The sequence below is a fragment of the Bos taurus genome, chromosome 5 (assembly GCF_002263795.3).
Source record: "Bos taurus isolate L1 Dominette 01449 registration number 42190680 breed Hereford chromosome 5, ARS-UCD2.0, whole genome shotgun sequence".
NCBI lineage: Eukaryota > Metazoa > Chordata > Mammalia > Artiodactyla > Bovidae > Bos > Bos taurus.
Window position 1 is genome coordinate 8125520 of NC_037332.1, and position 993725 is coordinate 9119244.

At 38.2% G+C, this 993725-nt stretch overlaps 2 protein-coding genes and 2 long non-coding RNA genes across 12 annotated transcripts; 2 read left to right on the forward strand and 2 right to left on the reverse strand.

Annotated features, from left to right (window-relative positions):
• Nucleotides 1-1362: 1362 nt before the first annotated feature.
• Nucleotides 1363-312682, forward strand: LOC104972332 (uncharacterized). The gene is made up of 4 exons (XR_806498.4): nucleotides 1363-12279; nucleotides 16323-16497; nucleotides 105318-105493; nucleotides 311968-312682. It is a non-coding gene; the product is annotated as an uncharacterized lncRNA (long non-coding RNA).
• LOC101907549 (P3 protein-like) lies at nucleotides 293530-294274 on the reverse strand (the record flags this gene model as incomplete). The annotated part of the gene is made up of 1 exon (XM_005206036.4): nucleotides 293530-294274. A coding segment is annotated over one exon (486 nt), but the record flags the coding sequence as incomplete, so codon positions are not given.
• A 3080-nt stretch (nucleotides 312683-315762) lies between the features above and the next one.
• Nucleotides 315763-924685, forward strand: SYT1 (synaptotagmin 1). Of its 9 annotated transcripts, none has more exons than XM_059886099.1 (12): nucleotides 315763-316146; nucleotides 434701-434805; nucleotides 519951-520009; nucleotides 688314-688528; nucleotides 696759-696941; nucleotides 754719-754903; nucleotides 761301-761423; nucleotides 765666-765833; nucleotides 768949-769116; nucleotides 816126-816243; nucleotides 915911-916044; nucleotides 921613-924685. In XM_059886099.1, the coding sequence occupies exons 5-12, from the start codon at nucleotides 696776-696778 to the stop codon at nucleotides 921817-921819; spliced, it is 1269 nt and encodes a 422-aa protein (XP_059742082.1). In that variant the 5' UTR covers nucleotides 315763-316146; nucleotides 434701-434805; nucleotides 519951-520009; nucleotides 688314-688528; nucleotides 696759-696775; the 3' UTR covers nucleotides 921820-924685.
• LOC104972334 (uncharacterized) lies at nucleotides 861175-905078 on the reverse strand. The gene is made up of 4 exons (XR_806500.4): nucleotides 904636-905078; nucleotides 881773-881867; nucleotides 880363-880483; nucleotides 861175-876310 (listed from the first exon to the last, which is right to left on the reverse strand). It is a non-coding gene; the product is annotated as an uncharacterized lncRNA (long non-coding RNA).
• Nucleotides 924686-993725: the final 69040 nt, after the last annotated feature.

Sequence of the window (993725 nt, forward strand, 5' to 3'; positions counted from 1 at the left end):
TCTTTGGGTATAGCTCCTTATAATCCCTTAAAAGGGATTTAAATTTCTATAACATTGTATATACACATATGACACAGAAGTTCTTCTTGAAGGGAAATACTTTTCTTTATTCATTATTGTTTGGCCTACTCTGTTTTTAGTTCTAGTTTCATTTATGGTATCTAGAAATATTCAGAATATATTTGTTAAATGAATGAATGGAAGGTTAATAGTTTTCTTATGTCTGTTCTGCAATGATTACTTCATGAAAATGTTATTCTCTATTTACTATCTGTAGATATGTGAAACAGACTCATATATCTTACTTGATTTTACTCTCACAACTGATAGAGTTGATTCAGCTTATAGATGGAGGACAGATACTCTGCCTAAATTTATTCAAATAGTCAGTGGCAGAGACAGAATTATAGAACCAGGTAACTTCTTTGTAATGCCCAACATGCATACTTTTAATTCTGTACACCATGAACAATCCCCTTTGAAACATTAGTAAATTATGGATATATAATTTTACATCAAACTTGTGATTTTAGCAATTAATAAAACAATTAGAATCCTATTAACTCAATTAACTCAATTTCCTCCATTAATGTGATGGTAGTAGTTTAAAGTTAAATGCAAATAAGCCAAGAATCTAACATGAAGAGAAGAGGAATTTCAGAAAGGACTTCCTGGCACCTTGTGATGCCAGACTTCAAACATTTAAATTGCTCCTGGAACTTTTTGAAATGTATGCTAAGTAACTTTTTTTTTTTTTCATTTCACATCAATGAAATTTTAAATTGAGTCATAAAATTTTTGAGATGAAATTTGATTGCAGTCAACTCAAGCTTATCTGTGAATGTTTTATTTACTTTTGAAATTGTGTACTTTCCCTTTACTTTCACTCCCAGGCTGAGTAAGAGAAGGGTTTTCTTAGAGATCAGTACAAGGGAAAGAAGGGTTCAAACATGAGAACCTGAGAAAATGCTTTACTAAATCAGTATCTCAAAATCTTTTAAAAGTTAAAATTCTATTATGATTTCATAAAGTTAGAATCATGTAATGTGGGTGAAATATATAAAGGTACATTTACAACATAGAATGTTATGGAGCCATTTAACTCAGATAACCTGGAGTGATTTGCAATTTTCAGAAGTTATTGATGAGTGAAAAATGCACAGAGAGGCGTGACAGTTACTCTGAATATACCCTTCTATATAATGTAAAATATCCCATGCAAGTTTACCTATGAGTATATGTCTCTACCAGCACAGAAAATAGAGATTTTTTTATACTAAGATAATTTCAACACACTACCTACAACTTTGGTTAGGACTGTGGTGAAGGTGAGATATAGAGGGAGGAAACAGAAGCAATAAAGAATATGAGGCACCTATGTAAAAGAAAATAGTATGAACATTGTGTAAATGATCACAATTTATATAAAATTTTATGCGTTTCATTTAGTAGTGTCTGCGCAGAAGTGCGGCCGAGAGGAGCTACCCAACGCCCAAGGTCAGGGGCGGCCACCGAGAGCACCAGGCTGCGATGGCACAGGAGCAGCCAAAAGGAGCTACCCCACACCCGAGGTCAAGGACAGTGGCCCAGAGAAACAACCCCACGACCAAGGAGCAGTGGCTGCATGGGCCCAGGAGGGCTGAGAGGAGCTACTCCACATTCAGGGTCAGGAGGGGCAGTGGTGAGGAGATAACCCTCATCCAAGGTAAGGAGCAGCAGGTGCTCTTTGCTGGAGCAGCCGTGAAGAGATACCCCACGTCCAAGGTAAGAGAAACCCAAGTAAGACGGTAGGTGTTGCAAGAGGGCATCAGAGGGCAGACACACTGAAACCACAATCACAGAAAACTAGCCAATCTGATTACATAGACCACAGCCTTGTCTAACTCAGTGAAACTAAGCCATCGCATGTGGGGCCACCCAAGACAGGTGGTTCATAGTGGAGAGGTCTGACAGAATGTGGTCCACTGGAGAAGGGAATGGAAAACCACTTCAGTATTTTTGCCTTGAGAACCCCATGAATGGTATGAAAAGGCAAAATGATAGGATACTGAAAGAGTAACTTCCCAGGTCGGTAGGTGCCCAAAATGCTACAGGAGATCAGTGGAGAAATAACTTCAGAAAGACTGAAGGGATGGAGCCAAACAAAGAACAATACCCAGTTGTCGATGGGACTGGTAATAGAAGCAAGGTCTGATGCTGTAAAGAGCAATATTGCATAGAAACCTGGAATGTTAGGTCCGTGAATCAAGGCAAATTGGAAGTGGTCAAACAGGAGATGGCAAGAGTGAATGTCGGCACTCTAGGAATCAGTGAACTAAACTTGACTGGAATGGGTGAATTTAACTCATATGACCGATATATCTACTACTGTGGGCAGGAATCCCTTAGAATAAAGGGAGTAGCCGTCATGGTCAATGAAAGAGTATGAAATGCAGTACTTGGATGCAATCTCAAAAACAACAGAATGATCTCCGTTTGTTTCCAAGGCAAACCATTCAATATCACGGTAATCCAAGCCTATGCCCCAACCCGTAATGCTGAAGAAGCTGAAGTTGAATGGTTCTATGAAGACCTACAAGGCCTTCTAGAACTACCACCCAAAAAAAGATGTTCTTTTCATTATAGGGGACTGGAATGCAAAAGTAGGAAGTCAAGAAACACCTGGAGTTACAGGCAAATTTGGCCTGAGAATACGGAATGAAACAGGGAAAAGTCTAATAGAGTTCTGCCAAGAGAATGCACTGGTCATAGCAAACACCCTCTTCTAACAACACAAGAGAAGACTCTGCACATGGACATCACCTGATGGTCAACACTGAAATCAGATTGATTATATTCTTTGCAGCCAAAGATGAAGAAGCTCTATACAGTGAGCAAAAACAAGACCAGGAGGTGACTGTGGCTCAGATCATGAGCACCTTACTGCCAAATTCAGACTTAAATTGAAGAAAGTGGGGAAAACCAATAGACCACTTAGTTATGACCTAAGTCAAATTCCTTATGATTATACAGTGGAAGTGGGAAATTGTTTTAAGGGACTAGATCTGATAGACAGAGTACCTGATGAATGATGGACGGAGGTTCATGACATTGTACAGGAGACAGGGATGAAGACCATCCCCATGGAAAAGAAATGGAAAAAAGCAAAATAGCTGTCTGAGGAGGCTTTACAAACAGCTGTGAAAAGAAGAGAAATGAAAAGCAAAGGAGAAAAGGAAAGATATAAGCATCTGAATGCAGAGTTCCAAAGAATAGCAAGAAGAGATAAGAAAGCCTTCCTCAGCGATCAGTGTAAAGAAATAGAGGGAAACAACAGAATGGGAAAGACTAGAGATCACTTCAAGAAAATTAGAGATGCCAAGGGAACATTTCATGCAAAGATGGGCTCGATAAAGGACAGAAATGGTATGGACCTAACAGAAGCAGAAGATATTAAGAAGAGGTGCAAGAATACCCAGAAGAACTGTACAAAAAAATCTTCATGACAAAGATAATCACGATGGTGTGATCACTGACCTAGAGCCAGACATCCTGGAATGTGAAGTCAAGTGGCCCTTAGAAAGCATCACTATGAACAAAGCTAGGGGAGGTGATGGAATTCCACTTGAGCTCTTTCAAATCCTGAAAGATGATGCTGTGAAAGTGCTGCACTCAATATGCCAGCAAATTTGGAAAAGTCAGCAGTGGCCACAGGACTGGAAAAGGTCAGTTTTCATTCCAATTCCAAAGAAAGGCATGCCAAAGAATGCTCAAACTACTGCACAATTTCATTCATCTCACACACTAGTAAAGTAATGCTCAAAATTCTCCAAGCCAGGCTTCAGCAGTATGTGAACCGTGAACTTCCTGATGTTCAAGCTGGTTTTAGAAAAGGCAGAGGAACCAGATATCAAATTGCCAACATCCGTTGGATCATCGAAAAAGCAAGAAAGTTCCAGAAAAACATCTATTTCTGCTTTACTGACTATGCCAAATCCTTTGACTGTGTGGATCACAATAAACTGTGGAAAATTCTGAAAGAGATGGGAATAACAGACCACCTGACCTGCCCCTTGGGAAATCTGTGTGCAGGTAAGGAAGCCACAGTTAGAACAGGACATGGAACAACAGACTGGTTCCAAATAGGAAAAGGAGTACATCAAGGCTGTATATTGTCACCCTGCTTATTTAACTTCTTTGCAGAGTACATCATGAAATGCTAGACTGGAAGAAACACAAGATGGAATCAAGATTTCCGGGAGAAATATCAGTAACCTCAGATATGCAGATGACACCACCCTTATGGCAGAAAGTGAAAAGGAACTAAAAAGCCTCTTGAGGAAAGTGAAAGAGGAGAGTGAAAAAGTTGGCTCAACATTCAGAAAACTAAGATCATGGCATCTGGTCCCATAATTCATGGCAAATAGATGGGGAAACAGTGGAAACAGTGTCAGACTTTATTTTGGGGGGCTCCAAAATCACTGCAGATAGTGACTGCAGCCATGAAATTAAAAGACACTTACTTCTTGGAAGGAAAGTTATGACCAACCTAGACTGCATATTGACAAGCAGAGACATTACTTTGCCAACAAAAGGTCTAGTCAAGGCTATGGTTTTTCCAGTGGTCATGTATGGATGTGAGAGTTGTACTATAAAGAAAGCTGAGCGCTGAAGAATTAATGCTTGAGCTGTGATGTTGGACAAGACTCTTGAGAGTTCCTTGGACTGCAAGGAGATCCAACCAGTCCATTCTAAAGGAGACCAGTCCTTCACTGGAAGGACTAATGCTGAGGCTGAAACTCCAATCCTTTGGCCACCTCATGAGAAGAGTTAACTCATTGGAAAAGACTGTGATGCTGGGAGGGATTGGGGGCAGGAGGAGAAGGGAATGACAGAGGATGAGATGGCTGGATGGCATCACCGACTCTCTGGATGTGAGTCTGAGTGAACTCCGGGAGTTGGTGATGGACAGGGAGGCCTGGCGTGCTGTGATTCATGGGGTCACAAAGAGTCGGATACGATTGAACGACTAAACTGAACTGACTCTTTACAGCCCCATGTTGCCTGCCAGGCTTCTCTGTCCACGGTTTTCCCCAGGCAAGAATACCAGAATGAGTTGCTGTTTTTTTCTCCAGGAAAAATGGTTGCCATTTTTTTCTCCCCAGGTCTATGTGCACTGACTAGTCAAAAAAAAGAGGAGGTGTGAGAATCTTAATTCATGAGAATATTTAACAATGACAGTCTCATAGTTCAATGGGAGTGGAAATAAGGGGTGTGTATGTCAGATGATATTTACCTTTGCCTTTATATAATTTCATATGTATTGCTTAAATCAAGAAATTTAAATAAATTCTTATATTCATACCTACCTCATTCATAGAGTCCAAAGAGTAGCTGGAAATAATTATTTTTTCTCAGCATTTTTTTTTTCATACATAGGGAATATAAATTTGAGACTGATGACATTTTGGTATAATAAGATTTTTGGAACCAAGAGAAATCTTGCTTATGTCATAAGAAATACCTCTTATTACATGAAAATATTCTATATCACCTACAATTTTTTCAGTTGTTTGACAGTTTCTTTTTCAGTTGAATGTAATTTAGAAAGTAACTAATTGGTAACATATCCTTTACTAAGCTTTGAAACAATCATCAAATGGAAGAACATGAATATGAGTCATAAAATATTAATTTTATATTATTGAATGCTCTCTAATTATCTCTGTGTTTGCTTCTTTACTGGAAGCATGTTTTTCTCCTTACACAGTCATTAATTTTCACAAGTATGAATTTAAACCATCTCAAAATTATTTTCTTATGGTGTGTTACACATCCCATCAGCAGGACTGCCTAATTCAATGATGGTGGTAGAAAAAAGCTGAATTAGTTTTGGATAATACAGTAACAAAACATTTAAATTAAAGAGGAATAAACAAACCTCAAATATCTATAGGGAGAATGAAAAAATATAAAATATATACTATATTTATAAAATATAATATGTATATAATATATACATTTTCTCCAATATTTGCACTTAGTTTCTAACAGTCTGCCCTGCTATTAGATTATAAGCATTTTGGGAGCAAAGACAGTAAAAATAAAATAGGCAAAGTCAGTCTTATGTGATAATGTATTGTTGCTATTTTTCAGTCACTCAGTCATGTCCAACTCTTTGCAACCCCATGGACTACAGCATGCCAGCCTTCCTTGTCCTTCACTATCTCCTGGAATTTTCTCAAACTCATGCCCATTAGTCAGTATGAGATCCAACCATCTCATCCTCTGTCATCCCCTCCTCCTCCTGCCCTCAACTTTTCCCAGCATCAGATCTTTTCCAATGAACTGGCTCTTCTCAACAGGTGTCCAAAGTATTGGAGCGTCAACTTCAGCAGCAGTCCTTCCAATGAATATTCAGGGTTGATTTCCTTTAGGATTAACTGGTTTGATCTCCTTGCTTGGGACTCCCAAGAATCTTTTCCAGCACCACAGTTTGAAAGCATAAATTTTTTAGCTCTCAGTGTTCTTATTGGTCCAACTCTCACATCCATAACATGACTACTGGAAAAACCATAGCTTTGACTATAAGGACCTTTGGTGGCAAAGTGATGTCTCTGCTTTTTAACACACTGTCTAGGTTTGTCATAGCTTTTCTTCCAAGGAGCAAATGTTTACTGCTTCTAGCAACTGTGCCCCATTGAATAGAAATATCAGTCAGTCAGTTCACCTGCTCAGCCATGTCTGACTCTTTTCAACCCCATGGACTGCAGCACGCCAGGCCTCCCTGTCTATCACCAACTCCCCGAGTTTACTCAGATTCATGTCCATTGAGTCGGTGATGCCATCCAACCATCTCACCCTCTGTCATCCCCTTCTCCTCCTGCCTTCAATTTTTCCCAGCATCAGGGTCTATTTATATGAGTTAGTTCTTCACATCAGGTGGCCAAAGTATTGGAATTTCAACTTCAACATCAGTCCTTCCAATGAATATTCAGGACTGATCTCCTTTAGGATGGACTGGTTAGATCTCCTTGTAGTCCACGGGACTCTCAAGAGTCTTCTCCAACACCACAGTTCAAAAACATCAATTCTTCGGTGCTCAGCCTTCTTTATAGTCCAACTCTCACATCCATACAAGACTACTAGAAAAACCATAGCTTTGACTAGGTGGACTTTTGTTGGCAAAGTAATGTCTCTGCTTTTTAATATGTTGTCTAGGTTGGTCATAACTTTCCTTCCAAGGAGTAAGCATCTTTTAATTTCATGGCTGCAGTTACCATCTGCAGTGATTTTGGAGCCCCCCAAAATAAAATCTGTCACTGTTTCCACTGTTTCCCCATCTATTTGCCATGAATTATGGGACCAGATGCCATGATCTTAGTTTTCTGAATTCTGAGCTTTAAGCCAACTTTTTCACTCTCCTCTTTCACTTTCCTCAAGAGGCTTTTTAGTTCCTCTTCACTTTCTGCCATAAGGGGGGTATCATCTGCATATCTGAGGTTATTGATATTTCTCTTGGCAATCTTGATTCCAACTTGTACAATTAATTCATCCAGCCCAGCGTTTCTCATGATATACTCTGCATGTAAGTTAAATAAGGACAGTGACAATATACAGCCTTGATATACTCCTTTCCCGATTTGGAACCAGTCTGTTGTTCCATGTCCAGTTCTAACTGTTGCTTCCTGATCTGCACACAGATTTCCCAAGGGACAGGTCAGGTGGTCTGGTATTCACATCCCTTTAAGAACTTTCCACAGTTTGTTGTAATCCACACAAAGGCTTTGGCATAGTCAATAAATCAGAAATAGATGTTTTTCTGGAACTTTCTTGCTTTTTCGATGATCCATCAGATGTTGGCAATTTGATCTCTGGTTCCTCTGTCTTTTCTAAATCCAGCTTGAACATCTGGAAGTTCATAGTTCATGTACTGGTGAAGCCTGGCTTGGAGAATTTTGAGCATTAATTTACTAGCATGTGACATGAGTGCAATTGTGAGGTAGCTTGAGCAATCTTTGACACTGCTTTTCTTTGGGACTGGGATGAAAACGGACCTTTTCCAGTCCTGTGGTCACTGCTGAGTTTTCCAAATTTGCTGGCATATTGAGTGAAGCACTCCTCACAGCATCATCTTTTAGGATTTGAAATAGTTCAACTGGAATTCCATCACCTCCACTAGCTTTGTTCCTAGTGATGCTTCCTAAGGCCCACTTGACTTCATATTCCAGGATGTCTGGTTCTAGGTGAGTGATCACACCGTCGTGATTAATTGGTTGTGAAGATCTTTTTTGTACAGTTTTTCTGTGTATTCTTGCCACCTCTTCTTAATATCTTCTGCTCTGTTAGGTCCCTATCATTTCTGTCCTTTATCTAGCCCATCTTTGCATGAAATGTTCCCTAAGTATCTCCAATTTTCTTGACGAGTTCTCTAGTCTTTCCCATTCTATTGTCTTCCTCTATTTCTTTGCATTGATCACTGAGGAAGGCTTTCTTATTTTTCCTTGCTATTCTTCAGAACTTTTCATTCAAATGGGCATATCTTTCCTTTTCTCCTTTGCTTTTCACTTCTCTTCTTTTTCACAGCTATTTGTAAGTCCTTCTCAGACAGCCATTTTTTTTTTTTTTTTTGCCTTTCTTTTTGTTGGGAATGGTCTTGATCCCTGTCTCCTCTACAATGTCACAAACCTCTGTCCATAGTTCTTCAGGCACTCTGTCTATCAGATCTAATCCCTTGAATCTATTTCTCACTTCTACTGTATGATTGTAAGGTATTTGATTTAGATCATACCTGAATGGTCTAGTGGTTTTCCCTACTGTCTTCAATTTAAGTCTGAATTTGGCAATAAGGAGTTCATAATCTGAGCCACAGTCAGCTACTGGTCTTGTTTTTTCTGACTGTATAGAGCTTCCCCATCTTTGGCTGCAAATAATATAATCAATCTGATTTTGGTATTGACTCTCTGGTGATGTCCTTGTGTAGAGTCTTCTCTTGTGTTATTGGAAGAGAGTGTTTGCTATGACCAGTGAGTTCTGTTGGGAAAACTCTATTAGCCTTTGCCATGCTTCATTCCACACTCCAAGGCCAAATTTGCCTCTTACTCTAGTTGTTTCTTGACTTTCTACTTTTGCATTCCAGTCCCCTATAATGAAAAGGACATCTTTCTTGGGTGTTTTAGTTCTAGAAGGTCTTGTAGGTCTTCAAAGAACCATTCAACTTCAGCTTTTTCAGCAGTACTGATCAGAGCTTAGACTTGGATTACTGTGACATTGAATGGTTTGCCTTGGAAATGAACAGAGATCATTCTGTCATTTTTGAGATTGCATCCAAGTACTGCATTTCAGACTCTTCTGTTGACTGTGTGGGCTACTCCATTTCTTGTAAGGGATTCTTACCCACATTAGTAGATAAAATGGTCATCTGAGTTAAATCCACCCATTCTAGTCCATTTTAGTTCACTGATTCCTTAAATGTCAACAGTCACTCTTGTCATCTCCTTTCGTCTCGTCAAGGCTATGGTTTTTCCAGTGGTCATGTATGGATGTGAGAGTTGAACTATAAAGAAAGCTGAGCGCTGAAGAATTGATGCTTTTGAACTGCAGTGTTGGAAGACTCTTGAGAGTCCCTTGGACTGCAAGGAGATCCAACCAGTCCCTCCTAAAGGAGATCAGTCCTGAGTGTTCATTGGAAGGACTGATGTTGAAGCTGAAACTCCAATACTTTGGCCACTTGATGTGAAGAGCTGACTCATTTGAAAAAACTCTGATGCTGGGAAAGATTGAAGGCAAGAGCAGAAGGGGATGACAGAGGATGAGATGGTTGGATGGCATAACCAAGTCAATGGAGATGAGTTTGGGTAAACTCCGGGAGATGGTGATGGGCAGAGAGGCCCTGCATGCAGTGGTCCGTGGGGTCATAGAGACTCAGACATGACTGTGCGACTGAGCTGAACTGAATGGACCTAACATTCCAGGTTCCTATGCAATATTGCTCTTTAAGGCATCAGACTTTGCTTCTATCACCAGTCACATCCACAACTGGGTGTTGTGTTTGCTTTGGTTCTGTGTCTTTATTCTTTTTGAGGTTATTTCTCCACTGATCTCCCATAGTATATTGGGTACCTACCGACCTGGGGAGTTCATGCGGGGCTGCCTGGTGCTGGAGTGGCTGTGAAGAGATACCCCATGTCCAAGGGCAAAGGAGAAGCCTGAACAAGACTGTAGGAGGGGCAAATTCACGTTTAGAATCACACCCCATTCCCACCAGAGATGCTCAGTGTGCTCAGACAAACCTTGTGTGCACCAAGACCCAGGGACCCCAGAGACTGAGACAGAACTGTGTTTGGGTGTCTCCTGAGGAGGTACAGGTCAGCAGTGGACTGCCACAGGGGCTGGGGCTCTGGGTGCCATGACTTGGGTATGGCATAAGCCCTCTTGGAGGAGGTCGCCATTAACCCCACCATAGAGCTGCCTGAACTTACACAGGACTGGGCAATAGACTCTTGGAGGGCACAAACAGAACCTTGTGTGCACCAGGGCCTAGGAGAAAGGAGCAGTGATGCCATAAGAGACTGACCCAGACTTGCCCAGGAGTGTTCAGGAGTCTCCAGCAGAGGTGTGGGTCGGCGGTGAGCTGCTGCAGGGTTGGGGCACTGAGTGTAGCAGTACTTGCATGGGACCTATTGAAGGAGGTCACCATTATCTTCATTACCTCCACCATAGTTTGGCCCAGGTAAATAACATGGAGGGAACACAGCTCCACCCTTGAAGAGAAAATTGGGTTAAAGATTTACTGAGCATGGCCCCACCCATCAGAACAAGACCCAGTTTCCCCTCATTCAATCTCTCCCATCAGGGAGCTTCCATAAACCTCTTACCCTTCTCCATCAAAGGGCAAACAGACTGAAAACCACAATCACAGAAAACTAACCAGTCTGATCACGTGGACCACAGCCTTGTCTAACTCAATGAAACTATGAGCCACGCTGTGTAAGGCCACCCAAGACGGACAGGTCACGGTGGAGAGTTCTGACAAAACGTGGTCCACTGGAGAAGGGAATGGCAAACCACTTCAGTATTCTTGCCTTCAGAACCCCAGAAACCATATGAACAGTATGAGTCAAATATAGTAACTAAGAAATGCTGTGAATTTAAACAAAGTATAATCAACTAAAACTTAAAGCAGGCTTAGAGGAAGAAATGTGTGATCTTCCTTAAAAGTCTGTGTTATATTGCTGCTTTCTGAAAATTAAACATTTTTGATAAGGAAACAGTGCTGGTTATGACAGAATTTTTATAGTTATATTGCTCTGAGTGACAATGGCGGTGCCCAACAAACATGTTCATGTATTGTCGACTGTTTTCTTCACTGTTGCATCACTTGAAGCTCTTTATCACACATTATGTACTGACTTCAATATCTTGGATGAGTGCAAGAGGTAAAGTTTGAGTGACAGGCTTCCTGTTATTCCTTATATTTTCTTGGAAAGCCAGAACAGAAAACTTTCCTGGCAGAAGATTAACTATAACACAACATTCTGAAATATAGTGTGATAAAATTACTGTTTTCAGAATGGGATAGGAAGAAAAGATCCACTGTGTTTTCTTCCTTCTCACTGTAACCACAGCAACTTCAATGGTGATTTTGTGTCAGAAGCCTTTCATAAACCACTAAAGCTTTGCAAGGGGGAAGAGAAAAGGGAAAAAATAAGCATGGTAACACCTCCTCCCCTCATCTCAACACCTAGCCTGTCAGTTCTGTACTTAGCGCCTCAGTTTTGTGCTCATGTTTACAGGGTTACTGCCCCTGTGTCCCCACTGTTTCTCCTGATTCCAGACTTAGTCCTTCCCATTTTCTGGGATGCTGTCAGAGTGATTTTCCTAAAACAATTGCGTGTTTGTTTTTCTCTCTTATAAGTCTTTAAATGTGTCCTGCATATATAGTCAATGTAGAACACTGGCCTTCCAAGAGCCTACTTCCCCAGTCTGAAGGTGAGTACAGTGCTGAAGATGGTAGTAACAACTGTGCTAGATGGAACATCTTATTTACCTCCTGTGAAAGCAGTTTGGACGGCTCTTTTGTTTCGTCTTCCCCAGAAGATCACACAGAAATTACTATTCCTTTCTTCTAACAAATAAAACTCAGATAAGTTCTTTAATATGATCTGAAATAACCAGCTATTGAGTGGTGGGTCAGTGCTGTGAGCTTGTCTTACATCGAAGTTCATGTTCTCTCCTCTGTTGCCTCACTTTACAGCTTAGTACATGAACCTACTTGGAATTCAGCAGATGCTTCTTGAGGTATATATACCCTTATGCCTTTGTGCAGTTTGCTTTTACTGTCTAAAATACTTTTCCCCTTATCACTTGAAAAGTCATTATTCATCCATCAAACAACTAACACCTCCTTTTTCTCCGAAGCCCTCCCTACTGTCTTTCCTGCCTAGAAGCATTTAGGTAATCAACTCCCTCTACAGCCTTCAGTAAATCCTGTATGTAACTGTTACAAAACCTGAATTATCACATGAATGATTAAGGTTTGCATATCTGACTCAGTTTTTGGACTGTGATTTCCCTTAAGGCAAGTATCATGAATTATTCTTTATACATTTTCTGCATTCTTTAAAAGTGATCTTGAGAAATTCCAAAACATTATCATCAGGGTATAAGAAATATACTTTGGGAGCAATTTTATTTTGCATGTTTTGTGCATTGCATCACCTACTGTTGAGAGATACTTATCTCTGTTTAGTCATGGAAACCCCTGCTTAATATTATTATATTTTCTAATCTACTTGCTTGACATCTCTGATTTGAATTCTTTGAGGATCCATTTCCCTGCTGTTCTACACTAATCAAGGTGTCTCCCTTGTGTTGTTATATGGACCTACTTTGGCTGTCTGACTGTTGACAGGCCTGAGATGTTACTGGTCTTTGTTTAGGAGCTGAGGCTCACATAAGTCTGGATTTACGAGGGAAACAAAAAAGATGGTACCATTTTAGCTAGCATAGAAATCTGCATAAAAACTAAGAGATGAAGAGCCATTACTGAAGAGAGCACATTGTTCATGTGAATGCTGTGTTTCAGATAGTCAAGGTAGAATTGAAATGTCAAATACCTCTGCTCAGCTATATTCACTTGTCTACTGTTGGCAGAAGGGATAGTGATGACCTCCTTGGCTTTCTTTAATCTGGCTTGTGTATTTCAATTGTATCTTTTTGACCAAAAGGAATCTTCAAGTCCCTAATATCTGAGAAGAGAACCGATTTTCCTGTATCTGTCATTTGAACCAGGAATGAACGGACGGTGTTAAAAGGAAGACCATCCTCTATGATCAGCAAATTTAGACTCTGATTTCTCTATTTGTACCCCAAATTAAAATTCACTTTGCAGATACTGAATAAAAGATGAAATACTTAATTACAAAAATGAGAAGTACATTCTAGCTATTACTATAAAAAAGGAGCAAAGGAAAAAAACTGGAATTTTAGGCTAAACAGTTTTTGAAACTATTTGAGATTTACATAAGTATTTGTAGTTTTGAATGTACCTGAATCCAATAAATAATTTATAATAGCTTGTGAGTACTTACTATGAGTCTGACATCATGACTAGAAAAAATAAGAATCATTTCTTCTCTTAATACTTTTTGGATTCTAGTTGATAAAATTGATATATACAAAGATAATTGTAACATAATGTAGAGACAGTTGAAGTACACTATCTTATTAGAAGACAGATCAATGGTCCCAGAATAATCTTATAAAGATAAAACATGTTATAATCTAGTTTCAAACTCTTAAGTATTTTTCTATTGTCCAGTGAGTAAAAATGGAATTTATTTTGAGGTTTACTGTGATCTAAACCTTGAATACTTTTCTAAATTTATTCTTAAAGAGGCATTTGAACAACTCCCTGCTTCAGCCATATCAAGATACTCTGATTACAGTAATCTTCTATTCCTCTGACATTATGTACAAAATTATTTGATGTAATCAGGATATATATATATATATATATATATATATTTTACATGCCTATGTGTATGTATGTAAATATATATGATGTTTGCACACATATACACAACTCCCCAACTCAATTTTAAATGCTCAGAAAAAGAAAACCTATGACTTAGATTTATTTTAGGTTTACTCTTTTTCCTGACTCAACAGATAACACATATAAAGTTGTGCTGTACAATATTTAGAGTGAAGAATAGAAAGGGAACAAAGAGAAAAGAAGGGGACGTTAATGTAGAACAAAGATAAGAGGGAGAGAGAAAACAGTGTTTGGCTCCAAAGACTGAGACTCTCATTAACTACATGTGCTTCCCACTGCAGCCATCACTTAGTCATGTGACTACTTTAATATAAATTAATTAAATAAAATTCAACTACTCAGCCACACTAGCCACATTCTATGTCCTAGCTCTCTGTCTGACTAGTGCCTAGAGTACTAGAAAATGCAAAACATTTCCATCACTGGAAAAAGTTCTGTTGGATAGCACTGATATACACAGCATATGATCAGTGCTGTTTTTATATGCTGATATCTTCCTAGACTTTCAGAAACCTTCAGATATTTTAAAAGTAAATGACATTTGTGTTTCAAGTAGTGTTCTAAAGGAACTGTGTACAGAAGAGAATCTTGGTGTGTTAAATTAACCCTATTTTGATAAGAATGTCTCAAAACTTGAATCTTAGTAAATGTTCAAACATCCCCAAGGGTTTCTCATCTTACTGGAGAAAATAAAGTTTGAATATATGTTTATACAGTTCATAATCAGGTCATTAGGAGTTATAAGCCTTCTTTGCAGGAAGTTATTGTAGATCGAGTTAAAGCAATATGTGTCCTATGTTATTTAGATGAATATCATTTCAAGAATCACAAGTAGAGAAGTGATGACATAGTTGAGTATCCTTTTCTTGTAAAAGAAAGAAGGTAAATTAAAATAATGTACTTTGAAGGTTTGAAACTGGATTTTAAGAATATAGTCCTATTTACTCTGAGAATTTTGAAATCTGAAGTAGCTGGTAATCCCATTATCCCAAGTCAAGTACAGTTTTTAATGTAGAATGCAGCTTTTGTAATTCATATGTATTATATCTCGCTTTAGAAAAACAAGAAGCATAAATTTGTATATATTTTAAGCATCCAGGTTGACTATCTAGAATATTTTAATTTTGACTTTTATTTGACTTTTATTTTGTTAAAAATTTTTTTAAAATTTTATTTGACTTTTGTTTTAAAATTTTATGAGCTTTTTGTTTTTATTCAAAGAGAATATATTCCAAAGTAATATTTAAGAAAATCATGATGGGTATTCTTTGTGCTTTTGTATAGTTTTTATCCTGATTTTAAAGCATTCACAATAATCTAGCTTTCTGTAGTTATTCTCTAGCTCTGAACTAGGAAAAGTGGTGGGCCTACTTTTTCCCCTTCCTCCTCCCTCTCTTCCTTATTCCGTTCTTTTTGTGAAGATTCAGTCAACATCTACTCTGTGCCCCAAACTGTATTAGTTTAGCATCATTGGCAGTACACCAAAGAGAAATATTTTTTACCTTTTTGGAACTTACAGTATGGAACAGAGGAATTTAAAATTTATGCTGAGGTGCCAACATAATTCTCACATCATATTATATTATAGAGGCAAATTAATATCACAATTAATAAAAGTTGCAGCTGCCAGAGGAGTCCACCAACACTCTCTAAATTGGATTCTTCACAATATCACTTAGTCTGATATATTTTCAGCCAATACAAAATTCAAGTCACTTCACTTAATAAAAAAAAAAGAGAGAGAGAGAGAGACTTAAATTATATCCAAAAAAAGGCCAAAGAGAGGGTGTGGTTCCATTAAGACTTTCACTTCTGCTTCATCCTCTTTGAGTATCTGCTCTTGACCTCAGAATAGTACACCATACAACCAAAGAAGAAAGAAACTTTTTCAGGATCTCTTATAATATATTGTAATTCTCAGCAATATAGATTTGGTCAAATACTCATGAATTATTCTGTCAATCCCAATAAAATGCAGGGCACAAATGCAAAGAGGGGAAGTCCTTAAATGTTAAGAGGGCTACTCTTGGCAAAAAAAAAAAAGGAGAAAATGAAATTTGGGGATGCAATCAATATTCATTCTTTCCAGTGTAACTTGCATTATACTGAACATCCAATAAGAAATGATGCTCTAATTCTGAAAGTGGGGAAGTAAAGGGCAGTCTTTTTATAAAAGGCTTAGTTTTGTGGTCCTTCTTTTATAAGAAAAGGAAAAGTATAAAATATTAAATTACATGCTATTTAGAATATTGTTTATCACTTATTTTTGCTTTCTAATTCCTAGGTGGCTTCACTTGTAGAAAAACTCCCGTTAAATATTAGATGATTTATCAAATTCAAAACCAGCTGGTCCTACTACCTTTAATAATTGTGTATGCTGCAATATGTGGTTCAAAATCTCATTGCTACATCTTGATCCAGATCTGGAATGGGGATTTACAGCCAGTGCTTTATGTATGGTAAGTAAACATTATATATTGGTCGCTAATGACATTACTGTTACTGTCCTTGTTTTGTCATTCTGTAGATTGCTTGGCTTTCACTACTTTGCTTCATAACTATGTAGCACACTTTCTTGAGCTCAGAAAAATCAGGCTATTGGGACTCTGTTGTGTAACTAAAAACATTTCATCAGACACAAATCAAGATGGTGTATATAAAGTCACATGAACAAACAATACACAAATATAAACTAGTCATATTGTCTTCTGATTAATAATACAGAGTTCTAAATCTTGGTTATCAAACATGTGAAAATACGTTTTGCATATATGTCGACCAAAATGTGCAACAGGAGAGCAGCAAGCTAAGTTTTGTTTGGGGCAAAATGAGGATTGCAGCTTGGGAGACAGCGGCTCAGCTAGCTCTGTGAAACTGCTCCAAAGAGGCAGGGGAGAAGGTAGTATATTTGAGATTTTGGTGAAGGGAGAATACATGCAATCCAGTACAATTTTTCCAGAAGGTTTCTGCTAGTCATGAGGAACAGCCATCACCATGAAGAATTTTAGTGCTTTTATAAATATGAGGCAGTATAAGAATTTGGGCTCATAAAATTGGCTCTTGAAAATACCTCTCTGAAAGCCTATCCTGCCAGTCTCCCTCACCCCTGCCCCAGCAGAGTGCCTCTTTTCTGCTCTCCACCCCAAACTCTTTTCAGGGGGTGTTAAAAATCAGCAGCCGCAGCAATACATGATTTAATCCTTGTACAGGTAGAAGGCAAGTGCCAATTTGTAGTTGACATGTCAAAGATTATATATTATAAGAGAAGAGGTGGTCAAAGTAGTTAACAAATAATTGCCTCAAATATCACTTTTGTCTGGGAGTTGTCCATTCCCCTCAGTCTGACTCTAAAAGTATTCTCTTGATACCTCTAGATGATTAAGGTTGAGTGAAATTGAATATAATTTCAGTGCAAAATATTCCACTCAAGGTGCACAGAAACCCCCCTTACCTATACACTAACCAGGGTCACAGGAGATCTGAGCTCAGTGACGGAGAGGGTCGGGGAGATTTATTTCCCTTCAGACCTTCTTCCTAGGTTAGATGACTTTGGGCTTACTAACATTTGAAAATTTTTTTTCCACTCAGCTTTATCTTTTCTAGCACTAAAGTGCTATTTCCCTAAAGATGCAACAGAGAAATGAACTGTGACAAATCCTGTTTATTTCTGGAATGAACACCCTCAAGTCTTAGACAATGGCCTGGGATTAGAGAAATCACTGATATTCTTAAAAGAACACATCTCTCCACTGAACAAAAGAGCAGAAATCATGATAGCTATTGTAAATAACAGTTATGATTTTAATATAAAATTGCCTTATTGAAGTGGTTTGAGTTCTTTGCAGAGATAACACAGAAGTTTAACGGAATAAATCCATAGAAATAGAGGTAGTTCTAAAAAATAGTAAATGAAGAACCTAAGAAAAGGCTAATTTCATGTTCCTTAGATGGTAGTTCAGATCAGATGATTAATGTTTTTAATTGATCTTTGATGAGAACCCTGAGGCATAAATCCAATTAAGATATACATGGATGTGTGTATAAAAATGAAATAAATTTACTTGACATTTTATTAAAATGAGAAGCCCTTCTGGAATTTAAAAATGTGGAGGTACAGAAATGAATCTCTTTAGATAACCCAATTATGAATTGCTTGAAATAATTTTGTATTAATACCATTGCTTGTCACATATATAGAATGCTAGTACATCTGTGAATAGCTCAGTTATAATTAAAAGTATTCTAGTAAAAATTCATTATGAAGATATATCCAAATGAGTATCCTTTTCCTTGGTTTTTTTTTTTTCTTAACAGTTGAATTCTTTTCTTTCTCTCAGGTATGAATATAATACCATTAATTTATTTTTAGGGAAATGGCTTCTTTAATAGAAAGATGAAGGAATTTAAGACTTGAAGGACCTGGCCTAATTCAATCAGCTAATAAATATCACAACCAGGACCAGATATTGAAACCCCTAGTTTTCCATTCTCTTCTCTGGCATATGTTACCATGGATAGAATGAGCCTAGATATAATTTAACCCAAACTTCCACTCAGCGTATGAATGCAGATCACTAAAGTGTGAAAAATAAAAAAAGAGCCTATTCTTTCTCTGATTAAACAGAGATTGGCACACTATCATCTATTTGATTTTTAGATATTTCTAACTTGTTAAGTTCTTTCTTAGTATTAAACTGACAGTTGCCATTGGACAGCTTTCATTCATTGCTTCTGAATTTAGGGTCTAGTACAAAAGAGAACACATACTTCTTTCAGAAAGTAAAAGTCAGTTCTTAGGACACTTCCACCCCCCGCCCCAATTCAGTATCTCATTTTTCAAGTCAAAACAGTTCCATCAGCCATACTTTATACCTTGAATCCAGTGAGTCCTCAAGAATAACCTGTTGAAACTAACTTGAACAAACTGTTACTTATGGAGTTTTCACTTAAACATGAATCTTTAATTGACCACCTGAAATTTTGCACTTGCAACAACAACAATCCAAAAGATAAATAAATAAAAGAAACTTACCCCCCCAAAAAAAACACAAGCAAACAAACATAATTCTAATACAGTCTGACCAAAGTATAGTGAGATTTAAAATGAACATTTCTTGGTTTTGTAGTAAGGTGTGTAATTGCTGTTCTTGCTGGATACTTTTGTGACTTGTTAATGTACATTCATCAGATGGCTTGTGTTCACAGGAATAACGACACAGGTCTTTTGGCATAGAGCAAAGGGGCTCCAGCTATGAAATGACCACAGGATTAAGACTTCCTTAAACAAATTAGTTATATTGCATCCAATACCCCATAATGTTTACTGTATTAAACCCTACAGTTAAAGAGTGCATGTCCCAAGAGGTTTGCCTGTCTTTTTGTAAACCCTATTTATTTTGTCTCACCTGAACTAATATTAGAATCTAGCCAGCTTGCTTGCCTCCAGTTTCTCCCCAATTCATTTTCCATATTGATAATAAGGTTATTTTTAGAAAATACATCTTCTAATATCTTTGCTATTATTTAGTTCAACTTAAAAAATATAAATAAAATTGAGGGATTATGTAGGGCATTGAATGTCAAAGACTGGGAGAACTCATATAGGTAGTGGAAAGTCATTTAAAGTTTTAAAACAGGATGAAAAATGTGACCTTCAGAAGGTATTCTGGAAGTGCCTGACAGAAAGAAATCTACAAAAGGTAAACTGGAAATAAGTCAAATAGACAGTTTTCCCTTTGTTCTCTGCTCTATTACTGACAAACTGGGGCAAATAATATATTTAAAAAGTAATCCTCTGTTCCCTAGCCCATGAAACAATGGTGATACCACTATTTTACAAAAAGCAAATATATACATTTATGTGATGTTTCCAAATAAATCTGTTATCCCTTCAAAGAAAAGATAAGGTAACAAAAATTATCACTGACTCGATGGACATGAGTCTGAGTGAACTCCGGGAGTTGGTGATGGACAGGGAGGCCTGGCGTGCCGCGATTCATGGGGTTGCAAAGAGTCAGACACGACTGAGCGACTGAACTGAACTGAACTGATAGTAAGCTACTCTTAATTCTTAATATCTTTATATAAATATAAACATTTCAACACTATAGCTTCTCAAGTATTTTTTAGAATTAAAAATAATGAAAATGTAAAAATGATGTCCACATTAGTGCATTAATTAAGATATGTGAGGATTAACAGGCATAACCTCTTGCTTTGTTGATGATAATAGGCAGATGGGAAGTTATAGAGTCTGTATGTGAGCATAATAGATAGAAAATAACCAAGATAATGAAATATCAGCTGTACAGCTTTTATAATTGCCATTCAGTTATTAATCCCATCAGTTTAATTTAAAGCAATATACAACACAGTGACAAAACCAATTCCTGGTTACCATGGTAAATTCAAACACATAGAGAAAGTCAACTGTGAGTCATCATTTCAAATATTCAATTATTAACTCAATCAGCTTCGGTTAAAGGACCAACTACTGTATTACACAGGCAATTAATAACTACCACAGTTTTGCACACTTTCTCATTATTATGTGTCAGGAAATACTTGGACAGTATTATCCACATAACATCATCAACCACAGGGTCACCAGAACTGAAAGCTCTTATTCTAGGCTAATGAAATATTTGAATTGATAATGTAAATAAAAGTAAAAGACACAAGTATTAACCTATTAGGTTTTAAATGTATGAGGATTACAGCAATTGACAAAAAATGACTATTCTCTTACCTTTCTTAGTCACAGTGAATACTCTTATGCATAAAGAAACCTATTTCTAAAGTTGAACAGCAACAGTAATTCAAATTTCATGGCTAGTTAAAAAAATCATAAACTTTTATCAACCAATATAAATTTATTGATTTCCTTAACTTCAGGGTGCCAATATCAGCTCTCTCCACACCCCACCCAATATGAATGTGTACATGTATGTGCCTGTATGTTTAATGAGGACTCAGAGAAGGCCATGGCACCTCACTCCAGTACTCTTGCCTGGAAAATCCCATGGACGGAGGAGCCTGGTGGGCCGCAGTCCATGGGGTCGCTAAGAGTCGGACACGACTGAGCAACTTCACTTTCACTTTTCACTTTCATGCATTGGAGGAGGACATGGCAACCCACTCCAGTGTTCTTGCCTTGAGAATCCCAGGGACGGGGGAGCCTGGTGGGCTGCCATCTATGGGGTCGTACAGAGTTGGACACGACTGAAGTGACTTAGCAGCAGCAGCAGCAGCAGGGAGCAGAAGAGATGAGGCAGATATTAAGCATCATTAGAAGATAATCATCCAGAAACCAAGAATTTCTGTCCCTTTGGATCACTATTTTAACCCCACTGAGACACAGAGTAGATTAATACTGGATATCTGTTCCATGACTTGGGTTTCCCAGTTGGTGCTAGTGATAAAGAACCTACTTGCCAGTGCAGGAGATGTAAGAGACATGAGTTCAATCCCTAGGTCAGGAAGATTCCCTGTAGAAGGGCATGGCAACCTTCTCCAGTTCCATGAATGAAAAGAAAATGGTGTTTGGTTAAATAAATGTATTTCTGGAATATGTAATTAATGCTAGTTCCTTTTGGGGTTGGGATCTGACCAGGAGAATTTTAAAAGGGCAATTCCATAGATGTTTTAAGCAAATTAATTTGGTTGCATATTTTGCCAGATAAATATCACTTGAATATGTAGGCTCTCTAAAGTGCATTCTGTAAAAACTCACTTCAAATTTACATTCACATAGTTAGTCTTTAGAGTCCATAGTTTTAAAATAATTTTTCAAATCCCCTATAGAAGGAAAAGGCTTCCCTGGTTGCTCAGAGAGTAAAGAATCCCCTTATGATGTGGGATACCTGGGTTCTATCCCTGGGTTGGGAAGATCCCCTGGAGGAGGGCATGTCAACCCATTCCAGTATTCTTGCCTGGAGAATCCCCATGGACAAAGGAGCCTAGCAGGCTACAGTTCATGGGGTCACAAAGAGTCGGACATGACTGAGTGGCTAAGCACAGCACAGAAAGAAAAAGAAGTGATCTGGCAGCAAACAATAAGCTAATCAATAGTCTAAGTGTTCGTATCTGATCCTTTTCATTTCTTTGGTTCCTTTGTACATAAATCATCAAGAAAAAGCATGTATTCCTAAAATCAGATTCTGTGTTGAGGTCAAGGTTTTGTTGAGGAAAGGCAAATTATATTTCAGAATACTTTTAGAGTAAAAATTTTTAGGTTAATTTATCAATTTTCTTTTATTAATGTATGAACATATGAACACTACTCAAATTTTTCTCATTTTTGGTTGATTCACTATGGGTTTTTCTATCTTTTCTAACAATTTTGGAAGTCCTCCATTCATTTTTAATTTAAGAAGAAAGTATAGACAACCTCACTATAGCTACATGTCATTACTCAGCTAAATGATATATATGCAGGACAAATACGATTTCACGATCTAGGCAGAGTAGCTTAGCAATTAAATGGTACAGAGGTCAATTTAGAGATAGTTGTTGCCTAAGAAAGAACAGTGTGAAAAGTGTTTGGTGAGGGCCTATAAGAGTTGAAGTTGTGAAGTTAACCAGGCATAGATCATTTTAAAAACTTGTCTTATTTAGATATTCTCATGAGGTAATGGGGTGCAGAAAATGGCATGATGACTGGTTTGGTGAATGAAAAGTTGGTAACACTGTAGGTGATAAGTGCAAGAAAAAAGACACTAGAGACAATCTGACAAATTAGAAGCATAATTTGATAGATAAGCCCCAAATGATGAAAACTTTATTTCAGCAGAAGTGGTAGAAAAGCTGGAAAGAAGATAACCACAGGAGATGATAAGCTGATATAGTTGACAGTACTTGGTTATTCTTGGAGGTTGGTGACAAGGAAGCATCTGGAAAGATTATAGAATAACTTGAGATATTGAATGAATAACAGTAGCACTAACTGAGAAAGGGATAACAGAAGAGAGATTAAGTTTTGGAGAAAAAAAATGATATTGACTTTGGGCAATAGATTTAAATTGTCAAATTGTCAGTAAAAATTTTCAGGAGGCAGATAAATGTATAGTGTTGCAATTCAAAAGAAGTCTGGAGAGGGATAACATTTGAAAACGATCAGTGTAAATAATAACTAAGTCTATGGGAGAGATGAGGTTATACTGCAAGAGTGATGAAATGCTGTTCATTTGTTTTTGCTTTTTCATGAAAAAAGTCAGGGAAAAGTTATGTAGAAATGTCATTCATTTATTTATTTTTTATGGGGAAAGTCATGTAGAAAACTTAAGAAAGCTATGTGCCTCACATTTTAGGACTTCTCAAGCAAATGACTTTTAAGATATCTGTATGAACAGTAAATAATTATGGGATACAGAGAAATTGTTAGGAATTTTTCACAAATTGCACACAATTGACTCACCCCCCTCTTCAGATTTCCTCCTCACTACAGTATAATTGTCAGGAGAAACTGAGAATATCTTTCACTGATTCTCTGACTGCAAATTGGAAATGGACTTAAAGATGAAATTGTTTAAAACAATTATTGAACCCATTGTTTAAAAATGAGATTCTCCATTCTCTACCCTGCTGCAATAAATTAAAAAAAAATCAAAGTAGTTTAAACAATGAAGAAATTCGTTAACTTATATGCAGAGTACACTATACAAAATGCCAGGCTGGATTAAATTCAAGCTGGAATCAAGATTGCTGGGAGAAATATCAATAACCTTAAATATGCAGATGACATCACCCTAATGGCAGAAAGCAAAGAGGAGCTAAAGAGCCTCTTGATGAAAGCAGAACAGGAGAGTGAAAAGGTGGCTTAAAACAACATTCAGAAAATGAAGATCATGGCATGCAGTCTCATCACTTCATGGCAAATAGATGGGGAAATAAATGGAAACAGTGACCGACTATTTTCTTAGACTCCAAAAACACTGTGGATGATGACTGCAGCCATGAAATTAAAAGACGCTTGCTCCTTGGAAGAAAAGTTATGACCAACCTAAACAGTGTACTAAATAAAAAGCAGAGGCATTACTTTGCTGACAAAGAACTGTATAGTCAAAGCAGTGGTTTTTCCAGTAGTCATGTACGGATGTGGGAGTTGGACCATAAAGAAAGCCAAGCACTGATCAACTGATGCTTTCAAATTGTGGTTCTGGAGAAGACTCTTGAAAGTCCCTTGGACTGCAAGGAGATCAAAACAGTCCATCCTAAAGAAAATCAACCCTGAATAGTCATTGAACGGACTGATGCTGAAGCTGAAACTCCAATACTTTGGCCACCTGATATGAAGAGCTGACTCATTGGAAAAGACCCTGATTCTGGGAATGACTGAGGGCAGAAGGAAAAGGGGCAACAGAGGATGAGATGGTTGGATGGCATCATCGATCCAATGCACATGAGTTTGAGCAAATTTCATGAGATAGTGAAGGAGAGGGAAGCCTGGCATGCTGCAGTCCATGGGGTCACCAAGAGTCATATACGACTGAGCAACTAAGCAACAACATTACCAAAATACTAGTTGTAGGGGGAGGCTTACTGATCCAGTGATGTGATGATGTCATCAAGAACAATATGTTGCCCTGTCTGTGTGCTTTGACCTTGGCTTCATCCTGAGGTTGGTTTCCTGGACGATTCCTCATGGTGATAGGATGACTGCCAATATAGCACACAAGGTTACATGCCTCTGTGCTCGTATCACAGGTATAAAAAGAGAGGCTTTCTGCACCTCTCTCTTGTGAGCAAGAAAAATCAGCCTCTAGAGCTTCTGATTAACCTCTGAGGAGAGATTATCATTAGCCAGCATCTGACTGCTTGAAGGGAATTATTCTGACACAAATCAGACCCACTGATAGAGTTGAGGGGTGAAGTTAGGTTTACTCGGCCATATGGATATAGTGGGAGAGGGTAGAAATATATACAAATTCAGGATATAAGACAACATAAAGTGCAGTGATTGTTTAGGTGGTCAACATCTGCTGCAAGAAGCTTCTATTTTAAATGATAAATATTCACAATGCTAATAGTTTTAGAGAAAGTACCAAGACAAGTGCTAGGTACATTGTATCAATTATCACATTTAATTGTCATAACTGTATTTAGGTAACACGATTATATGCATTTTGCAATTGAAGAAACGTAAGTTTGTAGAGATTATGTCATTGTAGTGCAACAAATGCAGGTCTCGATTCCAGTTTTGTTTATCTCCCAAGCTATTTGCAATGACATTTCATTCAAGTGCAAGAAAAACTCTTTGTGTCTTCTGCTTCATTTCCCTTTTGTTGATAAAGATATTGTTTCTTTCCAAACAATTGCCCAAGGCCTATTAGATGACCTTAAATCTTCAGGTGTTTGAGAAACATCACTCATATTAGAAATCTCCTTTTTCTTATTGTGACTTTCCATCCTAGAGGTCCAGGCTCGTGAAGTCATATGCTCAGAAAGCAATGTAGATTCCGGGAGTCTCTTGTACACAACAGGATATATGCAGCAGTTGTACTGAGAAGCAGGCACAAAAATAATTCTCTCACAGCTCCTGCTTTATTAGAGGTGCTCACAAAGAGGGAGAAGCCTGAAGCTTCCTGCTGGAAATATATTTGTTTCACAAGTTAGAAACAGGAAGGTGGATCAGAATTTAAACTCAGGCTGCTGCATGACAGCTAGTCTTCTAGTTTAGCAATCCTGCTTAGGGAGCCCAGCCTTTTAAAAGCATTAGATAGAAGTAGAATGTTCTTTTTCTTCACTGGCTATGCATTAGGCAAAGTGAAGGAAGATCTCTTTTATATCTGACTTGGAAAATGAGGGTGGAGAGTTTCTTTTGTAAAACATCTCTTTATTAAAAACTTATACTAGATGAGAGAGATCTGAAAAGTGAGCAAAATACTATCAAAACTTTTCATTTCAAGATGCTTGCTGTGTTCTCATCTAATGAATGGTTAATTTCATTCCTTATATTACTTGGTCAAAAGTTCATATATCAAGCATTTGCATTAAGGAAGTCTTGGTTTTGATCATTTTAATGGAGGCTTTATATATATATATATATATATCATGTAGGAAGTGATTGAAAATTTCCATCACTAAGCACAATTCCTAGTTGGAAAGGAGGTAAAATTCAAGAAAGTCAATGTTAGAGAGGAAGAGGATTATTTTCTTTTTCAATAAGCTATTTAAATACAATTTATTTTCTAATGGAAACTATGTTTATTTACTTTAAAAGCAAATTTAGTACATCCAAGGAGTTACATCCATAGAATGAAATGTGAATCTTTCCATAAAGTGCATGATAGTTGAATAGCAAAATATGATTTGTATTTAAAGAACTAAATACACTGTAAAATTGTAATTGCCAGATAAAAGGTGCCATCAAAAGTGTGGTATTGCCAAGTATTATATTCAGTTGAGCAATCAGAGAAGATTTAGTGGGCAAGCAGACCTTGAGCTCAATTTGAGGATTTGGATTTGCAGATAAGAAAGGAAGCTTCTCTGCAGGGAGTGAGAATATCACCAGGCAAAACAGGACAGCAGGGAGTATGAAGAGCTGCAAGCTGGTAGAGCAGTCTGACTGGAGGAGGATTCTGTAGGACAGTGTCTGGATCCTTGTTTCTTCCTGAGGGAAGAGCTTGACCTTATCTAAAATTTAAAATATTCTCATTTGAACTTTAAGAGGTGGTGAATATGTTCTCAGTCTTTAAGTTTTCTCTCCATCAGGCACATGAACAAAACCAAACCAGACTTTTGTTCTGAAGCATGAAGGGGGTGTTGAGAGAGGCAGTGAAGCTGAGCTGGGCCCAGCTGACTCTGGTCAAGAGAGAGAGAAGGATAAAAAAAAAATTAAAAAAAAAAAAAGAGAGAGAGATAGAAGGGAGAGAGTTTGGCAGGATTGGTGAGGAGTTCTGGTAATAGTGTCTCTGAAAGCCTGCTTATCCTTGTAGTGGATTTGATTTGCTCTGTCTGCTGCTGCTTCTAAGTCGCTTCAGTTGTGTCTGACTCTGTGTGACCCCGTAGACGGCAGCCCACCAGGCTTCCCCGTCCCTGGGATTCTCCAGGCAAGAACACTGGAGTGGGTTGCCATTTCCTTCTCCAGTGTGTGAAAGTGAAAAGTAAAAGTGAAATCGCTCAGTCGTGTCCAACTCTTTGCGACCCCATGGACTGCAGCCTACCAGGCTCCTCCGTCCATGGGATTTTCTAGGCAAGAGTGCTGGAGTGGCTTGCCATTGCCTTCTCTGTTGCTCTGTCTACCTGCTGGTAAGTCACATCAGTTATGTCCAACTCTGCGCGACCCCATAGACGGCAGCCCACCAGGCTCCTCTGTCCCTGGCATTCTCCAGGCAAGAATACTGGAGTGGGTTGCCATTTCCTTCTCCAAGCTCTGTCTACCTAGTACTTTCAAATGTTACATTTGAAAATAAAGGTTATTTGAGAGGAAAAAAAGCTCCATAGCTGCATGGAGAGGACTTCAATATTTAAGAAAGAATTGGAACTACTTAGGGAGAAATCAGTAAGTCTTAATATTTGGGGAAGTGTAACGAACATGATCAGATTTATGAAAAGGTAGGGTCTGTGATTCATTTGCCTTTAATTCCTCAGTATCTAAGTATAATCTTGCAAAAACCAGTTGCTTACTAAGTGCTTTCACTTTTACTTGTTAGATGCTTAATACCAATGAAGTGAGCAGCAATAAATGGGTAACTGGAAAACTGATTCAGAGGGGTTTCAAAAGACTGGTGGTGAATGTAATTGGAACTTGGCTAAGGTAGTGACATTAGCAATAGGGAGAGGCTATGACTAATTAATATTTCAAAGGTGGAACTGGCAGGATTTGAAAGCTGTTCAGCTATTAGAGTCAAGGAAGAGATCAAAGAGAATTCCTGGTCTTGAACCTGGTATGTTTGAGGACTTGATAGAGTAATGAACATACCTGTATAAGGAAAGCAACAGGAATATTGTGAAGAAAGGTGAAAATTTTAGTTTTGAATATGTTTTAAGGTGACAGAGGTATATTTCAGATGTGTACCAATAAACAGTTGGACAAGCAAGCCTGATTTTCACAGGAAATAAGGGATAGAGATGAGTCCTGTGGAGGTGTTTAAATCATGGTGATTGAGAAAGAAGAAACTAAATATAATGGCAGGCCAAGGGTATATTTTGAAGTTTAAGCATGAGGATGCAAATCCACAGAGGATCCATTTTCAACTTTTTTCTTTATCATTCTCTATTCATTTTCTTATACTCAGTAGTTCCTGAATATATATATATGTATGTGTGTGTGTGTGTGTGTGTGTGTGTGTATATATATATATATATATATATATATATATATATAAAGGTATTTTAATTAAATGAATCAAGATTGCCAGTAGAAATATCAATAACCTCAGATATGCAGATGACACCACCCTTATGGCAGAAAGGGAAGAGGAACTCAAAAGCCTCTTGATGAAAATGAAAGAGGAAAGTGAAAAAGTTGGCTTACAGCTCAACATTCAGAAAACTAAGATCATGGCATCTGGTCCCATAATTCATGGCAAATAAATGGGGAAGCAATGGAAACAGTGACAGACTTTATTTTGGGGGTCTCCAAAATCACTGCAGATGGTGACTGCAGCCATGAAATTAAAAAATGCTTGCTCCACGAAAGAAAAGTTATGACCAACCTAGACAGCATATTTATTGGAGAAGGAAATGGCAACCCACTCCAGTGTTCTTGCCTGGAGAATCCCAGGGACGGGGGAGGGGGGTTGGCGGCGCCTGGTGGGCTGCCGTCTATGGGGTCGCACAGAGTCGGACACGACTGAAGCGACTTAGCAGCAGCAGCAGACAGCATATTTAAACGCAGACATTACTTTGACAACAAAGGTCTCTCTAGTCAAAGCTACAGTTTTTTCGGTAGTCAAGTATTGATGTGAGAGTTGGACTATAAAGAAAGCTGAGCACTGAAGAGCTGATGCTTTTGAACTGTGGTGTTGGACAAGACTCTTGAGAGTCCCTTGGATTGCAAGGAGATCCAACATCCTAAAGGGAATCAGCCCTGAATATTCATTGGAAGGACTGATGTTGAAGCTGAAACTCCAATACTTTGGCCACCTGATGTGAAGAACTGACTTATTTAAAAACTCTGATGCTGGGAAAGGTTGAAGGCAGGAAGAGAAGGGGATGACAGGGGATGAGATGGTTGGATGGCATCACCGACTCAATGGACACGAGTTTGAGCAAGCTCTGGGAGTTGGTGATGGACAGGGAGGCCTGGTGTGCTGCAGTCCATGGGGTCACAAAGAGTTGTACACGACTGAGTGACTGAAGTGAACTGAACTGAATCAAATCGGTTTGTCGGAGCAGTGTGTAATTTCCTCAGTTCTGTCCTGCCGCAGCAAAAATTTGAAGCGGTGGTCCAGTGTTACAGCTCAGTTACAGCTCAGTTTTATTTGGCAAGCAAAGGAAAATACATGCTTGAGTTATGAGGGTGGGCCAACCCAAAAGATGTGAAGAGAAGAGGCTCAGTCTTGGCTCCTCTTTTTATATGTTTTTTCTCCTCCCCCTGAGCCTGTCCTATGTAAGTTGGGCTAGGCAGGAGGGCTGTGTGTTTCACCTGAGGTTCTCACTCTGGTCCTCGGACCTTTCTTCTATTTTCAGGGTCTTTTTCCTTTCTTTGTCTTTTAGCCACCACTATTTTGGACTCCTTTTTCCTATACTAATTACAGATGGTGATTGCAGCCATGAAATTAAAATACGCTTACTCCTTGGAAGGAAAGTTACGACCAACCTAGATAGCATATTGAAAAGCAGAGACATTATTTTGCCAACAAAGGTCCGTCTAGTCAAGGCTATGGTTTTTCCAGTGGTCATGTATGGATGTGAGAGTTGGACTGTGAAGAAAGCTGAGCGCTGAAGAATTGATGCTTTTGAACTGTGGTGTTGGAGAAGACTCTTGAGAGTCCCTTGGACTGCAAGGAGATCCAACCAGTCCATTCTAAAGGAGATCAGCCCTGGGTGTTCTTTGGAAGGAACGATGCTAAAGCTGAAACTCCAGTACTTTGGTCACCTGATGCAAAGAGTTGACTCATTGGAAAAGAGCCTGATGCTGGGAGGGATTGGGGGCAGGAGGAGAAGGGGACGACAGAGGATGAGATGGCTGGATGGCATCACCGACTCTATGGATGTGAGTTTGAGTGAGCTCTGGGAGATGGTGATGGACAGGGAGGCCTGGCGTGCTGTAATTCATGGGGTTGCAAACAGTCAGACACAACTGAGCGACTGAACTGAACTGAACTGAACAGGTTAAAAGTCTAATTTATTGTGAAATGATTACTTTCTCTGTTCTTTTGTGTTTCATGTTTTTTATTTTATTGAAGTGTAATTGACTTACCTTGTTGTGTTTAATTTCTGCTGTACAATAAAGCGACTATGTTATCATATATGTTCTTTTCCTTTATTGTTTATCACAGGATATTGAATATAGTTCCCTGTGACCTTGTTGCTTATCCATCCTATAAATAATACTTTGCATCTGCTAATCCCAAACTCCTGATCCTTCCCTTCCCATCTTCTTTCCTTTAGGCAACCACAAATCTGTTTTCTATGTCTAAGAGTCCATTTCTCTTTCATTGATAGGTTCGTTTGTGTCATAGTTTAGATTCCACATTTAAGTGATATCATATGCTACCTGTCTTTCTCTTTTTGACTTATTTCACTTAGTATGATCATCTTAGTTGCATCCATGCTGCTGCAAATGACATATTTCATGCTTTTTTGATGGTTAGTGTTCTATTCTCTATGTTCAACATCTTATTTATTGAACATTTAGGTCATTTTTATGTCTCAGCTATTGTAGATAGTGCTGCTAAGAACATAGCAGTACATGTATCTTTTCGAATCATCATAGTTTTAATCTGGGTATATGTGTGGGAGTGGGATTTCTGGATCCTATGGCAATTCTATTTTTTTTTTCTTTTCAGGAAACTGTAGTTTTCCATAGCGCCTCATCAATTTACATTCCCACTAACAGAGTAAGAGGGTTCCCTTTTCTCCACACTCTCTCTAGCATTTATTACTTACAGACTTTTTAATGATGACCATTATAATTGGGGGCTTCCCTCTTGGCTCAGATGGTAAAGAATCCACCTGCAATGCGGGAGACCTGGGTTCATTCCCTGGGTTGGAAAGATCCCCTGGAGGAGGGCATGGCAACCCACTCCAGTATTCTTGCCTGGAGAATTCCAATGGAGCCTGGGAGGTTGCAGTCCATGGGGTGGCAAAGGGTTGGATATAACTGCGATGGACCACGCAGAAGCATGGCCGAGAGGAGCTATCCCTCGCCCAAGGTCAGGGGTGGTGACCAAGAGTGCCAGGCTTCATTGGCACAGGAGCGGCCGAGAGGAGCTACCCCATGTCTGAGGTCAGGGGCGGCAGCCAAGATGTGCTACCCCATGCCGGAGGTCAGGGCAGCGGCCGAGAGGAGCAACCCCACGTCCAAGGAGTGGCGGCTGCATGGGCGCAGGAGAGCCAAGAGGAACTACTCCATGTTCAAGGTCAGGAGGGGCGGCCGTGAGGAGATACCCCTTGTCCAAGGTAAGGAGCAGCGGCTGCACTTTGCTGGAGCATCTGTGAAGAGATACCCCACGTCCAAGGTAAGACAAATCCAAGTAAGATGGTAGGTGGTGAGAGAGAGTATCAGAGGGCAGACACACTGAAACCATACTCACAGAAAACTAGCCAATCTGATCACATGACCATAGCCTTCTCTAACTCAATGAAACTAAGCCATGCCATGTGAGGCCACCCAAGATGGGAAGGTCATGGTAGAGAGGTCTGACAGACTGTGGTCCACTGGAGAAGGGAATGGCAAACCACTTCATGACTCTTGCCTTGAGAACCCCACGAACAGTATGAAATGGCAAAATTATGGGATACTGAAAGGGGAACTCCACGGGTCGGTAGGTGCCCAATATGCTACTGGAGATCAGTGGAGAAATAACTCCAGGAAGACTGAAGGGATGGAGCCAAAACAAAAACAATACCCAGTTGTGGATGTGACTGGTGATAGAAGCAAGGTCCGATGCTGTAAAGAGCAATATTGCATAGGAACCTGGAATGTCAGGTCCATAAGTCAAGGCAAATTGGAAATGGTCAAACAGGAGAAGGCAAGAGTGAACGTCGACATTCTAGGAACAAGCAAACTAAAATGGACTGGAAAGGGTGAATTTAACTCAGATGACCATTATATCTACTCCTGTGGGCAGGAATCCCTTAGAAGAAATGGAGTAGCCATCATGGTCAACAAAAGATTCCAAAATGAGGTACTTGGATGCAATCTCAAAAACAACAGATGATCTCTGTTCGTTTCCAAGGCAAACCATTCAATATCACGATAATCCAAGCTTATGTATGCCCAACCAGTAATGCTGAAGAAGCTGAAGTTGAACGGTTCTATGAAGACCTACAAGACCTTTTAGAACTAACACCCAGAAAAGATGTCCTCATTATAGGGGACTGGAATACAAAAGTATGAAGTCAAAAAACACCTGGAGTAACAGGCAAATTTGGCCTTGGAATATGGAATGAAGCAGGGCAAAGGCTAATAGAGTTTTGCCAGGAGAATGTACTGGTCATAGCAAACGCCCACTTCCAACAAAAAAGAGAAGACTCTACATATGGACATCACCAGATGGTCAACACCAAAATCAGAGTGATTATATACTTGCAGCCAAGGATGGAGAAGCTCTGTATAGTCAGCAAAAACAAAACCAGTAGCTGACTGTGGCTCAGATCATGAACTCCTTATTGCCAAATTCAGACTTAAATTGAAGAAAGTGGGGAAAATTACTAGACCACTCAGGTATGACCTAAATCAAATGAGTGAGAAATAGATTTAAGGGGCTAGATCTAATAGACAGAGAGCCTTATGAACTATGGACGGAGGTTCGTGACATTATACAGGAGACAGGGATCAAGACCATCCCCATGGAAAAGAAATGCAAAAAAGCAAAATGGCTGTCTGAGGAGGCCTTACAAATAGCTGTGAAAAGAAGAGAAGTGAAAAGCAAAGGAGAAAAGGAAAGATATAAGCATCTGAATGCAGAGTTCCAAAGAAGAGCAAGGAGAGATAAGAAAGCCTTCTTCAGCAATCAATGCAAAGAAATAGAGGAAAACAACAGAATGGGAAAGACTAGAGATCACTTCAAGAGAATTAGAGATACCAAGGGAACATTTCACGCAAAGATGGGCTCGATAAAGGACAGAAATGGTATGGACCTAACAGAAGCAGAAGATATTAAGAAGAGGTGCAAGAATACACAGAACAACTGTACAAAAAAGATCTTCATGACCCAGATAATCACGATGGTGTGATCACTGACCTAGAGCCAGACATCCTGGAATGTGAAGTCAAGTGGGCCTTAACATCATTACGAATAAAGCTTGTGGAGGTGATGGAATTCCAGTTGAGCTATTTCAAATCCTGAAAGATGATGCTGTGAAAGTGCTGCACTCAATATGCCAGCAAATTTGGAAAATTCAGCAGTGGCCACAAGACTGGAAAAGGTCAGTTTTCATTCCAATCCCAAAGAAAGGCAATGCCAGAGAATGCTCAAACTACCGCACAATTGCACTCATCTCGTATGCTAATAATTAAGAAGGTGATGGCACTCCACTCCAGTACTCTTTCCTGGAAAATTCCATGGACAGAGAAGCCTGGTAGGCTGCAGTCCATGCGGTCGCAAAGAGTTGGATACAACTGAGTGACTTCACTTTCACTTTTCACTTTCATGCATTGAAGGAGGAAATGGCAACCCACTCCAGTGTTCTTGCCTGGAGAATCCCAGGGACTGGGGAGCCTTGTGAGCTTCCGTCTGTGGGGTCACACAGAGTCGGACACGACTGAAGTGACTTAGCAGCAGAGCAGCATATGCTAATAAAGTAATGCTCAAAATTCTCCAAGCCAGGCCTCAGCAGTATGTGAACCATGAACTTCCAGATGCTCAAGCTGGTTTTAGAAAAGAGGAACCAGAGATCAAATTGCCAACACCTGCTGAATCATCAAAAAAGCAAAAGAGTTCCAGAAAAACGTCTATTTCTGCTTTATTGACTATGCCAAAGCCTTTAACTGTGTAGATCACAATAAACTGTGGAAAATTCTGAAAGAGATGGGAATACCAGACCACTTGATCTGCCTCTTGAGAAACCTATATGCAGGTCAGGAAGCAACAGTTAGAACGGGACATGTAACAACAGACTGGTTCCAAATAGGAAAGCAGTACGTCAAGGCTGTATATTGTCACCCTGCTAATTTAACTTATATGCAGAGTACATCATGAGAAACCCTGGGCTGGAAGAAGCACAAGCTGGAATCAAGATTGCCAGGAGAAATATCAATAACCTCAGATATGCAGATGACACCACCCTTATGGCAGAAAGTGAAGTGGAACTAAGAAGCCTCTTGATGAAAGTGAAAGAGGAGAGTGAAAAAGTTGGCTTAAATCTCAACATTCAGAAAGCTAAGATCATGGCATCTGGCCCCATCACTTCATGGGAAATGAAACAGTGGAAACAGTGTCAGACTTTATTTTGGGGGCCTCCAAAATCACTGCAGATGGTGACTGCAGCCATGAAATTAGAAGACGCTTACTCCTTGGAAGGAAAGTTATGACCAACCTAGATAGCATATTCAAAAGCAGAGACATTACATTGCCTACAAAGGTCCGTCTAGTCAAGGCTATAGTTTTTCCAGTGGTCATGTATGGATGTGAGAGTTGGACTGTGAAGAAAGGTGAGCACTGAAGAATTGATGCTTTTGAACTGTGGTGTTGGAGAAGACTCTTGAGAGTCCCTTGGACTGCAAGGAGATCCAACCAGTCCATTCTGAAGGAGATCAGTCCTGGGTGTTCATTGGAAGGACTGATGCTGAAGCTGAAACTCCAGTACTTTGGCCACCTCTTGCGAAGAGTTGACTCATTGGAAAAGAGCCTGATGCTGGGAGGGATTGAAGGCAGGAGGAGAAGGGGACAACAGAGGATGAGATGGCTGGATGGCATCACTGACTCAATGCACATGAGTTTGGGTGAACTCCGGGAGTTGGTGATGGACAGGGAGGCCTGGCGTGCTGGGATTCATGGGGTCGCAAAGAGTCGGACATGACTGAGCGACTGATCTGAACTATACTAAGTTACTAAGCATGTACGCGTTATAACTGGTGTGAGGTTGTACCTCATTGTAGTCTTGATTTGCATTTCTCTAATTATTAGTAATGATGACTTTCTTTTCATGTGCCTATTGGCTATCTGTACATGTGCTTTGGGAAAATGTCTAAATATTCTTTTTGATTGGGTTGTTTGGTTTTTTTGATATTGAATTGAAGGAGCTGTTTGTATATATTTGACATTAAGTCCCTGTTGGTCACATCATTTGCAAATATTTTCTCCCAGTTCGTAGTTTTCATTTTTTGTGTGTTTGTTTTGTTTTCTTTATGGTTTCATTTGCTCTGTAAAAGCTTATGAATTTAATTAGGTCTCATTTATGTATTTTTGCTTTTAATTATTTTGCCTTGTGAGGCTGACCTAAGAAAACATTGATACTCTTTATGTCAGAGACTGTTTTGCCTATGTTCTCTTCTAGGAGTAAGAGTTTTATGGTGCCATGTCTCATGCCTAAGTATTTAAGCCATTTTGAGAGGATTTTTTTGATGTTGTATATTTTGTAAGAGTGTGTTCTAACTTCATTGATTTACATGTACCTGTCCAAATTTCCCAACACCACCTGCTGAAGAGACTGTTTTTTCCCACTGTATATTCTTGTCTCTTTTGTCAAAGACTAATTATCCATAGATACATGGGTTTATTTCTGGCTCTCTTTTCTGTTCCATTGATTTTTATGTATGTTTTTGTGCAATACCATGCTGTTTTGGGGATTCCCAGGTGGTACTATTGGTAAAGAAGCTGCCTATTAATGCAGGAACCGAAAGAGATGTGAATTTGATCCCTGGGTCAGGAGGATCCCCTGGAGGTAGAAATGGAAACCCACTTCAGTGTTCTTGCCTGGAGAATCCATGGACAGAGGAGCCTGGTGGGCTATGGTCCATAGGGTTGTGTGCAATTGTATATTTTAATATTTAGTGTTGATGATACATTGCTCATTCTTATACAAATATCTTTGTGTACAAGTGTGAATAATTTTGTGAGATCAATTCCAGTTGGTCATAGAATATACTCCTTTCAAATTGTTATTGACATTTTATCCCTCAAGCAAGCAGTATGTATATAAAAATCTTTGCAAATGTACAAGCAAACGTATGTATGAAGCGGTCGACCACAGTGTTGTGTTAGCCACTCAGTTGTGTTCGACTCTGTGCAAGTCCGTGAACTGTAGCCTGCCAGGATCCTCTGTCTATAGGATTCTCCAGGCAAGAATACTGGAGCTGACCACAAGGTCTTTGCTTATTGCTTTTTTTTTTTTTTTTTAATTAGAGGCTAATTACTTTACAATATTGTATAGGTTTTGTCATACATCAACATGAATCTGCCACAGGTTCCACGTGTTCCCCTTCCTGAACCCCTCCTCCCACGTCTCTCCCTATACCATCCCTCTGGGTCATCCCAGTGCACCAGCCCCAAGCATCCTGTATCCTGCATTTGCTTATTGTTATTTTGAAAATAAGGATTTAAGTATCCAAGCCTAACTTTTAAGTACTGGGGAAAAAAATCCCTCTCTGAAATCTGAAGCAATGAACAAGTATTGCCTGTAGTTAATAAATAGCAGACATTTTTTTCTTTCAGTCCTCATTCCACTAAAATATACATATGCCAATTGCAGTTGAGTTTGGTAGTGCAGTTGTGGTAACTCTAATAAGAACGACAAACCCACCTATATCCAAGGCATGATAAAGTAATAAGAATATGCGAAGTTGGCCACAATTAATACAATTGGTATCCTGAACAGGAAGAATCATATACCTAATATAAGAAGGGCATTCACATTTAATTTAGTTTAATTTTGTTTAATATTAGAGTAACTTTCATATTAATATTCCAAATTCATGTTATTTAATATATATTTTTAATTTATGCACATCATATCATGTAGGTTTATGAGGCAGATTCTACCAGCATGATGCTAATTTTGACTTGGTTCCTAATGCTGATGCTTGGGGTCCAAACTGGATCTGATTGGATAACTCCCACACTATCCTAGTATCTCAATCTGAAAGACCCTTGGCACTTACTGAGAAGGAAGATTCTAGAAGGCTTCTTCTATATCTGCAAAAGAATAATAAAATCTTTTCTGAATGCCTAGTAGTTGTCTTACATATTTTATATTTATTAAACAGTGTAATTAAAATGTGTCTATTATTTTGTAAGTTATAATCAAAATTCTATAGTTCAGAAACTGAAAAGGCTTACATTAGTAAGTCCCTCCAAGTTTACATGCAAGTAAATGGCAGAGTAAGTCTCCAGCTTAAATTGAACAGATCTAATGCCCTTAGTATGATATCATGGTTATTTCTATGAGTACCTGAACTGATTGGCAGAGTGACATTCTGTAGAGAAATCCTAGACTGTATTCAAAAGCTTCTCTGCATTGAATGTTTAGGTATCAGGAAATTAAAAAGCCTTATGTGGTTCAGGCCCTGTAAGTGTGGGGTCACATACAACTGACCAATAACTGCTGAGGGTAACTCCTTACCTCAGTATGGGCACTGGAGAGTTTTGCAGAGCTACCGACTAGGAAAAACAAGCCACAGACAGGAAGTACTTCACATTTAAACTGTGTGTTCCTTTGGAAAGTGAGAAATAACAACCAAGTTGCTAGGAATACAACAGTGATCATGTATATCTGAGAAGGTCACAGTCCTTCTGAAAGGGGAGTTGTAGAATTTTGTAGAAGTTACTATGGATTAGTATATTTCATGGATAATAAAAGTTAAATGGGTTCTACTTAGCTTGATAAAGCAAACAAAACTTAAGTTGGAGAAAACAAACATCTAAGTAACTTTAAACATGTCTAATGGGCTTCCCTGGTAGCTCAGCTGGTAAAGAATCTACAGGCAATGCAGGAGACCCCGGTTTGGTTCCTGAGTCAGGAAGATCCGTTAGAGAAAGGATAGGCTACCCACTCCAGTATTCTTGGGCTTCCCTTGTGGCTGAGCTGGTAAACAATCCGCCTGCAATGCGGGAGACCTGGGTTCAATCCCTGGGTTGGGAAGATTCCCTGGAGAAGGGAACGGCTACGCATACCAGTATTCTGGCCTGGAAAATTCCATGGACTGTACAGTCCATGGGTCACAAAGAGTCGGACACAACTGAGTGACTTTCATTTCAAATATGTCTAACTTCTTATTTATATCATCTCAACAACTGTGCCCCTTCTGTTTATTCCTGCTTTACAAGTCATTTTAAACTTGATTCCCTGACATCTTTAAAGTCAGCATTGTTTCTTGCTGAATGTATTTATATCACCTTTATCCTCCTGTTTATCCACACGCATTTGATATCTTTTATAGCATTGAAATGAGAAGAAGCAAAAAATACCTGAAACGGTAAAAAGTAAACCAAAATTCACTTCATATATCTTAGACTTGCTTTGTAATTCTCTTTTGGGCTAACCTCATCCATTTTTAAATATAATCATATATTCATTTAGTATATGATATCCACAACAAAGGTATATTTAGTCACTATATTATTGCTGTTGTTTAGTCACTAAGTCTTGTCTGACCCTTTTTTAACCCCTTGTAGCCCACCAGGCTCCTCTGTCCATGGGATTTTCCAGGCAAGAATACTGGCGTGCATTGCTATTACCTCCTCCAAGGGATCTTCCAGACCCAAGGATCAAACCCATGTCTCCTGCATTGGCAGACAGATTCTTTACCCCTGCACCACCAGGGAAGCCCCAGTCACCATATGCTAACTGCTAAAGCACACGATTTCTAAATCTCAGTGACTTAGTACAGGAGGGCTTATTTTCCTTTCTGTAATAAATTATTGTGAATTGGTTGGGAGAGGAAAGGCTATATGCTCCATGTCATTTAGGAACCTGGGCTGTTTGTGTTGATGGTCACATCATCCTGTGAGGCTTTTGAGTCCTCCAGTAGGTACATCATATCCAGGTAGCAAACCAGGAAAAGCAGCGTAGACGATGACATTAGAAAATGCATATGCCTACCCCTGAAGATGGCATGATCACTTTTATTTGTAACAATCCACTGACCACAAAACTTCATCATGTAGCCTCACCTAAAAGTTCAAGAACATTTGGAAATATAGTTTTAATGTATCCCCAGCAAGAAGCTAGAATATAGTTCAAAATTTGTCCTCACAATCTCTGCCACACATAACTATTTAACAAATGTTTCTCAAATATCTGTTTCATTATGCTTCAAATATCTGTTTCATTATGCTTCAATTTCAACCACCACTAACAAAGATTTAAAAAAATTGTATTGAGAAAGAAGAAAAAGACTCTATCCCCAAATATACAGCTATTTTTCTATATCCATTGTGAAATAACTGCTAGATTCTCTAAATATGAAAAGCAACTTCCAGTGTATATTTTGTTCATTATATTAAAATATATAAGATAAAATATTAAGTAAAATATTTTTAAATAACTAGGAGAATATATAAATTATGATTTATACGTGTGGTAATATATCATGCAGGATGTTTAGAAAAATAATTAATGAGATGGGGAAATTCACCTAATATATTTTTAACAGCTTTATTGAGGTATACCTGATATATAGTATATCACATATACTAAAGTGTATAGATCGATAAATTTTTATATTTGTGTGTATCCATAAAACTACCACTACAATCAACACACAGACAAATCAGTCACTCAAAAAGTTTTCTCTTGATCATTTGTAATTCTTGCCCGCTAGTGCCCAGCTCAGAGTAACCATTTATCTGCTTTCTGGCACTGTAGTTCCCATTTTATATGGTTTGTATAAATGGAATTCTGGAGAGATGTATTCTTTGCTTGCTTTCACTTAGCTTAGCTATTTTAAGATTAGGGCATGTCTGAGTGTGTATCATATATAGTTCATTCTTTTTTCCTGCCGAGCAACATTCCATTATATGAACATACCCCAGTTTATCTATTATTCATCTATTGATGGACTTCAGAATTGTTTCCAGTTGGATGCTATGAGTATTCATGTACAAATCCTTGTATGGACTTAGGCTTTTTTTTTTTTCCTCTCTCTTGGGTAAATACCTAGGAAAGACTAGGCCATATGGTAGGTGTTATGTGTAACTTTTATTATTTTTTTATTTTTATTTTTTCACTTCACTGCTTTATTTTATTATTATTATTTTTTTACTTCACAATATTGTATTGGTTCTGCCACACATCAACATGAATCCACCCCCAGGTGTATGCGTGTTTCCCATCCTGAAGCCCCCTCCCACCTCCCTCCCCGTACCATCCTTCTGGGTCATACCAGTGTACCAGCACCAAGCATCCTGTATCAAATCTGGACTGGCGATTCATTTCTTATATGATAATATACATGTTTCAATGCCATTCTCCCAAATCATCCCACCCTCACCCTCCCACAGAGTCCAAAAAACTGTTCTATACATCTGTGTCTCTTTTGCTGTCTCACATACAGGGTTATCATTACCATCTTTCTAAATTCCATATGTATGCATTAGTATACTGTATTGGTGTTTTTCTTTCTGGCTTACTTCACTCTGTATAATAGGCTCCAGTTTCATCCACCTCATTAGAACTGATTCAAATGTATTCTTTTTAATGGCTGAGTAATACTCCATTGTGTATATGTACCACAGCTTTCTTATCCATTCCTCTGCTGATGGACATCTAGGTTGCTTCCATGTCCTGGCTATTAGAACCAGTGCTGCGATGAACATTGGGGTACACGTGTCTCTTTCCCTTCTGGTTTCCTTGGTGTGTATGCCCAGCAGTGGGATTGCTGGATCATAAGGCAGTTCTATTTCCAGTTTTTTAAGGAATCTCCACACTGTTCTCCATAGTGGCTGTACTAGTTTGCATTCCCACCAACAGTGTAAGAGGGTTCCCTTTTCTCCACACCCTCTCCAGCATTTATTGCTTGTCGACTTTTGGACAGGAGCCATTCTGACTGGCATGAAATGGTACCTCATTGTGGTTTTGATTTGCATTTTCCTGATAATGAGTGATATTGAACATCTTTTCATGTGTTTGTTATCCATCTGTATGGCTTCTTTGGAGAAATGTCTGTTTAGTTCTTTGGCCCATTTTTTGATTGGGTCGTTTATTTTTCTGGAATTGAGCTGTAGGAGTTGCTTGTATATTTTTGAGATTAGTTGTTTGTCAGTTGCTTCATTTGCTATTATTTTCTCCCGTTCTGAAGGCTGCCTTTTCACCTTGCTAATAGTTTCCTTTGTTGTGCAGAAGCTTTTCATTTTAATTAGGTCCCATTTGTTTATTTTTCCTTTTCTTTCCAATATTCTGGGCGGTGGGTCATAGAGGATCCTGCTGTGATTTATGTCAGAGAGTGTTTTGCCTATGTTCTCCTCTGAGAGTTTTATAGTTTCTGGTCTTACGTCTAGATCTTTAATCCATTTTGAGTTTATTTTTGTGTATGGTGTTAGAAAGTGTTCTAGTTTCATTCTTTTACAAGTGGTTGACCAGTTTTCCCAGCACCACTTGTTAAAGAGATTGTCTTTAATCCATTGTATATTCTTGCCTCCTTTGTAAAGATAAGGTGTCCATAGATGCATGGGTTTATCTCTGGGCTTTCTATTTTGTTCCATTGATCTATATTTCTGTCTTTGTGCCAATACCATACTGTCTTGATGACTATGGCTTTGTAGTAGAGCCTGAGTCAGGGAGGTTAATTCCTCCAGTTCCATTCTTCTTTCTCAAGATTGCTTTGGCTATTCGAGGTTTTTTGTATTTCCATACAAATTGTGAAATTATTTGTTCTAGCTCTGTGAAAAATACCATTGGTAGCTTGATAAGGATTGCATTGAATCTATAGATTGCTTTGGTAGTATACTCATTTTCACTATATTGATTCTTCCAATCCATGAACATGGTATATTTCTCCATCTATTAATGTCCTCTTTGATTTCTTTCACTAGTGTTTTACAGTTTTCTACATATAGGTCTTTAGTTTCTTTAGGTAGATATATTCCTAAGTATTTTATTCTTTTCATTGCAATGGTGAATGGAATTGTTTCCTTAATTTCTCTTTCTATTTTCTCTTTGTTAGTGCATAGGAATGCAAAGGATTTCTATGTGTTGATTTTATATCCTGCAACTTTACTATACTCATCGATTAGCTGTAGTAATTTTTCCGTGGAGTCTTTAGGGTTTTCTACGTAGAGGATCATGTCATCTGCAAACAGTGAGAGTTTTACTTCTTCTTTTCCAGTTTGGATTCCTTTTATTTCTTTTTCTGCTCTGACTGCTGTGAACAAAACTTCCAAAACTGTGTTAAATAGTAGTGGTGAAAGTGGGCACCCTTGTCTTGTTCCTGACTTTAGGGGAAATGCTTTCAATTTTTCACCATTGAGGACAATGTTTGCTGTGGGTTTGTCATATATAGCTTTTATTATGTTGAGGTATGTTCCTTCTATTCCTGCTTTCTGGAGAGTTTTTATCATAAATGGATGTTGAAATTTGTCAAAGGCTTTCTCTGCATCTATTGAGATAATCATATGGCTTTTATTTTTTCAATTTGTTAATGTGGTGTATTACATTGATTGATTTGCGGATATTGAAGAATCCTTGCATCCGTAGGATAAAGCCCACTTGGTCATGATGTATGATCTTTTTAATGTGTTATTGGATTCTGATTGCTAGAATTTTTTTAAGGATTTTTGCATCTATGTTCATCAGTGATATTAGCCTGTAGTTTTCTTTTTTTGTGGCATCTTTGTCAGGTTTTGGTATTAGGGTGATGGTGGCCTCATAGAATGTGTTTGAAACTTTACCTTCCTCTGCAATTTTCTGGAAGAGTTTGAGTAGGATAGGTGTGAGCTCTTCTCTAAATTTTTGGTAGAATTCAGCTGTGAAGCCGTCTGGACCTGGGCTTTTGTTTGCTGGAAGATTTCTGATTACAGTTTCAATTTCTGTGCTTGTGATGGGTCTGTTAAGATTTTCTATTTCTTCCTGGTTCAGTTTAGGAAAGTTATACTTTTCTAAAAATTTGTCCATTTCTTCCAAGTTGTCCATTTTATTGGCATATAATTACTGATAGTAGTCTCTTATGATCCTTTGTATTCTTGGTTGTCTGTTGTGATCTCTCCATTTTCATTTCTAATTTTATTGATTTGATTTTTCTCCCTTTGTTTCTTAATGAGTCTGGCTAATGGTTTTGTCAATTTTATTTATCCTTTCAAAGAACCAGCTTTTGGCTTTGTTGATTTTTGCTATGGTCTCTTTTGTTTCTTTTGCATTTATTTCTGCCCTAATTTTTAAGATTTTTTTCCTTTTACTAACCCTGGAGTTCATTTCTTCCTTTTCTAGTTGCTTTAGGTGTAGAGTTAGGTTATTTATTTGACTTTTTTCTTGTTTCTTCAGGTATGCCTGTATTGCTATGAACTTTCCCCTTAACACTGCTTTTACAGTATCCCACAGTTTTTGGGTTGTTGTGTTTTCATTTTCATTCATTTCTATGCATATTTTGATTTCTTTTTTTATTTCTTCTGTGATTTGTTGGTTATTCAGCAGCGTGGTATTCAGCCTCCATATGTTGGAATTTTTAACAGTTTTTCTCCTGTAATTGAGATCTAATCTTACTGCATTGTGGTCAGAAAAGATGCTTGGAATAATTTCAATTTTTAAAAATTTACCAAGGCTAGATTTATGGCCCAGATGTGACCTATCCTGGAGAAGGTTCCATGTGTGCTTGAGAAAAAGGTGAAATTCATTGTTTTGGGGTGAAATGTCCGATAGATATCAATTAGGTCTAACTGGTCTAGTGTATCATTTAAAGTTTGTATTTCCTTACTAATTTTCTGTTTAGTTGATCTATCCATAGGTGTGAGTAGGGTGTTAAAGTCTCCCACTATTATTGTGTTATTGTTCATTTCCCCTTTCATACTTGTTAGCATTTGTCTTACATATTGTGATGCTCCTCTGTTGGGTGCATATATATATTTATAATTGTTTTATCTTCTTCTTGGATTGATCCTTTGATCATTATGTAGTGACCTTCTTTGTCTCTTTTCACAGCCTTTGTTTTAAAGTCTATTTTATCTGATATGAGTATTGCTACTCCTGCTTTCTTTTGGTCTCTATTTGTGTGGAATATCTTTTTCCAGCCCTTCACTTTCAGTCTGTATGTTTCCCCTGTTTTGAGGTGGGTCTTTTGTAGACAACATATATAGGGGTCTTGTTTTTGTTTCCATTCAGCCAGTCTTTGTCTTTTGGTTGGGGCATTCAACCCATTTATGTTTAAGGTAATTATTGATAAGTATGATCCCATTGCCATTTATTTTATTGTTTTGTGTTCGAGTTTATACACCCTTTTTGTGTCTCCTGTCTAGAGAATCTCCTTTAGTATTTGTTGGAGAGCTGGTTTGGTGGTGCTGAATTCTCTCAGCTTTTGCTTTTCTGTGAAGCTTTTGATTTCTCCTTCATATTTGAGTGAGATCCAATAATCTGGGCTATAGGTTATTTTCTTTCATCATTTTAAATATGTCTTGCCATTCCCTCCTGGCTTGAAGAGTTTCTTTTGAAAGATCAGCTGTTATCCTTATGAGAATCCCCTTGTGTGTTATTTGTTGTTTTTCCCTTGCTGCTTTTAATATTTGTTCTTTGTGTTTGATCTTTGTTAATTTGATTAATATGTGTCTTGGGGTGTTTCGCCTTGGGTTTATCCTGTTTGGGACTCTCTGGGTTTCTTGGACTTGGGTGATTATTTCCTTCCCCATTTTGGGGAAGTTTTCAACTATTATCTCCTCAAGTATTTTCTCATGGTCTTTCTTTTTGTCTTCTTATTCTGGGATTCCTATGATTTGAATGTTGGGGCATTTAATATTGTCCTGGAGGTCTCTGAGATTGTCCTCATTTCTTTTAATTCATTTTTCTTTTTTCCTCTCTGGTTCATTTATTTCTACCATTCTATCTTCTATTTCACTAATCATATTTTCTGCCTCCATTATTCTACTATTTGTTGCCTCTAGAGTGTTTTTGATTTCACTTATTGCATTATTCATTATATATTGACTCTTTTTTATTTCTTCTAGGTCCTTGTTAAACCTTTCTTGCATCTTCTCAGTCCTTGTCTCCAGGCTATTTATCTGTGATTCCATTTTGATTTCAAGATTTTGGATCATTTTCACTATCATTATTCAGAATTCTTTATCAGGTAGATTCCCTATCTCGTCCTCTTTTGTTTTGTTTGGTGGGCATTTATCCTGTTCCTTTGCCTGCTGGGTATTCCTTTGTCTCTTCATCTTGCTGTGTTTGGGGTGGCCTTTCTGTATTCTGGCAGTTTGTGGAGTTCTCTTTATTGTGGAGTTTCCTCGCTGTGGGTGGGGGTATACAGGTGGCTTGTCAATGTTTCCTGGTTAGGGAAGCTTGTGCTGGTGTTCTGGTGGGTGGAGCTGGATTTCTTCTCTCTGGAGTACAATGAAGTGTCCAGTAATGAGTTATGAGATGTCAGTGGGTTCGGAGTAACTTTGGGCAGCCTGCATATTGAAGCTCAGGGCTGTGTTCCTATGTTGCTGGAGAATTTGTGTGTTATGTCTCGCTCTGGAACTTGTTGGCCCTTGGGTGGTGCTTGGTTTCAGTGTAGGTATGGAGGCATTTTATGAGCTCCTGTTGATTAATGTTCCCTGGAGTCAGGAGTTCTCTGGTGTTCTCAGGATTTGGACTTAAGCCTCCTGCTTCTAGTTTTCAGTCTTATTTTTACAGTAGTCTCAAGACTTCTCCATCTATACAGCACCATTGATAAATCACCTCCTTTCAAAGACACTGGGCTGCTTTTCTGGGTGCCTGATGTCCTCTGCTGGCATTCAGAAGTTGTTTTGTGGAATTTACTCAGCGTTTAAATGTTCTTTGGATGAATTTGTGGGGGAGAAAATGGTCTCACCATCCTATTCCTCTGCCTTCTTAGGACTGCCTCCCTATGTGTAACTTTTAAAATGAAATTTGCCAAATGACTTTTCAAAGTGCTTGTAGCATCTGATATTCCCATAAGCAGTTTATGAATTTCCAATTCATTCATATCCTCATTAACTTTGGGTTTAATCAACCTTTTTAGTTTTAGCCACAGTATTAAGTTTGGCTTGGTAAATCTCAGTGTGATTTTGGGGTCCCAAAAGTGTCAGGCACAACTTAGCAACTAAACAACGACAAAAGACTAATAATGTTGAGTATCTTCTGTGTTGACATATGCTATCCACATTTCTTCTTAGGTAGTATCTCTATTCAAATATCATGTCTATTTTTCAGTTGAGATTTGAGAGGTGGCCCTTTCCTCTGATCCCTCAGTAGTAGCTCTATTCTCTCTAATAGAGAAGATGGCTCAGCACCCAGGACCTGAGCTCTCTGGTTCCATGTTGGCAGCAGCAGCCCTGCACACCTCTGAGCTATATTTAGCATTGTCCTTTCGTTTTCCTGAAGGTTAACAGGTGTTCACAGCTGAGTGGCTCTCTTGGCCCATATCCTGCCTGTAAAGTCCTAGAATCCCAAAACCCTTTTTCATGTCATCTCATCTCTGCCCCTCTTTAATCCAAGCCAGCAGTGTTTCTGCTTCAGTGGTTGATTGGTTGCATGAGCTGCATGTCTAATCTCTCCAGCAAACTTAGTGTAGTCAGACCTTGGCCCTGTTTCAGAACTTAAAACAGGAATTTAACAGTTCCTTTAAAATTTTTTCTATTCTTTCTCATATTAACTAAATGCAGCAAGGAGAAACTGGCTGTGTCTTCAACCCTTTGCTAGGAAATCTTAGCTGATTATCCAAGGTCATCATTTAAAGTTTCACTTTCTGCTCAGCAGCAGAAAATAATGCAGCTCAGATTTTTGATACTTTACAAAGAAATAAATATCTTGATGTGTGGACAAAATGATGAAGTAGAAAAACTCTGAGCTTACCTCCTTCCATGACTTCACAATGGAATATTACTCAGCTGTTAAAAATAACCCAAAGTATGTGACAATAGATGTATCTAGAGGGTTTTATGCTAAGTGGAGTAAGTCAGATAGAGAAAGAAATACCACATGGTCTCACTTACATGTAGAATCTAAAAAACAGAACAAACAAAACAAAACAAAAATGAACTCAAAGATACAGAGAACAAATGAAGGTTGTCGAAAAGGAGGGAGATAAGTTTGTATCAGGGGATTAAGAGGTGCAAACCTTTAGTATATGATAATTAAGTCACAGAGATATAATATATAGCATAAGGAATGTGGTCAATTTTATCGTAATAATGTGGAGAAGGAAATGGAAACCCACTCCAGTATTCTTGCCTAGAGAATCCCATGGACAGAGGAGCTACTGGTGGGCTACAGTCTTGGAGTCACAAAGTGTCAGACATAATTGAGTGACTAAACAACAATTGTCATAATGACACATGGTTTACTAGACTTGTGATCATTTCATAATATTTGTAAATTTCACATCATTATGTAGTATATTTGAAACTAACATAATATTGTACATCAACTGTATTTTAATTTTTAAATTAATATTCTATTATACATAAATATATTTATCATAAAATTAATGTTTCAATTAATATATCTTTCTATATATTTAGGCTTTCCTGATAGCTCAGCTACTAAAGAATCTACCTGCAATGCAGGAGACCCTGGTTCAATTCCTGGGTTGGGAAGATGAGCTGAATAATGGATGGGCTACCCACTCCAGTATTTTGGCCTGGAGAATTCCTTGGACAGAGGAGCCCGGCAGGCTGGCAGGCTACAGTCCATGGTGTTGCAGAGTCAGACACAACTGAGTGACTTTCAGTTCATTTCACTTCTATATAAATATACATATTTAATACGCAGACATCCTCATACTGAATATAAATTTCTTTTTTTATTGTTAATACATTTCAGACAGCCTATTTTAATACACATATAAATGCACATAATTCTTTTTTTAATATCACATGTTATTTTTTTAACATACTGTAAATATATTATATTTTGTAATATTTAGTTTCACATTCTTCTCCATCCTTTAATAGTTGTATAATCTTAGGGCCAGTTACTTAATTTTTCTGTACCCCAGTTTCCCTATTCATAAAAAAAAAAAAGTGTCGGTGATAAAATATCTCCCTCATAGGTTGATTATAGGAATTGAGTTATAACCCCTGTGAAGCCATTGGAGCAATATACGGCAGAGAGTAAGCATTAACTAATTATTGCCTGTTATTACTTCCAAGATTCCAGGCCAGTTCTTATGCCTGTGATCAGAACTCCTGGTCAGAACCCTTCTTTTGGCATTGTTAGGAGTGAGGTATTCCTTCTACATAGAGTCTTTCTGCTCTTGTTAAGTCCTCGTTTATTCAGTCCTTTAGCCCATCACTCAGGTAGTCATAAAATTTACCACTGACAGTGTGGAGAAGCAATTCTGGATTATATGGCTGTCGGTTTTCACTGTCCTAGCATTTTCCTCTTCAACTGCTGACTGCCAGGCCCTACTCTACACAGCACCCTCTGAAATTGGCAGTCTGACACATTGCCCAGAAATATCCTGCTGTAAAGTAGCTATGCCACTTCACAGTGGCCCTGATAGTCAACCCTGTAATATGCCATCCTAAAAGGTCTCCATCTTCAAAGTATCAAAAATAAATTTTAGTTAAAGAAATGTTTTTAATTCATGTTCTTTTTTTTTTTTTTTTAAGAGAAAGAGTAAATCATTGACATGAGATCAAAGAGTGTCAGATCAGTAATTCCCAGGAGGTAGTAAACCATTGCTTTGAAGTCAAGGGTAGGATAAAATGTATTCTCATTTTAAATGTATTAATGAAAAATTGATTAATCATTAAATTCATCAATTTGATTCATCATTTTGCAATCAAATAAGTTGTTAGTGAGACAGAACTCTATACTTTTAAGCATAATTTGATAACTTCATCAGTAATCTAGATGTGAGTTTCTTAAATCATCTCCAGTTGAAATTCTCTGGTAAGATCCATTTGGACAGGCATAGAAAATAATTCAATATTTTTTATTTTTTAGTATCCATTTATAAAATGGTGTTTAAGTCTGTGACATAAATTTTGAGGAAACCAAATTCAAGGAATCCCCTCTCCATTGTATTTGGTGTGCATATGCAACTAGCATCTAATTTTAAGAAATAAAATGAGAATTTACTCTATTTTTAAAACTGGATATAGGTCAATTTAAGGTTAAAGATACAGCACACTCTGGCTTTTTGGACAATTTTTTTTAGAGAAGTTTGCTTTTGAGAAGGTGGATGCGTGAATATGTCTCCCTTCGCCCCACAGCAGCAGTTAAAAATCCATTCAGAGGTTTTAAGCAAAGTTCACTTGATTGTAGGTCAGTACCCAGTGGATAAATCACAAAATTGCTTCAAATAATGTACGTGATTTGCTTTCTCCCTGCTGAGGAGAAGCTCTGAGCTGAGAAAGCATGAAGTAAGAATTGTTTCCTCACCCCTAAGGTTAATGCCCCTGTCACAGCTGAAGTCACCATCAAGGAAACACACAGAAGTAGCTTAAAATGCAACCGTTTTCATCAACCTGCCACAGGCAGCAGAAGATAAATGATTGTGGACCCTATCTTTGTCAGCAGCAGGGCATTTGTTAAAGTAAAAAGATAAGAGAAAAGAAAGAGACAAGAAATCCCTTGGCAAAGATCATAAGCAAAATATGCCACCAAAAGTCCAGGGCCTTCAAAAATAATCTCTTATAATCACTGAGGTCTGTGAGGCTGGCAGAGCGTAATGTTTTGGTGAATGTGGTAGGTGTAAATGTTCCCCTTTCGAGTTTTAGGCTATTGACCCCCTGCTGCAGGAATAATCTTTCTCAAGCACCATTTTCATCATGTCATTCCTACTCAAGGACCCTCAGGGCAGAGCACCCTGGTGCCTACCATATTAAATCCAAACTCTTGAGCCTGGTAACCTCAGTGGTTCTCTCCAGCTGATCTTTGCTTCTGTTGCACCAGCAAACAGACACTCTTCAATCCATTCAAGTAGATTGGCTTGCTTTCCTCTGTGTAACTTTTTTTGTTTTTCATGAAACTAGCTTTAAGTATCTGCTCCTCTTTCTTTGGCAGTCTTGGATATTCTCCTTATTTCCAAAAGTACACACTCCCACATAGACTTCTTTTCCATGCCTGCCAAAGTCTTTGCAATTAGCTTTGAAATTGGTTTCCCTCAGGAAGTCTTCCCTGAGTAACCATAGTCCTATTCTGTTAATTTTGATTCTCTGTCCCTCTGCTCAGTTCGTACTATTTTTTCCATGTATGTTATTTTGTTCTATGGATTTCACTTCTATAAGCTTGATGCCCCAAGCTAGAGTCAAAATATAACAATGGTAGCATGTTTTATGTTTGTTTTCCGAATGACTTGATCATCATTCATTCATTTTATTTACTCAATAAATATGCATTATTTAACTGCTCTGTTAGAAATATTGCTGAAGTTTAAGTCCAGGGAATTCCCTGGTGGCCCAGAGGTTAGGACTCTGAGCTTTCACTACCGAGGGCCTGGGCTTGATTCCTGGTTGGGGAGTTGAGATCCTGCAAGGAGTGATAAGGGGGAAAAAAGACATTATGTCGTCACAGAGGTAAGGAATGAAGGAAGAGTATGGTACCTTGGGGCAAGAGAGAGTTTAATGAAGAAGAAATGATTAATAGTCAGGAATGTTGCTGAAAGGTTGAAGATAAAAAGAAAAGATCATTGAGTTGGTGATTATATGTCTAAATTTTATGACCCATGAAGTGTTATAACATTAATTTTTGAGACCACCAGGTCAATTCTAAATAATTGAAGCCATGTGGTAAGGCCCAAACAAACAAACAAAATACCCAGTACTTCTCATTGTCAATATTAAAAAATAAATATGGGTCCAAAAATAGACAAGAAACAGTTCCAGGTTGGAGGAATAATTAAATTCTATTTGATTCAAGACCAAAGTGTTCTGTGAGTGCAGAAGTTCAGATTAAGTTTTCTGAAAGAAGCAGCCTCATCTTTATATATATTACATTCAAGATAAATCAGGGATTTCTGGGAAAGAAGAAACAAGATGGAGAATCTCTTTAATATGAAGTAATAAATGTATTTGTAAAAATTTGGAATATAAATGTGGTTCTTAAAAACCTCTATCTTAGCTTCATGTTAGCACAAACATTTTTCTTTCATGGGAAGGCTTGCTGAATGTAAGTTTATTTCAGAAATTTGATTTCTGTAAATAAATGCCATGCTAGGCTTTGCATATTCTAGAATTATTTAGAATTGACCCAGTGGTCTCAAAAATTAATGTTATAACCCTTCATAGGTCATAAAATTTAGACATATAATCACCAGTGACCTTTTCTTATTATCTTCAACCTTTCAGTATCATTCCTGACTATTAATCATTTCTTCCTCATTAAACTCTCTCTTGCTCCAAGGTACAATACTCTTCCTTCATTCCTTACCTCTGTGACAACATAATGTCTTTTCTCCCCTTATCATTCCTTGTGAATATGAGGGATTTGCATGTTTTAATAATTGCTTGTTGCTTTCTTCTCTATATTCTAACCCATGTATGTTCTGTAGAACAGAGGTGACCTTTTTCTTTCCTGGTTCATCCTCAAGAGAGGAAAAACTTTTTAATGTAACTGATGAGAATTTGAGATATTGCTTGAGTCACATTTACTACAGGGTGAGGCTACCCCAGGCAGCTTTCCCTTTTGTGTTGCCCACTAGCAGCCTTCATGGGATGAGGGGCACTGAGGAAATCCTAGACCTTTAGAACAGATTTCATCGTAGCACATTTTTACTTCTACCTCTTCTGAATATGGAAAGGAATTAATATGATTATAAGCATCCAATCTTCAATCCACCCATCTTGCTTCCCAATGTATCTATGACTCTATCTTCTTCATTAGCTGAACTCCTTCCGATGCTGTAGTTGGAGGCCTATGGCTGTTTTTTCTTCTCTTCTCTTCTCTCTTTTTTATTCTTCTGCATGGCAGACTCTCTGGGCCATCTGAGCACTAGATTCTTAATCCAGGTAATAATGTGTAATACCATATAGAACTGAAGCTTCTGCTATTACTATGTCATTGAGAAATAAATTACTTTATTGAAAAATAAATTATTTTAGGACAAGATATATATGGCATTAAAATCAGAGTTTCAGTATAGAGACCTTTAATCTGTGTGGTTGAATAGACCTATCTTCATTATTAACATGGTTTGATTCTTTACATTTCCCCCTTAATTTATTTTTTCACTTACAGGTCGTTCAAAAGTACTTAAGTCTCATGTGAGCTACAGAGCATAAATATATGAAATTTTTGTGTTAAATGTTAATTCTAGATACTTAAGTTGTTTCCATTTTGGAAGCTATATTGTTCATTTTATATATGTCTTTTACATATGTATACACACATACCTTTTATATATACACATATTTATTTTTACACAGAGAGAGAAATTGATTTTAAGTTATTGGCTCATGTGATTACAGCAGCTGTTGTGTGTGTGTTGTGTGTTAGTTACTCAGTCATGTCTGACTCTTTGCAACCTCATGGTCTGTAAGCTATCAGGTTCCTCTGTCCAAGGAATTCTCCAGGCAGGAATACTGGAGTGGATAGAAGGGGATCTTCCCAACCCAGGGATTGAACTCAGGTCTCCTGCATTGCAGTCAGCTTTTTTTTACCAATCTCCTGAGTGGTCCAGCAGGCTGAAGACCCAGTGTAGAATCAATGTGAAGTTCAAGTACAAAGGCAGTCTGCTGGTAAAACCCCCTGTTTTGGTGGGAGAGGTGTCTTTATTGTATTACAGTCTTTAACTGATTGGCTGAGTCATGCCCACATGATGGAGGGTAGTCTGCTATACTCAAAAATCCATGAATTTAAATGTTCATCTCATCTAAAAAAAATCCTCACATAAACATCCAGAAACGTTGAATAAATATCTGGGCACTGTGACCTAACAAAGTTGATACATAAAATTAGCCATCACAGGAGTCAGAGGTTTTATTCTCTTCCTTATTTTAGGCCTTATTAAAAGTTATAGAAGGAACTGTGTTCAAGGCTTATCTTCTGAATCCATTTGACTTAACATAAACTCATGTATCACAGTCTCCATCACTGTCACATAATCGCAACCATGACATACTCTTGACATTGTCTCTGTATTATCCACAGAAGTATTTTTAATTAACTGGCTAATCAACCAATAAAACAACCTAAGCATTCATCAATGGATGTATGCATATGGAAAAAGTGCATATATAAGATGGAATATTATTCAACCACTAAAAAGAAAGTTATCATTTTTTACAATGTGGATGGAAGGTGAGGCTAAGTAAAATAAATCTCAAGTGAAATAAGTCAGACAAAGGCAATTACAATATGATCTCATTTATATGTGGAATCAAAAAACAAAACCCCGGGACTGAACTTCTAGATATAGAGAACAGATTTGTGGTTGCCAGAGGGACAGATGGGGGGTGGGTAAAGTGAGTTGAAGGTGGTCAGAAGGTACAAATTTTCAATAATAAAAATAAATAAGCCCTGTGGTTATAATTTACTACATTAGGACTATAGTTTATTATACTGCATTTTGTATATTTGAGCATTGCTAAAAGAGTTAATCTTAAAAGTTCTTATCACAAGAAAAAGAATTTTAACTGAGTTGTGATAGTTAACAAAACTTACTACAGTAATCATTTGGCAATATATACATGCATTAAACCACTATGTTGTGTACCTAAAACTAATACAATGTCATATGATAATCATGCTGCTGCTGCTGCTAAGTCACTTCAGTCGTGTCTGACTCTGTGAGACCCCATAGACAGCAGCCCACCAGGCTCCCCCATCCCTAGGATTCTCCAGGCAAGAACAATGGAGTGGGTTGTCATTTCCTTCTCCAATGCATGAAAGTGAAAAGTGAAAGTGAAGCTGCTCAGTCGAATCCAACTCTTAGCAACCCCATGCACTGCTGCCTACCAGGCTCCTCTGTCCATGGGATTTCCCAGGCAAGAGTACTGGAGTGGGATGCCATTGCCTTCTCCAATGATAGTCATATCTCAGTTAAAAACACCAGTGACACATATATATTGAGCACTTGTTAAATTCTATGCTCTAGTCCAGGTACTGCCCATGGCAGCCTGTTCTTTTGAAGCTTACATTCTATTGAGAACCTCAGTCAACATTAAATAAGTATGCATAAGATAAAGTAGTAATAACTACTCTGGAGAAAAACCAGAGTGTCAGAATAGTAGAGAGAACTACTTCAGACAGCATGGTCAGGGAAGTCTCTCTGTGAAGGTGATGCTTCCATTTTGACAGGAACCTAGAAGTATTGGGAGAAACTAGGCTGATATACGGGAGAAATATGGTCTATTCAGAGGCACTAGAAATTGAGACATCCTGAGATTGTTCTGACTTGCTATGTTCAAGGAATAGCAGAGACCAACTTGGATATTACAATGAAAGATAGAGGAGAGGTATGAAATGAAGGCAGAGGTAGCCAGGAGCATGTTGTAGATGGGAACTTCAGGCACACTTTAAGCTGTATCAGTTCAGTTCAGTTGCTCAGTCGTGTCTGACTCTCTGCGACCCCATGGACTGCAGCACACCAGGCCTTCCTGTCCATCACCAACTCCCGGAGTTTACTCAAACTCATCTCCTTTGTGTCGGTGATGCCATCCAACTGTCTCACCCTGGGTTGTCCCCTTCTCCTCCCACTTTCAATCCCTCCCAGCATCAGGGTCTTTTCCAATGAGTCAGCTCTTCACATCAGTTGGCTAAAGTATTGGAGTTTCAGCTTCAACATCAGTCCTTCCAATGAACACTCAGGACTGATCTCCATTAGCATGGACTGGTTGGATCTGCTTGCAGTCCAAGGGACTCTCAAGAGTCTTCTCCAAAACCACAGTTCAAAAGCATCAATTCTTCAGTGCTCACCTTTCTTCACAGTCCAACTCTCACATCCATACATGACCACTGGAAAAACTATAGCTTTGTTGGCTAAGTGATGTCTCTGATTTTTAATATCCTGTCTAGGTTGGTCACAGCTTTTCTTCCAAGGAGCAAGCATCTTTTAATTTCATGGCTGCAGTCACCATCTGCAGTGATCTTGGAGCCCCAGAAATAAAGTCTGACAGTGTTTCCCCTGTTTCCCCATCTATTTGCCATCAAGTTATGGGACCGGATGCCATGATCTTCGTTTTCTGAATGTTGAACTTTAAGCCAACTTTTTAACTCTCCTCTTTCACTTTCATCAAGAGGCTCTTTAGTTCTTTGCTTTCTGCCATAACGGTGGTGTCATCTGCATATCTGAGGTTATTGATATTTCTCTTGGCAATCTTAATTCCAGCTTGTGCTTCTTCCAGCCCAGCGTTTCTCATGATGTACTCTACATATAAGTTAAATAAGCAGGGTGACAATATACAGCCTTGACATACTCCTTTTCCTATTTGGAACTAGTCTGTTGTTCCATGTCCAGTTCTAACTGTTCCTTCCTGACCTGCATACAGATTTCTCAAGAAGGAGGTCAGGTGGTCTGGTATTCCCATTTCTTTAAGAATTTTCCAGAGTTTGTTGTGATCCACACAGTCAAAGTCTTTGGCATAGTCAATAAAGCAGAAATAGATGTTTTTCTGGAACTCTCTTGATTTTTTGATGATCCAACGGATGTTGGCAATTTGATCTCTGGTTCCTCTGCCTTTTCTAAAACCAGGTTGAACATCTGGAAGTTCATGGTTCATATATTGTTGAAGCCTGGCTTGGAGAATTTTGTGCATTACTTTACTAGCATGTGAGGTGAGTTCAATTGTGTGGTAGTTTGAGCATTCTTTGGCATTGCCTTTCCTTGGGATTTGAATGAAAACTGACCTTTTCCAGTCCTGTGGCCACTGCTGAGTTTTCCAAATTTGCTGGCATATTGAGTGCCGCACTTTCACAGCATCATCTTTTAGGATTTGAAATAGCTCAACTGGAATTTAAGCTGTATAATCAAGTACAATGCTATGGTGATTTTAGTAGTGAACAGACAGAAAGGGAATTTTGGATCTTATTGGAAAATGTAATAAAGACAAAGTTTTCAAGTGTAAATATATATCTGAGCTGGCCAGATAAGGCAGTGTGTAAGGCTTGTTGGTGAAAACTGATGACCTGGAGTTAAAGGTCTTGTCAAAGGGAGTTTCTTATACCAAGTTCTAGTAAGTTATCATCATGCGGGTAATTCAGCAGATAGAGTTTAAATTTGAGACTTCTGATATAGTAGTTTGGCATTTTAATTATGTGCATTAAGGGAAAGAAAAGTGAAAGTAAAGTCACTCAGTTGTGTCCAACTCTTTGCAACCCCATGGATTGCAGCCTAATAGGCTCCTCTGTCCGTGGGATTTTCCAGGCGAGAATACTGGAGTGGGTTGCCATTCCCTTCTCCAGGAAAAGGGTCTCCCACATTGTAGGCAGACGCTTTACCATCTGAGCCACCGGAGAAGTCAGGGAAAAGAAACATGCATTTATTTTATCTCCTCTCTGTGCCAGGCATTGTAAAAGTAACTATCATACATGTTGTCTCATTCAATCTTCACAATTATATCAGAGATACTTTTCAAAGAACAGAGCTATGCCAGAAGGCAGTTTCTAATTTGAAAAATCATCAGCTACTGTGGCAATAAGTTGGAGATCTGGACTCACACATGCCTTGTCGCACAGTTAGGTCAGTCAGTAAAATGATCTGTGTAAATGAGATTCATCTAATTTTGTCTGAGCCACCATAAGCTGATGGCTGTTAGGTACCAAAGGCTTATGTGTAAATTTCAAAATTGTTTTCTGAGAATTAGTGAAATACTCTTAACTGTCACATATATCAAGGTTATAAAATAATTGAGAGTGAGAGTTATTTTTGGAAGAATTTCTTTCTCATAAGCTATGCTAGGAACCCCACTCTCAGAAAGAGAATGGATAGGACTATTGATCCATCACCAAAGCCCAAGAAAAAAGAATGGCTTCTGCAGGATTAATTTAGAAAACATTTGTCTCCTAAATCCCCTTTGGAAAATATCAAGAACAAGAAATGACTAAGTAATATTCCATTGTTTGCAGGTACCATGTCTTAAACACATTATTTGTTGATGGGCATTTGGGATGTTTGTGTGTCTTAGCTAGTGCTACCATGAATATCTCTCCAAATTAGAATTTTCATCTTTTCCAGATATATACCCAGGGATGGGATTATTGGATAGTATATTAACTGTATTTTTAGATTTTTAAACACCTCCATACTGTTCTCTATAGTAGCTGTGCCAATTTACATCCTCACCAACATTGTAGGAGGGTTCCTTTTTTCTCCATACCCTTTCTGGTATTTAATATTTATACACTTTTTGAGAATAGCCAATCTGACAGGTGTGAGATGATACCCTATAGTGGTTTTGATTTGCATTTCTCTGATAATTAGCTTTGCTAAGCACCTTTTCATGTGCCTGTTAGCCATCTGTATGTCTTCTTTGGTGAAATAATCTATTTAGGTCTTCTGCACTTTTTTTTGGTTGTTTGCTTTCTGATATTGAGGTGTACAAGCTATCTGTATATTTTGGATATTAACCCCTTGCCAGTCACATCATCTGGAAATATTTTCCTCCTATTCCATAGATTGTCTTTTCATTTTGTTGGCTTCCTTTTCTATCCAAAGCTTTTAAGTTTAATTAGGTCCCATTTGTTTAATTTTGATTTTGTTTTGCATTGGGAGACTGATCTAAGATAGTATTGCTGCAACTTATGTCTGAGAATGTTTGTCTGTATTCTCTTCTAGGAGATTTATGGTGCCATGTCTTAGGTCTTTAAACCATTTTGAGTTTACTGTTGTATATGGTGTGAGGGCGCATCCCAAGTTCATTGATTTACATGAGAATGTCCAGCTTTTCAGACTCAGACTTGCTGAAGAGACTATTTTTTTCTCCATTGTATATTCTTGCCTTCTTTGTTATAGATTAATTGACTGTAGGTGGGTGAGTTTACTTGTGAGTTCTCTATTCTGTCCCATTTTTGTGCCAATACCATGCTTTTTTTGATTACTGTAATCAATACTGTACTATTGACTAAAGGCTGGGAGAATTATGCTTGCAGCATTGTTCTTTTTCCTCATGATTGCTTTAAAAAAGAATGAAATATTACCATTTTCAGAAACATGGATGGACCTAGAGAATACCGTATTAAGTGTGGTAAGTCAGACAGAGAAAGATAAGCATTATATGATATCGGTTGTACCTGGCATCTAAGAAGTACTACAATTGAATGTATGTACAAAACATAAAACAGATTCACATAGAAAACAAATTCAATGGGGAAAGGGAGGTTGGAAGGCGTAAACTAGGAGTATGGCATTAACAGATAGAAGCTGTAATATCTAAAAAAGATCATCAACAAGGATTTGCTATATAACATGGAACAATATTTAATACCTTGTGATAACTTATAATAGAAAATAACCTTAAGTGTATATATATATGAATTACTTTTCTATACATCTGAAATTAACAAAATATTATAAATAAACTATACTTCAATTAAAAACAAAATGGAAAAATGTTACTTTAAAAAAGCCAGAGATGGCTTATTTGATGGTAGAAGCTAAAGTGAACTACTGCTGCATTATTACCAGGTCGTGGAAAATAATATATGACCGACTGTGTTAATAATTGTAAGTGACCACAGCAGCATGGGTTTATATCTGATACTGTACAAAGAGGAAGAAATCTAACTGGCATTGCTAGATAGCTGCTGATTGTAGAAACACTAAAAAAGTGAGCTGATAGTACATCACTTGGAAATCAAGGGAAATGCAGATAATAGCCCCAGAAAAGGGGGATTTCTGAAGAATGTACAAAAATGTTTCATATGAGAGAGTAGTTTCAAATATTGGACAAGCTCATAGAACCTGAAGCCAGCTCATGACATCAGCAGTCAAGTAAGAACTTTACCACTTACGATTCTATCTTTTCTATGTCCAACCCGGGAAAGCACAAACTTCCCTCATGATAATGACGATAATACGTAAAACAAATATTGATACTATTATTGATAATAATTTCAGTAAATGTTAATTGGCATTTTATCATCTCTGGATGAACTTTTCCTGCAAAGGGCTAAATAGTAAGGCTAAATAGTAAGTATACTTTGTAACTTAAGTAATCTGTCCTAACTTTTCAGCTTGGCTATTTTTAGTATGAATGCCTCAAAGATAATATGTACATGAGTGGGACTGGCTCTGTTTCACAAACCTTTATTTATGAAGATAGGCAACAGGTTGGATTTTTTCCCTTTGGCCATAGTTTACCAGTGACTACAAAAGAAGTTCTGGATATATTTTTGATCAATAAGGAAATTTAGTCACATTAATTAGTAGCTATAAAGCTATCCATCAGATACTATGCATATTAAACTACTAGGCCTGTATTATTTAACAAATGAATTCAAACAAATGTCCATAGTACAGAGATCTAATAGTATAGATTAGATAAAGAGAAGTAATATTCACAAATTCTTCTTATGAAATCAGTATGATCTTGATGACAAGGCAGAAAGTAAGAGAGAAAATTATAAGTAAATATAATTTGTAGAGACATACAAAAATTTGAAATAATTATTGTTAAATTCATTTTGACTATGTGTAAAATAGATTAATGTATCACACACAGGTGGGTTTATCACCAAAATGCAAAAATGTTAGAAATTCTATCAGTGTAATTCTGCACATTGATGTTGAAACGAATAACAATATGACCATCTCAACAGACTGATGAAAAACATTTGATACAATTTAGCACTCATTAATATTAAACATTAATGATAAAATAATATTCCATTAAACTTGAAAGAGATTTATAATTTCTTACTCTGATAAAGGAAAACTACCTAAAATTAAAGAATATCACTGACAAAATTTGTTAAGTATTTCCTTTAAAGTTAAGAGTAGGTATGGCAAAACCAATACAATATTAAAAAAAAGAGTAGGGCAATGAGGTCTTTTTTCTCCATTTTAATTCTGTCTGTGATGGAAACTACTGGTGAGCACAAAAATGAAGGTGAAGTAGAGAAGGAGAATAAAAACTGCAAACGAAGAAAAGTTATAATCATCCACAGATCAGTTGTGATCACACAGAGGTTTCAAAACTATCTAAAAAGTATTGAATATAGAAATAAAGCAGTTTGGCTGTTTATAAAATTGACATAGATGAATCAATGGCTTTTCTACATAACTTTTAGAAAGTATAATTTGTAAAGGTCACTTACACTAGGAACAAAAATATGAAATATCTAGATATAAATGCAAGTGATTGTGATCTGTATAAAAAATACTTTATTTAAAGTCATTAAAATAACTTTTAAAATAGTAGAGATATAAAGCACATTAGTGGGTAGAAGAACTCAAACATAACAATTATTTTTTCAGTGCAATACAAGACAAGAATACTGGAGAGAGTTGCCATTTTCTACTCCAGGAGATCTTCCGGACCCAGGGATCAAACACATGTCCCTTGCATCTCCTGATTGGCAGGCAGATTCATTACCATCGCACCACCTGGGGAGTCACACATATGGATAATGGTGCAGATGGTAAAGAATCTTCCTGCCAGCGCAGGAGACGCAAGATTAACGGGTTCCATCTCTGGTTCTGAAACAGCTCTTGGAGAAGGGAATGGCCACTCACTGCAGTATTTTTGCCTGGAGAATTCCATGGACAGATGAACCTGGCAGGCAACAGTCCATGGGGTCTCAAAAAGTTGGACAGAACTGAGCAAGTAACACTTTCACTTATATATTCTCCAGACTTTTCTTCCATGTAGATTATTACAGAATACTGAATGTATTTCCCTGTGCTATACTGTAGGTCCTTGTTGATTATCTATTTCATATGTAGCTTCCCTGGTGGCTCAGACGGTAAAGCATCTGCATGCCATGCAGGAGACCTGGGTTTGATCCCTGGGTCGGGAAGATCCCCTGGAGAAGGGAAAGGCAACCCACTCCAGTATTCTTGCCTGGAAAATCCCATGGATGGAGGAGCCTGATAGGTTACAGTCCATGGGGTCGCAAAGAGTTGGACACGACTACGCGACTTCACTTCACTTACTTTATATGTAGTAGTGTGTATATGTTAATTCCAAACTCCTAGTTAACCCCTATTTTATCCTAAACCATCCCTAATGCTTACCATTCCCATTTGGTAACCATAAGTTTGTTTTGAAGTCTGAGTCTGTTTCTGTTTTGTAAATGAGTTAATTTGTGTCACTTTTTAAAAAATTGACATCTAAGTGATAATGTATGATATTTTTTTGTCTGAATTACTTCACTTAGTATGACAATTTCCATGCCCATCCATGCTGAAGTAAATAACATTATTTTGTTCTTTTTGTGGCTAATATTCCATTATTTATATGCACCACTCTTCATCCTTAGGTTGCTTCCATGTCTTGTGTTTTGTTGTAAAAACTGCTGCTGTGAACATTGGGATACATGTATCTTTTCGAATTATGATTTTCTCTGAGTAAATGCTCAGGAGTGGGATTACTCCATCATAGGGTGGTTCTATTTTTAGTTTTTAAAGGAATCTCTGTGCTGTTCTCCACAGTGGTTGTACCAATTTACATTTCTACCAGTCGTGTAAAGAGGGTTCCCTTTTCTCCACACCCTCTCCAACATTTATTGTTTGTAGATTTTTTTCATGATTCTCATTCTGAACAAGTGTGAGGTGATACCTATTGTAGGTTTGATTTGCGTTTCCCCTAGTGATTTATGATGTTCATTGCCTTTTAATGTGCTTTTTGGCCATCTGTAGACCTTCTTTGGAAAAATGTCTACTTAGATTTTCTGCCCATTTTTTGATTGGGTTGTTTCTTTTTTTTTGACATTGAGGTGCATGAACTATTTGTATATTTTGAAGATTAATCCCTTGTTGGTCACTCTGTTTGAAATATTTTCTCCCATTTTGTAGGTTGTCTTTTCATTGTGTTTATGGCTTCCTATCACATACAAAAGTTTTTAATTTTAATTAGGTCCCATTTGTTTATTTTTATTTTCATTACAACAGCAACTATAGAGGTGGACCCAAAAAGACATTGCTATGATTTATGTCATCAAGTGTCCTGCTTATGTTTTCCTCTAAAAGTTTTATAGCATTTGTTCTTACATTTAGTTCTTTAATATGTTTTGACTTTACTTTGTGTGTGGTGTTAGAGAATATTCTAGTTTCATTGTTTTATATGTAGCTAGTATTTTGTTGAGAATGTTGGCATCTATGTTTATCAGTGATATTGGCCTATAATTGTATTTTTTATGATATCTTTGGTTTTGGTATCAGGCTGATTGTGGCCTCATATTAATAGAATGAGTTTGGAAATATCAATCTTGTAAAAGAATAAAAGGTGATGAGAGTATTCAGTTACTAGATTTATTCTAATATATTTATTATAAGATATCAAGACTCATTATGAGCAAAGCACATCCATGCATCTTTGAAAACTTGATTTATGACAGCAGAAACCCTATAGATTAAGAAGAAAGAACAGACTGTTTAGTAAAAATTGTCTGTTAGTCAACTGGTTAATCATATGGAAAAGAAACCTAGTTAGCATCCCACATTCAAGACACACACAAATTGCAGATTGATTAAAAATAAAAGCATGGACACAAAAATTTGTAGAAAAATACCACAATAGCTTTTGTTAGGAAAGAATATGTAAGATTTAAAAAGCAGTAACCATGAAAGAAAAGATAGTTCAATTCATGAAATGTGACAGATACATGTAGATACAGGAAAAAATGTTGCAATACATGTAACTGACAAAGGATTAGTGCATAGATTATATGAAACACATGTCCAAATTCATAACAAAAAATGTTTTCTGGAAATGAGGGCAAAATATACATTTTGTTGGAAGAGAGAGCCCCAAGCCCACAAATATTATGAAAAGATTATCAATTGCATTAATACAATGGGAATCTGAATTGAAACCACAGTCATATCTAATTTTACATCAAACTGGCCAAAATAAATACTCTAGTGATTCAAAAAGGTGGATGAAGGAAAATCACACTCTGACCCAAATCTGTCTGTTATAGCCTCCTTTGAGAAAAAGTTGATTATACACTAACTAGCAAATAAAAAATGAATTTAGCCTATGAAATTCCATTTCTAATTATATACTTTAGAAAGCTGTTTGCACAAGGAGACAGATATGCATGTATAATATTACATGTAGAAATATTACATGCAGCAATATTACAGTAGCAATGTTATAATAGTCACAAATAAAGGTAGTATAATATAATGTAATACTGTGTAGCAGTACAAATAAATATCTTAGAGCCACATATACTAACATTGTTGTATTTCACAAACTATATTAAATAAAGACTTTTTTAGGGATAGTAAAAGAATAAAATGTGTCTGAGAATTACAGATAAAATATTTTGTTAAATGTTTTCTTTAAAGGAGAGGGTGAAATGATGGAATTACATGCTGTACTTAAACTAGCTGGTATGTTCATGATATTGTTTATAATTTTCTCTTGCCCAAAAACATTTCAGAATGGAATGCATAACAGAAGGAGGAAAAGCTGCTTAAAATGTTTTATCTTTTCCTTTACTATCGTATGGTCTTCCACTCTATGCCACCACTTTGAAATTTTCATCCACGGAAAAATCTTGGTGGAATTCCTTCTGGATTAGTCACTCCATTACATGGATGTTTAGTTTATATTTGGGGATTCCCTGGTGGCTCAGTGGTAAAGAATCTGCCTGCCGTGCAGGAGATTTATGGGTTGAGAAGATCCCCTGGAGGACTACCCACTCCAGTATTCTTGCCTGGAGAATTCCATGGAGGACAGAGGAGCCTGGGGGGCTACAGTCCGTGGGGTTGCAAGGAGTCAGCCATGACTAGTGATGAACCTACTGCCACAGCTACTTAGTTTATATATCTCTATTCTTACCTCCTAATTCTTGTATCTAGATTCACTGTACTTCTTGAGAAAATAGTTTAAAAGAGAAAGTGTCATATTTGCTTTACAATAAAAAGCAAAGAACCCTATAAAAATCTCTCAGTTATATCCATGACTTTCATAAACTGTTATCAAGAATAGGTCTGAGTTCTGGAAGTGGTTTGGCTTTTTAGAGGAATACTCTAATGCCTAAAGGGTCTTACAAGAAAACAGAATACAATCCTTTGCTGATATTAAGTGAATTAGAGTATGTGTGTACAGCCCATCTTGTCCTATTTAATTAAGGGTAGTATATATATTCAGTGATGGAAGCAAGGATTGAAACTTGGTTTGTTCAGGGATTTGATGGGATTTTATTTTTATTTTTTTTATTTTTTTATTTATTTTTTTTGAATAGTTTATTTATTTATTTATTTAATTTTATTTTATTTTTAAACTTTACATAATTGTATTAGTTTTGCCAAATATCAAAATGAATCCGCCACAAGTATACTGTGTAAAAAATTCAAGCAACCACAAATCATGAAATTAAGGATGAAACATACATAGGCTGAAGAGAATAATTTTGCATTTATATTCTTACTAGTAATCTTAAAAGTCACCAAGTGTTGCTACATAGAAGAATTAATTAATTGTTACAAAAAAACTGGAAAGAATAAAACATAAACAAGCATCATTGACCGAGCAGGGACACCAAACTACAAATGTAATGAGGAAGATATTATCCACAATCTATGACTCTTAGAAGACGTTGAGAAAACTTTTCCTCTGAAGTATGACATTCAAAGAAATTATAAGACTTGTGTAAGATAAAATGGCAATATAGGAGCCAACATGACTTTAAAAATACAGTGTGTTATCACTGTACTTGTGTAATCACAAGTACTCGGTACAATTCAACTCTGTTGCATGTGTTCCGGGGTTAGATTGTAAAAAGAAAAGATTGTCAAACAGCTATGATATGTCAGGAAGTGATACAGTTTGTTACTTGGGAAGCAGAAGCAATAAAGAATAAAGCCTGCTCTGGCACCAGGTATCATGATGTGACACAGCTGTGGAGCAACTAGTAGGAGCAAATTAAACCAGTTTGCTTCTAGCAGAACAAACTGAAGGAGATCACCCTGTGGGCAAAGAGGCAAAGATACAAGTAGTGTTAAGTGCCATAAACTGAATGCACCTGCGTCCCAAAAGGCACTCTCAATGGTAGAACTTGGAGAAGGAATGATCCTTACACATGTTAAATTGTGGTACAGAGGTATTTTCATTTCTGAGGTGTGCATATAAATATGTGTATTTAAAAAAATCCGATTCAAAAATGTAAGCAAAAATTTTAATTAATTATAATTGAATTTAAGAAGTAGTTATAAATAAGCATTATTCATTGTGGTAGATTCCTTGCAGAGTAGAAGAGAAATATTTTCCTTGTAATTCCCCAAAATTGATTCACCTGTGATGTTTAAAAATTCAGTGTGAAGGCAAAATATTTGTAGAGTGACCCTAAAACATTGCTAGAGAAAACATTTAAAGAAGTGTTTAATTCAAGAATGAAGGCAAAGCATATAATAGATCAGAGAAGATTTCATGGAGTATAAGTTACTTGAGATGGTCTGTGAATGCTTCGCAGGGTTTGGATGAGTAAATTTGAATGGAAAATGTCTTTTGTGCATTAGTAATAATCCATGTAAAAGCACAGAGAGAGGACTGTGACATCGTAGAGGGGTGGGATGGGGTGGGAGGTGGGAGGGCAGTTTAAGAGGGAGGGGACATATGTAAACCTATGGCTGATTCACGTTGATGTATGGCAGGAACTAACACAATATTGTAAGGCAGTTATAATCCAACTAAAAATTTAAAAAATAATGTCTCTAGAGTTTGCAGGCAACCTTCAAGAAAGCACCTTGACTGAGAAAAGTAGATTGAAATCTTAGGAAATGACACTAGATAGCTGCCAAGGAACACTTCTGAGAGCTTTATAATTTATAGTTTAAGCTTTAATGATTAATGGATGAGTACTTTCAGTTCTATTTAACATGAGGGGGAGACCTTCAATTCTATAAACTGTCTTGATCACAGCAGGGGTTTCGTAAGATATACTTCTCTTCAGTGTGTAGAGACTATTTGAAACGGGAGGTTAGAATCTCAAGAGAAATAGGAGATATACCCACTTACGTGATGGGGACTTAGGCTACTGATGGGGCCAGTGGTAACAGGAAATGATCAAGTCTGTTTATGTGCACAGTTATTCTTAAATTTAATCACTCATTTTCTCATTTGCTTCATATGTATTGAGTGCTTTATATGGGCCAAGTTCTGTTCCAGGTACCAGAGATACAGGAATAGCAGAGTAAGGCAATGTCCCCATTGTCAAAAAATACATACCCAAAGACCATGGAAAAGCAGAATGCAAATAACTTTATATAGTTTTGTAAAATTGTGAAAAAAAATAAAGTGGAACAATAGAAAGTAGTGGAAGAGTGACTGGCTGAGATTGGGCGTGTGGTCAGGGGCAGTCATTTGAGCTGGGTCCTGAATGAAGAGAGGGATGGATGCTGAGCAATTTGAACACCCCAGGTGCAGAGGAAACAGAAGAGACCCTGAGCCAGAAGCATCCCTGGTAAGGAGATTCATTACACACAGTATTGTCCTCGCAACAAGTCCGGCTTTAAAGACTCTTTTAAAAAAGTTGTTAGCATTTCTTCAGTTTGCTTGATTCCAAACTGTCTTTGAAGTTGTTGAGGCTATTTTTCCTTAAACAACTATTGGTGTGTTGTGATAGACATTTCATGTCAAAGTCCCAGTCATTTAGCAAGTTCTATCATTTGTTTAAGATAAAACATATGAATGTGAGTAAAAGTGTCACTGCTTAGTGTGTTCTTTGGCTCATAATAGTATATTTGCATTAAGCAAATGGGAATGCCAGATGTTTATATGATAGTTGCTCTAGTCTAGCTCAGTGACATACCTCTTCAGTTTCACTGGCTTTGCCAACACACCGTTTCTGTCTCTCTCCACCCACTTTGGAACCACCTCCCCTGTCAGCTTCAGTGTCCTCTGACACCTTCTGGGATCATCACAGTTTACAATGTCCTGGAGGAATCACCTTGGAAAGTAGTTTCATTAAGGTGCTTCTCTGGTTAAGAACTAGTTCTACATTGGTTACAAAATAAAGTTAAAACTTTATCTGATATTCAAGGCTTTTTTCCAGTTGCACTCCAATCTAATCTTGAAAATCTTGGGCCTTCTGTAGTAGTCCAGTGGTTAAGACTTCACCGTCCAGGGCAGGAGGTGTTAGGTTCTGCCCCTGGTCAAGGAGCTAAGATGCCACGTGCCTCAGGCCCAAAACCCCAAACAATAAACCAGAAGCAATATTATAACAAATTCAATAAAGACTTTAAAATGGTTCACATCAAAAATCATTTAAAAGAAAGAACAATAAAAATAAGCTTATCTCTCACATTAGCTCAGCTTAACATTTCCTACCAATTACCTGGGCTCAGTGTTCTGCAGCACCTAAAACTATATCCCCCTCTTGCTAACATAAATCTAGTCCATTTGTTCATATTTCAAAGTCAATTTTAAAGCTTAAAGTCTTTCTTTAAAGGCCTTTCATCCCATCACACTGCTCACTATTCTCTTCTTTCCCAATTTCAATAATGTTTGTTGTCTGTACTATTAATGTGAGATATATATATATTTCACATTATATATATACACACATAGGTATATACATGTGTATGTATATATACACGTGTATGTATATATATATGCATGTATATATGCACACACATGCACATATAAGTATTTTTACAATATAATGTGATATATATTATAGTATACATATGTGTTTATATTAAGATTTTCCTGGTTATGATATTATATGCATACATGTCAACTCTAAGCTGAGCTTCTAAAAGAAAGCATGATTTATTTCATTTCGATTAATAATAGAAGAGTTTTCAACTCATAAAAATACTCAGCATATATGTTTAATTGATTAAACTTCTACATACAAATTACAAACAAATGTGAAGTGAAGTGAAAGTTGCTCAGTTGTGTCCACTTCTTTACGACCCCATGGACTATACAGTCCATGGAATTCTCCAGGCCAGAATACTGGAGTGGGTAGCCTTTCCCATCTCCAGGGGATCGTCCCAACCCAGGTATCGAATCCAGGTCTCCTGCATTGCAGGCAGATTCTTTACCAGCTGAGCCACAAGAGAAGCCCCTACATAAGTCATCAATTTTCTCATATAGTTGTTCTTATTACATTATTGGGAGAAGAAAATGGCACCCCACTCCAGTACTCTTGCCTGGAAAATCCCATGAACGGAGGAGCCTGGTGCGCTGCAGTCCATGGGGTCACTAGGAGTCGGACACGACTGAGCGACTTCACTTTCACTTTTCACTTTCATGCATTGGAGAAGGAAATGGCAACCCACTCCAGTGTTCTTGCCTGGAGAATCCCAGGAATGGGGGATCCTGGTGGGCTGCCATCTATGGGGTTGCACAGAGTCAGACACAACTGATGCAACTTAGCAGCATTACATTATTAGTCAAGATTCAACTTCTTCCATAATTTTCTATTCTCCTATTTCACACATACTTTATAAAATGTGTTATATATGTATAATTTTCTCTGTCTCTAACTATACATATGCATTTGCACATATATATACACATACACACATGATGTTACCTACTATGTATGAGGATTCCCTCTCTGTATAACATATATCAGGTATGAATTACATGTAACACAGTGTTGGTTTTACAACATGATGTCATATTTACTAATACTGCTTAGGTTATCATTGACTTTCATTTTTGAGAATTAAATAGACCAAGATTCGCAATTCTGACCCATTACCTGTTTTTGTAAATAAAGTTTTATTGGAACATAGACATGCCCATTTATTTGCATATTGTCTATAGTTGCTTTCCCCCTAAAAGGAAACATTGAATAGTTGCACCATAAAGCTTATGACACACAAAGTCTGAGATATTTGGTATGGCCCTTTATAGAAAAAGTTTGCTGATACCTGGAACAAAACAAGAGGAAACGTACTGCTTTTCATTTGCATAGTTCTCAAGATGCAGGTGTCATAGAGTGATATTCTCCTGTTCAACTTCACTATTTATTCAATTGTAATAAAAGTCTGACACCAGACGCATTTACCCAAAGGGGCATTATTTGCAAATCATCCTCTTGTTGAAGGCATTCAGTCTGAGTTATACTGGTTTTGAAAATGTGGAAAATGTTATAAGGAGATCTCAGAAGGTGTAGAAGTTGAGCTTAATCCAGAATTATTTTCTTCCAAAGTTCTTTTAATTATGGAACGCTTAATTAGCAAGCTAAATCATGGCACGAAGAATGTGTTTGCTTTGCAAAATCAAATCAGTGACACAATTTATGTTCCCTGCAGCTGCTACTTCCCATTTATATAGAAGCAGCTCCATTCCAGCTGTGGATGTGAGCAGCTCTGTCTCCTGCTCATTCAGAGTGGAGATGTTTCATACCCAACTATACGGATGCCAAGAGCCAAAGCTTGTAAGCAAATTTCTTTTAAAAAAGATGTCAGCAAATTGGAACTGAAGAAAATGAAAATGTAATATAGCGCAGGTTTTTGAAAGCCTAAGGAAATATAGTAATATAAATTTTTGTGTATAAACATATCAATTTCAAGATTTATTCTATTAACTTGGGATTTGAATTATTTTGATATTTTCTGCATCTTAATGTGATACATTAAATTACTATGGCATTTAATTATGACACATTTTAAAAATATAAACATTGAAGAATAATATTTTTCTTCTTTATAACATAACCTTAGACAACTAAAGAGAAAATACACCTCATTTTATTTATTTTTAAAAATTTATTTATTTATTTTAATTGGAGGCTAATTACTTTACAGTATTGTAGTGGTTTTTGCCATACATTGACATGAATCAGCCATGAGTGTACATGTGTTTCCCATCCTGAACCCCCCTCCCACGTCCCTCCCCATCCCACCCCTCAGGGTCATCCCAGTGCATCAGCCCTGAGCACCCTGTCTCATGCATCGAACCTGGACTGGCAATCTGTTTCACATATACATTTTTAAATGCTATTCTCTCAAATCATCCCACCCTTGCCTTCTCCCACAGAGTCCAAAAGACTGTTTTAACATGTGTGTCTCTTTTGCTGTCTCACATATAGGGTCATGGTTACCATCTTTCTAAATTCCATATATATGCATTAGTATACTGTATTGGTGTTTTTCTTTCTGACTTCACCCTGGATAATAGGCTCCAGTTTCATCCACCTCGTTAGAACTGATTGAAATGCATTCTTTTTAATGGCCGAGTAATATTCCATTGTGTATATGTACCACAGCCTTCTTATCCATTCATCTGCTGATGGACATCTAGGTTGCTTCCATGTCCTGGCTATTGTAAACATTGCTGCCATGAACATTGGGGTACATGTGTCTCTTTCAATTCTGGCTTCCTGGTGTGTATGCCACCAATGGGATTGCTGGGTCATATGGCAGTTCTATTTCCAGTTTTGTAAGTAATCTCCAAACTGTTCTCTGTACTGGCTGTACTAGTTTGCATTCCCACCAACAATGTAAGAGGGGTCTCTTTTTTCCACATGCTCTCCAGCATTTATTGTTTGTAGACTTTTGGATCGCAGCCATTCTGACTGGCGTGAGATGGTACCATATGTCTTCTTTGGAGAAATGTCTGTTTAGTTCTTTGGCCCATTTTTTTTTATTGGATCGTTTATTTTTCTGGAATTGAGCTGCAGGAACTGCTTGTATATTTTCGAGATTAATTATTTGTCAGTTGCTTCATTTGCTATTATTTTCTCCCATTCTGAAGGCTGTCTTTTCAGCTTGCTTATAGTTTCCTTCATTGTGCAAAAGCTTTTAAGTTTAATTAGGTCCCATTTGTTTATTTTGCTTTTATTTCCATTATTCTGGGAGGTGGGTCATAGAGGATCCTGCTGTGATTTATGTCAGAGAGTGTTTTGCCTATGTTCTCCTCTAAGATTTTTATAGTTTCTGGTCTTATGTTTAGATCTTTAATCCATTTTGAGTTTATTTTTGTGTATGGTGTTAGAAAGTATTCGAGTTTCATTCTTTTACAAGTGGTTGACCAGTTTCCCCAGCACCACTTGTTAAAGAGATTGTCTTTTCTCCATTGTATATTCTTGTATACAAAATCCTTTGTCAAAGATAACATGTCCATAGGTGTGTGAATATATCTCTTGGCTTTCTATTTTGTTCCAATGATCTATATTTCTGTCTTTGTGCCAGTACCATACTGTCTTGATGACTGTAGCTTTGTAGTATAGCCTGAAGTCAGGCAGGTTCATTCTTCCAGTTCCATTCTTCTTTCTTAATATTGCTTTGGCTATTTGACGTTTTTTGTATTTCCATACAAATTGTGAAATTATTTGTTCTAGTTCTCTGAAAAATACTGTTGGTAACTTGATAGGGATTGCATTGAATCTATAGATTTCCATGGGTAGTATAGTCATTTTCACTATATTGATTCTTCCCATCCATGAACATGGTATATTTCTCCATCTATTTGTGTCATCTTTGATTTCTTTCATCAGTGTTTTATGGTTTTCTATATATAGGTCTTTTATTTCTTTAGATAGATATATTCCTAAGTATTTTATTCTTTTCGTTGCAATGGTGAAAGGAACTGTTTCCTTAATTTCTTTTTCTGTTTTCTCTTTGTTAGTGTATAGGAATGCAAGGGATTTCTGTGTGTTAATTTTATATCCTGCAACTTTACTATATTCATTGATTAGCTCTAGTAATTTTCTGGTGGTGTCTTTAGAGTTTTCTATGTAGAGGATCATGTCATCTGCAAACAGTGAGTGTTTTACTTCTTTTCCAATCTGGATTCCTTTTATTTCTTTTTATTCTCTGATTTCTGTGGCTAAAACTTCCAAAACTGTGTTAAATAGTAGTGGTGAGAGTGGGCAACCTTGTCTTGTTCCTGACTTTAGGGGAAATGCTTTCAATTTTTCACCATTGAGGATAATGTTTGCTGTGGGTTTATCATATATGGCTTTTATTATGTTGAGGTATGTTCCTTTTATGCCTGCTTTCTGGAGGTTTTTTTTTTTTTTTAATCATAAATGCATGTTGAATTTTGTCAAAGGTTTTCTCTGCATCTTCCCTGGTGGCTCAGAGAGTAAAGAATCTGCCTACAATGTGTGAGACCCAGGCTCAATACCTGGGTTGGGAAGATCCCCTGGAGAAGGAAATGGAAACCCACTCTGGTACTCTTGCCTGGAAAAATCCATGGACAGAGTAGCCTGGTAGGCTGCAGTCCATGGGGTTGCAAAGAGTCAGACACGACTGAGTGACTTCATACATTGAGATAATCATATGGTTTTTATCTTTCAATTTGTTAATGTGGTGTATTACGTTGATTGATTTGTGGATATTGAAGAATCCTTTCATCCCTGGGATAAAGCACACTTGGTCATGATGTATGATCTTTTTCATATGTTGTTGGATTCTGTTTGCTAGAATTTGGTTAAGGATTTTTGCATCTATGTTTAGTAGTGATATTGGCCTGTAGTTTTCTTTTTTTGGTGGCATCTTTGTCTGATTTTGGTATTAGGGTGATGGTGGCCTCATAGAATGAGTTTGGAAGTTTACCTTCCTCTGCAGTTTTCTGGAAGAATTTGAGTAAGATAGGTTTTAGCTCTTCTCTAAATTTTTGGTAGAATTCAGCTGTGAAGCCATTTGGTCCTGGGCTTTTGTTTGCCGGAAGATTTCTGATTACAGTTTCGATTTCTGTGCTTCTGATTGGTCTGTTAAGATTTTCTATTTCTTCCTGGTTCCATTTTGGAAAGTTATACTTTTCTAAAAATTTGTCCATTTCTTCCAAGTTGTCCATTTTATTGGCATATAGTTGCTGATAGTAGTCCCTTATGATCCTTTGTATTTCTGTGTTGTCTGTTGTGATTTCTCCATTTGCATTTTGAATTTTATTGATTTGATTCTTCTTCCTTATTTTTTTGATGAGTCTGGCTAGTGGTTTGTCTATTTTATTTACTCAAAGAACCAGCTTTTAGCTTTGTTGATTTTTGCTATGGTCTCCTTTGTTTCTTTTTCATTTATTTCTGCCCTAATTTTTATGATTTCTTTCCTTCTACTAACCCTGGGGTTCCTCATTTCTTCCTTTTCTAGTTGCTCTAGGTGTGCTGCTACTGCTGCTGCTGCTAAGTCGCTTCAGTCGTGTCCGACTCTGTGCGACCCCATAGACGGTGGCCCACCAGGCTCCCCCATCCCAGGGATTCTCCAGGCAAGAACACTGGAGTGGGTTGCCATTTCCTTCTCCAGTGCATGAAAGGGAAAAGTGAAAGTGAAGTCACTCAGTCGTGTCTGACTCTTCGCAACCCTATGGTCTGGAGCCTACCAGGCTCCTCCATCCATGGGATTTTCCAGGCAAGAGTACTGGAGTGGGTTGCCATTTCCTTCTCCAGTGCATGAAAGGGAAAAACGAAAGTGAAGTCACTCAGTCGTGTCCAACTCTTCACGACCCCATGGTCTGGAGCCTACCAGGCTCCTCCATCCATGGGATTTTCCAGGCAAGAGTACTGGAGTGGGGTGCCATTGCCTTCTCCAGCTCTAGGTGTAGAGTTAGGTTATTTATCTGAGATTTCTCCTATTTCTTGAGGTAAGCTTGTATTGCTATGAACCTTCCCCTTAACACTCTTTTTACTGAGTTCCATAGGTTTTGTGTTTTTTGTGTTTTGTTTCTATGCATATTTTGATTTCTTTTTGATTTCTTCTGTGATTTGTTGGTTATTCAGAAGCGTGTTGTTTAGCCTCCATATGTTCGTATTTGTAATAGTTTTTTTTCCCCTGTAGTTGACATCTAATCTTACTGCCTTGTGATCAGAAAAGATGCTCGAAATGACTTCTTTCTTTCTTTCTTTCTTTTTATTTACCAAGGCTAGATTTATGGCCCAGGATGTGATCTATCCTGGAGAAGGTTCCATGAGCATTTGAGAAAAAGGTGAAATTCATTGTTTTGGGGTGAAATGTCCTATAGATATCAATAAGGTCTAACTGGTCCATTGTATCATTTAAAGTTTGTCTTTTCTTGCTAATAATCTGTTTAGCTGATCTATCCATAGGTGTGAGTGGGGTATTAAAGACCCCACTATTATTGTGTTACTGTTCATTTACCCTTTCATACTTGTTAGCCTTTGCCTTACATATTGCAGTGCTCCTATGTAGGTGCACATATATTTATAACGTTATATCTTCTTGGATTGATCCTTTGATCATTATGTAATGTCCTTCTTTGTCTCTTTTCACAGCCTTTATTTCAAAGTCTATTTTATCTGATATGAGTATTGCTACTCCTGCTGTCTTTTGGTCTCCATTTGCATGAAATATCTTTTTTTCCAGCCCTTCACTTTCAGTCTATATGTGTGCCTTGTTTGAGGTGGGTCTCTTGTAGACAGCATATATAAGGGTCTTGTTTTTGTATCCATTCAGCCAGTCTTTGTCTTTTGGTTGGGGCATTAAACCAATTTACATTTAAGGTAATTATTGATAAGTATGATCCTGTTGCCATTTACTTTGTTGTTTTGGTTTCGAGTTTATACACTGTTTCTGTGTTTCCTGTCTAGAGAAGATTCTTTAGCACTTGTTGAAGAGCTGGTTTGGTGGTGCTGAATTCTATCAGCTTTTGCTTGTCTGTAAAGCTTTTTGATTTCTCCTTCATATTTAAATGAGATCCTTGCTGAGTACAGTAATCTTGGTTGTAGATTTTTCTCTTTCATCACTTTAAGTATGCCCTGCCATTCCCTTCTGGCCTGAAGAGTTTCTATTGAAAGCTCAGCTGTTATCCTTATGGGAATTCCCTTGTGTGTTATTTGTTGTTTTTCCCTTGCTGCTTTTAATATTTGTTCTTTGTGTTTGATCTTTGTTAATTTGATTAATATGTGTCTTGGGGTGTTTTGCCTTGGGTTTATCCTGTTTGGGACTCTCTGGGTTTCTTGGACTTGAGTGGCTATTTTCTTCCCCATTTTAGGGAAGTTTTCAACTATTATCTCGTCAAGTATTTTCTCATGGCCTTTCTTTTTGTCTTCTATCACACTAGGACCACAGCCTTGTCTAACTCAATGAAACTAAGCCATGCCTGTGGGGAACCCAAGATGGGCGGGTCATGGTGGAGAGATCTGACAGAATGTGGTCCACTGGAAAAGGGAATGGCAAACAACTTCAGTATTCTTGCCTTGAGAACCGCATGAACAGTATGAAAGGCAAAATGATAGGATACTGAAAGAGAAACTCCCCAGGTCAGTAGGTGCCCAATATGCTACTGGAGATCAGTGGAGAAATAACTCCAGAAAGAATGAAGGGATGGGGCCAAAGCAAAAACAATACCCAGCTGTGGATGTGACTGGTGATAGAAGCAAGGTCCGATGCTGTAAAGAGCAATATTGCATAGGAACCTGGAATGTCAGGTCTGTGAATCAAGGCAAATTGGAAGTGGTCAAACAAGAGATGGCAAGACATTCTAGGAATCAGCGAACTAAAATGGACTGGAATGGGTGAATTTAACTCAGATGACCATTATATCTACTACTGTGGGCAGGAATCCCTCAGAAGAAATGGAGTAGCCATCATGGTCAACAAAAGAGTCCAAAATGCAGTACTTGGATGCAATTTCAAAAACGACAGAATGATCTCTATTCGTTTCCAAGGCAAACCATTCAATATCACAGTAATCCAAGTCTATGCCCCAACCAGTAATGCTGAAGAAGCTGAAGTTGAACGGTTCTATGAAGACCTACAAGACCTTTTAGAACTAACACCCCAAAAAAGATGTCCTTTTCATTATAGGGGACTGGAATGCAAAAGTAGGAAGTCAAGAAACACCTGGAGTAACAGGTAAATTTGGCCTTGGAATACGGAATGAAGCAGGGCAAAGACTAATAGAGTTTTGCCAAGAAAATACACTGGTCATAGCAAACACCCTCTCCTAACAACACAAGAGAAGACTCTATACATGGACATCACCAGATGGTCAACACCGAAATCAGATTGATTATATTCACAATACTTAGCAGTTACCAAACCATTTATTTTTGTTATCAGCAGAAAAGGCAAGGAAAAAAATAAAACAAAGAAACCAGTACTGGTGGGTTATAAAAATGAAAATTAAAAGAGTAATAAAGGACTTAAAATTAAAAAAAATTTTTAATTAAAAAAAATGATAATAGTAAAATAGATCTAGGAATTTCTCTGGAGCTGTTGAAGGCAGTGTGGAGTCAGTTCAGTTTCAGATAGTTCCTTGTTCCAGCTTATACTTCTTCTCAAGGTCTATAGGCCCCTTCCAGTGTATTCATTGCTAACTACAGGGTTTTAATCTGTTGCACCTGTCACTTCCAGAGCAGTTCCCTCTTCTTTGTTTATTTTGGCTTCCTCTATTTGCAAGTTTCTTCAGTGTCTAATTTCCACCCTGATGCAAGGCAGTGGAGGTGGTCACTTATTTAGGTTTACTTGTTCAGTTGTGCTGTGGGGAGGGAGGAACACCACAAACAACTATCACTGGCGTGTGTAGGGAGTGCTCGCAGTGCCTGGGCCACACTGGGTTTGCCCCTGCTCACGGCTTTCCCGGTCTACACTGCTCAGTCTCCAGGTTGCTCTTCAGGGGAACTGTCTAAAGCAGGCCTTGGGTTTCGTGCACTTCCCAGGTATAAGCCACTCAGGTTCAGGTTCTCGGGTACTCCACAAAGGCACAGACTTGGTTGAACCTGCGTTTTGTGCCCTTCCCGGGTCTGAGCAGCTCAGGCGACCGGGTGCTTGGCAAGCACAGACTGCCCAGGTGGGCAGTGCCTCTTATCGCCTCCCCAGTCCCAGCTGCTCAGTTTCCTGGGTGTGCAGAGGGACCGCCATCTCAGGTGTGCTGTGTGTCTCCTCTGGGGAGCTGATCTCTAGTTGTGACCCTCCTGGAGGGTGTCAACCATCCAGGATCCCAGGAAGACTTGGTTAGCAACTGGGAGCCTGCTCACAATTTGGTAGAGGACGATGCTGTCTCTGGGGCCCAGATTGCCCCTTTCTGGCTCTGGCTGTTGCCCACCTGCCTCTCTGCCTCTGGGCGGGAGGGGGATGGGCCAATCCGCAGCTGGCCAGCTCTCCTTTGGTATTTGCTCAGTCCTTTGTTCTGTGAGCGGGCCAGCATTGCCTTAGGTTAGAGCTTTTTGTGAAAATGTTCTCTCTCTGGCTATCCCACAGTTTGCGTTGCTATCTCATGTTAGCTCCCTCAGATTGTCCTCAGGGCATTCAGGCTCAGTTCAGTTCAGTTCAGTCGCTCAGTCGTGTCCAACTCTTTGCGACCCCATGAATTGCAGCACGCCAGGCCTCCCTGTCCATCACCATCTCCCGGAGTTCACTCAAACTCATGTCCATCGAGTCGGTGATGCCATCCAGCCATCTCATCCTCTGTTGTCCTTTTCCTCCTGCCCCCAATCCCTCCCAGCAGCAGAGTCTTTTCCAACGAGTCAACTCGTCTCATGAGGTGGCCAAAGTATTGGAGTTTCAGCTTTAGCATCATTCCTTCCAAAGAACACCCAGGGCTGATTTCCTTTAGAATGGACTGGTTGGATCTCCTTGCAGTCCAAGGGACTCTCAAGAGTCTTCTCCAACACCACAGTTCAAAAGCACCAATTCTTTGGCTCTCAGCCTTCTTCACAGTCCAACTCTCACATCCATACATGACCACTGGAAAAACCATAGCCTTGACTAAACGGACGTTTGTTGGCAAAGTAATGTCTCTGCTTTTCAATATGCTATCTAGGCGGATAATCTGTGGGTTTTATTTATTTATGTATGTATTTTTCCTCCCAGTTATGTTGCCCTCTGAGATTCCAAAACTCCCCACAGACCCGCCGGTGTTTGGAAACTTCTCCTCTTTCACGACTCCCTCCCTGGGATGGGTCTCCATCCCTAACTTTTTTGTCTCTCTTTTTATCTTTTATATTTTGTCCTACCTCCTTTCAAAGACAATGGGCTGCATTTCTGGGTGCCTGGTGTCCACTGTCAGCTTTCAGAAGTTGTTTTGTGGAATTTGCTCAGCATTCAAATGATCTTTCAATAAATTTGTGGGGGAGAAAGTGGTCTCCCCCTTCTATTCCTCGGCCATCTTAGGACCACTCCTCTCTTTAAAAAGACAACCAGTATCTTGTTAATAAGTTAGCAAATAACCTCACATGACATTTTTTCAATAAATTTCATTGACTTTACCACATTGAAGCATATATCTGTGCAATATCTAAGGAATGAATTTTGGTTCAATCTTTTCTTTTTTACTTAGTGAAATATTAATTTTTTGCTAAAAATAGTTGGCTTAATAAATCTCTAGCAATTGGTCATGTTTCTATTTTCTAGTTTATCAACCATTTTATTGTATTATTCTGCCATTTATTCTGATATATAGCACAGTGATATTATACAGTCCCAGAATTGTAAGAATATGAATTCTTGCTGAGTAAAAGTAAGACATAAGAACTGCACATAATGAAATATAAGTACAATTACATAGTAGCTTGGAAAATAAATGTAAATTATCCTTGTTCATAGAGCAAAATTCTGAAATCACTTTCATTAACTTTTTCTATGTGTTGAGAAGTTAAATGAGAGCTGAGATTTTAGCCAGAATTATTTTTCATGCATTACCACAAGCACATTTCACATTTTTTATTGTTATACATTTGCTAATTTGCATCTCATATTTCTAAATTTGAGCCTTTACTGTGGTAAGAGTATATATTTAAGGATATCACAGGTTGATTCTGAAAAGGACAAAGAAATAAAAGGGGAACATATAATCACATAATATTATTTGAAAATCTAATCAATTTGGATTTGTACATTAGCATAAAAATTTTTGCATGTGGCAATTACCTTTGAACTGATATATTAATTTAAAATTTAATTACAGAAAGTATTCATGTGGCATGTCTTAGAATGCCATTAACACCAGTTGAGGAAGAGTTCCTGGTCTTCTCTCCATATCTGAGTTATGCAGGAAGTGGTATATATACAAATAGGATAAATATTTGAGAAGAATACCTAGCAGTAGGAAAATTTTAGTGATATTGATTCATATTTCATAAAAGTGTATTCTGACAATTGTATCACAAAAGTTAAAAATACTACATTTCATTGGTTCAATGCTTGTTTAAAAACATTCCATATTATTTCCCCTGAAAATTCAGGCTTTATTTGGATATTAGAAGCTGTGGAAAATCCTAATTCAAGATTCTATGTTTTGTTTTGTTTTGCTTTGCTTTATTTTAATTTACCCTTCATTCTCCAAATTCACTTAATCATGAAGTCTTTTTGTAAATGACAGCTCTTGGCATACTCTGGAACAAATGTTTCAAAAACACATTGGGAAACATGGAAATATGTCTATGAAAAAACAGTTGAAAACACACATGAAAGTTTGCAAAGATCATGGGGTGCTGGCCAGTCTTTCCTGAATTCATTTATAGCTGGTGTCAATTCTTTATTGATTCAGGTGTCCTCTGGTTAAGAGGTAACCATGCAAAAGAAGATGCTCAGAGGGAGCTGGGAACATAACAGTGACTCTCAGGCTTCTTAGATGGTTACTTTACAACTGGCAGGTACATTTCAAGGAATGCCCTATAGTCCTCTATGATACTCTGGGAATTTCTAATTGCTAAGAACCACGTGCTTCCTAAAGAGTATATCTCTTGTTACACCTGAAGCTGGGGCTCTCCATTATACCATTTAACAGTAAAAAGATAAAAGACACTTCTTCCCAAACCTGGGGGTTTTGGCCCATTAGTAATTAAATTTTAAAAAAAATAGAGAGATGATTAACACATGTGTCCAACCCTGTTTTAAAGCTGGAGACTGAAAGAAAATTATAAAAGCCTCAAAAGAGTAACAGATTAATGTAATAGGTGGTCATAGGAACAAGCAACCACAGTACAATCTGATCAATGCTGTACTACTGAAATAATTTAAGTGTCCTAGGAAAACAGGCATGAGGGAGAGAGAGATTCCATGTATGGAAAACAGAGGGAGAAGCTGGCTAAGATTTCACAAAGTTGGAGACATTTCAAATGAAGTAATGTGAATAATAAAATAATTTAATGGAAATTATTTAATAATAAAACAAACAATTCACTCCATGAAACAGAAAAATGGACTCAGGAAGCCAGATCTTTAGGATGTGCCACAGACTACCAGGAAAAAATTCTCTGAGATCATGGTGCCATCTACGTCTGTGACCTTGAGCGCTAGTTGCTACTGATGTATTCACTCAGCAAATGTTTTCAAGAATTTATAATGTGAAGGGCATACTTATTAAGTATAAGGCATATATTTGTAAACACACAAGCCTCAAGCTGAAGCTTCTAAAAGTATAATGCAAAAAAAATGCAAATAGGCAATTAAACTACCTATTTTTTAAATGTATGCAAAATGCTGCCTGACTTGGTAAGTCGGGTCGTTGTGTTTATGAAGAGTTTTCCATGTGGAGATAGACTGGGGAACAAAACATGAAAACATTCAGATCATTGCCCCTGGCAGTTTACAGCCACAGACTTTGAAGAGGCTCAAAGGCTCAACTGTGGAAGATCATATGTCATCCCACACCAAGTTTTGAGCAGTAGGTACGTCTACCTTCCAGGATGGCTAGTCCGCCCTCCTCCACACACACATGCACACATTTCTTTTCCTCCAGAGATCAGAGATGATTTTTGAACTTTTCTTACCTTCTTGTATTTCTTTAAAGAAAAAAGTCCTCAATTTCTTAATAAACATCTACTAATAAATTAAGAAGGCAGATGTACCAGTGACATTCAAAAACTACTGATTCCACTAAAACGAGAGTATCCGATACATCGTGATTGATTTTGATTATAAATTTGCAAAAAGACAGTGGAAACAATGAACGCAGCTTCTACGTTGAATTCAAGTAGGAAAACAGATGAAATGATAATTTATCACCAGATGGAATTGTTAAAAATACAGACTGCAAAGTTGTTAAAAATCTGCCTTGCATTACATATTGACAAGCATTTCTAGGTCTCAATACTCTGTATGTTCCACATTTACACGTTTGCTCCAATGGTACTGTTAATTACTGAAATGTTAAAGTGGTCATATCTGAGGAGTTCAAAGCAGCATTGCCAGCATTGGAAAGTTTATCTTTTCAGAACATCTCCTTCCTTATAAGTTATCCTTTCTTATCTCCTTCCTGTGATTTTTTTTTTCTACATTGATTTACTCTTGATTTACAAAGGTGTGACTACCCTCTCCAGCACCTGTCATCACATTCTTTCAGACAGTATTCTTATAAGTTGCAGGGATTCATTCCGAACACCTGAGACATAGTTCCAGAGCAGCTGTTGCTTGTTAAATCTCATTTTGTTTTCTGATTATTAAATTTCAAAGTTAAAAGTAGGCTGTTGCATTTCTAAACAATATTCTACTAACGCATTCAGGAACGCATACACAGGATTTTAGATTTCTATTCCCATCAGCCTTCTAATGATCTATTTTGTACTCACTGTGGTCTTAGCCAGGGTCACTATAGAGTGGTCCATACTTACTCACCTATACAGTATTGGGTCCTTTCACGGGAAAGGACTATATCATTGTGAAATTCATAATAGCAAAGAAAGCTAGTTAGAAATATGCCTTGGACTTCAGCAATAAAATATTTTAATAAAAAGTATGATAATCCTTCTGCCTCAATAATCTTAAAATAAATACAGTTCAAGAATATCAGATGATCAGATATGAAATTTTGACTCTACAAGTACAAACAGTTCCAATTAGTAAGACCTGAAGTGTTATACAAGTAAACTAAGATGAAATTTACAAATAAATTAAGATTTTCAAATAAACAAATACAGATATACCTCAGGATTATTGCAGGTTCAGTTCCAGACCACCATAATAAAGTGAGTCACAAGAATTTTTTTGTTTCCCGATGCATATAAAAATTGTATTTACCTTATGCTATCATCTATCAAGTGTGCAATAGCTTTATGCTTAAAAGAATTTATGCCTTCTTAGGCTTTATGCCTAAAAGAAAAAATACATTCCCTAATTAAAAATATTTTGATTCCCAAAATTCCAGCCCTCATCTAAGTCTTCAGCAAGTCATAATCCTTTTGCTCCTGGTGGATCCTGCCTCCATGTTGGTGGCTGCTGATTGTTTAGGGTGGTGGTTGCTGAAGTAGGGGTAGCAATTTCTTAAAATAAGACAATAATGTTTGCCACACTGATTGGCTCTTCATGAATGACTCCCTTGTGGCATGCAATGCTGTTTGATAGCATTTCACCCACAGTAGAACATCTTTCCATTGGAGAAGGAAATGGCAACCCACTCCAGTGTTCTTCCCTGGAGAATCCCAGGGACGGGGGGGCCTGGTGGGCTGCCATCTATGGGGTCGCACAGAGTCAGACACGACTGAAGTGACTTAGCAGCAGCAGCAGCAGCAGAACATCTTTCCAAATTGGAGTCAATCCTCTCAAACCCTACTGCTGTTTTATCAATTCAGTTTATGTAATATTCTAAATCCTCTGTTGTCATTTCAGTTATTTTCACAGCATCTTCACCAGGTAGATTTCATCTCAAGAAACCACTTCCTTTGTTCAGCCATAAGGAAGCAGCTCAGTTCTTTATTGTGAGATTACACAACTCAGTAACATCTTCAGGTTCCACTTCTAACTTTAGTTCTCTTGCTACTTCTGCCACATCTTCAGTTATTTCCTCCACTGAAATCTTGAACTTCCTGAAGTCATCCATGAGGGTTGGAATCAACTTCTTCTAAACTCTTGTTAATGTTGCTATTTTGATGACCCATGAATGTGTTTATTGGCATCTAGAATGGTGAATCCTTCCCAAAAAGGCTCAGTGGACTTTTCCCAGATCCATCAGAGGAATCCCAAGCTATGGCAGCCTCACAAAATGTGTTTCTTAAATAATAAGACTTGAAAGCCAAATTTACTCCTTGATCCATGGACTGCAGAATAGATGTTATCTTTGCAGCATGAAAACAATATTAATCTTATTTACATTGCCACCAAAGCTCTTGAGTGACCATGCACATTGTCAATGAGCAGTTATAGTTTGAAAAGTCTTTTTTTTTTTTCTGAGCAGTGGGTCTCAGTAGTGGGCTTAAAATATTCAGTAAACAGTGTTGTCAACAGATATACATCATCTGAGCTTTGTTGTTCCATTTGTAGAAAACAGGCAGAGTAGATTTAGCTTAACTCTGATGGGTCCTAGGATTTGGGGAATGGTAAACAAGCATTGGCTTCAACGTCAAGTCACCAGATGCATTAGTCCCTAACAAGAGAGGCAACCTGTCTTTTGATGCTTTGAAGTTAGGCATTGGTTTTTCCTCTCTCCTTTTGCAAGTCGAGATGGCTTCTTCTTCCAATATAAGGATGTTTTTTTTTTTTTCTACATGGAAATCTGTTGTTCAGAGTAACCACCTTCATTCATGATGTTAGCTATACCTGGATAACTTGCTTCTACATTATCACTTGCTGCTTCCCCTTGCACTTTGATGTTATGGAGATGGCTTCTTTCCTTAAACCTCATGAACCCTCCTCTGCTGGCTTCAAGCGCTTCTTTCACAGCTTCCTCCCCTCTCTCAGCCTTCATAGAATTAAATAAAGCTGAGGCCTTTCTCTGAGCTTGGCTTTGGCCTAAGGGAATGTTGTGGCTGGTTTGATCTCTCCAGATGACTGAAACTTTCCCCATGTCAGCAATAAGGCTGTTTCCATTTCTTATCATTTGTGTGTTCACTGCAACAGTAGTTTCTTTGAAGAACATTACCTTTGCATTCACAGCTTAGCTAACTAGACACAAGAGGCCTAGCTTTCAGCCTATCTCAGCCTTCAACATGGCTTCCTCACTAAGACTAATCATTTCTAACTTTTGATTGAAAGTGAGAGATATGCAAGTCTTCATTCACTTGAACACTAAGAGGCCATTGTAGGACTGTTAACTGACCTAATTTCAGTATTTTTGTGACCCAGGGAGTAGGGAGTTCCAAGGAGAGGGAGAGAGACTGGGTCAATGGAGCAGTCAGAACAGACACACTTAAAGATTGTTTGTCTTTTTATATTGGTGCCATTCACAGTACCCCGAAACAATTGCAATAGTGAGTTCAAAGATCACTGATCACAGATCACCATGATCATAATAAAGAGAAAGTTTGAGATATTGTAAGAATTACTAAAATGTTACACACAGATGTGAGCTGGTGTTAGAAAATTGACAGGCTGATAGGCTTGCTCAATGCAAGTTTTCCATCCACCTTGAATTTGTAAAAATCACAATATCTATAAACATGATAAAATTGAGGTGTGCCTACATAAACAAATCAATATATATATAATAATGGCTAAGACCTGCAAAGGTTAAATCTTTGTAGTTAGAGATGAAATTCTCCTCTGTGAGTTCAAGCATATTATGTAAGCATCTAAGCAACTGTTTTTTTCATCTGTAAATGGGAATAATAAAATTAAAATTTCAAAGGTTTTGGTGATTAAATTATATAATATTTATAAAGTGATTTATTTCAATGCTTGGTTAATATATACTTTATATATTCAATTTGTTGTTGTTGTTCAGTCATTAAGTTGTGTCCAACTCTCTGCGACCCTGTGGACTGCAGCAAACCAGGCTTCCCTGTCCTTCACTATCTCCTGGAGCTTGCTCAAACTCATGTCCATTGAGTCAGTGATGCCATCCAACCATCTCATCCTCTGCTGCCCTTTTCTCCTTTTGCTATCAATCTTTCCCAGCATCAGGGCCTTTTCCAATAGTCAGCTGTTATATATGTATTCAATACTTTTGGTCAAATAGAAGGAGAAGGGTCACCTAAAAAGAGAACAATAAAAATTAACATGAATAAAATCAGGAAAATTGAAGTATCAAAGATGGTGGAACTTAAAAAATATTCTGAAATATAAGACCCACTGCCTGACATCTTACAGGTTATTATTCAAGTCTCACTTTCCTCAAGAGGCTTCTCTCCCCATCCAATTTAAGATTTTGAGCTCCCACCCCCATCCTCACATTCCCTATTCCACTTCCCTTTGTAATTTTTTCCACCAGGCAGCTAAACCAAAACCTGCCCTAGAGCAGGGGCTAATATTTGTTGAATTAATGTATGAAGGAGTAAATGAATTACAGATCAAGTAGAATACATATGGAATAAACTTGTTGCTTAGGGAAAATGATATAATGTTAAATGGTGACAGAGAGCTATTCATCTTTACATTCATCTTCTTGCATAATAAAATTGGAAATATGGGAGTTGCCCTCCACTCACTCCTGTTTCATCTTCTGGATTTAATGAGTCACTCTGTCATGTCCTTTTGTTGTATTTTCTGTCTCCTGCTCTCCATGCTTTATTTTCTTTTTTAATATTAAAAAAATCTCTTAAGTAGGTTTGTTCCTTCCAATGCCAACTCTCTCCAATTTAACATCCACACTATTGGGGATGATATTTTTAAACCACATTATCTGATTGGATTAGTCCCTTGTTTTAAGCCCTTCATTTTCTCTCTCTCTTTTTGTAGAGTAAATTCTAAATTCCTTCAAAGGGATGCAAATTAGGACAAAGTGCAGTATTATTCACATAGTAGACTATGATCAAATGGTTCCAAAATAAATTTATCCTTTTACTTTGACCAATAGTTCTAAAATAATTAAGTAGATTAAGTATTAATTACTTAATAATTAAGTAGAATTAATTAGAATAATTAAGTAGAATAATTAATAATTAATTAGAATAATTAATAATTAATAGAATAATTAATAATTAATTAGAATAATTAAGTAGAATTAATAATTAAGTAGAATAATAATTAATTATTAATTAATTAATAATTAAGTAGAAACATCTACATAAATCACACTTAGTAAGGATAATTGTAATTTTGTGAAATTGAAATCCACACACATACAGTAATTTATGACATGAAACACATTTCTTGCTGTGGATTGAGATTAACAAAATTACTTTGAAAGGCACTGGCATAGTGGTTAGAAGCATGGACTCTGGAACACGGTGACCAGAGCAACGAATTCAGTTCTGCAATTTACTAATTGTGTAACTTTGAGTCAATTACTTAATATCTCTGTGCTCCAATTCCCTCAATTGTAATGAGGCAAAGTATAGTATCTACCTTCGTGATTATTTTGAAGATAAATTAGTTTATGTGTATAAACTGTACAGAGAAGTACCTGACTCAGAGTGTATATTCAATCAGCTATATTTTTGAGGATTTTTCCAGTATATATTCCTTACTTACCCTTCCCTACCTCCCATGCTTTACTGCAGCCTATTGGAATTGCTTGGCATTCTTTGAATGTGCCATCAAGTTTAGTACCTCATAACTCAAGAAGCTGGGACAGGGAGAAGTAACTGCTTTTGCCCAGGTTCACAGAGCCAGTTACTCTGGTGTGCTGAAGGCTAAAGTCCATGCTCTTAAGCACCACACCAGAGTGCCTTTACTTATTGCCTTTGCTGTATCCACCATCACAAACATCTAAACTTCCACCATCCTCGCTTGTCTGAAATTTTCAAGTACTTCATTATATATCTGTCTTTCATATTAGACTGTCTTTCCTGTACTTGAAATGCTCTTCTCTCAAAAGTTGCCCTGGAAAATTCCTATGCCTCATTCTAGATTCTGCTCACAAGAATCCCTCTCTAAATGCAACTCTTGGCAGACACAATTAGTCACTATTTCCTTGTATCCAAAAGTACTTTGTGATTTCCTCTAATAGTATTTCTCAGTTTGTATTATCAGGCACAAATAAAACACATCACATATGAAATGCCAAAAAAACAGGTCATTGATCAAACTTAGGGACTGCTACGAATATGTCTTTTGTTACTTAGCAAAGTCACAAAAAGGTTGTCTGTGTGTGTGTTTATGAAATTATATATTTTAAAGGCTCAGAGAAAAACCTGAATGAAAGATGGCAAATTTTCTTTTATACTCCAGATTTTAAAAATAAACATTGAGCTATTGTTTTGGTTAATACTTATTAAGTATTAAGGAACATCTTTTGAAAATGTTGCACTGTTAGTCTTTATCTTCCTAAATTGGGATTCTTTTGCATGCTTATGTCTTTTTTTGGGGTAATTGTAGTGTATTTCTGTTGTCTTGGCTATCCAGTATCAGAACACCCTTCCTGTTTTGGCATAACACTTATGTATTTGGGAAATGACCTCACTTGCTTCCATGAAAGCAGAAGGAGCTATATTACCTTTTGATATATAATTACCCAATTTTTTCTGGGAAATTAAGGGGAAAATCAGAAAAGTAGAGGGATATCTATTGCTATTTTAAACAGCATCTATGGCCATCAGTGACCAGTAGTACTGGGGCCATTGTTTTCCTGTATCATTCAGCTTATACTCACAATAAACTATGATAGAAATCTCAGTGGCATACAACAGAAGCATTTGCTTCTCACTCATGCGTTGCATGTTAACTGGGGCTCAGCTGATCTTGACTGTGCATGGCTGAACTTGGCTCCAGGCCATGCCTAGCATTTAGGATTTCTCCATATGGCTCATGTTTTCTGCGATAGTAGCATGCCTGGTAAATGCACTTTTTGCAAGCGTTTGCTCTATCATGCCCACTAATATCCAATTGGGTACAGCAAGTCACATGGCCAAGTCCAAAGTCAGGAGGCCGGGAAATACACTTTTTCAAACAAGAGACTATGGCAAGGGTGTGAATGTATAATGTTATTAGAAGGGAATGGAGAATTGAGAGCATAATATAATCTGCCACACAATCCTAAGTGTATGTGTCCGTGGCTAAATCTTCATTGAACCTTAATTCCCTCTATTTCTTTGGGGAGTTTTTCTAGTCTTCCTGCTGATTCAGTGAGCTACTTTGATATCCCTCAGCAAACAGTGACATTTCAAAAATAAGACATCATGTAGGCATGTGGGAGAGTCTTTGGGTTCAAAGGAAGATCCTCCAAAGACATCAGGAGACCATGGACTACCCTGTATCTTAGTAAATCCAAATTCTGATTCATGAGTCTTCTCTTTGATACATAGACTTCCTATCAGATATTTTGTTAGAGATAATATTGATCATTATATAGGGTTGATTATATATATATGTGTGTGTGTGTATACATATATATATATGATTTTTAGCAGTGTAATTTAAAAATAATAAATATCTTTATTAGGATATAACTATTCTTTTTTATTCCAAAGTTCTAGTTTGCAGTATCTTGTAAACTAAAATTTTCACTAAAACACACTTTCATAAATATGGATTGGAAGTGATGGTATGTATGCTTTTTAGTTGCTTCTTTTTCTATTAAAAACCAAATTTGATGGAGGTCTGGTAAGGTGGTCTCCAAATTCTTACACTGGTAAGTACAAAGTAATTGAGTTGAGTTTCAAACAGTCAGCAGTAACTGGGTTTTGTAAATTAATATTAGTTAATATCAATAGGCTTAATATTTGAAATAGTACTTCTTCACTTGAGGGCAGAAACATAGAAAGAAAGCTAGTTAACCACAAAATATGAAACCAAGATATGGGATGAAGAAAATTTCCAATATATATATATGGGAAAAACACATAAGCCTGCTGATCAGTCCATGTGAATTATTCTCAGTACTCTGCCTCATGGTTGGAAATTTGAGCATGCAGCATTATGCACCTGCACATCTGTGACTGCTAGAGGGAATTGAGCAAAAGCACTACTGTCTATCCAGAAAGAAAATAGCATTTTAAAATACCTTGTAATGCACGATAATGAGTTGATATGATTACAAGCTAACAGGCTCCATTACGGCGTACAGTGCCACTCTGGGGTCCATGTGATAGGCCTCTTTTTTTCACTCTAGATTCATTCTGCTACTATTGTGTCCCTCTCTTTTTACTGTCAGTGTGTAGATCTACAGCTCTTTGTGTGTTTAATTTTGTCTTAAAACAACAACAACAACAAAAACACCTGGTGAATTCTGATCTAGGTTGATGTTAGGTATTTGAAAAGTAAGTGTAAAATCAATGCTTTGTAAGCTCTGGGAAGGAATATTGACTAACTGGTGAGGAACTGCATCACTGAGAGTCCTATTCAGTGGCCCAAGCTCATGTCACCATCTGCCACAAAACAGTACTGTTTCTTCAAAAGGCAATTCTTTTTCCCTAAATCAGTAATTCTTTGTGGCAGGTTAGATGATGGAAGCTCTGTTACTGAAGGTTTAAGCTTAGCTGAACATAACAGAAAACTTAGAGTCAATTCAACAAGGTGACTCAGCCATAAAATTAAAAGATGCTTGCACCTTGGAAGAAAAGCTATGACAAACCTAGACAGCATATTAAAAAGTAGAAATGTCATTTTGCAAACAAAGATTCATATAGTCAAAGCCATGGTTTTTCCAGTAGTCATGAATGAATGTGAGAGTTAGACCATAAAGAATTGATGTTTTCAAATTGTGGTGCTGGGGAAGACTTGAGAGTCCCTTGGACTGCAAAGAGCTCAAACCAGTCAATCTTAAAGGAAATAAACCCTGAATTTTCACTGGAAGAACTGATGCTGAAGCTGAAGCTTCAATACTTTGGTCACCTGATGTGAAGAGCTGACTAATTGGAAAAGACCCTGAAGCTGGGAAAGACTGAGGGCAGGAAGAGAAGGGGGTGACAGATGATGAGGTGGTTGGATGCCATCACCGACTGAATGGACATGAGTTTGAGCAAGCTCTGAGAGATAGTGAAGGACAGGGAAGGCTGGCTGCAGCTCATGGGGTTGCAAAGAGTCAGACACGACCTAGTGACTAAACAAGAATAACAACAAATAAGGTGGGATTTCTCCATCTGTCAGGAAAGGTAAGTTAAGGAGTGTGTACATGTGAACTCACCTCAGTAGTGTCTGACTCTTTGCGACCCTATGAACTATAGCCCTCCAGGCTCCTCTGACCGTGGAATTCTCTAGGCAAGAATATTGAAGTGGGTTGCCATTTCCTTCTCCAGTGGATCTTCCTGACCCAGGGATCGAACCCTCAACTCCTGTGCCTCCTGCATTGGCAGGCAGATGCTTTACATTAGCACCACCTGGGAAGCTCATATGGAACTGTGTGTATTACTATATAACTACATACACATATGGAAGGAGTGGGCTTCCCTCTTGGCTCAGATGATAAACAATCTGCCTGCAATGTGGGAGATCTGAGTTCGATCCCTGGATTGGGCAGATCACCTGGAGAAGGGGATGGCTACTCATTCCAGTATACGTGCCTGGAGAACTCCATGGAGATAGGAGCCTCGCAGGCTACAGTTCATGGTGTCCCAAAGAGTCAGATACAACTGAGCAACTAACACATACACACACACACACACACACACACACACACACACACACACACACACACAAATGGAGTAGACCCTCCTAACTTCTACTTACATCACATTGTCTGAAGTTTAGTCCTCTGGCCAATGCTGCCTTCGAGGCACTATCTTAATTGGATATACTGACACTCAACTAAATACTAAGGAATAAGAGATAAACGGATATAGTAGGTAATTAGCACATTACAACAGCAGCCCTGGAAACTAATGGTAAGAGAATACCTTGCATGAAGAAAGACAAATGCAGCCAGTGATTGGAATGTAATCTCATTTAATAAGAATCATAGATTACTCCAGGTGACTGTGGATCAGAGTACTTTGAACTGTCAAAGAATAATTATACTACACAGAGTTAAACAGACAAAGAAGACTTTATTCATGAGAATTACAATAAAGGAGAGAGCTTGAGCTAAACTCCACTGAAACAAAAGATGGGAGATGTTTTAAACATTGTGTGAGCTAATGGAAAAATACTAAAAGGCGTTGGATTAAGGGGAGCTTGGGCAATGTGATTAGCCTATTTGTGTGTGCTAATTGGTTCCTATCAAAGTTAGATTCCTACCATCCCACAGAGACTAAGAGATAGGAGTGCCATCTTTCTTGATGATTACATTTCAAAGAGATGAGTCCCAGATTCTTGAGACATTTCTAGGTTGTAAAAATGGCAAGAGGCTGGGAGAAAATTTTCATCAAAGGGGAGATACTCTGCAGCTCAGGAGCTTATTATGGTCAGGAAGAAACTTGTCTAAGGTTTAATCAAGCCAAGGGAAATGTTAAGGACCTCTTGGTCATTCTCATTGATATTGTTTGGAAATGCTAGACCTTGGCAATGATAAAAAAGCAGAATAAATTGAAGTCATTAAAAAAATTTTTTTTTTAAGTCTCAAGAGTCAGTATAACCCCTTGTTGCCTGTAACATAGATACTCCCACTGTCCCTCCCCAACCCTCCCTCTTTGGAATGTCACTGCAGGTGAGATTAATGTTGTGGACTAGTCCATGAAAATTTTAAGCATGTATGTTTAATATTCTGAAAGACACATATGAAGTAATGGTATGTGAACCATCATTAAAATGAATAAGAAATTACAAAATAAAAGTAGGCAGAAAGGAAGTGAGATTAAGTGTGTATGAAGGAAAAGCAGTTAGACCTAAAGGAAATTATATTCACTGAAAGAAATATCCCATCTGCCTTAATCCTGGAGAATTAGCCTATGGTACCAGCTATTCAGCACAGAGAGACAGAAGACTTAAATGATTTGAAAGATAACTTGAAAAGCTCCACCAAAAATCTAACAGGAATTAGAATTCCTGAATAAAAGAGTAGAAGAAATAGTAAAGAAGCAATATTTAAGTAGCTAAATATTGCAAAATTACCCAAATTAAGACTCAGGTTCTCAGACTTAAAATTCACCTAAGGGTAAAGTCATGCCTTAACATGCAGTTTTGGTACCTGAGAACATCAGAGATACAGAGACAAATCTTGGAAAGGTAACAGAGTAAATTCAAGTTACCGACAAATGAAATATTAGAAAACCAACAGATATAATAAGAAAAAAGCAAGAAGTATTCCCTCAAAAGGCTGAGAGACAATAATTGTGAAACTAAAATATTATAGCTTGATAAATTATAAATTATGAGCACAGGAAAATATATTTTCAGTCTTAACAAGCTTAAGTTCATTCAGAAAAAAATATTAAACAATTTTTTAATAAAAAAAAGTCAAACCAGCAAGTAGAAAAAATGTTGAACATATGACAAATTATTTGTAAATGAATTGTAAAATAGTGATAATTTTGTATTTTAAAAAGTATAGCTAAAATTTTCAATGGTTTGCAAAAATGATTTTGTTTTTTGCATTGTAAAAAGTAGTATAACTTTAAATGCATTAACATTAATAATTTATAATTAAGTAGGAATGTTTTAAAGAACAACAAAAATTAGAAATAGAATCTGTAGCTCTCTGAGCAGCAGGTGAACGCAGAATGGTGGGAGGGAGGTGACAAAATTTTATCAAGCAACCAGAAGGCATAAGAAGTAAACATATAATTAATCATAATATAAGTAAGCATTAAACTCATCACTTAAAATATTGGCACAAATGATTGTGTTAAAAATTCAACTGCATTTTAGTTGTGTTCATAGAAAATCCAGAGGAACTTATATAAACTGTTATAATTATTAAAAAAATTCAGCAAGAACTTTTTTAGATCAAAAAATTTATATCAAAATGTAAAAATTAATAATTTTTCTATACAGGAATAATAAACTAGAAAAAATAATTGAAATAATACTATTCACAGATATTTTTGTGCTTTCTTTTTTTAATTTTTTTTAAGTTATGAAAGTATTTATACATTTACTGGAGACAGTAGATAGAGAGCAAAGTAAATTCCACTATATATTACCATTATTTTTTTAAGTAGATAAATTAAGATTCTTAGTGTGTTTCATTATCAAACTCTTAAAAATTAGTAAAGTGAATATAGAGAAAAGTAAAAGGATATAGTCACCTGGAAAACACTATAAACAAATTCAACATAATGAAGATTTATACGATTTTCACACAACAGTTCAGTTCAGTTCAGTTACTCAGTCCTGTCCGACTCTTTGCGACCCCATGAATTGCAGCACGCCAGGCCTCCCTGTCCATCACCAACTCCCGCAGTTCACTCAGACTCAGGTTCATCGAGTCAGTGATGCCATCCAGCCATCTCATCCTCTGTTGTCCCCTTCTTCTCCTGCCCCCAATCCTTCCCAGCATCAGAGTCTTTTCCAATGAGTCAACTCTTTGCATGAGGTGGCCAAAGTACTGGAGTTTCAGCTTTAGCATCATTCCTTCCAAAGAAATCCCAGGGCTGATCTCCTTCAGAATGGACTGGTTGGATCTCCTTTCAGTCCAAGGGACTCTCAAGAGTCTTCTCCAACACCACAGTTAAAAAGCATCAATTCTTTGGCACTCAGCCTTCTTCACAGTCCAACTCTCACATCCATACATGACCACTGGAAAAACCATAGCCTTGACTAGACGAACCTTTGTTGGCAAAGTAATGTCTGCATTCCCATCTCTTTCAGAATTTTCCACAGTTTATTGTGATCCACACAGTCAAAGGCTTTGGCATAGTCAATAAAGCAGAAATAGATGCTCTTCTGGAACTCTCTTGCTTTTTCCATGATCCAGCAGATGTTGGCAATTTGATCTCTGGTTCCTCTGCCTTTTCTAAAACCAGCTTGAACATCAGGAAGTTCACGGTTCACATATTGCTGAAGCCTGGCTTGGAGAATTTTGAGCATTACTTTACTAGTGTGTGAGATGAATGAAATTGTGCAGTAGTTTGAGCATTCTTTGGCATGCCTTTCTTTGGAATTGGAATGAAAACTGACCTTTTCCAGTCCTGTGGCCACTGCTGACTTTTCCAAATTTTCTGGCATATTGAGTGCAGTACTTTCACAGCATCATCTTTCAGGATTTGACAGAGCTCAACTGGAATTCCATCACCTCCACTAGCTTTGTTTGTAGTGATGCTTTCTAAGGCCCACTTGACTTCACATTCCAGGATGTCTGGCTCTAGGTCAGTGATCACACCATTGTGATTATCTGGGTCATGAAGATCTTTTTTGTATAGTTCTTCTGTGTATTCTTGCCACCTCTTCTTAATCTCTTCTGCTTCTGTTAGGTCCATACCATTTCTGTCCTTTATCGAGCCCATCTTTGCATGAAATGTTCGCTTTGTATCTCTAATTTTCTTGAAGATATCTCTAGTCTTTCCCATTCTGTTGTTTTCCTCTATTTCTTTGCACTGATCGCTGAAGAAGGCTTTCTTATCTCTTCTTGCTATTCTTTGGAACTCTGCATTCAGATGCTTAAATCTTTCCTTTGCTCCTTTGCTTTTCGCTTCTCTTCTTTCACAGCTCTTTGTAAGGCCTCCCCAGACAGCCATTTTGCTTTTTTTGCATTTCTTTTCCATGGGAATGGTCTTGATCCCTGTCTCCTGTACAATGTCACGAACCTCATTCCATAGTTCATCAGGCACTGTATCTATCGGATCTAGGCCCTTAAATCTATTTCTCACTTCCACTGTATAATCATAAAGGATTTGATTTAGGTCATACCTGAATGGTCTAGTGGTTTTCCCTACTTTCACACAACAGTAGGATACAAATTCTATTCAAGTTCCCATAAACTAGGAGACACTGGAACATATTCAGGGACATAAAACAAGGTGTAAAAATTTCATGGTATTGAAATCATATAGAGTCTATTCTCTTATCACTGTGGAATTATGTTAGAAATCAATATCAAAAGATATTTGAAAATAAACCACATATTTTCAAGTGTAATGTGACCTTTACCAAGAGAGTTATTTGACTTAGCCATGGGAAACCTCAATAAATTTCAGTTCAGTTCAGTCGTTCAGTCGTGTCCAACTCTTTGCAACCCCATGGACTGCAGCACTCAGGCCTCCCTGTCCCTCACCAACTCTCAGCTGCTGCTGCTGCTGCTGCTGCTGCTAAGTCGCTTCAGTCATGTCCGACTCTGTGCGACCCCATAGACGGCAGCCCACCAGGCTCCCCTGTCCCTGGGATTCTCCAGGCAAGAACACTGGAGTGGGTTGCCATTGCCTTTTCCAATGCATGAAAGTGAAAAGTGAAAGTGAAGTCATTCAGTCGTGTCGGACTCTTCTCGACCCCATGGACCGCAGCCTACCAGGCTCCTCCATCCATGGGATTTTCCAGGCAAGAGTACTGGAGTGGGGTGCCATCGCCTGCTCCAACCAGCTCCCGGAGTTTACTCAAACTCATGTCCATTGGATGGTGATGCCATCCAACCATCTCATCCTCTGTCATCCCCTTCCCTTCCCGCCTTCAATCTCTCCCAGCATAAAGGTCTTTTCAAATAAGTCACTTCTTTGCATCAGATACAGGGGGGGATTGCAGAAAGGAAAGCTTTTAAATGAAAAATTAATAATAAATATACTTTAAAAACCCCATGTATTTTGAGACTAGATATCCACTTTTAAGTGGATGTATCTAAGAAGCCATAACAAGGAAAATAAGAAAATATTTGTAACAGAATAAAAATGAAAAGAGAATATATCAGAACTTGTTGTATGCAGCTGAAGCTTCTCAATGCAACTAAATACAATGTGGAATCTTGAATAAGGTATAAAAACAAATAATGGACACTAGCATAAAATTTTGTGAAATTTGAAGAAAAAATGTATTTTGGTTAATAATACTGTATCACATGTTAATTTCCTATTTTGTTTTGGGTTTTTATGATATAGTATTTCTTCATATACTCAGAACTGGATTAGAAGTTTCAAGCCTCATTCAGTTCTTTTGTCTTTAAGTCATTAAGATAATAAACTTTTTAGACTTCTAGCACTTTACTACATGCCAAAATATGTGGAACTATATCAAAGTTTTGAGTGAATATAAATTAGAAATCTAGCATTCTCTCATACTAAATCAAACATGTGGAATCAAAATATCATAAATTTTTTAGCTAGGCAAAAATTCATAAGTTTCCTAAAATACGCGTATATATTATATATACTATTTATATACATGTATGCAAAAACTTTTCTACTATGGTTTTTCCTGTGGTCATGTATGGATGTGAGAGTTGGACTGTGAAGAAGGCTGAGCGTCGAAGAATTGATGCTTTTTAACTGTGGTGTTGGAGAAGACTCTTGAAAGTCCCTTGGACTGCAAGGAGATCCAACCAGTCCATTCTGAAGGAGATCAGCCCTGGGATTTCTTTGGAAGGAATGATGCTAAAGCTGAAACTCCAGTACTTTTGCCACTTCATGCAAGGAGTTGACTCATTGGAAAAGACTCTGATGCTTGGAGGGATTGGGGGCAGGAGGAGAAGGGGACAACAGAGGATGAGATGGCTGGATGGCATCACTGACTCGATGGACATGAGTCTGAGTGAACTTCGGGAGTTGGTGATGAACAGGGAGGCCTGGCATGCTGCGATTCATGAGGTCGCAAAGAGTCGGACATGACTGAACAACTGAACTGAACTGATGAGAAAACTTTTCTACTATGCTTGATAAAGGCTTGAGAAAGAACAAGCACACTCACAAAAAAAAAGATGGAAAAATTGGAAGACAAACTAAATGAAATGGGAGCACTAATATGAAATAGCAAAAGTGAAACAAACTAAATAAAAGTAAAACATTATTATATAGTCTAGTTTTTAAACATGGCTGGTTATTAGAAACACATCTGAAGCTTTGGAGAATATCAACACCTAAGCATATGCATTTTTCAAAAATTCCAAAATAATTCTGATATACATCTGAATTTTAAAGTGTGATGACAAGATTTTTCTGTTAAATGATAGTTTTAGTGATACAGTTCAGTTCAATTGCTCTGTCTTGTCTCTTTGCAACCCCATGTACTTTAGCACGCCAGGCGTCCCTGCAAATTCTATTATTTTCTGTTGACCAGTCATGATACAATGGCATTAGGCAGATAATAGTTACATAATCACAATAGTAAAAAATGTTTATCAGTTTTCGCAATCAATAGCCAGACAAAAAATAAAAGATCATTACAGTCGCAAGCCTTAATGGAAACATGATTAACCTAACAGTATAAATAATTACATACAATTTTGGGAGTTAAACAGAGTGATGTGGTAAGTGGAAGTGCATACATGCACACACTTTCATCTTCCCAACAAGTCTATGTCTTTTTGTTAGTGCGTTTAATCCATTTATATTTAAGGTGATTATCAATATGTTACCATTTTCTTAATTGTTTTGGGTTTGTTTCCTTTCTTGTGTTTCCTGCCTAGAGAAGGAAGACCCTTGAGCAAGACTCTCATTCAGATTTGATAGGGAAGTCAAAAGCTTTCCAGATAAGGAAAAGTTAAGAGAATTCATCACCACCAAACCAGCTCTACAAGAAGTGCTAAAGGAACTTCTCTAGGCAGGAAACACAAGAGAAGAAAAAGACCTACACAATATTCACAGAATCTTATGTTGCTGCTGCTGCTAAGTCCCTTCAGTCATGTCCGACTCTGTGCGACCCCATAGACAGCAGCTCACCAGGCTCCCCCATCCCTGGGATTTTCCAGGCAAGAACACTGGAGTGGGTTGCCATTTCCTTCTCCAATGCGTGAAAGTGAAAATGAAGTCACTCAGTCATGTCCGACTCTTAGTGACCCCATGGACTGCAGTCTACCAGGCTCCTCCATCCATGGGATTTTCTAGGCAAGAGTACTGGAGTTGGGTGCCATCACCTTCTCCGGAATCTTAAGTTACATACAAATAAATCTGACAATATATTCAAGAATATGTGGGGAAAGTTTTAAAACACTGAGGAGCATAAAAGAACACCCAAGTAAATGGAAATTATAAAATGTAATGGTTAGAAAATCTCTAACTTGGTTAGCTCAAATCATTCTCAAATAAGCAAAAAGCAATACTTTCCAATCAACATTCCAGCAATTGTTTTCAGCAGGAGCAAGCTGACTCAAGAAAGCATCAGCCAGTCAGTTCAGGCGCTCAGTCGTGTTCGACTCTTTGTGACCACATGAATCATAGCATGCCAGGCCTCCCTGTCCATCACCAACTCCTGCAGTTCACTCAGACTCACGTTCATTGAGTCAGTGATGCCATCCAGCCATCTCATCCTTTGCCGTCCCCTTCTCCTCCTGCCCCCAATCCCTCCCAGCATCAGAGTCCTTTCCAAATGAATCAACTCTTCGCATGAGGTGGCCAAAGTACTGGAGTTTCAGCTTTAGCATCATTCCTTCCAAAGAAATCCCAGGGCTGATCTCCTTCAGAATGGACTGGTTGGATCTCCTTGCAGTCCAAGGGACTCTTAAGAGTCTTCTCCAACACTACAGTTCAAAAGCATCAATTCTTCGGCGCTCAGCCTTCTTCACAGTCCAACTCTCACATCCATACACGACCACAGGAAAAACCATAGCCTTGACTAGCTGGACCTTTGTTGGCGAAGTAATATCTCTGCTTTTGAATATGCTATCTAGGTTGGGCATAACTTTCCTTCCAAGGAGTAAGCGTCTTTTAATTTCATGGCTGCAGTCACCATCTTCAGTGATTTTGGAGCCCCCCAAAATAAAGTCTGACACTGTTTCCACTGTTTCCCCATCTATTTCCCATGAAGTGATGGGACCGGATGCCATGATCTTCATTTTCTGAATGTTGGGCTTTAAGCCAACTTTTTAACTCTCCACATTCACTTTCATCAAGAGGCTTTTTAGTTCCTCTTCGCTTTCTGCCATAAGGGTGGTGTCATCTGCATATCTGAGGTTATTGATATTTCTTCCGGCAATCTTGATTCCAGCTTGTGTTTCTTCCAGTCCAGCGTTTCTCATGATGTACTCTGCATATAAAGTTAAATAAGCAGGGTGACAATATACAGCCTTGATGTACTCCTTTTCCTATTTGGAACCAGTCTGTTGTTCCATGTGCATATACATGTACAAAAGACCAGGGGAAGCTCAGGTAATTTTGAAAGACAACAAAATATGATTTTTCCTGCAAATAGCAAAATTTACTGTTAAAATGCCCTAGTGATAAGAAAACTTGGTTATCTTAAATAGTAAGACAATAAATACAGCAAAGAACCAGAATAGTGAGCCTAGAGATGGATCCTCATTCATTTAGAAAGTTGAAGTATGAATAAGATAACATGACCAATCAGTGTGGAAAGAATGGATCACAAAAAAAATACTGTCAAGATCACTGCTTATCCAAATGTAAAATTCATTAAAACGGATTCTGAACTGTAGCAAATATTTGTGTGCACTCATGTTGTGTTTACACATGCGCATACACTTATACACACAAAACTTGTGTCCTTTTTATTGCTGAGTTTTTCAAGTGTTTTCAAGGCTTTAAATCCAATTGACACAATTTCTACAGAAGGTTTTTTTTCTTTTAGAAAATGCCCCAAATAATACACATCATTTTAAAGTTTCACATTGCCTAATTAAAATGAAAGGTTTTTGTACCACATACCCATAGGAAAAGAAAAAAAAAAAGGCAAAACAACAACCCCCATGAGTGAAGAGTTAAGAGAAGCCATTAATGGAGAGAAGATATGTGAAATATGAAGGATCCAGAATGAATATGGAACACTCTCAAATTATAAACACATCCATCCCAAATAATAACATTGGGAAAATGTTAATAAAATGTTAATCAGAACTGTGAAATGATAAATTTCTCTTCTTAAGTCACCTGGTTTGGGGTACCTTGGTAGGCAGTTGTAGCAAACTAATAGTCATTTTTTATTTCTTAAAAATTATCTATAGAAAGTATTGCCAAGATAAAAAAAAATTGACATAACTAAATGATAATTATGTGTAGGCATGCCATGTTATTCTCTATGCTTTTTTCCCTGAACTTGAAAATGTCATGATTTTAAAAATAGATGTAAATTGCAATCTTCAAATACATAATTAATAAAACGGAAAAGCTATTCAACTAAGAAGCTAGAATGTGAATATTTGAAACTCAGTTTCATGTGGTAAAATGAAAGTCCTAAATAGTAGTATCAATAAACCCTAAATTAGTATACTGAAAATGAGTACAATTAAAAAAATTATCCATTAAGTTTAAAAAGCAAAATTCTGAAAAATCCAATTAATATGAAGCAGAAAATATGGGGAGACACATTATGTAAAGATATACAGATACAATTTTAAAATAAATAATGATGAAATGGCTGTTTTATATTAATACATTTAAATATCTTGAGAATGAGAATAAAATGTATGAATCACCTGATGTAAATCCAGGCAAAAAGTCCCACACTTGTACATTTAGAATTTGAAAACTATATATCATATAATTTATAAAAGTGGAATACACAATTTAAAAATGATCAAAATTGTATATCACACTAGTACAAATTAAAATAATGCAATATATTATCACCTACCACTCTGCTTCAAATGAATCCAAATATATTCAGGCATATAAAGTTTCAGTGCTACAGCTAGATGGGCCACTACACAGAAATGGGAAATGATGGAGAATTTGGAAAATCAAAAGTAGAAGCTTTTATTTCCAGTATTCTGGGAGGTGGGTCATAGAGGATCCTGCTGTGATTTATGTCGGAGAGTGTTTTGCCTATGTTCTCCTCTAAGATTTATATAGTTTCTGGTCTTATGTTTAGATCTTTAATCCATTTTGAGTTTATTTTTGTGTATAGTGTTAGAAAGTGTTCTAGTTTCATTATTTTACAAGAGGTTGACCAGTTTTCCCAGCACCACTTGTTAAAGAGATTGTCTTTTCTCCATTGTATATTCTTGCCTCCTTTGTAAAGATAAGGTGTCCACAGGTGTGTGGGTTTATCCCTGGGCTTTCTATTTTGTTCCATTGATCTATATTTCTGTCCTTGTGCCAGTACCATACTGTCTTGATGACTGTGGCTTTGTAGTAGAGCCTGAAGTCAGGCAGGTTGATTCCTCCAGTTCCATTCTTCTTGTTCAAGATAGCTTTGGCTATTCAAGGTTTTTTGTATTTCCATACAAATTGTGAAATTATTTGTTCTAGCTCTGTGAAAAATACCGTTGGTAGCTTGATAGGGATTGCATTGAATCTATAGATTGCTTTGGGTAATATACCCATTTTCACTATATTGATTCTTCCAATCCCTGAACATGGTATATTTCTCCATCTGTTAGTGTCCTCTTTGATTTCTTTCACCAGTGTTTTATAGTTTTATATATATATAGGTCTTTAGTTTCTTTCAGTTCAGTTCAGCTCAGTCACTCAGTCATGTCTGACTCTTTGTGACCCCATGAATCACAGAATGCCAGGCCTCCCTGTCCATCACCAACTCCTGGAGTTCCTAAGTATTTTATTCTTTTCATTAATGGTGAATGGGATTGTTTCCTTAATTTCTCTTTCTATTTTCTCATTATTAGTACAAGCAATAAATGCTGAAGAGGATGTGGAGAAATGGGAACCCTCTTACACTGTTGGTGGGAATGCAAACTAGTACAGCCACTATGGAGAACAGTGTGGAGATTCCTTAGAAAACTGGAAATAGAACTGCCTTATGATCCAGCAATCCCACTGCTGGGCATACACACTGAGGAAACCAGAAGGGAAAGAGACACGTGTACCCCAATGTTCATCGCAGCACTGTTTATAATAGCCAGGACATGGAAGCAACCTAGATGTCCATCAGCAGATGAATGGATAAGAAAGCAGTGGTACATATACACAATGGAGTATTACTCAGCCATTAAAAAGAATACATTTGAATCAGTTCTAATGAGGTGGATGAAACTGGAGCCTATTATACAGAGTGAAGTAAGCCAGAAAGAAAAACACCAATACAGTATACTAATGCATATATATGGAATTTAGAAAGATGGTAACAATAACCCTGTATGCGAGACAGCAAAAGAGACACAGATGTATAGAACAGTCTTTTGGACTCTATGGGGGGTAGGGGGAATGATTTGGGAGAATGGCATTGAAACATGTATAATATCATATAGGAAACAAATTGCCAGTCCAGGTTCAATGCTTGGGGCTGGTGCACTGGGATGACCCAGAGGGATGGTATGGGGAGGGAGGTGGGAGGGGGGTTTCAGGATTGGGAACACGTGTACACCCCTGGCAGATTCATGTTGATGTATAGCAAAACCAGTACAATATTGTAAAGTAATTAGCCTCTAATTAAAATAAATACATTCTAAATTTAAAAAAATAAAATAATCACAATCTTGAAAAAAAAAAGTAGAAGCATCACTCTGTAAAACTCCACAGTACCTTTTTTTTTTTTTTCTATGTCCCTTCATCAGACACGACTGAGCAACTTCACTTCACTTTCACTAATCTGTCTCTCACAATAGACCAAGAGCATAATGAAAGCAAGCAAGGATTTGGGGGATTTTTCTTTTATATTCCTTAACACTTAGTGCAAAAATATGAAAATACATAATTCTGGCAAGGTTGTAGGTAAAAATTAAATCAATTACTTGGTTGGGAGGAATGGACATTGGGAAAGCTCCAAGGAAAACAATTTTTCAATATTTATCAAAATCCTTCAAAACATTCTTTCTCTTTTCTGTAATAAATTCATTTCTTAACATCCAATCTAAAGAAATAATCAGAAATTCAAGCAAAAGTTTTGTCAAATATGGTCATCTCCTACAATAGTAAAAAACTAGAAACCATCTAAATGTCCAACAACTGGGAAAATACTGGTAAATTATAGTATGTCATATTATGTGATCTTCTAAGTAAGCATGATCAAGAGCTTTTAATGATGTAGAAAAATTGCTTATAACATGAGTTAGTTTTTCCAGTTAAGTAGAAAATAATATCAACTATGTGACTAGTAACCAGAGAAGAGGAACTAACCAAAATGCATATCTTAAAGAGGTAGACCAAAGATTCATTTTAATTCTCTTGTTGGTATTGGCATGCCTTTTTCGTGGTTTTTGGAAGAGCATGCATTATATTATGTGTTATGGTCATGAAAGACACTTTAATTTTTTTAAGATTTTTTTTTGACATGAACCATTTTTAAAATCTTTATTGAGTTTGTTACAACATTGCTTCCATTTTATGTTTTGGCTGCAAGGCCTGTGGAAGCTTAGCTCCCTGACCAGGGATCAGACCCACAACCCTTGCACTGAATGGTGAAATCTTAACCACTGGACTGACAGGGAAGTTCCATGAAATACATTTTTCAAAAGATAATTTTTATTTTATTTTTTCATCAGTGTTAACCTTTGTTTTGTTATGAAATGCTTTGATTCAACAAATATTACTATGTTATCTACACTGCACTAGTCAAAAAGTCATTGGGGAAACCAGTGTGACAGGAAACCATCAGATAACATGTTTGCAGTCTCTCTAACATAAAGGCCCAAAAGGCATGCAAAATCATGTTAAGGGCTGATCATCTCTTGTGTGGACCATTATAACAAATTCTTACTGCATCTGTTGTCTCCTACTGTACACCCTTCAGTTTATTTTTTGCACTGTCATCAGAATGCTTTGCCTAAGCACAAATGTGGTCATGCCTTCTGTTTCCTAAGCTTACTTGTTTGCCCTTTGCTTGCAGCACTGATTCTCAACCATGAATGCTCAGCAGAATCCCTCTGGTGAATTTTTTTTTTTTAAGTCCAGTGCCACGTCTTTTCTCCTCACTGAGCCCCTCTCCCCTGGCCCTGCCAGGCTCCTGATGTAAGTGTTCTTGATTGGGGCGAAGATATCATTTTCTTAAAGCTACCCAGAATAATGACTGTGATTATGTTTCCAGTCCAATTTCTTACCACTTCCACCCTGAGCAGATTCTGGATTTCATGTCCTACCATCTCATAACTGTGTTTACCCGTGATTCTGTTTCACCCTGGAATGCACTTTCATCCCTTGTTCTTCTAGTCATCTTTTAAAATTTTGTTTAAATAATCCCCCACGAAGTAAACCTTCTCTGATACCTTAAGGCAGAGTTGGGTACCCCTATCTAATCTTCTCCAAAGAAGCCCCAACGTAGCCATGCCAAGAAGGATTAGGTTCTGTAGAGGGTGAACCAGTACAGAGATAGGAGGTGACAGAGGCTTTTGACATTTCAAAGCAGGACCATCACTCTAATGGAATCCTCAATATACTGGTAAATGTCGCTATAACTGTCTTCCTCTCACACTAGACTGGGAGTGTCTTGAAGGCAAGGATTTTGTCATGTTGTATTTCTTAGCACCTGGTCCAATGTCAAGAAGTTTGCAGGTATTCAAGCAATTATTTTCTGAGTAAATATAAGAAATAATCATTAATCCAGTGCATGATAAATGCCATATATATGGCACAGAACAAAATATGGTAGGGAATTGAAAGAGGCAAGTTTGCTGGGTGATGTTTTCATCTCATCATGGTATAATGGGAAGCTTTGGGCTCACACAGACTGTTGGGGATGAGTTGCTAGCTGTGTGATCAAGTTATCCAATCTTTCTAAACTTCCACTTCTCCTAGTGTAAGGGTGAAAAAACTTGATTTCACAGGGTTGTCTGGAACCCAAAATGTGCCTGGCAGATACAGGTGGTCCATGAATGTTGGCTGCTGTCTCTCTTCTTCACTGTTTACACCATAATTGTTAATTCTTTCTTGACAAGCTATATGCTTCTTGCAGGCAGAGACAGTATCTTACTCATTGGTGCTATTTCCTAGTATAGAACAATGAATTACACAAACCATGTGATCAATAAATAGTTTTGATTAAAGAAGAAACTACAGGTGGTAGAAGGTTGGGTTGCATTTGAATATATAGGAGGATGTAGCATGATGGTAAGAGGAAGTAATGCTGAGACTGAAAAAAGGTGAAGAATAAATAAAATGTGGAAACTATAACAATCTAGGCCCAGGCCCTAGAAAAAAAGTCAACTCAGTAAACTAGATGATTGAAAAAAGATTTAACAGATCTTGTGTATTTGATGTCATACCTATGAAGTCACTATCTAATTATGAAGTTATGAAGTTTTACACTTCATGAAAAGTTATGAAGATTTACTCCCACGTTTTGAAGTTTTGAAGATTTACACCCAAGTTTTCATCTAAGAGTTTCCAGTTTTCATTCTCACATGTAGACAGTTGATGGGAACTCAGTATTCTGCATGTAAATATTCATTTAATTCACTTATTGTTAGTATAGTATTTCTAACTTTAACTGTGCCTAACTTTTCCTGGTCTGAAGAATGTTTAACTGTTTTCATAGAACGAATCTTCTCTCTTACAGGATGGAAGCAGTAAAAGCATCCAACTGCACCAAGTGGAGAATGGGATAAGGCACAAACACTGCTATGTCAGAGCCTCAGGTGCAGCCAATACTTAATATTATCTGTAGTATAAATTGGCCTGTTTCTCAGCCTTCCCTGAAGTTGCTTTGAGAGCCAGGATGCTGGAGTCCAATGAGTAAGTTGACTCTTTTCTCTTTATGTTATCTTTTTAAAAATTGTGTGTGGTCTGTCTTCTCTTCCTTTTGGTCTTAAGTCTTAAAGTCCATCCTGTAGTTTCAGTAAGAATTCATGAGGGAGCAAAAGTAAATATCTGTTTTTATTGTGCCATTTTTATCTAGAAATCAGAAGAAATACATTTTATTAAATTATCTATTGTCAGAAAAAATCCAGAGATAGCAAAATTTAAACTACCACATCAATAAATAGTATGAAATAAGAGTTTATGGTACATATAAGAATAGTTAGTAAACTGGGAGCCTCCAAACATGAAAACTATGTGAACCTCGGGGGCATGAAGTTACAGGATGGACTATAAAGTGAAAATGTGGTAGTTGTTGGATATTTATAATGATGGGTTATTACAGTGGGGGTTTTCCAGACAGTAAGGGATTGGTTCACAGTGATTATCTCATATCATTTTGTGGGAAGGTGACTTCAATTTCTTTTACGATATTCAGGGGGGTTTATAAGAAATAACCTAAATTAAGTTTTCCTTATGTTCATGAAATAAGCTAGATTTTCATTTTCTTTATGTGACTTACACTGTTCTGTCCATGGCATTCTCAAGTTTGATCTCCATTTTATATTTAATTTTAACTCGGAGTAAAATAGAGCTGTGCTCTGTGAGTTTTCCCTGCTGTTGTTCAATTTAAGTAATAATTTGTGCTGATTCCTCTTACATTCTGTTATGTTTTCTGACAGTCTTGGTTTCCAAAGTTGTGAATCTTTTTTTTAAAAAACTGACTTTATGGATATCTTAGTGATCGGCTGAGAGAGGTTGTCTTAGAATCTTCTTGTCAGAGATCATTCTGAACTGGAAACTATTAATTTTGTCTAGAAAACTGTGTGATGTAATTGGGGGAAAACTAGAGCTGGGGATGCTGGCCTTGGATATTATATTCCTTAAGAGAAAAAGCTTTTTACATTTCAAATAATGGCTTTTCCCATCACCTGAGACCTATATGATTATGTACAGGTCACCACACATCACAGGTGTTCTATGAATGTGCGTAGGCAGCTACTTTTCTGAAAGCTTTTCTTATAGCAAAAGTCCTTAAAAGAGATGTCTGTACATACTTTATCATGCTCACTCCCTGGGTGATACCATTTACCCCATGACTCTAAAATGTTATCACAAAGAAAATGGGTCCAAAACTTATAACTGTCTCTGACCTATTCTTTAACCCTGGCCTCATTTACCTACTGCTTTTGATGTCTAGCAGGCATCTCAGAAAAGAAGCCTTAGTCACATCCTCCCCGTTCCTCTCCAGGTTGTTTCTGTCTCAGTGGATGACTCTGCATTTACTCTGTGTTGCTCAGGCCCAGCTTTTTTAAATTGAGTTATAATTGACATAATGCTAAATTAGTTTCTGGTGTGCAACTATAATGATTAAATGTATATACTGTGAAGCGATTGTGAAGCAGTCACCACAAGTCTAGTAAACATCCATCATCACACATAACAAATGAGCCTCTTTCTCATAAAATCTGGGCCCTTTTCAAACAGCATCATCTGTCCCAGGCCCTAGGGACAGATGAATTGTTTCTCATTCACCACAGCCCCATTAGTCTCATGGGCATGAGCCCTATTGGTTTACAAGCTAGATGTTTTGGGGCTTCACCTCTCAGGGGAAGGTCCTAAAAGTTGAGTTGCTTAATGTGTGGGATGAAGCCGTTTGTCCTCAGGTAGAAGTTTCAGGTTTGAGTTCCTTCCTGACTCTGCCTGGCAATGCTGGGTGGTGGCGATTTTGGTGAGATTAAGGTCTCAGCCTTTTCTAACTACTTCCATGTATTTGAGCTTTTTTCTCTTTGACCAGATATGGATTTGCTCTGTGAATTTCTTAGATTTTCTCCCCCACTCCATAGGATAGTTTTCCATATGTAACTGTACATTTAGTGTAACTATGGGAAGAGGTGAGTTCGAGACCTCTTTACCTCACCATCTTGAGCCAGAACCTAAGGTACTCATTATATAAAGATAGTTTAATAATGGTTTCCTGTCATATGTGTTTGCTGCTTGAGTGTGGGACTCTGCCATGATTATTCCTGATCCACTTCTAAAACCATAGACTGATTTTTGTGTATTCAGATGGGTAAAAGTTAATCTGACACATGTCAGATTATTGTGGTATGGTTTTAAATTTGTATTTCCTTGATTAGTAATATTGAGCATCTTTTCATGTACCTCTCAGCCATCTGTGTGCTTTCTTTGGAAAAAATGTCTGTTCAGATAGTCTCATTTTTTAAATTGGCTTGTGTTTTTTCTGTTGAGCTGTATGCATTCTTTATATATCAGAAACACTTCTTGTAAGTGCTGTGACTATGAGGTTTCTCAGGAAGCCCCATGAGCCGTGCTTGGTCCTGGTACTTTCCATTTCCCATCACGGATGGTTCTCGCAACACATCCAGTTTACTCAGTGTTCTGTGGGCCTCTGCTTTGAATGGGATGTCACCGGAGAGCCTGTCACAGGCACTCTCTTCTTCCCACCCTACAAGGAGCAGGTAATGTGTTACAATAAATTCTACTGTTAGCCAATGGTAAAACAAAAATGATTTTCTCATCCTTAAAAGGGAAGCCATCTGGATGGAGAAGGAAGGGAAGGACTCCCTTCCTCACGGAGCCTGGAACCCACTGCACTGAGGCCCATAAGAGAAGCCCTGATGTGTCACTCGCCTCCCACACATCCCCAAATGGTTTTCTTAAATTTGCAAAGCAGACATCTTTCATTTTCTTTTCCAAGAAATTAAGTTTTAAAGGTCAACGATATTGGAGAGAATTTAAGGGTTCTTGAGTAGCTGCTTCTTGAAAGAAGAAAAGCAGTCTTACATTTTTGTCTTTGGAAATACATTTCTTGTCTTTTCTTATGTCTTCTGTATCTCAGATGCTTGACTTCTGAGCAAACCTAAGGCTAATAGGGGCCAGGTTAGTTCAACATTAGAGTGTGTGGAAATACTTCTACTTTCTTATAGTATGATATTTTTCCGCAAATGCTATAAATTTCTAATAGAGAAGAAAAAAGCAACAGGAGAAAGATTACCTAGTAAAACTTCAATTAGCTTTATAAAATTCTTTTTGGTAAGACTTGCTGGTATAATTGCTGTTTGAGAAATTTAGGAAGAGGGTCAGAATTGAAAACATAAATAAATATTTCAGTAGAGTCCAAGGTAACTAATCTGTATTCCTTAGCTCTGTGAAGCCAGATTAAAGCAAAGCCTGGAGTTGACATAATTAATCCAGAACTTTGAGATACCACTGTCGAATATTGATCACATTTTTCCAGAAAAATTCAGATTGTCTCATCACCAAGAATACTAGAATGGCAAGCTAGCAATAATGCAAAGTCCAGACTACTTTCTCACTTTACTTCAAATCTTAAATAAACCCAACTCTCACTACAATCACTCTCTGCTCAGCCTCACACCCGCCTGAGATCTTTGTGACTTGAACTCTCTCTCAGTCACTGTGAAGCCCACAAGGACACAGATTTAGACACATGACCAATGCTTCCCTAAATTGCCCATCAAGAGTCTCACCCTAGAAAACCCAGAACTTCGAGGATGAGAGAACTGAAGTCCCCACCCTCCCCCCAACCAAAGATAAGGGGAAGCAGAGAATCTGAGTTCATTGAGGCAAGTTGAGAGGAGCAGCCCTTCCTATCATATCCCTGGCTCACAACCCCAAGAAAGGCAATCACTGCTGTGAACCAAACTCTTGAAATTTTATTGGCCACTATGGTAATCGGTTGAACTTTGCAAATAAAGGGGTAAAAAATTCAGTATATGTGAGGGCGATCTCTCTTCCCTATTTTTTTAATGCAATTACTAAAAGAATAATGAGGGGAAAAAAAGGACAGAGGGAGTTGTTTTTCCCTTGAGTAGCTGAGTTATTCTATTGTATATCTTTCTTTCCTCCCTCTTCTCTCCTCCCCACCCTCCCCTACACTCTTTGACTCCCATATTACCTCCAAAATAGAATGGCTGTCCGAGGTTTGCTCTGGACAGGAATGCTCTGTCTTGTTTGCGTTCCCTCCCTGTTTGTCTGTTTTTATTTTGAGAAGGCTAACAAGTTAACCTGTGCCAATCTGTTTCACTAGGGAATTGCTTTGAGATTTTAAGATGGAGTGCCAGCTTGGAATAAAAACATTCTGTGAATACTTCTCCCCATGGTTATTTTTCTCTTGAGAACCTCAGTTACAAGTGTTAGTTGATCTAGAACAAGTCTAAATAGTGTAACAATTTTAATTTTAGCTTTCACATAATTATATTTATATATGACTCTTGTTTGAACTATCTTTAATTTGCTATAGTTTATAAATATTAGCCCAATGTACCAATATCCTTTGACTCTCTCATATGAACATAATACTGAATTAGGTTTGAGAGAATATGAAATAATCCTGTGTCTAATGAAATGATAACCTAGTTTGGAAGATTAAACACACAGATCAGTAAATAAGACACAATAGTAATCATAACCACCATGAGGGTAGAAAACAAAATCTGAAAACATTAGTCATCTGAGGAAGAGAGTTTTTTTTTTTTTTTTCCATGTAGGATTGTTAAGTTTTCATAAAGAGGGTGGACTTAGCACAGAATCTTGATGAACTAATGAAATGCCAGTAGCAAAGTTTATACCAATGGTTAGTCCTGATGATGAGAATGACAGGAACGGCAGGAGAAATTGGAAAATAATACATATGCTCAAACTTGAATCTGTCAATACTACCTCTGGAGTATTCTCAGCTTAACATATAATGGACCGTGCCCTGTCCAGACCCTTCACTGGCTCCTTGATGCTTGTGGGATAAAGGGAACGTGATTTCATGTGACTCCCCAGACCCTTCATGCCTGGGAGTCTGCCTCTGCCCCAGAGTAGTGTTTTGTCATAAATGGCAGCCCACTCCAGTATCGTTGCCTGGAGAATCCCATGGACAGAGGAGCCTGGCAAGCTACAGTCCTTGGGGTTGCAAGAGTCGGACACGACTTAGTGACTAAAGAGAGAGAGACGTGAAGAGTAAGTGGTGCTACTGGATGAGAAGCTCAAGAAAATTTTTAAATGTGAAAACTGATGTAAAGTAAATGTAATACAAGGAATGGGAATTGCACTTGACTTTACCCTGAGTGACTCAGAAAATGGTGGTAGTCATTTATAAAGCAAACTGGAAGAAAGACAGTTGAATCAGGAAAAAGGATCATTTTGCATTTCTATTTGAGGAACTTACAAAATTACCAGGTAAAAACTTCTCTCATGTGGTTGATAGTTGGGGCCCAGAACTCTGCAGAGTAAAAGTAGATTTTAAAATTGAATTTTGATAATGTTAGGCATAATGGTAAAAGAGGAATCCACACAAATTATTAACATTGACAAAATTATGGAGAAAGTAGTGCCAGATATCCTTTGGACATTTTATAATGTGAACAGTTCAGTTCAGTACCTCAGTCGTGTCTGACTCTTTGCGACCCCATGAATTGCAGCACGCCAGACCTCCCTGTCCATCACCAACTGCCCTGGAGTTTAGTCAAACTCATGTCCATCAAGGTGGTGATGCCATCCAGCCATCTCATCCTCTGTTGTCCCCTTCTCCTCCTGCCCCCAATCCCTCCCAGCATCAGGGTCTTTTCCAATGAGTCATCTCTTCGCATGAGGTGGCCAAAGTATTGGAGTTTCAGCTTCAGCATCAGTCTTTCCAGTAAACACCTGGGACTGGTCTCCTTTAGGATGGGCTGGCTGGATCTCCTTGCAGCCCAAGGGACTCTCAAGAGTCTTCTCCAACATCACAGTTCAAAAGCATCAGTTCTTCAGCGCTCAGCTTTCTTCACAGTCCAACTCTCACATCCATACATGACCACTGAAAAAACCATAGCCTTGACTAGATGGACCTTTGTTGGCAACGTAATATCTCTGCTTTTCAATATGCTATCTAGGTTGGGCATAACTTTCCTTCCAAGGAGTAAGCATCTTTGAATTTCATGGCTGCAGTCACCATCTTCAGTGATTTTGGAGCCCCCCAAAATAAAGTCTGACACTGTTTCCACTGTTTTCCCATCTATTTCCCATGAAGTGATGGGACCAGATGCCATGATCTTATTTTTCTGAATGTTGGGCTTTAAGCGAACTTTTTCACTCTCCTCTTTCACTTTCATCAAGAGGCTTTTTAGTTCCTCTTCACTTTCTGCCATAAGGGTGGTGTCATCTGCATATCTGAGGTTATGATATTTCTCCTAGCAATATTGATTCCAGCTTGTGCTTTTTCCAGCCCAGTGTTTCTCATGATGTACTCTGCATATAAGTTAAATAAGCAGAGTAATAATATACAGTCTTGACGTACTCCTTTTCCTATTTGGAACCAGTCTGTTGTTCCATGTCCAACAGCTAGTAGGTTGGTATAAGAGGCAGCCAGAAAGAGGCTCCTTATCAGAGAATATGGCTCTAACAAGCCTCTTCAAACTAGAATTGTATACACATGCACATGCCGCTACACACATTCTTATTATACAGCACACCTATTCCACTTTCCATTTCCCTATCCTGCTTGATTCTTCATAGCACTTTCCACCATCACTTATTTATTCTTAATGTTTATGATAAATATCTCCCCCTCATGAAAATAGGGAATTTATTTCAATTTTGCTGTATTTCTTCTCCATATGGAGGGATTTAAATAGGGCTTGTTGAAATAGATGAATATAAAATAAAGGTACAAACTCACATGGTGCTTAGACATTTTGTTACAATAGTGAGCATTTAATATTTGGAAATGGAGAAAAATAAATGATGCACTTTGGATTCTGGAAGGAGGAATTCTTAGGAATTTTCAGACCCATTGCTAAAAGATGGGTCTAAGAAACCCAATTAAGTTAAGAGGCAATAGTCTAGAAGGGGTTATAGTCTCATAGAAAAAGGAGAGTGAGGGATCTGAGAATGCAGGGAAAGGAGGCAACTAGTGTTTTGCAAGCATCAAAATGGGAAAGGAATCATGATGGAGATTGCAGTTAGCGACAAGGAATTTCAAATTCTAGGTCCTGTCTTAGTTCCTTTTTCCTCTCTCCGGTGATTTATTTTCTATCCACCCCTGTGACTTCAGTTGTCATCCAGATGAAATATATTGAGTGTCTAGCTCTAAAGAATTCAGTGAAATTTAGCTATCACCTTTTCAGTATTATGATTTGTTTTATATGCAAAGGCCTCCCACGCAAGTTTTCTGAAGTCCTTAGATAGCTCCAGATTTATCATTCCAATGCTGACCTCAGGCATCTCAGACTTAACTTGTTCAAAACAGAATTTATCAGTCCTTCTTCAAGGAAAAGCTTTTGTACTTTTCCTTTGCTGCAGTAAAGTGTATTGTAAATCCACTCTTACATGTTAAAACAAAGTCATCAATTACCGTCTCCTTTTGGTCACGGTCCCATCCAGTCACCATGTCCTGCTAATTCCTATTCAGAAATATGCTTAAAAGCTGATGTCCACTCATCCTGCTACCTCTTTATCTTTAGCATAGGTAAAGAGGTAGCAATTACTCCCTTAAGCTATTAGAGGAGCCTTCTGTTCTACTCTTCAGCTGTTTGTGTCTAGACTGTTGACTACACTGTTGCCATTGCTATTTTTTCCAAAACTACAATCATGCCACCAACATTGAGCATATCTCTTGGTTCCTAATTCACCTCAGGATCCAGCTGTCCATTCTTTTACTAGGTACTGCACATTGCACTGAAGCATGAGTTAGCATGCTGGGTAAGACAGTTGAAATCTACCGTTCTCTCCTGGCTCCCATCGCTTCGTGATCATATACGTGGCACTTCACCGCCATGTTCATTTTTCCTTCCATACTGGGTTATTACCATCTAGGAGTATTCCAGGCTTTTTCACAGTTTCCTGTTTCTGTCCATACTGATCCCATAATCTAGGAAATCATACCTCAGTTCAGCTCAGTCGCTCAGCCATGTCTGACTCCTTGTGATCCCATGGACTGCAGCATGCCAGGCTCCCTGTCAATTGCCAATTCCTGGAGTTTACCCAAACTCATGTCCATTGAGTCGGTGATGCCATCCAACCATCTCATCCTCTGTTGTCCCCTTCTCCTCTTGCCCTCAATCTTTCTCAGCATCAAGGTCTTTTCAAATGAGTCAGTTCTTTGCATCAGGTGGCCAAAGTATTGGCGACATTCACTCTTGCCATCTCCTGTTCGACCACTTCCAATTTGTCTTGATTCATGAACCTAACATTCCAGGTTCCTATGCAATATTTGCTCTTTACAGCATCAGACCTTGCTTCCATCACCAGTCAGAACATCCACAACTGGGTGTTGTTTTTGCTTTGGGTCTGTCTCTTCATTCTTTCTGGAATTTTTTCTCCACTGATCTCCAGTAGCATGTTGGGCACCTACTGACCTGGGGAGTTCATCTTTCAGTGTCCCATCTTTTTGCCTTTTCATACTGTTCATGGGGTCCTCAAGGCAAGAATACTGAAATAATACCTACCAACCCTCAAATGATAAACCTCCCAAATGCCTTTCCTTCTCTGAAACATGTGTATGTCCATGGCCAAAATATTTCCTCTTACCTGTCCTAAGACTCTGCTTACATTATTATATTATGAATATTATTACAGTATTTATGTTTATTTTTTTCTTTTCCATTTCTTGTTACTTCCTGTGAAAGTCTAAAGCATAATACAATGCTTGGCACTTTCTATACACAGAATGAGTGTGAAGCATGTTCTGCCAGGCCTTTGAGTATTATGGAGACGGGACGAAGTACAAGCACAGATTTTGGAGGGAAACAAACTTAACTAGAATTCTTAAGTCAAAAATTTCAATACATTGCTCAGGTGCTGCATTACAGATAAACTAGTATTTATAAAAAAATTTTTTTGTTGTTGTAGAACATGAGCAATCATTTAATATCCTTTATAAAAGAAACTTACTATAATGGAAAACTTTAAGCAATACTTGGAATCAAAGAGAATAATGTTATGAACCTCCTATTACCAGTATGTCTAATCTTCTCATCTATACCCTGTCTGTTTTCCTCCTCTCCTTATGAACTATTCTGATGCAAATCCTAAACTTCATCACATTTAATCCATTAATAACATTATTTATACATAACTTATTATGTATCACTGAAAGATAAATGTTCTCTATTTTTATAAGACCTTACAATGTCTCAGATTTCTTAATGTCATCATTCAGTTCAAATTTTCCCAATTATTTCTAAATGAGCAAGTGCTTTTTAAACAGCTAGCTTGTATGAGCTATATTCATATGAACAGATATTAATGTGCCTATGAATAACATGAGAATCATGTTAAAATGCAGATTCTGAGTCAGTAGGTCTAGGTCAAGGCCTGAGAGTCTGTATTTCTAACAAGCTTCCTCCTATCTAGTGCCAGAGCTGTGTAGGCCACACTTAGAGACGTGATTGTAGAGCATCTCACATTTAGGATGTTTCTAATTTCATCTTCATGATGTCATTTGCCATGTTCCTCTGTACTTCGTGATATCATGTAAACTCACAGTTATATCTAGAATTGTAGTTCTCAAACTTGGTTACACAACAGCATCACCAAGGAACTTAACAAAATCTTCATGTCCAAGTCATCTCCAGACAAGATACTCGGAATAAAAGTCTTTGATTCTTTTATTGACCAGGTTTTAGAACAGTGAGTTATCTCCCAATCATCTTCCAAAAGATTTTATTTGAATATACTTTAAATATATTAATGTATCTGTATCTATACGTTTAGATGTACATATAAAGCCTGAATTCTTAGTGGAAGAAGTATATATTCTGTAATATATATTGTATATTGATGTATTGATGAATCATTTATGTGTAAAATAGGTTGCTTCTGGTGGTGGGTTTTCCTTTTTGTTGTTCTGTGTCCTGTCAGGAACAGTAAAAGCATAGGAGTCTTGGTGAAAATGTGCCATCAGTAGCAGAAAGTACATTTTAAGACTTGGCCCTGACATCTCTGCCAAGGTCTGACCTTCCCAAGCCTGGCCTTCTGCCTCTCCAGCTGCAAGCGTGGTCGTCCCCGCTGAATCCCTGGGGCCTGTGCATGGCTGCGCAGGCGTGCCTCTCCACTGTGACCTGCAGGATAAGGAAATTATTTTCCATGTGCCTGAAGCTCTCCTCGCCCCTCTCCCCTGTTAGGCTAAGTTTACACTTCTATCAGGGACAGAAAATTTTTCTTCTAAAATAATGCTGTTTTCAGTTCTGTAAAATTCTTTGAGGCAAGAAAATAGAGGGACTTGATCGCTGGCAGGAAATAGAGAAATTGGCAAATGTGGAGAACAAAATTAACTACTTTTTATTCTGTCATTTATTGTCATTGATGCGTCTTGTTTACTTTTTCGCTTTCTTAATAAAGCTGTAAAAAGTATTTACATTATAAACCCAGTATTAAGCTTAACCTTGTAGAAAAAAACTAGAAATTTTCTGGATGTGGATGGCTAAACATATGTGTAAACCACTGAAGATTTACAGTTAATCTGAAAACTTAGAGACATTTTCTTATGTGCATTTGTCCATAGAGGGGTTAAAAATTTTAATCTACAATCTGTCTACTACTCAGAGGTAGTATTTAAGCAATGTGCTTCAAATGAAAATCATCTCCTCAAACATAACAACTGATTTCAAGTGGGTTTTTTGTAACTGTTTTTCTACAGAATGGAATTTTAAGCATAAAACCTATGGAGTGGGGTGCCATTGCCTTATCCACTATTCAAGATCAGGGTACTTTTGAAATTTCATGTAAACTAGCTCTCATTTTTCAAACTCAGAAGCTTAAAATACAATGAAAGCTAAAAATATTGCCAGAGAATGAAATACACTATATGGTTGTCTGGAGGCTAAATTTTGTTTTCAACTGCTCTTGTTGATTTATATCTATTATACTCTCACCATGATGTCATGAAATACATTGTGAGGAGTGGGTACTTTAATAAAAGTTTAAGTGGTTTTATAATTATGATTAGACTAACACTTCATAAATTACAAAATATATTGAATGTATATATGCTTATACACCAACTCAAAAACTCATTCATTCCTTATAATACCCCTGGGAGACAAGTACTATTATTATGATACTTTTTTTGAGATAGAAACTGAGGCTCAGAAGAATAAAGGCTCATGGCTGGAAGTCAATCTTTTGGAAACTAGAGCTCAGGTTTTCTGATTGCAGATTTTGGTATGCTTTTTTTATGCATAGATTAGATCCAGATGAGGTCTGACTGAGAGGCATAACTAGGTTTAGGACTAGTCATGTACTGATTAAATAATCAAAAGTGATTTGCTAATGATGTATAATATACATAATGTACATTTAAGATAATGACATTTAACAAATTAAAGTATCTTTACTTCTTTAATCTTATTTTAACCTTCCAAGAAATCTGAGTTAACAACTTTAACACCCAACTGACGGATGAATAAACAGAGGTCTAATGAAGTTATGGAACTCATTCAAAATTGTTAATTTGCATTGTGACAAAGCCAGAAAAAGACTCATTCTTTCTGAGGTTTCAAAGGAACTCTGTCCACTGGAACCTCTTCATTTGCAAATACTTATCTAGCCTAAAATTTACCGACAAGTTCTGAGCTAGTGACTTGCAATTATCTTTGGACTACAGAGCTGTTTAAACTTCTATGGGGGAAAAATGCATATAAAAAAAGTAAAATTTTTCTTCTAAAAAGGAAAAAACCCAAAATCTTACATATATTTGTAATTTGTAATAATACAAATTTGCCACACTATTTTATGTGTACTGCTACCCTATTCATTGATTTAACACTATAGCCCAATATTTAGCCATAAAGCAAATGATGAAATAAACATTTGGTGCAAATGAGAACTGACATCATTTGTTTCCAAAGGTAAGGATGTTGATCTGCTTACAAATTACCCTCTGAGAAACATCTTACATCATTAAGACTTGTTATACTTCCAGAATTTTCTCTCAGATGGATTTTGCACAGAGAAATTGAACATACTGTGCAGTTGAGTCCCCAGGGCCTCATGAGCCACACAGCTGTGAAAAGCTCTTCTCTTGAAGTGAATTGGGCTGAAGTAGAAAGGTTTATTTAGGCTCTTCTATGAGATAATTCAGGAGGGAAGTAGTTTCCGGCCCAATTATTACCGGCTGAGTTCAGATATCTGTCTTGATACCTCCATGTAAGGGAAGACTATCTGGATATCTGATGCTTAATGGAAATTGGGGAGGAGGGCTCTGATATTTAAAAAGAAAAATACTCATCTAGGTCTCACACTAAGCTTTTAGGCACTTTTGCTCTGATAGAAGGAAGAAACTCCATTGCTCAGAGTGACACCAAAGATTCAGTGTGAATCAAATGTGTTTTGATGATTCTAAAAGTCTGCTGGAAGCTTTAGACAGTCCATCAGCAAGCTAGCCATGTGACCAACCAGAGGTGACTTCAGAACTGCCAGTTTCCCAAACAGGGAAGGCTTCCAAAGAGCCATATGCCACTAGAAACGTCTGTCACAATTTAGCATCTGAATGTAATGCTTGCTTTCCAGCTTAAGGAAATGGCAAATGCTTTTGCTTCCTACTGGAATTCTCTCTGCATTCAATTAAATTATGTTATTTAGTGGCCAGTGGGTACAATGACTAGTTATATATATAAAAATTATGTCACTAGAAAACAAGATCCTAAACTTCAGCACATAACTTTGTTGAAACAGAGCAGTGTTACGGTATTTACTTGCTCTAAACCTTCCCAGTCCCCTCAAAGTCTTAATTCTTAAATAGTGAAACCCAGGCATAAAAAGATACTAAAATATCATGCATATATGTACAAAATACATATCTCTGTGCTTCCAGGGCTGTTTGCATGTTAACAGAGACCAAGAAACCATAAGTGAAAATAATGACACTCTAGGGAATTACCTTCAGGCACCAGTGAGCAGGAGAGAGAAGTATATTTTAGGGCCCCTGGGCCCTGTTCACCCAGAAATCATACCATCAACAGATGACTTAATCCAGCTTTATGTAAGTTTGGTTCCTAGATTGGGACTACTAGGTCTGAATGCCTACAAAAAATAATAATAATATGATAGAAAAAGACAATCAGGAGGTATAGATTACTTTCTGATAAATGACAAGCCTTATGAATTAAAATGGCCTTCTTGGCTGACAAAGCTGAGCACTCAGTGGTCACAGTAGTCTATCCCAGAGGTATGTGTGCCTGTCACAAAAGGAACATTTTTTTTTTTTTTTTTTGAGTAGAAAGTGAACATATTAACTATTGCTACAGTGGAAAGTGCTATGAGCATGAAATGTAGGGCAAAAGTATAAAAAACAAAAAGTAATAAAATGTAAGGCATTAATATAACTAAAAGAAATAATTAAAGGAAAAATTGAAATAATTTTTTAAAGTTCCTAGCTATTCTAATGCATGTTTCTATTGTTAGGAAAGGGGAGAAAGTTGTTTGTGATCTTCATATTTAAGGATGTTTCCTGACCCACTCTCAGTGAGATATAGATGTTACATTGTAAAATTATCCCCTGCCAAAAACTGAACAAACCTCACATTCTTAACCAAAATACCTTGTAATCTGCTGCCAAATAGTGACAGAGACAGACAGAAACACCTGCAAAGCAATTTCTCCATGCATAAGTCAAGTTTTTGTTTAAGGATCAAGCCTGTTGATTGAATTCTATTTCATAATACACTCAATTGACTACCATTGAGATATATTCACTATGCAAATAAAACTGGGGGAAAAGAGGAATTTTCAGGATAGCTAGAAAAAGTACTTGGGAGCAAGGATTAGGAATAGAATTTCACTGAACAGAGTAAATAAAGAGTTGGAATACTCAGAGGTTTTCCAGTGCTATGTGATATTTTTCTTCCTAACTAGTTCTCTGCAATATTCTTATTTGCATAGGTAAATAGTGGACCATATTTAAATGTAAAATGTTACTAAATTAAGTCATATTTTTAAGCCTTGATAATACAGTATTAATGTTGTGGAGGAGAAACTCCACTCCATTTTCCCAATGTGCTTTTGCTGCTAAGTCACTTCAGTCGGGTCTGACTTGTGCGACCCCATAGATGGCAGCCCACCAGGCTCCCCTGTCCCTGGGATTCTCCAGGCAAGAACACTGGAGTGGGTTGCCATTTCCTTCTCCAATGCACGAAAGTGAAAAGTGAAAGTCAAGTCGCTCAGTCATGTCCGACTCTTAGCGACCCCATGGACTGCAGCCTACCAGGCTCCTCCGTCCATGGGGTTTTCCAGGCAAGAGGACTGGAGTGGGGTGCCATTGCCTTCTCTGCCAATGTGCTTTTAGGAAAGCTGAAATATATGGCACCATTAGGAATTACGGCAATATACTTCATGCAGGTTGAACAAAATGTATTTGAACCTAAGGAAAAAGATATACTGGGAACCTGTATCACATTAGCTAAGATGAAATGCTCCAATTTTTACCTCCATACACATCTAAAATTGGGGGTAAACTTTAGGCCTCCGTTAAATAACCTAATTGGTTAACACAATTACAGACATAGCTCATGTTCTGTTGCTCATGCCAGACTCTTAAGGGAGTAATAAAATTAGTTTAAGACAGAGGGATAAAAGGCGTTCTGAAGGTTAATGAAGCCAAGGGTAGCAAAAAAGGAAGATGTCAGTTCTGGCACACCAGCTGTGTATTTCAAGTACATGAGCAGCTGCCTCCTGTCTGTCAGCCTAGGACTATTAAATTTGTCAAAGCAACAGCACCTAATGGAGCTTTAGTTTTTTTTCTCCAATAGAAGGACCATTTCTTTGAAAAAATTTTGTTTTTTTAAAAGAATTTTTTTAATTTAATTTTATTTATTTTAATTAGAGGCTAATTACTTTACAGTATTGTATTGGTTTTGCCATACATCAGCATGAATCCGCCACGGGTGTACACGTGTTCCCAATCCTGAGAATTCTTAAGTTCATGGAAAACTCATACTTTTAAAGACCTAGTTTCCTTTATACATCCTACACTTAGACCTTCTGTTTATTGCTATCATCAAGTCTGATTATAAAATCCTGAACAAATCTGAGTATAGATGTTTGGGAAAAACCCATTTATAGTGCCAACTATAAGGGACTACTCAAGTATAGAAGATGCAAAAGCCCAGCATGAACAGACTGTGAGATCCCTGAGGGCTGAGAAAGACAGCATAGCCAGGAGAATCACAAAGTCAATGAGTAAACCAGATACAGCCACAGAGGAAGAGCTGGGAATTGGGAACCAGGTACCTGAGCTCCCTTTACCAAACAGAAACAAGTCCCATTGACACTGGCCCATGATCCTGTTCCCTTCAACACTGGTACTAATATGCTAGGATAGATTGGCTGTCTTTGCAATTATTACCCTCTATTACTGACTAGCTGATAAAAATTCCAATATAGATTCTGTATTGTTGGGTATAAATTGCGACTTCCCTGGTGGCTCAGTCAGTAAAAAGTGCCTGAAGTGCAGGAGACCTGAGTTCAATCCCTGGGTTGGGAAGGTCCCCTGGAGAAGGAAATAGCGACCCACTCCAATATTCTTGCCTGGGAAATCCCATGGACAGAGGAACCTGGTGGGTTACAATCCATGGGGTCACACGTGTCGGTCATGACTGAGAAATAAACCCAAACCTATTGTTTAAAGTAAGCAGTATCTTTGTAATAGAGAAATTCTGAGATACTAGAGGCTTAGGCTAATGGCAACAGTGGAATTAGCTATCTGTCCAGCAAAAATGTTGATTCTCTTTTGTTGGAGTAGAGTTTTTTCTGGAAAGCAACAGTCCGGCTGAGAGCTTGATTTTTATAGCTACACAGAATGGAGGAAAGAGGCATCTGACTGACTGCAGACCAATGCTGGTTGAAGTGTCTTCTCCCACTTCTGGACACATCCCCTAGATAGGGGGCCACCTCTCATAAGCACTTTTTCTCTCTTCCCTTCTCAGCAACTTGTTAAGATCCAGGGAAAATGGAAACCATGTATAGAAGATGGCAAACTTTTTTCAGCTGAATTTCTGGGTAGCCACCTGCAACATTCAAGATTTGCTGACTTTGCAAACTGACCGGTGCTTGATCTCTTTCAATCTAATGCTTGCTAAAGTGTCTCTCCTATTTTCATCCTTTCTCCTAAGAGCTATGGCAAGCTTTCCAAATCATTATGTGTGACAGTTTAATATAACATTTTGTCCCTGGCACAGGAAGCAACAGCTTTCCCACTATACAACTACCATGCCAGGGCCACTTTAGTTTGTGGTTTTTGTCTTTTAAATGATAATACATCATTTCTTTTTGGGGGATGCTAGTTCTAAAAGGTCTTGTACATCTTCATAGAATCGTTCAGCTTCTTCAGCATTACTGGTTGGGGCATAGACTTGGATTACTCTGATATTGAATGGTTTGCCTTGGAAATGAACAGAAATCATTCTGTTGTTTTTGAGATTGCATCCAAGTACTGCATATCAGACTCTTTTTTTTTTTTTTTTACTACGAGGGCTGCTCCATTTCTTCTAAGGGCTTCTTGTCCACAATAGTAGATACAATGGTCATCTGAGTTAAATTCACCCATTTCAGTCCATTTTAGTTCACTGAGTTCTAAAATGTCAATGTTCACTCTTGCCATCTCCTGTTTGACCACTTCCAATTTGCCTTGACTCATGGACCTCACATTCCAGGTTCCTATGCAATATTGCTCTTTACAGCATCAGACTTTACTTCCATCACCAGACACATCCACAGCTGGCATTGTTTTCACTTTGGCTTTGTCTCTTCATTCTTTCTGGAGTTATTTCTCCACTCTTTTCCAGTAGCATATTGGGTACCTACTGACCAGGGGAGTTTATCTTTCAGTGTCATATCTTTTTGCCTTTTCATACTGTTCATGTGGTTCTCAAGGCAAGAATACTGAAGTGGTTTGCCATTCCATTCTCCAGTGGGCCACATTTTGTCAGAACTCTCCACCATGACCTGTCCATCTTGGGTGGCCCTACATGGCATGGCTCATTGTTTCACTGAATTAGACAAGGCTGTGGTCCACATGATCAGTTTGATTAGTTTTCTGTGATTGTGGTTTTCATTGGCTTATGGAAGCTCCCTGATGGGAGAGACTGACTGTGGGGGAAACTTTATTTTTTGGGTCTCCAAAATCACTGCAGATGGTGATTGTAGCCATGAAATTAAGACACTTGCTTCTTGGGAGAAAACTATGACAAACCTAGACAGCATATAAAAAGCAGAGACATTACTTTGCCAACAAAGGTCTGTCTAGTCAAAGCTATGGTTTTTCCAGTAGTCATGTATGGATGTGAGAGTTGGACTGTAAACAAAGCTGGGCACTGAAGAATTGATGCTTTTGAACTGTGGTGTTGGAGAAGACTCTTGAGAGTCCCTTGGACTGCAAGGAGATCAACCAGTCCATCCTAATGGAAATCAGTCCTGAATATTCATTGGAAGGACTGATGCTGAAGCTGAAACTAAATACTTCAGCCTTGATGCAAAGAACTGACTCCTTAGAAAAGACCCTGATGCTGGGAAAGATTGAAGGCAGGAGGAGAAGGGGACCACAGAGGATGAAATGGATGGATGGCATCACTGATGAGATCACCATGACTTTGAGCAAGCTCTGGTAGTTGGTGTAGGGCAGGGAAGCCTGATGTCCTGCAGTCCATGGGGGTGCAAAGAGTCAGACACGGCTGAGTGGCTGAACTGAACACCATTTCTGATACCAGTTTCTTTATAGGTATAAATAAACCTTAAACGTGTAACAGATAAATCCTGCAGTCTAGGGTTATCACAGTGTCTCACTCAAATACATGGCAACTGGAATCAGAGAAAGAAAGAGTTCTACTTGACACAGTCATTCAGGGACCCAGGCTGACAAAGGTTTTGCTATATCCTTGTGGGGTTTCCAGACGACCTTGTGAATCAATATTCAAGCCCAGACATGGCAAGTGGTAAGAGAGTGCACATGGACCATTTTTAAGGTCTTGATTGAATTTGTTACAATATTGCTTCTGTTATGTTCTGGGTTTTTTGGCCATGGGGGATGTGGGGTCTTACCTTCCCCACCAGAGTTGGAGCCCTCACCCGCTTCATTTGAAGGCAAAGTCTTAATGACTGGGCCACCAGGGAAGTCACTAGTAACCACTTGCTGAACGTCTACAGCCCAGTCTCTTATAAAGGTCTATTTTAATCCTACATTTATCTTTTAACGTAGCTAATGTTAGCCCTACTTTATCAACAAATGAACAAACCCTATAACTCAAGGTGTTTTGCAATTTGGCCAAGCTTCTGTGTGATATGATCACACTCACATTTTCAACTCAGGTTTTCTTAAGCCAGAATGTGATATTTTGACACAATAACCCATATATACCTCTAGCAATAATTTGGAAGCTCTGATCAATAGCATGGTCAGAACTGAAAATAGAAACAGTAAATATAATTCTTAGAAATGGCAAGAGTGTTTTATTTTTCATGTAATGCATATATGCCTAAAATATTTGATTAAAATGGCATAAAAATTCAATAGTTTTCCTACATATTATTAGAAAAAATGCTTTCTAGTATTTTACTGATTAGAATTTAAATATAAATATTTTGGAAGGCAGTTCTTTTTACCTATTTTTACAGAGTTCTTCTAAGCCAAAAAAATAAGTATAGAAAGGAATTAAGTACATGTGTTCCAGTGTTATTTATACAAATGAAAGATTGGAGGCAACATAAAAATATTTAGTAATACCAAGTGGATAGACATCCTCTTAATGTAATCTCATACAACTCTAAAAATTGATGTTCATATTCATTTAAAATACTGTAATATATAAAATGCTTATGACAGTTTTTAAAAGTATACTAAATTCTTCATACAGTATGAATATAACACTTTATAGCTCATTAATCAAAAACAAAGCATAACATAGAGAAAACCAGAATGCACAACAGACATTAATTGTGGCTGTTTTTATGTGAAGGGAGATTCATTGCTTTTGTCTTTATATCTTTAATTGGGTATATTTTTCCTCTCAAATTTCTTGCATGGATGAATTTTATAGTAGAAAATATCTGACCTTTTATTTCAATGAGTGTGGCAGGGGATTATATTTGTAAAAGTAAGAGTGATTAATGTAATTATCATCTGCAATCAGCACTCTGGGTATAACACCTTCTATGACCTACTCAGCAGATGAATAATCATAAATGCCTGATACAATAAGTAGCTCCTTAAACCCTATGCAGCTTTAAACATTTCACTTTAAACTAGTTCTGTTACTTTCTTCTAATGTTGAAAATTAAGGTTCTGAATGCTTAAAATATTATAGTTGTACATCATCAGTAAAATCATTATTATCATTGTCATTATTGTAAGGTGGATATTTAACATAAGTACTCAAAAGATCTATGTATGTTGTTTCAGACTAGCCTCCTAACAAATCCTATGACTTCTGATATACATTTAAGTTTAAACTACTGTATATTATTTTGCTTAGCAGGCTCATCTAAGTCTTCTTTGGCCAGTTTATTCTAAAAGGAAGGCAAAATTGCATGTTTTTATAGCAAAATACACCTAATTGAAGGGATCAGTTCAGTTCAGTTGCTCAGTCGTGTCCAACTCCTTGGGATCCCAAGGACGGCAGCCCAACAGGCCTCCCTGTCAATCGCCAATTCCTGGAGTTTGCTCAAACTCATGTCCATTGAGTCAGTGATGCCATCCAGCCCTCTCATCCTCTGATGTCCCCTTCTCCTCCCACCTTCAATCTTTCTCAGCATCAGGGTCTTTTCAAGTGAGTCAGCTCTTCACATCAGGTGGCCAAAGTATTGAAGTTTCAGCTTCAGCATCAGCCCTTCCAGAGAACACCCAGGACTCATCTTTAGAATGGACTGGTTGGATCTCCTTGAAGTCCAAGGGACTCTCAAGAATCTCCTCCAACACCACAGTTCAAAAGCATCAATTCTTCAGCACTCAGCTATTTCACAGTCCAACTCTCACATCCATACCTGGCCACTGGAAAAACCATAACTTTGACTAGACGGACCTTTGTTGGCAAAGTAATGTCTCTGCTTTTCAATATGGTATCTAGTTTGGTCATAACTTTCCTTCCAAGGAGTAAGTGTCCTTTAATTTCATGGCCATAGTTAACATCTGCAGTGATTTTGAAGCCCCCAAAAAGGAAGTCTTTCACTGTTTCCATTGTTTCCCCATCTCTTTGCCATGAAGTGATGGGACCAGATGCCATGATCTTACTTTTCTGAATGTTGAGTTTTAAGCCAACTTTTTCCTTCTGCACTCTCACTTTCATCAAGAGGCTCTTTAGTTCTTCTTCGCTTTCTGCCACAAGGGTGGTGTCATCTGTATATCTGAGGTTCTTGATTTTTCTCCTGGCAATCTTGATTTCAGCTTGTGCTTCATCCAGCCAAGCATTTCTCAGGATGTACTCTGCATATAAGTTAAGTAAGCAGGGTGACAATATACAGCCTTGATGTACTCCTTTCCTGATTTGGAACCTGTCTGTTGTTCCATGTCTAGTTCTAAATGTTGCTTCCTGACCTGCATACAGATTTCTCAAGAGGCAGGTCAGGTGGTCTGGTATTCCCATCACTTTAAGGATTTTCCAGAGTTTGTTGTGATCCACACAGTCAAAGGCTTTAGTGCAGTCAATAAAGCAGAAGTAGATATTTTTCTGGAACTCTCTTGCTTTTTTGATGATCCAACAGATGTTGGCAATTTGATCTCTGGTTCCTCTGCCTTTTCTAAACCCAGGTTGAATATCTGGAAGTTCATGGATCACAGTACTGTTTAAACCTGGCTTGGAGAAATTTGAGCATTAGTTTACCAGCCTGTGAGATGAGTACAATTGTGTGGTAGTTTGAGCATTCTTTTGCATTGCCTTTCTTTGGAAGTGGAATTAAAACTGACCTTTTCCAGCCCTTGGCCACTGCTGAATTTTCCAAATTTGCTGGCATATTGAGTGCAACACTTTCATAGCATCATCTTTCAGAATTTGAAATAGCTCAACTGGAATTCCATCACCTCCACCAGCTTTGTTCATAGTGATGCTTCTAGGGCCCCCTTGACTTCACATTCCAGGATGTCTGGATCTAGGTGAATGATCACATCATTGTGATTATCTGGGTCTTGAAGATATTTTTTATATAGTTCTATGTATTTTTGCCACCTCTTCTTTCTGCTTCTGTTAGGGCCATACCATTTCTGTTCTTCATTGTGCCCATCTTTGCATGAAATGTTCCCTTGGTATCTCTAATTTTCTTGAAGAGATCTCTAGTCTTTCCTATTCTAATGTCTTCCTCTATTTCTTTGCATTGATCACTGAGAAAGGCTTTCTTATCTCTCCTTGCTATTCTTTGGAACTCTGCATTCAAATGGGTATATCTTTCCTTTTCTCCTTTGTCTTTCCCTTCTCTTCTGTTCTCAGCTATTTGTGAGGCCTCCTCAGACAGCCATTTTGCCTTTTTGCATTTCTTTTCTTTGGGGATGGTCTTGATCCCTGCCTCCTGTACAATGTCACAAACCTCCGTCCATAGTTCTTCAGGTACTCAGTCAGATCTAATCCCTTGAATCTATTTGTCACTTCCACTGTATAGTCATAAGGGCTTTGGTTTAGGTCATACCTGAATGGTCTAGTGGTTTCCTTACTTTCTTCAATTTATGTCTGAATTTGGCAATAAGGAGTTCATGATCTGTGCTGCAGTCAGCTCCCAGTCTTGTTTTTGCTGACTGTAGAGAGCTTCTCTCTCTCTCACTGCAAGTAATATAATCAATCTGATTTCGGTATTGACCATCTGGTGATGTCCATGTGTAGAGTCTTCTCTTGAAGTCTGCAACATGATTACTCATTTTAAGTATCCTTATCCCGTGAAGCACTATGCATTTATATCTTATTTTGATATTTTATAGCTGTTAACTACCCCCTCCATACTGGAGAAAGCCTTGGTAAGAAGAATTTCAGAGTGCTATAGAATTATGATCATTTTCCCCCAATATTTTCCATTTCTACCATCTCTTTAAATAATTATAGATCAAGTTCCTAATTAACACCTTGTTTTAGTCAAACTTTTTAAATCCTGATATCATCATTAAAAGAATGTCAGATCCTCTTTAGCAAAGGAATTATATTGTTATTTGGTGTATTAAAAATTGAACCATGAGCCTCCCTATTTCCAATGTACAATGGTTCAATTCACTCCTCTTAAAAATTCATATTTATTTGTGTTTTTTTCTCAAACCAAAAACATCTCACGTGCCACCTTCTTTTGGAAGTCTTCCCTGACCTTGCACGCTGGGTGAGCTGCCCCTCCTCAGGGTTCTAGTGACCTCCATGCTTCTGCCAATAGTGGGGAAGTTCCACCACTTTAAATAAATGGTAAATTAACATATGACTAAAATTCAGGCAACTCGACACAGAGTCTACCTAAACCATTATTAACTTAGCTGAAAGTCACACATGAAGGAAAATGAACATCACACTGACTCATGAAAAATCTCAGCATCTACGATCATATCTATCTATATGATCCTCTTAAAAGTATTACTGTGACTAAGACTACATAGTCAATTTTTTGTGACTGTCTTTATTGAAAAAGCGATCAATCTGGAGGCCTCTAAGCTTAAAAATCTGGTACCCAATAGCACACTCCCATTATTTCCTCATCAAGCTTGTCCAACATGACTAATCACCTCTATGTACAAAGCTGTATTGTCCTAACCTCAGGCCATCTGAATTATACTTGTAAAACAGACAAATTTTAGAGCTGTGAAACAGGAGACAACTGCCACATCTGGAATGAGGGTGGTTTAAGCCTGAAAGGCTAACTTGATTGGTCCTTTTGTTCTTTGCTGACTTGAATCGTCTTGAGGTCTCGTCTTTCCCTTTTCGGAAGAGGAGATGGAGAGGAATAGGGGGAAGGGCCCTCAAATTAGGTTAAATGTTGGCTTCAGGTCCTTGAAAGACAGACACTCCACAAGAGCAATGGCCAGTGAGAAGAGGTTGGATAAGTATCATCGAACTAGATCCTTGGGTTCCTTGAAAAAGGTTAACAATGTAATGACTACAGTCAAAGGATATATTCTCTTGGCTTGTTTACCAAAATTATCAATGAACGAACCCTGGAAATATACCATGAGGGCACAAAAAGGGGTGCAGTTCTTTAACATGAAGTGGATTGGAGAAGACAGGAGCCACTGAGTCATCCAGACATTCTGAGGAGCCTTTCAATGCACCCAAACGCTTCTTTCTCTGGCAGCCAGCCAGAGCACTGCCTTTTCCGTCAGAATCTCTAACCCACTTAGCACTCTGTTTCTGGGCCTGGCCTTTTGTTTGTTTGCCTTAAGTCTGGACTTGATTTAGTTAGACAACCAGCCCCAGCCAGATTCTTGTCATTCAGTATCACTTCCTGACTCTTTTTATTTTATTAATGTCATTAATCTGTTCCTGACACCCTGGAGTTTGTCAATTATCATCTTCTGCATACGTAAACAGTGAAAGTCTCAAGATAAATTTAAATAAACCCCTTCAGTTTGGATTTCACAATATTTAAATGTATTAAAAGCTCACATGACAAGCTTGCAGTTTCAAAGAAATGTATGGAGAATTATTTTCTAAGGTAAAGAAGCTTGAAATAAAACTGGGAGGCTTGCGTATTTGACTAGGATTGCACTGAAAGTTAGAGTCAGATCTGGGTCCCAGCTCTCACAAAAGCTTATTGTGTCATTTCAGGCAAATTAAATCCTCTAACCTTTCAATTTGAATTTCTTGTCTTTCCAACTGGAATGTTGAACCGAATCATCTCCCTGTTCTCATCAGCTTTAAAATTTTACTAAGTTAGGTTATACCACCACCAGCATTATGAGCACCCTGCCTCTACATAACTTAAAAACACAAATGACCTGTAACTATGGAAGATTCCAGTTCTACCTGTGAACAAAACCTTGCCCCACACATGCCATCCACACAAAGGTTGTAGGTTCTTGCTCTGAACACAGACAAACATGAAATGAGACACTGGTTAATTTTCCAATCTGCTTTACAAACATTAATTCTGCACTCTTAAAGGTTGAATAATTATTCCTTTTTTTTTTTTTTTGTAACAGAGTTGCTACAAAGATTCAATAAGACAATGCCTATTTTGGTGGTGGTATATCTGGAGACAGAAGAGAATGAGTTTGATTTTCAATATCTAAATGGAATTACAATAGCCTGAAGGTCATTGGTTATTCTGCTCCAAAACCATGTGAGACATTGAATTAGATGTGAAGTTACTATTCATCAAATAATCTGTATATCTTCATCTGCACCACAACCACCATTACCCACCATTCCTAGCAAGGCTATAAATTGATATGTAGCAGATCTCATGCTCATAATTGAATTCACAATAGTACATTGTAGGGCTTCATGCTTGATGGTAGTCACGGGAGTTTGGTAATACCCAAGAAGGAATGGGTTAAGGAGAGAAATTCTGGAGGCCAGTTAAAAGGCTATTATTATAGTAATATAATAGAAATGCTTATGACTTAGAAAATATTATTAGCAGCGAGGCTAGAATGAGGTGGATGCACTTGAGAGACATTTATAAGGTAGAATCATCAATAGTAAGTGATTAAGTGGATGTGAGTGGAAGAGAGAGAGAACAGTCTGCCAGGTTTTTAGCTTGAATTGGGTAGAAAATAGTGTCATTTACAGAGTGAGTAGAGTTTTTGTACATATTAAATCTGAGATGACTGTGAGCTATCCAAATGTCAAACAGATGGCTGGGTATGAGAATCTTGAAATCGGAAGCAATGTGAGAGCTCTAGAAATACAGCTCTCAGATTATAAGTGAAGTCATGGAAGCGCATGTCATTCCATAGATGAAAAGGAATAGAATTAGAAGAGAATCTAGAAGAGGCTCTTGATATTTTCAAGCATTTAATAGTAGAGTTCAATAGGAAGAACTGATAGTGAGAACAAGGGGACAGGGACACTGGAATAAAATCTGGAGAGGTGGTATCATGAAAGCAAGGGCAGAAAGTATTACTAATAAAAAGGAGTCATCAGCTGTATCAAGTGCAGCTGAGTTTTGAAACCAGAACTTTGGAGACATCCATTTGACTGAGTAACATGGAGCCCGTCGGTGAACTCGGTAAGAGCAGTTCCAGGGGACTAGAAAGCTGAACTGAAGCCTACTAAGAAGTAAACAAGAGATGAAGATGCTGAGATATTGAGCATAAGCAACTTTTTGGTCATTGCTAAGTTTGACTGTATAATGGAAAAAAAGTTAGAGCAGTGAGGAGAAAAGACCATGGTGTGATAAATGAGGCAAGGTTTTTGTCTATTTGGTTTTTAATATAGATAAAATATAATCATGTTAAAATGCTAATTGGAAGGAGCTGATAGAAAGGTCAGATTTGAAAAAGAGTAAGTAGTAAATGAAACAACAAGTATTTGAGAGGAAAACAGATGGGATTATAAGCATAGGTAGAGAAGTTATTTTTCCGTTATAACAAGAAAGAAAGAAAAAGATAAAAAAGGCTGGGTTGGTAACTGCAAATAATAATGGTACCCCATCAGCGGCATCAGCTGAGCATGAGAAGGAGAATTCAAAGAGGATGAGAATAGAGAAGTACAGAATAAGAATGTTACAAAAGAAGAAGAAAATTCAAAGGCATTCCATGAAGTAAAAGGAAAAACAGAAAAAGTAGGAGTGGAAACAAGGGAGAGGAATCATTAAAGATGATGGACACGGTCCAGGGGTCAAAGTCACTGCATCTCTCTGCATTTCCCCGTGTGTCCTCATTAACAGTTCATTCATTCCGGTATGAGTTTCTCCAACTTCCCACCACCCCTTCTCTTCTAACTTCTCCAGTTAGCTCCGAAAGATACTTTACTCTTTCTTTTCAGCTTAGATGGTTTCTCCTCTCTTTGTTCCATTTATAAGCTTAAGTTTTACTATAGTTACAGTTTGTAAACTGTAGTGTCAGGCTAGTAAAAAAATATACCTGCTTCAGGGAATGGGGCAATCATAATTTGAAGTGAAATAGGAATAATAATTCATGGCTGGCCACAATTCCAAGAAAATTATAGACTCAATTCCCCCAACCAGCTCATTAACCTCTTTAACTTGATTGTATTGATAATTTAGGCTCCAATGAGTCAAAATTTAAAAACATTTCCAATGCTTGGATCATTTTCTTATGTGTTTGGAAATTAACTCTCTTCTCAGATTTATAGTTCATAAATACTTTCATTCTGTACATATTCACATTCTCAGGTTCATTGTAACAATATTCACAATACTCAAGATCTAACAACCTAAATGTTCATTGCTAGAATGAATAAAGGAAGTGTGGTATATACATATGGTGGAATACTAGCCCAGCCTTGAAAAAGAGTGGAATTTTGCAATATGCAACAACATGGGTGAATGTTGAGGACATTAGGCTAAGAAAAATAAGTCAGTCACACTAACACAAATACTGTATGTCCACTTAAATTAGGTATATAAAATAGTCCAATTAATAGAACAAAAGACAAGAATGGTGATTGCCAGAAACTAGGGGTAGGGAGAAATGAAGAGTTAACAATTAAAGGGAATATAGTTTCAGTTAAGCAAAGTGAATAAGCTCTAGGGATCTGCTATACAATACTGTATCTGTAATCAATAATAACACATCATACACTTAAGACTTTGTTGAGGTTAGATCTCATGTTAAATATTCTTATCATGAATAAATTCTAATAAGAAAATACAACTTTAAATATTTATACTATCTTCATATTAATAGTATCATATGTAATTTGACAATACGGAAAAAAAGAAAAAATAAAAATCATAATGCCATCTCTCTGTGCTTGTGCTCAGTCACATCTGACTCTTTGCAACCTCATGATCTGTGGCCCACCAGGCTCCTGTGTCCATGGGGATTCTCCAAGCAAGAATACTGTTGTGGATTGCCATGCCTTCCTCCAGGGGATCTTCCAACCCAGGAATCAGACCTCATTGTGGGCAGATTCTTCACCATCTGTGCCAGCAGGAAAGCTGAAATCACTCTGAGATAATCCCAAATAACTTGATAATTAACCTAGGAGTTCTTTTGGGCACATACATCCCTGATAATTTAAATATCACAATCATAGCAATATGGTTTTATTTTTTCTTAAAAATAATACGATACTGTAGCTATATTTCAGAGAAGGTAATGGCACCCCACTCTAGTACTCTTGCCTGGAAAATCCCATAGATGGAGGAGCCTGGTAGGTTGTAGTCCATGGGTTTGCTAAGAGTCGGACATGACTGAGCGACTTCCCTTTCACTTTTCACTTTCATGCATTGGAGAAGGAAATGGCAACCCACTTCAGTATTCTTGCCTGGAGAATCCCAGGGAGGGGGGAGCCTGGTGGGCTGCCGTCTATGGGGTCCCACAGAGTCAGACACGACTGAAGCGACTTAGCAGCAGCAGCATAGCTATATTTGGCATAAAATAAATCATTGTAAGTATGTTACAATGCTTTAGGTACTGTTTTAGGTACTTTTGTTGCAAAGGTTATCAAGACACAAACACCAATTATGTCTAAATTGACACGCTATGAGTAAACATAATAAAAAGAGGCATAAATAAAATAATTCAAAACACATGATTAATTCAAAAAAGTATCACTTAGCAGAGAAGTACCCTGCTAAGATTTTCATGAGAATTAACAGTCCCATGAGAGAAGCCTAACGATTTCCTTAATTTTGTAGATAAGAAAATTGAGAGGCAGGCTTCAAATAAAATCACACTGTTAATATGTGATGTGGCCAGCATTTATACCCTGGTGGTATAATAGCAGAGCCCATGTTCTTTTAGTTACCAGGTGATGCTTTTCTTTTCACCAGCAGGACTTTATTTAGCAGAAGCTATGTACAAAGGACTTGAGAAGGGCATGCCAACCCACTCCAGTATTCTTCCCTGGAGAAGCCCCATGGACAGAGGAGCCTGGCAGGCAGCAGCCCATGGGGTCAAAAGAGTCAGACAGACCTGAGCGACTAAGCACAGCATACATAAAGGCGGGACAGTAAAAGTACATGATCTGCTCCAGGAGGAGCCAAATACTTCCTCTAGTTGTAGTAGATAGTCAGAGTTAGTTCAGTTCAGTCATACATCGTGTCCAACACTATGCGAGCCCATGGACTGCAGCTCGCCAGGCCTCCCTGTCCATCACCAATTCCTGGAGTTTGCTCAAATTCATGTCCATTGAGTTAGTGATGCTATACAACTATCTCATCCTGTGTCATCCCCTTCTCCTATCACCTTCAATCTTTCCCAGCATCAGGGTCTTTTCAAATGAGTCAGTTCTTTGCATCAGGTGGCCAAAGTATTGGAGTTTCAGCTTCAGCATCAGTCCTTTCAATGAATATTCAGGAATGGTTTCCTTTAGGATGGACTGGTTGGATCTCCTTGAAGTCCAAGGGACTCTCAAGAGTATCCTCCAAAACTACAGTTCAAAAGCATCAGTTCTTCAAGGATCAGCCTTCTTTATAGTCCAGCTCCCACATCCATACATGACTACTAGAAAAACCATAACTTTGACTAGACGTACCTTTGTTGGCAAAGTAATGTCTCTGCTTTTTAATATGCTGTCTAGGTTGGTCATAACTCTTTTCCCAGGGAGCAAGTGTCTTTAATTTCATGGCCACAGTTACCAACTGCAGTGATTTTGGAGCCCCAAAAAATAGTCTGTCACTGTTTCCATTGTTTCCCCATCTATTTGCCATGAAATGATGGGATCAGATGCCATGATCTTAGTTTTTGAATGTTGAATTTTAAGGCACCCATTTCCCTCTCCTCTTTCACTTTCATCAAGAGGCTCTTCAATTCTTCGCTTTCTGTCGTAGGGGTGGTGTCATCATCTGCATATCTGAGATTGTTGATATTTCTCCCGGCAATCTTGATTCCAGCTTGTGCTTTCATCCAGCCAAGCATTTCTCATGATGTACTCTGCATATAAGTTAAATAAGCAGGGTGACAATATACAGCCTTAACGTACTCCTTTCCCAATTTGGAACCAGTCTGCTATTCCAAGTCCAGTTTTAACTGTTGCTTCACGACCTGCATACAGCTTTCTCAGGAGGCAGATCAGGTTGTCTGATATTCCCATCTCTTGAAGAATTTTTCTGAGTTTGTTGTGATCCACACGGTCAAAGGCTTTAAGGTAGTCAATAAAGCAGAAGTAGATGATTTTCTGGAACTCTCTTGCTTTTTCGATGATCCAGCGAATGTTGGCAATTTGATCTCTGGTTCCTCTGCCATTTCTAAATCCAGCTTGAATATATGGAAGTTCATGGATCACATACTTTTGAAGCCTGGCTTGGAGAATTCTGAGCATTATGTTGCTAGCATGTGAGATGAGTGCAATTGTGTGGTCGTCTGAGCATTCTTTGGCATTGCCTTTCTTTGGAATTGGAATGGAAACTGACAATTTCCAGTCCTGTGGCCAGGGTTGAGTTTTCCAAATTTGCTGGCATATTGAGTGCAGCACTTTCATAGCATCATCTTTTAGGATTTGAAATAGCTCAACTGCAATTCCATCACCTCTACTAGCTTTGTTCGTAGTGATGCTTCCTAAGGCCCACTTGACTTAGCATTCCAGGAAGTATGGCTCTAGGTCAGTGATCATACCATCATGATTATCTGGATCATGAAGAACTTTTTAAATATATTTCTTCTGTGTATTGTTGCCACCTCTTCTTAGTATCTTCTGCTTCTGTTAGGTCCATACCATTTCTGTTCTTCATTGTGCCCGTCTTTGCATGAAATGTTCCCTTGGTATCTTTAATTTTTTTTTTTTAAATTTTATTTTATTTTTAAACTTTACATAATTGTATTAGTTTTGCCAAATATCAAAATGAATCCATCACAGGTATACATGTGCTCCCCATCCTGAACCCTCCTTCCTCCTCCCTCCCCATACCATCCCTCTGGGTCGTCCCAGTGCACTAGCCCCAAGCATCCAGTATCGTGCATCGAACCTGGACTGGCATCTCGTTTCATACATGATATTTTACATGTTTCAATGCCATTCTCCCAAATCTTCCCCCCCCCTCCCTCTCCCACAGAGTCCATAAGACTGTTCCATACATCAGTGTCTCTTTTGCTGTCTCGTACACAGGGTTATTGTTATCATCTTTCTAAATTCCATATATATCTTTAATTTTCTTGAAGAGATCTCTAGTCTTTCCCATTCTATTGTTTTCCTCTATTTCTTTGCACTGATCACTGAGGAAGGCTTTATCTCTCCTTGCTACTCTTTGGAACTCTGCATTCAAATGGGTATATCTTTCCTTTTCTCCTTTGCTTTATGCTTCTCTTCTTTTCACAGCTATTTGTAAGGCCTCCTCAGGCAATCATTTTGCCTTTTTACATTTCTTTTCCTTGGGGATGGTCTTGATCCCTGCCTCCTGTACAATGTCATGAACCTCCATCCATAGCTGTTCAGGCACTCTGTCTATCAGATCTAATCCCTTGAATCTATTTGTCACTTCCACTGTATAGTCATAAGGGCTTTGGTTTAGGTCATACCTGAATGGTCTAGTGGTTTTCCCTACTTTCTTCAATGTAAGTCTGAATTTGGCAATAAGGAGTTCATGATCTGAGCCACAGTCAGCTCCTAGTCTTGTTTTTGCTGACTGTATAGAGCTTCTCCATCTTTGGCTGCAAAGAATATAATCCAGCTGATTTCAGTATTGACCATCTGGTGATGTCCATGTGTAGAGTCTTCTCTTGTGTTGCTGGAAGAGGGTGTTTGCTATGGCCAGTGTGTTCTTTTGACAAAACTCTATTAGCCTTTACCCTGCTTCATTCTGTGCCAAGGCCAAATTTGCCTGTTACTCCAGGTGTTTCTTGACTTCCTACTTTTGCATTCCAGTCCCCCATATGAAATGGACATCTTTTAGGGGTGTTAGTTCTAGAAGGTCTTGTAGGTCTTCATAGTACCATTCAACTTCAGGTTCTTCAGCCTTACTGGTCAGGGCATAGACTTGGATTACCGTGATATTGACTGGTTTGCTTTGGAAACGAACAGAGATCATTCTGTCGTTTTTGAGATTGCATCCAAGTACTGCAATTTGGACTCTTTTGTTGACTATGATGGATACTCCATTTCTTCTAAGGGATTCTTGCCCACAGTAGTAGATATAATGATCATCTGAGTTAAATTCACCCATTCCAGTCCATTTCAGTTTGCTGATTCCTAAGATGTCAATCTTCACTCTTCCCATCTCCTGTTTGACCACTTCCAATCTGCCTTGATTCATGGACTTAACATTCCAGGTTCCTATGCAATATTGCTCTTTACAGCATTGATTTTACTTCCATCACCAGTTACATCCACAATTGGGTTTTGTTTCTGCTTTGGTTCCATCTCTTCATTCTTTCTGGAGTTATTTCTCCACTGATCTCCCATAGCATATTGGGCACCTACTGAACTGGGGCGTTCGTCTTTCAGTGTCCTATCTTTTTGCCTTTTCATACTGTTTTTGGGGTTCTCAAGGCAAGAATACTAAAGTGATTTGCCATTCCCTTCTCCAGTGGACCATGTTTTGTCAGAACTCTCCACCATGACCTGTCCATCTTGGGTGGCCCCACAGGGCATGGCTCATAGTTTCTATGAGTTAGACAAGGTTGTGGTCAATGTGATCACATTGCTTACTTTTCTGTGATTCTGGTTTTCTTTCTGTCTGCCCTCTGATGGACAAGGATAAGAGGCTTATGGAAGCTTCCTGCTGAGAGAGATTGACTGAGGGAGAAACTGAGTCTTGTTCTGATGGGCGGGGCCATGCTCAGTAAATCTTTAATCTAATTTTATGTTGATGGGCGGGCCTGTGTTCCCTCCCATTTATTTGACCAGAGGCCAAACTACAGTGGAGGTAAAGAAGATAATGGTGATCTCCTTCAGAAGGTCCCATGCCAGCACTGCTGCACTCAGTGCCTCCAGCCCTGCAGCAGGCCACCGCCAACCCACAACTCTTCTGGAGACTCCTGGTCACTCATGGGCAAGTCTGGGTCCATCTCTTGTGGGGTCACTGCTCCTTTCTCCTGGGTCCTGGTGCACACAAGTTTCTGTTTGTGCCTTCCAACAGTCTGTTTCCCCAGTCCTGTGTAAGTTCTGGCAGCTCTATGGTGGGGTTAATGGTGACCTCCTCTAAGAGGGCTTGTGCCATACCCAGATCTATTGCACCCAGAGCCCCTGTCCCTGAAGCAGTCCACTGCTGACGTGTACCTCCACAGGAGACACTCAGACACAGTTCTGGGGGTCTCTGTGGGGTTTCTGTGTCCTGTTGTGCACAAGGTATGTTTGAGCCATCTGAGCATCTCTGGCAGCTATGGGGCTTGACTCTAAATGCAATTTCACCCCTCCTACCATCTTCCTGGGGCTTCTCCTTTGCCCTTGGACATAGAGTATCTCCTCAAAGTCGCTCCAGTGTCATGCTTCCACTGCTCCAGGAAGAGCCAAATGCTTTCTCTAGTAATAGTTGATGGTCAGAGTAAGGTGATGGAAGGGGTGAGACTAGGAAAGTTGGTAGCAGATAGATTATAAAAAGCATTAAATGGCATGCTAAGGAATTTGGACTTTATCCTATAAGCAATATGGGAGCCACTGGAGGATTTTAAGCAGAGAAAGACATGTTTCTGTTTGGACTTCCAATTCATAATGGTGGTATTGCTAGTCTTAAAGTTAGAAATCACTTTTTAATTGTTTTCTTTGTATCGTTATATTTTAACTTTGTTAATCTGAGTTACTGACAAGAACATTAACAGTAATAATAGCTTAGCTAGAGCAAGAAAATCAGAACATAGCTCTGTAGGGAAGTTGGGAAAATGTTAGGATAGATACTACACATCTTTGTCCAGATATAAATGGCTTCAGAGCTTTTGCCACCAATGGAAGGGCCATCTTCTTCCTGTTTCTTGTGTTGCCCATGCAGCCTTGGTCTTACTGTAGAAGTTGAAGAAGGTGCAGGCCAATGAGCCATTAGCTTTAAAGATTAAATGGATACAGCCAATTAAGTAAAGGTGTGTGCCTTTACTTTTGGTGAAAATAGCTCTGATGAGGAAATACTTTCTGGTTACTTTGCCATAGTCAGTTTTACTGCTTAATGAAATGCATTCTTTAACTTCATCCTCACTCCTTGAAGAATAACAATGATTTTACTAGAAAACACAATAAAATTTTGAATCACAGATATAATTTAAGATGTCATTTCCCAAACCTGAAAAATTTTCTCGCCCACTTGGAAATCTGTCTTTTGGTTTTTTATGATATTAGATATATAGAAGAAATGTTTTGAAGATTTAACAGTCTTATTTTAAATCAACATTTGCAGTTTCTACCTAGCAAAACATAACAAACAAAAGAAAAAAAAAAACTTCCTAGAGCTATTAATTGTTAAAAGGATTTGGGTGAATTTTTTTATCTTGATTCTTTTTTTCTTTTCCTCTTTCCAAGTAGGAGTGGCAGAGAAAACCAAAATGACAAAAAGATGTTAAAAAAGGCATAAAGGATACAGCTGAATCATTTTCAGAACACTGATAATAGGATTTGTTCATGCTCTATTTTGGCAGATACACATTTGAAGGCACAGATCATGTTTTCTTATTTGGCAAATTGGACCATTTCCTTTCTTAGTTAACTATGAACAACCAGTCAGACTTTATGGGCTTCCTTTGATTTTGCAGCTGAAGTCTATAGATCTATGGACACTGTTATTCTGCTTCCTAGAGACCAAAGGTAATTGGTCATGGTTTGCCAAAAATCCAATCTCAAAAGCAGAATATTAAATCAAGGTGAATATGTATGCCCCCACACTTAGGAAACTTAAGTAGTAAAGCAAATAAAAAGGGACAGAAGTTTTGCTCTTTTGGATAGATTAACAGCTAAAATGGAAACTTGAATTTTGGGGCTGAGTTTTGCCACTCCCTTCTTTTTTTTTTTCCACAATCACAACTTGGCTTTATTTTGGTCCATCCATTCAGAGACACTGTCTGCTAGGATCTTGTCACAGGCGCATAAAGACCAGATAAAGCAAAATAAGAAGAGCAACCTAACTTACGCATTCTCTAAGAAGTGTTCACACTCCTGATACCAACCATAAAAGACACAGGGCCAACACATCTCAACATCTGGATCTAATTCCTCACCATGGTGCTTACACATACATACAGTCTAACCTAGTATCTTGTAGTTAAAGCAGAGGGAAAACCCTTTGTCTTGGCTGATCACCAGGTATTGTAGCTGAGTGTTATAGACACCAGATAGGTCTAACACTACAGACATGGAGCAGTGTAATAGCGTAGAATCTGATCCAAAGTAAAACCAGCAATCCAATAGGGGACAGCTTCCCCTGGGTCTGAAAGCTTCTCTGTGTTGTCCTGATGGTTCTGTCACACAAGAGGGAGATCAGTCGTTCAGTCATGTCCAACTCTTTGCGACCCCATGAATCGCAGCACGCCAGGCCTCCCTGTCCATCACCAACTCCCGGAGTTCACTCAGACTCATGTCCATCGACTCAGTGATGCCATCCAGCCATCTCATCCTCTGTCGTCCCCTTCTCCTCTTGCTCTCAGTCCCTCCCAGCATCAGAGTCTTTTCCAATGAGTCAACTCTTCGCGTGAAGTGGCCAAAATACTGGAGTTTCAGCTTTAGCATCATTTCTTCCAAAGAAATCCCAGGGCTGATCTCCTTTAGAATGGACTGGTTGGATCTCCTTGCAGTCCAAGGGACTCTCAAGAGTCTTCTCCAACACCACAGTTCAAAGCATCAATTCTTTGGTGCTCAGCCTTCTTCACAGTCCAACTCTCACATCCATACATGACCACAGGAAAAACCATAGGCTTGACTAGATGGACCTTTGTTGGAAAAGTAATGTCTCTGCTTTTCAACATGCTATCTAGGTTGGTCATAACTTTCCTTTCAAGGAGTAAGCATCTTTTTATTTCATGACTGCAGTCACCATCTGCAGTGATTTTGGAGCCCGAAAAAATAAAGTCTGACACTGTTTCCACTATTTCCCCATCTATTTCCCATTAAGTGATGGGACCGGATGCCGTGATCTTCGTTTTCTGAATGTTGAGCTTTAAGCCAACTTTTTCACTCTCCACTTTCGTACCTACAAATGTTGACCATCACTTAAACTCGAAAAGCAATTTTTGTATTATTTTGTTTTGATACAGAAGGGGAAACTCAGCTATAAAGAAATATAAAAAAGTTGTTTTTTTTTGTGTGTGTGTGTGTGGCCGTCAGTCTCCAGGAGTTTGCCGTCGCTTGCCTCCCCCGGCTTGTGCTGATATCTGCAGGGTGTTCTCAGAAGTATGAAGTAGGGTGCTTCCGTCCCTTGCCCTCCTCCCTGGTCAGGCTCCGCCAGCCCCCGTCCCCCACTTCCCTGAGCCAAAGAGCCGCCCCTCAAATGCGCCATTCCTTTTTGCTCCCGTGGATGGTATCTGTGAAGTTGGGGTCATTGTTCATGATGGCGGCATCGGCACTCTCGGCAGACTCCACGCCCTTCACCTGGTTGATGTGCTAGGTGCCCTTGTGACGGAACATGTAGTGAATGAGGAAGACCAAGGTGCAGAGAATGGTGAAGATCACCACGCAATGACCCCTCCGATGATGGCCAAGTTTCTGTTGACTCCATTTCTTATGGCCTGGCCTTGTCCTGGGTTATACGGAAAATTAGCACTGGCTGAATCCAGGTGGTCCCAGTGCCAGGGGTTGGTGGCAGACGACATGGGTGACAGGGTGAGCGGGGAGGCCCTGCAGTTGGATTCCACCAGCTCGCCCTGGATGCGCACGTGAGCTGAGGCACTGGTCTGCCTCAAGGCCGCCTTGAGAGGAGCAATTTGGTTGAACTGGACTCTGGAGAGGCAGCCGGTGAATCCCAGGGTGTTGTAATTGTGGATCGCTTGGTCGATCTTCCCTGTTTCAGTTAAGCAAAAGCAAGTGTCTTCTTGACCATGGCCCGGTCTAGAATCTACCAAGCAGAATGAGGGTTGAAGGAGTCTTCGCCACTCCCTTCTTATCTGTTTATGAGCAACTGTTTGAGCAGGAAAAGCCCTAGGCAAACATCTCACCTTCATCTCTTCATTTTTGACCCTCCGTTCTACACATCACTGGTTAGCTCCAATGCCAGCTGCCTCTTTTTTTTTTTTTTAATCTTATTCACACCAAGTTAAAAGTGAGTTGATATTGATGGATGAAGTTTGGAACAAGCAAAACTTATCCCAAAGGAAAAAAACTCTGATGATGAACTTCAGGCAGAGCAACATCTGGATACTGTTCTGAGGCAGATGAGTCCAGGCAGTTCTCCCAGGTCTCCCTGAATGCTCATTACACAGCGTGACTTTGCTCTTTTGAGTACAGTCACATTCTAGACTGCCTAGATCAGAATCCCAGATTTGCTGCCTACATACACTCAGTAGCAGCTGTGGAAGCGTACTTGGGCACAACCCTTCCGGTTTTAGTGTCCTCCTCTCCATGGCTGAAAAAGTAATAAAACCTATCTTGTAGCACTGTTGGAGGATTAAAGGAGTTCATAACATGTAAAGTGATTAAAACTATTTTGGCCACTGCTCAAGTACTCAGTAATTGTGAGCTGTGTCTAAAGGAAAGACAAAGATGATTGGCATCAATTTTGGTATCCCCTCCCAAGGCTCATTATTATTATGAAGAAAGAATACATGATAATGTTTTGACTTGCAATTTGCAGGTTCCAATATTTGCAATTCCCTCTGCCAGACTTCCTGTTTTTACTGAGCTCCTCTTCTTTAAAAAATACATAAATAATGGTGGTAGAGGTAATAGAGATGCTGTGTCTTAATGTAGTAGAAAAAGGCTTGGACTTAGACTTATTTCAAATCCTTACTGTCACTTAAAACCTAGGTAGTTTATTCAATTTCTCTAAGTTAGTTCTTTGTAAAATGGAGGTAGCAGTTTCCCAGTTGATTGGGTCATGGTGGCATGTTGAAGATAACTTATCCATATAACCAAATGGGATATTAAAGAAAACCTTGTGGATTTAGGTTCAACCATGGTAAGAATTCTATATCTCTGTTTCTCCTTTCTACTAGATAACATTTCCTACCAAGTAGTCCGTTAAGTATGATCTGGGCTGAATGGATCTGCTTTCGTAATGTCCCTTGTGAAGGCTAATCAGCCAACGTGCAGCACAGGGTGACTTTCTCTGCAGATTTCTCCTTTGAGTTTTGTAGCAATATTCCTGATCTTCCTCCTACTTTATTTGGTTGCTCTTTCTAGGACGTTTATTATGGGCTTATCTCTTTCTTAATCATTTAAAAGTCCAAGTTATTCAGTATTGTTTCTTTGTCCCACTGCTATTCATTCTGTATCCCCCTCAGATGACCTGAGCAGCTTCAACTGCCATTTACAAGCAGGTAAACAGACCAATTCCAGGTCAGCTTTCTCTGCTATACTTTGAACCAACCAGTGACTTGGTATAAACCTCCATGGGATATCCCACAGTCATTTGAAACTCAATAGTCCAGCACTGAACTGAATGCCTATCCCAGGTAGATAATGTTTTCCTTTTTTTATATTCTGTGATTGGAAAGGATCAATCATTCAAGCCAGAAGCCTATGAAACATCCTAGAAAATTGTTTTGTCTGTAACTTCTGTTATCACCTCTTACATATTTTTCTTCCTTAATAACATTTTTCACAGCACCAGTTCAATCCCCTGATTTAATTTAGTCCCTTGTGACATCTTGACTGAGTATCATAACCTTAAAGTGGTCTATTTTCAATATTGCCGGGAGCCAGGGTGAGGAACTCCGCCCGTGGCAAAGGTCATGAGGAAGGAGGCTCGGAATACACAAAGGCCGGATCGAGCCTCAGGAGTACCCCTGGAAATTCTCAAGCATCTACCCCCAAAACCAGAGTCTGCCTACTTTACTGCTTTGTGCTCTCACCTACACCTCTGACTTTACGGGGGGCTGTCCTGGGCATGACAAGAGTGTTTTAGTTCACAACCGTGAGAGGCATGAGATGTTCTAAACTGTCTAAATACAGATTCCTTTGAGCAGTTAAAAGATTGATTAGAAATTGTATTGGTGAAGGGTTTTTCACTTGTTGAGCCAATGTTTGCTGCTACGTTTCGTATCCCTTACCTGCTGTGTCCCTGGCAGTGTATTGATTAATATAATTGGTGTAAATAGTAGCTTTAATGTTTGTAACCTTGGACCCTTGAGTTAATTCTTTTTCTTGTTATAGCCCACCCCACCTTTGCCCTGTAGGAATGCAACTTTAATGCTTTTGGAGGGTGGCGCCTGACTAATCACCTTTAGAGAAAAAGAAGTTTTCTGAAGAAAGGGTCTTAAAATGTTAACAGGCCTCTGGGCCAGAAGATGATGCAAATCACCTAAACTTTTGCATATGATAAGTTTGCAGGAAGAAAGCCTGGCTTACTGCATGACTCTACCCTTTCCCCCATTATCCTCTATGTATAACTTAAGGTATAAAAACTGCTTTGGAAAATAAAGTGTGGGCCTTGTTCACCGAAGCTTGGTCTCCCCATGTCGTTCTTTCTCTCACCTTCTGGCTGAATTATTCAGCCTCTTTTCTCCACTGAATTTCCTCACTGAGCTATCCTTATTTAACCACTCTTTATATCCTTAATTAACGTTTAATTAAGCAATTGTTTCCTGATCCTTGCCGTCGCCGTCCCCGCTTCGAATTCCCTGGATCCACCGGAGCTGGACCCCGGCACAATATCTCATCCTTAAGTCTTTTCTCACATTGTGACCATAGTGAGGTCTCTTAAGGCAAGACTGAACTTGTCTTTCTCCTGCTTAAAATTTGTAATGGCATCTCCCCACTACCCTCACACAATTGTAATGGCCATGATAACTTTTATGGCAAAACTTAAAATGGTGGTGGTTTAGTTACTAGGTTGTGACCAACTCGGGGGACCCCATGGACTGCAGCCTGCCAGGGTCCTCTGTCCATAGGATTCTCCAGACAAGAATATGGGAGTGGGTTGCCATTTCTTCCTCCAGGGGATCTTCCCAACCCAGGGGTCAAACCTGGGTCTCCTGCACTGTAGGCAGGTTCTTCACCAACTGAGCTACCAGGGTAGGCTAGTACGTGGGTGTTTCACACCTTGCCCTTGCCTCTTTCCAGTCTCAGGACTGATGTGTGTGTGCACCCCACATTTACCAAAAGGGAGGTCATAGGACAGCTTCTGATAGAGATACAGAAACAGCAGTCAGATTTGGTCAGTCCAAAGAATTAACTTAAGATACTCATTCTTTTACACCGAACTACCTCCAGAAACAAACAAAGAGAATCTAAGAAGTTTGGTGACACATTGTTTAAAAAAATTTAGTAGGAATTCACAAACTGATATGAGCTGGCTGGGGTAGAGTTTATCCCGATAAATTAATGCTATATTTTCAGACCTTAAACAGGGTGTAGGAATCATATATGAATGGAATTTTTATGCCTAGTACTTAAAAATGCTTAATATGTGCTGGACATTGTATTCAGCACTAACTAAATTATTGAGAGACCAAAGGAGGAAACACTGAGAGAAGACACTATGAACCTGTATTTGACCCTGTACTCACTTCCTACATTTCCTCCTTAGTGATAGTGTTCAGTGAGATAGAAGATGAAAAAAGGAAAGAATATTAACCAGAACTTTTAAATGTTTTGTGGGCAGAATTTATATAATTAATGCACAGTTCTTAACTATATAGTATGTGTTTTGACAAACAAATACACCAGTATAAACACCCCCCAGTCCACATAAAGAAAACTTTCATCATCCTACTTTTTTTGTATTCTTTTCAGGCAATTCCCCACCTGAACAGCCACTTTGCTGATTTCCAACACCATAGTTAGTTTTCTGTTCTTAAGCTTCGTATAATGTATACATTTTTGTGTTTGACCTCCTCTGCTCATCGTGTTTTAAAGATTAATCAGTGGTATTGAAAGTGTCAACAGTAAGTTAATTTTCATTGTTGAATGGCACTCCATTAGATGAATATATAAATATTCTAAAATTTGTACAGTCACCTGTTGATGGACATTTCCACCCCTATCCTATACCCAACTCCCACATTTTTGGCTATTATAAATCTATTGTGAAAATTCTTAGACAAATCTTTTGTAGACCTATCTTTTCATTTCTCTTCGGTAGAAATTTATGAGTGGCATCGCTTGCTCACATGCCTTGTTATATGCTTGAATTTATAAGAAACTGCCAATCTGTTTGTTAAAGAAATTGTAAGATTTTACACCTCTTTGCAGTGTATGAGAGTTCCAATTGTACATTTCAATAACACTTGGAATTGTTTATAATTTTAGCCATCCTAGTGAGTCTTAATTTTTGGTTTTAATTTGATTCCACTGATTACTAGTGATGATAAGCATCTCTTTATATGCTTATTGTTTTACACAACTTCTTTTGTGAAGTGTCCATTCAAACCTTTTGTCTATTTTTTGAGTTGTTTGCAAATTTATTGAGATGTGCAACAATTATATAAAAGTATACATGATTATGTATAATAGATATGTAAATATGTAAATTTGAATCTGTGGCTTATTTTTAATATTGTCTTTTAAAGAGAAGAAATTTATAATTTTGATGTCCAGTTTATCATTTCATGTTTATTGCCTTTTTAGTTCTAAGAAATCTTTGCTACCCCAAGATAGTGAATGCATTCGCCTATTAATTTTGAAATTTTGTGTATATACAAGATAGGAGCTAGGGGTCATTATTTTTCATGTGGATATAAGTTGTTGCAGATAATTTTTTGAAAATTTTCCTTCTCCCATAGAATTGCTTGGCCACTTTGTGAAAAATCCTTTGACCATATCTGTTTGTCTGTTTCTGGACTCTCTATTATGTTCTACTGACCTATTTATCAATCTTTATACCACACCATACCATTTTGACTGTCATTATTCAAGAGTAAGTTGTAAAATCAAGTAGTGTAGGTGTGTCCTTTCATGAGTGTTTCAGGTATTTGATGTTCTTTGCATTTAATAATTTCATACATACTTTAGAATTCAGTTCAGTTCAGTCACTCAGTCATGTCTGACTCTGCAACCCCATGAATTGCAGCACACCAGGTCTCCCTGTCCATCACCAACTCCCAGAGTTTATTCAAACTCATGTCCAGAGAGTCGGTGATGCCATCCAGCCATCTCACCCTCTGTCGTCCCCTTCTCCTCCTGCCCCCAATCCCTCCCAGCATCAGAGTCTTTTCCAATGAGTCAACTCTTCGCATGAGGTGGCCAAAGTACTGGAGTTTCAGCTTTAGCATCATTCCTTCCAAAGAAATCCCAGGGCTGATCTCCTTCAGAATGGACTGGTTGGATCTCTTTAGAATTAGCTTGTTTTTATTTCTACCTGAGGTAGGCAGGGAGAGATGAGGAAAGAAGGAGGCTACTTACCAGGGTTTTGATTGACATATTAATGAGGTTGAGTCATCCAATTAATTAGTAGTTCCCAATTTATTTTTTCCTTAGTTTCCTTCATTTTTGTTTCATAGTTTTTCAGTGTAGAGATATAAAATATTCTTACTAAATTTATCTACTCTTTCTGATATTAAGAATGATTATTTTGTTTCATTATCCAACTGGTCATAGTCTATAACAATGCAATTAATTTTTGTATATTGTCTTGATGGTGGTGGTTTAGTCACTAAGTCTTGTCCAACTCTTGTGACCCCATGGACTGTAGCCTGCCAGGCTCCTCTGTCTTATGAACTGATAATTTGCTTAGTAGTTATAGCATTTTTAATAGAGTTTTAAAATTTACTATGAAGTTGTCTATGAAAACTACATTTCAATTTTCCTTTTTAATCTTAACCATACACACACACACACACACACACACACACACACACACATATATATATATATTTTTTTTTTTTTTCTTGTCTTATTGCCCCAAATGGGAACTCCATCACAGTGTCTGTAGAACTATTGAGAACAAACAAACTTGCCTGGTTCCCTTAGAAAGTAAAGTACTTAATCGTTAACTATGATGTTGACTGTAGATTTTTTTTTTTTCTCAAGGTGCTCTTTATTAGATTGAAGAATTTTCCTTAGACTCTCACTTTGCTGAGGATTTTAATCATGAATGGTCATGGAATATGATCAAATACTCCTATTGAAATGACTATATAATTTCTTAAATGTGGTAGAGAATTCAACATGTGGGTCTAAGGTTTTACTTGTGGGACAATTTTAAATTATGAATTCAAGTCATGGAATAGGTGTAAGGCTATTGGATTAGTTTTGATAATGTATTTTTCAAGGAATCTGTCAATTGCATGTGAATTGTCAAATTTATTGATATAAGATTGTTCATAGTATTTCTTTATTATTTTCTTAGTGCCTGTAGAATCTATAATAATTTCTTCCTCTATTCCTGATATTGGCAATTTTTTTCTCTTATGTTTGTTCATTGTAAACTGATAGATTTATCAATTTTGTTTTTTTCTTTGTCCTTCTCTTTGTTATCTTTTTGTTTTTCTCTCACACTAAAAATTGGCTTTTAGTGTGATTTTTTTTTTCTATTCTATAATTTTCTGTTTTTTTGTTATTTTCTCCCATCTGCTTACTTTGGGTTTCAGTTTCAGTTCAGTTTAGTCCCTCAGTCACATCCGATTCTTTATGACCCCATGGACTGCAGCATGCCAGGACTCCCTGTCCATCACCAACTCCCGGAGTCTACCCAAACTCATGTCCATTGAGTTGGTGATGCCATCCAACCAGTTTAGTTTGTTGTTTTTTGTTGTTGTCTAGCTTTTTAAAGTGGAAATTGGATTACAGGTTTTAGAATTCTGTTCTCAATCTATACATATTTCTAGGAACTCTGTAGAAGATACATCATACTCTGTTCAACTATGAAGGCTGAATTATTCCCTGGAATTCAGCTTATCAAGGTTTCTTTGCAAATGCTTTTTCCTAATTCCACAGAGAACTATGGTTTTTATTTAATCTCATTTTTTTTTCTTATTTTTATTGTGCAAGAGAAAAATGTCTTTCAAATCCTTTGCCACTTACCTTGTAGTAGAAGTCTCCTTACTGGTATCAGATACTACATCTTCTTAGGTAATATTGAGAAAACCTTTTCATAAATGGCAGCTGTTACTTCCATTTTAGAACATGTGTGCTTTAGTACTCAGAGGAATTTCCATGGACCTCCAGAGGGAGGTGTATTATTGAAGATTAATCATGTCAGGGTTTCTCTGGTGGCTTAGATGGTTAAGAATCTGCCTGCAATGTGGGAGACCTGGGCTTAGTCCTTTGGTTGGGAAGATTCCTTGGAGAATGGAATGGCTACCCACTCCAGTATACTTGCCTGGAGAATTCCATGGGCAGATGAGCCTGGTGGGCTCCAGTCCATGGGGTCACAAAGAGTCAGGCACTACTGAGAGACAAACACTTTTACTTTACTTTCAAGATTCATGTTTCATACATTACACCTTTCTGTTAGTCGCTCAGCCCTGTCCAACTCTTTGTGACCCTATGGACTGTAGCCTGCCAGGCTCCTCTGTTCATGGAATTCTCCAGACAAGAATCCTAGAGTGGGTAGCCAGAGCATTTAAAAAATCTTCTCATGAATGACAGCTATTACTTCCATTTTAGGACATGTGTACTTTAATACTAGAGGAATTTCCATGGACGCCCCCAGAGGAGGTCTGTCATTGAAGATTAATCATCTCAGATCACCCTATTGTGAGAAGCTAAAGCCAGACTCATGTGATGATTTCATTTCAATAGATTTCATTTTCTTCTTCTGACTGCCACTTTACTCTGGTTTCATTAGAACAAGGCATGGTTAAAGGAATCCCATTGTGAAGGGAAACCAGGAAAAAGCTTTGCTACAGGGCAAGAGTTAATTCTCTATTCTGTAGGGACTGCTACTCCTCTACACCTCAGTAAAAGCTAATGGCTCAATAGACCTCATGCACTCAGCCAATCTAGGAAGAAGTTGATGCTTGGGAAGTGGGATTCAATTGAGGATGATGCATAAGTGTTATTACTGCATATAAAAATATACTTAAACAGCTACTTGATATAAAATATGACTGTTTCTTAAAAAACTAACCCACTGGTTTTAGCCTCATCAATATTACACAGACATTTGCAAATGCGATAGTGTTTGGATGAGGAGCTACTGAATATTAATTTGGGTTTTAGAGCAAATGATGGTGACTCAGTGGTAAAGAATCCACCTACAATGCAGGAGACCCAGGTTTGATTGCCCAGGTACGGAAGATCCCCTGGAGGAGGAAATGGCAACCCATTCCAGTATTCTTGCTGGGGAAATCCAATGAACAGAGGATCTTGGCAGTCTACAGTGCATGGGGTCACAAAAGAGTCAAACATGACTGAACATGCACACACCAGCAAATGATACCTGCTAATTAGAAAATGAATACATAAATCTCTGGCCTGAAAAATCAGCCTTATAGTATTCCCAAGGTCTTCTAAAGAATTATAAATGTTTAAGTGCTGCCATTTTAAAAATAATTCAGTGACTGCTGTTTACTGCTTAGAATTCAGGCATCCCAATAAAAGGAAATAAGCTTTCCTAGCAGGTATTTTTGCCAAACATTCATAAGAATAAGAGCAATTTCCTTTTGATATGAGTAGTGTGTTGGCTAAAGGCACTGTCACACTATGCATATCAATTTCTACAAGGGGAAGGAAACATGGGTAGAGAAAGAAAGCAAGTGAGAGAAATAGCAGCCTAAAATTTGGAGCAAATTTTTGAATAGGTAAAGAGCAGAATAGTTTTTGTGAGATTCAGTTATGTCAGTTGTGGATAGTAGGTCCTCAGTGTGACTAATAAGTGATCAGTGCCAAAAAAGATACCAAAAATAACTTCTCTTCAGTTAATTAATTACACGCATTTTCTTTAGATGGTTCATTTTAGTTAGGTAAAACTGAAATCATAGAGATCATAATGGTAAATTGCTTACATGCATGGAGATACAGATGTTTGAAAATTATTTTTATTTATCAAATACTCAATATAAAAATCATAGGCTACTTTTTTATTTGGGGTCATGATCTTCATGTAAAGGCAGAAAGTTAATTTGTGAAAGTGATGTACTCTTCTTGTGATGTTAAATGCAACTGTGTTTATGCATAGACACATCAGGCTTCATTTAAAACACATGTGTTCAAGATGTATTTATCCAGTTGTCCTATTCACAAATGTTTGAGTATTCTCTAGCATTTAAGTACTATTGTATATATTGAAATTTTAAGCCTACTCATGCTGAAACCATTTGAGTTTTGGTCTAAGCAAGTAGAAAGTTTTCTTCTCTGAGTTATTTCTTCTTAATGTAATAGGATTTAGATTAAACCCTAAGAGTTATATGTTAAGCATCCATTATGAAACATCTACTGAAACTTCAATTTGCTCATCAGAGAAATGAGTGTGACCTATATGAACTCTATTCCTTTGATAGTTTTAATATTCTGATTGTGTGATTGTACTTGTTGCTCATCACAAAGGGAAGAAAAAGGAATAATTTTATTATAAGGAAGTCCTTCATGACCCAGATAATCACAATGGTGTGATCACTGACCTAGAGCCAGACATCCTGGAATGTGAAGTCAAGTGGGCCTTAGAAAGCATCACTACGAACAAAGCTAGTGGAGGTGATAGAATTCCAGCTGAGCTATTCCAAATCCTGAAAGATGATGCTGTGAAAGTGCTTCACTCAATATGCCAGCAAATTTGGAAAACTCAGCAGTGGCCACACGACTGGAAAAGGTCAGTTTTCATTCCAATCCCAAAGAAAGGCAATGCCAAAGAATGCTCAAACTACCGCACAATTGCACTCATCTCACATGCTAGTAAAGTAACGCTCAAAATTCTCCAAACCAGGCTTCAGCAATATGTGAACCTTGAACTTCCTGATGTTCAAGCTGGTATTAGAAAAGGCAGAGGAACCAGAGATCAAATTGCCAACATCTGCTGGATCATGGAAAAAGCAAAAGAGTTCCAGAAAAACATCTATTTCTGCTTTATCGACTATGCCAAAGCCTTTGACTGTGTGGATCACAATAAACTGTGGAAAATTCTGAAAGAGATAGGAATACCAGAACACCTGATCTGTCTCTTGAGAAATTTGTATGCAGGTCAGGAAGCAACAGTTAAAACTGGACATGGAACAACAGACTGGTTCCAAATAGGGAAAGGAGTTCGTCAAGGCTGTATATTGTCACCCTGTTTATTTAACTTATATGCAGAGTACATCATGAGAAATGCTGGACTGGAAGAAACACAAACTGGAATCAAGATTGCTGGGAGAAATATCAATAACCTCAGATATGCAAATGACACCACCCTTATGGCAGAAAGTGAAGAGGAACTCAAAAGCCTCTTGATGAAAGTGAATGTGGAGAGTGAAAAAGTTGGCTTAAAGCTCAACATTCAGAAAATGAAGATCATGGCATCTGGTCCCACCACTTCATAGGAAATAGATGAGGAAACAGTGGAAACAGTGTCAGAAAAAAACACTTTATTTTTCTGGGCTCCAAAATCACTACAGATGGTGACTGCAGCCATGAAATTAAAAAACGCTTACTTCTTGGAAGGAGAGTTATGACCTACCTAGATAGCATATTCGAAAGCAGAGACATTACTTTGCCAACAAAGTTCCGGCTAGTCAAGGCTATGGTTTTTCCTGCGGTCATGTATGGATGTGAGAGTTGGACTGTGAAGAAGGCTGAGTGCTGAAGAATTGATGCTTTTGAACTGTGGTGTTGGAGAAGACTCTTGAGAGTCCCTTGGACTGCAAGGAGATCCAACCAGTCCATTCTGAAGGAGATCAGCCCTGGGATGTCTTTGGAAGGAATGATGCTAAAGCTGAAACTCCAGTACTTTGGCCACCTCATGCGAAGAGTTGACTCATTGGAAGAGACTCTGATGCTGGGAGGGATTGGGGGCAGGAGGAGAAGGGGACGACAGAGAATGAGATGGCTGGATGGCATCGCTGACTCGATGGACATGAGTCTGAGTGAACTCCAGGAGTTGGTGATGGACAGGGAGGCCTGGCGTGCTGCAATTCATGGGGTCGTAAAGAGTCGGACACGACTGAGCAACTGATCTGATCTGATCCAAGCCTCAGATTTCATCTGGTTTTAGATCTAGGCAGTTGTGACCTTTGAGAGATTTGAGAGTATCAGGAAGAAATAATGGCTTTTAATTTTTGAAGGTTAAAATGCAATTTTCCCTTCCTTTTAAAGAATGAGTTTTGCCATTATGTACAAATTTGGTCATCAGAAAAGGGGATATAAAGCTAGGAGGCTTTGAAAATGGTAGCCATTTTGCTTAGAGACATATCTTAGTTGTGAATTCTTGAATAAAACTGAGCAACTTCACAGCAGTAAACATGATCCAATATCTACTGGGCAGTAAATATGTAGCCTAAATTTAAATACTCCCATACATGAAGTTTTGTAATCTTCATAATTCTGTGAAGCAGGTATTATTTTTTTTTCTGAAGTACAGTTGATTTGCAGTGTTTTGTTAATTTCTGCTGTACAGCAAAGTGATTTAATTATAAATATATATTGTGCATATTACTTTTCATATTCTTTTCCATTACAACCCGGGTCTCCCGCGTTGTAGACAGACACTTTACCATCTGAGCCATGAGGGAAGTCTCTTTTCCATTAGGTCTATTATAGGATATCAAATGGTAGGACCTTGTTATTTATCCATCCTATACATGATAATTTGTATCTACTAATCCCAAATTCTCAGTCCTTCCCTTCCACATACTCCTCCCCTTTGGCAACAGTAAGTCTGTTGTCTAGGTCTATGAGTCTTTTCTGTCTCATAGATGTGTTCATTTATGTCATATTTTAGATTCCACATATAAATGATACCCTGTAGTACTTGCCTTTCTCTTTCTGACTAACCTCACTTAGAATGATATCTTCTAGGTTCATGCATGTTGCTGTGTGTGTATATATACACCACATCATCTTTATCCATTCATCTGTTGATGGACATATAGGTTGTTTCCATGTTTTGGCTATTGTAAGTAGTGCTGCTATGAACACAGCAGTGCGTGTATCTTTTTGAATTAAAGCTTTGTCTGGGTATATACCCAGGCGTGGGATTGCTAGATTCCATGCCAACTCTAGTTTTAGTTTCTGGAGAAACTTCCATACCATTTTCATAGCAGCTGCACCATTGTCCATACCTACCAACAGTGTAGGAGTGTTCCTTTTTCTCCATATCCTTTCCAGCATTTATTATTTATAGAATTTTTAATGATGACCATTCTGACTGGTGTAAGGTGATGCCTCATTGCAGTTTTGACTTGCATTTCTCTAATAATTAGTGATGATGAGCATCTTTTCATATGCCTGTTGGCCATCTGTATATCTTAATTGAAGAATCGTCTATTCAGGTCTTCTATACAGTTTTTAATTGGATTTTTTGTTGTTGTTATTGAATTATTTGAGCTGTTTATATATTTTGGAGATTAAGCCCTGTTGTATCATTTGCCAATATTTTCTTCCAGTCCACAAATTGTCTTTTTGTTTATGGTTTCATTTGCTGTGCAACCGCTTTCTAAGTTTGATTAGGTCCCATTTGTTTATTGTCGTCTTTATTTATATTGTCTTTGGAGACTGACCTGAGAAAACATTGGTACAACTTATGTCAGAGGGTGTTTTGTGAGGCAGGTATTACTTCTCTATCTATTTTGCAAATTACTTACAAGAGATTAGGTAACTTGCACAAGTTATTTGTAAGTGGCCAAGCTGAAGATTCAACCCAGGCATTCCAGCTCTGCAATCTGCCCTTAAAATCAGTACACTAGAGTATTTCTATGAGATATATGCTACACTGAACACTGTCAATAATATTTCTAGATTACTGATTTTATTTTTACCACCAATTTGGATAGCATGGGTCATCTTGATTTGTGACAGCTGAATTCTCCTGTCTGGAGAGAAGGTCCCCAGACCCAAGCCATCAGGGTCCTTTCTTTCTAGACCCTGATCTATTCATATACTCATTCAACTGTTAATTATTAGTTATGGGCCAGTAATTTAGTGAGCTTGGGCTCCCATAACTAAATACCATAGTGTGTGTGGCTTGAATTACAGATACTTATTTTCTCACAGTTCTGGAAGCTAGAAGTCTGAGATCAGGATAGCAGCATGTTTGTGTCTGGCAAGAGTCCTTTTTCTGATTTTCAGATGACTGCCTTCTTGCTCACATGGCAGAAGGAAGAAGCTCCAGGGTGTCTCTTCCCTTCTTATAAGAATACTGAGCCTCCTCTTGGGTTCCTCTCTCATGACCTAATTGAAACCTAATTACATCCTAAAGGTTCCACTTCCTAAAGCCACAATCAATATGGGTTAGAGATATAACATATGAATTTGGGAGAACATAAACATTCCACTCACAGCAGCCACATTGCTCTGAGCCCTGGGGATGTGACATGAACAAGTCAGACAAGAGCCTCGCCCATGTGGAACTTAGAGTTTCATGGGAAGATAACATGATAAGCAAGATAAATAAATAGACTGTAAGTGCCAAGGGTAGAAAAGGCAATGGCACCCCACTCCAGTACTCTTGCCTGGAAAATCCCACGGGTGGAGGAGCCTGGTGGGCTGCAATCCGTGGGGCTGTGAAGAGTCGGACACGACTGAGTGACTTCATTTTCACTTTCATGCATTGGAGAAGGAAATGGCAACCCACTCCAGTGTTCTTGCCTGGAGAATCCCAGGGACGGGGGAGCCTGGTGGGCTGCCATCTCTGGGGCCGCACAGAGTCGGACACGACTGAAGTGACTTAGCAGCAGTAGCAGCAGCAAGTGCCAAGGGAGATGAGAGACAGGAAAGAAGGTTAGACGGTACAGGGTGGTCATGGAAGTCTGAGGGACTTCCCTGGTAGTCTGTTGGTTAAGACTCTGCACTTGCACTGTGGGGGTCGCAGGGTCAATCTCTGATCGGGAACTAAGATCCCACATGCCACGTGGCCAAAAAGTTAAATAAATAAAAATAAATTGGGCTAAGATATAAAATACATACTGTTAACAAAAAGTCTTCTGAGAAGTTGAATCTTAGTCTAAAGGGACTAAACTGGGGAAGAGGCAAAGCAAATGGCTTGAGGGGGGAGTACTGGGGGCCTCGACAAGGTTGTGTCAACTCGTGTGAACTAGGGAGAAAGTGTAGGAGATGAGGTTAGAGACATAAAGGGAACTTGGGCCATGAAGGTGCTTATATTTCATAATAGGAACCTTGAGACTTAATCATGAAATATAAACTACCGGAGGATTTTGAGTGGGGGAACAATATGATGTGCCTTTCATTTTAGCAGAAGAATTTTGGCTGCTCTGCTGAAAATAAACTGAACAGGGGAATAAGAGCTGAAGCAGAGAGACTTGTTAGAGGGGTATCAACTGTCAAATTATTAAAAGAGATTAGGCAAATGGGTGCTAATCATGTCTCATGAATTGATCAAATGTTGTGTTTGCTGCACAGAGCACATTTGAATGTTATTTTAATGCTAATCTGGGAAGACTTGCAAGAAAGTTGGCAACGTCTACAATGCATTAATCTCTTTCAAAGAAGAAAAACAGCCTCAAATTGGATGTACACTGCATATGTATACCAGAACTAAATAGTGGCAGTAAAGCTATACTTCAAATTGCATAGGTTATATGCTGTATAACATGGAGTTTAGATGAAGTACTCTACACTGCAATAAGTATTACCTATAATCCTAAGGATGATAAGGGGTTTAGATGGTGGATGGGAACATTCTGAATAATGCCACTAAATGTTCTTGCTTGGAGGTTAATAGGGACTTCCCTGGTGGCTCAGCTGGTAAAGAATCTGCCTGCAATGCAGGAGACCCCAGTTCAATTCCTGGGTCGGGAAGATCTGCTGGAGAATGGATAGGGTGCCCACTCCAGTATTCTTCGGCTTCCCTGGTGGCTCAGCTGGTAAAGAATCCATCTGCAATATGGGAGACCAGGGTCTGATCCCTGGGTGGGTGGGGAAGATCCCCTGGAGAAGGGAAAGGCTATCCATTCCAGTATGCTGGCCTGGAGAATTCCATGGACTGTATAGTCCATGTGGTCGCAAAGAGTTAGACACGACTGACTTTCACTTTTGGAGGTTAATAGTGGGATATATTTATGGATTCACTCTCATTCTGTAGAATGAGAAGAAGAGTAAGCAAAACAAAAGATAAGCAGGAATTTCATTTAAAGGAAGAGGAGAGATTGTAATTATAGTTGAGTCAAGGATAAACAATGGAATGACATTGTGAAGACATTTTGGGTCAACAAAGACATTCTGTGTTAAAGATTCAATAGAAAATTCTATGAGCTATAGAAAATCACATTAGATCGAACTTTTTCCAAGATGGTATTCACTCCCAAAAACCTAGAAATGAAGATCTCATCCTGACATACACTTAAATGGCCATGATACCAATGGGAAATGAAATTCAATAAATCTGTAGGAAAAGTTGAAAGAAGTTAGCTGCCTGCTGCCCTGTCTCCTTTAGTATCCACTGCTCCCAAAAGCTGAATAAGCCTATTAATTGGAGGAAGGAAATAATGCAATAACATTGAAGCCTTTAAAATATTGAAGTGATACCATGATAAGAGGTAGGAAAGAAAAAGGAGAATCTCTGTACAACATTTAGGGACAATTATGAACCTCAGTGGGAATATTTCTAATAGCAAAATTAAAAGTAAATGCCATGTGAAGTTAATGTGAAAGTTCTTCACCAAAATGAAAGGAGATATCCATGTTTTATGTAAAGACATACTGCAATTTTAGGTAAATGCATTCACTTAAACACATTTTAGAATTATAGGAAAAGAATTGCTTTACCCTTTCAGGTTAAAGACATCAAAGGGTAAGATGCAAAATACCAAATTATCAATTGGAAAAGGAGCTAGCAGAATGAACATTTAAATTAAAATAGACAATTTCAAAATCATACTAAAAAAGAACAAATCTTTTTAGTGTTCACTCTAGCTTGCCAGGCAGGCATGAGGAATATATGAATACACTGAGGGAAAGGGAAAAGAGATATTGGCAATGCAAAAAATGTGTGATACAAAGTTAAATAGGTGAAGAGGACTTTATTCAGTGCTATTGTAATAGGGGAAAAAGAGGGAAATGCAGTCTAAGCTGAACTTGGCTGATAGAAGGGGTGAGAGAGTGAGTTTGGGGGACCACAGACCATTTTATCATACCATCGTCACAAGATAGTCTCATAATTGGAGTGAGGCAAGTTAAGCTCCTCCTCTCCCACAGAAACTGAGACAGAGGGATGCTGTCTCCCTTGTTTATTACATTTTGAAGAGATGACTCCCAGGTCTTTGAGTTACAAAACCAGCAAGAAACTTCTAAAAAGAGTTAAATCACAAAGGAATAGAGAAAAAATTTATAATGATAAGTTTTCTAAAGGAAATGCCCTCAGTAATTGGAGGAGAGAGGCCTCTATGGCTAGGCCATCTGGATTTTGTAAGGCAGGTGAGACAGAGGTCAGAGGCAGGATAAAACCAGTCTAAAGTTTAGTCAACCTGAGAGAGAGGTTCAAGTTGTCTTGGTCAATATAGATGATGATGTAGTTGATATTTGTGGGGTGGGCACATAATGAAGATTACAATCCCCAGATAAATACAGAAAATACTTTCAAAGAAATGCTGAAAGACTTCCAAAGACACGATAAAGGAATAATTCCTGGAATCACTTAATACCTAGATCAGTACATATTTAGATTGTGTTCTAGGAAAATTTAACACCACGATTTATCTTGGTGAAATAACTAAACTCTGAAGACTTTTTTTTTTTCTTAATCCCACAGTTCTAGGTGGAGAAGGCAATGGCACCCCACTCCAGTACTCTTGCCTGGAAAATCCCATGGACGGAGGAGCCTAGTGGGCTGCAGTCCATGGGGTCACGAAGAGTCCGACACAACCGAGTGACTTCCCTTTCACTTTTCACTTTCATACATTGCAGAAGAAAATGGCAACCCACTCCAGTGTTCTTGCCTGGGGAATCCCAGGGGCAGGGGAGCCTGGTGGGCTGCCATCTATTGGGTTGCACAGAGTCGGACATGACTGAAGCGATTTAGCAGCAGCAGCAGCAGCAGTTCTAGGAGGCAAAAACATAATAAAATTGTAAAGGAGGAGAAATACTTAGCCAGGCCACGTTCAGACCTCAGATCAGCAAGTATTGGCCATTGTCATTAGAATATTTTCAGACTGGTCAGATTGTAGAGAGCAAGGAATTCCAAGTTGAGAAATATTACCTTTATTCCCTTGTGTAGGTTAAAAAATAGCTTTATTGTGGTGTAATTGATATTTAATAACGTGTTCATATTGAAATGTGATAAATTTCAACATAACTGAGTGTGAGTGTGTGTGTGAGTGTCTGTATGAGTGTGTGTGTGTGTGTGCGTGCGCGTGCTTGTATGGGGCTTCCCTGGTGGCTCAGATGGTACAGAATCTGCCTGCAATGTGGGAGACCAGGGCTCCCACCCCAGTATTCTTGCCTGGAAAATTCCATGGACAGAGGAGCCTGGTGGCGGGTTACAGTCATGGGGGTCACAAAGAGTTGGACACGACTGAGGAAATAACACTTTCACTTTTCATCACCCACTCGTGTGTGTGTGTGTGTGTGTGTGTGTGTAAATCATCACCACAGGTAAAATAACAGACACTTCCATGAATTCTTTAAGTTCCCTTAGTGCTCTCCTGTAGTCCAACTTTTCCACCACTCCAGCCCCAAATAACCGCTGTTCTTCCTTCTGTAATTATATGTGAATTTGTATTTTCTAGAATTTTACTTAAAATAATTATAGACATGATGGTAATTAGTCCCACCATACAATGCCATTATGCAATCATATGATTGTATAATGTACGTGGGGGAAAGAAAATGGGGAATTTTTCCCTGAGCATTTTTAAGAATCTCTCCTGTGGCGGATTCATTTTGATATTTGGCAAAACTAATACAATTATGTAAAGTTTAAAATAAAATTAAAAAAAAAAAGAATCTCTCATGTTGTGATATGCCATAAAGTAGTTTTGTGTTTAATTTTCTAAGACTGTTACCACTAGCAGTCTGAGTGCCAATCGTTTTACATTCTCACAAACACTTGTTTTGGGCCAGTTTTCCTAATTTTAGTGTTTCAAGTGGGAGTTCTGTGGTATCACTTTGTGTTTTTAAATTGGTACTTTACTGATGACTAAGAATCTTGAACATTTCTTCTTGTGTTTACTTGGTATTAGTAAATCTTCTTTGAGGTGGCCATTCAAATATTTGATCTATTTTTATCATTGAGTTGTGGAATATTTTTATTTTTATTCAGATTATTTTCCAGCTGTTTGTAGGTATTGTCTCCTTTGTGGCTTGACTTTTCATTGCCTTAACAACTGATTTTGAAGAGAAGTTTGTAATTTTGAAGAAGTTTCATTTATTGATTGTTATATAGTTCCTTTTTTCCTAAGAGATCTTTTTGTTATATAAAGTCACTAATGTTTTCCAGTGTTTCCTAGAAAATCTTTATGTCCTAGTTCTTACAAATAGAGAGATGATTCATTTCAAGTAAAGTATTGTATATGGTATGAGGTAAGGGTCTAGAGTCATTATTTTGTATTGTTTTGTATGTAGAAAAACAATTGCTCCAGCATTCTTTCTTTTTTTTTTAATTTTATTTTATTTTTAAACTTTACAATATTGTATTGGTTTTGCCAAATATCAAAATGAATCCACCACAGGTATACACGTGTTCCCCATCCTGAACCCCCCTCCCTCCTCCCTCCCCATACCATCCCTTTGGGTCGTCCCAGTGCACCAGCCCCAAGCATCCAGTATCGTGCATCGAACTTGGACTGGTGACTCATTTCATACATGATATTATACATGTTTCAATGCCATTCTCCCAAATCTCCCCACCCTCTCCCTCTCCCACAGAGGCCATAAGACTGATCTATACATCAGTGTCTCTTTTGCTGTCTCGTACACAGGGTTATTGTTACCATCTTTCTAAATTCCATATATATGCGTTAGTATACTGTATTGGTGTTTTTCTTTCTGGCTTACTTCACTCTGTATAATAGGCTCCAGTTTCATCCACCTCATTAGAACTGATTCAAATGTATTCTTTTTAATGGCTGAGTAATACTCCATTGTGTATTGAAAAGACTTTTCCCACCCCATTGAAAATTGCCTTTGTCAAAAAGCAATTGGCAGTGTATAGATGACAGCTTTTCTAGACTTTCAATTTTGCACCAGTGCTACACTGTCTAGATTACTCTACTTTAGTATTGGGTTGGCCAAGAAGTTAATTTGGGTTTTTCATAATATTGTGTGTAAAAATTGAATGAACTCTCTGGCCAACCTGATAGTAAGTCTTGAAATCTGCTACTATAGTTCCTCCAACTTTGTTTTACTTTTGCAGAATTATTTGTTCTTTGCATTTATATATAAATTTTAGAATTATCCTGTCAATCCCTACCCAATAAAGTCTGAGGTTTTGATTGGGATTGTGATGAATTGTAAGTCAAATTGTGGAGAATTGACTTGAGGCAATAATGTGTCTTTCAATCTATGATTATGGTATAGCTCTGATTTTTAAAAAATATCCTATTATATTTCTCTCAGCAATGTGTTTTCATTATAAAAAATTTAAAATATGTTTCAAATTTTATGTTCTATTTCTATTAGTTACAGTTTAATTGTGTTAGTTTTGAAATTTAAATCATCACTTATTAGTAGTACATAGCAGTAAAATAGATGTTTTAACAGTAATCTTAAACCTTCCAACTTTGATTTTGTGTGTGGATTCTTCACGCATTTCTTTTTTCCCCCAATTTTGAGATACAGTGGCAATTCAAAATTTTTTTAATTTAAGGTTTACAACTTGATGATTTGATAACATGTATACATTGTGAAATAACCACCACACTGTCTTTATTTTATGTCAGCTTTTCCCAGCTGGATGTTCCAAAATCAATGCGTTCTACATCCTTTCTCATTCCCACTTTGAAGATTCATTTCATGTATTAGCCTCTTAAAATCTTAAGTTCCACACAAACATAGTTTATTAAAACCTTATTTTCCAAATGTATTTGCAAAACTTTTTTGAGGAACAACTTTTAATATTGCCCAAACTGTAGTAACATTTTCTAAAATTGCTGCCTTAGGTCATTTGATCAAAAGATTGGCATCAAAAATTGGGTGTTTGGGGGAAATTAACACAGTGGCTGTGAATAGAATGGATTGAAGGCAGGAGATCTCACCAGCTAGAAGGCCATTGAGATGGCTATTGCAATAAGCCAGACAGGAGGAAATGAGAGCCCAGAGAGGTATAAAGAAGGAACTGATGAAATGCCTTGCTGATTTCCTTTTGCCTGAAATGCCCTGTTCTGTACTTTCCAACATGGAATTTAAAGAACTTTTTTGTTTGAATGACTTTAACAGCAAGGACATGGTGGTAGCATTTACTGCTTAACAAAATTATAATTGCTATTTTCCACCTTGTTTCTGCAGTCCTCTAGCCTTCTTCATTTAAATTGACATGCAACTTATTACCAACATAATAGTCAATTTAAATGCATGTAATAATTTGTTAATATTAAAAATCAGTGTTGGTAAATGTGGTCTTCATTTGGCATTCCTAAAAATTATCTTTTTTTTTTTTTTTTTCAATTCAATTTGCATCTCTGACAATAACGGTCCATATATGTGTGGGACTGTTTCTGACTTTCCATTTTGTTCCATTGATCTTTTTGTCTATCTTTATACCAATGTCACACTGTCTTGTATGTTGTAGTTTTAGAAGTTAGGTAGCATTAGTCTTCCAATTATTTCAAGCTTATTTGCTATTCTAGGTTTTTTGCATTTCTCTATAAGTCCTAGGATTAATTTTTCAATCTACAAAATTACCTCTTCAGTTTTGATTAGGATTATGTGAAATTGATAGATCAGTTTGGTAAGAACTGGCATCTTAAATTACCGAATCTTCCTTCCTCCATAGAATGTATTTCTCTCTATTAGGTCTAATGCTTCTCAGCAACCTTCAAAAGTTTTCAGATTTTTCATATCTTGTGAGATTTATCCTTAAGTATTCATATTTTGAGGCTATCATAAATGGCATCTCTCTTTAAATTTCAGCCATTTTGGAAATCAGTTTGGCAGTTGCTTAAAAATTAAACATTCTCTGACATCTTGTAGGTATTTACCCAAGAGAAATAAAAACATATATCCATAAGACTGCACAGCTTTATTTGTTATAGCCAAAAGCAATGTAAGTATCGATCAAAAGATGAGTGGATAAACTGAGATATATACATATAATAAAAAGGAACGAACTATTGATCCAAGGCTAGAACATGAATGAATTAGAAAATAATTATATTGAGTTAAAGAAGCCAAACAGAAAATGAATAATCTGTATGATTTCACTTATATAAAGTTCTGTAAAATGCACACAAACTATAGTGGCATTAAAAATCAATGGTTGACAGAGAATGGGGTGAGAGGCTGGGATAGGATTACAAAGATGCAAAAGTATGATTTGTGGGGGAGGTACATTATTTCAGTAGGTCTGCCAGAATATTAATTAAAAAAAACTTTTGAATCAGTTCTAATGAGGTAGATGAAACTGGAGCCTATTATACAGAGTTAAGTAAGCCAGAAAGAAAAACACCAATACAGTATACTAACGCATATATATGGAATTTAGAAAGATGGTAATGATAACCCTGTATGCGAGACAGCAAAAGAGACACAGATGTATAGAACAGTCTTTTGGACTCTGCGGGGAGAGGGAGAGGGTGGCATGATTTGGGAGAATGGCATTGAAACATGTATAATATCATATAAGAAACAAATCGCCAGTCCAGGTTCGATGCAGGATACAGGATGCTTGGGGCTGGTGCACTGGGATGACCCAGAGGGATGGTACAGGGAGGGAGGTGGGAGGGGGGTTCAGGAAGGGGAACATGTGTACACCTGTGGTGGATTCATGTTGATGTATGGCAAAACCAATACAATATTGTAAAGTAAAAATAATAATAATAATAATAATAATAATAAATGTAATAAATAAATGGTTAAAAATAAATAAATAAAAATTAAAGAAACATAGACTGGATGGCTCAAACAACAGAAAATTGCTGACTCACAGCTCTGAAGTCAAGGAGGTCAGGAGGAGGTTTGTCCTGAGGCCTCTCACCTTGGCTTACAGCTGGCTGCCTTCTTGCGGTCCTTGCATGACCTTCGCTTTCTGCCTGTGAGCATCTCTGTTCCCTGTCTTCTCATGAGGACACCAGTCTGATTAGGTCCCCACACTTATGACAACGTTTAACCTTAATCAGCTCCTTAAAGGCCCTATTTCCAAATGTAGTTATGTTGGTAATTAGTTCTTCAACATATGAATTTTGGGGCGACACAATTAAGTCCATAACATTCTACTCTTTCCCCTCCCCTATATTTATGACTTATAACTATGAGTCTATTTTACTTAAATTTGTGTGTTCCTTTACTGGGTTAACCTAAACCCTTAAAAACTGTATTTCATGTCTATGGCTAACTGAATTATTTCTATTCTGTTTGCACAACTGATGGCTTTACATTGTTGTTCTTCAATCTCTAAGTCATGGCCAACTCTTTGCAGCCTCGTGGACTGTTAGTTGCATGCCAGGCTCTTCAGTCCTCCACTGTCTCCTGGAGTTTGTTCAAATTCATGTCCATTGAGTCAGTGATGGTATCTAACCATTTCATCCTCTGCCACCGCCTTCTCTTTTTGCCTTCCATCTTTCCCAACATCAGGGTTTTTCCAATGAGTTGTCTCCTCGCATCAGGTGGCCAAAGTATTGGAGCTTCAGCAACACACCTTCCAATGAATATTCAGAGTTGATTTCCTTTAGGATTGACTGGTTTGATGATTTTTACAAGCTCTTTAGTAAAATGTAGCAAGATCAATATAGATAGAAGCTAGCATCAAAGCACAGATCAAAATGAAGTGCTAAGTGGAATTGTTGACTTATCTTTGAGAATTAAGTTGTTAAATCCTGTGCTATTTTAAAATTCACAACTAGCTGTTTTTCCCAAGTTGTTTTACATAGGAGCTCTGCCTGCTGTTTTGTTTATCACTCAGTTTAGCAATATATCTCCCAATTGTTAGTAAGTCTTTAATTTGGTCTGAAGTGGCTGCTTACCTAAATGGCAGGCCTGAATTATATAGTGTAGTAATTACTGAATATACACGAATGTAATCTCAAGGATTCAATTAGTAAATATAATAAATTTAGGAAAAAAATCATAATTTGGAGACCTCTCTTCATCTGACACCAAACAATAAACAGGATTTCTTATATATGCTCTAATTTTCCTCTTCAATAGCTTACTTATAGCTCTGCTGCTGCTGCTGCTGCTGCTAAGTCTCTGCAGTCGTGTCCGACTCTGTGCAACCCGTAGACGGCAGCCCACCAGGCTCCCCCGTCCCTGGGATTCTCCAGGCAAGAACACTGGAGTGGGTTGCTATTTCCTCCTCCAATGCATGATAGTGAAAAGTGGAAAGTGAAAGTGAAAGTGAAGTCGTGTCTGACTCTTAGCAACTCCATGGACTGCATCCCACGAGGCTCCTTCGTCCATGGGATTTTCTAGGCAAGAGTACTGGAGTGGGGTGCCTTATAGCTCTGAGGTATTACTTAAAAATTTGTTAGTGTTTAACAAGGGGAAATAGGGGGTAACAGCATTCATAATAAATAGAAGGTATCTTTCATATAGAAGAATAAGCATGTGAGTAAGATATAAGATATTTTAATAGTAAATGCAGCACAAAAACATTTTCCTTTCTTTGTAACACTACATACTTTTCTTCTTAAATATCATCCTTATTTATAAGACGGCATGGTTCTTGACGTTTAGGATTATCTTTTCAAATTGTAACTGAATCTTTGACAATAGGAGCTAATTATCAAGGGACTAAATAGTAAGTTCATTTTTTTGGAGCAGGAGGTCTCAGTAAAAGTGTGAATTATCGGTCATTTGTGATACTCTGTCTCCTAGAACTTTCATCATAATGTAGTTAAACCTCTTAAAGCACTTAGATCTTAGAAGTTTCCATGGAAAGTTTAACTTATTATACAACTTTTTTGTTTTTCTGTCTTAAGTCATCTATGTACATCATATAGAAAAATTGTTTTGAAAGTTTTCCACAAAACAAAGTCTTACTTGAAGTATTTTATGGAGATAATGATTTCCCTATGAAAAGTACATTATAACAAATGTTCCATTGTCTATCTTTGATCATTCAAATTAATCTTTTATAAGCCACATTTCAAAGTATATTAATATCCCTTCCTCTTAGACCTCCCTCCCACCCCACCCGCATCCCACCCATCTAGGTCATCATAGAGCACTAAGCAGAGCTTTCTGTGCTTTATAGCAAGTTCCCACTAGCTAGCTGTTTTACACATGTTAGTGTATATATGTCAGTCCCAATATCCCAATTAATCGCTCCCTCTCCTTTCCCCTCTGTATCCACAGCATGTCTATTCTCTACATCTGTGTCTCTCTTCCTTCTCTGGAAATAGGATGGGGATTCTGTCTCTAGGTCTGAAGCTATTCAAGTTACAATTTTAATTAAAGAAGCTTTATAGAATGAATTTATTTAACTCTAGGTAATTATATATTTGTGTGTGTGTGTGTGTGTTTTTAGATCTTTAAAAATTGAGGTATAGTTGATTTACAGTATTTTAGGTAGGTATATTGGAGAAGGAAATGGCAAGCCACTCAAGTGTCCTTGCCTGGAGAATCCCAGGGACAGGGGAGAGTGGTGGGCTGCCGTCTCTGGGGTCTCACAAAGTCGGACACGACTGAAGCGCCTTAGCAGCACCAGGTAGGTATATAGCAAAGTGATTGTTGGTATATTTATCTATTTCAAATTTCTTTCCATTATAGATGATTATAAGGTATTGAATACAGTTCTCTGTGCCATACAGTAGGTCCTTGTTGTTTATTTTATCTATAGTAATGTGCATTTATTAGTCTCAAATTCCCAATTTCTTTTTCCCCTGCTTCTGTAACCAGAAGTCTGTTCTCTAGGTCTATGAGTCTGTTTCTGTTTTGTAAAATAAGTTTATATGTATCATATTTAGATTCTATGTGTAAGTGGTATCATGTGGTATTTGTCTTTATCTTATTTCAATTAGTATGATCTGTTGGTCTAGCCACATTACTGCAAATGGCATTATTTCATTCTTTTTTATGGCTCAATAACATTCCATTGTTGGAGAAGGCAATGGCAGCCCACTCCAGTGTTCTTGCCTGGAGAATCCCAGGGACGGGGGAGCCTGGTGGGCTGCCGTCCGTGGGGTCACACAGAGTCGGACACGACTGAAGCGACTTAGCAGCAACATTCCATTGTATGTAATTGTGTTCTTAAATGAAGTATAAGATGGGCTTTCCCCCTTAGTTTTCAAAATGCCAGAGTCAGTTTACCCCTCACAATAAAGTTTGTTGGACTTTCCACAGCACACTATATAGCTATTTTTATTTCTCTAGAAATATAGTAATTTGTCTATATTTGCAAAATCACTGTAGCAGATCTCTTTCCTTCTAAAATTATAAATTTTATAATTTATAAAAAATAAAATATAATTTATATATTATATAAAATATAATCTTACTGAAATCCACAGGGTTGAGGAGTGAGTTGGAGGGTGGGTTTTTCTTCTCTTCTGTGGCTATTTTTAAGAAAGGGAGAGAACTTCATGGAGGCCCAACATAAATTTTCAGCATGTGCACAAAAGTTCAGTTCATGTGCCTCACTGTATTTTATATTTCTTCTAGTTTAGCAATGTCTCTTCATCTTTGGAGCATGGTTTTATTGTTTGTTTCAAAATCTCTGGTACATAGGCAATAATTTCTAATTTAGTACATTACAATAAACTTTTAGCTGAGAAATAGCTCTATATAGAGATGAGGGGAGGGGAATACATAAATCTAGCAATGATAGAAATTACTTTTCCATATAAAATGAAATTGAAAGTATGATCTTAACATTAGCACACTATGTACTTAATCCTCTTCAATGTATATCACCTAAAACAAATTCCTTATGTGTTTTTACCCTGGATCTAAATTTGGTACTTTTTAAATGTTTTTTGAATTCTCTCTCTCAAAATTAGGAGAAAATTAATACATTTTAATGGGGAAATATGGGCTTAGGAATTAGACAAATAGAACTCAAAACTTGGCTTTTCCATCATTAAATGTACAAACTTAAGAAGTTGATCATGTCCTCCAAGGCTCAGTTCATCATCAATAAATTATGACTAATAATACATAGTTTGCAGAAGTATTTGAGATTTATGTCACTATGTGTGAAAAACACTAGGTGAATTGCATGCTCTAACTATTTTAAAAGAATCAACTTTGATAAAAGAATTAAAATTTTTGGCAATCCTTTACATACCCTACATTTTTTCTTGACCCTTGCTAATCAGTCTCTTCATAACCCAAATTATCTTTAATATAAATAAAGGGATAATATTATTTCACTCAAGTTTTTTAATTCCCTTTGAAATGCTAATATTATCCATTCTTTCTTAAAGTTTCCCTCATAATTTGCTCTTTTCTGATTGAATCTTCATTTCTGGATGTGTGTGCATGTGCACATACAGATATTTAGATAAAAGGCGGAGAAAATGAGTTGCTTTTTCTAGGAAATAGCTTAGCAACTGGGTGAAGGGCTGCAGTTATTTCAGTCAGTTCAGTTCAGTCACTCAGTCATTTCCGACTCTTTGTGACCCCATGGACTGCAGCACACCAGGCCTCCCTGTCCATTACCAACTCCCAGAATCTACTCAGACTCATGCCCATTAAGTCAGTGATGCCATCCAACCATCTCATCCTCTGTTGTCCCCTTCTCCTCTCACCTTCAATCTTTCCCAGCATCAGGGTCTTTTCCAGTGAGTCAGCTCTTCACATTAGGTGGCCAAAGTATTAGAGTTTCAGCTTCAGCATCAGTCCTTCCAATGAATATTCAGGACTGATTTCCTTTAGGATGGATTGGGTAGATCTCCTTGCAGTCCAAGGGACTCTCAAGAGTCTTCTCCAACACCGTAGTTTAAAAGCATCAGTTCTTCAGTGCTCAGCTTTCTTTATAGTCCAACTCTCTTATCCATACATGACACCTGGAAAAACCATAGCTTTGACTAGATGGATCTTTGTTGGCAAAGTAATATCTCTGCTTTTTAATATGCTGTCTAGATTGTAGTTATTTTAATTGTATACAGTTCTGTGCACTATGTACCTATATACTAAAATAAAATAGTCATGCTTTACTATTAAAATATTTAAGCTAACACAATGCTAGTTTTATTTGTCTTTTACTCTTTGATGTTGAAAACATTAAATTTTAAATTTCTTAACAATCCCAACTATCTTTAAGTTCATGCAGTGATCTTTTCTCCAAGACCTCACACTCTCTGTCTCTTTAATCAGAGGCAAAATCATATTCCTTTATTATTTTATGTTGTTATGCCTCTTTATGTCTCGATTGGAATATTAATTTTTAAACCTCTCTCCAGGAAAATTGTTCTATGAGTATCATATTTGTTCCTACTCTATAGTAGATACTGATGTTTATCATAGTAGTAATAACTATTGTACAGCAATGATTGTCTTTATTTAGATTGCATGTGGTCATAAACAAATAATTGATCCCACACATGCCTACTTATAGTTCCCACGAGGCCAGAGACACAATGTAAAGTAGCTGCTGTAGTAAAAAAGATTTCAGATGGTGTGCATCTTATACCATACTGCAGTTTTGTGATCTCCAAGGAGTCTTTAAAAACTAGATTTTCTTTACAGCAGGCTTACTTACACAATTCTTTTCTGATTCCAGAGGTTTCCTTCTTTCCCTTTTTCAAATGGTTCAAAGCACCGATACCTGAGTTCACCAAACAATGTCATTACTTAGTCTTTATTATGCAATTTTATAAGCAGTAAGCTTTTTATTCTCATAATTTGACTAAACAATACATGTACAAACAGATGTCAGTTAGCCCAATTTTCAGCAAATATGCACAATTTTCAGTCATGCCAGATGTTTGAGATACGTGAGTATTGAAAGAAAAAGAGCCACAAACCTGACCCTCTCAAATGTGTTAGGATCTCCCCCCAACACATTTGTCCATCCTGTCAAGACTGCAGCAAGATTGAGGGTTCATGAGGAAAACAGTAGGTCCTCAAGGACTCACCTGGTGATTGCTGTCATAATCCTTGTTAAATATTCTAAATATTAAAAGATGTTGGGTGGAAGTTAAGTATATACTACATATTTTTGTTAGAATTTTTCATAATTTGAATGAAGTATACACAGCTTTATGTGAGAAAACCATTGCATCTGAGTCCAAGAAGGTGCACAATGTCCTTACCACTTTGACCTTTTTAGCTCAGTCTAATTTGGAGACGTTTTCTGGCAGTGTGGAGGTCTTGTTGTCCATCCGACGATCCTAGGACACCAAAGCAGGATCTGGAGTCAAGGTTCCCCGGATTCAGGCCTTGATTGTGTTACTCCACTAGCTGTAGGACCCTAGGTCTCTCACTAACTTCTCTATGCTGTAAAACAGTAATACTAATCATCGCTGTCTCACAGGACTGTTGTGTAAATCATATGAGATAATAATGTAAAACACTTATAAAAGTACATGGCACATCTCATGTTCAGTAAGTATTAATTACCACTGCTGTGATGGTGGTCAGCGTTGTTACTACTGAGTCATGCTGCCATCTCTCGGACCAGTTTCTCATGATGCATAAAGTTACACTTAGCAGCTTTAAGAATGTGTAAGTAACTGTTAGACAATCTATTTTGACAGATGGACATCTGAAATAAATGTTATTTTTAGCCTACTAAAATCTTTCTGCCAAACAGTGCTAATTATCAAATCACCTTTAATTTAATAAAATGTACTAATAGTATAGCTTTGTAATAGTTTAATTACAATCTGGTCTCCATACTTATCCCTTTCTCTCCTGCTCCTTGGGGAAAAAAAGAACATATTTGATGAATTGCAATAATTAGAAGAAATACTGTGCACGTAATATTTAATAAGTTGTTTCTCACAACACTTATAAAAGGGTAGCTATCACTAACTCCATTCTATAGATAAGGAAACAGATTATCAGAAGGGCTGATACTTTTCAAGATTACAGAATTAATAAATTAAATAACTGTATTCCAAAATCTATGCTTGCATTGCTAAGCATTTGTAAAACTGTTTAATGAATAGAAAGCCACTATGATCTTTCCCCAATAGCTCAGCAGGTAAAGAATCTGCCTGCAATGCGGGAGACACGGGGGACGTGAGTTTGATTCTTGGGTTGGGAAGAGCTCCTATAAGAGGAAATAGAACCCACTCTAACACTCTTGCCTAAAAAATCCCATGAACAGAAGAGCCTGGCGGTCTACAGCCCAAGGGTTGCAAAGAGTTGGACACAACTGAACACAAGCACAAGACAAGACAAGCTGATATTTGAACAGAAAGATCTGAGGCAACAGTGATTCATTATATCTTCAAATGAAAGGCTGTGGTCAGTAATAGCATTCATTAGCCTTGGCATCAAAATTATTTTTCTATTTTTTTGTGATTCACAAGAAAAATCCTGTTTCATCTCTGTACGTTTTGCCTATGGAAACAGTTTTAAAGCAGAGTTTTTAAATCACAGGGTATTTCTTTTTTATTAAAGTGACCAAAAGTTTTGAGTAGGAACAAAAGGATATTTTAGTTTCAAAATGAAAAAAGTAACCATATCTAGTAGTTGGAGAATACCCACAAATTGAAATCGCTGTTTTAGATTCCTATTACCTAATAGGATATTTATTTGATATTGAATAACTCACTCATGATTGAGTTAAGACTCACCTTATTCTCACCTGCCATGTAGCTGTGTTAACATCTATAATTTATCTACTTGATTTTGCTTCATTTCCCATATTCTTTCTTTCCTTACTCATTTCTAGAATTCTCCTTTACCTTTACATTTTTGAGCACCTAATGGTGCTCTATTTTAGCTAATGCACTATTCTATCTTTGCAGTAATCTTGACAACTCAGGAATTTCTGATGCTGAAAATAATTAATCTCTCTGTGATAAATACAAGATTTCATTAGAAGCTAGAGAATATGTCTAGAGGAAAAAGATTTCAATGAGAATTTTTTTTTCCTGATTCTAAGACTATTTGGATTTTTCTTTTGAATAGCAAAGGCCACGCAATAAGAGATTCATTGTACTATACAAATGATTCTACCACTTAATTTGATTTTTATTTTGCTGCTTAAACAGTGTTTAAATCAAACCTAAATAATTAAATCAAACCTAAATGCAAAGTTTGAGCTGACCCATAATGCATATTCTCTAAAGTAACCATCATCCTTTGATCATGGATGTAAAATTAGATGATTTTTTCCCTAGCTTAATGTGAATATTTGGTACATCATTTATGAATGATCAGTATTCATGGGAAAAGTCCACCTTGTAAAACTGAGCAGCTTCCCAAATTGGTTTATTAATTGTTGCTTTAGAACAACTCTTCTCAGGAAAAAAAAAAAAGTTAATCAGTGTGTAAGTGTATGGTTTTATCAATGAAATCAGTTGGTACAGCTGCTTAAATTTCTAGAATCTTTGCTTTTTGAAGATAAAACATTTCTGAATTGCCAAAGTTCAGCTTTATGCCAAGATAAGAAAGTGCTAAAATTAAATGCCATTTTCATTTTAAACCTTTGAAAGGAAAAGCCAGCTCTTATTGAGTGAATTAAACAAAAGACTTTGACATCAAAAGATCACTTAAGAAAAATGCCCAAACAAAAACCCCGGCAATGTGAATCAGTAAATCCTTGTAGTTTTAATGTTTTGTGGGATTTGTTATACCTTACATAAAATGGATTAAAGAGGGCTTGAGGTGTAGGTATCTTTATTCAAAAGCATATCTGTGAAAACAACCACATCTTTGCAAAACATACATTCTCACAGACTTTCAAGGTTGCACAAATCTGGGCTAGTCAAACAAGCTGTAACTCACAGAGACCTATGATTTGGCTTAACTCTGCAGTGTGTGGGCTTAGTGGCTCAGTCATGTCCGTTTCTCTGCTACCCCATGGACTGCAGTCTGCCAGGCTCCTCTGTCCATGGTGTTTCCCAGGCAAGAATACAGGGATGAGTTGCCATTTCCTTCTCCAGGGGATCTTTCCAACCCAAGGCTTGAACCCAGGTTTTCTGCATTGTAGTCAGTCAGTCAGTTCAGTCGCTCAGTCGTGTCCTACTCTTTGTGACTCCATAGACTGCAGCATGCCAGGCCTCCCTGTCCATCACCAACTTCCAGAGTTTACTCAAACTCTTATCCATTGAGTCAGTGATGCCATCCAACCACCTCATCCTCTGTTGTCCCCTTCTCTTCCTGCCCCCAATATTTCCCAGCATCAGGGCCTTTTCAAATGAGTCAGTTCTTCATATCAGGTGGCCAAAGTATTGGAGTTTCAGCATCAGTCCTTCCAATGAATATTCAGGACTGATTTCCCTTAGGAAGAACTGGTTGGATCTCCTTGCAGTGCAAGGGACTCTCAAGAGAGTTCAAAAGCACAGTTCAAAAGCATCAATTCTCCTGCATGGCAGGCGGATTCCTTATTGTCCGAGTGATTCTGCAAAAAGGAGGAGATACTGCTGGAGCATAGTTGCTCATCAACCAGCTTTCTATGCCCAGATTAAAAACACTGTGTCCATGGCAATTCAATCAGCACAGTGTACTTTGAGATTAAGGAATGAAGAAGCAGGCTGTGTCACTTTAACATTCTTTGCCCTGTGCATTCCCTCTTAGTGAGAATCTCATACCTGAGAATCACTGAATAGAACTAAATTATCAAATAACATCAAAAAAATGTAAAATTACACGAAAATCATTAAAAAATCCTGGATGTTTAATCTCTGAGTGATACTTAATTTGAAACCAGAAGAATAGAATTTAAGAAACAGAAAAAAATACACTATCATCTGTTCCCTAAATTCTAGAAGTTTGCTCTCATATTAAAATAATTAGGCAATAATTTATTTTTACATTGGTAAGATATAAGAATTGTCCATTATATCAATTCTTCATCTGTTGCATCCTTTAAAGATTCTCTTGTTCACCTTGGAGAACATTGACCATCAATTTGTTCATTGTCCTTAGAGATAGCGTTGAATAGCAGAAATTTCAGGGAAATGCAAAATAAGAAAATCTAGATTCCTTTCCTGACTCTCATGCTTACAGGTGGTATAACCATTTACAAGACAGTCAGTTCCCTTGGACCTCACTTTTCTCATTTGAAAAAGAAGCACGCTGGATTGCGTAGTTTCTACCACCTTGCCTGGACCCAAAATTTCATAAATTTCTGATGATATTCCCTCTGATATGGGGCATGTCTGTCAGCTCCCTATTGTCTCTCAGCTCCACACCTACCATCTAGACCTTTGGTCTATGATACTCTGGCCTGGGACTCTGCAAACCACATTTCTCTTGTGGTTTCTAGTTTCTAGTTAGATTTCTGGTTTCTTTCTAGTTAGATTCTCTTGATAGGAGGCACTGAAGGGAGACAGCAAGGCTCTTTGTTTTTTGCTCCTTGAACAACGTCAAACTATTGTACATTGCCTAGCAGTTGCTTCTGATCACCAGCTTCTTTAAAAACTCTAACTTCTTTTACAGCCCTCTAAATTTACTCATTGTCCTATATTATTCACTATAGTTTCCAGTTTTTTGGACCTATACTGATACTTAAATGTTGGCTTAAAGCTCAACATTCAGAAAACAAAGATCATGGCATCTGGTCCCATCACTTCATGGGAAACAGTGGAAACAGTGTCAGACTTTATTTTTCTGGGCTCCAAAATCACTACAGATGGTGACTGCAGCCATGAAATTAAAAGATGCTTACTCCTTGGAAGGAAAGTTATGACCAACCTAGATAGCATATTCAAAAGCAGAGACATTACTTTGCCAACAAAGGTTCGTCTAGTCAAGACTATGGTTTTTCCTGTGGTCATGTATGGATGTGAGAGTTGGACTGTGAAGAAGGCTGAGCGCCAAAAGAATTGATGCTTTTGAACTGTGGTGTTGGAGAAGACTCTTGAGAGTCCCTTGGACTGCAAGGAGATCCAACCAGTCCATTCTGAAGGAGATCAGCCCTGGGATTTCTTTGGAAGGAATGATGCTAAAGCTGAAACCAGTACTTTGTCCACCTCATGCAAAGAGTTGACTCATTGGAAAAGACTCTGATGCTGGGAGGGATTGGGGGCAGGAGGAGAAGGGGACAACAGAGGATGAGATGGCTGGATGACATCACTGACTCGATGGACGTGAGTCTCAGTGAACTCCAGGAGTTGGTGATGGACAGGGAGGCCTGGCGTGCTGCAATTCATGGGGTGGCAAAGAGTCGGACACGACTGAGCAACTGATCTGATCTGATACTAATACTTGTGCTTCCCCGGTGGCTCAGCGGTGCAGAATCCACCTGCCATATAGGAGATGTGGGTTTGATCCCTGGGTCAGGAATCCCCCAGAGGAGGAAATGGCAACCCACTTCAGTATTCTTGCCTGGAGAATTCCATGGACAGAGGAGCCTGGCAGGCTACATACAGTCCATGGAGTCGCAAGAGTTGGAAACAAGTTAGCAACTAAACAACAACACTAATATTTAGGTTAAGGAGCACTGGATAGAACTATATTTTTCAAAAGGATATGACCTATGTTTATCTTCTTTATCTTATCCACTGCTGTACTTATGATCTGAAACACAGCAACCTCTCAATACATACTGAGTCAGCTGTACTTTCATAGATGAGTGACCTTGATTCAAGTCCTAGCCTTATCGGTTAAAAGTTCTGTGATGCTGGGAAATTCTAACATATCTGATCATCAATTATATAATCTAAAAAAAAAAAAAAACAGAAAAATTACAAACTGTTCTTTGTAATTCCTGGTTATTTGCAATAAACCTGACTTAACTTAGTTTTTCCTATATACTTTCGTTTCCCCAACATCCAGCAGATTGTCTGGCTCATGGTTGGTATTCAATAAATTTGTGTTAAATAAATGATGAATGAAGGCTGCAAATAATAAAAATAATCTTTATGATTGATCAGAGCATGGGGAGTGTTCAAAAAATTTTGACTATTTCATCTTATTACTTCTGTAAGTCTCAGAATTCCCCAATGCATAGATAGTATGTAAGGACCATGTTTTCTATAGTTCTGTGTTCTCAATATGTAGCATAGCACCCAGGCCTATGGACAGTCTTGGAGAGTTGAATAAATCATGTTACTAAGTATTCTCAACTACAGTAAATACTGTTTCATCTTACTCCTGGTTGCAGTAATCTCCTTTATTTGTTACTATAGCTGCATACTGTATGGACATGTTAAATTTCACCTTTAAGAACTTAGGGCTCAAAACATCTCCATATTAATTACTAGCTGTTAACTTCTCTTCTCCACAACTTTCTCATATATAAATGAAGACCATAATAGTACTGTTCTCATAGAGTTCTGCAGATTAAATAAAGTACTGCATCAAAAGCTCTGGGGGCAATGCTAAAAATAGTAATCACTCAATAATACTAGCAATTGTTCTAGAATCATTCATTCAAATCTGCCAAAATCTTATTTCTGAGCTCTCTATTATTGATAAAACAATACTTATAAATAATTTTGAACATCCACTAGGCGCTGTTAATTTTTCTAGTGAACGTAAAAATTTGTGTCACAACCTAGTAGAAATCCAAACCAGAAACTTGGCAGCTTTTCCGCCTCTCACTTTGTACATCTACCTGGTCACTAAGGGTTACACAAATGAACCAAAACATGACCTCTGTGCCTTGAGCCCCACGTTGTTAATTTCTTCACTGCAGGCTGAGATGTGTTAGCTCAAAAGCCTGCCAAAACCAAACTCATTTTCATAACTCCAGTTACTTAAAAAAAAAAAAAAAATCCCATCCAAGCAGTCAGCCCCCAAATCTCTTTATTTCTTTTCTTTTTTTTATTATAAATTTATTTATTTTAATTGGAGGCTAATTACTTTACAATATTGTATTGGTTTTGCCATACATCAACATGAATCTGCCACGGGTGTATACGTGTTCCCAATCCTGAACCCCCCTCACACCTCCCTCCCCATCCTATCCCTCTGGGTCATCCCAGTGCACCAGCCCCAAGCATCCTGTATCCTGCATCGAACCTGGACTGGCGATTCATTTCTTATATGATATTATACATGTTTCAATGCCATTCTCCCAAATCATCCCACCCTCTCCTTCTCCCACAGAGTCCAAAAGACTGTTCTATACATCTGTGTCACTTTTGCTGTCTTGCATACAGGGTTATCGTTACCATCTTTCTAAATTCCATATATATGTGTTAGTATACTGTATTGGTGTTTTTCTTTCTGGCTTATTTTACTCTGTATAATAGGCTCCAGTTTCATCCACCTCATTAGAACTGATACAAGTGTATTCTTTTTAATGGCTGAGTAATACTCCATTGTGTATATGTACCACTGCTTTCTTATCCATTCATCTGCTGATGGACATCTAGGTTGCTTCCATGTCCTGGCTATTATAAACAGTGCTGTGATGAACATTGGGGTACACGTGTCTCTTTCAATTCTGGTTTTCTCAGTGTGTATGCCCAGCAGTGGGATTGCTGGGTCATAAGGCAGTTCTATTTCCAGTTTTTTAAGGAATCTCCACACTGTTCTCCATAGTGGCTGTACTAGTTTGCATTCCCACCAACAGTGTAAGAGGGTTCCCTTTTCTCCACACCCTCTCCAGCATTTATTGCTTGTAGACTTTTGGATAGCATCAAAATGGATTAAACATCTAAACATAAGACCAGAAACTATAAAACTCCTAGAGGAGAACATAGGCAAAACACTCTCCAACATAAATCACAGCAGGATCCTCTATGACCCACCTCCCAGAATATTGGAAATAAAAGCAAAAATAAACAAATGGGACCTAATTAAAATTAAAAGCTTCTGCACAACAAAGGAAACTGTAAACAAGGTGAAAAGACAGTGTTCGGAATGGGAGAAAATAATAGCAAATGAAGCAACTGACAAAGAACTAATCTCAAAAATATACAAGCAACTCCTGCAGCTCAATTCAAGAAAAATAAATGACCCAATCAAAAAATGGGCTAAAGAACTAAGCAGACATTTCTCCAAAGAAGACATACAGATGGCTAACAAACACATGAAAAGATGCTCAACATCACTCATTATCAGAGAAATGCAAATCAAAACCACAATGAGGTACATTTCACGCCAGTCAGAATGGCTGGGATCCAAAGGTCTATTTCTCTTCTTTTATAACCTCTCTAGAAAGAAAGTGAACGTGAAGTCGTTCAGTCATGTCCCACTCTTTGCGACCCCATGGACTGTAGCCTACAAGGCTCCTCTGTCCATGGGATTCTCCAGTTAATACTGGAGTGGGTTGCCATTTCCTTCTCCAGGGGATCTTCCCAACCCAGGGCTTGAACCTGGGCCTCCAGCATTGTAGGCAGACACTTTACCATCTGAGAAACCAGGGAAGTCCTAACCTCTCTAGAATCCATGTTTTATTTTTCATCCTGGCCACAATTGCTATGGTTCAAGACTCTTCATCTTTAACCTTAACTTTTATACACAGTGTGTGTCTGTGTTAGTCTCTCAGTTGTGTCCAATTCTTTATGACCCCATGTAGTGCAACCTGCCAGGCTCCTCTGTCCATGGAATTCTCCAGGCAAGAGCACTGGAGTGGGTAGCCTTTCCCTTTTCCATGGGATCTTCCTGACCCAGGGAATGAACCCAGGTTTCCTGCATTGCAGGAATATTCTTTACCATCTGAGCCACCAGGGGAGTTATTTATACATGCTAATATTTATATAAAATAGGCAACAAAGAAGGACCTACTATATAGCACAGGGAACTCTTCTCAATACTCCATATGACCTATATGGGAAAATAATCTAAAACAAGAGTGGATATATGTACACATGTAACCAATTCACTTTGCTGTATAGCAGAGATTAACACAATATCTTAAATCAACTCTAGTGTTAGTTGCTCAGTTGTGTCCAACTCTGTGACCCCATGGACTGTTGCCTGCCAGGTCAGAAAATACATAAATAAATAAAATAAGCTTGTAATTGGCCTCTCGTCCCCTCCAGTTTTATCATCCATAAAACGCTCAGGCTGATCTTCTCAAGCATAAACTCAATTGTATTACATGCTGCTTAATAGCTTTCATTAGCTGATTATAACACTGCAACTTTGTTGAATTGAAGTGGGTAATATGACTGTCTAGTTCTAAACTTTTAAAGTAATATCTGTATAAAAATATGAAATATAAGTAAAAAATAAAATATGAGTTGTAAATAATGTGAAAAAAAGATAGGGCTATCATAAAAATAAGGCAAATTCATAATTGCTAGTCTATGATACATAGAAGACCACCAAAGAAATCGTCAAAGATACTTTTGAAACAATTTATTGAATTTAAAGTCAAAAGTATATTATAGAGATGCTCAAATAAGTCTGTGTTAGTTTCCTGTTCATAAGTGGTATCATCACTTGTATAAAAGTATTCAAAAGGCATAGGATTTGTAAAGGTAGTAGGAAAGAATAAAAATAGCAGTGCTTTCCAAATGTGCAAATTTACATGCTTGTTCTAACAAAACTTGTTTGAGTCAGATTGGATTCATTTGTCATTTAAGAATCCATAAATCAATCCTCAAGAAAATAATACAGAAAAATTTTCATGTGAAATTCTCAACCCTTTTTTACCACATAATTTTCAAATAACTAGAATGCTTTGTCTTGTAAAGGTTGAATTCCAAAGCTCTCCTCCAATATTTGTTGATTTATTTGACATCTAATTGTTGAGTACTTTGCTTGGTTCTAGCACTAAGACAAATAGAAAAGATCCCTGAGTTATAGCAGTTTATATTTACAGGAAAATTTTTTAAAAAAGCACATATAATCAAATAGTCTTCTGACTATGTCTAACAGAGTTTTGTTTATACAAGATACAAGTATGACTTAAGTGGGTCATAATCAACCTCCTTTAGGTGAGTGGAGAGACAGGTTACAAAGAAGAAATCTTTGACCTACATCTCCAAGCAAAGCGAAGATTTTATTTTTTTTTTAATTTTTTGAAACCAAGATTTTTATTTTTTATTTTTTTTACTTTACAATATTGTATTGGTTTTGCCAAAAAGAGATTGAGAGGAAGGTCAGTAGAGCTTAGCCCACTCTGGAGCTCTGATTCCTGGCTGACATTTGTGTACTATAGATACCAGGTTATTTTTAAGCAATACATTCCATGTAATATTTTTCTGGCATGAACTTCCAAATATAGCTAAATCAAACCTTCAAAGTTTAGTGAAGTTTAAAAAAGAAGTGAAGTGTATCTAGTCACTTTACCTGTACTTTTGTCTTTGAAAAGTGATCTTGAATTATCTCAAGTAGATTTTTACCATTTTACTTTATATAGAATGGTATGTAAAATTCTTATGATCCATTTAAAAGAGAAAAATAGCATGCACTGTAGAGATTAAATATGATAAAAATAGCCAGGCCTCGATTTCTTCATCTGTAAAGTGGGAATGCAAAACCACTTACCACATAGGGTAATAGAAAGGATTACTACTCATATAAAGTGTTTAGAAGAGTGCCTGTCATACAGTAAACTCTAGGTGTTAATTATTAGAACATTCTGAACACGCATATGTATTTTTTCCATGACTCTTGAAATAAGACAGACTGACAATATTTTTCATTTTGTTATTTTGAGTATATTTCTTATTACCTTAATATAGACTTATTCACCATAGAATAGTTTAAAAACTGATTTTATTGGTAACATATTGTGCTCAGTCATGTCCAAGTCTTTGTGGTCCCATGGGCTGTAGCTCACAAGGCTCCTCTGTCCATGGAATATTCCAGGCAAGAATACTGGAATGGGTTACCATTTCCTACTCCAGGGAATCTTCCTGACCCAGAGATCCAACCTGCATCTCTTGGGTCTCCTGCACTGGCAGATGGATTCTTTATCACTAGCACTCCCTGGGAAGCCCTTGTAGCATATTAATTATGAATTAATTTAAGGGGATCTGAGATGCTCCATGCACAACCTGTAAGATCCTGAATGGAAGATAGCATTCAGTTCAGTTCAGTCACTCAGTCATGTCCCACTCTTTGTGACCCCATCTAGCATATTAATTATGAATTAATTTAAGGTGATTTGAGGTGCTCTGTCTCAACCTATAAGATACTGAATGAAAGATAGCATTAGGGTATAAGTGGCTTCTATGACTTCCAGCCCAAGAAGTGTATGGAGAATGAGGGAGGAACAGGGTTGGAAAAATACAGAGGCAGTCTATGAAAAACCCTTTGTATCTTATAGCACATACACGGAAGAGACTTCCATGTATGACATGATGTTTTCCCAAACACGACAAATGTTTTCCCAAATTAGATAGTGATTCTTAAAAATCTATGTGATATTGCCAGTGAACGAAGTGAAAGTGAAGTCGCTCAGTCATGTCTGACTCTGCGACCTCACGGACTGTAACCTGCCAGGCTTCACCATCCATGGCGAGGATACTGGAGTGGGTTGCCATTTCCTTCTCCAATATTGCCAGTAATAGGTTATAAATCTGAAACAACTATTTCTAAACTATTAATAAAATTTTCAATCTACTCCGGTAGGAATACTAAAGTCTTTTTCAGTTCTCTCTATCGAAAATTATTTACAAAGTTGCCATCATAGAAAGATAGCACCATCAGATCAGTAAGTTTGCAGCCAAATTTTGCAGGCAAAATGTCTTGTAAAGTAGTATTAGTTAACGAATGCAAATATTGCTTTATTTCTTCATTTTTTGTGATATTATGGTCTGAATCAGGTTTTAATAAGCTGTACTTTAATTTGGTTTCTTCTCATATTCTCAATTAGTAACAGCCTTGCACCAATTTTTACTCTCAGTTTTGTAGTATCATTTTTTAAGCAGTCCCTTAAATTGTGTTAGTGCAGAGCCCCTGTTTCTGAATACCGTTATAATGTCTGATTTCTAGTAGAGAAAACTACTATACAGTCACAGAGGCACAGAACCCAAAGTCACATAGCTAGCAAGTGAGAGAGCAGGACTAAATCTGTACGTGGCACGTGTGATAAGAAGTGCGAGGTCAACAACTACGTGTAAGGAACCAGGGAAAACAGACCAAGTGTGCAGTGTGACTGAGAAAAACGGTGGGAAGAACAAGTTACCTGCATTTGCAGCTAAGCGAGACGTGTCTGTGTGTACCGAGCAGGTTGAGGGAAGGAGAGTAGCCTGGCAAAAGTGTAGAGACGGCGTGAGGGGAAGCTCTGAGAACAGGTTGGGAGGAGGTGGGGAAGCAAAGCCAAAACGGGGAGAGGAGAAGAGGGAATAAGAGAAATGAGGATGATGGGAGAGGAATGGGAGAAAAGAAAGCTTCTGGTTTGACTCAACAATCTGTTAGGGTGCTGCCTCCAAAGAATAGACGCCTACTTGCAAGTTTGTTTTTGAGTAATATTGTGTGAGGAGCATATGTGAAGTATCTAGTGGAAATTTATTATTTGGCTCCCTTAATGTGAGCTTACAGTTGGAAAAAAATAAGAAAAATAAACTTGAGTATAAGAAGGCTGGAAGAAAAGCAGTAAGTCTAAATAAAAATTGTATATGATTATTTAACACTTCATAATATACAGTATAATTGCATCCTTATAGCCTAAAGGAAGTTTTAAGCTAACACTCACAACTTCTGAGGAAATTTGGCCTACATTAGGATGATAAGAAATAAATTTAAATAATGAAAAGTACCCTAATCACTTAATTAACATTGACAGATGGAAGCACCAAAACAAAAATAATGACATGGAATATTTTATACAGGTTATTTAGATGTGTCCAGTTGATTCTCGTTTTCCCCTGAAATCAATTAGTAAAAGGTATCTTAGTCAAAAGCTGAGTCATGAGCCAGAAAACTGTTTATAACATTAGCAATCATTCCTTCATTTATCCATTTATTCATTCAAAATATATCCAGTACCAATTGTGCTTCAAACTGTGCTTTGGACAGATGATGGCTGGACATAAAAAAAAAAGGCTTGTGACAGCAGGCATGAATGGGGGCTCTCAGGGAATTTGCATAGTAACAGAGAGCTAGACCTTAATGAAATCTCTACAGAAATGAATATATGAATACACTGTGCAATAAATACTATTCCAGGAGGCAACCAAATGGGAAGACATTCCTGAGGATGTGTATATGTGAAGCAAAAGAGATGGAGAGACAATACTCTATTAGAAGCAATCAGTCGTATGGAGGTTATTGCGCCTTAGCCTAAGAACAAAAGAAGTCATTTAATGGTGGAGACTGGGTTAGGGAAAGTGTGAGTGAAGAGAAGGTACTTAGAGATGACAAGTAGGACAGAAGACAAACAGTGACAGGTTGGGTTAGGTGGGTGCGTTAGAGACACGGAAATAGAAGTATTCAAGAAATATTTAAGATAAAATATAAAAGATTTAGTGCTAGATTGAACGTACGAGAGGTGGTGAAAAGGAGGGCAGTGTCAAGAATGACTCAGACTTTCAGTTTGTGCTTAGATAGATGTTTCCGTTTGCTAAGATGGAAAATACCAGAAAGGTGGGATGAAAGGATGGTGGACACAGAAAGCCTATATTGCCAAGATCCCCTGCTAACACAGAATTACACTAAGACTTCAGGCTCTACACCAAGCCGCAATTACCTCTAATGATAAATGGCCATATAGACATAAATCACTTAGTAGTGAGCAGTATTTCATCATCTTCCCAGATAATTCTATAATAGGAGCAAGGAAAGTGTAACAGTGCAGACGAGATGGGTTCTTCTGGCTCATATAATTGTTCATTTGGGGGCAGAATGGAAACAGCATATGTAAACATATGCAAGAACAAAAAGTTGGCCTTTTAAAAATCTATGCTAAATGTGTTTTTCTTTACATTAGTCCTAAGTAGGCTTCCTGGAAAATGTAGCTGGTTTACTATAATCAGTTTATTGATTTCATCTCCCAATATAATTTAAATCAGGGTAAGACATCTCTTCTTAACAACAAAACAAAATTCTAGTTTGTCTTTACATAAAGACTTTATATAAACTTCAAAGTTGATTATATCTAAAGATAACCATGCTAAGAAAATATATCTCAAACTACATTTATATATGTGTGTATGTATGTAAATGTATATATATGTGTGTGTGTGTGTATATATATATATATTATGATTACTAGCCTAGAAACCAATTAGAATCAGTCTATATTCAATCCCCTGGAGGAGGGAATGGCAGTCCAGTCCAGAATTCTTGCCTGGAGAATGGACAAGAGCAGCCTGTCCTCCGTGGACAGAGGAGCCTGATGGGCTACCATCCTTGAGGTTGCAAAGAGTTGGACACCACTGAGCGAAGAAGCACAGCATAGCAACCTGCAGTAGATTTCAGCCTCTGCCAGAAGATGATATATTTGTTAATATGTTCTTCTGAATATAATCCTGACTGTTACAGCCCTGTGACTTTCCACATTTATTTCAGTTCTTTAACTGTGGGTTCTAAGAACAGATGTTGAATACACGTCAGATTTTGATTCAACCAGCTTATTCCCCTAGTGTTAAAAATCAATAGCTCATGGAATTTTGAAATTCAGAGCTAATTCCAGATGGGAAAATTAGATCCCAGAGAAATGAAGCCAGCCTTGCACCATCACATAGGAAGCTCCTGGCCAGATCAGAGCCTGGGCTGTGGCTGCCTGGGTCCAGGCCTGTGGTATTTCCTCTGCTGCACTACACACTGCTTCTCCACTGCCATTGACTTCCAAAGCCATTTTATTTATCACTTACTAGATGCTGTATTGGAGAAGGCAATGGCACCCCACTCCAGTACTCTTGCCTGGAAAATCCCATGGACAGAGGAGCCTGGTGGGCTGCAGTCCATGGCGTCACGACTGAGCAACTTCACTTTCACTTTTCACTTTCATGCATTGGAGAAGGAAATGGCAACCCACTCCAGTGTTCTTGCCTGGAGAATCCCAGGGATGGCGGAGCCTGGTGGGCTGCCGTCTGTGGGATTGCACAGAGTCGGACACGACTGAAGTGACTTAGCAGCAGATGCTGTATCAGCTCCTTGATAGTATCTCTCGTGTTTGCTCCCTTCTTATCCATTTGTACAGATGAGCTCCCTGAGACACAAGGAGATTCATGTTTTATCCTAGTAAAGGGTGGAACTATTGTTCAACCCATAAAGCCTGACTTGTGCATAAACGCAGTTAACCAGTAAACCATGCTGCTAAGTGAAAGTTGCTTGGTTGTGTCCGACTCTTTGCAACCTCTTGGACTGTAGCCTGCCAGGCTCCTCTGTCCATGAAATTCTCCAGGCCAGCATACTTGAGTGGGTAGCCTATCCCTTCTCCAGGGTATTTTCCCAATCCTGGGATCAAACCCAGGTCTTGCACGTTGCAGGAGGATTCTTTACTGTCTGAGCCACCAGGGAAGCCCTACCTTTTAAGAAAAGATCTCAAAAAAACTGAAACTGAAAACATTGCTCTTCATCTAATAATTTTCTATTAACTTTATATAAAATATATTTTATGTCATCCATGTGAATAATTTAAACATTTTCAAGGCTATTTTTCCTAGTTAAAATGTAGGAAATTCTCATGGAAAATTAGTCAGTGACATCTCCTAAACTTAACATATTTATCTTCTCATAGATTGAGAGTCTTTATATTCTTCAGAGGAATTCTCATTACTGTGACCATTGAGCCAAGTGTGAAGTCAGCATAAAACTTCCTAATAGCCTTTAGAAGTAGAATAATTTAATTCAATAAAGGTTCTAGTCTGGTTAGTTTATTTTCTTTCACAGTGAGAAAGTAGTAAACAAAAGTCCAAAACAGTCTCATTACAAGCTTACCATAATATACTTATTTGAATCACTTTCAGTCCTGCTTTTTTCTAAAGTCTTCCATTTAAATATCATTTTTTATTGCTGCAGAAGTATGTAGAAAAAATTTTGCCTGAACTGAGTTAAAACCAGTTGATATTTCATGAGACTTGTGTACTGTGATATTCTCTCTAGACATTGAAAATCTGTTAGAATAATGGAAGAATATGACCAAAGAGGATGAAAATGTTGAACTAGGTGCTGGATATTTTCCTATAAATGATCTCATGTTTATCACAACTCTAAGATACATGCATTTCCTTCCTTTTTGCAAACAATGCAACTAAGATACAAAGAGGAAAAATACAACCCACAGCCAGTTAGAAACAAATTCAGGACCAGGTACAGGAATACCTGTTTGAGAGTTGAAGCTTTCTCCAGTTTTATGCCAGATAGTCTACAAGCATATAAGTAACTTCTAAAATCTTCCAGGAAGAGAGAAATAATAAGAGAGGGAAATGGCTTAAAGAATCATGAGCATTGAAGTTATTTTCAAAGCTGAAAGAGAGACACAAATGGAGAGAACAAACGTGTGGAGACCAAGGGTGGAAAGGGTTGGTGGTGGGATGGATTGGGAGATTCGGAAGGCATACATACACTGAAAATGCAAAGTGAGTGTTAGTCTCTCAATTGTGTCTGACTCTTTGTGACCACCATGAACTGCAGCCCGCCAGCCATTGTAGGTGGATTCTTTACCATCTGAGCAACCAGGGAAGCCCATATATACACTACTATGTATAAAATAGATTAACAGTCCACCTGCCAATAGGTTTGATTCCTGGGTCAGGAAGATCCCCTGGAGAAGAAAATGGCAACTCTTTCCAGCAGTATTGCTTTGAAATTCTATGGACAGAGGAGCCTGGCAGGCTACAGTCCATGGGGTCACAAAAGAGTCAGACATGATTTAGCAACTCAACAACAACAATCTTGTATTAAGCAACAGAGTAAATACAATTGCAATGGGTTTTAGACTTCCTTCCCTTTCCTAATGTGGGACTACCTACTATATCATTACAAAAAGATGGTCAAACAGTCTCAGCCCAGGAAAATGTGTTCAATTTTTAAGCAGATAATAGCTATTGGGAGTTCAGTTCAGTTCAGTTGCTCAGTCGTGTCCGACTCTTTGCAATCCCATGAATCGCAGCACGCCAGGCCTCTCTGTCCATCACCAACTCCCGGAGTTCACTCAAACTCACGTCCGTTGAGTCCGTGATGCCATCCAGCCATCTCATCCTCTGTCATCCCCTTCTCCTCCTGTCCCCAATCTTTCCCAGCATCAGAGTCTTTTCCAATGAGTCAACTCTTTGCATGAGGTAGCCAAAGTATTGGAGTTCCAGCTTTAGCATCAGTCCTTCCAAAGAACACCCAGGATTGATCTCCTTTAGGATGGACTGGTTGGATCTCCTTGTAGTCCAAGGGACTCTCAAGAGTCTTCTCCAACACCACAGTTCAAAAGCATCAATTCTTACCCCTTTTCAAATGGCATAGCCTCCTTCCACTAAGACAAAAGTGGCTTAGAAATTTAAAGAGAACTTTGCAGTTTAAAAGAAAAATGTAGAAAGTAAAAACCCTTCTCAAATTGTGGATTGTACATATGGTTCGAAATATTCGGGTCATGAGTCCTCTAAATGCCCATAGTTTAGTATTGACTACTTATTTAGTGTCCCAGGGAGTAGAGTATACACTGTCTCTCCACCATCCTTGGAGGATCCCTCAGGGGACTAAGAGTCAGTTCTTAAAAAAGAAAGTATGTTTTTCGCAAGTAGCTATAGAGAATTGTAGGCGCCCTGAGGGGGAAAAAAAAGATTAGTAGAGCCTTTAAATGAGATAATCTGGAAGTTTACTGTATTACTACAATTTTTAAAAAATGTATCTGTAAGATATTTAACATTTTACTCTGTGAACAGAGATTACATGCTCATAGAGCATTGTTTTTAATGTTGATGCAACAATTATAGAACAAACAAAAAAGTCTCATTCCAAGCTAGAGAGAACAGTTTAGAAAACTTCCCAAAGTTGCTAACTAACCCCATTCTCTGACCATAGTAACATAACACTAGAATATAAATTGTGTGTTAGTCACTCAGTCATGTCCTACTCTTTGTGACTCCATGGACTCCTCTGTCCATAGGATTCTCAAGGCAAGAATGCTGGAGTGGATTGCCATTTCCTTCTCCAAGAATATACATTTAAATTTATTTAAAAAGTAATTACCTAAACTTTAAAATACAATTTTCTCAATTGCAGAAAAAAATAATTTCCAAATTACACAAACCAACTACTCATTTTGTTTTAGAACATTGCATGTGAAAATTTATGAGATGTAATTGAGAATATTTGGGCAGCGATGGACATCAAGTTTAATAGTAAATTATTAGTAATAGCATCTAATTTGAGCTTTCCACAATGATGGAAATGTTCTCTTCACTGTTCCATGTGGTAGCCACTAGAAATGCATATTACTGAATATTTGAAATATGACTAATGTAACTGAAGAACTGAATTTTATGAGGAAAACACACAATGAAAATGCTTATTTTATTCAACATGAAATAATAAACACTCAGCTCCAAAAGTTTTTTTTTTAAGTCATCAACATTTTAAATTAAAAATTACTTAAACTTAGAAGTACATTAGAATTTGTAAGTAAATCCAAATTCAGACAAGATATTTCAGAAAAAGAGAAGACACAGCTGAAGTTATACATCAAGAATGAGAATAACATTAAAATTCAATGAAGCTTTTCAAAGGATAAAAGGAAACTTTCCTCTAATACACTGGGACATTTTCAATAAATGTGGCAGTTGTCTTTCAGTGCTGTGCCTTGCCAAGTTGTTTCAGTCGTGTCTGACTCTCCTCTGTCCATGGGATTCTCCAGGCAAGAGTATTGGAGTGGATTGCCATTCCCTTACTCCAGGGGATCTTCCTGACCCAGGGATTGAACCGGCAAGTCTTAGGTCTCACCTGCATTGGCTGGTGGGTTCTTTACCATTAGTGCCACTTGGGAAGCCCAGCTGAAGGCAATTTTCTAGGAAAGTATAAACTATGAAAGTTGACTTGAAAATGTATTTGTATCAATTAACCATTTAAAATGCTAAAATAGGTACCAGACCAAAATTTTTGAATAGGTTGTTTAGGTATATAGCGTGTCCCATAACATTAAAAAAGATTAAATCTTCCTAGAACTAATTTTGAAAGCTAAAAATGGTTTGATATGCACTCTTAACATACTATACAAAAAATAAACTATTATATTTAATGTAAGGCATAGGGGGTACATTCCTGAAAAAAATCTCAGGATTTCACACAGCACAATGAAATGCTACCAACAAATTGTACTTGTACTTGAAATGCAAGAATGACTAACATTTTAGAAAAAGTATCTTTATTAAATACATGATACACTGAAGTTTAAGAGAATTTATTTTTTAAAAAGCTGTAATCATCTTAATTGATTTGATGAAATTTAACATCTGTTCCCTGTTCTCAAAGGATTTATTAACTAGTGTTGCCTAAATTATATTTCTTCTAACAGTGAAAATTACCAATTTGGACCAACAATAGACATCAATTTTAGTTGTAGAATTTTATGGTGGTGCTTTCCAATGGTTATAACAATAGTAATGATGTTCTCTGCATTGTCAAATAGAGTAGACAATAGAAAGATGTGGCTATTAATTAGTGGAAATGTAGTTGAAGTACTACATTTTACATTTTATTAATTATTAAACAATTTAAATATAAATTTGAATATAACACATAGATAGTGGATACTGTACTAAAAAGCTCAACCCCAGGCACAAACTTCCTAAGTTCATGGATATAGTTAGGGAATGCCAGTTAAGTTAAACATGAACTGTGCTATGTCTTATGGAAATAGGGGTAGTAGGATAGATCTCACTCCTTCAGTCATGAGACTAGCATTCAATTTATCTCAATATAAGCAACAGTATTATTAAGAGTACTCATAGATATCATTTTGCATGTTGATCTTCTGAAAAAATATGTAAAATTTAAAAGTAAAGATATAAACAGAAATTTATTTCTAATTTTATATGAGTAAAATTCCACTAGAATGAAAGTTCCTTGAAGTGTGGGTCTTTCCTTTGTTCACTATTCCAGGTTCTTGCTCATTGCAGTTTAGTCATTCTGCTGCTGCTGTTAAGCCTTCAGTCATGTTGGACTCTCCCCCGTCCCTGGGATTCTCCAGGCAAGAACACTGGAATGGGTTGCCATTTCCTTCTCCAGTGCATGAAAGTGAAAAGTGAAAGTGAAGTCGCTCAGTCGTGTCCGACCCTTAGCGACCACATAGACTGCAGCCTAGCAGGCTCCTCCCTCCATGGGATTTTCCAGGCAAGAGTACTGGAATGGGCTGCCATTGCCTTTTCCACTCAGTCATGTCCAAATCTTTGAGACCCCATGATCTGTAGCCCAGCTTACTGCAAAGTCAGACTTTCTCTGCTGCTCAATATGAAGTTTTTCCTCAAGCATAAAACTCAAAAAAGTTTATTTACATATTTATTTTTATTGATGAATTTACAATGTTGTGTTAGTTTCTGGTGGACAGCACAATGAATCAATTTTATATATTTTTTTTCAGAATTTTTTTCTCTTATATATTATTTCAAAATGTTGAGTATAATTCCCTGTGCTATAGAGTAGACTCTTGTTATCTATATGTGTGTGTATGTAGTCACTAAGTGATATCTGACTCTTTTGTGACTCCATGGACCATAGCCTGCCAGGCTCCTCTGTCCATGGCATTTCCCAGGCAAGAATACTGGAGTGGGTTGCCATTTCATTCTCCGGGAAATCTTCTCTACCCAGGGATTGAACCCATGTCTCCTGCGTTGCAGGCAGATTCTTTACTGCTGCACCATAGGACTTCCCTGAAGATGTGATACATCACCAACTCAATGGAGATGAATTTGAGGAGACTCTGGGAGATGTTGCAGGACAGAGGAACATGGCGGGATACAGTCCATGGGGTCACAAAGAGTTAGCCATGACACTAACTGAACAACAACAGTAGGTCCTTGCTTAAAATGGGGTATAGAACACAGAGGATATTCATTCACTCTTTGAGAAAGAGCAAAAAGGAAAGAAAGAAAAAGATAGGAAAGAAAAAAAGGGAGGTACAGAGGCAGAAGGAAGAAAGAGTCTTTTTTCCTATGTCTTTATACTGTTGGATTATGACATTGGTATTAAATTATATGATTATATTGATAAGATAAATAATGAAAGAAAAGATAAAATGAGATCTCCTTACCCTTAAGCTGTGTATAAGGTTATGTCTGTTAGGCCAACACAAGATCGCTCCAAACATTTAATAATAAGGTGTTCTGGAGGTGCTAAATGATCTTTTAACATTTTTACAAAAGCAAATATATTTCAGGACTCCCATTGCTATTAATTACCAATTTTAAGGTTTTCTAGTTGAAGTGATTTGCAAATCAAAGGGAACTATAATGTATTTAATATTATTGCTGTTTTTAGTCTTACAGTTCAACAGAATTGCCAAACACTGAATTGGGAAAGAAAGAGAATGGAAGGCATAATTAACAAGTCAGTTGGAGAGATTGGTGATCATTGGAGACAAGAAGGTAGACACCATGAGGGTCAAAGTGACTGCAAATCCATGATCTGTAAACTATGGTGTAGGGGGAAAAGGCTGTGCTTCAGAGTTAGATTCACTTGGATTCTGAGTCTTTCTGTGCCAAGTACTGATTTTGTGATGCCTAGATTCAACATCTGTAAATTTTCGTGATGATAATACATACCAGAATGGTATAGCTGTTAAATCAAGTCCTGGTCTAAAGCACTGACATTGTCTGATACATAGACAGCACTTAAGAAATACAGATTCCAACATAGATACCATTTTTCCATGTCTGTTACCTTCCTACTCTTTTAGCAAAATGGTTTATCCCTTGTTCAAATAACATTTTGCATGATTGCACCAAGACAGTTTCCTTTCCAAATAAACTCTAAACCAAAGTTCATTGAAACAGTAGTGTTAATTATCTTAGGAATATCATACGTGCTAACATATTTGGCTTTTCATTAGGATGTAATCATTGTTGTAGAAATGTCTTCCTTTTTATTGAAATTCTCACCAATTACAGTGGGAATCTTTCTTGTCTTTCAAAAGTCACTTGTGGGTAAATTACAAACAAGATCATACCTAGTTTGGTACAGCTTTCCCATGTGACCCACATCCTCTGACTTTTCATTAAATAAATGAACTGTATCAGTTCATAAATGTTCAGTTCAGTCGCTCAGTCATGTCCGACTCTTTGTGACCCCATGAATCACAGCACATCAGGCCTTCCTGTCCATCACCAACTCCCGCAGTTGATCCAAACTCATGTGCATTGAGTCAGTGATGCCATCCAGCCATCTCATCCTCTGTCGTCCCCTTCTCCTCCTGCCCCCAATCCCTCCCAGCATCAGGGTCTTTTCCAATTAGTCAATAATTTGCATGAGGTGGCCAAAGTATTGGAGTTTCAGCTTCAGCATCAGTCCTTCCAATGAACACCCAGGAATGATCTCCTTTAGGATGGACTGGTTGGATCTCCTTGCAGCCCAAGGGACTCTCGAGAGTCTTTTCCAACAAAAGCATCAAAAACATCAATTCTTCAGTGCTCAGCTTTCTTCACAGTCCAACTCTCACATCCATACATGACCACTGGAAAAACCATAGCCTTGACTGGATGGGCCTTTGTTGGCAAAGTAATATCTTTAGCATCAGTCCTTCCAATGAACACCCAGGACTGGTCTCTTTAGGATGGACTGGTTGGATCTCCTTGCAGTCCAAGGGACTCTCAAGAGTCTTCTCCAACACCACAGTTCAAAAGCATCAATTCTTCGGCACTCAGCTTTCTTCACAGTCCAATTCTCACATCCATACATGACCACTGGAAAAACCATAGCCTTGACTAGATGGGCCTTTGTTAGCAAAGTAATATCTCTGCTTTTTAATGTGCTATCTAGTTTGGTCATAACTTTCCTTCCAAGGAGTAAGCATCTTTGAATTTCATGGCTGCAATCACCATCTTCAGTGATTTTGGAGCCCCCCAAAATAAAGTCTGACACTGTTTCCACTGTTACTTCTCAGCATAAGTTCTATCTATCCTGAATTCTTTTGAAGAATTTGTATTTTGACCGTGGCAGACTCTTGCATTATTCCTGCACTTTTCTTGATTGATCATAGGGAAATGTAGGTTGGGCTGCAAAAATGAAAGATCACATAAGACTAAGGAAACATTCCAACCCAATTTCTAGTTACACTTATTTTCTAAAAATGGAATGAAAAATGTAGAATGCCAAGGTTTTATTTTTAAAATAGATTTTAATGGAAATAAGGAGAATGTTGTGTGATAACATCTCATTAAAAAGAGTAAACTTAAATATTAAAAATGATACTGAGTGATCCCGTATAAGCTCTTGTATCTCCTTTTCTGGGGATGACAGGAGACAAAAATAGAATACCACCTTTCTGTGTTTGATTTTGAGATGCTCTGTTTCATTTCAGTCTAGGCTGTTTTGTTTTAAATTGACAGTGTAGCCTAGCTTCATAGTACATTTCTTCCAAAAGCTGTGTACTGAAACAGCATTGCAGTATTGATTCATTTTACATCGTTGATGGTGTGATTGTATAATTAGAAGAACTGTGAAGAAATCTTTCACACTTCTGCCCTGGTTGAAGAAATAAACAGCTCCCTGGGATAAATCTTTAAAACATTAAAGGATTTTAAAAATAAGTGTTGTGTTGGTGATTCATTCAGCCCATAATAATTTTGATTACATTTATCATTTAGTTATGTAGATTGATACTTGAGTAAATAATAACTTCCTCAGAGAAAGGCTTAGAAATGTCTTGACTTACTCTTCTCAAAATATAATGTATGTCTAAATCACCTGAACAGCTAATAAAAGCCACATTACAGGCCCCACACCCTGATGTTCAGTTTTAATAGATAAAATATGGGCCTATGTATCTGCATTCTGAATAAACCCATAGGTTTATTGTATCTCCTCTTTAGGAGTTAGAAATATCCATTTATTCCCTTATTCAAAATTTATTGAGGGTCAACTCTGAGACTATTTTTAGACATTTTCAAGATGAATTAGACATATTTCCTATCCATCAATAATAGGTCAGTGTGATGGGAAAGGAATAAAATTTTTTAAAAAGTGAAATCCATTCTGGCAGGATGTACACAAAGTATTCTGGAACTGTAGGGCATATCAGGTAACCTAGCCTGAAACCCAAGGATGATTCTTATTATATGCCTTTTCTGAGCTGTAAAATTAAAAGTTTCAGAAGGAAGTTAGGCTTCAGAACCTGAGGACATATACTACAGAGACAGCATGAGCAATGAGAAAAGAAGCAAAATGGAATGTTCACGAAGCTACAGACAGGTTACTGTGGCCCTGACTTTTCAGGTGGAAGACAAAAACCATAGGAGATAAAACTGGAGAAAGAGGAAGAAAAGTTTGTAGATAGGCTTAAGCCATATTGTGGAGCTTTAATTTTATGCTAAGGAGATAGCACATGGATTTTAAGGTGGAAAATGATATGGTTAGATTTAGAGGTAAAGGATGTATTTCTCTCCTTGAGAATCATATGGCCTCAGAAATCAACTTTATCTCTATAGGATGCATTGCCTTTATCCTTGAGGAAACCCAGAGTTTAGGAATAGAGAAGTATATTCTTGGCATTAGACCAATGCCAAGGAGGGGTACCAAGGACTCAGGAAAAATATAAATACAGTGAGAGTTATCTTAGTAATTTTTTTATAAGGAAGTTGGGACTGTGAATTCTGAGTTCCAAGGCTGATCTTTAGAAATATCTATTTTAAGGACTGGAACATTTAAAGAGCAGGGTATCTCTCTCACTGGTTGGCATGTGTAGGAGGAGTGTGTTTTGTATCTTCTTTATGATCTGAGCAGGATCACTAAAGTCATCACAAGCATAGGATGATCATAGTTGAAACTAACCTTTTGGTTTCTTCCTGTTAAGGATATGCCTTTTGGTTGGCATTATAAAATGCTTACAACATGAAAGCACCTTCTTTTGATGTTGCTACAGTGATCATAGAAAAATATAACTTTTCTCTTAGTGAACTAAATCAAGCAAATTATAGTGAGGGCTACAAAGAAGAAAATTACATGTTGTCATCAATTTAGGCAGTAGGGTAATCATTTTAATAAAAACTTTCCCTGTTAATTTTGTCAGTCATTCTCTGTGTGTCACCATCAGATGACTACCCATCCCAATGGACTAGATAGGCTCACATTAAAAGTTTTATTCTTGGGCAAAAGTTTTCCAAGAGCTCAAGAGCTAGTATAGCATTTTTTGTTCTCATTCATTTGCTCAAAACATAATGAAAGTGACACATAATAAACTCAAAGCTGTTGAGAGAGAATTTGAAAAAAATCTGACAGTGCACTGGATCTCAGACTTCATAAGCTACAGAGTCCCCTGTGATGGTTGTTTAACATATAAATGCTCGAGTCTCCATCTCTTGCAGTCTCAAAAGGCACCTCAATTTTTAGTGCATTTCTGGTGCACTCCAAAGTTTAAGAATCAGATTCACAAATGACCAAAACCTTCCAGTATCAATTCAGAGAACTGTTTGAAAATGTTATAGCAAGAATGTCTTTCTGCTGCATGCTTTAACATGACAATGTATAAAATGTTAAAATTTCTTTAAACTTATCTAGAAGATCAGAATTTACAAAGATGAAAATATAGTAACTAATATGTTTAAACAACTCAATAAAGGATAAGTTAATTTAAAAAAAGTAACTGTAGTCTCACATGAGAATACGAAATACAAATCAAGTTATGCTTGTTGTGTAAGAAATGAGATTATGTCTGTGCAAACTTTGAAAGTGGTAGATTTATATGGGAAAAAATTAGGCAAGTATGTATTGAACTAATATATTCACCAAAGTGTAAAAAACAGAAAGGTGCTAAAAATTATGTTATGGGGGGGGAAAAAAACAGAAAGCAGTTGCCTCTCAAACTGGATTTTGATTCTCTGGACCCATTGGTTTGTTGCTGTTGTTCTGGTTAAACTTTTATTACCTGAAAGAAAAAACAAAAACAAAACCACATTTCAAAAGCAAGAATATGGTTAAGTTTTTGAAGGCTGGCCTGAAGAAAACTCAGTGTCTGTGTGCAGAGCACACATTTCACATTTTTAAATATAATTCAGTTTTTGTAGAAAGGGTTCTTTCCCAATACATAAACTTTTCTCAGTAATACGGTGAAATTTCTACCTGTCTCCTCAGAAATAGTTCATTAAACTAAATAAGAGAATTCATTTTAAAGAAAGTATGTAGTAACCTGTGATGGCTGGTTGATCCGGTGATCCTGCTATCAACAAGCCATGTTGTCATCAAGTTAGTAATTGGCCATGGACCGATTCCTTTAACCTGATGAGGTTTACCTAATCTGAATCGAATCATCAGGGCATTGAAAACAGAAGGGACAAGAGGGATGAGAAGGTGAATACTCCACAGTTCTTAATTTTTGCTCAGCTCAGAAAGTCAGTCTCCTGTCAGAATCTCAGAGATCTGTGCCTCCTCAGGGCTACTGCAGACTTTGAGCCTCTGCTCTTTCGATGTTGTCGTGCAGCTCTCAAAAAAATGCAGAGGATAACTTTCCAAGTGCTTTGAAACATGTGGAGTCTGAAACTTTGCTAAAACTTGAAAATGTCAGAATGATTTCCCCCAAGCCTGCAAATGCTCTCTTTTTCTCTGCTGCAGAGAAATGCAGCCAGCTCTACATTTACATTGGAATGACCAGGACAAAAATACACTTGACATGCGTTTGAGACTGCTGAGACAAGAGGCATGGTGCACCAAAGCATAATTTAATGTTGGAAGAGTTCAACTCTGAACACTGATACGCATATTCTATATGACCTGAGCTATGATCTCTAATCCCTTTTCCTCATCTGAAAATGGTAATGATATATATCTTGATAGATTCTCATGATGACTAAGTGTTGAAATTCTTACAAAGCATTTGAAAAAATGTCTGAAAATAGTAATCTATGAGTAAGAAAATACATAGCCAGAATCATTCCAGGTAAGTTTACTCATCACCTTGTTTATGGAATAGAGGTGGCAGGTTATATCAAAATTCTCTGTGAGCATCTATAACATTTTGAGGAACATTTTAGAAGGCCATAGAGAATCTCTAGTTTATATGGAGGTATAATTAAGCCCTGAGGAATAGCAAAGGGAGCCAACTCTGTCATATGCAGAGATTTCCAAGAAGTTTGGGAGGACTGTAAATTTACAGTGACAAAAAATGACACAATTAAGTCACTTTCTCTCAACTGTATTGAGAATTGCAGAGAAGATGGGAAGATAGAATCTTAGAAATATTCAAGATTCGAGCACTGACATTGCTTGTTTTTCCAAATAATTATAAAAGATCAAACAAAAGCAACATCATTGATACTGTTACAAGAGTATAGTTGAAGCCCCTCAAAAAAGGTATTAAGAAAATGGATTATTAAAACTTGCAATTTGGAGGCAGAACTTTTGAGAAAAATCAGCAGTAGCTAATATTTGACTGTGCATGTGGGTGACCTCTGTAAACAATAGTTGCAGGCTCTTGAGTTAAGGAGATGAAGAAATTCCAAGTCTAGAGGCTGGAGAGAGCCACACCTGGGTCAGCCCACCACGGCCTTCAATGGCTATAGATTTTACCAGGATGGTAAATAATGGTATTCAGGAAAGATAACAAGATTGTGCAGATGTATATCAATGGATATCACAAATCTCAAGAGAGGGTTATTAACACCAAGTTATAATTTGACAATAATCACTATCATCATTACCACCAATAAAATTTTTATCAGTGATGAGAGAAACTAAGCTGAATGGAGTTAGCAAGCTGTGAGAGAGTTGAGTAAGTAGGAAAATCTGTTGACCATGAAAGGGTCATTCCAGAGGCAAAAGGGAAGAATTAGAAGGGAACAGTGAGAAAAATGGAGTAGGGAGAGAAAGCACAGAAAACATGGGAATAAGTTTACAAGAAAAGACAGGTGTCAAGAATAGAGGAATTTAAGGTGGTATCTGAGGATGGGGTATGAAGGAAGGCTTGATCTCTAAGATCCTGGAATAAGTCTTTTGGTGTTTTTCAGTCTCTCAGTCATGTCTGACTCTTTGCCATCCCATGGACTGCAGCACACCAGGCTTCCTTTCCTTCACCGTTTCCCAGAGCTTGCTAAAACTCATGTCCATTGAATTAGTGGTGCCAACCATCTCATCCTCTGTCATCCCCTTCTCTTCTCTTTCCCAGTGTCAGGGCTTTTCTAATGAGTCAACTCTTGGCATAAGGTGATCCAAGTACTGGAGCTTCAATTTCAGTACCAGTCTTTCCAATGAATATTCAGGGTTGATTTCACTTTAGGATTGACTGGTTGGATCTCCTTGCAGTCCAAGGGATTCTTTAAGAGTTTTCTCCAACACCATAGTTCAAAAGCATCAGTTCTTCAGTGCTCAGCCTTCTCTATGGTTCAACTCTCACATATACTGGAAAAACCATAGCTTTGATTAGACAGACCTTTGTCAACAAAGTAATGTCTCTGCTTTGCTTTTTAATATGCTCTCCAGGTTTGTCATAGCTTTTCTTCCATGGAGCAAGTGTCTTCTAATTTCATGACTGCAGTCCCCACCTGCAATGATTTGGGAGGTGAATAAGAAAGTCTGTCACTGATTCCATTGTTTCCCCATCTCTTTGCCATGAAGTGATAATTCTGGTTTCTTTGTTTTCAGTGTTTATGCAGTCCAGGTGGTACAGATGGCTTGTTTGTTAGTTGGAAGGGTATTGTGTTACTTACTACATGGATTGTGGAGTCAAATCATCTAGTTACAGGTCTTCCTGCCGTGCCTACCAGTTGTGCAACTTTAAGAAGTTACCTAATTTCTCAGAGTCTTGGTTTCATCATCTATAAGGTAACCAGTATAGGTAGGTTCATCACGGAGCTGTAGGATTGAATGTCATTATGTGTATTATATATATATAGATATAGATATAGATATAGATCATGGCATAAAATACGCACTCACTAAATGGGTTGGCTTTTACTATTGCTATTTTTGTATGTATAAGAAGATGATGGCTTTTATTTAAGATTCAAAACAGAACAGTTAGTAAAAACTATACTGTCTTACTCATAATCAGCAGAATTGATTTTAGTTTATAGAACACTCACCTCAAAATAGAAAAACGAGGAGACTGCCCAGAGTGACATGATTCAGGTCTGTTTTAAAGAGCCCATCTCTGTGAAGCCTAGCCACCTTTGCAGAGGAGAGCTTAGTGAGGGTCAGGGAAAGGGGTGCAAAGGACATTTCTTAGTTTTCGAGATTGTTCCCTTTATCTATTTCTGCAAAACAAACCATGTTGAATCTGATGGTATTAAAAACAACATTTAAAAAGAAATAGTGTCTCTCAGAGTTCTGGAGTTGATCTTAGTCAAGTTTCTCTCCCTTAGGATCACTCATGTCACAGAAGTCAGACAGTGTCTAGAATTCGAGTCATCTCAAAGGCTTCTTTTTTAAAATCAACTTTTTGTTAGATAACAATTTTATATTTACGAATTTTTTGCAAAGATAGTAAACAGTTCCTGAATACTCCATACCCAGTTTCCATTCCTATTACATCTTACATTAGTATAGTACTTTTGTCACAAGTAATGAATCGATATTGATATATTAGTATCAGCTAAAGTGCTGAACTATCATGTGCTCAGATCTTCTCAGTTTTATCCTAATGTCCTTTTTTCTGTTTCAGCATTTCATTCTAGATAACACATTACATTGCATACATGCTCATGTCTCCTTAAACTCCTCTTGGCCTCAAGAGTTTCTCAGACTTCCTTTACTTTTGATGACCTTGTAATTTCCAGGAATTGTTGGTCAGGTGTTTGTGTATAATATGCTTAACTTGCTATTTGTTTGATGAGTTTCTCATTGTTAGACTGGGGTAATATGTTCTGAGGGTGACACCACAGAGATGACATGCCGTTCTCATCACAGAATGTCACAGGCGCATATTGCCAGTGTGGCTTCCTATTGTTGATGTTAGCTTTGTTCATTTTCTAGTTTTGCTGTAATGAATCACCACAAACTTTAGAAGCTTAAGAAACAAGAAAATATTACCTTCTGTTTCTATCATTTACAAATCCAACATTGGTCTTACTGGGCTAAAATCAAGATGTCACAGGAACTGTATTTTTTTTTTTTTTTGTAGGCTCTGGGGTAGCATCTGTTTTCTTGCCATTCCAACTTCTAGAGGCTTTCCTTGTTTCTTGACTCCTAGCCCCTTTCCCCCGCCTTCACATTCAGCAATGCTACACTCCTCAGTGCCTTTATGCACAGTCACATCTTCTTCTGACTCCTCTTCTGTCTCCCTCTTCCATTTTTAAGGGCCCTTGTGATTACATTAGGTCCATCTGAATAATACAAGAATATCTCCCTTATCTTAAGGTCAGCTCATTAGAAAACTTAATTCCAACTGCACCCTTAATTTGCCTTTGCCATGTAACATAACATATCCACATGTTCCAGGGCCTACAACATATACATCACAGAGGCCAGTAGTATTCTTCCTACCAGTTTAATCTTGATCATCTGCTTGAGGTATGTTTTCCCCTCCCTTTCATTATATACCCTCTGGAAGAAAGTCAGTGTGTGTAGTTCACACTTAAGGACTGGGAAATTATGATTTTATGCCTCCTTAAGGGCAGAGTATCTACATAAGTTACTTGAAAGTCATCTATTTTTCTCTTTCATTTATTACTCAATCCCTAGTGATTTTTATGGACTCATGCATATTTGTTTTATACTTTGGATTATAGTATAATACTGCTTGGTTTACTTTGTTTCTCAAGCTTTTCCATTTTGGATATAGAGAACTCTTTGAGATGACTCCTGATTCCCTTGACTTATCCTCATAATTGTGGTATTTTTTTTTTCTTTTTTTTAGGGCTTTCTTACTTTCTGGAATTATAAGATGCTCTAGTCTTGTTTATATACTTCCTGTGCCATTGTAAGAACCATCCTTTTCTCTTGTCTCTTTTATTGAGGTCCAAAGTCTAGGTGCTAGGTATTCTTGTTGCTAGTAGGGCATTATTATTTCTAGGGTCTTTCAGCTGACACAGCATGGAGGCACATATTTGTGTACTAACCTATGAATATGCACATGTTTTTATTTTCAGTTATCTATATCTATACTAACTATGAATTGATACTGATGTCTCAAGTCTAATCTAGCTTTCTTTCCCTAATCTATAACTTCCCATTCCAACACTGAGAAAGCTTACTCCTACCATCCCCTAACATTTCCTTGATTGCTTAGCTCCTGCGTACAAATAAAGTGGGTTCAGAATTACTAATACATATGCCCATGGGAAACAATTTTATCAACTAAACTACAGTACTATGTACAGCTCTTTTTTCCCTTAGTGGAATATACTCCGCTCATTTCCAACGTTACTTAGCTCATCAAATTGTTCTTCCATACCATTCAGTGACATGGTTTCATATAGCTGTAATATAGTTAAAATGTTCTGGTCACATTTAGCATTTCATCCCATGACTCCCCTAAACCCCTGAATAACCTCACAAATATTTGCATACTTTGAGGTTCACTGTTTGTGCTGTAAAGTTCTGTGGGTTTTAACAAATGCTTGATGTCCTGTACTTACCATTAAAGAGTCTCACAGAGCAGTTTAATCACTCCCGGATTTCCTGTACTTCATCTATTGCAACCCCTATCTCTTGAACTCCTGACAACCCATGATGTATTTTTGCCTTTCCAGAATGTTGTGTAGTTGGTATCATAGTTTATGTAGCTTTCTCAGACTATTCTTTTTAATTAATTAATTTTTGATGGATATTGCTTTAGAGAATTCTGCTATTTTCTGTCTTCTGTATGGCTCAGACTGGTTTATTTTACTAGCAATATTCATTTAAGATCGATTTATGTTCTGTATGGCTTGATAACTCATTTTTTATTGCTAAATGATATTATATAGATATACTTTACCTGTTCATCTCTTATAGGACATCTTGGTTGCTTCCAGCTTGGAAAATTATGAATAAATTTGCATAAACATCTGCAGGTTTTTGTATAGGCATAGGTTTTCAAATCTGGAGAAGGCAATGGCAACCCACTCCAGTACTCTTGCCTGGAAAATCCCATGGACAGAGGAGCCTGGTAGGCTACAGTCCGTGGAGTTGCTAAGAGTCGGACACTACTGAAGCGACTTAGCGGCAGCAGCAGGTTTTCAAATCAATTGAATAAATATATAGAATCATGGCAGTAGGATTATATGGTAAGACTATATTTACTTTTGTAAGAAACTGCCAACCCATCTTCTAAGTCATTATACCATTTTATATCACCATAGTAGTAAATGAGAGTTCTTGTTGTTCTTCATTTTAAAAATATTGGTATTGTCATTGTTTTCAGATTTTGGCCATTGTAATAGATATAGAGAATTATCTCACTGCTGTTTCAATTTGCAGTTCCCTAAAGGCAGGTGATGTGGAAGCTTTTTAAGATACTAGGTTGCCATTTTTGTATCTTCTTTGATGATATGTCTGTTTATACCTTTTCAGTTCAGTTCAGTCGCTCAGTCGTGTCTGACTCTTTGCGACCCCATGGACTACAGCATGCCAGGCTTCCCTGTCCATCACCAACTCCCAGAGTTTACTCAAACTCATGTCCATTGAGTCGATGATGCCATCCAACCATCTCATCCTCTGATGTCCCCTTCTGCTCAATCTTTCCCATCATCAGCGTATTTTTAAATGAGTCAGTTCTTTGCATTAGGTGGCCAGAGTATTGGAGTTTCACCTTCAGCATCACTCCTTCCAATGAATATTCAGGACTGATTTCCTTTAAGATGGACTGGTTGGATCTCCTTGCAGTCCAAGGAACTCTCAAGAGTCTTCTCAAATACCCCAATTCAAAAACATCAGTTCTTCGGTGCTCAGCTTTCTTTATAGTCCAAATCTCACATCCATACATGACCACTGGAAAAACCATGGCCTTGACTAGACGGATCTTTGTTGGCAAAGTAATGTCTCTGCTTTTGAATATTGTATCTAGGTTGGTATAACTTTCCTTCCAAGGAGTAAGTGTCTTTTAAGTTCATGGCGGCAGTCACCATCTACAGTAATTTTGGAGCCCAGAAAAATAAAGTCAGCCATTGTTTCCACTGTTTCCCCATCTATTTGCCATGAAGTGATGGGACCAGATGCCATGATCTTAGTTTTATAATTACTGAGTGTTAATAGTTCTTGGTGTATTTTGAATACAAATCTTTTATCAAATATGTGTTTTGTAAATATTTTCTCTTAGCAACTAATTTTTTCATTCTCTCAACAAAATTTCATTTTTAGAAAAATTTTTAATGAAGTACGTCTTTATTTCTTTTGAATTTCACGCATCATACGATTGGTATCATATTTGAAAGCTAATTGTTAGTCTAAGTTCATGTAGATACTATTTTATGTTTCCATCAGAAATTTCACATTAAGGTATGTGACCCATTTTGAGTTAATTTTTTGTGAGATATAAGGTCTGTGTTTAGGCAATATTTTGCATATTTACTTGGAGTTGCTTTTGTTGAAAAGATGATTATTTCTCCATTAAATATTATCTGTATTATTATCAAGGACTAGTTAACTATGTGTGCATCTGTTTCATTGATTTGTGTCTTATTTTTCTTCCAATGCTTCTATCCTGATTAATGTAGCTTTATAATTGATCTTGAAATCAAGTAGTATGAGATGGTTAACTTTGTTCTTTGGTATTGTTATCTATCATAGGTCTTTTTTCTTTTCATATAAACTTTAGAATAAGTCTGTCTAAGAAATAGCTTGCTGGGAATTTAACTGGAATGGCATTGAATCTACAGATCAAGATGTGAATAAGTGATATTTCAGCAACCTATATTACATAGTAATTCTAGAAATCCAATAGTGGGAGAAAATATTCTTGCATAATTTCTGATCTAGTAAGGAAAATGTCCAGTTTCTGATCATTAGATATAATGCTATCTGTATGATTTTTGTATAAATTCTTTATGTAAAGAATATAAAAAATGCAGTATACTTTTATTCATAGTTTTTTGAAGATTTTTTTTTATTAAATATCTGCTGCTTGATAATTGTTGACTGGAACCTCAGCCAGCTGCTGTTATCAGAGGACACACATGTAACTTCTCTATGTGGGCCTCTTCATTTCTTGGTAGCTGGTTCTTAAGGATAACCTCTCTAAGTGAGAGAACTGGTGGAAGCTGTCTCAGTTTAAATGGTCCTGCTTCAGTAGGCATGTGATATTAGTCCACTTTATTCCATTTATTAGAAACAAGTCACTAAAGTTGACTGACTATAGTCAAAAAAAAGGGGGGGGGGGTGGGATTAGATTTTATTTGTTGATATAACAGAGTCAAAGAATTTGTAAAAACATTTGAAAATTTTCCATTATCGCCCACACCTCAAAGGTGGAAGTATTTGCATCAATACTTTCTGTAGAATGAAAATACTGACTGCTCTGGAATAGACTAGATGTGGTCTAATTTTATTTGCGTTTGGAGGCCTCTTAGCACAGGTACCTAGGCTAGTCTCTGTCTATACTTTTCAAATCAGATGAGCTCTGGGCAACAGAGAAAATATAGCCATTAAACGTTAAGATGCTGGAGAAGAAAGGTTGAGAAAGGTAATGGAAGAAAAAGCCAAAGATTAAGGAAGGCTCCTTGGGAGTTTTGAATTCTGGTACTTTCGATATATTCTGGACTCTCATCACCTAAAGAGAAAACTAAGCTATAATGCATAGTAATTCCTTTAATTGGAACTAAATTAGTCTTTCAACTGTGTGACTATTACACAATGTTATTTAATTTATAAATCTAATTTTATCAGACTGATAAAGAATATCTAAATAACTAAAATTTCACTTCAATTGCATTTTTGTATACTTGGGAGTTCAATAAAAAGAAAGAGAGATACTGCACCAAAAAAAAAAATAATTCAGGGTGAGGTGAAGAATAAGAAATGACTACTGGGATTGGGGTTTCCTTTTGGAGTGATGAAAACTGGGATTGGGGTTTCCTTTTGGAGTGATGAAAATATTCTGGAACTGTAGTGGTGATGGTTTTGCCAACACTATTGACTAAATGTCACTTATGCTAAACTTTATATCACATGCAGTTAAAATTTAAAAGCTGCTATTGTCAAAAGTTTCATGAACATGGAACAAGAGGTTACTCACATACTTCAGGTGAAAGGCCTAAATGACATAATCATTTTGGGAAACATGTTAGCAGTGACTTTTTTTTTTTTTGCTAATATTTGTAATTGCCAAAACTTGGAAACAACTCAAATACCATTTACCAAGACGGTGGATAAAAATTATTTTCATTCATAAGATAGAGCACTACTTAATAATAAAAAAATCTGAGCACCATGTAAATGCAAAGCATACATACATCTCAAAAACAGTACTTGAGTGAAAGAAACCAGACAAAAATATATGTACTATATGGTATGTTTGATATGAAATTCAAAAATGTATTATCAGTAAAAATATGAGGAGAGAAATTTACTTGAAGGGTAGTACAAATAAACCTGTTGGAATGATGGAAATATTCTATACTTTTATTGGGATATTTCTTATATGGTTCTATGTACATTCATGAAAATGCGTAGGATTAAACTTTGAAGACTTCTATTTTGCACAGACAAAAATTTTGCCACAATGAAAACAAATGTTTGTCCAGAATACGACCCAAGTTTTTAAAAAACATGGTTTATTTTTATAATTTTCTCTAACGGTAGATATATGTAAGAATTTCATTTTCTGTGTTTCAAATTTCATGATGTTTCTGTTTTGAAGAATACTATTTTAAGTAAAAAATAAGTTGCCAATTAAAACATAGCAATTTTAAATCTAGTTGTACCAAACAAGACTAAGTGGCTATGAAATGGGTATAAATGGATTTAAAAAATTAGAAAAAATGCTTTTAAATTATATTATGGTATTGTGATGATGATGCTGTAGACAATTTGAATGTTTTCTCCTTGAAGGGTATCAGATTTTGCTTAGTAAGATCAATTACTATCAGATAATTAATTTTAACTTGTCAGACTGTTGTGTGTGTGTGTGTGTGTGTGTGTGTGAATTGCTTTAGTTTTACTCATTTGAACATAGATTTGACAGGTCTCAGCCAAGGACATGTGGGAACCTATATGTAGACTCTGTGCCCATATCTCTGAGCAGCTTTCTCCTTTTGGTTCTCTGCTCAAAATTTTTTTCAGTAAATTCTGGCTACTTCAGTAACATCTCTGATATCTGCTCTCTCAACTTAGCAAGACTTCTGTGCTCTACTTAAACCCATCTTCTTGTAGCATAATCTAGAAAGAGACTGCTGCTGCTGCTGCTGCTAAGTCACTTCAGTTGTGTCCGACTCTGTGCAACCCCATAGACGGCAGCCCACCAGGCTCCCCCGTCCCTGGGATTCTCCAGGCAAGAACACTGGAGTGGGTTGCCATTTCCTTCTCCAATGAATGAAAGTGAAAGTGAAGTCACTTAGTCGTGGCCGACTCTTCACAGCCCCATGGACCGCAGCCTACCAGTCTCCTCTGTCCATGGGATTTTCTAAGTAAGAGTACTGGAGTGGGGTGCCATTGCCTTATTCTACAGGCATAAAACAAGACCAAATCTGGTGTGTCTCCCTTCTCTTGAGAAGGATATATGTAAGCAGTTTTCTCTACTATTTTGTCCAGTTTTCTAGTTGTTTGCAGAAGCAGCAAGTCTAGTCTTCATTAGGGGCCTCTTATCATTTAGCTTTTACACTATATTGTATAATGATAATAATTGGTATTTATAAAATATTTTTCTCCACTCTTAAAATATTTTGTTCCAAGATAATGCACATATGTCCCAATTTTTAGCTTTGGTGTGTGTGTGTGTGTTTGGTGTGTGTGTGTGTTTGGTGTGTGTGTGTGTGTGTTTTCAGGCTTCCCTGGTAGCTGAACTGGTAAAGAATCTGTCTGCAATGCAGGAGAACCCTGGTTTGATTCCTGGGTCAGGAAGGTCCACTGGAGAAGAGATAGGCTACCCACTCCAGTATTCTTGGTCTTCCTGGTGGCTCAGCTGGTATAGAATCCGCCTGTAATGCCGGAGACCTGGATTCAACTCCTGGATTGGGAAGATCCCCTGGAGAAGGGAACGGCTACCCACTCCAACATTCTGGCCTAGAGAATTCCATGGACCATATAGTCCACGGGGTTGCAAAGAGCTGGATGTGACTGAGTGACTTTCACTTTTTATAGTATTTTTCATGAAGCATACTGTTGTTAATTAAAAATCAGTTTACAGTTTAGAAACTCCTTGAAGGATAGTAATTATATTCTATAGCAATAGAGTAGTAAAGAGAGATATTAAATATTGGAGTGGTAAGTTAAAAGAATTAGGATGATGATAGAGGAGTAGTGTTACAGAGGGTGATATAAAGACAACCTAGTGAAGAGGACATTGTTTTGGAGGCTACATACATGTGTGCATACTCAGTCGCTCAGTCATGTCTGACTCTGCAACCCCATAGGCTGTAGCTCATCAGGCTCCTCTGTCCGTGGGATTTTTTAGGCAAGAATACTGGAGTTGGTCGCTATTTCCTCCTCCAGGGGATCTTCCCAACCCAGGGAAGGAACCTGTCTCCTGTGTCTCCTGCATCGGCAGGCAGATTCTTTACCACTCCACCACTTGGAAAGCCTGCAGAGGCTACTGCAGTTTCTAAATAACATAATGATGTGGAAATAGGGGAAAGTAGAGGGCAAAGGATAGGAAGGCTCTGCGGGTTTTTATTTTTTTTTTTGCCACACTTCATTTCAAAAGCCTCTTTTTTATAAAGATTGTAGAAATGTGAACATCGGGATAGAGTAAAAATAGATTATTTCATCAAGGATAAGGAGAAATGAAGTTTAGATCAAAGAATTAAAATCTAAAATCATGATAAAGGAGCCACAAATATGGCTATGAGATTCCTAGAAAATAAAGAAAGAAAAGTGACCACAGTATCTGTAACACTGAGAAAGAACCTAGATGGAGAACAAACGAGCGAGCAAGTTTTTTCATCCCAACATCAGAGAAAGATTTCTCAAATGGATTCTTACAGAGGTACCACATTTAATCGTGTACTCTGATAGCACCTTTATATTAAAGACAGGCACACAGTTTGCTCAAGAAATGTAATTATATCTTCTGATACTCAGGGGTAGTGTTCTTTCCTTTACAATTTATGATGCTCATGCATTCCAACAGAAATACATTGACAAATACTATGTTTTATTAGATAAAGACTGGGTGGAATGGTGTTTTTCATCTGCAATATTTTGTCCTTATTATTGTAGATACTCTTTGGCTTTCTTTTTTTGCGTATTCAGCCATATTAATTCTTCTATGTGTACACCCTGTTGATATATGACCGGCTGACTGACTAAATGAATGACTGGATGGATGAGTTGGGTGGACAAAAAAATACTAAAATCCTAGTAACTTCCTATGTAGGAAACAAAAATCTCTTCCTTGTAATGACAAAAATTCATGTACCAGTATGCCAGTTGGCCAAGTGGGAGATTTAGGAGCAGTAATCTTCCAGAAAGATACTGGATCAAGGCTTATAATTGACCTTTTTGATATTTATTGTAGTTCAGTCTTCTCACTTCCTAGCTTTCTCTAAAGTCTGAAATGTTGGGACTATGCTAATCTCAACAGGAACTTTATAGCTTCAGCCTTCCCAGATAGAAGAGCATATTTGCATAGCATGAACTTTATATTGACTCTTATGTTTCCTCAGATAAATGTCTCTGATATATTTAAAAATGAATAAAATCCATCTCACAAAAGTGAGGTAGAAAATTAAAGACAAATTTTTATTTTCATTACTTCTAAATTCCAAATGTACCATCTTGGTAGGGCATGAAAGTTTTAAAGCTTCTGACTCACATTTTTTATTGTAATCCCTAAGTGGGTAATCTTACATTGGGAAGGTAACAATGAATATAGATTTTAATTATTTTATTCATCAGTTCAGTTCATTCTCTCAGTCGTGTCCAACCCTTTGTGACTCCATGGACTGCAGCATGCCAGGCTTTCCTGTCCATCACCAACTCCCAGAGTTTACTCAGATTCGTGTCCATTGAGTCAGTGATGCCATCCAATCATCTCATCCTCTGTTATCCCCTTCTCCTCCTGCCTCAATCTTTCAACTTGTTCTTTATGTTACTGTTTATCACACATGAGTATGAGTTAGTTTTGTTCATTTAAAAGGAAAAATGACCACCCAAAGTAGAAATACCATAAAGAGATCAGATAAAGGAGAAAGATTTTAAAATGAAAGATTTTAGTAACTAAAAGATTTTTACCAACATCTTCATGTGCAACTTTATTAAAAAAACGTACTTCAGATGATCTCATGCTCATAATTCTAGAAGCTAGATGAAATGCTTATCAAAGCAAACTACAAAGCCATTTATGCAAAGTGACTAGACAAGACTCCTGGGAGAATGTCAGGAATTACAATCTAACATTAGAGTTGATGTTGTTCATGGCTGGATTAGATAAATGTGATTACTAAGCCATTTTTTTTCTCTGAATCATTGATAGGATGATTTATATGTATGCATTTTGTAAAGCACAAGCAATCTTTAAATGTGTGATAAGTAATCTTACTTTGTCAAAGTTTCTTTTTTTTTTTCACTATACTGCTGGATATTTTATTTGGTGTTGGATTTCACCAAAGAGATAGATATTGGTATCTTTGATACATTTGTGTATCAGTGGTAAGCACTGATTTATAAAATTAACAGATTTAAAACTTATAAAAATTAACAGAGAAACAACCAATATTTTCTATTTCCTGGCATATTTTACTGACTTTTTATCTAAAATGATTGAAAAGGTCATTTATTAAATGGTCTGTGGTCATTGCCTGCTCTGATTGCAATTCTTTAACTTTTTATTTATTCCATTATTATTGATACATTTTGTTCTGTATTCAATTTTGGTCCTTGTATGTTTTCCTAGAAAATCACCAGTTTAATAAAATCTTAGAATATATAATAATAGCATAAAATGGGCTTTTGGAGATACTGGATTCAGGAATTGATAACAGATGTGCCAAGAAACAAGATTCCCAAGTGGCTCAGTGGTAAAGAATCTGCCTGCAATGCAGAAGACCTGGGTTCGATCCCTGGGTTGGGAAGATCCCCTGGAGGAGGACATGGAAACCTACTCCAGGGTTCTTGCTGGGAGAATCCCCATGGGCAGAGGAGCCTGGCGGGCTACAGTCCATAGGGTCTCAAAAGAGTTAGACATGCATGCATGCATTTGCCAAGAAATGTGCCAAGAAAGAAATATTCCTTAATAAAATAAATTCATACAGTGTAACAGGGAAATTAGAAATCAGCAGTATGCCATAACTTATCTGATCTGAAAATTCCTAGTCAAAATATCTCCTTATTTTTGTTCAGTTTGAAATTTCCCAAACATACTTGAACATAAGTACTTTACCATCACACAAAAACATAGCTATAAATATACTATAAATCAAGGCTTTGTGGGACAGTGATTTAGAAGCACTAGTATACTGTAGATATAAAAGCTGATCTCGCATACTCATTTATCTATTTACTGTATTGCTTTTGTAATTGTATGACTATGTAATGAATAGACATTGCAAAATATATACCAATATAAATGTGAATAAAGCTAGGGAAAGTTTTTATTTCTGTACTTCCATTTGTGGTTCCTTTTCTAGAATGCTGAACTGAATGATTATTAACATATTTTTCCTTAATTATTAAGTAATATAATAACTTAAGCATATATGATTAGCTCTTAAGTGTAGATTTTACTACATAATTTGTGCTTTTTTATTAACAATTTGTTTTTCAAATTCTGTGTTTTTGCTTCTCCTTTGAAACAATAATTGAGACTTTCTTTTTTTAATTTGATAGTGAATGAATGTTTTTTATTTAAATTTTTTCATTAATACCTAGTTTGTTACAGTAATTTGATATTACTGTATTTGTAATTTGATAATGAGTTGATATTATTACATTTACGAGCTGATTAAAATATTCATTAAGTGTATGCTGTGCTCAGTTGCTCAGTCATGTCCAACTCTGAGACCCCATGGAGTCCACCAGACTCCTCTGACAATGAATTTCTCCAGGCAAGAGTGCTGGAATGGGTTGTCATTTCCTTCTCCAGGGGATCTTCCCAACCCAGGGATTGAACCTGCATCTCCTGTGTCTCCTACATTGATAGTGGACTCTTTACCACTGAGCCATCTGGGAAGCACCCTTATTAAGCATAGCCTGGTTTATAATAAAGTATGTAAATATTTGCAAAAGTATATATTCTTCCCTTGCAAGGTTAAATATTTAATTTGAATCAATCTATGTTAATAATTTATTCATTACACAATAATATTACTAAATTCATTCAAAAAATACATGAAAATGTCACAATTGTGATTGTTCCAGGTAAATACACAAAAAAAGAGAACTGTGAAAGAATCAAAGGTATTTGCAAAGTAATATTAATCTTAATTATGATCACATTATTGTAAACTCCCATCAATGTACCTCTTTTGCCTAATTGGTCTGCCCATGCTTTGAATGATACTTTAACAGTGCAACTACCATCACTTTTTTTTTTCAATTTTTATTGAGTCTATAATAAGTGTTTGCTTTAAATTGAGTCATTCATTCATTCACCAAATATTTACTGAATGCCCATCATATTCCAGGCATTTTTCTTCGTACTATGGATTTTTGTTGTTGTTGTTTAGTTGCTAAGTCATATTCAGCTCTTTTGCAACTCCCTCGACTGTAGCCCACCAAGCTCCTCTGAACATGGGATTTCCCAGGCAAGAATACTGAAGTGGGTTGCCTTTTCCACTGTGGATATCATAGTTAATTAAAAAGATAAATCCAAAAATTCCTGCTCTTACTGAACTCGTTTTCTTATCTCATGGTACCATCTTTGTTGCTTTGATATTTGACACTAAAAGATAATGAAGGTCTGTATTAATTTTGGCTTTCCCTTTTTATCTGTATACCTACTCAGTGGAAGTTGTCAACTTTTAATATTTGTATATCTGTTTCCTCAAGTTTATACTTGCCTAGTAAATTTTACCTATACTTTGACATTTTTTTTTTACTTCTTTCTCCCAGTTCTTTGTTGATTTTCTCTTTTATACAGAATATACCATTCTTTTATATTCTAGACTTTGTTCTATTTTAACTTTTTATTCCATAAAGTCTGTCTATTGGTACACAGCCTCAAGTAGGCAGCTTTCTAGTCTCTGGGGAGAGAGTGGTGTGAAATATATCCAAGGTTGTTACTTCCCTGGAATTTACCTTCATGTGGGAAGAGGCAGATCATATTCTAAATATTATTAAGCTCCATGGAGACAGTAAAGCAATCAAATGAGATAAAGGGGATATGAGATATTCTAAATAAGCGAGCAGGGAAGGTTTCTCTAAGCAATTGCTTCTTTCTGTATGAATATCCTGACCTGCCTCTTGAGAAATCTATATGCAGGTCAGGAAGCAACAGTTAGAACTGGACATGGAACAACAGACTGGTTCCAAATAGGAAAAGGAGTACGTCAAGGCTGTATATTGTCACCCTGCTTATTTAACTTATATGCAGAGTACATCATGAGAAACACTGGGCTGGAAGAAGCACAAGCTGGAATCAAGATTGCCAGGAGAAATATCAATAACCTCATGCAGATGACATGCAGATGACACCACCCTTATGGCAGAAAGTGAAGAGGAACTAAAAAGCCTCTTGATGAAAGTGAAAGAGGAGAGTGAAAAAGTTGGCTTAAAGCTCAACATTTAGAAAACAAAGATCATGGCATCTGGTCCCATCACTTCATGGGAAATAGATGGGGAAAGGGTGGAAACAGCATCAGACTTTATTTTTCTGGGCTCCAAAATCACTGAAGATGGTGACTGCAGCCATGAAATTAAAAAACACTTACTTCTTGGAAAGAAAGTTATGACCAACTTAGATGGCATATTGAAAAGCAGAGACATTACTTTGCCAACAAAGGTCTGTCTAGTCAAGGCTATGGTTTTTCCAGTTGTCATGTATGGATGTGAGAGTTGGACTATGAAGAAGGCTGAGCACCAAAGAATTGATGCTTTTGAACTGTGTTGTTGGAGAAGACTCTTGAGAGTCCCTTGGACTGCAAGGAGATCCAACCAGTCCATTCTAAAGGAGATCAGCCCTGGGATTTCTTTGGAAGGAATGATGCTAACGCTGAAACTCCAGTACTTTGGCCACTTCATGCGAAGAGTTGACTCATTGGAAAAGACTGATGCTTGGAGGGATTGGAGACAGGAGGAAAAGGGGACGACAGAGGATGAGATGGCTGGATGGCATCACCAACTCGATGGACGTGAGTTTGAGTGAATCGGGGAGATGGTGATGGACAGGGAGGCCTGGCGTGCTGTGATTCATGGGGTTGCAAAGAGTCAGCCACGACTGAGTGACTGAACTGAATGAATATCCAGCCACTCAAGAGATTTAAGAGAATAGTGTTGTAGGAAGAGGAAAGAGCAGGTACTTAAGATTTACTGAAAGAAAGCCGCTGTAGCCAAATTGCTTGGAGTAGGTGGGACTGAGGTTAGAAGATTTATGCCAAATACTCGAGGCCTTTAAGTATGTAGGAGAATGTTCAAGGCTGTTTTGTTCTAAAATGTGACCTCAAATGTGAGAACAATCAGCTCAAGGTAACCTGTCATTTTAGATATAGAACTGTCAGGAAGAACATGCAAGAGAGGTGTCCAAATTGGTTCTGCTACTGTTAATAAATCTCCCACCACAAATTATGTGAGCAAGAGCTAAGAATTCTTTACAGAAGATAGTTACTCTGAGGAGGATAAAGAATTCTATGGAGTCTTCCTTTCTTCTGTAGCCACAGATGGTCATTCCCTCCCACTAAGAATGAAAGTTTCCAAGAGCACGTTTGGAAAGACTGACACGTGTCCTGGATTTAGAAAGGCACTGCAACTGATGCCCCGTGACATGCCTGGAAAAACGTCTAAAGGCCAGAGGTGGGCTGGAGAAGCCTGGAGTGACAGATGTGAGGGAGACGTGCGGAAGCACTGAGGTTCAGAGTTTGGCTGTGAGTTTTCCTGTGGAAACTTCCGAGAAAGGAAGTTAGGTGAGAGTCCTCCCAGACGGGGAACAAACCCAGTGATCGGATCCCTGTAGGGAGGTCCTCCTGAGGGCAGGACAGTGGGAAGGCCAAAACCGGTCCTTGGAAGCAGCACTGCACAGATCAGGATGCTGGGGGGGGGGGGGGGGCGGCGTGCAGCGATAGGATCTCCAAGAGCCTGCAGAAGCACCCCACAGGCAGAAAAAGCAAATACAGCCAGATTTACATATCAGACATGAGCACAGTTCCAGGTTGCTGGACTAGAGTAGCAGCTGTCACACTAAGTTGTGAGTCCTGGGAACTTCCCGCTCCTGCTGGGGGCTGGCTTAGCTAGAGGAGAAGGGAGCCACATTTGGCAAGACATCCCCTTTCCACTTGGTGGGTTCAGAAGAAAAGAAGTGAGGGGAAAAGAAAAGAAGCTTTGAAAGGAAAGAGGAAATCAGCATTTGCTTTATATCAAAGCAGACTCTCTAAATTAGAAAATGAGGCTTTTAGTCAATATTGGAGAGTGACTGAAAAATCTATGAACTCTAGGTGGTATTTGGGAGCCGGAGTATGAAAAAGTCTATTTCAATCTTTCCATCCTACAGTTTTATTTTTTTCAATAAACTGGCAGGACTTTAATAGACTTACCTATATTTTAAAATCTAGATCTATTTATTTTCATAAGTAACAGGACTAGTTTTTCTGCTTATGTTTAACTTCTATTTTTGTTAATGTTATCTGGAAAGTGTATTATATTCATATTTTTAAATTTATTTACTTTCCTACAAAGAACAATGTTTAATGTTTGCATTAATTTTAGCCACAGGAATTAATTTTTAAACTGAATTCGTTGCTTCTATGTCTCAACTGAAATCCTTTAAAATCACAATCTCTTTGTTCTTCCATCCCTCATGTCATTTATCTCTCAGTCAATTGAAGTATCTCTTTGATTAATTTTTTACAGAAAGTATATTGGCCTCCTAATGTCTGAGAAGGACTTGGCTTTATCTTTGAAAAAGAATGACAATTTGGTTGAATAAATATTTTCAAAAGTGCAATCTTTTTACTTTAAAACTTTTCTCTTTTTTAGGTATTCAGTATTGCACAGATACCTGCTGAAAATCTGATTTGGGTTCTAAGTATATTGGTACAGTTTTGTTTTGTTTTGCCTGTATCTTTTTATTACCAGACTTTGTCTAGGATTTGTGTCTCTTTACCTTAGTTAAAATTGCTTTGCAAAGAAGTTGAAGGACCTTTTTCAGGTTAGTGGTGTTTTCATCTTGCATTTATTTGATCACTGCTTATAATCCATCTATTCTGTTTCTCATTCTGAGAGCTGTATTATATGCAAGTTTAAACTTCTTCTATCTTGCATGAGCTGGTCTCAAGAACAAGTGTCCTCTGCTTCAAATCTGCAGTGGTCAGTAATGAAGTTATGCTGCTGCTGCTGCTGCTAGTCACTTCAGTCGTGTCTGACTTTGTGTGACCCTGTAGACGGCAGCCCACAAGGCTCCTCTGTCCCTGGGATTCTCAAGGCAAGAACACTGGAGTGGGTTGCCATTTCCTTCTCCAGTGCATGAAAGTGAAAAGTGAAAGTGTTAGTCGCTCAGTCGTGTCTCTTAGCGACCCCATGGATTGCAGCCTTCCAGGCTGCTCCATCCATGGGATTTTCCAGGCAAGAGTACTGGAGTGGGGTGCCATTGCCTTCTTCCAATGAAGTTATGAATGTCTTCCTTATTGCTTCTCCTGGATCTGTGCTTTCATATAAGAAGCTCATTCTGCCTGCATAATTAATATAGATTCACTAAAGCTGCATAAGACTGGCCTTTTTGCTACTATAAAATCATCCTCCATATTTTTTTTTCTTCTTTTAGGCCATTTCTGTGGAAATCTGGTATGGAGTTACATCCATCTGTATTCTAATAAAAACATCTTATACAGATCAAAAGCACTTATTTTATGCAATGTTTTAGTTGCACTTTTATCGAAATAGCTATATCCGTGTACTGAAGGTAATGCCTAAGAAACATATGAATAGAAGTATACGCTCAAATTTATGAACATGAATTTTTTTCATTTTGATATTCTAAAAACTGCATCATTTGAGTAAATTTGAATTTTCTCCAAGTGAGGTGGAACATGATTTAACTTGGTGTTTATAAATGATATTTCCAGGTCCTTGATCTTTTTATAAAATAGGTTCTAATAGGTCACTTATAAATATGAAAGAGATCTTTGTACAGTAAGAATGCTAATGTCACATTATATTAGTTACAGTAGGCTCGCCACCATAACAAAGAGACTCTTAAAATAATTGTCTTCTCTTTTGTAGAGACTTTTACTTTATTATTTTTTTTAAATTTTATTTTATTTTTAAACTTACATAATTGTATTAGTTTTGCCAAATAGCAAAATGAATCCGCCACAGGTATACATGTGTTCCCCATCCTGAAGCCTCCTCCCTCCTCCCTCCCCATACCATCCCTCTGGGTCATCCCAGTGCACTAGCCCCAAGCATCCAGTATCGTGCATCGAACCTGGACTGGCAACTCGTTTCTTACATGATATTTTACATGTTTCAATGTCATTCTCCCAAATCTTCCCACCCTCTCCCTCTCCCACAGAGTCCATAAGACTGTTCTATACATCAGTGTCTCTTTTGCTGTCTCGTACACCGGGTTATTGTTACCATCTTTCTAAATTCCATATACATGCGTTAGTATACTGTATTGATGTTTTTCCTTCTGGCTTACTTCACTCTGTATAATAGGCTCCAGTTTCATCCACCTCATTAGAACTGATTCAAATGTATTCTTTTTAATGGCTGAGTAATACTCCATTGTGTATATGTACCAAAGCTTTCTTATCCATTCATCTGCTGATGGACATCTAGGTTGCTTCCATGTCCTGGCTATTATAAACAGTGCTGCGATGAACATTGGGGTACACGTGTCTCTTTCCCTTCTGGTTTCCTCAGTGTGTATGCCCAGCAGTGGGATTGCTGGGTCGTATGGCAGTTCTATTTCCAGTTTTTTAAGGAATCTCCACACTGTTCTCCATAGTGGCTGTACTAGTTTGCATTCCCACCAACAGTGTAAGAGGGTTCCCTTTTCTCCACACCCTCTCCAGCATTTATTATTTGTAGACTTTTGGATCGCAGCCATTCTGACTGGTGTGAAATGGTACCTCATAGTGGTTTTGATTTGCATTTCTCTGATAATGAGTGATGTTGAGCATCTTTTCATGTGTTTGTTAGCCATCTGTACGTCTTCTTTGGAGAAATGTCTATTTAGTTCTTTGGCCCATTTTTTGATTGGGTCATTTATTTTTCTGGAGTTGAGCTGTAGGAGTTGCTTGTATATTTTTGAGATTAGTTGTTTGTCAGTTGCTTCATTTGCTATTATTTTCTCCCATTCTGAAGGCTGTCTTTTCACCTTGCTAATAGTTTCCTTTGATGTGCAGAAGCTTTTAAGGTTAATTAGGTCCCATTTGTTTGTTTTTGCTTTTATTTCCAATATTCTGGGAGGTGGGTCATAGAGGATCCTGCTGTGATGTATGTCAGAGAGTGTTTTGCCTATGTTCTCCTCTAGGAGTTTTATAGTTTCTGGTCTCCTCTAGGAGTTTTATAGTTTCTGGTCTTACATTGAGATCTTTAATCCATTTTGAGTTTATTTTTGTATATGGTGTTAGAAAGTGTTCTAGTTTCATTCTTTTACAAGTGGTTGACCAGATTTCCCAGCACCACTTGTTAAAGAGATTGTCTTTAATCCATTGTATATTCTTGCCTCCTTTGTCAAAGATAAGGTGTCCATATGTGCGTGGATTTATCTCTGGGCTTTCTATTTTGTTCCATTGATCTATATTTCTGTCTTTGTGCCAGTACCATACTGTCTTGATAACTGTGGCTTTGTAGTAGAGCCTGAAGTCAAGTAGGTTGATTCCTCCAGTTCCATTCTTTTCTCAAGATCGCTTTGGCTATTCGAGGTTTTTTGTATTTCCATACAAATTGTGAAATTATTTGTTCTAGCTCTGTGAAGAATACTGTTGGTAGCTTGATAGGGATTGCATTGAATCTATAAATTGCTTTGGGTAGTATACTCATTTTCACTATATTGATTCTTCCAATCCATGAACATGGTATATTTCTCCATCTATTAGTGTCCTCTTTGATTTCTTTCACCAGTGTTTTATAGTTTTCTATATATAGGTCTTTAGTTTCTTTAGGTAGATATATTCCTAAGTATTTTATTCTTTCCGTTGCAATGGTGAATGGAATTGTTTCCTTAATTTCTCTTTCTGTTTTTTCATTATTAGTGTATAGGAATGCAAGGGATTTCTGTGTGTTGATTTTATATCCTGCAACTTTACAATAGTCATTGATTATTTCTAGTAATTTTCTGGTGGAGTCTTTAGGGTTTTCTATGTAGAGGATCATGTCATCTGCAAATAGTGAGAGTTTTACTTCTTCTTTTCCAATTTGGATTCCTTTTATTTCTTTTTCTGCTCTGATTGCTGTGGCCAAAACTTCCAAAACTATGTTGAATAGTAATGGTGAAAGTGGGCACCCTTGTCTTGTTCCTGACTTTAGAGGAAATGCTTTCAATTTTTCACCATTGAGGATAATGTTTGCTGTGGGTTTGTCATATATAGCTTTTATTATGTTGAGGTATGTTCCTTCTATTCCTGCTTTCTGGAGAGTTCTTATCATAAATGGGTGTTGAATTTTGTCAAAGGCTTTCTCTGCATCTATTGAGATAATCATATGGTTTTTATTTTTCAATTTGTTAATGTGGTGTATTACATTGATTGATTTGCGGATATTGAAGAATCCTTGCATCCCTGGGATAAAGCCCACTTGATCATGGTGTATGATCTTTTTAATGTGTTGTTGGATTCTGATTGCTAGAATTTTGTTAAGGATTTTTGCATCTATGTTCATCAGTGATATTGGCCTGTAGTTTTCTTTTTTTGTGGGATCTTTGTCAGGTTTTGGTATTAGGGTGATGGTGGCCTCATAGAATGAGTTTGGAAGTTTACCTTCCTCTGCAATTTTCTGGAAGAGTTTGAGCAGGATAGGTGTTAGCTCTTCTCTAAATTTTTGGTAGAATTCAGCTGTGAAGCCGTCTGGACCGGGGCGTTTGTTTGCTGGGAGATTTTTGATTACAGTTTCAATTTCCATGCTTGTGATGGGTCTGTTAAGGTTTTCTATTTCTTCCTGGTCGAGTTTTGGAAAGTTGTACTTTTCTAAGAATTTGTCCATTTCTTCCACGTTGACCATTTTATTGGCATATAATTGTTGATAGTAGTTTCTTATGATCCTTTGTATTTCTGTGTTGTCTGTTGTGATCTCTCCATTTTCGTTTCTAATTTTGTTGATTTGATTTTTCTCCCTTTGTTTCTTGATGAGTCTGGCTAATGGTTTGTCAATTTTATTTATCCTTTCAAAGAACCAGCTTTTGGTTTTGTTGATTTTTGCTATGGTCTCTTTTGTTTCTTTTGCATTTATTTCTGCTCTAATTTTTAAGATTTCTTTCCTTCTACTAACCCTGGGGTTCTTCATTTCTTCCTTTTCTAGTTGCTTTAGGTGTAGAGTTAGGTTATTTATTTGACTTTTTTCTTGTTTCTTGAGGTATGCCTGTATTGCTATGAACTTTCCCCTTAACACTGCTTTTACAGTATCCCACAGGTTTGGGGTTGTTGTGTTTTCATTTTCATTCATTTCTATGCAAATTTTGATTTCTTTTTTGATTTCTTCTGTGATTTGTTGGTTATTCAGCAGCGTGTTGTTCAGCCTCCATATGTTGGAATTTTTAATAGTTTTTCTCCTGTAATTGAGATCTAATCTTACTGCATTGTGGTCAGAAAAGATGCTTGGAATGATTTCTATTTTTTGAATTTACCAAGGCTAGCTTTATGGCCCAGGATGTGATCTATCCTGGAGAAGGTTCCATGTGCGCTTGAGAAAAAGGTGAAATTCATTGTTTTGGGATGAAATGTCCTATAGATATCAATTAGGTCTAACTGGTCTATTGTATCATTTAAAGTTTGTGTTTCCTTGTTAATTTTCTGTTTAGTTGATCTATCCATAAGTGTAAGTGGGGTATTAAAGTCTCCCACTATTATTGTGTTATTGTTAATTTCTCCTTTCATACTTGTTAGCATTTGTCTTACATACTGCGGTGCTCCCGTGTTGGGTGCATATATATTTATAATTGTTATATCTTCTTCTGGGATTGATCCTTTGATCATTATGTAGTGACCTTCTTTGTCTCTTTTCACAGTCTTTGTTTTAAAGTCTATTTTATCTGATATGAGTATTGCTACTCCTGCTTTCTTTTGGTCCCTATTTGCATGGAAAATCTTTTTCCAGCCCTTCACTTTCAGTCTGTATGTGTCCCCTGTTTTGAGGTGGGTCTCTTGTAGACAACATATGTAGGGGTCTTGTTTTTGTATTCCATTCAGCCAGTCTTTGTCTTTTGGTTGGGGCATTGAACCCATTTACGTTTAAGGTAATTACTGATAAGTATGATCCCGTTGCCATTTACTTTATTGTTTTGGGTTCGAGTTTATCGTTTTTGTGTTTCCTGTCTAGAGAATATCCTTTAGTATTTGTTGGAGAGCTGGTTTGGTGGTGCAGAATTCTCTCAGCTTTTGCTTATCTGAAAAGCTTTTGATTTCTCCTTCATACTTGAATGAGATCCTTGCTGGGTACAATAATCTGGGCTGTAGGTTATTTTCTTTCATCATTTTAAGTATGTCTTGCCATTCCCTCCTGGCTTGAAGAGTTTCTATTGAAAGATCAGCTGTTATCCTTATGGGAATTCCCTTGTGTGTTATTTGTTGTTTTTCCCTTGCTGCTTTTAATATTTGTTCTTTGTGTTTGATCTTTGTTAATTTGATTAATATGTGTCTTGGGGTGTTTCTCCTTGGGTTTATCCTGTTTGGGACTCTCTGGGTTTCTTGGACTTGGGTGATTATTTCCTTCCCCATTTTAGGGAAGTTTTCAACTATTATCTCCTCAAGTATTTTCTCATGGTCTTTCTTTTTGTCTTCTTCTTCTGGAACCCCTATGATTCGAATGTTGTAGCGTTTAATATTGTCCTGGAGGTCTCTGAGATTGTCCTCATTTCTTTTAATTCGTTTTTCTTTTATCCTCTCTGATTCATTTATTTATACCATTCTATCTTCTAATTCACTAATCCTATCTTCTGCCTCTGTTATTCTACTATTTGTTGCCTCCAGAGTGTTTTTAATTTCATTTATTGCATTATTCATTATATATTGACTCTTTTTTATTTCTTCTAGGTCCTTGTTAAACCTTTCTTGCATCTTCTCAATTCTTGTCTCCAGGCTATTTATCTGTGATTCCATTTTAATTTCAAGATTTTGGATTAATTTCACTATCATTATTTGGAATTCTTTATCAGGTAGATTCCCTATCTCTTCCTCTTTTGTTTGGTTTGGTGGGCATTTATCCTGTTCCTTTATCTGCTGAGTATTCCTCTGTCTCTTCATCTTGTTAAAATTGCTGAGTTTGGGGTGTCCTTTCTGTATTCTGGCAGTTTGTGGAGTTCTCTTTATTGTTTCCTCACTGTGTGTGGGTTTGTACTGGTGGCTTGTCAAGGTTTCCTGGTTAGGGAAGCTTGTGTCAGTGTTCTGGTGGGTGGAGCTGTATTTCTTCTCTCTGGAGTGCAGTGAAATGTCCAGTAATGAGTTATGAGATGTCTATAGTTTTGGGGTGACTTGGGCAGCCTGTATCTTGAAGCTCAGGGCTGTGTTCCTTTGTTGCTGGAGAATTTGCTTGGTATGTCTTGCCCTGGAACTTATTGGCCCTTGTGTGGTGCTTGGTTTCAGTGTCGGTATGGAGGCATTTGATGAGCTCCTGTCAATTAATGTTCCTTGGAGTCAGGAGTTCCCTGGAGTCAGGGTTTGGACTTAAGTCTCCTGCTTCCGGTTATTGGTCTTATGTTTACAGTAGTTTCAAAACTTCTCCTTCTATACAGCACCATTGATAAAACATCTACATTAAAGATGAAAAGTTTCTCTACTGTGAGGGTCACTCAGAGACGTTCACAGGGTTACATGGAGAAGAGAAGAGGGAGGAGGGAGTTAGAGGTGACCCAAATGAGATGAGGTGTAATCAATAGTGGAGAGAGTGGGCTAGCCAGTAGTCACTTCCTTATGTGCACTCCACAACTGGACCACTCAGAGATGTTCACAGAGCTATACAGAGAAGAGAAGAAGGAGGAAGATGATAGAGGTGGCCAGAAGGATAAAAGGGGGGAATGAAAAGGAGGGAGACAGATCCAGCCAGTAATCAGTTCCCTAAGTGTTCTCCACCATCTGGAACACACAGAAATTCACAGAGTTGGGTAGAGTAGAGAGGGGTTAGGGAGGAGACACAGGCGACCTGGTGGAGAAAAAGGAGAGTCCAAAGGGAGAGAGAGCAGTCAAGCCAGTAATCTCGCTCCCTAGTGAAAAATGGGTCCTGAAGATTGGGTCCTTAAAGGTACAAAATTGGTAACAAATACATAAAAGCAAAAATTAAAAATCTAGAGTAGAGTTTGGAATTTCAAAAATACGATGTTAAAGAAAAGAAGAAGGAAAAGAAAGAAAAAACGAACAAAAAAAACAAACAAGGTCGCGAAAATTATAAAGAAAGTACAGGTACAAAATTGATAACTAATACCAGAAAGCAAAAATTAAAAATCTAGAGTAGAGTTTGGAATTTCAAAAATACGATGTTAAAGAAAAGAAGAAGGAAAAGAAAGAGAGAAAAAACGAACAAAAGAAACAAACAAGGTCGCAAAAATTATAAAGAAAGTACAGGTACAAAATTGATAACTAATACCAAAAAGCAAAAAATTAAAAATCTAGAGTAGAGTTTGGAATTTCAAAAATACAATGTTAAAAAAAAAAAAAAAAGAAAAAGAAAGAGAGAAAACAAACAAAAACCAACAATGTCGCAAAAATTATAAAGAAAATACAGGTACAAAATTGATATCAAATACCAAAAAGCATAAATTAAAAATCTAGAATAGAGTTTGGAATTTCAGATATACAATGTTATATAAAAGAAGAAGAGAAAGAAACAGAGAAGAAGAAAAAAAAATGTCACAGAAATTATAAAAAAACTATAGGTACAAAATTGATAACATATACCAAAAAGCTAAAATTAAAAATCTAGAGTTTGGAATTTCAAAAATACAATGTTAAAGAAAAGAAGAAAAAAAAAAAAAAACAAGGTCAAAAAATTATAAAATATATATATATGAAGTTTGCTGAAGAAGAAAAAAAATAGGGTCTTTTTTTTTTTTTTTGCAAAGTAATAGGTTATAAAAGTGAAAATTAAAGGAACAATAGAGGACTTAATTTTTTTTTAATTAAAAAAATGATCGTAAAAATAATAAAAATATATCTAGGACTTTCTTGGTTTTGTTGTGGGTATTGTGGGTTCAGTTCATTTTTGGCTAGTTCCTTGGTCTGACTTATATTTCTCAAGATCTATATGCCCCTTCCTATGTAGTCCATAGTAACCACAGGGTTTTGATCTATTGCCTGTAGCTTCCAAGGCGTTTCCCTCTGTTATATCTTCTTCTGTTTGCTAGTTTCTTCAGTATCTGGTTTCCGCCCTGACACAAAGGGGACGGTGGAGGAAACTTTTTTTTTTTTTTTTTAGGCTTACTTGTTTGGTCACGCTGTGGGGAGGTAGGGAGGGATGCTGCAAACAAATAACACTGGCGTGAGCTCCTAGTGCCTCAGCCACACTGGGTCTGTCCCCGCTCACGGCGCGTGTAGCCTCCCTGCCCACACTGCTCGGGCTCTAGGTTGTTCCGCTGGGAACAATCCGAGGCCGGCCCTGGGTTGCATGCACCTCCCAGGTCCAAGCCGCTCAGGTTCAGGCACTCGGGTAGTCCTCAGAGGCACAGACTCAGTTGGGCCTGCGTTTTGTGGTCTTCCCAGGTCTGAGCAGCTCAGATGATGAGGTGTTTGGCGAGCGCCAATGCTGCGACTTATTGCCTCCCTGCCACTAGGTTATCTGGGTGTAAAACCGGCGCACCTTCTCAGGCAGATGTTGACCGTCCAGACCCCCAAGAAGTTTTAGTTAGCAAAGAAGCCTGCTTACAGTTTTATAGATAATGTCTCTCTCGGGCTGCGATTGCCCCCTTCCGGCTCTGGCTGCCTGTCACCGGAGGGGGAAGGTCTGCAGCCGGCTATCTCTGTTCAGTCCTTTGTTCCGTGCGCAGGCCTGGCGGTGTCTTAGGTTGGGGCTGGCTTTTCGCGTGGTAGATATCCCACAGTCTGGTTTGCTAACCCAAATTATTTCGCTCAGATAGCGCTCAGGGTATTCAGGTCAGATTCTTACTCTCAGCGATGCAGCCCGCGCCGCGCCTCCCTGCCCAGCCCCCGCTTGCTAATGGCGGATGCAGGCGTCTGAGCTGCTTCTCCGCTGGGGGAGTTACTGTAGGGCTCGCAATCTGCGAGTTTTAATTGTTTATTTATTTTTTCTCCCTGTTATGTTGCCCTCTGTGCTTCCAAAGCTTGGCACAGATTCAGCAGTGAGAAGGTTTCCTGGTGTTTGGAAACTTCTCTCTTTTTAAGACTCCATTCCCGGGACGGAACTCCGTCCTTCCCTCTTTTGTCTCTTTTTTTGTCTTTAATATTTTTTTCTACCTCCTTTCGAAGAGTTGGGTTGCTTTTCTGGGTGCCTGATGTCCTCTGCCAGCATTCAGAAGTTGTTTTGTGGAATTTACTCAACCTTTAAATGCTCTTTTGATGAATTTGTGGGGGAGAAAGTGTTCTCCCCGTCCTACTCCTCCGCCATCTTGGCTCCTCCCTCTGAGACTTTTACTGTACATACTTGAGATTATTTCATATATGGTTTGAACGATGATCAACAAAGGAACAAAGGTTTTCTTGGTCAAGAATTGCCTTTCTGGAGACAGTATAATTCCATTCAATATCACAGTAATCCAAGTTTATGCCCCAAGAGTAATGCTGAAGAAGCTGAAGTTGAACGGTTCTATGAAGATCTTCAAGACCTTTTAGAACTAACACCCAAAAAAGATGTCCTTTTCATTATACGGGACTGGAATGCAGAAGTAGGAAGTCAAGAAACACCTGGGGTAACGGGCAAATTTAGCCTTGGAATACGGAATGAAGCAGGGCAAAGGTTAATAGTTTTGCCAAGAGAACACACAGGTCATAGCAAACACCCTCTTCCAACAACACAAGAGAAGATTCTACACATTGACATCACCAGATGATCAACACCAAAATCAGATTGATTATATTCTTTGCAGCCAAAGATTGAGAAGCTCTATACAGTCAGCAAAAACAAGATCAGGAGCTGACTGTGGCTCAAATCATGAACTCCTTATTGCCAAATTCAGACTTAAATTGAAGAAAGTAAGGAAAACCACTAGACCATTCAGGTATGACCTAAACAAATCCCTTATGATTATACAGTGGAAGTGAGAAATAGATTTAAGGGACTAAATCTGATCCATAGAGTGACTAATGAACTATGGACAGAGATTCATGACATTGTACAGGAGACAGAGATCAAGACCATCACCATGGAAAAGAAATGCAGAAAAGCAAAATGGCTATCAGCGGAGGGCTAACAAATAGCTGTGAAAAGAAGAGAAGCAAAAAGCAAAGGAGAAAAGGAAAGACATAAGCATCTGAATGGAGAGGTCCAAAGAATAGCAAGGAGAGATGAGAAAGACTTCCTCAGCAATCAATACAAAGAAATAGAGGAAAACAACAGAATGGGAAAGACTAGAGATCTCTTCAAGAAAATTAGAGATACCAAGGGAACATTTCATGCAAAGATGGGCTCGATAAAGGACAGAAATGGTATGGACCTAACAGAAGCAGAAGACATTAAGAAGAGGTGGCACGAATACACAGAAGAACTGTACAAAAAAGATCTTCACGTCCCAGATAATCACGATGGTGTGATCACTGACCTAGAGTCAGACATCCTGGAATGTGAAGTCAAGTGGGCCTTAGAAAGCATGACTATGAACAAAGCTAGTGGAGGTGATGGAATTCCAGTTGAGATATTTCAAATCCTGAAAGATGATGTTGTGTAAGTGCTGCACTCAATATGCCAGCAATTTTGGAAAACTCAGCAGTGGCCACAGGACTGGAAAAGGTCAGTTTTCATTCCAATCCCAAAGAAAGACAATGCCAAAGAATGCTCAAGCCATGGCACAGTTGCACTCATCTAACATGCTAGTAAACTAATGCTCAAAATTCTCCAAGCCAGGTTTCAGTAATACATGAACCGTGAACTTCCAGATGTTCAAGCTGGTTTTAGAAAAGGCAGAGGAACCAGAGATGAAATTGCCAACAACTGCTGGATCATGGAAAAAGGAAGAGTGTTCTAGAAAAACATCTATTTCTGCTTTATTGACTATGCCAAAGCCTTTGACTGTGTGGATCACAATAAAGTGTGGAAAATTCTGAAAGAGATGGGAATACCAGACCACCTGACCTGCCTCTTGAGAAACCTGTATGCAGGTCAGGAAGCAACAGTTAGAACTGGACATGGAACAACAGACTGGTTCCAAATAGAAAAAGGATTATGTCAAGGCTGTATATTGTCACCCTGTTTATTTAACTTATATGCAGAATACATCATGAGAAATGCTGGGCTGGAAGAAGCACAATCTGGAATCAAGATTGACAGGAGCATCTCAATAAGCTCAGATATGCAGATGACACCACCCTTATGGCAGAAAGTGAAGAGGAACTCAAAAGCCTCTTGATGAAAGTGAAAGAGGAGAGTGAAAAAGTTGACTTTAAGCTCAAATTTCAGAAAACTAAGATCATGGCATCTGGTCCCATCACTTCATGGGAAATAGATCGGGAAACAGTGGAAACAGTGTCAGACTTTATTTTTGGGGGCTCCAAAACCACTGCAGATGGTGATTGCAGCCATGAAATTAAAAGACGCTTACTCCTTGGAAGGAAAGTTATGACCAACCTAGATAGCATATTCAAAAGCAGAGACATTACTTTGCCAACAAAGGTCCATCTAGTCAAGGCTATGGTTTTTCCAGTGGTCATGTATGGATGTGAGAGTTGGACTGTGAAGAAAGCTGAGCACCGAAGAATTGATGCTTTTGAACTGTGGTGTTGGAGAAGACTCTTGAGAGTCCCTTGGACTGCAAGGAGATCCAACTAGTCCATTCTGAAGGAGATCAGTCCTGGGATTTCTTTGGAGGGAATGATACTGAAGCTGAAACTCCAGTACTTTGACCACCTCATGTGAAGAGTTGTCTCATTGGAAAGGACTCTGATATTGGGAGGGATTGGGGGCAGGAGGAGAAGGGGACACCAGAAGATGAGGTGGCTGGATGGCATCACCAACTCAATGGACTGTGCTTGAGTGAACCCGGGAGTTTGTGATGGACAGGGAGGCCTGGTGTGCTGCGATTCATGGGGTTGCAAAGAGTCTAACACAACTGAGCGACTGAACTGAACTGAATATTTTTTTGTTTGTTTAGTTTATCTTTTTATCTTTAGCACAGTAATTTTAAGTGAGTTCTTAAAAAGACAGAAAATTTCATGTGAGTTGTAAGACTAAGCATGTGGCTCAAAATCACATTTTCCCTTAGGAAAAATAGACAGTCAAAACAAATATCTATCCAACCTACATGAGAAAAGCTTGACAAATTGAATGAATTCCCAAAGTCAAGAACCAAACTGTATTAAAACTTTAAAAAGTTCTTTTATAATACAAGCCTCTTTTTTTAAAGGTTATAAGTTCATGTATTTTTCTCTGTAATGCTCCATGAAGACAAGGTCAACTTCTGTTTTGATCATCAGCTAACCCCATTTTTTGGCAAAATATCTGATGCATATATCATGTTGAAGTATTCATTAAAAATAACAAGAACATCTTAAATTTTTAATGTGTGTATTTTGTGTGTTGTGAATAGTATATTTTAAAAAACACATAGGTGGTATGTTTCCTGAACCCTCGTATATCACTGAGAATTTCACTCTCTTCTGGCATGGAAGACTTGGTTCTTTATAAAATTCTTGAATTTTAAACTTATTTGCTCAATATCTTTAACAGTAAATCCAGGGCCTTTTTGACATCTTTAAATTCAAAACTACTTCATTTTTGTCCATGGTTTATAGGTGTTGAAACAGGCCCATCCTTTTGAAATTTAAAACTTTTGCAGGACATATTTTGTTATGGATCTTACATAATTTTGATGGGAGCATAGTGGTTCCCATTTATCTGTATACTTAATTCCTATTTTAATTAAAACAATTTTCCTAATTTCTGTTAATATTATTCCTGTTATTTATTCTTCATGCATGTTTATAATTTTTTATTCACTCTCCAATGAGGCATCTCAAAAATATGAAGAAATACAAACCTTCTGCTAAAGATTGTTGTAACTAGTAGTCATTTGTGAAGAGATAAAACTGGATTACTATCACACCTTACTGCACAATAAATTCCAAATGGATTAGAGGTGAGAATTTGGAAACTTAAAACTATTGTGTGCTCAAAGAAAGCAGGGGCAAATTGTTTTAGAACCAGAGAAAGGGAAGCACTTTTAATTATGACTTAAACCATTACTAGACTTGAGTACATTAAAACTTGCTTTCTAGAAAACACTAATAAATAAAAATTATAATTACATACTGAGGAACGTTATTTGAGGACTATTTGTTGTTCAGTCAGTAAATCATGTCCATATCTTTGCAACCCCACGGACTGCAGCATGCCAGGCTCCCCTGTCTTTCGCCATCTAAACAGAAAATGTTAATTGTTCTAATGTAAATTATTCAGAGAGGAAGAAATGAAAATAACTCTTAAACATGTGAAGAGACAGAAAATCTTATTCATGATAATGCAAATAATCATTAAAATCTTATTCCTAAGCTCTTTGATAAAAACCTACAAATTTGATAATAAACCCTGTTGTGTGGAAACAGGAAGGTCTAGTCATTGCTGATGGGAATGCAAAATGGCTCAACACTTATGATGAAAAACGTGGCAAGACCTAGAAAAGTTGCTGGCATTTACCAGTTCACTGGCAAGTACTTTTCCAGGCATCTATTCCTAAGATGTACCAGTAAAAGCATAAAATTATTAGGGCAAATAGCTATTCATTGTAGCATTATTTATAGTGTAAAAGTATTGAAAATGGCTCATATCCTTCAGTTGGGGACTTATTGAATAGTTATTTTCTGTCTACACCATCAAATATTAATACATTGTAGCTGCAAAATAGAATGATGAATATCTGAATAAATTGATATGTAGTAATTTCCAGGATATACTGCAGAGTAAAAAAAGGGAAGATGCCAAACAATTTACATGGTATGCTATCTTTTGTGCAAGAAATATACTAGTAATATATTCATATTTTCTTACATTTATTTACAAAAGTAATCACTAGATAATTTTTAAAAACAGATACCTGTAGAACAGTGGAGATTAAATGGTTTGATGAAAAAGTCATTGAATATAATTACTATTCCAATATTTTTGTTACAAATCTTATATTTTTGGACTGAACGGTAGATCACTTTGGGAAATAAGGGAAAGGCGTATCTACTTTCTTTAAGGTGAAAATGTTCACATCTTTTTTAGGTCACTGTACTGATTTATTCTTAATTAAAATTTATTGCTTTTTTGGTTACTGGAAATTCTTCACCGAATCTGCCAGCAGGTTGACTTTGAGTCTCTCTTTTTCAACATGATAATTTTCTTTTCCTATCTTTTCATGACATCTTAAAGGAAAAAAAAAGTTGGAGAAGCTATGCTTTATACTACTTAAAAATTTACACAATAAATTATGAATTTTAATTATTTTGTCTATACTATATGTCTAAGATCTGACAAGATAAGTGCTATCAATCTCCTTTTTAAAATGGTCTTCTTAGCCAAATTATTGTGAGAATGCTTTCAGAGTTGAGTTTAAATATGATACTGACTGTCCATTATTGTAAGAGAGAACCAGTCTATCCTAAAGTTTACTACTGGGTACTTTTTGTGTTATCCAATTATGCATGCCCACTTTAAAAGTGGGAATTCCAACAGAATTCTTAGAAACACATTTCAGTAACCGATTATCCTTATCATCATGGGAGATTTTTATATGTCAGTTAAATCCCTATTTTTTCAATATGAATGAACTGCTTGTTAGACTATCCCTCATTAATTGAGGTAGTTCAATAGTAGTATTTTGTTGTATCTCTCGGGATTTATTTTTCTGCTTATAAAACTTATTGCTTCTTTTTCAATTATCTTTCTTATATGCTTCAAAAATAATGAAGAGTATGTTCATCTGAACATACATCATGAGATATAAATATATTCATGAAATATCTCATGAGATAAATTTCACTTACCAATATTACATCCCTTATATAACCACACTTATCATGCCTGAAAAAGTTTCTAGTGGCCATTCACCTGATGCTTTAAATCACTTAGTTATAATTTTTAACCTTATCACACAGAAAAAAAAGTGCTAATCAAAAGAGATTATTCTAATTTTACTCTAAATCATTAGTAAAAGAAAATTAGGAAATAATATTTCTAATGAAAGTAATTTTACATAGAAAACTAGTTTAGCTCCTAAAGTCTACAAGCAATAAATGCTAGAGAGGGTGTGGAGAAAAGGGAACCCTCTTACACTGTTGGTGGGAATGCAAACTAGTACAGCCACTATGGAGAACAGTGTGGAGATTCCTTAAGAAACTGGAAATAGAACTGCCTTATGACCCAGCAATCCCACTGCTGGGCATACACACTGAGGAAACCAGAATTGAAAGAGACACATGTACCCCAATGTTCATCACAGCACTGTTTATAATAGCCAGGACATGGAAGCAACCTAGATGTCCATCAGCAGATGAATGGATAGAAAAGCTGTGGTACATATACACAATGGAGTATTACTCAGCCATTAAAAAGAATACATTTGAATCAGTTCTAATGAGGTAGATGAAACTGGAGCCTATTATACAGAGTGAAGTAAGCCAGAAAGAAAAACACCAATACAGTATACTAACGCATATATATGGAATTTAGAAAGATGGTAACAATAACCCTGTATACGAGACAGCAAAAGAGACACTGATGTATAGAACAGTCTTTTGGACTCTGTGGGAGAGGGAGAGGGTGGGATGATTTGGGAGAATGGCATTGAAACACGTATAATATCATATATGAAACGAGTCCCCAGTCCAGGTTTGATGCACGATACTGGATGCTTGGGACTGGTGCACTGGGACGACCCAGAGGGATGGTATGGGGAGGGAGGAGGGAGGAGGGTTCAGGATGGGGAACACGTGTATACTTGTGGTGGATTCATTTCGATATTTGGCAAAACCAATACAATATTGTAAAGTTTAAACATAAAATAAAATTAGATTTTGCATAGTTTAAAAAAAAAAAGAAAACTAGTTTAGCTATATAAAATTATCTTTTAAAGTATTCTGCATTGGAGATTATATTTTCTAACAGTAAGTTTTTATGGAGCTTAGATAACTAAATAATGTTAAGTGATTTAGTCAAAGGAATGTATGAGTACTGGAAAGTGTATGTGAATTAGTATGTTGCTATTCAGTCACTAAGTAACGTCACCTCTTTGTGACCCCACGGACTGCAGCATGCCAGGCTTCCCTGTCTCACAGTTGCTCAAACTCAGTGTCCATTGAGTCAGTGATGCCATACAAACATTTCATCCTCTGTCACCCCTTTCTCCTCCTGCCCTGAATCTTTCCCAGCATCAGGGTCTTTTTCCAAAGAGTCAGCTCTTTGCATCAGGTAGCCAAAGTATTGGAGCTTCAGGTTCAGCATCAGTTCTTCCAATGACTATTCATGCTTGATTTCCTTTAGGATGGACTGGTTTGATCTCCTTGCTCTCCTAGGGACTCTCAAGAGTCTTCTCTTGCACCACGATTGGAAAGGATCAATTCTTCAGCACTCAGCCTTCTTTATGGTCCAACTCTCACATCATACATTACTACTGGAAAACCTGTGGCTTTGACTATACGGTCCTTTGTTGGCAAAGTGATGTCTCTGCTTTTTAATATGCTATCTAGGTCTGTCATAGCTTTTCTTCCAAGGAGAAAGCATTTTTTAATTTCATGGTTGCAGTCACCATCAGCAGTGATTTTGGAGCTCAAGAAAATAAAGTCTGTCACTGTTTCCATTGTTTCCTCATTGATTTGCCATCTATTTGATGGGACTGGATGCCATGATCTTAGTTTTTTGAATGTTGAATTTTAAGCCAGCTTTTTCACCCTCTTCTTTCACCTTCACTAAAAGGCTCCTTATTTCCTCTTCACTTTCTGCCATTAGAGTGTTATCATCTGCATATCTTAGGTTGTTGATATTTCTCCCAGCAATCTTAACTCCAGCTTGTGATTCATCCAGCCCAGCATTTCACATGATGTACTCTGCATATAAGTTAAATAAGCAGGGTGACAATATATAGCCTTGATGTACTTCCTTCCCAATTGAATTAGAAAGAAATTTGTTAAATATATAATGTCAGTAGTTAAATGCATAAAAGGCAATACTGATAATGTGAACGTTTTTCTAACATATATCAAGGTATATGTGGTTTGAAATTTTGACCTTATATTACCATAATAAGAGGAAATGTTTTTTATTTTATTTTAAAAGAACATTATTTTGCTTCTAGACAAAAATTTGATAGCCCAAAAGAAATTAGAAATGAAGTTTCACTGATATCATATATACATACTTGAAACATTGCTTTTGGAATCAGTTCTCAAGATTTGAAAAAGATACGTACTTTTGCTTGTTTTAATTTATCACTAGTTTTAATGCCATATAATAGATTCTGAGTAAAAGTGTATTGGATTTTAAAAATGAATTTATTCATTTATTAAAATAAGCAAAATATTTTTGTTATGAAAAGATTCTGAAGCAAGCTACATCAGTGAAAGATTTAGTTTCATATTAATCTTTCATTTATTTTAAACTTAATTCATTCTTTGAAGAACTAGAAATTACTGGTGTCTGGATCACATCATCTGCCTATAATTTTCAGTTCAGTTCAGTGGATATAAAAATGACTTTTTCTCTTGATAATCCTCCATATTGGACTGTAAAGGATTATTTTGCTTCAAGGACTGTTTATCAGTAGAAGTATAAGCAGAATATAAACTTATATTTTCTACCAGTACAGCTCCCCATGGGTCTAAGTCTGTGAAGGATAACTATTCCTTCTTCACAGATTGCCAGTGACCAAAGGCGGGGAGGGGAGAGGAACTTCCAACAATGAAATAGAAAAATTAGATTTTGAATTAATAAGCATTGAGTCTACTGTGATCACCCATCATGATTAAAATCAGAGATCTTTCAAGTGTCTCTAATTTAAATAGGTCTTTTTGTTTTATAAAATCCCATGGGCCATTCAGAATGACTGGATCAGCTCTTTCACCTTATCACTGCACCAGTGCTGTAATTCAGTCATTGTAAAATCAGTTCTTCCCATGTTTCTACAGCCTAAGCAAAACTGAATTTAAACACAGAAAAAGTGGATATTGTTAGTAGAAACCAGAAAGAGATATTTTATGCATTACTTTTACTTTCCCTCTTTCTAATTAACTTGGACTTTTCAATGAAAACAGATTGTAGAGCTGTTCTTTGTGTGATATGGAGGAATGAAATACAACTGATGGTTGACTCTGAGATTTAAAAGCTTCTTTACAAATATTGTGCCATTTCACTTTTGGAACAAGATACTAAGAGAGTAAATGCATTTATAGATAATGAAATCTGATTGTCAGAGAAGATAAATTTAACATGGTTCCTCTGATTCCCAACATTGAGAGCTTTAGTTTCTAAGCCTGCCTTACCTACTTTTGACAATAAAAGGAAAGAAAGGAGTAGATGGATTTTATCTCGGACATACATATTTTATGTGGGCACTGTATATCCATTCATTCAATACAGATTTGTTGAGTTCCTATTATGATATGGTTACAGAAGATAGGCATTTGGAATACAATGATGAACAACACAGATAAACTCCTTGCACCAGAAAATTAAACAAACCTATACACTAGAAAAAGTGCTACATAAATGGACTTCTAATTTTGGCTAAGACAGGGTATCTTGTAACACAAAAATGTTCCACAAGAGAACAAAAAGAGAAGTCTGATTTTTTTTTAATATATTTAAAAATTATAGACACTGAAGAACAACTGAGAATTTTGTTGACATAATCATTGAGAAATAAACAATTATGGAGGTTAAACCAACCAATATGTTATAGCTCTTTCATTTTCTCACGATTTTAAATGTGAGGCAGAAGGACAAACCCAGAGAAAAGGCCTCTACTAATAGGTAGAGAAACAGCACAGGCTGCTTTCTGGGAATATAAAGACAAAAAGAAAACATAAGGGGCAGATATCTCAGTCAGATGGGTGGTACAGAGAACTGATACCAATACTCGTCAGTTTTTATTTGAGATACTTGCCGAATTTCAAAGCTAAATGGGACAAAAGATGAGAAACCAAGCACAAGCTATGAAAAAAAATTTTTTTTTTAAATCGGTAGTCTCTACCTGTTAAGAAAACTAGGATTAGATTCAGAACTCAGCACTGAACATTCCACATATACCTGGAGGGCTACATGTCAAGAAGTTTTCCACCTATATTTTCTTCTAGAAGTTTATGGTTTTAAATGTTACATTCAAATCTTTAGCCCATTTTAAGTTGTGTGTGTGTGTGATGTTAAATAGTGGTTGAGTTTCATTCTCTTGTATGTGGCTGTCCAGTTTCCCCAATATTGTCTCTGAAAAGGTAATTTTCCCTCCATTGATTTTCTTTTTAATATGAATTGACTGTTTATACATAGGTTTATTTCTGGGCCCTTTATTCTGTTCCATTGATCTGTGAGTCTTTTTTATATGCCAATGCCATTTTGATTACTATAGCTTTGTAATATATTTTAAATCAGAGAGCACAAAGTCTCCAGCTTTGTTCTTCTTTCCCGAGATTCCTTAGGCTACTCTTAGCATGTTCAAGGTCTTTAGTGGTTCTGTACACATTTCAGGATGGTTTGTTCTAAATCTGTGAAAAATGACACTGGAATTTTGACAGGGATTGCATTGAATCTGTACACTATTTGGGTAGTACAAACATTTTAACAGTATTAATATTTATAACTCATGAACACAGAATATCATTTATTTGCATTTTCTTCAATTTCTTTTATCAGTGTCATAGCTTCAGTGTACAAATCTTTCACCTCTTGGTTAAATGATTCCTAGGTATTTTATTCTTTTTGAAGCAATTGTAAATGGGGTTGTTTGCTTGATTTTTCTTTCTAGTTTCTTATTCATGTATAGAAACATGACAGATTTCTTTATACTGATGTAAGATCCTGAAATTTTTCTGAGTAAATTAATTAGTCTTATGTTCTTTGATGGACTCCTAGGGTTTTCTATATGTAGTATTATATCCTCTGCAAATAGTGACAGTTTTAATTCTTCCTTTCTGATTTGGATGCCTTTCCTTACCTTTTCTTGCCTATATGCTCTGGCTGGGACATCCAATACTATGTGAATTAAAGTGGAAAGAGTGGGAATCCTTGTATTGCCCCTGGTAATCGGGGAAAAGTTTTCAGTTTTTCACCATCGAGTATGGTTTTACCTGTGGGCTTCTTATACATGGCCTTTGTCACATTGTACTTCCCTCTATATCCACTTTGTTGAGAGTTTTTATCATAAATGGATGTTGAATATTTTCAAATGCTTTTTCTGCATCTATGGAGATGATTGTATTATTTTTTCTTTTTTGTTAATGTGGTATACCACATTGACTGATTTTGATCAATCTTTTACTGAACCATCCTTGCATCCATGGAATAAATCTCACTTGATCATGGTACATAATCCTTTTAGCGTATTGTTGAAAACGAAGATCATGCCATCCAGTCCCACCATTTCATGGCAAATAGATGGGGAAACAGTGGAAACAGTGTCAGACTTTATTTTTCTGGGCTCCAAAATCACTACAGATGGTGACTGCAGCCATGAAATTAAAAGACGCTTACTCCTTGGAAGGAAAGTTATGACCAACCTAGATAGCATATTCAAAAGCAGAGACATTACTTTGCCAACAAAGGTCCGTCTAGTCAAGGCTATGGTTTTTCCTGTGGTCATGTATGGATGTGAGAGTTGGACTGTGAAGAAGGCTGAGCACCGAAGAATTGATGCTTTTGAACTGTGGTGTTGGAGAAGACTCTTAAGAGTCCCTTGGACTGCAAGGAGATCCAACCAGTCCATTCTGAAGGAGATCAGCCCTGGGATTTCTTTGGAAGGAATGATGCTAAAGCTGAAACTCCAGTACTTTGTCCACCTCATGCGAAGAGTTGACTCATTGGAAAAGACTCTGATGCTGGGAGGGATTGGGGGCAGGAGGAGAAGGGGAAGACAGAGGATGAGATGGCTGGATGGCATCACTGACTCTATGGATGTGAGTCTGAGTGAACTCCGGGAGTTGGTGATAGACAGGAAGGCCTGGCGTGCTGCGATTCATGGGGTCGCAAAGGGTCGGACATGACCAAGTGACAGATCTGATCTGATCTGACCTGAAGTCAATTTGCTAATACTTTGAGAATTTTGCACCTGTATTCAACAGTGATATTGCTCTGTAATTTTCTTGTCTTGTGGCATTCTGGTCTGGTTTCAGTATCAGGGTAATTCTGGCTGTATGATATGAGTTTGAAAGCATTCCCTCCTCCTCTGTTTTTGAAAGAGTTTGAGAATGGCTAGTGTTAATTCTTCTTTGAATATGTGGTAGAGTTTACCAGAGAAGAAATCCAATCCTGGGCTTTTGTTTGTTGAAAGGTTTTTGATTACTGATTTAATTTCCTTATTAGTTATTTGTCTGTTCAGACTTTCTGTTTCTTCAGGATTCAGTCTTGGTAGGTTGTATATTTCTTGGAATGTATCTATTTCTTCTGTTTTGTCCATTTTGTTGGTATATAATTGTTCGTAGTAGTTTCTTATAATGTTTTGAATAACTGCAGTATCAGTTATAGCATCTCTTTCATTTCTGATTTATTTAGGCTTCTCTATATCTCTTGATGAATCTAGTATATAGTTTGTCCATTTTGTTTATCTTTCAAAGAACCAGCATTTACTTTCAATGAATTTTTTTTTTCCATGAAGGCGTGGAAAGTTAACTATTGTGTGAGAATTAGATACTTGAAAGAGGGAAATAAAGGACAGTGAAAAATGATGTGGCCAGATAACCAAGGAATTAAATAATTGGTTCAAAAGGCCTTCATATCCAATACATGCTAAAGACTAGCTGCTGCTGCTGCTGCTGCTAAGTCGCTTCAGTTGTGTCCGACTCTGTGTGACCCCATAGACAGCTGCTACCCTCACTTAATAGAAAACATGTACACCTTTGAGAAGCTCATCAAACTCTGGTCAATGAGTTAAATCTTTAGAAGCAGATTCTACTGGTTTTACACAAACAAAACAATGTAGTATTCATTTCGTTCAATTGGTTTAGAGCAAATTCCTATTCATTTGAACTGAACTGTTGAAATGTTATTCTATCTCAGAAAAACTGCTCAACATTTTAAATTATTTCATTTAACCGTCATTAAAAATCTTCCTAGAGGTAGCATCAGATTTGAAATCCAGCTCTGCTTGACTATGGAGCAGACTTTTGTCAGATATAATATTCTGAGGAATAAATATTATCAGTAGATATGCTGCTAGGAGATTAGGGGAATCCCAATAGGACATGAAGGAATGTTCTGGTTACCTAGGGGAAGAGTGGAGGAGACCTTGTTAAATGCCAAACTGTGTGTATAAAAAACTATAGACATATCATTCTCATCCTATGTATAAGGAATATGATCCTCAGTTGATCAGTCACAAAGGTCGAATCAAAATTCAACCACAGTTTTCTGTATCCTAGGGCGGTGTATCACAAAAATTAAATTGCATAGTTAAGTTGGCTATATTGTTGAAAGGCAGGGTTTGATCGAATAGGTCTAAAGTGTGTCTGGGATTTTTTGTTTCTAACAAACTCCCAAGTGATGAAGGTGTTACTGATTATTTCCCACTTTGAGTAGAAAGATCCTAAAGAGAGTTGAACACTGAGATACTGAAAGATGATAAATGAAAGATTAACTGTTTTGAGTATTTGGAATCATTACAAAAGGAATTATTGAGTTCTCGTCCTTTATTTCTACTAAAAGATGGCAAAGCTCAGTACACAGAAAGTATCTTTATTCCACTTCTATGACTAGAAACAATCAGAAGGTGAACATTAAGTGATAATTAAAACAATAAACCATACCATACCATATTCCACTAGGGCAGTAGGGGTGTTGTGGGAAAATCCTTGAGTCTCAGTAGGTTTCTGCATATGGTTTCCATGTCAGTTCAAGTAGGGGTTAGTGATGCTTTTCTGCCATAAAATAAGAGGTAATCTGGGGTACTGAGGAGGAAGAATGGTGTTTGTATTGTTTTTAAATTAAGAGCTTTATAGTGGCTATGATTGAGTTATGCATATGCAACTGAAGAATCCATTTTTATTTTTCTTTACTGTGGTTATTATAGTCAAAACCAAGAAACCATTATTTTATTTTTAATTGTAGTTTTTCAGTTTTGTGCATTTCATTTTTTGGAGGGTGGGGGATCAGGAGGGAAGCTGATAGAGTTAACTATGAGTTTTCACCCCAGGGTAGGTGTCTCATTTTGTAGAACTTTTGAAAACTGAAGAAACATACTTTACATGAGTTCTTAAAACATTATTTTATTTTGACCTACCATGTGAAAATACTGGAAGTTGCTAACAATAATAAGTTCATTTCTATGGAAATGGTCTAGATATTATTTAATCAGTCTTGCTAGATGCTGAACAATTCATGAACTTCTTGTTGAAATTCAATAAGCAGTTCATGAATACTTGAAAAAAGAGATTCTGTTTTTTTTAAAAAATCAGAAACTGGTAAGTTCTCTTGGTAACAAATGCTCTCCCATCAAATTCAAAACTGTTATGAAACATCTCAGTTTTAAAACCCATCCTGAGTGCATTCACAGGAGAGAGAATAGACAAGGTGTGACCACAAGGTAATGAAATTCATTTTCTTAGGTGATTTGTAAAACAGGCTCTCTGAACACAATTCCAGAAGAGAATTCTGGAAAAGATTTCAAGCCAGGGTAGCTTCATTATAATTAGCATAGTCTCCCAGAGTGCGTTCTTAGAAGGTCAGCACTCATTGTGGTGTTTGTTAGTAATTGTCTTTGTTATTTTACTGTCACACCTTTTATGTTCAGGATGACACTTTGTAACTAAAAGAATATCGTTCAAAGACCCTTGGAGAGGAGGATGCAAGGAGCCTGGTACACATATGGAATGTAGGAAAAGAAAATAAAATCAAGTTCCTGGTACTATCAGTGTACATTCTTATTCTGTTGTGGGTGCATTTTTAATTGCTCTCCTTAAAAGCTAGTTCCAGAAGCTTTAGAAATAAATAGCTATCTGTCATTATCCTATTACAAGTGAATAGCCTCTGAATGCTGTCCTGTTTTTCAGAAAAGAAAAAAAAGACATTTAGAAATCATTCTAAAATATAGCTTCTACAGATATTTCCTACAGGTAAACTTACTAGCCTGTTAAACATTTGTAATCACACAGAGCCTCAGATATGGAACTGCAAGCATGTTAGCACAGGGTGAAATCTCAGTGCTCAGAAGGTATTCAGCACTCACAGTGAGCTCATTTCCAGCACTGGCGCTGCACCAGCTCTCCAGAGAGCTGAAGCTGCCAGTCCACCCTCCTGTCTCCCTTGGAGGAGAATAGGTGGTAGCAACAATTCATGTGGGTGGAAACTGAAGAAATAGAAGGATAAGGTAGAGGAGGAAGGAATGGTGGCTCATGCAAGGCAGTGATAGAGTACATGACACAGCTTGAATTCAATGGGTTTCTGTTCCTGGTTTTAGGCTGATGTGCGCAGCTTCCCCTCCACCCCTCTCCTTTTTAAATTAGCAAAGATAATCCTTACTAAGCACCTGGCTGCCTTGCTCCTGTACTGCATCAGTGTCTGTCTCCTTTCATCTGTCATTTTAATGCAAAATCTGAATGCAGTTTCATTGCTTTAAGAGATTTGCTGGGAGCCTACTGATGTTTTTCCAAGAACAAGAACACTTAAAAATACATCTTTGTATCAGAATTTCAAGCACTGGAATAATAAAAGAATGATGACAAGAATAAGCAAATGGTTTGGGGGAAAATCATACTCTACTTTCTGAAGGTAATGGTTAAGAATCCTATTGCTATCATGAAAGAAAAGTGAAGTGGCTCAGTCGTGTCTGACTCTTTGTGACCCCATGGACTGTATGTAGCCTACCAGACTCCGTCCATGGGATTTTCCAGGCAAGAATACTGGAATGGGTTGCCATTTCCTTTTTAAGGTGATCTTCCCGATGCAGGGATTGAACCCGGGTCTCCTGCATTGTAGGCAGATGCTTTACCATCTGAGCCGCCAGGAAAGTCCATGAGTTATGATTGCTATCATGAGTCGTGATTAAATTGGTACATAATTAAAATAAAGACTAGATTAGGGTAACTGCTATGTTTTCCGTTTCTCTATTCCTCCAAAGGGGTGAAAGTGGTGACAATACAGGAAGTAGACTAATTTGTTTGGGATGGGATGAATAGTCCAGTTACACAAATAACATTTGGGTTGGTGTGAGGAGAGAGCAAAATGGCCGAGATGTCGTGTTCAAGGTCTCTCACCCCACGTTTTGTAAATAATGACTACGTAACAGCCGAGCTCATTTATAGCACTGGGCATGCGCGTCACAAGGTACTCACTTGGTCACGGGCTACTTTGGGGTAAGCCTGTATGAGCTCCACCTAAAAAAGCAATGGCGTTGCTGTGTCCCGTTGGGTCACCCAAGAGACTAGAGAATGTAGCATGTCTGCTGCCAGAAGAGAATAACCGCATCTGCAGTTCCCACGGCTCCTTGAGTTTTCTTCCAGCTTCTCCACTCACACCTTGTCTACCATGGGTTCAACAAACAGTGCTCACGATGAGATACAGCAAGACAACTGGTACTGTGAACAGGATCAGCAATATATTTGGTTTGGATAAATATTGAAAACTGTGTTGTATCAATATATCAACCTGCTCTTTTCTTCAACAACACAACTTTTAAATCACCTTAGACTGTTCATGTGAATTCAGTTCCCAAGGTAAACTGTTTAAGACTGTATGGAAAGATGTAGTATTTCTTAGACACAGTCACATATGTTAAGGCATAAATAAGGCCTATGATCCCTACACACAGGAATGTGTACAACAGAAGTAGTTTCTGTCTGTGGTTACCAACTCATAGGATAGTCCACTATTATCAGTCATTATTTTAGTTGGACCTATACATAAAACATTTACTTCTTCTTTATTGACTATGCCAAAGCCTTTGACAGTGTGGATCACAACAAACTATGAAAAATTCTTAAAGAGATGGAAATACCAGACCACCTGACCTGCCTCCTGAGAAATCTGTATGCAGATCAAGAAGTAGCAGTTAGAATCGGACATGGAACAACAGACTGGTTCCAAACTGGGAAAGGAGTACATCAAGTACGTCATTGTCACCCTGCTTATTTAACTTATGTGCAGAGTATATCATGCGAACTGCCAGGCTGGATGAAGCACAAGCTAAATCAAGATTGCCAGGAGAAATATCAGATATGCAGATGACACCACCCTTATGGCAGAAAGCAAAGAACTAAAGAGCCTCTTGATAAAATTGAAAGAGGAGAGTGAAAAACCTGGCTCAAAACTCAACATTCAAAAAACTAAGATCATGGCATCTAGTCCCATCAGTTCATGGCAAATAGATGGGGAAACAACAGAAACAGTGAGAGACTTCGTTTTCTTGGGCTTCAAAATCACTGCAGAAGGTGACTGCAGCCATGGAATTCAAAGACGCTTGCTCCTTGGAAGGAAAGCTATGACCAACCTAGACAGCATATTAAAACATTTGCCAACAAATGTCCATCTAGCCAAAGCTATGGTTTTTCCAGTAGTCATGCATGGATGTGAGAGCTGGACTATGAAGAAAGCTGAGTACTGAAGAATTGATGCTTTTGAACTGTGGTGTTGGAGAAGACTCTTGAGAGTCCTTTGGACTGCAAGGAGATCCAACTGGTCCATCCTAAAGGAAATGAATCCTGAATATTCATTGGAAGGACTGATGCTGAAGCTGAAACTCTGATACTTTGTCAACCTGATGCAAAGAACTTACTCATTGGAAAAGATCCTGATGCTGGGAAAGATTAAAGGCAGGAGGAGAAAAGGGTGACAGAGGATGAGATGATAGGATGGCATCACCAACTCAATGGACGTGAGTTTGAGTAGGCTCCGGGAGTGGGTGATGGACAGGGAAGCCTGGCGTGCTGCAGTCCGTGGGGTCGCAAAGAGTCAGACATGACTGAGCGACTGAACTGATACACAAAACAAGATGGGAAGATATGAACCCTTAAAGACTCCAGTTCTTTGAAGTTGTGAAGGTGATCACACAAATGGTCACTCAGTCAGGTCTGTGTCAAAGGCCTGCACCATGAATCAGAGCCTCCAGTTATTTGATGTGCTCACTTCCCTTTATTATATGTGAAATCTTACATACAAAAAGAGGGGCCACAACTGTCCAGGAATGGACAGTTAAATATAAACATAGAAAAATGGTTATCAATTTGAACATACACCTAATTCTTCCAGGAATTTTGGTCAAATCATAATGTGAAATTTTTGGAATTAAAAAAATTATTACGCATGGTAGAAATGCCCAACTAGGCGGACAATTCAGGATGCTTTGGGGAATTCTCCATTACAAGTGTGGGTATAGACACGGGCTTATTTCATTTTGATAAGATGGTAAGACTAAAGTGTTTTTACAAGTTCCACATTTCAAGTGTGTTCTAAAATCTGTGCTATAGAACAAATGTGAAAATAGACTAATTCTAAAATTATATTCCTGTTGCTCTTACTGCACAGATCTACTTTTGAAAATAATTAGGCTGCTTAATATCTTGAAAACTTACATTGAGAAATCTCAAGAATAAAATATCCACCAGGATTTCCATTTGACGATGTGTGAAGTAATGGATCTCAGTACTATATTTTTGTCACAAGATTGTAGTCTCATATTTGATAAAGATTTTTCAAAATACAGACTAAAGATCATTGATATACATTATTAGTTTAGCTATGTTGAACACTGTCAAATCATCATAGAGTCTGATAAAAATTGATTCAGCTAAAGATCTGGCTCTTATATAAAAGATTATAGTTAAATCTAAACTCTTAAAAACTCTCAATGGATTGCCTCATATTAGACACAGAAAATATATTTTGGTTTTAGAGAATTTAACTATTTTAAGACAGCCTATCTAAATATTTTCATAGCTTTCAGTATATACCTTTTTGTGTGTGTGAGGTAGTATGTACTATTGATTAAGATCATGGGACATGGATTCACTCTGTGGTCCACCACTTACTTGATTTTGGGGCCTGGCTTTTTGAATCTCATAAAATCAAAGTCTTTCTTTTCAGATTTATTAAATGGAGATGACAAAAAATTATCTCATAGAAATTTTTGTGGAGATTGAAATAATTTAGGATAGTTTAGGATAAATAATTTAGGATAGCGAACATCAGATTAGATGCAAACTCACTATAGAAAATCATTGTACTATGTTGGAAAATCTATATATGCCTCTTAAAACTGTCCAGACTTTCAGAGTTGCAAGGTACCAGTAGTAAACCTTGAAAGAACACATTTGGCAGTTATATGACTTGAACTAAGTGATCTCTAGTATCAACAGATGTATTGACCTAAAATCAGGAAATTTAATGAGTTCATACTGGAAAAAGAAATTGAGGCAATCTAAGATGTAAAGAAAAGCAAGAGAGAAATACAGTTTCATTTCCATAAACTTCAAATAAAAAAAATGTTAGAGATATTTAAGATGAAATCTTACCCACCATCAATAAGAATAGGAAGAGATGGAGAAAAAAGGAGAGACTAGCTATTTCATGAGTTGGCTATTCATATTGGAAGTTTTTCATCTTCAGGTCAGTAAATCAAATATGACCTCAGACAGTGCAGAGGACTCTAAATATACTGGTTGCTCCTGTTGTGAAAAAGACAAGAGTATAATTAAGCTCTCATCCATCCAGGTCTATACCAGACTCGGCTCACTCATGGATGAGTCACAGCTCTGATGCGCTGATTGCCCTCGGCAGAGCCAAAGCAGTGATTAAATGCTCAGAGCTTAGGAGCTGGAGGGAACCTCTGCATTAATTCTCCTTCATGCTTAAATTGAGGCTGATTCTGGAGGATATCCAGTGATTGCTAGGGATTTGGGATGGTCTTCTGCAAACCGTCCACAATAACTGATGCCAACAGGCTCTCCATTGAGCAGATGAAGTGCAGGCCGAGGAGCTCTTGGACAAATTTGTTTTTCATATATAATGAATGTTTTCAAATATAAATTATTAATTGTACTTTAAAAGTATAAAATGTATAAAATGAATTTTCAGTTAACCTATGCTCCAAATGGTCTGCAACATATAAACAACTAAACAAAAACATTTCTTCACTCAACATATGACAAAAGCTTATTCCTTTGTATAAAACATTGCTTTTTCCCCTCCCGGATTCTGTATCATAATCAGTTCAGTTCAGTTCAGTTCAGGCGCTCAGTCGTGTCCAACTCTTTGCGACTCCATGAATCACAGCACCCCAGGCCTCCCTGTCCATCACCAACTCCTGGAGTTCACTCAAAGTCACGTCGATGTATCATAATGCTGCTGCCGCTGCTGCTAAGTCGCTTCAGTCGTGTCCGACTCTGTGCAACCCATAGACGGCAGCCCACCAGGCTCCCCTGTCCCTGGGCTTTTCCAGGCAAGAATACTGGAGTGGGTTGCCATTTCCTTCTCCAATGCATGAAAGTGAAAAGTGAAAGTGAAGTCCGTCAGTCGTGTCCAACCCTCAGCGACCCCGTGGACTGCAGCCTACCAGGCTCCTCCGCCCATGGGATTTTCTAGGCAAAAGTACTGGAGTGGGGGTGCCATTGCCTTCTCCGATGTATCATAATACTTAACTCTTATTTTGTCACATGAGAAGACTTTATTGTATGACAAAAATCCTTTCTAAACTGCACAAAATAATATATTTTAAAGCAATTGGCCCAGAAGATTATAGTGGATACTGATTACTGATGGGGCAGGATGATGCCACTTGGGTCACCAGCTTAAGGTTTGAATATCAAGATCATCTAAAAATTATCCTTGCATTTTTGTGTATCTAAGTTATTTATAAATAGTCATGCATTATGAATCCAGCTGTGCATACAGAAAAATTCAATTCCAAATTTGTGCACAAATTTGGAGTTGTTATTGAGTTATAGAGCACCTACCATATTAAATATATGAGGAGGATTGTATTTAACCCATAGCCACTGTTCATTGCTCAAAGTGAATATAGTTGGGGGAGTTTTAAGGACAGAATGTGTATATTTAAAATGACACATAGATTTGATTCTGGAGATGTATATACTTTTATTATTTTATTTTTTAAAATTTTTGGCTGTGCTGGGTCTTCGTTGTTGCACGGGCTTTTCTCCAGTTGCAGCAAGTGGTGGCTCCTCTCTAGTTGCAGCGTGCAGGCTTCTCATTGCTGTGGCTTCTCTTGTTGCAGAGCAGGGGCTCTGCAGTGGCTTGTTGCAGAATAGGGACTCTAGAGCAAGCAAGCTTCAGTAATTGTGGCTAACGGGCTCAGTAGTTGTGGCTCCCAGGCTCTAGAGCATAGACTCCATAGGTGAGGCACACAGGACTTTCTTGTTCCACAGCATGTGGGACCTTCTTGGATCAGGGATCAAACCCATGTCTCCTGCATTGGCAGGTAGATTCTTTACCATTGAGCCACCAGGCTAGCCTCAGGTTCTATATTCTTTTAACCAAAGATATATTGAATGACAGATTGAATGATTGACTTTTTATGCAGTTGTTCTTGTTCAGTCACTAAGTCATGTATGACTCTTTGTGACCTCATGGACTGTCACATGCCAGGCTCCTCCATCTTCCACTGTCTCCAAGAGTTTGCTCAAATTAACATCCATGTGGCATCTGGTCCCATCACTTCATGGGAAATAGATGGGGAGACAGTGTCAGACTTTATTTTTGGGGCTCCAAAATCACTGCAGATGGTGACTGCAGCCATGAAATTAAAAGACGCTTACTCCTTGGAAGAAAAGTTATGACCAACCTAGATGGCATATTGAAAAGCAGAGACATTACTTTGCCAACAAAGGTCCATCTAGTCAAGGCTATGGTTTTTCCAGTGTATGGATGTGAGAGTTGGACTGTGAAGAAAGCTGAGCACCGAAGAATTGATGCTTTTGAACTGTGGTTTTGGAGAAGACTCTTAAGAGTCCCTTGGACTGCAAGGAGATCCAACCAGTCCATTCTGAAGATCAGCCCTGGGATTTCTTTGGAAGGAATGATGCTAGAGCTGAAACTCCAGTACTTTGGCCACCTCATGTGAAGAGTTGACTCGTTGGAAAAGACTCTGATGCTGGGAGGGATTGGGGCAGGAGGAGAAGGGGACGACAGAGGATGAGATGGCTGGATGGCATCACTGCCTCGATGGGCATGAGTCTGAGTGAACTCCGGGAGTTGGTGATGGACAGAGAGGCCTGGCGTGCTGCGATTCATGGAGTCGCAATGAGTCGGACAGGACTGAACTGAACTGAACTGAAATCCATGATGCTATTTAAACATCTTATCCTCTGCTGCCCTCTTCCCCTTTTGCTTTCAATCTTTCCCAGCATCATGGTCTTTTCCAATGAGTCAGCTCTTCGCATTAGCTAACCAAAGTATTGAAGCTTCAGCAACCGTCCTTCCAATGAATATTCAGAGTTGATTGCCTTTAGGATTAACTGGTTTGATCACCTTGCTGTCCAAAGGAATTTCAAGAGTCTGCTTCAGCACCACAATTTGAAAGCATCAATTCTTTGGTGCTCAGCCTTCTTTATGATCCAACTCTCACATCTGTACATGACTACTGGAAAAACCATAGCTTTGACTATGCAGACCTTTGTCGGCAAAGTGATGTCTCTGTTTTTTAATATGATGTCTAGGTTTATCATAGCTTTCCTTTCAAAGAGCAAGCAGCTTTTAATTTTATGGCTGCACCCGCTGTCTGCAGTGATTTTGGAGCCCCCAAAAAGAAGAACTGTCACTGCTTCCAATTTTTCCCTGTCTGTTTGCCAGGAAGTGATGGGACTGAATGCCATGAACTTAGCTTTCTGAATGCTGAGTTTTAAGTCAGCTTTTTCATTTTCCTCCTTCACTGTTATCAAAAGGCTCTTGAATTCCCCTTCATTTTCTGCCATTAGAGTGGTATCATCTGCATGTCTTAGGTTGTTGATATTTCTCCTGACAGTCTTAATTCCAGCTTGTGATTCATCTAGCCCAGCATTTTTACATGATGTACACTGCATGTAAGTTAAATAAGCAGGGTAACAATATAAAGCCTTGATGTACTCCTTTCCAAATTTTGAACCAGTCTGTTGCTCCATGTCTGGTTCTAACTGTTGCTTCTTTTTCCAAATAGGGATAATTTTACTTTTTTCCTTTCTGATTTGGATGCCTTTTATTACTTTTTCTTGTGTACTTGCTCTGGCTAGGGTTTCCCATACTATGACAATAAAAACAGCACATGTGGACATTTTTGTCTTATTCCTGATCTTAGAGGAAAAGTTTTCAGGTTTTAGCCTTGAGTATGATGTTAGCTGTGGACTTCTCATATATAGCCTGTTATTATGTTGAGGTACATTTGCTCCATATCCCCATTTATTGAGAGTATTTATCATAAACGAATGTTGAATTTTGTTAGATGCTTTTTATGCATTTATTGAGATGGTCATGTCATTTTCATTTTTCATTTTGTTAATGTGATGTATCCCATTAATTGATCTGTAGATATTGAACTATCTTTGATCCTTAGAATAAATCCTACTTGATCATAGTGTATGATCCTTTTAATGTATTGTTGAATTTAGTTTGCTAAAATTTTGTTGGGGATTTTTAGTTTGTATTCAAAAAAGATATTATCATTTAATTTTCTGTGGTATCCTCATCTAGTTTTGGTATTAGAATAATGCTGCCCTTGTAATGTGCATTTGGAAGAATTCCCTTCTATTTTTGGAGGAGTTTGAGAAGAATTAATTCTTATTTGGAATTAGAATACTTTTGGTATTTTTGCTTGGTATTAATTCTTATTTGAATGTTTGATAGAATACATGAGTGAAACTGTCTGGTTCTGGAGTTGTTTTGTTGGGAGTCAGTCTTTTTATTTATTTTTTTTATTACTGATTCACTCTCCTTGCTAGTAAGCAGTCTGTTCAGATTTTCTTTCTTCGTGTTTCAGTTGAAAAGGCTGTATGTTTCTGGGAATGTATGCATTCATTTTACAAAGCTCAATTTTGGTATATAAATGTGTATAGTAGTCTCTTATCCTTGATCTGTGATATCTATTGTAATGTCTTCTCTGTGATTTCTGATTTTACTTATTTAGCCCTCTCTCTTTATATTGGTGAATCTAGCTGATAGTTTGTCTATTTTGTTTAATTTTCCAAAAAAAACCCAGCTCTTGGTTTCAATGGTTTTTCTCTGTTGACTTTTTTAGTCTCTATTTTATTTATTTCTGTTCTGGTGTTTGTTTTTTCTTTTCTTTTCATATGGGCTTTCATTTCTTTTTCTAGTTCCTTGAAGAGTAAACTTCAGATGTTTATTTGAGATTTTTCTTGTTTCCTGAGCTGAACATGTATTGCTAGAAATTTTCCTCTTAGAACTACTTTTGCTGCATTCCCATTAATTTTGTTATATTGCATTTTCATTTTCTTTTTTCTCAAAATTATTTTTATTTCTCTTTTGTTTTCCTCTTTGATTCTTGGTCGGATGAATAACTCAGTTGGATGTTATTTAACCTGTATATATTTGATAAATTTTCAGTTTTCTCCTTGTAATTTATTTTTAGTTTCACACTCTTAAGGTCAGAAAAAATCTTTGATATAATTTCAGTCTTCTTAAAATTATTAAGATTTGTTTTGTGGCCTAGTGTGTGATCCTTCCTGAAGAAGGTTCCCTGTGTGCTTGAAAATATAAGTATTCTGCTGTTTGGGGAGGAAACTCTGTGTATGTGTGTGTGTGTGTGTGTATTTATATATTTATTAAGTCTGTCTGGTCTAATGTGACACTTAAGTTGATGTTTCCTTGTTGATTTTATGTGCAGATGATCTGACCATTGGTGTAAGGAGAGTTATATATCCTTTAAAACTATATATTTAAATTCTAAACTTATTCTTATATTTATACTTACCTTGAAAAATGAGGTATATAGAACTGTCTAAGGTTAAGAGTACAAGATATAATAATATTAGTAAGAAAGCTAAAAGAAAATGTACTTCAGTGATTAATGGAAATTATGGGTATATTTAATTCATCTGCTTTATATATATATCTGTGTGTGTATATATATATATATATATATTTTTTAATAGCTTATGATTAGTCTTTGACTTTCTGTGGTCCAATGTATTGACAACCTCAAAAATCTAAAAAATCAGAACCAACATCTGATGAAATTTCCAACAAAATTTATGAAAAAAATTTATTCTCTCCTCCTTCTCTCATAAGTACCAGATTAATTTCTTCTCTCTCATATACAGCTGTATTTCAGTTTGCTTTTAGGAGTGAATTTACATGCTTTACTCAAGGATTGTTTCTACCCCCTTATGTTATTTAACTGAAAAGGCAATCTTAATTAGCAGAAACTTATTTATTAAAAGCTTATTAATGTTTCCTTAAAATTTTTACCTTTCAATGAGAGCTACAAAATGAGAAATAACAGAATTTTTTTCTATTAATGTCTAATTATAGAGCATAATGTGAAAGTAATTTAATTTGCATGTCACATCTGGAACACAATAAAAATTGCATAACCATATGGAAAATTATCATTTGAATTAAAATGTGCAAATAAATCAAAATACTTAAACTATGCATATATGGCTTAAACTTAGTTAAGTTAGTTTGAGACACTAAAAGGATATTTAAAAACTCAATTTTAACTCTATTTAGTGAAATAATGCAACATGAGTACATTAATTCCTTTAATTTGGGACTTAAATGTATCTCTTTATAGACATCATTAATTTCTAGGTCTTGTTTTCATATCATGTCTTTCTTCATTTTTTCTCTTATTTAAAACTTATAACAAAGTTTAAGTTTTCTTTTATTTATTCAGATTTCTAACTCTCTAGTAAAAGTCATAACATCATCAACTGATATTCATGTATATAGCTCACTACATTGTGTGTAGTGGAAGAGAATCACGTTTATTTTAATAAACAAATAATGCTACATACATATATAATATATATATATATCACAAACTACTATGTTAATCTTAAAATTCAGTGGAAGAATATTGGATGATAAGGGAAAATGTTTTTTAAATCATCTAAAATAAACAAAAGCAAGATACAATACTTCCATAATCATAAGTAATTCCAATTTCAAATGTAAATACATATATGAACATATAAAATGCTGGAAATTAATACACCAAAATAATATTGTATATGCTGAGGGTTTGGGGAGCTAGAAAGTGAGATTAGATATAATATTGTTTTTATTCCTCATATCTTTCTCTATTTCACAGAATTTCTATGAAATTCATTTAGTCATGTTTTATAGTTTTCTATATATAGGTCTTTAGTTTCTTTAGGTAGATATATTCCTAAGTATTTTATTCTTTCCGTTGCAATGGTGAATGGAATTGTTTCCTTAATTTCTCTTTCTGTTTTCTCATTATTAGTGTATAGGAATGCAAGGGATTTCTGTGTGTTGATTTTATATCCTGCAACTTTACTATAGTCATTGATTATTTCTAGTAATTTTCTGGTGGACTCTTTAGGGTTTTCTATGTAGAGGATCATGTCATCTGCAAATAGTGAGAGTTTTACTTCTTCTTTTCCAATTTGGATTCCTTTTATTTCTTTTTCTGCTCTGATTGCTGTGGCCAAAACTTCCAAAACTATGTTGAATAGTAATGGTGAAAGTGGGCACCCTTGTCTTGTTCCTGACTTTAGAGGAAATGCTTTCAATTTTTCACCATTGAGGATAATGTTTGCTGTGGGTTTGTCATATATAGCTTTTATTATGTTGAGGTATGTTCCTTCTATTCCTGCTTTCTGGAGAGTTTTATGTTTTAAAATATATTTTGATTAATGGATTTATTTTTGAAATTAGCAGTATTTAAATTCTTAAAAGTCATTGCCTTACTTCATTCATGTGTAATCTGATACTGTGCCCAGTCTGATATATTGTGCCCTCAGACAACTATGTACCTGTTATTACTCTATCAGAAATGTAAAATATAGCAAAATACCTTGTTTACTATTGCAAACTGAGGAAAGTTAATTACTCCATCATCTCTCAGTTATATTCCCGATTGAAAATTGTATATACTGAATACAAAAAACAGTGGTGGGAAAAAAACTCTAGCCAGTCACCTTCAGAGTAATTCAATATGATGACCATGCCAACAAAATTTTAATCTCTGAAGTGCTGGATTCTAGTTTAAGCCAAAAATATAAATTTTAAAACAAGGTTGATAGAGCACAAGATAAAATAATATTTTGATTTTACCTTTTAAACCTTAGTGTGGGCTTCAAATCAGTACACAGAATTTTTTTCAATTTATATGTATTTTTTCCTTTGTGAAAGTAATAAATTTTGAAAGGTTCTATAAAACATAAGTGTCTTTTGATACACTGATAAAACAAAGCTACAAAGAGCATACCCCATGGACAAGACCCAACTGAGCATGAGTTTTAAGTGTAATCTTAGCTGACATTCATCTCAAATTCTCTCCTACTTTGTCATTACACTATTACAGGTCCAAGTCTGAGTGGGCCATAAATCATAGGTTCTCTAATTCTGTCTGAAAACTCAAGGCTGATTTATTTAAATTTATCTGAAATCCCAAGGCCCTTAGAGAATGGATTATAAAATAGAGATGTATGGTTCTCTGAAAGGTAGCCGACATTGCACTATGGTCTATAAAACTTTATACCTGCTCCAGTCTTTTAACTTATTCTCTATTTCAGATTAGAAAGTTATAAAAAAAAAAAAAAAACTCCATTTTATTGAAAATCTTCAACCCCTCCTGATTTACGCATACAAAATTTCACTTAAACTGACTTAAGAAGCCTTCTAAGATAATGCCAACTATTCTCTTAATGAAATATTCTATTCAAGAATTCTACCCGGGAGTTTTAGAGATAGTTTTATCTTTGCTATGTATATTGAGATTCTAGACCATTAGGTAAATTCTCTAGTGTGTTATATGGCTCATTGCCAGATTCCTATTGCCTAGTTTGCCATGCTGGTATTTTCTCATTCACTATTCATGGATTTAGCAGGAAAATGACATGTGTACATAAACTGAATTACTGCCATCCTTTGTTATATTTACATCTTTAAGTATTTAATTCCCAAAACAGAAGATTTTGCTCCTTTAGATAGCATCCAGAAGAAACCAAGGATGAAAAATCTCATAAGAAACTATGAACAAATCTGAGATTGTCTATCTGGTTTATATATTTATACCTGAAATACTCCTATTTGAATCTTTGATCCAAATTTAAAATCTTTTGTTAAACAAATATTTATATACAAAGTAATACCAGTTGTTTTGTAGTTCATTTTGTGCCTCAGTAAAACAAAAATTTATTAACTTCTAAGTCTCCAAAAAGCGTTGTTTTTCCTTACCTCTACATATACTTTTAAAATTTGAGTTAATAATTTACTCTAATAAAAGAAAATATAATTTAAAACTTAATTGCCAAAATTACCTACTAAGGCACATATGTTAGCCAAATAAGCATCTTTTCCATCTAAAATCATCTGAAAGATGAAAATTTCAGAATTTATAAGGCTTACCTCCATTAAGAATTTCTCTTATTAAAAGAAATCCAAATAAATTGTTCTCATAAAAGTTTCAGAATTATGTTAGTTGTAGGAACTCTTCACACATGTTACAGGAATTCAATGTTTTCATTTTGTAAGAGTACTGTTTTAGTGCTTATATAATACCTTGGCTGGTTTCCTCCTGTGAGGTCAGTGTGGGGTGATAAATAGAAAACTCTCATTAATGGAAAACAAAACAAACAAAAAAACACACCAAGCTTCTAGTGTTCTGTTTTGAAGTAGTGTGTCTTATCAAGGTTTGGAGGACAAGGCAAGGTGTAGAATTTTGGGCTTGGGACATTGCAGTGCTGCAAAAACATAAAACTGAAAAAAAGAACAAATGGGATTATGTTGTTGCTTCTCCTTGCCAATGACTTTGGGCAAATGGTGCCTACCTGACATTGGCAATGACCTAGGGTACTCTCAGGGATTTGTTTGGAGTAAAATTGGAAGTCCTATGTATTTAAGAATGTGATAAAAATAGATTAAAATAACCAAATTTATGCAATTCTTCCCCACCCATCCTTTTCTTAACTTAATGGACTGATTAAAGCTAAATAGGATCTCCTCCTAAAGTTGTCTTGTTGGGAGAAAGGATAAGTCTTTTCTGATTCTAAGTAGTAAAAAGTGAGTTGCCTCTGGTTCTCTGATGACTCTGAGTCTTCAACCTCAGGGTTCATTTGCTGTTTTTCCCTCAGCTGTTTGGAGCTGTCATTGCCTTCCCACATCATTGACAAATAGCAAATATTCTGAAGGCAAATGAGCTCACTGGGCAATATAAAATCAAAAATCAACCTCTCCCAACACACCATTTGTTAAATGTCCTTTATTCTGGAGGTAATCTCAAACTAATAGATGAAATCACACAAACTCTTTTATCCTCCATCCATAGAATAATTCATTATTACTGGTCCAGAAAAATATTACAAGGCTTATCAAGAACAGTAAAAGGAACCAATTAGTCATAAATAGCCAGTGTGAAAAGAAAAGATAAAGTAAAAAATGAATTTTTTTCAGTTGAAGAAATACCCCAAAGCACAAAGCAAAGAAAAACTGGTGCATAACATCAGTATGAATTAAACCTAATTAATTGTCACAGATAAGGTTTACCATGATAAATCAGAAATTCAAAGCAAAATGGAAAACAAAATATTCATGAAATTAATTGAAGAAAACAGAAAATCAACTAAAAAATAAATTTTGAGATGAAAGTATCCACAGGAGAGAAAATATGACTGAAGACACACTGATAGATACAGAAAATAAAGGAATAAAAATGAAATCTGAGAGAAAAGATTAAATTATGAAAAAAAAAGATACAGGAGATCCAACATACTTAAAATCAGAAAAAGATCTAGAAACAAAACAATAATAGAACTAAATGTTAAAAATTCTGACATAAAAGAACACCTGCTCTTTTTATTAAAACTGTCTATCTTTGTTCCTACAAAAATTAACTTGAAAGGGTCAAGTCCAAAATATATCAAGGTAAGGTGAAACTAAGTTACTTAGAAAATGAAGAAATTCATATGAATAAAACTTCTTGTGTGAAGTGTCTGTTCAAAACTTTTCCTGTTGTTTAAACTAGGTTGATTCACTTTTTATTGAGTTGTGAGTTATTTATATGTTCTATATTAAAATATTTTATCATATTTTTAAAAATTTGTTTATTTTTAAAAGAAGGATAATTGATTTACAGTATTGTATTGGTTTCTACCAAACATCAGTATGAATCAGCCATAGGTTTACCCATGTCCCCTCCCACTTGAACATCTCTCCCACCTCCCTCCCCATCACACCCATCTACCTTGTTACGGAGCCCCAGTTTGATTTCCCTGAGTCATACGGCGATTTCCCTTTGGCTATCTATTTTACATATGGTAATGCATGTTTCCATGTTATTCTATCCATACCTTTCCTTCCTCCCCCTGAAGCCATGCCCATAAGTTTGTTCACACTGTCTGTGTTTCCATTCCTGTTCTGCAGATAGGTTCATCAATACCATCTCTCTATATTCCATATATGAGACTTATGTGTTAGTATATGATATTTGCTTTTCTCTTTATGACTTACATCACTCTGTATAATAGGCTTTAGGTTCATCTGCCTCATTAGAACTGACTCAAATGCATTCCTTTTTATGGCTGAGTAATATTCCATTGTGTACACATGCCACAGTTTCTTTATCCATTCATCTGTTGAGGACATCTAGGTTGCTTCCATGTACTAGCTATTGTAAATACAGCTGTAATGAACGTTGGGGTACATGTGTCTTTTTCAATTTTGGTTACCTCAGGGTATATGCCTAGTAGTGGGATTGTTGCATAATATGGTGGTTTTATTCCTAGCTTTTAAAGGAATCTCCATGTTGATCTCCACCAGTTCAGTTCAGTCACTCAGTCATGTCCGACCCTTTGCGACCCCATGAATCTCAACACACCAGGCCTCCCTGTCCATCACCAACTCCCGGAGTCCACCCAAACTCATGTCCATTGAGTCCGTGATGCCATCCAATTATCTCCTCCTCTTTCATCCCCTTCTCCTCCTGCCCTCAATCTTTCTCAGCATCAGGGTCTTTTCAAATGAGTCAACTCTTCGCATCAGGTGGCCAAAGTATTGGAGTTTCAGCTTCAATAGCAGACCTTACAATAAACACCCAGGACTGATCTCCTTTAGGATGGACTGGTTGGATCTCCTTGCAGTCCAAGGGACTCTCAAGAGTCTTCTCCAACACCACAGTTCAAAAGCATCAATTCTTCAGTGCTCAGCTTTCTTTATAGTCCAACTCCCACATCCATACATGACTACTGGAAAATCTCCATAGTGGCTGTATGCACTGTATGTACATTCGTACATTCCCACCAACAGCAAGAGCTTTCCATTTTCTCCACACTCTCTCCAGCATTTATTGTTGATAGATTATTTTGATGGTGGCCATTCTGACCAGAGGTGATATCTCATTGTAATTTTGAATTGCATTTCTCTAATAATGAGCACTCTTATGGCAGAAAGTGAAGAGGAACTAAAAAGCCTCTTGATGAAAGTGAAAGAGGAGAGTGGAAAAGTTGGCTTAAACCTCAACATTCAGGAAACTAAGATCATGGCATCTGGTCCTATCACTTCATGGCAAATAGATGGGGAAACAGTGGAAACAGTGTCAGACTTTATTTTGGGGGGCTCCAAAATCACTGCAGATGGTGATTGCAGCCAGGAAATTAAAAGACGTTTACTCCCTGGAAAGAATGTTATGACCAACCATTAAAAAGCAGAGACATTACTTTGCCAACAAAGGTCTGTCTTGTCAAGGCTATGGTTTTTCCAGTGGTCATGTATGGATGTGAGAGTTGGACTGTGAAGAAAGCTGAGTGCCGAAGAATGGATGCTTTTGAACTGTGGTGTTGGAGAAGACTCTTGAGAGTCCCTTGGACTGTAAGAAGATCCAACCAGTCCATCCTAAGGGAAATCAGCCCTGGGTGTTCATTGGAGGGACTGATGTTGAAGCTGAAACTCCAATACTTTGGCCACCTCATGCGAAGAGTTGACTCGTTGGAAAAGTCTCTGATGCTGGGAGGGAGGAGGAGAAGGGGACAACAGAGGATGAGATGGCTGGATGGCATTGCCGACTCGATGTACATGAGTTTGGGTAAACTCCCAGAGTTGGTGATGGACAGGGAGGCCTGGCGTGCTGAGATTCATGGGGTCACAAAGAATCGGACACGATTGATCAACTGAACTGAACTGAATAATGAGCAATGTTGAGATCTTTTCATGAGTTTGTTAACCATCTGTATGTCTTCTTTGGAGAAATGTCTGTTTAGGTATTTTCCCCACTTTTTGCTTGGGTTGTTTGTTTTTCTGGTATTGAGTTATATGAACTGCTTGTATTTTTTTTTTAAATTAATCCTTTATCAGTTGTTTCATTTGCTATTATTTTCTCCAATTCTGAGGGTTATCTTTTCACCTTATTTATAGTTTTCTTTGCTGTGCAAAAGCTTTTAGCTTTAATTAGGTCCCACTTGTTTATTCTTGTTTTCATTCCCATTACTCTAGGAAGTGGGTCATAGAGGATCTTGCTGTGATTTATGTCATCGAGTGTTCTGCCTATGTTTTCCTCTAAGAGTTTTACAGTTTCTGGTCTTACATTTAGATCTTTGATCCATTTTGAGTTTATCTTTGTGTATAGTGTTAGGAGTGTTCTAATTTCATTTTTTTACACATAGCTGTCCAGTTTTCCCAGAAGCATTTATTGAAGAAAATATCTTTGCCCCATTGTATATTCTTGCCTGCTCTGTCAATAGTAAGGTATCCATAGATGCATGAGTTTATCTCTGGACTTCCTATCTTGTTCCATTGGTCTATATTTCTATTGTTCTGCCATTACCATACTGTCTAGATGACTTGATGTCTTGATGACTTGATGTCTTGATGACTATAGCTTTGTAGTATAGTCTGAAGTCAGGAAGGTTGATTTCTCCAGCTCCATTCTTCTCTCTCAAAATTGCTATGGCTGTTCAGTCTTTGTGTTTCATATGAACTATGAATTTTTTTTTTTTGCTCTAGTTCTGTAAATGCCATTGGTAATTTGATAGGCACTGCATTGAATCTATAGATTACATTTGTTAGTATCGTCATTTTCACAATATTGATTCTTCCAACCCAGGAACATCAAATATCCCTCCACCTGTTTATGTTGTCTTCTTTTCTTTTATCAGTGTCATAGTTTTCTGTATACAGCTCTTTTGTCTCCTTAGGTAGATTTATTCTTAGGTATTTTATTCTTTCTGTTTCAGTGGTAAATGAATTGACTCCTTAATTTCTTTCTGAAATTGTTAGTGTGTAGGGATTCTATGTACTGATTTTGTATCCTGCCACTTTGCTAAATTCACTGATTAGCTCTAGTGGTTTTCTGATGATATCTTTAGGGTGTTCTATGTATAGTATCATTCCATCTGCAAATAGCGAGAGTTTTACTTCTTTTCCAATCTAGATTCCTTTTATTTCTTTTTCTTCTCTGACTGCCATAACTAGGACTTCCAAATCCGTGTTGAATAAATATTTTATCAGATTTTTGTTTTCAAATCTTTTCTCCCAGTTTATAGTTTGTATTTTTGCATGTCACACTTGAAATGTGACAAGTGTGACTAGAAAACTGAAGTTTATAATATTTTATTTTTAATATTTATTTGTTTAATTGAAGTACAGTTCATTTACAATGTTGTGTTAGCTTCAGGTGTACATTAAAGTGATTCAGTTATATATGTATATATTCCTTTTCAGATTGTTTTCCCTTATAGGTATTATAAAATATTGAGGAGAATCACCTGTGTTATACAGTAAGTCCTTGTTAGTTATGTATTCTAACTCCCTTGTTAGTTATGTATTCTAATCCCAAACTCCTTATTTATCCCTCCTCTCTTCATCATAACTATGTTTGTTTTCTATGTTTGTTGGTCAATTTCTGAGAAAACGGAATTTTAAAAAATTCTAGTAATTTTGTTTAAATAGAATAGACAAAAGAAGTTGTATGAATGCCCAGTCAGTGCAGTAAAAGATACTCAACACCATTACGTATTTGGGAAATACAAATTTAACTATGTAATGCTATTATAACTACACTACTATGGGTAAAATGAAAGAAATTGGTAACAAGTACCTGTGAGAAAGTAGAACTGGAATGCTCAAATATTACTGGTATGGTTTCCACATTAGTATATATTTTGCCAGTTCATTTATATAAAGGTAAACACACACTTCACACATGTGTGTTTACCAGTAATCCTAGGGTATTCATGAAGGAGAAAGAATATATGTCCACTCAAAAACTTGTACATGATAGATTGATTAACAGTTGGCTGTGCCATGTGGCTTGAAATGTCTTAGTTCCCCAATCAGGGATCAAACTTGTGCCCACTGCTTTGGGAGCATGGGGTCTTAACCATGGGACCAGCAGGACTGCGATATTTAAAATAAATAGCTATCAAGGAAAAAATAAAAGCAGTCACAAAACAGAAAAAGACTTGCATGTGAAAGTTCATTAAGTTTTATTCATAAAGCCTACAAACTAAACAGCCCAAATGTCTGTCAACTGGTGAACGGGTAAAGAAATCGTGCTTAGTAAAACAAAGAAGCTTGAGATAAAAAAAAATCATCTGCTACATAATTTTGCTTATATAAAATTCCACAAAGGCACATTTAATAATCACTAATTGCCAAGCTTGAAGTGGATGTGTGGAGGGGAATTACTGCAAAAAAGCATGATGTAATCTTGGGATGATAGAGATGTTCTATGTAGTCATTATAGTGGTAGTTATATGACTACATATATTTGTCTCAAAATTTAATACAATTCCCTTAAAATTGACTATAATTGAGCCTATACCTCAATTAGACTGATTATAGTTTCCATAGAAATGAATGATTGTAAAAACAGTACTTATAAAAACCTGCAGAATTCAGCAAAACACATGCTTTATGGAAATCTTATAGCCTTAAATATTTATATGAGAATGGTAGGGACATCAGAATAAATGAATTCAACATGTATCAGAAAAAAATTTAATTATTATAGAGTATACCCCAAAGAAAAGAAAAAAGAGTAAAAGAAAAAGAAAATGGTGATATATATATTAAAAAAAAAAGTCATGAAATCCATCAGAAACTAAAACGTTGGCAAAATGACTTAGATTTTCCTTGGTGAGTTTTTTGGTGCTTATTACATTATTAAATTTATTAACATTATTAAAATATACAAAAATAACCAAACAAAAGTGCACTGAGTACTGACAACAATAATGTGTTTAATGAACTAGAATTTATTACTCATCTCATTCTTGCTCTTAAGTACAGTGGAGAAGAACACAGCTTTGGAAAACCTTGATATTTTTATCACAAACTGAAATAACAATAACCGGATATTACTTTTTAGATATGTGTTTATTTCAAGATGATATTGCACGTTTGAATTTTCTGTTTTAATCTTTCCAGATTTTTGAAATATCTTTTAAAGAAAATGATAAAATTAGTAACTGTGTTACATTTTATTGTTTTTATTACTATTTCGTTGAATTTTTGAAATATGAAGCAGAAACAACACGATAGATGTTTGTGTGTGGTTACAAACGACTACTGTGAACTATTCTGCCCAGAAAAATTCCCTGTAGCATGTGTATGTGTGTACACACACACACTCACACATATATATACAAACATATACATGCATGTGTTTTATTTCGTATGGTATATTACTACAGTATTTGTGTTAGTTGCTCAGTCATGTCCAGCTCTTTGCGACACCCTGGACTGTAGCCCGCCAGGCTCCTCTGTCCGTGGAATTCTCCAGGCAAGGATCCTGGAGTGGATACTCATTCCCTTCTCCGGGATGTCTGCACAATTCAGGGGCTGAGCCTGGGTCTTCTGCATTGCAGGCAGATTCTTCACCATCTGAGCCAATATTACACATAAATGTACATGTATATTTTTGTACTTTAATTGCTCATTAAAATAATGATAAATAATTCTTTAAAGCTTTCTGATATAAGTACTTATCTCTACCATGGCAGAAAAATGTAGCATATAAGGAATGAGTACAGTTTATGGAGAAAAATAGACTAAAACATTTTTGAACTAAAACCATTGGAGAATAAATGTTAGCCCATTGTTTTTTTTAGTGCATGTGATTATGAAATGAGAAACATAATCTTATTGCATCCTTTATCCATTGAGAAATGTAATTAAAGCTCCTCTTCATTTCTTGGCAGACACTCACTCACAGTTTCATAAGAGTTGACAAGGGACAAATTTTAAAAATAACTTAATAGATTTATACTGGCACTTCCTATATGGCTTTAAAACTTCTTAGCTCTCAAATCAGTCATGAAATAGTTACTATGTCTAAATAGAGCTATTTCTATACTTAAAATTACACTTATATGTTCATTTTATATCAAAATCAGTTTCCCTTTTTCACCTAGACTCTCCCTGCAAACACAGTTGCATGAATTTTCATTATATAGAATTTTTATTCTATACAATGCTTAATATTCAGATGCTTAAATATTCATATTCCAAGAAGTTTTTAAGAATCCTAAATGATGTGTGATGCAAAAACTGCAGAAATAAATCAATTGATCAACAAAATTCTAGTGACAAAGGTTCAAAAGAAATTTAGGAAATGGCAACCCACTCCAGTATTCTTGCCTGGAAAAGTCCATGGATAGAGGAGCCTGGCAGGCTGCAGTCCATGGGGTTACATGACTGAGCACATGTGCACAAAGGTGGAGGGAGATGGGTTGGTAGCAATAAACTGGTAGAACTAAAAAGAAGAAAAGAAATGTATTTCATACTCATTTAGCAGTTCACAGGGGGGTGAATCCTGGACTCCAGCAAGTTCTTCTTTAAGCACTAATTAGGAGACCCAGAGTTCTTTCATCTCTTCCTTCTATACTGCACACTCTTGTTATCATTTGCAGCCAGCCATTGGAGAAAGAAAGTGTGTAGACCTAGCCACCCATCTGCTTAATCCTAGTCCCTGATATGGCACAGAATATTTCCATTTTATCCCATTGCTAGAATTCAGGGACATGTTCACACCTAACTGTAAGGAAGGGTGAGGCCTGTAGTCAATTTGCATGCCTAGGAAGAAGAGTGAATAGATTTCAGTGAACAGCAGTCTACAGTAGAAATCAGTCTATGATGTAGAAATTAGTTCTGTGCTGTATTTTAACATATGAATGATGTTAAGTGAAAAAAACTGAGTTCCTATGGTGGAAAATATCTACATTATGGTGTCATAAAAATAGGATGAATTAAGATTCATTATACCTGGGCCTTATGTTGCCTCCACCTTTAACATGTGAATAAACAGGCAAATCATTAAACTTTGAAATTGCATTTTGAGTTTTCTGACTGAATTGTCTCTAAGATTAGCTACCTCTCTAAAATGCTGTAATTATACTTTTGACAGTTTCTGAGGTGTTGAGTGAGACATAACTGTACAAACTTTCAGCAAATTAAAAAATGATGACTATTTTCTGAAATGAATATTGAAGTTCATATGGATAACTTTTATTACATACCAGAGATAAGTTATTCTTTTTCTAGGAATCATATTTCAAGTAAGTGAGTAAGGATATTACATACCAATTGATTTTGTCACAGTTTTTCTTAAAATTCCATTCACCATTGTGTGTTGATACCATTATTTCTGGCGCATTGTAAGTACTCAGTAAATTTGTGCTGAGTGAATAAATGCATGAATAACTATAGATAAAGTGAATTAAAATTAAATTCACCTCTTATAGCCTGAATTTGTATCAAAAATATCACTTATGCTATAGATCATCTCCATGATTAATCAAAAAAAAAAATCAATAAAATACAAACCAGGAAAGAAAACGCTCCGGTAAAACTTCAGAGCAGTACTCTCTGACTTTTCTTTAGAGCATGCTATAAATGAATTCAGATTGGTCTGATAATTAAGCTAACTCTAGCAAAAATCTAGAAAATGTAATTCCACACCTGGGACTGGTAAGTGCACAGATATTATGTAGTTCAAATGAAAAAGACTGCATTTTCCATAACATATTACTTCCCAGAATTGATATTTTTGGAGGAATTTCCTAAGGGAACAACCTAGAGAAGAAATGTAATATGTAAATGTGAAAAGATTTAAATTCTGAGGCTGGCAGAAAGCTTCAAGACACTATGTGATAATTGACACATTTTGTCCTTTCATATTCTTGAATATGGCTATCATCCCACTCCCCCAGCAACTTAGAGGAGAGTTTCCCTTCCTCGAATGCTTATGGGAGAGAAAACGTTGCTTATATTGAAGTAGATGTAGGCAAATTTCCCCCACATATTTCTCTAATTCTTACATTTGGTCACTTAAAATATTTTTGATTGTATATATTATATTTACTAGGCTTTTGAGATATAATTGATATGTAACTTTATGTTGGTTTCATTACATACAGCATATTTATTCAATATTTGTGTATATTGTGAAATGACCACACTGTCTACTTAACATCCATCACCATTCATTGTTATAATATTTTTTCATGTGATGAAAGCTCTTATGGTCTACTCTCTTGCAACTTTCAAATATAAAATAGAATATTATTAACTATAACCCTCATGCTATATGTTACATCCTGTAGCATTTATTTTATAACTAGGAGTTTGTATCTTTTGACACCTTCCTTCATTCATTTCACTCACCCAACATCCCCTTCCTCTGACAGCCACCAATTAATTCTTTGTATCTGTAAGCTAAATTTTTGTTTCTTTTTTTAGATTCCAAATATAAGTGTGATTATATGGTATTTATCTTTCTCTGTCTGACGTATCAGTCACCCTTGAAGCCCATCCATGTTAATACAGATGGCAATGTTTCATTCTTTTTTAGGCTGAATAATATTCCATTGTCTATATAAACCACATCTTCTTTGGTCACTTATCCATCAACAGACACAGGTTTTGTCTTGGTTATTCTAAATGATGTTACAGTGGTCATGGGGGTGTCTATATCTTTGAGTTATTTTTAAAAGTGCAATTGCTGAGTTATACGGTATTTCTATTTTTAATTTTTTAGTAATCTCCATCCTGTTTTCTATAGTGATTGTACCAATCTACATTCCCACCAACAGTGCAGAAGGGCTCCTGTCTCTCCATATCCTCACTCACACTCATGATTTCTAGTTTTGAGAACAGTTGTTCTGACAGGTGTGAAGTAATATCTTACTGTGGCTTTGATTTGCATTTCCTTCATGACTAGTGATATTGAACCATTTTTCACGTACCCCTTGGCCAGCTGTATGTCTTTGGAACAATTTCTGTTCAACCTCTGCCCATTTTTAAATCAGATTATTTGAGTTATTTTTGCTATTGAGTTGTATGAGTTATTGTATAGTTTGAATATTAATCCTTTATCAGATACATTGTTTCCAAATATTTTCTCTCATTCAGTAGGTTGCCTTCTTATTTTGGTGATGCTTTCCTTTGCTACACAGAAGCTTTTCGGTTTAAGGTAGTACCACTTGATTATTTTTGCTTATGTTGCTTTGCTTTTGGTGTCAAAAAAAAAAAAACTTCACTAAGATCGATGTCAAAAAGCTTGTTGCCTGTGTTTTCTTCTAAGCATTTTATGGTCTCAGGTCATATATTTAAATCTTAATTCATTTTAAGTTAATTTTGTGTTTTGAATAAGATAGTGCTTCAGTTTCATTCTTTTGCGTGTGGCTGTTCAGTTTTCCCAGCATTATTTACTGAAAACACTGTCCTTCTGCAATTATATATGCTTAGATCCTTCATCAGAAATCAATTGAGCATATATGTGTGAATTTATTTCTGGGTTTTCTATTGTTTCATTGTGTAAAATCTATGTGTCTGTTTCTATCCTGATATTATATGGTTTTGATCACTGTAGCTTTGTAACATCATGTGAAGTCAAGGACTGTGATGCCTTCAGCTTTCTTCTTCTTTCTCAAGACTGATTTGGCTATTCAGGGCCTTTTATGGTTCCAACTTCATGTGTTTACCAAGCATTTTCATGGCGGTAGGTATGAATACATACAGTGACATAAAAACACAAAGATCCTGCCCTCATGCATGTGTAATCACCAATAAAATTTCTACATTACAGTATTGGTTTGAGTAAAAAGAGTAAATAATTTAGCATTCATTGATTACAGAAAAGCAAAACATTAGAAAATAGATTTAAATGAAGTGAGGTAGTGGGAAGTTTGAATCCTGTTTTCTTGCTAATATCCAAAAGTATGTGTAAATGCTAGGAAAAAATTTAATAGATCAAAAAATAGAATCTAAATTGGAGGACAGATATTGTGAATTCCATTAATTCATTTAATCATTTGGTGAGTATTGAGTCCTTCAGTTCAGTTCAGTTCAGTCGCTCAGTCATGCCCAACTCTTTGCGACCCCATGAATCGCAGCACTCCAGGCCTCCCTGTCCATTACCAACTCCCGGAGTAGATTCAGACTCTCGTCCATCAAGTCAGTGATACCATCCAGCCATCTCATCCTCTGTCGTCCCCTTCTCCTCCTGCCCCCAATCCCTCCCAGCATCACAGTCTTTTCCAATGAGTCAACTCCTCACATGAGGTGGCCAAAGTACTGGAGTTTCAGCTTTAACATCATTCCTTCCAAAGAAATCCCAGAGCTGATCTCCTTTAGAATGGACTGGTTGGATCTCCTTGCAGTCCAAGGGACTCTCAAGAGTCTTCTCCAACACCACAGTTCAAAAGCATCAATTCTTTGGTGCTCAGCCTTCTTCACAGTCCAAATCTTGCATCCATACATGACCATTGGAAAAACCATAGCCTTGACTAGACGGACCTTTGTTGGCAAAGTAATGTCTCTGCTTTTCAATATGCTATCTAGGTTCGTCATAACTTTTCTTCCAATGAGTAAGCATCTTTTAATTTCATGGCTGCAGTCACCATCTGCAGTAATTTTGGAGCCCAAAAAAATGAAGTCTGACACTGTTTCCGCTGTTTCCCCATCTATTTGCCATGAAGTGATGGGACCACATGCCAAAGAAAGGATCTTTCTTTTTTTGAATGTTCTTCATTTTCTGAATGTTGAGCTTTAAGCCAACTTTTTCACTCTCCTATTTTACTTTCCTCAAGTGGCTTTTTAGTTCCTCTTCACTTTCTGCCATAAAGATGGTGTCATCTGCATATCTGAGGTTATTGATATTTCTCCTGGCAATCTTGATTCCAGCTTGTGCTTCTTCCAGCCCAGCATTTATCATGATGTACTCTGCATATAAGTTAAATAAGCAGGGTGACAATATACAGCCTTGATGTACTCCTTTTCCTATTTGGAACCAACCTGTTGTTCCATGTCCAGTTCTAACTGTTGCTTCCTGACTGCATATAGGTTTCTTAAGAGGCAGGTCAGGTGATTCTTTCAGAATTTTCCACACTTTATTGTGATCCACACAGCCAAAGGCTTTGGCATAGTCAATAAAGCAGAAATAGATGTTTTTCTGGAACTCTCTTGCTTTTTGTATGATCCAGTGGATGTTGGCAATTTGATCTCTGGTTCCTCTGCCTTTTCTAAAACCAGCTTGAACATCTGGAAGTTCACGGTTCATGTATTGCTAAAGCCTGGCTTGGAGAATTTTGAGCATTACTTTACTAGTGTGTGAGATGAGTGCAATTGTGCAGTAGTTTGAGCTTTCCTTGGCATTGCCTTTCTTTGGGATTGGAATGAAAACTGACCTTTTCCAGTCCTGTGGCCACTGCTGAGTTTTCCAAATTTGCTGGCATATTGAGTGCAGCACTTTCACAGCATCATCTTTTAGGATTTGAAATAGGTCAACTGGAATTCCATCACCTCCATTAGCTTTGTTCACAGTGATGTTTCCTAAGTCCCACTTGACTTCACATTCCATATGTCTGGCTCTAGGTGAGTGATCACACCATTGTGATTATCTGGATCATAAGATCTTTTTTGTACAGTTCTTCTGTGTATTCTTGTCATCTCTTCTTAATATCTTCTGCTTCTGTTAGGTCCATACCATTTCTGTCCTTTATTGAGCCCATCTTTGCATGAAATGTTCCCTTAGTATCTCTAATTTTCTTGAAGAGATCTCTAGTGTTTCCCATTCTATTGTTTTTTTCTACTTCTTTGCACTGATCACTGAGGAAGGCTTTCTTATCTCTCCTTGCTATTCTTTGGATAAAATGATTAGTATTTGTTAAAAGTTACCTGTGACTGCGTCCAGACAAAAAAATTCCTGGGTATATATTTTATTTAGCAAATATACATATAGATCTTCCTATGCATTCACCCCTGCTCTAAATATTTTACAAATATTAATGAGTATTTTACAAATATTTTACAATTATTTACTCGTTGAAATTGTATTCAAAACTCTGCCAAATATGAGCTTCCCTAGTGGCTCAGGGGTAAAGAATCTACCTGTGGTACAGAAGATACAGAAGTTACAGTTTCGATCCCTGGGTCCAGAAGATCCCCTGGAAGAAGAAATGGCGACCCACTCCAGTGTTCTTTCCTGGAGAATCCCACGGACAGAGGAGCCTGGCGGACTACAGACCATAGGGTTGCAAAGAGTCAGACACGACAGAGCATATGGCACTAGCCTTCCCTTATGTCTGTGTCTTCCAAGTCTCTCCATTAGCTATCCATTATTAGCATGGGCACTCCAACAGAAAAATCTTTTCTTCCTTAAAATAGAGTGGTTTGGTGCTTATAACTAAGAACCCTAAAAGAAATATGTGTATGCACACGTGGTTTTTTACCCTAAAAGCCATAAGTATTCATTGAAGGAGTTTAAATTGATGAATTCTATGATCCAATTGTGCTATAGTAAGCTCAAATAACCTTTAAAAACATACAATCAGAAGTGTATTTTACAAATTAGAGGTCTATTGAAACAAAGTCATCAAAAATAAAGACATTGATAGAATTTTCCCATTAATTGAGTCATAAATCTGAGAATTGTAAGAAAATACAATATAGTGATATTGTGTTCTCATTACAATGTTAACCTTAAATAAATCCCAACTCAGGTCTGATATAGTCTTTCCAATCCTGAGAAACAGTTTCTATAATGGTATGGCTAAGGAATGGAGAAGGCAATGGCACCCCATTCCATTACTCTTGCCTGGAAAATCCCATGGACAGAGGAGCCTGGTAGGCTACAGTCCATGGGGTCGCAAAGAGTCGGACATGACTGAGCGACTTCACTTTCACTTTTCAGTTTCATGCATTGGAGAAGGAAATGGCAACCCACTCCAGTGTTCTTGCCTGGAGAATCCCAGGGACGGGGGAGCCTGGTGGGCTGCCATCTACGGGGTCGCACAGAGTCGGACACGACTGAAGCGACTTAGCAGCAGCAGCATGGCTAAGGAAATGTATTCTGAAAGTTCCACAGACCTAATTTTCTATTCGCCATTGATTTTAAAGTGTTTTCACAGATTCTGGTTATGTTTGGAATTCTATTTTAAAGGTAACAAAAGAAGTTCTGAAAAAGTAAGACTGGATTTAACATTTCATAAAACTGCCACTTGCTTTTCAATTTGTCATTTGATAAATAGATAGTAAATTGAAAGGTTTTATACCTATCATTGAAAAGTGGAATTTGTCTCCAGACTAAGATAGAAATATATGATCGTGCAGAAGCCTAAGAAAATTTTGTTTACAGTGGCTCAAACTCAGTGCCTATCTCTTAGAAGTGAGATGGCGCATCAATACGTATTGCAAGTTCTGTCTTTGTTTTCACAATTGCCAGTCTCCTTGTCAGATTTTACAAATCTGAAAATAATCAAAGCAAAATAATAATAGCAATAATTTCATCCATTACATTTGAACATTTCAGCAAGAGTTCCTTGTTATTTGTATTTATTGTGCCCTTGCTAGAGAATATAGGTCTAGGTGTTATCACATAAAACTGGCAATAATTTTTAGTTTTTAGGCTTCCCAAGATAATAAAAGAAAAAAACATAAAATAGTGTACAAGGAGCTAATTTTCTGTTAGGCCATAGAGAAGACAGAAGCTAAGCTTATAAAGTTTTTTTTTCTTCTTTTCTGTAGAGGAATTGAATATATCCATTTTTATGTATGTATATTTATTGAGTTTTGCTATTGTTTTTTTTTCCAATCATCCCAATTGCAATAATTTCTCCTTTCTATGTGCATAGAGATTATTAATAAATCTAGGGCCATTGTGCCTAAGTAAGGTTTACCAGAAGGCCAGTGCATTTTTTTCTATAAAGATACATTTGCATGTTTACACTAAGGAAGGATATATTAACATATGCAAATCCTATGACCTTTTTTTTTTTTTAAGATCTTGCTGCATGACCCAATTGTCTTAATCTACTTACAGTGAGGTTTGTCCCTTGTTTAAGGTCTCATAAGATTGCTAAACAAGGACCTTCATCTAGCAAGTACTGTTGGGAATAAAATTCAGGGATCCTGTGAATAAATTTTGGTCATTAACATAACTTAGTCATGCTATAAATTTTTATCATAACCTCTCTTCAGTGACGGGTATAATGGTCTGAGATCTGCCTGCTGAGGGAAGACTGTAAGCTAAAGGTTCCCTTGGTTTGCCCCTGCACGCTCAGGCCTGACAGCTAAGATGCCTAAGCCCACTCAGACTGTGAAAGTGTCAACTATCAGGAAGAGGCCTGACAACAGTCACGGAATAATTAAGTATGGGTCTGGATATTACTTTGAGCAGAAAGAAATAGTTTGTAGGCCTCAAAACAAAGAATTAAAAATGTCTTTTTAGAATCCAGTAATTAGTACTTGAAACATGAGCAATTACTGTGATTTTAGAACTTTTATACTTTATTTCTCCAGTAGTGAATATGAATGGACTGAGCTTTTATTGTTTACGTTGGGAATTTTATTGCTCTCTTATTAATCTCATCATCTCTCCACATTCTTGCTGTGTTGATTATTTTATGGACAAGAATGAAACAGTGAAAAGAACAAGTCTTAATGCAAAAACTATTATCTTTGAAGTCTGTCAACTCTACATTTTCTTCGATCCCTAATAAGGAGAGAACACAATTCATTCATTGTATTGTTTACTTATCTGAAAGAACAGGAAGATTGAAACATATGGTTCAAAATCACAATTAGATGATTTCTTGCAGTGAGCTCAGTAATCCTTGATAATTCAATACAAAATGACATTTGACTAAACCTGTGACAAGGGAAAAAGGAAACTTTTCTTTGGGCATAAGTGAATAATCTCCTCGGATCTAGAAACTGGGGAAAGCAGGAAGTACAGGCTAAAAATTAAGGTTTTCTCTCTGCATATAAACTCATAAATTTCACAGCATGATCCTTCCTCCAGACTTCCAGCAAGGCTACAATCTACAATAGGCCTTAGATCCCATTCACTTTGCCTTAGCACTTGTTCATTTTTCTTGAAAATTCCCCAGTGACTGCAGATATTTTTCTTAACAGGTGATTTTTCAATGAAATGTCATTTTGGCTTTCTGTGAGTATCCTTAGTGGCATGTACCAAATGACTCATTTCATTTGTGACCAGAGCCAAATTCAAATTTAATTTTCCAGAGGGGACAAGTTAATGTATAACCTATTGTGCCACCTGGCATCCTAAATTAAATTTCCTGAACTGTTTTCACTGAGAACAGAATTGGGTATATTGTTTTGTAAAGGCATTTTCAGCTGTCAGCTGTGACTTCAATCACTTTTATAGTTATATAATTAACCCATTTATTATAATTAATAAGTCATAAATACCTGGAATTCTAAATTTTGAAAATGACAATTGGGTTACTTAGCTTTATGGAACCACAATGGCCTATATTCTGAACATTAGAGAAATATTAAATCCTCTTACCTAAGCTTCCAGCATACATCTGTTCTGTGTGTAGTGCCTCATGAAAACTATCCTAGAGAAAAATGTTCATTTGAGTTCAAACCCAAGCCATTTAATTCCAAAGGGTTTATATTTTTTAAATATAGATTTAAATATATATATATTTAAACATATAATTTATATATTATATTAAATATTTAATTTATTATATTTAATTTAATTTAATTATTTAATTATATATTATACATAATATATGATATATATTTAATATATATCATATATTATATTTAATTTATATATATATAATTATAATTATTTAAATCTATATTTAACTATATATAAATTTATATTAAATATATTAAATATAGATTTAAATATAAATTAAAAAAGAAGAGTTTTCAGACCACTTCCAAATGTCATCTAGACTCAAATCCATAAAAATATTGTACATGTTAAAACAAAAAATTAAAAAAGATGAGACTCAATGAGATTTCTTTACATACAGATTTCTGAGTTATTAAGGCCACTTGCCATTCATAGTAGCCTGGTATGTTATCAAAAGACTATAATTATAACATAATATGTGTCTTGTAGCTCACCAATTTACACTGTAGCAGCAGCTTGCACATTTATGTCCAAATACTCAAGATTGCTTTGTATGTTTGACTAAACCCCCAATGAGCCATTTCAAGTAGTAAACAATACATTTTATACTACTTTATTTTGAAAAAAACTAAATAAGAATTTATGAATTAAATGATGTTTTGTTATTTATTCTCATTTTTATATCAACTATTTCCTTTCTTATTTTTAAGACCCTGAATTAGACAAGGGTTTAAATATATAAGCTTCCCTGGTGGCTCAGGTGGTAAAGAATCTGCCTGCAATGCCGGAGACCTGGGTTCAATCCTTGGGCCAGGAAGAAACCTGGAGAAGGAAATGGCAACCCACTCCAGTATTCTTGCCTGTGAAATCCCGTGTATGGAGGAGCCTGGTGGCGCTACAGTCCATGGAGTTGCAAAGAGTCAGACACAACTGAAAGACTAACACCTTGACTTTAAATTCCAGGCCCACCATCTCTTAGCTGGATAACTTTGGGAAGTAGTGTAACCTCTCTGGGTTATATTTATACAATAGAAATAATAGTAGTAGTATTAATAACAACAACAACAATAATAATACTGACCTCATTTGGTAATTAGAAAGAACTAGGCAATTTTTTGTTTATATAAAGACTTCAAAGGATACCTGCACATAATGAATACTCAAAAGACATCATGGACTATTATTAGTTGTTAAAGTCTTCATATTACATGTTTTGGCATGTTAGCTAATCTGTCAGTCTCTAATAGTCAATTCTCAATCACTACTTTAATTTTTTTTCTGCCTTTTTGCCTTATTTCTTCTGAGTACAGGTGATAAATAATAATTGCAAAATATTTAGAAATAAAATTCATTATGTCTTCACCCAGAAACATGTTCTAGGAATATTTGGGGGTGTTTCTTCTCAGTCTTTTTCCCCCCAGGTATAATTTACACTGTGTTGATTATATTGGATTATAAAATTCTGGTCCTGACTTATTCATGTAATGTTATCCCCCCAAAATGAAACAAAAAAACGTTTACTGCAAAGTAGCCATCCTGTTCATCATTTAAGTTATGTATCTATACTAGATTATTTAACAATCATTCCTTTGTGACTCATTTGGTTTACTTTCATCTCTTCTTATTTTACTTTCATCTTTTTTTTTTTTTTTTTATCATTATAGCTAGTTCTATGATTTGTTCATTCACCAAGAAAGAGTCTTTTCTGGCAAGGAAACACAGTTGGGACTAAAGAAGGCAGAATCCCTTCCTTTGTGAAGCCAATGTTATAGCTGGGAAAGGAACAGTAAACAGATAACTGTCCACACTTTTAAAGGGGTCATATATCTATAAACACACTAAGGCAAGATATGGGTATAAATGGTAATAGGGAAGTTCTTATTTAGACAAGCTGAATTTGGATTCTGAGGAGGAGATATTTGAACAGACACCTGAATGAAATAATGATTCTAAAATTCAATGCATAAAGCTTTTTATTGCAAGTCTTTTTGAATATTTTATGCATGCATGAAAATCAGTAAACTAAAACCTAAATAATTTCATGTCATATCCTAGTCACTCCCCAGCAACAATTAGCATGAAGAATTTATAACCTTATACCTTATTAGCAGTAGCGAAACAAGCATATTTGACTTATGGTTGACATATAGAGGCTCAGAGAATTATATGATTACTCAGGCCAGTTTTCTTATATGGTATGTTAGAGATCATGAATCTGAAACCCAACTTTTGTTCTATATTGGCTAGCAAAATTTTCATAATCTATTGATAAAAGAAAATGAAAGTCCATGGGAATGATTCAAACAGGTTCATCTCTTTGAGTTCAAATTATTGGCAACAGCATACCTATATGTTTTTATACTTATAAAACTATTCAAATTTTCCTATGGAATTCCAGCAGACAGAAACCTGTTATATTCAACAAAATGTAAACTGCAAAGGATTTCTGACAGCCGGGGTGCATAATGGAGATTGCCTTTGCTTAGATGTTTGCATAATCATTTACAGTCTGTATTCCTGGGAAAGTTCCCATATTTAAAACTACAGCATTTTGATAATAATTCAATAAGACAAATGTCAGGAAATACATTCCCATAAAGTGAAATAAATCTTGTTCTTTAACCCAGAAATGACTATAAACATTACCTTCATCGAAATTTCACTCATCTGCATATTTTAACTTGTGTAAGGAGAACAATGAAGGACAATTTAGATGGTGGGGTTTTTAACTGAGGACAAGATTAAACCTTATTTATCAGATTTTCACATAGTACAAGCTGATAATTTTGGTCTGCATGCTTTAATAAAATCATGATATATTGACCCTGAAGCACTTGAGGTCTGTTTAATTTTCTTTCACTGAAAAGAAAAATGAAATAGATTTTGGTAAGTTGTCTCGATAAGAAAAATTCGTACAATATTTACATATGTTTTTGTGTATAGCATGTTTTTATATTTTGAGATGAAACAGCTTTTTCCTTCAGTTTTGTTTTTTAGTAACATAGAATTATAGGTTTCTATCTCACATAGGTGGGAAGTTTCAGAGCTTAAAAAGCCTTAAAGAAAGATTTGGGTACAGGTACAAGCCTCAAATTGGAGACACATTAGATTCAAGAATGGACAATGGTGAAAGAGAAAGAAAAAGAAAGCAATGAAATGAGAACAGACCTAGAAATGATAGAGGAGAATTATGTTAAGAATGGGCAGAAAAGGGTCAGAAGTACCATTAGGAGGAAAACATAGATGGAAAAGTAGAAAAAGAGATATAAATACTAAATAGAAGGACAAGGCAACAGGGAAAGAAGAGAAAACTGTTAGTAAAGCGGACTTTCTCAATCCTGAAAAGAGATGGGGGTGGGGGGGGGCAATATCAGAAATGGCAAAGAGAGGAAGTAAAAGAAGAGCTTGAGGAAGAGTCAAAAGAAAAAGAAATTCCGTGTCAGGATTCTTTTGACTAAGGTTATGCAGTCTCCCCACAACTGTACTACAATTAATTAACAAGAAAATATCTCATAAAGATACAAAAGTATCTCAGAGAACAGAAGACATGGAAATTCAGCCAGGTCTAAGGACTAGCCCCAGGAACTGGAAAGCTGGCAGTGTCAAGGACTCTTTGTTCCACTCTTCTCTTTTTCCAGCTCTTCCTTTTCTGCAGTCTGGCTTCTGATTAGAAGTTTAGTTTTCTTTCAGTATCTGTTTTCACATCTACTCAGTGTAATTAGCATCAGAGACTAGCTAGGATTCTGAATTTTGATCTCAAAACAGCAGAGGAGTTTATATAACCCAGTTGGATCAAGAATCTACCCCTAGTCTGTGCTGTGTGCTATGCTAAGTCACTTCAGTTGTGTCTGACTCTTTGAGACACTACGGACCATAACTCGCCAGGCTCCTCTGTCCATGGGATTCTCCAGGCAAGAATACTGAAGTGGGTTGCCATGTTCTTCTCCAGGGGATTTTACTGATGAAGGGATCGAACCCACATCTCTTATATCTCCTGCATTGGCAGGTGGATTCTTTACCACTAGCACCTCCTGGTTTAACCAGCCTTCACCTGGGAATAATAACTCAGTTGAGTTTTGTCAGTCTTCTACTTATGAAATGTGGAATAATTCTTAAGAAGGAAGCAGTTGAATAGGTTGAAAAGAAAAAATACCAACTTCTTAGAAAAAGATTAATTAAAGGAGTCATGGAAGAAAAGTGCTTTTAGGTGAGTAAGTAAAAGGAGTATTGAAAGAGAGAGGGAGAGAGAATGGTAACAAACAATGCTATGTTAAAGAGAAAGTGAAAGTTGCTCAATCGTGTCCGACTCTTTGTGACACCATGGACTATACAGTCCATGGAATTCTCCAGGTCAGAATACTGGAATCAACCCAATACAAACCAAGATGGTGGAGTAGAAGGATGTGCGCTTATCTTCTCCTGTGAGAATTCCAGAATTGCAACTCACTGCTGAACAACCATCGACAGGAGAATGTTGGATCCCACCAAAAAAAGATATCCCACATCCAAGGGCAAAGGAGAAGCCCCAGCAAGACCGTGCAAGGGGTGAAATACCCCAACCCCATACCCACCAGAGATGCTCAAAGGGCTCCAGCAAAACCTTGTGAGTACCAGGAGACCTCACAAAGACTGAGTCAGACCTGCCTTTGAGTAAGTAGTGTCTCCTGAGGAGGTACAGGTCAGCAGTGGACAGCTGCAGGGTAGGGGCTCTGGGTGCAGCATACCTGGGTATGGCATAAGCCCTCTTGGAGGAGGTCACCATTAATCCCACCATAGAGTGGCCAGAACTTACACAGGACTGGGGGAACAGACTCTTGGAGGGTACAAACAAAACCCTGTGTGCACTAGGACCCAGGAGAAAGGGGCAGTGACCCCACAAGAGGGGGACCCAGACTTGCCTGCCAGTGTCCAGGAGTCTCTGGCAGAGGTGTGGATTGCAGTGGCCTGCAGCAGGGTCCGGGGCACTGAATGCGGCATTGCATGCACTGGACCTTTTGAAGGAAGTCGCCATTAACTTCATTATCTCTACCATAGTTTGGTCTCCAGTAAAACAATGGGGAGGGAACACAGCCCCACCTATCAACAGAAAAACGGATTAAAGATTTACTGAGCATAGCCCTGCCCATCAGAACAAGACCCAGTTTCCCCTAGTCAGTCTCTCTCTTCAGGAGGCTTCCTTAAGCCTCTGATCCTTAACCCTCGGAGGGCAGACAGAATGGAAACCACAGTCACAGAAAACTAATCAAATGGACCACATGGACCACAGTGATCACTTGTTTAACTCATCGACTTTTTTAACTCAATGACTTGTTTAATTATGAGCCATGCCATGTAGGGCCACCCAAGACGGGTGGGTCATGGTGGAGAGTTCTGACAAAACATGGTCCACTGGAGAAGGGAATGGCAAAGCACGTCCGTATTCTTGCCTTGAGAACCCCATGAACAGTATGAAAGGCAAACAGATAGGACACTGAAAATGAACTCCCCAGGTCAGTAGGTGCCCAATATGCTACTGGAGATCATTGAAGAAATAACTCCAGAAAGAAGGAAGATGCAGAGCAACAGCAAACACAATGTCATGTTGTGGATGTGACTGGTGATGGAAGTAAAGTCCAATGCTGTAAAGAACAGTACTGCATAGGAACTTGGAACGTTAGGTCCATGAATCAAGGTAAATTGGAAAGAGTCAAACAAGAGATGTCAAGAGTGAACATTGACATTTTAGGAATCGGTGAACTAAAATGGACTGGAATGGGTGAATTTAACTCAGATGACCATTATATCTACTACTGTGGACAACAATCCCTTAGAAGAAATGAAGTAGCCCTCATAGTCAACAAAAGAGTCCAAATTGCAGTTCTTGGGTACAATCTCAAAAATGACAGAATGATCTCTGTTTCCAAGGCAAACCATTCAATATAACAGTAATCCAAGTCTATGAACCAACCAGTAATGCTGAAGAAGCTGAAGTTAACGGTTCTATGAAGGCCTACAAGACCTTCAAGAACCAACATCCCCCAAATATGTCCTTTTCATTATAGGGGACTGGAATGAAAAAGGAGGAAGTCAAGAGATACCTGGAGTAACAGACAACTTTGGCCTTGGCATACAAAATGAAGCAGGGCAAAGACAGAGTTTTCTCTTCACTGGTCATAGCATACAACCTCTTGCAACAACACAAGAGAAGAAACGACATGGACATCACTAGATGGCCAATACCAAAATTAAACTGATTATATTCTTTGCAGCCAAAGGTGAAAAACTACAGTCAGCAAAGACAAACCGGGAGCTGACTGTGGCTTAGATCATGAACTCTTTATTGCCAAATTCAGACTTAAATTGAAGAAAGTAGGGGAAACCGCTATACCATTCAGGTATGACCTAAATAAAATCCCTTAAGATTATACAGTGGGACTGACATATAGATTCAAGGGATTAGATCTGATAGACAAAGTGCCTGAAGAACTATGGACAGAGGTTCATGACATTGTGCAGGACGCAGTGAACAAGACCGTCCCCAAGAAAAAGAAATGCAAGAAGGCAAAATGGTTGTCTGAGGAGATGTTCCAAATAGCTGAGAAAAGAATCGAAGCAAAGGCAAAGGAGAAAAGGAAAGATATACACATCTGAATGCAGAGTTTCAAAGAATAGCAAAATAAGATAATAGCAAGAAAGACTTCCTCACTGATCAATACAAAGAAATAGAAGAAAACAATAGAATGGGAAAGACTAGAGATCTCTTCAAGAAAATTAGAGATACCAAGGGAACATTTCATGCAAAGATGGGCACAATAAAGGACAGAAATGGTATTTGGACCTAACAGAAGCAGAAGAGATTAAGAAGAGGTGACAAGAATACACAGAAGAACTATACAAAAAAGATCTATATGACCAAGATAACCAGGATGGTGTGATTACTCACCTAGAGCCAGACATATGGAATGTGAAGTCAAGTGGGCCTTAGGAAGCATCACTATGAACAAAGCTGGTGGAGGTAATGGAATTCCAGTTGAGCTATTTCAAATCCTGAAAGATGATGCTGTGAAAGTGCTGCACTCAATATGCCAGCAAATTTGGAAAACTCAGCAGTGGCCACAGGACTGGAAAAGGTCAGTTTTCATTCCAATCCCAAAGAAAGGCAATGCCAAAGAATGTTCAATCTAGTGCACAATTGCATTCATCTTACACCCTAGCAAAGTCATGCTTAAAATTCTCCAAGCAAGTCTTCAACACTACGTGAACCATGAACTTCCAGATGTTTAGGCTGGATTTAGAAAAGGAAGAGGAACCAGAGATCAAATTGCCAACATCTGCTGGATTATAGAAAAATCAAGAGAGTTCCAGAAAAACATCTATTTTTATTTTATTGACTATGCCAAAGCCTTTGATTGTGTGGATCACAACAAACTGTGGAAAAATCTGAAAGAGATGGGAATACCAGACCACCTGACCTGCCTCCTGAAAAAATCTATATGCAGGTCAGGAAGCAACAGTTAGAACTGGACATGGAACAACAGATTGGTCCCAAATAGAAAAAGGAGTACATCAAGGCTGTATATTGTCACCCTGCTTATTTAACTTATATGCAGAGTACATCATGAAAAGCGCTGGGCTGGATGAAGCACAAGCTGGAATCAAGATTTCCTGAAGAAATATCAATAACCTCAGATATGCAGATGACACCACACTTATGGCAGAAAGTGAAGAAGAACTAAAGAGACTCTTGATGAAATTGAAAGAGGAGACTGAAAAGTTGGCTTAAATTCAACTTTCAGAAAGCTAAGATCATGGCATCTGGTCCCATCAATTCATTGCAAATAGATGGGGAAACAATGGAAATAGTGACAGACAGACTTTATTTTGGGGCTCCAAAATCACTGCAGATGGTGACTGCAGCCATGAAATTAAAAGATATTTGCTCCTTGGAAGAAAAGTTATGACCAACCTAGACAGCGTATTAAAAAGCAGAGATGTTACTTTGCCAACAAATATCCATCTAGTCAAAGCTATGGGCTTTCCAGTAGTCATGTATGGATGTGAGAACTGGACTATAAAGAAAGCTGAGTGCCAAAGAACTGTTGCTTTTGAACTGTGGTGTTGGAGAAGACTCTTGAGAATCCCTTGGATAGCAAGGAGATCCAACCAGTCCATCCTAGAGGAAACCAGTCCTGAATATTCATTGGAAGGATTGATGCTGAAGCTGTTAGTGAAGTCGCTCAGTAGTGTCCGACTCTTTGTGACCCCATGGACTGTAGCCTACCAGATTCCTCCGTCCATGGGATTTTCCAGGCAAGAGTATTGCAGTGGGCTGTCATTTCCTTCTCCAGAGGCTCTTTCCAATGCTGGGATTGAACCCAGTCTCCCACATTGTAGGCAGACGCTTTACCATCTGAGTCACCAGGGAAGCTGAAACTCCAATAATTTGGGCACCTGTTGCAAAGAACTGACTCATAGGAAAAGCCCCTGATGTTGTGCAAGATTGAAGGTGGGAGAAGAAGAGGACGACTGAAGATGAGGTGGTTGGATGGCATCACTGACTCGATGGACATGAGTTTGAGTATGCACCAGGAGTTGGTGATGGACATGGAAGCCTGGAGAGGTGCAGTCCATCAGGTTGCCAAGAGTCGGACACAGCTGAGCAACTAAACTGTGCTGAACTGAAGGCCCGCTTGACTTCACACACCAGGATGTCTGGCTCTAGGTTAATGCCCACACCATCATGGTATCCGAGTCTTTAAGATCTTTTTTGTACATTTTTTATATTCTTGCCCCCTCTTCTTAATATCTTCTGCTTCTGTTAGATCTGCACTGTTTCTGTCTTTGTGTATGTGTGTGTGCCCATCTTTCATGAAATGTTCCCTTGGTATCTTAATTTTCTTGAAGAGATCTCTAGTCTTTCCCATTGTATTGTTTTCCTCTATTTCTTTGGAATGGTCACTGAGGAAGGCTTTCTTATCTCTCCTTGCTATTTTCTGGAACTCTGCATTCAGATGGACATATCTTTCCTTTTCTCCTCAGCCTTTCACGTCTCTTCTTTCCTCAGTTTCATGTAAGGCATCCTCAGACAACCATTTTGCCTCATTTCATATCTATCTTGGGGATGATTTTGGTCACCACCTCCTATACAATATTACAAACCTTCATGCATTGCTTTTCATGCACTCTATTATATCTAATCCTTTGAATCTATTTGTCACTTCCACTGTATAATCATAAGGGATCTGATTTAGATCATACCTGAATGGCCTAGTGCTTTTCTCTACAGTTTTTTAAGTCTGAATTTTGCAGTAATGAGCTCGTGATCTGAGCCCCAGCCAGCTCCTTGTCTTCTTTTTGTTGACTCTATAGAGCTTCTCCATCTTCAGCTGCAAAGAATATAATCAGCCTAATCTCTTCGTTGTTGGAAGATGGTGTTTGCTGTGACCAGTGCATTCTCTTGGCAAAAGTCTGTTGGCTTTTTCCCTGCTGCATTTTGTACCCCAGGCCCAACTTGCATGTTACTGATTTAGTCTACAGTGTTGTTTGTTCTTTCTGTATTGGTATTTTGTTCAGTTGTTCTATCCATTATTGAAAGTGTGATATCCTCCTATTCTTACTGTGTTGCTGCCCATTTGCTACTTTAGTTCAGAAATATTTTCTGTATTTTTTGATGTGGACACATATATATTTATAACTGTTATATGTTCCTATTGAGTTGACCTTTTAATTGTCATTTAATATACTTATCTCTTGTAACAGTTTTTACCTGAAATCATTTTTATGTGATATAAGTGTAGCTACTCTTGCTCTCTTTTGGTTTTTATTTGCATGGACTATATTTTTCCATTCTTTTTTCCTCCCAGCCTATGCATGTCCATAAATGTAAAGTGAGTCTCCTGTAATCAGTACACAGTTGGATCTTGCTTCTTTCTGTTTTATTTTTGTTTCCTTAATCCACTCAGCCACTTTATGCCTTTTGACTGAAGAGTTTAATTTATTTACATTTAAAGAAATTAATAATAGGGAAGTAAGTCAATTTAATATTGCTATTTTGTTAATTGTTTTCTGTTTTCTGTCTATATTCTTCTTCTGGGACTTGCATAATATAGTGTATATTGATCATCTTTTTGGAATCCCGTAAAAGCATTCTTCCCTCTCTCTGTTTTCTGCTCCTCTGACTGGCTAATTTCAAATGACCTGTCTTCAAGTTGCTAATTCTTTATTCTGCTTGCTCTAGTTTGTTGTTGAACTCCTCTGTTGAGATTTTCAGTTCAGTCATTGTACTGTTAAACTCCATATGTAATATGTGGTTCTTCTTATAGATGTATGGTTTTGTTGAAATCCTCCACTTACTCATGCATTATTGTACTATCAGATAATTCATATATCTTCACTTCATTAGGGCTGGTTTGGGAAATTCTACCTTGTCCTGTTTTTCAACTTAGCTCCATATTTCTTCATTTCCTTTAACTAATTGTGTTGTTAGCTATACAGAAAACATATATATATATATATATATATATATATATATATATATGGAGATATATATATATATATATATCTCTCCAGCTCTCTGTCTTTAACACTGGCCTTCTGCAAAAGATGATATTGACTAGTCAAGCCAGCTAGAACTTCTGTTGTCCTTTAAAATATTTCTTAGTCCAAACAACCATTTTTGTTCTTCAGTTCAGTCGCTCAGTCCTGTCTGACTCTCTGCGACCCCATGAATCGCAGCACTCCAGGCCTCCCTGTCCATCACCAACTCCCAGGTTCACCCAGACTCACGTCCATCGAGTCAGTAATGCCATCCAGCCATCTCATCCTCTATCGTCCCCTTCTCCTCCTGCCCCCAATCCCTCCCAGCATCAGAGTCTTTTCCAATGAGTCAACTCTTTGCATGAGGTGGCCAAAGTACTGGAGTTTCAGCTTTAGCATCATTCCTTCCAAAGAAATCCCAGGACTGATCTCCTTCAGAATGAACTGGTTGGATCTCCTTGCAGTCCAAGGGACTCTCAAGAGTCTTCTCCAACACCACAGTTCAAAAGCATCAATTCTTCAGCGCTCAGCCTTCTTCACATTCCAATTCTCACATCCATACATGACCACAGGAAAAACCAAAGCCTTGACTAGATGGACCTTTGTTGGCAAAATAATGTCTCTGCTTTTGAATATGCTATCTAGGTTCGTCCTAACTTTCCTTCCAAGGAGTAAACGTCTTCTAATTTCATGGCTGCAGTCACGATCTGCAGTGATTTTGGAGCCCCCAAAAAATAAAGTCTGACACTGTTTCCAGTGTTTCTCCATCTATTTCCCATGAAGTGATGGGACCGGATGCCATGAACATTTCTTAGTCCAAATAACCATTTTTGTTCTTAGGTACCCTTAAACAGAAGAGATGGAAGTCAATCCCTTTGGTAGTAACTGGAGAGATTGCTAGAGCTGAATGTGTGATCCAAATCTTTTCTTTCCTAGAGAGAATCTAGGAGGTGGGGTGGCAGCTCTTGACTCCCACATGTTTTGTGTTAAGCTTGAGTAGCTGTGCTGAGTGTATGAATTTTAGTTTAAATCGCTGCCTTTGTTTTCCATGGTCCCAGAGGTCTAGCATATGTTTATCCTCTCAGTGTTCTGAGATATGTGAGGTAAAAGCCAGTCCCTTGGGAAGCACCCAAAAAAGTTGGGCTACTGTATGTGTTGTCTAATTATTTCTTTCCTTATGAGTAAGCTGGAAGTTGGGGTTTTCCTCTCAATTTTACGGCACTGTTTCAGATAAAGGATTATGGCAAGAGGATTTCTTGTTTTTCTGCCAGTTTTGATGTAACTGGCTTTGTACTTGTGCAGACTGCAGAAGCCCCTCAACTAGTTTCTGGATTTCTCACAAAGGGAATTTATCTGTGTATTGCTGTTGAATTTGTATGCCAGTGGTAGGGAAGTCCAGGGATTCCTATTCTGCCTTCTTGTTGATGTCACTTAAGTCTTACTTGTTTTTATGCTAGTCCTCCATAAAATACCAAACACTTAATAAATGCTACGGATTGATGATAGTCAGTTATATACAATATATTGACTTTATGCTATTTGTTAATTCATTGAATCCTATACTCATTAAAAAAAATAATTGAGTTTCTCCTGATTTGTAATCATTTTTTTCCCAAATATGAAATGGTCACCATAGGAAAGATGAAGATAAAATGGCTAACAACACAATACATAAAGTGCTCTAGGTTAGGTTCCTTGATGAAGCCAAATAGAGTACCTTCCTTCACTGCCTTGATCCTAGATTAATTAGGAAGCAAGATAAAAGGCCAGTAGAAGAAGAATCAAAGTATCTCCTTTACTGCCAATAAAAGTTAAGAGGAAGGATATAATGGAAGAATCAAAATTGTTTTGCTCACTGAACTCACAGAAATAGACTAATTTACCAACTTGGAAGTTTTGCACTGGGCCAGCCACCCCTAAAAAAGAGTCTGCCACCAGAGGAATAAGGAGGAAATGTGATATCTTATGAACACATTCAGAAGGAATGAAACAGGAATCATTTGCCCCTATAGCACTTCAAATTAGTGTATACAAGTTCAAATTACAATATAATGAGTAAGATGCATTAACTAACACTGAGACCACAATAGCAATGAATTATAAGGAAAAAATGAGAACCAAAAATTTTACTAAATTTTGTCTTACAGGTTTAATCTCACTTATTAATAGTGTCATTGATTTCTGCTTGCAATTAATTTCATTACAGTTTTTATTTCTTAATGACAACAGCTAAGGCTCTGATTATTATTCTCCTACATTAATTTAGTGGAAGCTATCCAGTGGCAATCTATTAGATTTTCCCTGTTAAATTAGCATGATGGACTTTTAATGAATGCTTTAATAAACATGATGATAAGGAATATTGTGAAGTCACAGTCATTCTCAATGACATTTTTGACTTTGTGTAGTAATAGTTCTCAGTCATTGATTCTGGTCCTCTAAGAAATAACTCAAAATGAATTATTAATTTATTTCTCTAGTGTTAGTAAGAAAAGTGACAAAGGGAACATGGACTACACCAGATTTAACAACATTGTTTAAAGATAAACTAATTGTCTAGCTAATCTAGCGAGATTAATGTTAGCTAAAGTTTTCATTTTGTGTCATTGTGATTATCCAGCTCTATGATCTTTCCCAATAAAATACAGTTAGAAGATGTGAGATTTGATTTGGGATTAAAAGAATATACATGCCATCTATTCATATTTACAAAATTCATTTCTTAGGGTCATGTGTTCAGATTACTCAAAAAGACACATTTTGAGCTTAGTTTAGCATAAAACAGTGTTTCTTCCCTTATATGGATTCTTAAAAGTTTCAAGTCCAATGAGTGGCTGTTTCTCTTTGCTTTATGAAGAAACACTTAAAGAGAAAGCTGCTAAGTTGCATGCTGAGATTCTCCTAGGATATACTTTAAAGAAATTTTTGCAGGTGGTTGAGAGTTGTCCTTTATGCAGCTGTGGTAAGGGAATGAAAATCGCTTCCTCTGAGAACACTGACTATATCATCCTTAAATTATCTGTGTACTACTTAAGCAGTTTACGTTGCTGTAGGGATAGAAAGGCTTATAGTTGCGTTTCCATCCTGCCACTATCATAACCTCAAACACTGGGTACTCAGTACAAGCAAAGTACATTGTTTCATATTTTTATTTTAAATTTTCTTCGTACTTTTATCACTTATGTACCATTGTCACTAAAGAGAAAATAAAATATACATAAAAGATAAGAAATTTGTTCTGAAACCTAGCATTTAAATATAAAACCTATTAATATTTTAGAGAATAACTGTTCAGATGTATTTATATGAGTGAATGTGTTATTCTTTATTTTATTTTTCCTCATACACTCATTATTTACCAATACATGGAGAATATTTTATATGTATGAATATTATATTTTCTAACTGAATACAAATATTATAGAAAGTTAGAAAAAGATGAAAGAAAAAATATAATAAATTGGAATTACTATAAATCCTTGCTCTCAGATATAGTTACTGGAAATATTTTAAGATGTAGCTATATATTTCACTTTTCCAATTTTTATCCTGAATAATTGGTAATTAAGTAATATATTAAGGATATATTTCCTGTCAATAAACGTAGGGAGAATTCAGTAGCCTAGTGACCAAATCATTGTCCCTAGATTCAAATGTCCTAGTTTTCAAATATAGAGCTGCCATTTAGTTATTACAGAACACAAGACAAATTGCATAACTCTCTTGAAATTCATGTCTGTGTTGGAAAATAATAATAACCATCTTCTTCATATAGCTGTGGTAAAGCAAGTAATACATACTATTTTATGTAACATTGTATACCATAAAATCTTATAATTGTATTTTAAATATTACTGTGTAGTCTGTCATGTGTACATATACCACAGTCTACTTAACCAACTCTATTTTGATAGGTTTTCATAGCACTCCAAATTTTTCACTATTAAAAAGAATGTCTGTGATGAAAATTCTTATACATCTATCTTATACATATATGAAATTATTTTCTTAGAGCACATCGCATGTAATGTAAAGTCAAAGATTACTCATTTGAAAGAATTTTAGTAATTCCAAAATTTTCTACTTAGAAATTTTTTATTATATCTATTTTGAATAAAAGGAAAAAGAAATATATCTATTTTGAACAAAATACAAGAAGTGCCAGGATTCTGATTAACAACAGATGACATTCCTTATACTTGCACAGGAGGCAAAAGTACTTCAAATTTTTAGCATTTTATTGTTTGTAGTAGTCTTTTAAGATCCTTAGTATTTCTGTGGTATCAGTTGTAACAGCTCTCTTTCATTTCTGAATTCTATTTAAGTCTTTTCTCTCTTTTCCTTCTTGGTGAGTCTAGCTAAAGGTTTGTTCATGTTTATTCCTTTAAATAAAACACAACTTTTAGTTTCATTGCCTTTGTAGTCTCTATTTCCACTATGATTTCTATTATTTTCTTCCTTCTACTAACTTTGATCTCAGTCTGTTGTTCTTCTAGTTCCTTGAGGTGCAAAGTTGCATCATTTTTATGAGATCTTTCTTGTTTCTTAATGTATGCATTTTTTTTTTTTTTTTTGCTATGAACTTTCCTCAAAGAACTGCTTTTGTTGTATCCCATAAGTTTTGGTTGTTGTCTTTCCATTTTCATTTGTATCGAGTTTTTTTATTCATTTCCTATTTGATTTCTTCTTTGACTCATTGGTTCTTCAGGAGTATGTTGTTTAATCTCACATTTTTTTTTGAATTTTCCAGTTTTCTTCTTGTAATTGATTTCCAGTTTTATACTCTTCTGGTTGAAAAGACACTTGATCTGATCTCAGATCTCTTATAGAATTAACATTTCATTTAATGCCTAACTTACTTTTGATTCCAGATAATTTTAGAAAATTATTATTTCTCCACTGAATTTTTTTCTATGTTACTTCTTAAAAGAATTATTTTCTGGAAGAGTTTGAGTATGATAGGTGTTAGCGCTTCTCTAAATTTTTGATAGATTTCAACTGTGAAGCTGTCTGGACCTGGATTTTTGTTTGCTGGAAGATTTCTGATTACAGTTTCAACTTCTGTGATTGTGATGGGTCTGTTAAGATTTTCTATTTCTTCCTGGTTCAGTTTTGGAAAGTTGTACTTTTCTAAGAATTTGTCAATTTCTTCCACCATCACACTAATACCAAAACCTGACAAAGATGCCACACAAAAAAAGAAAACTAAAGGCCAATATCATTGATGAACATAGATGCAAAAATTCTTAACAAAATTCTAGCAATCAGAATCCAACAATACATTAAAAAGATCATACATCATGACCAAGAGGGCTTTATCCCAGTGATGCAAGGATTCTTCAATATCTGCAAATCAATCAATGTAATACACCACATTAACAAATTGAAAGATAAAAGCCATATGATTATCTCAATAGATGCAGAGAAAGCCTTTGACAAAATTCAACACCCATTTATGATAAAAACTCTCCAGAAAGCAGGAATAGAAGGAACATACCTCAACATAATAAAAGCTATATATGACAAACCCACAGCAAACATTATCCTCAATGGTGAAAAACTGAAAGCATTTCCCCTAAAGTCAGGAACAAGACAAGGATGTCCACTTTCACCACTACTATTCAACACAGTTTTGGAAGTTTTGGCCACAGCAATCAGAGAAGAAAAAGAAATAAAAGGAATTCAAATTGGAAAAGAAGAAGTAAAACTCTCACTGTTTGCAGATGACATGATCCTCTGCATAGAAAACCCTAAAGACTCCACCAGAAAATTACTAGAACTAATCAATGATTATAGTAAAGTTTCAGGATATAAAATCAACACACAGAAATCCCTTGCATTCCTATACACTAATAATGAGAAAATAGAAGGAGAAATTAAGGAAACAATCCCATTAACCATTGCAATGAAAAGAATAAAATACTTAGGAATATATCTACCTAAAGAAACTAAAGACCTATATATAGAAAACTATAAAACACTGGTGAAAGAAATCAAAGAGGACACTAATAGATGGAGAAATATACCATGTTCATGGATTGGAAGAATCAATATAGTGAAAATGAGTATACTACCCAAAGCAATTTATAGATTCAATGCAATCCCTATCAAGCTACCAATGGTATTTTTCACAGAGCTAGAACAAATAATCTCACAATTTGTATGGAAATACAAAAAACTTCGAATAGCCAAAGCTATCTTGAGAAAGAAAAATGGAACTGGAGGAATCAACCTGCCTGACTTCAGGCTCTACTACAAAGCCACAGTCATCAAGACAGTATGGTACTGGCACAAAGACAGAAATATAGACCAATGGAACAAAATAGAAAGCCCAGAGATAAACCCACACACCTATGGACACCTTATCTTTGACAAAGGAGGCAAGAATATACAATGGATTAAAGACAATCTCTTTAACAAGTGGTGCTGGGAAAACTGATCAACCACTTGTAAAAGAATGAAACTAGAACACTTTCTAACACTATACACAAAAATAAACTCAAAATGGATTAAAGATCTCAACGTAAGACCAGAAACTATAAAACTCTTAGAGGAGAACATAGGCAAAACACTCTCTGACATAAATCACAGCAGGATCCTCTATGACCCACCTCCCAGAATATTGGAAATAAAAGCAAAAACAAAGAAATGGGAACTAATTAAAATTAAAAGCTTCTGCACAACAAAAGAAACTATAAGCAAGATGAAAAGACAGCCTTCAGAATAGGAGAAAATAATAGCAAATGAAGCAACTGACAAACAACTAATCTCAAAAATATACAAGCAACTCCTACAGCTCAATTCCAGAAAAATAAATGACCAAATCAAAAAATGGGCCAAGGAACTAAATAGACATTTCTCCAAAGAAGACATACAGATGGCTAACAAACACATGAAAAGATTCTCAACATCACTCATTATCAGAGAAATGCAAATCAAAACCACAATGAGGTACCGTTTCACACCAGTCAGAATGGTTGCGATTCAAAAGTCTACAAGCAATAAATGCTGGAGAGGGTGTGGAGAAAAGGGAACCCTCTTACACTGTTGGTGGAAACCCAAACTAGTACAACCACTATGGAGAACAGTGTGGAGATTCCTTAAAAAACTGGAAATAGAACTGCCATACGACCCAGCAATCCCACTGCTGGGCATACACACTGAGGAAACCAGAATTGAAAGAGATATGTGTACCCCAATGTTCCTTGCAGCACTCTTTATAATAGCCAGGACATGGAAGCAACCTAGATGTCCATCAGCAGATGAATGGAAAAGAAAGCTATGGTACATATACACAATGGAGTATTACTCAGCCATTAAAAAGAATACATTTGTATCAGTTCTAATGAGGTGGATGAAACTGGAGCCTATTATACAGAGTGAAGTAAGCCAGAAAGAAAAACACCAATACAGTATACTAATGCATATATATGGAATTTAGAAAGATGGTAATGATAACCCTGTATGTGAGACAGCAAAAGAGACACAGATGTATAGAACAGTCTTTTGGACTCTGTGGGGTGGGGGCGGGGGGGGGTATGATTTGGGAGAATGGCATTGAAACATGTATAATATCATATAAGAAACAAATGGCCAGTCCAGGTTTGATCCAGGATACAGGATGCTTGGGGCTGGTGCACTGGGATGACCCAGAGGGGTGGTATGGGGAGGGAGGTAGAAGGGGGGTTCAGGATTGGGAACACATGTACACCTGTGGCGGATTCATGTTGATGTATGGCAAAACCAATACAATATTGTAAAGTAATTAGCCTCCAATTAAAATAAAAGGAAAAGAAAAATATTTGTTTCTTTAAAAAAAAAGATTATTAAACTTAATAATAAAAGTCACAGTAAGGGAGTTCAGAATTATACCCATGAAATTTATTCTCTCATTTTTGTTGATATTGCTTAAAAACTTTCTTGACATTCTTAATTTTAGTTCCTTGGAGGTTTATCCCAGAGGAATATTCTCCTTTATCTACAAGTGGATTCCTTCTCTTACACATGGGGGTGGGCGGAGGGGACTCCTGATTTCATGAGGTATCATTTTGTTTGATTATTTACACAATTTCTAAATAATAAAAAGCTGTCTAACAACGTTGATTAAACTATTTTAGAGAAAATCAAAATGCTCTTAATATATGAGACAAATTAGTTATTCTTCCAGTTGCTGTATTGAATTATTATCTTTTCATGTACAACATTCATTTAATCTTTTATTGAAATGTCTACAGTGTTGTATCACTTGAAAACCTAAAATTATTTATATTTGACTAAAATATTTCTGCTATTGCTACTTTTCCTGAAAATATATATTTTTTAATTTTTACCTTTTTAACTTTGCTTCTTTCCTCATGTTGTGTTGCAACTTAATGTGTATGTCTTTTTTAAAAATTTATAAATAAAAGAACATGTGTTTCAAGGGGTTTTTATTGATATACTTTAGATTTTACCAATATATAAATTACATAAATTTTGTATTATAAGTGAAGTTTTCCAAATTCAAATAAAAGTACCTATTCAAGAATCATGGCTTTATTATTCTAAGTCTTAAATAATTTATAATATCAATATCTTCCACTTTATGTTATACTGACATTTTATTAAGTGAAATAAAGTATTAAATGTGCATAGTCTCATCACTTAATGATGCTCACTAAATTGTAATTTCTCTATTGCTCTTAGATGATTAAATAGTGAATCTGTTTATTTGAGAGGCTAAATATAAAGTGCATAGTTTCATAATCACATGGAATTTTATATTCTATGAAATGAGGTGGAAATAGAAGTTAATCAAATCATTTACATCGTTTTAGAATTCTGAAACATATAGGAAAAGCATTTATGTGAAATGTATAGTGAAGAAATGAGAAAGATTATCAATATTTTTAACAACAGAAGTTTTTATCGTGTACATGAAAAGGGAGAACTTGTTAAAGAATATGCCTGAAGATCTTATCCTAGTAAATGCTTTTATAGTAATTTTGAATTGGAAAACTTTCTACAGTCCATTGGAATGAAAGCAAGAGAAGTGAACTCCTGCACTGGTATGTATTTGAGAGCAATGAAATCTCTTCAGTACAAACATTCATATGCATTTTTTTTCCATATGCATTTTAAAAGACTAGAAAAGACATAATTCTCATGCTTTAAAAATGAACCTATAGTTACACAGAGAAATTGGCATATGTATATTGCTCCATCTTTTCCTGAGTCTCATCAAATACAATATACCACATCTATATAGTCCTGGAAAGCTGGAACCTATACGTCTAGAAGATGTATAATTAAGTTAAAATAACTTTAAAATAGCCCAGAAGTAAATGTTCTAAAGTAACTTGGATTTAAGGAGCTCTTTAACTGCAATCAGAGCTTGCATGGTGCTGGACACCACAATTCTGAAAGAAAATTAGAAAATGTAGAAGCCTCTGTGAGTAAAGAATTATATGGGGAAGCTAAAGAAATAAAGTTGTAATGTAAAACAAAAAACAAAAACAGAATAAAAAGACCTCAGCATTCCTGCTCAGACTTAATTTGTTTAATATTGTGGAGACAGAGGTTATACACTGATATTTTATCAAGGAGGGGCATCTCTACTGAGATTCCTGAAAATGTGTCAGATTTAACTTCGGGGTCAAAAAAGTTAGATTCAGTATAAAAATGAATTAGTACACTTCCTATATAGATGCTAAACAGCAAAGCAACTCCCTTAAAAAACTTCAGGCCAGCACCCCATAAATATTCAATTAGAATGCATGTTCCAAAACTATTTCTTTGATCCCTCTTAGCCCTACTGCACACATAAATCAAGTGATATTCTAAACACGTAAAACAGTGTCATTCTCTTGCTTCCTTCTCTCCCTCTGGGCACATGGAATCATCTGTATTTTCTTCACTGATTTTAAAAATGTGGCAAAACATATATACAACATAACATAAACATATAACATTCACTATCTTAACCATTTTAAAGTGTATGATTCAGTGGCATTCTGTACTTCCACAATGTTATTCAATTATTTCCACTATCTAGTTCCAGAAAGTTATCATCAATCCAAAAGAAAACCCTAAGAAAATTAATACACCACTGTAATTCAACTATACTTCAGTAACAAAAAAAAAGTAATTAAAAATCAAATAAACAAAAGGAAACTCTATACCTATTAAGCCGTAACTCTTTACTCATCGCTCTCCTTAGTCTCTGGGAGTGACTAATGTGCTTTGTGTCTGTACGGATTTAACTCTTCTGGGCATTTCATATAAATGAAATCATAAAATACATTTTCTTTTCGGTCTGATTCCTTTCATTTAGCATAATGTTTTCAAGTTTTATTCGTGTTGTAGCATGTATCAGTACTTCAGTAGTTTTCATGGATGAACACTATTCCATTTTATACACACACACCACGATATCCATTCATCTGTTGATGGAAATTTGAGTTGTATTTTCACTATTGTGAATAGTGCTGCTATGAATGTTTTGTGTAGGCATTTATTTGAATATCTGTGTTCCATTCTTTTGCGTATTTATCTAGGTGTAGAGTTACCGGGTCATGTGGCAACTCTGTTGTACTTATTGAGAAACTGACAAACTGGATTCAGAGCAGCTGCACTATTTGATATTCCCACCAGCAGTGTACAGGCTTCCCAGGTGGCACTTAGTGGTAAAGAACCCATCTGCCAATGCAAGAGAGTTAAGAAACACAGGTTCAATCCCTGGGTGGAGAAAATCCCCTGGAGGAGGAAACAGAAACTCACTCCAGTATTCTTGCCTGGAAAATCCCATGGACAAAGGCGTCTTGTGGACTTCAGTCCATAGGGCCACAGAGAGTCCGACATGACTGAACTGACTGAGCACACGCACACCAGCAGTGTATGAAGGTTAAAATTTCTCCACTCTCTTGCCAACATTTATTTTCACTTTTTTCCTTTTCCATTGGATATGAGTTGTTGTATCATTGTGGTCCTAAGTTACTAAATGACTGATGATATTCAGTACTTCTGATAAGTTTTTTGGCAATTTGTATACCTCCTTTTGGAAAAATATGTATTTAATTTTTTGCCCATTTTTAATTGGGTTGCTTGTCTTTTTGTTGGTAAGTTGTAAATATTATATATATATATTGGATACTAACGACCCTGATAAACTATATGACTTGAAAACGTTTTCAACCAATTTGTGGGTTGTCTGAGATCTCTTGATAGTGTCTTTTAATGAACAAAATAAATTTTGATAAAATCTGATTTATCTGTTATCTTTTATTGCTTATGCTCTTTATGTATATCTAAGCAATCATTGCTCTTTACAGCATCGGACCTTGCTTCTATCACCAGTCACATCCACAGCTGGGTATTCTTTTTGCTTTGACTCCATCCCTTCATTCTTTCTGGAGTTATTTCTCCACTGATCTCCAGTAGCATATTGGGCACCTATTGACCTGGGGAGTTCTTCTTTCAGTATCCTATCATTTTGCCTTTTCATACTGTTCATGGGGTTCTTAAGGCAAGAATACTGAAGTGGTTTGCCATTCCCTTCTCCAGTGGACCACATTCTGTCAGATCTCTCCACCATGACCCGCCCATCTTGGGTTGCCCCACGGGCATGGCTTAGTTTCATTGAGTTAGACAAGGCTGTGGTCCTAGTGTGATTAGATTGACTAGTTTTCTGTGAGTATGATTTCAGTGGGTCTGCCCTCTGATGCCCTCTTGCAACACCAACCATCTTATTTGGGTTTCTCTTACCTTGGGTGTGGGGTATCTCTTTGCGGCTGCTCCAGCCAAGCGCAGCCGCTGCTCCTTACCTTGAACGAGGGTTAACTCCTTACTGCCGCCCTCCCTGACCTTCAACGTGGCATAGCTCCTCTAGGCCCTCCTGCGCCCGCGCAGCCACTGCTCCTTGGACATGGGGTTGGTCCTCCTGGCTGCCGCCCCTGGCCTCCGGCGTGGGTTGCTCCTCCTGGCCGCTGCCCCGACCTTGGATGCGGGGTGACTCCTCTCGTCGCTGCCCCTGACCTCGAACGCGGGGTAGCTCCTCTAGGCTGTTCCTACGCCATCACAGCCTGGCACTCTCAGCCACTGCCCTTCACCTCGGACGTGGGGTAACTCCTCTTGGCCGCCACCCTTCAGGCGTGGGGACCTCCCAGCTTCTGCCCCTGACCTCGGACGTGGGGTAGCTCCTCTCGGCCACACTTAGCACACTGGTCGCAGCCGCCTGCGCTTAGCGCACCAGTCACAGGTGATGGGTGAATTTAACTCAGATGACCATTATATCTACTACTGCAGGCAGGAATCTCTCAGAAGAAATGGAGTAGCCATCATGGTCAACAAAAGAGTCCGAAATGCAGTACTTGGATGCAATCTCAAAAATGACGGAATGATCTCTGTTCGTTTCCAAGGCAAACCATTCAATATCACAGTAATCCAAGTCTTTGCCCCAACCAGTAACACTGAAGAAGCTTAGGTTGAAAGGTCCTATGAAGACCTACAAGACCTTTTAGAACTAACACCCAAAAAAGATGTCCTTTTCGTTATAGGTGACTTTTTTTTTTTTTTTTTCAAGCTTGCTTCTGTTTTATTGAAATACATTTTCTGGGCAGTGCCCGTCTACAGAATTCAGCATGGCCTCTTTGGCACTGAAAGCTGGAGAATAAAAAACGAGTAAAAAAAATAAGCCTGGGTTTTTTTTTTCTGAGTGCATAGTGCATGAGAACTAAAGGCCTTTGGTACACAAGAATGGTGGGGACAGTTGGTGGAGGTTGGGGGCTAGGGGTGCCTGGTGAAAGCTTGACCCAGGGGGCCTCAGGGAACGGCGCACACGCTGCTATAGATAAAGTGGCCAATTACTAAGGCCAGCATCTCCGAGGTGCCGCTAAGTGCCACAAGGAAAGGGGCCTGGGAGGCGTAGTCAGCCTGGAGGCAGCGGAGGGACAGCTGCAGCATGGCCAAGGCCAGCAGGCTGTTATGCACCCCAACCTCGATGCTGACAGTCCGCCACTGTGCCACTGGCAGCTTCAGGCATGTGGCCAGGCCGTAGCCCACCAGGAGGCTGACCAGGGGCACCGTGAAGCCCACCAACACGATGGGTAGCCTGACGCCTGCCAGGATGAAGACCCCCATGCGGTAGGCCAGGAAGAGGCCACCCAGGAGCAGCACAAAGCTGAAGGGCTTGATGACATGTAGCAGCAGCTGCGAGAACTTGGGGAGCTTGGACTTGACTACCACGCCTGCTGCAATGGGGATGGCAATGAACAGCAGGGTCCCCAGGATCTTGGAAATGGGCACATGGAGTTAGGAAGTCAAGAAACACCTGGAGTAACAGGCAAATTTGGCCTTGGAATACGGAATGAAGCAGGGCAAAGACTAACAGAGTTTTGCCAAGAAAATGCACTGGTCATAACAAACACCCTCTTCCAACAACACAAGAGAAGACTCTATACATGGACATCACCAGATGGTCAACACCGAAATCAGATTGATTATATTCTTTGCAGCCAAAGATGGAGAAGCTCTATACAATCAGCAAAAACAAGACCTGGAGCTGACTGTGGCTCAGATCATGAACTCCTTATTGCCAAATTCAGACTTAAATTGAAGAAAGTAGGGAAAACCACTAGACCATTCAGGTAAGACCTAAATCAAATCCCTTATGATTATACAGTGGAAGTGAGAAATTAATTTAAGGGCCTAGATCTGATAGATAGAGTGCCTGATGAACTATGGAATGAGGTTCGTGACATTGTACAGGAGACAGGGATCAAGACCATTCCCATGGAAAAGAAATGCAAAAAAGTAAAATGGCTGTCTGGGGAGGCCTTACAAATAGCTGTGAAAAGAAGAGAAGCAAAAAGCAAAGGAGAAAAGGAAAGATATAAGTATCTGAATGCAGAGTTCCAAAAATAGCAAGAAGAGATAAGAAAGCTTTCTTCAGCGATCAATGCAAAGAAATAGAAGAAAACAACAGAATGGGAAAGACTAGAGATCTCTTCAAGAAAATTAGAGATACCAAGTGAATATTTCATGCAAAGATGGGCTTGATAAAGGACAGAAATGGTATGGACCTAACAGAAGCAGAAGAGATTAAGAAGAGGTGGCAAGAATACACAGAAGAACTGTACAAAAAAGATCTTCACGACCCAGATAATCACAATGGTGTGATCACTGACCTAGAGCCAGACATCCTGGAATGTGAAGTCAAGTGGGCCTTAGAAAGCATCATTACGAACAAAGCTAGTGGAGGTGATGGAATTCCAGTTGAGCTCTTTCAAATCCTGAAAGATGATGCTGTGAAAGGGCTGCAATCAATATGCCAGCATATTTGGAAAACTCAGCAATGGCCACAGGACTGGAAAAGGTCAGTTTTCATTCAAATTCCAAAGAAAGGCAATGCCAAAGAATGCTCAAACTACTGCACAATTGCACTCATCTCACACGCTAGTAAAGTAATGCTCAAAATTCTCCAAGCCAGGCTTCAGCAATATGTGAACCGTGAACTTCCAGATGTTCAAGCTGGTTTTAGAAAAGGCAGAGGAACCAGAGATCAAATTGCCAACATCTGCTGGATCATGGAAAAAGCAAGAGAGTTCCAGAAAAACATCTATTTCTGCTTTATTGACTATGCCAAAGCCTTTGACTGTGTGGATCACAATAAACTGTGGAAAATTCTGAAAGAGATGGGAATACCAGACCACCTGATCTGCCTCTTGAGAAATTTGTATACAGGTCAGGAAGCAACAGTTAGAACTGGACATGGAACAACAGACTGGTTCCAAATAGGAAAAGGAGTACATCAAGGCTGTATATTGTCACCCTGCTTATTTAACTTATATGCAGAGTACATCATGAGAAACGCTGGACTGGAAGAAACACAAACTGGAATCAAGATTGCTGGGAGAAATATCAATAACCTCAGATATGCAGATGACATCACCCTTATGGCAGAAAGTGAAGAAGAACTCAAAAGCCTCTTGATGAAAGTGAAAGTGGAGAGTGAAAAAGTTGGCTTAAATCTCAACTTTCAGAAAACGAAGATCAGGGCATCTGGTCCCATCACTTCATGGGAAATAGATGGGGAAACAGTGGAAACAGTGTCAGACTTTTTTTGGGCTCCAAAATCACTGCAGATGGTGACTGCAGCCATGAAATTAAAAGACGCTTACTCCTTGGAAGGAAAGTTATGACCAACCTAGATAGCATATTCAAAAGCAGAGACGTTACTTTGCCAACAAAGGTCCGTCTAGTCAAGGCTATGGTTTTTCCTGTGGTCATGTATGGATGTGAGAGTGGAATGTGAAGAAGGCTGCATGCCAAAGAATTGATGCTTTTGAAGTGTGGTGTTGGAGAAGACTCTTGAGAGTCCCTTGGATTGCAGGGAGATCCAACCAGTCCATTCTGAAGGAAATCAGCCCTGGGATGTCTTTGGAAGGAATGATGCTAAAGCTGAAACTCCAGTACTTTGGCCACCTCATGCGAAGAGTTGAGTCATTGGAAAAGACTGTGATGCTGGGAGGAATTGGGGGCAGGAGGAGAAGGGGACGACAGAGGATGAGATGGCTGGATGGCATCACTGAATCGATGGATGTGAGTCTGGGTGAACTCCGGGAGTTGGTGATGGACAGGGAGGCCTGGCGTGCTGCGATTCATGGGGTTGCAAAGAGTCAGACACGACTGAGCGACTAATCTGAACTGAAGAAATCATTGCCAAGTCCAAGATCATGAAGATTTACTTGTTTTGTTCTAAGAGTTTTAGCTCTTAATTTTAGGACTATGAAGTGTTTTGAGTTTATTTTTATATATGGCGTGAGGTACAGTAGTCCCAGACCATTCATTGAAAATACTCTCCCTTTCCTTATTAAATGTTCTTGGCACCCTTGTTAAAATTTAGTTGGCCATAGGTATTTGACTTATTTCTGTACTCTCAAGTCTGTGTCATTGGTTTACAAGCTACCCTTATGCCAGTGCCTTTTTTTAAAGTTAATTTGTATCACAGTATAGTGCTTAACAATGTTATGCTAGTTTCTGCTGTAAGCAAAGTGAAACAGCCATATGTATAAATATATCTCCTCTTTTTTGAATTGCCTTCTCATTTAGGTCACCAAAGGACACTGAGTAAAGTTCTCTGTGCTATACAGTGGGTTCTCATTAGTTCTCTATTTTATATATACTCCATAATTGTGTATATGTCAGTCTCAGTCTCCTAATTCATCCCACCCTCTCCCACCTTGGTGTCCATGTTTGTTCTCTGTCTGTTTCTGTTTCCACTTTGCAAATAAATTCATCTGTATCATTTTTCTAGATTGTGCATATAAGCAACATTATTTGATATTTGTTTTTCTTTTTCTGACTTACTTCACTCTATATGACAGTCTCTAGGCCCATCCACATATTTGCAAATGGCACAATTTCACCCCTTCTTATAGTCGAGTAATATCCCATTGAATACCTATATTCAACTGTTACTCAGCTGTTAAAGGAACAAAATTTGACTGAGTGACTGAGCACACACACACGCCACATCTTTTTTATCCCATCCCTCTTTTGATGGACATTTATGTTGCTTTTGTAACCTAAATGGCTATTGTAAATATTGCTGCCGTGACCATTGGGTTACATGTATCTTTTTGAATTATGTTTTTTTCTGGGAAAATGCCCAGGAGTAGTATCGCTGGGTCATATGATAGTTCTATTTTTCAGTTGTTCAAGGAATCCCCATAATGTTCTCCATAGTGGCTGGACCAATTTATATTACCATCAACAGTATAAGTGGATTCTCTTTTCTCCACACCCTCTTTAGCATTCGTTTGCAGATTTTTTGATGATGGCCATTCTGACTGGTGTGAGGCTACAAAACTACAAAGTTCATTGTAGTTTTGGTTTGCGTTTCTTTGATAATTAGTGATGATGAGCATCATTTCATGTGTTTGTTGGCCATCTGTATGTCTTCTTTAGAGAAATGTCTTATATAGGTCTTCTGCCCATTTTTTGATTAGGTTATTGATTTGTTTTTTTGTGTTTTTATATTGAGCACGAGCTGTTTCTATATCTTGGAGATTAACCCCTTGTTAGTTGTTCATTTGCAAATATTTTCTCCCATTCTGAGGGTTGTCTTTTTGTCTTATTTATGGTTTCCTTTGCTGTGCTTTTAAATTAAATTAGGTCCCATTTGTTTTTTGTTTTTTGTTTTTTTTAGTTTGTTTGTTTTTATTTTCATTACTATAGGAGATGGGTCAAATTATATTGTTGTGATTTATGCCATAGAGGGTTCTGCCTATGCTTTCCTCTAAGAGTTTTATAGAATTCTTACATTTAGGAGTAGAACAACCTTACATTTAGGTATTTAATCCATTTTGAGTTTATTTTTATGTATAGGGTTAGGGAGTGTTCTAATTTCATTCTTTTATATGTACCTGTCCAGTTTTCCCAGCATCACTTATTGAAAAGACTGTCTTGTCTCCATTGTATATTCTTGTCTCCTTTATCAAAGATAAGGTGCCCATAGGCATGTGGGTTTATCTCTGCGCTTTCTATCTCTTTGCATTGATCTATATCTTTGCTTTTGTTTCACTACCATATTGTCTTGATTACTATAGCTTTGTAGTATAGTCTGAAGTCAGGGAGCCTGATTCCTCCATCTCCATTTCTCTTTCTCAAGATTGCTTTGGCTATTCAGTATCTTTAGTGTTTCCATACAAACAGTATCTTTAGTGCTTCCATACAAACTGTAAAACTTTTTTGTTCTAATTCTGTGAAAGTTGCCATTGGTAATTTGATAGGGATTGCATTGAATCTGTGGATTGCTTTGGGTAGTATAGTCATTTTTATAATATTGACTTTTTTCTATCAAAGAACATGGTATATCTTTCCACCTGTTTGTGTCATTTATTTTTTAATTTCTTTCATCAGTATCTTATAGTTTTCTAAATCTGTTACTAAGTCCAAGCTCCGTCAGCTCGCTGCATGGCAGGCAACTTAACTGAGAGGCTAGATGTTGAGGCAAGGAATACAACGTTACTCAGAAAGCTGGCTGGCTGAGAAGATGGCAGACTAATGTCTCAAAACAAACATATCACAGGATGCCGGATTCCTTCATAATACAGAGAGAGGGAGGAGTTGAAGGAGTAAAGACCATTATTTTGCAAACATCTTCCAGAATGGCCAACCTCAGGAATGGGCTGTGTTACCCCTTCAAGCAGAGGTCCAGAGTTCCCTGAGGCAGGTCATTATGTATAATTATAATAACAAAAGCAATGAGAAACCAAAGTTAAAGTCAATGAAACAGATCCATCATGGAGTCAGAATTGACTCTTTCCTGTAACAAGTACAGGTGTTTTACCTCCTTGAGTTCAGTTCAGTTCAGTCGCTCAGTCGTGTCCGACTCTTTGCGACCCCATGAATCGCAGCACGCCAGGCCTCCCTGTCCATCACCAACTCCTGGAGTTCACTCAGACTCACGTCCATCGAGTCAGTGATGCCATCCAGCCATCTCATCCTCTATTGTCCCCTTCTCCTCCTGCCCCCAATCCCTCCCAGCATCAGAGTCTTTTCCAGTGAGTCAATAGGTACTTTTACACTACCTAGGAATAAATGAAATTGCAATGATAAATGGGATTGGTTCCTAATTTCTCTTTCTGATCTTTCATTGTTAGTCTATAGGAATGCAAGAGATTTCTGTGCATTAATTTTGTGTCCTGAAATCTCTAGTGGAAGAGGAAATTGTAGCAGGCTGGGATGCACATGCACTCTCCAGGGAAGTTGGCCCTGGACCTGCACTTGCTCATAGGCCCCTGAGTGGAAACAGCAAGGACAGTCTACACTGGCCTCTGGGGTCCAAGATGATAGTCACAGATCATGCTCACCCCTGTAGGCAGTGTCCTGCAGCCTATGAGCATACAGAGAAAGAACCTCCTGTGGCAAGTCCACCGCCCTCCTCCTACAGTCCAGAACAATGGTCCCTTGCCTTCTGATAGGCCCAGGCTTCTTCCCAGACTCCCTCATTTGTGGTACACTACATCTAGCACCCATGGGCTATCTTCACACAGTCAACCCCAGTCCTTTCACTGGGTCTGACCTCTGAAACCAAGCTCAGTACCCAGCCCCCACCACCCCACTGGACAAGCATCTCAGGCACAGACCCTCTGTGCAAGTCTCTCTCCACTTTGCTCTCTGTTGCTGTGCTCTTCTTCGAGCTCTTCTCTTTTCCAAAGCTCCCTCTCTGTCCCCACCAGTGAGGGGACTTCCCAGTGTATGGAAATCTTTCGTCCTTCACAGCTCCCTCCCAGAGGCACAGGGCCCATCCTGATTCCTCTCATTTTTCCCCTTCCTTTTTCTTTTGACCTACTCAGTTACTCAGAGATTGTCTGCCCTTTTGGAAGTCTGAGGTCTTGTGCTGGCATTCAGTGGATGTTTGGTGAGAGTCGTTTCATATGTAGACGTATTTTTGATATATCTGTGGGAAGAAGGGGAGCTCCATATCCTATTACTCCACCATCTTGATCTCCTCCTCCAATGCCATTGTTTTGATTACTGTAGCTTTGTCGTTAGTTTTGCAGTCAGGAAGTATGATTGCCTTGACTTTTCAGAGTCCCTTGCAGTCCCATGGTAACGTTATAATCATGTTTCCCTTTCGGCAATATGGTCATTGGATTTTGATAGAGATTTCATTGATTCCATACATCACTTTGGGGAGTGCTGCCATTTTAACAAAATTAAATCTTACAATTCATGAACATGAGATGTCTTTACATTTATTTAAGCTTTTTCTATTTTTTCAGCAAGTTTCATTGTTTTTGAAGTGCAAGTTTTCTTTGATAATGTATAGATACACAAATATTGTGTGTTGATATTATATCCTCTAACTTTCCTGAATTTGCTTATTCCTTTATCAGTTATAATGTGCATTCTTTAAGATTTTATATACAAAAGATCCTGTTATCTGAGAATATATTTAGTTATTTATTCTATTGCCATGTGGATGACTTTTAGTATTTTTCTGGCCTAAATACTCTAGCTATGACTTCCAGTACAGTGTTCAATAGAAGTGCAAAAGTGAAATCATTTTCTTTTTTCTCATTAAGGGAAAAGCTTTCAGTATTTCACCATTGACAGTTATGCTAGATGTGGGTTATTCATAAGTGCCCTTTATCTTGTTGAGTAAGATCCTTCTATTTCTAGATTGCTTAATGTTGTCATCATGAAACGGGGTTCCTGGGTGGCACTAGTGGTCAAGAATCCACCTGCCAATGCAGGAGATGCAAGGATGTGGGTTTGATCTCTGGGACAGGAGATCCCGTGGAGTAGGAAATAGCACCCTAATCAAGCATTGGTGACTGGAAAATCAGATGGCAGAGGAGCCTAGTGGGCTATAGTCCAAGGGGTTACCAATAGTTGGATGCAAATGAGCACATCATCATAAAATGGACTAGATTCTGTGAAGTGTTTTTGTGCTTCAATTGAGATGACCATTTTTTTTTTTAACTTTCCTTCATAAGGATACTATTATATTGATTTTTCATGTTAGATCCCTCTTACATTCATGGAATAAATCCCAATTTGTTATGGTGTTAAATCCTTTAATAGATATTAGATTCAGTTTACCGGTATGTTATCCAGGACTTTTGCATCTGTGTTCATTAGAGATATTGGTCAGTACTTTTCTTGTGATGTCTTTGGCTTTTTGTCAGTTTAGTTCAGTTGTTTAGTCATGTCCAACTCTTTGTGACCCCGTGGGCTGCAGCATGCCAGGCTTCCCTGTCCATCACCAAGTCCTGGAGCTTGCTCAAACTCATGTCCATCGAGTCGGTAATGCCATCCAACCATCTCATCCTCTACCATCCCCTTCTCTTCCTGCCTTCAATCTTTCCCAGCATCAGGGTCTTTTCCAATGAGTCAATTCTTCCAGTCAGATAGCCGAAGTATTGGAATGTCAGCATCAGTTCTTCGAATGAATATTCAGGACTGATTTCCTTTAGGATGGACTGGTTGGATCTCCTTGCAGTCCAAGGGACTCTCATGAGTCTTCTCCAATACCACAGTTCAAAGGCATCAGTTCTTCAGCACTCAGCTTTCTTTATCGTCCAACTCTCACATCCATACATGACTACTGGAAAAACCATAGTTTTGACTAGACAGACATTTGTTGGCAATGTAATGTCTCTGCTTTTTAATATGCTGTCTAGGTTGGTCATGGCTTTTCTTCCAAGGAGCAAATGTCTTTTAATTTCATGGCTGCAGTCACCATCTGCAGTGATTTTGGAGCCCCAAAAAATAAAGTCTGTCACTGTTTCCACTGTTTCCCCATCTATTTGCCATGAAGTGATGGGACCAGATGCCACGATCTTCATTTTTTGAATGTTGAGTTTTAAGACAGCTTTTTCACTCTCCTTTTTCACCTTCACCAAGAAGCTCTTTAGTTTCTCTTTACTTGCTACCATAAGGGTGGTGTCATCTGCATATGTGAGATTATTGATATTTCTCCCGGCAGTCTTGGTTCCAGTTTGTGCTTAATCCAGCCCAGCATTTTGCATGATGTACTCTGCATAGAAGTTAAATAAGCAGGGTGACAATATACAACCTTGATGTACTCCCTTCTCCAATTTGGAATCAGTCCACTGTTCCATGTCCAATTCCAACTGTTTCTTCTTGACCTGCATACAGATTTCTCAGGAGGCAGATTAGGTGGTCTGGTATTCCCACCTCTTGAAGAATTTTCCACAGTTTGTTGTGATCCACACTGTCAAAGGCTTTGGCATAGTCAATAAAGCAGAAGTAGATGTTTTTCTAGAACTCTCTTGCTTTTTGTATGATCCAACAGATATTGGCAATTTGAACTCTGGTTCCTCTGCCTTTTCTAAATCCAGCTTGAATATCTGGAAGTTCTCCGTTCGCATACTGTTGAAGCCTGGCTTGGAAAACTTTGAGCATTACTTTGCTAGCCTGTGAGATGAGTGCAATTGTGTGGTAGTTTGAACATTATTTGGCATTGCCTTTCTTTGGGACTGGGATGAAAGCTGACCTATTCCAGTTCTGTGACCACAGCTGAATTTTCCAAATTTGCTGGCATATTGAGTGAAGCACTTTCACAGCGTCATCTTTAGGACTTAAAATACCTCAACTGGAATTCATCACCTCCACTAGCTTTGTTTGTAGTGATGCTTCTTAAGGCCCACTTGACTTAGCATTTCAGGATGTCTGGCTCTAGGTGAGTAATCACAGCATCATGGTTATCTGTGTCATTAAGATTTTTTTTTCAATAGTTCTGTGTATTTTTTCCACCTCTTCTTAATGTCTTCTGCTTCTCTTAGGTCCATACCATTTCTGTGTTTTATTGTGCCCATCTTTGCATGAGATGTTCCCTTGGTATCTCTAATTTTCTTGAAGAGATCTCTAGTCTTTCCCATTCTATTGTTTTCCTTTATTTCTTTGCATTGATCACTAAGAAAGGCTTTCTTATCTCTCTTTGCTATTCTTTGGAACTCTGGATTCAGATGGGTATATCTTTCCTTTTATCCTTTGTCTTTAGCTTCTCTTCTTTTCTGAGCTATTTGTAAGGCCTCCTCAGACAACCATTTTGCCTTTTTGCATTCCTTTTTCTTGGGGATAGTCTTGATCAACACCTCATGTACAATGTCATGAACCTCCATCCATAGTTCTTCAGGAACTCTATCAGATCTAATCCCTTGAATCTGTGTGTCACTTTCACTGTATAACCTTAAGGGATTTGATTTAGGTCATACCTGTATGGCCCTACTTTGTTCAATTTAAGTCTGAATTTGGCAATAAGGAGTTCATGATCTGAGCCACAGTCAGCTCCCGGTCTTGTTTTTGCTGACTGTATAGAACTTCTCCATCTTCGGCTGCAGAGAGTATAATCAACCTGATTTCAGTATTGACCATCTGGTAGAGTCATCTCTTGTGTTGTTGGCAGAGGGTGTTTACTTTGTATGACCAGTGCGTTCTTTTGGCAAAACTCTGTTAGCCTCTGCCCAGCTTCATTTTGTACTCCAAGGCCATCTTGCCTGTTACTGTAGGTATTTCCCGACTTCCTATTTTTCTATTCCAGCCCCTTATGATGAAAAGGACATTTTTTCTTGGCTTTTTGTCAGGCTAGCCTCAATGAATATGTGAAGAAGGTGTTTTCTCCTCTTTTGATTTTTGAAACACATTTGACAAAGATTTTAAGGTAATTCTGTAAAATTTTGATTAATCAGGAAAGTCATCTGCTCTTGTACTTTGCTTTATTAACAGGTTTTGTTGGGATATCTAACTCTTTTTTAATTTGAATTTTCTGTACACTAATGATATGCACATGTTTTCATGTACTTATTATCCATTCATACTATGTGAAGCATCTGTCCACAATTTTTGAATTGTTTAGCTGTCTTTATTATTCTGTCATGGGAATTGTTAGTATATTCTGGATACAAACAAGATATTTGTGAGTAATATTTCCCAGTATGTGTCTTGCCTGTTTAGTTTCTTAATTTTCCTTTGAATAGTTTTTTAATATTGATGAACTTGATTTGTATTTTCCTTCATAGTTACTAATTCATTCTAAGAGCATAGGGATTCCTTAAGTGTTCTGAATTTAATTCTTTTGTCAGATATATGCATTACCAATGATTTCTCTGTTTGTGATCTGCCTTTTCACTGTTTGATTGTTGTCTTTGATGAGAAGTTCTTAATTTAATGAAGTCCATTATATCAATCTTCCCATTAATGGTTAGCTATTTCTGTGTTTTATTTAATAATTATTTGCCACTTCAGGCTGATGAAGTTTTTCTCCTATACTTTATTCCAGAAGATTTACTGTTTTACTTTTCACATTTGTGGCTATGATCTATTTCCAATTACTCAATTGAATAAATATATTTAGTTGGTGTGGCATCATTTGTTGAAAATAAATCCTTTCCCCCAGTGAATTATAGATGTTCCTTTCTTATAAATCAGGTGACTGTTTATATGTGAGAATGTTTCTGGACTCTACTTTTAGATCTATTTGTTCTTATACCAATATCATATAGTTTTGAGTATGAGACATTATAGCAAGTTTCATATCTTTATAGCAGTTTCTAATATTTAATATCTAATATAGCAAGTTTCATATCATATAGATATTTCATATCTATAGCAAGTTCCATATCTAATCTTACAAACCTACTCAACTCTATCAAATGTCTGAAAACCTCACACAAACAATAAATATTTTTACCTCCATACAAATTTTTAATCAGCTTGTCAATTTTCATTAACATTGGTATTGAATTTTATCTATAAATTTATTATTCTGTGTCCATGTCCATTTTAGATTAGTCCATTTTCCAGAATCTTCTTCTATGCCTAATGCCTAAATAGAGTTGGTCTAGAGGTACCTGTGTGACATATGGAAGACAGAAGTCAAATTGTAGGTATTGTTCCCTGAAGGTCATAATGTTTAGACATGGTATCAAATAGAACCTGGCATATTATATGGAACAGAAAGAACTTGATAGTTTTTAGCTTGCATAGTTCTTGCATCTATTTCCATGTCCAGTTCTCTTTCTCAATAATGCTCAATGACCCATAACAAGACCCTTGGCTGCAGACCTACAGAAATAAGAAGGCAGGCAGAAATTTCCAGTCATCTCTCCATAAACTTCGTCTGTTAAGTCCTTATGAACCCTAAGCTTGTAATTATAAAGGCTAAATAACTTAAACCTCTAACAACTTTTCAAAGTGCAAACAACAAAAAATATTGTGAGGCATTCAGGGGAAGACATTTTTAATATAGAAAAGATATGAAATAATTTTCTACCTTATTCATTGCCTGGAAAATATCAGAATTGAGACTTGAGGCAGTTCATGAAGAAATACTTGTTTTAGAAAATTATTTAAAGGGGAAAAGCACTGAAATTAAATTGTAAAAATTTATTTTGTTTAAAATTGAAATTTCTTTCCATTTCTGTGCATATTATCAATCTAGATTGCTCAGTCATTTTTACATTAGCAGTATTCAGTATGTGTTTACAAAAAGATAAATGCTACAAAAATATAAAGTATTGTATAAAACTTAAAGTCCCATACATTAAGTTTGAGATTAAATACATCTATCCTAATTGAGATTAAATAAAAATTCTAGTTCATTTTTTTAACATTTTGAAAACTCTGCAGTTAAAGTGAAAGTATAAACATTTCGATTGTTCAGTTGAGTAACCCTAGGAAATGATTAAGCAAGGAAATGGAGACATTTTGAAAAGAATAAAACAACTATAAGCAAAAATCATTAAATAGATTATATGAAGTTCTTAATTCTTTCATCATGAATATTTTACAGTTATTCCAAAGAGGAACTAAAGAACCTCTTGATGAAGGCAAAAGAGGAGAGTGAAAAAGTTGGATTAAAACTCAACATTCAAAAAATGAACATCATGGCATTCGGCCCCATCATTTCATGGCAAATATATGGGGAAACAATGGAAACAGTGACACACTTTATTTTTTTGGGTTCCAAAATCACTGCAGATGGTGACTGCAGCCATGAAATTAAAAGATGCTTGCTCCTTAGAAGAAAAGCTGTGACCAACCTAGACAGCATGTTAAAAAGCAGAGACATTACTTTGTCAACAAATGTCTGTCTAGTCAAAGCTATGGTTTTTCCAGTAGTCATGAATGGATGTGAGAGTTGGATCATAAAGAAGGCTGAGCATTGAAGGATTGATGCTTTTGAACTGTGGTGTTGAGACGACTCTTGAGAGTCCCTTGGACTACAAGTAGATCAAACCAGTCAATCCTAAAGGAAATTAGTCCTGAATATTCATTGGTAGGACTGATGCTGGAGCTGAAGCTCCAATACTTTGGCCAACTGATGTGAAGAACTGACTCATTGGAAAAGACCCTGATGCTGGGAAAGATTGAAGGCAGGAGGAGAAAGGGATGACAGAGGATGAGATGGTTGGATGGCATCACCAGTTCAGTGGACATGAGTTTGAGTAAGCTCCAGGAGATGGTGAAGGACAGGGAAGCCTGATGTGCTGTAGTCCATGGGATCACCAAGAGTCAGACCGACTGAGTGACTGAACAACAACAATGTCAAAACACTCAGCCTCATTTTGATAAATAACCTAAGAAAGCTGCATCTTGCAGACACATTATTTAAAGTCAAATCATAGAAACATCAATTGTACACACTTTAATTTTTTACTACAGCCCCTCTCTTATGAAAAAATATCTAACTTATTACTTTAGAAACAGGATAGAGAAGTTAATTTCCCAAAGTTTAGGTCAATTCAAGCTTTACTGGTTCTTTGCTACCTGTTCTCAAAGCAGTCCACAGTCTTTCTCTAGTCAATTTCTAAGTCTTCTGACCTATTTGACATGTACAGAATCTGCTTCCCATCTGCTCATCTTAACACCCCCAATGTTAAATTCTTACTCTTTAACTTAACGCCACCACAGTTCTTTCATCTCTTGGAAAAAACTTGTTTGATCATTGAATCAAAGTGGCTATTTTCACCTGGTTGCTCCAAGTTTTGTTCCTGCTTACTGCCATACCCTGAACCTAACCATAGATACTCCATTCTAGATTTGCCTGGCATCCATATATCCTCCACTGCTACCAAAGCAGAAAGTAAAGACGGAGAATGGGTAAAACAAGACACTGCGTCAGTAGAACCTGATTATACTCCCTGTTACCCTTAATTTCAAGACTCTTAAACAATGTGACCCTCTTTCATCCTCTGTTGAGTGGGAACAATGGAAATGAAATCAGAGGACTATGACATTAAGAGGATATGAGCAAAAATACTCTATAAAATCCAACATGTTGCCATTATAAAATATGCTAATTTTGAAAAAATATTTTTAATATTCTGAGATATAGCACTGATATCTTTCTCCTTTAGAAACCGTATTTAAAGTGATGGTTAAGAATACTCAACATGGGGTTATTATCACTAAACTTTGTATAATAGATTTTATAGGTTCTGTGAATTCTCTGGAGTAGCAGTCCTCAACCTTTGTGGCACCTGGAACTGGTTTCATGGTAGACAATTTTTCCGTGGACTGGGGTCCAGGAGATGGTCTTAGTTTGGCCTGCGACTCACCTCCTGCTGTGCATCCTAGTTCCTACCAGGCCACAGACCAGTATCAGCCTGCAGCCCTGGGGTTGGGGACCCCTGTTCTAGATGTATACCCAAGAGAAACTTGTGCACGTGCGGAACAAAAGACATGGCTGAAACTGATCATAGAAGTACTGTATGTAATAGCATACAATGCAAATATCTATAGACAAAAGAATGGGTAAAAACAATGCCATATTCATATAACTGAGTACAATATATGAGTTATTGTGAATAAACTTCAGCTACATGGACAAATCTCATTGTACTCAGGCTAGTGTATTGAAGGAATATATATTATTGAGCAACTGTATTTATAAAAAATTCAAAAACAGTAAAAACTAAAAATGACAATTTTAACATATATATGTGTGGTAAAACTATAGAGTATGAAGATAATGGTAAATACAAAAAAATATAGGATAGTGGTTACTTTGGTGGTGCAGGTAGGAAAGAGTATCAGATGAGGAAGAGCAAATGAATGGTGGCAAAGGTAATTTTTAGTTCTTAATTTCTGAAGCTGGATGGTGAATATAATGGTGTCTTTATTAATAAACTTTCAACTATGCATACTATTTTATAATGAACACTTCTAAGAGTTCTAAAGCCAACAGCTAAAACTCAGTAACCTTATTCATTAAGGAGAGTGGCTGGCAAAATATTCCTGTTCTGGTTTCATGCATTTCTCTTGGTGATGATGAGACAGTTTTATCAATGTTATTTAAGTTATTCCTTAATCCATAAATCTTTCCATTTACTCTATTTTTGGAGCCTATTAAAGGATTTCCCTGGTGGCTCATACGGTAAAGTGTCTGCCTACAATGTGGGAGACCAGGGTTCAATCCCTGGGTCGGGAAGATGCTCTGGAGAAGGAAATGGCAACCCACTCCAGTATTCTTGCCTGGAAAATCCCATGGACGGAGGAGTGTGGTAGGCTACAGTCCATGGGGTTGCAAAGAGTTGGACACAACTGAGCAACTTCACTTCACTTCAAAGAAGGATTGGAATCCTTTAAAAAGTTATTTTTAATGCATATTAAATTTCTCTTAACATTGTCATGTCCTGGGGATTGAGATACACTGGGCAATGTTGGACAAATGAACATTTATGTTTCAATTTTCTCAAATATATTTTTAATAGTTATATCCCATTGACTTCCTGATGTGCTGTGCTTAGTCACTCAGTCATGTCTGACTCTTTGTGACCCAATGGACTGTAACCCGCCAGACTCCTCTGTCCATGGGGACTCTCTTAGGGAGGATACTGGAGTGTGTTGCCATGCCTCCTCGAGGGGATCTTCCCAATCCAGGGGTCAAACCCAAGTCTCCTGCATTGCAGGCGTATTCTTTACTGTCTGCACCACCAGGGAAACCCAACTTTCTGATAGCCAAGTCTATTCCTCTATTTTTTTCTTAAGACAGAAAACACAGGGACACACATACTAGATAACTGGTCCAGGAGATGTCATCATCATGGCAGCCATAGAAAGTTCCAACTACCTTGGGGTGGATGCATACTCACAGACCAAGAGATAAATCTCTCAGGCCTTGTCATCTCTGTCAGAAATCTTCAGTATCCAAAAGGGAAGCATGCCCAGCTCCATAGTGAAAATGAAAATGATAGTCACTCAGTGGTGTCCGACTCTTTGCAACCCAATGGGCTATACAGTCCTCTGTTCATGGAATTCTCCAGGCCAGAATACTGGAGTGGGTAGCCTTTCCCTTCTCCAGGGGATCTTCCCAACGCATGAGAGATTTTTATTCTAAGGCTGGAAGTAGAGGACCTTGTGTTTATCTTTCCTTTTTGTTCAATATCCAGTAAATGGGCTTCTCTGGTTGCTCAGACAGTAAAGAATCTGCCTGCTATGTGGGAGACCTGGGTTCAATCCATGTGTCGGGAAGATCCCCTGGAGAAGGGAATGGCTACCCATTCCAGTTTTCTTGCCCGGGGAATCCCATGAACAGAGGAGCCTGGCAGGCTGCAGTCCATGGGGTCACAAAGGGTCAGACATGACTGAGCGACTAGCACTTTTGTTCCATAGCCAATAAATGAACTTTTTCCTTCAAGAGCCTAGTAGTTTCTGATGCTTAATTTAGTATTAGGTGAATTATAGACAACTTAGAGACAAATAGACCAGGTTGCCTATAAATTATTGAAGCAAACTCAGATAACCCATTCTACAAAAACCCTTCTAGGAGTGTCTTAGAATAAATCAGATGTATTTGTGTTTTCCTGCCCTCTCTCAGAACACTAGGCACCATTCCAGAATCAAATTTTGAAGTCCTGAGTGGATGTCCTGTTTCTTTCCTAAACATTATTAAAACATTTTAGCTTGTTGAAAACAAAGAATATTACTCTTCCTCCACAGTCTTACCGTACCTTAACTCTCTCTGTAGATTTTAATAAGTAATTAATCTCTAGACACTTTTTTTTTTACAAAAATTAAAGACAGTAGTTGAACTATGATACTCATATGTTTTCAGTTAAATAGAATCCTCCGCTTGATTTTAAAGGGACTTAATATCAAATTTAATGTTGCTTTCTTTATTAGCAAATTTGTTTTTTGCTACAGTATATTTCTTCTGTGATAGGGTATTTGAAAAACATACTGCTGGTTTTCCTTCTAAAACCTTTGGCTAACATTAGCTCAAACTACTTTTATTTTGCCCTTGAGATAGATTCGCTTAAATATTATTTTTCTTACTAACCTCAACTGCCTGATACAGTATATTACTTTTTGAGTCACTGTCCTCCTTTTCATTTTCAATATTTTCTTAGCCATAACTTTAAGAAAAGGCTTTTGTAAAGCCATATTGAATACTGCTAGCTCTTTATTTTCTTTTCTGTGAAAATTGTAACGTATTGTAGTTCAATTATAGAGCTCTTACTCTCTACCCTAGAGACTAAGATTTGACTTGATTCCCATCTGTATTCATTTTCTTTTTCCCTCTTTCAATTCTAGGTTCTGTTTGTTTAAAACTGTGGGTGCCCAGTTAAAAAAAAAATTCATTGTGGTTAATTTCTTTTTGTCTAATTCCAATACAGCTCTGATAGTTTTTTCCTTACCTATTGCCTATAACATCATTAGCAATACTGTCAGGCCAAAACATCTTGAGAAAAAAGAAACCAAAATGAATGACTCCACTGTCTTTAAGTGTTTTGAAAACATGTGGATGGTTCCACTTGCTTTCTAAAAACCAAAAACATCACTGATCATATTTTTTGCTCAAGAATAGATTTTTCTTAATTTTAAAAAGTGAAAAAAGTGAAAGTGTAGTTGCTCAGTTGTGCTGACTCTTTGTGACCCCGTGGACTATATAACCCACCAGGCTCCTCCATCCATGGGATTCTCTAGGCAAGAATACTGGAGTGGGTTACCATTCCATTCTCCAGGGGATCTTCACAACCCAGGGATCGAACCCAGGTCTCCTGCATTGCAGGCAGATTTTTTACCATCTGAGCCACCAAGAAAGCCAATTTTGAAGAGTAATACAAGTTAAGTGTTAACAACAAAATACATAAGTGCACATTCTCTAAAAATTGTTCATCTCCTAGAAACTTAGAGTCTAAGCTCAACACATGCAAGATAGAAGGCTATTCACACTTCATGTATAAACAAGTTTTTACCACATGTATTAATTTTCTTCTGGAGATAGAAGTCTATCTCACTGTTATGTTAAATGGACTTGATCTCCCAATTTCTAGGAGATAGGAAGTCCCATGTCCTAGAAATCTGAAAAATGAAAACAATAGTAAAAGAAATGATAATAATGATAGTGATTAATGTCATTAAGTCCTTGCTATGTGGTTGAAACTAACACTGTATGTACATTGCATTACTTTATCCTCACAAAAAGTTCTAAAGATATGTATGTGTCCTTTGTGTTACAGATGAGGAAACTGAGGCTTGGAGGGATATTTTTGATGATCACTGAAACAGTGTTGAAGGTGAAATTCTATCCAGATTTTTGTTCCAGAAAACAATGAATCCTGTCATCTGGAAAGAGGGAAGAAAAAGGCTGTATCTTGAAAGGCAGTGGAAGAAAATATATAGAAATAAAATTCAAAGAATAATAAAATATGAATCTAGCTGGAAGAGATTGGGGGCAGGAGAAGAAGGGGACGACAGAGAATGAGATGGCTGGATGGCATCACCAACTCGATGGATGTGAGTTTTAGTGAACTCCAGGAGTTGGTGATGGACAGGGAGGCCTGGCGTGCTGCGATTCATGGGGTTGCAAGGAGTCGGACACGACTGAGAGACCGAACAGAACTGATATAAACAAAATAAATCTATACAGGCAAAATATGGAAAAGTTGGTTATTTTTTCATTTTTCACAACTCTTAGAAATGATACTTTAGGTATCATCAATTAGTGTGGTTATTAAAGATATAAACCTTAATAGTACATGAGAGTGTTGATTAAATGGAACTCTTCAGTATAATTGGTCAATGAGCATATACAAGCTTTTCCAACAACATAGAGAATTTTCTTGGTACCTTTTTCATTTATTCTTTCTATGGTCTACAGAAGACAGCCATGTTCGCACTTAATGAATTTCTAGTTTCTAAAGTCTCTAATTCCCACTCTTGCCATAAGACACACTTTTCTCCTCAGTGCCCCAATCCAATTTAATTTCTATTCTGATCTCGTAGCCTAAAATAGATGGCAAAGGGAACATTAAAGTAGTAAATAGATGAGTCCATTGAAAAAGGAATAAAGAAAATGATGACAAGATCTCAGAGCAAAAATGTGAAGCAGAAAAATGATCAAGGATGTTTTTTAAGCAAAGAATGATGAAGGAAAACATTGAACAAAATAAACGCAGTTTTAAAATAGCAAATATACATATTTATATATTTAAATACTGTATGACCAGGGAATAAGTTCAATGTTAGTACCATAAGACATAGGCATTCTAGATTTTAAAAGTACCTGAGAAACTGGTTAGAGACAAAAGACAATTGACCTGATCTTTCTTTTAATGGAGGTGAGTCTGCTATAAAGTCAAAGATGATATATACCCTGTGCAACTGAATAGCATGGTATGTGAACTCAGGTGGAGGTCTTTAGCTCCTTCCCAGAGTCTGGGAAAACATAAGAATAAAGGAAAGGATAAAAATCTTTGTTCTGTAAAAATTACAGTGTATTAATATCCAGTACGGAAGTGGAGTCTTCCTAATATTCATGATCAGAAACACTATTTATTCTAAAGTGAATCATAGTGTACCTGTAAAATCCATTTTTTATGTTAGCCAGCTAACCAGGAATGTTAGTTCCTTCCTTCTGCAAGGAACTTTGGGATGCAAACATCTGACACCATTCATGTTGTCTAGGATTCTGACCACTGAGAGAGAGTTGATTATTGGATAGGATGTGAAGTAGACAGGAAGAGAAATTGGCTAAGATATTAATGATACAGTCAGAATCTGTAATGGATAACTAATATGGAATCATGTTCTACTTACTAATTTCTTCTAAAATAAATTTACTTGTTTCCACATGCAGCTATTGGACACAACTTTTAAAAAGATGCAACTTTTAATTACTGGAATCTAGAGAGTGTGCCAAGAGTATTTTTTTTAATAGAGATTTTTATTAGGATTTCCTTGGTGGCTCAGAATGTAAAGCATCTGCCTGCAATGCGGGAGACCTGGGTTCGATGCCTGGGTCAGGAAGATCATCTGGAGAAGGAAATGGCAACCCACTGCAGTATTCTTGACTGGAGAATCCCATGGATGGAGGAGCCTGGTAGGCTACAGTCCATGGGGTCGCAAAGAGTCGGAAATGACTGAGCGACTTCACTTCACTTCACTTCAATATGATCCTTTTGTATGAGGACATTTATTGGAAAGCAGTGTTAGACTGGTAATTGATTCTTCTTTTTCTCCTTCTCTTCCACCTTCATCCTCCTCATTCTTTTTCTGCTTCATCAAATACCTGAGTTGATTTTAAACTAACATTTATTATCTTTCTCTAGCTATGAAATTACTCTTAAGATTTGAGGACTTTTTAAAAAATACGAGATAAATATTTACGTTTAGTTACAATTTGGGGGAATACACAAGTATTTGTTATTAAAACGATTAATTTGTGTCGTCTTCTTTTCCCCTAAACTTAGACTAAGGATCCTAAACATTACATAAATTGCAGAGATTTAATTAAAAACTTGAAGAAATGTGTTACTGTTAATTGAATTCTTGATACAGTTACCTTTGCAAACCAGTGTTAATGAAACTCCAGTTCAAAGTGGATGGGTTTGGGGAATTGAGATAGCTATTTATTTCCTTAACTGAGGTGCCATGATAATCTCCTCAGTAAAATAACCCAATTAGGAGAGTTCTCAATTGGAGCCATTGACAAAGTTTACACAAACTGGAAGCATTTCTAAGCAAAACACAGGGGTTCAAAGGCCAGTAAACAAGGTCAGTGAGTGAGAGAGGGAGATAACTTCTCTGCGTTTCAGAAGCCTTGCACCTGTGGAGCAGAGAATGGACCCGGTCCTACCGGGGCCAGGTTCCGCTCCGCCCCTTGCCATGCTTGCAGTCCCTGCCCCCTATCGCTGAATCTCCCAGTTTGGCTTCTCCGTATTACCAAGCTATAAATTGCCCTAGAGCTTAGAGGCAATCAGGTCAGCACTGCTCTCACAGGGGAAAAGCTTCTTACTTCCGAGCAGAATCGTTCAGGGGAAAGAGAGAAAGGAGGGGGAGTACCCACGCTTCAGTCGTCACGGCGCTGGCAAGGGGTGGAGAGATGGGGGAGGGGGCTGGCAGAAACTGCATCCCCAACATTGTCGCACTTGACCTAAGTCTACAAACTTACTGGTCGCCGCAGTGGAAACTCCCAGAGCGCTCTCCTCTGCCTGGCAGCCCCCGCTGCAGGGTGGAGTCGCTTCCCGGCCCCACCTAGGGGAAGGAGCTTCCCGTGCCCGCATCCCGGCATCTCCCAAGCACCGCACCCTTGATTCAAGAAAAGTCTCCAGGCGTCTAGAAAGGCTCCGATTATTCTTCCACCCCCGAACCCACACAATGGTATTAACAGTCTCCAGTGGCCCAGAGGGCCACCTTCCTATGGCTCAGGGTGAGGACTCTCCGGCGGACTCCTTTCTTATCCCCGCCCTGCTTTGCTTTCACAACTCCTCCGGGTCAAATAGCCAAAGACAAACTTCTGTCTCTTCTTCCCGGCTCCCACATTTTAAGACACCCACAGCCTGCAAACCCACACACATCGGAACTCCTAGGGCGCTGTTGCAGTCTGGGCATGCTCAGTATCAGGGCAGGTTTTGATTGAAAGTAAAAAAAAAGAAAGAAAAGAGAGAGGTGGGGGGGTGGGGGGGAAGCTTTTTATTATGCTGCCTCCCTCTCCTATGCTTATGGCTTGCTGAACAGGTTGCGAGGCATTCCTGTGACTACCCAGAGGGTTTATCGGATGCCCTTGATTACGTCTCCTTGGGATCTGACCCCCTCAGAGTTGACCGCCCTCCCCCAACGCTCCTCAACCCCCTCCTCAAGTCCCTGTCCGCTGTGGGGATGGAGAGACACTAACAGAACTGGGATGGGCGCTGTTGGCTGCGCGGATCCACCTATTATTAGTGAGCCCGGATTGGCTCCCTGGCTCAGCGTACCGGCGGTGGAGCCAATCAGGCGGCCGGGGCTGGGAGATGACGGGCGGCCGCCTCCTCACTGGAGGGATTCCTGGAGAAGCTGCAGTGTGGGGATGCTCTAGACCGAGTACTGCCCCCAGTGTCTTTCCACCTCCTCCTCCTGCAGCGGCGGCGGCAGCACTTGGCAGCAGCAACTTGAGACTGCACTGGGGCAAGCCCCCAGGGTGGTGCTCCCCGGAGAGCGGGGCTTGGTGCCCCGGAGGGGTGTGTGTAGGGTGAGGGCGGCCAGCTGGGACCAGCTGGTGGCCCTGGAAAACCTCCCACACACCCACACCCACACCCCCCTTTTGTGTTGCAGGCTGCCCCTCCAAGAGCAGAGGCAGCGAAAGGAGTCGTGTGCACCGGTCAGCCCCGGGAAGCTGTAGGGACCGGCGAGCAGGCACCACCTCCTGTTCCCCGCTCCAGGTAAGGCAGCGGGAGTGGCGGCACGGTCACCTCGGTGGTGCCTATTTGCTTAAATCCGTCCAGAAGGTTTTCTTCTCGGCACACTTGGGTTTTGGTGGGGGGAGACTGAGACCTGGGAAGGGAGCCCCGGGTGGCCTATTGTGAGCAGTGTAATGAGACCACATGTGCATCTCCTGGAGAAGCACTTAGCACAGCGCCTGTGATTCAGAGCCTGGAGTTGATGTTGGGCATCCCCCATCTTCTTCTTTCCTTCTCTCCTCCGCCCCCTACCCTCAATTTCTATCCCTCACCGCCCCCCGCCCCCAACTCCTTTCTCAATCTCTCTTCTCCCTCCTCCCAACCGAAGCACGCACAGGGCTTTTTTCTCCTCCTGGAGAGGATTGCCTTTTCTCTGAGGAAAGAGGAAGGTAGTGATGAAAGGAGAAAGATTTTTTTTTTTCCTGCTCAGGGCAAGGGAGAAGGAACAAGATAGAATACAACCTCTGCGAAAATTAGAATAGGGAAAGCAATTAAACTGAATAAAGGAAGTAGACAAGATGTGCAGAGAGGTGAAGCGTCAAGTTTGACTTGATCTCCTCCTTGCAAGAGGCTGTGTCTCTCACTTGATTCCTTCAAATGGAACAAAAATAAACCACCGTTTCAACCCACTTTCAACTGCTTAATTGCTCTTGCTTTTAAGTGCCCACCATTTGACTCTTCCTGCTTCTATCTGTCCTGTAGGGCTATTTGGTATTGTCCATCAGTGGCAATGTCTGAACTTGGAGAAGCTTTTCCAATAGAGGAAAAAAAAAAACAAAAAAACATTAATTTCCTGAGATTCTTTGGTATGGCCCTTATGTTGAGGAGCAATATACATATATAGATAGATATAGATATATGTACGTATATGTATAAAGTTTCAAAACATTTTTAAGTGACACTAATGCTATCAGGAGGCTTGGGTTTCTACTTTGAGAAAGCTAATCTAGTTAGCTTTGTGTATGTATTGATTTTGACTTTCTTGAAGATTAACCCTTTAAAATAAAGCAAACATTTAACTTTTGTGTTAAAGCTGCATTTGTGTATGAATTGTGATTTCATTCTCTCTTTCTGCTGTTTGCATTGTTTCCCAGATATTGAATTCATGCTTTGCCTTATTTTCTTTCAATAAGTATATTTAATAGATGTAAACGTGATGCTTATACAATTTTAGTACTCCATTTAGAAGGCACATGGAAGCTCAGTTGGCCAAGAATTCTCTTGTACTGGAACAAAGTTTAGAAAGTAATGGTAGGAAGATAGCCTCAAATTTCAAAAATCTTAATGGGAAAAATGTTTTTGTTTTCATCTTTTATTATAATACAGAGAAAGATGTCAAAACAACTCTGTGCCCTGGCTGCCTGCATGATAGGTTAAGTGAACAGGACTTGCTGGACAGAACCTTGATGGTAGCCTCAGAAATTTCTAATTGCATCCTCAGTGGTATAAGCTTTCCTTTCTTGTTATTCATCAGAGACAGATAAGTGATGGCTGTCAGATGGAAGGAGGTAGAAAGAAGTGCTTAGTTGAATGCAATGGGAAAGCATTCCAAGTGGATCCTACATGAGTGCAGAGAAATCAGCAGATGTTGGTGTCCAGATAAATCTTCCCCTTTGATTTACCAGAGGAAATGCCAAGTCTTACTTTTTTTTTTTTAATGTGTCCACTTGGGATAAGAAAAAGGAGCCTTCTTTCTCAACTCTGCTTGACCTTCCACACTAATCTATGTATCCCAGAAAGTATTATTTTCACTACATGTCTTTAGTCATCAAGTTTATGCACTGATCTAGAGAAGAGTTGCATTTATTTACCGTCAATGTAATAGGTGTTATTTTCTAAACTATTTTCCATTTGAGACACTTATCTTTCCTATTTCAGTAGAATTAACCTCAAGTCACAGAAACAAGATCTTCTTTCTAAGGCTTTGACATTTAAATGCCTGTTTTTTGGTTTTTTTTTTCCTTTTGAATGTGGTACCTCTTGAAAGCTAACTCTAATTTTTAGAGGTGCCACCTTTCGGTTGCAAGGACTAAAGGACAATTGTTTAATTGCCTCACATGTGTACATTTGAATTAACAAGTTTAGACATGAAGAGAGAAAGGAAACCGACTGCTTTCCATGTGAGCAAATTAAGATTTTACTTGGTTATTTCTCACCGTGTCTTAGGAAAGTTGCAAGTTTGGGCTTGGTTTGTGACATTTATGTTTGAAACTCTTAACAAATGTTAATTATAGCAGTGACATGTAAAAGACATGCACATGAATATTGAGTTTTTCACATGCTTACAAAAAAAATTACGCCTTTGTAAACCGGAAGTCAGAACTAATTCTAATATGTAGTGAGTGGATCGAAGTAAGACTTTAAATGATATATTGTAGGAAATTATTGCCCTGTCATCCCATAAAATGTTCTAGGATAACAGTTTCATACAACCTTCATCTTTTCTCCTTTTAAAAGAATATCTTAGTAAATCTTATTAATGTTTCAGAGCAAATATGATAATTAGGCTTTAATGTATTTTTATTAGAACTAAAGGTTGCTACTCTACAGGGGAAATCCTAAAATACTAATTTTATAAAATACAACACAATAGAGAATTGTTGCAGAGTAGTTTTGAACTTCATTTCATAATGGAGAATATTAGTTATTCTGTCTGGTCAAATTGTCAGATAGTTCTAGTCCAGAAATATGAAAATGGTTATGGTATTTACAATATTTGCATATTAGACTTGTTGCTAACTGAAAATAAAGCTAGAATATAGTAACTTCTCTTAATTGTATTTGCAAAATGAACTAGATGATTAATAAACAAAATGCAGAATATGTTAGATCTGAAAGCTAATTTGAAGTTGCCTAATGACACCATAGATATAACATCAATTCATCTCCTTTAAGTTCAATATACTAAATCAATTTATACTGAATTCCAAAATTAGGTTTTTACAGCCATCTGATCTTAAAAATCTCACACTTAACGTAGACAATTATGTGAGCCTGAAATTCTTTGAGCTCTTAAGAGTTCCGGTATGTGTAATAGCTAGGAAGAGATACCATTAATTCCAAATTGGAACGTAATATATTTTTTTCCTAATGGTAGTGATTAAATTATTTGGGGAAAGGAAAGCAAAAGTAAACAGTGTAATTACATAACAGAGCAAATTTGATGTAATATTACAGAAAACCAAGACCAAAGTTAGATTCTCTGGCATAGAATAATGTAGGGGTGGGTTTTACAAGTGTTTTGCTAAAAACTAATACTTACTAAAATTAAATACCTAAAACACTGTGACTCTAAAAATTTTTCAATGATTTGCTTGTCATAAATATATCTGTATCAAAAGTTTAACGTCTGAGATGCTTTCTAGTTGAAACTGTTTGCCATTGAAATTGTTCAAAGCTATTTAAATAGGAATAAAGTATATGGCAGTCCAAATAAATAATTTCAACTAGTATTTAAGAATATATGTATGTACACATGTGTGTATATATATATGTATGTGTGTGTATATATATGTATATATTATGTAATATTTTCTGAAAGGATTCAATACTATTGGGCAGTAGCATATAATCTGCTGAAACTAGGAAGTTCTTCTGTAAAAAGTACCATTTAATGAAAGATGACAGTGTCTTAGGGATGCTTTTAATATATATTCGGTTGAAAAGACTAGGAATACCCAGAGGCAAAATTAATGGGGGTATAGATCTTTCTCTTTATACAGCTCTTCTGTGGCTTAGGGAAGAAGTGATTTTCATATGAATCATGGATTTGAAAAAAAAATAAAACCTCTCAGTACAAGATACACTTTTATATGCAGGTAACAAATAACCTGAAATCATATTTTCATATGATTTAGACATAACAGGGCATTAAAGTTTCTTTCTAAGATTTTGTTTCTTTCAACATTTGCATAAAGGTAAATTTGTTCTTAATCTTTTATATAATCAACATGATTATCATTGCTTTTACAGGTAAGGGGGTTTCGATCGGTATCTTTAGTAATTTCTTTAAGAATGAGCATTATTTTTTCATAATGTTTTTACAAACTTGATTCAAACCTCTCCATTAAAGTGTGGCCATTTTTTAAAAGCAGGATTTAATTTTTCCTGTCTGAAGGAAATAGTGTTTTTCTTTTATCTTCTCTGTCATTTTCGGAGTGTTCTTTCTTGAAGAACCATTTTTATATTGACTACAAGATGAACTGTGATAGCTGGGCATGTATGAGCATCATCCTACTCATATGTGTTAATATAAGAAAATAAATGTATATTAAATAATATTGCAAATATAATCATGTTATCTACTGGAAGTAAGAGAGCACACAGTATTTTCTTGTTGTATAAGAATAAAACTTTAACCTTTGCTAGATTATTTACTTTTAAAATGTGCAGTGAGAAATGTTGCTATGTTGTAGGAAGAGTAAGCACTGGGGATGTTATTTCTATAGTTTTAAATATAATTGCAGAAGTCCTATATCAAGCAAACCTCCTTTTAAAATATTTGCTTTCCAAATTTAAAAACGTTATTTAAGAGAGTTCTAAAACAAATTGGAACCTATGTCAGAAAAACAGTAGCACATTTATACTGTGTTAGAAAGAAATTTTGTGACATGTCTTTGGAAAATCCAAAGCAGTTTAAAAAAATTTCTATAATTTCTATAATTTTTTCTACTTAGTTAAACCACAACTTCTAATTATTTAGAACTAATTCTGATCCTTTACAAATACATTCAATTCTGGGAAGGAATGTGGCACATTGGTTTCCATAACTTACCAGTAATGTAATTGAGAGGAGGTCAGAGTTCATCATTTTGGGTTTTGCCGTTGTGTAGATAAAAAGGAATCAATCATTTCTGTATTGGTCTCACTAGTAGTATGTTGAGCATATTAGTTATCCATGTACGGAGTCATTTTGTTGAAGAGGAGCCCTGGAAGACTGCAAAGCTTATAAAGATAATAAATGCCTTCTATATTTTAACTGTTTGTACAAAATGGGAGCTGGAAAATTCCCATGTAGAATGAGAATCGCCTTTCTCAGCTAGTATAAGAATCTGGTGAAATAATTTGGTTTCTGAAGTAGTTTGGTTAAAATGCAATTTCCCAGCGGCCCTGTCACACAACATTTCATTGCACATGCTAGGTAACAGTCCTGCTGCGGCAGCCCCCAGACTGTGCCTAAGACATTTAACCAAGTGACTCAGTCAAGAATGAATTTTGGTCAAAATATCCAATTAATTCAATCCAGGTATGATACTGAAACTTGGTCTTGCCTCATCCCAATAAACCTGCTATTTCTCTATTTGTTCAGTGTAGCTTTGCTTATAATTCTAAAGTGCTTAGAGTTCAAACAGTGCAATATTATTTTTGCCAAAGGGTATTATACAAGTAAGGAGGGTTATATGTTGTTTCCTGCAATAGGTGTTTTCTTTTTCTTTCTAAATCATTCACCTAGCTAATCAAGGATAAAATGCACATAGGTATTTAAGCACTGGTAGAGTCAGAGAATTATTTAAATACAAAGCCTTCTGATACTCCAGTTGCTTAAATGAGACACGATATCTCTTGTTGGCCTCCCACACCCTCCCAGACTACAACCAACTTTTACGCCATAAGCGAATAAAGAAGAAAGCAGACGAACACCTCTGGGGACAGTTCCCTGGGTGTGGCCTCCAGGGGACAGCCTTCTGTTTTTATCTGAGGCTCATTTCGCTTCCGGGCCAGTCTCCTTGCATGCCAACCCAAGCCTCACTCTAGCTGGAAGCAGATAATTGGATTTAGTAATTGCTACTTTCAGATTTATTGGCATATTTTCATCAACGTGAAGGCAAAACCACATGGAAATACTCACACAAAACATGCTCAGCTATAACAAACTTCATGTCAACACTTTCAAAGTGAGATGTATATAAGCTTTACATAATTGACAAAATAGCTTTTCTTTCATGGAATTTCTTTTGATTACTCACAAGTGACCCAAGCAAAAGGTGAGACTGTTAAAACCATGAATCAGTCTAACTTTTTAACTTATTAACACCAGTGGGTAAAGCTGAAATAATTATTTAAAATATTTTCACATACTTGCTGCTGCTGCTGCTAAGTCACTTCAGTCGTTTCCGATTGGCTTTAATACTTCCCGAGTCCACCTGTGTCTTGTTAGAGACTCAAGCATTCATGTACCTCATCCTGGTTATCACAGATACCTGAGAACTGGTTCCTACTCCTGTAGAATCTCTGAATACTACTGTGAAACATCACATAGTCTTGCTTTTAGGCTAGATTATTGGTAGTCTTTTTTTTCAGACATAATTTTATGTGAAAGTAACTGTACTTATAAACAGTATAGCAGCAAGCAGCAGGCTACACTCATGAAAACGTCAATTTGGAACTGTTTGCCCTTTCCTTGAGAAGGAGAAAGAGTCAATTAAGTATATCTTTTTTCCAGATGATGTTCTGCACACACACCCCCACCCTGGTATTCTGTGTATTATAAACAGTGGGTCGGTCCTTGTTCTCTACCCTTGAAATATGGAAGCTGCTATTTTCGAGGGAAAAGTCATTAACAAATTTTTTTTAGACAAATGACTTGATGGCCTTTGAAACAAGGATAAATGATACAACACAGGTTACCAAGGCCTAGCTAAGCTCCTCTAACAACCAGGCTCTGAGTTAGCATGATTATTAAGAGGAAAAGTTGTCACGATTTCTCAGGAGAAAGACAAGGTAGCAAAGCATGGAATCTGTTTCTGGCTTGGAGTGTCTGCCAGATCCTGGTTTACAGGGCTGGCTTTCTGCCTAATCCGTAGCATTTTTATCAGATTTGAGGAATGAATAAAGTGAACTGTTGGGCATTAGAGCATATTTCTAGAGCACTAACATCTCTTTTTAAATAGAATAACATCACTATCTTATTTTAACCAATGTCCAGAATCCAAGGCCACAAGTTTTATTTTTAAATATCTATAAACCAGACCATTATATGCCTAAAAGTGCTTGAATTTTTTGTCTTTGTATAGAATTTCCTGTACATGAAAGCTTAGTTAACAATGTGACATTGCAAATAATGTACCTATTTTTGTATTTTTATTCAATTATAATATTAAATATACAATGCCAAACAATCATCTTGAGATATAGTTGAGTTTAATAATTCTAGAAAAGCCACAAAAAGCCAAACTATTCCTAAATGGTTTAAAACTGCCCGCTTTAAAATTGTGGGGGAAAAAATGTACTTAAAATGCAAGGTTCCTGTTTGCTTTTGGATTTTTTTTTTTCCTGGAGAATCATAGGTACTCTCAGAACCATTCCTAGATAACACAGAATGAATATTAATGATAGGAGAGAGTCGACTCCTTCAGGGAAGAGTGGCATAGATGAGTTCTGTTATGCCTTTGAGAATCTGTTTCATCATTTATATATTGAACACAAAGCAACAGTTTGGTTTCTCTGACCGCTGGATTTTCAGACCCGTATGCGTTGAAGCATGTTACTACTCACTGCTGGAAGATTTGTTCAACTCTCCAGCTAAGGGCACGATACAGTAATTCTCTTATATTCTCTTCCTTCCCTGCCATTTTTTTTCCTGTTTTATCTCCTTCCTGCCTGCCTTCTTTTTCTTCCTTCCTTCTTTCCTACTTTTTTCTTCATATCTTAATGAATCACCTTACTCTAGAAACTACTGGGAACTTGGTACTCTAGACTCCATACTCATCTCTACCTGCTGAATTTATTTTTTTGTCAGTAACCGAGAGATTTCCCTCTTTAGTTTGTATACAGTTCAGATTGGTTTCACAAAAGGTATGTATAGATAAATAAGGGAGAGTAATTTGTTCGTGCATTTGGCACACTTAAATGGAATGTCCCATGATTTGAAAGTTTTTGAGAACTTCCGTGTAAAAATTATCCCAGTGGTAAGACAGTGGTATTTAAAAGTTCAAACAAATAGCATGTATTTTCAGGCATCTTTTCAAATTTTATTCTTCCAATGAAAATATTTACATCACTGTTGTCATGACAGTTGTATCTCACTGAATTTAAAAAAATATTATTGCCTTATATGCTTTTGATAATGAAGAGGTTCTCCATTTTACAGATGCACTAAAGGAGACTCAGAAGTTAGGTTACCTGCCTGTAATTACACACTTAGGAAGCCTTTAATAATTTTCACCTACTGACTCATACAGCTTCAGTGGTTAATAAAGAAAAACTCCAGTAAATTTTTAAATTCTCTCTAGTTTGCTCTTATGAAAAATAAAAACAAAAATCTAATATCTTCACTGTATGTTGAATAGTCTTTATTCTTTCTATTGAAAAGACAATGACAATTTAATATACTGTCATTGCTTTTGTGACTCTAATTTTGGAATAAATTTATTTTAAAAATTGTTCAAGGGATGATTCTCTAATCTATAAGGGAAGTCACTGATCCTGAGTCACTTGATTCAGTTAGCCTTGAGTCATTGCTATGTCACCATGATATTAAATGTTATCTTTATATATGTATTTCCTTATTTGTAAAGTACAGAGTCATAAGGTACCTCCTGGAGGCTACAAAGAGGTGATGGGGAAATGTGTGTTGTAGTTTTACTAGAAGATTTCCGACCTCATCTCACATTATTTTTCTCATTTGCACTTATACAACTTCTCACTGTTTCCTGAACATTGATGGAAGTTGTTGAATCTATTGGTTCTTTATTTCAAGATGGAAATGGCTAAGCAGGGAATATACTCAAGCCCCAGTTATTATGCCTTCCTAGTGTGAAGTCCGTCAATTGACAATTCTTACGTTAAGAATCAAGCACATTTGGAAATGATTACCAATAGCTGTACACTTTGCAATGTGGATTATCATAATTGACTTTCTAGATGATCTGCTCAAAGGAAATATGATTTTAATTGGGAAAGGCTTATAGAAAGAATGCAAGATTAATTGGAATGTAAGATTGGTATTTATAGGAGATTTTTGGACAAACACAAAATTTGTCCAAAATTTATGATTAAAGGTTAATCATATTCTTATACTCTTACTATGTCAGGCACTTTTTAATATACTTTCTATACTTCATTCCATTTAACATTCCTAAGAATTTTATGAGATTGGTACAAATTTATATTTTTTAGATGAGAAAAATGTGGAAAAGAAGTAACTTGTTAAGGTCTCACAACTGTTCTGTAGAAGGAATTGGATTCAAAGCCAAGAGTCTATTTCTAGAGTGAATACTCAACCATAAGAAATCATAATCATCAGACTCCTTAGTGGTAGAAGATGTAGGACAGATGGAAGCAAGGAGATAGAAGTGATCAAAAGAAGTTGAAGAGCCATAAGCAAACTGTACTTCATGGTTTGAGTTCAGATGACCATTATGGCAATGTGCTAAACACATGAAATTTGGAGTCTCATAGATCTGGGTATAAAGACCTCCTCTGACATGGTGAGCCTCAGTAAGATATTTTATTAATAAAAGCTTCACTTCACCAGGAATGGAAATGCAATGATTTTGCAAATTGTCTGCTGTTGTCAGATCTAATCACTCTTCACCCTTATTTATTAGTCAAGAACTCTTTCACTTTTTTAAAAGTTAATTTATTTACATTAATTGGAGGCTAATTACTTAACAATATTGTGGTTTTTGCCTTACATCAACATGAATCAGCCATGGGTATATATATGTGTCTCCCCATCCTGAACCCGTTCCCCATCCCATCCGTCTGGGTTGTCCCAGAGCACCTGCTTTGAGTGCTCTGCTTCATGCATCGACTTGCACTGGTCATCTATTTCACATATGGTAATACACATGCTTCAATGCTATTCTCTCAAATGATCCCACTCTTGCCTTCTCCCACAGAGTCCAAAAGTCTGTTCTTTACATCTGTGTCTCTTTTGCTGTCTTGCATATATGGTCCATATCACTTCTGTCCTTCTAAATTCCATATATATGCATTAATATACTGTGTTGGTATTTCTCTTTCTGACTTATCTCACTCTGTATAATAGGCTCCAGTTTCATCCATCTCCTTAGAATTGACGCAAATGTGGAGAACTCTTTAACTTTCAAAAAAGCCATCTAACTGAAAATGGTTTAGAGAGAAAGGGATTTTAAAGCTCATGTTACCATAATATCCAGGAATATTCTGGATTTCATCAGAGCTGAAAATGGGAAATCAAGCTATATGATCAAGATAGCCCGCAACCCCCATCCCTCCCTATCTCCTTATTTCTATGCTTCTCTGCCATTGCTTTATTTAAAATCAGGATCTTTCTTTAAAGTGGCAAGAATGTTCTCAGTGGCTACAGACATATAAGAAATCCCCATATAAAGAGAACACTTTTCTTCCCCAAAAATGTCTAGGATCATCTCGACTGGAACAACTTGGGTCACTTTCCCCAAGTTCATCACTATGGTGAAGGCTATGAAATAAGATTTTTTTCCTGAGCTGATCCTTGTGTCATCCCTGGATTTGAGAGTTGTACGAAGCATCACTCGACCACATAGAAAGAGAGTTCTGCTGTTAAAAGAAGGGAAATGACTAAATTTAGAGCAGGCAAAACAACAAATACCTAACTCATAAGGTTCGGGCGCTGACCATCAGAGGATGCCTGCTGGCATTAATGCTGGAGCAGACTCCTCCAGGACCCTTGGTTTTTCCAGCACTAAACCTTTAGTTGATGGGTCAGGATGAGATCCAGGGAATTCTAGTGAAAGGTCCATAGTGTTAATAGTTGAGGATGTAGAAAGGAGTGGCACTGGAAAGACTTGATGGTCACTTATGAACAGGTATGTACATAGTCAATAATTAAACAACTGCTATGACCATAACAGTGTAAAAGGAATGCATTTCAGAGGCTGAGGGCTAAGTTAAGTGTCATTTAACTCTAATTGGGTCCTTGCCTTTTGCCTTGCCTTCCTCCTTTTTAATGCAGTGAGGGAAATACTTAACTAATTTGAGGACTCTTAGATTCAGAGCTCAGAGGGCTTATTTAATAGCTAAATCATGTGCAACTCTTTGAGACCCCATGGACTACACCACACCAGACTTGCCTGTTCTTTACCATCTGCTGGAGTTTGCTCAAACTCATGCCCATTGAGTCGGTGATGCCATCCAACAGCCATGTGCAAGGCCACCTGTGTATATGTCAATACCTCAAATTTTTTTGTTTTGCTTGAGGCCTTGTTCTCAGGAGTTTATATAGAGTTTTATTTTAAGATTACCATAGCTACTTTTGTATTGATACAGATGCAATAGAATAAATTTGTACAAAAACACTATTACCTTTTCAAACTGAAAGGAAAGGGAATTATTAGAGAATAATGACCTTTCTTCATAAGCACCAGGACATGCCTGTTATATGCCAGGCACTATTCTGGGTACTGGGAATATACAAGCGAACAGAGTAGACATGTTCCTTGCATTTAGGGAACTAGCATTCTAGGGAAAGATACAAACAGCTAAAAACAACAACAAAACTAAGGTAGTCTTAAAATAATGAGCAATGCTACTACAAAAAAAACAGGCTAATAAAGTAAAACTGGGGACTCTGGCCAACCAAAAATATATAAGTTGAGGCATGAAAGACTATGTAAACATCAGGAAAAGAGCATAGTAGACAGAGGAGTGGGGGTGAGTTTATTCTACTTACAAAAGAGATAAAAGGTAAATACAGCTGAAGTTGTAAAGATACTGGCTTCATGAGTGCAACCCTGTTTTAATATTTTAACTAAAAACCATCTACACACATTATTAAGGATATTTTCAGAACAAGATGATCATACTTCACCTCAATGTTACTTAAATATATGTAGCATCTTATTTCTGTGTAATATGTTTCCAGTCTATGTAGTCATGTGAACATTTTTTGTGTAATTATAGTCATGGAATACATACTATTTCCACCCTGACTTTCAAAATGCTCTCTCAGGTGACTACCAGGCAGATGTTTTTATCTTCCATTTTCTCTTTTGTAAGAGTAACTTCTTTTCCTTTACGACATAGATTCCTTAGACAGTTTCTATATATCTTTTGTTAAATCTTAATAGCCTTTCTCCTTTTGCCCTCATTTCTAAGGGAATTGAACATGCAGCCCACCCTCAATTTTTAGGGTTTCTCTAGATTTAAATGAATACCTTGGCTTTTTAATCACACTGTTCTTTTTTCCTCCATGTAATTTCCTTCTGAGTATATATTCGATTATATCCAACAAAACTGAAATTTTGATTTTGACACAAAAGTAAATAAACACTGAAAGCAGAAAGAAACAAATCCTTTTGTGTCAATTATCATTTAGACAGCAAGGGTCTCAGAGCATTAACCAGAAATTATTTTTCCTCTATCTGGTCTCATTCCTTGGTTTCAAGAACTCAATAACCCGAGTCTACCTGGGTCAGTCTGTAGTAGTAAACTAGGCGCTTACAGAGGCGTATTAACACAGTCAGGGGTAGTCCAGTGGCATACCATATGCTGCAGCAGTCATGAATTAGTAATTACAGCGTCAGTCTTGAATGGCCCTCTTTTCCCTCTTAAAACTCCTATACACATTATATGCTGATAATAACATATTTCTGAAGAAGTATTCTTTGCCAAATTCACACAAGACCACCCATATGAGAGGTGGTTTATAGTGAAGTATTATAATGGACCATTCTTGTCAAGTGATATACTCTGTTTTCCTTACCTGTGGGCACCAGGCTCTTTTGTATCCTAAATATCTTGTTTTTCTACATCTGTACATTTATACTTGCATGTGTAGTATATTTAGATTTTTAATGTATGTGATCACACGAAAAATTACAAGTTTTTCAAGATTTTGCAATGATATATATATATATATATATATATATTTTTATCATCTTTTGACTCTGACAAACAGTAGGAAAAGAGCATTCCATAAAATGTTTATTGAATAAGTGAATTAATCCACCAAATCTATATTTTCTAATGTTTTTGAATGACATCCAAACACAGTTTGCTGCCAAAGACACATACACATTATATGAACAAAAGTTCTATGAACTGTTTCTTACTGGTGTTGTATTATGATACCTCCTTTTCAATTCTTTTCCTTTTGCCCTTAATTCATTAAAAAAAAATACTGGTTGTGACCAGTTAAGTTAATGTAACAGCATACTAAGCACACCAATCTGCAGTTTTAAATAAAAACAGTTCCCTAAAAATGTTTATCAATTTTCAAAGAATTATAGTATATTTCCGATCTCATTAAGCATACATAAGTATAATATAATGGATATACAGGAACTTGCAGTGGCTTATTTGAAACATAAAAGTATCATACTATAAATGAATGGAATTCAAGAGCTTTCCCAGATCAAAATTATAGTGTTCTCAACTGTAGTCACATATAGGTGACTTTGTGTGAACTTACACTGTAGTTTTTTAAGCTCGCAATGAATCTGGCACCACTTGCTCTTACTGGTCACTCTCAACCAAGCAGTTTAATGTTTGTCTGCTATCTTCTGAGGAATTCAGTTAATTGCTCTTAACTAAATGCTATTAATCTTTTTGTTTGTTGCAATGGTGTCAATACATTTTACTTCTCTTTTGGTTATGGATAAACATTTTTATAGAGTAGAAGAGAATACAGAAATGTGACAGATTATTTCTTTCTTTAAAGTGGTGAATAGAGACCAGTCTATGGAGCCGACAGTGAAGACTGAGCTTAAATATTTAGAGTTTCGTGTTCAAAAATAAAAACAAGCAAACAGTATAACCCCCTCAATCTGTCATTAAGTTTGTGATGTGGTGATTTTACAGTATGGTCTCCCTGATACCTCTCTGTGCTACCAGGAGACGATCTGCAGTTAATCATGATGTTTCTCTGCAAGGGAATTAGATATTAAAGTGGCTCAGCACAGAGATGCTTCTTTGGCATTCCTACCGCCCATGTGATTTTTCTCACGATAGTGGATAAGGTTGGAGATTATGTCCTCAATCTTTTAGTCATTCATCAATCTGCCCAAAAATATCTAAGAGCACAAACTCTCAGACACTGCCAACCACTTATAGAAAGAAGCAAGTGCTGCTGCTGCTGCTGCTAAGTCGCTTCAGTCGTGTCCGACTCTGTGCGACCCCATAGATGGCAGCCCACCAGGCTCCCCCATCCCTGGGATTCTCCAGACAAGAACACTGGAGTGGGTTGCCATTTCCTTCTCCAATGCATGAAAGTGAAAAGTGAAAGTGAAGTCGCTCAGTCGTGTCCGACTCTTTGCGACCCCATGGACTGCAGCCTACCAGGCTCCTCCGTTCATGGGATTTTCCAGGCAAGAGTACTGGAGTGGGGTGCCATTGCCTTCTCCGACAGAAGAAGCAAGTAGTCATAATTTATTCAGATCCATGCTGTGAAGTAGTCAGGATTGGTTAGGATATGCTATGGTAACAAACAGTAGAAAAGCCTCAGTGACTTAAACACATAAACCTGACTTCTTGTTTGTACAGCGTAACCGTTGTGGAAAAGTATGTGTGTATTTGGAGGGGGTGGCAGAAGATCCTCTGGTTTGTGTCATTCAGGAACAAATACTGTTGAGAGCTTCAGTGACTTATAACACTGTCTCTCCAAATAATGACATTGATACAACGGTATTAAGAATTCACTGCAGTCAGAAGGAAAGCTCTGGATGGTTTCTCATCAGCAGTTAACTACTTTGACCCTGTAAGAGGCATACAGAATTTCTACTTAGAGACCATTTGCCAGATCCAGTCAACATGGCCTCCAACTACATGGGTTCTCCAAGTGTTTTAAGCTCACAATGAATCTGGCACCAGTGCTGTTACTGGTCACTCTCAACCAAGCAGATTCATGTCAGTCTGTTTCCTTCTGTTAATAGCTTTTAGTTGAATGATGTCAATATATTGTACTTCTTTTTTGGTTATGGATAAACAATTTTATAGAGTGGAAGAAAATACAGAGATGTGATGGGATATCATTAATAACTATGAATACTAGGGGCCTGAAAGGACAGGATGTTGCCAAGTTCTTGAAGCCTCTTTTATTAGCTGCAACAGGAAAGTGAAAACTTTCTGAAAGCATGCGAGAGTGAGTGATCAATTAGTCAGACAGCTATGGCTTCACAGAGGAGGCGATGCATGCACGAGCTGCACTCTAAGGGACTTTTCCATTATCATAAAAGACACTTAGTTCATTATTTAATTAAGGCTTCTCTTTTTTACCTGAATCTCAAACACTGAATATGTATTTAAGCATGCCAGCACTCCTGTAGGTTTGGTGAGTGAACGAAATCATTTCTGTCTTACCAGAAGTGCTGACATAAAATACAACTGTCAATTTAACAAATTTATTTGGGTATCTTCCCTGATCGCTCAGTTAGTAAAGAATCTGCCTGCAATGCAGGAGACCCTGGTTTGATTCCTGGCTCGGGAAGATCTGCTGGAGAAAGGATAGCCCACCCACTTCAGTATTCTTGGGCTTCTCTTGTGGCTCAGCTGGTAAAGAATCTGCCTTCAATGTGGGAGACCTGAGTTCGATCCCTTGGTTCGGAAGATTCCCTGGAGAAGGGAAAGGCTGTCCACTTCAGTATTCTGACCTGGAGAATTCCATGGACTGCATAGTCCATAGGGATGCAAAGAGTAAGACACGACTGAGTGACTTTCACTTTCACTTTTCACTTTCCTTTGGATATCTCAAAGACACCTCAGATTCATCTTGGAAAAACTAAACTTTCAGTTCTTTGATACTAATAAATGATTCCATTTTCCGTCTAGAAACCTGGGAGTCATCTTTGTTTTCTTGTCTCTCTTGACCTCAGGTCTAAAATATTTGATAGCTTTATTATTTTTAGTTTGTAGGTACCTTTTAAATCTGTTTATTTTTCTCTATGTCATCACCACATCATAATCAAACCAACCTTGACTTCTCAATTCTCCTATTCTTACTCAGACTTTCCAGTCCATTTATTATCTGGCTCCTCCTATTCAATAGAATAGTTTCTCGTATTATCTCTCTCATTCTCAAGTGCAGGCCCCTTTGGCCTTCAGTCAAGTTTTAATGCTCCAGACTTCTTCCTGCCTCAGGGCCCTGGCACAGGCTCCTCGCTATGCTTGGGTTACCATGGGACATGTCTACTGTGGGCAGACACTAACGCTGTAAACTCAGCAGTGCCATGTGGCCAGCTTTTTAAAACTAATTTTTATTCTTTAGATCTGAGAGTAAAGGTTCAGTTTTTCCATATTATGAGTTTAAATATATCCCTTTTCAAAATGCGGCAGAGTTGTCAAGAACTGGCAATCATTGTGTGGTAGAAAGGGATTTGAACAGTAATTGAAACATTTTTGTAGTTTGGAAAACCCTAAGTAGAGTATAAGTTTGAAGATGTTGAATAGTTAGCTGCAGTTAAAGAAGAAATGTATTTATAAATTCATCTCATACAGGTGAGGGTACAGAGGAAACAATTCAATTGAAGGGAATCTTTAGTGGGATATAGAACAGTGCTTTAAATATATATTGCTATAATCTTAACCTTAGGATTTTTTCCAGTTTAGAACATATTTTCTCAAAGTCATGCCATCATTTTCCTCCCCTTGTTTGTTTCTTTTCTTTGTAATGGGAACACTCTGCTCTTCACATCCTCTGGGTGTGAAAACACATTTTCAGAAAATACTTGAAAAAAATGCAGTGAAAAATAAATCTTCTAACTAAAGATAAAATAGTGAGGCTGTAACAGAAATACAAATTGATATGATTTTTTTAAATCTCTGAATACTGAGATTACTGAGACTGAAAAATCTGAGACTGTGTTAAAAAATCTCTTAGATTTATGTGTATATTTCTATACTTTTCTTCAAACAATAATTCACTACATTATAAAATTATAACAATGAAGAATTAATGCTTATCATATTGTTTCCAATTATATCATCAGTGTCAACTGATCTAGCTTAACACTTAACTAGTTCAGTTCAGTTCAGTCGCTCAGTCATGTCCGACTCTTTGTGACCCCATGAACCACAGCATGCCAGGCCTCCCTGTCCATCACCAACTCCCAGAGTTCACCCAAACTCATGTCCATAGAGTTGGCGATACCATCCAACCATCTCATGCTCTGTCGTCCCCTTCTCCTCCTGCCCTCAATCTTTCCCAGCATCAGGGTCTTTTCAAATAAGTCAGCTCTTCGCAGCAGGTGGCCAAAGTATTGGAGTTTCAGCTTCAGCATCAGTCCTTCCAATGAACACCCAGGACTGATCTCCTTTAGGATGGACTAGTTGGATCACCTTGCAGTCTAAGGGACTCTCAAGAGTCTTCTCCAACACCACAGTTCAAAAGCATTAATTCTTCAGCACTCAGCTTTCTTTATAGTCCAATTCTCACATCCATACCTGACTACTGCAGTGGAAAAACATAGCCTTGACTAGACAGACCTTTGTTGGCGAGGTAATGTCTCTGCTTTTTAATATGCTGTCTAGATTGGTCATAACTTTCCTTCCAAGGACTAAGTGTCTTTTAATTTCATGGCAGCAATCACCATCTGCAGTGATTTTGGAGCCCCCAGAAATAAAGTCTGACACTGTTTCCCCATCTATTTCCCATGAAGTAATGGGACAAGATGCCATGATCTTCATTTTCTGAATGTTGAGCTTTAAGCCAACTTTTTCTCTCTTCTTTCACTTTCATCAAGAGGCTTTTTAGTTCCTCTTCACTTTCTGCCATAAGGGTGGTGTCATCTGCATATCTGAGGTTATTAATACTTCTCCCGGCAATCTTGACTCCAGCTTGTGCTTCTTCCAGCCCAGCATTTCTCATGATGTACTCTGCATATAAGTTAAATAAGCAGGGAGACAGTATACAGCCTTGACGTACTCCCTTTCCTACTTGGAACCAGTCTGTTGTTCCATGTCCAGTTCTAACTGTTGCTTCCTGACTTGCATACAGATTTCTCAAGAGGCAGGTTAGGTGGTCTGGTATTCCCATCTCTTTCAGAATTTTCCACAGTTTATTGTGATCCACACCCTCAAAGGCTTTGCTGTAGTCAGTAACACTTCACTAAGTAGGAACTTAAAACACTTTGTGGAAATTACTGGATGAATCATCCTGTTGATATCTCTTTTAAAATTTGTTTCTCATTTCTACTTTTCTTCAAACTCAATGTTTGGCCTTGGTAATGAATCTTTATGAACTGAAATTAGTTATAGTTGACTTATTTCATCCAAGGTGAAACATGATTTATTTTCTTTAATCAGTCTGTACTTCTCTAGAATAAATCATCCCCCTAGCTCACTACTGAGTTCCAAATGAACGTGTGCTAATTCAAATGTGATAGAAAATTAAGAGTAAATCACATTATATATTAATTTATTCCAATTCCACTTTAATGGGGCCAGTATTTTGGATTATTTGGGTCAGTGCTAACTATCTTTGAAACAGATAATCATTCTTTTGCTTTACTTTTCTCCTTTTATCTCCTTTCCACCTTTTCTTCCTTCCCTGTTTTTAATGATTTCTCAATTTTATAAAAAATATCTATTGCACTCAAAGCACAGAAAAAGTTCTATTAATAAGAAAAATAATTCTTTCTGTATAGATCTTCAATATATGTTTAATATTCTACATTGGAAACTGGCATTTTTACAGAAAAATATGGTTTATTGCTACTAAAGAGTAATGTTTTTAAAGAAATATTTTAGCTTGATTTTTTTTCTTTAATGAAGTACAGTTGATTTACAAACTTGTGTTAGTTTCTGGTGTACAGCAAAGTGATTCAGTTACACATGTATATACACATTTTTTTTTCATATTCTTTTCCATTATGGTTTATTATATGATATTGAATATACTTATTTGCCTGTGCTAGACAAGGACCTTATTGTTTATCTATTTTATATATAGTGTTAACTTGATTTTTAAATGAAAAAGTATTTCATTAAAATATTTATAATATTAAAATAATCCAAAACTATGTGAGTTGAAAGTGACTTCTTATCTTCCCAAAGTCAACCATTGTTAATAGCGTCTTATATCCCAAAGCATAAATATGTCCACATGTAAACATACATCACATTTAAAATTAATGTTCCATTATATATACAATGCTTTATACATTTTTAAAATACTGTTATTTATCTTGTATGATATTTCATTTTGTACAAACTATGATTATTTCATAGTGAACATAATATATTTTGTATGTTAGAGTTAGAGCTAACACTTTTGGTTAATGTAACATGAACTAAATATGTGGTTGTTGTTGTTCAGTAGCTCAGTTGTGTCCAACTTTTTGCAACCCCGTGAACTGCAGCATGCCAGGCTTCCCTGTCCTTCACTATCTCCAGAAGTTTACTCAAACTCATGTCCCTTGAGTCAATGACACCATGCAAACATGTCATCCTCTATTGTCCCCTTCTGCTCTCAATCTTTCCCATCATCAAGGTCTTTTCCAGTGAGTCAGCTCTTCTCATCAGGTGGCCAAAGTATTGGCGCTTTAGCTCCAGCATCAGTCCTTCCACTGAATATTTATGGTTGATTTCCTTTAGGATTGACTCGTTTGATCTCCTTGCAGTCCAAGGGATTCTCAATAGTCTTCCCCAACACCACAGTTCAAAAGCATCAATTCTTGGGGACTCAGCCTTCTTTATAGTCCAACTGTCACATCTGTACATGACTACTGGAAAAACCATAGCCTTGACTATATGTACCTTTGTTGGCAAAATGATGTCTCTGCTATTTAATATGCTGTCTAGATTTGTCATAACTTTTCTTCCAAAGAGAAAGCATCTTTTAGTTTCATGGCTGCCATTACCAACTGCAGTAATTTTGGAGACCAAGAAAATAAAGTCTGTCACTGTTTCCACTGTTTCCCCATCTATTTGCCATGAAATGATAGAACTGGATGCCATGATTTTAGTTTTTTTGAATGCTGAGTTTTAAGCCAGTTTTTTTACTCTCCTCTTTCAATTTCATCAAGATGCTCTTTAGTTCCTCTTTGCTTTCTGCTATTAGGGTGGTGTCATCTGCATATCTGAGGGTATTGATATTTGTCCCAGCTTGTCCTTCATCCAACCCAGCATTTCTCATGATGTACCCTGCATAGAAGTTAAATAAGCAGGGTAGCAATATACAGCCTGACGTACTCCTTTCCCAATTTTGAACTGGTCCATTGTTCTATCTCCGGGTCTAACTGTTGCTTTTTGACCTGCATACAGGTTTCTCAGGAGGCAGGTAAGGTAGTCTCGTATTCCCATCTCTTTCAGAATTTTCCAGAGTTTGTTGTGATCCACAGTGTTAAAGGCTTTAGTGTAGTCAATGTTTTTCTGGAATTCCCTTGCTTTTTCTATGATCCAGTAGATTTTGCCAGTTTGATCTCTGGTTCCTCTGTCTTTTCTAAAGCCAGCTTAAACATCTGGAAGTTCTCAGTTAATGTACTGTACTATAATCACATTTACCATGTCTTTGTTTAAGGGTGCAATATGTTAATCTCAAGGATTATAAAGTGTTTAAAGTTGTAAAATAATTAAAAATAATCTTGCCTATTTTGCCTGCATTATGAGTATTTTACAATAGAAAGAATTTGGAAAATATTTGAATGAATATGAAATTTTTAGGGGTCTTTGCAAGCTTTCTTTACATGTAGAGAGCTTTCATTATATGCCAGTTGCTATACCAAGTATTTTAGTGCATTGCTCATTTAATACTGTTTCAAACTTTTTATGAGGTGTGTACCATTGTTATGACCATTTAGGAAATGAGAAGTTTTTTGTTTGTTTTTTTTTTTCCCTTCCCTTTGGGCTTTCCTGGTGGCTCAGACAGTAAAGAATCTGCAATATCTGGTGGCTCAGACAGTAAAGAATCAGCCTTTATTTAGACAGTAAAGAATCTGCAATCCAAAGATCCCCTGGAGAATAATCCTCTCCAGCGAAGATCCCCTGAAGAATACCCACTCCAGTATTCTTGCCTGGATAATCTAATGGACAGAGTAGCCTGGCAGGCTACAGTCCATGGGGTCGCAGAGTTGGACAACTAAGGGACTAATACTTTCACTTCCACTTTTTTCTTCTCTCTCTCTCTCTCTTTTTTTTTTTTCTTTTAGCATTTTATACATGTCATCTGTGTCTTGGGGCAAGTAGATAAAAGTTGGTCTAACTTCAAGGCATCTGGGAAAGTGGCAAAGAAAATCTTTTTATTTATTTATTTTTTGCTTGAAAGACTTACTAATGAATGCACTTTCAGACATTTAGGGGAAGAGAAGCATTAAGGTTCATGAATATAGAGTAAATGAAATTGGTTCTAAAAGCCATCTCCCACAAAATACCTGGATTGACACTGCTTTTCAAGTTTAATTTTTTTAGATGAAATGCTTTGCAATATTTTGCATTTAATTTCATTTTAAACAAAAATATATCAATATCAACATTTCAAATGATACCCACTCTACTGAAGGCCTGTTGTGAGAGTTATAAGACTTATGATATAATTCTCTAAAATTAACCATCATCCAAGTAGTGCTTATCATAGTCAAATTCGTACCAACATATTCAGAATTAAAAAGTATTTATAACCCTTATAGCTGTGATGATCTGTTTCAGTCAGTATAATGATGATCTGTTTCAGTAAACCATCAGGGAATATTTTTCTTTACTTGCTTACTATGAGATGAACATTCAGCCAGAAATTCTACAGTTTTTAAAGGCAGCATTTTTAAGGAGAAATCTTCAAAATGATAATTGTATCTATAATTGCTATTATTATTCTTACTAATCTTGTTAGAGTTGTTCACTTTTTGAAATGCTTCAGAGATCACTTTTTCCATTTACCTTTTTTGAACTCTTCTTCACTTTACATTGCTCAGTATACCTCTCCCTGGTAATGGTTAATATCTTTGGTAGCTTCTGAGTCATGCTTTATCAGGAAACCAAGGGTGTGATTTGCATCCCAGCATATCCTCCTCCTTCCTCCTACTCACTGTCACTTCTATTTTTACTTTAGAGCATAAGGTTCTTTAAGGCATTTTGTATTCTGAGGTTTCCCACATCCACAGATTTTACTACCTGCTCTTCTATAATAAATGTGTACTTGGTAACAAATCCTTACTAGGGAAAGACTGTGGTAGCTAGATTAATACCTAAGGTCAACACTTTTCTTTTCTCCTACATCTCCTACTCTTTCCCCTCCTTGGGCTGACTGTTATCAGTTTTCTGCCCCACTTCTCCCCAGGTGCCTGGCCCACTTAATTTTGTTAAACCAATAAAAAAAATGACTTGGTTATCTATAGTTAAATCTGTTAAAAAGCATTTATTGAATTCCTGTTCTATCCAGGGATGTTTGTTAAACACGAATCCAGGATATATTATCCTTGAATCCATATCACCTCAAGGATTTCAGAATATTTTCCTTGAAATTGGAGAAGGGTTGGCAACCCACTCCAGTACTCTTGCCTGGAAAATCCCATGGATGGAGGAGCCTGGTGGGCTACAGTCCATGGGGTCACAAGGAGTCGGACACGACTGAGCGACTTCACTTTTTACTTTTTTTTCCCTTCCTTGAAATGTGGGAAACATGTGTATGTTTGCAGATGCCTTCTTTTTTTGTGGTATAAGCTCATATTTTCCATCAGATTGTCAAAGGGTAAAGATGTCAAAAAGATCAAAATGCACCCACAAGAGAGGAAAAAATGCATAAAACCCATTCCTCTGGAAGAGGAGCTTACAATACAGGTGAAATTAACAGGTAAATGACAGTATAAAAATAAGGGTGAAGTGATATATAGTATAATATGTAAGAAGAGAAAAATCAGTAACACATTGGTTGGGAGAACTGGAACTTCATCTGGGTTTAGAAATGTTATTTATTAAAGTTTTCTGGGACTTCCAATGTGTAGGGAAAAGAATATGAACAAGTCTTTAGAATTTGTAGTATTGATTAGAGTGTCTGGGAAGATAATGAAGAGCCTACTTGAATTATATTTGTTTATAAATAAAAATGTTGAGTACATGATGTATTAATATATTGCCATGGTTTAAAATGTTGAATAGTAAAAATATTCATGGCAGGTATCTTTTGCTAATCTTTCTTAGATTTAAAAACATTTAGATTCTGAGGACCTTAAATATTCCTCACGAATTTTTTTTTTTTTTGTAAAATAAGAATAATCAACATGATTTGTCATGAAGAAAGACACTATGGTCCATTTCAAAATAACGTGAGGTACAGATCTTCAATAGCAAATTATATTATAGCAGCTTACACTGACCTAGGCTGATTATTTTAGTGTTCTTAAATAGGTCCAGTGTGTTTTGTTTCTAGGCTTCTGTCTATCCAATTAGAAGAAAAATAGAAGTTTAGATTTCGTAGCTTTTGAGTGTAGACATCTGTACTTGACTGTCACAGTGCTGTATTAAACTGGACTGCTCATGACCTTCTTCCTTCAAATCACATTATCTCCATCCTCCTTTTCTTTCCCTTCCCTTCTAAATGTTGCATTGTCTCAATTGCTATCAGTCCTTCATCTTCCAACTCACTCATTCTTCCCCAAATTTATCCCTTCTTCCCAGAAAACTTTCTTCATCTTCTCCTTATACCATATTTTACATCTTCATTCTCCACTCACTGACATTTCTGTTACCACGGATCTCCTATCCAGAGTTAGACTCTCTTTCCTTTCCATCAGTGTAAATGTCACCCTACCTTCAAGGCTTAACTGAGAAGCCATCAGCTAGAATATTTCTAAATAAGAACTATAAAACAATAATCATGATCCTAACATGAATACTTCTAGATTTTAAGTATATAGATAGTACACTGTCTTATACTATATTTTACATTTGCATTTATGTGGAATTAATCTTGCTGATTCTTCACATATATAGATGTTACTTAGCTTTCCACCTTAACCAAAATCTTTTTGCTAAGTGGATCAAGGGTCCAATTCCTGTTTTTTTTTGTTTGTTTGTTTGTTTGCTTGCTTGTGTTTTTCATCTATCACGTCATTAGGCACAAAATGGACTTGTGATGTGTAGTTATTTTTAAAACTACACATCAAGGCAAGATTTTAGGAGAGAATGATACATAATCAATACTGATATACATTGTAATTTACACTGTACATACAAAGCATTTTCACATGCTTTTCTTCATTTCCTAACACCATCATGTATCATCATCTTCCTTTTGAAGATAAGGAAACAGACTTGGTCAGGAATAGGAAATTAGGCAATGCCTGACCTAAGTATTAAACTCAATACTTCTGCTCTGTATCCAGCTTTCCATGTTAAAATACCCTAACATCCAATTAAAATAAATAAATTTATATTTTAAAAAATAAAATAGCTGTCTTCTAGAGCTGCGTTTTATAAAATAAAGTTAAAAGACTGAAGAGTTTCTAATACTCAAAGGGCGATGGGTCTGGACCAAATGTATCAAGATAGCTAATAAAAGTTCTAGATGTTACTGAATTGTAAAGTATCCACTGTGAAATGACAGTGAATCAGTATTTACTTATATTGGGAAGGAGGCATTTTTGACAGCCTTTTAAGGTATAAAACTTAAATATGTCTCAGAATATGTGGGATAAAAGGACACTGATGGTAATGTCCCCAGAAACCTGTGACAATTTGAACTGTGCTCAGGAGAAAGGTTACAAGTCACTTCTTAGTGATATTCATTAAGCAGTCTTTCCCTTTAAAAGCATGGTAGTGGGTACCAAAACAAACCAACCTCAAACTTAGGTGCATGTTATCTCATATGTGTCTTCTTAGATCCACAAAGCCAGTGTTGTTAAGCTCAAGTGATGAAAATTATTAAGATAAATCTTTCTAGGTGTGACAAACAATCAAGAGATAAAAGATCCAAGAAAACTATGAATAGGTTAATAGCTGTATCATAATTTTACAAATTAGCAATTTTCCATTCCATATAAAGAGCAATATATGGTTTTTTTAATACCCTGAAATGTTAGGTCCATGAATCAAGGCAATTGGAAGTGGTCAAACAGGAGACGGCAAGCATGAACATTGACATTCTAGGAATCAGCAAACTAAGATGGACTGGAATGGGTGAATTTAACTCAGATGGCCATTATATCTACTGCTGTGGGCAAGATTCCCTTAGAAGAAAAGGAGTAGCTGTCATAGTCAACAAAAGAGTCCAAAATGCAGTACTTGGATGCAATCTCAAAAATGACAGAATGATCTCTGTTCGTTTCCAAGGCTAACCATTCAATATCACGGTAATCCAAGTCTATGCCCCGACGAGTAACACTGAAGAGGCTGAAGTTCAACAGTTCTATGAAGACCTACAAGACCTTTTAGAACTAACACCCAAAAAAGATGTTCTTTTCATTATACGGGCTGCTGCTGCTGCTGCTAAGTTGCTTCAATTGTGTCCGACTTTGTGCAACCCCATAGACGGCAGCCACCAGGCTCCCCCGTCCCTGGGATTCTCAAGGCAAGAACACTGGAGTGGGTTGCCATTGCCTTCTCCAATGCATGAAAGTGAAAGGTGAAAGTGAAGTCGCTCAGTTGTGTCCGACTCTTAGTGACCCGTGGATTGCAGCCTACCAGGCTCCTCTATCCATGGGTTTTTCCAGGCAAGAGTACTGGAGTGGGGTGCCATTGCCTTCTCCACAGTATAGGGGACTGGAATGCAAAAGTAGGAAGTCAAGAAACACCTGGAGTAACAGGAAAATTTGGCCTTGGAGTACAGAATGAAGTAGGACAAAGGCTGATAGAGTTTTGCCAAGAGAATGCACAGGTCACAGCAAACACCCTCTTCCAACCACACAAGAGAAGACTCTACACATCAATATCACCAGATGGTCAACAATGAAATCAGATTGATTATACTCTGTGCAGCCAAAGATGGAGAAGCTCTATACAGTCAGCAAAAACAAGACCAGGAGCTGACTGTGGCTCAGATCATGAACTCCTTATTACCAAATTCATACTTGAATTGAAGAAAGTGGAGAAAACCACTAGACCATTCAGGTATGACCTATATCAAATCCCTTACAATTATACAGTGGAAGTCAGAAATAGATTTAAGAGCCTAGATCTGATAGACAGAGTGCCTGATGAACTATGGAGGGAGGTTTGTGGCATTGTACAGGAGACAGGGATCAAGACCATCCCCATGTAAAAGACATGCAAGAAAAGCAAAAGGGCTGTCTGAGGAGGCCTTACAAATAGCTGTGAATAGAAGAGAAGTGAAAAGCAAAGGAGAAAAGGAAAGATATACCCATTTGAATGCAGAGTTCCAAAGAATAGCAAGGAGAGATAAGAAAGCCTTCCTCAGTGATCAGTGCAAAGAAATAGAGGAAAACAACAAATGGGAAAGACTAGAGATCTCTTCAAGAAAATTAGAGATACCAAGGGAACATCTCATGCAAAGATGGGCTCGATAAACGACAGAAATGGTATGGACCTAACAAAAGCAGAAGATATTAAGAAGAGGTGGCAAGAATACACAGAACTGTACAAAAAAGATCTTCACGACCCAGATAATCACGATGGTGTGATCACTGACCTAGAGCCAGACATCCTGGAATGTGAAGTCAAGTGGGCCTTAGGAAGCATCACTACGAACAAAGCTAGTGGAGGTGATGGGATTCCAGTTGAGCTATTTCAAATCCTAAAAGATGATGCTGTGAAAGTGCTGCACTCAATATGCCAGCAAATTTGGAAAACTCAGCAGTGACCACAGGACTGGAAAAGGTCAGTTTTCATTCCAATCCCAAAGAAAGGCAATGCCAAAGAATGCTTAAAATACTGCACAATTGCACTCATCTCACGTTAGTAAAGTAATGCTCAAAATTCTCCAATCCAGGCTTCAGCAATACATGAACTGTGAACTTCCAGATGTCAAGCTGGTTTTAGAAAAGGCAGAGGAACCAAAGATCAAATTGCCAATATCCGCTGAATCATTGAAAAATCAAGAGAGTTCCAGAAAAACATCTATTTCTGCTTTCTTGACTATGCCAAAGCCTTTGACTGTGTGGATCACAACAAACTGTGGAAAATTCTGAAAGAGATGGGAATACCAGACCACCTGACCTGCCTCCTAAGAAGTCTGTATGCAGATCAGGAAGCAACAGTTAGAATCGGACATGGAACAACAGACTGGTTCCAAATAGGAAAAGGAGTATGTAAAGGCTCTATATTGTCTCCCTGCTTTATTTAACTTATAAGCAGAGCATATCATGAGAAACACTGGGCTCGATGGAGCACAAGCTGGAATCAAGATTGCAGAGAGAAATATCAATAACCTCAGATATACAGATGACACCACCCTTATGGCAGAAAGTGAAGAGGAACTAAAAAGCCTCTTTAAAGTGAAAGAGGACAGTGAAAAAGTTGGCTTAAAGCTCAGCATTCAGAAAACGAAGATCATGGCATCCGGTCCCATCACTTCATGGGAAATAGATGGGGAAACAGTGGAAACAGTGTCTAACTTTATTTTGGGGGGGCTTGGAAATCACTGCAGATGGTGACTGCAGCCATGAAATTAAATGTGCTTACTCCTCAGAAGGAAACTTATGACCAACCTAGATAGCATATTAAAAAGCAGAGACATTACTTTGCCAACAAAGATCCATCTAGTCAAGGCTATGGTTTTTCCAGTGGTCATGTATGTATGTGAGAGTTGGACTATAAAGAAAGCTGAGTGCCAAAGAATTGATGCTTTTGAACTGTGGTATTGGAGAAGACTCTTGAGAGTCCTTTGGACAGCAAGGAGATCGAACCAGTCCATCCTAAAAGAGATCAGTCCTCAGTGTTCATTGGAAGGACTGATGTTGAAGCTGAAACTTCAATACTTTGGCCACCTGATGCGAAGAGTTGACTCATTTGAAAAGACCATGATGCTGGGAAAGTTTGAAGGTGGGAGGAGAAAGAGATGACAGAGATGAGATGGTCGGATGGCATTACCGACTCAATGGACATGAGTTTGGGTAAACTCCGGGATTTGGTTATGGACAGAGAGGTCTGGTGTGCTGCAGTCCATGGGTCACAAAGAGTCGGACATGACTGAGTGACTGAACTGCACTGAAGTAATGACTATTGATGTGTATTCTTTTTTTCTCAGTTCTTATGAATAAAAGGTGTTTGGTATTTGTAGGATACAAATACACATTGGATTTAGCAATGTATTTTCTTTCCCCAAATCATCTCAAGTTGAAATGACAGTTAACAATGAGAGGGTGGTACTTTTGCAAATCTCACAATACGTTAAAGATAGCTACGTATATGTCTTATTATGAGAAAAGTCACTTTAATAGAGAAAAAAGAGACAAACATAAGTCAAATTCTAAAATTGAAAAATAGCCCATATAATGTATTATTATGGTGTTCTCTTTATGATTTGTTTTCTCCAGTACCTAAGTTACCTAACATGGTTAATCTACTGATGACCATTGCCACCAAAAGTGTTACTAAGCTCTATTAGGACTGTGCAGACAAATGGATACCCGTCATGATTGCAGCCAGTATGAACACGCTGAATGTGAGCTTGCAAATGGAAACCACTCCAGATTATTGGGCATTTGCAACATCAAAAGTCAAATTAATTAATAGTTAATGACAGTTTACTTCGTCCAGTCTACTAGAATGATTCTTGCCCTAATTTTTTCCTTTTCATTGGCTAAATTGTCAAAACATATAGATTAACACTGATGGTAAAGTTGTTAGCATCGACCAATAGCATTATTTCTGAATAGAATAGATAAACTTTTAGTTTGCAAAATTTGATTTCAATACTAAGCACAATTTTTAAAGACAGATGATCTAGGTACATACCTTCCTCTTCATTTGTATTGAAGAGGAAGAAAATCTAAGTACCAACATTCATGGAATTCCTGAAAAATAAGCCTGAAAACTGGATACTTATGAAACCCATGCTAACTGGGGCTATTACAGAAAAGTTGAGTCAAAAATATTTAGCCTCCTTCCAGAATGCAATTTAATATACTCTGCTGCTGCTATGTCGCTTCAGTAGTGTCCGACTCTGTGCGACCCCATAGACGGCAGCTCACCAGGCTCCCCCATCCCTGCCTGGGATTCTCCAGGCAAGAACACTGGAGAAGGTTACCATTTCCTTCTCCAGTGCATGAAAGTGAAAAGTGAAAGTGAAATCACTCAGTCGTGTCCGACTCTTAACAACCCCATGGACTGCAGTCCACCAGGCAGGCTCCTCCATCCATGGGGTTTTCCAGGCAAGAGTACTGGAGTGGGGTGCTATTGCCTTCTCCATTAATATACTCTAATTTCTGCTAAAACCTGAGCAGTGGATGATAATGTGTTACAGAAAAGAAATTTCTCTTAAGTGAAATTAAACCTAATTTTAAAGATACATTAAAGACTGGATTCCTCTCCTGTTATATAGATAACCAAGACAAACATTTGGTTTTGGTGCACTAAGTTAATAAATTGGAAATGAATGCATACTGTGTAGATACCCACACATGTCATCACCAAGGTAATGATACAAAACATAATAAGATGTCCTCTATTTTTCTCCTTAAGAGTTTAATATTTAGGGCCTCTGATGCACACAGACTCTCCCAAGATCCTGGGGGAACAGAGCGGCTGCCAGTGGATTTTTTTTAAGTAAAATATGCAAAAATATGATATGCTAACCATAATGAGTGAGATGACTATGTCCTTTGCACCTAACTTTGTATTCCTAGTGCTTTTATGATTTTTTTTTCTCCAAAGTGCCCTCAAAATTGTCCAAGTGTCATAAAACTCAATGCCTGAAACTGCTCCTGTTTGCTTTCCCTCTGCCTAAATCTCTCTCCCCCTTATCTCCACTTGTTAAAAGCCTATCTGTCATTCAAAGCCTATTCCAACTGCCTCTTCTATGTAAGTGCTCTGATTTGTTTATTGAACTTTGAACATATTTATTTTCAGTGTTAGTCTTAATGTATGACTTGAATATGTTTTTTCTTGCTTTTCACTGCTTGTCTAGTCTGGTGACAGTTGGCTCCTGCCTAATAGTTAATCTGATGGAGACTTGCTCTCAAGCCTTACGTCTTCCTAGTTGTGTGACACGAGGCAAGTTCCTCATTCTGTTGCTTTCTCTGGGACCCATTCCCTCACTATCAGATGGATATCAAAATAATAGTATTCTCCTCATAGACTTGTCAGGAGTAAATGAGATGGTTAATATTAGGTGCTTATTAGAAAGCTTGGACAATAGTAAAAACTCATGAGTTAGTTCTTAAGTTATGACTATTTAAGTCAAAATTTTAGGTTTCCATAGCATCCCATAAAATACTACAAAAATAAATTTGTACTGACGTGTGTGTGTACATTTGTTAGTTGTTCAGTCATGTCAGATACTCTGTGACACCATGGACTGTAGTCCCACCAGGCTCCTCTGTCCATGGGATTCTCCAGGCAAGAATATTGGAGTGGGTTTCCATTCCCTTCTCCAGGGGATCTTCCCGACCCAGGGATCAAATGCAGGTCTCCTGCATTAAAGGTAGACTCCTTATCATCAGAGCTTGAATTGACGGACTGACATGAATTATTCATAAAAGATTTTATTATTTCAAGTTACAAGATCATTTTGAAATACAAAATGAGAAAAGGCAAAAGATGTTTGTTCGTGAAACTACTTTCTGACATTTAGGATTAGAGGATTAAGTAATCAACATGGTAAATAATAAAAAATTATTTGGTATAATATTTATTCTGCTAAGAACTTAATGTAAAATAATATTTACCATAGCAATTACTAAAGAATTGGCATTTGTGTACTTCCCACATAATAAAAAGACTCTAAAAAAGACACAGTTGGTGGCGTGAACAATGGCATTTTCATTTAAACTAAAATATATTATCATCACAGAAACATTTTCATTTCTCCTGTGATTGATTTATTTTAAAAATATTTCTGAAGGTATTCTATAAGAAAACCTCTTTAGTTGTTAATCCATGTTTTGTATAAATCCAAAATATTTTAAATGAGGCGTGCATTTGAAGTCCGACAATGAATGATTGTGATATGTGCAAACTATTTCAATAAGGAAAGCTAATTCTGATCTATTCAAGACAAAAAGAAAAAAAGGTGCAAGAGTAACAGTACCTGTGTCAAATGTTTTCTTAACTTTATATTTGAATATATGGGCACTACTGTAGTTTATGGCCTCTCTGACTACAGTTCCAGGGTAGAGAAATCAGTCCTCCTGCTCTACTGAGGCGGAGAAGGCAATGGCACCCCACTTCGGTACTTTTGCCTAGAAAATCCCATGGAAAGAGGGGCCTGGTGGGCTGCAGTCCATGGGGTCGCTAGAGTCGGACACGACTGAGCGACTTCACTTTCACTTTTCATTTTCATGCATTGGAGAAGGAAATGGCAACCCACTCTAGTGTTCTTGCCTGGAGAATCCCAGGGACGGGGGAGCCCGGTAGGCTGCTGTCTATGGGGTTGCACAGAGTTGGACACGACTGAAGAGACTTAGCAGCAGCAGCAGCAGCAGCTATACTGAGGACCTTGTGAAAAATGTAATGGTATAGGAGAAAGAAAATGGCCAAAGAAACCTAAGGACAGAAGGCAAGTTCAGCTGTCTAGTTGCCATGCAATGGGCAATTTCCTTACCATTAAGGTTTTCCCCCAAATGTAAAATGGAAACTGTTATACTGACTTCAAAGGTAGATGTACAGAAAGCACCTGGATCCATCGCTGGAGTATAGCCTGAGACTTTGCAGTATATAAAAGTGAAGCAAGGAATCTGAGAAATTCACTTCTTAAGTATCACAGAAATCCTTTCTAGATCTTTTTTCTTTAGGATTTAGTGTAAAGTTAGAACTGAGTTTATTCTTTTCTAACTTTGACTGCTACACTTATGCCCTGTTTGCCAAAAGAACTGGCCGTTTCAACAGTCCTGCTAACTAGGGACTGTGCAGTGTGTTCTCAGGACTTATAAGATAAATACATTGGAAAAACGTGCTTGAGAGAAAAGAGATGTGAAAACACATGGTAAGCAACTAGGGAAGTGCCTCAGGGTAAAGAGCAGCATTTTAGTTTCATTTTTTGTTGAACAAATAAGAAAACGTGGTCAATGGAACAAGTGTAAATCTCCTGGGAAAACAGATTTTTCTGCGACAACCCCAGATTTTATCTAAAGTGTATGCTTAACATAGGGCATAACACACATTCTGAAACAAAGATGAGGTGAACTTAATTTGAAGTGAATAGCAACCACCCTCCCCTAGGGACAGATGTCCCCAAACGATATACTCATGTAAATGGAGCCTTTACAGTATTTAGGACTCAAGATATTTCTACTAATCATTTATAGTGTAGATACTAAAGCCATTAATTCTGTTTTGATTTAAAGTAGTGTAAAGTATGAAGTATATTAAATACTAAAAACTATTTGCAAAGAAGGTATCAGTTCTCCTTCACTTCTCCTTGATGAATACAAAAAGAAAAAAAAAGAAAGTAATTTTATATATTTTACAAAGGATAATAGGCATTAAAAGACTGCTGTGTTGAAGCATATGAAGCAGTTTGTTTTGATCATTTAAAAGAGTAGACAATTGATGTTCCAGTACTGATTTAATTAGATCCTACCTACTGATTTGCTTTCTATAACTAATAAGGATCCATATATTTACAGAGTACACCCTATACTGAAGTTTTTCATCTACCATCGCACAAAGATCATACTTACCTATCAATAAGTGTGTACTATAAAATAAACATATGGTAGGGGAAAGTTTTCTTCTCAGATATGGAATAGTGTGTTGATCAGGGTCAGTGTTGATCAGTGATGAGGCTCTGGTATTTTTTATTTTTTTATTGAAGTATAGTTGATTTCAGGTGTGCAGCTTACCAATTCAGTGTTCTTATAGATTACATCCATTTATAGGTAATTATAAGATGGGTCTAGTTCCCTGTCTTATATAGTAAATACTTGTTTCGTATCTGTTTCATATAGTTTGTACCTGTTAATCCCATAGCCCTCATTGGCCCCTCCCTTCTTTCGTCTCCCGTTTGGTAACCCCAAGTTTGTGTTCTATACCTGTGAGTGTGTTTCTGTTTTGTATATACGCTCATTTGTATTATATTTTAAACTCCACATAAAAATGATGTTATTTTATCTTATCGAGTTAGCCCACACACACTTCTGCATGGGCAAAGCTGAAATTCAGAGTTAGGAAATGAACTAAATATAATATAAAACTCATTTGGAACTTGTGCTTAGGCAGCCTTCCTCCTCATCTTTAACTCCCAAAGGGGTGGGACATCTCAGACTGAAAAATCCTACTAGCCGAATTCCTGTCTTTAATAACCAAGAATTTACTAAGGCATTCACGAATGCTTGAATGTCAGGGACTGTAGCTTACAAATCTTTACCCTGTCTGTACAGTTGAAAAAGTGTTATACGGAATCAAATTAACCCTGAGTAAATTACTTAGTCTTCCTTCTATTTCTTATCTGTAAAATGTGAATAAGAATACAACTACCTATAGACTTGTTTGGAGTATTTCATAACTTAATAAACACCAATATTCTTGGAGAAATGCCTGGAAAAAGGTAACAATAACTGCTAATTATCGTGATTGTTATCATTTTGTTGTTATTTCCTCATATACAGGTTGATCCTATACCATACCAAGACAACTCAGTCAACTTGAGGGGGAAATGGTGTTCGTCAAATAATGAGTTGGTGCTGGAACTCATTTTCCTTTCTGTTTGTTTTATCACTGTGTTAAAGAATAACAAACAGCATAATCTCTATTCTCAAAATTTCCTCAGCCCTCTGATCTTCCCAGAGTCAGAGAGAGTAGGGTTTGAATGGCTTTCATCTAGTTTGTCTTAGTAATAGACCCGCAGCCCATCAAGAAAGAACTGTCATTCTATGGCCCTAGTTAAACAGAATTCATGATTGTTTTTTCCCCTAGGATTGCATTGCAACCATAGATGAGAATGGCAGCCTGCCAGTGGGCCCTGCCAGCTGGCTTTCCACTGTATTCTGGGTTTTGGAGAATAGGAGAACAGATTTTTTTTTTATTCTGCAGGCCAATTTGAGCACAGTTTACAATAAAGAAGAAAACCTTTAACAACAATTTCACATGCAGTGAAGTTATATCTTTAACGTTGAAAAAGTGCAATTTTTAAATATGTATCTTTTCCAAATGGATACTGGCAAATTTTCAGCTAAAACTGGGTATTTATAATATAGGATGTTTTCCAACAGTTAACTGCAGGTTCACTAAGAAACAAAATGGTAAAAATTGTTGATACTGAAATGTTTCATTCATTCCTTTCATTCATCTCTTCAATAGGCAATGCTTACTATGTGTCCAACACTTAACATGAGATGGATTCACTTCATTTTTGGTGTCTTTGAATTAGCAACTTCTGATATGTTATTGTTTCGTACATGGGGCTAGTTCTAGACAATAATGCTCACCAAATATCTCTATTTTAAAATAAAATTTATTCCATTTCTCTTAGCTCTTAATATTTAAGGCTATCGATGAATTCCTCATAAGTGTCTCTAGTGAAGGACTTTCTGTATCCTCCAGTGTGTTCCTGGAACTAGAACAGTGCCTGGCACAAGTTTAAAAGTGCAATGCAATAAATAATTGAGTGAATAAATATGAAAATCTAAGTAATCTAGGATGCCAATTAGGGGAACTGAAGTAACTATGAAAAGCTACAAACCCTGGGAAAAAAGGTTATAATTTCAAAATCTATGTGAAATTCTCCAGATACAATTTTTCTTTATATTTATGGCATACTAAACATATATTAATATAGATAAAATGTAAGTATAGATGGATACAACATATACCATTTTATAGTTTCAAAAATATACTTATAAAATGTTAGCATTTTTCCCCAAGAAGATTTTTCCTTTTAGGTTTTTTTTCTTATCCAAGATGATTTTTCTCTTTGCAATTTAATGCAACTCTTAAAAATGTTCTATTCTCTCTATTTAATCTGCAAACTTAACATGATTGGGTTTTTTTTGAATCTGGTTTTTAAAACACTATGTGAAACTTTCTCTTTAATATACTTAGTTCAATATGCTTTATATTTTTATCAATTCATTTTAATGTAATTAAAAAGTCCAAAATAATTTTAGACTTAATATTTTTTTATAAGTAAAATAGAATATTCTTGCTATAGGAAGGCTTTTTGAAGGAAGTCATTAATTTTGTTACATAATTGAATTTAGCTCCTAGTTTTTATCTCATGCCTTTCAAAACACAGATTAAGAAAATTATATGAATAGATAGACTCCTTATCTAAATTAAAAATATCATTACCTTGTAATTGTAATATGGTATAACCAAACACAAATGTGAAAAAAACAAGTTAATCGAATAACTGGTCATTGAAAATTGTTAATTGATCCTTTGGTAGTGATTAAGAGAGGCAGTAGATAAGGATAGCTGTATTTTGGTAGTTTTCTGGTAAAATGTTTTGATAGGGAAAATAACTGGAAGGATGTTTATTTACTTAATTATTTCATTCAGCAAATGTTAATTTGGACATTGTGCCCAGCACCCTTCTATTACCAGGGCTCAACTGGTGAATAAAGTAGACGTCATACTGTTCTCTTGACACTTACGTTCAGGAGGACAAGACAAACGCTAATAAGCTCAGTCGTGTCTGATTCTGTGCAATCCCATGAACTGTCACCTGCTAGGCTCCTCTGTCCATGGGATTCTCCAGGCAAGAATACTGGAGTGGGTTGCCATTTCCTCCTCCAGCGGATCTTCCTGACCCAGGGATCAAACCCGGGTCTCCTGCATTGCAGGCAGATTCTTTACCACTGAGCCACCTGGGAAGCCCATTAATAAGTACATGAGTAAATCAATATGGTGAAGTATGTTAGATTTAAGTGCAGAGGAAAATAAAACAGTCTAGAGAGAGACTGTGGAGAGATAACAGCTAATTTTGAGTGAATAGTCAAGAAAGTCTTATTTGAACTGAAATGAGAAGATGCCAGCCATGTGTCAGATGCTCTAGGCTGAGGAGCCAAAGGCTCCCAAGGGAGTGTTTGAGAGATGGAAACGAGGCATGTTTGACTTGATCATGTTATACTGGGGAAAGGAGAGAAGAGAATGCTAGGTATTTCTAAGTAACACCCTGTGAAAACCATGAAAAGAGTTGGGATGTACTCCAAGCACAGTGGAAAATTGTAAACAGCATAGTGTCAGGCTCTTCTGTATAATTTTAGAAAAAAAAATCTTATGTGAAAGAATATTTGTTCTGTACTTTAAAGTTACATACATTTAGATCTCTGTTAGTGATACATTCTTGTTACTTAATTTAAACACTCAACACTGTCAAAATGCACATAATTTTTAACTTAATGTGGTTAGTCAGATCACTAGAAGGCAATTAAAATCATTTGGCAATGCTATTTTCTTTTTAATACATTTGCACAACTGCATTTTAAGTTCTTTTATAATAAGATATTTCAATTGAATAAGATCCAATCCACTTATTTAACTGTATTTTTCTTATACAGAAACTTCACACATTATTTTTAAGGATATATGCATAAGCATGTCTATCTGACTGACATATTAATTCATTACTTCTCTAACTAGGAAGAATAGTCATGAAAAATGTTTTCTGTTCAGTCATTTAGCCATCAATATTTTTTTATGATGATAAAATTATGTGTTTTCTAGCAAAAGAAGCTTCAAATTGAATTTGGACTTCTTAAAAGAATTTTTGCCCAAAGGCAATAATCTTCTTTGATTGATAAAGATTAGAGTTGGCTAGTGAGTTTTTGAGATTTTATTTTAGTGTAGTATTTTTCCTTTTCTTTATTTTCTAGATGTGAATAACTGCCAAGCAAACATTATATTTAAACCCCTGAGAAGTTCAAAAGGGATTGGAGACAGCAAAGGGAGTTCTTTTATATTTCATTATCCTCTGTAATTAACATTTCTGTCTCACCATTAATAAAACTAAGCTTTTCCCTCCTTTTGAATCTCATTTTAGTGGTTGAGGCCTTTATTATTTGTGCAAAAAGACAATCTAGCTGTTAAAACTAGCACAAGTACAAATTGGAGGGTAACTGAAGGAGATAATTTGCTGTTGTGAAAATATGTCCAAATATTTGTTCATGTTATTGTCAACAAAATGGTGATCATCAGTCCAAGCTAATCTTCTCAGGCACCAATTGGTTGTTACTAAGTGTTCAGCCTTCACAGTACTAATGAGATCACATCCCATCATCCATTCTTGAGACAGCATCTTTAAAATAGAAGAAATGTGGGTGTTGCTTCTTTACCTCTTTGTCTGAAAGTGTATTTTGCATTTTAGCTCTATGCTGTAACCAATCCTTAACTTTGATCATGTAAGGATACTTATTCTTAACATTGGCTTCACTGGTAAGGAATTTGCCTGCCAATGAAGGAGACCTAGGTTAGATACCTGCATCAAGTATGTCCCCTGGAGAAGGCAATGGCAACCTACTCCAGTATCCTAGTCTGGAGGGAAATCCCATGGAAAGAGGATCCTAGCTGGCTACAATCCATGGGGTCGCAAAAGAGTCGGACATGACTTAACAACTTAACAATCTTAACATTATGTATATAACTAGTTATTTGCTTTTGCTTGATCCTGATCCCTCAGAAAAATAATATTCTGTCCTCTGACAGTCGTGGAATTTGTAGCCTTTCTGAAAGACTCATCACAAGATGTTGATGACAATTTGAAGCCTCAAAAAAACTTTGGATATGTAAATAGTATAAAACATTTGGCGTTTTGAGTTTTTTTGAAAATAACTGGTGGGATTGTACCATAAAACAGGTACCTTGAAATTCAGACCTTACTATTTAAACCCTAGTAGTATATGTTACTAGGAGCTGAGATGGGGTTAAAAATACTGTTAGCTAAGTTTATTATAGACATAATTGTAGAGAATCAGTTTTAAACTCAAAGAACTGATGATAGTCCTTTATTTTTTTCAAGTGTTTTATAGGTTTTATTCCATTTAAAATTATTACAAAATAATGGCTCTATTTCCTTGTGCTGTGCAGTGTGTCCTTGTTACTTATTTTATACACAGTAGTTTGTATCTCTTGGTTCCATAGCCCTACCTTGCCCCTGTCCCCTTCTCTCTCCCCACTGGAAACTTCTAGTTTGCTCTCTATATCTCTGAGTCTGTTTCTGTTTTGTTACATACATTTGCTTATTTTATTTTTTAGATTGCATGAGCGATAACATAGAGTATTTGTCCTTTTCTGTCTCACATATTTCACTAAGCATAATGTCCTGCACATCCATCTACATTGTTGCAAATGGCAGAATTTCATTCTCTCTCTTTTTTTTTTAATGCCTGAGTAATATTCTATTGTATACCACATTTTCCATATTTATCTGTTGATAGTTAGATTGCTTCCATTTCTCAGCTATTGTAAATAAAGTTGTTATGAATATTGAGGTGCATATATCTTTCTGGATTAGTGTTTCTGTTTTCTTAGGATAGAGTAGAATTGCTGGAAAATAGGATAGTTCTCTTTTCAATTTTTTGACGTTCCTCTATGTAGACATTTTCCAAAGAAGACATACAGATAGCCAGAATTAAAGCCACAGTGATAATAGCCCTTTACATTAGACTTTATATTAATTCAAAGCTGGAAGTAAAATATACAATTATTATATCTCAAATAAATCTTTAAAGGTAAACATGGATATATCTTTGGCATTTTATGTCAAAAAACTAGGAAAGCATCTCTAAATATTTAATATTTTATTTGTAATACTTGTGTTATAGGATATTGTGATTTTTTAATATTTTCTGAATTTGTTGCAGTTTTAATTAGTTAAAGGGATACACAAATATAAGAATTTCAAGAATTTCTGAAAGAAATGATGTTTAGGATATTCTGACCTGCAGGAACATTTTTACATGTAGATCATGGGTATATATATATATATATATATATATATTTACAGTCCTCATAATCTTGTATGACAAATAGCCTATAATTTCATATATTGTTAATTTAATGACAATATATAAGGTAAATAGTTATACATATATTTATATATAAAAATTTCAGGAACTTTTTAGAGTCTCCTAACCACAAAAACAATTTCATGTATTCTTTAAGCTGGGTGGCCATAAAAATACCACTTTATCTTTATTCCTGTTAAAGAATCACAAAATATATCCCTGAATCTATATGATACAAAACTTGATCTATCTGATTAATTGCACCATTTAGTAAAAAAAAACAATAAATTATCAATAAATAATTATGCATCATAAGAGTGTCAGAATCCTAATTAACTAAAATTGGTATAAATGAATTTATTAACTTTATTTTTCATGTTGCAATTTGAAACACAAATAGAAAATGCTAGTATTACATTTTCATTTATCTTTTCTTAGATAAATTTGCCTTTAAGTATTACAAAATATCAAATCAGTCACTATCTGAAGGAGACTGAGCCCTTAAATTAATTGTGTATTAGTTTGCAATGTGATTCATCCATTGGAAAGCTTATGCAAATTAGATGAAGAGAGTGACCATTAGCCCATAAAAAATATAAAAATTAATTGCTCACTAAGTATTTAATGCCCACCTATTCTGGGAAAATCTTTATATTTGACTTGTAGTAAATCAGTGAATCTAAATGTGAACATTGTTCATTTATTTAATAGTATGCATTTTTCTAAAAAACTGTAAGTGTAAGTAGTAGGTGTGTGTGGTGCTATGAATCAGGAACTGCCATACTCAATTTTAATTCTCATTTGACAAGCATACAGAATTCCACAAATACTTGGGGAATGTTGGGAGAAAAGAGAGTTTTAGTTTAAGTGGAACTGTATTTTAACTCGGTTTTTGTTTTAACTTGTAAATAATGAGAATGATGAGTATTGTCCACTCACTGAGCACTTTCCATGAGCAGGTTCTGCTATAAACTCACTGCTGATCATTTTGTAAGATACACACACACACACACACACGAGACAAATAAAGAATGCCAAAGTAAAGTTGAACCCTTTTTCAAAATTAGGGTAACATTCATACATTGCAATTAGCTCAATTTACATATGTCAGTCTAAGAAAGAATCTATTTCCCCCAAATTGGCTAAATTTTTTTTTCTTAATTATTTTACTTTATTCAACTTTTTGGCTGCACATGAGCATGTGGGATCTTACTTCCCAGACCAAGGATTGAACCCATGCCCCCTGCAGTGGAAGCTCAGAGTCTTAACCACTGGATAAATCTTTTATAAATAATTTCTCATTAGACATTTGAAAATTATTTACATTCTTAAATTTGGAATAATTAACAAATATCTTTCTATAAATCTCCTTGGGTTAATGAAATCTTATAAAATACAGTATATATATTTTTATTAAAGGAAGATTACAGGTTCTTCAGATTTTTTACATTATTAAAATGAAAGAATTAATGGATCCATTTCTGTTTTCATGTGTGAAAGAAACACATAAGATGAGATAATGCAAGTAATATAGCAAAATAAGGTTAAAAGTCATAAAAAAGATGATAATTGTCTCATTTATCTACAAACTAAGTATTTTAAGTACCATAACAGAGGAAGCAGTTGCTCTCTACTTCTAATTTAAAAACAGACTAAAGTGTTAATTATAAGTAAAGTAAGTCTACTTTCAATACTTAAAGGTAAAACATAATGGAGATTTTCAAAGAAATTTATCACTCACTTAATAGTGGTTAGGTTCAGCATGACCTTGAATCTATTAGTTAGGCATTAAATTTCTTTTCTCTCCTATGAATTTGGGGACAACTTTAGACCTTTACTGCATATAAAAAATGAACAATAGTTTCCTCAAAGATAGTTACTCTTTAAGAATCCCAAAGTTATTTAGCTGCTTCTGGGAAATGAGAGTAATCATTCAGCATCCCCAGCTTCTGAGCTTCTGATTCTTTTTTAATTTAAAACAAAAATGTCAAATTTTAGCTGATAAAGATACTTTGTATTAGATACTTTGATAGTATCTCTTTATATCTCCTTTACTGACATGTTTTTAAAAAATTATTTTACTTGCCTTTAAGATTTTTGTATAATGTCTTCTATACAGAGTAATAAACTAATCCATCTATGTCCAAAAATTTTGTATTTTCATCAATGATGAAATTTATAAAAGTATCACTTTTACAGGTTTTGAAGTACTTTTAAAAATATTTAAATGACAAGACAAAAACACAAATTATACTAAATTCACATTAAGAGATATTTGGTTAGTTTCTTAATTAGAAACATTGTTCATATATGGTGATAAATTCTGTAGCCATTCATAGGGCCTCAAAAAACTGCTCCATAGATCAGCTTTTAACATCAAATTCTTTGAAAGTTTGCTTACCTGAAATTATAATTTTCAACAAGTAAATTAAATTATTTCTTTTATTAGAATTTGTTGATGAAGAAAACTCAAGAATATTCCATATATTTGCTTAAAAATATGCTTTTTGAGACTCGCAGGATAAAGCTGTATGCCAGTAGTTTTTATTGTTGATAGATGCTTGCTTCCACAACAGCTTTATCTAGCAGGACCTAAATGATATCTAAAGTTAACCTGCATGTTAACTTTTACAAAGCTTACAATATGGATTTGACCCAGAGATTATTTAATTTAGAAAAACAAAACTTGAGTCTATTGTGTGGAGGTGGATGCTTTGCTATAGGAGAAGTAGCTTAAAAATATAAAGTAGAATTAGGAAGGGAAACTTCTCTGAGTAGAAAATTGTTAATGGTGAGGTCCCAAGGTGAAAGAGTTGCACTCACAGAAAAGTATCTCTCCTTTTAAAGTGACCTAAAGTAAATTTTTAAGACCAAAGGCAACTTCTTTAGTGCAAAGAATTTGGTTGGATTTATGGTACATGGAAATATTAATTCAGAAACTCCAAAAATTAGGGATCCATCCTAGAACACAAGAGTTGGAAAAAGATATGATGAATATTTAGAAAATGATTAAAAGTATGGAACATAGAGACATTATTCACTCATCCCCAAATTGAGAAGAGGCTATAAGCAAATAACTTTGGATATTTGAAGAAATTGTGTTTGTATGTAGTAAAATATATTCAATAAATATGTAAAATTATATTTTACAAAGTAGTTTAGTTATGGAACTGTGCCGAGACAAAATGGCTGAAAATATGCAACGGACTTCAGAGTTTCGTATTTAAGATGGTCTACCAAATTATAGTTCCCATGTTGTACATTATATCCCCAGAACTTATTTATCTTATGACTGGAATTTGTACCTTTTGACCCCCATCATCCACATAGTGCTGCTGCTGCTGCTGCATCGCTTTAGTCGTGTCCGACTCTGTGTGACCCCATAGACGGCAGCCCACCAGGCTTCCCCGTCCCTGGGATTCTCCAGGCAAGAACACTGGAGTGGGTTGCCATTTCCTTCTCCAATGCATGAAAGTGAAAAATGAAAGTGAATTCGCTCAGTCGTGTCTGACTCTAGCGACCCCATAGACGGCAGCCTACCAGGCTCCTCCGTCCATGGGATTTTCCAGGCAAGAGTACTGGAGTGGGGTGCCATTGCCTTCTCCGACCCACATAATGACTCCCCCACAAATCCTGCTGTCTCTGGCAACTACCGGTCTGTTCTATGTATCCATTAGCTTGTTTTTGTTGTTCCTGATTTTGTTGTTTTCTGTGTGTGTATTTCAGTGGCTCATCGTGTCCGACTCTTAGGTGACCCCATGAACTGTAGCCCGTCAGGCTCCTATCTCCATGAAATTCTCCAGGCAAGAATCCTGGAGTGGGTTGCCAGTTCCTGCTCTAGTTCTGTTGTTTTAGATTTCCACATATAAGCGAGATCATATAGTATTTGTCTTTCTCTGACCTATTTTACTTAATATAACACCCAGGATCCAAATAGTTTGTCTCCAATCGCAAAATCTTCTTTTGTATAGCTGAATACTATATAGCTATACAAAATCTTCTGTATCACATTTTTAATTTTTTTAATCCAGTCATCCATTGATAGACACTTAGGCTTTTTCCATACCTTGGCTATTGCAAACAACGCTGGAATGAAGATGAGGGTGCATAGATCTTTTGGGTTTAGTGTCTTGGTTTTCTTTGGATAAACACCCACATGTAGCATTGCCAGATAATATGCTAGTTCTATTTTTAATATTTTGAGGAGCCTCCATCCTGTTTTCCAAAGTGGCTACACCAATTTGCATTCCCACCAGCAGTACACGAGTGTTCCCTTTTCTCCACTTCCTTGCTGACACTTGTTATTTCTAGTCTTTTTGATAATAGCCATTCTTAAAGTGTGAAAGGATACCTCATTGTGCTTTTGCTCTACATTTCCCTGATTATTAGTGTTGCTAAGCATGTTGGAGTGTGCCTGTTGGTGATCTGTACGTCTTCCTCGGAAAAATGTCTATTCATATTTTTCCATGTCTTAATCACAGTATTTGTATATTTTGCTGTTGAGTTGGATGAGTTCTTCATATATTTTGAATATTAACCCTTTACACATACATGATTTGCAAATATTTTCTTCTGTTTGGTAGATTGTGTTTTCACTTTGGTGGTGGTTTCCTCTGCTGTGCAGAAGCTTTTTAGTTTAATGTAATTCCACTTGTTTGTTTTCGCTCCTTTGCTTTTGGCATCAAACCCAAAACGTCATTGCTAAAACCAGTTTCAAGAAGCTTGAAAATTGTTTATAAAAATTTCTAGGCTTCATATGTTGTACTTAAGTGTAAAATGCCTCAAGCCCTATACATATATTTTCCAAGCAAACTGCAAATGATATTGTCAGTTATTAATTATTGAAATATTTTTAAAGAACAGTTTGTACATTAAAATCTTCAAAGTAGGAACAATTTGAAAAAGAGTAAACCACTCATTTTTATATCTCTGACCTTTTAATATATATCACCTACTGTAGATTAGCTTTGCTTGGCTATAATTTCAGTTTCAGCAAAATAAAGATAAATGAATGTAGAAATCCTATTCTTTTTAAGGGAAATGACCTTGGAAAAGGAAAAATTGATTATCTGACCTATTTAAATGATTTAAAAATTATAGCATTTCTCAGTGCTATAAAAAGTTGTAAATAACATAAAACCTACTTAAATTTCTAATTTAGAAAAAAAATAGTTCTGATTATATGAAATGTTGCATCCAGGAAATTTTATTTTTCCAGGGAGGTTTCTCATAATTTGTAAACACTGATGAGTTTTTCCTTTGCTGAAGTAAGATAAAAATATTCATAATTTAGGAGTACTCCTCTTTGTAATCTGTTTCAAGGAATCTGAAAAACTCAAAGCAGTGTTTTTAGTATACTCTCAATCAAGCCACTGAGTAAAAGATATGAATTAAATAAAGAAATTTGTATATTTAGAAACTAGAACTCTAGAAAGTGTTTCTTTTCATGGAAATAGGGGATGAATTCAGTTACATTAAATAATATTAAGGTGTTTAAACTGTAGGGGAAAAAAAAGATTAACATTACTCCTATTAAGTGCTGATAACTAATTTTATTCTAGGCATTTGTATATATATCCCAAAGAATAGAAGGAGACCTAATGTAAAAATAATTTCCTTATGATGAGTGGAAATTTATTCAAACAATTCAACCAATAGCTATGGGTACCTGTGAGGTGCCAGAGTGCGTGCTAAAGATATAGCAGTGAATAAAACAGATAAAAATATTTGCCCTCATGGAGTTTATATTCTAATGTGAAAGGCAGACAGATATACTAAAAAATAAAATACTGAGCATGTCCAATGGGAAAACTGCTACTGAGAAAAAAAAGGGGAAGCGACGACCGCAGCAGGAGTGTGAGTTGTCCCTGGCCACCCACTCATACTGAAATTAGCATGCAAGAGGAATGACATAGAAGTGAAATTAGAACAAGCAGAATTAGCTCTGTGTGTCTTCATGCAGGTAGTGATCGGACTGGGAGTGTTCCGGAAGGGTCCATACCAGGAGAAAGCCGTGTTCTGGACTCCGTTCTCACTCTGCCAGAGCACACAGTGTTCCTACCCTAGGCCATTCTGCCATTTCACTACATCTCATCTCTTAAACTGGAGAAGGACCCACTCCAGTGTTCTTGCCTGGAGAATCCCATGGACGGAGAAGCCTGGTAGGCTGCAGTCCATGGGGTCACACAGAGTCGGACACGACTGAAGCGACTTAGCAGCAGACTTAGCAGTATCTCTTAAACTTGGATTTGAGTGCCTATTTAGGCCAGGAGTGAATACAAAGATGATGAAGACTTCATAACTGCACATGAAAAGCTGAATTCTGGCACTTTAATGCTACCTACTGGTATTGATTCTTTGAAGTAAATTATTTAAAGGTTAGATTTTCGTGTTTTGATTTGTTAAATCATATATTTATGGTAAAGTGCTCTCAGAATTAGGAATTAAACCTTTTCATGTTTAGGTTCAGGGGTAGGGGCTTCATAAACTCAAGAATATATTTCCAGAAATTGGATATTATGATTAATTTATGACAGGAAAAATAATGGTATCCAAGTTCATGGAGTAGGCAAGAAGCAGAAAAGACTGTCTTCATTTATTCTTTCTTTCAAGACATGATATATTAAAAAACCACCCCAAAAGGATACAAAACTCTATAGTATATTAAAAAGCAGATATCACTTTGCTGACAAAAGTCCATATAGTCAAAGGTATGGTTTTTCCAGTAGTCATGTTCAGATGTGAAAGTTGGACCATAAAGAAGGCTAAGCACCAAAGAATTGATGCTTTTGAATTGTGGTTTAGAGAAGACTCTTGAGAGTCACTTGGACAGCAAGGGGATCAAACCAGTTAATCCTAAAGGAACTCAGTCCTGAATATTCATTGGAAGGACATGCTGAAGCTGAAGTTCTGATACTTTGGCCACCTGATGCGAAGAGCCTACTCATTGGAAAAGACACTGATGCTGGGAAGGATTGAAGGCAATAGGAGAAGGGGGCAGCAGAGGATGAAATGGTTAGATAACATCACTGACTCAATAAACAAGAATTTGAGCAAACTCTGGGAGATAGTGGAGGACAGAGGAGCCTGGCATGCTGCAGTATTTGAGGTCGCAAAGACTCTGACATGACTTAGGGACTGAACAATGAAAGAGATTCACTTAGTAGCTTGATGATATCATAATTGTCTGTATTATATGGAAAATTAGTTAAATTACGTGAGGATGTGTAAAATCAAAAGATAATACTATGTATGTATATGTATGTATATTTGGAACAACATTTCTCTAATAAAAGGACCAAGGGATCCTAGCAAAGTGATCAAGTCTAGGTGATAATGCTTAGAGATTTACATCTTCAAAGAAGTCCTCCTTTCTAGAAGTTTCATACTTATTAGAGTATTAACTACTAAATTCTCCTTTTAGGTATGGATGGAAGTCTCAAAAGGCATGATATTGAAGCCAAAGTATAAAATACCCTGTGAAGTTAGGTCAGAAACTCCGATCTGCCTCCCAGTTATTACTGTCATGAAGCTACTTTTTATTTGTCAAATGAAATAAAAATGTGAGTTTGTGTATGCCTTACAGCCAGAGAAGCAGTATCAAAATCACAAGTTCTTAACGTAAGCAAAATGATCAAGATGGCTGCTTACATAAAACATTGGTCTATTTCTGTCTGTAATGCTTTGAAAGGAAGGAGATGAAGTAACTAAAAAAAAAAAGACTAGTGTGATCTAAAAACTTCTACTTCTAATAAACCCAATTACTTACACATTTGGGGCATAAAATTAATTTCCAGGCAAGAGTACTGGAGTGGGGTGCCATTGCCTTCTCCGAGTGATATAAATCACTCTCTCTTTATATATACATAAATTCAGTTTGCCCCTGGCAAGTGATAGAAAGCCAGAGTTTTCAGAAACTCAAAGAAGAGAATCTGTAAGTGTTCTTTGGACTTCACAGGCTAGTGGTTCAATCTGGAGTAAATTACTTTACCCTTCTTAACTTCGGTTTTCCTCATATCCACAATATTCAGAATTCTGTAAAAATTCTATTTACTCATTCAACTAATATTCATGGAATTTGTAATTTCAAAAGCCATGGACTCTGTCTTATTCCATTATTCTGGTTGAAATAGTATATTTAAACTTGGAGAATTTGAAGATAATTGCTTTTTTTTGAGTGCCAGTTATGTAATATCTAAATATAATGTTGCCTTTAGGGCACCTGGTACAACTTCAAAGATAACAGAAACTCAGGCCACCATTTCTGCTAGTTTTAATGATTACATATTTTAACAATACAAAGCTAAACAGAATTCAACAGTTCATTCTTAGACCAAAATTTGTGTTAATCATTTTGGACTACCTCTCCTAATGTAAAGCCATGATTTTTTCCCCTAATCTCTAAAACATAGTTATGCCATGTTCCAATCATTATTTTATAGTGTTTCCAGTTTATCCTGTTTTATTCCTTATTTCTATAAATAAAATAGGCTTAAGAAAATGTTGGAACTATAATGAATTAAGAAGGACTCATGGTTAGGTTGAGGGCAGAATCTACAGTTTTGGCTCTTAGAAGAATTGCTACATGTCTGGGTTGGATCTCTTACCTGGCATTTCTAGGCAATCAGTTTTAATACTTCATTAGGATCAATCATTAGGTTTCTCTAGTAGTCATGTATGGATGTGAGAGCTGGACTATAAAGAAAGCTGAGCACTGAAGAATTGATGATTTTGAACTTGGTGTTGGAGACAGCTCTTTAGAGTCCCTTGGACTGCAAGGAGATCCAACCAGCCAATTCTGAAGGAAATCAGTCCTGAATATTCATTGGAAGGACTGATACTGAAGCGGAAGCTCCAGTACTTTGGCCACCTGATGTGAAGAACTTATTCATTGGAAAAAGCCCTGGTACTGGGAAAGATTGAAGGTGGGAGGAAAAGGGGACGACAGAGGATGAGATGATTGGATGGCATCACTGACTCAATGGACATGAGTTTGAGCAAGCTCTGGGAGTTGGTCATGGTCAGGGAAGCCTGGCATGCTGCAGTCCATGGGTCACAAAGAGTTGGACATGACTTAGTGACTGAACTGACCTAAGGATCAATCAGTTTCTGGTACACTGAGCAATATTAAACATTTTTGCAAATAATTGATTTAAAATCTGAACATAGTTAATTAATGTATGATTAAAGCCATTTCAGTCAACCAAAAATATTCACAATCTTCAGGACAGAAAAAACTTGGAAACTACATTTTATGACAAAGATATGTTTATCTTACTGGTATAGCCTTCAGTGCATACATTATATTTCCCTTCTGTTTTAGCCTCCATGCAGATTCCATGTCCCCATTCACAATTTCATTAACTTATAAATATTTCCCAAGTGAGCAGTTACTTTATATAAACATATGAATGGTTTAGGGCTTTCTAGGATTAGAATATGCCATTATTTCTTATCAGCCACTCATTTACAAAAATCTCTCAGAGTGAATTGCTTCTAAATTGTTTGTGCTTCATCTCTTTCCTTGTTTTTCAAGTAGAAAAGATAATCTTGATTTTGCCTTCAAATTTTTCCAGAATATATAAGTTCTTTCTCCTGTTAAGTACCTAATTCTGACTGCACCAAAAATCATGAATACAAGCTTAGGCTTTACACATGGGGGAAAAAAAAATCCAGGTGCATATATATACTTTATCCTTGTATCCCCGGAGAATGTTACAAGAATCATTCTAACCAGATTTATTTGCTGCCGTATTTCCTTATAGTTAAATATCAGTCCTTTTGTAATTTCTGCCAATTAGATATACAGATATAAGTACACATAGAGATTTGATCTTCATTATCCTCACTGAAAAAAATGCAGATAATTATCATCATTAAATTGTATTTATTCTTGAATATTGTCATCATCCCAAGCTGGTACTTCAATAACTAACACGTACCTTAATATAATCCTGTTACTTTTGATTCTTCTATAGTCTGATAGTATGTCATTTTAACTTAGTCTTTACAGCGTTAAATACCACACACATGCCTCATACTAGCATTAATCCCTAGATATTTACACCTGTCCAGTTCAGATCACAAATATTCATTGTTCATTTATTCAGTTGGTGTTTATTGATTTCTTGCCATGTGATAGGCATTTTGGATACAAAGAGAAGCAAAAACAAGCACAGCCTTTGCCTTCATGAAAACTGTAAGTTACGAAAGGAAAAAGAGTAATTACATCATAATCACAGAAAATGTTAAGTTACAACTCTGGAAAATGCTACAAGAGAAAGTAAGATATATAGTGTTCTGAGAGCTTATTATAAGCACATTTTGCCTTTCTGGATAAGCCAGGGTTTCCTGAGTAAGGTACATATGAGCTGATAGCTAGAGGACACAGCGGAAATTAACTTGATGATACATATGGGTGAAAGAATCCTGGCAAATTCTTACAAGAGGGCAAAGGACTGAAAAGGCCATGCTGCTAAAGAACAGGGACCTAATAATATGCTGTAAGAAAAGATTAAAGAAATAGAGACCATGAAGGTTTTTAGAACGTGTCAGGATTTGTCCAAGACTGACAGGAGGCCACTGAGAGGGGTTGAGCAGGGGAGGGAGGTGATCAGATTTTCATTTTTAAATGATCATCCAAGCTGCAGTATTGTGAGGAAACTAAAGGGACACTGAGGTGAATGTGGATAGATTAGTTTGTCATCTAGAGGAGTTTTCTGGCGTGTACAGCTAGATGGATGTGGGTGTTATTCATCGAGATAGAAAATGCACCGAGTGGGTGGGAAGATTGTGAATTTTATTTCAGACGTGAATGTGTGTTTGGAAATAAATCCTAGAAGAGATGTCTTATAGGAAATTGAATATATTGACTTAGAGCTCAGAAGAAATCATTTGTGTTATGTCATTTTTCAAACTGTGGAAGTGAAAGAGAGCATAGAATAAAAAGAAGGAAAGGCTAAATCTGAACTTGGAGGTACGCCACTGTTTAATGTATGCCAATGAAGGGGATGTGGGTTCAATCCCTGCATCTAGAATATCTCCTGAAGAAGGAAATGGCAACCTATTCCAGTATTCTTGCCTGGAAAACGTCATGAACAGAAGAGCCTGGTGGACTATAGTCCATGGGGTTGCAGAAGAGTCGGACACAACTTAGTGACTGAACTACACACACAAATGATCCTGCAGGTGACAAAGAGGGGGCACAGAGGTAGGAGTGTAAGACAAATGTGACAGATGACCAGCGAAATATGTTTTGAAAGTGGGGGAAAACATTGTCTGTGTCAAAAACTGCTGTTATGTCACCCAAAGTCTGAGAAATGTTGATTAGATTTAGTGACAATGGAAATCACTGGGAATTTCAGCAAGGATTGTTTCAATGGACTTAAGAGACCACAAGTCAGGATGATGGGTGAGGAGTAAGTGAAAGTTAAAATGAACATAAGTGTAGACAGCTTTAACCTCTCTAAGGCTTTGTGATGATGAAGTTGGTGGCTTTCTGGGAAAGTAAGGTGACTTAATTCCCAGGAAACCCCTTTGCCATTGCCTTATTTCTTGTTCCCTCTTTATTTTAAACAAATTAGTGATGATGGAGTCCTAAATTATTGAATGTGATGAATATTTGCCCACTATACTGACTGTATTAATAGAATCACAAAGTCTTCTACAAGACTCAAAGTACAGCATAATTGATGACATCTATGTCTGACTTCCTAATTCCATGAATTCCTGGGTGAGTTTCTATGATATTTCTGAGTTTCCTATGTAGAATGTGTGCAAGGGAATTTAGAATTGGGGTACATAAGAAAGGTAATATCAGGGATGAAATATTAGATATGAGTCAGCTATAATATCTCAGAAAATGAGAATGGATTTATTATTGTACTTTACTCCATCCCCCCTTCTTCCCTTATTTCTTTTCTTCTTTACTTATATCTTTCCCTTTTAAGAAATGAATACCTAATGTTTGTTCTATAATACGCAAAGCATTTGCTGATAAGTAGTAAAGGTAAATGAAGAGATAACGATAAAAACACTGAAATTGCTAAACCAGAATAGCTATATCAGAATAAACAAAGATAAGATTGAAGAGAATGGGATTAAGAAAATGCGAGTGATAGATATTTTTGAATGCAAGGCTGTGAGGTAGTGATGAATAGAACATTATTAAGAAAATAAATTTAAAGATTATTCTAGAAGTTTTCAGTTCAGTCTCTAGTCGTGTCCGATTCTTTGTGACCCCATGAATCGCAGCACGCCAGGCCTCCCTGTCCATTACCAACTCCTGGACTTTACTCAAACTCATGTGCATCAAGTCGGTGATGCCATCCAGCCATCTCATCCTCTGTCATCCCCTTCTCCCTCTAGCCCAATCCCTCCCAGCGTCAGAGTCTTCTCCAATGAGTCAACTCTTCGCATGAGGTGGCCAAAGTACTGGAGTTTCAGCTTTAGCATCATTCCTTCCAAAGAACACCCAGGACTGATCTCCTTTAGAATGGACTAGTTGGATCTCCTTGCCGTCCAAGGGACTCTCAAGAGTCTTCTCCAACACCACAGTTCAAAAGCATCAATTCTTTGGCGTTCAGCTTTCTTCACACTCCAACTCTCACATCCATACATGACTACTGGAAAAACCATATAAAGAGACACTGGTTATTGTAATGATCCTAGACCTTGACTTTGGGAAATAGATATAAATAAGATACATTAGGCCATGGAAGTATTCTCAAGTCTCAGTAATCACTGGGAACATGCTACAGAGAAAGGCAATCAGATGTGAAGTCAAAAGGAGCTTTACATGCAAAATACTTTGTGAGGGAGATATTTTTAATAAGTAAAAGCTTAATTTGCAACTTATTAGGAATCAGGTCGGAGAAGGCAATGGCACCCCACTCCACTACTCTTGCTTGGAAAACCCCATGGACGGAGGAGCCTATTAGGCTGCAATCCATGGGGTCGCTAAGAGTCAGACACAACTGAGCGACTTCACTTTCACTTTTCACTTTCATGCATTAGAGAAGGAAATGGCAACCCACTCCAGTGTTCTTGCCTGGAGAATCCCAGGGACGGGGGAGCCTGGTGGGCTGCCGTCTATGGGGTCGCACAGAGTCGGAAACAACTGAAGTGACTTAGCATAGGTATCAGGTATTGACAGGACATCCAAGCACATATATACTAAGGCAGAAAAAAATACAAACGTGTGGAATTACTGTGTAGCCATCTAAACAGTAACTGCCATTTTTTAACACATGCCTTGAATTAATAAAGACAAGTGAGAAAGTCCATTGGTTGAAAATATGTTGCAAATCTATTTAGGTATATTAACTTACATCAGAATAGAAAGTGAAATTTTACTTATAACTGTAAGTGAAATACTTTTGTTTATTCTCAGGATGTGTTCCTGTGTCTGTTCTCAGATGACTTAAATAAAACATCTTAACTTTGTCATATACAAATCAAAGTCCTCTTGATTCCCATAGAAATCTTAAGAGTGATGGCTTATTTTTTAGGGAACCAAATTCTAAATTTCATTTTTTTATCTTTTAAAGATAGGTTTTATTTATCTATTGTTTTCCTTTTTTTATATACAATTTGTAAGCATACTCATTTTAGATCAGTAGATAATTTTAGACTAGGAAATTCCTTAACAATCCAGTGGTTAGGACTCCATGCTTCACTACTGGGGTTCAAGGGTTGATCCCTGGCTGGGGAACTAAAGTGAGGTATGCTGCATGGTGTGGCCAAAAGAAAAAATTTAGCATAAGTCACCATATTCTTTTTTCTCCATTAGCTGAGTAAACACTTGAGAAGAAATTTAAAGTTTGAAGAATGATATTTCTTCAAAAGAGTATCAACTTTCTATTTCACATAATATTGGATATTTTATTAATATATGAGAAACTTTATGTATTTTCTCTCTAGATCTCATAATAATTTTAAGTGTATGCCTGCTTGCAGAATGCTCTATTATGCACATTTTTCAGATTATTTGAAAAATCTCCTCAGCTGATGGTAGTTATGATTTTTGTTAAAAACAGAAGTCTTCCTTCTTTCCTTGTTCCAGACAGGTCTTTAAGTAAATTTTACCAGTATGTGAGTTTTAGGAGTTTTGGTTATTGTCACTGTTTGGTTTTTTGCTTTGATTGAATAATAATCAAGTATTTTGCAATATTTATTTGATCTGGTAAAATATGTGATTTACTTGACTCACAACGATATATATAGAAAGTGACTAAACTTACAATAATTGAAATTAATTATTAATCAGTGATCTAGAGGATGAATAAATTAGCCTTATGCATCACTAGTCACCTAAGTGGGGAGATTGAAAGGGTGCAATGTATTCCTATTAAAAAATATTGTGTCTCTAAGAGTCCTCTAAAAATTTAAATGTCTTTGAGAAAACAGGGTATTTTGGAAAGGACCACTAAACTGGACTTACCTTGGGAATATCAATTCATCTTATTTTGGATTTTTATATGCAAAATACAGATAATCTTTATGTATCATGCATATTGTTCTAACTCTTAAGTAAGACAACTTATGTAACTTTTTCGACACTAAAAGATGGCACTAATCTTCAATTAATTATTCTTTTGCTTCCTTATAAAATTCATCCCTGAGTAAAATTCTGAGAAAATAGATTCAAGTCAGTTTTCAAAAAGATTTTGGGGAAATGATTAGGGGGTCTGAAGAAATGGAGACTTTAGTAAAGTACCCTGAAAAGTATTTCCATGGGTGGGAAGAAAGAGCTGTGTTCATATTGAAGAGTGAGGTGCATAACTGGGGACTGGAAACACAAAGAAAAGGGTTTTCGTTTCCTGGGTTTGTTCCTGGAAATCTATGGTGATAATAACCTGTGACCATCTGCAGCAGATGTTTTCATGTGTCTTAGCCACCAAGCAGTTTAACAAGCCTGCTTTAACAGCCACAAATTATGGAGTAATTTGTTTTCTTTTATTGATGCACATGTTATATATATGTTTCCACTTTAATGTCCTCATTTGCATAAGTTTAAATAGGCATATGAATTATACCTCTGAGGATGATGTACGATAGTGTATGGTTCCCTGCACTTTGTGATGTCTGTTTAAAGACATATAGAACTCAAATGTTGTCTCAGAGACAGTTCTTATTTTTCTGCTTATAAAACCTCTGAATTTAACTCTGAGTCAAGAATGCTCTTTTGTTTTCTATGTCTTTTCATACGTTATTTCATACAAACAAATATCTACCTTTGTGAATCATTTATGCATAATATACTGTAACTATCCTTAATTTACCTGTCATCTAATGCAAAAATACAACATGTACGCACATAATACAGAAGTGAAGGTTGTTGGTATCCCATGGGTAATACAGAATGAATGGGGATTCCAAACAAGTAGTGATAACTTATCACGAGTTGTGAAAGTGGGCATCTTAGAGGAAGTGGCTTTTGAGATGTACCTTGAAAGATGACTGGTAATATCCTGAAAAAGATAGACTGGATATCAATTATGAGCTATTGAAAGTTTTAGAATAATGCTATCATTAAAGAGACACTTTAGGAAGATCGAAGTGGTGTCTCAAACCGGATTGGCTAGAACACAGGAAGTGATTTCTGCAAATAGAAGTACAGCTAGGGGACTATTTTAATAATAGACCCACGGTTCCCAAACATCCCTACTGCAGAAGCATCTACAGAGAGTTTTCAAACAGGAAATTTAATTTCCAGGTCCCTCCTATAACTCTGATTCAGTGGGTCTGAGCTAGGGCCCTCAAAACAATATTGAAAACCCAAGTGATTCGGATGCATAGCCAAGATTGAGAACCACAAGTTGCAATGATAAAACTTCTGGCCTTTTTAAAGAACCTAGAATTCAGTTTAGTTCAATCTCTCAGTCGTGTCCAACTCTTTGAGACCCCATGGACTACAGCATGTCTGGCTTCCCTGTCCATCACCAATTCCTGGAGCTTGCTCAAATTCACGTCCATCGAGTCTGTATTGCCATCCAAACATCTCATCCTCTGTTGTCCCCTTCTCCTCCTGCCTTCAGTCTTTCCTAGCATCAGGGTCTTTTCCAATGAGTCAGTTCTTTGCATCAGATGGCTAAAGTATTGGAGCTTCAGCATCAGTCCTTCCAATGAATATTCAGGACTAATTTCCTTTAGGATTGACTGGTTTGATCTCCTTGCAGTCCAAGGGACTCTCAAGACTCTTCTCCAGCACCACAATTCAAAAGCATCAATTCTTTGGTGCTCAATGTTCTTTATGGTTCAACTTTCACATCCAACATGACTACTGGAAAATCCATAACTTTGACTAAATGGACTTTTGTCAGTAAAATACTGTCTTTGCTTTTTAATATGCTGTCTAGGTTTGTCATAGGTTTACTTCCAAGGGGGAAGTCTTTTAATTTCATGGCTGCAGAAAGAGATGGGAATACCAGACCACCTGACCTGACTTGAGAAACCGGTAGGCGGGTCAGGAAGCAACAGTTAAAACTGGACATGGAACAACAGACTGGTTCCAAATAGGAAAAGGAGTACATCAAGGCTGTATGTTGTCACCTGGCTTATTTAACTCATATTCTCATGAGTACATCATGAGAAACACTGGGTTGGAGGAAGCACAGGCTGGAATCAAGATTGCTGGGAGAAATATCAATAAGCTCAGATATGCAGATGACACCACCCTTATGGCAGAAAGTGAAGAACTAAAGAGCCTCTTGATGAAAGTGAAAGAGGAGAGTGAAAAAGTTGGCTTAAAGCTCAACATTCAGAAAACTAAGATCATGGCATCTGCTCCCATCACTTCATGGGAAATAGATGGGGAAACAGTGTCAGACTTTATTTTGGGGGGCTCCAAAATCACTGCAGATGGTGACTGCAGCCATGAAATTAAAAGACACTTACACCTTGGAAGGAAAGTTATGACCAACCTAGACAGCATATTTAAAAGCAGAGACATTACTTTGCCAACAAAGGTCCGTCTAGCCAAGGCTATGGTTTTCCCAGTGATCATGTATGGATGTGAGAGTTGGACTGTGAAGGAAGCTTAGTGCCAAAGAATTGATGCTTTTGAAGTGTGGTGTTGGAGAAGACCCTTGAGAGTCCCTTGGACAGCAAGGAGATCCAACCAGTCCATCCTAAAGGAAATCAGTCCTGAATATTCATTGGAAGGACTGATACTGAAGCTCCAATACTTTGGCCACCTGATGCGAAGAGCTGACTTGAAAAGACGCTGATGCTGGGAAAGATTGAGGGCAGGAGGAGAAGGGGACGACAGAGCATGAGATGGTTGGATGTTATCGCTGACTCGATGGACATGAGTTTGGGTGGACTCCGGGAGTTGGTGATGGACAGGGAGGCCTGGCGTGCTGTGGTTCATGGGGTCGCAAAGAGTCGGATACGACTGAGTGGCTGAACTAAATTGAACTGAACTGAGTCACCATCTGCAGTGATTTTGGAGCCCTAGAAAATAAAGTCTGTCTCTGTTTCCACTGTTTCCCCATCTATTTGCCATGAAGTAATGGGACAGAATGCCATGACCTTAGTTTTTTAATGTTGAGTTTTAAGCTAGCTTTTTCATTCTGCTCTTTTACTTTCATCAAGAGGCTCTTCAGTTCCTCTTTGCTTTCTGCCATAAAGGTAGCATCATCTGCATATCTAAGGTTATTGATATTTCTCCCTGCAGTCTTGATTCCAGCTTATGCTTCATTCAGTCTGGTATTTCTCTTGATATGCTCTGCATATAAGTTAAATAAGCAAGGTGACAATGTACAGCCTTAACGTACTCCTTTCCCAATTTGGAACCAGTCCGTTGTCCATGTCCTGTTCTAACTGTTGCTTCTTGACCTACTTACAGATCTCAGGAGGCAGGTCAGGTGGTCTGGTATTCCCATCTCTTTCAGAATTTTCCACAGTTTGTTGTAATGCTCAAAGTCAAAGGCTTGGGCGTAGTCTATGAAACAGAAGTAGATATATTTTCTGGAACTATTTTGCTTTTTTTGTGATCAATGGGTGTTGGCAATTTGATCTCTGTTTATGCTGCCTTTTCTAAATCCAGCTTGAACATCTGGAAGTTCTCAGTTCACGTACTGTTGAAGCCTAGCTTAAAGAAATTTGAGCATTACTTTGCTAGCGTGTGAGATGAGTGCAATTGTGTGGTAGTTTAAGCATTCTTTGACATTGCCTTTCTTAGGGACTGGAATGAAAACTGACCTTTTTCTAGTCCTGTGGCCACTGCTGAGTTTTCCACATTTTATGGCATATTAAATGCAGCACTTTAACAGCAGCCTCTTTTAGGATTTGAAATAGCTCAACTGGAATTCCGTCACCTCCACTATATTTGTTCCTAATGTTGAGAACTTCGTGAGACAGTATGAAAAGAAACTAGAATTAGGATAAGCTGATGGTGGAAAAAGAAACAAAACTGGATTGCCATAGAAGGTATTTTAGCTATTATTAATGCCCAACATTCAAAATGATAACTTTTGCTGTTTGCAGTTTGTGAAATGCACTTGTGGAAATTTTTTTCTCTCTTATTTTGTTACTATATTTATAGGGTATTTTCAAATTATTTTCTTGCCATTTTTCTCTCATTTGACATCACAACAAATTCTGTCAAATTACATTTCTAAATCGTTTCTTCCTTCTACTCATGCTGACTGTAATTCTGAAGTTATTTTAAGATTTTAAGTCCTTTTGCAATTGCACTGAAGATTTTAAATTGCTACCATAGATACTTTTATAAAAAATTGTATCAGCTCATCAAGAAAGAGAACCATTATGTTTTAAACAGGTTTTCATGCATTGCTAATCATTTTCCATCTCAAATTCTCTATATTTTTAAAGATTCTCATATATATGACAGAAATGGATTTATTTTGAAGCCTACATTTAGCATTTTGGTATTTAATTATGCCATGTTTTAGGGATGTTTTATTGTAAAATTTAATCAGATATCTCTGGGTCTAAATGAAATAGTCCTTTTTTTTTTTGGAGTATAATTGCTTGACAGTTGTGTGTTAGTTTCTGCTGTACAACAACATGAATCAGCTATATGCGTACATATTTTCCCACCCTTTTAAGCCTTCATCCCACTCTTTTTATGGTCATCACAGAGCCCTGAGCTGAGCTCCCTGTGCTATACAGCAGCATTTTAATTTAAATAGTAAACTGTGCAAAAATATGATAGGAAAAGCTAAAGGAAAAGAACCCCAGTGGAAGACTTGGGTTGCAGTTGTTTATTTTTTTAAAAAAACATAAGGTAGCTCAGCTCTCCAAGTGAACCAGACAAGATCTGAAATCATGTATAGGACCTGTCTGTTGAGTCAGATTCTCTTATTTAGTTTCATTGAAATGTCTGAATAAATTATTTAGCCAACTGTGTGGTTTTCTAGTAAATCATATTGGAATCATGGCCAAATCAAATATCTTATATGAAGTAAGTGATGATACAGGTAATGCAAAAAAGGTCATTCAAAATTCCTTTTTCAATAAAGATTACTTGAGGAGGGCTCACATTCGATTTTTTTTTTTTTTAGCTTTACAATATTGTATTGGTTTTGCCATATATCAACATGAATCCGCCACAGGTATACACGTGTTCCCCATCCTGAACCCTCCCCCCTCCTCCCTCCCCATTTGAAACCAACATTCCTCAGGTGATCTATCTCTTTTTCTAATTCTGAAGTTCAGTCCTGTTAAATTCATTTCCCTTCTATGTTTTTGTTTATGGGCCAGCAGATATAGTTAGTATATTGCTTAGTATTGGACTGTTCCTTTGATCTGTACAGTTTTCCTTTCCTATTCATGTACATAGAGAAGGAGCATAGTGTTCTTTATTTACAAGTGCCTTGGTAAGTTTTATCCACTGAAACTATGAAAACCCTTTTTAATTACAACTAGAACTCTCTTCTCTGTCCAAGCCTCTGCGCTTACTACTTATGAAACCATTGTGTTTAAGTATTGTTTTACCACCTCATTTATTTCTAGTAATATAAACTGGAAAACCTCTTCACAGTCTCAGTATAAATTCTCAAAGCAGTTATAACTGACCCCGTGCTTTATTAGAAACTTGTGTCTTTTATTGAGTTGAAATATTTTCTTATATTTCAACCTATAGCTCAACCCCTTATGGCTAGACAGAACAAATCATATTCCACACAACAGCCTTTCAAATATTTGAAATGGTTTTATTCATACTCCTACACCATCTCTGGCTTCCCTGGTGGCTCAGACGGTAAAAGCATTTGCCTACAATGTGGGAGATCCAGGTTCGATCCCTGGGTCTGGAAGATCCCCTGGAGAAGGAATGGCACCCCACTCTAGTACTCTTGCCTGGAGAATCCCATGGACAGTGGAGACTGGGAGCTGGAGTCTATGGGGTCCCAAACAGACAGGACTGAGCGACTTCACTTTCACTTTTCACACCATCTATGCTCTGGGCAGTTTTTCATGAGTCATGGCTTTGATTTCTTTACCCTCCTATCTTCTGAATATAATTCCAATTGTTGTTTATAGTCAGGACTCTAGCATTAGCCTGAACATCACAGAATAAAGTTGGACCTAGACTTAATAGTATATCTGCGTTAATACCCCTGGCTACCTAGCCACACATGCACTTGCCCATCTCATCAGATTAGCTTCTCAAATGATTGTTTCATCATGGTGATGCATATTAAATATAAAATAAACTAGAAGGTGGGCTTGAGATAGAACTGAAGCGTCACTTGTTGGCTAGACCAAAGAAATAATAGTTATATCTTAAGAACTCATGTTAACATTGAACGCACATCTTTTAGAAATTTTAAAAGCCATATGCTGTTAAGAGATTTGTAAGTCCTCTGTAAGGTTTTTAAGTACTCCCATGTCAAATCCTATGAAAAATAATTTATCTCAGAAATGTACAAAAGTAGCAATTTTTTTTGGCTTAAATAAGACAGTGATGCCATGGGCGCTCCCAGTGGGCTTGATTCCTCCATGGAAGAGACTGAGAAAGCACCGATCGAGAAGAGCCTCTCTCTGGCTATCCTCGCCATTCCAGCCTGGTCGCCTGCCAAACCTCGTCCCTCCCTGTAAAACTGCCAGCACCACTTCATGCAGCAAGTCTGTGCAATTTGCTTTTCTGGGAAGCAATATTAGGGCAGGGCTGAATGATTGAGAGAATCAAAAGCTACAGGCTCTGAGATGAGAGGGCTGTCTTGTGGTCTTACAAGTGGGTTACATTTTGGTCCTTTTTCAAGCTTGGGAGATAAACCTCTTGGTAACATAGAAAAGGCTTGAGTGGCTAAACCGATAGGCTGTCTTGAACAGTGCAAATGACCCTCATCACAGGTGTGTTATTCATGGAGCATTATTCACCAGAGCACCCCCTAGACAAAAGCAAACAAAGAAAACAGTACATAGAGACATCAGTTGGGGCCAAATTTCATATAAAGGATATTCCTTATAGAATTATTTATTAATATAGTGGGAAGGAAAAAGCATACAGTCTGAATAGCCAAAAATTATACAGTTAATTGTAGGACATTCATTTAAGGAAATATTATGCATCCTGTGTAATGATGCTAAAGAAAAACCTTCAATTTCTATAAAAGTTGATGAGATATTAGATCGAAATTCAAATTTCAAGGCAATATTATGGTGGCATTTTGTTAAAAACCATAAGTGAGATATTGGGAGATAGACAATAATTGAGAATGAGATGTGGAAATAGGAGTTAAGGATTATCAAACAAAATTTTAGAATATTACTAGATGGTAGAGAGTTACAGATGATGTGATTATTTTAATTTCAGTATTTGTGTTTATAGGTGCCATGCAAACATACAGAATATAAAGTTATTGCTTTTGTAATAGAAGCATGTATAATTTAAAAATCAAAAACCATTATGATGCATAGAAACATAATATTTTCAGATTACAATCAACAGAAACCCACTCTAGGGAACTTTTTTTTTTAATGATGTGTTGGAAACCGACCAAAAAACTCCCCAAATATACTGAATTCAAGATTGAGAAAGACGTCAGGGGAAGCTGAACACTGAACGAGGCCAGGACAGCTGAATAAAGAACCAGACCAGGCAGAATAAGGGGATGGTGTGCGTGGAACTCCTCCGCTGGTGCCTTTGTCCCTGGGCTTTGATCTTGACACTTGACACCTCTTTTCCTATCCTCAGAATAATCACTAGCTCTCCTTACAGCTTGGCCTCACTGTGTTAAGATACAAGAGTCCAAAGTGGGATGTATCTATTACTGGCCCATAACCCATAGTATATGTCCACACCCAAGCTTTCAGGGCTCTGCATGGTTACTGTCTGCTCCCCTTGGGGTCAGGTGGAATTGTTGTTTAGGTGCTATGTTGTATCCTACTCTTTTGCAATAGTATGGACTCTAGCCCCACCAGGTCCCTCTGTCCATAGAATTTCGCAGGCAAGAAGACTGGAGTGGGTTGTCATTTCCTTCTCCAGGGGATCTTCCTAACCCAGGGATCAAACCTGTGTCTCCTGCTTGGCAGGGGGATTCTTCACCCTGAGCCACCAGGGAACCTCTTCAGGTGGAGACACACCTCTAATTTTGAGATTTCTATCACCTTCTTCCAGTAGAAAGCTTCTTAGATGCTAAGTAATGGCATATGTTCTAGACATCAGATGTTGGAAGAAATAGTAAAAAAAAAAATTTGTGTTAATATTTCTCTGGTGATGCTTAAAAGCTTTGAACAGGTTTCTTAAGGTAGATTTTTATCTGTACAAGAAAGTCTGTGTATGCCACAATTCCTAAGACTCCGGAATATTTCAATAATATGCATTATGTAGCTCAGAATAGAAATGCATTCTTCTGGAGACCAATATGTGAAATCATTTGTATATACATTGCTAGCCTCAGATACTATATGTTAGTGTCAATATACTTTAGAGTACCACCAGGATGTTTTTTGCTCAAGAAAGCTATGAAATTTAGTCCTTTTGAAATACTAAGGAAGAGGAAGCTACTAAACTAACTATAAAAATCTAAATTTAAAAATACATACAAATATTTTTATTTTTTGAATAATAGATAGTAGCCTGTCTTCTTTGGATTAATAGGCTTGAAAGGAAAATCCAAACTAAAGTTATGGTAATCCACGATTAGGTTAATAATGTGGCAAGAACTTCTTGCTAGTGGAACAATATTTATTAAGGGTGTTTGCTGCACTTTTATAAGATGGTTTACAAGGTCACAGAGAAAGTTATAGTTGTAGTAGCTGCCACTGAGTTGTTTTATGAGATAATAGATGACATTTAACGGATGAACATGGAAAGACAGAATAGACCTCATAGATAAATATAGGACTATATTATTTACAAATGTGTGCTACGGGATATTGGAATGGCTTAAACACATTGAGGTTTCTTTATACAAATTCAAGAAGCAATTGAATTTTCAAAAATTCATGTTTTCCATTTCTTCATTTTATGCAGTCAGATGTAATTTTATAAACTTTGCAGCCTAAAGATCTCTAAATATGCATTTTTAATGATAGGTCCCACATAAATGTTTTTTTTAATTGAGGAAGAGAGGAAAGAGCCTATTAAATAGTGTTGTTCTTCTGTATGTATAAATAAAGTCTCAGTTGACAATTCAAAGCCTTCTATGATTTTCTCAGTTGAAATCAATTCTCTTTCTTCTCCTCCACGTTTCCCTGAACTTTGCTTTTACCTGTATTATCTCATTTAAATTTACATCATATGATGATGAGAACAATGATGATAATAATGAACCCTTAATGATTAGAAAATCAAAGTTTAAACAGATTAGCTAATTTATCCAAGGTTGTACCACTTATAAATAAAGTACTAAGATTCAATCTTAAGCAGTCTGTTTCTAGAGTCCATATTTCCAATCCATGCACTATTCATTGAATATATATTTTCTCCTCTTTTTAGAGGGAAAGGCATCCATCTTATTTAGCAATATAACTTTCATAATAATGAAGACTATGATGACCACAAAATAAATAAGATTAAAAGGAAACTAATCAAAATGTTCATTAGAGTCATTATTATAGTGTGATTGTAAACAATTAATTTCATCCTTTTATTACTGTAATATATTTTCCTAATATGCTGTAATAAGTAGAAGTAAGTATAAGAGATAGTTAATAATAGGAATTCTGGTCAGACATACCTGATTTCAGATTATTTCTCCTTCACTTTATGGCCCTAACAGATTATCTATGGCTTCAGTTATCTAATCATAAAATGGTAATATTATAACGGAAACTATGTTTAAAAGGCTATTGCAAAAAAGATATACTTATTGGAGTATCTGGTAGAAAGCAACAAATAGAAGTTAGCTATTATTTTTAATCAAAATTATTTAAGGAGAGAATACTAATAGTATATCATATTTATTTATGATAATTACTAAATACTAAATTTATGGTCTAAAATACTAAAATTTATGGTCATTGAGATTGTTAAAAATGATTCTTTGAATCCTTAAAGTAGATTTTTATCTATACAAGAATTTCTAATTGTGTGCACTAAAAGTCCTAAAAAGTTTCAGTTATGTGTTATATACAGGTCAGGTCATGATTCTAATGTTCGGGTAAATAGAATAAGTAAAAATGCTTACAAGGGTGTATGTACCTGAAAAGATTTCTTCTTGTTGGGTATGCTATCATGATATAGTCATATTTAAAAATGAATGGTGTTTGGAATCAATTTATAGGTATACAAAGTATATTTACATGGTACTTCTGAGATTATCGCAATGTTATTGAATTTTATTTGGAATTTTTCTATGGCTTGAATCACAAAGCACTGCAGAGACAGGGTCAGGAAAAAATAAAAGATGATGAGAATGAGGTGAAAACTAAATGATACCTGGATTTTATAAATAAGCAAAAGAGCAACTTTTTTTGAATGTCTCTGTAGTTCATGAAAACTATATAAGAGAAGCTTAGGTCTAAGAGAAGAGAAGAGATAATATTTTTTAAATCAACATATCTTTTACGATCACTGCATAAATTTCAATATATTTTATCTTGCATCAAAAAGTTACATCTAAATATTTCTTTATAAAAGTTTCCTTAGGGTTACACAAACCGAGAGAGGTACAGAATTATTTGACTTTGCTCTGTGCAATTCTGAATCAAATAAAGTTCTCTCAACTATGAGACACTATGATCAGTTTGCAGGTCTTGAACTGGGCTGTCACTTACACTGAATATATGAGACAGTTCTCCATGTTCATATAATTTTTCCAAGCAGGTACCAGCATGTCCTGTACACACTATGTGTTCAACACGTGTATAACTAATGCAGTTACATGGCATGAAATCATAGGACCTGTCTTCAGTAGGACCCTCTCTAGGACCCTGCCACTTGCTGATTATTTAGCTTTCGGCAAGTAATTTAACTTCATAGAGTGTAAATTTATGTATTTCTAAAATTTTAAAAATAATTTTCTTTGTCTCTATTAAGGAGATATATGTAAATTATCTTTGAGGATTATAAATGCTAACCATTATAAAGCCATTTCTAAGGCAGAATGGAAAAGAAATGCAAAAAAGCAAAATGGCTGTCTTGAGTAGGCCTTACAAATAGCTGTGAAAAGAAGAGAAGTGAAAAGCAAAGGAGAAAAGGAAAGATATACCCATTTGAATGCAGATTTCCAAGTAATAGCAAGGAGAGATTAGAAAGCCTTCCTCAGTGATCAGTGCAAAGAAATAGAGGAAAACAACAGAATGGGAAAGACTAGAGATCTCTTCAAGAAAATTAGAGATACCAAGGGAACATTTCACACAAAGATGGGCTCGATAAAGGACAGAAATGGTAGGGGCCTAACCGAAGCAGAAGATATTAAGAAGAGGTGGCAAGAATACACAGACGAACTGTACAAAAAAGATCTTCACGACCCAGATAATCACGATGGTGTGATCACTGACCTAGAGCCAGACATCCTGGAATGTGAAGTCAAGTGGGCCTTAGAAAGCATCACTATGAACAAAGCTACAAGAGGTGATGAAATTCCAGTTGAGCTATTTCAAATCCTGAAAGATGATGCTGTGAAAGTGTTGTACTCAATATGCCAGCTAATTGGGAAAACTCAGCAGTGGCCACAGGACTAGAAAAGGTCAGTTTTCATTCCAATCCCAAAGAAAGGCAATGCCCCAAAATGCTCAGACTACCGCACAGTTGCACTCATCTCACAAGCTAGTAAAGTAATGCTCAAAATTCTCCAAGCCAGGCTTCAGCAATACATGAACCGTGAAGTTCCAGATGTTCAAGCTGGTTTTAGAAAAGGCAGAGGAACCAGAGATCAAATTGACAACATCTGCTGGATCATCGAAAAATCAAGAGTTCCAGAAAAACATCTATTTCTGCTTTATTGATGATGCCAAAACCTTTGACTGTGTGGATCACAATAAACTGTGGAAAATTCTGAAAGAGATGGGAATACCAGACCACTTGACCTGCCTCTTGAGAAACCTATATGCAGGTCAGGAAGCAACAGTTAGAACTGGACGTGGAACAACAGACTGGTTCCAAATAGGAAAAGGAGTACGTCAAGGCTGCATATTGTCACCCTGCTTATTTAACTTATATGCAGAGTACATCATGAGAAACGCTGGACTGGATGAAGCACAAGCTGGAATCAAGATTGCCGGGAGAAATATCAATAACCTCAGATATGCAGATGACACCACCCTTATGGCAGAAAGTGAAGAGGAACTCAAAAGCCTTGAGCTTTTTTTTTTTTTTAACATCCTTGTAGCTTGTTTTTTTTTTTTTTAAATATTTATTTATTTAGGACTGTGCTGAATTTTCATTGCTGCTTGCAGGCTTTCTCTGGTTGCAGGGTGCGAGTTTCTCATCATGGTAGCCTCTCTTGCTGTGGAGCACAGGATCTAAGGTGCACGGGCTTCAGTAGTTGTGGCATGTGGGCTCGGTAGTTGCGGTTCACAGCATCCAGAATGTGGGCTCATTAGTTTTGGTACATGGGCGCATCTGCCCCAAGGCATGTACGATCTTCCTGGACCAGGGATCGAACTGTTATCTCTTGCACTCCAAGGCAGATTCTTAACCACTGGACCACCAGGGAAGCCCATCATGGAGCTTTTTAAAAATGGTGGTGATTTGGTTGCTAAGGTATGTCCAACTCTTGCGACCCCATGGTCTGTAGCCTGCCAGGCTCCTCTGTCCATGAGATTTCCCAGGGAAGGATACTGGAGAGGGTTTCCATTTCCTTCTTCAGGGGATCTTCCTGACCCAGGAATCAAACCTGTGTCTCCTGCATTGCAGGCAGTCTCCCATATTGCAAGTGGATTCTTTAGCACTGAGCCACCAGAGATCTCCCTTTTTAAAAAAATATTTTTTATTTGATATAATTTCAGAGTTATAGGAAAAAATGCAAGAACAGTACAAAGAGTTACTATCTTCACTTCACTTGGAATCCCCAATGGTTATTACTTTGTCTCTCTCCCTTCCTTTCTCTCTCTCTTCTTTCTTCCCTCCTCCCCTCTATTTTTTTCCTTTTCTCTCTCTGTCTCTTTTTGTATATGATTAAAGCCCTGAACCACTCAAGAGTAAGTTGCAGGCATGATTCCTCTTTCCTTTTTCTAAATACTTGTGTGCATTTCCTAAAAATAAAGACATTATCTTACCTAAATCAGGAAATTAACATTTACTAGTCATAATACTATTATCTAATCTGCAGACCTTATTCAGTTTTCAGTAGTTGTCCCAATAATGTCTTTTATCTCCAAAGCAAATACCATCTTATGCTTTGCATTCAATTTTCGTCTCTCTTTAATCTCCTTTACTCTGAAACAGTTTCTCAATCTTGGTATTGTTCCATGACGTGGATTTTTTTTTTTTTTTTAAAATATCGGGCAGTTAGTTTGCAGACTATTTCTCAGTTTAGGTTTGTCCTTTGTTTCCTCCTAATTAGATGTACCTGTGCACTTTCAGTAGTGATCACAAAGCTATGACACATCCTTTGTAGTGCATCGTATCAGGAGGCACATGACATCCATTTGCTCCTTTACGTTGGCCCATTATGGCCATGTTAAGCTAGATCACTTCATCTCTTAGCCAAGGTTCTGTCTACCAAGAACATGTTTGCTAGTGAAACTTACAAATCCTTATTTATTTTAATGGTCTGGTTGTCCGAGATTTGGGTAGAGAGAGCCCCCCTCAAGCTGGCCCTTATATCCTTTTGACATGACTCCATCATTATTTGAGTACATCCCTAATTTCTGACATAAGAAGGCACTTCAGACTCACATTTTATCTTCCCTGGCTGCCTCCTGAAACTATTAATTTCATCAAATGCCTTGGTTTATATGAGTGAAGGAAAGGTATTTTGAAAGCAAGAGCTTAGAGCCTGGTAAACTTCATGTTGCTACTGGGTGTCATTACTTCTAGGCTTTTAGCAGAGATGGCTGTGTGTACCACCATATAGGTATGTGCATACATATCCATATATATTTCTTCCTCCCCTCCTACCTTTCTTGCTTCCTATTTATATCACAAAAGTTGTAAATTCATGCTGGTCCAGGTTCAAACAAGTTCAAGTTCATTTCCAACCACCATCATAGAGTTAATTATATCTTTCCTCTTTCCCATATTTGTAACTCCCATTTCTGACAGTACAAAATCTAGATCTCATTATCTATAATATATTTTTTGTTCAATTCTAGAACACATAGAAAATAGTTTCAAAATCATTAACCAATAAACTTTAAAAAGATACCTACTGTGTAGAATTTAATAGCTGTTTAGAATTTTCTGTCTTCAAACTGAGGATATACAGTCCAAATATACAAAGTCCAAACAGTTTAAAAGTTACCTGCATTCTCCCCCTCTCCCCCACACCCAGTGTGGCGATGCTATTCATTTGATACAAACACATGACTGTCCATATTTCTGTTTTGGGTTTTTAGATTTGGGTCCCTGCCAGCAATGTTGTCTATTTTATTTTTTAATATGTGAAACATTAACCATTTCCAAAAATTAGAATTTTACTAGACATTCTATTCAAGAGGAGTTATCCCACCCTCTTCTTCCTTCATAGGACTTTTTTGTTGAATAAATAAGATAATGTTTAGATTGGACCTATTAGATTCCAAAACGTCCCATCTAGCTATTCATGTAATAATATTGCTTTACCTTTTCAGTTACACGCTGCTTAAATATTTCATTCATTTTCTTCCCATCAGCAAAACCAAATTGGAATGCAACTGTGCAAATACAATTCTTATCCAGTTTTGATATTTTAAGTCTTACTGGGAATAGACTATTTTGATATCCTTATCACAGTTGCTCACAAAACACAATTGTGTTTAGTTTCCCAGTTAATTAATGGCCTATCTTATTACTTTAAAAAGTAGAATATGCTTACTGTCTGTGGACAAGCATAATGTTATGGGAGGAGTTATGTAGAAAACATAAAGTAACACCTCGTTTCACTGGTGCCTTCCACGTGAAGAAAATAGCTGTAATTCTATATGAAGGTTAGAATTGTCAGACTGGGTTAAAACAAAGACTCTTTAGGTGTGTCTCAAGAAATGAGTGGATTACATGCTTAACTCATTCTGAGAGCTAATGTTTCTAGATGAAGTCACGCACCACAAAGGAAGTTGGGGGAGGAAGCATTACATCATTAGAATCACTTTTATTTTAATGTAATTCTTTGAAGAAAAAGCTTTGTTTCTGAAAGCATCTAATATTGCTGCATTTTTCTCATGGGTTATGTGCATACTTAACTCGTGATACTACTATGTGTACAGAATTAATGATATTCAATAAATAAGCCAGAGAACAGATTTCTTCTCATTGTTAAAGGTTTGCCATAGTATTTCTGGATCAAAAGTAAGGTGTTTCTTTCATTGGGAGAAATATATATATTCTCAATAAAACATCTGTATATTTCTTTTTATGACTATGTATAAAATATTGAACTTCATTAAAAATTTAAAATCAAATTTAATTTTACTATGATAGCATAACTAAGCAATGGAAGAAACAAAAAGCAAAAGTATATTTCTAGAGAATTCATAAATAACAAAAAATAACTATGAATCTTAATCATTTTCGAGAAGCAAATAGAGATAATATGTCAAAAGCAAAAATGTAATAACCATGTAGGTATCAGCAACATGATAATCTCCCTGAGATGTTTACTATTAAATATATTTTATATATTCTTGACAGAGTAGAAACATATTTTCTTATCCATCTGTTAATAGCAGTGTGAACTTAGAGTTGTTCAATATCTTCATTCAAATGGAAAATTTAATATGTGATTCTATAGCACAGATATGCTAAACATTGATTCATTTGTAGGAAAACATTAATATATCTTTAGTGTCACAGGGATTTTTTTTTTAGTTGGAGGATATTTGCTTTACAGTGCTATGTCCGTCTCTGCTGTACAGCACGGGGAATCAGCTGTAAGTATACATATATCCCCTCCCTCTTGAGCCTTCCTCTCACCCCCACCCCCCAGCACAGGAATTTTTTTAAGCAATATACAGATGCTTGCTGCTTGTTTATTACCCAATTTTCATATTTCTGAGTCTCATCTTCTAAATGAGGTCAATACTACAGCAGCCCCTCGGAACCCCTCAGAACCCACGTGTTCTCCATGCCACGGCTAGGGCTTCCAAAGCCTCTCATTTTTGTACATCACCCCGCATCCAGAAAATTTCTCTTTTCTGACCTCTCATATACCCTTATGTGACCACTTCTGTCCTTACTGCTAGTGAGTTGAGTGGAACTTGCTCCTGTCATCACCAGGCTGCTTTTGGTCCCTAACTGTATGCTGAACTCCAGCAATTTCTTGGGATGCTTTAGAAATCCAATTTTTATGTAAGGTTATCTTTATGAGAAACTGGTTTCATTATTCTAAATATGTACAGTTTTATGCTGACTTACAGGTGCTCATTGATAATTCAGAGAGAGACATATTAGATATGCTGCTGCTGCTGCTAAGTCGCTTCAGTCGTGTCCAACTCTGTGCGACCCCATAGACGGCAGCCCACCAGGCTCCCCCATCCCTGGGATTCTCCAGGCAAGAACACTGGAGCGGGTTGCCATTTCCTTCTCCAATGCATGAAAGTGAAAAGTGAAAGTGAAGTCACTCAGTCGTGTCGGACCCTCAGCGACCCCATGGACTGCAGCCCTCCAGGCTCCTCCATCCATGGGATTTTCCAGGCAAGAATACTGGAGTGGGGTGCCATTGCCTTCTCCTCATATTAGGTATACCTATTTGTAAAAAAAGAATGAAATCCTATAAGGAAAGCTGATATTGAAAAACTGGAGGCACAGGTGGAAATTTATCAGAAAACATTTTCAAACAAGACCAAATGCTAGCCTGGGAGTAGGGAGGTGAGAAGTTAAAGAAAAATTAACATAGAAGACAGAAAAGTCAGGAATTGGGGAAAATAGAGCTAATGACTAAGAAACTTTTAGAAATAGCACTAAGCTGTGAAGCCTAAAATGGTCATTAGATTTGGGAAAGGTGCTTGACGTCTCTGTTACTATTATAGGCTAAAAATGGCTAAAGGACAGAATGAAAATATTTTCTAAGACTGTGTGAAAATATTTTCTAAGACTGTGAACTTTGTTATGCTGTAGAGCTGGCACCTACTTTCTGTCATAGAGGTGGGAGAGTTGATCTGATGTGTAGCTCTCTGTAGGAGGGAGAAGAGCTCTTGCGGGGGTGCAGATGGCTACCCTAATCCAACCAGGTAGAGGACTGAGCAGTCAGAAGGTATAAGTGATACAACCAGCTTTTGACCTACTGAATTCAGTTTATCTCTTCATTGGCTGAAGGCTAAAGTGATTAACAAGTAAAGCCACAGCATAAGTTGTCGTGCAAGACAGATTTGAACTAAGATCCCAGTTGGAGCTTGCTTCTGTGCATAGAACCGAGGACTTCAACCCGTGTCTTGAGAATTCCAATCAGTGCCATGGAAGTGAGTGAATGAGCATGTGGCCATTATGGAGGCTTATTTGTTGTTAATCTTGGGAGTTAATATCACAGTTTTGCTTTGAGAATTCTAACAGACTTGTACCAGTTTCACTTGTTCTGTCTCTTGTTGGCACCTTCTTTCTTCAGTAGAGGTGGGCCGATTTATCTCATGCTGCCTTTTACTAGAGAGGAGCTCTGGGGGGCAAAGTGTGCCTGTCATGCAGTGGCTGCCCTAATCTAACTAAAAAGAGAACTGAGCTTTCAGGAGAGATAATGTTGGAGAAAGCAATGGCACCCCACTCCAGTACTCTTGCCTGGAGAATCCCATGGACGGAGGAGCCTGGTAGGCTGCAGACCATGGGGTCGTGAAGAGTCGGACACGACTGAGTGACTTCACTTTCACTTTTCACTTTCATGCATTGGAGAAGGAAATGGCACCCCACTCCAGTGCTCTTGCCTGGAGAATCCCAGGGATCGGGGAGCCTGGTGGGCCGCCGTCTATGGGGTTGCACAGAGTCAGATACGACTGAAGCAACTTAGCAGCAGCAGCAGCAGCAATGTTGGTAAAAGCAGAGTTTATTTTCTGGAGCCACCTCTCCATCCATGTAGGACGAGCTAGCACTGGAGCCACTTTCTGTAGGAATTCACAAAATTTGACATGGCTTGACAAAGATGATTCTATAGACGTTATCATGTCTGAGTCTGTGTGTGGCTGAGTCTCCCAGTGTGTTTGTTGTTCTTGTTCAGTCACTCAGTCATGTCTGATTCTTTGAGGTCCCATGGACTGCAGCACACCAGGCTTCCCTGTCCTTTACTCTCTTGGAGTTTGCTCAAACTCATGTCCATTGAGTCAATGATGCCATCCAACCATTTCATCCCGTTACCTACTTCTATTCCTGCCCACAATCTTTCCCAGCATCAGGGTCTTTTCCAGTGAGTTGGCTCTTTGCGTCAAGTGGCCTAAGTATTTATTGGAGCTTCAGCTTCAGCATCAGTCCATCCAATGAATATTCAGGGTTGGTTTCCTTTAGGACTGACTAGTTTGATCTCGTTGCAGTCCACAGGATTCTCGAGAATCTTCTCCAACACCACAGTTCAAAAACATCAATTCTTCAGCTCTCAGCTTTCTTTATGGTCCAACTCTCTTGTCCGTTCGTGATTACTTGGAAATACTGTTGCTTTGACTATATGGGCCTTTGTTGGCAGTGATGTCTCTGCTTTTTAATATGCTGTCTGGGTTTGTCAGGGCTTTTCTTCTGAGGAGCAAGGATCTTCTAATTTCATGGCTGCAGTCACTGCAGTGATTTTGGAGACCAAGAAAATAAAGTCTGTCACTATTTCCATTTTCCCCCCAGCTATTTGCCATGAAGTGATGGGACCAGATGCCTTGATCTTATTTTTTTGAATGTTGAGTTTTAAGCCAGCCTTTTCACTCTCTTCTTTCACCTTTATCAAGAGGCTCATTAATTCTTCTTCACTTTCTGCCCTAAGGGTGGTTTCATCTGCATACCTGAAGTTATTGATATTTTTCCTGGCAATCTTTATTCCAGCTTGTGAGTCATCTAGCCTGGCATTTCTCATGATGTACTCCGCCTATAAGTTAAATAAGCAGGGTAACAATATACAGCCTTGACGTACCCCTTTCCCAATTTTGAACCAGTCCATGTTCCAAGTCCAGTTCTAACTGTTGCTTCTTGACCTGCATACAAGTTTCTCAGGAGACAGGTAAAGTGTCTGGTATTCCCATCGCTTTCAGAATTTTCCACAGTTTGTTGTGATCCATAGAGTGAAAGGTTTTAGACTAGTCAATGAAGCAGATGTTTCTTGTATTTTTTCTTTTATCCTTAGTGGTGTTTCGATTTATGCCCCTGTTTGTGAAATTGAGAGAGGCCAAACTTGATTCTTCTTCCAAATCTATAATATCTTAAGAATTTAATCTGAATATCCAAATTTTAGAGTTGGGTTAGGTTTCCTCTTATTTATTTGTTTATTAGCATAATGATCCCCCTAATGAGAAAGCAATTGTAGTAATTGAACAATAGCTTGGTAGTGGCAACTAGGAGAATATGCCTGCTGCCTTTATGCTTTCTGTTCCTCAGTTTCCTCCGATGTATTCGTGGGAGGCATGTCACGATGTTGTATAAGATTATACTGAATGTCAATTGTGTTTGTTTTAAAACACTCACAAAGCTATTTTTGTCCCCCAAATTGCCTACTCTTGCAAACATACTAATTTTAAAAGGATCCCTGTGGTAATGTGATTTATAATTAAGCTGTCAGTTTAAAATATTTTGATTTCAATTTAATTTGAAAAGGAAAATCCACTTCAAGTTAAGTTTACTACGTGAAATTTTGTGTAAATACTAACAGCACATGGAAATAACATTTTGTTTAATTTTATAGCTACCATTTATTTTTTTTATCTGACCTCATTTTTTTTTTTCAGTTGCCTTTAGGGAACAATATGAGAACTCTACTTAGTTCTAATTTAAATCCTATCGATTCTTATCAATATAAATCGAAGATTATACAAAATTATATATTCTATTGACTTGGATAAGAGGCAGTTCATTGAATTCTGCTAAAACAGTTTTTATATTAAAGCTGATTCATTTTATTTCCTTACTTCAATTATAGGCTAACAAACTCTTAAACACAAAATTAAGAAAGTCTTGCCCATGTAAAAATAATTTTTTTTAATTCTATGTAAAGCAAATGTCTGTCATATCAAGACTTTCATAATTATAAAGGTTATCAGGCATCACTCTTAGTATCATTGAAAATTGTTTGATTTTTGTGGAACTTCTTTAACCAATCAAGTTCAATAATATTTTTGACTTTTCTTTGCATTAAGGATATGCCTATGAAGATATATGTAGGTCATATATAATGTACTCATCTCTCTTCTCCCATCTTATTTTATGCTCTGGAGTTGAGCTGCATATAGTTTAAGTGAATCTATGTGATGAATTTTGGAGCAATCTTGACCCCAGTGTGTCAACTTCTGTGAGTTTGACTGTTCTCAAAAGAATTTGTTGGTTGAGCTAGAGAGCCTCAAAGAAACTGTGACTTGAAGAAAGAAGAGTAAAGTTTGGGGAGGGAAAGTGAAAAAGGTTGAAAAAAAGTACATATAACTTTATAAATAAAAATTTTGTCATATGCATCAAGAGTAGTTCAAGAAAATTATTCTTATGGCTTCTAAATCCTTGAATCTAGCAATATAGCAGGATTTAGAAAAATTTAAATATCCTGTTTCCTGAAGAACCATTTATTTGCCAATTGTCAAGTTAAGACCATGGGAAAGTGTATTACAATTTTTCTAGTACAGATTCCATTTGGAACAGTAGAAAGGGTCAAACATTCTCCACCTCATGCTTTGGATCCCCTGGGAGACAATCCATTTTAGGGATAGTTTAATACTTTATAAATACTCTCATAAACTTCCATCAAAGAAATTTTTTAACATATCTATAAGGCAAGTTTTTTTAATGCTTGTTTTGCTTCTTCAAGAGGAAAAAAATGAGATGGGAAGGGATGGAATTAAGATTTAAAGAAATGTGTCTGATTTGTGTTTGATTCTTTCCAGAAACAGGAAATTTATTAGAAGAAATTGATGGTAATCAATAAGGGAAATAGTTTGCATTCTTATTGGCCATGGTTTCTCCGGTGAAAGAACCTTGAATACATTTTGATTGAGTAAATAGGTTTGAATAAAATTTATAGAATGTTTGATCTTCAGGACAATCCTGTGGATGAGAAAAAGCAGTAGTATATCTCTTTCTAATGTTGTTGCTAACTTGACCACCTGACCCAAAATCGGTATCAATACACTCCATTTGTGAAAGACCTAGAAGTCATCTGAACAAACAGGAATTGAGATATTAAAACCACTGGTTTTATCTCCTATCTGGAATTAAAAATCTGTCACCCAGTCAAAACATGGGTTAATTGCTTATGTGATAAGGAAAAAAAAAAGCTAGATATTGAAGTGAGAAATCTAAGTAGCTAAATATGTTTATAATTAAATATTAATATGACCTGTTTTTCAAAAAGGTACACTGAGACTTCCCACATGGCGCTAGTGGTAAAGAACCTGCCTGCTAATGCAGGAGACATAAGGGATGTGGGTTCAATCCCTGGGTCAGAAAGACGCCCTGGAGAAGGGAATGGCAACCCACTCCAGTATTCTTGCCTGGAGAATCCCATGGACAGAGGAGCCTGGCAGGCTACAGTCCATGAGGTTGCAAAGAGTCAGACATGATTAAGCATCTGAGCACACACACTGAAATTTACTGCAGAAAGAATGTAAGACTTCCTCTGAAGTTGATATACAACTGGAGAATATAATAAGCCCAAGGAGCAGCTGCAGGAAGCCTACATTCTTGGAGGGAAAGAGTATCTTGAATTTGTGAATTCTAACAAGTCATTTCACGTATTGGTAACCAAGCCATGAAAGACGAAAGGACCATACTCTGGCTTGTATGCCATAGAAATCATGCCTGACTTTTAAATTTAGATTTGGTTCCGTTTCCAGTGAATTAAGGGCAGGGAGAATTAAAAAAAAAAAAAAAAAAAACACTAACTAAAATTGAACATCAGATAAATTTAAAATGTAAGATGTAAAGATGATACATTCTGGACCTAGATAATTTGAATTCTGTATCTGAACAGCAGGACAGAAATGGGGAGATTAGGCCTTCCTATGATGACACCAGAAACATCTCGTCTCCTGGGTGGCAGCGGTCACATTATTCATGAAGCTTGCTCTAAAGTCTTTCGGCTGTTCTCTTGCCCTCAGTCTTTCCAGGCACCAGGGTCTCTTCCAACTTTTGTGTCTACTGTGTGTGGGTGGGTGTGTTAGTTGCTCAGTCATATCTGACTCTTTGCGACCCCATGGACTGTAGCCCACCAGACTCCTCTGTCCATGGAATTCTCCAAGCAAGAATACTGGAGTGGGTAGCCATTCCCTTCTCCAGAGGATCTTCCCCCTCCAGAGATCAAATCCAGGTCTCCAGCATTGCAGGCAGATTCTCTACCATCTGAGCCACCAGGGAAGCCCTTTGTGTTTACTAAGTAATAGTAAATGTTAATTCTTTATTAATGGATGTTGAAAATAATTTTCTCTGAATGGAACCCAGTCTGGGATCTTTTCATAAGCAAGCCTAAGTCAAAGCTATGGCAACAGGAAAGAGAGGCCAGTCTCAGTCTGAGCTCTAATCCAAGGAAAACAAGGGCAGGAGATTTTTAAGAGGTGGGATGGAAGTCTCTCAACCCACCTTTGTTTGTTAATTGGGTTTATCCAGGTGGCACCAGTGGTAAAGAACCCACCTGACAATGCAGGAGATGTGACAGACACCTGTTCGATCCCTGGGTTGGGAAGATCCCCTGGATGAGGGCATGGCAACCCACTCCAGTATTCCTGCCTGGAGAATCCCCATGGGCAGAGAAGCCTGAAGGGCTACAGTCCATAGGGTCTCAAAGAGTCAGACACAACTGAATCAATTTAGTGACTTACCTTCCTACAGACACAGAAAGATACAGGTACTGTCTTCCTACAGTCCATGGGGTGACAAAGAGTCAGACGTGACTTAGCAACTGAACAATTGTCTTCCTGGATGTCTAGATTTGAAAGGGTTGACTTTCAAGTCATTTCTGGGCTGTAAAACTGGCAAGAACATTTTAAAGATATTTACATTTCACAGAAGCAGAGAAAGATTTTACAATGATATATTTTCTAAAGGACTTCCCAGATGGCACCGATAGTTAAAAAAAAAAAAAAAAAAATCTGCCTGCCTATTCAGGAGACACAAAAGATGGAATTTCAATCTCTGGGTCAGGAAAATCCCCTGGAGAAGGAAATGGCAACCCACTCCAGTATTTTTGTCTGGGAAATCCCATGGACAGAAAAGACTGGCAGGCTCCAGTCCATGGGGTCGCAGAGTCGGACTGTGTGCATGCATGGTACAAGTAGTAAAAGAGAGATAAAGGGACAATAACTTTGAGATATAGCTTCAAAGACAGCTTCAAGTCAGGAAGAAAACTGTGTAAAGTTTAGTCAAGCTGAGGGGGACCAACTTGAGTGGTATATTATGTTGTGATTATATTAGAGTTTGGACTTCATCTCCAAGAGTCTTTGATTCTGGACCTATGGGTGTGACTCATTTGGACTTTTGGAAAAGGGAAAGAACAATGAGAATGCTTTGATACCCTTCTTTATTCTGTTACCAACTACTTATTTCTTGAGAGGATGCCTTTGGAGCTTTTAAATATTATAATTTGAGAATAAAAGAGATATTTATCCTAGTAACAAACAATAATGCAATACCTTGAATTATTGGAATTACATAGAGGATTATCACAGAAATATAATTAGTAGTAGTATTTTTAGTACTTGTATTGAACGAACCATCATGATGCATATAAGAGAGATGTGGTTATTTTACAAAGACAAGTAAATTAAGGTAAGTTGTGCTGAACAATTACTTAAATAGAATAACCTTCTTTTATGAGCAGCTTCTTACCTTCAAACTGGAATTAAAAGATAAAGTGTTTTTATGCCATCTTCTAAGGAGTTAGTAATAATTATAAATTCTCATCCTCCTTCAGAACCTTTTAAACAAAAAGCCTTATTTTCTGGAAAATTCTGTAGTCCTCTAAAGCTGAAACATTATTCAGAATAAAATAAAACATTAAAATGTTGATAAAAAAGAACTACTTAGCTAATTCTTGGTTCTCTGAAAGCTAAAGGTCTCTAATACCTATATTTTGAATGCGATTGAGGGTAATTAAATATGATTTTCCAGTTACTGGGGAAAGCGCAGATGTGACTGGGATTGCTGAGATAATTTTATGGAGCTAATGTGATGCTGACCGTGTGAGGGGAGGTGAAGGTGAGGCAGTTAACAGTAGATACAAAGATTTGGAACTGGGAGTCTTTGAACTATAACTGAAAGAATCAGAGCAAGGACTAAAAGTCATTTTTGCACTCCTGTCTTTTCTTCTTTCTTTCTGCCATTCTTACAGCAGCTGAATCGTTGGCATCTCTCCCCTCACTCTTCCTTTCCATCTTTTCCTTCTATTTGTTTCTCCTTTGGCACTTGTTCTTTAGGAAAATAGGACACAAAATCAATATATAACATCAGACAGCCTTCAAGAAGTAAGTCCTAATCATGCTAGTACTCAGTCAGCCATGTCTGAAGACTCAACCTTCTCTCTGGGTTTAATAGGATAAAGCTAGTTGTGGAAAAGGAATTGAGAAATGTGGCTCCACTGATAAGGAAACCTCACCATAAACTATGAATTAGCCACAGTTCACTAGATTTACTTCTGGAGTGTTTTGTTGCTATTATAATGCCTTTTTTACTCTGTGACTTCTGTGGTCATAGCACCTAGGATAATGACCCTCCATCTATTTGCACAGGTGCAAGGAAATTAAAAAAAAAGATCCTAAAATGTACACACAGATACACATACACATAAGCATGCCAGGCTTACTAGAAAAGAATATTTCATCAGTAAAGTAAATGTTATGAAGTCCTGTGACTCATCATTCATGATTTACTCATAACACAAATTAAAAAATAATTTTGAAAGAAGTTGACAGATTGGACCACAGGCATAAATCTAAGCTATCCAGACGGTGTAACTCTGCCACAGTAACATTATGGGAACAGCTGCTATCTTTGTGTAACTCACACCTAGGTTGTTTTTGTAGATCCTAATGATAACAAATTAGCAGATTAGAAATTGCCAAAAATCAAGGATACCTTACTGAAGAATCACTAAAATGAAACAGTGTTTTGGCTAATGCTATTCTTGGTAGATCTCAGAATTTATAGAAAAAAAAAAAAAAGAATGTTTTGTGTGTAAACATCTGTTGCTTCAGGAGAGCGTCCATCAGGCAGTTGCTGAATGATGTAGACATATGTGGGCTTCCCTGGGGTTCAGTAGGTAAAGAATCCACCTGCCAGTGCAGGAGACGCATGTTCAATCCCTGGGTCAGGAATATCTCCTGGAGGAGGAAATGGTAACCCACTCCAGTATTCTTGCCTGGAGAATTCCATGGACAGAGGACCTGACAGGCTACAGTCCATGGGGTCGCAAGCGAGTTGGATACAACTGAGCAAGTAAAGAATGACAACATATGGAATGCCTTAAGATCTGTGGTACTGCTGAATTTCTTACCGTGGCAAGAAACTTCTAACTAGGTTTAAAAAAAAAAAAAAAACTGTTTTATAAAGTCAGCTGTTGAATAGTTTGATGTAAAAGAAAGCATTTCAAAGGATATTTCATTTAAATGTAAATGTGAACTATGCGTTATTAAAGAGAATGTGGCTTTTCATATTCTTGTTTTTCTAGACACCTGGGATCAAAGTCACCTTTTGAACTTACACAGGAAGCTTCTAAAGTTGAATCTTACTGTTAGGAATTTCAGTTCTTTATTTTCACTGTTAAAAGACAAATGCTACCTAAAGCTTTATCTGCAGCATTAATTTTCCCGTAAAGACAGGGGAACTGAATTAGCAGGGGAAAGAGTAGGACTCTGCAACATTTAGGTAGTAGCTTTGGAATCAGAGCTCTCAGCAGTTTCATGCTTTGTGGATAATTAAAATCAATACAAAATAATTACACAGCTGGAAGGATCTCCAGATACTTAATCCAGTCCCTTTCCTCTAGGAGAAACTAACTCCAGCCTAAACCAACCTCCACACAGGCATTCAGGTTACATGAAAGCAATAGGAACCCTGGATTCACTTTCTGCACTTACTAAGAATATTGCAAATGTGACTTGGACCCCACTCCAGGACTCTTGCCTGGAAAATCCCATGGACGGAAGAGCCTGGTGGGCTGCAGTCCATGGGGTAGCAAAGAGTTGGACACGACGGAGCAACTTCACTTTCACTTTTCACTTTCATGCATTGGAGGAGGAAATGGCAACCCACTCCAATGTTCTTGCCTGGAGAATCCCAGGGATAGGGGAGCCTGGTGGGCTGCTGTCTATGGGGTCGCGCAGAGTCGGCGGACATGACTGAAGCGGCTTAGCAGCAGCAGCAACAAGTGTTCAGAAAGAGGTTATTATTTATTATCACAAGCATGATATAAGCATCATACAACAGTCTCCTGCAACCCTGAGATTAACAGTAGAAGGCAGTGATGGTCAAAATGACTGTCCTTTTTAGTATTTCTTATGTTGGATCTTAAAAGTCCAGATCAATGTCTACTTCCTTCCTGAAATCGTGCTGTATGTTTAGTTGCTCAGTCATGTCTGACCCTTTGTGACCGCATGTACTGTAGATGGCCAGGCTCCTCTGTCCATGGGATTTTCCAGACAAGAATACTGGTGTGGTTGGCTGTGCCCTCCTCCAGGGAATCTTCCCAAATCAGGGATCAAACCCAGGTCTCCTGCATTACAGGCAGAGTCTTTACCATCTGAGCCACCAGGGAAGCCCAAAAATAATGGAGTGTGTAACCTATCCCTTCTCCAGGGGAAATGCCCGACCCAGGAAGAGAACAGGGGTCTCCTGCATTGCAGGCAGATTCTTTACCAGCTGAGCTACCATGGAAGCCCCTAAAATTTTACTAATCTCAATATCCATCTGTCATTTAGTTTTGGCTCCTTAGTAAGGGAGGACTGATGTTGAAGCTGAAACACCAATACTTTGGCCACCTGATGCGAAGAACTGACTCATTTGAAAAGACCCCCATGCTGGGAAAGATTGAAGGCAGGAGGAGAAGGGGACGACAGAGGTTGAGATGGTCGGATGGCATCACTGACTCAATGGACATGGGTTTGGGTGAACTCCGGGAGTTGGTGATGGACAGGGAGGCCTGGCGTGCTGTGGTTCGTGGGGTCTCAAAGAGTTGGACACAACTGAGCCACTGAACTGAACTGAACTGAGGATATTAACATATATAAATCTATAATATGGATATAGATAGCTGTATTAAGAAGCTTTTGACATCTCTCCACCTTAATGAGAAGTCCTTGAATGCTAGTTGTCAGGCTTAACACAATTCTCTGTATTAAGTCATTTCTTAGCATATGCTGGTTTTTAATATTTTTTTTGAAATCTAGTTGAAGCTATTTTGCTTTATTATATCTGTCCTCAGTGCAGGTAAGGACAATCATGAGAAATGGTAAGTCTTTTGGCTGATTTCTTTTCTCTATTCCCACATTGTTTCTTTTATTTCATTTTCAAGGCTCCTTTTTTATTTTATAGAGGTCAAATATCATAAGAACAAAGTAAATCATATTTCCAAGTTTCATTAATGTTCCACTTTCTTCAGGTAAAATTTGATGTGACAAAATTAGTCTACAACAGAAAATTTGGGGATGGTTGCTTGGAGCTCAATTTTATTTTTTAAATACACTTTTCCTAAAGAAAAAGGTCATGGTTCATGAAGCCTCTGGTAAATCAGTAGCATTCAAAAACCTTAAAGTAATCTTTCAAGTTAGATTAGAGGATTAGTCCAAGTAATCTGCAGAGTTTTAGGGAAACTTAATATGTTATAGTCACTACTCAAATTCAAAATAAAATTTTCACCGCAATTTCTGTATGCCAAAATCTGGTTATATGTACATGAAAAATAATGAACAATGACAGCTTCTATCACTTCATTAGTTCATTACCACCACATTAATTCTCCTTTGACAGTTTCTTAAAGCAAGTTAAAAAGAGTGCTCAGTCAGACATTTGTGAGAGAAAAAGGAATTTGGAAATAACACAGTAATATAGCTGTTGGATTTGTTTCATAATGTAAGAGACTATTTCATATGATATACATATATTATCCATATGTGTACATACATATATAGTCTTACATGTCTAACTTATGTGTTATGTGATGGTCTATTTTTCCTTTTTATTTTTTTTTTAATTTTATTTTATTTTTAAACTTTACATAATTGTATTAGTTTTGCCAAATATCAAAATGAATCCACCACAGGTAGTTGGCACAATTTCTGGTTATTTGGTGATGTGCTTAGGCAGGCATTACCAAGCAAGGCCTTCCCTCCACCCCCCGACCCCCCGTTGAGGAAATGAGACCAGCAGTGCTTATGTGAAACGCACATGAAGACATCAGTCTTTGGTGATCATCTGGTCACATTAGCATTGTGCTTTGCTAATAACGTGGGTTTGGGCACAGATCTAATGATATTAATGGCAATCACTTCTGTTTGGAGAGAGAGAGTAAATGATGGGGAATTGTGCCCTGTCCGCCCTTAGTCCTCTGTTCTCTCTCCCACAGCCATATCCCACCTGGAACTGGAGGCAGTCTTTCTTGGCTTTTCTATTTTTTCTAATATTTCTTAGCCTTGTGGGAGAAGATTGGAGGAGGAATACAAGAAATTTAGTTCAAAGTAGGTGACTTCCTCTTGAATATCACCACTAGGCTTGTTCAAAGAGAAACTCAGAACCTTTTTCCTTTGTAAGGTAGTCATATCCATACAAAAGCTTTTAGGCTATAACCCAGGTATGTCATGTTACAGCAGATTTCCATTTACATACTAGAGAATTCTGTATATTTATATGTTAAGAGAATTCTAACATAAAAATGTTTTCATGTATTTTTCAGTAAAATGTTTAAAATCTGAAGGAAAAGAAAATTCCCAACAGATTCTACAAGGAGGGGACACATTTATTCCTTCTACAAGAATTTACTGGGTGTCTTGTATGTGCTAGGCATATCCTCACTGGAGACAAAGTAGGAAAAGGAACACAGAGTTTCTGTATCTAATAATACTTAATGGGTAAAAGCTTGTATTTATAAAACGGGTGTGTGTGTGTGTGTGTGTGTGTGTGTGTGTTTGCATTAATTGCTTAGTCATGTCCAACTCTTTGCAACACCATGGACTGTAACCCACCAGGCTCCTCTGTCTATGGAATTCTCCAGGCAAGAATACTGGAGTGGGTAGCCATTCCCTTCTTCAGGGGATCTTCCCGACCCAGGGTTCGAACCAAGGTCTCCTACATTGCAGGCAGTTTCTTTACCATCTGAGGACCTACCCTTAAAACCGTTAGACTCAGTAACTCTATAGTGCCCATGACATCTTACACTAAATATGTAGTAAGTACTTGTTTAATGATACTTTTACTCACCAAATTGGAAAGTCATTAAATTCTGAGTTAGAATATCTCTACTTTAGGGTGAACAAACAAAAGCCCTGGCTTTGATCAACACATAGAAAAAGAAATATTTATTTGTTTTGAGTCTGCCTCATAGTATAAAGAATATAAAAAAAATTATTTACATCTACTGAAAAAAGAAGACTCTGCAAGTTTTATTTCCAAAACGTTTCACCACACTTACTTATTAGCTACGGATGGTTTGTATATTGTGATAGACTACCACGTGAGATCTTTTTTTGTTGTTGTTGCTATTTTTACTATTTCTGAAAGATTTGCAGCCACTTTTCCCCATCAGCTTGGTTCCTTCCTCTTCTGCCCTGGAGTCCTACTTTCCTGGCAAACAGCAGGAATGTTATAGGTTTAGGAATTAACCTTCAAGAAGGTGGTTTAGACGGTGATGTCTGTATGCACTGCTCAATTCTTTATCTTCTCTTCTGGCTGCAATTTGGCAAAGTGACAATATACCAAAAAATGCAGAAGGAAATGATTGCCTTGGAGATTTTTTTACTGGCGAAGTCCTTTTCTTGAAAGAAACATCACTCACATTTAGCCTAGATTATACACTATGACCTGGAATTGGAAACCTCGTGGCTGATGAATTGAGACTTTTCTGTGAAACAAGCCAAACAATTTTAGTTAGAGTCATGAACTGCTCATACAGACTATCAAATTCAACCAGATGAAACAGTGTCTGGCAAAACTTTGAATCTAAAAAGCAAAATAGAGTCACATAAGGGAAAGTAAGAGATTAAAATGTTAAATATGTGCTAAAATTTCTATTGCTGAGGCTAATCATTTCTCACTGCTGACAGGCCACAGAAAGGGTTCATACAGATGGTGGGGCTTTAGAGAATGATACCCATTTTGCTTGGTTTTTTATTTCTATGGTTTATTAAAATTATTGTTGTTCTTTATTGAACTGCTTAGGAGATTTTCACTAATGTAGCAAAGCCTGGACTTGTTGCAAGAAATATTGTCTAAAAAGTGATAGCATTAGAGCTATTTTTCTCTTCCTCCTATATGGATAAGTTAACTAGGTCTTTTTTATATAAACCAATCTTAACAAAGCAGTCTTAATAAGTACTTTATATTTTAATCTTAAAAAGCCCCCATAGTCAAGTAGTGTTTTAAAATATCAGGTAAAATTTTCAAGTTCATTTTTTTTTTGGAACTTTTAAAGAGCCATAGAAAGCGAATATAAAAATGAATAAATTTAACAGTAGTGATAGAGAAGGATTCAAATATAATACATGAAAGGTCTTATAGATTATTTTAACCACTTAATTAAGAAAAGTGAGAACAGCACTTCTCAGATAATTTTTTAAGTAAGTATTACCACAACTAATTATACTGAAGGCTCTCAAAATGAGGGAATTAGTCATGGAATAACATTTCCTACAATTAATGACATATTTAATTTTCTTGTTTAGTCATATTGCTTTCTTTATTCCCAGGCAAAACATAATTGAGAGAATGTATTATTTCATCTAGAAATTAACAGCTGGCTGGTAAGAAAGACTTGTGTCAGGTCACTTACTGCCTTTTTAAATTTTATTATATACTGTGACAGAAAATTAATGATGCCTGCAGTATTTAGCATAGTTCACAACCCATATTTTAATGAAAATATACTGTTATTAATGATAAACATTCCAAAGATATAATATACTTGAATTGTTGGCCATTTTATATCTGTTCTGTATAATTCTATGAAATGAAGTTATATTCATTCTGTTTATTAATTTGGGCTTCATGGAGTAAAATTTGCATTCATTATATTCATGTATGTATAAGATTATATGAATTTAATCAACTCAACGCATGACAAGTAGTGTTTGACTGACAGTTTCTTCAAGATTCTAATCTGGTCAAGAATTTATTTCCCATTCATCTTATCATAGACTTTCATAGACTTATCAGCACTTTAAATTAGACTGAGCACATTAGCATTTTAAGTAGCATACATTCCCTTCATTCTCCTTGTGCCGAAAGCACGATTGTGTCCACAGACAGACAGAGACTTGTATAGTCACTGCAGAGGTCCTTCCATAGCATGCACTGATACTAAAGGCGTGATATCTCCAGTTTGGCATCTCAAATATATGTTCCCTACCTAGTTTAAATTAGAATCCCTTTTTCCTAGAGTGGATAGCAGGGCCCCTTACATTATAGTACGTCAGTTGTAAAATTCCAGATTCTCAAATAAGGTCACCTCATTTTTAGTCCCACTGAATTCAGTCATTTTCTTTATACCAGCAGGTAGTGATTGGCTATGACCTCTCCAAGCCAAGAACTATGATAATAAGAAAGACGTGGTATATCCCTGGGCTAACATGGGAACAGTTATTTTTGGAACCATAGACATAAAAATACTGGAAAGAATGTCTTAATAGTTTTCCTATAGAAGATATGTTTGGAAGTACAGAATACTTGGAGCAATACTGATAAATAGATTGTATGACTAGTCAAGATGTCACCATTAATAATGAATGTGAAGCAGTTTTATATGTATATATATATATATAATTTTTTATTTTAATTGGAGGCTAGTTACTTTACAATATTGTAGTGGTTTTTGTCATACATTTTCATGAATCAGCCATGTGTACATGTGTTTCCCATCCTGAACCCCTCTCCCACCTCCCTCCCCATCCCATCCCTCTGGGTCATCCCAGTGCACCAGCCCCAAGCATCCTGTATCCTGCATCGAACCTGGACTGGCGATCTATTTCACATATGAAAATATCCATGTTTCAATACCATTCTCCCAAATCATCCCACCCTTGCCCTCTCCCACAGAGTCCAAAAGACTGTTCTATACATCTGTGTCTCATTTGCTGTCTCGCATACAGGGTTATCATTACCATCTTTCTAGATTCCATATATATGCATTAATATGCTGTATTGGTGTTTTTCTTTCTGGCTTACTTCACTCTGTATAATAGGCTACAGTTTCATCCACCTCATTAGAACTGATTCAAATGTATTCTTTTTAATGGTTGAGTAATATTCCATTGTGTATATGTACCATAGCTTTCTTATCCATTTGTCTGCTAATGGACATCTATGTTGCTTCCGTGTCCTGGCTATTATAAACAGTGCTGTGATGAACATTGGAGTATAAGCATCTCTTTCAATTCTGGTTTCCTCAGTGTGTATGCCAGAAGTGGAATTGCTGGGTCATATGGCAGTTCTATTTCCATTTTTTTAAGGAATCTCCACACTGTTCTCCATAGTGGCTGTACTAGTTTGCATTCCCACCAACAGTGTAAGAGTGTTCCCTTTTCTCCACACCCTCTCCAGCATTTATTGCTTATAGACTTTTGGATAGTAGCCATTCTGACTGGCATGAGATGGTACCTCATAGTGGTTTTGATTTGCATTTCTCTGATAATGAGTGATGTTGAGCATCTTGTCATGTGTTTGTTAGCCATCTGTATGCGTTCTTTGGAGAATTGTCTGTTTAGTTCTTTGGCCCATTTTTTGATTGGGTCATTTATTTTTCTGGAATTGAGCTGTGGGAGTTGCTTGTATATTTTTGAGATTAATTCTTTGTCAGTTGCTTCGTTTGGTATTATTTTCTCCCATTCTGAAGGCTGTCTTTTCCCTTGTTTATAGTTTCCTTTGTTGTGCAAAAGCTTTTAAGTTTAATTGGGTCCCATTTGTTTATTTTTGCTTTTATTTCCAATACTCTGGGAGGTGGGTCATAGAGGACCCTGCTGTGGTTTATGTCGTAGAGTGTTTTGCCTATGTTTTCCTCTAGGTGTTTTGTAGTTTCTGGTCTTACATTTAGATCTTTAATCCATTTGAGTTTATTCATTGATTAGCTCTAGTAATTTTCTGGTGGAGTCTTTAGGGTTTTCTATGAAGAGGATCATGTTATCTGCAAACAGTGAGAGTTTTACTACTTCTTGTCCAATCTGGATTCCTTTTATTTCTTTTTCTGCTCTGATTTCTGTGGCCAAAACTTCCAAAACTATGTTGAATAGTAGTGGTGAGAGTGGGCACCCTTGTCTTTTCCTGACTTTAGGGGAAATGCTTTCAGTTTTTCACCATTGAGGATAATGTTTGCTGTGGGTTTGTCATATATAGTTTTTATTATGTTGAGCTATGTTCCTTCTATTCCTGCTTCCTGAAGGGTTTTTATCATAAATGGATGTTGAGTTTTGTCAAAGGCTTTCTCTGCATCTATTGAGATAATCGTATGGTTGTTAATCTTTCAATTTGTTAATGTGGTGTATTACATTGATTGATTTGTGGATATTGAAGAATCCTTGCATCCCTGGGATAAAGCCCACTTGATCATGATGCATGGTCTTTTCAATATGTTGTTGGATTCTGTTTGCTAGAATTTTGTTAAGGATTTTTGCATCTATGTTCATCAGTGTTATTGGCCTGTAGTTTTCTTTTTTGTGGCATCTTTGTCAGGTTTTGGTATTAGGGTGATGGTGGCCTCAGAGAATGAGTTTGGAAGTTTACCTTCCTCTGCAATTTTCTGGAAGAGTTTGAGTAGGATCGGTGTTAACTCTTCTCTAAATGTTTGGTAAAATTCAGCTGAGAAGCTGTCTGGTCTTGGGCTTTTGTTTACTGGAAGATTTCTGATTACAGTTTCAATTTCCATGCTTGTGATGGGCCTGTTAAGATTTTCTATTTCTTCCTGGTCCAGTTTTGGAAAGTTGTACTTTTCTAAGAATTTGTCCATTTCTTCCAAGTTGTCCATTTTATTGGCATATAGTTACTGATATAGTCTCTTATGATCCTTTGTATTTCTGTGTTGTCTGTCATGGTTTCTCCATTTTCATTTCCAATTTTGTTGATTTTATTCTTCTCCCTTTGTTTCTTGATGAGTCTGGCTAATGGTTTGTCAATTTTATTTATCCTTTCAAAGAACCAGCTTTTGGCTTTGTTGATTTTTGCTATGGTCTCTTTTATTTCTTTTGCATTTATTTCTGCCCTGATTTTTAAGATTTCTTTCCCTCCACTAACCATGGGGTTCTTCATTTCTTCCTTTTCTAGTTGCTTTAGGTGTAGAGGAAGTACAGAATACTTGCAGGAATACTAATAAATAGATTTATGAATAGTCAAGATTCACCATTAATAATGAATGTGAAGCAAAGTTTATTTTCCTAAAATGATACCAAGTCATATTTGCAGAGCTATGATAATGAGTAAAATGTATCCATTGGTTTCAAGATAGTTCCAAGTGAGTTTAGAAGGTATGAATTGTCACAAAATAATACAGCTGAGTTTTCAAAACCTTAAATAATACCCAGTTTGAGAAACTTCAATCACAACACCATTTCACTTATAATTCACTTTTAAGTGTCTGTATTCCCATGATTGACTGACAGTGACAGGTGTTTCTGAGTGATTGCTATAAGGGAAGTATCTAAGATGGGTTATAGCAAAAATAAGTCTCTCTAAAAGAAGAAAATTAAAAGGAACCAGGTAGGGAAATTCATTTCTGAGTGAAAAAAATACATCAGGCTTTCAAATCCCTCTTTTAGGCTTATGCCTCACATTGAAAAGGAAGAATTTGAGAAAAACAGAGGCTCTAGAGACAATAGATAAGAAGTTTCCCTCCCGTTAGCCTGAACAGGGCACAGAGGTGAGACTGGGCAACCTAAATTACACTGAATTATCTGAACTATAAAAACATTTGGGATATGAATTTGCCTCTACTTGAACAGGAACAGAAAACGTGTAAATGAATATTATAATCAGTGTTTGTGCCTAGCAGCACAATAACATTATTTTTTTCAAAAGTTACAAATGTTTCAGCATTTTTCTGTGAAATCATAACTCTCAGATATTTTAAAAACACAAAGGAGAAAATGTAAAGCCTTTCTGGAATGACAGCTGCTAAAAGTAACTAAAATTTTCAGTTTGGTGTGAATCCTTTCATACTTTTCAAAATACATAAATAAATAAATATACATATATATGTATATTTACATTAATGTGTTTTTTATAATATTCTTCAGGTTAATATTTTACCAGTCATATAAGATGTAAGTAATGTGTGCATTCATAGGAGCCTACTTTATAATTTTGACACTACTATGTTTCGTTAAATGGATGCACCATATTTCATTTAAACTATCCCTTTCTGAAGTATGATAACATATATAAATATAATATAACATAAATTCTAGTGAAATTTAGGTTCTAACAGTTTCTGATCAGTTCAGTCGCTCAGTTTGTGACTCCATGGACTGCAACACACCAGGCCTCCCTGTCCTTCACCATCTCCCAGAGTTTGCTCAAACTCATGTCCATTGAATCAGTGATGCCATCCAACCATCTCATACTCTGCCACCCACTTCTCCTTCCCAGCATCAGGGTCTTTTCAAATAAGTCAGCTCTTAGCATCAGGGAGCCAAAGTATTGGAGTTTCAGCTTCAACATCAGTCCTTCCAATGAACACTAAGGACTGATCTCCTTTAGGATGGACTGGTTGGATCTCCTTGCAGTCCAAGGGACTCTCAAGTGTCTTCTCCAACACCATGGTTCAAAAGCATCAATTCTTCGGTGCTTAGCTTTCTTTATAGTCTGACTCTCACATCCATACATGACTACTGGAAAAACCATAGCCTTGACTAGACGGACCTTTGTTGACAAAGTACTGTCTCTGCTTTTTAATATGCTATCTAGGTTGGTCATAACTTTCCTTCCAAGTGTAAGTGCCTTTTAACTTCATGACTTCATTCACCATCTGCAATGATTTTGGAGCCCAGAGAAATAAAGTCAGCCACTGTTTCCACTGCTTCCCCATCTATTTGCCATGAAGTGATGGGACCGGATACAATGATCTTAGTTTTCTGAATGTTGAGCTTTAAGCCAACTTTTCACTCTCCTCTTTCACTTTCATCAAGAGGCTTTTTAGTTCTTCTTCACTTTCTGCCATAAGTGTGGTGTCATCTGCATACCTGAGGTTATTGATATTTCTCCCATCAATACCAGACCACCTGACCTACCTCTTGAGAAACCTGTATGCAGGTCAGGAAGCAACAGTTAGAACTGGACATGGAACAACAGACTGGTTCCAAATAGGAAAAGGAGTACATCAAGGCTGTATATTGTCTCCCTGCTTATTTAACTTCTATGCAGAGTACATCATGAGGAACACTGGGCTGGAAGAAGCACAAGCTGGAATCAAGATTGCTGGGAGAAATGTCAATAACCTCAGATATGCAGAAGATACCACCCTTATGGCAGAGAGTGAGGAGGAACTAAAGAGCCTTTTGATGAAAGTGAAAGAGGAGAGTGAAAGTTGGCTTAAAGCTCAATATTCAGAAAACTAAGATCATAGCATCCGGTCCCATCACTTCATGGCAAATAGATGGAGAAACAGTAGAAACAGTTTCTGATCAGCCCTTGTAATTAATAGAAGTACTGAACAAAATGGTGCCATTTTTTTTCCCCTGTAACATATGTAACAGAAAATTTAGTTGCTTAGAACAAGATGGGCTTTCCTTGTGGCTCAGCCAGTAAAGAATCTGCCTGCACTGCGGGAGACCTGGGTTTGATCCCTGTTTTGGGAAGGTCCCTGGAGAAGGGGATGGCTACCCACTCCAGTATTCTACCAGGAGAATTTCATGTATTGTATAGTTCATGGGATTGCAAAGAGTCAGACATGACTGAGCAACTTAAACTTTCACTTTCAGGCCAAGATGGAGGAGCCACTGCACTATCACCAAAGAACCAACTCATAAATAGTGTCATGAGAATTGATGGGTTTTTATATCTTTTAATTTTAAATATAAAACAACATCACTCATGGACATCAAGAGATAAAATTTTTCATCCATGTTTTACTAATTTGGAGGTGATTGTTTTTTAATGGAATGTGAGGTCATCCTCTGTGTAAATGGGCAGTGTATTTTTTCCAGAAGAACAGTGAAGTCCAGACTGTCCGCCTATGGATTAACTCTTTGCCCTAGTTCAGTATAGTCCATTGTTATCACAGTAAAGGTTCACATCTAATTTTTTGTTGTTGTTTGTTTGCTTTTTTTTTTTTTTACAAAACAAAGATTTTTCTTTTGGATAAAATATAATCTCCTAATTATCTATATGTCATTATATTATGGGCCCAGGAACTTCATTCATTGGTTTATTAAGCAATTGTTACTGGATTTGTGCTGAATTCTAGTGATTAAAAGATAAATTAGAACGCATCTCTGTCTCCATTCCTCCAGAAGCCACCAGTGTAGGTTGCAGGTAGAGAAGGGACATGAGCAAGGAATTGATACCAAGTATGATATAAGGTAAAATGACAGCCTAGTGATAATTTTGGGTCTTAGTACAGAAAACATGTGAGAAGTAGTGTTAAATAGGGTTTAGGACAACAGTAATGTCAGTTTTAAAAGCGTAACATTTTAAAAGTAAATAGGATACTCCAAAGGAAAGGGGAGATGACTAGTTTAAAATGTATTATTTAATATGTGATGTCAGTCTGTAACTGTTTAAATAAAATGTCTAGTTAACATTAAAATAAAACTCTTTTAGTCTGTGTTGTGATTCAGGGCAATGAACAAGTTAGTCAACCCACTATTCGGCATCATGCTAAATGCCAGATTAAAAACGACCAGGTCTTGTATTCACCTGAGTGGACGTTTTGCCGTTGCGTGGTCACAGCCACCTGCACCATGTGGTTTGGCTACAGGAGCATTTGCTGGAGCTTCTTTGTCATTCAGGATGTCCCCAGCCTCTACACTTCTGTCTGTTCTAATGACCACACTCAGCAAGCCCCAGCTTCCGAAGGAGACTCTGCTAATTAGCTTTGTCGATGCAGCATCTGGTAACTGGTTGGTGGGATAAACAAAAGAGACTCCTGAAGTGAGGGCAGGAAAAATGAATTCTCCAGGCCATGAAAACCAAAATGCAATTACAAGTCAACAAGCCAAAGCCATACAAGCTTGATCATGTACATCAGCCCTGTATTTGGCATTGCCTGGCACTCCACCCTGGGCCCAAACACAGATAATTGCAGTTACACCAGGCTCAGCATTTCAGTTTGGCATCAGTTTCATAATATGATAAAACTTGTCATTTGTAAGCCTGTCTGCTTTTTTTTGAAAAAAGCCCGAGAACAATTTGATCTGTCCCGCTACAACAGACACTGATGCAGGTGGTTTAAAAACAAAGCGTTTAATCAAGGCAGGGTTTTACTTAAACTACTTGATGATTCATCATCCAGCCTCTGCTCATTGTCAGTTGTGCCTCTCTGAGCTATTATTTATAGAATATTTAAAGAGGCTGGACTACATGTGCCTGCGACTTAGGTTCTATTGTACTATAAATTATAGTTCCAATGTGTTTCAAATTCGGCATGGATTGTCAGAATGCCATGACTCATGCTCGATTCAGATGAATACTGTATAGTAGTTATACCAAAAAGCACTGTTGTCATTATTAGTTTACTGGCAATTCTGGAATATTCCTAGACTATAGTTTTTGATTTGTACGTTTGTTTTTATACAGGTTTTAGCCCCACAACATTCTACTCCTGTATTTCCTTATATTCATTTTCATTGCAGGGTAAAAATCAATCAATGACATAATGAAAACTGTGTAGATTCTGGTCCCTTAAAATGGCCATTGTTGTAGGAAATTGCTCAGGGTAATACACTCCTTTCTCCATCAAGAAAAGAGACCAACATTTGTGGTTTTCTCAGAGGAGAGACTATAGATTTATTGAATCACATTCTGCATTCTGAGGTAAGTTTTTTCTCTCATAAGCAAACTATTAAAAACAAAGCAAATCAGAGTCATTCCCAGCTTAAAGAGAATTGAGGTATTATATTGAGAAGTTAGGCAAATTGTATAATCCACCAGAAGCAATGTCTCAAAGAATTTAGGCATCCAGCAAGCACAAATTTTGATGAAATTTGAAAATTCATACCACAGTATGAAGTTAAAAAAAATCCAAATAGGCATTGCCAGAAGAAAAAAAAGTTTTTTAAAAAAAATATTTCATTAAAAATTCAAGAAAATGAGAAAGTAAGGAATGGAGAGCAAGAGAAAGAAGTAGGGAATATGAAGGAGGAAGCAGAAAGAGTGAAGACAATGTATCTGATTTTTCATTAGGTCTAGCCTGGTTTGCTTTGGGTACCTAGCCTGGGATTATTTTTACCTATTCAATTTTCAAAAACAATCCTTAGTGATATTTCAATGCCCAGTAATATTTTAGTTTTATTTGGAGTCAGTGCTATGCAGGAGGATTATTCATATTTATATGGCAAGCAAAGACATTTAATATAAGTCTTGGACTACTTAGGGAATCAGTGTGAGATTTCCTCTAGCTGCTTCATTTGTAGCCTTAGAGAAATAATGCATTAATCTGCAATTAGATCATGTCATCTTTCAGGGTGTTTAGCTAAGGTGAAACGTGTAATTAGACATTTTAAATTGTGTGTCACCTCCACCCACAGGGTTGACACATGTTGTTTTCTCTTTGGTGCAGTTCTGTGTAAGGATTCGCTCAGTGTATCCAGAAGTCACCTTGACCATGAAAACAAGACTCCTGCAAATCACGGCTTCAGAATTAAATCTAACAGTAACTTAGATTATTTGTGCAATGCAAGTTGAATGAACATGCATTTGATAAATGAATTTTTTATTTTGCTTATTTATTAACATTACTTTTATATTTGAGGATAACTAAATATTATCAAAATGACTAGTAGATAATGATTAAAATAATCTCACATGTATTCTCTTCATCTTTTGTTATGGTAAGTATAGACATGGAAAAGATGCTTTAAAAGAGAGAGAGAAAAAAAAGAAAAAAAAAGAGAGAGAGAATATATGTAAATATCTTCTTAATATTGAATTCAGTCAGTTTGATATGTATACAATAATTACCCTAGAGCATTTTTTCAGTAATGGCATGTTTGTTATTATAAATAACTTTAGATATGTATTTTTTTCATTTGGGATTTTATAAAATATTAGCAAGTGAGGGAAAATAAAATATACAACCCATCTCTATGTGTATAATAATGAATGCTTAATGTTAAAAACCTATTTGCTAAAATGCACTTAAATGAATGCAGTATGGCCTGCGTTATATTTATCTAATCTTTTATTGCAATGTAATCATGAATTTAAATCCTAATTTTAGGCATGGTATCCTGAGTACTATGTGAAAAGAAAGTAATGATGGAATTTTTATTTTAGCGTTAAAAACAGTTTTCAAGGGACCTAATTAAAATCTTTATCTGCACCTTGAAGATGGGAAAGCTGTGTGAATGCAGGCACTGAATTCATATGCCTTTTGAGATTTTCTTTTCAATTGTATAATTTCACATTTCTAGTTTTTAAAAACCCTTTCTCCTATAAAAAAGGTAGTATTTCTTGTTATCTTTAAATACTGCTTCAACATAAAATGACAGTTAAATAGTTTCTAAAGTATTTTCAAATACTTTGAGGGAAAAGCACACTTTTCCAAGTGTTGAACAATAATTTAGGAGTGCCAATAATTTTAGGAGTTGCCTAGATGCTCTACAACATATCATATTAAAGTAGTGTCTGAATGATTAGCATGATCAAAATTCACAAGAGGAGAAAAGTGTTGCTTATTTAACTTTCCAAGCCCAGCATCCCAGTTTTGTCAGTATATCTTGAGTGAGGTAGCACTGTTTGGTCCTCAGGGAGAAATAAATGCTTATTGGTTATGTATGTGTTTATTTGTATCATTAGTAGTCTGGTGTCAATGAACTACACCTTTATAATGACCAGGAAGAAAACAATCTTCCTTCAACCATATCTTAAAAAGTTTTATGGGACCATGCATTCTATTTTCCGCCCAGACATTATGTGTGTGTGTGTGTGTGTGTGTGTGTGTGCGTGTGTGTATAGATAAAGAATGCAGTGGAGCAGGGAGGAGAAACACTGAAATACGTCTTTTTGTTCCATGGTTATCTAGCAGATCAATCGCATTTTCTTGTGTCTTTCAAAATTTAAAGATCAAATGTATATTAAGATTAATATTTTTCTTTGGCTAAAAAATCAGTGAATTGATCAGTGTAGAACAGGGTGGCATGACAAAGTATTTCAGAATGGAAACTCATAAATATGAGAAATTTTGATAAAGTGAAGTTGCTTTAACTGTTTGAACTTAGGTTTTATTTTTCCTGAGTGAGAATATGGTGTGGGAGGAAGTACCTGGTTAACTGTGAAGCACTAACATTGTTAGAGTGACTGGTTTTGTTTGTATGTCTGGGTATGATTAATAAATGTGAAATAACTTTATGAGAAATAGCTGGAACAACTTAACACAAGCATTAATGTAAAGTGCACAGAGATTCTGGAGGCATACCGCTTGGGTTGGAATCCTGGGTCCTCCACCTGTTTTCTTCTGTGACAGGCTATTTGTTTAATCTACCTGGACCTCAGTTTCCTTATCTGTAAAATGGAGGTAATAGCATTTACATTATTAAATTGCCTTGAGGATGAAGTAAGTTAATATTCTATTCCCTCCTTTTCTCAGCAAGGAAAATTTACATTTTTTTGTTTTTAAAGGATGTATCCTGAATACTTGAAACAATGGTGGCAATGATTTAAAATTGAAAATACTCATTAGAAATGGGAGGAAAAAAGTGTTTCCTAGCAAAATTAATCATTGGCAAGGACATTTATGTTTAGGCTTCGTGTTTTATTAGAAGTTTATTCCAAGATGACTCTTTTATTGAGATTTGACCTCCTATATAGTTGATAAATTAATCAGTAAAGAATAATTCTAGAACTCTAAAGATACAGATTATCATTGGAATAAAAATTTGCCTGTTATGGTGAGTTCCCTTTGGACTTTCATGGATAAAATACTGTCTTAGCATCACAGTTTACTAAGAACATTGCAGGGATTTTTGTTTGTCATGTCTCTTAATGACAGACACTTTAAAAGATTTTGTTGTTCGGGACATAAAGTCCATTATGGTAAAAGGATAACCACTTCTTGAGTAATTTTTTTTTGCTAAGTTGTAATTACCAGTTTAAGTAAGCTTGATAGCCAGCCTTGATGACCACTGATTACACAACATTTGATATAATTGCTCTAGTATTAATAGTAAATCTATTTTGTACTGTGTAACCTCTTATACTTCTTTAATCAAACTGTCCTTGCTCTGTGGATGTTACTTGCCTGCAGGGCAGCAGATTTCTCTTCATAGCTTCTCCTCATATTAGCAGGCTTCCCTTGTGGCTCAACTGGTAAAGAATCCGCCTGCAATGCAGAAGACCTGGGTTCCATCCCTGGGTTGGGAAGATCATCTGGAGAAGAGATAGACTACCCACTCCAGTATTCTGGCCTGGAGAATGCCATGGACTGTATAGTCCATGGCATCCCAAAGAGCCCAACACGAATGAGCGACTTTTCACTTTGGTACCTAGCACAGTGCCAGGCACAGAACAGGCTCTAAGTGAATGGTGGTTAGATGAACAAATCATAATGAATGAAAAAGTGTTAGTCCATTTAAATGTATTTCTACTTTACTGTGCTTAATCTTCAGGCCTAATAAAATTGCTATTAAGACATGCATTAAAGACAAAGTGGTGGGAATCCTAGGAATCAAGGTACTATCAAAGAGTTGTATAGTAATAGACAACACTCATCACTTAACATGGCTCAGATTTATGGAATTTGGCAACTAGTGTGGAGAGCTGTGTATTAGCAACATTGGCCCACAAGTGGTTAATATGACTGTTGAAGCAGTTACTATATTCAAGCACTGAGGTTAATACTTATAAAAGTCTAGGAGGTTGATTTTATTAATTGTATTTTGCATCTAAATGGACTCAGAAAAGTTAAGTCATTTGTTTATGGTTAACAGCCAGTAGGTGGGTAGAGACCAGAATTTGATCCTGTGTTTTTTGACATGAAAAGTCTATATTCTTTGCTTTTCTTTGGAAGTCAAAATACTCTGAGCTTGCCCAAACACACTACATTTTTCCTTTGACTCAATTAAGTCCTATATACATTGAATAAAATAATAAAACACTGAAAATCTTAATCTTGTAAGGTAGTTTCAAAAAATCCTTCCCAAATAATTATGAAAATCTCACAAAATGTGGTAAAGAAGTAACCATTATACCATACTATTTGGTTAGGAAATCATTTAAAATTTTAAAGTCAATTTAGTCAACCTGCATTTATATTTACATTCTAGCATTCCGACAATTTTCAAACATCAATAGAAACAATTTAGCAATTTCATTTCCCTCAATTTCCCCTTATCCCCTAAATCCTTACATAGTTTCATTTGAGATCATAGCCTCTTCTAATTCTGTTCAAGGTGTAATTTTTAAGGAAAAGAAAAGCCATTTTTGAGAGTACTTCTCATCTTTCCTTGTGAGAAAGTTAAAGTTTTATCTCCCTTCTCCAAGTACCCTTTAATAAATGGATTATGCTTCTATGGCCCAGATAGTTCCAAACTATAACAAGAACATTGCATGTAAGAGCTGTTGCTTAGAAACCCAGAAATCAATAGATACTTCAAATTTCTCTATTTAAATTAGTTTCCAGATATAGCAGAAGTTTGTTGATCACTTTCTGGCTATGTTTTTGTTTGGTTTTGGTTTGTATTTTTTGTTTGTTTCTTCATTCCGGTGTTGGAATTCGTACCTCGCCCCTACCAGGCAAATTCAGGCACTTAACAAACGTCATTCAAAATAACATATATTATTCTTTCTAGTGATTGCGTTTTATTACTAGCAGCTATAATCTAAGTAAAGGAAAGTGCCCTATGCTTTGATATCATTTTGCTAGTGTGAAAACATTTAAAATCCATTTAATATCATTTGAGAAGAACGTTTATAGGACAAAGAGTCTGTTGTATATAATATGAAATTATTTTATATGAAAATATTCTTATAATATGTTAATTTTAAATTTAGTCTCTCACTTTTCAGCAAATTATTCAATTTGTTTCACAAACTGACATAAAACTGTATATATTAACTAGTATAAACTCTATTGTGTGGAGCTTAAATAGTGTTCCAAAACACTGAATCAACTGGAAGAAAGATTTTCTTGTTAAATATATGTTATGGATGTATTTGCAATAAAATTGCATAGAACTACAAATACAACATTTTAAGATGTGTGCTTAGAATTATGAAAATTATAATCCTATTTAAGAGTAATTATAACCAAAAAGCTTCCTCACATAAAAATACTGATTGTAATATGCTTCAAACATCCTTTAATCCTTCTGTACCCATCTGTTAGTACAAACAGGTTGCTTATGCTACCCTAAAATGTAAATGAGAGTGTATTCCATTAGACTTTTCCATATGAACACAAAAGAGAGCTTAATATATGCAGTAACTCTGATGGATGAATTCTTACAAGAGGCCCATAAAAAAGAAACAATCAATAAGGTTCTAGTTCTTATCACAGAACAACAGGTGTCAGAGCTTCTTAAGAAAATGTGCACCCATCACGGAATACTGCTGAGTTCTACCCTATTGGAAACGAATAAAACCACAGTCACGATGCCAGCTCCGTAAGCTATAGAGGAACTCAGTGGAAAAGTGAGATACCGGTTTGAAATGCTTTTGAGAACTTTGGAACTGTAAGTGCATTTGCCTGTTATGCTGCGAGCAGGGAGGCCACATGAAGCGTTCCCATTTCTGAAGAAAGCAGTTCTAATGAGTCTGAACTACAGGATTCAAGAAACAAAGAAAAGCTACTGGTGATTTTGAAAAACCATATAAAGCTCAAGTTGGAAAGAACTGTTTTCCAGAGGTTTTTTTTTAACATTTTTTAAATAAAAATGGCACATAATTTCAGAGTAATTTATATAATTTTTGACCCTTATGTATACTGTATGGCCTAACATCTTAGTAAAGAAACAACAAAAAAGGCAACTTTACTACTCATGCTTTGTTGGGAGTTTTGCATGTCATGGAAGAAAGTAAAAGAAGGTAAAAGAGAACATTTATGTTTATGTTTATGTTTTTACCCTGTTTGACTCCACTCATTGAGAGTTCTCTCTAACCATTAGCATTTCCAGATTTTCTCTTAACAAGCATTTTAAGTAATGGCATAAATTTTAGGAATCCTCACCTTTTCTGCTCTAATTTAAATATATAGAGAAACTGGCAATACAGTGATCTGCTCATTTCTTGAGTGAATAGGTAACTATATGTAACTGGAAAATAGAAACACCTTTCTGACTCAGTTTTTCTCACCTAGTTCTTCATCTCAAAGAAGTTCCTTTAGCAACTAATGGAATCCCTTGATAAAGCAGGTGTGAGGGACAGATGTCTTAATGTACTCCCTGCCTGGGACAGCACAATCTGTTGAAAAAAAAAAAAAAAAAACCAGCAAGTAAAGATGCTGGAGCAAAGCAGTACATTAGTGTCACATTAAGGGAGGTTCATGGAATGTTCTAGGGGACACAAAAATGATTTCTGCGTACATCGGGGTGGGGGTAAGGATGGCTTCTGACAGATGTGAATAGGAGTGAAGATCATTTTTGAAGAATTTCAACAGAAAATGTTAAGGTAGCTAAAAATTTTAAAGGGAATGCCATGGTTTTATCTGTAGAACTAAAAACATCAGCTTATACTTGAACTGCAAAACTTGCTTTTAGTTTATGGTCTGTGCCTATATCCTGGCAAAGGAACAGACAGTGGAGAAGAGAGCTCTATAAAACTAACTGAACTCTGTTTTTAATAGCCCAGAATGGATCTGTAATCCATTAATTATATAGTTTTCCTTAAAGAAACTTATCTTTTCATTCTACCTCTCCGAAGTGTGTATTTCTATACTCAAAGGTCCATTTTGTGCTCTATTTAGTTCTTGTTTTGTTATCTTAAGTTTGCTATTTCAAGCTTTAAGCAGTTGTTACTCTCTTAAATTCTAGTGATTCAACATTTTTATGAGCAGTTCATGTTGACCCAGTTGACTGCCTTCATATCTTTCGTTGAAGTGATTATATCCCCTTTGTCTTCCTAAGTGGTGTTATTATCTTTGCAACCCTGTCTCCTGTAGCAGTCTGCTTGTTCTCTGAATCACAAGCAGTATGTCATATAAGAGAAATGAGAAAGTGGTTGTAGGCATTACTTGACTGATGAGCAGTTCTCACACATTACTAATGGCAACTTGAGAACTACTTAGACAAAAGGACACTTAATACCAGATAAAATGATCGTCCTTCCAGAAGATGGAAGCTGTAGAATTGAACTGGAGTAACTGTTGACTACTGCATCCCTTTTTTTCTGCTTGATGTTTCATCTTTTGGTAAGTGAACATAATCATTTACTACATACCTGATGCTGTACTTTAGCAAATTCATAGTAAAACCTTTTGACTCGTAAGTTAGTCAGATCTAATCAGAGGCCAAATGTGATATTGTAGTGTTTTTTTAATGTCACATAATCTATGATAAGAGCTTCCCTGGGTGGCTCAGTGGTAAAGAATTCACTTCCAAGGCAAGAGACGCAGGTTTGATTCCTGGGTCAAGAAGATCCCCTGGAGAAAGAAATGACAACCACTCCAGTATTCTTGCCTGGGAAATCCCATGGACAGAGGAGCCTGGAGTGTTACAGTTCATGGGGTCACAGGAGAGTCAGGCACAATTTAGCCACTAAACTATGACAAAAGCAATCTACTATAACAGAAGTGTTTTGAGATAAAAAGGTTGTGTTTGGGATTCTTTTATAGGATTTTTCTCCTTTTTTGTTGGCTTTATTATTATTATTATTATTTTTGGCCAGTATTTAAAGCATTTTATTTTTTTAAATATAAATTTATTTATTTTAATTGGAGGCTGATTACTTTAAAATATACTGCTGCTAAGTCACTTCAGTCGTGTCCGACTCTGTGCCACCCCAGAGATAGCAGCCTACCCGGCTCCGCCGTCCCCGGGACTCTCCAGGCAAGAACACTGGGGTGGGTTGCCATTTCCTTCTCCAATGCATGAAAGCGAAAAGTGAAAGTAAAGTCACTCAGTTGTGTCCGACTCCTATCAACCCCATGGACCGCAGCCCACCAGGCTCCTCCATCCATGGGATTTTCCAGGCAAGAGTACTGGAGTGGGGTGCCATCGCCTTCTCCGAATTTATCCTAGGTAGCCTATAAATGATCAATATAAACTGAATCACATTATTAAAAAATTAGCTCAAAATTTATAACTTATTATAAACTTTATAATATTATAAATATATTTATAAATATTATAAATATATATAATATTACATAGTATTATATCAACCAAGCATGTCAGCTTTGTAAGGTGATGGGAAAATGGCATCTGTGAATCTGTTCAGGGCAAGGAAGCAGGGAGTTGGCCTGCTGTGTTCTCAGCCCTCATCTATACAGGATTTTCTGAAAACAAGCTGTCATTCAAGCTTTTTAAGAGAATTGGTTTATAGGAACAGTGAATTTATTGAATAAGTTTTGGGAATAAATAACTGTGTAACTTAACTCTTCTATTATTCTTTTCCTGAAATGTATTCACCACACCACAGCTGAAGTGGCATTTTGAAAATTCAGCTCTGATTAGGTTAGTGCCCCTCCTATCCCACTTAGAGCTCTTTGATGATTTTATAAACTTTAAGAAAAAAAATTCAGTGTCCTTGCTATGACCTATAAAGACCTCCGGGGTCTGGATCCTCCTTATCTTCCCAGTTTTATGGCTCCCCACTCACACTGTGCTTTCTGTGGACATTAGAAACTCTGCATATGCTGAGCCAACTCCCTGGAACCCTTTTCTCTGCAGACCTTGCTCCACTAAGTTTTAACTATAATTTTGATCTCAACACAGTGCCTGGCACATAATTGCTCCACAATATATGTAGCATGAATGAAAAAGTGAATGGTTAATGGGATGTTACAGAGCTTCTTCTCAGAAGCTCTCTAATAAAAGATAATTTGAAAATTTTTTCATTAGTTTTCCCTTTATGTAATTTTATGTTAGAATAAAGTTCAAACTCAATTTAAAGATTCCCTTCTTTGGATTCACATTCATGTATCTGAATTTTTGAAACATTTCTTATTGTGTTAGTAGAGAAAAAAGTCCTTTATCTGCAACTATGTTCTTTTCCGATTTAGAGTTAATACAATAATAAAGGAGAAGGAGTAATATATTCTCTCTCTAAAGTTTTGGAAGATTTTGAGGTAAAGACAAAGTTCACCAAAAAATGGAATGATTGACTTCATGTATTAAATCTGTATTGAATGGTAACAACTGTATTAGTGAATATGCTCTATGTGATATTAAAACTGCTTTACAATTTGTGATCTAAGGAAGATATTGTGAAAGTGTAGCCAGACAGAGATAATAAGGTAAAAAACAAAAATCTTAAGAGGAGAAAAAAAGATACATGGAAACCTCGCAATATTACTCTCTAATTGCCCAAGTCCCCTGTCATAGCAGCTTTGGTTGGTTAAGATGAGGAACTGTGAGTACAATTACTTTGAAAGAAAAAGTGTTTGGACTGCAGAAGCTGATGAATTTTCTTCCATTCCTAGGGTAGAAAAAATAAGTATATAACTTCGGAGCTTTATTCTCTATGTAACAATTTTGTTGAGACCAAATGAGTGTGAAGAATTTAGAATCCTGTACAATTCTAAAATGTTGATATGAGTAATAATACTTTTCTATTAAGTAGTAGAATACCAATAAATTCTGATATGTTATGGAGAAAATTGACCTATTTTATGTGCACTAAATAAAAGAGAAGTGAGACCCAATTAGAGATGAGAAAATATTCCTAATCTTACTTCTCAACTATAAAACATTGTTCATAATTTTAAATCTCTCAAGATTTCATTATTCATTTTTATTTCTCTCTGTTAAGTTTCACATATCTTGAAAAAGAATGTTTGTTGTCTGAATTACTTCTTGAAAAATAGAAATTAAGTATTGTATGACTATTTTAAGCTCCCTGGTTTGTTTTTTATTCCTTACTTTTGCAAGCTAGAGAGGATAATTAGAGTGTAGATTTTTAAAGAGAAAATGCTTGGGTGTAAATGTCAACTTCTTTTTGTCAATCTAAATTACTGGTTAGAGGTCAGTCTACCTTACTGGTTAGATGTGCAAATTACTTAGTTTTTGTGTGCCTGAGTTTTTCATATTCCATCATATGGTTGTGATAATTAAGTATCGGTAAAATTCTTTGGAATATAATCTGGCTCATAATAAGGGTTCTATTAGAGTCATTGTTGTTGCCATTGTTATTACTGATTGAGCAGATAGCATGAGCAGGGAGACGTACCCCTGAGTAAAGGAAACAGAACCTGACCTCTGCTGTACTGGGGAGTGTAGTCTCTAATCTTCTCTCTTGGCTTCCTACTAGATTTCTGTGTCTGGTTGACCTGGTATTTCAAATACAAGATATTTCAATCCAAAATGAGTACATGCTTTCCCCTCAAGCCTACCTCTAGTCCCCATAACACTTAACATCTTTAAAAGGGTTATCCGGTAAACTGAACGTTACTTCAGTTACGTTTTATAGGAAACAACTTCCTGAGCGCCCTCATGGGTGGGACACGGGTCAGCCAGCTGGCAGGAATCCCACAGCGTGAGTCCTGGACCTGACAGCTGAACTGAGGCTGCTCGTCAGGCACCTTTTGTAAGAGTCGTTGCCAAATAGACCATGTTTTCTGGAACCCAGTAGAACATCCAAACATATTCTTTAATAAGTGAATGTAATGAAACCTAGTTAATTAATCAGAGTTAGCATTTTGACTGTATCTTTTTTATGTTCTGTTAGAAGACAGGAAGTGAGAAGGGGGCCCATCCTTTCTGAATAGGAAGTATTTAAAAACCTTAATCATTCATTGGTCATTTCTCCTCATTCTATCTTCATAACTCTAAGGCTGGTACCATTATCATGGCTTAAAAGAGAAGACTCAAGAATTTGAATAATTCTCTTAAGATTCCTGAGCTGGCGTATGTTAAAATCATAGTTTAATCCCAAGCCTGTCTGATTCTAAGGACCTGCAATCTTTCTAATGCACCATTTTGCCTATTTATTTTACCTACCAATCTAGAGTAGTTTCATCTTACACCACATTTTTAGCTTTTCACAGCATATATGTCAAACATTCTGTCATATCACTAGCTTCAGATAAGTCAGAGTAAAAGTACTGACAAGGTAAGTCATATGTTTATTTACAGAACCTTAGACAGAATTCAGAGGTATGGTTCAAAAATTGAAGTATATGAATTAATCCCATATTATATATTTTGGATAGCATATTGAAGAAAGTATTTACTACTCCTATGTTATTTTTATACATATAAAACACTCAAAAAGTTAATATTCATAAAATCCTTGTTTTGCTAATAACTATTGTGAGAACTTTTAGTGAAATAATCATTGACTTCTGATTACATATGACTACTAAGTCAATATATGCTTCTACTCTCTTTAAATTTTCCAGTATATCTTTTAAACAATTCCTTGTTCAAAAATTAAATACCAAGGATGGTAAGATATTAGCTTATATTTGAGCATAAACTATGAGGGACAATGATGTAGTTTTATTTTCTGGTTTTAAAGTAGAGAAGAAGGGCATCTTGGCCAGCCTGTCACAGTGATGACATATTTTCTGAATTATTTTTTCTCACATATCTTATGCTCAATTCATCAAATATTTATTAGGTTCATACTGTGGTCAAAGGATCGCAATGTGCTCAGTCGTGTCTAACTTTGCGGCCCCACAGACTGTAGCCCCACCAGGCTTCTCTGTCCATGGAATTTTCCAGGCAAGAATATTGGAATGGGTTGCCATTTCCAACTCCAGGAGATCTTCCCAATCCAGGGATGGAAGCTGTGTCTCCTGCATCTCCTGCTTTGACAGGTGGGTTCTTTACCACTGGTGCCACCAGGGAAGCCCAAAGAGTCACTGTGGAGGGTATAAGAGAGGTTAGAATATAATTTTTCCCCTTGAGGAATTCATAACCTGATGGTAAAAGCAGACTTGTATGCAATCAACTGAGGTATTTAGAAGAAAAAAGTATGTCTTTTAATAGCAACACAAAGTACTCTAATATTGTAAAAAGAGCAAGGTTAGAGGTCAGGGCACTATGGAGCTTGGAATGAAGTGGCAGGATATTAAAGAGAAGACATCAGTTATGAAGCTAAAGCATATATAGGCAGTAACATGATAAGAGGTGGATTAGTTGGTGGCCTGAAAGAATAGAAGGGAAAGAATATCAGGGACATTTCAGGGAAAGAATCAATAATCTGTGACATTTAATCAGATATGGGACTGGAAGTTAAGTTGAGTCAAAGATGAATTTCAGTTTTCTTATCAGATACTAAGCCAGGGAACACAAAATAAGAAAAAAGATATAAGGGAAATTGCATTGTTTCATTTGAGGTTTGTGGGTTTAATGTACCAGTAGGATATATATAAGTAGCTAGCCATCTAGAGGAAATTTGGGTCTAGAATATAGTGAGGAGGAAGCAGAAAAAGAAGCTACAATAAAACTCAAAACCACAGAAACCAAAAAGTATGGGCATTGACACAGCACCACAGTTTCAAATAGTAGAATGCTGCTTAGACCACTGAAGACTGAGAATTAGGTGTTCGGTTTGACATCCATGAGATGCATGATGGCTTTGATATAATGAATGAGGAAGCCAGATTCCTGAACTGAATAGATACACGGAATTAAATGCAGAAAAGTTCACTATGACTTTTTCACTTGGACTTCCCTGGTGGCTCAGACGATAAAGCGTTTGCCTACAACGCAGGAGACCCTGGTTCAATCCTTGGGTGGGGAAGGTCTTCTGGAGAAGGAAATGGCAAACCACTCCAGTACTCTTTCCTGGAAAACCCCATGAATGAACCTGGTAGGCTACCGTTCATGGGGTCACAAAGAGTCAGACACAACTGAGCGACTTTGCTTCACTATGAAAATGATGAAGAGAAAAGTGAGTAAAGGCTAAAAGGATAGTTGATGTGGAATTAATATTTTGGCTTAGTGTGAAGAAAAATGAACTTGTTTATAAACTGGTCAAAAACAAAAATAACAGAAGGAAAGAACAAAGATTCTTAACCCAAGGTCAAAAGAGTAGGAGTCTATTTAGAGCTTCAGGTTGACTTTGAACTCTTAAAAGCATGAACAATATATTGTGTGAATTTTTATGTGAAGAGTTATGAGATTCTCCTAAGGATCTATAGTTCTTACTTCTACCTCCCCCCAAATAAATTTTGGAATCTCTGAAATATACAGCAGGAACATTTTACGGCCATACCCAAGGAAACAGCGTCAAATTAATTCAAGAGGATTTATATGCTATGCCATTTCATTGCAGATTTCATCTGTGAATCTCTAAGTGTTCCATGTATTTGGAAAAGAATATCTTATATCATTTCTTAATTTACTCTGAATTCAGAAAAGTAAATAGATCGAAAAGAATCTTCACTGTACCTAAGAGATAACTGAGTACTTGCCCAATCTGTGTCAGGCATAGAGCACAACAGACTCAATTAGACAGGACATCTAACCTAGATTAAGGAAGCCATGCCAATGGGATTGAGTAATATTTTAGCAGACAAAATATCTAAGCTGAAACACGAAGAACCAATTCATTCAAGAAATATTTATTGAGTGCTCATATAGGCCAGATACTCTCCACATGCTGGTACTGTGGGCATGAATAAGACAGAAATGTCTGCCTTCATGTGTGGTAGCAAGAGGGAGACAAAATAAACAAGTGGACAAATAAACCAAAGTCTATCATATCAGGTCTTGAACTTATAAAGAACGTACACAGGGGGAGTGGGTACAGTGGCAATGGAAGACTTCCTGACACTTGATCAAGGACTAGAATGAACTGAGGAACTGAGCCATGCAAATATCTAGGGAAGGTCATTAGTGGCAGAAGAGCAACAGCAACGGCCCTAGGTAGGAACATGGTCTGTTGAGCTGGAGAAGACAGAGATGAGGAAGGGAGGTGAGGCCAGCCAAGGCTTATGGGCCGTGGTCAAAAACTGGAATAGGAATACATCACGTGAATATTGGAGGAAGTGTCTTGACCTATTCCAGAACTTTGATTTGACCGTGATGTGAAAACTGCTGAAAGGGAAGAAATGAGGTGGGAGATGGCTATAATAGTATAGTATTATCATTTTCATGAGATAGAACTAGACAAATGATATACTACCACCAGCCTTCAACAATACACTAGAAACCTAAGGTTTGCAGACCAGTGACATCACCAGATAACTGTATTATCCAGGATTTCTACAAAGAGAGACAGATTGTTTCTCTCTTTGTCCAAGACACTATCTTGAGTATAGTGCTTTAGATTGAGATAGATGTATTCTAATGTAGTAGGTTTAGATGATTTTGTACATTGTCTTAATTTGCAATGCTTAAAGTTCTAAGAGTTTCCAAAGTAAACATATTTCACTGATTTGTATGTGCATATTTTAAAAAATAAGAAAATAATTAAAGTGCCTTGAATTTTTTGGTTAAAGCCCTAAAATTTCATCTGTTTATTACAAATAATAGTTCAGTCATTAATTAGACTTGGTTTAAAATTTATAAAATTTTGTAAATTATTTTATTTTATATCTGATTTAAGAAACTGATAAATTCTGGGCTTTTCAGTGGTAAAGAATCCACCTGCCAACCAGGAGATGTGGGCTCAGGTCCTGGGTTGGAAAGATCCCCTGGAGAACGAAATGTCAACCCACTCCAATATTCTTGCCTGGGAGATCTCATGAACAGAGGAGCCTGGTGGGCTACAGTCAATGGGGTCACAGAGATGGACACAAGTGACTAAGCAGCAGCAGCAAAAGTTTATTTAACTGTTCAAAGTTGATACCATTTTTGTCTACTTATATTATTTTTTATTGCCTAAATAATCATAGAAACATTCATCATTTTTAAAAAAGGATAGATAATTTATGAAGTTTAGGTTCAAACCTTCGTGATTCCTATTACATGAACAAGCTATTTCAAGAGAGGCTTTCTTATCCAATTACATTGTACTTTCTTAAGTATAGGTTTTCTCATATATGGATTCTTCTGACAGTTGACAGTGTTATCCAAAAATCTGGGACTGAGTACTGTGCTCAAAATAAACGTATTCTATAAATTACACCATATTTTTTTTTTTACAATTTACTCCATTTGTTTATTTATAGACTCTTATCAAAGTAGAAAGCCTCCTTTGTAAATTATAAAAGTTTTTATTGTGACTCAATTATAACCTGGTTCATTTAGTTCTTGTTTACATGAAAATTTTGAACATGTTTACTGGAAAATAATACAGAACCTTCATTATTGTAGTTAATTTTTCATGATTTTTGTTGCCTTTTAATGAATGTTTGCATCTTTTACAATTTCTTAAATTTTAAATAGATTTTCTAAAATGTTTACTATGTATATATTTGTTCATGTCTTAAGTTTTTTACTTGGAGCTCCAACATTTGCACTGATATAGAATTTAGCTAATACAATAGTAACAGAGTATTAATTGAATTTTTCAAGAACCTAGGCAACATGAACACAGAGAGCTGATCTGCCTTACTTGCCCCTGTAAATTCAGACCTACAGAAGTGTCTAGCACAAAGTAGGTGCTCTATAAATATATTGATATAAAGGAGAGAAGAAAGAAGAGATTGACAACAAGAGAAAAAGAAAAAATGAATTAATAAGACAGTTCTTGCCCTGAAGAGACTTAGAGGCCAGATAAAGAAATACATTATATGCATAAAAAACTGATTAGCAATCAATAGAGTGACATGCATTCCATTATACCATAATTGTATGTTCTTTTAGAATTCAAGAATGGGAACCTATAGGCTGTAGTGTTTTTAAATTTGAAATTGTGTTAACTTCTTGTTAAAAAGGGTAATAATGGCAGTAATGGTAACATTCAGTTCAGTTCAGTCACTCAGTCGTGTCCGACTCTTTGAGACCCCGTGAATCGCAGCACGCCAGGCCTCCCTGTTCATCACTGACTCCCAGAGTTCACCCAAACTCATGTCCATCAATTCGGTGATGCCATCCAGCCATCTCATCCTATGTCATCCCTTTCTCCTCCTGCCCCCAATCCCTCCCAGCATCAGAGTCTTTTCCAATGAGTCAACTCTTTGCATGAGGTGCCCAAAGTACTGGAGTTTCAGCTTTAGCATCACTCCTTCCAAAGAACACCCAGGACTGATCTCCTTTAGGATGGACTGATTGGATCTCCTTGCAGTCCAAGGGACTCTCAAGAGTCTTCTCCAACAACACAGTTCAAAAGCATCAATTCTTCAGTGCTCAGCTTTCTTCACAGTCCATTTCTCACATCCATACGTGACCACTGGAAAACCATAGCCTTGACTAAATGGACCTTTGTTGGCAAAGTAATGTCTCTGCTTTTCAATAAGCTATCTAGGTTGGTCATAACTTTCCTTCCAAGGAATAAGCGTCTTTTAATTTCATGGCTACAGTCACCATCTGCAGTGGTTTTGGAGCCCCAAAAATAAAGTCTGATCTGACATTGTTTCCACTGTTTCCCCATCTATTTGCCATGAAGTGATGGGACCAGATGCCATGATCTTTGTTTTCTGAATGTTGAGCTTTAAGCCAACTTTTTCACTCTCCTCTTTCCGTTTCATCAAGAAGCTTTTTAGTTCCTCTTCACTTTCTGCCATAAGGGTGGTGTCATCTGCATCAACCCAACAAGACTTATTAAGTGCTAACATTTCAAGTGAATTAAATTATCCAGCCCTCACAATAGCAATACTGGAGAATTGTTATTTATTACACATGTTTTTCTTTTAGATAAAGGAATTGAGAATTATAACTAGAAAGTTCTAAAATTAGAACCCAATGTCAACCAAAAAATAAGACTGTGAGAGTTCAATTCAGCCCTTTACTGTAAATATAACTCAAAAAAACCTTTTTTCATACAGGATTTGTTTTTTTATTTCAATTTTATCATTTTTCCTTAAATTGGATTTATAGTAAAATAGTGAAATTGTAAGTCTCTCAGTCGTGTCAGACTCTTTGGGACCCCCATGGACTATACAGTCCATGGAATTCTCCAGGCCAGAATACTGGAGTGGGTAGCCTTTCCCTTCTCCAGGGGATCTTCCCAACCCAGGGATCAAACCCAGGTCTCCCACATTGCAGGCGGATTCCTTACCAGCTGAGCCACAAGGGAAGCACAAGAACACTGGAGTAGGTAGCCTATTGCTTTCTCCAGGGGATCTTCCCAACCCAGGAATTGAACTGGGGTCTCCTGCATTGCAGGTGGATTCTTAAAGTATCAGGGTAGCCCAAAAATGTGCCTGTCAGATGTGAGATACATAAAATAGTTATAAATAATTGTAACAATATAAATATTATTTCAGACTATTTAAAAGTTCAAACGTGTTTAATAGCACACACTTTTATTATGCTTCTTTGAATATTTTATTGAAAGAGTACCCTTTTGAAACAGGCAACTAAAGAACATCTAAGAACATATTGGTGTTGTGCTGAGTCTAACATTTTGTCTCTAGATTTGTAACCTTGCCTATGAATTCTCTCTTTCTTATTCTTTCTCATTCTCTTTCCCTGCTCTACTCATACATGGAAGAAAGTCTGCTAGAACTTGAGCTGTGCAGAATAAAATGTTAATTTCTTGGCTTATTCAACCTAAGAATGATGGTAATATGCTTAAAGTTATTGTGATAAATTGAGGCTGTGACTGAATCAATGCCATAAAATTAATTACATGTCTTTAGTGGGCTGGAAGAAGCACAAGCTGGAATCAAGATTGCTGGGAGAAATATCAATAACCTCAGATATGCAGATGACACCACCTTTATGGCAGAAAGTGAAGAGTAATTAAAAAGCCTCTTGATGAAACGGAAAGAGGAGAGTGAAAAAGTTGTCTTAAAGCTCAACATTCAGAAAACAAAGATCATGGCATCTGGTCCCATCACCTCATGGGAAATAGATGGGGAAACAGTGGAAACAGTGTCAGACTTTATTTCTGGGGGCTCCAAAATCACTGCAGATGGTGATTGCAGCCATGAAATTAAAAGACTCTTGCTCCTTGGCAGGAAAGTTATGACCAGGCTAGACGGCATATTAAAAAGCAGAGACATTACTTTGCCAACAAAGGTCCATCTAGTCAAGGCTATAGTTTTTCCAGTGGTCATGTATGGATGTGAGAGTTGGACTTTGAAGAAAGCTGAGCGCTGAAGAATTGACGCTTTTGAACTATGGTGTTGGAGAAGACTCTTGAGAGTCGCTTGGACTGCAAGAAGATCCAACCAGTCCATCCTAAAGAAGATCAGTCCTGGGTGTTCTTTGGAAGGAGTGATGCTAAAGCTGAAACTCCAGTACTTTGGCCACCTCATGCGAAGAGTTGACTCATTGGAAAAGACTCTGATGCTGGGAGGGATTGGGAGCAGGAGGAGAAGGGGATGACAGAGGATGAGATGGCTGGATGGCATCACTGACTGGATGGACATGAGTTTGGGTGAACTCTGGGAGTTGGTGATGGACAGGGAGGCCTGGCGTGCTGCAATTCATGGGGTCACAAAGAGTCGGACACAACTGAGCAACTGAACTGAACTGAACTGAGTCTCATATAATACATTTATTATATATATATAAAATAAATATATATGCTCTCTATATAAATCTGTTCTCCCAGTATCTTTTACAAAATGGTACTTCAGGTCAGAGTTCACCCAAATTACCACAGTAGTCGAGTGTTGCTGGTGTTGTTAGTTTGTTGTCTAGTAATTAGTATACCACTAACCATGGCCAACAATAGTTCATGGCATAAAAGTATAGATGATGTGGACTATGGTAATTTTAGCAAATCTCTAGACTAGATTCTTTCCCTAACCAAATTTATCTTATGAAGAGGTCCAAATCTCTTTTGAATAATTTAAAATCAAACTTGAAAATACATTTACAAAAGAAAAAAAGAAACATTCATTTGCAAAAGGAAAAAAGAAATATATTTATTTGTCCTCACTAACAAAGGAGTAGAGAAACTGAAGACAATCAATTGAACAAAAACAGGTAGTTAAAATTCACAGTGTAGTCTATGATGAAATTTTCAAAAGAAAAAGATGAAAGCAGATGCATTGTTTTGTGGATTAAATCAAACAAGAGGGCCAGCGCTTTCAAACTCCATTATTCTGATCAACTTACACAGAAATATTATATAAAATTCTTTTTAGCTTTTATCCTATATTGATCAACATGGTAAAGAAATTCTCCCTTGGCTTTTTTTTTTTTTTTTTGCTTCTAAAAAAATCCAAATAAATTTTAATTCTAATAATAAAGAAAAAACTTGTTTTTCTAAGTATTTTATGCTACGTTAACATTCTATACTTAGAAGAAAATTGCTATGTTGGTTTGACTTGGACTATGTTTTATAGCAAGGAAATATGTCGATAATGAAAAAGGCACTTTTATTCACTGGACTGAGAATCAAAAGACACAAGTTACAGCTTCTACTAAGCGACCAATAGGCCATGAGAACTTGGGCAGGTGAATCTCTATTTCTAAACATTTTATCAACATTTTATCACTGACTCCTTTAGAGAATCTGGTGAAAATGCACAAATACATAAATACCTATAATTTTATGTAATATTTTAGGGGTTTGCAGTCCAACAGGTAACGAAATCAAGGGCTAGATAATTCCTTAAGTCCTTTTGAATTCTATGTTTTTAATATAATTCGCAAACATTTTGTCTTGTTATTTCTTTAACAGGGAAAAAATTTGGTGCAGTTAAGAGCCTACCTCTCCCTTCTCCCTTCTCCCCTATGTTTTGCCTTTGCACCTCGCAAACAAGATTTTTCCATGTAATTATCTTGCAGGGCATCTTGGCATAAGGACATTCAAATGTAATCATTCTTTACATTTTTGTGTCTTGGGTAATTCTGCTGTATATTGTCTATGATCTATTTATATACAAAGTAAAAAATCTGAAGTAATGCATCATAAACTAGTCATTTATATTTTCTTTACCTAGATTCACTGAGCCATTTAACTTACACTGACTGCTGTAACATTAATTTTCCATATTAAAGCAGTACTCAAATTAACCTTTTTAAATTACACTATAAAAAATCAGCATACATAAGTAAAAATTAAGGGGCTCATAACCAAACAACCTTAGGCAGTTTTTCTTGAAAAACTTTAGCTTAAGCACATTCCTTTAGATTATATAAGCTATTTAATATATTAAAACAGTTTGTATCTAACCTGGTGAAATTTATAGTACATGTGTTCCACAGAAGACAGTAATTGATAAATTAAACATCTCACTCTGTGGGAGATGTCTATTAAAATTCATAATTTATTAGATTTTTTGTCTATAAGCTTTTATGAATTCATCTGTATCATAAAAATATAACCTTTTAATATTATGTAATTTAAAGTAGATATATTTGTTAAATTCCTCTAAAGTGAAAGTGAAATTCTTCAGCCGTGTCCGACTCTTTGTGACCCCACGGACTATATAGTCCATGGAATTCTCCATGCCAGAATACTGGAATTGAACCCAGGTCTCCCGCACTGCAGGCAGATTCTTTAGCAGCTGAACCACAGGGAAGCCTAAGAACACTGGAGTGGGTGGGATCTTCCCAACCCAGGAATCGAACCGGGGTCTCCTGCAATGCAGGTGGATTCTTTTCCAACTGAGCTCTGAGGGAAGTCCCAATAAGTTCCCGTCAAATAAATAGCCCCAGAGAGTCTTTTATCTTTATTTATCTCTAAATTGATAATAACTAAAAGGATTTAGAATTTTGTGAAAATATCAAGAGAATTTGCTGAAAAATAATTGTGTCTAATCTTAAAATGATTGAACCAAATGTCTAAAAGAAGTGCATTAAGATAAAATGCATTTTGCTTTCAAGTTAACTTACTCATCCTTATCTTTTTTATTCATTTAATTTGCCAAATTGGTTTACTTATATGTTTCCCATAAGCTACAATTATACTCTTCTTTAAATTGAAATATAGTTGACTTACCATGTGGTGTTAGTTTCTTGTGTATAGCAAGGTGATTCAGTGTGTGTGTGTGTGTGTGTGTGTGTGTGTGTGTGTATGTGTGTGTATATATATATACACACACATATATTAATATATTTTTTCATATTCTTTTCCATTATGGTTTATTACAGAATAATGAATATAGTTCCCTGTGCTATACAGTAGGACCTTGTTGTAATCTGTTTTATGTATAGTACTTTGTACCTGCTAATCCAAAACTCTTAATTTATCCCTTCTGCACCCTCTTTGGTAACTGTAAATTCATTTTCTGTGTCTGAGTCTATTTTTAGTTTTTAAATAAGTTCATTCATATCATATTTTATGGTTCATATATAAGAGATACCGCATAATATTTGTCTTTCTCTTTTTGTCTTCACTTAGCATAGTAATCTCTAGGTATCCATGTTGCTGCAAATGGTATAAGTTCCTTATTTTTACAACTGTATAGTAGTCCATTGTATATCCATATACCACGTCTGTATCCATTCATTTGCTGATGGACCTTTAGGTTGCTTCCTTGTTTTCCTGGCCATTATAAGTAGTGCTGCCATGAACACTGGGGTGCCGGCACCTTTTCACATTAGCGCTTTCTCCAGATATATGCCCAGTGTATTGCCACATCATATGGCAACTCTAGCTTTTTAAGGAACCTCCATATTGCTTTTTGTATTGGCTGCACCAGTTGATGTTCCTACCAGCCATGTAGGAGGAGCCCCTTTTCTACAAATCCTCTCCAGCATTTGTTATTTGTAGACTTTTTGATAATGGTCATGCTGACTGGCTTCGGAAGATACCTCATTGTAGTTTTGATTTGCATTTCTCTGATACTTAGCAAAGTTGAGTATCTTTTCATGTGTCTGCTGGCACATCTTTATGTTTTCTTGGGTATTCTGCCCAGCTTTCGATTGGATTGTTTGTTTGTTTTGTTACTGAATTGTACGAGCTGTTTTTATATTTATAAATACTGTTTTTAATGATGAATCACCAGGAGCAATGTTATTAGTCTAATAGACTCCACTTTACCATGCAAAGTTGACCTCACAAGAAAGTAACTTCGGGATAAAAATAATAGTAAATGATTGCTAGCACTGGGAGACAGTTTTGTAAATTATCTATTCATTTGTAGATTCAGCATGTATTTGTTGAGCTACTGCTAAATAGAGGGGTAGCCAAATTATATTCTAGGCAACAGTGAACCAAACTGAAAAAAAAAAAGAAACTATTTCTTACAGATTTTTGAAGAGGTGGTGGTGGTGAGAGGAAGAAACAGACAAGCATGTATGTAATGATAAGTACTAGGAAGAAAAATACATTAATCAGAAGTTAAGAGTGCAAATCTACCTAGACCTATTGAACATCAGCAAGTCAGAAAATTAATTTTTAAATCAATACAATAAATTTCACTCCTTAGAATAGGTAAAAGAAAAAACACTTTAATAGTAATAAATACCCCCAACTCAGTCTGTTATCCAAAGAGTAGCTAAAGGGGTTTGATGCCTCAGTGGCTTCCATGGCTCTTCACATCGTGGGCAGAGGCTGCCCCACGCCTGCCTCCAGGCTTGACACCCTCCGTGCCTCGCCATACTCACTACATTACAACCGCACTGACCTTTTCTATCGTCCTTGTTTCTCAAACACATGAAGCTCCGCTCTGCATCACAACTTGAGCTTGTATTATTCTGCCTGGAATCTACCCCTTGACTCCACCCTACCTGCAAATCCAGCTAATTCCTGAATGCCATTTCTGCAAGGACACCAATTCTGGGTGAATCCCCCCTCCTCTCACTCTCCTAGCATCTTTACCTTTTTGAAATGTATTACATTTAAAGTGTGTATCATACATACTCTGTGTGTATGTTTTTGTCATCTCTCTCTTTCATTAGCCTGCAAGCTCTGTGGGCTGAGGTGTGGCGGGCACCAGAGGAAGCTGTTTGTCTGCTTGCCAATGAGCACTCACTCTCTTGCACCCTGCCTGACATGAATAAGCGTTTAGAAAATTGCTTCTAAGAGAAAGAATTTCCATCAAAAGTGTCTTAGGTTTACAACACATGGTTTTATGTAACACATTGTAAAGTAGGTTCTGATGGGAGTTGGTAATATCCTTTTAAACTATGTGACTGAGCTAAATGATTCTAGTTGAATCTTTTGTTTTTAAATCTGTGTTACACACTGTTCCTGCCCCAGACGCTGCTGGAAGTCTACCGCTTGCTTGTAGGCTCATAGGCCCAAAGACAGATGTTTTTTAATCTTTGCTATTTGGCTTCCAAAATGGGTATATATTACTAACTCATGTATTCTCACCAACATTTAGAAAGTGACTCCAGGGACTGTGCTCTGAGAAATCAGATACTTTCTGGGACTTGTAGCCATGGGAGAGAGATTTTTAATGCTTTCTGGTGAGAAAAGCCATTTGGAATCAGTGTTGGAAAGAAGATGCAATTGTGAAAAGCTACAGTTGGGTAAACTAATAAATCATTGCAGAGAGCAATATAGATCTGGACTCTATTATTCCATCCCCTCACCCCACGTGACGGACACCCTCATCAATGTGCATAAACACACAGAAGTGTTTTCTATATTTTTCCAAATGAGATCTTAGAATTATCCTTGAGGATGGGAAGAGTCATTTATCAATGCCTACCATACCCTAAATCTCCACTGTGGCACTTAACCTATTTGTCATAATAGTTTATATTCTCATCTGTCTCTCCAGTTCTTTCAGAGGCAAGAAAGTATCTTGTCCCATTTTTTTTTTTATCACAAGACCTCCCTGGCCAACAAAAACAAATTGTCCACAGTAGCCTTTCAATTAATATTTGTTAAATATAATGGGAACAGCCTGAGCTGAAGTCAGCCTTCCCTTGTCTGTCTCAGCCAGGCAAAATGGAGCTCAGAAGCCACTCAAGGAATTATGTTCTCTTATGCATCTTCTTTTCCTTGAAACCAACAACTAAGGTTTTCACAAACCCAGGAAACCCCCAAAAGATTTTCCAACATGGATGTAAGACAGAACGATTCTGGCCCATCAGTTGGCAAAGAGGACTCCTTAATAACGGCAGAGGAACTATAAAATGCTATTCAGAATATAAGGAAAGCTGTAGGGGATTGTGCATTCATTTAACTTGTAGTAGGAAATGTGAATCCTCAAATAACAGTGTTTCCATGTTAGCTTTCTCCAGAGAACTGAAACTCTAATCGTAAAGAGAGCAGAATGGTCTGATAAGTATCAGAGCCACTGGAATCAGCAGAACCTCCATTCTTAATCGGAGCTACAAGATGCAGCTGATAACTTAAAGCCTCCCTGTGTGTGTCCACATTTGTGAATGAGCTCTGCTACTTATGAGATTTCATATTCTAAAATCATTATTTAAAAATCTCAAATATAAGATAGGTTGTTCTGTTTCTGAGAATATATAAATGCGATAAAAAGTGTATTAAAAAATAGAATAAAAAGAGAAGGAAAGAATAGGGGGAAAAAGGATTGAAAAGAAAGGAGGGAGGAGAAAAGGACAAAAGAAGCAGGGAAGGAAGGGAACTATGAAAATATTTGATAGACCTCCTCCACAACTCAAATGCTTTTGTATGTGCAGTGTTTCAGTGTCCTTCCTAAGGTAAATAGCCATGCCTTTCCTTTTTATTAGCACGGTTGCAGCTGCTGTTGCTTACAAAGAGATTCACAAATCAAAATAGACTCAGTTAGCTTTTCAATAATTCTAAAAGGTGGGGGAACACTGCCAGAGAAGAATGGCACTCCAGTATCCTAACAAAGAGTCTTGTTAGCAAAACAAAGTGTGAATTGCTTAGAGATAATTCCCCGCAGGAGGTAATTCCTTTGGGTGCCTTCTGTGGCAGCACATGCTATTTCTCCTCTCCGGAGCAATGCTATGGAACAGGCTATGTTGGAAGAAATAGGGGGAAAGTTGCTTTCTTTTCTTTTTTTTTTTTAATTGGAGTACAGTTGCTTTACAAGATTGTGTTAGTTTCTGTGTACACATGTGAATCAGCTATCTGTATACATATATCCCTTCGCTCTTGATCCCCCCTCCCACCCACCAGCCCACCCCTCTAGGTAATCAGAGAGCGCCAAGTAAGCCACCCATGCTATACGGCAGCTGCTCGCTAGCTCTGTGTTTTACGTATGGTAGTGTGTATATATATATGTCAGTGCTACTCTCTCCATTTGTCTCACCCTCTTCTTTTCCCCGTGTCCACAAGGCTCTAGTGTTTTTAAATTTGAAGTCATGTTAACGTGATATTAAAATGAAAAATCATGTCAGTAATAGTACTCTCTACATCTGCATCTCTCTCCCTGCCCTGGAAATAGGAACACTCTTTGACATAAATCGCAGCAAGATTCTTTTTGACCCACCTTCTTGAAACATTTCTTCTTCTAGATTTTTCTTTATGTCTGCATGATGCATACTTCATGGTTCTTAGCCTGGAGCACCTAATGCAACCGGGAATTAAGGAAGCTAGAGCTGGATGAGTATAATGAATGGGTTGCCTCTGCAAAAGTCTATATACACAGTAGCGAAGGTGAGTACAGAGTTGCAGGCCAGCATTTTTATGAATGTTTTAATTCTTTCTCTCAAGGAAAACCAGGAAAACGAGAACTAGCAAGAGCTTGACAAACACCTGCCTTCAGATTGGAAGACCAGTCACCTGTCATTCCTGGACTCTGCACTGCAGCTGTCTAAGGTACATGGAAAAAGAAACTGTGGTATCTTTTGTTGATGATCTTGTGATATGTGGAATAAAAATGCATTTGTATGGAAAATTATAGGACTGCATCTCTTATTTCAAGTGAATATTTTTTGGCAGTAAAGGAAATCGTATCGTTCATATCTTTTGAAATTACTACTGGGTATTAATGTCCTTGACATGCTGGTTTAGTTGATGGGGCCCTGGCCACCTCTATGACATTGTTGCCTTCTCCCATTCTCATTCTGTACTTTATCAGATCCAAAGTTGTCATGGTTCATTATCTGTAGATGATCTTGAGCAGCCTTGCATTCTGAAAGAATATGCCATAGCATCTGCCTCTGTGCTTCTGTGCCCTGCTATTCAGATGAGATTTTAGCAACAGTCTTGGGTAAGGGAAGGGGGTGGAGGCAGAATTTGTCTCAGGCTGATGTTTCTTTGTGCCACACTATGTCTTACTCTTTCTTGTAAGCCAAATTCAACAATGAAGAACATATATCATATTGTGATATTACATATGTTAGTGTTCGTAATTGCAGTTGTAAAGTATCTGCTTGAATGTCCTAACTAATGAATTCCATCAAATTCAATTATCATTCTTAGATTCTTCATTAACCAATCAAATTGCTTCTTTGGTCTGTCATGTCGAACACCCTTTCACTAGTCATAAACAAGATTCTCTGAAGTAAATTGGAGGTGATTAAATTATCTCACTTATTATTACTGGGAATACCATGTTAATGAAGTTTTGGATTTCTAAAGAATCACCTTTCACATGATTCTCATTGTATACAGGGGAAATAATACTATAGTATGAGGCTGTGTCTTGGGCTTTATTCTTCTATTTGCATCTTTTTTTTTTTTTTCTAATTTTATTTTATTTTTAAACTTTACATAATTGTATTAGTTTTGCCAAATATCAAAATGAATCCGCCACAGGTATACATGTGTTCCCCATCCCGAACCCTCCTCCCTCCGCCCTCCCCATACCATCCCTCTGGGCCGTCCAGTGCACCAGCCCCAAGCATCCAGCATCGTGCATCGAACCTGGACTGGCAACTCGTTTCCTACATGATATTTTACATGTTTCAATGCCATTCTCCCAAATCTTCCCACCCTCTCCCTCTCCCACAGAGTCCATAAGACTGTTCTATACATCAGTGTCTCTTTTGCTGTCTCGTATACAGAGTTATTGTTACCATCTTTCTAAATTCCATATATATGCGTTAGTATACTGTATTTATGTTTTTCCTTCTGGCTTACTTCACTCTGTATAATAGGCTCCAGTTTCATCCACCTCATTAGAACTGATTCAAATGTATTCTTTTTAATGGCTGAGTAATACTCCATTGTGTATATGTACCACAGCTTTCTTATCCATTCATCTGCTGATGGACATCTAGGTTGCTTCCATGTCCTGGCTATTATAAACAGTGCTGCGATGAACATTGGGGTACACGTGTCTCTTTCCCTTCTGGTTTCCTCAGTGTGTATGCCTAGCAGTGGGATTGCTGGATCATAAGGCAGTTCTATTTCCAGTTTTTTAAGGAATCTCCACACTGTTCTCCATAATTTTTTCTTCCTTAGAAAGTTGGCTACAGTAGGTCTCCAATACTAAAATCATACACAAATAAAACCGTGATATACTCCTACAAATTCATCACCTTATTAAATAAACCTGTCCAGTTGGCTTGTATTATAAAACAGTTCTTCACCTTTGGGGAATGAACCATTGCAATACTAGAAGTTTCTCTTATCTCTAATGCAGTATGATGTTATAGGATCACTGTAACTGCTGAAACATTTTTTTCTAATTTTTACGATTTCCCTACATAGATTATTAAAACAAATGAAGTGACTCTGAAACTGCATGTTACCAGGACTCAAAAGTAGTTTCCTAGGTAATAATTGTCACTGTGAGTATATAATGGTTATCTCAATCATTATATAATGAAAGACACTGCTGCTGTTCTGACAGTGTGGTTCTCACCATACAGTTCTTAAAATATTTCCATTTTGTTCCCTTCTACTTTGATGCCTTTTAGAAACAGTTTCATCTTCTACTCTGCAAATATTTTGAGAAACATCTCAAAAGGTAGCCTGAAGCAAATCTAAGAAAATATCTATTCCTACGTTCCACATTAATCTTTGGTAATGGGCTCTAGAATCAGCATTTTAAATATGTATATCAGATCATCTCAGAGCACTGCAATACTCTTCAATATGTCGGCAAGGAGACAGACAAGAGAAAATATTGTAAAGCTATAGACATGTAATTGACAAGAATATACTGAAAACAAATAAGGATTTTTATTTTTCCTGCTGCTGCTACTGCTGCTAAGTCGCTTCAGTCATGTCTGACTCTGTGCGACCCCATAGATGGTAGCCCACCAGGCTCCCCCGTCCCTGGGATTCTCCAGGCAAGAACACTGGAGTGGGTTGCCATTTCCTCCTCCAATGCATGAAAGTGAGAAGTGAAAGTGAAGTTGCTCAGTCGTGTCCGACTCTTTGCGACCCCATGGACTGCAGCCCACCAGGCTCCTCCATCCATGGGATTTTCCAGGCAAGAGTACTGGAGTGGGGTGCCATTGCCTCCTAGGACTGTACAAAGGATTTTAGACTGTTTTTCCTTTCATTTGAGTCTTAAATATTTTGAAATTAAATCTTAAAGATGTTAAGGAGATAAACGTTTGTCACCAAATAGTAAATGATCTCTGTGATAGTAAAGTGTATTAAATTCATATTTGTACAATTATTATTTTCACACTTGAATCTATTTTTATGAAATTTTCAAATATCAAGTCATTCTTTCAATATTAGCTATGTCTAACAAGCATCATTTCTTTAAGAATTCCAGTCTGTACTTTTGTTACACTTTCCACTGAGATAACTCCTGTGGGTGTCAAACTTTCAAAAGATAATTTATTGGTACAACTAAGTAAAACCTTTTGGCTCATGAATCCATCATAAATGGATACCCCATTTGTTCATAAGTGAATATTTTTTTCTGTTATCTGGTTTTAGGGAATTTCCTAATGTCAGACACAATTTGCCAACTTAAAATGCCAAATTCTGAAGTATACATTGAAGTTAGAAGAGACAAAGGACTGTCTTCTGAACCATGAAGAAAGGAAATGTTGTGATTAACTCTGGCACTGGATGAGCACAAAAAAGTAACATTAGATTTAACAGGAAAACTGTAGAGACTATCTGACCTATAAAATTAATTCTTGTTTCCTACATTGTAGAATCTACTGGGACAAAGGTTAGAAGGGGCAATGATCAAAATCTTTAGGTTTTCAGGTGTACTGACTTTATAAAGTAAACATGTCCTGAAATAGTTGGAATAATTTGTCTTCCAGATTCATAAGAATCATTTTATCAATAAAATATTCCTGGTTTTCAGCTGGTTTTAAAAATCACATTTACAATACAGGCAGACATTCAATTTAATTGGGTTGTATTTAAAAAGTTTAACTTATAAGTTGAATATTTAGAACTCAAAACATTTTCACATACATATGATGCTATAAATGATGTTGGATGCTCACATTCAGTTTTTTTTAATCCACAAAATTATAGTCAAATTATGTTATTTGTAAAAGAAACAGCTCTGAAGTGGAAAATCGTAGGAAACAATACTATGTGATTCTAAAAAGTAAACCAATTAAACAAAATATTTTTAAATACTTGTTTACTTTGAATATGAACACTAAAGAAAAACATGTTTGATTATAAGTAAATGAGAAACTGAAAGAGAGGGTAGGGGATTTTTGTAAAACACCAAGATAGTATCTATAACATGAGTAGTATTCTTCTGAACAGAGGAAAAGTATAAGAGAAGATAGGAAGAGAAGAGCTTGAGGAGCAAGTGGTATCAAATATAAGTACCCAAGCAGTATTAAACTTACTATTAAGTAGAGAAGATGCTTGTTAATGGTCTGTTTATCACTCAAGGAAACAGGTGTGTATGTGTGTGTGTGTGTGTGTGTGTGTATGTGTGTGTATGCATGTTTAGTCACTCAGTTGTGTTTGATTCTTTGCAACAGACTGTGGCCTGCCTGGCTCCTCTGTCCCTGAAATTTTTCCAGGCAAGAACACTGGAGCAGGCTGCTGTTTCTGACTCCAAATGATCTTCCCAACCCAGGGATTGTACATGTGTCTCTTGTGTCTTCTGCATTGATAGGCAGATTCTTTTACCACTAGCATCAGGTGTATTCCGTTTTTTAAGTGGATCGATCCATATTGTAGGTTCACATCCATTTAGAAAGCAGATCAAGAGAAAGGTTTAAGCAGAGACAGTGAGCATGAATTAATTCAATGGACATTAGCAAGTGATATGAAAAGAGAGAACTGGTGGTCTCATAGCCTAATACCAACAGCTTTTGCTCTCAGTGACTCAAGCTACCACTCAAGGTTTTAGTGGACCCCACTGCCTAAGGTATTCTATCCTCTGTGACTTTCAAAAAATTCAGCATCATGTTCAATTGGACAAAAATTATTACCTATTTGTTGCATCTATCCCTACAGGTTTTTCTTTAATTTGCCAAGTATTTCTTGAATATCTACTTTGTTTTAGGTACTTTGCTAAATTTGCTACTTTTAGACCAGACTTTAGACCAAAAAGAATATTTTGCTCTATTTGAATTTTAGTATTTTCTATTTTACTATTTGTCTTGCTTTTCTAGTCATTAAATTTGGATAGTTTGAGGAAACAGAGAGTATCTGTACCTGGGATGGTGAAATGAAGTCTAGATAATCCAAGGAATGGGGCCCCAATAAGGGCATATGTGTCTTATTCCTCCTCTCTTCTTTGGAGGTCAAGGAAGTCTTAGCAGCTCTGAGTCCCCTTTACTTTTATTTACCCTAAAGAACAAGTGGTAGAGGTGGAAAGGAAAACAGAACTATATCCTCATGACTAAAATTCTTCCTCCAAAGAAATTTTGATAATTGCAAAATAAAGGCCTGTAATCATTAGCGTCTCGTGATTTGATCAAGTCTCAATACTAAGCTAATCTTCAGTGTAAAAAGTACTTTTTTTTTCCCTGAAAAAAGTGTCCATAACATTTCATTGGTTCTAATTTTTAGTAAAATAAATTGTCTAAAAGAAAAGTTTCCAGAATCTCTATTACTATTTAGGTTGAGGCACAACAGAAATTATCATATAGGTTCCTAAAATCCCTCTTCACTCCAGAAATTCCACTGGGGAAAAAAATGGTTCTTTTTCCATTGAAGAAGATTTGAAGAGATTTTTAATGTGAAGCATCCCTCTTTCCCAATCCATTCTCAAGAGTGAAGGATAAAATGGAATATTGGCAACATTCAAACGAAAGTCTTGGAACAGGAATGGTCAATGTCTACCTTGAGTTATTTCTATCTCTGCTTCACAACTTTCAAAAACCACTATGAAACCTCTGGCTTAATAAGACCACAAAATGGTATTGCCACTCAACCTTGTGTGAGTTCCCCAAATGCTTCTGTTCCTCCCTGCCTTTGAAGTGACACTTGAAATTGCTTGACCAGTCCTATATCACCAGTTATCATCACATATAAGCTTGTTGGACATTTCGTAGGTTTTCAACCAATATATTTTTGTTCTCTACTAGCCCTTGGAGCAATAAACCTTGTCCATCATAAAGCCTGGGTCACAAACTTATTGAATCAACAGTGCCTTCTGTGCCAGTCAGTTTTCCAAGCACTATGTCCAGGCTTCTGTTCTCATAGAGGGTTCATGTTAGTGGAGAGGCAGACTATTAACAGGAAACACATACATATTCAGACCCACAAAATAGTTGTCATCCAATAGTTCTAATCTACATTTTCTTCCTTCAGATTTTTTCCAATGATCTTACTCTTTTTAATCTCACTGATTCTTACTGTCGTTCATGTGTTAAAATCCATCGATCCACTTATTTTAACTCTTTTAAGGCTTTACAATTCTTAAATGCCATGTATAAATTTACATATTAGATAAATCTATATTGCCTGAGAAAACTAATCTGTGTTGTTGTTCAGTCGATAATTCGTGTCTGACTCTTTCTGACCCCATGGACTGCAGCACGCCAGGTTTCCCAGTCCCTCACCATCTTCTGGAGCTTGCTCAAACTCATATTCATTGAATTGGTGATGCCATCCAACCATCTCATCCTCTATTGCCCCCTTCTCCTCCTGCCCTCAATCCTGCCCTCATCAGGGTCTTTTCCAAGGAGTCAGTTCTTTGCATCAAGTGGCCAAAATATTGGAGCTACAACAACAGTCCTTCCAATGAATATTCAGGACTGATTTCCTTTAGGATTGACTGACTTGATCTCCTTGCAGTCCAAGGGACTCTCAAGAGTCTTCTCCAGCACCACAGTTCGAAGGCATTAGTTTTTCCGTGCTCAGCCTTCTTTATGGTCCAACTCTCACATCCATATACATGACTGCTGGAAAAACCATAGCTTTGTCTAAACCATAGCTTTGGACCTTTGTCTACAAATGATGTCTCTGCTTTTTAATACACTATCAAAGTTTGTCATAGGTTTCTTCCGAAGAGCAATCATCTCTTAATTTCATGGCTGCAGTCATCATCTGCAGTGATTTTGGAGCCCAAAAAAATAAAGTCTGTCACTGTTTCCATTGTTTCCCCATCTGTTTGCTATGAAATGATAGAACTGGATGCCATGATCTTAGTTTTTTGAATGTTGAGTTTTAAGCCAGCTTTTTCACTCTCCTCTTTCACCTTGATCAAGAGCATCTTTAGTTCCTCTTTGCTTTCGGCCATTAGGGTGGTATCCTCTGCATATCTGAAGTTGTTTATATTTCTCCTGGCAATCTTGATGCCAGCATGGGATTCAACTAGTCAGACATTTCGCATGATGTACTCTGCATACAAGTTAAATGAGCAGGGTCACATTATACAGCCTTGACATACTCCTTTCCCAATTTTGAACCAGTGCATTGTTCATGTCTGGTTCTTAACCATTGCTTCTTGACCTGCATACAGATTTCTCCAGATGTAGGCAAGGTGTTCTGGTATTCCCATCTCTTTCAGAATTGTCCACAGTTTGTTGTGATCCACACAGTCAAAGGCTTTAGTATAGTCAATGAAAAATAAATTAGACTTTTTTTTTTTCAAATTTTCTTGATTTTTCAATGATAACCTGATGTTGGCAATTTGATCTCTAGTTCCTCTGCCTTTGCCTAAATCCAGCTTTTATATCTGGAAGTTCTCAGTTCACAAACTGTTGAAGTCTAGCTTGAAGGATTTTGAGTATTACCTTCTAGCATGTGAGATGAGTGCAGTTGTATGGTAGTTTGAACGTTCTTTGGCATTGCCTTTCTTGGATTGGAATGAAAAGTGACCTTTTCCATTCCTGCAGCCACTGCCTAGTTTTCCAAATTTGCTGGCATATTGATTGCAGGACATTAATAGAATCTTCTTTTAGGATTTGAAATAGCTCAGCTGGAATTCCATCACCTCCCACTAACTTTTTTTTATTTTATTTTTTTGTGGTTGTTGTTGTTGTTGTTTTAAATAGTAAGGCCTTCCTAAGGCTTCCTAAGGCCAACTTGATTTCACACTCCAGGATGTCTGGCTCTAGGTGAGTGACCATACCATTGTGTTTGTCCAGATCATTAAGACATTTTTTTTGTACAGTTGTTCTGTGTATCCTTGCTACCTCTTCTTAATCTCTTCTGCTTCTGTTAGCTAGGGCTAAGTAATGTCAGGGTGACTACATTGTGGTGATTATGGAGTCAAATACTCCACAATCCAAGGTACTAATAGCATCATTTCTGATCCTCAAATTTTTCTTTGTTGCATTTCCCAATGACTACATGTCTGATTCTGAGACAAATCAGAACAAATCTTTTGCTCTGTTGTTCTGTCTGGCGAAGGAACTTCACAATGGATGAAGTCATAGTAGCCATTTTTAAATTTAGTAAGGATTCTGTGTGTCTAATCAATATGAAAGAATAGACTTCTGAGAATTCATTGTGGCAATAGGAAGGAAAATTATCTAACTGAAGATAGGTTAGAGATCTGGAACTGGAATTCTCACCTAAACTCAAGACCAGCAAGGAGCTCCTTCCTCCTTGATGAAGCAGCAAGAAAATTGCACCCAATGATCCAGGGAAGTGACTAGAGCTTGTCTGCATAGGAATCTAGATGAAACAGAGGGGAAAAGTAGCTGTCTTGTGACATATCAAAAGACCATGCTTGGGCATATATCAGTATGGGACTTGAATTGTATATTATTCACAGTGCCTGAATCCTCCAAATGTAATTTGTATAAACTACTGAAAACCTACAATTCTATATGGAAACATGTCTGAACCAAGCACATAGGAATCCCAAAGGAAAAAATAACCTGAAAATGAGTTTACAGTTTAATGAATAGTGATAAAGCCCCACATGAGAATTATCAGCATAAAGAATAAGCAGGCACCGTAAGGAAGAGCATTTGAATCCTAAAGCTTTGAGATGGCTTAACAATATGAAAAAACATAAACTAGTCCCTTAAAAATTATAGATAAATACGAAATAAAAACCAACAATAAGACACCATGAGAACAAATTAGTAGATTTGAAGTATCAAATGCTCAAATATAAGAAAACTATAGTTTTTTCCTTGGTATATAGTTGCTTTCCAATGTTGTATTAATATCTGCTGTACAGCAAAGTGAGTCAGCTATATATATATATATATATATATAACCCCTCCTTATTGGATTTCCTTCCCATTTAGGTCACCACAGAGCACTGAGTAGAGTTCCTTGTGCTATACAGTCAGTTTCCAAATTTAAAAAACTAATGAAAACTTTTAGGATAAAAAGAGAAATGACCTAAGAGTATATTAATGGACTGTGAATTACACCTAAAGAATTTTTCTAGAATAAACACAGAATGTTAAGAGATGGAAAACTTAAAAGACATAGAGGAATAAAATGAGAAAGCACACTAATGTCTATTAGGAATGCCAGATGATTAATTACAAGATAATAGCTGAAAGTTTTCCATATTTGAAGAAAGACGTGCCTGGAACGTTCCATAGACAGAGGAGCCTGGCAGGCTATAGTCCATGGGGTCACATAAAGTTGGACACAACTGAGTGGCTGAGCACACAGCTATGAATACCATACAGAAAATCACTCCAAGCCGCAAACCAGATAAGGAAAAACAAATTCAAATATATTTTAACAAAGCCACAGAACTACAAAGATAATGCAAAGATCTTAAAAATCAGGTAGAACAAAGAGCATATAAAGAAGCAAGGAAAAAAAAAATAGATATCTCGTCAACTAAAATACAAGATGACAACACGAAACATAATTTCGTATGTTGAAGGAAAGGAGCAAACTCGAGTTCCACATTTATATAAACTTTTATCAATAATGAGATCAAAATCAATGCATTGGTCCTTTTTAGGGAAATGGCTTAAAGAAGTTCACCACTCATAAATAATTTTGAGTAACTGTATATATATATATAGATGGATATATATATATATATATAAATATATATATATTTATATATATATATATATATATGGAGAAGAAAATGGCAACCCACTCCAGTATTCTTGCCTGGAGAATCCAATGGACAGAGGAGCCTGGCAGGCTACAGTCCATGGAGTCACAAGAGTGGGACACAACTTAGCAACCAAACCACCACCACCATATATATATAGTGATTTTAGTCAAACCCCAGTTTTCAGCCTTGAAAACTTAGTTATTCTAGGATTCACTAAACTAAAAAGACATTATCATCAATGGCATATTATTACAAACCAAATTCATTGCTGACATATCTCTGTGTCAAAAGGTTGAAATTTTAATAGCATCAGAGAAGTGCCCTTTTGATAGGTAGTTAACTGGCCTAAAATACAGAAGCTTCACTGTCCTCGTCATTTATTTCTTCAGATATCTAATCTGTAACATTGTCATTCTTCTGAACAGAGCTTCAAATGTGTCTTCTAAATCATCGTTATCATTCTTGACCCATCATTAAATGTAGACTATTGCATTTTAGCGGAGAAGGCGATGGCACCCCACTCCAGTACTTTTGCCTAGAAAATCCCATGGATGGAGGAGCCTGGTGGGCTGCAGTCCATGGGGTCACTAGAGTCGGACACGACTGAGCAACTTCCCTTTCACTTTTCACTTTCATGCATTGGAGGAGGAAATGGCAACCCACTCCAGTGTTCTTGCCTGGAGAATCCCAGGGATGGGGGAGCCTGGCGGGCTGCCGTCTATGGGGTCGCACAGAGTCGGACACCACTGAAGTGACTTGGCAGCATGTAATGAATTAAATGGAGTTTCTGGCTCAGAACAGCTGAAGTGTTGAAAACTTGCTACTTTTAAAATCAGCATCATTCTAAGATCTTCAAATAGAAACATAAGAGTAAGGAGGGTACAATCACTGGGAACTCTACTCAAAACTTTGTAATGACTTCTATGGGATCTAGAAAAGGGTGGATACACTTGATTTGCTTTGCTGCATACCTGAACCTAACACAATAGTATAAATCAATTGTATTCCAATAAAAGTTTAAAAAACAAGAATTAACATAGGGAACTATATTCATTATCCTATAATAAACTATAATGGCAAAGAATCTGAAAAAGAATATATATATGTATAATTAATCATGTTGCTGTACAGCAGAAATTAACACAACATTGTAAATCAGCTATACTCTAATAGAATAAATTTTAAAATAAAAGAATTCAAAGAAATTTAGAAAGAGCAACAAAACCCGAATTACTTAAGGTTTGAGACATCACTTTGTGAGAAGAGAGCAAAGAAATTTCAAGATGTTAAAATGAGAAACGGAGAAGCATGAAATATGAATTTAAAATACATGTAGGCCATCATAAAAAATGGTGGACACTGAAGATCGTAAAGGGCAAAATGTGTTCACACTGTCTGAAGAAACCGCAGAAGGAGTGCTGAAATCTGTTCTTGAATTGATTGAAAAGATAGAAAATTGTCTTTTGTGAAAAAAGTTATACAGTTTTTCCTGACGATGAAATAAATTTTTAGAATACTTCTCAATTATCAAATATTTATAGATAAGTTTTGACACTGTACTTGGAAGGCTTGGAGTGATAAATCTGAAGATTAGGAGTACAACGTCTTAATTTTCTAGGTGCTGTTATTTTATAACTTTGTAAAATATAAGTTTTTTAATAACATTATAACTTTTTTATAAATTTGTTACAACACTGAATGAGCAATGGGAGAGTTATATATATATACACATAGACAGATCTTTAAAAGACACTTACTCCTTGGAAGGAAAGTTATGACCAACCTAGATAGCATATTGAAAAGCAGAGACATTACTTTGCCAACAAAGGTCCGTCTAGTCAAGGCTGTGGTTTTTCCTGTGGTCATGTATGGATGTGAGAGTTGGACTGTGAAGAAGGCTGAGTGCCGAAGAATTAATGCTTTTGAACTGTGGTGTTGGAGAAGACTCTTGAGAGTCCCTTGGACTGCAAGGAGATCCAACCAGTCCATTCTGAAGGAGATCAGCCCTGGGATTTCTTTGGAAGGAATGATGCTAAAGCTGAAACTCCAGTACTTTGGCCACCTCATGCGAAGAGTTGACCCATTGGAAAAGACTGTGATGCTGGGAGGGATTGGGGGCAGGAGGAGAAGGGGACGACAGAGGATGAGATGGCTGGATGGCATCACTGACTCGATGGACGTGAGTCTGAGTGAACTCCGGGAGTTGGTGATGGACAGGAAGGCCTGGCGTGCTGCGATTCATGGGGTGGCAAAGAATTGGACACAATTGAGTGACTAAACTGAACTGAACTGAACTGAGACAGATCTTTATATCTATATATATATATATATATAGATAGATATATCTTTCAGGAAAAAAGAAAAGTCTGTTTCCAAAATGGCGTCTCTCAATAAGGCAGCCAAGTCTGGAGAATGGGCAGATTAATCATTTGGATTTAATGGTTGTTTTGATGTTGTATAGAAGGTAAAATGCTCATCCTGTGATGTTATTCTAGGAAGTCCTCCTGCAGGAACAGACTCAGAGTCATCCCACTCAACATCCCTCATAATTCCAATGGGCACATTCCAGGTGGAGAACAGATAATAAATTCTTTGTCGTTTCAGCAATTTTTAATTCTAAAAATATTGGAGGTTCTTAATCTACTGCTTCTTCCTCTGAGTATGGATGTGACGAAATTCTTTTTTTATAATTTAGACCCCTGAATAAGACTTTATAAACTGGTTTATGGTCATTATGCTTCAATTTGATTTTGGATGCAAAATGTTCTACAGAGTCTGCTGAAATCAACGAAGGAAATAATTCCAAAAAGTATTTACTCATAGAAATTCTCTGTGGTTAGGAAAATGTATGTTATTCTATTTTTATTTACCAGCATCCTTGTTCTTTACTTTGTAAAAGCACTTTGAAGGAGGGACAACATTTAAAAGATCACAAAGAGAGGAAAAATTATATAAAACTTTAAAAATTGTATTGACTCTACCTACTTTTCAAATGGACTACCATCTTATATTTATCTAATCTTCTCTGATTCCATTATGTTGTGTGTGGGTAGGGTAATGTTCTCCCACCAGTTCCTTCTGTATATGCAAGAGCTTCCAAACCAAAAATCTAACAGTTTGTATTCTTGTACTGAAAGAAATATTTCTGGGGAATAGGGAAGATAGTTTATATGCATACATCTGACCTTGTAAAATATAATCTTTGTGTTTACCATAGAATTGAATTTATATTGGTGTCAAACATTTATGCCAGTTTGTTTTTGTGTATCTCTAATATGCCATTTTATGGAGAAGGAAATGGCACCCCACTCCAGTGTTCTTGCCTGGAGAATCCTGTGGACGGAGGAGCCTGGTGGGCTGCTGTCCATGGGGTCACACAGAGTCGGACACGACTGAAGCGATTTAATACGCCATTTAGTTTGTAGATCTCTGATACTTTAGAACATATGACAGTTCAAAGAAATCTATGTGTTTTCTCTAAAACTTTTTAAGCTTATAGTTTTTTTTTCCTTTTTAAAAAAATGAAACAATTACATGCTTTCCACAATTTTTGCAAAGATTTAGCTAACACATTTCATAACTAAAAATGGCCTCTGCCTATTATTTATTGCTCAGAAAGTAAAATTTAAGTATATTAATCAACAATTCTATAAAGAATAAAAGTTATTAGGTTTCTAATAGTTACAGTTCTTTTTTATATGTAATGAAATTCAGATTTCATCTAAAAGAAACGAATAATTCTTTCACAGTAAGAAAGGATTTCTGTTCATATCCTGAAACTACATTCTTTAGCTTGTGGAATATAAATCATCCATTTGCTTGGTATGGTTGCTGAAACTTCAGTTCATGAAACTGAATATATGTTTTTTATATGTCTCTTTATAATAGGATTCTGGACTATGATGAGTGGTTTTCCATACACACAGAAAGGATTAGATACATAGCTTTCTTTTTTCCAAAAATGCCATCACCATTGTTAGTCTCTGAATATAGGTGGAAAACTGCCTTAGTGTTTCTGATATTTCTCTTTTTAAAAACTTAAGACACAATGCAGAATGAATAACTACTAAAATTTAATAAAGCATGACCATGAAATAACAAAACTTCTTTTTTTCAAAAAAGCTCATGTACTGAAATTTATATTCAAATGAATGTTGCCCTTCCCTGTTGTCACCTTGGATTTCAGAAATGCTGCTGTTGGTCAAAGCATTTTGTTAAGACATTTTGAGGTCTGTCTTTAGAGACAGTGTGTGCGCCAGGAAGCATTCCTCAAAGAACACTGGAAAGGCATTATGTTATCATGATCAGTGCAAATGTGAAGGCAGACTTTAGGAGGTATTTCTTTCTTTTGTAGTGTTTTTTTTTTTAATTTTGTGACTAAATTTATTTAAATTTTTCAAAAGCACTAAGTCTACAGCCCTAAGATACTCAGAATGACATTCTGTGCTTTCTTTGACCTGAGATTATTTCTTTTAATGTGTCTGTGCCCTCTTCACATTAAATAGGCATTCATAAAGTATATTTTAATTCTAAATAGTACTCTTTTTTTCTCTAGATGAAAAATATACATATCTGCAACATATGAGGAGGGCTCTGAGCCTTGTAGAATCATGAGGTCTCATGTTGGTTAAAGGCCTTCATAGGCTATGCTCAGAACTTTGGACTCTTCAGATATTAAGAAAACAAGAAACACAGATTCTTAGGCTGGATCAAGGAATATGCCTTCATTGTTTTACTCACTTTTTATTTGCTGCTGCTGCTGCTAAGTCGCTTCAGTCGTGTCCAACTCTGTGCGACCCCAGAGATGGCAGCCCACCAGGCTTCCCTGTCCCTGGGATTCTCCAGGCAAGAACACTGGAGTGGGTTGCCATTTCCTTCTCCAATTTAGTTATATCTTAATCCCAGACAAATATATAAGGTTCTTACTAGAATCCATAGGACTGTACATGACCTGCCCTCTGCTACTGCTCTTTAACAGATATAAAACTTTACAGAGCCTATAGTACTCTGCATAGATACTGTTTGATATTCACTTTGCGTTAGTCAGTTAAGTCACTAAGTCGTGTCCGACTGCGACCCCATGGACTGCAGCATACCAGGCCTCCCTGTCCATCACCAATTCCCGGAGTTTACTCAAACTCATGTCCATCGAGTCAGTGATGCCATCCAGCCATCTCATCCTCTGTCATCCCCTTCTCCTCCTGCCTTCAATCTTTCCCAGCATCAGGGTCTTTTCCAATGAGTCAGTTCTTCACAACAGGTGGCCAAAGTATTGGAGTTTCAGCATCAGTCATTCCAATGAACACTCAGGACTGATTTCCTTTAGGATGGACTGGTTGGATCTCCTTGCAGTCCAAGGGACTTGCAAGGGTCTTCTCCAACACTAGGTATAATGGGCCTTCCCTGATGGCGCAGGGGTTAAGAGTCTTCTGCGAATGCAGGAGACACAGGAGACATGGGTTTAATCCATTGATTGGGAAGATGCCCTGGAGTAGGAAATGGTAACCCATTCTAGTATCTTTGCCTAGAAAATTCCACAGACAGAGAAGTCTGGTGGGCTACAGTCCATGAGGTTACAAAAAGTCAGACATGACTGAGTGACTGAGCATGCACATCAGGTATAATGCCAGACACCTTGCACATGTTCAAAAAATACTTATTGGATAAATGAATTAATAAGTGACTGAAAAACAGACATAAAGAATAGACTTATGGACATGGGGAGAGGGGAGGAGAGGGTGAGATGTATGGAGAGAGTAACATGGAAACTTACATTACCATATGTAAAATAGAGAGCCAATGGGAATTTGTTGTACGGCTCAGGAAACTTAAACAGGGGCTCTGGATCAACCTAGAGGAGGGGATGGGGAGGGAGATGGGAGGGAGGTCAAAAGGGAGGGGATATGTGTATGCCTATGGCTGATTCATGTTGAGGTTTGAAGAAAACGGCAAAATTCTATAAAGCAATTATCCTTCAATAAAAAAGAAATTAATTTAAAAGAAAACTTCTGGCAAAAAGTGACTGACTGAATCAGGGCTGGTAACTAGTCTGACTTTTCAGCCACGCAGGATAGTACTTAGAACAATCAATTTTGGTTGAATAAATCCTGAGAGATATTGGTCTCCAGTATTCTTCCTCATGGTGTCTTTCTGTGGGAAGTGGCAGAGTTTGGATTTTGTACCAAGTGTAATGGGAAACCATTATAGAGTGTTCAGTGGGAAAATGCCATGAACTGATTGACTACCTTAGAAATTCATTCTAGTTCCTGTGGAGAAGATATATTTAGGTGTCAAAAGCACAGGCAGAGAGACCAGGAAGGAGTTATTGCAGCAATGCAGGTAAAAAGCTATCAGAGGATTAGTAGCTTTGATTAGGCTCACAGCAGTATAGAGGAGAAAAGTAAAACGACGTGAAACATGTTTTCAAAGTAGAGCCTATATGACTTGTTGATAGAATGGTTATGGAGAAGAAGAAGAAAATTAAATAATTATACTAGACTTTTGCCCTGACAATTTGGCAAAGCCTTTCACTGTGATGGAGATGAATTAAAGCAAGATCAGATAAGAGAGGATAAAGAAAGCTGTAGTTTTATATAGTACATTTGGGATTCTCGTTGGACTTTCAAGGGATGATGAAATGGCCATTAGATACAAGAGGCTGGGCCCCAGGAGAAATGGCTGAGATGGAAAGATAAAAAGAATATTTGTAATAAGTAAGATGCAGCAAATAAAAGAACACCTTACCAGAAGTTGCTTAAAGAGAAATACTCCTGACATTTGTGTTGTCACTGCCATGTCTGCGTGTGAGGTTTAACTTCAGAGAGCACTGGGCTGACTCAGACAGGCAAACCCTGGGTCAGCCTCGGAGCGTCTCTCGGTTTCGCCCCCACTTTTGCAGTGTCAGTGCCGCAGTCCAGGCATCATGTCTTCAGTGCCAACAGAGAAAGCAGGGTAAATGAAAGAATATTTATTGTATTGCCAGAAAGGGGGATCATTTTTTTTTCCAGTTATCTCTCTCTCCTCATTGGAGAGCAAACTTTGTTCCAGAAAATCACCAGCAGATTTCCCCAATGTCTCTTGTTCAGAGCAGTATCAAATGCCCTTTCCCTGGAGAAGGAAAGAGTACTATCTCAATTGACAAGACAAGTGAGTCATTTCTTCTGGCCAAGGTTCCATCATTATTTTCTTAAATAATATGCCAGAATGTCTAAGGAAGGCAACCATCCATGTCTGCTGCAGGAGACATTGGCTTTTAAATCAGGGTAAGATGATGTCACCAAAAATATATCCACTGTACGCTCAAAATATTTTCACCCTTTCTCTGCAATACCCTTTTTTATATGGCCACTGCAAGAATGAAACCGCATACTCAGCTAGCCTAGAGTGCCACCTACAACTTCATTGCTTCCAGAAGTGAAAGAACATCGTGACCCGTGAACAAACAGGCTATCTTGAAGATTATCTGTCATCACAAATGAGAATCATACACACGCACACATACGCACACACACACCGTAATTTCCAGTAACTTCATGTTTTCTTATTAGCTTAGGGAAAAACACAGCCTAGAATATCATTATTTTACATATATTTATTACGGACTTAACTTCAGCAGATCTCGATAATAGCCACGGGCCATAAAGGTCTCATCTCTGGGCTTTTGCTCTTGCCCCGGCCCTTCTGCCTGGAAATTACCTCCTTTAGATCTTTCGGAGGCCAATCAGTTTTCACTGTTCAGATTGATTTTCCTAGAGCCTCTTGCCTCGACCACTTTACTGAGCATCCATATCTATACCAAGTCCCTCTATATGTAATACATATTTAAATATCTGCTTCTGTTGTGCAGAAGTTATCACTAATGCAACATTGTATATATTTTTGCTTGGGCCTGTGTCATGTTTCCTCCCCACCCTCAGTTAGGTCAAGGATGCCTGCTTTCTTCTTGGGCTTCCAGCACCTATCACAGGATGGGCTATGAGGTAGACACTCAGTCAGGATTCATTTGTGCTTCTTTAAACGAGGATACTTTGAAAATAATGGGTCTATCATCTTTAAGAATACACAAATTTTGTGATTCCTGATAAGATTTTAAGTGACATCTGTTGAATTTTTTTTCCTTGATTGGGAAAATAAATTATTTTTACGTGTAGAAATCATTCTTAAGTCACTGTCCTACTAGTGCTCATGGCTTAGTTGACCTCCTCCTTTCTTTATAATCTACATTTTCTACTTCAAAACGTAGGCTGAATGAAAGTACAAGATTGTGTTTTCCTAGACATAGCAATTGATTTAAAAATGGCACTAAATGTCAGAGGAGCCAGTCATGAAACTTTTTCATATGGTTGTAATGATTTGTATACATATTCATTTTCATACTTGTTGACTCTTAACCTATGTGTTCTGCTGCCTCTTAATTTGGAAATGGGATGTCTTAACAATGGCCTACAATTTCATACTATGTTTTTATAATTTTGAAATTAATCATCTCCCTATGAACCAAGATATAAATAAAAAATCCTGGGGAAAAGTATACCTATATTTCTGGGTTTATAGGTCTAAAAGATATAAATCGAAACATAGGGAGGAAGAATAGTTAATATCACAAGGATCATTTGAACGGCCTTTGCCAAGTGACAGCAAGTGAATTCGATATTAGAGTTTTTCAGATAAATAAATGTGATCAATGCATTTGAGTGTTCCACAGCCTGGTTGGAGACTGTAAGTAGTATGTGAGGTGAAATGAACAGGAACGGGGACGTGACGTGTCTAGGATAAATGAGACTCAGAGAGAGAAAGATTGCTGGGGAAAAATAATAGAGTTCAGATGTAAACATATCTGACTCAGGGACTGTGCTGGAAATTAATGAAATCAATAGGCAAAGGAGAGATTAAATCAGCATAAGAGAAGAGATAGACAGACTATTGCAGGATCAGAAATGGGACAATCAGAAATATTGGAAGGAGAGCTTAGAAAATGCACAAGAGAACTGAAGAAACTGAATTCCAAAAAACAAGTTTCAGGATGCATGCACCTTTGGTAGAGGGTCTTTGGATGGTATTTGAATAGGAGCTTGTGTATATGAATGTGTTAGGTGGCCTCTTGCGATTCAGCGGCCATCTGTGTGAGTAGGGCTTATCGGTATTAACTGTTCATCCGCTTACTGAGGCTCTCTCTTACACCAAGCACCCTGGCAGAGATGAATAAAAGGCAGGCCATTGCCCTCAACAAGTTCATAACCTCTGATGTGGAGATAAGTAAATCAGCAATGTGATAAAACATATTTGCCACAACTTTCCTATTATTGCAGGATTTTTCCCCCAAAGTCAAAAACTAATAATCCAAGGAATCCATTGGCATTTAAATCATGACTATCAAGCTTACACTGTCCTTCCATACCGCTACTTGGTTCTATTTGTTCTATTACAGAGAAAAACAATGTGAGTTGATATCTGCATGAGTTTTTCAGTACAAATTCTTATCTCTGTCTGCCATATCACATTGTATTGTAAGAAGTCCGAAATTTAGGTTCCTTCTTAAATTTAATTATCTGGTACTTTCCTACAGCAGTCTGTCTCTTATTGACATGTCAGATTGCATTTTGTTCACAGATCTTTTGTGTATGTCTCCTTGATATTGAAAACAGTGGCTGGTGTAAGAGCTTATCTGCTTTTGATTCTGCACATGTCATAAAGAAGGAAAATACAAAGGAACAGCCACATGTACTCGCTATTCAAGCATCTGTCCAACTTTTGTATCAAACTAATATTGGGAGAAACGTGGGCTGCATGCTGCAAGTCAGACTCCCTGGTATCAAAGAAGAACACCAACGGCAGGGAACAACATCTCTGTGACAAATGTGTGAAGGCATAAATGATGGAAACAGAGCACGTGAATGGGGTCTTGTGAGAATCTATGTTTTACTTTTAAGATAAAATAATTTCACGTATGCGTCCCTTGTATTACTTTTTACTTCAGAACAACAGCATTTTTCTTACCTAACAACTTATGAATAACAATGACATGAAAATGAGGAGAGATGCTACTCTTTAGTGCTCCATTTACTCCATTTGAATAGATCTTAAATCATTATCAAATTTAAAATATTTGCAGAAAAACATAACATTAAAAGAAATGCCGAGAAGTTACGTAGTTCTTGCCTGACTCTAGGCCAGTTTTGTTTGCTCATCCACACCACACTGCATGGCATGTGGAATTTTACCAGTCAGGGGCCAACCCATGCCTCCTCCAGTGATACCATGGGGTTTTAAACACTGGACCACCAGGGTAGTTCCAGGCAGTTTTGAAATTAGTAAAAGCCTTCTTAAAAAGGGGCTCTTACAACATCTTTTAGAAACACTTCCTTCTATCTAACTCAAATGTTTTATATTCCATAGTAACCCTGTGTTTTCTTTTTCTTAAAAAATTAGTAGTAGAGGATCATATCTTCTGGGTCTATTGTTATTATTCAGTCACTAAGTCATGTCTGGCTCTTTGCAACCCCATGGACTGCACAGCACACCAGGCTTCCTTGTCCTTCATCATCTCCTAGAGTTCGCTCAAGCTCATGTCCCTTGAGTCGGTAATGCTATCCAACCATCTGATCCTGTCACCCGCTTCTCTTCCTGCCCTCAATCTTTCCCAGAATCAAGGTCTTTTCTGGGTCTATACCTAATGCCAAAAACACTGTGATTAATTAATATAGATATTTAAAAATCGTGGACCCCTAGATAATTCATTTCATTTCCCTTGGACTTCACAGATGAAAGCAAAATTTAATTTGCAATTAGAGGAAGGGCAGACTTAGTCCTTTTGAATCATTTATCTGAAAGAATATTTTTCATCATTCATCTGAAATCATAAACTGACATTTTTATCCAAGAAAATCCTAGAGAAATCATTTTGATTTGCAAATGGATTAGAAAAACTCAGACATTCAGCATTTTCTATGAACTCTCTCAGATTAACAAGTTTTCACAATCTCATCATTTTGGATACTATTTATAAAACTGATAGCTATACGTAAGCACTGAATCTTTTTATAGATTGTATAAAATCATGCTGAATTGTTTTGTGGATAAGTATGTTTTTGTCAAATTGATTACCGTTTGAGGGAAAGGCTGATGGTTTTGTAGTGAGGGTCATTACATGAAGAGTCATTATTTCCTGGAACCTTGATTTTAGGGCCTCAGAATGCAGACTAGGGACTGAACTCTCCACCAAGGTCATTGTCCTGCTCTTGCCATTGCCCTTTCCCCAGTTCAAAGTCACCCTGGTGGTCAGGAAGATTCACTTATATGGAAAAGAAAAGAACTCCTCCTTACCTTTGCCCCAGAGCAGCAAACAACAAATATCACCAGAAGATCACGGTGGATGGATGGAATATTCGAAAGTTTCAGAAGTGCTTCTGTCTGGACCTGAATTTGATCTCTGCCAGTTCCATGTGACTCTGGGCAAGGTGTTTGACCTTTCTAGCAGAGTGTCCTTTAGACGCAGGAATTGAAAGGGGTCCTCCCAACACCATTCCAAAGACAAGAACTGAAGGTAGGTATGGTTTCCCCAACTATTTTGACTTCTCATTTATCAGTGGCATGAGGTTCCGTTAAGATGTAACTTAAAATAGTGCCTATTAGATGGTGGATGGTGACCTGTTAATGGGTCGTGGAATCAGATTAGTTGTTTGTGAACAATTATTTTAAATGGAATAGAATAGAACAAAATCAAAAATATAAGGTACATCAGATGCAATAAGGATTAGCATTGCCTTTTGACAGTTTTGTTTGTTATGTGTTTGCCTTGTATGACTGAATAGTGACTGACTATATTTCTTACTGATGTCATTGCATTAAGTAGCTGAGCTGTAGATGTCCATGTGTGATATTTAGAAATTCACAATGTCCATTCTGTTGGGTGCTTGGAAGAAGAAAGTGAATAGATTAGCATATCCTTATTTAGTTTATTTAAGAACCATTTTTAGACACCTTTCCTCAAAATAATATAATAATAGAAAGTCGCTCAGTCATATCTGACTCTTTGTGACCCATGGTTTATACAGTCCATGGAATTCTCCAAGCCAGAATACTGGAGTGGGTAGCTGTTCTCTTCTCCAGGGGATCTTCCCAACCTGGTGATCAAACTCAGGTCTCCCGCATTGCAGGCAGATTCTTTACCAGCTGACCCATCAGGGAAGCCCTGGAGTATTTCCTCAAAAGCATGTTTCTTCCTCAAAAGTCTATTTCCTCAAAATACTTAGTGCTAAGACTACTGCAGAGAGAATTCTGTTTCCTCTTCATGCTTTGATATTTGTTCTCTGACATTTTTTTGTGAGCCCCACGATGGCTGCTATAGGCTAATAAATCCCTGTGCACCAACCAACAACACTTCTATTCCAATAGCGTCCTAATGACTTAAAGCCTGTATTAGATTTCTCTGTTCTCTGAAACAGCATAGGAAACTGTCAGACCTAAATTATCCTGGACCTCAAACTGTGAAAGAACAGATAATCATAGGAAAAATATATTTCTTATCAGAACAAACAGGTGTGCTTGAATATTGACTAAGCTGCTTAATCTTCTTCTTGCAAAGAAGGAGAGTCATATTCAAATATCTGTACTTTTATTTTCTGTCAGTTTGATAGTCTTCCCTTCAGAATAATCAGTTTCCACATTCTTGATGAGATCCAGTTCATGCATCAAATCAGTCATCCTTGAATACTTGAAGCCTTTGACATCAGGTCCTGAAATGCTGTTTTACATATTGCTTGCTGATATGGATGCCTGGTCAGAAATTCAGCTTTTCCACTGAGACCCCACTTTTGTTTTTGTAGGAGAGTTATACATTCATAGCATCTGGCTTCTGGAAAGAAACGCTTTCAAACTAAGCAGACTGTGGTCATTTTTGTTACACCAAATTCTTTAAATAGCAAACAAAAGGGGGGAAAAAGCATATATGTTGAATCATATGAAACTGCTCTTCAACTTATTTTGACCTATAAAGATGGTAGTTTCATATAGTTCAGTCTAATAATAATTTTGAAAAAGACCATATCCTCTATTCAATATATGCTAAGTCACTTCAATGGTATCCACATCTTTGTGACCCCATGGAGTGTAGCCTACCAGGTTCCTCTGTCCATGGGATTCTCCTGGCGAAAATACTGAAGTCAGGTGCCCTTTCCTTCTCCAGGCTTATCTTCTCGACCCAGGAATCAAACCCACGTCTCTTAGGTCTTCTGCATTGGCAGGTGGGTTCTTACCAGTAGTACCACCTGGGGAGCCCAGATTCGATATACATTTTCTTTTAAGTAGCCAGACCTTGAGTTCAGCCAGGATGAGATATGGGCTGATGGTGTTCTTCATCTGTGTATTTAATAAATATTTTTCTCAGTTCCAACTATGTTCAGAGCACCAGGCATGTAGTAAAGACAAAGATAAAGCCAAAAGACCTTTAGGAATCATATAATATTTTTTTCTGATTGCTAGTAGGCTGGTGGCAAAACAAAGTTTTCACTCATAAAAGTGACACAAAACTTGATAGCCGATTAAGATGTGTGTTGTTGTTTTTTTTTTAATATGGCCTCAGTTTGGTATTAGAATCATCCAACCCCGTCCTGTATTGTTCCTATATTTACTTTCTCCTAAGTAGATTCTCTCTCCAACCAACCTACCAGGGTCCTTTAGTCTTTCGTAGGTATCCATTCACAATCGATCTTTAATGCTAATGACCTACTGTAAGAATGTAATGGAGAAGGAAATGGTAAGCCACTCCAGTATTCTTACCTGGAAAACTCCATAGACAGAGGAGCCTGGTGGGCTACAGTCCATGGGGTAGCAGAGTCGGACACGACTGAGTACACATGTGGGAATGAGCCACCTAAAGCCTTTCTACTTCTTGAAACCTTAAGGAAGCACTCAGGTGACTCTTGAATGTTTTAACTGTAATAGCCACAATCAATAAGACATTACAGTTGTTCCTGTGATACTGTTACTTCACTTTTGGAGAATGATAAGCAGATATCTGTGTAGTTTGCCCTTTTATAAGACAGTCACTGGACAGCCCGTCTGTTGCTATTTCTAGCTCTTTTCATGTTTACTTTTGGAGTTGTGTTATTGGGTTTCATTTTGTTTTGTTCAGAGGGAGTCTTTTGTTCTGTGGTTGATGTTTTTGAAATGATCGCTCCCAATCATCACTGCCCCGTGTGGCAGGGCTTTTGTTTCCATCAGAGAGTCCTTGGGCTGTTTCTTTCAATCAACCATTCCACCTGCCACAACCGCTCTGAGGTCACCAAATATAGACTGAGTACAGCGAGGCAGTGCAAAGCATGCGGTGACTCTCAACCTTGGCTACAACTTATAATCACCTGCAGAGCCTTAAAAATACTGACAGCTGGGTTCTGCTCCTGAGACCCTGAACAGATTAATCCATACTGAGGCCTGGGCATTAATCTTTAAAAAAAATTTCCCAGAGGAACTCTAATGCACAGTGAAGTCTGAGGCCCACTGACTGACGTGTTAGCAAGAGTTCCTAGGTCAAGCTGGCTGTGAGTCTTCGGTCTTGTAGAAACTGGGCCCACACTCTGGAATGAGCTAAAATCTAATGTGTATATCTACTTTCAGTAACCCATTCTGATGATCAGCTGGATACCATTTATAAAGGCTTTACCATCTGTCCTACTTTCTTCAGAGAAGAGTTCAGATCTTGAACAAGAGTGAGGAATAATATCCATCATACATAATAGCCCTGAAGTCACGCTTTGGGATCCACTGCAAGATTATGTTACTCACCTGATGCTTTCAGCAGCTTTCTCCTGAGAGTAATTAGCATCTGTGTAAAGATGTAATCACCTAAAGCAGCTGTGTAAGCAAGGGCATTCTCAAGAGCTTTTTGTTTCTAGCAGCAAAGACATTGTGTTACAGCAGCATTTTGCCAGCAAAGCTTAGGACATCAGTGTAGACAGTATTAGAATGAAGCATTGGAAGACTGAATAACCGAAAGAGATTAATTTCTGTTAAATATCTACATTCTATCTATGCTAGTTCCCCCAAGTAGGTTAGACTGGGAAAGCCTACTGGAGGATTTTATCTAATCTTCTTTGACTCGGTACATAATTCCTGCAGTGGCTGCCAAGCTTCCCCAGAAGAAAAACAAAAGGAATACCGAGTAAGAAGTAGCCCCAAGGGGTATCCAATCCCCAAATTAATCCCCATTTGAATGAACTGTATGCTGTTATTTGGATTCAGTCTTAATTTACATTGACATTCTTTAGTTGAGAAAGAAAGATTTACTAAGTAACAGTATACACTTTTTAGAATCAAAAATTTGCCTGACGTTTCTGAACTGAACATACTGTTTTCCGTGTGTCAGTTTCCCTAATAATCCAGGTCTCCTTCCATCCATTATTATTGTAGAAAGGTCTACAGATAAAATTATGGGTATAATTTTACCCCTTTCCACCTTCATGTCATTTATTTTCAGAGTACTGGAGGATCTCTGTCAGCTTTTGCTGTCACTTTGATGTTTCCGTGTCTCAGTGCATTTGGTAACTTATGAAAAATGGATACTAATCATAATTTTCAATGAATATAACTTTCTGTTTCATATCAAAGACTAGCTTCTTTCAAGAGAGTTCCTTGATCACCTCTACTGTCATAATTTGGGCTTGAAAGTGAAAGTGAAGTAGCTCAGTTGTGTCCGATTCTTTGCGACCCCGTGGACTGTAGCCTATCAGGCTCCTCTGTCCATGGGATTCTCCAGGCAAGAATACTGGAGTGGGTTGCCATTTCCTTCTCCAGGGGATCTTCCCGACCCAGGGATCGAACCTGGGTATCCCACATTGGAGGCAGACGCTTTAATCTCTGAGCCACCAGGGAAGCCAATTTGGGCTTAGGGAAATGCAACTAAGCATGATCTCTACCTAAGGGAAATGTTGGTTCCAGGATTTCATTGGGGAGCCTTGCAAAAACACATTTCTTTTTGAGTAAAAGCTATAGTATGTTGACACTAAGAGGAAAGCATGAAATATAAACCCTACTAGGTTTCTGAAAGTTTTGTTTTACTGGAACTTTGTTAAAGCCCTAGGGAAGAGCTTTAAACTTCCCTTAGTGTTTAGTTTTGATGCTAAGAGTAAAAGGTATTATTGAAGAACCTCAAAATTCAAAAAGATCATATGCTTTTTGATGCTCTAGATGGTCAAGAGATTTGTTTCTAAATATTACTTCAAATAGCACATGTAAGAATAATCCCAAAGCACAGTAGGAGTTGAGGATGCTACAGAGTCATATATCAAATCCTACAATTCCATCTGTCTTCCTTACCCTACCCACCCAAATCCAGTCTGGCAAAATTTAGAAAATGGATCAAATAAATGAGAAAGATAAAGAACACAGATAAACTCACACAAGTGACTTTGGAAATGCAATGTTTTAAAGAATCTCAGAGAAACAGGGATTGGACTGTTCACAGGGATTGGATTGACCAGACCTAAATATAGGTCTGGTCACAGTATTAAGTAAGAATCTTTGAATGGCAAGCTATAGAAACCATTTGAGCTGACATAACTCTCAGTGATATTATCAGAAAGGCACTGCAATATCTACAGAACTCAAGGAAGCAATAAGCTTTCACACTTTAGGGAGAATGTGATCCAGTGCATTGAGAGAGGTCTCAGTGATGAGAATATATTATCTGGGCTTCTAGAATTCTCCTAGAGATCCAACAGCTTAGCACCCTGTATCTCTCAGTTCAAATTCCAAATTAGCAGGAAAGTAATTTGACTTTTCCATTTAGTGTGAAGGGTCTATCCTGTACTAATTGTCAATAGCCAGGAAAGCTGTTCTCGGAACAAAAAACATGGCCCTTGGGAGTCATTCCTATGGACAATGTGGTTGTTCTCAACCAGCAAGCCCCAGACAACTCAACAGAATTCTATTATGAATATTTTCTTAGAATTCTGAAAAGAAAAGAAGAGATCATCAAAATACAAGGACATCTGTGGATCATGTTATTCCTGAAGCCTCGGGCTTTTCTATTTTGCCTAAATTGTTGTATATTCGTGCTGCTAATAGTAATTGTGCTTGAGAGGAGGTGTTCATGTTTTTCTTTGTGAAGCATAGGAACATAAACAAGCTTGAGAATGTGTAATTGTTCCTTTCCTCTTGAGTTTCTTGAGTGAATATAACAGGAGTGTGTACAGAGGTGATTTTCTTTCTTCCCAGGGCTGACTTCTACCCTAAAGCTGTCACTTTCCAATTTCTTTTCCTCTTTCTCGTTCCCTATTTTGGAAAGAGAAATGGAGAAGAAAAGAGTAGAGTTAGGTTGAGATGATGGGTGGGAAGGAAGATAAAGAGGAGACAGAGGAAAGAATGGGGGAAGAAGAGTGTATGTTTTGCAGAGGACACCATGTTCAGAGTATCCTCTCACTCAGTAACCTAATGACGAGTTAGAGGAAGCAGCTGCTCCGAGGAATAGTTCTAGATCGTTGAGTCTGGTCCCTTCAGTCAACCCTGTCTCCCTTTTCAGTGCTGTGAATACCTAAAATAACTTCATAAACGTTCAGAGCTTGAGTCCACGTTTAACAGGGAAGTGTCAAGTGGATTTAAGTCAAAACAAGTTAGATATTGACTCATATCAAATCTTTGCCCAAGATCAAGGAGAGGAACAGAAGAATTATAACAAACTAAAAGGAAAAGGGGGGGAAAGGACAGGATCTGAGAGCTCTGCACCCTGAAAGCCTCTTGCTGTCTTCATAGGTTCCCTGGTGCTGCCCTTGATTAGAAGTCATTTTGTTTGCCTATGAGAAATAAAAATACTGAAATAAAGACCAAGTATGGATATAATTTATGGATATTGACCTTTAAAATAGGTGAAGCAAAGGTTGGAAGGGTAAGAGCACAGGGGTCAGGATTTCATTAAGAAGCAAATTTCATTTGCTGTCCTTGAAAGGTAACCCCGAGTGTGCGAATTCAGTGCCATCCTTATTCCTTATCTGAGGCCAGCCCTCTTGGCCAGCCCTCTTGGCCTGCCTTCGTCGAGGCCGCTGGACGCTAAGTTCTGTGCGGACAGCACTGTGTCTTCTGTGTAACGAATGAATACCTGGTACGGGGCTGCCCATGGAGGTGCTGAGGAACACGTGCTGAAAGATATGAAATCAGGAAGCAGTGTCTAAGCAACAACATGACCTTGGGAAATGTGTGGAGGCAGTGTGGAATTACCACTGTGTTTAAGAAGAAAACCCCTCAGGTGAGTTAGATGGAGTTGATTCAAATCGTGACTGCCATTTTCTAGCTCTGTGACCTCTGCTGATTTGTTTAACCTCACTAAACTTGGTTTCCTTCTCTCCAAGACTGAGATAATAATCAGGACTTCCTCCTGATACAGTTCTTAAAAATAAATCAGCTAGTGCACAGAAAGCATTTATCCTATCTCCTGCCACACAAGTTGCCCTGCCTAGTTATATGCAAAATCCAACCAAATTTTGTACATCCCTTGAGTTTAGTGTTGGTAGAAAATTTCACTCTATTACATTATTACTTATCAAGGGATGGGTGGAATGAAAAGAGGTGATAAAAAGGTCCTGCTCTGGGGTAATGACATTGTAGTTCTACAGCAGCAAGGCTCCATGAGTAGTGTGACACGACCCAGCTAATATTATATAGTTCTCCTCTCTTCCACTCATCAATAAATATATTTTAATATATTCTTAGTTAAGTGCTGACCACCAAGTGAAATTCATATCTGCTGGGTTTTTTTTTCCCCCCACCATGGCATGATTCAAAAGCATTAACATGCTCTTGGCTGTGATTGTGAGTGTTTTGGACCTGTAACTCCTCCCATGGAAGAGCAGCTAGTGATTTGGATGTTATGATGGTATGATTGCTAAAAGGAGATTATTTTGTGTATCTGTAGTTTCATTTTCTGGAGCTTATTTTTAAAGAACCTAGATCTTTGACATGTTTTTAAATTCTTTGGTCTAAAAATGGGAGACTAATGGTGATGCTCAAAACCAGGATAACCATGGTGTAAACTGCTTCTGACAACCCTTCCAAGGACAAGTTCAGTGATGACTTGTAGTGTCCTTCCTTTTATAATCCTTTCACCCTGGCAGAAATTGTCTCTCCTGGACTAAACTTACATCTATCAGAACATATGTATTTAATAGCAACTAGAATTAAAATAATCCCATATTCAGACTTTGAGCTTGTGTGTTTGAAAGAGGAAAGGGTATGTGGCATGCAGGGTCCAGTGCCATCCTCTGCCACTGTATCAGAGGTTTTTCAGCAATCAGTCACGGTTAGTACTTAATGTATTCAACATGTTGGTGAAAAGGAGGGAAAGGGATCATCACTGAAATGTAGAAGCTGGTGAATATTCCTACTAAGAATTCATTAGCTTCAACAAGATGTGATTTGAGAGAAAAGTTCTAATCACCACACGTTTTAAATAAGCACTTGCACTTAATAGGTGGCAGGATTTTGATTATACAATTGGGTAGTTCATACTGAGAAACGCTGACTATTTTAAATGTATCAGTGAGGTTTTGTGGAAATATGCAAAGTGTTTGAAACATGAAATAAATGCAAACATTACTGATGTGAGATCAGACTATATTAAATTGGATTAGGGTATGTTAAAATATAGAACAGGGTCTATTTCAAAAGTAATGCAACATTAATTCACCATTACTAAGCTGTGATTCAGATGCAAAGCAAAATGGAAAGGAAAGTGCTATTTTTCTCCCTCAGCTAAAAAGAGGAAATATTAAAAATTGTAAACTTTCTTCTTGGAAACAAAATACCTCTCTTGCTTTCAAAGATAAATGGTCTTTTAAAAAATCACTTTTTAGAACTGCCTTAACTACTTCTTCATTTTGAAGATATGAAGCTTTCTATCCTTGAAAGAAAATTACACTTCATCTCTACAATGGAAACAATCAAGATTGATGCTGGATTGTCTAATAATCCTTAAAGACGCTGTTCTAGGGCTGAAAGACTCCAATTGGTATTTTGTTTTCCATAGAAAATGTTTTGTTATAATCTTTTCATGAATTCAAAATACTGTTGTTGGACCAAGTGATTTACCCTTTATTTTGATGTCCATTGGTGAAATGTCTATGTACTGGGACACTCCACGAAGTGCCAACTTAAATTCCCAAATACATCTTTGCTTGAAAAGAAAAACTAAAGTTGTCTTAACCAAATTATCAACAGATATCATTTCAAATAAATTAAGTTATGCAACACTAAAGAATTCCACAAGTGAAGACTTGCAAAGTGTTTGCCCTTAGGATCCTTTTATAGTCAGAATACTACTACTGTCTATATCTGTATTCATTACTATTCTAGTGTAAAGAAATCACAGTAAGTTTAAGGGACAATTCCTATTTAACCTTTAAAATAGCTGAAAGCTGCCAGTATGGTAGCCAGTTCCTCTCTTTTACATGTTATATTTTATAGACTAAAATGGTGATATTTTACAATGCCTTTATAAAGTTCACTTCAGTTAAAAAGAAAAAAAGCCCCCGAAGCTGCTCCTGGAGTGACAGTAAAACATTCTGGAGTTTCATCAGTCATGGATGATTTAAAGGACATCAACTGTAGATCCTAATTAGATTTAAAAAAAAATCAATGCTTAGGGATTTTTTTTTAATTAGCACATATGTTGACTCTAAGCTGTTTTATAAATAAGAAGAAAGTCCAAACATGCTGTTTAAGAAGACAATGTGATCAGAGTTGAGAATACTAAAGATGTTACATGGCCACCTCTACAGTCCATTCTGCTGGCTGGAAGGATGGTGTGCTATTAGTGGCTACAGAGAGGCTGCAAAGAAGCCAGCACACCACCATTATGCGACTAATTGCTTTGTGAAGTGCTTTCAGAAAAGCTGGAACTGAAAGGCACCCTAAACTACCAATTTATGGTCTATTCTTAGTGTCAATGATGCCTGGGAGAACAGCACATTGTAAAGTCTGTTTTTCAGAGGAGAATATTTTTGTCAAAGTGATGTGGATTTTCAAATAGTCAGCCCTCCATATCCAAGGGCCCCGCATCCACAGAATTCAAATGTGGATTAAAAATATCCGGAAAAAAATTTCCAGAAAGTTCCAAAAAAGAACTCCTGAATTTTCTGCACCCCAGCAACTATTGACATAGTATTTGCATTGTATTTACAACTATTTACATAGTATTTACATAGATTTTTTAAGTAATATATAGACAACTCAATGTTTATGGGAGTATGTGCCATTTTATGCAAATACCATGCCAGTTTATATTAGGGACTTTAGCATCCTTGGATTTCAGTATCTGCAGGGGTCCTGGAACCAATTCCTTGGGATACTAAGGGACAACTGTATTCCTTATTAAAAGTTTCAGCATGACCATCTCCTTTTCATCACATGAAATTTATCATGAGTATTCACTTTGACTGTCTTCAGCCACATCAATGTTCTTTTTTTGGCACTTGCTTCAAAATTAAAAAACATAAACAGAGTATGTGGATTTATTTCAGTGGCTGGATTAACTGAGAGGTTTTGCTTTTAGTAATTTCAAGGTTTTCTAACTCCATGTTAAGAGAGTGCTCTGCTTTCATCATCTGCATAGTAAAATAAAACATTTCAGGAAAAATCTGCTGTTGCAGGATGCATAGAAATGTTTACAGATCCTTCCTTAAAGAAAAAAATATAGAAATATGTATGCCTTTTTTTCTCCTTAAACTTTTGAAAAAGTTAAAGCAATGTTACCATAATTTTTATCATAATCTTTCACTAGTTAAAAAGAATGGCAGAAATTCATGGATGAAGTAAATTTGAGGGGCATGGGGACGGGGAGCATGTTAGTGCAGTGTGCTCCCTTCTGGCAAGAAAAATTATGAATTAAAATTCATCCCAGCATGTGCTTACTGGTTACTTATAATAACTTTCATTTATGAACAACCTGTTTACCTTAAGTTGAAATTTCTTTGGCAGAAAGAATAGCAGTGCACTTGTGACTGCAAGGTGAAATATTCCTTGCTTGGCTTTTTCTTACATTGTCATTTTTTCTTATTATGAGGGGAAATTTTGCTTAGAATGCAAGTTGTGTCATCATTTCATAGCTTTACAGTTTTTTTTCCAATGAATGAAGTTTGGCTTTTGAACCTCAAGTTCAGTATCCAGGTAGTGAGCAAGCCACACAGAAAATGTTCTCATGCTGTGTTTACTGAGATGCCCTGGTCTCTTGCCCTGATCTTATTTCATTTATATTCCATATCTATGCAAACTGTGAGTTTAGTTGAGCATCACTAAGCACATTCCATTTGCTTAATGACTGTGTATTGCTTGAATCTCAAGTTCACTGAGTCATTCCATTGGGATTCTTCTATCTTGAAGTAAGGCAAGATAAGAAGAATGGGGTCCAACATTAAACAAAGCTTGAACTCTTATTCTCTTTTTTGGAAAATGATTGCATGAACCCTGTAGTATTAGGCTTAAAAAATACATATCTATTATAATAAGATCAGTATATAGCTTTCTTTTAAAATGAGTAGAAGATACATTTGTGCTGTACTGTTCACCCCCTAAGGACTGTGTTACAAACTCTATACTGAGCACAGAAATCACTTTATCCATCACTGGAGTGGAACACAGCAGTTGTTTAACTGAACGCAACAATACTGGAAAATCATTTAAGAAAGGAATTGAATGAGAGTACAGCCTCCAAAAGAAACAACAGCAGGGATTTAAAAAAACCTGACTACAGTCTCTCGACTTGGAATGGGGCCAAGATAGTCAGGCTAAACACTCCACTCCATACCAATTTTTCCCTGAAATATTATAGATGCCTTTGACCCAGGGATCAGTGTCTAGACAATTTAGTGTTTACAATATGTGACATCTCCTGGATCTAGTCCCTTGATAATTACTGGTTCGGAACTGATCCATAAAAAACCAAAATCCATTTAATGACTTTCCAGTGTTCACTCTTCCAATGCACCTGAATTTCCACCTTCATGTCTCCTTACATACATCACCTGTCTTAGTCAATGATAATAAGATTGTAATAAATGTGTTATTTAAAACCCAAGGTGGCAAAGTTGTAGGCGGTAAAATAAACTTTTCTAATTTCTAGTAAATATTAATGGATACGAACTTAAGACATTACTGCAAAACTAGAAAAAAAATTTGAGAGATTCAGGGAAGCCAAATAAATAATATTTTAATAAAAACAGACCCAATATGTGTCATTGAGGGACTATTGTTTCTTTGTTTCTGACTATAAAAAGCTCTATTTTCATTTACATTGTGCTGTAGATCCTTCCAAAGTCCTGAGTGACAATGATCCTTGTACACGTGAATTTAAAAATACATATATACGTTTAATTTTGAGGAAGCATTAGATATTTTCATAACTTGTGACCTACTCATATTTTATTTTTCAATGGTGGAATCTATCTTCTCAATTCATCAGTGCATTAGACAGTCCCTTTCATAATTCTATAGAAACTCTTCTGCTTTGAAGTCAGATTAGAGCTATTTCTTTTTCTAGCAGATTTGAATCAGCACTCCTTCTAAAAGGATTAATTCTCTTTTCATCTAGTTTTAAAATAACAATTGCCAGCATTTTAAAAAGCATCATTTATGTGGAAAAACTGCCATGGGCAGAAACCATAATAAAACAGTTAACAGTTAACCTTCATCTTTAAGGTAACTATGATGCCACTAAGAATTCAATTTCTATGCTTTTAAATATCTAAGAACCCTGTTTTTTAACCTAGTATTCTAGTCAAGAAAAAACAATCACAGGTAGTTTATATATGCAAAGCAGTGATGAAGAAAACATACTTCTATTCATTTAATTTCGTTTGGTTTATAACTATTTGTGGTGAAAGTTACCAGTTTTCTAAATTTCCCAAGCAATACATTTGGACATTTAAAGGTAATTTACATTCTTTTTGAAAATAAATAAAATATAAAGGTGACGGCAGTTGCAGCTTCTCTCTAATAATTGTAATATGTTAACTAATTTAGCTAATTCGTACTGACTTCTCTTATGTGCCTAATAAACATGATTTGGATATAAAGCATTTATTGCTGAGAAACACTGAACTATATACAAACTTTATCATTATTATTGTTTAGTTAGTATAAGTAATTGTATTTCAACAAATTTTCAATAATATCTTACATTTAAGTTATTTTGTTTTGGTGGATTGGAGCTAAAGAGAGGTATTTGACATTGCTATCGGTTTGGTATATTTCAATAGGATAGTAGCACTTGTTAATACAGGGTGAAAATCAAAATACAATTTGAATATAGTTGTGAGAATTTTTCGAGTTTCTAATGTGTCCCGTTTCCTTTAAGTACTTTGTGTCATTTCACTTCACAACAATATTATGATGAAAAAAACTTATTAGCTCCACATTTAGATAAAGAAAATAGGGCAGAACGGGGTTCAGTAACTGACTCGAGGTCACATATTTATATGTGATAGTTCATATTATATATTGATAGTTCAAAGTAGCTGAATCCAAAACTGTCCCCACTCCATAGTGATGCTGGTTTGATGACTAATATGTTCATATGCTCATTTTAACTTCAGATGAGAATGTAAACACCTGAAGCTTAACTCTGCATGTGTAATACTGCCAGGAAAAGAAGGGTTTCCGAGAACATAACTTTAATACCTTGACAGATGGCATCTTATAAAGAGTCTGGTATCCTTACTGAGGATAAGGAGTTGACTCATTGGAAAAGACTCTGATGCTGGGAGGGATTGCGGGCAAGAGGAGAAGGGGACCACAGAGGATGAGATGGCTGGATGGCATCACTGACTCGATGGACATGAGTCTGAGTGAACTCCAGGAGTTGGTGATGGACAGGGAGGCCTGGCGTGCTGCGATTCATGGGGTCGCAAAGAGTCGGACACGACTGAGCGACTGATCTGATTTGATCTGATCTGATCCTTACTGTGTGGGCACAACAAAACTTTCTGGTAGCCCTCTGCATTGTAACAAGTAACAAGCCTCCATTAAAACTATGCTTGCAAAACCCCTTGTTTCAAGGGTCCCAGCTAACCTTATGTGTTAGAGGCTAACTGTAGACTTTAGAAAGGGAACAGGAATGAAGTCACAAAATGTCTGAAACCATTTAATGTTTAAACCTGACAATACTTGATTCATTTTATGTAAACAAATGTTTACATATTCATAATTAAACAAATGTTTATTAATGGGAAAAAGTACCCTCACAAAGATAAAGAACATGAATTTTTAAAGTCACAGAAACATAGATCACAGTCCTAGCTTTCTTTTTACTTGTTCTGAAGCTGAGCAAGTCTTTGCAATGCAAAAATGTGCAGTTTCTGTATAGGAAAAATAAGGTTTATAATGTCTCTCTCACAGGGCTTTCATATATTAATATATATTAAATGAGATAATACATGTAAATCACAGCATCTGACCTATAGGAAGCCCTACAGAAATTATTTTTATTCATTCACTAACATTATTATTAATATATCTCAGGCAGCTTACATGATCGTTTTGAGTGAGTAGACATGGCCCCAACTTAGACTTAGAGGTTATGGACTGAAACAATAGACAGATAAACAAGTATGGCCGTGTGTGTGTGCTTAGTCATTCAGTTGTGTCCAACTCTTTGCGACCCCATGGACTGTAGCCTGCCATGCTCCTCTGCCATGGGATTCTCCAGGCAAGAATACTGAAATGGGTAGCTGTTCCCTTCTCCAGAAGATCTTCCCAACCCAGGGATTAAACTCAGGTATCCTGCATCGTAGGCAGATTCTTTAATATCTGAGCCACCAGGGAATCCAGCAGTTTCTTTTTTTTTTTTTTTGCCTTCATTTCTTTTTCTTTTATTTTTTATTTTTAGGTCTAGCAATCTGTTTCATATATGTTAATATATATGTTTCAATGATATTCTCTCAAATCGTCCCACCCTCGCCTTCTCCCACAGAGTCCAAAAGACTGTTCTGTACATCTGTGTCTCTTTTGCTGTCTCACATATAGGGTTATTGTTACCATCTTTCTAAATTCCATATATATGTGTTAGTATTCTGTACTGGTGTTTTTCTTTCAGGCTTACTTCACTCTGTATAACAGGCTCCAGTTTCATTCACCTCATTAGAACTGATTCAAATGCATTCTTTCTAACAGCTGAGTAATATTCCATTGTGTATATGTACCACAGCTTTCTTATCCATTTGTCTGCGAATGGACATCTAGGTTGCTTCGATGTCCTGGCTATTGTAAAAAGTGCTGTGATGAATATTGGGGTACACGTGTTTCTTTCAATTCTGGTTTCCTCAGTGTATACGCCCAGCAGTGGGATTGCTGGATCATAAGGCAGTTCTATTTCCAGTTTTTTAAGGAATCTCCACACTGTTCTCCATAGTGGCTGTACTAGTTTGCATTCTCACCAACAGTGTAAGAGGGTTCCCTTTTCTCCACACCCTCTCCAGCATTTATTGTTTGTAGATTTTTGGATAGCAGCCATTCTGACCTGCGTGAGATGGTACCTCATTGTGGTTTTGATTTGCATTCTTTGATAATGAGTGATGTTGAGCATCTTTTCATGTATTTGTTAGCCATCTGTATGTCTTCTTTGGAGAACTGTCTGTTTAGTTCTTTGGCCCATTTTTTGATTGGGTCATTTATTTTTCTGGAATTGAGCTTCAGGATTTGCTTGTATATTTTTGAGATTAATTCTTTGTCAGTTGCTTCGTTTGGTATTATTTTCTCTCATTCTGAAGGCTGTCTTTTCACCTTGCTTATAGTTTCCTTCGTTGTGCAAAAGCTTTTAAGTTTAATTAGGTCCCATTTGTTTATTTTTGCTTTTATTTCCAATACTCTGGGAGGTGGGTCATAGAGGATCCTGCTGTGACTTATGTCAGAGATTGTTTTGCCTATGATTTCCTCTAGGAGTTTTATAGTTTCTGGTCTTATGTTTAGATCTTTAATCCATTTAGAGTTTATTTTTGTGTATGGTGTTAGAAAGTGTTCTTTCTAAAATCACTGCAGATGGTGACTGCAGCCATGAAATAAAAGATGCTTACTCCTTGGAAGGAAAGTTGTGACAAACCTAGACAGCATATTGAAAAGCAGAGACATTACTTTTTCAACAAAGGTCCATCTAGTCAAGGCTATGGTTTTTCCAGTAGTCATGTATGGATGTGAGAGTTGGACTATAAAGAAAGCTGAGTGCCAAAGAATTGATGCTTTTGAACTGTGATGTTGGAGGACTCTTGAGAGTCCCTTGGACTTTAAGGAGATCCAACCAGTCCATCCTAAAGGAGATCAGTCCTGAGTGTTCATTGGAAGGACTGATGCTGAAGCTGAAACTCCAATACTTTGGCCACCTGATGCAAAGAGCTGACTCATTTGAAAAGACCCTGATGCTAGGAAAGATTGAGGGCAGGAGGAGAAAGGGAAGACAGAAGATGAGATGGTTGGATGGCATCACTGACTCAATGGACATGGGTTTGGGTGGACTCTGGGAGTTGGTGATGGACAGGGAGGCTTGGCATGCTGCAGTTCATGGGGTTGCAAAGAGTTGAACATGACTGAGGAACTGAACTGAACTGAACTTAGAAAGTTTTAAGTTCATTCTTTTACACGTGGTTGACCAGTTTTCCCAGCACCGCTTGTTAAAGAGATTGTCTTTTCTCCATTGTATATTCTTGCCTTTTTTGTGAAATAAAGGTGTCCATAGGTGCTTGGATTTATCTCTGGGCTTTCTATTTTGTTCCATTGATCTATATTTCTGTCTTTGTGCCAAGACCATACTTTCTTGATGACTGTAGCTTTATAGTAGAGCCTAAAGTCAGGCAGGTTGATTCCTCCTATTGCATTCTTCTTTCTCAAGATTGCTCTGGTTATTCGAGGATTTTTGTATTTCCATACCAATTGTGAAATTATTTTTTCTAGTTCTGTGAAAAACACCATTGGTAGCTTGATAGGGATTGCATTGAACTATAGATTGCTTTGGGCAGTATACTCATTTTCACTATATTGATTCTTCCAATCCATGAACATGGTATATTTCTCCATTTGTGTCCTCTTTGATTTCTTTCATCAGTGCTTTATAGTTTTCTATATATAGGTCTTTTGTTTCTTTGCTGCTGCTGCTGCTGCTGCTGCTGCTGCTGCTGCTGCTAAGTCACTTCAGTCGTGTCCGACTCTGTGCGACCCCCTAGATGGCAGCCCACCAGGCTCCCCCATCCCTGGGATTCTCCAGGAAAGAACACTGGAGTGGGTTGCCATTTCCTTCTCAAATGCATGAAAGTGAAAATTGAAAGTGAAGTCGCTCAGTCGTGTCTGACTCTTAGCGACCCCATAGACTGCAGCCTATCAGGCTCCTCCGTCCATGGGATTTACCAGGCAAGAGTACTGGAGTGGGCTGCCATTGCCTTCTCCGTTTGTTTTTTTAGGTAGATATATTCCTAAGTATTTTATTCTTTTTGTTGCAATGGTGAATGGAATTGCACTTAATTTCCTTAATTTCTTAATTTCCTTAATTTCTCTGTTTTCTTATTGTTAGTTTATAGGACTGCAAGGGATTTCTGTTTATTAATTTTATATCCTGCAACTTTACTATATTCATTCATTAGCTCCAGTAATTTTTTGATAGGGTCTTTAGGGTTTTCTATGTAGAGGATCATGTCATCTGCAAACAGTGAGAGTTTTACTTCTTCTTTTCCAATATGGATTCCTTTTATTTATTTTTCTGCTCTGATTGCTGTGGCCAAAACTTCCAAAACTATGTTGAATAGTAGTGGTGAGAGTGGGCACCCTTGCCTTTTCCTGACTTTAGGGGAAATGCTTTCAGTTTTTCACCATTGAGGATAATGTTTGCTGTGGGTTTGTCATATATAGCTTTTATTATGTTGAGGTATGTTCCATCTATTCTTGCTTTCTGGAGAGTTTTTATCATAAATGGACGTTAAATTTTGTCAAAGGCTTTCTCTGCATCTATTGAGATAATCATAGGGTTTTTATCTTTCAATTTGTTAATGTGATGTATTACATTGATTGATTTGCATATATTAAAGAATCCTTGCATCCCTGAGATAATGCCCACTTGATCATGATGTATGGTCATTTTAATATGTTGTTGGATTCTGTTTGCTAGAATTTTGTTAAGGATTTTTGCATCTATGTTCATCAGTGATATTGGCCTGTAATTTTCTTTTTTTGTGGCATCTTTGTCTGGTTTTGGTATTAGGGTGATGGTGGCCTCATAGAATGAGTTTGGAAGTTTACCTTCCTTTGCAATTTTCTGGAAGAATTTGAGTAAGATAGGTGTTAGCTCTTCTCTAAATTTTTGGTAGAATTCAGCTGTGAAGCTGTCTGGTCCTGGGCTTTTGTTTGCTGGAAGATTTCTGATTACAATTTTGATTTCCATGTTTGTGATGGGCCTGTTAAGATCTTCTATTTCTTCCTGGTTCAGTTTTGGAAAGGTATACTTTTCTAAGAATTTGTCCATTTCTTCCAAGTTGTCTATTTTATTGGCATATAGTTGCTGATAGTAGTCTTTTATGGTCCTTTGTATTTCTGTGTTGTCTGTCGTGATTTCTCCATTTTCATTTCTAATTTTGTTGATTTGACTCTTCTCCCTTTGTTTCTTGATGAGTCTAGCTAATGGTTTGTCAATCTTATTTATTTTCTCAAAGAACCAGCTTTTACCTTTGTTGATTTTTGCTATGGTCTCTTTTGTTTCTTTTGCATTTATTTCTGCCCTAATTTTTCTTTCCTTCTACTAACCCTGGGGTTCTTCATTTCTTCCTTTTCTAGTTGCTTTAGGCATACAGTTAGGTTATTTATTTGACTTTTTTCTTGTTTCTTGACTTAAGTCTGTATTGCTATGAACCTTCCCCCTAGCACCGCTTTTACAGTGTCCCATAGGTTTGGGGTTGTTGTGTTTTCATTTTCATTCATTTCTATGCATATTTTGATTTCTTCTATGATTTGTTAGTTATTCAGAAGCATGTTGTTTAGCCTCCATATGTTGGAATTTTTAATAGTTTTTTTCCTATAATTGAGATCAAATCTTCTGCACTGTGGTCATAAAAGATGATTGGAATGATTTCAACTTTTTTGAATTTACCAAGGCCAGATTTATGGCCCAAGATGTGATCTATCCTGGAGAAGGTTCCGTGTGCACTTGAGAAAAAGTTGAAATTAATTGTCTTGGGGTGAAATGTCCTATAGATATCAATTAGGTCTAGCTGGTCCATTGTGTCATTTAAATTTTGTGTTTCCTTGTTAATTTTCTGTTTAGTTGATCTATCCATAGGTGTGAGTGGAGTACTAAAATCTCCCACTATTATTGTGTTATTTTAAATTTCCTCTTTCATACCTGTTAGCATTTGCCTTACATATTTTTGTTCTCCTATGTTGGATACATATATATTTATAATTGTTACATCTTCTTCTTGGATTGATCCTTTGATCATTATGTAGTGTCCTTCTTTGTCTCTTTTCATAGCCTTTATTTTAAAGTCTATTTTATCTGATACAAGTATTGCTACTCTTGCCTTTTTTTTGGTCTCCATTGGCATGAAATATCTTTTTCCAGCCCTTCACTTTCAGTCTGTATGTGTCCCTTGTTTTGAGTTCTTATTAGTATTCTGAAAGAGAATTAAACTCAACAAGAGTTCAAAAAGCCTTCACTTAGTTTAAAAAACCATTCCACATTGAGAACTGGTCCCACTGAAGGTATGTATTTCATGAGAGTCCCAATCCAGTCCTACATCTTGACATAGGTCTTACCACCATGGACACACCTGAGCCCTAATAGTTTAATGTCAGACACCTAGTTTAATGCTGTAGTTTTGAGAAGCACTCTGTTTGCCTACCTTTATTTTCTCTAATTGGTTTCCATTGAAGAGTGATGGTATACTTTTCAGAATGTCTAAAGATTAGACAGTTTAATTCCTATGAAATGGAAAGACTGTGTAAAAAAACAACAAAAACAACAACAACAAAAAAAGCTGTGTGTTTCACCTAAGATCCTTTTCCAGGAAGAACAAACTCTTCCTCTGTCCATGGAATTCTCTAGGCAAGAATGCTGGAGTGGATTGCCATTCCCTTCTCCAGGGGATTTTTCTGACTCAGGGATTGAACCTGGTTCTCCTGCATTGCAGGCAGATTCTTTATCATCTGAGCCACCACAGAAGCCCTGAAATTGACTAGAAATACCAATTTCCATTCTAGCTTGGAGAGGAAGTGATGGCATTCATTACTTTAGGATTTTCTATCTCAGATAGGTTTCAGTTTAGTTTAGTAGTTCAGTCGTGTCCAACTCTTTGTGACCCCATGAATCGCAGCACGCCAGGCCTCCCTATCCATCACCAACTCCCGGAGTTCACTCAGACTCATGTCCATTGAGTCAGTGATGCCATCCAGCCATCTCATCGTCTGTCATCCCCTTCTCCTCCTGCCCCCAATCCCTCCCAGCATCAGAGTCTTTTCCAATGAGTCAACTCTTCGCATGAGGTGGCCAAAGTACTGGAGTTTCAGCTTTAGAATCATTCCTTCCAAAGAAATCCCAGGGCTGATCTTCTTCAGAATGGACTGGTTGGATCTCCTTGCAGTCCAAGAGACTCTCAAGAGTCTTCTCCAACACCACAGTTCAAAAGCGTCAATTCTTCGGTGTTCAGCCTTCCTCACAGTCCAACTCTCACATCCATACATGACCACAGGAAAAACCATAGCCTTGACTAGCCAGACATTCTGCTTTATTGACTATGCCAAAGCCTTTGACTGTGTGGATCACAATAAACTGTGGATAATTCTGAAAGAGATGGGAATACCAGACCACCTGATCTGCCTCTTGAGAAATTTGTATGCAGGTCAGGAAGCAACAGTTAGAACTGGACATGGAACAACAGACTGGTTCCAAACAGGAAAAGGAGTTCGTCAAGGCTGTATATTGTCACCCTGTTTATTTAACTTATATGCAGAGTACATCATGAGAAACGCTGGACTGGAAGAAACACAAGCTGGAATCAAGATTGCCGGGAGAAATATCAATAACCTCAGATATGCAGATGACACCACCCTTATGGCAGAAAGTGAAGAGGAACTCAAAAGCCTCTTGATGAAAGTGAAAGTGGAGAGTGAAAAAGTTGGCTTAAAGCTCAACATTCAGAAAACAAAGATCATGGCATCCGGTCCCATCACTTCATAGGAAATAGATGGGGAAACAGTGGAAACAGTGTCAGACTTTATTTTTCTGGGCTCCAAAATCACTGCAGATGGTGACTGCAGCCATGAAATTAAAAGACGCTTACTCCTTGGAAGGAAAGTTATGACCAACCTAGATAGCATATTCAAAAGCAGAGACATTACTTTGTTTACTTGTGCCCATATATGAAGATCAGTTACATAAGACATGGGAATCAAGATATTGGATTCTGGGTTATCAAGGGAACACTTCGTTAGGACTGGCCATTGCAACAATTTCCAACAGCTGACACCTGTTTGGCCGAAGTTGCAAGGCTAACGGGTGGCAGTTATGCAAGGAGCAGCTTCCATAATAAGTTGTAATTGGAGTGTACCATGAGGGGACAAGGGAGGCAGAAGTGGCAGTGACCGTGAATGAGCTCCAGGCAACAGATGCTCTTTCTGGACAACTAGTCATGCTACTGGGAATGATGACATTGCAGGCTTGTATGTTTGGCTTTTCTTGACTTTTGGCAGTCAGTACAGATGAATATTTGGTGCCACCTTCTGAGACTCCCTGAAATGACATCTCTCCCAACTGTTTTTGTTTGTACTTTTGTCCTTTTGCTTTGTTTGGGGTTATCTAAAATTTACTATATAGGATTATTAGAGAGTCACAGAAGATATTCTCAGAAAGTTTCACAGCTTTCTTCGGTAAGTTTGATTCTAGAGCAGAATAAGAGGGAAGTCCTACAACACAGTTCCCACTTTTCCTATAACAAACCATGTCAAACCATATGGTGAAATACAGAATTACTGTGATTAATAACTTTGAAGCACAATTTGGTTGCAAGTAATTAAGATGTTATACAGTGATGACTGACTTTAGTAAATATATAGCTCCAGCTATTTTGTTGCTTTGTACATGTTTAAAGCTGCCAAGATAAAATTTTTTAAAGTCCATACAAATGTATTCTTAAGGTGCTCTACCCATTAATATTTCTTTTTGTGGACATTTCAAGTGTTTTCAGCCTGAAATTATTCCCAGTTACCTTGTTGGCCATTTTTTAGCAAACGGGCTGCTGCTATTGACAGGCATGGGAGCCAGCCAGGAGAAACTGGGCATAGAGGAGATGCAAATTTCCCCTCAAAATTAGGTGAGGGGAAATTATGCGACTAAGTATAGCAGCTATTTAAATCCAGTCGTAATTCAAGGCCTGTCTCAAGTCCCCCCCCCCCCTCAACCTCCTCCAAGATGCTTTTGTAATTACTTCAGGCCACAATGACCTCCCTGTCCTCTGGGCTGGTATAGCTCACAGTTAATTCAGGTAGTTATGAAATTAAAATGAAGATGTATTTTACAAGTGTATGTGTAAGTTTGGCACATGAAACTATTTTCCTGGAGTGAAGATAAGACATATTTTATGTGGTATTTCTATTTTTTTTTTCCAGTCAGTTTTGTTTACCATTTGTTGTGTTCAGTTGCTCAATCGTGTTTGACTCTTTGCAACCCTGTGGACTGCAGCACACCAGACTTCCCTCTCCTTCACTATCTCCCAGAGTTTGCTCAAACTCATGTCCATCGAGTCAGTGATGCCATTCAACCATTCACTCTCTCTTGTCTCCTTCTTCTCCCACTCTTAATCTTTCCCAGCATCAGGGTCTTTTCTAGTGGGTTGGCTTTTCGCATCAGGTGGCCAAAGTATTAGAGCTTCAGCTTCAGCATCAGTCCTTCCAAGGAATATTCAGGGTTAATTTCCTTTAGGATTGTTTCCCTTTATTAGGAGATTTAGAGAAGGAAATGGCAACCCACTCCAGTATTCTTGCCTGGAGAATCCCATGGACAGAGGAGCCTGGTGGGCTACAGTCCACAGAGTCGCAAAGAGTCAGACATGACTGAGTGACTAGTACTTACTTGCTTATACAGTCTATTGGGGAGAATATTGGTTGCAAGTAAATAGGAGTGGAATTAAGAAACTAAAGCATTTATTCAAGGGAAAGGTGAAGGTGTTTTGGTTTATACTTGTGGCTATGAGGATGCGGAGGGGTGGTCAGATTTGGACCATTTTGCGGAGGTGGGATAGGTAGGTTTTGATAATATAGAGATTAAAGGAAAGAGAGGAATAACAAATGACTCACCGGATCCTGACCTGAGCCTCAGGCTGAATGCATAAGGTGTTCCAAACGATGACTGTGTCATCTTCCACTGTTTTCTCCTGTTTTTTTGTTAGTCTTATTTCCCCAGCTAATGTCCTTATGAATAAGTGCCCCACTGTATTCAGTGCCCACAGCATCCACAGCAGGAGTTCAATAAAAACTCTATTGATTTATCTTCTTTACTACTTGAACACGAAAATATTATCCTAGAACAGTTTTCTTCCATGGTAAAAACATTGTAGTGAAACTTTTAGAAACTTTAACATTGCTTTAAATGTATTTATGTTCCCAAGATTACTTAAAGATAACTGCTCCATTTGGATGCCTTTACATTAAATTTAAAATCTGAATTGCTCACTTTAATTACATGTTTAAATTGCACCAAGAATACCTTTCTGGTTATCATGTGACAACTTCTGTTAAGACTGTTGTGAAAGGCAAGATGGTATTTTAAAAGCTTTACAAGTTTTTAGTACTTTGCATGAGAAAATAAATATCTATCCACATTTGTATACTGTGCATTCTTAGAACAATATTTAAATCTTAGTGACTCTATCTTTACCATTTATATGAAGATTCTGTTGATTTTTTTTATCTGTTTTGAATTTTCAGTAGTTTATGCAAGGCCATTCACCCTGTGGATTGCCTAAAATATCAGGCAACTCTATATTTTCCCCTGACATCCAGAATAATCTTTGGTTATCTGTACACTTCATTATTGATGAGTTTTAGCAAAGACAACAAAGCAAATCATAGTTATTAATGCTAATTTACATGTATAAAGTTCTTGCTTGCTTCCTGGAACCATGATAAATAGTTGTATCTTTTATTTCATTTAATCAGTGTAAATACCCAATGAAGTAAGTAAACTAGTGATTCCCATTTTCCTGACAAGCTGAGACTTTAAAGTCAAAGCCTAAGATCAGTTAGCTGTCAATCAACAGAACTGAAATAAATATAAGGTATATAAATATAAATAATTAATTGTAAGGTATATTGCACATTGACATGAGACAGTAAATCCAGTTGATATTTTGATTATTTTTATAATTTGATTAACTGTAAATGTTTATATTTTCCAACCATTTTGCGATTCTGTGCTTTAACCTGTGTCCTCCTTCATTTGCCATGATTATCAGCTCTTTTTGTTGCATCCTTTTATTCTGTTAGTGTTAGTTGCTCAATTGTGTCCAACTCTTTGTGACTCCATGGACCCACCAGGCTCCTCTGTCCACAGAGTTCTCCAGGCAAGAATATTGCAGTGGGTAGCCATTCCCTTCTCCAGGGGATCTTTCCCACTCAGGGATCGAACCCAGCTCTCCTGCAGTGCAGGCAGATTCTTTACCGTCTGAGCCACCAGAGAAGCCCTCCTTTTATTCTACCTTTTTTTCATTATCATCTTTTCTCCCTCACCCAGATTTGGTGTTTTATTCCATAGATATTGAACACTCTGCCCAGAGAAGCATTCTTTGTACTTCATGACACTTGCTGTCATTGCCGTCACCGTGCTCTCTCCTGGATTCACAATCCTGAACTCTAATTATATTTCTAAGATTTCTTAACTTGCTTTTCAGTGTCTCCTAGTGGAACATTTCTGTGTGGATTCTGAGGTCTTACTAGAGGCTTTCTGAGTTTCTTTTCATTGCTAAATGGATGCTATGGCATTCCTATTACAGTAGGTTGATGTTTCTTTATCCTGTTCTTTCAATAATTTTCTAGTACTATGAAGAAAGAGGTTGAAAAATCAATAGAATTAGAATTGAAGAGAGCCTGTGACAAGATGAAAATTGGACAGAAACAAATTAAATGATTTTTTTTCCATTCTAAATTGAAGATTGGATTAGCTGTCTCTTGCCTCTCTTAGAAAATAAAAGATGGGGAATATCTCTCATATGTAATGTCCTTACTTTGGTTGTCTTCCATGGAATACTTAATTCCATTCTGAACAAACTATCCTCTCAAAATCATGCCCTCTTATATGTTCATAACAGGGACCAAGTTGTCCATAATAACATTTCCCATTGCCTTTTTTCCCATGAAGATTATACCTTTTGCTACTTCTTTTGATATGAATGGGGTAGGAAATGGCAACCCACTCCACTATTCTTGCCTGGAGAGTCCCACAGACAGAGGACCTGGGCGGACTATAGTCCACAGGGTTGCAAAGAGTTGGACATGACCGAGCACCTGAGCAGTTGATATGAAAGTGAGGAGGGAAGTCATTCATATTTGAAAACCCCACTTATCAAAGCCTGCTAAATTATTCCTTATTCTTTATGAAATCTGGGTTCTTGATTAACAACCTCTGTGTCTCCTTTAATGCCCCCCAGATACCTAGATCCTGATCATTTTACTCTCACTGATATTTGCTCTATTTCTGCAATATAGAGTTACAGAGTCTTGCTCTGCAATCAGTTGTTAAGCCATCCCTGTGGACACTCAAGATTCTTTTCAGTACCTCACCCTAACTATTTTATCATTTTATCTAAATTTTCATTATCTCAATCATTGAAAACAGTCTTCTTCTAAAGCTAGATCCTCTCAACATACCTTTATTTAATATCTAGTTCTTGACTGCTTCTGTGAGAATGCCTTCATTTCCCAAGTCTATCTGATTGTCTATTCAAGGGAAAGAGGCATTTTGGACTAGGACTGTGGCTGCAGAAATGATGACATGTGGCCAGATTGGCACTATCATACCAAGCATTATTGATAAGTTCTAGCAGAATTTGATGTTTATTTCTTGACATTATCCTGGAAAGTTGCTTTAGCATCTCATGTGAAACCTTAAATGAAATATCTTTTTACTGGTGAAGAGGAGGGTATGCGAGATCACAGTATTCTAGTAATGGAAACATTTACTTAATATTTACTGCATATATCTTTTAATTAATGAGTTATTAAAGGCTGGGTCCTCTGCTCCATATAACCAGTGCTAATGGGCATAAAGTAGAAATGTCTCCCAGAGTTTACTAATAACTTAGAAGAAAAACAATCAATTTATTACAAAGAAGTATGATGAGTGATTTGGGAAATTATAGAAGTCTATGAAACTGTAGTAGGAACATTCCATGTAGTTAAGAAGGCAATGGCATTTCATTTGAGGTCCAAAGAACAATGTGTTAACTCTATCCTAGTGTTAAAGAGATAATGTTGAAAAGCATGTTGGCCCTGGCTTCAAAGCGCTTACTGTACAGAGGCCTATATGCCTTCTGAGAGATCTTACTAAGAAATAGTTCAAATAAACTAGGAAACATTTTTATACCAATAAATGTATAGCTATTTGCACCTAAAGGAAATGAGTTCTGAATATTCATTGGAAAGACTGATGCTGAAGCTGAAACTCCAATACTTTGGCTACTTGATGAGAAGAACTGACTCCTTGAAAAAGACTCTGATGCTGGGAAAGATTGAAGGCAGGAGGAGAAGGGGATGACAAGAGGATGAGATGGTTGGATGGCATCACTGACTCTATGGACATGAGTCTGAGTAAGCTCTGGGAGTTGGTGATGGACAGGGAAGCCTGGCGTGCTGCAGTCTATGGGGTCGCAGAGTTGGACATGACTGAGTGACTGAACTGAACTGAGCTGAAACTACATGCAAATGTGATTAGAACTCTTCAAAAAATTCTAATGATACCATTAGATACCATCTAAATGATACCATTTAGAGTAGTGTTTAGAATTCTTCCCTCTAACCATTCTATATCATGCCTATATTTGGGGGAAAGATTTCATTTGTTTGAAAACATATTCAAAAATCTTCATATTGAATTTAAGAGTCAAAGCTATAGGTTTACTCTTATGTAAGCTTGTACTTTATATACCTGACTCCATTTAAAATGTTTGTAATATTATCCCTTTATTTTAAATAACAATGAGTAATCTTTACTTTTCCTCTTTTTTATTGTGCATATCAGTTGCCACCAGCTATTGTCTTGCTGGCAGTGTCTTTTATTGATTAATATTTTTACTGCCTTTATCTGCACTACCTTGCTGATGGTTTAAACCAGAAGAATCAGAGCCTAAATAGCAAATAAGATCAAAGTATATTGGCTGAGACAATAGTCTCAGCCAATAAAGAGAGTATTTATATTGTTCCAGTTTTAGGCAGCCAGCAAATCTTTGTCTAGTGGACCAAAATAAATATGATAGCACCTGTTTAATAAATTCATTGAAAGTGCATAGGTTTTGAAGACTCTTGGTTCTATCTAGAGCAACTTGTTCAGAGGCTTGTGTGATACAGTCATCTTCTACCACGTTTATCCTTAGTATCAGTAATCTTTCTCACTCACATCTATTGAATTTACAGAGTTAGTGTTTATTTTTGCTAAGTGAGGTAGGCTAGGATTAGCTACACTTTACAACAAAAAGAGGTAAGAAGTTAAATGACTTTGCCAAGGTCGCACAGTGAGTACACAACAGATCTAAGCTGAAAACGACGGGCAATGAGCCATGGTGCCTCCCTTCCTGGGAAGTCATTTATCAGGCACTTATCCCAAATCAAGATTAATTGGGTCAGATGATAGTTCTTCCTCCACCAAAACACATTCAACTAATATAGCTGCGATCTTTTATTTGTGTGTTGCCATTCTAAATGGAGTGTGTAATGAAGAAAAAAAAAAGTAAAAGAAAACAGTTGTTTTGTACTAATTACATTGCAGATATATCCTTTCACCATCACAGCATCTGTGATGCTGTGAGGTACGGCATTTATAGTGAATTTTCTCACATATTATGTCCAGATAAAAGCTAAAAAGAATAAATCCATGGCTCTTCAGTGCTCTAATCTCTTCCTTGTTGTTTTTAGAACTCAGGCTGCATTGAGTATGTTTCCATAAGCATTATGTTTTTCTTTGGAGTCACATTGTTCCTATTTAAACAGCCGTCCTCAGTTCTGCTGTCATAGCGGTCATAATTATACTTTAGCTGAAAACTGTTGCTGAATTTTTATTTATGACTTGGCAAAGGAGAACAACTTCAGCTACACAGAGGTCAGTTTTTCAGAACTGGAATCAATTAAATTATTTACTAAGTGCACCAGTGTCAGAAATATTATCCTGTAGTATATTTATAAATTTAAAGGGGAAAAACTCAATCCCCAAATCCATGTGCATTAAATGGTTAGCAGTGCTTTCTGCAACTTAATTTGAAATGGATTTTTAAACAGTAAAATTTTTTCTAACAATGTCATGGAGGAGACAATGGTTAAGTTCCTGTTTATGCTTAGGATTTAAATATCAACATTTGGTCTTCTATTTAGTTTGTGACATTTAAAAAAAATAACTTCCAGCTAGACATAATTTGGGAAAAAGTATTATTTTTAGAAGGATAGGGTAGTATGATGGATAAAGGCCTCCATAGATCCAAATTCCACTATACACTAGCTAAAATCAATTTGGACATTTGAAGTGACAAAGCATCAGTCTCTTTAATTATCTGCTCCCAGAGTAGGACAAAGGTTTATTGTATTCATATCAATTCTCTTACTTCCATCGCCCACTTTTTTTTTTTTTAAGACCTTGGTGTCTTTTTATCAACACTTAAAAATAAATGAAGTGTAATTTACCCACTTTTGAAGTTACTAGCTGTGAAATTTGTTGACTTATTTGAAATCCCTTATGGGAATGGTGGGGAAGTACGATGACTCTGTTAAAACTTTGCAGTATTTCCAAAGGTGTTGGAAAAGAGAACCTCAAGATAGTTAGCTGAGCTCTGAGATCTGTTTTGCTTTCTCATAGTAGATATTTACACTTAGGAAAATATGACTTCAGATAAGGAGAAGAGAATATTAGAAATCGTTGCTGTTGTTCAGTCACTAACTTGTGTCCAACTCCTTGCAACCCCATGAAATACAGCATGCCAGGCTTCCCTGTTCTATCTCCTGTGTTTGCTCAGATTCATGTCCCTTGAGTCAGTGATACCATCCAACCATCTCATCCTCTGCCACCCCTTCTTCTCTTGCCCTCAGTCTTTCCCAACACCAGGGTCTTTTCCAGTGAGTCAGTTCTTTGTATCAGGTGGCCAAAGTATTGGAGCTTCAGCACCAGTCCTTCCAATGAATATTCAGGACTGATTTCCTTTAGGATTGACTGGTTTGATCTCCTTCCTGTCCCTGGGACTCTCAAGAGTCTTCTCTAGAACCACAGTTCAAAACCATCAATTCTTTGCTGCTCGGCCTTCCTTATGGTCCAACTGTCACATCCATACATGACTACTGGGAAAACCATAGCTTTGACTGTATGTGCCTATAGTAGGCACATTTCATTATTTTGTGTTGTTATTGTTTAGTCACTAAGGCATGTGCATGTGTGCTAAGTCACTTCGGTCGTGTCCAACTCTCTGCAGTCCTATTGACTGTAGCTGGCCAGGCTCCTCTGTCCATGGAATTCTCCAGGCAAGGTGGTTTGCCATGTCCTCTAGCACTAAGGTACATTTCATACTTATTTGAATTAGGCACATATTTTGTGCCAGGCACTGTGCTAAATGTTAAGAAGACAGAAATAACTAATCATAGCTCTTACCTTCACTGAGCTTACAAGTTAATAAAACAATTAGGCATGTAAGGAAATAATTATAATAGAATAAGTATGTATTAGTCACTCAGTTGTGTCTGACTCTTTGCAACCCCATAGACTATAGCCCACCAGCCTCTTCTGTCCATGGAATTCTCCAGGCAAGAATACTGGAGTAGGTAGCCATTCCCTTCTCCAGAAGATCTTCCTGACCTTGGAATTGAACCCAGGTCTTCTGCAATGCAGGCAGATTCTTTACTATCTGAGTCACCAGGTAAGCCCAGGAGAGTCTAATTGGGACAATGCATAACCAAGGAACATCAAGTAGGTAGTTTGGAAAAAAAAAGAAAAAAGTAAAGGTTTTACTAAGGAGGTAATGGCTTAATAGTTTTCAAAAAAATGTTTTTAATAACAGAATTTGTAGATAAGCAGGGATTGTGGACATTGTGTGCAACACTATTTTGAAAAATATGAAAAAGCATGACACGTTGTAGGTAGGGACTTCAACAGAGTCAGAACATGTCGTGAGACCTGGGAGCCAATATGGGGAGAAGAGGTAGAAAATATAAAAAGAGAGATTGCTAAGAGCCCTGCATGCTCTGCTAAAGAATCTCAGTTGTTGAAGATTTTTAAGCACAAAATTGACATGATTAGATTGCACTTTGATAAAATAACTGTCAGCAAGGTTATCAATGGGTAGAAGGAGTAATATGAGGCGTTAGAAGTTAGGACATACAGAGACTGCTATATTTAAAATGGATAACCTTCAAGGACCTACTGTGTAGCTCAGGAAACTCTGCTTGATATAATCTGGCAGCCTGGGTGGACGTAGTTTGGGGAGAATGGATACATGTATGTGTGTGGTGAGTCCCTTTGCTGTTCACTGGAAACTATCACAGCATTTTTAATTGGCTATACTCCAATCCAAAATAAAAAGTTTAATGAAAAAGAAAATTTAATAAAGTTTAATTTAAAAAAAAAGAGTTTAAAAAGTTTAACAAAAAAGAAAGAATCTAGCAAAGAGTCTATAAAGGAAACCATGGAGATGTCCAGGCAGAAAGTGCAGAGGTCAGTAGAAACAGTAAAAAAAAAAAAAAAAAAAGGTACTTGATTCAAAATAAAATTGTTAGTGTTTATTTAGATGGATAGTATAGTATGGGTGGCTGTGAATAAGGAGGGAGTGGGAGGAGGCCTAGATTTGGGGCAAAAGATATGACTTTTCAAAAATTTTTATATTCATTAAATTCTTTATTATATATGATAAACATTTTGAGTGAAAACCAAGGGCCAATATATGTCATATTAAGACCTAGAGAAAGAGTTGCTATTTGGGGGTGGAGAAGTGTCTAGAGCTGGGCAGAAGGGCTTTGCTGGGAGAAAAACTGCTCCTTAGGGATATCATCACCTAACTTCAATAAGCAAGACCCAAGACTGGGCATTTTGATAGTTAAAGCATTTCTTTAGAATAATTTGGAAAAGATACATGTGTTTTGAGATGTATGAGATGGTGGGATGGCATCACTGACTCGATGTACATGAGTCTGAGTAAGTTTCGGGAGTTGGTGATGGACAGGGAAGCCTGGCATGCTGCAGTCCATGGGGTCACAAAGAGCTGGATGCGGTTGAGTGAGTGAACTGAACAGAACATGTTATTTATCAGTTCCATGAATTGCTAGGTCCATGACTTTTCCTTGGTAGCTCAGCTGGTAAAGAATCCCCCTGAAATGCAGGAGACCCCAGTTCAGTGCCTGGGTCAGGAAGATCTGCTGGAGAAGGGTTAGTCTACCCACTCCAGTATTCTTGGGCATCCCTTTGGTTCAGCTGGTGAAGAATGTGCCTGCAATGTGGGAGACCTGGGTTCAGTCCCTGGGTTGGAAGATCCCCTGGAGAAGGGAAAGGCTACCCACTCCAGTATTCTGGCCTGGATAATTCCCTGGATGTCTATGGGGTTGCAAAGAGTTGGACACAACTGAGCAACTTTCATTTCACTTCACAAGACCTTGTCTGAGTTTCTTGGACTGTCTCTGAGACAATTTTATTATCCTTAAAATGAGAGAATACTACCTGCCTCACAGAATTATTTCAAGAATTAAATGAAATAATGTAGATACAATGTTCTCCTTAGCACATAATAAGCACTTTGTACATGGTAGCTATTTATCAAATTCCTATTGAAAGTAGGACATCTGTCAGTTAAATTGAGGAACTTTTTATAACTCACTTCCACAGTCTTGTATATCTTGTTTCTCTCCTTTATTCATTCAGCAAGTAGTTTTTGAGCACTTGTCCTGTATCAAAAACATTTGGGGCTATAGAATTGCTGGTTATGGTCCAACAGTAAATGAAGACAGTGTAATATGACCTCATAGTTTATAAATATATGGGCATAATATTTCATTAATGTGTGTTCTGCTAATGTTTTTTTCAAATAATTTAACATGGGAGTAATTCTGAAAATTATTGTATAAATGTGAAACCTGGTTTGAGTTACCCCAAAAGTAACTAGTTTGAATTACCATCAGCAGTGCCAGAATTATATTGTAAAACTTACAGAGGATATAGCCACGTAAATAAACTTGTGTAGTGATGACTCATAATAAATGCAAACATTGTAGCCCCTAGTCTGTACCTAATACAGTTGCTATCAGTACAGATATAATGATCAATAGTAGCCAACAAGAGAGACTTTTTTTTTTTTGATAAAGCATCTGCCAGTTGGTAGTCCTATGTTACTTTTAACTTTGCTAGGCAAAATGCCATTTGGGGTTTGGATTCTTTTTTAAGAAGTGGGGAGACAACTTTCAGGATTTTTTTTCCTACCAAACTCCATTCATGTCAGAGAAAGAGGAAACTGTTTGCCTGGAGAAACCAGAAGCCAAATTTGCAAATGAAATCAAAATACTAATAAATTCTTGCAATATGTACTTAAACGGTTTCATTTTCATAACCTATTTAACAAATAGGTGTTTCCCTTGATGCAAAAATACATTAATCTTTTTTTCTCTCCACACCTCTACAAATTGCTTTTCTGTAATATACTGCACCATAGGATACTTACCCAGAGAGCTGATGCAAAGCCTCATTTGGAGAAACAGAAGCAGTGTCAATTTATTCAGCAAGAGAATGAATAGAATATTCTAAGTTGATATGGGATCTGACACTTCAAATCTAAAATAAATTATTTGGAAGGTGCACTATCTTTTTTCCCTGACCTTGGGTATTCACAGTATTTGTGACCTTGAATGCAAATGAAGTCTAATACTAAGAATGTTCTTCATCAGCTTGAATAAGCAGTTTTTTAATGTATGTTTCTGTGATCATCAGTTTATTTTCCAAAGTGTAAGTTCTATCTTCCTAAATCAATTTACCCAGCAGCATGTTGCAAATGTGACTCACTTCATCTGTGCCCATACTTAGCATTATGTTGCTACAACAAGACCACCTGACAGGTTTTTGAGCCTAGGAAGTTGTCCGTTTCAATTAACAGGACACCAGGACATTTCCCTGTCAGGATAATGAAAGTATGCACTAATTGGCCTCCTCTCTGAAAAAGAAGAAAATAAGATGTATTGCTAAAATGAAGTCAACTTCCTTGTTTTTCCGGAACATAAAATTTTAGCAGAAAATAAATATAAATAATGGAAAATTACATATAAAATATACAATACATTATATGTTAAATAAGTTATATATATTGCATATGTGTGTGTATATTTTATTCCACATACATGCCAGGCATCCTTTCCTAATTCTTCCACTTCTGTTAAAAAAATAGATGGATTATGAACACATTCATCAATTCAAATTTCTGATATGACCTACTGTTACCTGTCCATAGCAATAGGTCTGTGTTTCCTGTGCTTTGGAAAGGATTCACGTTGAGGAAAATGCATCACTCTGATGTTTAAGTCTGATTTACTTTATGAGCCCTTTGAAGAAACCTGCGGTGTTTAATTCCTCCAAGGCTGGTGCTAAGCAAGGCGACCTAATGGGTGGCAGTGTACACAGTGTGACGAGGATGCCAGATGGTTCCATGAAGAACTGATGCTGTTTTGCAATAATACTTTAATGAGATCAGAAACTCTGACATTGTCTCATCCTCAGTCAACACTGGTGGATACTGCACTTTTAATATAATTGCACATGTAAACCTTAGTCTTTCCAGTCCAATTCAATTTCTCTGTTCTATTCTTGATAGATCTCTTTTTGTTAATACTTTTTGTAAGCCTGCAGCAGAAAGGAAAAAAAAAAGGGGAAAACAAACAGAAGCAAAGCGCCTTTCAACTATAAAAACAACCCTGGAAATATATGCAGGCACTCCTTAGGTATACTATTTTGTATGGTTAAGCTTCACAAACTTTTCATCTCTGCAGCAGGCTGCACATTTAGCTGGGAGACAACTGAGTTATAAAATTGGTTTTGGGCTATTGAGAAAAGAAATGGAGCTAAAGGATAGAAATTCTATCATGAGCCCATAAAATAGGAACTTTTTCTTCTTCTGGTGAATGTCTCTCACTGACACTGGCTTATTTTCCTTTGTATGGAGAATGGTCGTTATCAAGGTGCCTTGTACATTTTCTCCATGTAGTCCACAGTGGCCCTCAGTTAAAGTTGTGCACGCAACAACAAATATATATGCAGTGATGAGATGAGCCTGATATTCTACAAACACCTCTTTTCTTTAAAACATTCAATCATTATTTTACAGAAAAAGAATAATAGCATTATACAATTCGGAAGCTAAAAAGATGCACCTAAACCTTCAAAAAATCATTTTAAAGATGAAAACTACTGTCCAAAGAGGTCGATTTGCTCCAAATTGGAAAGTTACCTTGTGATGGGACAATAGAGAGAATGCTATCACCTGCCCCCTAGAAAAGCATACTTTATTCTTCAGTGTGCTTAACAACTTGAAAATAGGATGAGTGATTTGGAAAATGTATAGTTCCCAAACCTAGACTTTTTAAGGAAATGATTAATCATAATTCATCTTTCAAAGAGTTGAATTTGGTCTAGGTAGCAAACTTATTCCTTAATATTTTTATTGTTTTGCCAAATAAGTGCATTTCTTATATTTTAATGTCCCTTCTTTTTCAAAGCATCTCAAAATCTACCATTTTGTTTTCTCATCATAGCGCTCTAATAAAGTAGGTATTAGTATTTATTTTGTGTCCTCCTCCACCCCCACTGAGGACACTGAAAAGGAAAAAGCTAAAATATAACCCTACCAAGTTCACAAACCAATGTATACAGACAATGACAATATGTCTATGGTGTCAATGAATTTGTAGAAGGATATATCAGAGGGGAAACTTACACCAAATATTGACTGATTCATCTAAACAAGTAAGTGAAGTGAAATGAAGTCACTGCAGTCGTGTCCAACTCTTTGCAACCCTATGGACTGTAGCCTGCCAGGCTCCTCCGTTCATGGGGTTTTCCAGACAAGAATGCTGGAGTGGGCTGCCATTTCCTCCTCCAGGGGAAGCTCTATATATGTTATTTCATTTAACTCCCTATGAAGAAGCATTATCTCAGTTTACCAATGATATACTGAGACAGGGTAAATAATTCAACTGAGGCCTTAGAACTGTGTCGAGACACAAACTAATATTCAAATTCAGGATTCTTACCACAAAAATAATGTCTTTTAGGCTAGGTATTCTCAAAGTACAGTCTGAGGACCCTTGCAGGCCAAAGACCTAGTCTACAAAATCATAGACTATTTTTATACGTTTTGGTCAAAATTATTTTAATCAAAACTATTTTTATACCTTTTCAATCTCATGGCCTAATAATATTTTCCAGAGGTTATGTGATGTATAGCAACACAATAAATTGACAAAGCAGCAGACGTGAGACTTTATAGCTACCTTCTATTAAAAAAGAAATCTAAAAAGATTTGCAAACATGTGAGACAATGGCCACCTCATGAGAAGACTTGACTCATTGGAAAAGACCCTGATGCTAGGAGGGACTGGGGGCAGGAGGAGAAGGGGACGACAGAGGATGAGATGGCTGGATGGCATCACTGACTCGATGGACATGAGTTTGAGTGAACTCCGGGAGCTGGTGATGGACAGGGAGGCCTGGCGTGCTGCAGCTCATGGGGTCGCAAAGAGTCGGACACGACTGAGCAACTGAACTGAACTGAACTGAAGACAATGGCAGTGTTTTCACTAATTTTTTTTGTTTTGGAATATAGTTATTTTTTAAAGCATGTTAAATATAGTAACATGTTATATATTATTTTGCTGTTTTTTAAAATGAATAAAATTTTACATTTCTAACTTTTAATTTTTAATAAGTTATATATATGCAGATGTAACACATACATAAGTGCTCTCATGGAATCCTCAATAAATTTTTAGTACAGGAGTTCTGAGACCAAAAGCATTTGAGGGCCTCCATATTAGATGAAGCCTCCTCACTGAACAAAACAGAACCTGTCTTTCAAAAGACAAGAAAAGCTATGTGTACATCAGTCTTAGGGCTAGAAATGATCTCTAGGTAAAACCTTGCTGCCATGTTGTTCTTTCACTTATCTTGTCCTAGAAGGAAATCAGTAACTATTGTTCTTTTCTTAGAGGTCTTTTATGAATTGTCTTTATAATCAGGTATTTAAAATCGAACTCTTTTACTTACTTTCAGCAAAGCTCTCAAAGGTCAAGAAGGAAATAGGAGATGATAAAATCTGCACATCCCAAAGTGAAGGGTGGTAATCGACATAAACTTTCAAAGATTTTTTAAAATTAGTTTGGCAATACCTTTTTTTGTTGCTGTTCAGTCACTACGTTATGTCTGACTCTGCAACCCCATCAACTGCAGGACGGCAGGCTTCCCTGTCTTTCACCATCTCCCAGAGTTTATTCAAACTCATGTCCTCTCTTACCAGGATAAAATAAAAGGGTCAAAGTAGGAGAAGTCAGGTTGGTGAAAACTGAACAGTTTCTTTAACTATATTTGTTGGTATGTTCTGAATCTTTGTAGGGGGTAGGAAAAACATAGCTTCCCTCTTGCAGGAAACCTGGAGAAAAGGGGCTTTAGAGAGGCCACTTGAAGATTCTCACATGATGGAGTCTCTGTGGCCTCACACTTGATACCTGGCCCGTGGTAGGAAAAGCCAGAATGTAGGCTATTGTGAGTGGCTCAGGTTTCAGATAGAGGAGCATGAAGAGGCTTCATTGAGAGCAGTCTAGACTCAAGGAAGTTGACAGGGCCAAGTATGGTGAGCATTTCCTCAGGGCCAAGTATTGAAGAAACAGCCTGGAGTTGTTGTTTTTAGAAACCTTTAAATGTTTTGTTATTATATATTGTATAATTCATAGTAATACATTTCATTTCAGTTCAGTTGCTCAGTCGTATCTTACTCTTTGCAACCCCATGAATTACAGCAGGCCAGGCCTCCCTGTCCATCACCAGCTCAGAGTTCACCCAAACTCATGTCCATCGAGTCGGTGATGCCATCCAGCCATCTCATCCTCAGTCATCCCATTCTCCTCCTGCCCCCAATCCCTCCCAGCGTCAGGGTCTTTTCCAATGAGTCAACTTTTCACATGAGGTGGCAAAAGTACTGGAGTTTCAGCCTCAGCATCAGTCCTTCCAATGAACACCCAGGACTGTCTCCTTTAGGATGGACTGGTTGGATCTCCTTGCAGTTCAAGGGACTCTCAAGAGTCTTCTCCAACACCACAGTTCAAAAGCATCAATACTTCGGCGCTCAGCTTTCTTCACAGTCCAACTTTCACATCCATACATGACCACTGGAAAAACCATAGCCTTGACTAGATGGACCTTTGTTGGCAAAGTAACGTCTCTGCCTTTTAATATGCTATCTAGGTTGGTCATAACTTTCCTTTCAAGGAGCAAGCATCTTTTAATTTCATGACTGCAATCACTATCTGCAGTGATTTTGGAGCCCCCTAAAATAAAGTCTGACACTCTTTCCACTGTTTCCCCATCTATTTCCCATGAAGTGATGGGACCAAATGCCATGATCTTAGTTTTCTGAATGTTGAGCTTTAAGCCAACTTTTTCACTCTCCTCTTTCACTTTCATCAAGAAGCTTTTTAGTTCCTCTTCACTTTCTGCCATAAGGATGGTGTCATCTGCATATCTGAGCTTATTGATATTTCTCCTGGCAGTCTTGATTCCAGCTTGTGCTTGTTCCAGCCCAGTGTTTCTCATGATGTACTCTGCATATAAGTTAAATAAGCAGGATGACAAAATATAGCCTTGATGTACTCCTTTTCCTATTTGGATACAGTCTGTTGTTCCATGTCCGTTTCTAACTGTTGCTTCCTGACCTGCATATAGGTTTCTCAGGCAGGTCAAGTGGTCTGGTATTCCCATCTCTTTCAGAATTTTCCACAGTTTATTGTGATACATTTAGTATTACATGATTATGTTCACCCCTACAGAAGAGTTGCTGCTGCTGCTAAGTCACTTCAGTCATGTCTGACTCTGTGCGACCCCAGAGACGGCAGCCCACCAGGCTCCCCTGTCCCCGGGATTCTCTAGGCAAGAACACTGGAGTGGGTTGCCATTTCCTTCTCCGATGCATGAAAGTGAAAAGTGAAGTCGCTCAGTCGTATCCGACTCTTAGCGACCCCATGGACTGCAGCCTACCAGGCTCCTCTGTCCATAGGATTTTCTAGGCAAGAGTACTGGAGTGCTGTGCCATTGCCTTCTCCGACAGAAGAGTTACAAGACGGTTACCAAGAATTACCATAAACTCTTTGCATATGCTGGGCCATTTGCTTTATCATCTACTCCAATGGTGGCTCAGATGGTGAAGAATCTGCCTTCAGTGCAGGAGTTCCATCCCTGGGTTGGGAAGGCCCCCTGGAGAAGGAAATGGCAACCTACTCCAGTATTCTTGCCTGGAGAATCCCATGGACAGAGGAGCCTGGAAGGCTACAGTCTATGGGTTCACAAAGAGTCGGACACGACTGAGCAACTAACACTTTTGCTTAATCTACACACACAAACTTTTTTTCTGAACCACTTACCTGTAGGTTAAAGACACCATGCTTCTTTTTGCCTAAATACTTGAATGTGTACTTCCTAAAAATAAGCACATTTTCTTATATAACCACAGTGTTGTTATCAGTATCAGGAAATTCCTCATTGTTATCATAGTATTACCTAATCTATGGCTGGAATTGTTTCAGATTCTTCCCAAGAAGGGCATACTGACCCCACCTAGGAGTAGAAATGCTGATCTCCCAAAGGCTGAGAGAGGAAGTTTGAAGGGGGAACAGATGAAAATGCACAGGTCTCTAACCCAGCTTTGCATCACTGACAAGGGTTCTAGGAAATTGTGGTTGGTGATAGAAAGGACTCATTTACTGAGGGACAACTCAAGGATTTATTTTCTGGAAAATGGGGTTGAAAGAGATACCTGGCCAGCTAACAGTAGGGCAAAAACAACAGTAAAGGCAGACTGGAATGCACCAGTCACAGGCTTTCTTCTTAATGTCAGAATCGATAGAGGAACCCAGGAATGTGCTTATTCAACAGGTAGAGGTGTTCATGCTCAGTGGCCAAGATTAATTGCTGTATTAATATCCAGTTAATACAGAAGCTAATCTGCTACAATGCAAGAGACTCGAGTTTGATCCCTGGGTCAGGAAGATCCCCTGGAGAAGAGAATGGGTACCCACTCCAGTATTCTTGCCTGGAGAATTCCATGGACAGAGGAACTTGGTCGGGCTCTTATGGGGTCACAAAGAGTCAGACATGACTGTGACTAACACACACACATTAAAATCTAAAGCCAGAATTTTACTTGACAGTATGTTATCTGTAACATATCTTTACCATTTTAGAGCTATAGAGACATTTCTTCATTTAATTATCAAATATTAACTAAACGTACACTGTTTTCATACTGTATGTATACCTCATAAAGTCACAGAGTAGGATACATTTCTGCATAGTCTCAACATTCATTCATTCATTTATTCATTCAACACATATTTCCTGAGAAGTATCATGTAGCCGACTTTGTAGGTGTTAAGAAAATAGTGTTTGACTAAAATGGCCAAGATCCCTGCTCACCTGGAAGTTACTTTCTTTTCTGTTGTCCATGTTGTGCTTGATTATTATATCTGCAAGGGGTATGGATGCTGCAAAGATATTTTGTTATACAGATGCTATAGTTTTTATGCTATATTGATTAAAAAATAATTTGGATCAGAGAATGAAGCTCACGGAGAATTTAGCACACGTTTGTTCCTCTGTGATGATGTATTGTCTTCTTGAAGTCTTGCCACATATTTTATTTTTAATAGCTCCAGGATAGTAGCTGCTTAATCCTACATTTACTATGACCTTTTGCCAGTCAGTTGCAAAGCAGAATTTGTTGTTTTCAGTCACCCAGTTGTGTCCAACTCTTTATGACCTCATGGACGGCAGCATGCCAGGCCTCACTCACATGTCCCAGAGTTTGCCCAAGTTCATGTCCATTGTATTGGTGATCCCATCCAGTCATCTCATCCTCTGATGCCCTCTTTTCCTTCTGCCCTCAATCTTTCCCAACATCAGGGACTTTACCAATGAGTCAGCTGTTCACATCAGATGACCAAAATACTGGAGCTTCAGCTTCAGCATCAGTCCTTCCAATGAGTGTTCAGGGTTGGTTTCCTTTAAGATTGACTAGTTTGATCTCCTTGCTCTACAGGGGCACTCAGGAGTCTTCTCCAGCACCACAGTTCAAAGGCATCAATTCTTTGGCTCTCTGCCTTCTTTCTGGTCCAGCTGTCACAACCGTATGTGACCACTGAGAAGACCATACACTTGACTATATGGACCTTTGTCGGCAGAACACACTGTCTAGGTTTGTCAAAGCTTTCCTGCCAAGAAGCAATCATTCTCTGATTACATGGCTGCAGCCACCATCTGCAGTGATTTTAGAGCCTAAGAAGAGGAAATCTGTCATTGCTTCTACCTTTTCCCTTTCTATTTGCCATTAGGTAATGGGGCCAGATATCATGGTCTTAGTTTTTTTTTTTAATATTTCGTTATAATCTGGTTTTCTCACTCTCTTCCTTCACCCTCATCAAGACGTTCTTTAGTTCCTCTTTGCTTTCTGCCTTTAGAGTAGTATCATCTGCACATCTGAGGTTGTTGATGTTTCTCTCACCTGTCTTGATTCCAGCTTGTAACTCATTTCTCATGATGTGTTCAACATATAGGTTAAATAAATAGGGTGAAAACAGACAGCCCTGTTGCACTCCTTTCTCAATCCTAAACCCTGTTGTTCCATACAGGGTTCTAATTCTTGCCTCTTGACTGCACACAGGTTTCTCAAGAGACAGGTAAGATGGTCTGATAATCCCATCTCTTTAACAGCTTTCTACAGTTTTTCATGATCCACACAGTCAAAGGCTTTGGCATAGTCGACGAAACAGAGGTAGATATTTTTCTGGAATTCCCTTACTTTCCCTACGATCCAATGAATGTTGGTATTTGATCTCTGGTTCCTCTGACTTTTCTAAACCCATCTTGGACATCTGGAAGTTCTTGGTTCATATAATGCTTAAGCCTAGTATGCAAGATTTTAAGCATGACCTTACCAGCACCCTTATTTAAAATATGCTCATGAAATGTTTCTTGAGGCACATAGAATTCATACATTCAGGAGCTAAAGCCCATATGTAAATATACTAATTGAATAACTGTTTATGAATACCATGTGTGAAGTGTTTTCTTTCCAAAGTTCTATGTGTGGCTTTACCATTTAGGCACCTCTTATTTGTCTCAAAGTGTTTTGACATGATACACATACTAAACACTCGAGCCTGAATTCAGAGTAATTTTCCCTTGAAATTACTTAGAGGCAAAAAAAAAATCTGAGACATCATTACTCTTACTTCAATGTGAATCACGAGCCTCATCAGCATGATTCCATTTCCTCTAAGTTGACTCCCAAAACTCTTCAACTCAAAGCAAAAATGTAATGATATTTGCTTGTTAAGCTTTATAGAAGCATTGGCAAGCCTGGAAATGAGGCTTAAATCATATTGAACCTTCGATTTTCTAATGGTTGTTTTTAAAATCATTAGAAACTATATAGGTTTAATGGCTTGGCTTGGAAAAGTCATTCTAGACTCAAATCTAGAGAAAAATCTGAAGTGTATTTCACATATTATTTTACATTATAAAATAAATGTAATTTGATTTCTTGATCATATGATACATATACACTTAGATATAGACATGCATATACACATACAACATGTATATCATATGTGTATATCTGTGCATCTGTGTTTTTATGCATACATAAATATACATGTATATACAAGCTTTTTTATTCTGCCATGAATGCAATGTATACACATATATATGCTTATATATATTTGGGGGTGGAAGAGCTATGAAGTAGTAGAAAGTGATAAAGATTGTCTGACTCTAGCTCTTTTTCTTTCTTATTTTAAATGCCAAACTTTGTACCTGTGTAAGTGACCTTTCAAGAAGGTTGGTAATATTGATGCATATATACATTATTGGAAAATGTACTGTGATTTTGCTAAAGTAGCTCATATCTGCATACAAGTGAAGTGCAGCCTACCAGGCTCCTCCATCCATGGGATTTTCCAGGCAAGTGTACTGGAGTGGGGTGCCATTGCCTTCTGCAAGTGTGCAGTTATTTCAAAATGAATCTTCCTAGATGTAAGAAACTGAAAGTTGATATGTGAAAAGGCCCTTGAAATATAAATGTTGTGGCATAATATTATAGTGAAGAATGATATTTTAAATATTTATTTAATTTTATGCATGCTTTATTTTAGTTTCTCGTTTCTTAAGGAAATACTACTATTCGAGCATGTAAAATCGCTTGCTCTTCTAATTTTAACAGATTGGCTACAGCATTTATTCTTCTGTTTGAGCACTTTCAAGAAAGAAGTTATTAACCCATTGAGATAAGAATCATATTTCAAGGACATAAACATATTTCAAGGACACGGAGTTATTATTGTTTCCTGACCAAGGAGACTTTAGTGTCCTGGTTATAGAAACAAGGAAGTGAACACTCAGAAATAGTTTCATTCTGTGAGTGTTTAATGCATTTGTATATTGATCGCTGGGGAAAAAGATTTCCCATTCTCATCCATTTAACATGGTCTTTCCTGACAAGAAAATGCCATTCTGCAATTAGGGAAAAAAAACAACAAGGCGTATTAAATAAATGGACATGAGTTTGAGCAAACTCTGGGAAATGGTGAAGGATTGGGAAACCTGGCGTGCTGCAGTTCATGGGGTCACAGAGTCAGATATGACTTAGCAACTGAACAATCAGTTCCGTTCAGTTCAGTTAAGTCGCTCAGTCGTGTCCGACTCTTTGCGACCCCATGAATTGCAGCACCCCAGGCCTCCCTGTCCATCATCATCTCCTGGAGTTCATTCAAACTCACGTCCATCGAGTCGGTGATGCCATCCAGCCATCTCATCCTCTGTCGTCCCCTTCTCCTCCTGCCCCCAATCCCTCCCAGCATCAGAGTCTTTTCCAGTGACTCAACTCTTTGCATGAGGTGGCCAAAGTACTGGAGTTTCAGCTTTAGCATCATTCCTTCCAAAGAAATCCCAGGGCTGATCTCCGTTAGAATGGACTGGTTGGATCTCCTTGCAGCCCAAGGGACTCTCAGGAGTCTTCTCCAACACCACAGTTCAAAAGCATCAATTCTTCAGCGCTCAGCTTTCTTCACAGTCCAACTCTCACATCCATACATGACCACTGGAAAAACCATAGCCTTGACTAGACGGACCTTTGTTGGCAAAGTAATGTCTCTGCTTTTCAATATGCTGTCTAGGTTGGTCATAACTTTTTTTTCCAAGGAGTAAGCGTCTTTTAATTTCATGGCTGCAGTCACCATCTGCAGTGATTAGTATTACATAAAACACTGTGCTTTTATTTTATTGACACCACTAGTGTATTTCCCTGATTGTTTGTAGCTGTTAGAGTGTATTTAAAACTGCTTGAAAACCCGCACAGAATCGGACAATTATGTGTTACTTTGACATCCTTTAATAAACCTCTTGAAATTCTCCACACAATAACCTCACCTCAGTATTTGGAAAATGCTTTATTCTGTTGTATTTGGGGAACTTAAGTTTCTTGTTTTGCTGCTGCTTGATCACAACCAGCTTTCCCTGCCTAGACATGGTGCTTCCATGTCTGAGGAAAATATATTCTCTCCACCCAGAAAGTTCTTACCTAGGTTCCCACACAGCTATCTCCCTTACTTTTGTCTCTGTTCAAATATCTTCTGGAGTGCCTTTCTGGAACTACTTTAGGTAGTATAGCCTCTCCTGCCTTTCTGCTTAGTTCTTTTAAGTCTTACCCACTTACCTATATGTATCTTCATAGCCATTACTACTATCTGGAGTTACAACAGTCCCTTGTATTTATTGGGATTTATTGGTTCCATGAAGATAAGGATGTGTGCTATATTCCCCGCTCTCAGTGGTGCCTGTCATATTGGAGGGGCTCTAAATATGATGTATTTTGTGTATATTTTTAGTTATTTACACATCTACATATATCAAACCCTTGCTTAATCAATGTAGAAAGCAAGTTGAAAACCAAAAGATCTGGACAAGTGACAACCACACACACTTGAAGCCAATTTATGACTAAATGATCTCATACCCAAAATATTTGGGGAAAAAAAAGAATTCCCTTTTTTCCCAAGGAATAAGCAAACTAAAACATGATATGCTATAGATATTTTAACTTATAGCAGAAGAATTAAATTGTTTAAATTCATGAAAAAGAAGTTTTATTAAGATAAATTCTATTCACAACAATTAATTTAAAGATATAGCATCACACCAATTATTCTGTAATTGCTTTAAATAAAGAGAGACCAATTTAGCTATGAGATTCACATCAACCACTGGCTGAATTAAAACTGGTCAGATTGCCTGTCTGTGGGTGAAAAGACCTCCTTATACATCCCCAGGCTATATTCATTTCAGTTTGCCTGTTTCTTTGTATAGACATAGTATGACTTGATAAAGATCTCTATATTGGATCAGGATAAAGGAGCAAACCAGGTGTATTGAGTATCATCAGATCTTTAAGACGAGATTAATGCTCGCTTGTTCGAGTAATATTATAGAAATACATTGTTATTTCCATCATCTCAAAGATGTCTCCATGAAAAGTGTGTTAGAAGACTTTGGCAAAATAACTTATTGTTGGTTCGCAAGCCACTTCAGATTTCCTTTCTGTGAAGTTATGTGTGTTCTATCAGCCCCATCAGACCCTATCAGATATTTCTTTATTCCAATAGAAAAGTGTACTTTTAAACATAATCTTCTTGTATTATCATTGTCCTTCTGAAACTCTAAGTGTAAATTCTGTAATATAATACATGTTCCTGTCCACTCTAATGCTTTAGAAATTCAAAGTTCAAAAACATATACATAAACTAATATGGATAGAGCATGATGATTAGGTAATTCAGTGACAATTTTATGCATTTCCTTAAGTAAAAATTGCACTTTACTAGTGACCTTGTCTCAAGATCAACAGAGTAGTTGAAATGGGAATAAGAAATAGAAAATGTAAGCAGGGGTTCGGGTCATTCAGCATGGAAAAATAACAGTGATATATTTTCTAAGAGCGTTATTTCAAAGGAGTCTTTTATGTTAACAGTCATCATACAGATATTTTTTTTCTCCTATGTTCAGTGGTTGGAACATTATTCTCTTATTCAGGAAACTGTAAAAGATATATTTGGCTTTGGAAGTCCTACATGGTGGTAGGATATTTTCTCTTCCCTAGGTAATTTCTACTAATGCAGCTATCAATTATGCTTTCAAACGTTTCAATATCTCGCCCCATGTGTTATGGGTAGTGCAGGTTGGTTTTGTTTTATAGCCTTTGTTAATGCATTTGCAGATTGCGTTGAAAGAGTCTGAGAAAATTACTCCATACATCAGCATCAACAGTGCAAATTGTGTTTTTTTTTTTTTTTTTCTTTTTTCATCTACATACTGTGCTGGTATACTACATTGTACAATCAGTTTAAAAAAATGACTGAACTTGGTTCTGGAAAGTTTTATGGCTGGAGCAAATGTACTGTTTGAAAGCTTTTCAAAATTAAGCAACAGAAAGGGAAGTAAACAAAACAGACTATGAAACTAAACATATATGCTGCCTTCTTCCCACCATACAGATTCAGAAATACTTGTGACTTCTGACTTGATGATTAATGTAACATCACTTGTGAAATCAATGAAACTAAAATGTTTTCCATGTACGTAATGCTTTTCTCTACCTAATGAACTTTAAGTGAAGCTTTATTTATATAGATATGCTAAGTGTAAACAGAGGGGGTTATTTGGTAATTGTAAGTTAATTAATTATTCAGTTCAGTTCAGTCACTCAGTCATGTCCAGTTCTTTGTGAACCCATGGACTGCAGCACGCCAGGCTTTCCTGTCCTTCACCAACTCCCGGAGTTCCCTCAAACTCATGTCCATCAAGTCGATGATGCTGTCCAACCTTTTCATCCTCTGTCGTCCCCTTCTCCTCCTGCCTTCAATCTTTCCCAGCATCAGAGTCTTTTCCAATGAGTCAGTTCTTCACATGACTTCACATGACACAGATGGAAAATAAAATCCTAAGAGGCATTACTGAGATGAAATTGTTATTATAGAAAAAGAGCATCAAAAGTTGTCGAAGCTCATGCCCATGTTCACCTTTAGAACATCAGAATCCAGGTCTTACCGGCAAAGGATCTCAAGTTAAACTATGCCAAAAGAAAGAAACAATGAAAAGAAGGGGAAAAGATAATATTAGTTCAGGTCAGTTGCTCAGTCATGTCCGACTCTTTGCAACCCCATGAACTGCAGCACACCAGGCCTCCCTGTCCATCACCAACTCCCAGAGTTTACCCAAACCCATGTCCATTGTGTCGGTGATGCCATCCAACCATTTCATCCTCTGTCGTCCCCTTCTCCTCCTGCCCTCAATCTTTCCCAGCATCAGGGTCTTTTCAAATGAGTCAGTTCTTCGCATCAGGTGGCCGAAGTATTGAGGTTTCAGCTTCAACATCAGTCCTTCCAAAGAACACCCTGGACTGGTCTCCTTTAGGATGGACTAATTGGATCTCCTTGCAGTCCAAGGGACTCTCAAGAGTCTTCTCCAAGACCACAGTTCAAAAGCATCAATTCTTTGGCACTCAGCTTTCTTCACAGTCCAACTCTGACATCCATACATGACCACTGGAGAAACCATAGCCTTGACTAGACGGACCTTTGTTGGCAAAGTAATGTCTCTGCTTTTGAATATGCTCTCTAGGTTGGTCATAACTTTCCTTCCAAGGAGTAAGTGTCTTTTAATTTCATGGCTGCAGTCACCATCTGCAGTGATTTACAATGTTTTTAACCTGCATAGTATGAATTCTAATGTATTAATACATTAAACTGTTTAATTTTTATATCAAACTTGCTTTACTATCTACATTTACTTTTCTTTCTCCCTCTTGAGTACAGAGTGTGCCACGTGGAACAAATTATAGGACATTTTGTTATTCTAATTCAATATCTTTCTCTTCCATGTGTCATGAATTTCAGTGTCAAGAACATTTCCACAGAAGAAATAAAAACATTGTGGCCTTTATAATACACTTTCAAAAATTTTCCTTATAGTGCTTTGTTATATTTTATTCAAATATTTTTACAGCCCAAAAACGAAACAGAGCATTACCTAATCACAACGCTAAAACACTTGCTTCACTACGTTGATCTTCTGAGAAGATCAGTTCATCGCTTGAGAAGCCTGCATTTACTCCTTGCCGCTGTCTCTAATCTCAATCTAAGATTGTCTACAATATGGTCCAAGCTACTTTTCCAGCCTTTTTTTCTCTTAGTTCTCCTGCCGGCCAGCCTACTGTCTAGAAACCAAACATGCCTATTGCTTTTCCTCCCCCATAGCCCTACTCCTCCATAACTGGTCTTCGGAGACCTTTTCCCCATCAAAACACATAATCTTCCATGTACCCGAAGCCATTGGAGCTTTCGCTACTTCTGTGGATTTTAGTTTGTATGCAAAGAGACCTATTATAAATTGCTTTGTGTGGGAGTTCTGAGTAGGTTTAATGCTCTCTCCCCCACTCTTGTCTTCTAGATAGAAATGTCTTGGAATTTCTCATTTTTTAAATTCAGAACAGTGTTTGGCAGGTGCCTTGCCCAAAGCATTCTATCAGCAAAATATATTAAATGAAAATACATCATGAAGGAAACACATCAGATGCTTTTGTGAGGTTTTCACAGAATAAAAGGAATAAGAATAATTGTTGAAACAATTATTATGTTCAAGTGGAGAATCTTATGTTTATTATGTTAAGTCTTATGTTCAGTTCAGCTCAGTTCAGTTCAGTCGCTCAGTCGTGTCTGACTCCCTGCGACCCCATGAATTGCAGCACGCCAGGCCTCCCTGTCCATCACCAACTCCCGGAGTTCACCCAAACTCACGTCCATCGAGTCAGTGATGCCATCCAGCCATCTCATCCTCTGTCGTCCCCTTCTCCTCCTGCCCCCAATCCCTCCCAGCATCAGAGTCTTTTCCAATGAGTCAACTCTTCACATGAGGTGGCCAAAGTACTGGAGTTTCAGCTTTAGCATCATTCCTTCCAAAGTCTTATGTTAAGTGGAGAGTCTTAAGTGAAAATCTTATGTTTAAGTGGAGATCCAAAGTGGTAATGTCAGCTCAGATATATACCTTCATTATCATTAAATAGTGACTTGATTTAGCTAAAACAGGTTCAGATTTCTTCAAGTATGTATTATGTCTCCAATAGTGTTACTTCAGTTCTTACCTCTAATATACACTCACCTACCAAGAACACCATCTAGACTTTTGAGGCTATTGCTCATACATATATATATACACACACATAAATATATACATATTTATTCATTACAGAAAGAATAAAATATTTGTATTTAATAACAGAATAAATGTTTATCTAAATTTTCAGGCTTGATTTACATAAATAACACCTACTAAATAAATCCTTGATAAAATAGAGATGAATTAAAATAATATCAATATTATTTTCAATGAATTTAACCATGAATGCTATAGTTCTTTGATTTCTCTTAAGGGTCTGTTTTAAAAAGTCATTTGGATTTTCCTGATCTAAACAGCTTATAAATTTTATTATATGCTTCCTGCAAAGACTTCTGCTCATCATTTTAATAGCAAGATTAAATTTGACGTTGTGGTAAACTGTGCCTGATGTGTGATTGGCTCTTCCATAGCTGATCAGAAAACACAGAAGAATTTTCCATTTTAGGCTTGAATGTCCCTAATTCATCATACGGTCACCTCTTACTCCTTGTTAAAGTGATGATCCATATTAGTTCCCTATCATGTAGTTTTTATATTAGACACATCACAGAAATAGGCTTGCTCTTTCTTGGTTGTTCAGTTGCTCCATCATGTCGGACTTTCTGGGACCCAATGGACTGCAGCACACCAGACCTCACTGTGCCTCAGTATCACACAGAGATTACCCAAGTTCATGTCCACTGAATCGGTGATGCCATCCAACCATTTCAACCTCTGTCGCCCTCTTCTCCTTCAGCCTTCAATCTTTCCCAGCATCAGGGTCTTCTCCAATGAGCCAGCTCTTGACATCAGGTGGCCCGAGTATCGGAGTTCAGCTTCAACACCAGTCCTTCCAATGAATATTCAGGGTTGATTTCCTTTAGGACCGACTGCTTTGATCTCCTTGCTATCCAAAGGACTCTCAAGAGTCTTCTCCAACACCACAGTTCCAAATGATCAATTCTTCAGCATTCAGCTTTTTTTTATGGTCTAACTCTCACATCCATGCATGACTACTGGAAAAACCTTAGCTTTTACTACATGGACCTTTGTTGCCAAAGTGAGGGTTCTGCTTTTTTAATACCCTGTCTAGGTTTGTCATAGTTTTTCTTCCAAGGAGTAAGTGCCTTTTAAGTTCATGGTTGCAGTCACCATCCACAGTGATTTTGGAGCCCTAGAATATAAAATCTGTCACCATTGTTTCCCCATCATCTGCCATGAAGTGATGGAACTGGATGCCATATTTGTTTTTGAATGTTGAGTTTTAAGCCAGCTTTTTCATGCTCCTCTTTCACCTTCATCAAGAGGCTCTTGAGTTCCTCTTCATTTTCTTACATAAAGGTGGTCTTATCTGCATATCTGGAGAAGGAAATGGCAACCCGCTCCAGTACTCTTGCCTGGAAAATCCCATGGATGGAGGAGCCTGGTGGGAGGCCATCTATGGGGTCGCACAGAATCGGACACAACTGAAGCGACTTAGCAGCAGCAGCAGGAGCAGCGTCTCCATGTCTGAGGTTGTTGATATTTCTCCCGGCAATCGTGATTCCAGCATGTGTTTTATCCAGCCCGGCATTTCACATGATGTATTCTGCATATAAATTAAATAAGCAGGGTGACAATATACATCCTTGACATACTCCTTTCCCAATATGGAACCAGTGCATTTTTTCCATATCCAGTTATAACTGTAGCTTCTTGACCTGCATACAAATTCCACAGGAGGCAGTTAGGTGGTCTGGTATTCCCACCTCTTTAAGAATTTTCCACATTTTATTGTGATCCACATAGTCAAAGGCTCTAGCATGGTCAATGAAGCAGATATTTTTCTGGAATTCTCTTGCTTTTTCTATGATCCAACTGATGTTAGCAAGTTGATCTCTGGTTCCTCTGCCTTTTCTAAATCCAGCTTGAACATCTGGAAGTTCTCCGTTCATGTACTGTTGAAGCCTTTCTTGGAGCATTTTGAGCATCACTTTGCTAGCATGTGGAATGAGTTCAATTGTGAAGTAATTTGAATATTCCTTGGTATTGCCTTTCTTTGGGATTGGACTGAAAATTGACCTTTTCCAGTCCTGGCACTACTGAGTTTCCCAAATTTGCTAGCATATTGAGTGCAGCACTTTAACAGCACCATCTTTTATGATTTGAATAGTCGCTTGGAATTCCATCACCTCCACTAGCTTTGTTCATAATGATGCTTCCTAAGGCCCACTTGACTTCTCATTCCAGGATGTCTGGCTCTAGGTGAGTGATCATACCATTGTGCTTATCTGGGTCATTAAGATCTTTTTGTATAGTTCTATGTATTCTTGCCACCTCCTCTTAATATCTTCTGCTTCTGTTAGGTCCCTACTATTCTGTCCTTTATTGAGCCCACCTTTACATGAAATGTTCCCTTGGTTTCTCTAGTTTTCTTGAAGAGATCTATAGTCTTTCCCATTCTATTGTTTTCCTATATTCCCTTGCACTGATCCCTGAGGCAGGCTTTCTTATTTCTCCTTGCTATTTTCTGGAACTCTGCATTCAGATCAGTATATCTTTCTTTTAACCTTTGCCGTTTGCTTCTCTTCTTTTCTCAGCTTTTTTAAGGCCTACTCAGACAACTATTTTTCACTTTTTGCATTTGCTTTTCTTGGGGATGGTTTCGATCCCTGCCTGCTGTACAGTGTTACAAACCTCCATCCATACTTCCTCAGGCACTCTGTCTATCAGATCTATTTCTCACTTCTACTGTATAATTCCTAGGGATTTGATTTAGGTCATACCTGAATGGCCTAGTGGTTTTCCCTGCTGCCACTGCTAAGTCACTTCAGTCGTGTCTGACTCTGTGCAACCCCATAGATGGCAGCCCACCAGGCTCCTCCGTCCCTGGGATTCTCCAGGCAAGAACACTGGAGTGGGTTGCCATTTCCTTCTCCAATGCATGAAAGTGAAAAGTGAAAGTGAAGTGGCTCAGTCGTATCCGACTCTCAGCAACCCCATGAACTGCAGCCACCAGGCTCCTCCGTCCATATTTTCCAGGCAAGAGTACTGGATTGGGGTGCCATTGCCTTCTCCAGTGATTTTTCCCTACTTTCTTCAATTTAAGTCTGAATTTTGCAAAAAGGAGTTCATAATCTGAGCTACAGTCAACTCCCTGTTTTGTTTTTGCTGGTTGTATACAGCTTTTCCATCTTTGCCTAAAAAGAATATAATCAATCTGATTTCAGAATCAACCATCCGTTGATGTCCATGTGTAGAGTCCTCTCTTGTGTTGTTGGAAGAGGGTGTTTGCTATGACCAGTGCATTCTCTTAGCAAAACTCTGTTAGCCTTTGTCCTGTTTCATTTTGTACTACAAAGCCAAACTTGCCTGTTACTCGAGGTATGTCTTGACTTCCTCCTTTAGCGTTCCAGTCCCCTACAATGAAGTTCAGTTCAGTTCAGTCACTCTGCTGTGCCCGACTCTTTACAACCCCATGAACCACAGCACACCAGGCCTCCCTGGCATCACCAACTCCTGGAGTTTACCCAAACCCATGTCCATTGAGTCGGTGATGCCATCCAACCATCTCATCCTCTGTCATCCCCTTCTCCTCCTGCCCTCAATCTTTCCCAGCATCAGGGTCTTTTCAAATGAGTCAGCTCTTCACATCAGGTGGCCAAACTACCTGATGCACAGGAGTTTCAGCTTCAGCATCAGTCCCTCCAATGAACACCCAGGACTGATCTCCTTTAGGATGGACTGGTTGGATCTCCTTGCAGTCCAAGGGACTCGCAAGAGTCTTCTCCTTGCAGTCCAAGGGACTCGCAAGAGTCTTCTCCAGCACCACAGAAAGCGCTCAGCTTTCTTCACAGTCCAACTTTCACATCCATACATGACCACTGGAAAAACCACAGCCTTGACTAGATGGACCTTTGTTGGCAAAGTAATGTCTCTGCTTTTTAATATGCTGTCTAGGTTGGTCATAACTTTCCTTCCAAGGAGCAAGCGTCTTTTAATTTCATGGCTGCAATCATCATCTGCAGTGATTTTGGAGCCCCAAAAAATAAAGTCTGACACTGTTTCCACTGTTTCCCCATCTATTTCCCATGAAGTGATGGGACCAGATGCCATGATCTTAGTTTTCTGAATGTTGAGTTTTAAGCCAACTTTTTCACTCTCCTCTTTCAACTTTCATCAAGAGGCCTTTTAGTTCTTCACTTTCTGCCATAAGGGTGGTGTCATCTGCATATCTGAGGTTATTGATATTTCTCCTGGCTATCTTGATTCCAGCTTGTGCTTCCTGTAGCCCAGCGTTTCTCATGATGTCTCTACATATAAGTTAAATAAGCAGGGTGACAATATACAGCCTTGACGTACTCCTTTTCCTATTTGGAACCAGTCTGTTGTTCCATGTCCAGCTCTAACTGTTGCTTCCTGACCTGTATACAGGTTTTTCAAGAGGCAGATCAGCTGGTCTGGTATTCCCATCTCTTTCAGAATTGAAAGGACATCTTTTTTTAGTGTTGATTGTAGAAAATCTTGTAGGTCTTCACAGAACTATTCAACTTAAGGTTCTTCAGCCTTAGTGGTTAGGGCATAGACTTGCATTACTGTGATATTGAATGGTTTGCCTTGGAAAAGAGCAGAGATCATTCTTTTGTTTTTGAGACTGCACCCAAGCACCGCATTTCAGAGTCTTTTGTTGTCTGAGGGCTGGTCCATTTCTTTTAAGGGATTCTTGACCACAGTAGTTGATGTAATGGTAATGTGAATTAAATTCACCCATTCTGGTCCATTTTAGTTTGCTAATTCCAAAAATGTCAATGTTCACTCTTGCCATCTCCTGTTTGACCCTTTCCAATTTACCTTGACTCATGGACCTAACATTCCAGGTTCCTATGCAATATTGTTCTTTACCAGCATTGGGCTTTATTTTCACCACCAGTCACATCCACAACTTGGCATTGTTTCTGCTTTGGCTCAGCCTTTCATTCCTTCTAGAGCTATTTCTCTGCTCTTCTCCAGTAGCATATTGGGCACTTACTGACCTGGGGAGTTCATCTTTCAGTGTCCTATCGTTTTGCCTTTTATACTGTTCCTGGAGTTCTCAAGGCAAGAATGCTGAAGTGATTTGCCATTCCCTTTTCCAATGGGCCACGTTTTATCAGAACTCTCCACTATGACCCATCTGTCTAGGGTGAGCCTATGCAGCATGGCTCGTGGTTTCATTGAATTAGGCAAGGTTGGTCCATGTGATCAGTTTGGTTAGTTTTCTATGATTGTGGTTTTCATCCTGTCTGCCCTCTGATTGATGAGGATAAGAGGCTTGTGCAAGCTTCCTGATGGGAGGGACTGGCTGTGGAGAACACTGGGTCTTGTTCTGGTGGGCAAGGCCATGCTCAGTAAGTCTTTAATAAAATTTTCTGCTGATGGGTGGAGCTGTCTTCCCTCCCTGTATTTTGACCTGAGGCCAAACTATGGTAGGTATGATGGCAGTAACGTTAACCTCCTTCAAAAGGACTTATGTCAGCACGCGGGGCCTCTCAGGACTGTTGTAGTCAGTGCCCCTGACCCTTAGGCAGGCCACTGTCGACCCACGCCTCTGCCGGAGACTCCCAAGCACTCATAGGCGAGTTTGGCTCAGTCTCTTCTGGGATCACTGCTCCTTTCTCCTGGGTCTTGATGCACACACGGTTTTGTTTGTGCCCTCCAAGACTGTTTCCCTAGCCCTGTGGAATTTCTGTAATCAAATCCTTCTGACCTTCAAGATCAGATTCTCTGGGGATACTCAGTCCGTTTGCTGGACCCCCAGGTTGGGAAGTCTTTTGTGGGGCATGGGACTTTTACAGCAGGATGAGAACTTCTTTGGTATAATTGTTCTCCAATTCGTGAATCGCCCACCTGGCAGCTCTGTAGTGGAGCTAACAGCGAACTCCTTCAAGAGGACTTATGCCTCCTAAGATGCGGTTGCCAGAGTCTGGGTCTCCATGGCAGGCCACTGCTTAGTACATCATTAACATGATGTGCTCGCTGCTGTGATACAGATGTATGGATCGGGATGCTATGGACAGGGACCTTTTCTTCTGCTTCATTTGTTCCATGCCACTCCTAGAATAGTCCTAGAGAAATACAAGGACATTTGCTGAGTTTTGCCTATTAGAGAAATGGAACTGTGGGTTGACATGGGACCACCTCCAGTATATTGACAATTAGACTATAATTTGTATTCAGCTCAGAGAGCGTTTGTGCTTCCCCCAACCTCTGCCAACCAGGTTTACTATTCTTAATATAATTAGCAGTTAAATGATTTCATTACATTGACATTTGAGTCCATGTTTTGATTGTTCGTAAAATTAGATATCCACATGTGGTAGATGATATTACATAGACTCCATTAGTCTCTTAAAGTGAATTATTGTATGATTATGTTCTGAGTCTCCCCTATATCAAAGAGATGGAAATGATAATAATAAAATCAGTTTCTTTTCAAAAATGACATGACCTTAAAGAGGAAATTACAATGCTAGGGGATTCTATGGCAAAAACCACAGTGACACCACTGAGAACCACAGTAAAAATTCACTTGTATCATATGTAATTCTAAAAAATTTTTCAATTTAAATTGAAGATGGTTGTCTTGAGTTTTCTATCAGAAGGCCTAAAACTCAGGCCCTTATAATCCCTGCCTAGAATCCTGCCTGCAAGGGAATTTGCCTGTTCTAAGGAATTAGTTCTCGGGAATTAATCTTGATTGTATTCCTTTTGTCAGTGAAAATTAGTTGCCATTCCCATTAGACACCTAAAGGATCAAAGAGTAGGAGCTGAGAAAGCAGCCTCATTTGATCTGTTGATACTCTATTCATTATATCATTTCATGGGTGAAATGAAATGAAAGTCTCTTTCAAACTTAAGTAAAATAATGGCAAATTTTTACATAAAATTTTATTGAAGTCTCCCCCAAATTTCTAATACTAGAGGACTCAACTGCTTTCTCTAGTGAAAAATTTATTAGGACTTAACTATATATCCCCCATGTTAACTTATTGGATACTCATTTCTCTCAAATATATTTAGGTTTCTACAACATTTTTGAAATCTATGTATAAATTATTAGTTTAGAACTGCATAGGATTGCATTTATGGTTATTTTAAGAAAAATAGTTTTATCAGAATTAAGTGGTTAGTTCTTATAGTCAGTATCTTATTTAGTTTCTTCTCCCTTTTGGTCTTTTCTGTTTATCAATTTGTCTTCATCCACTGATGGGGGATCTAGAATCTGGTGTTCTGAAACTCTGACTTCATATGCATTTATTATCAGAAGGGAAATCCCATTCTATGCTTTGAAATTCTTACCATTTCTGATACCCACACATCTAATTCTAAGAACTAGTTTTTAAAAGATGTTTTCTCCAAGTAACATTTTTTGGATTTTGTTTTTGTTTTTAATTTCTAAAGCTTTTAGATTAAATAAACATTGTCCAATTAAAGAGTTGAGAGTTAGGCTGTTTAAATTAACATGAACTTTGTGTTGAGTCATCACATAACATCTTTTAGGCATCCCTTTGGCAATTAGTTCTTAACTTTGATATTCACTCAGTTGACTCTAGTTAGAAAATGTATCTCTACACAGCCACGATGATGCATTTTTACTTCCTGCCTAATTTTGTGTGAGCTATGTAGGTATTTGAAGTTAAAAATAGGAGGATGAATGTTTTATGCATCTCACAAATATATCCTTGAAGGTAATCCCGCAGTAGTAAATCCTTATATGTAGATGAAACGATTCTGTTGATTTAGAAATCTTTTGTTTAATGTAGGAATAATGCTATTCAGGTAAAATTTCCAGGAGTAGTAATGAATTTTACAAAGGTTATGTATTCAACATTCCTTGAAAAGACTTCTACTTTTAAGGCTTTTTTATTCTTTGGAGATTAGACATATTCAATTACTTTTTGAAATCAAAGATCCCTCATTAAATCAAATAACCTAGTCTTTGTTTCCTTAGGGTAGGTATTGTGTTACCCCATCTTACAGATGAAGCCATTAAGATGCAGAAAACATTTGAACTGCTTCAGGTGATACACATCAAAAAAGTAGAAGAGGAATGTCTAGAAAATAGATTTTCTACATTCTCAAAGTCCGTTCCAACACTACAGAGACCTTGTTGCAAAGGAAAAATAGAATTCTGAAGCAAAGTTGAATGTAGATACTGACTCTACCGCTTACTAATTCCAAATAAGTGCTGACCTAAGTTTGCTCACATGCTAATAGAGATTTAACACCTACTTCACCATGTCCTTGTGAAGATGAATGTGATAAATATATGCAGTCTGCTGAGTGCAGCGTATTAAATAGCAGTTATAATTACTCTTTAAAATCATCTGCTTCCCAGAAATGAATCTTTGAGGAGGGCATTTTTCATGTGAATATAAAGGGCCAGGATACCTATGAGCAAATGTGTATTGATGTTTGTATCTGTACACTTTTTTTAATGTGCCAGCAAGAAAGAGATAACAAAGATGGTGTCTTGGAACTAGTTTAACGTGGTAAGTTGCTTACTTTCTGTTTTATCTCTATACTTGTTCCCCAATTAAATAGAAAGGACTGAAGATCACTTTGTCTCTAGCCCTGAACTTCCAACTTGGTATTTTTCCATGGTGCTGAACTGAGCCCATCAGCATAGAACTGTAAAAATTTCATGCATACATCCCAACATCATGGTTCTTTGGGCTTGAATTTGCAGTAAGTCAAGGTTCAAATGTCATTTTCTCTCTTTTGATCTTAAAACTATATCCAGAATTGCTGCCCAACCCTTCCCACTCAACCTCAAAAATTTGAGGACGTTGAGTCATCTTGTTTTCATTTCTTGTCACTTCATCATGTGTTATTAGGGCACGTGTAGTTTTTATATCTACTTTGGAGCCCTTTGTAAAGCTATTTGGTGGCCTTCTCCTGTTTATAAAGCCAACAATTACGTCAGCATCTATGTTATGTGAATATTCTCCACTGTCTCTAACTGTTGGAGCACCAGAATCTGTAGACAAATCAAAACCATCTGAAACTAGTCCATTTGTTGTGTCTTCTCTATCCCTTAAGCCTTTCTCATCTTTTATACCCCTGGCCACCCAAAGAGACGCTAATTCAGCCAGCAGCAACCCTTCAGCTTTCTTAAAGGGGCATCACCATCAGCAGTCTTGATTTGAACATTGAACCATAAGGCACGTTCTGCTGTCTTATGACAAAGCTGGGAAAGTGGCCCCTCTCAAGTGGGTCAGCCTTCTTTGGCAAACTAATATCAATTCATAGCTTCAGGGGCCTTTCAGGATATTTGACTAGGCCTTTCAGGTTAAAGAACAGTACATCTTTCATCCTCATATGATAGTTGATTCTCTTTGCAAAAAATGTGTGGAGGAATGGGTGCTGATAAGAAAACAAGGTAGGGTCTCCACAGCTGTCTCAGGATCATCAACCATGCTTGATGGGCACAGAATCATTTTTTGGTAGCTACTAAACCACCCTTATGGCAGAAAGTGAAGAAGAACTAAAGAGCCTCTTGATGAAAGTGAAAGTGGAGAGTGAAAAAATTGGCTTAAAACTCAACATTCAGAAAACTAAGATCATGGCATCTGGTCCCATCACTTCATGGCAAAAAGGGAAACAGTGGCAGACTTTATTTTGGGGGGCTCCAAAATCACTGAAGATGGTGATTTCAGCCATGAAATTAAAAGATGCTTGCTCCTTGGAAGGAAAGTTATGACCAACCTAGAAAGCATATTAAAAAGCAGAGACATTACTTTGCCAACAAAGGTCCGTCTAGTCAAGGCTATGGTTTTTCCAGTGGTCATGGATGGACATGAGAGTTGGACTGTGAAGAAAGCTGAGTGCTGAAGAATTGATGCTTTTGAACTGTGGAGAAGCATCTTGCGAGTCCCTTGGACTGCAAGGAGATCCAACCAGTCCATTCTAAAGGAGATCAGTCCGGCGTGTTCATTGGAAGGACTGATGTTGAAGCTGAAACTCCAATACTTTGGCCAACTGATGCAAAGAGCTGACTCATTTGAAAAGACCCTGATGCTGGGAAAGATTGAAGGCAGGAAAAGAAGGGGACGACAGAGGATGAGATGGTTGGATGGCATTGCCGACTCAATGAACATGAGTTTGGGTAAACTCTGGGAGTTGGTGATGAACAGGGAGGCCTGGCACGCTGTGGTTCATGGGGTCACCAAGAGTTGGACACAACTGAGCAACTGAACTGATGGAACTGAAGCAATCATTATTCCAGTACATATTCTGAGCTCAAAATATACTTTGCCCATCTCCATCAACAGAGGAATGTTTAAGCACCACCTCATTTTAGGGAAACAAACATGTACCTCTAATTATCCACTCAAAATCAGTATTGAAACTGGGGAAAGCAATGGGAAAATAAACAAGTAAGGCTAAATTATGTTACAGAATACAAGTGCTCCACAAGCTTGTAGGAAAGAAACATATAAGAGTAGTTTTCTTCAGTTTGTTTTATTGAAGTATAGTTGATTTACAATGTCATATCCGTTTCTGGTATATAGCAGAGGGATTCAGTTATACATAAATATAATAATGTGCAGTTGTTAATCGCAAACTCCCAATCCCTCCCCACCTTCCCCTTGACAACTACAAGTCTGTTCTCTATGCCTGTGAATCTGTTTCTTTTTCATAGATAGGTTCACTTGTGTCATATTGTAGATTCCCCATATAAGCAATATATATTAGTCTTTCTCTGACTTAACTTCACTTAGTATGATCATATCTAAGTCCATTCATATTGCTGCAAAGAGCACTATTCCATCCTTTTTAATGGCTGAGTAGTATTTGATTGTGTATATGTATACCATATTTTCTTTATCCATTTATCTATTGATGGAGACTTACATTGCTTTCATGTCTTGGCTATTGTAAATGATAGGAAGCCAGTTGATCATCAAAGGCATCATGGAGGTATCTACAGTTGTGCCTGGTGGGTCTTAAATGAAATAGCTCTTCATGGAATTAAGTATAGATCCTAAGAGTTTCTTCAGCTTTCTCAGATGAACAGTAACAATTCTTTGACTTTGTAGAAAAAGACTATTTATGTAAATTCCTGGTATTTCATGGCTTCTTTTGAACACTCTCCCTTTCTATTCACTTGGAGACTCTAGATGTGGAAGCAGAGAGTGTATAGAGTCATTTTAATAAGAACAGATAAAAATTTCTTCATCTGGATGCTTCTATCAATAGTATATGTAAATGTCATTTCTATGCCAAAGCTATAAATCACAGTTTACATTCTGTCTTCTATATTAAAGTTTCTTTTCATGGGATTTATTTCCCATTACTTGAAATCAATACATTCCTCTTTTATTCATCTTTTTCTCCTCCTACCCCCATTTCTCATCATTTAACACTCATACCTAGCTATTCTCTTCTACAGAAATGTTTACAGTTGCCCATTTTAATAGACAGAACTACATACAGAAATATTTAGAAATGGAAGGCACCTTAGAAAATCACCTTTTTCCACACTTTCATTTCATGGCACACAAAGGAGCAAGGTTAACCTGCAAGACTGATGTAATTGAGGTCAAAATAAATTAAGTGATTTGCCTAAAGTCACACACTAGATAAGACAGTTTTACTTTCATCAACATGCAATATTATTCATCCAAAAAACATTTATTTGTGTGATAGGCACAATCCTAGGAGCTGAAGGCCAACAGAGGCTCCCCTAGGCACACTTCTGTTCATGACACTGTTTCTTTAGGTATCTTCTCCCTTAGCTGTGTTCACTGTGGCTTTCTGCTATCCCTTTTTAAAAAGTTTTATTTCTTCACGCATTGATAATGTCTTTATCTTCACCCAGGCCCAATTAACTTCCCCCAGCTTTTCATTTAATTAGTTCTCATCGTCCTTTTCAAGGTGCAAACTGACTCCTGACTTGGTGCCATTTTGCCTCATTATCAGGCCCCCATTCTAAAATAATTATTTTGAGTATAATGAAAATGTTAAATGTGGTTGAACCCAGTATGTGATTTGTTATAACTCTGACTGCCAACCAATGGTTTACAGTATGTTTTTACTTGTATAACAAAATGTCACATCAAAAAAATGAGCAAACCCTTCATCCTTCCCCTGACCCCACCCACTTCAGTCTTTGTTGGTAAATATCTGCTTCTTTTGTATTGGCAGGCTTGTTAGGCTTAAGCATCTTAAGTGATTGTCAATGGTTACACACAAAAAAATAGAAAATGTTCCTTCCTCTACTATGGCCTTTTGGCCTCCTATCTTCCTTTAAAAGAAAGTCTATATTCTGTGTTGTTGCCCGATTGTTCCTACCAGCAACTACAGTGATTGCATCGTTACAGAACATTTGTTTATTTACTCTATTACTTGATGGAATATTTTTCTTTTATCACCTAATACTCCCTGATAGTTATCCAGATAAATGTCATTATCTTTTGTAGTTACAGACAGAATAAAACCATCTTGTGCCTAATGAACAAAATAAGAGTAGCCACAGGGCAGTGTTTCATAGACATATTGAAAAATGGCATTTTGTATTATTTAAGTTTTTTAATAGATATTTTTACATTTTCTTTTGGGGTCATGTTTGCTGTTTCAAACTTTCATAAAACATTGCAAAAATAGGACAGGAAGTTCTCATGTGCCCTTTACCTCAGTTAACCAACTGTTTATATTTTATCCTATATGTCAGTTTCTTTTTCAGTCTCATAAAATATGATATACCTATATATATATATAGTCATCATATTATATACCTATATATACAGTCATCATATTATATGTGTGTATACACAGTTCGTATATTTTTCAAACCATTGGAGAATAAGTTGCAGACAGGGAATGACTTATCCTAAATACTTTAGCATATATTTCAATGTATTTCCTGAGTACAGGACATTCTCTTACATCATACAAAACAAGAATCAAACACAGGTAATATGTCATTGACATAATACAATTACCTAATTTGTAGTCCGTATTCAAATTTCATCCTCTGTCATGATAACGTTCTTAATAGCTAAGTGTTTTGTCCCACTGGCCTAGGATCCAATCTAGAATCGTGTAATCCATTTAGTTGTCATGCTGTGCTTTACTTTTTTGTTTCAAAGCTTATATTCAGTCACTAATGACCTGGACAGAATCTCTTTTTAAAGTAATTTCTGCAGGATGACTACTGCTCCAAGAATAGGAAGTTAAGCCAAAGATGGCTACCAAAATCCATTAGCAATAGGAATATCTGTGCTGAGGAAACAGCACATCAGCTGTAAAGCCCTGTTGTGACTGCAAGTTTTGGCATTATAGGAAGACAGTAAAATAAAGAGAACTCTGAGCTTATCACTACTTTGCAGTTTTGAAATTTAAAACTTGGGAGAGAGCTACTGTTGCCTTTCTAGCCAAAGAATAGTGTTTACAAATAGCCATGTTACACAGATTTGCAGTAAGCACTTAAATCCAAACCTAAATAAATATTTAGCTCTGTGCTGTGTTAGTGAAACCTCAGTTAAAATCAATATTTTCATCAGAATGAAATACTGGAGATATTTTTTAAAGTTTGGGTGTAAATATTGTCATTTTTTAATCTAAAAGTCCTCTTAAAAAAAAAAAAAGCTGTGTATTTTTAAATGTCTAGAATTAAAGTGAATGCAATTAGTTCCTTCCCCTCAAGAAAAAAAAAAAAAGCAAGTAACACAGATTTGTAGTATTTATGATGCCCAAAGCATGAACTAGAGAAATGAACTGCATAAAATACAGAACTAAGTATTTTACTTAGTTCTGTAAATAGAATTATGATGAGGGCTACAGGGTTTTAGCAGTGATTTCTAGTCACTGTTGAGCAATAGTAATCCCTAAGTCTCAGAAATTTTTCTTTTTTTTTTCCCCATGTCAAGCGTCCTTCTAAAACTAGATAAAAAGAACATGAAAGAGCCTTTGGTTTTAAAGTAAATGAACCTACCTAAACAGATTCATTTTATTTTTTTAAAGTATTGTAATAACATGCAAAAGTACCAAGTCTTGATGTCAGAAAACTGAGTTAGACCCACTGATAGCAATTACACTACTGAAAATCCAGATAGATGACGGGAGGTACAAAATCCTCCCATGTTATTTTCACACTTTCCCTCTAAAAACAAGAGATGTTTACACATGCAAGAGACAGAAATTAGCTACCAGAAAAATACTATGAACATCCATATTCAGCACATAGATTAAAAATAAAATAGTTGTTTGTTCCTTACAGTAGAACAGGCTTACCCATTCATCCTTGTGATAGATATGTATACAAGACCAAAATGAAATCGAATCCCTGCAGATGGCTCATAAGTCACAAAAACTGTTTAATCTTTTCACGGCATCCCTTTGGGAAGCCTGCCCCTTGGTAAGTAATAACATGCAATATATATAAGGTCAAATATTTTAGTTTTTTAGTAGAAAGCCTTCTTTTGCTCTAACAGATTTTTCCCCATATTTCTTACAAAGAGATTTATGTCACCGTGTTACCTTAATGTGTATGTCCACAGCATTCTGTTGTAGCTTTTGTTTTACATAAGAAAAGTGTCAGTATTCAGGAACCATGTATGCAAAGCTTATCTAAAATTGACTGTGGCTCAGAGTCATATTTTAAGAGGCAGTCAGGTAAATCTAAATGCAGTTTTACCATTGCTCTTTCTAATGGATTTTGCTAGAAAACAGTCGAGTTTCAAGCAGGACTAAAATGAAAGGAGACCTTGGAGTCTTAACCGTTGAACAGATGCTCTAAATGCAGCTTTGAAAATATAGCTGTCACTTCAGATCTTTTCCACTGAGTTCCTATGTAAGCCAATTGCCAGAGCTTCTGGCATTATAATGTTTTCATAGTTACGTGTAAAATAGACACTGTGAGAACTCATAAAACAGAGCAACGAGCCTATTATCAACCTATTTTTAACTATTTCTTGGTTTTCATTCTAAATATTTGGAAGACCAAAACTAATGAGAACTTATAATAAAATGGTACTTGTGTAGCAGTGATATTGTTCATTTGTGAGTTGCTAACTTGTCAAACCAGATCAGAAATTCTTGAATCTTTATTACATTAAAACAATTCCTGATATTGACTCTTGGGAAGGATTTAATTTTCCTCTCTAAACTGAAAATTTTCCTCTCTAAACTGAAACTTCTCCTCTCTAAACTGAAACTTTTCCTTTCTGTAATGATGTGAGGTTTTTTCCTTACCCCAGTAGTAGTATATACCTATGTGTGTGCAGATGGATATAATGCATATAGACACTAGTATGTGTACGTATATATATACTCACAATAGGAAATTCTGGACCTGATTTGCCTTGGAAAACAGGCAAATAAGTATAATATATTGAAGTGCTCTTAACTTGACTGAAAATATAAAATCTAAGAATAACATGAGATGTAGAAGTTTAATTTATAATAATTATACGATACTCAATATAGCAATGGCACCCCACTCCAGTACTCTTGCCTGGAAAATCCCATGGACAGAGGGCCTGGTGGCCTGTAGTCCATGGGGTCGCTAAGAGTCGGACACAACTGAGTGACTTCACTTTCACTTTCAATATAGCAAGAGGGTAATTGACTACTGAATAAAATAATAGAACATTCTCCAACAATGTCTGTCTAAATTACTAGCATTTCAGTTTTCAAACTGAAAAACTATAATGTAGGCAATAGCATAACTTCCACAAAATCACTGTATAAACTATGCACAGAACCTTGATCTCTAAATCTTCAACTTTAAAATCCCTATCCTATCCATCTTATACTGTATCTACTAAGCATGCATATGGTACTGTATTGTATTTGGATGTATATATTGCAAGATGTTTAAGTAAAAACATTAAATAATAAAATGAAGCAATTATAGTTCATGACAATATGAAATGACTCTGCACTACGTGTATTCACCTAACCACTGTGCATATTGTTTCCTTTTAGGAAAAACACCCAAAAGAAAGAAAACAAAGAACAAAATACCCCAGAATTCCAAAAGAACAGTAAGTGTTTTAATGAGACAATTATTATTCTAGAGCTTCTATAAAATTAGAAAACCTTAATTTTTTTTTTTAATAGAAATGTTCACCTTGGTATTTTCTAAGATAAGAAACTAACATACTAAATAAAGTGCAGCCTTCTAAAACTCAATTTCAATTTACTGGAGCAAACTGAGAATCATTTATCCTATAATCCTCTTAGATAAGAGGCCAGGGCAATCCTTGTGATACATATATGTGGCAGAAATGTTTATGTTGGTTCCATCATATCTTTTGACTAGCTTCATATCATTTTAAATTCTATAGAAGAAGAAAAGTAATAAGTAAAATTTAATCAAAGTACCTCACATTATCTGCATGTGATGCAAAATTTTTTTAACTTCGAACAAAACTTTAAGCAGAAACAAGGTACTTGGCTTGTTTATAGTCATTAAATTAGAATTATTAAAAAATAGCCACTATCCACAGTCTTTAAAATGGAGCTTAATCTCATTAATACCTTTCTTTCCAACCTTTTCACAGCTTAATTATGACCTGTATTTCCTTACATAGCTAATATTTGATAGTAATAATTGCTTTTCTAAAATATGTTCTTATTAAACAAAATTAAGTGCATTCTTGATGTCATTCTTTCTAGTAGAACTAGTGATATTATAATGATTTCCTAGATGTAACAATTGTAAATTTTAAATATGTGAAGAGCAAAAAAATAAATATAGAAAAGCAAAACCCACTTTGATGACCTATGGTATACCACTATTTTCATACCCTGGTAGTTTTGAAATGAGTTTGCAGATGCATTTATCTAAAACAGAATCACTGAAGTAAAATGAAGAAACAAGATGATAGATCTATATCTTGATATATATCAAAATAGAATAAAATCCAATGGAAAGGATGTGTGATGCAAAAAAAATTCATAAGTAGTTTTTCTAGGATATATACAAATTATACTTACATAATAAGATTTTCTAACACCTGAAGAACTTTAATGCATGAATTACATCTTAATTTTAAATGATTAAATACCTTTAATCATGCTAATGATGATATATATGTGATTTATCTTGTTTGTTTTTGAAGTGTGAGAGAGGCAGGGAAAGAATTTTCTTTTGCTTACCTACCTGAATAGTATCCTCGTGCTGCTTCACTTTACACAAAGTACATAATTTAAAAAGGATATTTTATTTCTTTAAAATTCTATAAAATAGTTATGAAGCAAAGTAATCTGAATTAAAATGATATTGCCCACATGTATATTCAGTCAGTCAGTTCAGTCAGTTATGTTGGACTCTTTGCGACCCCATAGACCACAGGACGCCAGGCCTCCCCATCCATCACCAACTCCCGGAGTTTACCCAAACTCATGTCCATTGAGTCGGTGATGCCATCCAACCATCTCATCCTCTGTCGTCCCCCTCTCCTCCCACCTTCAATCTTTTCCAGCTTCAGGGTCTTTTCAAATAAGTCAGTTCTTTGCATCAGGTGACCAAAGTATTGGAGTTTCAGCTTCAACATCAGTCCTTCCAATGAATATTCAGGACTGATCTCCTTTAGAATGGACTGGTTTGATCTCCTTGCAGTCCAAGGGACTCTCAAGAGTCTTGTCCAACATCACAGTTCAAAAGCATCAATTCTTTGGTGCTCAGCTTTCTTTATAGTCAAACTCTCACATCCACACATGACTACTGGAAAAACCAAACCTTTGACTAGATGGACATTTGTTGGCAAAGTAATGTCTCTGCTTTTTAATGTGCTGTCTAGGATGGTCATAACTTTCCTTCCAAGGAGCAAGCATCTTTTAATTTCATGGCTGCAGTCACCATCTGTAGTGATTTTGGAGCCCAAAAAAATGAAGTCTGATACTGTTTCCCCATCGATTTACCATGAAGTGATGGGACCAGACGCCATGATCTTAGTTTTCTGAATGTTGAGCTTTAAGCCAACTTTTTCACTCTCCTCTTTCACTTTCATCAAGAGGCTTTTTAGTTCCTCTTCCCTTTCTGCCATAAGGGTGGTGTCATCTGCATAGTTGAGGTTATTGATATTTCTCCAGGCTATCTTGATTCCAGCTTGTGCTTTATCCAGCCCAGCGTTTTTCATGATGTACTCTGCATATAAGTTAAATGAGTAGGGTGACAATATACAGCCTTGACGTACTCCTTTCCCAATTTGGAACCACTCTGTTGTTCCATGTCCAGTTCTAACTGTTGCTTCCTGACTTGCATACAAATTTCTCAAGAGGCAGGTCAGGTGGTCTGGTATTCCCATCTCTTTCAGAATTTTCCACAGTTTGTTGTGATCCACACAGTCAAAGGCTTTGGCGTAGTCAATACAGCAGAAATAGATGTTTTTCTGGAACTCTCTTGCCTTTTTGATGATCCAGTGAATGTTAGCAATTTGATCTCTGATTCCTCTGCCTTTTCTAAAACCAGCTTGAACATGTGGAAATTCATGGTTCACATACTGTTGAAGCCTTGCTGGGAGAATTTTGAGCATTACTTTACTAGCATGTGTGATGAGTGCAATTTTGTGGTAGTTTGAGCATTCTTTGACATTGCCTTTCTTTGGGATTGGAATGAAAACTGACCTTTTCCAGTCCTGTGGCCACTGATGAGTTTCCCAAATTTGCTGGCATATTGAGTGCAGCACTTTCACAGCATCATCTTTTAGGATTTGAAATAGCTCAAATGGAATTCCATCACCTCCACTAGCTTTGTTCGTAGTGATGTTTCCTAAGGCCCACTTGACTTCCCATTCCAGGATGTCTGGCTCTAGGTGATTGATAACACCATTATGGTTATCTGGGTCATAAAGATCTTTTTTGTACAGTTCTTCTGTGTGTTCTTGCCACCTCTTCTTAATATCTTCTGCTTCTGTTAGGTCCATACCATTTCTGTCCTTTATTGAGCCCATCTTTGCATGAAATGTTCCCTTGGTATCTCTAATTTTCTTGAAGAGATCTCTAGTCTTTCCCATTCTATTGTTTTTTTCTACTTCTTTGCACTGATCACTGAGGAGGTCTTTCTTAACTCTCCTTGCTATTCTTTGGAACTCTGCATTCAAATAGTTATATCTTTCCTTTCCTCCTTTGCCTTTTGCTTCTCTTCTTTTTCACAGCTATTTGTAAGGCCTCCCCAGACAGCCATTTTGCCTTATGTCTTAACCTCCAGAGAATTCATGAGTAAGGGGTGTCAGTGCTTTGAGTAAAGCATGATATAAGGTGAAGAGACTGTATATTACAATGATTATTTTTCTTGTTTTTATCTATAGAATATGTACTTGTATTATAAGCCCATTACTATTAAATGAACTTTTACAACTTGCATTTGAAACAATCATTACAAAATGGTAATTGATAAAATATTGCTAAAGATTTTTAGAGCACATTGTAGTTGTATTTCACAAACTTCTTGTGCTTAAGAAAATAAGGACAGAGGATAATTTTGGATATTGCATATTAATAATTTTCTTCTCAATTGCTGAACACTCAGTGGTACTTTTAATAACTCAATGGATCAGCTCTTTATAGACTCTAAATACACTGGAAAATAATAATACAGAGAGGATACGTTTGAAAAAATCAGATGCTCGGGAAGGTTTCTTAGAAACTCTTTACATTTTTCTAGATTTGTTAAACCTCTTTAAATACTATTGGGATTGATGGAAGAAACTTATCTGGTCTAATGTTATTTTATAGTCCTTGCCTCCTGTAATATCCTCATTTAGAGAGAAGCAGGTAAGACAAGTCATTTATCTATGCTCTTGTATCTAGTGATGGAATCAAGGAGAACTCTGACTTTATTAACCACCCACTATTTTTCTTATCTATCATGTTAATTGAAAGCTCTATAGAAAAACTGAGGGTCTTAAACTGGTTCAAATATCATCTTCTCAAAATTTAAACTTCTTTCAACCAAAGCTCTAATGAAAATTTATATAAATTTATATAAATAATGCCTACTCTCTACCTGCCAAAAATTTTGTCATATATTTAGGATGATGTTTATAGCAGAAAGAATTAGAGAATCTGAGTTTGAATCTAGACTTCATCAACTCCCCCTCTCATAGTGAGGAGTCCCAGGGAAGGTGATGACATTCAAGATGACACAGCTAAATTACTACTGGTAAACAATGATACATACACTCAGTGTACCTTCAGCAACAATTAGGCAATTATCTCTTTAAGTCTCTACTCTTATATCTGGATGATGAAAATATTTTTTCCAATCTACTTCCTGAGACTTTCTGAGAGCTAATTAGATTGCCACAGTGATGCATAATTATAAATTTTGATTATTACATTGTTATATAAAACCTTACACTATGTTTCTATAAAAAGAACAACTTCCTATTGTGTGAAAATTTGCCTTTACTGTTTTGGAAATCCAGTATTTCATTTATAACTGTCATTGCTGATGAAATCAAAGTTATTGATTGATATCTGTTTTAGACAATAATAGTCATCCAGCAAAAAATTCCCTTTTTCTTGAATTTACAATTTACCCTTAACCTTGATCAGCTTTCTCACACATAGTTCTGAGAGACTTATTATTAAAAAAGAAGAGAGTAGGAAAGAAAAAGGAACACTTACTGGGTTTAGCTTGTGTCAGAAGCTCTACTATTTACACAATTAAATTTCATTTGGTATCAAAAGAACTTCTCCTTTGTTGTAATGGTTTTGTAGATGATTAAAGCAAGAATTGAAAGCCTTATAAAGTTAGCCTAACTTAATAAGCAGCAGAGTTACCATTTGAACTCAGCTCTGCATGATTTACCCCTTTTCAAGTTTTCACTCTTAGGTAAACCCTTCACAACTGATGAAGGCAAAGCATGTTTCATTTTCCAGCCAGGAGTGATGGCGTGGCAGGAGGAGGTAAAGTAAAGAATATATCACTTATTAAAGTGATAAAGTAGTATTATATGCAATGTGCATATAATACTACTTTATCACTTTTTACCACGAACATTAGATTGCATCATGCCTATTTATCCCTCATATGATAAAATTAAAGCATGGTAGGAGAATTTAATTATTAAAGATGATCTTTAGATAGACAAAGTAGAACCAAAATTGAAATGAATGATAGCCTTAAGTGTGAAAGATCACCTAAAGAAAAAGAACTGTATTTATTCTACATTTTATTTGTAAATTAATTGACAATTAAGTTGATGCTTACAAGATGTGCTTCTTAGATTTCTATGCTTATAACATTATCTGGACTTATTCCCTTAAAATGTTTTGTCAAATTTTGGAAATTGATTCCTTTATTTATTCATTATTCTTTTTTAGTAGTTGCTAGTGAGTGTCTGTGGTCTACACTGTGCCAGGTGTTAAAATACAGATGTGACCACAGAACAGGCTCTGTAATCAAGTAGCTTTTATTTAGTAATTACAAATATTGCAATGTCTATTTTATAAAGAGAATAATAGTACTTTGACTTACCATAATGGAAGATAGTCATCTGATGCACCGTGGTCAGAATCACTTTGTCTTACTAAATGACTGAGAATTTTGTTGCTTTATTTAGGACATTGGGTAAGACGGGTTTCCCACAATCATTATTATTCATGATAAAGCAAAATTAAACTCTATTTCATGACTTGGGGTATTTTCTAGACCACCTGAGTAGGAGCCTTCTGTAATCATATTATAGCCTTGTACTGGCTTTGGGAACTGACTTTGTGTTCAAAACTCAGCTCCACTTTTGTTAGCAATGGGATTTAGGACAATTTAGTAGAGCCCGAAATTTTAAGTACTACATTGAAGTTAGCTCTTATACTTATTCAGCAGAAGTCGATAGAAACTTTAAGTTTTGATTGGATGCTTTCAGTGATATTAGTCTTTTGTGTTATTTGTTCTGAAAATTTTCTCATCTTTCATGATTCTGAAATAAATTGTATAGTTACAATAGAGAAAGGGAATTGCTTTAAAATCAGCAATGTGGTTTTAAAAATATGTGGAGTCTAAAAGTTAGTAAGATTTTAAAACAAATGGCTCGCTATCTGAGTGATTAATATTAAATCTAATCGGCGCTAACATTGAGATTTATTTACCTATTTGTCTGCACTGGGGCATTATTTTGGGTTGTGTTATTCATTTTGGTAATTAGGAACATTGGCAGTGGAGGGAGGAGCTGCATTCAGATCCTTTTTCTGCCACATACTTGCTGAAAGACCTCAGGAAGACAACTTAACTTCTTTGCTTCAATGTCCTCATGTGTTGCAATGGAAATAATAAATCCTACTTTATGGCTTTCATGTGAGAATTCCAGAATTAAATGTTTATTACAAAAGTTAGTACAACAATACCAGCAAATAGTACTTCTGTATTATATTGCTATTTAAGATATTTCCTTTGAAATAGGTGAGGGGAATTATTTTTTAAAAAACACAAGTCTGCAAGGAATAAAAAGGAAGGGAGGTATGAAGGAAAAGGATGAATGAAGCCTGGTTAGAAATCCTGAATGCAAGATGAAATTTGATTTTGATACAGTAGGAGTCTACCATGAGCCGTCTCCTAGAAGGCCTCATCCTCCCTAAAGCAAATGCTACTGAAATGAGACAAGGTCGATAGCACTGGTCCCTCTCAGAGAGGTCAAAAGTAAGACTTGAAGCACTTTGACAGTTTTCATGGTTCTTAAATTGAATCAGGATGCACCTTGACATGAAGGGTATCAAAAACGCTTTCTACCCTGCCATGAAATGCCTTCCTTTCAACTCACAAATGAGGTCATTTTCATCAGAGAAAATAAATCTAACCAAACTGTGGGCCAAGCAAGTTTCTAGAAATAAATTATACCAAACACATTACATACACCACTGTAAAGTTAAGGGCAGTTTATGCCACTACATGGCAAAAATAAAACACTCTTCTTTTAAAAACTTAAATAAAATTTTATATGTGAAAAATTGAAATCACAAAGCTCTTTCATCAATGAAATCTTAGATAACAAAATTTTTATCTTGCAGATTTTCCCCCATGATAAAGAATCATTTTCGGTTCTCCTCATGTTAGTACCTCAACCATTTTCTGTTAGCAAATTTCATATCTACCATTTTATTTTGCAAATATCATAAAAAATATCTATGATACTGACAAGGAATAGCAATAGCAACACCACTCTCCCATTTTATGTCAAATTCTCTTCTACCTGTAAAGGTAAGTATATCCCAGTATTAATAATAACAATTCATTTATCACCAAAATGTAGTTCATGTTATCTTGTTTGTCTCTTTCCCTTAAAATTTAATCTTTACATACTACAGACAATTTTATTTCATTCCTATTCTGGAATGTGAAAAATATGGTTCAGCATATGTTCCATTGTACATTTGAGCAATTTACATCTCCTGTTCTTGTATAATACAAATTGCTTAACCCTGCTATTGTTTTTATTTTCCACTTTCAAAAGTATCCTGGCAAAGCCTGTATTTATGAATTGGTACAAAATGTTTCAGACCGAGGAAATAAGGTCTCTAAACAAATGCCCAAAATGCATTGGTTTGTATTCTAGTATGCAAGATTTTTAAAACTTCTCTGGATTATGCCTATTCACATAACTCTAGAAAAGATAGGCCTGCTTACCTGTGTAATTATTAATATGTCCATTGTTTTCAATTACAGTAAGATTTGAACAACTGTCAATATATTTTTACAAAAGGAAGAGCCAAATTTGTTGTTGAGGCAGCTGAAAAAAATGGAGACAATACAGGCTGTCCCCCACCTCTTATGTTTTCTTTCTATTTCATGAGGTGGGTATTTACTCAGTAGTTGCGCAAACAAACCTATGAAAACCTACAGTCTCTGCTGAGCCACTGTATTCAAAGCATCAGGAGCGGGGTTGGGATGAATGAAGGGAGACAGCAGCAATTCTCCTGACACTCCATCGACCCTGTCCAAAATTTGAACAAGAAGTAAAGCCACTTTCCACATTGCCTTATCTCTTTCTAACCTTTGCCTTTTTCCTGATGTAATTCTGCTTCCCGTCCTACATTCTCCGGCTGCCTTTTCTGTAACATGGTTTCAGCTTCTGATTTCCTAACCCTGCTTTTCCCTTGGTCAGCATGCCTCATCGCAGCTGGTTTAGGGAAGCTTCTAAGAAGAAAAAAACTGGCTCAGAGTATTCACAGCAACCCTGTATTCTCTCTGCTCCCCACAAGCCCCTCACACACAATTGTTAACCCAAATAAGCAAATGACATAGGAGATTGTACACAGTGCAAAGTTCTGAAATGATGAGCTCAGGTGGTGTAGGTGGAAGTACTTGGGGACAGGAACCACAGGCCCTGTGCAGGGACATAAACGTTCAGTCCATCACAACCATCTGTACCACCTGTTCCATTAGACAACTCAGATCAAGCAAGTAATGCTAAAGTTTCATTTGTACCGTAACTCTATAATGATTACGTTTTCAAGAATAACCCCACTAGTAATGATGAAACAAATGCTATTTTCTTTCTGTGCTGGTATCAACAGTTATGGAAGTGGCAGAGGAGGCCGCACCTGCCGTGCCTGTGTCCTGGGACTGACAGCAATGGTTGTCACCCTTAACACTTACTTTCTCCTGAGCACTTTACAGGGCTTTCCTGGTGACTCAGAAGGTAAAGAATCTGCCTGCAATATGGGAGACCTAGGTTCGATTCCTGCACTGGGAAGATCCTCTGGAGGAGGGCATAGCAACCCACTCCAGTATTCTTGCCTGGAGAAGCCCCATGGACAGAAGAGCCTGGTGGGCTATAGTCCATGAGGTCACAAAGAGTCAGACACAACTGAACAACTAAGCAGAGCACAGAGCACTTACATGTAATTTCCCCTACTTCATAAATGGGCATACTGTGATTCTGAGAGGCAAGCTAACTTTCTTAATATAACATGTCTTTTAATTTTTGAGCCAGATACAGACCCGAGTCTATGTAGTGCTAAAATCCATACTCGTAAACAAATGTCAGACTTACTTGTACCAAAACGATGTTTGAAGAGTTTCTATCTGCACGAGAGCGTGACCTCACCGCACCTAGTAGGCTTACCATCTTTGTATCCCAGACTCAGACTGAGCAGTTGCTCAGAGCTAGTTTAACCAAACTTATTACTTTTTTCCCTCAGGTCTATCATAGCAGTGGCTTTATTGAAAACTCTCTTCCCTCTTATTTTTCCTCAAAGCTGGATTAATCCACATCTCCAAACACTCCATTACAATAAGCTTTTCTTTAAGAGTTGTATCTTTAGCCCTGTACAAATCCATCATTTATCTCGACCTTTTCAAAATTGTGATAAAATATATATAATATAAAAATTGGCTGTTTTAACCATTTTTAAATGTCCAGTTCAGTGGCATTATGTTCATTCACACTGATGTCCAGCCAGCTCCTCCAGAAATTTTTCATCTTTCCAAACTGAAACTCCGTATCCATTAAACAATAACTCCGCATTCCCTTTCTCCACAGCCCCTGGAAACCACCATTCTACCTTCTCTATCAATTTGACTACTGTAGATATCTCATAAAAGTGGAATCATGCAGTATTTGTATCTGACTTACTTCACTTAGTATAATGCCTTCAAAATCCATCCACGTTACAGAATGTGTCAGAGTTTTTATCCTTCTTAAGCCTGAATAATAAGCCGTTGTGTGTATATGCTATATATTGCTTATCTGTTTATCCTGTAACTTACTGAATAACGGTGTTGTCCAATGTGGAATGTTTTTGCTGTTTCCTAACAAGATGCAAATATAGAAATGCAATGAGTTTTTGACTTCTAGGACAGCTATCTTTTTATGTCATAAACTCTAAAATTAATCACAGAAAGCTAGCTGAGTAGGTAATCAGCAAAAGAAATAGGTTTAACATAATTAGGGTGTATGAGTCATGAATATGCCATGTTTTAACTGCTGTGACTAGAGTTAGCCAGTCATCTGATTGATGTTTTTATCCATGAACTTTTCTTTAGGAAATTTGAGAACCTAGGGGTATTTTTAAATTGCCATATCTCTGAAACTAAATAGAATGATAAGAAGAGGACTGTTGATTCAAAATAAAAATGCAAATTTATAGCCTTCAAATTTTTTAACACTACCATTTAACTACTCATCTATGTATTATGAAACACTGCTCAAGAATTACTGGATGAATCTTAATAAGAAATCATCTATTCATCCTTTCATGTTTTCCACAAATGTTTCTTATGTGCTTGTAATTTTACAGATAGAATTTACTGAATGCAAGACACACACACACATACACATGTTTATATCTGTGTATATCTTCTAGTAGACAAGCTATATCACCATTTTTACAGATGAGGAAGCTGAGGATCAGAGAGGTTAAGTGCTTTTCACAGCTGGTAAGTGACAGGAGTTGGAACTCTAGATGCAGGGCTGTAGCTCTCTGCCACTTCACACTACCGCCTCCCACATGCCTTGCATGGTGTTATATGCAGGGCAGGACACCATCTCCACCCTGGAGTCATTCACATTCTAGTGGAATGGGTGGACAGTCTAAAATTCGATAGCATAGTACAAACAGTACAAAGATAAGAAATACTTGGAATCCAGTTGGATATGGCTTAGCATAGCCTGAAAAAATTTACAGAGTAAAAAGGCATCCATCTTGACCTTACATGGCTGACTTCCACGCTGGTTTTCTACTTTGATTGCTAAAGAATTTACTCAAGCACATGGTATGGTTGGTGACGGTCGAGGCTGAATGAGATCATGAAGGTCAAGTTCAAGTGTTTGAAGTTTAGCCAATGGAAAACCGTTGTTTTCATGTTGTTCTTGTTATTATTTCTGCTTAGTGCATAGAAGCCTTAGTGATAGAGTAATAGTAGTTGTTAAGCTTCAGAAAAATAATTTTTGTTAGCTTGTTAATGTTTTCACATTGTAGAAATGAGCCAGGATTTAAGGGTATGACTTTGCCTTTTGTTCAGAACCATCTCTCAGGGGATCCTCAGTAGTATGATCCATAATAACATTACATTGCTATTTTCTGACCTGTCGGGTCAGAAACCCTACTTCCTGAGGTGTATGTTGCTTAAGTTACTGTACTGAGGAAATTTCCCAGTGCTGTCATGCTTTTGGTTAATACAGTTTTGTGTTTTGTTTGGGGAAGACAATGCTGATAGTGACCTATTGATTCAGACGTTTTCTGGCAGTAGCTGCCTACCAGGTTTGCCTTCATTGACTTTTCAATGTTCTGTTACAAATAAGATGCATGTACAATTTGATGTTGAAGGGCAGAGAAGATTCCCCACTGCGCATGAAGTTGGAGCAGTCCTGAACCAGAGTGGTGAGAGCTCATCATCATTCTGAAATCACCACTGGTCCGAGGCTGCTACCCTCACAGTTGTGCTTTCTGTCATTTTTTTCCTTCTCTATGTTTTATCCTTTCAGACATTCCAATGCATCTCTATTTTAAACTTCATTCTTAGAAATCCCCCATGCTGACTGAAACTTGAAATATAAAGTCATAGATATTTTCTTATTTTGGGGGCACCTAGAATCCACAGTAGATGGAAATACGTATACCTGTTTTATTAATAATTTTTAAAGAAAGGTTTTCTTTACGAGTCTTCTAAAATTGCAGATGCTTAGAAATCTGTTATAATCATAATAAAAAGTAATTATCACTTAATGAATGCCTGCTATTTGCCAGCTCTGTGCCTTGCAGTTTTCACATGTTATATGTAATTTTGACAACTCTATAAGGTAGGTATCATTACCCCATATTACAAATGAGGAAACTAAGACTCTGAGAAATTTTCACTTGCCCAAGATAATAATAATTACTTCTATCTCTCTAATCATGCTTGAATTTTAGCATCTAAAATGATAGTAATATTGTTTTACTTGTAGAGCACTTCACAGTTTGCACAGCAGTTTCACATAAGGTACCTCTTTCTACCCTTGCAGAACTGGAATCAATACTTTCTATTTCATCTTATTCTCTATAAGACCATCCTGAGGTTCTAGATTCAGAGGTGGGTTGCATATTTCCCTGTGCTGAAATATGAACCCTTGTTGAGTTAGCATCATTTGTCATAATGACTTCTTTTCTACCACTACTGGTTTATGTTTCTATTTCATCAGGGGTAAAGGCAATTGGAGGATTTGCCTGTTGATGTCCTTAAAGAATTTGGGGGATTATACTTAGCTAGGAAATAACTGCCTAAAGCAGAAGCATAATGTTTTGAGACCAAAATTGTATGCCCAAGAAGTCTGTGTAAAGCTTATAGACATAGCTGCTATTTTTTACTGTCTCCTACCGAAATCCCAGCCCACAGCATCCTGCCGTTTAGAAATATAAAGATATTCTAGTCTGTGCAGACTCTTCCCATATCTCCACATGTACCAAAGCATCCTGTTCATTCCTGTGCATGAACAAACATGGGGAGGAGCGGAGGAAATAGACGAACACAGAGAGAAAGGACACCTTACAGAATCCCACAAGGGTGGGTGACAGGAGAATCGATACCAAGTACAATTCTGTCTCATCACTAGCAGTTCCAGACTCAATGACAGCAGATTCTCTGACATTAAGTAAGGGATGGGAAGTACCAATTGGGTAATGGGAAGAACACACGAAAAGTTTAAAGATTAAATAGGAAAAAAAATATAAAACAAAGCCATATGTTGTTTCCCATCCCCCTTGGGATCACAAACCACCCTACTTATCATTTCAGAAAGTTCCCTATTCATTCAAACACCAGAGCTTTGGCTCAACAGTGTGACCCCACTTTTCCAGATTTAACTTCATCCGAGGCTGAGTTTCCACCTTTCATCCACATTCTCAGAGCATCTACCACAGCATGCACCAGATATGCCAGACAAGAGCAGAGTCAGCCATCAGCAGGGTGACCTCGCCATCGCCTCACCCCTGTCATTCCAGAGAGCAGTCCAGCACTTTGAACACGATGCCCAGCAAACAGCAGAGGATTCTACAGCACCAGACTCTCTGCTAATTCTGAGCTCTGTCCTCAAGGAATGGTAGAATAAAGGAAATTGAGAAGGTAGGGAAGGAGGGAAAGAGAGAAAGAAAGGGAAGAAAGAATGAGAGGGGAAGGGGTAGGAAAGAAAGCCAAGGATATAAATAACAATGTAGTAATTTAATCTAGCACATAGTAATACATACAAAACATTTTTTTTTGAGCAAAGACACTTATTTGAACAAATAAATATTCCGGAGTGCTTCAGAACTCACACAGAGGGAAATGAATTTTATGAGTCAGCTTGTAGATTTGTTTTCCCACTAATTTAGAAGTTTAGTGTTCTCATTACTAAAATATTTCCACTTTTATTAGAAGGCAAGGTCTTTGTTCACTCCTTAACAAATTTTAGAAACAGACTTCTTATATGTATTTATAATGCACCAAATAAGAAGACAAAAGGATTTTATCTCCCAATCTACGAATTACTGCATTAAAATATTCCTAAATAATGCAAAATCCACCCTATACATGTGTGAGGGTGAGTGTGTTTTCGTTTTTGGTATCTGTGAGACTGATTATGCGAATTGACACCAGTGCCCCTAATAGGAACTAACTATTCTGCAGGGAAACACCATTTACTATTCATTCTCCTGCTCAGGCACACTGAAGCTTTGACTTCTCAGCCCTGCCCTCATCGATCCTAAGAAACCTCTGGTTTTTCTATCATCTCTAGAAGGGTTGCATGCTCTCATTCTACTGTTCTTCATACTTTCCAACCGGACACTCACAAGTAAACTGTGAGTATCAGAAGATACATTGCTCTGCTTAATGATTGAGACTGGGTTCTAAATCTTGCAATACCTGCAAACAGACAATGTTTTAAATGAAAAGCTGATGTTTTATTTTTCTTCCTGTCTGCCTGCTACACAAAGATAAATATTCCAAAAGCAATAGTTAGCAGTCATGAAAAGCAAGATTAAACAGAGAAATAAATCTTGAGAAAAAGAAAATCAAGAGAGATTTTTGAAAATTTATAATAAGACCTTGAAATGTGTCATAATCATTTCCCAATTACTAAATCAGACCTAACCAACATGTGCCCCACTATTAAAATCTATAGGGCAGTCAAATGTTACACAAAGAGAAAGGAATATTTACTAGTCTTTATGCATTTATAGGAATAGAAGATACTGTGTGAACTGGTTTGAATTTTTCTTCCATTCATTATTATCTTATGGTTCAACTAGTAATGAGCAGAAAGTCAAAAAAGATGGGAAGAAAGAGGATACACAGGAAGAGGAAAATTGAGTGCTCTAGATGAAGGGTTGCAAAAATTACAAAAAAAAAACAAAGTCCTGAATTCACAAGATAGATATTTAACAAAAATGAGTTGGCTTATCAGTTGGAAGGAAAAGACCACATACATGCACAGTCATATGCACTCATGCATCACCCACACACACAATATCCTGACCACACTCAAGGGTATACACGTGTGCACAGACTCTGCCGCACATGTATCGTCCACAGGCGAAAAAGCCCAGATGACACTCTTGCTCGTATGCGCACACACACAGATGCGGCAAAGCTATGCTCCTACATCTCATAGAGGCTTCCCTTTATATACTGTTGTACAGTATCATTCCAGAAAAATCTTAAATTTATATCTTTATGCTTCAGATTAAGGATGTTGTATCTCTTGGTTCCCAAAACAAATTCAGTGACCATCCAGGGTGAGAGAGCCGAGTCCGTGTCCAGGAGTAACAAGCAATATTGCATTCCCTTGCATTAAATATTGCCAAAGAATGTTCAAACTACTGCATGAGTGCACATATTTCACATGCTAGCAAAGTAATGCTCCAAATTCTCCAAGTTAGGCTTCAACAGTATGTGAACTGAGAACATCCAGAGCAACCAGAGATCAAATTGGAAAAGGGGTACATCGAGGCTGTATATTGTCACCCTGCTTATTTAACTTCTATGCAGAGGACATCATGCGAAATGCTGGACTAAATGAAGCACAACTGGAATCAAGATTGCCAGGAGAAATATCAATAACCTCAGATATTCAGATGAACCACCCTTATGGCAGAAAATGAAGAGGAACTGAAGAGCCTCTTGATGAAGTTGAAAGAGGAGAGTGCAAAAGCTGGATTAAAACAACATTCAAAAATCAAAGATCGTGGCATCCAGTCCAATCACCTCAAGGCAAATAGATAGGGAAACAGTAAGAGATTTTATTTGCTTGGGCTCCAAAATCACTGTAGATGGTGATTACAGCCATGAAATTACAAGATGCTTGCTACTTGGAAGAAAAGCTATAAAAAACCTAGACAGCATATTAAAAAGCAGAGACATTACTTTGCCAACAAAGGTCCATCTAGTTAAAGCTGTGGTTTTTCCAGTAGTCATGTATGGATGTGAGAGCTGGATCATAAAGAAGGCTGAGCACTGAAGAATTGATGCTTTTGAACTGTGGTGTTGGAGTCCCTTGGACTGCAAGGAAATCAAACCAGTCCATCCTAAAGGACATGAACCCTGAATATTCATTGGAAGAACTGATGCTGAAGCTGAAACTCCAATACTTTGGCCACTTGATGCAAAGAACTGACTCATTGGAAAAGACCCTGATGCTGGGAATGATTGAAGGCAGGCAGAGAAGGGGCCAACAGAGGATGAGATGGTTGGACGGCATCACCAACTCAATGGACATGAGTTTGAGCAAGCTCTGGGAGATGGTGAAGGACAGGGAAGCCTGGCATGTTGCAGTCCATGGGATGGCAAAGAGTTGGACACAACTGACCCACTGTACAACAAAATACCTTAATGCTGAATTCATACAATGGAAATAATAACACTGGCCTAATGAGGAATAAAATGAAATAATGTTTTACACACAATGCTTGGAGCACAAACAAAAAAAAAAGCACTGAAGAAGGGCAAGGCATAATTTTACCTCTTTGTTACAAATGATTTTCAGCTGCTCTTGGTTTGGTTGCTTTCCCTCATATAATCTACTAGCTTAGATCTTAAATAAAGCAATTTTATTTTCCAATCTGATGACCTTTTCGTTTTCTAAGAAATACTAAGGACCACATAGTCCACCTTAATCTGTTTCTGAAATCTGAATAAAACCTTAAACCTTTCCAAGACAGATCAGAAATACATACTACATAAATGTTACTTATATATTTCTTCAAGGCAGCTAGTTGACTGTAACTTTAGATCATATATCCATACACCAGAGAAACCTTTCTGCTAGGACAAGTTAGTTAAGTTCTGAGATTCACCCCGGTTTATAAAAACATGTTAAATGAAAGCATTTTTAAAAAGTCTTTGAAATATTAAGAGAATGTTATAGATGTTGGTTAAAGATAGTTGTATGTTATTAAAATAATATACCTCATACCATCCATTCGTTCAGATGTCCTTCCTACAAAAATAGAGTTTTTATGTGTATTGAATTCTTATAGTTGACTTAAATTCAGCTTCCTGTATTAAGCAAAGAAATAGAGTCATGGAACCACGGAATTAGAATTTGGAGATGTGCTCTTCAATGCCATTTAAATATTAAAAGAAGTATTTGGAAACTATACTGATACACAGGCATTTTTAAGAGTCAATTTTAAGTTATTTTTATTTTAACCTTTAAGCTTCTTGACTTGGAATCCCTTAGAGAAAAGTTTCTTATAAATCTAAGATTGTACGAAAACCATGTTTTTCCAAGCAGCTTTAACTGAACTTTGAAGCAAATAACTAGCAAGATATGAACACCAGCAAGGCCACAGATGATGCTATCTAGCAGTTAGTTTGTAAGGAGATCTTGCAATATAGACTTTTGGGGTCTCCAGGGAAAACATCAAATGCCAACTACATTTTCTTCTCAGTGGTGTAAAAAGGCAGAGGGAAGCAGTCAGGAGTTGGGCATTAGATCCTGGACTGTAAAGCTTCACTTAAACTTCCCCAGTTCTTCATGAGAGTTCTTCATACGTCCCCGTCTAGATCAAACCACCCCAAGCTACAAACAGAGACTCTGAGAAGATATTTGTACAAACTGATGTAGCATATGCGATATACCTGCATATTTCAGGATGAAGAGTTGTCATTTGGCATCATTGCCTCTGCATTTTTATCTCCTCACTGCACACCCATGGGGCAAGGCTGAAGGAGGAAGACAGGAGTTCACATCATGCTTAGAGTCCCTGGCACATTTTGGGTTTCTTTCTTATTAACTTGGATTGTAGTTGCAAAAATTCAGGCCAGAAATGACCTTTGATTATTTTATGAAACCCAAACACACTTGTCAAACCCAACCATGCAGAACAGCACAAATTAAGTCAACTTTCACTCTGGTTTTGTGCCAAATGGAATGAAGCCTCGGGTGGGCTGGACAGCTCTATTTTCTGCTTTCAATTTCAGAGAGTCCAATTAGTAAATCAAACTTTTAAAGCTGTCTAAAATAATTAATTAGGTCATAATTACTCAGAAGCATATTTTATAGTGTAGTCTAATCTACTATCTGGTCTAAATACTTGAAAGGGGTATCAATTTCATTATTAAAGAATTAATTATAATTGGGCATAATCCTTTGGTGATGGAGGTTGAAAAAAAAAGTACTCTAGGGATAAATAGCTAACATATGTGAGGTAGATAAATTCTTCCACAGTTCGAGTGCTAGTTGTGCTCTGGAATGATTTTCTTGTCTTAATATTATCCCTTTTTGCAAATCTCATAAACATCGTCCAACAAACAAATGCCTTGTAAGCAAAAGAAGCCCTCTCTCTGAATGTGTTCACTGCATATGGACAAATTATTTTCCTTTTACTCTATTCTAAGTATTTCTAATCATCTGTACGTTGGTACAGTAACGACCAGGAGAATGCACATGTTGTATGAACTTCTATAGTGAGGAGTTTTACCCACATTTTCCCATTAGGCCTAGTAATATGATACTATAAGTGATATGTCAGTTTTACAGACTGAGAAGGAGAGATCCAGGAAGACTGAATGATTTTCAAAGCTAATAAGAACGAGATCCAAGATCGGGGAACTGAATTCAAGCCTTTGTAATTCCAAATCTTTCACCCCGCCTCCCCCTTTTGTCATTATTTGTGTTTGTTACATTGGGAATCCTAGGTCAAGTTTTCCTAGTTCTTGAGACCTTTTTTAAAATTCTGTCCTTTCATTTCAATGATAATTTAAAAATATATATATTTCACCACTTGTGAATATAAAACTGCCACTTGGCACTGATCAAACAAGAAAAACATTTTAATAGAATAATTTCAATTGTTAAGTCTGATTTTTAGTTGTTTGATTTTTCAAACAGGGTATTCAAGCCACCTGAGGGATCCTCAAAGATTCCCCTCCCTTTAAGACAGCAGCACATGACTTGTGCTTATAAAAGTGTGCCCTGCACTAGCACACAATATGTTGTATGGACTCCCGAGTATTTTAAATTAATTCTTCAAATTCCAGATTGCAGTTGTTTATTTTCACAGGCACTAATGATCTTCAAGACCTGTATGTAACCAGATGTAAAAAATACAGCTAGTCACAAACTCTTACGTTTGAATTGTATCATTGTTCATTATGGAAAATTTTATTTGACCAACCATTGGGAGCCAACATAAGCATCGGAAGCAAGAGCAATTACTTGCTCAAATGATTCTTAGCAAAGATAGTTTTTATTCTTTTATGCATTTAATATTCTTAGTACTTAATTTTAGCCAGACCTCTGAGTTCTCTTATATATTATTTGTTCCTGGTTTACATATGTTTTAGTGAGTTCCATAAAGCCTGGTGTCATGTCTTTGTCCCTTTCAGATGCCAGTACAGTATGTTTTTATTTGAAAAATAGCTTTTTTCAACTAACATTTTAATGCCACATTCACAAGAAATCAAGCAGAAATGCTAAATACAATTTGGCTTGTCTGAGAGATTGGGTTTTTTAAAGAGCTTTCCATCAGAAAAGCTATATGAAAGAGATACTGTATGAAAGGTGGAAAATATAGATAATTACCTCACATCCTAATATTTATACAAGATAGTATGACTTCTTACCAATTACAAATAGAAAAAAAAATCATTTTAAAGACAATATTATGTCATCCTCTAAAGACTAATTCTCAAATTTATTAATATTCAACAATAGAAATCCTTTCTGCAAATTAACCTAAAATTTCTCATTTGGAGTGACAGCTCTTCTTGCTGGAATCTTGTTCCTAAATGTTGCTATCTTTAATATAAAGTCTCTTAAGTTATGTGAAGATGAATTTTCCCCAATCTTCTCTTGCATGGCAATGAGCAATGTGAGACTAAGAACACATGTGCCTGTGTTCTTAACTGTGAACACAGACACTAATACACCTGGTAAGAGTTTCACAAATGGTTAAACCACAGCAAGCGCAGAGATCTTAGATTCATAAGCAGACAAAGCAATCAAGAACATCTTTTACATACTGTTTTTTTTTAGGTTTTGCAAAATATACTATGTACATAAGTAAAGCCATGATACTGACTTAATTTCTTGTTTAAAATGTGTTTGAAAAATTAAGAAAAGTTTCCACATTTTTCTTCTTTATTTTTGTTACTTAATTTTTTTAATTCCTATTTTTATTCTTTGCACATTCCTATTTTTCCAAAATTGTGTTTGTATTTGACTGTTAAGACTTTTTTTTCTTTTTTGTTATTTTATTTATGGATATTATAACATTAGCTTCAGTAACAATTAAAAATTAACATGAAACTATAAAAAGGAATCTTAAGTTTCCTGCTATATAGAATGATGGCTACTAAAGACCATTTGTCCATGACATGCCATTGACAGAAGAATATATAAGTGTGTCTGGTAATGAATACGTGATAAATACAACCTGTGGATATACTCAGATGTTAAAATTATTTTCTGGAACTCAGCCCTCTTGGCAAACATAAGTATTGTGTAATTCTTCATATTTCAATTGGGGAAAAAATTGCCTAGGTGAAAGGATAATTTTTACTTTTATACTTTCCAAAAATGCATGTGCTGCTATGACAAGCAAAATGGAAAACTCAGAAAGAACTGAATTAAATATCACCTTGTCCAACAGACTGAATGCATGATAAATAAGAAAAATAAATACCAAGTAGAAGTTCAAACATAACCTTGAACATACAGCTTTGAAGAGTGTTAAGAATTTTCAAAATGCCTTCTATTTTCATCCTCTCAAATTTTTCAAAAGATGCTTAAGGTGTCATAGATAAAAATAATGCTTCCATTTTAACTATAGCCTATCTTTTGAAAGCTGCTTCTCACCAGTTCCCACTATGTTATCTAATGGGCCTGCCAACCTACAGAATGAATAACATCCAGACTGACCCGGACAGAGTCAGTAACCTAAGTACACATCAGTGCAAGAATAACAATCTGTCTAGTCATAGGGTTTTTGTCTTCAAATATTTTATAGACCTCAAAAAATTCTAACCATGCCCAAGAGGTAATTTGCTCTTATTGACAATCTATGATAAAGAAACTCTTGGCTAGCTAATTTTCCCAAGGCCAACAAAAGTCACATTAAGGTTTTCAGCTTTAATTTTTAAAATCCAATTGATTATTTGGATTGCACTTTTTTTTCTAACTTTTTTAAAAAATTCATTTTAGGAATTTGTCATCCTTTGTTACTGCAAACCTATACTTGTACTTGAGATTACACTTCTATTTTAAGTCCTATTTTCCCCACTAACAGCTTAAGTTTTGCTCTTTCTTTCTATCCCAAGCTTGATTTTCTTCCAGAAAATTTAACTGAAGAATTATATTTAAAAAAACTATTTGGTCATATTTCAGTTAATCAAAACTTGACATAGATAACAGTTGCAAGTGATAGAAAATTCTTCAAGCTCCATGAATATAAGATTACTCAGACTTTCATCCCTCTCAGAGCAGTCTGAATACAGAGAGAGTTTTGCCTCTCAAAGGTGAGGCGTTATGGACAAGACAAGTGACTTGAAATTCCAATCCATTTATCCTAACTAGAGAAACAATGAAAAAATAGAGGGAATTCAATCTTTGTTCAGTTTGGGGTTAGTGTTTGAAAGCAGCACACTCTTTAGTACATTATTGGGCTAAAGTGTAGAGAAACCTTTGTAAATCAACATTGCTTATTTAAAAAATAATCTGTTAATTCACAACATTTTATTTATAATCTTTTATGCCAGACACTATTAGGAGCACTGGAGTTATGGTAATAAGTGACGTGAACCTGGCCCTGGAAAAGATGGAAAGGAAAAATAATAATAATAATAATTTGCATTAAGAGAGTACAAGGGAAAAAGTAATTACTTTTGTGGGCAGTAAATATTTTAGATTAGAAAACTGGATTCCATAAGAGAAACGTTTATTAAATGTCTACCGTATTTCTCTCCTAGGTCTGCCTTAAATTATCAGAACTTTGGATGGCTTAAAAAACAGAAATTTATTTTCTCATAGTTCTGGGGGCTAGATATCTACAAGAGTGAACTGATAACAGCGTCCTTCTGTATAGCACAGAGAACTACACTCAGTATCCTGAGATAAACCATAATGGAAAAGAATGTACAGATAGATAAATATAAATATATATGTAACTGAGTCACTTTGCTGTACAGAAGGAATTAACACAATACTATAAATCAACTATACTTCAATTTAAAAACAAAATAGTTGGCTAGGCCCTGCTCCCCCAGAACTTCCCAGGGAAAGAGCCCATCTTGCCTCCTCCAGCTTCTGGTAGCCCTAGGCGTCCCTTGCTTTGCAGAAGCATAATTCCAGCCTCTGCCTGTGTCTCTCCATGGCTGTCTTCGCACTGTGTCTCTGTCTCTTTCTTCTTCTACTAAGGACACCAACCATATCGGACTTAGGGCTCTCCCTACTGCAGTATCCTGGAGAAGAGAATGGCTACCCACTCCAGTAATCTGGCCTGGAGAATTCCATGGACTACATAGTCCATGGGGTCGCAAAGAGTCAGACATGATTGAGAGACTTGCACTTTACTGCAATATGATCTCATCTTAACGACATCTGCAAAGTCCTCACCCCCAGATAAGATCACATTTACTAGTACTAGGACCTCAATATATCTTTTGAAAACACAACCCTAGGTACTCACTAAAACACTAATTATTGTTCTCCTTGCTTTAAAAGATAATAATAGTTTAATTAAAAATTCAGACAATAAAATAATTCCTCAGTTTTTTGCAGTTTACAGGTCTATCAGATCAGATCAGTCACTCAGTCATGTCTGACTCTTTGCGACCCCACGAATCGCAGCACGTCAGGCCTCCCTATCCATCACCAACTCCCGGAGTTCACTCAGACTCACGTCCATCGAGTCAGTGATGCCATCCAGCCATCTCATCCTCTGTCGTCCCCTTGTCCTCCTGCCCCCAATCCCTCCCAGCATCAGAGTCTTCTCCAATGAGTCAACTCTTCGCATGAGGTGGCCAAAGTACTGGAGTTTCAGCTTTAGCATCATTCCTTCCAAAGACATCCCAGGGCTGATCTCCTTCAGAATGGACTGGTTGGATCTCCTTGCAGTCCAAGGGACTCTCAAGAGTCTTCTCCAACACCACACTTCAAAAGCATCAATTCTTCGGTGCTCAGCCTTCTTCACAGTCCAACTCTCACATCCATACAGGTCTATAGATGAGCTTATATATTTATAGTTATCAGTTTTTTATTCCTATCTGTAGCAATTATTATTCTGTCTTTAAAGATGAAGAGGATTCTCTGAACAAGGAAAAAGATAAACTAGGTTTAATTAGCAATTAAAGATGGGGCTGAAAAAGAACAATGGCTCTAATAGAGACTAATTATGGCCGTTATGGGACCAGTATCACTGGTGATTTGTTGAAATAGGTAAACTAAGGAAATGAGATGATGAAATCTTGCCTACAGCTGAGGAAGGGTACAAAATGACCTCCCAGAGTAACTTCAATGACAATCATTGGAATGCAACAAAATCTGAAAACACATAAGCAGAAATGTTTACATAAGACGGACAAATTTTATTTGTAAAAGGTACTTATGTGTATAATGCATGCCCAACCTGAAAATACACTATTTTGTAATATTTGAGTTTCCTACAGTCTCTAGAATTCACAAATGGTACATTAAAATATTTGCAACTTTTTGTGTACTATAGTTGCATATTACAAACTTACTGTGCTGAGCAGATTCCAGACTGTATACTGGACCCTACAGAGAAGCAAGACATCTACCAGGAGCACAGTATTGCTGTATGATTTATTTATATAAATAAGGGACCTACGATATTTCACCAGGATAAGAACGGCAGGATCAAATGAATATTTCAGGAAAATAGAATGGTTAATTTATTATCTGGTAATATGTTTTGAGAGCCTGGCACTGTTCGAGGCACTGGGAATGTGGCAGTAAACAGTGTTCCAAGCTTCTGTCTTCAAGTAGTTTAAATTCTGGGGTGGGGTGGCGGGAGGAGGGCAGAAAGGTGTCATCAGAAAATATACAGCATGCCCTGTTAAATTTGGATTTCAGATAAACAATACATTTAGTATGTGCAGTGCAATATTTGGGACACAAATAATTATATTGATACAGTGAATGAGTTTTCAGTTTAAGTAGTGACAAGTAATAATATTGTAGTACAAGAATGTCTGATACAATATTTAGGACACACTCAAACTAAAAAGTATTTTGTTTTTAGTTTGAATTTCACCTGAAATTCAAATTTAGCTGGGTGCCTTGTATTTTTATTTGCTAAATCTGACAGTCCTAAGGTAGGGGGACAGAAAATAAAACATGCAAAATTAGCATGGCATAGGTGGTAAATACTAGGATGAAAAAGACAGTAATGATAGGAGAATTGGAAATGATGCCAAAATACAGGCTTACCGATGCACTGATCAGGCAGAAAGACCCAACAAGGAGGAGACCTTTGAGCAGATTACTTGAAGGAGGTGAGGGTGTGACCTTCACTGCCTGAAGGAAGAGCTTTCCTGCTAAGGAGACTGTAAGTATAAATCCCTGAGGCTGGAATATTGTAGGGTTTTCAGGGAACTAAGAGTCAGGGTGGTGGAACAGGGGGAGCAATGAGATGGTTGGATGGCATCACTGGCGTAGGCTCCGGAAGTTGGTGATGAACAGGGAGGCCTGGCATGCTGCAGTCCATGGGGTTGCAAAGAGTCGGACATGACTGAGCAACTGAACTGAACTGAGGGGGAGGGGGACACTCAACACAAAGTAATATCTGCTACAAGGAAAAGTAATGAGCAACTTTATTAATCTGGGCCTTATTTACACTTGTGTTGTCAATTTTAATCATTTGCTTATTTAACTAAAATGCTCTGCTTTCATTACAGTCATCAGCTTCCATCTATAAATAATAATGTATTCATAGTCCATAAGTACGGTAGAGTTCCACACATTGTGCATTTTGCAACAGACTCTGAGGCGCAGGGAGTATTTTTGTTTAATGAGACCTCTCATCAGACCCTGTGGATTTACTAGCAATCGGTTAACCTTCAAATACCACCACATATCAGGACTCTAATGCGCACAACTGTTCATCTCACTCTTGTTTTGAAAATCAGTATCCATTTCACATTCTGTCACACCACACACTGCCATCTCTCACCGTGGAGGTGGTCTCCATCATCTCAAATGGTGAATTCAGCACGGCTCCCCATTTTGAACATCAGGGATTTAAATCGCTCTTCATGAAAGGGACACTTGTATAGCATTTATGTTCCAGTTCTGCCTCCATTCTTGTACCTTAATCTCTGACTTAGTAATTTCCCAATATTCCAGCCCCTAGAGACCTGGAACTTGACCTATCTCTTGTCATTAACACTTCTAAAATCCACTTGTTCTCTAATCTCTGGCCTGGGTCTTTAAATCATTTTGCCTACTGATACAGTTTTTTGAGTAAAATGTCAGAGAGTTAATTATCCTTCATCCCTGAAGTTTGCTTACTCAGAGGCCAGGACATCCCAAATCAACTCCTCAGACTCCCTTTCTTGACTTTTCACTTGGACTTGTGTCCTGCTGTTGCCAAGATTCCTGACATAAGTCGTGGTTTGTTTGATAGAGCAGCCTCCTCTGAGCCCCAGCACGGGTGCTCTCAGGGTACACACTCACACTCAATCAGAACGTGATTCCCTGAAAGCCCTCATTGGAAGCGGTCGGGCTAGGACACTGGGGCAAACGCCAAGCTGCTCCCCTGTGCCCAGTAATGAACCGGTTGGGTATTGCTCCTTATTTCTTGCTTTCCAGAGTGAGAATAAGTCCACCATTTCTACTTACTTTACTCTGAACCCTCCAACCAAAAGTGTTATAAATATTGCACATCTCAAGGATCACTAATTAGAGGAACCATGTATATATTGTTATGTGCTGCCAGAACCAGGCATTAGAAGAGTCCTGTATTTGCAGAATTGAAAACTTGAAGACATTTCTAATCATACTCTTACAGAAGAGTTAACACAACTTCCTCCCTCTCGATTCATGCCATCTTTTTCTTCCTGGCCAAAGTTGTCAAGGTTTACTGAATTTCATCATGAATTTCTCTTTTTGGTCTACAGATCCACTCTACACCTTTGTTACATCTCTTTGAGCCTTTACCCCTTACACCACTAGAATGTCTCATATTTGTGCTAGTCCAAACGTGGCTCTGGTAGACATCTGGCTCTTTTTTCCTGAAATGTGTCTGCCTCTGAAGTCTGATGCAAAGCGTAGCCAAAGAACCTTTCCCCATGTAAGTAAACAGAGCCATGTTTAACTTGGTCTCAAGAGGAAACACATAAATATCCTTTTTGCTATGGGAGAGTGCTTCTGATGCTTTGATATTTATGTTCCAAATCTAAAATGTCTACTATTAGTTCTGTGAACCTAATCCCCAAGTCTTAGTTTCCTCATTTAGAAAAGGAGGATACTGGCTATGTGAGCTCCAAGGTCACCTCTGCCTCTGTGGTGTGTGATGCAATTATTCATCACATTTGGCAGTTCCTCTCCTCTTTATAAAACACAAGTCTATGGAATCAGAGAACAAAAATGATCTAAGGCATGAATTTGCTATACCAGGATTTCTATCTTCATAGTCATATATGTCTTTCTCAGAAAGCCATAAGAAGAGGTAACTATGATTATTAGAAATAAATATATCTGATGATTATAAATCACAAATTATATCAGCATTGAAAACAGAGAGATTACTAAACTTTCCTAAGAAGAAGGACTGTGGCCCCTTATATATTTTTACCTATTTTCTTCCTGTCAGTTCTTTACTGCTTTATTTGGAAGTGAGTTACACACAGTTTTAGATATTTCAAGGTTAAACAGATCAGATGAAACATAATTGTGATTCCTAATCCTCTGTTTTTGCTTTCCATACTGGATGCTTCAAGTGTAAAACATTCAGTGTGAGTCTATTGATAAGACTATTAAGCATGAGGAATATTTGTATCATAAAATACACTCCAGAATTACCTATATATTAATAATGTTCAAACTACCACACAATTGCACTCATCTTACACGCTAGCACAGTATTGATCAAAATTCTCCAAGCCAGGCTTCAACAGTACAGGAACTGTGAACTTCCAAATGTTCAAGCTGGATTTAGAAAAAGCAGAGGAACCAGAGATCAAATTGCCAACATCCATTGGATCATCAAAAAAGCAAGAGAGTTTCAGAAAAACATCTACTTCTGCTTTATTGACTACACCAAAGCCTTTGACTGTGTGGATCACAACAAACTGTGGAACATTCTTCAAGAAATTGAAATACCAGACCATCTAACCTGCCTCTTGAGAAATCTGTATGCAGGTCAAGAAGCAACAGTTAAAACTGGACTTGAAACAACAGACTGGTTCCAAATCAGGAAAGGAGTACATCAAGGCTGTATATTGTCACCCTGCTTATTTAACTCCTATGCAGAGTACATCATGAGAAACGCTGGATGAAGCACAAACTGAAATCAAGATTGCCGGGAGAAATATCAATAACCTCAGATATGCCGATGACACCACCCTTATGGCAGAAAGTGAAGAAGAACCAAAGAGCCTCTTGATGAAAGTGAAAGAGGAGAGTGAAAAAGTTGGCTTAAAACTCAACATTCAGAAAACTAAGATCATGGTATCCAGTCCCATCACTTCATGGCAAATAGATGGGGAAATAATGGAAACAGTGGCAGATTTTATTTTTTTAGGCTCCCAAATCACTGCAGATGGTGACTGCAGACGTGAAAATTAAAAGACGCTTGCTCCTTAGAAGAAAAGCTATGACCAACCTAGACAGCATATTAAAAAGCAGAGACATTACTTTACCAACAAAGATCTATTGAAAGCTCTGGTTTTTCCAGTGGTCATGTATGGATGGGAGAGTTGAACTATAAAGAAGGCTGAGAACCAAAGAATTGATGCTCTTGAACTGTGATGTTGGAGAAGACTCTTCAGAGTCCCTTGGACTGCAAGGAGATCCAACCTGTCTATCCTAAAGGAAATCAGTCCTGAATATTCATTGGAAGAACTGATGCTAAAGCTGAAACTCCAATACTTTGGCCATCTGATTCGAAGAATCAAAACATTAGAAAAGACCCTGATGCTGGGAAAGATTGAAGGTGGGAGGAGAAGTTGATGACAGAGAATGAGATGGTTGGATGGCATCACCAACACAATGGACATGAGTTTGAGGAGGCTCCAGGAGATGGTGATAGACAGGAAGGCCTGGCGTGCAGCAGTCCATGAGGTCACAGAGATTCAGACACGACTGAGTGACTGAACTGAACTGAACTGAATAGTGTTTAAAGAACTTATTTGAGAGTGAAGACTCAGCCAGTCACATTGTCTGTGTGTGTACTCAGACGCTCTGTGACATCCGACTCTTTGCAACCCCATGGACTGCAGCCCATCAGGCTCCTCTGTCCAGGGAACTTTCCAGGCAAGATACTATGGTGGGTTACCATTTCTTCCTCCAGCGGATCTTCCCAAGCCGTGGATCGAAGCTGCATCTCAGGCATCTCCTGCATTGGCAGGCGGATTCTTTACCACTGCACCACCTGGGGAGCCCCATTACACTATCTGGGAGATTCTAAATAATGGAGCCCAGGAATGGGCTCCTCAACCTAAAGACACAGCACTGTCATGCAGCTGTTTTGGCCTTGAACTACTGCTGGTTATTCCACAACTGGCCCACGCATACATGGGATGCCCACAGTCATCACACAGAGATTTGTCATTGTACACAGGACAGCCCATGGATAGGTCTGCTTTCCAGCTTCAAGTTTCATCCCCCTGATTTCTTTCCACTGCCTCTTGTTGATGAAATATCACTCTGAATCATTCTGACATAGGAAAGGAAATTACATAATTGTTTGACTCTTTCATAACTTGAGCATTCAATGGGAAAGCAATCAAGACTGTTTATGAACATTACTCTTTTAAAATAAAATAGTATTAAATAAGGTTTTGAGGTAGTTGACCATGTAGTGTTTGCAGAAATAAATAAGAATTATTTAGATAAAGACAGAAACTTCAACAAAAGCATTATGTATTTTCTGCTTTTCAGTCTGTTCTTGCTTTTCTTACAGGTTGTTAGCTGAAGGGGACTTTTAAAAAGCTGTTTGAAAATAACGTCACATCTAAATAAGCATTCCTTGGGCCATTCATTATTGTCACTTCACTCTTTCTGGCCCTTTTAGAAATAATGTGCTCATTTTAAAACTGATATGCTTTCTTCTGGTAATTACTTGCATTTAAATTTCAAATCATTAAAAAGTATTAAATATTATTCACTTTTTTTCTGGTTCATTTTCTGAAGTATTTCTATACAAATTGATATGTTAGTAGGAATAGAACAAATATTTTTGAAACTAAAATTGAGCATTGTATTTCTGGTTTTTGAAACTTACTTCCCATGAAAGAAAATTTTTCTAAGATCTCTATAAGCTATTCATAGGGCCACTAACTAGGGTTACCCTTATTTTCCACCTACGGTCACTCTCCAGTTCTTACTTAACTTTCTGACCACCATTTGATGGGCAGAGACATACTGCAGAGAAGCATGCTCACTGCAGAGTCAGCGGAGCTGGCACTGAATTCTGGCTTCTGCACCTCCTTCCATTCCACTATAAGATCTTACCCCCTCTAGCCCACCAATTATTTTATTGCTGAAGTTAGAATGTTGGTGTCTTTCTTATTTGAGGGTCATTGTGAGGATGAAAATAGAAAATGTATGTAAAGCATTCAGTTCATTGTCTGACACACAGTAGGAGCTTAATTAAAAATTACTAAAAATAACATTAATTATGTACATCTGGAGTAATTGAGATAGATGTTATAATGCAATGCTCAAATCTGTTCTAATTATACCCATGACTTTACTAAAAGCCTTTCATGTTTTCCATGATTTTATCTAATACTAATAAATTGCCTTTTAAAGGTAGAACCCATAGCTACTATTTGAAACACAGAATATTCTGTAAGATTCTATTTTATGCCAGAATTTTTTTTAAGAATTATATATTTACATATAAAAACAATTATAAAATATGATTGTATATTGCATAATTATGTAAAGTGTATATAATATAAATATATAATATTACCTGCTAGCCATATGTGTACATACACACATATAGAAACATATATCAGTCAGTTCAGTCACTCAGTTGTGTTCGACTCCTTGTGACCCCATGGACTGCAGCACGCCAGGCTTCCCTGTCCATCACCAACTCCCAGAGCTTGTTCAAACTCATGTCCATCGAGTCAGTGATGCCATCCAACCATCTCATCTTCTGTTGTCCCCTTGTCCTCCTGCCTTCAATCTTTCCCAGGAAACATATATATATATGTGTATATGTGTGCATATACACACATGCATATACAGGGAAAGAGAGGAGAGTTATTCCCTGGTTTAGATTTTTATGAAGGTCTTCTGTATACTGGCTTGCCCCTGGATGCTACTGGATACTTAAACCACATGTTACAACTTCACAGAGAGTCAACTGTACTCAATGGAAAGCGATAAGTAAACTCAGCTATGTTAAGGGATTGAATTAAAAGTCACACGACTTAAAAGACTACCACAAGATCCACCTAAAAATTACTTTCTGATAGGGGACTGATTTAGGCTACAATTCAGAATCCCCAGAACATTGAACATTTCTGATTTAGGGTATTTTGGAATACTCTACAAAATTTGGAGGAAAAAAAGAAATAATAGAAAATATTTAACATAGAATCATAGTGGGGAAAAAAATAAGATTACTATAGAAAGTATTGTTATAAGCTATAAAGAATGTGAGAAGGATATTCCAATGATTTTAACCTCTCCCTGAAGCAGAGATTAATAGAGTAATAATTTTTATTTTGTTGCATAATCCATATTAAAGACTGATTTAAATGGCTCCTGTGATGTATGAAGCATTAGATATATCAAAGGCCCTAACTAAATCCAGGCTATAAAAACCTTAGAACTTTATAAGATGATTGGCATATGTTTGTGGGATTAATTTTTTAGAATGTAGAGCAGGACATTTTATCTAACAAAATTCCCACTAATTCAGATTATCTCATTGAAATTGAGGTCATGTGTTATTTAACTATCTAGATATTTTATAGGGAGATAAACCAAATAAAATTAATGTATCCGAATATGATAGTAGAAATGACATTTTCAGATATTTACATTTGTTTGTTTTTAATTACAGCACTGTTCTCTAAAGCTACAGAAACTACGGAATATGTTATGTTATAAACATGAATAACCTTATTCTTTTTAAATACCACAATAATTTCAAAGAATTATTTGCTGTTGACATGCCCTAAAATGAAATACACTGGTGATAAAACAGACTTTAGGTCTTAAGGTTATAATGACTGTTATTGACATTGAACACAGGCATAGACATGAAAAATGGGCCATCTGTCCTTTTTGCCAACTCAATGAGAATATCTTAAAAACAAGATCAGTACTTGTGGTTAGCTCATTGATATGGATGAAGAGAACCTTAAATTCACACTGCAATATTTTCTATTCCTCATATGTGAGTCATCATTACAAAAGTAAAACTTTTACTTCAAAAATAAATCTCCTGCTCTTTCAATGATATCAAGCATTTTTAATAATACTCATTTCAAATTTAAGATTATATTCTTGGGTCCTGCAGAAAACCAGACTTGAGGGTTTAGTATGTAGACATTTACCCATTTATATATCATGATAGTTGATCAACAAAAAGAAAAATTCTGCAAATTACTTATTTCTTTTTATATTGTACCAAAATCTTGGGACATTTGAATGTTTGACAACAATAAACATAATATGATTAACCAAAGCATTTTATTTTTATCTAAGTGATTTGGTATCTAGAAGAAATAGATTTAATTATTATTAATTAACCTTCAAGTCCAAGGAGAGTTAAAATTTTTCTGTTGTGAAACATAAATAAAAGCCATTCACTACAATAAAGCCTGTAGCCTAAATCTGTATCTAAAAGAAATCATGACTGATGACAGTATATATAAATACATTTCTTTGATTTTTAAGACAAAACAAAAATCACAAAAAAGGTGGTGGAGTTGAATATATATAAGATTCACAAGCTAAATTTCACAAGTGAAAAGCTGACGAGAAAGATTTACTGATGTTAAAGACATTGGGATCTTAATGCAGCAACTCAAGCCTTCTGCTTGGGTACCACAGCTCCAACGAGGCGACCTCACAGCCGTAAGGATGCTGCTAGACTGGTCAAGTTGGTCATTTCCACTCTCATCATTTTATCAAAATGGTTTAGGATGACAGATGGGCCTGGGAATTTAGAAGTCTTGACAATGGACTAAGATAAGAGAGTATCTACGGTTGTTGATACTTTATCTAAAGTTGTAGCTTTATGATAAGATCAGACTGATGATAAATTGATACAGCCCAATGGGATATTTGGAATCATGATGCCAAGCTATTTAGGTGGTAGAGCTATATATCTGGGCATTGAGAAATCTGAGTATGGTAGGATTGGAACTGACAAAGACTGGGACTAAACAGATGAAAAATAAGAGAGATTGGAAGAGTCCTGTATCATGTCAAGGCAATCATTGTATGCATATACATATTTGTGCAAACCTGTACATATAGCCTAGTGCATCCTCCTCCTTGACTCCCTCATTTTGACTCCCTTTCCAGGGAAGACCATACAGATACAATCATTTTAAAACCTGTGTATAAAATCTACCCCAAAAAGGGAAAAAAGTATACTACTACCTGTATGATGCAATATGGACATTGCTATGCCTCACAAATTCACTTTTTGTCCAAGTTATATATATGGCCTGCTGCTAAGTCACCTCAGTTGTGTCCAACTCTGCACGACCCCAGAGATGGCACCCCACCAGGCTCCCCCATCCCTGGGATTCTCCAGGCAAGAACACTGGAGTGGGTTGCCATTTCCTTCTCCAATGCATGAAAGTGAAAAGTGAAAGTGAAGTCGCTCAGTCATGTCCGACTCTTTGCGACCCCATGGACTGCAGCCCACCAGGCTCCTCCGTCCATGGGATTTTCCAGGCAAGAGTGGGGTGGAGTGGGGTGCCATTGCCTTCTCCGATATATGTGGCACTCTCCCATAACTGGTAATAGGTCCTGATTTCTCTTTTTATTCCACAACGTCTTCTCCCTATCAAATTATAAATTGTCTTCAATAATCTGTTTCTCTGATATAACATATTCTCTGTCAGCTTTCTTTGGGAGCTTCTAAGACCACAAGTGGCTGCTTTGTCATTTCTCTCTCTATAAAGGAATGTTTGCCATTATAAGCGTCTTACTTCCTTACACTGTAGCTGACTTTGTGACCTTAAAACTTTGGTTTCTTTGTGTCTCAGTCATCTCTACAAAATAGAAATAAGGTATACATTGTCATTAAACTTTTTCTCACTGAAACTACTGTGGTCAAGATGAATAGTGTAGGCACCTGGGCCTCAAACATACTGGAATGCTGGGGGAGAGTCAACATAGATCTGGGGAAGGAAGTTTGATATTCTGTAGACATTATCTAAGAGTAGAAGTCACATGGCCTTTTATCCAGGCATGTGTATTTTTTAGTTTATCAGTTTTCACAAAGGTTTATAAACCCATCTTCGGCTCAGTGGTCGGCAAGAAGTAGCCTCAGTTAGCAACAGAGAATAGTAACCTCCCAGATGCTGTAACGAAATTCAGTCTCTTATTTGTTAATTCACTTAACAGAAATTTGTGTTATACTCGCTCTATCCCAGCATAACTTGGTGTAACTATGAAGAGACGTGGTTCATATCCTCAGGGAGCTGAGAACAGAGAAGTCAGACAAGAGGAAAAATGATATACACATGCACCACACAAAAAAATACCATTTCTGCAGTGATAAGTGAATAACCGCTGGGGAATTGTGAGAAAAGTAAAATATGTTACACATATAAACACACACCTTCGAATAAGCTCAATGAAAGAAACAAGTTGGCCAATGGTTGAGAATAACTACTGGATTATTATGGGAAGATGCTAGCTCGGGTATTCCCTATTCCCTTTGCTGCTCCTGTCTCTGACCCAAGCAGTTACAAAGGCTTATGTGCTGATGGGGCCTGGAAAGAAGGAGCACGTGCAAGAGATTTTATTTCATGAACCAAGGAAGAGGCAGGGACCAGCGGGGAAGAGACCTGAAGGAAGGCTCCAGTGAATGTGGTAGATTCCGGGAAAGTCTGGCTTGAGAGGTGGATGAACAGAGGCTGCCTGCAAGAGTGGTCCTTGCTGGGTCTACCAATTTCCCCAGGCCTTAAGCAGCTTCTTGGTGAATGAATGCTTTTGTAAAATCATGAGTCAAAAACCATCCATAAGAGCAATGATGACCCTACTAAGATTAAAAACTTATATGATATAAAAAGAAACTTTAAAAAGTGAAAGGACAAGCCAAAACAAAGAAAATATATTTTTAAAAAATCAAATTAGCCTAGAAGAAAAATGGGCAATAGAGTAGGCATTTCATTGAGGAAAAAATTAGAATGCCAATAAAATTATCAAAAGATGTTAAAGCTCACTAATAACATCTGAGATACCAATTAAGAGATATTGACCCAAATTAATCTTATACCAAGGTAGTAATGAAGTTGTGGAAAGGAAAGACTCATAGACATTATTGGTTGAAGTAAACTTGTTGCCACTACAAAGGAGAGCAGCTTTAAAACAGCTGGTAAGACTGAACGCGCTCACAAGCCCAGGCTCGCTCGTGTTCCTACCAGGTGAATTCCACAGTGAAACAGGCACATTTTCATTTTAACTTATGTACAAAAATGCTCAGGTCTACTCCCTTTGTAAGAGCGAAACATAGCAACAACCCAATTATTCTTCACTGAGTAAATGGATCAGCTTTGTTCACACAGTTCAACAGTGAGCCAAAATGAAAACAAATGAGCTCTATCTACAAATACTGACCTGAATAAATTGCAACAGGCAAGGTGATTTTGAAACACCAAGGTGAATTTTTTAAAAGTATGAAATGATTTGAACTCGTCAAAATGTATTCAATGTAAAAAATGCCTTTTTAAAAAAATTATATAAAAACTTGAAAAATGTCTATGATATATTGTTTACAGAGAGCTCTATATTTTATAAAATATAAAATTTATGTATACATCTACCAATGTCAGGAAGGTGGTTACAGCTGAGAAGGAAGGAAGGAGAAAGAAAGAGGGTAGTCTATAGCTACATGTGCTACATTTGATTCTGAACAAGAGACAGCCTTGATGCAGAGAGGTCAGCATCTGTTTATTCATGGCAGAGGACATCCCGTGTGATACTATTTTTATTTGATGAAACCACAATTAGAGTGGGGGAGTTCACAGGCACACCTCTTAACAAGAACAAAAACCACGGTTTGTCAGGGGATGAGACAGAGCAGAAAGGTCAAATGTCATACAGGTGAAGAGGACAGTGGCTTGGTGGTGTGCTTTGGGACCAAGCATGGAAGAATCCAGATGCCACCATTTACTAGACCTGAAGACGCCAAGTTTTCTGCTATAAAGTGAAGATGATAATGGAATCACTTACATAGTAGTATTGTGAAGCAATTTGTACTAATGCAGCATATATAAAACAGCTGGCACTATGCCCAGAATAAATTGTCCATAAATGTCAAAGGACACATAATCTATTCATCAAGATATTAAAATTTCCAGTCTGAGCACGTAATGACATGAAGATATTGTGATGGAAAATGGAATGATACGGTAATTTAATAACAAGCATTAGTTGAACGTCCACTAGGCTCCAGCACTCTCCATAATTTACTTTTGAAAGTGTTAGCTGCTCAGTCCTATCCGACTCTCTGTACCCCCATAGACTGTAGCCTGGCAGCCTCCTCTGTCTACTCTGTCCATGGGATTCTCCAGGCAAGAATACTGGAGTGGGTTGCCATACCTTAACTCTTCCAATAACCCGGAAACAGCAACTCTCTCATCCCATGCAAGAAGACCCAGGACCTAAGAGGCTCAGGATTTTGCCTGAAGCTCATAAGAGTTGTGAGGTGTGGATTAAAGCCCACATCTGATTCCTAAACTTGTGTATTTACTTGAAATTTTAAGCCAAAGTCAAATATGTCCATCTGAGCCTGGAAAAGGGGACATTGAGAACTCTCCCCAAATCCTTTAACATGTCTCCAGGAACACTTTGGAACAATCCAGAGATAAGTCAGGAAAAAAAATATATACTGGACAAGATGAATTCTAATTTAAGATTAAATTAATTAAGGAGCAATTGAGGGTCCCAAAATATGACCAAGACAGTTTGAATCCCAGATCCTCCAATTATGAGCTGTCTGACATTGAGCAAAGTACCTAACTGATATAAAATTAGTTCCTTATAACCTACCTCAAGAGTGTTGTGAGCATTAAATAAGATAATACATGTGAACTACTTAGCAAAGTGTCTTGAGCCTAAAAAAAAGATCAATAATCTACTGATCAATTTACCACCACCACCACCATCATCATTGATGTTTTCACTGTTATGAAATTAATCAAATGTATTAAAAAAAAAAAAAAAAAAAAACTAGCGGTTACCTGGCACAAGATGTGTATTACACCGCCATCATTTTTCCTACTTTAATGCCATAGATACCTGTTCTGTATGGGGCTCAAGAAATACATAGTACTGTTACATGCAAAAGTAATGTGGGATAAGATAGCAATCTCAAAACACATTGATGAGAAATAGTTTTTTTCTGCAGATTAGATTGAATATTGAGCTAATGGTACTTTTGTTAGAGATTTCCCTCCATCCCCAATAGTTTAGTATCTGCTTCTCTGGATATTTTAGTGGTTGAGACATTCCTGGCTACATGGAAATGTGAAATGTTCATTAAAAGAAGCATCCTAGTCACTGCCTTGTAAAGATGATTCTGACAACCTCGTTCTTTATGAACTATTTGTGTGTTGGCTTGTCCAGACTTTGGACGAGTTGGCCACTGAAGCAGAAAAATCACCACCAGGCTTGTCATATATCATTGATGCAATGTGCCTTTCTATGTGCCTGGCTGAGCAGCTCCCAATGACATTTGACATGGGGTTTTCTCCCAAGGCCATGGCATGCTGTGTGCAGCAAATCTGAGCTGAAAAACTAGTGCATAGCCGGGTATTCTTGGTAGCCCTCCAGGCATTTCACGTTCATTTATAAAATGCCTTCTTTCTACTTCAAATTAATCTTATGTTCTTTCCAATCACCATTGTAATACTCTTTTGACTTTGTATTCTGACAAGCTTGAAATAGCTTGATAGGATTGAACTAAAGTATAAAAAACCAGAGTTACAAAAGTCAGAAATAAATGAAAACCTGAAAAAAATGAAACACAAGTCTGCAAAGTTACCTTCACAGCTGTGCTGCTGCACAAGTCAGGCCCTGCATAGTTTTAGGCCTCTACATTCTTTGTTTTGAATTAAGCTGTGGGTATTTTTATAGAGCCGTTAAGACTTCTCTAAAATTTGGAACACTCCTGGGTGTTCTCTGACTTTCACTGCAAGTGGGACTTCACTGCTGGTTTATGGAAAAGCTACTAAAACAACAGAAGGATGGGTATCACGTGTCTCTATGGAAAAGCACTAGCTTACGTGGTGATTAATCTGAACAGGACATTTATTTCAGTCCATCAATCTAGATTTTTTTTTTCTTCCTGGATATATAGTTTAATGCCCATTCAGGTTCAAATATTATTATATTTCTTTAAATTGTCCGCCATAATATGTGTTACTGGGTTATCCATTCATTTAATAAGCATGTAATTGGCACTGCCTGTGTGCCTGACTTTTGGAATTCAGAAGTAAATGGCACAAAGTGTCTTCAAAGCATTCTTGGTCTGATAAAGGAAGAAGAAAAGCAAACAAGGAATGTGTACGGTACATCAAAGCCCCAAAGTAGCAGCTACAGGGGCAGCAGAAGAGAATGGGAGTTCAAGGAAGGCTTCCTGGAGAAAGTGATCTCTGAGTCAGACAAAAAGGAGTAAAATAATGACAGGCAGTATGGGAAGTCAGACTTTGGTCATTTGTTAAACAGAAGGATCCAAGTATTGGCAAAGTCTAATTGAATTAGGGAAACTGAACAATATGTATGGGGCTTTATGTTTAAATGACACTTTCATATATTCACCCACTCATTCCTTCTTCTTTTTTATAAAAGTCCCTTGAGGTGTACAAACCAATATGTATCTTATAAGTTGGAAAACTGGCTTGCAGAGTTCCCACTCAGTGACTGTTATCTGAATGAGATAACTCAACAAATAGTTATTGAGTACATACTCCCTCTCTGTCCCTCAACTCCCTATCTGTAAAATTAGCATAATAATCATACCTCTCCTAAGATTATTATGAGGCATAAATGAGATCATGTATGCTAGCAACATAAAATAGTCCTTGGTTCTAAATCAGTGTTGTATAAGCTGGTTCTTACTAGCAGTATGAGAATGCCAGATACTTCTCTAAACACTAATTGTGAGCAAAACAAAAGCTAATCTTCTTGGAGTTTACAGCATAGCTAAGAGCAGACAGAAGGAGAGAGTAAAAGAAATGAAGTTGAAAGATTTGCTGGGGGAGGAAAAACATAGATTGCATAGGAATTTTGTAAATGTGAAAAAAAATAGACTTTAAAGCAAAAGAGAGATCTAACGTATGCTTTGAAAGAATTACACACTGAACAGATTGAAGAAGGGCAGGGGTGGAGAGAGTAGATGAATTAGAAGAACAATTAGAAGATTATTCAGACAATAGTGGCTTTGGGTCAATATTGGGGGATCAGGGGCGGTGATAAAAGGTGCAGAGCAAAGTGGTCAAAATCTGGATATATTTTGATGATTACCAGGCAGAATTCACTGATGGATTGGATGCGTGGTGTTCAAGAAAAGGTTCCAGAATTTTGACCTAAGGAGGTAGATCAAAGCTGGCATTTCTTGAGATGGAGGAAGATTTATGAGGAAGAAAATTGGCAGCAAAAATAAAGATTTAATTTTCAAGCAAGTTAATATTAAATATATTGATGACTATATGGTATTATAAAAGACCAAGGAATTGACCTGGGTTAGGATGTGGGGCTTGGATGGATGTGGGGCTTCTCAGGTGGCTCAGTGGTAAGGAATCCGCTTGCCAACACAGGAGACATGGGTTCAATCCCTGCATTGGGAAGATCCCCTGGAGAGGAAAAACCACTCCAGTATTCTTGCCTGGAGAATTCCATAGACAAGAGAATCCTGGCGGGCTACAGTCCATAGGGTTGCAAAGAGTCAGACAGAACTGAGCGTTCATGCTCAGGAAAGAGGGATAGAAATGAAATGAAGAAAGATACTATCATGGCTTGAAGATTCAAAGTGAGAGGTGGGCAAAAATCACACTCATAAAAGAGAAAGACTCTTAGGCTCCAAATGAGAAGCATCAAGTAGAAGGATAATGAGGATTAAAACTGGAAAGGAGGGATCAGTGCCTAGACTGCCAGGATGAACAGTTGAAGCTACAATTTACTAGTTGATTGGCAGCAGTTTTTAACTTCAAATTAATCTTATGTTCTTTCCAATCACTGTTGTAATATTCTTTTGACATTTTATTCTGACAAGCTTGAAATAGCCTGATTAGATTGAACTGAAGTATGAAAAACCAGAGTTATAATAGTCAGAAATGAATGAAAAGCTGAAAACCAAGTCTGCGAAGTTCCTCCACAGCTGTGTTAGTGCACAGCTCAAGCCATGTCTAACTTTAGGTCTCTTCAGTATGTCTCTGTTTTGGATTAAGTGGTGAGTCTTTTTGCAGAGCTGTTACTACTACCACAAAATTTTAATGCTCCTGGTTGTCTTCACATTTATCACATAATATTGAGTTAACTGTTTATGTGGTTCACTCGCCCACTAGATTATAAATTCCCTGGTACCCTGTTCACCTTTGTGTTATCACTGGCCAACACAGAGCCTCACATGTAGTCTGTACTCAGTAATTGTGGGAGTAAATTGAAAAGAAATGGTTTATACTCATATAGGAACTCTAAGATGGTAAGTTCCCTGGGTCTGTTCTGGTATAAATTCAAAACACTCATGCTTTCAGAGTATTTGAAGTTGCTGAGAATGTTCCAGGTATCTGACTAGCTCCAAAAAAGAAAGAGAAGCCCTCACTTCCACAGCCTGCAACAACTCTTAGCATTCTGCTACTTCTTTATTTCACCTCATATCTGAGCCAAGAGCAACATTTCAATATGTCTCTTGCATTTAATTTACTACACTCCAAGTCACATTAGGCTTCCCTGGTGGCTCAAGGGTTAAAGTGTCTGCCTCCAATGTGGTAGACCCAGGTTAGATCCCCGGGTCGGGAAGATCCCCTGGAGAAGGAAATGGTAACCCACTCCAGTATTCTTGCCTGGAGAATCCTATGGACGGAGAAGCCTGGTAGGCTACAGTCCACAGGGTCACAAAGAGTGGGACACGACTAAGCGACTTCACCTTAAGACACGTTGAACTGTAGTCTCCTTGAAGAAAAACACACAGATGTAGTTTTTTTTTTGCCTGTTCCCATTCATCTATCTTTAATTTACTCAAAACTCAGAGAAAAACGCATGTGTATTAAAATATGCGTATGGCATTGATTGGTCCCCATGCGATTATGCCAGCAACAACTGGTAACACCCTATGAGGGTGAGAGTCATCTCTGTAGCTTGGCTTGTGCAGGTCTATACCCTGGTGAGCTGGACAAATAGTCTGAGGGGTGTCTCTTCTTCTCTCTGAGACTTATCATTTCAGTTAGAGTATATTTATTATACCTCCTGCTTGCTTTTAGCAACTGATAGATTTCTTGAAGATGGAACAAGTACTTTTTCACTAGAAAAAAAATTTATTTTTATTGTAGTGAATCTCTTTTTAAAAGTTTTCAGAGACGTCAGAATAAATGTCATCTTAAGTTGGTACAAGCTGTTCAAAATGTTGATAAGAATAAATCTGACTAAAGGTGTAGACATCTATTTTTTTTCCCTCTAGTCCCACTTTCAGTCCAGTGCTCATTATTCCAAACTCTCAGCCTTCATCTTGGTTCTTATTCTTCTTCCAGCTGCTATTCTGATCTCACATAAGACCACATATACTTTCCTATCATTTCTGTCAACCCAAAGCTCCTCATCACCACAAGAGAACCCTAAGCAGTATTCAGTTCAGTTCAATCACTCAGTCGTATCTGAGTCTTTGTGGCCCCATGGACTGCAGCACCCCAGGCTTCCATGTCCTTCTCCAACTCCCAGAGCTTACTCAAACTCATGTCCATCAAGTCGGTGATACCATCCAACCATCTCATCCTTTGTTGTCCCCTTCTCTTCCTGCCTTCAATCTTTCCCAACATCAGGGTCTTTTCCAATGAGTCAGTTCTTTGTATCAGGTGGCCAAAGTATTGGAGTTTCAGCTTCAGCATCCATCCTTCCAATGAATATTCAGGACTGATTTCCTTTAGGATGGATTAGTTTGATCTCCTTGCAGTCCAAGGGACTGTCAAGAGTCTTCTCCAACACCACAGTTCAAAAGCATCAATTCTTTGGTGCTCAGCTTTCTTTATAGGTCATCTCTCACATCCACACATGACTACTGGAAAAACCATAACTTTGACTAGACAGACCTTTTTTGGCAAAGTAATGTCTCTGCTTTTTAATATGCTGTCTAGGTTGGTCATAGATTTTCTTCCAAGGAGCAAGCGTCTTTTAATTTCATGGCTGCAGCCACCATCTGCAGTGATTTTGGAACACCCCAAAATAAAGTCTCTCACTGTTTCCATTGTTTCCCCATCTATTTGCCATGAAGTGATGGGATCAGATGCCATGATCTTAGTTTTCTGAGTGTTGAGCTTTAAACCAACTTTTTCACTCTCCTCTTTCACTTTCATCAAGAGGCTCTTTAGTTCTTCTTCCCTTTCTGCCATAAGGATAGTGTCATCTGCATTCTAGCTTGTGCTTCATTCAGCCCGGCATTTTGCAAGATGTACTCTGCGTGTAAGTTAAATAAGCAGGGTGACAATATACAGCCTTGATGTACTCCTTTCCTGATTTGGAACCAGTCTGTTGTTCCATGTCCAGTTCTAACTGTTGCTTCTTTGACCTGCATACAGATTTCTCAGGAGGCAGGTCAAGTGGTCTGGTATTCCCATCTCTTTAAGAATTTTCCACAGTTTATTGTGATCCACACAAAGACTTTGGGTAGTCATTAAAGCAGAAGTAGATGTTTTTCTGGAACTCTCTTGCTGTTTTTGATGATCCAACAGATGTTGGCAGTTTGATCTCTGGCTCCTCTGCCTTTCCTAAATCTAGCTTGAATATCTGGAAGTTCACAGTTCATGTACTGTTGAAGCCTGGCTTGGAGAATTTTGAGCATTACTTTGCTAGCGTGTGAGATGAGTGCAATTGTGTGGTAGTTTGAGCATTCTTTGGCATTGCCTTTCTTTGGAATTGGAATGAAAACTGACCTTTTTCAGTATTGAGGCTCATGAAAGTCATGTTTGCCAGGCAGATGATATATTGGTTCACAAGGATCTTCCAAACTCCTGAGAGACAGGACACGTAGACAAGTTCTACTAAGGAAGATCCATTCTCTGTAGATATTATCCAGAGGAGAGGGCCTTGACTTTTTCTGGGTCAATCAAGGAATACTGCAAAGGTAATATTCAGTGAATCTTAAAGGATAAGTAAGAGTTGCCAATGAGGGAAGGCATTTTAAGTTTACCAAAAGCAGTATGATAAAGGGAATAGAGGAAGGTGATGCTATGATTTATTTGGAGAAAATAAAGAAGTTAGATGGGACTGGAAAGAAGAGTGGTAAAGGTAAGGGACCAGATGCTGTCTGACTGATGCTAAAAGACTGTGAGAGAAAATAGAAGGTGAATTGCCATGGGTACTAAGTTCAATAAAAGTCTACTGCCATAGACATAGTGAGGTGGGACAGAGTAAGAGGATTAAGAGACTGGGACAGAATCAAGGGATTTACAGGAAATCAGATTCCACATCAGTTAATGACACAGTATGGGAGAAGGCAGAAGTAAAGGGTAATTCCCAGGTCCTAAACCAAATAGAGAGTGAAAGAGATATTGGCTGGAGCTGAATCAGCATGAGGACGCTCATATCACTGATTTTGAAAGTGCTGGGTGTAAAGATCCTGTGAGCTAAGCTGAGTTACACACTCAGGAGTCTTTCCATAGGCAGGAAAGTCGTAGTATGGACACAGTGGCTCAAGATAGAACGTGTAGAGTAAGATAGAACATGAGATGAAACAAAAACATTTAAGACTGTTCCAAGAGCACAATTTTGTCCCATTACCACTGCAGTCAAGTCCATGAGCCCCTGAATGGAGCTGGTTCCTCTAAATTAGTCTAAGGGGTGTCAGCCACAATTCTGAGAGACCTCAAATATATTTTTCCTGGTTTGCAAAATTCAAGTAAGGTATTCTCATCTTTTAATGATGTATGAGACTGCCAGACAGTCCATTAGCAGAGATCACTGATATCATCTAGCCACAAGGTTTAAACCTCTGGAGTCTTAAAAAGCAGTTTTCTGAGGGGCTACAGAAACATAGTTCTCCCTTTACTTATGAATACCCACAGGAGCTGATATCACTATAAGATACTGTGCAATCTTTGAAAGTCCCTCTGGAAAATGAAAACACTCATAAAATAAAGCTAAGATCTTGTCAAGTAAAACCTTACCCAGCCCTTTTCAAGCAGGAAAGCAGTCTTTTTGACTTCTGAAAAACGGCCTATTTGCCTTCTCCAGGGAATAATTGCAAAAATATCACAACTATCCCTGTATATTTAGTAATGATGGAAATTTTACCTTTCAAAGATCCTGCTTAGACATTGAAAAGAGGGCTTTCAAAGTTACATTGCTAATTACTAAGTAGAGGAGAACCTTGTTTTCCTCACCTGTATGTGTGTGTGTGTGTGTACACATGCACACCTGAAATCCAGTAGATCATCCATGATCTTTTAAAATTCGTTTTCCCACCTCAACAGTTTTTTTGGTGATGTTTTTACTTAATCTGTCTGTGCTTAATGTTTCATCTTAACTACCATTTAATAAGTTTCTTGGGTGTGCCAAACCATAGGAGTTTCACATTCTTTATTTCATTTCCTCTTGTGTTACTTATATGAATGAGATTTTAACATGGAGTTGTATACATAAATCTGAATCTGAAAAAGGCTAACCAACTTTCACACATGCAGAGGCATGTGTGTTTGAAACTATCTTTCTAACACAAAAGTCCCCACTGCTTCCAAAACATTGTCATCTCCAAATGAACTGAGTAGAAGGCAGTCCCTACTAATTATCCATTACCTTGAATCTGTTAATTCCATAACAGCATTTAATAACAAGCTATTTGTTAAGATAGTAATAAAACCAGGGATAGGAAACCACAAAATACTGGCAACAAGAAGGAAATAACAATGAAACACCCAGCAATAGGGACTGAAATAATATTGGCCAGATCTAAACTTGTCTAAATCAAACAATGTTATCATGTTCAGTTCAGTTACTCAGTCATGTTCAACTCTTTGCTACCCCATGGACTGCAGCAGGCCAGGCCTCCCTGTTCGACAACTACCAGAGTTTACTCAAACTCACGTCCATTGAGTCAGTGATGCCATTCAAATATCTCATCCTCTGTTGTCCCCTTCTCCTCCTGTCATCAATCTTTCCCAGCATCAGGGTCTTTTCCAATGAGTCAGTTCTTCACATCAGGTGGCCAAAGTATTGGAGTTTCAGCTTCAAAATCAGTCCTTCCAATGAACACTCAGGACTGATCTTTAGGATGGACAGGCTGAAACTCCTTGCAGTCCAAGGGACTCTCAAGAGTCTTCTCCAACACCACAGTTCAAAAGCATCAATTCTTCAGTGCTCAGCTTTCTTTGTAGTCCAACTCTCACATCCTATATGACTACTGGAAAAACCATAGCCTTGATTAGATGGACCTTTGTTGGCAAAGTAATGTCTCTGCTTTTTAATATGCTGTCTAGGTTGGTCATAACTTTTCTTCCAAGGAGTAAGCGTCTTTTTATTTCATGGCTGCAGTCACCAACGGCAGTGATTTTTGGAGCCCGAAAAAACAGTCTGTCACTGTTTCCACTTTTTCCCATCTATTTCCCATGAAGTGATGGGACCGGATGCCATGATCTTCGTTTTCTGAATGTTGAGCTTTAAGCCAACTTTTTCACTCTCCACTTTCACTTTCATCAAGAGGCTCTTTAGTTCTTCTTCCCTTTCTGCCATAGGGGTGCTGTCATCTGCATATCTGAGGTTATTGATATTTCTCCCGGCAATCTTCATCCCAGCTTGTGCTTCATCCAGCCCAGCATTTCTCATGATGTACTCTGCATATAAGTTAAATAAGCAGGGTGGCAATATACAGCCTTGACGTACTCCTTTTCCTATTTGGAACCAGTCTGTTGTTCCATGTCCAGTTCTAATTGTTGCTTCCTGACATGCATACAGATTTCTCAAGAGGCAGGTCAGGTGGTCTGGTATACCAATCTCTTTCAGAATTTTCCACAGTTTATTGTGATCCACACAGTCAAAGGCTTTGGCATACTCAATAAAGCAGAAATAGATGTTTTTCTGGAACTCTCTTGCGTTTTTGATGATCCAGCAGATGCGAGCAATTTGATCTCTGGTTCCTCTGCCTTTTCTAAAACCAGCTTGAACATCTGGAAGTTCACGGTTCACATATTGTTGAAGCCTGGCTTGGAGAATTTGAGCATTACTTTGCTAGTGTATGAGATGAGTGCAGTTATGTGGTTTTTTGAGTATTTGGGGGCATTGCCTTTCTTTGGAATTGGAATGAAAACTGACCTTTTCCAGTCCTGTGGCCACTGCTGAGTTTTCCAAATTTGCTGGCATATTGAGTGCAGCACTTTCACAGCATCATCTTTCAGGATTTGAAATAGCTCAACTGGAATTCCATCACTTCCACTAGCTTTGTTCATAGTGATGCTTTCAAGGCCCACCTGACTTCACATTCCAGGATGTCTGGCTCTAGGTGAATGATCACACCATCTCTGGGTTGTGAAGATCTTTTTTGTACAGTTCTTCTGTGTATTCTTGCCACCTCTTCTTAATATCTTCTGCTTCTGTTAGGTCCATACCATTTCTGTGCTTTATTGAGCCCATCTTTGCATAAAATGTTCCCTTGGCATCTCTCATTTTTTGAAGAGATCTCTAGTCTTTCCCATTCTGTTGTTTTCCTCTATTTCTTTACACTCATCACTAAGGAAGGCTTTCTTATCTCTTCTTGCTATTCTTTGGAACTCTGCATTCAAATGGGTATATCTTTCCTTTTTCCTTTGCTTTTGGCTCGCCTTCTTTTCACAGCTATTTATAAGGCCTCCTCAGACAGCCATTTTGCTTTTTTGCATTTCTTTTTCTTAGGGGTGGTCTTGATCCCTGTCTCCTGTACAATGTCACAAACCTCAATCCATAGTTCATCAGGCACTCTATCTATCAGATCTAGTCCCTTAAATCTATTTCTCACTTCCACTGTATAATCATTAGGGATTTGATTTAGGTCATACCTGAATGATCTAGTGGTTTTTCCTACTTTCTTCAATTTAAGTCTGAATTTTTCCATAAGGAGTTCATGATCTGAGCCACAGTCACCTCCCAGTCTTGTTTTTGCTGGCTGTATAGAGCTTCTCCATCTTTGGCTGCAAAGAATATAATCAGTCTGATTTCGGTGTTGACCATCTGGTGATGTCCATGTGTAGAGTCTTCTCTTGTGTTGTTGGAAGTGGGTGTTTGCTATGACCAGTGCATTCTTTTGACAGAACTCTATTATTAGCCTTTGCCCTGCTTCATTCTGTATCCAAGGCCAAATTTGCCTGTTACTACAGTAGGTGTTTCTTGACTTTGTACTTTTGCATTCTAGTCCCCTATAATGAAAAAGACATCTTTTTGGGTGTTAGTTCTAGAAGGTCTCATAGGTCTTCATAGAACCATTCAATTTCAGCTTCTTCAGCATTACAGGTCAGGACATAGACTTGGATTACCACGATACTGAATAGTTTGCCTTGGAAACAAACAGAGATCATTCTGTTGTTTTGAGATTGCATCCAAGTACTGCATTTCATGCTCTTTTGTTGACTATGATGGCTACTCCATTTCTTCTAGGGGATTCTTGCCCACAGCAGTAGATGTAATGGTCATCTGAGTTAAATTCACCCATTCCAGTCCATTTTAGTTCACTGATTCCTAAAATGTCGATGTTCACTCTTGCCATCTCCTGTTTGACCACTTCCAATTTGCCCTGATTCATGGACCTAACATTCCAGGTTCCTATGCAATGTTGCTCTTTACAGCTTCGGACCTTGCTTCCATCACCAGTCACATCCACAACTGGGTGTTGTTTTTGCTTTGTCTCTGTCTCTTCACTTTTTCTGGTGTTATTTCTCCACTGATCTCCAGTAGCATATTGGGCACCTACCAACCTGGGGAGTTCATCTTTCAGTGTCATAACATGTTATCACATTACCGCATCTCAAAGGGTAGACTAGATCTTTAGGTTGTGAAGATGTCATTTAAACTAAATATTTTTAAATAGTCTTCAAAATGAATTATTTTTGCAGAGGATCCAGTCTGTACTGTGCTGTGGTGTGCTTATGACTTTTTGTGACCCCAGGGACTATAGGCCACCAGGCTCCTCTGTCCATGGAATTCTCCAGGCAAGAATACTGGAGTGGGTTGCCATGCCCTCCTCCAGGGGATCTTCCCAACCCAGGGATCAAACCCAGGTCTCCCACATTGCAGGTGGATTCTTTACCACCTGAGCCACCATGGAAACCCAAGAATACTGGAGTGGGTTGCCATGCCCTCCTCCAGGGGATCTTCCCAACCCAGGAATCAAACCGGGGTCTCCTGCAATGCCGGTGGATTCTTTACCAACTGAGCTACCAGGGGCCCTGAATCCAGTTTACCCCAAGTAAAAACCCTCGAGTTTCTGGCTAGTGGCAGCTCACGCGCTGTTTCCATCCTGAAGCTTTTGCCCAGCACCATCTGAGCCAGGTGGCGCCCAGTGACGGGGCAGCGGGAGAGAGCCACACACCAGCACAGGCACCTGTCGGGACCCAGCAAGGGGCTGCATCTCTCTGTGGACTAGTCAGCAGTTCCTATGCCAGATCAGATTTAAGCAGAGTGTGATCCCCAAATTGTGACCTGTCCTCTGTTATTTCAGAACAGGTGGACAACCCACTAAATAGATTGGGTGAAGAGCAGCTTCAACTGGCCTGATGTATGAGTACTGATTTTTCTGTCCTTCAGAGATTTAGTATGGCCACTTAAGGACAAATGAGGAAATCATTTCAAAAAGCCAGTCGATGGTAATTTTCTACATTGTGAACACGAGAAAGGAAATTAAAAAAAAAAAAATGAATGCTCTACTTGAGTGTTATTCTCGGTAGCGCCATCCAATCTTGGCAAAAACAAACCTATGTAAACTTTACCAAATAAAGGCTATGCAGCCAGGAGGTGAATTTTTCTACTTGGCTCACAATCCATTGTTATTGACCCTGAGAAAAATGTTAATTTCTCTTTGATGTGACTTAGTCCTTTTCACCAACCAAGAAATACATTAATTCAAAACAAACAAACAAACAAAACATGTTTTTCCCCACAAAAGCCCTAGGACAATAATGTTCTTTTTGTCTGACCATTACTTATTCATTGCCACCGGGAGTTCTTAAACAATGCAGTTTGAAATAAACATATGCTTGGTTAATCTTATCCTTTAAGTGAAGAATAAAAATTAATAATTTAAAGCACATAGTTGTTACACATCTGGTTTGATAGAAATGTGCTCTTGAGAAAGAGGGAAGAATTATACAAAAATCAGAAACATTGATGGAATTACAACTTTTTGGATGATTATGGAGTCCTTCATGAATACAAAGTAAAATATCAAAAATTACATAGGTTATTTCTAATAATGTGAAGGAAAGTTTTTATAAATATCTTTGGTAAATATGTCTAAAAGAGTGAGAGTTTTTCTTGTAAATCTGTGTCTTTGTTAACAGCAAACACTCAGACACTTTAAAATATTAGTTCTGTCCTGTGTGATTTTATTTAAATGGCAGTGACACTGGTCTCTGTCATGGCAGTGGCTTGCTTATCGAGTTCTGCTGGAGATGTAGCTAGTGCGACTTTTGCAAGGCACAGCACTAAGACTCTGACCTTATTCCGGATCCTCCAGATCTGAACCTCGGGGGTACATTTCTGTCCAATATCCGAGTGATTCTTACATATGCTGAAGGGTTAAAATCACAGTAATTCATATGATGCCACAGATATTTCCCAAGTATTGTCAGAGTGTTAAGTTCCATAATTTTGCAACTTGAAGATACATTATCTATATGTAATATAGAACAGAATTTTTAAATGCATTTGATGTTAAATAATAGTAAGCAACATTTAAGCGCTCATTTCATGCCAGGTAGTGTTTTAAGCAATAATGCATTAATGTTAATTTATTGAAGACTCACAGCAACTGTATGAAGTATTAGGTTTACCTCCATTTCCAGGATGAGGAAAAGAGGCACAGAGAGGCTGAGTAATTTGCCCAGGGTCACACAGCTAGAAAGGGCCACAGTTAATTTCGACCTCACACAAGTTGTCTCCCAAAGCCTCATCTTAACTATCAGGCATAGTTTGTGTTAAGTGTTTGTCAATGAAAACTGGACAACTTAAAAAGTCAAAATAATAGGAGGAAAAAAATGCTCCCAACATATTGGTTTTTTGTAGAATGAAAAGAGGATGGTAGGGAGAAGGAAAGAAAGGATCTTACACAGAGCTCCCCTGATGGCTCAGCTGGTGAAGAAGCTGCCTGCTGTGCAGGAGACTTGGGTTTGATCCCTGGGTCAGGAAGATCCCCTGGAGAAGGAAATGGCTGCCTGGAGAACTCCAGGGACAGAGGAGCCATAGGGTTGCAAAGAGTCAGACACGACTGAGCAACTAACACTTTCATTTTTTTTTTCATCTTGCAAATACTTGTGAAAGTATGCCTACAAAAATAATGAAAAGGTAGAAACCAAAACACTTATTTGATGATGGGGTTGCAGTGTTTATTGTATTTGCTCCATTTTCTGCTTCTCTGTAACAAGATAATGAGTGAGAATGATTCATTCTTGTAATCAGAAAATAAAAACTGAGTCAGTTTATGGAATGATTACATGTAGTAATGACTGATAAAATTCATAAAAATATCAGTTGATCTAAATGTTTAGTTCACTCTGTTTATACTTAACTCTTTTAAAACCATAAAGTATATATCTATTACTAGCTGCATTTTCTTTCTCATTTGAATGGCTTAATTTTTATACACAAATCCTTTATTTTTATGTTACTTTCAGTTTCTCTGTCAAAAACAAAAATCAAACTATGTCGTAGCATGAAAAATAAATACGCTACTTCTAGACCACTGCCATGGTAAACTTAATCAAATCATATCTTGTTCCCCAATATTCATATGTTCGTAAGGGAATAAATAAGGTTATTTGTCAGTAGGATTATTGTATTATTGCCAACATAATATATTTTAATGTTAACATCCAGAAAAATAAATCATACCTTAAAAGGGAAAAGACAGATATATGTATACCCATTTTCATAGCATTATTTACAATAGCCAAAAGTTAGAAGCAACCTAAATGTGAATGAATGAATGAATAAACCAGATATTGTATATACACACAATGGAATGTTTTTCAGCCTTAAGTGTTAACCTCTCAGCCGTGTCCAACTCTTGGCAACCCCATGGGCTGAAGCCTGCCACACTCCTCTGTCCATGGAATTCTCAAGGCAAAAATACTGGAGTGGGTCGCCATCCCCTTTTCCAGGGGATCTTCCGACTCAGGGATCAAACCCGGGTCTTATGCATTGCTACCGAACTCTTCAGCTTTAAAATGAAGGCAATTCTGACATGTGCTACAACATGGATTAAACTTGAAGACATTATGCCAAGTGAAATAAATCAGTTACAAAAGAAGAAATAACATACAAACGTATGTATGTTTTCCACATACATACGTAAATTCCACAAACGTAAAGTCCCCGGGGTCAATGCAGTCCAGTTCAATCGCTCAGTCGTGTCCGACTCTTTGCAACCCCATAGACTGCAGCAAACCAGGCCTCCCTGTCCTTCACCAACTCCTGGAGCTTACTCAAACTCATGTTCACTGAGTCAGCGATGCCATCCAACCATCTCATCCTCTGTCGTCCCCTTTGCCTCCCACCCTCAATCTTTCCCAGCATCAGGGTTTTTTCCAGTGAGTCAGTTCTTCGCATCAGGTGGCCAAAGTATCGGAGTCTCAGCTTCAGCATCAGTCCTTCTAATGAACACTCAGGACTGATCTCCTTTAGGACAGACTGGTTGGATCTCCTTGCAGTCCAAGGGACTCTCAAGAGTCTTCTCCAACACCACAGTTCAAAAGCATCAATTCTTTGGCACTCAGCCTTCTTTATAGTCCAACTCTCACATGGCTACTGGAAAAACCATAGCTTTGACTAGACAGACATTTGTTGGCAAAGTAATGTCTCTGTTTTTTAATATGCTGTCTAGGTTGGTCATAACTTTTCTTCCAAGGAGTAAGGGTCTTTTAATTTCATGGCTGCAGTCACCATCTGCAGTGCTTTTGGTGCCTGAAAAGTAAATTCTGTCACTGTTTCTCCATCTATTTGACATGAAGTGATGGGACCAAATGCCATGATCTTAGTTTTCTTAATGTTGAGCTTTAAGCCAACTTTTTCACTCTCCTCTTTCACTTGCATCAAGAGACTCTTTAGTTCCTCTTCCCTTTCTGCCATAAGGGTGGTGTCATCTGCATATCTGAGGTTATTGATATTTCTCCCGGCAATCTTGATTCCAGCTTGTGCTTCATCCAGCCCAGCATTTCTCATGATGTATTCTGTATATAACTTAAATGAGCAAGGTGACAATATACAGCCTTAACGTACTCCTTTCCCTATTTGGAACCAGTCTGTTGTTCTTGTCCATTTATAACTGTTGCTTCTTTACCTGCATACAGATTTCAGGAGGCAGGTCAGGTGGTCCGGTATTCCCATCTGTTTAAGAATTTTCCACAGCTTGTTGTGAGACAAAATAGAACAGAATCCCTTTCTAGATGAAGGGAGGGAGAAGGAGTTAGTGTTTCATGGGTCCAGAGGTTCATTGGGGGAAAATGAGGAAGTTCTGAAGACAGATGATGGTAGTGGTTGCACCACAATGTAAGTGTTCTTATTGCTATAGAACTATATACTTTAAAAGGGTTAAAATGGGAAATTTTCTATTTATATATAATTTTCCACAATAAATAAGTAGAAATATGTTACATATTATTTCTTTCATTTGTTATTGCCTTTGAAAATGAGCACCCTCTGAAAGTCTTGAAGTGACATGTTCATAAAGATTGTGTTCGTGAAGATGCTTCATCAGACATCAGCATCGTTTTTAAAAGTTTCCTTGAATGTGTCTCCTCTTTGATCATAATATATCTCTCTCTGCTCCTGCACTCTTTTCATGGCTGTCATTCACATTATGAATAAAATCTAAATTCTATAAAAGATCATTGATAAGTCAGTCTCCATGCTTACAAATGTGCACGCACACGTATCTGTCCTCTCCATCTCCATCTCCCCATCCCACCTCACCCTCTCCTTAGCTGTACAAGCTTCTTGCTGGTTCTGGTACATAGCAACCCTTGAAAGTCAAAGACATGATACTCGCAGCTTTCTCATTTGGAAAGCTCCACCCAGATTTCCGTGTACCTCTTCCATAATGGGCCTAAAGACCCATCAGAAACAGTGTTGCCTGTACTATGTAGCCACTCTCTGTCCATTATGCTTCTGCTTTTCTTTCCTAGTATTTACCAAGAACTTAAGGAGTATCATGGTTTACTTCTGTGTGTGTGTGTGTGTGTGTGTTTTCTTTCCAGACTGGAATGTAAGCTCTAGAAAAGCAAGCATCTTTACTTTTTTGTTGCCACTGAATTTCCAGTGTCTTAACACTTAGAACAGTGCCTGTCACAAAGAAAATACTCTGCAAATGTTCGTTCCATAAGTAACTTGTGTAAAAATATGCAAAATACCACTTGGGCTGTTATTTATATTCCTGATATAGATAAAACAGTATTAAGGCTTGCAATAGTAAAATGAGCCATGTCCGAATCATTTTATGTATTTGAGTCGGCGGTCATTATCCTCTGAGATAACATCCTGACTGCGGATAGTAGAAATTGATGAAATTGATGAAAGGAACCCACCCTTTGTCTCCACTGAGAAATAATTTGAATGTTGACCTTTGTCATGTATTTTCTAAAGTGTCTTATGTTGTTTGTAGCATTTCATTCTAAAAAAAAACTAGAAGGCAATTTTATTATTATTCCAATTGTGTAGATATAAAAACTGAAGATAGTAATTTGCCCAAGGTCAAGTCAGTATTTGAGTTGAATTTCAGTATCAGCAATGACTCTAGAGCTCGTGCTTTTAAATGGCACTAAATATGATTTTCCCTAAACACAGACACCTATTTGTCATGGCACTTATTTTTATTATTATGTAAAAAGGTATATATTCATTCAAAATTGTAAAGATATAAAACTGTGAGAAAGTACAAATTATCCCTAAACCTCCATCTAGACTACTTTTAAAATGGATTATTCTTATTTTTGCTTTCCACAGACACTTTGAAAGAAACTCAAAAGAATGAAAATAATAAATGTGTAAAAGTCCAGGATAAGAAAACTCTTAAAGGATACGTTTTTTCTTTTGCAAGTTTTTTGGTTGTTTTACCCATCCATTTCTTTTCTTATACTGATAATCTGGAATTAGGAGTGGAAGATTGTTTGTTGAAAAATGTCATTTAAAATCTTATCTGGTAGACAGAAGGTATATTTTTTCCTGTAAGTACATATAAAGAATTTTTCATAGTCTTTATCAAGCTATATAGCATAATATTTATTTTATCTGAAAACTAAAAACATATTTTAAGTAGTTATTAATGTTCAATGCATAATAGCTTCTAGAATCTTCAGAGAAATGAGAAGGATGTGACCTATTAGTGTCCAACTCAACTTTCTTGATTTACATGTATCTCAGATCACTGATCAAATTGAGAAAGTGTTTGATCTGTCCTGGCAATTTTTCTGTGTGCTAAAAAAGTTATTAAAATCTTCAGTAAATAATACCAGAGGATAGGGATCTCTTAAAACAATGTCCTTACCCACACTAGTAATGTACAAGTATTCTTGGATCTATAAATTTACCATTACAGATACTTCAAAAGTGCATTTTAAGAACTTGAGACAGCAAATAGAAGAGAATATGAGAATACTGCTAGAGTGAAAAATAAACTGTTTAATAATAGCCTACTCAGGATTTGTTGTTTTGGTGTATTATTATGGGCTATTGTCACTGGAAAATAGTTTTTGCTTAGCAGTATATTGCAATGTTATATGATAGGTTGTCATCAAAACTATTATGTTGACATCACTCAATGAAGTCAAATTTTTTTTGGTAGTTTGGTCTATCCACTATAAAATATTCATCTCTAAATGTACCTCACACTATGAAGAATTCTTTCTTAAAGTTTAATAGAGATTTACTGAGAAACTATGGAGAGCATATAAATAAGGAAATACGGTGCTTAAAAAACTGAGTAAGAGACCATATTTGTCCTCTAGGAACACACCAAGTAGCAGGGTGTAGAATTTTAAAACCCACAGTATACAGTATATGCAATGTATAAGTAGCATGTTCCTTTATTATAGTTATAAAATAGTGCTAAGTTATGACCTCACAAAGAAACAAGTGACCATGACCAGTATGACTGGGCAATAATGGTGAAGATACAGAACTCCCTGCTTTTTTTAAGTGGTGGCTTTATTTTGGATACTGACAGATTAGTCAGCTTTGGATAGATAGAAAGCTCTATTGATTAAAGTTATTGATTTAACACTGTATTATGTACTTTTTCTAAGGCTTGACAGAATGGTTGAGTAAAGCTGACTAGATCCCAACTCTCATTCATTCTAATAAACAAATTCCAATATCAGGAACTTCTTTACAACAATAAAATAGGATAATATGATAGTGACTGAGTTGGCTAAAAGAGGAGAGAAAAGGACCTTTTTTGTAAGGTAGGACTTTCTAGAAACGTATGTCTCAATAAATGTTCAACAATCTGAATACTAAATTTTAATAAAATACTGAATAAATATTGGGCATGAGCTCAGAAAGGATTCAGACTTAGCCACTGAACACACATGTGCTTTAGAAGCAAATGGCTTGCCTTCAAGGTCTAGCTCTTCTGCTTCCTGTTAGTATTGGCCAACTTCCCTGTTTCATCAGGCTTCACTTTCCACATCTTTATGCAAAAATAACAATGATGCCTACACTCCAATGATGTACTCACTACAATTTGCAGTGAGTATTAATAGGTATAATGTATGAAAAGGGCTTAGCCAAATGTTTGGCACTAATAAAAATGTGAGCATTTGGGGAATATAGTTTGGTCCAGCTTGACTGTAACAAATAAAGAAGAGTAAGGGAAGGTAAGTCTACAAATATGACTGAAACCAGAGTCCACAGAATCAACCAGCGCACCACCAGACTGCCCCTTAAGCTGGAAAAAATCATTAAATATTTGTTGAGTGGGGAAGTGTTATGCTTTGGAAAGATTAATAGATCAGTTGTTTACAGAATATTTTGGACACTCAAACTATAGTAGTTTAATTACTTCTACAATAAAGACCCAAAGGACAGAAAGGATTGCAGATGTTATGGAGGTCAAGTTGACAGGACTTTGTGACTAAATGAATGAGGACAGGTGTCAAAGCCTAAGAGAATAAACTGAAGAAATGACAATGAAAGGACCCAGTTTGTGTCAGAAGATGATTCAGCTGTGGGCACACTGGTAAGATATCCAGCCAGCAGGAGAAAATGTAGAACAAAAAAAAAGATAAAGGGAAATGCACCAGTTGGAAATGTAGGTTGGAGTATCATCAACATTCAGATTGTACCTGAAGCCCTGACTATTGGTGGGATATCTCTGCCCAGAGAGAATGGAGAGAAAAGAAAAGGATGCTAAGGGCATGGTCCCAGTGTCCAAATATATTTCACTAAAGAAACTAGAAGAATGGGAATGAGACAGGAAAGGGCGGAAGCCATGTGAACAAGGACAGCTAGTAGCACATTGGGCAGATGCTACACATTAATTGATGTATGTAAATGATAGCTAGATAATGAACTTAAACACTTTTATTCAGATATTTAGTTTACAGGATGCCAAAACAACTCATTCAAAACTTGTTGATGATGCTTCTCACTCTTAAAATGGTGTAAAATTCTTGAGCTGTGTTTTTTTTCTTGTGTACATCTTATTTATTTACAAAACCCTCATGAAGAGGTCTTTTTAAAAATGTTCCATTTGTAAAGCATAGAATCATTTCATAAGGAAGTTGTGAAATAGTCAGACCCTGCATGCTGCTAAGTCGCTTCAGTCATGTCCAACTCTGTGCGACCCCATAGATGGCAGCCCACCAGGCTCCGTCCCTGGGATTCTCCAGGCAAGAACCCTGGAGTGGGTTGCCATTTCCTCCTCCAGTGCATGAAAGTGAAAAGTGAAAGTGAAGTCACTCAGTCGTGTCCGACTCAGCAACCCCATGGACTGCAGCCTACCAGGCTCCCCCGTCCATGGGATTTTCCAGGCAAGAGTACTGGAGTGGGGTGCCATTGCCTTCTCCAAGACCCGGCATAGCTACCTAGGAAATAAGTCCTATCAACAGGATGAAAAAACTTTTCCTTTGACATAATAGCTAAAGGCAATGAAATTATTTCCTCTTCAAATGGCTCAGTTCCCGGGGGGCATTAGGGATGCATAATAGATGAGGTATTATCACAAAACCCTTTTTTAATGCTTCACCCTTCCCCTTGCTTTACTTTTAATCATGATAGAAGGGAAATATAAACAAAATCAGCAAATATAAACAAAAATGACATAGATTGTTTCATACCCTAATTGTTCATGTCCACATTTCACATTGTGTTCTTTAGAACAAAAGTTAAAGGGGAAAAAAGTTTTTCTCTTTCAAATAGGCAGGCTTATTTTGATAAATGAAATTATGAATGGAATTAAAAAATAGAGTGTCCCTTGGAGTGCAAGGAGATCAAACCATTCAATCCTAAAGGAAATCAACCCAGAATATTCATTAGAAGGACTGATGCTGAAGTTGAATGAAGCTCCAATACTTTGGCCACCTGATTCAGAGAGTGGACTCATTGGAAAAGATCCTGATGATAGCAAAGACTGAAGGCAAAAGGAGAAGAGGGTGGCAGAGAATGGGATGGTTAAATAGCATCACCAACTCAGTGGACATGAATTTGAGCAAACTCCAGGAGACAGTGAAAGACAAGGAGGACTGGCATGCTGCAGTCCATAGGGTCGCAAAGAATCGGACACCACTTAGCAACTGAGCAACAACTGACACAAAATACTGAAATACAAGCTATGACCAAGTATATGTTAATAAACCTGAAAATTTCAGTTAAATACATTTGTAGAAAATTAAAAATGATCAAAATTAACCCAAGAAATGTAAGTAGAGCAGTAAAGCAGGATGAAATTTTAATTATTATCAAAGAATTCCAGAGCCAAACAGTTTATCAATTGAATTTTTAAATTCAAGTAATAACATTTTTTTCTATAATATAAAAAGAGTAAAATAGCTATCCTTTGTTATTCTTGATTCAAAATTTGATCAATATGAATAAACATACAACAAAAATTCATGAAACCTCAGCTATTAATAAAGATGGATACAAAATGTACTTAAATGCATTTGTACAAAATGTACAATTAAATGTAGAAAATGTATTTAAAATGTACTAACAAAGTAATTCCAAAAGTACATTATTCATCCATTATGATGAAGATAGGTTTGTTCCCAGAAAGCTTAATTAAATCAGTGAATTTGATAAAATTTTACATTATTGTTAGAATCAGAAACATGGCATGCTTATCCCCTCTTTTATTTTAGAAGAAGACAAAGTTATCATTATCTGCAGAGCACAAGCTTATCTGCATAGAATAGTCCCTGAAAATTCTCTAAGAATATATTAGCTATTGTTAAAGATTTTAGCTACAAGAATTTAGACACAATATTAATACCTGAAAAATGGCAACTTGAATTTGTATCACCCATGAGTAGTTACAAGACAGAAATAATTACCAACTAAGAAAATATATATCCAGAAATAATCCTGAAAAATTTGTGGGAATTATGTCAAAGAAACTATAAAGCTTTATTTAAAAAGAAAAAAATAAAATAGGAAGATGTAGTAGATGGGATACTGGAAGGGAAACTTAAATATTATAAAAATATAAATTCTTCCTTACTAAATTTAGAGATTTGATGCAATCTTATGTAATATGTCATTGGACTACTTTGAGAGTTTAAATACCTGGTTCTAACATTCATCTGGAATAATAAAATAGAATGGCTACAATTAAGTGGCATCACTTTTTGTGTAAGATAAGAATTAATGATTTTCTTAAAAGAGCAAAAAATTAAAATATCCACCAAGCTGATAAGACTACTTGAGGTGGGATTAAAAGAGCTTGATAGAGCAGTGAGGTTTTGGGGTTTTTTTCCTTTTTTTTTAAAGTGGGAATGATTTTTACTTTCTTCTATCATTTTCAGTTTTTAAAAGACACTATTGAACAATAAAATATGAAAATCTGGGAAATATTTAAGATAACACAATGAATGCTTACTATATTTAATATGTAAAGATATATTTCATTTCAATAATAATGCTAAATTTATTCTAGTAAAAACTGTAATATTATTAGTTAACTGGTTAAAAAAAAAATCTCACTGAAAGTTCACTATCATAAGTAACAAAATAAATTTAAAATAAAATATAGATACAGTATTTATCCTTTTGATTTTGTTTAAAATGTTACTATTTAAGAATGATAATATAAATGACAGAGGCCCTCCCAGACTCTTCTTATAGAAATGTAAATGGGTCAGCAAAAACCTTGTCTGTGAGATCACAGTGCATTTTGATTTTCCATCTCAAATTTTGTGGATTTTTAAAAATTCCTATAATATTTACATATTTAAATGTTACAATATTAACATATTATGCACGGTTTATATACTACTTTTTATAATCAGAAAACTAAAAAGCATTTTCAAAAATCAGTAAAAGTTGTTTAATGTAAATTCAGCAATTAGGATCAATTAGGATGTTTTTAAGGTGGTACTTCTTAAATCACTGCTTTTCTTAATTTACTTGTGAGCTTCAAACGTGCCTATGACCTCAATTCCTCTCCCAAGTCAGTTCACCCATAATAGTCTAGTAACTGAGATGAAAATACACAAATTTCTTCTCATAGGGATATTTGGTGAAATAAATAATAATAATATTAGTAATAGTTAAAAATATTTAACATTAACATACTCTGGACACTGTATTAGGCTCTTCAGAGGAATTAACACAATCATCAAATGGAATTAACACAATCATCAAACCCTATATGTTGAGTATTATTATCTTTACCTATTTACAGATAACTTTTGGGACACTCTGTTTTTTAAGTAAATGTGCAGGACAGCAGTGTGACTCCTGAGATGGGAGACCAGGATCTCATGTCCTGCTCTGCTGCTTGCTTGCCATCTTTTTTAAGAGGTCATGTAACTTACTTGCACCAAAATGTTCTCAACTCAGCTATAAAATGAAAATGATAACCCATGGCAGTGTTGTGAAACCCAAATGAGGTGCTATATAAGAAAGCACTCTGAATAGCAAATTCTGTCAATTTAAAGCAAGATTGTAGAAAAATGGAGTTTAGGTTAGGTATTTAGATAAGGGTTTTTTTCTAAAAAATATCTTTCTTAGTATCATTTATTTTCCTTGCTACTTTTAAAAATCTGATACTTTGTAGGAGAAATTGTTGTTCTTTTTTGAGTCCAGTATCTGAAGCATTGTCCACTCAGTGTTGCTAGTTACTGCCAATCCTAACCACAGAATCTTTCTTTGCATGTAAGGCATTAGATGCAGTAAAATAATAATATCTATAGCAAGTTTTCCAGTATATGTTACTACTGCCACAGGACCCTTGATGAGATGTGAGAGAAAAGAAATTAACCATTTCTTATTAAAAACGTAGTGAACACTTTACAGACAAGTATTTTTTATCACCTTAAATAAATTTTTTGGTTGAATTACATTTTACTTATGATACTTCATTGCCTTAATTTCATCTGGGTAATATAATTCTTCCTATTGTTTCCTTTTGACTTCTGCTTCATTTTATAAAAAGTGACAAAAATTTTAACCCCCACCCTTTTTTTTTTTTTTTTTCATTTATGAAAACAAGATTGAAAGAAGACTGCCAGGAATCCAGAGTCCTACACAAGAAATAGGTAGAGATCTAGGTCAGCTTTTCCAATGGGGAAGAAACTGGGCTGATCTCTAATATTAGCTCTTGGTTTTATTCTCTGTGCTAAGATATAGGAAGAACCAAAAATGAATCTGAAAACAAGAACTAGTTTCCCTTAGTTCCATAGCAACCTATGAATAAATCCATTCTTTTCTAAAATACGGATTTTTATAAGATTTAGATCTTAGTTTCTTGTGACTGGTTGGAGACTCTAATCTTTAAATCATCGGTCATCTATGGAAATCCAGAAAACATTTTATTGTGAATTTAGGTATAATATATTTACATTTTAATTCTAAAGCTAATTATTAATATCAGAAATTTGCTACTTTTCTAAATCACTGATTAATAAAATGGGTTTTTAATTTTATAAAATTTAAAATCAGTCTGTTTTAAGTATATAGATATCAACTAATCCAAAAAGAACATTAAACATATATATGATTGAAAAGAAAGCATAAATAGAAGAACACAGAGAAACTTGCTTCTTATTGGCTTTTAAGTAACAAAAGCCAGCAATTGTTGAACTGTTACCGAGTGTCAGATGTCATACTTAGTTATCATAAGCATTTCCTTTAATGCTCACAATAACTTTATAAATAAATACCATTATCATTTTAAAGTCAAATGATTAAGCGAACTGCCCAGGGACATGCAAGAATAAAGTGATGAAGCTGGAGTATGGTCCCACTGGTCTAACTCTACAAAGAGTACTCCTTACTGCTTACCCATACTATGAAAAGTGAAAGTCGCTCAGTTGGCACGACTCTGTGTGACCCCATGGACTGTAGCCCGCCAGGCTCCTGGTCATGGAGTTTTCCAGGCAAAAATACTGGGGTGGGTAGCCATTCCTTTCTTGAGGGGATCTTCCCAACCCAGGGATGGAACACGGGTCTCCCACATTGCAGGCAGATCCTTCACCAGCTGAGCTACAAGGGAAGCCCCAGGGAAGCCACACTATGGGTAACTGTTAATAACTTACCTGTTTTTTAAACATGTTACTGTTCCTATCTATAGTGTAACAGTCAAATATGAAGAATATTGTGAATTTAAATGCTCCTCACTGAAAATTAAAAAATTCTAGTTTCACTTCAAAGAAAATCCTGAGGTGACTCCTTGGTCTACAGTAGTATTCCTAACAAAATTTGAGACAGGAGGCTGTGGAGCAAAGAAGGAAACACCTTTAGAGGAATATATCAGAATCCAGAGGGCTGTTGTATGCTCCGCTCACCCACCTCCAGCTCCAGCATTTCTCACCATTCTCTCTCACGCCTTACCTATGTAAATACAGTCTGAAACACTCTTCCTCTCCCTGGAACACGCTTTCTGCTTCTGTCCTAGTTCATGGCTAACTTTATCCTGCAGGTCTCTACTCACACGTTGCCTTCCCCGGGAAGCCTACCTATACGTACTTCTTGATTAGGTGCCCTTTCCCTTCCAGCACACAGCACCTCTTTCCCATCACACGATGTTCCTCTCTCTCACTCCCTTTCCCTCTAACATGCACGCATGGTATTTTAATTCTCTATTTATGTGTTAGTCTCTTCTAGAACATCAGATCCTTCCAAAGACAATGAGTTTTTCATTCATCCTACTGTAGGATAAATTTTAAAAATAAAACTATTATTTTTATCTCAAGTACCACAGTGCCTGCCACAGACTCAACACTCAAAAAGTATTTGTTTAGTGAACAAATATATTTCAAGTCATCTCACAGGTTTCAATGATTTTCTCATGTGTTCAGACATTTCATTTTCATGTTACACTTCTTTAGTGAGTGTAATTTTTTTTATTTTTAAATAATTAGGAAATCAAAATGCATAAAAGTTAAGAAACTTGTCGAAAGTCACAAGTGCTGCAACAAAACTCATTACTGATATACACCATTATATATAAAATAGGTAAACACTAAGGATTTGCTGTATAGCACAGGAAACTATACTGAATATCTTATAAGAATCTAAATGGAAAAGAATGTGAAAAAGAATATATATATAAGGTGAATCACTCTGCCATATATTTGAAACTAACAAAACATTGTAAATCAATAAAAAATATTCATTAAAAATATTTTTGGAAAAAAAAAAAAAAAAAACAGACTCAAATGCATGTCTTTGGAATCTGTCCATTGGCGTTTTCCTTACAACTAAGATGAGAAATCTTAGTCTCCAAGAGGAGTATAAGAGGTATTAGATTTCACACTCTGAAAAAGTTTTACTACATTGAAGTGATAGCATGACACAGAAAATTTTAACTTTTCATTCCAAGCTTAATGGAGAAAATAAGACTTCTTCAATTAATTTAGAAACTGTTTATTGTAGCACACAGAAGGAGTAAATAATAGATACAATCTTTGCCCTTCTTGAAACTTTAAGCTCAGTTGAAAGGATTAGAGAAAAATGCAAATAAATTTAACTCAAGGCAAGAAAGAGAGGCTACAAGAGAATCAGGAGCTCACTGGACAAATTAAATAGCTAATATGTGCCAGGTCTCGTGCAATGGATTAGACATATGAAGATTTTAAAATGGGATAGTGGGTTCCCAAAAGAAAGCAAAATCCAGTGGGTTGAATTACGACTAGACTCATGGAAGTGATGGAAACTGAGAGGAAACAAGAGTGTTGTTTGACCTTCAAAGAATAAGAATAAAGGTGGTCATTCTGGAGCATAAAGAGACATTAGCCAAAAGCAACATAATAGAAACATGTGGGGCATGTTTTCAAGAGAATCAGTTTATTCAGAGAGTTAAAGGGGGGAAATGGATGACAAAGAATGAAATGTCAGGACCTTATATGCTAGACTAAGGAATTAATTCATAGTTTGATAAGTAACAATAGAATGGGAAAGACTAGAGATCTCTTCAAGAAAGTTAGAGATACCAAGGGAACATTTCATGCAAAGATGGGCATAATAAAAGACAGAAACAGTATGGACCTAACAGAAGCAGAAGATATTAAGAAGAGATATTAAGAATACACAGAAGAACTATACAAAAAAGATTTTCATGACCCAGATAACCACGATGGTGTGATAACTCACTTAGAGCCAGACATCCTGGAGTGCGAAGTCAAATGGGCCTCCATCACTACGAACAAAGCTAGTGGAGGTAATGGAATTCCAGCTGAGCTATCTCATCCTAAAAGATGCTGCTGTAAAAGTGCTGCAGTCAGTATGCCAGCAAATTTGGAAAACTCATCAGTGGTCACAGGACTGGAAAAGATCTGTTTTCATTCCAACCCCAAAGAAAAGCAATGCCAAAGGATGTTCAAACTGCTGCACAATTGCACTCATTTCACACACTAGCCAAGTAATGCTGAAAATTCTTCAAGCAAGGCTTCAACAGAACGTGAACTGTGAACTTCCAGGTGTTCAAGCTGGGTTTAGAAAAGGCAAAGGAACCAGAGATCAAATTGCCATCATCCTTTGGTGAGAGAAAAAGCAAGAGAATTCTAGGAAAAACATCTGCTTCACTGAGTACACTAATGCTTTTGACTGTGTATCAAAACAAGCTGTGGAAAATTCTTAAAAAGACTGAAGTACCAGACCACCTTACCCGGCTCCTAAGAAACCCGTATGCAGGTCAAGAAGCAACAGTTAGAACCAGACATGGAACAATGAACTGGTTCCAAATTGTGAAAGGAGTACATCAAGGCTATATATAGTCACTCTGCCTATTTAACTTATATTCAGAGTACATTATGAGAAAGCCGGGCTACATGAAACACAAGCTGGAATCAAGATTGCCGGGAAAAACATAACCTCAGATATACAGATGACACAACCCCTATGGCACAAAATGAAGAGGAATTAAAACAGCCTCTTGATGAAGGTGAAAGAGAGTGAAAAAGTTGGCTAAAAACTCAACATTCAAAAAACTAAGATCATGGTCCCATCACTTCATGGCAAATAGTTGGGGAAACAGTGAGAGATTTTATTTTGGGGGGCTCCAAAATCACTGCAGATGGTGACTGCAGCCATGAAATTATAAGATGCGTGTTCCCTGGAAGAAAAGCTCTGACAAACCTAGACAGCATATTAAAAAGCAGAGACATTACTGCGCTAACAAAGGTCCATCTAGTCAAAGCTCTGGTTTTTCCAGTAGACATGTGTGGATGTGAGAGTTGGACTATAAAGAAAGCTGAGTACTGAAAAATTGATTCTTTTGAACTGTGGTGTTAGAGAAGACTCTTGAGCATCCCTTGTACTGCAAGGAGATCCAACCAGTCCATCCTAAAGGAAATCAGTCCTGAATATTCATTGGAAGGACTGATGCTGAAGCTGAAACTCCAATACTTTGGCCACCTGATGCAAGGAACTGACTCATTGGAAAAGACCCTGATGCTGGGAAAGATTGAAGGCTGGAAGAGAAGGGGATGACAGAAGATGAGATGATTGAACGGCATCACTGACTCAATGTGCATGAGTTTGAGCAAGCTCCAGGAGATGGTGAAGGACAGGGAAGCTTGGCATGCTGCAGTCCATGGCGTCATAAAGATTCAGACTTGAGTGAGGGACTGAACAACAAATGGGATCTTATGAGAATTTTGAGAAGCAGCATGATATTGCTCAAGGTGGGATTTGTAAGATTTATCTACCTGGTATATGTAGGATGCAGTAAGAAACTTAAGTTTCAAAGCTAGGGATAATAAAGTAGCATCATTTAATTATACCATTATAGCACAGAAAATATTTAGGTGATCTAAAATAAATACATTCTTTTATTTGTATTATGTTCCCTGAAAATAAATGAAACAAATTTAAGAGAATCTCCACTGATGCATTTTCATACTAAACAAAATGCCTATCAGGACGAGAGATTGCAACTCAATATAGCTGAATTAGATTTGTTATTTCTTGGAACAAAACTCCCTTTGGTAGTTGTAGAGAAGTTCCATTGCACTTTTTAAAAGAAGAAGAAGAGCAGGAAGCTCACAGCAATTTTTCATAGTTATTATAGGTGACAGCTAAACTGGCAGGGTGCAGACCAGGAAAAGCATGTAAATTAGACTAATAAAAGGGTTTTTCAGACTGGTTCACGAATACCAACAGAAGTATACAAAGAGATAATAAACTTGTCTAGGGTAGCTGCTGATGAATGAGCAAGCCCAGATATCTTTCAATTCCTAAATGTGTTTCACAGGAAGGTCAAGCACTTTTGATTACTGTCTTCAAAAGGAGTCATTTAGGATATTTGTGTTTCATATATAAGTTAGTCAAAATATTTTATGTACTATGCATAAATTTTAATTGTATTTATATAGTATACATTACTGAATATGACTTTAATAACTGATATCCCAACATGCCTGAGGGGCTCAACCTCCATGACTTAATGATGCTTTATCAAACAGAATAAGGAGATACTTGTTCTACTGCTATATACCGTTAAAGCGTGCACTTATGAACTTTAAATAAATATTTCTTTACTGATAGATATTTTATACTAAAGAGATATGGCTTATGAACAGTATATTATTGGATAGCAAAAAAAAATCTGTATTATAAGTTCCATGAGATGATCTACAAAAGAAAATTTCTATTGTCAGTTACATTTGGGGAACTTGTATGTCTTTTTCCTTGGAGATATATAGAGCATATAAGCACAGTAAAGTCTGAAATCTCCTACCTAAATATAGAACCTATTTAACCTTATTCAACCCAGTGCCTTTCCAAATTTTATATGTGACTATATAATCTATTTTCCTTTCACATATATTCATATTCCATACTGACTTTATGAAATATTTCCAGTGAATAAGAAAGACATCATTATATATCAGGGAAATAGAAAAGGGAAATAGAAAGCTTTAAGGAAGTATCTGCTTACCACTAACCCTACTTCCTAAAACCCTGCTGCTGGAGTTCTGGACTGAGTCAACCATGGAGTACTCAGATTTATCATAGGTGCTCATGAAGTGCTTTGCAGCCCACAAAATGAGACATTATCTCTGATGCTCGTGTGTCCCCATCTCTGTTGCCATCATCCATTCTTTTGATCCATGTTTTCCCTGTTCTGACTCCATGACAGGGAAGATGGTATATTCTGGAGATAAATAGCGTACAGATCCTATGGTGCTCTCCTTAACAAACAAGCCATGTAGTGAAAGAAAGGGACAAGAAAAGAGTCCGATATGTTTCTGTTAAGGAAAATACCTGTACTGTGGGAACACAGATGAGGAGCATCCATACAGCCTGGTGGATTAAGACACTGCTGTGAGTAAATGGAACGCAGTAATTCACTCCAACCATGCATTATGGCTTGCAAGGGAAAATCTTTTCCTTCCTATTAGATTTTCCCTCTTAGGATAGTAGAAACTCTATTCCAACGTTGGACTTGGAGGATAATTCAAAGGTAAGAGGAGGTGGCGTCATGCCTTTTAGAAGCTTGACCCTCTGTCCCTTGATTAGGTGGAAGCAAGGACCTAATGGAATTACCCCCAACCATGATTTAAGTCTGGAGTTACCAAGAGCAACCCAGCTAGCCAACAACCCCTCCTGCAGTGCTTCATCTATGGTTTTATCCAACCCTGAAGTTCTGTCAGGCAGCATTTGACTTTTAGCCATGGAGACAACCATACGTCAAGACTAGAGACACTTCTTTGAGACCGAATGTAGCTATTTGAAGTATATTCACTAAATATGGGCTGTGTTGGGATACTGTGGGCCAGGTCTATATGGATGTCCATTTCTTGTCAAAACACTGATTTGTCTTTGAGGGGAAGGTCTACTCGATTGTGAAGCCAATATGCATGTCACAAATAAGCAAATGAAAAGTGTATCTAAAATGGAAAATGTCAGCATTATTCACACAAACTAAAAAACACCAAATTGGCAACCCTCTAATAAAATGAAGATAAAAATCTCTTAAAAGTGAAAAACTGGAGTATGTTATTATGTGCATTGATTCTACATTTTCAAAAGGAAGCAGTCACAGGAGGCTGTGAATCATTTATCATCCTGCCCAGACCTCTTACTCTTTTCTCTCTAAATTTGAAAATGGTGCAATTATTCTGTTATGCTTCATAAAATAGTAAATTATCTCCAATTATTGCAAATTCATAGTGGCGGTAAAATGCTTGTGTAGAACAACACACTCCCCATGGTCATCTTGGAATTTATTACAATATTATAAAATTGCAACTCCGAAAAGAGTTGCAAAAACATGTCTAGCTCATTTTCCTTACTTCTGAGCAGGACTGAGTTGCAAATGATTCCGGAAAAAATAACTATCTAAAGAGAAGGCCCAACAATTATTCTTGTTAGCCACAGGGTTCAATTATACTTATAGAGAGACAGATATTTTCCCCATATGCCACAGTTCTTAATGTTTCCTTATGTTTATGTTCAGCTAAATTCTCAAAAAATCACTTTCTACTTCCTCAACACAAGTGAATGGTCTCTGAACAACAAAACCACAAAATTAAATAAAGAAATCTGTCACTGACTTTGCCCCAGAAGCTTTTGAAAATGCTTTCATTTGTTTGCCTTAATATTTCTATTTTTGTCTGAAAGACAGCACTAGATAGACAAATTTTTAACCACCTCTTCAAAGACTTTGTCCAAGTTCAATGCAAGATTTTGAAAATGTCTTAAGAGTGAAACAATAAGCTAACTTATGCACAGAAACATTTTGTTATTCCCACAGAAACCATAAGGTCAGCATAGCTTTTGATCCACTGATGTTGGAGGACGTTAGTAATTTTCTTAGACTGTAATTAAAAATTTTTGTTGGGAATCTGGGAGATGCTGGAATTCCCCTAAAGTTTTAACATAGTATACTGGTCTCCTTTTGTTACTCAGCACGCCTTCGAGGCTCCCCTCTGAAGTCTGCCCTTCACAATTTAGGGCCGCTTTGAGAATTTCTAGAGCAGTTCTGAGACCAGGTATCTGTCAGTCAGTGAAATCTATATTTAGTCCCTACAAGGTTTCTCTCTTTGCCTCACTCTGAAAATTACAAGGCAGGCTTGTAATATCACTAGAGGTAGGCTCTAGTGATATGAAAACGGTAGTGTACAATCTCCGAAGTGAGAAAGATCTTCTTGATACCTGGATCTGTCACGGACCAGCTAGATGACCTTGGAAATGTCATTTATACTGTTTGAGTCTCAGACCCGTTGGCATTTACATGGAAATAATAACGTCCACCTCAGAGTCAGATAAGGACTGTGATAATTTATGGAAAACAAGTGAGATAGCTAAACACCCTGGTCTCTGGTCCGTGTCTGCAGTTACTGTTTTCTATCTCTGTTGCTGGGGTTCTTGCTGTTAGCAGTATTACCGTGTCTGTGGGAATGATGGAGCATGAAGGCCAGGAAGCCCAGAGAAATTTAGGGTTGGTATTAGCATTCTCTCGGAGAAGTGGTTGGGATTTTACCCTGGCAGTGATATGCACAAGGCACAATGGAAGAAAACTAGCCGACTAGTGAGGAAACAGTGTCTCCTCTGTGCATCACCGTGGGCTGTGTTGCTCGGTCATGTCTGCCTGTTTGTGTCACTGTGGACTGTAGCCCGCCAGGCTCCTCTGTCCGCGAGATTCTCCAGGCAAAAATACTGGCTCTGCTTAGTCGCTCAGTCCTGTCCAGCTCTTTGCCACCCTATGGACTATAGCCGGCCAGGCTCCTCTCTCCATGGGGATTCTCCAGGCAAGAATACTGGAGTGGGTTGCCATGCCCTCCCCCAGGGGATCTTCCCCACCCAGGGATCGAACCCAAATCTCCTGCATTGCAGGCAGAGTCTTTACCATCTGAGGTAAACTCCCCTTGGCTAGCAGGAAAGCCCTCTATGTATTAAGAGAGCACACAAAATCTCTCATAAAATAAAAAATTCTCTACTAAGTATCCCACTTTAGAGAGAAACACCAGGCTTAGAGTATTAATGTAAGACATCCAACATGATTGAACAAGGATTCAAACCTCAGATTTCTGAATCCAAAGTCAGAACCCAAATCCAAAGTCCAGAATCTGAATCCAAACCCTGCTTTCAGGACATCAGTCCTTCCCATAATATTCTTCCCAAACCAGCCAACGTCTTAGTCATCACCTATTTTTAATTCTTGTTGTATGTTCTACTCACTTTATTATAGCATAAATATCTGCTCTACTATCTGTTTCCACTAAATTTTGAGCTCCAGGAGGTCAAAGAGAATTTCTTGTGCATCTCAGTATTTTAAGACCTATACCTGAATCTGAATTCCACCTCTAAAGGCTTGGTGGGCACATTACTTCTTTCCCACCCCAATGAGTGTGACAACTAGGGCTCTTCTGGGCCTCTTTAGAATCTGGAACACCTTTGTGAATGGAGAAACAGGCATGTAGAGACTGGTGAATAATAAAGAGTAATGAAAAAGCCAGGGTATAAAATTTAAAGTGTTTTAATTCTGCACTAAGGATAAATTCTTGATCTGGGGAGTAGCTTTTTAAAAGTCCTATATTAGAAAGATTAATCTAGCAGCAGTGTATGAAGACAGATGAGCAAGAGATGGAGGTTCCAGTAAACTCATTCGTAGTCTAATTAAATTCCCTCTTCACACTGTTTTGCTGCATTTAAAATACAAAAGGTCTGTTGACATTTTTGATGCCTTGATGCATATGGAGAACCATTATATTCTTAAGTGGGTTTTCCCTTTCCTTTTCTGTGCTGTTGTATAATGCAGTCATTATCCGTGTGGGCCCGCAGTCCTCCATGTTAAATTCACCAACTGCTGTTCTGCACATTCCCTCGGCCAATTTATTTCAATTTCAGAAGGAGCAACCAACTCCACAGTGGCTGACTGCCGACTGCAGTTCCACACCATCACTCTTCAGGAGTAAACTCGTATCAAGCAAAAAACTCCCAACATAGGAGCACGGATGCAATCAGTCCCCTGTCAGCAGCAGCAGCTGTGGGCCTGGGAGACCCCATTTTCTCCCATGGGGTGCAGAGCTGCAAGCAACTGATCTGCCTTTAGCACAGGACTGGATTTTTATCCTTTTTAAAAAAAGCTGTAGAGAAGATAAGGGAAAATATATAGGTGGCACAGAGAAGATCGTCAAACTGGTCTTTATTCCACGTAAAAGTTAGGTCATATTTACAGCACAGTTGGTGATAGCCATATATCATAAATGCTTATATTTATTTTTGGAAAAAATTATAGAACTCTCGGGGTAACAGCTTAAAAGTCCAAATTTTCATGGTTAGGGGACTGGAGCCTAAATGTTTAGGAATGTTACAAAAATGGCTATCATCAACTTAAGATAGCTGTATTTACTAAATGAATTTATATCGAAATGGATACATGCGGTAACCAAGTCTAGAACGCAAAGCCAGGAAAGCTTCCCCTTTGCCCGTTTCACCTCCCTGCTCTTGCCTCTTACTTTCTTTATCTGCTATTCCAAATAATCAGATGATCATAGAAATGCTCCTTGACAAGATCCTTTATTTTTGAACTATATTATCAATCCGCCTATCACCTCGCCCTTGCAAATTGCATGTTGTGTGTGGGTGCTCAGTTGCTTCAGTCATGTCCAACTCTTGGCAACACTAGGGACTGTAGCCTGCCAGGCTCCTCTGGCTCCTCTATACCATCATAAAAGTATGATTTTAGTGAAGAAATGAATGTTTCTAGAAATGTATGCACAAGTCTAATGGAGGTTTTTCAGATTTTGATTGTACATCACAAGGGTAAGCATTTTTCAAATGCAGTATTAAGGGAAACTTTTTTCACTTAAGTTGAACCGACAAGTCATTTCATCCTGGTCTACATATAGTTTCCATGTGCAAGTATTGGTGCAGAAACAAATGGCACTCCTTGTCTCTTCTTCTCTTGTTTAAAATGCTAATCCAGTTTACCATCTCTGCTGTGTAATAAAGCAAACAGCCCTAGTACTGAAATTAGAAAGACAAGGGATCATTTAGTGAACCTCAAAGTGGAGTCAAACACTGTATGTGTGTTATCATCTGTAAGTTTCGCGACACAAAAATCAAGTTCTTTTTTCCAGGGAGTTAAGTAATTTACCACATATGCCTTGCTGGTTCCTTAAATGCTTTAACCCCACAGACTTCTGTCCCGAGTGCCCTGTTGTCCTATGGTACATCACATTCCTGGGTGCTCTCATCCCTTTGCATGCTTTCAGTTGCTACTTTTTACTCTCATTACTCTGAAATCCATTATTTCCCACTGAAACCTCTCTCTCAAACCTCAAACCTCATACCTACAGGCCTAACTGCCTAAGATATCTGCCCTTCCTTGTTCCCTAGATACCGCCCACTCCAGATATCCACTAGTGATTTCCCTCTTCTGTCTCCTATATGCCTAAGTGTTGGTTGACACCACCACCCAGCCAGCGTAGGAGAGGACGGGTGTATGCTATCTTTCTCTGTTACCCCAGTATCATTCTATATATTATACCTCCTCAGTATCATCTAAGTACAACTAAAGAGAGTCTATGTCCATCTCTCTACCCTCCCTAACCTCTCTTCACTACATCTATCATCGTCTCTTCCCTAGACTCTCTCTTATCAAGGTCTCCTACCCTCAGACTCACCCCCTCAACACTGCTGGAGAAATCTATATAAATAATATGAATATGCCACGCCCCTTTTGAAAAACCTGTGGCTGTTTCCTATAGAAAGCAGGCTGAGCTCCTTACCAAGTCCATCTTTGATCTGGTCCACGTTTTTTCCCATAGAGCTTCATCTCTCTCCAGCCTTAAGTCCCACTTTATTCTCCAGAAACACCAACTCCTTATACTTCTTTTCATAAATGATTTTTCTTCAGTCATAATATTCCTTCAGCCTGTTGTTTTTCAGTCGCTAAGTCGTGTCCAACTCTTTTCAACCCTATGGACTGCAGCAGGCCAGGCTTCCCTGTCCTTCACTATCAGAGTTTTCTCACATTCATGTCCATTGAGTGAGTGATGCCATCCAACCATCTCATCCTCTGCCACCCTCTTCTCCTTTTGCCTTCAATCTTTCCCAGCACCAGGGTCGTCCAGCCTAGAAGGTCCTATATCTACACCCTCACTTTTTCTAGCTGTTTCTTCCTCACCCTTTAAGATTCAGTAAGTGTCACTATCAGAAGAATTCCTCTCTGGCCCCCTACAAAAATTAGAACGGTGGGGTTTCTATTTGGAAGTTGCTATCTATACGTCTAGAGACTTGACATGACCTCACAGTTTGAGCTTAGGAAGCAGAACTGTATGCTTGCAAATGACCTTGAAAGGCCTAAAAATTGCTGAAACAAAGAGGAACACTTCAAATCCATTGTGGAAGATTCCTTTACTTCCTGAGTTAACTTGTACTTTTTTTTTCTAAGCTAAATTACTTAAGTAGCTGTATTCTTCCCTTGTGTACAGACAGAAACTAATCAGGCATCCTCCAAAGCACAGATGGGAAAATATCCTCTCCCTTCCTCCTTTCTTAATCCCCAGTATAACCAGATGTAGTGAAGATCCCAGCTGCATACTAAAGGCCTGCTGCGGAGCAGTTGGGTCCAAGAGACTGGGCCAGGCAACCAAGCTCAACATCTGTTTGCAAAGGCCTCCCCAAAGCAATGAATTCAGCTCCCCACATCCCTACCCATTCTTCTACTTATGGGAAATATTAGCACACAAAGAAGCAGCCTATACTTACAGAAGAAAATCATTTATCCAAGTCAGAACATTCTTATGTCTTATGTAGTGATGTGAACCTAGTCAACTCAAGAGAACAGTGCAATTAACTTCCATGTAATTTCTTAAATGCAAATTACATCATTTGCAAGGGAACTGCATAGGATAGCTTCCTGGTGTCCATATTTTCTGAATTCAATTGAATAATCAGAGTTTTAGAGTATATAACTTGTTCAAAATAACACATTATCAGTAATACTGGACTTACATGACATCCACTAAGACATTTCTGTTCCCCACATACATTAGCTGAGTTAAATCAACACATTAAAAAAAGGGGGGACTCCATATGAAAAATTTATCAACAAGTTATGTGATGTTTCATGTGATCAGATATGTGATTCCAAGAAGAGACTTTCCTTAAACATTTCACTCTTCTACTTTGGAAGCCATCCAGGCATCATCTGATCGAGATTCACTCATGACTACACAAGGTCAACCTTGAAACCCAAGTCCCCTGACCTAGGAGAAAGTTCAGCTGGACCTTGTAAAGTCCTTTTCTTCAAAAAGTAATGATTCAGGAGTATGAGCCAGTATTTACAGTAGTGAGTTTGCATGCTTCAAATCAGCAGACGTCACCTACGTGTTGTCTCAAATGATCCTTTATGGGACAGTGGGTCTTGGTCCATATCGATACATTTCTTCCATGTACACTCCAGAGTTGGGGTCAGTTTCTCTTCCCTGCAATGACTCTTAGCCTGTATTTTCCTTTTCTTCTCTGGCAAACCCATTTCCCGGTCATGAGGATCCTATTCACATCCACACCACTCACTGCCCTACCTGATTCCCAACATGTGGCACTTGAGTTTAGAAACCAGGAAATGTGCTGCAAGCTACCTCTTTCCCAGGCATTCCTGGACTTGAAATATGAATGTTTTGGGGCTATTGAAACAGGCAACCTCATATGTTAATTGAAAGCAAAAATTTGCTTTGTCTACAGGGTTTTCTAACATCCTAGAACAACCTGGAATAAAATGTAGAATGCACTTTCAAGTGACATCAAATAAATCTAAAAAGGAAGTTAGGCTGCTATTGAATATTGCTATAGCCTTTTGTTAATTTCAGAAGCAGGGTCTCTGTAATGGTGAATTCAAGTTTACTCTTTTCTTCTCTTCCCACTTCGGGCTCTTTAATCCATGCTCACTCTCTGCATCCACCATCACCCATAAGCTCTTCTCGTGCCCCTCCCTGCCTATTTATGACATCAGTTCAGTTTAGTCACTCAGTAGAGTCCTACTCTTTGTGACCCCATGGACTGCAGCACGCCAGGCCTCCCTGTCCATCACCAACACCCAGAATTTACTCAAACTCAGGTCCATCAAGTCAGTGATGCCATTCAACCATCTCATCCTCTGTCGTCCCCTTCTCCTCCTGCCCCCAATCCCTCACAGCATCAGGGTCTTTTCCAATGAGTCAACTCTTCACATGAGGTGGCCAAAGTATTGGAGTTTCAGCTTCAGCATCAGTCCTTCCAATGAATATTCAGGACTGATTTCCTTTAGGATGGACTGGTTGGATCACCTTGCAGTCCAAGGGACTCTCAAGAGTCTTCTCCAACACCACAGTTCAAAAGCATCAATTCTTTGGCACTCAGCTTTCTTTTTTTTTTTTTATTTTATTTTATTTATTTTTTTTTAATTTTATTTTATTTTTAAATTTTACATAATTGTATTAGTTTTGCCAAATATCAAAATGAATCTGCCACAGGTATACATGTGTTCCCCATCCTGAACCCTCCTCCCTCCTCCCTCCCCATACCATCCCTCTGGGTCGTCCCAGTGCACTAGCCCCAAGCATCCAGTATCGAGTATCAAACCTGGACTGGCAACTCGTTTCTTACATGATATTTTACATGTTTCAATATCATTCTCCCAAATCTTCCCACCCTCTCCCTCTCCCACAGAGTCCATAAGACTGTTCTATACATCAGTGTCTCTTTTGTTGTCTCGTATACAGGGTTATTGTTACCATCTTTCTAAATTCCATATATATGCGTTAGTATACTGTATTGGTGTTTTTCCTTCTGGCTTACTTCACTCTGTATAATAGGCTCCAGTTTCATCCACCTCATTAGAACTGATTCAAATGTATTCTTTTTAATGGCTGAGTAATACTCCATTGTGTATATGTACCACTGATTTCTTATCCATTCATCTGCTGATGGACATCTAGGTTGCTTCCATGTCCTGGCTATTATAAACAGTGCTGTGATGAACATCGGGGTACACGTGTCTCTTTCCCTTCTGGTTTCCTCAGTGTGTATGCCCAGCAGTGGGATTGCTGGATCATAAGGCAGTTCTATTTCCAGTTTTTTAAGGAATCTCCACACTGTTCTCCATAGTGGCTGTACCAGTTTGCATTCCCACCAACAGTGTAAGAGAGTTCCCTTTTCTCCACACCCTCTCCAGCATTTATTATTTGTAGACTTTTGGATCGCAGCCATTCTGACTGGTGTGAAATGGTACCTCATAGTGGTTTTGATTTGCATTTCTCTGATAATGAGTGATGTTGAACATCTTTTCATGTGTTTTTTAGCCATCTGTATGTCTTCTTTGGAGAAATGTCTATTTAGTTCTTTGGCCCATTTTTTGATTGGGTCATTTATTTTTCTGGAGTTGAGCTGTAGGAGTTGCTTGTATATTTTTGAGATTAGTTGTTTGTCAGTTGCTTCATTTGCTATTATTTTCTCCCTTTCTGAAGGCTGTCTTTTCACCTTGCTAATAGTTTCCTTTGATGTGCAGAAGCTTTTAAGGTTCATCAGGTCCCATTTGTTTATTTTTGCTTTTATTTCCAATATTCTGGGAGGTGGGTCATAGAGGATCCTGCTGTGATGTATGTCAGAGAGTGTTTTGCCTATGTTCTCCTCTAGGAGTTTTATAGTTTCTGGTCTTACATTTAGATCTTTAATCCATTTTGAGTTTATTTTTGTGTATGGTGTTAGAAAGTGGTCTAGTTTCATTCTTTTACAAGTGGTTGACCAGATTTCCCAGCACCACTTGTTAAAGAGATTGTCTTTAATACATTGTATATTCTTGCCTCCTTTGTCAAAGATAAGGTGTCCATATGTGCGTGGATTTATCTCTGGGCTTTCTATTTTGTTCCATTGATCTATATTTCTGTCTTTGTGCCAGTACCATACTGTCTTGATAACTGTGGCTTTGTAGTAGAGCCTGAAGTCAGGTAGGTTGATTCCTCCAGTTCCATTCTTCTTTCTCAAGATCGCTTTGGCTATTCGCGGTTTTTTGTTTTTCCATACAAATTGTGAAATTATTTGTTCTAGCTCTGTGAAGAATACTGTTGGTAGCTTGACAGGGATTGCGTTGAATCTATAAATTGCTTTGGGTAGTATACTCATTTTCACTATATTGATTCTTCCAATCTACTATCAACAATTATATGCCAATAAAATGGACAACGTGGAAGAAATGGACAAATTCTTAGAAAAGTACAACTTTCCAAAACTCGACCAGGAAGAAATAGAAAATCTTAACAGACCCATCACAAGCATGGAAATTGAAACTGTAATCAAAAATCTTCCAGCAAACAAAAGCCCCGGTCCAGACGGCTTCACAGCTGAATTCTACCAAAAATTTAGAGAAGAGCTGACACCTACCCTGCTCAAACTCTTCCAAAAAATTGCAGAGGAAGGTAAACTTCCAAACTCATTCTATGAGGCCACCATCACCCTAATACCAAAACCTCACAAAGATGCCACAAAAAAAGAAAACTACAGGCCAATATCACTGATGAACATAGATGCAAAAATCCTTAACAAAATTCTAGCAATCAGAATCCAACAACACATTAAAAAGATCATACACCATGATCAAGTGGGCTTTATCCCAGGGACGCAAGGATTCTTCAATATCCGCAAATCAATCAATGTAATACACCACATTAACAAATTGCAAAATAAAAACCATATGATTATCTCAATAGATGCAGAGGAAGCCTTTGACAAAATTCAACATCCATTTATGATAAAAACTCTCCAGAAAGCAGGAATAGAAGGAACATACCTCAACATAATAAAAGCTATATATGACAAACCCACAGCAAACATTATCCTCAATGGTGAAAAATTGAAAGCATTTCCTTTAAAGTCAGGAACAAGACAAGGGTGCCCACTTTCACCATTACTATTCAACATAGTTTTGGAAGTTTTGGCCACAGCAATCAGAGCAGAAAAAGAAATAAAAGGAATCCAAATTGGAAAAGAAGAAGTAAAACTCTCACTATTTGCAGATGACATGATCCTCTACATAGAAAACCCTAAAGATTCCACCAGAAAATTACTAGAACTAATCAATGACTATAGTAAAGTTGCAGGATATAAAATCAACACACAGAAATCCCTTGCATTCCTATACACTAATAATGAGAAAACAGAAAGAGAAATTAAGGAAACAATTCCATTCACCATTGCAACGGAAAGAATAAAATACTTAGGAATATATCTACCTAAAGAAACTAAAGACCTATATATAGAAAACTATAAAACACTGGTGAAAGAAATCAAAGAGGACACTAATAGATGGCACTCAGCTTTCTTTATAGTCCAACTCTCCCATCCATACATGACTACTGGAAAAACCATAGCTTTGACTAGATGGACTTTTGTTGGCCAAGTAATATCTCTGCTTTTTAATATGCTGTCTAGGTTGGTCATAACTTTCCTTCCAAGGAACAAGCGTCTTTTAATTTCATGGCTGTAGTCACCATTTGCGGTGATTTTGGAGCCCAGAAAAATAAAGTCTGACACTGTTTCCACTGTTTCCCCATCTATTTCCCATGAAATGATGGGACCAGATGCTATGATCTTCATTTTCTGAATGTTGAGCTTTAAGCCAACTCTTTCACTCTCCTCTTTCACTTTCATCAAGAGGCTCTTTAGTTCTTCTTCACTTTCGGCCACAAGGGTGGTGTCATCTGCATATCTGAGGTTAATATTTCTCCTGGCAATCTTGATTCCAGCTGTGCTTCATCCAGTCCAGCATTTCTTATGATGTACTCTGCATAGAAGTTAAATAAGCAAGGTGACAATATACAGCCATGACATACTCCTTTCCCAATTTGGAACCAGCCTGTTGTTCCTTGTCCAGCTCTAACTGTTGATTCTTGACCTGCATACAGGTTTCTCAGGAGGCAGGTCATTTATGGGTTAGCTTTAAGATCAGGTTGATGAGTCTGTCAAACTTGTGTACTTAGCCATCTGAGATGCTACCAGAAAGGAAATATTCTTGTTACCTGCTTTCAAAAAATGTTCTGGAGCTCATGTACTGCTTTTTAACGTCCCAAAGAGAGAACTTATAGAGAGAAGTCAAGCCTTCTAGTTGCTTAATTATTAATACTATGTTAAGGTATTAATACTATGTTAAGGTAAAGTCACTCATTCGTGTCTGACTCTTTGTGACCCCACCATGCACTGCAGCCCACCAGGCTCCTCCATCCATGGAATTTTCCAGGAAGGAGTATTGGAGTGGGTTGCCATTTCCTTCCCCAGGGGATCTTCCCAACCCAGGGATCGAACCCAGGTCTCCCTCATTGCAGGCAGACGCTTTACCATCTGAGCCACCAGGGAAGCCCCAAGGTATTGAATGATACACAGCATAGAAGATGCCATGCAGGGCAACTGGTAGTTATTGAGTTCCTAATACATGATAACCAGACATAAACAAAAATGAAAAGTCCTGCCTGTCTTGGTGAAAGGGAACTTAGAAAACTGCATTTTTAGCCACACATTTTAATGTAACTCTTCCCCCCTGATCATTGCTTTCAGCACTCTTTGAAGCAGATACCTGTCTATCATGTTTCCTGGCCAGATTCTTAAGATCTTTCAAATTACAGAAATATAGCACATGTCTTAAGCATATTCTCGTTCTTCAAGCTCATCATCACTCATATAATTAGATATAAAAGACTAGAAGTGATATGAAATTTCTTTGAAACAAGGTCAACAAAAAGATTCACACTCCAAACAAGTGTGTGAATTTTTAACTAGTTTCCTAAAATTAATTTGGGAGAAGTTTTTCAGTTGGAAAACTTTCCTATAAATTGGGCTATTTTGAACTTCATTATATCTAATTCAGATTGAAATGTGGTAACTAAAGAAAATTTAATTGGTCATATATATTCATTTTATTGCCTAGAATTAAGGCTGGTAAGTTTGAATGAGAGATATGAAAATATTTGAGTGACATGATGATATTTAAGCTGATTCTTTATTTCCACCAAGTTCTTCAGTTCAGTTCAATTCAGTTCAGTCATTCAGTCATGTCTGACTCTTTGTGACCCCATGAACCACAGCACGCCAGGTCTCCCTGTCCATCACCAACTCCCAGAGTTTACTCAAACTCGTCTCCATTGAGTTGGTGATACCATCCAGCCATCTCATCCTATGCCATCCCCTTCTCCTCCTGACCCCAATCCCTCCCAGCATCAGGGTCTTTTCCAATGAGTCAACTCTTCACATGAGATGGCCAAAGTATTGGAGTTTCAGCTTTAGCATCAGTCCTTCCAATGAACACCCAGGACTGATCTCCTTTAGGATGGACTGGTTGGATCACCTTGCAGTTCAAGGCACTCTCAAGAGTCTTCTCCAATACCACAGTTCAAAAGCATCAATTCTTCGGTGTTCAGCTTTCTTCACAGTCCAACTCTTACATCCGTACATGACCACTGGAAAAACCATAGCCTTGACTAGACAGACTTTTGTTGACAAAGTAATGTCTCTGCTTTTGAATATGCTATCTAGGTTGGTCATAACTTTCCTTCCAAGGAGTAAGCATCTTTTAATTTCATGGCTGCAGTCACCATCTGCAGTGATTTTGTAGCCCAAAAAAATAGTCTCACACTGTTTCCCCATCTATTTCCCACGAAGTGATGGGACCAGATGCCATGATCTTCGTTTTCTGAATGTTGAGCTTTAAGGCAACTATTTCACTCTCCTCTTTCACTTTCATCAAGAGGCTTTTGAGTTCCTCTTCACTTTCTGCCATAAGGGTGGTGTCATCTGCATATCTGAGGTTATTGATATTTCTCCCCAGAATCTTGATTCCAGCTTGTGCTTCTTCCAGCCCAGCATTTCACATGATGTACTCTGCATATAAGTTAAATAAGCAGGGTCACAATATACAGCCTTGATGTACTCCTTTTCCTATTTGGAACCAGTCTCTTGTTCCATATCTAGTTCTAACTGTTATTCCTGACCTGCATATAGGTTTCTCAAGAGGCAGGTCAGGTGGTCTCATATTCCCATCTCTTTCAGAATTTTCCACTGTTCATTGTGAGCCACACAGTCAAAGGCTTTGGCATAGTCAATAAAGCAGAAATAGATGTTTTTCTGGAACTCTCTTGCTTTTTCGATGATCTGGCAGATGTTGGCAATTTGATCTGGTTCCTCTGCCTTTTCTAAAATGAGCTTGAACATCTGGAATTTCACAGTTCACGTATTGCTGAAGCTTGGCTTGGAGAATTTTGAGCATTACTTTACTAGCATGTGAGATGAGTGCAATTGTGCAGTCGTTTGAGCATTCTTTGGCATTGCCTTTCTTTGGGATTGGAATGAAAACTGACCTTTTCCAGTCCTGTGGCCACTGCTGAGTTTTCCAAATTTGCTGGCATATTGAGTGCAGCACTTTAAAAGCATCGTCTTTTAGGATTTGAAATAGGTCAACTGGAACTCCATCACCTCCACTAGCTTTGTTCATATGATGTTTCTAAGGCCCACTTGACTTCATATATATTAAATTCTTAATTATTTTGAGAAAGATTGTTTTTATCTCCCCCATACATCCCTAGCCTTCAAGTAATAATTCTAACTATTAATCTAATTTGCTCTATTTTTTAAAAATAAATGATGATATCTCCTAAGGTGATCATGAACATCCATCATTTCTATAAGCAATTTGATTAAAAATGAAGGATTATGATAAGAAGAACCTAGTTTTACAAGATAGTATTTCTTCCTTCCATTTGGAGACAAGTTCTACAGAGTCACCCAATGTGTGTTTAATTCACTTACGAGGGAGAAAGAATGAATATCCTTCAGAGGCTTCAAACCAACCTGCCATTTATTCCCCATGTTTCCAATAGGCTCTAAGACTAAACAAAAGCAGTTGTTCTTGGATTCCTACCTTCAGCTTCCATCTATTTAAAAAGGTGTTTGCAATATCAAAAGATATAAGATTTGAAAGAGATCTTAGGCAGTCATCTAGTCTAATGCCTTTTTTTTAACTGATGAGGACACTGAACCCCAGAGGAATAAAGTGACTTGCTCAAAAATAAATAAATAAAAGTAAATTTAAAAAATAAAATAAAAAGTGTCTGATGCTGACTGCCTCAACATTGCAGTTGCCATCATCCAGTTGAAATCTTTGGGCCAGGCCACTGTTCTGAAGGTATTCATCTCAATGGTGGTGGTGGTGTATGTGTAGGGAGTAGTTGTGAGAGAGAAAATAGGAAAGAATACATGTCCTATTAACAAAGTTATAGAACTGATTTTCTGATTCCTTAACTATCACATCAGAAATCACATAGGGGAGAGTATGAAGAATCTTATAGAAAACAAAATAGGTAATTATGTTAAAAATAATAACATGTAATGGTTAATTCATCTGATCCTCTAGATACTAAGAGCAGCCCCACTCTATAGATGAGGAAACAGAGGCTCGCAGGGATTGAGTGACTTATTCAAGCTTGAAATCACAGCACTATATTATGGTAACACAAACATTTTATTTAGTTACATTTTAGAAACACAGTCCCTGCACGGGTGCTCTGTCATGTCCGACTCTGCAATCCCATGGACTGTAGCCCTCCAGGCTCCTCTTTCCTTGGGATTCTTCAGGCAAGAACACTGGAGTGGGTTGCCATTTCCTTCTCCAAGGGATCTTCCAGACCCAGGGGCTGAACCTGCATCTCCTGTGGCTCCTGCATTGGCAGGCAGATTCTTTACCACTGAACCACCTGGGAAGCCCATTAGAAATACATTTGCTGCACAAATCTGGTTCTTTTGTGCATATAATTTTACTATATTTTCTCCACTGGCTAAAATACAATTGAAGCATTTTACATTTCCTTAAATGACAGCAGGTGTCTATAGGTTTTGTTTTCCATTTTTGCTGTTAGACTCACTGGGCTCAAATTAGCAATTCCCCATAAACCTGAAATAAACAAGAATAGTTTTTAAAAGTTAACAAGTAAAAGTTCTGTATATTCTTGACCAGTAAATTAATAAAGGAGAAAAAATTCCAGAATAGCACTGCTCTTCCCCTTAAGTGAATAGAAGACGAGTTAAGGACTCTTTCAGATGCTAATGGGGAAATATTAATATATTTCCCTACTCTGCTTCTTTTTCATTGATGCTCTTGTCATATTTTTAACTAATATTTATCAAGCACATACTATATGCCAGACACTCTAATGAGAACCTGCTGCTGCTGCTGCTAAGTCGCTTCAGTCGTGTCCAACTCTGTGCAACCCCATAGACGGCAGCCCACCAGGCTCCCCCGTCCCTGGGATTCTCCAGGCAAGAACACTGGAGTGGGTTGCCATTTCCTTCTCCCATGCGTGAAAGTGAAAAATGAAAGTGAAGTTGCTCAGTCGTGTCGGACTCTTCACGACCCCGTGGACTGCAGCCCACCAGGCTCCTGAACCTACACTGATATATTCGATGCTTCCCACAACCCCATGGGGCTTTCATGAACTACATCACTGTGAAACTTTCAAACAAAACCCTCATATACTGAAGACCAAGACTTATATTCTCAAAGCTAACCTCAAATTCACATTTCTGACTCTGCCCTAAGCATAGACAGAAATCTATGGTCTTTCAGATTATGCAGCCTGCCTTAGGGAGGAATTCCCAGCACCAACACGATATAATGGGAATAGCAGACACCCAGTGTTTGAATATACTCTGCAGCTTTCTTATTGTATCATCTTAGAGACAAAATCCAGTCCTCAGAACGTCCATTCCCTCATGCAAAAAAAAAAAAAAAAAGGATACCAAACCCAAGATGATTATGAGGAAGAAAATTAATATCAGCATATTTAAAGTAAAGAGCTTATATCTTTATTAGGTAGTTCATGTGTGTGTGTGTGTATGTTTATATACACATACATAGACTGTGTGTGTGTGTGTGTGTGTGTGTGTGTACACATCTTGAGAGAGAGTGGCACTACTAAAGGTGTAATATGCTAGAATTGTCACAGAAGTAACTCCAATGACAAAGCTACTTTGGAAGGATTATATATGCAGTGTCAAACGACCTCATTTGGGGTGTCTTATCTGGACGACTTCAAAATGGTGTTGGTAAAAAAGTATATTTAGACCCAGAATAAGGTAGGGCCTCATATGTCCTGGGTCACTAAGTGAACTGCTGTGGAGGGTTGCTAGAGTAAGAGATACAGGATTAGTGACTCTATTACCGTATCTTAGACTCAAGATTGAAGTTAGGGTAGGGTCTACCAGTTACATGAGTTCTGTTTGTCAGCTCTGTGATGTTAGTACCAAAGTCACTAAAATCTTAGGACTTCAACTTAAGAATTAGCACTCAAGCTACTTGATTACAGCTTGGTGTCATTCAGATTCATGGGAGACCCCACCCCTGGTGAAGGACCACACTTCACCAGGAGGCTGTTGGCATTCTGCTGGCAGTTCTCTCTTGGCATTGAATCTATTATCTCACCTAACCTACAATGTAGCCCCAAAGCTTTATATCCTATTCAACCAAATAAAGGCTTAGGAATGATCTAGACCTACCTCCCATTCAAAGTAGTCAAATGACATTTGTTACTTAAGCGTAATCCCTTAATCCTTTAGAGCCTCTTCCCCATCGCTGAAGCTGTTCATCAGAGTATTCTTCCCAGAGGCAGAAGCAAATTTTGATACAGTTTTCTCCACTTCTTACAATTCATAGATTTATTTTAGTGCCACTTATGCATTGGTTTTCTGGAAAATGCCAGACTAACCTACCCTTAATCTGACTTTCCCTTAATTTAGCACTGGTTGCAAGAAAGATATGGAAAAAGTCAGGACTATTTCTGTCATGAAATTAATGGAGGGTCAAGAGTTTAGTAATATTTAAAAGCAAGAGCTTTGAAGCCAGCCTGATTTGTATTATATCTGAGTCTGAGAATTATTGCCATGTGCATATGAGTAAGCTACTTAATATTATAAGACCTAGGAACTATAAAGGAATAAAAATAGCACCTAGCTCAGAGGACTGATATGAGGATTCTGGGTAAGTCCTCAGCAAAGTTGTCCTGAAGACTGGGAGAACAGCGGGCAGGAAATGGCTATTATAGAGCGGGTCAGCATGCGCCTTTCCTTTTCTTCCGCCCTCCCCTGGGAAGGATCTAGTCCATGAAGCTCTCTCGTGCTACCAAAATCCTGCCTCAGTGTGGCTCTTTTTGTTTCCTGTTGCTGCTTCTGCTGCTAGGTCGCTTCAATCGTGTCCGATTCTGTGCAACCCCAGAGATGACAGCTCACCAGGCTCCCCTGTCCCTGGGATTCTCCAGGCGAGAACACTGGAGTGGGCTGCCATTTCCTTCTGCTGTCTTTAATCTGCCATATATAAGAATAAAACCTGAGAATAAAAACAATGATTACCTTAAGAGCAATAGAACAGCTCTTTTGTAGGAATAAATGTTGAATCATGTTGGCAGGGGTGACTAATATGAGTTAAAATTGTTGACATTCAGCTATTTAAGAAATTAAATGTCTAGCCAGGCAGAGAGAGAGCAGAAAGATGTAGATGGAACTTAGGTAAATTAATGCATGGATGGAAAGACAGACATAGAATCATATATGGGTGGATGGCTGGACAGACAAAAAGGTAGACATATGCCTAGATGGACAGGTTGACAGAAATAGATTCAGAAAGATGAAATCATGTACATTGGATGGATGGATAGATAGATGGATGTCATGTTATGAATAAGGTATGAGAAACATCGTGGAATGGAATTCAAGATAAAGAGGGAAATTATTAGAACCCTATCTCCCTTTTGAATTGCAACCAAGCAAACTTAACATTTCAAGCCTGTGATCTTCAGACTGCAGCACGTTGTTCTCAAGTTACAAGACAAACCTGTTACATTTTCCTAGAAATTCTGTAGTCTTCAAGTAGTTGGGAAGAACTTTTTGTTTGTTTCAAAAATTATAAATATATAATGCAATAAGGTATAAAGGTATAAATATATAATGCAATAAGGTATAAAGGCATTTTTTTAAGAAAAAAAATCATGAGAGTTTATGTTAGAAAAGAGTGACCTTGGGTTACAGTCCCCTAGACTTTCCTGATGATATCCCTTCTTTCTTCTTTGTCTTTATGGGCAGTTTGGTTGAATATTTTAGAAACACGTTGTTAGTTAAAGAGTCACAACAATTGGTGTGGTCTGAAACACAAACTCTTTACAATTTTTGTTTTGTTTTTACTTCAGCAACGCATATATTAATTTTTGCTAAAACCAAACACACATGCTATTAAGGTCAATGAAAAATTAAGCATCACAGGCTGTGAGATGCAGTGGAGAACAGGGCACAGTCTGCCATGAGTAAGAGCCAAAAAGCACAGACACATGTCGAGGCAAACACCCAGTAGGCCCATGAAACTTGCCCCTTGTGGGTCTGTGAGAGAGCAGTCAGGTCAATGAAAACTGTATGAGAAGGAAGAGTCACTACAGAAGGAACTGAATTGCAGCAACCGTGGGTGCTTTCCTAAACCCATCTAGAAACGTTGATGGACTCTGGGAGGAATTCTATTGCAAAATATACTGCCTCATTCACCATATTTGACTATGAGTTTCTACAAATTTAGTATTTGAAATGGTGCTAAAAATGCAAAATGTTTGGGAATCTCTGGGTTAAATTTTGCAGTTTAGATCAGGAGACTTACTGTTAGCAGAATGCCATAACCAGATGGAGAGAGAGACTTTTTAATAAATGAATCTAAGTATAAATGTGTAAAATTCCATTTAAGTCATAGGGCTTTGTGTGGAATATAGAGTTATATCAAAGATTATTTAATCTGTGTGTAACATTTTCAAAGATGTTTTATTTTGCAAATGGATACAGATCTCGCAAATGGACAGATGGAGAGAATTACCTACAAACAAAACTCAAATAACACTTTTAAGGGAAATTTGAAGATCTTTCTCAGAAACCCTTCTATAAACAAGTAAACTTTTCTTTGTTCATAAAAACTGGGAAATTTGCTAATATTCATCAGAAATTCTTAGGCATATTGTCATGATCAATGGAAAATTTTTTGATCTGGAAGGGGTTGTTTTTCAAAAATTGCATGTTTTTCCACAGTGAACTATAGGCGGCTATACAATTTATATACTAAAATAGGACACTATTGAGAGTTAGACACGGTGCTAAAACAAATTAAAAAGTATCGCTTGATCTATACCGGGCTTGCCAAATGCAACTGGAACACATATTCACTCTAGGAATAACTGCCATTACCTGGAAGTCATTTTCATCCCATGCCTTGTTTTGTCTGTCATCACTAACCTAGTGGAGATGAGTCATTATTGCTCCAAGACAGTTTGTGGGTGTCGTGTTTTGGTACTCTTGAGAGCCTAGGAACCAGCTACCTTGATTCTCAGTCTTTTCCAGAATGTTGTGTAGCAAAGAGCTTTGGCAGGTAGCAATCCAGAGCAAAAGTTAGGCTGGTTTCTTTGCATATCATACCAAAGATTCGGGTTTTCTAAGCCTCCGTCTCAGCTGTGACACCAGTCCCTTATGTGCAGCTCATCCACATAATCCTCCTGAGACCTGGACCGTCAGAGGGGATTGAAAAAGGAAGCTCACGCCGCTTGCTGTGCCGTGCATAGAAATCCTGTGTCTTTGGCCCTGGAGTTTCCTGTCTTCTGCCAGCATCCATGGATTTGTGATGGCTCCCTTGTTAACTTACGTAGGGCAAAATCTTAGTTGTTTCATAGCTCTTAACACACGTGGATAGGGCAAGAGCAGAACAAATCACAGTTGCAATAATCATATTTAATCTAACTGAGTCCTAGACAGGGCACGGGACAGCGGTCCAGAGATAAATTGTAATCTCGCCAGACTATAACCTTTTTTGAGTGAAAGAACAAATTACTCCATTTCTCTCTGGCCCTCAATGTTCTCATCTATAAAATAATCAGAGGAGGGAAGTAGCCTTTTAAGGTCCTGATGATTTTAAATTCTTTGGATTTGTAATTCTTTCAGTATTCCCATAACTCTCTCCCTCATTCCCACCATGTGATTTATATATGTATCTTATAAATATGTATGGTGTGTGGTATACGGTAACGACATATACCAGAGTCACAGAATATTAGCCTTCAGAAGTTCCTCAGAGACAATCTCTTCCAGGTATTTCCATAACTGTGCTCTAATAAACTCCAGGATTCTTCAAAGAAGATTTGGAAACTCCAAGATTCTTGATTGTTTTATTTTTCATGTTAAGTATAAACTAGTTTTTAAATTGAAACAAAACCACATCGATATTGAAATGTGTTATAAGCTAAATGCAACCACAGAGACCAACAAGAAGGGACGCAGCCTCACGGACCTTACACGCTGCAAGTGCCGTACAGTCTAATTTCGAAAATAAACCTACACGGAAAAAATTACTTCTTTTGACTGCTATTTAAATGAGTTAAAAGCAACAAACCACTTTGAAATGCTGATTTTATCCATCAAAGACCTGAAACACTGATGTATTACAGGACTGTTAGATGTCTGATGAAAGGGAATATAATGAATTGAAGAGAGAGAAGTAAAGAAGGGAAGTGGAGGCAGAAAAGCTAACTATATATGGGACTACTATAACTTAGTTGAAATTTATTTTTCCTTTGATTTGAGAATCCTATTGTTTCTTTTGAGGTTAAAAAGTTGAGTACTGCAATAATTTGGAGTGTGGGTTTACTGCAGTAGCTTTTCTTTCTACTAGAAAACCATTATTAAAGGTTTCCTTGAACATAAATGCTTCCTTGAACAAAAAGTTTTCTTTTGTTCTGGCTTGGTGATGCTATGTCCAGAGGTGAAAGGATGGATCTGAACTTCAGAGGAACGAGCCAGAGTGGAGAAGAGATGTGTGTAAAAGGCAATATGGACAGAGAAACAGAATCCAATGGCTGATTCATGTGCAGAAACATCTAAACGCTGTTCTTGCATCTAAGTGACTGGGGAAATGATGCAACTTTGATAGAAGTAGGAAGCTTGAAGAGTAACCAGTTTGGAAAAGAAAGATTACAAGCACAGGTTAAGAAAGTTGGAGTTTGATGAGATAGCAGACCATCTGGTATAAATCCCTAATGAACAGACCAGAGCCCAGGATAAAGGCCTTGGTAGAAACACAGATTTGGTAGTCATCTGTGTCCAGACTGCAGGCTTCAGGTATCAGAAATTACCCGTTATTCTTGAATCTGGACGTGCTGGTCAATACTGGCAATTTCCTGCCACTCTTCCCAAAAAAAAGTCCACATTCTGATTTCAGTGTGATTCAATAAATTGTGTCAAATCTCAAACACCATTTTCCTTGTTGCAGGGTGTCAAACCCAAATCTACCTTCTCTTTAAAAGTTTTTAAGAGCAGTGTTGTGCATATATAAACTGAATAATTACATCTTCCTTTCCCTGAGCAATATGGAAGTGTGAGAAAATAATAAAAAAACATTTTCACCAATCACTACAAGTAATTCCAGTTTACAAAGGCATGTTTGAATGATCATGAAAGCAAAGGAGACCTGACAATTTCTGTCAGTTTGTGGGATGTATAGCATCATCAGAATGACAAGGTAAATGCCAAGGAGCATTTTTCTGAATGTTGGGAGAATTCACTGGGAATTCAGCAGAAGCGAATGGAAAATGTCAGGGTAACGAAGATGATTTTGTACTTTAGCACACACTGATGATTGGAACATAGCAAGATTTGATTGTGGCTTCATGAAGCTATGAAATCCAACTTTCAGAGACACTGCATATACTAGACTATACTAGAATGCTCCTTTATTTTACATTCAAGGTTTTGTTTTCTTTTAATATATACTCTTTTTAGTAATATATTATTTGGTTAGTATAGCAATATATGTCTCACTCATTAAATTTCAAACCTTGAATTTGAACATATTTTTCTACCTTTGTGTCTTTGTAAGCATAAAATTATTCTGTGCTTTTCTCAGATACCAATAAATAAGTAACAAGAGTTCAATGTCTATCAATCATATGTCTAAAACAAGGCTGAACATTATGGAAGTTTAAGACAGAAGAAATTAAGATCTACTGGGGAGGTGAGATTAGATAGGCAGAACTATTCAACTTTCTTTCTGCGATAAGGAAAATTAAGAGTTGGGTGCAAATACCTCCTTGGTTGACATGAGCATTTGGCTTTTGATCAAAAAAGACACTTATGGGGATATTAGTCTGTTCCAGTCCATGGCTTTACTTTTAGGTCAGCAGGACCCGGGTTGGTGTCAGTGAGTGGATGCTTATTCTCTTGGCAGTAGTTGAAGGATGGAGGGCTTCAGACATCTTTTGGAGTGGTTGAGTTTTTGGAAAAAATAAGATCCTAGCAAGAGCAATTAGAATAAGCTGCTAATTAAAAGCTTTTGATATCTCAGTTGGAGGAAGGCAAATCAATGTGGCAAGCTTTCACTCCAAGTCATAATCATTGTTCTGAATCCCAGACGGGTAGCCTGAGACAACACTGCCTGGAAATTTCCTTACAGGAAATTTGCTTGAAGGGACTTGGGTTGAGTTCAGTCTAGACTGGAAAATATGCTTAAAATAAATGGGGAATGTTAAAGTTTAACATTTAGACAGAAAATCACTTAATTTTCCATTATTATAAAAATAAATATATCATTCTCATTAGTAGAGCAGACATCATTTCAGCTGCTATCTATTGTGCTCTTATGAACAGCCAGACATCTGCTAACTGCATTATCTTGGTTAAACTCACATAATATTATAGATTGGTATTTTATCCCATTTTTATAGAGGAAAAAACAAAACCCTGAAGAAGTTAAGTAACTTGTTCAAGATCCATCAGCTCACAAGAAGTGAGGCTGGGATTAAAACCCAAACCTGCCAACCCCAAAGTCATCTTGTTAATCACTGTCTGGTATTACCAAACTTGACCAGCAGTGAATTTCACAAACTAATGTGCTAGGTAAGTTAGTTCCCAACCTCACATAGACCTCTACTCTCCAAGTATTTCTTTTATATTGCACATTACTGATAAGCTATTTTCCAAAGCTTCTAATGATAACATTATAATAATGACAATTATTATTGAAGATGACCAGTGTATTTTGGCCATGTAATTTTCATTTTTAACATGTTATCTAACATGTGGTTTTTCTTAACTAATTCTTCTTAGCCAATAATTTGTTTCTGTTAGAAGAAAAAAATTTGTTCAATGAGGTTATTACATGTAAATGGTAAGTCTCTTCTATTTATTAAAAAAAAAAGTTTCTTGTGTTTTTCATTAATTATAATGGCACTGATCAATTTTAAATATGGGTTCTCTCACATATTAAAATTGATTTTTCTCTCCACTTTTATTAGTGCAGATATTATTCATCTGGAAACAAGAAAACTTATCAATTATTTTCATTATTCCATATATGAAATGTATGGTTAGTCATTTCTGTAGATCATATCAAATATTTGTTCCAAAGTATTATTACTTTGCATCCAAAGACATCAATGACAAGTTAGATCTCTCATTTATTAAATGACTGGTATGTTTCAGGTACTACACTTAGAACTTTTTTTGTACTTGGTACTTTATATCCACTGTATCATTAATATCCATGACTATCCCACAAAGTAGCTATCATTTCCCACAATTAAACAAGAGCAGCGTGATTCAGAGATGTTAAGTAACTCTACTAAGTCATAAATTAGATGTGACAAAAGCTTTTCCCAAAACCAAGACTATCTCCACCCTGACGGTAAACTTTTACCTTGTCACTGTGCTTCTACCGAGATACCTTTGAAAATATTGAAAATTAGATTATCAGTGTAGAAATAAGATCTTGAGCATGTTTAATTTTTGGTTTTCCATGGGGTGGCAGAATCAGACACAACTGAGTAACTATGCATATATGCACTTCATAAACATTTTAAGACATATTCTTTAATCTTAGATGAATAAGGATTAAATGTAGTTGTAACTCTATAGTTTATTTGTTTATACATTCAATATCACATCAACCCTTTGTTAGCATGGCTGACCTTTCCCAGCACTGGTATTTATGTAGAGGATCATGTTTTTGAATTAACTATAGATATTTCTTTACCCCTGCACAAATTTCTTTTCTGCCACATTATTAGGAGATGTTTATTCTACTCTGCAAGCAGTGATGCATAAAAATATGATTGTAGATATTCATGTCCTTTTTCAAGCCCAAACACATACTGATTTAACCATCACATCATTCATTATGACACATAGAGCAGTGTAAATAATTAATATTGATTTCCCTGATCTTACCTATAACTATACAGCTTTCACTAGTACTGACTGACTGATAAATACTTTACCTCTGAAGCTCTCTGATGCTTAAATACTTAATTTCCATTTCATAGCTCACTAAAAATATTGCTGAGATGCATACCAAAAAAAAAAAAAACCTACCAAAAAAGCAGTAATTCAAACTAATAATTTAAGAAACCAACTGAAGCCAAAAATATCTTTACGATTTTAAAAAGATATCACTAGAAACTTACATTTCAGCATCAAATTTATATTTTCAAGCTCAATGAAAGAGACATAAACATCATTGGTCTTTAATGAAAGCTTGAAAAGTATTTTATAGTATTTTCTAAATACAATAATACTAAAAGGTAGTAGTCTGTTAGAATTTATAGTCTACTTCCTAATTTACAAACAAATCACTCTCTCTAACTTTTATTCACTTCTTCCTTGTTCATAGATCTGCAACTTTGGGCAAGTTACTTAAATTCTTCAAATTATCATTTCCTCACCTTAACATGTAAAATAAATGCATGGATTAAATGAAAATATGTGTATGTACATTTTATATATATATATATATATATATATATATTTGTTGAGATAAATACATTAAATGCTATCTATCAGGATATAGATATTGTATGGTTTTATATATATATATAAAATCTCACAGAAACAATGCCTCCATGCATCCATACATGTCATGGACTCTCGATAAGTATAATTTCCTTCCCATTTGGTTTTCCTTTTCATATATATATTGTACACTAGGTACACATCCATTAACTATATTGTATTTTTTTCTCATACTGTAAACTATATGTATAAAGTACAATGTGTAAATATGCATTATACTTTACCCTATTCTGTATCACCTCTGCATCACAATCTATATACATATTTGTTAAATACCTTATATTTTTCAAGGCCTTCACTCAGGAAGGAACAGAATGAGGTAATTGCTTCATATACAAAATTTAAGATGATACAAAAAAATCCATAATCAAGTAAATATTTAAAGCAATTTTTTAAAATCAGAATTTATCAAAAGTCCATGATAGATAAATACAATAACAACATTTTAAGGAAAGGCGAAATCAATATTGGCGGTCCCTCCTTTGCCCTAGGCTCTGTTAGGGCTCAGCCCAGCACTGCCGTCACCAGAAGTACTTAGGCATGTTTCAGCGCTCTCAGCATCTCTGTAGGAAAAATATTCAGCATGTCTGTGTTCTTACTCCCAGGCCTCTTGCATGTGGTAGCTCACAGCCTGTTTTTTCCCCGTGTTTAAGGCTAAAAGCTTTAAGGTTTGAAATTGGAGATACCAATAAAGGCTGAAGTAAGAGCTGAGAACTTGACAAATTAAGAATGGGAGAGGGCAGAGCATCAGAGACCCAGTGATGAGAGAGCTTTTGTTCTAGAATATGCCAGCCTTGAAAAGGCCAAGGACTACTGTCTCTTTGCTCATTCAGCTTCCATCATCCAAGAAGGATTTCTGACCATGACATGTTTCTATAATGATCTGGGGAGGCCCTGAATACATTTCTGGTACATAAGCCTGTGACTGTAACAAAGTACTCCAGAATTATTTTCCTTTCTGTTGGAGTAGGGGAGAAAATTTGGAAAACTCAGCAGTGGCCACAGGATTGGAAAAGGTCAGTTTTCATTCCAATCCTAAAAAAAGGTAATATCAAAGAATGTTCAAACTACTATAAAACTGAGCTCATTTCACATGCTAGCAAAATAATGCTCAAAATCCTTCAAGCTAGGCTTCAACAGTATGTGAACACAGGACTTCCAGATGTTCAAGACGGATTTAGAAAAGGCAGAGGAACCAGAGACTAAATTGCCAACATCCGATGAAACATAGAAAAAGCAAGGGAATTCCAGAAAAACATCTACTTATGCATCTTTGACTACATTAAAGCCTTTGACTGTATGGATCACAACAAGCTGTGGAAAATTCTTAAAGAAATGGGAATACCAGACCACCTTACCTGCCTCCTGAAACCTGTATGCAGGTCAAGAAGCAATAGTTATAACTGGACATGAAACAATAGACTGGTTCCAAATTGGGACAGGAAGATGTCAAGGCTGTATATTGTCACCCTGCTTATTTAACTTATATGCAGAGTACATCATGTGAAATGCCGGGCTGGATGAAGCACAAGCTGGAATCAAGATTGCTGGGAGAAGTATCAACAACCTCAGATACACATTAGATACCACTCTAATGGCAGAAAGCAAAGAGGAACTAAAGGAATAACTTGATGAAGATGAAAGAGGAGAGTGAAAAGGCTGGCTTAAAACTCAACATTTCAAAAACTAAGATCATGGCATCTAGTCCCCTATCACTTCATGGCAAATAGGTGGGGGAAAAGTGGAAACAGTGACAGATTTTATTTTCTCAGGTTCCAAAGTCACTGCAGACAGTGACTGCAGCCATGAAATTAAAAGATGCTTGCTCCTTGGAAGAAAAGCTATAACAAACCTAGACAGTGTATTAAAAAGCAGAGATGTCACTCTGCTGACAAAGGTGTGTATTGTCAACGCTATAATTTTTCCAGTAGTCATGTATGAATGTGAGAGTTGGACCATAAGAAGCCTGAGGGCCAAAGAATTGATGTTTTCAAATTGTGGTGCTGGAGAAGACTCTTGAGAGTCCCTTGGACTGAAAAGAGATCAAACCAGTCAAACCTAAAGGAAATCAATTCTGAATATTCATTGGAAGGACTGCTGTTAATACTTTGGCCACCTGATGCAAAGAGCCTACTCTTTGGAAAATACCCTGATGCTGGAAAAGATTGAAGGCAGGAGGAAAAGGGGATGACAGAGAATGAGATGGTTGGATGACATCACTGACTCAATGCATGAGTCTGAGCAAGCTCTGGGAGATAGTGGAGGACAGGGAAGCCTGGCGTATTGCAGCCCATGGGGTCACAAAAAGTTGGACATGACTTGGCAACTGAACAACAAATAGACAAAAATGCCTGATAATTAACAGTTTTCTAAGTATTCAGTATATGTAGAGTTGATTTTAATAGTGTTTTTAAAAAAAATTTAACATTAATTTTTAGTTGGAGGATAATTATTTTGCAATATTGTGTTGCTTTCTGCTATATATCAACATGAATCTACTTTGGCCACCTCATGTGAAGAGTTGACTCATTGGAAAAGACTCTGATGCTGGGAGGGATTGGGGGCAGGAGGAGAAGGGGACGACAGAGGATGAGATGGCTGGATGGCATCACCGATTCGATGGACATGAGTTTGAGTGAACTCCGGGAGTTGGTGATGGACAGGGAAGCCTGGCATGCTGCGATTCATGGGGTCACAAAGAGTTGGACACGACTGAGTGACTGAACTGAACTGATACATATGTTCCCTTCTTTTTGAACTTCCCTCCCACCTTCTACCCTTCTAGGTTATTACAGAGCACAAGATTTGAGCTCCCTGAGTTATACAGTAAACTTCCACTAGCTATCTAATTTTAATTGTGCTTTTGAAAAATGGAATTGAAAAAAAATAAATAAAAAAAAAAAAAAAGAAAAATGGAATTGGTCCATCCTCTGTCTACAATGTTTTTTGTATTTTATATTGCACCTATTCCTAAATATTTACATCTGCATTTACTAAAGCCAAATTATAACGAAGATAGTGCTTGATGTGACTTGGTTCGGATTACTCTTTCCCTGAAACAAGAAACATTGCCCACTTTGGTTTACTCCAGGGCAAAGAATTATATCACCAGTAGCAACCTGGTATACAGATTAACCAAGCCATGGAGTAGAATGAATAGGTGACAGTGTTTCTATGCCTCGGTTACCAAGTTATGCACAAAACATATCAGCAGTGAGTGTGGCCATGTATGCACCATTTCATGTGACCTAGGAATGTCAGGAAAAGACCACAGGAAGCTACAGAAAGTCCCTGATTTTTTTAACAGGTATGCTGAAATGAACGGAAATGCAACGGCTCCCCACAGCAGGAGCAGATAGGCAGCATATGGCTTTTCTCTTGCCCCTGGCTTCCCTGAGGGGCATGCAGCTGCCAGACTCCCTTCATCTGGGAAGGTCCTGCTAGCACTGAAAATATAGCCAAGTCCTTACTATGCCACAGTCTCTGAATACATGGGCTCTATGACACCAGGAAGACACAGGCTAATAACCCATGTGCTTCCATTAAGGGAGTATTTACACACTTTATAGACTTCAGATTCTTCTGCAAACTTTTCCCAAGAAGCTCACATTTGCTTCTGTAAAAGAAAGAGGAATTGGGTTTCCTTCACAGTATATCTGCCTCTAGAATTCTGGCTTGTCTAGAACACTCCTTGATTTAGTACACTTTAACTAGGCAGTTTCTATATACAATTTGGTCTGAAGATAACAGCAGATTAACATCTCTGAAATGTATTTATCTGACCACAGGCAAAGTTAAGTGCCTATTGAGTTCTCAGAGCAAACGAATGAGTTTAAACCCAAGCCCACCAGATTTGTAAAGACTGTGTCTTGTTACCATGCATCAGGGTCAACTGAAATGTTTTAAAAATGCAGGACAGCTCCCTAGATTTATTCCTGAATCATCATCTACGAGGGTGGGGCTAAAGAACTATTACTTCTCTGAGCTGCCACTTGACTCATGCACCCTAAAGTTTGAGCACCCCGATCTGCATCCTGGTTGTATTGACTCCTTAAGGATTTGAAGATCTTGCTATCTTAGGAGGAGGAGTCTGTAGGTTTACATATTACCAGCACCACTATGACAACTGTCTTTGCCTCTCTCAAAAAAAATAAAAGAACCCACCTGGTTTCTTGGTGTCAGTAGACTCTAGTCCCTGCCCCACCCTGAGCTCAGCCTGCTGACATCAGAATGAACTGGCAGTCAGAGTCAAGGGAGTCAATTCCTAAGTGTTCATCTTGAAAAAAAGTAGACCAGCTCTTTTGCCTTACCGTCTCTATTCAGTTTTGTTAAAATGAAGCCTATTATCTGTGGAAGCAAGCATGTTTTGCCATCTGTCTCCTGCAGATATCAAAGTTCCAAAATGTCTTTCATTCCACAAGTATTTATTTCACCCCTCCTTATGAGGTTTATTCATCCTCACCTCCCTTCCATGACAGTTTTCTATGATCAGATTCAATATATGCCTTGTCTCACTAATCTGTACTTTATGCTTCATTTTTTTCTTAATTTATGCCTAAGGAATTTTATATTTTAATATTTTGTGGCACCATATGGATTTTGTTTTAAAAAATGTACTCCTTTGATAATGTACAAATAACACATACTTGTATCTTTGCTGCTTCTTAAATTTATTATGAAGATGCATGAAATGTTACATGTGACATTAGGCAGACATAGTAGAATGGATAGCTAATTAAAATAGCTATTTTATTTACTTCCATTAATATTATTGTGGCTATATAGGTTAACACATTTGAAAAACATGAGAAATGCTTGCTATTTGAATAATGCAGATTATTTTGCATTTGATAACACAAAAGCAATGTTCTAATATTGTTGATGAAAAATCAGGACCCAGCTCAGCTAGCAGCAGTTTGAAATAGAGAATCAGCATGTAGTTTCTTAGGGAATGTCCTTGAAGGTGCTTGAGGAGCTGTCTTGCGTGACGCCTGAGCAGAATTACTGAGAGCCAGAGGAGAAACAGTGTCCAGGCAGTAATCCTGAGTGGCTGGGTCTAGTTTGGTATCTCAGGAAAGGATCATTGTCGAGGCAGCGCAGGTCAGTGCTGCGCCCGGGGCCCCAGAGCTCTCTCACAACACATCCATCCAGATTTCAAAGCAGCCCCTGTGGTACCAGGTAAGCAGCTCACCTTCATTTCTACTAGTCTGAAGTACCGAAAACATCATGGAGAAACTAAGACTCTTCTTAGCTACTGCTTGATAAATTTACATTATTCATCTTTTTATGAGAGGGCTTACATAGGTACATTTTCCAGAGGGTACTAAAGATGGAAATAAATCTATGGCTGGCTGGGTTAAGTATACTGAAAATGTGGCCAGAATAAAGAAAACCAAATCAACCTACAATGTAGACCAACCATGAAAGACTTAGCAATAACACTTTTTATTGATCTCCCATGCCAGGAAGCAGACACTTACTAAGATAGATGAAATAGAATGTTTCCATTTGGCAAAATGCTTGGAGGTGGAGACAAATTTAATCAATCAAATATGAACATCAGTAAAATAAGGAGAAATAAGACACTGTAAGCAGATCACTATTTCATATGAACTTTCATTTGTCTCTTGAGCAGCAGAATTAAAATGACTGTCACTGCTTTAATCAGTTGAGTACCAGAATTCTTTTCAGAGTTTTATCACCTATTATTGAATGTACCTGTGTTATGAGTCCAAGGTCCAGGGTCTGAATCAGAAAATCATTTATTTGATTTTTGTCAGCCTCAGATTGCTTGCTGCTAAGTCACTTCAGTCGTGTCTGACTCTGTGTGACCCCATAGATGGCAGCCCATCAGGCTCCGCCATCTCTGAGATTCTCCAGGCAAGAACACTGGAGTGGGTTGCCATTTCCTTCTCCAATGCGTGGAAGTGAAGTCGCTCAGTCGTGTCCGACTCTTAGCGACCCCATGGACTGCAGCCTACCAGGCTCCTCCGCCCATGGGATTTTCTGGGCAAGAGTACTGGAGTGGGGTGCCCTTGAGGAATATAATTTTTCCTTACAGAAAACTGCAGTAGGCATGGTAGGATATATTCCTATGCTTCAAGTGCATTTTAAGATAAGAGGTCAAACTCAAGTTGTCCTTGGACAAGTGAGAAGCAGAAATAACAGAACTTCAAGCCCAAGATTGTTTTTGTGTAACCTATGGATCTATGATTTTGAGAAAACCTTGTTCTTAAAAAAAAAAAAAAAAAAAAGAATGATTAGATCTAGAGAGTAACATATAGATTTCTCTGATGATACTTCAAAAATGGATTCTTAAGAGCCGATCTTATTAATATCTTTTCATGTTGCTAGAATTGTTACTATAGGAACAACAATACTAGTAAGCATTACTTACACACACATAACACACAGACTCAAAAGTAATTTATTAAAATACCTTTAGAATTTTATAGTGCTGCCCTTTGCAGCACTTGTGTGGATAGTATAATCTATTAAGCCCCTTTTTTAGGTAAGCATGAGTAAATTTGCCCAGTATCAGCTTTTATTAGTTTAAATTGTCACTCACTTTGTTATATTGAAGTTTTGTCTTTCTTCAGCATATAAGGGGATTAAAACTTTAATATTCTGAACTCAACTGTCATTTTTATTGGGAACATTGAATCACAGCAGCAGTGGGTGCTCAGCCCTGATGGAGTGGTGCCATAATCAAATAAGAAAATCAAATAAAACTTTGCACTGCTACAGATTTCAGTCATGCTTTACCCATAACCTAGTAATCTTATCTTGAGTATTATTTTGAAAACAAAATCAGAACAAGTAGTCATTCTCAAATTCCTTAAAATAGGCTTCAATTTTTCATGAAAAATTACAAATTCTGATCAAATGGAAGAGAGTTGGGCTCAAGCAACTTGGGAAATACTACTCTACTTTTTCCCTTAAAAATATAGTTAATAAAACTCCACTACATAGATACTGATTCAGTTCACTTCAGTTCAGACACTCAGTCGTGTCCAACTCTTTGCGACCCCATGAATCGCAGCACGCCAGGCCTCACTGTTCATCACCAACTCCCAGAGTTCACCCAAACTCATGTGCATTGAGTCGGTGATGCCATCCAACCATCTCATCCTCTGTCATCCCCTTCTCCTCCTGCTCCCAATCCCTCCCAGCATCAGGGTCTTTTCCAGTGAGTCAACTCTTCGCGTGAGGTAGCCAAAGTATTGGAGTTTCAGCTTCAGCATCAGTCCTTCCAATGAACACCCAGGACTGATCTCCTTTAGGATGGACTGGTTGGATCTCCTTGCAGTCCAAGGGATGCTCAAGAGTCTTCTCCAACACCATACTTCAAAAGCATCAATTCTTCAGCACTCAGCTTTCTTCACAGTCCAACTCTCACATCCATACATGACCACTGGAAAAACCATAGCCTTGACTAGACAGGTCTTTGTTGGCAAAGTAATGTCTCTACTTTTTAATATGCTGTCTAGGTTGGTCATAACTTTCCTTCCAAGGAGTAAGCGTCTCTTAATTTCATGGCTGCAATCACCATCTGCAGTGATTTTGGAGCCCCAAAAAATAAAGTCTGACACTGTTTCCACTGTTTCTCCATCTATTTCACATGAAGTGATGGGACAGGATGCCATGATCTTCGTTTCTGAATGTTGAGCTTTAAGCCAATTTTTTCACTCTCCTCTTTCACTTTCATCAAGAGGCTTTTTAGTTCCTCTTCACTTTCTGCCGTAAGGGTCGTGTCATCTGCATATCTGAGGTTACTGATATTTCTCCCAGCAGTCTTGATTCCAGCCCAGTATTTCTCATGATGTACTCTGCATATAAGTCAAATAAGCAGGGTGACAATATACAGCCTTGATGTACTCCTTTTCCTATTTGGAACCAGTCTGTTGTTCCATGTCCAGTTCTAACTGTTGCTTCCTGACCTGCCCACAGGTTTCTCAAGAGGCAGGTCAGGTGGTCTGGTATTCCCATCTCTTGAAGAATTTTCCACAGTTTATTGTGATCCACACATTCAAAGGCTTTGGCATAGTCAATAAAACAGAAATGGATGCTTTTCTGCAACTCTCTTGCTTTTTCGATGATCTGGCAGATGTTGGCAATTTGATCTCTGGTTCCTCTGCCTTTTCTAAAACGAGCTTGAACATCTGGAAGTTCATGGTTCACGTATTGCTGAAGCTTGGCTTGGAGAATTTTGAGCATTACTTTACTAGCATATGAGATGAGTGCAATTGTGTGGTAGTTTGAACATTCTTTGGCATTGCCTTTCTTTGGGATTGGAACGAAAACTGACCTTTACCAGTCCTGTGGCCACTGCTGAGTTTTCCAAATTTGCTGGCATATTGAGTGCAGCACTTTCACAGCATCATCTTTCAGGATGGCAACAGCTCAACTGGAATTCTATCACCTCCACTAGCTTTGTTTGTAGTGATGCTTTCTAAGGCCTATTTGACTTCACATTCCAGGATGTCTGGCTCTAGGTGAATGATCACACCATCGTGATTATCTTTGTTGTGAAGATCTTTTTTGTACAGTTCTTCTGTGTATTCTTGCCACCTCTTCTTAATATCTTCTGCTTTTGTTAGGTCCATACCATTTCTGTCCTGTATCGAGCCCATCTTTGCATGAAATGTTCCCTTGGTATCTCTAATTTTCTTAAAGAGATCTCTAGTCTTTCCCATTCTGTTGTTTTCCTCTATTTCTTTGCATTGATCGCCAAGGAAGGCTTTCTTATCTCTCCTTGCTATTCTTTGGAACTCTGCATTCAGATTATATCTTTCCTTTTCTCCTTTGCTTTTCGCTTCTCTTCTTTTCAGAAGAGAATACTGATTACAGGCCTATAGTTTACTGTTCAAAGAGTATGTTAGCTCACGTTAAAGATTTCTCTAAAATCAAAAGCTTGAAGTCTGAATTCAGGATGTAACTTTTAACATATTGCCAGAAGACAAATTTGGAGAAGCATTTACATGTCATGATTGGGAAATTGTGCACTGCTGTGGGATTTCCTGAAATACTGTAAGTTGGGAATTTGGGAGTGGTGTCGTGGAAGACAAAATGCACCACACTTGAGCATGATATACTTCTGCTAATGTCACACTCATCATCATTTCTTTGACCTATCCTTTCCTCAAAAATTAGCTCCTTTTGCTTACTATAGATCAAATTCCTTCTCAATTTTTATCAATAAATTATGCTATCTATAATTGCAACTAGGCAATAGACAGGGCACCCAAGTTATTTCCCTTGAATTCTGAAAGAATACAGGAAAGCAAAGTCAATAACACCTGTTAACAAGGATAATCCATCCAACAGCGGACATAAAATACTACCTCAGTGATACAGAGAACAGAGATATGGGGCCCAGACACCAGTCTCTTCCCTGACATTCCTTAATGAGACCCTCCCTGTTAGGCAAGAGAGCCTGCCTTAACAATCTTATCAGGCCACATTGAGATGAGGGAAGCAGGCTTCTGACTAGTCCCTGTGAGCACACTTCCCCAGATCCCAGACATCCACAGTTCACGTGATATAATTCCACTTACAAATGACTGAGCACTAGGGGTGATCTTTCCACCAGACGCCTTCACCTGCAGAGTCATGACAACTGCTCACCCAACCCTGGGAACGCTACAATACTCTTCACAGGCTGGCTCATTGTGCTTTGAGAAGCTTGTCTCCCAAGAAATCATCCATGGGATAAGCTTCCAATAAGATTTCATTTTAAACAAGGAGGAATTCTGTTTTGCCTTGCCAGGATAGAAGCACCTTTGTGTCTCCCTGCACCACCAATATGAGAAACACTTCTCTACGCCATTTAGCTGTAGCCTGAAGGCACTAAATTTTCCTGTCCTGTCAGAGTCCTCCATTGTATTCAGGGCTTGGTACTCTTAGTAATCAAGAGTATCAGAACCTGACTTTGCCCTGGACAACCTGCTCTCCCTATAGTCATCATAGAACGAGCAAGAGCCTTGATAGCAGCACATCTCTAAACCCCAACTTCCATATATAGGAAAATAAGAGCATTACCTTACTCCATGGTATTGGACTATTGGTACTAAGTTGCTTCAGTCATGTCTGACTCTTTGCGACCCTATGGACTGTAGCCCACCAGACTCCTCTGCCCATGAGATTATCCAGGCAAGAATACTGGAGTGGGATGCCATTCCCTTCTCCAGGAGATCTTCCTGACCCAGGGATCAAACTTCAGTCTCTTAAGTCTCTTGCCTCAGTAGGCAGCTTCTTTACCACTAGTACCACCTGGGAAGCCCCAGGTGGACATTAGTGAGGCCTAAACTAAATAATGCACATAAAGGTACATGGTACAGTATCCGGAATATAAAAGCTCTTGAAAATAAGAGAGCCTCTACATTATCTGCAGAACGGGTTCAAAAGGAAATTGGACTAATCTCTCTAATTGTAACCAGTTTTACTTGGGCTTATTTTACAATTCATTTCTCTTGTGACTATCATTCATGAGCCTTAGATCTGAAATCTAAAAAATTAATTCAAGTTCCAGGTGTGTGTTTCCCAAAACTTGATAAACAGAAATGCCCATGGAAAAGCAAATATATTGTAAAAAATTAATTCCTGCTACAAGAGGCAATGAGAACATTGCTGGTCATAATTTAAATGATGCAATGTAGAAAAAACATAAAGTCAGAGAAACCAAAAATTAAAAACCTAACAAGTCACCAGTCCTGCTTGCCCACTGTCTACCCTGCACCACTGGTTTTGTCCTGTTCATTTCTAAGGTCCCAGTGATGAAGCTCCTTCCGTTACCCTTGAAAAACTCTCATAATCAATAACTTTTACTATCAAAGACCTTTCCTGATAGACCAAATTTTGTATTTTCATTCATTCCATTCTATTATTTTTAATTACAACCCAGAGTACTTCCAAGCTTTATAATTCTGCCCCTCAGTCTTCCATATACTGATGGCCAACCTAGTCATTTTTTTAAATCTTCATGCTTTCCTAAAGATGTTCTCACTTATTGTTCTTCTTTGATCCAAGCACCAGTGCTTATTTATCTTTCGTAATATAATATTCACATTCCCTATTGCTTCTTAGTGTAAGGTTTTGCAATGTCTACTTTTAATTAGATTGCCTCAAAAGACAATTGACTTTTATTTCATTGTATGGTCAAGTCCTTATTTTACTTATTTGCTTTTTTTTAATTTAAATTTATTTATTTTCATTAGAGGCTAATTAGTTTACAATATTGTATTGGTTTTGCCATACATCAACATGAATCCGCCACGGGTGTACACGTGTTCCCAATCCTGAACCCCCCTCCCACCTCCGTCCCCGTACCATCTCTCTTGGGTCATCCCAGTGCTATACTTCTCAATCTCACCTGTGTTTTTTCATGTCCTCATAGCTGTGTGCAGAAGAAGGACTCCTGAACACAAATATACACACATATTGCGCACTGTGTCAAAGCTCCTTTGGAGTGGAAACCATGTCAGAGAAGCCTATTTGTGCCTAAAATCACATAGCAAGTGTTTTCCACGGTTGTTGCTCAACAAACGTTATACTGCGTTCTATTCTCACATAGCAAGTTGAAATAAAAGCATTCACTTTCTTAAGCCTTGAAGGTAAACTAGTAAATTTAGTACAATTTAGTTTTAGAGAAACTTTGTAAATCAAAACTTATCCGTGCAACAATTAACAGTGGAGATTTAATTAAACTCAGATTCTACATTGCTGTATAAAAGCACACAAAACGATAAAGAATAAAACCAAGTTCCCAAAGAATCACCAGAAGTTCTATTAACAGCATTGAAAGAAATTTTGTATAAGCCATGCCACACGGGATATGATTTTATTGGTGCTTATTTCTTCATTTCAGTTACCCCTTCTTTTGCTTACTGTGTTGCTCACCATCTTGGCAGCATTTGTCACCACCACTCTTGCAAGTGCCCCAGCCTCGCACTGCAGTGTCAATTTCTTTAGCAAACTTCCTGTGTCAACTTCCAGATGAGCACTTTAGATTTTTATTTTTTTTATTTTGTAATAAATTTATTTTTTTATTATTATTTTTTTACTTTACAGTATACTTTAGATTTTTAAACAAGCCTACTTAATGAGCACACCTGTAAGTTACTTTGCATGGATTTCATCCTTTAACGCTCTGATAAAACCGTTCCTTCGTGTAATCCATTACAAAGGTAATTGTGTAATTATTTGTGTAATGTCTGAGTCTTCAACTAAACTGTAGGTTCTATGAAGGGAGTATTAATAGTTATACATCTTGTTTACTACCCAATCTCCATCTCAATTCACTTACTATGTGTCTAGCATAGTATCTGGCATTTAAGAGTTATACAAAAAATACTTATCGAACAAGTGAAGAAAGGAATGAAAAGATGGATATAATTTTATTCTGATAAAATGTCCATTAGTGTAAGCAATTGATAAAGTAATCTCTGTACATCTTCCCTTTTAGTATTTCTTGCATGGTTATGAATGGCCTAGAAATATAAATATGAGCTTACTTTTTAATTCATCTATATCTAAAGAATGTCTGGTGATTTTCTAGTACTACTCTTAAAAAAGATATTGGTGGACAAAATGTATTGGAGTTCCAGCTGAGTCATTTCTCACCATTGGAACTCCACTCTCTTAATGGAGAAGTACCCAGCAGGGAAATAGAAACTGAAGGAGTGAGTTAAACTATACCTCAAGAAGAAAAAATGACTTGGCATTGAGAAAATAATAGCCAGACTCTTTCTAAAATAATAAACAACAGGTCAATTAACTCAAGTATGCATCATTTTGGCTAAGCATCATTGTAACTGTTGATGTCTGGAGACTGAAAAAATGACTAATGTAATTCCTCATACTTAAGTTTCATAGGAGATATCTTTATTAAATAGGAAAATTTTAGTCATAGTCACTATTCAATAAACATATGTAGTGTTTACTATACAACTTACTACATATCTTTTTTTTAAATGATAATATCTGTACTATATTTATCAAGTTCAATACTACAAGCAACTATGCTATTCTTTCTGTATATTTTCCAGAGCCCAAATTGCTTGTGGCTTCTGCATTGTGGATTTTTGGAGCTTCTTTTCTCAGTATTTGTTTCATCAGTGTATTAATTGACTTTACAGAACAATCTCCACTCTTAAAAAAATCAAGACCTTATCTCCCCATTACCTTAAATGTTTTAGATGGTAACAAATTCACTTAGTATTCTGTAATTTGTACTATACATGCCTAATAATACATTACCCAATTTTCTGAATCTATATGGCTTTTGCTCATCCTCATTAAAAGTCTGTTTTTCTAACTTTATTTAGAATGTTAACTTTTTAAAAAAATATGATTTCATATACCTTATTTTGTTGTACACAAATTTTAAAGATTGTAATTACACAGAACTCATCAAAAATATTTAATGCTTATTTTAATGGGTTCATTTAAATCATTTTGTTTATGGCAAGTACTACTTAGCCGCACTGAATGTAAGTGCTTTAAGAACTAGTAATAAGTAACAGGTGTGTGTGCTCACAGCGTGCAAGAGGGCATCATCATTTTTCATGCTTTTCATGTATTAAACTTTTGGTAAAAATCCAATGAGATTGACATCATTATCAACAGATCTCCTTTGCAGGTGAGTAAAGAGAGAGAGAAAATGTTTAAATAACTTTCCAAACATCACAAAGCTAGTGATTCAGACTTAAACAATTGGACTCCAGAGGTCAAGATTTATATAATTATGCTATCTACACTGCTTCTCTTTATGCATATAGCATTTTAGGTCCTATGGGGAAAGGGAAAAGAAAATTATTGCAGAAACAAACAACCACCACAACAAATAAAAACCACTTCAGACCCTAAAGAACTTTTAATCATGAGAGAATTTATAGCCGAATATGTTAACCATCCTCCTAGCCCTCCACAAATTCCCACAGAGAGACTGAGCACACTCTCAGCAAAGACACTTTATACACAGATCCATATATACACTTAAAAGTACAAAGCAAGTTACAGGAGGATGTAAGTTAACCTGTGTATAAGAAACAGTTTGTTAGAATGATCAGAACTAACACAGAGAGATTATAAACTACGTGCCAGACTTTTTCCATATACCATCTCCTGCAGTCTTCATCACTTTATAGAAGATAAAACTGAGGCTTAAATAAGTTTAATAATTTGCTCAGGACCACACAGATGATTATGAAAGAGCTGGAATTTAAATCAGGTTCTGAATCCAAGCCCATGACAGATTGTACCACAGAACCTAGTAGGAGATGTCCCTAATGACAATCAGTGACTCTACTTCAGCAATTCAGGAAATTAATAAACTTCAAAATATGGCCTTATGGAGTCATAAGGTAGAAAAATGGTCAGAACCTATTGAAATTCACCAGAAAATATTTTCTGAATGTTATTAGATCTGACCCAGGGCAGAGAGTTTACAAAATTTAATTGTGACATATGTCCACAAGGTAAAGGAGAAAAACTAAATAGCATAGTATCTACATTTTAAAAAATACATATATCTCCAGAATGTAAAATTAGATTATAAGAGGAATCTTTACAATCATTACCAAAAATTACTGTTGCCTACTATCTGTTCTCCTCTTGCATATCTAAGCTGATTCTATACTTATTCTTAACAATTATGTCTTTATTTCCAAGTACATGAAAAGAAAACACTGGTCTTTAGCAAATATACTTTAACTGTTCCCCTAACTGCAGATTTCCATGAAAATTAAAAGACAAGGAAAGGAGCTGAAATGTGTATACTTTAAGGTCCATACCTGTTTTACTCTAAATTCAAACTGATTTTTCTTCTATCTTTTTAAGTGCTGAAAGTGGGGAAAAGGGTTTATTATTATAATGTTGATTGTGATGATTATAACGTAGGTTTGGACAATTTTAAATAGCCTTTGTAAAGTTAAACTACATTAAAAGACCTTAAATTCAACAGTTTGTCAACTACGGTTCTTAGACTTTGTAGCTCAATGCCATGTACTCGTAGCTACACTATCACAAAAATTCATAAATATCAACTGATAGAAAGGAACTTACATCTAATGAGTTCATGAAAATCTGTGAGATTCTCATGAAATATCAACCCTATGGATTTTAAAGTTTTAGTATTTTTAAGTCAGGATGACTCAAATTTATAATCTTTCAGGGATGTAGAAAGGAATCATTATGGTGCAGTTGCGGTGAATTCCACTAACATATAATTGGTTTGAAATAGGAACTTTTGATGCCACATCTGGAGAATAGAATAATATAAGCCACTACAGGTAGTAATTACTGAAGGTAATTGTAATGCAGCTTGAATGGTAAACATTAATGGGGAAAAAAAAAGACTTCTAAGCAAATAAAAATCTCAAGCATCAAAAAGACAGAGAGTTTGTGATAAATGGTTCATTTAGGCATGCAGTGCTGTGTGGGCAAAATTGGATTGCAATCATAGCCATTTCAAAAATGAAAACATTAGGAGAAAAGAAAATTGAACAGAAATGGCATGAAAATTACAGCCTTTGATCCATTCTGAAGAACCTTTTTTTTTGAAGCATCATCATAAGTGGGCAGCAAATTCCTTCCAATCTCCTGTTAAAACCTTTGTGAAAGCCTGGAGACCCTGAGAGAGGAATAATCAATTCACGGTAGACAATGGAAATAGTTTTTAATGATAATCTTCTTTTCCATGAATGTGCAAAATTAATTCTACTGTTAAATTGCTATTTGATTATGCAATGGTCACTTTTAATTTTAGGAGAAAATGCTTCCCAAATTATCCTTGACCTGTTCAATGAAAGATCAGTTAATAAGCACATGTTTCATGGTAACTAATGAAGAGATTACACAATTTCATATAAATAAAGAGTATTTCAATGTTTCTGAGGTGTTATGTTGTTGAGAATATCATGAGTCCAAGAATCACTCTGTAATCAAGATTGCACACCTTAGAATGTACATGGGCATTGTTCTTTGGAAACAGATCTTTGGCTCTTACAAATGATGCACAGTGGCTTCCAAAGACGTGGGGTGCGAGGTCTGTATTTGCAACAAGTTAAATTAATTCCTACAGCTTTGAAACAGTAATGATCATAGATCTGTTTAATCACCACTAAAATATCTGTAATTTGGTTCTAAGACATTAGTATTGAAATTACCCATTGCTTTCTATATTAAATAATTGTAATTATTCATTTCATAAGGTTTTTTAACCTATTTGTTAACTATAGGTTTTAAAAATTAGCTTCTCAATGATCATTTAAATTAGTCCTTGCAAATAATTTTAGATTATTATATATGGAAGAATGCTACATTCTTATGTTAAAAAGGAGAATTATTGATTAATAAGTATAAGAACATAACTACATTTCAGTAAATAGCAGCTTTAATCTTCTGAGAATACTATTTAAATCAGATTTGCAATGCCTGAAGGAAAAGCTTGGTTTATTTTCTTATTTTGTTTGATTTGACTACATTCTATTTTCATTAACATTTTCTATTTGACCTTTTGAGTTATAGACCCCTTCTAACCTAAAAAGATGTTATTATGAAAGAATGTATCTGTTTGCTTTATATCTTTGAAAGTGAATACTGTTTTATTGCTATTTGAAAGTATTACTTAAAAGATAATGGTGTGAAATTTCAAATGAAATGACAAAAACAGATTTGTTTTTTCTGTTAGTGATTTTTATCTCAACTTTGGGTAGTTTCTTACTAAGACTTGTTAGCTGTGTATAATTTCTATAACCAAAATGACCTGTTTTACGTTATTTTAAGGCTTCCATGATATTTTTTTCTAAATTATATCTATTAAATTTAAGTAGCATAAAATAATTTTTAAATAGACTTTCTCTTGCATCATTGCAATATACAACACCTTTTTTTTAATATGAAAGAGATGAAAAGTCTTGTGTTGGTCCTTGAAGAACCCATAATCTAATGGAAAAGATGGACAAAGGGAAAATTGAAAAATTGTATGATGACTGCTCTATGGGTCCACTTAAACATTATTGCCTCAGAGACCAATAAACTAGGTTTATCCCCTTATAATATACTGCCTTAGTACACTAAATTGCCCCTATTAAAAATTATTCCACATTCTGTTTGCCAATTACTTTTTCAAATCTATTTCCTGATAGACCATAAACTCTATAGAGACCTATATATTTTTCTTGTTCACCTTAGTATCATCAATGCCCAGCACCATTTCTGACATGTAACAGCTGTTATGCATTCATGTTGAATGAATGAATGAGAGTTAATGATGAATGAGCAGTATAAATAGGATGTTCTATTATTTAACCTAGACCAGACAAATTTTAAGTGAGAACTCAACTAAGCTGTAAAGGAAAGTCCAGATAAATATGGACAGGAAAGGCAGAGCACACACGAAGGGACAGAGGTGACAAGGAGCACAGAGCTGTTATCTGGAATGGCTAGAATATGCATAGAAGTGTGAAATTACAGTGATGCAGAATATCTGTTTTTTATTTTCATCTTAACCTTTTTCTGCACATCAAGCAGGTAACCTGCTCCTTGCTCCTTGCCTAGACTGTTTCTTTCCAGGGAAGAAAAACAGCCAGAAGTTGATGGCACTTGTTGCATTTGGTAAGACCATAAATGCACTAAAAAAATATGTTTAGTCCCAAGAAAAGTAGCATAAGGGGAGCATGCTTTGGAAGACAAGGAGAGAGTAAGAAGAGAGACTCCTTGAGACAGATAATGAGAGCTGGTTGTCAGTATCAGGATGACAGTAAGGACTGTGCTACAGACCCAGAGGCTGTCAGCTTCACCAAAGATTCCTGTGCCTCAAGCATGGGATGGACAGCAAAGAGCTATTAGGGTGAGAACCCCACTGAGAGACCATGCTGGCTGAGACACTGGGCATCACAGGGATGACCAGGAGAAGCAGATGAATCATGACCAGACGAACGTCCGTGATTTGGGCATCTGCAACTCCCTGGAACTTTGGGATAACCTTGAGGTGATAGAGTCCATATTTACTAAATGACTTTCCCACTTGCCCAGAAGGACGGAAGCTTAGACAGGATTAAAGTACGTTTAAGAAAATTCAGAAATGCAATATCTCTTGTTATTTGAATTTGTAAATTTAGATTCATATGTGCTACTTAATTAACCAAGAGAGTTAGGTTGAAAGGCATCATTTAACAAACTAATATGTTTCAACCGATTCGGAGGAAAAGTCAGCCACTGATGTTTTCATTTAGGGAAATTACAGGTTTACATTAAATTTTATAAGTATCACCCTAATGGTAATAGAAGTTTGGGTTGGCTAGCAATGAACTAGTGGGAAGTTGCCTAGGTTTGAGCAATGAAGCAGTCGAGAGATGATGAGTTGAACCTAAGAGTTTAAGAATAGAAAGGAACTAGTGACAGGAGTGGAGAAGGCAATGGCACCCCACTCGAGTACTCTTGCCTGGAAAATCCCATGGATGGAGGAGCCTGGTGGGCTGCAGTCCATGGGGTCGCAAGAGTCAGACACGACTGAGCAACTTCACTTTCATTTTTCACTTTCCTACATTGGAGGAGGAAACGGCATCCCACTCCAGTGTTCTTGCCTGGAGAATCCCAGGGATGGGGGAGCCTAGTGGGCTGCTGTCTCTGGGGTCGCACAAAGTCGGACACGACTGAAGCGACTTGGCAGCAGCAGTGACAGGAGAGATACTTAGAATATAGAATCATCATGATCAGGTGTGTATGGAATCTCAGGTAACTCCCAGATTTCTGGTTGGTCTGCAGAGTTGAGGCTAGGACAAAATTCAATGGTATCATTTGTACAAAAAAAAGATAAGTGTTGTGCTGCCAAGAAAAGGAAGAAAATGATCTGAAACTCAGGAGAGAGGAATTTCGGGCTCATCAGTAAAGTTGAAGGTTGCGGCATGTATATGAGACGTAGCTCAAGAGATGCAGTGAGTCACAGGGCTGAGAAAGGAACTCTGCTCATTCAGAAAGAGAAGCTTGGTAGATGGTTGAGAAGCAGTGAGCGGAATGCTAGAAGAACAGGAGAGAATGCTATAGCATATTCTTGGGAATTTTTTACTCCCATGATTGCTTTGTTCTTAAAAAATATAGGAATAACTTCAGGAATCATTTCATGAACAGCTTACTTAACTTCTGGAGGATGTAGCATCACCTGCCTTTTGAATACTCAAGCTGTATTTTCTCAGGCACAGTTTTGCATGAAATTGTTGAACAACAGCTTCCTTATCGAATTTCTGGCATGAAATGGATGTCCCGAATTGAGTTACAGGTTGTTTTCTGGTTTTAATTCTTTCAGTGATTACAAAATGCCTTATCCCATCCACAACCTTTCCTATAAGTACTCTTTTTTCCTATCTTCTAAACATTCTAAATGGGCCGGGGGCCGGGGGGAGGGGCGGAAGAGAGAATAATCCCAACTTCAGGCAATTAAAAATATCACATTTTATAAATATGAAGTTTAAAATAGTATCAGTGAGTGTGTTTTCCAGTTTGCACTTCACTTTGATCCAAAGAAAAAAAGCCCAGGATTTTAGGAAACTAAGCAAATTCCAATGATCAAAGCAGGGGAGTGCATGAAAATTTTCCATGTAGGTAATAGAAGAATTTCAGTGGACCAATATCATGATATTGTTAATTACAAAAGGAAAAATCTATTAATTTTAGTGAATGAAGATACACCCAGCTTCATCCAACCTTAAGACTCTCCTCAGTAATTATATAAAAGAAAAATCAAGACTTGAAAGGATTTATTTGGACAATGAACTGCAAATACCTATGTCCCAGGTCTTGATCAATGGCCCAACACAAAACATGAATTCTAATAATACATCAAACTTAAAAGGAAGCTTCACTAGGAGAGGCTGGGGAGGTATGGCTAGGGTAGGGTCTGGGGATTTGCCAAATTATTTAATTTCCCACGATTTTGTCATCTGGAAAATGGAAGCTTTAAACTAGGTAGTCTTTATGACCCCTACCATCAGAAAGATGCCAATAAGCCCAGATTTTCCTGAGCTCAAGTTTTTGACAATAAATTTATGCCCCTAGATTTCATCAAAATTATGGATGGGAAAACATCCATTGAAAGTGCAGGAAAATTCTATTTTATTATCTAAAAGAAAAATTGAGCTACACTTTTTAATAGACTACCCTAATGCATCTGTGTTACAGAATGGCTATGATTAAAAACTCAATTTATGAACCACAGGGACACATTAATTATGACTGGAACAATAAACATAGGCATAGAAGAGATAATATGTTTTCTGCACAAATTATCCTGCCATAGGAGAAGGCTGGTTCAAACTTTGCAGCATGGTCAATCCTTCCTTTTCTGAAATGGTATGACTTTCAAATGGTTTCCCTTTGTTGGGTGGACTTCACAGATGATGTTTGCTTTCTGGCTTTAAAAAATATCATTCAAAAAAATAAAAATAAAAAATATCATTCAGTTGTCACCACAATGTCTTAGAAAATTTGCAATTTCATAGGTTTTTCTTTAAAGTGAGTTATCACAATGGTGCTATTTCTCTCTCAATGGTCTAACCATGCATTCAACTAGATATTCAAGGTTCAGAAATGAAGCCAAGTTGAATATTTATCAACTGAACATAAATGATGTACCACCTAAAAATCACTGTTGCTAAATGATATAGTCTCTAGTTTACACTAAAGGAAATTGATGTTCAAAAAGTTAAAGAACTTATAAATCCAAGCCAATTTTAAGTGGCAAATCTGAGAACTGAACCTCTGACTTTATAAACTTGAAGTCCAGTATATCTTCACTATATCATATGGTCTTCAACTACTCTCTCCTAGTCATTAGTATGACTAGGACTTATGGGCTTGTATTAATACTAACCTGATTCATTATTAAATTTCCATGGTATAACTCAGAGTTAAAATGCTTAAAAGGATACCAAGGCGCCACTAAAAAGTTATGACTTGAGAAATTACTCCCCAAAAAGCTATTAATTTAGATTATTTCAGTGTTACCTTGAAAGAGTATTTAACACTTCTTGAGGGCTTGCCACATTTCTCTGAGAACTTCACAGGAAGGATTTATCTAATCCTCAGAAGAACTCTATGTCATAGGTACATTGTTCCCTCCCTTTTTAATAAATGAGGAATCTGAAGGACAGAAGAATAAAATACAAGCTAAGAGGTCTGCCTCCATGCACCACATCATTCTCAGGAGGGGATAATGGAAAAAAGGATCATAAAACTTTATCCAGTTAAGGACTTATATAATACACTTTGGTGGAACAAAGGAAAAATTCTGTAGAGTGAAGCACTGAGGAAATATTACTGTTGGAGCATCTGATAGCCAAGTGGTGACCACACAGTGACTATAGGAAGACAATGTGAAATGGCTAGAATAGGGGACTCTGAAGGCAAATTGCTTCATAGCTTCATTTGGGAATTTGTGAAGATAAGTTCGCAAGGGAAAGCATATGGCTTTGAATCAACATGACGACCAAAGCGTGCGGAGAATTGCTGTTTCCGTGTGACTAAAGTTACCCTGTAAGTGTGGAGGTACTCATTACTGAATCCATGTACCAAGAAACTTACAAAAGAGCCAAGAAATTCTCTCTCTTCCCACATAAAATAGCCATATGGCCATGGCATCAACATTCCACTCCTCTGAGCTCAGGATCTGATGAGCCAGAAAAGATAAAGATAAATATTTGATTGAATTTATGAGCCACGTTTAGAAATTGAAAGGATACGAACATCAAGTTCATGGAAAAATAAGATTGCTCTTCTTAAAATATGCAATGTCTTGCTAAAGGACATAGTAAAAAAAAAAAAAAATTTGCTCATTGCCACGACAGGCCAAACAAATGAAAGAGAGATGAAAATAAAGCAAGACTGTAATTTTTCAAAGGAAGAATTATCAAAAAGATAATACAATATTAGAATGGGCTCTGTTTTTTAGCCAAGAGGGGTTGTTTAGCCTCTGTTTCAGAATATCAGAAATGATGTTGTTCATCCTTATTGATTAAAAATTCAGATGTTTAAAGGTAAAGATTCTTTAGAATTCCAGTATTTAATTTTAAAAAATCCATATTTTGCTATAAACATTTTCTGAGCCAAAGTCCAAACATGCTTCAATTTCCTTGTTGACACTGTATTCTTTTAAAATAGAATAAAACTTTCTTTTCATCTAGCCAACAAATTAACTGTATATATTTTGTTTAAAATCTGTGAATTTAGTAGGGTCTTAGATTCACTGGCTGATGCCTCTATAGGATACAAATCATGTTTTAAATGCAATTTATATATCAGGAAAGAATCTATCAGAGTTATGATTCCATTAATGCACTCTTTGGAAAAATTAGAAATATTTAATTCAGATTTTAAAAATAGGCATGAAAATTGAAGAAAGTTTTCTCTGGTAAGTTTCTAGTGGTAATTCTGTTTCAGCAGGAAAAACAAGATGGAATTCTTCTACTGATTTCAGGCCCCTTTCAAGTACTCCCTATTTACAGAGTAGAACTTAATGAGTATTTTTAACATTTGGTGGGAAGTTGGTAACAATTAGGTAACTTGAGTGTATGATCTGCTTGCTAAATCATCTATTGTTATATGGATGGGGACGATTACCCAGTCCTATGTTCAGTATCTAACCAGTATTTCCGGAGGAACCACAAATTAAAATCCATGAGTCTAACCTTTGGTCATTACATACTGACATCAAGTACTGTTTCATACGCGTGTCACATATATGACCTCACACTAAGAACAACCTCAGGCAAGATGGGTACTATTATTACTTTTTTACGAATGGCAAAGCCAAGACTCAGTAGGCTTTTACAAAATGAATTAGCAGAATTGCAGAATTTTGAGGCTAATTCAGGTAGTTCTATATAACTGTAAAGCCCAGGATCCGTGCAGAAGGCCACATCAGTTTAGTTCAGTTCAGTCGCTCAGTTGTGTCCCACTCTTTGCAACCTCATCGACTGCAGCATGCCAGGCCTCCCTGTCTCTCACCAACTCCCAGAGCTTGCTCAAACTCATGTCCATTGAGTCAGTGAGGCCATCCAATCATCTCATCCTCTGTCGTCCCCTTCTCCTCCTGCCCTCAATCTTTCCCAGCATCAGGGTCTTTTCCAATGAGTCAATTCTTTGCATCAGGTGGCCAAAATATTGGAGTTTCAGCTTCAGCATCAGTCCTTCCAATGAATATTCAGGACTGATTTCCTTTAGGATGGACTGGTTGGATATCCTTGCAGTCCAAGGGACTCTCAAGAGTCTTCTCCAACACCACAGTTCAAAAGCATCAGTTCTTCAGAGCTCAGCTTTCTTTATGGCCACGTGGCCTCATATTTATCAGGGAAGGTCCCTAGATACTCATTTGATACGCAGTTTGCTTTTGTAGGGTCATTATTTGTGTGTATTCATTGCTTTGAGGTAGTTTGCCTTCAGAGGCCATGCTCACCCCAAACTGCATGAAAAATACAGGCTGTTTTTTTGTTTGTTTGTTCATTTATTTAATAAAAATAGTAAAATTTTAACACATCTTAAAGTTCTGATAGGATGCAAGCAGTGACATCACTCACAAAAGGATCCTCCTTGGCAAACATTACAGCCAATTGCATGAACAAGCATTTCCAGGTAGCCTTTCCCCTCACCAAGCCAGGCACACAAGGTGTCCAAAGCATCATGTCCAAGACTGGCTCAGACAGGAGAGAGACAGACTGATGGAGAGGAAGCACAGGGCATGGCATCAGAGGAAGGCGCTGAGAAGAGGAAGACGACGAGTTCAAGTAGGACCGCTAGCCTGATCACAGATCATTCCATCTCCTGCCACCTCCGCACCCCACTGTGCTTAGGACCCCGTCCTTTCCACTGTCAGGCAGGCTTGTTCCACAAGACAAAGTGACCTGCTCAAGGGATTCTTTTAGTAGTGATCTTTAAAAGCAGTGTTCTGTAGGCATGACTATCATTCACCCTTGCACTGATTCAGCTGGTTGGAGTCCTGACACCAGGTATTCTCCTTGGCCAATTAAAAACTGCAGCAGACAGACCAGCAGAAAGTGAGAGCCTAAATAGCCACCTCAGGCACAGCTCGGTCCCACCACTGTTTTAAGATTTCCTGTTCAAAGCGGGTGACAAGGTATCCATTACTTAAATGAAACTCTAAGCATATGTAATTCCCTCTGTACATAAAACACAGCAAAAAAAAATAACTTACCCAATTGACTATGTATGATCAACCTGTGTTTCGATGTTTATCTGATGACACTACTCATTCAGTAAGTACTTATATAGAGTGTGGACATTTATCAGGAACTAGATTGGGGGTTGAAGATGCCAAGAAAAGGGGGACATTGTTCCTGTCAGAGCAAGACTTACTCTTGAACTGGGGTTGGGGTGCAAGCAATTATAGAACATAATACTAAAATCTGTACCTTGATTACAGCCCTGAAACTCTCCTAAGTGATTTCAATGTATAACTTATATAATTCTCCAAACCTTTTGGGTGTGTTTGTCACTCAGTCGTACCCAACTCTTTGTGATCCCATGGGCTATAGCCTGCCTGGCTCCTCTCTCTATGGAATTCTCCAGACAAGGATACTGGAGTGGGTAGCCTTTCCCTTTTCCAGGAAATCTTTCCAACCCAGGGACTGAACCTGGGTCTCCTGCATTGCCGGCAGATTCTTTACCATCTGAGCCACCAGTTGCTATTAACTTTCCCATTTTACTGATAGAGAAAATGAGATCCAGACAGGTTAATTTATTTCAAGAGCTGAAGCTAGGACTCAAGCTCAGGCAGCCTGGCTCCAGAGTCCACAATATGAGTCACCCTGCTTTGGAACACTAAAAATAGAGAGTGACTCTCTCCAGGGCATCCAGGAAATACTTCTGAGAGATGATGTTAGAACTGAACTCTAAAAGATAGATTGGATTAGTCAAAGAACAGTCTTTCAAGACAAAACATACACCACATACTGAGGCATGACAGTTTGTTTAGGGAACTGATAAAGTCTATAAAAATGACATTTAAAATGTGTTCAAGAAATGAGGCGGGGAAATTCCATTAGGACGAGATGCAGAAGAGCCTTTTATATTTTGCTGAAGAAGTTTGAATATTCATCCTACAAACAATAGAGAGACAACAGAGATTCCCAAAGCAGGTAAGTAGAAGTAAATGTTAAGCTGAAGTACAGGCTCATGGATTCTGATTAAATAAGAGAAAAAATCCAATGTGGAGATTAGGTAAGCTTGGGGATTATGCAGAGATGTCACAGTCAGCATTTTGATTTTAAGACTTGTTCTGGCTACAAACAACAACAACAAATCAGTCGAAGAGATGAAACAGAGAGAGGCTGCGAAGGTATTCAGAAAACCATTAGCATGTTTCAGCAAGGCACCCTTGATTTTAAAGTGCATGATTTTAAGAAATATAAGAAATAAAAATGCTTCCAATTAAATACTATGTATCATAAAAAGCATTCCAATTTCACCAATGTTAAAATGTAAGAATGAGTGCATCTTAGAATCTATGAAAGATGGTAGTAGGTTTAATTACTTATACCAGTCACTGAGTTCATTAGAACCTAAATTCATCAAACAAATGCTTATTGAATATTGTTGTATAGAAATACAATGGATATGCTGAGAGTAAATGGCAATAGTGATTAAGGGAAAGATAATATGGGATATAAGATCTTTTAGAAATGGACTTTTGGGGTTTTGTTGTCCTACTGAATGCAGAAAAAGAAGGAAAGAAGCTTTAAGGATAGCTGTTAAAGGTCTAAGAAGGCTGACCAAAAGCCTTCTTATGAAAATATTGGGCCATGGCATTACGAGTTTGATATTGGACATGCTGAGGTTGAAATAAAGATAGGTCTTGCATGTGGGAATGTCAGCTGGTATTTAGAATCAGTGCCTGGTTCCTGTTTAAAATAAGAGGACAGGGTTGGACAAATTAATTTAAGAAGCATCCAAGTCATGTGGTCAGTGACACTGTGGAAGCAGATGGAGCCACCTAAAAGTCTTGCCAAGAGGTAATATTGGCTTGAACTAGGGGAAATCATTGTGAATAAATGAATGGAGATGGATTCAAGAAATACTATGAAGATAAAGTTTCTCAGTCTTGATGCTGAAAATGTTTAAGGAGTGGGGAAAAGGTGGTTCTATTGAATGATATGGCAAGTTAAGAAGTACAACAGTTTGGTTGATAATGAGGAAAAATTTCAATTCTAGATACACTGTGTTGAAAGTGCTGTCAGAATATGCAAGTGAAAACGACCTAAAAGTAGTTTATAACCTGTATTTCTGCAGACGGGTCAGATCTAGAGAGAGAAATTTGAGAGTCGTCTATTCAATAGTGAAAGTTGTTGCTGTGGTATAGAAGATTGTTGAGAGAAAAATATAAAGGGATGGTAGAAACAATTTAATCATAGAACCTGAAAGTAAGTTATATTTAGGTGAAAGAAGTAATTCTATCTGATACAAAATAATATTATTTAATAATAAATGACTTATTTAATGATAAAATGACTATAATTTATTGAATGCTTATATGTGTGACCATTTTACCTCTGATATTTATAATACTTCTAAATGGCTGCATAGGAGATACTCAAACCTCCATCTCATAAATGAAGAAAATCTGAGGTTTAGAAACATTCCTAGGGTTACACATCTAGGAAGTGGCTGGTGGCTCAGATGATAAAGAATCCACTGGCCAATGCAGGAGACATAGGTTCAATCTCTGGGTTCAGGAAGAGCTCCTGGAGAAGGAAATGGCCACCCACTCCAGTATTCTGGCCTGGAGAATTCCATGAACAGAGGAACCTGGTGGGCTACAGTCCATGGAATTGCAAAGAGCTGGATATGACTGAGTGACTATTTACTTAAATACTCACATCTCCTTCTCATAAATGAATAAAATCTGAGGTTTAGTAAGTTTCCAAGGGTTACGCCTCTAGGAAGTGGCTTAGTGGGGATTTGAACCTAAGACTCTTGCTCGCAAGCCCTCCTGCTTCCCAATGCACTCCAGCCTGCACAAAGCCCACCTTCCTGTCACTGTCCAATATTGCCCCTCTTCTTTACAGAGCTCATGTAACAAAGCTAAATGCTTAGAGAGGACACAAGTAAGTACAGTGTTTGAGAGACTTGAGCTGATCTATTCCTAATGCTATCTCGAATCATCTGCTTCTGACACTGTTACCCTTCTTTCAACTATGAAGAGACATTCTTCACTTCTACAAAAAGCTTTTCTTAGAAAAATATGACCCTCTTACTCTATTTTCATTTTTCCCACTTTTGATTGAAACATAGAAACGAATATTTCTCTGCCATAAGAAAATAGCAATGTAGTAACAGCAAAAGGTGCTTGAATTCAGCACCGAGGACACAGAGAATGGTAAAGACTATAGCAAAGTGGAGCGTAGAACCCCCATCTAAGAATGTGGCAACCCCTCAAAGTCTTGTATTGCCAAATCCTCAGATTTTTTTTCAGGGAAGGTGCGAACTTAAAATTCTGGGTGAAACTGTCCATTTTTAATAAGATACATTATTTTAAACACCATTAAAGCTAAAGGAAAGCGGCCTATGAGTAGAATTAAATACTAAATGGTGCCTGTTTGTGAGGATAATTATGTAATCAAGTCAGATATATTTTGTAGAGTGGATAATTAAGAATTGTTGATATTTTACTGTCAGTGATGAATCCCTACTATGGCAAGACACTGCAGTGGAGAACCACTTAACTTGGAAGCTTTCACAGAATTTGCAGTGTGCTGTACTTTTTTTCTTCTTTTTTGGCTTTTGAGTGTTCCCCTAACTATTGGTTTACCTAAACTAGGCTGTCCTTTCAGCCCTCATGTTTCCATTCGTTTTACAAAAACATCGCAAGATGTCAGATGCACCACTAAATTAAAGTGTATGTATGAATAGATATTCACAAATTGCTCCCTCACCTCTGCTGTGAGCAGCACAGGAAAGAACCAGATCTGTTAACCTTTGGCGCATGCTCAGCGGGCTCCCCCGGTGGCGCTAGTGGTAAAAAACCGGCCTGCCAGTGCAGGAGACGTAAGACACGTGAGTCTCGTCCCTGGGTGGGGAAGATCTCTTGCGGGAGGGCAGGAGGGCATGGCAACCCACCAGTACTCTTGCCTGGAGAATCCCATGGACAGAGGAGCCTGGTGGGCTGCAGTCCATCAGGTCACAAAGAGTCAGACGCAAGTGAAGCGGTTTTGCTCTTACGCACGCACAGAGAAACACAATGTAAAGAGAATTCTTTAGGAATGACTGTTTTCGGTGGTTGCACGGTGGTTGCAGTCGCCGGTGAGCCCCTTGTTTTATCTTTGGGAATTTAGTGTAAACCATTTTCTAGTATGTGAAACTATTAGTTTCTCATGGGAGGGGGCATGTAGTAATACACATTGTGTTGCAAACTGGATGAATTCGATTTACATTTAATTTCTGAGCAGATCAAAAAACATTCAGTTTTTGTATTTAACAAATGAGAAATGGCACAGAAGGAAATGGTGATCTAGACAGAACTCTGGTAGATTACCTAAGTTTATGTTGATGAGATTTACCTTACCCCTTTAAAGGCTAAGTGAAGTGAAAGTTGCTTAGTCGTGTCCAACTCTTGACCCCATGGACTATACTGTCCATGAAATTCTCCAGGTCAGAATACCGGAGGGGGTAGCTGTTCCCTTCTCCAGGGGTCTTCCCAACCCAGGGATTGAACCCAGGTCTCCCGCATTGCGGGCGGATTCTTTACCACCTGAGCCACCTGAGAGCCCTTTAATGGCTAAGACTTTGATATAAAATAAAAAGCATATATTTTAGAAGAGTGACCTGTTGACTGTCATTAGCCTTTGCTAAAGTGCTGCTGCTGCTGCTAAGTCACTTCAGTCGTGCCCAACTCTGTGTGACCCCATAGACAGAAGCCCACCAGGCTCCTCCGTCCCTGGGATTCTCCAGGCAAGAACACTGGAGTGGGTTGCCATTTCCTTCTCCAATGCATGAAAGTGAAAAGTGAAAGGGAAGTCGCTCAGTCGTGTCCCGACTCTTAGTGACCCCATGGACTGCAGCCTACCAGGCTTCTCCGTTCATGGGATTCTCCAGGCAAGAGTACTGGAGTGGGGTGCCATCGCCTTCTCCGTAGTTGGGCACAAATTTTGATAAGAGGCAGGGACTGAGGAAACTTCAATCTGAATCCTTGTGGAAGTGGCAGAGCAATAACAATGGGCTTTTTGCCATATTCAAAAAGTTTGTTCATGGATATCCAATTTGTGTTGAGAAATGTTATTTTTCTTAGATATCATCTAAGCTCATTCAAGGGGAGTGAGAGGGCATGAAATTTTTGCTGCATTTATCTTTAGAAACAATTTTAAACTTTTTATGACATTTATGGTTAAAAATTGTAATTGAACAGATAGCATCTCTGTTGATTAATAGCTTATGTGGTCTTTAAACAGCCTCATTTATTACATATTTGTATCTTGAGAGAATTTTTCACAAATTAAAGATTTCTGTAGGTTGGGCGCCAACCCAACTCAGAATAGTGTTGGAAAGGTTTTGTTCACTAAACTTATTCCAAATTTTCTAAGGTTCTACATTCTTGAAGGAGGATATAGTTGCTGATTTTATCAGATGGTTGTGCTGTAAAGACTCTTCTATTAAAATGTGCTTCACTGAAAATTTATCCTTTGAACAGACGCCTAAGAAATTTATCTTGATTGCAGTGGAAGATGGCAATTTGGAACAATTATTTATTCTTATAATAACTCAAGAGCTTTTATCATCAAGCACTTGCTATTTGAAGACCTGACTCCCATTCCTAAATAAGTGAATATTAATCTGCTTATTTTTAATCCTTGCAGCACAAAATCTTTTACAAGCCTATTCTATGAACTAATGAGTTTAAACAAAAAGGAAACTGAATTGTCCACCTTCTCCATTGTTTTTCAGATATTTATTATGCAAATGCAATAGGATGAGCACCAAAGCACATTTTCTTTTAAACAATTATAGGAAAGTTTCCTTAGCTGCTTCCGGCTAAAATCTAATTATTTACTAAAAGTTCACCCACTGAATTCATTAGTTTTCTTTACCTTTTCTCATTTTGACTACCTGACTTCTTACACAAAATCATTTTACTGTTTACATTTTACAAGAAGTCATTATCGTATCTTTTCAAATGGAAATGGTAACCCCAAGACAATGATCAAATTTGGATATTGTGCCAGATTCAACTTGGGGGTTCCAGCTTGATTATACAAAACATGGATCTGTACTTACAGAGAAAAAGTTATATTTTTATATTTTCTGAAACTTAAGAGTAGTGAGACCTGTCTTTGCAAAACATCATTTTGATACAAATAATCCTTTAGAAGGCAACTCAGGATTTTGAAACGTATACCAGTTGTCAGAATCTACAAAAAGTTCTACTGGTAATTAGTTTCTTTAATGCAATTCTGGTCAATACTACCTTATTAAGTCACTTTGTAATTGCAATAGAATGCATTAATAATGAACATAAAAGTTTAATGCAATATATAGAGCAGAATTCAAAGCTGACTTTAATAGTGGTCACTTCATATTCTATGACAGAGAAGGCAATGGCAACCCACTCCAGTGTTCTTGCCTGGAGAATCCCAGGGATGGGGGAGCCTGGTGGGCTGCCGTCTATGGGGTCGCAAAGAGTCGGACATGACTGAAGTGACTTAGCAGCAGCAGCAGCAGCATATTCTATGAAGGGAAGACACAGCATTATATTGATGCATAAACCATGGAGGCTATCTGGGATACAGAGATGCTATTCCAAACAAGAGTATTTTAGGGAGAAAAATTAGCCATCTAGGCCTAGCATCTATGACCTAGCATAGCCATCTAGGTCATCTTTTTAGACCAAAATTTCATTAAATTTTATTTTTGTGATGCCCTATTAACGATTCAGTAACAGCACAAATAGTCCTAAATCCTGGGTGATAGCATGTTCTTCTTCTAGTTTTAGAAATCCAACTGAAGCAACACAGGTATAAAAATACCTAACCTCCCTAGATCTTGGGAGATCAATGAGATAATGTGCATGAAAGCACCACAGATGCCATACAAATGCTAGTTGGATTCCAGGGGAAAACTTTTTAGAGACAGCTTTGGCACAGTAGAAGGACACTCTTACTCAGTGTTGGAAACACCTTAGTTTTACTAGCTCTGTTTCCTTCAGCAAATCATTTAAAATTGAGTCTAACTTTTCTGTACATAGACTTCCCTGGTGGTTCAGATGGTAAAGCGTCTGTCTACGATGCGGGAGACCCAGGTTCAATCCCTAGGTTGGGAAGATCCCCTGGAGAAGGAAATGGCAATCCACTCCAGGACTATTGCCTGGAAAATCCCATGGATAGAGGAGCCTGGTAGGCTACAGTCCATGGGGTCGCAAAGAATCGGACACAACTGAGCGACTTCACTTTCACTTTCTATACATAAAACAAGTAATTTCTACCACATTGCTGTTTTGTGAACACCCTCCAACAAAATAAGACCCACCGTAAAAGTGCTTTGTGAACAAAGAAGCGCTGGTATATTGTTACAGTGGTTATTTATTAAATACAGTAAAGGCAAAATAATGGTTATAACAAAGTAAATTGTTTAATGAGAATATCTATTCAGAAAGGTTAGGCAATTGAAGTGAGTTCTTTCTTGGGTACTCATCAAATGACTATCACAGTTTCCCTCTGCAGAGGGCAGAGAAATGGTGGACAAATCCTGGCTTTGAACATCTTACTATTTCAAGGCATACTTTGAGTTTCTACAAGATATAAAGGAAATTTTTTTCTCTGATGATTAAATCTGTCACCTAGCATCAGTTATTCTTGTTGATTGAGAATTAATTGTGTACAAAACATTGTCCTATGCCCTGATTTGTAGGAGTGTATGAGTGTGTGGGGTGGGGAGGGGAGAATGAAGTCGAAATGTATACTACAAAAGTGAAAATTCCTCCCTTCATTCAACAAACTTATTCCTTTTTGAAACATCAAAATTTTATACTATGAAGGCTTGTACCAGAATGTATTATCAGAACATATTGCACCTACTATGTTGAAATGGGTCTTTATTTTCACAAAATATAAATATTAAAGACAAGATTACCAAATACCAAATATTTAGCTATAAATTCCCCAAAGTCCAATATATATTATAATTAAAGCAAAGAATTAAGACATTATGTTAAGGTCTAACACATATGTGTACACTTAACTTCTTACTCATCTAGTGATTTGTTTAAACAGGGAACTTAGAAGAATCAATGAGAGCTCGTGGAAAGCTTTATTCAAGTGACTGTTGAATAGTCAGACTGTCTCACTGAGCTTCAGTTTCCTCATGTGTAAATGAGGAAAGTTCTATCTTACTGGATTGTTGCAGGATTCAGCATTATAATGAACATACCCAGGAGTGAAACTGCTGGATCGTACTATTAGTTTTTTGAAGAAGAATTTTCAACTTTAATAAACCCAACAAGTGATGTTTCAATCTGGCAAAGATGAGATACCCGGTGCTAAATGTAATTATTCTTTCCCTTTCCCACAGAATACTGCTAGTTCTTACTGATGCATCATTAGTATTTACAGAATAAAGACATCTCGTTTTCACATTTTAAATGCTTTCAGTATAGTCACAAGGAAAACAAATACAGTATTGGTTATGGTTAGAAAATAGCATATAGTTTTCTAAATTCTTTTTCACTGAAAGAAATGTTTCAGACTAGTCCTTTGTCCTCAGAATATGTGAGCTCGGGTATATTATCATGTTGTTTGAAGTTAACAAGGATGTGATTTTTGAGGTCACAACTAGCTATTATTTATGAAATGTGTATAAGATAAAGGAATATGAGAGGCTAATTATCAATAGATTTGCCTTAATTAGCAAATACCATTTTCTTCTTTAACTTGGCCTCAACAATAATAAGCAGCAGTCAAGTTTCTAAACAGCTCTCACATATCCCTTTGGGCCATTAGTTCTTTCATCTTTAAAGTTTTCAATATTCTTTTTAAGACTTCTTGAATACTTGAGCAGCAATTTTCCCTGTTTGCAGCAATCACCAGTTGAATGCTTTTGTGAATGGGAAATTAAATGGATTTCCAACAATGTAGATACTTTTAAATGAGAGTCCCAATGAAATTATGGATGAATCAAGGGACAGCAGGAAGTCTGTGATTTTCATTTGCAAATGTCTTTCTAAAAAATGTCAGCCTTAGCTCCTACGATATTAACCCATTAATGCCTGTGACTCAGTATTTCCTAAAATAATTCTTTTTTAACTCATTATATTAGTTTCAGATGTACAACATTGGTATTTGTGATTTGATATTTTTATAGGTGTACTCCATTTAAAGCTATTATAAAACATTGGCTACATTCCCTGTACTGTACAATATATCCTGTAGCTTCTTTATTGCATATATAGTACTTTATATCTCTTATTCCTCTACCCCTATCTTGCCCCTCCCCTTCCCACCTCCCTACTGGTAACCATGAGTTTCTTCTCTATATCTGTGAGTCTGTTTCTGTTTGGTTACATCCATTTCTTTGTTTTATTTTTAATATTCCACATATGAGCAATAATGTTTGTGGCTCCAAAATTTCACACAAGAACTCAATAAGTAAAATAGCCAGTTTTATACAAACACCATCTAATTATAAATGGCACTAAATATGGTTATTGGAGGACTCCTACAAATTACTTATGTCCTGATTTCTGGAAGTTTAAATAAAACTTGTATTAAAAAATGTTTTAAAAACTAAAGAGAATTATAAGAACTTATTTCAGGGGTAAATAGAAATATATACAATCTTATTTACTTGCTTATTTTTATCACATGAATCTATGGACAATAATTTAGAGGTTTCTCAGATGCTGTGAGGGAAACAGAAGGCCTCTCTGGATGAAGATAGCATTAGTGAAGGCTCAAAGGTGGGGGAAATTCATCTGCCAGGGCTGCAAGCAGATCTGACCTCTCGGCGGTGTGAGATGAAGCAGCTGCCTTTGAAAGCTGCTGTGGGCTTTGCCATCTATGTTTCTCAGAAGGAGTGTGGCAGAAGGATATCAATAATTAACAAAGATGATTCCTGCAGTTACTAAATAACCATAGAAGAGGAAGAGTCATTTGACCTTCATATTAGTCACATTGCCATTTATGAAATAGGTCTTTCAAAGTAATCCCCACTCACTGATTCCATATATTCCCTCCAGAATTTAACTATTTGTTCATCAGAAGGTTAATCTGCCAAAACCATTGCATGATTTTCCAGAAGAAGGATAAGGAAGAGTGGGGAGCAATGTGGACTCTGGAGCCTGGACCACGTGGATGTGGATTTTGGCTATTCTCCTTGCCAGCTGTGTGATTTCAATAAACTATGTGGTCTCTCCTAACCTCGGTCTCCTCATCTATAAGATTGGGGTAACATAATGTCTCCCCTCTTATTTTAATGATGGGACTAAATAATAGAGCTGTCCAAAAAGTACTAACTCAATATTTAGTATTATAACATTCAGTAAATGCTAGTTATTATGGTTTGTAGGATAAAGAGATCACTGGTCTTTAAGGTATATTCATTACTACACCATGTAAATCTGTGTATCTTTATTTCTGTAATAGAGAATAGTGCTGTCAAAACTGAAAAATTCAAACTGAATTATCTAAGTTCCTAAGTCTTTTCTAAATAGAGATATAGACATTTTAAAATTACAACAGTGTTTTATTTCAGAATGGTACAATCATTCAGTGTAAAATGGCTCTAAATGCTTTGAAGTAATTGCTAAAGTTTCATATCCTAAATTTTTTAAAACATAAAATGTGCATACTAGATATCTAATGTAAAGTATTTTGGAACTTCACTTTTTTTAATTTAACTTTATTTTTTAACTTTATTGTATTGGTTTTGCCATATATCAAAATGAATCCGCTACAAGTATACATGTGTTCCCCATTCTGAACCCTCCTCCCAACTCCCTCCCCATACCATCCCTCTGGGTCATCCCAGTGCACCAGCCCCAAGCATCCAGTATCATGCATCGAACCTGGACTGGCAACTCATTTCATACATGATATTATACATGTTTCAATGCCATTCTCCCATTAAAAAGAATGCATTTGAGTCAGTTCTAATGAGGTGGATGAAACTGGAACTTCACTTTTAAATGCTTCATTTTTTAAGTGATAAGACAGTTGTTGTGAAGAAATAAAAAAATCATTATGAAAATTTATGAAGACGGTATCTGTGGTTAAGACAGTATGAGGTTAAGGTAACTTTACTGTCTATTTAAAAGCAGGTCTTAGTAATTGGAAGAGATTAGTTAGATCTTTTTTCTGGGTTTTTTCCTGTTGTTGTTTAATTTTACTTGTTTTGTTTTCTCCTAGAATTTTTTTTAAAGAATGGGGTTACATATTGACAACCTAATATGATATTTAGAATGTCCTGCATTAAATTTATTAGTGAAAAAATTATTAATGTCATCTAGGATGTATGACTTTTCTAGTGAATTAGAGTTCTCCATTATTAAGAAACTTGGAATCTGGAGTGTCTATGATGTATCCTATATTTCTTTCAGTTATTTTTTAGAGAATAAGACATTTTTTCTTAAGCCTATGGCAGAAATGTCTCTCCTTGGAAACACTATGATCATTTGACAATGACACAGAATTTCAAATTATAGATGCCTACATGGGCATCACAGTTTAATTCAATGAATATGTGTCAAGATGCTACTACATATGTCACAGATCAATAAGAATTCTTGCCCTCCAAAAACTTTTGCAACTAGAGATGCTCAAGGAATAAAATGATGTGGCATAAAAGGTGCATCAACTCTTAAGATGTAAGGGGATTAATTCATAGCATACCCTCTAGAGTCCAGAACCACATGAGAGGTAGACCGAGGAATCAAGCTACTGAAGTTCAAAATAGTAGCTTTGGGGAGCATATTAACTGTATTAGGGGCTTAAATGTATGCCTCACTGTAGTTCCTTGAACTGAGCTTGCAATTCCTTCCCTCACATTTATCAATAGGGCCAGGCATTCCTCTCTTGGGAAAGATAGACGGAAGGAAGAAGCCCAAAAAATAGGAACATCACTCCCTTAATTTTTCCTTTAAATGCTACTATGGAAAGTCCCCCTTCATTTGGTGGGAATATGAGAAGTGAAAAATAAGTGTTCTTGTCCTAAAGGAGACAACATATATAGGGCTTCAAAGAAAAAGAGTCTCAGATGGTTGAAAGGAACAGAAAGCAATTTAAAGTGGTAGAAAGTATCAGAGATATGTCCTAAAAAGGAGTATAAATTAGATAGGCAAGATCAATGAACTGAGCTTCCAATGAGGAGCCTGGCAGTAAATCCAGAAGAAATAAGTAGAAGAATTTTCAGGCATCAAAGAGGACCCATCAAAGTTGACATTGAGGTGAATTTTTAATGAACTTAAAATGATTGATGCTTTATTAATATTTAGGAGGCAAAAAATTAGCCAGTCACACAGTGTTTAAGATTAGTGAGCAAATGCAGTGTATATTTAAGATGTGTGACAGTCTATGGAAATAGTATATTAACAATAGTATATTGTTAGTATATTCACAATAGTATATTATTAGTATATTAACAATAGATATTGTGTGGCTCTGGCTCAATTGCTGAATGAATGAAATTGCATCTATATCACACACTAGAAGGGGTAATAAATGAAGAAAAAAATAATGAACAGTTTTATAATGAAGAGAAGACAGAAGGCTATCCCGAAAGGAATTTTGGAACATACAATATGGAAAGTGGAGTGCTGCCCAGAGATGAAACCCATACTATAATTACAAAAATCATTAAAATAAAAAAAAAAGCAATTTTGATGGCCAAATGACAGAGATATTGAAATCACTAAGAATGCTTCAAAGAATGTTGGCAAAATGCAGTACAAGCCAGTGGAGGAAAATGGACACCCATCCTACAAGTTGTTGGTGACAATAATGAACAAATGACTAGCATAAGTACAGAAAATGTAAGTGGCTTAAGGAAGTGCTGTAGTCAATTTTCTGGTAGTACTGAGACATACATACTCTGTTTACTCTTTCTCCTGCCCTTATAGGGAAATAAGAGACTAGGAGACATCAGCAGGAACGTGGGTGTCAGTTAATAGAAGATAGTAAGAGTTTAGAAGAAAGTTTTGAGGATTTATTCAGTTCAGTTGCTCAGTTGTGTCCAACTGTTTGTGACCCCATGGACTGCAGCACACCAGGCCTCCCTGTCCATCACCAACTCCCGGAGATTATTCAAACTCATTTCAATCGAGTCGGTGATGACATCCAACCATCTCATCCTCTGTCGTCCCCCTCTTCTCCTGCCCTCAATCTTTCCCATCATCAGGGTCTTTTCCAAGGAGTCAGTTCTTCCCATCAAGTGGCCAAAGTACTAGAGCTGCAGCTTCAGCATCAGTCCTTCCAATGAACACCCAGGACTGATCTCCTTTGGGATGGATTGGTTGGATCTCCTTGCAGTCCAAGGGACTCTCAAGAGTCTTCTCCAACACCACCGTTCAAAAGCATCAATTCTTCGGAGCTCAGCTTTCTTTATAGTCCAACTCTCACGTCCATGCATGACCACTGGAAAAACCATAGCTCTGACTAGACGGACCTTTGTTGGCAAAGTAATGTCTCTGCTCTTCAACATGCTGGCTAGGTTGGTCATAACTTTTCTTCCAAGGAGCAAGCATCTTTTAATTTCATGGCTGCAGTCACCATCCACAGTGATATTAGAGCCAAAAAATAATAATAAAGCCTGTCACTGTTTCCATTGCTTTCCAATCTATTTGCCATGAAGTGATGGGGCTGGATGCCATGATCTTAGTTTTCTGAATGTTAAGTTTTAGCCAACTTTTTCTCTCTCCTCTTTCACTTTCATCAAGAAGTTCTTTAGTTCTTCTTCCTTTTCTGCCATAATGGTGGTGTCATTTGCATATCTGAGGTTACTGATATTTGTCCTGGCAAACTTGATTCCAGCTTATGCTTCATCCAGCTCAGCATTTCTCATGATGTACTCTGCATATAAGTTAAATAAGCAGAGTGACAATATACAACCTTGATATACTCCTTTCCTGACTTGGAACCAGTCTGTTTCATGTCCAGTTTTAACTGTTGCTTCTTGACCTGAATACAGATTTCTCAGGCGGCAGGTCAGGTGGTCTGGTATTCACATCTCTTGAAGAATTTTCCAGTTTGTTGTGATCCACACAGTCAAAGGCTTTGATGTAGTCAATAAAGCAGAAGTTTTTCTGGAACTCTCTTGCTTTTTCGATGATCCAGTGGATGTTGGCAATTTGATCTCTGTTTCCCCTGCCTTTTCTAAATCCAGCTTGAACATCTGGAAGTTCTCAGTTCATGTACTGTTCAAGCCTGGCTTAGAGAATTTTGAGCATTACTTTGCTAGCATGTGAGATAAGTGTGATTGTGTGGTAGTTTGACCGTTCTTTGGCATTGCCTTTCTTTGGGATTGCAATGAAAACTGACCTTTTCCAGTCCTGTGGTCACTGCTGAGTTTTCCAAGTTTGCTGGCATAATGAGAGCAGCACTTTCACAGCATCATCTTTTAGGATTTGAAATAGCTCAACTGGAATTCCCTCACCTCCACTAGCTTTGTTCGTAGTGATGCTTCCCAAGGCCCACTTGACTTTGCATTCCAGGATATCTGGCTCTAGGTGAGTGATCACACCATTGTGGTTATCTGGGTCATGAAGATCATTTTTGTATAGTTCATCTGTATATTCTTGCCACCTCTTCTTAATATCTTCTGCTTCTCTTAGGTCAATACCATTTCTGCCCTTTATTGTGCCCATCTTTGCATGAAATATTCCCTTGGTATCTCTAATTTTCTTGAAGAGATTGCTCATCTTTCCTGTTCTGTTGTTTTCCTTCATTTCTTTGCATTGATCACTGAGGAAGGCTTTCTTATCTCTCCTTGCTATGCTTTGGAACTCTGCATTCAAAAGGGTATATCTTTCCTTTTCTCCTTTGCCTTTCACATCTTTTCTTTTCTCAGCTATTTGTAAGGCCTCCTCAGACAACCATTTTGCCTTTTTGCATTTCTTTTTCTTGAGGATGGTTTGATCACTGCCTCCTGTACAATGTCACGAACCTCTGTCCCTAGTTCTTCAGGCACTCTCTCGGATCTAGTCCTTGAATCTGTCACCAGGATTTATTACCAGGTGCAGTCAAATGCAGGCAGTCTATAACATACTGTGCCTGGCTCAGTAAAAAGGGACTGGGCCAGAGTCTAAGTCACCTGGAGAAGAGGAAAAATCTAGATAGGAAAAGGATATGGAACTACCACTAGCAAGGATTAAGGAAATAATCATTTGAGAGTTGAAGCCCCAGGGAACTGCTGACAGAACAGGAGATGGCATAATGTATTCGTATAACGTCCTCTGGAACTTGGTATTGCCAAGCTACTTTGGGATGTTGAAAATTTACTTTCTTCCAACACCTTATATTTAGGAAGAGGAATTGGCAGCCACTGTATTGGCACTTGCTGCTAGCAACCAATGTGGGAATTTTTAGAGACAGACATGTGGTCTCAGCAACACATTCTAATGTAGTGACAGTGCCCTCCAGTGGCTGGTTTGGTTGCTGTGACAGGTACTGTCCATTGCTCTAAAAGAACTTAATTTATTTTATAGTGAATATTCATCTACACTTCAGCAGGCTTTTATGAAGAGCATTTTATTGTATCTTCAAAAAATCACAGAGGATGGATTTGATTTGTCATTCACTTCTAAACTAATGGAGTTACATCCAGCTTGTTTTCTATATGTGTTATGCACTGGGAAACATGATTTAGCCTGTCTTCTATCGAAATTAATGCAATAAGAAACCATGAAATAATGGGCCTTACACTGTATTCAATTTTAGTCCTAATAGAAACACAATGGAAAATAACACCGGCGACATAGGCCTGGTTGATCATAGGGAAGTAATGGACATTTTCTGCTATGATTTTATTGCTGTTCTGGGTTTTATCCTTCACAGAATACTCAGTACAGTAATAAAGCAGTACCTACTTTGACTTGACTTATACATAGTCTCAGTTTGTCTCTGAGTTTACATGGGCAAATTTATTCAGGAAACTTTCATTTTGCTGTTAACAAGTAGGATAAATCAAGCTGCCATTAGCAGAAGCCCCTCTCAAAATCTTTATAAAAACACAGCTTTCAAATTCATTGCACATCTCTTTAAAAAGTATTTTCAAGTAATTTTTAGAGACATCAGATTTGGGACATGCAAACCTCTGACAATAAAATTTTCCATTGCCACAGAAATTCATTATTTGAATCTCCATGGTAAATTAGCTTTATGAGGTAACTACTTTATATTTTCATGAAACAAAGGCAAGATTAGTGACAGTTTCATCTTTATCATTGCATGAGCAATCACTAAATAGTTCACTGATAGAAATCTATGAAAAGGCCTTTTGGTTTGTCCCTTTATCAGCAGGCATAAACATATCTAAGCCACCCTAGAAAATGTACATTAATATCTGATAGTGTTCTTAAAGACCTGGAAGGGTAGTGTCACCACAGTCAGCTATGTTAAACTGATGCAATATTTTAAATCATTTCAATTTGAGTTATATTTTTTTTTAAGTGATTGGAGCTATTTGTCAATTATTTTCACACTATTTGTCCTTAGACTGCTTAAATTCAATTCAGAAAATAAAGAATGGATTGGGAGAAGAAGGTGGTATTGACATAAATGATGGAACTGTCTGAAGATTTTCAGGACTGTGTTAGCAAAAGATCTAATGCTACTGAGACTGAGAGGCAAAGCTGATGACAACAATCAATATAGAGAAGCTTTATAGATCATTTGAGTTACTGCATTTGATCTTAACTTATGTAATCATATAGGCCATAACACTTACCAATATTAATACTGAAAATTTTTTATTAAATTCTACCACTGTACAGTCTGCTTCACACAATTAACTTTTGCTTGGTTGGTTATTACTATTTTTTAAATTTCACATTTGGAAAAATTTTAAGCTTACCAAAACAGTTGAAAGAATAGTACAGTGAACACGTGTATATCTTTTGCTTATGCCAAATGGTAACTTTTTGCCACATTTGCTTTGTGTGTGTGTGTGTGTGTGTGTGTGTGTGTGTGTGTGTGTGTATACACACTTTTTGATTGAGCAGTGTGAAAATAAGCTATAGGCACTTCAGATGGCACTAGTGGTAAAGAACCCGCCTGCCAATTCAGGGAGATATAAGAGATGTGGGTTCAATCCCTGGGTCAGGAAGATCCCCTGGACAAGGGGATAGCAATCCACACCAGTATTCTTGCCTGAAGAATCCTATGGAAGAGGAGCCTGGTGGGCTACAGTCCAGAGGGTCACAGAGAGTTCGAAATGACTGAAGCGACTTAGCACGCACGACTTCATCCCTAAGTTACGTCCTTGTGTATCTTAAGAGCAAGAACACTCTCCTCCATACTCATAATACCAACATCACACACCTAAAAATTGAACATACGTACAATAATATTATCAAATATATTATCTAAATTTAAATTCCCCCAATTATCCAAAATGCCCTTAAGAGCTCCATTGTAAAGGCACACTTCAATCTTTACAATAAACATCCCCAGATACCTTTTACAAAATGGTTTTAACATCTATGGATTCCTGCTTGAATGACTTATTGTGCTGGCTATTGCGAACAAGGTGATTTTCTAATTTTATCATTACTTCTACATTTTGAGATAGCATTTTACTGTAAAGAAGAAAGTTCTTTTCCTTTTATTTAATAGTATCACCCTGGGTTCATGGACTCCTGTTTTATCATTTATTACTATCATTTTACTTTTCACATTCACATTGTACCAAATTTGGCCAATATGGGCCCCTGAAAACCAGCTGTGTGTCTTTCTGACACATCTCTGTTGATGTGGGGTCATCCTTACAACAGTCTTAAAAAAAAAAAAAAAAGGTGCTTTAAGCCCACCATATACCTTCCCTGCCCATGACTTAGACACAAGAAGTCCTATTCTGACTTCTGCCTCCCATGGGTAATGGTATTTAGAAACCAAGATATACTCATTTTTACTGAAATATCATCTTCTAGGCTCTTTGGTAGACAGAGCTTGATTTAAAAAAATAAATTAATAATGCATTCAAACTTACAACCTCTAAGTCAAGTTCAACAACACAGGATTCTTCTTCACTTTTTTCCATTCCATATACACATCTCCACGTTCCTCTGCGAGAACACAAATTTCTAACATCATCTGTGTATTTCTCATTTGCTCTATCCTACAGTACACAAAAGCTTCAATTACTATACCAATAACAGTACTGAAAATCCTGCTATGTCAGTCTCGAGATTTTTATGTTTTAATTTATTTATTTTAATTGGAGTATAATCACTTTACAATATTGTGATGGTTTTTGCCATACATCAACATGAACCGGCCATGTGTCCCCCACATCCTGAACCCCCTTCCCACCTCCCTTCCCACCCTATCCCTCAAAACTTTTAAACTATTCTTTTATGTCCATAGACTATGTACCACTAAGGTGTATCACTTCACAATGCATCTTGAAACTCATACCAGTTCAAAGAGATATCTTTTATTCATTTTTTATGGCTTTATAGTACTCCATTTGGGGCTTCCTGGGTGGCTTTAGTGGTAAAGAACCCACCTGTCAATGCAGGAGACCTCAGAGACACAGGTTTGATCCCTGGGTCAGGTATATCCCCTGGAGGAGGCCATGGCAACCACTCCAGTGTTCTTGCCTGGAGAATCCCATGGAAGAGTAACCTAGTGGGCTATGGTCCATAGGGTCGCAAAGAGCCAGGCATGACTAAAGCAACATAGCCCACACACTCACACATAGTACTCCATTTTATGGATACAGCAGCATTTACTCAACCAATCTATAATTTGGCATAAGGGTTTTTCCTTCAATATTGGGCCACAGTGACTAACCTTGTTTATACTGTTTTGTATTTTTGAGGGTGTCTCTTCAGGGTAAATTCCTAGAAGGATACCAGGGATACTTTCATCAAATACCGCCAAATTCCCCTCCGTACTGCCACTTTTCATTTCTGTCATTGTACTTCTTAAAATAACCAAATTATTCATTCTCCCTGAAAATATTAATAGTGCTAATTGTTTAAATAATATTAGACAATTAAAAATCTTGTAGAGCAAGTTTAGGAATTCCTTACACATCCACTTCTTGATTCCAAACTCAAATTTAAATTATATGTGTGGCAGATTTATATATTCTTACATATTATACAGTATTTATGTATATTACACAATACATATTATTGTACATTATACAATATTTATTGTAATTATTGTATATTATACAATACTTATAATTATTTTATATTACACAATATTTATTGTAATTATTGTATATTACACAATATTTATTGTAATATTGTATATTAAACAACATTTATTGTAATTATTATATATTATATAAATACACAGAAACAGAGCAGACTGTAGTACTGGACAAAACTGGACAAGTAGTTTATTTTGAAATTGTAGTATTTGGTTGTTTTTCTCTTGGACTAATTAAAAATGTAAAATAAAGCTAAATAATCCATATAATGGAAATTTAGAGTGAAAATCAATCTCGGAGACTAATCTTTGTGAACTAGAAGAAAATGAAGTACTTACAACATAAACATGAGTGAATACACATCACATTTGTTACTTCTTACAGTGTGCTGCTGCTGCTGAGTCGCTTCAGTCGTCTCCGACTCTGTGCGACCCCATAGACAGCAGCCCACCAGGCTCTGCCATCCCTGGGATTCTCCAGGCAAGAACACTGGAGTGGGCTGCCATTTCCTTCTCCAATGCATGAAAGTGAAAAGTGAAAGTGAAGTCGCTCAGTCGTGCCCAACTCTTGGCGACCCCATGGACTGCAGCCTTCCAGGCTCCTCTGTCCATGGGGTTTTCCAAGCAAGGGTACTGGAGTGGGGTGCCATTGCCTTCTCCATCTTACAGTGTAACTGTATCTATATAGTACTTAAGGTACTCTCACTCAAAATATAATCTTCTGCCTTAATTTTTCCTGTAGGGCTCTCAGTCTCTGTATCAACTTTATACCTTCCAAGATTTCTAGTATTTTAAAAAACTTCCTAAGATCTCACAATCTGATTTATTAGGTCCCATTCTCAAGCTACTAAAAGTGTGGGAGATCAACTCATGTGACTGAACCACCGTCAACTCCCCTCGGCAGGTGGCAGGGACACGGAGCGGCTTTCTCTGCCACTCAGCAGTACTTCTTCTCCAGGTTCCAGATGTCTGAAGTTCACCCCTGTATTCCTGTTCTTTTAGCTGACGACCTCAGCTTTTACTTCACTTGAAAACCAAGGGCATTCAATTTGTATTTATACCAACTCTATCCTCCCTTCCCTGTAATATTTTTATTTTCACTCTTCCCGTTCTCTCCCTGAAGATTAACTCTCCTTTTTCCTTCCACACGCCCACACTCTTCCTCTGCGGCTATGCTCCATAAGTCATCTCCTTTTTAGCTTACAATTGACTAATCTCTCTCCTGGCAACTGCTCTCTGTCTACACACATGCATAGGACTCTCACATTCTAAAGGCAGCTTTCTTCACCTTCTTGGAGTTATTGCTTTTTCTTGTCCTTTCAATGGCAAAATTCTGAAAGTCACTGTTTTAAAAATCACACCTTCTGTGTACTCTCATCAAGCCCTTGTGATCTGGCCTCAAAAGAAGCCAAAAGAACAAGGGAACAAAATATGTTCTTTTAAAAGTTTCAAGTGACCTCTAATCTCTAATTCTGAATTCTCTTACTTCTCAGGCTCACTGCGATGTTTGGCCCTCCTGCTTGGTTTCTTCTTTAAACCCCCTCTTAGTTTTATCAGGACCCTTTGTTGTCACAGCTTTCCTCCTCAACATTCCTTCTCCCTCTTGTTCACTAGTTTGTCCCAACTCCTAAAACTAGAGATTTCCTAAAAGTCTTCCATAAGGTTTATTTGAGTAGTTCACGACATAAACAGCAAGTTGGAAGACAACACATGAGGATATGTTTCCTGGTTTGTGAAAACAGCAGAATGCATATTGGAGAGCTCATTTCATTTCATGAAGCCTGAGAGTTATGGGTAATCTGAACCTATGTGGATAGGTTCAGATTAAATTTATGGTAGTAGATAATAGATAGGTAACAGTTATGTATAGGTTCAGATAATGGGCCATGTAGTTCTAAGTATTTCTTGGGCCAATATGTATCACAATATTTGTGGGCCAGTATTTCTTAGGCAATTACAACAACTGTATCCAACAATAGTTTTTAACTGACTGAAAGCAGAGATCTGAACTATAATTTAAAAATATAAAATGTTAACCCTTCTTTTTAACCTTTCTACTGAAAATATTTTCTTTTAATCTAATACCCAAAAGCAAACTGCATCATATTATTCTGTCTAAACTGACCTAAGTTAAGTCATCAATGATCATCCATTACTTGTTAGAAATCAGCTCTATTTCTTGTTCTTAAGCACCTAAAAATTTTTTACACATATTTTCTACAATAAAAAAATGGTTACAGTTTCACCTGGCATAGATCAATTTCTGATGTAACCTGGTCTTTATAGTAATCGTTCAGAATAAGAGCCAAACATGTTATATTCCTTTAGCCAGGAATGTAGGCAAGATTTAATCACACATCTGTTGCCTAAGTTACAGCAAATATTTGTTGTGCACCAATCACATGCAAGCCATTGTTCAAGCATTAGAGATTCAAGCCAGACAAAAATCTTTGCCCTAGAAGCATATACCTTTCATCTGAATGAACTAGACTGGCTTAGATGATATGGTGTTTGTAGCTTGTACCTTATACCTGTCCTACCTGCAGTGAGTGATGCTGTGCAGGGTGTACCAGCTTTTAGTGAACGCACTAAATTGGGCAGCTAGGAAGATATTTATCTTCTATATAGAGGAACTGTTCATCGTGGCCAGTGATTCAAAACCAAGGGTAATCTTGCCCTGGGGAACTTTTGGCAATGTTAGGTAACCATTTTTGTTGACCCAGCTGATGGGGAAGGGTTCCTGCAATGCACAGGACAACCTCCTAAAGAATTATTTCATCTGCAAGGTCAACAATGCCAAGGCTGAGAGACCAGGCTCTGGGCAAGAGGGCCCAGATGACTTGAGTTCTCTCTTAGAAGAGGGACATAAGCCAGGTTACTCCACAGCCTTTCTCCTACCTCTGATCATATAGACTCCCTTCAGGTTTATTTCTCTGTTCTTTTTTGTTCCATGGGAAAACATATAATATTCGATTGAGATCTGTACCTTCTGTTTTCCTGAGCTGTTCTCAGGGTCAACCAATGCTTACTAAAGTTTTCGAGCAAGCACTAAGGTAAGTTCTGTGCCTGCTGGGCATAATTATAGAAAACAACTTCATTTTCAGAATCTCCTAACAAGAAGCACAAGCACAATCTACAAATTACAATTTTTTTTTCCAGTGTGTTTGTGCCCTCAGCAGCTCACAGCAGGGCCAAATCAGTCTGCACCAGCCACCATTATTCTAGCCATCTTCCTAAAATATCAGAAGCAACAAACCTCCCGGGGTGAGGAACCATTCTGCAGTTTTTGCCTACATGGATCACTGTTTTTCCCCTACAGTGGTTATACAACTATAAAATAGCCAAGAAGTTATTATTTAATTCATGAATAGAAGGGCAAGTTAATTGTGTTATTCATTAGCAGTGTTATAATTCATATGGTAGACAATTCACAGGGGTCTTGGTTGTAAGTCCAAAATTCACTGTGTTTTCCCTTTCTTTTAGATGCTTTCTTAACTTTATAGATCATAATATCATCATTTTACCTGTATAACTCTATGGCAAGGTATCAACTAAGTCACATAACAGCTGAACTCCAGATGGAATTTATACTTTTATGACTTCCATAACATTAGATAACTCATTTAACCTTTCAAGGGCTGAATTTTATGATGCCTTAAATAAATAAGTTGAGCTAGTACCTGGCAGGAGAATCCTGGGTTTGAATTTGTTCACACTGCCCAAACTGGTGATGCCATCAGCAAGTCATCCCACCATTTAGACTCTAGAGATTATAGTGAGATTAATTTGAGTATTACAAAGATTTTTGCCATTGCTGTTGTCACCACTAAATGGTTATCTGGACTGTCTTCTATAGACACAACTCGGTATCACCTTACAGCGTATCTAAGAGATGACATCCAGTATTTAGGATGTCTGAATTGGCCAAAATTAGGTAGGTTTTTAAACTTTGTGTTTCAATGTTTTCCTAGTAAAATAATTATACTTTGTAGTCTTAGAAGTATAAGAGTGGAGATGTAATTTTTACCCCAATGATTCCAAATTTCTTAACAGGCACACCTAGTTTAGATCCACTAGGAACTACTTATACATTATAAATAAAATATTTATTTTTAGTAAAGGTTGAATATTTTCTCTGAAAAGTCTCCCATCTCAGTGTCTTCTTTCTTGTCATAAAATTGCATGAGCTCTGTTCTTTCAGCAAGAACATCTTCACTAGCAAAACCAAAGCGTGGAGAACAAGGTCCCATCCACTATGACCTGGCATTTTGATCTGCAGTTACTGATCCTCAAGAGTGCTATAGTACATTTTTTAGAAAACCCCATGATTTCTTGGTCCAGAGCAGGAAAAGGGACACATTTGCATGTGGGTAGCTGGAATAGAATTCAGACATCATTTCTGGATTCTATTATTTTTTTCCCCAATTACCTGTGCTCCCAAGAGGTCACCCATTTGACTGACAAAGAGCTAGGTTCTGAGCTAGGTTTTATTTAAATGAAATTAAACACTACTTCATTTACATTTCACTTATCCACTTGCACTTCAGTTTCTCCAGACAATTTTTCTAGGTCCTCCTATTGACTCTAGTAACATCTCCGCCTCAGGTACTTTTGAGGTTGAATGCACACTGAATGATTCTCCTGTGATATTTCACAGAATCAACATCCCACCTTTCCAGCATCCCTTCTGTGTTAGATTTCTTCACAATACCCAGATAACAAGTAGTCAGGGCAAATCTTATTATCCAGGTTTGCATTATGGAAGAAATGGTCTGATTCTTCAAGAAGCCAACACCTTCCCTGGAGATAAAAGATAAATATATGTAAAAAATAAATAACCCATTCCAAAAATACTTTGATGGTTTAGAACAAATCAATTTGCTGTAAATATGACTTACTACAAATCATCATAGTACCAGCTATCTTCAAGCAGTATGAACTAAAGATGTAGAAAAGAAGTGTATAGAAGAAATGGTTGAAAATACCTGTGATTATGAACCAGTTCCACCTAACCAAGTCATTTATCACTTTATAGTTGTTTTATAGCAAAGTATTTCTATTCTAAGTGCAACCCTACAGCATGTCAGGAATTGAAGTGTTTGTCTAACATTTCAGTCCCCAAAAAGAGTTCACATTGCTGTTAGAGCATTTCCCATATCACCTGTCTTTGTTCAGCAAGCCCTTTCAAGTCCTCTTTTCCATAAAACTACAAGATTTTCTTGAGGCTCAAGGATCCCCACACAATTACATCTTCTCAAACTTGACCCTTGCCTTTCTTTACCTGTAATTTTTTAGTGTTGCCTGGGTTTTACACGTCAACTGTAAAATACTTACAAATGCATAACAGGAAATTCAGTTTCTCACTTTATCAGTTCTGCACATTCAAACTTCCTGGTACTGATTTCACCTTACACGCATCATACCTGTAGTTGCTTTGCATTTTATCTATATTGCACATCAACTATTATTTTGTAAAAAGTATTTTAACAGTACAGTGGAGAGTGTCTAGGAGACTTTGGTTTTAATCCCACAGAGCTTGGCACTTTCTTTCATCAAAAATAGAATAGGAATATTGAAATTGATTGTGTTCATTTTCCCAGAACTTATTATGATATGTGTGTTTTTTTATTGATACATGCCCTAATTTCTTACCTTCTCAGGTCTAGAAAAGAAACTGAACTTTCAGAATTCTTTCTTTGAGAGAGAGGAAGTAATTTTATTCACGAAGTCCATTTCAGTTAGTAAAAATATCTCCGAGAGGCTGATTCCTCAGAAATTAAATGTACAATAAGTGGCCAAGTGGAAAATGGACTCTCCCATCCCCATGGTGTCCCACAGGGTAATACATTAGCGGTAGGATACGCTTCCTCCCACCAGCTTTCTCCTGCAATTATAATTTGTCATTTTCTAAGGACTAGGCAATTAAGGTCTGAGATTCATTTTCATTGCAAATGAATAATTAGTGAATGTCAGTTTCATGTTTTCATAGTGCATGAAAAAGACAAAAGCCGTTCTGTTACAATACTTAACAGACTCTAGCTGTGATGACACACCAATTCTTGGAGATGATGAACACAAATATTATTGTTTTCCTCCTTAAAAGACCATCTAATCTGGTCTCATTTAAGAGTTTACTTAACATTTGTCTTCTCTGCATATAACTTTAGGAGTGTTTTGCTAATTAGATACAAGAAATATAGTCATCTCTTCTAAACATTATTTTATTTGTGCTTGGTTTTAGGTTTGTTTGTTTGTTTCTTTGTTTCTCCACCCCCTTACAGCACAAGGTCTCTCAAACCCCAAGCAGCTGCCATCTGGCTTGTTTTACATAACTCTCTAAGCCTATTTGAGTGGCAATATACCAGTGAAGAATAAAAAAATATATATTGGATAGAGCCCAGGAACTGTGCCCAAAATAGGTTTTTAAAAGTCATTGAGCATAACAGTGGGAATAATAAGGAGGTCATAGCAGCAGCTGCTCCAGGAGCACTGGAATAATTCTCCCATCATCATGCTGCAGGTACAGTCCAGAAAGCAACGCTTGAGGCGCCTCCACTTTTTCCTTTAGTTTTCATGCCTGTCTATCACTCAATCTCAAGAGCTGACAAGCACCTGGGATTCAATTCCTGCAGGATTTCATAAATTCACATTAATTTTGGTAATTTCCCAATTGTAACAGTGAGAATCTTCCCCCCAAGTTGGGAGAACTGCTTTAAAATTTCATTGCATATTCATGTATCAGCCCGTGTTATTTTTAGTCTCTAATGGAGACAGCGGATGAGGCTTCACAAAAGATTAGTAGGAGCCTACGAATAGCTTTCTCACTTTTCTAGTAGGCTGTTTTTTCTCTCTCTTCCTGAGAGGGCAGATAAGAATTCCCTTCAAAGACAATGTATTTGGTAATGAACAAGAGGAAAACTTCAAGCCACCGAGGACCTCCTTGATATGTGCGAATATCTAATTTTGGTTCTCCTCAGACAGCCTGCCACAGTGTCTGTTCACGAATTGTAAGGCACCAGTTCATCTTTACTTTCTTTTTCCACCCCCCGAATCTTTCCATTTGTATTATTTAGAGGATATGTCAGGTTTCATTATTTCCGCGTTTCTTTCTGTGAGATAATCAAGATTGCACTGGGAAAGAGCTGTATCCTAAAAAAAACAAAAATGAGTACATAGACATTAAGTTTACTCCTTTTCAATAGCAAATCATTTTTTCACACCATCTTGGTGTCTTGTAACGTGTATATTTACTGTGCTGTTTTTTTTTTTTTTAATTTTCTATTCCATTTCCCTTATTCATCCAGGAAGCTTTATAAGATTGTATAGCATGTGATATAGTGAAAAGCCCAAAATACTAGAAAATATTTTTAGAATGAAGACATTCACCAATTGACAGATTTTTTTCCCATTTTAGGCCTTATGAAAAATGGATTTCAAACTTATAAAAAATGTATCTGGAACATCTTAGTACAAGATTTTTTATTGAATTTTAGAATTCAGATCTGTGACTTAAAAGCCATTTCCTTTTTCTAAAAGTAGCCATGCTGAATTGATTTTTAAGGAGAAAGAAGGATGTAATTTGGATTTTGAACCCTTTTCTAAGGGCTTATATTTTTTTTCACTTATGCTGACTTCCTTTATTCCCATTGCATCCTCATGGAGCAGGAAACTTATGTATTATCCCAAGTCTTTTACAAGGATGACCCTCAGGCAGAGCTGTAAATAAGGCTTCATTTTCCTTTGTTCCATTCTACCTTCTCAGTTCTACATCTCCATTATGGATGCACTGTGGCTTTCTACCTAACACTCTTTTTTACTATCTTGAAGGAAGGGTCCTATTATCTTATAGTATCGCCCAGAGAGAGCTTGCTCTTTTCTCCCTACAGAGAGTTTAAAAAAGGAAATAATCAACCCAAATGAATGGATCACTAATGGTAGAACTACAGTCATGAATGTGAGATAGTTATCTAGGAGTTGTAACTGGAAATTTTGCAAGTCTTTGAAAATGTATACAGAAGTAGGGAGAGTCCCATTTTGCTATTCTTATGAAAACCAAAAACTGAGTATTCAATCACTCAAATTTTATAATCTCGATTCTCTAAATTTGAAAGTTCTCTCTCAGTTGGACTTATTCCTTCTATGATGGCTATGATGGCTACATCAACTTCCATTAATTTTAAATGCAGTTAATTAAGTTTAAAAAAGAAAAAATGCTAACTGAATATAAAGATGACTAGGTCGGAAACCAAAAATCCAAGTCTAGTCTGATTTGCCACTAACTAGCATTCTGACTTTTGGAAGCAAGTGTGCCTTTCTGAATGTTATTTTCCTCCTCTAAAATTAGGAGTCTCAATAGTATCATTTTTAATGGTTCTGCAACAATCTTCTGTCGCAGGGCTTAACTGTGGACTGTGTCTCTCTGCTAGCCATGTAATCTTATGTAGTCTATTTAAGCTGTGTATATCTTACTTTTCTCATCTCTACAATGGAGATGACTGCCATGCCTACCTTGGAAGGAATTGCATCAAATGGACTAAGTGCTTAGTTAGCGTCTATTCATTTTTAGCTATTACTTAATTTTAAGAGTTACAAGCCATCACAGATACATTAAACAGCATAACTGAAAAATGTTAATATGATTTTAGATATTTGTATTATAGCTGATTTTGTTTATCAAGTGCTTATTATGTGCCAAACATTACATCCTTCATTTGTAAATCTCATTTAATCCTCTAAATAACACAGTGTAGAAGATACAATTATCTTTATTTTACCAATGAGAAAACAAAGGCTTAGATGATCACACAGTCAAACAAATAAAAAATAATGCCAGAAGTGGTGTTTAAGAGTTTATCCCCTAGAGTTCATTCCTTTAATCACTATGCTATCCTGCCTTCCACTCTAGTCTTCAAGCTTCCATGTAGATTTCTAAACCCTAATTAAATGCAGCATGAGATCCTAATAAAAATAAACCTCTCATCTCTTGAATCATTTTTATGATCCCTATTTGATTTATATTAATTCTCTTCCAAAATTGCCAGTGGACTTTTTTGAAGATACAAACCCCACAGAGTCAAAGAGTGTTTTTAAACCATGACTCATTATTCACCTCCTCCTTTCCTTTCAGAATCACATATTAAGGATCAAGTTTCTTAGGAATCTCAGAGACCTATTAACATCCAGTCTGGAATTCACCTAAAAATAGATGAAACTAATGTTGAAAGGCCTGTAAGAGCCTCATAGAAAAAATTACATCAACATGAGAACACACACACCTTCTTTTCAAATATCAGAGGTCAGAGTTTTAATGCCATTGTTTTCTACAGATGGTGAAAATTAAGACATTTGAAATCACCACATTTCAATCCCCAGGTCCTCATAGGCAGCATTTCACCAGACTGGGAAAGACCATCTGTCTCATTCTCCAGATTAATTCCTTTCTTTCAGAGAAATGACTTTCAGCTACTTTTGATATATGCCCTTCATTTGAGAAGCAATTTATATTCATTCAGTCACAGCCATCATTCATTAATATCATGGATTGATGGACTTAAAAAGCCCAGCTTTTCATTAGTTCTGTTTGCAAGGCTAATTTTTATAGCACTGGATCATTTTACTCCCAGTTGCTCCTTTTTTCCAGGACCTTGTGTCCCACAATCACTTTTGATAGAGTAATCTGTTACATATTTCCATCTAAAAGATGTGTTGACTCCCTTCGCAAAGAGAGCAGGTACTTACAAAAGCAAAAAGGTTTGTGTTTCTTGTGCTAATTTGCACAGAAAGTTCTGTAAGCCCTTTCACTTAGCAATGAAACAATTGAAGTATGAGTCTTGGAGCAGAGAAGATCAGGAATTTAGTTGCTTGTGTAACATATTATTGGCTCCTAATTTACACTGAATATATGTAAACCCTTTGCTCTGTTTCTCAAGTATCCTATTAATTGTTTACTCTTGGAACTGTTAATGCTAAATTCAAATTAGTCACAGGATCTCTCCACACATTACTATTTCTTTAGCAAAAGCCAGTGATGATAGATATAGATGGATGGATAGATGGATGGATAGATAGGGATCAATAATACCTATCTAAATATCTATCTAAATCCTCATTAGAGTAGATTTTTCACTTGTTAAATTGCACTTATCAGGAACATGTGTAAAGCAAACCATGTCGCTGTTTCAAAATATAGACATGAAATTTTCTTCTGAAGTATTAGATTCCAGTACATGAGAAGCCTTGGGAACAAAGACGAGGTGATTCCTTTTACTGATGATTCCTACTAATAGAAATATTTCTAATTACAGTGTAACATCCTATATCTTAGTTGCCATGCAATCAACATTTATCTTTTCTTCTACCTCCCAACTATACTTACACATGAGGATATGTGAGTTTCATTATACCAGGGTGATTAGGTAGAGATATCTGGTTGTGATTCTAATGTGAATTTTGACTTCAAAATTGAATGGTAAGTGTTGTCTTTCTGCCTGTCAAACTTGTACTGGGCATTGCCATGTCCCAGGAACTTCCCCCATACATAGAATCTCCTCATTTAATCCTTACATCAACCTGTGAGTTACCTGCTGACCTATTAATAGTATGGAGGATGGGAATTAACAACTTAAGATATACAAGGATGACTGCTAAAAGCCAAATAGACATGTAACAATAGATGTACAGAAGAAAGTCTCCTTTTATCTGAAGATACTTTTAAAACCTCCTTGAAAAGGTAATATTACTGTCAGATCTGAGAGGAAAAGAAAAGGTATTTCTAATGTTAATTTAAATCCTATGACTTCCTCTTCCCTTTAGATGTGCATCACTAACATTGTTCTTGTGGTAAACAAACAGAAATGAAATATACCTTGGCAAAGTTTGACATGAAGATGAGGGAGCAAGGAGAAAGAGGAAGAGAGAGAAGGCAGGAGAATATTGGAAGGACCTCACAAGGACTCTGAGTGAGTTATGGAAGAAGAGTTATGTTTTCTTGAAAGAAAGATTGTGAAAGATGGAAACAGGAAAAACCTTATTCCTCATCAGCTACAAATAAGAAGGGGGAGAAGGAAAGTCATGGTTTAATGTTCCTTTGACACAACCACCAGCCAACCCCGCCAGGGCAGTCTAGTTTATTCATTGCCCAAGTTGACCTGGTGTCAGAGTAGAATCTGTTTTCTGATCTCATGTGTAAAACATTCTAAGCTCAGATGCTTATTTCTCAAGAAATGAGGATGAAGTTAGAAATGCTTCAGTTATTGACGGTCTTAGTGTTTCCTAATGTGAATATCTAGAAAAGAGAATGCAAAGAAAAAGAGACAGACAAGAGGACAGGGCACCTCTTTTGATGATGGCAAAGTGGCCTTTCTCCCATGGCTAAGCTGAGTGATCCTGCTTACGGCTGATGGATTCTGTGAAATCATTCTGGCTTGCTCAGGGGCCAGCTGTGTTGACTGTCTCTCATCATTCCTGGAGGGCCAACGTAACTGCCCCCGCAACATCACCCCCCAGGGTGTAAGAACTGATTAAAGTGAATGTATTTACCATTTATCATGTATTCAAATATTAACACTCACTGACCTCTAAGAGAATCAGTGTTGGTATTTTTTTGTCCTCTTCCCTTTCAAATAAGTTGATACCACTAGCTGTGCCTCACATAAATGGATTCTGTAGAACAAATTCCTTTCAAACTGTGGTCTCCCAAACTAGCAAATCATACCTGACCTTAAAGTCAGTTCTATTCAGGTGACTCTCCATTCCATTCCACTCTACGCTGTGCTGTGATCAGGGTACTACCCCAAGGACCCCAAACAGTTTCTTAGCAGGCTGAAAAGGTTCTTGTAACTTTCCAACAACCTTCAGAAAAAACATATGAAATGAAAGGGAAAGCAGCCCAAGAAAAGCTTTTTAAACATCCTTGTTATGCCAGGAATTGTTCTAGACCTAAAGAAGATGCAATAATGCTGCTACTGGACACTCAAGGAGTTTACAAGCTACTGTAAGAAGAATATCTGTAAACATGTATGTACTAGGCAGTGGAACATATGAGACACATGAGGAAAATTAATGAATTTTGTGTGGGCAGGCTCAGAGAAGGAAACCATCGGCTTAGAACTTGAAGCATTAAGATGATTCAGATAGTAAAGATTTAGATGGGAGCAGAGTTTAGATAGAAAATTCTCTGCAACTGGAGGTAGCTGGGTCCCTTACCATTATGGCAAATTACTAAATAGAGCAGAAATTCAGGGGTGTTTCCCACCAAGAGTTTATTGTAAATTCTCTTTAAAGTATTTAAATTCCTTATTTCTGTATTTTCATTTTTTTTTTTACTGTTATTAAGATCCATCAAGATATCATGACCAAAATGTATCTGTTTGTTCAATACATGAAAAATGGATGATGCTAATTTTAGATATGTTTATTTCTTTACTTCAAATTTCAGAACATTTTGCTCTTTGTGGATTCATTTTGGTTTTGTTTTATTTTTGTTTTATTTTTCTCTATTTCTTAGATATTTTAAAATCCCTATATGGTCTGGTAAATCATACAGCATATTGGAACTATCAAATGCCCAGACTAATTTAAAAACTGAAATTTAAGTAAAAATGTAACTGGCTGTATAATTCATAGACTCTTATTATGGCAATCATCTGATTTCTGTTGAACCCTGAATTTTCAAGTCTCTGCTGACCACTGAAATTTGTTTAAATTTTTTAGAAGAGGAGTGTTTTACACAGAGTGAGCATCTGAAGCAAACTTTATCTGTAGTCTAAATGACCTTTGAAAATAAGCCTACCATAAAATTCAGTATTCTAATTTTTCCTGTATTTGAGTCAATCTAACACAACATTGAAAGACATCACTGTTCTCAGTGAGAGACTGAATTGAAATAATCACACAAGCTAGCAGGCATATTGTATGAAAAATTTTAATTGTTGCTTTTTTTTTTCTGAGTGAGTATGGTTGATGTTGCCTCTGTTTAATTAGAACACTACTGCAGTGGTTCTCATGCAGATACATACCATGCATCAAAATGCCTTAGAGAGTCATCTGTTGAACTAGCCTGCAGAATTCTGCCCTCAGTAGGTCTGGAGGAAGGCTTCCAAATTCACATTTTCAATAAATTACCAATAAGGCTGATACTGCTGGTTCAGGGAGTGTGTGTGTGAGTATGTGTGTGAGTTTGCGTGTGTGTATGTGTGAGTGAGTGTGTGTGTGTGAGTTTGCATGTGTGTATGTGTGAGTGAGTGTGTTTGAGTTTGTGTGTCTGTGTGTGTGTGTGAGTGAGTTTGTGTGTGTGTGTGAGTGTGTGTGTGAATGAGTTTGTGTGTGTGTGTGTGAGTTTGTGCATGTGTGTGTGTGTGTGTGAATGAGTTTGTGCACGTGTGTGTGTGTGTGAGTGAGTGTGTGTGTGTATGTGTGAGAGAGAGAGAGAGAGTGTGTGTGTGTGTGTGTGTGGAGATACTCATGTATGCAGTTGTTTTCAAAAATGTATCTGTTAGCAGCTACCAGCTACAACCTTTTAGTCTGGACGTCTCCCCCATGTAGCTATGCAATCACTTTGGACCCCAGTCAATCCTTGCTTAACAAGCACCCTCACTTCTTGTCAGCTCCAATCCTAATTCTTAACAACTCACGCAATTTCGGGTTTTGCCTACATAAGCCTCCCCCATTGTGTAATCCAACAGAACACAATTCAAGTACTTCTCGAATCTGTGTCTCTGAGGCTACAATCCTCAGTTTGACTCAAGTAAAACTCTTTTCCATTACTTAAAAAAAAATGCCCATGTGCGTGCGTCATTCAGCCAACTACATTCTTTCATCTATTGATCCTTTCTTTGTTGTTCAGTGGTGAAAATAACCGCTTCTGCTCTGTAGAGCTGTTTTGATGCACGGAGCTGGCAAAACCAATTCTCATCTGCTGGGAATGCCTTAAATGCTGAGGTCAAATTGTCAATAGAATCCTGCCTGGGTGAATTTAATGTCAGGAAGATAGATATAAAAGTGGCATTTCAATAAGCTACTTTGCTCAACTTTAATAACACAAATTCTGTTAACCCTGAAGCCCTGATGCAAACACAAGTTACTGAGGAAATCCCTATTGTTAACTAAGCCCATTTTGCATATTTATGGCTACTCCTTTTAATTTGTAAGGGCATGTCAGACTGTGATGAAATCTGTTCTCTACGTGCTAGGTCTTTATTTTCTCTTTTCTCCTTGTTACACTAGATGTGGTTACTTGATGTGACTTTACTAGTAGCTTATCTACATTTGTAGAAACTATGAAACCAGTTGAAAAAGTGTTTGCTGTCACCCTTTCATTCCTCTCTTAACTTTCTCATTTTTTCCTATACCTGTCTATAATGTTTTCAGAGTCCAAAATTTTTAACTTGCTTTTTCACTCCACCAAAATGATATTTATTTCACTAATTAAAAAGTGAGTGCTGTATTTTGTTGGGTTAAGTAGTACATTTGGTCTTCCAACTTAATTCAAAATTATCCTTTGCACAATCATATACCTGAGAAAAAAGAGATAATCCTGAAATAAGAGAATACAATGCAGAGAGACTGGAACTGGGGAACATGAGAATACAGAAACTTGGAAACATCAGGGACTGTTTGACAACTAAAAAGAGTATCACATTGTCATCATCAGGCTTTGGGGCTGATTAAAGGGAAAGAGAAGGATATCTTAAGTAGGATAAGGCATCTTTACATAGAGGAAAGATTCAGGTACAACAGATTAAAATGTGACAAATTCAGTTTCATACATGACCTACCTTGTTTTGTAGTCTAACTTCAGAGGAACTAAGGTAGAAAATATATAAATATATAATTTTAAATATAAAAAATCACTTACTTTTCCCCTTTTATAAGTTCATGTAAAGTTATGTCCAATGACAGATGAATGGATAAAGAAGATGTAGTACATGTATACAATGGAATATTACTCAACCATAAAAAGGAACAAAACTGGGTCGCTTGTCGAGATGTGGATGAACCTAGAGTCTGCCATACAGAGTGAAGTAAGTCAGAAAGAGAAAAATAATATCATATATTAACATATGTATGTGGAATCTAGAAAAATGGCATAGATGATCTTATTTACAAAGCAGAAATAGAGACACAGATTTAGAGGATAAACATATGGATACCGTGCAGGAAGGGGAATGAATTGGGAGATTAGGACTGACAAATGTACAGTATCATGTGTAAAATAAATAGCTAGGGGGAACCTGCTATAAAACACAGGAAGCTCAGCTGGGTCCTCTGTGATGACCTAGAGGGATGTGATGGGGTGAAAGTTAGGAGGGACGTTCAAGACAGAGGGGACATATGTATACATACAGCCGATTCACTTCACTGTACATCGAAACTAACACAACATTGTCAAGCAATAATACTCCAATAAAAGAAAAAGAGTTCAAACATATCTCACTTGAATTGTCCTGTCTATGGATTTCTTGCAGAGAACTGCCTTCTGTGGCATGAATGATCTAAAATTGCCTGCAGTGTTTATTTTTGAAGACAATAAATTCTACTTGTACATTTGAAAGTCCGACTCTTTGTGACCCCATGGATTATACATTCCATGGAATTCTCCAGGCCAGAATACTGGAGTGGTAGCCTTTTCCTTCGCCAAGGGATATTCCTAACCCAGGGATCAAACCCAGGTCTCCTGCATTGCGGACAGATTCCGGAATTGCAGGCAGATTTTTTTCCAGCTGAGCCACAGCGGAAGCCCAAGAATACTGGAGTGTGTAGCCTATTCCTTTCCCAGCAGATCTTCCCCACACTGGCATTGAACCGGGGTCTCCTGCATTACAGGCAGATTCTTTACGAACTGAGCTATACATTTACTTAACACACATTTATTAAGCAACTTCTACGTGACTCATGTTCGGTGAAGAAAATACAGTGGTGAACACACATCCCTTGTTCAACCTGGCAATTAAAGCACACCAAGAAATAACGCACAGCAATAACATGTGCTGGCTGTGGAAACAGACGTTCATGGACCTATGATGCAGCATATCAAGGGATTTGGGTCCTAATCATAATGTCTGGGTGCTCCTGCCAAGCTTAAGGAACCCTAACTGAGAATTAAAGTTTTGTGTGGAAAAACAATCAGCCTAATCCATATATTTTCTCCTTTAGCAGGAAATACAGAGAAGTGTGTCCCTTTAACCTTTGAGGAGGTTATTTTCCCTTTCAACAGAGGAGAGAAATCTTCCCATCAGAACTAATTGTTCAATGATTGATTAATAGTTTCCCTCCTGTTGCTGCTTGCAGCCGGGATGACATGCATTGTACACACAACAGGAGGTAAGAGAGTTAATCAATTAGGAGAAACAATTAGTTCCAGTTTCCACAATTTATTTGATGCTGTAGATAAAATTGCCTGAAAATATTAAGAACATTAAAGATCAGTGATGAAACGTAAAGAAATAAATTTATATTCAAACTTCAGAGGCAGATGCTTAGCTGACACTGCTCTTCTGCAGATAGGCAACGTTAATGCAATAACAATTATAGTTTGGCAGCAATTAATAAATAGACTGTCAAAACTAGTCAAGTTGTATTCATGGTTTTGGAAACCTGCTGATTTTCACTTTGACATGATGTGGCTGAAGCGTTCTTGAAAAGCTCTACGTTATTAATTTAAGGATGCAGTTCCATGACTCCCCTTCTATAGGTTTTAGCTTGGAAATTTCAGGAACAAATCATTCAGTGCAACCTGGTGTGTCTTTTCTTTGGAGTCCATATTTAATTCATATCTGTATTTAGAAAAATGCATTATATAGGAGGATTCTGAGATTTATGAGATTGATGAAATACACCCAAGAAATACACTTCAAGTCAACTTGAAGCCAATGTAATTTGATGGGGTCACATAGAATTCTAGATTATTTCTTTGTTGCAATATCACCATATAAAAGTCGAGGTGGGGTAGAAATCAGGTGGGCCAAGGGTGATGGTCTAGCTCTAAGGGAACTTAAAGTCATATGTCAAGCAGAATAGTCTGGAAGTCTGAGCCTGGCAAGAGAAGGGAGTCCCTCTGGTCCAGGGAATGAGAAAACAGGAATAGAAATAGCTAAGAACATTTCATTGAAAACAGTGAAATAAGCAAAATGTTCAAGAACTTTAACACACATTCTTTTTCTTTTAAAGCAAGATATAAGGAGGAGTTTCAAAGCCATAATTCTACCAGATTTTAAGCTTGGAGATTTGCCTGTCCTTACTTAATAAGGATCAAAGCTACCTCACCCCAGAATGCAAATCCCTGATCTGTTTCACATATCTACTAGTTTATCCAGACTTCAATAAAGGAATACATAAATTACTGATGTTAATGTGTGTGTCTAATAGTATTTAAAACCCAAACACATTCTGAGAGTAATGCTCTAGAGTTACTCCAATTTAATCTCTCAGAGAAAATACATTTTTAAAAAGGTAGCACCGTTACATTGATGAATGAATAAACTCTTGCTTAAAAAAAAAAAAAAAACTCTCTGCTGGATACAAATAGGACAACTAAGAAATAAGGCAGGCAAATAAAACATCACTATCACGCAGAAAACATGGTAATACTCACAGAGAAAACTAATTCTAAATATTAAATCTATTTCTAGATCAAAACAAGGAAGAATCCATCACATCTCACATAAGTTTTCCTAACTTTTAAATAAAAGCTTGTAGAAATGTGTTATAAATTCCACTTTGTAAGTCAATTCTAGAAATTAACTATAAAGAAAATGCAAACTTATGTTCCTTGTCTGTGATATTTTAGTACGTATATCAACTTCTGTGCTGTAATTAATTTTATGAGTCCCTCTAATTAATGAGTAAGTAAATCAAGAGCTAGGAAGAAAAAAAAAATATCGGCTTTAAGAACAGAGGTAGAAAATTGTTAGAGCTGACCCACAGCTACCAAACTGATCTTGTCACCATTGCTCTACTATCTTTTAAATATTCTAATTTGTTTTATTGTTCTTCATAGAGTAAAAATGTTTCACAGTTGATCTCTACAGTAGTTTGTTTCTAAGCTTACTAAAAAACATGGATTTGGCAATAGCCAAATGTTTGAATATAAATTGATTTTATGCAATACACAGAAAACAAGTATTTTATTGGTATAAATGGTTTATTTGTATAATTACACTAAAAATTATTTTGAAACAGCATGATCCCTCTCTGGATGGTATTAGAATTTCATGCTTAAATCAAGTTGAACATTCATTTATGTGAGCTTTTTGTCATTTGCAGTCGTGTAAATGTCTATGGGTGGAAAGTCAAAGGAGTGACTGTGTAGATAACAGCTTCAGAAAAAAAGATGTATGTGTGAAAGATGACAGACTGATCATGTGGGAAGAAATTGCTACAGCTCTTCTCCCTTTCATTCCTATTCATAAAGAAAAATACTTAAATTTAAGGACTTCAGTCCTATTCTTCCCTTCTGGGTTGATAACAGCTGAAGACTCAGGCCTCAATTATAAATTATATATGCAGTCAAGTAAATGTCCAGGCATGATGGAGACAGACTGCAGTAAGAAAGGGGAAGCGTGTGTGAATTTTTTGCACTACAAACCTTGGACACTGACATGCTGAAATCAATTGACATTCTGATACAGATTTCTTGGCTTCCTCACTGGGGCAGTGTTTATAATCTTTAACCAGCCATGCCAAAGGAGAAGCCTCAAGGGCAGTGTAGACTCCTGCGGTTGCCTAAGTTGTTGGTGGTTTTTGTTTTTGTGTGTTTTTTTTTTTTTTGAAGTGTAGTTGATTTACAATATTGTGTTAGCTTCAGGTCTATAGGAAAGTGATTCAGTTCTATCTCTCTGTATATATGTATACAGAGACACACACATATTTATACATTCTTTTTCAGATTCTTTTCTCTTATAGCTTATTACAAAATATTGAGGATAGTCCTGTATGCTATACAATAGGTCCTTGTTGGTTACATATTTTTAATATAATAGTGTTTACACTAAGAGACAACTCTACACATGGACACCATCCAGGTGGTCAATACTGAAATCAGACTGATTATATACTTTGCAGCCAAAGATGGAAAACAAAACCTGGAGCTGACTGTGGCTCAGATCATGAGCTCCTTTTTCAAATTTCAGGCTTAAATTTAAGAAAATACGGTAAACCAACAGGCCATTAAGGTATGACCTAAATTAAATCCCTTATGATTATACAGTGGAGGTGATGAATAGATTCAAGGGAATAGATCTATTAGACAGAGTGCCTGAAGAATGGAGGCTCATAACATTGCACAGAAGGCGGTGACCAAAACCATACAAAGAAAAGGATATGCAAGAAGGCAAAATGAGTGTCTGAGGCCTTACAAATAGCTGAGAAAAGAAAATAAGCAAAAGGCAAAGGAGGAAAGGAAAGACACACCCATCTGAATGCAGAGTTTCAGAGAATAGCAAGGAGAAATAAGAAAGCCTTCTTATGTGAACTATGCCAAGAAATAGGGGGAAACAATATAACAGAAAAGACAATAAATCTCTTCAAGAAAACTGGAGATAGCAAGGGAACATTTCATGCAAAGATGGGCTCAATAAAGGACAGAAATGCCAAGGACCTACCAGAAGCAGAAGATATTAAGAAGAGGTGGCAAGAATACACAGAACTATACAAAAAAGATCTTCATGACCCAGATAACCACGATGGTGTGATCCCTCACCTAGGGTCAGACATCCTGAAGTGTGAAGTCAAGTGAGTCTTAGGAACCATTACTATGAACAAAGCTAGTGGAGGTGATGGAATTGCAGCTGAACTATTTCAAATCCTAAAAGATGATGCTGTTAAAGTACTGCAGTCAATATGCCAACAAATTTGGAAAGCTCAGCAGTGGCCACAGGACTGGAAAAGGTCAGTTTTCATTCCAATCCCAAAGAAAGGCAATGCCAAAGAATGTTCAAACTACCACACAATTGCACTCATTTCACATGCTAGCAAAGTAATTCTCAAAATCCTCCAAGCTAGTTCAACAGTACATGAACTGAGAATTTCCAGATGTACAAGTTGGGTTTAGAAAAAATCAGAGAAACCAGAGATCAAACTGCCAACATTCATTGGATCATGGAGAAAGCAAGGGAATTTCCTAAAAACGTCTACTTCTGCTTCATTGACTATGCTAAAGCCTTTGACTGTGTGAACCACAACAAACTGTGGAAAATTCTTCAAGAGATGGGAATATCAGACCACCTTACCAGTCTCATGAGAAACCTGTGTGCAGATGAAGAAGCAACAGTTAGAACTGGATATGGAACAACGACTGGCTCCAAATTGGGAAGGGATATGTCAAGGCTGTATATTGTCACCCTGCTTGTTTACTATGCAAAGTACATCATGTGAAATACCAGGCTAGATGAATCACAAGCTGGAATTAAGACTTCTGGGAGAAATATCAACAACGTTGGATATGCAGATCATACTACTCTAATGGCAGAAAGTGAAGAGGAATTAAGGAGCCTTTTGATAAGGATGAAAGAGGAGAGTGAAAAAAACTGGCTTAAAACTCAGCACTGAAAAAACTAAGATCATGGCATCTGGTCCCATCACTTCATGGCAAATAGAAGCAGAAAAAGTAGAAGCAGTGGCAAATTTTATTTTCTTGGCTCCAAAATCACTGTGGACAGTGACTGCAACCACAAGATTAAAAGATGCTTTCTCCTTGGAAGAAAAGCAAACTTAGACCAGATTTTTTTTTTTAAAAAAAAGCAGATACTTCACTTTGCTGACAAAGTCTGTATAGTCAAAGCTATGGTTTTTCCAGTTGTCATGTATGGATATGAGAGTTGGACCATAAAGAAGACTGAGTGCCGAACAATGGATGCTTTCGAATTGTGGTGGTGAAGACTCTTGAGAGTCCTTTGTAAAACAAGGAGATCAAATCAGTCAGTCCTAAAGGTAATCAGGGAGAAGGCAATGGCAACCCACTCCAGTACTCTTGCCTGGAAAATCCCATGGACGGAAGAGCCTGGTAGGCTGCAGTCCATGGGGTCGCACAGAGTTGGACACGACTGAAGCGATGCAGCAACAGCAAAGGTAATCAATTCTGAATATTCACTGGAAGGACTGATGGTGAAGCTGAAGCTCCAATACTTTGGCCACCTGATGCAAAGAGCCGACTCATTGGAAAAGATTCTGATGCTGGGAAGGATTGAGGTCAGGAGGAGAAGGTGGTGACAGAGAATGAGATGAATGGATGGCATCACCAACTCAATGGACATGAGTTTGAGCAAACTCCAGGAGATAGTGAAGGACAGAGAGGCTTGATGTGCTACAGTCCATGGGGTCACAGAGTCAGACACGACTTAGTGACTTAACAACAATAGTTGTACATGTTAATCCCAAAGTCCTAATTATCCCCTTCAATGCCACACCTTTCTTACCTCATCTGGAATGCTGTTTTCTCATTCAGAACGCTAATCAGTCTCTGATGATGAATTTCTACAAAGTGCCATCTGAATCAGCTGATTCCTACTTTTCTTCTAACACCCTTTGCAAGATGCTGGCTGGCTTCTTTACTTGTTATCATGAATAAGAGCATGATTTTGTAGATCTCTCTTTCAACACTGAATGCTCCCTATCCTTTTGCTGTCTACCAGCTGCCTTCTGTCTTCACTGTCAGCATTTTTTGATGAAAAATATTCAATGACAAACTGTGCCTAATATTGCATAGGATTTATATTCACTCAGGATTTGAAACAGGCCCCATTCTCACTGTTCAAATACTATGTCATCTCTGCTAATCCCGATTCTCTTCAAAACTGAACTTAAGCTGATCTAACATGCAAAACTTAGAAATGCATTCAGAGCCTACTCATGACACCTACTCAGGAAAAGTCATGAAGAATCACAAGCAAATTCACCTATTGTACCTATTTATATGTTTTACTCCCTCATGCCAGGAAATACAATATCTGCTTCTACAAATATTGTAAGTATATACCCTAAGCACAATCAAATTTCTACCATGCTGTAGTAGATATTGAGACTTTGTGTCAAATATTGCAAATACCATCCTATCCCAAAACTCAAGAGGCTCAGACGCTGGTGAGGAAAATAAATACATAAGTAGATAATCATGATATAATTCTAGAAATGCAACAAGAATACTGTAAAGTCCTCATTTTTTCCCCATTTCCAACATAAAGGACAGGAGTCTTTTTATATATCAAAGAAAACGTGGTCATGTTTTCATCATGCTCCTGGTGGCATATTTACCACAGAGATTGTTTATGCTTCCTTCCAAAAGCTATTCAAATGATAAAAAAGAAAGGGGTGAAGCGCATAAAACTGGGCAATGTGAAAGCACCTTAACAAGTCAGAAGTTGGGACACATTCTGCAGACAGAAAGCATTTTATAATAATTAATTAAGGCACCAAATCTGAGAAGACTATAATTGGAAGTACTTGAAGAAAATGCATTCCAGAGAGAAGAACCCTTTTCCCTAACTGGCCCCAGATATTTTAACAAATTGACCAAAGACTTTTGCCTGGAGAGCAATTGCGATGGAGTAATTTGTTAATGGAAAATTGCCCACTCACAACTAGTCCACTGACTCCAGTTTACACGGGAACATGCTGACTAATGTGGGGAAGGGTCTGGGAAGAGTTAGCACCAAAGGAGAAGCAGAACAGGGCACTCTGTACCTCAAAGGGTATTACAAAGAACAGGAGTTGGCCCTTTATTAGAAAGTAAGCAGGGTCCACTTTCACAGACGTGCCTTCCCCACCTGGATAATGGAGGTCATTGCTGGCCTACCTTGCCACTACCTGCCCAGGTATCTATAGGAGAAGGCTGCTCATCAGTACATTCCAACCAGGTACACTGAGCTCCCAGTCAACCCCTCCATTCACAAGGGAGTTAACTGGTGAAAGACTGGCCTTGTTTAGAAGAAATCCACACCAGTCTCTAACATCAGCCAGCACAAGGTTCAAGCACAGACATCCTGGCATCAGAGCCCACACTCTTACCTAGCACGTATGTATTGGCCCAGTCTACCTAACTTAGTAACAGAACCTGCCCCTCACGTCTATGTCATATTTCTACTTATTGGAGGGGATAGTTTAATAAGTCAGGCAAGTACTGAGTTGGTGAAACAGCTACCTATACAAGTATTGAGAAGGTTAAAAAAAAAAAAATCAAGGAAATGAAATTTGGAACCAGAGCATTACCACATGGACCAACCATTATTCCATGGAGTCATCCTTAGATCCAATCCTGGCTCTTTCTGACTCTCAGAACTTGTTAATTTCTGAAGCAGCAGGTTTCTAGAAGCCTCGTGGTGTGGGGGCTAATGGTCTTACAGCTGTATTAGAGTGGCTAGTGTTAGGAAATGGCAACCCACTCCAGTGTTCTTGCCTGGAGAATCCCAGGGACGGGGGAGCCTGGCGGGCTGCCGTCTATGGGGTCGCACAGAGTCAGACATGACTGAAGCGACTTAGCAGCAGCAGCAGTGTGAGGAAAGGTGGTTCCTATATATGTACTATGTGGAAGTTGAAAGTGAAAGTGAAAGCGAAGTTGCTCAGTCATGTCCAACTCTTTGCGACCCCATGGACTGTAGCCCACCAGGCTTCTCCATCGATGGGATTCTCCAGGCAAGAATACTGGAGCGGGTTACCATTTCCTTCTCCAGGGGATCTTCCCGACCCAGGGATCCAACCCAGGTCTCCCGTATTGGGGGCAGACACTTTAACCTCTGAGCCACCAGGAAAGCCTGGATGCCTACCTCTCAGTTCCTACAAAACCTTGCCACGGCCATGCAGAAATTCAGAAATTTCAGCCAATTTGACACAGAATTCTGAAAAACTGCTTTAGTAGCAGCTGCCCTTTTATTTAACATTTGATAAAATCTGAAATATACATTTAGATCCTACTCCCAAGAAAGGTGAACACCTTCATCAAGAAACAGAAAAAAAAAATTGTTTCATTTCTTTCTGAGTCTAATTGTTACTGTGGGAGCAGAGAGTGGTAAGGTAGAGAGGTAGACAGACAAAGTGAACCATATTTCAGGATCTGGTCTTCAAAGTGATAGAAAATGATTTTGAAAGTTATCTTTTGATATAATTAACACTAACCAATTCACAAGAGACTAATGTATAAGTTAGAATGCCAATATTTGTTTAAGGACTAGGCATCTAGGGATCTCTTACTTGTACATTCTTTCCTAGCTGGAAAATCTACATGCAAATAATACTGTGTTAACTTTCATGTATCAGAGCAGGAGACGCTCCTTGCATCTAGCTCTGTAACAGGACTATGTTTGCTACAGGGACAAGATGATGGTGATGATGATGATGATGATGATGATGATGATGATGTTACCGATGATAGTTATCACTATCATCATCATAAACATTGCATTAAATCAATTATAACTATCATTGAGTGCCTGCTATATATTTATTCACATATTATCTAATTTCATAATGACTGTATGAGTTGTATATTATCATATTATTTCTTAACAAGTTAGGTAACACTGGCTTTTTTAAATTTTTAAATTAATTTATTTATATTAATTTGAGGCTAATTACTTCACAATATTGTGGTGGTTTTTGCCATACATTGACATGAATCAGCCACAGGTGTACATGTGTCCCCCATCCCAAACCTCATCCCACCCCCCTCTCCATCACATCCCTCTGGGTTGTCCCAGTTCTCCAGCTTTGAGTGCCCTGTTTCATGCATCAAACTTGGACTGGCCATTTATTTCACATATGGTAATATACACGTTTCAATGCTATTCTCTCAAATCATCCCACCCTTGCCTTCTCCCACAGAGTCCAAAAGTCCGTTTTATCTGTGTCTCTTTTGCTGTTTCACATATAGGGCTGTCATTACCATCTTTCTAAATTCCATATATAGGTATTAATATACTGTATTGGTGTTTTTCTGACTTACTTCACTCTGTATAATAAGCTCCAGTTTCAACCACCTCATTAGAAATGATTCAAATGCGTTCTTTTTAATAGCTGAGTAATATTCCATCGTGTATGTGTACCACAACTTTCTTATCCATTTGTCTTCCGACAGACATCTAGGTTGCTTCCATGTCCTGGCTATTGTAAAGTGTGCTGCAATGAACATTGGAGTACACATGTCTCTTTCAATTCTGGTTTCCTCAGTGTGTATGCCCAGCAGTGGGACTTCTGGGTCATATGGCAGTTCTATTTCCAGTTTTTAATCTCCACACTGTTCTCCATAGTGGCTGTACTAGTTTGCATTCCCACCAACGTTGTAAGAGGGTTCCCTTTTCCCCAAACCTTCTGCAGCATTTATTGTTTGTAGACTTTTTGATAGCAGCCATTCTGATCGGCATGAGATGGTACGTCATTATGGTTTTGATTTGCCTTTCTCTGATAATGAGTGATGCTGAGCATCTTTTCATGTGTTTGTTAGCCATCTGTATGTCTTCTTTGGAAAATGTCTGTTTAGTTCTTTGGCCCATTTTTTGATTGGGCCATTTATTTTTCTGGTATTGAGCTGAATGAGCTGTTTGTATATTTTTGAGATTAATTCTTTGTTAGTTGCTTCATTTGCTATTATTTTCTCCCATTCTAAAGGCTGTCTTTTCACCTTGCTTATAGTTTACTTCATTGTGCAAAAGCTTTTAAGTTTAATTAGGTCTCATTTGTTTATTTTTGTTTTTATTTCCATTACTCTGGGAGGTGGGTCATAGACGATCTTGCTGTTGATTTATGCCAGAGAGTGTTTTGCCTATGTTTTCCTCTATGAGTTTTCTGGTCTTACAGTTAGGTCTTTAATCCATTTTGAGTTTATTTTTGTGTATGGTGTTATAAAGTGTTCTAGTTTAATTCTTTTACAAGTGGTTGACCAGTTTTCCCAGCACCAACTATTAAAGAGATTGTCTTTTCTTCATTGTATATTCTTGCCTCCTTTGTCAAAGAGGAGGTGTCCATAGGTGTGTGGATCTATCTCTGGGCTTTCTATTTTGTTTCACTGATATAATTCTGCCTTTGTGCCAGTACTATACTCTCTTGATGACTGTAGCTTTGTAGTATAGTCTGAAGTCAGGCAGGTTGATTTCTCCTGTTCCATTCTTCTTTCTCAAGATTGCTTTGGCTATTCGAGGTTTTTTGTATTTCCATACAAATTGTGAAATTATTTGTTCTAGTTCTGTGAAAAATACCATTGGTAGCTTGATAGGGATTGCATTGAATCTATAGATTGCTTTAAGTATACTCATTTTCACTATATTGATTCTTCTGATCCATGAACATGGTATATCTCTTCATCTATTTGCGTTATCTTTGATTTCTTTCATCAGTGTTTTAGTTTTCTGTATATAGGTCTTTTGTTTCTTTAGGTAGATTTATTCCAAGTATTTTATTCTTTTTGTCACAATGGTGAATGGGATTGTTTCCTTAATTTCTCTTTCTGTTTTCTCATTGTTACTGTGTAGGAATGCAAAGGATTTCTTTGTATTAATTTTATGTCCTGCAATTTTACTATATTCATTGATTAGCTCTAGTAATTTTCTGGTGGTGTCTTTAGGGTTTTCTATGTAGAGCATAATGTCATCTAAGAACAGAGAATTTTACTTCTTTTCCAATCTGGATTCCTTTTATTTTTTTCTCTTCTCTGATTTGTGTGGCTAAAAATTCCAAAACAATGTTGAATAGTAGTGGTAAGAGTGGGCACCCTTGTCTTGTTCCTGACTTTAGGGGAAGAGTTTTCAATTTTTCACCATTGAGGATAGTGTTTGCTGTGGATTTATCATATATGGCTTTTATTATGTTGAGGTATGTTCCTTCTATGCCTGCTTTTTGGAGAGTTTTTATCATAAATGGGTGTTAAATTTTGTCAAAGGCTTTCTCTGCCTCTACTGAGATAATTGTACGGTTTTTATCCTTCAGTTTGTTAATGTGATGTATCACATTGACTGACTTGAAAATATTGAAGAAAGCTTGCATCCTTAGGATAAAGCCCACTTGCTCCGAATACATGGTCTTTTTAATACATATGCAGTTCAGTTCAGTCACTCAGTCGTGTCCAACTCTTGGTAACCCCATGAATTGCAGCACGCCAGGCTTCCCTGTCCATCACCAACTCCCAGAGTACACTCAAACTCATGTCCATCAAGTCAGTGATGCCATCCAGCCATCTCATCCTCTGTCATCCCCTTCTCCTCCTGCCCTCAATCCCTCCCAGCATCAGGGTCTTTTCCAATGAGTCAACTCTTCACATGAGGTGGCCAAAGTACTGGAGTTTCAGCTTTAGCATCAGTCCTTCCAGTGAACACCCAGGACTGATCTCCTTTAGGATGGACTGGTTGGATCTCCTTGCAGTCCAAGGGACTCTCAAGAGTCTTCTCCAACACCACAGTTCAAAAGCATCAATTCTTTGGTGCTCAGCCTTCTTCACAGTCCAACTCTCACATCCATACAAGACCACTGGAAAAACTATGGTTTTGACTAGACGGACCTTTGTTGGCAAAGTAATATCTCTGCTTTTTAATATGCTATCTAGGTTGGTCATAACTTTTCTTCCAAGGAGTAAGCATCTTTTAGTTTCATGGCTGCAATCACCATTTGCAGTGATTTTGGAGCCCAGAAAAATAAAGTCTGACACTGTTTCCCCATTTATTTCCCATGAAGTGATGGGACCAGATGCCATGATGTTCGTTTTCTGAATGTTGAGCTTTAAGCCAACTTTTTCACTCTCCTCTTTCACTTTCATCAAGAGGCTTTTTAGTTCCTCTTCACTTTCTGCCATAAGGGTGGTGACATCTGCATATCTGAGCTTATTGATCTTTCTCCTGGCAATCTTGATTTCAGCTTGTGTTTCTTCCAGCCCAGCGTTTCTCAATATGTACTCTGCATATAAGTTAAATAAGCAGGGTGACAATATACAGCCTTGAGGTACTCTTTTTCCTATTTGGAACTAGTCTGTTATTCCATGTCCATTTTAACTGTTGCTTCCTGACCTGCATATAGATTTCTCAAGAGGCAGATCAGGTGGTCTGGTATTCCCATCTCTTTCAGAATTTTCCACAGTTTATTGTGATCCACACAGTCAAAGGCTTTGGCATAATCAATAAAGCAGAAATAGATGTTTTTCTGGAACTTTCTTGCTTTTTCGATGAACCAATGGATGTTGGCAATTTGATCTCTGATTCCTCTGCCTTTTCTAAAAGCAGCTTGAATATCTGGAAGTTCACGGTTCACATATTGCTGAAGCCTGGCTTGGAGAATTTTGAGCATTACTTTACTAGCGTGTGAGATGAGTGCAATTGTGTGGTAATTTGAGCATTCTTTGGCATTGGCTTTCTTTGGGATTGGAATGAAAACTGACCTTTTCTAGTCCTATGGCTACTGCTGAGTTTTGCAAAATTGCTGGCATATTGAGTGCAGCACTTTCAAAGCATCATCTTTCAGGATTGAAATAGCTCAACTGGAATTCCATCACCTCCACTAGCTTTGTTCATAGTGATGTTTTCTAAGGCCCACTTGACTCCACATTCCAGGATATCTGGCTCTAGGTGAGTGATCACACCATCATGATTATCTGGGTTGTGAATCTCTTTTTTGTACAGTTCTCCTGTGTATTCTTGCTACCTCTTCTTAATATCTTCTGCTTCTCTTAGGTCCATACGATTTCTGTCCTGTATCAAGCAAGCCCATCTTTGCATGAAATGTTCCCTTGGTATCTCTAATTTTCTTGAAGAGATCTCTAGTCTTTCCCATTCTGTTGTTTTCCTCTATTTCTTTGCACTGATCTCTGAGGAAGGCTTTCTTATCTCTCCTTGCTATTCTTAGGAACTCTGCATTCAGATGCTTATATCTTTCCTTTTCTCCTTTGCTTTTCGCTTCTCTTCTTTTCACAGCTATTTGTAAGGATATGTCTGATCTTTTTAAGATCTTTTTAGTATGATATAATTAATGTTTTTAATATGAGGATTTTTGTATCTATGTTCATCAGTGATATCGGCCTGTAGTTTTCTTTTTTTGTGGCTTCTTTGTCTGGTTTGTGAAACACTGGCTTAGAATGCTCTTATGTTTATAGCTAAGACAAAAGTCAGAACTGAGATCCCTCTCAAGCTGGCCATCCACGAGCTCATGTGTGCTCACAAGCTCCTCCTTTAACTACACTACTTACCTTGTAGGCTTCCCTGAAGGCTCAGATGGTAAAGAATCTGCCTCTGATGTGGGAGACCTGGGTTCAATTCTTGGGTTAGGTCTCCTTGCCCCTTAATGGATTTTATCATTTTTACATCCTAATTCCTACATTTTTATTTATTTTTCCTTTATGTTATTATTTTCACCTGTGTAGCTTGAAGGTTTCTAATAGAGCTATATTTTGCCTGTTCTTTCTACTTCTAGCCTTGAATATTATGTGATTTGAAGTTGTTGCTATAAAAACCCTCATATTTCACTTCAATTTTATAATTTTACTCCATTAATTTTAGTGGTGCTTTGCTAGTATTCATCCTTTTTCTTTCTTTGTTTGGCACAAAGCTTTCACAGTCTTTTGGTTTGAGTTTGGGTTTTGTTTTGGTTTTGGTTGCTATTTTTTCTCACTGATTTGGTCTTTGATTTCAAAAGTCCCCAGGTGATGTCCAAAAATAAAATCTCTGGTAAACAAGTGAAATGACATTAAGTCATAGCTCCTATTCGATTCTCTATTTCACCTTCTATAATACAGGGTGACTTTTAGTTGATTGAAATCAGCACTCATATTTTATTCATGCTATTAGTATACTTGTACCTTGGTAAAAGTGTTAGTTTATCTGTAATATGACATTCAGTGACGACTCTGTAACAGTGTGCCCTCATTCTAAAATATCTTCTTAGTTGGATATTAATTGAGATTCAGCTATTGCTATTACCTATTTTAAGGAAAAGCAGTTGCATATTAATGGCATGAATGAAAAAAAAAGTTTGGCTAAATATCATTTTCTCCCAACAAGTGCATCATAGTTTATAACCAGGTGTTTAAATAAACCTGAGGTTCTAAACATCAGTGTTCTTGAGCTACACAATGGGGCAAGTTGTAAATCTTCCCTGCATCTGTTGCTTCACAGTAAGGTAGAGATACTTTTTAATTGAGAATATCAGAAAATTGTTGTAATATGGCATTCTGAGAGTAAGTCATCCCACAGCTTTCAAAGAGGAAGATGGGCACATTCAGGACAAGTACTTTAGATCACTTTTCAGTTTTCTTCCATCGTGTCATAATATCAAGTTATTCATATGCTTGGGGAAAAACCTAAAGAGATAAGACTACACACAGAATGACTTTATGTCAAGAAAATTATAGTGCCTATAATTACTAAATCTACAATGAAAAAGCAATTTGACTCTACATATTGCTGTCAGTAAGCCAGAATGCCTGATTATGCAAATGAGAGGATATTTGCAGGTCGTGTTTCTCAACATCAAACTATTACACTGAATTCTTCCTTTGAAGATCTAAGTTACAAACTGTGATATATTCATCTGTCCTGTTAGTGAACTATTCAAATGGAAATGGCATTGAGTCCAATTGCTGGCTAAATGAAGGTTAAAAAAAACTATCAATAACAGTTTTTATCAAAGTCATATTTTTCACAGTGATCCTTAAATGTGAGAGGAGGAGAAGCAAAAGAAAAGGAACCCACTAAGGAACTGGCATGCTGCAGTTCATGGGGCTGCAGAGAGTCGGACATGACTTGGCGACTGAACAACAAAGAAACGCTTGAAGAGTGTGCCATGTAATAGATATGTTAGGGTACCTACCTTTCAAATATGCTTTCCAAGTGTTTGGTTCCCCCTGATTTACTGCTATAATATTCCAAGTGAATCAACAGTTGTACAATGTCCCCAAACTCACACACTTTGATTAGTGATGGACATATTAGAACATAGATCATTCAAGTTGAATAAAATGTACAAAATTAGATTACCTAAACCTTTAAAATCTTCTAAATTAGAACCAATGACAAAGCCAAAATTTTCTGGTACTTCAAATCAATTCAGTTTGTATTTATCTAGCACTTTAGGATGCAGGACTATGATCTTTGCCATAATTCATGGCATGTAGAGAAAGAGTCTCTTCTGATTAGGAGAAAATGTAATAAGTGTCTCCTAGACTAAGAATCAAAAACTAGAGGTCAGATACACACACAGTAAAGAATATGAGGAAGCAGCCTTAGCATGGCATAGTAGAAAATAAGCCTATGGAAGATATTTCATTTTTGTTATTGTGGAGATCACGTTAGAAAGTATTTGTAATTGCTAGCTTTTGACTCTGAGTGTGCATGCATGCAGCTGTGTCCAACTCCTTGTGATCCCATGGACTATAGCGTTCCAGGCTCCTCTGACCATGGAATTTTCCTGGCAAGAATACTGCAGTGAGTTGCCATTTCCTTCTCGAGGGGATCTTGCCGACCCAGGGATTGAAGCTTTGTCTCTTGTGTCTCCTACTTTGGCAGGTAGATTCTTTACCACTGGTAACACCTAGGATTGTAGGCAACACCAAACACAACACAAAATGGATTAAATTATAAAGGAACTATACTATCTCTCATTGCAAGAAGTTCCAAGGTATGGTGGTTGTAGGGTTAAATAGTACAGCAGCTCAGCCTATCCTGAGCACCATGATTCCTCCCTGCTTTCAGCTCCTTTACCCCTAAAGCATCCGTCTTCTCCTTTACTAGATTCTCTCATGATCACAACATGGTTACAAGCAGTTCTAGCTGCCACACACAAATATAACACCAACCAATGAAAGATAAATTACTTCCTGTGCATATATTTTTAGGCGTTAGAAAAACTTTCCCAGACATCACCCAGTAGATTTCCAAGTCCCATTAGACTTCCTCTTACACCACAAAGGCCCAGACTGGATCACTTACCATTGTACTAACCATCCATTGGGAAGAAGTATGGGATGACCATGACTGACACAGAGACAGTAAGATTTACCCAGGAGCGGGGGATTAGGGGTAGTAGTTACCTGGAAAAAATAAAAAATATGGCTTATCCAAAATAAGAAGGAAGGAATAACTGTTAGATAAGCAGCTAACCCATGATCTTGTTTATTATTATTTGGTAAGTTGCGTGTATTGTTCATTCAAGTCTCAGATCCCCAAATGAATTCATTAGCACACTAATGGAGGTTGAATTCAGGAAGAATAAGCCAAATCACTTTTTAAGACTTCGTATCCGATATATTTAGTATATAAACTTAGCCTTCAGGACCAACTACACAGATATTTAAATCCCAGTGTGGTTTTCTACCTGGTGTGTCCTCTCAGTTCAGTCTTTCATAATCACTTCTCAGTTCAGTTCAGTCAATCAGTCATGTCCGACTCTTTGCGACCCCATGAATCGCAGCACGCCAGGCCTCCCTGTCCATCACCAACTCCCGGAGTTCACTCAGACTCACGTCCATCGAGTCAGTGATGCCATCCAGCCATCTCATCCTCTGTCGTCCCCTTCTCCTCCTGCCCCCAATCCCTCCCAGCATCAGAGTCTTTTCCAATGAGTCAACTCTTCGCATGAGGTGAGCATATATCACATTGGATTTAAACCATCTATATGTATCCACATGCATAGGGATGCATACAGATGGTGAACGAACTTCTTAAAATATCTAGAGCACCCAGTATCATGCCAGACACACTCTAGGTGCACAATTATTCATTCAACATGTATTTATTTATTAGTGAGGCAAAATTCCATGGGCCCTGTTGCAATTCAAAGCCTCGTTCCAACACTTACTAGCTATGCAAGCTTTGGTAAAGTTTCTTGTCTATAAAAGACATACTATGGCCTGACTCCTAGGGTTTAGTTAGTGAGCATTAAATGAGCTATGTTTCAAGCTCTTAAAAAATGTCTGCTAATAGTACAGGCTTATTAAGTGTTAGGTATTTTCTTTATTAATATACTGTTTTTAACTGGATACTGCAGCAATTTCCATCGTATTTAACACAATCTGAATTGTGGGTAGATGAATTTTAAAGTTTTCCTTCCCTGTGTAACAAAACTATGACAATTTGCACACTGTTTGATCAAAGAGGGCTTTGAGTCACAAGCTTACATTTTATTTCAAGTGCTGCAGCTCAGAAACAGCAAGAGTTCAGAGCAAGATTTCAGCAAGGCAATGGAGAATGGGAATTCCAAATGATTATTCTGTTACTGCTACAGAAAACATTTTGAGAGTCAGTTGGCTTGATCCAATTAACCTGTGTCTGTTCCAAAACTGCCAAAAGCATCGAGTTTTATCTTATTGTATACAGGAGATGTGGTTCCCAGCTGGCTCTGTGGTAAAGAATCTGCCTGCAGTGTAGGAGACACGGGTTTATCCCTGAGTCAGGAAGATCCCCTGGAAATGGCAACCCACTCCACTATTCTTGCCTGAGAAATCCCATGGACCGAGGAGCCTGGTGGGCTACAGTCCATGGGGTCACAAAAGAGTCAGACACAACTTAGTGACTAAACAACAACACAAGAGGTAATTTCAATTAATATTGTACACAAAAACACTGTTAATGAAAATTATGCCAGATTAATCCGTGCAAAATTGCCTTTCCATCTCTAGGCTTTCATGTCTTTTTTAATCAAAAAATTAAAAAGGGAGACTTTAACTCTCATTTTTAAACACTACAAAATGCACTTGAAGTCTTTATGATGCATCTGAAATAGCTCTCTTACTGTCTTTTCTTGATCATGACCCTGTCATTCTTACCAAAATCTTGGGAGGCCTTTTAAAGCTATAAAAGTTCTCCATTATTGAGTGATGCTTTGAAAATAAATTATAGTTTTTGAAACTTCATTAGTAGAGAAATGGGTGTACATATGTGGATTACTAGGAAAAAAAATGTTAAATTTGTGAATTTATTATTAAATGCTTTAGAAACATCTCTGATATCCCAATTTCCAAGATTTCTTTCCCTATTATAGGTGGGAAATTTTCAATTTGTATAAAAATTCTTGATTTTCTGTATCATTACCACAGTAATTCAGTACTTGGGTTTTGAGTTGGATATGTATTGCTTCCATTTTTTAATTCTCTATATTATAAATCTAAGGGGGGAAATAATGTCACAGTGAATATGGTTTTCATTTGGCTCAGGGATTCGTTTTTCTTTTAGCTAGTTCTGAAATTTGTGTTGACTATAGTTATTAAATATAATTGTGATTTATCTTCTGGGAATGAATAACTCGGTTTGCTTAAAATTTTATACAGTTTATTACTTTGTAATATATTATTTGTAAACAATGCTCATGCTTTCTCTTATTCTTTAGGAAATGTCTATTTCATGTACTCTAAGAAACCATTAATTATAAGATGCAGCAATATTTCATAGACCAATAACAAAAAGTACTGCAAACTATGTCAAGAAATGGTTTCATATAACTTGAATTTTTATTTTGTACTTTTTGAATGATCATTGACTTAGACAGATTTTATTTTGTGTCATTTTCATGTATTCAGATAAGGAAAATAAAAGCAAAAGAGATTGGTTAATAAATTACAAAGATTTCTAAATCTGTTCTCAGCTCAGAGCTGATGATACCCATCTTTTTCTTACACACCATTTTCCTTCATGCCATCAAGAGTGTTTGATAAAGCATTTCTTTAAACATTGTTCCATTAGTGCTTCTAAAATCTTCCTAACTGTTTGACTCTCATTCTGCTAGTTTGAGTGTATGAGCTTTCAATAGAAAGCTTCAGACCACCGCCAGGATTCAGATCTCTTCCTCAAATGGCCCTTAAATGATTTGTTACTGGAACATCAATGGAAGTAAGAAGACAGTTGGGTGTGCACAGGCCTGGCTGACAGTGATAGTGAGATGCCATCGATTATAAGGAAAATAAATCCTCATTTCACAGATGTAAAAACGTGGAGAAAAATGTATTGTGGGAAAAAAAATGTATTCACAGTTGAATGTTTTAATCACTGCACTACCAGTGCATCTCCCAGGCACCTTGATAAACGTGCACAATAGGGGCGCCATGTCTCAGCGTCGTCGGTGCCTTCACTCCTCCACACACATCCAGTTAGGAATGTAGAGCGGACCGAGTGACAGAATTCAGCACCTCTGGCTATAAATCCAGATACTCCAGAAACAACTCAGCCTAGTGAACCCACATAGCAGATTTTACTTCTCATTATGCTTTCTTGATTAATAAGGTACAGGTACTCAGATTACAATCAATATTAGTTTTTGCAAGATACTATGCAGTGAAACTCAGAAAGAACTGAAAACCAAGCCAAAGCAAGCAGGACAGCCAGAGGGCAGGACTGCACAGTGGTCACAGACGTGAGCCCTGGGATCAGTTGCCTTTGGAACCCTGACTCTTACTTATTAACTCTGGGGCGGCGCGCATGCTGCTTCTCTTCTCTGTGCTTCACTTTCTTTAGGGTATCTCATAGCTTCAATTCCTGAAGGAGAGAATCTTATTGGCCTCACTCAGCTTTTCATGCTGAAGAGTGTCATTGGCCTCAGGCCAGCATCTAAGTGAGGTGTTCTTGAATTAGATATTCATTCTTCCTTAAACTTGCTGCATCCATGGGGTGATGGTGTAATCAACATAGATCCTTTTACACCATTAGAGTCTGTGAGCAGGAAGTTCCCGTGGAAAGGGGCTACAGATGGGCAAGCACTGGGATTCACATATTAAGGACATCTCAGTATTCAGTGTTCTTGCCTGGAGAATCCCAGGGACAGAGGAACCTGGTGGGCTGCCGTCTATGAGGTTACACAGGGTCAGACACGACCGAAGTGACTTAGCAGCAGCAGCAGCAGGATTTATGGGACTGAGGAGGAATGTTGACTCTTTTTTCAAAGTAAAGCTAACCAGGTGCATTTGTATACAATTTGCAGACACCTATGAGAGATACTGGCTGAGAACCACACTCTTAAGCAGGATTCTTCCTGCACCTCTTAGGAGACTGCTGTGATGAAACAAATAGGTAAAATCTGGACATACCTGGATATATTTTGAATCAATATTTTGAAGAAAAATGGCCCACGACCCTGTATGTTTTATGGTTTCATGAAGATAGGCTGCATGGTATGCTTCCATTTACTCTGCTGCTGCTGAGTCACTTCAGTCGTGTCCGACTCTGTGCGACCCCATAGACGGCAGCCCACCAGGCTCCCCCATCCCTGGGATTCTCCAGGCAAGAACACTGGAGTGGGTTGCCATTTCCTTCTCCAGTGCATGAAAGTGAAAAGTGAAAGTGAAGTCGCTCAGTTGTGTCAGACTCTTAGCGACCCCATGGACTGCAGCCTACCAGGCTCCTCCACCCATGGGATTCTCCAGGCAAGAGTACTGGAGTGGGATGCCATTGCCTTCTCCTCCATTTGCTCTAAGTTCTGATAAACAACGTTTTCTCTCTTGCCATTTTATTGGCATTGTCGCCAGAAGTCCCCTTTCTCCTGCCATGACAGGGATCATACAATCTCTGGCTGTCCTCTTACTTCCTGCAAGGGAAAGTATATAAAGAGAGAGACAGTACACCTGAAGCCTCGAATTCAAACATTTGCAAACTTGTAGAGGGTTTTGATCATGCTGCAAGAGTTCACTTACTGCCTAAGGATCCTTGGGTTGGGAAAGAATTTAAATGAAGCTTTTGACAGTGGTTCATTTTTTTTTCCCCAAAATCTTTCAGAGTGGGTATCATAAGTTGGATTCCCTGGAAAGCTGCCCTGAGTCAGAGGTAGCTTACTAGGGAATGCTTTCCATGTTAAGAGAGTGGTGGAAGCAGGCTTAGGCAAGGAGCGTTGCTGAAACTGACATGCAGTTACCACAGCTTTTAGCTGATCCCAGAGGGTACTTCAGAGATGAACCAAATTAAGACAGGGGGACAGACCTTTCCACTGGCATCCCAGGCACTGGATGTGGGCTGTCCCCGGGGAAGTGGGTTTAAGCCTTGGCAAAGCAGTTCCCTTTAGCCAAAGGCATTTCTTTAGGAGAGATTTCTCAGCTGTGAGTTGTCGGCAAGAGCCCTCCCTGAAGCTGAAGGCCTCATTCTGAAGTGGGGGGAAGGACACACAGGGCATCTTCTTAGGATTTTCACCTACACTTACAGGAAGTCAAAGAACATTCTGATGGAATAAAATCACTACATGTTGCCCTCCACCTCAAAAATACATACTAATACATTCTGTGGTATCTCCTGGGTTCTGTAATAGTTTCTGCAAGAATTACTTTCAGTTTGGAGCATTTCTACATTCAAAGACTTTTCTTAGTAATAATGTACTTTTCAATATTTTTTGACCTTCTTCTCCTGTTTGCCCTTTTATTTTGCATGCTATTATGATAAAATGCAATACTTAAACACAGATAGAAATAGTTCTTTCAACAAAAAAATCATTATGTTGATGCAGGTTGGTAGACTATCTCACTGTATAAGCTGAGAAATCCATATCAATTTGTAGACCCAGAGATAGACATAATTAAAGTCCTACTAAGTAGAATAAATATAAGGAACAGAGGGAAGTTGTCATGGCAACCAAAAATCCTGATTTTCCTCATTTTATACCACAAATGTATCAGCCTTCATGATACCTTAAAAATATTTCTACATTCTATTTTACCCAGTCACCATTTTGCATATTATATTTGCTAAACATGTAGCTGAATCCTTCTTTCTAGCAGTTTAGCTTTTTCTATTACATCGTAAAGGATTTTTTTGAAAATCTGATGTTAGGAAATAAATCTCTTTTTGCAAGGTACAGTTTCCTCAAGAGCAAAACGGTTTTAAAGCTTTTCTCCCTATGCATAATTTAAAACAATTTAGGCTTACAATATGTTGAAAATGTAAACATACATTAAAAAAAGTGAATATACTACCACAATGTTGATATTTTTAAGTATATCTTTCCAACCTTTTTTTTACAAAAAAATCTTATCCAGAGAAATTGGACATACTTTATATAATGTTTGGGAGAAGGCAATGGCACCCCACTCCAGTACTCTTGCCTGGAAAATCCCATGGATGGAGGAGCCTGGTAGGCTGCAGTCCATGGGGTCGCTAAGAGTCGGCAAGACTGAGCAACTTCACTTTCACATTTTCATCTAATACTGTAATATATTTCCAGATTCGTAAACATTTACCTTTAATTTTAATAACATTATTTTATGGATTATCATAATTTTAATGTCTCTGTTAGGTAATTTCTGGTCTTAAAATACTACAAATAAGTTACTATAAACATCCTTATATTAATTCTTTATTGTGAATTTCTAGAAAAAATAAATGAGTGCTTCTATAGACTATGTTCTCTTACTTTGGCCTCTGTAAAGTATTTTCCTAAACTATGGCCTTTTACCCATTGTCAAGATTTTTGTATACTCACCTTCACATCTATATTTATCCATGTTTACAATGAATATATATTAACTTTCAGTTCTTTGACTATTTGTGAAATTAAGCTCTGTTTTTTTTTCCCCCCAGGGACAATATGTATATATTTTATAATTGCTTGCTTGTGACCTTCAGCTTTCTTCTGGGGGAGAATTTATTTTTCTATTCAATAATATCTCTCTTGGCATACTCCAAGATGTTAAATTCCACTTTAACAAACTCAGTAACTATAACTCTAAAATTAATCAATCTCTTTTCTGTTAGTAAGGTGACTTGTGTTTCTATTCACTGGTAAACTTGAAAATAGAAATGCAAAATTTTTTCCAACTCAAAAGAAAATCATAAAATACCTTTCCGGTAGTGATTTAATTGCTTAATAACACTTAAATGTTATTATTGAAGAAGATTAGTGGAAGGAACCTTGGATCAGGCTAAATCTGTGTAGAACAAGTCACTTAATCTCTTCACAATCCTTTTTTTTCCCCTATAAAATAAGACCAAGTTACTTTTCAGAGTTTCAGGAAGAAATTGAGGATATTATACTTAAAAATCAATGCCAGCATTTTGGCACATAGTAAATTCTTAATAAATGGCATCTTCAGTTTTTATTAGCCTTGTTTAGTATTATTGTATCTTAACAGGTCCCTTACTATAGTAATTTTCCAAACAGTTATGAAACCAATAGTGGTTTGTGAAGCTAATAAGCATAATTAGAATTTACTAAAATAGAACAGAATAGAATGGAACATATCAGAATTTTTCACACATAGCAAGGACAAGTTTCCCAATGCGAAATGTGTTCCAAATATAACATATAGTGGAAGAGTGTGTATACTGGAGCACAATACACAACGTACTACTTACTAAGGGCTATGGTCCAAAGCTCTTTCAAAAAGCAGTTTTACTAGAGTTTAGTCTTATAGTATACATATCTCTGATACTAGCAGCTAGGACACCTAGGCACAAATCTCAACCCCACTAATTACTACTATCCATTAACCAACTGGTCGTAGTCTCCTCACCTGTAAAATGGGTGCTAATTACACTTATCTCATGGGAGTAGTGTGCTGCTGCTGCTGCTAAGTCGCTTCAGTCGTGTCCGACTCTGTGCGACCCCAGAGACGGCAGCCCACCAGGCTCCCCGTCCCTGGGATTCTCCAGGCCAGAACACTGGAGTGGGTTGCCATTTCCTTCTCCAATGCATGAAAGTGAAAAGTGAAAGTGAAGTCGCTCAGTCATTCCCGACTCTTACGATCCCATGGACTGCAGCCTACCAGGCTCCTCTGTCCATGGATTTTCCAGGCAAGAGTACTGGAGTGGGGTGCCATTGCCTTCTCCATGGGAGTAGTGTAGGAACTCTGATTTCCTATATCTAAACCACTTACCAAATCCTCAGTAATTGTTGGCTTTTTTTTTTATCAAGAGTTGAGTAGAACATAAATTTTTTTTCTGAATAAACAAACAAGGCCACATGCACCAAAGTATATGAGAATATGAAGTCATCACAGTAGTCAGGAGTGAATAACTGGCTACTTTTTACATCAGCAAAATGATGCTTCTTCATAAGCATCTTATTTCCATAAATATGGATTTTCAAGAGCAACGTAACTATCTTAGTTTTGTTATTTACAGACAATATCTCTCAGAATATAAAATAATAAAAATAAATTCAGTAATTAGTCTTTGTTAGTATATAAGATCCTTAACTGCCCATTTTATCTTTATAACTTGCAAAAGACTTTTTTAATTTCTCATGGTATACTTTAACTAAAAAGAAATATTGCCTGTATATTTCTTGCATAATCTTTTCTTGATTTTTTTTAATCAGAAAAAGTTGGGATAATATCATTGGTTACTAATTTACAAGTTTATAAATATTACCTTTTGTAACGAAACACCTTCCAGGTATACCTTATGTCTGAAAAGGATCTTTTTTGCAAATTACAGAAACATTCATTTACTTCCTTAGCAGCAATAGCAAAAAATACTGAATAAACTTTCAGGTCATTTTGTACATGTTGACTCTCTTTAACATGCATTATTTTTCCTATTGTCTTTTGGACCATTCAACTTACATATAGAAATGTTTTACATTCCAGAATAAACTGGGGAAATATGAAAATATTTAGTAATCCAAGAGAAAGAACCCAAATATCTGTGTGCACAAAAGCTGTGAACAAGTGTGTACCCAGTTAGAGGGATCAGCTGAACATCAGGCTCATCCCAGGAATGACATTCCACTTTCAGAACATGACAGAAATTGAGCTGAAACAGATACTATACCTTTAATTTAATGATGACACTGTTGTACTTCGTTATTTTATTTAGCACAATCATTTCCTTTAAATCCCACAATAAACCATAATTCCTCAAATATCCTCAACTACCCTATGGAGACAAGTAATGATGCATATCACATCTGGTGATTCTCACACTAGAGGAACAAATCCATTTTTTAATACATACAAATATTTCATGCATATGTGTGCATTTGTGTGTGTATGTAATTGAAGTCTTGCTGAGTCACATGAAATGTGAAAGCTAAGGTATCATCAGTATCAACAGTTTCATCTAGGTAAACATTTAAAGTAATCGAATAAATTTAATAAAATAGTTCAATAATATAATCAAGCCAAATAAACTAAAATAATTAGACAAGTCATATTTTATCATCAGTGCTTTGATAAATATAGTCAATCATGTCACATTTATAGTGGTTTCAAAAATTCACCCAGCAAGACAGGTGAATTACTGGTCACAGTATTATCTATGGTAAATGTCAAAAAAAAAAAAAAAACTGGGAGGAAAGCATACTATCAATAAATGAGACTCAAAAATTAATTTCTATATAACATTCAGGAATCTTGGACTATCAATATTACAATAGTATTCTTTACAAACATTTTTAAATTGACTAACATTTTGAATGTATGCTATCATTTATCAGCAGTTTTAATATAAATATTTCATCTCATCTTGTAAAACACATAAAATGTGTAGAGTACAGAGCATGTATGTTGTCAATATTTTTTTCATGTGCATTTCAGTAAGACATGGGTTAGAGAGTTAAATCTACACAGCAAATAATTGCCTGCATAAGTAACTTAAGAGATTTGACAGTTTCATTCTATTGTTAGGAGAGAATGCTTTCAATAACTATGTATGGCCTTCCCTTCTGGGGAAGAACCTTCTCTGTGGCTCTATAAATATTTCATGAGCCAACATAAAGTAATATGCTAATGACGTGCTATTTACCCAGTGAGCAGGTGTGCCCTCTCCTGTCTTTTCATCTCTAGAATAGCTCTCACCCAGGTCAGGCAAGCCATTCTGAATTGTGCTTTTTTTGCTTCCCTCCCCTCACAGTCTCAGCTGAACCCACGATGGTGAGCGAGAGCCATCACGAGGCGCTGGCAGCCCCGCCGGTCACCACTGTGGCGACGGTCCTGCCACACAACGCCACAGAGCCAGCCAGTCCCGGGGAAGGGAAGGAGGATGCCTTCTCCAAGCTGAAGGAGAAGTTTATGAATGAGTTGCATAAAATTCCATGTGAGTATTACATATTGTTCCTCATGTAAAAATATATGGTTGAGAATCAATTTACCCATTAGAAGCGAAAAGCAGTATTCTTCTTAACATAAGCAGAACTTTGATTTTTTTTTTATTGTTAGAATGGTAGTATTTCAAAAATAAAAAGGTATAGTCTTGAAAATGGAGTATTCTAAAGTATTTAAATATACTTAATAAATGAAAATCCATCTTGTGTTTAATGTAGGTGGGTTCTTTTTGTCTTCTTCAATGTCTCTCTCTCTCCAGAAAATATTAATGTTTATGGGTTGTGCTGTATTTTACATCTTTATTTATGAAATTATTCCATTGTAAAGATTATTCCTAAACAATAGCAAAAACATACGTTCCCATTATTACAAGTTTAGTTTTCTTTCACTCATATGTTAATGTTTCAAAAATGTTTGCACAATTTTTAACATTTTCTTTGCGGTCATCTGGAAAGAAACCATAAACTGAACCTAAGTTTGAGTGTGTGTAGCACTAAGTCCAATCAATGGCATTTAATTTAAATCTTAAATTTCAGGTTGGTCTTTTCTATTCAAATGTAAACATTTACTATACGACAGTTATCTGGGCTTCCCTGGTGGCCCAGACAGTAAAGACTGCACCTACAACGCAGGAGACCTGGGTTTGATCCCAGGGTCAGGAAGACCCCTGGAGAAGGGAATGTCAACCTACTACAGTATTCTTGCCTGGGAAATCCCACGGACAGAGGAGCCTGGCAGGCTACAGCCCATGGGTTGCAAAGAGTTGGACATGACTGAGTGGCTAAGCACACAGATACTTATCTAGTGTCTAATGGGAAACAGATTTTGGCCCTCACAAAATAATCAATAAGGAGGCAAATGTATATGGTCCATCATGGAGTAATAAATAATATATGGAAAACAGGAGAGTAAAGTGGGAAAGGCAAAGGGGTAGATGGTAGAAGGTTATTATTTGCTTGGATGATCTGAGCTGATTTCCTTTGTAAGGAAACCTGGAGGAGAAAGTTCTAAAACCTGTGAAATACAAGGCCCCTTAGGCAAGAATCCACCTGGAACAGAAAGGAACTCAGTGCGCCTTTGGTAGAATAAAGCAAAGTAGGGAATGGCAGAAGGCAAACCTGAGGCTCCAAGATGTGGAGCCTTGTGAATTGTTCTGAGGAAACTGGATTTTACTCTGAGTGAAATAAAATGCCTTTGGAACATTTTGAGCAGAGGTATCCCATGATCTGAAGTAGGCTTTTCTTAAAAAAATCAGGCAGCCTGAATGGGAGGGGAGTTTGAAAGAGAATGGACACGTGTATATGTATAGCTGAGTCCCTTTGCTGTCCACCAGAAACTATTAATATCACAAAACTGTTAATCAGCTATACTCCAATATAAAATAAAAAGCTTAAAAATAAATAAAAATTTAAAATTCACTCTTGCTATTGTGTTGAAAGTATGCTTAGGGGGACAAGGAGAAAGAATAAAACAGGTTGTTGCAATAATCTAGATGAGAGATTTACAAAATTCATAAGAGAAAGATTCTATAAGGACACTGAATTAAACTGCAAGGAATCTTCTCCTCCTTGGAATTAACAACTTGTTGATCTGTTCGCCCACTTTCAATGAATTCAGATACATCTGGAAGATACTCTTAGCACAGTTGTCAGTAATTTCCATTCTCAGCATGAAGATTCATAACCTACGGAAGGTAGAGACAGTCCAGTAGAGCGAGCCCTAAAGGGGAAACACAGGCTCTCTCGGGTTCTCTTCCTTTCTCTGCTGCTGAGCTAATGGATTGATTCAGCTAACTTTTGATATGACTCTGAAGTCACAACTTCAGGGCAAAAACTAAATGCATCTATCACGAGGGCAAACTCTCACTTGGCCATTTTATCAAAACGCTTGCTTTAAAAGAAATGTGTTAGAGGGAAGCAGAGAAAGCAATGACTAACACCAAATCAAATGTGTATTCTGCCTTGTCTTCAGCATCATTTCCTTCTCTGAAGGGGTAAACAATATGAGAGGCAATGGCAGCGTTGACAACAGTGGGATTTCATGTTCCCCATTAAATAGCCATTCTCTCACTTTCTTTAGGCTTTCCCAACCATGCTTTCAAAATTATAATCCATTCACCCCATCCCAACTCCATCAGCATTTCCTGTCCTCTGTCCCTTGCTTTATTTCTCACTGGATTACTTAGCACCATCTGAAATGCTGTGTATTTTATTACTGGTTTTTAAATTGTTCTGGCTCTCTTCAAAATTAGGTAATCTGTATGAAGGGAAAATTCTGGGTCTGTTTTATGCATAGTTTCACCCTGGTGATCCTTAATATATATAGGGCACTCAGTTTCTATTTGTCAAGTGAGTGAATGAATCAATCAATGTTGACTTGGCTTACATGCTGAACCTCCACTCTTAGATTTTGAGTCCTTAAAAGGCTGAAAATTTAAAGCATCTGAAAAAATTTTAAGGTGAAAAACAAGGTCCTCCTGTATGGCACAGGGAACTATATTCAATACCCTGTAATAAACCATAATGGAAAGGAATATGAAAAAGAGTGTATACATATGTGTTACTGAATCACCTTTACTGTACTATAGATATAAACACATTATAAATCAAGTATAGTAAATTTTTAAAATTTGATTTCTAACACCAAAGAAAGCATCATTTCAGTGCTTGACTGTGTCATTCACATTGAAAAAATAGGTTTTCTCCATATTTATAGTGATAACTTTATCTTTTAGCCTTTCCCACTGAGCGCCATCTGTACTTTATATTTTCCTCCCTGTTCATCAACAGGAAAAGAATCAACACGGGAAAATATCTGTGCAACTCTCCCTTTTTCTTTCTCTTGGCTAATCTTATTTCATTCCTTCCTCCCAAGCCACTATCGCATTCCTGTATTTCTTTCTTGGGCACTGGAAATCAGATCAGGTCATCAGTCTTTCTCTGTGGAGATTTACTTTTGACCAGCAACCTAAAATAGTAGAAGGTCAGAGAATCTAGGTAACATCTCTTAGAAATACGATGCTGCTAGCTCTCTCCTTGATTTTTTTAATGGGGAAAAAACAACTGAAATACCTAAAATTTTAAATGGTTTGGCAAATAACTAGAAAAACTAAATCATAAATACAGCCACACAGGTTTATGATAAATGTGCAACTGCGTATTTTACACTTTCATTTTAATCCATCACAATTGTTACTGCCTGTGTAATTGAAATTTCTAATGGGATTTATACACAGGAGCAACACTCCACAGAAATGAATCATATTCCCTAAATCCAATTCCTTTAGGAGCATATGTTACATAAAGGTTATCACTTTTGACTTGGCATAATATGGTGTGATGCTAATGACAGGTAACAAATTAGAATATTAATTGATTTCTGTCTCTGAACTAAATCTTGGTTATCTGGCAGATGTGTTTTTTTGCAAAATTGATAGCAAACAGCTTTAGTCTGTCACTTGAAATTCCCACTTGAGAGAAGAGAGGTGTCACAATGGCAAGGAGTGTGTATGTCATTAGTTGGGTAATCTGCAGAGTCCAGCACGGAGCATATTCAAACAAAACTGCTTGATGATATCATCCATAATACCAAGGGGTTTCAAATTTAAAAAAGGAAAAGGAAATGGTAAATTCTGAGCATTTTTATCTTTCCATTCATTCTGCATACTGTTATCTAAATGAAGCAGACAAGGTTTTGCAGAATGCTTCTTTATTTTGCAACTTTGATTTTAATATGACTAAGGCCATGGTTGGCTTGTAAAGCATGAACTCATGTCATCCAAATAGCTGTGATTAAGGTTTTGATATTCGTGAGCTTCTTGAAGTCAAGTGCACCTTTCCTGAAGTACAGCAGAAAACCAAATAGCCGAAACTTGATTCTGAGTCTAGAATAAGACCAAGTGGGCTGAGGATAGTTATGTAATTCATGTAGAAATACTATTGGGTGGACAGTTTAACACAGGATTTAGAAACACAAGCTCTGGTTACAGACTGCATGGGTTCAGCTCTTAGCTCTGCCATATTCTATGTGACCTGGAGAATGTGACTTCAACTTTCTGTGCTTCAGTTTCTTCTGGTATAAAATGGGGATAAAAATAACATCTCCATATAGAGTTGTTGGCTAGAGGCATCCATGCATATGAAGTGCTTAGCAGAGTGTCTGGCACAAAGTAAGCACCCTATAAGTGTTAGCTGTTATTAGAGTCAAACTGTCGTTTTTAACGAGTCTATTTCTCTTTTAGAAAAGCCCTCCGTTAAGGTCAGACAGACACCCAAATTGAGAAAATTCCAGAAACTCTGCAGCCAAATATTCAAGCATTACATTCTTCAAACCCATTCCAAGGATGCCTGTTCCAGGAAAGACAAATTCCCTCTTGGTGTTTCCTCTTTACATCATCTCTAATTTTCTTTTCTTTTGTTATTTCATTTTCTTACTCCCTTGTTCCTTTTAGCCTATAGGTGTGCTCAAAGTTCACATATGTGCAAGTGAAATTCTATGCATCGTATGTGCTTCGGAAACGTCAGTTTTCTCTGTATGCACGCTACGCTTTTCTTCTTCCTTGACCTCCTCGGTCACCCACCGTTCTCTCTTCCTCCTTCATATCTACATCAAACTGAGTGGAAAACACAACCTAAACCCTGACATCTATTTCTTCAACTCCCACCAACAACTCAGCTCCTTCCACTCTGATTTCCATCCATCAAGTACAGGCAAAATGGTCACCAGGTACTTCTTTTTGCACAGTTATGAGGGTGACTTTCAACCTTCATTTGGTCAGATATATCTGCATCATTATGATGATCAGCAGTCATGATCTGAAAAATCTTGATTTCCTAAGAATATAATCTCATTTCCTCATCTTCCTTCCTTCCCTCCTTATTCTCTTTCATTGACTGGTCCTCCCTTTTCATTGTCTTTCCTACCCTTTAGTGGTAGAGGTCACAGTTTACAGGCTTCCATTTTTAATCCTGTTCCAGTCTTATTCTACATGCTCTCCCTGGGCCATCTCATTCCCTAGCTATTCAGGAAAGAAATCTCACTATTAGCCTTGTCTCCCTGATCTATTGCAACTCCAGTTCCATACCTGCATTCATTTAAGTCCTGTTAAATCTCCTTTAAAAGACTGCTTCAAATCAGTTGGCAATTTGCTTTTCTCTCTTCCTGTATTCCCTTTGACCATTAACCCTGACACATTTTTTAAATTACTCAAGAACCTGTTCAAATGTTACCATTTGGACAAGAAGTTCTCTCATTTCCAAAACAGAATTGAGTCATCCTGCAAGCTTTCAAAGCTCTTCATCTAAACTGCTCAGAGGCAGGTACAGTTTCTTACACACATTCGTATCCCGCATACTCTGAAAGTATCTGCCACCATGCAAGAAACAACAGTATAGGTTATTACAATATTATAGATATTAACATTACACCAAATACTGTGATTCTCATGCCATGCTTGGAGAAACTAAGATCTAGAAAGCAATCGTTTTCAAACCTTTTAGCCAAGGATCCTTTTGTTCAAATGAAATATTGTCCAGAAACCTAGGGACAGCAAGGCAGAGCTGCCTTGGTGAGTTAAAGATATCTTTCTCACTCACCCTCCCAAGATATACCCGCCAACTACAAAGACACCCGATTGTATGGAACACGGTTTGACGACAGTGAGTTGAACAAATAGTGAGTGTATCAATGTTATTCCTCACAGCAATCACCAGTGGAACTCCGCAACCAGTAGTGGTAAAACTGGTTAAATATGTCACAAGCTGAGGAAAAATGCAGTCCAGTACTTTTTTCCCTCATGGGGCTGCAGAATGAACATAATGTTATTGCCATATATTACTGTCAAGAATACAGTGTTAATTCAAGAAGATGTTTTCAAGAAACATAAGAGGAGAACCCTTAGTAGCATGGGAAGAACAATAATTATTGTAACAATTGCCAGTGTTCACTGAGCACTTTGCAGGGAAGCATGGGCTGTGCATTCTGTGAAATCGACCTCCATTCTGCCCTATAAAATCTCTACTAGGAGAGAATAATTATTATCCCTCTTTTGTGGATAAGAAATCTGAAGCCTAGTAAGCCACACATGGTGGAGGTTGTAGATCAGGCTGTGTCAGGAGAAAGCTCTGCACTTTTGTGATTATGCCTTCACAGAATATCACAAAGACTGTAATCACCTCCACTATTATTTATCTCAACTGACTAGAAACTCTTAGGACTCTATGTGCCTATTCAGAGGCACTGGTTGATATCTGATGTTCATCTTTGTTATTCATCTTAATGACTAAATAATTGGAAAACAAGTTTAATACTAACTGAGTTTCCCCTTGGAGAAAGAAATGGCGGCCCACTCCAGTATGCTCACCTAGAGAATCCCATAGACAGGAGCCTGGCGGGCTACGGTCCATGGGGTCGCAAAGAGTTGGACACAACTGAGCGACTAACACTAACCCTTGGCCTTAAAGACAAGTGTTTATTCACTTTATATTTCTGCATTTCTTTTATTGGACTCACTCAGATAGTAATAGATTATTCCCATGACAATCTATCAAAGTACTAAGAGTTAGAGTCTGCTGCATTGTGGAAATTAATTTCTCAGCTATCATCCGCTGACTCAACTTCAGCTCTCATCTGTTGACTCAGTTCTTCTCACACTTGAGAGAAGTACTGGCTAAGATGTTAAGTGAAATTATTCATTGTTAGCCTCTATTGAATTGAAATATCTATGAGAAAAAAGTTACAACGCAGATGAGGGTTATTTTCAGTGCTTTGCAGTATGGAGTGACTCCATCAGTGCATGCTGAAGGGATGTGTGTGGGACAAGGACACTTGGAGACAAGGGTGGTATTTCATCACAGCACGATGTTCATGCTTTCATGCTGATGCACAATCAACATTTTGATTTAGTTATATCATTTCTCAAGTTTAACTCTGACTCAGAATACCTGAAGTGAATATGTGTGTGTATTTATATAGAGAGTGTGTCAATACAGTATGTGTGTGTGTGTGTGTGTGTGTGTGTGTGTGTGTGTGTTAATGGTTACCGTGGAAAAACAGTTCAAGTCAGTTTGGTTCTTAATAGAGTTGACACTGCCCTCTACAGGCTGTTGTGAATATTTGTTGGGCCGTTTTTAGTGTGCTGAAAAATGGGCATGCGGGGCAGCTGCTTGTATTTACAGGCCCTGGGCCAAGAACATAAACATCTTCCGACATGTGAGACAGTATCACACAATTAAAAACTCTCCCAATTCCGCACATATTTCACAGTCTCCCTGGGATATGCATAAGAAAGGAACCCCTGTTTATAATGATTTGAACCTGGAACAACTTGACACAACGCGGAAAGTGTTTTTGTAAGGCTCTGATACAAGCTGACTATTCTAGCTCTTATTCTGATGTTTGCCTCTGAACTTTCTTTTGCTCCTGACTTTTTGCAAAATTTCTGTCTTATTTCTCCAAATACAAATATCCCTTTTAGCAACTGTAAACATTTGATCACTTCATTGGGACACAAGTAAAGTTTTGAAGTTCTGAAGATTTTTACAATGAAATGTGACTTATACAAATTATTATTTCTCCTGTATTATAGTTAGCACATTGTATTGATTTGTAAAGTTTATGTAGATATGTTGTATCATCTATTATTTATACTATGAGTAAAAGGATTATTATAAAATAATTGCTTTAATACTGATTTTAAAGAGCAAGTATGTAATCTGACTACCAACATCCTATATTCAATATAGAAACCTAACAAAATTATATGCTACTGATGCTGTATTTCAGGAAGGTTGTTTAAATGTGTCCTTGAATTTTGTTTCCCTCTTGGAAGCCTATTATGCAGAAAATTCCCCCAAGAAATGCATGCCTTTAAAATGAACTAGTGCTGTGAGATTTTATAAGCTTCCTAAGTATAGGTAATACAGAGTAACACTAAGCACATTAAGCCACCAAGTGAATTAAGATCTCAGCGAAGTTTCTAGACCTGATTTAGCTACATTCCATTAGCATTTCAAAGATATTAAGTAAACACACCTAAGGAAAATAAGGGAAGTGAACAATACTTTGGACATATATTAATAATAGCTCAGGAGTCACCTTGCTGAAATACTGTACAAATAGGCAGATAAATGTTTAAAATTATTTTTAAATACATTTCTCACCACATGGCAGTTGCATGTCAAAATACAGGCTGTGTTTTCACTCAGGGAAGTCTGACTACAAATGCAAATCTATAAAACAGCAAAACGAATGAAGCTGAGAGACTGCTGTTTTCTCCTCACCCTAATGACGAGGTAGATCTTTAATCGCGCTGCTAACCTGTCAGGTTTGTGCTGGTTTCCAATAAATTAGATAAAGAATTTAGAAGCAGAAACCAGAGGGAAGTCATGTGGTGTGCCATCATCTTTTTAGCACTCAGCTTTATTTTTCTTTGTTTTGATTTTCATTCCTGAGAATATTATCATAAAAGGTCTGAACTTGTTATCATCTGAGTCCACATGCCTCCCCAGTCTGCCTTTTAAGTGAACTTAGATAACTTAGAAATAAAGATGAAGACAACAGTGGCCCTTTTAAACATTTCCTCACCAAGCAACACTTTCACTGAAACCACTGTCCCGGAGGAGTCTCAAAATCACTTCAACCCTCTGCCTTTTCAAGCTTTTTACATACAAACAAGGTTTGTTTGTTTGTTTTTTAATCCACAGTAAGCTACAAATAATTGAAATATATTTGACTAATAATTATGCCATTTATGGAAAGGAGTGTGCACCTGTCCAAAGAAACTCAGAAAAGAGCCAGGATCTCAGGGTATGAGAGACTTAATTTATGGAGTTACATGGTTTGATGCCTTGAAAATAAAACTTTATGACAATAATTTTCTTTTATAAGGATTTGGATCAGATTCTTTAAAATCACTAAACTACTGCAATAGATTAAAAACACTGCTATTAAATAAATATTACCCCCTAAATACTTCTGTACACTTCAGTAGCCTGAAGTTTTAAGGCTTTGACCATAATTCTGAGTTAGTCCCTCAGAGACTCTGGCCCAATATTAGTTGTTTTTGTTCAGTCACTGAGTTGTGTCTGACTCTTTATGACCCCCATAGACTACAGCACGCCAGGCCTCCCTGTCCTTCACTATCTTCCAGAGTTTGCTCAAACCCATGTCCATTGAGTCGGTGATGCCATGCAACCATCTCATCCTCTGTCATCCCCTTCTCCTCCTGCCCTCAATTTTCCCAGCATCAGGGTCTTTTCCAATGAGTCAGTTCTTCGCATCAGGTGGCCAAAGTATTGGAATGTAACCTGCTTTAGTGGAATATTGTTTGCTATAATAAAAGGCCAGAGTGTGAGCTCTGGAGTTGGTCTGCCTGGGGCCAAAGTCCCAATTCTGCTGTTACTACTATGCCACCTTGAGCAAATCATTTAATCTCTCTGTAAAATGAGGATAATCAGAGTACTTACTTCTGGGAAGTTGTCTGGATATAGTATGGGACAGATTCAAAATTCATAAACTTCTAATGTTTATTTTATATAACTCCCACTATGTTCTAGGCTGGTATTCCATGCTTAGGAACTAAATAAAGCATATCATTTTAACTTCTTTTGGGGCTCAATAGCATTACAGACTCAGAATTTTTCTACCAGTTGTTATTGTTCAGTCACCCAGTCGTGTCCGACTCTGAGACCCCATAGACTGCAGCACACCAGGCTTCCACGTCCCTCACCATCTCCTAAAGTTTGCCCAAAGTCATGTCCATTGCCTCGGTGATGCCATCCAGCCATCTCATCCTCTGACACTCTCTTCCCCTTCTGCCCTCAATCTTTCCCTCATCAGGGACTTTTCCAATGAGTCAGATGACCAAAATACTGGAGCTTCAGCTTCAGCATAAGTCTTCCAAGGAGTATTCAGGGTTGATTTCTCTTGAGATTCACTGATTTGATCTCCTTTTCTACCAGAAGGACGTCTAAATTAAAGTGTCCTAGCAAGACATGGACAGCATTGTAAGATATGATATTGTTTTTGCCTCATCATTCCAGCCTCATCTCCACTTATTCACTCTCACAGTTTGTTTTGGCAATACAGAGACCCTTGGAGTTACAGAATTTATTATCCACATCGTCGCATAAGTCTAGGTCTTTGCCCAAACTCACTCCTCTACCGGAAATGGCTTGGTGGCCCCTGCTGTTCTAGCTGGACTATTTGTAGTTATGCTTCAGAACTCTATTCTTTTTTCAAGGTCTTCCTGTCCTCACGCTCCCCACCCCATGATGTACTATTCATCAGCAATTCTCCCCCTGTGATAGGTCTGTGCTTTACATATGTTTATAATTTTTGCTTCCTGTTTGCTTATCTGTTTTCTTTCCTAATACCAACCTCTCTCAATACCAACCAATCTACATCAAAACACTGTCTTTTCATCTTCTCAACCCCAGCAAAACTTGGCTCATAGTAGGTAAAATTATTATTCTCTTTTAGCTCAAAAGATTCTAGGTAATTATATTAACAAGAAAAGGACTTCCAGTCATAGATACAGAGGACAGACTGGCAGAGCCCAGAGACAGGAAATCAGTCAAACCATGACTGACTAATGGGGAAGTAAGTTACAGCATGGTGACTGTAGTTAATAATACTGTACTGCATATTTGAAAGTTGCTAAGAGATTAGATATTAAAAGTACTCATCACGAGAAAAAAAATTGTAACTGCATATATGATGAATGTTAATTAGATTTGTTGGGGTGATCATTTCATAACATACACACGTACTGAATCATTATGTTATACACTTGAAACAAATACAATATGTCAATTATATCTCTATTAAAACAGAAAAGGACTTCTGAAGGAGTAATTACAGAAAGGTGTAATAATAACAATAGTAACATTCAAGGTTAAATTCAACGTTACATTGAACTAAAGATCGCCGACCCTCCAGAGCTCTTTTACTTTACTCAGCCTTTATCATCTGCTTTCTTTCTTCCTTGTCTGCATTATATTAAAATGTTAGGAACTAATCAATTCTCTTTGGCCAGTCTGATTCAGCTCTGCGACACAAATAGCCACCGAACTGGTCCTCAGAGTACACGGTTCTCCCTACAAACATTTTTGTTCAAGTGGAGACCTGGGATTTAATACTAGTTTCATCTTTCAGTTTTAAAAATGACGTATTGTATTGCAATGCCCAGGAAACAAGATGAGCTCACATCTTTTAACGATTGCCAGGCTACACAGCCCAGTTTCCAGCGCATTCACTGAGAGCCCAAAGATGCTGGCAAATGTGTTACAGCAGCTTTTCCCGCAGTGGGTACTTCTGTGAGGTTCTCACTGGGGAGGAGCTGTTTACAGGACACTCTGAGTCTCCCTGTTTCACTTATCAACCACACAGAGCACAGCCTTCTGGTCCTGCAGGGGCTATAGTTGTTGATGACGCCACGCTGTGGATACCATTTGAAGTGGTGCTTCAGAATGGCCTTGCCAACCTTCTTTTGCCCACACTGACTGGAACTCTTCCATGTCACCTCAGCTTTCCACAGCGGCTGTCATCCATCCACCTTTCTTTTCCAGACCTGCTAATGTGGCTCTAGCGATGTGATTTACCTGGCTGTCTTCCAGGTCCTCATCAGTAGAGAGTCTGTTTTGCTATTTTGCATTCTGTAGCCTTCAACTCTAGCACCGATGCTGCTGATATGAAAGCTCAGGTACTTCCATAAGAGTTCGAGTTTAATGATCTGTCTAAAAGCTGAGCACCGAGTGATTCACTAGTGCTTCAAGTACTCGAACACAGTTTCCCAAAGTCAGTTCTGCTGTTTTTATCCTCCACTGGAGCTCGATGCAACTTTGCCTCTCTCTGGACTTCCTGACTTGGCCGTTCATTAAGTCAGGGACAGTGGACCTTTCATACAGGCACCCAGCGTCATGTACCTTCCCCTTACTCTTCTCTCTTGCTTCCTGAGACTTTAATCATCTTTCTGAGTGTTCTTATTCCCTCTGCCTCCTTTAGTCACTAACAGGTACTTTCCCATGATCTGCCTTTGGCATTCATCTACCTCTATGATTTCTTCATAATTTTAGGACTTCCAATACTCTTTATTTAAATCACACTCTAAACTCAATTCCAAGTCTTAATGTCTTTACTGAGCTCCTGCATTTTGCTAAATTCACTTTACTAAGGAATGGTTTATTTACAATAAGGTGCACCCATTGCAAATGTACATTTTGACAAGTATATGAAATGTAATCACCCCTCCAAACAATGCCTCTAAGTCCCTTTCTAGCAATTCCTGCCCTGGTTCTAGGTGATAATTGATCTGCTTTCTGTCACCATAAATTCATATTGACTATTCAAAAATTTCATAAAAATGGAACAATTCACCGTGTAGTCTCTTGCATCTGGCTTCTTTCACTGAATCCAATGTTTTTAGTATTCATCCATGTTCTTTTATATATAAGTAAACCATTCATTTTTATTGCTCAGCATTCTATTCTATGGTCGACAGTCTATTGTTGATTAATGAAAATATAGGTTTTTTCAGTTTGGAACTCTTAAGAATAAAGCTGCTGAAAATATTCTTGTGTAAGTCCTTGAGGTGATACATGTTTATGTTTTGCTTATGTTTTCTTTTGGTGGCTCAGACGGTAAAGAATCTGCCTGCAGTACAAGAGACCCGGATTTGATCCTTGGGTTAGGAAAATCCCCTGGAGAAGGGAATGGTTACCCAATCCACTATTCTTGCTTGGAGAATTCTATGGACAGAGGAGCACCCATGGGGTCTCAAAAAGTTGCATATGACTGAGCAACTAACACTTTTACTTTTACTATATTTCCTCTTGGGGAGTACCTATGTGAGGAACTGCTGAGTAGTAATGTAATATTTGTTTTCTTTGTATAAAAAAGATTGTCAAACTTTTCCTAAAAATGACCGTGGTATTTATATCCTACCTGTGATGTATAAAAGTTCTAGTTGCTCTGTGCCCTTGCTAACACTTGGAATTGTTGGACTTTCTAGCCATTTGTAGTACAGGTATTGTGTATGTCATTGTAATTGTAATGTGCATTTCCATGGTAACTCAAAACAGATTGTAGATCTAAACAAAAAATTAAAAAAAGAAAACTCCTAGAAGAAAATGTAGTGGGTAATTCAATGTTCTTGATTTTTCCCAGCTTTATTGAAATATAATTGATAACATAACATTGTATACGATTAAACTATACAGGAGACAGGGATCAAGACCATCCCCAAGAAAAAGAAATGCAAAAAAGCAAAATGGCTGTCTGGGGAGGCCTTACAAACAGCTATGAAATGAAGAAAAGCAAAAAGCAAAGAAGAAAAAGAAAAATATGCCCATTTGAATGCAAACTTCCAAAGAATAGCAAGGAGAGATAAGAAAGCCTTCCTCAGTGATCAATGCAAAGAAATAGAAGAAAACAACAGAATGGGAAAGACTAGAGATCTCTTCCAGAAAGTTAGAGATACCAAGGGAACATTTCATGCAAAGATGGGCACAATAAAGGACAGAAATGGTAGGGACCTAACAGAAGCAGAAGATATTAAGAAGAGGTGGCAAGAATACAAAGAAGAACTATACAAAAAAGATCTTCATGACCCAGATAATCATGATGGTGTGATCACTCACCTAGAGCCAGACATCCTGGAATGTGAAGTCAAGGGGGGCCTTAGAAAGCATCACTACGAACAAAGCTAGTGGAGGTGATGGAATTCCAGCTGAGCTACTTCAAATCCTGAAAGATGATGCTGTGAAAGTGCTGCACTCAATATGCCAGCAAATTTGGAAAACTCAGCAGTTGACACAGGACTGGAAAAGGTTAGTTTTCATACCAATTTCAAAGAAAGGCAATGCCAAAGAACGCTCAAACTACCACACAATTGCACTCATCTCACACGCTAGCAGAGTAGTGCTTAAAATTCTCAAAGCCAGGCTTCAGCAGTATGTGAACTGTGAACTTCCATATGTTCAAGCTGGTTTTAGAAAAGGCAGAGGAATCAGAGATCAAATTGCCAACATCCATTGGATCATCAAAAAGGCAAGAGAGTTCCAGAAAAACATCTATTTCTGCTTTATTGACTATGCCAAAGCCTTTGACTGTGTGAATCACAACAAACTGGAAAATTCTTCAAGAGATGGGAATACCAGACCACCTGACCTGCCTCTTGAGAAATCTGTATGCAGGTCAGAAAGCAACAGTTAGAACTGGACATGGGACAGCAGACTGGTTCCAAATAGGAAAAGGAGGCTGTATATTGTCACCCTACTTATTTAACTTCTATGCAGAGTACATCATGAGAAACGCTGGGCTGGAAGAAGCACAAGCTGGAATCAAGATTGCCAGGAGAAATATCAATAACCTCAGATATGCAGATGACAAACCCCTATGGCAGAAAGGGAAGAAGAACTAAAGAGCCTCTTGATGAAAGTGAAAGAGGAGAGTGAAAAAGTTGGCTTAAAGCTCAACATTCAGAAAATGAAGATCATGGCATCTGGTCCCATCACTTCATGGCAAATAGATGGGGAAAGAGTGGAAACAGTGTCAGATTTTATCTTTCTGGGCTCCAAAATCACTGCAGATGGTGATTGCAGCTATGAAGACACTTGCTCCTTGGAAGAAAAGTTATGACCAACCTAGACAGCATATTAAAAAGCAGAGACATTACTTTGCCAACAAAGGTCCGTCTAGTCAAGGCTGTGGTTTTTTCAGTGGTCATGTATGGATGTGAGAGTTGGACTATAAAGAAAGCTGAGCACCAAAGAATTGATGCTTTTGAACTGTCATGTTGGAGAAGACTCTTGAGAGTCTCTTGGACTTCAAGAGACTTCAAGAGATCCAACCAGTCCATCCTGAAGGAAATCAGTCCTGAATATTCATTGGGAGGACTGATGCTTAAGCTGAAACTCCAATAGTTTGGCCACCTGATGTAAGAACTGACTCACTGGAAAAGACTTTGATGTTGGGAAAGATTGAAGGTAGGAGGAGAAGGGGACAACAGAGGATGAGATGATTGGATGGCATCACCGACTCAATGGACATGGGTTTGGGTAGACTCCGGGAGTTGGTGATGGACAGGGAGGCCTGGCGTGCAGTGGTCCATGGGGTTGCAAAGAGTCAGACATGACTGAGCAAATGAACTGACTGACTGACTGAAACTATACAGCATATTGATTTGATACAAAATTATTACCAATTTAGCATTAGCTAATACTTCAATCCCATCATGCAATCACCATTTCTTATTTTAACTGAGAACATTCAAGATCTACTCTTAGCAAATTTCAAGTATGAAATACAATATTTTAACCATAATCACCAGGTTGTACGGTCAATCCTCAGAACTTATTTAGCTGAAAGTTTGTACCCTTTGGTCATTAACTCTCCACTTACCCTACCCAGCAATAGCAGGCTTTAAACGACACCAAAAGCTCAACTATAAAAAGTTGATAAATTAAACTTCTTTCAAAGCAAATACTACTGCTTTTGAAAGGCACCATTAAGAAAGTAAAAAATCAAGTCATAGACTGAAAGAGTATCTGCAGTATATATATTTGACAAAGATGTTGTTTGTGGAATATATTTATTTAAAAATTTTTTACAAACCAGTACAAAAATTAGCAAGAGATTTGAACAGATACTTAGTGAAAGAAGATACACATGACCAATAGCTCATATCAGGATTAATTAATTGATCATTGACAGTCAACATTTTTAGCTATTAGGAAAATGCAAATCAAAACTACAATGAATTCCATTCTTAAAAAGCTCTTTTTAAGATTTATCTGAATATGCCATTTGCAATTGACAGTATATCCCAACTAAACTCGCCTTTCCCCTGCTCCAACAAAACACACACACACACTACCCAGAAGCTAAAAACCTTAACATTGTCTTTGAGTCTTCCCATTTTTTGTCTCCATCGTCTAGATAATTAACAAGTCCAATGCTGTCTTCTCTCCTCTCCAGTCTCACCACTAATGCTCTATTTGGGTCCTCCATCTGTATTAGAATTACTAGAGCCTCTTAAAAGGCTCCCATAATCATCTTTACCCATTGGCCAATCTGTAGTATATAAATCTTACAGATGATTCCTCCTAGAGCACAGCTCTGAACAGACCAATCCCTTGCTCAGAAACCTTTAATACTTTCCCCCTGGTTTTGAACTCTGTTATTTGTCATCTAAGACCCTCTGTAGTCTAGCCTCAACCTACTTTTCCAGCCTCAGTTCATCTTCTTTGAACTGCACTGTCCACTGTTCCCCAGAGATATGCCTCCATTTCCTGCCTTTGTACCTCAGTCCATAGTAGGACTGAGTCAGTCCTACCTCAGTCAGATGTAGGGGATCGTATATCTGAAATGTCATTAACCCTCATCTCTGCATATCCAAGCTTCTATATTCTAAAAGATTAAGGCTCAATTCAAATGCTAGTAATGCTCCTCCTGAATAACCATATTATTCTTTTAATACACTTATCTTCAACTATGTAGTATTATGCTCATATCTTCCTTACTAGATTTTAAGTTCTCAGAAAATAACCTCAGACTTTGATCCATTTTTTCATACTCTAGACTATATACTATGTGCTGAACGAAGGATGGGCAGTAGATAAATATGTGTGGCATGGATGAATTGCTTGGTGGTAGAATACCAAATAGAGTAGTAGTCATTCTTATAATCTAGTAGGAGAGATAAGGTATGCATAGAGACAATAGCAATGTAAGGCAGTAGAAATGTGTAGAAGAGTCATCAAAGATGAGCCTGGAATTGTAATTTGGAATTAGGTTAGAGAGGGCCATCAATATCAGGCTACAGAGTTTAGACTTTATTAAATTGTTAAAGAGGAGCCAGGAACCATTCAAGATATTTAAATATGGAAGTAACATAATTATAGCTTTGTTTTAGGAACATTAATCTGACATTAATGTGTAGGTAGGAGGGAATAAATACAAGGGGAGAGCCTGGAGAGAGGGACCAGGCAGGAAGGAGTCAAGGGAAGGAACAGTAAAGATAATGAAAGCATAAACTGGTGTGGAACAAAAGATACGGGTGTGATAGATTCAATGAACATGCACTTGACAGGTACAGAACTGGCTCTGAGGGTGTGTAGGGGAAAATGAACATTAATTCCAGAAGACCTGGGTGGTCAATTCATGGTGATGCTCTGTAGGGAACAGGGAATGCAAGGGAAGGCTCAGCATTGGAAATTGAGGTTTGTGGAGTTGACCACATATAAATTTAGGTTGTGAAAGCAGACAATTGTCCTAAGTAAAAATATGTGGGATCAGAGCATGGGGAAGTCAATGATAAATTCTTAAAATGTAAAAGTCTTGGATGAACAGTGAAATTGATGAAGGGATAAATGAGCTGTCAGAGAGTAGTGGGTAAAGCAGAAGTGTAGAGTGTCACAGAAGCTAAGTAAAAAGTTTCTGATAAACAGTAACCAGTTTGATTCAGAAGAAATGTACAGAGTGTGCTGATTGAATTTTAGGAAAATCAAAATGATGAAAGCATGCAATCTACCATTACCATGTTTTCAATATAGTTGGGGAGGGGAGCAGATACCATCGTCATCATTATTACCAATATTTTTGAGAGATTAGTACAGGACCTCACCTATTTATTAAATTATTATTTGACCAATTATTCCTCATAACAATCTTGTTGTATTTATGGTTTTAATTTTATAAAGGGGTAAAGAATCTCAAATATATTAGGCAAAATATATTCCGGTACAGGGCATAATGAAATAAGTATTAAAGAAAGGTACAAGCAAGTGAAATACAAAGGAAGGAGAAGTAACTGACGGAGTAACTGACGGAGTTAGTTAAGAAAGAGGTGCCTTTTGAATTATGCCTTGAGAGATAGAGGGATTTGCATAAGCAAACAACTGGACGGAAAGCCACTCCATATTGAACAACATGAGTTGTGTGGTGCCGACACAGAGCTTATGGTTAACAGTTTAGTGTAATTGAGTTGCAGGACATATTGAAATGATTTTGATGAAATCATATGACTTCATTTTGGAGAATATTTAATGCTTGGCTAAGCAGGTCATACTTTATTCTGCCAACCCTAAGCCTTTAGGTCATTATAAAGAACAGAGTATGGGTCCAACTGAAACTCTCTTTTCTTTCATGACCATCAGGAGAAATAAAAAACCAAGGAAGTCTATGCTGAGAAAAGGCCTGTGGATTTAGAGCTCTTTGTTGACCTTGGAAAGCCTCGTTTCATTAGAGAGCTGGCATTGGACGGCAGCTTGCAGGGTGTGAGGTGAGGAGTTAAGAAGTGAGAACGTGGAGGGAGAAAGTGAAAGCAATGTGAACTGTCCTCTCCCACGACAAGCCAAACAGGATGATAGCTCACGCACTTAACAGGATGAAGCGGAACTGGATAAATGTTAAGGTAGAGAGCAGAGTGAGACGAAAGTACATAGACTGTCAATAGCACAGGCAAAGCGAGCTCTTTCATGGCTAATTCTGAAGACCATCACATATCCATGCCCCTGGTATTCCCACAAATCCCTATTTTGTGTGTGGGGGGGTGGGGGCAACAGCAGTAACTTGGGAACCTGGTCCAGTGCACTGAGAGCTTCAGCATTAGAGAGTTTAGAAACTCCTTCCGATACATTCAAATGACTGATTCGCTTTGACTATAAAGTGTTGCTGAGACCACATGGCACCGTGTTTGTGCCAGCTTTCCTACTTCCTGGGTCAGAGTCTCCCTTTCCCTGTTCTTTCCATAGGCCTCGCACTCTGGCACTTGCCAGTTTTTTCCTTATGTTAGAGCTGTTTCTCTTATGCTTCCACGTTAGTCTAAAAAATTTTAGAGGGGAGGTGGATTGTATTGCTCCTTATATGTATTGCTCCTATAGTGAAAAAGTGAAAGTGTGAATCCAACTCAGTCATGTCCAACTCTCTGCAACTGCATGGACTATAACGTGCCAAGTTCCTCTGTCCACGGAATTCTCCAGGCAAGAATACTGGAGAGGGTAGCCATCCCCTTCTCCAGGGGTCTTCCTGACCCAGGGATTGAACCTGAGTTTTCTGCATTGCTGGCAGATTTTTTACCATCTGATCAATCAGGGAAGCCCATTACTCCTATAAAGTAGATACTAAATAATTACTTACTGAATTAGTTTTGTAATCTATTTTTCACTGTTATAAATATATGGAAAAAATGGTTTGCAGAGAGAGATTAGTTTCCTACTGCTGCATGAAAGCTTATAACAAACTTAAGCTTAAAACAGCACACATTTATTATCCCACAGATTATGTGGGTCAAGAATCCAGGCACAGTTTAACTGAGTCCTCCACTCAGGGTCTCACCAAATTGCAATCTATGTGTCCCCTGAATTCTGGAAGAGGGACTCAGGCCCCTCTTCTGAGCTCCTTCAGATCTTTGGCAGGAATTCAGTTCCTTGCCAGTGGTAGGACCAAGACCCTCAGATCCCAGAGGCACCACTTTCACAAACTGTCTGCATCTTTGAGGCTAGCAGAAGAATATCTCTCATATCAGGAAGGGCCAATTCTCCCTTAAAAGACTTTCAACTGATGAAGTCAAGCACACCCAGGATAATGTACCCCTTTTGATTAACTCAAAATCAGCTATCTTGGGACATTCATTGCATTGGCAAAGTCCCTTCACCCTTGCATATAAAGTAACCTATCACATCACAGTCTTGCTCACAATGAAGAGGCATTCTGTAGGATGTGTGCATGCGGGGTATTAAGAGTGGTAGGGGATGTCTTGGAAGCCACCGCAGAATTCTGCCACACTGATATGGAAGGGGAACGAGAGCATGTGAAAGAGAGAGCAAAATAATTTTACTCAATTAAAAAACAATAGGGATTTCCTTTTCTCTAGTATCTATTTCTACTGTGTACACTTTTTTATAACATTAAGAAGATTTGAACTGGAAATTCAAATTCTCATTCTCATCTTGTTCATTTCTTTTTTGGCTGGGGGGTGGGGAACATTCCATTATCACCACTGACATAGTGTGTTCTCATAGGATTAGCAGCAGCAGAGCTGAAGTGTTGAGATGTTTCAGTACACATAGTTTGGTGTCTAAGAAATGTTAAAGAGAGTGAGAAAGCTGAAGCAGTTTTTGCCCTTCCGAACTCTCAGTCTAGCAAATTTTTCAAAGGTTATCTTTTGGCAATGATAATGAGTTCATATCAACCGCTTCCATAATGTCTATGAGATGAAGGGTAGGGAGATTTAGCAATCAAGGTCATTCAACTGCCAAGGAGCAGCTCAGGATGCAAAACTAATCCTGGCATGTAACTTGAACCAAATCCAAATCCATCTAGGTTCTTAACTCTTCCAAGATGCTCTTGCCTCCCAAAACATATTGTACATAGTAAGACCTTATGTTGTATGTAATAAGTAACTTGTGTGTAAGGGTGCTCATGTACACCCTCCTATCACATACATCCTCTTATTGCATCATCCTAGTGCAGATATTAAAGTGATGCACTCAATATGTCAGCAAATTTGGAAAACCCAGCAGTGGCCACAGGACTAGAAAAAGTCAACCTTCATCCCACTTCCCAAGAAGGGCAGTACTAAAGAATATTCAGACTACCAGACAATCGCACTCACTTCCCATGCTAGTAAGGTTATGCATAAAATCCTTCAAGCTAGGCTTCAGCAGTACTTGAGTCAAGAACTTCCAGGTGTAAAGGCTGGGTTTAGAAAGGGCAGAGGCACCATGGATCAAATTGCTAACATTTGCTGGATCCTAGAGCAAAGGAATTCCAGAAAAATACCTACTTCTGTTTCATTGACTATGCTAAAGCCTTCAACTGTGTGAATCATAACAAACTGTGGAAAACTTTTAAGGAAGTGGGAATACCAGACCATCTTACCTGTCTCCTGAGAAAACTGTATGTGGATCAAGATGCAACAGTTAGAACCTTATATGGAACAACTGACTGGTTTAAAATTGAAAAAGGAATACAACAAGGCTGTATATTGTCACCCTGTTTATTTAACTTATATGCAGAGCATATCATGTGAAATGCCAGGCTGTACGAGTTACAAACTAGAATTAAGATTGCTGGGAGAAATATCAACAACCTCAGATATGCAGATAATACCACTCTAATGGCAGAAAGTAAACAGGAACTAAAGAACCTCTTGTGAGGGTGAAAGAGCTGACTTAAAACTCCACATTCAAAAAATGAATATCATAGCATCTGTTCCCATCACTTCATGGCATATAGAAGGGGAAAAGTGGAAACAGTGACAGGTTTTATACTCTTGGGCTCCAAAATCACCTACAGCCACAAAATTAAAAGATGCTTGCTTCTTGGAAGAAGAGCTATGACAAACCTAGACAGTGTATTAAAAAGCACAGACATCACTTTGCCAACAAAGGTACAATAGTCAAGGCTACGGTCTTTCCAGTAGTCACGTATGGATGCGAGAGTAGGACCATAAAGAAGGCAGAGTGCTGAAGAATTGAGGCTTTCAAACCGTGTTGCTGGAAAAGGCTTTCGAGAACCTGTGGACAGCAAGGAGAACAGACCAGTCAATCCTAAAGGAAATCAACCCTGAATATTCATTGGAAGGACTGATGCTAAAGCTGAAGCTCCAATATTTCGGCTACTTGATAGGAAGAGCCAACTTATTGGAAAAGACCCTGATGCTGGGAAAGATTGAGAGCAGAAGGAGAAGAAGGCAACAGAGGAGAGGATAGTTGGATGGCATCGCCCATTCTATGGACATGAACTTGGGCAAACTCTGAGAGATGGTGAGGGACAAGGAGGCCTGGTGAGCTGCAGTCCATGGAGTCACAAAGAGTTGAACACGACTTGGCAACTGAACAACAGCATACCTCCTCCTCAAATTCATGTGCTAATATCTAATTCCAGTGTGACAGTATGGGGAGGTGGGCCTTTAGGAGGAAATTCAGTCATGAAGGTGGAGCTTTCATGAATGAGATTGTGCTTGCTTAGTTGCTCAGTGATGTCCAACTCTTTCAACTCCATGGACTGCCAGGCTCCTCTGTCCATGGAGATTCTCCAGGCAAGAAAACCAGAGTAGGTTGCCATGCCCTCCTCCAGGAGATCTTCCCAACCAAGGAATCAAACCTAGGTCTCCCACACTGCAGGCAGAGTCTTTACTGATTGAACCTTAAGTGCCCTTATAAAAGAGATCCCAGAGGTCTCCCTTGTTCTTTCTGCCATGTGAGAATACAATGAAAAGATAGCTGTTTGTAAGCCAGGAATTGGGCTCTAACCACACACAGAATCTGCTGGTCCCTTGATCTTGCTTCCAGAACTGTGACCAATTTCTGTGGTTTATAAGTGACCTAGTCTATGATAGCTTTGTTATAGCAACCTGAATGGACTAATACAGGCTATTCGCCACTTTCCCCCTTAACTTGTCCCCCAAATTTGAAGACAATCATTTTCCTACTTCTTCAGTTTTCATGACTTTTTTTTCTTTAAAGTGTGTTAAATAGAATTTGAAAAACTGCTCAAGTATAGCCACATGCTTTCTCACATTTCAGTATCAAGCACAACATCAGGTAGAGGATTTTTTTCCCCTACACTGATGCAATTATTCTGGTAAAATAAGATAAGAAATGTGTTAAATCCTTCTTGTGTCTCTATTTATTAAAAATATTCTAAAACAAAATCAGTGCAGCAAGAGTGCATTGGAGACCCCTATTCAGGAGCAAGGATTGCTGAAATTGGAGATGCAGGGCAGAAAATCTCATCCCTTTTCCCCATTTCCAAACTCAGCAGCCATGAAGATTTGTCAGCACCAAGCAAGAGGTCTCTGAAGCTAAGCCCATCCCAGAGTGGCATGTGTCATTGCTGCTAATGATCGGCTTTACTTGTAGTATTAATTATCAGAAGTCTACTCCCTACAAGTGCTAATATCCTTACCTCAAGAAGGGAAAGCAAAGTTAATGGGGTCAACAAGGAGTAGGAGGAAAGGCAACCTTACATACAGATTTAGTCAGCAGGGGAAAGGAAGTGGGGAGGAGAAAATGGAGGTGAGAAGTAAAACTGCACCTAATAAAGCTTAAGAATCTAGTATAGGTTTATGATGTAGAATCATGGCACTATACACTTTTATCACAAAGGAAAAAGAATTAGTTATCCGTTTTACCCAGTTTCATAGTGGACTCTTATCCCACATTCTCAAATGTATTAGAGCAACTGATCAATTCATTATCAACACCATTCACTGCAGTTTGAAGTGCTGCAGTGGAGGCTGCCTTCAAGTACTGAGAATTACCAGTGTTCTCTGCTCTTTCCCAAGCCTAAAATTAAGGTGCGTTTGTTAATGTCTTCATCACTATCATTGGCTTTACATATCGTTGCACCCTTATTAGCTTTATAATTTGCTTGCGTTTGTTCTGTTTGGTAACCTTGATTCTCAGGAACCTTCCACCTGATTTCCTTTACACAGCCCTTTAACATTTTTTTCCCTCTTCATAGAAATTCTCATTTCCTGTATGCTAATGCAGAAAACACATATATTTGATCATAAAACTAAAGGTATCTATAATTACCTTTCCCCACAAGTTTTCAAACATTTCACTTTAATTCTTGTTGGGATTCTAAATTTACTTTTGAAAAGATTTTGTCCTAAACTAATATTTCTCTCTTTAGTTTCTTTTCTTATATGACAAAATGAAAAGACCACTTTAAAAGTTATTCTAAAACTTAGTCTGTGAAGTAGGTGGCAGTCTTAGCAAGGAAATGAGGTTACTGGAAATTGTTTTTACTGAGATACAGCTGTTGTAACTACATAATCTAGTGTAAGCAATGATTTTTTTTTTTTCACCAAAGGAATGACTCTGAAATTGTTACATCTTTGTGTAGAAGCCATGCTTTAAAAAATATCACCTCCTCATTACTTGGAAACTCAACTATAAATAACCCTTCACCTTGCTATGATTTCTCAAGTAGAATATTGTATTTTTGTGCTGAAATTTATAAGCAGAATGTTAAGAAAAATATAGCTGTAAAAAATTATGGTTAAAAAAAGAAAATAATTCTGAAAATGATAATCTTTTGCAATTTTGTTCATTTTTACCAATATTTACACAAAATTTTCTGAGGAATAACTCAGGAGAAAACCTCAAACTAGTCTTTCACTGAAAATGCTACTTTATAGAAGCTATAAAAGAATAAATTCTGAAGGCCAGAAGGCATATTATCATCAATCTCAGAAGGTAAGGGTCCTGTTGAGAGTAGTGGGTATGATAAACGTTTTATTTTAAGCATGGAAAGTGAAAATGGAATGAAAATCAGAGATGATTAACACTTTAGGCCCAGAGAAGGTTGAGAGAATGGGGGAACAATGATAAAAATTGGAAATTTTGAGTATGTATTTCATAATGGGAAATGGAAATAAGACTATACAATAAGTAGAGCCCAGTTATCAAAGGCCTTTATTGCCAAGTCTCACCAGGGACTACTGAAGTACTCTCAGTAGAGAAGTCACCTGGCCAGAGCACATGGCATTTCCTCTGGGCTTGTAGTGCAGAATGAACTGGGGAAGGGAGAGCCTGAAGAATGTGAATTAAGAGGTGATCCAAGTATTCCAGGCAGGAGGTAAGAAGCGCCTGACTTGAACGGTAGAAATAGAAATTCAAAGAAGGAAATCTGTGTAAAAGGGATTGTCCAGTTTTCCAATCAGGGCCTTATTTTTGTCTCCATTCTTTGGTTCACAATGGTGGTCATTCCATCATCAGTTCAAAATATGTGAATTCTGCACCTCCTTTATGATACCATCATAACGAGGTCATTCCAATTCTTCTGTACTTTCTCCTATTTATCAAAATTTCTTTTTTTAACCTTTATCTCTGAAGCAATTATGAATTCTATCTTTCATCATCGTCACCTCTGTTGACCTCTTCTCAACTATTGTGAGTTTCTATAAGATTGAGATGACGCTTTAGTTTCTATCACCCTTATCCAGCCCAGTGACTAGAACGTAAGGTCCAGTATAAGCCTGAGAGTATTTGCTAGAGGTGTTACAAGGATAAAGTGATAGAATGAGCAATATACACTTGCTGGAAAGTCAAAGAATAACCATAAGGGTTTCAAAGGAGATGTTTTTGTGTAATTTAAAATTTTTAAATCCATCTCTAATTCCAGGTGTCATAAAAGATAAGGCAAAGTGAAGTTAATTGAACTTACTATTTTATCACCTGTGAACCTCCAGAGTATAGTTATAGAGAAAATATTAAGACTTCAGGAAAGGTGTTTCAAAGTCAAAAACTAGCAAGTCTCTTTGCATGGCCATAAACCAAATGCATTCTACTCTCTACCGTTTACCAGCACTTCTGCTTCACTGTTGTTAAAAAGATATCAAAAGCTGCAAATTAGCAACTCATGTGGTGCAACTCAGAGAAAGCAATGGCACCCCACTCCAGCACTCTTGCCTGGAAAATCCCATGGACAGAGGAGCCTGCTGGGCTGCAGTCCATGGGGTCGCTGAGGGCCGGACACAACTGAGCAGCTTCACTTTGACTTTTCACTTTCATGCACTGGAGAAGGAAATGGCAACCCACTCCAGTGTTCTTGCCTGGAGAATCCCAGGGACGGGGAGCCTGGTGGGCTGCCGTCTCTGGGGTTGCACAGAGTCGGACACGACTGAAGCAACTTAGCAGCAGCAGCAGTGGTGCAACTTACTCAGTAGAAATGCTTTTCATATAGTTAGCCTATACAGTATTGTTTTTAAACATTGTTAGCATACACAGACCATAATCATATCGCTGAGATATATAGGGTATAAAGAAAAATAGCACAAACAAAATCAATGAGTCACAACTCTTTGCTATGAGAGAAACAATTTATAAGACATTATTAAGGACACAAGGGATATTATGAATAACATCTCACTAGCAAATGGAAAAAATAAGATCATATATTCCCCTCTCACATGGCAGAGTGTTTTACAGCCACCTGCACACTGGGAGTTGGTCACTCAGTATTGAAGGAGTGCCTGGGGTGTGCTCAGTGGCCTTTTGGAATGCACAGCAGTGGCAGTGGGGGAGGGAGCACCATGGATGCTCAGAGCACACAGACACGGATGCTTATACGGCTCACAGCCATGTAAGGAAACAAGACACCGTCAAAGAGTTGGAGGACACTCTCCAGGGCAGGGGATCAAAAACAGCACAGGGAATTATAGTAGCAACCATGCGTTTGCACTGGAAGAGCACACAGAAGAAAAGTAGCAAGCACCATCTTGTAGGCTGAAAACACTCCTCAAGAAAGTACATTTTGAGGTGGGATTTCAGTAAATTAAAGTCAATAAAGATCTTATTGGTCAAACAATTAGAAAAAGGCAGTCAGACTGGTTGAATCAAATTTTCAAAGTTCACTGAGGCCGAAGCAAGCCCACTTGACCCAGTTAGTGATCAAAGAACACGTTAATCCCATCCAGGATGCCCCCTCATGCAGCAAGTGAATCAGCTACCTGGACAGGACAGTGCGCAACTAATGCCACTCAGATTTCCCCATTGATGGACAACAGGATTTTTAACAGGCAGGGGAGTGAGATGAATAAACAGTACAGCATAGACTGATTTAAAAGTATGTTATGGCCAACAAGGACTCAGGAGAAGGAGAAGTTTAGCTGTGCAGTTGATGGAGAACCTCCACTGCACCTGACATTCTTGGAGGGGAAAGCATATATTCTGGGAAAAGAAAAAGTATTTGAAAAAAGAATGTGAAAGCCAGAGACCTCTCTTGTCGTCTTGCTTAGAAATCATCATAGCAATTCAGATATGAAATATTAAAGGCAAGGAGAAGCATGGTGTTTCTAAAAGTGAAGCAGTCTGGAGTCTCAAAAATGCCATCAAGGGGAATTTGGCAGAAGATAGGATGTAAATGGGTGGCAAAAAAAGACAGAGAAGGCAGAATTAACCCAAGAATAAAACTAGAAGAATGATGAAATGATGATATAGCTAGAAAAATGCAAAAAAAAAAAAAAAAAACAGAAACAAAAAACTGAACAGCAGTTCAGGTGGGATACAGGCAGGCAAGACAGGCTTAATTCTGGAACATTTATAATTTCAGATATTGCTAAACACCACAAACACCTTTGGGTCAGAAGTTGAAGTCAGCTGGAGACCCTCGACAGATAGCAAATCATAGTTGGGAGTTAGGCTTGAAAAGAAGCTAGTTAAGGAGACAGATCAAATATAACACAAAAACTGACTGTATTTAAAAAAATCTGAGAACCTAGCAAGAATGCATGAAATCTAATTCTGTTTTCAGAGGTAGAAGATCCTTGACAGAAAAAACTGACTTCACTTTATGTATATATTTTACATATTGTCCATCTCTCAAGTATGTTTCCTGGGGCTGGGTGACTTTTCACTTTTCCAGGCTTACAGGTTTTGAAGGATGACCATCATGCAACATATCCCTTTTCCTCATGTTTTCCCAAAAGTGATCCATCCAAAGAGTTGGGAGGGTAAATGGTGAGAAGCCAAAGTCTTCTAGAGGAGACAGACCCAGGGGAATATATGCAACTATAGGGACTTGATCCCTAATCAGATAGGTGGAGAAAGATCAAAGGTCAATTATTTATGCAAACGTCCAGCAAACATTGAGCGCAGTGAAGTGGTGAGTACTTCCAGGAAGGAGGAGGCAATAGCAGGAGCTCAATGAGAGGGATGGATCTTTCCCACTCTTTCGGATGGATCAGCAAGAGATTAGGTTCCTTACCCTGGAAAAATTGGAGTTTAAGACTTTTCATCCCAATGCTGCTGCTACTGCTGCTAAGTCACTTCAGTCGTGTCCGACTCTGTGTGACCCCATGGACGGCAGCCCACTGGCTCCCCATCCCTGTTTCATCCCAATAGCAACTTAGAAAAAGAAAACCCCATTATAGGAATTGAACTAGAATGTTAAGTAGAACGTTAAGGTTTTGAAGCCCAGACACTGGAGTGGATCTCCAAATCAGAATAAGACTAATATATAGCTAGAAAGCCGTAAAGCCCCCAGACAATAAACAGGTGGGATTCTGTACCCTCTAATAATAATAATTGTTCCTATTAATTTAGTAATAATATTGCTTTACTCAAATCAGGTAATCCTCATATAATCCTATAATACATGTATTATTATTTCCATTTTAGAAAAACTAACTTGCTCAAAATTATACAGCTAGTATGCAGCCAGGATGATAAAAAAAAAAAAAAAATCCCTAAGTGTGTGACGAAAAGATACCGCTGTCTGGGCAAAAGGAGGATTACAGACAAGAATGAACTTGTCATAACCACAGTCCTCCTAGACGTTCTTCCAGGAAGGAAAAGGCCACCACTGAGTATGTTTGCCTTTCGGGGTGAGTTATCGTCCAGTTTTGATAAAGCACATAGCTGCTGTTCTCACATACCCTTTATCAATTAATAAAATCCCAGTGTATAAACATAGCCCTACTGCTGCCATCAAGGACATCTCTAGAATACTCAAGGTGAAGCTCTCTTACATATATCAACTCCCTTGAGTCATTTAAAAGATTTTAAATTTGAGAGCAATTCTCATGCACAACTGTGATATGTCTCTGGAGATGTTTTTATTCCTGCAGTATAGGTAGTTTCTAATAAAATATTTATAAATAAAATGTACAAGTCAGTGACTTAGGGTACTACAATTTGGGTTATTCCATCATAATAGCCCAGAGCTAGAAGAGTCTTCACACATAAAATGGCTGATTAGCATTATTTTGGTGGAATCCAACTCTAATTTGTATCCACGAGAGTGATTTTTTTGGTTCTGGGAACTAACAAACACCCACCTACCATGGCTTCCACATATCTGAGTGCTAAAGTTCAAATGATGCCATCAGAATTTGGTTTCTCTCTTTTCAACTTATAGCATGAATTTCTTCAGTTTTTACTTCCCTCCTAGGACAGCATTTTCCACGTGGCAGCTGCCCAGCAGCTCAGGCTAACATTCAGTCAGTGGAGCAAACTCTGCCTAAGTGCCTTTTCCATGCTGAACGCTTACTATGTACCAGCATCACTCTGAATGTAGAGATACATCATTGAAGAAGACAGGAGGACCTCTGCCTTTGCGTTGCCTTTTCTAAATCTACTATTTGTCAGAATAGTTCCAGGCCTAACTACTTTAATACCATGTATCCAGCCGTGCCCCAGTCATCATGCCCTGGGGGAGTGGCATCTTCTTGTTCGGACCTACAACTTAGACCCATGCTTAAAGAAGAGGAGACAGGGTAAATAACACTAAGATCACCTTAACAGTGGGAAGGAAGAGTTGGGATACTTTTACCAAACAACAAATTAAGCTTAGGAGGAAAAATTTTCAGTTTAAATTCTAAAATCCAAATTCAGGGAGTTTATATGAAGCAATCTCTCCTGAAAACAAGTAGAAGTTGCTCAAATAAGAGAAAATGATATTTTGAGTCCAGTTGAACTTCCAGAATCACCTGGTCTAAATGCCTCCTCATTTAGTCCATGAACACTAAGAGGAAAATAGTCTTCCAAGAGAATAAATGGGGTATAGACGCACTTCCATGGATATGAGCTATCTGCATTCTTTGTCTAAAGTTTATTTGTATATAGAATTTCAACATCCACCAAGTGAATAGCTCTAGGCTATATGGGTCCTTCCTTCTTACCACAGACGTTGGAAATTATGTTCAATTGTGTTTCACCCCAGGTGAGGAAAGCTCAAGTTATTAGTGATTGAGGCCTCAGGCTTAGTAATTTATAAAATTTGTTTTGCTCCTCTGTACCATGGAAGAAAAACTGCCTCCACTCCCATGCTTTGGGAAAATTGATTCAAAATTTGTTTGTCCAATATACTGACTTCAGGCAACTGGATAATAACTGATAAAACTTCACTAGGAAATACTTGTTTTTTTCCAACAATAGTGTTATGGTAGCTATACTTGTTTATTTTTTTCTTAACATGCTAGATAATTGGCAGCTAATAGGTGTGTGTGTATTTAAAAAGCAAAGTTATTAGATATTTATGACATGGTAGTTAAGAACATTGAATTTTACACCTGAACTGCCTAAGTTAACATTATATCAACATTAATCTACTAAATGATCTTGAGCAAGAAACTTCTCTGAAAGTTTTTCAGAGAATAATAGTACATTCTAAGATTGTTGTACATATTAAAGATATTAACATACATCAAAACTCAGCATAATGGCTGGTTTATACTAATTGCTAACATTCAGAAATTTTAGGCCTCATCCCCCTTTTCACACTCAGGTGGCTTTTTCCTGCACATAACAGGATTCTCACCTTGGCTTGATGCAGGGATCGTCAGTACTGTCGGAGCATTTCTGGCCGTCCCTCCTTAGGGGAAGTGACATGACTGCCCTTCCTCACCCTCGTGCAGGGGGAGCTGTGTCCCTGGTTCCGGGAGGTTGGGCTGTGGGTGAAAGTCATGTGTGTCACTTCTGAGCTACAACATTTGATTCAGATGTGTGAACATTCAGAACTCTTCCTTCTAGAACTAAAACCAGCAATTTTGGAGATGTACTTGCTCCATCGACCCAGATCTTTGAGTGACTACAATAAGCAGAAGCCCCTGCTGATACACAAAGACCTCTAACGTGAATGAGAAATAAGCCCTTGTTGTTTTAAGTCCCTGAGGTTTGAACTGTTTGTTACTGCTACGTAATTAAACTTATGCTGACTGATGCAAGCAACTTAAGCAATAAAGCATTTAAGTGTCTCAGATAAAATAAAGTCTTTGGGGGCTTCCCTGGTGGCTCAGACAGTAAAGAATCTGCCTGCAATGCAGGAGACATGCGTTCAGTCCCTGGGTCGGGAAGATGGGAATGGCTACCCACTCCAGTATTATTGCCTGGAGAATTCTATGGACAGAGGAGCCTGGAGGGCTACAAGCCATGGAGTTGCAAAGAACTGGACATGACTGAGCAACTTTTTTTTTTTTTTTTTTCCCTCTTAGGCAGTTCCAGAGCTAGTTTACAGCTGGGAACTCTGAGTTTCCCTTGGCCTTCTCTGCATAATTGAAAGATGGCTATGGCAGCTCCAGACACCATACATACAACAATCCAGTCGGAAGGGGATAGTGGGGAGAAAGGGTCTTTTCCCCTAATGCTATCTCTTCTGTCAGGGAAAACATTTTTCCCAGGAGTCTCCTGCAGATTTCCCTTACATTTCATACAGTAGGTTGACAAAAATGTTTATTTGGGTTTTTCCATAACATCTTAAGAAAAACTCAAATGAACATTTTGGCTAACCCAGTAGTATTGGGAGTACTGGTTATGTCCAACTCTAGCCCAATTAGTGACCCAAAAAAAAAGGAATTACAAAAACTGACTTAATTCAATTGTAAATCATCTCAAAAGCCTGGGGAAGGGGCCTACTGTTCTTCCTTTTTAATTTTTATTAGAATACAGTTTATTTACAATATTTCATTACTTTCTGCTGTAGAACAAAGTGAATCACTTATACATAAACTCATTTTAAAATTCTTTTCCCATATAAGCCATTACAGAGTATTGAGTAGAGTTCCCTGTGCTATACAGCTCCTTACTGGTTACCTATTTTATATATATTACTATATAGGGCCTACTATTCTTTCGTATACTAATCTCTGCATGATACATAAGCAAAATCAGTGTTGCCTTAGCAGAGTAAGGAAGAAGAAGGGTTGTTTGTCTAAGCAACCAAGAGTATATTTCCCAAGAGCAATGGCCTTCTACAAGACTTCTTGTAAAACTGAAAGAGCACTTTTTAAAATGATGTTCCCCTGTACTTCCTGTCTATGCAATTGTCCCAGGAGAGAACTTCAAGTCTACTGAGAAGACTCTGGGGTATACTGGTAAATCTCCCTACATTTCAGTGGATAATGTGGAATTCTAAATAGGCTTGCTCAGCAACTTTGTTAGGCAGATACCTAACAATCTGGTGGATGCTAAAGTATGTTAATAGCAAGAATGTGCTACAGAAACTAATTATTTAAATGATGATTATCTCAACTTCAAATTTTGAATTACAATATATACCCAGAATACAAAATAAATAGTGACTTTCTTTGCTCTAAAGTGAGAGATGTAGGAAGAGAAGAGCTTACCAGAGAATGATGATCTACTCTCCAACCTCTTATGGCTTTGAAAAAATCCCACAATTTACAGTTTAACAGCATGAATTCCAGTTCAAAGTGAAAAGATGGTGACCTCCATGTCTTTCCATAACACACAAGTATGCAGAATGCCAAGGGAAACAGCAAAATGAATTCCTTCCTGTAGCACACATTTTCCTTCCTATTATTTGCAATTCCAATTTCTGATAGCACAGGTGTATTTAACTGCCTCTGAATGTTGGAATGCAAACCATTTAGTATTGAAAATAGGAGCCCAAAAGAGAATTGCAGGCTTCGTTGGCCTGCAGAACCCCATAGCTGCAATCTGGGGAATTTTTTTAATTCTTTGCCATTGTGCTTGCTTTAGAATGGCATTTAAATTATTAAATCATTACCCTGTCAAGCATAAATACTTTGCCAACACTTGTGATTTCTGAGTTATCTGCGCTAAAATTGCAAGAATTCTACTGAATATTTTGATTAAGTCTGGTGATGAAAATGTGTATTTTTCTCATGCTCCAGTTCCAAGATCTTTAAAAGGGGTTGGTCAATAAACCAAACTCAATTTTTTTTATCCAAGAGATCTACACAACTGCTAATAGTAAGTATCCTTTCAGAAGATTCTTAACAATAGGAACCCTTCCAAAAATTTAATGCCAGTTACTTTGCCTGATACAAAAGAAAACTGCTATTCATTAATTGATGTTTCTTACTTATCATACATTTGAATTTTATCTCTGGGAGGCAACATTAGAAAACTTAAATTTTAGGATACTGTACTCTTCCCCTGTATATATCCGTGATTCACCTTTAAATTAACTTTAGGAAATCTCAGGTCTGAGCGTGCTAGTATAACTTTAGTACTCTTTCCACCAGAAACCACTTTACTAACGAAAATAGCTTCCAGCAACTTGTTAGAAGAGCCTCTGTGTGGCCATAGCCAAGATAAATGACCTTGAAGCCAAAATAAATGACTTTGAAGCCAAGATAAATGACCTTGTTGAATTTTACCTTATCAGGTATTTCATAGCTTGAATCAAAATTCAATTTTGTCTGAAACAGAAGAAAATGTATTAAAGGTTAGAATAAGACAGTAACTCACTTTTAACCTTGTAGACAAAGGTATATTAATTGACATGTGGAAAAACAGTCAACTTCTATCCTTCTAAAACTGCCAATCAGCATGTGTGATAGCTGGGCACTTGACTTTGATGATTAGCAGTCATGCATAAGGGTTAAAGTGCATATTAGTTTCATGGCTAGTACTAACTAAATCTACCATCCTGCCAATGGTTATTGCAACGAGTCACACTTTTGGTGCAGAACAAACAGAAAACAGGAATCTGTTCTCATCCCACTGGAACATTACTGCTAAATGAACCAAGAAAGAAAGAAAAGCATCTCACTATTAACCTCCAGTACTTTTGGAAATGGATGTTCGTATCCACATCCTCTCTGATAGCCTGGGTTATGGCCTTGGAATGAAAATCCCTTGTTTTATACACAGTGGGTCAAAAGAGTAGGAAGAAAACTAACTCGAATGTTCACAATGACATGTGAATTTCCTCTGATGTTTAGCATTTTATTTCCCTAAGAGGGAGACTACTAAAAGGAAAAAAGGATCAATTCTCAAGAGGAAGCAAATTAAACAGTTAATAGAAAAAGAGATTATCTTATTTTGCTATGAAAATAAACAAGACATCTCTTTCCCAGAAGATAACCAGCTTAAAGTACACACATTTCATATACCTACAAATTGGCATGTTTAAGAACACCACAGAATAATGATTCTGATTTATTTGGATTTTGTTAAGGCCATGTTTTAAGGCCAAAAAAGATGTCCTTTTCATTATAGGGGACTGGAATGCAAAAGTAGGAAGTCAAGAAACACCTGGAGTAACAGGCCTTGGAGTACAGAATGAAGCAGGGCAAAGGCTAACAGAGTTTGCCAAGAGAACACACTGGTCATAGCAAATACCCTCTTTCAACAACACAAGAGAAGACTCTACACATGGACATCACCAGATGGTCAACACCAAAATCAGACTGATTATATTCTTTGCAGCCAAAGATGGAGAAGCTCTATACAGTCAGGAAAAACAAGACTGGGAGCTGACTGTGGCTCAGATCATGAACTCGTTATGGAAAAATTCAGACTTAAATTGAAGAAAGTAGGGAAAACTACTAGACCATCCAGGTATGACCTAAATCAAATCCCTTATGATTATACAGTGGAAGTGAGAAATAGATTTAAGGGACTAGATCTGATAGACAGAGTGCCTGATGAACTATGGACGGAGGTTTGTGACATTGTACAGGAGACAGGGATCAAGACCATCCGCAAGAAAAAGAAATGTAAAAAGGAAAAATGGCTGTCTGAGGAGGCCTTACAAATAGCTGTGAAAAGAAGAGAAGCGAAAAGCAAAGAAGAAAAGGAAAGATATATCCATTTGAATGTAAAGTTCCAAAGAATACCAAGGAGAGATAAGAAAGCCTTCCTCAGAGATCAGTGCAAATAAATAAAGGAAAACAATAAAATGGGAAAGACTAGAGATCTTTTCAAGAAGATCAGAGATACCAAGGGAACATTTCATGCAAAGATGGGCACAATAAAGGACAGAAATGGTAGGGCCCTAACAGAAGCAGAAGATATTAAGAAGAGGTGGCAAGAATACACAGAAGAACTATACAAAAAAGATGTTCACGATCAGATAATCCTGATGATGTGATTAATCACCTAGAGCCAGACATCCTGGAATGTGAAGTCAAGTTGGCCTTAGGAAGCATCACTACGAACAAAGCTAGTGGAGGTGACTGAATTCCACTTTAGCTACTTCAAATCCTAAAATATGATGCTGTGAAAGTGCTGCACTCAATATGCCAGCAAATTTGGAAAACTCAGCAGTGGCCACAGGACTGGAAAAGGTCAGTTTTCATTCCAATCCCAAAGAAAGGCAATGCCAAAGAATGCTCAAACTACCACACAAGTGCTCAAACATCTCACACACTGTTAAAGTAATACTCAAAATTCTCCAAGCCAGGCTTCAAAAATACATGAACTGTGAACTTCCAGATGTTCAAGCTGGATTTAGAAAAGGCAGAGAAACCAGAGATCAAATTGCCAACGTCCGCTGGATCATCAAAAAAGCAAGAGAGTTCCAGAAACACATCTATTTCTGCTTTATTGACTATGCCAAAGCCTTTGACTGTGTGGATCACAATAAACTGTGAAAAATTCTCAAAGAGATGGGAATATCAGACCACCTGACCTGCTTCCTGAGAAATCTGTATGTAGGTCAGGAAGCAACAGTTAGAACTGGACATGGAACAACCGACTGGTTCCAAATAGGAAAAGGAGTACGTCAAGGCTGTATACTGTCACCTTGCTTATTTAACTCTATGCAGAGTACATCATGAGAAATGCTGGGCTTGATGAAGCACAAGCTGGAATCAAGACTGCCAGGAGAAATATCAATAACCTCAGATGTGCGCATGACACCACCCTTACGGCAGAAAGGGAAGAACTAAAGAGCCTCTTGATGAAAGTGAAAGAGGAGAGTGAGAAAGTTGGCTTAAAGCTCAACATTCACAAAACAAAGCTCATGGTATCCCATCACTTCATGGCAAATAGATGAGAAAACAGTGGAAACAGTGGCTGACTTATGTTTTTTTTTTTTTTTTTTGGACTCCAAAATCACTGCAAATGGTGACTGCAGCCATGAAATTAGAAGATGCTTGCTCTTTGGAAGGAAAGTTATGACCAACCTAGACAGCATATTAAAAAGTAGAGACATTACTTTGCCAACAAAGGTCCATCTAGTCAAGGCTATGGTTTTTCCAGTGGTCATGTATGGATGTGAGAGTTGGACTATGAAGAAAGCTGAGTGCTGAAGAAATGATGCTTTTGAACTGTGGTGTTGGAGAAGACTCTTGAGAGTCCCTTGGACTGCAAGGAGATCCAACCAGTCTATCCTAAAAGAGATCAGTCCTGAGTGTTCATTGGAAGGACTGATGTTAAAGCTGAGACTCCAATACTTTGGCCACCTGATGCAAAGAACTGACTCATTAGAAAAGACCCTGATACCGGGAAAGATTGAAGGCAGGAGAAGGGGACAACCGAGGATGAGATGGTTGGATGTCATCCTCGACTCAATGGACATGAGTTTGAGTAAACTCTGGGAGTTGGTGATGGACAGGGAGGCCTGGCGTGCTGCGATTCATGGGGTCGCAAAGAGTTGAACACGACTGAACCTGAACTGAACTGAACCGAAGGCCAATTTGACTGTAACACTGAAAGTTCAAATTGCTGTTAAGATTTCACTATAATGTTACTGCAGTTCTCTTAGGAATCAAGAGTTAAGTCTACAAAGTTCCTAAGAACACTTATGTAAAAGCATAAGGAAATGGGCAGGAATTTAAAAAAACAAAACAAAAAACACTTTACTTCATGCAGAGTTTTCCTCTTGAGAAGAGAGGAAGTGCAATCAGAAGTGATCCTGTGTGGCCTCTGCAGTCATCATCTTATAAGTTTTTCAGCTTGGTGTGAGGTAAATGGACCTCACACTTTATTCCTTTTTGCTTGACTTAAATTGTAATAATGTTGGAAAGAATTAAAGTCCATGTAGTATCATGTGAATATTCATAATGAAAAAAGCTGAATATAAAATCGCATGTGCTGTCACAGTACACACAATATTCCCTATATATTGTGTACTGATGAGGAAAGGAAAGATATAAAGAAGTGACTTCATAAAGTAACAGAATTATGAGCCATTTGTATGGAAATTTTGAGAGAGGAACTTCTTTCACATAAAATGACGGAAATGTTCAGTAGAAATCAATTTAAACATTCAGCATATAGCCAATTTGAACCTGGGATTTTTCTTTCTCCTCTCTCCTGTCTGTATTCATTCGATCATTTTACATTCTTCCCATTAAGAAAAATTCTTCTTTTCACATGAACACCAGGAGTGAACATTTAGAGTTGTACAAGAACATGTAATTCAGACTTCTAAATTTAAAACAAGGTGAAAGTACATCCACAGTTTTTATATATTATAGACACAATAACTGGCATTCAATTGAATTTCCTATTTATTATATATTCTGAATTTTATATATTCTAACACTTGTAGGCTTAAAGGTTAAATGAGGCATGTAAAATAAGAGAGCGATTAAGTAAAAGGAGAATTTCTCACTTCTGTCATAACTGTGCCATTTTAAAAAGCTCAGCTTTCTTTTCCAAAAGGACTTGATTATATGGAGATATAGGAGGCAAGGAGCAAAAACAGCTAAGATTTAGACATACTTATTTTTCCTACAGGGATTTGCAGCCAGAAAGCAAAACTTGCTGAGTCTAATTGGGAAAAAGATTTTTTTTGTTTTAATGTCACTGTTCCTTATTTTCCATGGCCTTGGATAAATTCAAATGCAGCGTTGTTTTGGTAAAATTCAGAGTAGAACTTCTCATTTATCTGCTATAGTTCTGTTGGATTTACTTCATTTTGATCAATTTCAGTCAAGTTCTCTTGGATGCTTTGAATTTGGCAAGTATTCTAAATGAGTATCTTGTCACGACTAGTTGAAGTAAATAAGCATTTAGAGAAAAAAGCTATTTCATTGAACCGCAAAGAAAAGGAATTTCAAAGACTTTGTTGGTTTTCTCCTACTCATAATAATGCAGTTTTAATAGTACAGAAATCTTCTGAGAAGAAATTTTTATTGGTGGCTTACTTCACATGCATACACACCAAAATGCCTTCAGAAACTGATGCCCAAGGTGCTCCCTCAGAAAACCACAAACACCATAAAATTCCATTTGGATGCAATGCTACTTAAGAAATTCAGGTTTAATTAGGAGTTTGGAATGAATATATACACACTAGTGTACATAAAATAATCAACAAGGACCTGCTGTATAGAAAAGGGAACTATACTCAGTATTTTGTAATAACTTACAAGGGAAAAGACTTTGAAAAGGAATATATTTATGTATAACTGAATTACTGTGCTGTACACCGGAAATTAACATGACATTGTACAATCAACTAATACTTCAATAAAAAATAAAATTTAGCTTAAAAAATCATATTTATGGAATCAAAATGTAAGCATTTTAAAATCAGTCTTGATACCCATAAAGTGACAGCAACTCTACAAGGTTCATAAAATGAACAGTAAGAGAAAATTCTGCTTTGTTCTGGTAGTTCCATTTTTCTACACTAAAACTGCATCTCGTGCCTAGGATGGTGCTAAGCCATGAGCACCTCACCTTTCCCAGGTTTTAATTCTCTCATGTGGCTGAGATCCTTCTTGTAAATCCTAAATCCCATTTTATTTTCCTCTACTCCATACTTCTCAATGATCAAATATTCAAAAGCTGAAATTAAGGACTCTTCATATGTAAATGCTGGATCATTTTCCTAAGGGAAAAATGTAATATTCTGTTTTTATAGAAATATCTTATTTTTCCCCATAGACCTAGGTCTCAAGCCATCCTGTTAAAGGGAAAGAGAAGTAATTTTATTATATTACAATATCTGACCATATTATGAGGTCAAAGCATAGAGTCTCACTTTGACGATCATCTAGTAATTCCCTCTAGCTGGAGAAACTCTGCTTACTGAAATCATCTTGAACCACTCAGCATGGCCCAGGGGTCACCCCACTGTTAGGGCCTGAGCCTCCGTGGGCAGTCCCTCACATCCCCTCTCCTGCCTGCCCCTGTTTGAGGCGCCAAAAGCCTTGGTGCTCAGTAGTCTTCTAGTAATATGCAGTTTTCCCTGGGAGAGGGAGGGAGTGGGAGTAGCGGTTAATAGATTCAATAGATGGGGTTATAGAGAATGGATAAAACAAGATCCTACTGTATAGAATAGGAAACAATATATTCAATATCCTATGATAAATCATAAATGGAAAATATAAAAAATATATGTGTGTATGTATGTAACTGAATCACTTTGCTGTACAGCAGAAATTAGCAACATTGCAAACCAACTACAGTTCAAGATTTTTTTTTAATATGCAGGTTTCTCAAACAGGAATTAATATACTTTAAGACCACACGCTTAAAACCCAGCGAGACAGTATAAGTGATGTCCAGGCATCATTTCTTGACAGCCTTCGTTGCCTCTAAGATTTCATGATCTGTATCAGATCTACTTTTTTTTTTTCTTTTGATTCAGTTAGGTTTTTTTTTTTTTTTTAATTTTATTTTTAAACTTTACAATATTGTATTAGTTTTGCCAAATATCGAAATGAATCCGCCACAGGTACACCCGCGTTCCCCATCCTGAACCCTCCTCCCTCCTCCCTCCCCTACCCTCCCTCTAGGTCGTCCCAGTGCACCAGCCCCAAGCATCCAGTACCGTGCATCGAACCTGGACTGGCGACTCGTTTCATACATGATATTATACATGTTTCAATGCTATTCTCCCAAATCTCTCCACCCTCTCCCTCTCCCACAGAGTCCATAAGATCTACTGTTTTTAAAATTTTCAGTCTATATCGATACTTAAAGCTAAGAGATTTCTACTTCTCTGACCCCAATATGTTCAATCTCCTCTGTTACATTCTGTTTATTTTTGTTCATTCTCCCTTCATGGAAAACAGAAAACAGGTCCTTAATTCCCTCATAAGTCCCACTGACTAAAAAGATTTAAATGTCTTCTTTATTTGATGCTGAGTTAACTCCGAATTATCTATATTCCTTCCAACTTGTAGCAATTACATTGGGCCAATTTTCTTTTCTTTTAATTTTTGAGAGGCAAAGAGAACCAGATCTTTAGAGGGAGCACAGCAGGTTTCATATAGTTTTATTACTTGGATCTAATCATTTTAAACATGTTACCAAGAAATACTTTCCGCATGAAAAGTATTACAGTTTTTGAACAAAATTTGATACATATTTCTTTTCCTATAAAATGGGAAAGAGAATTAGCATTTACTAAACTTCATCTGTGTGCCAAGTGTCAGATGGTGATATCTCATTGAATCTTCTCAATTCTTACTGTGGTGTTATTAGTCCCACTTCTCACATAGAGAAATAAGAGGCTCAAAGAAGAAAAAGACTAGCAGTGCTTACAACACAGTATTCTCTGACTCTACACCTCGACTACCTGTTAGTATACCATTATGAGTTGAAGTAATATATAGCATTATAATTGATATTCCATGATTCTACTGTTTCAGTTATTCCATTTCACATTTATTAAAATTCACACAAAAACATTTGTCTTAATGAAAAATCAAATTGTATTGACATATAAGCAGCCAAAATAACTGCTCTATGAGGAAAATTAATCCAAATCTATTCGCATTTAGAAAGGTAAAACTCTTGGGTGTTGCTTTAGAATAGCAATCAAATAATCATTATGTTTCAGCCATGTCAGAAACTTATTTTCCATTATGGTATATTAATTGTGATTCTGATTAGTTGTGTTGACAAGACTTTTTCTCCTTATGCTTGGCATTTTTTCCAAGAAACCTATTTTGTTTTATACCATAGTTGGACTTTTGCCTAGAGAACCACAAAATCACTCAAAATGAACACCATCTCATCTTCCTGAAGGAAAACACTTCTGTCTGACGCCAGCCTCATGGCTCTCCCCTAATATTTTCTCAGCCGTAGGTGTTAACATCTGCTGTTGTAAAATCTTTGGTTTTGGTTGGGGTAGACTGGGGTGAGGACCAGAGCCAAGATCACTTTTTACATTAAGCATTATGTAATCATGCCACACGTCCAATTACAAAGATGACTGAAACTTTACAAAACAATCTGCTTCTTTAAGCTCATCTTAATTATTTTCACATTTGTATTTTTGCAATTTACCTAAGATTCTCACCCAAACAACCCTAAGTAAAGCAACTGACACCCTTCTCACAATTGAGGAGCCAGGAGGTGAAAATGCTTTTGATGCCTCCTCCTTTGCACTGTTGAAGCCGAGATGGCTCTTCAGCTCTTCTGGAAATGCACGCAACTCTTAGACCACTTACAAGCTCCCCACCACCCCCAACCCCGTTTCACTATTTAGATGGCTGCTCAGAGACAATCAGAAAAAGTGCCAAAGAACATATCACCTCAAAATAGCTTCCCCAAACTCTGTACTGTATTCTTCCCTCTCTTGACGCCTCCACATTATCCTATATGCACAAGAGGAGGTAGCGTGAATGGAAAAAAGAAAACCAAGGCACAAGGCAGAATCATGTGCTTCAAGAAGGAGCAAGGGTGACGTTAGGGTCCCTGGGTGCAAAGTGGGGCTGACCCGAGTTATCACACACAGGGTCACTTGCTGCCCCTTGTGCAATGTCCATAAAATGCATTCCTGGTTTTGTTCTAGTTGTCTCAACGCATGATAGAACTTCTAAGACCACTGATTAAAGAAATGACTTAGTGCAATCAATTGCCACTTTTAAGTCAGAGAGCTATCCTTCTGAGATTAGTGGGATGCTTTTTCAAAAGGAGATAACACTCTCCATTCTTTTTTTTTTCCCCCTCAAGATACTTATGATGATCTGTTTTGTGTTCAGTGCTATATTTTCTTCCTTTCTGTCCATCAATATTTAATTTAAACATCTTTTTTCAGAGATAATAGTTTGACCTTTAGTCAAAAAGATTTACCCACATCAGTTCACAGATTTCTCCAATTTTTATAATTTCATTTGAAATCATTAAGATGAATTTCAAATATAAAATTTATATTGCTTGAAAGGCATTTGCCTCAATATGTTAAGTAATGGATCTACTATCCTTTTCCAAAGAATCATAGAAGGCCACTGTCTAGTAAGATAATTCTATTTCTTCCAGGCAGTATCTGGACTTAGTGACCCTCCAATGGTACATGTTAACATTGCAATATTTGCACAGCAACCAGGATCTTGACTTTGATGGTTGCTGCTGCTGCTAAGTCACTTCAGTCGTGTCCGACTCTGTGCAACCCCATAGACGGAAGCCCACCAGGCTCCCCCATCCCTGGGATTCTCCAGGCAAGAACACTGGAGTGGGTTGCCATTTCCTTCTCCAATGCATGAAAGTGAAAAGTGAAAGTGAAGTCACTCAGTCGTGTCTGACTCTGTGCAACCCCATAGATGGCAGCCCACCAGGCTCCTCTGTCCATGGGATTTTCCAGGCAAGAGTACTGGAGTGGGGTGTCATTGTCTTCTCCGGACTTTGATGGTTACAACATAAGCAAAATACTGCGGGGGTGGGGAACACAGCCATCCCTTCCATTAAGTTCCATAGCCTTCAATCTTCAAAGAAAGTCCTCTAGCTATTTCACTATTTTACTAAATCATAATGTCAGCTAATTTTCAGTTCTAGTCAAAATCATCAAAAGAAAACTATAGGCTCCTAACTTTATTTTCTTGAAAATAATGAGCAAAGCCAGAAGAAAATAAAGGTTTTCTATAAATGAATATGACATTGGAATGATTTAAATAGTAAATGACCAAAAATTATGATCCTAGGTAAGTTTAAATCCTAACATTGTTGATTGATTTGAAATAAGAATCATCAACAATTGGATTAGTACAAACAGCTCAATGTTCAAAAGACTGAGCTTGAGACTGGGTCATGGTTTTTTCCCAGAATCTTAGGACAGTCATATTATTTTGGGTACTTCAGATTTACCATCTATGAATGAAGATAATATTGCCTAAATGAAATAATAAACCCAACTGTTTTATAAATTATTCAGTGGAAACAAATGGTGTAAGATCAAAGTTTGTTCTTAATAGAAATTGATCATTATAATTTAAATGTGTATGTAAGTAATTACTGAACATAATGCTGAATTCAAGATAGCTTTTCAATCACTTACAATACTTGGCTAATTTTTAAGGAGAAAGAAAAACAGCATTCAAGAGCATGTTGAACTATAGAATGGGGAGCGAGTTCAAGCAAAATCTACCATTCTGCCAGTAGAAAGAGTAAAAAATCCTTCCACTGATTTCTTTACTGCTATATTAAAATATTTACCTCAGGAAGTGTTGGCTGGATTGACAAATTATTGAAAATGCAAAGTAGTACATGTTTATTTCCATTAATACAAATTTAATATTATCCTAATGCTGCTTGCAATATTTGAATAGCATAACCATTTGTTGGCTGCTGCAGTTCTGAGGGACTATTATTTATTCTCCCCCAGAGTATGATTTATGCATTCTGTTATTTACCCATGAATAGCTTGATCACTACCAAAATGCTTTGCCTTTCAGTTTTTTTGACAGCAATCTTGATTTTAGAATGTTACCCTGACATTCTAATATAGTGTTAAGGCAGAAAACATTGAGTATACTGGGAGTTGTATAATGCATACAAAATTACTTGTTTTTCATCTTTTATCTAACCTAAATTTTAGAACTTGTTTTCTCAGCCAAGTTTTAAGCATTTAAGTTGTGAAATTTAATAGGAATTGCTGGCAAATAATACTAACTGACATTTTAAACTTTCCTTCATATTATTTCCCATTCTAAGTACTCTGTATGTCATAAATGTACATATCACAAATCAGAGTTTATACAATTATTTCCTTGCTTCACCCAGCTCCCTTGTTACAGATAGTGAAACAAGTTCAGGAAGTCTAAATAACTTGATGAAATTGATTTGGTAATTTAAATGGCATGATCTATGTTATATCTGATGTTGCCCAGTTATTATAATTATTATCAGTATCTTTTGACACATGATTTTATTGATTTGGTATAAACAATTAAAAATGATTTCAGTCAAAAGAATCCAGACAGTAACATATAAGTATGTTCACAAAACTAAACTCTTCTTAGCAGTTTAGTGAATATTTGCTCATTTCTATATAGAATGACAGAATATATAAGAGCATGAAAATTAAACCCCAATGACTTAAGTATTATCCCACTCTAAAAGAAATCACATTATAGAAACCATAGTTCAAATCCTCAGTGTTCTGATCTATAAAATGGAGATCTACTTATGGTATCTACTTTAGCTACTCTACAATTTGGCTTTTAGGGTCAAATCAGTTGAGGTAATGTGAAAGTGTCACAAAACGCAAGAACTTTATAAATGAGAGGTTGAATGAGGAGATACTGCAGAGACTTGATATAAGAAAAGGAAAACCATATCAGCATCACTAGTACAATTTTAAGAGAAACTTTGAAGGGGATATACAACATAAAAACTATTTAGAAAAAATAATTGACAGGAAAAAATGAGCCAGTTTGCTGCTTTTTCCATAGTCTGCCTAGAATTAAAAAAATAAAGGATGCTTGCACAGATTTTCTAAATAATCTAGAAAAGTTGATACGTCTTTGAAGTCTTAACGGGATTTAATCTGTAATTTTTTTAAAGTGTGTGTTTTACACATATATATGGAATTTAGAAAGATGGTGACGATAACCCTGTATGTGAGACAGCAAAAGAGACACAGATGTATAGAACAGTCTTTTGGACTCTGTGGGAAAGGGTGAGGGCGGGATGATATGGGAGAATGGCATTGTAACATGTATATTATCATATGTGAAACGAATCACTAGTCCAGGTTCAATGCATGATACAGGGTGCTCGGGGCTGGTGCACTGGGACGACCCAGAGGGATGGGATGGGGAGGGCGATGGGAGGGGGGTTCAGGATGGGGAACACGTGTACACCCATGGCGGATTCATGTCAATGTATGGCAAAAACCACCACAATATTGTAAAGTAAAAAAATAATAATAAATAAAACTGAAAAAAATAAATAAATAAGAGTGTGTTTTAGTTTCAACAAGATGTCCCAGGAGCCAGGCCCTCACTATGTGTAAAAAGTATTTGAAGAAGGTTGTCTCCACCTCTGATTATACTTTCATTTATTCAGTAAGCGTTTCTTAAGACTTACCATGTACCCAAACCAACTGGTACTTCATAGAAGGCAACGGAAAGAAAGATAATAGTATCCCTCTTCGTATAGCATCTTCATGTTGAAGAGACAAATAACAAAGATACTAGAAACCGTGGATCAAGATGTGATAATGCAAGTCAGAAGGCATAAATGAATGTGGATGAGAGACAATGTAAATGCCCCTGCGTGGTATTACTCAGGGGGTGGACGTTTGGAGGAAGTCTAATGGTCGTCATTCAGAGGGAGAAGTGACTGAGTTTAGCTGAGTTTAATGAGGAGCATAAAGGGGATTCTACGTTCTTAGTGGAGATTTGCCAGAAACTACAAAAACCAACATCTGTGCAGGACTTTGACAACTGCTCACTGTTGCAGTGCTTCAAAGCATGAGCTCTGCACAGAAGAAAAATCATAATTAAAAGGAAAAAAACAGATATATAAAAAGTCACCATATACACAACTGACCAGCATAGGGGAAACCCTGTCAAAAGCCAGAAACAGGAAATCAAGGGTCATGGGAGCTGTAACTAAAAATGGAAGTTCACATCCAAGAACCAGGAAACAAAAAGATAATGCTACAAATTGAGAATTGGACAGATAAAACTGCCATGGGGAGAAATAGATTGAGACAAACAGAGAAAACAACAGTTGGAGAGGAAAATTAATAAGTGTAGTCTGCAGCAGCAGCAGTCCGTTGGATCATCAAGGAAAAAATGTCCTGTGGAGAGCTAGACAAGCAAGCAGCTTTGTTTTCACTGTTGTCTACCTGTCACTTTGTATAGTAATGGAATTAATGAACCTGACTCTTTGCTTTCATGACTGGAAAGACTCGAAAGTCCTGCCCTTCTTCGCTCATGCATGGCAACCACACAGTTCTCCTGTCAGTACAATCAAATCTCTCCAAGTTACAGGGCATTCTAAAAATGCAGTGTTTGCTCCTAGAATACTAAACAGGAAGTATGGGGGAGGAGGGGATCCTTCCAAACAGCAGATAATAAAGGCAACGGTCCTTTTGTTTGTTTCTTCTGTTATAAAAGAGCATAGGGAAGCAGGGAACATATCTGCCCATTTAGCTGACATTATTTTATCATAATTGTATTTCATCCTAATAATATTAAATTGCTGAGTAAAGAAACAAATAGACTCTCAACTATTGAATTATCCCAAAGTTAACAACAGGTGCCATGTTCAATTCTTGGAATAGTCTTTTTTCTTGGCCATCTTTGCCAACGACAGAAAACAGATTAAATACATGGTTGACCTAATTCAAAGCATCAAAATAAAATCAAATATTAATTGGACTGAAATCCAAGAGATGCTTATTTTGAAGCCCTTACATATCAAGGTCAAGAAGAAAGTTAGCTTCTACTAGGGGAAGAACAATCTGAGACATAATTCTTTATTAGTTTTGAACTTAGAAATCAAAACTCAAGAAAGACATGCTGCAAATGTTACAAGATAAATGGATTTCCCTTTAACCAGGAAATTGTGTTGTCCACAGCATGATTGAAAAATGTTACGAACTTCCAAGGGCTTCAGCACTGATTAGCCCGTGAATTGCTTTCACATCTGCCAACTTACCTGGCAACCCTCCATGTTTACCAACACACTTCTCCCTGGAGCCAGCAGACAGCAAGCTCCTGAGCTGATTCTGGAGCCTTATCTAAATCCCCTGAAAGTTGTGCAGGGCCCTTATCTCTGCCTAAAGACTCAACATCATTTTCCATGTCAAATTTCAGACAGTCCAATATCATGAAGATATGGATGACTTGGCCTTATCATTGATAGCTGACAATTATTGCAGACATTTTATAAAATTAGTTATTTGATTAATATCTGTGCAGATAAAACGGCCTTGAGTCAACTAACTTTGGGTAATGACTGAGCCTTGCTAAAGCAAGAAATATCCATGACCTTAATCAGTTGTCAGCAGGGACTGAATTTGTTCAGCAGCACAGTGCATTTTAAATCAACGAATAGAGGTTCTGGTTAAAAAAAGAAAAAATCAGCAATGTGTAGGTTGTGATTTCCTGTCTATCAAAGCAATGTATTTTACTGAAGTCTTATTTTGTGTTAAGTTTTTTAAGCATATATGAACAAAGAAACTGATTTCCTATTTTATTAAGTTTTAAAGTTTTTAAAAGCAATTTTAAGCTAGTGCTCATTAGACAAGTAGAATAAGATTGCTGTGACCATATAAAATTAGAATCTAACAAAAGGCACCATTTAATTTGGCATTTAACATGCTGATATTGTTCACAATTGCTTCACTTCTATTAATAAAATCTGCCCAACTGGACTGTAAGTTGATTAAGTAAATTCTTTCAAACTTCTTCACTGTTCCTCCAATGTGTTGAGAATTACTGCATTGAATAGACATTCAAGTGGATGAATGAATGATTGAGCCTCTCTCTGTCGTTATTTTTCACACAATGCTGCTGATGCTAAGTTGCTTCAGTCGTGCCCGACTCTGTGCGACCCCATAGACGGTAGCCCACCAGGCTCCCCCCTCCCTGGGATTCTCCAGGCAAGAGTACTGGAGTGGGGTGCCATTGCCTTCTCCGTTTCACACAATACATCCCCCTCAAAAAGCCACCGTTAGTTGACTCCTGGCTTCCCTGGTGGCTCAGATGGTAAAGAATCCACCTGCAAAGTGGGAGACCTATGTTTGATCCCTGGGTTGGGAAGATCCCCCTGAGGAAGACATGGCAACCCACTCCCGTACTCTTGCCTGGAGAATCCCCATGGACAGAGGAGCCTGGCGGGCTACAGTCCATGGGGTCACAAAGAGTCGGTCTCAACTGAGACTTATCACAGCACAGCTGACTCCAGTCAATGACTTGGATCATTTTTACAGCACATTTATACAGACACATTTCCCAGTTTGGTTTTTGTCAGGGGTTCATACTGAAAAGCTAAACAGAACTGTGTTAGAGGAAATGTGAAATGTGTTCTAACAAAGGCAATTCTGAAGGTTATTTGTGTTTACTTCAAGGAAATGTCTTTCCATTTACTATGATTTTTAAAAATCTAAACATAGATTTATATCTGTGTCTTATTGAGAGTTTTGTTTATCAAGATAGTCACTGGGTAAAAAGTTTGATTAAAAGGAGTCTAAAGCTCAAAGGAAAGGAAGGAGAAAAGAACAAAGAGGGAAGGGAGGGAGTCAGGAAGGGAAAGAGGGAAGGAAAAAACTGAAATTCCCCAAATGCTATTTTCACTGTGTAACAGGGAAGGCTTCTGAGCTCACCTCAAGACTCACCTCCCAGATGAAGCCATCCTTGAACTCTAGGACTTTTATCTTACTCTTCTCTAACCTGCCACCTACAGAGCCCATCTAATGCAGTGAATTCCTGTGCTTAACTTGTATTGCCTCCTGTCTCGGACAGTTTTTTCCTGGGAGTTAGTTTTCATAAGCTCTTGGAGAAAGGGGCCCGTCTTCTCTGTGTTTTGTCTCTGCCACCACTTCCAGCATTGTATAAGCACACCGCAGGTTGCCAAGAAGAAATAAGTGAAATGTTGTGCTCAGTCGTGTCCAACACTTTGTGACCCCATGGACTGTAGCCCACCAGGCTCCTCTGTGCATAGATTTCCCAGCCAAGACTACTGGAACAGGTTGCCATTCCCTGAGCCCACATCTACACTGGTCAGTCAGTTCAGTCGCTCAGTCATGTCTGACTCTTTGTGACCCCATGGACTGCAGCACGCCAGGCTTCCCTGTCCATCACCAACTCCCAGAGCTTACTTAAAATCATGTCCATCAAGTCGGTGATGCCATCCAACCATCTCATCTTCTGTTGTCCCCTTCTCTTCCTGCCTTCAATCTTTCCCGGCATCAGGGTCTTTTCCAATGAATCAGTTCTTCCCAACAGGTGGCCAAAGTATTGTATGCATACATTGGTAAGCAGCTGGTAGGCATATATTGATATGCAGATTTGGTAGGCAGATTAGTACGCCTACATTGGTAGGAAGATTCTTTTTTACCACTAGCACCAGAAATAAAAGGTTAGATGACCAAATAAAGAATATATTCTCCCTAACTCACTAATCTTGAGTTTTATTCTGATGCTCTAGAATAGGAGTTTTTAATTCAGAATCCAGTGGTCTTGTTGATCTAGGGAACTGTGATTTCCACAAGAGTACCACACTTCCCCAGTTGTGTGGAAATTTTAAAACATATATATACATACTTTCCCATCAAGAATTCAAAGCTTTAGTCATATGCTAAAAGGAGAATACAACTCAAAGGGGGCTTACAACCACCATTCTAAAGAGTGAAGAAAAATAGGCTTAATACCCAGAAGCCAAAGATGGATGATCTTTGAAGCCATTTCAGGCTATAATGAGAAATTCTTCATTCTGATCTTTGAGTGGTGGGTTTAATCTTAAGTCGTATTCTGAATCACCTCATACACTATTTCAAATTTTGCATTTAACATTCTGTCTCCAGAGGTGGTTAATGAGTATATTAATTCACATATTTTCAGAACTTTTTGCCATTTGCATTCTTTAATTTAGGAAAATCTTTAAAATGCAAGGCTTTTTTGCCAAGTTTTGAAAAATTATCCTTTTATGTTTTTACTAATTACTTATAGTCTAAAAGCAAAGCTTGAAAAATATAGGTTATTTTTCTTGCTGATTAGGAGCAGAGTTATTATTTTTCTATGATATTCTGCGTCTTACATCAATATATTATGATATAGAAAGATGGCTTGTATGGGGTAAACCTAGAAGTTGGCAAATTCTTCAATAAATGTTAAAATTAGGTTTTATATAAATGATTCATAAAATGAATTACACAGACCTTAGGGCAGTGGGGAGGCACTCATATGACAAATAGAGATATATGAAAGGTAAAAAATTCTTTAAAATATTGCTGAATTTTTACAGTGGCCATAGCAATGATATCACCTGTGTATCTTGAGGCTCTTGGCTCAAATACCAAGGACTGATGTAAATATATAAGCTTACATTTCCCAGAGAGGAAAATACTATCCATCTTGTAAAAGAGATAAGTTTTTAAGGTTGTTTCTTAATACAATTAATGGAAATGGAATGGAGAACAAATGCAGAACAGCCCTAGAAAGTGAAATCAAGGCAGAAAGACAAAACCAGTTAAGTTTTGCCCTTGATTAAAACTTGAACCCAATGAGCCAATCCACCAAAAGTTTGCCAGCCTAGGCGATTGCAGTAGCTAACTAGAAATAAAGGAGAGAATCAGAGCCTAGGGCATGGAATTGAGTAGCTGACCTACAGCAAAAAATGTGGGGGTATGGTGGGCCTCAGGAACTGTCCAGTTCCCTCCTGCTTGAGGTCAAGAATATAGAATGTAGTGACCACTTTTTCTAGTTCAAAATGGGGGAAATAATGTATGTAAATATTTATATGCTGTAGAGGATTTGTTTCTTTCTTTTTTTTTTTTTTTTGCTTTTGTTTGTTTTTATAACAGATGGAACAAAAGGCAATAAAATTTGAGATTAAAACCTTGGTCTTACATGGAATTATATTCAATATCATGTAATAACCTGTAATGAAAAAGAATTGAAAAAAGATATATATATATATATACATATAAACATACACACACACACACATATATATGAATCACTTTGCTGTGCACCTGAAACTGACATGATATTGTAAACCAATTATACTTCAATACAGAAAAACTTTAAGAAAAAAAAGGAGCATAGGGATGTGGGTTTCATTTACTGAACACCCTTAAGCAGATAGTACTGAGCACCATTAAGCAGAAAGTACTGAGTCAGGTATTTTAGAGAAGGCAAAAAAATAAATCTCTTTGGCGGTGAGAGCTCAGAATTTAGGAGAGCTTGAGCAGGCCACCTCTCAGCCATAAGGACCTTCCATGTAAATTAGAAAAACCGCTTTTCACCAACTGCTCATACCGTAAGTCTGAGGCACGATGCACGTCTGAGGAGCAGATCTGGGAGCGTAAAGTTGACACACACGGTTGCTATCAGTCATGCTAAAATTTTCTCTTTTATAAATGTACTCTGTGCAATACCCTTTTGCATCTTTGATTTTACCATATATTAAGGAAAAGAATATTTCTTGTTCTATTGAAGAAAAGGATATTTGGAGTGTCTACTCTTTTAAAGTATATGTCAGGTTCCCTTAAGTAATAATTTAAGAAATTTATTTAGGGCCAAAACTCTCTGGGGTGGGAGGAATGAGACTTTTCAATTTGAGTGTTACATTTTTATTATAGAAAGAATATTTACTAGTTGAGTTCATCCATAAACGTACCCCTGGAGTTCTAAATCTGTCCACAGGAGTGTGTTAAGCCATGCAGTTTCCATCTGAAAATGTACTATATTATGTACTGAGGACTGAACTTAGCAACTTTTAACAACTGGGAAGCCAAAAGTAAGCTTCATGATTACAGAAACCATGTTTACCACTGTATTCCAAACCTGAGAAAAAAGTCTGACACACAGTAGATCCTCAGTAAGTAATTGTTTGATTAAATAATTACTTTTTGAAACTGCTAACTTCTCATAAAATAACAACCTCTCTTGATAAGGGAAAATAGTTGTTTGGGGTTTTTTCTCTACCAGAAGACTTGCTAATGAAAATTTATTTCTAATTGGTTCCAAATCGTTTTTATTAAGTTTGAATTAAATATCACTGCTTTGTGTCATGAATAATCTACAAAGAGCTAAGCTTTAAGTCAGCAAGAAGTTAATTTCACGTGTAGGAAGGAGTTTTTTAAATATCTTTTATACATTTTTACAGGTTTGTCTTTTTATCCTTGCATCATTTATGTTTTTTATGCCAGTCTAACAGACCACCCAGTGTATACCACATGGTCCCTATTTCCCACTAGGTGAGAGAGGGGAATTTTAGCAAATATATGCAATATTTGTATTTTAAAATCTGTCAACATTCAGTGAGGCTTGTATTGAGCCTTGGGGAAACAGGTAGTATTTAAATGACTAAAGAGGGAAAGAACAGCCATTTTGAAAAAGAATGAATCTGCTTTAGAAAAACATGGGGGTAAAATTGAGCAAAGCCCAATAAATTGTCCAGTCTGATGAGACTACAGGTGGGTATAGGAGAGCAGAGAGAATGAAAGGTGGACAGATGGGCTGGGCCAAATCACAGAGGACTATAAAAGCTATGCACAAAATAACTGAAAATTATGTATTCGAAAGTTTTGTTCACAAACAAGGTCCTACTATAGCACAGGGAACTATATTCAACACCCTTTGATAAACCATAATGAAACAGAATATGAAGAATAGATATCACATGTATGTACAACTGAGTCACTGCTGTACAGCAGAAACTAATACAACACTGTAAATCAACTATACTTCAATAAAAAATGTAAAAAGAAAGCTTTGTTTGATAACAATGAACAGATAAAATGGAGAGAAGCGATAACTGAAGGGAAGGGAGATCAGATGGGAGGTAATGTCAGGCCTCCCAAGTCAAAATATATGTAAAAAAAATAGAATAAAATGCATCCAAATAGAAATGACAAGACTCTCCAATCAGCTGCATATGGAAGTTAGAATTTCCACATGGTCCCAATATCCAAGAGGCAGGAAATTATAGAAGCACTGACAAAAGCCACATAGGTTTTGAACTGGTTTGAGAAGATAATAAAAGGTTCATAAGGAACATGCTCTAGGCAGTTGGGAGCACAGCTCTGGAATACAGTAGCAAGCACGTAACTAGCCTAAAGTTCAGGCACGGGAAAGGATGCGTCAGCAACAGTTGATGCTGTAGGACAGGATCCATTTTCTTGCTTTTTCCAGCTTCTAGAGATCATCTGCCTTCCTTGGTTCATGGTCCTTTACTCCATCTTCAAAATCAACAGCACAGAATCCTCACATATCTCTGATTCTGAAACTCTTGCCTCCCTTTCCCACTTACAAGGAGCATAAGTCCATCCAGATAACCCAGGATAATCTCACTATCTCAAGATCACATTTGAAAAGTCCCTTTTTTTTTTTCGGTTGAGTAACACATACAGAGGTTCCAGGGAACAGAATGTGGGCATTGTTGAAGAGTCATTATTCTGGGTACCACAAAGTCTAAACATCAGAAACAGAATTGACTTTGACTAAATTCTTGTGCATCAGTTTACCTTCAGATTAAATGATATGTGAGATTAATTCATTAACTAGAAGATGAAAATAACATTTTTAATGGAAAGTTTTTCCATTAGTCTATTATATTCTGCTGAAAGGTCCTTAAGTTAAATGTTAAAATTCATGTTGTAAAATTCCATATAAAGATCCTTCATTTCAGTTCAGTTCAGTCGCTCAGTTGTGTCCGACTCTTTACAACACCATGAATCACAGCACGCCAGGCCTCCCTGTCCATCACCAACTCCAGGAGTTCACTCAGACTCACGTCCATCGAGTCAGTGATGCCATCCAGCCATCTCATCCTCTGTCGTCCCCTTCTCCTCCTGCCCCCAATCTCTCCCAGCATCAGAGTCTTTTCCAATGAGTCAACTCTTCACATGAGGTGGCCAAAGTACTGGAGTTTCAGCTTTAGCATCATTCACTCCAAAGAAATCCCAGGGCTGATCTCCTTCAGAATGGACTGGTTGGATCTCCTTGCAGTCCAAGGGACTCTCAAGAGTCTTCTCCAAAAGATCTAAAGATCCTTAGGTAGCAATAAAAACAAATTGATAGCTTTCTGCCAGTAGCAATATTTTGATGAGCCTATTTTTTATTGAAACTAGATTTTATATTAAAGAAATTACTCTTGGCAGCATCTTATGCTGTTATTTATTTTGTCCATTTTTTTCAAAAGTAAAATGTCCTATGAAGTAGGCTTCACAGCCAGACGAGCATTTTTCCTTTGTACACATTTATAATATGTGCATTTTAAACTAATAATGATGTAAAACATATTTCAATTTCTCCCACTATTACTTTGCTTAGTAATGAACAAAATTTCGGTGAAGATTATATAATATATGTAAAGCTGTAGCACAGCTGCTGGCCCATAATAAGTAGATCTTCAATAAATTTTTGGTGTAATCCAAAATATATTTCAGGAGGTTTGGTCACTAATATTGAAACTTATTTTCATAAATACTACAAGGCAATAATACTGTGGACAGTATTTCTGACTAAACTTATCAAATTCTCAAGATTTAGTTGCTCTATAAAACAGAAAAAGATTAACATGAAAACTCAATTCCAATAACTTCTTTTAATTTAAATTGGTGTTTTATAATTAACTATTCAGCCCAGTTTTCACACAGGTACATAAAATGATAGCATTAAGGCTTTCTCTTTAATTCTATCTAAAGATGCCAATATAGTGTGAGGAAATTTTTGCTCATTTCATATGTTTAATATAGCATCTTCAAAGTTAAAGTTAAGCTATTCAGAAGATCAGCTGAAAGCAACTCTAGAAGACAGCAGCACTATAAGGCACAGAGGTCAAACCCAAAAGGTTTTCAGTGGTTATAATTCACCTTCAAGTTACTGTATATCAAACTTCTTCCTGTAATCCTGTTCCTCTCTAACTCTTATAAATAATGTTCCTTGGCTTTCACAGGCTGTTTTCTTTTTGTGAGGTTGTCAAATGATCTCTGTCTTGCCTTGGGTAATTTAAGAGGGTTTTATGTAGCTCTCTGAGAGACTATCACACAAGTCCGACTAAGAGGATAATTTACGAGGTTCAAAATGAAGGGTCATTATTAATACTGTCTTGCCTGTAATGAATACATAGGCTCGCTTATTCATGCATGGCAAGGTTTTAACTAGATCAAAAGACTTACAGGCTTTTAAATGAAGTACTGTGAATGATATCATTGGTTACATAAGCTTGCTTTATGTTTTTTTTAAAATATGATTGCTTAATGAGATTAGAGAACTCTAAGAAAATATGTCTTACAACAAACTATGGAAAATTCTTAGAGAGATGGGAATACCAGACCACCTGACCTGCCTCTTGAGAAACCTATATGCAGGTCAGAAAGAAACAGTTAGAACTGGACATGGAACAACAGACTGGTTCCAAATAGGAAAAGGAGTACGTCAAGGCTGTATACTGTCACCCTGCTTATTTAACTCATATGCAGCGTTTCATGACAAATGCTGGGCTGGATGAAGCTGGAATAAAGATTGCCGGGAGAAATATCAATAACCTCAGATATGCTGATGACACCACCCTTATGGCAGAAAGGGAAGAACTAAAAAGCCTCCTGATGAAAGCAAAAGAGGAGAGTGAAGAAGGTGGCTTAAAACTCAACATTCAGAAAACTAAGATCATGGCATCCCGTCCCATCATTTCATGGCAAATAGATGGGGAAACAATGGAAACAGTGACAGACTTTATTTTGGGGGGCTCCAAAATCACTGCAGATAGTGACTGCAGCCATGAAATTAAAAGACACATTCTTCTTGGAAGAAAAGTTATGACCAACTTAGCATATTAAAAGCAGAGACATTACTTTGCCAATAAAGGTCCATCTAGTCAAAGCTATGGTTTTTCCAGTAGTCATGTACGGATGTGAGAGTTGGACTATAAAGAAAGCTGAGTGCCAAAGAATTGGTGCTTTTGAATTGTGGTGTTGGAGAAGATTCTTGAGGGTTCCTTGGACTGCAAGGAGTCCAACCAGTCCATCCTAAAGGAAATGAGTTCTGAATATTCATTGGAAAGACTGATGCTGAAGCTGAAATTCTAATAGTTTGGCCGCCTGATGTGAAGAGCTGACTCATTGGAAAAGACCCTGATGCTGGGAAAGATTGAAGGTGGGAGGAAAGGAGGACGACCAAGGATGAGATGGTTGGATGGCATCACTGACTCAATGAACATGAGTTTGAGTAAACTCCAGGAGCTGGTGATGGACAGAGAGCCTGGTGTGCTGCAGTCCAGTTGGACACCACTGAGCAACTGAACTGAAGGGCTCATCTCTAACTTGCACACAAATCTTTCTTTGGCTGAAAAGACAATTTCAGCAGTTATGGTTTTAGACATCCATAGTGTATAACATCTAGTCGTCTTTCATAAGCTAGAATAATATGCAGAGTAAGTCTTTTCCACTATGAAGCTAAGTGCAAAAGGAGCCAAGTGAGTGAATTCTCTCAGTTTTGAAGAGAAGTTAATTTTTAAGTGTTTTTACATTATCAGAGTACTCCTGACTTGTGTTCAACAATCATTAATACTAATGATGTTTATGTAACTAGAAGAAAACAGCAGTTTTCCTTACCATTTCAGTACCCAATGTCTTTTTTTTTTTATTACAACAGACAAATCTAATTACTACTTCTCCTGATTAATCTCAATGGATAAATAATTACTTTCTAGGCAAACTGAAATCCTCCATGTTTCCATGAGAACTGATTTTTTATAAGCACATATGCAGGGGAAAACAAATGAGAAAATAGAGCTACTTTTAATAGTTGGGCAACTTGTAATAGAAAAAAATGTTTGAGTATCTTTATTTGTATATGCTTTATTAAATAGATCCTGTAAATCTGAAGTCTATGCTCTTATCTAAAAAAATCTCTCTTCCTTCCCTCATTTTCTTACCTAAATCCTGTCAGTTGTCACCCCCTTTTTCATATGTGCATGCTTAATGTTCCCACATGTATTCTGAGCTCTGTCACCCACAATACTTAGCCTCATGCCTTGAATTTTTTTAAAAAATAGCTAATATTCATTGAATTTTTGCTACGTGCTGGATGCCATTCTAAGACAATCCATCTATTAACTCAGCCTTGAAAGGAGATGAAATGGGTACCATTATTATCTTCACATTATAGAGAGGCAAACAGAAATCCATAACAGTTAAACAGTCTGGCCAGGCACACAGCCTGTAAGCAGCCAAGCCTGAATCTAAGCCTGGCTTTATAAGCACTGTCCTGCTTCCAGAGTCCCTGTATGAGTAAATCTCCCCATGATCTACTTTCAGAGCACCAAGTCCTTCTTCCTAACCTTCGCTGCTGTTAGGATTTTGCTTTGCTTTTCTGTTTTTTTTATTATTATTAATGTCTACATCTTCCACTGTGCCCAGAACATGTTACTAGAACCTGCAGTATTTAATAGATAAGTAACAACAGCAGCTAATATTTATTAAGTTTTTGCCATGTGCCAAGCACTACCTCTTATTTTAATCTTCAGAAAGACTATCAGTTGTCTGTTTTATACATGAAACCAATCATATATATATATATCTATCCCAACCTTGCAGTTCCTCCCACCTCTCCCCTTTCCCCCTTACATTTGTTCTCGACATCTGTTTCTCTATTTCTGCTTTCCAAAAAAGATCATTTATACCATTTTCTAGATTTCACATATTTGCATTAATATAGAATATTTGCTTTTCTCTTTTACTTCACTCTGTATGACACTCTCCAGCTCCATCCACATGTGTACAAAGGACCCAATTTAATTCCTTTTTATGGTTGAGTACTATTCCATTGTTTATATGTACCAGATCTTAAGAGATGAAGACACTGAGACAGAGAGAGGTTAGGAACTTGCCTAAAGTCACATAACCTAGTAAGCTGGGGAGCCAGGGTTTAAATTCAAAAGCCAAACTCCAGAGATATGCTCCGAAAAAAATGAAGGAATGGATCAATAAAAATCTAGCCTGGAGGAGCAGGGAAAGCTGTAGAGAGGAGATGACATCTGACATGCCTGGAAGAGTGAGGAGGAAAGGATAGATACACTACAGGCAGAGGAAACACGGATAAAGCAACGTACGGCAGTGTGCCTGGAGCTCACTAAATACAAATGGGTGAGTGAGTAGCTTTACAGCAAGTGAATTGAAAGGTCTTGCATATGTAAATGCTTCATTATTAATAGTCTCTGCACATTTTTTTTTCTTTCAGTGCCACCATGGGCCTTAATTGCCATAGCCATAGTTGCGGTCCTTTTAGTCCTGACCTGCTGCTTTTGTATCTGTAAGAAATGCTTATTCAAAAAGAAAAACAAGAAGAAGGGAAAGGAAAAGGGAGGGAAGAATGCCATTAACATGAAGGATGTGAAAGACTTGGGGAAGACCATGAAAGATCAGGTAACGTATTCATTCCATATTTCTTCTTATATTATTTTATTAAAAATTGAAGAATAGACAGTTTATTATTTCATGCCAAATGAAGACATAAACAATATCCAGACACTTTCCAGTGTGGTAGAAATGTTTTGCAATCCTTTCAGTCATTGCTCAACATCCAAAGTACAATGGAAACAAGTGGCAGTTTTCCAGTCTCCTAAGCATATACAGTTCTACCCTACTGGAAAGTAATTTGTTCTTCTCAGTCTATGGAATTCTCTAGGCAATAATACTAAAGTGGGTAGCCATTCCCTTCTCCAGGGGAATCTTCCTGACCCAGGGATTGAACCTCCATCTCCTGCATTGAAGGCAGATTTTTTACCCCCTGAGCCACCAGGGAAGTGGGTTCAATCCCTGGGTTGGGAAGATCCCAACCCACTCCAGTATTCTTGCCTGGGAAAAATCCCATGATCAGAGGAGCCTGGTGGGCTACAGTCCATGGGGTCGCTAGAGTCAGAGATAACTTCAGAACTGAACCACCAAACCACCACCACCAGGCATATAAACCGAGAAAGGGCATCCATGACCGTAGGGCCATCTTGATAGGCCCGGCATACTGAAAAGATACCTAAACATTTTTATTACATCTGTTTAACCCATTATAAGTGGGTCTAGATTTTGAGAAACAGAATAAGGAGTATCTGTTCTCTCTCTTGGGCAGGACATCTTTTTAACATTATCACGGTTCATAATCACCATTAAATACTGAGTCTTATAGCTATTTGTCACACATGATGAAAGCTACCATCCCTATGCGGTCATCCAGCTCAGTGATGAGTGCTTTAGGAACAATGAGTTATACAAGAGAAGGAAGAGAATGATGAATTGGATCTAAAGAACAGGGTAGAATTTTAAGGCAAAACCCTTATTCTTCCACTTAAGGAGAGTTAGAGCCGTAACGCAGGTTATAAAATCCATCTGCCTGAGTTATCTTCCCAAGGCTAAGGACTACTCCTTGATACCAGCAGTCCCCAGCCTTTCTGGCACCAGGGGACAGTTTTGTGGAAGACAATTTTTCCATGGATGGGGATGAGGAGGGTTCAGGCAGTACTGTGAGCGATGTGGAGCAGCAGATGAAACTTTGCTCAGCAGCCACTCACCTCCTGCTCTGCGGTCTGGTCAGTGGCCCAGGGTTGGGGACCTCTGCTTTATACAGTTGTCTATTTTTCCTAGACTAGATGATTTGCTTGAGAATAAAGTCTACTATTAATAGTTATAATAATTAAATGCCCCTTCACTTCTCTTTTGGAATCATATTCATTTTGGAATATTTCTAAAGAACACTTATTTCATATAAAAAGTAAATGTAAAGATTTTTCAAAGATAATACTTTGAGTTACCACTGTTTCCCTTCAAATAAATCAAAATTTCTATTTATTCCCTAATAGGAACATATATAGGTAGTTTTATAAATTCTCCTTGTAGTATTACTATTAATTATACTCTTAAATATGTGTATCCCCTTAAGAATAATTTAGTTAAGGAGGGCCTTTATAGTACACTTTCATAGTTCTCCACACAGTCAGGACACTAATCCCTCTCTCCAGCTTGAGTTTTCAACACTTTTCTCAAAGACACAGTAATGTCTCTTGAAAACAATTTCACAAAGGCTCATTTTTGAACTTTTGCTTGGTTTCAGAGCTATAGAACAAACACAATACTTGCATTCCCATTCAGAGAGCTTCAATCTGAGCTCAGTATCAAAGGTTACGTTTTTCTCAAAGTTTCTAACCACAGCCAGAGGAGCCCAGGCACCGATATTCAACCACAGATGTCTAAGGATTTTTCTTTTTGGCTAATTTGTTACATAGAAGCTGGAGTTTTAAATCATGTCTTGCTTATTTCATCATTTTGTGTAACCAGCAGGACTTGATAGATTTCTTTAGACAACGTATTTGGGAGATGAAATGTAGTAAAAATCTAGATGGACATGGATGGTCTGAGTAATTTGTATGTGGATTTCATCTGTATCTATGAAACAAACTGGAAATATAATACTATCATTTTCATATCTTCAATAAAATTCAAATGTGGTTTTCATGTATGCTAGAATTAACAGTTAAAAGCACTAAATAACGTTAAATGATTACTACATCCTTTCTTCCTAGGACAATAAATTTGTATTTTTCTTTGTGGAATTTGTTCTGTAGGATCTAAGACTGTAATTTATAGCATAGTAGCGGTGTTTATTACCCCTGTTATGACATGGATAAATGACCAAGATCTCAAAAACAGTAAATACAGAGAACTGATGGTTAATTTTTCATTGCTCACCAAGTCTTTTGGATGAGAGGGGAAGAGAAATGAGTCAAATAAGAAAATACTAGGAAGTCATTGATAGTTTATAGCAGTCTACCATCACAATATAGCATTTAGAATTTCAACAATCCAAAAGGTGTTTTTTAATCATTTTAAGTAGATCATTTTGGGTACTAGGATTTTATAGGTTTTATTTTAACTTATGACCAATAAAATGTACAGAAGAAATTATACTCTGAGCGAGCGAAAATAGGCCCCATTGGTAAACAGTTATATAATAATAGCTTATGCTACTTTTTAAGGAGATAAAAGTAACCAATCGATTTCTATCATTTTTTCAAAAGAAAGGATAAAGCATCAGAACAAAATGTACATATTTTAAGATGCTATGTCATGTGGTGATCATCTGATCATCCAAGTTCAAAATAGCATAAACAAGGTTAAATTATTCTTTACTTACATTTTCAAGCAATTTTAGACAAAATACTGACATAAACATGAGGAAAGCAATAGTGATAACCCATGGCTCTTCATATCTAGAAAGTAGACAGGTGTAAGAGGCATTTTAGATACGCTTTCTTAAGATACCTAAGCTCTAGGAGAAATCAGTACGTTTTTACCATTTCATTCCAAATAAGAATGCATACAAATTCAAAGCTCAATAATCATGACTATGTCTCTATGATAAGATTTTATAACCAAGGAAGAATTTTTAAATATTCTGCAATGACAACAAAATGGTGATGATAGATAGTATTTTTATACAGCAAAGGATATATATTTAAAGGTTTTTAATGGTTTAAAACTTAAAAGCACTAAAAATACAGAGGGGCAATATCGACTTGCAAAGTCTGAGGTCTGGAGAGGTCATTTCTCCATGGTTTTTAACTACTGTGTGTGGGTATTTAAATTTTTATTTCTTCCTTCTATGTCCTCCCTATCTGTGTTGTGTCTCATGACTGTTCGGGACTGTCCCTTGCGGTAGGTTTCCTCTCCTATTAGACATCCCTAAGTCAATGCTCAGATACATTTAGTGGCCTGGCAGCTGGGGCTCCACAGCTGAGGGTGTACCATTCTGACACACATCAAAAGGCTGAACTAAATTGATTTTTTTTTTTTAAGATAAAGGGTTCTCATTTTAAACATTACTAACTGATTAAAGAGAACAGTATTAGAAAGCTCAAGTTTTAATCGATGGGCACAGAAAGAAAATTCAGTGTCTTATGCTCCCTTTTTAGTGTCCCTTATCAATTCCAAGTCTGAACAGTTTAACTTAGCATGGACAAAGCACCTTCTGACAGTTTATCCAAGTACAACTAAGCACCTTATGAATGTTGAATCAAGCCAGAAGCATACGCACTAAAGTTTTGCAATTAAAACAAAATCTTTTTCCCAACATAGTTTTTTCTAGTACAGTTTATCAAACTCTGAGAACTTCTGGGCTTACATGCCTTTTCCTCTGCATTTTGTTAGGGGTTGGGGGTAGGGACTATTTGCTCTTTAGATATTACTAATAGCTACTGATTTAATAGGTCTCAATTTAATGTAAAGGTACAGAAAATGTCTTGCTTAAGCTCAGCCTTTGGCACAAGAATAGACTTAATCACATCAGAGATGAACAGTGACACTGAGAAATTATCAAAAATTTAGCCCTATTTCATGCAGAGTAATTGCAGAGATGATCTTGCACCTTTTATTAGGGTAAAAACCACTTAGGGAAAAGGAGATTTAATATCTCAACCCTTTCAAATTACACTGAGCTGAAATATGATACGTAAATTGTCAGTTCCGAAAGAGAATTTGAAAAAGTATTTTAATCCATGAAATTTTTTATGTTTATGGTAGAATAGTGTGAAGATTTTTTCAGGCAAAAAACTGCATTAAGTAGTTTGCCATTCAAAAAATTAAAGTCTTACAGGAAGCAAATTACCTATATCGCCATTTTCTGAACACATATTTTCACAGTGTTAAAGACCTATACACAGCTGAGGTTTTGAAAAGGCAATGTGGGCTCACTGCTTCAAGTCCTCCAATTAAACTCAGTAGTCTTTTCTTGTCACTTTACTATTATTTTTCTATTAGCAACACCTTCAAGCTAAAAGATTAATTTTTAAATAATTATGTTGTTCTCCTGCCTTGGGCTATTGGTAAATCAACATTTTACTATTCAAGGAGACAATGAAGTATAAACTTCCAAATAAAATGTGGTATGGCTAACCAGTTCTGAAAGGTTTCTGCACAGATGTAATAATGGCAATTTTCCAAAGTCCATTGTAGGCTCCTGAAATGTTTCAGGAAGCACAAAATGGGAAGCATCTCTGACTACAGTTCGGCTCTCTGTTTATGCGATCTTTCCACCCGAATGAGTTCTAGTAAGATGATGCCAAGTCTGATTTTTAGGATCAAATTAGAGTTAGATAAGTAGAGCCCAATTGCAAAGTCTTGTCAGTTCGGAGATTGAGGTTGCTGTTTTGAGGCATCACTGCAGGTCTCTGTATAAATGGATAAGTGAACAGAAACCTTTCTCTGAGCAGAGAAAAAAGGCTATATAATCTGGGACAGAAGTGGGGAGATTGGTGGTAGACCTGTGGTCCAGTAACTCTGAAGCCTTTCTGAAGCCTGGTTATACTTCTTGCATTTGAGTTCTACAAGAGTTCTCAGATATAATTTGATCACTGACAAGAGTTTAGATTTTTTTTTCACATTGTCAGAGATATTAAGCAGCCCACCACTCATATGTCTTATCTGCGATTTTGTTAGATTCTTCTGTCACACACACAAGGCAATGAAAACGCCATAACCAAAACCTAGGAGAGAATACTCGCCAATATAACAGCAGAAAGATTGAGTCTCTACAGATATTTAAGTGGCAAACAACAGAGCAGAAAAATTAGCAAAGAGTATGTTATACAGGCAGTCCCCAGAAGAAAAAATACAAATGGTTCATGTAAAGATTTTTAAAGTTTTCAACCTCAATAGTGTTCAGGAAAATGTAACACTGTATCATTTTTCACTTTGAATAATTACTTATGGATTTCTAATTATCTTTTCTAATTCTTTAAAGCAATGAGAATGCACACTCCTAGAACCAGAACTTCTAATATTTATAATCTTTACAGCCTATGACTTTTTGAGTAAAATTTTTACACGTATTGGGAAAATACATTATATATTTTTTAAATAAAGGGAACATATGCATGAATTTTATGAAATTATGAGCTTTCTAGTATTTCCATTTACATCACACTTAAGTTTTAGGTTATAAGGAACATTCAACTGGTCCAAACTGAGTTTTGAGAATTTTATGCCATGATTTTTGCTTGTTACCACAAAATTAGTTTTTATACAAAGTTCAGTTTGACAAAATTGCAAACATAATTCCTTTTACCTTTTGGTATCAAATGGACCCATAAATCAATTTAATTCAGCCTAGCTTTCTGTGGAGTTGTTATAAAAATAAAACAGTAAACTTAAAATGGAACTGGAGTAGATTTTTCTCTAAACATGCATTTGCTGGTGGCATGTTTCTTTTTTCCTCTTTTTCCATAACCACTGTAAGTGTATATGAAAGACATAAGAAATTACGATTTTTCTAAGAATAACTTAGTCAACTATCTTTTTCATAGGAAGCAAGGCAAGAAAAGGCCACACATTTCATATAAATTACTCCACTGCATGTAACAAGGGTGTTTTACATGGTGCTTAGCGTAGATCTCTTTAAACTACATGAATGTGAAAACTGGCCTGGTTAACAGCATGTTTATCACACCTCAGAAAGAAGCGATTTTATCAGAGTCAAATATAATACCAAGTTGACATTTTCTTTGCAACAACTTTACATTTTTTGCTTGCAATATTCTGAGGGGCTTTTTCCATTGCTTCCATGTTGCTTGCTGATTGGGGGGAAAATTCCTTGCACAAATGGAATTTTTAAAAATATGTCAGCAGCAGATGTGAATGTGTGTCAGGCAAATGGAGATTCCTGCATCTCAGTGCTTGCTTCTGACAGCTTGGAAGTGTTAACCACAGGCCCAGTGTCATTTGGGTTCGATGAAAATTCACTTGAATTCACATATGATCCCCCTTCCCTTGCTTATAGGCCCTGAAGGATGATGATGCTGAAACCGGATTGACTGATGGTGAAGAGAAAGAAGAACCCAAAGAAGAAGAGAAACTGGGAAAACTTCAGTACTCACTGGATTATGATTTCCAGAATAACCAGGTCCGAGGGGGAAAATGTCTTGTAATTCCATTACATTTTCTGAAATACCAACCAGAAACTGAAACAAGATACTTCTTAAAACATTTCATTTGCTACAAGGGGAAAATGCAATTATCGAAGCTATTGATGAAATCATTTCTAAGTACAGGTGGTCTCCCACTTGCTAATTTAACTTCTGGTAATTAGAATCCACAGGGTTCAGCCCATTACATCTAGTATAGCACTTTCAGCAGGCAGGCAGAATACAAATTACCTTGAAGCCATCTGACTGATTCTGAGAGTTTCTAGGCATAGATCCCTCAGCCTGAGCTACAACGATCTTGTTCAGAATTCATGGATTTAGCTTCAAATAGGGCAAGTTAGACCATCAATTAAGCCAAAGTTTTGAAAAAAAATTTAACTGCTTGATAAGGAATCAAGGATTTAAAAATCAGCTTTCCATGAGTTTCATTTCCTTCTATGACACCGGGTAGAACTCCTGGCAGGAATCAGTTAACAGCTCCAGAAAAGTAGAAAGACCCGCTACTGAATTCTAGTGCCTTTGCATGCATCCCAAAAAGTAACAACGAAATAAAAGTGAAGTGAAAGTGAAGTCGTTCAGTCATGTCCGACTCTTTGCCACCCCATGGATTGTAGCCTACCAGGTTCCTCCGTCCATGGGATTTTTCAAGCAAGAATACTGGAGTGGGTTACTATTTCCTTCTCCAGGAGATCTTCCTAACCCAGGGGTTGAACCCAGGTCTCCCGCATGGTAGGCCGACGCTTTACCATCTGAGCCACCATACAAGTTGTGTCAAAAACAGACCTTCCGGCTTTAAAAGTCGTGAAGTGCCACCAAGATGAATGATAATATTAGCTGCTGCTGCTGCTAAGTCACTTCAGTCATGTCCGACTCTGTGTGACCCCATAGACGGCAGCCCACCAGGCTCCCCCGTCCCTGGGATTCTCCAGGCAAGAACACTGGAGTGGGTTGCCATTTCCTTCTCCAATGCATGAAAGTGAAAAGTGAAAGTGAAGTCGCTCAGTCGTGTCCGACTCTTAGCGACCCCATGGACTGCAGCCTACCAGGCTCCTCCATCCATGGGATTTTCCAGGCAAGAGTACTGGAGTGGGGTGCCATCACCTTCTCCAGATAATATTAGCTAGTTTTTATTAACTCCCTGTTTTCATGGTACCCCAAAGATAAATGTTTAAAAAGAAAAATCTCTTTACCTAAAAAGACCTTCTAGGATCCATGACTTTGATAATGATATCCCTTTACCTTCTCAAGTGTTCAAGAAATTTTAAAAATTAGATAAGAATTAGCTGAGTTAGAGATCAGGTTCTTAAGAATCTTTAAGACAGTTCTTTTTCAACTAGGGTAGCTTTAAATCTCTCCAGTTTGTTTTAAATCTCTCTGGTTTGATCAGTTCACTGATCTTTCAGGGTGGGAAAGAACTTGATAGATGTAAATACAGTTACTACCTAACTGTAGCATGTGTTAATTATGTCCAATTTGATGAGAAGTAAATGATAAATAAATCAAACACGAAAAGTCAGCTTTGGTAACTAATGTCCAAAGTCAGTAATACTGTGAGCTCTAAGTAATGGCAGAAATTCTGGGCTTTATTTAGTTCACATAACATCTTTACTTTTTGAAGTGTCCAGAGGATTCCTTACAAAGAATGTATTGATATGCATGGTCATATTATAAATAATTGCATTTAATTAGCTTCCTTAAAGTCCTAGTTCGTTATTTTAGCCTACTTTCCAGAAAGCTGCATGTTGGTTACAGATACAGCCTTGTAAGTATGGATTTATACAGAATTATAGGTATACTATTTCTACTTAAGTAAATAGGGCATTTTAGGTTATTTTTATCATTTATACCATGATTTTATTATCAGGGGTTGGTTAAGAGCAAAACTGCCTATTATTTATAAATTCTAGGGAAGGTCAAGGTCAGCAAATGTTATCTGAACACAAAACATCTTTTGCAGAAATATAGGCAGCTTCCCTTGTGAATCAGCTGATAAAGAATCTGCCTGCAATGCGGGAGACCTGGGTTCAATCCTTGGGTTGGGAAGACCCCCTGGAGAAGGGAACAGCTACCCACTCCAGTATTCTGGCCTAGAGAATTCCATGGACTGTATAGTCCATGGGGTCGCAAAGAGTCAGACACAACTGAGCGACTTTCACTCACTCACTCTCACTCAAACTGCTTTTATATATATATCCAACATTTTTCTACGAATTAATTCTACTTTCATATTTTTCAATAGAAATCTAGGCATACCTCATCCTCGTTAGTCATAATTTTGAAACTCCTACATTGGTTTTGAGTATTATAAGTAACATTTTATAAAGTAATATTTTTAAGAATATAGCACTGAAAAAAAAAGAATATAGAATTGAATTTTTTTTTTACTCAAACATGATGCAAATGTATTTATTCTCTTTCTAGCAAACACATTTTAGGAGGTATTTCATTCTGAGCATCTATAATATTCTACCTGATAAAATTTAATATTCTGTATTTATTTTTCTGAATGTTCTCAGCTAATCTGATTTATAAAATGATTCCTGTGAGTCATGGGACATAAAGTCTGAGACTTTTTGTAGATAAGGCTGTAATCAAATATACACACTTGCTTACCAAAACTAAAAGACAATCCTTAAAGTCCCCTAAGAAGCTTTCACGGTGGAGAAAAATGTGATGTTTCTCTCTCAAGCAGAAGCCAGAGGGGAGCTGGAAGAAGTAATTGCACCTCTTATCAACAAAATGCCCCCAAACCTTCCAAGCATAGACGATCAAGTTTAAAAGACTTTAGGCTATATCACTAGTTCTTTCCCTGCCCCAAAGAAAAAGTATTGCAAAAAGAGAGGAGGAGAGAATATAATCTCGCTTATTCACATTGCTAACCAAAAGCAAATTCCAAATACCAACTTGGCAAATCAAGAGACAAACTGTTTGCTTTACTAATCATGTCTTTATAAGCTTATGTCTATTTTAGCCATTCTTTGACCATCTGTCTATGTTTTGTATACTTACAATCCAGCATTATTATTGCTACTGTTGTATGAAGATGTCACAAAGATACTGAAACATTAAAATGGAAATAACAATCTTTAAGGGTATTGGTCCAGATTAAAAATTGAGCCAACGGGCCAGAGTGCACTTATGCACACAATGGATCAATTTTGTAAAAAGTTGCTGTGACTCTTTTTTTAAGAGGTGAATTGCTTTTCCACCCTATTGGTTGACAAAAGTACAGTCTCAAAATTTCAGACCCCATTTGAAGATGTGAAAGCTATACATTCTGCATTTTCTGAATAGTATATGCCTTGAATAACAATAAGAGTCTACTTTTGTTTCCCATACGAATCTCAACCAGTCTGTTGACACAGCATGACTGATGGCAGAGCATCAGAACAGTCCACTCACACCTTCTGTTTCCTTTGCAAAAACATGAACAATGCCAGTCAACACTCACATTCATAATAAGAAATAGGAATGTATCACTGAGAAAAATCAGATGTGAAGAAATGCAGAGATTTCTGCTGTATTTGAATAAAATCAGACAGTCACTTAGCATTAAAACCATAACTGTAATCTCCCCTTCTTTTAGATGAATCTGAAATTATTTTTCTTTGACCCTATGTCCTATATTTAAATACAGAATTTAATATATAATAATTATTTTACTCTAAGTTAAAACAAGAAGTAGCTAGCATACAAGTAAAGGTCAAATATGATAGAAACTCAAAGATCTTATTTTTATCTCAAAAAGCTACCCAATTTCTAAGAAATTTCTATTTAGCTGGTCTGAAGCGTTGGTTCAAAATAAAATTTTCCTGCTTTATAATTACAGGCTTGTGATTGTTTAACAACTTATTTCCACTTACAAATCACACTCTGGTAAGAAAAATAATACACAAGGGCTTTTAGCAACTGGGAAGTTATTTGATTGCAACCCTTTTGCAAATATGAATTCCATATTTAAATGTAATCAGCAACCTTTTAAAAAGCCTCTTTTGTGTTTAAAACCAGGCTTCCTAGAGCCTGCGTCTGTCATAATTGAGTTTCTGAAGTCTGAGTATATCATTTCATTTGCCTTCTGTGTTCAGCTTCTTAAGAGAATAGAAGTTTATCAAAAGAAAAGAAGAAAAGAGCAATCACAATATGCAGCCTTGTGAACAAATCAATCTTTTCCAACATGTTTACCAATGCCAATGTTGGCCGTCTCCTGCCTCTCATTTCAGCTGCTGGTAGGAATCATCCAGGCTGCCGAGTTGCCCGCCTTGGACATGGGGGGCACCTCTGATCCCTATGTGAAGGTTTTTCTGCTGCCCGATAAAAAGAAGAAATTTGAGACAAAAGTCCACCGAAAGACCCTTAATCCTGTCTTCAACGAGCAATTTACTTTCAAGGTATTTTTTGTGTGTGTATTTACTGTTGAACTTTTTCTGTTGTTTTAGAGAACAGACCAGTCTCATCGTGACACATACAGACATGTGCACATGACCACTTTCAGAGATTCACAAGTGATTCTACTCAGAATATTCATAATTCTTATTTTCAATGTAATGAGGACTCTATTAGGCATTTAAATTTGATCCAAATAGGATTCAGCTCAGCTATTTCAGAATAGAGTGTGGACTGGCATAGAACACGGATGTCAATTGTATCCAAAAAGTGAGTTCAGCTTCCCGTGTGTCCATGGAACTGAACGTTTCCCCCTCTCTAAAATAAAGCCAAAAGATTATAGGCTTTTCCCAGGTTTCCAAGTTTTGAAAACCAATCACAACCACAGAATAAAGTAAGCTATCCAACATTATTTCAAATGATACAAATAGGTATTACTCTCATTGCAAAATTCTTTGTGTACAGGGCCAGTTTGAGTATTTGAAAACATTCTAAATCCATAAATAAAAAGAATAGAAGCCTATTTTTTTTTCCATCTCTAGCATTTTTCCTTTCCTCTTGGCTCTTCCCTGATGTTCTTCATCTTGTTGAGACACCTCAATTAACAAACAATAACAAAGAGGAATTCTGGCCCCAGAATAACAGGAAAAGGTAGCTGGCGGGCTTCAGGCATCTCCGTATGTACAAGCTCTGTAGTTCTCCACCTGAAGTCATGCATAAAAACAGTCTCTTGGTTGGTATCTTTAACATATGAAAATTTTTAATGCGTTCCTTAAAACAATACATGTCTGTGAATATGCCAGCAGGCAGACTCAGAATCACTCACCAACCAGCCAGCCTTACCGATAGCACTCACTGCATGTCAACAAACATCCTAAATCAACGGATGAAACTTCAGGTGTGAGTCATTCTCGTGAACCTTGCTTCTAGTTTTCTAAGAGTACTGACTTTCTACTCACTCTAAAATTTGAGTTTGTAAGACAAGAAAAATCCCTCATGTGTTGTCAGCAATCCTATTTAAAATCTACATGTTTCTAAACCAAGACAGTTAATGTAGAGTAGCTTTAGAAACATTCTGAAACTACTCAGTTTAAGAAAAACTAATCGTTGGGATCAATATGCCACAGAACGTACAATGAAAACAAAATAAAACAAAAATATTGCAAAAGGTAATCACAATCATTCTATTTGACTCTGTGTGGATCCTAATTTAGGCCAGTAGTTTCTAGCCACTGTTTAGCCAGCACATTCTTAAATTACTTGAAATATTGTGGGGCTTTGTTTTAAGTTATCTATATGCTATTTCTTTTTTAAAATGTGTCCTGCTAATAATTTCTAGTAATGTCTATAACTTCAGGAGATTTTGAAATTGCCTATAAAATTTAATCAGGTTCCATTTCATTTTAGGAGAGTTGATCACGTCATAAATCAAGCCAAAGTACAATATATTTTCATACATTTAAAAAATACACCACTGTTTCTAGAGAACTAGCCAGTTTCTCCTTTTAGGCCTTGTAGATTATGCATCTTAAATGGAAGCAAAATAGTTTAAAGGGGATTGGCTTTAAAATTGAGTTCAAATCCACTGAAAATGAACTTGACATGCGCCAAATGAAATGCTCTTTTTCTCCACGACAAACGCCCACTTGAAAGAGCTACTTATCATTCAAACAATAAATATTTATTAAGTATCTGCTGTGTGCCAGCACTGTGCTAAATGCTTTACATGTATTCATTTGGCCTCAACCAGCTCCCGTGAAATAGACACTGTTTTCATCATTCTAGGTTTATTTACTTGTCCCAGGCCCTTCAGCTGGAAGAGGGGGAAACCCAGTCTTGGACCTGTCTGACCTCCAGCTCAGGCTTTTGACTAATGTCATTTTGTACAATCACCAACAAATCTAGACAAATTTCAGAAATAAGATACAATTCTCAAGAGTTCATTGAGAACTCTTGAGAGTTCTCTACTCTAAAATTAATTTCTTTCTTTCAAAGTCATCTCTTTGGAAGGGTGTACTTTTTCATTCTAAAGTGGAAAATGGGTTATACCTAGTTTTTAATCATAGTATTTTAACCCAATTCCTAATAGATGACAAATGATAGAAAACAAAAGCTCTTTGGAAAAAAACAAAATTTCTTGTATATATACAGTCAAAAATTCTTCCTTCTCCTTTCCTTCTTAATATACGGAATTAATTGAGAAATGCTTGCTGGAGCATAAGACAACTATTTACACTGATAAAATAATAACAAGTGTCTGAAAATTGATGAAACCTTCAATACAAGTCTAAACAATTTCTTAATTAGGCATTTCTTCCCAGTTACTGAAGTGTAGCTTCCTTGGAATTGCCCTGCTTTCTCTGAATATTAAAAATGTCACTAATAAACATCCCAGCCCAGAGCATCTGTCCCAGATATTTTTGAACAGCTGGAGAATTCATCAGTTTTTGGCCTTTTGCCCCTGTTCATCCTAAAGAGTGTCATTCCTAAGAATGAACTTCAAGATCTAGATTATAATGAATCTGATATTCAAAACATCAATTTTCTAGTCAGCTCCTGTCAATCAGTAAATTATTTTAAGGAATAGGGGAGGCACCTTGTGAATTTCATTCCAATCCTTACGGACTCCTAGCATGTCTTCTCATTAAGCGCTGTTTCATTAAACTATAGCATCCAAATGGCCTCAAAGAGTTAATAGAACTTTTGAAATAACTACCCCTGAGTAAGCTGTCCCCTGACAATCTAACTTAACAATGACAACAAAACATTCTTCAAGAAAAAGTTCCTTATATAGTCAAGTGCAATCAGCTTGGTTTATTCCTGTTTTACTCTTGAAATATTTCTAGCATGACTAATAGCAGGAGCCATTATTAATAACACTAACAGCTTCTAGAACTTTGGGAGAAAGTGATAAATCACTATGGTAAGCCCTCGCTTTCACCCAAGTAATTTAAGCCCCAAGTAGTTAGTCAAATGATTCAATTTAAGGGGGAAAAAGCGCTACTTTTCTCCCTATTCTGTTTATCCAACATAAATATTAAAATTAAACACTATGCAAAAGTAACACATTTTAAGCATTTTTTTGTCACCAGATATTTTATCCTGGTCTTTTGTATTTAGGTGCCATATTCGGAATTGGGTGGCAAAACTCTGGTGATGGCCGTCTATGATTTTGATCGCTTCTCAAAGCATGACATCATTGGGGAATTTAAAGTCCCCATGAACACGGTGGATTTCGGTCACGTAACTGAGGAGTGGCGTGATCTGCAAAGTGCAGAGAAGGAAGAGGTAAGAAAAACATTAGCATTTCTAATATGACAAGCTGGACTCGCCAGTTGCTACTCTCAAACTAACCTACTGAGAGATGGTGGGCTGGTGTGAGTAATGTGGGCCTCCAGCTGCTGACAGCTGGCAAAATAGGGTCAGAGGATTGCATAACCTCGTTAAAAAGTATGCAGGTCCACTGAATCTTATTTGAAGGAAAATAGAGATTTGTGCAGGTCTTGGATCATTCCCTGGAGCCAGACACACATACACACACATGTGCTTCTTTAAAAAGACAGTGAAAAAGTCATCTTATCCTTTGTATTTTTCTACAAAGATTTTGTTTTCTACACAGGTTATGTAGCTATTAAATAGAAATGAAATGGCACTTTTTCGTTGATTATTTCTGCATATCACAGACAGGTCATTGTTTCTCCTAAAAATTTCAGAGCACAATAAAACATCAAATAAAATGCACAAAGGTGGATAGATATTAAGTCCATTTTTTAAATGACTCATTTTTATAGTATTCTTCACATTGTTTTTCCCCAGTTTTATAGGTTAGCCCAGGATTTTCCTGTGATTTAAAAACGGGAAATTCAATATCCTTAGTGCATTTAAACTTCTCTATGATTATGCTGTGCCAGTCTAACACTAGCGTTTTTCTCTGCTAGTGTCTCAACAGGCCAATACCAGGAAAGCAAACAACTCTTAGCTTCCCTTAATTGCTAAAGCAACTCCTTTCCCAACCATTTTTTTGTTCCTAATATAGTCTATAATTACCCAAGGGATTTCAACTGCCTTTGTCATTTAGGATCCCTAGACCCCATGGATTTTGTAAGGTTTGGTCACTTTGGGGCCACCAGGGAAATCAGAAAGCAAGCCAAGCCTTCAGAGAAACTCAGCCAAGACCATAACCTGGGAATCCTTTCGATCTAAGGTTTCTGTGACCATTATGATTACTCAGTAAGGGTTTAGAACAGTTTGTTTACTACCGTTCTGAAATTGAATTTTATTAGTGCTCTAAAATAATTTCTTGGTTGGACAAAAGAAGTCAAAATTAAGTTCTGCTTTTTCTTTGAAAGGAAATATACATAACTTACCCAAAGAAGTTAGTCAAAATTAGATTCCTGGATACTGAAATACATTGAGCCCCACTGTGGATAGAACCACCCAAGGATAATATTGAGTTTTTAAGTTTTATAACTTTAATAAGTTGTTCTTCCAGATGAGTACACCAATATCTATTTTAATATCCAATATATGTGACATTTACTCAATTGGACATAATGTTTCTAATCATTTAACAAAGTAGTGAGCCGTTTCATTTAATTTTTATCTTTTATTGGCATATTTGACTTTGTGTAAATTCCTTGTTCAGTTCAGTCGCTCAGTCGTGTCCAACTCTTTACAACCCCATGGACTGCAGCAGGCCAGTCCTTCCTGTCCATCACCAGCTCCCAGAGTTTACTAAAACTCATGTCTATCTAGTCGGTGACGCCATCCAACCTCTCATCCTCTGTCGTCCCCTTCTCCTCCTGCCTTCAATCTTTCCCAGCAGCAGAGTTTTTTCCAATGAGTCAGTTCTTTGCATCAAGTAGCTGAACTATTGGAGTTTTAGCTTTAGGATCAGTCGTTCCAATGAATATTCAGTACTGATTTCCTTTAGGATGGACTGGTTGGATCTCCTTGCAGTCCAAGGGACCCTCAAGAGTCTTCTCCAACACCACAGTTCAAAAGCATCAATTCTTTGGCTCTCAGTTTTCTTTAGAGTCCAACTCTCACATCCATACATGACTACTGGAAAAACCATAGCTTTCACTAGATGGACTTTTGTTGACAAAGTAATGTCTCTGCTTTTTAATTTGCTGTCTAAGTTGGTCATAACTTTTCTTCCAAGAAGAATATGTCTTTTAATTTCATGGCTGCAGTCAACATCTGCAGTGATTTTGGAGCCCCCCAAAATAAAGTCTGTCACTGTTTCCACTGTTTCCCCAACAATTTGCCATGAAGTGAAGGAACCAGATGCCATGATCTTAAGTTTTCTGAATGCTGAGTTTTAAGCCAACTTTTTCACTCTCCTCTTTCACTTTCATCAAGAGGCTTTTTAGTTCCTCTTCACTTTCTGCCATAAGGGTGGTGTCATCTGCATATCTGAGGTTATTGATATTTTTCCTGGCGATCTTGATTCCAGCTTGTGCTTCCTCCAGCCCAGTGTTTCTCATGATGTACTCTGCATAGTTAAATAAGCAAGGTGACAATATACAGCCTTGACGTACTCCTTTCCTGATTTGGAACAAGTCTGTTGTTCCATGTCTGGTTCTAACTGTTGCTTCCTGACCTGCATATAGGTTTCTCAAGAGGCAGGTCAGGTGGTCTGGTATTCCCATCTCTTTCAGAATTTTCCACAGTTTATTGTGATCCACATAATCAAAGGCTTTAGCATAGTCAATAAAGCAGAAACAGATGTTTTTCTGGAAGTCTCTTGCTTTTTCAATGATCCAGTGGAGGTTGGCAATTCGATCTCTGGTTCCTCTGCCTTTTCTAAAGCCAGCTTGAACATCTGGAAGTTCATGGTTCACATATGGTTCATGTAAATTCCTTGTGGCCAGGGCTAAAATGGGGCCATTAGTATTCATTAACTGATAGGTTTTTGTTAATTGATTATTGGTCGGCTTTTTGGTGAGTCCCAGAGGTGACCCACTTGTGCTTCACAAGTCTCCTGTCCAGAGTGCATGGCTCATGTCTCTTCCTCTACCTGGTCATGTCAAGTGATATGGGATTCCAAGACCATACCCCACCAGGTCTCTGAAAAATTGGTAAATATTTTTGTGTGAATTAGGAAATGTAAGCCATTCAACCATTATCTTCTTTTTTAAATTCTTTGAATATGGGCAGAGTTTGAGACTTGACACTAAGCTGACAGGTTTGACTAAAATTTCCAACTTTAGGTAGATTACCCAAAAAGAATCACATTTTTATTCTCACCCTTGACTTGCCTGTTCTCTGTTTCTTTCATAACTTTTTTCCTCCATGGCTTCTCTCCCTGTAGAAGATGGTTTTGTCATTCAACGTATTCAAAATGACTCATTATGAAGATGTTTATTATGTACTGCTGTATTCCTGGGACTATGCCAAGTGTTTAAAAAAAAAAAAAAAAGTGAAAAGGGTGGATACCGTTCCTGCTTTCATGGAGTTCGGTGTTGTCTCATTTTCCTCCCTCATTTTAATCTTTGCCTTGCTTATTGCTAGCTAGACTAAATTCTGTAAAAGTTTTGCCTTTAAGATCAAACACTCCTAGGTTTCAGTCCTGATCGATATATTTACTAGATCCGAATCCTTAGACAAGTCACTTATGTGCTCTAAAGTTCAGTATTTTTTTAATCTAGAAAGTGGTCTAACATTATCTTGTAGATTAAGTAGGATAGAGTATAACGTGGCTAGCATGGGGCCTGGTATTTGATATGTTCAGTAAGCAAGCGATCTCCCATTTTTTCTTCCTACCCAATCTTTTTGGTGTCCTTTCCTTCTTAAGCTTTCATCTCCCTATTTGTTCTCCACTCTTTCCTCTATCAGAGAAGGCAATGTCACCCCACTCCAGTACTCTGGCCTGGAAAATCCCATGGATGCAGGAGCCTGGTAGGCTGCAGTCCATGGGGTCGCTAGGAGTCAGACACGACTGAGCGACTTAGCAGCGGCAGCAGCTTTCCTCTATATGTATTTCTCTATTCTTTTTCTCACTGCCACTATACTTATTGAATATCTCTGGAGGTTTTTAATGGGAAATAATTCTACAGCTGTATTTTTAAGCTCTGGAGTCTTTCCTCTTTGGGAATAATGATTTTTGGTTTTCAGTTGAGTAACTGTTTCCTTTTCTCATGATATAGGAAACCTTATAAAGCAGATATCTAGCTTACAGAGTATCTCTGGATGACTAGATTCAGATATAAACTTTCTCTTAATAAATGAAATAAGATGCCAATTACATTTTATGTCTAAAGAATTACTTATTCTCATTGATACGTGCTCTCTTTTCATGTTACTGTTCATTATTTAGAGAAAAGTAAAGTAGGATGAATAAATGAAAGTCTTAGATTAACTTTAGTTCTCATGATTTCAAACAAATTTTTTTGCATTTTATATGAGCAATTTTGTTTAAGATTTTTTGTTTTGCTTTCCTCTAAAGTATTAAATCTTATTTTTTAATATCATAATGAGTGAAAGACACCAAAGAGAGACAGAAAAAGGAATTCAAGAAACAGATTTGGAATCTATTGAATAGAAACTGAACTGCTGTTCATAATAGTCTGTTCAAGGAGAGACTTGGATTTAAATGGGTTAATTATAACCCAGTAGAATCTAGCCCCGAGATAGAAGGGGATAGGCTTTTGTTGTTGAAAGTAAAAGTCATAAGATGATGAAGCAATTATGTAAATTAAAGAATTACGTGTTCATTATGTAAGTGAAAAAATTAATGTGTTATTTTAGTAAGCAATTAAATGTGTAAGCAATTTGGAGGAAAAAAATGGAAAGGAGCCTTATCTGAAAGTTACTAAGCACATGTTTGAAGCACAGGGGCTGTTGCAAAGGTGAATTGTGCCAGAAGAGCCTCAACGTGCACACAACTCCCATTGTTAAGATTCTAGCTCCTGGAGAAAACCTCTCTGCTAAAGTTTCCATTCCGACTTGATTAACGTTTCTCTAATTAACATGATCCAAGTCCCCTTACTAGTAGGTTAGGCTCACTTGCCTTTTTTTTTTTTGACTGATCACCCACTCTCCCACCTCCCACAGATAAAAAGGGAATCTGACCTTGCAAGACAGTTAGCCTTTCTCTTCTTTTTGTCTCTTTAAAACAGAAATCCTTTGAGTTTCAAGAGACACTTACACATAAAACCATTGTCTTAATTTTCCCCCTTCTCAAGTTAAGGGCTCAAAAATCATCCTTTATAATCAGTATATACAGTTCTTCCATTTGCAAAAGGTTTCTAACATGTATAGCCTCTGACTGCCTGATGAATTTGAAATTTTTTTCATTCTAATCATTCAAGAAATATTTATTTATGCCACCCACAAGTCAAACCTGAAGCCAACCTTATAACATTTGGAAAAACCCATTCATTTAGCATTTTCACTTAATTACTTCAAATGTTATGATCAATAGCTTATGATTCCATTTTCTTTTTTTAATAAATTTTATTCATGATTATTGTAAAAACTGTATCAGTCCTGTACCCCAGCATCAGGGACATCTTCAAGGCATTTAGACTCCTTATTTTAGCATGTACTCCTAGTTTTTTATCATATGCCTTTCACTGCATGTGTGCATGCTGAGTCGCTGCAGTCATATCTGACTCTTTGTGACCCTTTGGGCCATAGCCCACCAGGCTCCCTGCATGGGATTCTCCAGGAAAGAATACTGGAGGGGATGGTCCTCCAGGGCATCCCAGGGATGGAACCAGAGTCTCTTACATCTCCTGCATCGGCAGGCAGGTCCTTTACCACTGGTACCACCAGGGAAGCCCATGCCTTCCACCACTGCTTTTTAACCCCTAAAAATGGCATAAGATGCCAGCAGAATGCAACAGACCCCTTTGTTTTTGAAGAAGACTGTCTCATAACTTGACCAGTGCAATTTTGTCTCCATTAGAGGATGTTCATCACCTCTGCTTTGTGTAGAATTCATTAAAGAGTGATTTTTAAATGAGATTCTGTAATCTAGTACAAATGGAAAAAAAATTGATTGCTGAATTAAAACAAGTTGGGACATAATTTAATTAGTACCCAAGCAGAAGGAAAGAGAAACTACTTTAGTGCCTTAATAGAAAATCAATTTGGCAAGAAAATTTCACATTTTTAAGCCTAATTAGAAAAACATTTACTTCACAAAAAAGCATTTCGAGATTACAGATTCAATCAAAAAGCCAAGCTTTTTTTTAAGCTTATACAAATTACTTGATATTCCTTTGAAATGGGCTCAGGTCATTATTCCTTAAGCATCTCTTTTGCCTAAGGATCATGCTGTTTCTAAGTATACTTTGCAGTCAGATAGTAACTTACGCCCTCCAAGAACGCCTGCACAACACATCAATGCCCTGAGCAGAAATTCTTATAAAAGATTAATTGCAGGAACTTTAATATGAAAGCCAGGAAGAGTCTTCCTTGTCACTCACAATCTATCACAGAAAGGCCACAAAGATACTCATTTTGACCCATAACATTCCAGGAAGGTGTACTTATTTGTATGTGTTACTTATTCATTGTCTTTCCCCACTGGATTGTAAACAACCATGTCTGCTGTTCCCAACTGTGAAACCAAGTTTGATCACAGAGGCAAGCACACAGTAGGTGTAACTTTAAATGAATGAATGAGGCAGAGGAGTTTATTATACCATGAGAGATATTTCAGAACTCTCATTTTAAAGTCCATGTTGTAATAACTATCTTATGTTACAAATGAAGTCTAAAGTATTCTGAAAACCTGTCAACAAAATATCTTAGTACCGAACGATGAGAATGATTTAGTATCCTTTCGCTTTTTGGATCATTTTCTATCAAAGGCGGGCAGAATAGAAACTTAGCAAAATCATTCTTATTGTTTTGTTGATGGCCATGAAAATAATGGCTTTCTTTCACTAATTTTTGGGGAGGATGGAGGTAAAGTCTTATTCAGAATCTCCTTTCTCTATGTAACTTTTTTTTCCTATAACCTTTTTATCCAGTTTCCATGATGCATGGAAAGCTTGTGGCTTAGCTTAATTTAACTTTTATTTAAGGCTAAGATTTAGTTAAAGCTCTGATTTAAGTCTCTGCTAGCAACATGGAAATTTACTCAGAGGGAATTGGGAAGGAATCAGTTCCAAGGAGAAGTCCAAGAATATGAACAAAATCTATGTTTACTGTATCTAGATTATTTGTTTCCAGTCAAATTTATAACTTAATATGTTACATTTAGACCATATTTTAGTGTACTTAGTATCTCTGCGTCCACTTGTGGTACTTTCCCTTTAAATTAGCATAGAGGTAGAGTTGCATTTGACTTTTTGAAATGTCTTTGGCCATAGCTGCGGTTTACTTGCCTCTGAGTTTTCAGTCAGAATTGTAATCACCAATTATAACTGTGTTGCTGTGCATAATAATTATTGTCAAGCTTCATGATGTGGTTTCTAAAATCATCATAGGAAAGAGCAGATCACTTGAAATATCCCTCTAGTGTGTAGGACTGTAATTTGATTGCCTTTCTAGTTAAAAGGACTTTTCAGGCACAAAATGGATGAAACTAAATTCTCACTTCACTGAGATTCCAAATGAAAATTTGATATCATTTGTCAACAGAAATCAAAGTGTGAGAACTGTGAGTTTCAATTTTAATGGGGGATTTACTGAGGACTATAGCCCCAGAGCCAGCCTCTGAGAGAGCTCTGAGGAACTCTGGGGTGGGAGACTTAAGGGGAGAGGTTAGTATATATGTGATTTTGGTGAATGGGGTCTGTGCCATTAGATACATCTCTGTAGAAGGTTGCTGCTAACCACGAAGGACAGATACCTTGTTTTTCAGTCACTAATTCGTGTTCAACTCTTCGCGGCCCCATGGACTGCAGCATGCCAGGCTTCTCTGTCCTTCACTATCTCCCTGATTGCTCAAATTCATGTCCCTTGAGTCAGTGATGCCATCCAGCCATCTCATTCTCTGTCATCCCCTTCTCCTCCTGCCCTCAGTCTTTCCCAGCATCAGGGTCTTTTTCAATGAGTCAGCTCTTCGCATCAGGTGGCCAAAGTACTGGAGCCTCAGCTTCAATAGCAGTCCTTCCAATGAATATTCAGAACTGATTTCCTTCATGATTGACTGGTTGGATCTCCTTGAAGTCCAAGGGACTCTCAAGAGTCTTCTCCAGCACCACAGTTCGAAAGCATCAGTTCTTCAGAACTCAGCCTTCTTTATGGTCCACATATCTTCATTCATGGTTTTCATGCTTTAAGTATGGGAAGATGTAAGAATGTGGGTTCATAAGATTTTCTGAAAATATGCTGTGAAGGCCTTGTTCTGCCAGTTTTCCCAGAGCACAGAGCGCCTCATTCCTGATCTCCCACCTGCGTTCCTTTCAGGGGGTGTTAGAGGTCAGCAACTATAGAAGCCAATGCCTCAGGCCTTGTAGAACAGATGGCAAGAGACATATGTTAGTTGGAACTTTTTTAAAAATTGTCAATTCCCTAGAAAATATAAATTTAGACTCTAGACAATTAAGTGGAGGAAGAGACCCTGGGCATTTTGAAAACTGACCTTCTGTGGTTTTCCCATTGTCACCCCATAACCTTCTGCATCACCCTCCCCTCAACAGCTGTCTAGCCAGAACACTGGATCCCCAGCCCAGCTTCCAAGCTTCCAAGACTCATCTTATTAAAAGCTTACCTAACTTCTCTACCTAAGTTATAAACATCAATATTAATAAAAGCTACTATTTACTGAGAATCTACTGTATGTCCACAAAAAACATTCTTACAACATTCTTCAAAACCGGCATATTAAATCTGGCTACAAAATGAGGGAAAAACAAAAATGAAGCCTAGGAAAGTCTAAGTAGCTTGTCCAAAGTCATACAACCAATACCAGAGCTAAAATTCTAACACGGGTCTGAGGCCTACACTCTTCCTACATCACCATACCTTTTTCTTTAAACGGTGTTTCTCAGTCTCTTTAGCCTAGAAGTGTAGCTATAAATTCAATTTAAATGCAAAACAAAACAACAACAACAAAAAAACCACACACAAACAAAAAAATCAAAACCAAACTGATATAAATTAGTTTTCCTAAGTTTTGTCCTGTGTATTTTGGAATTTTAACATTTGGTCAGTTTTCTTTCACAGCATTTGACTGATTAAAATCTACATATATATGTTCTCTCTCAAATATTATAATACATTGCAAAGGCAACACCGCAAAAGAAAAAAAATACAGTAAATAGCTATGGCATTTTTGTTTCTTCTTCATTATATTTTCAAATACTTAGCATGAATTCTTACCCAGGATACAAAGCCCTAAAGTTCAAAGGTACTCATTAATAAAAGATGATATTACTCACTCATGAGTGCTAATGAATTTAATGAAGTCAGAGGGATTTTTCTTTCCATTAAAAAAATTCTTCACTAAACAGAATATAAATTCCCATTCATTTATTCAAAATTATATCACCTGTGAAATTATCACTGTAAAGTACATAAAATGGAAGATTAAGATTCACATATGAGAAATGGTCAAGAATAATAGTAAAATTTCATAATGCAAATGAACAAAAGGAGCTTCACAAAGTGCCAAATTCAAGGTATAAATTAAAATGGACCATAAGTTTTCGGCACAAAGAAAAGGCATGGGCAGGGAGGATGCGTGGAAGAGTTGAAAAAAGTGAGCTAGTCTTTAAAACTGAGCAGCATTGGAATAGGCAGAAAGAAACTAAGAAGGCCTCTGGAAGTTAAGAGATGAGTAAGAGCCGATTGACAGAGCTGAGACAGCCGGCGACGGGCCCGGGTAGGAATGGAGTGAAAGCTTGAACAGATGTTCTGAGAAATAGATCAAACGTAGTAGCTCAGTGTCAGTTTTCCCCTTACAATGTCAGACTAATCAACCTAAAACTCAGGACACCAAGTAAAGCTTGTAAAACTTGTTCTTTCCCAGGATAAGAATTGGAATGTGGAAGCCAGGCCCACCTCAATGCCAAAACACTCTACTAAGTGCCTTTTTCACCTTAGCTCAGGTTGTCCTCGGTGAGGTCCTGTGGGGTAATTCTTCCTATCCCTATTTCACACATCAGAAAACGTAATGGTCAAGTGCCTCCCAGAGAATAAGCCCCAGAAGAGACCCAGTTTCGACTCCCAAACCATTTTCTCTCTACTCCACCATACTGCAACTTAGTTGACTGATACTCAGTGCGTCCACGGATATTACCAATCTTGTCTTCTTATGCCCAGTGCCTGGCACTGTGCCTGAAACATCAACGTGCTAAGTATTTTCAAGTGAATTGGTGGCCAAATTAAAATAAACATTTTCTTTTGCAAACGTGCATCATGATTCATGCCACCTTCAAGGAAGTCATCTTGGAAGGACATGCAATTATTCCAGTTGTACTGTCTATATGGTACCCCTCTATATTTTGAATTCTAGCCCCTCTCTCCAAAAGTCTTTCTCAGTATACAGTACAGCCTTCTCTCTGTCCTCTCTGCCCTTCTCTCTTCTCTGTCCTCTATCTCTCTGTCCTCTGGCCTGTCTTTAAAAGGTAACTTCGATTGAAATGGTCATAAGTTGTCTCCGAGTACAGCTTAAAAGGTGACGATCCAATTGAGTAAAACAGTTATAGCTAGTGTGGTAAAGTAATGAAGTGGATATCCGTGTGAGATTTCTATTCTGACTCTGACCAAAATGCCTTGAGCCACTAATATCCTTGTTGTTGCTGTTCAGTCATCTAGTTGTGTCCAACTCTTTGCGACCCCATGGACTGCAACACACCAGGCCTCTGTCCTTCACCATCTCCTGAAGTTTGCCCAAGTTCATGTCCATTATAACATCATTATATGCTCCCTCACTATGGGAAAAATCATCAAGAGATAGGAGTTCTGGATACATTTAGTGCCAAGGAAATCTGTTTTAATAGAAACTAGTGTAGGTGTTAGTTTTGTTTTTGATTTTTTCCTAAGAATAAAAAGTGAGAGTTTTCAGTAGAATTTTAAATAAAACCAAGTGGTTCAGAAGCATGGATTTCATGAATATAGATGGGAGGAGCAGAAAGTAAGGAATGGGAGTTGAAACAGGAACAAATAGGAAAAAAGAAGAATGAGAAAAATGATACAGACAAGCACCATCTTTCCTATCCCTGGTTGTTTTATTATTGAAACAGCAAAGAGGACTTTGAGTGGGAAGCAGTGTCATCAATGCAAGAGAATGTCTTGTTCTGTCCTGTCCTCCAATCCCACTGGATCTTTTACAGTATCACCTTTTCTAGTGAGTTCATCACATGCTTTGGAACAATTTTTTTTTTATTATCTTGTTTGTGACATCTTCAGATTACATGTTTTCACCGTCTGTTTTACTCCTACCTTGCTTTGAGCAGGCCAAATGTTTATATTGTGAAATCTTTAATCCATGACAATCTGTTACTCTGCAATTAGATGAAATGTCAGCAGTTTAGCTGTACTATTTGTACTACAGAATAAGGGAGAAGAATGAGGACTTGCTGATAAACAAGAACTTAAATAATTAAAGAAGGAGAGAGGGAGCATGCAGACACACACGCAAATCTACTTGCCTTACATGTGGCTAAAGGTTCTTTCCAATTATGAACTAGAGGCGGCCTTACATACTGCAAATTACTTTTATTCCTTCATTCTTTCAACATATATTTATTAAACCTCTTTTGTGAGCTAGGGACTGTACAAGCTTCTACAAAAACAATGCTGAAGATAAACAGACCCATTAAGCATAGTAGATTAATTTAATGACGAGACTGCCCCTCAAGTAGATAAAAGCTCTAGCCCTGGACACAACCAGTGTGTATCCACCCATGACTCCACTTACTCTCGGTGTGTCCTTAGGCTTGTTACTTAACCCTTCTATAAAATGGGATTAATATTACCCACCTCCACACTCTAAAGATAACTCATGTAAAGGGACCTCCCTTCTGGTCCAGTGATTAAGACTTTGTGTTTCCAATGCTCAAGACACAGATTTGATCCCTAGTCAGGGAACTAAGCTGCCACATGCTGAGTGGCATGGCCAAAAATAATAATAATAATAAATCATGTAAAGCACCTAATCAATACTTGGCACCTAATAAACTCTCAATAAATACTAGGCTTTTTAAATTATGGAAAACACTGATTAGAGCCCTTATCTCCTTGCCACTGAAAAAGCACTGCTCTGGCCACTAGACTTCTATTCTTTCTTTTATGAGGAGACTGAGACAGCGCAACAGTTCAGAGAATATTGTCATCCAGTTTTGATCAAAGACAAGATATCCAAGGTTAGCCCCCATATGGGAGACCTTAGATACTAGGAGAGATCACAAAGGCCAATCCAGGATAAGACTTAGCACATATGAGTAGGTAAGCCATAGCACATACGTCTATGCTCTAACACCACAAAACAGAACTCAACGTTCAGGATCTACTAAAAATCAAAAAGACTGCCGATAACAAGTGTCAGCAAAGATGTGGTGAAATTGAAAGACACATCAAATTAAACCCTCACACGCCAATTAAAACCCTCACACATCTCTGAGGGGTTTAGCCACTTTGGGAAGCAGTTTAACAGTTTCTCAAAGTGTTCAATAGAGAGGACTCATATGACCTAGCAATTCTATTCCTACGTATACACCTGCCCTGCAAAGTAGAGACACATATCCACACAGAAGATAATTGTGCAAGAAGGTCCGTAGCCAGACTTTCACAAATGCCGGGAAGTGGAAAGAACTCAAATTTCTTTCAACTGGTGAATAATTGGACAATATATGCTGCAGTCATATAACAGAATATTATTCAGCCATAAATAAGGAATGTAGTACTGACACGTGCCACACATGGATAAACCAGAATAGGCAAATCCACAGACAGAAAGCAGATTAATGGCTGCCTACGGCTCAGAGCTGCAGGCGGAGAGCGGGCAAGGAGGAGTAAGGAATGACAGCTAATGGCTATGAGTTTCTTTGTGGGGTGATGAAAATATTCTTAAATTAGTGGTGATGGTTACCCAACTCTGAATGTACTAAAAATCCACTCAGTTGTATACTTCAAAAAGGTAAATTTTCTAGTGTATGAATTCTACCTCAATAAAGCTGCTTTTAAGAAAAGAAAATGTTTCGGGTACTGAAACCCTCTACATGGAAGCACAGTATCTAGGTTAGCCTGGGGCCCCATTTGAAACAGAACTGAGGTATGCTGTGAATTTTCTCCCACTACTATTTCCAAAGTTAAGGGATATTTCCTCAAAATTTTCCAGTCTCCCTTTAAACTAGAGCCTTCTTCTCCAAGATCCCACTCGTCAGCACCACACCTCAGTGTAAGGTCAACGCTAAGACCCCTTTGGATAGATGAAGCCAGACTCAGGCCACATGGCTAGCCAGTGAGAACTCAGGACTCAAGACACCTGTTTTTCTGATTCCAAAGCCATTTTCCACTAGTCTTCTCTCCTGTAGGGTCAGAAGCTTGAAGCTTCCTTCTCCTGACACAAGAACCGTGTTCTAAATATGAGGACTACCCAATCCCTTTTCCAGTCTGTCTTCCTATGGTTGCTTCTCGAGATTCCTCCAGACTTTTCTGTGCTCTTTTCTGCGTCTTTTGTAGCAACATCACACCTTTTTTAATTGAGGTAGAACTTGACATATAATGAGATGCAGATATTAAGTATACAGTTCAATGTGTCTTCACAACTGTACATACCAGGATAAGCCCCTCTCCAATCAAGGTGCAGAACATTTTTTACCATCTAAAAGCCCCCGAGGTATCTTGGTGCCTATACAGGGATGTACTGTGATACTGTATGGCATTCAAGTGTTTTCTCCACCAGGTGTCCTGATAATGCTCAGCATCACTTTGATCTTTAACCCCACAGTCTATTTCTCTGCTGTACCGTATGATTGGCACCTCATTACACACATCCCTGTTCTCTAAGTGTCAGCCACATAGTGCTGTTATGTAAAAAGATGCCTTGCTTACCCATTTTTGTTGTCTACGGGAATATAAGCTCCTTGTAAGTAAGGAACGTGTCAACTACTTTTGCACATCACAGTAGTTAGCTCTTAGGAGAACATGTTAGTCACTCAGTCGTGTCCAACTCTTTATGACCGTCATGGACAGTAGCCCTCCAAGCTCCTCTGTCCATGGGATTCTCGAGGCAGGCATACTGGAGTGGGCTGCCATTCCCTTTTCCAGGAGACCTTCCCAACCCAGAGATCAAGCCCGGGTCTCCCTCCTTGCAGGCAGATTCTTTACCATCTGAGCCACCAGGGAAGCATGCGGTAGGGATCAAATGGGACAGAAGTTGGGCTCCGAGTCCCATCAGCTCTCTGAGCCTCATTTCCTTATATGTAAAATGCAGTTGAAAAATGTAAAATGATAGGTAGTTATGTGTTTAAAATTTATTTTTCTTGGTTTTTTCCAATCATTTTTAGAAAATTTATAGAAATGTCCAACTGTCAGAACCTAATTATAGAACATTTCCATCACCCAGTGCTCATTTGTAATCACTCCCATTCCCCACCCTCATCCGTAGGCCACCATCCATCTACTTTCTGTCTTTATGGGTGCCTATTCTAGACACTGCCTATCAACATAATCTGGTAATATGTGACCTTGAAAAAGTTATTTTGGAAACTCAGGTCTATCTGATGCCAAATAAATTCCTAAAGTAAACAGATACATCAAGTAGAAAATCACTTGCTCCATTATATGGGGGAAAATATTCATTGTTTCCAGTACCATTTAACAGTTTCATGAGTACTTTTCCTCTCTCTGTGGGGCCACTGACAGTCTCAGTCTCTTTCAGCACTCTTGCCTACCCTTTCCAGACTTCAAGTGCCTGAAGATAAAAAGGAATGGCAGCCCAGCTTTGGGGAAGACTGACGGGAGGACTCTGTCAGTCTACGGCAAACAGAACTCCTGGCACTTGCTGTCCCCTGCCAGCTTCATCTCCTCTCTTCTCTCCCCAGAAGGAGAACTCAGGGAACATATAAACCATTTAGATTGCTTTTCTGCTCCACATTAAATGTCCCCCAAGTTGCTAATAATATGTGACTGTTTTCTCCCTGAGATGGAACACAGCAAGGTTGTGAACCAGGCATGTCTATCAGGGTGCTCCTGGGCGCTTTCCTGCCCTCCAGGAGCCAGCAAGCACCCACCCTGGAAAACGCAGGAGAGCGTCGGGCAGGAGGAGGCCCCAGAGCACAGGGAACCCAGCCTCGGACAGACAGTCTTTAAAACACTTAGAGAAGAAGGTTCTTAGAAATGATGCCCTTCATCTAGAATTAGCCCCTCCTTTCAACATCCTTTCCGAAAGTACCTTCTAAATCAGTATTGTTGTTTTTGTATGGAACATAATTAGTTTATATGCAAGAACAATTTTCTGAACTTCAGATAACACTGGAGTGTAAAGATGAGGATTTGTGAGTGAAGTATGAGGCCCCTACAGACAATTCTATTAAAAGGGAAAAATTTTCTTTGTTTGAAAAATACTTCTAGTCATGTCTTCTCATTTTCTAACCCACAAACACTCTGGAATATGGCAAGAGAGTGTTTAGCAAAAGGTAGCCAACTGCTCTTCAGTGTAAGATGTTGCTTCTACATGTATAAATCAATATTCTGACAAGGTGCTTCCCTAAGTTCTATTTGCTAGTGTTTAAAGAGAGCAGAGGGTAACTGTTTTTTAGGAACCAGCATACTGTCAGAATTGTCTATTCTTAATTGTATCTCAGTGTCAGATGGTAAAAATAGAGTGAGATTCAGTTCAGTTGAGTTCAGTCACTCAGTCGTGTCTGACTCTTTGCCACCCCATGAATCACAGCAAGCCAGGCCTCCCTGTCCATCGCCAACTCCCAGAGTTCACTCAAACTCATGTCCATCGAGTCGGTGATGCCATCCAGCCATCTCATCCTCTGCCGTCCCCTTCTCCTCCTGCCCCCAATCCCTCCCAGCATCAGAGTCTTTTCCAATGAGTCAACTCTTCGCATAAGGTGTCCAAAGTACTGGAGTTTCAGCTTCAGCATTAGTCCTTCCAAAGAACACCCAGAACTGATCTCCTTTAGGATGGACTGGTTGGATCTCCTTGCAGTCCAAGGGACTCTCAACAGTCTTCTCCAACACCACAGTTCAAAAGCATCAATTCTTCAGCACTCAGCTTTCTTCACAGTCCAACTCTTGAAAAACCATAGCCTTGACTAGACGGACCTCTGTTGGCAAAGTAATGTCTGCTTTTGAATATGCTATCTAGGTTGGTCATAACTTTCCTTCCAGGGAGTAAGCATCTTTTAATTTCATGGCTGCAATCACCATCTGCAGTGATTTTCGAGTCCAAAACGATAAAGTCTGACACTGTTTCCACTGTTTCCCCATCTATTTCCCATGAAGTAATGAGACCAGATTCCATGATCTTAGTTTTCTGAATGTTGAGCTTTAAGGCAACTTCTTCACTCTCCTCTTTCACTTTCATCAAGAGGCTTTTTAGTTCCTCTTCAATTTCTGCCATAAGGGTGGTATCATCTGCATATTTGAGGTTATTGATATTTCTCCTGGCAATCTTTATTCCAGCTTATGCTTCCTCCAGATCAGCGTTTATCATGATGTACTCTGCATATAAGTTAAATAAGCAGGGTGACAATATACAGCCTTGATGTACTTCTTTTCCTATTTGGAACCAGTCTGTTGTTCCATGTCCAGTTCTAACTGTTGCTTCCTGCCTGACCTGCATATAGGTTTCTCAAGAGGCAGGTCAGGTGGTCTGGTATTCCCATCTCTTTCCAAATTTTCTACAGTTTATTGTGATCCACGCAGTCAAAGGCTTTGGCATAGTCAATAAAGAAGAAATAGATGTTTTTCTGGAACTCTCTTGCTTTTTCCGTGATCCAGCGGATTTTGGCAATTTGATCTCTGGTTCCTCTGCCTTTTCTAAAACCAGCTTGAACATCTGGAAGTTCACGGTTCATGCATTGCTGAAGTCTGGCTTGGAGAATTTTGAGTATTACTTTATTAGCATCTGAGATGAGTGCAATTGTGCGGTAGTTTGAGCATTCTTTGGCATTGCCTTTCTTTGGGATTGGAATGAAAACTGACCTTTTCCAGTCCTGTGGCCACTGCTGAGTTTTCCAAATTTGCTGGCATATTGAGTGCAGCAGAGTGAGATTAGAATAGTTAAATAGGTCAAGAGTCTGGAGTTGTATGTTTTGATTTTGAACATATTCTTGGATAGCCTACATCACAAAGAGGGAATGTAGACAACAGCCTTTGAAATGCTTGCTTGATTAAAAAAAATCTTTTTAAAAAATCAACACCAATGTTTAACCAAGAATCTGAGGAGATATGTGTACTTTGAGGTCATTGGCTCTCCAAGCACCATCGTACTGATGCTTTGTCTATACTGAGGCCATGTTTGAACATGACATCAAGGCTATGGAACCCGAGTGTCACAGTAGGATTGCCTAATTTTAGGAGAAATTATGATATCTTTTTCTTTTTGGCCGACAGCATTTTCCAAGCTCTGTTACTTGGAAAGATGGCGTAGAACATAAACTTATCTTAACTGTGTTTAAACTCACATCTATTGAATTGGTATATGAGGCAGACACTGGGTTAACTGTGTTCACTCATTTATTCCTCACAATGACACGCTAGGGTGGTACCCTCTGTATCCCCAAATGACAGACAAAGAGCTGAAACTCAGAGAAACGGAACAGCACGAGGGCATGCAGCTAATGGGAGCCTGAACTTCAGACCTGGTCTGACTGCAAAGCCTCAAGGTTACAGGGCCCGTACAGGGAAGATGTTTCAGTCTGCACACACAACCCACTCTGCAGACACTTTTCACTTTCTCTTATTCATATGCTCTCAACTCCAAGGCCACCACTACACGATTCAAAGAGAGGGCTGCCACAGCCTGCCTGGGTTCGACACCCATCCCTATGCTCAACCCTCTTAGCCATCCCCCAGCTTTCTGGGTGTCTTTCTGCGCTGTCAATTCATCTGGGACAGACCCACATAGGATTCCCATGTTTGTCTCAAGGCTCTCTATTCCTCTGCTTGCCATCTGTTCCACTCCATCCCCTGACTAGTTTCCAGCAGGAGGAAGTAACTGCTTCCATCTCTTTCATCACCTTTCCTGATACCAGGTATAATGACGAACTTGGATTTGGACATCTGCCTTGTACCTATCCCTAAGATGCCAGAGATCAATGAAACATTGTCCAGAGGGTGTTTAATGAAGTATACTTGCATCTTAAAAGAGAAATTTCTTTGTAAAACAAAGTATCTTTTTCTGCTTAGAGTTTTCTAAGCCCCTGTGTATTACAAAGCAAGAAAAGCTCCTTATTCTCACCCTAGATGGAAGACTTTGAGCTCTGTAGAGTTTCTCAATTTTTTTGTCACTCCCAAAATAATTTTTAAAGAGCAATGAATCTGCCAAAAATGGATGATTCCTTTATGAGGCACTGCAAGCAACATGGCACTGACCATTTTCCTGGGCTCCCCTGGTGGCTCAGCAGTAAAGAATCTGCCTGCAGTGAAGCGGGTACAATCCTTGGGCTGGGAAGATCCCCTGGCTGAGGAAATGGATATCCACTCCAGTGTTCTTGCTGAGACAATCCCAAGGACAGAGGAGCCAAGTGAGCTATGGTCCCTGGGATAGAAAAAGAGTCAGTCACGACTGAGCAACTGAGCATGCAAAGAAAGACGATGATTCTCCTAGATTTCCATTTCAAAACTCTACCTGTTAGAAAAAGTAAGAGGGAGAGAAAATGCATGAGCTACATCTTATAAAACCAGATGATTACTAAGTGCCTATCTTCCAGTTTTCAATTTCAGTCAGTTGACTTGCTCAGTCATGTCCGACTCTGCCACCCCATGAATCACAGCATGCCAGGCCTCCCTGTCCACCACCAACTCCTGGAGTTCACTCAAGCTCACGTTCCATTGGGTCAGTGATGCCATCCAGCCATCTCATCTTCTGTCGTCCCCTTCTCCTCCTGACGCCAATCCCTCCCAGCATCAGAGTCCTTTCCAATGAGTCAACTCTTCCCATGAGGTAGACAAAGTATTGGAGTTTCAGCTTTAGCATCATTCCTTCCAAAGAACACCCAGGACTGATCTCCTTCAGAATGGACTGGTTGGATCTCCTTGCAGTCCAAGGGACTCTCAAGAGTCTTCTCCAACACCACAGTTCAAAAGCATCAGTTCTTCGGTGCTCAGCTTTCTTCACAGTCCAACTCTCACATCCATGCATGACCACTGGAAAAACCATAGCCTTGACTAGACAGACTTTTGTTGGCAAAGTAAGGTCTCTGCTTTTGAATATGCTATCTAGGTTGGTCATAACTTTCCTTCCAAGGAGTAAGCATCTTTTTAATTTCATGGCTTCCAAATATTTATTATTTTCAAGAATAAAGTCATAGCATTCCTGCCTGGAAATTTTCTTGTCATCTTTATGTGAATTATCTCAATCCGTGTCACATACACCTTAGCCCAACTTTTAAACACTTTGTATGTTGCTGTTGTTCAGTTGCTAAGCAGCATCCGACTCTGTGTGACCCCATGGACTGCAGCACACCAGGCTTTCCTGTCCTTCACTATCTCCTGGAGCTTGCTCAAACTCATGCCCATTGAGTCAGTGATGCCATCCCACATCTCATCCTCTGTCATCCCCTTGTCTTCCTGCCTTCTATCTTTCCCAGCATCAGGGTCTTTTCCAGTGATTAGGTTTTTTGCATCAGGTGGCCGAAGTATTGGAGCTTCAGCATTAGTCCTTCCAATGAATATTCAGGGTTGATTTCCTATAAGATTGACTGGTTTGATCTTGCTGTCTGAGCAACTCTTAAGAGTCTCCTCCAGCACAACAATTTGAAAGCATCAATTCTTCAGTGCTCAGCCTTCTTTATGGTCCAACTCTCACAACCACACATGACCACTGGAAAAACCATGGCTTTGACTATGTAGACCTTTGTTGGCAAAGTGTTGTCTCTGCTTTTTAATACTCTGTCTAGGTTTGTCATAGCTTTTCCTTCAAGAAGCAAGCATCTTTTAATTTTGTGGCTGCAGTCACCATCTGCAGTGATTTTGGAGCCCAGGAAAATAACGTCTGTCACTGTTTCCACTTTTCCCCCATTTATCTGCCACGAAGTGATGGGACTGGATGCCATGTTCAAACTAAGAACTTTTCATTCTCCTCTTTCACCTTCATCAAGAGGCTCTTTAGTTCCTGTTTGCTTTTTTGCTATTAGAGTGGTCTCATCTGCATATTTGAGGTTGTTGATATTTCTCCTGGAAATCTTGTATATTAGGTCTGAATTTTATCAAGATAACTAGCCTTTAATAACTGAGCAGTAGCAGTTGTCACCATCAATCATGAATTCCAAAGCCTCATATCAGTCGCCAGACCTGGTTTCCTGCATCAGAACATCAGTTGATTTCTAGAGACCTTGACTCTCACCAACACCACCCCACACAAATCCAGCATCTTCCACCTGCTGATTTATGGTCTCTGTCCGAAAATTACCTAACTTTGTAATTCTAATTGCTGATCCATTCCCTTGGGAGGTAAAAAGCAATTTACAAATTTAATTTAAAGCTGAAATAATTAAATACATTAGCTCAACGAAATCTCACACACTTGTGTATACATATTAAGCCAAATATGCAAATGAAGAAATCAAGACTCACAGTGGCTCAGAAACTTGTCTGAAATCACATAATTAGGAAGTAAGGACGAGACATTTAAATAGTTTGCCTTAAAAGCCATGTTAATTACTATTTACTCTATTTTTAAGTTCTGATGTGAAGTAGGGACTACACAATCAAATTCCTGGGGTTTGGAGTTAGGAATTGTTCAAGCCAAGTATAAAGGGACCCTGGTAATTCACTTAGGGAAGAAATGTAGCATGCGATGGTGGTGACCTTTAAAGAATGGATCAGGGTTTTCCTGAAGTAGCAATCAGGATCAGAAGGGTGCCTGTTTAAACAGCATACATGCAGTCTGAATTCTTTTTCTTCCTTTTTTGGTGTGGTGGAGGAAAGGACATTGTTTATCCCTGTGACTGTGACTCAGTATCCCACAGTGCTGAATCTCAAGACAGAAAGAGATGAGACACAGCTGCATTTTAACAAGGTTGATTTAGGCCCAAGCTGCTGTTTGGGGCCTTTGGTTTGTGTCCGAGATAAGTATTAATATTTACCAGGATGTACTGTTGTACAAGTCACCAGGGGATGATTTCTTAGAAAAACCCAGTACACAATCACAAGGATCAAACCCCCTTTCAAATCCTCAGGTTCAGCACATAATGAATTCAGTGCCCTGGGCTAGAACTTAAGTAACTAGGAGCAAAAACCAGCTCATCATGTGTCATTTCTACAGGAAGATAATGCTCGAGACACCACGTGATCTCCTGTAAGTGGAGCAGGAAGCTGCTTGCCCAGCCATTAGAGTGCCAGTGCAGAAGGCAGAAACCAGAGGCAGAGAGCCCAACAGGGAGGCTGTAGTGAATTATTTCTCTCCAGGCCCCCATGTGGTGACCGCCACTGCCCACCTCCCTTGCCATGCTCAGCATGTGCATGCGTGCTAAGTTGATTCAGTCGTGTCTGACTCTTTGCAACCCCCTACGGACTGGACTGTAGCCCACCAGCCTGCTCTGTCCACAGGATTCTCCAGGCAAGAATACAGGAGTGGGTTGCCATGCCCTCCTCCAGATGATCTTCCCAACCCAGGGATCAAACCTGTGTCTCTTGCTTCTCCTGCATTGACAGGCAGGTTCTTTACCACCAGCATCATCTGGGACATGCTCAGCATAACCTCCCACCAATGTTCTCAAAAAAATGCTTCTGAGTGCCTTCTTTCCACATAAAATCACATGCACTTGGCCTCAGAACTGAAAACCCAAATGGTTCATTTCCCAAGCTCAAATTCTGGGACATCTAAACAAGGACTTGTACATGGTAAGCTAAAAATCCCCCAAAGAGTTTCAGATATCAGTTATTCAAACATATTCTCAGACTGTGAAAATTAAGGGTAATTGATCCCCGAATGGAAACTTCTGACATCTTCTATGCTTTTTTTTTCTTCCTACTAAAATAATTCTGAGATTATTTTCTTACTTTTAAAAAAGGCTGCATCTATCTGGATTATCTTTTGTGTCCCATATATTTCAACTTTCATTAAATTCATATGTGTCCCCCAAAATGTAGATTAAATAAGGAATAAGTCTAAGATTTATATCATCTCTGTTGTTACAAGTTTAACAGTAAATATACTTAATTCTGGGCTTCCCTGGTGGCTCAATGGTTCGATCCATGGGTTGGGAAGATCCCCGGAGAAGGAAGTGGCAACTCACTCCAGTATTTTGCCTGGGAAATCCCTTGGACAGAGGAGCCTGGCGGGGCTACAGTCCGTGGAGTCACAAAAGAGTCGGACACGACTCAGTGACTAAACAACAGCAACAGTAGTTAACGTTGCTTTGCATCCCTGTGATGCACTCATGTTCTCTAGACGCCACTGGGAAACAGCCCTGTGCTTCCAAACCAATCCTCTCTTGCCTCAAGTCTCAGAGTTGTGGCGTCTGTGTTAGTTGCCTGTTTGGGGCTCTCATAATAACTGAATAATCAATGTCTCTTAATTGGGAGTAAGATATCCATTTGAGGCAGCTTAGAATGACCTTCTGAAGCCACTAAAGTCCAAATAAAAAGGTGTTTTCCGGCATGGAAACCAAAGATGACCCTCCTGGCAGCGTGCAGTGTTGAAACACTATCTCAGAGGGCCTACCTCTCCGGAGGGTTTTTAAAAATAAGAATTAGGCCATGGATTTGTAATCCTGCTTCAAGGTAAGGGGATAAACAAGGTGATCTCTCATGGGATCTAGCAGCCTGGTGATTCATCATAGGAGGTGTTTAAAAAGCAAAGCCATGAAAGAGGAAGAGTTGTAGCATCAATCTAAATCAAGGCTTACACATACTTTCTCTTTTTTTTTTTAACTTCTAATCTCTCCCTGCATTTTCATAGGACGAATCACTGTAGGACGTACCCTCTGCAATTACTCTGACAAACAATGGTATCAGCACTTCGGTTTTTAGTCTCTTTCATCAATTTCTGACAGTGAAAAACAGCAGAAACCGATTCCTGAAGCTCTGGACTCCAGTGATAGATCTGGAGAATTGATTTAGCAGAGTAGCTTCCATGTATCAGCCCCTGGCCAACTTTTCTTGGGCAAGTGCCCACAGGCAGCATATCTCAGTGGAAACTTCGACAGATGCAATAAAAACAAAAGCCATATCATGTTGACTTTTCTACCAGGTAGATTTTTTTTCAAGTACCAGGTTAAAATCTATTTTTAATGAAGGTTATACACAGCAAAATATTTTTTCCAGAGATGTGAGCTCTCACACAGTGGAGTTCTTCCAAATGAGCAGTAACAAGCTGAGCCTCTGGCCGTCCTGTCTATACCACATAGAAATTCATATTCATGGAAGCCAGCTTTAACTTATAACTCACACATTATAATGGGCTCTATGCTCAGAAATAAGGAAATTGCTAATTATACTGCTACTTAATAGAATATTAGCCATTAGACATAATTATATGGAAAAATGCTTTAATAAGTGAAGCAGAAAAAGCTAAATATAAAATTTTATATATACATGCATACTCGTTTTGTAGGTATTTCAAGTAATTGTATATGGATGAAAATAATTTGGGGATCTATGAAAATGAGATTGTTTTAGGATGCTAAAATGGTATTTTGGGTCCCATTTTTAACGTACATGTATAAATATAAATGCACACACTCATGCACATTTGATGTAACAAATGATCACCTCTTTTAAACTTCAGTCTAGTATGTTCTGGTTTCCGCACATGCTTTTTTTCTTAATGCTCTATCATGATGAGTTACAAAATATATATATATGTGTATATATATATATATATATATGAAAGTAAACCCACATGATCCCTCCTTCATTCACTTCTCTGCTCTTAAGACCCCCGCCAGCTGCAATAACCACATACTGAAATGGATTTCCATTTTAATTTATATTCAGCTGATGAGTTTTTTCTTCTTTTCCCTTTTCCAAATGACTCTGCCCCAGAAATCTTCCCCTAGATTATTCCAGAAAAGCATTTAGTATTTGCCCTTAATTAGAAATTGAAAGATTAACATATAAAATCAGAGAGAGCAGTCCTGCTGTGTTTCCGTGGCAGCTGAGATGTGTAATATCACATCTTTTGTCAGTGGCAAACTGATAAATCTGAAAGGAGCTACAAAAACTGTATGGCATTAACAGAATCTTAACTGGCAAAGAGAAGTTTCTATGGTGAATGTTTCCATGTCCCACAAAGGAATGGGGCAAATAAAAAGATCAAGACTTATACCTTGAGTTAACGCGGCAGAAAATAAATTGTTAAAAACTTTCAATACTTTTGAAATACCATCACAGAATCATATTGATTCAAAATGCTTCCCTGCAGCATGAATTTTAAAGCTCATGGATTTTTCCTGCCAGCTGCGTTCTAGTCTCAGTAGCCATCAATTTTTCGTTCCCTTCTCCTGGTCACCTCCAGAAACTCTAGCGATTGGCAGATTTGCTCCACTGCAATGAAACTTAGTAAAGCTGGGCTCAATAAAGGACAGAAATGGTAGGGCCCTAACAGAAGCAGAAGATATTAAGAAGAGGTGGCAAGAATACACAGAAGAACTATACAAAAAAGATTTTCACGACCCAGATAATCACGATGGTGTGATCACTCACTTGGAGCCAGACATCCTGGAATGTGAAGTCAAGTGGGCTTTAGGAAGCATCACTACGAACAAAGCCAGTGGAGGAGATGGAATTCCAGTATATCTACTTCAAATACTGAAAGATGACACTGTGAAAGTGCTGCACTCAATATGCCAGCAAATTAGGAAAACTCAGCAGTGGCCACAGGACTGGAAAAGGTCAGTTTTCATTCCAATCCCAAAGAAAGGCAATGCCAAAGAATGCTCAAACTACCGCACAATGGCTCTCATCTCACACGCTAGTAAAGTAATGCTCAAAATTCTCCAAGCCAGGCTTCAGCAATATGTGAACCGTGAACTTCCAGATGTTCAAGCTGGCTTTAGAAAAGGCAGAGGAACCAGAGATCAAATTGCCAACATCCGCTGGATCATGGAAAAAGCAAGAGAGTTCCAGAAAAACATCTATTTCTGCTTTATTGACTATGCCAAAGCCTTTGACTGTGTGGATCACAATAAACTGTGGAAAATTCTGAAAGTGATAGGAACACCAGACCACCTGACCTGCCTCTTGAGAAACCTATATGCAGGTCAGGAAGCAACAGTTAGAACTGGACATGGAACAACAGACTGGTTCCAAATAGGAAAAGGAGTACATCAAGGCTGTATATTGTCACCCTACTTATTTAACTTATATGCAGAGTACATCATGAGAAACGCTGGGCTGGATGAAGCACAAACTGGATCAAGATTGCCAGGAGAAATATCAATAACCTCAAATATGCAGATAACACTACCCTTATGGCAGAAAGTGAATAAGAACTATAGAGCCTCTTGATGAAAGTGAAAGAGGAGACTGAAAAAGTTGGCTTAAAGCTCAACGTTCAGAAAACGAAGATCATGGCATCTGTTTCCATCACTTCATGGCAAATCATTGGGGAAACAATGGAAACAGTGTCAGACTTTATTTTTCTGGGCTCCAAAATCACTACAGATGGTGATTGCAGCCATGAAGACACTTGCTCCTTGGAAGGAAAGTTATGACCAACCTAGAGAGCATATTAAAAAGCAGAGACATTACTTTGCCAACAAAGGTCCATCTAGTCAAAGCTATGGTTTCTCCAGGTCATGTATGGATGTGAGAGTTGGATTGTAAAGAAAGCTGAGCACCAAAGAATTTATGCTTTTGAACTGTGGTGTTGAAGACTCTTGAGAGTCCCTTGGACTGCAAGGAGATCCAACCAATCCATCCTAAAGGAGATCAGTCCTGGGTGTTCATTGGAAGGACTAATGTTGAAACTGAAACTCCAATATTTTGGCCACCTGATGCGAAGAGCTGACTCATTGGAAAAGACCCTGATGCTGGGAAAGATTGAGGGCATGAAGAGAAGAGGACGACAGAGGATGAGATGGTTGGATGGCATCACCGACTCAATGGACATGGGTTTGAGTGAACTCCGGGAATTGGTGATGGACAGGGAGGCCTGGCGTTCTGCGGTTCACGGGGTTGCAAAGAGTCTGACACGACTAAATGACTGAACTGAACTGAACCCATGGATTTCCCACTGTGGTATCTGAATCCCACTTCAGTATCTTCGCAGGAGGAGCCTGAGTATGGGGGAGGCTGAACCATGTGTTTCTCTCTACATGAACTTTGGCCTGCTCTGACAGCTAAGGAGATTTGACTTTCTGCCTGGCCTACCAGAAGCTCAAGAAATGAACTTCCTAGTATTGACTGTGTCATTTTCTAAATCACAGTTTCAGACAGAATATGACATAATATATACATTCTGGGAGAAGGCAATGGCTCCCCACTCCAGTACTCTTGCCTGGAAAACCCCATGGACAGAGGAGCCTGGTAGGCTGCAGTCCATGGGGTAGCTAGCAGTTGGACACGACTGAGAGACTTCACTTTCACTTTTCACTTTCACTTTTCACTTTCACTTTTCACTTTCACTTTTCACTTTCACTTTTCACTTTCACTTTTCACTTTCCTGCATTGGAGAAGGAAATGGCAACCCACTCCAGTGTTCTTGCCTGGAGAATCCCAGGAACAGGGGAGCCTGGTGGGCTGCCGTCTCGGGGGTCGCACAGAGTCGGACACGACTGACGCGACTTAGTATATACATTCTTGGTGGGGAAAAATTGTGCTGTGGCCTAAAAGACAAAAAAAAGCATATTCCCTCATTCTTGGTAGATGCACAACAACAAACCACATTGGGTGATTAACAAGGGGGGAAAAAACACAGTTATGCACCTAGTTTCATACCAAAAATATACTGGGTTGGCCAAAAAGTTCACTCAGGTTTTTCCATACCAAGGGAGTTTTTGGCCAACTTGTTATAACTTTGTTGACCTTATTATTGCCTTTACAATGCCAAGGTCAGATCTATTTGTAAATGCCAGCTTTGAGTAATTCAAAATGTATGTAAAATCACTACCATGAAAGCTACAGTTCATGGAAAACAGAGGAAAGGTTGTCCATTTTTTGGGAGGCCTACGATTTTATCATTTCATATTGATTTATACGGTAGCAGATCAAGGAGGGTCTTTGGTAGAATTCAGTTCAAACTGCCTCTGCTATTAATGTTCGTGTAAACTTGGAGAAGTCAGCTAACCTCTCTGCACTTTCATTTCCTCCTGTGTAAGACAGAGAATACAAAAGGTAGCACTGGGTCAATTACAGCTCAGCAAGAAAAACACTCATCACAGACTACTGTAACAAGATGCTATATGTCAGAACACCCAGAGCTAGTAATCATGCAATGAACACTAGCTTCCTTTCTCATTTTCATCCTTCTGGACTCTTGAACTATTATAACTTATACAATAACCGTTACTTAAATTCCCTACCACCTCTTTCAAATACAAAGACTATATTTGTTGATAGAGGGGAAAGATACATAAAGCCTAAATCCCTGTGCCATAAAGTATTTTTATAGGGCAGTCCAACAAAATGGGACCAAGGTTTTCTTGCCATTCATAGACAGTTAATCCCAGCCTGACTATTGCAAAACTCAACTATTTTGACTTTTTACAATGTCTGGCAATCCAGAAAATCTTTAGCTCAGATTACATTTTTTTCCATGCTGTAGTTGAACTATTCAGTCTGAGAGGCCTGTGACAAGCTAGAGTTAATAAGTTTTCCATGGTGTCAAAAGTAATAATATTAACGTGCCATTGTGAGTTAAATTAATTTTGGTTTGTGCACTGGCCTGCATATAAATGTGAATGACATTTCCAAATATGGTGAGGCAGAAGTTGAGAAAGAGCAACGTGGTAGAGCAGAATGAGATGTACTCATTAGAGCAGGGCTGCCTCTGCAGGCACGGGGGGTGGGGGTGGGCGGGCGCAGGCAGAGAGATGCAGGATATTACTACCACAAGCGTGGTGCAGTGAGGGAAGACTGGTTTTGGTTCATTTTGCCCTTTACAAAAAATCCGGAAAAGAGACTGTGTCTTTACAGAAACTAGAGATGTTTGACATTCTGGCTCCCTGTTTGGTAATGAGAGGGCATCTTCCTGCTAATCTCTGATTTCAAGTGTCTTCAACCCACAGATTTTTTTTTTTTTCCGCCTCAGCCTACAAGAGGCAGCTGATTGGTAATAGCTTTTAAATGGATGACCGTCAAGTGGTATTTTAAAGTCCTAATGGTTGTGTTCATTCCAGAGACTTCAGATTCCCACACACATGCCCTGCCACTGGCATAAATAAATATGCTGTCTGCAGACAGTTAAAAAACACATGCTGAATTTTGGAAGAAAAGATCTCAGGATGACCAGTGTGGCTGGTGTAATATCTTGCCTTTTATCTATTCGAGCTCTAGTGTGTGAACAGCTGCAACCAGAAATTAAATTATGAGGAAAATGAAGATTTCCCTGTTACATAGTTACTATAGACAAGAACGATCTACTAGTTTATATTATGTAATTATATAATTATTATTTTATTAAATTATGTAATTATATAATAATTTTATATAATATGTTGTATAATATATAGTAGTTTAATATAAAATTAATAGTTTATTTCCCTGTTACATAGTTACTATAGACAAGAACGATCTACTAGTTTATATTATGTAATTATATAATTATTATTTTATTAAATTATGTAATTATATAATAATTTTATATAATATATTGTATAATATATAGTAGTTTAATATAAAATTAATAGTTTAAAGTGAAGTGAAGTCGCTCAGTCATGTCCGACTCTTAGCGACCCCATGTATTGCAGCCTAAGAGGCTCCTCTGTCCATGGGATTTTCCAGGCAAGAATACTGGTTGCCATTTCTTTCTCCAGGAGATCTTCCCAACCCAGGGATCAAACCTGGGTGCCACCAGGGAAGTTAATAATAGTTAATAATAGTTTAAGGAGGAACTATATAATAGTTTCTGGAGAAAGAAATGGCAACCCACCCCAGTATTCTTGCCTGGGAAATCTCATGGACAGAGCAGTGTGGTGAGCTACAGTCCATGGGATAGCAAAGTCACTAAGTTGGACACAACTTAGTGACTAAACAACAAATACAATAATTTGAGAAAGCTGTGTGCCTCCTCTTACTATAAACTTAACAATTCAGTCTAGCAACTAGATAATAGAAATCTATAAGAATACGCCTCTACATAGCTTTTATGTATCTCTTAACACGTTTCTGTTCCCAGTCTGTGCAGGAATACTACTGATATACCACCCAATTTTTAAATTTGTATTACATAAAAGTCTCTTTATTTCAATAAAATTAAGAACACTGTATTCCAAGCTATATATATTGTTTAATAGCCACAGCTGTCCTACAGAGTATTGGAAATATTATCCTCCTTTCCTAAAGGAAAAGTAAAGGGACTCCCTCTCCCACAAAGTCATATGAATATTAAAAGTTACAGCCTGTATTTCAACTCAGGTCAGTATAAGCCTATGCTCCTTGTGACACGTAACCACAAAGACCCTGTTTTCCAGCCATCAATCCACTGTGTGTACTAAAGGCCTCCTATATAAGCAACTGTGTTCTGTATCTTCTACATTTAACAATCTCAAGTGAAAACACATCAGCAAAGGAAATAGCTCCTTGGAAGAAAGTCTTTCATTAATCTGATTCTTCAGTTCAACAAAAGTTTCTATTACAGATCATCCTGTGCTGGGCCCTGGTGATAAAGATGATTTAGATATCACTACTCAAGTAGTTCATAGGCAAAGAGGAAAGTATAATGCTGTCTGGAGGTGGGGAGTTCAGAGGAATAATCAGAATGTGAATTTGAGGTGGGTTATAAAGGATGATTAGGAATTCAGCAGGTCAAGAATAAGGATTTGCAATCAGGGAAGAAGGGTGAGCATTTGAGACATTTCAAAGAGAAACAACATCTGGCTATGATCTAGTACATGTAAGAGGAAAATGATGAAGGCAGGGGCTAAGTCAGAAAAGTAAATAAGGGTAATATTTTAGTGCCTTGAATGTGGAAGCTATCGTTTTATTCTGATAGCTGGGAGCCGCGAGGGTATTAAAGCTGCCAGTGGCCATGTTAGCTCTATGGTTTAGGAAGCTAATCTTTTGGCAGTATGACTGTGAATTGAAGGCTCTTGCTTCCATTTAGGAGGCAGAGTCCACAAAACCACATGACAGTGAAACTAAGAATTTGGAAAAGTTTTGAAGAAATGATTTATAGTACTCTGTTTTCAATTAGACAGACGCGTGAGGGTGTGAAGGCCACGGAAAGTGATTGCAGTTCTAGCTTGATTAACTGAGAAGTGAGCAAACAGGGCAATAAATGAAATTATAGAAAGATGCACTACCAAAGAAGACATACAGATGGCTAAAAAACACTTGGAAGATGCTCAACATCACTCATTATCAGAGAAATGCAAATCAAAACCACAATGAGGTACCATTTCACGCCAATCAGAATGGCTGCCATCCAAAAGTCTACAAGCAATAAATGCTGGAGAGGGTGTGGAGAAAAGAGGACCCTCTTACACTGTTGGTGGGAATGCAAATTGGTTCAGCCACTATGGAGAACAGTGTGGTGATTCCTTAAAAAGCTGGAAATAGAACTGCCTTATGACCCAGCAATCCCACTGCTGGGCACACACACCAAGAAAACCAGAATTGAAAGGGACACATGCACCCCAATGTTCATCGCAGCACTGTTTACAATAGCTAGGACATGGAAGCAACCTAGATGTCCATCAGCAGACAAATGGATAAGAAAACTGTGGTACATATACACAATGGAATATTACTCAGCCATTAAAAGAATTCATCTGAGTCAGTTCTAATGAGGTGGATGAAACTGCAGCCTATTATACAGAGTGAAGTAAGTCATAAAGAGAAACACCAGTATAGTATATTAATGTGTATATATGGAATTTAGAAAGACAGTAATGATGATCCGATTTGCAAGGCAGCAAGAGAGACACAGATGTAAAGAACAGGATTTTGGACTACATGGGAGAAGCTGAGGGTGGGATGATTTGAGAGAATAGCATTGAAAATGTATATTACCATATGTAAAATAGAGGATCAGTGCAAGTTCCATTCATGAAGCAGGGCTCCCAAAGCGGGTGCTCTGGGACAACCCAGAGGGATGGGACGGGGAGGGGTTCACAATGTGGGTGCACATGTACACCCATGACTGATTCGTGTCAATGTATGGCAAAAACTACCTCCAATTAGTTTTTTAAAAAAAGAAAAATGCACTAATTTTAAAGACTAACATTAAGTTCTGTTTTTGGACATGTTGATTAAAACAATTCATTTCCATTTATGATCATTTTAACAGCCTCCTTTTCCCCCACCACAAACTTGTTTAATTTAAATGCTTTATATACTGTATTTTATGTTCTCCGAAATAGTACCATACCTACCAGCCTGCATTGCTTTAATTTTCCTGATTCCATCATCTCCTTAAGAATCTAGTACTTTTCTAAATTGCTTATAAATAAAGCCAAAAGCCAGGTCCTTTCTTCAGAAAAGAAATCTCTGATGGAAAAAAACAATGTCCTAAAGAAAAGAAAGAAATGGCCTTCATCTTTGCCATTAAGCTGGCATATTTCCTGGCTTCCTCTGGAACTTCTGATTTCCATTTCCACTCCTCCCAGTTAGCAGCCAAGTATAATAAACCACTTCAAGCCCCACTCCTTCCTGGGCTGATCCAAGCTCAAGGCCACTGACAGGTGAAGTGGGGAACAAAATCCAAACCATGTGTTACCCCAGGGTAGGATTCAGCGGATTTTAACTCTGAGAGACCCGCGGTGTGAGAAGACCCCGAGCCTCCCTGCAGAAGGAGGACCGTGGGCAGGGCCCAACTGCAGCCGGAGGCATTTCCGCAGACATCTGACCAGTCCCCACGCTGGCTGGCTGTGTCTGTGGCCCTTCTGTGTGTCTAAGAACCAGCTCGTAAAAGGACTGACAAGAGAAGGCAGTCCATGCAGGACTTCCCTGGTGGCCCAGCGGTTAAGACTTGGCCTTCCACTGCCGGGGGCACAGATTTGATCCCTGGTTGGGGAATTAAGATTGCACATGCCAAGTGGTGTGGCCAAATAATAATAATAAATTCTATAAACATTCGTGTGACATTATCCTTCCAGTCATTAATACAACAAAAATACGAGTGTCTGTTTTATGCCAGGCACTGCCCCTGACACCAGCTGAGTAAGGAACACACGAAGATGGAAACAATAGTATGTTGTAAAAACTGATTAGTAATTTTGTTATGGAGAAGAATAAAATAACGAGCATGCAATGTGCACGTACACCATGTTTTAGGCATCATTCTAAGCCCTTGGATACATCTCATCTCATTTGATCCTCAGAACTGCCAGTTGAGATCAGTACTGTCATTATCCCCTTTTATCCAGTAGGAAACTGCAGCTTAGGGAGGTGAAACAACCTGCCCAAAGTCACCCAGCTGGGCAGCGGCAAACCAGGGTTTCTAATCTAGGTCTCCCTGGCCTGAGACCCCAGCTGTACACCTGGACTTCCGATAGCCTAACAGAGCCATCCCTCTACCATAGCTGGTACCATCCCTGAATCATACCAGCTCTATACCTCAACTACCTGCCTCAGCCGCAGAGCCATCCTTGTACCATACCTGTTGACCTCTGGCCACGTGAGTCCAGAGAATATAGCACTTGTCGTGTGTCTAGAGATGGCGGCTTACTTTTGTATTTTTCTAATTCCTTGCTTAAAATAATCCCTTTCTTGCATTTATTTATCTTCCCTTTTACAGAAAGCTTATCCTTTTACCTATTTTCCCTTATTTGACCTCAGTGAATCCCTATGAGAAGAGAAGAATACATTTAACTATTATCCCTTCTGATTCAAGGTGATGTCATCCATCTCCTTTCAGTCGATATATTTAACTCAGACAACCTCAGGATCGAAAAGGAGAAGCGGGGAGTTTGTTTCAACATGTTTCTGCTCCTCTGAGAAACCCTTTCATTTCAACAGTCTGCAGATATCCATGGAAGACCTTGAGACAGTCATTCAGGAATTGTAGCCCGCTGATTCCCGCACACTCAGGAAGACATGAAAGCAATTACAAATTGCTTAACAGATGATGCATAATATTAGAGTTGAAAAATCTGGCTGTGAACACTTCCACCAGGGAAATGCTGCCATGTGAATTTTTTTTCCCAGTTCAGCATTGTGCTAACAGTATCTTACTGGATTAGTCTTAGATATGATTGAATAATGACCCCATATAAAAAGAATATTAAAATTTCACAATATTTGCCACAAAGAAGAAAGAGCAGGGGCTTAACAAACCTGTGTTCTGGGTTCGAAGGAGCATCTTACCTTAACAAAGTTACTCCACAGGGCTGAGCCCCAGTCTGTCCAATTATGAAATGGAGATAAAGATAACCTGTATTTCAGGGCTATGAAGATATGGAATAAATTATATGAAGTATCCAGCTTCCAAATTAGAGAAGCTGATCTATGAATGGCAGTCTGATATTGATCGACGACTAACATTAATTGAGCACTTCCTGTGTGCCAGTTTCTGTTGTATACACATCGCATATATTAACTCTTTCATCCTCACAGCAGTCCTTCGATTTAGTTTATTATCAGGATGAGATAGTTGAATGGCATCATTGACTCAATGGACATGAATTAGAGCAAACTCCGGGAGATAGTGAAAGACAGGGAAGCCTGGTGTGCTGCAGTTCACGGGGTCGCAAAGAGTCAGACACGACTTAGTGACTGAGCAACAATTCTACTGATAAGGATACAAAGTCACCCAAAGGTTAAAAATGTTCCCGGATCACACAACCAGACATGACATGATATGTCAAGATTTGAACTCGATAGTCTCACTGCAGTGTTAATCATGGCATTGTCTCTAAAAATCAGTTTTGAGAACCTCACACATTTTAGGAATAAAAACTTAACCTCTGATCCATTTTTCTTTCTGATATACCTTATTTGTAAGCACAGGAAACTCTTACTCAATGACACCAGGAAAAATTGTCTCTGGTTACCTCTGTAAGCAGTTAAAATTTACCCTCACACGAAAATGGTTATTCTTAATTTATGCTATATACAACTTCTTTCAGAAAGATTTCCCACCTTACCCTATACCCCAACAAGGGACATCACTGACTCATTTTGCTGCCTTTAATTCACTCTGGGTAAATTTGAAAGTAATCTATTACATTAAATTTAAAAGTAATTACATTAAATTAAATTACATTAATAAATTACATTAAATTTAAATTACATTAAAATTAAAAGTAATACTATTACATATTTTCTTTACATTTTTGTCTTTTTTCCCATGAGCTTAAGCCTGTAAGCCTCTTCTATCTTATCTCAAAAAAGTAGTCATATGATCTATGATTCATTATATTCAACCAAATCTTTTCAAATATTCAAGGACCCTGAGTGCCTATAGGATTTTTGCAGATAGCACAATTTTATACATATTTTTCTAGCTTCAAATTTGAAGTGATTTCCCTTAGATTTCACATATTCTTTCTCCTAGTTGAAAGATTTTGGGGGATAATCTGAAGTTTGTATGGTGATTTTTCTTATGTAATTTTTTTCATTTATTTGTCAAGAATATGCATTTCAAAGCAATGGAAATAAGGGTTACCTCAGGCTCTGCATCTGTCCCTTTGCAGAATTTATTGAACAATCATGGTACTACTTTTCTGAAATAGATTTCCATGGAAATTTGCAAGCTACTTTAGGGTACAGTGTTGGCAAAATTACTTTTATGAGATTTTCAAATATGAAAAAATCCTCTTAAAAATTTTTTGTATTGACCTCTAGTAGCAGGATATTGCATAGTAAAACCATATATGAAAATCATATATAAAAACTCATCCTAATAAAATGATAAAAAAAAAATCATCTGGTGAAATTGACCAAAATTTATCAGTCCATTTTTTTCAGTCACATTTTCTAGAAACTAAGTTTCCTTCATTAATAATATGATGTGGAAAAGTTGAAAACCATAATGCTATTGTAAATAGAAGAGGGAAAGTACTGTAGTTTAAAATGCCCTGAGCTACAATTGCATAACACATGTTCTTAAATTCTTTTAGTCATCATTTCTCATAAAAATCTAAGATGTTCTTTACATAAAAAAGAACCCTGACATCTCAGCAGGGTCACTGCATCTGTCAGTCTGAATCCATTCAAAATGAAGCAAATAAGATACACCTATGTGCTTCTTTGTCTGAAGAGGATAGCTTCCATTCAAATTCATATCATACTCATTTGCAGATAAACTGTATTTTTGTACTGTGTAATGTAGTGATATCCACATTTCCATGCAAAGGACCATTGAATTCCCCAAATGATGCTCTGATTTTCTTAACAATGAACACCAGTGAACTTTCCCCTAGGCAAACCAGATGGAAACAAAATTGCTTCTGCAAAATGAACAATTTGTGAAATCTTGGCAAATTGAATTCCAAATATGCTTAGAGATAATCTTGACTTCCTATGTAAGTCTAGCACAACATGCAATGCATTGAAGGTCTACATGAGAAATTCACTAATTAGCTGCATAACCTCTAAGGAGAAATGAATGAGAACAGATCACCATTGGAGAGAGAAAAGCCAAAAACTCTAAAAAAGAAGTAATATGCAGATGGGACAGTTTCACTAAGAAACTAAGATTAATGTAGATGCTGTTAGAGGTGTTCACTTATCACATTTGAGATTGGTGATCTGTTGTGTGAAGGGGATAACACAAGCTAAGCAAATTTCTTAACATTGCTTCAAGTCAATTACATTGCCAAGATGAAAATCTAAATTCAAATATCTCATCTATATGCCTATAACTTGCTACTCCATACAGTCTCATCTTTATTTGAAAACTGAATTAACTGGGCTGTGCATGGGAAAGAGTTTGTTTCCAATACCCACAATCTGATTATATTACTGTTTCCACAGTGACACTCCAACTGCCAAGTAGATGCAAGATGCTTGTGATACAGAAGATGGACTGAACTTTTTCCTTCATTTCAAGGGATCCTTACAGTTCTCCTGGCATTCCATCTAGGAGGGTGATAATGTCCCTGGAAATGGCCATAGTCATAATTAGAATTTATACATGTTCAGAAATTCAAATATTCCACCTTAGCTATTATATCATCAAATAATGAGGATCCTTTCGCATCTTTACAAGAGCCAGTTGCTCAATGTTTAATAATAAAGTAGTAGTAGAAACTTTCAAATGGTTATTCTACTGATATTAAACTAGCAAGAAAAGATATTAATATACTTCAAGTACAGGTTTAATATTTCGAAGCTCTTTTCTTTCATTTTATTCTTACCAGTTCTTACTAGAAAGCGTAGTTGCACTATAATCTATGAATCTATTTAGAGTTTCTCTCCAACCAAACTAGCCAAATTCCCAATGTTACTCATATACCATTTTTAAAACCTATTCCCAAACAGAACTGTTTTCTCTTTGACTCTTTTATGTTTTTTTCCTGTCCAGTTATTCACTAATGATATTTATACATTGTCCTTGGCATGTATACTCTCCCAGAAAGCTTGATTCCCAAGACTCTATGTCCATATTCCCTTTCCCTTTAATAAGAAACTCAAATGATATCTTAAACCTAAAGAAACTTTTTATCAGCTATGTACTAGACAGTTCTATTTTTTTTTTAATGTCACTCATACACTTAGCATAGCTTTCCGTTTTTCCCCATCAGTGTGTTGGCCAACTATTTCCAAATTTGTCTTACAATAGTACACAAACTAAAAAAATGTCATTTTCCAAAAAAAAATGTCATTTTCCCTATCCAGTCCCTTTCCCACAGTAAAACACAATTACTCTTGACCTCTCATTTTATATCAGCTTTTTGCCATTATGGCAGACCCTTTGTTAGTCCAAACTGATGAAAATACAAGCCTTGCTAATGAAAGAGGCAAAGAGGGAATAGACATCTGTAGGAATATCAATATTACAAGCGCTATACTGAGAGTTTGGAAAGGCGCCATTGAAATGCAAATAGGGAAGAAGAGCCAGTTTCTCTTGAGCATGGCCAGGGAATGACTCAGTAGAGATGACAGCTGACAACTGAGGAGTCCAGCAGTAAAACAAAGGGAAGGAGGTTATACCAGGCAAAGGAAGCAGGACGTGCAAAGATTTGAAAGCACAGTAGAACATGGTGCAATTAAGAATATGCAATAGTTCTGGTTCTATTTTCTGCAAACCAAAATGACTTTGCTTTCATGTAGGAACATTTCTGTTGTGTAAGTGTGCTATTTCCTGCAGTAAATCTTTATATAATACTTTTATCATTTTCCTCTGTATATTCATGGCCTTCATCCTCTAGTGTCATCTTCATAGGCTGCCCTTTGTATGGTCAAAAATCTGTTCAAGTGGGACCACCCTTTCCAAGAGTCTCCCAAAAAGGCTGTTTTGTTTAACCTAACTCTTCTCTTTTTTGCTGTCTTAATTCTTCTTGCTCATGTGGATCATAAGAGCCAGGAACCGTCACAAAATTTAGTCTTTTTTCCCCCTGCTATATATTCACACTCACACATCTAACCTACAGTCCATCCCTTTCCAACAATCCAATCCGCCAACCCCCATGACATTCTTCCCCTATTGGTGGGTATCAAGAAGCCTGGAGCCAATCCCTTCAGGAATATTCACTTCCCTCTTTATTGTAAAGTTGCTGCTGCTAAGTCACTTCAGTCGTGTCCGACTCTGTGTGACCCCATAGACGGCAGCCCACCAGGCTCCCCCATCCCTGGGATTCTCCAGGCAAGAACTGGAGTGGGTTGCCATTTCCTTCTCCAATGCATGAAAGTGAAAAGTGAAAGTGAAGTCACTCAGTCGTGTCCGACTCTTAGTGACCCCATGGACTGCAGCCCACCAGGCTCCTCCATCCATGGGATTTTCCAGGCAAGAATACTGGAGTGGGGTGCCATTGCCGCCTTCTTGTACTCTATTGTAAGATTTCATTCTGCCTCTAGATTTTGGCACTCTGCCATCTTCTCCAGGAATTTTTACCTTAATTCTTCCCCTTTCTTACTAGCTTATCTAAATTTCTGGTGCATGTTCAAATCCATTTTCAAAGAACTATAAATAATATGTAGGACTGATGCTAATGTCCTCATTTAATCAATAATAATTTTCTCATCTCCCCCAGAAGAACCCAACTGCCACCTTCCTAAGGGGCCACCTACCCTAAACACTTCACTTTCCTTTCTTGCTTAACTCCTCATGTTGCCTTTTGATTTGTTGACACACATATCAAGGACACTTCTGACTGTTCCAGCAATAGCCAGGATGCATTTCTATTCTGGGTGAAAAGTGGCTGCAAAGTGGAGTGCTCATATTCCTCTCAACAGCTTTCTCTTTCCGCCTATTCTGCTTCCCTATCCTAATGCTAAATCTCTCTGCTGCTATTAATGCAGCTTCAACATTTCATAGTTGTTTTTTTTTTTTTTCAATGGAATTGCCATATGACCTATAACCTGTTTCAACCCTGAAGAGAATTAACAGGCTTTGGTTTCCCTTTGCTTGGGGGAAATCACCGCAGCATCTTGTCCTTTTCCGTCCGATACAGTCTACAAAATATATCCATTTTCTCTGTCATTTGAGGTTCACATCAAACTCTTTATTTCTGTGGATTTGAATTGTGGCAAATACCTCTCCTGGGTTCTTCCTAGTTGAACAAATAATTGGAGTCCCAGCACCGAGGCCCTCCCTAGGCAACAGTTCATCCCTGTTGAATCCACACACACACACACCTCGAAGTCCGCCCACCTCTTTCCTTGCCAGTCCCAAGTTATTTGATTTTCCTTATCTTTCCCCTCCTTCTGCCCTCTTGCTAATGGAAGATAAAATAAACAAACTGGCCTTTTTTCCCCTTTACTCTTTTCCAAGTTTCTTTTCTCCCCTCTATTCCTTTCTCTATTTTTCCCCACTGCTTTGTCTCAATTTATTGATAAATCTCAATTTATCAGCTTTTTTTCCTTGTCTTTTCTCTTTTCTCAAGGCTCCTATTTGTTATGGACAGACCCCTTGGCAAGCTGAAGCCAGAAGTGGAAAACTGAGTTTGGACCCCTGACCACCCTAATCTTGCTTTCGATTGTTTGTTTGTTAAGGTTTTTATTTTGTATTGGGGCATAGCTGATTAACAACATTGTGATGTTTCAGAACAGTGAAGGGACTCAGCCATATATACACATGTACCCATTCTCCCCCAAACTCCCCTCCCATCCAGGCTGCACATAACATTGAGCAGAGTTCCTATGCTATACCGTGGGTCCTTGTTAGTTATCCATTTTAAATATATCAGTGTGAACATGTCCATCCCAAACTCCCTAACTGTCCCTTCCTAACCTTGCTTTTAAACGGCTTTTCTCCCCTTGCCAGCTTCTGTTTAACTAGGCTAGCCTCTGCCTTGCTCTTTCTGTCACCTTCTTTCTGGTCTTCTCCTCCATGACTGTGAGTGCCCCTTGGCTCACAGGTGATTCTCATTCATGTAATCCTCACAGAAAGAAAAAAAGGAATGAGGCATCTAGTTTAATGGTGCAGGAAGAACTTGCTTGGAGCACTGCACCCCTGCCACCGCACCCCTGCCCCACACTGCCCCTCGCCCCCAGGTGGCTGGTGGCAGAACTCAGGTCTGAAGACCTTTTACCCTCTCTTTCACCCAGCCCTCCATGAGAAGGAAAACCTTCCTGGCTGGAAAACTGATCTTACTTATTGGGGGATATTAATCTTCAAATAAAGTCTCCCTTCCTTAGTCCTGTCACTAGACCCTGGAAACGTCAACCTTCTCCTCTTTCTGCCAGAGCATTTGTGCTCCCTGTTCAGTGCAGCTAACACATAACATTGTTATTCTGTTTAAATTTGTCTCTCCACTGCATCCTGAACTTCTTTAATGCCATCCTATCCCTCTAGGTATCTATGGAGTCTAGACTAGACTCTGGACAAATATTGGTGGAACTCAATCATTGCTTAGTAAGAAACCAATGAATGAGACTAAATGTAAAGTTAATCCAAATTAAACAGTATCCTCACAAAATAAATATTAAAATAACATAGAATTCACCTACACAATTCACTGTCCATTTGCACACTAGGTCAGATTCAGTCTTTTTAACCTGGGTACATCCACAGCAACATTTCACACTGTCACCTTCTGGACCATTAGATGTAAATACTGATTTAGCAGATACCTCAGGAGTAGAAGAGGAGTTATGGGAATTAAATGAATTTGAAAGATATCGCCACATAAAGGATATATTTAAAACCACCCTTATGTTATTAAAATTAAAAACCTGACATTGACCTTTCCTATAAATGAATAACATCTTAGTATTTTTACAAATGGAGAACATGCAAAGAGTCCAGATTCATTTTGAGACAGTGTTGGACTGCCGTTTGTCTGTCACCTCTAAATAGATTCTCAACCTCAGAGAAAAACCTATTCAGAGAATTTATCCCCAATTTAACACATAGAAAAATCTTAAGATTAATATAAATAGAATATGTCCTTTTAAAATGTCACAGCATTGAGCCAATTCAGGTACCTTTTTAAAACTCATTCAAAAGTACAATATTTCCAACAAGCATGTGAACTTAGCCTCATTTGCAAAGGTCATTAAAGTGAACACCTCTTCTTACACTTAAAATGATGGATGCTGCTATAAAAGCCATCAAATAAATATTCATTTTAATCAAGCTTTTTATTTACCCAATGGAGATGACCTCTGTTCTAGTATCTATAATGCTTTTCAAAAAGGAAAGATATTGATGTAGTTGTCTATATTAAGTCCTTAATTCATGTCTACCCTATTCAGTGGGTGCTTTTAAAATTATCAGAATTATCAAGCTGCTCAGAACAAAGGTGCTTTCTGATTGTCAGCTCCATATTCTAAAAGAGCAGGTTAATTTCTCTGAATCTCACAGTTGGAACTGTCTAACACTAACTGGCAGTTCCACCTAGGGATCAAGGCAATTGACTAAATAAATTACACACAAAGCTGAGATTCCTAATAGTAATAAGGTCCCTTCACGAGCTAATCACATCAGCAAAAGCACTCATCTGTTGGCTGCAACTCTATGGGGTCTTGAATCTATCGTATAAAAACTGTACTTTCAGAAATGTTTTCATTTCCAGTTTTATGAAAGGACTAACAGAGCCATGTCTACAGCACTAGCAACAAAAACGGACTTCCAAATATATTCACTGGTGGACTCCTTGGTTAAACTAGAAACTCTGTTGCTATACTGAGTACTAGTGTCCAAGCTGTTTACAGAGTAGGATGGGTAGGGCTCTCCTTTCAATGCAATCAACCAACAGTTATTTCTAAGTCCCTATTATGTGCCTTATTAGGTAACACCCCTGTTCTTCTGGAGTTTAGGGTGAGGGAAACTCACACACATGAATAAGAAAAAATATCATCTCTAGGCGCCATACTACTGGCTAAGGGCTATAAAGCGTTACTAGCAGGAATTCTTGTGTGCTATGGAGATGCTGAATTAAAGATATGGAACTTGGACTAAGGGCTTCATACTTAGGGGTAATTGGATTAGTCATAAGGGACTAAAGTCATTGCAGATGAATTCCCTAACTAAGCAAAAATCTGCTGAGGGGAAAGAAGAGAGCTCATCAAGACAGTCATTGCTGTGGTGACTCCTCCACTCACACCGTGTTGTACCATCCTCATAATGAAGACACTGATTTCACTGGCCAAGAGTGTTGATGGCTAACAGCTCATAGCAACTGAGTTCCTCCTCCTCAGCATCTCCATCACAGCTGAGGAGACCCCTGGTCCAAGATGTAGAGAAAGACTGGTAGACTTAGGAGCATAAAATCTCATCCCTCTTCAGAATTCAGATCAACTCTGAAGAGTTGTCATAGCTCTAGAACTTCTCATAGGATCAGCTGAGGCCTCTGATATGACTAAACCACAGCCCCACTTCGCCCAAACCATTCTGCTTTCTACACTTTCTCACAGGTATTGATTCAAAAGACACACCCCGGTCAACCTCCCACATGCAAATCTGAGTTTGCTTCCCTGGAGACCCCAACCTGTGGATACTGAGGACACTGACTATAGCTGATTGCAGGGAATCTGCACGTATTCCATCAACAGGCCTATGCAGCTCTACTCTGTCTGCTGGCACTTGTGGGTCTCCTATTCTGGTGGGGAAAACCTCAACCGAATAGGCCTTCTGGTGATATGTGCCAGGATAGGAAAGAAGCAGGGCAAGGGGGAGGTGGTGTGAGTGCTGAGGAGTGGGCAGGACTTCTTCAATAGCACGGCCATATAAAAGCTCTCTAAAGAGGTGTTATGTTAAGCAGAAAGCTGAGTAAACTAATGGAGCAATCCATGATGATATCTAGGGGAGGAAGACTGCAGGCAGAAGGAAGAGCACAGCAAAGGCTCTGAGTCCATGTGTGCCTAACAGGTTTGGAGGAGAGAAGGTAAAGTTGGGAGAACGGTGGTAGGAGATGGAGGGGTCAGATCATATAAAGCCTCTGGCAGCCCACTCCAGTACTCTTGCTTGGAAAATCCCATGGACGGAGGAGCCTGTTAGGCTGCAATCCATGGGGTTGCTAAGAGTCGGACACCACTGAGCGACTTCACTTTCACTTTTCACTTTCATGCATTGGAGAAGGAAATGGCAGTCCACTCCAGTGTTCTTGCCTGGAGAATCCCAGGGACGGGGGAACCTGGTGGGCTGCCATCTATGGGGTCGCACAGAGTCGGACATGACTGAAGTGACTTAGCATAGCATAGCACAAGAAATCCAGATTATTTTAAGCGAAATGGGAATACATGGAAGGGCTTTGAGAAGGATCGTCTCATGAGCAGGTTCCAATTTAAAATGATCAGTCTGCCTTTTTATGTGAAGAAGAGTCAAGGAAAGAGCAAGAGTTGAAACAGAGTCGCTGTCAGGAGGCTTTTATAGAAGCCTAGATCCAGAATTATGATGATTTAGACTGAAGGTTACCAATAGTCATGGTTTGCCTGGGACCAAGGTTTCCCAGGATATAGAACTTATGAGGCTAAAACTAGTCAAGTCTTGAGGAAACCAGGATGGTTGGTCACCCTTCTTGGACAAAAATGATGACCCTATAAATGGAAAGTATATGTCAAATTCAAAATATATTCTGAAAGTTAAGTAGGTAGTGAAGTCGAAGGAAAACATTTGGATAGTTGGGGCCAAGTATAGAGCTTCTGGAAGGACAGGAAGATGGGTTTGGGCCTTTCAAAGATAAGCTTGTCATTAGTATGTGATTGACATTGGACTTTGGAGAGATTATGGCAATGTTTGGTCCGTTTCAGAAGAGATGACAGAAGTATTTAAGGCATGATCTCACACAGTGGAGATGGTGGTGGTGAGACGGAGGTAGAGGCGATAGAGGTGCTGTTGGAGACCATGGTGCGGGATGACGGTAGTGATGGTAGAGATGCAAGTCATACTGGAAGTGGAAGTGGTGAGGGCAGGGGTCGTGCAGAGGACTGCGGTAGAAAAAAGTGTAAGACAAAATATACTTGAAGATACATTTACCAAAATCAAGCAATGTCAGGTTGAGTGACTGGAAGACAGCAAAATGGAAGGTGGCCAAGGGAAACAGATTAGCTGGTGACCCTGACAGAAAGGGGCATTACGAAGGAAAACAGCTGAGCGGAATGTTTGCTGATGAACATCCATTTAGTAAGACGACCTTAAAGCGAAAAGAGAATATCCTAGTGGGTGGTCAGTTAGCAGTATTAGTTTACATTCTTCCAGATGGCAGTCTGATAGTAAAGAAAGCTCGGGATTGAGTCCAAAGCCTTTGTTCCATGCTGACACATCAAGTAATCTAATGTAAACTGAGCTTAAAATATTTAGCATTGAAAAGCAACTTCAACTGGTTAACATAAAATGCTTGCTTAATTTGACATTTGAGCAAATGAAATCTTACCTGTTGAAGTTCCTAAGTGACTGAATTAAATGTATGTCTGTAAAAGGTGCTAAAATAAGTACTTTTCCTTAATTCCCTGTCTCCCAAAACATCCATTTTGAAATGTTATCTTTCAGTCACTCATTCTTCCCCCATCCCATAGCTGTAAAATTACAGGTAACTTCACATAGTTCTACTTGAGGTATGCTTTTTAAAATTGCAACTGCTTCCTTCTGAAACTGTGTAAAATCTTAAAGATTCTGTATATGTCTTAAGACTGAAGAATAAAAATATACTAGAAGTTAGGACAACTCTCTGTTTAGAACGACTGAGATGCCTGCAAACTGCAGAATTAGATTTGGGGCCATGAAGAGAGGTATCATTTGAGAGAGAACAGTCATGTCAAAATGCCTTGTTAGAATGATTAGAGTAACCCAGTTCTCCAACAGAGTCCACCAGGGAGGCTATTGTGGTGAATAGACAGAATCCTGCAAAAAACAACCCTCCTAACAAGCATTTCTGAACAGCAATTTTGTACGTTTACATTTCTCTTGTCTCCTAAGGTTCAGACGAATTTGTCCATCCTTTGTATTAATTTCTGTGCTGTTGAGGCCCATTCTGTATTTTCAGAGGCTATGAAAAGTAATTTATTCTACTAGATTCTCCTGATGTGTAAATTAATTCCTAGGGGTGAGTAGGCACTTCAGGTGAATTTAGCACATTATATGTAACTCTCTATTATCTACACTAATGAAAGGGAGGCATTACCTAGAAAATTCAAAACAGGAGAATGATCTCAAATTTCCATGTATTTCCTTTCTGAAAATTTGTGGAAAGTGATAATTTAGGGAATGATGTTGTCTTCAAAGAATTTATAGTTATGTGGGAAAATTAAGGCTTGCACAGGTAAGACCAAATTAAAATCCTCAGTAATATAAGAGATACATAGGTAAGACACTGTGTAAACTCAAGGAATGAAAGAACCATGGCTCTACACACTCAGTGATACTTTCAAAAGCATTGCGTCAGCACCATTTCTCTGTTTTTCTCTCTCCTTTTCTCTTTCTCTCTCTCACACACACACACTGAAAATATTACTTCTCCCCTAAAGATAAATCATAGAACAGGTAGATACCCTTTCCTTTTTGAAAGATGGATTTAATGAATACCCAAAAACAGGAATTGCATTTTCTTAAGTTGTTGAATTACATCTAGGCTATTATTTCCACAGTGGAGATTCTGGCTACTTTAGCTAACTTAACATATGTCAAGTTATATAAAAGGCCAAAAGCAGTCATATTAGGAATACAACAGGAGAAGACCCAAGGATATGGCCTTCTATACCTCATTCCTATGTTAGAAACCTATCTGCAGAGGTCTGACACAACAATTACATTACCTTCTTTGGAATTACTGGGGGGCATGGGGGTTGGGGGAGAGGTGGGAACTGGGGAAAAATACAAAAAATTAAACCCGGATTTGCCATCAGTTCAGTTCAGTCACTCAGTTATGTTTGATTCTTTGTGACCCCATGGACTGCAGCATGCCAGGCCTCCCTGTCCATCACCAACTCCCAGAGCTTGCTCAAACTCATATCCTTCAAGTCTGTGATGCCATCCAACCATCTCATCCTCTGTCGTCCCCTTCTCCTCCGGCCCTCAATCTTTCCCAGCATCAGGGTCTTTTCAAATGAGTCAACTCTTTGCATCAGGTGGCCAAAGTATTGGAGTTTCAGCTTCAGCAACAGTCCTTCCAATGAACACACAGGACTGATCTCCTTTAGGATGGACTGGTTGGATCTCCTTGCAGTCCAAGGGACTCTCAAGAGTCTTCTCCAACACCACAGTTCAAAACCATCAATTCTTCTGCGCTCAGCTTTCTTCATAGTCCAACTCTCACATCCATACATGACCACTGGAAAAACCATAGCCTTGACTAGACGGACCTTTGTTGACAAAGTAATGTCTCTGCTTTTTAATATGCTATCTAGGTTGGTCATAGCTTTTCTTCCAAAGAGCAAACATCTTTAAATTTCATGGCTGCAGTCACTATCTGCAGTGATTTTGGAGCCCAAAAAATAAAGTTTGTCACTGTTTCCATTGTTTCCCCATTTGCCATGAAGTGATGGGACCAAATGCCATGATCTTAGTTTTCTGAAAGCTGAGTTTTAAGACAACTTTTTCACGCTCCTCTTTCACTTTCATCAAGAGGCTCTTTACGTATCCTTAACCCCATACATCAGGGAGCATTCTAGTGCCTCCAGCATCTGCAAATACAACAGAGTCTACACCCTTGCCCCTCTCTCATGCTTATAAATATGAATGAAAAATATCTTGCTTGTGTTCAATACAGTCCTTAGTTATCCTAAAGAGTAAGACATTTAAGACAGTTGAACCTATAGATGTCTTCTGAAAAAGGTAAAAGTTCTACATAGCATCATCACTTCAAGCTCTCCATCAGTTGTTCCGAAATGCTCAAATATAGGATTGGTGACTGTTCTTGGAACTGAAATATGGTACCAAATGAAATAACTCGAGGGCATGTGAGAAATTTTGTATTGCTACATATTTCACTTTTTAAACCATCGCTTAGATTTTTATAAATTTTAGGATAAGGAAAAAGAAATTTAGACCTCAATGAGTACAACTAAAAGTGCAAAATCTTATACTTTGTTGCATTTCTGCTATTAGGGATTTATAATTTCTCATCAATAAATAGAGTTTAGAAACACAAAAGCAAGTCCATTTCCTCCAAAAGTCTAGATATTACACATAATCCTACTTGAAATGTAAAAAGAGAAAAAAAGGAGGTAGGTTGATCCTACGGGGGGGTTGGTGGGGGGAACTGCTAGTCTCTTTTCAAAGCTATTTAATCAAGTTATGAATATTTGCCAAGAGTTCTACAGTACATTCAGAATGTAATCTCTAAAAAAGTCATCTTGATCTCATCTCCTGAGCCATTGAATTATGGATGTATTTTGATGAATGTTAAAGCATAAATGAGCTATTTAAAAACTGAAAGATACAATCACTCTTGATGATACCTTAGTGAATAGAAGACCACTGAGTAAATGCCAGTGAATGTAAGAGTTTTCTAATTCTAATTGTGACAATCCTCCTTCCTGAGGTGTTTACAATGTATATATACAAACTGCATTCACCTTTATTTAAAAGAGTATTTATACTTTCTTATTGGTTTTCATAGCAAGAGAAATTGGGTGATATCTGCTTCTCCCTTCGCTACGTACCTACTGCTGGCAAGCTGACTGTTGTCATTCTGGAGGCAAAGAACCTGAAGAAGATGGATGTGGGTGGCTTGTCTGGTAAGTCTGTGATGTTTATTGTGGGGTTTTTTAATGCAATTTCATCGTGGACACCAAATGCATAGCACACATGCCACGATGTCCCCCTCCTTCATTGGTGACTATTCTCTTTTCCCTTGGAGCCTGAAAGCACTCTCAGAGTTCATGCCAACACAGAAGTTGCTCTCAATTTATTGGAATTGGCAGAGAAGATGAAGCCTATTTTCCTGCTTCATAACCCAAATATCAATTATCCTATAGCACTGAAAGCTAAAAATGTTTGCTTATCTTTTGAAAGGTGACATCCATGACCAATTATAATTTCATTCACTTTTTTTGTTTTTGATATTTGGTCAAGATTCATTTATGATGTGAAAAATAGTTTTTTTATCTGAGATGTATCAGGTATTATTTAAGTGTTTATATTTACATAAGCAAAGACAAATATTAGATACATTTATCAAATATAGCCTAATGTAGCTTTTAATAATACTATTCTATTAACCATTCAGTATTTCAAATATATGTGAACAGTAAAATCTGAGGGTAAACTCTCATGGTAATATATTTATTCTCTACAGCTTATGTTGGTAATGGCGAGACTTTGAGATTTAAAATACTGTACAACCCAATTTTAGTTTTCAAAGAAGTAAACTCTTGCTCAAAAGAAAAGTAGACTCAAGGATTTATCATTTCCATAGCTGAACACCATTGATTTTATTTTCTTCTCTGTAATTAAATCAATTATATATTTTCTAATAACTTAAAATGTGGAGGAATTTTCTTGATATGGCACAGGGTCATCGTAGACGAACTATGGTTGTCACTGTTTGTGGCTATGGAATTAGAACCAACATTACTCGTTATCCAGTGCTTTCTCTAATAAAACTATCGCAAACTTCAAAAGGTCACTCTCATGGAGCATGGTGATTTTATATTCTAAAGCATAACAGCTAAAATATGCTAAAGTGAAGGTTCCGTGTACTGAACCACTAATTTGTCAGCCAAATACTCCTGGTGCCTAAATTTACTTCTCTTTATAAATAAGTCACCCAGGAAATCTGCACTACTTCTTTCAGGTCACTGGGACCCCATTTAAAAACTTACTACTTTAAATTTTCTTTGTTCACACCATTAGGCAATGAGCAGTTTCTTTTAAAAATGTAGAGTATTTATTGTGCCAAAGGTGCAAAATATATGCAGACACATATGTGTGTGTCTATACACATCCACCTTGTCCTGGTTATGTCCAGTAAAAAGGCCTATAAACAGTAGCCATAGGCATCCCTAGAACCAGAGATGGTTTGAAATGCAATTTCTCACTAGAAGAACATGGAGTTTATTTGCTCTGTGGTAGATCCTAGGTGTGGCACAGAAGGCATTCAAGACAAGCCTAGAACATCTCATCATACAGAAAGCAAGGAAGCCTCATGTCAATAGGCTTAGGAGTCACCTTGCAGTGACTTCCACTGGCCAAAGATGTGATCATTTGAGCATCAGTAACGGAATAAATACAGTATATCTGAACCTGAAAACAGAAGAGGATACTCTTGTTTTGAATTTATGTGCAAACTTTGAGGCACAAGAATATTTCACTCCCAGAGTTCTACTTAGTATCCTAACATCTGACTTCAGACACCTCTGACCTCTCCACTTCCTTTGGTTCAATAGCCAAGTATCATTGTGTAGTTTGTCTGTATCTACTCTCACACGTTTCTGTTCAGACTCCTGTGCCAACCGCCTCCTCACTCACCTGCATCTCATGCTCCCCTGAACTTCCTCCCAATTCACCTTTCACCCTTCAGAGTTCCAGAAGCAGCTCTACCATGAAGCCAAGAAAACTTCAGGGTCCCTTATTTGTTGTCTCCTTCCAAGGTCCTAGAAATGAGTTTGCATGGCCATAGATAGATACTGATGTAGGTAGATGTTACATATTTGTTAATCACAGCTCGTGCCTCTTGACACTCTGACTTCTATCTTCCATCTCGCTTGTTATCTAGCAGCATCAGAGATGCTACAGGCACTTTCGAGGTTTAGCTAAGGAAAGTTGAGTCTAGCCGGACATATCTGTGTGGCTTGCAGTCATACCCACGCGTAGCTGGGTTATTGCCGGGTGTCAAGTGAAGGAAGGGACCCTGGCGTGACTCGTACCACCCACAGTACTAATTCAACATTGTGACATGAAAAGGGCAAGGCCAGAGGTCATATCTGATTCAGTCTTCCTAACTTGATAAAAAAGAAGAAATATATTCTTCTTTCAAATGTTGAACTACACTTTGCCGAAAACAGTTAACTGAAACCAAAGTGGGCTTTTTGGCCAGGGTTTACAATTATATTAGCTTCACCACCCACTCATCCCAGTTCTATCCCTAAATTTGAATTACCTGAAATGATTTTGTTGAACTGTTAAATATTAAATTAAGGGTATTTAAAGTCTAAATACCCTTCAAGAGTCCTAATCATATGGGCTTTCTGCTGTCTGTAAAATTATCACAGGCACATAGGTCTGCGTAATAGATACTTCCAGCCTATGCCCCGCCATATTTTTGTATTTTAACCAAGTTGACCAGCACACTGAACAGGCTATGTGATTTGCTGCCTCCACTCTTTGCTTAAGTCATGCCCTTCACCTGGAATTCTCTTCCATCCACCAGGGTCTAGCTAAATCCTAACCATTCTTCAGGCCCAGCTTAAGTCTTATTTCCTCCATCCATTGAACAGTTGCTTCCCTACTTTATATTATGCATTGTTCTGAAACTGGGTTTACATCAGTGGCCAAAATAACCCAAGGGCCCTGCCCTTAGGCACCTTATGTTGTAATGTGGGGAAACAAACAGGAAGCCAATAAATACGAAAGGCACGTGGTACGCCAAGAGATGATAAGTGCTATGAAGAAAGCAAAGCAGAGGTGTAGGATGCCAGATGCTGGGGAGGGTTTTACAGGGGGTGGTCAGAGAAAGTCCCCTGAGTAGCTGACCTTTTGGCAATGACCTGGGAGAGGTGAGGAAGTGAGCCCGAGGGGTGCCTGGGAGAAAGAGCAATTTAGCTGGATGGATTCCAAGGATCTAAGGAATAAATCTTTCTCTTTCTTAAATGCCAGTACTTTGTTTACTTCCTTCAAACTTCACACTTCTCTCACTAGACTGTGATCTGTATTTATATATCCCACCATGCCTGCACTGACGGTAGCACCAAGCTGAGCTGCTAGATGAATAATGAATTATTTAGAAAGGAGTTATGGCCTGAAAAAACAAGTCCTGCATTTCAAATTTGTTTAACCTACTTACCATTAAAATAACTTTAAGTACTTGGATGGTCTGTCTCAAAGTTAGTTGACCTACCGAGGAGACCAAAATTACATAATGAGGTCATTTCAGGTAATGTGAATGCCAAAACACATTTGTTGGAAATGGCTAGTAAATTGGGACCAAAATGGGGTTATTGCCAGTGTTTAAATCCCAGTCTCCCACTGTTAGCAATTTGACATTGGACAAGTTCTTTAGCTTCCGCCTCAGTTGCATTATCTGTAAAGTTGGAATACTAAGAGAATCTTGTTTATCAGGTTATTGTGAGAAATAAATGAAAGCACAATAAAGTGCTCACTAAATATTACTGTAATTGTTTCTATTAAGAATGTTATAAAATCTTGGGCTAAATATGCAAAATGTGAAAGCAACCAGTGGACAGTTAGATCAATGGCTTGATTCATAGGGGAAAAAATGTTTGATGGGATAATTACATTTTATGAATACATCAACAGAAAATTGGATTATATATTTACTGAGCATGGCCCCACCCATCAGAAAAAGACCTATTTTCCCCCTCATTCAGTCTCTCCCATCAGGAAGCTTCCTTAATCCTCTTATCCTTCTCCATCAGAGGGCAGACAGACTGAAAACCACAGTCACAGAAAACTAACCAATTGGATCACATGGACCACAGCTTTGTCTAACTCAGTGAAACTATGGGCATTGCCATGTAGGGCCACCCAAGACAGACGGGTCATGGTGGAGAATTATGAAAAAACCTGGTCCACTGAAGAAGGGAATGGCAAACCACTTTAGTATTCTTGCCTTGAGAACCCCATGAACAGTATGAAAATACAAAAAGATAGGACACTGAAAGATGAATGCCCCAGGTCGGCAGATGCCCAATATGCTACTATGGAGAACAGTGGAGAAATAACTCCAGAAAGAGTGAAGAGACAAAGACAAAGCAAAAACAACACTGAGTTGTGGATGTGACTAGTAATGGTAGTAAAGTCCAATGCTGTAAACATTGCATAGCAACATGAAATGTTAGGTCCATGAATCAAGGCAAATTGGAAGTGGTCAAACAGGAGATGGCAAGAGTAAGCGTCGACATTTTAGGAATCAGTGAACTAAAATGGAATGGAATGGGTGAATTTAACTCAGATGACCATTATATCTACTTCTGTGGGCAAGAATCCCTTAGAAGAAATGGAGTAGCCATTATAGTCAACAGAAGAGTCCGAAATGCAGTACTTGGATGCAATCTCAAAAACAACAGAATGATCTCTGTTCATTTCCAAGGCAAACCATTCATAGCATAGTAATCCAAGTCTATGCCCCGAACAGTAATGCTGAAGAAGCTGAAGTTGAAGGGTTCTATGAAGACCTACAAGATCTTCTAGAACTAACACCCAAAGAAGATGTCCTTTTCATTATAGGGGACTGGAATGCAAAAGTAGGAAGTCAAGAGATACCTAGAGTAACAGGCATATTTGGCCTTGGGGTACAGAATGAAGCAGGGCAAAGGCTAATAGAGTTTTGCCAAGAGAACACACTGATTATAGCAAACAACCTCTTCCAACAACACAAGACAAGACTCTATACATGGACATCACATGGTCAATACTGAAATCAGACTGATTATATTCTTTGCAGCCAAAGATGGAAAAACTCTGTACAGTCAGCCAAAACAAGACTCAGCGCTGACTGTGGCTCAGATCATGAACTCTTTATTGCCAAATTCAGACTGAAATTGAAGAAAGTAGGGGAAACAACCAGACCATTCAGGCATGACCTAAATCAAATCCTATACAATTAAACAGTGTAAGTGACAAATAGATTCAAGGGATTAGATGATAGACAGAGTTCCTGATGAACTATGGACAGAGGTTCATGACATAGTACAGGAGACAGGGATCAAGACCATCCCCAAGGAAAAGAAATGCAAAAAAGCAAAATGGCTGTCTGAGGAGGCCTTACAGATAGCTGTGAAAAGAAGGGAAGTGAAGGCAAAGGAGAAAATGAAAGATACACCCATTTGAATGCAGAGTTCCAAAGAATAGCAAGGAGAGATAAGAAAGCCTTCCTCAGAAATCAGTGCAAAGAAATACAGGAAAATAATAGAATGGGAAAGACTAGAGATCTCTTCAAGGAAATGAGAGCTAGCAAAGGAACATTTCATACAAAGATGGGCTCAATAAAGGACAGAAATGGTATGAACCTAACAGAAGCAGAAGATATTAAGAAGAGGTGGCAAGAATACACAAAAGAACTACCAAAAAATCTTCACAACCCAGATAATCACGATAGTGTGATCACTCACCTAGAGCCAGACATCCTGGAATGTGAAGTCAAGTGGGCCTTAGGAAGCATCACTACAAACAAAGCTTGTGGAGGTGATAGAATTCCAGTTGGCCTACTTCAAATCCTAAAAGATGATGCTGTGAAAGTGCTGCACTCAATATGCCAGCAAATTAGGAAATCTCAGCAGTGGCCACAGGACTGGAAAAGGTCAGTTTTCATTCCAATTCCAAAGAAAGGCAATGCCAAAGAATGCTCAAACTACCACACAATTGCACTCATCTCACACACTAGCAAAGTAATGCTCAAAATTCTGCAAGCCAGGCTTCAATAGTACATGAACCATGAATTTCCAGATGTCCAAGCTGGTTTTAGAAAAGGCAGAGGAATCAGAGATCAAATTGCCAACATCTGTTGGATCATCAAAAAAGCAAGAGAGTTTCAGAAAAATATCTACTTCTGCTTTATTAACAATGCCAAAGCCTTTGTCTGTGTGGATCACCACAAACTCGGAAAATTCTTCCAAAGATGGGGATATCAGACCACCTGATCTGCCTCTTGAGAAATCTGTATGCAGGTCAGGAAGCAACAGTTAGAACTGGATATGGAACAGACTGGTTCCAAATCAGGAAAGGAGTACGTCAAGGCTGTATACTGTCACCCTGCTTATTTAACTTATATGCAGAGTACATCATGAGAAATGCTGGACTGGATGAAGCACAAGCTGGAATCAAGATTGCTGGGAGAAAAACAATGAATTTCACATTTTTCTCAAGTGCACACGGAACCTTCTCCAGAATAGACCACATCCTAGGCCATAAATCTAGCCTTGATAAATTCAAAAACACTGCAATCATTCCAAGCTGATCATTCCAATTCATTCCTTTCTGATCACAATGCAGTAAGATTAGATGTCAACTACAGGAAAAAAAACTATTAAAAATTCCAACATATGGAGGCTAAACAACACGCTTCTGAATAACCAACAAATCACAGAAGAATTCAAAAAAGAAATAAAAATCTTCATAGAAACAAATGCAAATGAAAACACAACAACCCAACACCTTTGGGACTCAGTAAAAGCAGTGCTAAGGAAAAGGTTCATAGCAATACAAGATTACCTCAAAAAACAAGAAAAAAGTCAAGTAAATAACCTAATTCTACACCTAAAGCATCTAGAAAAGGAAGAAATAAAGAACCCCAAGGTTAGTAGAAGGAAAGAAATCAAAAAATTGGGGCAGAAATAAATGCAAAAGAAACAAAAAAGACCATAGAAAAAATCAACAAAGCTAAAAGCTGGTTCTTTGAGAAGGTAAATAAAATAGAAAAACCATTAGTCAGACTCATCAGGAAACAAGGGAGAAGAATCAACAAAATTAGTAATGAAAATGGAGAAATCACAACAGACAACAAGAAATACAAAGGATCATAAGAGAATACTATCAACAACTATATGCCAATAAAATGGACAACTTGGAAGAAATGGACGAATTCTTAGAAAAGCATATCCTTCCAAAACTGAACCAGGAAGGAATGGAAAATCTTAACAAACCAATCACAAGCACGGAAATCGAAACTGTAATCAGAAATCTTCCAACAAATAAAAGCCCAGGACCAGATGGTTTCACAGCTGAATTCTACCAAAAATTTAGAGAAGAGCTAACATCTATCCTACTCAAATCTTCCAGAACATTGCAGAGGAAGGTAAACTTCCAAACTCATTCTATGAGGCCACCATCACCCTAATACCAAAACCTGACAAAGATGCCACAAAAAAAGAAAACTACAGGCCAATATCACTGATGAATATAGATGTAAAAATCCTTAACAAAATTCTAGCAAACAGAATCCAACAACATATTAAAAAGATCATACATCATGACCAAGTGGGCTTTAGCCCAGTGATTCAAGGATTCTTCAATATTTGCAAATCAATTAATGTGATACACCACATTACAAATTGAAAGATAAAAACCATATGATTATCTCAATAGATGCAGAGAAAGCCTTTGACAAAATTCAACATCCATTTATGATAAAAAAAAAAAAACCCTCCAGAAAGCAGGCATAGAAGGAACATACCTCAACATAATAAAAGCCATATATGATAAACTCACAGCAAACATCCTCAATGGTGAAAAACTGAAAACATTTCCCTGAAAGTCAGGAACAAGACAAGGATGCCCACTCTCACCACTACTGTTCAACATAGTTTTGGAAGTTTTAGCCACAGCAATCAGAGCAGAAAAAGAAATAAAAGGAATCCAGATTGGAAAAGAAGAAGTAAAACTCTCACTGCAGATGACATGATCCTCTATATAGAAAACCCTAAAGACTCCACCAGAAAATTACTAGGGCTAATCAATGAATACAGTAAAGTTGCAGGACATAAAATTAACACACAGAAATCCCTTGCATTCCTATATACTAACATTGAGAAAAGAGAAAGAGAAATTAAGGAAACAATTCCATTCACCATTGTGACGAAAAGAATAAAATACTTAAGAATAAATCTACCTACAGAAACAAAAGACCTATATATAGAAAACTATAAAACACTGATGAAAGAAATCAAAGACGACACAAATAGATGGAGAAATATACCATGTTCATGGATCAGAAGAATCAATATAGTGAAAATGAGTATACTATCCAAAGCAATCTATAGATTCAATGCAATTCCTATCAAGCTACCAACAGTATTTTTCACAGAACTAGAACAAATAATTTCACAATTTGTATGAAATTACAAAAAACCTCAAATAGCCAAAGCAATCTTGAGAAATAAGAATGGAACTGGAGGAATCAACCTGCCTGACTTCAAGCTATACTACAAAGCAACAGTCATCGAGACAGTATGGTGCTGGCACAAAGACAGAAATATTGATCAATGGAACAAAATAGAAAGCCCAGAGATAAATCCACACACCTATGGACACCTTATCTTTGACAAAGGAGGCAAGAATATACAATGGAGAAAAGACAATCTCTTTAACAAGTGGTGCTGGGAAAACTGGTCAATCATGTGTAAAAGAATAAAACTAGAACACTTTCTAACACCATACATAAAATAAACTCAAAATGGATTAAAGATCTAAATGTAAGACCAGAAACTACAAAAATCCTAGAGGAAAACATAGGCAAAACACTCTCTGACATAAATCATAACAGGATTCTCGATGACCCATCTCCCAGAGCAATGGAAATAAAAGCAAAAATAATCAAATGGGACCTAATTAAACTTAAAAGCTTTTGCACAATGAAGGAACTATAAGCAAGGTGAAAAGACAGCCTTCCAAATGGGAGAAAATAATAGCAAATGAAGCAACTGACAAAGAATTAATCTCAAAAATATACAAGCAACTCCTGCAGCTCAATTCCAGAAAAATAAATGACCCAATCAAAAAATGGGCCAAAGAACTAAATAGACATTTCTCCAAAGAAGACATACAAATGGCTACCAAACACATGAAAAGATGCTCAGCATAATTCATTATCACAGAAATGCTAATCAAAACCACAATGAGGTACCATCTCACACAGTCAGAATGGATGCTATCAAAAAGTCTACAAACAATAAATGCTGGAGAGGGTGTGGAGAAAAAGGAACCCTCTTACACTGTTGGTGGGAATGCAAACTAGTACAGCCACTATGGAGAACAGTGTGGAGAGTCCTTAAAAAAACTGGAAATAGAACTGCCTTATGACCCAGCAATCCCACTGCTGGGCATACACACCGAGGAAACCAGATTTGAAAGAGACATGTGTACCCCAATGTTCACCGCAGCACTGTTTATAATAGCCAGGACATGGAAGCAACCTAGATGTCCATCGGCAGATGAACAGATAAGAAAGCTGTGGTACATATACACAGTGCAATATTACTCAGCCATTAAAAAGAATGCATTTGAATCAGTTCTAATGAGGTAGATGAAACTGGAGCCTAGTATACAGAGTGAAGTCAGTCAGAAAGAAAAACACCAATACAGTATATTAACACATATATATAGAATTTAGAAAGATTACCAGTAACAATGACCCTATATGCGAGACAGCAAAAGAGACACAGATGTAAACAACAGATTGTTGGACTCTGTGGGAGAAGATGAGGGTGGGACAATTGGAGAGAATAGCATTGAAACATGTATATTATCATATGTGAAATAGATCACCAGTCCAGGTTTGATGCATGAGACAGGGTGCTCAGGGCTGGTACACTAGGATGACCCAGAGGGATGGGATGGAGAGGGAGGTGGGAGGGAGGGTCAGGATGGGGAACACATGTACACCCATGGCTGATTCACGTGAATGTATGGGAAAAACCACCACAATATTGTAAAGTAATTAGCCTCCAAATAAAGGGGAAAAAAAAGAAATAAGAAAAAAAAAGATTGCTGGGAGAAATATCAATAACCTCAGATATGCAGATGACACCACCCTTATGGCAGAAAGGGAAGAGGAACTGAAGAGCCTCCTATTGAAAGTGAAAGAGGAGAGTGAAAAATTTGGCTTAAAACTCAGCATTCAGAAAACTAAGATCATGGTATCTGGTCCCATCACCAGATGGGGAAACAATGGAAACAGTGACAGACTTTATTTTGGGGGGGCTCCAAAATCACTGCAGATGGTGACTGAAGCCATGAAATTAAAAGATGCTTGCTCCTTGGAAGAAAAGTTATGACCAACCTAGGCAGTTTATTAAAAACCAGAGACATTACTTTGCCAACAAAGGTCTGTCTAGTGAAAGCTATGGTTTTTCCAGTAGTCATGTATGGATGTGAGAGTTGGACTCTACAGAAAGCTGAGTGCCAAAGAACTGATGCTTTTGAACTGTGGTGTTGGGGAAGACTTTTGACAGTCCCTTGGACTGCAAGGAGATCCAACCAGTCCATCCTAAAGGAGATCAGTCCTGGGTGTTCATTGGAAGGACTAATGCTGAAGCTGAAACTCCATACTTTGACCACCTGATGTGAAGAACTGACTCATTGGAAAAGACTCTGATGCTGGGAAAGATTGAAGGCGGGAGGAGAAGGGGACAACAGAGGATTAGATGGTTGGATGGCATCACCGACTCGATAGACATGCGTTTGAGTAAACTCTGGGCGTTAGTGATGGACAGGGAGGCCTGGTGTGCTGTAGCCGATGAAGTTGCAAAGAGTAGGATATGACTGAGCAACTGAACTTAACTGAACAGAAATGGATACATTATTATTTAATTATCCGTACCCTTACTGTTTGTTGTTTCTGTTTGGGGCTTCATAAATAAGAATGCAATTACCATCTTTATACTTAAAGTTACTGATGTATAATTGGCATATGATGATAAATGACATACAGTATATTTTTTAACAGTGATGGGATTGGCTGGTCAGTTCAAACAAAAAGATATCAGTAGACCCATGTTTACCAAGACCCAATATCAGATTAAGACTAGGTATGGAATTAAATATTGAAAAAATAAGAAATAGAAACAGTTTAAAAATAATTTCATACTTTCTTCAACATAGTCAGTGTTTGTCTCTTTTACTGTGTTAATTCAAAATGTATGGCTCAAAGATTCTGCTTCCATCATATGCCCAATATAGCTAGCAATGCAAATCCCAACTCCTACTTTACAGTCACAAATTTGATTGGCCCATTCACTTACTTACAGTAGAGGCTTGAACCTGGATGCTTCCTATTCCAACTCTCAAGTATTTGTAAGCAACAGCAAGAGTTTCTGAATCTAACTATTTGTATTGAAATATTAAGTCTTTCAGGCTGCAAGGCTGTTCTTCAGGAGCAACTAGTACAGTAGGAAATGAGTAGCTTTTGTGCCCTGTACTTGGGAGGGGGGAATAAATCAAGCCTTCTGTAGTAACCATATCTTAATATGCCTCTGCAGCCTTCACACATTTTCTTTTCATGAAAATTGAGGTAGGAATATGAAGAGTGCCTTAGCCCGTTCAGGCTGCTCTAACAGAATACTGTAACATGAGTATCTCTTAAACAGGTATTTCTCACAGTTCTGGAGGCTGAGGCTTCTAGGATTAAGGTGTCCACAGGTTCTGTCTGATGAGAACCTCCTTCATGGTTCATACACAGATGTTTTCTCTGTCCTCACAGGTAGAAGGAGTGCATCTCTTTGGGGTCTCTTTTATAAGGCCACTAATCTCATCCATGAGGGCTTGACCCTCAAGACCTAATCAATTCACAAAGGTCCTGCCTCCAAATACCATCACAATGGGGATTCTGTTCCAATGTATGATTTTTAGGGGGATATTAATAGTCTATAGCAAAGAGGTCTAAGAAATTGAAAGCATCAGAAGAGTTGAGAATTCCTAAAGGTGTCAGGTCCTATTTCTGCATTTTTTTCCTGTCTAATTTTTATATTCAAATTTCTACCTGTGTAGATTCACAAGTCAGAAATAACTAGATACGTTGCTCCTAATCTTGGCCCTGGTTGTTATTATACAATTACTCTTCCCAGGTTTGCTTGTTTTGATTGTGTGTGTGTGTGTGTGTGTGTGTGTGTTTTCTAGCCATCCCCAAAAGAGAATTCCAAGTACAGCTCTAATGAGGAATATCAAAACTCTTAAATTCAGTTTGAGCTTTATATCACAAGATAAACAAAATTTTGAAAGTTTTCCAATGAGTACCTGTTTCAAGAAGGAAAGACAAAGCTTCTGAATCAGCAAGATGGAAGTGATAAGTTTTTAAGTCTACTATTTTAGAGAGAAGTTCTACTTTTTAACTTGAATCTGAAAATTGTTTTTGAGTATTAGGAACTCATTATCACATAGTTATAGAACACTTTTCTAATTTTGAAAACCTTTTCTTACCTGGGCTTCCCTGATAGTTCAGTTGGTAAAGAATCTGCCTGAAATGCAGAAGACCCCAGTTTGATCCCTGGGTTGGGAAGATCTGCTGGAGAAGGGATCACTACCCACTCCAGTATTCTTGGGCTTCCCTTGGGCTCAGCTGGTGAAGAATCTGCCTGCAATGCGGGAGACCTAGGTTCGTTCCCTGGGTTGGGAAGATCCCCTGGAGAAGGGAAAGGCTCCCCACTCCAGTATTCTGGTCTGGAGAATTCCATGGACTGTATAGTCCATGGGGTTGCAAAGAATTGGACACGACTGAGCAACTTTCACTTCACTTTTCTTACTTGTTTTTCTCATGTGGTCCTCAAGATAGGCCTGCAAGGTTGTTATAAAGGTAATATTCTCAGAAAATTGAAGCTTAGAGACCCTAGATAATGTACATACATCATCTTGCTCCACATCTAGCACATAGGTGGCATTCAATACTGGCCATTGCTTTTGTCAGTATTGACCTTCAAAGTCACCCAATTTGTAATGGTAGAGCTAGGACTGAAGTCTAGGTCATACAATTCCAACACAGAACATCTCAAAGACTGTTCCATTTTCCTCTTGCCCTTAAAGTAGGACAGAATTATTCTGAAATTTTTCAGTTTTTGTACCGCTAGGAACCATGGCAAGCAGACCAAGGTAAAAATTTGCAGCCCAGCCTGTTCATATGGTTTGTGTTCACATAAATTGTGAAGATAACATCAGAAATATGCCAACCATTGGCAGCAAGAGGATGCGGGGAAAACATATGAAGGACTAAAATGATATGCACCTATTGCAGCAGTCTGCTGATGTCAGGATGCTGAAGAGGGGGTTACAAGGTACAGTCAGTTCAGAGATCACTTGAGGACTGGTTGGAAAGTGCGGTAGAAACTTGTTCTCTTTTTAAAACTTTTTAATTGAAGTGCAGTTTATTTACAATGTTGTTAACTGCAAATGTTGTTAATTTCTGCTATATAGCAAAATGATTCAGTTGTATCTATGTGTGCATACACACACACACATTCTTTTTTGTATTCCTTTCCATTATGGTTTATCTGTGGATATTGAACATATTATAGTTCCCTGTGCTACACAATAGGACCTCATTGTTTATCCATCCTATATATAATAGCTTATATCTGCTCACCTCAACCTCCCACTCCATCCTTACCCACCCCTCTCCCCTTTGGCAAACACAAATCTGTTCTCTATGTCTATGAGTCTATTTCTGTTTTGTAGATAAGTTCATTTGTGCTATATTTTAGATTCCACATATGTGATATCATATGGTATTTGTCTTTCTCTTTCTGACTTACGTCATTCAGTATGAAAATCTCTAGTTGCATCCACGTTGCCGCAAATGGCATTGTTTCCTTCTTTTTTATGGCTGAGTAGTATCCCATTATAGATGTGTACCACACCTTCATTATCCATTCATCTGTCAGTGGACATTGAGATTGTTTCCATGTCTTGGCGATTGTGAACAGTTTTTTCTAGCACATTTTTTTCTCTCTTTCACTTTTCACCACAAGTTCTACCTCCAGTCTTCTTCCTACCAGTCCCCAGAACTGTCTTATCACTAGGGAATGTATATTGTGAAAAGCAAAGAGTAGGATTATACGAGAGGTCCCCAAAGCATCTTAAGTCCCAAAAGAAGGGGTGATGGATTTAACAAATGGCACCAACTATTTGAGGGAGATGATGGGAGAGGAAGAAAAGGAGGGGCCTGGTAGTAGAGGAGTCACCATCACTTTATGGCAGACTGATGCCTAAACCAGTATGATTTGTTCTGCTTCCCCAGCCCTGCCACACACACACACACACACACACACACACTCCTTTCCTTCCTTCAAAATGTAATGTTTTTTTCATTGTCATGGGTTTGTCTTCTCGTTTCTACTGTCCTAGAAATATAATAGGGAGAAGGCAATGGCACCCCACTCCAGTACTCTTGCCTGGAAAATCCCATGGACGGAGGAGTCTGGTAGGCTGCAGTCCATGGGGTCGCTAAGAGTCGGACACAACTGAGAGACTTCACTTTCACTTTTCACTCTCATGCATTGGAGAAGGAAATGGCAACCCACTCCAGTGTTCTTGCCTGAAGAATCCCAGGGATGGGGGAGCCTGGTGGGCTGCCGTCTATGGGGTCGCACAGAGTCGGACGTGACTGAAGCGACTTAGCAGCAGCAGCAGAAATATAATAATTTATATTCTTAAAGTTATCTAGGAAAGAGCAATTTACCCACCCTTGGGGAACCACTAGACTCCACGTAGAAACCATGAATGAGCACAGGTCTGTTATTCTTTCAAGTACTATTCATCAAGATGTGACATTCTACCTACATGAGAATCACCCAAGGCACATGTTAAATTTTAAGATTTCCCAGACGACGTCAGACCACACTATAATTGAATATCAATGAGTGGGAATCTGAAAATGTCATTTTAAAATTCCTCTATGTTATTCTTATGCATCTTAATAGAAAATATACTTTATATGTATGTATACTTTATATGAATGTATAGAGTTAGCTGAAGCTAGGTGGAAATCATATTGCAATATATATAAATATTTGAAATCAACACACTGTACACTTTAAACTTACAATGTTTGTCAATTATATCACAAGTCTTTTGTTTAAAAAAGTAGAAAGAGAAAAATATGTTATAGAGGCTTAGATTCTACATCATAATTTCAGCTGAGGTCCAGGTCAGCCAAATTCCAAGTTAGAATTTTCATCAGTGATACAGAATACACCCCTTGCCCAATCCACTGCAGTTTCAAAAAAACAAAAAACAAAAACTCCCTATTTCTTCTTAACTAGCTCAGTATCCTCTTTCCTAAAAAGTACCTTGACCACATACCTAAGTTATTGTCTTTTCTTCAATTTTTTTCCAACCAGAAACAAATGCAGTAGGTTGTTCTTTATACATTCATGACCACCACTCTTATCTGTCTTTCCATTGGTGTTGAAAGCATGACAAAGAAAACCACTTCAAATTCAACTGATTTGGACTAAAAGGCACTAGTCTGGGAGCTGAGCCAACAAATAAAGTGGCAAAAACTTATTTGAGCCAATTAGATAGGGATATGCAAATTAATTGGCCATGATATCAGGGTCAAGCCACAATATGCATAAACTGGCATCTTATTGAGCTAACGAGATAGGAATGTGCATATTAAGTTGGTCATGATGTCAGAAGGCTTCATCCTAATTTTAGGCTTGAATGTTGCAATATAAAATTCTGTGACACTTTGAAAGGCTTAATTACAACATGGATAAAATAGTATGAATCCCTAAGATGTGAACAAACTGACCTGTGAAAGAAATGACAAATCTTTAAACTGGATCATCCAAAAATGTGAGACCCAGCCACATTTCCCACCAAACACAGAGAGATGCTATGCCTGAAGGGCTAACTGGTTTGGATGAAGTGAGAAGAGCAGACATGAGACATGGGCTAGATCAGACATCAGAAAATATGAACAACAGGCTGAAAGCATTCATTCAGAACAGCACCAAAACTCTGAAATAAGTCCCTTAGCCAGCAGATACATATCCAATCTTACGACAAACATCATTTGAACACACACTCAGTGCCAGGCACAATGCCAGTCCTCGGCTGTACACATGAAAACAGCAGACACTCACACCACACAATGTGAGCCAGATACCCTTCTAAACGCTTTACCTGTGTGAGCTGACTTAATTCCCACTTACAACCCTATGATGTAGATAAATATTTTTAATGCTATTTTATTGGTAGAAGTAAAGCACAGAGAGGAAACTTTCCCAAGGTCACAGAATCAGTATTTGGCAGATTTAGGGTCTCAACCCAAGAAGTCTTCAGACTCTATGAATAAAACATGACTTCTCAGGCATTATTCTTTCTCACCATGTTCAACCTGGATGACAGATGGTTAACTACCTGTTATAGTTTGAGAGATGGCCAAAAATTCTACCTGATTCCAACACTGCTTTATGCTGAAACTAAAACTAGATCATGGAAGCCATTGCTGCTGCTGTTGCTGCTAAGTCGCTTCAGTTGTGTCCGACTCTGTGCAACCCCATAGACAGCAGCCCACCAGGCTCCCCCACCCCTGGGATTCTCCAGGCAAGAACACTGGAGTGGGTTGCCAAAGTGAAAGTGAAGTCACTTCAGTCGTGTCCGACTCTGTGCGACCTCATAGACAGCAGCCCACCAGGCTCCCCTGCCTTTGGGATTATCCAGGCAAGAACACTGGAGTGGGTTGCCATTTCCTTCTCCAATGCATGAAAGTGAAAAGTGAAAGTGAAGTCACTTCAGTCGAGTCCGATCTGTTCGACCCCATAGACGGCAGCCTATTAGACTCCTCCATCCATGGGATTTTCCAGGCAAGAGTACTGGAGTGGGGTGCCATTGCCTTCTCCGTGGAAGCCATTAATATGTAATAAATTTGATTGATTGTTCAACTGGATTTTGGTGACTTAAATAGCAAAGACAGGATCAGTGAGTTCATAAGATCAGACATAAATTATTAGTGGATTTCCAGGCTGATTGTGTCAGTTTCTCAGTGTACAGATTGGTAGGTTATTTTTAATGATTGATTCATTATGCACCAAAGAGGATGAGATATAAAACGGTGAAATTTCAAATGTATCAGAAGAGTAGGGATGTTGCTGGAACCTTAAGAAAGAAAGTTCAGGTCAAAGGGACCCAAGTGACTGTTAGGTGCTCATGCTCAGCCATGTCCGAACCCCAAGGACCATAGCCTGCCAGGCTCCTCTGTCCATGGAATTTTGCAGGCCAAAATCCTGGAGTGGGTTGCCATTTCCCTCTCCAATTAGGTGCTAGAGGAAGACTAAAGAAAAGTTTTACCAGCTACTCAGTATCAATGGCTGATTGAAATCTTGCTCTCCCTATAAAAGGCTATGGGACTCTGTGAGCCAATCTTATGTATTTAAATAAGAAAATCAAAGAAATTAGAATTGCAACATACCAAGAAAAGAGAGCGCCGCTGAACAATGTTAAAAAGATCTGCAGATGGAAAAGTAGAAATAGTTCCAAAGAACGCTGTGAATTTTTACTAAGTCATCTTGAAACTTCCATTTTGAAGGTAACATACATGTTTCCAGCCACTGAAATTCCAAGCTCAGTGAATAAAAAAAATCTTTGTTGAGTAGGTTGAGTAATCCAGAGTGTGGTAGATGAGCTTCAGTGTGGGTAAGCTTAGAATATATTGAAAGGAAAAAGTGTTAGAGTATAAAAATAATAGGGTCAATTATAAGCCAAGAACAGTCATCTAGAGTCATCCTTTGAAGACATTTATCAAGTGTGCCACTACAAAAAAGAGGCTTGGTGTTGTCATGGAAGATTTTACAAATACAAGAGGGGGAAAATGCCCTACCTTGCCCCAGACTAAAGCCCATCCATGTGTGGTGTGCCTGTGGTTACGGTCCGAAAGAGCGTAGGGTTAAAGGACCAGCTGCCAGAGAGGCCGCTGAAACAGGGATGAAGGAGCTGTGTGTGAGGACAGGCTTAGAAGACTGGGACTTTGTAGTACGGAAAAGGAAAGCTGAGCAGAGAGATGATTAAAGTCTGAATCATGAAAGGCTGAGCTACAGTGAGACCTACCTGTTTGTCACATCCCACAATGCTAGAATTAGGGAGGGACTCTGATGCTTGAAAGAAAGTAGATAAAAGGGAGGGCCACTGAGAATCATCTCAAAGGCACCTTTCTACTCAAGTTCTTTGCCAAAATTTCTCTGCTGCTTTATAGTTGAGTAGTAAAACTTGTCGGAGAAGGCAATGGCACCCCACTCCAGTGCTCTTGCCTGGAAAATTCCATGGACGGAGGAGCCTGGTAGGCTGCAGTCCATGGGGTCTCTAGAGTTGGACACGACTGAGCCACTTCACTTTCCCTTTTCACTTTCATGCACTGGAGAAGGAAATGGCAACCCACTTCAGTGTTCTTGTCTGAAGAATCCCAGGGATGGGGGAGCCTGGTGGGCTGCCATCTATGGGGTCGCAGAGTTGGACACAACTGAAGCAACTTAGCAGCAGCAGCAGTAAAACTTGTTGCTGTAGGAGACGGAATGGGTTAAGATCAATGTATGGATCTGTTTTCAGTTATAGGCTTGAAAGGGGAATCTCTAAAGCTTTACTGTGTGTTGTCTTGTAGGACCCTGTGCTTTTCCATGAGTAACCATCAGAAACAGACCCCACAGCTGCACAACTCACTGATTCAACCTAGAATGGCTCTATTTGCTTCCCTGAGTTTCCATTCATTCCCACTATCCTCTGTTTTCCATTCAGGATACAGAATGAATAGGGAAAGTCAGATTTAATCGATGACTGCACTGGCAGGATTGAAGTCCCAAATAATTGTTTTTAAACTGTGTTTAGTGGGCTTTAAGAGATTTTATTATCTATACTATATGTATTTGATAAAACTATTTATTTAAAAAAAACTATTTTAGTTTTTAAATAAAACTATTAAAAATATATTGCATTTGTGTCAATGTTATAAATTAACTATGTGTACTCACTCCTGGCCTACTCTCTGTGGCACCATGGACTGTAGCCCACCAGACTCCTCTGTCCAGGGAATTTTCCAGGCAAGAACACTGGAGTGGGTTGCCACTTCCTACTTCAGGGAATCCGACCCAGGGACTGAACCTGCATCTCTTGCAACTCCTGCAAGATTCTGTACCATTGAGCCACCTAAATTAACTATATTTAAAATGTTAAAAATATATTACAAATGGCTTTGCTATTTTTCACTTCCTTTCATGAAACTGCCTGTTTCCCATTAGGCCTGGAACAGTTAGGTAACAAAAATGGAAAATACTATCAAGTCCAAAATACCATAACGATGCTCGGAGACATAGAAACATCAAAAACAATCTTTTTTTTAAAAAAAATGCACTTTATTATAGTCATTTCCACTTTCAAAAGGATATATTGTTTGTGTTTGGTCCCTTCATCCTTTATTCCTGATTTGTTATAAATTTATCTCTTTTTCCTTCCTTTTTATGGCCTTGCCACTTGCTTGTCCCATGAGCTACCTTGAGAACAGGGATTGTATGCTTGTCTTCTCAGAGGGCTTGGCACCAATATTAGGGAGAAATACTTCAACCCTCCCTACCTAAACAATCAGTTATGGATTTTAAGATTCTGCCAATCTAACTGCTTACTTTGCCTTTATCTTCCAACTAATCTGACTTTAATTTTTTTCCATTTAATGAAATTATTTTGGCATCAGAGTAATAATACTATAATAGAAATACCAACTAAGAAATAAGATCAGAAACAAAACCGTTTTCTTGAAATTAAATTTAGCTGTCATTTTCAGATTTTAATTTTTTCCTTTATTCCCCCACTTCCTTAGTACTTAAAAAGAAAAAGTGGAACAGACATTCTCCAGGAGGTAAAGGAAAAGAGTAACCCAGAAATGCACACATTTCCATATTTATTCCTCAATGAGGGTCATAAAGACATTTTCCTGTGAAGAAGTAAAGACAAAAATGGTCCCCTAGTCACATCTCTAGCCCAGCGTGAACAGATAAAGCAGTGGCTCATCACCTTACTTTTTCACTCCTTTATAGACTAACTCCTTATAAAAGTCAAGAGACCATAGCAGCTGGTTGCCTTCAAAAATTCCTAATAGACTAATTTTTGCTATCATTCTTAGTGTTCCCAGGAAAACTAGGAGGTTTTCTATTATTTTTTTCTTCTACAAAAAAAAAGACTTTGTTTCCTTGCAAAATTAACTTTTTACCTTTGAGATGAGCACATGATTTGATCTCCTTGGGAAATCTCAAAATGCTTTTACTCAAAACTAAAGCAATGTTATTGAGACTGACTTAAAACATTCTAGACTTCAAACTACTGATGTCAGCCAACGATATGACAGTGTGATTAATTGTTCCATGTGAACCAAAAAGAGTTAAATGCGTATTTTGTGATGGCACACTTGCAGAGCTAATACATGTACATATGGAACTGTAGAAGTCAGTTATCTACGGATGTTATAGCTGCCATTTGTTAGCATTATGGACTTGCACAGCCTAATTAATTAAACAAATGCGTTCACACATAGCACTGTTACACTATTGTCCTTGATCTTTAGTTTTCAAATTATGGAGACGCTTCATAAAACTAAGATAACTTACAAGTCCACCACTAATTTTCAATGGAAGGTAAAAAATTAAGTCCCCAAACTAGTCCTTCTAATCCCTTTCCATTCACAAAGAGTTCAAAGAAACAATTTGAAACTCATTAAAGTTTTTTATTTACATATTTTATACATGTACATATAACATATGCATTGTCTAAGAATGAGATCATAAAAATCAGAATTACTCTAATATTTTTTCACCTAGCAGTAGATAATAGAGACTCCTCCAGGCCAGTATGTATAAATGTGCCATTACTTCTTCTAGTTGTATGACATCCTCTTGTTTGGATATACCATAGTATATTCAGTAATTCCCTTATAAATATAACTGTAAAGAAAACTAACTTCACCAAAGGACTTAAAGCAAGACCGAAATAGAATAATGTGTTCCTGGATAGGAATATAATCAAGATATCAGTTCCTCCCAAACCAAGTCCCATCAACAGATTGAAAGAGAGCAAAGGCATCAATATCCCTGCAATACAAAGTGTTCCTGCATATCAATAAGAGAAAGAAACAAACGGGAAAGTTCCAATTTTTTAATGTTTCTAAAATTTTCTTGCTGCTGCTTCTACTACTGGCTCCTGTTGTTGAAAGGTTAAAATATTACATTTACACAGTTTCATCATGCCTCTAAATAAGAAACAATTTTAAAGTAAGATGCAATTACCCTAAGTTCAAAACCTAAAAATGCGTTGCTTAAAAAGACGACCTGGATTGATTGCAAAGAATATACATACTTACACACAAAATCAGGACATTAGCTTGTAAATTTTCAAATTTTCATCAGGTATATTTGCAGGTTTCTGAATCCATTAACACACTCAATCCAGCAGCATTGCTTTGATAGAAGTTGAATTTATCTGTGACAATCACTAAAAATTAAAAGCATGCTGCATACCTTTACCAAAGTCAAAACCAACATGTTTCAAAGGATTTCTTGATTTCTAGTTTCTACAAGACTACTTAAACATTTGAAAGCAGCTTATACTAAAGTTGCCAATTCCAAGTGTATAGTATCTAGAAAATACTCTTGAATTTTCTAGTACCTTTTTACATGCAGTGAGAACATTATAAAGGAAACCAGCCCTGAAAAGCTGTATTACAGGGAAACTTCAGTTTACTATAATTAGAAATCTATTTTAACCTTAACTGGAAGGTATGCACTTGTTTTATATAAGAATTTCACTGAAAAATTTCTAAGAAGAGTTTCGTGGCAGAGATTTTAAAAGAGGCAGTGAACACTTATGAATTATGCAAGTCTGAACTTTCATTTTAATAACTTCATTAAAATATAAAAACCTTAAAAGCCTCCCAACAGGAATTTAGCTTTACAGAAAGGCTTTATAGTGCCCTGACCTTGCCAAAAGGCATGCCTTAGGCATAATTTAACAGTTATTACAGGGCAGAGCCTAATAATAAAGACCCATCTGAAAATACCAGTATTTGTCCCTGTCTCCTCGGCCTCCACTGGAGCTGCAACTCAGCCATAAACAGACCCGCTCCTGAGAGACCGCAGGATGCAGCAGAAAGGAACAGCAACTGACATTGGAAAACCTGGATCTGAAGCCTTTAACCTTTCTGATTCTGATCATTTATACCGCTGCAGTATTAATAGCACGGCTGTGGTATTAGCAAATGAAGGAACGCCAGGTGGAAACCAGTTTGACAGCACTATGCAAGTGTTGGTTATTCTAAAGCCAAAGACAGTTCTAGGTTAACTGTTTTTCTCACCATATCCTGGTTCCTAGAAAATATAGTCTTCTGTGGCTAATGCACATATTTAAAGAATGTGCTTCCATTATTTGGATGGCAATCACATTCTTGGGCTCACCTACTCTAGGAGACCTATGCCAAGGCCAGCAGAGCCTGCTCCCCTCTTCTGTTAGTACTTGACCACAAAACCTAGCACATCGGATAAGCAGTTAGACCAGCAGTGTATTTCTCAAGTATGTATTTCTACCATTTTCAACTCAGTTATTTGAATTTTCTAAGAGTTCTCCTCCAAGCGGTTCTTTATGATCACCGACCCAAGATAAACACAGTTCACTTGCTAACAAATAGGAATAAAAATATAGACTGTCATCTTAATTATCTAGTTGAGGCCTGGTAGCTGCATAAACTCTCTGTAAAATGAAAACACCGCAAGATGGAACCTGGTGTTGCTTTGTTCACTTGACTAGAAGGAGCAAGGCCTTGTCCCAGGGCAACTCCCCCTTGTCTTTCCAAATAATGAATACCTTTATTTCCAAGTACATACAATGAGTCAGCATTTGTTGCCCTTTGTTTCTGCATAACTGAGTGGTCAAGATTCCAACATTCAACTTAGCTCTGCTGCTGCTGCTGCTAAGTCCCTTCAGTCGCGTCCGACTCTGTGCAACCCCATAGACGCCAGCCCACCAGGCTCCGCCGTCCCTGGGATTCTCCAGGCAGGAATACTGGAGTGGGTTGCCATTTCCTTCTCCATTAACTTAGCTCTACAAATTCTCAAATGTCCACAACACCAAAAGAGAAGTACCCATGTAAACTCCCACATCCTTATAGCCCTTGACTCTCTTTAGCTTGTTCTCCTCTAGCTAAAATTCTCCTTTTCTGTATCAAACATATCCCCAAGGTTGGGGCCATCCTGGCATTTTAAAAAATGGGGAACACTCTGGTTGGATTATGCTTCTACTCTGCAGCCTTCACCTTACATCAAATGAATGGTTCTACCTACCAACAGGAAAAGCAGCTCAGATAAAATACTAAGAAAGTAGTGAAGAAATGTGAAGAATTGTGCTATAGTAGAGATGATCCCTCTATGTCACTTTGATTTGTTATTTAATCGCTAAATTTGCCTACATCAGTAACTTTGAACTGTGCCTCTCTCAAGCTAGCTAGCCTGACCCAAGGTTAAACCCATTGCTTAGGAAGCATTTTCTGTAAAGCTAAAAACCTGAAGACTATCTATATTCCAGGGATAAAAAGTGTCAGAGCTTCACAGAATGCCAAGACAGATATAAACACAAGATTAGGAGGTACATTCCAGCTTGATTCTCACGTTTAAAAACTTACCACAAACCTATTTCGATCAGGGCTGCTTTTATTTTTTTTTAAATCAAGATATATTTAGTATTCCTGGAATAATATTCAACACAATAGAATTAAAGTATTACGTAAGTTCAGTCCAAAACTGAAGATGCTATCCTTAAACCAAATTAAATTTACAGATTTTTATATATAAATAGATACAGCTTTCAAATTACCTTCCCACATAATTACAGCATATAGATTTTCATTCTTAAAATCACCACTTGAAAAATTTTTTAATCAAAACTAGGTTAGCCATCTTTAATGCTATAAGAGAAACCAGTTTTAAAAGCTACTAGAACTTAACATTTGCTTGCAAACAAGATATAGGAATGGGATGTTTTTTTTTTTTTTCATCTTGAGTGGGTCCATGTGCACAAAGATTTTTATGTTTGACCTCTGTTGGTATGGATGGGTCCTGTCATTACCTCCCTAACCATTTAAATTTCCATTTAATTTGAAATGTAAAAACAGCTGTATAATTTTCTTACCAACTGAGATTATACATTTCAAAGATGAGACTCTGGCAACACAGCTTATGTACTCTACACTGAGAAATCTGGAATACCGCATTAGTTTCTGGAAGCACAGTTAAGAGGACAGATATTAACTTTCTGAAGCAAATTTGGAGGGAAATCAGTCATGTAGAAGGCAGATCCAGTCTCAGTTAAGGAACCATTCAAGGAATTGGAGATGCTAAAGCTACGAAAGAACAGACTTAGAGAGGACAGTATGTTACCTACCTGCAAATACATGGGGAAATAATTGAACTTACTCTTGTTAACTCTGAAGATCTGAACAGGAATCATGGGTATATGCAGTGGAGATTCATAGTCAGTTCCATTTCAGCACCTAATCAAAGGCTTAAAGGCAAGCTTAGCAGAACATTGGGTCAGAAATGGTGCCTGACTCACTGCCAAAGGTTTGGAGGGATTTAACAGGTTGACGCCCCATCTCCTAAGACTGTCTCATTCTAGGTGATAACTGAAGCTCTAATGATCATGCTCAGCCTAAAGCTCTATTAGCACATGGAAGAGTGTATCTATTAAAAACACATTTATCCCCACCAACCACCAGTATTTTTTTTTCCATAAAAAAATGAGAATGGAGGACTACCACTGATGATGAGGAGGATCCTATAATCTAGCCAATGCTACTTTTGGTCTTGTTTCATCCTAATCCCATGAGGTCAAGATTCTCCCCATATGCAAATGAGGAAACAAAAGCTTGTAAAATTAATAGACTTGCTGTAGGTCACAGAGGGAATGAAGTCAGGTTCCAGCTCCTCACCCAGCTGCGTCTGTTACCTAAGCTTGTCTGCTTACCAACTACATTCCACTGTCTAGACGATGCACACTAATTTCAATTGGCCATAATCCCCAAACCTAGAAACCTCAACCGCAGAAGATAATAAATGCTTTTGAGCTGCAAAATGATCAGTTGACTCACAATTAATACCCTCTATAGATTATTTTGACAAAGTAATGATGTCCAACTGTGCCTGCAAATGCCAACACATGCAAATGCCTGAGACTTCACAGATAAACAGTGAACGTCCTCATGAACAACAAAAGAGAAGCTGCTCTTTATTCTTGTGTGTGTGTGTGTGTGTGTGTGTGTGTGTGTGTCTTATTTCTGCTGGAAAATAATGTCCTGAAGGAATTTATGGTCTTTCCAACTAAAAAAGAAAAAGAAAGATCCAGGGAAGAGGGAAAAGGCTAGTGTTCACAAGTTTACATAATACAGAAGAGAGCAGGCATGAAACAGAGCTGCGGCTTCCCAGTGGGAAGGCAGTCACACGCAGCCAGTGAGTCCCTGGGCAGTTTTAATTTCCTTTAATCATTTCAGAAGTCGTGCCTCAGAGGTGTGAGCTAAGAAGCTTCCTTTGCCTTTCTTTTTCACTCCTCCTCTTTTCAGTTTGGCACAAAGTCACAAGAAGAGCAAAACCAATGAGCCTGAGTGGAAGCAATTTAAGTCTGTGCTTCTCCAGGAAACTTCCCCATTATCCTAGTCCCATCATCGTTGGTCTTTACCTCGTACTGTCCATGCATTTCATGAACACAGGCTTGTCTGTCTGAGGGTGTCCCATAAATGCCTTTCCCCATTCACGAGACTGAGTTCTTTATCATTAGGGCCACCAGGCACTCTGTTTATCCCTTTCTCTCTGTTCCCACGGCACACCAGAGTTATCCCTTACCATGCATGACTTATCACACGTTGTAGGTGTCTGTGGCTCTCTCTGAATTCCTTTCACCAGAGACCTGACTAAATTCATTTCTGTGTGGCCATCATCTAGCACTGCCTGAAGTAGGGCCCCATAAGGGTTGAAATAAAATGAAAATGCAAATGTTTCATTTTATCCTTCCATATTGGGCTTATAATATGAACTGAGGTGAGCTGAATCAAAAGTTGAACTGAACACATTGTGTCACAATAAAAGTATCCAGATTACAATTATACACATAGATGAACATTAGCACAGCCCAGCTATGACACTGTGCAATTCTAACGACTGACACTCCTCAGATTACCTATTACGCTATCATAGAAAGGACAGCATCTTTAGGCATAATACTGTAGTTATTTCCTTCAACTGAGCCCATCCTGGTAGTCTAAAACACTGTAGATTTATAGAATGACTAGGAAATGTAGAACAAACCTCTGGAAGGTTGACAGTATGTCTGAAAAAACAAATGATGTATAAAATAGCGTGAACTAACATTACACTACTGATTATACAGGAGGATTCCTTCAACAAGAAGATTTTAAATTTTATTTCCCAGGCTAAGTCACTTTCTCAGTCCAAGATGTGTTGTCGCCCTGTGAGAGGGAGAAAGTCCAACACGATCAGGTCCTCACCTCACTCTTCCTTGTTACTGGTTTTAAAGTCAGAGATAATCAGCAAGTCAATCACCATCGGGCTAAGCCCTACACTGGGTACTCAAGATTCAGTCAATAAAATAGACATGGTCCATCCCCATATGGAGTCTATAGTCTCAAAAAGAATGAAGCATAAAAATTCTATTTATTAGGGAAAAAACAACAAGGTATGAAATTAAAGGTTTCCCTCACCCAGTGTCCGTAGACTCTAGCTTCAGAGTTATAAGCAATTCTTCTCAAACAAATGTTTTTTCAAAAAAAATTATTTACAAGCCAATTAAATATTTTATGAAGATCAAAGTGAGAACAGGACTGAGGAGAAGCTATCCCTTCTTTACAATCAATGTTTAAGCAGCTTACAATTGTCTAATAATGACATTGTCTAATAATGAATTGTCTAATAACACCAATTTTAAGATTTCTAATTAGTAAGACTTCTGGAGCACATTCTTCTTGCATGTTTATTGTAGGTTTATAAATTTTATACATCTACTATTATAGTAATATAAAATGAACATTATGAACTTCTTTAAAAATAAAAAAGTAAAACCTATGCAAAAATAAAATACACATTTTACATTTATGAAAGACAAAAACATAATTCTCCCTTTCAATGTTATTACCATAACTACTGTCAGTAAATATGCCTCAATTGAAAATATTGTTTTAACCTTGTGACACAGGAATTCACACGTTTATTTCACTTAGTTCTAAAAAGAAGTGTCAAATTTGAAAAAATACCTCACAAAGTCACAATATTTACTATGAATTGAGATTCACAGTAAATACAAATCAGTTTCTGATATTAAAAAAAAAAAAAAGATTTTTGGCCACTTCTCTAATGTGAAATAGATCATTTTTACCTCTATGTCTGACACTGAGCTCACTCTAGAAACCACCAGTTCTGTCACATTCTTATTTTTTACTCATGTAAAATATATTTGCATTATCAAGTTTAAGTCACCTTCATTTTTCAAGAATCATTTTAAGCAATATGCTCATTTTGTGAGGATTAGTTTGGCTAAAATTAAATATAATCCATAAATAAGTATAACTTAATTCACATAAACTCCAGTACATAGCAGAACACAGCAAGCAAATAAGCAAGCCAAGCAAGGGTCCCCAGGCGCCCCCGCCTCCACTGTGAGCCCCCACGGCCCCCACAGGAGCCCTGAACACTGCCCGTGGATCATGCCCAAACAAAGGCGCCACATGGTTCTGTACCTCAAATCTTTGTAAATCTCTAACCTGGTCTTATTCTTAGAAGAAAAAAAAATAAATAAAACAAGAAATTCTAATATTTTCTTCCCTATGGAGAACATTTAACTCTACACTGAAGACCACAGAAAACTAAGTCTCCAGTTTATATGCCAAAAATCTACCAATCATACTACATTTTCTTTTCCTTTCTTTTCTTTTACCACAGAAGATATTATATCATGTTGTTTCAATTTTCCTTCCTTAAAAAAAAATCGATTATTCATTAACCAGGCGGGCAATGCATTGTAATTTATTAACTAGCGAATGAGAGAAATATTTCAGACTTTGCAAGACTGCAAGATAAATATTTCAGGCTTTGCAAGCCACTTGGTTTCTTGGAACTATTCAACTCTGCCCCTGTAACACAAACACCCATAGACAATATGTTAGGAATAGAGGTCACAATCCTCTAATAAAACTTTACTTAGGGACACTGACATTTGATTTCATATAATTTTACATCTCATGGAATATTTTAAATTCTTTTCCAACTTTTAAAAATGTAAAAACCTCTTTAGTTCATGCCCGACTCCTCCAAAAAAATACAGCAGCCAGATTTGGTCCAAGGGCAGTAATTTCAGTAGCCCTGAGGCCAGAGAAAGGGAAGATAACCTCTACTGTGTGTGTTCATGAGGGCTTCCTGAAGAAAGAACTGGGTGAGGGGTTATGACGCTCAGGACAGGCCTAAGCATAGTGTGAGCAAAGGCACGTCTGTGTGAAACCCATGGGCAAGTGTGATGAAAATGCTACAGCAGAGAATGAGCAATGAATTAGAGAGAGGCAAAGCAGGATCAAGGGACTAGAACTTTATGCTCTCAGAGTGCTAGGGAAACATTGATGGGTCTAAGCAGGGAGTTTGCGTTGGAATAATCAACAGTGGGGAATTCTGGAATGAGTAATATTCTCTCTCTCACACACACACACACACATCTTTATCCATTCATCTGTCGATGGACATTTAGGTTGCTATCATGTCTCGGCTTACCCAAGTGGTGCGAGCAGCAAAGAATCCACCTGCCAATGTGAAAGATATGAGATGTAGGTCCTATCCCTGGGGCTGGAAGATCCCCTGGAGGAGGGCATAGCAACCTACTCCAATAGTCTTGCCTGGAGAATCCCCATGGACAGAGGTGCCTGATGGGCCGAAGTCCATAAGGTCACAAGAGTTGGACACGCCTGAAGTGACTGAGCATGCACATCTTGGCTGTTGTAAATAGTGCTGCTCTGAACACAGGGGTGCATGGATCTTTTCGAATTACAGTTTTTCTCCAGATATATGCCCAGGAATAGGACTGCTGGATCATGGCACAACTCTAATTTTTTTTAAGGAATCTCTATACTATTTCCCATAGTAATTGTACTAATTTACACCCCTACCTACAGTATAGGAGGTAAGAATGTAAATTCCTATGTAAAAACAGTTCCCATTTCTCTGAACCCTCTCTGGCGTTTAGTATTTGTAGACTTTTTCATGATGGCCATTCTGACCAGCATGGTTACCACAGGGGAAAGACAAGAGGAGGGTAAGTTAGGGGTTTAGGATTAGTGGATACCAAACTTAAAGTGTTAGTCACTCAGTTGTTTTTGACTCTTTGCAGCCCCCTGGACTGTACCCTCCACCCAGGCTCATCTGTCCATGAAATTATCCAGGCAAGAATACTGGACTGGGTAGCTAGTCCCTTTTCCAAGGGATCAAACCTGGGTCTCCCACACTGCAGGCAGGTTCTTTACCATCCCAGTGGATAAAAGCAACTATATATAAAAAAGATAACAAGGTCCCACTGTATAGCAAGGGAACTATATTCAGAATCTTGTAATAAACTATAATGCAAAAGAAAAACAAAGATAATTCTTCCCCTGTTGCTGCTGCTGCTGCTGCTAAGTCGCTTCAGTCATGTCTGACTCTGTGCGACCCCATAGACGGCAGCCCACCAGGCTTTGCCGTCCCTGGGATTCTCCAGGCAAGAACGCTGGAGTGGGTTGCCATTTCCTTCTCCAATGCATGAAAGTGAAAAGGGAAAGTGAAGTCACTCAGTTGTGTCCAACTCTTAGCGACCCCATGGACTGCAGCCCACCAGGCTCCACCACCCATGGGATTTTTCAGGCAAGAGTACTGGAGTGGGGTGCCATTGCCTTCTCTGAATTCTTCCCCTAGCATTTGCTATTTTTCATTATTTGCTTCCCTTATTGCTGGTGGTTTCACTGATAACATTAGTCATTGCTAGCTGGTTGTTGGACTGATGACCCTCTGGCTTACAGGAACATGTTATTACCAATGTACACCAAGTGCCTAACATCATGTTGGACAGAGCAGGTACACAAATGTAGTTAAGGAATAAATGAAACAATTCCATCAAGGCCAACCTTCTCCTACCTTGTCATTCTATCACAGTCCATATATGCTTCTTGTGTTGCAAGGATAAGTATGTTGAAACATGTATTTAAAATTTGGGACAAGGGCATTGAGAAAAAAATGATTACTCGTCCTCTAAACAACTATCTTCAACTTAAGTCTGAGTTTGGCAATAAGGAGCTCATGATCTGAGCCACAGTCAGCTCCTGGTCTTGTGTTGGCTGACCGTATACAGCTTCTCCATCTTTGGCTGCAAAGAATATAATCAGTCTGATTTTGGTGTTGACCATCTGGTGATGTCCATGTGTAGAGTCTTCTCTTGTGTTGTTGGAAGTGGGTGTTTGCTATGACCAGTGAGTTCTCTTGGCAAAACTCTATTAGCCTTTACCCTGCTTCATTCTGTACTCCAAGGCCAAATTTGGCTGTCACTCCAGGTGTTTCTTCACTTCCTACATTTGCATTCCAGTGCCTTATAATGAAAAGGACATCTTTTTGGGTGTTAGTTCTAGAAAGTCTTGTAGGTCTTCATAGAACTTCAGTTTCTTCAGCATTACTGATGGGGGCATAGACTTGGATTACCATGATATTGAATGGTTTGCCTTGGAAACGAACAGAAACCATTCTGTCATTTTTGAACAAAGTAGGGAAAACCACTAGACCATTCAGGCATGACCTAAATCAAATCCCTTATGATTATAGAGTGGAAGTGAGAAATAGATTTAAGGGACTAGATCTGATAGATAGACCACCTGATGAACTATGGACGGAGGTTCGTGACATTGTACAGGACACAGGAATCAAGACCATCCCCAAGAAAAATAAATGCAAAAAGGCAAAATGGCTGTCTGAGGAGGCCTTACAAATAGCTGTGAAAAGAAGAGATGTGAAAAGCAAAGGAGAAATGGAAAGATATACCCATTTGAATGCAGAGTTCCAAAGAAGAGCAAGGAGAGATAAGAAAGCCTTCCTCAGCCATCAATACAAAGAAATAGATGAAAACAATAGAATGGGAAAGACTAGTAATCTCTTCAAGAAAATTAGAGATACCAAGAGAACATTTCATGCAAAGATGGGCTCGATAAAGGACAGAAATGGTATGGACCTAACAGAAGCAGAAGATATTAAGAAGAGGTGGCAAAAATATACAAAACATACAAAAAAGATCTTCACGACCCAGATAACCATGATGGTGTGATCATTCACCTAGAGCCAGACATCCTGGAATGTGAAGTCAAGTGGGCCTTAGGAAGCAACACTATGAACAAAGCTAGTGGAGGTGATGGAATTCCAGTTGAGCTATTCCAAATCCCGAAAGATGATGCTGTGAAAGTGCTGCACTCAATATGCCGCAAATTAGGAAATCTCAGCAGTGGCCACAGGACTGGAAAAGGTCAGTTTTCATTCCAATCCCAAAGAAAGGCAATGCCAAAGAATGCTCAAACTACCACACAATTGCACTCATCTCACACACTACTAAAGTAATGCTCAAATTTCTCCAAGCCAGGCTTCAATGGTACGTGAACTGTGAACTTCCAGATGTTCAAGCTGGTTTTAGAAAAGGCAGTGGAACAAGAGATCAAATTGCCAACATCCGTGGGATCATCAAAAAAGCAAGAGAGTTCCAGAAAAATATCTACTTCTGCTTTATTGACTATGCCAAAGCCTTTGATTGTGTGGACCACAACAAACTCTGGAAAATTCTTCAAAAGATGGGAATACTAGACCACCTGACCTGCCTCTTGAGAAATCTGCATGCAGTTCAGGAAGCAACAGTTAGAACTGGACATGGAACAAGAGACTGGTGCCAAATAGGAAAAGGAGTACGTCAAGGCTGTATATTGTCACCCTGCTTATTTAACTTCTATGGAGAGTACATCATGAGAAACCCTGGGCTGGAAGAAACACAAGCTGGAATCAAAATTGCTGGGAGAAATATCAATAACCTCAGATATGCAGATGACACCACCCTTATGGTAGAAAGTGAAGAGGAACTAAAGGGCCTCCTGATGAAAGTGAAAGAGGAGAGTGAAAAAGTTGGCTTAAAGCTCAACATTCAGAAAACTAAGATCATGGCATCCGGTCCCATCACGTCATGCAAATAGATGGGGAAATAGTGGAAACAGTGACAGACTTTATTTTCTTGGGCTCCAAAATCACTGCAGATGGTGACTGCAGCCATGAAATTAAAAGATGCTTACTCCTTGGGAGAAAAGTTATGGCCAACCTGGTGGGCTGCCATTTCTGCGGTCGCACAGAGTCGGACACTACTGAAGCGACTTAGCAGCAGCAGCAGCAGACAGCATATTAAAAAGCAGAGACATTATTTTGCCAACAAAGGTCCATCTAGTCAAGGCTATGGTTTTTCAAGTAGTCATGTATGGATGTGAGAGTTGGAATATAAAGAAAGCTGAGTGCTGAAGAATTGATGCTTTTGAACTGTGGTGCTGAAGACTCTTGAGCGTCCCTTGGACTGCAAGGAGAACCAACCAGTCCATCCTAAAGGAAATCAGTCCTGAATATTCATTGGAAGGACTGATGTTGAAGCTGAAACTCTAATCCTTGGCCACCTGATGCAAAGAGCTGACTCTTTTGAAAAGACCCTGATGCTGGGAAAGATTGAAGGCGAGGGGAGAAGGGGACAGCAGAGGATGAGATGGTTAGATGGCATCATTGACTCAATGGAAATGAGTGTGAGCAAACTCTGGGAGATAGTGAAGGACAGGGAAGCTTGGCATTCTGCAGTCCATGGGGTCGCAAAGAGTTGGACACAACTCTGAACTGAACTGAGCGCCTGAACTGAACTGAACAACTATCTTATCCATAACAAGTTTGTTTTTCTGAAAGAGTTCTGATTACATTTTGGTACATGAATCCCCCCACTTCTTCTACTGAGATGCATTTCCTTCAAGAATTTTTTTTAATCTAAATAGGCAATTTTCTAGCTTATATTGCACTAAACTTGAAATGAAGCAGTATCTTCCCAAAAGCACAATGCATAAAGCTAACGTCTTAACTTAAACTCAGAAATAAGGTGACAAATGGCCCATTTAATGAATGATCCAAATGATGCAGACTTCCTGTTAAACTGCCAAAAATCCTTTATATTTCACTACCTGATACCATAACACATATGTTATATTATATATGATTTATCTAATCACAAGATTTCTAGGACTCCTGTTCCAGGGCAAACCATAAAGCAATAAAATCCATGTTGGTTTTTTTACACAAACTGTTTTTATTATTCAAGTTCATTTATTCATTACATGTCTACTGAGCACCAACTCTGTGCCATGCACTGTTAAATCTATCCTTTTAGAGATATTCATAGAACATGTTTGATATTTTTACTTTCTGAAGAGCTGAATTCTTCACCACTTTATTTTCTTTACTATGTGTATAGGTAATAATGGCCTAACTAGAAAAAAGTCTAGGAAATGGCAACCCATTCCAGTATTCTCACCTGGAGGATTTCATGGTCAGAGGAGCCTGGCGGGCTACAGTCTATGACATGGCAGAGTCAGACACAACTGAGCAACTAACACTTACTTATTTACTGACAACTTCTAGGGATAGGATAAAGTACAAAAACTCATAGGACTATTTAAGCCACACAGATTTTAAAAAGCTTGATCCTCAGTTTCCGTCATCCTTCTATTTTCCAAGAAATCATGACTGCATCTCGAAATCTAACCTCCTTTACATATGATAGCATTTTTTTTCAATAGCAAACGCCACTATTAGATTAAACAAAATGTATTTACTGTTCAAAGTCATATACTTCTGCAACCAGTTGCAAATAATATATTGGAAAATACATTTCAAAAATTCAAAAGCATGCCATAAAATGTTCACTCCACAAATTTTATTCTTTATCATACAAAATGAATCAGTCAACCTTGATTTGATTGCTTTTAGTGCTTCATAAACTTTATTAAACTAACCTCTCAATGAATTCTTTAAAAATAATTATTTTCTTTCTAAATACATTACTGTAAACTAACTTAATGACTATATAGTCCATCCTCCTTAGTAGAAAGAAGAACCAAATAAGACTGTTTCTGATAGACTCAACCTTGAGGTAAGATCACATTGATATCTCAGTGTCACTTTAAAATACTATTACATGTATTTGGAATTGGTACACAGTGTATATAATTGTATGTTAAAATTTGTCTTTGTGATATTTTATTCAAAAATAAAAGATTTTTTTATATGATGGCATTAATTTTGAAAATCCACATTGGCCCATAGTTATTATTTTATAATAAAAACAACTTAGTTCCCTCTCTCCTTTTAGTTCTACAGTCCTTTAAGATTAACAAACTGAGAATATCCAGGATGATAAAATGCTATACAATTTATACAACAAACTAATCTGTTATTTAGAAAACTGCTGTCATTCTCTCAGGAGAGCTTATAATTACATTCTAACACCCATTTCGTCATCACTCCAGTCTTGACTAAAACTAAACAGAAAAGAGTGTATGTGAGAAGACAATTTAATTCTATTTCTAAAAATGAGTTCTTTCCGGGAAGATTCTGTTCAAATGTAATGAGATCCCTGAGATTTTATAAATTTTCAGTTACTAACTTGTCAACCCAAATAAGTGGGGAGATATATATATATATATATATATAAATAATTCATTGCCATAAATATATATTCTATAAATCTAAGTATATTATGTATATGTATTCTATGATATATAGTATAGATTTTATCCCAAATCCTAAGGCTAACTTAGCATTTTGGTGAAATGTATACTATATACACAAGATTTAAATATTTGAATATTCAAGTAGGCACAGAGTAAGTACACAAAAATTGCTGCTGAATCAATTAAATCTAGTATGTGCTGTCCCTTCTTCCATAACAGTTTTACCTGTTCGTTGATCATAAAAATAAAGCATGCCTACTATGTCCTTGGGCTTCCCATGTGGCCCTAGTGGTAAAGAACACTCCTGCCAATACAGGTAGACGTAAGAGATGCAGGTTCGATCCCTGAGTTGGGTAGATCCCCTGGAGAAGGGCACAGCAACCCACTCCAGTATCCTTGCCTGGAGAATCCCATGGACAGAGGAGCCCGGCAGGCTACGGTCCACAGGATCACAGAGAGGTAGACACGACTGAAGGGACTGGGCATGCACACTATATCCTAGGCAGTTCTGGAGGCTAAGGATAGAGCAGTGAATAAGAGTCAACTCTCTTTCATGAGGCTGATATTCTAGAGAGGGAGAGAAACACTAAACAAGATAAATGAGTAAACTACAAAGTGTATTAGATAATCAGTTTTTAGGAGAAAAATGAAAATGGGACTGTTTAAGTGGTCAGAGTCTGAATATATTTTGAAAGAAGTGCCAACAGGATTTGTGTCAATGGAAGAGTGAGGAGCTAGAGATGAGGGCATGGATTTTGGCCTGAGAAATGAAGAATGGAGCTGCTGAGCCCTGGGGTGGGGAAATCTGCACAGGTCAGGTTCAGGGAGGGTGGACAGCATGGGCTTCCTCTGGAACATGTTTAATTTATGATACCAATTAGAACAAATGGAGAGATCCAGTACGTCTTTAACCAAAGTTATAACTTGCTATTCCATTTAACTTTTAAATCTGCCTTTTCTTCATCTCAACCATGACCAGTTACTCCTAGGTGTTTATCCCATCAAGAACATTTCAAAGTTATTGGCTAGAGTATCTTTCTCGTTCTTCGTATCATCTCACTCTGAAAGCCACTAAAAACTATAGAAAACACAGGCCATTAGCCATGGAATTTACTCTCATCCTCACATGTAATCCTCATCCTAGATTTGCATTACTTCTTATGCCACACACCATACTGAAGATATCAATACCTGTCTCTCAGATGATCAAATTCAGATTTCATTTCCCCTATAAATCTTTTCCTCACTAACTGGAATGTGTTCAAGGCTTAATTCCTTTATGAAATCCTTCCAATCCAAGCCTAGTTTACTGGCCCATACCTGTCTCCGGGACAGATCCAGCAACCTTCAAAAATATCACAAGAATGACCTAGCTTCAAGAAACTTCTACTGTTTTATAATCTGTGACACAAATAGCAACTCTTAATGCTCCAAGAGAAAGAGTCCATTGGAAGCAATCTTTTTGGTTCTTACTACTAAAGAGGAAGGGCTATATAGTCTATTAAGTAAATTTACAGAAATGTATTTGTAAAGAAACTGTTTTTAAAAGAATTGATGAGATGTTAGTTTAATAAAGCTTATGAGGCACTGAAAGCAAGTCTAGGTTCTGATTTGGCAGTGATTGTCACACCATTCCAACCTAAGAACCACTTGTGAAGGTCAAAAGCACAATTTATTAATCCCATTGGCTATAAAAAAGAAAACATGACCCACAGTTGGGCACATGCTTTTGATGAAAAGCTAGCATTAAATCATGAACTCATGCCAAGAACACAAGTATAAAGATTGGAATTCAGATCAGCAGTGATTAACTCAAGGAATATGCTAGAATGCCCACACACACATCCAAGCTAAGGACCCCACTTGGGGAAGCACCAAATATCATGACTAAAAATGGTCATTAGATGAACTTAACAGCCCACATTGGGAAAGCTCTTACATCAATTACTTGCATAAAGAGACTAGGAAATCTGTGGAAGTCACGATAGTGGCTTCTGAAGTCAAAACAAAAAGGAGTGCATGTTTAAAAATTGGGCTTGGGTCAAAATGTTTATTTTCAAAATGGGGGTGGGAGTTGAAGATCTGGATATAGAAGGAATTACCTTCCACATCCTTCCATGGTAATTTCCTCCTGAGAAAAGAAATGAATTTAATTCTAGTGTCCTTGTCATGTTTCTGATAAGTTACATCCTCATTTTCAGTTCTGAGATTATGGTTTCATAAATGGTCCTCAGACCCAATAAGCATATCAGCAGAGAAATCTTTTAGAAAATTAATCAAAATGCAGGCAAGACAATGGGATGGTGCTTGAAATAACAAATCACTTGATTACTTAATTAGGTTAGCAAGACTGCCACAAAATGAAACCCTGCCATTTTTTTAAAACTCAGTTGAAAATATTCTGGATAATGACATGTACATTTTCAAAGAATAAGGAAAATTGGCTCTTTTGAAGGTTACTGGGAGGTGCGAACTGTGTACCATTCTAAGGAGTCCTTAGAGGACTCTGAAAATACTAAAGGGAGTGGATAATTATCTTAAAATCTCAAAGAGCAGTCTAAACTACATAATAATACAGTAAAGCCACGTAAAGCCTCCTGATGTTTTATGGAAAGTCCTAGTTAGCCCAAGCTTTTGGAATGGTTGAAATCCTTATTTCCAAACTCAATATCAAACACCTTGAAAAGCTGTGATTTCAAATAAATCTCTCTGCTGTGTCTTTTGCTTCTTAATATATTAATCATAGATATATCTGTGTACAGAATCATCTAGTACAACTCTATCTTTGAAAAGCATGTTTACTAAGAGAATACTAAAAGTACACAAAGGAAATATAACAATTTTAAAAATAGCCATTATTAAAGGTCTTCCACCGGCGGTGCCTAACAGTTTACATGCAGTCTGGCATCTTATCACGAGAGACCCGAGACAGGTCTTATTTACCCCATTGACAAGACGGCGTGAGGAAGTCACACACCTCACCAGGTTCACAGCAGAGAGGGAAATGACTGAACCAGTCACGCAGACCCCACCTTCTAACTCTACTTGGGTCGTGCTTCCTGATGGATGAATCTAAAACCCCTTTCTGGAATCAATATCACCTCTTTGGGAAACTTCAAGTTGGCCTATTTTACTTTAATTTTCATAGCAGATGGAGTCTTCTAAAGTAAGATTTTAACTCTAATCCTGGCATTTCTTATAACACTCCTTCAACTCCCCCAAAAATTGAGGATGTAACGGCACCTGTCATTTGGAGCTTTTGAGCAGATATTAACAGCAGGAAATAATTAGCATACTCTGAAAGACAGACAGAGCTGGGAGTTTAGAGACACTCTTTGGATGGATATGATTTGAAATGTGTTCCTCAAGCGTGTTTATTCACGTGGCTCCTTTATTCAATCAGTAAATACCTGTCACTCCTCTCTCTGCACCCGACGTCTAACAAGTGCTTTCCTAAAAGTGAAGATGGCTTGTTTAGCAGAACTAGAAGCAGCCTCCCTTACAGTTCCCCCAAGTGGAACTTTGCCAGATGTTTCCCCCTCAACCCTATTATCTCCTGGCACCCAGATTCGAAAGCCCAAGTGTCCCGGACCTGCTTAAGCAACCCCCATATGTAGGATTTCTAAGATAGAGCAGTGCGTGTGCGTCCCAGAATGCTACCCCTACGAGGATTGGCACCAGCGTGTGACACCATGCAGTCTGATTGAAATAGGTGGCAGGACTAGAAGTCTGCGCTTACTGCGTGCTCAACACTCGACAGTCTTTACCCCATGACTCCAATGGCAGTTCTAGGAAATATATACTATCATTATCAACATTTTGCAGTTGAGATAACTATGGCTTAGAGACCTAAGTCATCTAAAGCCTATGCCCTTAGCTACCGCACCATACTTTCTCAGGATTTAATAGCTTTCATTTCTTGAAAAATGGAAGATCAATGGCCTGTATTAAGCTATAATACCGTTATTCTGAATTCCCTGATTTCTACTTTAAAACACAACAGCGTTGGTTTTCCTTTGAAGGATTACAGGTGCTTTTCTTTTGCTCTCCCCAAAGTAACCTATCCTTCCTTCAAAGGTAAAACTGCATATTTCAACTTTGTAAAAGCCCGCAGTTGAGACTGTCTCAAATTCTTATAATCAGATATTCCTTATCAGAGCCCCTTGAAGAAGACAGAAGACCAGTGTGGTTACAAAGCACCGCGCAACAAAAGCCAAAGTCCAGGTAACAGGGCCGACTGAGACGCAGCAGCATGTGCTCACTCCCCATCTCAGCACGCAGCATGGCAGGGGCTTCGAATCGGGATTTGATTTCTGAATTTCTGTTAGAGTAACATCTGCCAAGAACAAGCCCTGAAAGTACTACTGGTCCCTGTAAAGAAAAATGAGGAGCTTAGCATACAGGTCTTTGTCAGGATAATACCGATACCTGTTGTCAGGCTAAAGATTTCAATACTCCTGGATGAAATGCAGGTCTGCTGTCTGCGGTCAAGGGAGCAAGTTGAGCTACAAATTGCTTGGAAGCAAGCTGATTCTAAGTTGCCATGGCAAGGAAGATGAAGACAATGCAAAGCTTTTACATGAATATTCTCTGTGCCTTGTTATGATAGGAACGTCCAGCGGAGGGGCACTTTCTTGCTGCTACCACTGACGTGAAAGGATCAAATAATAAGCACTAATTACAGAGTATTATAATGATTCCTGGGCTTCACCTCAGAGGGGCATACCTCTAGCTGGGTAATTACTTCTCTGACAGATGGGTTTTTCTGCAAGAATTGAGGATCATGAGTCCAGTTTATTGACCACTGATGAGACCACAGGGGAGGAAGGTCATGAGGCATGCTTATTAAGATCATTTTAGTCAACGCGCTTTTCATTCAAGTTGTCAAGGTACCCACTCCTGGTTAGAGAAAAGCTTCCTACGGATAGGACACAGAGATTCTCAGGCACAGAGTCTGTTACTTCAGGGAAGGGACTGAACAGTCAGAGACTGTTCTCACTGTGGGAGGCGTTTTCTGAAAGGGATGTCTTTGCCTGTCTTGCTCTGTAAGTTTCTTCCTAAAGGAGACAACCAGACACTTTACTACACTTACATTCCCCAAGAGATTCTTTTCCCCCTAAGAATTTGGATTTAAGGTCCTACACAGTTCTGGATAATGTTTAGAAGGAACTCTGACCTCAGGAAATTTATTTTCACAAGTACGTAAACCCACATCCTCTTGAGAAACTCTTTCCCAACACCCTTATTTTACCTGGAAAAGGAGAGGCGGGGGTAATTCTCCTTGCTGTTTACTCATAGATAGTAAAGAATCTATAGAAGGGGAAAAAAAGAAAATTAGAGACTTCAGAGAAGAAAAGGAAGTAAAAGAAATCAAAGAAACATGAAGCTTTATCAAAAAGTTGAATATGTACCTGTGTTCTGCCCTTCTGGAAATGATTTATCTTAAGATGATATGGTTCTAACACTTTTTAGCCCTGTTACAAGGGATTATAAGGATTCAAAGGGGAAAAAATGGTTCAACACTATGGCAAATGATTTCTACTCCAAACACTGAGTAGCGATTCTTGGGTTGTGATGAAGTATAAATGTCAGAGTGCAGTCCCCTCTTGGAATTTCTAAAGAAATTCAGGTATTGTAGAAATGCAAGCTCATCTGAACTGCTTATAAAATATGATTTTCTCCCCAGTAGACTGTGTGCTGTTTGGTACTATCGATCATCTGGTTCTGTGTCTACTATGAATGCTCTAAGGGAAATTTATCCACACCTAAACAGAGCTCTTGCAATATTTATTCCTAACATAATAGAGGTCCTAATTTGCTTTACGGAAAAAAAAAAAAAAAAAACAACACAGATTTCCATTTCCTCCCTCCCTGCTCAATATGGCACAAGAACAAAATACGTCCGTGTGGTACAGATGGCTATTCAAGATATCCATTTTTTCAATTCAGAAAGAGTTTTTCCTAAAACAAATGGAAATAAACCTCTTTGTGCTTCTCTAATCTTTATGAACATGTTGCTGTCATCCCTCACAGAATTTACAGTTAGACAAAACACACCATCAAATGATCAGAATTTTAAAATTAGGCTTTTTGTTGTTGCAACAAAACAAATATCTTCTATCTGATAAAGGAGTGAATCCTTAGATTACTCAGACACGTGAAAATAAACTATTGCATTTCTCAGTTCATCAACATGGAAAAGCATGTGTGCCTTTCCAAAAGATGCAAATCCTTCTTTATCTTTGTTATTTTGATGAGCTAACAAGAGGAATTCCTCTCCAGAACACTATTCAATTATGATCAACATCCCTAAGAATATAACCTCTTATGGATTATACCTATTATTTGGGAATTCCCTATGGAAACTAGAATTTAATAGAATTATATTAAAGAATTCTATTTAATTCTGTGTCATAGTCATACAACTAGAGGATCTGCCCTCCTCTGGAAAATTTAACATTGAGAGTAAGCTGAGAGATGGTCATTTTAACACGGAAGATTTTTCATAAATAAAGGGAATTGAGTTTTAGAAGTTGAAGCAAACTCTCCATATGTATCATGTTTGTATCTTTTGCTGAATGCTGAATTAACACTATTAACACAGCAACTGAAAGTCCCCAGGCTTTGAAAATACCCAGATTTAAGTAACCACCTCTTAAACATATGTTTATTGCAATTGCTCATACATAAGCTTTTGTGTAAACATTTTGATAACACATATTTTATATACAAAATTGAAACCAAATTTTATAGGATTCGATTTGTATGCCAAAAATCTTTAGACAGCCTCTTCCATGTCTCTAATTCTCTAATGCTGGGATATCAAAAACAAGTCTAACTGAACAGATTCATATTAAAATAAGCAGACTTTATCAATCTACAGGGACCCTGTAGCCAGACTGGCCTGTATCTCGTATAAGTATAAAAATTATTCAGCTTGGCACTGACGTGTAAAATGTGAGTTCAGCAAAAATTCTTAAGTGGCTTTACACTGCCTAAGCATATGGGTTACGGACGAAGATGCTGTGGTGCTAAGTTGCAGGGTTGTTTTGACAAACATTTTTTACCCTATCCCGGGAGCTCTGGAACACCATATACTTAGAGCCATGGTGATTTTAATGCATAGTCTCATCATTTCAAGCTTGGAGTAGAAGCATTGTCAGCAAACAAAAATGAAAGATGATTCAGTTTTGTGGGCAGATGTGAGAAGACATCATTGCTTATTATATGACAGGTTTAATTGACTTCTCCTGAGTTACACAGACATCGTGTTCCTAATCTGTTTATACGTAAGTGTTTAATACTGACGTCTTTGAATTGTTGTTTGAGTGTTTCCTCTTTTCCGCTAAGAGTTATACCTACCAAGCAATGTATAATGACCACAGGGCAGGGTGGGTAACCGCGATTCCGTGTGGAACAAGCAGCTGTTCAAAAATCTTTTTCGTCAAATCTCTAAGACAAAAATCAGTTCTATGTAAATCAGTTATTGGAAGTGGATTTCCAGGACTTTTTGTGTACTTTTTGTTGTCTATGTGTGGGTGCTCAATCAAGATTTATGTATAATTCACTGATTTTCCAAGTCTGATTAGCCTTGAAAACATAGCTTGAATCTTTATGTGCACCCCTCCAAAAAGTCACTCACAATGAAAATTAAAGTCACGATACCAAAATTACTGGTGGCAGAATGCCAAGATTTAGAGTTCAAATGGTGTCATGGCAAAAGTATAAGCTAGATTACATATGCAGACTACAATTATGTATTTTAGAATAAATTGATGTATTAGGCTGAGGTTACCAATTCGAGGGGAGCATCAATCACTCGTGGGTATTAATTCGATTACCTGGTTTTTTTTATTTCAGAAAAAATGTGTTATGTATGGGCATACTCAATGAAAGAAAGCCAAGAACAGACTGCACTGGTGTCTTAGGTGGGAGCGCACACAACTCGTGCCTCTTCAGAGACCATGCTTTTCCAGCTCTTTTCAGTGCGTGGATAGAGTGGCCTATCATTACATGAACAAGCTAGAAAAACCCTGCAGTCAAAAGGAAAACAAAATTTGCTACTGAAACTCAGGCCAGTCCAAGGTTAAGACAGTCAGGCAAACGTCACTGCCGCGGTCTCTGATGTAGTTTGTGCTGTCAGGACTGCTACTTTAATCAGCACTGTTACATCCTGGGCCTTGAGTCAACCCATAAGGGTTTCTAGTCCATCACCCTGCTGGTAACCACTGGTAACCACATTGCTCTAAACCACTCCCAAAGAAAGGAGCCACATCCCTCTTTAGAGAAGTATTTGATTCTTGACAAACCAAATATATCTATAGAGAAATATATAATATTTTTTTTTTAAAAACAATGCATTTCCAACCAAAAAAAGTTCACAGTAAGATTTCTTTAGAAACAGCCACATTTCTGCCCCAAATATGTCTTTGGGAGTTTTTTTTCCTCCTTTTTGTTTTCTGTTGCATGGACTGTTTTCCTGTTATACTCCTATTGAAAACATTAATAACTACTCTGCATTCCTGAAATTCCCTAGTGTTTGAGTCTTTAAATAACTATTGCTGCCTTAGTCTCTGAAACCTAATAATGTTTTACAAAAATTCTCAGCACCCTTTCCTGAGGGTAGCAGTTCCCAGGCGTCTGTGTCCAGAGTCTCCAGAGCCCTGGCTCTGTGGGTGCCATGCAGAGTAGCCTCGCGCCAGCGTCCAGCTCCCCACCCCTTCCTCCCTCTCTTCTCCCACTGCCTGTTCATGGTCAATGTCTCTATAATTCTACCTTCTCATCCTTTTTGACTTCTCTCTCAACATTAACCCCACACATTAAAAACAGGCTGTTGGAAGAATAACCTATTGCAGCATTTTATAGAGTCATTCTGAATGCAGTTGACATAAAGATGTCTGCCTGCAGGGGATGAAGGAAGTGACTGTGTGATTGTTAGACATATGTGTTAGTACACATGACAATCACGGCAGATATCTGCAACTGAGATAAAGGCAGATTATCTCCACTGTCAGCACTTCTGCTATCTGTACCCTCTTATATTTTAGCTAATATCCTTCATAAAAGGAATATTTTTGCATATTATACCCTGTTGCTTGAAGAGGTAGTAATTTTCAGAGACAGCAGTGGCCCAGAGAAGGGGTTGGAAATTAGTGGTAATTCTAAAGTTAACATCTGCCTCTTTTTTCTACCAACGTTCAATGGAGAAACACCACAGTGAGTTCTAGTCATGATTATACAATGATTTCGAACCACAGCTATGGGCAAGTCATGTAACTTATCCAGGCATCAATTTCTCAAATGAAAAAAATTTAACTGACATCTAAGCTTTCTTATATTTTTAAAATCAATGGTTTTATTACTTCTTTAATTAAATAAGGTTTAGAAAGCTCACCTATCAAATGAAATTACTGTAAAAAGTAAAAACAAGAGAAATAATTTCAAATATCAACTATGTCAGCTGAGCAGACATTTGGAGGATAATTCTAACTAGCTTCAATCAATTCTGTATTATTCCATTTTTTATATGTGCATTTTATTAAGAATGATGCACAAAATATTCTATGTGCATTCTATTGGGGATGTCAATTAAGATTTATTTTTAAAGTTGTTTATAATGTCAATAGAGTCTTAAGAAATGCCCACATAATAGTTGCTAGGAGAGAGGCTAAAATGCCTATTAGATGGCCTTGGAAATTTCTATAATATCTGTAATACCTAATTATGTATAGATCCAGGTTGTTCATACTTAATATACAAATAACTGCTAGAATTAGAATGGTTTGACTAATACATACTATTAAGGGGATATATTTTAACCCTTTTCTTAAGAAGTTGTTTATAATAAGAGCATTTTTAGGTGATGTATTTAATCCAAAATCTTCAACATCTCACCATTAAGTTCTCATTAATAGTTAATGTCATTTTGTTACATTAAAACAAAAGATCCTCTACATCCAGTACACACTTTTTCTTCTACTATGTTGTGTAAATACTCACCCATGTTTGCATGTAGCTGCGGGGGAGGTGGGCAATAGATGGAGCTGGGCCTGAAAGGACCTGCAGTGTACTTGCAACATTTTTCCAGTTCCTTAGTCAACATCTTTCAACACTTTACTTATGTCTTTTTTCTCTCCAACATATACACATCACTGTCTTCCTTCAAAAAAAAAAAAAAACTACTGATTTCAGGGGAAGGATTGTATGCTTGAAACCATGTAGTGGTAGAAATTTCTAAAAAGGGTTTTTATATTCTTTCTATTCACAGAAAACTTAAACAGATACTTCAAATCCCAGTTTCTAGCACAAATCATAAAAATTATACAAAGGACATGATACTCATGATTTTATATACACGATTTCTGTCTCCATCTGCTAAGCCTGTGACATACCTAACTCTTGCTGTTTAACAAACTCCTAAGGAACTCATTTTTGAATGCTATTAGGGATGTGTATTCATGCTACCTGAAAGCTAGTTATACCATGTTTATAAAAAATATTTAATAAGTCAAATTATCCCATTTGTCCCATTATTCTCCATGACTGTCTACTTGCAACAGAATTGTGTAAATAGGTTATTCTCATTCACATTTCACACCCTGGCAAGAAATTAAGGTATGGAAATATCAGTCCTGGCTCAAGCCATATTTTCAATAAATTACAGAATATGTTATAGCAACACATCTTTCAACAACACAATAGTCAACCATAGTTCTGTATAAAGATGCTGAACTGATGATACCCCACTATAAAAATTCTAGTACAAGGTATTTATACTTTTCCCAGTAATGTGTCCTCTGATAGATCTAGTGAGTCCTACATTAAATTAGACAGCCCATGGAAATGAAGAACATTTTTAGCACACTTAAATAATGTAAAATACTGCCATTTGCTAAATGCTTGATAAGAGTCAGACACTGTGCTACACTATTCTCTGTAGCACAGAGAATAGCTGGTCTAATCCTCACAGCATTCCTGTGGGAAAATAAGCACTCTCATCATTTTGCAGATGAGGAAGCTAAAACTTTAAGAACTTAAGTAACTGTTCACTATTATGGAGACAGAGCTGGAAGCCACGCTCATCTGGCTCTGTGATCGTCATTCCACCTGCACCCCAGCTTCGTGTTTATATTCAGGTTTCCTGTGCTATCTCACCACACAATGCTGCCACCTCATCTTCATGGTTGAAGAGTTTCAAGTCTCACTTCCAGCACGTATCATGGGACACAATTCTAAATGTAACTCTGGAAGTTTCCAAGGATATTTAGCTTGATTGCCAAACTCTCTAAGTTGAATTCAGTCTTTCATGGGCTTCACTCAAGCCGTCCACTGCAAATTATGTCACCTGGAGCAAGGTGATAGTCGTTACTTTCAAGATCAGTTACAGCCCCTAGGCACAGAGGTTAAACAGTTGTATTCTATCAGGAGGATGTGTTATTATAGAATCTCCAGGGATAGTGGTTAAAAATGCGGGTGCCCAGACCCACCCCAGTGATTCTGACTCTGCATCTCTGGGACAGAGACTCAGGTATCTGCATATAACAACTCCTGGTTATTCTGATGCAAAGTCTTGAAGAATCACCCTCTAAGAAACACCAACTTCACAATATATAACACAAAACAAAGGACAAAAGTGTTTTTTGAAAACAAACAGTAAAAGAAGTTTTCAGGAGGGGATGTATGTATACCGATGGCTGATTCATGTTGAGGTTGGACAGAAAACAGCAAAATTCTATAAAGCAATTATCCTTCAATAAAAAAATAAATTGAAAAGAAAATTCCTTCCCAGTTCTGAAATGTGTACATCGGAGGACACTGGAGTCAGTGCTCAGAAATTTTGGAAAGCCCCCTAAGAATGCAAAACTCTAGTTTAATAAAGAATGAGACAGTCCATAGGTCATTAACTCCAAAGCATGTATTAGGATGATGGCCAAGAGCTAACATGGCCCATTTTCATTGTTTTCTAAATGTGGAAAAGATGTTGCCAAGAGCAAAGAAAAGATATTATCTTTTATAACCACTGAAAATAGAATCTTTAGCTGATCCCCCGACAGTTTTGAGTAGACAGTAAGAATTACACATGATTACACCAGTCAGGAAAATGAGGGAAAGAAATAGATGGATTTATTTTTATCTGGGGTGGCTGATTTGTTGTGATAAGAAGTCAAGGAATCTTAAAATACCAAGAAGCTCAAAACTTCCTGCTAGGTTTGGGAGACAATGGGCCAAATGCTACATGTCATGAATAAAAACGAGGCCATCACTACAGCAATTTTGTAAGCTATGTGGCAAATATCAATCCACTGTTGAAAGCTCTGCAATTTGTATACACTGTAAATTCTTCTCCAAATGTGCCACATCCACACCACATGATCAGCATGTGTCACCGCAGAAATAATGCTCTTTGGAGAATGAGCAGGGATCAGCAGACACGAGACATAACAATATGCTATTAATCATGTTTGTTTCTCCATAAAAGGAACCGTTTAGATATTGTTTCATGAGACTATCTCCATGGCTGCCACATTCTCAATCTTTTTAAAAATGTACGTTTGAAATACCCAAAATAGGCAAGTTTCCATGGGGATGCACTTGTGGACAACAATTTGAAAAATAGTTACAAACCATTTTCTAAAACATCCCTTTGTCTTTCTCACATATCCATAAAAACCACATCACTTTTCGCCATTGTGGGAAAACTACATGCAATAGGAAAATGATGATATAGAATAATGATATAGAGCCCATAATTTATAGTAAAGCTATCAGCTGCACAAAGATTTTAAGAACACAGCAAATAATGCTGACTGTTAATACATAAGTGAGAATATATTCACAACTTACAGCAAATGAAGACCGGAAGATGGAGGGTAATTCTTTACGCCCCACATGACCCTACTTGTAACATACAATGTACTTGAAGTATTTGAAGTATAAAGAAGAAAAAGAGTAGAGAAAGAATATCAAGAGAGGCAAACCTATGTAAGTTGGTATAATGATGCACATAAAACATGTATGTACATATATGTTTATCTGATGTACATAAATGAGTCAGTTTAGTCAAGATTGGTCTCTCCAGTTAAAGAAATCTGAGGATATCTAGTTTGACCCTGTCCGGAGAGACAATCCTGAAAGCACTTCTTTAGACATCTGTCAGTCTCCATCCTTCCCCACCCCATCCCTCTCTGATACGGGAATTCTCCAGGCCAAAGTACTGGAGTGGGTAGCCGTTCCCTTCTCCAGGGGATCTTCCAAACCCATGGATGGAACCCAGGTCTCCTGCACTGCAGGCAGACGCCTCACCAGCTGAGCCACCAGGGAAGCCCTCGCCGACACTGACCCTCGGCCACACCGTGCCATCTCTGTGTTGTCAGGTAACGTGTCTGCGTCCGGGAGCGTGAGGGGCAGAAACAACCGCCATGCCAATGTGTCCCCTCTCTCTGACTAAACTGAAAGCTCTAGCAGGGGCTGACCAGAGAAGCAATATTATCTGCAGTTCACACTCATGCACTACATCTGGTCACATGTATTATTTAAAATCAGACAGATACATGAACTGTTGACATAGCCCAGATGGCTGGGTGATAAGGACCTAGTAAATGCCAGGGGTCTATAGCTAGGTATTAACGTGAATTATATATAATAGAAGAGTCTGCAGCATGATTCAGTATCCAAATATGAACCCATTTAAACTCAAGATCAATACCTATCAGAAATTAATGACATATAACTCACCCTTTATTCTAACATCTCCTATCAGAGTTAATATTTTTCACAATTATTACATTTACATGCATATTACATTTACATATTACATGCTTGACTATTGGGATAGGAATCGATCTGTTTGGCATATGCCAAAGAAAACTTGTTTCAGCCCACATCAATAAACTGTAATACCTAACTAGACTTAATCAAAACAGATTTCTACTGCATCATTTTAAAACAGATGATATATTTTTCCTCTTATTCAAATGCTAAAACACCTGGACCATAAATTTCATCTTACCAATGACGTATCTACACAATAGAGCTGTTTTGCTGTTGAGTGTATTTAGTTATTAAATGGATTAGCCTGTCTACATTAAATTAGCTCCGTAATTATCAGTAGAATTAAGATTCAATAGATTAATTTCATGATAACTCTAATGTTTAAAAACTATTTACACACCACTCAGTTTTTTTATAGGAGACAGCAATGGCACCCCACTCCAGTACTCTTGCCTGGTAATCCCGTGGAGCCTGGTAGGCTGCTGTCCATGGGTTGCTAAGAGTCGGACACGACTGAGCAACTTCACTTTCACTTTTCACTTTCCTGCTTTGGAGAAGGAAATGGCAACCCACTCCAGTGTTCTCACCTGGAGAATCCCAGGGATGGGGGAGCCTGGTGGGCTGCCATCTATGGGGTCGCACAGAGTCGGACACGACTGAAGCGACTTAGCAGCAGCAGCATCAGTTTTTTATAGCATTTCTTAATGCCAAGATTATTTTAAAAGACCTAATACAAAATAGGCATTAAACACAGTTGTCAAACTGAGTAGACAGGAAAAAGATGTAGAGAAGACTAGTTATAGAAAAGACATCAATCAATCATGTCTATACTACAAAAGTTCCTCTGAATGGGTTAGTTGTTTAATTAGTGAAGCAGAGAGCTTCACATTTATTATAGACTTCAAAAGTAGTCTTTAATTCATGAAGTGAAAGAAATTTCTTCTCCTATGTATAGTATACACTTTACTCAATATAATGAAAGGAGAAAAGATACAGGAAACATACCAATGGGGAGGAAAACAATTTACGTTGATGCATATCATATCAAAAATAAAATAACTTTTGGTAAACTTGATTTTTGTTACTATGCCACACTTAGTAAAGAAAGCAAGTATCCAGGTTTTCCTAAATTAATCCTTAGTACTAAATTCAAGTAAAGAAAGCAAGTATCCAGGTTTTCCTAAATTAATCCTTAGTACTAAATTCAGGGAGACTTTTATAGTCTACCCAGTCAACCATTGATAATCTTTGTTATATTATGGCTGCAAAATACTCAATACTTCGTACACTAAATTGGTTACTATATCTAGGAATATAATTTATAATCATTTCTATAAATCTTTTAATACTTTAGAAAGTGAGGTATTTATTATGTCTAACACTTCATAGGATCTAAAGATTTCCAGGTAACAGTAAAGAATCTCTGTAATGATGGCTAGGTTACCCTACTAGAGGAAGGTTGGTTGATGTGATTTCTGCCCTAAATTGATACTTGCTGTTTTTTTTTTTTTTACTTAAATACATGATAGGAGGATATATTTGATCATTTTATAGCATTTTAAAGTAAAGATTAAATATCTAAATATTAAGCTATTATTCCAGTCTTTCTCAATCCTTTACGTACATAGCCACCTTAGATTTTTAAAATGTAGATACCCAGTCTCACTGGCTAAAGGTCACGGGAAGCAATGACTTTAATTTCCCCAGTTGATACTAATCTTATACAAAATGAAATTAAATTCTTTTTCTGATTAAGAATGAGATAGAGCTCAAAGAATAGAAGTTTTATGAATTCATATATATCCAGGCTAAGAGATATAATCACAGATTGAATGGAGAAAATTGTAGCTCAAATACTTTGTGTGGCTTGATCAAAAACTAGTATTTTTCAGACAGTCTGTGTCAAATACTTACTGAGCATTTATTTAGTGGCAGGCACTATTATAGAGATACAGGGATTAGACAAGTTAACATGATCATTCACCCACAAGGACTTACATTCTAGTAGGGAGAGATAATAAACGAAATAGAGATAATTAAACGAAACCAAAGAAAAGTAAGATAATTTGTGATACCATTAAATGCTAAGGAAACAGCCTACAGAATAATTTAGAAGGTGACTGCAGAGGGCTGACCACTCTGGCGAACAGAGACGTTTGAAACTCTGGAAGAAAGTTTTCCAAGCAACAAGGAAAGTGCCAAGTTCCTGAGATGGGAAGGAATGCTGTATATTTGAGGACTATCTGGAAGGCTGGTGTGACTGGACCTTGGCACCCCCCTGAGAGCACGAAGGGAATTAAGTCTGAGAGGCAGGCAGGAGCCAGTTCTTGCAGGAGCTACGAAACTTTGGGACAGTGTTTGCTTGCATCCCGTGGCACTGGGGAGCTGGCCACAAAAGGGTTCTCGAGGAAAAGAGGACAGTGGGGAGACCTGCAATGTTGAACATTGCTCTGCTTGCTACTGAGGAAAGGGTCTGCAGAAAGGGCCAAAACTGGAGGCGGTGTCCTTCCTTCCTCCCTGCAGTAAGATGACGACGGCCTGGTACTAGGGAGGTTCCAGTTGGTCCTCCAAACATCTCAAGTAATGGTTTTCTTTATCATTATTTTAGATCAAATACACCATTGTCTTAAATCTTCAACATGAGGTAGGGTGGGGGATATGATTCGTAGAGAAATATATCAGGATGGTTTATATGTTATATCAGGATCTTTTTATACATCTATGTGATGTTATAATCCCAACAGTTTCCAATATAGGAAAAACCTACACAGTATTTTCCATTAGCAACTGTAAATTCTATATGACGATGTAGAATTGAAATCTCTCAAGTTTGGGGGTCTCGGAAAATCACGGTGAATTTTTTAACCTTATAACTGGATGAGGTCAAGTTACCTTAATACTGCAAACATTAGATGCTGAGTTGCTGTTTAAAGTTGAAAGTTGACCTAATTGATTTCTAAATACGAAGTATTTTCCCTGTTACTATCAATTGTATTCCATTTGTCATTTATTATGCCTCAGAAAGCAATCACTATGCAAGGTCAGTCTGACCCGCAGAACAGGAGAACCAGGGGATAGCAGGGCCCTTGCTACAACAGAGGCTGAGCTCCTCTGAACTAGCAGGGGAAATCTGTTCAAATGTTACTGAGGGAATTTCACACTTTAGGTGGATAGAATACTAAGAACTACACTCCAAGTTCACAGCAATCATTATCTTGTATTCAATAATAGATGTGGCTTTTCAGCAAGTACTGTCTTAAAAAAACCATTTGTGTTACGGTGTTCAATTCTTAACTTGCCTCTTAACTCATCCTGGCTTTGTATTGTCAGCCAACTTAACAATTTTCCTTGTGACAGGGATCAAAAGCACATATGTCTTAATGCCTTATTTATGGTGCAATGTGATAGGGGACAGTACATATCCACTGAACAAAATATCTAATGAAAGGTGGTCCCTCTACTCCAGAAGCCAAGAATAAAACAGATTTTAAAACATGATTGCATCGATGTTAATGTCTGTTATAAATCAGCATGTGTAAAGTTTCATCAATAACAAACTTATCAAAACACAAATAGGATTTATGGACGAGAAAAGTTTTCTGGGAGAACTTATCTAAATTAGTATTTCCAAAAAAAAAAGGTATAAGTATATAGGATGGGCATGTTTTATAAACAGTGGAGTTTGAATAGAAGGGATAACTTGATATTGGAAGAGTCAGAAAGGCAATTTTTTATGTTTCACAGTGATTCCCTTCATATTTCTGTCACAGCCCTTTTAGCTGGTCTCTCTCCAGACCTTTACTACAAACCACCGTCCAGCTCATCATGTAGATTAAGCCATGGTAGGCTGTGTTTCTGCCTACCTACTCAGTGCTGGCAACATCAGCACACAGTCCAGTACCACCAAGATTGGTCTCCTTTGAAATCTTGCAAACCCAGAATCTTATAATTTCAAAGATATTTCTTGTCTTAGGGGATTAGGATAGGACAGAAATAGAAGAAATATTGATCCTTTCTTTAATCTTTTTAGAAGTATTTTTGATATTGTTATCTTTTAAGTGAATTTTGTCATAGGACATTGAAACAAGTGATCTGTGGTTATCTGAATAATTTTTGGCTTTTTAAAAATTCAATTATTGTCTTCAGGAGATAATTTCAAAGAAAATAAGATAAAAAATAAAGTAAAAATTCAGATGTAACGTTATATTTAGAAGGTGTATTTTGTCTAGAATTAAAGTGTTCAACTATATTGCCAGGAAGGGAAAAACCTTCACTGGCTTTATTTCTGATAACCAGACAGTTCCTAGTATTGCACTTATCTTCCATTACATACCAGGAGAGAAATAAATTAAGTCTTAGCAAGCACATTTGATGATTGCTGATGATTTGTTTTTAAAGGCACCTTTTCACGTATAGATAAGTAAAGACTAAAATTCTCAGGTAGTAGATATTACAGAGTAGAGAAGTGGTTCTCAAACTTGGGCATTAATTCAGAATCATCTGGCGATCTGGTTAAAATACAGATTGCTGGTCCCAACACCCAACCACAGCGCTCTGGAGTGGAGCTCAAGAATTTGCATTTCACACAAGTCTCCCAGCAGATGCTGGTGTTGACAGTAATGAGAACCAATGAAATAAAGGATGTTTGCCCTCCCTCTGCTTTTCTTGAGGAATACATTTTAAGCTAATTATTATATCCAAAAGAACAAGGTCTTAAGAGAAGCTTTACCTTTCGCCACATTTACGTACAGCCGGACAAACCACAATGACTCAAATGAAAGCAAAGAGTTCGAGTACCCTCCTCTCTAAAGCCAAGATGAGTGGAACATACCTAGTCCCCCACCTTCCCTCCTATTCTTGAGCCTCACTTCAAACACACTAGTAAGACCTTCCATCGTCTTCAGAGTCCCCACTCTAACCTCCTTCCCCTAGGCCTGATCCTCCTTAAGGTTTCCAGACACAGTGTGACATGGGAGAGAGAAGCAGGCCTGGGGACCTGAGGCAAAGAACCCAGCTGAGCCATGACTTCCCCATCGCAACAAACAGCTACACCTCCTGGCTATCATTGATGATCTAAATGAAATGCTACATATCCAGAGCAAGCATGATGCCCAGCACACAGGAGACTCCTGCTGCCTGCAAAACAAGTTTCCTTTCCTTCCTTCTAGAACTTCTGGGCCATTCCACATCATTACATTAATCCCCTTACCAACTGTACTTTGTACAGAGTGTGCCGGGCAAAAAGTACCAGAGTGAAGATGGGAGGCAGGGTTTTCAATTTTTCACAAAGCAAAGAAACACACAGAGGATAGGTGCTTGCAGGAAGGTCAGGGCCAGAAATCAGGGCTCTGGAACTTTGAGGCCATTTTCATCACCTCGGTACAGCTTATCTGCAGGTAACCAGGCCATCTGACAGGTGACCATCTAATGCTCGAGACCAGGTTTGAGACCAAAGGCACAGTGTGGAAAGGCAGGTGCCACTTATCCACCTTTCCTAACTCACTGTTGTCCGCGTCACTGCCGTGCAGCTGTAGAACACCCCAGTGTATTTGGTTTTTGTGAAGCCCATTCGCGAACCCAGAAGAGCCTCTAAGCCAAAAGTAGGACTTCCTTATATGTTCATCCACCCCTTTAGACGACATCATAATAATCTAGGGATGCATGCCATCACCCCAGCACGTCTGAGAAGCACCACGGTAGCAGTTAGGGACATGTCACCTGGGTGCCAGCCCTAACAACGTGACCTTCAGTAAACCTCTTCAGTTTCTTGTGTCTGTTACCACGTCTAGAAGATGGTTCTAATGCCGCTTGGCTCATCTGCTTTGTATTGTTATTATACTGTATCAAAATGCTTTAAGAAGTCAAACATAAGCAAATGTAACACTGGTGGTTAGCTTGAAAGAACTCTGTTAACTAGCAGTCAATTATCAGTTTCCATATAGACCACATATCAAGAATTGCTATAATATTCCTGTAACAGTTTCACTTGACATTCATGAAGCTAGTAATATAAATCTCCTGATGATAAAGCCTGTGGGGGGAAAAACCCAGGGTGGCCCATCCTTCCACTCCAGAATGCCTGTCTTTTCCAAGTGCCTTTGCCGTCTAGGAGAGTCCTGTGAGAAGCATTTTACTCTTCAATTGTATTTTGCTCCTCAGGAGATTACCTCATGGAAGCTAGACATTAAAAATAATTACATCGTAAAAAAATAAAAATAATAATGAAGTCGCAAGCTTTTTAGGAAGAAAGAAAAAGGTGGACTAGTACATACTCACAGCACTGTTTGCAGACGAGTGCTGTGGCACTATCAGAAGCACCAAGCCCTTCAGAGAACCCTCTGACACTGACTGACCCTCCAGCTTGGGTCGTTCGAGCCCTCGCGAGCTCAGAGAGTAAGCATTCCTCCCATGGAAAGCGTCCACAACCGCTACACACAGCCCCCGCAGGGACCAGCTTCTGGGCAGCCTCAAGACCGCGCCTCCCGCAAGCTGCCGTACCACACTTGACCAGTAGGTGCCGCCATCTCAACACGTTGTGAGCTTTCCTTCCAGCCTCAGCTCAAGCTCAGGGTTTCCAGCTTTGGGAGATAAAGCCTGGGTTTCAAGTTTGAGCCATTCTGAAAGCTCTAATTTCTGTTCACGAGGCAAACTTGAAAACAAGGCAGCCCAAGAAACACCCCTCTAGGATGGGCAGCCTCAAAAGGCAGATTTTCACAGGTGTCTCCTCTGTGCTGCAAACTTAAATATCCCCCTAAGTTCAATCACATGGATGCCGGAGGCAGGGGAAAAAAACCACAATAGAAGATGAGACACGCAAGCTCAGTAAAGCTTATGGCTCCGCGAGGGCTGTTTTGATGTAGACATCTCTGTGAAAGCTCATTAAATCCTCAGTGTGTGAGGCAGGACTTAGGGAAAAGTCAAAATGAAGGTAATAAGATACCATAGCCACTCATGCTGACACATTTGTAAAGCATTCTGAATACTCCAAGGAAATTCCACGTGACTCCCCTGCATATTAAGGGCCTGAATTAGCCCTTGCAGTTAAACCACAGTCCCAAGCAGCAGTCAGACTTGGGGGAGAGTTTTTTTTATAACACTGACCACAAAAAAGACTATTAAAAAAGCAACGCAAAGTATGGTCCCCATGACGGAGGGCCCGTTAGGTTCTCTTCTTGAGCACACAGCAATCCCCATACATCATAAATCTTCAACATATCCGAACAGACGATCATAAAAAGCGATAGGGGATAGGTAGACACAGGGAAAGCCAGCAAGCTCCATTTTCCTAGTGCTTTATGTATCCCGAAAAATACTCCTACGAAAAGATTCACCCTCAGTCTTCAACCAGAACTTGAATGCGAGTGAAACCTTGTATGAAGGTACTCCAGAGCAGCGGTCCCCAACCTTTTTGGCACCAGGGACCAGTTTCGTGGAAGGCAATTTTTCTAAGGACGGTGGGTGGGAGAGGAGGGGATGGTTCAGGCAGTAATGTGAGTGATGGAGAGCTTAGCTTGCTCGCCTACTTGCTTGCCTGCTGCTTACCTCCTGCTGTGTGGCCTGGTTCCTAACAGGCTGGTACCAAGGGTTGCAGACCTCTGCTCCAGAGGAACAGAACCAGTAGGATGGATACGTGTGTGTAAAGAGAAAGAAAATTTAAGTAACTGACTCACAGGAAATTTTCAAGGTTGTCAGGGTAGGCAGGACGCTGGAGAACCAGGGCAGAGTTGATGCTGCAGCTCAAAAATCCGCAGGCAGTCTGTGGGCAGAATTCCCTCCTCCTTGGGAAAGGCCAGGGCCGCCCAGGGGGCTCAGTGATAAAGAACCTGCCTGCCAGTGCAAGAGACACAGGAGACACGGGGTCAGTCTCCGGGCCTAAGAAGATCCCCTGCAGGAGGAAACGGCAACCCCCTCCAGTATTCTTGCTTGAGAAAGACCACGGACAAAGGAACCTGGCAGACTATAGTCCGTGGGCTTGCGAAGAGTCAGACGTGAACTGAACACAACGCAGGCGCTCAGCACAGGTCAGCGTTTCTCTATGATGGCCTTCGATTGGATGAGGCCCACCCTTGTTTTAATCTTAGTTCCCTATTTAAAGACCCCATCACCAAATACAGTCACATTCTGGGGTACTACTAGGGGTTAAGTCCTCAACAATATGAACTGGGGGAACCTAATTCAGCCCATAACAGGCCCAAATGACTATGGTTATGATCCAGAGATGAAGAAATAAAGAGGTGGGAAGAGGCTGATAAAAAACATGTGTGAGTCTCAAACTGTGGTCCCAGGCCCAGCAGCATCAACAACAGCTAGAAGTTGTTAGAGAGGCAAATCCTCAGACCCCACCCAGTATCTACTGCATCTGTGAGTGGGGCTCAGCAATTTGTTTTTAGTAAGCCCACCAGAAAGGCTGCCATTTGGGAATAACAATTGTAGAAGTTTCTTGATTACAGGAACCACGCCACCTGAGAAATTTTCCAACCAGTGTGTCTGAAAATGTTGTTTAATCCGTATGTTTTCTTTAAATATATGAAGCTGAGTCGTATTTTATAAATGGGCCTCAGAATCCATTTTACTCTTAAAATTGGAACTAAGCCAGACCTCCAAGGATAAGCAAGATAACAACACTGCAAAGGGACTTCACCTCTGAGTACAGATCTTACAGGGTAAAAGCAAAACTATGGGTCCCAATAAAGCTAATTTATCAAATACAGGAGCAGTCTAATAGCCCTCTGTCTGGTTGGAGGCCTTACATTGCCTATGAAATTCCCATGAATGGCAGGCTAAATTATAATGGTTGATCTTCATAAAATTCATTCTACTCTCCTTAAAAAATGAAACCCTAGAAATAGTACTGTTAAGTGGTCACTTCTGAGCAAGAATCAAATTTATACTATGCTACATGCAAACGAGCTAAGTTGCCTCAGTCATATCTGACTCTCTGACAACCTGGTGGACTGTAGCCCACCAGGCTCTTCTGTCCATGGGATTCTCCAGGCAAGAATACTGGAGTGAGTAAGCCATTCCCCTCTCCAGGAGATCTTCCTGACCCAGGGATCGAACCCACGTCTCCTGTGGCTCCTTCATTGCAGGCAGATTCTTTATTGCTGAGCCACCAGGGAAGCCCATATTATGCTACACTTGGCCCCAAAACATACTCTATACCCTCATAGCATTAGCCTCTGCAGATATTCTGGCCATGCGTCTCACCAGATCCTTTAAGAATCTACGCTACAGCCTCAGGAGCAAAAAAGCTGAATTCATCTGTGAGTTATTTCCAAGCCTCGGTGGATGGTGAGATATACAACCAGAATTCACATAAGCGATTTATCTGGACAGGTCAGCTTCATCTGAGGCTCCTTTGATGACTGCTCCTGAAATCAGGAGCGGACCCGATTTTCTGTGCTCCCTCGCCTCTCTTGCACGTGGCCGGCACAGAGGTTTCCGTTGCAGTGATGGGTCACGCAAGACAGTCAGAGTAGATGCACCTTGCCGTCTTCCTTGCCTCCATCTTTGACCACGTCTCCACCTCGCAGACCTCTTCTTCCCGCTCCCTCTTCCTGCAAACAATAGCCTTCACTCCCTTCATCCTGTTCTCACCACCTTCCAGTGCTGGCCACCAGAAGTCACAGCCTCCAGAACAGGTTGAATAGGGACCCTCAAAGGCAGGGAGGAATATTCCTGAGCCTCACCTGGAATCAGATGGACCTGGATATGGCACTCGGATTTACAGCAAATATGTGTTGCTGCTGCTGCTAAGTCGCTTCAGTCGTGTCCGACTCTGTGCAACCCCATAGACGGCAGCCCACCAGGCTACCCCATCCCTGGCATTCTCCAGGCAAGAGTCCTGGAGTGGGTTGCCATTGCCTTTTCTGAAACATGTGTTAGGGCAGATCTGGGTGAACACTCTGAACAGGAGATGGCAGCAGCAGCCCGGGCATCTGGGCATCATTTCCCAGTCCTCCTAACAAAAGGCATTCCACCCCCATCTCTCTGTCCATTCAGGGCAGAGCTTTACCTCCCTAAAGCCAAGCTGTGGGCTCCCGCAACTATTACAGATTGCTCAAATGGAAGGCTGACAACCAAACAAACAAACTGGGGAGCTGTTACTAAGTCTCATCGCGAAGGAAAGGAGGAACCCCCAGAAGGCACCAACAACATCTTAGGTTGGCATTAGTGGGAGTTTGAGAAAGGACTTGAGATCTAGTGCACAGTCTTACGGAGAATTTGGGCAAGTTATTTAGCAGAATTGATTCAACCTGTGCCCTCACTTGGCTTAAGGGAGTAAGGAGGTCCTCCTTGCAGACTTCACAAAGTGTCAAATGAGACAAGATCCAGGGAAATCTTGTAAACTATGGCACGCGAGAATCATACAAGGAAAGCATTTTTGTTGGTTTGTCCCTGTACCTTCAAATGTTCTAGACCACTTTTTTCCCCCTTTGTTATTTTCTTTTTCTCATCCAGGTAATATGACCAGAGGCAATTTGACCAAGGGTCTATTATTTCTCTGATAATTATAATTTCCCAGGGAGTCACAGCACACAAATTACATTGTAATAGCTCTGAATTCTTTGCTTCATCCTGAGTCTACAATTTTGCTCTCACCCAGACTCCTGTTATCTATTGTCTTGATTTATGAAAGCTTCTGTTCTCTGATCTCCTCACTTCTTACACCTGCCTCCTTTAAAACTTCTGAAATGTGGTCGCAAGGTCAAGTTTCTCATCGTACTAGCATTACGTTACCAGGTGTAATCATTACTGTGTTCATAAAGCAGGCAGTTCGTTCCACAATACTCTGTTTAATTCACTAGATGATTGCTCAGCCCTCACTATATAATCCCCATCCTGTCCCTCACTAGGATCCCAGAACCACTGTGCTGTGATTTGAAGCAGCTCTTAATTTGTCACATGTATTAATTAAACATTTATTTCCAGTCAAGTATGTGATAGACCAAGTGCTGGGTATAAGTTAGGAAGACACTACTTATCTCACAACCAGCTTCAGTTGGAGTGAAAGCGATAGCTGGATCGTTTCCTGGTAACTTCCACATACTGAGAGGCCCTTTCCAAAAGTTGGCAAAAGAAAAATCTAAAACTTAAAGTACTGCAGAATCAGTTTGGTATTAAGGTAGAAGATTTAGGAGGTGTGCAGACCACAACAATTTTTTGATGCAGTTAACAAGACAGAGATACATTATCTCATTTTGCTACACTTGTGACCTAGAGTGTATTGTATCCACAGGAAAATGAGGCAGAACTAGACTCTGGTACTTGACTAGCCAAGAGGTACAGAAATTTCCAGCACAGCTTTATTAGTGAGTGGGATATAACAAGACCACAATCTAAAGCCAGTGCTGTTTTATTATTTATTTTGCTGCCTTGATCATTTCTCCGCACTCATTTGGCTTGAAGGCACAGACATTCCCTGTTGATTATCTCGACTTGGCAGTAGGGTTCTGCTACACATTTTGATTCCTAATATGGCAGCAGGAGAGGGTTTTGTATGAGTTCCAGCGAGTTTCTCTGGGCTTGTGGAATGCAGTGAGGAAAAATTCCTACAGAGATGAAAACATGAACATTTGCATTGATAAGGAGAAAAATAAAAGAAAGAAAAAAGGATGTCTCTCTAAAAAATTTTTTTCCTTCTTTTCTACTCCGGCCACTTTCATTTCTAATAATGTCTTACAGTTGGAGGATGGAAAGAATTAACTTTGTGTTTTTTAATTGCCTATATTGTCAGACCATTTCAAAAATCATTTTGAAATGCCTGAGTGTTTTTTATAGAAGCAGAACTGACAAAAGAAACTTTTCATCATCATCAAGCTTTAAATCCTTGAAGCACCCAATCATACTGTTCTCTAAATTGGCCACATAATGATGAAATCTGGGAAAATAAGTTACAAATCCCCAGAAAAGAATAATAGATGAATCCATTGATGGTAGAAATTATACTGTTCCTCTTAATTTTGGTAGCAATAAGACTTGAAGCTAAAGAATCCATGTATTGTTTCAGAGGTCAATACAGTTTTTCTCTCAAACTCATAAGTTGGTTCACAGAAATATTCATTTGGCAAAAATTCCTTTAACAATACATCCCAGATGATAAACTTTCCTTTAGTAATTGGCTCTTTTTTCCTAAATGCAATTATTAAAAACTTCTGTACTTTAAAAAGCCACATTTGCTCTGGTGTGAAAATGTCATTATTCTTATCATCATTAACATCCATTTAATGTTTAACTCATATAATTAAGAATTATATTTGACAGCTAGTGCTATTATAATTGGCTGTATCAACCTTTGAGATCATGTCTAGATAGGCTTATCTGCTGCATCAAAAAAATATCAACTAATGAGAGACTCATCTAGAAATTCAAGAAATTACATCAAAAGTATGGTTTTAATGATGCTCCATATTTTTTTTTTTTTTTTCCTGGACAACCAGTTGTAAGAAGCCCTTCCATAAAGGGTTCTGATCAGTTAGCAACAACCACAAACACAATTAGTCTATATATTAGTAAGGCCCGGGCACGGCAACAAATAACTGAAATCCCCGAATAGCAGAGCTTTAAAGGAAGTAGAAATGTATGGGTCTATAATATGAAGCAGAATGAAAGCCGTCAGTCCGGAGCTGACATGATGTCTCCATGTGTCGCAAGGAACCTACAGCTGTCTTTCTCCTCTGCCATCCTCTGCCTTCTGCATGTGGTTTCCATGCCATGGACCCCTGTGGCAGCGGCTACATCCATGCGAGAAGGAAAAGGGGGGAAATAAAGTAAACCCAGGCCCTTCAGTGAAAATTCTTCAAGTCCCACATGGTATTTCCACTTACGTCTCAGTGATCTGAATCTAGTCTTGAGCACCTTACCTGCAAGGGAAGCTGAGAAAAGCAGTTTTTTATTCTGGCAGTGTGCCCACCTAAAATCTGGGGTGCTAAAACCAAGGGGTGAGGGGGCGACTGGAGCAGGCAACACACGGCACCATCGTAGGTCCACAGGCTCCTTGACTTGCTATCATCGTCACAGTCACGGAAGACTTAGCTTCTCCATGAATATTCATATTGATTAATTAGAAGTAGGTTTTGGTTTTCACTAAGGTAAATATAAATTATAAAATTTTTGAAAATGCAGATAATTAGAAAAAATTTAACCTATCTTGAATTTCACCACTCAGAAATAATGGGGTTAATTTCTTTAGTACATGATTCTAGGCCTATCTTTATGCACATCTGTATACCTATATACTTTCCATTATAAAGTTGGAATATACAAAACATGCTAATTTTTAATCTACTTTTGTTAACAACAGTATGTTGTGAACATTATTCTGCATCAGTAATTTTTCAATGTTGTTTTAAATGCCTATAGATCATTTCTTTATGTGATTTTTACCATAGCTTATTTAACTAACATCCAACTGTTAAATTCTTTAGTGATTTCAGATTTTTCTGTATTATAAGCCACACTGCAATTAATAGGACTTCCCTCATAGTTCAGTTGGTAAAGAATCTGCCTGCAGGGCAGGAGACCCATGTTCGATTCCCGGGTTGGGAAGATCCCTGGAGAAGGAAATGACAACCTACTCCAGTATGCTTGCCTGGGAAATCCCATGGACAGAGGAGGCTGGCAGGCTATATAGTCCATGGGGTCACAAGAATCAGACACAAGTTAGTGACTAAACCACCACCACAATCATTATCTTTGTCACTACATCTTTTCTCATATCCTCAATTACATCCAAAATATACCTTAGAAGGTGTATTTTCCAATCAAAGATATGCATATCTTAAGGCTTTGGCATGCCAAATTCCCCTTTAGAAAGAGTATTAATATTTTACATTCTTATTACCTCCCAGCCTAGCAGATGACTGCACACTTTGACCAACAATGAACATTATACAATTTTTTTAAGTCTTTGGCAATCTGATAGAACCAACTTAGGAGTCTCATTTTTATTTGGATTTCTTTTATTTGGATTACCATTGTATTGGAACATTTCCCCCTGCCTTAGATGTAGCCTTCTTTATTACTGTGAAAAGATAGGACATGAGAGAAAGAGGTTCGTGAACTCAAATTTGGAAGTACTAACTCTGGTCAGAAAGGAACGAGACCCTACCCATTGATGAGTCATGTATGCTTATGAATGGCAACATTAGAGAAGAGGTTTCCTTCCATCTCAGTGGCACTCAATGAAGAGGCCACCTGACCACTTCAGGTAAGGTACCTCAGTTTATTTTCCTGTTGTTTAAGAAAGAAGCCACCCTGATCTTGGTTCATTTTGCCTTGATCTTGATAGACAGTCCTTCCAATGTAACTTGTGAGTTTTCTCCTAGCCGAGTCATTCCCTTGAGTTGATTGTCAAGCTCTTGTCTCAGTGGAGAGGCAGGTAAAAATATTCAGAGGATCTCCAATTTAATTAAGTAGTCAGCGAACCACAAGATCTATCTGCTAATTATTTTCACGCCAAATACTTTCCTATCTAAATTTGTAACTGAGCTGCCAGCAACTTTATGGCTTTAAGTATCTGATGGCGTGCGGCATTTCACTACGTCAAAAGCTAGGGCGGTATAAGTAGCCAGATCACAACATGCCAGTCAAACTGGCATGTTGGTGTCATTTCCTGATGTTTGCTAAGCAGAGAACTTCACATATCTTAGACACAAACTCTCTGTGAATGGGATTGAGGTACTTTCTTGCTTATGTGTTATATACATTATTCTGGAACAGTTTATCTCTGCAGCTTTTTAATCCTCTCTTTGTGTCTAGAAGCCAGTTAGTAAATCAAGAGTTAATGTAAGAGGTCGCTTGAACACCATAGGAGAATTCCTAATTAGATCATAAGGACAAAACTTCAGACAATCACATGCCTGAATACTAAGGTGCAACTAAAACTAGGAGGAATAAAAATAAACTTCATCTTCAACCAGCAGAACCAAAAATTTAACATTGAACCACAACTATCTCCTTTCCTCTGTGAGCCAAACAATTCTCTTCCATACATGTAAGAAAAAAAATACTTGTTTTTGTTCACAATTTAGGCTAGATGTTGTATAGTGACGCATACAGAGCACACCCCCGTGAAAATTTAGCAGGCAATAACACAGAACACTACAAACCCACCAGACTGTAAGACACGGTGGCGGTTGCCCATCCTCCCAACTGTCTCCCTGGAGTCTTTTTTCTCCTTCTATGGAAGAAGCTATTTAGAGTTAAGCATCATTAAGCAAAATGCAAAGGAAGGAGAAAATGAATATGGGTTAATTGCATTCTGGATGCCATTGAACCACAGTTGGGATAAATTATTATCATGGTATAAAAACACATTGTGCATTCCAGGAAGACAAATAATTTGGTGAAGCAGGAGTATGGTGAAGCAGGAAGTGGCTGCAGATGAGGATTCTGAATGTGTGTGTGTGTGACACACACACGCGTGCATGCTCATGCATGTTTGTTGACAGGCTGAGAACACATACTTCATGCTAAGAGGTCAAGACTTTGTCCTGAATCAAGACTCCCAGGACAGTTGCATCTACTGCGCAGGAATGTCCCACTATACGCAATTTGGCACATGCTGTGTGATCTTCTCCCTTTGCCACACAAGAGGCTCTACCTGCAAAACTGGCAGAGAAGTAAAACCTTCATTTGCTATCAGTCAGTCTGCAGGGCAACAGGGCACACTATGATGGGAGCAGCTGTAGTTACACTGAAGACCTCTTCCTACCATCAATGGCCTGGAAAGAAAAGGAATGCTGTCAGTATAAATAAAGGGGAGGTAGGCACCAACCCTAAAGCAATGAATTTTTTGTAATAGGAGTAAAAAGAAGACAGGAGCCAGTGATGGCCACAGGAATCACAGATTTCTCGGAAGAAGTGATGTTTGCTACCCCTGCCAGCCTTAAGGCAAAACCTTCAGGGTCCTAAAGAATCAAGTGGCAGTTGGACTGTAGGGGAACCACGTCTTCGGTAGGGATACAGTGATGGGCAATACAGACACACCTCTGATGTCTCGACCACCACAGGAGACACAGGGACTGTTTTATCTGTGGCATCTGGTTAGGGTGTCTGCTCACACAGGACTTAGATAACTGCCCTTTTCCCATGGCCTTTCCCAGTTTTTCATTTTATGTACTTGTGTATATAGAATTGTTTACTTAAATTCATTTTTTAATTTATAAAAGTAATGTGTTCATGAAAAAGCAGTAAAAACAGACCAGAAGTGTAAAGTCCCTCTGCAACCCCATAGCCAACCCTTCTAACCAGAGATAACCACTGTTTCAGGTAAATCCTTCCAGAAATTTTCCATGTGCATATATGCATAGATTCTATATTATGTATAAATATCATCATACATTTTTTACTTTTTAAACTGTAATTATGTTTATAGTTATATCTCTATAATGTAGATTTAGAAGGAGCTTGACATAGGCGATCTGGCTGACAGAAGGTCTGGAAGCTCTGTTGTAATCCACTTTAGATAAAATGGAACGTCAAGTGCCCATATCTAAGAAAGGGGAGTGCTGTGAAGTAGGGAACAGTAAAGCCCCACCAAGACATTCCTTGGCTTTACCACTGAGGCGTCTCCGCATGAGCACGGAGCAATCGCCTACCATTTTAGTGTCTGAATGGACAGTAACTTTTAAATCATTCTCTAGTAGTAGATACCGGAGAAGGTGATGGCACCCCACTCCAGTACTCTTGCCTGGAAAATCCCATGGACAGAGGAGCCTGGTGAGCTGCAGTCCATGGAGTCGCAAAGAGTCGGACACGACTGAGCGACTTCATTTTCACTTTTCACTTTCATGCATTGAAGAAGGAAATGGCAACCCACTCCAGTGTTCTTGCCTGGAGAATCCCAGGGACGGGGGAGCCTGGTGGGCTGCCGTCTATGGGGTCACACAGAGTGGGACACGACTGAAGCGACTTAGCAGCAGCAGCAGCAGCGGTAGTAGATACATAGAGATTGTATGTAGTGCTTTTGCCTTCACAAACAATATTATTCTGAATCTCCTTATACATGTACCTTTGAATACTTGGGCTTCCCAGGTGGTACAGTGGTAAAGAACCCAACTGCCAGTGCAGGAGATGCAGGTTCGATCCCTGGGTCAGGAAGATTCCCTGGAGGAGGAAACGGCAAAGTACTGAAACTGTTCCAGTATTCTTGCTGGGATAATCCCATGGACAGAGGAGCCGGGAAGGCTACAGTCCCTGGAGTTGCGAAGAATCGGACACGACTGAGCACGTATATATAGCTATCTTGGATACTTAGGCAGGAGAATTTACAGCCTAAAAACTTCCAAGCAGAATCCCTGAGTGGAAGGGAATGTGCATTTGAAACGCTGATAAATGTTGCCAAACTGCCCTCCCCAGATGTTCCCGTAACAGCCAACGGAAGAGACAATCTGGACATTTTAGGATTTCTTTGTAGAAAGTGCTGAGCTATGCTACCATAGAACTCGTTCTGCAAGCCTCAGCCTATTTGCAATCAGGATCCCAGCCATGCATGCAAATTCAGCTTTCTCTGAACTTTTGAGGTCTCCGATCAGTTTGCATAAGTGGTGCAGCTACACTGGAATGGTAGGGCCGTTGACACCACAGATCATTTGTGTTTTAGTTTTCTGGAGTGTCAATAGATATTAAAGGATTTTCATTCCAAACCTAGGGAATACTCTGCTGAGAAAGGAAACTAATGAGAAGGAGGGAACTGTGAAGGTTAAGTCTGAGCTGCTCTTGTCAGAAAGACAGACAGAAAGACACAGAGCAGAGGCAAGGTCAGGAAATTGAAGAAGTGGTCCCGTGACCACTCTGGTCTCCTGAAAGAAAGGGTTTGGTAGATGTTTGCCTGAAAGAGGAGGCAGCAGCAAGGCGGAGGGCAAGGGCGAAAAGCCCAACTCCTTTGCTCTTTTCCTCTCATGTTCAAATACTGGGTTGGCCAGAAAGTTTGTTTGTGTTTTCCCATACCATCATACAGAAAAACTCAAAAAGAACTTTTTGGCCAACCCAATACTGCTCAGAAACATATACAGTCATTGTCATTACCATTTGATGCTTATATTTATGAATGCTCTTCTAAGTAGATTTGAGGGTTTTGTGCTTTTGTGATAAAATAACAGATAATCACATTTTCAAAGGTATAAAAAATTATAGCGTTGGTAATTTAGTTTCATGTTTTATCAAATATCTTTTTTTTTTAATGCAGTTAATAATAAACTAAGCCTTCTCATATACCATTAGTGTTATTGACTAAAAGGTAAAAATGGAAGTAAAAAGACTGAATTCAATTTTTTTGTTGTTAAGAGAATGAATAAAAAACAATCAGCCTCATTAATATTTCAAGTAACAGACAATTGGAAATTTATTTCTGCTCTTATAAGTTTGGGACTAACAAATTCTTTTGCCAATGTGCTACTGATAAACGGAGGTAGAAAAGGTATGATATGCTCTAGAAAACAATTACACCTTCAGTGAAATGTGAAAAGAACAGCTCTCTTGTGGCCAGTAAGGAAACCATACTTTGTAGTCATAAACAACAAAAATACAACAAAAATCTGGAGAGAGAGATATATATGCGTGTGTGTGTGTGTGTGTACATATTTTCTGTGCTTTGTTTCCTGTGAAACTGTATAACAGCAATGCGTCTTTAAATTAAAATTAAATCATAAAGTGTACATCAATTATCAGTCATCAAAAGTGTCCATTTAATACATTTGAGGCAGCACAAGAAAAATGGAACAACAGACCTTTTCATTCGGTCTTATCTGCTTCTCGGAGAAGGCAATGGCACCCCACTCCAGTACTCTTGCCTGGAAAATCCCATGGATGGAGAAGTCTGGTGGGCTGCAGTCCATGGGGTTGCTATGAGTCAGACATGACTGAACGACTTCACTTTCATTTCTCACTTTCATGCATTGGAGAAAGAAATGGCAACCCACTCCAGTGTTCTTGCCTAGAGAATCCCAGGGATGGACGGGGGAGCCTGGTGGGCTGCTGTCTATGAGGTCGCACAGGGTCAGACACGACTGAAGCGACTTAGCAGCAGCAGCAGTGTCTGCTTTCACAATTCATCATGGATACTTGTGTTTTCCTCCTAATCCTGTTTTCTTGACGTTTACTTTGATTTAAGATCAGGTATTTGAAAATTTTGATTTGAGGTTTGTTTATGTATTGGGTTTTCTTCTTCCAGTGATATACAACATATTTCTAAAAGGCTTTTCAAGGAAATGGGAGTTGTCAGTGTTGATAAGTCCTGTTGCTCAGGCCTCTCAGATAACCCCTGTCTCCACCTCCATCTTTTCCCCCCAGGGCTGCCTGGGTTCAGGTCTCACCACTTCTCTGTGATGGTAATAGCCTCCCAAACCTGGGCCCCTGGGCTCCTGCCCTGACCTTCCTTCCATCCTCCCCACTCCTGCCAGTGGTATCTTCCTAAACCAAAAATCTCACTGTGCCACTCTCCTGCTGAAAAGCCTTAATTGGCTTTAATTAGCCTCTCACCACCTTCAGGATGAAATCCAAATTCCTGAGAAAACTCCACAAGCCCCTTCGTGACCAGGCTCAGGCCTGCCTCTCCGGATGCCAGCACTTGCTCCTCATTCACCGTCTGCCCAAGCTGAGACAGCCCACGCACGCCCTTTCACACGCGGGTAAAGCTCTGGGTGGTGGTGCTCTCACAGGACGGGCGGGCTTCTCGGGCCTTCGTGCCCATATGAATCTCCTGGGGACCTTGTTAAAATAAGATTTGCTGCAGGTCTTCTGCAGCAAAGTTCTACAGCAAACAGGATGGGGCCTGAAGTTCTGCATTTTTATCAAGTTCTCAGGTCATGCTGAGGCTGCTCAAAACCCATGCTGACAACAAGGCTCTAAAAACATTAGTCATCCCTCCCTCTGTGCAAAAACTCCTCTCCTCCAGAGCTGGACTGCATGGAGCTCCCTCTGTCCTCAGTTTACATCCTGAGTATAGAACATGTATGACCTTCCACGTCTCATATTATCGTAATTACTCGGTTACGTGTCTTTGGGATAGGCCCGCAGTGACCCTCCCAGCCACGGTAACCAGTGGCCCAGAAAGTTGCTCAAGGGTCTATCAGGACCACAGACACAACAACTGCAGCACAGCAGTCAGTGCTGGATGAATGTAGAATCGTGGGAAAGTGACAGCTATAGAATGCAAACACCAAAGGCACCAGCCCAGACCAACCAATTCAGAATCTCTGGGAGTGGGCCCAAGGAATCAGTAGTTTTTCAAACTCTCCAGTGATTAAAATGTGAAGCCAGTGTTGACAGCCACTGACAGAGGATGTCACCTCACTGGATGCTTGAAATGCCCTACAGGGGCCTCCAAATGGGACCCTAGCCTCACCTTAAGCACCCAACTAACTGACCTCTGAGTCTTATCCGTTATAGCCAAATACAAGCTAGCCAGGATGTTTTACCTTCTTCCTCACGCAGCAGGCGCTCACGGTGCTACAACTGAGGATGTCTTTATTTCCCCCCACATCACTCAGTGTTCATCAAGTTCAGAGAGGTTTCCTTCAAAAGAAGGAAACTGACGTCATTTGGAACACGCAGTTCCAAATCCATCACATTCCCTTTTTCCTAAGTCTGCACAGCCTGCCTTGCTTTGCTTCTCCTCTGCCTGAACCCTCTCTGCATGAACCCCTCAGTCATGATGGTGAGCTCACGCCATCTGGGGGGGTCAGATGGGAACTTGATTGACGGGCAAGTCAGGTGGGGTCACATGGGTTGCGTCTGAAGGTAACATGGGGCACCTCAGGTGGGATTCAGTTACCTTTGTAAGCACAGACTGGCTCAGTGTTGGCAGTCATGTTGCTGCTGCTGCGGCTGCTAAGTCACTTCAGTTGTGTCCGACTCTGTGTGACCCCATAGACGGCAGCCCACCAGCCTCCCCCGCCCCTGGGATTCTCCAGGCAAGAACACTGGAGTGGGTTGCCATTTCCTTCTCCAATGCATGAAAGTGAAAAGTGAAAGTGAAGTCGCTCAGTCGTGTCCAACTCCTAGAGACCACATGGACTACAGTCTACCAGGCTCCTCCATCCATGGGATTATCCAGGCAAGAGTACTGGGTGGGGTGCCATTGTCATGCTACCAAATGTGAAAGGGCCCTCAGGGCAGGGACCGCAGACATCTTAGTCAAATCTGGATCAGAGGTCCTCGGTTGTTCTTATGAAATATTTCAGGCCTTACAATGTTAAGTATAATACAATGAATACTTACATACGCAGTACACAAGAGAAACCAAGCTTAGCACATATAGTCACCCCACCTCGGGCACCCTTTCTGGTCCTTCTGCTCCCTTTCTGTCCTCAGAGGTAACTGTTAATCAAATTTCTTAAATTTGATGTTTGTGATTCTCAGCCTAGTCTCATGTTTTATGTTCATTATTCTTGAGTATGTTTTTATTACACATACAGTTTTGTTTTTGCATGTCTTCAGTTATATAAATGACATCATACTCTATGTATTTCATGTGTTTTCAAACTTTATATATATATAAACGGTATCATATTACATGGGCTTCCCTGGTGGCTCAGACGGTAAAGAATCTGCCTGCAATGCGGGAGACCGGGGTTGGATCCCTGGGTCGGGAAGATCCCCTGGAGAAGGGAATGGCTACCCGCTCCACTATTGTTGCCTGGAGAATTCCATGGACAGAGGAGCTTGGTGGTCTACAGTCCATGGGGTCACAAAGAGTCAGACATGACTGAGAGACTAATACACACACGTCATATTATGTATCCTTATGCAGGAATGGCAATGGCACCCCACTCCAGTACTCTTGCCTGGGAAATCCCATGGACGGAGGAGCCTGGTAGGCTGCAGTCCGTGGATGGGGTCGTAAAGAGTCGGACACGACTGAGCGACTTCACTTTGACTTCTCACTTTCATGCACTGGAGAAGGAAATGGCAACCCATTCCAGTGTTCTTGCCTGGAGAATCCCAGGGACGGGGGAGCCTGGTGGGCTGCCATCTATGGGGTCACACAGAGTCGGACATGACTGAAGCGACTTAGCAGCAGCAGCAGCAGCATGCAGGAATGTATGCAAATTATATTATTCAGATGTATTCATATTGATTAATGTAAACTTGCTACCTTTAAATTGCTGTACAGCATTCCATGGTAGGAGTATACTCCTATTAAGATTTACACTTTGCTGTTAATGAGCATCTGGGTTGTTTCCAATTTCTTACTGTCACAAACAGTGCAACAGGGAGCACTCCTATACATGTCTCCTGATACAAAAATGGACGAATATCTCTAGGATGTTTACGTAAGAGTGAGATTTCTGGGATTTAGGGAATGTACCTCTTCAACTTTTCTGCTGCTGCTGCTGCTAAGTCACTTCAGTCGTGTTCGACTCTGTGCAACCGCATAGACGGCTCTAGAGATTACCAAATAACACCCCAACCAGAACACATTTTGTCAACACTGATTTTGTTTAACATTTTAATTTTAACTGGTGTGTTATTCCCTAAATGTCCTGCAGGGGACAGCCTATCCTGATGATTCCTGTTGTTTCTGCAGCATTCCAGTTAGTGGGTCCCTTCCTTCAGTCCTTGAAATCCTTTGACCTTCTCTAAGTTAGTTACTCCTTAACCTGCTCTCTTATCTTCATCAGCTCCCTGGTGATATCTTACAAGTACAGACATATATAACACTATCTGAAACCCGAAAGCTTCCTCCCACCTTTCACTCCACATTCCGGCACCTATCTCTCTCCTAATAGGATGGGAGGGAAATAGAGACAACTCAGACTTGAATATAAATACTTGTTCCAGTTCAAAGTGGCATAAGAGAGGATGTGAGTAGACAGCAAAGTCTTCCAACCATTCTCCAGCAGCCGTATATAACCTAATTAGAAGGCACTGCACACTGTCAGAAACTGTTTATGTAAATTGGAAAATTACTGAGAAGTAGGGGAAAGTATTGCAAAGCAGCAGTGGCTTTGTCTTTCTTCTCCAATAGAAGATGTGTACTCCTTTGCCTTCTTAGTTACATCGTTCTTAGTTCCCAAAGGAAGAAAAAAAGTGTTCAGATTCAGTACATCTCCTCGAATGTCTCTCACTTGTACTGAGCTAGTCCTGCCACGTCCAGAGTTCCATAGTGGGAACGCAGCCTTCAGAGATGCATTCCTTTCCACAAAGCAGATGTGAAATTGAGCTGTACTTAAAGATTGAAAATGGCTGCTTTAGGAGAGAGTTTATTATTAGAACTTTCAAAGTGGTCTGACTGTCACCCCTCTGCTGGCAGTATTTTTTTCTTCCTGTACCTGGATTTTTAAATTTCAATACTTTAAAATGAATGAATGAATGAATGATAAAATTGTATTACTGTTTTTAAGGGGGAAAGTAGGCAAATAAATATGGTTTGCTTTGGATTGGCTACGGTTTTGAGTTATTAAATCTTTTCCCCCTCCATTATCATAGATCAAAATTTCTCCAAATGGGATCTCTTTCAGCAAGATGTTATTAGATGTTCTGGGGAGTAAAATTTATGTCAGTAAAAATGTTGGGTTACAGAATGTTTTTTTAAAGGAAAATCAGGTTTCTCTAATGCAGAAATTTCTTAGAGTCATTTATTTGCTGATGTGTATTATAAATCTCTGGGTTTGCCTGGTGGCTCAGATGGTAAAGAACCTGCCTGCAATGTGGGGAAACCTGAGTTGGATCCCTAGGTCGGGAAGATCCCCTAGAGAGGGAAATGGCAACCCACTCCAGTATTCTTGCCTGGAGAATTCCATGGACAGAGGAGCCTGGTGGGCTACAGTCCGTGGAGTTGCCAAGAGTAGGACATGACTGACCAACTAACACTCTCACACTTTATTATAAATCTCTAAGGCGAGACTGACAAAGGCTCTGCGTTTCTCAGTGGTCTGACTGCAGCTCCCTTTCTCATGAAACACGTGACAGGATTAGAATTCAGAAGACACACTTCGGAAGATGCAAGGATAGATATTCTAAGGTTGGCTACCCCATCATCCCAAATCACTGAAACCAGAAATTCATGAGACCCAATTGCCTGTTATCCTTGACTGACATTCTTTCACGATAGAATATGTCTTGACGTGTTGGTTGGCATACACATTGCTTCTGTGTTGAATGTATTGTGGAGATCGTTGAGGGCAGCCTAATTTTTGCTTCCTTGTCTGTGACTTTTGTTTTTTCCGCTTCAATGCCTGAGGAATGTCTGTGTTCTTGAATTTCAATTATTTGTTCAGGAATATGCTTGCAATGTTAAACATTCTGTTATCAATATGTCCGAGAATGTGGTATACACTTTCAATCTGTGGGTTTGTCTTCAGTGATACTTCCTTGTATGATATTTGCAAATTCTTTTCCTGTTGCATTTACTGGAGGCTCTTTTTCAGGGATCCTCAATTATGTTAAGTGCTTTGGAACTCCGATCTATTACCTTCTAATTCTTTTGCTCCCCTTGTATTTATTTATAAGCCTTTCTTCCAGGTCACTGATCTTTTTTGCAGCCATGTTTATTTCATTCCTTGTCATATCATCTTTATTTATTGTGTATAATACTGTTTTTGTCCTCAACCTTTGTAATTCTGTAGCTTTCCTGTTGCTCTATCATCCCATCTTTGAGTTCATATTTTTCTGAGTGCATGTTCTCATTAACTTGATTCATAGCACAAAGTCCTTCTGAGGAATTCTGTTTTGTGCTTTGGATTATGTTTTCTTTAAGAGTGGGGGTTTTATCATTCCTCTGCACGCCAGGTTCCTTTCTCTTAAGGGTTGATTAGTTTTGTTTGTTTTTATCTGGGAGCGTTGCCTTAGCACGTCTGGATATTTACTGCAGTTTTGTTCCCCCTATCTTGTTCTATCCAGAGCTTCTCTTTGTTCTGATCTAGAGTACATGACTTCTCCTTGACTCCGTTTCCATGGACTCTGATTTATTTCCCCACTGAGCTGTGGTTTGAGAACTTGGTTATTGAATACCACTCACTTTCCTGTAGACGGAAGGGAAAGGGAGGCCCTGTGAAAGCTTCATGGCATTTGTGTGAATTAGAACTCCTGGATTCTCCTCTCTCCTCCGGAATTTGATAGGAGTTTTGAACTGTTTGAACCCCTCTCTACAACCAGGACTCATATCCACCCTAAAAGGGAACACTGGGATTTTTTTTTTTTTTCCCCACAATCATTTGACACATTGATTACATCTTCTCTGCCAGGCATTATTCTAATCCAGGCACTGGGAACAAGTGAGAGAAAAATTCTCTTTCTCTTGAGTTTATATTCGTTGTAGTATCTTGACTGATATAATGTGCTATCCAAAAGAACTTGCCCACTTCTGCCTAATAGCCATTCCCCTACCCCTCAGTCAAAAGAGGAGAAAAAATAAGAATAGTAACTCAGGTCGACTTTCTCTAGATTTGAGGGCAATAGTGAAGGCTTACGATTCATTGAATTTGCCAGTGAAGCTTCAGAGCGGCAGGGAGGTAGGTCAAGGTTAGGAGCTACCCTGCGTTGCTCCAGAATCTCTCTTTCCTTGGCCTGCATTTTGCAGGCGTGTGTACACGCACACTTTGCTTTGTTTTCCGTGTCCATACTATTAGGTGGCGCTCCTCGCCCTAATTTGGCAGCTGGTTTATTTTGGGGAGGATGAAACTAGTGTTTCTTAGAGTTGAAACTCACTTTTTAAAAACTATTTGTTTTTGGCTGTGTTGGGTCTTAGTCGTGGCTCATGGGCCCCGCCACTCTGCAGCATGTGGGATATTAGTTCCCCCGACCAGGGGTCGAACCTGCGTTCCCTGCACCACAAGGCAGGTTCTTAACCACCGGACCACCAGAGAAATCCGTCCAGCATTCACTTTTTCAGTTGTGAGAGAAAGAAGGGATGAGTCCATGCTCTGTTTTCACTCTATTGCATTCAGCTGGAGGCCTCAACTTTTTCTTTTTTACTCTAATTAAATACTCTACCTGTGATCTGCAAATATAAGATTGCCATGAATAGCTCCTTCCTCATAATCATCCAAGTATTTTAAGGCTCAGATAAAAACAACATCGAGCTGAAGTGGTTTGGTTGGGTGGTGCGCCAGCTCCTCTTCGCTGTAAAACATTCAAGGACTTGAACTTGAGTTAGTCTTACCCTGGACACTAAAAAATGGATTCCTTCATATCTAGGAAACACATTTGTCAGAAGAGTTCTTCAATTTCATACCTTATGCTCAAGATTTTTCTTGCACAATGCCATAAGAATCCAATCTCTCCTCTTAGTATATCAAAGGCCTACACAAATCGTAGCAGACAGAGACAGGAAGTCAGAATAAACCTGTCTCTAGACTTCTACTAAGTATGGGCCCTGGGTCAGCATGAGAAAATCCAAGTGTCTAAAGCTATCTATTTGCCAAACCTAAATGAAGAAATAACCAAACATTTATGCTTTTTATTGTATACAGTAAGAGGTTGTGCATTACCTACAAATGTCTCCCAAATAAAACACTTAATTCAGACTATGGAGAAAATACTTGATAAATGCTGTACTTAGAATGGAATTTGAATGGCACTAGATTGCATCTTCTTGTGTCACTATCATGCCTCTAATGTAATTTCCCCCAACCAGAAATGTAATTCTCAGCCAGTTGCCTTGAAAGCTGGTTACCTTGGAGATGATTATCAGTATTATGATGACCTATTTAGGGGAATTTCTGCATTGCCAGAAAACAAATAACCATAGAGAGAGCGTTACAAAGGAATGATGCTCTTTTCCTGAAAGTGCCTTTACAAACAAATGTTGTAGATGTGAAATGATGTGGGTGGGTGTGTGTGTGGTGTGGTTTTATCTGTAATAAGGATTTGCAAAGGTGTATGTGGAATGACAGTTGTCCTTAAGCACTTTAAGAGCAAAGAAGGAAGTAAACCCAACAGGAGGAATAAGCATATAGACATCTCCCCTCTTGCTACAATTTGAAATGCATGGACATGCTTCTATTGATTTCTCTGCAGTGTTATCATAGCTTCCATTTGCCCAGTTTCTTTTTCTTCCCTGGGCTCTGTTTTTTGAGGATTTTCTAGGGGTGCTGGAGTGTGGCTGACAGCTGGTTGGTAAGGATTGATTTTTACAAACTAGTTGATTGACCATTAATCAACTTCCCGAATAAACTTGATAGCTGTTGTTTTGATTTGCTCAGAAATATGCCACAAAATCCACGCTGTAAACTCTATTTGGTTTCCCATTTTTCCATGAAACTAATGTTTGTGATTATAGACTTTTTAAGTTTAAATGTTTTTCATTAATCATTGCACTGTCCATCAATGCTTCAGTTCAGTTCAGTCGCTCAGTCGTGTCTGACTTTTTGCGACCCCATGAATCGCAGCATGCCAGGCCTCCCTGTCCATCACCAACTCCTGGAGTTCACTCAAACTCACATCCATCAGGTCAGTGATGCCATCCAGCCATCTCATCCTCTGTCGTCCCCTTCTCCTCCTGCCCCCAACCCCTCCCAGCATCAGAGTCTTTTCCAGTGAGTCAACTCTTCGCATGAGGTGGCCAAAGTACTGGAGTTTCAGCTTTAGCATCATTCCTTCCAAAGAACACCCAACGCTGATCTCCTTTAGAATGGACTGGTTGGATCTCCCTGCAGTCCAAGGGACTCTCAAGAGTTTTATCCAACACCACAGTTCAAAAGCATCAATTCTTCGGTGCTCAGCTTTCTTCACAGTCCAAATTTCACACCCATACATGACCACTGGAAAAACCATAGCCTTGACTAGATGGACCATTGTTGGCAAAGTAATCTCTCTGCTTTTTAATATGCTATCTAGGTTGGTCAATGGCACCCCACTCCAGTACTCTTGCCTGGAAAATCCCTTGGACGAGGAGCCTGGTAGGCTTCAGTCCATGGGGTCGCTAGGAGTCGGACACGACTGAGCGACTTCACTTTGACCTTTCACTTTCATACATTGGAGGAGGAAATGGCAACCCACTCCAGTGTTCTTGCCTGGAGAATCCCAGGGACAGAGGAGCCTGGTGGGCTGCCGTCTGTGGGGTTGCACAGAGTCGGACACGACAGAAGCGACTTAGCAGCAGCAGCAGGTTGGTCCTAACTTTCCTTCCAAGGTGTAAGCGTCTTTTAATTTCATGGCTGCAGTGACCATCTGCAGTGATTTTGGAGCCCAGAAAAATAAAGTCTGACACTGTTTCCACTCTTTCCCCATCTATTTCCCATGAAGTGATGGGACCAGATGCCATGATCTTTGTTTTCTGAATGTTGAGCTTTAAGCCAACTTTTTCAGTCTCCTCTTTCACTTTCATCAAGAGGCTTTTGAGTTCCTCTTCACTTTCTGCCATAAGGGTGGTGTCATCTGCGTATCTGAGGTTATTGATATTTCTCCCAGCAATCTTGATTCCAGCTTGTGTTTCTTCCAGCCCAGCGTTTCTCATGATGTACTCTGCATATAAGTTAAATAAGCAGGGTGACAGTATACAGCCTTGACATACTCCTTTTCCTATTTGGAACCAGCCTGTTGTTCCATGTCCAGTTCTAACTGTTGCCTCATGACCTGCATATAGGTTTCTCAAGAAGCAGGTCAGGTGGTCTGGTATTCCCGTCTCTCTCAGAATTTCCCACAGTTTATTGTGATCCACACAGTCAAAGGCTTTGGCATAGTCAATAAAGCAGAGATAGATGTTTTTCTGGAACTCTCTTGCTTTTTCCATGATCCAGCGGATGTTGGCAATTTGATCTCTGGTTCCTCTGCCTACCTGTCCATTAATGCCTTTTTTTGATAAATTTTTCATACTACTTTAATATGGACCTTAAAAATTACAGTGATAAATATTAAACCTTTCAAAGATGCAGGGAAAAAACAGCATAACATAAACCAAGCATTATTGAAGATAGGACCAGTAGACCTAAATTTCCAAATTTAATATTTGTTCTTATGTTTTCAGATGAAAACTCTCATTCATTGTAACTTCCTCCAAGGTGATAGCAATGTGTCCATATTTCTCACCATCTTTTCAGATCATCTTGCCAAGCACTGGACACATAACAAATGTTCAATAAGCCTCACTCATCCTGTAATTTGCCCTCTAAGAATGTCCAAAACCTTTTTACACTCCAACTCAGTTTTCATCTGTTCATGTTCACAATGGCCTTCAGCAAGATTACATAGGAATCTCGCTTTTTTAAAGCAATATGCAGTGAGTCTGTTTTCAGAAAAGATCTTGAGTCAAGGTCAGTTGACTCATTCAGGCCTTATTTTCAATTTCTGTACATAGACTCATCCTTAGCCTGAAGTCACATCACCCTGAATGGAAGGCAAATATTAAATTCATATAAGTTACCTAACTAAATTCTTTGGACTGTTCTGACTGCCACGTTGAAAATACCAACGTGACAACATTTTCTTTCATTTGACTAAATCTAACTCTCTTTCAATATTTTTAAGAGGTAAATACACTGATATTTTAATGAATAATTCCTTAGCTAAATTTTAACTCCTAAAGTCTAGCATTATGTATTCAAGTTGATCTTGTAAGACTTCTCCATCTAACAGTTGTTAGGAATGGTTTTACCTAAAAAGCATTAATGTTACTCATTGGCAGATGGCCTATGACTCATTTATGCCATGTCCTAAAAGAGGTATCAAAAACACAGAGAGATTTTCCATTTAAATCAGAGCCCATAAATGATCTTAGAACATAACGTCTGCCCTCTTATTCATGTATTCAACAAAGATATTTAACTGTCCCTTTAAAATGGTCTTCAGACAAAGTAACAAGTTGGGAGTTGTTGGAAGTATCTGCATACCCTGCGCTGGTGGGTAAGGATTAACCCTTTTGAAACTAAGCTTGTATCCAAAGCATCCAAATATTTTCAAGATTCAAGAGCAGACCTCTCACTCTGGTTGACAATTCCACTAAATTAATTCACTCTGCATTCCCTTGGATGCACTTTCAAGGCAAATCACAAACTTCCTTTAGAATATTCGCTCTCTGATCTTCACTCCTAGAGATGACAGTTCTTAGCATTTAACCCTCATCATCCTTCCCACCCTGACACCAAACTGGGAGGAATGAGAACAGCATGTTCTAACCTCATCCATACCACAGGTGGTCATCCAAGGGAAAAACCATATTTCACCGCCTTTTGCTAGATAAACTTGCTTTACAAACAGGGTATAACCTTCTGAAGAATGATATGGAATAGCTTTCTCCAAAAAGAGGTCATGACTTTATACCCTCTGCTCTAAGAAAGCTCATGCCCAGAATGCCGGTGATCCAAGGCAAATTGTGAGATTAGCTCACTACAGGTATTTCAGCTGTCAAATTCTATCCAGTCTGGAGCAGCACCTGGGAGAGTATTTCTGATGAGAAACTCAGGGGAAAGGCTGTTGGATAAATCGACTGTTTTCACCGAGTCTCATTTGCCATCCTTTTCATGGATGATAGTCATCCTTGATGAGGATTATAAAAGGAGAATGCTTTGAGTGCTTTGAAATGGAGAGTCAAAGAGTTCCTGTGAAGACATGATCTAGAGCTGAGCTTACAGAGATATAGGGTAGGGGCATGAAGAGGAGGCATGCGGTCCCAAAAGTGCATGAAACACAGCGTATTCAAGATGCAGAAAGGGCCGTGTGGCTGGAACAGCAGGTGTGGGGGGTGGTATCCTGAGACATGAAAATGGAGGGGTAGAGATTAGCCAGATCATTCAGGGCCTGTTAGTCTAGTTAAGACATGTGAACATGTAAGTTACACTATAATACTGGATTGAAAACCATATAAGGAGTTAGGTCGTGTTTTAATCGTCCTTCCTTATACAATGTATGGAGTCTAAAACTGATGGAGTTTATGAATGCTAGATTAGGATGAATGTTTAAAGCCACAGGGTTTCTATGATCACTAATATCAGGGTTTCTATGATCACTAATATTAAGTGTCTGACCATGGTCCCATCACTTAGTTTCAGGTTCCTTGGCTGTAAAATGGAGGTGATGAAACATCTCTCAGGATGGTCACAGAGAATAAATGAGCTTTTTTATGTAAAATATAAAGAGTGAATAGTACAGTGCCCAAGAGCTTTTTAAGAATTGGAAAGAATATGCAACACAGACCTTAGATGTGGGCAAGAAGGAACCTTATCCTGGAACCCAGAGTTTAGAGGACCCACGCTGGTCCTCCTCTCCCTACTCTTCCAGGGAATAGAGTCCCTAAGGACTTCTCTGGCAGTCCAGTGGTTAAGAATCCACCTGCCAACACAGGGGACACAGGTTCATTCCCTGGTTTGGGAAGATCCTGCAAACCACGGGGCAGCTAAGCCCATGAGCCACAACTACTGAGCCCCTGTGCCCAGAGCCTGTGCTCCACAGCGAGAAGCCCACTAAGCACGACAGAGCGGAGCCCCTGCCCACAGAAGCCAGGGAGAGCACGTATAGCAGCAGAGAACCAGCGCAGCCCCAAAAGGTCCTCAAGACCAACAGAACATGTGCCCCTCAGGGTGCAGCCAGCACTCCGCTGTGGACCAGGCTCTGGGTGCCACCTGAAGGCAGGTACACGCCCCATGGCTGAGGAGCAGCCTTCGGGGGCTGCTGAATGACACCGGGACATGCAGGCTGGGGTGTCCTCATAAGTATATATGAAATTTCTTAGGGTGTCCATGGGAGTTTAGTGAGGGGAAAAGAAGGCTGTTTCCACTGCTGAGCCCCAGGGTTCAGAATTCTTGATTTAAAGCTGGATTGCCTGGTTATTATCGACATTTATTTGTCAATATATGAGAATAGAAACTACGTATTTTAACAGTTTGCATCTTAGTTTACAACACTTGGGCTTCCCTGCTGACTCAGATGGTAACGAATCTACCTGCAAAGCAGGAGACCCTGGTTCAATCCCTGGGTCGGGAAGATCCCCTCGAGAAGGGAGTGGCAACCCACTCCAGTATTCTTGCCTGGAGAATCCCATGGAGAGAGGAGCCTGGCGGACTACAGCCTATGGCATCACAAAGAATCAGACACAACTAAGCGACTAACACTTTCACTTCACTTCACAACATGTAACACTTTAGACACGCGGTACATGCACTTGCGTTTGTAGTTTTAACCTCAACCCTGCAAACGTTACAAGCAGGTATATATGCATCCTGCTATTTGTAGAATTCTGCATATCATACAAAATTCCATTTCATTTAAACCATCTTAAGATGTACGGATTGCCTGTTTATGAAAATCACATTAGGGTAACCATGAAATTCCACTGTGCTCAGAAAGACTAGAAAAGGCCAAGGAAAAAAAAATAAGTTCAAAGAAAGACAATCCATCCAGTGCCTTTTTGCTTCTCTACACGAGCATAAACACCATCCAAATACCACTGTATTGGCGTTTTGTGAAATTGTACATCTATATGCGGAGGCGGAAGGAAAAGAGGACATAAGAGCTGCTGATTTTTAGGACTAAAGGTGGCTTCTCTCTTTATGACACTTGTTTGGATGCCCTGAGTGTAGAGCTTTGAATTCAAACCAAGCGTTTTCAACCAAGTGAAGGATGTCCATCTGCTCTGAACTCCTCTCACAGTCATCTCCATACGAATCATTTAGCAAGAAAACATATACCGTCTTACACTATCTCTCCTACTACAGAAGCTATGAGTTGATTTAAACTCTTCAGGAATTTCTGCCTTCCCTTTCTAACTAACTGTGAGCTCTTTGAAGGACTAACTGGGTTCTATAGTTTTCTGTATGTGCACACCCTGTTCCCTGAGAGTTGCTCAACAGGTGTTTATACCTCACTGACTGATGCAATCATTTAGCAAATGTTACTGGATTCTTACCATGTGCCAGGCTCCGTGCCAGGCAGGAGAGTACAGGATTGAACAGGACACTGGCTAAAAGATGAGTGCCTGGTACACTAGTGAGCTCAGTAAGTGAGAAACTGAGCAGCCGAGTGAATAAATGAACAGATAAATGAATAAGTGAATGAATTCGATACCACAGAGCTAAGGAATAATGTCAAGAAAAAAACCAAAATAACCACTTATGTTAAACCGAAAGTCATCAAAGTGAAAGATGTCAGCCTACAGAATATCTGTGATTCAAGAAAATGGAAAATGTGGGGAAAATAGTCACCCTAACATTTATACCTCTGGGCCATCTCTGTGGCCATTTAGTGTATGGCTCTGGAATCTTGAAAAGAATTAAACCAACCCACAGAAACCAAACTTTCTGTATTAAGAATCTGACTAACTCAAAGGCCCCAACTCTAATTTCTCCATGATTAGGGATGAAGTATCCTAGATGATGTCAATTCCAAAGAACTCAGTGTGTACAATAACATTATAATGAGTTTTTACTGAGATCTGAAATACTGAGATGCAGTGATTGACTTTAATCACAAATTTGCTTCATAAAAAGCAGTAAAAATCACCACAGAATTATATTACTCCGTGTCATTTTCGTATATGCAATATAATATTGAGGTCATAGTTTATTTTTATTTTCTTCCTACAATATTGTAAGAAAACCAGATTACCAACATAGAAGTTGATCTCCCTTGCAAAGCTACTTATCTTCTTGACGTGCAAAGCACCCGCTTATTTCAAACAGTGTCACAGCTTTAGAAAACAGAACCATATTTGGCCATCAATGAACCAAAATGAAATATCTCTCTGGAAGGATAAAGGAAATCAACATTCATACAAAGAAACTTAATAACGAGAGCTAACCAGGGTGCTCAAAGTTTTGTGTCTTTTAAAACTAGGGCATGCGTTATTCATACAGTAAAATCTTCAAACAGTGGTGGAAAGCATGAGTTATCAACAATATTATGAGTCTTTAAAAACAGTATCTCTTTCTCTAGAAGAGATGAAAGAAAGCCACCTTGTTCATCCAGGCCCACAGGCTAACAATGTCACTTAAAAGCAGGAGGGAGCAGGAAGGAGAAAGAAACCTTGTAGAGATCATGAATGCATTTCCTTTTTCAAGCAGAAAAAGAAGCGGTGAGGCAGCTTCCAGTGAAGAAAACATAGGGACCATGCCTCCACTCCCTCGGAGATAGACCCAGGCCCTTGACAGGTTCTGGAAGTAGTTCAAAGTGAGGCCACGGAGAGAAATTCCTCCACTCTCCATGGGAACATTTCCAAGTCTCTCCCTCCATTATCCCAGACAGTCTCGATCCATAAACCTTCTAATGTTTGGACAACAGAATGTCTAGAAGACACGTAGATATTTTAAAGCAAGTGCATGCAAGGAATGGGGAGTTAATGAGGGTGAAATCCATTCCAACTGAGCCATCTGAGAACTGGGTGAGCCTCACGTGGTCCTGCCACAGAGCGCAGCCCTGCTGCCACAGCACGTGTAAGAGCAGCTCTGTTCTCTCGTTGTTTGTATTTTGAACTCAGGCTGAGCCTGGAGAATCCATGGAGGGAGGAGCCTGGTAGGCTACAGTCCATGGGGTCCCAAAGAGTTGGACACGACTGAGCTAGCTACCTGGAAACCTTCTCTATGTGTTAAGGAGTAGCATCCATTTATTGTCATATCATAATACATGTGCTTAAAAATCTTAGCAATGTTATCCAGTAACAGTGTTACCAATGTTATTTCATCTAGTAGAAATGTCTAATAATTGTAAAAAGAAAGGAAAGGAAGGAAGGAGAAAAAAAAAAAAGTATCTTACTAGTGATCTTTCATCTGGCATAAATAAGAGGCTAAGCCCAAATGTCAAAAAAAAAAAAGGCAAGTCAAATTTGCTGTTTGCAATTTTGTTTGTTTTGCCGAATCCTTTGGCTGTTTTTGTTTTTTGAACCGGCTCATAAAGTTAATACTTGGTCATTCCATGAAACTCTCTGTAGTCATCCAGAAAGAATCGAACATAATTACTACCATTCCTATTCTCATGTGTTTGCCCTTCCCGAAAGATTTTCCAAAGTTCAGGAAGAAGAGTGTTGAATTATAGATGAAGAATTTTACCTTCAGCACTGAACAGGAAAGATTTGAGTTTTGCAAACACAGTGAAGCCCTTGCTCCACCAAGGGTGGACCTGACCCTCACACTGTTCTCTTACGCCTGTAAGCACGCCGTGTCCGGGAAATCTTCCTTCCCTAGGTCCTGTTCCATAGGTCTCGCACATGCATTCCTACACCTTTAGTCAAGAAGCTGGCAGTCACACACAGTCCATTCTGGCAACAACAGAAGTGATTGTTGGAATTCAGAGGCTTCCTCTTTCACAACCAGAAATGCTTTCCATTGAATTCACAACAACAGCATTTTGCACTTATGTTTTTGTCTCCTCAGAGCACTCTGCCACCGTTAACGAACTAAACCAGCCTTTGCCATTTTATGATGTCTCACTAAAATGAGGCTGCTTTCCTTTGTGGCAGTCACTTATGTAATGTTGTATTCTTCTAGCAAACACTGCACTTAACTAATGTAAATTCATTTTTAAATTGTGGGCTCAGAAGGAAAATTTTCCCAGAATATATTTTTAATGCTGCATCCTTACTATACCATTACAGGGAGCATTTTAAACTATAAAGCCATCTAAATTCTTCCGTGTAGTCTTCTCTAAGTACTTGTAAATTATTTATAAAGACCTCCCTCAAGTAAATGTGTTGTAACTGCCAGTGATGGGAATGGAAATTGTCTGTTCTGTGAACCCTATTACTATTTAATTATTTGTATACTGCTTAATGATTGGCTTACTGATAAAAGACTCCATCAGCGTACAAGAAAAAGCTGCCGTTGGCAGAGAAACTCTAAATCCTAAATCTGCCATGTTTTAACTCTGCTGTCTCTGATACTGCTGGACTACTTTATTTTTTTAATACAATGATAATTAGATTTATCTGTCTATTGTAAGACACACAAACATATACTTTTCTGCCTTCCTCTAGGGGAAAATAAAATAAGCTTCATGTCATGGACCACTTTATACAAGTGCTTAATGGGCTCATTCCTAGGAGTTTGATCTCAAGTGGGAAGGGGTATCTCTCTGAAAATAAGCATATGCACACTTTCAAGTTTAGACACAGATGGAATCCTCAAGACCCTAGGAAAAACTCAATAAACGTTGGTTGGTTGCCTCCAATTTCTATTCTCGTCATTCTTGGTAAGAGCCTTCTAACTCCTGTTTGAGGAACCACCATATTCTTCTATACTTAACGCTGGGCTTAGACTAGAGTTGCACCTACCCCCAACACCAAAGGTAGGATACCTGGACTTCTTGATTGGTTTGGGGATAGACAGATGCTCAGGACCAAGCTAGCCTAGCTCATCACACTGTGATATGTTCACCACAGGGGTTAACATAGGGTCATCTGTATTTGTCCAATCAGAGTGAACTTGGGGCTTTTCCTGGAAATTCTGATACAGACTCTTCCCCTTGGATGGTATCGTGTGGTGATATGAGACTTGAAGCTGGTACAGTCATTTATACCCTTAAGAGAAGAGCCTAGGGTATCTCGAGGAGGCCCACGTGGAGCTCTCAGAGGAGTCTGTAGAAAACGGTAGAGACACAAGCGAACCAGGGACCCTGATCCTGCTGGAGTCAGGAGCATTAAGCAGGGAGCAGATGGAACTGCTGTACCAAAGGGATCCCACCACACAGGGCCTCCAAACTATGGGACTGCTCTTTGAAGCTCCTCATCACCCTCATGTCCACAGTTGGGTGGGTGGGTGAGATTAGTGGGCAGATCTGGGCTGTGAGGTCACTTAGGGGCCCAAGATCTTCCTATCTTGTCCTGTCCCCCAACCGCCTACTGTCTTTACATTGCAAGGTAAAAGCGAGGTCACTGCCCTCCTGTCACACCCATGTTCCAGATGCAAGAAAAAAAAAAAGAAAAGTAGAGGGCATGAACCTTATGTTAAAGCCCGCCAGGCTCCTCTGTCCATGGAATTCTCCAGGAAAAACTACTGGAGTGGGTTGCCTATTCCTGCTCCAGGGGGTCTTCCCTCCCACATTGCAGGCAGATTCTTTACCATCTGAGCCACCAGGGAAGCCCTACTTTAAGGCAGGGTTTATCAATTTTAGCCCTAATGATATTTAGGAGGTTGTGATTCTTTACTGTTAAGAGCTGTTCTGTACATTGTAGGATGTTTAGCAGAATCCCTGACCTTGACCCACCCACTTGGGGGATGCCTGTATCGTCCCCCAAGTTGTGAGAATCTAAAGTGTCTCCATTTTTGCAAAATGTTGTAAATTCATCCTCCAGACATTTTGCAAAATGTCTGGAGGATGAAATAGCTCCCCACTGAGAGCCACTGTTTCAAAGATATGCTATGGAGTTGAGATATATCACTTCCATTCACCTTCCAATAGCCAAAAGTTAGTTAGGTGGACCATACTGTGTTGTAAGAGAGGCTGGGAGAAATATTTCTAGCTGGGTGAAATGGTGCCTTAGTAAAATTAAGAGTTTATTGATGAAAAAGGAGTTATTGATGAAAGAGTTGGAGAAGGCAATGGCACCCTACTCCAGTACTCTTGACTGGAAAATCCCATGGACGGAGGAGCCTGGTAGGCTGAAGTCCATGGGGTCACACAGAGTCGGACATGACTGAGTGAATTCACTTTCACTTTTCACTTTCATGCATTGGAGAAGGAAATGGCAACCCACTCCAGTGTTCTTGCCTGGAGAATCCCAGGGATGGGGAAGCCTGGTGGGCTGCTGTCTATGGGGTCACACAGAGTTGGACACGACTGAAGTGACTTAGCAGCAGCAGCAGCAGATGAAAGAGTTATTGATGAAAAAGGAAGCAGAGGGAGTTCCCTGGCAGTCCAGTGGTTAGGACCATGCTTTCACTGCTATGGGCATGGGTTCAACCCCTGGTTGGGGAACTAACATCCCACAAGCCATATCACATGACCAAAAATAAATAAATAAACTTCATACATCTGTTTTTAAAAATGCAAAGTAAAAACAAATTAGACAGTGGGATGAATGGAGAGAGTAAACATATATGCTGCTGCTGCTGCTAAGTCACTTCAGTCATGTCCGACTCTGTGCGACTCCATAGACGGCAGCCCACTAGGCTCCCCCGTCCCTGGGAGTCTCCAGGCAAGAACACTCGAGTGGGTTGCCATTTCCTTCTCCAATACATGCAAGTGAAAAGGGAAAGTCAAGTCGCTCAGTCGTGTCCGACTCTTAGCGACCCCATGGATTGCAGCCCACCAGGCTCCTCCGTCCATAGGATTTTCCAGGCAAGAGTACTGGAGTGGGGTGCCATTGCCTTCTCCAAACATATACAGTACCATATGTAAAATAGATTGCCAATGGGAGCTTGCTCTATGACCCAGGGAACTCAATCCAGGGCTCTGTGACCACCTAGAGGTGCGGGATCGGGAGGGAGGGGACATACATGTACCTATGGCTGATTCTAGAGGGAGGGGACATACACGTGATTCATGTTGCTGTATGGCAGAAATGAACACAATATTGTAAAGCAATTGTCCTTCAATTAAAAATAACTTTTTTAATTTAAAAAACTTAAAGAAGGGGGAAAAGGATTTAGGGGACAATTAATCTTTGCCACACAGTCTTACTTTTGGACTTTTCCATCATATAAGTCAATAAGCTACCTTTACAATTTACACCATTTTGAAATGAGTTTTCAGTCACTTGAAATTTGAGACCGTACTTGATAAATGTGCTACTTTCCTCTTCCAACATTGTGCGTTGAAATGTACTGAGCATTATCCACAGCAGAGGAAAAAGATAAAAGGAATGATACCTACAGTTACTGAGAAGCTGGGTACTGGCTCAGAAGGGATTGAACAAAACAGCTGAAATGAGGATATTTCTTATCAAGTCTCTGGTTGAAATGGAAAGGCCGTGGTTACAAGGGCCCACAGTCGCTGTAGTCGTTAAGAAAGAAGACAGTATAATTATGCAAAATTGTCAAGATGAGAACTGCAGGCGTCTTGCATTATTCCGCTTTGAACTGCTGCTTTCCAGTTCTCATTGAAAATGCAAAAAGCTTCTAGTGGCTCCTTTATATCTCACACAAAAGGATCATTGCTTACAGCCAGCTGTTTTCCAATTGTATTTCTATGAAGTTAGCATAATTTGACATTAGAACTGCCTGAAGGAAGAAGGGGGTGACCATGTTCATGGGCATTCGAGTATGGAGTAGTAATGGAAAGAGCCCCCTTCTTACAAGGAGACAGTCTCCTCAAAGTTCATCCTGAAGCCAGTAGTTCTGAATTCAAAACACATTTCCCCACAAAAACACTGTTTTTGTGTTACTGGGTTACTACAGAAGTCCTCCAATATCGAAAAGAAAGAGACGCATGCTTCGCAACAGTACAAAAGAAAATGCTGCCAGGCAAAGAAAGGTTTATCTGAAGGTTCTGACTGAGAAAATCATCAATAAAATCTTCAGGGAAGAGGTGACTTTTAAATCACATTTACAAGGGGAAGAGAAAGAAAGGGCATTCCAGGTTGAAGGACCGGCAGTTCAAAGACAGAGCATTTTCAATTCTCTGTGACAAAGAGTAAGTATCGACCAGGAGAGCAGCACAGGGTTTATGGAAGTCAGGATGGGGCTGTGAATGCCACGATCGAGTTTGGAATTCGTTTTACATTGCTGCTGCTGTTGTTGAGTTGCTCAGTCGTGTCCAACTCTTTGTGACCCCATGGACTGCAGCACGCCAGGTCTCCCTGTCCTTTATTATCTCCTGGAGCTTGCTCAAACTCATGTCCACTGAGTCGGTGATGCCATCCAACCATCTCATCCTCTGTCATCCCCTTCTCCTCCTGCCTTCTATCTTTCACATGGAAAGATTTTCTGTCTTTAATGACTTTTTTACACTGGCAAGTCATTAAAGGGTTTTAATGAGAATCATTAAAATGGGATCAAATGCCCTTTTAACAATTATAGGAAGACTGGTCTGACATTGAAGGTTCAGTAGCAAGAGAGATTAGATTTCTTACCTTTAGAGTATGGCAACATTTAGAAAGACAGAACCAACGAGAGTGACCAGATGAAGGCAAATGGGCAGCACCCAGTGGCCCAGCGTTCATGGGAGATGGAGAAGGGATCAAAGATGGCTCCAGATCAGGCTGGACTCCTGACGAAAGAACAGGCCTACAGGGAGGTGAGGAGATCAGTAGGTGTCTGTCCCAAGGATCACAGAGCTGAGGTAGTTATAGTTATGACCTTATAGTACAGTGTGTGGGCTGCCCTTATGTTTCTGCAAAGTTCATCCAAGTTGTGTCCCTGTAATTGAAGGAAAACAATTTACTGAATTTTATACTGAGTTTCAAAGTCTTCCTCCAAGGTTACTCTCTATCCTTTTTTGGGAATGTATCTCCACATGTTGAAACTGTGCCAGGGACACCAGTGTTGGTGAAAACATTGCATTCCAGTGCCAGACTCTGTGGCCAGAAGCTCTGTTTTACTGAGGTAGCAGTAATATTGAAAGCATAAGGTTGGACTGCAGGGTGTCTGAGCAAAGGAATACAGAGAAAAAGCCTATGAAATGTGTGCTAAAATAATATCAAATGTGAATGAAATGAAAACATTTGTCCTTGAGAATCTTGGGGCAGATGAAGGGACAGGAGAAAATAAAGAAGGATCAGTAATGCTGGAGAAAAAGCAGAGGGAACCCAGGGAGAGTTTAGTGGGAAGACTGTCATTTTAGTTTGGAGAGAGACAGAAGATAGATGGATGGATAGGTGAGTAGGTAGGTGGATAGGTAGGTAGGGCTGCTATGACAGAATACTACCGACTTGGTGGCTTAAACCACAGACATTCATTACTCACAGTCCTAGACACTTAAAGTGAGAGATCAGCGTGGTCAGGGTCTTAGGAAAGGCTCTCTTCCTGGTTAACAACTGCCCCCTCACTCTATCTTCATGTGGCATAGAGAAAGATCATGACTCTTCTTATAAGGCTCCACCCGCAAGACCTAACTACTTCCCAAAGACCCCACCTCTTAATACCATCACACTTAGGGGTTAGGATTTTAACATATAAATCTGGGGAGCACACACATTTAGTCCACAACAATGCCAGCTAAGGTGGTATCGAGAATTACCTGGCAGAGTGAGGGCTTCTAGAGTTTCTTCTGATTGCCATACCCAACCTCCCTATTTTCATCCCTTCCATAGACAAAGCCATCAAGTCAACCAAGCCTTTGTAAAGCAAGGTGGATGGTAGGGAAATCTGGAACACAAGGAAATAGGGGCGTCCATGTGTCAACACTCTTCTTACTCCCTGAGCAAAAGAGGATGGCAGATTCAGTGTATCCAGGGTGGATAAGATGGAGATGAGTGGGATGGGAGGCGAAGTCTGAAGGACTATGTGTAGTGATAGCTCACTTCACCTAGAGCTAAATATTGGAGCATCAGGGCCAGATCAGACTACTAGGAATCGGTTGTTGGAATAAACCCTTCAGAAAGGAGACTCCTACCATTTAATGTGAAGATATATGTGAGAAGTCTTCCGCTCAAAATTAACACCTGAATAGGAACCATGAAAGACAGATTGGCCCCAGACCATAGGCTGTCTGCCCCACAAATCATATGAGAAGAAGCTTCCCAACTGGCAGAGAATGACCCTCCCACCTTCGGAGTTGCTCATAAGCTGAAATTGACCGAGTAATCACCTAACCAATCAAAGGAGGTCTTCATCCTCATCCCTGAAAATGGAAATGAGACATGCGCATTCATCTGGTCACCATCCTGGGATCCTCAACACTCCTTTCACCTGGCAGAGTCAGTGCTTGCAAGCCTCCCGTCTACAAGGTGAGGTACAATAAGTGTCTTAGCAAATCCTCTCACTGCAACTTTAACATGATTTCCTATCCTTTGCTCTAGATTGGAAAGAGTGGAAAAAAGAATGCAGGAGTTTTGAGACTAGGTGGAAGCAGAAGAAAGAAATCAGACTATATTTTTTTCTCACAATGAAAAGCAATTCACAGAAAAATTATGAGTGGAGGTATAGACACTACCTCTCTCCAACAACCAACGGATATTACCGTATTTCCAACAACAAATCTCAAAGCTGAGGGCCTCCTTTTCTCTGTTTCCTCATTTCGAGCAGCATCAGGAAAGTAGATTCTCCATACATAATATGTCCAAGTATACCCACATTAGCTCAATATCTGGAAAGAAAGGTCCATAAATCACAGTTTTGGCTCACACTATCCTAGAACCACAGTAATAAGACTGCAGGTAGAACTCTCCAGATCACCTTCTCAGCTCTGAGTCATTTGATGTCTTGACTTCAGGAACAGGAGGATGTGGAATATTGGATGTTGGGTTCATTTCCCATCACACACCTCAAGACCATCTCTGCAGGTAGAAAAGAAAGAAACTCCTTCTCTTTCATCTTATACAGGAGTAAATTCTTCAGTAATGAACCAGTTGCTCAGCGTGGGTGTTCTTTCCAGAAATAAATCTGGCACTAGGGTCAGCTTGGAACGACTTTTTCCCATTTGCTAATGGTGGGCACCAGTTGTACAAAGTGATTTGGGGGAGGGTCTGACACACAGATGCTGACTTAGATGTCAGTCCTTTCACAACACTATAATAAATATGAATAATTAATAAAATATGTGCCAAGTACATTCTGAAGAACTTTCAAAAGAGAAACTCAATTTAATCTTCACAATTCTCTGAGCGAGGTATGACCAGACTCACCACTTTAAGGTGAAGGAACTATGGAATAAAGAGCTTAAATAACTTGCCCAAACTACACAGCTGGTAGCACAGCCAAGATTCAAGTTAGTTTAGCTCCAGGGTCTGTACTTATAAACAGGATGCTAACTTATTTCTCCAAATATCACACAGAGCAGCAGGTTCAGTGTCTGAAGACCTTGGTATACATTCTTGGGGAAAAAAAAATCAGCCTTTCTAAGCCTCAGTTTTTTCACTGGGATTGTTGTACGGATTAAAGGAGATTATATAATTTATCATATATATGTAATATGTTTATATATATGTTATGTTTGTGTGTTACATATATGTTATGTATATTGTACATGTTTTATATGAAAGTGTTAGTCACTTAGTCGTGTCCAACTCTTTGAAACCCCATGGACTGTAGCCTGCCAGGATCTTCTGTCCATGGAATTCTCTAGGTAAGAATACTAGATTGGGTAGCCATTCCCTTCTGCTGGGGGTCTTCCCAACCCAGGGATCAAACCTGAGTCTCCTGCCCTGCAGGCAGATTCTTTACCATCTGAGCCACCAGGGAAGCCTGTACATATATCACCTTCACGCACTCTACAGATATAAAGGAAGATTATTATATTAAACCTTGCAATGGATCTTACTTTAAAAATTATTCTCAGCTAGCATTTCATTTTCACTAATTTTACCTAGAACCCTAAAACACCTGTACATAAATATTATCTTTTGATTTCATGCTATATGTTAACATTTTAATCAAAAAAAGCAAATTTTTGAAAGATTTTGCTTTGAATAACAGTGTAATAATTTTTAGGAGATTGGAAAGAATATCAGTTTTTTCCAAAATATTATTTTCTAGATCTATTTAAATTAAACTCTCATCCTCAAACCATGCTAGATAAACAACAGAATTATCTCTTCAATTTTGGTTGCTGTATTACTTTTCTGTTGCTACCAAGATAAACAATCACAAAGTTAATTTTAAAAATAATACTTGTTTATATAGCTCTGTAGAAGTCTGACACAGGTCTCACTTGACTAAAATCAAGGTGTCAGCAGAATTGTGTTCCTTTTAGGCAAGAATCCATTGCCTTTTCCAACTTTTTTTTTTTACCTTTTTATTTTGTCTTGGGGAATAACCAGTTAAGAATGCTGTGACACTGCCAGGTGAGTGGTGAAGGGGCTCAGCCAGACACACAAGTGTGTCCGTTCTCCCCCAGACTCCCCTCCCATCCAGGCTGCCACGTAACATCGAGCAGAGTTTCACGTGCTGCACAGCAGGTCCCTGTTGGCTATCCATTTTAAATATGCAGTGTGTGCATGCCCAGCTTCTAGAGGTGACCTGCATTCTGTGGCTGGTGGCCCCTTTCCCCATCTCCAAAGCCAGCAGTGTGGTTTGTCTCTGCACCCGTCTTCTATTGTTACATCTCTTTCTGACCACAACCAGAAAAGGGCCTCTGTTTTCTCACATGACTAGACTGGGTCCTCTTAGACAACCCTCTCATCTCAAGATCCTTAACCTTAATTACATTTGCAAAGTCTCTTTTGCTATATAAGGTGACATATTAACAAACTCCGAGGGTTAGGATATGGCTATCTTTTGAGGGAAATATCTCTCTGCCTTCTATAATTGTTTTTGTTAGGAACAAAAAACCTAAATTTTATATGAAAGAGGACTGTCAACATATAAAAGTTTGGGGGTGATTTTACTACAGTGTTCTAAAATTCTCCCAAGTTACAACAACTATTATGACAGAAGGAGGTAGAGTTCAGTTAGACTGATTTCAGAAAAAAAGAGAGCCTGACAAATGGTGACTGAAGGTAGCGGTAGTGAGAACAAGACCAGATGATACACCTGAAAATCACCCAAAATGCGGCAATGAATCTGCACTCTTTGTAACTGCAGTTTATCGTTGGGCGGGAAGAACCTTCTTTCTAATGCTAGCTCATCATTTTCTAGCACTGAAAAGTTAGAAACATATACTATTAGAGACTAGGTAGATATCAGAAAAGAGCTCTTCATTTCTACCACAGTTAGAAAAACAAAAAGATCCCACCCCCTTTTTAGGATAAATTAAACAAATAAAAAGCCAACTGTCCCAAGTCTTGCACCTGTTTCAATAGCAATAGGGATTATCGAAATGGTGTTGAAGGAGGGCTGTCAGTATTTAGATCATGAAGGGTTCCATGAGCACTTGTTCCGGGAACAGAATATAAGCAGTGTAGTCATAGACATATGGAGTTCCTGAGGACAGCAGCCCAACTTTGTAGCTTGCCTATCCCCCTGTGGTATTTACAGGCTTACAAAAACCTAATGGATATTTGGATGCCACGCATGGTGTCTAGTAGTTGTACTCAAGAGCAATGGCAACGTTAGGGAGTCTCATTCAGTTCAGTTCAGTCCAGTTCAGTTCAGTCACTCAGTCGTGTCCGACTCTTTGCGACCCCATGAATCGCAGCACGCCAGGCCTTCCTATCCATCACCAACTCCCGGAGTTCACTCAGACTCACGTCCATCGAGTCAGTGATGCCATCCAGCCATCTCATCCTCTGTCGTCCCCTTCTCCTCCTGCCCCCAATCCCTCCCAGCATCAGAGTCTTTTCCAATGAGTCAACTCTTCGCATGAGGTGGCCAAAGTACTGGAGTTTCAGCTTAGCATCATTCCTTCCAAAGAACACTCAGGACTGATCTCCTTTAGAATGGACTGGTTGGATCTCCTTGCAGTCCAAGGGACTCTCAAGAGTCTTCTCCAACACCACAGTTCAAAAGCATCAGTTCTTTGGTGCTCAGCCTTCTTCACAGTCCAACTCTCACATCCATACATGACCACTGGAAAAACCATAGCCTTGACTAGACGGACCTTTGTTTGCAAAGTAATGTCTCTGCTTTTGAATATGCTATTTAGGTTGGTCATAACTTTCCTTCCAAGGATAAGCGTCTTTTAATTTCATAGCTGCAGTCATCATCTACAGTGATTTTGGAGCCCAAAAAAATAAAGTCAGACACTGTTTCCACTCTTTCCCCATCTATTTCCCATGAAGTGATGGGACCGGATGCCATGATCTTTGTTTTCTGAATGTTGAGCTTTAAGGCAACTTTTTCACTCTCCACTTTCACTTTCATCAAGAGGCTTTTGAGTTCCTCTTCACTTTCTGCCATAAGGGTGGTGTCATCTGCACATCTGAGGTTATGGATATTTCTCCTGGCAATCTTGATTCCAGCTTGTGTTTCTTCCAGTCCAGCGTTTCTCATGATGTACTCTGCATAGAAGTTAAATAAGCAGGGTGACAATACACAGCCTTGACGTACTCCTTTTCCTATTTGGAACCAGTCTGTTGTTCCATGTCCAGTTCTAACTGTTGCTTCCTGACCTGCATACAAATTTCTCAAGAGGCAGATCAGGTGGTCTGGTATTCCCATCTCTTTCAGAATTTTCTACAGTTTATTGTGATCCACACAGTCAAAGGCTTTGGCATAGTCAAGAAAGCAGAAATAGATGTTTTTCTGGAATTCTCTTGCTTTTTCCATGATCCAATGGATGTTGGCAATTTGATCTCTGGTTCCTCTGCCTTTTCTAAAACCAGCTTGAACATCTGGAAGTTCACGGTTCACATATTACTGATGCCTGGCTTGGAGAATTTTGAGCATTACTTTAGTAGCGTGTGAGATGAGTGCAACTGTGCGGTAGTTTGAGCATTCTTTGGCATTGCCTTTCTTTGGGATTGGAATGAATACTGCCCTTTTCCAGTCCTGTGGCCACTGCTGAGTTTTCCAAATTTGCTGGCATACTGAGTGCAGCACTTTCACAGCATCATCTTTCAGGATTTGAAATAGCTCAACTGGAATTCCATCACCTCCACTAGCTTTGTTCGTAGTGATGCTTTCTAAGGCCCCCTTGACTTCACATTCCAGGATGTCTGGCTCTAGGTCAGTGATCACACCATCGTGATTATCTGGGTCATGACGATCTTTTTGTACAGTTCTTCTGTGTATTCTTGCCATCTCTTCTTAATACCTTCTGCTTCTGTTAGGTCCATACCATTTCTGTCCTTTATCGAGCCCATCTTTGCATGAAATGTTCCCTTGGTATCTCTAATTTTCTTGAAGAGATCTCTAGTCTTTCCCATTCTGTTGTTTTCCTCTATTTCTTTGCTTTGATCGCTGAAGAAGGCTTTCTTATGCCTTCTTGCTATTCTTTGGAACTCTGCATTCAGATGCTTATATCTTTCCTTTTCTTCTTTGCTTTTCACTTCTCTTTTCACAGCTAATTGTAAGGCCTCCTCAGACAGCCATTTTGCTTTTTTGCATTTCTTTTCCATGGGGATGGTCTTGATCCCTAGGAGTCTCATGACTGCCTATTTTATCATTTCCATAAAATTATGTCTTGTCATGCAATGGCCAGGATTTCTAAACCATTAAGAAGCTAAACTGACAAGGATTTGCTTTGTGGACCAGTCCCCAAAACAGAGCAAATATAAGTATGCAGAGTTCTACTTTACAGAAGAGGTGATCCTTACTATAAAAAGTGTGCGTGTCCTTAAAGCATGGGTGTGTCTCATAGTTACGTGGGTATATTTCCATTAAGAAGTCTCAGCCATACTTAGGGAGACAGGAGCAAGGTCTAGGTTCCCAAAGAAGTTGCTAGTGAACTAATCAAGAGATTAGGGCCATCTCCAAAGGGACCAGAATCCAGGGCAAGACTTCAACCAGAGGACATTTATGAAATCAAGCCAAAGAGTGGATGAAAATGAAGAAGAGTAGAGAAATTGGAGAATTAATGTAAGACTTTGGATGGCTGGACAAAGAAGATGCTCAAATGTGACCACCTTGGGTACATAAGCTGTTGGGCTTAGACAGTCAAGATTTAATCCAGGCACAAACATTGAAAAAGAGGACTTCTGACAACCTGTGGAGTGGGATAAAATATTTGCAAACCATATGTCAGATAAGGGGCTAACATCCAAAATATATAAGAAACTCATACATCTCAACAGCAACAAATAAAAGTAGAATTTTTTTTTAATCCAATTAAAAACGGGCAGAGGTTAGAATGATATTTTTTCAGAGAAGATACACAAATTACCAACAGATCCAGGAAAAAATGGATGATTAGTGATGATTAGATCCAGTGCTAATCATCACTAATAATCAGGGCAATAAAAATCAAAGCCACACCTACTAGAATAGCTATCATCAGCAAGACAAGAAGTACAAGCGCTCAAGATGTGAAGAAAAGGGGACCCTCATGCACTGCTGGTGGGAACATAAGTTGGTGCAGCCACTATGGAAAACAGTATGGAGTTTCCTCGAGATAAATTAAAAACAGAGATACCATATGATGCAGCAATTCCACTCCTGGGTATGCATCTGAAGTAAAGGAAATCACTATCTCAAAAAGATGTCTGCAGTCCCATGTCCTCTGCAGCATTACTCACAGTTGCCAAGACATGTAGGCAACCTATATGTTTGTCAACTGATAAATGGATAATGAAAGTGTGATAGATATGACAGAATATTATTCAGCCACACAAAGAAAAGACGACAACACGGATGGACTTCAAGGGCATTATGCTAAGAGAAATAGGTCAGATAGAGAAAGACAAATGCTGTATTACCTCCCTTTTATGTGGATGTGGAGTCTATTTTTTAAAAAGAAAGACTCCTAGAAGCAGAAAGTAGAATAGTGATTGCCAGGGCCTGAGGAGCCAGGGAAGTGAGGAGTTGTTGATCAAGGGGTACAAACTTCTAGTTACAAGATGAGTCAGTTCTGGGGATCCAATGGACAGCATGCTGACAGTGTTGTGTTCTATACTTGAAAGTTGCTAATAAGATAGTAGAGCTTAAATGTTCTTACCACCAAAAAAAGTTGTAATTATGTGAACTGACAGTTGTGTTAACTAACCTTATTGTGGTAATCACTTCTCATATGTACGTCAAGTCGTCACATTGTACACCTTAAACTTACACAATGTTATGTGTCAACTATATCTCAATAAATCTGGGAAGAAAAAAAGAGAAAAAGACCTTTGAGTTCCTGCCAGTCTTGGTTATGATTAAGCTGGGAATTTTGGCTATAAAGTAAGTGGTTTTGGTGCCTGTATCAGGAGGAATCTGCAAAGGCAAAGCCTCCCTCTGCCCATTCATACTGCCCCAAACCTGCTCCTGTTCCAGCCCTCTGGAGGGGTCATTAAGTTATAGAATACCTCTGAATTGGGGTGGGAATGGCAGATTCTGCTTTTGACAGTGTTACATCCCTGACCTCACCACCCCCCTCCCTCCCCCTTGCCTTCTTGATACACAAACAGGAGGAAAGGCGAGCGACATGGGGCTCTGCACGTACGGTTCCTTCTGGCTGGTTCAGATGACTGACTTCAGATGACTGACTCTTTCCTGTTACTCAGTTGTTAGCTCACACCTGGCCCCCTCAGTCAGTGAGAACCTAACTAATCAGTTTTTCTGAGTCACCTTGTTCTCCTGCAGGCGTTGGTCACATCAGAGATCATGTTGAAATCTGAAAGGATCTTGGTTTTTAATTTGCTTGCTCAAAAGGCAGATGCACAAGGAATTTGCTGGTCATTTACTGTGTTAAAGGAATAAACGTACAGTCACCATGCTTGTCTTGCAAAAGCCTGTGCCTTAGGTTGATGGAGTTTCCACACGTGAACATAGGAGCCATCAACGCTGATTTGGGAGTGTTTAGTACCACGGTATTTTGTCAGTGCCAAGGTGCAACTGGAGGCTTGACCATCTTTATACAGTGTAAGGGGCTGCGATGGAGGAGACGGGCAGCTTGGTAGGCAAGCCAGGTCTCTGTACCAAAAATCAGCGTTGCCTGAGAGCAGCAGGCTTTTCTCATTTTCCTCTTCATTGGCAAGTATTCACAGCGGACTTTTTTTAACTGACCAACTATTTAGTTGACACATATGGTTTCTCATTTCTTGATCTGGCTTTTAAAGATATTCTTCATTTTGACTAAAATCTTAATTGCAAGCCCCTTGACTGGATGTAACATTAAAAACAAAGAACGCAGACTACACGTATTTAAGTAATCTGGGCTTTGGGGCAATGGGAAGACAGAGAAGTAAAGGTAAGGAGGCCCAGATTATTAGGCCCTAAATAAGTTCCACTTATTTATTCAACAAAAATTGAATACTTCTGGATACTGTTTAGTAAATTCAATTAGTGAGTACAGCAGACAAATTTTCTGTCCTTCAGAAGTTATGTTCTACTGGAGGATTGGAAGAGGGGTATAAAAACCACCTTCTCTGGTCTGCAGCTGTACATTCTAAAAGTACATGGGCATTAGAGTAGAATATCTGTGAAGTTTTTTTACAGCTCTCCATGTTCTGAAAGAAAGGAAAGAAATTTTGGAAGGCATGGCAGGGGAGTAAAATCATGGATGATTTCTTCCTCTTTTTGTTTATCATTGCCCCCTGATATTTTTCTATAATGAACATGCATTGCCTATCAGACGGAAAAATGTTTCAGAAAACAGTAGATTTTATTATCAAACTTGGGCATTGGTTCTTGATAACCTGTAGGGGGGTCATTCATCTGTTAGTAATGCGAACCATCTTATCCATCCATTGTCTTACCTAGCAATGAGACTTGGGAAACTGCCAAGGGAATCTTTCCCCTGCTCCTTTTCTCATTACTTTTGGGGGTGCTACCAGCTTATTCGCTTTTTCTTGAACCCTTGAAGCTCTTTTCTACCTAGAAATGTTCTGGCACAGATCCTGGGTATCTCTCTCTCACACACACACACGCACACTCAGACACACAGCCTCTTCTCGCCCTTCAGTATTCACATCTCACTGTCAGTGTTCCCTCTGCAGAAAGGTCTTACCTAAGTGATCTAACTATATGATTCCATTCCTCCCTCATCCTCACCATACCACCCCGGGAGTCTCTATCATACATCAATCTGCTCTTTTCTTCCAGAGCACTCTTCTCAAGTTATACTTTCACATGTATTTCTCTTCAAGTTCATTGTCTATTTCTCCCACAAGTCTGAAGTTCTATCCTGAAAACAGGGATAGTCTGGTTTGTTTACATCTATACCCCTAGGGCCTATTATTGTTTGAGCAAATGAGTAAGTGAAAGAACGAAACGGCTCCTTTGTCCTCTCTGTCAAGAATTTTATTCCATGCAGTGGTATACTGCAGCCGGTTTCTTGCCAGCTTACAAGAGCCAACTGCTAAATTTTCAGGAATTTACTAAGCCAGTTGTTAAACAGTTAGCTTGAAATTGGCCATGCTAAGAATATTTATACCATGAACATTAGCAAATGCTACATCAAGACTTTTTTTTTTTCCCCAAAAAGGAGGTTTGCCAGCACACCACTGCTCTCATCTCCTAAATCCAACTACAAACATTGAGATATCATGACCAAAAATACATGGCCCATAGGTTACTTAAAATCTTTCAACAAGAAACACTTGAAATTTTTAAAAATACTAAACATATGCTACACAATTACTTTCCTATATGAAACACTTACTTTTTATAAACTCAATTATAATCTAAAATATGTGTCTCTGATCTCCTAAAGTTTTTGTTTCTATTTTTCAGATCCTTATGTGAAGATTCATCTGATGCAGAATGGCAAGAGGCTGAAGAAGAAAAAGACAACAATTAAAAAGAATACACTTAACCCCTACTACAATGAGTCATTCAGCTTTGAAGTACCCTTTGAGCAAATCCAGGTAATGTTAAACATATTTTGTCTTCCCCTTCGATTTCGTTTCTTCAGACCGCATAAATTAAACACACAGACCTTGTAAACTCTCAGTGCACATGTCTCTACTTGAACTGCCATCCTTACTCCATGCACATTAGATGCTCAAGCTACGTGAAGAGGGAAATGATGAAATACACAGCATAGGATACGCTGCTTCATCAGCAAAAGCAGCAGCATTCTGGTGAGCAGAAATAAAGTAGGAAAAAGAACACCAACAGAACAACTCTGCTAATTCAAAAAGTACATCCACAACAGTTAAAGGGTCAAGAAAAAATGAGCTTTAACTTTTGACTCTCAAGCCACAGTATTTCTCATTATCACCTCTTTGTAGCAAAAAATAAAAATAAAAAGTGAGAAAAGAAATATCTTGGTTGATGCTAGATATGCAGCATAATTAATCTTTTACCAGTAGAAAAATTAGGTCAAGTTGTATTTTCAATTGTTTAAATTCAGATTCCTGTTTCTGAGTTGGAATGGATGGTTATTTTTGTAAAGAAGGAACCTTAATTTGCTAGATAATATTTATTATGATTGGAAGTATTCTATTAAAAGACCTTGCAGTTAATAGGTTCAAAATAGGATCTACATGTAGCCACAGAGATAGCATATAATCTTACTACTTAGGGCTTCCCTTGTGGCTCAGCTGGTAAAGAACCTGCCTGCAATGAGGCAGACCTGGGTTCGATCCCTGGGTTGGGAAGATCCCCTGGAGAAGGCAAAGGCTACCCACTCCAGTATCCTGGTTTAGAGACTTCCATGGACTGCATAGTCCATGGGGTCACATAGAGTCGGACACAACTGAGCAACTTTCACTTTCACTTATTACTTAGCAATTCTTAAATATGCTTAGGTTTTCTTATCTCATAGTCCATAGTTAGGCTATTGGATCCAAAGTTCACATCCACTAATTATAGGCTATTTTTACTAACTTTTAATGGGTGGCAGAGAGTCAAATTGGTTAAAGCAACACTATTTTTAAACTTTATAAAATATTTGATGTGGGTCTATCTTTTCAGTCCTATGGAAATTTGCTCGTGACTTGAAGGAAAGATGAAGGGTGGGCAATTTAAAAACTACAGCATGGAACTTTCTACAGGTTCAGAATCACAAAAGTCAGCAAATAGTCTTCAGTTGCATATTTTTACTTTTAATCCATTCTTAAAATACAGTACTTTAAGAATGAATCACTCTTTTATTCCATGAAGAAAGTTAATATAATAGCCACATTTATTGTATACTTATTTTGTACATAGGCCCAAGGTACATACTTATGCACTTTACCTGCATAAGCTCATTTAATCCTTATGCTGTGAAAGAAGCACCATTATTACCCCAGTTTTATATACGTATAAGGAAACTGGGGGCTTGCCTGGTGGTCCAAGGGCTAAGAATCCAACTGCCAATGCAGGGGACACAGGGTCGATCCCTGGTGCAGGACGATTCTACATGCCACAGGGCAACTAAGCCCATGAGCTGCCGCTACTGAAGCCGCACGCTTGAGTCCGTTCCCCGGGACAAGAGCAGCCACTGCAATGAGACGCCCTCGCACCACAACTAGCGAGCAGCCCCCGCTTGCCAGAACTAGGGAAAGCCGGCACGCGGCAGCGAGGACTCAGCACAGCCAATAAAGAAATAGTTAAATAAGAAAAGGAAACTGAGGCTCGTGTGTAAAACAGGAATAATAACAGAACCCAGGCGAAGCGAGAAGCATGTAGAAGCATCTGGAACAGTGTTAAGCACATTCGAACACTCAGGATATGGTTCCCACCATTATTATTCACAATACTAATATTCCCTTCTCTTCAAATTAGCATTTTATTAGAAAATGTATCTAATGCTCCAACAGAACTCTGTAAGGATGGGAATATCGGTGTTGTCCAGTCCGGTAGCCACCAGCCATAGGTGGGCCATGAGCACCTTAGCCACTACTGTAACAGGGGACTTCGATTTTAATTTATTTAAATTTAATCAGCTACCTGTCGGGGAGGAAACGGCAACCCTTCCAGTATTCTTGCCTGGAGAATCCCATAGACGGAGGAGCCTGGCAGGCCATGGTCCGTAGGGTCGCAGAGAGTCCGAAACGACTGAAGCGACTAAGCAGGTGCCTGTGGCTAGAAGCTACTGTATAATATAGGCCAGTTTTTTAACTGCCAATAATCCCACCATCCTCACATCAGTTCACAGTTTTCACATAACCTTTCTTATATATATTTCCGCATGTCAGCAGATTGTGGCAACCCACTCCAGTGTTCTTGCCTGGAGAATCCCAGGGACGGGGGAGCCTGGTGGGCTGCCATCTATGGGGTCGCACAGAGTCGGACACGACTGAAGCGACTTAGCAGCAGAAGCAGCCGATTGTACACACTTACTTACTTTCCATAGCTGTTCTACAAGTAAATGACATTGCAGAAGATTCCCTGTCCCCAGTCACTTGTTTACTAGTCTGAACCAGTGAGCTCACTGCTTTGGACCCACTGGCAAATTAAGACATCCAAAATTTCTCTGACAATTTATTTTGCAGTATTTATTTGATGAACTCTTTTTTTTTTTTTTTTTTTTTAGTTCTGAGACATTAGTCCTATGGAAATTAACACCTCCTGGCATTTTGTGCTTTAATTCCACAAAACTATTTAAGGCAGGACATTGCAATAAAAAATCCGATTGTAAATCTGTTCCTTTGAGCTATAATTCTATACATTAAAAGAAAAAATACATGTCCCTTTTCAGCTATAAATTTCAGCAAATGCAAACGTATTGAAAAATGAAGCACATTAGAAACAAGATGTGTGCTGGGTTTCTGGGGCAGCCTTTCAGAGAAGATAACATTTTGTCAGGACAGAGAGAGCCTGATACAGAGTCCATGAGGCATAAAAATAATGAGCACGCCTTTGACTGTATCCTGTCTTCTCCGTTCTTTGAGTCAATTTGCTCTTTTTTCTCATTTTTCCCCCAAGAGGCTGCTTACCTAAGCTTTGCACTTCCCAAGAGAAAATAATTGAGCATTTAACATGCTGTGATAGGGACTTAGGTTTCATTTATCCTGAGGTTATAAGACTGTCTTTCTGCCTCTATCTACATGAAACATGAAAGAAGCAAAATATACTGATTCCCCAAATGACATGAAAATGTAGCAAACCATCCCTCTACTCCCCAAAAATGTATATGCTACATACACAGCTGGAAAGTCCCTTATAAGGATATTTTGTCCTGGTTGCTACTAATCAATACGTTCCTGCTGCTGCTGCTGCTGCTAAGTCGCTTCAGTCGTGTCCGACTCTGTGCGACCCCATAGACGGAAGCCCACCAGGCTCCCCCGTCCCTGGGATTCTCCAGGCAAGAACACTGGAGTGGGTTGCCATTTCCTTCTCCACAATACGTTTCTAGGTGAAACCAAAGCTCACTCCAACTATTCACTCCAACCTCCAAAACCCTTGTTCCCTTTGTCCACGATGCCCCTAGTGTCTCTGCCCCCAGATGGCATCCAGATAAATCACTTGGGAGAAGTGCTCAGAACCACCATGATGCTGTTCTTGGTCCCAAATGCCATCCAGTAAATAGGTCTTTCTCTTGGTTAATGGAATCAATCCACGGCTGCACAAAATGGAAATTTGCTTCCTTTACTGCCCATGTGGTGCATTCTACATTCTCAATTCCACTTTCAGAAGTGATCATTTTTCTCTGATCTGAAGCTTTGTGTGGGTGCCTCTCTCAGGATGTTCGTACAGAATGCAATCCTCAGACAATAGAGCAGTAAAGGGCCACAGCTGGGCAGGATCTTCATTTGGCCCTGGCTTCCATCGTTACATTTTCTGCTTCTTTTGACTCTGGCCACCAAAAGTTATAAATTTCACTTAACTCTAAATTTGTCCTTTTCCTGCCTCAACTCGAGATGAGGCCCTCTTCCATTGCACCAAACCAAGTGGAGTCCCCAGAGGCCCCTCCCTACCCAACAGTATCCCTGACTTCTCAGAGGCACCCTGAGAAGCTCCGTGAGGTCACCGGCACAAGTCGAGGGAACCCAGGGTTTCCTGCCGCAACCCGAGAAAGACCTCGAGAGTCCTTCTTCAACGCGTCTTGAGGCCTGATTTTCCCTTGGTTTCTAGGTTGGAACCATTGCCTATTTTGACTAAGCAAATCAGTTACTTAGAAAGAACTAAAATGTACTTTTAGAAAGCGTTTCTTTCATGTCAAATTGGCCTAGATTTTCTTTGACCAGTTAAAAAAGTAAGGCATTAAATACGCCATCACAATATTTCTCAGCCATTAAAAACAAGGAAATAATGCCATTTAAAAAAAAGGAAATAATGCCATTTGTAATAACGGGAGGGACCTAGAGTGTCATGCTGAATAAAGTAAGTCACACACAAAAGGAGAAATATCATATGACATCCCTTCTATGTGGAATCTAAAAAGAAATAATACAAACGAACTTGCCAAACAGAAAGAAACAGACTTAGAAAACAAACTTAGGGTTTCCAGGGGGAAGGGATAATCAGGGACTTTGTGAAGGTCATGAACACACAGCCATATTCAAAATGGATAACCAACAAGGACCTACTGTATAGCACATGGAACTCTGCTCAGTTTTATGTGCCAACCTGGATGGGAGGGGGGTTTAGAGGAGAATGGATACATTTGTATGTATGGCTGAGTCCCTTTGCTACTCACCTGAAACTATCACAGCATTGTTAATAGGCTATACCCCAGTGCAAAATAATAAGTTTAAAGCTTGGAAAAAATAAAATAAATCCTCACAACCTAATGGAATCACTGGAGTAAATCTTGTCAGCTTAAAGGGTTATTTCCATCTGATGTCAATGCTGGATACACAGTTACTTCGTTTTTACTGAGAGAATTTATGAATGAGAAAAAATATAGTTAATTACTACTTATTGAAGACTTTCCCTCTATTGTCACACTTTATACTTACAATAATCATCGATTAGCTGAAATTCTACAGTGGTTTTAAATTAAACTATGCTGGCTCTTCCCACCTGAAATAGGACTGCAGTATATGGTTGCTTTGAAAACTGTAACCCCCCCCAAAAAAAATGATCTGAGTATTAATGTCAGAAATTTTGTTGATAAAACAATGGAAACAAATGGATTTAACAGTGAACACAAGTTGACATGGGCGGCATGGCATGGTATTTTACAAGATGAACTCCGGAAACATATAAGAAATGAACACTCATTTCTTATATGACTTCAGGCAGGTGATTTAACTCCTCTGAGCTTTAAAATCTTATCTGCATGACAGCAGTTAACAGGATCTAATGTAACTGAGCAGTTCACATGAAAGTCTTAGAACTGTGCCAAAAGAAACATTTATTAAGTATTTTGAAGATGCTGATGATGTAATAATGACAAGAAAGACTGGACTTGTGCATGTTCCAAGTCATTTTCAGCCTTGTCCTGGTACTTTCAGATTGGTTCTTCTTATCTCCCAATTGCTTGGATCTCAAAGAAGCTTGGTGGTAGGACTGTACCTCTAGAGCTGGATGATTAATGTTTATTTTGTGTCCTCTCTCAGAAAGTGCAAGTGGTGGTAACTGTTTTGGACTATGACAAGATTGGCAAGAACGATGCCATCGGCAAAGTGTTCGTGGGCTACAACAGCACCGGGGCGGAGCTGCGACACTGGTCAGACATGCTGGCTAACCCCCGGCGCCCCATCGCCCAGTGGCACACCCTGCAGGTAGAGGAGGAGGTTGACGCCATGCTGGCAGTCAAGAAGTAAGGGGAGAAGAAGCCTTTCTGTGTTTGCCCACATAGTGCTCTTTAGCCAGTATCTGTAAATACCTCAGTAATATGGGTCCTTTCGTTTTTCCAGCCATGCATTCCTAACACAATTCAGTGGTACTTCAAATCCTGTTTTAATTTGCACAAATTTAAATGTAGAGAGCCCCAAAGCCCTTCATCATACCACTGCCCTCCAAATCTACTCTTCTTTTAAGCAATATGATGTGTAGATAGAGCATGACGGAAATTCTTTATTGTATCACACCGTTGTACATATCAGTATGCTAAAGATTTATTTCTAGTTTGTGTATTTGTATGTTGTAAACGTTTCCTAATCTGTGTATATCTAGATGTTTTTAATAAGATGTTCTATTTTAAACTATGTAAATTGACTGAGATATAGGAGAGCTGATAATATATTATACGGTAAATAGAGTATCATCTGCATTCCAGCAATCTCAACTTGTAAGGCACTAGTACAGTGAAGCTGACATCTTAAAGGACAACTTAAACCTGAGCTTCTATTGAATCCTATGAGCACCAAGATACGCTTGCACCACAGATTTGGTGGGTGAATCCAATTTTGTAGAATTTCTTCACAGGCAAACTAGCATGATCTGAGCAGCATCCAGCCTGACCTCCAGGAAGCACAGCCACAAACAGAATAGTATCCGTCTGTGCATATCTACAGAGCTTAAGTCAGAGCTTCACTCTGACATTCGCAGAAGCAACTGACCAGTGGTTGATGATTCCATGTTACTGCACATAGAGTAATGACTTGATGGTATTCCGTGTGTGTGTGTGTTTGTGTGTGTGTGTGTGTGTACACACCCGCATTTGTCTAGGGATGGGAGGGGTGGGAAGAAGCAGAGGAGAGAAGTCGGCATTTCAAAATGTTGCCTGACTATTCAAGAAGAAAAGTAGCTCTCCGTCTCACCTTCATACACAACGTGCACCCTGTGAATTCCGTTCCAGCTGTCACACCTACAATGATTCCAAAGGTTTGCACATCGACTTCATAACAAAATATTTTATTATACCGGATTAGAAGGAATGCAGAGTATTTTTAACACAGCAATCTGTGCTTAGGACACAAAATTACTTGGTGGTAAACAGACAGTATTGTAATCCCATCAAAAGAGGAAGGAAATAACTAGCCATAGTTTTGAATGCACCTCCATTAAAGCCAAAACAGACAGTTAGCTAGTGATCTTTTTATATGCTCTTTTTACGTAAATAAGTTTTAATTTGTCCTTTAAAATTAAAAAAAAAAGGTGAAACACAACCAAGAACAAGTTCTAGTAAACTGAAGCAACCTCTTATGTATACTAGATGCTTGATTTAGGAGGAGTTTTTACATGTTTTCAATGTTATTATGTAGTAAATGGCACTATTATGAAGCTACTAGTCATTCCATAAGAGTCTTAAAGGACTGCTCTGTGTAACACTGTGACTGCCGTGTGTGCTTAGACATGTAACGTAGTTTCCTCAGTGGATAGCACTCAATCTATTCCTTAGTGATATTGTAACAATACTGCCATTCCCTCCTACTGCACTGCCCAAGGTGTGTGTAGCACAAACAGTTCTCATTACAAAGGACCAACTCAGCACCGAAAAGCTATGCATAGGACAAGAACGATAGAAAGCAAGAGGTGGACCACACAGCATTTTGTCAAGCACTGTGCAATATATCATATTTATCCCCACTGCAGCAGACCACCACTTAGCCGAAGGGCAGCCTCTGATCTCCACTGCACCTAGCCTTTGCTCCCACCAACCTCTGTGGTTCCTTCTCACTCCCAGGCCAGAGAAGGAATGCTCTGAAGGGAAAGTCCGTCTTCAAAAATACCAAAACAAAATGGAAGGAAGCTAAGCATTAGCCTCACGTTCAGGCTTTTGGATTTTGCCATGGTTCTTAAAACCTCAAAGAGAATTCAAAAAAGGCTAATGGAAAGCTTCAATCGTAGGGCTGGCTGTTTCCTGAGAGAACTAGAATTCCTGTCTAGTTCTTTCCTTATCAAAGCAGAGGCCAGCCCTTTGGCCTTTCAGCCCAGTTGTAGCAGAGTCCTGGACTGGGATAAACCTGAAGGACGAAGGGAGAATAAGACCTCTCCCTTCTGTGGATGCTCCACACTTTTTTCAGAAAGTAGACAGTAGAAAATGCACAAGTCCTGATGTGAGATTAAACATCTGCTTTAAAAAAAAGATTCAAATGAAACTCCTTCCGATTTAAAAGATAAGCCCCTACTAAAGCGAGGGAGTTGACTTTTTTAAGTTCCTTGAATATCAGAAATTGACATTTGAGTTCACTGTATTCAGCTTTAAGTTGTTCGCACCGAAACACACATTTTGAAACAAGCAGGTTCGAGTTGCCAAGTACACATCATTTCTTGCATTAAAGCACGACTAATGCGTTCTCTTGCAACACTGCCAGACATGGGACACTGTCACCATAGAATCAGCTGGTACTACATCTGTCACAAGTCAGTGACCGAACCTGCTGCAAGACTGAGATTCATCCTCCAGTAAGCCACATGCACCCTTCTGACAGAGCTGTGTCAAGTATTAGAATCTGATGCTCTAGAACGAGCCTAGTTGCCTTCGTGTATATTTACTGCCTGCTTGAGTGCTTCTCTGTGTGGATTTTCCCTGTATCTTGTAGAAATGTTGGGGTGTTTTCTTCTGCCATATGGCTCGTGGCCTGCGAGCCAACTACTTTAGCTGTATTTTACCTTCATTTTTGATGAGGTGGTTTAAATTTTGTTTCATTTCGTGTAGTGAATTCCACAGTAGTTTTCTGACTGTTGTTAAAAATGACTTAACATATTACACAGATATTCAATAAAAATGTTTTATTTCCTGTTGATGTTGCTGCCTTTCAACTCTTTTTCTTACCTGACCCTGGTAGGGAGTCCATGGCCTACTGACTTTGGGGCCAGCTGGAAACAGAGGCAGCTAAACAAAAGCTTGCCCTGAATGCCAGCCCCTGCGTCTATGACGACAGAATGGCTGGAGAGGAAAAACTGCCCAGAGAGCATTCGGCCGTTCCTGCCCAGTGTTCCTGGGCAGTGTCATTCTCAACACGTGTTTCTCTGCTCCTATTTATCATCAGTTCACCAGGTACACTTTCTCGCTCCCTGCTTTGCCCAAAATGTGTCCTTCTTTTATACTCTAGAGCCCAAGTCCCATAAGCCTCTCCAGAATGGGATAAAATAAAAAGAAGATATTTTAAAACCCAAAGGAGAGCAGGACACATTAAATTCCCTGCTCATTGCGATTACCAGGTAAAACAAGTAAATCTCTCTCCTTCACTAAATTCAATATTTATCAGGTGCCTGCTGTGTACTGTGTTTCTCCTGGGTGATGCAGAGACAACAAATGATGTCATAAGGTTCACTTGGTCCCAGTCTCAGGCAGACATGCAAATATGCTATCCCAAGGGACTTCCCTGGTTGGCCAACAGTTAAGAATCTGCCTTGCAATGCAGGCGACTCAGGTTGAAGGTACCACATGCCTCAGGGTAACCAAGCCTGCAGGCACAACTAGAGAGCCAGAGCCTCACATCAGGCAACACAGATCCCTCATGTCTCAACCAAGACACAAGGCAGACAAATAAATATGTTTATTTGTCTCAAGACGCTGTGACATGCACGGAGTCCCTGAGAACTCTCACCAGCCCCATCCTAGTGGACTCCCTGGTGGGCCATCGCCACTCCCCTTCAGCCTGTAGAATCTGCTAGAAGCACTGTCTGCTGACAGCTCACAGCCGAGTCCCGGTGCCCTCCACCAGGAAGCCTGCCTTACCTGAGGTCATGCATCCTCCCAGGGGCAGCTCACATTCCGTGACCTGGTGACTTAACCAACACAGGTTTCCTTTCTCACAGTTTTGGAGGTAGATGGCTGAGACCAAGGTGCTTCTTCCGAGATCTCTCTCCTTGGCTTGTAGGTGGCATCCTGTCCCTGTGTCTTCAATGGACTTCCTGCTACGTGTGTCTGTGTCCTAACTTCTTATAAGGACATGGGTCATGTTGAATTAGGGTCCACCCTGATGACCCCACTTATACTTAATTACTTCTTCAAGCACCCTCTCTCCAGACACATTCTGAGGTATTGGGGCACTCGGACTTCAATACAGAAATTGGGGGTGGGCACAATTGAGCCCATCATACCACCCCTAAGGCTGGAAACACGAAATGGAGATGTTAACATAGCCCGTAACTGTAGAGGAGGGGCCAGGCCCTGTGGGAATTACTATGGAAACACTACAGGGTCTCAAGTGCTGGGGTTGTGACCCACAAAGAGGCTCTGCATTGGAGCCTAGAGCTGCCAGAAGATCGGGTCCTGTATTGGCTCATTCGTGCTAGAGAAAGCCAAAAGAAGATGGAAATAGGAAGAGGATTCCCTCCGCCCCTCTCCTCCCTGCCACCTCAACCAGGGCCCCCCACCTGCAGAACCTCAACAGAGCCAGCTGGGCCGGGAGTCCGGGAAACAGGCTGCTGGGTCTTCGCGCCCGCCACCTTCGGCACAACCAGCACCTAGAGGTGGAGATGAGGGTGGAGCAAAAGCAAGCAAAGGACCGACACATAGGCGTCTCAGTCCAATGGTCCCCCACCTTTTCAGCACCAGGGACCAGTTTTGTGGAAGAAATTTTTCCATGCACCGGGGTGGAGCAGGGGAGGGTGGTTTCGGTTTCACCAGCCACTCACATCCTGCTGTGTGGCCCAGTTCCTAACCAACCATGGACCAGAACCAGTTGGTGGCCCCAGGGGGTGGGGACCCCTGTCTTAGTCCATGTAGGCTGCTATAAACCAGAATACCATTGATGGGTAATTTAAACAACATATATTTATTTCTCACAGTTCTGAAGGCTGGGAAGTCCAGAGTCAAGGCACCAACAGGTTCAGTGTCTGGTGAGAGGTGGTCTTCTTGCTGAATTCTCCCACAGTGGAAGGGACGAGAGAGCTCTCTGGGGTCCATTTTATCAGGGCACAATCCTAATCATAAGGGTTCCACACTAGTAACCTAGTCACCCCAAAGGTCCCCTACCATCTTAATACAATCACTTAAGTGTTAGGATTTCAAGATAAGAATTTCGGGGGGACACAAACATTTGGTCCATAACATTAGGAAACCTTTGAGCAACTGCATAGACTTTCTAAACACTCAAGTTCCTTTCTCCTAAGATTCAGGTGTTCTTGTCTGAGCCACACCTGATGAAACAGAGGCAAGAAATCACATTCTTCTTCCATTTATGCAAAGTTGACTATTACAGATCTGAAAATTCCAACCCTGTGTGCAGTTACCCCCTCCCTGCAACACTCTATTAATATGCACAGGACTCTTTGATGTTTAGCAACTGATTTAAGCTGCACACAAATCTCTACTGTAAAATAGTCAGATGTTGACTTTGGAATAAGAAGGTTAAAAAAAAAAAGGCAGGAAAATAAAAATGAGAAATAGCCTGATACTAACTGTACAAAGAAAATTTCCAAAGCATACAGAATAATAATTATGCTGGAGGAAGCATCAAGCGGGAGCAGTAATAAAGGCACCGTGCAAACCTGCTGCTGATGACTTGTGTGATCTGAGTTCCGGGGCTGCCGTGAGTTACCTGCATTGCAAAGCCTGCATTTCAGCTATACTAATCTCCTCCCTGCCCCCAACCATATGCATCCCCAAAGTTCCCACACTCATCCTTCTTCTTTGACAGTAAGCATCTTGCCAGCAAAGGCTTTTTCCCTGTGCAAAGTGGACTTGCCCTTGCCAGGACACACACAAAGTTAAAAAGGATTTGGTACTGTAAAAAGGAAGGACTCACTGCCTTCTCCCCTGTCTGCTTTACCTCGGTCACTTCCTGCCTCCCATGGCAGGGGAGTGCAGCAAAGGGCTGACAACCTTTATAGGCAGGATTGTTTGAGTTGCCTCTGCAAGACACCCAATTTAAGCTGCATTAAGGGAAAAAAGAGAGTGAGGGAAAGGGATGCAGGGAAGGGAGAGAGAAGTAGAGACAATAAGAGGCAGAGACAAGAGGAACTGTTGGGTCATCTAACCAGGAAGTTCAAGTTATGATCCCATTGAGGAACAGCTGGATCAAGGGCCACACACAATATCATGGTTCTCTTTCTTCCCACCCCTCCCACTCCCATCCAATTCTGTTCTCACTGGTACTTCATTGTCAAATTCCAGTGTCTCCACAATGGCCCCTAGCACCTTCAAACTTCTATTTTTCCAGCTTAGCACACTTGTAGAGACCGCCACTTTCACAATTACGCCACTAAAGCTCCCAGACCTGAATCAACATGCCTGGGGAGCGTGCCCTCCCTCAGATGACTACTGTGGCCACGTGAGGCAGTGTTCACTTTGGCCAGGCATAGGTCATGTCTCTGGAGAAGGCAACGGCACCCCACTCCAGTACTCTTGCCTGGAAAATCCCATGGACGGAGGAGCCTGGAAGGCTGCAGTCCATGGGGTCGCTAAGAGTCGGACACAACTGAGCGGCTTCACTTTCACCTTTCACTTTTATGCATTGGAGAAGAAAATGGCAACCCACTCCAGTATTCTTGCCTGGAGAATCCCAGGGACAGAGGAGCCTAGTGGGCTGCCGTCTATGAGGTTGCACGGAGTCGGACATGACTGAAGCGACTTAGCAGCAGCAGCAGCAGGTCATGTCTCAGCCCAAGAGCCACAGAGATGAAGCAGAGATAGTTCCTCAAAGGAAAATCAAAGGGCCCTCACCAAGGAAGAAAAGTGGGTACTGAGCAGACAAAAACAACGGGCATCTATCTACCCTTTGGTCCTGGTTCACCTCTGCCCAAAGAGAAAGGATGCTGAGGACACAAAGTTAGGCCACAGCAGTGGCTTGGTCATTTTCCCTTTTGACCAAAAGCACTATGAGAAAGGAAATTTCAGAAGTATATGCACCACCTTTCAATGACCTGCAACAGTCATTCACCTTCCTACTTAGTGCTAGGGAAAACAGTCCTCTGCTATATATTTTCGGAGAAGGCAATGGCACCCCACTCCGGTACTCTTGCCTGGAAAATCCCATGGACGGAGGAGCCTGGTAGGCTGCAGTCCATGGGGTTGCTAAGAGTCGGACATGACTGAGTGACTTCACTTTCACTTTTCACTTTCATGCATTGGAGAAGGAAATGGCAACCCACTCCAGTGTTCTTGACTGGAGAACCCCAGGGACGGGGGAGCCTGGTGGGCTGCCGTCTATGGGGTCGAACAGAGTTGGACACGACTGAAGCGACTTAGCAGCAGCAACAGCAGCTATATATTTTAGGCAGCCTCTTTTGGAGAGCAGTGAGATATTAACACAACTTTAGATTCCTTGATTGGTTAATATTGTAGAAACTTAACAGGTTGCTAAGTGAAGTGGAAAGGGAAGGCAGGGTGCACAGACACTTGGGCAATTAGGGGAAGGAGAGAGAGGTCACGTTTTGTTCCCCACGCAGTGTCTCTGGGACGCGCAGCAGAGGTTCTCAGGCCTAGGCTGTGGTCTTCCAGCCACCCATAAGCCCCATACGCCTCTGACCATCAGGCAAACAACAGCGCTGTTTAGAGTAACGATGCCTGAAGAGACGCTACTTCCTTTGAATATATTGAAGATTTTTTTTTTTTAATTCAGGGGAAAATGAACACATTTGGGAATAGTAAAGCACTGCTTCCTCAGCAAATGTGAGATAGTCGGATGATTTATGAATTATAAAAGGAACGGGACAATCGCTCCTTGGCTAATTTCCTGTCACTGTCACAGTTGCCTCATTTTCTGACATATCCCTAAAATCTGTGCTGCTGGCTTCTGAGAGCCAGAACTCAGACTCAGCTGACTCAAATTAGGCAGGCTCGGGACAGTCATTTATAGGTTGGGCGATGCATTAGCTTTGGCTTTGCCTCCGGCCAGGATGATCCCAGCCTGTGTCCCACGGCCAGGAAGAAACCATCTGACCTCTTCTGCCCTCACCCCCAGGAATCATCACCCAAGCCTGCATTCTTCACCCTGAAAAGGTTCTCTTACTTCACCAGTTCTTCAGCAAGACATACATCATCTCTACCTGTTTATTTAATACCTGACCACGGGTGGCTCAGTGGTAAAGAATGCACCCACCAACGCAGGAGACACAGGTTCAATCCCTGGTCTGGGAAGATCCCACGGGAGCCACAACAACTGAGCACTCATCTTGAACCTACTGTGTGCCGCATCCCGGATGCTCCAGAGCCTGGGCTCCACAACAAGAGGACCCCGTGCACACAACAAGAGAATACCCCAAGCAGCAGTGAAGACCCAGCATAGCCAAATAAGCAAATAAAATCACTTTACAATAAATACTTATTCTGAGCTGAGCGCTAGTACTTTGGCTGGGAGTCTCAGGCAGACTGAAGTGGGGTCATGTTAGGGACTGAACTGTGTCTCCTTCAAAATGCATATGTCGAAGCCCGAGCTCACAGTGCTGCAGAAGGGGACTCTGTTTGGAGACAGGGCTTTTAAAGAGGTGATCCCATCACCAGGAGCCATAGGGTGGGCTCTACTCTAATCTGGCTGATGTCCTTCTAAGAAAAGGCGCTTAGGATGCAGAAACGCCAGGGCTGCGCACACACCGAGGGAAGGCCGTGTGCAGGGGCAGCCATCTGCAAGCCAAGAAGAGAGGCCTCAGAGGAGGCCAGCCCTGCCAGCACCTCCCAGCCAGCCCCAGCACTGTGAGAAAACAAATGTGTCTTGTTTGAGACTCCCGGTCCGAGCTGTTTTGTTATAGCAATCCTGGAAAATGAATGCAGGGCTCATCCACTTGGGCCTTGACAGGACTCAGAATGCTTCAGCCCACGTGAAACCAGGATTCCCAGGACAGCACATCAGACCTCTCTGACCCTGTCTTACCTGAAACAGAATAGACTCTCTCTTTCCAAAGTCAGTCCCCACACAGACCCTTCCCCTTGTGTTCCCCTCTTCTTGCCTCCCAGGCGATGTCATATCTCTCCTCCAGCCCCACTTGCACACTCCGAATCCACATCTTTCTTTCCCCAGAGTGACTACTAGCCTATAAGATTCTGGACTCGGGGGACTTCCCTGGTGGTCCAGTGGCTAAGACTCCCTGCTCCCAGTGCAGGGACCCCAGGTTCTATCTCTAGTCTGGGAACTAGATCCCACATGCTGCAACTAAAGATCCCACAAGAAACGAAGACCCAGTACAGCCAAATAAATAAATAATTAGAAAAAAAAAAAAAAAACTCTGGATTCTGGACACAGGGACAGGAGGAAGTTAGAAACATGTTGTGTCTCCTTTGTCTCAGATGCAAAGTCAAGTGTCCTCCAGAGAAACACAGAACTAACACAGTATGTGTGTGTACATATGCATGTGTATATACATATACACATGCATATGTACATATATAGGGAAAGAGGGGGCTTCCCTGGTAGCTCAGATGGTAGAGAACCCTCCTGCAATCCAGAAGACATGGGTTCAATCCCTGTGTTGGGATGATCCCCTAGAGGAGGGCATGGTATTCTTGCCTGGAGAAACTCATGGACAGAGGAGCCTGGTGGGCTACAGACCATGGGTGGCAAAAAGCGACTGAGTCACTAAGCAGGCACACATGCATAGAGAGACCAAGGGAGGGAGAGGTTTTAAGGAATTCACTCACACATTTGTGGAGATTCATGGAACAGCTATAGTTCTTGCTTAGAGAAGATCAAATTTTTAAGGTCTTCAACTGATTGGGTGAGGCCCACTCACATTATGGAGAGTAATCTGCTTTACTTAAAGTCCACTGATTTAAATGTTAGCTTGTTCCTAAAATATCTTCACAGAAATATCCAGAATAACATTTAATCAAATATCTGGGCATTGTGAGCCAGCCGAGTTGGCACAGAAAGTTAACGTCATATGTGTCTTCCTTGTACTCAGTTGTTCAGCCTTCTCCTTGCTTCACAGGTTAGAGGCCCCACGTACAAACGATAGACGTGAGCCACATGTGGCTGCTGAGCGTTTGAAATGGGGCTAGTCCAAGCTGAGATGTGCTACACATGTAAAAATACATGTCAGATATCAAAGACTAGGTATGCTATGCTATGCTATGCTAAGTCACTTCAGTCGTGTCTGACTCTGTGTGACCCCATAGATGGTAGTCTACCAGGCTCCCCCGTCCCTGGGATTCTCCAGGCAAGAACACTGGAGTAGGTTGCCATTTCCTTCTCCAATGCATGAAAGGGAGAGATGAAAGTGAAGTCGCTCAGTCGTGTCCGACTCTTCGAGACCCCATGGACTGCAGCCTACCAGGCTCCTGCATCCATGGGATTTTCCAGGCAAGAGTACTGGAGTGGGGTGCCATTGCCTTCTCCAAAGACTAGGTATAATTTTTTTTTAAATGTGAAATAGCTTGATAATAATTTTTTACATTGATTTCACCTGGAAATGATCATGGGGTATATGTTGAATACATTTGCTTCCTGTAGCCACCATACAAATTATTACAAACTTGTTGGCTCAAAAAGGCACAAATTTATTCTTACTTTTCTGTAGTTCAAAAGTCTGAACTGGGTCTAATTAGGCTAAAGTGGTTGCCCACAGTCCTTGTCTGGTGGCCTCCCTGTTTCATGCAGCAGACCTTTCCTCCTTCTCTCTAACCATAGACAAAGTTCTCCATTTTGAAGGACTCGTGTGATTAAATTGGGCCCACCTGGATAATTCAACACTCTCTCCTCATCTCCATGTCCTTAACCTCGGGTACATGCATGCCCAGTCACTTCCGTTGTGTCCAACCCTGTGTGAACCTACAGACTGTAGCCCACCAGGCTTCTTTGTCCATGGAATTCTCCAGACAAGAATACTAGAGTGGGTTGCCATACCCTCCCGCAGGGTATCTTCCCAACCCAGGGATTGAACCGGGGTCTCCTGTACCTCCTGCATTGCCTGCAGACACTCTACCACTCGCACCACCTGGGAAGCTCATCCTTAACATTGATCATGGGTAAATCCCTTTGCCATGTAAGAAACATATCACATTTCAGAGATCGTGGACATCCTTGGGGGGTCATCATTCTGCCTATCACACTGTTCAATATAAATATTTTTTAAAATTATAATTCATTTTAATAGTAAACATTAATTTCACTTTTTAAACTTTTCTCCACTCCTAAAATATTTTAAGTTACCTATGTGGTCCCCTTTGCAGCTCACATTATATTTTTATTGGACAACATGATATTAGAAATTGAGAAATACAGAGATCAAGAGACTTATTAAAAGTTACAAATCAAGTCAATAACAGTGCTAAGAACTTTGAAAGGGGCTCAGGCTTGGGGCTCATACTTCTCTTTGCATTCTCATCGTGCCCAGTGACTTTAATGCTGTTTACGTGATGATGACTCCAAACTTTTTGTCTCCAGCCCAGACCTCATCTTTGAATGCTGGTCTCATCTATCCAACTACCTACTCAATGTTTCATTTGGATGCCTAATAGCATCTCAAATGTAACATGACTATTTGAACCCTTTTTCTTCCCCAGTACCAAACCCACTCTCCATCCTACCTTGCTGCTGGTATAGTTTTCCCCCATCTCAGTAAGACGCCAGACCTCAAAGGTAACGACGACTACGCTTGTTGTTTCCTGACCCACATGAAATATATCAGCCAGTTCTGTCAGTCCTACCTGTGAATCACCGGTGTCTGCCCCTTCTCAGCACCCTCCCATCTGGTCCAAGTCACCTTTGTCTTGCATGTGGTTAACTCAGCCCTGTAACTTGCCCCTATAATTTTATCCTTCTCTCTTTCAGTTTATTTTTCATAGAGCAGCCGAACTATCATGTTAAAACACACAGGTCATGCCATTCTTCATCTTAAAAGTCTCCAATGATTTTCCACCTCACTCAAAAGCAAAACTGAATTCCTTACCAGGTTTTACACGACCCGGCATGATCCAGCACAGCTACTGCTTTGACCTCGTCACTCAGCACTCTCCCGTTGGCTCACACCACTCATTTGTACTTGCCTCTCTGCTGCTACTCAGACAAGCCAAACATGCTCCCACCTCCGGGCCTTTGCACCTGCTGTGCTTGCCATTCCCTCCTGAGCCCATAACTCTTTCTTCATTTTAAGACCTTAATCAAACACCAACTTCCACCATCCTCATTCCTTTACCCTCTATGCCCCTACCTGCTTTATTTTTCTCCATGAAACAACACTGCTTGGCATACTAAATATTTTCTTGTTTATCTGTTTACTGGTTGTTTATTTTTTAATATTTATGTATTTGGCTGCAACAGGTCTCAGTTGCAGCCCATGGGAACTTCAATCTCTGTGGTAGCATGAAGGATCTTTTTTTTTTTTTTTTTTAAGTTTCAGCATGCAAGATCTTTAGTTGTGACGTTCAAACTCTTAGTTGTGGCACGCGGCTCTAGTTCCCTGACCAGGGATTGAACCTAGGCCCCCTGCCTTCGGAGCGCAGAGTCCTAGACGCTGGGCCACCAGGGAAGCCCCTATTCGCTGCTGCTTCTCAAAGAAATGTGTCCTTAGGCACCGAGCCTTTCACCTGCTTTGCTCGGTCCTAGAATGGTGCCTTGCACGTGGTGTGTGTGTGCTCAGTCGTTCCATCGTGTCCAGTCTGTGCGATCCTATGGACTATATCCTGATCACAGAGACTCAATAAATATTGATCAATAAATACATAAGCTAACTGACTCAGAATTAGTAATGTTAGGCCAAATAATTAAGGATGAGCTAGATAATAGTGCTTCAATATTTTTTTCAGAACTGTATTATTTAGTTCTAGTAGATCTCTAGAGGCATCTTTTGAGACTTATCAACCACTTTAGCCAGTTTTCAGATGAGAATTTCATTCCTCAAAGAGCTAGTGGTTTCAAATCCTAGTTGCTCTTTTGCCATTCAAAATCAGTTTTTCTTACTTAGATAATTGTTTAAATCTAGTCTTTAGAGATGACAGGGGAAATAGATAATTGCTGCTACAATAAATGGAAAAGCAGCAAAATTACTGATATTTTCAGTTCATTTAACCCCTAATCAACTGTCAAGCAAAACATCCTTCCCAACTGACAGCTGCAGTTAGCAAACTAAGGGGCCTGCTTGTCTCAGACTCCTGTCATATCAAGAGACTCAGAAAGCAGACTAATTGCCTATCACTTAAGCAGAATGGGAAAAGGGACGTTATATTTTATTACTGTACAACTTCATTTCTCTATTTGCTAATGTGTTTAGAGATGGTGATGTCAACTTTTGAATTGCATTTTTTTCAATCCATACAGAAAACAGCTGTTCAAAACTTTGAAGTAAATGTTCCCTTTGCTTTACTCTTCTGAAAATAACATCGCACTAGGACATTATTATCTGTATGCAACACTGGCATGTTTTAAAGAAACTTTCAAACTACCAACAACCTTCATCTTCTTTCCATAAAGCCTTGAGGTAATGGCTACATTTTCTCCCCAATTGTTACTAGTCTCATAACCCTTAAAGACATAAAAAGAAGGAGTTGCTCTGCTAAATCAATTACAAGAAAATTGGACCCGAGAAGAGTATTCTAAGGTTGAAAAGAAATATCATAATTCATCATTTGAGGACAGTAGAAACTCTTGCCCTACCGGACAGTGAAAAGTTAGATGGTCACTATACTCAGTTCAGTTCAGTTCAGTCGCTCAGTCGTGTCCGACTCTGCGACCCCATGAATTGCAGCACGCCAAGCCTCCCTGTCCATCACCAACTCCCGGAGTTTACCCAAACTCTTGTCCATCGAGTCGGTGATGCCATCCAGCCATCTCATCCTCTTTTCCTCTTGCCCCCAATCCCTCCTGTCATCAGGGTCTTTTCCAATGAGTCAACTCTTCACATGAGGTGGCCAAAGTACTGGAGTTTCAGCTTCAGCATCAGTCGCTCCAATGAACACCCAGGACTGATCTCCTTTAGGATGGACTGGTTGGATCTCCTTGCAGTCCAAGGAACTCCCAAGAGTCTTCTCCAACACCACAGTTTAAAAGCATCAATTCTTCGGCGCTCAGCCTTCTTCACAGTCCAACTCTCACATCCATACATGACCACTGGAAAAACCATAGCCTTGACTAGACGGACCTTTGTTGGCAAAGTTATATCTCTGCTTTTTAATATGCTATCTAGGTTGGTCATAACTTTCCTTCCAAGGACTCACCATACTACACAGATACAAAAATGGGATGAAATAAAAAGTCCACAAGAGACCAAAATACATCTAAGAATTCAGAATATGAAAAAGTAGCTATTTCAATAGACTTTTTTAAAAATTTTATTTTATTTTTAAACTTTACAATATTGTATTAGCTTTGCCAAACTTTTTTTTAAAGTAGAAGGTCTTATAACTGTTTCATCAGTTGGAAAAGAAAAGATTTAATTCTACATCAGGTAGGAATGTTCTGGATTCAAGTAATAAAAACAACAACGGAAACTACTGGAGATTTAAAACGTGTTGAGACTTAACACGAAGCCCAAAGGGAGGCAGTCCAAGGATTGGTTTAGTACCTTAGCATTGTTTTGAGCACCCAGACTCTTTTCATCTTTCCTCTTCACAATCCTCAGTGGGTTGGCTTTCTGTCCTTGGGTTGGTTGTCTCATCATCCAAAATAGCTGTCATAACTGAAGACATCAAGGGCTCATAAACTGAAGCAAGAGGTAGAGGTAGGTAAGGCCAGTGAGAGAGAACTCCCCCTTAGTGTCTTTCTCCTTTTATCAGAAAGTTAAGCTGTCTTTCCAGAAAAACCCTAGAAAAAATCCTCCTGTTTCATTGACTAGGTGGGATCCAGACCATTCCTTGTTGAAAAGGATGAAGGCTTACTTAATGAAAAGTATCTGACTTTTTCATTCTCTGTGGTTGAGAGGTAGAAAACAGAAAAGATAAGAAACCACATCCTTAGTCATTCATATCAGACATATGCTTTTGGCCATAATTATGACTATACAGCAGAAGTGACAAATAGATTAGATCAGATAGACAGAGTGCCTGAAGAGCTATGGACAGAGGTTTGTGACATTGTACAAGAGGTGGTGATCAAAACCATCCCCAAGGAAAAGAAATGCAAAAAGGCAAAATGGCTGTCTGAGGAGGCCTTACAAATAGCTGAGAAAAGAAGAGAAGCAAAAGGGAAAGGAGAAAAGGAAAGATATATCCATCTGAATGTAGAGTTTCAAAGAATAGCAAAGAGATATAAGAAAGCCTTCCTAAGTGAACAATGAAAAGAAATAGAGGAAAATAACAGAATAGGAAAGACTAGAGAGCTCTTCAAGAAAGTTAGAGATACCAAGGGAACATTTCATGCAAATAAAGGACAGAAACAGTATGGACTTAACAGAAGCAGAAGATATTAAGAAGAGGTGGCAAGAATACACAGAACTATACAAAAAAAAAGATCTTCATGATCCAGATAACCATGATGGTGTGATCACTCACCTAGAACCAGACATTTTGGAGTGTGAAGTCAAGTGGGCCTTAGCATCACTATGAACAAAGCTAGTGGAATTGATGGAATTCTAGTTGAGCTATTTCAAATCCTACAAGATGATGCTGTGATATGTCAATATGTCAGCAAATTTGGAAAACTCAGCAGTGGCCACAGGACTGGAAAAGATCAGTTTTCATTCCAATCCCAAAAAAGGTCAATGCCAGAGAATGTTCAAACTACTACACAGTTGCACTCATCTCACATGCTAGCAAAGTAATGCTCAAAATTCTCCAAGCCAAGCTTCAACAGTACATGAACCAAGAACTTTTTAAATTCTTAAAAGAGATGGGAACACTAGATCACCTTACCTGCCTCTTGAGAAATCATATGCAGGTCAAGAAGCAACAGCTAGAATCAGACATGGAACAATGGACTGGTTCCAAACTGGGAAAGGAGTACGTCAAGGCCGTATATTGTCACCTTGCTTATTTGACTTACACGCAGAGTACATCATGTGAAATGCTGGGCTGGATGTAGCAAAAACTGGAATCAAGATTGCCGGAAGAAATATCAATAACCTCAGATATGCAAATGACACCCCCCTTATGGCAGAAAAACAAAGAGGAACTGAAGAGTCTCTTGAAGAAGGAGAAAGAGGAGAGTGAAAAAGTTGTCTTAAAACTCAACATTCAAAAAATGAAGATCATGGCATCTGGACCCATCACTTTGTGGCAAATAGATGGGGAAATAATGGAAACAGTGACAGACTTTATTTTCTTGGGCTCCAAAATCACTGCAGATGGTGACTGCAGCCATGAAATTAATAAACGCTTGCTCCTTGGAAGAAAAAGCTATGACAAACCTAGATAGCATATTAAAGAGCAGAGACATTAACTTTGCAGACAAAGTTATGTACAGTCAAACCTATGGTTTTTCCAGTAGTCATGTATGGATGTGAGAGTTGGACCATAAAGAAGGCTGGAAGCTGTGGTGTTGGAGAACACTTTTGAAAGTCCCTTGGACTGCAAGGAGAACTGTGGTGTTGGAGAAAACTCTTGAGAGTCCCTTGGACTGCAAGGAGATCAAACCACTCAAGTCCAAAGAAAATCAATCGTGAATATTCATTGGAAGGACTGATGCTGAAGCTGAAACTCCAATACTTTGGCCACTGATGAGAAGAGCCAACTCAGTAGAAAAGACCGTGATACTGGGAAAGATTGAAGGTAGGAGGAGAAGGGGATGACAGAGGATGAGATGAGATGGTTGGATGACATCACTCACACAATGGACATGAGTTTGTGCTACAGTCCACGGGATCGGGAAGAGTCAGACACAACTTAGCAACTGAACAACAACAACAGCAGCAATAAATGAAAGTAAATGCTACTGGACTAACCCTCTCCCAGTGAACAATTATAAAACTAGAGAAAATATTTGAAGTGACTATTTTTATATATTGAAAAACAGGATACACAGGACTGAGTTTGTGGATAAAAGAAAACAAAGGAGATGAATCACACAACCATCTCAGGTTTCTTCCTGGAGAAACTTTGATACTAAAAGAAGGGTAATACATGTTAGCTGCTCAGTTCTGTCTGACTCTTTGCAACCCCATGGACTGTAGCCCACAGGGCTCTTCTGACCATGGAATTCTCCAGGCAAGAATACTGGAGTGGGTTGCCATTCCCTTCTCCAGGGGATCTTCCTGACCCAAGGAATGAACCTGGCTCTCCTGCATTGCAGGCAGATTCTTTACCATCTGAGCCACAAGGAAAGACGTGGGGACCACACAAATTATGGGGGTCTTGCTGAACTGAGGAAACAGAGATCAAAGCTCATAGCTACTGAGGCAGCTGAAATTTGTAGGGCAGAGTACTAGGAAAAAAAAAAAAGAAGGAGCAAAGGAGCTCCAAAATTCTGCATAGGTGTCCCTTGAGTTTTTGGCCAAATACTAAACTATGTGTGTGCAAGATGAGACTCCATGAGGCCAGGCCAAAAAGAATACTCAGGGAAGGAACAGCCACTGGGATGCTGTGAGCTGAACACCACCAAAGCCCACATGAGCCTAGGACGTATTTTGAGCTCCAGCCAGTCAGAGTAAAGAGACCATGTTGAACAACTTGGGCATTTGGTAGAAACTCCCAGAAAGGCTGTGCTCAAGAACAGCTAAAGCAGCCATGAAGACAACTGTGTAGATGTGTGCTTAGTCACTCAGTCGTGTCTTTAGACCTAGAGTCTTCTCCAACAGCTCTTGAGCCATGTGCCATTAAAAAGTACCATGTGCCATTAAAAACTAATAATAATGTCAAACAAGAAGATAGAAATTGACATGACTGGTTGTTTAAGGAAAAGATTCTGTGTGTGTGTGTGGTGTATGTGAAGGAGGGAGAGTTCCAATGAATTTGCTATGGCTCAAAACATCTTTAAAATTCCTCTGGTAAAACTATTCATAAAAAATACCCTAAAGATAGGTTTAACTAAAGTTTTTGGATACAATAAAGATAAAAATTTCTCTTGGTCAGTCACAAGATAAAATTCTACTCAGCATTTCTCAAATTGAGAAACACTAGTCTTAAAAATAAACCAAAAGAAGAGTTCTGGGGCCAAAAAGTTTAGGAATTATTTCATCCTATTCTCCACCCTGGAGATTTACAAGCAGATTTCAATTACGTTATTGGCTCTTGCTGCTTAATTATGGAGTCCCAAACTAATTTGACTCAGACGCCTTTTTAAAAAAATGTTTATCAACATTAGAACAAAATTATTGAGGTATAATTGACATGAAACAAGAAAATTTTACTTTAAAGTAACACATGATTTTCGTGAGTAATTTTTTAGAACACTTGAACATATATATTTTAGATATACTTCTTTTAAAATCAGTTACTAAAATCAGTCACTGTAACAAACATTGCAAGTTATATTTTCATATACATTTTTCCCTTCTGCCCTTACAAATCCCTTTTGTCCAATGTGGCAAGTTTTCAGTTACAAGCACACATGGAATCTACATCCCTTTGTGATATTGTGACCAAGTTTTAGCGAATGAAATCTAAGCAGGAGTAACTAGGTATGGCTTCTAGGCAAGCTATTTCAAACATGGAAATTCTGCCAGTGTGCCCACAAAGGTTTTTGCTTCTGTCTCTGTTCCCTGCCTGGAACACAGTCACGACACTGAGGGGCAGCCAGCACCTTGTACCATGACACTGAAAGGCACAGTCTAAGAAGAGGGAAGCAGCAAGAGGGAAGAAGCCTGGTCTGCTGCAGGCATTACGGGGCTGCCCTGGGCTCCAGAACTTCTTTCTGTTTCAGAAAAATAAACTTCTTTCTCATTTAAGCAATTGTCTATCACATTTCCTTTTAATTATTCGAGTCACATTTACAAACACATTTCCCATCATTTTTATCTTGCAAAGAGTTGTCTGTATTTTAGACTTATTATTCCTATACTTTATTGTATATCACCCCAAACCCTTCTTGGCAATAGGTATATTGTATATTAATCAATAAAAATATATGTATTTAAAAGCATAATAAACACCCAAGAATCCACCCCTAGTTCTTTTGAATCTGAACAGATATTTGCACTGGATCTTTCACTTAGATCTCTGTGACTAATGTTTTGAAGACCCTTATGAGCTTGTCCTAATTTCTTTTGCCCCCCACCCCACTAAGATTGCCCCCTCCTGAATCTGGTTATTTATCATTCTCTTGTGCTTTTAAACTTCTGTTGTTTACATGTTACTTACATGTAACTAACATGTTACACATGTAACATGCTATTAACATGTTTGCATGGTTTCATTTTGCATGTTTTCAAAAAAGTTACACAAACTGTGCACCATAAAAATCATCCTGCACCTTCAAAAAAATATATATATATATATCTATTTATAACCATCACAAGCTCTACACTGCAAATTTCTGTAGGTCAGCAATTAGAAATAAATATACAATTGGTCTGTAAAAGTTTTTCGAAAACTGAATATTGATCAAAGAATCCAAAACCATTAGTTTTAACTCTGTAGCAATTGTCTTCTATAAATTCTATTTGTAAATATAGTTCTATTCATAATTTAAATAATGAAAATAGATTTTGTAGTGTTTTATTTCATATTTTGTAAAAAACAATAACTATCCTTAAGTATTATTATCTTCTGTTGGGATGCCATGATCTAGATACATATCTTTAATTCTACTTTGTTCTTTTGGAATGGAGAAAATGGGACTTCATCTCAGTTCCCAGCACAACTGGCCTTGAAGATGCTGTGGAATGGGTAGGTCTAAAATACGTGGGGAAATGTAGGGGATATAAATTGCTGAGTATTATCATCATCTTGATGGCACTGTAATCTTTTCTCTCTTCTTTAGACAGTCAGTGGTTGGGAAAGGAGATATGATTGAACTCTGTTAGTCTCTGTAAGAATGGAAGGGCAATAACCCAAGCCACTCTAGAGGTTCTATTGAAGACAGGCTGCTTTGCCATTATGACAAATTGCCCTGCAATTTTCAAAGGTAACTACAGAGACTTGAAAATTTTTACCAGAGGAAATTTGATGAGACAGAATCTAGGCTCTTTTAAGAAGTTTCACCTGATTGAAAAAGGGCCAAGAAAAGCAAGCCCACTTATGGAAACTTTCATGCATATTAGTTCTTCATAATTACAAGTGGAATTCCATGGAGTGCTGAAGGATTGTTGTCACATAAGGACTTTCTAAATAAACGGCCATAAAAAGAGGCATATCAAAGAGGAGTGATAGTTAATGTGTGGCAAGAGTTATCAGAGATAAATACAAAGAAGGTGCCTCTCAGATTTGCATGCAAAAAGAATCTCCATTAAGTAATTCAGTTCAGTTCAGTTCAGTAGCTCAGTCGTGTCTGACTCTTTGTGACCCCATGAATCTCAACAAGCGAGGCCTCCCTGTCCATCACCAACTCCCGGAGTTCACTCAGACTCACGTCCATCGAGTCAGTGATGCCATCCAGCCATCTCATCCTCTGTTGTCCCCTTCTCCTCCTGCCCCCAATCCCTCCCAGCATCAGAGTCTTTTCCAATGAGTCAACTCTTTGCATGAGGTGGCCAAAGCACTGGAGTTTCAGCCTTAGCATAATTCCTTCCAAAGAAATCCCAGGGCTGATCTCCTTCAGAATGGACTGGTTGGATCTCCTTGCAGTCCAAGGGACTCTCAAGAGTCTTCTCCAACACCACAGTTCAAAAGCATCAATTCTTTGGTGCTCAGCTTTCTTCACAGTACAACTCTCACATCCATACAGGACCACTGGAAAAACCATAGCCTTGACTAGACGGACCTTTATTGGCAAAGTTATATCTCTGCTTTTCAATATGCTATAACTTTTCTTCCAAGGAGTAAGCGTCTTTTAATTTCATGGCTGCAGTCACCATCTGCAGTGATGACAAAAAATAAAGTCTGACACTGTTTCCACTGTTTGCCCATCTATTTCCCATGAAGTGATGGGACCAGATGCCATGATCATTTTCTGAATGATGAGCTTTAAACCAACTTTTCCACTCTCTACTTTCACTTTCATCAAGAGGCTTTTGAGTTCCTCTTCACTTTCTGCCATAAGGGTGGTGTCATCTGCATATATGAGGTTCTTGATATTCCTCCCAGAAATCTTGATTCCAGCTTGTGCTTCTTCCAGCCCAGCGTTTCTCATGATGTACTTTGCATAGAAGTTAAATAAGCAGGGTGACAATATACAGCCTTGACGTACTCCTTTTCCTATTTGGAACCAGTCTGTTGTTCCATGTCCAGTTCTAACTGTTGCTTCCTGACCTGCATACAGATTTCTCAAGAGGCAGATCAGGTGGTTGGTATTCCCATCTCTTTCAGAATTTTCCACAGTTTATTGTGATCCACACAGTCAAAGGCTTTGGCATAGTCAATAAAGCAGAAATAGATATTTTTCTGGAACTCTCTTGCTTTTTGAATGATCCAGCGGATGTTGGCAATTTGATCTCTGGTTCCTCTGCCTTTTCTAAAACCAGCTTGAACATCTGGAAGTTCACAGTTTACGTATTGCTGAAGCCTGGATGGGAGAATTTTTAGCATTACTTTACTAGTGTGTGAGATGAGTGCAATTGTGCGGTAGTTTGAGCATTCTTGGGCATTGACTTTCTTTGGGATTGGAATAAAAACTGCCCTTTTCCAGTCCTGTGGCCACTGCTGAGTTTTCCAAATTTGCTGGCATGTTGAGTGCAGCACTTTCACAGCATCATCTTTCAGGATTTGGAATAGCTCAACTGGAATTCCATCACCTCCACTAGCTTTGTTCGTAGTGATGCTTTCTAAAGCCCACTTGACTTCACATTCCAGGATGTCTGGCTCTAGGTCAGTGATCATACCATCGTGATTATCTTGGTTGTGAAGATCTTTTTTGTATAGTTCTTCTGTGTATTCTTCCCACCTCTTCTTAGTATCTTCTGCTTCTGTTAGGTCCATACCATTTCTGTCCTTTATCGAGCCCATCTTTGCATGAAATATTCCCTTGGTATCTCTAATTTTCTTGAAGAGAGCTCTAGTCTTTCCCATTCTGTTATTTTCCTCTATTTCTTTGCATTGATCGCTAAGGAAGGCTTTCTTATCTCTTCTTGCTATTCTTTGGAACTCTGCATTCAGATGCTTATATCTTTCCTTTTCTCCTTTGCTTTTTGCTTCTCTTCTTTTCACAGCTATTTGTAAGGCCTCCTCAGACAGCCATTTTGCATTTCTTTTCCATGGGGATGGTCTTGATCCCTGTCTCCTGTACAGTGTCACGAACCTCATTCCATAGTTCATCAGGCACTCTATCAGATCTAGGCCCTTAAATCTACGTCTCACTTCCACTGTATAATCATAAGGGATTTGATTTAGGTCATACCTGAATGGTTTAGTGGTTTTCCCTACTTTCTTCAATTAAGTCTGAATTTTCAATAAGGAGTTCATGATCTGAGCCACAGTCAGCTTTGGTCTTGTTTTTGTTGACTGTATAGAGCTTCTCCATCTTTGGCTGCAAAGAATATAATCAATCTGATTTCGGTGTTGACCATCTGGTGATGTCCACGTGTAGAGTATTCTCTTGTGTTGTTGGAAGAGGGTGTTTGCTATGACCAGTGCATTTTCTTGGCAAAACTCTATTAGCCTTTGCCTTGCTTCATTCCGTATTCCAAGGCCAAATTTGCCTGTTACTACAGGTGTTTCTTGACTTCCTACTTTTGCATTCCAGTCCCCTATAATGAAAAGGACATCTTTTTTGGGTGTTAGTTCTAAAAGGTCTTGTATGTCTTCATAGAACCGTTCAACTTCAGCTTCTTCAGCGTTACTGGTTGGGGCATAGACTTGAATTACTGTGATACTGAATGGTTTGCCTTGGAAACGAACAGAGATCATTCTGTTGGTTTTGAGATTGCATCCAAGTACTGCATTTCAGACTTTTGTTGACCATGATGGCTACTCCATTTCTTCTAAGGGACTCCTGTCCTCAGTAATAGATATAATGGTCATCTGAGTTAAATTCACCCATTCCAGTCCGTTTTAGTTCCCTGATTCCTAGAATGTTGACGTTCACTCTTGCCATCTCCTGTTTGACCACTTCCAATTTACCTTGATTCATGGATCTGACATTCCAGGTTCCTATGCAATATTGCTCTTTACAGCATCGGACCTTGCTTCTATCTCCAGTCAAATCCACAGCTGGGTATTGTTTTTGCTTCAGCTCCATCCCTTCATTCTTTCTGGAGTTATTTCTCCACTGATCTCCAGTAGCATATTGGGCACCTACTGACCTGGGGAGTTCCTCTTTCAGTATCCTATCATTTTGCCTTTTCATACTGTTCATGGGGTTCTCAAGGCAAGAATACTGAAGTGGTTTGCCATTCCCCTCTCCAGTGGACCCCATTCTGTCAAATCTCTCCACTGTGACCTGCCCGTCTTGGGTTGCCCCACGGCCATGGCCTAGTTTCATTGAGTTAGACAAGGCTGTGGTCCTAGTGTGATTAGATTGACTAGTTTTCTGTGATTATGGTTTCAGTGTGTCTGCCCTCTGATGCCCTCTCGCAACACCTACCATCTTACTTGGGTTTCTCTTACCTTGGACGTGGGGTATCTCTTCATGGCTGCTCCAGCAAAGCAGAGCCACTGCTCCTTACCTTGGACGAAGGGTGTCTCCTCACAGCCGCCCCTCCTGACCTTGAATGTGGAATAGTAATTAACTAACCCCAAAGTGATCCTGAACAATTAATACAGTTAACAAACTTCACTGAAGGCCTATTATTTGTTATCCCTGAGATCCGCACAGAGGTTATGAAGAGCAGTTCTATGGCAAAAGTGGGTAACCATAAAAAGTTTACAACCAAATAGGAAATTTAGGCTATACACAGCACAAAATAAATAATTATACATAAATTAAGTATGCTGCACGCAAGTGACACGGCCAAAGGGACAATAGGAATTCAAAGGAATCAGCAAGGTGTTGTGTTTAAGGGCTTTGCAAACAGGCAGAATGGACTTGAGTCCCTGTCCCATCTCACTTCACCTGTGCAACTTTAGGCAATTTAGCTGTCTATACCTCAGTTTCCTCATCTGTAAAACAGGTTTAATAATTGTAACTATTGCAAAGTTGTTTTAAGAATTAAATATGACTGATGACTGATTTATACTGTTGTATGGCAGAAACCAACACAACAGTGCAAAGCAATTATCCTCCAATTAAACATTTTTAAAAATTCAATAGAACTCTAAAAAAAAGAATTAAATATGATAACATAGATAAAATGCATGGTATGAAGTCTAGTGAGAATAAGTACACAATATATATTCCCATTACAAATACAGCCTTACCTCAGAGGGATCATGGGTTCAGTTCCAGAACACTATAATAAAGTGAATATCACAATAAAGCAAGTCATATGAAAGTTTTGGTACCACGCATATTTAAAGTTATATTTACAATATATCGCAGTCTATTAAGTGTTTATAGCACTATGTCTTGAAAAACAATGTACATACCTTAATATAAAAATACTTTATTGCTAAAAGTGCTAATCATCACTAGGGTCTTAGTGAGTCATAATATTTTTGCTAGAAGAGGGCCTTGCCTCAATGTTGATGGTTACTGACTGATGAGGGTGGTGGTTGCTGAGGGCTGGGGTGGGTTTGGCAATTTTGTGTCAAAATAAGACAACAATGAAGTTTGCTGAATCAACTGACTTTTCTTTTCCAAACTATTTCTCTGTAGCATCAGTGCTATTTGATAAGCATTTTACCCATGGTTGAACTCCTTTCAAAATTGGAGTTAATCCTCTCAAACCCTGCCACTGTTTTATCAACTAAGTTTATATAATATTCTAAATTTGTTGTCTTTTCAACAGTCTTCACAGCATTTTCAACAGGAGTAGATTCGATCTCAAGAAACTACTTTCTTTGCTCATCCATAAGAAGCAACTCCCCATTCATTCAAGTTTTATCATGAAATTGCAGCAACTCAGTCACATCTTCAGGCTTCACCTTTAATTCTGGTTCTCTTGCTGCTTTCACCACATCTGCAGTTACTTTCTCCACTGAAATCTGCCATGGGAATTGGGATCAGCTTCTTCCAAACTCCTGTTAATGTTGGTATACCTCTTCTCATGAAGCATGAATGTTCTTAATGGCATCTATATAGTGACTTCTTTCCAGAAGGTTTTCAATTTACTTTGCCCAGTCCCGTCAGAGGAATCACTGTCTATGGCCTTACACAATATATTTCTTAAATAATAAAACTTAAAAATTAAAACTATTCCTTGATCCATAGGCTGCACAATGAATGTTGTGTTAGCAGCATGAAAATAACATGAATCTCATTGTACATCTCCATCAGAGCTCTTGGGTGACCAGGTGCATTGTCAGTAAGAAGTAATATTTTGAAAAGAAGCTTGTTTTCTGAGCAGTAGATCTCAACAGTGGGCTTAAAATTCTCAGGAAACAATGTTGTAAATAGATGTGCTGTCATCCAGGCTTTGTTGTCCCATTTATAGAGCCCAGATAGAGTAGGTTTAGCATAATTCTTAAGAGCCTTAGGATTAGGGGAATGGTAAGTGAGCACTGGCTTCAACTTCAAGGCACCAGCCCCTAAAAGAAAAATTGGTCTGTCCTTGGATGCTTTGAAACCAGGCATTAACTTCTCCTCTCCAACTGTTAAAGTCCTATATGCCGTCTCTTCTAACAGAGTTAATGTATCATCTAGTTGACGTAACGTTAATGTATCGCCTACATTTCAATTTATCGTCTACATTGAAAACCTAGTTTAGTGTAGCCATAGCCAACTTTGTTAATTATCTTAGCTAGATTATCTGGATACCTTGCTGCAGCTTGTATATTAGCACTTGCTGCTTTACCTGTACTTCTATATTATAGAAATGGCTTCTTTCCTTAAACTTTATGAACCCACCTCTGCTAGCTTCAAACTTTACTTCCACAGTTTCCTAACCTCTCTCAACTTCCGTAAAAGGGGAGAAAGTTGGGACCTTCCTCTGGAGTAGGCTTTGGCATGAGGGAATGTTGTAGCTGGCTTGATCTTCCATCGAGACCACTACAGCTTCTTCCAGATCACCAATAAGGCTGTTTCTCTATCCTATTACCTGTGTGTTCACTGGGGCAGCAGTTTTAATTTCCTTCAAGAACTTCTCCTTTGCATTCACACCTTGGATAATAGGCACTTCTGACTACCTTTTCTTTTGTCTTCTGACATGCCTTCTTCGCTAAGCTTCTAGCTTTTGATTTAAAGTGAGAGATATGACTTTAAATGACTCTTTTAAAGTCATTTAAAAGACTTTTAAGTGACTCTTCTTTTTACTTGAACCCCTAGAAGCCAGTGCAGGGTTATTAAGTGGTCCAGTTTCCATATCAATATGTCCCAGGGAACAGGGAGTCCTGAGAAAAGGGAGAGAGATGAAGAACAGCCAGGCAGCAGAACACATATAACATTTATCTACTAAGTTCTCTGTCTTACATGGGTGTGACTCCTTGTCCACCCCCCCCCCCCAATTATAATAGCAACACCAAAGATCACTGATCACAGATCACCGTAACAAATATAATAATAATGAAAAGCTTTGAAATACTGCAAGAATTGGCAGAATGTGATACAAAGACCCAAAGTGAGCAGGTACTATAGGAAAAATGGTGCCGACTGAGTTGCTTGCCACAAAGTGCTTACAAAACTTTAATCTGTAAAAACTCAGAATCTGTAAAATGCAGTAAAGTGAAGCTAAATAAAATGAGATATGCCTGACACTATTGGAGGAATGATAACTGAAGACTGGGTCTGTAACTGAACAGGAAGTCTCTCAGATATGTTGCAAAGGGTTCAATTTAAACAAGCAGAGGATAGAGGAGAGTGAATAGAACCAACATGAGTAAATAGAGAGAAACAGAAATGCACAGGGCACATTTTTGAATTAATAAATTTGAATGCAGCAGTTCTCAATTCTTAATAATAAATGAATATCACAATAAAGAAAAAGCAAAGGACATGAGCAGCAAACTCACAAATGAGGAAGTAATCAGGAAACAAACATATGGGGAAATGTTCAGGCTTATAAGGAATCAAAAAATGCAAATTAATACAGTGAGAGGAAGATCGACTCAAGCTGGTGGATTAAGCACACAATTTAATTACTTTCTTAACCCCGAATTCCCAAAATGACAGGAATGATATAAAGAAACCAGAACAAAGTGCCATCAGCCAACTAGAAGTGTTGTGAAGTTCTTGAACTATAAAAAGCACAGTGCAGTGGGTGGATGGAGGACACTCAAACGAGCATGAGGAAAAAAGACCAGAACAAGATACTAGCCATTCTGGAGGTTACCCAAGTTCAAAGGTAATTAAAACATGAAAGAAGTGGAATGATCAATTTGAATAATTATTGTGTAGCTACTACCATAGACATGCCCTGAAATCTCACTGACTTAATACAATAAAAGTTCATTACCCTTATTTACATCTCACTCCATCAGCAGCAGAGATGCAACTGGGCGTAAAAGGAAAAGGGCCCCAGCACTTTTCCCTGGGATAAAATGTAGTGGATACAGTCACACCATTAGACTGGAGGCCAGTGCGGACCCTGTCCTGCGTCTTGCCACTCAAGGATCCCTGTGCTCTGGAGCATCTTCCCTGAAATTTTCTAAGTCTGCTGCCTGGACCTGCCAGAGACAGCGGTGCCATGCACACAAGGCACTCCAACTCTGGACCTGGTCCAGCATGGGCCTTGGTCACCAAAAGCCCCTCTGAAATTGTCCAAAGTCCCTCCAATGACTGGTAATGGCCAGAGCCATATGAATATTTCTCCCTCTCCTTCCCCTTTATTTCCAGAAGTCCAATTACATAAAGTTTAGGCTGCTTAATATTGTCCCACAGAACATAATGCTCTACTTGAGTTTTTTCTTTAGTCTTCTCATTTCCTGCTCTTTCTTTTGGGTGGTTTCTGTTACTGCCTTAAAGTGTACTGAACACGTCTTCTCCATTGCCTCACCTGCTGTTACTCCTACCTGGTCTGTTTTTTATCTTAGATACAGTATCTTTTCATCTTTAAAAATTCCTTTTGGAATACATATCTATACTACCATTTCTCTCCTAAACACACTCATATTTTCTTCTACCTTTTTAAACATATGGCATGTATCTATTTAGATGCTTTAGTATCCTTTTCTGCTAGTTCTACCATCTCTGGAGTCTATGTATTCCTTTAAATAAGATTGGATATTTTTCTGACACACAGGTAATTTATTGGAATAAGCAGAATACTTTTAAGACCTACTTTTAAGCTTTGTTAAGTTGTATCCAGGGCAGTCATTAGTCAAGAGCGAATTTAGTTCTAGTACTAAGATCATATTCTTTGGAGGTTTCTATCCAACGTGTATATAATGAGGTCTTTCCACTATGGCTTGTGGGAACATGAACTATTCCCAGCCTGTTTGAATCCCAGCAATTGTTCTTCCTATTTCATTTTTTTTTTTTTTTAAGATTTATTTATTTATTTGGGCTTCCCTGATAGCTCAGTTGGTAAAGAATCCACCTGCAGTGCAGGAGACCTGGGTTCGATCCCTGGGTTGGGAACTTGCCCTGGAGAAGTGAAAGGCTACCCGCTCCGGTATTCTGGCCTGGAGAATTCCATGGACTGTATAGTCCACGGGGTCACCAAGAGTCAGACATGACTGAGCGACTTTCGCTCACTCTCTCATTTGTTTATTTGATTCTGGCTGGGCTGGGTCTCCGTGGCTGTGCATGGACTTTCTCCATTGCGGTGAGCAGGGTCTACTCTCCAGCTGCACGGCCTGGGCGTCTCACCACAGTGGCCTCTCCTGTTGCAGAGCATGGGCTTCAACAGTTGCACTGCATGGGCCCAGTAGCTGTGGTGCTCAGGCCTAGTTACCACGCAGCAGTGTGGGATCTGCCCAGGGTAGGGGTTGAACCCACATTCCCTGCACTGGCAGGTCGATTCTTAACCACTGAACCACCAGGGAAACGCTTTCCTCCTTTGATGGTCATTTTTTCTGCTCTTAGAGAGTTCCCCCTTCACACTTAGTACTGGGCCAAACTCTCAGGAGGGCCTCCTGCGGCTCCCTCTCTCCCTCTCCTTCTCTGTCTCCTTCCTTTCTGCCCATTCTCTAGGGAACTCTGACTCACAAATTGTTGCCATGTTGGCAACAATTGCCTCCCCAAACTCCGATCTCTGTCTCCCCAGTTAACTGCGACTGCCAGGTTCCCTTCCTGTGCTGTGGCCTAGAAAGTGCCTAGGGAGTGAGCTGCTACAGTCACGGCAGTTTTGTGTTTATTGTCCTTCTCTCAGGAGTATATCTCCCACTGCCTATGATTCAAGGCCTTAAAATGATTGTTTTGTAGGTTCTGCCCAGTTTTTCAGTTATGGTAACAAGTTAAATCTTGTCCCTTCATTTTTTTCTTGACCAGAAACCTCTCAATGTACCTTTAATTTGCATTTCTCTGATACTAAATTCTTGATCAAAGGGTATGTACATTTCAAAATTTTGAGAGACACTGCTACTTTCTCTCCAAAATAAATTTATACTCCAATAAGAGTTCTGCATTCATGCCGATACTAATGATTGTCAACCTTAAAATACTAGATATGGATAGATAGTAATAAGAGTGTGGGAAATACAAATGACTTTGAATATATGAAAACATGCTCAATCCTGCACAGAATATAGAGACCCAAAACACAAAATTAGGGGAAAAGAACTAGTATAAATAGAGATGATGCAAAAAGAGAAAACATATGAACAATTTGTTATTAATCAGATAAGATATTGTGGGCATAAAACAAAAATAGGATGCTATTTTTTAAAAGAGATCTTCAGAGAACAGCATAAATGCTCTCGAAAGTTAGAAATGTGATCACCAAAAGTTAAAAAAAAATAGAAGGGTTGAGGAAATTTCCTATGGCAGAAAGTGAAGAACTAAAGAGCCTCTTGATGAAGGTAAAAGAGGAGAGTGAAAAAGTTGGCTTAAAGCTCAACATTCAGAAAACTAAGATCATGGCATCCGGTCCCATCACTTCATGGGAAATAGATGGGGAAACAGTGGCTGACTTTATTTTTCTGGGCTCCAAAATCACTGCAGATGGTGATTGCAGCCATGAAATAAAAAAATGCTTACTCCTTGGAAGGAAAGTTATGACCAACCTAGACAGCATATTGAAAAGCAGAGACATTACTTGGTCAACGAAGGTCAATCCAGTCAAGGCTATGGTTTTTTCCAGTGGTCATGTATGGATGTGAGAGTTGGACTATAAAGAAAGCTGAGCACCAGAGAATTGATGCTTTTGAACTGTGATATTGGAGAAGACTCTTGAGAGTCCCTTGGACTGCAAGGAGATCCAACCAGTCCATCCTAAAGGAGATCAGTCCTGAGTGTTCATTGGAAGGACTGATTTTGAAGCTGAAACTCCAATACTTTGGCCACCTAATGTGAAGAGCTGACTCATTGGAAAAGACCCTGATGCTGGGAAAGACTAGGGCCAGGAGGAGAAGGGGACAACAGAGGATGAGTTGGTTGGATGGCATCACCGAATCAATGGACATGGGTTTGGGTGGACTCCGGGAGTTGGTGATGGACAGGGAGGCCTGGCATGCTGCAGTTCATGGGGTTGCAAGAGTTGGACACGACTGAGTGACTGAACTGAGCACTATCACACATAAGAAAGATAAAAATCTGGGAAATAAGAGAAAAAGATAAGAAAAATAAGAGAATCAATCCAGGAAATCCAAGCTCCAGAAACATAGAAACAAAGAGGAGAAAATCATCCACAAAATAATTAAGGAACATTCCCAAAATCGAGATGCCAGCTTGAAAAGATCCACTGTCTGCCAGTAGCGAGTGAAAGTAACCTAGAATGAGGCACATTATTGTGAACATTTTTGTACACATTCTTTCAAAACAGTGGGGCAAGGGAAAGATTCTATAAGTTTTCAGAGAGCGAGAGGGAGAAAGGAGGAGGAGGACAGGAAAGGAGAAGAAATCCCTATCACTCTGGACATTTCAGCAGCTACACTGGCAGAGAGAAGACACTGGAGAATAGGCTTCAAAGGACAACCAAACTATCAAACAGGTGAGACGATGGGATATAGGCATTTTCAGACATCCGTGTTCTCAAAAAAAAAAAAAAAACCCAAAACTCCCACTAACCCATTATTGAGTAAAACTGACTAATTAGTTCTACTGAAATGACAAAGTAAACCAAAAAAGAGAAAAACATGGGGTTTGAGAAAATAGGAGATTCAAAGTAAAGAAAGAAAAAGGAATTCTCAGGAGAAAAGTGAAGAAAGATCCCAAGAAGATAGTTACAGAACAAGTATAGAGCAGCAACTAGAACAGTCTTATTCAAAACACTGACATGTGGAGAGCTACCATTAATTAGCAAGGTCCCCCTGCCTTTCTGTCATCATTATAATCTGAGGGTTTAAAGCCTCTGCCCATGCACACTTGGCTTATTTGAACCATGCATTGGTGATTCTGGGGACTTCCCTGGTGGCTCAGATGGTAAAGCGTCTGCCTACAATGCAGGAGACCTGGGTTGCATCCCTGGGTCGGGAAGATCCTCTGGAGAAGGCAATGGCAACCCACTCCAGTACTCTTGCCTGGACAATCCCATGACAGAGGAGCCTGGTAGGCTACAGTCTGTAGGATCGTAAAGAGTCAGACACGACTGAGCGACTTCACTTTCACTTTTTTTTTCTTGGTTTTTTTTTTCTAGTTTAATTTTATTTTTAAACTTTATAATATTGTATTAGTTTTGCCAAACATCGAAATGAATCCGCCACAGGTATACATGTGCTCCCCATTCTGAACCCTCCTCCCTCCTCCCTCCCCATACCATCCCTCTGGGTCATCCCAGTGCACCAGCCCCAAGCATCCAGTATCGTGCATCGAACCTGGACTGGCAACTCATTTCATACATGATATTATACATGTTTCAATGCCATTCTCCAAAATCTTCCCACCCTCTCCCTCTCCAACAGAGTCCATAAGACTGTTCTATACACCAGTGTCTCTTTTGCTATCTCGTACATGGGGTTATTGTTACCATCTTTCTAAATTCCATATATATGCGTTAGTATACTGTATTGGTGTTTTTCTTTCTGGCTTACTTCACTCTGTATAATAGGCTCCAGTTTCATCCACCTCATTAGAACTGATTCAAATGTATTCTTTTTAATGGCTGAGTAATACTCCATTGTGTATATGTACCACAGCTTTCTTATCCATTCATCTGCTGATGGGCATCTAGGTTGCTTCCATGTCCTGGCTATTATAAACAGTGCTGCGATGAACATTGGGGTACACGTGTCTCTTTCCCTTCTGGTTTCCTCAGTGTGTATGCCCAGCAGTGGGATTGCTGGATCATAAGGCAGTTCTATTTTCAGTTTTTTAAGGAATCTCCACACTGTTCTCCATAGTGGCTGTACTAGTTTGCATTCCCACCAACAGTGTAAGAGGGTTCCCTTTTCTACACACCCTCTCCAGCATTTATTGCTTGTAGACTTTTGGATCGCAGCCATTCTGACTGGCGTGAAATGGTACCTCATAGTGGTTTTGATTTGCATTTCTCTGATAATGAGTGATGTTGAGCATCTTTTCATGTGTTTGTTAGCCATCTATATGTCTTCTTTGGAGAAATGTCTATTTAGTTCTTTGGCCCATTTTTTGATTGGGTTATTTATTTTTCTGGAGTTGAGCTGTAGGAGTTGCTTGTATATTTTTGAGATTAGTTGTTTGTCTGTTGCTTCATTTGCTATTATTTTCTCCCATTGTGAAGGCTGCCTTTTCACCTAGCTAACAGTTTCCTTTGATGTGCAGAAGCTTCTTTACAGAGCTAGAACAAATAATTTCACAATTTGTATGGAATACAAAAAACCTCGAATAGCCAAAGCTATCTTGAGAAAAAAGAATGGAACTGGAGGAATCAACCTACCTGACTTCAGGCTCTACTACAAAGCCACAGTTATCAAGACAGTATGGTACTGGCACAAAGACAGAAATATAGATCAATGGAACAAAATAGAAAGCCCAGAGATAAATCCACGCACATATGGACACCTTATCTTTGACAAAGGAGGCAAGAATATACAATGGATTAAAGACAATCTCTTTAACAAGTGGTGCTGGGAAATCTGGTCAACCACTTATAAAATAATGAAACTAGAGCACTTTCTAACGCCATACACAAAAATAAACTCAAAATGGATTAAAGATCTAAACGTAAGACCAGAAACTATAAAACTCCTAGAGGAGAACATAGGCAAAACACTCTCTGACATACATCACAGCAGGATCCTCTATGACCCACCTCCCAGAATATTGGAAATAAAAGCAAAAATAAACAAATGGGACCTAATTAAACTTAAAAGTTTCACTTTCACTTTGATGATTCTCTTCTCTACTCTGCACCTTGACTCTTGGATCAGCTTGGAATACTCATTTCTTCCTAGAGAAATGTTTGCTTTGATGTCTTCCTGAAAGTCTGAAGCAGGCCATTGTAGCTTCAAAGTGGAGAACACAAAGCATTCTCTCCCCTCCACATTTTCCTACTATATATCCAGTCCCTGGCCCATCTGTACTCCTGCCAGACGCCCTAACTGTGCAAGCTCTGCTTCCTAGGATTCACTCGTGACCATGCCCCACGACTTCCCAAAAAGGGGCTCCTAAAAACTTTTAGGAAATCTGAGACCAGGCTATAATTCAGGGACTCTGAGAAAGTTATATGTTTTATGTTTCATCTAAAAGGGGCAATATTGCTCTTTCCTTACACAGCTAGGTTTGTGCTTGTGTTGTTGAAGTATACACACATAGGTGATAAAGCTATAATGAGAAACACCACGGTGAACACAGAGCTAACACAGGGGTTCCTTTAGATTAAAAGGATAACCTTTTAAAGAGGGTACAAGGACTTCTCTGGTGGTCCAGTGGTTGAGAATATGCCTGCCAGTGCAGGGGTCATGGCTTCAATCCCTGGTCCCGGAAGATCCCACATGCCTTGGGATACCTAAGCCTTCACGCCACGACTATGAAGCCTGCACGCCTAGGCCCTGTGCTCCTCAACAAGAGAAGACACGGGAATGAGAAGCCCACACACGACAGCAGAGCAGCCCTTACTCGCAGCAACTAGAGAAAGCATGGGCACAGCAATGAAGACCCAACACAGCCAAATGCAAATAAAATAAATTTAAAAAATTTTTTAAAAAGAGGGTACAACCACAGAGGGACACAGATCCATTACTAAAGTGCTGGTAATGTTTTGATCTAGTTCGTGTATTACAACTTTTCATTTTATAATTATTCTTTAAACTATGTTTATGCATTTTATACACTCTATGTATGTGATATACTTCACAATAAAAAGGAAAAATATATAGCAACGTAATAATGTCCATAACTGGAAAAGTAGGTCACGGAACAGAATGCATGCTATGATTACAACTCTGTGCATTACATGACTAGGGGAAAGAATGGAAGGCAGTTATTTGCAAATAAAAACAGTAAATTATAGTTGAAAGATTATGTGTGATTTTCTCACAAACCTAACAGCTTTCAAGCACCTTCAAATGCACCACCCCATTTAGTCATCACCATTCTGTAAGGCAAAGATTTGTCACAATCCTTATGTTGCCAGTGGAGAAGCAGAGGTCTGCAGGATCTAACAAAGCTCATCCATAATCTCACAGTCAAGGAGTAGCATACTTGGGACTCAAAAACTCTACATCATATGACCTCTCTGTTCCACTCTTTCTCTTACCTTGGCCTAGTGACCTCACTAAGCCTCAGCTTCTTCACTTGTCAGTTCAGTTCAGTCGCTCAGTCATGTCCAATTCTTGGGGATCCCATGGACTGCAGCACACAAGTCTTCCCTGTCGATCACCAACTCCTGGAGCTTGCTCAGACTCATGTCCATTGAGTCAGTGATGCCATCCAACCATCTTATCCTCTGTTGTCCCCTTCTCCTCCTGCCTTCAATCTTTCCCAGCATCAAGGTCTTTTCCAGTGAGTCATTTCTTTGCATTAGGTGGCCAAAAGTATTGGAGCTTCAGCTTCAGCATTAGTCCTTCTAATGAATATTCAGGACTGATTTCCTTTTAGGATGGACTGGTTTTATCTCCTTGCTGTCCAAGGGACTCTCGAGAGTCCTTCTAATGAATATTCAGGACTGATTTCCTTTAGGATGGGCTGGTTTTATCTCCTTGCTGTCCAAGGGACTCTCGAGAGTCTTCTTCAGCATCATAGTTCTAAAGCATCTATTTTTCGGCACTCAGCTTTCTTTATGATCCACCTCTCACATCCATACATGACTACTGGAAAAACCATAGCTTTGACTCGATGGACCTTTGTTGGCAAAGAAATGTCTCTGCTTTTTAATATGTCTTCTAGGTTTATCGTAGTTTTTCTTCCAAGGAGCAAGCATCTTTTAATTTCATAGCTGCAGTCACCATCTGCAGTGATTTTGGAGCTCAAGAAAATAAAGTCTGTCACTGTTTCCCCATTGATTTGCCATGAAGTGATGGAACCAGATGCCATAATCTTCGTTTTTTTGAATGCTGAGTTTCAAGCCAGGTTTTGCACTCTCCTCTTTCACCTTCATCAAGGGGCTCTTTTGTTCCTCTTCACTTTTCTGCCATAACGGTGGTGTCATCTGCATATCTGAGGTTATTGATATTTCTCTCAGCAATCTTGATTCCAGTTTGGGCTTCATCCAGCCCAGCATTTCGCATGATATACTCTGCATATGAGTTAAATAAGCAAGGTAACAACATACAGCCTTGACATACTCCTTTCCCAATTTGGAACATTGTTCCATGTTTGGTTCTGTTTCTTCTTGGCCTGCATACGGATTTCTCAGGAGGCAGTTCAGGTGGTCTGGTATTCCCATCTCTTTCAGAATTTTCCAGTTTGTTGTGATCCACACAGTTAAAGGCTTTGGCATAGTCAGTAAAGCAGAAGTAGATGTTTTTCTGGAACTCTCTTACTTTTTCTATGATCCAACAGATGTTGGCAATTTGATCTTTGGTTCCTCTGCCTTTTGTAAAGTAATAATAATGATGATGGGGCTTTATTCAAAGAGTTATCAGGATTAAATGAAATAAAGCACGCATAGCACTTAGCATACAACATAACATATAGTAAGCAATCAATAACTGCTATATATCAGTAACAGCAATGTTAATATTAAGAATGAATTAGACAGTTCAGTACTATTTAACCAGGCACTAGAAATACAAGAATGACTATGAGGATATTGTCCAGGAGGTGGAAGTGTTAATTGCTCAGTCGTGTCTAACTCTTTGCAACCCAAGGACTGTAACCCACCAGGCTTCTCTGTCCATGGAATTCTCCAGGCAGGAATACTGGAGTGGGTAGTCATTTCCTTATTCAGGGGATCTTCCGAATCCGGGGATTGAACCTGGGTCTCCTGCATTGCAGGTGAATTCCTTACCATTTGAACCACCAGTGAAGTCCATTGTCCACGAGTGGCAGACAGTTAAGTGTTCGTGTGTTAGTCGCTCAGTGTGTCCGACTCTTTGCGACCCCATGGACTGTGACCCGCCAGGCTCCTCTGTCCATGGGGATTCTCCAGGCAAGACTACTGGAGTGGATTGCCATTCCCTTCTCCAGACAGTTAAACAAGTAACAAATTCAGGAATCTAGAATAGCAATGATGGGAATACACAGGTAGATAGACCAATAGAGATCTCTCCTCAGGGACTATATATATATATATTCAAGGAACACCTGGATAGGAATTGGACCTGGTGAGGTGAAAGCTGGGGAAGGCAGGCTTCCTTGAGGAACTATTGCAGACTCTGAGACACACAGCTGAACTGGAAGGAACCTAAGAGACTATCTAGGCTATTTTCTCAATCCTCACTTGAGAAAAGGGCAAAGTGACGACAGTTGGAATTGAGGTAAGGGGATTATTATACCCAGAGTTTAATGTTACCACTCTAAAATGGTCTACTATGACTATTAAATCAAAGGAATAAAAGCAAAAGTTCATTGGTATTGGCAGTTAAAAGGTAATTAGTTACAGAAAAACTTAAATATATACCTGGGAATCAGAAGATATAAAAGAATTGTTCATTTTGATAAGTGAGATATATGGTAGTTGTATTTTCTTTAATACCATTCTGTTAAAGATACAGAGTCCAACATCATTAGTTACTTTACAATGGGAATGGGATAAGTGTGAGAGTGATGATTACAAAAGGAAGTATTATAAAAAGGAAATCGACAGGCATTCAATGAGAATAACCTTCTCTCTACTTTTATGTATGTTTGGCATTTTCTATAATAAAAATATTTAAATATAAAATGTTGCTTGTGACCTTGAAGGAAGCCATTTTAGATAAATATTACAGGGAGAAGACAGATTTAAAAGGGTCAAAGAGTACATGGGTAATGAAATATGAAGACTTGACTCAAGAATGTTGGCCATAGCGCTGGGGAGTCTTGGGTTGAGAAAATGGAGACAGAGATAGAGATAAATGCATATACAGAAATAAACATGGTTCGGCCAATTATATGGTGGTGGTTTAGTTGCTAAGTCATGTCCGACTCTTGGAACCCCATGGACTGTAGCCCGTCAGGCTTCTCTGTCCATGGGATTCTCCATGCAAGAATACTGGAGTGGGTTGCCATTTCCTTCTCCAGGGGGTCTTCCCAACCCAGGGATTGAACCCAGGTCTCCTGCATTGCAGGAAGATTCTTTATCAACTGAGCTACATATCTTATGACTTGGCCAACTATAAGGAAATCAAAACACATCTGTGGGTCCTAAAGGAAGAAGCCAGTGGAGGGAGAAAGACTGAAAAAGCGAACCAGAAGAGATACTAGGTTAAAACTTCTGACGGGTCCTAACAGGAGAGCTGACTCAGCCATCAGTTAGAGCCAGAGAAGCTATCTTCACACCACCCATATCAGATGAGCAACCTCTCCAGCTCTCCTTCCAGCCTCGGCCCACCCGTCTCAGGCAGACATAGCCATCGCCATCATGGGATGGAGCTCTTTGCTGTCAGGCCTGACACTGGAGGGCCCAGGCTACCAATAAAAAGGAGGAAAAAGAGAGTGAAGACACAGATACAAAGAGCAGAGAGACAGCGATTCCAAGTGATAAATGTATCCTGAAAGGAACCTGGCATGGTGTGAATCATAGCATTCACCCTGGCCCTACTGCTCTACCACCAAGTCCAATCAGATTCCAGCGGGCAACTCACCCACACACTGAGGCCTGGAGCTGAGGAAGGCAAGAGAATTGGCCCAGGTTGAGGTTAGTCATCTAAGCGTTAATACGGGCTCATCCTAAGATGAAGGAGAGAGGCGGGACAGGGAAGAGCTGCGCCCATTTCAGAGAGGTTCCAAGATCCAGATTGAACAGCCCTGAATCTCAAGGGTCAATTCAAACTTTTTTGGTTTGAAATAGCAGCAGGCTGCTTAAATGGCTACTTGCTAGAAGAACCCATGTTATTAACTGATTCTAAATTTAATGATGCAGGAATTTTGGCTCACCACTTCTATGTAATTCAGTTTCCACAGTTACTCTAAGTTGGCCCGTGGTGGAGAAAATTATTCCAAAATAATTATCATGGGAGAAAGAATGTCAATGAGAGGAAAAGAATTATTCCTCTCCTCCGTGCAAACCAAAGCAACATTTTCCACCTTTCCCCCTACATCCACGTGAAAAGGTATCTGAATCCGTGGTCCTCTGAGAACGAACAATAACCCTCAATTGTTAAGGACCTAGAATTTCGCTAGAACAAATTATTTTCTTAACAATGCCAGCTGAGGAAGTGAGAACTATTTGTTGCACTGTTTAGCTGCCTTAATAGGACATCATTAAAATTCCCTCTTCCATTCACTGCTTGAGATGCAAAGCCGGGGGAAATGGTCCACTAGGTGCGAGGACAGACACTCTAATTAGCCTCAGTGTAACCAGGGCTTCTGCCCACCAATACGCTAAATCATGTGAGCTGCACGAACAGGGAAACAGAGTGGCAAGTGTTCCAGAGCTGCCTTCTGAGCAGAGTCCATATTCCGCTTCTAATTAGAGCTACAAAGATTTCCTCTATAAAACCTCACATTTCTAACTCTCCATCCATCTGTTATTGATTCTTCCTTGAAGCCACCTCACCCACCGTTGTCACAGCGGTCCTCACTCCTGTGTGTTTTTTCTCCCTGGGACACAATCCATTTCCCCTCACCAGGAATTCTCACTGACAATACCCAGAGAGCAGAGTTATTCTGAGAGAACAGCTTGCCCAGTGCAGGGCTTCATTTGTCTTTCCCTGTGGGTCATTTATCACAGGGAGCTGGCCTGTTGAGGTAAATCCTAATTGAAAGCCTGTATGATCTCCTGTGTGAAAGCTGTGTGTTCTCCAGCCCTGAGCAAAGGAAATTATTTTGCACACAGATTTCTGGTCCAGAACTGGACAAAGTCCCACCAGCTGGCAGTAACGCATGCCCTGTCCTGTTTTGGAAGGAAGATTCTTCCAATTCTTGGGGAGAAGAGGAATCATAGAGAGTTGCAATTTACATATGCAAGCTGAGACTTCCTTCAAGCCAAAGATTTTGTTTCTATAGTAGCTTTAACCACCTTCATATCAGAACCCCATGTGAGATGGCTGGGTTGCCGAATTTATGTATGTTCCTACATCCCTTTCCTCACCCTTCCTGCACCCTCCCTTCACCCTATTGGACTTGACATTACAGGTAGAATCTATCTGTAAGTAACTCGGGCACATTCATTCACTCAGCAAATACAGATGCCCGTTATGCACCAGGCACAGTAGGCTAGGAAGATAGAATTTTGATTTTCAAAGAGAATTATATACTGCATTGCAAACATCGATTATTGATTTTTGGTCAGTCAATCTACACACAAAACTTTAAGATTTTTTTTTTTAAATATACACAGCAGAGTGTGAATGGTAGCAAATGATGTAAAAGCACAGCTGACAAATGCTGGGAAGTGAAAGGAAGGGAAGACTGTGGAGGAGAAAGGCTGGGGAACCCACAGGGGAGCAACTAAAGGTACAAAAGGAATTCACGCCACCAAGGTAATTAGAGTGGACGTGACTGGTGCCTGACCCATCGCCACCTCCCCTTCCCCCTGCTTCTGGCTTGTTAGCGGAGCCCAGATCATGTTCACGTGTCCACATTATTCTTTAGAATCATGCGCTCAGAAAAATCAAGGGTAAATCATGATTGATCTAAATCATGATAACTGCACACCCCTTGTCAGCCAATAGCAGTGAATATGTGGTTGGTTTCAGCCAAAGCTACAGGAAAGAAAAATCTGCACTGAGCTTCTGGGAAAGATATTAAGGAGGAAACAGCCTCTCACATTCTTTTGCATGCCTGCTCAGTCATGTCCGACTCTCTGTGACTCCATGGACTCTAGCCTGCCAGGCTCCTCTGTCCATGGAATTTTCCAGGCAAGAATACTGCAGTGGGTTGCCATTTCCTTTTCCAAGGGACCTTCCATATTCTTTTAGACATTATCTAAATTAATTAACCTTGTAGCCAACCTATTTTGGAACATCCTATTGTGGGAAAATACATTTTTCTTACTGCTTAAATACTTGGAATTGATTTTCTCTTTCTAGACATGAAAACAACCTAAATATGATAACCCATTGCAGAATTGTAAAATGATGATTTAAATGTACTGGGAAGAAGGAAAAAAGAGGAAAGAGGAAATGTAAGTGAAGTATACATATATGTATACAATTAATTTTAACAAAAGAAAGGAAGGAGCAGTGTAGGAATTCTGTTTAGAGGGATGGAAGCAGTCATCAGAAGAAACAGAAGTTAACAATGCTATCAGAACTGACAGGGAAAGGAGTGGGGAAATTATTTCCCATTATAAGTCTTTTTGCATTATTTTATGTTTAAACTATGTGCATGCATTATATTTTATAAAAGCTTTATTTACATAAAGAAGAAAATGAATTCAAAACTAGAAATTAATTTCCTCTTCTGGAGCCACTAGAGAGAAAATAGGGCTCTTTATCAGAAACAAATCAACAAACAAGTTAATAGGAGCACTTTTAGCCCGGGGAGAGTTCTAAGGGCCCCAGAGCTTTCCTGTGCTGGCAGTGGAGCAGCGTTCTGTGTGTGCAGACGTGGATTAGGGACTTGGCAGTGAAAGTGTTTGAAAGAGGAGATAAGGGAGCTAGGAGGGCAAAGAAACAGTACCCCAGCTACAGTACAACCAGTTTTCCTCTTGCTCCGCACCATGCAAATGACACAGGCTCTCAGATTCCATTTTCCTACAATAGGTGGCAGGTATATGAGTTGGATAACTAAGCATGCTACATTTCTCCCACTAAAGTACAATAAGCTACCAATTTTCTCCAAGCTGATTTCACTGTTGCAAGTACAAGAGAAAATCGCCTTGGTTATCTTGACAGAGTCCTCAGGGATATGAACAAAGACCACACTCCAAACCGCATCTCCCCTACCTCTGTGACACTGCTGACTGAAAGGTACTGACGATCTAACTGGAGCCGCCAGCATAGCTTTAAAGCATCTAAGAACATTCTTCCTCAGCAAATCCCAAAGTTCCCAGAGCTGTGATTTAGTTCCCAGGGGATCAGAATTACTGAAACAAGCTCTAGGAAGAGGACAATCTTGTAACTGCCAGAGTTCAAGAGAAATAAAGACTTCAACTTTATCCACTTGGTGTCCCATTTAGCTCATTGGTCAATAGGCCATTTCTTTTAAGCTGTTTTTCAGTAATGTAAGCCATACACACTGGTTTAAAGTCAGTTAAAATAAATCCTAACCAGAAACTAACAATGTCTTCTGAAAACTAACCTATTACGACATCAAATATGCATTGACATAGCCATGCATATTTCTAGGACTAAATCCTACAAAAATAAAACTTACACAGTTGTGCATTGCAGGATCATTTGTTATAGCAAAAAAAAAAAAAAAAGCAACAATCTAAAAGTCAAACAGAAAGAGATTGATTGAACAAAGAATGATATATCCACACTAGGGAATATTATATAGCTATTTAAACAAAAATAAAATAAAAACTAGATAGAACCCCATGAGATGTCATAGAAAGATGTCCGTGATACATTGTTACATAAAAAAAAAAGCAAAAATACGTGTACAATATAATTCTATTTTTTTTAAAGTATATATATATGCGTATGTGTATGTGTGGGTTTTTTTTTTTTCATGTAACCAGAGAAAGATATGAAAGGGTATACATCAAGCTGTTCATGGTGATCACCTTAAGCATAGAATTAGAGGGGATATAATTTTACTTTATATACTAGTAAATATTTTGAATTATGTCAACTCCACATTATTTTACACTAAGGAAATAAAATAAAGTGTATTTGTTGGGAATGTACAGAGGGTTTTCAAATTACCTCTTCCAGGATCACATCTAATATTGCAATTTCATGAAAATCTGTGTAGTTTTTCACTATCTTCAGGAAATAAGGATTTTGCAAACGTCTTCTGTAACTGTGTGATAATAATAGTTTCCATTTAGTAGAAAAGCTAACATGTGCCTGATATGGGTGTCTCCCATACAGTTACCTACTTCATCTTTCAATTACAGCACAGGCTTCTTTAGGTCAGTTGTGCAGACGAGAATATGAAATAATGTAAACAAGATAACACAAATCCACCAAGCAGCCTACTCAGGATTCCAAGCGGATGGAGCTGGAAAGCATGTGCCCTTCCTGGGACTGTAGCACATCTATTAAGAACATGTTTCTAAGCTGAATCACTCACCTCACTTCAAATGCAATGAGTTTTGCAATGGAAATGGTACATACTGGGGGAGCCTAAAACCGCCCTTGCAGAGATGTTGAAAAAGAATCACAGGAGACCAGCTTCAATGTTGCCTCCCCTTCCACTCATGCTCGCCTCCCAAGACAACTGTCCTTCACAAGCCATCGTGTCCTCTGTTACTCAAAGCCACACTCTTCCCACCCTATCTTCTACCTTCAACCTATTTTTTTTTTTTTTAATTATCTTGGTGATATCTCTCTGAATTCTCTAGGTTTCTCCAGACCTGAAATAACAACAGACCCTTCAATACTAAAGCTCCTCTCCCAACTTTCAAAGGCTAAGATCTTATTCCTTTAGTATCCCTGCACAACATTCCCTGCAGGGATGTTTTGATGCTTTGTAGATTCACAAAGACAAAAATATTGTGAACTGATGCTCACTTGACTCCAGAATTTTTTTTTTTCCTGCTCTGCTTGCACATGGTTTTTCATTTCCGGCCTTGAAACTTGTGAGACTTGTTAGCAACTCTGTGAGAGGGACAGTGGGCAACAGTTTCTGGAGAAAAAAAAAATGTCCATTACAGCCAAAGAGGAAACGTCAGGAGGGTTTAGATGATGCAAAGCACAGTAAATAAGACCTGGGAACACGCGGCAGATATCAGAGAGGCAGCAGCACTGTCTCCCGTTGTGGCCCCTGAGCTGTGAGTGGATTATTACAGATGCCATCTCCTCACACGACCACAGTGACCAGAAACGCCTTTCATCCCATCGCTGGCTAGTCCGAAGATCATACTCCCCAGGGACCTCGCACTTCATAATAATGATTCATTATTTATTCTAGCCCCAGGACGTTTCAAATGAGTGTTCCAAACCACTGCTGTTTATTAAATTGGATGTAACTCTAGTGATGTGTTTATTGACACCATGGGAACCACTGAAATGCAGTGAGCTTCTTTGCTCTTTGAAAGCAGCATCTTTTTGTTTTTTTCATGAATCCTGAAACCTAGCATAGTCTTTTCTACAGTAATTAATCAAAATAAATATATTTGCTGAGTGAGTTAATAAATGAATCTTTAAATAAGCTAGCAGAGTAAAGCAGTAATGACTTTAAAGTTTTAAGGAACTCATTTTTTTTTTTTCTTCATAAGTGCACCAAACCCTCTCCAAGGCTGTGCCAAAATAACCATGAGGATAAGAGCTGAACTGGCATTGCTGGGTGCTGGATGAGGTACTCCACAGATGTCTGCTGAGGAAGTGAATGACAAATTGGATGATCACAGCAACTTACTGTCATTCATTCCCTGACAATATTACATAAGTACTGTGGAGTGGAAACTGGACATTTATATCTCTCCTTTTTCATCTCCTTCTAATTTCTCTGCCTGGGCTACTGGTCCCTGAGTCATGGTATCTGCATTCCCTACAAATAGGAAGATACATAACCCATCAGAGAGAAAATTCACTGGGCTGCTTCTAAGATGTTTCCAGAAAACCAAAGTCTCAGGATCAAAGAAGAAAAGGAAACAAAACAAAATAGAGAATGGCCAAAGTACAGATACAGTTAATTGCAAAGGAGTCTCTAAGCCACGGGGGGAACCTCACTTGAACTCTACTACACATCTTCAGTTGTAAGGTAATACTCTCCACCCAGCTTACTTCCTTTGCTTGACTTCACAAGAAAGGGCTTAGAGGAAAGACAAGAAAAGACTGGTAAAGTAAAAGTTCAACCACATTTTTCCTTGAAATATCCTTGAATTGGAAAATTACTCAAGTGGTAGCATCTAATAAAGCAATTATGATGAGATTTAAAAGCTACTGTTATTAACTGGTTTGGCAGTTTTCTTACTCTGATCTAGAAGCATTTACTAAGGGAATTTCAAGAAGGCACATATTTTGCATCTGTCTTTTCTAAGAGTCACAGAATATACTAATTAAGGGTGGCAAGTCCCAAGCCTATATACACGTAGTGACCTGGAAGGGAAGGCAAAGGTCTGGGAGCAGGTGACGGGTACACAGACTCATTTACTTTTCATCTTTGTACTGTTGCCATAGCAATCTTTCTAATGTGCAAAGCTAGATCAAATCTCTTCCACATGTAGAAGGCTTCAGTGGTTCCCACTGCCTTCAAGATAACCCCTTAATATGCTGTCTACTTACTCTCAGGATCTGACACAAAATTCTCCATCTAGGATCCATCAAACTAAACTTGTTGCTATTACTCATTTTAACTATAAAAGGGCTCATAGTAACTGATAATAAGAAACAGTAGACTAAGTCTTTGTACCCACAGAGGGCAAGAGAGTGCTTAGAATACAGTAGATGCTTATTGACTGACCAAATGACTGAAAAATGAAAGAAGAAATAGACAGAAGACTGAGACATTATTCTTACAAGATGCTGTTCAGTTGTTTTGATTCAAAATTGTGGCTGTTCCTGCTGTCTCATATTCACAGGAAAAAGGCAGGGGAGGAGATGATTGATAGGTAGATAGAAATATCATTCTTTCCCTGTGAATCTAGGCAAGAAATATATTCATAGGAAATATATATTCATAGGAAAAAAAGATTATGCATATATATATATGTATCTATCATCTCTGATAGCCCAACAAAATCAGGCATTTTAGATCTAGTTGCTCTTTTCAGTGGGGATTCTTTGCTCCGAGAATGTGAGGAATTTATTTGTATTTATTTTCTTATCCTCAAGGCTAATTTTAATCAGTCCCTTAACATTCCAAAAGTCCTGGAGCCGATAAACAAACCAGTTAGTTGACTGAAAATAAAATTGTAAGCTAGTCCTCTATTGCCTAGAGAATTAATTACAGTTCCAACTCACTTCCTTAGTACCATTTTAGTCTTGGGGGAAAAATTCTAACTAAAGAAATCCCGTTACTGATATTAATGCTTCACTCAGGCCATAGATCACGAAGTACTAGGAATCAAACTATCATGTAAAAGTGCCCCCTATAGGCTAGAAGTATTAATGCATCTCTCATTACATCAGTGGAGTAGCTTGGCACAAAAAGACTTAAGTCCTTTACGCAGATTTGAAAAGAACTCTGCAGAGTATCATTTCTCTGCCAAATTCTCCTCTCTCCCCAAAACCACCAGAAGCTTTAAAACCAATAGCACCACCATTTACTAGCTGCTCGGGTCAAAAACGTACTAGCCATCCCGTTCTTCTCACTCATATCCTACAGCCAGTCCATCTATAGTCTGATAGCTCTGATTACAATACGTAAGTATCTCTAACCTGACCTCTTCCCTTCCCCGTCTGCTACCCACCTAGTGTAAGCCTACTAACAGTTCTCCATCACCACCACACCTGTCCTGTTTGTCCATCCTCTCCACAGCAGCCACATTATTTATTCCAATTAAATCAGCCCACACCCCGTTCCTGTGCCACTCAATGACTTCGCATGGCATCATGAAGAAACTCCCAACTCCTCATCAGGGCCTCTAAAGCCTTTGGTACCCAGCCCCTGCCTCCCTCTCCCACCTCATCCTACCTTCTTCCTCCCTTATCACATCCCGATACAGGGACCTTGTTTCTATCCAACATGTTGAGCTCGGCCCCTGTTCCCTCAAAATTGTCAGTTGGTTGGTTTCTTCCCAACGTTCAGACCTCAGTTCAGAAGTCTCTCCTCAGAGGTCTTTCCTGATCAGTCTAGGCCAATCTGAAACATGTGACCCTATTTTATTTCTTGCACGGATAAACTTTTATTAACTGTCTCCTTCCACTCAAGTAGAAGCTCCTTAAGGTCAGAGACTCACCTGTTCAGTTCTCTGCTCTACCCTCAGGAACACTAAGAACACCTCTTGGCACAAACTGCATCAATAAGTATTTGCCAACTTACTGAACAACACACACAAGAAAGGCTCTTCTTTTCCACATATCAGATGCTATCGTCCTGCCAGGCTGAGCACACCTGTGAGGTGCCGTCATCTGAAAAACAAACAACTTATGTCTTTGAAAGGCATATTTCAGACCACTGAGGATGAGATTCGTTCCCAGAGTAAAGAAATGACTTGTCATGAGCAGACATGAGAGGTGGTTCATCTTTTATTCTCACTGGATTAAGATCTAAAAGTCTGATTTCCACACCCTGAGATCTTCAAACGAAACCTGATGAGTTTTTTCCCCTCGCCTGTCAATAGATAAACAGACACTTGTGGTCGTTCTCATTATCATTTGATCTCTGGAATTTTGTTGGCCTCATCTCGGTGCAGTTACAGCTCCACTCTGTGGAAAAACGGGGAAGGCAAGCAACACAGGAAAGGTGTGTCACCTGTGAGCAATGAGAAAACTGGGAGGCAGCAGCAGGGGCACGGTCTGCAAAAACACGCACAGAGCAGCAGAGCAGTGACACGCGCTGTATTCTTACTTACATGTGGCACAATCTCTAAGCATTTTAAACATGAATCCCAGGCGTCTCAGTGACTGATTAATTTGTTTGCATTCTAGCCCATCTTCCCACCTCTTTTATTTCCATTGCAGGCTTGCAACTGTTCAGTAGTGTTCTCTTCTAAGTGATGTATCTCTGTCAGTAGACACTGCGACATGTATAAAAACCACAAATACAGAACACAAAGCTCACTCTGGCCAGACCCCAGAATGATACGATTAAAGGCAAATGATGTTCAGGCTTCCCCGGTGGCTCAGTAAAGAATCTGCCTGCCAATGCAGGAAACAAGTGTTCCATCTCTGATCCAAGAAAATCCCGCATGTTGAGGGGTAACTGAGCCCATGCGCCACAACGACTGAGCCAACGCGCTAGCGCCTGCAGTCCCCAACAAGAGAAGCCTCTGCAATGAGAAGCCTGAGCACCATGACTAAGAAGTAGCCCTTGCTCGTTCCAACTAGAGACATGCCCTCACAGCAACGATGACCCATCACAGTCAAAATAAACAAATAAAATTACTTAAAAAAAAAAAGCAAATGATTTCCTATATCCAGATGCACAGAGATGCAGCCATGGAAACTAGCAGAGGCAGTACTAACTTTTCTTAAAAGAAAAAGAACATTTTCACAAACTGGTATCCCTCAAGCCTTGCCTAGGGGAAAAGATTGTTCATGAAGCTACCAATAGTTATGAGAATGTCAAATAAAGACCTAATTAATATCCAACTGGCCCAGCTTCCAGGAGAAAAGGGACAGAAAGGACTTGATGATCTTTCTCAGAAAAGTCTAGGGATATTTTAACAGATCTCCTTGCAGTCCAAGGGACTCTCAAGAGTCTTCTCCAACACCACAGTTCAAAAGTATCAATTCTTTGGCACTCAACTTTCTTCACAGTCCAACTCTCACATCCATATATGACCAATGGAAAAACCATAGCCTTCACTAGACGAACCTTTGTTGGCAAAGTAATGTCTCTGGTTTTTAATATGCTGTCTAAGTTGGTCATAACTTTCCTTCCAAGGAGTAAGCGTCTTTTAATTTCATGACTGCAATCACCATCTGCAGTGATTTTGGAGCCCCCAAAAATAGTCTGTCACTGTTTCCACTGTTTCCCCATCTATTTCCCAAGAAGTGATGGGACCAGATGCCATGATCTTAGTTTTCTGAATGTTGAGCTTTAAGCCAACTTTCTCACTCTCCTCTTTCACTTTCTTGAGAGTCCGTTGGACTGCAAGGAGATCCAACCAGTCCATCCTAAAGGAGATCAGTCCTGGGCGTTCAATGGAAGGACTGATGCTGAGGCTGAAACTCCAATACTCTGGCCACCTCATGAGAAGAGTTGACTCACTGGAAAAGACCCTGATGCCGGGAGGGATTGGGGGCAGGAGGAGAAGGGGATGACAGAGGATGAGATGGCTGGATGGCATCACCGACACAATGGACATGAGTTTGGGTGAACTGCGGGAGTTGGCGATGGATAGGGAGGCCTGGCGTGCTGCGATTCATGGGGTCGTAGAGAGTCAGACACGACTGAGCAACTGAACTGCACTGAAGGATTTAATACGGGGCCTCCCCGGTGGCTCAGTAGAGTCCGCCTGTCAGTGCAGGAGGAGCAGAAGGCTTGGGTTCAGTCGCTGGGTGAGGATGAGCACCTGAGGGGAGCGGGGGGGAGTGGCAGTGCACCCCGGGGCTCTCGCTGGGAGAATCCTATGGACGGAGGAGCCCGGCAGGCCTCGGGCCCCAGGGCCATCAGGAGTCAGACACGCCTGAATGACTAAGCATGCACACAGACACAGAGGCTTTAGTATACTGCAACGCGGGGTCTCCAAAAATCAAAGCTTAGCCCGGTTTCTGGCAACACAGCAACACTAAAAGAGCTTCAAGGCTGCCACCACTTTGGCATCTAAAGATTTTAAAGCCATTTCAGAGGAAGTTTTAATCTTTTTTAATGATTGATGGATGTAATACCAATTGTCTCTTTTCTAGCTTCAAGGAGTGGGATTCAGGCTCCACTTTACACTGGGGTTTTCATCAGACTAACTCATTAGTAGGCTTCAACCTTTTGTGAAATTAGAAAGTAGGCAGGGTATATCTTAGGTAACCCAAGACAAACCCTTCATCTCCACCTTCCCCCATGCTCCTGTCCCTGTTTTGCTCTCAAGTTCTTTCCCTGTCTAACAACCTCTAAAGAAAACATCTGAATTCCTTGGCACTAAAATTAACCTCTACTAGATAATAACGATGGTGTGATCACTCATCTAGAGCCAGACATCCTGGAATGTGAACTCAAGTGGGCCTTAGAAAGCATCACTATGAACAAAGCTAGTGGAGGCGATGGAATTCCAGTGGAGCTATTTCAAATCCTGGAAGATGATGCTGTGAAAGTGCTGCACTCAATATGCCAGCAAATTTGGAAAACTCAGCAGTGGCCACAGGACTGGAAAAGGTCAGTTTTCATTCCAATCCCAAAGAAAGGCAATGCCAAAGAATGCTCAAACTACCGCACAATTGCACTCATCTCACACACTAGTAAAGTGATGCTCAAAATTCTCCCATCCAGGCTTCAGCAATACGTGAACGTGAACTTCCAGATGATCAAGCTGGTTTTAGAAAATGCAGAAGAACCAAAGATCAAATTGCCAACATCCGCTGGATCATCAAAAAAGCAAGAGCGTTCCAGAATCTGCTTTATTGACTATGCCAAAGCCTTTGATGTGTGGACCACAACGAACTCTGGAAAATTCTTCAAAGATGGGAATACCAGACCACCTGATCTGCCTCTTGAGAAACCTGTATGCAGGTCAGGAAGCAACAGTTAGAACTGGACATGGAAAAACAGACTGGTGCCAAATAGGAAAAGGAGTACGTCAAGGCTGTGTATTGTCACCCTGTTTATTTAACTTCTATGCAGAGTACATCATGAGAAATGCTGAGCTGGAGGAAGCACAAGCTGGAATCAAGATTTCCGGGAGGAATATCAATAACCTCATATATGCAGATGACACCACCCTTATGGCAGAAAGTGAAGAGGAACTAAAAAGCCTCTTGATGAAAGGGAAAGTAGAGAGTGAAAAAGTTGGCTTAAAGCTCAATATTCAGAAAACGAAGATCATGGCACCTGGTCCCATCACTTCATGGCAAATAGATGGGGAAACAGTGGAAACAGTGTCAGACTATTTTTTTGGGCTCCAAAATCACTGCAGATGGTGATTGCAGCCATAAACTTAAAAGACACTTACTCCTTGGAAGAAAAGTTATGACCAACCTAGATAGCATATTCAAAAGCAGAGACATTACTTTGCCAACAAAGGTCTGTCTAGTCAAGGCTATGGTTTTTCCAGTGGTCATGTATGGATGTGAGAGTTGGACTGTAAAGAAAGCTGAGAGCCAAAGAATTGATGCTTTTGAACTGTGGTGTTGGAGAAGACTCTTGAGAGTCCCTTGGACTGCAAGGAGATCCAGCTAGTCCATTCTAAAGGAGATCAGTCCTGGGTGTTCTTTGGAAGGACTGATGCTAAAGCTGAAACTCCAATACTTTGGCCACCTCATGCGAAGAGGTAACTCATTGGAAAAGACTCTGATGCTGGGAGGGATTGGAGGCAGGAGGAGAAGGGGATGACAGAGGATGAGATGGCTAGATGCCATCATCGATTCGATGGACAAGAGTTTGGGTGAACTCCGGGTGTTGGTGATGGACAGGGAGGCCTGGCTTGCTGCAATTCATGGAGTAGCAAAGAGTCAGACATGACTGAGTGACTGAACTGAACTGAACTGAACTGAGGAGCTTCCCTAGATGATACCACCCTTATGGCAGAAAGCGAAGAGGAACTAAAGAGCCTCTTGATGAAGGTGAAAGTAGAGAGTGAAAAAGTTGGCTTAAAACTCAACATTCAAACAACTAAGGTCATTGTATCTGATCCCATCACTTCACAGCAAATAGATGGGGAAACCATGGAAACAGTGACAGAATTTATTTTCTTGGGCTCCAAAATCATTGCAGACTGCATAACTGCAGCCATGAAATTAAAAGATGCTTCTTCCTGGGAAGAAAAGCCATGAAAAATCTAGACAGCACAGTAAAAAGCAGAGATATCACTTTTCCAACAAAGGTCCATATAGTCAAAGGTATGGTTTTTCCAGTGGTCATTTATGGATGGGAGAGTTGGACCATAAAGAAGGCTGACCATAGAATTGATGCTTTTGAACTGTGGTGTTGGAGAACTCTTGAGAGTCCCTTGGACTGCAAGGAGATCAAACCAGTCAATCGTAAAGGAAATCAATCCTGAATATTCATTGGAAGGACTGATGCTGAAACTGAAGCTCCAATACTTTGGCCACCTGATGCAAACAGCTGACTCACTGGAAAAGTCCCTGATGCTAAGAAAGACTGAGGGCAGGAAGAGAAAGGGGTGACAGAGAATGAGATGTTTGGACGGCATCACCGACTCAATGGACATGAGGTTGAGCAAACTCTGGGAGACAGAAGGACAGGGAAGCCTGGCATGCTGCAGTCCATGGGGTCACAGAGTCAGACACGACTGAGCAACAACAAAGGAGCTTCCAGGATGACTGTCTCCAGGAGCTAAGGGAACAAATAGGAATCAAAGCTTTGAATTGAACTATGTTTTCAAAACCAAGAGATCAGATTTAGAACATAGCTATGGACTGAGAATATTAGTGAGGGACATTCACTGTACAGAATATAATGAATAGTAACACACAGCCTAATCGAAAAGCAATTCACAATATAACGGATGGAGATAGAACACTAGAGAGTCAAGACTAAGAGGAAGAGAGAATGGATTGTGAACTGGCTGTAAAGCCAGCTAGCCATAAAATCAGTCAGCCTAGATCCCAAATAGGAAGTCACAGTGCGAAGAGCATTTAAAATCCTATCCAAAATAAATAAATTAAAATCAGAAAATAAACTCCTATCCAGTGGCGAGGTCAATGTTGTCAAGTCCTGCCTGAGTCAGAAGGACCGAGTGGATAGACTTGTCTGCCTTCCACTCCACCCTCATGTTTCCATTTGCTGAAAAAAACCTGGGTCAAAGATCAGGTTCTCCAGGCTCAGGACAGAGACCCAAGGGTTTTAGATTTTCCACAGTTGCTAACTTATCATGGAAGAATTCCTGATCATGGGAGAATTCACCCACAGCTGAAATCATGTGGGCGAGTTCTCAGCAAAAAGAGTAACCACTTCCTCATTTGCTGGAACCACAAAACCCATCTTACTAGGAAGAAAAAAAAAAAAATCATCATCCTGCTGATCCCTCAGAATCTTGCCTCTGCTGCTGAGAGCTTCGTGTTCCCGTCATCCAGTTGTCTTGGATACATCAGCTGTCTGCCTCCTCTCCCTGACGTGGGGCCGCATGTAAAGATCACTCAGGGTACAACTCTGGAAAGCCCCCAATCTCGGTGGAGCTTGCCATCTGGCTGCCCACAGCTGTCGTCGGCCACCTTCACTCAACCAGCAGTATGCAGGCCACGCGGAGCGGGGAGAGCTTTGCTGCTGCTTCTGCTGCTGCTGCAAATGTTGACGACAGTCCCTCCACCTGTGGTGGGATCAGCCTGCCGTGGTTCTATGTTAAGTTTGACCTAGGAAGCCTCAAACCTCTGGGGCCAGACATCCAGCTGGTAGTTTTGGACAATTATGAATCAGGTAAATATTTTCTTGAGGTTGAATGTTTTTAACAGTTTGAGTAAATGCTCTTCAAAGCTTCAAGTACTGGGTCAAATGTGCTTTTCCTTTACAGGAAAAGTCTCACCCCTTCTCTTTTTATCTGTGAAAGTAGTGTGGACACTATTTGAAGTAGCTACTACCTTTTTTTCCTGTTTTTCTTTTCTTGAAAGAAAAGCGCGAAGCCATGAAAATGTGGGAAGCCCATGTTCTGAGGGTCTTTTGTCTTGAGAAAGCATCTCCAATCCAATCACATGCCTTCAGATTCCCACCTATGTAATGACATGAAGTGCAGTGAAGTCACTCAGTCGTGTCCGACTCTTTGTGACCCCATGGACTGTAGCTTACCAGGAGCCTCAGTCCATGGAATTTTCCAGGCAACAGTACTGGAGTGGGTTGCCATTTCCTTCTCCAGGGGATCTTCCCGACCCAGGGATTGAACCCGGGTCTCCCGCATTGCAGGCAGATGCTTTAACCTCTGAGCCACCAGGGAAGCCCACATGTAAAATGTGAAATTAGTTCACAAGCAGGGGATAAAAGCAACCTCAGTAAACACTGAAATTTTTACTATATGGAAAAAATTATAAATGGGTTATCCTCTCACCTAGAAGAAGCATAGACTCAAAAAGACTTCAGAGATGATCTCATCTAAGCTCTCATTTTACGACTTAGGGAATTCATTCTCCTTCATTCATTCATTCATCCAGTGATTCCCAGAGTGTGATCCCAGGACCACCAGCAGCAGCATCACAGGGACCTTATAAAAATGAAAATTCTGAGCCCTTCCCCAAACTACTGCATCAGAAAGTGCGGGGGTAAGTGCCATCAGCAATCTGTATGTTAACAAGTCTTCCAGGCACACAAAAGTTTGAGAGTCAGTTCCCTTTATTCTGTAAGTGGAATGTATTAGTCAGGGCTATTTATTTCAAATGGATTAAACAACAACAACAAAAATCTGTTGGTCTGTACAGCTAAAAAATTCAAAGAGTAATTTTTCCTCCAGAATAATCTGGGAAAAACATTATATTTAGTTCTTCTTCAATGGCTACAAACTTATATCTCCATCAGCTACTTCTGTGTTAGAGTTTTCCCAAGCTCTCTTTCTAACCTGGTTTCTCACTGGTCTCCAAAAGGTACCACAGCTAGAATCTTTATGGTTCCCCACCACCACCCATGTCTTTTTTTTTTAATTGAAGTATACTTAATTTACAATATTGGGTTAATCACAAGTGTATGGCAAACAGACTCACGGTTTATTCTATTTCACACATTCTATTTGAAATTCTTTTCCATTATAGGCTGTTACAAGATACTGAGTATAGTTCCCTGTGCTATAGAATGGGTCCTTATTGGTTACTTATTTTATATATAGTAGTGAGTATATGTTAATTCCAAACTCCTAATTTATCTCCTCTTCCCCCACCGACAGCTACTGCCTTTCGTAACCACAGTTTTCTATGTCTCTGAGTCTATTTCTGTTTTGTAAGTAAGTTCATTTGTATTATTTTTTAGTTCCACACATAAATCATATCATATGATATTTGTCTTGCTCTGTTTGAACTTATTTCACTTAGTATGATAATCTCTAGGTCCAGCCACATTGCTGCAAGTGGCATCATCTCATTCTTTTTAATGGCTGAGTAATATGTGAACCGTGAATTTCCTGATGTTCAAGCTGGTTTTAGAAAAGGCAGATGAACCAGAGATCAAATTGCCAACATCCGCTGGATCATGGAAAAAGTAAGAGAGTTCCAGAAAAATATCTATTTCTGCTTTCCTGACTATGCCAAAGCCTTTGACTGTGTGGATCACAATAAACTGTGGAAAATTCTTCAAGAGATGGGAATACCAGACCACCTGGATCTGCCTCTTGAGAAATTTGTATGCAGGTCAGGAAGCAACAGTTAGAACTGGACATGGAACAACAGACTGGTTCCAAATAGGAAAAGGAGTTCGTCAAGGCTGTCTATTGTCACCCTGTTTATTTAACTTATATGCAGAGTACATCATGAGAAACGCTGGGCTGGAAGAAACACAAGCTGGAATCAAGATTGCCGGGAGAAATATCAAGAACCTCAGCTATGCAGATGACACCACCCTTATGGCAGAAAGTGAAGAGGAACTCAAAAGCCTCTTGATGAAAGTCAAAGTGGAGAGTGAAAAAGTTGGCTTAAAGCTCAACATTCAGAAAATGAAGATCATGGCATCCGGTCCCACCACTTCATGGGAAATAGATGGGGAAACAGTGGAAACAGTGTCAGACTTTATTTTTCTGGGCTCCAAAATCACCGCAGATGGTGACTGCAGCCATGAAATTAAAAGACGCTTACTCCTTGGAAGGAAAATTATGACCAACCTAGATAGCATGTTCAAAAGCAGAGACATTACTTTGCCAACAAAGGTTCGTCTATTCAAGGCCATGGTTTTTCCTGTGGTCATGTATGGATGTGAAAGTTGGACTGTGAAGAAGGCTGAGCACCAAAGAATTGATGCTTTTGAACTGTGGTGTTGGAGAAGACTCTTGAGAGTCCCTTGGACTGAAAGGAGATCCAACCAGTCCATTCTGAAGGAGATCAGCCCTGGGATTTCTTTGGAAGGAATGATGCTAAAGCTGAAACTCCAGTACTTTGGCCACCTCATGCGAAGAGTTGACTCATTGGAAAAGACTGATGCTGGGAGGGATTGGGGGCAGGAGGAGAAGGGGATGACAGAGGATGAGATGGCTGGATGGCATCACTGACTCAATGGACGTGAGTCTCAGTGAACTCCGGGTGTTGGTGATGGACAGGGAGGCCTGGTGTGCTGCGATTCATGGGGTCGCAAAGAGTCGGACATGACTGAGCGGCTGATATGATCTGAATATGTCTCCCACCAACACCACCAGTGAACTGACAAAACTATATCTATTCCCCTATGCTCAGTGATCAATGCAAAGAAATAGAGGAAAACAAAAGAATGGGAAAGACTAGAGGTTTCTTCAAGAAAATGAGAGAAACCAAGGGAACATTTCATGCAATGATGGACTCGATAAAGGACAGAAATGGTATGGACCTAACAGAAGCAGAAGATACTAAGAAGAGGTGGCAAGAATACACAGAAGAACTGTACAAAAAAGATCTTCACGACCCAGATAATCACGATGGTGTGATCACTGACCTAGAGCCAGACATCCTGGAATGTGAAGTCAAGTGGGCCTTAGAAAGCATCACTATGAACAAAGCTAGTGGAGGTGATGGAATTCCAGTTGAGCTATTTCAAATCCTGAAAGATGATGCTGTGAAAGTGCTGCACTCAATATGCCAGCAAATTAGGAAAACTCAGCAGTGGCCACAGGACTGGAAAAGGTCAGTTTTCATTCCAATCCCAAAGAAAGGCAATGCCAAAGAATGCTCAAACTACTGCACAATTGCATTCATCTCACACGCTCCTAATGCTCAAAATTCTCCCATCCAGGCTTCAGCAATAGGTGAACTGTGAACTTCCAGATGTTCAAGCTGGTTTCAGAAAAGGCAGAGGAACCAGAGATCAAATTGCCAACATCTGCTGGATCATGGTAAAAGCAAAAGAGTTCCAGAAAAACATCTATTTCTGCTTTATTGACTATGCCAAAGCCTTTGACTGTGTGGATCACAATAAACTGTGGAAAATTCTGAAAGTGATAGGAATACCAGACCACCTAATCGGCCTCTTGAGAAATTTGTATACAAGTCAGGAAGCAACAGTTAGAACTGGACATGGAACAACAGACTGTTCCAAATAGGGAAAGGAGTACGTCAAGGCTGTATATTGTCACCCTGCTTATTTAACTTCTATGCAGAGTACATCATGAGAAACGCTGGGCTGGAAGAAACACAAGCTGGAATCAAGATTGCCGGGAGAAATATCAAGAACCTCAGATATGCAGATGACACCACCCTTATGGCAGAAAGTGAAAAGGAACTAAAAAGCCTCTGGATGAAGATGAAAGAGGAGAGTGAAAAAGTTGGCTTAAAGCTCAATATTCAGAAAACGTAGATCATGGCATCTGATCCCATCACTTCATGGGAAATAGATGGGGAAACAGTGGAAACAGTGTCAGACTTTATTTTATTGGGCTCCAAAATCACTGCAGATGGTGACTGCAGCCATGAAATTAAAAGACGCTTACTCCTTGGAAGGAAAGTTATGACCAACCTAGATAGCATGTTCAAAAGCAGAGACATTACTTTGCCAACAAAGGTTCATCTAGTCAAGGCCATGGTTTTTCCTGTGGTCATGTATGGATGTGAAAGTTGGACTGTGAAGAAGGCTGAGCACCGAAGAATTGATGCTTTTGAACTGTGGTGTTGGAGAAGACTCTTGAGACTCCCTTGAACTGCAAGGAGATCCATCCAGTCCATTCTAAAGGAGATCAGTCCTGGGTGTTTTTTGGAAGGAATGTTGCTAAGCTGAAACTCCAGTACTTTGGCCACCTCATGCGAAGAGTTGACTCATTGGAAAAGACTAATGCTGGGAGGGATTGGGAGCAGGAGGAGAAGGGGACAACAGAGGATGAGATGGCTGGATGGCATCACCGACTCGATGGACATGAGTTTAAATAGACTCTGGGAGTTGGTGATGGACAGGGAGGCCTGGCGTGCTGCGATTCATGGGTCGCAAAGAGTCGGACATGACTGAGCTACTGAACTGAACTGATTCTCATTTCCCCTGTGAAATTCCCCATGACTGAAACACTTCCATCCCCTCAACCTAGCAAAATCCTGCCCAGACTTTAAGAACAAGTTCAAGTTTTACCACTTCCATGAAAAACCCATTGTGTGCTCCAATCCTCTCTCACAATCTTTCTTGTAAAATTCTACAGCATTCAGGGTCTGACCCACACAAGATGGCCTTTAGTAACACTTCTTAATTAGACAGTTTTGTTTTAAGAGAAACCATCTGTGTTGGTTTAAAAAAACAGAGATAGCTATAAGATTTCAGAGATTTCATATAAACCAACTGTAGGATGACTGGCTAAACCTCAACAGGTTTGAAAGGTCACAAAGAGCAGACAGGAACACTTTTTCCTCATGATTTAGTAATGGATGGACATAGCATGGCTTCTCTCCCTGCCCCTCAATCAATCTCAGTTACCTGTCTGGTTAATTTGGGAGAAGAAAGTCCATGCTTCGTGTAGCCTTTTGTTCTTTTTTTTGGCTGGGGCGGTGGTGGGGGGGGGGGGGGGGGGGGGGGGAAGGGGACCTTCTGTAAGAAGCATTCAAGGGCAGGTGCCCAGGGCAAAGAGTTGGGCAGTCCTGCTTGGACTAGGTAGGTAAGTTTATTTGGGCGGTGAAGTGAGTGAACCCTTTGTTACTGCAGGGTTGTTCATCAAACAGTTTAATCAGTAATAAAGATGACACTTTAGCTCCATCTGCCTTATCTATCTGTCCCTCAACTGGTTCCAACTCAGAAGAGAAAGGAGTATTCTCACTGGTCAGCCAAAACATAAAAATAAGTAGCAATTCCCTCTCTATCTGGAACCACCTATTTATCATCCACTAAATTCTTCTCCTCCTGAAAATGAACTTCTTTTTAACGTGGACTTCTGCTCCTCATGAACTTAGTCATGGATGTGGAACTGGGTGTCACGATGAGTGATAGACACTGCTAATATTCCCCCACATTTATTCCCTTCTTCTTCTTTAGTAAAAAAAAAAAAAAAAACAAAAACAAATTTTAGCTGAGCACATGGAAATTCAGAACAATACATACCCCAAGTAGACATGGTCATGTGATTAAGTTCTGTCCAAGGAGATTTAAGTGGAAGGGCTGTGCACAACTTCTGGGAGATACGTTAAAGGGAAAGGAGTTTGCTCTTCTTTTTGATTTCTTCTTCCCTACTGGTTGAAATGCAGTTCTAATGGCTGGAGATGAGGCAGCCATTCTGGACCATGAGGAAGAACCAGCTAGAAGAGGGCAGACTGTTAAAATTCAAGAATTCTGCAAACTAGTGATTAAATCACTGGTAGCTTGATATTGGCCATAGTGCGAATATTGTCAACACAGGAATCAGGCAAACATTACAAGTCCAGACTTTCTACTCCCATGCCCCACTGCACTCCTGAGAACTAGTTTACCAGCACACCACTGGATAGAAAGCAGCACATGCTGAAGACAGCAGAGCAGTAGGACAAAAGAAACCTGAGTCCCTGATGGCAATGAAGTAGCCTGCCACAGGAGCCCTAAGTCTCTATCTTGTTAAGAAATTACAATTTTTCCTTTCTATCCCTCAAAGGCAAACTCAACTGGGGTACTGGACCTAACTCAACATTACTGGACCATCATTTTAGGGTCATTAGGAAACTAAGAAAATCTAATTACTTCAGCTTAGGTCAGGTTTCCACATCCCTGGTGCAATATTTGGGGGCAGGTGTGTAGGTTCCATGGTACAAACCTGGCCACCTGAACCCATCCTTTCAGCAGGGCTATACATTTACAACTGAAAAAGGAGATACGAGTAGAACAGGCACCCCAAACTAGTTATCTATGCCACCACTTGGTATATTAGGACAGTTAATGTCATTCCATGTAGCATGTATTCTTTCTAAGCCCATTTTTCTGAATTATACCTCAAAAGCACTTTATAAATAACTGTTTCTATGTCTTCCCCATAATTGGCAGATGCATGTTTCCCCCTCTGCCAAGTGCTGTATGTACTACACTCTTTCAGCCACTGAGAGCTCCGTCATGCTGCCCTGAGTTTAGTGTCTTATTTAGTCCAGTATGGTCTCTATTCATTCTGTGCTCTGGCAAATAGACCCGATCAATAATGCCTGAGAAAAGCTGTTCAAATGACAGTACTGCACTTCCCAACCAGAGCAAGGAAGAGCAGCACAGGAGACCTTCAAATGCCTGCAGCTCCAGGCACCTTCAAGGAAACACAATAGTCAATAAGACTTACTCAGAAGTCCTTTGCCTTTATGAACATCCTCATCAACATTACTGCATCTACGGTGGATTGACCAACCATCACGTGACTATGCAGCTAGCAGAAGATACTGCTGGAGGCACCTCCAGCTGTATTGGAACTTCAGGGGAGCTGGAGAGACTGGAAAAGCTACTGCCAATCTACCAGGTGCAAATGCATCTCCAATAGTGTTTGCTATAGTGGCCGCCTATAACGCTGATTCCTTTAGGGTACCCAAGTTGAAGAACAAAACCGTGCCACTATGTGAGGTATCTATTTAAAGTGTCTATGGACTTCCCAATTCGGGGGACCCGGGTTCGATCCCTGGGTCTGGAAGATCCCCTGGAGAAGGAAACGGCAATCCACTCCAGTACTATTGCCTGGAAAATCCCATGGACAGGGGAGCCTGGTAGGCTACAGTCCATGGGGTCGCAAAGAGTCGGACACGACTGAGCGACTTCACTTCATGGTTCATGTGTAGGTGGGTATTATATTTCTAACCATATTATAAGTTCTAGGAGGATATGAAGAGAAAAAGATCAGTAAGACAAGGTCTAGACCTATTAGGGAAAACAGATAAGTGAAGAGAACACTACAAAATTGTGTGAGCAGTGCTGTAAGAGAGAGAAGCAGAGTGAAGTGCTCTTGGAGCTTGACTCTCCAATGCTGACTCTTCTCCACAGGAATAGACTAATCCACCTACAGGAATCCCATGCCTTTTACCAGTCACTGGTCTAAAATGGACATGAGCCAATCTCGGTTACCAAGACATGGAAAGAAGTGGAATGTTTTCTCATTCCTAAAACAGAGACACAAAAAGAGATGTTCCCACTCTTCCTGACTTTGGGGTCAACCACCTACGCAGTGGGCTTACAGTTTTAGCAGGTGAAAAAGAAGGTCCAGAAAGGAGAAAAAGCTAGGTATCTGAGTAGCCGTATGTTAAGTGCCAAAGGAAAACGTATTTAATGGCAATCATTCTCACAGGCAGGAGCTAAGCCTCTTCAAAGAGGTTGCTGCTTGTCCGATAACCATTTTTTAAAAATGAGTGATCTATGATTATTATTTATTTTTAAATTTATTTTTTAATTGAAGTATAATTGCTTTATAGAACTTTGTTGTTTTTATTGCCACAGGAATGTGGGATCCCAGTTCCTTTATTGGGGATCGAATCTGCACGCTTTGCATTGGAAGTAGGGGAGGTCCCTGTCTGATAACTATCTGCAAACATCTATTCCTACTCCTACTGTCTGCTATGTTATAGGACAAGGACCATGTTGACAGCAAGGCCTTGGACACAGTGCCCTGTGCAACCCAGTCAGCAGTGCTCAGAAGCAGTTCAAGAGCAATAAATCTTTTTCAAAGAGTAGGATTGGGTATTTGATGGTAAGAAAAACAAAATGATTAGAAAGACAGATTTGGGGGGAACTAGTACTCTTGCCGGAGAAGGCAATGGCACCCCACTCCAGTACTCTTGCCTGGCAAATCCCATGGGCGGAGGAGCCTGGTGGGCTGCAGTCCATGGGGTCGCTAAGAGTCGGACACAACTGAGCGGCTTCACTTTCACTTTTTACTTTCATGCACTGGAGAAGGCAATGGCACCCCACTCCAGTACTCTTGCCTGGCAAATCCCATGGGCGGAGGAGCCTGGTGGGCTGCAGTCCATGGGGTCGCTAAGAGTCGGACACAACTGAGCGGCTTCACTTTCACTTTTTACTTTCATGCACTGGAGAAGGCAATGGCACCCCACTCCAGTACTCTTGCCTGGCAAATCCCATGGGCGGAGGAGCCTGGTGGGCTGCAGTCCATGGGGTCGCTAAGAGTCGGACACAACTGGGCGGCTTCACTTTCACTTTTTACTTTCATGCACTGGAGAAGGCAATGGCACCCCACTCCAGTACTCTTGCCTGGACAATCCCATGGATGGAGGAGCCTGGTGGGCTGCAGTCCATGGGGTCGCTAAGAGTCGGACACAACTGAGCGGCTTCACTTTCACTTTTCACTTTCATGCACTGGAGAAGGAAATGGCAACCCACTCCAGTGTTCTTGCCTGGAGAATCCCAGGGATGGACGGGGGAGCCTGGTGGGCTGCTGTTTATGGGGTCGCACAGGGTCAGACACGACTGAAGTGACTTAGCAGTAGCAGCAGCAGTGCTATTCTTGGCCCCCTCCCCAAAATCCTTCATCCCTCAATCTGCTTTCTGCTAGGAGGCCTGCTTTTTTTTAGTTGCAGCTCAAGAACCACATTTTTCCTATACTACCCACCCTGACTTGAGAATTAATTCTACATGCGGTCCCTTCCAGATCCTGTTTTGTCTTCCACTGGTCATGTCAAGTTTCTAACCCTCGTGTAAACCAAAATCACTAGTTTTTTTTTTTTTCTTAACTATTAAGACTCAGGTCCCACTTCAGACGAATTGAATCTAGTATGAAACCAGAACCGAGAACAAGGGTATCACTAGATGATACACAGTTGTTACCACTGAAGCTCAAGAACTGTTGAGGAAGGCCTGTAGCAACAAACAAAATTTCACCCCACCATAGTCCTGAGAACTCAGATACAGGAAACATGTCCTGAGAACTCACAGATATAGGAAACAGAAGCCTTTATGCAGGATTGTTGCGTTCAGTCACTCAGTCATGTCCAACTCCTTGTGACCCCATGGACTGCAGCACGCCAGGCTTCCCTGTCCTTCACTATCTCCCAGAGTTTGCTCAAACTTAGGTCCATTGAATCAACGATGCCATCCAACCATCTCGTCCTCTGTCACCTCATTCTCCTCCTGCTCTCAATCTTTCCCTGAGTCGGATCTTCACATCAAGTAGCCAAAGTATTGGAGCTTCAACATCAGTCCTTCCAATGACTATTCAGGGTTGATTACCTTTAGAATGGACTGGTTTGATCTCCTGGTGGTCCAAAGGGACTCTCAAGAGTCTTTTCCAGCACCACAAGTCAAAAGCATTGGAGACAGTCAACATGCCAGAAGACTCACTTCTTTGATGAAATAGAATGGGAGAGAGACAGGGAGTACCTCTTGGGAGGAATGCATTCTGCAGAGTGGCAACCATCCCTTCCATTGCCCCTCACTGTTTAGAAACTTAGTATTCAATCTGAGCTCCCCACACAATAAGATTGAGGCTGAAATGTCACTTCCCACCACAACTGCTAAGTAGAGCACCGGAGAAGGGCTGTGGTCTGACAGTTGGCAAATCATTGTTCTGGCACAACATCTGAGCCTTGCAAGAGTGGAAAGGGGAGCAAAAGAGATGCTGAAGCTGACAGGCAGCGCAAGATGATGGGCTGAGTTGGGCTCTTTGGAGCAGCAAGACAAGGGTTGCACTTGGCTCTGACAGACTTCAAAGAAGGTGACTGGGCTTTGGCCATCATGCTTGCCCATGCAGCTATGTGTAACATGGTCTAACGGAGAACACTGCACCTGAGAGAGATCTCCACTTGGAGCCTGGCCAGGGAAAATCTGGAGAACCCACTGAAGAGCCAGCACATGCCCCCCAACAGAGACACTGCGCTCTGCCTCCTTCTACACAGACTCGAGCAAAGGGCAGTCAGCGTTGGCCAGAAAGGTGCCACAGCCTACAGCAAGGAGAGCTGAATCCAGACCTCCTGTGGAAGCAGACTGCTAAGAGGAGCCATTGCCATCTTCTGCTCCTACATCAGAGGGGGCAAGCAGAGCAAAGAGCACTGGGGTGTGATGGCACAAAGACCCCCATCCCGCCCTTCAGCACGTAAGATGACTGGTTCCTCTAGCAATGTGGGCAACAGAGAGAAGACGGCCTTTGAAGAGAAAATTATTTTTAAAGTAAAAATAATTTAATGTTTAAAATGAACATGACTGAGTCTTAAGATTTCAGTGACCTTGTTTCAATAAACTGGGAGTAACACAAGTCATGGAATTGGGCTGAAATAACATTAAAAAGCACTTATAATATAATAACATATAATATTACATATCAACTATACTTCTATCAGAATTAATTTTTTAAATAAATTTTAAGACAAATTTTAATAAATGTTTGCTGAATTGTAAATTAAAAAAAAAAAGCAATTATAATCCTGAAGAGATACCATTAAAAGCGCTCACAACCCAGAAGGAGAAGAGTTTTGACAGAACACAGTAGCAATTACGGGAAAGATAAAGACCCTTTCACGTTTATTCCCTCGCTCAAGGAAAGATTCTCACAAAACTGGTTACACATGTTCATGTTTGCACTCCTTGAATGTGAGGGGCAGTGCTCCTACCCTAAGTAACACATTCATGTTTCCAAGGAGATGTTTATGGGGACAAAGGCGAACCAGGGTGGTGGGGTGAGGTGGCTGCAGTGTTTGAAGGTAAACTTAAACTCTCAAGAGCCAGACATGCCTAGGATGATAAATTTGAAACAGGAGCCTCACATTAAGCAACCAACCAAATCACGTTCCCCATGTGAGATTCTTCTGATTGTTACAAAAGGGATTGAGAGCATGATGGTCATTCTCACAATTATGTGAGTTAAGTGCAAGACATTAAAAAAAATTACCGAATAAAAAAGTTAGTGTGAATAGCAAGGCTCTGGTGAGAGTTCTGAGTCGAGTTCTGAGTCAAGCTATCGCCATTTCCCCCCTTCTTTCCGGTCATGAATGAAGGCAAGTTCCAGGATGGAGCAAACCCAGGAACAGTACTTACAGCTCAAACCAGGGAGACTGGTGGCTACAACACAACGTTGCCTCAGTTTGTTTACCAATTATGTTGGATGCAACTAACGTGTGTCTATGGCATAATGCTGGCAGAATGGCTCAGCAGGTGAAGAACCCGCCTGCCATGCCAGAGACACAGGAGACCGGGGTTCGATCCCTGGGGCGGGAAGATTCCCTGAAGGAGGAAATGGCAACCCACCCCGGTATTCTTGCCTGGAGAATCCCACAGACAGAAGAGCCTGGTGGGCTAGGTCCACAGAGTTGCAGAGAGTCGGACACGAGTGATCGAGTAAACACATACATACAGCATATCTACAGTCAGCTATACAGCCGCCACCACCCCCACCACCGTGCCCAGGGGTAACAGATCCCAGGTCCAGAGAAGGGCTCCTGGAGGAGACTCCGGTTTCAGAGCCGGTTCCTTAGCCAAAGGTCATTTTGATCTTAGGTGTTTTCGAAAGCCCCTCCCTCTCCCTCTGGGCCCAAACTTTCTTTCCCCAGGGCTGAAAAGTAGTGCCTCAAATTCTCAGCATTCCTGTCATTCCCCCAGGCCTGAGGCAGCTCTCTATAAACATTCCTGCCCACAGGCACCTGAGGAATTGGGCCACAGTTCATCTGAAGGAAGGTGGAAGGAAGCACAGGGCAGCCAGTGTATTAGGGAGGACGGAGCCACAGAGGGAGTCTGGTCAAAACACTCACGCAGGGTGCCACAGAGGGAGTTTGGTCTAGGGGAGCCTTTGCACCAGCTGGTTCCCGCTCAGCCTGGTTAGGGAAAGGCACATGGGCCAGGGGAAGCTTCCGAGGCTGGAGGAAAACCCAGGGCCCTAGCACGAATCTTTAATCAGGATTTTCCCTAGTATCACATGCTGGAACGGTGGGGAGAAATGTTTTCGCTGAGGCCCTAAGTGGATCTCGGGAGCCCGGTCACTAGAGCCTCAGAGACGAGCTCCACTGGCAAGAACCCTCTCGCTTTCCTCTCGCTTCCCGCCTCTACCCCCCACCGCCCCCTTTCTCACACACCCGCTGGGAGTTTCCCGGGCTAAACTTCCCAGGGAAACTGCAGGACTCCTGCGGCTGACTCGCCTAGGCCTCAGGCGCACCACTGGGGGGCAGTGTCGTCACTAATCCACTAAGCGTTCCGGGTCTCCTCTGGCGGCAGGGTTCGGGCAGGCCGGGCCGCACATCCTGTGACAGGATGTTTCAGAACTTTTCCTTCCACTCATTGTAAACAAACAACTTCGGGGTGGATCCATCCAGATGCACTGCACAGCCCAGCATGAACTGCCCGGGCCAAAGTTTCCGGGCTATCTGTAACCATCTTGCTGAACCACGTGGTACAGGTCAGAAGCCGGAGCTTTCAACTTGCATGTTGGTCCTCCTGAATTTCTGCCTGCATTCCGGAATTCCTCTGCCCTCAGGAACAAAAGGAATTTTCAAAGGAATGAACGGTTAAACAGTCATGCACAGCCTTTTTTGTACAAAACTCTGCTCTTCGTGTTCAAGTTGCAAAAGATCAGCTTGCTCAAAAGCGAGGCTGGTCAGAAGCGATTTAGTAGATTAGTCATGTGTGCAAACGAGGGGATGGGGGTTGGAGGTGTGGGGGAGGGACGGACATGTTTCTGCTGGAGACTGGGAGTGTGAGCTGGAGCCCAGTAGATTCAGTCCTACTAGTGTGCCAAGAAAAGCAAAGTTGCTGGAAGCTTTGCGCTTCTTTGGCAAAATTCCCCTTCCTATGAGTTCCACTGGTGCTCTGAGGCCCAGGGGACAGGCTCCTATCTGACTTCTGAGATTAGTATTTGAAGAAGCCATGCAAAGGAACCCACTGACTGAAGGTCTGGGGGGAAGTGATACATCAGGGAGGAACAGAGGTACCAGGTTAGGGCTGGGGCAGGGGCATGGATATCGCTGCCCCAACACTGGTGCTGTACTTCTGGAAACAGCCAACACCTGCTAACATCCAGCTCATCTTCAGTCTGTCAGCAGAGGCAGATAAGGTGAAGTATTTGCAGCCAGAGGGATAGCTGTAATTTTCCTACAATGCTGAAATACCATCCAGAGTTCAAGTGGGCCATATTTGGACAGAGGTTGCTGTTTGGTTTCTTTTTTTCTCTTTTGTGTTTTCACTGCCATATAATAACATTAACACTCTTTAAACAAGGTCAGTACTATTTACCTAAGACTTTCCCAAAGGTCTCTCTTCTCCTTTCCCATTCTCTTCCCTCAAAGGATCATGAGTCCATACTGTACTTTAGAGGGGGGGAAATAAAATACAGGAAAAGTTTATTGAAATGAGTCGGGTGAGGATTTGTAACTCTGGGAATCCACATGTACTGACGGGAAGATAGAAGCTGAAAACTACTCCCAAAATTTAAAAGTATTTGAAGAGGAAGCTCCTAGGGTTGGGCACTCTGTTTCACAGCAGATGAATAGAGAAAAAAGTACAGAAAAACAAAGACAGAAGAAAATGCTATGGAGGATGACTCCCGATGGAGCAAAACCTGACTAGGCAGAATGTTGACAAAGGGTGGAGACCCGATTCAACAGTTTTGCAGGTGGCTCCTGTGGCCCTCACACCCACTCACCCCAGGAACATTACCAAGAAGGCACCATGGCTATTTCTTTAACAGGCACTTTCCTTACAGGACATCGCCTGCTCCAGTAAATGAGGGAAGAAGCACCTCTTTGCTTCCAGCTCACCTTTACAAATCCAAGATTTGAGGACATGTTAAAACAGAGAGCTCGGAAAGGATAAACAGTAGATGAGATCCCAGCTATAACTTGGCTAAATAGAGTGGTTTCAGAACATGACAACCAAGCTGCCATCTGTATTATTTGGAATGTATACTCAATGTGGTCTGTCTGTTTCCAGGAAAGGAACTTTTGTTCTTTTTCTTCTCCAGTTTCACTTGCAATGAATGGGTTTCTCATTAGGCAATGTTCACTTGCCCTCAGAAAATGTGTTTGGAATAGAAAGACTCCCTGGAATCACAGATTAAAATGCCAGCAGAGCTGAGCTGAGCAGAGCATATTCTCCCCATTCTGAGCTGCTGAAATGAGCACTCATGCCGTTCTCCATGTGGGGAGTTTCTCAGGTAAGACTATTAAAGCCATGGAATCAGCTGCTTAGTGAGGTTATAAAAATCCTGCAGCACCCTCGTAAAAACTGTGCACTGGCACAGCACGTCTCTCCCATTCCAGTGCCTATCTTTCCTGGACCTACAGACACAAAGCAAACAGCTAAGCTGCGGGTCTTCTCACTCATTTTGCAGATATTAATTGCACAACTACTCACTGTGTTAGGCATTGGAGAACAATAATGAGTAAGATCTAGCCTAGTCTTTGCCTTCATAGAGTTTAGTCATGAGATAAACAAGCCAGTTAAAAGTCAATTATAACTTCACACCTACAAAGGTGGCTGTAACCTTTTAAAACAAAACAAAAGGAAAGAAAAAAAAATAACAAATGATAGTTAAGGATGTGGAGAAATGAGAACGCCCATACACTGCCATCAGGAATCGTAACACGTTACTGCTGCTGCGGAAAACAGAGCTACCATACGGGCTTCCCAGGTGGTGCTCCTGGGAGGCCCCTGCCTGCCAGTGCAGGAGACACAGTAAGAGACACAGGTTAGGTCCCTGGGTTGGGAAGCTCCCCTGGAGGAGGGCATGGCAACCCACTCCAGGATTCTTGCCTGGAGAATCCCATGGACAGAGTCTGGGGGACTACAGTCCATGGGGTGGCAAAGAGTCGGACATGACTGACGCAACTGAGCACGCACAACATACAATCCAGCAATTTCGCTCCAACGTACACATGCAAGAAAATTAGAAACATATGATCAGACAAAAACTTGTACACAGATATGCAGAGAAGCATTGTTCATAATGACCAAAAAGAGAAAACAATGCATACGTTCATTGACTGATGAAGGAATAAACAAAATGTCGCTTTTCCATAAATGGAATAATGTCCCGCCATAGAAAGGAATGCAGTGCTGTTACATGCTACATGGATGAACCCTGAACACATTATGCTCAAAGGAAGAAGCCAGACACCAAAGGAGAAATATTATGAGATTTCATTTACATGAAAGGCCCAGAAGAGACAAACCCATAAGACACAGACATTAAACTGCTACTTGCCAGTGCATGGGGTCATAGGGGAGTGAGGAGGGGCTTGATGGGTGTGGGGCTTTTTCTGGGGTGATGAAAATGTTCTGAAATTAGATAGTGGTGATGATTCCATCTGAACTGTATACACTTTAAAAGAGTGAGTTTTATGGAATGTGGCAAATCTCAGTAAGATGAAGTATTTATAAGGCAGTCTGATGAGTGCTTTCTGAAAGGAGGACTTTTAAACAGAGACCATAAAAGACAAGTAGGAGGAAGGGGGACAGAGGAGGAAGAATGAGCAACACTCTAGGACCAGCAGAGCAGCCGGATGCTGAGGAGGGTAAACACTGAATTGTCCCGTGAGCTGAAGTAACGCTTGTGGTGGGCAGCAGAGAGAAGCGAGGTCTGGGGTTGGAGGGGCTAACCGGCCAGGCCGAGGAATCTGGACTTTATCGAGAGTCCAGAGAGGCTGGGAGATTAGTGAGGTTATTTCTCTGAAATAAGTCAGAACTGAGCATACAGGGAGAACTGGAAGGTACGCTGGGCGGGGCTGGGAAGCCAGAAGCCCTCTCCTGAAGAGGCGGTACTGAAGCTGCCCACAGGCCTCCTGGTGGGTCCTACCCACTTCCTGTAGCTGGGCCTTCCCTTTTCAGAGCACCAGGACCAAAGAGCCTGTCTGCCTTGGAAACACAGTCTGCTCTTTATTGGCTATGGAGCTGGAGGCAGGGACACTGAGTTCAAATTCCTGCTCTGACATTTTCAAGCTACCTGATCCTCAGTAAGTCATCTCATCTCTGAGCTCAGTTTCCTTAAATGTGGAAGGAGGAAGAAAGTACGTATCTCACAGTTTTTATTTAAAACTCTATATAACTGCAAGTTTCCCTGGTGGCTCAGAGAATCTGCCTGCCAAAGCAGGAGATGTGAGTTCAATCCCCGGGTCAGGATGATCCTCAGAGTAGGAAATGGCAATCCACTCCAGTATTCTTGCCTGGAAAATCCCATGGACAGAGGGGCCTGGCGCTCTACAGCCCATGGGTTACAAAAGGCCACGACTTAGCCACTGAACAACAACATAAATAACTATATACATTAAAAAAAACCTTGTACCAGGCCTGTTCTGTCATGGATGCTCAATAAACTTGTTTTTTCTGGACATTTCAAGCCCTCCTAAGATTGTAACTGTGTTTTTAGTCAAAGTGATAATTCTTCAATGCAACCGTTGAGTCTAAAGGGTAAATAAAAGCCTGCCTTGGCCTTCTGCTGTCAATGTATTAGTGAACGAGGAAACACTTCCACTGTCCTAGAAATAGGTGTTTGCTCAGATGACAAAGATAAGTCATTTGCATCCAGGTTCTTTAAATACCATTTCAAAATCAAATATATTTAAATTAATTCCTAAAAAGAAAGATGTGAGAGCTCCTCAGACAGGTCATGGAACTGGACTTGTTTACGCTCTAGCAGGAAGGCCAAAGTTCCAGGTGAGATGCCCTTTGCAGGAGCTCAGCATAACTCCAGGGCAGCAGACCATATAAATAGTTGGAGGAACTCAACAAATGGAATGTCGTCTGGAATGATAATGTGAAAAGAGAATAACAGTCATGTAAACACAGCGGGCGATTTAATTTAAAGAAGCTCATTTAACAATAAACTACCTAGAGCTCTGGACGTACAAGTGAAAGGAACACATTTAAAAAACAGGAGGATACAAAGTGTCAAAATGTTTTAAAACCTTATTAAGGAGCTTACTGTTATCAACACTGAAACCAAAGTCTTTACTCTTCTCCTTTGCCAGGTTGCAGGTCCTACTCACAAACTAAAATTTTAATGCTGATGTCATCTAGTAAACAGTCCCCCAGAACTTTAAAAAAAACCTCTCTCTCACACACAATGTACCTTTCATGTGTCTTAAATGTTCCCCCCTCATCCTCCTCCATGATGAAAATGCATCGCCAAGGAAATGCCCACCTGCCTAAGAGCTTTTCTTCCTTCTTTGATCACTGCAATGGGTTGCAGAAAGCACAAGGTGGCAGAAGCACACTAGAAATGCTCCTGGGCATCATGGAACTGCAGCAGCAATCGATGCATTTTCATAAAAATAAGAGAGGCTTTTCATGGTACTGTTGAACCTATCTGCGGGGCAAGACGTAGAGACTGGATTTGTGGACACAGCAGGTGAAGGAGAGGGTGGGATGAAGTGAGAGTAGCAATGACATATACACATGCAATAGAGAGCTAGTGGGGAGCTGTGACACAGGGAGCTCAGCCCGGCGCTGCCACCCCGGGGGGCGGGGGTGGGAGGAAGGCTCAAGAGGGAGGGGAGAGATACATATCCTTATGGCTGATGCGTGCTGTGGTATGGCAGAAACCAATACAATATTGTAAAGCAACTATCCTTTGAGTGAGTGAGTGAAGTCGTTCAGTCGTGTCCAACTCTTTGCGACCCAGTGGACTGTAGCCCACCAGGTTCCTCCGTCCATGGGATTCTCCAGGCAGGAATACTGGAGTGGGTTGCCATTTCCTTCTCCAGGGGATCTTCACGACCCAGGGACCGAACCCAGGTCTCCTGCATTGCAGGCAGATGCTTTAACCTCTGAGCCACCAGGGAAGTCCATCCTTTAATTAAAAATAATAAAGATAATAAAAGATTTTTCCATTATAAAAACAAGTATGCTCAAAGTTTGGAAAATATGACTATGAAAAAAGAGAATTCTGTCACCCAGAGATAAGGACAAATGTTTAATTCTTCTTCCTGCCATGGTGAGTAGTTGTGATTATACTAGATGTGCTCTCTTAAACTTTAGCAAAGTGAGCATTTAAAAATCTTTTTTATTCATGCATCCCCTTGTTTCAAAAAAGATTTAAGGCATCTGTATGTATCCCTCCATATTTTTATAAACCCTTTAAAGATATCATTTATTAGAATGCAGCTTGTTTAATCCAACCATTTCAACAGTTACTTTAAGTAAAATATTGTCAGCAGTGCCTGAGGGAGTAAGTCTACATTTCTAAGCTGTAAAAACAAAAAAAGCTAGTTATCAGGGAATATCAGAACTGAACTAACGAAATGGTAACCATCTCTTCATTCCTAAAACAGAAAATGAAATCATGGTATCCTTTCTGTAGGAACAGCATTTGTGCTAAGACCTTCGTACTCCAGTTAAAACAGTACAGAATATATTATTTCTTTAGCTGGCCTGTATGTACTTGGATCTTCGTTTCATTTTAAAACCTGTATCAATAGTGCATAATACGTATTTTACAAGTGTATGTATGAAGGTGAAAATCACTCAGTCGTGTCCAACTCACTGTGACCCTGTACAGTCATGAAATTCTCCAGGCCAGAATACTGGCTGCTGCTGCTAAGTCGCTTCAG

Bases quoted from the DNA above. Each gene is read 5' to 3' on its own strand.
- SYT1 (XM_059886099.1), top strand. From the start codon at position 696,776: ATGGTGAGCGAGAGCCATCACGAGGCGCTGGCAGCCCCGCCGGTCACC. The intron at 754,904-761,300 runs GTAACGTATTCA...CCTTGCTTATAG, and splicing joins GGAAGACCATGAAAGATCAG to GCCCTGAAGGATGATGATGC. The intron at 761,424-765,665 runs GTCCGAGGGGGA...CTCTCATTTCAG, and splicing joins ATGATTTCCAGAATAACCAG to CTGCTGGTAGGAATCATCCA.